We start from the raw sequence: 1,124,967 nt of genomic DNA on the forward strand, positions 1-1,124,967 counted from the left end.
TGCAAGAACACAAAGAAATCCAGTAAATAATAAAGCTGAGGGCAGAGGCTGGGAAGTACAGCAACATCATGTTTTGACTAACACCGCACCTCTGCCCCGCTCCCGCCACCCCTCCCCCACCGCGCACACTGTCCAACCATTTCTCCTACACCGAATCTACTTGGGCCAATTTGTGGATTGTATAATTCCGGAATAGACTCAGGTTGTGGGAAGAAAATTGACCCATTTCTCCATCGTGTTATTCATTCATTCAATAGTATTTATAGAGCGCTTACTATGTGCAGAGCACTGTACTAAGCACTTGGAATGTACAAATCGGCAACAGATAGAGACAGTCCCTGCCCACTGACGGGCTTAGAGTATAATAAAAACCCATGTTGTAGCAGAATTGAACGCATTGCCTCAAGCTCGGTGTTTCTTGAAGGACAAGGGTGACCTTATGCCTCTTTGTTCTATTCCCGTGGCTCCGGGTCCCTTAGTGCAGCAGGAAGGCAGCTGCAGGAATGCCTCAGGATTTATGGAAATACCTTGGGAGCTGAGGATAATCTCGGGAGCTATATGGGCCGGAAGAGTTTCAGTGCTCAACTTTTGCTGTGCAGCAAGATGAGAAGTAAACCTTTCTCTCCATTTCCAGTTGGCCGTACTTAGGCTGGAAACCCAGGAGTCCTGGTGCCCAGTCTTCCCCGCAGACCTTGAATTAGTCAGACACCCCACTGATGGCAGGGGAGGGGGAAGCTGTCCCCCGCATATGCCCAGAGAGAAAAGACTTTGATCTTTTTTAATCCACTGATTTCTGCCTTGGGCTTCCCCTCGGGAAGATCAGAGGTTCAGTGTGATGCCGCAGCCTGGCTTTTACCTGCAGTGTCACAGGCAAGGGATAAACTGATAGATCTTTTTCAGGTCAGTGCCTGTGTACATCATTCACTCAGTCAATCGTTTTTATTGAGCGCTTACTGTATGAAGAGCACTGTGTGTGGACTTCTTTCTCGTGAGCATCTCGGCGGGCTAAAAATGAGAGGCGCTTCACCTAAATAGGAATTCCTAATAGGCGGAGGGTTTTTTTAAAACTAAATTGTCATATTAACCACAAGATAATTAACAAGTGAATCCTGAATGCAGTGTAATCCAGACCAAAATCACTAAATAAATGTCTATAAATCATCGAGCCGTCCCTCAAACTGGCTTTTTAATTACACTCGGCCCTTCAGAGGAGGAGGCCCGGGCCTTTCTTCACCTTTGGTTGTCAGAGAAAATGAGGAAAGCCAAGTCTTAGGTCTCTATGTGGACCTGCCCTTCAAAGGCAATACTCCTGAAAGCATTTTTTCTTGCCGATTTGACCACTGTCAACAAGAGTCGGACACGTGTTATTTGCTGAACCGATGACTCGCACGGCACCATTCAGACTCCCTTCCTGCCCCGGAATCGTACCCATGACATGTGCCTCTGGGTAACTGTCGATCCTGCGCGTGATTTTCTCTGGATGGAAAGTAGCGGGCAAGATGGGTTCATTCTTCACAGCCCTATAGTCATTATGCAAATGGTCCTTCACCGGAGACCAGGGGCTGAAGCCGGCGAAGAGGAGTGGCCAAGGTGGAAAGAGTACGGCCTTGGCAGTCGGAGGATCTGGGTTCTAATCCTGGTTCTGCCATCTGTTTGCTGTGTGACCCTGGGCAAGTCACTCAACTTCTCTGTGTCTCAGTTATCTCCTCTGTTAAATGAGGATTAAGACTGCGAGCCCTATGCGGGACAGGTACTGTGTCCAACTTCATTATCCTGCACCTACTCCAGCAATTAGTACAATGCCTAGCACATAGTAAGCCATGAAAAATACGATAAAAAAGAATAACAATAATGGTAACTGTTAAGCACTTTCTGTGTGCCAAGCCCTGGGGTAGATAGAGGACCATCAGGTAGGGTACAGTCTCTGTCCCACTCAGGACTCACAGCCTAAATAGATAGGAAAACAGGTATATGCACTCCCATGTCTCGGAGGAGGAAACCGAGGCACAGGGAACTTAAGTGACTTGCTCAAGGTTACTCAGCAGGTGACGGAGCTGGGATATGAACCCAGGTCTCCTGACTTCCAGTCCTGTGCTCTAACCATGAGGCCACGCTACTTCTCTGAACAAGAAACCAAGCAAGAGAGGTGGGGTTCTGTGGTACAGCACTTAAGTAAATATCTATAAATTATACATTATAAATTATTTATAATAATGTCTGTCTCCCCCTCTAGACCGTAAGCTTGTTGTCATCGGGGAACGTGTCTGCCAGCTCTGTTATAGTGAATTCTCCCAAGTAGTTAGTACAGAGCTCTGCACCTAATAAGTGCTCAATCAATACCACTGATGATGATGACGGTACCAACCCTGACTTCTTCCCTCCAGGCAGCTGCCTAGACACCTCTCCGTCCCAGAGCTTAGACTCCAAAAGCAAAGCAGTATGACAACGTGGAGCCGCCCATCAGAAAGAGAACAAAAGTTGAAAATAAAAGCAGAAATTCCAAGAATGAATCAATGGCTACGTACACAAATAACTACTGTCGACATTAGGGTCATCAAGTATGGTTTTGTGGAATACGCAGTAGAACTTCTTGGGCTCAGCGATTCCCTTCTTAACCACGGAATCCTCGATCTTCTCCTCTCCTCTGTGCCTTCGCTGCTCCAATCAGGAGCGCCAACTCTGGCCTCTCTCAACTGCTCCACGATGTGGGAATAAATGACATCTGGCACCCTGCTGGACTGTGTCAACTCCTGGGAGCCAGATTCTGACCCCCCCCTCTCATGATGCCACGCCCAATGGGCTCCTCACAACACCTCGGCCAACGGGCCCCTCACGACGCCTCGGTCAACGGTCCCCTCACGACACCACACCCAATGGGCCCCTCACTACACTTCAACCAGTAGGCCTGTCGTGATGCCTCGGCCAGTGGGTAAGGGACGCCCTAGGCAGCCCCTCCCTCAGACCGAGCACCCACCTGTTAAATCCAGAGTCTGTCTGGGCTGTTGTTTTGTCAACAACAGGCACTCTACGCGGTCATAGAAAGGAGGAAAAGAAAGCACCCGGAAAGCTTTCTTCTCTTTGCCCAAGTACTATTAGATCTATGTTTTTGAACTGGATGCTTGAGGATCTGTGGAGAGAGGGAAGTAAGCTGTATGGAATCTAATCGCCCCATTACCTCCTCTTAGGTAGAGAAACCCTTTGTGCAAGGGTCCTCCTCTCTCTCGCCCCACACAAAGAGCGCGGGGGAAGTTCTGCCGGGCTTTATAATTACCACTCCATTGCCACGCATTTGGCCACAAAAGCCGCAGGCTTGAATTGCCCTGAAAATACCTCCCTCCGTCTCGCTCCTCCAGGCTGCTCTCCCTGCCTCATGGGGTTCGGCGGTGCTATTTGAAGTGTTTCAAAAGGCAACATCGCAGCCGAAGAGAAATCGGCACAAAGCTCTCTCACTCCCACCCATCCCTGCCCCAACCACCTCTCTCCCTTCCGCAGACAAAATCAAGGAGGTTTCGACTTAATCCTTTTGGGGGGCGCTGAATACAGAGCCTCATTGAACGTGGGTCACGGGGGCGTGTCATGGGGCGGGGTTCCCAGCCGTGGGGGTTCTGGGTACGGTTGGCAGACTCTGAGGTGAGGGATGGAGAAGCAAGAGTGGAGCAGAATCACATAAAACAGAGAACCCGGCACAGTTTCTCTTAGGAGCGGCCCGGACGGAACAGACATCAGAATTTCTGCACTGGGCCCAGAGTGTCCTTGTTTAAATCCAGAAATCCCTGGGCAATAGCTGCTTTTCTTGACATGGATGTGGCATTCCCAGGTTGTCCAGGCCATGGGTTATTAAAGACTCCTTGCTCTATTTTGCTCTCCCAGGTGCTCAGTACAGTGCTCTGCATAAAGTAGGTGTTCAGTAAGTACTGACTCCTTAACGAGGGGAGGCAGCGCTGAGGAACACTGCTAGCCCAGACCCCTGGAGAGCCAGAAGGGTCGGGTGAGGGGCTAAGGGGAGAGCATACGTAGGCCAGAGAGAGGGCCAACTTCCAACTGAGCTTCTTGCATTCAAAAAAATCTCGGGATTGACCACCATCAAAGATTGTAAACCTATTGCCTTAAGACTGGGCTTGCTTTCATCTCCAGAAAACAAGGGAACCTGGACAAGAGAGCAAGAGCCAGGACAAGATGCAGCATGGCCCAGTGGAAAGAGCATGGGTTTGGGAGTCAGAGAACCTGGGTTCCAATCCCGGCTCTGCCATGTACCTGCTGTGTGACCTTAGGCAAGTCACTTGACTTCTCTGGGTCTCGATTTCTTCATCTGTAACAGGGAGATGAAGTACCTGCCCACCCTCCACTTAGACTGTGATCCCCATGTGGGACAGGGACTGTATCTGTCTTGATTATCTTGTATCTGTCCCAGGGCTTGGCACAGGCTAAGTGTTTAACGAGTACCATAATAATAGTAAGCACTTAACCACCGATCAATCAGTGGCACTTACTGAACGCTCAGTGTGTGCCGAGCACTCACTTAGGGAAGCAGCGTGGCTCAGTGGAAAGAGCCCGGGCTTCGGAGTCAGAGGTCATGGGTTTGACTCCCGGCTCTGCCACTTGGCAGCTGTGTGACTGTGGGCAAGTCACTTACCTTCTCTGTGCCTCAGTTACCTCATCTGTAAAATGGGGATTAACTGTGAGCCTCACGTGGGACGACCTGATTACCCTGTATCTACCCCAGCGCTTAGAACAGTGCTCTGCACATAGTAAGCGCTTAACAAATACCAACATTATTAAGTGCTTGGGAGAGTACAATAATAACAGTTGGTAGGAGAGCTCCCTGGCCACAAGGGGCTTACAGTCTAGAGGGAGATACAGATATTAATATAAATAAATTACAGATATTTATATAAGTGGCTGAGGGTGGGATGAATAAAGGGTGCAGGTCCAAGTACGAGGGTGGTGCAGAAGGGAGTGGGAGAAGAGGAAATGAGGGTTTAGTCGAGGAAAGCCTTCTGGAGGAGATGTACATATATTATTATTTTTATTGTTCTAGAGTCTTCGGTGCCAAAATCTCTGATGCCAGCATATTTGAGCTTATTGGAGGTTTCCCTGGCAGCCACAGAGGGTCAGATCACCAGAGAACGTTCAGGGCGTTGCCCGAGCCTCTGATGGTGAGTCTGAGCCTCCGAGGGTAAGGGGAGGGGATAAAGGTGGTACCCAGTTTCCAAGAACCTACTAGTGGCAGAAGTCCCCCACCTCAGAAACCCCGCCCGGAGATCTGACTTCATGAAATATGCTGAAAGGTCATGCTGAACCAAGCCTGCACTCAAGTTTTAGAAAAGAAACATCATGGGACAGTGTACCTCAGTAACTGCTGGGGTTGCCAGGAAGTGTGAATTCCAATGCTACCCCTGGCAGAACACAGGCCTTCCAATGTCACCTTCTCTCCACTTTTCCACCATCTGCAGTGTTTGCCCAGAGGTCTCCGCTCCATTTCATGGATGCGGAAACTGAGGCCCAGAGAGTTTAAATGAGTTGCTCAGATCCACTAAATACAGATCTGCTAGTCTAATATTTACCTAAGCGATGGCCTAGCGCTTCGTGCATAGTAAGGGCTCAGTGACTATCATATCTAACTAGAGGAAGAACTGTCACTGGAGCTCAGAGCCTGACTTGTAGGGCCTTAGCTTCCCCAGGCGTTGTTTTTTGTTTGTTTTTTTTTTCCCCAAAAGCTTGCAACTGATGAGACTGCTCAACCAAGCCATTAGTCTGTGAAGATTCTTTTCGGTCGGATAATGGGGCCCTCCGAGCACCGCTGATTTAGCTTGAGTCGTAGGCTGAAATCCATCAATAGGAGAAAAATCTCCATGCTACTGGCCTAGGCCCTGCTGTCTCCTGGTTTTGCAGAGTGGCTCTCTACGCTCGCATTTTACTGGGAAACAGCTTTCAGAGTGGAGTGGGGCTTCTCCAAGAAAAGGAAGTAGAAGCACTTCTTCAACCGCTCAGTACAGGGCTTTGCCCAGCGTAAGCACAACGGAATAAAATAATAACCACTTAAAAACAATTATCGGTACGTTCCAAGCACCGTACTAAATGCCGGGGTAGACGAGACGCAATCGGATTGAACACGGTCCCTCTCCCATATGGGGCTCACCAGCTAAGACGGAGGGAAAGCTGGGGTTGAAACCCCTTTTCCAGATGAGGAAACTGAGGCACAGAGAAGTTAAGTGATCTGCCCAAGGTCATGCAGCAGGCAAGAGGCGGAGTTGGGATTTGAACCCAGGTCTCCTCTGATTCCCAGGCTCAGTCCCAAGACATGCTGCCTTCTCTTAATAAATGCTAGTGACTGATTCACAGCGGATGAAAGACTTTCCCTGACTGTTCTCCCAAGTTGGTTGGCAGGAAATGGCATGCATTAACTCTGGAGTCAAATGGAGACACACGTAACTTAATTCTGAGTATTCGGAGAGGATTGAGAATCAAACCCATTACATTTTCCAGGGACAGGGAGGACCCTGCAATACAGGGACAGCATTAGCCTCTCTGGGCAGTTCCTAGACGTCCCACTATGCTCTGCTCCGGTGACCTTTCACCTCCACTCTCAGGTTGCCAAACAAAGCATTCCCCAGCTGCCGTCTGCGCACTTACCTAGTCCCTGCCCGGGCCGGCCAGTCACCGGAAGGGGAGGAAACAGGGGTCTTTGCCTCCAAAAGCAGATCTGGAGGGACACGAGGCAGCAGGGGAGCAGGAAGGGAGCCGGAGCCTCGCCCGCCAGCAGACAGGAAAGGAACATTCGTGTATTAGGCCCCTTGGGTCCCCGCGGCTCCCGTTATCCAGATGGTGCGGCGAGAATCACTGCCCTCCGCTCGAATCACCAAGATTACTCTGGCACAGCCCGGGGTGGGAGTGGGGCTGCCCGAATTTCCCAGATGACCCACCGGCCCTCTCCAACCTGGTGCTGTGGACACCTGGCCATAGACTTGGGAAGGGTTATGGATAATTCCCTCTCCAGAAGCCCCCCTCCCCCCTCTTCCCCATCAGCCTCCGAGCACATACGATAAGGCAGGGAATGATCAGCGGGCATGTTCAGCCCGCAAAGGCCTAGCTAGAGGTGCTCCCAGGTACTGTTTTGCAACGCTACCATTCACTGTACCCCTTAGTATTCTGGGGGAGATTCCGTGGGTGTTAGCGGGGCCAAGGCACTGTTCTTTCGAGGAACTCACAGCCCTTGAGGGTCTTTCACTTCATTAAGGCTTGTAAGCCTGTCCTGGGAACTCGGGCGGAGAAGGATTCTTATTCCCATTTTAGAAATGGGAAATCTGAGGCAAAGAGAGGAGCGAGGTCTTGACCAAAAGCCACAAGGAGAGCCTTGTGAGGAGGATGCACCCGAAACTGCTCTCCTATCCAGACGAGGGTGAGGCCGGTGAATCGATCGATCGAGGGTTTTTACCGAGTGAAGGACTATACTGAACACTTCAAAGAGAATGACAGAAGCCCTGACTCCTCTTCCTCGTCCTTGAACGAAGCCTGCCTGGTGAAAATTATCACGGGTCTGAAAGGAAACCGTTCCCTTGGCCAACAGAACAAATCAAGTAGAAAAGAAGAATCTGCAAACTGCGACAGCCGGCCTTACCTGTGGTGGGGGCTGACTTGACGCTTTGAGGGCGGCAGTATAATCACATCGCTGAAAGCAATGAGTCTTGGGTGATTCTAAAAGCACGCACACACCTTCCCCCGAGGTCTTTCTTTCGCACCCTGGTGATACCCAGCTGGGTGACCGGAGAGCTCTGACAGCAATAGCCTCAGTGGGCATATCCTAGATGTCTCACTAGGCTCTGCTCTAGTGACCTTTCACCCACACTCTCAGGATGCCAGACGAGGGATTCCCCAGTACTTATCTAGTAAGTCTGTGCCCTTTCTTCTAGACTGTAAGCTCAGTGTGGGGAGGGGACGTGTCTATTGTATTGCTATGTTACACTCTCCCAAGCGCCTAGGACAGTGCTCTGTACACGATAAGCGTTCAACAAATATGATTGACTGACTTACCTGGTCCCTGCCGGGTCCAGCCAGTGGCTGGAAGGGGAGGAACCTTTGCCTCTGAAAGCAGAGCTCCAGAAAATTCCATCTACACGCTACAGTCGGCCCTTCCGTATGAGGCATCTCACTAGGTTCCGGACCAAGCTTTGCCTCTGACCTGCTGGGTGTGCTTAGGCAGGTCCCCTGGCCTCTCTGAGTCTCAGTCTCCCCCGCAGTCAAATGGAGATCAAATATCTGTTCTCCCTACCTCAACCTGTGAGCCTTGTGTGGGATGGGCGGATTATCTTCTAACTACTCCAGGCCTTAGCATAAAGTTTGGCACATAGTAAACACTTAATAGATACCATAAATAACTGAGGTACTGAGGCGTGAAGGCAGGGCTGGGAAAAAAAGGATTTGGGGGATTGTCTAAGGCATTCGCTTGGCCCAAGGCATGGGGCTGGCTCCGATGACTTCCTCTGGCCCCTTCTAGCACGCTGATTCTCTGAGCCTGTCTGCAAATCTGATCTTCCATTCCCCACATGGCTCATCCTCTAATTCTGACCACATATGCCCTCGGCAGAGCCATGATTACCTTCTAGGTTTTGTTTGTCTTGGGTACCACTTGCAGTGTCCAATAAATATTAAATGAATATTTATGAAACTAATATTGAATACAAATCTTAACTCTCTTCCAGGAAAATAGGCACCGCACAGACACACTCGCCCACAAGCGCACCAGCCCCCACCCATCTCAACCTCCGTTCCCAGAGGGACTGCTCCTTTTCTCTGCCCATTGTGAGTGGTGATGGGCAATAGAGATGATGTAATAATCATTTTATTGGATCAATAGATCATTTAGAAAATAAAAGCTCTCCCCATCACCGGGTGATGGCCAGAAGGGGACACGCAGGAGTCTGGAAGCTTGTAATTTATGGCAACCCGGGAGAAGGATGGTGTCTCGGGCTGACTGAGGGTTCGGCGGTGTTTTTTACTGAGTTCTCTCTATTGGGAGCAGCCCCCATAAAGCTTCTGGGCTATGGGATCTGCCACAAGCAAACTCTTTCACTCACATCGACACAGAGCTCTCAGTCAACCAGAAATGTTTCCAGCTGGTTTTTACCATCTTAAAGGAAGTCTGAGAAGCAACATGGCCTTGTGGAAGAAGTATGGGCCTGGGAGTCAGAGGATCTGGGTTCTAATCCCAGGCTCTGCCAAATGCTTGCTGTGGGACCTTGGCCAAGTGACTTAACTTCCTTGTGCCTTACTTCTCCTGTTCTCCCTCCTTCTTAGACTCTGAGTCCTATGTGGGACAGGGACTGCACCCAACCTAATAAACTTGTATCAGTGCTTAGAACAGTTTTTGATACATAAAAAAAAGAAATGGGCAAAGAGACACTTCTCACTGGCAAGACTGTTGCTCTTCGTTTTCCAGATGGAAAAGTCAAGAACCAGAAAGAACCAGTATATTTCCCAAAGCCAACTAGCATGACACTTATTTTTCATCTTGGATCAAAGCCTTCCTGTCTTCTCTCAACTGTTTCTTGCTTGATTAGGGACCCAGGTTCAGAGGGTCCAGGACCAGAAAGATTTTGAGCTGGGGCCAACTGAAATCAGGTGAGGTGGAATATAAATTCTAGCTGGGAGGGAGCTTGGCTTAATGGATAGAGCACAGGCCTGGGAGTCAGAAGGACCTGTATGACCTTGGGCAAGTCACTTAATTTCTCTGTTCCTCAATTACCTCATCTATAAAATGGGGATTAAGACTGTGAGCCCCATGCAGTACAGGGGCTGTGTACAACCTGACAACCTTGTATCTAACCCAGTGCTTAATACAGTGTCTGGCACATAATAAGTGCTTAAGAAATACCTTCAAAAGGAACGAACCCTGGCCTGGATGCTGCATTTCTTCAAGTTCCTGCTTTGGTCCCGCCAGCAGAGACAGATTTCTGGGGTTCTGGCCAGCCAGGGAGGAGAGGGCATGGGGCTGGTTATGAGGAAGAGCAGAGGATATCAGCTGGTCCCATTTGGGGAATACTGGGGCTGCGTCTGGCCCTGTGTCCTGATATGGATGGATTAATAATAATAATAATAATGATGACATTTGTTAAGTGCTTACTATGTGCCAGGCACTATACTAAGCACCGATAATGATGGTATTTATTAAGCGATTACTATGTACCAAGCAATGTTCTAAGCACTGGGGTAGATACAAGATAAGCAGGTTGTCCCACATGGGGCTCAGAGTCTTAATCCCCACTTTACAGGTGAGGTAACTGAGTCACAGAGAAGCTAAGTGTTTTGCCCAAAGTCACACAGCTGACAAGTGGCGGAGCTGGGTTTAGAACCCACGACCTCTGACTCCCAAGCCCGCGCTCCTTCCACTAAGCCACAAGCAGAAGGCTGGAAGTCTGATTTGGTTCCCTGCCTGAAGCAAGTAAGCTCCTTGTAGGAAGGGAATGTGTTTATTGTTGTATTGTATTCTCTCAAGCACTTAGTACAGTGCTCTCGGCTTAGTACAGTGCTCTGCACACAATAACCGCTCAGTAAATACGACTGACTGAATGAATGAAGCAAATCTCAAGACATGATTCAGTGGGGCTTCAAGAGCAATCATCCTGAAGGCCAAGAGGTGGGAAACTCTTGAGTTTCTAGTGATTTCGTGGCAGGGTCTTAAAATTCTGGCATTTCACTGGCCTCGGCTTCAAGCTGGCTCTTGGGTTCTGCTCCAGGACAAATGTGTGAGAGCCAAGGATCACCAAGTCTCAAATTGGGCTCCAGTTCCCAATGGGGTGGGCACTGGTGGCACTTTAGAATACCAGACTGGAATCGCTGACTCTTCCCACCGTGTACAAATGCACGCACGCACGCACACACACACAGTGCCAGACCAGGGACACACTCGCGGAAAATCAAACTACCTAATACATTGCTGGAAAAAGGACCTCCCCAGGCCCAAGAAGCTTCCAACGATAAAACCCCCATCACTGCCAGTTCTGCTACCCTCCCAAGCACCCACCCTGCTTTGACCATTTATAAACTGGGAAAGCATCAGGGGAGAGGCAGAATGCAGAAAGTGTTGCTCTCTGGGAGAGGAGTTAGAGGACCTGGGCTTTGATTTCTGATTCTACTATCTGGGAGCTAAGTCATTCCTTCTCTTTACCCAATGTCTCCCCACTGTACAATGAGAAGTTGTGTTTCTACCTCTTCCCTCCACCCCTCAGAAAGCTCTCCTCTCCCTCCTTTGGGGCCGGGAGGAGAGGGGAGTTGTCGGATGGCCGGGTTAGAAGAAATCTATACAGGTCCTGATATCTTGGCAAAAAGTTTTCTATAATACAAGATGCTGTTCACTCCCTAGGGCCCCAGGCCTCGGAAGTCTGGACCCCTGGACACGATCATTGCTCTTAAGTGGAAGTTAAGAAAACGTGAACTTTTAAACCCCAGAGGCCCTCGAGTAGAGTAAAAGTTATGCCTAAGTGCAGTTGGCTGTGAGATTCCACAGACAGACCTCGGACGGCCACAGCCGCAGCGCGACTGGAACCCAGCCAGCTTCCCCTTCCCCTGGGCACCCTCCACACACAGGCCTCCTGCAAAGCCAAGCAGGGATGCCGGTCAGCCGGCTGGCCGGGGAATCGGACCGGCCGACGCAGGCGGGAAATCTTCCGTGAGAGGGCTCAAAAAATTTCAAATCCTTGAACCAGGGACCAACTGGGAAATGGTTTTCCTGGGGTGAACTTTGGCTTCTCCAGCTACGAAAGCATCAGGCCTCTTTGTGGGCCTTCTCTGGTAACTGAATCCCTCTGGTGGGGAAGAGGGAGAGAAAGGAGAGTAAGGAGAGGAAAGGAGGAGGAGGGAAGGGGAGGGAGAAGAATGGAAGAAAAGAGAAGGGGAGGGAGAAGGAGGGAAGGGGAGAGAGGAGGAAGGGAGGGAAGGAAGGAAAAAGGAGGGAGGAGGGGGAGGGGAAAAGGAGCGGGGAGGAGGGGGAAGAGGTGAGAGGAGGAAGAAGGGCGAGGAGGAACTTACACCAATTGATCAGACTTCTCTGATGGGAGGAAGGCTACGGATAATCTGCAGCTCCCTGCCAAGGGGAAGCCCTGTCTCTCAGGGAGCACTGTGGGAGCCGGAGAGCCGGTCGGCTAGCAGCTTGAACGGCGTCGAACTGTTCCCTCAAGACCCCCAGACTGGACTGAGAATGGAGACAGCGGCTTGTAAAGCATTTCTGCCCTCGACGGGAAGCCCTGATTCTCCTAGCCCAGGCCTGTCCCATCTAGATCTGCTGCGGGGGAAGCACATCTCTACCCCTCCCTGCCAGCCTAACCGCCCTGTCTGGCTGTCAGAGCTCCTAGGGAGAGGCATTTAAACGTGCACCTGCGACCAACAGCTCCCCCACCCCGCAGCCCCCATTCTTTCTCACTCCAGCCGCACTGAAGCCAACCCATCAATTCCGATTCCACGGCCAGCAGTGAGGGTAACGCTCGGGGACCGCAGCTCCCTACTTCACTCCCTCCGAGAGCAGGGAACAGCTTCCCGCTCAGGCTGTTGAAACCAAAGTCCGTGTCAGCGGTGGACTGGAAAAATGGACTCCCGTCCTTGAGGCCAACCTGCTTTTGAGGCTCAGGTATCAAATGTCATCGAACGTCAGCCTGGAGAGACAGCTCCACCTAGGCCAGACACGCTGGAGTTTAATAACAACAAAAAATTGCTGTATCTTCGACCACCCTAGCAAGAAAACCCGTCCGTTGATCATTTTTAAAAATATAAATTTCTGTGGGAGCTACTTGAAGGCAGGAAACATGTCTTCCTTCTGCTGTACTCTCCTAACCTCTTAGTTCAGTGTTCTGCCCTAAGAGGAAGCTCAGTAAATACCTCAGATGCACTGATTGTACAGGGCTGGATGTGGGGAGATGCCCGGTGCTCTGCCAGATCAGACCATGAGGAAAACTGGTTGGTGAGGGTACAGGAGGGCTCACAACAGAGTTAGAGTCTTTACCTTGTCCACGTAATGACGCCACAGTCTAGGTATTTGACACCGACCACAAACCGGGAGATCTCTGAAACCCCAGGGAAACGGTTACCGTTGGGGCCGCAAGCTTAATGTACCTCGAGCCGCCCAACTAAATGAGACCTTTAGCATGACCCTCCCTACAGATATAATCAACCAATCAATCACTGGTATTTGAGCACTTACTGAGTGCATAGCACCGTTCTAGGAGTTTGGAAAAGTAGAATATAGCAGAGTTAGTAGGTGTAATCCCTGACCACAAGGAGTTTACAGTCTACAGGGGAAGACAGACATTAACATAAATTACTAGTAGGAGAAACATGGATAGATAGAACTGCAAACCACAGTGGTTAATAATAATTATGGCATTTGTTAAGTGCTTATTATATTCCAAGCACTAAATGCTGGGGTAGATACAAGGTAAGAAGGTTGTCCCACGTGGGGCTCACAGTCTTAATCCCCATTTTATAGATGAGGTAACTAAGGCAAAGAGAAGTTGTGACTTGCCCAAAGTCAAACAGCAGACAAGTGGTGGATCCAGGATTAGAACCAGCGTGACCTAGTGGAAAGAGCACAGGCTTTGGAGTCAGAGGACCTGGGTTCCAATCCCGACTCTGCCACTTGTCTGCTGTGTGACCTTGGACAAGTCACTTAACTTCTCTGTGCCTCAGCTACCTCATCTGTAAAACGGGGATTAAGACTGTGTCCCATGTGGGACATGGACTGTGTCCAGCCTTATTAGCTGGCATCTACCTCAGTGTTTAGTACATTGGTTGGTACATAGTAATCGGTTAACAGATACCATTAAAAAATATATTACCACCCCAGGAATAAGAGTCCCGCCCCGTGACCCAACGAACGAGAGGGTTCCCGTCATCTCGCTTGGAAAGTCCAGCTCCTCCTTCTGGCCCTCCCTCCCCAATCCCCGCTAGAGTGTAAGCTCCTTGAAGTCAGGTAACTCATCTACCAATTTATCGTACTTTCCCAAATGCTTAGAAAAGTGCTCTGTCCACAATTTGAGTTCAATAAATACCCTTGGTTGATTGTCAGAACGGGAGCACATCTCCAGACTGACTCTCTTGGGTTACACAAGCGCCCGTGACCTGATGCTGACTCTCTGTGCCCCTCAGCCAGGGTCAGGGTCAGGGTCAGGGCCAGGGCCAGAACTTGCCTCCCAGCAGGAATCTGGAGCTCCCACTGCCATCTCCAAATACATGCGGAGGGGTTCAACTACTTGGCACCCACTTCCCTCTTAAGTGTGATAGATGGACTGGCTTTTCCTGGCGGTTTAAACACTTTGCATTGATTTGTGTATTAGTTTGTATATTGTTTGAGAGGCCAATTTAAAGGGAAGCTTTGCCCATCGTCCATCAAAGCTCACCGGTGCTTTATCTTCATTCTGACTTGGCTCCTCATCAGATTCCCAGTCAGGCGGCTGCCAAGAGAGGGCCAGGAATCTCCATCCATCACGGCGCCAGGAAAACTTGGCCGCAGGCGAGTTAAAACTTAAAGCGGTAAGCCTTGGCCGGAGCCCTGGGCACTCCCCTAACATCTCTCTTCTGAGAAGAGGGAAGCCATCACGTGCACATTTATGCCTGTGCCATTTCCCGGAGGTATGGTGACCGAAAGGGGTTTATCCCCATTTCGTTGAGGCCGAGAAGAAGCAATCGCCTCAAGCATCAGGTGGAGGAGCCATTACCGACTGCGAAGGACGGTACACTTCAGCAAGTGAAATGACACTGCCTATCCATCAATCGCTGACAACCAGACTATCTCTTCCTACCTGTGGTTTCTAGGTTTTCCTCACAAAGAACTCGCAGTACCCTCTAATGCCAAAAGCAGAGAGCATGATGTCACCCCAAGTTGATCCAAAGGGGTAGTGTCAGACCCCGTTCGATGAATCAGTCATATTTATTGAGCGCTTACTGTGTGCAGAGCGCTGTACTAAGCACTTGGGAAAGTACCACGTAACAGAGGCGGTAGACACGTTCCCTGCCCACAGCAATAAATACCGTTCGGTAAATACCAAGGATTGATAGGAAACCTCAGGGGACGATCTCCGGGGAGTCCGCCACAGTGCCATCAGCAGACGGGGGTGACGCAGGGTTCAGTGCGTATATCTCTGCTCACATATAGGCCTTCCGTGATATCAAAAAAAGGATTAAGGCCTCTGACGTTCCCCTGGCCAAGGAGGGTCAAAAAGCCAAAATCTCTGATCGTCAGCTTTGACTTCTGCACACCGTCGTATGTATTCTCCCCGCTTTCTGGATTTTCTTCCCCTGGTAAGTCAGTTTCCAACAGGAAAATCAGAGGAGGGAAAAGGGAAAGACCTTTCTGAACACATCTGGGCTCTCTGATGGCAATGGGTGTTAAAAAAAAAAATCACTTTCAGTCCAAATCGCTGCAGGGCAAACCAACCATTATTAACAGTGACAGAGAAGGCCGTTAATCTCAGTTCAGATGATGGAACTGGCCACGGGGCCACCATCTCCGTCTCAGGCATCCCCGCGGGATACAATCAGGATACTTAATTCGGAGGCTCTCACCGGTCCCTCCGGAGGAGGGGGAGGGCACGTGGCCACAGGCGAGGGCCAGGAGGGTTCGGTCCCAGAGGTTTGCGTGCCAACGCCGCAGCCTCCACTGTCGGTCACTTATGCGTGGGGCGGAAGAGTCGGCTGCCAAGGCCATCGGCCGCTTCGCCTCTCCTGACGTCTGTCGGCGGCACATTCCGGTCCAGAGGGCCCGGAACATAAATCAATCTGGAGCTGCCGTGACTGACAGTGAACAGCACAGCCCGGACTCGATCATCTGCATTTTCCCGTCCCGCGCCCATTTTGCCACTGTGGTGTGAAAAGCAGAGCTTCACCCATTAATCACCACCTGACCCCAAGGCTCCCAAAGGCGTTGAGCCCACGGCAGGCTGCTGGTGGGCCCTTAGTTCTCATCCTTGTTCTAGGCTGCCTTTTCTGACCAGGGAGGGTGCCCTGATCGGGAGCTGCCTCGGGCTCCCTGACCCTGTTTTTCTCATGTTGGGATTGAAGCTTTGCAATTTTTCCTTTCAGAGTTTCCACCCAGGAGGAGCCCTGAATGGAAAGTCCCCCATTTCCTTGCCTCCTTCTGTTGGCCAAGAGGCCGAGGGGGCGAGTGGCTCTCCTACTAAAATCGTATCTCCTCCAAGAAGCCTTTCCTGACTACCACTCATCCCTTCATCCTATTCATCCTCCCTTCTGCATGATCTATGCAGGGGCCTGTACCCCTTTAGCACTTTCATACTCACCTCATCCTCAGCCCCACAGCACGTATGTACCTATCTTAGAATTATCCGTTTAATCTAACTGTAATTTATTTTAATGTCTGTCTCACCCATTAAACTGTTAGCTCCTCACGAGCAGGGATCATGCCTACCAGCTGTGTTGCACTGTACCCTCCCAGGCATTTAGGACAAGTGCTGTGCACCCAGTTAGTGCTCAATAAATACCATTATTTATTGAGGAAGATCCCCTTTGTTCTTCCTTTCACATGACTGACACCCTACGGTGGGGGAATTGTCCTTCCAGGTCCCAGTGTCAGGCCAAGAAAATCCTCACTTTTGCCTCTGACTAGGACAGATCTTTGTGGTGGGGGTGGTAAGGAGAGGATTGGTCCCATAACAGCTGTTTCCCCTCTAAGGAGTAATTCCTAGGTAGAACCAGTAGGCACAAATCCATGGCTACAGCCATCTTGCCTTGGCCATCCAAAGCAGGATTGAGCGAAGGCGTGAAGGCCAGGTTGTGTTGGTCTAGTGGATAGAGCATGGGCCTGGGAATCAGAAGGTCTTGGGTTCTAATTCCAGCTCCACCACTTGTCTGCTGTGTGACTTTGAGCAAGTCACTTAAGTTCTCTGTACCTCAGTTCCCTCATCCGCAAAATGGGGATTAAGGCTGTGAGCCCTATGTAGGACAGGGACTGTGTCCACCCAGAATATCTTGTATCTACCCCAGTGCTTAAAACAGTGCCTGACACCTATTAAGTGCTTAACAGATACCATAATAATTATTATTATTATTATTACTACTGGGGCCAATAAGACTAACTTGGTCAGCCGCCAGTAGAAAAGCATGAGAGAAAAATCACCAGGCTGAAGAAAGCAGGGTCTTTAGACTGCTCAAAGGGCAGGGAAACCGTCCGACACCTCTGATGTCCCATTGGTCATTCTGTGAAGCAGCCCCGGTGGTAATTGAGGGGAGGCCCTGGGAGACCCCCAAGATCGAGTCAGAAAATATAGTGATTGACACGATGAGCTCCTAACCCCTCCCTGGCCAGGGCCCAGGGCCAGAAAGCTAAGAACCACCCCAAAAAAACCAACCGGCCATTCCAGTTGTAATAGGTGAGAGGAAGGTCTCCATGGGCTGGGAAGGAAAAGAATCAGAGATTCACAAAGCAAGAACATGCACCTCCCGGGAAGGAGCTGTTGGCAAACTGAGAAGATTGAGGTGAACGAGGATAGGCGCACCTGGTGCCACTTCAGCGAGGGTAGCCATTTGTCTGGTGTTAATAATAATTATCAATATTATAATAATCACTGTGGTATTTGTTCAGCACTGCGCTCGGCTCCGGAGTAGGTATGAGACAGTCAGGACGGACACAGTCCCCGCCCTATACGCGGCTCTCAGTCTAACTGAGGGGGGAACAGGTATTAAACTCTCACTTCAGCTGAGGTAACTGAGGCACAAAGAAATGAAGTGACTTGCCCAAGATTAAACAGCAGGCAAGGGGCGCAGTTGGGATCAGAACCCAGGTCCTCTACTTCCAGACCTGTGCTCTTTCCACTAGGCCCTGCTGCTTTCTCATTTCATACCAGACCGTCTGGTTTTCAGTTGGTCTGTCCCCTGCTTGACGCCGCAGGGCAGGGTCAAGGGGTCAGCAGAGAGGCCCCCGAATTCCCGAGTGTCAACGTCGTCGGGCTACCCAATCTTGATCCCCGATGGGAGAGAGAGCATCTGGGTTAGTAGACACGCTGCTGCCGAGAGGAGCCGTCCGACTGTCGACGTTGTCAGAGCTGCCGCGCTCGGGGATCGGGGCCATCACTGAGGAGGTCAATTAAGATTCGGTCCAAACACTAACGACTCCCACAGGCCTTTTAAGTGGTTGTAGCGGCCTTGAGATGTCAGCAGGGACCAGGCCCGATCCAGCCTGAGAGTCCCGAGGCGAAACATTGCCGCTCGGCGCACTAAATCAACCTGAAGATACACAACGAGTCAGAAGATCAAGTTGGGTAAGGTACATGTCTCCACCCTACACTTTCCCGCGACCTTTGTCTCCGTCCAAACTTAAGCCCCCACCAAGGCCTGCAGCTTATCAGCATCGGTGTCCGGCACATTGGGACCGGTTCATTAGCTGGAAGCTAATGAGAGTTTGATGATGATGATGATGATGGTATTCGTTAAGTGCTTACTATGTGCCAAGAACTGTACCAAGCGCTGGGGTGGATACAAGATAATCCTGTCAGACACAGTCCCCGTCCCACATGGGCTCTAAGGGAGTGGGAGAACAGGTATTTCATCCCTATTTTACTGATGAGGAAATAAAGGCACTAAAGAAACTAAATGAGTTCTCCAAGGGAAGGGGTGTTGATGGACACTAGAGAGGGGCCCTGAAGTGAGCCCTCAGATGTTCCCACTGTTAGAAGATAGTAGGAGAACCAGGAGAGGAAAGTGTCTGTGAAGCCAAGGTTGGATAATGTTTCAAGAAGAAGCAGGTGGTACACAGTACTGAGGGCAACTGAGGGCTCGAGAAGGATTAGGATGGAGTAGAGACAGTTGGATTTGGCAAGAAGAAGGTCACTGGTGAAATTTAGAGAAGGGAGCCTCCCTGGAGTGAAGAGGGCGGAAGCCAGATTGGAGGGGATTAAGGAAAGAATTAAAAGAGAGGAATAGAGGCAACTCGCTCAAGGAGTTCAGAGAGGAATGGTTGGAGGGAGCCATGGGGTCAAGGAAGGGTTTTGGGTTTTTTTTTAGAATAAAGGATATATTAACTTTTTGAAAGCAGTGGGGAAGAAGTCATTCAGAAGAGAACTGCTGAAGGTGGTGGTTACAGAGGGACAAGTTTTTTGATACGGTGCTAAGGGTCGCGATCAGAGGCACAGGTGGATGGGGTAGAATTGAGAGATGGAAGAAGATCTCCTCCTGAGATACTGCTGGGAAAGATGGAAAAGTCAAAAAGGTCCAGGAGGTGGGAGGTACTGGAGAGGAGCAGGGGAGACTTTAGGGAAATCGCACCTGATGGCTTCAATTTTATCAATAATGTATGTGGCCAGGTCATTAAAGGAAAGAGATGTGTGGGGGCATGGGAAGACAGGGGGTATGAGGGAGCTAAAAGTTGGAAACAGGTGGCATGTGCAAAGGGCACGAGAATCAATAAGGATGGAGAAGTATCGTTGCCACTCAGAGGAAAGGGCAGAATTAAAACAGACGAGGGTGAATTTTTGATAGACGAGGTGAGCCCGGTGCCCAGATTTCTGTCAGCAGCACTCCACAGCTCAAGCAAAGGAGCCAGGGAACTGTACGTGGGGGGGGGGGGGGGGCGGGGAGAGTGATCCCGCATTGTGGCTTAGTGATAAGAAATCATCAGAAGGCCAAGGGACTGAGAAGTTGAGTTGAGAGAGTGGAAGGAGTTGAGGGAGGAAGAATATTTCATTTCCATTTGGAAACTGAGACCTAAAGAAGTTAAGTGACTTGCCCAAGGTCACATAGCAGGAAAGCGTTGATGGAATCAGAAGGTCATGGGAGTCAGAAGGTCGTGGTTTCTAATCCCGGCTCCTCCATTTGTCCGCTGTGTGACCCCGGGCAAGTCCCTTCACTTCGTTGAGTCTCAGTTACCTCATCTGTAAAATGGGGATGGAGACTGTGAGCTCCACGTGGGTCAGGAACTGTGTCCAACCTGATTTGCTTGTATCCACTCCAGCGCTTAGTATTGATAATAATAATAATGTTGGTATTTGTTAAGCGCTTACTATGTGCAGAGCGCTGTTCTAAGCGCTGGGGGGTAAATACAGGGTAATCAGGTTGTTCCACGTGAGGCTCACAGTCTTAATCCCCATTTTACAGATGATGGAATTGAGGCACAGAGAAGTTAAGTGATTTGCCCACAGTCACACAGCTGACAAGTGGCAGAGCCGGGATTCGAACCCATGACCTCTGACTCCCAGGCCCGGGCTCTTTCCACTGAGCCACGCTGCTTCCCGTGTACAGTGTCTGGCACACAGTAAACGCTTAACAAATACTATAAATACAAATCAAAAGTGGCAGAGCTGGGATTAGAACCCAAGTCCTGATTCCCAGGCCTGGGCTCTTTCCACAAAGTCACGCTGCTTCTCATTCCCAGTCAGAGCACAAACTCACTGGTGGAGTAGCACCATGGCCCATGCTAGAAGGGAAGGGTCTCTGGGATGCCCAGTGAGGCCCTATCGGCACCCAATCCCCATTCAGTTTAGGAGTGACCCCACCATTGAGTTTAACCATTTGGGTGCTTTTGTGGCTAGACTTAAAGAGCACTTACTAGACGCTAAACACTGTGCTAAATGGTACGGTAAGTACGTGATAAGCAGATCAAACAGGATGCCTGTTCTAAAGGGGTTCACAACCTAGCTCGGGGAGGACACACCCACGGCAAAGAAGAGTGAATTACAAATCATAGGAGCATTGAAAAAAATACCAGAATTCAGAAAGGGAAGCATAGACAGTATTTCTGCCTGGCTCTAGGCTGGTCTTTTGTTCTCCGTTGGCACAGCCTCCTCACCAGCTGGATTCAATTCTGGGGCTTCGAGGCCACTGACGATGGGAAATGAGGGTCTCCAGTTGTCCCCACTGCCCTTCTCCCACCATCAGTGTTGGTGAAGGACCACATGTGGGCACATAATAATAAAATAATAATAATAATGATGATAGCACTTGTTAAGCACTTACTATGTACCAAGTACCATTCTAAGCGCTGGGGTACATTCAAGTTAATCAGGTTGGACACGATCTCTGTCCCAAATGGGGCTCACACTCAAACTCCATTTTACAGATGAGGTAACTGAAGCACACAGAAGTTAAGTGACTTGCCCAAGGTCATGCAGCAGACATGTAGGAAAGCTGAAATTAAAACCCAGGTCATTCCAGGCCTGTGCTCTCTATCCATTAAGGCATGCTGCTTCTCCTGATGTGCCAGGATCCCTAAATTCCACCATTTGTTTCCATTTGGTGTCTCCGACTTAATTGGGCCATGCCTCCCACTTTCTTGGAATCCTCCGGTGACTCTCCCCTCCCTGCCCAACTCTGGGTCAAGAGTAAGATCCTCATACTCTGCTTCCAGATCCTTTCCCAGCTCTCACTGGTCTCCCGCTTGCTCCTTATTTCCTCCCCTCTGTTTGCCTCAGGCAAAAGTTAGCCAGGGACTCTTGCCAAATTCCTCCTCCTCAACCACGGCCAATGTAATGTCTGGAATACCCTTCCGCTCTCCCCTTTCTTCCATGCAAGAAGCTGCTGCAATCTCACCTCCTCCAAGCAGCCTTCCCTGAATGGACCCCCTACGAACAAAAAGAACGACCCACGCTACGAAGAGAAGCCGAAATCCTTTCCCATGTCATCAGGGGCAACCCAGGAGGGAAGATGATACTGAACTTTGAGTGGAGTGTGTCGACAGAGATCTGCTTCTGCTAATAAAAGGCAGAAATTGACTTTTTTCTCCCTCTCTTTGTGGCTGTTATTGATAAGACTTAAGGAGCCAGGAATTGACTCAACAAAAGGGGACTGGGAATATAGCCTGGGGGATGAACTCTAAATGCAGAAAAATGTCTTCAAACAAACCGAGCCTGGCTATTTTGCAGGGAGAAGGCTGAAGGAAATCTGCAGAGGATCAGACGGAAACCCACAGAGGCGCTGAAAGGCAATAAGAGGCCCCAATAGCGGGGTGACCCTAGGCTTTTAAAAAGTTTCTGCTCTGGGGAACGAACGAGTGCATTCACAGGCATAGAAGCCTGGATAGCTAATTATTAGAAACAGAAAAATGGACCGAATGCATTTCGGCTAGATGTATTTCCAAGAATTTTAGCCTTAAAAAAACAACAACGAACCCCTCCGAAAAAACCTTCTTCCCTTTCTTTCCCTGTCAGCCAAGGGAGGGTGCCCCCAAATTCTGCTTCTTCAGCCAGTAAAAAATTAAAAACAAAGTACTTATGTATGAGGCCCTGTGAAATCCTCCCCGGTCTAAAGTCCGACGGCTGCTGCTCCGGTTTGTTCTGGGGGTAGGTCTGGGGACAGGCCTCTCGGTCTCTGCCCTGTTGTGGACAGCCTCTTGCATACTCCAAAAATCCGACGGCACGTTTCGTCGCACACAACAGTGGTCGATTCTTAAAGGAAAGCACACTGCGAAATCTTTCCGAATGGCCACGGACTCTATTATCGCTCCCAGCAGACGCCTCTCTCCACATTCACTGGTGACACTGGCGGGGTGGGTGATAAGGGGGTGGGATAGGGGCAGTGTGTTTTGCCCTCCCCTCTGTCTCTTTTTTGAAACCTGGAATACTATAAGGAATTCCGAGGCAGAGTCACTTGTTTCAAGAGCAACCTTGCTTTTGGAACAGAGCTGATGGCTCCTGCCACATTTTTGACACCAAGACATCTAGGTCTGCATGGTAAGAGAAAGCTCGGTTCTCTGCCATAGCTGACATGCAAATTTACACTCTGATTAGCTTACATGTGTACAAATATATTTCTCCAACAGGCTAACGGATGTTCGGTTGCTTTCCCTGACAGTTCGGTGACAGAAGAACGGCTGGGAAAACAGACATCTTTCAGGAACGAACACGAAGGTAAATGAGAGGTAAATCGGCAGCCAGGGAAGGCCGACCGGGAGACCGCTGTCTGGCACGGCGAACTTATTAAAATTCAAATTGAGAAACAATGGAAGTACAAGCCGAGACACCAAAATGATATTACAGATCTTGAAGAAGGTTTCCTATCAAGCCCTCCAGATATTACCTAGGATACGTAGGGGAATTAATTTGCACTGGTTCAGTGGCTCCAAACTTTATTCAAAATGAGGACTACTGCCCTGAAGAAAGATCATTTTTGTTCCCGAGGGGAATGGACTTCAGTCTAACACAATGTCTCTTCAAAACATTTACCAATCTAGACTGCCTCTCGTTATTCTCTCCCTCAACCTGACCTTTCTCCTCCACCCCGAAGTCCCGAAAAGTTGCTCATCTAGGCCAAGGGTATGTCCCGGTCCTGGTCGCGCTCGCCATAAAAACCTACGGCGCTCAACGCTGTGTAAGGTGCTACGCGGAGTTACGAATAGGAGAAGGAAGCCGAGTCCCTGCCCTCGGAGACTTTCCGTCTAACAGGGGATTCAGGACAGACAGGTGAAGGCACGAATATGCAATTAAAGTAATGCCAGGAACCTAAAATTCCAGACAACAAATAGCTTATCCCAGAAATGAAATACGTAGGAATTTTTATCGGGGTTTGAAAAGCCTAACCCCGTGGGGGCATTTTAGCCGGGAAGACATCACGCATGTGGAATCACACGACCATTACTGGGCCCCTCCAGCTCAGGGCTCCGTCTTCTCCTGAGGCAATGATGCTTAAAGGAATGAATGGAGGGGGGCTGGTACCCTCCTGGGTCCGAACACACCTGATTAAGGTTGTCCACAATTGCATCCCCAAGTTTTCGGTCTAGTGACCTAAACTTAACCAATAGCTGGCATCTCTGGCCGGCACAGCTTCCAGCTGCTTACCTTGCACCCTGGGAAGAGCTGTTTCTTTCCTCTTTCTTGATCCGGCCATCTTGGAGTGTCACCGGATGCTTCCTATCCTGGAACTCTAGGGATGGAAGAAGAACAAGTTCATGTTTACCCAATCCACTCCAGTAGAGCTGCTGTAAATTTCAATCCTGTTTGTCTCCTCCTCTAGACTGCAAGATCGTTGAGGGCAGGGAACATGTCTAACAAATCTGTTGTATTTTTCTCTGCTAAGTGCTCAGGGCAGTGCCGCGCACACAGTTAAGTGCTGAACAAATATGATCGCCTCAGCTTACCCTTCATCTTTCCAGACTGGATAGGTTACACGTGCATATGCACACACTCACACGCACATATATGCCCACCCCTCTGAAACTGAAGCTTCTGCCCTGGTTTAAACTAGGCAGAGTGGGCCCAATCCACCTACACCCTGATCTGGAAGAAAGCATGTTTTTCTCACGTTTTAGCTAGGATGTAACAACAGAATTAGGGAACGTTCCACTGATTCCAAGTGTCTGCCTGGATGACGTGTCAGAAAAAACTGTATACATGTGTTTGGTGGCGGCCCGACATGGGGAGAGCGCTACAAATCTGAGTTTTTCCTCAGTGCAGTGTTCTGCAAAAATGTACCTCTAATGTTCTAGAACTAGATGAACGGCGATTCATTCAATTGTATTCATTGAGCGCTTACTACGTGCAGAGCACTGTACTGAGCGCTTGGAAAGTACAACTCAGTGATAAAGAGAGCCAATCCCTGCCCACACTGGGCTTACAGTCTAGAAGGGGGGAGGCAGACATCAAAACGAGCAAACAGGCATCAATATAAATAAATAGAATTATAGCTATATACACATCAAAACAAGTAAACAGGCATCAATATAAATAAATAGAATTAGAGATATATACATAGATACACAAGTGCTGTGGGGCGGGGAGAGGGAGGTTGAGCAGAGGGAGTGAGTCGAGGTGACGCGGAAGGGAAGGGGAGCTGAGGAAAAGGGGGGCTAAATCTGGCAATGAAGTGTGATGGACTTTGGAAGAAGAATCTTGGGACCCCACACTGGGGGTGGGGGTTGGAGGATGGAGGGGAAAGAGGAGGTTCTAATAATAATGTTGGTATTTGTTAAGCGCTTACCGTGTGCAGAGCACTGTTCTAAGCGCTGGGGTAGATACAGGATAATCAGGTTGTCCCGCGTGAAGCTCACAGTTAATCCCCATTTTACAGATGAGGTGACTGAGGCCCAGAGAAGTGAAGTGACTTGCCCACAGTCACACAGCTGACAGGGGGCAGAGCCGGGATTCGAACCCATGACCTCTGACTCCCAAGCCCGGGCTCTTTCCACTGAGCCACATCCTTCCTTTCCTCAAGGAGGCACCATAATCCACTGCTCCAACTCCTGGCCCCTTCTCGCTTCTCAGAACGTGGCCGATGGAACCGGAGGTCACTCGGAGCTAGAAGTTTACTGCTGTGACATCAGCACTTTCCACCACCCACCGGCACCTCGAGGAAGCCAGAAAAATCCAGAAACCGTAATGGTTACGATGGGAGAAATAGCCAACACCACTTTCAAAGACTTGAAAGAGATCTCTGAGCCAGGGGATGGGGAACATACAGGCAGAGGATGTCCGCCTCCCCAGTCAATTGCCGTGTCTTCGGGAAAAATCCCTCAATTCCTCAGTAGCTTCTGACCCTCTAGGCTGCTCTGGGGTAACCCTTCATGTAATTTTTTTTAAGACAGTTCAGTTTTCAGCAGAAATGCCGCCTGTCCGGTACTGATACAGGACTGAGCACCTTTACATCTGAGCTCCTCTCTACACTGTAAACTCGGTGCGGTCAGGGAATGTATCTATTGTTGTATCGTTGTATCGTAATCTTCCAAGTGCTTAGTATAGTGGTCTGCACATAGTAAGAGCTCAATAAGTGAGGGAATGAATGACTATTTCTATTTTAATTACCTATATTCCCTCCACTGTGGATCCTGCCTGCCACCGAGTTCTGTGCCTTGAAAGCATCCTTATTTTGTAAGTATGGAGAAACAGCATGACCTAACGGATAGAGGATGGGCCTGGGAGTCAGAATATCCCGGCTTGCTCTGCCACTTGTCTGCTGTGTGACCTTGAGCGAGTCACTTAGCCTCCCTGGCCCTCAGTTACTTCATCTGTAAAACGGGTTTTATACTGTGAGCCCCAGGTGGGACCGGGACTGTATCCAACCTGATTAGCTTTTATCTACTTAGTACAGTGCCTGGAACCCAGTAAGCGCTTAGCAAATATCATTAAAAAAAATTAAGTACCTGGAAGAGGAACAAAAGTCTGGACCAATTGGGAGGGCCAAGGGTCCCTTCCCAGAGAAACGCTCTAGGATCGGTGGTCAGAACAGATTACGGTGGTGAGATGGAACTGCGTGCGTGGCGGAAATCATGTCGAGCTATATGTTTCTGGCTGTTCATGATCCATTAGGACTCTATACCCCTCTGCAATGAGAATCAATTAAATTTTTAAAAATCCTGCAAGGCGATTTGCAATTCTGGGAGATAGAAGGTAGTATTGCTTAGCAGGCAAGCAGAGGGCGAAACAATTTGCAATTCTGGGAGATAGAAGGTTACGTACTGCTTAGCAGGCAACCAAAGGGCAGACTTCCAGAGGCCTTAGGAAGGCAAGGAGAGCTTGGCCTAAGAGAAGCAGTGTGGTCTCAGTGGATAGATGGAGCTTGGGCCTGAGAATCAGGAGAACCTGAGTTCTAAACCCAGCTCTTCTACTTGTCTCCCGTGACCTTGGGCAAGTCACTTATCTTCTCTGTGCCTCAGTTATCTCATCTGAAAAATGGGGATGAAGACTGTGAGCCCCACGTGGGACAGTGACTGGGTTAAACCCGATTAGCTTGTATCCACCTTAGTGCTTAGTGCAATACTTTGCACACAGTAAGCGCTCAATAAGTACGATACAGTACGAGAGTGCTTAGCAAACACTATTAAAAGACAAAACTGACACGATCTCTGCTCTCGAGAAGCGTTCAGTCTAGCTGGGGAGACAGACACTAAAATAAACTGCAGGCAGGGGAAAGAAATGAGTACATAAGTATGCATTTAAGTGCACTCAGGGTGGGGGGTGAGGACTCGAGTGTATAGGTGATGCAAAAGGGAGGGAAATAAAGGGAGGAGTTGAGGGTTTAGTCAGGGAAGGCTTCCTGGAGGAGATGTGAGTTTGGTGGGGTTTTGAAGATGGGGAGATAATAATCATAATAACGGTGGCATTTGTTAAGCGCTCACTACGTGCAAAGGACCGTTCTAAGCGCTGGGGGATACAAGGTGATCGGGTCGCCCCACGTGGGGCTCACAGTTTTAATCCCCATTTTACGGATGAGGGAACTGAGGCACAGAGAAGTGAAGTGACTTGCCCAAAGTCACTCAGCCGGCGAGCGGCGGAGCCGGGATTAGAACCCGTGCCCTCTGACTCCCAAACCCGGGCTCTTTCCACTGAGCCACGCTGCTGGATGTGAAGGAGGAGGTAGGGAGTTTCAGGAAGGGACTATCCAGTTTTTCCACTTCTGGAAGTCTGTTGGAACCCCAGAAACATGGATCGTCTCTCTGAGGAGGAGCCCCCCACCCTCTTCCTTCCCACTTTTCCTTCCTCTTCACACCGGCGGGACTTGGAACTGGGATACGGAGCTTTAAAGACTCTAGCACCCTGAGAACCCCCTCTGCGCACCCCAAGGGCCCCCTCTGCCCACATGCTGAGGTCCCCCTCTGCCAGCACCTCGAGGACCCCCTCTGCCCACACCCTGAGGACGCCCTCTGCCAGGTCCCAGAATCCCCCTATGCCAGCATCTTGAGGACCCCTTCTGCCCGCACCCCGAGGACCCCCTCTGCCCACACCCCGAGACGGGACCTAATCAAACTTGGCCCAGGCCTCTAGTCTCCCTCCCCGCCTCGGCGGGGCACCGCGTCTGGGACAGAGGTCGATGGTCCCGTACCTACCCGGCGCTCAGCACACAGTACGCACGGAACGAGTACCCCCGTGGCTCAGTGGAAAGAGCCTGGGCTTCGGAGTCAGGGGTCGTGGGTTCGACTCCCGGCTCTGCCGCTCGTCAGCTGTGTGACTGTGGGCAAGTCACTTCACTTCTCTGGGCCTCGGTCACCTCATCTGCAAAATGGGGATTAACTGTGAGCCTCCCGCGGGGCAACCTGATGACCCCGTGTCTACCCCAGCGCTTAGAACAGTGCTCGGCACAGAATAAGCGCTTAACAGATACCAACAAATACCCAATCATTCCCATTTAGGGTCCGAAACGGGGCCCGGAGGCAGCGGCTGGGAGAAGCGTGGTGGTCCCGCCTCAGGCGGCGGCGGAGGCCCCAAGTCCACGTGGAGGCCGAGCCGGGTGGGGAGGAGGCGGCCGTTGCCACGGCAACTGAGGGAGGCTCGGGCAGGATGGAAACGAGGGAGGAGGCGGGGCCTCGACAGGCGGACATTACAGTCCTCGTCGCCCGGGTTGGCCGGGCCTCCCGCTCCATCCATCGCCAGAGAAGCCGCGTGGCTTTGGGGCGAGAGGCCCGGGAGTCGGAGGACGCGGGTTCTAATCCCGCCCCCGCCACTCGTCTGCTCCGTGACCCGGGCCAAGCCGCTTCACGTCTCTGTGCTTCGGTCACCTCATCTGTGAAATGGGGAGCGGGACCGGGAGCCCCACGTGGGACGACCCGATTGCCTGGGATCTCCCCCAGCGCTTCGAACAGTGCTCGGCACCGAGTGAGCGCTGAACAGATACCATTACTGTTATTGATCGAGTCGCTGGGGCACCGGTCTGGGAGGCGGAAGGACCTGGGTTCTAGTGATGCGACTCCGCCCCCCTCGTCTTGCCGGGCGGGCTCGGGCAAATCGTTTCGCTTCTCCCTGCCTCCGTTCCCTCATCTGTAAAATGAGGATGGAGGCTGGGACTTGGGCCGTGTCCATCCCGATTAGCTTGTCGAAGAATTGGTGGTATTCGTTAAGCGCTTACTACGTGCCAGGCACTGGGCTAAGCACTGGGGTGGATACGAGCGAGTCGGGTGGGACACAGTCCCCGTCCCGCCGAGAGCTCACGGTCTTAATCTTTGGGCAAGTCACTTCACTTCTCTGTGCCCCAGTTCTCTCATCTGTAAAATGGGGATCGAGACTGTGAGCCCCACGTGGGACAACCCGATTGCCTCGTATCTACCCCAGCGCTTAAAAGGATGCTTGGCACATTGTGAGCGCAGCGTGGCTCAGTGGCAAGAGCCCGGGCTTGGGAGTCGGAGGTCATGGGTTCGAATCCCGGCTCTGCCGCTCGGCAGCTGGGGGACTGTGGGCAAGTCGCTTCACTGGGCCTCAGTTACCTCATCTGGAAAATGGGGATTAACTGGGAGCCTCACGTGGGACGACCTGATGACCCTGTATCTACCCAGCACTTAGACCAGTGCTCTGCACGTAGTAAGCGCTTAACAGATACCAACATTATTAACAGATACCATCATCATCGTTATTATTGATCCCTATTTTACAGATGAGGTAATTTACAGACGCGGTAACTGAGGCATAGAGGAGTCAAGTGACTTACCCAAGACCACATAGACAAGTGACAGAGTTGGGATTAGAACCCATGACCTTCTGACTCCCAGGCCCACCCCAGCGTTTAGTAGAGGGCCTGGCACATAGTAAACGCTTAACAAATACTATTTTTAAAAATTCTATTTATTGAGGGCTTACTGAGTGCAGGGTACGATACTAGGCGCCTGGGAGAGTACAGTGTAACAGAAGGGGTAGAGCCATTTGCTGTCCACAACGAGCTTACAGTCTCAGGGGGCTTGGGCGGATAGGAAGCAAGAGAGGAGTTGGGGGGCTCCGAAAACATGGAGCGGACCCCCCCCCCGCCCCCGCCCGGCCACGGCCGGCATCTCGGCCCAGGGCAAGCTAACGGGAGCCCAAATCTCGGCCCTGAAACTCGCCCTCCAGCTGGGAGGCCCTGGCCTGGATCTGAGAGGAGAAGCTGGGAATTTCGAAGACAGGGGAGCCTAGAAACAAGTGGGGTTTTTAATTGATTTTTTTTAATGGTACATTTTAAGCACTTACTATGTTCCAGGCACTGCACTAAGAGCCTGGGTAGATCCCCTTTCCTCTGCTCCTTCTCCCTCCCCATCGCCCCTACTCCCTTCCTCTGCTCTACCCCTTTCCCCGCCCCACAGCACTTGTGTATATTTGTACATATTTATTGTTTTATTTATTAATGATGTGTATATATCTATAATTCTATTTATCTATTTCGATGCTATCGATGCCTGCCTACTTGTTTTGTTTTGTTGTCTGTCTCCCCCTTCTAGACTGAGCCCATTGTTGGCTAGGGATCGTCTCTATCTGTTGTTAAATTGTACCTTCCAAGCGCTTAGGACAGTGCTCTGCACACAGTAAGCGCTCAATAAATGCGATTGAATGAACAAATGAATGAATGAATGAATACAGGATGATCAGTTTGGGCACAGTCCCTGTCCCTCCTGATGGGAGGCCCGCATGTCTCGGGGAGGTTCATTTCCCAACCAAGCCGCAGAAATTTGCTGACCCACCAGGCCGCAGCGGCATAAGGGCCAAGCCTGTCTCTCTTTTTTAATATTTGCTAAGTGCTTACTGTGTGCCGAACACTGTTCCAAGCACTGGAGTAGGTACAAGTCAATTAGGTCAGACACAGGCCCTGTCCCTTTGTAAATAAGAAGGAGAACAGGTATTTAATCCCCATTTAACAGTCGAGGAGACTGAGGCCCAGAGAAATTAAGCGACTCGCCCGAGGGTGCTCAGCAAGCAATTGGCAAAGCCAGGATTAGAACCCAGGTCCTCTGCCTCCCAGGCCCCTGCTCTTGACACTAGGCCGAGCTGCTTCTCCTCCGCGTTCGAGTCTCCCACCTATCTCTCGCGCAGCCGGCAGGAGAGCGCCGGGTGGGTGCGTGGAGGAAGTCGGACGGTTGAGCCGTGGGGCCGGTTTCCAGGAAACCGCTTCGCGTCTTCATCGACGCTAACTGGGGTCAGTGAGATCAGAGACACCTGTTCCCAAGGATACACCGGAGGCCGGCCTCTCAGCCCCGCAGTACGGGGCCAAGAGTCAGGAACTCTTAATAACCCATTTTAGGAAGAAGTGACACGCGATTGGAATGCCCTTTGCAGGGAGAGGTACTTGCCAATTGCTTATTAATCATCGTAATGAGGACAACCTCGGGCCAGAAGTTCTAGTTCTGGCTGGATCACTGGCTCTTGTGTGTCCCCCACCAAGCCCCTTCCCGCTCCTCGGTTTCAGAATCTGAAAGACGGGAAGGAACCGACTGACCAAACCGGACGATGGAAGGTGGAGGGCCATCGGACTTTTTCAGCCAAGAAACCACAATCGGAGCCCCATGGGGAATCGACTCACGTCCTCCGTAGCAGCAGAATGAGAAAGTCTTCGAGAATCATCCAGGAGTCGCTGCACGCTGAAGACCGAGCTGTCGTGGCACAGCACAGAACAGCTTAGAAAAGGTGACGAATAACTTGGCAGTCAGCATAATTCTGTGGACCGGCAATAAGCCCAAGAAACAGCCAAGAAGCCCTACGTATAATCAGAATTTCACTGGCCATTCAGAAATGAATCCTGACTCTAAATTCAGCTACCAAGGCAGGCAGCACGGGCTAGCGGAACACTCACGAGCCTGGGAGTCAGAAGGATCTGGGTTCTAATTTGAGCTCAGCCGTTTGTCTGCTGTGGGACCTTGGGCAAGTCACTTCATTTCTCCGTGCCTCAGTTTCCTCAACTGTAAAATGAGGATTCAATAACTATTCTCCCTCCTACTTAGATTGTAGCCCCATGCGGGACAGGGACTGTATCCAACCTGAATAAGCAGCATCTACCTTAGTGCTTAGACCAGTGGTTGACACATAGCAAATGGTTAACAAATACCATAATAATAATAATACTAATAGTAATACTAATAAAAATCTCATTTCCCCACCATTGCTGAGAAAGACCCTGGCACTTCAGCCTATAACTAATTGGGACTAAGTTGTGGGTTCTATCACTGACTTGCTTTGTGACCCTAGGTGAGCCGTTTAACATGTTTGCGCCTTTTCATTTCTACACAGTGGTAAAATGGGTGGGGGGAGGAAAATGACCTCCTAGTGATGTGGTTGGCTGAATGTAGTGAGACGATGGTTGTGAAGGAGACTGAGCACTTTGAGACCTTGTCAGCGGAAGATTTTCATTCCCTAGTATTTGCCGGAACACAGTCATCTCAGCACAGATTCCTGGTGTATGGGTTTCTCCGCCCCTAATGTTTGGGATCAGAGTATTTCTCTATTTAGACTGAATCAAATGCAGTATTTAAGCCATCAGAAACAAAAAAAAAAACCCAAAACAGAGAAGAAAATTCTGGTTTTTTCAGTCTATTTATCCAGATGGTGATAATTAGTGAGATCGCCTGTCTGCACCTGTCATTGTTTATTTACGTTATACCTATAGGAATTTGCAGGAAACTTTCGGGATGATGACACTGCAGCAAATAAATCCTTTTAATTGGTCTTCTGCTCCCTCAAAAAGCTACAGTCCAGCAGTCTCTCTGCTCCACTTCTAGCTGCAAATTTGAATGCAGTGGAGAAGCTGGGATTGGCCACGTTGAGGATTTTGGCTTTAAATACATGAGGGAAAATGTGGGCTAATCCAGGTGGATGGTTATGTGCAGGGTACTTTCACTTTAGTATGCCTGCGACCTGATCACTAGCCGGGTACGTAGAGGCTCGCTCATTCATTCATTCATTCATTCATTCATTCAATCATGTCTATTGAGCATTTACTGTGTGCAGAGCACCGTACTAAGCGCTTGGAAAGTACAATTTGGCAACAGATTCCTCCCGGCCCCGTTGAGATGGATCCTTTGTCATCAGAGAGCTTCCCATTCAGGCAATCGGTGGTATTTACTAAATGCTTAGAATGTGCAGAGCACTGTAATAATAATGACTGTGACATTTTTTAGGCGCTTACTATGTGCCAGGCACTGTTCTAAGCGATGGGGTAGATACAAGACAATCGAGTGGAAGACAGTCCCTGCCCCACATGGGGCTCAAAGTCTTGATACCCACTTTACAGATGACAGAAATGAGGCACAGAGAGGTGAAGTCCCTTGCGTCACCCAGCAGACATGGCAGAGCCGGGATTAGAACCCAGGTCCTTCTGATTCCCAGGTCCAAGCGCTTAACTAATGCCATTATTATTATTGTTCAAGAAAGCCTGAGGGTTTGGGCAAGCCCAAGGATAGGAGAGGGGATTTTCCCGATGTCACATTTCTCCCCATCCCCTGCCTAAAGCTCCAGCCTGGCCTCTGAGCACTTAGATCTGAGCCTTGGGGCCTCAGATAACTCCCACCTCCCCCTCGTCCCCCTGCTTCCTCCGCCAGAGCGGGCAGCAGGAAGCAGACATCATTCACATTATGAATCCATCTGGCCCCAGTGAGGCTTTCCAGCCAGGCTAACATTACCCCTTAAAAATCGCAGCTCTCGTCTGCTCCGGTGTGGATGACCGTGATCTCCTCTTTGGGCTCCAGTATCGGGAAACATTTCTTCCAACCTTCTGCTCTGCAGATGTATGAACAGCTCTGTGCACCCGTGCTTGCAAACACTCCCCCCTCACCCCCGTTGGGAGCCTGTTGCCCTTAGCCTGGGCATCACTGTCAGCAAAGGTCGAATCCCACAGGTTCCGGCCGGAGACTGAGTAACATTTACAAGGCTTTGGCTGCCTTGCTCTCGGGGAACAGATTAGGGAGTTGTTGGTCAGCAGACGCGTAAGAGGGAGAGGAAGAGAGAAAGGGAGGCAGAGGGTGGAAACTGCCTTTATCTCCTAATAGAGGATCCTCTCCAGGCAGAGGGAGACCCACGGAGGGACACCCTAGTCTTGAAAATGCTTTCAACCTCGGCAGGCTCCCAGAACAGCAGTCAGTGTTATTCATTAAGCACTTACTGTTTGCAGAGCACTGTACTGAGTCCTTGGGAGAACACGATAATAATAATGGTACTTGTTAAGAGCGTATTGTGTGTCAAGCATTGCTCTAAGTGCTGGGGTTGATAGAATTAAATCAGGATGGACACGGTCTCTGTCCCCCATGGGGCTCACATCTAAGTAGAAGGGAATAAGATTTAATGCCCAATTTACAGATCGGGGGAACTGAGCCAGAGGAGGGGAATTTCTTGCCCCAAGTCACATGGCAGAGCTAGGATTAGAACCCAGGCCCTTTGACTCCCGGGCCCAAACTCGTTCCGCTAGGCCACTCCGCTCTTCAATGGAGGAGGTAGACACGATCCCTGACCTCATCTGCTTGGTACGAAGAGACCGAAGAGAGCATAAGGAGAGTGCCCTCCCTCAGGCACAGACCTATCCCTCCGGAAAGTCTTCCTCTCCTCGGGGATTCCAGATCTCAGGGACCTGCGGGGAGCTCTGCAGAGGCCCCGGAATGCTCTTAAGAGGAGTTTCTGGGGGTGTGGGTTGCAAATGGGCTCATGGAACACGGCGTACGCAGAGGAGTCAAGGATGACACCAAGGTTGCGGGCTTGAGAGAGGGGAAGGATGGTCGTACCGTCCATTTCTCTTCCGTTACCCTCAACACCTTCATCCCCCAGCTTCTCCCCTCCCCGTAGCTCCACAGGTTTTCTCACGGAGATCAGTGAACTGAAGGGCCCTTAGAAGCCCAGCTGAAGCTATGTTAATGCAAACAGCCTGGGGGCTTGTTGTATGCTATTGACAAGGGTCCACACTTGAGTGACACTGCCAGGAACAAAGACCGAGACACAATTTCTCAGAAATCAATTATTCATGGGTGAACTAAAGAGCCCGGCGGACATAGAAGGGGAACGCCTGCCATGAGACCCAAGAACTGTCGGAGGAGGAATCTATATATGCTGTCGCCGTTCGCATCGTCGGTTTGTCTCCGAAAGCAAAATGCCGTTGGCTCTTGTAGAGGGAGGCCCCGAGGCCACCCACCCCCAAGATGGCCAACAGCCGGGCCGCTACCGCTTAGCCGGGCCAGTCAGTGACTTTCAAAGCCCTCTTCAAGACCCTATTTCATTTGCTCTCAAGGCAGCCCCGCTTAGAAGGAAGAGCGAAAGATTCAGCCAGGAAACCCAGGTTCTAGTCCCGGGCTTCCCACCGGCCTGCTGTATGACCTTTGGCAGTCAACAGCTCTGTGCCAGGGTTGTTGTTTTTTTCTTTTTTTCTTTTTGAATGGTATCTGTTATCCCGGCTCTGCCACTTGTCAGCTGTGTGACGTGGGCGAGTCACTTGACTTCTCTGTGCCTCAGTTACCTCATCTGTAAAATGGGCATCAAGATTGTGAGCCTCACGTGGGACAACCTGATGACCCTGTATCTACCCCAGCGCTTAGAACAGTGCTCTGCACAGAGTAAGCGCTTAACAAATACCAACATTGTTATTGTTGTTGTTGTTAAGCACTTACTGTGTGCTAGGCAGTGAACTGGGGTAGGTACAAGTTAATCAGGTTGGACCCAGTTCCTGTTTCACATGGGGGGGGGGTGTCACAGTTTTAATTCCCATTTTACAGATGACGTAACTGAGGCCCAGAGGAAGTGAAATGACTCGCCCAAGGTAAGCAGATGAGTGGCGGAGTCGGCATTAGAACTCAGGTCCTCTGACTCTTAGGCCCATGCTCTGTCCTCTAAGCCACACGGCCACATCTGTAAAATGGGGCTAGGATACTTGCTTTCCTTAACTCTTAGATTGTAGGACAGAGGCAGTACACTTAAGAGTTAAACAAGATAAGCACTTAATACCGTATACATAACAAACCCCATGTTTAGATGCCCCCATGAAGAAAAAAAAATCAAGGTTTGGATGAATTTAACCAGAGAGATATAGGGAGGCCCAGAGGGCAGAGGTTGGTTAGCTCTATCCAACCAGCAAGCAAATGACAAGGGCAGACAGAATTTAGGATTAGAAATCTTCACAGCCAAAACTCAAGTTGAGTCCCGGGCATGTGGGGCCAGTGCAGGAGATGCCATGGCCACTGCACCCACAGGGAGCCCTCAGGCCTGGGACCACACCCAAGCTGGCCTAGTGCCAAGAGCAGGGGTTCGGGAGTCAGAGGACATGGGTTCTAATCCCAACTCTGCCCTCGTCCGCTGTGTGATCTGGGGCAAGTCGCTTAACTCCTCTGTGCCTCAGATCTCTCATCTGTAAAATGGGGATTAATAATGTGAGCCCCATGTGGGACAACCTGCTTACCCTGTATCTACCCCAGCGCCTAGCACGGTGCTTGGTAAGCTCTTAACAAATACCATCATCATTACTATTATCGTGATCATAAATCCCACCACCTGCTCTTTACTGACTCCTTCTCCACGAAAGTATCCCCCCTCAGAAACAAGAGAGAGCTGTCCTACATGAGACTCCAAAATGCCATTTCAGTGCACTGACCTGCCCCCCAAAATGTTCCAGATTCAATTTTCCTTAAAATCAAGTCCCCATAATTCCTACTGGGGCAAAAGCCTGATTACTCCCCCGGGGTGAGAGTGAGAGTTGAGTATGGGGTAAGTTTCCATTAAACTCAAGGCCAACACAAGCTCGAGCTCAACACCATAGTGGAGTCTTTTCCACCTCCATCGATGAGGTGGGAAAATGGGTGGGGTGGAGACAACAAACAGCACAGTAAGGAAAAGTCCCGGGTTATGCTAATTTGGGGGATGCTGAAAGGAAACCCTCAGACAAGCAACTGGGGTAAAACTCACCTGTGAGCAATAACCAAGGAGGCTGGTTTGAAACCAGATGCCAGCCAGAAGGGGGAATGGGATGGGGAGATGGGACAAGAAAACAAGGCAGTTTAGGAGCAGCAGTGGACCCACGCTGTAAGGGGAGGGGGTCCGTGAAGCGTTGTGGCTTGGTGGAAAACCATGAGTCAGAGGACCTGGGTTCTAATCCTAGCTTTGCCACTTACCTGCCGTGTGACCTTGGGCAAGTCGCATAACTTCTCTGGGCCTCCGTTCCCTCATCTGCAAAACGGAGATTCAATTCCTGTTCTCCCTGCTACTTATACTGAGTCTTATGGGGGACCTGATTATCTTGAACCTACCCCAGTGCTTAGTACGGTGCTTGGTACCTAGTAAATGCTCAACACCACAATTATTAACAACCGCAAACCAGGAGGCTTACAGGATCCCAGCTTTGTGAGTTCACTTAATTTAATCCCCTGCCTCCTAGCAGGACCATTCTAAAAAAAGAAGGAGAGAGAGAGAGAGAGAGAGAGAGAGTGAAAGAGGAGAAGAGAAAGAAAGAAGGAGATGAAGGTGAATATCAGTCGTGTTTTGAAAGACAGTTCAATCCCTGCTAGATTGTAAATTCCTTCAGAGCAAGGGTCTTGACTATCTTAATAATAATAATTATGGTATTTGTTAAGCGCTTACTATGTGCAGAGCACTGTTCTAAGCCCTGGGGTAGATACAGGATAATCAGATTGTCCCACGTGGGGCTCACATTTTTTTTATCCCCATTTTTGCAGATGAGATAACAGGCACAGAGAAGTTAAGTGACTTGCCCAAGGTCACACAGCAGACAAGTGGCGGAGCCGGGATTAGAACCCACGACCTCTGACTCCCAAGCCCAGCCTCTTTCCACTAAGCCACGCCGCTGCTCTAAATCTTGTCTACTGAGCTCTCTAAATCAGTCAATGGTATTTATTGAGCACTTACTGTGTGCGAAGCACTGTACTAAGCGCTTGGTATATATATAACAGACAGACAGACCCATCTCCTGCCCACAATGAGCTCACAGTCTAGAGGGGGTGTACCTACAATCCCTTCCCATCAAGAAATCCTTCTTTATGTCTATCCCGAATCCCCATCCTTTAACCCAAGTTCATCCACTTCTGCCTCAGGGGAGATGGAGGCGAGCCAGCTGTCACCTCTAAGGCCCAGTGAGACCACCTCTTTAGTAGGCAGGACTCGAGGAAGGTGGTCTGCCAGTCAAGTCTCATCCCAGGAGTAAACTCTGGAGAACACACATTCCCGCTTGAATTAAGAGTGGGGGGAGGGGAGGCTGGGGAGGATTTCCGATGAAGTTTTCCATGAAAATGAGAGCCTTCACCTCAAGACAGGGACAATCTGCTGAGCCCATAGAGGTGGCCCCCCGGCTGGTGGCTTCGATGGTTTCTCTTGATGTTTTTGAGTGGCGGGGAAAGGCCACATAACACAGGCGGGGGACAGGGGCTGGGGCGGGTGATATTTCCCCGGGACCCACTCGGCGGTTCTGTCTGGAATATTGAGCAACGGGAACTTCAAAGCCTGCGGCCAAGTGATGAATTCCAGCTGAACGAGGCCCGGAGTTCTAAGCCGACGATTACTTCTCTTTTGAAGACTTCTGTCTCCCCGGGAACTTGGGAGCCTACTGCAATCTGGAAGTGAGTGTCGGGGGGAGGGGGGCAGCTTTGGCATTTTATTTAGAAGGCCCGGCCCTCTCTACCTCCCAGCTACCCAGGCCCCCGAGCCCGGTCTGAATCACTCCCGTGAGGGCAGAGATTGTCCACAGGGCCTGGACGGGATCTCCGTTGCTCCCTTCAGTGAGGGACGGGAAGGGAGGAGAAGAATGATGCTCAATTAAAGGAGAACAGATCAAGCTGGGGAATGTCAGCGTGAAGCAGCGTGGCTCAGTGGAAAGAGCACGGGCTCTGGAATCAGAGGTCATGGGTTTGAATCCCGGCCCTGCCACTTGTCAGCTGTGTGACTGTGGGCAAGTCGCTTCACTTCTCTGTGCCTCAGTTACCTCATCTGTAAAACGGGGATTAAGACTGTGAGCCCCACGTGGGACAACCTGATTCCCCTGTGTCTATCCCAGCGCTTAGAACAGTGCTCTGCATATAGTAAGCGCTTAACAAATACCAACATTATTATTATTATGTCCAGAGCTTGCGGGGAAAGAGATAGGATACCAACAATAGGCCGTGTGGCTGACGGGATCGAAGTGGGCCCAAGACCGTCAGTAAGCAGCTGCCTTACTGAATCTCCTCCTCCCGCCTGCCAGCAGAGCAGAAGGCCAAAGAGGCTTATAAAAACCAACTAGGGCAACCTCAACAGTTGTAAGAATTTATATTCCCCAAACATCACCTGCACAAGGGGGATTTATGTCATTAGTCGCCGCCACAGCTCCCGAGACAGCAAAAGCCCCATCAGCTGTCTATGCCGCTGGAAGGAGAATCTTCTGCAGTTACTCACTGATATTTCTAGGCCCTGGGGAAGGAGACTGAACCCAGCTCGTTGGGTCCAGAGCAGTAGCAAGGATTTATATCTGAGCTCACGCTGAGCTTGCAGCTGTTTTTACGGCATTTTCAGAAAAATGGAGGAGATAAAGAATCAACGCGGGGTACGGGCCGTCGTGCAGTCCTATTTATTGAGCGCCTACCGTGTGCAGAGAACTGTTCTACGGTCCTGGGAGAGGACAACAGAGGTAGGGGAGACAGTCCCTACCTCCGAGGAATGACACCTGGCTGCCGGGCTCTTGGGTTGTACTTTACTTCTCGAGGAGGAATGTTTTTTAATGACTTTCTGGGTACGCTTCCCCTTCTTCCCCGGAGAAATCGCCAACAAAGCCGGATTCCGCAGGCTAACTACATAGCTTTTTTCAGCCGGGCGATCACGTGCCGGTCCCGAGCGTAGCCTGTCACCGGAGGATGGAGAAAACAGCCATCCCTGAGCGACTGCACTGCAGCAAAAATGATGCTTTTTTTCTCCTCGCCCCAGCTGCAACCCCTATTTTATATAAATGAAAGCGGAGGTGGACGAGACGGCGCAGGGTTTCAACTTGAGGCACGGATCCCGACGAGCCGTGTAGAGACTCAGCAGAGGACTGGCGGGTGAGAAGCCCTGAATGCGAATGCGCCGGCTCCTCAGAGCTGGGACTGTCAGTTCACTGTACCAGATGGAATTCAGCTGGGATCCCCGAACGGACGGGAATCTCACGGAGCAGAGCCGTGCCCCGCAAACCTCTTGGCTGACCTCATCACTGCCGGATTTACATATTAAAGTCATTATGCAAATGCATTCTTAATCATTCGAATCCAGGGTTATCGTCAAAGCATAACCACCATCTCCGCAAGGTTGGTGTGGACCCCACTCCCACCAAGAAAAAACAGAGTGAAGAGTGTCTAGGGGAGTGGTGTGGGGGAAGAAAGGCTGTTCTGCATGGGAAAATTCCAGAAGTCAAAGAGGACTCACCTGAGCTGATTCTCGTTTCATAAAACACGTATTTATACCTATCCACAGCACTTAGGTGTATCGAAATGTACCTTCAGTTAGCTCTCGTGACGTACCCTGTTTCACCCTAGCATTTTGGCACCGTTACCCTATCTCACCCCCAGTCCCCTGCTCGCTCCACCTCAGTGGGAACAGTTCCTGTGTATCTCCTCCAATCGGACTGTAATAATAATAATGATGACGACGACGGTATTTGTTAAGCACTTACTACATGCCAAGCACTGTTCTAAGCCCTGGGGTAGATACAAGATAATCAGGTTGTCCCACGTGGGCTCACAGTCTGAATCCCCACTTTACAGATGCGGTAACTGAGGCACAGAGAAGTTAAGTGAGTCACACGGCTGACATGTGACACGGGCCGGGATTAGAATCCACAACCTATGACTCCCGAGCCCCTGCTCTTTCCACTAAATTGCGATGCTTCTCACCGGAGTCAGGATTGTGTATTTTGCTTCTGGGTACTTTCTGAGTACTTAGCGCACTGCTTTATATTCACTGACTCTCAGTGAATAACGTGGATCGATTATTGAATTGAGAGGCTTGACTCATGTCTGTCGGAGAGCAGTCTCATGGGTTGGACTTCATTCTTAGCGGCGTGCGGGAGTTGAATGCAGTTTCCTCCTCCTTTGACTGAGAGGTTTTGAGTAGGCTAAGGAAATGGATGGAGGAGACTCAGAAGAGAAGAGACTTTCTCTAGGGACACTGGCGGTAACTTAACCTTTTATTTTGACCGTAACTCAACTTATTCCCCTGATCCATTCGGACGTTAGATGGAAGATGCCAGTAAACGGAGCAGTGAGTAATAGGGGTGGAAGAGAGGAAATTGAAGGAACCGTCATTTTCATCTGAACGGTTACCTTGAGGGAGCGGGTAAACCAGACGGCCCTCTGAGAGCAACGGGATCAACAGATCCGATTCTTGAAAGAGAAATCATTGACTTACCGAGAGATGCTCAAATAAATTCCTGAATCCTATACCGAAGCCTTTCCTACAACCTAACTCTTATCCCAATCCTGGACCCAAAGTCCGAATCCCAGCACAAACCAGTGCTAAGCCCCAGTCGTTGTGCGTCTCTATTTTTGATGTACGTTTTCTGTACTGGAATGACTCTTCCCTCCGCCACATGTTTTGCAAGGCGATTTCGTGCTTACTAACCGACCTATTAGTGGAAAAAGGCCCGTGCCACAGCCGAAGGAGATTTGAACTAGGTTTCCTTAACTATTTTGTGAGAAAGAGAAGGCCTCACATCTGCCTGTATTGGTTAGGAGGCTTCTGTGAGCTATTACAAGGTTACTTCAAGGAGGACCCAGGTGTCTACTAAATTCTATTTTCAGTCACCCAGAAGGGGTTGGCAGAGTAAACAGGAGTACAGCTCTACAAGGAACGGTGCCGGGCTCAGCCCTTCAATCAGTTCCACTTGGGACCAAGCGTGTCTTCTTCTCGAAGGGTCTCTAGTATCTGTTCTGAACTAGAAATCTTTATCTCTGGAAGTTCCCTCTCCCTCAGAGTGGCTCAGCTCAGAAAGATAGCTGGAGGTCTATGTGTCCATTCTCTTACTCATGAGAAAGCTAGTCGCTAAAAAAAAGGTTGAAAGTTTCAGAGTGGCTGACAGACCGGTAGAAATTGAATCTAGCTAGCAGCTCAGTCAATCCATTTCTCCACAGTCAAACTGCGTCTATCAAGGGACCGAATATGTAGATTGTGGAAAATCCATGCCTCATTCTCCACCTGTCTCCTTTTAAGGTCATTTTAGTGTTTATTAGCACCTCCCCCCAGAGGCACGAAACGAAAGGAAGATGCAAAGAAACTTAGTAAAATTTTCATTCTTGTAGCTACTCACTGTTGAAGTGTCATGGGGGAGGAGGATGAATATCATTTTAGGATTTTCTGTGAAAAGCATGTACCTCATTCCCCTGTCAGTACATATGATTCACTGTTGGCTGTGAGCCTTTTCACCTAGTGAGCTACATGTCAGGAAGACACAACATCAGGTTCCACTGGGGCTTTGAAAGAAAAAGCCATGATACCTAGAGTAGGGGAGTCATCCCACAGCACTCAAGTACACATCCTTATACTCTACTATTTCTCTTTTCTGTAATTTAGTTCAGTGTCTGGATCCCCCCGAGACTATAAGCTCCTCTTGGGCAGGGATCCTATCTACCAACCCCACTGTATTTTAATACAGTGTACACAGTAAACGCTCAATAAACTCCCCCGATTGATTGATCCACTTGTAGAAAAGTCTCATTACCCCACGAATCCCCCAAACAGCCCAGAACCACTCTTGTCCTCTCAGTAGCCATCAAGTTCAGCTGTGAATGAATGAATAAACCACGGGCGATAAGGGAGAGCGTCTCTCCGACACATTACTCTCCCACTTTCAGGGAATTTAACCGGCTTTCAATGTCTGCCTCTTCGGGGCCGCGTTTCCCTGCCAGCTACCAAACTGGCAGACTGGGACGTGCCAAGTTCTTGGCTCTCGATTACAAAACAAAACATTATAGAAGAGAATTTGTGAGTTAGCTGATTTGTAAACACTACAGCAAGTCACCGTGTAAACATTTTGCTTTTGTGTATCTATTATTTCTCCCCGGCAGTTACCTGGATCCCATTCTGAGAGTGCCAGAATTCGCCTCTCCTCAAGTTTCCTAGAATTCCTTCACACTTAGAAGAACCCAGCTTGTCTGTAAACCGTTTTTTTAAAACCTTCAATTAAACCGTAATCACAAAGCGTCTCGATAATTATGGTACGAAAGTCACCAGCAGCCCTCGGAATACAAATCAAATCTGCAGGTGCACTTACAAATGGAAAAGGAGAGAGTTCAGATGGATTAAGTCAGGGGAATCATACGGGGGAAAGAGCCCCAAATACTACTCACTTGCCCCAGTTGTGATTTCCCCAAAACCAAGCGGGGAGAAGCCATCCCTGATTTCAAAGGAAATGGCAGTTGGGTCTGCAAGGCCTAACAGAGCACAGCCCAGGAGTCATAGGACATGTCTGTTGCGTGACCTTGGACAAGTCACTTCACATCTCTGTGACTCAGTCACCTTTCATCTGAAAAATGGGGATCGAAACTGTGAGCGCCACGTGGGACGGGGACTGTGTCCAACCTGATTTACTTGTATCACTCCAGTGCTTAGTACAGTGCCTGGCACACAGGAAGAGCTTAACAAACACCACAATTACTCTTATTATTTTAAGTCCGGTTCTGCTACTGACCGGTTGCGTGACCTTCAGCAAGTCACTTACCTTTTCTGTGCTCCAGGCTCCTCATTTGGGGTTCAATACTGTTCTCCCTCTACTTAGACTGTGAGCCTGATGTGGGTCATCTTTTATCTACTCCAAATCTTAGCACAGTGCTTGGCACCTAGCACATGCTTAATAAATACCATTACTATAGGTAGTCCTGGAGTGATTGCCCCTTTCCTTTCTGAAAGATGAGAGAGGAATCCTAAACTTCCATGGGATCAGCTAGCCGTCTGAAACTGGCAAAAGAAATCTTGGTGATTTTTAGCCTCTCGAAAGCCTTAGTATTATTTTCACTACACCCTAGGGTTGAAAGGCCCATCCATGGATCACCTAGTCCACCCCGCTGACTCCATAAATGCTGGTATATACCCATATCTAAGGGTTGTGCTAGTCTATTTTCCCATAGCGCCTTCTTCATTCAGTCCCATCTCTTTCGGAAATACACCACAGGATCCCTACATGCTTAATAAGACTGGGGAGCTGAGAAAAGACGTCATTTATATAAATAACCACCATAAAGTAAGAATCTAAACTCTCACAGGCATGTCGACGACGCAGCAGAAAGGAGCAGTTCACGCCGCAGGCAACGGTATCGGTCTCGTTCCTAAAATAGATTTATTATTGATAACCAGTAAGGCCTGGTAGTCAGTATACGTGGCAGAGGATGGAATACGACCCAAGGTTGTGTCTACATTGATTAAGGACCCTATTCTACTTGCAATCACAAACAATTATTCCAGCAAGAGGGGGACATCTTTCTTTTCTTTCCAGTTACATGATCTCCATAATAAATTAAAAATCAACAGCTCCGTTCAGACACTGGAGAGGAAAATCAAAGAATAAAGGACGAAAATAGTCTTCCGCCCCGCTAGCTGAGGTGGCCAGCTGGATTACTGCCCACTCCCGTGGCCCTCTTTCCTCCTCCCCTAAGGGCTGGCAGGGAGGGAGGTTTCTTCCGTGATCACTGGAAGGGGCTTGGGGTGGGGATGGGGGAGGGGGAGAGAAAAGGGGAAGCTGGCCCTTCCCCTCCCCGCTTCCAATTACAAATTCGTGGGTTTTACTAAAACTGAACAGTGTCATTTGATGCCTGATTTCGGATGCAATCAGATACAGGTCTTGGCTTTTCGGATGCCTGCTGATTGAGTTGTGACAGTTGCTGCTGTTGAATCGGCTCTCCCAGATTGTCTCTTTACCGGTCTGCCCTTTAAATAGCCCGTAGGATTGTTCTCGGAGGAAAAAAAAAGAAAAAAGTTCCGCCGCTGGAATGAAAGTTGATGGGCTTTTGCTTGATTTGGAGTCAGCTCTATCCTCCTCTCCCGAGCATGCTCTGCTGAGAAATGAAAAGCACAGGATTAAACATCTTAAGAAAACAGAGAGGAACGCACAACTGTTCTCACCCAGCCAGAAAAATTTAGTCCCGTTTCAACTGCTCTGTAAACACTCACCTTCCCGACATATAGGCAATGGGGCATGATGGCAGAGGATTGCCTTTTCTGCTCCAAAATACTGCCATCACAGATGATGATTAACTCTATTCCGGTGCTATCCGGAGTGAAAACAACCAAACCAAAATGCATATCCTAAGCTCTTAGAAGCTAGATGTTTGGCTACACGGCCACCAGGAGAGCAGTAGCTTGTGATCGAGATATCCTGGGATTTTCAGGCTCGGAAGGAGAATCCTGGACCTAAAGCAGGAAGACCCATGGAAGGGTTCCTAAGGTTGTATAACTGCTACCCAGTTGATCCTGGATTAAAGAAGTCCCACCCCTAAATGTGTTGACAGAATGCTCCTGCTGAGATCCTCAATTTTGACTTTGTTTCATTTCTCCCGAATCCCAGCTGGCCTGCCTTCCTCACACACCTGACAGGCAGTTAAAGCCCACAGAAAGCCCCAAGTCTTGAGTTTGAGGAGCACGAGGTAAAGGGGAGAACTGGGCAAGTGACAAACTGGAAAGGATTATCAGTTTCTGAGTGGGAAGGCTAAGGGGTTGGAAATGTCAGTCCTGGTTGTTGGGTCTTTTTAATTTTTTAAAATGGTATTTGTTAAGCACTTACTGTGAGTCAAACACCGTTCCAAGTGCTGGGGTAGAACAAGTTAATCGGATCGGACACTGTCCCCGTCCCACATGGGGCTCACAGTCAAGTAGGAGGGAGAACGGGTACTGAATCCCCATTCTGCAACTGAAGAAATGGAGGTACAGAAAATAATAATAATAATTGGGGTATTTGTTAGATGCTTACTATGTGCCGGGCAGTGTGCTCAGCGCTGGGGTGGAAACAAGCAAGTTGGGCTGGACACAGTCCCTGTCTCACGAGGGTTTCACAGTCTCAGTCCTCATTTTACAGATGAGGTAACTGAGGCCAAGAGAAGTTAAGTGACTTGTCCAAGGTCACACAGTAGACAAGTGGCAGAGCCGGAATTAGAGCCCATGACCTTCCGAGTCCCAGGCCTCTGCTCTATCCACTGAACCATGCTGCTTCCCCTAGTTAAGTGACTTGCCCAAAGTCACACAGCAGGCAAAGGGTGGAGCAGGAATAAGAACCCAGGCCCTCTGGCTCCCGGGCCCGTACTCTTTCCACTAGGCCACATTGCCTCCGTTGGGTGTTGGGTGTTTTAGGAACGTCTGTGGATGGTAGTTGAAGCTCCTCCAAATAGTGGGCCTCTGAAGTTGTTTTTTTTTTTAGGGAAAGTCTCTCCTACATGCTGCCCTCCTAGCACAAATAGCAGCAAGTATCTTGGCCATGGGCTGTTCAGGGACCAGTGGCAACTGAGCGTACCTTACAGGATACCCAGAAACAGTTGCTCCATGTTCTACAGTGCCTTGCGGACATTATCTCTGAGAAGGGTATCGGAAGCTTTGATCCAGCCTGGCTTCAATCAAGCAGTCATTCAATGGTACGTGCAGAGCACCGTACTAAGCGCTTGGGAGAGTGCGAGACAGAGCTGGTGACCCGCTCCCTGCCCACAGCAAGTTTACAGTTTAGAGACTACAAAGTTCCAGTTGTAAACTTGGGGAAAAGGCAAAGGAAGCTTCCCCTTTCCACGGTTGGTGGGGTGCACTGCTGGGTCCCCAAGGGAGGAATCAAGTTCTCTCCTTGTTCAAGTACATTGAATTCCTTGGAAGAGAACCGGAGGGAAATGAACGGCACTATTGTTGTTAGATTTGCTAGCTCACTTTGGCCAGAAAAGATGTTCTATTTGCCCACTAAAGTGCTACGTTGTGGGGGGGGGGGTGTAAAACACAATTGCGCTTGTTTTCAAATTGTGATAAAGAGTCTGCCAAAACTGCTAAGCGTGTTAAAAGATTTCCCAAAAAATCCTCAAAAGATGCAAGCAAAATCTATAGCCTTTTCCAGTTAGAGGTCGTCACGTTATTTCCACAGCGGTGGCCTCTCCAGAGCAGGGCTAGGAGGGTGGGAAAGTGGGGCGAAGAGGGGGGTCAGGAGAAGAATTCCTTCTAAGTCGGGTACTCTTGCTTACAAGTGCAAACAAGCCATATATGAAAAACATGAAACCAGGCCAGAGAACCAGACTGTTTAATAATCTCTTTGACTACACTCACATAATACCCTAATGCACGTATTAAAATTCTAATCTCCAAAGACACAGCAGCAGTTAAGCCGAATCAGACACCGCTCCTTAAAGACATGGACAGAAGGGAAGCTTGGAACGCTTACGGGGCAGTTCATGAACGTTTTGTCAAATTGAGTTTGGACGTGCGGCCCATCGAGTGGCGGGATGGTTACAAAGTGGTCTCGCCCCTGTCGGAAGCATTAATGGATAAAGCATCAACTTGTAAACACGAAGATAAATTCATTTGGAAAGAGTCTGTATTACTAGTTTCGAAACAGGCCATCAGAATCCCCTTTCATACACTGGCACGGACATCTTAGATTTTGGGTATTCTGAGGCCTCGCTGACATTACTTTAGCAATAAGCTTACCTTCAACCGCTGTATAGTTTCTGTAAGTAACTGCTGTTGGGCTGAATTTTAACACCGCATAAATTAACATAGGAAATTCCCCAAAGAACAAGGGAAAAGCTCTGTAAGTTATAAAAAATTGCTTCCTTCATTTAGGAAACTGCTAACACTTAATCTTAATGTGGGGAAAAGAAATTCCTAGCATTTGCTCGTAATTCGCGTATTTTGGGCTGCAGAAACTCTGATTCCAAACAGCCGAACGAATTACCCACCACCACACAGATAGGATAAATTGGGCTTTTCCCCCCTTCTTTTTCTCTTTTTCTGGTTCTCTCCACTGTGGAACAACTGGCAGCTTGAACTGTCAAACAAGAACAACGTCCCCAGAGACTGCAAATTGTGTGTCATTTCCCTTTATTAAAACGATCTTAACAGTTTCTCTCAAATATTTTTCTTACATAATAATCTCTCCAACTGATTTTTGAATTACAGCTTTCTCTGTTGGGTTGAATCACTGCAGTTTCAGCTGCCTCACTGTCTCAGTCTATTCAATAGGAATTATGGCAACTCAACACAGAGAGAGAGGAGTTTTATTTTTTGGATTTGGTTGACCATGCCCGCCCCTTAATGACCATATTAAAGGTCTTAATATTCCCCAGTGAGAACCAATAGCCCTGAATGTAAGAAGCAGGCAGGGTTACTATCACTGCAGGGAAAGATTGAAACATTAGATTCCCTAGGGTGTTAGATTTCCTAGCCAAAATAGTGCGCTGGGCTTTACTAAGAAGGATGAGGGGGAAAAAAAGAGAGGAGGGAGGGAGGGAAGGGAGAAAGAGGCAGAGAGGGAAGGGGAGATCATTGGTGGAGTGAGAAATGGGGAGCGAATGGAAGGCAGAATGAGAAGATTATAAGTGTGCAGGGAAGAAAAAGGTATCAATGCGTTCAATTTATGAAGAACGCAAAGCCTACTCTGCTCGGGCACAAGAACATCTCCTCATTACCTGAAAATCTGATTAGTTAAGTTACTTTGTTTGCATCTGTCTCCTCCCCGCTCACCCCAGCAAGTTCTTTGTTTTTCCTGCTTTGGAGGAACACACCAGTTGATTCTTTCAAGACTAGATGCCATTTTCCTTGCCAATGCCTCTAAGTGTTGCCTGTGCAATATTGAGAGAGGAAGTATATAAGAACAGCTAAGCTGTTTAGAACCCTCAAAAGGCTGTAACACTTCACAACTGTAACTCTTGAAAGGTGAGCTCTAGGGAAGAAATACTGATTATGAAAAGCAAAAACTTATTTCTATGGCAATATTCATTTTTATTCAGCCCATACTCCCCCATAAAAAATGGGGGGAAAAAATCACTTTCAGTGTTTGTTCTCAGAGAATACTAATTCCTGAAAGGAAGTGGGGCAAAGAGGCTGAATTGGGCAGTGGGGGAATGGGTTGACTCCCTCATAGTCGGAGTTCGGTGGTGGTGGCTCCAAAATGTGCCATGCAGCGAAACCCTCCCGCCTGCCGTTTTGCTAAAAGAACGACAGGCAGACATGCAATACAAGAAATGTCAGAGGCTGATGTAGGTGATGCCCTCCACCATAATAAAAACCTGTTTCTTCAGGTCCACTAAGGAAGTTAATTTCTTCATTACTCTAAATTCTCTAAAGATAACAATCTCTAAAGATATCAATCTAGGCCAATGGTAAGCAGCAATTTTTCCCTTTAGATCAGGGTAAATCACCTGCTTATCGTTCAAATTTACCTGAAAAACAATGAAATAACATGGATTTGTTTTTTTATGCATCATTACAGTCTAAATCCTGGGGCTAGAATGACCACATCTGTTGAACACGTGAATTTATAAAGGAAATGGGAGGGACGTTATTGACCTATCAAGAATTCAATTTCGATCTGCAAGAAATACACTGTTCTGAGGAGGCTTGGCAAAAACCTGGCCCCTGGAGGATTCCTATGTGCACTCAGATCTTGGCTCCTTTACCTTTGGAGGCTGGACACATCCTGGGAGTTCTGCTCAGATTTTAGAGCTGAGTGATGCCCCTTGCCAGGAGGGGAAGCTTCATGAAAGAAACATCAATAAGGCATATTCCTTCTTGATGAAAACTTTTGGGGGTAAGAATTTCTGAGCCTGCATTATCCCGACTACAGAAACATCTGGCATTCTCTCCAGGGGCACTGCCCATCATGCCCAGCTAGTTGTGGTATTTGTTAAGCATTTACTATGTACCAAGCACAGTATACTAAGCACGGGGGAAGGTTCAATGTCATCAAGTTGGACTCAGTCCTTGTCCAACATGGGACTCACAGTCTAAATGCGGGGAGAATAGGTATTAAATTTACAGATAAGGAAACTGAAGCACACATGTTTAGTACCTCGTCCAAGGTCACACAGGCAGGTGGCAGAGCCAGGATGAGAACCCAGGTCCTCTGACTCCTAGGCTCATAAGCTGTGTGGTTTTTCACCTCTCTTCAGGGTTGGGCTATCTAGAGGAATGCATTCCCTCTCCTCCATTTTGAGGGCTGGTAGTGGGGGAAATTAGGAAGCTTGAGGTGTGAGGAAGAGTCCAGTGTGGAGTCAGTTCTACCAAGAATGGAGCAGTTGGAGTAGAATATCCCCTTCAGAGCTACTTGGATTTCTCCTTGATTCTGGCTGGGGTGATGACTTGGAAGCCGGAAAGCAGATTGGATTAGTACGCCCGGATCTGGATGGAGGATTTCTGGGCATGCAGGAGCTCGCGTGCTGCTTCTGAGCACCAGGACTCAGACCAGCCTTGGCCTGACTGGGAGGTTGGCCCTCTCTGGGTATGGACAGCCAATTTGCATCAAGTTGAGAAGCGGCGTGGCCTAGCGTGCAGAGCACGGGCCCGGGAGTTAGAAGGGCTTAGGTTCTAATCATGGCTCTGCCACCTGTCTGCTGGGTGACCTTGGGAAAGTCACTTAACTTCTACATGTCTCAGTTCCCTCATCTGCAAAATGAGGATTATGACCTTGAGCCCAGTTTGGGACAGGGATTGTGTCCAACCCAATTATCTTGTATCTACCCCAGAGCTCAGCATAGTGCCTGGTACACAGTAAGCACTTAATAAGTACCATTATTACTATTGAGAGCGGACACCTTCTTCCCTTCTGACTCAGAGCCAGGGGACTCCAATGGTAAAACAGAAGAGGAGAATGGGAACAGGCCTCAATATGTCAAAGTCAAGAAATATAGAAATCCATCCCGAGGTGGTCCTCAAGAAGCTATGAGGCTGAGGCCTCTGGGTAGGAGAGATCATAAATCGGGGCCAAATACATAAGGGAGTTCCCAGTCACTTTTTAATGACTATTATCATGGCTAGTTAGCTGGTAGTTTCAGCAATAGAGATAACAATTATCTTTGAAAATGCCCTTAACCGTTATTATGATCACACAGGATTAATACATTGGAAAGAACAATCTACATTTCCTGTGACATCCCCGGGTATGTGAAGCACCGCTAGAGGAAGGTTCAAGAAGTATAAAATCCGACAGTGCGGAAAAAGGGAACAAAGGAAAAGCAGGGCTGGGGAAGAGCTGGAAATTTTCCCATTGGTAGGATATAATACCATGGAAGTGCCTCCCACGGGGAGTAGTGAAAGCCCTGTCACGTCAGTCATTTCAAAACAGGAGTGGACTAAGCCATTGAGTTCATTCTGCAGGGAATAATCTTGCAACAGTATGAAAATGGACCAGATGACCTAATGTGCCCTTTACATATCTAGTTGCTACTTCCCTGTACAGTATACTAGGCACAACATGTTCTTTTTGACATAAAGAGAAACTCAAGAGGGCTGGCTGGCCCATCAGAGGTTGCCCTGGTGAACAATGATGGCTACTTTACTTCTGGTTCCCCTGGCACCCTAGAAGAGACAAGGGGATGAGGTCGGGATGGTAAAATTTAGCCTCGTCCCTCATCAAAGAGGATACTGAAAACCTGAGGGAGGAATGCGGGCCCCTGGAAATAGCCCCCATTTATGATTCCATTTATCGGATCTTCCTGGCCACTTCAGCATCACTAACACCCGGGGCTTTGTCTGGCCTGCATCTGATTAGTGCCTTGTGAGTCCCCCCTCTCCTATATTCCCTCTATTTGGGAGTATATATATATATATATATATATATATATATATTTATATATATGTACACACATATTATATATAAAACACACACACGCACACACATATATTCTCGGTGAGTGCTGAGGCAAAGGTTTTTCAATAGGTTTTATTTTCTTTCTTTATAAAGAAAGAAGGAAAGTAAGAAAGAAAATAATGACGCCTACTGGAAAACTGTTTTGCCTCAGCACTCACCAAGGATACACTCTGCTGCAAGTACCTGCCCCAGTCTTTCTAGAATTACCTCCTGTCTTTCTCCTCTGATTCCCTCATAAAGCTGTAGGGAATGACCAAACAGAACACAAAACCAGGAGGAAAAAGCAAACAAACAAACAAAATAACCTCCCAACCCTTCAAAGAGCTCCTGGATTTGGAAATCCAATTTCCTTCTTCTGTCACTTCTGGAAATAACAATCACAGACATAAAAGACAATGCCATGAAAATTGCAAACAGCACTGCCATGGAATAAATACAAAGAGTCAAAGTGAAATAACACATCACCGGATTGGCAACAATTAATTGCCAAAAAGAGGAAAGAGGAGATCCTCTAAATACCGGAAGTGTTTACACAAGTCTGCAAGCAGGTTAAAGCCAGCCCTTCAATTTTCCTTTCAGCCGCCACTTCGCCGATATTAATAATCACACTCATTGGGCTTAAGCACATACTTTATATGGCGGGCTCGAAACATACACTTCGCCACAGCTAATATTTCCAGTGACTCCCCGTACTGCACAATGGCACTAATATCAAGTTCGGAGATTCCTGAGTTGACTAACAGGTCCCAAGTGCTTCAGTTAATGTGAATGTGGCAGTTCGGCCTTGTTAAGTGCATATCGGAAGCGGATTCTGACAAATGAAATAGCCAAACTTCACATTATTACTATTACCTCCACCAAAGACCTTTTTAGAAAGGAATCTATGGGGAAACCTCTAATTTACCATTAAGAATGTTCGAGTGCTGATACCCACAGAAAGGAGTGTTAAGGAGTTAAGGAACTGGCCTTTTAAAGGTCAGCCTAGGCTCTTGATAGATTTTGATTTTTTTTTTTTTAAATTGGTGTTGCTCTTGTCTAATCAGTCATTCCCAACACCAGCCATCAAATATTTACAGAGGGCTAGAAATACACACTGAGGGGTATTATTAAAGTAGCAGCACATTAAGTGGCAGAGACATGCCATGGGACTCAACCACAAGCTCTTGCTGGTAAGGAGGTCAGCTACGGGGAGTTTGGCACCTGAAAGAAATCTTTTTTTCCTACCGTTTTAGCAGTTGGACACGATCCTGGACTCAATGATTGAACCACTTACATGACAGGCAATCAATCACGGCACTCACTTAACGCTTACCGTGTGCAGAGCACTGTACTAAGCACTTGGAAGAGTCCGAGACAGAATGGGTGGTTTATTTCAGGTTTCGTTATTAGTTTTGCTACCCAGCTGGCTTTAGCAAAAGGGGGGCCTGGGAATAGTGGAATATCAGTTTTGCTATGAACACAGACAACAGAATATAGGTGGGAAGGAGGACAAAATTTCAGTGAGTTTTTTTTTTCCCGGGGACGAAATCTTACGGTCTTCTTTCCTCAAACAAATGAAGGTCATATTCTTGGGAACTTCCATAAACTGGAGAGCAATTCCAAATGGGTGCAGGCCTCTGAGACTCTCCTCCTCCAATTACCAAGGGCTTGTAGCCCCCCTTACCCTTCCCAAACCAGGGGTCCTGGATTCAAATAAGCACATGCCAGGGACATGTCAACTCCAAGCTGTGCAATAATACTTTAAAATGGCATTGAGGGGGGTCTTGGTGTTCCTAAAAAATGGATAAAAGTAGAGCTGCCACTTGAAAACTTACTGCAAAAGTGATTGGTTGTAGATAAAGAAGTCATCTGATGGCAGGATGCTGTTCACTTAGAGAAGCAGCGTGGCTCAGTGGAAAGAGTACGGGCTTTGGAGTCAGGGTTCATGAGTTCGAATCCCAGCTCTGCCACTTGTTGGCTGTGCGACTGTGGGCAAGTCACTTAACTTCTCTGTGCCTCAGTTCCCTCATCTGTAAAATGGGGATTAAGACTGTGAGCCCCACGTGGGACAACCTGATTCCCCTATGTCTATCCCAGCGCTTAGAACAGTGCTCGGCACATAGTAAGCGCTTAACAAATACCAACATTATTATTATTATTATTATTCACTTGATATTTGGTTAATCAATAATTACTCTAACTCAGAAAACCAAGAGAAGGGGTTTTTGAAGATGGCGGTGAAGTACCAGTGCGGGTGACGGCCTCGGGATCACTAAGGAAATATGATGTTGTTAGAGACACAGGCTACTGGCGAGGTGTGAGCCGCCACTAAGTCAGGCACAGGTACTGGTCTGGTTACGCAAAGTCTAAAGACTTCCCTGATGGAGTTACCCTTACATTGTTCCGTTAAAGGACCCCAGTAGAGTTTCCATAAATCGGGTACATTCTCTCTCCCTCTGTGACTTCCCAGAGCACGGCAGAGCAGCAAGCAGGACGGAGGAACAGACAAGCGGTGGAAAAGCTTCAGAGGTTCTCTGTTAATTAGGTTGAAGGGCTGATGTTAGGATTCCAAAGAGTTGAGATGGGCGATGAGATAAAGGAAGCACGGCTTGAAAAAATGCCTGTGCCTTTCCGGTGCAGCCACACCAAGTTTGGTTTGACGATAAGAGCTTGATTCATTCCAAAGGAACATTCGGCCAAAAGTGACAGATTTCACTGAAAAACACCCACCCCCAAACTGCTTGTCTTGAAGTCCTGATTTAATGATATTCAGAGGTTCAGTTAAACTTGAAGTAGCCATTTCAGTTTCGCTGCCTCACCTCTTAACTCACGTGAAAACAAGATGGAAGAGATCATTAGATGTGATGAGGAAGGCCACTGCTCTACCCTGGCTAGGCTGGCAGAGCAAAAAGTTGTCCTAATAGGTCTTTCCCAGTTTTAATTTTTAGGACACTAAAAATTAGTGTACCCACCTCTTTGGCATGATTGACACAGTGAAGGTATTCGCTGGCCAGGGCAGAACAGTTGAGGGTCTGCTGGGAGTTCTGACGGTAACACTGGAGGATCTTAGCCTGCAGATCAGCACAGACCGGATGAGTCTCGTATCGTCTGAAAATAGAAAATACAGAGATTAGTGAGCTGGCTTCTGAACTATCTGAAGTAAAAAAAAAAAAAAAAGGGTATAAGATAATCACCTGATGGTAAAGTTTTTTTTAGGTGGGAATATGGTCCATGAGAGAATCAATTCTAACGCTCCATAACTCCCGAGGGAGTTAGAGAGCAGTGAAAGTAGATTTCATTTTTGCCACCCTGAGTATACCCTCTGCCGTGTGATTCAGAGATAAATGACTCTTTCACTACACAATTTAGAATATGCATCAGATGAAAGATGGCAAGGTAGGATAAAATGCATTGCCTACTGGGACCAAAAACTACGAATAAGCAGGGAAAAATTAGCACCGTGATAGAGGGAGAATCAGCCATTTATTACAGTATCCTTCTATTTAATCTAGCGATTCATATTTTCAAATTAACTTTTGCTTTATTTTGAAAGCTTCCTATGTTTTATGCTAATTCTCTTCCTGGAGTCCAAAGTTCTCTTCTCCAAAATAACTTCCAAATGACATTATTGGGAGTTTTAATGAGTTCAAAAGGACCCAAGAGGGCAGAGGAAAAAACCCAACAAAGTAATCCCCAGCCAACTATTTGCTTCTTTTTACCCACTGCCCTAGGTGGCTATACATTTTACTGAAGCAGAAGAACAAAATGCAAAACACGATACTACTCCTTAAGAGAATTCAGTCCAGGGGACTCTCTAAGGAAGTAGAGCATACAGGGAAAAAAAAGGTTAATTTCCTGATTATCTATGACATCACCTATACTCTCTTTATTCATTATTTTACAGCTCTGTGAAATACCTAAGAGAGACTTTTAATTCAGTCCCCCGAGTTTACACTCTTCAAGATAGGCAAAGTTTAGATGCCTGGATTCTTGTGGACGTGGATTTTTCTAATCTTCCACCATGAACATCAGCATTTAAAAGGAGCCAGCTGTGCTTAGAAAACACCCGTTTTGAAAACACCAGTAATTGACTGATTACGGCAGGGCCCACATCTGTATCAATATCAAATAAAATATGATGAGCATCAGGGCACATACAGATTGCAGATTTCTTACTGCTTCAAAGCTTCCCAGTTTCTAGCAAAGCTGAGCCTCATCTGACCTGCAGATACTAACTGAGCTCCAGTGCCAGGGGCTTATAATCATGTACAAATGCTCAATCAGATTAAAAAACTAAAAATGAAAGAGCCAATGGAGCCACCGCTACTCCCGTTACTAACAGTTGACAGGGATGATATGTCCCCTCGCACCATTACTGAGGGAAAGGTGGTTAAAAAGCACTTAGTACAGTGCTCTGCACACAGTAAGCGCTCAATAAATACGATTGAATAAAAACGACCATTCACATATTCTCTATGATTCATCTAATAACACGTACATCTTTGAAAGTATATTTTAGCCCTGATGTAAGCATTTACCCTGAGTTGTGCTATTAGTGGCACAATTTAAAGTCTATGCATTATTTCTAATTTGAAATGTGTCAAAATATACTTTTATCACCGTAAGTCAATACTGCTTCATTTCCAGGGCCCTAAGCTTCCTGTCTGACGATCACTTATATTCAGAAGGCCTTTTTAATACGCTTCTTCGCTCTATCCATCTTCTCATGCGTTTCAACATGATATGGATGATGGGGAAGAGAGAGATGGGAACTGGGGGGAAACACAAATGTCCCCCAGTTCCTGGAGCGGACTTGGTCCATTTTCTCGGATTAGTCTGTGAGAGGAAAGCTCTGCCTTGCTATTGATCCGCTCTGCTTGTTATGCTGTCCTAATGCACTGTTTTCACTTTGGGAAAACGTTAAATGAGATTACTGTCTAACATTAGAAGGCCATAAAACACAAGTCATGGCACCTTCCATTCAGGAAAGAATTTCAGAGATGCTCCCAATATGCATTATGGTAAACCCTCCATACAGTCAGCAATTGATTTCTGTCAAATGCTTTCATTCCCGCTGATGTATAAAGCTACTATTAGTGAACAATCATAATAGGCAAGATGTCAGGGCATCTTTTGTGGAGGGAAAGGAAGACTGAGTTGCCAGGAGGATTTTGAGAATACAGTTTCTCTGAAGGAAAAAATTCGTCAGCTCTGATGAAGGGGCTGGAAAGACGATGGAAGAAAGCAGAGTTGAAAATCTAAATGCAGAAAGTGAGATTATGATAAAAGTCAACAAAAATAGCTGATTGAAAGTTTCCTCCGCGAAATGCGAGGAATTGGGGATAGTGGTAAAAAGATAAGTTTAGACAGGAAGCTGGGGAAAATATTGTTAAAGGTAAAAATCTTTAATGTTGACAGAAGTTTCTGGGGGAAGGTGTGAGAGCATTATGATGTGATGAAAGAACAGGTTCCAAGGAAAAGGGTATTTTGAGTAAATTTTTGATATTGTCTTGGTAAAAATCCAGTCATCAGATATGGCCAGCACTCTGAACTCTCTGATCTTGGAAACTGGCCTTTAATGAATTTACTTTCTGCTGATCGTTTTAATGCTCTCTTCAGGTTTCCTTACCATCTCTGTCATGGAATCTGGATCTCTGGGGAGTCTCTGCTATGCACCTGAGCATTAACATTCAGCAGGAACTACCCACCTCTCTTTTCAGGACAGCTAACGTAAATGGGCAAATGGGAAAGATAACAAGGTAAGTTCAGAAGAGAAATAATAAAGATTGCTTCCTTCCAGTCACTCTGCTTAGAGAGCTAAAGAACCAATTTCATGTCAACGAGTTAGCAGCCATCACGCCTGAAAGATTACCCAGTCTCCCTCTCTCCACACAAAGATCATTCATTGCAGGCATGGGTTCACAAGAAAGGAGTCTTTTCCAGGTGGTCAGACCACAGTTCGGGCCCTAAGAGAATTCTGCAGGCACTATAATGCAATACAAAAGGAGAGAAAATGACCAAGCTGACTGCAAAAACTTGATTTGCGGATCAGGTTCCAACAGGGCACGTTATGTGGAAGGCAGACTGTCTTACCAAATTCAAGCTTAAATACATTTCAAGTGGATGCCCAAAGCAACCTACAGTTTCACTGGATAGCCAGGTTCCAAGTCATAAGTTGTGCTTAAAGTAAGTCATGCAGTAAGGCCAAAATAAGGTGATGATATGATGTATCTCCAGGTGTTTTTGCGGCTTCCTTGTAGCAATCAATTGAAAAGGATGAAAACAGGACAACAGTCATCAATTTTGCTGTTGATCTAAAGCTGATGACTACTGCTGCTGGTGTCCAATTTTTGTTTGGGGGTTCCAAATTTCCTCACGGTTCCCAGCCTTCCCCCATTTCCCTTGGCAGCTCTAGGCTGTGGCTGCAAGGAGACTATTTTAACATCACATGATTCAGATAGTTTTACTAAACTGTGGCCTGAGCATCACAAGAGAAAATGAAGTTGGTTGGGAAGGCGAGCTGCACCTGCACAGGATTTGAGATTAGAAGGCACACTTGCCCCACCTTGGCCCTAAGAAACCAAGTATAATGAATGCACTTTATCCTAAAATACACAGAGATTTTACTGACTAATTAAATGCCACCATTTTTAGATTTCTGCATGACTTACTGGCTGTAATAGCAGATTCAGTGCCACCAGCTAGCTGTACAGAGAGGAATGCAAACACCTCTCGTGACCCCTTCAATATACTGAAACCCCACTGGGCAAGAAATTTCCTCTTGCTCTTTATAACCCAAAGTATACTCTCAGAACACTGCAATATATTGTATAGTACTTAGACTCTCGCATTCATTGTCTTGCATATTTCTTAGGTCAAAGTCATCATAAAAGGCAGTGATGATTGGAGGCATGAAAGTACATATGAAATATCTCAAATTTCCAATCCTATTCAAAATATATTTCCCCCCTGGTTTTGGCAAGTCCCTTGAATGGCAGTTCCCTAATATTCACTCCAAATTGAAAAGTGAACCAGTACATTCTAACCAACATAAAATGTGAAAATGACATCCTCAAACTACCTAATGCTATCATCCTGACGATTTCTAGAAAGGACTTTTTAGACAGGCCATAATCAAGCTTCCATGATTACAGTTTAGAGCTTCATACAAGCCCAAGAATGTCTGGGAGTAGAAGGTTACTTTTTTGTTTTCATTTATGTTTACTTACGTATATTTCGATGAGCTGGGTATCATTACCCAGCCGTTACCACAAAGACGACAACATGAGGAAACACTGTCTTGCCTTGGACATGCCGTGAACCCAATTCATTCAGTCATTCTGTCAAGTGAATTGAGCACTTAGGCGCTCAGCAATCTCTAACTAGTGGTACCTTCTACCGCATTACACCAAAAGAATCTGAAATCCATCTATGTACGTTTTTACTATTTAACAAGTTTTGACTGGCTGCATACCAAGGGATGAATAATCTCATTCCCTAAACCCAAATCCTTGGAAGGATAATGATACCGCATCTGAAAATGCTTTATCTCTTGCCTTTGAAGAAAAAAGCCTGGATCAACCGGGAAAAGGAGAATTGAATGGCAAAATGTAAAAAGGAAATAGATTGCCCATCTGGAAGGATTTCTGGGGATCGCAAACAGAAGTCCTAAAAACAGTTTAATCCTGTAGAACTGGGACATCTGGTCATCTGAGCTTCAGGCAGCTCATGGAAAGGCCTCCATTTTTACCACTGGATGAATACAGGCTTACCACGATCCGGGCCCTGTATAAAAAATACAGAGAGACATCGCCTCTGTCCCAGGGTGCATGGCCAACTACCATGGATATAAACGGGTACACACAGAGGTGTTCTGTCATGGGTTTTCCATTTCCTCCCCACAATCAATATTCTTAGTTGTTGGAATGAAGGTGAAGAACAGAATGTGGAGTAAAACTGGGCAGGTTTTATTTCTGGGGAAACACAGTAAAAGAAATGCATTCTGGCTCCTGGAAGTCCAGTTTAGGTCTTGTTGTGCCCTGTTCTCTGCCATACTGTCCTGGTTCTTCAGAGTTAATTCTTCCAGCTCATCTTAATTCCACTTTGAGAACTCTATCAGCAAATGGGACAATTCTCCCAGTCTGGGCTCTTCCAGACCAACTTCAGGAAAGAGGAAGTGTTACCAAAAGTCAACTAACTTAAGAACAGACTAGAAAGAAGTTAAGTATTCAGTGGAACATGGTACGTTTCATGAGGTCCTCGTAACAGGTAAAATTCCACAACTATTTTATTGTAGGCTGGCTTTCAAGTTTTTCCTTAAAAAGGAAAATAAATGCAACTCTAACCATCATCTTTGTCATTTTTCTATAAATCAACTTAAATGACTCTTATTTAGATCAACAACCCTTTAGGCAAGGACTGTGCTTCTTTCTCTGATTTATACAATGATGAGATCATTGTTACCATTCAATAGATGTTAAATAATGATGCTGTTAAAAATCAGCATATTCAGAAGGAAAACAATGCATTTTAAAAGTCTCTATAGTCTCAAGGGCATCCTGTTCATCTGAAAGTAGTGTCAAATGGGAAGAGACTGAAAACCTTTACAAAATTGTACGGAGTCAATCTTCAGTTGTAAAATGGTTGCAATGCCTGAAGAGGGAATAGTTCCCTTAATCCTTCACTAAATATATTTGTAGTAGAATGAACAAACATCTGGAGCCAAAAAACCCTTAGATTTGAAATCCCAGTGGATAAATACCTCAATGAGTGAACAAAGCTAAGTGGTGTGATGAGAGTCACACGGTTACCATTTGGGATGCCTCTATCAGGTTTATGATCCAGGGAGGAGTTATTTATGAGTGAAAACACTGTACTCCACTATAGCTGACTTTAGAAATAACTATTTGACCAGAGTACCTCGAGAACCTTAATGGTAAGCATAGAGTCCATTAAATTTTGAAAACCTAAGATGCAGTATGTCCTCAGTGGTTATAGAATGGCTTACTTATTTCTATACACACACATACACACCACCGCCCCTGGCAACTATCTTGTTATTCTTCAATGATGCCTAAAATATGTCTCATTTTAGGGAGGGAGAAGAGTATCCACACATGCTCATCTTTGAAAAATTCCAGCCAGCAGGTCACCATGACCAACTAGCAGTTTTTTATTGGCTAACATGAGTGAACTCTGGCCAGATGCTCTCTTCATTAGCCACAGTTCATCGCTCTGACATGCCCCTAAGAGTGCCAGCCTAGATTTGGCTCTCTAAAAGTCTCTGGGCCAGCAGGGAAAATGCGCCTTGCAAACTCTTTCCCAACCTTGCTGCTTCCTCTCACTCGCCCACCCCCTTGAGCCTCTTCCCACAGGAACCGACGATCTGGGCCACTAGAAGACCGCTTTGCTTAAATCTCCTATAGACCAGAAAGGACTGAAGGTCACAGATCTGTGGACTACTTGGCTACCTTTTGCTGGAGGGCATTTCTTAAATTGGAGCCAGCAGGACTGGGGGAGAAGAAGACAGAGAAGAGAGAGAGGAATGCCGTGAGAAGTAATGCAGCTCTAAAAGTGACTTTAGAGTAAATGGTAATTGGGGTTCTGGGGGAAAGCTACCCATTGAATCTGTCTGGCATGCACTGATGCTTTCCCCCAAGGGAATCAAGTATGCATATCTGATTCATTTTTTAAAAAATGAAACATTTACTATTCTTGTTCCCAGAGAAAGGACAATAAAAGTTCTACCACAACCATCAAGTCAATTTCTGCTATAAATTTCCGGAATTTAGAGTTTTCTTCAGCAGCATATTCAGCATGGCCTAGTGGAGAGAGCACAGGCCTGGGAATCAGAAGGACTTGGCTACTAATCCTGGCTCGGTGACTTGTCTGCTGTGTGACCTTGGGCAAGTCACTTAAGCTTCCCCGTGCCTCGGTTACCTCATCTGTTAAGCGGGGAATAAGACTGTGAGCCCCACGTGGGACCGGCACTATGTCCAACCTGATTTGCTTGTATCCACCCCACTGCTTAGTACATAAAGGGCCTGGTACATAGTAAGCACTTAACAAATACCACAATTATTATCATTATTGGTATTATTATCTGAAATTGCTTTCAAAGACCCAATTGCCTAGTAGAAATACACTGGATTAGCAATCAGGACACTGAATCTGTGCCTGAGTTTACTGATCTGAACAATGGGGTATTTATCACCTGTCCCCTCACTGTTTTAGAGGGGACTGTGAAGATTAATGGGACAATTTAACTGAAACACTTTAGGCCTTTACGAGAAAATGTTCTGCAAATATTTGCTGTAAAGATCACCTGTAATATTATTGGGTATCTTGGTAGCAATTATCCCTAAAATCCAGGCAGTTAACGCACCCCTAATTGAATGGTTGTCTCTATTTCGGTTGAAGCGCCTATTCTCAGTTTTAAAAAAACCAACCCATTGGGATGAAATTCATAGCCCTTCTCAGTGAAGTGGTGATTCTGTGGGTCAAAAATAGAGTGAAATTCCATTTACCTTACCCAAGCATGAAAATAGTTCCCCCGCACCACCACCGCTTCCCCGCTGCGATCAAATTTATGCAAGTGCTTTCAGTCCTCAGATAACTCGGGAACAACTTAATTTTAAAACTTCAAAACTGTCAGGGACCTCAATGAGGACTGTGACACCCACTAAGAAAGTAGGTTAGAATCCAAGTTTAAGTATTTTGAAGGCCTGTAGTGAGTTTGGTTTGCTATTTTCTCAAGGGCGTTTCACGATCCTTTTTATAGGAAGATTCAACTCCAGATAGACGCAAGGGCATGTTTTTCCACAGCCTGGCATACTGAAATAAATTCAAATTTGCTTATTTCAGGAGTCAGAGAAAAGAAATACTGGATCCAAGTTTCCCTTGTAGGCCCAGAAGGAAATGGGTTCTGGGTCCTCCAAAATGCCACCCTTTGCCTCTCTCTTCTCCCTTGTAACCTTCTCATGAAGTAAGCACATGTTTGGCTTGCGTGGTGAATTCCCAAGCCCCTCTCCCCTGCCCTGCCCCCCGCCAACAAGACCAGGGTAGGAAGAGATAGCAGGAGTAAGTAACAATAATAATGATGATGGTATTTGTTGAGCGCTTACTATGTGCCAAGCACCGTTCTAAGAGCTGGAATAGACACAAACGTTATTTGCTTAGTACAGTGCTCCCGCAGTAAGCACTCAATAAATACGACTGAATAAATGAATTCAAGATAATGGGTTGTCCCAGGTGGGATTTACAGTCTTAATCCCCATTTTACAGATGAGGTAACTGAGGTACAGAGAAGTTAAGTGACCTGAGGCACAGAGAAGTTAAGTGACTGGCCCAAGGTCACCCAACAGACAAGTGACGGATCCGGATTAGAACCCACGTCCTCTGACTCCCAAGTCCGGCCTCTTTCCACTAAGCCACGTGGCTTCTCCATTTATCTGCTGCACAGCAGTGTAACTGCAAGCAACTGGACCCCTGCTTCCTCTCAGAAATATTTAGTGATGTGGCTCCCAGCACTATTGTTATATCTGGAAGGGGAGATGCGATCCCCCGAACCCCCCAACTTTGCTTGCTCTTGTGAAGTAGGTCCAGTCTAAGTCTGGGACCCGGGGAAATGGAAAGAGCCATCTTGATTGCAATTCTGAATAGATGTGTCATTGGGGGGAACCCCAGAAAAAAGTTTAGTTAAATGGGTTAAATACTGCAAAGACCTTGAACCAAAAGACACGTATATTGTGCCGTACAAAGCCAACCTGGGTTTCCTTTCCTTTTTATTTCTTATATATGGATCTTCAGGACTAATCTTGTGCTAATGGATCTCAGGGAGATTTGAATGCCTCTCTACACCCCATCCACCTACTTCCAAAATTCAAACACCAAGAAGTTATCAAATTTCCTGCAACCATAACTCAACCATTCTCTGCACAAACATGGAGTGCACTCAGACCTCAACATGAAGCTCACATGGTGCTAAAACTGTATGGGAATTGAACGGAAGTGAGTTATAGCTTCTGGGAGACACCAAGCTGTGAATTTTCTTGATGCTATGAATCCAGATTCTCCACCGTAATGTCACCTTGAAATATTTTGTGGTAACAAAATGTCACACTGACATGAAACAGCCATCAGCCATCGAGAGACGCACATATGCTCCTTGCAGTGCAAAAACAAATGGCACGGTAAATTGGGAAGTAATTCAAAATGCCCTCCGCCCGTACGCTTGCCTTCTAATGATAATAATAATAATTACAGTATTTGCTAAGCGCTTACTATGTATCAAGCTCCGTACTAAGCGCTGGGGCAGAAACAAGTTAATCAGGTCAAACAAACTTCCTGTGCCTCATGGCGATCCCAGCCTAAGTAGGAGAGAGAGAAGATATTCCATCCCCAGTTTACAGATGAGGAAACTGAGGCCCACAGATTTTAAGTGACTTGACCCAGGTCACCCAGCAAGCAAGTGGCAGAACCAGGATTACAACCCAGGCTCTCTGACACCCAGGCCCGTGCTTTCCAACCAGTGAATCAGTGCAGTGCAAGTGCCTGGTTTTGTATGCAGCATGATTGACTTTCCCCAAGAAAATATTAAATTTAATGCTAATGAAAAGGTGGCATTTAGAACCTCTGGGCTAGAGCCGTATTATTTTGGTCAAAGACAGGAATCCCAACTCAACAAACAAAAAACCCCAAAGTCTGGTCTCAAATCCCACTGGAACAGCCATCTGGCTCCAGACAGTCCAGGCTAACTCACTACGATCTGCCTGCTTCTTGTCACCATGCAGATTCAAACCAGAGGGCTCTCGGACAGTAGTTAATGTCACCCAGTGACACCCCCAATTTGAAATAGAAAGCTTTATAGACTGTATTATATTGTATATTCTGAGTTGGTTCTTACCTAACGCCTTCCAGGGTGAGGGCAAAAGGAAGGGGGGAGAGGTTTCTTCCAGTTTACAAAACACAAATGCGCCACACCACTGGAAAAGCGGTAGACTGGGCCTTGGGGAATCTTGAATGAGAACATATGCACTTCCCATAGGCTCCTTTCCCTTATTACACAGAGGAGGGGGCTGATTCATAAAAACAGAAGGGGCCTTGGGCCAGTGACCTCTTTAGCCCTGGTAGCACATATGTGGGTAAGAAAAGGCTGCAGGGGTCAATGTCAAGCCCAAAGGAACAGGCACGGACGGAGAGGGAAAGAAAAAGACCATCGGTAAAGAGGCCACAGAGTGCCACCAGACCGCCTTCATGTGTGGGACTAAAAGTCAGCTGACTACTCAGAAGAAGCAAGAATATTTACAAAAAGAGCCAACCCCCTTCCTCTGTGCTCCACGAGAGCCCTTCAAATGAGCTCCTACTGTATGAGTCACAAGCCATGGTGTTCATTAGAAAATCATTGTCCAGATTGATTTTATTTTGCACTTGTGGATAAGGAAACTTCATCTAGACCAATGACACAGTTTCCATAGTAACTAAATTTACTTCAGAAGGTGAGAAGTACAGGGAGGCCAAAGGGAAAATGAAACCCAGTCAAACCTGCCTCCATATAAAATAATACGCTGTCCTTAAGAATGCTTTTCCTGAAGGAACCTAAGGAGCAACACAGTTACTAAGAGTAATTATTGTGGTATTTGTTAAGCACTCACATTGTGTCAAATACTATACTAAGTATTGGGATTCAAGATAATCAGGCTGGATATAATCCCTGTCCATCTTGGCACTCACAGTCTAAATAGGAAGGAGGAGGATTTAATCCCCATTTTACAGATAAGGACACTGAGCAAAGACAAGTTAAGTGACTTACCCAAGGCCTACGCTCTTTCCACTAAGCCTCGGTGTTTTAAATTTACTAACGCTTGAACTCCCTGGGAGATTAGATCGAGAGGAGCCTGCCTGAATTTGGGGAGACCGATTTAAGTGAAGTGTTCACGATAAATGTTGGGGAAAAGGTATCAAACTAGAACTTGGATTCCGGGCCATCCTCTCTCACTTGTTTCCAAGTTCAGCATCAAACAGGATTGGTGAAAGAGGAAAAAAAAAATTGCTCCTTCTGGGGCAGAGACTGGAGGGGGAGGAAGGGGAACAGAAAGAATCACATAACTGATGATCACTCAAAGGCTAATATTTCCCCTCCTGAGAATTCCACAGATAAGCCACTGTCGATTCAAAGAGTTCACTCCGTTGTACTTAAAAGAGCTTCCACATCACCAACTCTCCAAGAGAGATAGCACACCATATCCTATCTTCACAGACTGCATTTCTACTGCTTAATAATGTCGTACATGGCGAGTGCCTGAGTTTGTGGGGGTTTCTGTATGATGCACACACTCTCCTTGTAGGTTTTCATAAAATAGAACTATTCTGATATACAAACAGTTTCCCCTTTGTAAAGATTAACTAAAGCACTCAATACTAATGTCATAAGTGTAAGGTATTGAATTTCAACACATCACCTAAATCTCATCCCCTTGTGTGGCATAAATTGGATTTAAGCGTTTTTCATGAGGACAGCCAAGCCTTAGCAAATTGGCTTAAAATCTGGGCTGCTGCTGTTCATTGAAATGAATGAGACCCACCATGGAAGAGGGGCAGTAAAAACACCACGGCAAATGCTCCAAATAAATGTGATTAGCTTCTAATGGGAGTATTTTAAAATCTGAATCTGAGCGGTTACTATCAGGTGATGACAATGTATTACCGCAAGACGGAATGATGCATTTCTCACCCAATCCGGAGGCTACGTGGGCTTCCCCGCTGGTGAGCTGCTTTTGCTTCCTGTCACCCTGGAGATCTCAAGTCAGGTGGTGTGAACACAAGCCATTATTACCACGAAAGGGGGACAGCAGCAAAGTTAACAGGTAGTGAAGCGTACGCATTCCCTTGTGTTATCTACTGCAGATATATGCACTCTGGATAAAGAGACTGAAAAGCCTCACTCGTGTTAAAATCAAATCTCTGCTACGTGGTAGGAAATTAATGCAAACCTTCATCCCCTTTCTTTCCTCAACCTAATAGTCAGGGTTCTCCTGGTGAGCAGCACTCCCCACTGTGAATAAATGGAATTGAATTTGAAAGAATTACACTTAGCGTGGATTCACTCGGTGTTAGTAGCAGGGACGTTATTTGTGAATTGGACTGTAAGGGGCTGCTCAACAGGACGGGTGGCAAACCATTTTCTAATTTGCTTTAATAGAGGTTCAACCCTATATAAAACAGGTTTAACACATGAAGAATATTAGACACCACGCAGTTAAAGTTCTTTAATCGCTTAAAAACCAGTCTTCACACAAACTGGAAACTGGCTTTCAGTTCATCTCAGCGGGTTTCTATACTGTCAGTGTGACAAATGTCACTTTGGAAAAAAAAAATCAAATGGTTACCATCAGCAGAAGGCTCAGGAGGGCCAATGTTAATTAAAAACTTTAGCTGTCCATTTATTCAAGCTGGGAGGCTTGGGTCTCCCCTCCCCCGAACCACTGAAGGACACTTAGGAACAAAAAAGAAAAGTAATTTTGACTAGTCAATACAAATCCATTTCAAATCGTTCCTAAGGTGGGACCAATTTTATCTGTTGATTAGGTGAGAGACGGCAAGGAGCAATAGAAAAATCGCTAACGCACACAAATCTCTAGCTGCAAAACGCAGGTAACTTGCACTTACACAAGAGAACCCTGTGATGAGAATGTAAACGATTCAGATTGCTTAGGTGTGGTTCTCATTACATGCAGGAGGTGGCTTAGGTGAGGGTTTCACTGGACTTAGATGAGTATTTTCCACTCTCTTTTGACTGGCAAAGAGGGCGGATGGGGCAGAGTATCTACTGGTGAGGACAACTGCCATCTTAGATTTCACATTCCGTCATTCCCTGAATAGTATGCTGCCAAGCTCAGCCTAACTAATAATAATGTTGGCATTTGTTAAGCGCTTACTATGTGCAGAGCACTGTTCTAACCGCTGGGGTAGATACAAGGTAATCAGGTTATCCCGTGTGAGGCTCACAGTCTTAATCCCCATTTTACAGATGAGGTAACTGAGGCACAGAGAAGTTAAGTGACTTGCCCACAGTCACACAGCTGACAAGTGGCAGAGTCGGGATTCAAACCCATGACCTCTGACTCCCAAGCCTGTGCTCTTTCCACTGAGCTACGCAGCTTCTCTGGGCATGGTGAAACACAGAAACACAAACAGAAGAGTGGAGAGTTTCTAGTTATGGGGCAACCATCTTTAATTCAGGCCTTTGAGCTTGGGAGTATACCTGCACATGCTCAGTGAAATTAAAAATGGTAGTCCTGCAAATAAAGTTCCTAGACACAACTGGAAATATCCCAAGGAGGTGCATTGTTTAGGAAGCACTGGACAGAATATAAAATCCTCCCCCCGCCCCCCCTTTTTTTGGTAGGCAGATGGCTTATAGGGAATGTGTCTGTTTAGTGTTGTATTGAACTCTCCAAGCACTTAGTACAGTACTCTGCACACAGCAAGCGCTCAATAAATACGATGGAAAGAAATACAATTGAATGAATAACAGCAGAAAAAGAAACGATGCTCACAATTGGCAATAAATGGTGTCCTTGGCAACCGACTCACTAGAGGCCAAAGATAGGAGTCGCTGAAACAAAATTTTATCACTTTCATCAAGTCTAGGCAACAAAGACCTGATGATGGAGAGAGGGTTGGAAGAGAGGGAGGGCCTCGATGTTGTGCATCTTTAGGATACCAAGAAGGCCATTTTGCTCAAATTAAGTTACTGTCTGCAAATAATTCTGAAGGAACAACTCGTGTGCAAAGACGAGGCAGTGGGGGTTCTTCCGCATTCTATAACTTCCAGTTTACAAAAGTCATTTATGCGCTGACAAGAAAGTTAACCGTGCTGGATATATCCTTTATGTCTGACCAGGGTAGTCACTGGTCTGACTTGAGAGTGTGAGCCCGTCACTGGGCAGGGATTGTCTCTATCTGTTGCCAAATTGTACACTGCAAGCGCTTAGAACAGTGCTCTGCACATAGTAAGTGCTCAATAAATACTACTGAATGAATGAATACTAGAGCTGGTACATCCCCTGTCTGGTACGGCTATGATGCCAAGTATCTTTATGATTTGTGTTTTTATTTTAAGTGTTCAGCTTGCTTTTCTCTCAACTCCTTCCAGTGAGTTCTGTGTTTTGGAAGCAGCACTTATGTAAAGAGGGACTCGGGATGGGAATGATGACTCTGGAGCAAGCGGGAAGAGATCAGGGGACCCTTCGGAGAAATGCTTTGGCTTCAGGCAGATTTGGCGAAACCTTATCCATGGCTTCACTGTCTTACACTGCTGAGCTGGCATAACATAGGAAGCAGTGTTGCCTAGTGGACAGAGCAAGGCCCTGGGAGTCGGAAGGAGCTGGATTCTAATATTGGCTCCACCCCCCTATTTGCTATGTGACCTCGGGAAAGTCACTTCACTTCTCCGGGCCTCATCTGTAAAATGGGGATTAAGAGCCCTCTGTGGGATATAGACCGTAACCAACCTGATTACCTCGTATCCATCCCGGCGCTTAGTACAGTGCCTGTTACATAGCATGTGCTTAATAAGTACCATGGAAAAACAAAACCGAAAAAACAAAACACACTGCATCACGTGCATTTCAATATCTGGTACCCACAAGAGCCGTCAGTCGCCACCTTATATTTGAAGCTTACTTGATATTCTGTCCTAATTCTCTTTCTTTTAGCTCGGTGGACACCCTCACTTCTTGAAATCTTAACAGGCCTAAGGTTTGCTGACACTATACTAACCAAGTCCTCCTCTTACCCCTCTGATCTCTCCTCAGTTTCTGGTGGCCGGCTCCTCTTCTGTTCCTCATACTCTTTCTGTGGGAGTTCCACAAGGCTAAGTTCTGGGTCTCCCACTCTTCTCACTCACTCTCTTGGGGAGTGAGTCTTCTGGCTCCAGCTACCATCTCTCTGCAAATGACTCCAAAAGCTACATCCTTAGTTGTGACCTTCCATCTAACCTACACTCTCATCTTTACATACCATCCACCCCTGCATGTCCCAACGACACCCCAAACTCAATAGGTCTAAAACAGAAACACTCATCTTCTGCCCAAACCCGCTCCTCTTCCTTAGCTTCCCATCTATGGGTAACACCATCAGCCTGCAAACTCGGTATCCTCCTGGACTCCTTGCTGTCTTTCAATTCTCACATCCATTCTATTGACGAATCTCACTCGTTCTTCTTACAGAACATCCCGAATCCGTCCTTTTTTCTCTCCACATAAACAACTACAGCCGCCTTGGTCCAAGCTCTAGCCACACTGCAGGTAGGCCATTGCAGCCTCTCCACCTCCGGCTTCTCTCTTTTCCAGTCGACATTGTAGATCATCTTGGAGTGTCGCTGACATAGGTCTCTCTATCCCTGAACCCACCCTTCTCTGGCTTCCCATCCCCCTGCAACCCAAACAAAACTCATCACACTCACCTGGAAGGTTCCCAACCAACTCAGCCCATTTTACATACCAGTCTCCTTCACACACTTTTTCCCAGTTGGGTCTCTTCGCCCCTCTCAAACTAATCTAACTGTACCTTACTCTCACCTCTTCCACCTCCATCTCTCATCCCATCTCACTTTCACTGTTCCCCCAGCCTGGAACTCCCTCCTCCCCAAATCTGGCAGAATTTGCCTCTGCCCGCCAAGCACCGCTCTCCTAAAATCTCATCTCTTTTAAGAAGGCTTTCCAGATTAGGTCCCAGGACCTCAAGCCACACAAACCCAACGAAAGTCTCCAGCATTTAGTTATAGCCAACCTGACCATTTGTGTATATCTGTTATTCGATTATTTAATTCAATTACGCTATCTGAAAATACTTTTACGTCTGTATCCGCCATTACAGTAGAAGATCCTTAGGGGTAGGGAATCTGTCTTTTTTCTATTTTGTTCTTCCCAAACTCACAGTTCAGTGCATCACAACCAGTGGGCGTTTAAAACGAACTATTACTGTAAGAATTGTGTGGGTTTAATGTGACCTTTTCTTCCTGGGGATCACATTCAGGTGAGTGAAGGCAACCTGAGATCTTACTAAGAGATTGTTCTTAAAACAATAAACAAATATTATTCCCAAAACCATTTACTGAGAAGCTATTCTGTACGGCCTCCACTTGGGGACTAGACAGGACCACAGGATACTGCCTCGGCCCTGGAGCACTTTACAGTCTAATGAAGAAGAAAAGCCGAACATACAATAAGCACAGACAAAAAGAGCAAGGACGAGTTGATAATCAATATGTAAAATGATACATGGGTGGTCAAAAATGTTTCTGCCTCTCTTTTCTCCGGTTAGTCTTCTTTTCTGCTAAACCTCGGGTTTCATTTGTTTGATTTACTTGAGTAAAGAGTTCCTTGCGGGCAGGGAACATGACTTGTGCTTCACCCAGTCAGCGGTATTTATTGAGCGATTACTGCGTGTAAAACACGGAACTGAGCGCCTGGGAGAGTACAATACAAAAGAGTTGGTAGACACGTTCCCCGCCCACAAGCTTCCAGTCTAGAGGGACCGGCTGTATCTCCCAATTAGAGTGCACAGGATGCAACAGGCACCCAATGAATACGATTACTGCTATGACTACAGTCTTTTACTCCAGAAATATTCACTTAGAAATCTCACCAACACTTGTTCCCTTTTTCCTCTCCTTGCTGCCTGGGGCAGGGTCGCTGGCAACAGCAGCAGCCCTCACGCTACATCTCGGGCCTTTCCCCAGCCCCTGATTCTGGGGATCTCCGGGGATGGGAGGCAGCGTCCAGCTCGGGAGCTGAAGGCAGGATTGGAAATACGCTGCTTTCCCTGCCTCACTTCATTACCCTCTCAAAGAGAACGGAAACACGGGCTTCCTCCCACCCAGCGATTCACCTATGTGGATGGTGGCGGCTGCTGAAGGAGTCGTGGTCTACTTCTTCGGTTCATCCAAGGGACAAAAAGAGAAAGAGAGAGAGAGGGAGGGAGAGAGAGAGAGAGTGTGTGTGTGTGTGAGAGAGAGAAAACAGAAAAGAAATCTCTTCAGGCTCTGAGGTTGAGAAGCATTTACCTTTTTAAATATTAAGCCGTAAAAAATGCACTTAAAATAAACAGCTCTGTGCATTCAACAAAATTGGCTCCGTGAACATTTATTTAGTGACCCGCACCCTGCATATTATCACACACTTTGCATTGGCTAAGAATTTAATTGCAACCTTTCCCAAAAAAGCCTTTAATGACTGCATATTACATGCAGTCCCTCGTAATTTGGCTTTTCTCCCCCTTGTATAAAGGCCCTTCATAGGCACAAAATTACTGTCATTTTAGGCCAAATTTGGAATCTTCCAGCTGGTGCCTTTGCTTCCCGTTTTACAGTGGGGGCTGGAGCAGTCGCTCTGACCAAGCCAGGAAGCGGAGGATAAGGCAAAGTCTCAGTCTCCGGGCTGAAACCCTGTCGCTGTCTATGCCACGATCCGGTTCCTCCGATATTGCATACAGCGCTAGACTCTTCTCAGTTCCCAGTCCCCGTCCTTGGTGCTGACGGGAAAAGATGAACGGAAACGGTTTTTGGCCAACAGGAGGAAGGATGGGACTTTGGAAACTGCTTGCGTTGCGGTGTTGAGAAGCAGCGTGGCTTAGTGGAAAAAGCCCGGGCTTGGGAGTCAGAGGTCGTGGGTCCTAATCCCGGCTCCGCCACTTGTCAGCTGGGTGACTTTGGGCAAGTCACTTAACTTCTCTGGGCCTCAGTTACCTCATCTGGAAAATGGGGATTAAGACTGTGAGCCCCATGTGGGACAACCTGATAACCTTGTATCTACCCCGGCGCTTAGAACAGTGGTCGGCACATAGGAGGCGCTTAAATACCATCATTATTATTATTATTGTTATCATTAATGGCCCGCCTTCTCCAGAGTAGATCCATAAAAGCACAACGTCAGCTTCCAAATCCTTTCTACTTCCCTGCTTCCTCTTCAACCTGGTCATGCCACTATCTATCCCTTCCTCTGTAGTGATTCCTAGTTTCATTAGAAGAGATTCTTGCTAGGAACAGAGCCTATGGCCTGATTCTCACTTCTGCCATTCCAAATCATAATGATGACCTTTATTAAGCCCTTATTATGATGCGCTTAGCACTGTGCCGAGCGCTGGAGCAGATACAAGATGATCAAATCTGGCATAGTCCCTTTCTCTCCCAGGGGTCCCAAAAAGATAATTTACCAAGGACCCTGCCCTACCTCTGGTGCTTTGGCGGGGGGTGGGGGGGGGGGGGGGTGTCCCTGTCTTCTCCTCAAAGGCATTTATTCCAATTAATCAATAATAATTAATAATAGTGGAATTCATCAAGTGCTTACTATGTGCCAAGCACTGAACTAAACACTGGGACAGATGGCCGACTATATGCGGAGCAGTTTTAAGCGTTCGGGAGAGTATAACAGAACCAGTAGACACAATCTCTGCCCTCAAGACTGAGCGAGGGAGACAGACCCTACATTACAAGCATGAGCACAAGAGATCTGGTTAGGAAGCAGTAAAAAACTCGATTCTGGTACAAACTGTAAAAGACATGCAAGCTCAATTTATGGGTCGTGACAGGTATATTTAGGATCAACATAAAATGCAAACAGGGAGCAGGCCTTCAAAATGGACTGCTTTTGGCTGCCATGAGAAAAATCTAGTGGAGAGCAACACTCTTACTTTTCTGGGTATAAAATTATCATTATTATTATATTTTTAAAGCACTTACGATGTGCCGAGCACTGTTCTAAGCCCTGAGGTACATACGAGGTAATCAGGTTGTCCCTCATGGGGCTCACAGAGAAGCAGCGTGGCTCAGGGGAAAGAGCATGGGCTTTGGAGTCAGAGGTCATGAGTTCGAATCCCAGCTCTGCCACTTGTCAGCTGTGTGACTGTGGGCGAGTCACAATTTCTCTGTGCCTCAGTTCCCTCATCTGTAAAATGGGGATTAGCTGTGAGCCTCACATGGGACAACCTGATTACCCTGTATCTACCCCAGCGCTTAGAACAGTGCTCTGCACATAGTAAGCGCTTAACAAATACCAACATTATTATTAATCCCCATTTTATAGATGAGGTAACTGAGGTACTGGGAAGTTAAGTGATTTGCCCGAGGTGACTCAGCAGACAAGTGGTGGAGCCGGAATTAGAACCCATGTCCTCTGACTTCCAAGCTCATGATCTTGCCACTAGGCCATGCTGCTTCTCAAAATGTGCAAATTCTATGCTGCGTAAGCCCCCCATCCCATGAGGCCTAACACCTGATACTTCATAACGAAAATGAGGATAACATGGCAATAAAGGCAAACACCCATCTACTTAGGAAAGATTACGCTACCTTTCTATTAATCTCTTCGAGGCACAAATTTTGTTCTGCCTCTCCCCCGAATGTATTTGTTCTCAGGATAAACAGAGGCGCTTAGCACCACAATTACATTTGCTTAAGTGAAAACACAGCTGCCTTTCCTGCGTATTAAGGAACAACTGGAACTAGTTAGACAAAACAGAAATATGCAAAAGAGAGAGAAACTTTTCAGAGCATAATTGGAGGAGTAAAAGCAGTACAAAAAAAGTGAAAGCTAAAAACTGAGGCAAATGTGCTGACCATTTTCATCAGTTCTAAAGACCCATTTAGAAAAACGTTTGTTGCGTGAGGGGCTAAAACAACACTCTCCATCTTATGCATCGGCTCTCCTCACCGGCTCTCTTCATTCCTCCTATGCCATGCTAACCTTTTACCCGCAGCTCGCTCTCGACTCTCCCACCTCCGCCTCCTGGCCCAGTCATTTCCCCAGCCTGGGATTTATTTAGATCGCCTTGGCAGCCATCTCTGGCATTTTTGACCGTGTTTAATCAACTGTACAATTATTTAATCTAGTGACTGCCACCCCCCCGTTAAAAGACAGGCTCACCGTGGGCAGGGAACATCTCGTGCTCTTGTTATACCTTCCCAAGCACGTAAGTTCACCGCTCAAAGGGATCCTTCGATAAATACCACTATTATTACTCTGGTGTTGCCATGTCACGCTATATTTGCATGGGATGTTTACACCCGAAGTCACTGCTAAAGCCCTCCCAAGGACTGCCTGAGCCATCAGTAAGGAAACCACCCAAGATTACCTTCTTAAGGGGAAGATTTCTTCATGCAGACTCCCTAAGGGAAAACTGGGATCAGTCAGCACGATGAAATTGCGATGTGTTACCCTCACGGAGAGGAAGGCGTTCTTACCGCTAACCGGCTTCGGCTAGCAGGGCTCATCCCCAACGGAAGCGCGAAGCCCTCCGAGATATGATAATGAACATAATTAGTTAGTTATTATTTGGTATACTTACGACCCTCATTTACAATGCTACTGCCAGCAGTGCTGTTTTATGTGATGCCTGTTTCATGTGCAACCTTTTCATAAATCAAAGCAAAAGCCAATACCAGGCAGTTTCTCTTGCAGCCTATTTGACAATAAAAGTTAACACTCAACCCTGGCTGTTATCAATCTTCATAAATGTGTCTATGATATGGCAAGCCTGCTTCACATTTTAGTGATATTGCAGCTAATTTATGCAGGAGAGCAAGGTACTGCCTTAATAGGCTTGTATGTCGCTAGAAAATGGGTACAACTTTAATGGATTTGAAAAAGGAGAAAAGTATTTGTTCCCTTTAAGAACAGAGGATAACATTATCTTGCCACCACTCAGGTTTGAGGACGAATGATCAGTCATATATAAATACATTCTATATTATGTTGTACTCTTCCAAGCACTTAGTACAGTGCTCTGCACACAGTAGGCGCTCAATAAATACGATTGATAATAATAACAAAGGTGACCAGCTGTCCTAATTTAGGCGGAACACTCCTGAAATTATGGCGTCTTTCTGCAAAGGCCTATCCTTCTAGCTATGGCTGCACTGGCCGAGATACGCTTGCGTTTCAAGTTAATGGGAGGGAGGAGGAGGAGGAAAAGAGGGAAGTGAGGGAAAGAGGACAGAAGGTGAGCAGCGTGGTCTAGGGGAAAGAGTACGGGCCTGGGTTCTAATCCCTGCTCTGCCATTTGTCTGCTGTGTGACCATGGGCAAGTCACTTGACTTCTCCACGCCTTGGTTTTCTCACATGTAAAATGGGGATTCAGTACCTTATCCCTCCCACTTAGAATGTGGGACAGGCTTTAATCCCAGCTCTGCCACTTGTCATTCATCCATTTATTTGGCCATCTTATTGAGTCCTTACTACGTACAGAGCACGGTACTATGCGCCTGGGAAAGTACGATACAACAACAGATACATTCCCAACCCACAACGATCTTAGAGTCTGGAGTCTGGGGGTGTGGGTGGAGAAGGACATTAATATATAAAAATTACAGATACGTACATCAGTGCTGTGGGGCTGGGAGGGGGGGACGAACAAAGGGAGCAAGTCAGGGTGACGCAGAAGGGAGTGGGAGAAGAGGAAGGGGGGGGCTTCATCAGGAAAGGCCTCTTGGAGGAGATGTGCTTTGATTTAGGCTTTGAAGGGTGGGGAGAGTAACTGTCTGTCAGATTTAGGGAGGGGGGTGTTCCAGGCCAGAGGCAGACGTGGGCAACGGGTCAGCAGGGAGATAGGCGAGTTGAGGCAAAGTGCGAAGGGTAGCATTAGAGGAGCAAAGTGTGTGGGCTGGGTTGTAGACGGAGGTAGGTGAGATAGAAGGGGGCAAGTTGATTGAGTGCTTTAAAGCCAGTGGTGAGGAGTTTTTGTTTGATGCGGACATGGATGGGCAACCACTGTGTACCTTGGGCAAATCACCTGAGGCACACAGAAAGCACTTAAAAATGCTGCAAGTTATTCTCTCTTTCTCTACTCTTGTGGACACCAGCTACAGTGATGTTTCTCTCTCTCTTTGACTCCTCCTTTTCTCTATCTTTTTATTTCCCTTCCTCTCTGAATCTGGCTCTCTTTCCCCACTTCGACAGGCTCACTCTGCTTTTAGCTCCCGAAACTCATCACTTTACCCAAGAATAAGCCGCGATTATGCTTGTCTGCTTAACTTACTGATTTCATGATAACCAGGTCGTTTATAAAAAAGAGATAGACTGATTTTGAGCTACTTACAGTTGTGTAGTGCAAGGCCTGAAGATGTTATTATTTTGGAGTCGGGTGTGTCCATCCGCACACACCCACACAACCCTCCCCATCCACGCAAGGGGACAGAGAAAAGCTCACAATTCGCACGTTCTCGCTGGTGTTTAGTCCCAGAAAACACTCAGGGAGTGGAAAGCAGCAGTGACCAGGGAAATGATCAGTAGTTGTATTACTGATATTTTGCAGCCCTTGCCTTGAGGAGTTTTCACTCTAGTCTAGTAATAGTAATGGTATTTATTAAGTGCTCATAATGTGCCGAGCGCCCTGCCGTGTCCTGGGTTAAGACAAGATAACCAGAGCAGACCACTTCTGTTCTTCATGGGCTCACAAAATGAGCAGGGGGAGGCAGAGACCGAACAATAAAAATGATTTACTACAAGCAATGAATTTCAAACGAAACAGAACGAGAGTACAGTTCTCACCCGCCTCGCTACTCAACGAGTCAATCAGTGGTCATTACTGAGTGCTTACTGTGTGCCGAGCTCAGTTCTAAGCGCTTGAAAGAGGACGGTAATGATCATGACGGTATTTGTTAAGCGCTTACTACATGTCGAGCACTGTTGCAAGCACTGGGAAAGGTACAAGCTAATCAGGTTGGACACAGTCCCTTCCTGTCCCACATGGGGCTCACAGTCTTGATCCCCATTTTACAGACAAGGTAGCTGAGGCACAGAGAAGTGAATTGCACAAGGCCACTCAGCGGACAAATGGCGGAGCTCCCAGGCCCATCCTGCTTCCCAATTAGAGCTGATCTGGACTGATGGTTTCAAACTGCAGCAGCCCCTCCCCCTCTCCCACCCAAAGGTGTTCTGAATATTATTGATGGAGGTGGGTAGAAGCTTGGAGGTGACCCCCAGGCAACAGGCTCAGTCCCCGTCGGTCCCCCACATCCCAGTGACGGGTGGCCTTGGGTGTTGCCCAATCTAACAGCAAAGAAAGTAGGCACCCACTGAGGAAAACACGATTAAGAGCCAGAGATGGTATGACCGGGAAGGTGGGGAGATTAATCGAAGAGGGCCTCCTGGAGGAGGTGGGCCTTACAGGAAGGCTTCGACGTTGGAAGGGGTGGTAGGTGGTGATGATCTGGCAAAACCGAAGGAACGAGGAGCACCATGCAGTGGGGAAAAGCGTGAATAATAGGCGAGAGGCGGGAGGGGTTAGCGTGAGAAGCGCTTAGGAGGTTTCCTTGGGGGAAGCAAAGAGCACGCGCTGTGGTGTCGTGAGAGAAGAGAGCAGATTGGGGAGAGGGAACCTGCTGGTGGAGAGCCAGTTACTAAGCAGGGTGCCAGGCAGTTGACATTTTCTTCTACTAGGCTCAGTGACGTCATTCCTTGAGCAATCTTCCTGGGCTACTTGGACAGCACCTGCCCAGCCTGCCTCTCCTAGACCCCTTCTTGGACAGTGAGCCAGAGAGAGAGAGAGACGTTTTAACGATACGCTGGGCAGTCAGATGCAACATTAATAAAAATGGATAGGCCTTTCTGGAAACCTCAACCGGAAGCACGGCCCTCAAGGTCTCTTCAAAGATCCAGCCTTAATGCCGGTCGCCAACTACTTAATGCAGCAGCCACTGTAAGAGTGGGTGTGTCCCACACTCAAAGGACATATTTTTCTATTTGGCTTAAGTGAGAGAGAAAGGTGAATACCTGTAGACATTTCTGTTTTCAAGTTAGGTGCCGACATCCACTTCTCCATGCTTCCCTTCCCAGAAGCTCGTCTCCAAAGCGTTCCAAGACCTATGGGTCAACGCTTCTGCCGAAAGACAACGTTTTGCTCTCCGGTCTCTTCCAGAGAAAAGGCAGAAGTTCTGGGGCTAATGTTTCCAAGTCTCCTTGGGAAAATATACATTTTTACATCTGTCATTGCTAGATAACGCTGAACCAATATTTTACCACTCAACAAGAAGAATGACCTCAGAAGAAATCTCTCGAAGAATTGAGCGAAATGGTTTTTGCTAATTTTTAAGAAATACTACCCCATTTGAGTTCAATCCTGTTCAGGAGCAAAACCTACCTTTCAGGCCCTGCACAGCCTGGGCTCTGTTTATAGGAAGCTAAGAGAAGCTCTACTTCACTGATTGCATTACCAAATTCAGCTGGAAGGGGAGGTTATCAAAGTCCATTTAAACAACAGTAACTAGTTATTAGAGTATGGCTAATGAGGAATTGTCTAGGATTTCTGAGTTGTTCTGCAAACTGTAATTTGTTTGGTTGGAAACATCATTAATAAAACATAAACATCCAAATGTCAGATACCCAGAAAAACCACATTTATATATGATTCACTCATAATTAGAGTACAGAGTTTTGGGTGTTAAAAAAAATATAGCTTTCAGGGAATAAAGTCCCATATTTTATTTTTTTTTAACTTGGAAAAATTGGGATTTCATTTTCAAAATTTGGGGCTTTCTTTTATGACTCCATACAACAGTGTTGGCATGACAATTATTTCCTTTGTAATATTCCTCCCTAGAGGTGTTAGCAACTGGCTAAGTGAACATTCAACACCACATCTGCCTTCAACTTAGAAGCAAATCGAAAGGAAGGAAATGAATTACAGTAGGAGATCAAATCGTGACAGCATTTCAATCTTCACGCAAGAGATAAGCAAAAACTGGCTTGGGTGTCAGTGACCCAGAGGAACTCCAAACTGATGGCAGAACGAGGAGACAGAATCACGAGCAATGAGGTCCTGGACGGCGATGAGAACCCAGGTGGGAAAGCAATGTTTATCACATCACACAGGCTGGGCGGACATGTGAGAATGATCGAATCCTTCATGATGAACTGATACGGGTGGATTAAGGAAGCACTAGAAAGGCAGAAGGCAGTAAAACCATAGCGGAGGTGGCTTAGCGCAGGACAGTTGGACGATCGCAGCAAAAGACAGACTATCCCAATGTCTAGCAATGAGAAATAGGGTGACTATCTCGAACCGAGGTTTCGGAAAGCTCCTGACATCAAAAGGGAGAAATGAATATGTCGCCATGTTCAATGGGTAATAAAGGCTAATCCATACGTGTGAATATCATGCAAGGGACAGCTATTAATCAATCATATTTACTAAGCGCTTGCTGTGTGCAGAACACTGTAAGTGCTTAGAGGAGGGTACAATGTAACAGAGTTGGTAGCCACGTTCTCTGCCCACTAGGTGCTTACACACATTCGCTCAATCAATAACACTTACCACCGTGGGCATCGGTAATATCTATCACTTGGCTACCGATGCTATTTATCTCAAGTGGAGCGAACTCCCAAGCCAGAGAATCCACTCAACAAATGGATTTTGCACTAATTCTATTAATGCCCCTCTCCCCCTCTAAACTGTAAGCTTATTGTGGGCAGGGAATGTATCTGTTTAATAAAAATGATGGCATTTGTTAAACGCTCACTGTGTGCAAAGCACTGTTCTAAACACTGGGGGGGATACAAGGTGATCAGGTTGTCCCACGTGGGGCTCACAGTCTTGATCCCCATTTTACAGATGAGGTAACTGAGGCTCAGGGAAGTTAAGTGACTTGCCTAAAGATACACAGATGACAAGCGGTGGAGCCGGGATTAGAACCCATGACCTCTGACTCCCAAGGCGTGCTCTTTCCACTGAGCTATGCTGTTTATTGTTCTGTTCTATTCCCCCAGCCGCTCGGTACAGTGCTTTGCACCCAGTAAGTGCTCAATAAATACGACTGAATGAATGAACGAAGCTCTCAAAGGTTCTAACTTCAAATAACCCAAGACGTGACGGTTTAATACGGGTTTCTCGTCACCCCCAAACTGAGCTCGGGTAGATCCCACGTATGGTTATGTGATCTTCCCTTTTGGCTTTGGCAAAAGCAGCGTGGCTCGGTGGAAAGAGCCCGGGTTTGAGAATCAGAGGTCTAATCCCGGCTTTGCCACGTGTCAGCTGGGTGACTTTGGGCAAGTCACTTCACTTCTCTGGGCCTCAATTACCACATCTGGAAAATGGGGGTTAAGACTGTGAGCCCCACGTGGGACAACCTGATCACCCTGTATCTATCCCCATGCTTAGAACAGTGCTCGGCACACCGAGAGCGCTTGGCAGATGCCATCATCATTGTTATCATCTCCAGAGTTAGATCGACCCCGTTGCGAAGAGAAAAGAACTGGTTAATTACGAGTAGGACCAAATGAGCTGTAATAGAGGTGTTAGGAATGTAAATCAGTGACGCTTGATGCAGAAACAGCAGCATCTGTGCGTGCAGCTTGCAAAGTAATGAGATTGTGATGATGTACTGGCATCCTGCTTTGATCACTTCATCTTGTTCAAGAGCTCTGCTGGGAAAACAAAGGTTAGTGGCACTGACCTCCCTTCCTGCAGCTTGCACATGCACAAATAATAATAGCAGCTGATCAAGGATTGATTTCTTTTCCTCCCCCCCAACCCCACCCCAACACCCTTATTCTGGACTGATGGGTTCATTTTGGGGGGCCCAAGCCAAAATGCCCACACAAGCCCCTACGATACAAACTGTCATGTTTGAACATGTCTGAGGTAATTGGCAATTCATTCTTCACTCTAAAAGCAGAAACAGGTGTACGCTGCTTTAAAAACCCATATCATAAATTGCAGAAGACATCTCTCACACAAGGGTTTTAGTGGAAAGCGCTCCATTGGCGGCGACTAGGAGATTTGTTGTCTTTGACTCTTTGGGTGACTCCTTCTCCAAAAATAAATAGGTATTTGTGTAATCTCAGAGGCACAAGAGAACAAAATGCAAAACAAATGGCAGAGCATCAAAAAAAAATACCGAGCCCTTAGCCTTTCTTGCGTTAATGTAATAATTGGGAAATAGCTGACTTCTCTGTGTGTGGAAAATCTCTTCAAAGCATGTTTAACATATTAAAACTAGAGGTTTCAGTCTTGAAAGGGAGCGTGAAGCCAGATGTATCGCTGCAGAGTATCACTTGCCAGCTTCATCAAGAAAGAGTAGTTTCCATTGGTTGTGGTGGCTGGTGAAACTGCAGCCAAAAGCAAGAAATGTCCTAATGAGCGCATCCATCCATTTTCAAGGAACTTAGTTGATCACCAGTACACACTCAACCCCACCGGCCCCCCCACGAAAACACAAAAGGAACAAGCCAATTTAAACTCAAGCCCCTGAATGAGAAGAGTCGATCATTTGGTTCTGTTCGGAAGCCTACAGAATTACTTGAAGCAGTCTTGTGAGCAAGCTTGGGGTGCGATCAGTATTTTAACACATGAGCATGTGTGCTTTCACTTCAGACATGTAAAGGAACAGCCAAGATGCAAGCCACACAAATCTCAAACACTTTAAATACGAACGACTCCCTGCGTTGGTAATTTTGCTTTAAAATTCTATTACTCCCGGATTCCATTCTCCACTTACAAATACACTCTACAAAAGCACTTTTCAAAAGGAGTTTTCAGAAGCTGAATCAAGCTCTGCCATCTAAAACCACTCAGCTAGGCAGGGTTGTCATCGAATTTATGAAAGTGAGTCTTCTTTCAAGCTTATTTCTAAATAAAACAATTTCCTCCTTCCTCTCCCTACATTCCTATTTAGAAGCCACACGGACACTGAACAATGGCTGTGACTTTGAGGAAAGGAAAGCACGGTTTCCAATGAGAGGTCAAAGAATAGGAGACACCCTAAGAGGGAAAACTACAAGCAATGCTTTTTATGGTGGAAATGAATACAGGGACGATGGATGAATCGCCGCCAAAAGCCCTCCCCTAAATAGATGGAAACCATGACTGTGTATTGAGAAGCCCAAAATACAACACTCAGATCAACCTGAGGATGTCATATTTTTTTGTTGTTGTTGTTCGGGTCCTTAAGGCTGCAGGCTTTCCAAATCTGACAGAAGAAGTGAAAGGAAATTCTGCATTCTGCAAATCCTACTGGACATTTTAGTGCTATGACAGGTTAGTAAGACAATGATTAACTCTAATTGGTCCACCTAAAAGCTACAATAGTCTCTTCCTATAACTGAATGGCATTCAGAAAGGAAAGCAATTCTTTCCTACCTTTGAAAATATCAAAGGAAAATCAAAGAGATTCTTTCCAACCCAATCCTTCACAGCTGAACATCCCACTTAACAGAACCAGCAAAAGCCCAACTCACTGGTACTAGGAGAAAATCACTTTCAGAAAGTGATATCTGAATTTGAGAGGGAGAGAATGAGAGAGGGTGAGTGAGAGAAAGAGAGGGAGAGAGAACCGAATAGCCACTGAGTAGCGGTGAGGACTCAAATTCCAACACAGTCATTTCCCCCAGAAATATTACACGAAGCAAAGATCCAACACTTAATATGATGTGGAACAAGGAGAGAGAACACCCTGGGTTTCCAGGTTCTCTGTCATTCGGGCTGAATCTTCATTTATCTAACTAAAATGTGGGCAATTAATATTTTATATGACTGTGTTGAGTAGACTACATTCTTAATGGATTGTATTGATCAAATGATGAACGTTAAAATGCTTATGTAGCTGCAAGGAAAAGTAGAATGATCTCCTATCTCGCGTAAAACAAATCACAAGATCCAAGGCATAGGGTCACTAACATGACAGGCCAAAACAAGCAGAAACATGATGACACATTTTAGGTGATTATTTAGATGAAATGCAAGACTTATCTTGTGACTGGAAAGCATCTAGAAGAGCATTGTGCTGATCAATGTATACATAAATAGCCCAATTCCCATTTTCCAGGGGCCAATTAGATATGTCATGGAAAGAAAGAAGCAGAAAGAAAATCCTCTTACGCAGAAGTGTGGTTGGCCCCTCAAAACAAATCCAGACCAGAGACTCTTTTTCCTTCTTTCCGTCTCACTCTAGAGTAAACACTTTGCTGCACAACAACCAGAGAGGATGGAATGTGCGAAGCTGGGCCAAGCAAGTGCCAGGAATTGAATAAACTGGGGTATTATGGCAGAGGGGACTCATCCTTCCAGAAATTACTCCCCTTCATTATCTTGCCGACTATGGACAGCAGATCCAAGACATAAAGGATTCATTGGAATAACACGGGACAAGATTGATACTTTAAAGGCAAATTTAAGTTTCCTTTTCTTAGGCAATCTTTTCTAATTTAATTCTCTAGCTGTTACTGTTAAATATTATGAGCATTCTGAAGTGACTCCTAATTTCTTGAGATCCATCTGTAAATTGTATTTATTTAGTATTTACTGTGTGCAGAGCACTGTACTAAGTGCTTGGGAGAGTACAAAAATAACAGATTTGGTTGAGATGATTCCTTTGCGAGAACGTACAGTCAAATTGATTACGCATGAAAGTGTAACAGGCTAACAGTCCCAGAGCCTGGACTCCCCTGCTCATCCTTAGAAAGGAAAGGCAGCACCAAATCTACCTAGGAATGGATATAGAACTCGTCACCTTTCATCTGGCAGTGAAATATCTGCCAGTTAATGCAGAAATGATGTGAAGACGAGTTATGAAGGAAGAGTAGAAAAAGGAGCAAGATGGAAAAGGGGCGGGGACAAGGGGAAAGATGAGAAATGAGGATGGGAGGGAGGAAGCATCTGATGGAGAAGGGAAGGTGTGTGAAAGAGGGTGAAAAGAAGGTGTGATGATGATGATAATTATGGTGACTCCCAGTGGGCACAGCAGATGAGTCTTGGCTCAGAACCAACAACCTGTGTGGAGGAATCGATTACAGTGACTGTGGTTTGAACGACACCACTCACACACCCTAGCAGTCATGTTCTCATTGAGGAGCAAAGGATGGAGAGCAGGGGAGGGAATGGAGAGTACCTTATGAACTCCTGACTTCTGCCAGGTAGAACTCCGGTTATATGGGGTTAAAAAGGGCTGCAGCAGGAAATCTCACCGCCAACCCCTCACATAAATTCTGCCTCTGGCCTGGAACGCCCTCCCTCTTCATATCTGACAATCACTCTTCCCACTTTCAAAGCCTTATTAAAAGCTTATCTCCTCCAAGAAACCTTCCCCGACTAAGCCCTCATTTCCTCTACTCCCACTCCCTTCTGCACTGCCCTTTCCCCTTGTGCCCCCATTTCCATCTTGCTCCTTTTCCTACTCTTCCTTCGTAACTCCTCGTCACATAATTTCTGCATTAAGTGGCAGATACTTCACTGCCAGATGAAGGTACCTTTCCCTAGCCCCACAGCAATTATATACAGATCCATAATTCATTTATTTACATTAATGCCTGTCTCCCTCTCTGGACTGTAGGCTCACTGTGGGCAGGGTATATTTCTACCAACTCTGTCATACTGTACTTCCCCAAGTGCTTTCTACCGTGCTCTGCCACACGAAGTGTTCAATATATATGATCGACTGATGAAAGAGGTGACATATCACACTCCAGTACTAACAAGAAGGTTCTGGGAGGGGGAGGGGGTATCCACAGAGGAAGTAGAAAAGAGCTAATGACTTGGCTCCTCTTCCCTTTTCAAATTCCACAGGAACGGGTACCAAGCTGTCAGCCGAGTGGAAAGGTAGGCCCTGGCCCCCACGGTGAAGGTTGGGACAGAGGATATGTCTCAGTGAAACCAGTTGTTTGCTTACTCCCTTACTCCTTCAAGGGGACAAAACTCCACCGAATGGCCCAGGGCCCCACGACCATTACAATCTAAACGATGCCATACAGAATCAGACCGACGCTCCATCAAGCCCAGGTTTCTGTGTTCAACACTCGCCCCAAAGGACGAACGGAAGAACAATGTAATGGTCGCAGTTCCTGCCTGTAGCCGGCGTAATTACAGATAAACCATCTATCACCCTAAATTTTTTTCCACAAGTAATCCATTACTATATTGAAACAGAAAGTGCCTTGGTCTCTCTCCCATCCCATAGTCTCCTGAGGCCCAAGGGGTTTGTTAAATTATCTGAGGCTCCAACTTTAATTAGAGACAAAGCTCCCCATTTTAGATCAAACCCTACATTCCTAAGGGTGAGAGGGGAACGGGAGGAAGCAGGGCTGAAGATACATAAATAGCTTTGAAACCCTGCTTTATAAAAGACTTCCCCAAATCCTCAAGAAGGTGGGAAGGGGCAGAAAGAGGAGGAGGAGGAGGAGGTATCAACTCTGTTTTATACTTTGCAAGTTTCTACTGCATTTCAGAATGTACCTATATAAGAACTGATAAGGACATCTCAGGCACAGTATGAGAACTCAGATTTCCTGGGCCAGTTCTCTGTTTGATCTGAATCTCTTCCCCAGTTGCTTTATATGAAGGACGTATTTCTGTCATCTCAAAAGGTCTCTGTCCAAAACTCTCTCCTATTTCCAGGGTGAAGTTTTACCACATAAGAGAAAGCAGGGAGGCACTGGGGAGTTCAGAAGCCGGCAAAAATAAGAGAGCTAATCAAAGGACATTTCTAAGGGACCCCAAATGGGATACCATTAGGTTTCCCACAGATGAATGAAAACAAGAAACAAAAGCAGCAAAGGCAGAGGTTGAAATATTTACTTCAGTTCCAATATTACCCCTTCAATTATTGTGTCCGCAGTTGCATAATCGCGACGTAACTGGGCTCTAGCCACCGTAGGGAATAAAAAGTCACCACTGCAGCTGTCGTATTTCCTCCTCACAGCCCTTCAAATTAAAGCAGGGAAAAAGCCCCGAAATGCAGAATTTAATTAGTTAGTAAAAGCCCAAATCCTCGCCCGAAGCCCTGTTCTTCCTGTAATATCGCATTCTTTCCTTCTTGTGTAAACTTTTCATTAAGAAGGAGACATCTTTATAATACAATAATTCTGGTTATAATGTAACTGCTGGTAACATAACTCCTGCATTAGAAAAGGCAACATGTTCAAGTAATGTTGTTTTAATACAATTTGTGTACAGCAGGAACCGACTCAACTTGATCATTTAGGATTTGATCAATGTGAATTAGTGTCTTACAGAGATAAACCATTTGGTCATTTAGAATTTGATCAATAAGAATCTGGGACTTAGCAAGATAAAACATTTATCAGGTACGTTTGGTATATCAGATTCATTCTCGCCATTCTACAGTAGGTTATAAACGGGCTTCAATAAGTGTTACAGACAACATACAGAAAAGCATCAATTCTCAAGCAAAAATACAGGTAGGGCGGTATATAATTTTAATTCTTTTGCTACGGCAAGCCATTCAATACAGCAGCTGAGTTAATGAACCACTGCAAGGGCTGAACTTTGGAACAATTGGAGGAAAAGCAGAGAAGAACTGAATGGTTCTTTCAAACTTCTGAAGTAAATTTCAATTAAAAAGTTTAGGCAGCAAGGTAGGAGATATGAATGAAACCAAGGTAAATTCTAAAGACTCTTAAAACTATTACACAAAGACACTCAGTGCCCATAATGCGATTAGTTCAATTAATCTAATATTTTTAAACTGAAGCTACACCGACAATCAAGTTCCCAGGTGTATGCATTTAACAGAATTGTAAATTTATTAGTTTCACCCAATTTAATTCTTTTACAGGCAATTAAGCAAGATATTTAAACTCTGATGCTCAAAACTGTCTGGGGTTTACACCTTTAAATGCAGGGAAGGTAAAAAAAGGACTTGCTGACAAAAAGGACGTGCTGACATCAATTTAGCATCAGCTTTATGTTTCACTGATTTGTTAATAATAAAAGCATGAAAATGCTCCCTTGCAAAAGAGCATAAAGATATTCGTAGCCAAGCTGCAGCACTAAAAACCGGAGGCAGTTTTAAATGAGTGATTTTCACACTGAGGAAAGCCTTCAATTGTGATACTGTGAAAAATCCATTCTTTAACTTCCAAAGACTGTTTCCTAAATCACATCTATTATTCTGTTCTCTGTTCTCGCTTAAATTTTTCCAGAATAGTTAATTTATTCCAAGAACACCGAAATGAGCCACGCTTCTGCAACCTAGGCGTTTTTAGGTAGACTTCCTCACCTTGCTCTGGGAATCGAGTTAATATGGCCATTTTAAACGCACCATTGATTATCAGTGTTTCCCTGCTTTTTTAATGATAGCCAAAATAATACACAACTGAGAAATAGAGAGATTATGACAAGGGTAAGTCAATTTATTTTTGTATTTTAGATTCAATCAGGCAGTGACAGGGAGGTCCAGGAGACATTGGAGGAGCTTGCCATGGCATAGTATGAAATCTTCCCTAGAGGTCTTTAAAAATAAGCAAGATACCTACCTGTCAGGCTCAGATTATGATACAGCACTGTGTAACGGCAAGGGGTTAGTGACCTGTGAAGGTCCCTTCCATTTCAGAGATTGTTTTTGTAAATTCCTAGGAGTCAGGAACTTTGTATGGACACTCCCGGCCATTTAGGATCACTTCCACTGCCTTAACAGATGAAACTTTCTAAAGGTTGTCCAGAGGGCTTGAAGAGACCGTGTATCTCCGAAAGTGGCTAAACGATGTACAAACTGCAAAGTGCAAATAAGGCATAAGATTTTACGGGACCCCCCTGAGCTCATCTATCTCGCTGCCAACCTCTTGCCCATGTCCTGCCTCTGGCCTGGAATGTCTTCCCTCTTCACACTGGAGAAGCAGCGTGGCTCAGTGGAAAGAGCGCGGGCTTTGGAGTCAGGGTTCATGAGTTCGAATCCCAGCTCTGCCACTTGTCAGCTGTGTGACTGTGGGCAAGTCACTTAACTTCTCTGTGCCTCAGTTCCCTCATCTGTAAAATGGGGATTAAGACTGTGAGCCCCACGTGGGACAACCTGATTCCCCTGTGTCTACCCCAGCGCTTAGAACAGTGCTCGGCACATAGTAAGCGCTTAACAAATACCAACATTATTATTATTATTATTACTGGATAGACGATCATTCGCCCCACCTTCAACACCTTATTAAAAACATCTCCTCCTTCCCCGACTCCTCATTTCCTCTTCTTCTACTCCCTTCTGCCTCGCCCTGGCACTTGCATTTGCCCGCTTTATTCACCCCTCCTTCAGCAGCATTTATGTACATAACCCTAATTTATTTATATTAATATCTGTCTCCTCCTTTAGACTGTAAGCTCATTGTGGAGAGAGAATGTATATCAATTGTTATAGTGTCCTCTCCCAAGCACTTAGTACAGCGCTAGGCACATACTAAGTACTCAATAAATGAATGATTTTCAGATTAGAGACAACATGATATACCACTACTTAAATGATCTCCACAAAATTGGTTGGCTGTCAAGAACTCTGCCTCCCACTTACAAATTTCCTTTTGTAAGAAAGTGAGGTGTAAATAAGTCCAAAAGGGGCTTTAAAAAGTTAACGAACTTCTCAAAGTAATTTTATCCAGAGGAATGATTTATGCCCTGGGAAGAGCTGGTCCATTACTTTGTAGCCCTCACCCTCCCGCGCACACATGAATTATTTGTTGACAGATCAATGACCATTTCAGAGGTAGGATGGTTTGGCTCAATTTTAGCCACTTACAGCTCATTCTGAAATGGGGTCAGAAGGGCCGATTCTTGTGGACACAATAACCCACCCCTTTGAATGGTAGTATTCGGGGGTTTAGGCTGCTTTCTTTAGTTTTTTTTCTTTTCATGATTAACTTAAAAATGCCTCCCTTTGAAAAGTGTGAACTCTGCATGGCCTAAAGTTTAAGAACACATTTTTCATTGCAGCTGAGAGTGCTATATGGTATTTTGAGTTACTGGCGGGTACCGCTGAGGTGTGCTTGGCTATACCTGGCTCATAGATTTCTGGCACAATAACATGGTCTAATACCCAAGGGTTCTTGCTGACCACCTCTCATCTGGGGATTATTCCATCATATATGGCTCACTGGCATAACAGCCTATAATAACTCTGAGGAACTGGAGTTGGAGTTAATGTTTAAGGACCTTTCGGGGGCCAATTTAATCCACAAATCTTTAAAATAATAGCTATTGGCCATTACAGTGAGACACATCAATGTGGCTGTGATGTGTAATCACTTACACTCTACACATCACTCAGATTTCTTTTTCCCTACAGTGTATTCACGTCCATGTTGTCACAAAGAAAATACACAGCTCATTTGTCCTCTCCCCTTCCTAGGCAATTCTGTCTCCCGGGAGCAAAACCCTTAGGAGTTGGACCATTCCCATCGAGCAAAAGAAAGAATATTCTTCTCAAACCTTTAGGATTGCTGCTTTGGAAGACCTGTCTTATAATGATGCCAGGTATATTGTGAGCCAGACCTTCCATTTAGATACGGAGTTTTAGACAGTGATTGTTGGTCAACAGAAAGCTGTACTCCATTTAAGGCCATAAATGGGATATGGAATGAAAGTAGCCAAATGAAAGCCACAAATTCAGCCTGCCTATTTTCTGGGACTTTTTTATGCTTAAAAGGCAACGAGCAAGCAGGTTCCAAATCAAGACAATTTTCATCTACAATAAATGGGCTCTTTTTGTTCACATAATAGATGTGTGGGGGGAATTCAGATTCTCATGTTTCATTTAATTATCAAGGGGAACGGCAGTAGTTTTCCACCATATTCAACTTTATAACAACATTGTTAATCTAGTCAGTACTTGCATTTAAAAGCTAGATATGGATATGGAAGTGCTGGTGCCCGTTGGTATAATAAACAGTCAATTAAATGTATGGAAGTAAAGGTTTTTTATGGTATCTGTTAAGCACTTCCCATGTGCCAAGCACTGTACTAAGTGCTGGGTAAATACAAGATAATGGAGTTGGACCCAGTCCCTATCTTAAATAGAGTTTACAATTAAAGTCGCTAGAAGGAGGATTTAGTTCTCATTTTACTGAAGAGATAACTGATGTGCAGAAAGGTTAAATTACTTGCCGAAGGTCACATGGTAGGCAAGTGGTGGAGTCGGTATTAAAACACAGGTCCTCCCAGGCCTATGCTCTTTCCGGTAGGCCATACTGCTACTCATATTTGCTTTTACTGAATGGAGAGTTATGTGAAGTCTCTAGCACCGAACTGGATTATTTCTAGTATCACATTACTATACGAAAATTGGTATTGAAAATGCATCTCCTGCTTTGGCATTATTGCTTATAATAAGCGGTTCCCAATATTTTCTGCAAAGAGAAACTGAATTTTTCTTTAGCTTTTTTTAACGTCCATGTGGTTTATCCACATCAAGGGCAGAAAGCCTATAGTTTCCCTATAAACAGGGCTTCTTTCAGTGACTTGCAATAAACCTAACCAGGGCTGTCTTTTTACTATTTGCACTGGCTTACATTTTATTTACACCATACACCATTCTTATATCATCACTAAAGGTTTTAATGATTTGTACTAGCTTACATGCTTTGTTTAGAACCTAAAATGATCCACAAAGAGTAAGAGGCTGAGGATATGGAAATCATATCATTACAGTGTAAAAGACTGCAAGCAGAGTGAGGTGGGATCACATTCGACTCAGTGATGTTCACTGAAAGTTCGCATGTGCAATAAAACAAATTCCCTGGCAGCCAGGTAAGAAGGATACCGGAAGTGGCAGGTCAAATGACGGCCAGTCAGGAGATGTGTGGTTATAAAAAGTGAATTTCCTCTATGGGACCCATATATCTACACAATCTTTAACCAGCAACAAAATCCTTTCTGAGAAAAATTATTTTCTATAATCAACCAGCTGAAGAATCTACACATAAACACAATAAATTATTCCGGGTGCATAAAAATAGTCCTGCTTTACATTTAAAATTGTGGAAACAGTGATTTCCCTTTAATGCTTGTTATCAATTTTAATCATTTTATCAAACACTCAAAAACACACGTGGGAGGGAGGTTAAATCCAACAAAACTGTCCCAATGCCGTTTTGACTGTTTTGCTCACTAATCTGCTGTTTCTCAAGGGCCTGGAGAAAGAAACAGGTAACACAATAAATCCATTCATATTCTTACGGAAAATAGGAATGGTTTCTTTTTATGTAACAGGAGCGCTGGCAGAAAGGAAGAAGTTCAGGGTTACTGCTCAGAGTCATGTGGGTTTTGTCAATTACAAAATATTTGCTTCTGCATTCTGAGGACAGAGATGCCTTCAGAAAGTCTAAACATGACACACATGTGGAAGGTCAACTCCAGAATTTAGACCTCTCCCCATTGTTTTGGCTAACACCTTTCTCCGAGGGGAAGAATTTTTCTCACGTTATCTCACCTTCCTCACCCAGGATCCTAAATAAAACTTATATTGACATTGCTTTCAATTTCCCTGCAGCTCATGAAACAGATTAGACTGGCTTGGCAACAAGCTTTCATCAAACATTTTCTTCTTTCACTCGAATTCTATTTCTACCACCGACATATCTTATCCACTCCAGAGGGCCGGATCACAAGAGAATTCTCTCCCACAGTTTAATATGAACTGAGCAATAGTTCATTTCTTCAAAAACAGTAAATAAAATGAAAAAACAATCTTACTTGAACTTCGACTCGACTTCATCAGCAGCTTTCTTGTATTGCTCTGTGGTGACTTTGTAGAACTCGGCACTCTAGAAAGACAGATACTGACAGTGAAGTTTTGCAACACAAATATATGGAGAGAGTATTCATTTCAGTAACTACTTATGGATTCAATGTTTTCCTTACTGAAAGTAAAATTTTAAAAATTCTAAATGATGAAAATCCACCTGCACAGGTTTTAATTCTAGGCTATATTTTATTCCCACAAAAACAGTAGAACTATAAATATCGTATGAATTCAGAGTAAAGGAGGTGGCAAATTCCATATAGGTGGGAGCGTGTCTATTGTGATGTACTCTCCCAAGTGCTCTACTTCAGTGCCCAACATGTCCTTTACATGAAAGGGCAATGGAAGGAAACAGGTAGTGAAATTTCTGGATTAATGGGTCCAAATTAATGAGGTTGTACTATACTTCATCCTTGATACGATTTTTCAAGTCAGTCTCACTATTTCCTCTAGATTACACCTTTTTAGGAAGCAGACGTCCACTGTTTATTTGAGATCTCTGATTAGAATTCACACAAACTGCAAATTTCCTTGTTAACCCATCAATACTCCTGCTTGTCCACAAAAATAGCACTTTTCCTATATGTATGAGGGGAGAACAAAGAGATGTTTATTCTTCAAGTTAGTTCACAAGTCTCTCTGAAACAGGGGCGATATTGCCTGAACCACTAATAAAGCCAATAGGTGCACTTTTATCTGACAAATGACCCATACTGTCATTCAATGAAGTCTAAAGGGACAAGCACTTAACTAGCTGAGCTCCAATCCTGATTAAGAATGTCTTCATGGTCACTAGTATTAGCCTTTCAACAATACTAGGGATATACATGGGAAGGCCTCTACTTCAATCTAATCCTCCTAGACCTCTCAGCTGCCTTCGACATTGTCTACCACCCCCTTCTCCTGGAAGCGTTATCCAACCTTAGCTTCGCTGACACTGTCCTCTCCTGTTCTCTTATCTCCCTGGTTGCTCATTCTTAGTCTCCTTTGCGGGCTCCTCCTCTGTCTCTCACCCCTTAACTGTGGGGGTCTTTCAAGTTTCACTTCTGGGTTCCCTTCTATTCTCTATCTATACCCATTCCCTTGGAGAACCCATTCACTCCCACAGCTTCAAGTACTACCTTTATGTGGATGACACTCAAATCTATATCTCCGGCCAGAATCTCTCTCCCTTTCTGCTGTCTGGCATCTCCTCCTGCCTTCGGGTCATCTCTACTTGGATGTCCTCCCATCCCCTCAAGCTTAACATGTCCAAAACAGAACTCATCATCTTCCCACCCAAACCCTGTCCTTGCCCCTTGACTTTCTCATCGCTAAAGACAGCACCACCATCCTTCCTGTCTCACAAGCCTGTAACCTTGGCGTTACCCTTGACTTCTCTCTCATATTCAACCCATCACTAAACCCTGTCGGTCCCACCTTTACAACATCACTAAATTCCACCCTTCCCTCTTCATCCATACTGCTTCCATGTTAATACAATCACTCATCCTATCCCACCTGGATTACTGCATCAGCCTCCTGCTGACCTTCCAGCCTCCTGTCTCTCCCCACTTCAGTTCAGACTTCACTCTGCTGCCCAGATCATTTTTCTACAAAAATTTTCCCCACTCCTCAAGAAGCTCGGTAGTTACCCATCCACCTCCACATCAAACAAAAACTCCCCACCACCGGCTTTAAAGCATTCAGTCACTTGTCCCTTCCTACCGCACCTCGCTACTCTCCCACTACAACCCAGCTCGCACACTCCGCTTCCTCTAATGCTAACTTCTTTACTGTACAACTCGATCTCGTTTATCTCGCCGCCGACCCCTTACCCTCGTCCACCCTCTGGCCTGGAACTCCCTCCCTCCTCAAATCCAACAGACAAGTACAATCCCCTGCCCTGTCCCCAACCCAAAGCCTTACTGAAGGTACATCTCCTCCAAGGGGCCTTCCCTAAGCCCTCCTTTCCTCTTCTCCCACTCTCTTCTGAGTCACCCTGACTTGCTCTTTGTTCTTCCCTCCTCCGAGCCCTACGTACCCAATTATGTACATATCTGTCATTTTTTTTATATAAAGTCTGTCTCCCCTTCTAGACTGTAAGCTCCCTGTGGGCATGAAATATGTCTGTTTATTGTTATGCTGTACTCCCCCAGATGCTTAATACAGTACACAGTACGCAGTGCACACTGTGCACACAGTAAACGTGCAATAAATATGACTGAATGAAAGATGGATCAAATGGAGCATTAAGCCTAGGGTTTTTAAGAATAGGAAAGGCTCCCTTCTCTTGGAGACAGCTGACAACTTGTAAAGGGTGGTACCAGTCAATCACTAGCATTTAACCAAGCGCTTAGTTCAGTGCTCTGCACACAGTAAACGCTCAATACGATCGAGTACTCAGTCCAATAGGAAGTACTGATTGATACTGAGTACCTACTGTGCGCCTGGGAGAATACAACAGAGAAGACATAGTCCCCATCTTTTACAGGTTGAGGCATGTTTAGTCTAGCTTCACTCCCCTTCCCTCCCTACACAATTGGGCAGTGAGCTGGAATACTGATCTGACAGAGAAACAGGAGCCGTACGTGCAGAGGTAGAAACAGACTCGCAAAAGTCTGTGTGCATGTGGTACCAAACTTTATGTGGTTATACAGATCCAACTGGCAGCCCCTCTATAATTCCTAAGGAGTTAGCTGAGTCACAGTGGTTCATTCATTCAATCGTTCAGTGGTACTGAGGGCTTACACTGTGCAAAGCATTGTATTAAGTGCTTGGGAGAGTACAATATAACAATAAGACAGACACATTCCCTGGCCACAAGATTCCAGTCTAGAGGGGGAGTCAGACTTTGATACAAATAAATTACAGATATATATAGGATAGGAAGCTGTGCAACTAGCACATCTTGGAGGTCCCCAATGAGGGCTAATATTTGTTGAATTACCTTGCTCTACATGCAACAATACCAAGAACAAAGGTTCACCTCTGAGGATGGGCACCTGGAGAGTTTCCAGTAGTCTACCAGTCTCGACTATGGGAGGGAGAGTCAAGCAGAGGCCTACTCATTCCGTTCCTAGCTCAGGCAGTGGCTAGCGAGTGGAAGGCAATCTGCTACAAGTCAAAACTCCCCGTGCCGGGCAGCGAGGTCACGGGAGAGAGTCTAGCGCGGAGACTCAAGTTGACTGTGCGGAAGGAGGGAATGATATACCGCTTCTGCATTTTTACCAAGAAAAGTTTACGGTTACACTACAAGAACGATTGCAGACGGAGGTGGGGTGTTCTGAGAGAGAGGTGTCCATGGCGTCGCTACGGGTCAGACACGACTCGACAGTGTAAGACAACAACAACAAGAACAAAGGTGGATCACTCCATGCAAGGCTATCACCTTCCCCATCATGATACGGCCCCAATCATTCACTGGTGGTGTGTAGGAATTGAGGTTTCACATGTGCGACTAGGGGTGGTTTGTTTTTCAATAAATCATTGTTGGCCAGTAAGAAAATGAAAATGAAATCCTCTTCACACCAGTGACCCCTTTGCATTTAGCAATCTGGGTTGTCCAATGACAGTCACATCCAGGTTTCTTAGATGCAGATAAAATCAATAGGCATGTGATTAGACAGCCGACTGAGTACGGTGTGAGGCATGGACAGGTCACCATTTGAGATGATGAATGGCCCTCTATCAACCCACAGTCCCCAACAATGCTAACATTTACTATAATCTTATTTGGGCTGCGATTTATCTTTCTTGAACCTGATCAATAAAGATGAACAGAACAGTTGTAAGGATCGATTGTAATTTTTTATCATTTTCAAGCATGAAGGTGCATTTTTGACACAAAGACAATATTCCAAGTGTACTTCTTTTTACATTTTTTAAAAATTGTCATTTGAGTGATCAACTGAACTGTTCTATATGCTGAAAGGTTTTAATGCAACTGGAGAGTCCCACTATCAAAAATCCATTTGTCTTCTAAGATAGAGTCTATCTTGTCTTCATGTTCTCCATTCGATTTTATTTGCAAGACTTCCTCTTTGGCAAAATGTTAAAAAAAAAATTCACTCAGCAAAAGGGAAGGGGAGTGGGAGAATGACCATTTACTAATCAGAATAACACTAATTAGAGACTATTCAGATGTCTTTACTGCACTGTCAATTAGACATTACATTACTCTACCTCCATTAATGTCCTTCCTAGCAGAGCAATAGTTTCCTGAATAACATTTTCTCTCTCCTTTTAAGTGGTGATTTTCCAGAGGCGTCCAGCTCATCCTGTAGGCGCTATCGTAATAAAGTCATTTCGCATGATAATAACCGATTTGGGCAATCCCCATTCTAGTTACTAACTCGGAATCATCTAAATGAAACAGTCAGCTATCTAAAGTGGGCTGATGCGCAGAAGCAAGACCTATAAGAAATAGCAAGCTCCTCTGTGAATTTTAATGCCAATGCAGATAAAATTATTATTGCTTTTTTACAAGCTTTTCTTTAGGATGTTAACATAAAATAAAGACACACTACCCTTAGCTGCATGAAAAGTTACCAAACACTGGCCCCATTTCTTTTCCTCCTCACCCTCTGAACTTTTTTCTGAAATCGAAAAAATTGCTTCCTCAAAAGGAAAAGTTCCTGATTTGTAAAAGGAACAAACATAAGTAAAATTGGTTCCAAAATGCCACATGAAAACAAAAAGTCTTAGGTTTTACCTTTTAAAACAAAAAAAAACAAAAAAAACCTACCGGCAATAGAACATATTGAGGGAAGGTATGGTGTGATGCTTTTTAAGAATCAAAATGAAGGCTGAGTGGAAAAGGAGATGGCTGAAGGCACAGGAGGTGGATCGGGAGAAGAGGGAAATTAGCTATTGAAGTGGGCAGAGAGATTTGGAAGTACTTCGGGGATGGGAACGCTAGAGGTGGCATAGGGATAAACTGGAAGGGGGAATGTGAGAGGGTTATATCCCTTATACTCCCACCTCCCTCTTATATTTAGGCCAGTATGACTTAACAAATAAAGTTGCAAATATATATGTCCCAAGAGGCAAAATTATGGTACACACTCTCCCAGCAACATGAAGTTATCACCAACAATATTCCTTAACACATAGCAGCTTAGCTAGTAAACAGATAAAAGTTGGCAAGTTGCATTGTGATTTTTTCCCTTTGAATAATTTGGGTACGTAGTTATAAATACCACAGGCAATCCTCGGATCTGAGACATTTACTGTTGAAGATCTATAATGCCACCGAATTGCCTAATGGATAATTGCATTCTCTACTGGTGGGCTGAAACTTGAAACATAAAAGCTGTATCCCTGTAGGCTTTCACAACTTAAAAGGGCAACAAATAAGTATTTTTAAAAGGCAGAGCTTGGGGATTTTCAAAAATGGACTCTGTGCTGGCCAGAAGAGTTCACCATTTGAAAGGCATGTAAAAATTGTCTGTTGGGTGACCTTGGGCAAAGCACTCCTCTGTGCCTCAGTTACCTCATCTGTAAAATGGGGATCCCCATGTGGGATATGGATTGTGTCCAATCTGATTAGCTGTTATCTACCCCAGCGCTTAATACAATGCCTGGCAGATAGTAAGCACTTAACAAATACCATAAAAACATTAAGTTGAACAGAAAATGTAAACCGGTATCTTACTTAAGCAGTTTTTAAAATGAGCATTATCAGATGAATATCTATAATCCTAATAACACAAAACAAAGTTGGCACTCGAAAAACACTAAATAATAATCACGGAATTGTAAGAACTGAGAGGACACCTCTTTCTTGAAAGCAGGACTCCATTACAACATATAGTTATTTCTAGAGCTTGATGGAAAAAAACAGGGGAACAATCAGTCAATCAACAGCATTTATTGAGTGCTCACTCTGTGCAAAGTGATATGCTAAGCAGCAGGGAGAATACATGAATTAGTTGACAAGATGCCTGCCTTTAAGAACAACATTATGGCAAAAAGGCTGTGAAACTTGAAGGGGTCCTTTCATTTTTTGCAACATATAGCAAAACCTATCTGGCCACCAATGTCAAATGCTTGGTGCAAAATATATGATGCAAACATAGTAAACACGATGCAAACATAGTGTCGAACAAATATCATAATTATTATACTATACAAAAAGAACATATCTCCTCTCAATTTTTTAAAAATGGTATTTGTTAGTGCTTACTCTGTGTGTGTGTGTGTGTGTGTGTGTGTCCGCGCAAGTCAGGCATTGTACTAAATACTGGGGTGGATACAAGCTAATCAGGTTGGATACAGTCCCTGTGCCACAAGAGGCTCAGAGTCTTAAGCCCCATTTCACATATGGGGCAACTGAGGCACAAAGAAGTGACTTGCCTATGGTCACACAGCAGACAAGTGACGGAGACAGGATCAGAACCCAGGTCCTTCTGATTCTCAGGCCTGTGCTCTAGGCCATGTTCCTCCTCCTTGTCACTGAATTATTCTTTCAAAAATCTTGGCTTTAACACACCTGAACAAATTCAATCTTAACACACAGGTCACGCAACTATTAAACAGAATTTAGTCAATTGTCATGCAGCTAGTAGTTTATTTTACCACGCACATAGCCGAGAAAGAGAAAATGGCCTCTTACAGAAAAAACACAAAACCAACAACAAAAAAAACCAAAACCAAGAAACAAAACAGGAGGATTTGTTTTTATTGAAAAGCTCTTGGTGTGTGGAATAAATGAAATGTAGAAATAAAGGGAAAAGAACAATTTTTTCCTGAGGGATTTAGAGTGAGAAGTCCTTCATATTTTTCGGAAGGCAACCCATCAATGCTTCAAGGTTCTTCTTGTCTTTATGTTGAAATCACCTAGGACAAACCTGACACGACTACCTTAAACAAAGAGTAAAAAGTCAGGAGAGCTAGTGCAATTCCAGTGATCTTCTCCCCGTTAGTCTTTTAACAGATTATCACTTTGCAAATAGAAATACTGCACTTCATATTTGCCAACTATTTATATTCCGCTTATTAGTAATTCCCCGTCTAGGCTAGTGAGAGATCCTTACACTATTTTGATCATGACCTTCTTGACATACAATCCTTTCCCCTTCCGATTCAAAAATCTTCCCACTACTGCATTTAAAAAAAAAGTTGCTCCGGGGACAAGTGCAAAGTATAGAAATCACATTTGACAATTTCTCAGGTCAAAGCTTTTGTCTCGCTAAACAGAAAATGGTATTTTGTTTTGGGTCTGTAGTTTAGCTCTTTCAGCCAACCGGGGGGGGGGGGGGGGGGGAGGGGGAGAAAGCACCCAACACATTATTTCCCATAAAAGAATAAAAGAAACCATCATTCCAAAGGATAAAATAGTCCAATAAGTCAACTCGAAAGAAACATAAAAAGACTTCTTTCAAACTATTAGCATTTAGGTGGCTTCAGACTGGGACTGAATGGAATAAGTCAAGCATTTTTCCGGGTTCTTGTTACCTTAGGGGAAGTGTCTTTTTCAAAAGAACACCTTTAACTGAACAATAAAGCTTTAAATATGGGTCTTGGAACATAATAAACACCAGAAAACAAAAATGAAGGCTAGTATGGCACTGAGGACCAATGAGGCTTAGAAAATGAACTTGGTCTAAACTTTGTATTTAGATATCAGTTATCCATGTCAGGCACTTTAAGGGTGCAGTCCTGACTAAATTGCAGGCAATGCCATCAGATCAAAGCTCCCACGACTTCTGTGCCAATCTTGGATCATGCCTGTCAAAGCTTGGGATGGAGGCAAAACAGGAATCTCCAAAACATCGTGCCAAACCTACGAACGGCAGCAGTGCGAGCTGCATTGCTCCCTTTGGGACCGCAGAATGTCTCAGATTTCTGCTCCTGCTTCCACCGACTGTTCTCTGTTTCCTAAGACCTATGCTTGGTCCAGTAGCCCCTCAGTGCCCTCTTAGAATATAAGATCTTTGAGGGCAAGGAACAAAATCAACAGCATTTTTGAAACAGAGGCCAATAGAGGATAAGTGGCTCGCCCAAGGTCACATAGCAGACTGACTCTCGATCCCATATCTTTTCCACTAGGTTAGGCGTTACGTTTTGACCTGCAGCTGATCCTCCTTGGGGTTCCGATGCGGGGGTTACCAGGGTCCCTCTTTTAGGTAGGGGAGCCCGGACTATAATTCCAGAGACTCACACGCTGTCTCAGGGACCCTTCCAACAGCTTTCTGCGGCAGAGTTAGGACTGCACAGGGAAGATTTAGGGAGAGGCAGAGAAAGGATAAGAGGCAACCAGTGGCCTATTTCAGCAGCATGGGACCTATAAACCCTTCTCCAAACTGGGGGTGAAGACCTAGAAGCCAAAAATTGCTGTCTTTGGAAGTGAGTATACGTCCCCTCAACCAGCCAGTCACTGAGATGCCAGGAGAATGGCTCGGCACTTCATGCCGGAGCCTTGTTTAATTGTGAGCACCTGCCAGTGGAACCAAAACTGCCGAGGCAAAACCCATCTAAAATGTCGATGAGCCTCACTAATGATGGGTTAAAGGCCTGGATAAAAGATAATGAAAAAGCACACATTGAACAAACTATTAAATTAACCCTAGAATAGCCTGCAGACCAAATATCTTTAAGGGACCGAGGAGGTGTCCAAAGTTGTGATCGAGCCAAGGTATTGCTTGGGATGTCATTTCTTCCCACAATTTCTTGCCGATTTCAATTAAATTTTATCTTTATTTGCTCCACTCACAGTAACCGTGGGAGCAGTGGCACTGAGATGTGGCCATGTCCATCTGCTGCCTCAAGAGATTCGGTTCTGCCATAATGCACTTTTTCATGGTGAATTTTGGATAGAACGGTTTTAGGACATTGGAGAACACTCGTTTGACGAGGTAGGCCTGCTCGGAAATGGCATGCCATAGTATCGGACACGATCAGTATTACGGCATGGGTTTTCCTTAACGAGGGGTCTTGGAAGAACACATCTTCTATGTTAAAGGACAACTGGGTGTGTGCAGAAAGTTGGGGAATTGACCCAAGGTACTAACTCCGATGTCTCAACTTGTACCTTAGCCACTTCAGGGCTTTCCTAATTATGCAGGACGTCACTTATGGCCATAAACACCAGGATCTTCCTCATATTGGAAAAATCAACTATTTTATAAATAAGCATACTTAGTTTTTCACTCAGCTATAAGAAGCATTTATATCCCAAAGGCACAAGATGTTCTGGTGACTTTTATTTGTGGTATTTGTTATGTGCTTACTACGTACCAAGAATTGAACTAAGCCCTGAGGTAGATACAAGCTAATCAGGTTGGACACAGTCCATGTCCCACATATGGCTCACAGTCTTAATTCCCCTTTTAGAGACAAGGTAACAGGCACAGAGAAGTTAAGTGACTTGCAGAAGGTCACACAGAGGAACAAGTGGTGGAGCAGGATTAGAACCCAGTTTCTTCTTAGTCCTAGGTCCATGCTCTAACTACTAGACTATGCTGCTTCTTGCAAGACTTTAAAATCAACCACCACAGCGGCAGCCTTATATCTGAAATGAACTCCCTCTCACTGTGGTCCAGTTAGAAACACCCATCACACCACCCTCTGTAGATGTTTCCTTTTATATAAAATATGGAAAACATGAGTTAGGAAACAGCCAGAAAGCAACTTTGATTTAAAACGAGGAAAAGGAAAAAAATACTCAATATTTATTTAACGAGCATTAGTACTGGGCAAAAGGAGCAGAAAGCCACTCAGGTCAAATTTAAACCATCATTTTCCCCAGATCTTCTGTTCAACATGTGCTCTGCCAGGCAGTTTCATCAAGCTCCTCTGCTTTCCATATGGCCCCAAATACAAGATTTACTGCCTTCCTCCTAGCTAGCCTTTTCCCTAGTCTTGGTTCTAAACCCAATTTCCAGGCCTAGTATCTGTTCAGTTTCCTGCGATGCCCCCCAGATGCAGAAGCTCCCTATAGGTACCTATGCCTTTTTTTGCTAGCATTTTCTAAGAACGGATTGTAGTTTCGGAGTCTTGGAAACAGTATGTAGCTTTCCCTTGGCAGTTCCCTGACATTAACATATCTTAACCTGGGGACCAGCTCCAGCCCAGGGAAAAATCTTCCAATTAGCTTAAGGTCACTTATATATGAGAAGATATTTTTACAAAATATCCTGAAAGAAATTTGGCCTGCCTGCTACTTGTTCCTGATTAATGGCTAATTGGTCACTGAATCACCTGCTTATATCAATGCTGTTTGTCCTCAAAGCTAACACCACTGCCGGTAAAGTTTGCCTGCAAGGCTGAAATGGCCTTATGGGACCCACAACTGTAAGTGTATAGTGCACACATAAAGATAACCCTTTGCACCAAATTACACAGTTTATGGCTAACCACGTACCTCTTAGTAGGAAACCCAAGCTTCCCTAATGACTTTTACCATTCAACTTCATACTTTTATTTCATGACTCCAGTCCACAAGGATTCAGAGGTCCCCAAAGGAAGGAGGCCCTTCGGGGTTGCACCTGGAGAGTTTCCAGTCCTCCACCAGTCTCGGCTATGGGAGGGAGAGTCAGGCAGAGACCTACCCATTCCATTCCCAGCTTGGGCAGTGGCTAGCGAGTGGAAGGCAATCTGCCGCAAGTCAAAATTCACCCATGCTGGGCAGCAGCGGCATGGGAGCGAGTCGAGGGCAGAGACTCGAGCTGACCGTGCGGAAGGCGGCAATAGTAAACCACTTCTGGATTTTTACCAAGAAAACTCTCTGGATCCACTACCACAACGATTGCAGATGGAGAGCGGGGCATTCTGGAAGAGACGTGTCCGTGGTGTCGTTACGGGCCGGAAACGACTCGATGGCATAAGACGACAAAGGAATGAGGAATCCAGGATGTAGGTTTTTGTCAAGGGAGCATAAGAATCAATAATAACATGCGGCAGACCCAAATGTGGTGAATCCTGCCATTTTCCCCAAGCCTAAAAATCTTGTTTTTTTTCCCCAAGCCTAAAAATTTTCCCCAAGCCTGAAAATTTTTTAATCAGACTAAAAAATCTGAGCCTGAAAAATGTGCCCGTGTTGCACACCTGAATCAATCAATAGCATTTACTGTGCACTTACTGTGTGCAGAGTACTGTATTAAAAGCTCGGGAAAGTTCAGTACAATAGAGGTGGTAGATGTGATCCCTTTTGGGCAAGGATCACATCTTATAGCTTATAGTCGAGAGAAAGGTCTTATTACATACCCCGGGAGTCAGACAGAACCTCCCTTGTGGCATCCAAGCCTCCCGGGCCCCTCTCCCCCAGACATCCATTTCCTAAATCTAGAAAGCAACTATTTTCAAGTGTCACTTCTGATAAAAGAAAACAAAATCATGCTCCTGCCCACAACGGGCATCCTCCATCAATCAATTAATAGTATTTATTGAACACTGACTGTGGACAGAACACCGTACTAAGTGTTGGGAGTATAAGAGAGCTAATTAGCTGCCACCCCTGCACTCCAGCAACTTAAAAGTCTAGTAGGGGAACGATCTATCTTGTTCCTTCATTCTAGATCTTATGCTTCAATTCTCTCTTACAACTTAAACGCAAATCTGAAAGGTCATAAGACAGAATCCGCCAACAAGGTCCTGGTCACATCTTGCATAGAATCCATTATACAAGGGTCCATCCATTTACTACATACATGACGGAGACACTATTCAACATACGAGAGCCTGACTGTTCCTCTCTCAGCGGAGACCAAGAAAGAGAACCGATGGGCTCCCCTGCCAATAGCCACTCGACATTCATAACAGTTCTACTAAGATTGTCAGGGGAAAGCGAACACCAGGTGGAAGCCAGTTTTGATCCCAACTGTCAGCACAACAGGCAGGCTTCAGATGTGACTCCTATGAGCTCTCAAGCAAGGCTTTCTCACCCTTAGCATTAACATTATAATCGCTGTTGATATTTTGAAGATCCACCCTCTTTTTATGGCATTTTATGCCAGGCACTGTACTAAAGGCAGGGGTAGATATAAGGTAATCAGGATGGACACTGTCTATGTTCCTCATAAGGTTCAGAGTCGTATTCCCCATTTTACAGATGAGGTGACTGAGGCACAGAGAATGGAAGTGACTTGAGCAAAGTTTCACGGCAGCCAGGTCTTTCTGACTCCCAGGCCTGTGCTGTATGTACTAGGCTGCACTGCTTCTTGCTGTATGATAACCCTAATTATTATTATTTTTACTCTTAAAACAGTACTCAACAAATAGTAAGCATTCAACAAATACCCTAAGTGCTGGGGGACGATACAAGTTAATCAGGTCAGACACAGTCCTTGTCTTTCAAGGGGCTCATACTGTAAGTAACCCCTCCTAGTGCAAGGGTTACTTCACCTTATTATCTGATGATTGGCTTCCACTTTAAAAAGGAAAATTTATCTGAATGGCACAAGGCTATTTCAATCTACAAACATAAATATATATATCTGCAGCATTCCCCACCTGCTCCCTCTCCAGACACACACACACACACACACACACACTTTCGGTGTAAATGCAAGACACTTTTGTGCACACCTATGTTTAATAAATGTCAGCCTGTCTGATCAAAAATAAAATTTATAACCTTCCTTCCAAGAAGTGCATGTGTGTTTCTGTGTGAGGAGCTGTGGCTGGGTAGTGGGCAGAGGGGTGAAGAAGCAGGATTACTGTAGAAAATATGGCCAGATTAATGGGTAGATTTCTTGCTGGGTAAAGTTAAGCTCTTTAAGGTAATGCACTAACACTTTCTAGTCACTAAAATACCATAAGCAGCGTGGCTTAGTGGAAAGAGCACGGGCTTGGGAGTCAGAGGTCGTGGGTTCTAATCCTGGCTCTGCCACTTGTCTGCTGTATGACCTTGGGCAAGTCACTTAACTTCTCTGTGCCTCAGTTACCTTATCTGTAAAAATGGGGATAAAAAATGTGAACCCCACGAGGGACAATCTGATTACCCTGTATCTACTCCAGCGCTTAGAACAGTGCTCTGCACATAGTAAGCACTTAACAAATACCATTATTATTATTATTATTAATTATTACAATCTTGTAGAATTATGAAATGCTACTCGAAAAACCAAAAAAGATTGGATGTGCCTCCAAATGTAACTGACTTTTCATCCATAAAAGTACTCGATCAGCTGTTAGGCTAAGTCTGCAAGGGACAGGTCTGTTTGGAGGAAGGTCTATGGTATGAGTCAGCAAGGGACAACTTAACAACTGTCACAAAGCCAACATGAACTTGGGACCAATTGATGCAAACGAAGATAATATTTTTTGGAGCCTGGAATTGCCTCCGAAGCCCATAAAGGCTGGCTGTCAACACAGACACCTTATTGTCCAATTGCATTTCATGTTTACCATTCCCCATTCTGGTCCCTTTATCCCCCTGACGATTTGGGTAGTTGCGGAAGATAATAGAGCTGGACAGGCTGGTGGAAGGGTAGGCGTGGGGAAGCTGTGTTCCTGGCTGCCCAGATTGGGTGAAATCAGGCAAGCAACTAGGCCAGATTGCTGACGTCGTTACTTTCCCCTCTATTTCCCTACAGCAAAAATGAAATATAGCGGCTTAAGAAGGAGATGTTTAATTTAACCGACATAACTGGTCTTCCTTCCCTCTATCTGCACCCTATCTTCTACCCCATAAAGACTTTTCTCTTGGGAAAATGGATATACGTGATTGTCCTTCTGCAATTTTTTCTGGGTGGCAGGACGGAACCCCCAAATTCATGCTCACTCTGCCTAAAGAGGGACATCTCGAAGTCCTTATGGGCTCCTTTCCAAGTAAAGCTAGAGAGAATTTAGGAGGCAGAGAGGAATCTGCCCAAGGAGATGCCCAGATGGTTATAGCAAAATACCAATGCAACAATCACTAAACGTGAACCAACACTGACCAACCATAAGGGAGTCCCTGGACAAGTACACACCAAATATCTTCAAAAACTTTAGATACTCCTTAAAGTGCTTTCTATTCTCTGCATTTACCCAGTATTTACTGGATTAAGTCAGGCAGATTCTCCCTTTGCTCCTCCACCACCTTCCTCACCTGCTCTTCCCAGGGTGTACAATATCTTTCCAACTCCAGTGGGAAGAACAATGGGATACAATCAGGAGAACCAGACTTAATCCTGGCTCTGCCACCGGATGTCATCCACTGGGTGTCATCCGCAAAATGCTTAATTGTACAATATTTCGCTTACCCTACTGTCGGCAATGACACAGCAATAGAGATGCTTTCCTTTGTAGTTGTTCCTGGATAAGTATACACCAACCATCATATAGATATTCATTAAAGTGCTTTGGATTCTCGGCACTTAAAACAGTATTTACTAAAATTAAATGCGATGACACAGCAGTACGGTTCCTTTCCTTTGTAGCTGTGATCCACCTTCACTGGTCAGATTTCAATGCTCGGCCCTCCCCATTATTTCTTTTGCACGCTAAGACCAAGAATGATTTTTTTTTTTTTTAAAAAAAGCAGTGCCTTACTCCTGTCATCACCTCTTCTCTCTTAAATGCTGCATTTCTTCAAAGTCCTGGTGTCACTTGTACATCTAAACAATATTAATAATTTCTTTACAATTTTCCTTTCGCTCCATCTTCAACATATTTCATGCGAGGGGGGAAAAACCCACTTGGAATTTTCTTCTAGCATTTCTAGTTCTATTCAGTCACTTTAGAAACTTCTCTTATTAGGCGACTGACTGATAAACATCATTGAGGACCTGTTCATTTCCCCAAACTTCTTCTGCCTCCCTGAGAACCTCTTGTGAAACTCTAGAGAGTCCACAGAACCCTGTTAGATTGGAGAAGGGTTAAGTGTCAGGTATTAAGCAGCAGGATGCCCAAACCAATTAGGAGACAAGCACCATGATACAATCTCGAGGCAAAAATAACCTTTCTCCTCCCATTCCACAGAGTACTTCTGAGACCTATCAGGATGACTTGAGAAAAGACACAATAAAGAAAAATCTAAGTTACGGTTCTTGAATGAAACAAGTTTTGACCAATAGGTCGGAGTTTGCAGTCGACCATATAGAATTGTATTTTGGATGCCTACAGCAAATTCTAAATGTTAAATATTTTCCAAGTCACAAACAATGGAAGAATATTTACAATATTAATGAGACACCCCAGAAGAGAGTGAAGATGCAAAAAATACAAACTGCACATGTGCTCTGGACAGGATATTTAATTATTTTCTCTACCACCACAACCTCATAACCTTTATCAATCAATTGTGTTTTTTTGAGTGCTTCTGTGTGCAGAGCCCTGTATTAAGTGCTCAGGAGAGTACAATATAAGAGTTGGTATACACGTTTTCTGCCCACAGTGAGTTTATAGTCTGGACTGCTAACATTTGAGGTGATGCCATCCCCTCAGAGCCGTGTCAGCAGTCACATATCTTTTGGCATTTATCCATTTTTTTTCCCACAAGTGCTAGATTTAAAACATTTATTCTCGTGTTCTCTTAACTATTGTGCATGTATTTATTTATGTGTGCTCGTCCACCATTTGGTTGCAAGTTCCTCAAGGGCAGGGCTGGGCCTTATACTTTTTCTGTGTTTTCCATAATCACTAATAGAGTGTTCTGCACATAGTATTTGTTCTACAATAATTGAAGGGGGTGTTAACGGTGCTGCATAAACCAGTTAGATGGGATTTATGGTGGGTAAGCCTGGCCACTGATTCTTATTCCTGTTCCCACAGCCCCAGGCATTTAAAAACAAAACAGAAGTGTCCTATCTTTTCAATATGTGCTGTCTTTTTGCTTTGTGAGGTATAAGGTGGATCTTTTCTTAGGCATGCTATCATCTCCCTAAACACATTGGACTTCTCCAAGACACTAGATTACTGTGCAGTTGCTTGTGACAGGTTTCTCCACAATTCTTGCTGAGACAAAACAATTCGCAATATTACTTGCTATAGGTACAGGTGAACACTGGGGGGGAACAACCATAAACACCCCTCCACGCCATCCAACTCTTAAATCGTCTCTTCTCCGAGAACCTTAAGTGTAGTGCTTTAAGATTTGCCCGAGTCAAATGTGGTCCACCCCTGTGAGGATGGGACAGGGCCCATGTCAGGTGAGTTTAGATGGATCACACGCATCTTCCTGATAAACTGCGCCCTGCTGTAAGTGAAGGATAATCAATCAATCGATCGCATTTACTGAGTGCTTATTATGTGTAGAGAACAGGTCTTTCTGACTCCCAGGCCCGTGCTCTGCCCACTAAGCCATGCTGTTCTCTCTACACTGGAGGAGCTTTAGGTCTTTTATTTATTGGCCCTGCTAGCAAGTAAATTATTTGAAAAGCCCCAGTTTTTCACTTCTCATCGGGCTCGGGCTAGAGAGGGCAGAAGTCTGGACCAGATGACATCCCAGAACTGCCCCATTCAGAGCTCTATTAGCTCTCCTTCCTCACTCCAGACAAGAGGCTCATGTTTCTTACTGCCACTCCTGAAGCTTTGCGAACTTTGCCAATATGTTTTCGGTGTCGTAAACTGCAGAACATTTTAAACTCGACAAAAATCGATGACAACCTAGTTGCAGATCTTTCTGTTTTGTGTGTTTGTTTTTCCCCGTGATACTCCCCCAACCGCCCCTACTTTTTGATCTTCCTTCATATCCACTTTCTATTTTCGACATAGCCCTGGGTCTTGGGTGTTTCATCTACGGCGTTGAGACGAAGCAATTTCACAGCTACCCTAAGAGTTATCCCAAGGATGTACCATAATTACTTGAGTACCTGGATGGTAACTCTTAAATTACTGCATGCTACCAGAGCATGAAACCCTCTAATCTCTTGAGGACTTTGTGACGTGGTACGCTCCACTGTCAATGTCACAAGTCTTATTTCTAAGGTGTTCAATGAGCTGTCACCACGTTTGTTACACAGAACACCCGCCAGATGACTCTATTTAGGAAGCACCACTCGTACTGACTTCACATCCCAGGTTTTCGCTCCGTTTTATTCCGCAGCTCGTCTCATATAATCTTTGAAGAAAGGTGCTATGTAGACGTAACAGACATACAGTGAGACAAGCTCACAGACTCCTCTGCAGCTGGAAGACCAAAAGAAAGCCAAGTACAATAGTGATTCGTATAAAGGAAGCAACAGTCTTATTCTACCCTACTATCGAAACAATTTGTACTTTAAGCCACTCACAATTCACTACAAATAACCTTGAGGCTTCAAAACAGATACTGACATATATTTTCTTTAGCCACGAAAATATGGGATTTGACATACTTGAAAGACCCACCCATCCGAGGAGTTAATGGGATCCACCTTCCAGGCATTACTTCCCCCAGATCCCAAACCACACACCTGCGGCTCCATTTTAAGCCCCTTTGGGACTGAATCTCTTTAATGTAAAAATGTAAATGATCCAGAACTATAGCTGGAGATGTTTATATAACATATATGCCACATACTAACATTTATCTACCCCAGGAAACAATTCAACTACTAACTACTTCAATAAAATGGCTTAAAAGTGAACTTTCTCTTTTATTGATGCAAGCTTCCTTCATAATAATAATAATGGTATTATAGTGTTTACTATGTGCCAAGCACTGTTCTAAGTGCTGGGATAGATACAAGCTTATCAGGTTGTCCCACGTGGGGCTCACAGTCTTAATCCCCATTTTACAGGTGAGGTCACTGAGGGACAGAGAAGTTAAGTGATTTACCCAAAGTCACACAGCTGACAAGTGGTGGAGCCGGGATCAGAACCCCGGCCCCTGACTCCCAAGCCCATGATCTTTACACTAAGCCATGCTGCTTCATCAACCTCAAAAGGGCTAGTCACATCTCTGTATACCACACGTGATATTCTGTGCTCCATTCTGGCATCATTTCCAGCAATCATGATTTTCAGGGCCTCAAATCAGTGGTTACTGATTTCGCTACTGATTCAAGCTGTCCAGAATCTCCCCGGCACCTCTTCCACTGCATTTTCATGCTGCTAAGATCTGTCCAGTGCTCCACATTATTCTCATGACTCTAATTACTGCTCCTAAGTAGAAGGTTAATGAGCAATTTGTAAAAATGGGAAGGAAAGTAGGGTCAAGGGGTGTTTTTGGATTTTCTAGCAAGAGGAGAGAACACGGAGTGGAAGGTTGGGGTGCATATGTCCAATGTGAGGCTTATAATAAAGCAAAGATATCCAGTGTGTCTGAAGCCACGGATCCCTTGATCCTATCTGTTCCCCAAACCTGTCTTTATCAGCTGTAGTTTTTGACATTCAGGAACATTTTCTCTACATCGAATGTCTAACCTCAATTTCAGTTCTCTTTTACCTCAAGCAAACTCAGGCTTTCACCCAGTGGGTCGCACGCATAGGAAATTCGTTATCTCAGAAGGCTGTTTGGGTTGAAAGTTATTTGAAGGCTCAAGAAAGGTTTGGGCATAGTCATAGATGGGGTGTGGTGGGAGAGAACCATCCACAGTGGTTATTTAGAGGGAAAGTAAAGGATGGAAAGGAAAAAATAAGGTTCATAGATTAATCCAACGCTAGATCAACCTATTAGATGGATGTCAACAAGGGAGGCCATTACCCTTTCTCCAAGTATCCTGTTGCCAGTGGTGGATTCAGTCTCCTGGGTTGAATGAGCCATTGGTCTGACCCAGTAATAACATTCATGTGCTTTAATGGAGAATATGGACTTTTCACAGAAAACAGTTGAGGATTTTAAGACTAGTGGTATTTGTTCAATGCTTACTTTGTGCCAAGCACTATACTGAGCACTGGGGTAGAATAAAGATAAGGATCATAATCCAAGTAAGTGGGAGAACAGCTATTTTAATCTCCAATTTGGAGATGAGGAAACTGAGGCACAGAGAATCAATCAATTGTATTTGAGTGCTTACTGTATGCAAAGCCCTGTACAGTGTCCTTGAGGAAATACAAAAGTGTTTAGATACCACAATAATTATTATTAATAATATAATAATTATTATTATTAATTGAGTTGGGAGACACAATCCCTGCCCTCAAGGTGCTTATAATCTAGCAGTGCTTTGCCTGGGGTCACACAGCAGGTAAGCGGCAGAATTGGGATGAGAACCAAGGTCCTGATTCCTAGGCCTCTGCTCTCTATGACTAGGCCACACGGTCTCTCACCTCTGAAGTAAAGAACGAAACAATTCAAATGAACTTCAATGAATTTGAAAGTTAAAGCTTTCAAGAGAGGGTGCTTTGAGAGGTAGATGTGAGAAAACCCATTCTTAAATTTCCAAATAACTTCATTACGAATCTTGGAAAGTTGTTTTGTGAATTCAGATTTCAACTTGTTTATTAATAACTGTGACTCTCACCACCATCACTTGCATTCATGGCACCTGCAATCACTGAGAAACCTCACCGTTGGCTGAATTTACCATCACTGACAGGATCACATTTGCAGATCTATTTCCAGAACTGGCATTATGCAGAGTCAATAGCCCATCTAAAATAAACATTATCTATGTAGAACCCAGCAACGATTGAAATGACAGAAAGTGCGAGTCTGCCACCATCGAAATAGATGTCTTGCCAAAATGGAACTGTCCCAGATCCAGAAAATAATGCAGAAACTGGAATGTGGGATCAAAGTATAAGTGCTAACCCCATGGGGGCATTGGTGGTGGGAGTGTCCACACATTTTTGTGCAGGACTTTCAGTTGCACTCATCCTAGAATCTCCTGAGAAGACCTGAGAGCTTCCAATCGGGAAATTAACAACCCAAAATTGAGGCTTTCTGGTTTGTTGGTTGAGTGTATTGATCATAGAGTCCCTCATCCTCTCATCAGGATCCTCGCCCCCATCTAACTTTGCCATTACTGTTAACAAGTCCACTGTCCTCCCTATTTTGGAAGTCCCTTGGCATTATTCCTGGATTCCTTATTCCCTTTTAACTCTCATATTCAGCCTGTTGCTAAATTGTTTCCATTTTTCCTTCACAGGATTTCCCAGATTCCCTCCAGAGACATGTGCCCCACCCTGCTCCATGTGCTAGACATATCCTGGCTTGACTACTTTACCAGCCTCCTCATTGACATCCCTGCCTCCAAACCTTTCCTGTCTCCAGACTACACAACCTCTGCTGCTCAGAATTATCTTCCTAAAATGACACTCTGCCCACCGTTCTCCATTTCTCAAAAATCTATTCCTTTCTTTTCCACATCAATCTGAAATGCCTGATCATTGGCTTTAAGGCACTCGGCCAGCACTCTCCCCCATTTCTTTCCACTCTCTTCTACTATTAAATTATCCCATCTACGTAGATTATGATTTCCATGTGGAACAGGAACTGAGTTCAAACTGATTTTCTTGCATCTGCCCCAGTGCCCAGTACGTTGCTTGGCACATAGTAAGTACTAACGAAAACTGCGATCATCATCGGTACTTATTGAGAGGTTACTGTGTGCAGAGTACTGTACCAAGCGACTGTGAGAGTACAATGCAAAGATAGTAGTCACATTCCCCGCCCACTATGAAAATCACAATTATTATTATTATCACAACACCACAACCCACCTTCTCTTCTCACTGTTCCTTGTTTTCAACACTCCATCCTCTGACCCCTGACTCATTCCCTTCTTCCTGGCTGGAATGCCATCTCCAGGCAAATATACCTAACCATACTTCAATCTTTCTTCAAAGTCTTTCTGAAATATCAACTCCTCCAGAAGGCTTTCCCTAATTGATTTCCTTTCTCCCCAGGCCACATCCTCCAAACTATCTCAGCACTGTTACATTCAACCTCTCGTTACACTTACGTATGTGATCATTCACACTGCCTACTATTTGAACACTTCTTCCTCTCATTAGTTATTATTTAGTGCCTTCCTACCCATCAATTTTGGTCAACTCTGTGGGCAGAGAGTATGTCTTCTACCTCTATGGCACTCTCCCAAGGACTTAGTACAGTGCTCTGCAAATGCTAGACACTCAGTGAATCAATGATATTTATTAAGAGTGTAGTGTGCGCAGAGCACTGTAGTAAGCACTTGGGAGAGTAGAATACAACAGAGTTGGCAAACATGTTCCCTGCCCACAAGGCACCGTCTAGACAGGAAGACAAACATTAATGTATATAAATTCTGGATATAGACGTAAGTGCTGTGGGGCTGAAGGAAGGGTGAATAAAAGGTGCAAATTCAAATGCAAATCTGTCTTTACATCTGTCCCCTACCATGCCTCCCCAATCCCTGCAACTTTTGCATCTTCTAGGCTGTAAGCCCGGAGTGGGCGGGGATCGTCTCTATTGCTGAACTGAATTGCTGAATTGTACTTTCCAAATGCTTAGTAAGTGCTCAATAAATATAATTTAATGAATGAATCCCCAAACTAATAGAGGGAATTTATGTCTACAGTGAGTGTTCAAAATGAGCCTTCTGAGTTACAAATGGGGGTTGGGGAAGAATGTTCCACAGGGACCTAATGACAGATCGAGAATAATATTGTGGGGATAAGTTCAACCAACAGTGAACTTGAAAATTAATGGACCATAATATTAAACGGGCACCATACTGACTGGGGTCCTTTGGCTCAGAAATGGCATAATGTGGTTAGCTCTGGACTGTAGGGTCGTCCCTACAGTTGAAATATTTACAATGTTACACCTGCTATCTTGGAAGACCATCTCCAGAGGTTGAATTCCCCATCTATGACAGAATATGCCATTAAGATATGACTCAAGACCGAAAAATGGACACAGGCAACTCTATTCTCTACCCAAGATAAAACTGTGTTCACAGAACATCAGAAAAAGCCTCGGACCTCACAGTCAAATATGCTTTAGTCTCAGACTTCATCTGATCTCATCGCAGCCTAACAAAATAGAGAATTAATAATACTATATTTAACAAAAAATGCAGAGTACGTAAACAGGCCTTTTCAATTACTGGACCAATTCATGCCACCTCGACTTTTGTTGTACTGCAGGCTCAGAGATTTGTGACATGAATGTCATCTAATAAATACGCTGAGATCTCCAAGGGGTGACTTTCAGACGGAACACCTATCTCAAGTTTTAATTTCCTTTAGTCACTTTGAGTCCAGTTTTGGAAGCAATAATAACTGGAACCTGGCTTTCTTTTGTGTTCGCTTTGCATATAAAGGCACTCTGATGAATGTGAAAGCCACAGTTCTCGATCTAAGGGTTAAATTCTCAGATATGAAAGGAGTAAAATGAAGATTTCAAAAATGGCAAAAGATCACCTATTCAATTCAAAGACATGTTTATCTTTTTGTAATTCAAAGGAAAGGCCCTTTGAAAGATTTTGCACAGAAATATGCATGTGAATGGGAATACACTGAAAAGTCTAAGCTTCAGATATAATGGCTCTCAGTCAGAAGGCAGTACACTGGAATACTTGATTCTCCATGGCACATTTTCTATGTGGCACAGTACACTCAAAGGGCTCTGCATTATCACCTCTGTCCAGCCCCCTTATGTAATTGTTGATTAAGAGTCTGCTTAACTGAATGCTTTAAAACTGATGCCAGAATGAACAGTTTCACTCATCAAATGCAGAGCTGAATCTGATTCAGGCAGATCTGGAACATGATAAAATTGGAGGTTAAATTATCTTTAAAGTCAGTCGATGGCATTTCCTGAGCACTTCTTGTGTGCAGAGCACAGTACTAAGCGCTTGGGAGAGTATGACACGACAATAAACCAACACATTCTCTATGCACCGCGAGTCATTTAATAATACGTTACGGGAAGCTGAATGAAGTAGGCATGAAAATAGGGCCACTCAGTTCTAGAAATTGAGGATTCCTGAAAGGCTGACTTTGCAAGTTACTAATATGCACTGGGCAATGTTCTGAGGCCGATTCTTCCAAGAAGCAATGCTGCGATAAGCTCCTTGTGAAACCCAAGTCTTACTTTTTGGGAAAGGAGGTGATCCAGAGATGACAATTGTTTTAAAAGCCCCTTTGATTCAGAAATAAAGGTGTATCCCAGCAGAAGGAGGAGGGACTTTCGTTCATCCTTTCATTATAAGTTACAACCTTCCTCTTTTATTTTCCATTTTATAATAATAATGATAATGACTACGAATAATGACATAGAAAAATTACTATGTGCCGAGCACTGTTCTAAGCACTGGGATAGATACAAGGTAATCAGGTTGTCCCACGTGGGGTTCACAGCCTCAATCCCCATTTGGCAGATGAGGTAACTGAGGCACAGAGAAGTTAAGTGGTTTGCCCAAGGTCACAGAGCAGACCAGTGGTGGAGGCGGGATAAGAACCCACAGCCTCTGACTCCCAAGCCCGTGCTCTTGCCACTAAGCTTCGCTGCTACTTTGATCTTGTACAGGTCTCGGCTATTTTATATATTCATCCTATTCCCAGCTGAGATTGTCCTCGACATATCTGTCGAGGAAGCAGCGTGGCTCAGTGGAAAGAGCCTGGGCTTCGGAGTCAGAGGTCATGGGTTCGACTCAGGGCTCTGCCACTTGTCAGCTGTGTAACTGTGGGCAAGTCACTTAACTTCTCTGCACCTCAGTTACCTCATCTGTAAAATGGGGATTAACTGTGAGCCTCATGTGGGACAACCTGATTATCCTGTATCTACCCCAGCGCTTAGAACAGTGCTCTGCACATAGTAAGCACTTAACAAATACCAACATTATTATCTGTAAAGCAATTCTAAGGTAGGCAGTGGGGTGTAACGCCTCTCCCGCCCTGCTCTGAGCGAGCCAGTATTTCTCCTGATGGTCTCCTCAGACGTAAGGGAATTAGCGGGCCGGCCTCAACGATCCATCTGCTAAGCAATCAATCCACCAACCAATGGCATTTCCTGAGTGTTTACTACGCGCAGAGCATTGTACTAAGCACTTGGGAGAGTACACTACACCGAAGTTGGTAGACAAGATCCTACCTCGTTGACACGAAAGGGTCTGCAGAGAGTGCGGGGGGTTTCCTTTACCAGCCTCACACCCTACAGATAAGACCCCTGGAATAATATGAATGAGATCCCTACCCTTCATGATTTGAAGACATCTCAAGGGACGCATATAAGGCATTCATTAAAAGACAATGGAGAAACGAATGTAGGGCTTGTAATCTGGAATTAGTAATGCGAATTAAATCCCCAAAGCGTCACTTCTTCCAACCCACCTCGTCACGGAAATTACGATACAGCAAACCCTCCAGGAGACAGTCTGGGTCTGGAATCAGTGGGTTATTGCTCAGTGAACCCCAAATGCCACTGACTCAATCCGTCGGATGCTGGATGCAAACGGCTCTGGGTTACAGTGGGTAACGGCAGTTTGGCCGGTGAAAGCCCTCTGTGTTCATCTGGGGGCCAGGTTATTAAGAAATGGTCGGTCATCTTAGATTGGACCGATCACCTGTTTCCCGAATCCTTTTTCCCATCATTTACTCATCACACGCCTCCTCCTGATGGGACCAGACATTTATTAACTCCGCATTTATTGCATTGCCCAACAAAAACACGCTGCGGTGTTTCCTGGGGGTTCGTTCATTTATCTACTGGATGAGAGACTGAAGTTTTCTAAGAGGCCGAAAAATTAAAATATCACTCAGGCTGACAGCAGTGAAAATGAGGCTCTATATGCGAAGAGAAGGTTGTCTGAGCATTAGCTTTGCAAAGTCATTTAGTGCAAGGCTGCGTCGGTATTTCACAGAGCTACTGCTTCATATATAACTAAATTGCTGGCTATTAGCTGGATAAGCTAAGGCTCCAAATGAAAGATACACATGGACTGCCATAAAATATCTAAAATGAAAAGCTAATTGCTGCTTAAAATGGAAAACATAACTAACCCAAGCACTTAAGGGTGCACTCCCGTACACACTGAGGGAAGGAAGGCTGTCCAGTTGTTAAACCCGGCAGAGTCAAGGCTTCTGGGCTTTATTTCATTGCCAGTGACTTAATGTGCACCAGCGGACAACTCCGCTCACCCTTGGGAACTTCAGTTTACTGACCTGTAAAATGTCTTGAGTTGTAAATATCGGTACTACAAATGGCAAAGAGGTCTTTAATTATCGCCTGTGAAGTCCCGAAACCTCCTTAAAAGGTACAAATGAAATCAGGATGCATGTTAAGTCTTCGGAATAGGCCACATTTACCAGTGGCATTCTCTAGAAGCCGACACGATATGCCTTCCAAAGGCCAATTCACGCCAATACCAATATCCTACCAGCACACATAGTTCGCATCGATGTACTATTGCAGGGAACCAACTAGTAGGAAATACACCAAGGATATATTGACCTTGATATCATAGACTTAGTTCTTAATGTTCTGTGACATGCAGCACAGACACCTTACAGGAATAGGGGTCCTTGGGGCTGGCTCAGTTGAGTACTGCAGAAGTTTACAATCCCATTAAGTCCACTGGGTTTCGTTTTATAAGAAATTGAGAGATCTCAATTTAGTTTCATCATTTTAGAGTTCCCAAATAAAATGAAGCCTATCTCAAAATACTTAATTGTCACATAAACCATTTCAGAGTCTCTAATTACATCTTTCCTCTAGTCGGTAGCACGTTTTAAGAACTTACTGATTGCATATTTTACTTTGCTCCTTAAAAACATAAGTGAGGATATTGCAGTTATAATTATAAACAGAAACAGATGTTTTCACCTGCGATGACTTTGAGAGTGTCCAGTTACTTGTTTTAAGGTCTATATATCTTCAAATTTTGGGTGATTAATATAAGCCAAATGGAGAAGGAAATTTGCTAATGAAGGAACTACCTGGTGTTTTTACTGGGCAGCAATCCCCATAAGCATCTTGAAGCAAACTCCATAAAAAAAGTTCTACACTTGCATATCGTAAAACCTGAACTACTAGATTCCTGCTGGCTAGTAAATTTCAAACAAGTTACAGGGCTCGATGTTTGTGCTGGCTATATATTTACCAGGCAAGCGCTCCGCTTGCTAAGGAGAGAGGGAGGGGAAAATGGTGCATAGTAAGATGAACTCCCTATAGATGAGCAAAACAGGGTATGCTCGCTCAGCCTATGTGGGGATAGACCACCCCCAAAAAAGAGAAACTCAGTTAATATTTGTGAGAAACTCTGTAACTCTCTACCAGGCTGGGGCTCTCCTCGCCCATCCACCACTGGCAGCCAGTTCAGAGCATTCCTGGGACCATAAGTTCTCTTGTTGTTATTAGCTGGATGTCCAAGCCCAAACAGGGGTCTGCTGAGCCAGACTGCCTCCCACCATCCACCCTTCCAGAGGCGGATAGCTGGAAAATTTAAGATTTGCAAATTGTCCCTTTTACGGCCAGTGTGGACGACTCAACCTCCAATCCACTCTTCTCAGTAAAACAGTGGGAAGACTTGAGTTCTGCTGTTAGAACTCCATTTTGTGGGAATTATCCCTAGCCATGGTTGGAGAGAATAAACAACTGAAAGTGTTGAAGCAAGAAATCCTCTCCTTTAACAACGAGTTAAAATACATAAATTGCAAATCTGAGGAACATTCATGAAGTTTTTAATTTAGGAGTTCTGACAAAACCCTGTACACTGAGCAGCTGAATAATAAAGAATAACTTGCTAAACTGAACACTTTCAAATAAATCACTTTCAGCCTAGATTTCTCCATTTGGGGAATAAACAATAAACAAAGGCTGCGCTCCCCATTTGGTGTTGATATGATGACACTGAAAACCTCAAATGAAGATGTTCGCGCCTGTCTCACCAGGAAACTTAAATTAAAAACTTGAAGCTGGCCTAGAAATGAGACATAGCAAACGGATCAAAAATAGACTAAAGAACAACGGAGATAAACAGTGAGTCAAAACAGTGATTGGTGTTGAGTTGGGTTTTGGCTGATTTGAAAGAGAGAAAAGAGCAGTTCAAGTCAAAGGAGAGGCTACAGATATCAAATACAAAAATAGAATAAAAATGAAAAAGCTATAGCAAACCTAAGTTACCAGTGGAAGAAGTCTCTAGAGCAAAGGTGAAAACCAAAATGTTTAAAAGCTGTCATGTTGGATGGAAGACAGAAATTTAGGTGACTTTGACCTACTTGGGCCAAAGAGCCTAACGGTTGGCGGTATATTGGACAATCAATCAGATGCTGGAATATTAAATTTTTATGCCACACTCCCCTCTCCCTTCCATGGGCCTAATGAGACTAAAATTTACAAGACTACACTTATTTTAAAATTCAAGAGGACGAAAAAAAAGGGATCAGAGGGACATAGGGACTGGCGTGGGAGAATTTTTTTTTATAGGTCTTTTATTTCAATCTGACCACCGAAAGCATATCATTTCTTCCTTAGGAAGGAAGTCTCAGGACTGGGAACACGTTAACTAAGAACCTGTAAAAAGTGAACTGTTTTTCTGTAGTGTCGATGGTTAGTCAGGGAGCCCTCCCACTCACGTTCTTGCCGGGGCGGCAAGCGAGTAGGCTTTGCCGCTCACCACAAAGTGCACATGAAGGTATTATGCATGCAGAAATCATTCTGGGCCAAAATGACGGTGATAGTGCTGAGTTTAAGCATCGAATCCAGCAGGCAGTCGCCTCGGTAGCTGCCGTGGTCACCGTTGCTCACGTTAAACAGCTATTTTTCAGTGATCCTGAAATGCCCGAGGAGGTTCGCCGGGCTGAAAGCTTCACTGCCAATGACACAGTCCCAGCAGGCCTTCCTCTACTTGCAGAGCTGGAGCAAGGAACCCAGGACTACTGATTCCCAGAGCTCTCTTCCTTCCACTGGACCAAGAGCGAGACGATATGGTACTTCAATATGGGGGTACATATGTTGGGAGAGTCCAGAGGCTTTGTTCCTCAACGTCTGCCATTTCTGATTTTGACAAAATTGAGAATTACGACAGACCATATCAATAAGTCATTGTATTTTGCTCTACGGAAAAACCGCAGATAAACTGATTTCCACACACGCGCGCCCGCAAAAATCAATTGTCGTTGCTTATTATGGGACCTGGAAAATGGATCATACAAAAGTTTCCAAGAAAAATTAATCGTTGAATTTCAAAGGAATGCACTTTGGGGAAACGGGAGGTACGACGGCATATTTTAAAGTATTTCATGGTATTGAAAGGAAAAACAATTTAAATATTAGTCCTGCTTTTACCTTAGATTGTAGAATAAATGCATAAAAGAACACCACCCACCATTACAAGATCTTTTGAGCCTTCTGATGCCATTTCTAAGAGCACAACAACTGCTTATTTTTGTCATTAAGTTTACTTCACGAGTGATATTGATTCAAGTCAAATAGGAAGCGGTAGAGTTCAACAGAATCTCAGTCTGATAGCAAGTTTTACAAGGGAGGAAGGGGGGGGCGGGGAGGATGAAATAAGTATCAAAAAATTTAAAAATATACTTTAAAATGACCAGTTAGAAAAGCTAGGACCATGGCAAGGTTATTTAGGCTTCTTTGCATTCAGATTGAGGTTAATGATATTTTAATTCCAAGAAAATCCTCGTATCTGAGAGTGCCTTATAAGGGTCTCCGAAAAATAAAGGGCAGTCTTCAAAAAGGGAACAAGATCTAGAGTCAACTTGAGGAGCCAGCCAGTGGGGTGATGAGAAAACATCTTGTAATAGGTACGACACTGATGATTTCACACTCCCAGTGAGCCAGACAGACTGCTTCATAGACCGGATCTAACCGTCTAGAGAAGTGGCCCTGGCTTTTTCTATACAAGATTCATTTTCCACAGCTGGGTTGTTCCTCTTCCTCCTCCCCGAATTACAGTTCACCCACCCCATGTGTACGATTCCACCCTAATGCCTCTGGCTCCCATAAGGGGCTTCTTGGGACACTTTACATATGATTCTCCCTCTTGCGTAAAAACTCCCATCCTTCAGAACTTCTCCTCTTGGCCTGCAATTCTTCTAACCTCGATGACCACTCGGAATAAAGTACCTCCGTATCACGAACTAACTCTTCGAGCACTTCACACCAATCCCAGAGCAATCCCTGGAACACTGCAGCTCTGACCTATGGGCTTGTGGATCCCTGTCGACAGCATGGGCCTTCGTGGAATGAGCAACGTTCTGAGATTCGGAAAACCCACACTCTAGGTCCAGCTCCAGAACTGGTTTTTGATCTTGGGCAAGCCGCTCATCCTCACTTTCCTCATCTATGAAATGGGGACAAGACACCTTTTCTCCCTACCTCTTGGATTGTAGTTCCATTTGGAACAGGGACTGATCTGAATATTTTCCATCTACGCCAGCATACAATAGGGCTTGGCACATAAGTACTGATAATTATAAACACTTGAGTAGAGTGAATTGCACTCAGGAGCTGCTCAATCGATTCCCTCCACTTTTTGGTACAAAGTTGTCCCCAGACCTTCTCACTCTCGCCCTTAGTTTTCACCCATCTCAACAGCAGCCGGAGGACCTCCAACCCAACACTGATTTTCAAGTCGAAAGCATCCTTGTTTGTTATGATGATGCACGGGACCAATCCCCCAAACTTTTACATGTAATACATATATTCTTACTGAGCACCAATTAGGCTTTCTGAGCCAAAGAGAAACAGGAAATCATTCAAGATCCCTCTCCACCTCACCATTTATTTTCTACATAATTCTTTAAATTTAAACTGAAAAAAAAAAAAACTAGAGAAACTGAATTGAGGGGAAATCCAAGATGTTCCTGAATGAGGTCAGCATCGCAGCATTAAATCACGCTGCTTTGTGGGAAGCAGCATGGTGCAGTGGGTAGAGCACAGGCCTGGGAGTCAGAAAGTCATGAGTTCTAATCAAGGCTCCGCCACTTATCTGCTGTATGACCTTGGACAAGTCACTTCATTTCTTTGGGCCTCAGTCCCTTCATCTGTAAAGTGGGGATTGAGAATGTGAGCCCCATGTAGGGCAGGGACTGTGTCCAACCTGGTGGGCTTGTATCCACTCCAGGGCTTAGTAAAGTGCCTGGCACATAGTAAGCACTTAACAAATGCCATAATTACTATTATTATATATATATACATATATATAAGTAATAATGATAAGCACTTAAATAGAACACTATACTCAGTAATACCACTAAATTCTATTCCTCCTCCTACAACACGATCACTAAAATTTCCACTACAGGTAACATACACTCTCCAATCTGGAAAAAGCCCTTTTTCCTAAGACCTTAATCACTGACCACACATTTTAGGATGCTGACTTCTTTCAGGAACATCTTGGACTTCCTGTCAATTCAGGTTCTCTAGTTTTTTTTTCAGTTTAAAGAGTTATTTAGAAAATAAATGGTGGGGTGGAGAGGGATCTTGAATGATTTCCTATTTTTCTTTGCTCAGAAGACCCAGTTGGTGCTCAATAAATTTCAGCAGGTAGACTGGCAACAGGAAAAGTTACCTGGCAGTGAACTGTAATAACGCTTTGTTTTTTTTTTTATTTCAAGGATTTTATGAGATGAAGCCTTTTTCTTTTTGATTTCTATAAATGGAAATGATTTAATTTTCTGTCAGCCATACAAAAGCAATTTGAGGTGTCTCTACTTTCGGCTTCCATCAGAGCTGCCCAAATGGGATCGGGCCTGCCACTTTTCTCCTCATCTATAGTGTGCTGAGCCCACCTGTCAAGAGAATGCGATTGAACACCTAAGACCTCCCTGCTCTTTAGGAGACCACCAGTTTATCCTCTACAGCCCACAAATCCCAAAAGGCTCATTAATAAATCCAGGCCTAACTTATAAAGGTAATTAAGATATAAAGAGGCAGCGACTGAATCAGTTTCATTTCAGCTCCCTTGCCTACCTACTGTACAACAGCCCTACTTTGTGGCCCATGCCTTCTGTCCCAGAATGACCCCGCACATTCTCCCAATCATCTCTTGATTTCCTTTTAATTCCCCTGACCTGTCCAAGTGCTAATTTAAGGCACACAACTCTACAGAATGGTTTTTGTGTATGGGTGTGGGGGGGGGGGGAAGACGGTGAACACAGCAGATATAACTCCTAAGAGCTTAGTACAGTAAATTGCACTCAGGAGATGCTCAAAAGACACTTCCACTTTTTGGAACTACAAAGTTGTCCCCGGACCATCTCACTCTCTCCCTTAGTTTTCATCCATCTCGACAGCAGCCGCAGGACCAAGGCTGATTTTCAAGTCAAAAGCATCTTTGCTTGTTAGACTATGCATGGGGCCAATCCCCCAAACTTTTATCATCACTCTTTACTGGGTGCAATATTTTTCTCTTTGAAAGTTGATGCAATAAGTACCTTTCTCATAACTGCACTTTTAAACAAGAATGCAACTGAAATTTGTGTAATCAGCTACCGTCTGAAACTTATAGCCCTTTTTGGAATTAAAACTACTTGCCCTTTTTGCCATCTCATTTAATGCATATGGGGAACTGAATACCGGGCCAAATTCAAAAGATACACGATATCATGTTCTAAGGACCCAACAGAGAAATGACACGCCTTGCTCCTTAATTATAGACTTTTGAATTTTAACAAATAGTTCCAAGGACGACTGCCAAATTTCTGCACTTAAGCAAGAACCCACACCAAATGAGAGACTAGTTCAAGACTTATCAAGCATTCTATTTTTAAAAAGAAATTTAGCAATTCTAACTCCAGACCGAAAAATCCACCCCATAAAGAGCAGGTATTTATTAATCTCTAAGGCTTTCTTATAATCCTCCAGAGCTTCCCTCCCAAAAACTTACCCGCGCCTCTACCATGACTTAAAATCGTGCAAAGTGACAAATAGCCTCCCACATCTTCACCCTTAATTTTAGTCAACCTCATCTTTTCCATCAGTGGCAGATAGGATCTGGCAAAACGAAGACATTGGAAGCCTGGTGGGCCTCTGAGTTCCTTGGGCCCACACCATGCCTTCTTTGAACAATAATAATGATACCTATAGTATTTGTTAAGCGCTTACTATGTGCCAAGCACTGTTCTAAGCGCTGGAGTAGATACAAGGTCATCAGGTTGTCCCATGTAGGGCTCACAGTTTTAATCCCCATTTTACAGATGAGGTAACTGAGGCACAGAGAAGTTAAGCGACTTGCCCAAAGTCACACAGCTGGTAAGTGGCGGACCTGGGATTAGAACCCATGACCTCTGACTTGCAAGCCCATGCTCTTTTCACTGAACCACACTGCTTCACTTGGCAGATGAGGGATGGTGGCAGCAATAGGGGTGTAGGGACTTGTGGGGGGAGGCTGCTGGTCACAGTACCTCAACTTGCCAGGACCAGGAAAGAACTGGAAGGCTTTATGACCCAGCAGAAGCTAACCAGGGTATGCGCACTCCTAAAATGACTATGGGAAGCAGCGTGGCTCAGTGGAAAGAGCCCGGGCTTGGGAGTCGGAGGTCGTGGTTCCAATCCCGGCTCTGTCACTTGTCAGCTGTGTGACTCTGGGCAAGTCACTTCACATCTCTGTGCCTCAGTTACCTCATCTGGAAAATGGGGATTAAGGATGCGAGCCCCACAGGGCACAACCTGATTACCTTGTGTCTACCCCAGTGCTTACGACATTGCTTGGCACATAGTAAGCACTTAACAAATACCATTATTATTATTATGTGGCTGGGATTTACGGCTGAGAATCTCTGGTAACATCGCTAGGATGCAGACGGAAGGGCCAAGATGCTCCCTTTCCTCCATCACCCATCACTGTGAGCTCCTCGAGGGACAGGGACCGTGTCTAATTCCCACCCGTGCATTCTTTCCCAGTAGCCTGCACCCAGTAAGTGCTTAATAAATACAATTACTATCACTCCCACCAGGCTGCATTATCCCCACTCCATTCACCACACTCCATTCAATTTCTGTCTCTCAACCCTGTTCTTTTTAGAACAGGGTCTTCTGAAGCCAAATTAACATCGGACATCACGTTTGCTTCACTTACTCCAAATAGAACCTGTGGTTGAACTCTGCATCTGTGGACATTTAGTATTATTCCTTGATGAGGCCGATGAGACCTCTGAGCCTGGCCAATCTTTATGAAATTCCGGCTTAGAGCACAGGTCCGTGGTCCAAGTGCAAAATCAAGAATTACTACTAACCGCTCTGCATTCTGCACTCAAATTCCTAGCTATAAAATAATAATAGTAATGATTCTAATAATAAAATGGTGACAAAGGTACCGAGTGACCTACCTCAAAGGGCTGCTCCTGATACTATACTGAACCTTTGAAAGCCAAAGGGGTGGAAATGATAATAATTACTCGGTTTGGAAATCGAAGGCATAAATATTAACTTCTAAGAATACAGTGCCATGGCTTCACACTACCCTAAGGCTCAAATTCAGGAAACAAGCAAGGTTTTTCCTGAGGTAATACTGTTAACAGCGGGAGATGATCTCTGTGAAAAGAATCAGGGTGATCATTATTATGTTTTTAAATGAAGAGGCATGTCTAGCATACCCAGACATATTGTATAGAAATACAAAAAGTTTAGATGTGATTTCCTCAGCCTTGTAACAACCTATTACATCTTACCTTGCTCTGACCCTTGCAAGTGGTGTGTAGTTTTAAAAAACTTGTCACGGTAATAGAATCTGATTATATTACGGCACCGGCACCATCTTTCAGAAGGTAAAGAAAACGTTAAAGGTTGAGATACTATGAACAAACATAAAACCCGTATTGTAGGCATCTTAGCACTCACGATCATTACAAGCGCACACAAAAAGGCAATACACGGCTCTGCGGCTGAACTGTACATTATCTCTTTTTTCAGAGCCCCGGGGCGATCACTGCGAAGCACAGTGGTCCATTCTAAACCCTGAATAGAGAAAAGGAAGAGATCATTAAATTATAATTTCCATGCACAATTGATACAAGTATTTCCTACCAACGGGATTAATATGAAAGCAAAGATCCCAGAATAAAGCGGCTCAGCAGAGAGGATGGCAGTTTAGTGTCTTGTAAATTTGATTTCTCTGAAAGCCCTGACACATCATAATACGGAAATCCTATTTACTGTAGCAAGCAGGACGGATAATGCTATTTAATACCAGGTGTACGGTCTGCCATCAGTTCACAGCTTTGTACTCTGGGTTCTCATTTTACCCTAACGTTAATACTTTTTGACAGCCTGGATGGTAAATAGGACCCCAAATTAAGTGCTGATCCTATGACTTGAAATTTCTCCTCCCAACTTAGATATGGAAGAATAAACTGGCTCCAGTTACGGGGATCCTTTTAACACAGCATGCTTTTAAGGATGAAACCAGAAAGAGCCAAGACCTTTAATACCAAATGAAAATAACATTTCTTGGCTCTCTGGCAAGCACTTCCCATCAGAACACCCGAGAAGGCTTAGAAAAGGCCCAAATGGTTGTAGGGTTTGTTGGGCAGTGAATTGATAGAGTATGCTTCTTTTCCCCACTCCCAACTCCCGCAGTTTTTGGGTATTGTTTTTTTTCCAGATTGTAATAGAAACTTACAAACTGCCCTTTCAGATTCTTGTGATTGTACGTTTCCTTACGACTAGCCCGGCAGCCAGACGGAAAAAAAATCCAAGTGGTTCAGTTCTTCGAATCCAAATATGGCATGGGTAACCTCAACAATCATGATCACAATCGATATTGTTCTAATGGAGCTCTTTACCTTTCTATAAACCGGTTATTGATACAAAAGAGAATAATGCACAACTCAGTTGCTAAGCGCCACTCTGGGTTACCCATTCCTCCCTGCACTAAAGTGTCTCGCCCAGTGCACAGCCCCAGCAGAAATCCGGAGAACATCTGGCTGAGGAGGGCGGTGAAGACTGCAGTGGCTTTGGAGACGGCTACTCCGATCTCCTAGTTTATGGTGCCGTGATACGGTATTGGCTCTATGCAACGGTCACCCTGGTCGCAAATGGACTCTTTGTGTAAAATTCTGGGGACAATCTGCAGCGAACTGCACCTCTAGTCACCTGCCTCTTGCCTCCATGCACCCCTGGGAATGGGACTGCCAAGAATGAAAGAATGGAGCTGTCAAAGCCACCAATTTTTCCTATTGCTAGCGGTATCGTTAATTCCTTCACCAAGGGTCTCAGCCATGAAATCCTTATAACTGGACCAAGCCGGGTCCCTCCCTTACAAGAGAAGGCTCCACAGACACGACAATTAAAAGTGAGTGACTTGTACCCCAATGTCGTCAATATACAGTGACCTAAGGACCTTATCGCTGCTTTCTACGCTCTTGTAACTCTTAAAAACCCCATATAATCTGTCTTGTTACACTGGGGAAGAGGAAGGCATAAATTCTCCAGCTACTACCCAAAGAATACCTTCTTGAAGGCTGATGAGTGAAATCTCTTTGTAAGTTTAATACACCGATTTGAAAATAAGCTTATAATGTACCCGGCTAAATTGTACTTGAACATTACTCTCAACTCCTTGGCTAAATCATTCTAGTTTAACAATTCAAACACATGTAGTAATTTGGAATTTAAGTGGTACCTGTGACCTAGAACACTGACGGCTGTTGGAAAATACTTTTTTGGAAAAGTGTCTGAGGTTTTTTTCTCAGGGAAACCAAATTATGAACAGTATCCCCTCCTGAGAGTAAAATTGTTTACGTTTTTAGAGTCACAGCTGTAGCTGGTACACATTTACTTCGTCCTGTATTAATCCCCTGAAAAGGTTGACACAGCTTCACTCCTATCCCTGAAATATTTTATTAGTGACAGGCTTCATCTGGCTGTGAATATGCATAACCATTTCTTCCTATAAGGAGCATGCTGTGCTGACACTAATCTGTTCTGTTGTCATCTCCTTTATTACGAATTTTGGCATTTTTTTTTCCTGGTGCACAGAGCAAAGTAGGAATGGAGCTTCTAATTGACAAAAAAAAAAAGAAGTCAAGCAATCAAAAAGCCAATTAATCACAGAGATGAGTTCCGACCCTTTATGATGCAATAGACAGAAACGCCACCTAACCACAAGTGAGAGACTTCTTTTAAATTGCTCATTTGATATAAGAATGATCTTAGAATTTAATTAGCATTTCTCTCCACAGGTGATGGACTAGTACTGTATATTTCTTCATAGCGGCAATTTATTTCTCTCAGTTCCTCTTGTGTTGCTCCAACCCATCCCGCACCACTGTGATCTTCTCTCCATCTCGGTTCGCCACAAAACACTGCTATTAGTATGCAAATGTCTTCTGAGAACAACGGGAGTTTGTAAACCAGACATAATACATGCCATACCATTCTAAGTCCCTCTTTTTAGCTCTCTGATGCCTTGGGCTCCTTCAGTCACTCGGAGCCCTAGTAACTCCCTCCGTGCTGTGCCAAAACCCACCATTCTTACGAGTGCTGCGGGCGAGTTGGAAGCGGTACAGCCAATCGATTCAAGTTTGTAATCTGGAAGTTGCATATGTAAGAGCCTTATGGTAAGGCAGAGATTGTCACAGGGCCTGGACGGGATCTCTGTTGCTCCCTTCAGTGAGGGACGGGAAGGGAGGAGAAGAATGATGCTCAATTAAAGGAGAACAGATCAAGCTGGGGAATGTCAGCGTGAAGCAGCGTGGCGCAGTGGAAAGAGCACAGGCTTTGGAGTCAGGGCTCATGAGTTCGAATCCCAGCTCTGCCACTTGTCAGCTGTGTGACTGTGGGCAAGTCACTTAACTTCTCTGTGCCTCAGTTCCCTCATCTGTAAAATGAGGATTAAGACTGTGAGCCCCACGTGGGACAACCTGATTCCCCTGTGTCTATCCCAGCGCTTAGAACAGTGCTCTGCATATAGTAAGCGCTTAACAAATACCAACATTATTATTAGAGCGCGTTAATGACTGAGACACCTTAGTTCGCAAGACCTCTTGGTGTGACATGTAGTGTCTCTATCCTCTCCAGCACACTGACATAGGAGGCCTGGGAGACTCTTGTCCTCTCTCCATCTCTTCCAATTCCACTTTCATCATGTGTCAAATTCCAAATAGGGCTAATAGACAGTTAAACCCATATCTGCCTTAACAGTATACAGTGCACTCTAAATACCAATGAACGACCCGCAAAATTCCTCCTCAAAAATACAGAAGAGTAGGGGATTTTTTTCCTGAGAGAGAAAACGGTTTTGAAACCCCATCAGCTGGGCTCCAACTATATGAATGAAGTCCAGCAAAGAGATGGATTAAAGGCCAGTGCTATTTTCCATGCCCTTCATGTTGGAAAAAGAACCACCAGCTGCAGTTTATTAAATTAACCAATTGGAGATTATATTTCTGCTTCTAAATGCAAGGGGCAACTCTTTACTTAGATCCCATGGGCCAGATCCCTTCCTACTGGAAATTCATTACCTCTTTGGGCCAGGAGGGACCCATTCAGAAAGTTATAGCTTCTACCCCATCAAATTGTTTACTAGAAATCCAGAGTTACTGCACCTCCCCAAGCATCTCATCTCCCCCCCAGCAGGATCTTGCCTTTTATTTCCCGTCTCCTTTAAGTGTGGGCGCACCTTTCCATTCAAATGAGTTCTAATATTAGAGACTGAATGAAAAACTTTCAGATTAAGTGTTGAGACTGCTTCTGCTGGACCGTAAACTCCTTGAGGGTGGGGATCGGGTCAGTTAAATAATGATAATGGCATTTGTTAAGCACTTACTATGTGCAAAGCACTGATAAGTCTACTCTACTCTCTCAAGTGCTCAGTACAGTGTATATGGCATACAGTAAGCATTCAGTAAACACCAGTGATCGACTGATGGGCCAATCAATGAGTTGTTGATATTTACTGAGTCGCCCCTGTGCAATCTCATTTTATTAAATGCTTGGGAGTGTATGACCCAAGCAGTCTATTGGTCTGCACGCCAGCGCTGGGGAGGAATGCAAACAAAAAAACATCGAATGGGCTGTCGGGATCAGTAGGTTTAGGAAGATGGGAATTAATTGGAGGAGACTTCCCCAGGAGGTGGACTTTCAAGAGGGTTTGGCAGGTAGGGAGAGGAAGGGAGTTCCACACAGAAGGAAAGGCATAAGCAAGAGAGAGAGAAGAGAGGGAGGGATAGTTAGGTGAGCAGGCTTGTTCCTTGGGACCGATGAGAAAAAACATAAGGATTAGAACCCTTTGAAATTTAGGAGAGGCATATGAGAGACATTGATTCTGAAAACTTCTAAATGCTGAGACACAGATGTGATTTTTCATAATATAGCGACGCAAGAATCCAAAAAGTAAAAAGGTAATAATAATAATAATGTTGGTATTTGTTAAGCGCTTACTATGTGCAGAGCACTGTTCTAAGCACTGGGGTAGATACAGGGTCATCAGGTTGTCCCACGTGGGGCTCACAGTCTTAATCCCCATTTTATAGATGAGGGAAGTGAGGCAACGAGAAGTCAAGTGACTTGCCCTAAGTCACACAGCTGACAGGTGGAGAAGCCGGGATTAGAACCTATGACCTCTAACTCCTACGCCTGTGCTCTTTCCGCTGAGCCTCGCTGCTAACTCGGGTTAAGCACTCATATAGTAAGTGCTTAACAAATACCATCATCTTTAGTATTAGCGTCCTGATTTTTAAATTCCCCATCAAACTCCCAACTACTCTCAATCTCAATAGATGCTGAGCGGAGAATCCAATTAGTAGGTATCGTGGTTAATACCGCACCCCCGGCAGCATACTTGCCAACTGCCGCCTAGCTCCGAATCTCCTTTTTTTTCTTAGAAACACATCAGGGGCGGGAGCAAACCACACAATTCCAACATCTTCTTCGGCTGTGGACCCAAATAAGGAACTGACAAGCAACCTCCTTGGAGTGGTAAACAAGCCTGTGTCATACATCTATGCCATTTCCATCTGACCTATGTGCCCCCTCTTACTGAGGGGGGAGACTACTCAAATGCTGCAAGAATGATTAGCATACCTTTCCATGGCACGTCAAGCAAAGGGACGTACCGAAATACTGCTTTGGAAAGGAATTGCAGGGTTTAATCGGATTCGAGGTGAGAGTGGAAACAGTCGGGGAGTCTTTCGGTCATTATCCTCCACTAGAGGGATTGCGGAGCAAAAGGTTTTTTTCCACTGAACTTCTCTGATGGGGGGACAGGACACAGAACTCTTTGTTCGCTAAGATCTCTATCACTTTTGCTTCAACTAATGCACCTTTACCACTGTGTTCAACATCTATTCTTAACTTTGCGATAACCGTGCGGCACTGTCAGGAGGTATTTATCAGCTTTTTCAGTCTTTACTCTCGTGACACTGCGGGCATCATTCAACTCCCCAGTTCTTCTGCATTATACTCAGGAAACGTAGCATCAGAGTTACCCAGATGCCTATCAAGCATTTGATCCTGGATAAAAGCCAGGCGGAGAAAAACATGTACTGAGGAAGTGGCCAAGAATGAGCATCTGAGTAACGGAAAGCAATATCATTCCCTGCAACGCTAAAATAATCTTTTAATGGCACCGATTGGTGCCAGGTAGCCAGAGGGTGAACACTGGATATTAATAAGATTCTGGGGATTGCCTCGTTATTGCTCCCCTCTCTGTCAGGACCAAAATGTTATCTTCCTGCAATGAATCACATAATTCTCTTCTTTAGTTGGAACCTCTATGAATGCGCTTCATCTGGGATGGGTTCAAAAAGTCCCAACAAAGTCACACCTGGTGCTACTCCCGGGAATAAACTCCAGATTGTCAGGGAATTCTGACCTCTCCACTGCAGTTCTTCTGCAGTGTCAGTCAGAGGGAAGCACAGAATTTGGGTGAGGGCAGGGGGAGGGGAGGAAGGAGAAGGAGAAAGGAGAGGCAGGAGAAGGGGGAAGGAGAAGGGAGGGAGAAAAAAAACCAATGTATCCCTGGCACCCGTGGGTCCCCCGCCTTCTGTCCAGAGCTCCCAGTGGGCATTCTGGCACTTCAGAAGTGAGTTTCAAGGATTGCTCTAGGCTGAGATGGCTCCCAATCAGAGGAACTCCATAAAAGACCGGATTAAGGTCCTGACAGCGATCATGACCAACTCTGGGAGAAAATTGGGAGGAGGGAGAACCACTTCCATTTAAATCCTCTGGGAAAACACTACTAAATCAGATCCTCTTGGGGCTATAGAACTATCTGGCTCTGTTTCTCCACTCCTTCTGCCCGGAGAGTTCCCTGTCTGGGAGGGAGACACTCCAGTTCGGGTAAGGTCCTGAGGTCTTCTCCATCCTAAACTAAACCCAATGTCAAAGCTGGGGACTCTGGCAAAGCCACCCCTGGAGTTCAGATCAGGTTTTCCTGGTCTAATCAGGGGGATGCAGGAAACTGTTGTCAACCCCATGGAGGGGCAACTCACAGGCCCAACAAAGGACTGCAACCTAGCAATGACCCACTGGCCAAGTTTTCCTTCTTACTCTGAAGTGATCGGTTTTGAACCCAATTTAACTCTGCAGTAGGGAGGGAGGGATCTAAGCAGCTTCAGGAACAAGTTATTCTTATAGTCTGCAGCTTCCCTTCCTCAACACCATGGCAGCTGGTCATTTTCAAAGGTGCAAGTCCATTCAAAACCGATATATCCAAGGCACACACCATACGTGCCTGTCAGGCCGGACGGCTAATCATTCCAGTTGTGGTTATGCCCTCAACATTTCCATTAAGGAAAATCGCCAGAGAAAAATCTCTTTAATTCTAGCTTGTCTGAGAGTTTATATACCGTAATAGATGATAGTCTAGGATTATTTCAAATAGCTTATTAATACTATCTTTCACTAATCATTCAATTACCATACTGGGAGCGTGGCTGCCTTTAATCAGTTTTGTGTTTTCTCAAATTAGCACAGGCACTTAGGCACCATCTTGCCCACAGAAGCGGACTGGGTAGTCTGGGTGTTTCTGTTATACCATATTCTCCCAAGGATTTAATACAGTGCTCTGCACATAGTGAGCGCTCAATAAATACCACTGATTGATTGTGCTGTTTCTTACAAAGTCTTAGGAATGGTGCCTTCTCTTCAGTTAATACAACTCCATTGTGAAATATACTGTGATCTTCTAGGGACCGCCCAAAGGGAATGAGTGGTGAGAATCAGATCACTTTTAAGTCAAGCGCTTAGTACAGTGCTCTGCACATAGTAAGCGCTCAATAAATACTATTGAAAAGTTAAATTTGGTGGGGGGATGGGACCCTGGAGGTGAAAAAGGATCATTTTCCAGGAATGCAGGAAGGCTCTAAAATCCTTAGCATTTCATTATCACTTGTGCTGTCAAGTCTTTCTGACCCCTGCGACGCCACGGATACATCTCTCCCAGAACGCCCCGCCGCCATCTGCAATCATTCTGGTAGTGGATCCATAGAGTTTTCTTGGTAAAAATGTGGAAGTGGTTTACCACTGCCACCTTCACACGGTAAACTCGAGTCTCCACCCTCGACTCTCTCCCATGCTGCTGCTGCCCAGTACAGGTGAGTTTTCACTTGTAGCAGATTGCCTTCCACTTGCTAGCCACTACCCAAGCTAGGAATGGAATGGATCGACCTCTGCTTGACTCTCCCTCCCATAGTCGAGACTGGTAGAGTACTGGAAACTCACATCTAGCTTTGAAATACAACGTGTGTGTGTGTGTGTTGCGGGTGGGGGCGCGCAGTGCTTCATTTTGCTCCTACTTAACCTTGGTGACATGGTGGGATTAAGGCTTTTAAACACATTTCATCAAAAACGATCAAGCTGGTCACAGGAAATTCCAAGAAAAAAATATTTCTGTGCTTTCCCCTCCATCCCCTCAAAAGACAGAAACTGTTCTTACCCTCTCTTCCAGTCTAGCCAGCTGCTCTTTATAGAAGGCATCCTGTTTCTTCATCGCTCTGTCTTTCTCTTCCAGCTGCTTGGCCTAAAAAAAGAAATGAAGAAAAACCTATATCAAGAAAAAGCAGCACCAGCAAAGTAAAAGTCAAACATAAATTGTGTTGGAAGTAAGTACAGTACACAGAGATGAAAATTTTGCAGCCAGTTAGGATTTTGCTGCTCACAGGGAAAAGAAAAAACATTAATAAGAAGATGATTGCTGATTTAAATGTAAAGACTGAATCTGTATTGTATTTTTTTCCTCTATAACAGCTGTGACCTACTTTGTCCAAAAGAATCTGAAAGTGTCGGAATGCTGCACAAGGCTGACTATTACTGAACTTCAAGGATCACTGTTCTATATAGTAAAACTTCCATTTTACTTTGGACAAAGGCTGTTTCAGCAATACGATAGCCCACTTAGCAGAATACCAGCCTGCACACACAAATTTTTCTACACGTGACTTGTACAGAACATATTCACAATAGGGAACCTTGAAATTACTCAATGAAGAAATCTGCATTTACACACCACTCCTTATATTATTCAGTTTCTTTCTAATAAACAGTTGCCTCGTGGGGGGAAAAAAACATATAGCTGAAATGGTGGTGCTTGAATGGTTTGGATAAGCTATTAGTTTTGCCACTCTGATTTGTGAAGCATTTCATTTTTCCAGAAATGTAAAAAAGAACAGAGATAAAGGACTTGTTATCCTTTAAAAGGACAATAACAATAATCGTAAAAATAAGGGAATTTGTGAGTCATGAATGATGCCGGAGACTTTAGAGAATGAAGAAATGCCTTTCAAAGAGCAAAACTTTTGGTTACAAACCCCACACAATATTGAAAATGAGACATGTTTTAGGGTTCAAATGCACCTGAAACAGTTGCCAGAGGAAAATAGTTATCCTTTGGAGAACGGAAAGCTCTCAGATGAGTGGCAGATCATAGGGAAAGGAGGAAATCAGGTAGACCAAAAAATAGCATGAAAACTACTTGACCAAGCTAAAGATAAAGGTTCTTTGCACATGACAAAAGAAGGAATCTGGCTGTGGAATCAGTAGAGTCACTAGCTAACTGTGGCTTAAAAAATGCCCTCAGGAAGAAAAGGAGATGAATGAGATGGAGTCTTTCTTTTTCTGGTTTTAAGGGATGAAGTAAGTCAAATTCTCACCTTCAAATTGCATTTTGTACCAGGCAAGTCAAAAGAATTAAACCATAGCATTTATCTACCACACGAGATATTTTAGACCAAATTAATGCACAACATATATACAGATCCCTGGGGCTGGGTGAAATCCAATGGAGGGTTCTAAAGGAAGATTATGCGACTTATCATCGCCAATGCAGATAGTACCAGCCGGGCAAGTAACCCCCATCGCTAAGAAGGGTTCCATAGGTGATCTCGGCCTTCAAAAACAACGACTAAGAAAGGGGACCGAACTGAAATTTACAGAGACATGAAAGGTTTGGACAGATGATAAAGACTTACTGATCACCCAATTCTACCACACCACCACAAGAGGACTCCCATTAAAGCTTGGAGGTGATAAGTTAAAACCCAACCAAATACTTCACGCGGTGGTAAAATTATGGTTGAAATCTCGCCGGAAGTGGTAAGCCAAAATATCAGTCAGTTTGAGGACTTTGTATTTATAGTTAAGAAATCAATAATAGGTAACAGAAGGGACGTTAATGATATAGCGGAATAGCTTAGCTACTTCAAATGGCATATCTCTAACCGTTCCAATGACTGTCAAGTAATCCGACGATCACACAGTTTCTCCAAGTTTCCTGTTGTCACTGAGGGAAAAGGACTATTGCAGTGGACGAGCTCTGGATTTGCTGCAATCCATGCCACTGCTTATGCTCTTTTTCTCTAGAAAGGTTATTACAGAGATAATGGTTACCAGCTCATCTCCCCTTCTGAAAAGGATAAAAGAAAAAGAAATGGACTCATATTCCTGCCTAAGCAATTAAGTTGAATGGGATTTGCCACAGCCTTTCACCTGCCCTTTGGAGGTAATTAAGAAAATCACCCCCTTTACAGTTGCAATCTTACAATGGGACGTTTGAACAATCTACTATCCGCATGATGAAGTGGGTGCCCTATGCCTGTTTTGGGTTTCCCTCTATTTCATGACTCACCTTTGTTTCTAAGTCCTGCAGCATGTAAAATGAAAAAGAAATTTAATGTAAAAATTTACAACTTTAATGTACTGTATTATAGTACACAATAGTACTAGTATGGTATAGTATATGTAAAAAACAGTCATTTACACAAACCCAAAGCACGGGATTTGCGTAACTGTAGAATTAAATGGCACTTTGTAATGGTGAGTGTGGTCGTCTGGGAAGATGTCAAAGTGAGGTTCATGCCTTTAAAAAAATAGGTACACATATACATATACTAATTAATTAATTAATGAATTAATTACGGTATTTGTTAAGTGCTTATTATGTGCCAAGCACTGGGGTAAATACAAGATAATCAGGTTGTCCCACGTGGGACTCAGTCTTAATCCCCATTTTACAGATGAGGTAACTGAGGCACAGAGAAGTTTAGTGGCTTGCCCAAGGTCACATGGCAGACAAGTGAAGGAGCCGGGACTAGAAGTCGCATCCTCTGACTCCCAAGCCCCTGCTCTTTCCACTAAGCCACGCATATACACACAATCACAGGCCTATAGAGTTCCCTCATTCAACACAGCCTCAAAAACCAGAACTGTCAAGAAAATGATAAAGGTAGAAAATAGTCTATATCAATGTCATTGAAACTTCTTTCCATGTGAACAGTAAAATAGGAACGCAAGGCAGTATAAAACTTTATGGTGAGCAGGCAATTAAGCAATTACGATAACAGCACAATAACAGACAGTTATAAGAAGAAGAATAGTTCCTTATGGTAATGGAAATGATTTCACCTTCTGAACCCCTAATATACCATCATCTGGTTCCCTCTGTGCAGCATCATTCTCTGTCTTGATATTACCCTTCTTGACCCCTAAAACACTTACAAACCAAATAATGTTTCTTTTGTTCACACACAGTAATACAGCAGAATAAAACAAACCAAAAAATGTAATAAGATTCCATTTATGGCTCTTCAGTATTCTCACAGTAATTTAAAAAAGCTTTGGGTGATATAATTCAATGCAAAATACACTGCTTGATCCTGCAAAGGACACTAAGTCAGCCAATGAATTTGCCTTTGAATAGTCAATTAGAACACAAAGGACATACTGCAATGTCCCATTTCACCTACCTAAGATCTATTCCTTTAGAAATTCTAAAAGCAACATGGTAGAGATCGACTATGCATAATAAAGACCAATGAGAACACAATACCCAAGACCTGATAAGACCAGGACAACTGATGAGAACACAAATCCATTCTCATGTCTCCAATGCTAGGATCAATAGTTAAGCCCCACTGGGCAAGTGGGAGGGTGGAAGGAAGGGACAGGAGGCGGAATGGGAGGGCAGAAGAGAAGAGAAAGGGTAAAAGGTGAAGAACGAAAGATAGTGAAAAGAAAAAAACAAACACAGCGTAACACTAAGGCAATAGTGCGCTGCCTGGAAACAGTTAACATGTAAAGAGGAGAGGGGGGGAAAAAAGTCAAACACTAGATCTTTAAGCAAACATGTATCTACTAAAGCAACTGCAGTTAAGGATAGAATCAAACAAGAATGAACTTTAAACACTTTACATAGGACTTTTCTCATTCACAGGCATGGAAATTGCTTTAGGCCTTTAAACTTCTCTGGACACATCAACTGGTTGCAAAATGCATATTTCTATACTTGAACTACTGACTAAAAAAATCTCAAAGCATTGTGGGAATGGGAAAGGAACAAGAATTGAAAGCAATTTATGAAAATGCATCCCCAAACTTCCATAAAAACAAGATTTTTATTTAAGGGTCAAACGTGTTACTATATTATCATTTCTCCAATTCAGAGGTAGATGTCATTATAGGTCACAAAACACAGCTCTAAGGATATGGAGTTAAAAAATAATGATAACACTAATAATTGCGGTATTTGTCAAGTGCTTACTACGTGCCAGGTACTGTGCTAAGCGCTGGGGTGGATACAAGCTAATTCGGTTGGAAACAATCCCTGTCCCATGTAGGGCTCACAGTCTCAATCCCCATTTTATAGATGAGGTAACCGAGGCTCACACAGCAGATGGAGCCCAGATTAGAAGCCATGAACTGCTGATTCCCAGGCCCATGTTCTACCCACTATGCCAGGCTGCCTGTTTGACTGGGGTAGGGAGTGTAGGAGAACGTTCCCATGAGGAAAAATAGAAAGTGAAGTGTTTGACTGTGGATGATGATAAGGATGCTGGAGTGACAGGCAGTAATGAAGGATACAGTGGCTTCTAGTCTCATTTTTTTCCTATATTCTCCAGCCCCCATTCCAAATCTGTCCTTGCAAATAACAAAGCAATAATTAAAATATATTTAGCTAATTTTTATAACCCTCTATCAGAAGAGCCAAACGCAGAAACTTATGTCTGATGAGAACCAGAATCAGTTAACAAGAGTGGAACACAAGGTAAGATAACGAATAGTATAAAGAAAAAAAAAAGTAATCAACTCTCTACCTACTTGATGAAGAGCAAATGAGAAACAGTATGGCTTAGTGGAAAGCCAATGGAACAAGGAGTCAGAGGACCTGAGTTCTAATCCCAGCTCGGCCACTTGTCTGCTGTGGACCTTGGATTAGTCTACTACTTTGTCTATCTGGGCCATTGGGAAAGCCCTCAAGAGTTTACTAACATGAGGATGTTAAAAAAAGTGCTTTTCTGTGCTAAATTCTCATAAATGCTAATTTACTGTAGATTTCTATAGTCTTGTAATCTTTACCTTAGTACTATTCTGTACTTGGGTAAATCTACTACTTACCTACTTTGTGTCTCAGTGTCCTCATCTGTAAAATGGCGATTCATTCTGTGAGCCCCATGTGGGACTTGGACTATATCGGATCTGATTAGTTTGTTTCTACCCCAAGGAAGCAGAGGGCCTGTCACATGTGCTTAACAAATACCATTAAAAAAAGCCTACCAATTCTAAAGGTAGACTTTTCCTTTAAAAGACTGTTTGGCTTTGTAAGATGTTAAAACCCACAATTGTTTTATAAATAACTGAATGCTTTATGATGTTCATCATCTGCCACTTTGTTCAGAAATTTCTAGGCCACAGTGGAGAATGTGTGCTTTCTAAAAGACAGACTGCTTGCTAAGAAAAAATGGTCACCACCTGCTATTAATCTGAAACCAAAAACAAGCCGGGTAATGACATTTAGCAGGTTAACATTCAGACAGTAAAAGTCTCATTTCTCTCCATACTCTACTGGAAGAAGAGCAAGAATGAAATTTCATGATCCTTTTTAAAAATAATAAAGTTAAGTTCTAAGAAATAGGTTTATATCTTACAAGTAATACATAGTGTATGACATAGAAGATTATTAAAACCAGACACTGTGCTCCTGCAGTGCGACAAGTCTGGTTTATGGGCTGAAGGAATTTTCACAATCATCCCCCACATTTCCCTTTTTTCCCTTTGTCTGATGTCAGATGAATACAGGAGAAACGATGACATGATCAAGAACTGACTAATGGCTGGAAATGTCAGTAAAAAGACTGCCTGGCTGTCTTCACAATAAGATCTCTTTTGTCCTACTGGTGCTTTGTATAACCTGAGTTAGCTGGCACCCTCAAGAGATGAAATGCAAAATAAAAATATTAATTGATCTATTCTGCAAATTGTCCCTGTCATACTTTAAGATCTTTCACTCATCTGAAGGAAAGTCACCTTGCCACCAACTTATTTTAGACTTTAGCATAGAGTCTAAGAGAGAAGGGTAGTTATGGGATCCATATTTTCCATAAACACCTTGAGAAGATTCTGACACGCATCTGAATCTAATGACACAGACCTTGAGAATCACTACAATGTAAATGATGTCCGCATTGTGATATGCCCTTCTCTTATCCCATGTAACCTCTAAATCCACACACACCCCAGAAAGTCAATTACCTGAATCTTGGTTACTTCAGTAGTAAAGGTGATATTTGTTAAGCACTTATTATGAGCCACACACTGGGATAGATGCAAGATAAGATCACACACGGGTTTCAAAATCTAGGAGGGAGGACAAATATAGATTCTCCACTTTGCAGATGAGGGAACTGAAGCACAGAGAAGTGACTTGCCCAAAGTCACACAGCAGCCAAGGGGGAGAACTGGGATTAGAACCCAGGTCCCCTGACTCCCCGGTCCGCGCTCTTTCCACTAGGCCGTGCTGCTTCTCAACGGCCAGTTCAGATAATTGAGAGAAAGTCTGGATAACTGGCCAGCTTTGGCTGGCCCATCATCGAGAGCCAAAACCCATTTTGGCCTTCCCTCTAAGCTAATGCTTAATGAATTTTCCTCGATGAATGTCAATACAGCAGAGTTCAGTAATTTAGTTACACTGATGGATCTGTATTGGGACAAGGCGATTCCACAATACAGAGGGAAACTTTTACTTTCATTTTATAAAATGGATGAATCAATCCTCCCTGGTGACTTCCCACAAAACATCACCACTCCTTGACTGCTGCCTCTCCACTCCATCTCCCATTACCTTTTTTACACTTTCCTCCATTTCTTTACTGCCGCGTATCACAGCTCGGAAAAGCATTTCCCTACTGCACTGTGGTTCCCGTACACACTAAGCTAGTGCCATAACAGAGGATAATGTTGTAAAATCAAAACTGATGTGTTGTGTAACTGCAACACGGTATAAATTTGGAAATGGTGCAAGTCACACTCATGTCTCAAAACAAAGTCTAGGGTAACTGCTAAATCATCCCATCCTATTTTTTGGTTGCTTCCGAGACTCCTTATCTGATAGTTGGGTTTTTAAGGCAAGTGGAATTATTTTAGGGTGCCAAATACAATATTTTTCAAGTACAATCTCGGTTCTTTGCAAAAGATATAAAAGCCTCATCCCTCCGAGGCAAGAATGTCTATATGTAGGAAGCCCAAAATAACTTTATTTCTCTGAATCTCCACCACATGGTAAAAAATGTCTGGTGACTGTGGTCAGCAGATAGCTACGGCGCTCTCTGGATACCATTTTCCAACTCGCACTAATGCTCAGAATTATTTTTCCTGAATAGATTGGTTTTAATTTCCCCTTTCAATCTCATTTTGTCTTTCTATCACATATAATCACAACTTTTAAATCTTTCTATTACTTTCTGTCTGTTCAACCCCACTGATTTCATAACGTCTGGAAATTTCATTAAAGTATTCTTTCTTACTTAGGAATCCTAACAAAAAGATTCCTAACTTTAAACACGATTACCCCTCTCCTTCTATACAAATAGAGAGCTCCTTGTGGATAGGGATCACGTCTATCGACTCTATTATACTGTACTTTCCCAACTCCTTATTCATTCATTCATTCAATAGTATATATTGAGCGCTTACTGTGTGCAGATCACTGTATTAAGCGATTGGAATGTACAATTTGGCAAAAGATAGAGACAATCCCTGCCCATTGACAGGCTTACAGTCTAATCGGGGGAGACAGACAAAAACAATAGCAATAAACAGAATCAAGGGGATGTACATCTCATTAACAAAATAATACAGTGCCCAGCTGCACACAGTAAGTGCTCAATACCACTGATTGATAATGAAGGGAACAGAAAGTCTCAAGTAGCAGACCTGTAGAGTTCTTAGAATCAGGATGGAGGAAAGGAAGTAGATCAGACTATCCTCAGCCTCAGTGGTTTTGCCCTTGTGTTCCTGGGACATGCAGGCCCATTTGGTGGCATGAAAGGGGTGGAGAACAGAAAGGCAAATTTCATCTTGGTGCCTTAAGAGTGATAGACTTGGGCTTCTTACAGTGCTCTGCACACAGTACGCACTCAATAAATACGACTGAATGAATGAATTGGGAGCCACGACCGGTTATGAGGAAAAACAGGGAGTTACCATTCCTGTGGAGTTGTGTATATAGAGGTGACTGCTCAGCCAAGTTTTGCAGTGTTCAATTTTATTTCCAGGACTTTCCTCAACACAAACCTTGCCCCTAACTTAAAAACAGGCAAATCACTGCCCCTGAAACTACTGAAAAGAGTGCCACACCAAGGAAAAAAAAAAAGAAAAAAAGGCATGTTCAAGGAGAGATGCCTGTCAAGGGCCCTTTTAAAAAATATGACCCTTAAAGGTTATAATGAAAAGAGCCTTTCAAAAGACATGTCCTGAGGCAACGTGGCTTTTTGGTCAAAAATTTATAGGCAGGATAATGGTGACATAGTTTATGCCGCTGCCTGCTTATATACACTCACAGGTTTAGGAAGAGGCTGAGTATCGGCCGTTGCTTGGGGAAAAATTGCAATCCCATCTAATATCCTCCTTTGGGCTACCTGAGCTACAGGCTTCCCAGCTATCAGTCCCAGATTTAACTGGTGATATATCACTTGGACAGAGACAGCACAAAGAGCAAAACATCGTTAGAAGGTGAAACAAGAGGAAAAAAGGCATTCAGATGTAAACTGAACAGTACTTTAGACTGCCTGTCTATGATGACTACACTGCAATTGAGTAAATTAGAGCCCTGACTTTTTAGCGATTACTGAGTTTGGGTGTAAACAGGCAGAGAGCTTAAAATACACATTTGCAATGATATCTGGACTTATATAATACTTTTCTTCCACAGAGCTGAAAGCAAGTATATATTACACATATATTCACACCACCACCTCCTCCAGGCCCCAAAATTTCATTTAGAAAACACAATAAAAGCAAGTACATTCCAACTCTCAGCCCAGGTATTTGCTTCCTCATCTTTGAGAGAAACATCTGATCCAAAATAATAACATTAATAACCTGGTCACTTTTTGCATTATTAGGAAGTATCTCTCAGAGTTCCTGAAAAAGGAAAACTGAGCCCAGTGTCTTAGATGCAAGATTCACCATTCCCAATGCATGGATGAAGTGAGGTTCCCAACCTCCGGGCATGAAGAGCGAGGCCTGATGTTGAACTTGAGGCTTTGTGCAGGCCCTTGTGTAAGCCTCTAAGGATTAGTTCATCGCCATGCCCTACAAAATAATTATATTTATTAAGCGTTTACTATGTGCCAAGCACTGTACTAAATGCTGGGGTACATACAAGATAATCAAGTAGGAGGGAGGACGGGTATTGAATTCTCATTTTCCAGATGAGGGTACTGAGGCAAAAAGAAATTAAGGGACTTGCCCAAGGTCACAGAGCAGGTAAGTGGTGGAACTGGTACTGGAACCTAGGTCCTCTGACTCCCATCCCTCTGCTCCTTCTACTAGGCTACACTGCTTCCCTATATGAATACTGACTGATGACCAAATGGACATTCATTTGATTTTTATTTCATTCATTTCATATTTCTTTGCCTTGAAATTTGACTCATCATCATCATCATCATCACTAATAGTAAATACTGAATGCCTGCGGGGTACTAATCTCTTTATTAAGTGCTAGGAAGCGTATAATAAAAGTAAAAGATATTATTCCTACACTCACGGGGTTTTTCCATTCAGTGGAGAAGACAGGCCGGCACTCAGAAGGAGCACAAGTTGTCCCACATTGCTTTTTGGGGTTCCATTATTCCTCACCCTTTTCCAAAAAATAAACGTAACCCTTTTTTAATAATAACCAATACTGGAACATCTTCTTTTGAGGTGAGAGATGGACCTGGCTTCAAGAAGTACCATATGTATCGAACTCCACAGCTATCAATGGAGAGACCTATCACCGTGTTTTAATTACTGTCTTGCCCAGACCCTTTGACGGAAGGGCCACTTACTTCAACCCGTCATAACGTGTAGGGGATGGAGGGAGGTTAAGTGATTTACAAGGCAAGGTCAAGTGTCACGATCAGGATCACAGACCCAAGTGGAGAAAAGAGCTAGGATGTGGACCTTGATTCAAATCTTCCATCCGGTTGTTTAGTCACAGTGCCGTAAACATTACTCGGATCCTAAAAACCCCATCTGAGTTCCCTTTTAAGTCGTAATTCCTTAATTAAAATGGAAATTAAGCCATTTTCAACCAACTGGGTTCAACACCAACCCAAGGCTTCACTTCCACAGAGTTAAGTCTTAGAGAGTGCCCCATTACCTTCACAGCCAACATGACTCAGGGCATGGTTTCCACTGATTTCAGGCCAGGAAAGGGGCTGCTTTCATTCCAGGTGCTTTACGCTTAACACAATGTGGAAGGAGACCTGCACTTTATCTCAGTCCAGATTATTAACCCTGCCCACGTCATCTCAAAATCCTAATTCAACAGGCGGATTTGGGGCTGGCTAATTTCTTAAATACACTGGCAAAAGGTTATATGGGGCGAGATTACAACATGGCTTCCGAACGAATGTCTGGAAAGCAACTGAGCGATCTGTCTGGATGAGCCTAATGTTTGGGAATGGGAGGCGAAGGGGCTTGGATTCGATTAAGTTCTTGACCTGCTGCCTGACCCTCTCGCCAAATAAATTAGATACTTCTGCAGCAAAAGAAGACGGCATTCAAAGCCTCTGGAATGGAAAACTCCTAAGAAAGGCTGCCAATCAGCTTGCGCTGGCTACAGCAAAGGCGCTTCTGACTTCGCTATTAGCTTAGTGCAAAGCAGCTGTAATGGAAGTTGAATTCCTGTTCCTTTGGGCCACCCCCTGACCTCAAAAAAACAAACTTCTTGGAAAAGTCACTAAAAAGGAGAATGGGGTGCCACAAAAGTCGCAGAAGAGGAGTTAAAATTCTACATTATTCTACCCGGGGGTCAGGGGAGAAAAGAAAGGTTTAGAGATGCAGCTAACACAGTAGAAGAGCTCAAGAGCGATGTGGTGTAACCTCAGACTCGGCTCCCAAAACAATTCATTATCCCTTCTGAGATGCTGAAGAAAAAATAGAGTTGGTATCGCACCAATCTTTCTAGGCTCTTCATCAACATTTAACACTCACAGAAGGCAGGAGCACAGACCGAGGGGAAGATTGGGAGAAAACTGTTAGTTAATGTTACAGATTAGGCTGCTTTTTTTTTTAATGGTATTTGTTTAATAATAATAATGTTGGTATTTGTTAAGCGCTTACTATGTGCCGAGCACTGTTCTAAGCGCTGGGGTAGACACAGGGGAATCAGGTTGTCCCACGTGGGGCTCACAGTCTTAATCCCCATTTTACAGATGAGGGAACTGAGGCACAGAGAAGTTAAGTGACTTGCCCACAGTCACACAGCCGACAAGTGGCAGAGCTGGGATTTGAACTCATGAGCCCTGACTCCAAAGCCCGTACTCTTTCCACTGAGCCACGCTGCTTGTTTAGTATTTGCCAGGCACTGTTCTAAGCGCTAGGGTAGACACACGGTAATTGGGTTGGCCCCAGTCCATGTCCCAGGCAGTCTTATTCCCCATTTTACAGATGAGGTAACTGAGATACAGAAGTGAAGTGACTTACCCAAGGTCACACAGCAGACACATGGCAGCGCTGGTATTAGGTCCTTCTAACTCCCGGGCCTGCGCTTTAACCACTAGGCCATGCTGCTTCCCCTACGGACGACTAGACAAACAGGGAGATCCTGTCGGTGGGGAGATCCTTCCGTTGGGAAGTCAAGGAACTGGCTGGGCCCACCAAGAGCTCTGTAGTCTCCCCGCTTCATCTTGCACAGCAGTGTGTTCCTGGCCACCGGACGTTTGGAAAATGGAGAAAGAAGAATTCTTTTCCAGCACTTGCCACGGAGGATGCAGAATGTATAGGAGCAGAGTACCACTGTCCACGATTTCTTCTTCTGACCCTCCTTTAAAGCAGGGAGATAGATTGATGAAGCAGGACACACACCCACCCACACACACATAAGAGAATGTGAAAAAGTGTGTGTGGGGGGAGACAGAGAGAGAGAGTTGGGTTTGCAGGCACATGTACTCACAGGGGCTGAAGAGGAAAGGGATTGGGTAATTGCTTGTAAAGCCCTATAACAGAGGTCATAAGAAGAAGGGATGTAGTTAACACATTTAATGAATATTTCCCACTTCTACAAGTGGGCAACCAAACCCTGAAATTCACTACGGTTAAGGATGCACAGACCAGTGGTTTCTAAGCTTTTCTTTAAAGGATACCTTTGTACCTGAAGAATTTCACAGCTTCCCAGCCCCATCACACTTCTTAATGGTACTTCCCTTAATTCTTTGAGTCAAATTTCCTCTACGCTCACAAAATCCCCCAAATCTTATTCTTTCTTATGTCCTGCTCATGTAACAATACCATCAAAAACTGACTTTTCTTTTGGATTCCTTCCGTGACTGACATCTTCAATCACTTACTCTCTGATGGCTCCTTCCCCTATGCCTTCAAATACCTTTCCTTATCCCTTATCCAAAAATAGCCTTCCTCTGGATCCAATTACACCCTCTAGCTATCGGCTCATAACCAGGAGACACAGAATTGGTCTCTTCACTCAAATAATCAAGCGTATTTATCAAACACCTTCCGAGTGCTTAGTACTATACTAAATGCTTGACAAAGAACATTACCAAGATATATGTTTCCTGCCCTCGAGTTTACAATGTCATTGAAGAAACGAATAATTACATACAAATAGTGAAAAACAAGGGAAGAATAAGGATCTGTAAAGTAGAGAAGCAGTGTGGTCTAATGGATAGAGCATGGGTCTGGGAGCCAGAAGGAACTGGTTCTAATCCTGGCTCCACCACCTGTTTGTTGGGTGACCTTGGGCAAATCACTTAACTTCTCTGTGCCTTAGCTACCTCATCTGTAAAATGGGGATGAAGACTGTGAGCCCCATGTGGGGCACACACTGTGTCCAACCTGATTACTTTCTATCTACCCCAGGGCTTAGAACAGAGCCTCGCACTTAGAAAGCGGTTAACAAATACCAGAAAAATGATACACAAATTTATCAAGGTGACACAGCTAAATAACTGAAGAAAAATAAACATTTAATTAAATTAAATTAAGCATATACACATCAGCTAAGCTGGGAAGAGAGACTTGGAAGTCTGACGGGAGATAAGGGAAAATTGAGAAAAAAAGAGGAGGCGACATAAGTGGGTGGAAGTGAAAGTTACATGGGCAGAGTCTACCTATGGGATGAGGTGAAAGGTTTGAGGGGTGAAGATGTGATAGGCCGATGAATAAAGGAAAGGTCAGCATTAAAACAGACTTGACAGTGGAGGAGAGGTCAGTTGGTGGGGTATGAGATTAGAGGGTAGGGTAAGGGGGTGGTCAAGAGGCCATCAATGCGAAATCGAAATTAGATTATTTCAAACATACTCAGTATGCTGTTCCACAGAATAAACTGTAAATGGTATATGTGAGAGAGGTGCCCTTACTTCACGATAAGAGCCTCATTCTAGTATTGTACATTAGAAGAACTAAAAAGCACAAAGCATTGGAAAAGAAGGGTATTAAAAATAACTTCAATTTCTTAATTTATGGGTTGGTCAGACCTTTGGGTTATTAAAGCACCCTTCAGTTTTCTTGTTTAAAACACAAGAAAGGACCTCTTTCGCTAAGCCCAACCCTACCCCTACCACACTGCAGACAAAAGGGGGGGTAACAAACCTGCATTGAATTATTTAATGGACTGATGGTTCTAATATATTTTGGCTTACAACAGGGAATGGATCTTCAGCAGCACGTTCTGATTTTTTCAGAAATCTAGAAAGGGGAGGGAAAAATTACAGTGACCCATGAGTTCAAATTGCGGGGTGCCTTTCCAGTATTTTCTTTAAGGTCCCACAACTCGGTATGAAGAGATTCTGGAAATATGTCAATTCAAATATATTTCTGCAAGGGCCCTGTCAACAGAATACAGTAAAGGGGCAGGCATCACAAAGAAAACAAAACTTCTGCCTCTTATTCTCTCTCTTAAAAAAATAAATAATAAAAAACCATTACAAAGCACTCAGCATGCAGTAATATCAAGCCCTCTGAGTGCTACGTGCCTTGAGAGAGATCTAAGGCGGCAACAAATTAAACTAGATCCCATTTCTTTAAGGTCCGCAATGGAAAAGAGCTGCGGAATTCTGGTGGTGAACCTGTGTTCCTTTGATATCCACTGTAATAGAAAAGCAAGATGACAGGTTCAAATGAAAATTATTTATAATGGATGAAAGTGGATCTACAACTTTCGACTCAGACGTTCGGGAGGGGAAAAAGAGTAAGAAGATGGGAAGGAAATGAAGTCGATCCCCAACACTCGAAAAGGAACAATAGCAGCGATAATAATAGCAACAATTAGGAGACGATAATTTACGCTATGTACACCAAGCGATTGGAAGAGGTACACTTACCCTTTCATAAAGGGTTGGTTTTGTGACAACTTAGTATACTGGCAGCGTGGCACCTATCAGAGGGTGATGCAGGTGAATGTTGGCAAGTACCCCTTTAACAGTACCCCATTCCGGTGCTTGAATTCACTTCCATATTGCTCAAATTACCCAACTCCTTGCCAACTATAACTCAGGCTACATAAACGTGAACAGTGAGAGGAAGACGTTTTCCCAGTGCCTAACCACAGCAATAAACTGAGTTAACTGAATGATTTACACAGGCCTTGGTCTGCCAAGAACAAGGCGACTCCTTAAGCCTGGAGATCTTTCCAGTGCCTAGCAATTAGTGAAAATGTAACTGCAGATGTCTGAGTGAATCAAAGAAAACGGTCTCGGGTTATTCCCCGCCCCCAACCGAACATCCTACTGACATCAACATAAGAGTTTTGCTGACAACTTAGAGGCGTAAGCTCATTGTGGGCCGGGAATGTGTCTACCGACTCTGTGGTATCATATTCTTCCAAGCACTTAGTACAATGCTCAATAATACCACCGACTGATTGATTAGCCCAAGGATACCACCAAGCTCTACCTTCGGGGTCTGTTAAATAAGCTTTACTCCATATGCTAAGGGATTGTGTAAGCTCATAACATTTTATTACAGTAAATACGCCACTACAGTATTTCAAAGTCTTTCTCTTCTTTGCTATCCTATAAGTAGTACGTGATAATTTCACCAGAACGAGGTTTTCAATCCACCAGGTTCGAATATCATTTTTCACTCAACTATCAGAATTTCTATATCCATCTATCTGCTGCATTATTTTATGAACATCACTGGTACAAGTGCCAGAAAAATGGCCATTCTTGTTTCAATTTAGACACAAAGGCACTGAAACCTGGCATCCAGTCCCAAGTGCTATGGATGGCAATAAACCAGGTAGGTATGTATGACTTAACCCCACATCCTGATTCCAATTTCTCATTGCCCAAGCAGGGCAAGTAGGTGATTTTATAAGATATTCAGCGGTGCACCCATGCTTAGGATTGAGTCCTCCGAGTCAAATGGCCTTTTACAGCTGCCTTAAATCTCTAACGAAACATTTAGCAGAGCTTGCTGCCCATATAAGGATGAACCTGGCAAGTTAAGAATGGCCTGCATCCAAAAGAAAAGGTTATTTTTAACAAAAAAGACTCTGTTAAAATAGCTGCACCAGTTAAGTATCTATTAAGAGGTTCGTAAAAATAGACAAACTTGAATTTAACAGTATTCTGGGGATGGTGAATCTGTCTCTATTATGAGTTTAGACTACCAGATTTTAGAACCATTACGAGAAGCTAACACTACTTCAAGGCTTACACGCTTTACTTTCAAAAAGAAAAAAATAAGTAGAGCAAAATTGGTTACTTTCTCTATAGTTGATTCTGCTAACAGAAGTTTCCCAAGATTCCCAAGCCTCCAGGTTTGTCAGTTCATCCCAAGCAGAAAGGATGTCTTTTCACCTGAAGCATGCACTTTCTGACGATGGAAAATTTCACCTTTAAAGGCTAAGTCCCATCCTTCAAAACAATTGATGCTACAGAAAATGAATCAAAAGGCAGGTTGAGAAGTTTACGAAGTCTAATGTTTCCCAAAGGCCTTGGCGGTGTGGTTTAATTGAAAGAACTGGACCTAGTAATCAGAGAATTTGGGTTCTAATCCTGCCTGTGCCACTTCTTGTTGTGTGAGCTTGGGCAAGTCACTCAACTGCTCTGGGCATCGGTTTCCTCATCTGTAAAATGAGGATTAAATGCCTATTCTTCCTCCCACTTAGACGATAAGCTCCGTATGGGGTAGGGACTATGTCCAAACTGGTTATCTTGTATCTACCCTCAGCATTTGTTACAGTACCTGCCCAAAGAAAGCACTTAAAAAATATTATTATTATTATTTTAGCCTCCACTGCAGCCATCTAACTCTAAGATGTGATGCAAGAACTATTTTTTGCACTCCAGCCCCAGAAGGTACCAGAAAATACTATATTAGGGAAGCTGGATACAAAACCCCGGAGACGAGCTCTTGAGTTAGGTCCTAATGGTCCATGGCTTCAAAATCATTTGTTCTGTGTGATGTGATCCCCAATTACATTAATCCTATTTATTAAGCATTTCCTGCATGCAGAGCACTGTATTAAGCAGTTGGGAAATCCCAGCTCTGCCACGTGTGTGCTCTATGACCTCGGGCAAATCACTTCACTTCTTTGTGCCTCGGTTACCTCATCTGTAAAATGGGGATTAAGACTATTAAAACTGTGAGCCCCATGTGGGACATGGACTGGGCCCAACCTTATTACTTTGTATCTTCTCCTGTGCTTAAGACAATGACTGGCATATAGTAAGCAGTTAATACTGCAATTATTATTATTATTATTATATTATTATTATTACACTACAACAATCCAATCTGCTGGATACAGATTCAGGATAAAAACAGGAATGCTCATCTTCTGCAGACCCTACAACTAAGAACAACTAAGAGAACTAGTCATGGACCACTAGACCTAACTCAAGGGCTCATCTCAAGGGTTTTGTATCCAGCTTCTCTAACGTAGTATTTTCTGGTTTCCCAACCTCTTGAAGCCCCCCCGCAGCAGGCCCCAGGATCCAAACTGAATAAAGGTGTGTTGAGGCAGTACTCCTGGGCAGTTGCTGTCTATTGGATGGACGTTTTGATCGGGATCAGGAAGATGTGGTCTCATGGGAACGGAAAAACAAAGACACTTTCAAGTTCTCTTAGTTCTCAAGGTCTCCCACACTCCCATTTCCAGGCTTTGGTCTCTGGGACCACCTGGCCTCTTTACAAGGCTATTCTAAAGTAGCCAGTGATCAGAAAATTTTGAAAGTCGTTTTTAAAGTGCATCAATGTTCCACAGTACTATTTTTAGACATTTGTTCAATGCATCAGCATCCTGACTGGTAGTCATTCTTTACTAGAAGCATGCCACTGAAAGATGAGTTATAATCAGCCTTTAGCACAAGCACCAATCACATAGAAAGCTTTTTTAAAAAAAAAAACTCTCTACCTTTAAAAAGTGCACTATGATTCATCTGATAAAAAGCTATTTGCACTCTTACTGGTCAATACAAATGCACTGAAAATCTGAAGAGCTGTAAAAGGAGATACACTCCCATATTCAACCCCCCCACACAAACGGACACTTGAATTTAATACCATTTCTTTTATTATTTCTAAAAAGGAGATACCCACTGTGCAGCAGGTGGTGTGCAATATAATGCAGCTTTTACACTGCCTTATAAAATCAAGCGAACAGCCAATTGTGAGTTAGAAATAGCATGAAATTTTTAGTTTGGAAGCCCAAGGGACCTCCAGGTGACATTGAAATTGTTCTGTAATGCTGAAAGAATGGTTTTATTTAAGACCCACCACATTCAAGGAGGGCATCTTTAGCATTTTAATTTTTATTTCAGAACTAACTAACCCCGTTGGTCAGATGTAGGCTCGGCAGACACAGCGGCCCATCCATCAATCAATCAACTGTAGCTAGGTTTCCACCAGCGGTCCCTGACGCCAATTAGGAAACTGAAATAGCAAAGCTGCTGCTACCAGGTTACATTTTGCCAATTAGAGCTTGCCCAGAATGTGCTCTACCGATGAAGACTAGAGCTCTGGGTCAGGAGAGAGAGGTGAAAAGCACCTCACGTAATGTGACATGAGAAAAGAAAGATTGCGGGAGGGAAGTAAGAAACGCAGCAAAACACTCCAAAATCAAAAGGTGTTTTTTATTGTTAAATGGTCAAAGAAAAGGGGACATTAAAACAAAGAAAGAGTCAAAGCAAAGCTGCCTCTGCTGCCAGCCCTAAAGAATCTTCCCACTGGCCTCTGAAGCCCGGAGGCCAACAGTGCTGAAGCAGCACCAAGCCTGACCTGAGATTTTTTTTTTGTTGGTTTGAGAATTTACAAGGTAAGAAGAGTTTGGTGGATACACCTACACCTGTCAACTGCCTCCTCTTCCTCCCCTCCTCCCTCCCCGGCCACAAAAGACAAACACATCAAGGTGTGATGAGAAATGATTATTGCCGATTTCCCAAATCTTTTTTTTTCTCAAGGGTGGGGGAGGTTGGGCCAGCCCTAAGGGAGAGAAGGAAATAAGGGGGATGAGTCTACGCTCACTTCGACAAAAATTCTTCTGGCCTTCTAGCCAAGTAGACTTTTTACCCTCTATTGCTCCAAATCCTTCAAAGCCATCCGAGGGCGTCTCCCCCAATTAGACTGTGAGCCGGTCACTGGGCAGGGATTGTCTCTATCTGGTGCCGAATTGCACATTCCAAGCGCTTAGTACAGTGCTCTGCACACAGTAAGCATTCAATAAATACTACTGAATGAATGAATGAATGAGTGACTGTAACAATGCCTTGATCTTTTTAACTGCTGGAGCAAGTTAATCTAAAACAAGAGTGGATAGGTAAACTGCCTGGAAATCCCAGCTAATCCTATCACATTCCCACCCTCCACACTCCATCCGGATGATGACAAGTTTGTTCCTTTCCACACTAATAATAATGTTGGCATTTGTTAAGCCCTTACTATGTGCAAAGCACTGTTCTAAGCACTGGGGAGGATACAAGGTGATCAGGTTGCCCCACGTGGGGCTCACAGTCTTAATCCCCATTTTACGGATGAGGTAACTGAGGTCCAGAGAAGTTAAGTGACTTGCCCAAAGTCACACAGCTGACAAGTGGCAGAGCCGGGATTTGAACGCATGATCTCTGACTCCCCAGCCCGTGCTCTTTCCACTGAGTCACGCTGCTTCTCTAGTAGCTTAGGTGAGTGCTCAGGTTATTACTGTTTTTACTTTATAAAAAAGCATGGTTAACTTTTTAAGTTTGGGCCGGGTCAGCAGAAGGACCACTCTACCTGTACGACATGTTAACGTGTTCTACTTAAAAGCAGCTCTGAGGTGTGTTTCCTCTGACCATTTCTACTCTACAATCTTTACAGTTCAGCACCGTGTCCACCACGTCACCTGCCACAAAGTGGGCCCGGAATAGATTTTAAATTGAATGGTGACTCAAGGTAATTATCTGATTTTAAGAAATTCCCTATGAAGCCAATAGCAGGACATTCCAACAAGGAGAGAGAGTGTTCCTCGCGGTCGAGGAACAAAATGGGCCCAGGGAAATTCTGCAGTCAATTAAAGTAGCACCCACAGTCTTGCACTTTGATGACCTTCTCCCCTTTAAGAGCTGGTCAAAAGCCTGGCTCTGGTCCACCTAAACGTACAGTGCCTTTTCTAATCCGGTTTGTCAATTCATTCAATCGCATTTATTGAGCGCTTACCGTGTGCAGAGCACCGTACTAAACGCTTGGAATGCACAGTTCGGCAACCGATAGAGACACTCCCTGCCCAACGACGGGCTCACAGTCTAAAAGACTGCGCCAATCACAGGTAAACCGTGGACAGGGGAGCTGATTCACGTTCCTGAAACTTTGTTAATGCAATTTCAATCCAAGCAGTCATAGGGTGCAAAAGGAAATCGAAAACGTATATCATAACAGGTATGAGGACTATTTACTGAGCATCTGGGCTCTACGCTGATCACTGCTGCAGGCAGTTATGGAATGTAGCAAAATTTTACTGAAGGAGTCACACGGGTAGTTTGCCCCACTTAGAAATCGATTGCTATGCGCGTCGATTGGCCGACGCACCAACAATAAATGTATCACCACTAGGCATAAAAATATCTTCTATACATTTGGTTCTTTTATATCATAAGGGTTACATTTCTAGCAAATCCTGTATTAAGGAAAACTTGTAGTACAGTATGGACACGGTCACTGGTACCACAAACATATGAACAACTGTTTCTTCCAACATCACAATCACATTCTACTCCAAACAGATTGTCAGATTGAACATTCTCTCACTCCCCAGTGGCATGGCCTAGTGGAAAGAATACGGGCCAGCGAGTCAAAAGGCCTGGATTTTAATCCCAGCTCTGTCACCTGCTTACTATGTGATGCTGGGCAAATCGCCTAATTTATCTGTGCCTCAGTTTCCTAATTTGTAAGGTAGGGGTTTGACACCTGTTCTCCCTCCCTCTCAGTGCGTGCGATAGGAAACTGTTGTTCATTCGATTATCCGATTACCTATCCCAGCTCTTAGCAGAGTGCTTGACACCTAGTAAGAACTTTAAAATACCCCATTATCATTATTATTATTATTATTATTATTAACGGTGTTCAAACCAAAATATGCAGTAAAAGTAGGCATTTTGGAAGAACGGGGTGTATTGATGTGCTGTCCCAACTGGTCTTGTTGGAACACGCTCGCGTCCTTCTTGCTATAGGACTGTCCACCAATGAAAATCTCAACTTCTTGACCCTCCTACCAACCACAGGCTTGTCGTTACTATTGCTTTCCGTTAAACTAACAGTTTACATGAGGCTAAACACAGTTTGGTAGCCATTGTTAAGAAAATTGGAGTTGCTCAGGCATAGCTGCAGTTAGTGATGCTATTTGTTTGGAAGCCTTGTGATTCACTGAAATCACTAGCAATTGTTTAGCAAGTAATTAAACTATAAAGCTGAGACCTGTGATTTTCCATCTTTTGAAAGCAATAATCATCAAAATTCCAAGTACCATTTAACTGATTCCCTTCTACGCATGCTGGCAACATTTATGTTGTTGTCACTCATCCAGTTACAGCGTGTATAAACCTAGATTATGGGCTTTGTGGTAATGATACGCCGCTCAACTATTTTTTTGAGCATGAGAGGTTGAAGAAAAAAAACTCACGTACAACAGATTTAATTAAGAGGACAGGACATACGATGTTTAGGATTCCAGCTCACTGATATGGATGGCAATTTGAGGTTTTATAGAACCATTCTAAAAATCCTATTTCAAGGGGACCTGAAATACTAAAATAACTGGACTGTTGTTCCTATAACCTTTTCCAAACCTAAGAATGCATTATATAAATTTCACAATTCCCCTAAGTGCCTTTAAAATTACAGGCAATTTAGACCATGATTCATGCACCATGCTCTGACTGCATGCAATTTTTTTTTTACTTCTCATCTCAATTATATCTTAATATTATGGGGGCCGAAATGCATTAAATAAATCATATTTCACAGACTCCTAGCAAAGTAATAATACTTACATGCATTTTAGAAGAAATTGCCCTGCATTATAAATGTATTCATAATGTCATTACCTTACTTTCCGCATTGACTGAAATATTAGGCAGCAGTGACTGCTTCAAGCTATTGCTGGAAGCTTTTAGCAAACCTTATGTTTATTCTGCTGCTGGCAATTAGCTCTGTTAGTTAATATAATCCAACGTTTACAAACAGCAATTTACTCCATATATAAACCAGCTCCTGTAATTAGTGAGACATTGTTATTGATTAAGATTTAATATGGTGGTTGCTTTTTCTGCAATGTGCCGCATAAAGGGAATGATTAGTCATTTGTCAGAGGACAGGTCTTATTTAGAGCCCCTTACTGACGTTACAGAAAAGGAAACACTTCTCTAAAATAGGTATCCCTAAAAGATCCAGATATTATAGATCTTCACCACTGAAGTAGAAGCGATGGGTGTCTAACAACTATCTCCACAGACCCACAATACTTAGGTAACAAACCACAGTTCTCATTAAGAATCTATATTTGGCTAGTGGAATGTAATTTTGAGACATGCTGTTGATGCATATCCATCTCTAAACGTTCCGCATTTCAACAAACCCACTAAAAGATGACAGTCCCAAATACAGGGATTTGCTCAGGAAGAACTGTTCATAATCAAAACATTAAAGAGTCTTTTAGACTAAGTGTGGGTCTGTGGGACTTGTTCCCCTGAGATTAATAACTACTAGCAGTATCAGTAATAGCATTTATTGAGGACTCACTGGGTACAATGCACAATTCTAAGTACTTTTGCTGTGCAAAACAAGCAAGTGACACATTTCCTGTCCACAAGGAGCTTACTTACACTCTACTTGGGGGGATGGACACAAAAAAATCGATAGATTCAGTGAAAGAAATGTACAACTGAACCAACATACACGTATGAGTGCTGAAGACGAGTTCAAATGAGGATGGAGTGGAGTAGTCCTTCAAGCTACTGGCTCCTCTTAGAATACAGGCCAAATTCTTCAACACAGAGCACACAAACATGAGTTTCACGGAATGAGAAAATGCCCTTCCTCAAAGAATTAACGATTTACAGGAGTGATACTGTGAAGGCAGAAAATGCATGTGTCACTCTCATCAGCAATATTACTCTTAATGAGAAAGCCAAGTACAGAAACTACAGAACACACCTTTTTCATTCAGATGTGTTGCAGATAAAGACTAGATTAGTCACAGTTACCTAAAGGAATCTGAGCATTTAACACTTAAACATCACACAGTAATGTTAACTGTAGTTGCCGGGTAATTTCGGCCTATTTAATTACAGTCTTCAAATCATTTAACACCTCCTTTCAGCATACCAACGGAAGCTGAGTATGTGCAAGTGTGGAACAAAGGCTTATTAAAATTACTAAATATTAACAACTTCGTCAAATGTCTCATTGGAAGAGGTAATGAGGCAACTCTAAAACCTGACCTCAAAGGTAGTTTCCGCCATTATAAAACAAAGTTCCAACCTGCGTTCAACCTGATTACCTTGTATCTACCCCGGTACTTAGAACACCGCCTGGCACACAGTAAATGCTTAACAAAGACCATAAACTAAATTTCACATGTCTCGACAGAGTTAACACCCACCCCCAGTCACATGAAAACAAACAAAAAAAGGAAAATTATCTGTATGATAACCAAATTCCTAATATTTATAACTAGAATCTATATGACTTATTTGTGTACTTATCTGTTTACTTAGTTTGGGGGATATGTCTGTACAACATGAGTTTCACACCACATTTAATTTTATCCCAGATAGGAGGACTTTCCGGTCAATGTCCTCGTGCAGAAATACACCCCCACTGAGTCGAGTTAAAAACCTTTTGTGGAAGTTAGCCTGGCTGCACAGCTTGAATAGTTGTTAGAATAAGATGATCAGAAATCACATTAGGTGACAAAGGAGCAGGGGTGGGGCCAAACAGAGGGAATGGGAGAGAAAAAAAGGAAGAGTGGAAAAAGAGAAAGAGGAGGAGGAGATGGGGAGTAAGGAAAAGGGGAAAGGGAGAGAGGAAAGAGAAATGGGAACTGACAGGGAAAGGGGAAAGACTGGAAAGGAAAAATAAAGGGGGGCAGTTCAGAAAGACGGGGCTACCACCCATCGCCAGAGACAGGCTGCAGTGGCAGAAGGCGATCCGAAGCTGTGGTGGGGAACAGCTGGGGATCAAAGGCAATCATGGCTGCCGATTACACCACCACTAGCCCGGTCGGGACAAGAAAATCGTGGCACCGTGGGAGGAAGCATCTCCATCCGAAGAGACGCCACATCTTCGAAGGCCGTGGTCGCTGCTGTTCTAAAAGTAGGGCTCGTCTGCCTTCTTTCTAGGGGTTGCCTAAAGCAGCTGCAAACACCATCCCTAACATCACCACCCTTGCCACTGCAGTAGAGGGGATGGCTCCTGAAATCCCGGCCGAAGGAAGGTCCTTTTACGGATCCTGCCGTAGGCTATTTGGGTGACAGAAGGGTTCACTGAAAATGGGACCATTCTATCTGATGAGGGACTTTTGATCACCTTTCTCGGGGCCTGGAATGTTCTAATTTAAGCTCACTTGGGCCTTTATGAGGGCTAGGAATAGTCTACTGAAAACACAGTTGGGGACACTAAGAGACATTAAAATGGAATGGAATTTACCGCTGCCTTCCGCGAATGCTCTGTTCGGGCAGACGTACTCTTCATGTCAGCTAAGACTCTCGAGTGACTGGTCGTTGATGGTCTTTAAAGGAAAGGGCTTGCCCGGTCAGGGCTTGATCAGAGTGACTAGCTTTGCATAACAGCTCGCCTTACATCATGTCCAAATGGGCTCTAAATCCTTTTTGATGATAAGGTTGTTTGGAATGGAACCCCACACAGAAAGCTAACCTCTGTTTCCCATGTTTATAGTTCTTATATTAGAACACAATGGGAAACATTTTCTTACATGACCAACAAAACGGCAAACCACTTTTATCTTTCCAGAAAAGCCCTGACTGACTTCATATGGCCTTTATGTAGGTGTCTCTTTATACATTCATATACCGTGAGATCAACAGGTCTTAAGATATTACCATCATAATAATAATTATGGTATTTGTTAAGCGCTTAGTATGTGCCAGGCCCTGTGCTAAGCATTGGGGTAGATACAAGCAAACACGGTCCCTGTGCCACGTGGGGCTCACAGTCACTCCCCATTTTATAGATGAGGTAACCGAGGCACACACAAGTGGCGGAACAGAGATTAGAACCCATGACCTTCTGACCCCCAGGCCTATGCTCGATCCACTACACCACACCGCTGCTATGAAACGCCAGTAACAAGGCATAAAGCACTGTGGCTTAGTGGAAAGACACATACTTGGGAGTCAGAGGTCGTGGGTTCTAATCCAGCCTCTGCCACTTATCAGCTATGTGACCTTGGCCAAGTGACCTCCTCTGTAAAATGGGGATTAAGATTCTGAGCCCCACTTGGGACAACCTGATTACGTTATCTACCCCAGCACTTAAAACTGTGCTTGGCACATAGTAAGCGCTTAAATACCATCATTAATTAGTTAATTAATTAATAAAGGAAGTTAAGAGGCCTGTCCATGAATACATCTTCCCATTACAGTAACTAACAAGATAGGCATGTCAGACACAATAATGAAATCCAATTTTACAGTGCTCAGATGGTAGGAACAGCACAGTTTTAAGAGATGGCCCAGAATATGACCTGGCACATCTAAGGTGGGCATCATGTCTCCCCCTTTAGACTGTAAGCTCATAGGCAGGGAATGGGTCTGTTATAGTGTAGTCTCCCAAGCGCTTAGAACAGTGCTCTGCAAACAGTAAGCGCTCAATAAATATGATAGATTGATTAGTTCCTTAGGACACATCAATTGCTCCTGGAAAAACAGTACCACCAAAGAGTCAATGGAGACAAAAACTATGCTGGAGTCCTCTGGTTCCCTGGGATGCCAGGTGAGTTTTGTGTGGGTGAACGATTTGAGAAATGGACTAAAGAGGAAAGGGAATAGGAACCAGAGGGAGGAAAGTCAGACCGGTAGCCTGGATGAGGGTTTCATTTCCCCGCAAAGTCTCTCAAGGTACAACGTCCATCTTGTCAGGGTTCCTTCAGATAACCCCTGACCCCGGCACCAGAACCATCGCTGTCCTTGTCTCCATCTCGGGGCTTTAGGACTAGATCGGGATTATGAGTCCTAGAACGAGGGCCCATAGCTGGTGGGGAAGGAAGGGTGTAAAAGGAGGAGTTAGAAAATCCCAGTAATCTGGGAGGTGAGGAGGGGAACGGAAGAGTGGGGTGGCACCGAGTAGGTGCTCCAAGCCTCGAGAATTACCACTGCCAATGGAGCCAGAATCCATAGGTCCAGTCTGGGAAAATGAGCTGCAAATATGAGAAGAAACCCCTTCTGACAGAGGAAAACACTCGATCCTAACTTGAGTACCCTGTTGCTATGGCAATCATCACTTTCAGGCTGCACAGCTTCAGGCATGGGGCTTTAGAAAGCCACCTTGAGACAGAAGCAAGTTCAGAATGTGAAAACTCCCTCTCATCAATCAGATCGCAAACATTATCTCCCTATGAAACAGGGAGCTACTGATGTGGTTTTTCAAAGATCATGAAATAATCAAAATATTAGCCAACATAAATCTGTATTGGTTCAAAAAAAAAAAAACAACTCTTGTTCTAGATTGCTTGAAATCTAGCTGTTTCCTTTGTAACTGAAATGACTGACTAGATGTGGGACGGCCTAGGGTGCTATTTCTCACTACCAGGAATACTACAGATTCACTGATGACATCTGTGTTCGCAATTTGACTTTTAATCTACCCCAGATATTTGGCCTAAAGGGGGTTTGACCACACATTTAAGATTTGGAAAAGGGAAGATTACTAATACCCTATTCATTTAAATGCTCTTAAAACTAGTACTTTATCAACCTTGACAGAGACAAGAGCAAGGCTGGGTATAAATTATTTATGATGTGTAACAGTTTAATGGAGTATAAAATGGATTTCTTTTCTCACGATCACGAAAAATTGTTGGGTTTTTTTTGTGGGGGGGTGGTTGTCATATCCCGACTTGGCAGTGTACCTTACCAATACAGGCTTTTGACAGAGGCATCAATTTTCTAAATTGTTCTATAGCAACTACAAGTTAGAGAGAAAATTACTTGCAGCATCAGTAATTGTTATTCTCTGAAGGTATATCAAGGGCTGTGTGGCTTCAAATCACTGAATCTTGTGGCCTAACATATTAAGAGAATGTTCAAACCTTTTCTCTTAATGTATCTTAAAATTAAAGGATTGGCATGAGAAAAATACATGTAAACACTGAAAGTGATTCTGGTCAGACGTCCGGGACTTACTATTTTCAGGTAAAAATTTCCCTCAGATGATTAAGGTGGCCACCTGTAAATCACAGTTCTTCCCCACAGCACTAGACACCCAGGTGTGAGGTTGATCTATTAGAAAAATTGCTTTGCATTTACTAACTATACTAAAAATAGGATTTTCTCTCTTGCTCTTGGTGACACCTCTAAATAGCGCCCAGATAAGTCCTATTCAGGTTTGCCTCATAAAATCTACATGGTAAAGCCTTAAGGCAATTCATAGGTGTTATCTGTGAACTATCTTATTTGGTATGTTACTCTCCGCTCCCGTACTGTGAATTTGAATATTTTTTAGAAATTATTCTTTATACCTACAGAAATTAGGTATATAAACCAAGGGTGAAAACAGAAAGGTTTACTGGAGACAACCGACCTGGAAGTCCAAGGACCTGGGCTCTAATCCCAGTTCTGTTATGCAACCAGGGACAAGTCACAGGGCCTCAGTAACCTCATCTGTATAAATAGGGATTAAACCCTACTCCTTCCAATTTAGACAATGAACCTCATGTGGGACAAGGACTGTGTCCAACCTGATTATCTTGTATCTACCCCAGTGCCTAGTACACTGTCTGGCACACAATTAGCACTTAAATAGAACTGGGAAAAAAACCAAGGGTCCTTTTGGGGTGATGGCATTTTGGGAAGGGGGGAAAAAAAACTAATGAGAAAGAAAATAATAATAATAATAATGGCATTTGCTAAGTGCTTACTACATGCCAAGCACTGTTCTAAGACCTGAGGTAGATACAAGATAATTAGGTTGTCCCACATGAGCTCACAGTCTTCTCCCCCATTTAACAGATGAGGTAACTGAGGTACAGAAGTTAAGTGGTTTGCCCTAGGTTACATGGCAGAAAATGACCAAGAAATCTGAAAATATCAAATTTACCTATATAAATCTACTAAGAAGGGTTCAAGTTCATTATCTTTTGACAAAGCAAATTTGGAAATCAGCTGTATTACTGGTTTGAGTTATATGAACTCGGTTCCGTACACTTTAAGCATCTGACATTCACCCTACCCTCAGCCTCACAACACCGACATACATATCCTAAATTTATTTATCTTAATGACTGTCTCCCCCTCTGGACTGTTAGCTCCTTGTGGGCAGGGTATGTGTCTAACAACTGTTGTATGGTACTTTCCTGAGCGCTTAGGACAGTGCTCTACACAAAAGTGCTCAATACACACCAGCGCGATATCATGTCAGGAGATGGCCACAATAGAAGACTCTTTGAAAAAGAAATTTTCTTTGGCAAGTTATTAGCTGCACCAAGTATTCCAGGATACAAATCACTTGGGAGATGGAAGGTCAAGATGGCTTTGATAAAGATGACTTAAATTTGGACTGGCCCAAATCCCCCAGTAGTTCCTCGTTGGGACTTCTGAATGGGTTAGGAGTCTTGATGTGGCACCAGGAAGACAGGGAGGAATTGTGTTCTGGGGGCCAGAGGGATATCGAATTTCAAATACAGGTTGACAACCCAAGGATCGGAGGTCAGCATTGATGGCTCGTTCATTCATTCAATCGTAGTTATTAAGCACTGTGTGCAGAGCACTGTACTATCCGCTTGGGAAAGTACAACAATAAACAGTTAAGAAAGTACAACAATAAACAGTGACAATCCCTGCCCACAAGTAGCTCACAGTCTAGGGGAAGCGGGGAACGAGCTCACAGCGTAGAGGCTCAGTTTGGTCACAAGAGGTTTTTTTGACCTAATAGGTATCAATCCATCAACTGCATCCAAATCCATTCTCCCATATTGGGCAGCCAAATATCCATGCATCCCATAATTAACAGGAAAGCCATGGGAATTCCTCAAGGGCAGGAGGGGGCTCACAACCTTATACCCGGCTCTGCCCCGTCAGCTGTGTGACTGTGGGCAAGTCACTTCACTTCTCTGTGCCTCCTCTCTCGCCCCGCTCCGGTCTATTCTTCACTCCGCTGCCCGGCTCATCTTCCTGCAGAAACGATCTGGGCATGTCACTCCCCTTCTTAAACAACTCCAGTGGTTGCCTATAGACCTCCGCTCCAAACAAAAACTCCTCACTCTAGGCTTCAAGGCTCTCCATCACCTTGCCCCTTCCTACCTCTCCTCCCTTCTCTCTTTCTACCGCCCACCCCGCACGCTCCGCTCCTCTGCCGCCCACCTCCTCGCCGTCCCTCGGTCTCGCCCATCCCGCCGTCGACCCCTGGGTCACGTCCTCCCGCGGTCCCGGAACGCCCTCCCTCCTCACCTCCGCCAAACTGATTCTCTTTCCCTCTTCAAAACCCTACTTAAAAATAACCTCCTCCAAGAGGCGTTCCCAGACTGAGCTCCTCTTCCCCCTCTACTCCCTCTGCCCCCCCCCCCTTTACCTCTCCGCAGCTAAAGCCTCATTTTCCCCTTTTCCCTCTGCTCCTCCACCTCTCCCTTCCCATCCCCACAGCACTGTACCCGTCCGCTCAACTGTATATATTTTCGTTACCCTATTTATTTTGTTAATGAATTGTACATCGCCTCAATTCTATTTAGTTGCCATGGTTTTTACGAGATGTTCTTCCCCTTGATGCTGTTTATTGCCATTGTTCTCGTCTGTCCGTCTCCCCCGATTAGACCGTAAGCCCGTCAAATGGCAGGGACTGTCTCTATCTGTTGCCGACTTGTTCATCCCAAGCGCTTAGTACAGTGTTCTGCACATAGTAAGCGCTCAATAAATACTATTGAATTGAATGAATGTGCCTCAATTAGTTCATCTATAAAATGGAGATTAAGATTGTGAGCCTCACGTGGGACAACTTGATTACCCTGTATCTCCCCCAGCGCTTAGAACAGTGCTCTGCACATAGTAAGCGCTTAACAAATACCACATTATATACCAACTAAGTCTCCCAACCACTTATACAGTGCTCTGCACACAGTAAGTGCTCAATAAATATGACTGATCGATTCAATGATGATGTCCACACATTTTTGGCACCTGCGCTTCCCTTCCTAGAAGAACCTCCATACCCCCAATCCCTGGACACCACTCATTTCATTCCCAGATATTTCCCCTTCTGCCAAGTTATACTCTTTTAGAAATCTTCCAGTTTAAGGCCTCTGTTTTTTTCTCCTTGCCTTTCCCTGAAGTTCAGTGTTCTGACCATCACGGCCAGGGAATTAGGAAGGGGACCTAAGAAGAATGAAAATACTGAAGATCGATTTAAATAACACTGAAAATATACCTGCTTTCTAAAATCCACATCTAATTGCTACCACAGGTTTATATATCTTCATTAGTATTTTTAGTTTTGTACTTACACTCTCAAGTGAGTATGTCACTAGGACACAATTTTCTCAAGAAAAAAGTGACTAAAATGACAACCCACTGCAAGTTGAAAAATCAAGATCCCAAAATTATTAATCCAAGATTAAAAATAAGATAATGCTGAATTACATAATCTTTCCTTAAAGAAACCTGAAAATGATAACTATGTGAGATTGAGCCTGAAAAAGTATTTCCCCTAACATACTGTGAATTCTAAATTGTCATTACACAAACTTCAAATGGAATATGAGATGGACAAAGGCATCCTTTCAAGTTTAAATATTCTTGTTAAATAAAATATGTTCAGTTTTTAACTTTGGGAGCATTTGGGAAAAAAAATGATTTTTTTGGTAGACATTTGAAAAAATACTGCAATAATAATGTGATAGTTCTAATAAATACAGTTCTATCACATATTATATTGATGTGCATTAACATTACTATCATTATATTAAAATTATAATAGTTTTTATACCTAATATCAATCCATCAGATTTATTGAGCGCTTATTGTGTGCAGAGCACGGAACTAAGTGCTTGAGAGAGTAGAATACTCAAGAGTTGGAAGATATCATCTTCCCTCCCCACAGGGAGTTTACAGCCTGGAGGGGAAGACAAACATTAAAACAAATTTTAAATATGTATATATGTGATGTGGAGTGAATACAGGGCACAGATACAAATGCGAGAGCAAGAGAAAAGGGATGGGGAGAAGGGGAAACGGAGGCTGAGTCTGAAAATGCCCTTTGGAGGAGAAGTGATTTTAAAAAGACTCTGAATGGTGGGGGAGTGACTGTGGGTCGGCTATAAAAGGGGAGAAAAGTTTCAGGCAGGATGTGGGCGAGGGGTCGGTGGCGAGAGATGAGACTGAGGTCCTAGGTTGGGGCCAGAGGAACCAAATGGATGGGTTGGGTTGGAGTAGGAAATAATAATAACCTCATCTGGCAAGAGGGAGGACATTGCTGACCTAAAAAAGGCCAGAGTTGAGGCCATTCCTTACGATACGGCTGCTTGGTATTCTTTTAACAAAATGAGTTCCAATTAGTACCCATGCTTGTTTAAAAAGAAGAGAAATGACTGCTTTGCCACTGTCCACTGTGTGGACACTAGTGAGAAGACCAGGGAACAGGGTAAACATTTACAGCTAGCTTGGAGAGAGGAAGCAAAAATGAACATTTCTAGGGATGGTCCACAGTGTCCTGAGGTAGCTGAGAGGTCCCGGGGAATAAGGATGGAGTAGAGGCCGTTTCAGGATTATCTACTGAAACTATATACTGACTGCTACATTGTGTGAAATTCTAATTACCATAATTCCAATTCCATATCTAGATACCTCTAAAGCATGAATTCTACAGGATACTATCATGAAGCACAATCATACTATACTGTCATGAGAAGCAGCGTGGCTTAATGGAAAGAGCCCAGCCTTGGGAGTCAGAGGTCGTTCCCGGCTAGACTACTGTGTCAGCCTTCTCTCTGACCTCCCTTCCTCCTCTCTCGCCCCGCTCCGGTCTATTCTTCACTCCGCTGCCCGGCTCATCTTCCTGCAGAAACGATCTGGGCATGTCACTCCCCTTCTTAAACAACTCCAGTGGTTGCCTATCGACCTCCGCTCCAAACAAAAACTCCTCACTCTAGGCTTCGAGGCTCTCCATCACCTTGCCCCTTCCTACCTCTCCTCCTACTGCCTCTCTAAACTCTCTTCCTACCGCCCACCCCGCACGCTCCGCTCCTCTGCCGCCCACCTCCTCACCGTCCCTCGGTCTTGCCCATCCCGCCGTCGACCCCTGGGCCACGTCCTCCCGCGGTCCCGGAACGCCCTCCCTCCTCACCTCCGCCAAACTGATTCTCTTCCCCTCTTCAAAACCCTACTTAAAAATCACCTCCTCCAAGAGGCCTTTCCAGACTGAGCTCCTCTTCTCCCTCTACTCCCTCTACCACCGCCCCCCCACCTCTCCGCAGCTAAACCCTCTTTTCCCCCTTTCTCTCTGCTCCTCCCCCTCTCCCTTCCCATCCCCTCAGCACTGTACTCGTCCGCTCGACTATATATATTTCCATTACCCTATTTATTTTGTTAATGAATTGTACATCGCCTTGATTCTATTTAGTTGCCATTGTTTTTACGAGATGTTCTTCTCCTTGACTCTATTTATCGCCATTGTTCTCGTCTGTCCGTCTCCCCCAATTAGACTGTAAGCCCGTCAAACGGCAGGGACTGTCTCTATCTGTTGCCGACCTGTTCATTCCAAGTGCTTAGTACAGTGCTCTGCACATAGTAAGCGCTCAATAAATACTATTGAAAGATCGTGGGTTCTAAATCCGGCTCTGCCACTTGTCAGTTGTGTGGCCTCAGGCAAGTCACTTAACTTCTCTGTGCCTCTGTTCCCTCATCTGTAAACTGGGGATGAAGACTGTGAGCCCCACGTGGGACAACCTGATGACCTTGTATCTATCCCTGCGCTTAGAGGAGTGCTTGGCACATAGTAAGCACTTAACAAATACCAACATTATTATTAAATGAGAACAAAATCACCTAAAAAAATTCTGGTAAAAAAAGTCTTGGACAGAAAAGGGTACAACTCTTGTTCACTACAGAGTAGACATTTTACCTTCACTTACCATCGCCACCACCTAAATGTTTTGTCAGCCTGACTCCAAGTTAACAAATGTAAAAAGGCTTCAGATGAACTAAACATAAAAAAAAAGATTGTTAGCAAAAATAAATTTGTTTCTATTGCACACAAATCTGTGGACTGGATTCTTTGTTACACAACTTCTAAAACCAGAACATAAGCTTTCCCCACAATAGAGCTTTTAAAAGGACAAGCAGATTTTTAAAATATTTTCCTATAATTAAAACTGATGCTCAGTAGCTGAGATTTTTCAAAAACACTGTGTTGCCTGCTTTTCCCTCCTCCCCCATAAAAGTTATACTGTGAGTGAAATATGTTGAAATCAAGTCATTAGAATTCTAAACTGGCACTTCATCCTATTTTAGAAACTTTTTTAAAATGTCTGTCTTCTCTGACAATATTTTATCCCTGTGAAACTTTGAGAGAAAAAAAACCAAGCAACAATTTGAAGGTTTCAAACTAATATGTAGTCAACAAAGTGACCCAAAATCCCTGAGGAGTTTGTTGGTGGATTTTTTTTTTCTTTTCTAAATATCCTCTTATTAAATTGGCTTTACCTTCTGCGGTCAATTTAGAGCAATATGTAAATAATACATCAATGACAGCTTAATGAAATTGTTGAAAAAAAAGTTGGAAAAAACCACAGGAAACTATTCACAAGGGCATTTCTACCATAGTTTCAACGTAATACTGAATATTCCTTACCTTTTTTTAGCATCCGATTTTGTCTAAGGGATATACTCTGACGTTTTTCTGAGTGAAGAGCAAAACAGATGTGTTGCAAAAATGGGGTTACATTCCTTTATAATGAGGCTTCTTCCTTCTCCAATTAAAGGAGTCAAATAAATTGCTCCTATAAAAAAAAATTAGGTCTATCATTGAAGTAATATGTGGCATAATAGCCTCTCAGGACAATTTTCTTAGGCCATTCTCTTTGGATCACTCGCAAGAGAAAAGTGGGCTCTAATGGTGTGAACATTAGAATAGAATCCAGGAAAACCAATATTCCAAACCTTGCTGCAGCCATATCCTCTCTGAGGCTTTCAAAAGTCAAACTCCTGGCCTCCCTATCAACCATCCGTAAAAAGCAGAAAAATACCACCTATCCATAGAAGGCGTGGTAAGAATTCGCCAATATCTGTCAATCCTTACAAAGGCCCCAAGTGCTATTCCTCTAATCGCCTAGACCACTCACGGCAACATGTTCATTTACGACAGATTCCGTGTAGATCGTTAACGCAGTCCAAAAGCTATGGATATCAAGTGATGGATAGCTAATTCTCAAAGGATTTTGTTAGGAGGTTTGTGTCCGCTGTTGTCTTTCCATATATTTGCCCCCAAAAAAGAGAGTGGGAAAGGCGATCCAACGGCACAGAGTGAACTTTGAAAAGCTGTGGGATAGTTTCACTCACCAAGATGCACAATCAACTCGAACGGCCCCACTATCAGCCCTGCATGACTTTAACTTCAAAAAGTAGGGGGCAAATCAATACGAGAAGAAGCCAAGGCAGGAAAAGCGGAGGAAAAAAAGCCTCAATATAGGTGGAGAAGCAGTTGGAGGAATGGACGTCAATGAAAGAGATCATGCTATTCATTTAGTTCCAATAAGATCTGACACACTGCTGCATTGCGGATTCAACTTTCTTCCCATTTAACACCTCAGATGACTTGAGGTTGATCGGTTTTTTTCCCTCGCAGATCATTTTCTCCTATTATAATAAATGAATACTTTTTCACTGAATGACCTGTTTACTGATATTACTCATACTGAGAATTATTTAATATTAAGTCTTTTAACCATTCATCTGTCCCTTTTGGCCTATGGGCTACCAATATGGATTACATCAAGAACACTGATGATTGCTCAATGACCTAGATGCTGCTGCCATAACCCATTTGGAGAAAGCCATTTTGGAGGGATCAGGGGGATGGAGAAACTTTTCTGGAGGTCGGTGAATCTGCTTGAAAAGGCTGAAAATGAACAGATTGGGTGGCTCACAGTATGCTAAAAACTGTAAATAAGCGCGTTACATTGCCCGTTGCCGGGAGGTTTCTTAATTCTATCAAAATTACAGGTGATGGACTGAAAATCATTTGTCTACATTTAGAACTCCCTTCTCTCCAACTCATTTTTTTTCCTTGATGTATTCTAAATGCCCTAGTAGAAATTATTTTGAAAAGAAACCATTAAAGGTATGCTAATGACTATGAATTGTGACAGATGCTGAGGAAACAGGCCTGTTGGCTCAGGCACAGCACCATTAACTATCTATCATAAAGTACTCTGGACCTGCTCATTTATTACTGCTGTGTAGCCCAAGGGGGGAGAAAAACAGCAAGAGTTTCTCTCTCCTAGGCAAAAATCACAAGCCACTCACTTATCCTAATGTCATGATCCCCACTGTTTATCTGCATGATAATTAGGAAAATGAGAAGTGGTGAAATATTATTTTACCAACGTGATTGGAATTAAACTGTCTAAAAGGCCAGGGTGGAAACTCAATGTGCTAACGGGCTGGTGGGTCTCCAAACCATAAGCTAATTACAGGCAACTTCACTCCCATTTGGCCTGAAATGAAGGGACTGGATAAAATTTGCAGGTTTTCCCAACACAGTTGCGCAATGGGGGAACACATCATCACGCTACCAAATTCCTACATGATTATTAAAAGTGGCAAGCAAAAAAATAAATCTCCCACTTCATTTTTTTCTTCCTAAACTAAGAAGAGAGGAATCTGAACAGGCATGGGACACCAAGTCAGTCTACACGTCTCCATGATGGACAAAGCTTGGAGGCTTCTAAATAAGTATGACCAGGCCCGCGCTCTAACCACTAGGCCACGCCGCTTCTCAAGTGCACTAGCATTGATACGTTATCTCTCCTCTCTGCAGCTCCAACTACAGCTGGGAGAGAGAATGGATTAGCCAGCTCTAAATTTTTGAGGACACATCCAGCAGAGGGGCAGAATTCTAGCCTCGGGCCTAGAAGGGATAGCAATATCAACTTAATCACAGATATGAAAAGGCATTATAGAAATTCTCCATGGTATTAACCTTAGATGACTAACTGAGAGCTTTTTCTTCATCTTCTTAAACAAATACACACTTGACCGTAGAACTCAACCAATGCAACAACTAATGAAAAGTTAAAGTTGAGAGGCTAGCTGTCCTTATCCTGGGTGTAATTAGTAAGCCCTACAGTGGGAGGGGGAGAGTTACTGAAAGATATTGTGAAATAATCTACCACAAAGAAACAGAGAAGTAGAGGCAGAGGACATCTGATGGGTGGAATTTTTTTTTTTTTTTTTGCTGATGAATGACAGCAATATTTGTTGCGTCTCTACACATCCACATACTGCTGCCCTTTGTGTTTGAGAAAGAAGCTAATGATGGTGAGATTTTTTAGCCAGGGCAATTTAAGAGCTAGATAAGTACCTTATATAAACCCCAGCGCTTAGAACACTGCTTCGCACATAGTATGCATTTAACGAATACCATCATTATTATTATTATTATTGACAGCCCTATTCCTTGTTCCACAGTGTGAAAACCCAGATTTCACTCATTCATTCAATAGTATTTATTGAGAACTTACCGTGCACAGAGCACTGTACCAAGTAGTTGGAAAGTACAATTCAGCAACAATTAGATACAGACCCTACCCAACAATGGGCTCACAGACTAGAAGGGGGGAGATGGACAACAAAACAAAACACGTAGACAGGCATCAATAGTATCAATATAAATAGAATTACAGATATAGACACATCATTAATAAAATAAACAGAATAATAAATATGTACGTATATATGCGAGTGTCGTGGGGAGGGAAGGGGGTAGAGCAAAGGGTCGGAGTCGGGGCGATGGGGAGGGGAGGAGTAGCAGAGGAAAAGGGGGGCTCAGTCTGGGAAGGCCTCCTGGAGGAGGTGAGCTCACAGTAGAGATTTGAGATTTGTAAACTGTACCTGGACAATTATCCCCAACTGACTCAGAACAAAGTTGTGCGTCAATTTAAAATTAAATGCTGGTTAGGGGAACAGGTCTGTGGTACATAAGTTCTGCCGGAACCTCATATCCACGGCCGCCAGGATGCCCAGGATTGGGCCAGATCTTTGCCCTGGGGCCACTGGCCCCACGCCATCCCCCCTCCCCATCTCCACTACATGGAAACCTCGAGAGCAGTGACTGTCGTCTTAGCTTTATTTTACTCTCCCAGGCAATTAGTTCGGTGAAAGAGTCGGTGCTTGATAAATACTATTGATTGATTTCACTTCTCTCCTGGAGCCCCCTTCCTGCACTGGTAGAATGTTTCTACCAACTCTGTTACATTATACTCTTCTAACTGCTTAGTACACGCTCTGCACCCAGTAAGCGCTCAATCAGTACGACTGATAGATTGGCTGAGATCCACACCCCTCTGCCCTGGGGGAGAACAACAGGGCAGTCAACTAGGTAGTTGGAAGATCTATTTTAGGGACCTGCAGAATCACAGTTAATCTGAACCACCAGTACTCACTCCGAAAAGCCTGAAGTCGGGTCTGGTAAATAGACATTCGTGGCGGGTGTGGTTGGGGAAGGCTCCAAGGACTAGCCTGGTTTTGGTTCAAAATGGAGTCCCTGTGATGGTCATTAACGCAGACCAGTCTGTCTGCTGCTATTCTCCTTGACTAATCCACAATGATCCAACAATACACGAGGTTGGCATCATTATATCTTAGACCCCTGAAATCAACCTTAGCAAAATCGTCTTTAAACGCCAACGAAGAGAGGTTTTCCGTATGCCGATTGTTTCATTCCACGATCCTCTGTTCCCAATAAAGCAACCACTCCTATCTGCCAGTTAAACTGTTTAAAGATGTTCTTTTGCAGCTGCTGAAATTTTTAAAAATCCAGTTGTTCAATGGATATTTGCTTCAGGTTCAATTACAGCCCAAAAGGGTAGTGCTAATTGGAGAGGTCAGAGCAAAGTGATCCACCTTTGTACAGACCACAGATCGAGAGGCTCCACGGCAGCCTAATTCTCTCTCTGTTTTGGAGGGAGCCCAGGTGAAAGTCATCATTTCCAGCTCCATTTTTATTCATTCATTTACTTGCTTCCTTCTTTTAGAAGTGCTGGGAATGGACTCAGCAACAAATCCAACAGCCCACTCTACAATGATGACTTTTGCCAATGCTATAGTAAACGGGAAAAGAATTGTGTAATGAGGGGTTGCTTCATTTACAAGCACAAGTCCCTGAACCACAGCATCGAGACTTTATCTTGCAGCAGCCTGGCTTGTGGAAAGAGCCCGGGCTTGGGAGTCAGAGGTCGAGGGTTCTAATCCCATATCCGCCACTTGTCAGCTCTGTGACTTAGGGCAAGTCACTTCTCTGTGCCTCGGTTACCTCATCTGTAAAATGGCAATTAAGACTGCCAGCCCCATTTGGGACAACCTGACTACTTTGTATCTAAGCCAGTGCTTAGAACAGTGAATGGCACAGGGTAAGCGCTTAAATACCATCATTACTATTATTATTATTATAAGGGTAAAAAATAACTCCTACAAGCTATCTTACCTGACGTACTTCTTTAGCCCTATTAATTAGAGACTTTACAAAAATAAGAATACAGGGTAACGGGCAAAAACGGTTAGTGCCACCCCTAAGGTTCACCAAGCAAAGGTTTTAAGAGCAAAATAAATTACCAACTTGTGTGGGGCCCATTAAGTTCAGGCCTGATTAAAAGTACCTACAATGCCAATTCAGGATACTGACACACGGCTTTATCCACTTTTCTATCTGCTTCAAGCTTCGAGAAGGGCAAGTGAATAGTTTGAAGTGTGAGCAAGGGGACTTCAAGAAGTGAGGGATGGGGGAATTAGGAAGTATAATGTGAGGGGATGGGGGAATTAGAAAGTATCACGTGGGGCTGCAGCTAGCGGGGGGGAGGTCAGGTGAGCACCTAACCTTGACTCCCCGTTCCTTGCTACATTTGAAGATCTTCAACAGCAGCAAATAGGTCAGAGCACAGAGGGTAAAAGTCTACCAGACGTGGATTGAGTTACTTAAAAGGTAATAATCCTCAACCAGGAACTAGGCTTGCAGTCAGAGGAAGAGTGTTACCGTGGAACCTGAATTGTTAGTCCTTGACTTGGCATATTTCCCCGTGGCCAACTTTAGTTTACCACTCCCTCTGCTTGACGCCTTCAGTTTAATAATAACAACAGTGATGGTATTTGTTAAGCGCTTACTATGTGCCAAGCACTGTTCTAAGCGCTGGGGTAGATACAGGGTAATCAGGTTGTCCCACGTGGGGCTCACAGTTTTAATGCCCATTTTACAGAGGAGGTAACTGAGGCACTGAGAAGTGAAGTATCTTGCCCAAAATCACCCAGCTAAGTGGTGGAGTTGGGATTAGGACCCACGACTTCTGACTCCCAAGCCTGAGCTCTTTTCACTAAGCCACATGCAGTACCAAAGATTCTGGCTTGAGAAATAACAGGAAAATATAACCAATCCCACTCCATTATATGAGTCAACTGGGTGCTTCCCACCCAGGATGCTCTCAAGGGGCAAAAGAGCAAATGCTACTTTGCCTCTCCATTCATCCCGATCCCACAAAGTGGGCCAGATGGCTCTGGGCTTTGATGGGGTTGGGGGAGCCAAGCCACTGTGGAGCAGGCTTCAGAGGTCCAGAGCAGTGCTGGGGCATTTCCTATTTTGAGGGCACAGAGTCGGTGGCATAGTTACCAGATAGCTGGAGTGGATTCCCTTAGCCACTAGAAAAAGGTAGGCAGGACTCTGGTGCAGGTGAATCAAGGAATCGTTCACCATGAGGTCAGCTCGCACCTACACGTGATTTTTTTTTTCTTTTTCACTTCCTGTATTGGCTTGTTCAAGACTCCTGTTGAACAAACCGGCCACGACTTGGTCGCAAAACGTGACCTATACGTGGGAATGCGGTGTGTTGGGGAGGGAAATAAATATAAACAAACAACCTGTACACTTGTCTTCTACTAGAAAGAGTAACAATATAGGAACATAAATTGCCTTTTATAGAGCTACAAAAGATACCGGGGTGGCAGGCATAAGACAAATGCACGGATGGTTCTGCAGCTGACCTGGGTCAATTTTCAGGGAATTCTCAATTACCAAATAGCTATTTAAGTTAGTTTTGGTTTTTGACCCATTAAAAAACTCCCAGCTTCTCGTACTCACCTCCATCCTAAGTCTTACCATTAGACAATGAAAAAAAGGAAGCCCTGACGTATTCTAAAAATCTGAGATGACAAGATACAAAGACAAAAACATCGAACACTAAAATTGGAGTCGCTAACTTATGTATTACCAAAATAAGAGCCTGTGATATTTCTAGCACTGGCAAGTCGCTCTTAACCTCTGAAGTAGCAAGCTCTGACAAAACCAAAACTGCCTTTCCTATTTTTTCCCGGCATTTCTGTCAGGGGAACGTGTATTAATTCACTGGATGCATTTGTACCATGTCGTTTACACCAAAACTTGAGGACTTCCAAATTCGGCATTTGTTGTGTCACTCTAAGGACACGCTTTACATGCTCCAGAAGTATAGGGAGTGTTCAAGGAGAAGAAAAAAGAGAAAGGAGTTGGTGGAGGGGTGGGGAAGGATTAAAACATTATATAAGCCCAGCATACATATGGCTACAAATATAACTTGTAACTAGAGATCTACGAGATGTAGATATACGAATAAAATGTGCTGAATTTTCAAGAGGAATTTTAGTTAGAATTTTTTTTTTGACACCTTCAGTGTCGTAAAAGATACAGTCTCCTTACAGACTATTGAATCTCTCAAGGAGGGAAAAAAAATGAAGTGTATCAAGGACCGATATATTTTCCCGTCGCCCATGCATGACAGGAAATGATGGGGAATGTTCTACAGGCATTGTGGTACATGTGCTGAAAATACAATATGGGGGAGAAAGGGGGAGGGCCGCGCAACAAACTAGTTAATGAATAGATGCCTCAAAAGGAGATTATGATGCAGTGGTTTTATTAAAAATTAACACATAATTTGTATTCAGCAAAAGGAACAAATGTGAAGTGAAGTGAGCTTTGTAAATGATAGATCTTCATCTGGACACAGAGATATGACAAGTGCTTAATTCAGATTCTGTCATGAGCGATTCTGGGCTTAACGACTGCATGGAAATTAACACGTGTCAGTTAATAGAGAACAGTCTTCGAGAGGAACCTATTTAACATATTGCTTTGATTAAAAGAAACATCTGATTGTGTGGGTTTTTTTAATTTTTTAGTTAGCAGATTGAAGGTCAAACTAAACCCTGCAATCAGACCGTGTTTACTATACAGAATAAGTAGTTTTTGCTCTTAGAGACCCCATCCTATCCAACAAAAGAAATCTTTATCCTTTACATTTTATTCCAATGCAACTTGAGATGATGCCCACCAAAACAAAGCAGATGGAAGGCAAGAAAGCAGTTCACTCATCATAATTCAGAATTGCCTTATGAGATGTCAAATTATAAATGTTTATTGCTTCGTACTTCATATTTCCAGGAATGTTTGCATTTTGTTAATCTGTTCGTCCATATGACATCCCTGGAAGATAGACTGCCCATATCATCCTGCTCATTTAAAACAGGAGGAACCCGGGGCACGGGGAATTTCAAAGACTTGCTCAGAATATGCCAACGATGAAATTATGTCCAGAAAATGATGGTTTCTCTCCCTGATTATACATAAAACTACATTATTCACCCAACTCAGCCACCCCAGCTGAAAAGAGAATGGGAGGAAATTCAGACAAGGAACTGCCTCCAATTTCTAGGAAGAAGGGATATCGCTCTTAAACGATTCAACATGAACCTCTGATACATATCGACTAAGAGGGGAATGAGCAGGGGGAAAAAATAGGTCTGTGAGCCAATGAGAGACAGGAGCTATGCCCAACCTGATTGCCTTGTATCTACCGCAGCACTTAGTCCAGTGTTTGCCACGTAGTAAGGGCTTAGCCACTTTTTTATAGCACTTGTTAAGCACTATGTCCCAGGCACAGTACATAACGTGGAGGAAAACCCAAGTTAATCAGGCTGGACACAATCCATGTCCCTCATGGGGCTCACAGTCTTAATCCCCATTTTACAGATGAGGGAACTGAGGCACAGAGAAGTGAAGTGACTTGCCCAAAGTCACGCTGCGGACAAGCGGTGGAGCCGGCACTGGGTCCCGGCTCCTTCGGACTCCCAGGTCCGTACTCTATCCACTGACCCGCACTGCTTCTCTAACGAATACTGTCATTACTATCTGTCTCCGACATTTTTGCCACGAAGCTACCACTGCAAGGCACGATCGAAGTCATTCAAGCACCTTGAAGAAATGAAACTCATCCAAAATAACTTTCGGGCTCCTCGATGTATCTACCATTAAGCCTTAGCATCAATGTTTGAAAACTCTTTATTTCTCCAACTCCTTCCATATCCCACTAGCTGAGATCCTAGAACATCCCTGGGCACGTCTGCCAACTCGGTCATACTGTCCCCTCCCAAGCACTTAATACAATAAGTGCTCAATAAGTATCAATAATTCCTTTTTACACAGTTAAACTAGCAAAATCATTACCAGTGTTTCATCTTCACTGGTAACTCCTCTGCTTTCCCTTTGTTTCCAAATCTTATCTGAATCTTTCCTCCATTTCAAACTGTACTCTTTAAGTTCACATTATACAATGTAGATCACATAAGTCCTCTTTCCATGGAAATCTCATCTGTTTTCTGCCTTGTACAAACTGGTCCAGGGTTAAGTCTGTACCTTTCCTTTTTAATAGCATCTTTTAGTTAACAGCTTTCTTATATCACTCTCTCAGCTCTTGGAGTCAACAACTCACCTGTTGGAAGCACTAGTTCCTAGAAGAATTCATTATCTACATGGCATCTTATTCCCTAAGGAGAGCCATTTGCTTTGGAAAAAAAAAATATTTCCCCACTGTAAAATCAAGTCACTTAAGAGCAATTATGGTCAGTACATAATTTTTTTTTTACACCTAACTAGCTTTTCCAGATAGCATGTTGTTGATACGAACTGTCCTTTAGAATGAAAAACAGGAAGGCGAACAGGAAATAGTAATCGCCTTACCTCCATATTTCTCCTTTAATTGTATCAGCAGGCAAGGATCAAGGACACTGCGAGACAGTCCAAAATAACCCCAACCATCTGCCTAACTAAAATGACAGGAGACAGGCTGAATTTATTTTGTGTGAAATTCCCAATTCTAGTCGAGTCCTATGCTTATCGAGACAAACCTATGCATTAGTTTCAATCATCCTGGATACGAATGAGATTTGAATCAGAAAGTACAAAATGTATTCAATTCACCACCAGACTAAAGAAGATAGTGCTGCTATGCACTGAATTTGCTTTTACGTCTAGTTCACTATAGGGATGTTTTATGAACCCAAACTTGTGTCCAGTTCCTTGATCCAGCGACTTTGCCATTCACTGTGAATGAGGGATGAAGCCATAGAGTATCTCCAGGTAAGTGTTGGGTTTTCATTTCCCATTGACAGCAAGGGAGAGGCTCTTCGAAGGTAGGAGAAAGTATTCAGAGGAGGATCTTTAACCTTCGACACTAAAACACATCTTCCCAACGGTTCATCAAGCAGAGATCTGATCCTAGACCTTACCATTTTCCTTCCCATTAAACGAAACCAATAACTTCTGCACAAATGACTTGTTTGGAAATCACCAAAATAAAGTATACAGATTTCACTGAAATGCTAGAGAATGATAATAACCAAAAAAGAAAAATATTCAATGCTAGAAAATGTCTGTAATGGGAACGCTGAACAAAATAAACAATGTAAATGAGACACATATTCAGGAACAAGACCACGAGGAGATTATACTGAATATTCCTCCATAAAATAGATATCTGGTGAGATGGATACGATTTCCCCATGAAACTTTTTTTTCCCTTTACCATTTGAACAATAGCAAATGTGCAATTACCTCTGGCATTACTGTTTTGGAAGGAGAAAGAAATTTAAATCAATTTTTAGAACCTATGGATTGCTAGTTCAGAAATCTCAGCAGCCAGTCTGAATTTTGATTCAGCTTTAGCCTCTAAGCTATCAGTTTTATGATCAAATTTCTTTACAGGTGAGCCTTCTAACAATTTCACTTTGTCATAAATAATCATAAATTATTGTCTTTGATCATATAATTTTTTTTGAAAACAGCTCGGTGCTGCCTGTGTAAATTGTATTCTGCCTTGGGCGATGTAGCTTACCTTGAATTATACCAGAATCATCCAAAATGAGTCATTTTTTCTATTAAAATGATGAATGAGCTAAATGAGGGACGTAATAAATACTGTAAGTTTGTAAACAGACTCCTGTTCTCTGGAGGCTGGAGCCCTCACTACATTTGGCAATCCTGACCAATGGTATTTTTTCTAGACATCACCCACTGAACGTGGGTTGCACAGAAAAAGTACACGATATCAAGACTAGTCAAAACAGTGAAAATAGTCACAGTTCGAGGTGTGGCTTTGAGAGAGGTATACAAACAAACATTCAAAGACATCCGTCGGCTAGAGCGTAGGGAGAGGTGGCATGAACTCTCTATGATGAAAAAATCTTGTCTGGATACACAAGTGGAAATCCAATACTGCATTTTAGCAATTATGTCTCTGCTCAATTTACAATCGAATTTACTGAAGCTGCTAAAAACTTAAAATTTACTCCACCGTTGTGCTTGGGAACTGATCATCCAAGAGTACGTTACACAGTTAAATCCATGACTTTCCGCGAAGAAAAAGAACTTCCGTAAATCCTGCACCTGAACCACGCCTCTGGATTGTTCCTATTGGTCCCAACTTCAATTGTTTGAAATAAAGGCCAAACACTTATTTTTCTTTGGTGTGGATTGATATCCTGGATAAGGATAATGATAAACTTTTAATTTGCTACAAGTTAGAGCAAGCACTGAGTACAATAATTCTCTGCCTCTTCAGTAGCAAAAGAGACTCTAATGTCAGGTGTAGTTCAATACAACTCCAAGGTCTTAATGACAGCTCATTTCAGCCCAGGCAGTGAAGCAAATATGTTAACAGTAAATGCCAGGTCATTATAAAGAGATGGAAATATAACTGGCCCTTTGCACTTTGGGTATCTATGGATTTTTACTCAGTGCTTGCCATCCCTCACCCAGACACCCATAATGATGCAAGTGATGGAATGTCAATAAGCTATTTATGGCAGGGGCTCCACATTTAAAACCACTCAACAAGAGGAGGCTAAAGCAAACTGGTTTGTATATTATTTTATGTTCGGAAGGAAGGTCCTGTTGATTATTTTTTAAAAAAACAGCATAAGATCAAGTGTAGTCTACTACACTAAAATTGATATGGATTCTTGGGAAAACCCACCGCTGTTCTGGTGGGGGATGGAAACAATCTCCCCAGAAGAATAGAACACAGGTTGTATTTCACCAAGTCACCACTGGAAAAGAGCCTCAAAGTTAGATGTGGCTCATGATAAGTCCTCAAAGAAGATCACGCAACTAGAAGAACTGAAGAAAAGGGAAGCACAAGTACATTAAAGGATCGAGAGGATTCCTTGGAAAACTACTGTTTAAGACTTGGTACGGGGGGATATTCCAAGTTTATCAAAACAGGTTTACCTACCTCATCACCGACAAAGCTCTGAAGGCCCCATTAGTATGTACCACATGAAGTACTAGGGGAAGACCATGGGTGGAGACCAAGGCTTTGCCCCCAGGGAGCAAAGAGATGTAGAGTCTTCCCCCTTCAAGTTGTCTGCAAGCACCAGGGAACAGAAATATTCACGGACACTGTCCCCGAACCTGACTAATTATTCAGTGGGGTGCTTACCTTTCAGTTAAGTGCTCGCTAAAAACATCAACAATTGGAAACAAACTGTGCAAAGCTTCTTCCCCAATCAGTGGCCAACAGAGCCTCGCAGCCAGAGCTATTTCCCTGACAAAAGAACTACAAATCAACTACAGTCACATACAAAGCATTCTTATTAGCTACTCGTGCAAACTCCCAAGCAAATCTCCCCAACACTTAAAGGGCCTCATTTGCTCAGGGTAAAACTAAAGACAGTTTTGTTTTGTTTTTTTTTTAACTCATAGACCCTGTGTGCTTAAAAGGTATTAACAATAGCTCACAAAGTCAACTAACAAATGAACTCGCACAGTGGGTTTGATAAAGAACATTCAACAAGAGAGAGCAGCAGAGTGACCTAGTAGATAGAGCACAGGGCTGGGAGTTAGAAGGACCTGCGTTTAATCCCAGTTTTGCCACTTGTCCGCTGTGTGACCTTGGGCAAGTCACTTAACTTCTCTAGATCTCAGTTACCTCACCTGTGAAATGGAGATTAAGATTGTGAGCCCCATGTGGGATGTGGACCGGGTCCAACGTGCTTAGCTCGTATCTAGCCCGACTTGTACAGGGCCTGGCGCATCGCAAATGCATAACAGATACCACTAAAAAAAAACAAAAAACTAAACCAGGACAAGAGAAAACTCAGTATTTTCTCCATGAGACTGTGCTCTAAAATAAGTTTTGAATGGCACTCCTTCCAACCCCTCACCATATGATGAATCTGCAGAGTCGTTTAAGGCTGCTCTCATGACTCCCAAGAGAGAGCAGAAGGGGATACAATTTAGGGGTGGAGAAGTTCCCTATACTGTCACACAGGAAGATTTGCTGATATTGGGGAAAACCAAGCAGGATGGGGACCAAATTTCAATTTGGTGGGCAAGTCCTGTTAGGAAAGAAAGGAAATTAAATTCTTCCTGGGAAAATGCCTGCCCAAAATTGCACCTTCCTCTTTCAGACTCAGCCATCTTATGTGGCTTGGTTTCAAAGAAAAATATCCATAATGATTATCTGGAATTTACGTAATGCCTTTCTAGAAGTTCAAAGCAATTGTTATCAAAAAAAATTTCTATTTATCTTTCTTGTCCTCACCATTCCCAAGTTCTACTTCACTAACAGGGAGGAAGAGAGGCTGTGGTTGAAGGATCGAAGTTGGAAGTCCAACCAAGGATCTGAATTTCTAGGCTTCTTTTGAGAATGGTTGGGAATTAGTGCCAGTCCTGGGCTGGGTTCATGTGGCAACCAAATACTTAATGTTGGTATTTGTTAAGCGCTTACTATGTGCAGAGCACTGTTCTAAGCGCTGGGGTAGTTACAGGGTAATCAGGTTGTCCCACATGAGGCTCACAGTCTTAATCCCCATTTTACAGATGAGGTAACTGAGGCACAGAGAAGTGGAGCCCTGTAGAGATCGTTGGGAGAAGAGGTAAGGAGACGGCTGGACCAAAACTCTGTGATAAGAGAGTCGGAAGTCCCAAGTCACTGCCCAGTTCACTCTTCTGCTTGATAACAGTAATTGTGGTATTTGTTAAGCGATTACTATGTGTCAGGCACTGTACAAAATGCTGGGGTGGATACAAGCACATCAGGTTGGACACGGTCCCTGTCCCGCACAGTCTTCATGCCCTTTTTAGAGAGGAGGTAACTGAGGCACGGAGGAGTGAAACAGCTTGCCCCAGGCCAGACAGCAGACAAGTGGGGGAGTCGGGTTAGAACCCAGGACCTTTTGACTCCCAGGCCTGTGTTCTATCCACTTCACCATGCTGCTTCTCTCGCAGTCCACTAGAAAGGCTGCCGTATTTCATCCTATCTTCCACCCTTTTCTCCATTTCTCCCACCTGCCTTTCTTTAAAAATGGCGGTAGCACTCGAGACTGCATCTAACTGCCATTCAGGAGGACAACGCGAGCCCAAGCATAATTTGTCGAATCTTTAAAAGCCGCTCAGAATCCAAGAGGCACATTAAAGGGGAAAAGATAGGATCATTTTGAAATTGCCCCACCGACTCTAACCCTCCATATCTTCAGCTCCCCACCTTTCCCATCCATCCCTTGTTTTTTCTGATGTTAGAGGCAGCTTCCTGTCCCTCCCACCCTATGCCAACTCCAAAAATGACACCACCACCTAGGAAGGGGTCAGTTGGACAGCAGCAAGAAGCTGTTGGTCAGGGAAGCAGAGAAGCAGCAGCAACTGTTGACTGCAGAGGGTCCGGCACAGCACAACCACAAGCGTCATAGGGAAAAAAAAGAAATCACTCACTTTAGACAGCTGAAAGTATTTCCCTAGGCCTGATGGCATTTGGATTCCAACCCTTTATTCACCCCTCCCAACACCACAGCACTATGTACATTTCCCTAATTTATTTATATTAACGGCCATCTCCCCCTCTAGACCGTAAGCCCCTTGTGAGCAGGGAACGTGTCTATCAAGTCTTGTTACGCTTTGCTCTGCACACAGCAAGGGCTCAATAAATACCACTGATGGATTAAGACCATATATCCTGGAGAGGTCTGACGAAGGTGAAAACGAAGAGCATGTACAGAACGATGTACAGAAAGAAAATTGTACACTTAAAAGCTAGTTCACAGGACAGTACTTTCAAAACATTAGTGTGCGTTCCGGGTTTAAGTCTGATGGGAAATTTGAAAGGCTTACGAAGTCCTTCGTCCTCAAGCGCTCCTCCTCGGTCGAAGCCCGCTCCCGTAGAATAGCTCTGGTCAGTTGTTCGTTGGTGGCAGTCCGTTCCCGTTCCAGAAATCTGTTGATTTCATCGCGTGCCTGATTTTTTTCTTGTTTCAGCCTACTAAAGGAAGGGAAAGCATTGTTTTAAAAGTAAATTTTTCTTCAGAGAATGTTAATTTCCAAAGTGGCTAAACCACCATATTTATGCAGTTGAACTTCAAAATGAATGACGCTTTGATTCTTTGGTGGCAGACACTTGGAAAGCGCTTGGAGTGAAGCTTCAAGTATGGATAAGAAAATGCACAGTTTTAACAAGGTCAAAATAAATAGTAATTACATTTGATATAATCATTCTAATGTTCCAAACAGCTGGAACACCTTCCTTAACAAATCAGTCAACTCAATGTGAAATTTAAGAAAGCCATTGTAGAGGTGTGCTTTGGGGGGTTTTATGTTCAAAAAGAGATTCACCTAGTAAGAAAAATAACCTCCTAGAAGCATGAGCAGCAATGTTCACCCAATAGTTAATAAATCAGAAGAATGCCCAACACTTTCAAGAAATTTTCATTTATTTTTTATGGTATTTATTAAGTGCTTACTCTGCCAGGCACTGTACTAAGCTTTGAGTTTGATATATGACAATCGGGTCGGAAACCTTTCCTGTCCCACAAGGGGCTCACAGCCATCCGTCACTTACTGATGCCAGAGCAACACGAATCCCAAAAATCTTCTACTCAATTTATTAGCCTGTTAACAATTCACTAATCCAATCATTTGGAAACCTCTGATGGGCCCCAATCCTTCCGGGGGTGTCCACAAACCCGACTTACCACAAAACAACGTGAGGGGGTACAGTGCCTGACTCTCATGCCACCCTCAGAGGGGAAGCACTCAAGCCAAAATTAGTCTAGGAGTGAAGTCCAAACATCCCCAAAGGAAGGAAGCCCTACAGCAGGGCCTGGAAAAGGAAGGGCCAAGTTTCATCCTAGGAAGGCTGGAAATGGAGTCTTTGACTCTCTGACAACTCACATCCAATTGCCCTGAGATACAACTCTCCTACTTGGGGGGGCAAAGACAAACTCAATATGTCTATGTCTGTATTCCCCTGGTAAATTATTCATTACAGTAAGTTACTACCTGGGTTCTAATCCTGGCTCACCACTTGCCTGCTGTGTGACCTTGGGCAAATCACTTTGCTTCTCTGTGCCTCAGTTTCCTCATCTGAAAAAGGGGGAGACTGTGGGAAAGGGACCATGCCCAACCAATTTGCCTGTATCTACTCGGGTGCTTAGAACAGTGACTGGCACATGGTAAACAGTTAAACACCATAATTATTATTGCTATTATTGTTATGCCATTACTTATGTTACTACCAAACCATTTAAACACTGTTGGACAATCTAAAGCTTTTCATTTTTGTTGAATTTATCCCTCTCCTGTCCTAATGTTCATCATGTGTTTTTCCTCTTATTTTCTTCAAACGTGTCTGTTGCCAGCCCCTTGGCCTGCCTTATTCTTAGATTGTGAACACTTTGAGGGTTGGGAGCCCTAATTTTCACCCATGTATTGCCAGTGTTTACTGCAGCGCTTTGCACACAATAAACACTCAACACTTTCACTAGTAAACTGCATTAACCCTACAAGAGACTATTGAGAAAAACAGTTTCTGTCCAATACTGATCTTCTCCAAACCATGATTTTTTATTTCTTGAATATTCCCAGTTAGAGAATGGCTTCCTTTCATCACACCCCTTATTATACAATAAGTAAACCTAAATGAAAAAAAAAGCATGCCAAAGACAAATCTCCTAAAATAAATAAGTTTTGGATAGGTCATGCTGAAAAGCAACTGCTCTATATAGATTCTCCCATCAAGCGCAAAGTCAACATCTAAAGAGTTCAATGATCGTACTGGAACATCACAAGTTTATATTCAAAAGCCTTCTTTAAAAAAAAAAAAAGGATAAGAAAATAAAAATTCGGACAGTAGCTTGCAACTATGTTCTACCCAGGGAGCTTCAGAACACCAATTATAAAGTGCAGGGTCACTTTCTAAAATGTTTCAGAGTTACGATACTCCACTAGATTACGTTCCTCCCCGAGGACCGTAATAAATGTGTAAACTATAATGATAAAGACAATTAGATCCTTCAATTTTTCTGTAGTCAAATACAAACCTCTCCAATGCACTGCAATCAGTTGGGAGCATTTATAAAGTTTATTAAGCAGCCTCCTTAATTAGTCAAGCAACAAGTCCAATTATGCCAATACAGACCCAATTCCACTGAACTATTTCCCAAGGTCCCTCCAATTACTCCAATAATATCCGTGCATCAACTGTACCGTATGGCCATGAACATAAAAAGGAAATGTAGCGGCATTGAAAACATACACCGTGTCATTTTTCGAGATTATCAAAATCTATTTCTTTAAAAGTGGGCCCCATGGGAGAGAGGGTGGAAGAGTTCCTTTTTGTCCCGCCCTGGAATGTGAAAGGAGCACACTGAAATTCCAGGGATTAGGTTCCGGGAAGCTCAACGTGTGTTCGATGCAGTGTTTTCTTCTGATCATTATCTTTTCTCTAGCTGTTCCTGTTGATCATACATTAAAAAGGAACTGACCTGCAAAGAAACTGTGCGCCACAGTTACATCTCTTAAAATTCACACCGCCCGGCCCTGCTGCTGCCCCTCAGCCCCTCTCTCATTTGTGTGTTAGAGCTTTACCTCATTTTAATGCTGTAGAATTATCTGGCCCTCAACGACACCACCTCCCGACATCCTCTTACCTGCGAGGTTGGGCGGCGATTTTTCCTAACCTCTGTAAACGGCAGCCGCCCGGCTTCCTGACAAAACGGTTTGACTAACTGCTGTTATGTTCAACTGCCCTGCTAGGTGGATTGCAGAGATCAGCCAAGCTCCCTGTAGCCGGTGCCAACCCTCTGCGTGCCAATTAATGCGTGCCTGCTTTTGCACAATTTCCTTTCCAAACTAGGCAAGGAGGCTACCCCGAGAGAGGGTGGGCGGAAAATTGGATGCCAGGCTGATGTGGAGAGGTGAATCTTATGGAGCAGGGTGGAGCAGGGGAGGGGCCTGCTGAGATCCTGGCCGCTCACCTAAGTATCGCCCGAAGTGGTAATACTGCAAAGTGAGTGCAGAACATGGGTTTCAAATGATGAAAATAGTATCTGGGCAAACCCAGCACTTATTCATTTATTAGCATTTTCCACCAAAGTGACAGGATTTGGGTAGGGACTCCAGGAGGAGACTATTATTTCAGATTCCTGGGCGCAGCAACATTTTGGCTTTAAGCTCCTGATGAAAGTTTCATTTAAATTCCTTCTTTTTAGCACATAGCCTACCTCATTTAAATTCTCTAGAGACTTAAGTAAAGAAGTAGGAGTTTAGTGTAAACTTTGCTTATTTGCATTATATAATTGGGTGGCTTGCTGAAGCTTAATGAAACAAACAGAAGTCGACTCAGCCCATATAGGGCTCCAGTTCTTGCATCAACCTTCTCTCTCTCGGCACTACTTTCGCTCAGGTGAGAGACTTAAGATATGCCAGTAAAATGAATTTCCAAATGCCAACTAAACCTCCTATGATGAATTATGTTTCTCTCTGATCTTTTAAAAGAAAAAACAGACAAACTGTAAAGTCATATCCACAGCGGCCCGTCGGGATTCGAAGATGATGTTACCGACTGTGATTTTAGCTGAGTGCAAGCGAAATGACTGAACCGATAAGGGGTCAGCGATCCCTCTGACATCACGTTCATGGAAAGACTGCCTGTTGTTGCACTAGAGCCATTTGCTACTCGTTACAGCTTGGTGCCCTTTTAATTCTGCCTCGATTGTCACTGCCGTGTGACCTTCGGGAAGTCACTCAACTGCTTGGTACCTCAGTTGCCTCATCTGTAAAATGGGAATTAAATACATTTTCTTCCTCTGCATTTAGTCTGTGAGCCCCAAGTAAGACACGGTTTATGCCTGACTTGACTGCATTATATCTTTCCTAATGCTAAGCACCTAGTAAGTGCTTAAGAAATTCCACAATAATAATAATTGTATAAGCGCTTACTCTGTGCCAAGCACTTTCAATAATAATAATAATGTCATCATCTTCTTGAAGCCTGAGTCAACTGGGGACGAGAAGTGTGGCTTCATACCGGACACTTTAGTTTTAAGCTCATCTGTCCATTGTCCAGTAGATATTCAGCATCATCTTGTCTGGGATTTTTATTATTTTCAATGCACATGATCTCTCCCCTTGGGCTTCTATGGCAAAAAGTAACAATCTTGTTTTTTGTTTTTGGTTTTTTGTCTCCATTTTTTATGGCATTTGTTAAGCACTTACTATGTGCCAGGCGCTGTTCTAAGCGCTAGGGTAGATACAAGGTAATCAAGTTGGACACCGTCCATGTCCCACCTGGGGATCACAATCTCAAACCCCATTTATAACAGATGAGGTAATTGAGGTCCCAGAGAAGTTAAGCGACTTGTCCAAGGTCACACAGATGAGTGGCAGAGTGACCAGGGAGAATGCAATGACTCTCGACTAATTGGGGAGGCAGGATACCCCAAGAAAAACACTCAGTCTCAGTAGAATTGGGCAGATTTCCATAAAAAATAGGGTCTGTATGGTCGTATCAAGTTGCTGTCATAAGACAAAACATTGCCAAGGCAATGGCAACAGATTTTTTTTTTTCAGACCTCCCGCAGACCACCATATAGTCAATTCCCCCTCATTGTCAGAAACTAGGCTGATCTGCCTTTCGCTGAAGAGTCTCAGTTGCGCACCGCTATTCCACAACTCCACAACTCCATTGTGTCTTGAAAAACATTGCTTTCGCCCTCAGTGTTCACAGTTCCCCACACTTCAGCTATCTGTTTCAGGGGTTTCGGCAGCTTTTTGGGTACGCTGCTATCTTTCAGTCTCCTCAAGGGTCCCACTGAGAGATGGGATTTGCTACAATGCTGGTGGACTGACTGCATTTCATGACCTCATTGTTGGTGATCCTATCTGGCCATCTGACCCAAAGCCTGGAACAAAGGGAACAACGATAGGATTGCTCTAGAAGGTGGATGTGAGTGACGGCTCTGGAAACTGTGGGAAACTGCACAGTCCAGTGGATAGAGCACGGGCCTGAGAGTCAGCAACTTTGTTCTAATCCCGGCTCTGCCTCTTGTCTTCTGTGGGAAGTCAATTCACTTCTCAATTCAATTCACTGAGGTGTCTGTTGCCTCATCTGTAAAAATGGGGATTAAGACTGGGAGGCCCATGTGGCATATGGACCGTGTCTAACCTAATTATCTTGCATCTCTCCCAGCTTTTAGCGCAGCACTTGGGCACGTAGTAAGTGCTTAGCACATACCATTAAAAAAAATTCCAGGTCTCATAGCCGAATAGAAGGTTCTACTCTCGTCTGCTGGGTGACCTTGGATAAGTCACGTTACTTTTCCGGGCCTCAGCTCCCTCATCTGTAAAATGGGGATGGAGACTCTGAGTCTCACTTGGGACAACCTGATTACCTCCTATCTACCCCAGAGCTTAGAAGAGTGCTTGGCCCATCGTAAGTGCTTAACAAATACTATTATTATTATTATTAACATTGCAACTGCTCTCTAGATCATCTACTCCTCTCAGCACAGATGCTGAGACGGCCTAGCACGCCACCTTAGGTGCATGAAGCAGGCTAAGCGGGCTTAAGAATTTTGACTCTTTCTTGTATTTAATAATACTACAGGACTCCACTTGGCAAGAATTCTGCAGAGCCTTCTAATAATTATCTTCAAACAGCCCCAGCAGGGAGGTTATAGAAGGATTAGGGTTAAATAGGAAACTGGGGTTTTCAGAGGGGAAGTTTCTTCCTAAAATGACTTGCGAACTGCTAGATTAGGAAGCTGGAGTTTCTGATCCCCGGACTTCTGCTCAGTCGACTGTGCCATGCCATCTCTGTAAAGCCCTGTAAAAATTTTAATTGCTTTAAAATGGATAGCTCAGGCGAATGTGGTGTCATGTGATAAAACGAAAACAATCGTTCCAACGGCAGGAAGAGAAAAATGAGTTACTAGGCCCTCCCTGGTCATTTTTAATGCTAATGACAAATGTTAATTTAATGCATCTTATTTTGTCGGAACAAACGCTGAACCAGCAGTTCCGATCGTGTTTGCTATACATTTTAACAAGAATAGCTGACAGTGGGCGATTCAACAAACTAATTATTAGACTATTAAAAAATACTGACTGCACAAATGTACAACTTTCAACTTAAACTATTCATCTGACAAACAAAGAATGGACAGCAAGGGTATTTCTCTGTTGCAACTGTTTCAAACTCCATTAAAAGTACTGCTGACAATTCATGTAGACTGAGATTGAGAATCAAATACCAGGAAACAAATTTACAACCTCACTTTTTTTTTAAGGTAAAAAAGCTGGGTTCTGAGCTTCTGACTGTAGCAGAGGGTCAATAACATCATGAAAACATGACTATTTAAATTTCAAACCACAGTGCTGTTATTTAATAATAAAATTTATAGGTTTTAGCGCATTAAAAGGATATTCATTTTGGGCAACCGGGACCTCTGCTTAAAATACCTTTCAATATTTAAGTTAACACGGAACGTCGAGATGATTCCAAGATAGATATCTCGGGCCAAATCAGGCAGGTTCACACTGAAATTTTACCTTGGGCTCCGATCGACTTCATTACGGAAAATTCAGAGGTACACAGTGCTCTAAACGATGACATATTGATGACCCCCAACATGAATCGTATTTCCCAAGTGCTTAGCACAGTGCTCTGCACACACAGTAAGCGCTCAATAAATATGACAATGAATGACGTCCTTTCAGAGTGGGGAGGCCAATTTCCTCTCTGCCCCTAATAAGACTGGTATCTTTAAAGCACTTACTATGTGTCAAGCACTGTCCCGAGCCCTGGGGTAGAGACAAGAAAATCAAGTCAGACTCAGTCCCCATCCCACATGTGGCCCATGGTCTAAGGAGGAGGGCAAATAGGTGTTGGATTCCCACTTTAGGGTTGAGGAAACCAAGAAGTAACTTGCCCAAGGTCACACAGAAGTCGATTCTGACTCCTAGGCCCGGGCTCCTTCCATTAGAGCACGCTGCTTCCCTATCCCACCATTCTGCTTCTGTTCTCCGCTGCTCTGAGCAGTTTCCCACCAATGCCCCAAAGCCCCTCATTCTTTATCTCCTCCTGTATTTTCAAAGGAGAAACTGTGGTAGCGAGACTGCTGCAATCCACGTTAGCTTTCACAGACTGCCGCTCCCTGAGAAGCCCTCCAAGAACCCTCAACCTCACCCAGTTGTCCCCGCACTCTTCAGGAAGCCTGTCATCAATCATTATCAATGGTGTTGACTGAGCACTCACTATGTGCAGAGCACTGTACTAAGCGGTTGGCAGAGTACGACAGAGTTGGCAGACACGTTCCCTGACCACAACCAGCTTAAAGTCTGGAGTGGTACCTGACCCCAAGTGGCGTTCTGAGCAGCACTGCCCTCATTTCTGCTAGACTGTAAGCTCACTGTGGGCAGGGAATGTGTTTGTTGTATTGCACTCTCCCAAGTGCTTAGTACAGCATTCTGTACATAGTAAGCGCTCAATATATACGACTGAATGAGTGTATTTCCCCCCTTGTAGCCCCAACTTCTCTTCCCGGCCCCAGTAGAGGGAACAGACCGGTCAAGAGTGGACCGGGCAAGGCAGAGGCAACGGCCGATTGTACCATAAGAGAAGCAGTGTGGTTTAGGGAATTGAGTATGGGCCTGGTAGTCGTGAGGTCCTGGGTTCTAATTCCAGCTCCACCACTTCTGCTCTGTGACCTTGGGCAAATCACTTCACTTCTCTGTGCCTCAGTTACCTCATCTGTAAAAAGGGGGATTAAGACTGTGAGCCCCATGCAGGACAGGGACTGCATAACCTGAATAACTTGTATCTATCTACCTCAGTGCTTAGAACAGTGCTTGGAACATAGTAAGCACCTAACAATTACCATATTTTTCATTATTATTACCATTACACTTTCTAATTGGAACGCTGTCCAAAAGGCAGATACTGAATCAGTGAGCTCATTTTTCCCGCCACCTCTCACGTCACCCAGGATTTTATTTTGTAGTTTACAGTACTGAGCCAACTCTGTGTCTCTCAAGTATATTATATTGTCTTGTCAAAAGGCCAGTTCAATTTAGGCAAAGGAGACACTGCACAAACAAGTGAACCGTAAAAGTGCAGCGGGTTAAAAAATAAAATTGTGAAATGTAGCCATGACACTTCATAGATGTGTCCATCTTTCAATTCAGGTATTTAACTGCAAACTCGAACCCAGTAATCAATCTGTGAATTATTCCAGCTGCCGCAAAAGAAAATTCTCTCATCTATTCTTAATAAAGAGCCGAGGAAAGAGAATTAGGGAGGGAGGATCTTCATAAAGAATCTTCAGCAAACGTTAGGGGAGAGGAAGAAACATTATGGTTAGTTCAAATGCTTGTCTTCCCAACCGGCAGGGAGCATTATGATGTTTGTTTCTTGCATTTTCAGTCCCAACCAACTGAAACAAGGAAAAAAAAGAACTATGTTTGAGAGGGATGAGGAATGAAAACTTCAACAAGGGGGTGGGAGGGAGAGGAAAGAGAAGCCACCTCCAAGGGAATCGAGCCTTAACTCCCTGAAATGCGGGACTTTTATAACAGAGCGTACACAGTCCTGAACAATAAACGGTACAAAGATGAGGAACGAAAGGTTAACTGCATTTTAATATGTTTGGCACGCTGCTTACATCTTCCCCGCCTATTTAATAATGCGCAAACTTCAAAATGAGTAGGCAAACTGGATCCACCAAGATTGCTGAGTAGATGAAACTCTATTTCCAAAATGTTAACAACCATTTCCAAATCTCAACTTCATTACTGGGCTGAAGAGTGAAGGGTTTTTAATTATGCAATATTAGTATATGACATAGTGCTGAAATCCCACACAGCATGAACCATGTTAGCTAAACTAACAAAATGAATAATTTAGCTCTCAGTCAGCAGGGATTCACTCTACTACCTTCATTATTTACCTCACAATATCCATTTCTGCTGCTCTCCAAATTATAGTTGTAGGTGTGGAAGATTAGGCTGCTGGCAGCCTGAAACTTTTAATCCACCTACCGTAGCAAAAATTAATCAACTCCATGTTCAAAGGAGTAGACATGATCAAGAGTTGTTGTCTAAATCCACATTATCCTGCTGGACTGTGATAATTTATTGAAACCACCCACCAGAAATCAGCAACTACTGCAATCCCTTGTCAATTGCCAACTTTTATACCTTTGGCCTGTTTTCATTCTACTCATCCATCGAACAGTTCTGCCACAGCTAAAATTCTAGAGAGAAATTTTCAACTGAAAAATGTTACTTTTCATGGAGATCAGCATCTGGTTTCCTCACTACAAGGAGGTTGTGAAGGTGATCCGAAATCAGGTGGGCTCACAACAGTTCAGAATAAATCTTGCCATGGGTCCAATGCTTCATGTCTACTAATTTGATTGTTCCGTACCCTTCCAAGTGCTTAGTACAATGTTCTGCACACTATGAGCCCTCAAAAAATTCCCCCGATTAAACTGTCATTCACTCATCCTCTGTCAAATATCAAATGTTTCCCCGTAAATGTTGGAGCTAGGAGGAGGCCTGTCCTCCTCAAATGTGCAGAGTTAAGAATTGGACATAAATATTTGAAAATGTTCCCTTGGGATGAAACAGCATGTTCAGAGGGAACACCTAAGGCACCACCTGGATGCAGGTTTCAGGTTATTGTAAAGTGAGGAGGGAGAGAAGGGGAGAGTCAGAGGGAGAGACAGAGAGAGAGAGATTTTTTTCAGTGACAACTTTAAATTTCATTATGTGTAGCAGGTGTTTGGTTGAAGATGAATATTCATTCCATCTGGTTTCCAAAACCTCCACCCTATCTTGTCCATGGTTTCGATGTTTAAGTTTCCACGATTCAAAATGCTTACATTGTTCAAAACCGCAAAGACAACGTGTTTGTGGCACAAATAGTTCATCCTTTTTTTGCTTAGTTCAACATGAGTAAGTTTGTTAATGTATTTTGACAGTCTTGCATAACATCCTAAAATGTTTTGAACAATGCAGTTTAGGCCACAATGCAATATTAATGAGTGAATAATGTTCCCGAATGCAAGGGTTTAATATTTAATGATTCAGAGTGCTGCCTACCCTTGATTCGGGAGAAGAATGTGGTTTGGAATCACCGCAGCTGTCAGGAGTCCTGAGAAACAAGCTACAGACTCCAGGAGGACCTTTAACCTAAACTTTAAGCTTGGGTCTCAAGTGTGAAACTGATCCTTCTCCTGCTGAATTTTTAGGGCTGCTCATTATTCAGGGCCCCAGAGTTTATCCTGGTGTCCTTCATTAAGATGCTTTAAATTATCTGATCCTCTTGAAGAGAGAGGCAGGAACTGGGCAGACCTAGCAACTCAGCCAAGTTTAAGGACTTGCCCAAACATTCAGGGCGAACCAGGTTTGTGTGTGGTAAGAAACAAATCTAGGAATCACTTCAGTTGAACCAACAGAAATTGATTGCTCCTCTTAAGGATGTATGAAATTGTAATACAGAGTCTAGAATGAGTTCTTTCCATATCTATATCAGAAGCTGCTTTGTTTAAGGATACTCTGCGTAATGAGATAAATGAAGTCAAAGCACTTTGCAAAAACCAAGGGCAAAAATAAAATATCCTATTGCCCAGCATGGTAGTGTAGATTGGGGGAAGCAGCGTGGCGCAGTGGAAAGAGCACGGGCTTTGGAGTCAGGGCTCATGAGTTCGAATCCCAGCTCTGCCACTTGTCAGCTGTGTGACTGTGGGCAAGTCACTTAACTTCTCTGTGCCTCAGTTCCCTCATCTGTAAAATGGGGATTAAGACTGTGAGCCCCACGTGGGACAACCTGATTCCCCTGTGTTTACCCCAGCGCTTAGAACAGTGCTCTGCACATAGTAAGCACTTAACAAATACCAACATTATTATTATTATTATTAACTCTTGATCATCTCTATTCCTTTGAATATAATAATAATGTAATAATGTTGGTATTTGTTAAGCACTTACTATGTGCAGAGCACTGTTCTAAGCACTGGGGTAGATACAGGGTAGTCAGGTTGACCCACATGAGGCTCACAGTTAATCCCCATTTTACAGATGAGGTAACTGAGGCACAGAGAAGTGAAGTGACTTGCCCACCGTCACACAGCTGACAAGTGGCAGAGCCGGGAGTCGAACCCGTGACCTCTGACTCTGAAGCCGAGGTTCTTTCCACATGGAGTGGATTAATTTTTGCTAGGTATGAGGTTTAAAAGAGCTGACAAATGAAGTGCCACACCAATTCCAGGTAGTAGTGTACTATTATTTTAGTTTAACTTCCCAACTTGTGGTTATTTCAGGGGGTGATTACCCACCTGCCATATAACAATAAAAATAATTTTGGTATTTGTTAAGCACTTACTATGTGCTGAGCACAGTTCTAAGCGCTGGGGTAGATACAGGGTAACCAGCTTGTCCCACGTGGGGCTCACAGTCTTAATCCCCATTTGACAGATGAGGTAACTGAGACACCGAGGAGTTAAGTGACTTGCCCAAGGACACACAGCTGACAAGTGGCGGAGCCGGGATTAGAACCCACGACCTCTGACTCCTAAACCCGTGCTCTTTCCACTAAGCCACGCTGCTTCTCTGCATATGACATTCTGGGAGGAAATGACTGAGTTTGCAAGGCAAACAATGTCCTAAAATATACAACAAATAAATCCTAACCCAGGGATGGCCAAGCCCTGAAAATCAAAAATATAAAGTGTCCAAAAGCCTCAGATCCTAACGATGAGTAGGCATTCGTTGGGGTAGAAGGGTTGGCGGAGAGCAAGCACCTGGGTATAGAAAAGTTGGTAGACAGCAGGCATTGGTGGGGTAGAGGGAGGGACCGTGATTTGTGCCTGGAAAGTACCACACTCCTCCCCAGTCTGGGTCCACACGGGCAAAGGCGCGGTGTCAACAATAAGTAATACACCACGATGCTCACAGTTCATAAATAAGAGCTGCAGGAGGCTGAAGCGGAGCGGTTATGCCATTTCTGGCCTGAGCCCTTAGAAAAGATTATAAGAAGGAGACCTAAGAACAGATCACTCAAAAAAAATTATAAAATAAATTTCTGAGGGATGAGCAAAATACTTAGAAAATGAACCAAAGGGAAGGTTGGGGATTATTTGAAAATAAAGGGTCTAATAATGTGAAAATTCTCCCCTATATTTGAAATTTTTTCCCTTATTCCCACCACCAGGCAAATATTTGCCAGTTTATCTGCCATGTCATTTTTTTTTTCCAGCTGAAATTGTAAACGGCCAATGCCACATCCTCTGGCTGCTCTTTTAGAGCTCAAACTGAGCAGGCCCCTCCGGTGTTGCGTTTCTAAAACTGGGCCACGGGCTTCATTTTTAAAATCACTTTCAGAGATTACTCCAGTAGCCCTGAAGCCTAAGTACTGTACCTTCATTTGCATCATAAAGACATTTTAATTTATAGCCCGCTGCTTGTGCTGTACATTTGATTAGATTTCATCAGATGAGCCATCACTTCTAGGGCACAAAAGGATAATTTGTCTTTTTTTTCTTCCCCAGAAAGACTGTGGGTGTTGCAAAGAATCACCACGTCTTCAAGTCAGAAAGGGCAGAATGATATAAAAACTTGTTCATCATTTTCAACGCTTACCCACAATGGGTTTATTCTCCTCTCAGTGTGAGCGCATTAAGTCCCATTGGTGTCACAGAGTCAAGTATTCCCATTCCCAGGAACTTGGTCGATTTCACACAAATCTCTCCCAGCTTTTGAAAATGAATTCTGAGCAATTGTTTTAATTCTCCAAATCGTCAAAATGGTCCGGTCATTTCTCAGTTTTGTCAGCCTAGCAAAGACCTACCTTGAACCTCAAAAGTGAAGCTGATTTTTATTTCCCCCGTCTCCTTCGACACAAAAATCAAGTGACAAAGCATGAAATTTGGAGAACATGCTGTTAGTCTGACGGCATTGACACTGCTTCTTTTACACTTGGTATTGGGTTCTTCCAAGTCATCAGAAAACCATCTTGAAAGCTGTTGAGCACTGAGCCAGGATGGCATGAAGCTGGACCACTCATTCCTATCATCCCACTATCCGTTTCGACCATTTTCCAGCTACTGAGATTTACAGCTCTACAGCCTCCTACATTTGATGTCAATTTCTTTCAATGCCTAGGCACAAGTTCTGAAAATGAGGCTCTACTCCTAAAATCAAATATCTATTTTTCAAAGAATAACAAAGCACCCTGCTTCAAAGGAACATCAATACAAATAATAACCGGGAAAGAGCAGTACTACAAAGAACTAAAAATACACTTAATTTCTAATTTAGGCAGAGCATCTCTCGATGGTATTAAAACTGAAGGACAACTTTTTTCCACTGGGCCTAATGTTTACTTGAAGAATGCTTCCCATTTCTAAACTATCTGAAGAACACTTGGTGAAATAGCTCTCTTCAACTCAATCTCACAAAATGCCCTCTTTTATATGGTATTTGTAAAATGTTTACTATGTGCCAGGCACTGTATTAAGCACCGGGGTAGATACAAGCTAATCAGGTTGGACAGTCCCTTCCTAAATATGGCTTACAAGGCTTAGTACAGTGCTCTGTGCACAGTAAGCGCTCAATAAATACGATTGAATGAATGAAACAATCCCCATTTTGACAAATGAGGTTCATTCTTTCATTCAATAGTATTTACTGAGCGCTTACTATGTGCAGAGCACTGTACTAAGCGCTTGGAATGTACAAATCGGTAACAGATAGAGACGGTACCTGCCCTTTGACGGGCTTACAGTCTAATCGGGGGAGACGGACAGACAAGAACAATGGCAAGAAATAGAATCAAGGGGAAGAACATCTCATTAAACAATAGCAAATAAATAGAATCAAGGTGATGAGGTAACCGAGGCACAGAAAAGTTAAATGACTTACCCAAGGTCACACAGCAGACAACTGGCAGTGCCACGGTTAGAATGCGGGTCTGACTTCCGGGTCCATGCTCTATCCACTAGGCTACTCTGCTTTCTAAGAACTTTGCGCAAATTCACCCCATGACAGCCAGGATAGTTGGAACGACATTCACCTTGCCATTATGAATGGAGAGTTAGCAAGATCAGAAACAAGAAAAACTTGGTTTCTCCTGCAGCCTCACTGGCGAGTTTCCGAAATGAAAGACTTAGGTTATTGCAAAAAGGAAAGATTCCTTTGAAATTGCTGGAAAGTCTGAAGTAGGGTAAGGGGATGTAGTCATTTTGAACATTACCTGAAATAGGGGTGGAGATGGGAGGCAGGGAGGGGAGGTTATTTCAGATACTTTATTTCAAATTTAATGGTTTCAAATCCATCTGTCTTAAAGCAATACTAAATCATCCAAGAGGAAACTCGGCAAACAATTCCTTAGAACAGAAACAGAGTTTAAACTCCACTGATAATCCCCGGAAAATTGGGAGTTCATAAAGATAAACACTGATAGAGCACAACTTCTCGAAAGCTCCCACTTGGTAGAAATTACTCCGAGACCATCCTAATGGATCTGATGAAGCACAAAGTCAGAAAAGACACTTAAAAAGAAACTCAAGGTCTGTTTGATTTTAAAATGGACTGCCAGTGGTAAACTAACCTTTCTGGGTGTAGGTCAGTCCCATAGAAACCATGCTCCGCTATAACGTTTTCAAAGCTTTAGCGTAGCTTAGTGGAAAGAACAAGTGTTGGGAGTCAGAGGAGCTGGATTCTAATCCCGGCTCTGCCACCTGTCTGCTGTGTGACCTTGGTCGAGCCACTTCACATCTCTGTGCCTCAGTTACCTTATCTTTAAAATGAGGATTAAGACTGTGAGCTCCTGTGGTACAACCTGCTTATCTTGTATCTACCCCAGCTCTCAGAACAGTGCTTGGCACATAGTAAGTGCTTAACAAATACCATTATTATTATTATTTTAAAAATAAGAAAAATGGAATCTCTCCCTTAACATTCAAGAGTGTCTGGGCTTTCCAAAGCAGGAAACCAGAGTCAGTCTTTTGTTTTCTCTGGTCCATCTTCCAGCCATCTCAGTCTTCTTTGTAAAATATACTGGATTTTTCTTCACACCTGTAACAAAGGTGTACGAATAGGGCCTTCTTTTCAGAACATTCTACGTCCTCAGTCTCAGACTTCTGAAACGGGAATTTCTCTATTTCAACTGAAAATTATAGCTTCTGAGAACACCCCAAAAATTCTTTACTATTTCTGGAAGTTATTCCCTTAAAACATCAGCAGTTGTGAAACAGCGTGACTCAGTGGAAAGAGCCCGAGCTTGGGAGTCAGAGGTCAAAGGTTCGAATACCGGCTCCACTTGATAGCTGTGTTACTATGGCAAGTGACTTAACTTCTCTGGGCCTGAGTTCCCTCATCTGTAAAAATGGGGATTAACTGTGAGCCTCCCGTGGGACAACTTGATTACCCTGTATCTACCTCAGCACTTAAAACAGTGTTCTGCACATAGTAAGCGCTTAACAAATACCAGCATTATTATTGTGCATGCACAACTGTATTTCTCAATTACATTTACTTTGTATAATGAAGATGAGTCAGCTGAATCCTGAACAAAATTTAAATGAAAAAAACACGGATCCTCTCCGCAGAGTTTATTAGCATATCTGTGAGTGGGTTAAAGAAACAGAGAGAAATTTGTGTTCAAGTCCTTTTCTATTTCATGTTCTGACTAATATTTGCAGGAGTAGCGTCGGGATGGTCAGAATAGGGGGCCGAAAATTGAGCGAAAGCTGGGCAAATGAAAGTGATGACAGGTAAGGAGGCGAGGATTTAGTGATGGGGAGAAGGAAATTAAGAGCAAACAGAAAAGAGTTGAGGGAGGATACACTGGCGGATCGGGCCAACTACCAGGTAGAACATCCTCAAGAGCCTCTTCTAGTGCTGCCTCAAGAGGAGAGTAACAAATACTTAGATTAAGGGGAAGCAGGGGGTTGGCCAAGCCTTCGTCGATAGCGCTCTCAGGCAAAAATCGGGCCCGAGCCTTTAGATCTCCAGAAGAAAATGCTCAGCCAGCTCAAGTCTTTTCAGGTAGCGAGACTGTGATGATGAGGAGGAGGATGGCATTTGTTAAGCGCTTACTATGTGCCAAGCACTGTTTTAAGCGCTGGGGCAGATACAAGGTAAGCAGGTTGTTTCACGTGGGGCTCACAGGCTTAATCCCCATTTTACAGATGAGGGAACTGGGGCACAGAGAAGTGAAGTGGCCTGCCCAAGGTCACACAGCAGACAAGTGGCGGAGTAGGGATTAGAACCCACATCCTCTGGCTCCCAAGTCCGTGCTCTTGCCACAAAGCCATGCCGCTTCTCCTAAAATGCATGATGCTTCTGTGGTGGATGTAGTTGTCAGAAGTCTGAGAGTCAAAAGGACCTGGGTTCTAATCACGTCGTGTCTGCCGTGGGACCTTGGGCAAGTCACTTAAATTCTCTGTACCTCGGTTACATCATCTGTAAAATGGGAGTTAATACTGTGAGCCCCACGTGGGACATGGGCTGTGTCTAATCTGATTAGCTCATATCTATCCCAGCGCTTAGTACAGTTGTTCAGTGCTGCTCCTCTTTCCCTCTCCCCTTCAAAATTTGCTCCAGGCTTAAAATGCAGAGTGGGAAAGCCAGTCCCCTTAAAATTCTTACCTTCTGAACTTAACACATAAGAGTTACCTTTCGTTGAAAGACGCTGAGGGTTTTGAGCTTTCAAATAAAAAAAAGGATCATATTCCATGAGCTACATTGTCACGTTCAAAGAGTCTCCATTCTCCAGCACGGTGCTATTAATAACAATAATAATAATAATTATGGTATTTGTTGAGAGCTTACTATGTGCAAAGCACTGCTCTAAGTGCTGGACAATATAGTCCAAGACAGCTACCTTCATGCACAAGGCTATCTAACATTCCCAGATCCAGCAGATTAGAGCATCAATGGACTCCTAGTTTGAACATCAATTGTAAGGGACTTTCCGTCATCCACGCATGCCAAAAGAGCAAGGAATTCTAATTTTTTTTTGGTATGGGGGGGAGAAAAACAACATTTATTGTTACATGTCACAGTAAGCCATTTCAAATAAATCAAGAAATCGTCTCCTTCTCCATCTTCACTACATCTCCTATTCTCCTGGACTAAGAGAATTAAACAAATTCATATGACTCTACCGAAAAAATGTGGATCAAATTTCAATGACCACTCAGATAAAAAAAAAATGGAATCTTTTTCATACTCTCCCCAGACTTATGTCAGTAAACTAGAATAAACATGTTATTAAAACGGAATCAATATAGAAAGCTTTAAAATATACAGTACCACAAAAGGTCAAGCCCTGGTATCGATTTTAATATAACATTTTTTTGTGCAGTTTCCCAAAGGCTTCTTTTCTAATATCGTTCTTCATTTTTCTTTCACTTTGTTCTTTGACTGGTGAATTGGTTGTTCCTGCCTGCAAGAAGCTGTCTACAGCAAGGTATTTGCAGAGTATGTGTCATTTCTGTGAGATACTGCTGGGATCTGACAAAGAAGTAGAACACGAAGAGGGAGTGAGAGGGGAGAAATGGCGTACTTTTGTCTGGACAAAGGAAAATCCAACTTTGAAAATTTACCCCAATTGCCTCCAGCTTAAAAATGGAAGTAAGCTTATTCATTCATTCATTCAATAGTATTTATTGAGCGCTTACTATGTGCAGAGCACTGTACTAAGCGCTTGGGATGAACAAGTCGGCAACAGATAGAGACAGTCCCTGCCGTTTGACGGGCTTACAGTCTAATCGGGGGAGACGGACGGACAAGAACTTATGCTTCGTCTCCCAGGTCTACAGTCATATTGGAATGGCCAGATTTTCAAAAAAGATGGGTTTGAGTGTATTTTCAGCCAATCAATTATGACAGGCCTTTGGAATTATTTCAACCTAAGTATTGTATTTGAATTACATCTACAGTTGGAAGAAACGATCAGTCAGTGACATTTATTTATAGTGAAGAGGAGCCACATAAAGGTTATCAATATCACCATCGGTAATAAGGCATAGGGGAATTTATTTTAGCAGCTGGAGCTAGGCTCTCCAAAATCCAACGATGTGGGTTGCTTGGTGAAAGTATCACCCTTTTCATATTTTTAGAGCAACAAGCTTGAATTGGTTTCTTAACCAACCCTATTCCCATGTATCACACCAGCCTGACTCTGCTTCTTTAATCCATGGCTCAAAAGGATTAGATAATAACTAATGCAATAATTACCAACGAGGAATTGTGCCTTTAGTTTTTAACCTCCTCCCTTATGCACCTACATGGGTAGTGTTTTGAGCATACCTGGAAACAGCCGCGATAATTTAGGTCGGTTCACTATGGCGGCAAACTCTCTCAATGAAAGTGTGCTGCATAACGCACTTGTGTAGATGCTCCACAATCAACAGCGTTGTTAGTGATGAATGGGTGGAGGGAAGGAGAACAGGAGGGGTTTAGAGAGCACCAAAAGATAAGCATGGAGGGTGGGGTGGGGGGGATAAGGATTTTCTGTTTTGCTAATGGAGAAAGGGACCTACAGCAGTTTCATACCCGTCGTGTATTTTCGCATTTTTCATTTCTCGAAATTGAACAGGGGTTCTGACCTATCTACGTGTGACAAAGGACCATTTCTTCCAAGTGATAACAAAAATCTATGGCGCTCCTAATTTTTGGTCTCTATATTATCTGACAGAGTCTTGTCAAAATGACTTGTTTCAAAGGATATTCTAATGAATTAGAAAATAAATTTTTTTAACTCTTTACCAGTGAATTCCACATAGAGTTGATTGTCATGTTTAGTGAGTTCCATATGACAGATTAAATTAAATGTGCCAAAAAATGAAAAGATGAACTTTTAGCAAACTACATGACTCTAGCTGTATGTGGAACACTCCAACAGCTGTACATTTATATGCACAGGGATATTATTGAGAAGCTAGAAAAACGATTCAATTACTACATTTCCTAGGAAGAGCTGTTCTGTATATTTTTTATAATTCAAATCAGCACATCTGCATGGAATAAGAATGACAAGTATTTCATACATGAAATTAGGAGTTTACTTTGGCTTTTTTTTTTTTAACCTATCTATCTATCTAAGAAAGACCCCAGGATTTCTGAGCATTCCTGCTTTTAATCTAAAAAGAGTCCTTCTCGCGGAAGAAAAACTGTATAAACTCTACAACTGAGCCCGTCCCATCCCCTCAGCACTGTACTCGTCCGCTCAACTGTATATATCTTCATTACCCTATTTATTTTGTTAATGAGATGTACATCACCTTGATTCCACTTATTTGCTATTGTTTTAATGAGATGTTCTTCCCCTTGATTCTATTTATTCCCATTGTTCTTTTCTGTCTTTCCCCCGATTAGACTGTTGCCGATTTGTACATTCCAAGCGCTTAGTACAGTGCTCTGCACATAGTAAGCGCTCAATAAATACTACTGAATGAATGAGTCTATTGGGAAAGGTCTTATATTAATACTTTATCAATAGCTGTTGCCAAATTGACCTTTCGAAGTGCTCAGTACAGTGCTCTGCACACAGTAAGCGCTCCATAAATACCACTGGATGAAAAAATGAATGAATATTTCTGCTAACACCCACATTTTTTCCAGAAGGAGAATTTATCAGATCAAAACTCTTAACGGTTAATTTTTTAACTTAAAAATGTTTTAAGGAGCTCCTTTCCCTTGTCAACTGTGCTTATTTCTCAGAAAACAATACTTTTTGGTGTCACTGTTGATTATATTACTTTTCTTTGACATCAGGTGGTTTCATAATCGCTAGCTTCATCTTCACCGTGGCGCAGTGGAAAGAGCATGGGCTTTGGAGTCAGGGCTCATGAGTTCGAATCCCAGCTCTGCTACTTGTCAGCTGTGTGACTGTGGGCAAGTCACTTAACTTCTCTGTGCCTCAGTTCCCTCATCTGTAAAATGGGGATTAAGACTGTGAGCCCTGCGTGGGCCAACCTGATTCCCCTGTGTTTACCCCAGCGTTTAGAACAGTGCTCTGCACATAGTAAGCGCTTAACAAATACCAACCTTCACACATAATGTTGGTTAGGAAATGCTGAGATAAGTGCTCTATTTTGCTAAGGGAGAAAGGGACTGAGAGCAGTTTCATAACATGCTTAACAAAAGCAGGTTTTTAAATCCCATTCCTCTGGGCCTATGCAAAATATCACTGGGTGCTTTAAATGAAGATTTTCCTTGCTGGGTTACGAATGTTATACTAATGCGGTATTATTTGTAGTCAAATCAAACAGCACCCTGAAAAGGGAGTAGGATTTTTAATGAAAAATAAAGGTACATCGATACCTTTTTCAGAAATAAACCATTTGTGTAATAGGAAATAAGCCCAAATATAGCAGTATTAAACTCTAATTCTGCCTTTGAAACATCATAAAGGCATTAATCCTGTAGGCTTAATAGTTTTTATAGTCTACGGCATCTCCATGTGTTACAAATAAAATAGAAATCAATTGATGATTAAGAGAAAAGAAAGAATAAAAAAAGATCAGTGACTGGAGTGTACTCTATGGGATACGCCAGGATCTGCATTCATAAAATGCTCCGAGAAGCAGTGTGGCCGAACGGATAGAGCATGGCCCTGGAAGTCAAAAGGACCCGGGTTCTAATTCCCATTTTCCACTCATCTGCTGTGTGACCTTGGGTAAATCACTTAATTTCTCTGGGCCTTACTTACCTAATCTGTCAAACAGGGATTAAGATTGTGAGTTCCACGTGGAACACATACTGTGTCCAACCTGATTAGCTTGAATCTACCCCAAGGCTTAGCACACGCTAAGCACGTAAATTTCCGTACAATTAAAAAAAATTAAATTCATATGGTGACACATAGTTTTTACTAAAAAAAAAATAGTAAGGAGAAAAAATATTTACCCAATATGATGCTACAGACCCATAGTCAATAAAATGTCACCTTGCCACCTTGGTGGTGTCTTTATTGATTTAATCTGTTCAAAAAGAAGAAAGCCATCACGGCATTAACTGAGCTTTCTTGGGAATGGGTAGGTGAACTAAGCTCTCACACTTGGGACCAGGACTTGAAGAGAACATGGGTCTATGTGCATTTCAAGAGCCGTGGCAGTTTGAACTTGCTGTTAGTGTGACAATAAAGCATTTTGTGGTGTAATTAGGACCATTTGTCTTGATGGCACAGAGGGGGTCTGTGCCGAACCAGATGGTACCATGCCTCATGAACTTTAGAGATGAATATCTGCTTCTGGTCAGCGAGATGCACCTGCTTCATCGAGTTCTGCTGAGAAATCTGCACAACTCAGTGGAGCAGCGTAGGTGTCTTCTCCACTCAGGGAAATGCAGATATTAACCTAGCCCAGAGATCACAAAGAAAAGAAAATTTACATCAGCAATAACGTCCGAGAGCTGATTGACAGGAAGGAGTGACGGGACTCCTCTCCACCTTTACTTTACAGAGTAAACCTTGATGTTTTTTGAATCTCGGGAACCTTCCTCCCTATATTCTTATTCTTCTTACACCTCTGGGCCCGTCTGCTTCTGACTTACACTGGGGGTGCCTGAAACTGTTCGGTTTTCCTTTAATGGTAGCGAATGCATCTACGTAAGTAATTGCATTTACCGTGAACTCCATATGTTTAAAAATCAATTTCAAAAATTAGCTGTCCTGACATTTTGCCTTTGGAGCTACAATATTGAATTCCTTTATTGAAATATGTGCAAATGGCACGGGAGCAATTTAGCAGTGGTGCAATGGTATCAATTGTTTCTTTGCATTAAAAAAAAATCGCACTGAAAACACACCATGATATTTTGCATCGCAGAGGGGAATGGGGTTCAAAAACGTGTATGCGGTAAGCATGGAAAGAAACTGTTTTAGGTCCCTTTCTCCCTTGGCAAAATGGAATACTTAATTATCTCCAAACCAACATTAGGTATGAAGGTGCATTATGAAGATGAAACAAGTGTTTCTGAAACCACCTGATCCTGAAAAAATGCAGTATAATCAATTGTGACACCAAATAGCATCATTTTCTGAGAAATCAGCACACTTCAGCGGGCCTGGAATTTAGAAGCTATGAAATTCAAGGATAGACTCCACAGCTGACCATAGTAAGCACTCTGAACCACTTGGCCTCACTATCCTGTCAATCAGAGCACTGACAAAACTCACAGGTTTAATTAGGGAAATGTTACATGACAGGTAACGCTCACAGATGTAGCTGACGGTCGTTCTGGGAAAGCCGAATGGCAGAGGCCGGGAGGTCGGAGGACCTGGGTTATAATCCTGGCTCTGCCACTTGCCTGCTGTGTGACTCTGGGCAAGTTGTTTAACTTCCCTGTGCCTCAGTTTCCTCTTCTGGAAAAAGGGGATTTAATACCTGTTCTCCCGCCTACTTAGACTGTGAGCCCCATGTGAAACAGGGACCGTGTCCGACCTGATTTGTTTTATATCCAACCAGTGCTCAGAGGAGTGCTTGGTATATAGTAGGCGCTTAACAAATATTACTATCATCACTGTTATCATTACTAATTAATAGCGAAAAGCCCCGGCATGGATTACCCAAGCACAATCTAGATAACCGAAATATGAAATGAAATACCAATCCAAAACACTTATGAAAATATCAGTTTACCGCGGGTTAAGAGGATATCTTCGCAAATGGTACTTTGTGTAAATTGCTTCAAATACCAAATGCATTTCATAATAGAAAACAACACAATTACTCTCAGTTAGAAACCTAATTGAATGAACAGTACTTAAACATCATGGCCACTATTACAGCCAATAAAACAAGGAACTGTTCTTTATGGTTTTGTCTTGATTGATTTTTCCACTTCCAACATTTGGGTCTACATGTTCTGTAAAAATAACTTCTCCAACTGGACAGATTCCTTCCTGTTTTTCCACCAGGAACAGCCAGATTGGACACTACAGCAACTGATTTTGGACTCAGATATTTGCTCCTGAAATGGTTGTATCCATTCATTTGCCAGCTGATTTTTTTAAGGTGCTGAATGTTCTTAACTTTGTTTTTCGGCTTACATTTCAAATGTAAGACTACAACCATGCAGGCTACAACACAGGCCTCAAGAAACACCCATCCCACAGCGCTACGAGATCTCTACAACTCATCACGGTGATCAAGGTATAAATTTCTGTTGCTTTACAAGATGTGAGTCTGTCCACCAGTGCCGAATCGTTTCCTTCTTCCTTTTTCTGCTCCTTTTCTTATGCCTCAGAAGAAATTCCTAATCAAATCAGGAATTTGCCACACATAATGAATTTAGGCAGGAGCAACTGGAGAAATTTTTGTAACCTCTTAGGGGCTCCTTTATGTGTTGACTTTTCACTGGGGGAAAGGAAGTGAATGAATGCAAAACGTAGAAACTAGTAACAATTACATGAGCGGTAATCACCGATTTGTACTTTCCAAGCGCTTAGTACAGTGCTCTGCACATAGTAAGCGCTCAATAAATACTATTGAATGAATGAATGAAATCAGCTGAAGTCCTGATTTCAACAACTGAAGTCTGTAAGCTCTTTGTGGACAGGGATCACACCCTGTTGTACTGTAGTTTCCCAGGTGCTTAGTAGAGTGCTTTGCACACAGGATGTGCTCAATAAATACCATTGAAAAATAAACCCTAGCTTGATGCTGGAAAAACTGATCAAGCTTTCAAAAAGAAAGCCAAGCTCAAAAGGCTTCCCATTTTTAAACAGAGAACTGCCTCCTAACCTACTATTGAGAGTATTTATGTAAAAATGTAAATCATCTTTTTCGACGCTTGGCAACTACAATCTCACAAATACCCATCTCCCTAGGTTTCTCAAAGAAAGGTTATTAAAAGTGAAGCCTGCACTTGCTTTTATAGCTAAAAGGTGAAATACAAATGTCAAAGGCTAGGGGTCAAAAGCACTCGCATTTTTCTTTCTGTCCAAAAGCCTGATTTTTAGAGGGAGGGAGCAGGTGAGAAGTAAATCACATTTTCATATTCCTTACTCGCACCGAAGCTCAATATATTTTTACCAAATTGGACTACGACCATTATAATTTGAAATGGAAATCCATTTACAACCTAAAACATAGGCTCCAGCATCCCATCAGGAATAGAACGCACTCTAAAGGCATTTAATTTGGGTTTCCATTAGAACAGCGTAGCTATTCCATTCATTAGACATTACAGAGAGAACAACCGAGACTCCCAATTCGACCCTAGGACCTTAATGTTGTAACGGTGTTCTACATTGTACCAGAGCCTAAGGAATTTTATTTGTTATGTATTTGTTGTGTAAATCAGCATGAATCCACAGGCCTGGGGCCTGAAGGAAATTGGACTATGCCTTAAAGAAACTGGCCTGTGAAAAAGGAAGACTGTAACTAATATTATTATGGTATTTAATAATGGTATTTGTTAAGTGCTTACGATGTACCAGGCACTGTTCTAAGCACTGGGGTAGATACAAGGTAATCAAGTTGGACACAGTCCCAATCCCACAGAGGGCTCATGGTCTTAATCCCCACTTTACAGACGAGGGAACTGAGGCACAGAAGTGAAATGACTTGCTCAAGGTCACACAGCAGACAAGTGGCAGAGTCTGGATTAGAACCCATGGCCTTCTGACTCCCAGGCCCATGATCTATCCACTAGGCCATGCTACTTCACTGTTGAGTGCTTACTATGTGCCAGGCACTGTTCTACGCCCTGGGGTAAGTACAAAATAATCAGGTTGGACATGGTCCCTGTCCCACAAAGAGCTCACCGTCTTAATCCCATTTTTACAGATGAGGGAACTGAGGCCCAGGAGTTAAGTGACTTGCCCAAGGTCACACAGCAGACAAGTGGCAGAGCTGGGATTAGAACCCCTGGCCTTCTGCCTCCCAGGCCCATGTGCTATCCACTAGGTCATGCTGCTTCTCGCAAAACTAAACTAAAAATCAAAATCACAGCCTACAGTGCTGTTACCAAATTTATTGAGGTTACTGTCCTCATATGCATCACGGCTAAGAGCACTGGCAACTTTCAGAAGAACTAGTGAAAATTATGTAAGCTGATAAACACATGAGGGGAACCTATCAATCCATGAATGTTTTTATCTGCAAGTGATTGAAATCTTACATTCAATCATTTCCAACCATTCAACCAAAAACACTATCAGGCTATCAGAGCGATACACTCTGTGCAGATTGAGGATTTTCTTTTTAAATGAATTTTCAGAACACTGTACAAGGGAAAGTGCTCCGCTACATTTAGAAAATATTACTCTCCTACTTTTGGGGTGACTCCTTAAGCAAGAAATAAAGCTATATCTATTATAAACTGTAACCCCAAGATAACTCAGCAGCACATATTAGACAGACCTACGATATAAACATGGACTAGGAAAACACATCATGCCCAACACCTTGCAAGTCAAATAGGAAAAGTCGAAAAATGGGTTCTTCCCAGAAGAAATTCTGCCTCAAAATGCCTTTGGGCTTAAAACGTGGAACCTGAGAATGCTCTGAGTGAACTTCACTATTTGGGGGTATACCCAGGTAAACAGGAAAGTTGGGGGGCAAAGTTTAGTTAAAAACCAAAAAGCTTTATATAAAATCATCAGCATCTTTCACAATCAGCGGTGCTTACCGGGTACTTACTTTGTGCCGAACTCAGTACTAAGCATTTGGAAGATTTCAACCCAGTTGGTGATTGTGCTCAGCTACAACCACGCTCCACACCAATCTACCCTACCTGGGGCTTCTCCCTATCCCTCTTTCTCCAGGAGGATTCTTTGTTACATAATGATGTGCTCCTCGTAACGCCCATATTTAAAAAAAGGCCACACGAGGCCAAGCCAAGGCTCCATCCTATCCCCGGTACTGTTTCCGTTACCAGAGGCAAACAATACTTGGAAGAAACAATTTGGTTGCCTTATTGATATTCAAAGAGATGGCTAGGGAAATATACTAGCTAACATCCTCTAAACTGTAAGGTTGTTGTGGGTAGGGAACCTGTCTACCAATTCTGTTATACCGTACTCTCCCAAGCGCTTAGAACAATGCTCGGTACACAGTAAGCGCTCAATAACTAAAATTAATTTAATTGATTGATCTCAAGGTTTTCTTTTAATAACCACCATGGGCTTATTATCCTTGCATCTACCGACACCGTTTTTGACTCTTAATTCCCTACACTCTTCTGGCTGACAACCCCATTTCAGACCTCTTTTCCTTGAATTTATCCAAATGCTCTTTGAGTAGAGTGATAATCTGTGTTCGAAGACACGTGACTAAAGATTACCTACCTCTATGACAGAGAAAAATTTAATCGAAGCTGATCAGGAGACAGTAACGGTCACCAATTAAGTCAAAAATTGGGTGGAGTGCACAGGGATGAGAACAAGCATCTATGACCTTGATATGTGTGTGTGTGTGTATGGGAGGGTGGTTTATGTGTGGAGACACAAAGACACACAGACTTAGCCAATGTATTATGTCTACATTATTTAGCACATACTATGTGCAGAGCACTGTACTAAGCACTCGAGAGGGCAGTATACACAGAATTCTATATAATTATTATTTTTACGGTACTTAAGTGTTTACTTTGTGCCAAAAACTGTTCTAAGTACTGGGACAGATACCATTTAGCCAGGTTGGAATCAATCCCTTTCCCACATGAGGCTCACACTCTTATCCCCAGTTTGCAGATGAGGTAACTGAGGCACAGAGATGTTAAGTGACTTGCCTAAGGTCACAGAGCAAACAAGTGGTGGAGTCGAATTAGAGCCCAGGTCCTTCTGACTGCCAGGCCCGTGCTCCAGCCACCGAGCCATGCTGCTTTTCCATGACTGCATATGGAACTATGTTTATATGACTTCAGGGGGCTGGGATTTCTCAAGCTAATTTTCTAACTGTCCTCGCCCCCCTCCATCTCCTGACTCGCTCTGTCCCACTGGCTCGACGCTCTCTCCTCCAACCACATCCAGATCAAAACCCTTCCCATATCTGCAGCTCTCCTAAAGGCCCGCCTCCTCCGATATGACCTCCACATTTAATTTCGGCATTCCAATTCATAGAAACGCACACCCTTTTCCAGCACTTACATGCCTACTTATTGTCAACACCAGCACTTGTTTATTCAATTGTACATTCGAGTATTTATTCTGAACACTCTGTAAATGTTTCTAGGTCTGTCTCCCCAGTTAGTGTATAGGCTCCTTGTGGACAAGGAATGTGTCGCTTCTTGTATACTTCATACTGTACTTATAAAAGTACAATGGGTGCTCAAATATCATTATTACTATTACTGCTGCTAGGATTGAGATGGTGGGCAGTGCACATTTAGTCGGTAGACTGAAACACCGGCAGTAAGATACTGTTGACCGTCTCAAATTATTTCAACAAAATACAATCAGATGTAATGAGTAAAAACAGTGAACACCTGCGGAAAGGACTCTGAAGAACAATACAATCCTATTTCTTTTCTGAAGGACCAATTTTGAAAAGTCTGATTAACGTGTTTTCTTTTTTTTTTCCTTTACAGAGGACTTTTAAAGGCATATGATGAGATTACGGTGTTTTGTTGAGGCCCACATAGATTTGGTATTAAGGAGTTCTAAGGAGGTTTAATATGGAATAGGTGAACTAATCGAAATCAAATTGCTCAAACAAATGCATATGAATAATTTCTGTGCACTCATTGGATTAAGCAGGGACACACCTGGACCTTAGATGGGCTTTAACTAATGAACAACCCTCATCCCACATAATTTTGACAATCAGTTGGTTCAATATGGATACTGACAGACATTTCACAGTACGTGTAAAAGTTCAGTAAAAAGCAAAAGGTAAATCTCTCTTCTTGAATGAGCAATAAGGAAGGAACAGTGCATCGATCACTCTCACCCATGAACAAACTATATCGATGAATGAGCAATAACGCCAAGACCTCTTAGAGTTTTTCAGGAAATCGGCCTCACACTCCTCTCTCCGAATTTTTTTAATTTTCTAAAGAAGAGCAATAGAAAGACTGTGCCACTCCCCTTCTCTCCTGAAAGGTGCTGGACAATAAATTCTTTATCAATAGCCATTTGTCCAGGTTACGGCTAGGCTGCCAACCCTGGTCCAAGGGAGATATGAAATTGGTTCTATCAGGACCCTCTTATTCACCTAATCTGCCCTGTACCATTCAGAGAGCAAGGCAGAGCAAATGGAAATTGAATAATAAAAGGCAAAACAAACACCTCAAAGTGGGTGCTACAGCAACCAAGAGCTGATGTCACAGACAGAGTAAAATATGCGGCAAATTCCTGCATGCAATGCAGTAAGCCGATGCATGCTAGAAAGAAGATGCTCACAAAAATTTCCCTGGTAAAATTCAATTCAAAATAATAATAATGTTTCAAAGGCAAGAGATTCCACCATAACATATTGATTTGCTTTACTTCTTAATCAAAGGGCTCTGATTTTTTTTGAGCATTTAGGCTCTTATCTAATTATATACTCCATCAACCTAATCCAATTAAATAATAGCATTGTGCTGTGTAGAAAACAGTTGAAATATATGCAGATAATTTGAACAATGTTAATTACATTTGGATTTAGGAAATCCAATGCCATGAGCTTTCTCCATTCTAAAGAGAATTGGGGTGGGGGGGGGGGTGTTTCCCCTTATTTAAGACTCATAAACTGTGGGTTTCCATAAATTAGCATAAGCTCACTCCAATGCTGAGCTCTTACTTGAATTACATTCTAATTAATTCTAAATCTAAGAGAATCAAGTCACCGGCTGAGTCTCCCTTCTGCATGACGCAGATTTATATTTTGGGGAGAGGATATTTCCAGTAGAAATAGCCTTTTCTGAATGGAATCTGCAAGGTGGAAACAAAATCTCCAGCAGCCACAAATATCTCCATTTCCACTGCCATCCAATATGTTCTCAACCTTCCTACAGGCTCATTCCTTCCGTCGGCAGGAGTGGTGCCAGGGATTCAGATGGTGCTGTTAAAGGGACTTCACTTTTAGAGTTTCTGAGGCGAAATCTCAGGCTGAAGCAGAAAGGCTGGTGGGAGTGAAGGTAGGGTTGAGGGGTGATCACGGCAAATATGTAACTCTGCTTTCTTGTGGAAGGTGAGGCCGACCTGGGAAGTCAAGGTTTGGAATATTTCAGATATACAGGTGTTGGACTGTAAGCTCCTTATGGGCAGGGTCGTATCTATCAACTCTATTGCATCTCCCACGCGCTTAGTAGATGTTCTGCACACAGCCAGGGTTCAATAAATGCCACTGAGTGGGGTGGCAGATTTCTCATGTAGAAAAGGAGGCTGGGGGAGTGAGGTTCAGGAATGTTCAGCTCCTGGGCTACAGTTCTGGTGAGGGAAGAAGAGACTGGCATTCAAATAATCTCGGAAGCCCCTGACGCAGTTAGTCCCGACTGGCTCAGCCGAAGCAAGCAGATGGTAGAGTATGAGGCCAAGGGAGAAACAGGGGGAGAGGTTCCGGTTGGGTTCTCAACTAGAGTGGTGCTTCGAGGGTTGCTTCTCTGCTTTACATCTGCCCCCTGTTCCCACTCGGGATCACTGATGCAGGCCACAGAGCATCCTTTCCGAGAGAGCGAGCGATGGAGACAGAAAGAAATCCCCAGTTTAACCACCTGCCCATGCCCAGTTACTGGCAGGGCACTAATTCGTCCGAAGCTGGAGCTGAAAGAGCCAACCGAGGTGACTCGCAGGACTAGGGGAACCTCTAAACTGTGAGCTCGTTGTGGGCAGGGAATGTGTCTATTGTTGTATGGTACTCTCCAGTGTGCTTAGTACAGTGCTTTGCACACAGTAAGTGCTCAGTAAATATGACTGAACGAATGAATGGCGACCAGGAGGTGCAGGATTCAGAGACCCATCAGATGACAAGCCCCTGTCACCAGCCAAATGACTTGTCAGAGGGGAAGGAGTAGTTCTAAGACCTGCAAAGAGGCAATATTGGCTCAGCAGATATTATTTCAGATGCACACCAAATGGGCTATTTTTTTTTCCCAGTGGCCACTTTAATAGCGTATGTGAGAGAGCCATCACCAACCTCTTCTGGTTTTCGGATTCCCTTTTGGCTTGCTCCAACGCCAATTCTTCCGCTACTCGTCTTCTTAGCTCTTCTTCATTAACTGCAACAAATAAAAATTCAGTTGAGAAATCTGTAACAAGGACTGCGGCATAAACCAAGATGTTACCAGGACCCAACTGTCTCTGGGGAGTACAGGGGGCTGGTCTGGTACTCGCTTTACAAGGCCCCAGCCCATTTGTGAATCTGTAAAAATGCCTCAAATGCTCCTAAAGACTGAAATAATCAACTCCTCCATTAGGAATTGGTCCACTTTGTCCAGTTTTTATGAGTTGTGTCATGTCAGCGGTCCTTTAATTGAGTGACTGCTTTTTTCTGCATGAACAATAAACAGGAAAACGATTCAATTGAAATCCGTCCATTTGAACTTTAATTCTGCATTTTGTATAACATACACACTGGGTGGTAATTTAAACTTGCACCTGGCTTGCTGTCCTGAAATTAATTTGAAAAGAAATCTAATGAACTTGGAACTTGCTTTTCAAACTCACCACAACTTTTAAAATACAGTGCTGGGAAAAGAGTAAGGACTTAAATACCTAAAAGAACGGTAAATTCAGGGAGGGACCAGTTAGTTATTTAAAACAGCACATATTTGCCCTGTCACGTCAGCCATATAAAAGGAAGTTATAAGGGCTATGAAGAGCAACCTGTAAGTCTGAAACTGTGTGCTTCTGGTATGATTGGTGAAGATTCCCCACTACAGTCTCAGGCCAGCTGCCAAAGAAAAAAAGAAAAAAAGAAACAAGAAAAAGAAAAAAAGGCAGGTGTGACAGACCAAGAACCCAATAGGAGGACTTGATAGGGGAAATAGGACATTTAGAATAAGAGGTGGAAATGCCAAAATGGGAAGATATACTTCCTATTGGCAAGGTCAGCTTTCTTCAAGATTCAGAAATTCTAAGTAATGCAGTCAAGAGGTACCAGGAGCCAGATAGAAGAGAAGGCATGATATTATAAACTAATCGAAAGCAAAGCAAGTTCAGATAACTGAAAGCTCATATAACCAAACAAAACTGCATTAGGCTCTAACAGGAGAGCGTATAGTTTGGGAAGAGTGTGGCCTAGGGCGTAAAGCATGGGCCTGGGAGCCAGAGGACCTGAGTTCCAATCCCAGTTCTGCCACTTGTCTGCTTTGTGACCTTGGGCAAGGCACTTAACTTCTCTGGGCCTCAGTTTCACCCATGTGAAATGGGGATTCAATACCTGCTCTCCTTCCTAATTAGACTGTGAGCCCCATGCGGGACAGGGACTGTGTCTGACCTAATTAACATGTATCTATCCCAGCACTCAAGAGTAATTGACACACAGTAAGCACTTACAATACCATTACTATTATTATTATTAGTAACAATAGCAATAATAATAAAACATACACAAGGGCAAAAAGAACGTTTACTCAGGCCTTGTCCCTGCTTCCAGAATAGGTTCGTCCCAGTTGGAGTGGTCAGAAGATTTGAGCTTGAGAAAAAGACTAAGGAAATGTCATTGGGACCAAAAAGAGAGACTTTAAATCCAAACTTTGGGGTTTTAGAGTTTCCTCATCTGGGAGTTGAAGGGAAAGTATTAGAAATTCTGAAGCCATGTAATCAAGGAAAAGTCTACCTAAGGCTGAGCTAGAAGGGCCCCTTTTCTTTAGTTTATTTACCCTATTATTACAGTCAAACTAAGGTGGATTTATTTGATGTTTGCTTTAAGCCCAATATTGCTAAAAGTGAAGTTTGGTATTTTCTGATATTTTCGCTTGCACACTAGCATCATAGAGAATAAAGACCCTGTGCACTGATTCTCTAAGGCATATGAAACATTACACAGACTATTAAGAATGTTTCAGAAACCAAGTTGCCCAACACGAGCTCTGTCACTGAGGGGGGAAAAGGGACTAGGATTTCCTCGGCCCTAGTTACTGAATGTAGTAAAACTTCACCAATTCAGACTAAAAGGAGGGAAGAAGTGCCAGCTGAAATGGTGAAATCTGATGAAAACTAAATCCTAGTGTTTTTATATGCAATTTTATTACTCTACTGTGGACATATGCCTGTACATGGTTACCTACGTATGTTTTTCTAGTGAGTGTCCCAGGTGTCTTTTCTGGTCTGCCCTGGTCTCTCTTTCAAGTGCAGTGAGAGATTCAGGAAGCCTCTGTTTCTCTCTCCTGGCTGCTTCCCAGCTGCTCCTACATATGCTCTTGATAAACTCCAGAGGCTTGCAGCTTAACAGAGGCTTTGCAACCAAGGTGTAGACAAAAGCTTCCTTCTTTAGATCAAAACCTATTCTCCTCTGGCAGCAGAAGACAGGTTAAAGGATAAGAAGGGTAACTAGCATGTGTTCTGTATTAGCGAGTTATGAATAAGGATCTTTTAGTATATTAGTTTTGAGTAATATCTCGAGTTAGTCTTGTTATATCCCGGCTAGACTACTTGTCAGCCTTCTCTCTGACCTCCCTTCCTCCTCTCTCGCCCCGCTCCGGTCTATTCTTCACTCCGCTGCCCGGCTCATCTTCCTGCAGAAACGATCTGGGCATGTCACTCCCCTTCTTAAACAACTCCAGTGGTTGCCTATCGACCTCCGCTCCAAACAAAAACTCCTCACTCTAGGCTTCGAGGCTCTCCATCACCTTGCCCCTTCCTACCTCTCCTCCCTTCTCTCTTTCTACCGCCCACCCCGCACGCTCCGCTCCTCTGCCGCCCACCTCCTCGCCGTCAACCCCCGGGTCACGTCCTCCCGCGGTCCTGGAACGCCCTCCCTCCTCACCTCCGCCAAACTGATTCTCTTTCCCTCTTCAAAACCCTTCTTAAAAATCACCTCCTCCGAGAGGCGTTCCCAGACTGAGCTCCTCTTCTCTCTCTACTCCCTCTGCCCCCCCCCCCTTTACCTCTCCGCAGCTAAAGCCTCATTTTCCCCTTTTCCCTCTGCTCCTCCACCTCTCCCTTCCCATCCCCACAGCACTGTACTCGTCCGCTCAACTGTATATATTTTCGTTACCCTATTTATTTTGTTAATGAATTGTACATCGCCTCGATTCTATTTAGTTGCCATTGTTTTTACGAGATGTTCTTCCCCTTGACGCTGTTTGGTGCCATTGTTCTCGTCTGTCCGTCTCCCCCCGATTAGACTGTAAGCCCGTCAAACGGCAGGGACCGTCTCTATCTGTTGCCGACTTGTTCATCCCAAGCGCTTAGTACAGTGCTCTGCACATAGTAAGCGCTCAATAAATACTATTGAATGAATGAGTATTATTAAATTTGTTTTAAAATGTGGAAAACAAGGCAGAATGGGTGTCGAATGTGTCATCAACAAAGGGGGGAAAAAACCAACCACCAAACTGTGAGTTGCTAAGGGAATCAGGAACTAGGGAGAAATGGAGAGCTGAGCTGTGACATAGGGCATTCATTCATTCATTCAATAGTATTTATTGAGCGCTTACTATGTGCAGAGCACTGTACTAAGCGCTTGGGATGAACAAGTCGGCAACAGATAGAGACAGTCCCTGCCGTTTGACGGGCTTACAGTCTAATCGGGGGAGACGGACAGACAAGAACAATGGCAATAAACAGGTCCCAGTTCCAAAAAAACCCAACCCCAATACGCTTAAATCATGCTTCCTTCCTTTCCATGTCAATTACTGCCATCACAGGAACATTCAAACCCACTAAGTTAAACCTAAGCTCATAAAAAGAGAAAAATACACATCACCAAGACCTTCTTAGGTGAGTAAATCTCAAGATGGTTGCACAGATATATATCTAACGAGGCAAATTTGGACAGTCTACAGAACTTACACCTACTTATTACTAATGCCAAATACAAAAGCAAAAAATGATCTACTTCAACTGAGACAGAAATGGTTGGTTAAGTGTTTTAAAACCAAATCATCTATCTGTCAAGTGAGACTGTCAGCCCCACGTGGGACAGGGATAGTGTCCAACTTGATCTGCTTGAAACCGCTCCAGCACTTAGCACAATGCTTGACACATAGTAAGCGCTTAAGAAATACCATCATCATCCACGGCTCTTTGTGGGCAAGGATCTCTTTGCTTAGATGGTGTATAGACTTTAACATGACCCTGGAGCAAATTATAGATCTTTTCTGCCCACATCTACAGCTCAAGAAATCATCACCATACTGCAAGTATTAAAGCTAAAAGGATTAAATCAAGCCAAAAACATGGGCAGCTATTTAGTGGATAGAAATATAGAAGCTAAAATAACAATGATATTTCTAATAAGTTACTAAATATGGAGATGAATAAATAGAGGCTTCCCGCTCTTAAGGGAAAACTGAAATTTGGTAAAACTACCCAAAGAAAAATGATGGTGGTGGATTTTTAATGAGTTGTAAGCCCCATGATACACAGTTTCAAATAGGAAATCAAACTGCGATGGCACATTTCCGTCTTCTGATAGCTCGGATCCCAAGTGCATAGAGGAGAAGGAGCTGCCATTTGGGCATCTCTTGGTCTGACTAAAAATAGTTATTTCAGCTCTCGATATCTGGTCATTTTCTCAAATAAAACTGTTATTAAAACTAAAAGGTCAGTGATTCAGAATAGACTACTGGAAAAGAAGCAGACACCTCTGGCACAGAAAAGGCCAGGTTTATCTATTAGTTCACTGTGTTTCTGGGCAGCCGATAGGACCCAGACAAAGTTTGTGAATGAGAAAATGTAAGAAACAAAGCAATAAATATTAGATTTTTCCATGGAAATTTATAAAAAGATGCCATTTCAGGTCCGGCAGGCATGGACATCATGGTTTTTAATATAAAACTTTTCTTAAAAAATACTCTAAGACAAAAGGATGTCTTTGTAATTCATTTCATGCCATGTTTTTTCCCCTATTCTTTAGAAAATGATATTTTAATTCATTTTTTCCATGTCAAGCATCTCTTTTTGAGCACACTTACACTGGCATTTTGTCAATTTGTTATAGACCATACAGTGTGGAGTAAAAAGCCAACCGTAACAATTGTTTAGTTTCCCCCAAAATGTTGGCCAAGAACTCTTAATTTGACAATATGACACCCAATTACGTTAATTCTATAGTTAACAGTGGTGTGTGCTTTCGAACAAAATTATTTTAGCAGGATCAGCGATGTCATTTTGAATATGAGCCTTCTCAAGCTGAGATTTCCTTTTTCTACGAATCCTTCGGTCCCCATAGAGTGGCTTGAAACCACCGACCTAGTCTTGATCCCTGAGGATTTATCCTTCACCCCCACATCTTTTCCTCATAGTTACTACTCCATCCTTTCTGCTCTGCTGTCCAATTTTCTTTTCCTCTCTGCACCTGACACACACCTTCCCCAACTGCAAAGCTTTCTACCGTATCGACAGTAAGTTACACAGAAAGATTGTCTACTTATATCTTGGAAAAATGTCAGTTCTCTTTTTTTGTGCTCTAGTAGATCTCCTTTATGTCGTTTCCCTTCCTACCTAACAAGTCACGCCCATTTCTATAAAGCTTTTTCTTTCCCCAGAGCATCCGAAGACGCTACAAGAAAATCAAGTCTACTGTTATCACAAAAATACTTTTCCCAGTAAAGTTCAATAGGGAATCGAAACAACACGTTTAGATAAGACATTGACACTTGCCAGGTTGAGCAAGTATAGTTGCAGCTCCAGCATGAAGCTCACCATGGGCAAGGAATGTAGGTACTCACTCTGTTATACTGTCCTCTCCCATGTGCTTAGCTCTGCTTGCACTAAAGCACTCAATAAATACCACTGACTGATAAATGATAGGACCAAATTCATTAAATAATTTTCAATCTGTACTGCTAGAAATGTGTCTATTAATCTTGTTGTTACAATAAATTCATAAACAAGAAAGAGAGTTTATTGTAAAGAAGCCATCCATGAAATCAGTGAAGTCGGCATATTAAAATAAAATGACGCACGGCAGGACCTTCAGGGTGAGTGTTCTTTCCCACTAAATTCTACAAAATGGAGGACTCGATTTGGGTTACGCGAAGTAAAAAAGATCGCTACGACGCATCTCGGGAGTGGAACTGGTCCCGGCAGGCACATAAAATTGTAACTATTTACGGGACTACCTGGCCAATACTTTGGTAGCCTCGTTTTAAGAATATACATGAAGTATATGTGTATGTTCAATTGACACATAACTATCGAGTAAGGGTCACTGCACCTTACTGACGTCTCCAAAGATAACATCTGTCCAGATACCTACTGGGGCAACTGCATCCCTATAGACATTAAAGTTAATGAAGATGTCAGAATGAAAATTTTTAACGGCACACTAATAATCGTAAATATTGAATCAGAAAGTGCATTATATACAGCTTGGCGACCAAAACATTAACAGCACCGAGCTAACAGTTCATTATGTGGTTTTATTGCTCCTTCAGGATTTAGCTGCCTTTTTTAAATTCTTATTTGAATGACACAACATGCAAATAAGCTTCCCTTTATTGTTTGCTGCCTAATAAGTACTCCAACTGGAGTCTAGCAAGGTGCTCCGGCCTATGTGAAAACAAACGTCAGTTGTCTCTGCTGAGGCTGGATACCAAAGGGAAACAGAGCTTCATAACTTACACATTTTTCAAAGAGTACATAAATAAGAACAGGAGTGAAACAGCTACGACTGCATGTTATTATTTACCTCCTAGTAGACATTATTTTAAAACCATGAGGAATAATCCAAATGTATCCATCGAAAGTGTTTAGAAATCATCACAGATGATGAGAACAAAAATACCCATCTCTGCATCACCGTTGAAAAACCAGACAAAAGCTTTTTAGTCGACAATATAAAACACGAAACCTCAAACCCCAATTGAAATTCTACAACCTCACAGCTTCACTATGCTTTCAATGAAGCCTATTCTAAATGAACTGATGCATACCATGTTCAAGCCCAGAAATTGTGCTTAACCACAAGTCAGGACTTCAGAGCTGGAGGCAAACCCTCAACTCATCATCACCATCAATGGCATTCACTGAGCGCTTACTATGTGCAGAATACTGTACTAGGCACTTGGGATAGTTCGATGTAATACGGAGCTGGCAGGCACATTTCCTACCCACAACAAGCTTACACGAGGACCTCCAACTTACTCCACAGACGCAACCTCAATCTAGCACAGCTCAGCTCTCTCCCTTTTGTGGGCAGGGAACATGTCTACTAACTCTGTTATACTGCACTCTCCCAACAAGCACTCGGCACAGTGCTCGGCACACAGTAAGCGCTCAATAGATACAAGTGATGGATGGATGGATTCCAACCTCCCTACCTATTAGTGGCCAATACAAGGAGCCTAAAGGATTCAACTCGGAGGAAGAACGGGCCTGAAGATGGCAACAAGCTTACAGTCTGGAGGGGGAGGCAGAAATTAGAATAAATAAATTATGGATGTGCATATAAGGGCTGTGGAGTTGAGGGAGGGGAGAGTAAAGGGAACAAACCAGGGGGACGCAGAAGGGAGTACAAGGAAAAAGAAATGGGGGCTTAGTCAGGGAAGGCTTCTTGGAGGAGATGGGCCTTCAGTATGGCTTTGAAGGTGGGGAGGGTCTGTAGCTAGGTCAGGAAGGAGGAAGAAAGGTCACCCCGGCAGTGACGAGAATTAGAGCCAGAAAGAAGACTCCTTGAGATACCTTCCTTCTGACTGGGAATTCCTACTCCTCCAAGTACACATAGCCCTCCAATTTCATTAGCGCAGAAGTGGAAGCAGGATGTGGGAAAGGAAAGGCGGATCCTGATCGGGAAAGGAAGTCGACAAAAACCCAATGGGCAATGGACCACCTGGATTTGGACCACGACGGGGTCAACGGCCAGGATTGGGAAAGACGACTATTCCTCTAACCAACCTGAATTATGTTGTATGACATTAAGTCACTTTGCAATTGAATGGAATCAGAGGTTTACCGCAGAAGAGAACTGCACGCATCTCTTTCACGCAAAGTGCGATGAATGCTAAATCCTACGAAATTTAAGTCCAGTTTAACAATAAAACAGGCATATTAGTTGACTACACATTCACACAGATGTAGATATACCTTCTCTTTAGGGTTTCCAATATATTATTTTATAGGCTAAGAGGGGTGAGACACCAAAATTAATCTATTTAACACCACAAACAAACCATTAAGGAACAGTGGTCTCTCTTGGGAAGTTTTAAATAACCCAGTTCAGTTCCCAAAATGTCACGCCCCTGCTTAATTCATATTTTATTCATGCTAGTTCAAAGTTATTAAAGCCATGTGAGACAGCAGAATACAATAACATTCGTATTTTTCATTAAGCCACGGCGCAGTATCTGGGGTTTTGTTTTTTGTTCTTATTAAATCCATAGAGATAATTAAACCAGCCTCCTGTTTTGAAATCAAATTACAATTTTTATTTGTCATCATCACCATCATCGTCGTCATCCCTGCCCTCCCCACCCCGTCTTATAGTCAACAGCAAATTTCCTCCCACGGGTTCTGGGATGACAGAACTGCCTTCACCATATGTAGTCCTAATGTTTAGCAAACCAAAAAAGTAGAAATGGTTTCCAACAGAAATATTTTTGGAAATTTTATGATTTATTTAGATTATCACAACTGCTGAGGCATGATGTTACCATCCTCAGAACACCACCAGAATGCAGTCATTTCTTGAACACTTACAAGCAGTGTGGCCTAGGGGTAAAGCACAGGTCAGAGAGTCAGAAGGACCTGGGTTCGAATCCCGGCCCTTCTACTTGTCTGCTGTCTGACCGGGGGCAAGTCACTTCACTTCTCTGTGCTTCAGTTCCCTCATCTATAAAATGAAGATTAAAACTGTGAGCCCCAAGTGGGAGAAGGACTGTGCCTGACCTGACAACCTCGTATCTACCCCAGCGCTTCAGACAGTGCCTGGTATGTAGAAAGCCTGCCTGGCATGTAGGAAGTCCTTAAATACCATATAAAAAAAATCTGAAATCAAGACACAACGCACCTTTTGGCAACTTCGTATTTCAAAATAATAAGCGACTCGATCACAGTCTGCCTAAATCTCAGATATGCTCTCTCTTTCAAAACCAGGGGAGTTGAGAGAAGACAATTTACTAACTTGCTGTCATACGTATAATCCAAGCTTAAAGATGTTGTTTCTGAAAGTGAAATTCACCTAAGGGTACGTGTGTGACTGACTGAACAGGCCCAGGTGGGATGGCACAGTCTCAACCCTACTGTACACACACTAAGAATGTCCCCTGTTATTCAGTCGTATTTGCCGCTCACAGCATCTGGCATTGTTTTTCCCTTTATTTCCCTGTTCCCAATCCTTACGGAGCTTCTGTCTGAAGAGAGCCACTTTCTTCTCGATGGCCATTTGCCATGCGGTTCCCTCTGGGGCAACGAGACTCTTGGTTCTAGGCTGAGACGTAGTCTTTTCTGAAGTAACGTGGCCTAGTGGAGAGTGCACGGGCCTGGGAGTCACAAGGACCTGGGTTCCAATCCAGGCTCTGCCAACTGCTTGCTGTGCAACCTCGGGCAAGTGACTTAACTTCTCACTGCCTCGGTTTCCTCAACCGAAAAATGGAGATGCCTGTTCTCCCTCCTCCGTAGACAGTGAGCCGTGTGACCCTAATTAACTTGTATCCGCCCCGATGCTTACAACAGGGTTTGACACATAGTAAGTGCTTAACAGAGCCCATCTTTTTTTTTAAAAAGTATATCCCTAAAACAGTTCCTCTGTCCTCCCTGCTTTCGCTATCCAGATTTCAGCTCATTATCAAATAGCAGTTCTGGAAATCTGCTGTCTACCCACACAACCCATCCAGCCCAGCTATTTCGGGGTGAGCCTAGCGTCAATCCTCAGAGATTAACTTCATTTTGGTATTTCGTTGTGGGTGATCATGTCTTATCATCTGAACTGCTGTCAGCTTTGGGGTGGCCAACATTTTCTCTCCAATCCCAAAAGTTGTGTTTCATGAAGCCGCCATCGCGCGGTGAAGGAGAACCATTTATAAGGAAAACAGTTGTTATCAGTTTTCAAATAAATAGTGCTATCTAAACACACTGATTGCAATGGAAAGATTACCTTCTCAGATCCCGTTTTAGGTCTCACATACCCACGGAAGTACTCAGGCAATCCCCAGTTATCCATATTAATTCTAGAGCTACAGGTAAAAATAATTTTTATTTTGACCTGCAGGAGGGAAACCATTCAGAGCCCAGTAGATAATATGCAGTGTGGTTAATCTATCCCGGGACAATCAGCTCCCCAGAGTCCTAATCTTGTAAGAGGATAACACCCACCGCCTCAAGGTCTCTGAATATTCCAGGTGCTCCCAGAAAACAACTGTTACCGTGGTCCTCAATTCCACTCACAGATACCATCCCACAATATACAAGTAGTTCCACATTCAGGCAGACATAAGGAAACAGCACGTCTTAGTGGATAGAGCACAGGCCTGGGAGTCAGAAGATCATGGGTTCTAATCCCGGCTCCGCCACTTGTCTGCTGTGTATCTTGGGCAAGCCCCATCTTCTCTATGCCTCAGTTACCTCATCTGTAAACTGGGGATGAGTGTGAGGGACTGTTTCCAATGTGGTTAAACTGTATCTATCCCAGCGCTTAAAACTGTGATTGGCACAAAGTAAGCCCTTAGCAAGTACCATAATAATAACAATAACCTTTCACGGGGTCCTTCTTGCCAGTTCCCTGTTTTATCCACCTGAAGCACTTTTGGACATTACCCTACTGTTTCAGCATACGCCCAAATATCCAGTTTCCTCCATCTTACCCATAAATTATTTTAGTGTCGGTCTCCCAGGCGAGCCCGGAAGATCCTCGGGATCTTATCTGCCCAAGCCCTTTCTACTCTGCAAGGAGTATGTGTTCAATAAAGGCTATTGACTGATTGACTGGGTTTATGCAAAAGGAAACTGATGTCTTCCATTCATCCTGTTCTGCTGAGAGCCTGGCAGTAGTTGCTCCTTTTTCCCCATAGCAATTACTTTAAGATGCAAACAAGAGAAGCCCCTAGGCCCTGAGCATATTTTCTGTGCGAAAACTAGACCTAATATATGACTATCACAGGGAGGTGAGGGATAGACTTGTGGCTCTGGAGAACAATATCGTTTCTACTGAAGGCAAATATAATTTGGCAATGCCATATAATGATTATGGTATTTCTTAAGTGCTTACTATAAGCCATGCACTGTTCTAAGCACTGGTAGACACAAGGTAATCAGGTTATCCCACGTAGGGCTCACAGCTTCAATCTCCATTGTATAGATGAGGTAACTGAGGCACAGAGAAGTTAAGTGAGTTGCCCAAGGTCACACAGCAGGCAAGTGTCAGAGCTGGGATTAGCACCCGTGTCCTCTGACTCCCAATCTCGTCACCAGGCCACGCTGCTTCCCTTGGGAACTCCTGAAGGTGACATATAAGATATTTGCAAAGTGCTACACAAATATCCATAAATGGTAAGAAACACCAGCCACAAAACATATTCCCTTGTAAAGACTTCAGTGAAAAAAAATTTTGATGGATGCTGCGCAACATTACACTGAGCCAGAACTATATTCCGCAATGGATTCTGCTTTAAACTACATGTTCCTCACCTTGTCAAAATTCTGAAATTTAAGATTTTAAAAAGTTACAGGAAAAAAATCAGGGAACAAAAAGAATTTACAGTGCAGCTTTTGAAAGGATTAAGAATAAGACTTGGTGTCAAGGCACAGTCACAGGAGTGTTTCCAGTTCCTGATCTTCAAGGTTCATATATTTATTATAAAAATATTTTATATGACAGAAACAGGAATTTATTAGGATCTCTTTCACTGTCTCTGAGCCTTGCTCAAGTCACAGGGTATTGATGAATGGAGAAAAGATGTAAAAGTAAGATTGATACTGATTGCCTTTTGTTTAAAAATTCATTTTGTAGATGTATTGTTCCCATACATTGGAGTGCTTGAAGAATCCCACCCAAGAATAGTTATCTTGTTAATAGACAACAAACAAGACCATAAGTAGCATGAGGGGGAGACAATACTGGTTTAGAAACCATTCCTTACGCAAACTTTAAATGAACATTAATGGGCTGATAGATACTTGGAATATACTGAATATATCTGAATATATCTTAGAAAGCATGGCAGGTGAATTTAATTCTGAAGGTCAAATGGGAGTTCAGTATGCTTCAAAAAAAAAATCAAGAAACAGTCATTAAGATTTTTATAGAAATAAAATGACCAAGCATTCTTAATGTTTTGTAGTTAATCTAAAATTCTTATTATCTGGGAACTGCAAAAGAATTCTACGAATGAAATTTATCCTAAAGGACTGCCTAAGTACAACTTAACAAATGAGGAAACTGAGGCACTTTTCTCCACATAGGCAGAATGTCAACGGTACAGTCCCTTAGCCCCCTTAAACAACACAACCTCTCTCAATCCCATGTCTCTGATGCGACCCAAAAGCTCCCAGTCAGGGCTGAAAGGCAGTAAGATTTTTCTGGAAAAGACCACATATTCACAGGAAAGTACCACACTTATTGTTCTTCTAGTATTTTAAAACCTAAAAAAGTCAGGCTCGGTCATTGTTAGCACAGACTCAAATCGTGAAGCCCAGGGGAATTGTTAAGATTGCAGTGTTACCACTATATTTAACCCTAAATTTAGAAGCGGTATAGCCTAGTGGATAGAGTACAGGCCTGGGAGTCAGAAGGACCTGAGTTCTAATCCCGGGCTCCGTCACTGGTCTGCTATGTGACCCTAGACAAGTCACTTAACTTCTCTGTGCCTCGGGTATCTCATCTGTAAAGTGGGGATTGATCGTGAGGGTCATGTGGCACGGGGACTGTGTCCAACCTAATTAGCTTCTATCTACCCCACCGCTTAGTACAGTGCCTGGCACATAGTAGGCACTTAACAAATACTATCATTATTATTTGCTTCTCTGTGCCTCAGTTATCTTATCTGTAAAATATATTTTTTTAAAAAACCGTTAAAAAAAGAACACAAATGAACCAAAGTAGTGAAAAGTGTGGGTCAGGCTAAAATAATCAAAACCTCTTTTCATCTTCCTTCAGGGTAACTGCAAGCTTAAAAAAAGTGACTGGTAACAACTATCAAGAACTAGGTAGCCCCGGTGACATACAATTATTAAAGATGTTTAATCCCAAAGAAAAACAGAAATCTGATTTCCAGGAAGACGGTTTATGTGAAGGCATGGGGAGCCATTTTCAGGACATTCAAACACATTTTTAGAGAAGCAGCGTGGCTCAGTGGAAAGAGAACGGGCTTGGGAGTCAGAAGTAATGGGTTCTAATCCTGGCTCCGCCACTTGTCAGCTGGGTGACTTTGGGCAAGTCACAACTTCTCTGTGCCTCAGTTCCCTCATCTGTAAAATGGGGATGAAGACTGTGAGCCCCACGTGGGACAACCTGATCACCTTGTATTCCCCCCACAGCGCTTTGCCCATAGTAAGCGCTTAACAAATGCCATCATTATCATTATGATTATTTTTCCTACATGTTTTGGATAAACCGCTACCTGGGAAACAGGAAACACTCCTGCAACAACCAGCTGGATAGAATGCAAGGCAACAGAGGAGAAAATGGCTGTGTGCATGCTCACGGCAGACGAGGTGCGTTTACTAAAACGCTGGTTATCCTTAAATGCACAGTTCACCAAGAATGTAACCCCTGTATTACAGGAGAACTGAGCGTAAGTCAGTTATGCCTACTCCTCTCCCTCTTTCATAACCAACAGTTGCCTTCCTCCTCAGACCGGAAAATATCTTCAGTCTCCTATTTTAGAGAACTCATGCACTGGAAACTGGATTACCAATTGGAAAACAGAGCTAAGTGGAAAAAACAGTTGTCGACTCAAGGGCAGAATCCCCTGACTTAGCTTGGACAATTAAGAAAAAAAAATAAACCCGAACCAAAATCTCTTCTATTTTCTCTTAAGTTTTCCAAATGGCATTTATTGTTTTCTTCCATTTAGATTTCCAAATTGATAGCACCCACAGTCTTAGCAAGACGAATGAGGCGAGGTTACCGAGGGCAGCCGATGAAAAATTTCTGAGCCCCAACTTGAGCAATCAGCCGGGGTTAAGCAAAGTCTGATAAACAGAATAAAAGATACCTACGCAAAACATATTCTACATCGTGTAACAAATATCCAACGCGCTGATAGGGGGTCTCTTTTGTTGATATAGTTCCTCCCTGCAGTTAGTCACAACTCCAAAAGCTTACCAAGCAAGCTCTTTGATGTTCCAGGAAATCCCACTCGACAAATTGCCCATTCCGTAGTGAAGCGGTTCTATAGACCTCTATCTTTTATTCCACCCGGGCGAAGGCTAAAGCAGACTAGCTTCAACAGGAGATTTAAACTGCATTATTATCCATGGTTCTATCCACTGCTGCTGAAAGCAAAATAAAAAACACTCAATGTCCACTGCTTGTCAATTAGATTTACTTTCAGGAGGAAGCACTTACCAAAATTAAGGTTTGTTCCCCTGAAATGAGCCCGGCTCCCTCTCGCTGGGTTCCTCGAGGCCCGTAACTTCACTAGAGAAAACTAGTCACTCTCCTAGCAGCGTGGCTTAGTGGAAAGAGCACGGGCTTGGGAATCAGGACGTGGGTTCTAATCCCAGCTCCGCCACTTGCCTGCTGTGTGAGTTTGGGCAAGCCACGTAACTACTCTGTGCCTCAGTGACCTCATCCGTAAAATGCTGCGAGCCCCATGTGGGACAACCTGATTACCTTGTATCTACCCCGGCGTTTAGAACAGTGCTGGGCACATAGTAAGTGCCTAACAAATACCGTAATTATTATTACTATAATTTCATTTTGTTGAAAAATTTAAAAAAACCTACACAGCACATGCTTCATTGCAAACAAGGGCCTGTACAGTTTATTCTCCAAAGATGATAAATTTGAAATAATCTTTGGTAAACTTGGTAACATAGACTCGCCATCGCTTTCAAAAGAGATTCGCAACAATAAATGACAGATTGTTCCAAAAGGTCTCTAGAATCTAATTCACATTTTATTTCATCAGATTTAAAGGTAAAACTTTTACAAAATTATGTATTTCATTAGCAGGAGATGAATCTTCAAGTGCAAATTACCACACTGCATCTCTTTCAATTCTACTTTCATTCAGATAAGGAGAAAATAATTGAATCCAAGAGGAACGCGGAGATATGCGCTATTACAGAATGTGCAGTTATCATCATTCTATGACCAACCTTGTCTTATACTACAGAAAGATAATAACCAAGAGCTCAAAGAACAAGCATTCAAAAAAATAAAACACATCTAGAAGTATACAACCAAAGTCTACTTGCAACTTGACTGCATTTTCTTATGCCATTTATTACTTACAAGAAAATTTGAACGGCCAGTTTCAACTAAAGCACATAATTTACACTTTATTGTGTAGAAATGAGCTCACACCAACACCCACTATGACAGTAATAAGAGTTCCGTGGCCAGAGGTTAGCCGAACCCATCGAAACCCAGAATCAGCCCTTCATTTCCCCAATCTGCCCACTCCACTCTGTTGAATACGAACTTGGCTGCGCACCCTGATGCTAAACACTTCTCTACTCACCCCAGCTCTACAATAAAAATACAAATATTCTTATAATCTATTTCCTCTATCCCTAATCTATTTTAACGTTTGTCTCTACTTGGAGACTACAAGCTCCTTGTGGGTAGGGACTCTGTTCCATTGTAATTTCCCAAGCGCTTAGTAAAATGCTCTCTGAACAGTTAAGTGCTCCATAAATACCACTGATTGAATGAGCTAAAATATTCCAACTATTCTGCCAGTTACTTTTTGACAACCCAAAATCCCTATGACAGTAAAGATCAACACTTTCCAAGACCTATTTCAGTTCACCTGCATGGAAAGAAAAGTTAGCCATTATTTATTGTGAGAGTCATGAACCTCCAAACCCACAGTCAATCGTGCTTACATTACAACCTTCCCACTTTATCACTACAAGAGCAGCTTGCCTCGTGCAAATTCTTAAAGACCGATTTGGGCAACTGCTTTTCAAACCACAGGTCATCAGCTAAAAAGAGGCCTTTAGCCTAGAACTACTTAACACAAAACAATCATCCAATTAACGTATTCTGCCTAAGCAAGCTGAAACGCTCGGATCCCAACGGATTTGCTTCTGGAGTTTGAATTCTCTAGCTTAGCAAACATATCTGCATTTCATTGTGTGTGTGAAGATCGAGCTTTTGTGGGCTTCTGCTACAGGTAACCCCAGCCCCACATCTCCAGTACCTCTGGGCTCTGGAAACTACTAGGCCAATTTGGCTGCTCTGAAAAGTTCATCAATATTCCGAGACTACTTCATGGCTTTCCGGATCAGAGCTGAAGGAGCCCTAGCTGATCCATTCCCCACTGTCAGTGGAAAAAAGAGAGATACATAGTGAGTCCAGTCCTGTTCTACTTATTCTATGCAGTCATGCTGGGAAGATAATAATAATAATAATAATAATGTTGGTATTTGTTAAGTGCTTACTATGTGCCGAGCACTGTTCTAAGCACTGGGGTAGACACAGGGGAATCAGGTTGTCCCACGTGGGGCTCAGAGTCTTCATCCCCATTTTACAGATGAGGTAACTGAGGCACCGAGAAGTGAAGTGACTTGTCCACCGTCACACAGCTGGCAAGTGGCCGAGCCGGGATTTGAACCCATGACCTCTGACTCCAAAGCCCGTGCTCTTTCCACTGAGCCACGCTGCTTCTCTTGCCACATGATGCCACAAGATGCCACATGAGACCTCGATGCAGGTGTTAGAATACGCTTCCACCCCTCTGGGAAATTCATCCAACAACAGACCTCAAACATCATCCAAAATCCTAAAAACAAGAATTAGCGCATCAATCAATGGTAGTTATTGAGGACTTATTATATACAGAGCACTGCCTTAAGTGTTTGGGAAAGCAGGGTACAACTAGAGTTGGTAGACACAATCCCCGCCTACGAGAAGCTTACATTCTACAGGGGGAAACAGATATTAAAGTAGATTACGGAGAGGGGAAATAGAACAACAGAATACTTACATAACTATTGTGGGGCTGGAGTAATACAAGTCACTCCAGCCCCACAGTAAGCACTGTGCTTAAGGGATACAAGTGCTTAAAGGATCCCCAGTGCTTAAGGGATAAAAGTCACGTTCAAGGCGTAGGGGAAGGTGGCTAGAGGAAATAAAAAGCTTAGTCAGGGAAGTCCTCTTGGAGGAGGTATGATTTTAGGAGGGCTTTGAAAGTGCGGAGAGTAGTGATCTTCTCTCAGATACGAAAGGAGACGAAGTCCCAGGCCTGACGGAGAATGCGGGCAAGGGCTCGGTGGTGAGACAGAAGAGTCTGAGGTACAGAAATGCTAACTTTGATCATTTCCTTGGGAAGAGCTACTAAATTTGCAGCCTAAAAGCTGACCAACTACTACGAGAAACCATAAAAGCAGGCAGTGTTAGGGAAGAGTGCCTTGCACCTAAGCTAGAAGAATCACTTTTCAGTGGTTAACAAAAGAACCTGTAGAATGAGATTTCAAGAAAGAAGCACTACAGTACACTTAACCTCTCTTGTATGACAGCTGCTGCGGAGCTTCAGTAATATCTGGTTGTAGGCTGGAGCTGCAGGTAGGAGACGAGAAAGCAAACCTTTCTTCTCGACAAAACAGCAGATCCATTCTATGAAAATGTTATAATCGTATCAGTAATAGTATTTAAGTGCTTCGCAGAGCATCGTACTAAGCGCTTGGGAGAGCATGTAGATGTGTGAATTAAACACAGACCCTGGTCCTCAGGGTCACACCATCTAAGCCTATAAGGAAGAAGAGAGGACTGGACACAAACTCAAACAATAAAACACTAAAGCAGCATATAGCACAGTGACAAAAACCCAAAAGGAAAATATAAATAAGCAGAGCGCTGTGGCTAAGACGAGCAGAATTTCAGGCTTCTAGTGACTCAGAGCTTAAGGTACACCTGTAGCTGAAGTCACGGCTTCGGGCAACCACAGGTCTCCACGGGGTTTATCTGCGGAGGCCTCGTGGTACAGATGCTTTCCTCTTTTTGGCCGGGATGGTGGAACGTAGGATGGATGGCTGTGGCTTCAATCTCTACGACCCGGCGCGCCCAGAGCCCGTTGGGAGCAAGCCCCTGACAGGGAGCATGGGGGGGGGAGGGGGGGAGACGGCAATATTCCCGATGGATTTATTTGCACGCGGTGGGAAGGGACCGAGGGTGCACATCCGCACTTTAAATCCCCACTGTCCAGCGCAGACCGGGCATTTTGAGCGCGGGGGCTCTGGGGGACGTTCTTCAGTATTACATTTCAAGTGCTCTACCCTGAATATCAGTAATTAAGGATGGAAAACACAGTTGTACTGAAACAGCCAAAGAAACTTCCAGGGCTCAGTAATTTTTTTCAACCCTGAAGAAACACAGATTCTTATGAAATCCAAACAATTTAAACTTGAAGAACATTAATGCGCTCCCTCTTGATATCTGACAGGCGATCACTCTCCCTACCTTCAAAACCTTATTAAAAACACATCTCCTCCAAAGAAGCCTTCTCTAAGCCCTCATTTTTTCTTCTCCCACTCTCTTCGGCATTGCCCTGGCATTTGAATTGGCACCCTTTACTCATCCCTCCTTCTGACACAAGGCACTTATGTACATATCCGCAATTTATATATATTAATGTCTGCCTTGCCCTGTAGACTGAAAGCTCATTTTGGGCAGGGAATGTGTCTACCATCTCTGTTATATTGTATTCTCTCCCATCCCAAATGGGGCTCACAGACTTAATCTCCATTTTCAGATGAGGTAACTGAGGCACAGAGAAGTTAAGTGACTTGTCCAAGGTTACACAGCAGACAAGTGGAAGAGCTGGGATTATTATAGTACTAAGTAAATTAAAAACAGACAACATCCAGAAAATACCTCACATACATACCCTGAATCCATTTTCCCAATGACATTGGTTGCGATTTTACCATTATTTGAATAATAGTTTTCTTTCCATACGGTGTGAGCGTTTACTGGATAATCAGTAAGGAAGGGTGTGGGAAGAATGCAGCAATTAAGAAATCAAGACAACCTCTTTAAAAGGACAAGACAAAGGCAATCAAAGGCTTCGGCTAACCTGATATTCAAAACTGGGTAATGCCTGCTGCATAACATAACTACTTTTCATCTTGAACTTCTCTTGAGCCTTCTGGGAAGAACGGTTAACAGTGTCACCCCTTAAAAGCGCTGCAGGACTGTGCAGGATCAACAAATGGATGAAGAATACCAACAGTGAGTGAATTTCTGGAACAAATACATCATTCCCATGGGTGTGGTGGAGAGAACACTACGCAAATCTCAACAGCCACAAGAGAAGATTTGGAGTCAAATCTCTGAGCCCAAAGAGTTGACAGATTAAATCAGGAAAAGCAAACTGTAACATAATGGCTTAAATAAATGAAATTAAATTTTAGGCAACAGTCACGGACAAAAGTCATCTTCTCATAATATGATAGGAATATAAGAAAAATAATGTTTTTTTTTTAAAAAAAGCTATGACTGCACTTTAAAATCAAGATACACAAATACCACGTGATTACATATATACCCACTAATTTGAACAGGAGTTACAATATTTATCAAAGAAATAATATCTAATAGCCACGGTCCTTAGTGAGCGGTAGCGGAATACACCGTACTGCCCTTTACAAGGCCAAATATTGAAGAACAAGACGGGGCTTATTAAAACGACATGTTTAGTTGAACTTCAAAGTTCTCGTGAAAACAAAACAGTTACCAGTGAATATTTTTCCTCTTTGCTCTTCAGTGTTTTTTAGGTTTCTTCCCTTCCTCCTCTTCTCCCGTCAAGAAAAAAGAAAACACCTACCGTTTCTGAAGAGGAAAAATATGGGGACAACCGGATAGGTACCAAATAAGAATTAGAGATGTCGCTCATAAAAATGGCTTGTTATATCAGCATGTGAAATATTTCCACTTTCCTGCCATCAGAAATTAAGTACTGTCAAAACAAGTGAAACCCTCAAGATTAACTTCACCAATAACCACATAGGGGCTGCATGTAAAAATGATTAGTAGGTGATAATAAGCAAACAAAAGAATATACGCAACCATCAGTATTTATTCAGTGTTTACTCTATGTAGAGCACCGAACTAAGCATTTGGGAGAATACAACGGTGTGGGTGGACACACTCCGTGCCCACAAGGGCTGGCAGTCTAGCAAGGACTACTCAGCAGGTTAGACTAGACTGAAACAGTAAAATACTATTAATTTTTAAAGTCGTGATGCCCTGGTCAAAATTCTTTCTAGATCAGATGTACTGTTATTTCAAGCACAGGAATAAGCCATGAAGGGCACAGAGAGAGATACTTCTGAAGCAAGTAGGAAGTAATATTACACCTGCCAGATTTAAAAATGCCGACTGCACGTCCCCAAAACACTCGCAACATTCTTACAAGGTAGCATCCACCTCTCGAGGCAGTATTTCAGAAAGCAGTATACCTTTCTGTATTTTAATATGCTGCTGGCACTCAGGAGAGCAAGCAGGGGAGCGGTGTGACGATTCACATGTACTCCCACAAACCGAAACACAGCTGGTGAATGTAAATTTTGAACTACCAACCTCCACGGTACCCTTATAATTACTGTTTTTTTCCTAATGCTCTGCAGGTACCTTTGACATTTTTCTCTGTCAAGTTACCCTAAACCGGAATCCGCATGCTGCAAATGTACACGAAAATGGGCCGTAGAAATAGGCCCTTCAAAACATCACACACTCCTGAATAAGAATTTTATTTGGAATGTACTTTCCAAGATGTGTCCATCAATAATAAATGTTTTTATGCATAGGTAGGTTCAAGTATACATAAAATGGCTCTTGGACAAATGTTTAAATCAAGACAAATATATTCAATTCACTTATACACCCCACATTCATACACGACTATTTAGAATCCAGATACCCTAAATAAGGGCTGTCTGAACTTTAAACCAATTCTGCTGAATAGAAAGCATATAAATATATTCTACTCCTAAAAGGTATTAATTGAATATTAGATTCAGGTATCATTCAATATATATATGTGTGTATACACACGGGAACCATTAGGGAATCTTAGATATTGTCATCCTATCTGGAGGGGATGAGTCCTTGACAGCACTTCCCATCAACTAACTGCACTCAGAAGTTAGCACGGCCTAGTGGAAAGTGCACGGGCCCGGGAGTTGGGTTCTAATCCTGCCTCTGCCAATTACCAGCTGTTCCACTTGACTGACGTATCTACCCCAGTGCTTAGAACAGTGCCTGATACATACTAAGTCCTTAAAAAATACTTCTGGGGGGGAAAAAAGTCCTGGCCCCGTCCTCAAAAAGTTTCCAGTTATACAGTGTTATACTTGCCACTCTATGCACATTCACAGACGTATCTACCAGTGTCTTGGCCCTTTCTGACAACTCATCTAAGAAATAAGATAGTCACCAGAAAATTGGTCTATCGGCAACACTGCAATAAGTTCCATTTATGGGGGGCCAACTTTTTTCTACATAAATAAGAGTGGTCAATTTTGAAAATGCAACTAAATGAGGCCTCTCAAGAGAGTTTTGGGAAATAATGGAAATTCCGAGAACGAGAAAACAATATAATAAAACCTGCCATTAATTCAAAGAACAAAATCTTGGAAAATAATAAAAACCTCTCCTGCCTGATCCTCCAAAAACAAACATAGGAAAACAAGTTTATATCTATGTCCACATATCACGCTCTTCCAACACATCTGATTCATCCTTAAAAGCAAGTGGTATTTCCAAGAATGAGGCTCTCCAGCAGCAGAGTTCCTGTAAATTTTCATTATGCCATCATCCACTGGAAAGAACAGAGAAGTCAGACCAGAAGGAAAACAGAGCAAGTCACAGCTAGTTCTCTACTTTTGCCCTCTCTGATTTGACAGAATCCTTCCAAAGAGAACACAGTTGTGCGGCAAATCTATTCATTAAACCGGCTTTCACTCCAAGTACACTGCTAATAGTAATAGTACTTATCGCTTATTGCAGGAAAACCACTGTAATAAGCACTGGGAAAGAGTAGACGGATGGGATTTAGACACGGACCCGCTCCCTCGAGTGGCTCGCAACATACAAGAACTTCCGTTCCTACCGCTTCAAGACTGCAGTCTTATGTTAAACAACCTTGTTCTACAGTTTGGGGAAATACTAATCTTTTAAAATGCTTATAGGAAATACATTATCTTTCTGACAGCCTAAAGATGACTATGCCATTCTCACATCAAATGAATGCTCTGCCATCTGAAAAACATCTTCTCTAAAAGTAAAATAAAAATATAGCCTTACAACATACTAATCCCACCTGTGGTTCATATGGTATATTCTACTCTGCAGGACAAAAGAATATAGCGACCTTAAATGTCAGAGCAAGCTGACACGATTTCACAAATTGGTCTTATACAATACCAAGGTATTTTTGAGAGGATCTGCTTTTGGATTGAAGAATCTGTTTCTGAACCCGATCTGCACAATACACATAATACTCCACACCACACGTTGGCAAGGAGCATGCATATCACTCCATCAGTGATATTTATTGAGAGCTTCCTCTGCAGAGCACTGTACTAAGTACTTGGGAGAGCACAATACAACAGAGTTGGTAGGCAGGTTCCCTGTCCATAAGGAGCTAATAGTCTAGACAAATGGGAGTCACAAACCACTAGTCCTACCCCAGAACCTAACTAACAAAGGCAGGGTGGCGCTTAATGGAAGAGCCAGTCCTGGGAGTCAGAGGACTGGGTTCTAATCCCAGCTCTGCCACTTGCCTTCTGAGTGACCTTAGGCAGGTCACTTGCCTTCTTTATAACTCATCAATAAAATGGGGATTAAATATCTTACCTGTTCTCCTCCCTCTCGGACTACTCAGGGTCATACTATCCCATCTATCATGGATCTGCCCCAGTGATTAATACAGTACTTGACACATAGTAAAATCTTAACTAATAATAATAAAAACAATAACAGTAATGATAATTATTACTATGTATTTAATTGCTTACTATGTGCCGGCACTGCTCTAAGCACTGGGATGAATACAAGATATTTGGGTTGGACACAATCCCTGTTCCACATAATGCTCACAGTCTTAATCCCCATTTTACAGATGAGAGAACTGAGACTGAGAGAAGTCAAGTGACGCGCCCAAGGTCACACAGCAGACAAGTGGCGGAGCCGGGATTAGAACCCATGACCTTCTGACTAGTGGACTAGGTGCTGGGGTCAATCAGGTTGGATACAGGCTCTGTCCTACACTGGGTTCACAGTCTAAGTAGGAGAAAGAAGGGGAATTTAATGCCCTGCTTTACGAAAGAGGAAACTGGGGCCCAGTGAGCATCAGCGATTTGCCCACAATCACATGGCAGACAGGTGGCCGCGTCGGAATTAGAACCCAGGTTCTCCCACTCCCAGGCCAGTGCTCTTTCCAAAAGGCTATCATTATTATTATTGTGAGCACAACCACCTGATTAACTGATAGCAAGGTTTCCCAGACCCCTCAATCCCATCTCCTATCCAACCCTGAGGACCTGAAGGAAGTTCCAGGAGTTCAGAGAAGTTGGCCCCAGGCAGTACAGAGCCCTCAGCCCCCTTAGGTAGGCTTATTGGCTCAGTCAGAATTAAACCAGCACCGGGCCCAATACCCACGTCTGCTTACGCAATCCAGAAATATTATGATAGCAGGCAAACCTATCATTCATTAAATTGAAAACGAGACTTGAATTGTGGTGCCAATTCAGAAACATGTGGGATTATTTTTAAACAGGGATAGATTGTTTCCACTCGTTCAGTCGCATTTATTGAGCATTTACTGTGTGCAGAGCACTGTACTAAGCACTTGGAAAGTTAAATTCACCAATAAAGAGAGACAATCCCTGCCCACAACAGACTCACAGTCTAGAGGGGACGAGTCAAACATCAATACAAGTAAGCAGGCCTCCATATAGAGTTAGAGATATGTACATAAATACATAAGTGCTTCGGGGTGGGGAGAGGGAGGGAAGAGCAAAGAGAGAGAGTCGAGGAGGGGCCCTCTTTATAGTTAGTTTAAAATGCATAAATGATTATGGAATCATTTTTCCATAATTCTTCCTGCGACAACTCTGTACAATCAAATTCTATGGCATGAAACAAGACAAAATCAGAAACAGAGTGTAGTGAAAAGAGAAAATTAGAAAAGTATATGGGAAGCAGTGTTTTCCTTAGTCACTCAGCTACTCCAATGGACAACTTCTTTTCTCCTCCTTCAAACCGACCACAAGCTTGCACAAAAAAAAAAAAAAGAGTCTCACACACCAGAGTGTGAATTCACACTGGGGAATTTGCCAGACAAGTAAATGAGCAAGGGAGCATTTCTACTGACTGAACGTTTAAGACTCCATGCTTAACGGTTCACCACTGAAGACTTCAATATCTGTGAATCTAATAGACGACGCAGGCAAAGATGAGCCGGAGTCCTAGAAAATACTGCCCCTATGTCTCTCTCCCATCATCTGATTACTCCCTGCCCATCACAAACTCCCATACTTCACACTGCCTCTCTCATCTTTTCTCCCAAAGTCTTCTCAGTTCAAAACCCGATCTCTATTATGAAAAAAACCCTATTTCCAAACTAGATATTTATGTAACACCCATTATCCTTGGTCCTCTGCAGTTACTGCGTATTTTACAATGGCCAGAGAACTTTTAGTGAGAAAGATCCATTCTGATTGAGATGTACTGTTTTATTTACTCATTTTTTCTAAGGGTATATTGATTTTCCAAGTTTCGTATGGTGCTTTTCATTAAGAAAGTATACCTCTTCTGGTAAACCGGTAAATTGTCCACTGCCGTATCACATAGTGTTGTGTCACTGAAATTCAAATCTCTGACACCAAAAGGGGCATCAAGTGTCTAAACTTAATCTACTCAGTTCTTCCACAACACGTTCAGAGAATTATGGTTTATCTGGCTTAGAATGTGATGCAATGTCAGAAGAAACAGATGTACTGGTTTGGACACGCTTACTTGAAGGGGAGTTTCTGTAATATGGGGACCACTGGGAACATAATCCCCACATCAGAGGAGGATTTAATGTACAGCTTCATCCTTTAAATAGGGTCTTTAAACTCTTTTCGTAATTCAGAAAATTACCCAATGTCATATCACAAAAGAAGTCAGAACAAATTTTGAGGTCAATTGGGCCTAAAAGGATATTGGGAAAGTTGTTTACAAACAGATGGACAAGCTGTCTGAATAAAACAAAACAAACAAAACAAAAAACACAAAGTATATATAAATTTGTTTCCCTAAATTGGCACTATTCACTTGAAGCTATTATTTCCTGTGGATTGGTTTCCTGCAATTATTTATGGCTGTCAAACACTCAGTGATCTTAATAACATACGTAACACAAATTGTTTCCATTTTTTCCAGGCAGAATTTTAGAAAATAAAAATCACCTCTTCTCCATTTCATTATTTTCTGTTATCAGAGGTTTACAAAAACAAAGACTCCCTCGCAGTAACTCCTCTCATTCGGTGGTATGCTAACATCTTCATACTGGTATAAGGACAAAATTTCCTCAACAATATGTACAGGTGACTCATATGAAGTCTGACTTCACCATAGATCCGGAAATAAATGTAGAAAATAGAAAGTCAGTATTTTGACGTGAGGGAGGAAAAAAACCGCAAGACTGCTGAAAATAGCTCATAGCCTTCTGAAATGTTATCTTTCTATGTAAATTCATGAAAGAAAATTTAGATTCTAGAATAGTAACTGCATTAAACTTTCAAGATGGCAGCAATTAGGTGAGAAGCAAGTACCACGCAAAGGATCTGAGGAAGCAAACACTTAGTTAAGTTCTTTAAAACATACTCATTTATTAAAGTGGCAATACAATCTGTTTTGTCACACGGTACATTAATTTACAGATTCAACTTCACAAAGTACTTTTTGTAAGAAGCCCCTTGGCTGGTTAAATAGCAACCCTCCTCCCTCCCTATGCACTCAAAAAAAAATAGTAGACATTAGGCAAATTTTTAAAAAAAACACCTCACAATTTGGATTATTTTCTCAAAAGTACGTTTTTAAAAAATTCAATTTAAATAAGCCTCTAGAGCTCTCGACGCTTTATTAAAAGTATCCTTTTAGAAGCCATTCAAACATCACATTGGTCCTAATGATTTATGATTTAAAATAACATGTTATGGCAAGAAAAAGTTACACAAAAATTGAAATCGCAACGCTGGCATTTCTTTAAATGACTGCTATTCCCTAGGATGTCTCTTCCCATTGACGCGGGTGAGGATGAGCAAAGGGCTGGAGAAAATGTTACGAGACAGTATCTTTTTTTTCTCACCACAAATACAAAATCTGTCAGATGAACTTGATTTCAATGATAAAAAAAGATCAAGGTTATTAAACGTCTAGCTTAAGATCAAATTATTTTAGCTGTAAAACTCCATTGTCTCCCATGTCCAAGAGCTCTAAAAACTAGATGTCAAAATTAGAAGGTTCACGGTTACATTTTCAGCCGGGTATGTTGTAACTCACCCTCCAAAACAATTGACATTCACACTCACCTCTAAGCCCCCCTCAAGACTTATGTACAAATCTTTTATTTATTCACTTATATAAATGTCTGCCTCCTCATCTAGAATGCAAGATCCTTATAGGCAGAGAAAGTGTCTACTAACTCTGATGATTCTGATGGCGCATAGTAAGTACTTAAATAACATTTTTAAAAATAAAGAAACAAGGTTCAATTTTACCAGGCTTCTTACCTGAGGAGGCAGGTAATATTTTCCTCAGATAAAAATGGTGGGACAGTCCCAATCATTTACAGGCAGCCAAATCTGTATTTATTGCTTTTACCTATTTCAAGGCTTTTCCTTACTCTTGAGAAACACTTTTATTAAAAATTACTAGTGATTTGGTTAGCCAGTTGGCAGATTGGCTCATTAATTTCCCATCTGTTGGCCATTTCACTGTCCTATTAATCTCTTTACCAAGAACTCTTCTGGAGGAGAGAGGAGGTAAAACTCAAAATATTTAATTTTGCTCACTGGAAGCAGCTCTTACAAGATGTAAGGTGAATGATGCTACTGAAATTATTGACTAGAGTGAATTTTTCTTAATTGGCTGGATATTCCATTTATCTAAATCTCACATTCCAAAGGTGGGGAATTGAATGTAGAAGGAATCATTCTACAAACTGTCTAAGAATAATCACAGATTGAACTAATTTAAAAATAAATCTTGAACTGGGCTTATAAAATAAAAACTATTTTTGTTTCCCAAACGAATAGCTAGATGAATACTATTTTCAGCTAAAATAAGCACATCACAGCACTCTGTTTCCAAAGATCTTTATGAACACTACGAATATCTCTGTATAATAGGGAAAACTCAGAATTATTTCGGTTTTACAGAGAGGAGCAAAGACAGATGAGGAATCTGGCTTTCCTAAGCCCAGAGAGAGAGTAAGATAAAAGATCAGGATAAAAATTCATAATTTCCTAGCCCCCAAAACATAACGAATAAATAAATAAAATTATTTGATTGGGACCTCACCCTACTCCTATTTCAGGTTTATCCTAACAAATCAAGTCCTTACTTTTACCAAAGCTCCATGCAATCCTATCTTCCTTCCAAAGGAGGTGGAAGATCATAAAATACAGAGGAAATAATAAAATCTTCCTTAACACATGGAGGACACTAGGTCTGTTGTTTAAAGAAATGACAACAATATTATCTCCTTCAAAATAGTTTCCCACTGGAAAAATCACCACCACTCATCTTATCATTTTGTCATTAAGCACACTAGAAGTCAAAGTTTGAAAATACCTGTAGAGCCCCCAGAGGACCTGGTAGCAGATGGAGAAGATTCTCTCATTCGGCCAATCACGTTTTCAGAGAGCTTAAAAAAAAATAAAGAAAAATCCAAACAAAATGAAGCCGGTTCCAAATAAACTTGTAACACAAAGTAAATCAAGTATACTATTAAAATTCAATCTAGTGAATTACATTCCAGGAGACAGCCTTAACATATATAAATTATGGATATGCACATAATAATAACGTTGGTATTTGTTAAGCGCTTACCATGTGCAGAGCACTGTTCTAAGCGCTAGGGAAGATACAGGGTCATCAGGTTGTCCCACGTGAGGCTCACAGTTAATCCCCATTTTACAGATGAGGTAACTGAGGCACAGAGAAGTTAAGTGACTTGCCCACGGTCACGGAGCTGACAAGCGGCAGAGCCGGGATTCGAACCTATGACCAGACTATAAGCTCGCTGTGGGCAAGGAACGTGTCTAACTGTTCTATCAACTCTCCTAAGGGTTTGTATAACGTGTTCTGCAAACAGCAAGCACTCAATTACCACTGACTGTTTGATAAGTGCCGTAGGGCCGAGGGAAGGGTGAATAAAGGGGGGAAACTAAAGTGCAAGGGCGACACAGAAGAGAGTAGGAAAAGAGGAAGTGAGGGCCTCTTGGAGGAGATGTGCTTTTTAATCAGGTTTTGACGGTGGGGAGCGGGCATGCCTGGATTGGGTCCAACCTGATTACTCTGCATCTACCACAGTGCTTAGTACAGTACCTGCCCACATAGCACTTGAATATCATTTAAAAAGAAAAAGAAAAAGCTCTGCTAAGGACAAATAATAATAATAATGCTGGTATTTGTTAAGTGCTTACTATGGGCAGAGCACTGTTCTAAGCGCTGAGGTGGATACAGGGTAATCAGGTTGTTCCACGTGAGGCTCACAGTCTTCATCCCCATTTTACATATGAGGTCACTGAGGCACAGAGAAGTAAAGTGACGCCCTCGGTCACACAGCTGACAAGTGGCAGAGCCGGAATTTGAACCCATGACCTCTGACTCCCAAGCCCGGGCTCTTTCCACTGAGCCACGCTGCTTCCCAATAATAATGTTGGTATTTGTTAAGCGTTTACTATGTGCAGAGCACTGTTTTAAGCGCTGGGGAAGATACAGGGTAATCAGGTGGTCCCATGTGAGGCTCACAAGTCTTCATCTCCATCTTACAAATGAGGTAACTGAGGCACAGAGAAGTGAAGCGACTTGCCCACAGTCACAGAGCTGACAAGTGACAGAGCTGGGCTTCGAACCCATGACCTCTGACTCCCAAGCCCGGGTTCTTTCCACTGAGCCACGCTGCTTCCACTGGCTTATTTCCTATAATTGGCTAAGAGGAAATTTAGCTAGTGACTAGCTTTTTATGTAATTCTGAAGCCCTGTTGTAAGGATTAGTTCATACTTGGAAAGCCTGGTCCGTACTACTCTGAAAGCTACTGAAATTTGCCTAAGCCACTGGGACATTCACCCAGATGGCTTTGAATTTTTGAGATAAGCTCTTGAAATGTTATGCAACGGGTCTATTTTTCAAGTAGGCACATACTTGATCAAATTTGACATGTGATCAAATATCCTATTAAGCCAATGTAATGTGTGGGCATTTCTCTGGAAATCCTTTGAAAATCTGTCCCTAGGCGTAGGCTGCCCCGCCCAGGGGGCAATGCACGGAATGTTTCCCGCTAAGGTTGGGAATTCTAGGGCCCATCACGGGCCCAAGAATCAGTGTGGCCTCGCGGAAAGAGCAAGGGCTCGGGAGTCAGAGGACCTGGGTTCTAATACGACTCTGCCACTTGTCTGCTGGGTGCCCTCGGACAAGTCACTTCACTTCTCTGTGACTCAGTTTCCTCATCTGTAAAATGGGGATGGAGTGCTTGTTCCTCCCTCCTCCTCAAACTGCGAGCCCCATGTTGGACAGGGTCTGCGTACGGCCTGATTGCCTTCTACCTACCCCAGTGCTTAGACCAGTGCTTGACACACAGTAAGCGCTTAAGACCCCGCCTTTAGATTGTAAACTGGTTAATAATAATGTAATGTTGGTATTTGTTAAGCGCTTACTATGTGCGGAGCACTGTTCTAAGCGCTGGGGGAGACACAAGGGAATCAGGTTGTCCCACGTGGGGCTCACAGTCTTCATCCCCATTTTACAGATGAGGTAACTGAGGCACGGCGAAGTGAAGTGACTTGCCCACAGTCACACAGCTGACAAGTGGCGGAGCTGGGATTCGAACCCATGACCTCTGACTCCAAAGCCCGTGCTCTGTCCACTGAGCCACGCTGCTTCTCTGGTTATGGGTAGGGAATGTGTCCGCTAATTCCGTTGTACTCTCCTCAGCACCTGGAACGGCGCTCTGCACATAGTAAGCACTCAATAAATACCACTGATTCACAGATAGTAATGATAATATGAACCAGATCCTCCCATCTTATAATTCAGAGTTGGGAAGATCTGAAAGGTATAGGGAGAAAAATCAGAGACTGTGAGGAGGCAGGAAGAAGGGATATTGAGAGGAAAGGAAAGCATTGTGACCTAGTGCAAGAGCACAGGCTTGGGAGTTAGAGGACCTGGGTTCCGATCCGGGCTCTGCCACTTGTCTGCTGTGCGACCTTGGGTGAGTCCCTAAACTTCTCTGTGACTCAGTTTCCTCATCTTTTTAATGAGGGTTCAATATCTGTCCTTCCTCTTAAGGCCGTGACCTCTGTGTGGGATAGGGTGCATCTGTACCTATCCCAGGGTTTAGCACAATACTCGGCAAATAGTGAACAATTAACACCCAATTATTATCACTTATTGCTGAGGGCAAAGAGCAAAACTTATGAACACAAAAGTAAGTGATGGGGGGTGGGGGGAGAGGGGATGGAAAGTATCCCTGAAAATTTAGTCAGATTCCAAAAGAGGTCCTACGAAGAAAATGCTGGGAATCCACCGTTAGCACTCTATTTGCGAGATATAACCAAACCGAACTTTACAAGCCACACATAGCCATTTGGCTACTTGAGTGCTGTTCCTGGGTCCAGACCAGACCCCTTCTTAATACGCCTCTTTGACGTCCCCCTCCCCTCCCCGCTGCCCCAACTAGCTCCCTCTGCTCTAACTCTCCCCGCCCATAGCCCTTGTGCGTACATATGTGCATATTTATCATTCTATTTATTTTTATTAATGATGTGCATATATCTAGAATTGTCTCTATTTATATTGATGCTACTGATGCCTGTTTACTTGTTTTGATGTCTGTCTCCCCCTTCTAGAGAAGCAGCGTGGCTCAGTGGAAAGAGCACGGACTTTGGAGTCAGGGCTCATGAGTTCGAATCCCAGCTCTGCCACTTGTCGGCTGTGTGACTGTGGGCGAGTCACTTAACTTCTCTGTGCCTCAGTTCCCTCATCTGTAAAATGGGGATTAAGACTGTGAGCCCCACGTGGGACAACCTGATTCCCCTATGTCTACCCCAGCGCTTAGAACAGTGCTCGGCACATAGTAAGCGCTTAACAAATGCCAAACAAATACCAACATTAGACTGTGAGCCTGCTGTGGGCAGGGATCGTCTCTGCTGAACTGTACTTGCCAAGTGCTTAGTACAGTGCCCTGCACACAGTAAGTGCTCAATAAACACGACTGAAATAATGACCCTGACACTTCTTGAGGGAAAATCAGGGAGACCCCGAGGCTGGGAGAGCAGCCACCTGAGGCCACTCCTCTCGCATGCTCCTCAAATCCCTAAAGAGCTTGCATTTAAGCCCCGGCCAGGGCTGTTGCAATCGCTTGGTAGTTCCGAGGTGAGGGGTGCCCCTTCTTGGGGTCTCCGCAGACCAGGTGCAAGCAGGCGACACTGGAAACAACTATGACACCTTCTCTCTGTTCCTCTCTTCTCTCATCCCAATGCACTAAATGGCTTCATTCCCACTTTCTGTGGGGCAAATGACTTAACTTCTCTGCGTCTTCGTTTCCTCATCAATGAAGATTAAATACCACTAGAGCGGATGAGGGAACTGAATCGCAGATTTGTTAGAGTTCTCACCTTCCCTTCTTTTTTTTTTTTTTTGGTTGGGATTTGTTAAGCGCTTACTATGTGCCGAGCACTGTTCTCAGCGCTGGGGTAGATACAAGGGAATTAGGTTTCCCACGTGGGGCTCACAGTCTTCATCCTCATTTTACAGCTGAGGGAACTGAGGCACCGAGAAGTGAACGACTTGCCCAAAGTCACACAGCTGACAAATGGTCGAGCCGGGATTTGAACCCATGACCTCTGACTCCAAAGCCCGTGCTCTTTCCACTGAGCCACGCTGCTTCTCTAACCCGAAGTCTTGAACTTTGAAGTCCCTTCAAAGCCCTCTGTGGGACAGGGCTCTATCTAATCTGATTTTTGTGATCTACCCCAGCGCTTAGTACAGTGATCGGCATATAGTAAGCATTTAAATTATTGGTATTATTATTAGCCTGGGAAAACCTCCCGGATTTAGGTCAAAACAAATACAACCCTCTGAAGCCATTTCCTTCCCCGGCAAAGGATTCAGTCTAGCCAGAAAAAAATAAACTAAAAAAAAAATCCATCCCGGGAAAGCGGGTTAAAGGCTTCCCTCAAGGGAGCGGGTTGCTGTCCAATCCAGGATTCTTAGTAGTACAAAACAATAACAAACTCCTAGGGCTAGCTCAGAATCAAGTAATCCCGTTCATTCCCCAGAGTGAGGAGAGTTCCACGGGTGTATGCTTCAATTCGTCAAAGGCTATGCGATCTGGCAAAAGGTCTCAATACTCCTCAAGTTCCATGCGGTTTTGCCAACTCTCGAGTATTCACAGTAATAGACTACAGCAAGAATAGTTACTGATAACGAATTTTCAGATCCTCCCAAAGAGCAGGCTGAGTTTCCTCTTCTTTTATTTCCATTTATTAGGGTGGTAAAGAAGAGTTGATCATAAGCAGGGTGGCCTAGAAGTCACAGGACCTGCGTTCTAATCCTCCACTTGTCAGCTGGGTGACCTTGGGTAGGTCACTTACTTGCTCTGTGACTCAGTTCCCTCATCTGCAAAATGGGGGCTCAATACTTGTTCGCCCTCCTACTTAGACTGTGGGATTTGATTATCTTGCATCTACCACAGAACATAGACAAATGACATTATTACTGCTAATAATAATAATAATGGTATTTACTAAGTGTTTACTCTGGACCAGCCTCTACGCTACCAGGTGGGGTAGAAAGTATCCGATGAGAGACAGTCCCCGTTCCACAGAGGGCTCACAAGAGGTGAAAGAGACAAAAGGCAAGCAGCCAAAGGGTCTGCACAATCCTCAGACCCAATAATAGAGGGTTTTTTTTGGATGTGTGTGTTGCTGTTTGGCATTTTACAATAATGGTGCTTATGTGCTAATTATACATTCGATTAATTTATTTTAATGTTTATCTTCCTGTCTAGACTGTAAATTCCTTTTGGGCATGGAATGTGTCTACAGACTGTCCACTGTACTCTCCCAACAGTTTAGTTCGCTGCTCTGCACATAGTAAGCACTCAATACTATTGACTGAGTGATAGGAGGGGGAAAAGTTTTAAGCTTTATTTGCCAGAAAGCAACTTTAATCTTCCCGTAAAGAAGCTCCCCCAAAACAAAACCTATAAAACAAGTGGTGTGTGTTTTGTTTAAAAAAATGAAAAACTTATGTATTTTCTGTTACTCAGTTTGGTTTCCCAGAAGCAGAGGGGAAATGCCAACTATTCATGCTCTGAACACATGCAATGGTCCCAACTTTGGGAGGGTCGGTGCAGTTAATACCATTAAATTCATTTTTCTTGGATTCCCAATGTCACATGAACTACGGGCGGGGACAATCACGCATGGAAGGGCTTGACTCCAAGGGTGCGTGACACCCAAGTCGCTCTTTGCCTCGCTGCCAAGTCCCAAGCGAAAGGTCACGTGCGTTAGCATACATTTGTCCAGAAGGAACAGGCCATAAGGCACCTTGAGGGTCCTTATTCAGATTAAAAGCGAAAATACTAAATAAGCAGGTTCGTTCTGACTCTTTAGGTGTCAGAAACCCAGCAGAGAGTTACTGGTACCAGGATCAGTTTTAAATCAGCAAGCGACCTAAGTAGGGGAGGAAGGGGATCAGTTAACAGAGAGCCTGCCGCTTGAGTATATAACTGGGAAGCAGCGTGGCTCAGTGGTAAGAGCTCGGGCTTGGGAGTCAGAGGTCATGGGTTCGAATTCCAGCTCTGCCACCTGTCAGCTGGGTGACTGTGGGCAAGTCACTTCACTTCTCTGTGCCTCAGTTCCCTCATCTGGAAAATGGGGATTAAGACTGTGAGCCTCACGTGGGACAACCTGATTATCCTGTGTCTACGCCAGCGCTTAGAACAGTGCTCTGCACAGAGTAAGCGCTTAACAAATACCAACATTATAATTAGGAATAAAAATAACGGGCAAAGATAAACTGGGCGTGGAGATGAAGGCCGTGAGCAGGAAGTAAAAGAGATAGGAGAGAGAAAGGGCAGGGACATTGAACACATGAGGTTTTGGGGCAAGGAGAAGCAGCATGGCCTATGGGAGAGAGCATGTTTTTGTCTGTCTGTCTCCCCCGATTAGACTGTGAGCCCATCAATGGGCAGGGACTGTCTCTATCTGTTGCCCATTTTAAATAATAATAATGTTAGTATCTGTAAAGCGCTTACTATGTGCAGAGCACTGTTCTAAGCGCTGGGGGAGAGCCAGGGTCATCAGGTTGTCCCACGTGAGGCTCCCAGTTAATCCCCATTTGACAGATGAGGTCACTGAGGCCCAGAAAAGTGAAGTGACTGGCCCAAAGTCACCCAGCTGACAAGTGGCAGAGCCGGGATTCGAACCCATGACCTCTGACTCCCCAGCCCGGGCTCTTTCCACTGAGCCACGCTGCTTCTTGTCCATCCCAAGCGCTTAGTCCGGTGCTCTGCACATAGTAAGCGCTCAATAAATACTATTGAACGAATGAATGAGAAAGTCCTGGGTTCTAACTGCGGCTCTACCACTTGTCTGCCGAGTGACCTTGGCCAAGTCACTTCTCTGGGAAGCAGCCTGGCCTGGTGGCAAGAGCCCGGGCTGGGGAGTCGGGGGGTCGTGGGTTCGAATCCCCACCCTGACACCTGTCTGAGGTCACCGAGGCCCAGAGAAGTGACTGGCCCACGGTCACCCAGCTGACAAGTGGCAGAGGCGGGATTCGAACCCAGGACCTGTGACTCCCCAGCCCGGGCTCTTGCCACTGAGCCGCGCTGCTCAACAGTGAATGAATGGAGGAAGGAAGGAAGGGAGGAGTGAATGAATGAATGGGAAGCAGCGTGGCTCGGGGGAAAGAGCCCGGGCTGGGGAGTCAGAGGTCATGAGTTCGAATCCCCGCTCTGCCACTTGCCAGCTGTGTGTCTGTGGGCAAGTCACTTCACCTCTCTGGGCCTCAGTGACCTCCTCTGGAAAATGGGGATGAGGACTGGGAGCCCCACGTGGGACAACCTGATGCCCCTGGATCTCCCCCAGCGCTCAGGACGGTGCTCTGCACAGAGTAAGCGCTTAACAAATACCAACATTATTATGAGTGAGTGAATGAATGAATGAATGAATGAATGAATGAGGGAGGGAAGGAAGGAAGGAATGAGTGAATGGGGGGGGGCCCGGCCGCCCCTCCCCCACCCTGCCCACCCCCACTCACCCGGATGCCCTTCACCACCGTGATGTTCTCATTCTCGTCCGCCTCGAAGGTGACCCTCCGGGTGCTGCTGCCACTGCCGCCCATGGTGCCCGGGGCCGCCCGTGCCCTCCGTCCGGGGGGCAGCGCCGGGGGTCACAGCGCCTGAACCGCCTCCGCCGCCACCGGGCCCCGACCCCGCAACAACGCGCCGCCCCATTGGCTGCCGCCCGGCGGGCCCCGGCCCCGCGCCCAGGAAGACGGACGCTCATTGGCCCGCGGGATCGATGCCATGGCAACACCCCCGGAAGTCAGGGCTGGCCCCCCGCCCTTTGCATCATGGGACTTGTAGGATCCGGCGCGGGAACCGCCTCCCTGGCGCCCAGGCTGGAGAGCCGAGGCCCCGCGGGGGGTGCTGGGATTTGTAGTCCCCGGAGCATGCTGGGATCTGTAGTTTTTCAGCGGTCGCGGAAAATAACATTCATTCATTCAATAGTATTTAATAATAATAATAATAATGTTGGTATTTGTTAAGCGCTTACTATGTGCAGAGCACTGTTCTAAGCGCTGGGGTAGACACAGGGGAATCAGGTTGTCCCACGTGGGGCTCACAGTCTTAATCCCCATTTTACAGATGAGGGAACTGAGGCACAGAGAAGTTAAGTGACTTGCCCAAAGTCACACAGCTGACAAGTGGTAGAGCTGGGGTTCGAACCCATGACCTCTGACTCCAAAGCCCGTGCTCTTTCCAGTGAGCCACGCTGCTTGAGCGCTTACTGTGTGCAGAGCACTGTACTAAGCGCTTGGAATGGACAAATCGGCAACAGATAGAGACAGTCCCTGCCCTTTGACGGGTCTAATCGGGGGAGACAGGCAGACAAGAACAATGGCAATAAAAAGAGTCAAGGGGAAGAACATCCCATAAAAACAATAGCAAATAAATAGAATCAGGGTGATGTACATCTCATTAAACAAAATGAATAAATAATACTGATAATAGTCATAGTATTTCGTAAGCGCTGGGGTGGGTACAAGCAAATCCAGTTGGACACAGTCCCTGTCCCACATGGGGCTCACAATCTTAATCCCCATTTTATAGACGAGGTAACTCAGGCCCAGAGAACAATAATAATAATAATAATATAATAATAATAATGGTATTTGTTAAGCGCTTACTGTGTGCCTAGAACTGTGGATATAAGCAAATCCAGCTGGACACAGTCCCTGTCCCACATGGGGCTCACAAACTTAATTCCCATTTTGCAGATGAGGTAACTGAGCTCCAGAGAATAATAATAATAATACTGGTATTCGTTAAGCTCTTACTATGTGCCAAGCACTGCTCTAAACTCTGGGGTAGATACAAAGTAATCAGGTTGCCCCGCGTGGGGCTCACAGTGTTAATCCCCATTTTACAGATGAGGAAACTGAGGGACAGAAAGGTGAAGTGACTTACCCAAGGTCACACAGCAGACACGTGACAGAGGCAGGATTAAAACCCACATCCTCTGACTCCCAAGCCCTTGCTCTTTCCAATAAGCCGAGGTCCAGTGAAGTGACTTACCCAAGGTCACACAGCAGACACGTGGCAGAGGCCGCATTAGAACCCACAACCTTCTGACTCTCAGGCCTGTGCTCTCTCTCCGCTTCACCAACTCACTCCCCACTTAGCCTCGATCAAGCGTGAGGACTCATAATTACCACCGCACCGAGAATATACTACAGAATTATACACCGTATGGTACTCAGCAAATAACTACTACTCCTACGGTACAATTTGGGTTTCCCTATTTTTATCCCAAACTTATGATTTACCACACGGTATATTTTCTGCTAGACCCTGAAGTCATTTCCTTTGAAGCGAAAGTGGATTTTTCATTCGGCGTTGGTGAAAAATGCCTGAATAATCCCATCAGACTGTTGAATCGATTTTAATTTTCATAAAGATAGGCCTCTAATTTCTTCCTTCTGTCCTCTGAAGTTATTTGACTCTGTTGCCTACTGAGCCAAAGAGATTCTTAATAAATAATCCATAGTATTGAACACACACTCTGTGTAGAGCATTGTATTAAGCAGCGTGAAGCAGCGAGAAGCAGCGTGGCTTGGGAGTCAGAGGTCACAGGTTCAAATCCCAGCTCTGCCACTTGTCAGCTGTGTGACTGTGGGCAAGTCACTTAATTTCTCTGTGCCTCACTTCTATCTCATCTGTAAAATGAGGATGAAGACTGTGAGTCTCACATGGGACAACCTGATCACCCTGTATCTACCCCAGTGCTTAGAACGGTGCTCTGCACATAGTTAGTGCTTAACAAATACCAACATTATTATTATTATTATTATTATTATTAAGTGCTTGGGACAGTACAATAGTGATAGAGGAAGTCCTTGCCTGCAAGAAATTTACCATCCAATGGGAGAGACAGACCAAAAATTACAGTCAGGATTAGAAGAGAGTGGAGAAATAGGTGAATATGTGCTTAAATAATAGAGTCGTTCTGAACTGTGGGTCAGGAGATACCCAAATAATACCAGCGAAGTGTATTAAAATGGAAAGGGAAATTTTACTTGGATTAACCCCAGTTCTTTTTTCCCTAGCACCTTTGAAATCTAATTCAATACATTCAGAATTTACCAATTAATTGCAGACTTGGAAAGGTGGAGAGGCCTTGGAAGTCCAAGCAATAAGGCTTCCAGGACAGCAGGGTTTCTGAATTTTCAAGGTGTTCTCTCTTCATCTAATCAAATTCAAAATCGCTCTAATTTAAGTTCATTGCATATCACTTGTATTTATTGAGTTGCTGCTGTGGGAGCTTACAAAACAGTACATCTATCAATTAGTGGTATTTACTGAGTGCTTAAGTGAGCCGAACACTTTACTAATTGTTTGGGAAGGTAAAATATAACAGACTTGGTGGAAATGATCCCTGACTACAAGCTTCAAAGACATAATCTCTGCCCTGGAAGAGTTTAAATCTATGGGGGAAGCAATTGTCATAAATTGGTGAATACAATCAATTCAATCGATAATATTTATCGAGCACTTCCCGTGATCATAGCACGATATTAAGTGTTTGGGAGAGTACAGTAGAGTTAGTAGATTCAGCCACGGCTGTCAAGGAGCTTGCATTTCCTATAATGTAAGAGATACTTTCTTGACAAAATGAGCATTAGGGAAAACTCAAAAGCCCATATTAAGGAAAACTGGCTTTACACTACAGTATTCTCACTTTGACCAATGCCTTGTGCTTGTACATAACTGTCTGCTCCGACGTCATCACATCAATCACATCTATCCAAGAAGATGCGTGTTGTCTGAAGAATGTTCTCTAATTCTCTAATAGCAGTATCTGGAGAGATGAAAGAAACTGGGTCCAGTGAAAAGGAACCTGGGAGGCTGAAGGACCTGGGTTTCTATTCCCGGCTCTGCTATTTGTTTGCTGTGACCTTGGGCAAGTCATTTAAGTTCTCTGTGCCTCAGTTGCCTCATCTGTGAAATATGAACCCTTGTATCTACTCCAGCGCTTAGAACAGTACCTGGCACATAGGGAGCACTTAACAAATATCATAAAAAGACACATGGTGCAGTGTCAGACACTAAAGCAAAACCCTTGCATTTTGAGAACTGAGTGTGCCAACTTCGGAAATTCAATCGTATTTATTGAGCGCTTACTGTGTGCAGAGCATAGAAATGAGATCTGTACATGGCTAACCAAATACCACATGCCATCAAACCAAAAAAGTCTAGAATTCCACACCTATACTTTTTTCTCCAATTACCCACCTTTAGAAGTGGCCTTAGCTGTCTGAAAGGAATCCTAATTGTCAACAAGTGACACTGGGAAGGGGCTGCTTTGCACCTGCTTGCTCGGCTGTGTGGTTGAAGTCTACATTATAGGACTCGAAATTCCCAGCTGAATGTGCATATTCCTCCAGCTGCAGTCGCTAACTCACTTAAGCTCCGTTCGGTTTCTTCCCCGGGGTCTGGCGGTTTAGTGTCATTCTGCTGCCAATCGGTAATAGTAATAACTGCACTATTGGGGACAGTTTTCAGACCATGCCTATAATGCTTTTGAAGGCAGGAGTGGAAAAGAGAGGAGAAAACATGGCCAGCTGGGTGAATAGCATGGGAAAAATAGAATTATTTACATCATATTTCCTTGGCTAACACATGAAAGAAGTATAAACTTACTCCCAAGCAGGTTAAATGAACAAATTAGCTTAGATTCTGGCAAGAGTCCAAAATATGGACCTGCTCATTCTGGTCATGATGGACCCCAGCTCAGAGATCCTCAGGACTTCATGTTCCTCTTTCATCCTTTGTCAGTCGATTAGCCTGTGAGCCCATCATTGGGGGGGGGGACTGTCTCTATCTGTTGCCGAATTGTACATTCTAAGCGCTTAGTACTGTGCTCTTCACATAGTAAGTGCTCAATAAATACTATTGAATGAATGAATTAATTCATTTCATCATAAGCACCTAGATGGAAAAGTGCATGGGCCACTGAGCCTCTAGAGGAGAACGATGTCAGGTGGTGTCATTTCCTTCAGCCCAGATTTCATTCATCCAAAAAAAAAAAAGCTTTTCTCTTCCCTTCTCTTCCTTCCCTTGTCTCATTGTGAGCTGGGAATATGTCTTCCAACTCTGTTATATTGTACTCTCCCAAGCACTTAGTACAGTGTTCAGCACACAGTAAAAGATCGATAAATATGATTGACTGATTGATTGTACTGCTGAACCCTATTCTGACTTTCTGGAGCTGAGGTTTCCCGGGATCAAGGAAATAATTCTTCAGGTACATGAGTTACATGTTGCAAACTGAACCCCGAGTCCACAAAACACCCGCTATGCAAGCAAACAAATCAATCTTAATGACCCCTGACAGAAACCATCATTAAATCTCAAGCAGCGATCTATAGGTCTGAAGGTGCAGTTACAAAAACACAAGACGGGGGAAGGAAACATATAAAGCCTCATTACTCTCAAGGAGCATCTCCATTTTAGTCTTTTGTGGATCATTGTTCCTGCTTTTTCATCTGTTGGGTGGCTGGGAGGGACATTTACCTGAACACATCAGAGTCTTTGCTCATCATGGGCTTTTCAGTCAGAGTCTGATTGTGATGACTAGAAGCTCAGGGAGAGATAGAATTAATCATAAAATTCTTGCATCAAATGCCAGCCTCCTTCAGACAAATTATTAGGCGCTTAACGTACCAGGGAACCGCGAAGGCAAGGATTCCAATTCACTCTTTTCTCCCTCTCTTGTCTCTAGGCATCTTTCCGGTCTAGCATTATCTAACTTGCTCATCTAACCAACCTCCACCTTAAAGCTCACCTCGAGATACATTGTTTCTAAGAAGCCCATTGCAAGTCTTCAAGGACGATGAAACTCTTTACTCATTCAGTTCATTCATTCGACCGTATTTATTGAGCGCTTACCTTGTGCAGAACACTCTACCGCCCAACATCCCAGATGTCAATCAGTCAATTGTGTCTGTCAAGTGCTTGCTGTGTGCACACTGTAAGCTCCCTGGGGGCAGCGAATGTGTCTACTAAATTGTTCTCTACCAAAGGTATAATCATAATGTTGGTATTTGTTAAGCGCTTACTATGTGCAGAGCACTGTTCTAAGCACTGGGGTAGATACAGGGTCATCAGGTTGTCCCGCATGAGACTCACAGTTAATCCCCATTTTACAGACCGAGGCAACTGAGGCCCAGAGAAGTGAAGTGACTTGCCCACAGACACACAGCTGAAGCAAGAGTAGGGCGGTGCTCTCAAAGTGCTCTGCAAACAGTAAGCACTCTATAAATATGATTGCGGGGCACTGTACTGAGCGCTTTGGAGAATATACTATAGCACAGAGGATAGACACATTCCCTGCGCTCATTGAGCTTACAGTCTGGAGTGGGAGACCGACGTAAATATAGGTGAAGTATGTAAGTGCTATAGGGCTTAGAGAGAATGGCAGATGTCAGTAACTCTTCTATTTTTATGCCTTCCCTCTACATATATTTTAATTTTTCCAGAATCCATCTATTATCTGCCTACCCAGGTTTGCTGGCATTGTGCTCTGCCCCCACCAAACAGTCAGCTCCAACAATGAGAATCCCGCTTATACGGGAAGAACAAAAGAGATGCTACCTGAGGAAGGAAGCGAGAATCTCATTCAGCAAATAATCTCATAAGGCCTTTAGTGCTTTTATTACTTTCCCCTTAATGACATCATTCCTCAATCACTTCTGAATCTGCTTCACAGAAAGAAATCCCTGTGCCAGCCTTTTCCGTGGAAGTCACATGATTGGATAGACAATAGTTACAGCGGGGCGAGGGGCTTTGCCGGGGGGAGCTGAGGTAGGATCTATTCCCTGGTGAATGACCTACTTCATCAGGTTGGAGGGACTTGAAAATCCGTGGACATATTTGGCCTGAGCTGAGCGGGAGAAGTGAGCCCTGAACATTATCAGGATCCTGCGAGAATCTTTTTGCAGCAGAGCTTGATTGGCCATTTTGTGAATCATCCCGGTTCCTGGCATGTTCTCCCTTTTCCTTCTACAATCATCTGTTTGGCCTTTTCGCTGCTCGTTAGTACCTCCTGCAGAGAGGGAGTCAGGACAAGGGAAGGAGATGAAATGCAAATCAAACCATTTTGCTCTTTCTCAGCAGCTCTGGTAAAAGGAGAGAAGGTTGAAATGATTAGCTAAAATGAAGGGTTTCGATTATCTATGGATTTCAATTATCCATATTTTCCTTGTCCTCTGTTACCAGGGATAATTGCATTTGTCTGTACTGAATTTGGCCTCATGAATTTTCATAGCTTCATAACCCATGTTTGGAGAAAACATATTAGAAATTCTCAAAAGGACTCCCAAATTTTGCTAAAAGAGTTTATTGAAATCCTAATTAGGGGTATGTTGTGATAAACAATGAAGATAGTTCCTGACATGGTACCAGCCTCGCAGGGAAACTGTAAGATAAATAACTAAATGGAAATTCAAAGCTCATGGGTTATATTTAATCACTGATTGCAATCAAGTGAAAGTGTGTAGCCTAGTGGACTGAGATAGAGCTGAGAAATACAGACTCCCTGCCCTACTCTTAATTGGTGTAAGGCAGGTCACTTCACCTTTCTGTTCGAAAATTTCCAGCTCAGTAAAAAAGAGGCATTTCAAGAGCTAAATTTTGCAAGAACAGAGGATGTACCCATCAATAGATGGAATTTATAGTGTGCTGACTGTGTGCAGAGTTACTGTGGGTCAGGAACTGTACTAAGCACTGGGGTGGATACAACCTAATCAGGTTGGACACAATCTCTGTCCAACAGAGGGCTCACAGTCTTAATTCCCATTTTAAAGATGAGGGAACTGAGGCACAGAGATACTAAGTAACTTGCCCAAGGTCACACGGCACGCAAGTGGCAGAGCTGGGATTAGAATCCGGTGCATCTGACTCCCAGGCCCAACTCAGTAACTTCATCAGCCCTTTCTCGCAGTGCCTACATTTATTTCCGATAGAGAAGAATGGTTCATGCAACCTCCCTAAAACTTCAGTGGGTCTGAAACTTAATGCAACATGGGCATCACCCTCTAACTGTCGGTATTCCAAAATACATGCTGGTTTTCTCGATTCCATCTTCTTTTTGTCTATCCTTGCACCACTGGCCAATATGCGACATAAGAAGGAGACATTTAGTGATTTCAATTCACGTTTTAATTCCTGGGAAGACTTTTGGCTGTGTAGGGCCTTCGGGGTGCTACCTAATATCAGTTTAATGATTAGTCCATAACGCTTTGCTAATTCCGAAAAGCAGTTCACAGACATCTGCCAATCTTCTTGTGTATGTGTGAGCTCCTGGGGCAGAGTCATCGGTTTATAACAGTTCTTGTATGACTGATTCAAGGACAGAGTCTAGCGGAATGATCTTGGGGTGGGGAGTCAGGAGAATTGAATTGAAATTCATCATAAAGATTATTTATTGAGAGCTTACTGTGTGCAGAGCACTTTACTAAGTACATAGTAGAGTACAGTAAAACAGAGTTGGCATACCTGTTCCCTGCCCACAATGAGCTTAGAATCTAGAGGGCGAGATAGACGTTAATAAAAATACATAGTCTATAATATATAATTAAGCAAAGTCACTATTTAAAGTTGTAATTCCAGTTTAACCCCTTGAGTTTTATTTGACCTTGGAAGGTCACTTAACTTCTGTCTCAGTTTCCCCATCTGTAAACTGGGGACCTTCTCTCCCTACATCTTAGAATGTGCATCTATCTGTGTCTGATCTGATTAATTGAATCTACCTCTGAACTTAGCACAGTGCTTTGTCCAAAGTACACACTTAAAAATACTTTAAAAATAGGACTCCCAGTGAATCGTATGCCAACAGAGCTTCTAAAAATCTTTTTACATTATCAAATATGATTGAGTGGACGAAGATGAAGAAGAATAGAGCCAAGAATAGATTCCCTTGGTGTTGGAGAAAGGAAGAGACAAGGCCCCTGCAGCTGTGACCTGGCTGGCTGGGACATCATCGAGTAGCCTTAGGATCTTGATAAATTTCTCTGGATGGACAAAAGTTCTTGTAGTTGTCAGGATCTAGAACTACTGATGGTATCCAGTGCTTCTGTACAATAGATGAACACCGTGAGAAGACTTTATGGATTTTTTAATAGCATTTGTTAGGTACTTATTATATGTCAGGCACTGTCCTAAACATTGGGGTAGATACAAGATAATCATGTCAGACAGGGTCCCACATGGGGCTCATAGTCTTAATCTCCATCTTACAGATGAGATGACTGAGGCCCAGAGAAGTGAAGTGACTTCCCCAAGGTCTCACAGCAGACAAGTGACAGAGCTGGCATTAGAACCCAAGTCTTCTGATACCCAGGCCCAGGATCTTTCTCTAGGCCAAGCTTCTTCTCTGTTCTCTGCATTTCTCCTGAATCTAAGGGTGCGCTGAAGAATGTCTGCCTTGGTCTAAAACTGCCCTGAGATTCTGGAAGTGCATGGTTAACAGTGTTTCTGGGAGGTGGTACAGAAGAACACTGGTTAGAATATTCTCCATAAAAGAAACCAGCGATTGATACGGCAAGAAAAGCTGTATCGGGCCACGGAAGAGACCCGTGGTAGTATGGTAGTAGTCTGGTCAGCCAGTACTTTATCCAGCTCTGTTTTCCTTTTTCTAAAAGCTGTATGAGGATTCTGAACTTAAGAATATCCATGGGAGTTGGAAAAAAAAATAACTTGCTATGTTTGAGAGAGAGATTTATATGTTGCTTTTCCAAGTTGTCATCCATCATGTTGCTAAGGTGTTATATAAGGAGCATCTAAGAAATAAGACACAGATGACACCTAAAGAGCTGAACCAGAATTCCTGATACCCCTGTTTCTGAGAACTAGTTGTAGGGTGTTCCACCTCTCAACCCCTCAGGCTTTGGCCAGAGCATGTTGATAATAATGTTGACAGATCATACCATTTAATCACTAGAATGGGTTCTGCTCCTCGCAGTTACAGTTACAGAAAGGAATTTATTATTGCCTTATCACCACCATCAGCAAAAAAAAAACCCAAAATCACATATGTCTTGGCCTTCCACAAAGCCTTTGGACCCAGCTGTGCTATGTAAAGGGATTGAGGTGAATCAGAAATTATTATTATGGATAAATCCTTCTAGAATCAACCTAATCTAGGAAAGATAATACCACTAGGGCATCTGAATTAATAAAGAACTGAGACCTGTTTAAGTCTTTCCTTCTTTTCAAAGGTTAAGGCAGAGGAACCAGCAAAGATGGACTAAATGGATATACTCTTCTGTCTGTCTCCCACTCTAGTATGTAAGCTCTTTATGGGCAGGGATCATGTCTACGTCCTCTACTGAACTGTACTCTCATAAGCGCTTAGTCAATCAATAAGTTGTATTTATTGAGCACTTACTATGTGCAGAGCACTGTACTAAATACTTGGGAAAGTAAAACAGAGCAGTGGGTAGACGTTCCCTGCCCACAATGAGCTTACAGTCTAGAGGATGGTACATTGCCTTTGATTGACTAATTGATTCTGTCTTTGAAACTCATACCCTTCTCCTTTTTTTATTAGTGCTAGCTCTCTCCTCCTCCTCCCCGCCCTTGTCCAGTTCTCCTTATATTTTCTAGCTTTTTTGGAGTCTATCAATCAATCAATAGGTGTTATTTATTGATCACGTCCTCTACGCATAACACTGTACTAAGCACTTGGGAGAGTGCAACAGAGTTGGTAAATGCATCCATTCCCTGCCCACAAGGAGTTTACACTGAAGAGGGGGGAGATGGACATTAAAATAAATAAATTGAGGATGTGTTCATAAGTGCCTTGGGGCAGTGGGTGAGGTGACTATCAAGTCTTAAAGAGTACTTATCCTGGGGCACAGACAATGCTCAGGGAGAGGAGTAGGAGACATTAGAGTTTAGTCAAAGAAGGTTTCTTGGAGGTGGTGTGGTTTTAGTGAGGTTTTGAAGGTGGGGAGAGTGATGGTCTGCTATATAAGAAGGGGGAATGAGCTTCAGGCCAGGAAGAGAGTGGGGGCAATGGGCATGAGAAGCAGCATGGTGGAGTGGATAGAGCCCAGGCTTGGGAGATAGAAGGTCATGGGTTCTAATCTGTTTGTCTGCTGTGTGACCTTGGGCAACTCACTTCACTTCTCGGGGCCTCAGTTACCTCATCTGTAAAATGAGGATTGAGACTGTGAACCCCATATGGGATAGGGACTCTGTTCAACCTGATTTGTTTGTAGCCACCCTGGCATTTAGTACAGTGCCGGGCACATAGTAAGCACTTAACAAATACCACAATTACCTGTATAAATGGGCCGATGGTGAGATAGACAAGATTGAGGTACACTGAGTAGGTTGACATTAGAGGAGCAAAGTGGGCAGGCTGAGTTTTAGTAGGAAATCAGCTAGATGAGGTAGGAGAGGGTGAGCTGATTGAGTGCTTCAAAGTCCTTGGTAAGAAGCTTCCATTTGGCGTGGAGGTGGATGGGCAACCACTGGAGGTTCTTGAGGAGTGGAGAGATATGGACCGGACAGTTTTTTTAGAAAAATTATCAGGACAGCAGAGTAAAGTATGGACTGGAGTGGGGAGAGACAGAAAGTAGGGAAGACAGCAAGGAGACTGATGCAGTAGGCAAGGCGGGCTAGGATTAATGCTTGGATCAACATAGTAGCAGTTTGGAAGGAAAAGAAAGGGCAGATTTTAGCCATGTTGTGAAGGTAGAACAGCGTGACTCAGTGGAAAGAGCCCTGGCTTGGGAGTCAGAGATCTGAGTTCTAATCACGGCTCCGCCACCCGTCAGCTGTGTGAACTTGGGCAACTCACTAAACTTCTCTGGGCCTCAGGTACCTCATCTATGAAATGGGGATGAAGACTGTGAGCCTTATGTGGGACAACCTGATCACCTTGTATCTCTCCCAGAGCTTAGAACAGTGCTTGGCACATAGTAAGCGTTTAACAAATACCAACATTATTATCATTATTAGAACTGTCAGGATTTGGTGACAGATTGAAGGTGCGGGTTGAAGGAGAGAGCCTATCTCAGAACCGGGTGGGCCTAAGAGCCAGGGACGGAGTCAATACTTCTGTGCTATCTTCAGAGCCTGGCATATTGTGAGTGCTAAATTAACGTTAGACTATCATTATTGTGCTGTTGCTATTATTAAGGATGACAGTGATGGCAATAACCTCCCTGCAGACTGCTCTAAATAGGTGCGAAACACTGAATGGTTCTTATAAAACATTCTTGCCCAATGTGGTCTCCAGGGAAGGCACAGGGGATTTGTAATGAGATTCCTGCCACCGAAGAGAAACTTGCAGCAGTGGCCTGAAGGGTGTTTGTGCAGATGTTCCAGTTGCGTTTGGTGGCGTGGGCGAGGGAGACATATTTATGTTTTCCCAGTGGAGCTGGAAGCCGACCCTCATACATCTTTGGGCCGTCTATCTTTGAGGCGTTGCACAGACCATTCCGCTTTGCCTGGTTCTGCTCCGGCAGGGAAATGGAGAAGAGCCGATGGTTCGGACAGGAAAACAATGCACTCTGCTACCTGCCAATGGGAAATGGAAGAACAACCGATTCCCACTTGAAATAGCAAACTGATTAGTTGCAGCCTTCTACAGAAGAGTATTTGCTCAGTAAGGGACTGGTACAGAGGCTCTTATTTTATTTTGAGTTCCTGTTTTTACTCTGTTTGACTCAACAGATTTGAAATGACAAGTTAATACAGTTTGGTGTTATTAAGCTTTAGTGAAGTAAGCGGATGATCCAGTATTAGAAGCCAGAAGGTGGTCGCCCAAAATAATGGAGAAGGGAAACGATGTTTTAGGATTTGGAGGGGGGTTTTGTTGTTGTCGTTTTGGCTTTAACTTCTTATTAGAGGGAAACATGGAAAGAGTTAGATTAGACCAAAAGCCAACTCGGCTCTTTGGGGTCGGCTAGTTTTCGCTCACTGATTTCAGAGACAGCTTCGGGAAGAGAAGAGCTCCTCATCATCCAAAGAATTTTGGTACAGATCCAAACGTGGCCCATTTCCTCATCATTGTACCCCTCTGAAGTCCGACAAAATTGAACCCTGAAGGTACAGATTGAAATCCAAAATTACTGGGTTCTTTCTTTTCCTTAAAGCTCTGGGCAGCCATTTACCCCAGAGAGAAAGAAAAAAGGAGAGAAAAGAATAGGAGCAGAAAGAGGAAAGTGGCAGAGCCGCTCGTCTGCTTTGTGATCTTGGGCAAGTTACTTAACTCCTCCTCCAAGAGGCCTTTCCAGACTGAGCCCCTTTTCCCTCTGCTCCCTCTACCCCACCCTCCCTTCACCTCTCCGCAGCTAAACCCTCTTCTCCCTCCTTTCCCTCTCCTCTTCCCCCATCCCGTCCCACCCCCTCAGCACTGTACTCGTCTGCTCAACTGTATATATCTTCATCATCCTATTTATTTTGTTAATTTTGTTTAATGAGATGTACATCACCCTGATTCTATTTGCCATTGTTTTTATGAGATGTTCTTCTCCTTGACTCTATTTATTGCCATTGTTCTTGTCTGCCTGTCTCCCATGATTAGACTGTAAGCCCGTCAAAGGGCAGGAACTGTATCTGTTGCCGATTTGTACATTCCAAGTGCTTAGTACAGTGCTCTGCACATAGTAAGCACTCAATAAATACTATTGAATGAGTGAATGGACTTCTCTGTGCCTCAGTGACCACATCTGTAAAGTGGGGATTAAGACTGCGAGCCCCATGTGGATAATGGACTGTGTCCAACCCAATTAGCCTCTATCTACCCCAGCACTTTAGTACAGTGGCTGGCACATAGTAAGTACTTAACAAATACCATTACATTCATTCATTCATTCAATCGTATTTACTGAGCGCTTACTGGGTGCAGAGCACTCTACTAAGTGCTTGGAAAGTACAATTCAGCAATAAAGAGAGGCAATCCCTGCCCACACCGGGCTTACAGTCTAGAGGTTTCTGTACCTTCTAATAGAGATCTTGGTCCTAACTAGCCACAATTATGTCTCCATCCAGCTTATGAGCCAAGTGGCCACTCGGAAGCTCCGCTGTTGACCCGGTGACTAGAGTTTGGCTATGGAAACTAAGAGACCTGGCCTTCTGCTCTGAAACTGCAAGCAGGAGAGCCCAGCTGGGCCTAGGCCAACACAGGTTCCGATTTTTGATCAAAGAACTGCTTAGGGCATCCTGTGAGGTGGACAAGCCCAACAAGAACCCTGAAAAATAGCTGACTGATATGGGGCGCAAGGGCCACGATAGCTATTAACCATGGAGACTTCTGCTGGGTATTGTACTCTCCCAAGTGCTTAGTACAGTGTTCCGCATATAGTAAGTGCTCAATAAATACCACTGATTGACTGATTGGTTATGGCACTATAGCGGAGCAGAAGGTATTTCACTTCTGTGGTCCCTTCAGCCTCCAAAATGGGCACCGCCTATGAAAATGTTTCTGTACGCCTCGTGATGCGTTGACCGCGGCCCGCCTCCTCACCTGTAATACTCAGTGCCCAAGTAGGAATCAGTTGGCACAGATGAGAGGTCAAGTGAGAAGCAGCATGGCCTAGTGGATAAAACGCAGACCTGAGCATCAGGAGAAGCTGGGTCCTAAACCTGGTTCCGCAATGTGTCTGCTGTGTGAGCTTGGGCAAGTGACTTCACTTCTCAGGGCTTAGAACAGCACTTGGCACAGAGTAAGTGCTTTACAAATTCCATTGTTATTATTATTATTCTTTGTGCCTCAGTAACCTCATCTTTAAAATGGGGTTTAAGACAGTGAGCCCCATGTGGGACATGGATTGTGTCCAGTCTGATTAGCTGGTATCTATCCCAGCGCTTAGTAAAGTGCTTGGCACAGAGCACGCGCTTAACAAATACCATTAAAAAGAAAGTGGCACAGTACCAACAGCCACCACTCTAATCTGCTCCTCCATCATGAAATGTGTCTCTTTATTGTTATATTGTACTCTCCCAAGTGCTTAGTACATGATAAGAACTCTCTAAATTCAAATGAATGAATGAATGAATGGATGGACTGAACGACATCCCTCAGGCCCAACTTAAGACTCCATCAGACATGTGAACTCTCAGGTGCCCCACGCATCTTCAGGGCAAAAGCTTTCTCGGAATTCATCGGCTACATTTGGACATGCCTCCAGGTTCAAGAGACTGCCAACGCATTCCCAGTGACAGGAGCAGCGTGGCTTAGTTGAAAGAGCATGGGCTTGGCAGACAGAGTATCCTGGCTCCACCACTGGTATGCAGTGTGACCTTGGGTAAATCACTTCACTCCTCTGTGCCTCAGTTTCCTCATCTGTAAAATGGGGATTGAGACTTTGAGCCCCAAATGGGACAACCTGATTACCTTGTATCTACCCTACCACTTAGAACAGTGCTAAGCACATAGTAAGCGCTTAGCAAATATCAACATTACTATACCACGATCATTATTATTATTATTCTTTAAGATGGCGGCACCAGTGCGGAAATCAACGTCCAGAAACCACCATCTCTGATGTCATTGTATTCAGAACAGTACATCCCTAACTGATAATGGGTGGATGGAATTAGTCTAGAGCCCTGGTCAGAGAGCTAGAGGCTAGTTTTCTCTTCTTACCCTCACCCTTACCCCGTTGGCTGCTAGCCTTTCAGCAGACTAGCCAGCCTCCCCATCAGATAGCCTTACTGTCCCTCAGATATTGTTACCGTGAGTGTTTCATAGCATTCCCTAAGTTGGCTTGTCACAGCTCTCCTTGCCAGCTCTTTTCTGTGAGCTGTGATTAATTCTAATAAAAAATATTTTATTGGAAATAAATGTCATCCTAGGCCCAACCTAGTATTATTCCTCCTGACAGGTGGAAGGCATTTATTTCCTGGTGTTTTGCAGCGAAAGGAGGCAGTAAACAATAGTTACAATGGCAAACTGAATTATCTCCCAGATGGTATTTCCAGTGGAGTGTGGGAGATGTACAAGTGAAATAATAATCACAAAGGAGGCATCTTTTATTTTTTAGTATTTCACACAATGCATTTCCTAACGTGGATTTTGATGAGGGGTTTTAATTAGCTTGACACCTGATTTAGCGTGTTCCAAATAGAGAGGGCTTGAGAAGGCAAATCAGAGTTGAACCTGATGAATTTACATATACTTAAAAATCAATCCACTGAACTTTGTTGAGACTTTCCATGTGTGGCGTTGTAAGCACTTGAGAGTATACAATGCAATAGAGTTAGTAGACACATTCCCTGCTCACCGATAGGGTACGCTTGTGTCCTAAGCCTGTCTCTGACCTTTCCTTCTCAATCAGTCAGGTAATGGTATTTTTTGAGTGCTTTGCAGAGCACTGAGCAGAGCACTGTGCTAAGCATTTGGGGGAGTACAATATAACAGAGGTGTATTCCCTGCCCACAGTGAGCTCACGGCTCTTCTTTTCATCTTCTATCTTTGAAAACCACACGAGACTTAATTCTGGGTTCCTTACTTTTCTCACTCTACATTCACTCACTTGAACTACTCACTGGGTTTCAACTACCGCCTCTTAAGTGGATGAATCAAAAATCTACCTCACCAGTCCCAACATCTTGCTTATAAGATCTTGCATCTCCTCTTGCCTCCAGTTCGTGTCCGTAACGGATAGTCCACTGGACCGTTAAAACCAACATGTCCCAAACGGAACTCTTTATCTTTCCTTCTAAACACACTCATCCCAAATTCCCCATCTCTGGCGGCAACATCATCCTCCCTAACCCAGAAGCCTTCATGTTTGGTGCCGTCTTTAACTCTTCATTATCTTGTCGCTCCACGTTCATCCTGTGGTTAAACCCTGCCCGTTCTTCCTCGGCAGTATTTTCTGAGTCCGTCCTTACTTTTAGTACAAGTCATCACAGCCTCTGGTTCACGGTTATCTCTCAAATTACTGTACCAGCCTCCTCAAAGCTTCGCCAACTCAAGCCTCTTCCCTAAATTCCTACTTCATTCTGCTGCAATTCATTTATCTCTAATTTATTTATTTATGTCTCCACCTCTAGACTGTGAGCTCACTGTGGGCAGGGAATGTGTCTGTTTATTGTTACATTATATTCTCCCAAGTGCTCGTACAGTGCCCCACATACTAATACAATTGATTGAATGAATGAATGTTGCCTGGATCATTTTTCTAAAACATCTTTCTGCACTCATTTCCTTACTCTTCAATATTCTTCAGTGATTTTTCTTTCCAGCTCTGTACACTGATTTGCAGATTCTACTATTTAAGCACATATTTATTCACATATCCAACTTCACATTTTCATTTTCCTTTTACAGAGCATCATTTTATGTCTGTCTCCTCCGAGAGACTGTAAGCTCCTTGAGGGCAGAGTGTGTGTCTTTTGCATCTACTGTTCTCTTCCAGGTGCATAGTAGAATGCTCTATACACAGTATACCTCAATAGAGATGACAAATTAATCAACTGACTGGTACCTAATGGGGTAATATCTCTAGCATGTTGGATCTCGAGAAGCGCAAAAATTGAGTTTCCTATCAGATAAGTCGTCCTTTCCATTTCTAGAACTTTTAACCCACTTCACCCAACACCTGACAACATTAATATTTCTACGGTAGAGTCACTGAGCCCTTTCAGTTTGTCTGGGAATGCTATTAAGCCTTTGGTTTTCTGCAAACGTTTATTCCAACCGGCAGCCTTTCCAAGAGACTTCTGGTGAGCTTTCATCTGTCAGCACTCAGCATAATTCAGGGATAGGGTCAGGAAAATTCATGTTCTTAATAGGAGTATATTTTACAAACTATCGAGGAGATAAAAACGAGGAAGTCTTACTTCCTGACTGGCATTTTAACCATGCCATACAACCCATCGGCAACCATTACATAGTCACTGAAGATAATGACGAGGAATAGTATGGGAAGGTCGGGCTATGTGGGTGTTTTCCTGGGCAAGAGAGAGAGGATGAAACTTTGACCTAGAAGTTCCTTGTCTACCTTGTGGAAAGACACTGGTCAGGGATCCAGAAGACTTGGGTTCTAATCCCGGCTTTGCCCCATGAATGCTGTGTGACCTTGGGCAAGTTATTTCAAATTGTCGGTCCTCAGTTTTTTCATCTGTAAAATGGGGATTAAATAGTGGAGATATCAATCCCCAGTGATATCGAACCAAATGCCGCTTCTATTAATGATGTTTACCTGCCTCACCCTCGTCACTCCTATATTTATAGAAATAATATATAAATTATATGTAATATACACTCAATTGTACATTCAGTCTTTTATTTCAATTCCACTATTTGTAAATATATTTATGTCTCTCTTCCTAAAAGATTATAAACTCTTTGTCGGCAGGGTACCTGTTTTTGGCTTCTGTCGTACTTTCCCAAGTGCTTGGTAAACGCTATATTGTGCTCAGTAGGTGTCCAATAAATTCCATTACTATTGTCACTATAGTTAAAGCAGGATATTACTTTATTTGCTGGTGAACTGAATATATGATGAGCAAAAATCAATCAATCAGTTAATCATATTTATTGAGCATTTACTCTGTGCAGAACACTGTACTAAGCACTTGGAGGAACACAGTATAGCAGAATTGGTAGACACATTCCCTGCCCACAGCGAGCTTACATTTAAATAGTAAAATAAATTTTAAAAATAAATAAATACATAAATAAATTTTTTAAAATGTTATAGGGTTTTCTTTAATAAGCATAGTCTAGCTTTAACAAATATTCTGTGGCTTGTCATGAAACCACTTTTGAAATTGAAAAGGTAGCTTTTTGGAAGGATTTTTTATGTACTGGAACACATGGTAATAATCTGGGAGAAGAGGACTGACCTTGTATGTCAGTTCTTGGTTTCCCAGGTGAGTTCCCAGTGATAAGAGAACTTTGTCCAGGCCAGTAACAGCCTTCTTCAAAAACTGAATTCCACATCCAGCTCTGAAAGGTTCTTGACTATGGAAGAACTGTGTCATGAATTTTTAAAATGTAATTTGAAAATCTGGCTCCTTTGGATGTCTTCAAAAATGAGCAAGAAGCAAGCACCACGAGGTTCATTTAAAAAAAAAATCCTATTCCTGTGATGCCTATCTTGAAAAAGAACCGTTCAAATTAAGTGTGGAAATGGATTTAGACCTGAAAAAAAAATCAAGCAAAGCCCACGAGACAATGTTCAACTGGACTCCTAGGGGGATTGCATTGTCTTCCACCTCCAAAGACTGACAGCCACCTTCAGCGACCTCTCCAGAAAAGGCCAGGAAAAGACTTTACACCCTTGTAATATATGAATGCTTAAGTCAGCATTACCAAGTAGAGAAAATTCATGTGTTCATCTTCCCAGAAATTCGGAAGAAATGTCCTTAAAATGCAAGAGGAAAAGACCCATCCAACCCATCAAGACAACCTCACTGCAGCTTTAAGAGTTAGGAGGCAGAATAGCTCAGGTGACTTCCCTGACCTCATGCGGTGAACGTCCGGTCCTCTAGACCCTTACATGACCCCAGTAAGACCAATGAATCAATCAGTGAGTTGTATATATTGAGCACTTACAATATGCAGAGCACCGCACTCAGTACTTGGGAGAGTAGAGAATAACAGAGTTTGTAGACACTGTCTCTGCCCACAGTGCCCTTTTGCCCCAGGATCCATTTTGGATCATAAACTTGATACCATTCATTCATTCAATAGTATTTATTGAGCGCTTACTATGTGCAGAGCACTGTACTAAGCGCTTGGAATGTACACATCAGTAACAGATAGAGACAGTCCCTGCCCTTTGACAGGCTCACGGTCTTAGGTTCTCAAAGTCAGGGGCTATGACTTCTATTATAACTAATAGATAGTTTTTAAGCACTTGTTATGTGTCAAGCACTCTTCCAAGCCTGGGGTAGATGATGATGATGATGAAGGTATTTGTTAAGTTGATCATCGCATACAGTAGCATAAAGTATTCAGTACCTATGCAGTAAGTGTGTGCACAATACACATATGCAGTACCTACACGATAGGTGTGTATACAGTATACATATACAGTACTTACACTATAGGTGCTCAATCACTGCTATTGATGGTGATGAAGAGAAGACGGAAGAGAAGGAAGAGGAAGTTGAAGATGATGATGAACTTTGAGGTAGGGATGCAGTTCCCTTGCTTTCTTGGACCAGTTTCCCAGACCAAGCAGCATGGCTTAGTGGGAAGATCAAGGGCCTGGGAGTCACAGGTTCTAATCACAGCTCTGCCTCTGGTTGGATGGACTACATTCATGAATGAGAACATCTGAGAGAGAATCTTTGCACAACTGCATACTGGGACCATGAAAATACCGTAGTGCACTCTTTCTGACCTTTGGCGTTACTCAGACACTGATGGTTAAGAGTGGTAAGGTACGCCTGTACCGTAAGAACATATGTCTGTGTTGTATTTGTAGTACTCCGAATCAGGATACCCAAGGAGAAAGGAACCTGAGAGAACAGTTAAAAGTTAAGGAGCGGAACAGAGGTAAGTAATTATTGCCTCTCTCCCAGATTAAATTGTAAGTGCCTTATTCATTTCATTCAATCGTATTTATTGAGCACTTACTGTGTGCAGAGCATGGTATTAAGTGCTTGATGAACAGGCAACGAGGCTCTTACCACTGTTGTATTCTCCCAAGGTCTTAGGATAACATCTATAGTGGCAGCGGGTGGTCAAGAGATTTCACTGATTGATTGATTAATTAAGGAAGCTCATGATACCTAGGAAGAGAGGAACTTGGGAAGACAGGTAAGGAGCAGAAGGGTATCACGTACCTGTTAATAGTAAATGGATTTGGGGAGGGAGGAAATGATTCTTGAATATGGACTTGGGTGAAGTGAAGTCAATGGATCATTTATAACGACTCATTTGTGGCATTTATTTAGCTCTTACTATGTGCCAAGCAATATAAAAAGTGCTGGGATAGATACGAGCTAAGTCGGACACTGTGGGAGCCATATAAGGCTCACAGTGTGAATAGTGATAATTAGGTATTAATGCTGGATTTGATTTGGGGATTCATGTACATTATCAGATGCACCCCAAAATGAATCTAAACCAAGTCTCTCCCAATTTGGAACCCTGGTCGGGTCTGTGACAAGTTAGCTATACTTTCTAAAGAGGTTCTAAGACTTCTTGGGGATGATGGGGGAAAAAAACAAAGAGAAATGGCTACTTGGACTCAATGCTCAACAAGGCTCTATGATCCCAAGGCTGGAAGATAAAATTAAAAATCACTTATCCTTGTGCAGTGACAAACCGAAGTTGCCATAAAAGTCAAGGGAAAACAATACAGAGAAAACAAATGTGGTTACTAGAATGTGTTCATAAATTCATTTGGCAATTGTATTATACTTTCTCCACCCGGCAAACAGCCTGATATAAAACAATATTAAGGCATGGGCTAATCTAAGTTAATATAACATTTTTCTATAATACCATTTAGATTTATGTGCTTGATATTTTATGGGTTTTAAACAGCTTTTTCCTGCCATTAAATATTTAGCAGTTAACATTTAATTCGTCATCTTAATCTTGAATTGTTTCAGCCTGCCCAATGTGACAGACAATGAGCAAGAGAAAAGAAAGATAGGGATCTCTGCGGAGTTGGAGATGTCGGGGCTGTGGAGGGGGAAACTCTGGAAGCTTTTGTGTCTACTTGGCACTGGGATTCAAGAGGCTTTTCCAGCAGAAACCAGTTATATACCCTCCTCCCACCCGCCACCAACCCCTACCCTCCATTTCCCCCAGTTGGTTTGCAGAACCTTAAAGTCTTTACTTTTAGCAGCTACTTCTCACTCGATTCTTGCTGGGAAGATGGAGGGCAGGCATTGTCATCCCATTTTGTAAATGAGAAAATGGAGTCTACACCAGGAAATCAGTTTTGCATGCCACAATGAGTCGGGTGTGAATCAATAAATGAGCCGAGGCCAACACAGAACTAGCTCTTCAGTCACTAAGTTTGCCTCTTCCTCTCTCTGGTGTTAGATTGAGAAGATTCCAGAAGGAATAAAACAACTGGGGACTTCCAGATGTGCTAATTTTTTCCAAGGGATGAGGCCATTTCTCCCCCAGAGGCCTTGATGATGGGAACAGTGGGGGCGATGTCTCTCTGTCTCTTTTCAGGCCTCAGCTTGCCAGTGGTGGGGTAACGACTGAGATGTCCAGGAGTCACTTCATCCGGCAGAACCTTCAATCCAATAGGATAAACAAGCCAGGCCCACAAACAAGCAAAATTTATATTACTGAATTTTATCACTTTGTCCATGCAGTAATTGCAAGATTGGTTTTCTTAGGCCCTCAGAGCAGTATTTGATAATGATAGCAATAATAATAATAATGATTGTTCATTAGTTATGCCCTTACTATGTGCCAAGCACTGTACTAAGTGCTGGGGTAGGTACAGGTTAATCAGGTCAGACACAGTCCCTGTCCCATATGGCACTCACAGTCTAAGGGGAAGGGAGAGCAGGTATTTAACCCCCATTTTACGGATGAGGAGACTAAGGCACAGAGAAGTCAAGTGATTTGCCCAAGGTCACACAGCAGGTGAGTAGTAGAGCGGAGATGAGAATCCAAGTCCTCTGATTCCCAGGCTGGTGCCCTTTCATTCATTCAGTAGTATTTATTGAGCACTTTACTGTGTGAAGAGCACTTTCCAGTAGTCCAGGCTGCTTCTCTAGAGAATTATTTTCAAAAATTGTTGTACTGATCCACCTAAAGCCAGGGAGTTAATGCCTGTTTTGGCAGGACTTGGTTGATCATTTCATTAAACTTCACAGTATCAATGGGAAGGTGGCGGGGAAAGGCCTCACCCTCCTCAACTAACAGATGGAGAAACTGAAGCAAAAAACAGAAAAGTTGTGTTCCCTTCACACCACTCCCTGACACCTCTGTAAATATCCTTGTGCTCTGTACCTTCCCCTACCTGTAATTTATTTTCATGTCTGTCTTCCCCACTACACTGTAATCGCCTTGAAGTCAGGAAACGGGCCTACCCACTCTACTGTTCACTCTTTGCACAGTGCTCTGCAAATAGTAAACACTAAATGAATACTACTGACTGACGAATCAATCGATTGATGCCAGGTCACTTGGGGTAGAACCTGACAGAGAACGTCTAACCTAAACATCCTGGCTGAGATTTCTCCACTCTCTCACTGGTCATTTTCTACCACCAACGTCTTTCCATGCTGAGCTGCTGGAAGGAAGGAGCTGTACAAATGTAGAATGCTTCCAGAACTTAATTCTGGGGTAGGAGTTACCAGGTTGACCTCTGAGGTGGTGGGTTGGGAGAAGCCATTCTAACTTGCTATTCATTCGGTCATTTAATCATATTGAGCGCTAATTGTGCACCAAACACTGTACTAAGCCCTTGGGCGAGTACAATATAGCATTAAACAACACATTCCATGCCCACAACGAGTTTACAGTTTAGAAGTGCTACTTTATCACGGGGTTCCATAAGCTGACCCTTAAGGAAATGTCAGTCACTAATATCACCTCAGGGATATAATATCCATCCCATTTAAAAAAGTCTGGATTTTGCCTCAGTGGAATTTGCCAGGTTGGGAAGGTGATTCTCCATTGTGGGAATTTCGATAGCTCTCCCTGGCCCAACCCTCCTTTGAAAATCAGCATCTACCTTTCTCTGGTGGTGCTGCTTCTTTTCCAAATCCACCTGTAAAAACTTCTTGAATGATCTAATTTTGGACTTTGAAGCAAAGGCCTGGAGAACGGTGGGTTTTGCTGGTATCGCCAAGAGATGAAAATTCTAGGCATTTTGGAGGCTTTGTTATTGAAATTGCACACAGACTATAGACACCAAGCAGTGATTACAATCTGATCAAGCCATATTACTGGGCCAGCATTATATAAGCACAGAGTATATTACTCAGATGGCTTCCCCATTGATTTACTTGGTACTTTAGGATAACTATCTCTGGGCTCAGCCTAAAAGATTTATCGCTTCATGTCTCTACGGCTAAAACAAGAACCCACCGCAGATAAGATCAGGGGCCTGATTTAAGAAATTGAAGTCTAATATGATTTTCCTATGAGAATTTATCATCTTCGGCCCCCCTCCGGCTCATTCACACATTTATGGCGGTAGACGAGGGAGATAACAAAGTTTTATATCTAAACGGCCCAGCCTGTGGGCACAGGACTGGCCTCTATATTTAGGGCAAAGTCTCCAATTGTTCAGCGACTGTTGGAAACCGTATAGTTCTCGGACTTCTGAAGATGTTATTATTTAGCTCGCAGGGTCGGTAAATTTGGCTAAGCCTCTCGATTCTGATGGCAGATTACTGCACCTGGACTCCTTTAAAAGCTCACATTTCTGGTTGGCAGAAGAGGTGGTTGCTTCTGGTCAATTAGGAAAGGTCCTTAATATAATTCCCTCAATCAATCAAGCTTTTAATATATGCCAGGCACTCTACTAGATGTGTGGGAAAGTACAATACACCTTGAATCTACCCCAGTGCTTAGAACAGTGCTTGGCACATAGTAAGTGCTTAACAAATACCATCATGATTACTATTTTACAATAGAAGTGGTAGACAGAATTCCTTCCCACAAGAGTAGTTTATAGTTTAGAGGGTAATGAATTTATAATTCCATAAATTATTTATTTTTATTAATGTCTACCTCCCCCTCTAGACTATATACTCCTTTTGGGCAGGGAACGTGTCTTCCTGCTCTGTTATATTGTACTCTTCCGAGTACTTACTATGGTAAGTGCTCAATTCATACCACTGATTGATTAATTCAAATAAATTACAGATCAAGAAATGGATATGTACAAAAGTGCTATGGTACTGGGGTATTTAAGAACATTAAGTGCTTAATTCATTCATTCAATAGTATTTATTGAGCACTTACTATGTGCAGAGCACTGTACTAAGCGCTTGGAATGAACAAGTTGGCAACAGATACAGTCCCTGCCGTTTGACGGGCTTACGGTCTAATCGGGGGAGACGGACAGACGAGAACAATGGCAATAAATAGAGTCGAGGGGAAGAACATCTCGTAAAAACAATGGCAACTAAATAGAATCGAGGCGATGTACATTTCATTAACAAAATAAATAGGATAATGAAAATACATACAGTTGAGCGGACGAGTATGGTGCTGAGGGGATGGGAAGGGAGAGGGGGAGGAGCAGAGGGAAATGGGGGGAAAAGAGGGTTAAGCTGTGGAGAGGTGAAGGGGGGGTGGTAGAGGGAGTAGAGGGAGAAGAGGAGCTCAGTCTGGGAAGGCCTCTTGGAGGAGGTGAGTTTTAAGTAGGGTTTTGAAGAGGGGAAGAGAATCAGTTTGGCAGAGGTGAGGAGGCAGGGTGTTCTGGGACCGCGGAAGGACGTGGCCCCGGGGGTCAACGGCGGGATAGGCGAGACCGAGGGACGGTGAGGAGGTGGGCGGCGGAGGAGCGGAGCGTGGGGGATGGGCGGTAGGAAGAGAGAAGGGAGGAGAGGTAGAAAGGGGCAAGGTGATGTAGAGCCTTGAAGCCTAGAGTGAGCATAAAGAGCCAAAACTGTGAGCCTGTTGTGGGCAAGAATTGTCTCTGTCACTGAATTGTACTTCCCAAGCGCTTAGATCAGAGCTCTGCACACAGTAAGCGCTCAATAAATTTGATTAAATGAATTAAATAGGAGATATGAGGGCTTAGTCAGAGAAGGCCTTTTAGAGTAGGTGTGATTTTAGTAGGGTTCTGAAAGTGGGGAGAGTTCCAGGTCAGGAGCAACTGGAACTTGCTTCAGTATCTGAAACAAAATTTGCCTTATTAGGTCTAGGTTAAAAATCAACTCTTCTATTGCCCAAAGTTAACATATTTATAATGAGTTCCAGCAATCCTTCATCTACTTCATAGCACCAGTGAACAGAAAATCATCACCTTGTTTTCAATCTAATCCCTCCCACCAAGGTACTGACTGGTGAGAGGATGCAAGGACCCAAGTCTGCAATAGGATAAGCTCAAGATTTTGATTCCTGTGGAGCCATGCCTTATAAAGCATTAGTGCAAAACCTTGTATGATGTATTAGAGACATACTGTAGGGCCGCTGAGAAGCATTTGGATTCTGACAGATCTTTTTGCCTCGCACTTACTTTCTCCCAGGAAGATATGGCCACTTGGAGAATGTGAAGAAGAAAACCCCGTAAGTGGCAGGAGATGGGGACTGGGTGGTAGGAAAGTTTGTTGTTAGAGTTGTTGCACTCAAAGCTCTTTCTTTCAAATACTTCCCCATCACTTAAAGAAAAGATAAGAGATCTTTTAAGGACACAGTGGACTGCATGCAGTAGATGGGATGGCATGGCTGGCTGCTGCTGGTGATTTTGTAATTACAAAGCAGATTTTTTAGACAGAATGGTTCCCCCAACAGTGTAATTAAGAGGATCGTTAAGGAACATTGTTGGGCTTTGCATCACCCTGGGGCTTGAGCTACCACATGGTTACAGTAGAATAATACGGTCTGCCTGCATCATAGAGGCATTGCTAATTAATTGAAACAAATATTTGTCGTAACAATCCCAATGTAAGGTGGAGTGCAACCCTCAAATGCTTAGAATATCATAATAAGAGATGCCTAGTGAGGGCTGAAGCAATCATACAGAATGGCTGATGGGCCCCAAGGCTAGATCGACTCAAGGAAGACATAGAAATTGGCCAGTTCCGGTGCAGCTTTGTGATATCAACCGATATAACCCTGAATAGCCTCTTACTGCACTTAGTACTCTCTCTCTCTTCGTGTGTGTGTTTTTGAGTGTTTGTGTGTGATGAAGAAGTAGAGAAATTGGAAAGAGTCTGGAGAGAAGCAAAAAATAATTACTAAAGATATGAACCCTGGAATCTGGGAGGAAAGGGAAAATTTATATAATTATCTAGGTGGAGGGAAAGAATATCTTCTAGAAGATGAAGGGTCATCACATGGAAGGTGGGGACCAGGAGTTTTCTATTTCTTTTGAAGATTGAATCCAAAGTAGACTCGAATGGCAGCAGGAGGTTAGAGACGCGGAAGAACTTTCTATGGTAAAACATTTTACACATGTGTTACCAACACAGGAAGTGGAAAGTCTTTCTGCAATCATTTTGGAAACAAATTTAGTCCCAAGTTTTACCTGAGTCTTCAAGGAGATGGCCCTTCAGCCAGGTTTTAGGCCTGGAAGTCCTTACTGTGTGACCACATCTGACAGAAAGAGGGAATGGAGGCAGGTGGAGAGAAGGATTTTTCTTCTCTCTGTAGTCTTTGGTTCTTGTATGCCAGTGTTCCGCATTGAGGAGGGCGTAACACATACTGAGATTCTTAGAACTATAAACTTGGAGCCTAATTTTGTCCACTAGTATATATGTTGAAGTCTCTCAGCTCAGCAGAACTGAACAGCTGACCTCCCCTAATCCAAGTCTGCCCACCCCAGCTGGAAAAACTCCAGGGGAGAATTGAGCTGCTAAACATATCCCCAGAAACTGCCCAATTTATATAGGCCCAGGACGATTCGGACTTTTTGCCCCAGTTTTACGTTTATTGAGTCACCCACAAGGTGCTGTCTGGTGTGCTGGATGGCACTCTTAAATCAGGGTAATGATTATTCTAATACTAATGTTTTGTAGCCTTTTAATATAATAATTCACCCTTTTTATAAAAATAATAATACTTTTAAAAAATTGTGGTGTCTGCTACGCACTTGTTATGTACCAAACACTGTGTTAAACTCTGGAGTATATGAAACGCAATCAGATTAGATGAAGTCCCTGTCCCACATGGTGCCCATCATCTAAAGGGAGAGAGAATGGTCTATTTGCCTTTTATCTGCAACTGGGGCAGAGCTGACTTCCCAGATCATTCATTCATTCATTCAATCATATTTATTGAGCGCTTACTGTGTGTAGAGCTCTATACTAAGTGCTTGGAAAGTACAATTTGGCAACAGATAGAGACAATGCCTACCCAACAACGGGCTCGCAGTCCAGAATAGGTGGAGACAGACAGCAAAACGAAACAAGTAGTCAGGCATCAGTAGCATCAAAAGAGATAAATAGAATTATAGATATATACACATCATTAATAAAATAGTAAGAAACGTGTACAAATATACACAAGTGCTGTGGGGCAGGGAAGGGGGTAGAGCAGAGGGAGGAAGTCGGGGCGATGGTGAGGGGAGAAGGAGCAGAGGAAAAGGGGGGCTCAGTCTGGGAAGGCCTCCTGGAGGAGGTGAGCTCTCAGTAGGCTTTGAAGGTGGGAAGAGAGATCATTGACTGAAGCGGGGTCCGGTGGAGAGCGGGGCTTGCTGCTCTGATGCGTTGTTCCCCATGCTCCCGCTTTGCAGGCGGGACACGTAATGCTGCATTATACGTCTCCCAGAGTGCCACATCCTGTTATGTTGCATCCCATCATCCTGAGCCATGATGGAGGCAAACACAACCTGGGGTGACATAAAGCACTTTGTAATGCGTTGTAGCGTTTAAATCTACATCAGCCAAGGTGCCCACTTTGGCTTCTACGCCGGGTGCTCATTATCTGTGAGAAGGTGATCTAATGTGCTGGAGCTGTTGGCCGGTGGGGAATAAAACGGAGGTGAGTGGCAGAAGTTTCACTCAGCTCCATCCCAGGGCTGAAACCAGGCCCCATTGTTATTCCACGTCACACCTCAGGCCTCGGCTTCTGAGGAGGAGATGGCCACCAGGGCTTCCTAAGAAGTACTCGTGGGAAAATAGTGCTCTTTCCAGTAGGGAATGAGCATTCTAGGGCTCCTGAATCAGAACTGTTTGCTAGACTTGGTCACTCTGGCCTCATCGATCAATCGATCATATTTACTGAGCACTTTCTATGTGCAACGCACTTGTTGGGAGAGGACAATAAAACAGAGTTGGAAGACACATTCCCTGGCCACAAGAATCTTACAGTGTAGAGGGGGAGCCAGACATTAAAATAAATTAGAGAGTGCTGGGAGACTGAAGGTGGAGTAAATAAATGGTACAAAGAGTACTTCATTATCCAAATGTGACCGCCCTCCCCAACCAAAGCACTGAAGGGGAGAAGCCCCAACTAAAGGGGTGAGGAGAAGTCTACGGGGCCCTTGACGTCTAGTAATAATTATTACAGTATTTGTCAAATGCTTACTATGTGCCGTGCACTGTTCTAAGCGCTGGGGTATTACAAGATAATCAGGTTGTCCCACTGGGGGCTTGCAGTCTTAATCTCCATTTTACAGATGAGGTAACTAAGGCACAGAGGAGTGAAGTCACTTGCCCACGGTCATACAACAGACAAGCGGCAGAGTCGGGATTAGAACCCACATCCTCTGACTCCCAGGCCCGAGCTTTTTCCACTAGACCATGCTGCTTCTGAGTCCCGAAACCTTCTAAAGAGCCATTTCAGAGCCTCTGACGATAGTTTCGAGAGGGCCAGGTGAACCCTCAGCAGTTTTGACCTGATCTGGAAAACCCTGCTGGGCTCCTGGGAAGGTGAAGGAGCAGAGTAGGAAATCTCTTTCAGATGATCTAGACCAGCACCCCTTCAGGGAGCCTGGAAGAGCTCATTCTGGTGCCTTGGAAGTCAAGAATTTTCTGGCTCAGGGCTATTCAGAACTCCCTAAGGAAGTTCTGCTCCAGGGAGCTCTGAAATGACATTCTCTCCCCGTGGTTCTTTCCACTGAATCAGAGTTGCTGGAGTCCACAGCCCCTCTAATGCCAAGGCGACCGTATTTGTAAGGACACCAAATCGATGATGAGAAAGTACTTAATGTTGAGTCGTATGATTCCACCGTTGGACCCAGGTGATGCAGGTCACCCCCAGTGAACTGGGGAAGCTGGAACTTAAGTAAGTGATGATAGGTTGCCCTAGAAAGGAAGGGGTGGGGTCAAAGAGGCATTCCTCTTTTCCACAGGAGAGCTTCATCATTCTCAGAGGAGATCTAGATCTTGGGTGTCATTCTCACCCAATTCTACCTTTACTGTGCAGGGAGATTCTCTTTCCAACACACTCGGGGAAAATGGCATTTCTGCTCACCTTGCTTTTTTAGAGGCTCTCAAAGATGTTACATCATTGGTTGGCTGAAACCTACCCCTCCTCCCCCGTCCCCTGTTTCAGAAGGCCCCGTAGTTTTGGATGATTGGGCAAGCTAAGACTACCTCAGTTGGGAAACTGAGCTTGCTCCTATCATATTAAAGATGGATTCCACCAGCCCCAGAGTCTCCAGCTGGGAAAATTGCCTTCCGTTCAGTCACCATTTAGCTGCCTTTTCGGCTGACATGAATATGGGAAGGAAAGCTGGCCACTGATGATGGCATTATGGGCTGGCAATTAGGCTTTAACACAAACAATGGAAGTTTGAAGAGAAGGAACAGGGGAATGCTGCAGGTATCAAGCGAAGGAGCTCAATTGTTTTGATTTAGTTGAAATGGCTGGTAGATCTGACTAAAAAACACATGATTATAACTGCTCCTTTGTGTGTCTTTTTTGCATTCGTCGGAAAGAGGTATGACAGCTCATAAAGAACAGTAACTTCCTTGCAACCCAGAGGGTTTAATGAAGAATTAAGAATATCGCAACGATATAGCTGAAATAATAGGAAGGAAATTGAATTATTCTCCTCATATTAAATGCATCTATTCTTGAGCATTTCTGCTAAAATTACTTAGCTAACCCGCGGTGTGAAATACACTCTGTTTTCACATGGGTGCATTAAACAAAGATGCCGACTCCCAAACAACAGCTTTGAAGGGAATGAAAAGCATCAGAATGAAAAAGCACTCTCAACGTATGGTTATATCAGCCCTAAATTGTATCACAGCTGCTTCTGGCACCATTAGACGGAAGACTGGGTAATTTATAGAAGTCATTTTTAACAATTTGATTGTTGGTATATATCTGCCGAATTGATTGGTTGTGGAGACAGATCTTTATTTTATAATAGCAATAACATCCTATCCCGATTACGGCTCAATTTATTCCCGATGCTAACATCGCCAGCCAGCGTCTATCCATTTATATGGAAAAAATATGCTCTTATTTCTTAATTATCTGTTTAATTGTAGGAAGACTATGGCCCATAATGCCCTGGATTTAGCAGAATTGGGTAGATGACTGCATTCACCGGGGGTGTCTCGGTTCCGCTCCCGGTTGGCAGGCGTGTGAGATGTTAGATTTAGACATTTACGTGGGGCGAGTCTAGCGTACCTAAAAGTGTTGCACAGTATAGCTAGCCTTATGGCAACATGAGAGACAGCTCTACAATCAACAGTGGTAATTTTTGAGTCTTTACTGTGTAATGAGCCCTTGGGAGAGGAGAGCACAACAGAGTTGGTAGACATATTCCCTGCCCATGAGCTTACAGCCTAAAGGGGGAGATTCTACCAATGACCGAGATAGCCATCTGATCAGATCATGGAAGGATTTGAGGTACATCCCATCAGACCTCCAGAAGGTTTTCCCGAGGAAAGGCAGAAGAGGAAAAATTTGCTTCGGGTATCATTTCACTAAAATTAAACGGTATTTCAGTAGGAGGAAATCGGATATTCCCAATGCCCTGTTTCTGTCTCTGGGAGTCAGAAGGATCTGTCTTCTAATTCCGACTCTGCCACTTGTCTGCTGTGTGACCTCGGGCAAGTCACTTAACTTCTCTGTGCCTCTATTACCCCATCTGTAAAATGGGGATTGACTGTGACCCCCATGTGGGACATGGCCTGGGTCCAACCTGATTAGCTTGTATCCTCCTCAGGAATTTATACAGAGCCTGGCACATCGTAAGCACCTAACAAGTGCCTTAGAAAAAATCAACAACATGGAACATCCTCAGAATAAAAATCAGAATCTACCTAGTCAGAATCTTCGGACACATATCAAAATGGATGAGCCTTAGAAGCCCGTCAAACGGCAGGGACTGTCTCTATCTGTTGCCGACTTGTTCATTCCAAGCGCTTAGTACAGTGCTTTGCACAAAGTAAGCGCTCAATAATAATAATAATAATAATGTTGGTATTTGTTAAGCGCTTACTATGTGCCGAGCACTGTTCTAAGCGCTGGGGTAGACATAGGGGAATCAGATTGTCCCACGTGGGGCTCACAGTTTTAATCCCCATTTTACAGATGAGGGAACTGAGGCGCAGAGAAGTGAAGTGACTTGCCCACAGTCACACAGCCGACAAGTGGCAGAGCTGGGATTCTAACTCATGAGCCCTGACTCCAAAGCCCGTGCTCTTTCCACTGAGCCACGCTGCTTCTCAATAAATGCTATTGAATGAAACCCATTACCACCATTTTGACCCTTCACCTCACCTTAGGACCCTCTCTCCCTTTATGATTTATGATTTAATGATTTAGGCCATTAACCTCATTATGAACCCCTCCCTGTCATCTTTTCTTTCAGTCTACCCTTCCGGGGACTCCCCTTCGACCACCCATGCTGGGTCTCAAATCTACCAGGCTCAATCTTTGTCAACTGCCAATTTGATGTTGAGGAAACTGAGAGTTGGAGTCTGGAAAAAGATCCTACCCCAACTATTAGATGATAAACTCCTAGAGAAGAGGCGTCGTGTCTTTTGCTTTCATTATAGTCTCCCAAATGCCTAGTACTTCCCCTAACTTTCCCATCACTGTAGTCAACACCACTACCCTCCCAATCTCCCAAGCCCTTAACTGTGGCATTATCCTCGACTCATCTCTCTCATTCAACCCACATATTCAGTCAAACTCTGTTGGTTCTGCCTTCACAACACCTCTAAAATCTACCCTCTCCTCTCCATCCAAATAGCTACCGCTCCGATCCAAACACTTATCACTTCCCGCCCTGAATCACTGAATCAGCCTCCTCTCCTACTTCCTCGTCTCGTGTCCCTCCAGCTCCTGTCCTCATTGGATCATTTTCTAAAAAGATGTTCAATCTATCTTCCCCACTCTTCAAGAAGCTCCAGTGGTTACCCATCCACCCCGACAACAAACAGAAACTCCTTACCATAGGCTTTAAAGCACTCGATCAGTTCTCCCCCGCCTACCTTATCTTGCTGATTTCCTATTACAACCCGGCAGGCACATTTCTCTCCTCTAATACCAACCTTCTCACTGTACCTTAATCTTATCTACCTCCCACCAATCCCTCGCCCACATCCTCCCTCTGTTTTGGAATTCCCTCCCCCTTCGTATTCAACAGACGACCATTTTCCCTCACCTTTCAGGGTCGCTCCTGGAGAGTTTCCAGTCCTCTACCAGTCTCCGGTACAGGAGGGAGAGTCAAGCAGAGGTCTATCTGTTCCATTCCTAGCTTGGGCAGTGACTAGCGAGTGGAAGGCAATCTGCTACAAGTCGAACCTCACCTGTGCTGGGCAGCAGAGGCATGGGAGAGAGTCAAGGGCGGAGACTCAGGTTTTCTGCGTGGAAGGAGGCAGCGGTAAGCCGCTTCTATATTTTTACCAAGGAACTCTATGGATATACTACCGGAACGATTGTAGATGGAGGCGGGGCGTTCTGGGAGAGACAGGTCCACGACGTCGCTACGGGTCGGACACGGCTCGACAGCATAAGACAACGACAACCATTTTCCCTACCTTCAAGCCTTATTAAAAGCACATCTCCTCCAACAGGCCTTCCCTGACTGAGCCTTTATTTCCCCTAATCCTTCTCCCTTCTGTGTCGCCGAGGCACTCGGTTCTGCGCCCTTTAAGAACTTGACATTTAACCCACCCTCAGCCCCACGGCACTTTTGTATATATCCATAATTCATTTTAATGTCTGTCTCCTCCTCTAGACTGTAAGCTCTTGTGGGAAAGGACCATTCCTAAAACAGTGTTATACTGCACTCTCCCAATCTATCAGGGGTATTTACTGTGCGCTTCCTGAAGCAAGTAGGTGCTCAATAAAGACCACTGATTGATTGACTGATGAGGAGTACCCAATAGGTATTAATGAATGAACTGACGCGAAACTCAGCCTCACTTCCTTTCTAACCCTCTGCCTTCCCCCTCAGACCAGGTCCGACAACCTAAGAGGACATTTGGCAATTTGCCTAGTGGCACTGTTTCACTCTTTTCAGGAGAAGAGAATGGGGAATAATAATAATAATGTTGGTATTTGTTAAGCGCTTACTATGTGCAGAGCACTGTTCTAAGAGCTGGGGTTAGATACAGGGGAATTAGGTTGTCCCACGTGAGGCTCACAGTCTTCATCCCCATTTTACAGATGAGGTAACTGAGGCACAGAGAAGTTAAGTGACTTGCCCACAGTCACCCAGCTGGCAAGCGGCGGAGCCGGGATTCGAACCCATGACCTCTGATTCCCAAGCCCGGGCTCTTTCCACTGAGCCTCGGAACACACTGGCTTATCCATCCCACATCTTGCCACCTAGTGACGGTAGCCAAGTTGTCACTTAGGTTAACCTGTGGATGCCCTTGATGATAATAGCACTTGTTAAGTCCTTATGTGCCAAGCACTGTTCTAAGCGCTGGGGTAGATATAAACTAATCAGGTTAGACACAGCCCCTGTCCCTCATGGGGTTCACAGTCTTAATCCCATTTTACAGATAAGGTAACTGAAGTACAGAGAAGTTACGTGAGTTGCCCAAGGTCACACACCAGACTGGTGGTGGAGATGGGATTAGAACCCAGGTCCTTCAGACTCCCAGACCTGGGCTCTGTCCACCAGGCCATGCTGCTTCCCAGGGTAAGCTCCTTGTGGGCAGGGAATGTGTCTGTTTATTTTTGTACTGTACTCTCCCAAGCGCTTAATTCAGTGCTCTGCACACGGTAAGTGCTCAATAAATAATGTTGGTGTTTGTTAAGTGCTTACCGTGTGCAGAGCACTGTTCTAAGCGCTGGGGTAGATACAGGGTAATCAGGTTGTCCCACGAGAGGCTCACAGTCTTCATCCCCATTTTACAGATGAGGTAACTGAGGCACAGAGAAGTTCAGTGACTTGCCCACAGTCACCCAGCTGGCAAGCGGCGGAGCCGGGATTCGAACCCATGACCTCTGACTCCCAAGCCCGTGCTCTTTCCACTGAGCCAAGCTGCTACAATTGAATGAATGAATGAATGAATGGATGATGCCCTTCTTAGGAGCTCATTACCAGAGGAATTTTTGGAGGTATCCTGAACAATTCCTCCACCAAGCCAAACCAAGTTTGGCTACTGCTCCCATAGCATTCAGGTAACTGGGCTAACTGTGGGCCCTGATGGCCTCAGAAGCTCCCTCCTGGCCTGGCGGACCATGTGAGACAGAGGGACTGTGTGAGACGGTGTGAGAAGCAGCCTGACTTAGTGGACAGAACACGGGCCTGTGAGTCAAGTCATGGATTATAATCCCGGCTGCACCTCATGTCTGCTGTGTGACCTTGGGCAAGTCACTTTACTTCTCTGGATCTTAGTTTCCTTATTTGTAAAATGGGGACTAAGAGTGTGAGCCCCATGTGGGACAGGGACTGTGTCCAACCTGATTAACTTGTACCCCAGGGCTTAGAAAGGTGCTTGACATGTGGTAAGCCTTAACAAGTACTATAATTATTATTATTATGGATGGGGCCAAAAAAGAGCAAGGTTTAAATGGGTCTAGGTGCCTATGTTCAGACTTTGAGTTGGATGGAATCTGATGAAGGACAGGCTTCCTGAAATACTGGGAAATTTCCTGTGATCCAGAGGCAGTGTGGGCCGTGTCAGTTACATTTGGCTATAAGCGTCAACCTTATAACGAAAATCTCTTCCAACTAGCTCTTTACATATTCCAGCTCTGAGCAAACAAGAAGCTACTTAGAACCAGTTAGGTCAGCATGATGATGCAACTTCTGTTCCTGGAATTATGGTATTTATTAAGTGCTTACTTAAAAAATATTGGGCTAAGCGGTCAAGAAGCAGCATGGCCTGGTGGAAAAATGGCCTGGGCCTGGGAGTCGAAAGGACTTGGGTTCTAATCCCATCTCTAGCACTTGTCCGCTGTGTGACCCTGGGTAAGTCACTTCACTTCTCTCTGCCTCGCTTATCTCATCTGTAAATAGCAAACAAGACTGTGAGCTCCATGTGGGACAGGGACCGTGTCTAACCGGATTATCAAGCATCCACCCCGGCGCTTAGCATAATGCCTGGCTTGCAGTAAGCACTTAACAAATACTACATAAAAAAATTGGCTTTGGGACCATTCCCGGTCTCATTTTTGGATTTTGAATTTTGAAGTCAATCTGACACTGGCTAAAGTTTTCTGCCTTCAAGAAGCTTTTGACTCCACCAAATTTCTAGACTTGAACATTGTAATTTCAGATGATCCTATATTAAGACCAAGCTGTTAAGCACCTGGCCTTAGATCCGTTTTATCCAGTCTGCCTCACTCCCAGGCTGAACATCCTTTTTCACCGAACTCTATAAACCCACTCTACTCTTGATCACCATTAATGTTACCGGTCTACGTCCTGCTGGCAAACAGCTATCTACAGACTGATATATTGATAGTGGGGTCCAACATACCGCAAAGAGTGGAGATTTTTCATCTGCTCTGTTAACTTGCTATTCTCACCACTTGCAAAAAAACAGTGAATAGCAGATAGGAGGGAAATGGCTTTTTTTTTTTTAAAAAAAAGGTATTTGTTAAGCACTTATTATGTGTCAGGCACGATTTTAAGCACTGGGGTAGACACAAAGTAAGCAGGTTGGACACAATCCATGTCCCACATGGGGCTCACTGTCTTAATCTCCATTTTAAAGATAAGGTAACTGAGGCACAGAGGAGTGAAATGAACTTGCCCAAGGTCAAACAGCAGATAGGTGGCAGAGCTGGGATTAGAACCCAAGTCCTCTGACTCCTAGACCCAGGATCTTTGCATTGGCCAAGCTGCTTCCATATACTGAGTTAGAAATGAAAGAAAGAGACACCAGGAGATGGGGAAGAGCACTGAGAAAAGGAAAGGGGAAAGTGGTGAAGAAAACCGTCTGCAGAAAGGGACAGATTGTGCAAGTGAGACTGCTGCTCCTTCGGGAACAGGAGCGGAAACCGGGAACACTGAGTCTGTAGGGAGGCAGAAGGGCTAGAAGCCCAGTCCTGACCTTCCGGATGGTAGGAGAGGTAAGAAAGTAGGGAGGGAGAGAAGCAGAAGCTGAGAGCCGAGAAGGCCCGGGGATGAATCAGCGCTATCGTTGTCATCTATGTGGGTTGATCCTCTCTGTGAATCAGATACACGCCAAGTTCAGGCCCATTGTCTATAGGAAACTCAAAGATTTAATTCATTAAAACCTCCTTAATTTTCAACCATACCAGATTTCTGATGAATTTCCCAGCACCGTGGGTGATTTAATGCCGTGGGTTTCGTTGTCATTCTCAATTTCCCGTAGTACCTGATTGATAGACGCTATTGTGGGCTTTGTGTATTGTTCACTTGTCAGGCAACAATCAAAACCTTATTGATGAAATTGCTGGTGTCATTTAATTAAGGCAGAATGGCTGACAGAGCCAGAGGCCCCAGTGGTTGTTTAGCAGTCCAACTTGATTATCTTGCATCCACCCCAGCACTTAGTACAGTGCCTGGCACACAGTAAGCATTAACAAATACTACATAAAAAAAAAAAACTGCATTGAAAAACAACCCCAGAAGAAACAGAGACCTGGGACATCACGCAGAGAAACAGCCAAACCCCTGGACGTCAAGAGAAATGACTGCTTTCCTTCCCATCTTGCCTTTTCACCAAGGTTACAGGATGTGTTGAGGGATCACCTGAAATCAGTGGGAGGGATTTTAATTCCTTTTCTGAGTGAAAGTTAAAGATTTCCTGGTGTGGCTTGGGAAACATGGGATGCTTCACCCTGAATGACGACCAAAAGGATCTTCTGCACCTCGGTCATAATCGTGGTGTTTGTTAAGTATTTACTCTGTGCCAAGCAATGTAAGTGCTGGGGTAGATGCAAGATAATCAGGTTGGACACAGTCACCCTCCCACATGATAAGGGTATTTGTTAAGCTGTCTACTATACGCCCAGCACTGTGGTAGATGAAGAATAATCAGGTAGGATACAATTTGTGTCCCTCAGAATGCTCAGGGTCTAACTAGGAGGGAGAACAAAGTATTAAATCCCCATTTTACAGGTGAGTAACTGAGGCACAGAGAGTTAAGTAATGTCCCCAAAGTCACACAGCAGACAAGTGGCAGAGATGAAACTAGAAGCCAGGTCCTTCTGAGTCCTGGGCTTGTCCTCTTTCCACTAGGCCACAGTCTAAGTAGTGCTCAAGGCAATGCAAAAGGCAAACAGAGGAATTTTCAGTAAAAAAACAACACAAATTTTCCAGGATCAGAGGCCTGATGGATAGAACACAGCCCGAGAGTCAAAAGAACCTGGGTTCTAATTTCATCTCTGCCACCTGTCTGCTGGGTAACCTTGGGCACTTTACTCAACTCCTCAGTGCCTCAGTTACCTTATCTGTAAAATGGGGTTTAAGACCCTGAGCCGGGTGAGCCCTATGTGACACAGGGACTGTGTCTAACCTGGTTTCCTTGTATCTACCCCAGTGCTTAGTACAGTGCCTGGAACATAATAAGCACTTAACAAATACCATAAAATATTTTTTTAAAAGGCACCCACCACCGGTGGCTTCTGAGATCTCAAGTATTCTGGAGCAAACCGAAGCCCCAGTAGTTGACATGCATTCTGATTAAAACTAGTCCATGGACCACTGGACAGTGAAATAACAAGATAGAAAGAAGAACGATTCGTTGGAACTGTGGTGGTGGAGAAGACTTTTGCCAATACCATGGACTGCCTGAAAAACAAACGAATGGATTTGGGAGCAAATTAAACCAAAGTGGTCTTTGGAAGGCCAAATGACTCAAATTCGATGAACGTATTTTGGACACATCATCAGGAGGACTAATTCTCTGGATAAGACAGTTATCCTAGGAAAAGTCCAGGGAAAATGTGGAAGAGGCAGACCAGCAGCTAGATGGTTAGAGACCATAACAATGATAACAGAAGAACCATTAGAAAGATTGAGGATTATGGCAGAGGACAGGACCTTTGGGAAAAAGTATATCCATGGAGTCGCTGTGACTCGGAAAGGACTTGATGGCACTTAATAAATAAATAAATAGACTCCTTAGTTGATTGATTTACTTATCCCTTGGACCAGCTCAAGGGACACAATAGACCTTCCTGAGCCTCCCCCCAAGTCTGAAGTCAACATTTCACCCTCGGGGCTCTCTCCAGTCTATGCTGAATTACCCCAGGAACTAATGCTGAAGGCATTCTCCTTGGAATGGCTAGGAGAATCACCAGCCTGGTGAATGCCCATTAGAGACTAAGGATTTTTGGTCTCAGTGCCCCCAGACTAATGACTTTTGGCCCCAGATCCTGGAAGGAGTTCTTCACAGCTCATCGCCATTCCCTTAAGTCATTCCATCCTTAGTTGGAGATCTTGGTGGTTGTTTGTCAACAGGAATGTTTCCTAACCTCCCTTCTGAGCCTCTTGTACTTAGAGAGAACTGCATATCCCTACACCTTCAGTAGCTCCAAGTGGCCTAGTTAACCGCAAGGTCAGCCGGGGAGGCCAGGAGTAGCTCTTTCAGATGGCACTGGCACGGTAAAGCAGCGGAGCCTAGTGGAAAGCACGTGGGGCTTAGAATCGGAGGACCTGGACTCTAATCCCGGCCATACCATTCATTCAAACATTTAATCATTGAGTGTTACTCTGTGCAGAGCACTGTACTAAGCACCTGGGAGAGTACAATACAACGATTAGCTAACGACTGATGATGACCGATTTCCTGCCCACAACGAGCTTTCGGTCTAGAGGAGGAGACGGACTTTAATATAAATAAATGAATTGCAGATATGTACATAAGTGCTGTGTGGTTGGGGGTGGGGGGAACAAAGGGAGCAAGTCAGGCTGATGCAGAAGGGAGAGGGAGAAGAGGAAGCTGGAACTTAGTTGGGGAAGACCTCTTGGAGGAGATGTGCCTTCCATAAGGCTTTGAAGTGGGGGTGAGTCATCGTTGTCTGAGGAGGAGTAATTGATTCGAGGGTGACGGTGTTCCGGACCAGAGGCAGGAGCACCTGCTCTGCCTGCTGTATGATCCTGGGCAAATCACTTTCCCCTCTCACGGTCACAACTGGAGTTTCCGGTACTCTACCGGTCTAGACTACCGAAGGGAGAGCCAAGCCAAAGAATACCCATTCAATTCCTAGCTTGGACAGTGGCAAGCGAGCGGAAGGCAATCGGCTACACGTCAAAACTCATCTGTGCTGGGCAGCAGCGGCGGCACGGGAGTCATGGGCGGAAAATCAAGGTTAGCGCGCAGAAGTTCCAGGCCAGAGGCAGGACGAGAGGTCGGGGCATAGTGGATGAGATTGAGGTACAGTGAGAAGGTTGGTATTGGAGGAGAGAAGTGTGTGGGTTGGGTTGTAGTAGGAAATCAGGGAGGTAAGAAGTTTCTGTTTGATGTGGAGGTGGATGGGCAACAATTGGAAGTTCTCGAGTGAGCAGACACGTACAGAACGTTTCTGTAAGAAAATGATCCTGGCAGCAGAGTGAAGTATGGACTGGAGTGGGGAGAGACAGGAGACCGGAAGGTCAGGATGGAGGCCGATGCAGTAAACAAACCAGGATAGGATAAGTACTTAAATTAGCACGCTACCAGTTTGGATGGAGAGGAAAGGGCAGATTTTAGTGACGTTGTGAAGGTTGAACTGACAGGATTTGGTGACAGATCAAATATGTGGGTCGAATGAGAGCGATGAGTCAAGGATAACGCCAAGGTTGTGAGACTGGAGCCTGTAACACGTGCTGCACTAAGCACTTGGGAGAGTACAATGAAATCAACAGATGTGATCAGTCAGTTGCATTTACTCAGTGCTTATTGCGTGCAGAGCACTGAACTAAGCGCTTGGGAGAGTACAATACAACAGAGTCGATAAGCACATTCCCTGTCCTCCCGAGGCTTACAGAGCTTACAATGAAGAGAAAAGAAGGGGTTAATCTGTCCAAGCCACCCACATCAAAGAATTTGAAGGAAGGAAAACTCTGGGAGTGGAAAAAAAATCCATGTGTTATGGATTGGCTACAAGCTTGGAAAAAAAAAGTCCTTCATAGTGTGGATGGAGAAAGCCTGCCCAGGGCAAAGGGGACTGCTCTCAAGGTTAGTCTATTTCACAGCCTAATAACCTTGATCAGGTCCCTGTAACTCACTATTAAGACTTAACTCTTCGTGTCAATCACACCGAGCTTTCAAATTCATCAGAGAGCCTTCCCCACATGCTCTCTGCCCTTCACCATTTACTGCTGCCTTTCCAAAATGGCGTTGAGCTCCATCGACTTGCTCTGTGAATTGCCTGTCGCTGTGGCCTGGGCTTTTTCCCTCCTAGTGTGGGGAAACAGTCCTGCCTATGTTGCTGTGCCTTGATCCTGCTGGATGGCCCAGGCTAAGCCTCTGGACGGTGGAGTCGGAGATGCGGGGCGGTAGGACTTACTGTTCGAGGATGAAAGCATCGTCAAGACCGTCTCAGAGGCCGTGTCTGTCCCCGTGCATGAATATGGCTTAATCTTTAAAATCACCAGTCTCCCGTTCTAGGACCTGTCTTCCTCCCCATCCCCTGTTCCTCCTTCACCCTTCCTTTCCATCTCCTTCATTTTTACATTCCCCCCTTATCTCACTTTTCACCCCAGTCAAGAGGGTTGGGAAAATAAATGCAAATGTTCATCCTGTGGGAGCTGGTGAGGTCTTGACTTGTATCCATAGTTTGGCATCAGACTCAGCTTATTCCTCCCTGCGCTGCTCGTCGAGAGCTGACCTTAGCCTGGGAAATCCTGGCTCACTGGTGCGTAGCAACGGCCTTGAATAACACAGGTCACCAATTCATTCGTTCGTTCGATCGTATTTATTGAGCGCTTACTGTGTGCAGAGCACTGAACTAAGCGCTTGGAAAATACAATTCAGTAATAAAGAGAGACAATCCCTGCCCATATCGGGTTTACAGTCTAGAAGGGGGGAGACAGGCATCAAAACAAGTAAACAGGCATAAATATAAATGAATAGAATCATAGATATATACACATCAAAAGGAGTAAGCAGGCATCAATATAAATAAGTAGATTATAGGTGTATACATATATACATAAGTGCTGTGGGGTGGGGAGAAGGGGGTAAAGCAAAGTGACGCAGAGGGGAGCTGAGGAAAAGGGAGGCTTAGCCTGGGAAGACTTCTTGGGGGAAGTTAGGCTTCAGTAGGGCTTCGAAGGGGGAAGAGTGATTGTTTGGAGGATTTGAGGAAGGAGGGCATTGCAGGCCAGAGGTAGGACGTGGGCCAGGGGTCGACGGCAGGACAGGTGAGAATGAAGCACGGCGAGAAGGTTAGCGGCACCAGAGAAGCAGAGTGTCTGGGCTGGGATGTAGAAGGAGAGAAGGGAGATGAGGTAAGAAAGGACAAGGTGACGGAGAGCTTTGAAGCCAATAGTGAGGAGTCTTTGTTTGATATGGAGGTTGATAGGTAACCACTGGAGATTTTTGAGGAGAGAGGTGACATGCCCAGGACATTTCTGTAGAAAGATAATCTGGGCAGCAGAGTGAAGTAGGGACTGAAGTGGGGAGAGACAGGAGATTGGGAGGTAAGAAAGGAGGCTGATGCAGTAATCCGGTCGGAATAGGATGAGTGATTGTACTAACGTGATAGCTGTTTGGATGGAGAGGAAAGGGTGGATCTTGGCGCTGTTGTGAAGGTGAGACCCGCAGGCTCTGGTGACGGATTGGATATGTAGGGTGACTGAGAGAGCGGAGTCAAGGATGACCCCAACGTTGCGGGCCTGTGTGACGGGAGAGACGGTTGTGCCGTCCACAGTGACGGGAAAGTTAGGGAGAGGACAGGGTTCGGGAGGGAAGATAAGGAACTCAGTCTTGGACATGTTGAGTTTTAGGGGGCGGGAGGACATCCAAGTAAAGATGTACTGAAGACAGGAGGAGGTGTGATCCTGGAGGGAGGGAGAGAGAACAGGGGAGGAGATATAGATTTGGGTGTCATCCACATAGAGATGGAGAATCACTCTAAAGGAGTGCTCTGAGATGGGCAATAACAGGAAGCAGGGAATGGATGTGACTTGACTATTCCCTGAAGATGGAGATGAGTAATAATAATAATTATTGTTAATCACCATCTGCCAGGCACTGTACTCATTATTGGGATAGGTACAAGATAATTAGGTCCCACGTGGGGCTCACAGGCTAATAGGAGGGAGAACAGGCATTGAATCCCCATTTTGCAGATGAGGGAACAAAGGCTCAGAAATGCGACGTGACTTTCCCGCATGAAGCTCACAGTCTTAACCCCCATTTTACAGATGAGAGAACTGAATCACAGAGAAGTGAAGTGGCAGAGCAGAGAATAGAACCCGGGTTCTCCGACTCTCGGGCCTGGGCTTTATAAAGCAGGAAACTGATGGAAGGACTAAAAACGGGTTTCAATGATGTGAGAAAGAGGGCGGGATCTCAGCATCCTGGAGAAATCTAACACAAGGCAGGAATGAAAAGGATCACTGTCTGTGACTTCCTCCTTGAGGGCACCAGACTGGGGAAACTCAAACTCTGACATTGAAGGAGTTGGTTAACCGGGATGGAGAAGCACAGAAAATTCTGTCCCCGGGCCAGATCCCTGAGGCGAATCACTGAGGTGAGCCCTCATCTCCAGCTAGGGGAAGCTGTGGGGTCCAGTGGAAAGGGAAGGACCTGACTTCTAATCCCGGCTCCACCACTTGTCTGCTACGTGACCTTGGGCAAATCATCTCGCTTCTCTGTGATTCAGTTCTCTCATCTGTAAAATGGGGATTAAGATTGTGAGCCCCAGGTGGGACAGGGACTGTATCCAGCCTGATTAGCTTGTATCTACTCCAGCGCTTAGTAGAGTGCCTGGCACAGAGTAAGAGTTTTACAAATATGCAACTATTATTATCATTACAGGGTTGGGTGTGCCCCTCCTTGTCGTGTTAGGCAAGTCTCTTAACTTCTCTATGCCTCAGTGTCCTACTTTGTAAAATAGGGCCTAAATATTTGTTCTCCTACTTACTTAATGAACCCCATTTGGGACAGGGATTGTGTCCAACCTAATTATTTTGTATTGACCGCAGAGCTTAGAACAGTGCTTGGCAAATGGCAAGTGCTAAACAAACACCACAATCACTAACATTTTCTTAGTGATCTTGAGGGGAACCACTGTGGAACAAGAGGCATTGAGCGAATAAGGTAGACAGATTTGACTTTCCACCTTATAAGTCAACCTGAGAAGTCTCCTGGGACCCTGAGAGACAGAATTCCCCGTTGTTCTTTTTGTTCAGGTCGAGATCAGACAGGGGCCAATCTTAACTGCCAGCAGTTCATAAAAGGTGTCTTGCGCTCTCTGCCCTTCATTTTCCTTCCCAGAATAAGGAAGAGAACATTCAGATGAAAGCCAGGACGGCTGGGACTTCGGAGAGCGGACAGCCAATGATAATCCTTGATGCCGAGCAGTTCAGAGGCCAGGATTTCAGCTCCTATGCCTGACTGCACCCAGTGTTTGACATGAAGAGAAGGCAGCAAAAAAGCAGCCAACTGAGGGCTCCTCAGCTTTCAGTCCCTCCACAATCAGGGCCCTAGGAGAGCCCCTATATCCATTTTGGTTGCAATCTAATTTCTCACAGCAGTCTTTCAACAAACTGTCAAGTCGGTTTGCGCCCTTCTGTTAAAGTGGCCAACAGGGGCTGTTTCCTCAGGACTACTCTGATTGTATTGTACTCTCTCAAGCGTTTAGTACAGTGCTCTGCATTGTCATTTCTGGGCTTGAGGTTTTAGCTGTGGATTAGTTATCTTCTGCTGCAAAGAATACTGGGTAAGGATTGCTCGATTGTAAATTCCAACTCCCTAGAACTGTCCCCAGTCCTTCTCTGCACGTTCACTCTGCACACAGTAAACACTCCAATAAATACAATTGATTGATTGATTGACTGATTGACCCTAGGCCACCCAATCAACCCATTCTGACCGGTCCTGATCCGAGCGGTCTGACACCAGTGAGGTGCTACCTAGGAGAGCTAAAACGTGGCAAGATCCCGAAAGGTTTTAATAATAAGATTGGATACTGCATATTGATTTTTCATGAAACACCTTCTTATCAATGGCGACCAGGGTGGCTTTCAGAGAAGAGTAACACCTTGCCTGGGACCTTCTTTTTAGGTAGGCCAGAAAATTCAAACTTGTACTCTGAGTTTCATCAGGGGAAGGATGCTGCTAATCGTTACCCATCATTAATGATGTACACTCATGCCCGGGAAAAATCATTTATCCACTGTCCTGGGCCAAATGTGATAACATATGGAACAGTGATATATACATGGATTAGATTCATTTTACAAGCTGTGAATCGAGACCATGCCCCATCGTTTGGAGACATGAAGGGATCGTAAAGTATTTGCAGATTAGAAAGGCTGTGGCGTTTAGTTGCACGGAGGATTCCTGACTCCTGTTTTACTCAGATCTTTAACAGGGAGGGAGGGAATTGCAAATTAACAGTCAGTCAGTCAGTCGTATTTATTGAGTGCTTACCGTAGAGCAGTGTGATGAGTGTTTGGGAGAGTACCATAGAACTGTAAACAGACACATTCCCTGCCCACAGTGAGCTTACAGTTTAGAGGCCTCCCTCCCTACGAAGGGGAGGGGATGCTACTGGGGGAAAGAGACAGAAAGAAGGGAGGCTGTGGACAGGTCATCCCCAACCTGAGGGCAACACGGGGAACTGGGACATAAGGCTGGAACAGCTCTCCTGAGCATTGATCTGGCTGTGAATTCTGGGGTTTGAGAGCTGGGCCGGTGCAAGCAGAAACCCGCCAAGATAGTCTGGAAACCAAAAGTCTCACATGGGAAGGGAAACTGAGGAGAGGCAGGGGGTGCCGAGGGTCCAGCACCATTCCAGACCGCTCAGAGCATTACTGATCTGGAGATAGGCACCAAGACGGAGCATGAAACCTGCAAAGAAACATATTATGAAGTGGATACAGAGGCAGTCTTTCAGGGTGTCACACCTTCGGGAAGCCAGGAACTGTCTCACAGACTTTCAGTGCCACTTTAGCATATATTTACACCTTCTCATTCCATTAAGGGCAGCAAATCTCTTTTCCAAACCAAGGCCCACAGTTTGTACCACCTTCTCTTATCAGTGCAAAGTTGTTAAATACTCTTTCTCCATCAAGCAAAGGCAGGGAGCGACTTAGCTGTGGGGAGTTGTCAAATGCCATATGGATCCCCAGATGTTGGTCCTATGCTTCCACTGTGCAGTCCATGGCCAAGAAAGGGTTGTTCTGAGACATTCATATCATTCTAAAGGAAGTAACAGTTTACCTACGGGCTACTCAGTCAGTGGTCCACTGGGCCACTGGGTCACCATACATTTGTTTGACCCCAGGAAGCCTTGCACCTTTTGCTTAAAGAAAGGACTAGAGGTGGGAAGGAGAATGGGTGGTAACTTTTTAGGTGCTATTTATGTTATCCCCGAGAATTATGAGGAGCAGAGGTTTGTAAATGGGTATCCTCTCTGGAGTTTGCCTTTACTGAACCCTGGTAGCCTCCCAAGGAGTTCTCTCCTTTTGCCACGCAAGCCCAGAACTCAACTCTATCAGAGAGAGCATCTTCCAATTTAGAAAAGGGAATTTTGCCCAGTGAATAAAGCAGCGTGGCTTATCATTTAGGACAAGAGTCCACATACCAGCTTTTTGAGGCTTTGGAGAGTTGCGTACTGTAATGACAGGAAGGAAGGGGGCAGGTAGCTAAGTTTTCTTTTAATGGTATTTGTTAAGGGCTTATTATTATGTCAAGCACTGTTCCGTGCTCTGTGGTAGATATAAGTCATTCAGGCCAGATGCAGTCCCTGTTCCACAAGGAGCTCACAGTCTAAGTAGGAGGGAGAGCAGGTATTGAATCTCCATTTTGCAGTGGAGGAAACTGAGGCACAGAGAAGTTAAGTGACTCACCCAAGGTCACACAGCAGGCAAGAGGCGGAGCCGAAATTAGAAATCGTAGGATCGTAAAGTATTTGCAGATTAGAAAGGCTGCGGCGTTTAGTTGAACGGAGGATTCCTGACTCCTATTTTACTCAGATCTTTAACAGGGAGGGAGGGAAATGCGAGTTAACAGTCAGTCAGTCAATCGTATTTATTGAGCGCTTACCGTAGAACACTGTGAGGAGCACTTGGGAGAGTACCATAAAACTGTAAACAGACACATTCCCTGCTCACAGTGAGCGTACAGTTTAGAGGTCTCCCTCCCTACGAAGGGGAGGGGATGCTACTGGGGGAAAGAGACAGAACGAAGGGAGGCTGTGGCCAGGTCATCCCCAATCTGAGGGCAACAGTGGGAATTGGGACATAAGGCTGGGACGGCTCTCCTGAAAATTGATCTTGGTATGAGTTCTGGGGTTCAAGAGCTACAGCACTGGGCCGAAATTAGAAATCAGGTCCTCTGGCTCCCAGGCCCGTGCTTTATCCACAAGGCCTCACTCCTTCCCTTTTCCGAGCTTGGAAATGCTGCTATTTCTTTTGGTGGTGGCTCCTCCCTGGCCTAAGCTGTGGAGACGGTTCACCGTTCTCACGGTCGCTGGGCCGGCTAACTGCAGCCGTGGCTGGCTCAGAATGAGGTGGCGGGAACCAAGCGCAGAAGCTACTGGATCAGGCCCAAGTCTGATTCAGGTTTTAGATTTAATTATATCGCTCAGCAAACCAGACACCACCAGAATAGTGCCTTCCAAAGTCAGGCTATCGCCCTGATTTTTTATTTTCACTTCCCTCGCTCCCAACTCGAGATCTGTTTCTAGTTCAGTTAAGGACCCGCAGTGGAGACTGAAGGAAATGTCTGTCACCACCCAACACTTCTATTTGGGACTACTTTTTAAATGGGATTTGTGGCTCTGTGGAAAGGGCCCGGACTTGGGAGTCAGAGGTCATGGGTTCGAATCCAGCTCTGCCACTTGTCAGCTGTGTGACTGTGGGCAAGTCACTTCACTTCTCTCTGCCTCAGTTACCTCATCTGTAAAATGGGGATTAACTGTGAACCTCACATGGGCCAACTTGATTACCCTGTATCTACCCCAGCATTTAGAATAGTGCTCTGCACATAGTAAGCACTTAACAGATACCAACATTATTATTATTATTATTATTTAAGAGCTTACTCTGTGCCATGAACCATACTACGTGCTGGGTAAGATACAAGCTAATCAGGTTGGACACAGTCCATATCCCTCACGTGACTCACAGTCTTAATATGCATTTTACAGATGAGGGAACTGAGGCCCAGAGAAGCTGAGTGATTTGCCCAAGGTCACACAGCAGACAAGTGGCAGAGTGGGGGGTCAGAACCCACTTCCTTATCATAATGATAATAATATCATTATTATTATTATTATAAGCTAAAGTCAGGATTTCCAGGATGGGCACGCAGACAAGACAAGGTGTATGGTTTAGACTGTGAGCCCATCACTGGGCAGGGATTGTCTCTATCTATTGCCAAATTGTACAGTCCAAGCGCTTAGTACAGTGATCTGCACATAGTAAGTGCTCAATAACTACTATTGAATGAACGAATGGGACTCTAAAATTTCTTTTCTGTCTACTCCTTTACTAGTAATAGCCAGTATTAGCTTTACTGAGGACAAATTGGGTAAATCATTCCATTTCCAACTGGAAGATTCCTTACCAAAAAGGTTTCTCTTGTACAGACACAAGCACCGTCAAGATTACTCTGAGCAAGGCTGTAAAACACTTTGACCTCCTCAGAGAAAAGCGCCCGATAAATTACAGCCATTAATAATAATGAAGTTGAAGGGTTTATACATTTTTTTTTTCTGGGCATCTTAGGGCTTTGTTCCTATTTATTGAAGAAATTATTCTTAATCCAGACCTTTTCCAGTGGCCAGGCAGAGTGGGTTAAGGCTGGGCTCGGCTTCCTTCGAAACGAGTAAATGTTAGCTTATACGATATGTTTGGAAATGCAGTTTAAAGTTCAGAGGATGGGAGAGAGGGAGGCATCGGGGACATGGTGGCTAGGCTCTGTCTACATCCCAGGAATGAAATCTCCTCCAGGCCCCAAGCAAGCAAATCCCTGCCAAAGCCACAGCCTTTCCTTCCTGCGGCTGCTGTGTTTGCTCATGAACTCTTCCTCTCAGTGCCTGCGGGTGCAAGTTCAGTCAGTGTTTCAGTTGCATATGCCTCGAGCCCTTTCCCCTGAAGCCTCATGTGGATCTGGGAGCCAGCAAACTTTTCATTCATTCAATAGTATTTACTGAGCACTTACTATGTGCAGAGCACTGTACTAAGCGCTTGGAATGTGCAATTCGGCAATAGAGACAATCCCTGCCCAGTGACCGGCTCACAGTCTAAACGGGGGAGGCAGTCAGCAAAGCAAAACAGAACAAAACAAAGCAAGACAACATCATCGAGATAACTTGGACTTCTAATCTAGGTGGCCAGCCGGGTGGGTTCCAATTAATGAATCAATTGTGTCTTGTTGAGCGCTTACTGTGTGCGGAACACCTTCCTAAGAGCTTTGGAGAGTACAATATACCAGAGTTGGTAGACACTTTCCCTGCCCACAATGACCTCCAAGGTGGGACTCTACTGAATTGCCCAGATCTGGACCTTTGGAGCCAGAGGGGAAGACTTGGGCTGTGTCCGCGGTGACTGACGAACTCTGGCTTGTAGCGGTAGTAATAGAAACACTGAGTAGTCTTGTCTTACGCCGTCGAGTCATCGTCGACCCATAACGACGCCATGAACACGTAATAATAATGATGTTGGCATTTGTTAAGCGCTTACTATGTGCAGAGCACTGTTCTAAGTGCTGGGGTAGATACAGGGTAATCAGTTTGTCCCGTTATAAAAATCCCCATTTTCCAGATGAGGTAACTGAGGCCCAGAGACGTGAAGTGACTTGCCCACAGTCACAGAGCTGATGTGGCAGAGCGGGGATTCGAACCCATGACCTCTGACTCCCAAGCCCGGGCTCTTGCCACTGAGCCACGCTGCTTCTCTGAGCCACATCTCTCCCAGAACGCCCCACCTCCGTCTGCGATCATTCTGGTAGTGGATCCATAGAGTTTTCTTCCTAAAAATATGGAAGCGGCTTTCCATCGCCTCTGTCTGCCCAGTAAACTTGAATCTTCTCCCATGATTCTCTCCCATGCCGCTGCTGATCTGCCCAGCGCAGGTGAGCTTTGGCTTGGAGCAGATTGCCTTTCACTCGCTAGCCACTGCCCAAGCTAGGAATGGAATGGGTAGGCCTCTGTCTGACTCTCTCTCCTGTAATTGAGACTGGTAGAGTATTGGGAACTCTCCAGGTGTGACCCTGAGAGGAAATAATAGCAATAGTAATAATAACAATGTTGGTATTTGTTAAGCGCTTACTACGTGCAGAGCACTGTTCTAAGCGCTGGGGTAGACACAGGGTAATCAGGTTGTCCCACGGGAGGCTCACAGTTAATCCCCATTTTACAGATGAGGTAACCGAGGCACAGAGAAGTGAAGTGACTTGCCCACATTCACACAGCTGACAAGTGGCAGTGCGGGGATTCAAACCCATGACCTCTGACTCCCAAGCCCGGGCTCGTTCCAATGAGCCACGCTGCTTAGTAAGTAGTTAAATGTTTACTGTGTGCAGAGCCCTGTATTAAAGGCTTGAACATAGCTTCTTCAACCACAACGCTCTGGAGGTCTTTATTAATCCATCAAATCAACGGTATTTATCGAGCTCTTACTGTCTGCAGAGCACTGTACTAGAGCGCTTGGAAGTCTACCGTACAAGAGAGTTGGTAGACTATGCTTTTAATCAATCAGTCCATCAGTGGTACTTATCAAGTACTTACTGCATGGCTCAGTGGAAAGAGCATGGGCTTGGAAGTCAGAGGTCATGGGTTTGAAACCCAGCTCCGCCACTTGTCAGCTGTATGACTGTGGGCTTCTCTATGCCTCAGTCAGTTACCTCATCTATAAAATGGGGATTAAGACTGTGAGCCTCACGAGGGACAACCTGATTACCCTATATCTACCCCAGCGCTTAGAACAGTGCTCTGCACGTAGTAAATGTTTAACAAATACCAACATTATTATTATTATTTCTGGTGCAGAGCACTATACGAAGTTGTTGGTAGAGTACAATACAATAGAGTTGGTAGACATGCTCCCTGCCCGCAAGGTGCTTACAGACTATAGGGGGAAACAGACATTAAAATAAATATCAGAGAGGAGAAAAGGTTCTCTGGGTCGCACTTGAAGAGTTTACAGTATTCACCGGTCTCGACTATGGGAGGGAGAGGTCAGGCAGAAACATATCCATTCCATTCTTAGCTTGGCCAGTGGCTAGCGAGTGGAAGGCAATCTGCTACAAGTCAAAACTCCCCCGTGCTGGGCAACAGTGGCTAGGGAGACAGTCAAGGGTGGAGACTCGAGTTTCCTGCGCGGTAGGAGACGGTGGTAAACCACTTCCTTATTTTTACCAAAAAAACGCTATGGATACACCACCGGAACGATTGCAGATGGAGATGGGAGTGCTGGGAGAGGTGTCCACGGCGTCCCTATGGGTCGGAGACGACTCGACAGCATAAGACAAGACCAGGGAATTGGTAGAGTACAAGAATAGGAACATGATTGCTTATGGGGCTGGAGGTGGGGTGGGAATCAAAATGCTTATAGGGTACAGACCCAAGTGCTTAGGTGACGCAGAAAAGTCAGGGTGAATAGTGGGAAAAATGCTTGCAATCTTTATTCATGCGCATTCACCAAACCCCTAGACACCCCCACCCCCTTTTTAGATTATGAGCTCCTTAAGGGCTATTATTTAGAGATCGAATCTCATTTTTCCTTTATCGTGCTCATAATAATAATGATAGCCATAACAATAACAATGATATCTGTGGCATTTGTTAAGAGCTTACTAAAAAGCTAGCACTGTACTAAGTACAAGATAATCAGGTCAGATGTAGTCCTTGTCCCGTAAGGGGCTCACAAACTGAAGGAAGAGAGAAAGCATATTTAATCTGTATTTTATAGATGAAGAAACCGAGGCACAGAGAATTTAAATGGTCTGCCCGAGATCCCACGGCAGGCAGATGGCAGAGCTGGGATTAGATCCCAGGTCCTCTGACTACCAGTCCTTAGTACAATGCTTTGCACATAGTAGGTGCTCAACAGAGAAGCAGCATAGCTCAGTGGAAAGAGCCCAGGCTTGGGAGTCAGAAGTCATGGGTTCGAATGCCGACCCTGCCCCTTGTCAGCTGTGTGACTGTGGGCAAGTCACTTCACTTCTCTGTGCCTCAGTTCCCTCATCTGTAAAATGGGGATGAAGACTGTGAGCCTCACGTGGGACAACCTCATTCTCCTGTATCTACCCCAGGGCTTAGAACAGTGCTCTGCACGTAGTAAGCGATTAACAAATACCAACATTATTATTATTAAAGACCCCTGAATGGATTAGAAGGTGTGGATTCTGATCTGCTCTATCACTGATTCAACTGGATACTCCCGAGTCCAGCTGGAAGACCTGATTCTCTTCATGCTTTAATTTCCACCTCTGCTAAATAGCAGTGAATCCACCTGCCGGCTTCACAGAGATGAAAGGAGAAATGAGTTAATCCAGGGGACAGATGGTTTGAGCATTTTAGAAGAAAAATTCTGTAGAATCAAGGTCATTCACTTCACTTGGTTTTGGCCTATTAGTCTGCCAAAAGGAGGTAAGGATACTTGCGATACACCTCAGAGGAGCTGCAGGGAACTAATCAGCTATTGTTCGTAAATGTCTTTTGAATAGGTGCCCGGTAAAATTTACATGTTGAACATTTAGAGGTTTATCAAAATTTAATACGCTTAATTTGAGGGATGAGGTCGAGTTGGGTTAGGCGGGGCACAGAAAAGATGACGCTCTGGGTGGTTATTGCATCTCTCACCAAAGAACCTTTGGGGGCAGGTGCTGGCGCATCCCTAACTGAAAAATGAACACACTGAGATCAGAGAGATGGAGCTTGACACCCCACACTGTGAAAATCAGTGACAGAGGAAGCAAAAGGTCCCAGGTCCCCAGGCTCCCGGTTTAGCCTTTGCTAGATTTCACCGCCTCTCATATTCCGTAATGGCTGCTTTTAGCTATCCCCAATTCAGTAATTAAACCAATCACCCTGTTCTTTTATTGATCTTTACGTTCTTGGCTGAAATTTACAGCGGCAGTTACAAGATGTTGGTTAAAGCCCGATTTTATTTGGACTTTAAACATATCTCTGCACATTACACGTTGGGGATCATTAACACTAGCTGAATGTCTGGCCCCAGATTGGAATGAGAGCCTGAAAAATAAGACAGATGAAAAGGGAAATAAAACAATAAAGCGGAGGAGACGTTTGGGCTTCTCCTGACATCTCTTGAAAGGCTTTGCAGGTTTTCAAACAATTATATTTCAAGAATCAAAGCACAGTTCCATTTAAGCTCGCAAACAAGGATCAGAAAAACCCATTGTTGGCAGTGGAGTGTTGGGTACCTTGTGCTCCCTCAGGAAATATCCACTGAAGTTGGTGATGCCAAGTGGATGCCAAGCCTTAAATCTGAGTTAAATAGTAATGAATAGAGACAGCCCTGGATTGGGAGGTATTTTTCAGCTAGGGAAACCACCTGCAGGCCTTTAGGTTTCCTTAGCCTTCAAAGTGCTAAGGATGGTCATCCTTCTAGAAAGTCCTCAATAAATAGGATTGGTTGATTGAATGAATGTTTGAATACAGATCACAACCAGAGGCGGGGGTGACTGATTTTCAGCAAAAGTGTCAGGCAGCCAGGGAGGCAGAAAAGCAAAGTCACAAACAACAAGAAGAAGCCTTTCCTGACTATCCTCTCAATTCCTCACCTTACTCTCTCTCCGTTCTGCATCACCCCTGTACGTGGGTCAGTAGCCCCTAAGCACCCCACCCCGCAGCACTTATGCCCAAATTATTATATTCTGCTGCTTTCTCTACTACTAATAATAATGTTGGTATTTGTCAAGCCCTTACTATGTGCAGAGCACTGTTCTAATTGCTGGGGTAGATACAGGGCAATCAGGTTGTCCCACGTGAGGCTCACAGTCTTAATCCCCAGAATTACTAGATTCTGTCCTCCTCTGGGGCAGGGATTGTGTCTCCCGACTATTGGATTGTACTCTCCCTAGCACTAGGTATAGTCTTCTGAATACTATAAGCACTTAATAAATGACTCCGATCGACTGATTGGTTAACAGTATGCACCTGGATCTGTACCTTTATTCACCCCACTCCCAGCCCCTTATCCCTAATGTCCATATCCATAATTTATTTTAATATCCGTCTCCCCCTCTAGACCGTGAGGTCGTCGGGGGCAGGGGACGTGTCTGCCGACTATGTTACGGGACCCTCTCCCAAGCACTTAATACAGTACTCTGAATACGGTAAGCACTCAATAAATATGATCTATTGATTAATTGATTGATGCGAGCCCCAAATGGATTTTGATTTCCCATGTTTTCCTCTCTGAGAAGTTTCAGGGGAGAATAAATCAGGCATTCCTTTCTCAGGCAATCTATATAAATGTTATTCCTTCTCAAAATCTTGAAAGATGATAATTCAAATGCTTATTTTTCTGCATACTATGGCCTGTCATTTCTTTTGTGCTTTGATAGATGTTTCCTAGTGTTTGGCTCCAGAACAGGTCTTTTCATGCATCTGAAATGTTGTCATTTCTTAGGAAGCCTAGAGGCTTTAAAAAATACAGCAATTAACCCTCTCACTTTGGTGGAGGTGTCTATGTGTTTCCTGATTTTTATGTGAACTGTGGGAAGTGGATGTTTATGAAGAGTGTGTTGGTGAAGGTAGATTTTAGAGAAGGGGTATTGTCTGTAGATTCGGCCTGGAATATTCCACTCCTACTGCACGAGGAGACCAAAATGGGTCCCCTTATGGCTTGCGTGCGTATGTATATTTGTATTTCTATGTCTCGGGAAGCAGTCTGACTTAGTGGAAAGAGGACAGGCCTGGGAGTTAGAGGTCATGTGTTCTGATCCCGGCTTCTCCAGATGCCTCCTGTGTAACCTTGGACAAGTCATCTAATTTCTCTGTACCTCGGTTTCCTCATCTGTAAAATGGGGATGAAATGCCTCTTCTCCCTCTTACTTAGGTAGCGAGCCCCAAGAGGGACAGGGATCGGGTCCTACTTGATTTACCCCAGCCCTTAGGACATTGCTTGGCACATAGTAAATGTTTAATAAATACCACAACTATTATTATTATTATTATTATTGTACATCTTCCCCATTAGAGTATAGGCTCCTTGATGGCAGGGAATTTGCTGTGCGCTTCTGTGATACTTCCCAACTACTTACTATAGTGGATTTCACTCATTAGGCTTCAGGAATACTATTATCACTGCTATTGGTAATATTACCCCACTGCCCAGGCTGCATGACTTAGTTAGAAAGAGCTCGGACCCGGTAGTCAGACGACCTCGGTTTTAATCCTGGCTCTCTTACTTGCCAGCTATGTAACCTCGGGCAAGTTACTTAAATTCTTTGTGCTTCAATTTCCTCATCTGTAAAATGGCTATGAAATACCTATTCTCCCTCCCTCTTCGTCTATCAGTCCTGTGTGGGATAGGGACTGTGTTCAATCTGCTTATCTTGAATCTATCCCCAGGACTCAGCACAGATTGCCACATAGTAAGTGCTTAACAAATACTGTTATTATTATTTTTATTATCATGTAATTGACAACGTTGCTGTCTCTCCACACCCCACTGCCAGCCTTCCTGGACTTTAAATATTTCATGGCTCCAGAGTCATTCGTACTGTCTACACAGGACAATCTCTGTTAACATTATGTTAGCTCCATGCAGTCAGAGCTGAGCCCAACCCAACAATTTTCTGCAGAAGAATTTTCTTCAGAAGTTAGGCCTGCCCTCTCTGAAGTGGCCACTCCCCTCTGTTCCACCCATGTGGATTTGGGGGCTTCTAGTTGCCACCTGCCTCCTCAGGCCCTTGGGAGGACTTGCGGGGTAAAAAGTTCTTTAACAATCGATGAGAAAGGTGCCATGTAATTACCAAGTATTACTATCTGAAAACATAGCCCATATTGCCTTTTCAGAACTATTGGCTTTAGGCTTATTGCTCGAAACTCAGTCCCCTGGGGTACGAGCACTTAAAAAGAGAAATAGTTTATTATTAAAATGGATTATTCAATTACTTGCTTTGAGGGGAGGGGCAGCATCTAAAATAACTGCCTTAATATAGGGGATTTGGGGGGGGATAATTAATAATGTAGGTCACTTATGGGTGCTGAATATTACATATGATGTACTATGTCTATAATAGGAATGATACATTTTATTTATTCAGGGATTAAGCATGAAGAGTGTATTAGGTACCTTGAAGTAGAGTTTAGAAACCTAAAAATTCACAGGATTGAATTCTGCAATAAACCAGATTGTAAGAAAAAGACAGTGAAATCTAGCCACAAATTCAATACGAATCAATATGACTCTGGTGAAACCAGTGCTTGGTAATTCTAGGAATTGAAGCTATGGAGCAAGTGGCCCAGAGAAAGCCCTTTCTCCGTCCTCAAGCCAAAGGAACTATCTTTTGCCCATGTCTTTCCCTCTCCCTTGTCCTCACTCTGGCCTGGAAACTCCTTCCAATCCATGTATGCCAGAAGGTCACTCTCCCCACCTTCAGAGCTTTTATAAAGTCTCACCTCTCCGATTAAGCCCCCTTTCCCCTACTCCCTCTCCCTTCTGAATCACCTATGCACCCGGACCTGTGCCCTTTGAGCACTTAATAGTCCCTCCACCCTCCCCTGTAATTTATTTATTTATATGAATGTCTGTCTCCTCCTCTAGGCTCTAAACTCCTTATGGGCAGGGAATATGTTGTTCTGTACTCTGCCAAGTGCTTAATACAGTGATTTGCACACAGTAAGTGCTCAGTAAGTACCACTGGATTATCCTTCCTATTTGTGCGGCTTGTCCAATGTTTGTCATAATTACGATACTTGATGAGCAAGTGATGAGGTAGTTACAAAATAATCAGGTTGGACATAGTCTCTGTCTCATGTGGGGCTTACAGTCTAAGGAGAGGGAGCAGGATTTAATTTCCATCTTACAGACGAAGTAACTGGGGCACAGAAAAGTTAAGTGGGCTGCCCAAAGTCACACAGCAGGCAGATGGCAGAGCTGGAATTAGAACCCGGGTCCTCTGATTCCAAGGCCCATGGTCTTTCCATTAGATTGTTCTGCTTCTCTTAAAGGAAGAGATCCTTTGGTTAGAATAGCCCCTAGCCTCACTATATGACCAGGGTAACCTGTTAATTTCCTGTGTCTTTGCTCTCATTTAACATCCACGGCCACTCGTCCTTCCTCCTTAAGTTAGGATGCGAAACTGCAAATTCCGCAGTGGAACAAAGTGTCTTCTCCCTCTCCAGGTTGGTATGTATATTTAGAGACCTTCTTAGGAATCTCTGTCAGTTTTTGAAGCCATGTGGATAACTAGACGATGGTTTTTTTGGATCCCAGAGGAGCCACTGCATAGCTGGGATGACCCCTCTCCTGCACTTTGTTTATTTCTAATAATAGGAATATCAATACTGTGAGTTTATATAACACCTTTCCTTTAAAGAGGTCAAATCGTTTTAATTTAATTGGTTGTTCCTGTGGATTTAAGCGCCTCTAGGCTTTTTTTAACAAATGTAATAAGGTACAGATTCTGTCACGGCTTACAGTCAACGGACGACATTAAATGAGTCGTGCCTATACACATTACCCTGGCTCTAACCCCAGTAAACAAAAACATTATTCTTTCATTTGGTGAAGAGGATGGGGTGGGGATATGTGGAGACGGGGGTGGGTAGGGTGGGTGACACACACAAAGACTGTCAAGGACCATCTTTATATCACTGGAATCTCAATGTGATAAAATTCCGGGGACTGCTCTGTGGTGGTTAATATATGGGAAGTGGAGCTGATCCCAAGATGGCCAACATTTCCTGAACCAGAAAAAGGAGAACGATAGCCCAGAGAGGCCTAGTGGAAAGAGCACAGGCCTCGGAGTCAGAGGACCCGAATTCAGATCTCACCTCTGCCACTTGCCTGCCGTGTGACCTCGGACAAGTCGTTTAACTTCTCTATACCTCAGTTTCCTCAAGTGCAAAATGGGGTTCAAATACCTGTTCTCCCTCCTACTTATACGATGACCCCTATCAGGGACAGGGATTGTGTTTGGCCTGATCATCTTGTAATCACCCCACGATGTCCGTCTCCCCCGATAGACTGTAAGCCTGTCAGTGGGCAGGAACTGTCTCTATCTGTTGCCGATTTGTACATTCCAAGCGCTTAGTACAGTGCCCTGCACATAGTAAGCGCTCAATAAATACTACGGAATGAATGAACAGTGCACGGCACATAGGAAGTGCTTAACAAATAGGAAGCAGTGTAGCCTAGTGGGAAGACCACAGGCTGGGCAATCAGAGGACCTGGGTTCTAATTCCAACTCCATCACTTGCCCGCCGTGTGACCTTGGGCAGGTCACTTAACTCATCTGTGCCTCAGTTTCCTCAGCTGTACAATGGAGATTCAGTACCTGTTCTCCCTTCTACTTAGACTGTGAGCCCCACGTGGGACAGGGACTGTGTCTGACCCAGTCAACTCGTGTCTGTCCCAGCCCTTAGAACAGTGCTTAACACTTGGTAAGCACTTAACTCATACCATAAAAACCCAAAGGCCCCAATTATTACTATTAGACGGTACGGTACCCTAAGCGGGAAATATCAAGTGGGAAGCAAAGTAAAAACCAGGAGATTATCTCGTGGCATGTTCTAATTAGAGGCACAGGACAATAAACTTTAAAATCAAATGAAATTATGTGGCTGTTTGAAAATGACTACTGTTTCATCACCATTAATTCAGTAGTTTTTATTGAGCGCTTACTATATGCAGAGCACTGTACTATGGGTTTGGAAGCAGTGTGGCTCAGTGGAAAGAGTACAGGCTTGGGAGCCAGAGGTCATGGGTTCAAATCCCTGTTCAGATGCTTGTCAGCTGTGTGACTTTGGGCAAGTCACTTCACTTCTCTGGGCCTCAGTTCCCTCATCTGTAAAATGGGGATGAAGACTGTGAGCCCCACGTGGAACAACCTGATCACTTTGTATCGTCCCCAGTGCTTAGAACAGTGCTTCTTGATGATGTTGTCTTGTTTTTTGTTTTGTTCTGCTTTGCTTTGCTGTCTGTCTCCCCCATTTAGACTGTGAACCCGTCTTTGGGCAGGGATGGTCTCTATCTGTTGCCCAATTGTACCTTCCAAGTGCTTAGTACAGAGCTCTGTACATAGTAAGCGCTCAATAAATATTATTGAATGAATGAATGAATGCTTGGCACCTAGTATGTGTTTGATACCATTATCATTATTATTATTATTATTATTATTGGAATGTACAATTCGGTATTTGGCTTCAGAGCAGCAGCGTGGCTCGGTGGAAAGAGCCTGGGTTTGGGAGCCAGAGGTCGTGGGTTCTAATCCCGGCTCCGCCACTTGTCAGCTGTGTGACCTTGGGCCAGTCACTTGGCTTCTCTGGGCCTCGGTTCCCTCATCTGGAAAATGGCGATGAAGACGGTGAGCTCCTCATGGGACAACCTGATCACCTTGTATCTACCCTGCTAAGGTACAAGATATCTTGTATCTACACGCTGCGAAGCAGCGTGGCTCAGTGGAAAGAGCCCGAGCTTGGGAGTCAGAGGTCATGGGTTTGAATCCCGGCTCGGCCACTTGTCAGCTGTGTGACTGTGGGCAAGTCACTTCACTTCTCTGTGCCTCATTTACCTCATCTATAAAAAGAGGATGAAGACTGTGAGCCTCACGTGGGACAACCTGATTGCCCTGTATCTATTCCAGGGCTTAGAACAGTGCTCTGCACATAGTAAGCGCTTAACAAATACCAACATTATTATTATTACCCCAGCGCTTAGAACAGTGCTCAGCATATAGTAAGCGCTGAACAAATACCAACATTATTATTATTATTCTTATTACTCCAGTGACCCTCTTTTAGAAATAACACTGATGGGAGTAAAAGAAAACTTGTCACTGACAAAGTGCAGGAAAACAGTGTTTTAGAAAATAATAATAATAATAATGATAATGTTGGTATTTGTTAAGTGCTTACTATGTGCAGAGCACTGTTCTAAGCACTGGGGTAGATACAGGGTCAACAGGTTGTCCCACGTGAGGCTCACAGTTAATCCCCATTTTACAGATGAGGTAACTGAGGCACAGAGAGGTCAAGTGACTTGCCCACAGTCACACAGCTGCCAAGTGGCAGAGCTGGGATTCGAACCCATGACCTCTGACTCCCAAGCCCGGGCCCTTTCCACTGAGCCACGCTGCTTCTGCCTTTGGCCCCTTTGGCCTTCCCGCTGTGCCCTAAAACTTCATTAAATGCTGTTTGGGGTTTCTAAAGCCGTTTGGGCCAATGGAAAATAAGAAATACTACCATTATTATTATTATTATTACCATCTGTAAAATGGGGATGGAGACTGTGAGCCCCATCCTCGGCTAAGAAAAAGAAAGAATCTGAGTCCATCTCCAACAAAAACAAAGAATAGCCTTTAAGTCTGTCTCAGAAGAGGACAGCGAAGGCAAAGGGCTGAGGGGGGAAAGGAATGAGGTGTCCATCTCCTTGACTTTATTTATTGTGATTAAGTTGTCTTTTTTTTGTCCATCTGTCTCATTCATTCATTCATTCAATTGTATTTATTGAGCGCTTATTATGTGCAGAGCACTGTACTAAGCGCTTGGAATGGACAACTGGGCAACAGATAGAGACAATCCCTGCCCATTGATGGACTCACAGTCTAATCGGGGGAGACAGACAGACAAAACCAATAGCAATAAATAGAATCAAGGAGATGGACATCTCATCTCATTAGACTGGGGTCTAATTAGTCTGACTCATTAGACTCATCTCAAACTTGTCAGCTGTGTGACTGTGGGAAAGTCACTTCACTTCTCTGGGCCTCGGTGACCTCATCTGTAAAATGGGGATCAACTGCGAGCCTCACGTGGGACAACCTGATGACCCTGGATCTCCCCCAGCACTTAAAACAGTGCTCTGCATATAGTAAGCGCTTAACAAATACCAACATTATTATTAGTCTCCCCCCATTAGACTGTGAGCCACAGCTGGATAGGGATGGTCTCTATCTGTTGCCCAATTGTGAGCCACACTGAGCAGTGTGGCTCAGTGGAAAGAACCCGGGCTTGGGAGTCACAGGTCATGAGTGCTAATCCCGGCTCTGCCACTTGCCAGCTGTGTGACTTTGGGCAAGTCACTTAACTTCTCTGTGCCTCAGTTACCTCGTTTATAAAATGGGGATTAAGACTGTGAGTCCCACGTGGGCCCACCTGATGACCTTGTATCCCCCCCAGTGCTTAGAACAGTGCTTGGCACACAGTAAGCGCTTAACAAATATCATCTGCTGACAAATGTCCATTCCAAGCGCTTAGTCCAGTGCTCCGCACATAGTAAGCGCTTAACAAATACCAACATTACTATTAGTCTCTCTCTCATTGGACTGGGAGCCCGTCAATGGAAAGGGATGGTCTCTCTCTGTTGCCCAACTGTCCATTCCAAGCGCTTAGCCCAGTGCTCTGCACATAGGAAGGGCTCAATCAATCCTACTGAATGAATGAATTCATTATTCATTATTATTATTATTATTATGAATGAATGAATGACGGGGTCACTGGGGGTCAAGAGGCCCGGGGGGAGGCAGCGGAAATCAAGGGGCAAAACTACAAGTCCCGGCATGCTCAGCGAGGGCGCCCGGCGGCCCCGCGCCAAAGCCCCGCCTCCCCGCGGCTCCGATTGGCCTCTCGCACTGCCCGTCAGCAGATCGCGGCTTCCCATTGGTCGAAACCTCCTTTTAGGGGCAGGGCTGGGCCGCGCCTCCCCTTCGGCCCCTGCAGCCACCATGGCGGCGGAGGCGGCGGCGGCCGCCGCGGGCCGCTACAGGAGCTCGCTCGGCAAGAGCAAAGACCCCTCGGGGCTGCTCATCTCCGTCATCAGGTGAGGGGGCTGGGGAGGGCTCGGGGGGTGCAGGCAGTGCAGAACGAGAGCCCCCCCCCGGGCCCCGTGCGAAGAGCGCAGGCCTGGGAGCCCGAGGACCCGAGTTCTAATCTCACCACTGGCCCTGCCACCTTGGGCAAGTCGTTTCACTGCTGTTTAACAGCCGATTCCGGGGAGGGCGGTCCTGGGGGGGGGGGGCGAGGAGGGATGGCCTCTCTGGATTGCCCACCTGTGTTGCCCCAGCGCTTAATAATCATAATGTTGGCATTTGTTAAGCGCTTCCTATGTGCAGAGCACTGTTCTAAGCGCTGGGGTAGACGCAGGGGAATCAGGTGGTCCCACGTGGGGCTCACGGTCATAGTCTCCCTTTTACAGATGAGGGAACTGAGGCCCAGTGAAGTGACTCGCCCACAGTCACCCAGCCGACAAGTGGCAGAGCTGGGATTCGAACTCATGACCTCTGACTCCCAAGCCCAGGCTCTTTCCACTAAGCCACGCTGCTTCTCATATTATTATATTATTATTAATATAATCATGTTGGCATCTGTTAAGCGCTTACTATGTGCAGAGCACCGTTCTAAGCACTGGGGTAGATACAGGGTCATCAGGTTGTCCCACGTGAGGCTCATAGTCTTCATTCCCATTTTGCAGATGAGGTCACTGAGGCCCAGAGAAGTGAAGCGACTTGCCCAACGTCACTCAGCGGATAAGGGGTGGAACCAGGATTAGAATAATAATAGTAATGTGGGTATTTGTTAAGCGCTTAGTATGTGCAGAGCACTGTTCTAAGCGCCGGGGGAGATATGAGGTAATCAGTTTGCCCCACGTGAGGCTCACAGTCTTCATTCCCATTTTGCAGATGAGGTCACTGAGGACCAGAGAAGTGAAGCGACTTGCCCAACGTCACTCAGCGGATAAGGGGTGGAACCAGGATTAGAATAATAATAGTAATGTGGGTATTTGTTAAGCGCTTAGTATGTGCAGAGCACTGTTCTAAGCGCCGGGGGAGATATGAGGTAATCAGTTTGCCCCACGTGAGGCTCACAGTCTTCATCCCCATTTTGCAGATGAGGTCACTGAGGACCAGAGAAGTGAAGCGACGTGGCCAAAGTCACACAGCTGACAAGTGGCAGAGGCAGGATTCGAACCCCCAACCTCTGACTCCCAAGCCCAGGCTCTTTCCACTGAGTCATGCAGCATGTTGGTAGTTGTTAGGCGCTTACTACGTGCAGAGCACTGTGCTAAGCGCTGGGGTAGATACAGGGTCATCAGATTGTCCCGTGAGGCTCACAGTCTTCATCCCCATTTGACAGATGAGTCATTGAGGCCCAGGGAAGTGAAGCGACTTGCCCAAAGTCACTCAGCTGACAAGCGGCGGAACCAGGATTAGAATAATAATAATAATAATTTGGTATCTGTTAAGCGCTTACTATGTGCCAAGCACCGTTCTAAGCTCTGGGTAGATACAAGGCAATTCGGTTATCCCTCGTGGGGCTCACAGTCTTCATGCCCGTTTTACAGATGAGGTCACTGAGGCACTGAGAAGTGAAGTGACTTGCCCCAAGTTACACAGCTGACAAGCAGCGGAACCGGGTTTAGAAACCACGACCTCTGACTCCCAAACCCGGGCTCTTTCCTCTGAGCCACCTGAAGCCCGATGTCCAGGGATTGTCTCTCTTGATTGCCCAATTGTGCTTCCCCACCGCTTAGTACAGTGCTGTGCACGCAGGAAGTGCTCAGTAGACACGATTGAATGAAAGGACGAAGGCTAGCTGAGGCAGATCCCCGGGCAGGAGCTTGGGAGGCAGGTGGGAGATGAGGGCTCTCGCTGTTAATGATGATGGGATTTGTGCCAAGCACCGTTCTAAGCGCTGGGGGGACACAAGGTGATCGAGTCGTCCCATGTGGGGCTCACAGTCTTCATCCCCATTTTTTCAGATGAGGTAACCGAGGCCCAGAGAAGTGAAGTGACTTGCCCAGAGTCACACGGCCGACAAGTGGCGGAGCTGGGATTAGAACCCACGACCTCTGACTCCCAATCCCGTGCTCTTTCCACTGAGCCGCGCTGCTCCGAGGCTGGGCCTCACGGATGACAAGGCCCGTGTCCCGTTGGCGAGATTCACTCCGGGCCCCAAGAGGAGCCAAACTTTGGGTCCCCCAAGGTCCCGGGGTTGGCATTCAGTAGCAAGGCAGGCTACTGTAGACTCTAAGTTCCTCGTGGGCAAGGAACGTCCCTACCACCTCTGTCATACTCTACCCTCCCAAGGGCTTAGTATAGTGTTTTGCACCCAGGAAGTGCTCAATAAACATGATGGTTTGATTGAGAGACATTCCCATACTTTCCTCCAAATTTCCTTCCTCCCCTTATCTAACCACCCACTCCCAAAGCAGTTAATAATAGTGATGATGATGGGATCTGTTAAGCGCTTACTCGGTGCCGAGCACCGTTTTAAGCACTGGGGTAGATACAAGGTAATCACGCTGTCCTGTGTGGGGCTCACAGTCTTAATCCTCATTTTACAGACGAGGGAACTGAGGCACAGAGAAGTGACACTTGGTCAAAGTCACACAGCTGACAAGTGGTGGACCCGGAATTAGAACCCACGACCTCTGACGCCCCAGCCCGTACTCTTTCCACTAAGCCAAGCTGCCTCTCGTTATTCCTTCTTGGCATGTGACTTCCTGAGAAAATAGATTTCCAGCCCTAAATCGTGTAAGCGATGAACTTTAGCACGGTTGGAAAGCTGTAAATAACCCGAAGGGATCTTCAAACGTCCCACTTCTCCGCTCTTCAGATTGGAGAAGGGAAACGGCCATTTGGTGTCACTTTGGCTTCTGATCAGTTTCTGGCAAGTGAAGTTGTTTTGTGTGTGGAGTACTGCCTTGGAATGATAACACAAAAAGAAAGGAGTGCAAAAAAAAAAAAGTGAACACAGGCAGGTAGTTTTGAAAAGAAATAAAAAACATGTCCACTTTTCTCCAATTTATAAACCCCCTGCTTTGTCAATACCAGCTGTCCCTCGTTGAAAAAGTTGTTTGTGTTGACGGTAAAGTAAACCTGTTTCAAAAATCTACCATCAGATCCAGCATGTTGTGTGGTATTCTAAACAAAAATAGGTATATTAAATACGATTAATAACAATGCAGCCCAATACGAATAGTCATAACCCTGTGGAGGGCACCCATTATTTCAAGTTAATGGTGCATTAACTCAAGGTGAATTTCTTTTTCTGTATCAAAATGTAGGCGGACAATTTATGCACTGCAACAATTTGCTAGTCCAACAGGTCTTAGTAATTCTCAGTTTTCCCCCAAAGAAAAGAAATATTCTGCCTTTTTGACCATGAGTCTCAGAACACTACCAGAAAAGTCTATCCAAATCAGCCTTGTTAAATGTGTCCATGACAAATCACCAATCTCCGTTCTTTCTGGGTACTGTAATACTATTGAGGGAATAGATCGCTATAAGTGTCATTTCAGCGGATAGTCCCAAATGAGTATTTTTGTGGGTAGGCAGTGAAAACAGTGTCATTTAGCATCCCAGACACTTCTTCTTTTAAGTGCTCCAAGTATTTTCACACTGTTCCCTTATTCATGTTTGCACACTTTCTGCGAGTAATAGGGAGACATTAATTCCCCCTCCCTCTCCACCGCCAAGACCGTGAGCTCGATGAGGGCAGGAGACGTGTCTACCAGCTCTGTTGTTCTTTCCAAAGTTCAAAGTACAATGCCCAGCACACGGTGCACAGAAGCAGCATTGATTTTACAGGTGGGGAAATAGAGGCACGGAGAGGTTAATGGATTTATTCAGGGTCAGAAACGCTCTGGGCATGTCACTCCCCTTCTTAAACACCTCCAGTGGTTGCCTATCAACCTCCGCTCCAAACAAAAACTCCTCACTCTAGGCTTCGAGGCTCTACATCACCTCGCCCCTTCCTACCTCTCCTCCCTTCTCTCTTTCTACCACCCACCCCGCACGCTCCGCTCCACCGCCGCCCACCTCCTCGCTGTCCCCCGTTCTCGCCCGTCCCGCCGTCGACCCCCGGGCCGCGTCCTCCCGCGGTCCCGGAACGCCCTCCCTCCTCACCTCCGCCAAACTGATTCTCTTCCCCTCTTCAAAACCCTACTTAAAACTCACCTCCTCCGAGAGGCCTTCCCAGACTGAGCTCCCCTTCTCCTTCTACTCCCTCCACCGCTCCCCCTTCACCTTTCTGCAGCTTAACCCTCTTTTCCCCTCATCTCCCTCTGCTCCTCCCCCCTCCCTTCCCATCCCCTCAGCACTGTACTCATCTGTTCAACTGTATATATTTACATTACCCTATTAATTTTGTTAATGAAATGTACATCGCCTCGATTCTATTTAGTCGCCATTGTTTTTACGAGATGTTCTTCCCCTCGACTCTATTTATTGCCATCGTTCTCGTCTGTCCGTCTCCCCCGATTGGACCGTCAACCCGTGAAAGGGCAGGGACTGTCTCTATCTGTTGCCGACTTGTTCATTCCAACCGCTTAGTACAGTGCTCTGCACATAGCAAGCGCTCAATAAATACTATTGAACGAATGAATGAAAAGTGAAGCTGGGATCAGAACCCGGATCTCATCATTAGAGTGGCTCTGTCCCTCATTTGGGTAGCCATTCCTGTAGTGTAACTTGCCGTTCTTCCGCCCTGCCACTCAGGCCGTGGCGTCATCCCTGGAGAACTATGTTCCGGCAACTTCTGGGTATGTTCCCAGGTGTCTCACCTGAGAGAAGGGGGTAGAGAGAGGCTAAGAAATGGAAATGTTTTGGCTGAGGATGCCAGGAAGATGTTGGCGTGGCATCTCTGTATCTTGGATAGAAAAGCAGGATTTGCCCTGGCCATCGTTGGCAGAAATGCGAATAAGTCACTGGCCTTGTCCCTGATGAACAAGTGAGTTGGTTGTGGAAGGGGTCCAACTGGGATAGATTCCAGGGATGTGTCCGTTTAGTCATTGATCCTGGAAAGAGCTCCCCGATACCTGACTAACAAATTATAAATCAAAACTAGATTCCATTTTATATAGTCTTTTGCCTCTGTCCTTGGTTGTGGCTGACCATCCTGAGAGCTCTTTCTACTTGGTCTTTTTGGAGGAAGAAAAAACCCACGGATGTCATCCCAAAAGATGAGGTTGAATTGGAAATGGCTACTTACGAGTGGGCCGGAGACTTGTCTCTAGACCCAACAGTTATTTAGCCCCTGACCAAAGAGAGGGCACTAAGAAAAGAACTTTGTAAAAGGAGCACTGGTTGCTAGAACTAGTGAATCTGGGTCAGGATATTCATTCGGTTGTCTTTAGTGAGCGATTACTGTGTGCAAAGTACTGTACTAGGCGCTTGGTACAATTGGGCAACAGATAGAGACGATCCCTACCCAATGGGCCCACAGCTTAGAAGGGGGGAGACAGACAACAAAACAAAAGGACAGGCATTGATAGCATCAATAAAATTAAATAGAATTATAGATAAATATGCATCAATAATAAAAAAAAAAGTACAAATATACACAAGTGCTGTGGGGTGGGGAGGGGGGTAGAGCAGAGGGAGGGAGTCGGGGCGATGGGGGGGAGAGGAGGAGCAGAGGAAAAGGGGGGCTTAGTCTGGGAAGGCCTCCTGGAAGAGGTGAGCTGTCAGTAGGGCTTTGAAGAGGGGAATAGAGCTAGTTTGGCGGATTTGAGGAGGGAGGGTATTCCAGGCCAGAGGTAGGACGTGGGACAGGTGAGAACAAGGCACAGTAAGGAGGTTAGCGGCAGAGGATCGGAGTGTAGCTGGGACCAGACTGTGGGAGCTTAAGGCTCGTTATGTCCACAAGGTGCTTCATAATCAATCAATCAATTATATTTGATTGCTTATTAGGTGCAGAGCATGTACTCAGTGCTTGGGAGAGGAGACTATAACAGAGTTTAGGGGACATGTTCCTCACCCGTAATGAGCTTACAGTCTAGAAGGGGAGACAGACATTAATATGAATAAATGTCATAGTATATAATTAAAGATATGTACATAAGTGTTCCGAGATTGGGGAGGAGTCCAAAAAAACCTGTCCAAAGGTCACAGATTGAAGTACGTAGATGGTACAGGGTGAGCCACCTGGGGAAAAGAGGGCATTTGAAGGGTTTGTAAGTTTAGTTGATGGAAACACACTCAGCAAAGGTGGCGTAAATACGCTCAGGTCACGTCATCGTTGTAGGTTGACACATCCTCGAGTGGATCTGGAGTCACCCTTCCAAATGGAGAATTTTATTCAGGTCCAAGAAGATTTTTCCACAGGTGTTATCTGCACACTCTTTATTACCCCTTTAAGGTTACAGACACGACGGGTTGGGCAGGATGCAAGCCAGCTGTAAACAAACTGTCCCGGGGTTAGCGTGGGTACGGAAGGTTTAGTTTTCCTAGTTTTAATAGCAGCTGTGGTATTTAAGGGCTTGATTTGTGCCAAGACTGAGCACTGGGGTAGATACAGGAAAAGTTAGTTGGACACACTCCGTGTCCCTCACGAGGCTCACAGAGTAGGAGGGAGTACAGGTGTGTACTCCCTATTTTACAGGTGAGGAAACCGAGGCCCAGCGAAGTGACTTGCCCACACCAGGGAAGCGGCAGAGCCAGAATTAGAACCCGGGTCCTCCGCCTCCTGGGCCCGTGTTCTTTCCGTTAGGCCACGCCGCTTTCCTGTTACTGCATGTGTTGTAGTTGTCGTCTTTCCTACGCTAGGTGCTCGTTTAGACGTAATCTAGTAAAAGCATGTGGTGCAGGTGAGATCAGTCTTAGGGCAAAACAGACCGAAGGGACAGGGAGGAAGAGACCATCATTAAAATCTTAATAAGCCCAAACGTTCCTCGACGGAAACGGTGTGGTTGCTACTGAATCCCGAATCCCGGATTTAACTCCCTGGTCTTGTCACTGGCTCTTTGAAAGTGAATTAATTGGACAAAGTTTGGCCACCTGCTGGTGTACAATTTGGGGATATTTTCTTAGAGGAGACATTCGCCTGCATTGATATTGATTTTTTTCTAACCTTTTGTTTTGTCTGAAGTTAGTGGAGGCAGTCTTCGTACACTAGGAACAAGCTAGCTGGCATTTTGGAGATGCTGTTGTATTTTTGTGAGACCTTGTCAGATTTTTAATTGGGGAATGTGTTTCGCCTCATACAGTTAGGTGATTCTCTTTCCAATTAACTGTTGGGTTTTTTTTTTTTTTTAACAAGTTGGCCTTTAATAGCTGGTTTAATTGGGAAGACAAACTTTGATTGCGACTCGAGGAGACCTTATCGAAACCTTAGAATTGAGGTTTCATAAAGACAGGTTCTCCTGTTTTAGGTGTCAGAGAGGATTGAAGACAGTTTAAGGCTCAACTGTTGGCAACCTGTCTGTCCTTATGAAAGTCTGGATTTCAAAAAGGCACATATTTTTGACACCTGTGAAATTTCATGGTTTTGAGTGTTTGCAGAGTGAGCTTTGGAGGAGGAGTCCAAGTTTCGTCTGAAGGAATAGGTGTGCTGTTCTGTTGTCTGACTTGTAGCAGGAAGGGAGTGTGACCAGAGACATAATAAAAATAATAATGTTGGTATTTAAGGGCTTACTACGTGCAGAGCACTGTTCTAAGTGCTGGGGTAGATACAGGATAATCAGGTTGTCCCACGTGAGGCTCAGTTAATCCCCATTTTACAGATGAGGTAACTGAGGCCCAGAGAAGTTAAGTGACTTGCCCAAAGTCACACAGCTGACAAGTGGCAGAGCTGGCATTAGAACCCATGACCCTATGTGCTTGGCACATAGGAAGCGCTTAACAAATATCATCATTATTATTATTATTATTAAGTGAGGTGGGAGAGAACATAATGGTGAAACTTTAAGGATTAGTGTTTTCATTGCTATTTTAATCTACTTTCTCCTTGCCACATGTCCTGGCAGCACTGAGTCTAGATGGAAAAATATGAACAATGCAATTTTGTTACTTTTCTCTTCATTGTAAGTGGGTTTTGAGTAAAGCGGGATAAAGTCTAGCTCAGCGGTTAAAATGATTCTTGAAATGTCCAGCTTGTCAGTCTTTCCCGCTCACCACTCCGTTTCCAGCTCTACTCGACTTTCAAAGCAGTTTTCCCGTTATTTGCTTAGAAAATTGTTTTCCACGTGGGTTCTTTATCTTGCTGCCTCGTGTGATAACTAGTGGAATACACGTTTGATTTCTTAACGCCCTGCCTGAGAAATCTTACTTCTCTGTTGGAAATTCATCTTTTGATTCTGTACATGTAGTTTCCTACTTTTTTCAGTGGGTTAAAAACTGTCATCGGCTGATGGAGATGCCTTCTTGGGATAATCACAACAATTCTTGTTAGCATGCTAGGGCACATGTGGCACTGTGTTGCAACAACTAGTCAATTATTATTATTATTATTATTATAGTATTTAAGTGCTCACTGTGTGCCAAGCCCTGTTCTAAGTACCAGAGTAGGTACAGGGTCATTAGGTTGTCCCACGTGGGACTCACACTCTCAATCCCCATTTTACAGATGAGGTAACTGAGGCACAGAGAAGTTAAGTGGCTTGCCCAAGATCACACAGCCAAGTGGACCTTGAGATTCAGTTGGTGAAATGGACTAACCTGATCGTGTCTCTGAAATGCAAAATGAAAATACCAGAATAAGTGAATTTTTTTTTTTAGAATTAAAAAACAATGTAAAATATTCCACTTAAAGGAGCCAGAACTTCCTACAGTCTTATCTTTTGTAGCATGCCCATGAAAATGATTGGTAGCAATATTATTTCTGTTTTTGTCATGGAGAAACTAATATACAGAGAGGTGGCAACAGAGATGAGACTAGATCTCGGTCTGGAGGTCTCTGTTTAGGGTGGACCAAACTTTTTATTTTCTTTTTCTATTTTCCAGTGTCAGTAAGATTGGATCATTTAAAATCAGACTCCTTCATTTTCCTCCCTCCCCATTTCAAGAAAGATTTTCAAAATTCTTCTGATGTATTTTTTTTATGTAGGGAAATGTTTATCATGATTATATAAAGTTTTAATTCACCATTTAATATTCAGAAAGCCTTTGTTAGAAGTAAAGTACTTCACAGCTCTCGCTAGAGTTATTTGTCTAACTCTCATGTTTGGCTTAAAGAAAACAACTGTAAAACTTGGAAAATGGCCCTTTTTGTTGGTCATATGAATTATAGCTCATTGTCACCAGAAGTGTTTTGTATAGCCGAGTTAATTGAAATATTGAAAAACCACTTGTGCTGTGTGTAGTAATTGGCACTAAGTGCCGTCTAGAGCAAGACACCAGTGATTTTTCAATTGACATTAAATGGGAAATTGTTTACTGTTACTGGGTATTAAATGGATTGGTTTGTATTGAATTGATGGAAAGTGGTCTTGGTTCATGGGAAAAGTTTTTCACTGGAACTTGTCATTGTAAGTTGCAGTTTAGAGGGCTGCTCTGCCAATATTTTCAAATCTGGAAAGAGGCGAAGATTACAGAAATGAACAATAAAATGTATACATTTTTCAGATTGACGCAGGCGACAGTTGCTCTTTAATATTAAGCTACAAAGTCAGCATTTATCCAGATTATTCAAGCCCCCCAGTACAAACGGACCCCAAAAAAGTCTTGTGAGCATTTCATTATCAAGATATTTCAGGAGTGCATTTCTGTGTTTGATTATCCAGATAATTTGCTAGGGTAACCCTAACTAAAATGTGCTCTTTCTATCTCCCTTCTCTCATCCTCTCTCTTCTGTCTTTGTGCACATTCTCTCTGGTATATTCATCTATCCTTTGCATGTGGGTGACTCCCAAATCGTGACTCCTCAATCTGTCGGCCCCAGGTTCCCCTTAATTCCAGTTGCGAATCTCTCGTTAATTTGTGGATTCCTCTAATTACATGAACCAACTGAAAATGGCAAATAAAGAGCTCTCTTTATCTTCTTCACTCCCTCTGAAGAGGCTTCTGCTGTGTTTTCACTTCCCTGGAGATTGGAAAAATCCAGACAGTGAGAGTTTAAGGATAACTTGGCCTGTTTTTTTTTTTTTTTACATAAGACATTAAATGGACTTTTTTTGCCTCTAAAGACCCTGATTTGCAATTAGATTGTAAACTCTTGGAGGACAGTTACATCGAGTCTTGCTTCTGTTGGACTCTTCCAGGTGCTTAATACAGCGCTTCTCATCATGTAGGCACTTGGTTATTACTATGGCGATGATAACGCTAAGCGGTAAGCGTTCCCACCACTCATTACAACCATAATGTAGTCAAACGAAAGAATTAAGCAGCGGGAACAGCCATAGTTCAGCCTTCCAACTATTTTACAGTTGAAATCAGCCTGTCTGTGCTATTGTCGTCTTGGCCAGGCCTGCCTGAGTCGGTTTAAGTGCTGTCGTGACTTAATGCAGGGGGATAAATTTGGAGCAGCACCATTTCAACCTTTATATATGTATTTTTGAGAACTCCACTTAAGTGGTACTTTTCCTCCACTCTTTACCTCTGGAAGACCAGAGGGGGAGAGTGAGGATTGAACGGTAATCCCCAAATGGAGATTAAGAATATTTTGAGGATCACTGAAAATTGCGGTGGCCTACCGCCCTTTCATGTTAAAAAGACTCCTATAGTTATCGAAAGCGAAGAAGTAATTAATAGATGACCCTCCTTCCTAGATTTAATTTTGGTTCCTGTTAAGCGCTTATTAGGTACCGAGCCCTGGACTAAGTGCTAGGGTGGATACAAGATCAGGTCAAACGCAGTCCTCGTCCCACATAAGGCTCACAGTCTAAGAGGGAGAAGAGGTATTTCATTCCCATTTCACATTTGCGGTAACAGAGAAGTTTAAGTGACTTTCCACTCAGCAGGCAAGTGGTTGAGCTGAGATTCGAACCTCAGGTCCTCTTAGATTATGCGTACCCCGAGGAACAGGAACCACGTCTCATTCTCATCTGGGTATTTTTTCCCAGCGTCTAGGTCGGTGCTCCGCACACGGCAAGCCCTTAGTAAATACTTCTGCAGGCCGTGAAACGTCCATTCAAAAACCAGGAAAAATCAAACCCCTTCCTACGCGGGTTGGGATCATTTGCAGTGCTCTATGTATGGTATCGCACTCGTCCCGGCCCGTCGAGGGTCCTGGGGATTGTGGCCGAAAGATGTTAAAATGCTGCAGATGACTGAAGAAGTTAATTCTGCAGTTTAATACTCTAGGGAGCTGGAGCAATAGCTGATGCTCTTGTTCTGTGTAGGTTGAGTCCCCAAATTTGATATTTCCCTAAGTCGTTGAAGCAGCGGGCCCTAGTGGAAAGAGCACGGACCCGGAAGCCGCAGGATGTGAGTTCTAATCTCAGCACCGCCACTTGTCTACTGTGAGATCATGGACAAGTCACTTAACTCCCGGATCTCGGTTTCCTCATCCGTAAAATGGACTTTTTACAGATGGCTTAGTGGATCGAACACGTGGCTGGTTCTAATCCCGGCTCCACCACGTGTCCGCCGTGTGACCTTGGGCAAGTCACTTCTCTGGGCCTCAGCTCATCTGTAAAATGGGGATGGTGACTGTGAGCCCCACGTCGGGCAGGTTCTGTGTCCAACCCGATTTGCTCTTATCTACCCCAGCGGTTAGTACAGTGCCTTGCACATAGTAAGCGCTTGGCAAATACCACAATCGTTGTTTAAATCCCAGTCTCTTCTGCTAAGACTGTGGATTCCCCATGTGGGACAAGGTAATGTATCTGAGTTATCTTGTATCTACCCCAGCTCTTAATACAGTGAATGCTTGGTAAAGAAGCTATTAACGAGTACCAAAATTATTATTAGTAATAGCAACCCAAGGATGCTTTCACACCAGCGGTGAAATGTGCTTGGAAACCAATTTATCTGCCGAACGCCTGCCCTTGTCTGAAGTAAATGGTACCTCTTTTGAGGGGCAGGCCGTATCTTGAATCCAATTATGGGGCCCTGTGGATAATGTTATGGTTTCAATAAAATATAACATGGAGAAATCCATTATCTACTACCTATAAGCTAAGTCATTTTGCTACCCAAGTTCCACTGTGACCTCTGGTGTGTAGTGTTAGATAACTCAAGTTAACCCAACCGCTTCTGGGTGTTAGCTTTTAGGCTTAGATCTGCCATCCAGATGGAGAAAATTTCTGTGGGTTTCTGTGGTGATGTTTTTGTTTGGGTTAGTGTAAAGGTGTGTACACTAGTGGTAATGACTGCTATTTGTCAATGTCAATTCTGCATTTTGTTCTTTGCTTGGGTTAGTGTAAAGTTGCCTACGCCAGTCAAAATGACTGCTGATGTTTGTCAATATCAATACTGTGCTTTGGTTTTGTTTGGGTTAGTGTATAGTTGTGTACGCTAGTCATAATGACAGTTGATGTTTGTCCATGTCAGTACAGCATAAACTGCCAGACTATGTTGCACTTTGAGAGCGATATTTTGGGCCGGGTTTATACTTCTCTCAACCATATGTTGCGAGGTGTAGAGCCTTGCCCACTCCCCAGGGCCATCAGTTTAGCTACGTCAGATCACCAGCCTGGGTCACTCATTGAGTGACCGAGAACTGGCTCCAGACAGTGGTGTCCCCTCTTTCACTGGAACTTGGGAAGAAGAGGTTTTTTGGGGGTCCTCCAAATGAAGGAAGATGGGTCCAACCAAATAGAAAGGTGGCCCAGTGGCCGATGAGCTCTCATCTGCCGGCGATCTCTCCCCTCAAAACAGTGGTATGCCATTTCAGCGGGTCATCGTGCTCCAGCTGAAAGGTGGTTGAACTTGCCTAGCCATGTTGGAAGGCTGTTTCTGGCGATCAAATAAAGCTCCCACCATCAAAGGTTGTTTCTTGGTCCTTTAAAGCAAGAAGAAGCTTATTGCAGCGGATACCTGGAGTTTAGTTCAGGTGTAAGGTTTCATAATACTACCCGAATAAAACCCAAGAACTGAACATAGTGGGCTTCATAGATGGAAGGGCTAGGTTTCTTCGTGAGATTCCAGTTTTCACTGGGTGCTTGACATGGAGGTTGTTTTGACTATAAGGACTATCGAACGTGGGTTCATTCAGTGCTTTTCTTGAACTACACTGTAAGATGAAGGGAAAACTGGGACTTTGGTGCTAAGAAATGAACTCTTTGACAAGAGGAAATGAAAGATTAGGTTCATAAGCAAAGATCCAACCAGGCAGGAGCTTTTGGCCACACTGGTCTATATTGCGTTTAATTGTTAAATCAGCCCATGGTATTTTAGTGCTTTTCTGGTAAGCACAACCGTGTGTCAGAAACATAATCCCTGCTGTTGGCCAAGCGGGGCAGCAGATTTCAATCATGTAGGTATAGCAGGAGCAAGAACAAGGATGTAGTGGTCAGTAACATCAGGTCATCAAGGTGAAGTGACCGATTGAATCCTTGAATATGTGTATACATTAATGCTGAAGGTGGATGACAAAAGCATGGACTTGGGAGTCAGAGGGTGTGGATTCTAATCCCAGCTCTGCCGCTCGTCTGCTGTGACCCTGGGCAAGTCACTTAACTTCTGTGCCTCAGTGACCTCATTTGTAAAATGGGAATTAAGACTTTGAGCTCCATGTGGGACAGGGACTGTGTCCAACCTGATTATCTTGAATCTAACCCAGCGCTTAATACAGTTCATGGCACAGAGTAAGCATGTAAAGAATATCATTATTATTATTAGTATTCTCTGACTCCCAGGCTCATGCACTTTTCACTAAGCCATGCAGGTTCTCAGAAGAGCAACCCATGTGAGGGGGTTGCCCAGGGGACCTGGCGTGAGTACCACTTGGAATTCTGTGAATTAGGACCATTAATTGCTAAGTAGCGCTCTAACTGATCTCCGGAGCTCCTATGAGTCCTCCTATTCTTCAGTGTCTTACATTTTCTAAGCTCCCCTTATACCGGGCACTGTGCAGAATGTTCAAGGATGAAGATTCCGGAGCATCTGAAGAGATGATTTCTGCCCAGAGTCCCAATGAAATGTCTAAGATCACTGGACAGAGATGTGTATTTTATAAGTGGTACTTGGAATTTGACCATTGCTGATTTTTTTTTTGTGATGGAATTAGGATTTCCTGTTAGTAGGCAGCCCTGGTCTTTCTCAGTGGTGGGAAGGCAGACTTGGTTATTTTTGATTTACACTGCTCTGTACCATACCCTAGATTGTTGTTTTTCCTTCTGAACGACATCACACCTTTTGCGAAATCGGTCGTACTTCCGAAACCGTTTGGGTTTATTTTGTCTCTGGCCTGCCTTCCGTCTGTTCGGGGGTGTGCTGGCATTTATGCATTTGCTTCCTGAGTGGGTTCCAAAGTGAAAGAAAAATTGTACAGCAGTTGAAAACCAGTGGTGGAGATTGGTTATTTTCCTTTCAAGCCATTTGACCTGCTGCACTGAAACAGGAACTGGTGGAGGAAAAGGAACTGACAAACACTTTCACTTTTAGCCCTCCACAGTTATTTATATAGAGCTCTTATGGTAGACAGTCAGCTTTTGGTGGAACACAGTGCTGGATACCCACCGGGTGTATACCCATCGCACATTTTAAATTTCCCTGCCTGTAGTTGGGAAGTAAGGCCGGAAGACCCCAAAGCCGAGTGTGACTTAAAACTTTGGAAGGCTCAAACTTTGTAGTTTTTAAGTACCCGCCTCCTGCTGTCCTGGAACGCCCTCCCTCCTCACCTCCGCCAAACTAATTCTCTTCCCCTCTTCAAAGCCCTACTGAGAGCTCACCTCCTCCAAGAGACCTTCCCAGTCTGAGCTTCCCCTTTTCCCTCTGCTCCATCTGCTCCCTCTCTGCTCCCCCTTCACCTCCCCTCAGCTAAGCCCCCTTTACCCCCTCTTTCCCTCTGCTCCTCCCCCTCTCCCTTCCCCTCCCCTCAGCACTGTCCTCGTCCGCTCATTTGTATGTACTTCTGTTACCCTATTTATTTTGTTAATGAGATGTACATCCCCTTGATTCATTCATTCAATAGTATTTATTGAGTGCTTACTATGTGCAGAGCACTGTACTAAGTGCTTGGAATGTACAAATCGGCAACAGATAGAGACAGTCCCTGCCCTTTGACGGGCTTACAGTCTAATCGGGGGAGACAGAGAGAGGAAGTGGAGGCAGCGGGCATAGACGACTCCCTCCGGGAATTTGGAGAGGAAGGGTCAGAGGGAGATGGGGCCATCACTGGAGGGAGTCGAGGGGGTGGACAAAGGAGGGATTTTTTAGGATGGGGCAGACACGAGCGGGTCCGGGAGCCTGTTTTTGTCTGTCTTTATACTGCTCGGTAAACCCTGCTGCCTGTCCTTGATTCAGCGTTCTCACTACGAGAGTACAACTGGGGAATTCCCAATTACTGGTTGGTATTTGCTCTTGAGTGTGTCACATGCACCCAGTCGATCGTTCCTTCTCTCTCTAGGCAATAGACTGGACAGTAGGAGTCATCTAGGACAGAGAGAAATGGTAAATTAGGAGACAGATCCTTAAAGTCCTTTGGCGAGCCTAGAAAGTGACCATTTGATTAGTTATTTGATTTCTACATGACTTGCAGCCTGGGGCGGAATAAAAATCCTGAGATATGGGGTTTCCGTAATTCTCAGCCTCCTCGCTTGACCGTTACCCTCTAGTTAGCTCATCAACAGGGATGACAGTTTTTGATTTTTGCTTGCTTTGCTTGCTTGCTGCTGCTTCATCTGACTTTTCAGATTTCTGTTTGTTATTTTGCTTCACTGAATCTGGGGAGAAGAGGTCTTTATTTCCAGCCCCTTTTTAACCGAAAGGGAAACAGACCCAGAGAGACAGATGCCTTGCCCAAGAGAGAGGGGAAACTGGGACTCGATTTCTAAAGCTCCCGACACCCTAGTCACTAGATCGAGCTGAGTTTTTTTTTTTTTTTCATCGTCCCGTTTTGGATGCGCCGCAGCTATTAGTTTCTAAATGAGTATATTGCTGTAAAGCTCTCATGCTGCTGGATTGATTTCAGGTGTCTAGACAGTTATTACCACCCCTATATGTGACACCATTTTAAGCTTCTTGATGTTGCTTTGATTCATTCACACCTGTAAGATTTCAAACCCTATCCTCGGCTACTTGATTTTTCGAAACGTTCGTTCCTGCTGCTGTAATTTTGACTTCGGGGAAAATCTGAAAACTGGCCTGATTTCAGGGTTGGGATAAAAGCCGCACGTGGGGAGAAAAGTGCAGGAGGGCTTATGTTTCACTCGTTTCGTCTTTGCGCTAAGTTTTCTCAGAACTTGAAAATCGGAGAAGCCCCTACGGACACAATTTACTCTTAAGCCTGCATTCCAAAAGCCCCTCCGTTTTTAGAATACCCCATCACTTTCCTGTAATTTGTTATACTGACAGTAGATCCAGAAGAAACGGATCTTTGGTGGTATGACATTTTCTTTAATGCCTATTCTACTGGTAATATAAGTGGTTGGAATGGTTTATACCTTTTCTCCCCAAAATAGAGACAGAGAAACATGTAAAACAGGAGGAATGAGAAATTGATCCAGTTCAGCCTCAAGCATTCAGTTGACATTTTTTTTATTACTCCTCAGTGGCATCAAGGCAGAGTTAAATATTCAGAACTGTCCCCTATGGGACAATTGAACACATGAAGCCGTTTTATGATCTTGCTTTGCTGTAGACCAGCGGCTTGTAAACCTTCAGATTTACAGAACAGGGTTATGCATCCTGGAAGCAGCCACTTAAGACTGGCTTGGGTACTCTGGACCGTAGTATCGATGGTTGTCTTCGTCCCCATCCTCCGAACTTCTCATTTTCCCTCTTTTTAAAATCATTTTTAGCTAAAGATGATCACCCTCCATCCTGTCTGGGCTATATTCTATTCCTTCATCAGATTCCCAATCGCTCCCTTATCACCGGTGCAATCTGCCCAGACTGTCAAAACACACTATTGGGGAACCCAGTAGACAGCCCAGTTGGCTCTTGTTCAAGAACCATGAAAACAAATGTCATTTTTAAAACTGTTGAAAGGGGAGGGTGTGCATTCTTAACCTCTGATTCATGTTTTCGAATAAAACATTTCAGATTAACAAATGGAAATCCAGAGTCCTCAGAGGTTCATTTAAAGTAAGGCATTACTGAACTTTATACATGCCAGTGCCAGCAGATTTTTCCCTACCAGTGATGGGTGGGTGGTACTTTTAGTGTATAAAATGATGCCCGTAGTGAGTTTTCCTATTCTGAATGGCAACTCGGAGTAAACTTCAGTGATGTATTTGGAGGTCTATGAGAGTGGGTTTATAATTGATTTGCTGACAGTCCATCTCTTAAAGTGGCTTTAATGATGGACTTGTAATTGATTGCATCCATCTTCCCGAGTCTAAGATATTCAGCCCCCCTCCAAAATTAAAAAGAAAGATGAAATAAACTGTGGTGAATGTACACGCTGACAAATCTGAGGCAATTTAATGAACCTCTGTAAATCATGGCAACTAACAGATAAGCGGAGAAGGATCTCCCCTCCCCCTGCCTTTCATTCCTGATTATAATGCTGAATGTAAAAAAAAAAAAAAAAAAAGTTCCAGAGAAAATAAGATAATAGCAGAAACTAAGGTCTCTGACTTCTATTGTTGTAGGATATTGATAGATTTTTAATAAGCTTATCAGCTTTACTCCCTCCAGGTTATTGCTGAGTTGTATAAACCTTTCTTTATTTTATTGGGATAAGAGAAACAGAATGACTGACTTGCTTTACAGTTTAGATTCCCATGCCTGGAAAGGATCTTCTAGACCTTATGTAACCCACCCTTATAGTTTAGGGTAGACCATCTAGGGGCCATTTTCTAGAAGCAGCGTGGCTTAGTGGCAAGAGCCCGGGCTTAGAAATCAGAGGCCGTGGGTTCTAATCCCGACTCCCCCACTTGTCAGTTTGGGCAAGTCACTTCACTCCTCAGTTATCTGTAAAATGGGGATGAAGGCTGTGAGCCGCACATGGGACAACCTGATTACCCTGTGTCTACCCCAGTGCTTGGAACCGTGCTCGGCACATAGTAAGTGCTAATCGGATACCAAAATTATTATTATTATTATTAAAGAGCCCCAGGCCTGGGAATTAGAAGACTTGGATCTACCCAACGCTTAGTAGAGTTTTTGCCAGATAGTATACACGTAACAAATACCTGGCCTTTTGGGCAGGACCTTGTCAACCAACTGTGTTATATCGTACTCTCCCACGCGTTTAGAAGAGCGCTCTGAATACCGTAAGCACCCAGTAAATAATAATTATTATGATTATTGTTATGAGCCCAGTTGGATGGACTGTTCTGAAAGATCTCAGATCTCAGGGTGGAGAAGCAGCATGGCTGGGTAGAGAAGCAGCGTGGCCTAGTGGCAAGAGCCCGGGCTTGGGAGTCAGAGGTCGTGAGTTCTGATCCCGGCTCCGCCACTTGTCAGCTGGTGACTTCGGGCAAGTCACTTAACTTCTCTGCCTGTTACCTCGTCTGTAAAATGGGGATTAAGACTGTGAGCCCCACATGGGACAACCTGATAACCTTGTATCTATCTCAGCACATAGAACAGTGCTCGGCACATACTAAGCGCTTAACAAATACCATAATTATTACTGTTGTTATTATCTCCAGTGAAGATATTTCCACATCTTCCTTTGGTCACCGATTACAGGGGTTGCGCATTAGGGTTCCTCCGTTGGTAAATTGTGAATCTTAACCTCTGTCTTGTTCCATCATTAGGACTCTTTCCTCCAGCGACGATGTTGAAGACCGAGAGAATGAGAAAGGCCGGCTGGAAGAGGCTTATGAGAAGTGCGATAGGGACCTGGACGAGCTGATTGTTCAGCACTACACCGAGCTGACGACTGCCATCCGCACGTATCAGAGCATCACCGAGCGCATCACCAACTCGCGCAACAAAATCAAGCAGGTGAATGGCCACCCCCTCCCCGCGGTGTTTCTGAAACCTCTTTTCTTCTTGGCGGTCTTTTTTCTTTGGAATGGATCAGTGACCTTCAAGCTCTCATGGCATAGCGCCTGGTCTTTCTCGTTCACGTGCTGCCATCAGGTCAGATTTCCGGGGGGCCCTCTGACAGTATATTTTTTCCTGCTCCAACTCAGGAAAAACTCCACACCGCTATTTCCTTCTCATCACCTCCTTTCCTTGCTTCCCATTACTGATCAGGTTTCCGATCGGGTCTGAGACCCATTTTAACTTGGGCCTTACAGGACTTTGGGCTTCAGTGTAGCATCTCCCCTGCAAAATTGGGCACGCCCCATCTTCCATATAGGATCCATGACTCTAGGGTGACCAGAAATATGCCATGTGTCCAACTCTCCCAGAGAATTTGTGTTGTTTAACTCCTGTTGTTGCTTAAGATTGGACTGGGGAGGAAAGTGTTCTTTTCACTAGGCCAAGCTAGAGAAGCAGCATGGCCTGGTGGAAAGAGCAAAGGCCTGGGAGTCAGAGGACCTGAGTTCTAATCCCGGATTCACCTCTTGTCTGTGGGGTGATCTTGGGCAAATCACTTAACTTCTCTGGGCCTCAGTTCCCTCATCTGTAAAATGGGGATTAAATCCTACTCTCTCTGATCTAGACTGTGAGCCGTATGAGGGACGGGAGGCTGTGTCCAACCTGATCTTCTCCTAGCTCGTAGAAGAGTGCTTGACACACAGTAAGTGTAAAACAAATGCCATTAAACAAACAAACAAAAAAAGAAGAGCAAGTTTCTGAATCCTTCCAATTCAGTGCGTATTCATCTTTTGCTTTGAAGTCAGGGTGTCAGGATGCACCAAATGAAGCCAAGAACAGTGAGGATGGAAACTTAGAACTCCATTTAGTGTTGCAATCCTAACGGATTTGCGAAAAATCTTTACTGAGCCAGCTCTCTATCCAGGATGGGACACTAGTTACTCTCTTTGGAAACAGTACAGAGCCTAACAGTGCCCCAATCAAGAGACTTCCCGTAATTTTTTCTTTCCTCACAAGACAAGGAGATCTTCTTATGCTGAAGAGCTTGAATTACGAGTTTTAACGTGGCCGAGATTTCACCGAATATCAAGGGGTCTGAACTGGCCACTCTACCTTGGATACACTAGCAGTTCCTTCACACCATGTAGTGTTCTTATTTGTAAACCGCTTGGTTGAAACGCATTCACCTGAGGGCTTTTGTCTGGACCATCCTGGCTATCTTTGGAGGCAGCGACTTTTAATTATTTTGTATGTCTTACCCTGGTAAGATTTTCCTTTTGCCTGCCGTGGGGATCATAGTTTCCCACTTTCTGGTGTGACGCTCTGGCGTCAGTAAATCGGGACCCTATCCGAGGCAGTGCGCTGACCTCTCAGCATTTTCAAATTAGTTGAGTTTTTCTTTCAGGCTGAATGCTGTAGTTCTTATTCCTTGCAAACGGAGACTTCATCCTATGGGTCTATATCTGGAAACCAAGCGGGTGAAGCTCGAGACCAATTGTCTTAGATTTAAAATTAACCAGTTCATTTTGACCCAATACACCCAGTTCTGGCTGGGGTGTAAAATTGAATATATCATGCTGCCCATCTCTTGGCCTGGAAAAATCCTAGCAAAGGTGAGGGACATTTTTTGGTAGTTATGATTTTTTAATTAGTTTTGTTTGACATTGTACTGAAGGGTCTTGTCTTATGCTGTCGAGTCATCTCCGACCCATAGCGACACCATGGGCCCATCTCTCCCGGAACGCCCCACCTCCATCTGCGGTTGTTCTGGTAGTGGATCCGTAGAGTTTTCTTGGTAAAAATCCAGAAGCGGTCTACCACTGCCAACTTCCGTGCAGTAAACTTGAGTCTCCGCCCTCGACTCTTTCCCATGCCGCTGCTGCCCAGTGCAGGGGAGTTTTGACTTGTAGCAGATTTCGCCTTCCGCTTGCTAGCCACTGCCCAAGCTAGGAATGGAGTGGATAGGCTTCTGCTTGACTCTCCCTCCCGTAGTCGAGACGGGTAGGGTGCTGGAAACTCTCCAGGTGCGACCCTGAGAGGGGGTACCGCAGGGACTCGGTCCTAATTTCAAGGGAACCGTCACCGATAATGGTAGGTTTGCTTTTCCAACACTTGGAGTTCATGTCCTCTTTACTATTATAGAATGATGTAGAATTCAGAGTGGGCTTTAAATAAAAGGACAATTTTGGACAGTTTTAATTCTTATCCCTCTGTATTTCAGATGTTTCGTATGGTATTGAACTTTTTTCGTCGAGCTCACTTTTTATGCTGGGTCTTGTTTATTACATCAGGCAGTTGTCAAGAAAATGAATGTGATATAAGGAATTCAACATTATGACTTAGCTGCGGGATCATGTAGGGAAAGAAATAAAAGCCCGGAAGCCTTTTTGAAAAGCTACAGATGCCGTTAATAATTGGCAAATGTGAGGAGAAAAATGATGGGCAAAAGAATGAAATGACTGGATTTGTTTTAAGTTGGATTATTTGACAGTTTCCTTCTATGAAAGTCCATTTTCAGTGCGCTGAGGAAACACTGACTTTTTTTTCACTAACCTTTCTCAATCGTCTTTTGGAACTAAAAGAATTGTTGATAGGTTCGAGCCACAGAGAGATATATTTTAAAAGTATAAAAGCAGGTGATTTGGTTGTTTTAGTGTCAATCTGGGTACATACATAGTGGATTAATTTGATTCTCTCACAACCCAGGAAGGCAGCAAAAACGAAACGATCTGGACTTGAAATAAAACCCTGTGGGCTGAAAACACTTCCTTCTCTTTTCAGCCTCTAGACTGTGTCTGGTACGTAGGAATTCATTCTTTACTCAAGTGCTGAAATACGACCGTAGCTTCATCTGCGCTGCCAGGTGGGGCGGTGACACACACGTACGGAAGCACCAAGTTAAAGCAGACGTGAAAAGATCCAGATCCTTTTGGGGAATGTCTCCTCAGATCCGTCAGGTAGCCTAGATGATCCGGAGTATTGTTCAGATTTTTCTAAACTTCATTAGAAAGCTTTGGATTCTTTCTCAGATGAGAATTACAAGTGCAAGCACGTTACCTAGACGTGCCTCCCGGAGTGACCGATGATAGCCGAAGAATTTTGGTATTCGTTAAGCGCTTACTGTGTGGGAAGCACCGTTCTAAGCTCTGGCACTGTTCTAAGCGCTTTGTGAGGTGTCACTGCAGATTTCTATATGAATCTTAATATTCTACTGGGTGGTTTTTTTTTCAAGGTATCTGATTTCATTGGACCCAGCAGACTTCTCATAAAATTAGACTCTGTCAGCATAGTGGCAGGTCTCTGATGAGTAAATACTGGTTGATGCAAATGAGTTAGGCTGTGTTCCACAGGGAAAGCCTATTGGCATTCAGATGGTATGTGTATGTAGACAAAATGAATTAGGAAGGTGGTACGGGCTGTTGAAAATGCCAGTTCTCAGCCCTGTAGAATGTTATTTCAAAGGGATCCCCGGGTTACCTGGACCATATCAGGTAGGCGTCTGGATCCCCGAAGCCCTAGAGGTGATGCGGTGCTGTGAAGTTAAATTTCAGAGATTCAGACGGTCCAGAATTCACATCCCAGTTGGAGCCGATTCTCTCTTTGTCAGGAGTCACATCATTTATTCTTTTGTTTCCAGTGGCCCTTCTTTGGAATGGAGATGATCCTACCTTACTTTTCAGAGACAGTTATCACGTGATTATTTTATATTTGCGAAACTACTTAAGTGTGTTTACCAAAAAGAAAATAAACCTCCCCATATTTGAACAGACACTTCAGTGGTTAGGACTGGAATTAAATTGGTTATTTGGAGAACTGGTAAATGATCTGAATGAAGTTATATAAGGATAACCCGAACTTCATTCAAATAATCTGACCCGCTTCTGCAAATACTTTATGCATATATTATTATTATTATTTACTCAGTTCATTTTTCTTCTCCAAATACTATATGTGCACAAATATAGTGAAACTGTGCAAATCAGAACTGTTTATTGTCACATTCAAAAGAAAATATCTAGAAGTTGCAATTGATAACCGTGTAGCAGTGGGTCACTTGGGTATTTTTTTTTTCATGTAGGGTAAACTTAGCACCCGGAACTGTGGTTCATTCTCTGTGGCCCTCAAGTCCTCAGCTGGGAGGAGGATGTTGATGTGAATAGGTTTGAGTCCCTCATCTTTCTGCTCTTCATCCCTTCTCACCTCTCCTCCTTCTCCCCTAACCTGGAGGCTGTATCACAGCCAAATTTTGTCTCTGGCCTACAAGCCCTCTCACCATACCTACCATCGACCCCTTTCTCACACTCTCCCTCCCACCTGGAACCTTCTCACCCTTCCATTGCAGACAGAGTACCGTTCTCCCCACCTTCAGAGCCCTAATAAAATCATATCTCCTTCAAGAAGTCTTCCTTCTTATCCCCCAACTCTAATTTCCCTTCCTACCGCTTCACCCATACAGTTAGGTACTCACCCCATCTCCACCCTCGTAGGTACGTATCGTTATCATCTGGTCCTTCCCTTACTTATAATTGATTTTAATGTCATACTTCTCCCGCCATGCTGTAAACTTCTTGAGGGCAGTGATTGACTCTACCAACCCAATTGCACTCTCCCAGGTTCTCATTACAGTACCCTATGCAAAAAAATGCTCAATAATTACCACTGATTGATCGATTGAAAGATTCCTATGGCAGACGCATATTCAGGGCAGGCTTCTGACAACAAGCAGGGAAGGGAGCTGCCTCAGGGTGTGCTGTCAGTGGGAGTGACTGAGATGGAAGCAGCTGAAAATTACATAATGCCTAGCCTCCCGTATTGAACTGTACGCTCCGTGCGTGTAATAATAGTGAAAAACACTTACTGTGGTATTAAGTGTTTACTGTGTGCCAAGCACTTTACTAAGCTTTGGGATAAATACAAGATAATCAGGTTGTACACAGTCCCTGACCCAGATAGGCCTCCCAGTCTGAGGAAGAGGGAGAACAGCACGGCTCAGTGGAAAGAGCGCGGGCTTGGGAGTCAGAGGTCATGGGTTCTAATCCCGGCTCCGCCGCTAGTCAGCTGTGTGACCCTGGACGAGTCACTTAACTTCTCTGTGCCTCAGTTACCTCATCTGTCAGATGGGGATTAAAAAAACTGTGAGCCCCACGTGGGACAACCTGATCCCCTTGTATCCCCCAGCGCTTAGAACAGTGCTTTGCACATAGTAAGCGCTTAACAAATACCACAGTTATTATTAACAGGAATTTCATCTCCACATTATTGATGAGGCAACTGAGGTCCAGAGAACTTAAGTGAATTGCTCAAGGTCGCACAGCAGCCCAATGGCAGAGCTGGGCTTCATTCATTCAATCATATTTATGGAGCGCTCACTGTGTGCAGAGCGCTGTACTAAGCGCTTAGCACTGCTAATTAGAACCAAGGTGCTCTGGCTGCTGGGTCTGTGCCCCTTCCACAATGCTCTGCACCCAGTAAACACTCAGTACCATTGATTTATCCCTAACAGAGCAGTGCAATTTCCTGCTTTGGAAGTTTTAAAAAATGGAATAGTTTCTCATCGACCTGGAATGGTATAAATATGATCCTGATGGAAGGCAGATGAAATGATATTGGTTGCTTCTCACTCTCCAGTTCTTTATGTCTTTCTAGCATCTCTGGTTATGGTTATTGGAGAAATCTTGAAAGCCAGTATTGATGTAGAGACTGATAGAATTTAGCTTCAGCAGTAAGGCTTTAATCTGAGAATTACCAAGCACTGAAAGGTCAGGTAATTCCAGTCATAGCCCCTTCTTCCATTTTGTGTCTGTCTCCTGAAGCTGTTATTCATTTTTGTGGGGGCCGGATTTATTTTCTCGACCTCTTGGAGGAGACATCCATCTTTCTAAGGAGTTTGAGTTGATGCCCAGTTTTGACTAGAAATAGTGGATGGTCTTCTACGTCTGGGGCTTTTAACCTTTCTTAGGAACCTATGTGGGACCAAAGGATTTCCCTGAAGTTCTTCGCTCTTTAAGGCACTTTCTGGCACTCCCTCTCAAATCCTTCTCATACATCCCTTTTCCACATTGCCACCCCTTTCCCACATTGCCTTCCTTCATCTGCCCCATCACATCTCCACTCGTAGAAATGTTTATCAGGTCTGAGCTGCCTTGGAATGGCAGAGAACAGCAGCAGATAGCATGGCAATCTCATAAGGATTGTCGTGCAGCTGAATGCTGAGCTGCCATTGTCTGTCCTCCTTGCCTGCCATATTGGTAGTGCCCCCTGTAGTACTTTGAAGCATCCCCTCGGGTTCAGGAACCAACAACCTCCATTCCCCCCAACACCAGGCCCCCTCCAGCTTGCTCTACCATGGCAGGGTGAAGGCAAGTCGGTAGCCCCTCCGACTCCTTACGGTAAGTGCTCAGTAAATTCCACAGCTCGACTGATGGATCGACCGATCGAACCTCCAGTACCGGAGTGCAAGCCCCGTGCCTAAAGGCCACCCTCTGGCAACCATTTATCGCGATCTCGGGCCCCATTCCGATCGCTCGATTGTGACAGGGTTGGGGTTGAAGCGGCAGCCCGAGGCCAACTGAAATTTTAGATTGTTGGGGTTTGGCGTCCCTGTGGCAGTGACTGTTGTGAGGACTCTGAGGAGCTTGAAGCCAATTTCTCTGGTATTTTTTCTGTGTAGGTTGATTGCTGTTTTTGTTTCGCCTTCTCTGTGTTTCTTTTGCTACTCTCCCCTTTCCCTTCCGTATTCTCCGACGGTGTGTCCCTTAAGAGCAGACAACTTGTCGAATTTTAACCGCTGTACCTTTTTCCCCCCAGTGCTTAGTGCAGTATTCTGCCAATATCAGGTACTTCATAAATACCATTTCTCCTGCTGCTGCGATTGGACAGCCTCTCCCCAGGTGATTTCTGGAAGTTTCGTTCAGCCTCAGAAATATAAAAAACAGATTAGCGAGGAATGGTGACACCCAATTCATTTTCCAGTCATTTCTCTTCAAAACTCACTTAACATTTACATTGCACTTAATATTTTCAGCGGATTACATATCGCTCGTCGTTCTTGGGGAATTCACTTGGAGATAGGTCAAGAGTAATATTCCCATTTCACAGCAGAGAAACCACAGACCCAGAGAAGCAAGGAAGTTCACCCCGATGAGACAGTTTCAGAGCCAGCACTGGAACCCAGAAGGCGGGCCAACCCAGGGGATTAAAGAGAATTAAGGGCAGAGTTGTTGATTACAGTAAGTGCCGGAGAGAAGCGCTATCCAGGAGGTGAGTATCGGTTGGAAGAACTTTAGCCGGACCTGACGACGAAAATGCGTGTCTTACAGGTGAAGGAGAATCTGCTTTCCTGCAAGATGCTGTTGCACTGCAAGCGGGACGAGCTCCGGAAGCTGTGGATCGAAGGAATCGAACACAAACACGTCCTGAACCTGCTGGATGAAATTGAGAACATCAAGCAAGTGCCTCAAAAACTGGAGCAGTGCATGGCCAGCAAGCACTATCTGAGTGCCACGGACATGCTGGTAAGATGTCATCCCTTTCACTAATGGCTAACGCTGTCCGGGTACGAAGGCTGGCATCGGTCCTCCTGGCCCTTCCGAGCCCATTTCTGTGCTCTAAACTTGGGATCGTGCACAGCGTGTCATAAACTGCCTTTCTGGGATTCCACAGTTCCTGGCAACTGGGACGGAATAGGTCCTGCTCCGGCTCAAGGTTGTGAAGTATGAGGAGATTGTTCACGCGATTTTTGGCTTTGGAAAGAGGGAATTGGCAGCAGCGAGACATTCCAAACCTTCCCGGCAGGTTGTTGACTGAGCTCTGAGGCTGTTTCCCGCCTGCTGCTTACAGCAAATTCCTCGGATCGGCCCTGCTGGACCCGGAGGTCCCAAGTTGGCACTGAGATCCACCCCCTCCCCCACCCCCTCCACCTAGGGCTGGCAGTCATTTCCGCCCCTAGCCACAGTGCCCTGCAGAAACCCTGACTCCAGCCTCAGGCAAACGAGTCTTCTAGTAAGAGGCCCAAGCTCAATGGGGGCCTTACAGTTGACTCAGGCTGAGAAAAAATACACATCCGCTGAAAGGCAGTAGAACACATCCTTATTTAATGGCTCCTCCTAAGCTGATAAATACGGTCCTTCGATTACAAAGGGATGATGGGCAGAATGAAGGCTTGATCCCAAAGTCACGCCAATTTCCCCATCGTCGTAAGTAAGTTGGGGTAACCTCCGTATCAACAGTGCAGTAGGTTCCACAGGCTGGGAATTGCTCAGCCCTAAGTTACATTGAGGATTCGTTGGCAGAAGTGAAGCTGCGAAAACTTAATTGCTTTAGGGTGCCAAATGAGAATGGAGGTAACCCTAGAAAATACACCGAAGGGAGACGGATGGCGGAAAAGGTTGTCACCTAAGTGATCTATTTTCATTTCTCATTTCTCCCATCTAATGTATTCAGACTTTCAAAAAGCATTGTGGTTAAAGTCCCCCACAAGAGGCTCTTAAGGAAATCCGGGCACTGTGGGGTGAGAGGCGCAGTGTGACATCCGGCCATGTTTTAAACCTGGTCATGTGATGGGAATAAATTGTCCATTTTCACCGTGGAAGAGGTTAATAGCGCCTGCCCCCCAGGAGCGACACCAGGACGGGTGATCCCTAGTACCTTGCCGAAAAGTGACATCATTTGCAATAAAGGCTGCGGGAGAGCCCGATATAAGGGTCTCTTAGGTCTTCGGTCTGCTCTTAGCATTGGTTTATGGATTGTGAATTGTTCTGTAAAATGGGCAAGTGTAAAAATGAAGCTTCTGGTTCGTTAAACCGTCGGCGTTGAAGGGCAGCCTCTGGCTCACTATCCCTTAATTAAGCTCTTTATAGGTGACAGCCATTTATGGCTTTATTTTTAAGACTATGCCAATAGTAATTAAAAATGTTATTTTAAGCTCTTGAGCTGAAATAGTCTGGTGGCTCAGTGAAACAGGTTCACTTTCAAGCAACACTGGAAATTGCTGCAAATGAACTAACGTGAGAGTCAGAATTTATTCCCAAGTACTGCTATGTTAATTAGAGGATTTTAAATTTCTGGCGTAAGCAACGAGGTATGGGACCTTTGGTTAATTTAAAAGTAAAAAGTGGGGTTCCCAATAGATGAAATCCCACGATCGAGTTCCTTACCTTTCTTTGCTGCAACCTCTGGGGCCTAATTGTGAGTTATGGGGTGAAGGGGAAATATATAGATAGGGAATGTAAGACAGCTGATAAGGTGAGAAAAATTGACACCCCCGGGGCTGCAGGTGGTGGTCTAGGTGCATGGAGGAGGTGTTTTAAAGACTGCACACAGCCCTGACCCTCAGTTGAGTAGAGAGGTATAGGATAGAGAGATGATGAAAGTAAATCCGTACCAGTAGATATTATCACAAGGAGGAAAGTGATAGATCTGGATCATGCTGACTGGTTGCGTGACCTAGTGGAAAAAATGTGGGAATGGGGAATCCGGGCCACCCGGGTCCTAATCCAGCTCTGCCGTTGACAAGTCAAATCCCCGAGGTGGTTGTCTGCATTAGGTTTGTCAAGCTCCTTGAGGGCAGAGAGCCTATCGGCTCTGTTGTACTCTTCCAAGTGCTTGGAACAGTGCTCTGCACCCAGTAAATGCTCAATAAATATCTCCAATTGGTTAGGGCAACCAGGTATTTAGAAAGAGATTGAGGGGGAAATAGCTTCTGGGAGTCTTGGATGTTTCTATTTAATAATGTTGGTATTTGTTAAGCGTTTACTATGGGCAAAGCACTGTTCTAAGCGCCTGGGGCATACAAGGTGATCAGGTTGTCCCACGTGGGGCTCACAGTCTTCCTCCCCATTTTACAGATGAGGTAACTGAGGCCAAGAGAAGTTAAGTGACTTGCCCAAAGTCAGACAGCTGACAAGCGGCGGAGCCCGGATTAGAACCCATGACTTCTGACTCCCAAGCCCAGGCTCTTTCCACTGAGCCAAGCTGCTTGGTCTGGGGGATGTTAGGAAGCTACTGGAAAGAAGTAACAGAGAGACCTGATCGAAGTGGTAAACAAGGAAAAAGGATTTTAGTGCCGAATGTTCTGTTGTTGGGCCCAAGTAGAAGCCCGACACGTAAGTTGTTTAAGCTGTTCAAGGGCAAAGTAACCCAGATCAGGCAATGGATTCCTGGGTAGAAAGTAATCAAGGGGATTTGAAGTTTGTTGGCCGGAGGGACCCTGTCCTCGAAAGCTTTGGTGAAGATTAAATATGGAACCCTATTTTGGTTTATCTTTTTTGGCTTGATTCTTATGACTTAGTCTCTCCTCTTATATTGAATGATTAATGCTGGCTAGGGAATGAGCCAGTAGCAATTAAGATCATTTGAACTTCTTTTCTTTTTTAGGGGAGTGGGGGATGGGAGGAGCGAATCATTCATTTCCTCTCTCTTCCAAAGACTTAAACTGTCATCAATAAAAAAAAAAAAAAAGTCCTAAATTGCTTTTTGTCTGATTATTGACTTTATTGAAGGCCAACATTATTGAACAATGAAACAACCTAGGGTGTGTAAGTTCACTGGCAAAGAGCCATGGAGTGAAGGGCCTTCCTTTGGGTGAAATCAGAGCACGTGTGCTTTATGGGGACCCATATCGTCGTCTGGGCGAGAGCATGGAACCTGGGGTATTTGTGCTGATACACCCTGGTTCATTCTTTAAACTGAGCCTATGAACATAGAGTATTTAGTGGAAGAGCATTACGTACAGCATAGTTTCCCATATAAAATGATGAAATGCATTAATATGTTCCCAAAATACAAATAGTTGATCCAGTCACAATGGATACATTAAAATGGAGTGATAAAAACAATATAACTAAATCATCAAATGGCAACGTAATGAAAGATTTTGAATGAATTTCTGTGTGTGTGTGTAAATAAAGCACTTTAAGTGCTCCAGTTTATTTTCAAGGTGTTTTCTCTAACATCTTTATGTTTTCTTTAACATCTTTACCTCAAAAAGGCACTTTATGCTCTGGTGAGTAGAGTGGTCATTATCTCTATTAAATAGATGTGCCATTATGTATGCTAAATGGAAATGGGCTATAATCACTCTGTTGAAGCCAGTCAAAACACTTCAAATGAAGGGGAGGAAAGTGATCAAACTAAGGTAAACTTTGAAGCTGGCAGTGAGTCTTTAAGTACCACAGCCATTCAAATTAAATAAACCTTTATCCAAAAGTGTGCTAAAAGAAGGGAACTGTAGTGACTTAAAATTGTTCTGTAGGTCCGGGCTTTGGCAAAAACACCTACAAGCTCTCATCTGGCAATGTCTGTGGCCCAGGATCCACGCAACAAGCCAGTGACTGGAGGATAATTGGTAGATGGGGGGGATACTTCCTCAGGCCCTCGCCGTGGGAGCCGGCCTGGTCTAGTGGATAGAGCATGGGCCTGGGAGTCGGAAGGACCTGGGTTCTCGTGCTTGGCTCCGCCCCTTGTCTGCTGTGTGACCTTGGGCAAATCACTTCACTTCTCTGTGCCTGTTACCTCATCTCTAAAATGGGGATTGAGGCTGTGAGCCCACGAGGGGCAGGGACGGTGTCCAACCCGAACTGGTTGCATCCACCCCGGTGTTGAGAACACTGTCTGGCATGTAGTAAGTGCGTAACAAATACCATTATTGTTGTTGTTGTTATTTGTCAGGTGCTATAGGAAATTCGCATGTGGATGTCTGGATGGGTTGCTTTAGTCTATAAGCCATACATATATCATTTTCGGAGCAATTTAACCGATTAGAAAGTCGATTAGAAAGGGTGTTGGCAGCAAGAGAGACTCATTTTCATAATAATAATAATAATTTTGGTATTTAAGCGCTTACTATGTAGCATTGTTCTAAGCGCTGGACCATTTAAGGTGTGATACAGAGACCGTACCAACTATCCCAGCTGTCCACTGGAAAGAGCCCTGCTATGCTTATCAGGAGTTTCTTATCCTAGTCCTAGCTCTTCCATCTTGAAGATTTCTGACTGAAGAACTTTTTTTTTTTAATGGTATTTGTTAAGCACAATATGTCAGGCACTGTACGAAGTGCTGGGGTAGATAGAGGCTAATCAGGTTGGACACAGTCCCTTTCCACCGTGAGGCTCTCGGTCTTAATCTCCGTTTTAAACATGAGAGAACTGAGGCCCAGAGAACTGAGGTTACTTGCCCAAGGTCACACAAGAGACAGATGAGGGAGCCGGAATTAGAACTCGGGTCCCTTTGACTCCCAGGCTCATGCTCTGTAGACTAGGGCGTGTGGCTTCTCCACTGCTTAGGGCGTTCTGTGAGGTGGACAGACCCAGAGGGAGTGGTGGAAAATAGCTGGCTCGTTGCCGTATGGCGGGTCAGGGCACTTCAGGCAACGTCGATGCCCTGGAGGTAAAACTCCTTTCGTATGTACTTGATTCTGTGCCGCTGTCTACGGTCTTAATCCGTCCGTTGCACTCTGGCTCCAGTAGGAACGTGACGGGCAAGTCACCTTCATGCGGGTCTTCAGTTGTGACGTCTCAGGACTGAGGAACTCGGCCATCGTCCCGGACGGAAGGCACCATCAGACCAAGCAGCGTGGCTTAGTGGAAAGAGCCCGGCTTGGGAGTCAGAGGTCATGGGTTCTAATCCCGGCCCCGCCACTTGTCGGGGTGTGACTTTGGGCAAGTCCCTTAACTTCTCTGGGCCTCAGTTACCCCATTTTACGGATGAGGATAAAGACTGGGATCCTAATGTGGGACAATCTGATTACCTTGTATCTACCCCAGCTCTTAGAACAGTGCTTGGCACATAGCACCGAACAAATACTATCATTATTATTATCGTTACCAAACCAAAGACATGAGCCTAGGCCCTTTGAAACTTATAGGCCATTTTGAAATTTCTCCATGCCTTTCTCTCTTTAGAATGGTTTAACCATTTTCTTCTTCTGGTTTTCTCCTGCACTCTCGTTCCTTATCTGGCCCAGGTGACTTGCGGATGATGGGAAAGTCTGCGTGGAGTTTACATTTGAAAGAGGAGAGAGAATGTCAGTTGTGTCCTATGAGTCCATCCATCATTGGTGTCAATGGTGTTTACTGAGCACTTATGGGGTGAAAACACTGTGTTGAGCACTCAGGAGAGTACAGTACAATAGTGTTGGGAGATATGAACCTTGCCCTTGTGGGAGAGTACTAGAAAGTAATAATTATACTAATTTTGGAGTTTATTAAGTGCTTACTATGTGCCAAGCACTGTAGTAAGTGCTGGGATAGATAGAAGAGAATCAGATTGGATACAATCCCTGTCCCTCATGGGGCTCACAGTCTAAGGAGGAGGGACTAGGATTTAATCCCCATTTTACTGCCGAAGAAGCCGAAGCCCAGAGAAGTTAAGTGACTTGCCCAAAGTCACACAGCAGACCAGTGGCAGAGCCAGGATTAGAACCCAGGTACGCCGATTCCTGGGCCCCTGCTCTTTCCATTAGGCCATGTCTCTTCCCAGTTATGAATAACCAGGGCCATTATGATTCGGTCCGTGGTCTTCCATGGGGAAATAAGTCGTCCTTTTCCTTGTCACTGTAGTTCGTGTGCTTTTGGAAGTATAGAAAAATATATTAAAATCCCCTGTCATGATCTGTTTATCCTGTATCCATCCCAGTGCTTAGTAAAGAGCTTGCCACACAGTAAGCGCGTAACAAATACAATCATTAAGTCATCTCAAAGGGCCAGGAGAAAATCTACATTAAAATATGGACCGAACCAGGTCCCCTCGGGACCCTTTTATCAAAATTTTTCCTAACAGCTGAATATGTGCGAAGTTCAGTAGATTAAATATTCATTCGTTCATTCAATCTTATTTATTAAGCGCTTACTGCGTGCACAGCACCATACTAAGTGCTTGGGAGCGTACCATCTAACAATAAGCGGGCACGTTCCCTGCCCACCACTAGCTTCACGTGTAGACAGTAGGCACCCCAAAGCACGTTATTAAATTTCAAGTAACTAAATCAGTGGGGACCCACTAGTTCTTGCCAACTCCCTTCATCTCTGCTTCAACATCAGCGGGGTGGAGCAGCTCCAATCTGGCTCCGGGATGGAATTTTAGTTTTGATATGATGAGCCGAATATTATATGGAAAAATGCAAGGGTCAGGACCGGAGAATGTTTGCCGGGAGGCTCTCCTTTTGTTTCCTCCTCCCAGGTAAATGGCTGCTAAAAGTGATCCGACAAAAAGCTTGTATCCGTCACGTTGAAATCAGAGACTTGATTAATATCGTTGCCTGTAGCTTTGTGATACGTACAGTCTAAATTAGACCTTCGGATGCATTGTGCCGGGTAGGTGCAAGCACATTAATGACATAATTTCTGGTTGCTGCACCACATTTCTGCAGTCCATCCTTTGTATTCCACTCACATTAATTGAAGTAATTTTGCCACTGAAGCGTGTTTCAAACCTCTGCATTTAAATTGAAATTTTAATTCCCTTATTGTCTTGAAAAGACGGCCGAAGATGGCTTGTTACAGGTTTCATTATCACTCAAAACACTCCAGCTGCTGGTTCTAATGTACAATGACTGATTAATTCTGGGAAGAATTATTAATATAAGAATAGCGGCTTTTTCCCAGTGGCACGCGCTAGCCACAAAGGTATTTCTTTGACAGCTCATGTGTGTGTGAAGTTACATTTCTTTATAGAAGTTTTTTTTGCAGCCAGCAGTTTACAGCAAACTAAAACTGCACAGATGAGCTTGGAAAACCACTTATGCAAGGTCTGATTTATCACCCCGTAGAAGTCGATTCATAATTGCCCCGGAGTACAGTGAGCCAAGCCAACGAGAGTGGTTTTGGAGCACTTTAGCTGACAGTCACAGGGCTTGTGACTGAAATGATTTTTTTCCTCCTCTAAACCTTCTTCTGAATGTGAAGCACCTGAATAAGTCTCTTAATCATTTTGTCTTTTTTATTGCTCTGCCTGTTTAACAAAGGAATCTATAGCTGCGCACTCAGAGGAGGGTCATCATGATCGTAATAATAACTTATATTTATATAGCTGTCTTCCTCCCAGAGGATTCCAGCGGGCTTTGCTGGGAATTATACGTAGAATCACCGTGCTCATTCCACGAGAAGGCTGCCAAAACTGGGGTACAGTGAGATGGCTATTTCACACCCCAGTGCTCTATCACAGTGTTATAATAAGTGCTTATCGAGCATTTTCGGCCCCCGTTAGATGTTTATTTTTAGGTTCTCAACGCACTGATGGAGATCCGGGATCTCCAGCTGATGTGCTTCTAGGCCAGCAGAACATCTCTGGCCCTTACTCCACTTTGGAAAATGTGTGCGCCTGTCCCGAGTTCCCGTTGGTAAGAACTTTGGAGGAGTTCACCCCAACTTCCGTGTCCCATCACTTACAAGTCCTTGCCTTGCATTCGTTACTCTTGACTTACCACGAGCCTTCCGTCAGTCCACTTCCTTCTAGACTGTCATTTCACTGTGGGCAAGGATCAGGTCTACCAACTCCATTGTACTTTTTTTTTTAAAAAAAAATAGTATTAAGTGCCTACAATGTGCCAGACACTGTTCCAGGTGCTGGGGTAGATACAAGTCAATTAAACTTTCTCTGTCCTGCTTGGGGCTCACAGTTTAAGTAGGAGGGAGTAGGATTGAATCCCCATTTTGCAGTTGAGGAAACTGAGTCACAGAGGAGTTCAACGACTTGCCCAAGCTCACCCGGAAAGCAGTTGGCAGAGACGGGCCTAGAACCCAGGTCTGCAGACTCCCAGGCCTGTGCTCTTTCCACTAGGCCACACTAGGGGAAGCAGCGTGGCTCAGTGGAAAGAGCCTGGGCTTCGGAGTCAGGGGTCATGGGTTCGACTCCCGGCTCTGCCACTTGTCAGCTGTGTGACTGTGGGCAAGTCATTTAACTTCTCTGTGCCTCAGTTACCTCATCTGTAAAATGGGGATTAACTGTGAGCCTCACGTGGGACAATCTGATTACCCTGTATCTACCCCAGCGCTTAGAACAGTGCTCTGCACATAGTAAGCGCTTAACAAATACCAACATTATTACTTCTCTCCAGAGGACTTAGTTCAGTGTTTTGCACACAGTAAACGCTCAATAAATGCCGTTAATCGATTATCTTTGAAGAAACCGAAAACCTTCTTTTATGGCCCCTCCTCTAATTCCGGTTCACTGGGTCAGCCCATGTTTTAGGTTTTCTTTTGATTCCGAACCCTCGTTCCGGAAGATTCATTCAGTAGTATTTATTGAGTGCTTACTATGTGCAGAGCACTGTACTGAGCGCTTGGAATGTACAATTCGGCAACAGATAGAGACAATCCCTGCCCATTGATGGGCTTAGGGTCTAATCGGGGGAGACAGGCGGACAAAAAACAAGACAACTTAATTACGATAAGTAGAATCAAGGGGATGGAAACCTCATTAACAAAATAAATAGGGTAATAAAAATGTATACAAATGAGCACAGTGCTGAGGGGAGGAGGAGGAGCAGGGGGAAAGGAGGGAAAGGGGGTTTAGGTGAAGGGGGAGCAGAGAGGGAGCAGAGGGAAAAAGGGAAGCTCAGTCTGGGAAGGCCTCGTGGAGGAGGTGAGCTCTCAGTAGGGCGATCAACTTTGGTTTTTCATAGGTCCTTTAGGTGGAGAGGACAGATGCATTAGCTTTTTTTTTTTTTCTTTTCCATTTGTATTTTGACAGAACCTTGCAAATAGCCTGAGGGCAGGTAGAGATTTATTTCAAAGAAGACTTTTTTTTTTATTTGCTATGGTCTCCCCGGGCCTGTTTAAGGATGTCAGTTTTTTGTTTGTTTAAACAAAACTAGGTGGGAACTGGTTCATCTTTTTATGGTACCTGCTAGCTTAAGAATCCCAGAGGTATAGAGCTGGAAGGGCCTCAAGGAATCATTTCGTTCAAATCCCTTGCTTCCGGGTAGGTGAATGCCAGAATTATTCAGGACAGGTTACTATGGTTTCCTTCTGCCATGGAAAGAAGGGTCTGTCTGACAACCAAAAGGGGTTGCTTTAGTGCTAGAACATTTTTAGTAATCATTCCTGGTGTGGTAAACACCATCCAAAACATGTTTAAGGCACAAATCTTCCTCTCCTTAGGAGCATCTAGATTTTTCACCGACCTGCTGTTTGACTGATCTTTCTTTGTTGCCACCTTCTGTTTCGGTTCTGAATTAGAGCCGATGGAGATTTCGTTAAAAATGTTCAGCCCAACGTAATTTGTTGAGAACCTGTGCCTAGTTTGCAGTTAAATTAGGTCATTTTGGATATTTGTGCTGATTCGACACACTACATAGCTGCCGTGTTCACCTTTCGCATCCTGATGTTGTGATTTCTAAATCCTTGCCGGGGCCTGGAATTGTGATTTATTACTATGCAGCGATTTTTTCCTTTCATGCCTAGAGATCACCGATCTGGCCTTTACTTTCTGTTCACCCCACGCGGCTTGATCTAACGTAAAGGGTAGGCACCTGTCAGTCGGAGATGAATCCTACTTCTTTAGCCGAAAGTATCTTGAGAATCAGTGAGCTGACATCTGGGGGTGGCGAGGCCCCCTCAGAATCATCACCGAAAAACAAGCTAGTCGTACGCTTCTTTTTTGTGGTATTTGTTACGTGCTTACTATGTGCCAGGACTGTACTAACTACTGGGGTAGACAGAAGCCAATCAGGGTGAACACAGTCCATCCCCACGTGGGCCTCACAGCCTTAATCTGCATTGCCCCGAAGAGGAAACCGAGGCCCAGAGAAGTAAAGTGACTTGTCCAAGGTCACAAATCAGACGAGTGGCGGAGCCAGGATTAGAACCCAAACTCTGCTGACTCCCAGGCCCGTGCTTTATCCACTAGGTCCCGCCGCTTTTGTATTTCCGGTAGAAGTAATACAAAAAAAATCTCCCTGAAGATGGGTCAGTGGCTTATTTACGTGAAAACAACAAGCACACAGATTACCCCTCCGCGCAATGTGATTACTTGGATTCTCTGTGAGAAGCCACAGCCTGGAGGGGAACGTGTCCCGTGAACCAAACTCAAAATATTCTTATCAGAAATTGCTTTGTGACAGCAAGGGCAATCTCGGTACCTGTTGAATTGTGGAAAGTTAAACTAAGATAAAAGTACTTCGGTTTAGTAGCTCTTCCAAAGCACTTCTTGGGAGCTTCTTGCCCAAGTCCTCAGAGATTTCTGGCAGCTCTCTCCTTTCGATTCTCAAGAAACGGAGGCTCAAAACGTATAATTGACCTGTGACTAGAATCCAGTTTGACAGAGTCTTGGGATCTTGCTGTTTCTCGAAGACTAAATGGTCTCTAACTACGACCCTAAAATTGAGATGGTCCATGTAGGTACCTGTTTGGTCTGACAAGCCACTCTGGGGGGTGTCTGGGAAATCAGGCCCTCAAGAGAAATGAGGTTATGTGGCCATCTCCTCCCTTCTGGCTTCAGCCTTCCACCCTAAATCCAGTCTTTGCTGAACAGGGTTATTTTTGGCCAAGATCCCCGCACCGCCACCTGCTCGGATGGAAACAGTATGAGTATTAAATTGTCTCTGACAAAAGTTTGGGTTTTGGAAGGGGCGATTTTGTTCCGACTTAATGGTCATCTTCACGCATTGATGTGCGTGAAGAAGCTGCCGCCTGACTTGGCAAAAAACCAGTTCGTTAACGTATATCATTTTCACTGAGATCGTCTAGTTCTTATTAATACTCAGTTCTTTAACTCAATGGGTTATGTCTCAGATCTGCGTTAAGGAAAACTTGCGCTACAGCACACGTGCCTTGATCACGCGCACGCCCGCCACTTTTTCTTCCAAAAAGGTTTGCGTTGCTGGAAGGATGTTTTCTAATTCCCTACCTGCACGAGACCACGGGTTGAGGGAGAAGTGACTGTACCGGTGATTGCCGAGTTCTTAAAAATGAAGAGACTATATTACTGAGATTCCGTTCCAGGATTTTAATAGTTCAAGATGGGAAAGTGCTATTCTAGTGCTAAGCATTATTAATAGAGTTGGGGCTCTTTTGCCAAGTGTGGGTGAAATTGTCTAGTGTAAGTGTTAGACTCAATCCTTAAAGACCTTCTTTCCTGCCAAGACTTTTCCCAAGAGAAATGAATTGTTTGGCAACTTTTCCTGGTCCCAGAATGCCAAATGAGATGACTGAGCTAGGTGGGTTACAGAGCGGGATGATTGATCTAATTCAGATAACTATGTTCTTTTCTGTGTGTCTACCGTTCCCTCCTAGCACTCCAGGTGTTCAGAGGAGGTTTGTTCATGGCGATGAGGATGGTGTTCGTTAAGCGCTTCCTAGGTGCCACGCACTGTTCTAAGCACTCGGGGAGATACAAGGTGATCAGGTTGTCCCATGTGGGGCTCCCAGTCTTAATCCCCGTTTTCCAGATGAGGTAACTGAGGCACAGAGAAGTGACTTGCCCAGAGTCACACAGCGTGGCTCAGTGGAAAGAGCCCGGGCTTGGGAGTCAGAGGTCATGGGTTCGAATCCCGACTCTGCCACTGGTCAGCTGTGTGACGGTGGGCAAGTCACTTCACTTGTCTGTTCCTCAGTTCCCTCATCTGGAAAATGGGGATTAACTGTGAGCCTCCCGTGGGACAACCTGATTCCCCTGTATCTACCCCAGCGCTGAGAACAGTGCTCTGCACATAGTAACCGCTTAACAAATACCAACATAATTATTATCGGGAGTCAGATGTCTGGATTCGAATCCCGGCTCTGCCACTTGTCAGCTGTGTGACTGTGGGCGAGTCACTTCACTTCTCTGTGCCTGTCACCTCATCTGTAAAATGGGGATTAAGACTGTGAGCTTCACGAGAAACCACCTGATTACCCTGTGTCTACCCCAGCGCTTAGAACAGTGCTCTGCACATAGTAAGAGCTTAACAAATGCCAACATTATTATTATTATTATAAGTGGCGGAACGGTGATTGGAACCCACCACCTCTGACTTCCAGACCCTTGCTCTTTCCACTGAGTCACGAGTATTATACAGTGGAATACTATGAAACACCGTTGGTCTCTGTAAAATGGGTATAAGGGTTCATCTGGAAGAATTTATTGAATTATTAGCATTCATTAATGACTGTAAGCTCCTTGTGGGCAGAGACCATCTGCTAATTTCACAGTATTGTGCGTAGTACAGTGCTCTGTCCCCAGTAAGTATAGAACAAATATCATTCTTGGATTATCATCCCTTGCATTTATCATCAGTGGTTTTTCTTGAGCATTTCCTGTGTGCAGAGCACTGTCTTAAGTGCTTGGGAGTGTACAGTTCAACAGAAGGGGTAATGTTGGTATTTGTTAAGCGCTTCCTATGTGCAGAGCACTGTTCTAAGCGCTGGGGGAGATACAGGGTCATCACGCTGTCCCACGTGGGGCTCCCAGTCTTCATCCCCATTTTCCAGATGAGGGAACTGAGGCCCAGAGAAGTGAAGTGACTTGCCCACAATCACAGAGCTGACAAATGGCAGAGGTGGGATTCGAACCCATGACCGCTGACTCCCAAGCCCGGGCTCTTTCCACTGAGCCACGCTGCTTCTCTAGGCACGTTAACGATTTGGATGGTTTGATCGTAAAATGCTTGGGAAGACGGACCTCGTTCGTCTACTGCGAGGTACGTTCCACAGTCACCTACCAAGAAGAGGAGCACTCGTTGCTTGTGGACTGGCCACTCCCAAGTGGACATCCCTAAGCGCTGAGCGCTTAGTACAGCGCTCTCCAAATACGATTGAACGAATGAATCCCTGCATCGAGGGAATCCAGACTGTCTCTGAAGGTCAGCTCGGAGGCCGTTGCTGGATGTATCTTATGGAGAAGATTTGTCACACGGTATTGAGAAGCAGCGTGATCTAGTAGATAGAGCACGGGTCCGGGAGTCAGGGGACCTGGGTTCTAATCGTGGCTCCGTCACTCCTCTGCCGTGTGACCTAGAGCGAGTCTCTCAACTTTTCTGTGCCTCGATTACTTCAAGTACTTCATGGGGACTGTGAGCCCCATGTGGGACGGGGATCGTGTCCGATCTTATCAACTTGTATCTACCCAGGCACTTGGTACGGTGCTTGGCACGTAGTAAATACCATTGCTGTCATCGTTGGAAATGATGGACTAAACTGGGCTTCAGGAAGAAGAATCCGAGCCAAGGTTTGGCTTATAGTTAGAGTGGTTTAGGCAGCACCGTCGTACTCGTCCTTGCCAGTCGCGTCTCTGGGGCGCAGCGTGCGGTGAGGTAGCGGGCGAGCCCAGGTACAGCCCGCATTTTACATGCAGAAGTATCGACCGCCAAAGTCACCGCGGCAATGAGCCAACGATGTGGGCCGTAGCGTGGGGTGGCCTCGGTAGCCCTCCTTCGCTAGCGATTTTTCAGGGTTCCTACCGGGCCTGTCTACCTCGTATTCATTCATTCAGTGGTATTTACTGAGCGCTTAGCGGTTCGTTGGTAGAAACGTAACCTTTGCCGGCAAACCCCCGGCAGCCCATTCCGTTTATCTGCGGTGACCGCCACACGCATGCTTATGGAAACAATTTAAAAGTCAGCGGCACCATCTTCATTAATCAGGGTCAGCTAAATATAACCCATAGATTGCTGGGGGAGGTGATCGGCCTAAACCCGCCTCTGGTTCCTTTATCGACCGATGCTATTTACTGGGGGCTTCCTAGGTACAGGGCACGGTACTGTGCGCTTGGGAGAGTACAGTACAACAGAATTAAAGACCTTCCCGGCCCAGACGAAGCCTTTCATGCAACCTTGGGTGAAGCTCCTTTGGGATCCGGATTCCCCGTCCGTATTATGGGAAGCGAGTAAACTCTTCCCTTCCTCCCTGATGCTACGTGTAGCCAGATTACATTTTAAGACTTAATCATATCCACGAAACATTTTAAATAGCGACTGGTGTCCTATAAACATAAGCGGTTATTGCGGTTTGGTTGTCGACCTGCCATTTTAAGTCATTCCGCCTATCATTTTTGTCTTTAATGTGCCCACCGGCCCGCAAAAAGGCTGCACTAGCCAACCCATCTTGCCTTTTCGTCTTTCCTCTGCACACTTTCCAGAGTAATGGGCAATGATGCTCTAGACGTAAGTATGAAGAGCCCAAAGTAGTACAGTTTCCGTAGGATGGGAGGCAGCGTCCATTTAAATATGACTTCTCCCTGGCCACTAGATCCTATCTTTCTAGACTAATCTAATTTTGTTCAGGTCGGGTTTGTCAGTTCGCTCTCATTTTCATGGTTGGTCAAGCCGGACTTATTTAACTTGGTTTTTCCCCGAGGCAGCTGCCAGGATCGCAGCAACGCACGAGTATTCAGCGTTGCTCTGTCCCCACACAGAAATTGATTCTGAGATTGGGGTACTTTGGAGTAGCTTTTACCTGCTTGATTTACAGAACTGAACACTTTTGCCTCCCCCTACCAATACGGCGGGTCGACAGCTGTGGTGTTCGGACCGTGCGGTGTCAGAAACCTCTGAGCCTTGTTCTGGCTAGTGGAGTCGGCATAATGGGTGGCATCTGAGGAACCTGCGGGATTCCGGACCTGCACCGGGATGCAGACGTTCTTGGGAGAGTCTGGTTGGGGCTCGGATGATGTCTGGTTCCGGGACTCCTGTCGAGAGGCAGGTAGGATTCTCCAATTTCTGGGAGTCCTAAGAACCCCCTTCAGCATGCTGGTGTTTAAATGCTGTTCTAAGTGCTGGGATAGATATAAGGTAATCTGGTTGGGTACCAGATTACCTTATAGCGTGGCTCAGTGGAAAGAGCCTGGGCTTCAGGAGTCAGGGATCATGGGTTCGACTCCCAGCTCTGCCACTTGTCAGCTGTGTGACTGTGGGCAAGTCACTTCACTTCTCTGCGCCTCAGTTACCTCATCTGTAAAATGGGGATTAACTGGGAGCCTCACGTGGGACAACCTGATTACCCTGTATCTACCCCAGCGCTTAGAACAGTGCTCTGCACATAGTAAGCGCTTAACAAATACCAACATTATTACAGTCTGCTGTGCGACCTTGGGCAAGTCGGTTCACTTCCATGTGGTTGTTACCTCATCTGTAAAATGAGAATTAAAACTGTGAGCCCCATGTGGGACAGGCCCTCAGTCCAACATGACCACCTTGTATCTACCCCAGCGCTTAGAACAGTGCCCGGCACGTAAGTGCTTAACGAGTGTCGTCATTATTATTACTGATGTTATACGGTACTCCCAAGTGCTTATCAGTGCTCTTCATACCGTAACTTCTCAGTAAATATGATTGATTAATTGTGAGCAATTTTTACAGTGGCCCAGCTTGAGAGTGATAGCCTCCCCTCTTACCTTCCCCAGTCCATCCTTATTTCCATTCCCATGGCTTTCGTCTGAGCGGGGAGGCGGGGGTTACATGCTGGGAAGGTGAAAGGGTGGGATTGGGAGTAGTTATGCCTGCAACAGTCAATCAGTGGTATTTATTTAGCACTTGGTGTGTGCATAGCACTGTACTATGTACTGGGGAGAGTAGCGTGCAGTCGAGGTGGTAGACATGACCATTGCCCACAAGAAGCGTTAAATACAGTGTTCTTATGATTTGACTTCAAACTCAGAAAAAACTTTTGGGAGCCTTGCGGGGAGGTGTTTTGGGAGCAGAGAGGTGGGGACGGGAAAGCCGAAGGGGACAAGGTGAGGGGAGGGAGAGGCAAGGAGAGAATTGGAACCCAGTATTTGCTAATATTAGTAGTTCAAATAAATAATTGAATGTATAAGCGAATAAACGTATATAGGAAACTGCCGAGGATGGGTACAAATAAGTTTGTAAGTGGTAGAGTTAGCTAATGAGTTTATATGGTTTAGGGCCCAGGAAATTAGTTGGGAAAGGCTTGTTAGAGGAGGTGGGATTTTAGAAGACCTTTGAATGTGGATAGAGCCATGATCTGTCGGATTGGGGGAGGGAGGGAGGTCTAAACCGGGGGAACGGCATGATCGAGGGCAAGAAGCCGGGAGTCAGTGACGAGGGGGAAGTAGAAAGTTGGCTTGGGAAGAACGGAGAGAGAAAGAAGGAAATAGTGGGTGAAGAGAGGTGAGGGATGGGAGACTCAATGGGGGAGAGAACAGCTTTCTTTTGAAAACAGCACTCTGTCGGTTGTCCATAACGTAAGATCCTTAAGGTGAAAGGAGTCTTTAGGAAAGGGGAAGTGACCCTGCCGTACTTTATCTCCCTTCATCACTTGAGTTGAGATTTTTGGGGGCAGTTTTGCCTTAGAGATTCAGTATTTTAAAATAAATCCCCAAGGAATAGGCTCTTTCTCTTGCAGCATCCTTCAAACTCTCCGCCTCATAGAGTTATCAATAACTTCATCTCATTCATTTGATCCTATAAATTCCATTATCTCAGAGGCAGTCTATTGCATTAAGCTGTTAGTACCTAATATTACCTCATTTGCATTGACACATGCTTGACCTCAGCCCTTCCACTCTCTTAGTTAATGCACCAACAAGCACTGATATCTCTCTAGAGCATTATCATTTGGCTGTTAGCTCAACTAATAACAACCATTCATTTAAGTTGATGAAGGTTTATTAAATAAAAACACGCAATAACCCCGGCGGTAATGAAGGTGGACTGGAGGTAGCTAGCATCCCCGTTTTAATGGCGCGGGCCTGCTGAGTCTGCATTCCAGATATTGGGTCTCCTACGGAACGGGGAGAGGGGAGACCCGTAAGAGGTCCGATCGATATTTTGTCATCAAACTGATTTAGGAACGGGCATTTCTGAACGCCCGATTCGATCACGGTTGATTAGTGCGGCGACTGAGTAATAAAAAATGGTTCTTGCTCCAGGCAGTTGGCCTTGTCCAAGTGATGTATCTCTCATGGGGAGGCTGCCTTTTCCTCTCCAGACTGTCAATAGCGTGAAGATTTCAGTCAGGGGCAGGGCCGAAGTTCACCCGTCCAAGGTGGCCTGATAGGGAACTGGAGTTGAGTTGTAGGCCTTTTTCCAGCGAAGGGGCCTTAGGGGCGTCATCCTTCTGCTCTTCCTCTGGCTCCTTAAATCCACCTCCCTCTGATTAAGACTTGAGTGCCATTTGGGACGGGGATTGTGTCCAACTTGATTATCTTGTATCTACCCCTAGCACTTAGTATAGTAAGCGCTTAACAAGTCCTGTCAAAACTCCCTGATGCACTCTGTCCACCTCTTTTCCCCCAAACCAGTGAACTCTTCATCAGCTAACTCCCTTTGGTTCACCCCCATTACTTCTAAATCCTGACTTTCTCCCAGGCCATCTCCTATCCTGGGAACATTTAGACTGGGAACATTTAGACTGTTCCCCTCTCACCCCGCAAGTCCCCTGTCTTCCTCCATTCCCGGCTCCATTCCCCCCAAGCCCTCTGTCTTCCTCCATCCAGTCAAACTATAACTGGGATCGGGTAGGGGGAAGCAGCATGGCTTAATGAAAAGAGCAGTGGGCTCGGAAGTCAGAGGATCTGGGTTCTCATCCCTCTTGAGCGACTTGTCTGCCGTTTGAGCCTTAGGCAAGGCACTTCATTTCTCTGTTCCCCGGTTACTTCATCTGTAAAAATATGGATTAAATCCACCTCCCTCTGATTTAGACTTTGAGCTGGGACAGGAACTGTGTCCAACTCGTTTATCTTGTATCTACCCCAGCACTTAGCATAGGAAGCGCTCAATATGTACCGTCAAAACACAAACCAAAAGAAAAAACCTGGCTGGTGATTGGCCGGGTGTTGTAGCACGGTTGCTTTGTGCTCCTTTCTTGTTGGGTCTTCCTGTCATTGAGCAGAAGAAGTCACAGAACATCGGGTATTCACGTAATAATGGGGAACCTACATTTAGTTATACTTGTTTTCAAAATGAATTCTACCTTATACAGAAGCATGGCTTGATAGGAGGCTTATCAAAAGGTAGCAAGACAGTGGCGTATCTGATTCTCTTGCCATTTTAGATTGTGTACTTGGCAGGGCAGAAATATGTAATTTGAAAAGCATGGATGTGCAATTATTAACAGAACAGTAAATAACTTTTTAAGTAGCCTTTAACCGTAATGTTTTATTGTCCCACTGCCTTATCAAATCAAGTTTGCCGGTTTAAGGCCTAATGCCTGAAGGCACTGAGCTATCTATCAAGGGTAGGCCCGCACTTCTTCATGCTATTTGCTTTAGGTCCCATTTTAAATTAAAACCAAATAACAGATTTTGCCCTGTAAGTGTTGCATATTCCATTTACTTCCTGCAAGGACCTTTTCATCAGTCAGTCCCATAAATGGCCTTTGCTTTGCGTTCTGAAGGACATTCACCCTGGGCTGAGGTGTATTGATCTTAGATTTCATTTCAGGTTAGTGACAGTCAATTATCAATTATAGATAGACAGTTATCTACCACTAAGTCAATTTTATCTTCCCTCCATTTTCTAGGGTGGTGAGAGCTGCTTCCCTGTAGACATTCAGGCTCCTCGCTTATATTGCTGTCTTCACCCGGGGAATCTTAAGATTCCCATGCTGAGCTTCCGGCTCCATTTTCAAACCCCTGAAGACCCAGTGCTTTTGATGACGTTTATTCGTGCTGTGTTCTCGCTGGTCGTGGCTCCAGAGAGATGACTACTATTTGATTCCTTTTCCTAAAGCTTTTGTTCGTTTTGGAGAGGGATCATAAAGAGGATGATCAAATTTGTAAATTTGAGGAAAAGAGTTCTGTTTTGGGAGAAATTTGGGAGGGTGCACCAGTTCTCTTATAACACAAGGGTTACATTCTTACAGAGCCTCATGTCGAGGAGATGTCCTATTGCAGCACTTACCTGTTCCAGTGACACGAGCGTCCGCGTCGTAATCGTTGGCATCACTGAAAGCAGTGTGGCCTGGTGGACAGAGCCCAGGCCTGGGAGTCGGAAGGAACTGGGGCCTAATCCCGGCTCCGTTACTCGTCCGCTCTGTGACCTTGGGCAAGTCGCTTCACTCCTCTGGGCCTCAGTTACCTCATCTCTAAAATGGGGATCAAGACTGTGAGCCCCATGTGGGACAGGGACTGTGTCCAATCAGTTTTACGTGTTTCTTCCCCAGCTCTGAGAACGACGCTGTACACATAGTAAAAGGTTAACATATGCCATCATTATTATCATTACTACTACTCTTACTCTCCGTCAGTGGTGTTTATTGAGCGCTTACCGTGTGCAGAGCACTGGCCTAAGCACTTGGGGGAGTATTGCTTTGTTGCTATTGTTTTTGTCTGTCTGTCTCCCCCGATTAGAATGTAAGCCCATCAGTGGGCAGGGACTGTCTCTATCTGTTGCCGATTTGTACGTTCCAAGCGCTTAGTACAGTGCCCTGCACATAGTAAGCGCTCAATAAATACTGTTGAATGAATGAATGAGGACAGTGCCACACAGTCGGTCGACACATTCCCTGATGGGAACGAGCTCTCGGTGTAGAGGGGGAGATGGACATTAATGTAAGCCAATAATTTATAATATATAATTTAAAGATACATACGTAAGTGCTGTGGAGTGAAGATCAAATCCCCAGAGGTCACAGATCCAAGTGCATGCAAAGAGTTTCTATGATAATGCAGAACACCAAGCCCAGACCTGCCCGCTTATAAGAAGACCTTTCCGTAATTCCCGTACGATATTCTAGCCAAAGTGCGCGTTGAAAATCCGCATCATGGCAGACTGTGTTCTGGGCACGATACCAATAAACGGGGCCATCTCACAAAAATGGAAGGCCCCGTGGCCTTCAAGCAGCTGGGGAAATCATGTGATTTAAAAACTGCAAAAAAAAAAGACTTTGTGTGTGAGCTGGGCTCAGTATGCAATTTCCTGGGGGAGCCGTTGCTGGACCCAAGCTTATCAACAGCTTGACAAGATCAAGAGAACTTGGCAGAATTAGGGCCACCGACTCCCCCGAAATAGTAAGAGACTTGGCTGTTTCGGTATGGGTGCCATACCTAAGGAAGGAGAGGAAGCAACCTTGGCATAAATGATACAGCAGGGGCCTGGGAGTCAGAAGGTCATGGCTTCTAATCCCAGCTCCGCCATTTGTCTGCTATGTGTCGTTGGGCAAGTCACTTAATTTATCTGTGCCTCAGTTGCTTCATCTGTGAAATGGGGATTAAGACCGCGAGCCCCACGTGGGACAGGGACTGTGTCGAAACCGATTTGCTTGTATCCACCCCACCGCTTATTACGGTGGCTGGCACATAGTAAGTGGTTATCAAATCCCGCAATTATTATTATTATTAATAAATAGTAACACGGCCTAATGGATAGACCACAGGCCTAGGAGTCGGAGGACCTGGTTCTAATCCCGGCTCCGCCCTTTGTCTGTGTGACCTCGGGCAAGTCATTTTAACTTCCCCGTGCCTCAACTATATCATCTGTAAAATGGAGATGAGGACTGTGAACCCCTTGTGGGACATGGAATGTGTCCAACCTGGTTAGCTTGCAGCTACCCCACCGCTTAGTACAGTGCCTGGCACATAGTAAGCACTTAACAAATACCATTTTTAAAAAAGGGATACTGCTGTCAATCGGTATTCCTAATCATTGTCCCGGGCTTGCAGAAATAGTTGGGGAAGCTGATTCTGGCAGCTGTTGCTTCTGGTACTTCCTGTTTCCCTCTCTTTTCTGCCTACCCAGCTCTGGGCCACCCCCCACTAAGTAGATGCCTCCGTGTTTATGCTCGTGAATATGTGTGTGTGGATTTAAGTAGGAAGGTTACAGTCTGTAGACAGTAAGATCCTTGTGGGCAGGGATTTAATCTTACCAACTCTGTCGTGTTGTACTTTCTCAAGCTCATAGTACAGTGCTCTGCGGTCGATCATATTTATTGAGCGCTTACTGTGGGCTGAGCACTGTACCGAGTATATAGTAGTATGTAACGGAGGTGGTAGACACGTCCCCTGCTCGCAACAACGTTACAGTCTAGAAGAGGAGAGAGACATTAATATAAATAAATGAAGGCTCTGTATTTAAGTGCTGTGGGGCCGAGGGGAGGGGTAAATGAGAGGAGGAAATCAGGACACGCTGTGCTCGGGAAGTACCACTGATTGATTGTTTTCCTCCTGGCCGGGACTCTGCAAGTAGACGTCTGATTTAAGGTGATGGAGGGCTTGCTCAAAAGTTTTACTTGAGAGCCCAGGTCTTGAATGTATTCCCCTGGATCAGATGTAGATAGGAGTTATTAAATTGTTAAAGTGAAGTGAAAAGAAATTTTACAGGGAGAATGGTGAATATCTCCTGAGGTGACTCTGAACTTTAAACCTGTTTTACATTAGCAAAAGGCTTTGGGTAGCTGTCCCCAACTCATGGCACGGTAATTAGAAATTGAGAAACTATCAAAGGGAATGCTCAATGTGGCACAGTTGGGGGGGAAATGGTGGGACCCGGGAAGAAGGATTCTAAGTGTTCAGTGTAAGAAATGAGCGAGCTGTGGAAAGTGATGTTTATAAGTATCCTCGTCTAAAGTATCCCAAGAAACAGTCCAACGTTGCAAGAGGAGACGCTGCATTTTGCTTCTAGAGTGGAACGAATGTTGATTGGGAACAGCTTCAAGTCAATATTGAAATGTTTTAAAATGTAAGTTGTCTCAGATATAATGTCATTAAATACTCAAGAGTGTTCATTTTGGGTGTCAGTCAAATGGAAATGAAGATGATTCAACTAAAGTGGAGTATGAAAAAGTTTGTGTAACTTGGAGGAATGCTCTGCCTTGTACAATTTATAAACTTGTACAGTATGGAAGATCAAGGAGAAGGGACAAGGTTAAATTGAAACAGAACAAAATATTCCACATTTTGTTTAAAAAAAGGTTGAATTTTCTGAAGCTATTTCCTTGTTCTTAGTATTTTCACCAAAAAAAAGGTAAGAAGTAGTTTCAGTTCACAGTTCTTCTGGAGTTTTGTAAATTGTGTAAATTTAAGCCAGTACTGGGTAAATGGAAGCCAGGTCCTGAAACCTGTAGTTATTTTTATCGTTCTTATTTGGCCAGGACAAGCGGAATCATAGTCATTTTGAAATTTACACTTTCTTCTTTATTGGCATCACTCAACCTAGTCCCAATCTCTGGGAGTGTAAAAGAGGGATTTTGCTCAAGTTCCCAGATAACTTTCAGTTTCAACTTGGAAGTAGCATGTTTAGGACTGTGAGCCCGTCATTGGGCAGGGGTTGTCTCTATCTGTTGCCGAATTGTACGTTCCAAGTGCTCTGCACATAGTAAGCACTCAATAAATACTATTGAATGAATGAATCAAAATAATTAAATTTTAATCTTGTCCCCAAACCAATTTCCGATGTATCTCATATGCTTCAGGACAATTGCTCCGATAATTTTTACATTGGCATGGGGTGTATGGACAATAAAACAAAGGGCACTTTTGGGGTGCAAAAGCTGTTATTGAGATACTTGCACCCCTAAACCACTTTCATCTCTCCTTCATATTTGCATTGTATATCTCAGATCTTCTCAGTCTTTAGTAACTTAACTCATGCATGAGCTTTTAAGCTTCTCTTTTAGCATTATCCTTCCCAACGATTTTCTTCCGATTGCTTTTCCTTTTGCCTTCCTTTATCATCAGTGAAAGAAAGCAGGTAAAGGAAGATAGGAGTTCATGCAGTCTGGTGGTGTTAGTGACACCTCATTGTATGTGTGGCCATCATCTCAGCCACAGAAAGCTCTCTTTAGCAAACAAACTGTATTTGTTCTTTTGGCTGATTTTACTGCCCGCAAGTGGGTTCCCTCGCAGTCCGCCGGGATCCGTGTTTTGCAGGGATTTCCAAATGTGTGGCATAATAGTTTTCTTTTTTTAGCATCTTCAGGAAGTAATGGGAGGATTTTTTGTTGGTGGCTTTTCAATCTCCGGGCGTTGATCATTTCTACTTCGGTTGCTCGTTGAAAGCGCCTATATTGGCCTCACTGCCTGTTTTCTGTGTCTTAGCTGTTGTCGGTTCCTTTACACGGCAGTCTGTAGAGGATTTACGTAAGGTACGGTGTGGACATTTTAGAATTCCTATTTTCCATCTGTAATCTTTTTCCAGGATATGACAGATAATTGCGTGTGACCACCACATGTGCTTAGATTTCCCTGACCTCCACACTCCCTCCCACATCCATCTGTGCCTTCTTAAATATCATTCCCACGTGCAGTTGGGTCGGGTCCCATTGATAGGCAGCACATTTCAGACAGGAGATTTCATTCCACCTGAAATTACAGTGTCTGGTCTGTTTCCCGTCTGAGCAGTTTGCCCCTCTTTCCTACTTCCCCATTCTCTTCCAAGGTCTTATTTCAAAGAGAGGTGGCTGGTTGCTGTTTTGTATACTAATCCGTTAAATGAGATAATAATGTTGGTATTTGTTAAGCGCTTCCTATGTGCCGAGCACTGTTCTAAGCGCTGGGGTAGACATAGGGGAATCAGGTTGTTCCACGTGGGGCTCACAGTCTTAATCCCCATTTTACAGATGAGGGAACTGAGGCCCAGAGAAGTTAAGTGACTTGCCCACAGTCACACAGCCGACAAGTGGCAGAGCTGGGATTCGAACTCATGAGCCCTGACTCCAAAGCCCGTGCTCTTTCCACTGAGCCACGCTGCTTCTCAGATTATCATTTCTTACAGACCCGAGTTTTTCTTTCTAGTTCTGTCTTCCTTGCTGGAGGAGGAAATCTGCAGCCTATTAGCGTGTCTTTCGTAAAGTGCTTTGAAGATACAAATGGTCCGTAGAAATATTATTATTAATTTCTTATAGACGGAGTCACTGGTGAGTACCGAAACAAGTAAGCAACTTGCTTCGGGGATGCAATTCTGTAAATTTTTTAGGGAAGCAATGCTTTGCCTTTCTTTTCAGTCAGTAGACCCCTCAGGGGTGTTAGCAAATTACTTTTCTCTCAGCCTTGTTCAACTTCCTTAAAACCCGACCAAATCTAGGTCAGTTCCTGGCTCCAGTTGTAGTTCAGGCTGGGGCTTCATCTTGGCTTTAGGTGGTTTTTGTTCCATTGCCTGCTTGGGAAAAGCAAGGAAAAAGGAACATCCCATTCCGTCCAGTCGACGAGAACCGACCTATTAAATGTCACGCTGAATTCATTGAGCCTCCATTGGATGCTGGGCCTCGTGCTGTTGAGGGAGTTCAGGCAGTTAGATTGCAGTGGGACTCCGTTGTCGCGGAACCGATTCAGACTCGGAAAGTTAGATGAGAATCATCAGACGGGGTTTGAGGGTTAGGCTGTTGTCAACTGAAAAGTGAAGCATGTAGAATGAAGGTTCTTTGCAGATTGGGGAAGTCGTATAGCTCCTTGTGGTATCCGCACAGAGAAGCGGCATGGCTTAGTAGAAAGAGCCCGGGCTTGGGAGTCAGAGGTTGTGGGTTCTAGTCCCCTCTCCGCAAGTCATTTCACTTCTCTGGGCCTCAGTTTCCCTTATCTGTAAAATGGGATTTAAGACTGTGAGCCCCATGTGCATAGAACAGTGCCTGACACATAGTGCTTAACAAAATACCATCATCATCATGATTATTATCCCTCATCTTCTGATGAGTGGACCAAAAATGAAGGACATTGCTGTACTTCAAATTAAAATTGGTTGACCACATGTCTAATACATTTGGGCTCCATTTTTGAATGACTGCCCCATGAGTGAAACACTGGAAGGGCAGAAGGACTTTTTCAGGCTAACTTTATTTGGTATTACATAATAATGATAATGATGGTATTTAAGCGCTTACAATGTGCCAAGCACTGTTCCGAGCACGGGGGTAGATACAAGGTAATTGGGTTGTACACAGAGCCTCGCCTCTAATTTCAGAAGGATGGACGCCAACTTGTCTTTGCACAGTCTCAACCTGATGCTTCCATTCCCTACGTGCTGCTTTCGTCGGGGCTGTGAAGAGCTTGGAGGGTTCTGCGACGTTTGTTCACATAAGTTATATCTGTTCTGGGCCAGTTGCACCCAAACCATGACCTTGGCCAGTTGTTTTAGATCATCCTGTTTTCGTTGTCTCCTCACCTAAGATGGTCCTGAGGTACTCGTGGCTCAGTGGGAAGAGCCTGGACTTGGGAGTCAGAGGTCATAGGTTCGAACTCTGGCTCTGCCACTTGTCAGCTGACTGTGGGCAAGTCACTTAACTTCTCTGTGCCTCAGTGATCTCATCTGTAAAATGGGGATTAACTGTGGGCCTCACGTGGGACAGCCTGATTACCCTGTATCTACCCAGTGCTTAGAACAGTTCTCTGCACATAGTAAGCGCTTAACAAATAGCAATATTATTATCATTATTACTTGGGCTGTCACCTGGGTTGCTGACATGGCGGATGCTCTCTGAGCTACTAATAGCCTAGGCTCAACTATTTCTTTTCCTCATTCTCTTCAACTTCTAAAGCAATGATCTTTGAGGACTGTTGACTGGCTAATGTGTTGAAGAATAGAAAGAACAATCCCTTAATTACAAGCAAGGGGCAGTGAGGTTAATTAGTGGAGAAAAGGAAACGATTTATCCCGAATCTTTATATTATTGTTATATTTACAATGACTTGTGTATTGAGGTAGGAAGTTTTGCAGTTTCCCCCTGCTCCTCCCATTAGCAACACCAGGCATAATTACCTTATCTGAAACACCGAGAACCTCAAAAATAAAACATCGTTGGAGATGCCTATTGATTTTCCTGCTGGCATTATTCCAGTTCATGGGGAGGTGTCATTCATTCATTCAATTGTATTTATTGAGCGCTTACTGGGTGCAAAGCACTGTACTAAGCGCTTGGGAAGTACAGTTCGGCTGCAGATAGAGACAATCCCTTCCCAACAACGGGCTCACGGTCTAGAAGGGGGAGACAGACGACAAAATGAAACAAGTAGACAGGCATCACTAACATCAAAATAGATAAATAGAATTCTAGAAATATACACATCATTAGTAAATAATGTAATGAATATGTACAAATATACACAAGTGCTGTGGGACGGGGAAGGGGGTGGAGCAGAGGGAGGGAGTCGGGGTGATGGGGAGGGGAGGGAGGAGCAGAGGAAAAGGAGGGCTCAGTCTGAGAAGGCCTCCAGGAGGAGGTGAGCCCTCAGTAGGGCTTTGTAGGGGGGAAGAGAGCCAGTTTGGCAGATGTAAGGAGGGAGGGCATTCCAGGCCAGAGGTAGGACGTGGGCCAGGAGTCGACGGCGGGACAGATGAGAACGAGGCACAGTGAGGAGGTTAGTGGCAGAGGAGCGGAGTGTGCGGGCTGGGCTGTGGAAGGAGAGAAGGGAGGTGAGGTAAGAGGGAGCAAGGGGATGGAGAGATTTGAAGCCAAGAGTGAGGAGTTTTTGCTTCATGTGAAGGTTGATAGGCAATCACTGGAGATTTTTGAGGAGCGAGCTTGTTTACGAAGCCAGCTAAGTGTTTATTGGCAGCGAGAGATGGACCTGTTGGTTGTCATCGGGGAGTCTGCAGTGGAGGTTTAGGAAGGTGTCCAGGCGCGAAGGTTGAGGGTCAGGAAAGGGTGAAGCAAGCAGGTGACACCTAGGCCAGTTCTCTTTTTGGTGGCCGTCGATGGGCCTGGATGGCAGTTCTCCGGGGCACTGGTTCCAGTGGGCTTGGCGGATGGGGACACCCTTCACTCTTTGCTTAGGTTTTTCATCTTTTCACTTTACCCCACTGTCTGAAGTGTCACATGGAGAAAGCATTGTGGAAATTCTGGAAGCTTTGGCACAAGTTCTTCCCTAATGCATTTCTACCTTCTTTATTTTGTTCTTCCATTTTGTTTGTTTCAAATACCCTTTCCAAGCTTGGTATGGCTAATTAGAATGACCTCATTTCACTCAAAGGGTTGGTTTCCACAGGAACTCTGTTTTCAGGGATTCTAAACTCATTTTTCCCTGTCATTTGACCTGTGTTTTTATTGTTAATATTTCTGGTGCGTGTCCTCCATGTTGAAATATAAGAAATCACAAACACATTTTTGCTTTCCATGACACAAGGCTTCCAGTGAGGGGCCTATCCATTTGGATAGCACCTACTTGTAGAGAAGCAGCATGCCATAGTGGAGAGAGCATGGATCTGGGAGTCAGAGGAGCCGAGTTCTCATTCCTATTCTGCCTCTTATCTTCTGTGTGACCTTGGGCAAGTCGCTTCACTTCTATGTGCCTCAATTTCCTCCACAGTAAAGTGGGGATTCGATACCTGTTCTTCCTCCTATTTATACTGTGAGCCTCCTGTGGGATAGGGATGCCAACTGACCCGATTACACCGAAAGTGTAACGATGAGTTACTTCTAGGAAAGCAGGCTTCCTCCATGGGAAAGGAAAGATAAATTCCAAATGTTAAAATATTGTAAGAGCTCCCGAAAATGCCTGCCTTTGAGCCTTTTTTTGATCAATAGACATTCCTTCTTGACTGTACGCGTGGAATTATGTTGAAACATCATGGTGATTTTTCCATTTCTTCTGGTTGGCCAAGAAAAATGAGGATCGTGATACTTTATCATGCTTTTTTTTCTAATGCCGAATTCTTAACCATCCTTTACTTCGATGTTCTTAATAGAAGTGAGTCTTTTGTTTAAGAGAAACAACCTAGTAAAGCAATCCTATCCCGTTAAAAATTTTAGCCCAGCTTTTTATTGTCTAATTTATCAACTTGTTGTTTAATACCTATCTTGAATAGGGTGGTTCTATTGAGAACATTAATCAGCAGAGGAAAGACATCAGAATATAAAATTATCTGCCATCTTTTTTTCTTAAAACACAAATTGGTGTTTTATCTCATTTCTCTTTTGTTCTGCTCTTGAAACCTTCTATTATATTATTTGGGGCACTCGTATTAATAATACTGTATTTGTTTTGTGCTTTTATTTTTCCAAATGGCTTTTAAATTTCCGAACTTATTTTGTCTTCACGTGCTCCCTATGAGGTTGGAAGAGGCCTGTGTTGTTTTACCCATTTTACAGACAAGAAACTGAGGCAGAGAGGTTAAATGACTTGCTTTAAGTCACACAGAAGGAGAGGGGCAGAGTTGAGATTGGAACCCTTGTTTCCTGACTCTGTCTTGGGCTTTTTCCAAGAAGCCACACCGCCTTAGAAGTCACATGAAAGCTGTCAAGTGTAAATCCCTAATTTGCATCCCAACCATGATTTCATAGGCGTTCGTTCAGTTGGTAGAAGATGCAGACATTGATGAAAATCTTTGGCTATGTCTGCACTTCCTTTTCAGTTAAAGCAAAGAAAATATTTTTCAAAATATTCACAGACCAAGAGCTGATGTGCTTCTTTACAAATATTTGCAGTTATTTCCACAATGAAGTTATTCTTCCCTTTTGGAAAGAATCAGATTAAAGCATTTAGAAAGCACAATGTATCCAATGTTCTCTAAAGTTGGAGGGTTATAGTCATTCTTACATAACCTTATTTTAAGGACAAGTAGTAGGGTAGCGTTTACCCATTCTAATGCTACCCTATATGTACATAAATTGGGTGTGTTGTTTTTTTGACAGTAGTATGCTGTATTCAAACAGGTTTTTGTTTACAAAACACGTATTGAAAACACATGATGGGGCAGAGCTGAACTTAAGCAGCGTGGCTTAGTGGAAAGAGCATGGGCTTTGGAATCAGAGGTCGTGGGTTCTAATCCCTGCTCTGCCACTTATCAGCTGTGTGACCTCGGGCAAGTCACTTAACTTCCCTGGGCCTCATCGGTAAAATGGGGATGAAGACTGTGAGCCCCATGAGGGACAACCTGATGACCTTGTATCCACCCCAGCGTTTAGAACAGTGCTTGGGACATAGTAAGCACTTAACAAATGCCAACATTATTATTATTAGTTATCTTGATAGCTCTCCATAAATTATTTTACCCATGAGAAGGAAACCTTTGCTTTCTTTTGGTAATATTGAAACATTTTTTTTTGGGGTTGAAAATAGGAATATACAAAATGGGAAAAATCAGTGCATTAGCATGCTTCTCCCCTATGTTTTCTTCAAGGAAACAACTATTCAAGAGCTGCAAAACCTACCACTTGGCCCCCACAAAAAAAAAAATTTCCTTGGGTAGTTGCAAGGCCTTAGATTCTTAATATGGGAAAGACTAATTAAGGATACCTTTTTAAACTCTCTCTAGCCCTAATTGGAGGTGCTTTCTGACATCTGGATTTTTCTAACTTAAAAGATGAAAAATAGATAAACTGGAGAAAGATGTTTAAGGGCCCCTTAATTCCTGAATTTCAAAGCATTTAATCAGTAGTGAAATATTTCACGTGACCAGAAAGCAGACCCAGCCAGTCTTATTTTTTGAGTCCTTGCTGTGTACAGACCACTGCCCGTGATGAACTTACAGTAGAGGACAATGTAGACCTCAGGTGTTATTTGACACCTCCTCCATTGCAATTTAAAAATGTATAATAAGATGCTTTAAAACAAAGATCATTGTGCATATAAAGATAAATGAATTTACCAGTAAAATAAACCTCTTTCCCATTTAATATAACCGTTACATTTTAAAGACATTTGATAAAAGAATGAGTTTAATTTTACAACTCTGTTTTAGTGGTTCAATTTATTTATGAATATTATTGCTGTATTTGTTAAGCACTTAGTATGAGACAAGCACTTTTCTGATCACTGGGGTAGATGACAAGTATATCTGGTCAGACACAGTCCTTGTCCTACTTGAGCTCTCAGTCCAAATGATCTGCTATTCTTGATTCCTCTTTTTATTCATTGCTATTTAATGCTTACTCTATGCAGAGCACTGTACTAAGCATTGGGAAAATTCAGTACGATAGCATTCGTAGACAAGTCCCTGCCCACAAGGAGCTTACAGTCTTAGACTTAAACTACAAATAGGATTGTTTTAGATTCGTGGCTAATGGAAAGACATTGCATTTTATACCTTTTCCCCTGCTCATTATGCATACCTGATTATTTTAATTGTTGCTATTAGTTATGTAAACCAATATATGGCTTAAGTTTTCATTCTAACTTGTGCCAGCAGAAAACCAAATAGTTGGATCAAGCCTGGGTGACCCAAAACTGTTCCTTTTGCTGCAGTACAGCCCACAGACACTTAACATTAAAATTATGTAATTGCATTTCTATTTATCGGTCCTTGGATTTGGTTCTTGGTTCGTTAGGTTCCCATGTAATTTGTCAGGGATGTAAGTTAGATTTTTAAGTTCCCAGTGGACAGAGACCATTGATTTTTTCTAGCAGATCAGTACATGACCCATTACACCTCACTGGGCATGTTTTAAGAGGGAAGATGAGGAGTTCAGTTTCAGACATGTTCAATTTGGCAGGGCACCTATATAGAGCTACCCTGGAGGGAAGATTGCATAGCAGAAGAGAGGTTGGGACTAGTGAAGGAGATCTTGGAGGCATTCACATAGAGATGCCATCTGAAGCCAAGTGAACGAATGACTGGCCCAAGGTCACACAGCTGACAAGTGGCGGAACCGGGATTAGAACCCATGACCTCTGACTCCCAAGTCTGTGCTCTTTCCACTGAGCCACGCTGCTTCTCAAGTAGAATAAAATAAAAACACCAGAGCTGCATCGGTTGCCTCTTGAATGCAATCATTCTGGAAGTGACATTCTCTAAGGACATATCTCCCCAACATGTCTGATGGCAAATATGAAGTGTCGTAAAGGCAGTTTTTAAAAATCAATAGGTGTATTTTTCTCCACAGGAGAATTTTTATTATTAATATCATCTAAGTCAATGATGGACTAGTTTATTTGGTTGAGAAAGGGCATATTTGAAAGTTTTTATGGTCTATCATAGCTTGAAAAGACATATTGTGTAGATTTTCTTTTTCCCTTTGTCCTAAGTGTGTAAATAAAACGGTTAAATAAAAAGCAAAGCACAGAGTCCGGCACCCCAGAATCGAAATGCAGACCTTTTGCTCACAGGTGACCGGAAACCAGATGGATTGGCATTTCACACTCTGGGATGGAAGGGAAAGTCGTTAACCGGAAAATAGTCGTGTAGAGGGCAATATCAGTGGGTTCGAAATGAGTGATTTTTCCAGGTTCATTCATTGTCATATTTTTTGAGAGCTTACTGTGTACCAGGTGCTTGGAAAGTACAATTCGGCAACAGATAGAGACAATCCCCGCCCAACGACGGGCTCACAGTCTAGAAGGTTGCCATGTATTAACAAGGCATTGATGTTCTCCAATCCTTGGGTGCCAAGTGATACCTAGACCAGCTCACTGACTTTACCTGTAAAGGGGGACATTATTGTGGCACGCTGGAAATCAGAGAAGAGGACAAGCGTCCATACTGGATGTGCTGGGCTTAGGCAGTTACCTGGGCCGACACTAAGAAGTGAATGATGTTCCACTTGAAAGGGTGGCTTTGAGGAGGTTGCCAACCGGTGCTGATAACCTTGGGGGAGAGAAACCAAGGTCTCAGTGTGAAAATTCCAGCCAGGAAGGAGCCAGAAGAAGAGCAGAAGGCACCAGGTGCCTGAGGGACCCCCTCTTCTGCCTTAAAAAAAAAAAAAAAAAAAAAAAAGGATTTTGAAGCAATTACTATGTGCCAGACTCTGTACTAAGTGCCAGAGTAGAGACTAACCGGGTTGGACCCCGTCCCTGTCCTCCGTCGGGCTCACGGTCTATATCTCCGTTTTACAGGTGAGGTAACTGAGGCGCGGAGAAGTGAAGTGCCTTGCCCAAGGTTACACAGCAGAGAAGTGGCTGAGGCGGGATTAGAATCCAGGCCCTTCTGACTCCCAGGCCTGTGCTCTATCAACTAGAGAAGGAGCGTGGCTCAATGGAAGGAGCCCGGGCTTGGGAGTCAGAGGTCGTGGGTTCTAATTCCGACTCCGCCACTTGTCAGCTGCGTGACTTTGGGCAAGTCACTTCACTTCCCTGGGCCTCAGTTCCCTCATCTGTTAAATGGGAATTAAGGCTGTGAGCCCCACTTGGGACAACCTGATTACCTTGCATCCCTCCCAGCGCTTAGAACAGTGTTTGGCACATAGTAAGCGCTTAACACAAATACCGTCATCATCAACTAGGCCATGCTGCTGCTCAAGCACAAGCTGCCGGCTTGTATCCTGTCCCCATATGAAGAAGTGACCAGAGGTAGACAACTGCAAAACTATTGAGGTTTTAAAAAAAGTGTAAATAGGGAAGCCAAAATGCTTGTGAGGTTTTTAGCACGGCATAATGGATAGAGCCCGGTCCGAAGGTCATGGGTTCCAATCCCGGTTCCGTCACTTGTCTGCTGTGTAGCCTTGGGCAAGACCCTTCTCTTCTCTGTGTTACCTCATCTGTAAAATGGGGATTGAGACTGAGAGCCCCATGTGGGACGAATGCTGTGTCCAATTTGATTATCTTGTATCTACCCTAGTGCTTAGGACAGTGCCTGGCACACAGTAAGCGCTTAAATACCACAATTATTATTATTTAACCAAAATCAACGTTGAACAGCATATGCCACAGTGAAGGCCGACTGGAGTCTGCCCCGCAGTCGGAGGATAGGCAGCGTGGTATTCTTTGCTGGACACAGTGGGTTAACTATCTCATACGGCAGTTTTTAAACCAGGTTTTTCTCTGGGTGGTATAGACCTGTGTCGATTCTCAAATCCCGTTTATAATAGCGAAGCTGTTTTTTTGAATATCTAGTGATTTCTTGACGATCCAGTGTGAATAATAGGCTTTGAAGTCATGACCTGAGGTGCTGAAATCAGTGTCGTGACTATATTCAAGGCAGTGTTCAGTAATTGGGGATTTTCCTGGTTGTGACAAATCTGAGATCCTTCATAATTTGGACTTTTGTGAGGTGTGCTTTCCATCTTATGTAGCATATCTCAGGGTTGCAGAAAATCTTGTAGGCCGTGGTCGCATGAGAATGATAGATGATCGGGTGGTCAGTAATTTTGACTAGAGACAGGAGCATCGTTCTGAGGTTAAGTAGGTTAAGAATTTGGTGTTTTTCGGAACGTTTATACCATTGACCCTTGTAGAATGTCAGCAGCATTGTAAGATCTCTAGAAGGAATTATTTTCTTTTTTTAAGGGAACCAAATAAGGAGAGCTGTAGTGACTTTGGCCAAGGTCAGAGAGAGAACCTCTGGCGGCTGGGAATAGAAATGAAATCTTCGATGATTGGCCGCCTGCTCCCTCAGCGTTTTGTCCTGGGGAAAGAGTTATTCCTAGAGATTCTCGTCTTTGTTCCGGACGGTCTGTCTGAATGTTCCTTCTGGTTCATCCCGATCTGAGGAATAACTAGCTATAGTAATTAGGGAATTTTGTAAGTTGTACTTTATCATGTAATTATATATTTGCTCCATGCACCGTCTGGGCCGAAAATCTTCATGCAAATTCCTGCAAACAAATCAAGCGTACGTGAGCAGTGGGTGGTTTTTAAGCTTAAATATCTCAGCTGGGTTTAATTACCTAAAGGGATAAGACTGCATGACGGGCCAGTGGTTTACCAAATTATTTTTCATTTTCCGGATCTGGATGTCACCGAAGGTTAATGCGTCCACCTTCCGCTGCTGGAGACTTGGGTTAAAATCCATTCTAGGGCACGAGTGTAAATGAAGTCTGTTGTGATCCTCCTCCTCAGGGGCCCTCCGGTCATTTTCCAAAACCGCCACCTCGTTTAGTCGTTGGCAGCTTGGAGGGAGCCCAGTGGCTTCCGCAGCCAGGGAGATTCCGGTTTAGAGTGGTGGTGAACGGACAGCCTCGGAGGAAGAGCTGACCCCAGCCTTATCGGTTCTGGGTCTCCGGAGAGCCTGTCTCATTCACCCCATTTCAACTGAAAGACGCTTAGCTGCAGATGTTCGAATGACACATCCCAAAGCAAAGAATGCCCCCCAACCACATTCCCATTTAATATTTTGCTTCTCTTCTCTACTCTCATCTTCTTGGTCAGTAAACGGGGTGGGAAAAGTCATCTGCCGCTTCTCTAGGGCTACATTTTTGTGTTTTGGTATCCAGTTAATTTTAACGTATTCTGCAGGACCAGTACAGGAATGCTATCCACTGGGAGCTCATCTTGACAGATTTCAATCAGGAAACTGATGTTTCAGTTTTCCCCGCTGTTTCTCAGCTCCGTCTGTCCTTCCGTTTCTTTTCTGTACCCTTGTCCCTTTCAACTTGGTGCCACCCATCTTAAGAGATAACTAATGGGCCTCCTTTTGATGGAAGGCTAACTCTGTGGTCCTTCATTTGGTTTTCCTTTCCATTTTCCAGGTGTCGGCAGTAGATTCCTTGGAGGGGCCACTCCTGCAGGTGGAGGGCTTGAGCGACCTGCGACTAGAGCTCCATAGCAAGAAAATGAACCTCCATTTGGTACTCATCGATGAGCTGCATCGGCACCTCTACATCAAATCTACTAGCCGCGTTGGACAGCGCAACAAGGACAAAGGGAGAATGAGGTAGATTGGAAGGGACTCTTGCTAGAGACTCATGGAGTTTCCTTGCCTTCTTTGGACCATTCACCATTCTCTCCGGCGTTTTCCTCCTTTCCCCCCCCCCCCCCCTTAAGTATTTTCCTCCGTAGGTATATCAGTTTGTACCAGGTGCTGAGCCACTGACGACACTGAGAAGATGAGCCTTTGTCCGTGGTACCAGTCCAATGTCTGAGGAAATATGGTGGAGAAAGAAAGATCTCTGACTTTTTTATGATATCGAAGGGCTTACTACGTACCAGGATCTATACTAAGGGCTTGGTTAGATGCAATGTAATCAGGTTAGACAGAGTTACGGTCCCCTGTAGGGTTTAGAGTCTTAATCCCCATTTTACAGCCTGGGATTAGAACCCAGGTCCTCTGACTTCCAAGCCTCTGCTCTTTCTAGTAGGCTATGCCATTTCCCCAACTCAAATGGACAGTTCGGTAAAGCGTCTATACTTTTAGTTTGCTGTGCAGGCTCTGCTGGTGGATACTGAGTTGCCAAAAAAGTAACCTCACCAGTATAACTTCCTGGGAAGGCACAGAACTGGAACAGAACACAGGGGACTGAGGTTCTAATCCTGACTGGGCCTCTTGCCTGATGTGACTCCGGACAAGTCACTTCACTTCCCCGTGCCTCAGTTTCCTCATATGTAAAATGGGGAATTGTTCTCCCTCCTGCTTAGACTGTGAGCTCCAGGTGGGATAGGGCAGGGACCATGTCCAATTTGATTATCCTGTACTTGGCACAAATACCACAATTAATTATTATTAGTTCATTGAAGGAGAAGGATTCAAATCATAGAGTTGTGAATTGGGTTAGAAGCACAGGGAGTAATCTCTCTAGTAGTCTCTTTCTATTTTCCTGATTCAATTCTGCCCACTCTTCCCACACTCTCCTCATCTGTCTTGCCATATCTATAATTCTTATTTATATTGATGCCTGTTTTACTTGTACTGATATGTCTCCCCCCTCTAGACCGTGAGCCCGGTGTGGGCAGGGATTGTCTATCTTTATTGCTGAATTGTACTTTCCACGCACTTAGTACAGTGCTCTGTACACAGTAAGCGCTCAATAAATACAGTTGAATGAATGAACGAATGAAATCCCAGGTAACCTTTATCCTCTGTTTGGTAACTTCTCTATATTCATTTTTTTTTGTCGTTAGCCCCTTCCTCCCCGCTCCTGCAAAATGTGAGAGTAGGTGTCATAGCAGGATTTCCTGCTAAGTGACAGAACTAACCCATTGCACTCCTCCTCCTCCTGCTAGTAGCACTTAAACTGTGAGCCCCATGTGGAACAGGGACTGGGTCTGACCTGATTAACTTCTCTACCCCACCACTCAGAGCACTGCTTGACACAGAATGAATGCATAAGAAATACAATAATAATAAACGAACAGTTTTCTGATGTGAGAAGAGCATCTCTGGTAAGCATGTGGTGCTTAGAGCTCTTCTTCCCTCGGCAGATATTTATGAGTGGGAGCATCGAATAAAACCTCCTTGGAAGTAGACAGCTAGCAGCAGCAGCTGGTTGGCTGGTTAACCAGAAAGGCCTTGATTTGTTTTGTGTTGGCTCTCATTCCCCTTAATGCATTTCCCTTTCTCCGATGTGGCGTTGGTTGCCTTGGGGGTCGGTGAGCGCCAGACTGCGTTCGGTGACTGGACACCTGTTGTTCATTTATTTTATTTAATTTTTTTGGCCACACCGAGCTCTGGCCCGTTGTGCTGTATGCGTTACTCCTAGCCCTGCTGTTCCCGGTAAAGAGCCCTTCCACGGGCTGGGTCATGTGGCATTATTCTGCGTGGGGATTGAAACTGAACAAGTAATAAGATGTATGCTTAAAAGAGAACCCGCCAATGAGGGTTCCCTGTAAAATAGAATAGCTCAGGGCATTCCCTAGGACTTTAAAATTTAAAAAAGAGTAAGAGAGCCCTAATTATCATTTTTCAGTTTTGCATTATGCTTCCTGAGAAGTTCAAAAGACGGTTACGGATATTACTCAACAAATCCTCTCGGTTCTCTGGTGGTGAGGGGACAAGGGCACACATCCCCCTGCTCAGATCGGCTAAACTGGGTTGTCAGAGGTTAGCGGAAAATCAGTCGTCCACTTCATCCTGTGCTCTCAGTTGTAGCTCAGGAACGAGCTCTTGGCCCCGTTTTTAATTCTCAAGATCAAATCGACTCATTTATGAAGATCTTTCCAGAGACTTTTGCTTTTCCTGGTCTCGTGGAAAGAGGATGGGACTGAAACTCTAGAAACCTGTGTTCTGGATCCTGGCTCTGCCCCTGGCCTGTGGAGAGGCCTTGGGGAAGTCACTTAACCTCGCTGGGCCTCAGTTTCTTCCTCTGTAAAATGAGGATAGTAATACCTCCCTCTACTTATCTCAGAGGCATGTTGTGGGGATAAAATGACATAATTGATATGGTAGCATTTTGAAAAAATAAATGTACTATACAAATATATTATTGTCATTATCCCAGTGAATCCCAAGGGAAGTACTTTGCGAGGCACGTTCTGCTAAATTTAGGAGGCTGAGGATTTTCCCTATGTAATATCAAAAGTATTTTTTACCTAAAATGAGACCGTATATTAATTTAATATTTTATGAATGTAAGTTTGATGCACAAAACCATCATTATTCTTTCTATTGAACAATTATTACCATGAAAGGAAAGGGGAGAAACATTAGCACATATATTACTTCTTGAACTGCCCGAAGCACTATAATTTGAAGGTTTCTTTTGCCCTGTTAGAAGTGTAGAAATGATTGCATCGGACAATGTTATGGAATTAATGGGCTTGATGTCTCTGATTCTGCTTTTGAATCCCATATTGGGATCCGCGATTTGCCTGTCCCCTAGAACACTCATCAGAGTCTAAACCAGCCGTGGCTTGAAATTTACACTGCACCGTGACGAGACTTTTCTCGTGTACATGGGATAATCTTCCCGTCCAGGTTGAGGTGAGAGAGGCTCCATTGACTATTTCACTTCCAGAGCAGTTTCAACGAGTTGCGGGTGACTTATGCTCCGTCCCCTGTGGCGTCCCTCTCCGTAATGGGGAAGCAGTCTGCCAAGCATTCTGTGGCCTTACCGGGAAGGTGTTAATGGGCGACGCTGACGGATTCACCCCCCCCGCTGTGGTCGCTCTTCTTCAGTCGTCGAATCTTGAAACCTCTAGTGATCTCTGTAGGCTACTGGAGCATCAAATCAGTGGTTCGGCTGCTCCGGGCCCTTGGCTGTACCTCATGTTCAAATACCTCGTGTTCAAATCGGCTCCGCCTCTAGGAGTGGGGACAACAGGCTTAGAAGGTGAGCGTGGAGTTAAAACGGGGAAGCCGACAAACCACAGCCCTCCCCATACTCAAAGCCCTCCTCCAATCTCACCTCCTACAAGCCGTACTCATTCATTCAGTCGTAGAATGTGGGCAGAGCACTGTACTAAGTGCTTGGAAAGTACAATTCGGCAACAGATGGAGACAGTCCCTACCCGACAACGGGCTCACGGTCTAGAAGGGGGAGACAGACAACAAAACAAAACTAGACAGGCATCAATACCATCAAAATAGATAAATAGAATCATATACAGTATATACGGAGTCATTGCCAGCACTCAGTTCTCAACCCCCTGTAGCCTTTATGACCTTATTGATGCCCATCCTCATATTCGTATATGGCTTTATTCCATTGTAAATTGAGTTATTTATCTTGAGTACTTTATTTGCAAACCTCCTCATCTCTCCCATTAGAATATACTCATTGTGGACAGGGGATGTGTCACCTTTTAGTAATAACAACAACAGTAGGAATAATTATGGTATTTAACTGCTTCTAATGTAGCAAACACTGCTAAACGTTGGGGGAGATACAAGATAATCAGATTGGAAAAAGTCCCTGCCCCACATGGGGTTCACAATCTAAAATAACTGCTTTGTTTTGCACACCCCTTGCCCCTCCAAAGCTCTTAGGACAGTGTATTACATCAGGTGGGTTTTCAGTAAGCACACTGCTGCTTCTAATGATAATGGAAATCATTTCTCCACTGTGTAACATTTTAGAATGGGCTAATATTTTTTTACCACTGTCTCTTCTCTTCTTCTGCAGCTCTGCTTCCCCGGTACCCCTGATTGACATCACAAATTTGTCTACCCCTCGGAAATTTCTCGATTCGTCTCAGTTTGGTACTCCTGGAAGTGCCAGTGGTAAGTGTCGAATACTTCCCTGAAGTTGTGTACCATTTTTTCCTTAAAAACTATGAGTCTCAGTTTATCCACGGACTCTTCTATATTTACATCTGTACATCCTCTCTCCTCATCTCGTGGGCCACTGTTAGTGTATAATCAGAACAAAGGCAGGCACAGTTAGGGCTAAAAATGTTTGGCATCATGATTAAATAGTTAAAAGTCTTCCTTTACCCAGACCTGATGAGTGCTCCTTGGTAAACTTTGTAAGTTTTTTTTTTGTTGTTGTTGTTTACCTACTCCTTTTTTTTTTTTTGTGAGATTCTAATGTTTTGAATTTTAATTTAATGAATGAGTTACACATGCACTTCTGGCTCCACCACGTGTCTGCTGTATGACCTTGGGAAAGTCACTTCACTTCTCTGTGACTGTTACCTCATCTGGAAAATGGGAATTAACACAGTGAACCCTGTGTGGGACAGGAATTGTCTAACCTGTTTAGCTGTTATCTACCCCAACACTTAGTACAGTGCCTGGCACATAGTAAGTACTTAACAAATACCATAAAAAAAGTGGTGGAACCAGGTTTAGAATCCAAGTCCTTCTGACTTCCAGGCCCTGGCTTTTATCCGCTAGGCCTTGTGGAAGGTAGCGGAAGGGACTCAAGTGCATAGGTTTCTCTGCATTTATCTGGTAGCTATCTTTTATTACAGAGTATTACCCGTGTTTTCACCTGAGAGAACATTTCATCTTCTTAAGCACTAGTGGCAAATTCTTGATAAAGTAATGTCACCTTGTGCTGTAGAACTCTCAAGGTAGAGTAAAGGAGCTGCACAAATTACCAAAAAAATATATATATATAAGGAAACCTGTGGAGAGATTGAGAGAATAAAGCATGTTCCTCAGTGCAACTTTAGGGTAGAGTTTGAGTAGATTAGCAAATGCTTATCGGGCAGGGTCTCCAATAACTCTTAGGAGCAGGATACCAATATATTAATCAGTAGTATTTATCGAGTGGTTAGTAAGTGCTCGGGAGAGTACAGTACAACTGAATTAAACTAATACAGCTACAAGGAAACAGAAGATAGTGGTAGCTCAGGAGTGAGACAGTAGCACAATAAATACTTAGAGACTCCCTGGTGGAAATGCCAGACAATTGAAGGCATGTAGCCTAACTGAATTCTTCATTTAAAAAAATAATTCATATTTTTTCATATTTTTTGGTTAAGTTCTTATTATGTTCCAAGCCCCGTGTTGAGCCCTGGGGTAGATGCAAGCTAATCAGGTTGTGTCCAGTCTCTGTCCCACTTGGGGCTCCCAGTCTTCATCCCCATTTTCCAGACGAGGGAACTGAGGCAGAGAGAAGTGAAGTAACCTTCCAGAGGTCACAGAAGAGACATGGAGCGGAGCCAGAATTGGAGCCCAGGTCCTTCTGACTCCCCCTCCTGCTCTCTCTCCAGTGGGCCGTGCTGCTTCATGTCCAAAAGAGCCAGTAAAAGGAAGGTAAGGAGGGGTAGCAAGCTTCTAGTTGGAGTTGACTTAAGTCAATGTAAGTGATTTTCATGTACGTTTCCAGGTCTTTTATCGGATCTTATCTTTGGGAAAGTTGTGTTCCTTTCCAGTCTCTGTCTCTAAACTCTTGGGCTGACCTATGACAAATGTCCTTCCTGCCAACTGTTCACCCATTTTCCAATTTTTATCTTAAGCCTTTTTTCTCTTGTTCTGAAACTTGAAAAGGATTCAATAGTCCTTCTGGGGCTTGAAGAGGGAAGCTTTTTCTCTCTAGTGATGCTGCTTGTGTAGTTATGCGGGGAGAGCTGAATACTGGAGAGGATGTACTTATAAATTTAAATATATCATACCTCTGTTTTATGTTGATACATCCAGTTATTACATCTTTGCATTTTTATGATGTGCATCACCGTACCTCAGAGTATGCTGTGTCATCAATTATACATAAGTGTTACCAAGCCAAGGCAAATGATGCAGTTAAACACCCTCAAAAACAGCCAAGTGGAATAAAAATTCCAATTGTTGATGAATAAATTATTGGAAAGCCTCTTTGCAAAAGAAGAGTGCTGAACAAACACTTAGTAATAAATGATAAATTGCCAATAACCCCAGACTTCAGTAGATGCTAATTTTATCTTATCCCTTTTCTAATAAGGCATCTAGTCTTGTTTTGTTTTTGATGGGTAGTTTACTTTTAGCCCCCTTAGTTCGCATTTCATTTTTATTCATTTGGTGACGACGAGGCTGGCTCTGTGACTCTGGTGATCTGTTTGCTCATTAGTGAGAAAGTCTCTCTAAGTTCCAAGCAGCAGTTTAGTGCTGTGAAGACTGACTTGAAAGTGGCTTGAAACCTTATTTTCAGATGGTCTGATTTCTTAAGCTTCTCTGCAGCCTGTAGGCCTCTTGTTTGTCTTTGTGTGGGAGTGAAAAAGTAGATGGTTAAGAGAGCTGAATGAAAACTAGCAATTTTTCAACACTGCTCACTCTGCGGCTTCAGCCAATTTTAGGTGGTTGTATTCATGGGCCACACTAGAAACCCTTGAAATTATGCAGATGAAGTCGCTCGAAGCACGTAAAATGGGGATTCAATGCCTATTCTCCCTCCTACTAAGACTGTGAGTCCCATGTGGCTACCCTGTGTTAACTTGTATTGACCCCAGTGCTTAGAACAGTGCTTGAGACAAAGTAATTATTATCGTTATTACTATTAATGATAAAAATTTGCATCACCTTATCAAAAACGAGTGTAGAGGAAGGGGTAGAATTAATGTGAATTATGCAAAGAACTGCAAGAAATTTTGCTTATCAAAACATGCGGCTATTGGAAAATGCAATTTAAAATAACTAAATATTTGGATTAGTCGCCTGCAGAACCTCCCTGGCGTAGCTTTAGAAGATCATCTTGGAGTACAGAAAATTGGGTAATTTACTGATTTTTGTCAAAGGGTGGCTCGATGGTGACATCATTTTGAATGGATATTTTAAGGGGTTGTCCAGGATGGGATGTATGAGGGGAAAATGGTTCTCTCTCGGTCCAGTGGAGATAATTCTGGAGAGAAACATCCTGGCTTTTTAAGCTGAACATGAATTTTATGTTATGGACACCAGGACTCTTTTTTTCGGATGTCGTATTTAGATGCCAAATGCTGAATACCCTTTTCCTGTCCCTTTTAACTATCCTATATGCGGCAGGGACTGTGTTCAGCCTGATTAACTTCTGTCTACCCCAGCACTTAGAACAGTGCTTCATACATAGTAAGTGTTTAACAGATACCACAGTAATAATAATCATAATAATGGGATGCTGGAGCTAATTATTTTTGTTTATCCAGTGTATAGATGTTTTTTATAGAATTATTGAGCTCTACTATTGCATTATCTTGCCAGTCACAGTATTTTTAGTTCTGGGGAAAACATCGTCGGGTTTAGATGGGGTAATTCAAATAAAGCCTAGGTAGACTGAGAAGAGAGTTGTGGGGGAAGCCAATTATAGTAGCAATTTGTTGGCTTAAATCTTTGGACATACAATCTGCCCTTTTATTTGGCCAACTATCTCTAAAGCATTTGAGCTGAGCAATTACTCCCAAGGCATCCTGGCATTTCATTTGTGGTTTAATAGTCATTTTATTCAAACTCCTACTGGGATGGCAGGGAGAATGACCCGGTACCTGGACTTCTTGTTCCTCTTTATTTTAGGGCCTGCAAACGTTTCAGAGTAACAAGTATGGTCAAATCAAGTGACTTATTACAATGATGCCTTAACTTTCTCGTCTGTAGTCAGGGATGGCTGACTTGGCTATCTGTTTCTTCCAGCGTTCTTCAGGGCCTGCTTTAAACCTGGATTTGTAGTTTTAAAATCCTGGGAGGGGATAAGTGAAAATTCTCTTTGAATGGCAGGAGAGCAACCACGTCCAAAGTGCACATAAGTGATATTTCTTCTCCTGATCACCTGGCGTATGGTTGGGTTAATGAATTATCATTTCACATTACATTTGCGTGTTCGGTTTTCATGCTGAGGCTTTTCTGGCATTTTTAAATCTAGTCGCTGCTATAGACCTTTTATCTCTCATTGAGCATACATGAATTTTTCAAGGTGTCTGTCGAATGGTCTGGGACAGTGGGAGACATGGTGTGATAACGATCTCTTCCCAAGTTACAAAGATGCTGTAGTTTTTTTTTTTTGAAGTTTTTTGCTTAAAATATGCCTTTGTCCTCCTCCTTTTCCATTACTCCACACCTCCTCCTCCTAGAGCACCATCAACTCGTGACACTTTCTGCCTCACTCTGTTTAGTTATCTTTGCTTAGGCTTCCTTTGCTGTCATTTTGCTCCTGTCCTCCCTCCCTCCCCTGCTTTTCCCCCTTCCCCTCATGCCCCTTTTTAGTGCGTCTAATAACCATTTCCTCCTTCTCGTGCTTCTATTCTTCCATCAAATATATGCCTGCTTTTGTTGTACCCACTCTTGGTCCTAGGCTACTTCTAACAACTGTCTTCCAAACTCTCCCTTCTGTTTCTCCCCCATCCCTCTGTTTCACTCTCCTCTTGGGTCCTCTCATCATTTTGCTGCTTTTCTCCCTTCCTTTTCCAGTTAATCTTCTTTCCTCCCATCTCTTCTTTCATTCTTTCCTCTTTTTTTCCCAAACATCTCTCTCTTAGCATTCCCACCCTTTACTTTCCCCGTTTTCTACTTCTCTAACTCACTACTTCTCACCCCTGTCACTGCTTTTCTCAAAGCCATGTATTAAGAGTCTCTGTTCTGTTTATTGCATTAGTGGGAGGTGGCCTGGTGTGGGCAATGGCCTGATGGGCAGCCAGAAGAGAGAATCGCCGTGATGGAGCATCCTTCAATGACATGTAACCCAGTAGTGTTGTCCCTTGGGAGACAGGGCTGGAATTGCTATGGGCAGTAGAGGAAAAGTCCACTGCTCCACTCTGGGATATTTTGCTTTCAACCCCTGCCACCCTGGTGGAGGCTGAGTTGAGAGAATTGTGTTGAGGCATAGTGGTCATGCCCTTGTCGCTGATGAGAGCTTTCTGAAATGGTGACCTGGAGAATGTCAACTTCGGAGGGAGAGAAATAGAGGGAGAAAGACCGACTCACTCTGAAATAGAGTACCCAAAATCCACAGTTGGTTTGGCCCTCATTCCATGGTCTGTTTCTGATCCTATATTGGCTTTCTGACAGTGCTGATTTTTGTCTGGCTCTTCCCAGCTGGAGTTTTGCCACCCGTGGGCCAGGATTTTAAGATATCCACTTTCAGTGCATGTCATAGCTAAAGTCATCCATTCAGAAGTTTAAGAGATGAATGAGAATTGGGCCTGGAATTTAGGATATCTGTATTCCAATCCCTTTGTCACTTCTCACTGTGACTCCGGACAAATGATCCTACTTCTCTGTTATCCTGTTTATACATCTGCATAACGGAGACCTTTTCTGACCTACCAGGAAATAGGAAATATAAAATTAGGAAAAAAAAATCTAGATGGTGTTGATCACCCTTTGCAGGACTATGCAGTATCCGTGTATGGCGAATGGATGAGAGTTTCTGTCACACTTTGATTTTATCTGATTATGACAGTTGTTGATCTTGTCAGATACCGTTAGCTTAGTGGGTCTGGGCCTGGCCACTGTTTCACAGACCTCAAAAGAAAAACTAAGGGCTGTCAGCAGCGCTGGCAGTTTCATAGGTGATCGTCTGTCTCCTGAACTGCCAACGAATCATCACCCTCAAGAAGAGAAGGGCAATGTGCTGTTGGAAATGTCACTTCACATAGGAGGAGCAGCATCTGGTGACTCCCCATTTGTGACTTATCAGTGGTCCTTTCCGTGTGAGTTGGCAGCAGTTATTCCATCCAGATTCTCAGCCATTTTCCTCAGATCTCAAGCTTCCGTACCGTTTTCCTGGGCTCTCGCCTTCTCCAAAGTGCTGAGTTGTGATGGCTCTTTGTTGCTAAGCAGCTGTCACCTCCCACCCCAGGAGTGCTTGTGTTCGATGGTGGGTGGAGTGATTCTGGGGCCTGAGGATTCCAAGTCATTCTGGTTCCCTAATGGATAAAACAAAGTTGCTGATGACTGGGCTGTCTGTTTTCAAAGTGGCATATTTTAAAAGATGTGTAATTTCCTTGAAGTCTGTCTTCTGTATTCTCACATCATGAGAGTCAGAAGCTGAAAATGTCTTCATATTTTAGCCAAACTTGTTCGACAGTTCCATAGAAAATTCCTTCAGATGGAACATCAGACACAGCCTTTTAAAGATTTAATCTACCAGCATATCCAGGATAATAATTATAATAATAATGATAGTGATGGTATTTGTTAAGCGCTTACTATGTGCCAAGCACTGTTCTAAGCGCTGGGGTAGATACAAGGTTGTCCCACGTGGGGCTCATGGTCTTAATCCCCATTTTACAGATGAGGGAACTGAGGCACAGAGAAGCTAAGCGACTTGCCCAGAGTCACACAGCTGACATGTGGAGCCAGGATTAGAAACGACAACTTCTGACTCCCAAGCCTGGGCTCTTTCCAGTACGTCATGCTGCTTCTCTAATAGGCTAGCTAATGCTACTTGAGGATGAGTGGTTTCTGGTTGTCTTTTCCATTTGCCTCTTGGTTGACAGAGCCTTTCCAACCCTACCTTCGGATCCAGACAGACTAATGTCGACACTTCCCCCTTGTTTAAGGAGGATGTGGCTGATTTGAGGCGTGGAAAAAGCCACCCAGCCTCCAGCTCTGTTTACCACAAGTGAGCTGCTGTTTTTTTCCACGACGCTCCCTCCCTTCTTGTACCTCTCCCTTCTTCCTGGTTCTGCAAAGTTTCTCCTTATTTCTAAACAGCTTAATTCCAGCCTTGCCAGGCTTCCTGATCATGCCTCCTCAGCACGCATGCGAATATATTTTTTATTTTGATTTTTTCATTTTTTTCTATACTCTTACTCTTTCACCTATTTTCACCTATTTGGTCATTTTTCTCCTACCTCCCCCTTAGATGGTCACCTCCTCAAGGACCAAGACAGGATATCAGTTCTTTTGCCTGGTCCCAAGTGCTTACTACACTTTTCTGCATATAGTACCCAATCAGTAAATGCTGTGACGTGATGATTTTGAAGGTAGGGTGGGTGAAATTTGCAGTTTGAATACCTCTTGCCAGGTCTCTTAATAACAGATCATGGTGCTGCCAGCATGTGTTGTTTAGATTGGTTTTGAGAAAAAGATATCTTAATCGCCTATTAGAAATACTTAATTCTGTCTCATCCACCCCCTACAGGTGTTTCTTTCCTTCTGAAGTCTATTAATCCCAAAGTACATTAACCAATTCCTTCTCCCCCATCCCCCCACCATTTTTCTACCATCTAGGCTCCTAGCTCCAATGGCGTATTAGGAATGGAAGACCTCCCGTCAGACGTACTATTTAGCCGATTTGTTCATGTTCATATTAAATGCCTTTCCTTGCTTCAGCCCGGTTTGCTAATTGAAATTGTTTGAGAACTATTGTAAGCGTCCCTTTGAGGTCATTGGACAGATTCTCTACACTGTAAATGTGAAGTAATTTGTTGCATTTTAAAGACCCAGCATTTTCTGTGGTTCCTGTTGCTCTGGGAATTGGGCTTTGCTGAGAGAAACATGTGGAACCAATATATTTTTCATGGGTTATCAATTCAGTGTTTGTGTTTGCTTTACAGTGAGAGAATTAAGTCTGCAGGATATTAAGGAGGATTTGGAGCTGGATCCGGAGGAAAACAGTACCCTCTTCATGGGCATCCTCATCAAAGGACTAGCCAAACTGAGGAAGATTCCAGAGACTGTTAAAGCTATCAAGGAGCGTCTGGAACAAGAACTTAAGCAGATTGTCAAGCGGTCCACTACCCAAGTGGCAGACAATGGCTACCAGAGAGGAGAGAACCTCTCTTCGGAGAATCAGCCGAGGTATGTTGGTGGGGATGCTTTGGTTGTCTGTTCGGGAAGAGAAAGAACCTCTGTATGTGCATTTGGAATCTTGACTCATGGGGTTTGTGCCCTTTATTTCCCAAAGAGTGAATTGAATTTTGGTGTTTGTTTTTTTTAAATCATAGCGATATTTCTGTGATAAAACACCATCCTAACTTTAAATCTGAAAATGCAGACCGGCCATATCATAAGCATACAGATGTTATTTCTGCTTAGATGTGGAAAAAAACCAAAATAAAAAGTCGAAATGAGTAATTCCCATTGTCGTCGACTGTGTACTTACTTTTTGTTGCATCCAAGAAAGGACGAGACGAAATCCCCACCCGAGACTGGAATGCCAGTGATGCAGGTGATTCCTCCAGGGATTTCACCATGAGTAAATATGCAGGTCTTCCCAGAGCTATTTTCGGCCCCTAAATTAAAAAAATAAATAATAAAAAATTGCTAATCAGAAGTCTTGCTTAGGGGAATTGGAAATGAGGTGTCCCTCCTGATGTAAGGACATGGTGGGGTTGATGCAGAACCCGAAATGTGATTCTTATGCTGGGGCTGCAGCCCCACTTCTTTTGATAACCTAATCTGCTTCATAATTGGACCGTTGAAAGTTTTGGGGCCAACCCCCATTTGGTAGTGCCTCTTGGGAATATGATAGGGTCCAGAACTGATTAAAATCAAGCTTTTTATACATTTTTTAGTTATGTGAAAAGCAAGCTGCACCTGGTTTTATCCTAAAGTTGTCCTACTTGTGCAGTTCCTAAATTCCTTGATTTAAAAAAAAAATAATGTTATTAAGCACTTACTCTGTACCAGGCACTGTACTAAGTGCTGGGGTAGATAGGTTGGACACAGCCCCCATCCCACGAGGGGCTCACAGTCTTAATCATCAATGCCAATTCGTATATGCAATTAGTACTCCTGTGTTCCATCAATCCAGGCTTAAATTCTCCTATTCTCTTCTGGATTGTCCATCTAATTTTCAGGCTAGGCTGCTTTTTCTCTAGCACACAATGTGTTTTCCATTACTTTTTAATAACTCCTAGCTGCTGCCGGGAAGAAATGATAAAAACACTATGCATCACCAGAATTCCCCCCCTCCCCTTTCCTGTCCTTAGCAAGTTTTACAGTCCATCTATTTTTACCCAAATCCTTCTCCTACTTCTCCTTGGATGAGAATCACGACAATTTTTCCTTCTGACTTTTCTCATTCCGCTCGAGAGCTCCCATGATCTGCAAGAAAGAAAGAGAATTTCCAGGCTGGTTAGTGGCGAAAGAAGTGATGGCGATAAAAGGGGAAGGTTGCGTTAACAGTGGCATGGATCTCTGCGAACCTCTTAGAATCTGTTCATGAGCCCCTTGAAAAGAGCTGACAGTAGCTGTTTAAAATTGATGACTTAGCTAAAAACATAAGCATCAGCTTGCAGCTGAATTAATGCCCCCAGTTTTTAGAGAACTTAACTAAAGGTAATGGGAAAAGACGGTGTCAGAAGAGATAAAGGATAATGCCAAGGTATGTTTCTGAGAAGGGAGCTTCCAAATGGGTTGAAGAACGACGGGAGCGGGCCAGAGACAAGAAACCAGATGCAAGGCGTCGGTTGAGGCTGGAAGAGGACGGTGACCGAAATCCCTACTAATCTTCTGGGTTTCTCCGAGACTCGGCCCAATTAGTTTGCGACTCCTTGAGCGTATTGATTGAGCAGGGCAGGGACTGTCTCTATCTGTTACCGATTTGTACATTCCAAGCGCTTAGTACAGTGCTCTGCACATAGTAAGCACTCAATAAATACTGTTGAATGAATGTGGCTAACTAGTTCCGTGTTATACAACGCCTGCAACTCCCCTGACTGCTGGAGCAGTAGTGTGTGGTGTGAGAATGGGAAGGAGTCTCAGCCTCATGGGATTAGCATCACTCAAGAGGAGTCTGGGAGTAGGAAGGTGATGCTCTGGGGAGCGGTAGCACAGTGGGACCCCGACACCATGGGGAAAACTCTACTGTCCGAGAGATGTACAAATCTCGGGAAGTCGTGTCCCATCCTGATCTTCTCTGGGATGATGTCGTAATTGTTCTGTCGGCGACTCATCTGATCAGAGGCTCGTTCACTTTGGAAGTCGGTGATTGTTCGAGTGCCAAATTGTTCCTGTAATTTCTACAGGATTTAATGATTTGAAAGGTAATAGGAGCTACGCGGTAGAGACTTGGGATATTTAGAGATGGTAGCAATTGCTGATGCCATATGTCTTTTAAACTGTTTTGATCATGCGTATTGCAATGGGGGAGAACCTGAGGAAGATTTCACAATGGGTTACAACCCGTCTTCTCTCTCCCCCTTCTCCTTCTCTTGAAGCATCTGGAATCCAGGACACCCCTGGTGTATTCCCCTCCCATTAAAACTGGGCTTCTGAGCTAGGTTTTCGTAGGAATATACATGACAAACTATCTTGTAAATTGGAAATCGGAAAGGAATTCAATTATTTTTAATAGAACTCTTCATAGTAATAATAATAATTGTGCTATTAAGTGCTTATTATGTGCCAGGCACCATAATAAGCACTTGGGTGGATACGAGCAAATTGGTTTGGACACAGTCCCTTTTCTACATGGGCCTCAAAATCTTAATTCCCATTTTACAGGTGAGGTAACTGAGATGCAGAGAAGTTAAGTGACTTGCCCAAGATCACCTAGTAGACAAGTTGGGGATCTGGGATTAGAACCCAGGTCCTTCTGACTCCCAGGCCGGTGCTCTATCCACTAGGCCTTGCTGTTTCTCTTTTGATAGTCATTAAAAACCTTGTATCATTGACAATATCTAAGGGTGGATCTTCTACCTGCCTTAACCCTCGCCTGAATTCAGAAGTGTAAATTAGTGTCACATGGGAATTTTTATTGTATCGCCCCAGGAAATAATAAATATTTCTGTTCAAGGAATGAACAAACAGCTTTTATTTGTAGTATCACTTTGTCAGTGTTAAAAAACAAAAAAAAACCGAAAAAACTTTTGAAGGCAGGAAATACTGGATTCCTACTGGAGGACAAGTTGTTTACTGTTATTTCATGTCTGCTTCAACACTTATTATATAAAGTCTAGCATTCTCACCCCCTGAATTTTATTTAAAGTCTTTCTCTGATGAAATTCCACAGAGTATTCTATCCAAAACACCCCCTCTTTTAAAATAGCTCATTATAGTCAGTTCTTGATAATGCATGTTTTCTTTGAGTTTTGGTTATAACTTTGTCAAGGAGTGAGAGAGTTATTTTTCTGACATGATGAGGATGCTACTTGTTAAGCGCTTACTATGTGCCAAGCGCTGTTTTAACACTGGGGTAGATACAAGGTAATCAGGTCATCCCACTTAGGGCTCACAGCCTTAATCCCCATTTTACAGATGTAACTGAGGCACAGAGAAGTGACTTTCCCTCAACCACAGAGCTGATAAGCGGCGGAACTGGGATTAGAACCCACGACCTGTGACTCCCAAGCCTGTACTCTTTCCACTAAATCATGCTGCTCCCACTTGGATCTACTTGGATAGAACATTAAGTATTTACTGAGTGCTTTTTCCAGGCAGAACACTGTATTAAGGTGGGAAAGTGCAATGGAATTAGGGAACATTGTCTCTCCCCTGAATGGCCTTAAAATCTATCTGGGGAGACAGACACCAAAATACGTCACAGGTAGGGGGAAGCAACAGAGTTTAATGATATGTAAAAAGAGCTGCCTTGGCCAAGGTGTGAATCCTGCAACCCAATTTCTCCTTAATATGGGGATCTTCAAGAATCCAACTGCTGCGTTAAGTGACTGTAGCTTTGCTCAGTGTTTACTCTGCTTCCCCGCCTCAGGCATAACATGAAAGAAAACTGAAATTATACTAATAAAAAAAGATTATGGTATTTAAGACCTTACTATGTGCCAGGTACTGGGTTAGATACAAGCTAATCACATTGGATACAGTCCCTGTCCCACTTGGGCTCACAGTCTTAATTCTCACTTTTCCGATGAGGTAACTGAGGCACAGAGAAGTGAAGTGACTTGTCCAGGGTCACGCAGCAGGCGAGTGGCAGAGCTGGGATTAGAACCTGGGTCCTTCTGACTCCCAGGCCCAAGCTCTGTGCAGTAGCCCAGCCTGCTTCTCAGGCCATGCTGCTTCATCCCAAAGAAGATCAGGAAGAGTCCCAACTTCCTGAGATTTTTACTATTTTTCTGGATAAAGTTTCCTTGTGTTGCTTCCCAAGTGGCCCAAGAAACCTCTCTTAGTATCAGTCAATCAGTGGTATTTATTGAATGTTTACTAGCAGGGATGTAGTAGCTGCGAAGTGACCATCAGAATTCCAGACATTGCTCTAGGGCCAGTCTGTGTTTAACTGAAGCCACGATCTAAGCCCTGATGTCTTTATTGATGGTGGAATATTTTTAAACATTTAAATGGATCAAGCACTGTACTGTGCATGATCAAGTCAGACACAATCCCCGTCCCTCTGGGCTAAGTAGGAGGGAGAACAGGTATTGGATTCCCATTTTACAGGGGAGGAAACTGAGGTACAGAGAAGTCAAATGAATCATCCAAAGTCACAGCATGGGGATGTTGCAGAACTGACTTTAGAACCCTGGTTCTCAAACTTCTGGATAAAGTTTCCTTGTGTTGCTTCCCAAGAAACCTCTCTTAATATCAGTCAGTCAGTGGTACTTACTGAATGTTTACTAGCAGGAATATAGTGGTAGCTACTAAGTGACCATCAGAATTCCAGACATTGCACTAGGGCCAGTCTGTGTTTAACTGAAGCCACAATCTAAGCCCTGATGTCTTTATTAATGGTGGAATATTTTTAAACACTTAAATGGATCAGGCACTGTACTGTGCATGATCAAGTCAGACACAATCCCCGTCCCTCCTGGGCTAAGTAGGAGGGAGAACAGGTATTGGATTCCCATTTTACAGGTGAGGTAACTGAGGTACAGAGAAGTTAAATGAATCATCCAAAGTCACAGCGCAGGGATGTTGCAGAACCGGGATTAGAACCCTGGTTCTCAAACTCCCAAGCCCGTGCTCTTTCTACTAGGCCACACTGCTTTCCCTGAGCAGTGTCTGAAGGGCACAGTCTTTCCCCCTGCTTCTCCTGTTCTCCTGACTAGGCTCTCTTTCTCAAGCGAAAATTGTCAGATTTCTTATGACCCATCTCTCTGCCGCAGTTGGGTAAAGGATATGACATTGGCAATCAAGTGGGCATCATTGTTTACCTGGCCTGCTTCTCAAATAGTCTATTTATTGCTATTGTTCTTGTCTGTCCGTCTCCCCCCGATTAGACTGTAAGCCCGTCAGAGGGCAGGGACTGTCTCTGTTACCGATTTGTCCATTCCAAGCGCTTAGTACGGTGCTCTGCACATAGTAAGCTCTCGATAAATACTATTGAATGAATGAATTATTCAGATGAAGAAATATAAAATTAATATTTGTTCCCCCTCCCTTCCCTCTTAAATGATCTATCAATGGCCAACTCCCTGTTTTGAATTGGCGCCACTACTGTTGAGGCATGTCGCGAATGGAGTTTGGAATTGATGTTCGTGGCAGAAATAAAAGGAATTGTACAGGGGGTGTCATGGCAGCACTTATTCCTGGGTCAGGTGACTTTTTTGCTTCCGGAGAGGTAGGTTTAAAAATCCTGGGTTATGACTCAAAATGAGTTTGATTTTAATCCAGTCTCTTGTGGCAGTGTGTTACCTTACAGCAAGACCTGAATGGCAGTGTCCACTTGTGGGGAGAACTGGGATTTGAAGAACAGGGAACGTTGAAGGTCGAACTGACTGCATCATTGGCGTTGTATTGAGAAACGTGCAGTGTCTGGTTTGTGCTGAACTTGACTCTGGCAAGTGATAATAACCTCTTCTTTGAGAGATAAGTAAAATCATCACACTTGGCAGGTTATGATATCTCTAAGGGGACCTAGTACTGACCTCTGATTTTCAGAATGTGTTTTTCTTGAAGCTGTAACATTAAGAAAACCAACACCATGAAACCGTTTCAGAGTGGATCCAAATGCAGTAACCTTCCTTAAAGGCTTCAGGGTAGAACATCATCTCATTAAATACCAGCTAGTTGTGATGCATTACAGTCGTGTTTTTGTATTTGTTTTTGTGCGGAGGGAATTAATGTCGCATGCTGCTCCGTTGCAAATCCCTAAAGAAAAAAAGTAGCGATCCCCATTTTGCTTTAAATTCCAACAGAGGCAGGTAGTTCTGAAGCCAGTTCTCAGTAGATGAGGAGAGCCACATGACAACTAACTTAGATTTTCCATTATTCTGTATCCAGTGGCAGCATTCCCTCCCTCCCCCTTTTCCCCTGTTCCTTCTCCCTCCATTGTTCATCCAAGAGAGGTGGATCTGCCCTCCCTTTTAGCTGTCCGCATATCTCCTCCAAGAGACCTTCCCCAACTAAGCCCTCATTTCCTCTTCTCTCACTCCCTTCTGTGTCACCTTTGACCTCGGATTTACACCCTTTATTCACCCCTCCCTCACCCCCACAACACTTAAGTGCATGTCTGTAATTCATTATTATTAATATCCATCTCTCACCAAGACTGTAAGCTCACTGTGGTCAGGGAACGTGTCTACCAACCCGGTTATATTGTACTCTTCCAAGAGTGTAGTGCAGTGCTCTGCCCACTAAGTGCACAGTAAACACAATTATTTGATTGATTAAGCCCTCTAAGTACTTGGTGCGTCTTCCATTAGCCACCTCCACACCTCCAGTGATTTCTGCTTCCCTGGCCTGGAAGCCGTGCTCCCCGTTCTCATACCCTCCCAACTCCTCCCAACCTCACAACTGCCCAACTAACTATAATACTTTTATCCCACTGCTTTGACTTTCCTCACATATATCTCAACAGCTGCAATCTGTGCTTAGGTAGTTTGGGTGGTGGTCCTGAGGGAATTTCAGGGAAGATGCTTCTAGATTATGTTGTTAATAATATTATTGTGGTATGGAGAAGCAGCGTGGCTCAGTGGAAAGAGCACGGGCTTTGGAGTCAGAGGTCATGGGTTTGAGTTCCAGCTCTGCCACTTGTCAGCTGTGTGACTGTGAGCAAGTCATTTCACTTCTCTGGGCCTCAGTTACCTCATCTGTAAAATGGGGATTAAGACTGTGAGCCCCACGTGGGACAACCTGATTCCCCTGTGTCTACCCCAGCGCTTAGAACAGTGTTCTGCACATAGTAAGCGCTTAACAACAACATTATTATTATTATTATTTATCGGGCACTTTCTGTGGGCCAAGCTCTTTACTAAGCACTAGGGTTGATATGTTTAGAAAAGTGCTTTGCACATAGTAAGCGCTTAACAAATGCCATCATTATCATTATTATTACTATGACAAGATAAAAAGTTTGGGCTCAGTCCCTGCCTGATCACAGTCTAAGATTAAGATCTCAAGGAGGGTTGAGGCTTTGTAGGGATTTTGATCAAATGTGATTTCTTAAAATTCAGGCACCTGCTGTGGAGAGTAAGAAAGTGGCAAAAGAGAATGGGGATAGAGAGAATAGATGTGGTACCCTTGACCCTAATGAGGGGAACCATTTATTGATCACCGATATTGATTATGTCAGAGCACTCTACTAGGTGCTGGGAAGGTAGAAAAACCGAGTCACAATTCCGTGTCTTCAAGCTTTCGGTCCGGTGGGAATAGACAGGGCATACATGAATCATCACCGTAATCAGGATTTAAGAGTGCCTCCTTTGAGCAGAACACAGCCCCTTGAGATCGTGTAACAGAAGTACAAGAGAAGATCTGAGCCCTTGAATAATTCAGTAATTAAATGAAGTAAACCAGTGCACGCGTATTGCCAGCACACAATGGACACATTCGTTCATTCATTCAATCATATTTATTGAGTGCTTATTATGTGCAGAGCACTATATTAAGCACTTAGAAAGTACACTTCAGCAGTAGAGGCAATCCCTGCCCACAACGGGCTTAGAGTCTAGAAACCTAGAGATTGGAGGCAGGAGAATCAGTGGCATTGGAGTGCTTACTATGGGCAGAGCACTATTAAGCACTTGGAAAAGTACAACACAGCAATGTAGATGGAAATGTGCCCTGTCCTCAAGGATCTTACAGTCTAGCTAGAACTAAACAAGACATCCGTAGACACTAGAGTGGATTTCTCAGAGGGCAGCTATCACACTGGTTCCCTAAGTAATCTGTAGCTTCTATTGGAAACAATTTCCTGGGTTGGTGAACCGTTGGGGTGACCTAGTAGTGTCAATACTTGTATTCTTAACAGATGGTACTGTGGTAATAATAAATGCTTACTATGTGTCTAACACTGTGATAAGTGCTGGGGCAGACCCAAGACATGACAAGACAATCATGTTGGTCACGGTCCCACATGAGGCTTCCGGTGTAAGTAGGAGGGAGAAGGGGTATTTAACTCCCAGTTTACCAATAAGGAAACTGAGGCCCAAAGAAGTTGAGTGACTTGCCCAAGATCACATTGGAGGCAAGTAAGTGGGAGAGCTTGGATTAGAACCCAGGTCCTTTGACTCCCAGGCCTGTGTTCTGTCCTTTAAGGCCAAGATGCTTCACTGATTCTCTTCATCTCTTTTTGTACCTCATTTCGTTGATATTCTATCCATTTGTAAGGCACATTTGTTTACGGGTTGTAGTCTATCAGATAAAGCAATATGGAAAGCTGGGGACGGGAGGGATTCCCTACTGTTTTTATGAGAGTCTTGCTGGACCCGAACGGGACGTCTTTCACCCCTCTTTGATGCCGTAGGCAACCTCCAGAGTTAGCCTGGGGTACCAGCCTTGAGGAACCTGTCAGGAAAAGTTTAAATAAAGCAGTATGAAATAAGTTTAAGAAAATGTCCTGGTGGCCTCTAGAATCCATTATCAAGCAGCGCATGTAGCACGTTGACATGCTGGGAATCAGGAAGGTCTTCAATGTAATTTAGATGAGTAGTTAATTCGAATCAAAGCAAGCGAGGAAGCAAGCAAATTTAACCGCAGTGATTATGATTCCATTTGATTAAATCTCCACTTTTGATTACACGTGTCAGCGAGAACATGCTTTAAATAAAGCATTCCATCCTTTACTGTATTCGAAGCTTTCTCTTTCTACCCATTCGACTCTTATTTTGCCAAGTCAATAAAGGGAGTTGATATTAGAAAATTCCACTCCGTTGATGATTTCTGATGGCCTCAATTCAAGTGCCAAGCCATCACAGTGCATCAAGTCATGGCTCCTCGCCGTTCAGAGTGGAAAATCTGCCTCAGGTCCTATCACCCTGAGACTGTGTTCTTACTGGATATCATGACAGAGTAATGCTCCAACTCAAATTGACACATTGCCTGAGCATCCCTTTTGTCATTCCAAATGCTAGTTTGACTTGGGTCACCTGAGCCAAAAAAAGACAGCTACATGGCGCTCGTGAAGTTCCTCTCGTTTCGCTGCTTGGTGCCCTTGCTGTGAACGGGTCGGACAACTTCATCGTAGAACGATAAGAGAAGTCGGCAAGGTCTTTAGGGGACGGAGTTGATTCCAGACATTATGACTTTAGGTTAGCGTGTTGGGTTGAACGTCTTGGGGCTGAGTTCTGTTTCCAGAGCTTGTCGCTGTTTTGTCATATGACCTTGGGAAAAATGACTCCGTCTCTCTTTGGCGTCATTTCCTCATCTAGAAAATAAAGATGTTGTAAGGATTAATGAGATGTTTTATAAGTGCCTTGAGGCTCTGGGAAGAAAAGTGCTATGTAAATAAACTCAATTGCTGTAAAATCATTGATTTATGATGGGAGGGTTTTTTCATTCAAAGAGAAAGGAGAGAAAAAAGTTCAATTAAACCTTAATTTGACCTTCCCTGTATTTTTCCATTAAAAATATTCAAGGGGAAAAAACCAGGGAAAGGATGTGGTATCTTGGAAAGCATAACAGCAAGGTACATTTTAAGAAATCCTTGAACATTTTTTTGATTGACTCTAAAATTGAAATCAACAGACCCAGCCTCCTGCTTTCAGGCCCTTGAGTTGCACCTTCACCATCCCTGGGAGGTAGATGTTCAGTATATTCGTCACTTAACTAGGGAAATATAATACCATAATTTGTCTGGGTCATTCATCTCACTAATCACAACTTTCACAATCAGGAACATTTTCCCCTGTCTTACTTAAAATAGGCTTCTTAAATTCTAAGTTCAGTTCCTTTTGTTCCCTTCCCAGTGGAGATGAAGAACAGTCGGCTTACTTCCTCCACGCAGTAACTCTGATGCCTAAAATTATTAATATAGCCTTAAAGCTATTGTCCTCAAAGGTAAAGCGCTTTCTCCATTTTTAGTATTCCGAATCATCCTCCTCATATATATATGAGACTTGATAGTTGCAACCAGGTCTATTGCGAAATGGAAAAAAAAAAGATAAGCAACTCCGCCTATAGGAACCTTCCAAGACCTGCATTTGAAGTCTGGCCTTCAGCTGTAGGCAAAGGCACTATTAAAAGAGGGCTGGTTCCTGCCTTTGGCCATCAAAGGGGAAATGCAAAACTCTGAAATTAAGGCTTTGGGGCTCGTGTAGGTGAACTGAACCGCTACTCTACCTCATGAGCGTCTTCGCTTCGTGACCGAGTGAGGCAAATTCTTGGCTGCTGCAAAGCTGTTTCCTGCCAGCTGATGAATTCAAGGTCCCCTGGAGGTTAGGTTTCGGGTTGGTTGATCTGGTCTCACCTTCAAAGATGGCCCGTTTTTCACAGCTTGCTGAACTTGTTTCACATCCCGAGTGGTTTAACATTTTGCAAGTTCGAGAGGCACCTTCAAACCTCCTCCTTTCCGGTCGGTCAGCCTCTGGGCCTTGTCAGTGGAGAAGGTGCAGAGACCATTCTGGAAGGGAGTGGGATCCGAGGTAGCAAGTGGATCTTCACGTGCATTAATCAGAAAACTCTCCGGGCCATCAATCAATCAATGGTATTTTGAGTGCTTACTATGTGCAGAGCACTGTACTAAGTGCTGGGGAGAGGACAGTACAACAGAATTAGCAGACACGTTCCCTGCCCAGAATGAACTTACAGTCTAGTGGGGGAGACAGGCATTAATATAAATATCTAATTTATGATTCGTAATTTAAAGGTAGGTCCAGAAGCACTGTGGGCTTATCCCTGAGGCCGTCCTACGTGAGATAGTTTATCCATTTCTTCTCGGATTTTTTCTCCTGGTCCTTTTGGCCAAATAGATGTAGTCGTTATTTAAATACGTATGTGCTACTGTTACTGTGTCTCAAATTTCGGAGTCTTTTCATATATAGAGCAGCTTTAATAAGACAGTTCTATGCAGAGGATCATTAAAAGGAAGGTGGTGATCAGCTGTGGCCAATCAGCAGTAAGAATAAACTGCAGGAAACTTTTGTCAAGATATTAGGATGAATTTCTTGGTGATGACTGTTCGACACTGAAATGGCCATTGGAGCAATCTAATCTGTATCTGGTTCATTGGCCTTACTGTGTAAAACCCATTTTCCATCCCTTTAATCACCATGTTTGTTCTCCTCTAAACCCTTGTCATGTCCTCTGTGCTCCTCATGTTGTCACAGTGGACAGACCACTCTAATAAAGGTATGATCAAGGGGTATAAACTGTAGCTTCCTCCAAGCCATAATTCTATTTAAGCATTCTAGAATTGTTATTTTTAAATAGGACTGAGCTGCAGTCTTACGTTTGACTTTGGTCCTCTAGAACTCTTGGATCATTTTTTTTTCTTTCAGAAAATCAGTTACTCCATATCTCATTTATGGGTGCCTTTATTTTTTTTTTCCCCCCACATCATTCTGTTTTTAGAAATCAGGTATCTAACATATCCAGGTTAATTTAAATTGCAGTTCTACCCTCTAAGGTACAGATCACCCACCTCTCTCACCCCCATCTGCCAAGATGAGTTTGTTCTCTATTTCATCTTCCAGGTTGTTGATGAAAACATTAAATCAGGCATGCAAATCAGTGCCTGCCCAAGGTCTAAAAGTAATCAGGCAACAGGACTGATCACAACTCAATATATTCTACCTCTTGTTACGTTTGTGTTAAAATTTCAAGGGAATAAGTGAGTTTGGTAAACTGAGTGCCCTTGCTGAAGGAGGTGGGTGCTTTTTTTTGTTTTTCAGTAGTATTTGTCAAGTGCCTGCTATGTGTCAAACACTCTACTAAGCTCTGGGGTAGATACATGTAGCTTGAATTCTCTCTGTGATATGATTTGAGGAGCAATAGATGAAGACTTTAAGGGGACCACTAGTATTTTGGGTGGGACCATTGCAGATGCAGTAGATACGTGACCTGGTTCCTGGGTTCAAATCAATACATTTGTAACAGTCAGGGATGTTGTAAATAGCATTAAAGCCAGGTACGTCTTCTGAAGACCGACTGCTGGGTTGAAACTCCATGCCAGCGTCCCACCGTATCCAGCGAAGGGAGAGCAGTCCTGGCTGAACGTAGCTGTGTATGAATACTTAGCAGTCAGGGATAAGGACAGTCACATCATCGGATAGGGTAGCGTGATCCCTTTCCTTATACACTGTACAAACTTTCTATTTTTAACACTGAAGTGCATACATAGATTGAACTCATTATTAATTTTCAGTGAGTCTCTAAATAAAAAAAAAAATCAAATATGGTCAGTCAGTATCTTATCACAAGATAGCTATGGGCTATTTCAACGGTACATTAATTACAGTAATTGGGCAGTAAAGAAGTCATAGGAACAGATAATGCATTGTACATTTTGATGAGAGTGTAGTTGTAACCTTCTGTGTATGACAATAAAACCTTGTTAATTGACCCTACTTGGGGAGATCTTTTCTTATTTCTGACTCTTTCATGTTGTTTCTAAAAGTCTCAAGCTTATAATCAGAGTTCCCAATTTATTCAAAAATACTCTAATAATTCTAGTCAGACTGTGAGTATAAATGGAGTCTAGCACATAATTTGAACAGGATAAAAGCCAGGTAAGTCGAAGAGACTGGTGTCAAACTCATCCAGGGGCTGCCAGCTTTAATATGTGACAGAGTCGCAGCTCATACCTGGGTCTGTGTGTTTGTGGACAAAATGAGATGTGTCCTATGTGTTTCTTCACTCCCTTACTCTGATTGAGATAATATACCAGGTCCTGATAGGAGAAAAAGGGGTTTTTTGGTTTTGCTTGTGGTTTTTTTTTTTTTTTTTTGAAGAACCATAAATAATTCCAGGTGACTAGGACACTGGAGCAGTATTTGGCAGAATTCTCGGTAGCAGTTAATGTTCTCCAGAAGTTCCTAGCATACAGTCAGGATAATTAATGCTCTTTGACTTATTGAATTCTAAATTCCAGCCACCATAGCTATTCTTTAATATATGCTTAATATGTGTTGGGCACTAGTAGAAGTATTTAGTTGCTTACCAAGTGCAGAGCTCAGTAGTAAGAAAACACAAGTGGCAATTAAATACTGTCCCTTTCCCTCTTGGGGTCCAGGCACTCCTCGACTGCTCCAAAAATGTCTGTGGTTGAATTTTTGATGGCATTTAAGCATTTACTGTGTGTCAAAAACTGTTCTAAACACTGGGGTAGATACAGGTTAATTAGGTTGGACACAGTCCCCGTCCTGCACGGGTTTTGCAGTCTCAGTGAGAGAGAGAACAGGAGAACTGAGGCACAGAGAAGGTAAGTGACTGGCTCAAGGTCACACAGCAAGCAATTGGCAGAGCTGGGTTTAGAACCCAGGTCCTCTGTCTCTCAGAGCCATGCTGAGTGATCTGGCAGGGTCTGGACTATTGTGAAGAATCCTGAGTTTTTTGGGAAGAAAGGTTCTGTGTAAATACGGGCCTCTGTTAATGTCATGATTTTGGAGAACTTCTCCCTATTGGTCATCCAGGTTTGTCTTTCACTGAAATAGAATGGAATTCTTTTTTTGTTGTTGCCCTGCAGATTACTTCTAGAGCTGCTGGAGCTTCTCTTTGACAAGTTCAACGCTGTGGCTGCCGCTCACTCAGGAGTTCTGGGACATCTCCAGCAGACTGTGGTTTCCCTCCCAAATCAGCATGAAGAGATCAAGTTATATGACATGGCAGATGTCTGGGTGAAAATACAAGACGTTTTGCAGGTAAGGCCCTTTGTGAAAGATGGGTACTTGCTTCAGAAGGGTAACTTAGAGTAGACCTGTGTCAAGAATGGGCTTGGAAAGTGTCGCATTGGAATGAGATGGAGCTGCCTTCGAGGACCTGACAGGCAAAGACCATGTTGTTTCTATAAAGGTTTGAGAAGGTGTGCCAGTCATCTTTTAGGTTATTGAAATTAGGACAGTGTTCATCCACTCTTTTAGCCCACCCCAAAGGTCCCCGCCCCCAGACTGTAAGCTCATTGTTTACTGTTGTATTTTATTCTCCCAAGTGCTTAGTACAGTGCTCTGGACACAGTAAGCATTCAATAAATACGACGGAAAGAATGAAATGCCCATCGCTGCCCCTGGCAGACTTAAAGGACAGGCTAGATGGAGGAAAGAATAGAGAGAAAGATTAATTGGACCTGGGGAAAGGATGGAAGAGTTTCCCGGAAATCGCTGCCAGTGTCAAGTTATCCAGCCCTTGATATTTGCATTGACAGAGTCTTATCCTTGCATTCACTGGAATGGTGACAACTTTTTAAGCTAGGAATGTAATTTCTTTGCTCGTTTGTACCTTTATATTATGGGCAGTTTGTACTTTTGGGTTTTTACAGACTTATGACTCACATAATAATAATGATGGCATTTAAGTGCTTACTATGTGCCAAGAAAAGAAACTGGACAGATTAGTTTCAGCCTTTAATTTGTCTAAATAATGGGTCATAATCTTGAAGGATAACACGACATCTTTATTTGCTACTTGGAGACCGCATTTGGAATGTTGGGTTACATTTTGGGCATAACTGCCAATGAGATGTATCCAACCTGGCTAGTAAAAAGCAATAGACATGACTAAGGGTCAGAATAAAGAAGACTGATGTAGCTAAATAAGAATGACTTGGTCAGCCAACAACTAATGTGAGGGGAGATTGAGTATGAGATGGTTTAAAGACATAAATATCTGGAAATGGGATTCCTAGAATGACAAATCAGAGAATAAATAGGAGTTAATAAATTAAATCAACATAGAAAGTTTAGGCTTCCTGTCAGGAGGAAGCTGACTGGCAAATATAAAATTATAGAATAATCTCCCGGAAAGTGGTATAAATCCCATTGCTAAGATTTAAAATATGACAGAACCTTGAGGAATGCATTCGGAGGTAGAATTATCTTAAACTTTTAGGGTGATGAACTCTTGGTCTTGATCTGATTCAACCCTACGATTTAATACGTACGTTTAAAGCCAAGGGTGAAAGAGATGGAAGCCACTGTTCACAGATGACTCGTGGGGTGGATACTTATGGATTTAAGGGAATTTAGGCTAAGCATCTGCAATCCACCGACTTCACTGAGAAACCTAAAAATTGTAAGCTTTGCTTTTGTGGTTAGAGATGCTTGTTTGGTGAGCTTTTAATGCAAAGTATTTAGACATGAAGCCCTAAATGACAGAAAATAGATAAGCATGTTGTGTTTTGGGTTTATAGGTCCTGATTGATTCAGTAGAAGGTAGCAGTAGTGAAAGTCCATTATTATTGCTGATATTGGTTACATGCTTCCTTTAAGCAAAGGCCCTGAGAAGATCTTTAATGTGGTTCCTGGTCCACAGAGGATTCTAATTTAAAGGACTCGCTGAATAGGACAGATAGACTGAAAAGAAAAAAAAAAAACAAGCAAATTTTTTTTAAAAAAATCCAAACCCTACCATAAGAACAAGAGAAGCCGGGAGGTATTCTCCCAGCTCCAGGATGAAAGCAGATAGGTCCTTCCATGGAACAGATAGATCCTTCCATGGAGTGTATAGGGCCTTTTTCTTGGGATGTCGGCGGGGGGGGGGGGGGTGGGAGTTGAGGGAGGTGGGGGGCCTCTGTGCTCTCAAAAGCGGCCCGGTAGACCCTCGAGCCTCAGTAGCTGGGAGCTCAAGACCGATGGCTGCAGAGATTGCCATTTGTGTTTTTAACATTCCAATGTCACCTTGAATTACCACGCAGGTATTTCCAGATTGATTGATATAGGAAGAAAATTCAATAGACTAAACAGTCCTGGTTGAGGGGACTAGACGTGGAAATCAAATTCTTCGTCCAATCCTGTGTTTAATAGGTTGAATTCCAGACACCACCAATAAGGAGTCATTGCCTTTATTCAGGTCCTTTTGTTAGTCGACGCCATCTTTTGTCCAAGAGTACCGGCCTTGTGATCTAGTTGTAAAAAATACTTGTGATCTCTGAATATTGGAAATATAATTTTCCAAGTTGACCCCTTGCCAAGGACTCAGTGATGTAACTCCTTTACAGACTGTCTTGGAAATTCTGTTTGTAGCAAAGAATCAGGCTCTTGGGTGGGGTGGGGGTGGAGCGGTGTCCCTGTGAGCCGTGTGCTCCCCTGTGTGTGTCCCAACTATCTCAATGAACCTGTCTGCAGAATCAGTCCAAAGAACAATTCAGTGGAGTGCTTGGAATGAGGCAGTCTCTTTGAATGTTGATCAGAGTAGTTCATTATTGTGCTAGCTTGTTTATGGTAAACCCATGACCTTTTTGTCTTTTCTGAAGTTTATGAATAAAAGTCAATCTCAGCACTTCCTTTCAGGTTATACATTGTTCACCGATTCTAAATATCGATTGCCTCAGCTTCTGCCTTGAGCGTGCTACCCCATAGATATGTCAAATACTTCTTCCCTAACTAGGATACCTTAAATCACCGGTGTGGGATAATGAATGGTAATCTATCATGACATGAAAGGGTGAATGCGTCTCTAAAAGTGGCTAATTTGCACTTTGTACTTGGATCGTTGTCTTGGAAAGTGGTAATGCTGAATATTAGTTTGAGGAGCGATTTTTTTTTTTAACATTTATTAGGAAAAATAGAAAACGATATTGTGGATACATCAGCACAGCTCACATCCCAGTGTGACATTGATATCGAAAATGCTTGTTCAGTATTGTTTGAGTTAGTGCCCTTGACACTGCTTATTTTTTGATTTGATGCCAAGATGGGCTCTGATCTGGAGGATGGCATGCCAGATTTGATAGAACTGTGCAATCAAAGCCATTTCTGTGTCTCTCTGTGGCTCACACTTTGGCAAGAGTCTTTTTGTTGTGGATTTTCACTTGGAGTTTTACGCATATTGCCAATTTAGTTCTGTAATCTAGCAGTTGGAGGAATACTCTTCTGGGTAGCATAATTACTTCTGAACTAAATATTTGATTGAGATGAACAATAAGACACCTGCAGTTAAATATGTAACAACATAGATAAGTGTGACAGGATAACATGATTAATAGAGTTAGAGGCTTTTGGGGCAGAATTAAGATGTTTGCTTGAATCTTTCCTTCTGAAGAACTCGAGCAGGCTGAACTTGAGAGAGAAAAGTTCCCAAAATGGTGTGTATCGCTTCTTCACGATTTTAAGTGGGAATCTTTTCGCCCTGCCACTTCAGTTTTCTCTGTCCTCCCTGACAGAAGGAATTCATCCTTGGACTAGAAGGCTCATTCATCTCCTGTTCACGTCAGAAGGTAGGCAGCCAGATAACAAGGCTACAACCAGAGCCTCAACAGGGTCTCATATCTTACTCTCGGTGTCAGCCCCGAGACCGCACCCTGTCACACGCCTTTTTCAACTTAACGCTCCCTTGGAAAGGGTGATAATAGAAGTACATGGTGAAATCTTCAGAGCAGCAGGACTTCCTGAAATGTCACCTCCTTGGTGACAAGTCGGTTATCCTTCCAGAAGCATACCTGCAGTGTGTGCAAGCTGTGCTGTCGCTGTTGTATGTTTGCCATTTCTTTCACCCATCTCACCCATTAGACTGCAAGCTTATCCAGGGCGGGGGCTCTGTCTTTTCCATCTGAGCTTCTCAATGTACCGCAGAGCTCGGCACACAGGTGGTGAGATGGATGATATACGAGAGTTGCACTTGAAAACCTAAAGCATCCCACTTTTACCTGTTGAATTATGTCAGACAAGATGATGGAAGGATCATTGATTTGAACGCTTGATTCTCCCCTCCCTCAGAAGGTGCATCAGGTTTCAGGTTATTGAGGCCTAAAAGACAGATGTAGAGATGGGGCTGTATCATACGACATTATAGCTGCTTTGGAGGGCTCAAGTAGATGAAGAAATGGTTTTAGGGATTGAGCTTGTGAATTTCATTCCCTTCCCTCTTTTGTGGCTGCATTACTTTATACTTTACAGCCCCACAATGCAAAAATGATGAAGCAATCCTACCCAGTTCCCCTATAAGTTGGGGGTTATGCATTAAGGATAGCTTGTCTTCTAGTACTTCCTGGGTCCCCTGCCATGGGAGTGCATCCGACTGTTTCTTCTGACACTCTGCTGCCCTGAATCCACACAGGCTTGCTCTGTTGGAAGAATGCTCCCTCACCGTGGGGCTGTTGCAGTCTGTCAAAAGCATAGTGAAAACATGAGTTCCAGCAGAACCGAGTGGATAAAAAAGTATTTTTTGGTGCTGAAAATAGCCTGACAAATGAGACCCTGTTGGTAAAGTATACACTGTAAAACAGTGAATGCTGTCGGTCTGTACCGTGGAGAAGTTTCAGTGGAAACCAGTTAAGTTGCTTTTCCAAATGGCATCTAACCCTCTGGTTAGGAGTAAGAGGTTTTGAAGGAAAGCTAAATCTTCAGTGGATATCACACAAAATATAGTGGGCGAGATCTACGGTGGGTTTGACCCGTTCTGTTTTGGAGCTGGAACACGGAGAAAGTTCCTTTTCTTTTCTGCTGGTGTTACGGCGGAGAACCAGGAAAGGATAGTTTCAGTGAAACCGAGGCTAGATAATGTTTCCAGGAGAAAGGGGCGGTCCACAGTGTCAAAGGCAACTTAGAGGTGGAGGAGGAGTAGAATCGTCCGTAGTCTAGTCATCCTCACCTCATGGTTCATTCAGTCGTGCGAGGAGTTGAGAAAATAAAGGGAGTGCCAATCTCTCATTTTGGGCACCTTTGACTGTGACTTCGTCAGATTACTCCAGTTATATTTGATTTTCCAGTGGGTGAACCTTGCTTAAAGAGTCTTTGGGTAAAATAATAAAACGATGCCCCTTTCAACCGCTAGTATTTATTATTTCCAAGGCCTCAGAATACTTTAGCCTACCTCTTCAGTTCTTGGTGTAGTGTATACCCCATCTTATAGGTGGTTTTATTCCAATATTTGGTGATATAATAATAATTATGGTATTCGTTAAGTGCTTGCTATGTGCCGAGCACTGTTCTAAGCGCTGGTGTGGATACAAGGTGATCAGGTTGTCCCACATAGGACTCTTACAGTCTTAATCCCTATTTTACAGATGAGGTAACTGAGGCACAGAGAAGTGAAGTGACTTGCCAAAGGTCACATAGCAGACAAGTGGCAGAGCTAGGATTAGAGCCTCCAGTCGTGAATATTGGAGAATTTTAGGGAGAGGAAAGAAGGCATGGAGACAGGAATGGTTTAAAAAAAAAATGCCTTTACGGTCTGAATCTGGTAGCTTGATTTGAAAATGGAATGGAAAAAAAATGACAGGCTATTGACGTTTTGCAGATTTAAGAGATAGCTTCGACTTTCTGAGGTAAAGGTACCCAAGAACCTGTTGTAAAATTCCTTCCTCTCTCATTCTATATAATTTGCGTGAGTTCTATCTGTTCTCTTTAAGTCTAAAAAACAATGAACTGGATAACCGAATACCACAAAACAGTTCATAGATTGATTCTTCCACTATGTTGAGTTATGAGCTATATCAGATACTATTTGCATCTGCAAGGTGACACAGAACTGGAAGCGGCTAGTGCTGTCTTAAGTCTTGTACGGAATGACCTCTCAGCATGAGCCAGCTAAAAGGAGTCCACTGTTACGGAAATTGGGTGAGGTAGCCCTGAAATCCTGTTGAGAATTTCGGACAGATCAGCATCAGAAACAAAGCAGAGCGATTCCAAAGTGAGCAGGAAAATTGATTCAGGAATTGAACTGAGGAAAAATATTTTGTCTTTTAGTGTGAATGACTTGTCTGGTGGCACAGGGGAAAGATTTAGTGACTGTATTATGTTAGAATTACACCGTTGGAAAAATACCATGCCAAACCCACTCACAGTCTAGACTCTAAGTGTAGACCTTAGGAAGTTCTCTAGGTTGTAAGTTCATTGCGGGCAGCGAACATCTGTTACTCTGTAGTCTCCCAAGTTCATAGTACAGTGCTCTGCCCACAGTAAGCACTCCATAAATATGATTGGTTGACTAGAAATGAGTTTAAGCATTTTTTCATGGCATTTAAAGGTGAAGAGATGATCTTCAGGAAAAAGGCTTGGCCCTTCCTGGCAGGTTTCATAAACCCTAGAACCAGACAGGACTTCAACAGGCCATTTAATTCATTCAGCCTCTTGATTCCAGTTGGTTTTACATCGAACCATCCAAGACGAAGCCTTTCTCCACCAAACTAAAACAAGAATAACTGTTCTTACTAGCTCGTGATAATCAAGCACACAGTACAGTGCCCTGCACGCAGTAAGCACTCAATAAATATGATTGAATGAATGAATCAGTGGCATTAATTGAGCACTTACTGTGTTGAGAGCACTGTTCTAAGCACTTGAGAGAGCACTTTACAATAGAGGTGGTAGCCGAGATTCCTGTCTCCAAGGAGCTTAGAGTCTAAAGGGGGAGGAAAGCTATTAAGGTAAGCATTGTTTACAAATACGATTAATAATAATAATGTGCTTTGGAAAGCTCATTCTACAGGCAGGTGATATCATGAGACCCACTTAAGAAGTATCCCTAGCCTTCAAGGGCACTCACAATCCGAACAGGAGAGGATGGACCCGTAGAAGAATGAGAGACATCAGAACAAGAAGAAAGTTGGTTAAAATTCAACATGGCAAAATATCAACGGTAAACATGTGTGAGTCAAATCATTAGCACATGGGCAAGTTAGAAAATGAGAGCACTGGTACTGTCCCACTTGACGTTTCAGGTGCCTCTTCTTCCAGGGCCATCCTTTCCTAAATAGTGGAAAGAATGGGGAGGGCATCAAAAATTTTGACAGTGGGAACATAATGTCCCCAAAGGTAGCCATATGCTCAGCTACTCCGACATGCAGACCTGCAGGAAAGAAAAGAATATTTTCAAACTGATTCCCTTGCAGTCTTTATGGTTAGAAAGGTCTTCCTCCTGCCTTCCCCAGATCAGCCATTTGAGTTGGTTTCCTCGCGTGCTTCTCTTCAGCAAACAATCCCGTTCTTCCAAGTCTCACTTCTTTCCCCAGTGTCAGCGATGCCACCTTAGATTTCCCGTCTGTGACTTTTGAACAGGGTGACTGTTAAATTGGAGATGTCCTTTCACCTGAGGGGTGGCTAAGCTTGAGAGGTGCTTCCTCCCAGCCTAGTGTGTTTTGCGATGCTAGGGGATGAAAGGTGCTCTAGAAATGTACTGCCGTGATCGTAACTCCGGTGCCGCTGTGCTAACATCATTGATGATTCTTGTGCATAATCAGAGAATTAAACAAAAAAGTCATATTAATTTTCAGCTCCATTAGAGATGCAGGAAAAAAAGATGTTTGCCAAATGGAAAAGGCCTAAATTGGTAAGGGAAAGAAATTTTAATTTCAAGCTTCATGAGAATATTACAAATAATGGAGCATAAAAAACGCAACAAAGAAGTGCTTGACGGTGTCCTTTGAAAGTCCAACGAAGACAAAACAAAATGAAAGAACACAAGGAACCCAGAAGGGTACGAAATTAAAATTGCTGTAATTGTATTAGGTTATGGTAGTAAATGACTTCTGAAGACATCTTTTTGAGGTTGAGCAGCTGTGCTTCAATAATTAGTATCATTTTGTCATAGTTACTGAGGTTTTTATTTTGTAGTCGGTCAAACTGCACTATCTTCAGGATTTTCTCTGTAGGAGCTGTTGAAAATAGGAAGTTCTATTCTTCCTAGAGGTAGATGGGCTCAAACCCCTTCCAGTGAGCTGTAAAGGTAGTGAGTAGACTGGAAGCCAAGGACACCTTAGCTGTAACCTTCCTTCTAACCTTCCTGGTTCACACATGTAAACACCGTTCAGTGTGTGTGGATGAGAGCTGAAAATGAGACACCAGAGCTCATCGTCTGGAGTCATTAATCAGAAGGAATGGAAAAGGAGAGATGAGAAAGTGTATGCAATTAGGAGCAATACCCCTATGTAAGCAAGTTCCATCAGCTATCAGTAGTCACTATCAGTTATGCCTCTTGTGTTTATGATTTTTTTTAATCTCCATGGTCTATCCAGGCAGACTTGGATTAGGTAGACCAAGAAGAGTTCTTCCTTATTCATAGAGAGAGTTAATAGGACCATTATGGCTGCTTTGACGTGCCAAGTGTCTTCACATCGAGTTTTTGTGTGACTGGCTTTGCAAGCTGTGTGATGCATTACTGAAGAATGTATATATTGAAAACAGCGTCTTCGGAAGAGGAAAAGGCCATATGCTCACCGTGCTTATGCCTTAGAGGATAATCTGACAGTGAATCACATGGAATTTGTCATCATAAACCGTATTAATGCTGAAGATGTGCCGACAAGTCATGGAAAACTGGAAAAGTTTCTGTTTAGAGACATTATGTTCCCCTTCAGACAGATGCTGTTTTTCCTCCCTTTGTTATTGCTATAGATATTTGCTTTATTTTATCTATTTTCTTTTACCTGGATTTAGCCTTTTCCTTATCAGAGGTTCCCGTGGTAACTTGGTGTGAGGTCAAAAATGAAGAGTTGCTTATGTGGGGTTTGTAATAGGTAACGACGGGTGTGAATCGAAATATGGTCAATATCATCCCCCAAACATTATCTCCACACTCTGTTTTGGAATTACTTGGGGACTTTTGCAGTTCATAGTGAAGAACCTAGAAGTAGCATTTTGATGCTGTAGAGACCAGGGTCAAATTAATAACCAAACAGGTTTGCAAGCCAAGGGACTTGTGTAGATCTCATCTCTGGAGGAGTCCAGAACCTCCATTTGCCCCAGAGTTTTTGCATTCCTCCGTATTGGCCCGTATGACCCCTGGCAGCCTATAAACACTGCCCCTGAGGGCAACTCAGTGAAGGGTAGCTTGGGGCTGAAAATTGGAAAAATGTATACTTCATTCAATCAATCGTATTTATTGAGCACTTACTGTGTGCAGAGCACTTTACTAAGTGCTTGGAAAGTCCAATTCGGCATCAAATAGAGACAATCCCTACCCAACAACGGGTTCATTGTTCCAATACTGGACATGAGACGGACCTGCTGGAAACAATCCTCTCTCATGGAAAACTAGATGACCACCCAACGTAACCATGGTCTCTGTTCTCTTTAATTTGGGATTTGGAATGTCTCATGTTTTGAAGGTCAAGCGTGTTTGAAAAGTCCCCTTTATGAAGGCATCTTAGGGGCATAGAAACTATCCAGAAGCAACCAGACCAGTGGCATATTAGAGTTGTGCATATATAAAGTAATGATTAGATCTGGCAACCACACGACTAGACCAGCGAACCACAGAATGGCATCCCTGTCTGGGAAGGAGAGAGTCCAGAGAGGCTTGGGCATCTCAATTTGGGTGCAGTAGAGGAAAAATGACTTTTCTTGGAGGTACCATCAACCACTCATCCTTCCCTCCTCCCCCTACATCTCTACTGCTTCATGAACCCCATTGCTGTCCCCTTCCCCGTAGCGTTTCTAGGAAATGCAAATCGGGGTAGGAGAAAGAGGCAGGGGAGCCTTTCATTTCACAGTGTAGTGTGAGCCTGCTCTCTTTTATCATCTCGTAATCTAGTTATGGTCTTGACAGTTCCCTTATTTATCAGGTGGTTTTTTTTTCCCTCCCAGCACTGTAACCTTCTATTTTCTTCTTTTAGCTTTGGGAGGTGCTAATTTTTAGATTAAAGCATTCCTCTTCACAATGCAATCATTCAGGTTATGTTGAAAGTTGCATCACTTTTCATCAGTTTATAGCTCAACAGTAATAATTCATTGTGGCTGAAATCTGGCATGTGGAATCTCAGCATGGGAGAGATTAGAATTTTTTTCTACCAGATGAAAAGAATGCTTTGGGTTTCTGTGATGAGCAGGAACTGAAAAGAAACAACAAACCCAACTTTTCAAAGTCAGTACTCTGTAAACCTTCTAGAATTGAGGAATTGGGAATTGGCGTATAATTACATGTTGATTTGTAATTGTTTTGACATATGTAAGGAATAAGGGCAAAAAACTAGTCCAAAGGCTAGAATCTAATCAAATATTAGTGTGTTTTTTCTCCCATTATTTGCACTGTGATGCAAATATACTGCATTTGCAAACATGGCTGCCTGCAGCATTTCCTCAGCCTGTAAAAAATGCTCTCACTTACATGCATTTTTTTAAACCCCCTTTATTAGAGTGCTCTAGCCGCATTACATGATCATCATAATAATAATTTAGTTCTACTTCCTAGTACCTTTCTTTTAAGCAACTCAGATTCTTTCTTTTATGATCCCCAAATGTCAACAATCTCATGAGATGGGTATTGGGGAAACCATGACCCAGAGAAGTTTAAACAACCTAGCCTTGGCCGGATTGGGAAACAGAGCTCATCTCCCAGGGTGTTTACAAGCCAGTCGAGGGTTGGCCGAACCCCTGCTGTCGAGTGATTCACCTGGACAGTCTGACCCAGCAAGTGTCCAAAATTGAATAATTGATCTGCCAGCCAAAGTGATTGCTCAACCCCGGTATAGGGAGAAGACACAGTCTAAGTGTACTTTCAGTTTCCATTTTAACAAGAATATGGAAGTCTGAGTTATTTTAAAAGCTGCCTGTTTCTTGAGCAAGATGGAGTGCCCCCTTACAACCAGAGCGGGGAAACAGTAGCAATCAAAGAAGTGGCCTGCCTCCTCCCATAATACTGGTCACTGATAATCTTTCTAGCGAGGAGTGTCTCCTGTGGTATCTCAGCTGTTAGAATAGTGGGGAGACCATGGTTGTAGCTGTTGGCTGTGACATTGTGACGCCTGAAGCGATCCCTAGAAGGAGATGCCGGGCAACCTCTCGGAAGTGTCCAAAGAACCTTGAGTCCTGACTGTGCGCAGAGCACCATACTAAGCGGCTGGGAGAGCACGTTATTATAGAATTGGCAGACGTAATTCCTGCCCACAAGGAGCCTACAGTCTACAGGGGGAGGTAGACGTTAAAATGCATGATAAGGAGGGGGAAAAAGTAGAAATAAGGATACATATAGAAGGGCTGTGGAGCTGGGGTCGGGATCAAAGTGCTCAAGGGGTACACAGGCAAGTCCATAGTTGAGGCTACTAAGCGGTTGGGAGAGCACGTTATTATAGAATTGGCAGACGTAATTGCTGCCCACAAGGAGCCTACAGTCTACAGGGGAAGGTAGACATTAAAATGAATGATAGGGAGGGGGAAAAAGTAGAAATAAGGATATATATAGAAGGACTGTGGAGCTGGGGTCGGGATCAAAGTGCTCAAGGGGTACACAGGCAAGTCCATAGTTGAGGCAGAGGAGATGGTGGATAGGGGAAATAAGGTTTAGTCTGGAGAGGCCTCTCAAGGAGGTGTAGTTTTAGAACGTCATATTGTACTCTCCCGAGTGTTTAGTACAGTGCTCCTTCACATAGCGAGTGCCCAATATGTACCACTGAAGTTGATCTATGATGACAAAGAACTTGTGTGAAGGAATTGATTAGCAGTCCATTCTTTCTAATATGTTTATATATCTGGCGTCAGATTTCTGACAAATCATGCCCCAACCTGCGGTTCTGTGACTTGTTTTCTGTCATCCCCGAGTAGGGTGCAAGCTGGAGATAAGGCCAGCTGCTCCCTGGGTGACCAACTGGCAGGGTACCCCCAAAGACAGGGGTGAGGTTTTTGTCTCACCTGAAATTGATTCAACTGGCTTGTTAAGGGTGCACTATGTTACACCAAACTTTGAGCATTTAGATATGTTTACTCTCATTGCCGATATTTTTTGAGGACAGATGACCTCTGATATTAGCTAGAGAACTGTCCTTGCTACCATCATTTTCCCTTTCCCGATTTTGGTATAAGCTCAACTCCATTGACCTCTCGAGTGGATGGAATTTATTATTTTTAATAGGTGCAGTATTCATTTTAGAGCCAGCTTGGTAACCACCCCTTTTAAGGCAAACCACTACCCAGAACACATTAAATATGCCCGTACTGAGAAACGGGGCCCCCTGTTTCCAACTGACAAAAAGGGGTGGGGAGTAAATTAGCTAATGAAATAGTTGTTTCATTGGTATGCAATTGAAAACTTTGCAAGAGTACTCGGGAGGTTAGATGACTGGGAAAGGGCTTTAGAAATGTAAGTTTTTGTTGCTATACCAATAAACATCTGATAGAAGCTAAGAGCACTTGTTAAGAACTGTTAAAAACAAGAATGAGTCAGGATTACATTATTCTTTCCAAGAACCATAGAATAAATGCTGGGGAAGAATCCAAAATTGCCTTCCTGTGTGGGTCGATTTATTATTAAGTGTTTATGTAGCATTTAATACTTTGTAAAATTCTTAAGTCATTTTTATGAGTTACTCCTTGTAATACCCTTGTGGTCATTGTTATTGGCATTTCAATTTTTTCCTTGGAGAACCTGAAATTGCAGACCAGAGTATTGGGTAGCATTCCTTAGAAGAAGAGGTGATGTTCTTTAACGCTTGGGAACGTGGCCTAGTGGAAAGATTATGGGCCTGGGAGCGGGTCAGAGGACCTGGGGTCCAAGCCCTGCTCCACCAACTGTCGGCTGGGTGACCGTAGGCAAGTCGCTTAACTTCTCGTGCCTCATTAGCCTCACCTGGAAAATTGGCATTAAATCCCATTTCCTCCAACTTAGACTGTGAGCCCTGTGTAGTAGAAGGACTTTGGCCAATCTGCTTATCCTTCATCTACTCCAGCGCTTAGTACAGTGCCCGGCACATAATAAACACTTAAGTACGGTAACGGTAATACCGATTGTTTACCTTTTTTGTGTTTCAAGAACGACCGTTCTAATCGTCGTTCTGCCAGATCTTTCGGAACCATCTTAGGAAACTTGCACCAGGTTTCGTCTTTATAGGCAATTTTCCCTAGCTGTAGCTATCTGGAGTTACTGCATAAAAAGAAGTGTAATCAAAATCAGATAAAGCTCCCAGCAGGTTAGTAAATAGATAAATCATTGTTGTTCCTTCCTCATAAACTTGAGTCTCCCCATTGCTCATAAAGGACTGTGAAATAAAGTAGCAGATTTACACATGATTAGCTAAAATACAATAAAAAGATGATCTCACTTTATTACCATGTTCAGGGGCTGAGTTTTCCTTGGTGGGAAAGCCACTCTTTTGATGGTCTGCTGAAAAGATTAGATTCTTAGCCACTTTAATTCTGTGTTTCTCACAAAATCCCATTCTACCTTGCCAGCCTCGCTTGATAATCTGTTTAATTCATAGCAGCGTTGATTTGCCAAAGCCTGCTTATTGTACAAGTGAGGGAAGGCACACACACATTCATTCAGGGTTATTTATTGAGCGCTTACTGTGTGCAGAGCACTGTACTAAGTGCTTGGAAAATACAATTCAGCAATAAAGGAAGATATTCCCTGCCTACAGCAGGCTTATCGTGTAGAAGGGGGAGGCAGACATCAAAACAAGTAAACAGGTACCAATAGCCTCAATATAAATGAAAAGAACATTAATAGTAATAATGTTGGTATTTGGTAAGCGCTTACTATGTGCAGAGCACTGTTCTAAGCACTGGGGTAGATAAAGAGTAATCAGGTTGTCCCACATGAGGCTCACGGTCTTCATCCTCATTTTACAGATGAGGTAACCGAGGCCCAGAGAAGTTAAGTGACTTGCCCACAGTCATACAGCTGACAAGTGGCAGAGCTGGGATTTGAACCCATGATCTCTGACTCCCAAGCCCATGCTCTTTCCACTGAGCCAAATATACACATCAAAACAAGTAAACAGGAATTCATGTAAATAAATAGAATTATAGATATGTACATATACACAAATGTGGGGCAGGGAGGGTGGGTGGAGCAAAGCGAGTGAGTTGGGGTGATGGGAGGGGGAGCTGAGGAAAAGGGGTGGAAGGCCTCTTGGAGGAGGTGAGTCTTCAGTAGGGCTTTGAAGTGGAGAAGTGTGATTGGCGGATTTGAGGAGGGAGGGCGGTCCAGGCCAGAGGTAGGACGTGGGCCAGGGGTCGAAGGCGAGAAAGAGGCACAGTGAGAAGGTTTAGTGGCACCAGAGGAGCGGAGTGTGCGGGCTGGGCTGTAGAAGGAGAGAAGGGAGGTGAGGTAGGAGGGGGCAAGGGGGAAATAAAGCTTTGAAGTCAAGAGTGAGGACTATTTGCTTGATATGGAGGTTGATAGGCAACCACTGGAGATTTTTGAGGGGGTGAAATGCCCAGAACGTTTCTGTAGAAAGATAATCTGGGCAGCTGAGTGAAGTATAGGTTGAGGAGGAGAGAGACTGGAGGTTGGAAAATCAGAAAGGATGCTAACGCGGTAATCCCGTTGGGATAGGATGACTATCTGCATTCCAGACTGTAGCATCCCTTCTAAGTACAAAGGTTTTTTTCTGTCCTCTCTAAGCAACTCTGAAAAGTATTTATCATCTGAGAGGAGCAGCTAGTTTGAGGACAGATGCCTTCGTTTATTGACAAGGTGCTATCAGACCCGAGCCAAAATGTTGAAACCGTGATTTTCGTCAGTGCTGCGTATCCTTTAAATCACTGAGCAGTGTTTATGATAATACTGATAACAATATTTGTTTATGGCTTCCCCATACTCTTTTGCCCCCAGTCCTACCCATCTCTCTTACTGGAGGACTTCTTGGCGATTCTCCTTGCCCTTGATAAATCACACATTTAATAAATTGTCACGTAAGCGTGGTCATTCAAGTAATTCTTTCTTTCTGCCTTTTAATTACCCCAGAGAATGGGGTTCTGGGGAACCGTCTCTTTGGTAAGCACATTTAGTTTTTGAAATGCCCTAGCTGTGAGTTTAGTTGACTTTGCAGGGGGTTTCAACGGAAATACTTGAAATCACTGGACCATACTTGCTGGCAACTTGTTTAATTTTTTTCAGAGGCTTGCAATCTTTAATTAGCTTATCTGGACCATATCCCCATGTGAGAGGTCAGACTGACTAGCCTTCTATTGATGAAGAAACTAAGGCAAGGACAAAGAACAGCCTTGACTTGATTACCCAGGAGTCCAGGGAAGGTTCTGAGAGCAGAACCTTGAGCTGAGCGTCTCACTTTTTGACCAATCTGTTAAGGCAGTGTTCGATGATTAAGTTTTGTGACATGATTCGGCAATCTAGTTTTCCTGGACTGCAGCTCCTTATGGGCAGGGAGCATGTTGACCCACTCTCTTGTGCTGTACTCTCCCAAGCGGTTAGTACAGTGAGTGGCTCAGTGGAAAGAGCCCGGGCTTGGGAGTCAGAGGTCACCGGTTCTAATCCCGGCTCTGCCACTTGTCAGTTGCGTGACTGTGGGCAAGTCCTTTCGCTTCTCTGTGCCTCAGTTCCTTCATCTGTAAAATGGGGATGAAGACGGTGAGCCTTACATGGGGCAATCTGATTACACTGTATCTACCCCAGTGCTTAGAACAGTGCTCTGCACATAGTAAGCGCTTAAATACCAACATTATTATTACAGTGCTGCACACTCAAGCACTCAGTAGATACCACTGATTCATCGGTAGATGAATTATAGTCACATTTTGCTAAGTAGGTCAGTCTTATTATGTCCAGAATTTGAATTAGGAGGGAAGACATGGCCAGGGGTCAGGAACCCTTCTGGGAGCTCTACGGAAAAAGAACGATACTTGGAAATGTGCACTTGACTGGTGTCAGGTTTAGAAGCAAATGGTCCAGATATAGCAAGGGGGTACACTCTCCCTCTTCCTTTACTTCTCTAAATCGACAGATTTCCTTTTTCTTGCCATCAACGTCCTTTTTCTAGAAACTGCTTTCCAGGTCAACAAAAAGATAAAATTATGGGGTGAGAGCGGGAAGGAGAAAAATATTTAAAAGACACTTAATGTGAGATTCAAAGATCTCTAAGTCTGGGACATAGGTAAGGAAAGGATGCTGGAATCCTTTTGATCTGCCCTAGAACCTATTGGCACGTGTAGCGTGATGCCTATGGTGAGATCGGCCATCGAACCGAGATCAAGCGTTCAATCTATGATACTATTTGGACCCTTACTGTTTTTGGACCCTTACTGTGTGCAGAACACTGTGTACTAAATGCTCGGGAAAGTACAGTACAACAGAGTTGGTAGACGGGACTTCCCGACAGAAAGAACTTAGAGTTTACAGGGGGAGACATTAAAATATATTTCAAACAGGGGTACTAATAGAGTATAAGAATACGTACCTAAACGTTGTGGGGCCGAGGAGAGTATCAAATTATTTAAGGGGTACACAACCACCTGCTTAATCAGCAGAGAGGAGAGGGCAGACAGGGGAGCGTGGCTTAGTGGAAAGAGCATGGGCTTGGAAGTCAGAGGATGTGGGTTCTAATCCCACCCCCGCTACTTGTCTGCTGTGTGACCTTGGACAAGCCGCTTGACTTCTCTGGGCCTCAGTTACCTCATCTGGAAAATGGGGATTAAAAGTGAGAGCCCCACGTGGAACGCGTGATTACCCTGTACCTACCCCAGTGCTAAGAACTGTGCTTAGCACATAGTAAGTGCTTAAGAAATACCATTATTATTATTAATAGTAAAATAAGAGCTTCGTTAGGAAAGGCCACTTGAAGGAGGAGTTATTACAAGAGGGTTTTGACGGTGCGAGGATATGGACGGGGAGGGCTTTTCAGGCCTGAGGGGAGGATGTGGGCGAGTGGCCGATGGCGGGATCAACGAGCCCGAGGTTCAGAGAGGAGGTCGGTTTAGAGGAGTGGAGTGCGTGGGCTGGGTTGTAGTCGGAGATCAGCGAAATAAGGTAGGAGGGAGGGGCGATCGACACCTTACAAATGACGGTAAGGAGATGGTGTTTGATGCATAGGTCGTTAGGCAACCATTGGAGGTTTTTGAGGAGTGGGGGAGACGTGAAATGAATGGTTTTTAAGAAAAATGATTCAGGCAGCAGAGTGAAATATGGACTGGAGGGGGAGAGATAGGGTGCAGGGAGGTCAGGAAGGAGGCTGATTGAGTAGTTATCATTTTGAAGAAACGTTCCTCAGTGTTCAAACCATTTACGCGCTTCTGTTTCCAGAAATTTGATTCAAAACTTAAGCTTGTTCTGCTATGTTCTCATGCTTGTGTTACATAAGAACTGGATATTATCTCAGATTTTGCATTGGCTGATTCGATGCTTTCTATACTGGGGCATCGGCAAAAGGAGGACAGTTTCTTAGTCTTCCTACTCCTTCTGAACATGTAGTGTCATTCTTCACAAGTGAAAATCCCAACCTCAAATGCCCCAGCTCAGGCACCTGTAGGTGCAGATCGTGATCAGGTCATGAGACTAATCTCCAAGGTCACCAACGTATGCTGCCTTTAGTGAAAGCTGTATCGTAATGTCGGGTGGAACCAGCCGTCGTGTGCAGGACGTGGACCGGGCTGTTGGAACTGAAACGCTCAGCTATATGTGCTCAGCTGCTGCATTACTGTATTGTTTTTTGGGGGTTTCTTTTTTCAAAACCTGTGAGTAAATGGTCAAAACAAAGCAATTTCTTCCTCTAAATAGAGTTGTGGCGTTTTGTGGGTAATGCAATTTATTTTCTTAAGAGTGCCATTTGAAAGGAAGATGTAGGACCTTGAACTGTAAAGTGGATGTTTAAAGTGTAATTGTCTGCCCATCAGTATACTTGTTTATGGCAGTGAGTTCTTTTTGATATCCCATTAACTGGCTTGCCTGTGCTTCAGTCATCCCATCCCCTGCATTGGACACCTCAGTCCGGAGATGGGTGGATAAAATGTCTGAAGGTCATTGAGATGCTCTGCGAATCTGACACTATTCATTGGTGCATCCCAAAACAGCTACGCAGCGTTGACTAATTAAACTTGAACACCACTCCAGCGCAGCAGGGGTAGGGAATACAGTTATTCTCCCTCCCCACTTTTGCTGGTCTGAACTTCCCATTATGATCAGAAATGGAGGATAGTGGTAGTATATTTTAGAAAGGATGGATATTTTCATATTCTTCTGAATCTGACTTGACTTTTAAAAAAAACTAAACTCCCTGACTCTCCATTCCCTTAAGTTTTGAAATGGCCTCTTGATTTCTCGGTAGCTTCTAGTTATATCCAGATTGTGGGATGATTAGCTTCTCTAGGATTCCTCATCCGTAAATGGGAATAAAATCCCTGTCGTCCCTCCCTTTTAGATTGTGCCCCCATGTGGGACAGGGACTGTCTGATCCTATTATCTTATCTACTCCAGCTCTTAGCAGAGTGCCTGGCATTATTATTATTACTGTTATTATTTTTATTATTATTGTTATTGTTATGGTAAGACGACTAGCCAGCCCCAATTTTGCAATTCCACCATTAATCCAAACTCAAGCTGTTAAAATAAATCCCCTTTTAAGTTAATTTATGTACAGAACTTGAATAGGAGCCTAAATCGGTGAGACTGTTAATAGCCTGCAAGAGGAAAGCCAGTAGACCACTGAAATTCTATTTATTTTCTTATTGAAAAATGTAATGAAAGCTTTCTGTGATTGAAAACAATCCTCCAAACTTCACGCGGAAAGGTGGCCTTGATTCCATGTCTGATTATTTTCCCTCTCTTTCTAAAAATGAGATTCAAATGTAGGGTGATATTGTCTTGGATGCTTAATTCAATTTGGTGATCTCGATTGCATGCCTGTGTACTCTACATGGTGTCGAAGACATCTTTGGTCCTCGATCCATGTTTAATAATGACATTATTCAGGGTTGAAATATGACCAGTACAGTGGGGTTAATGCCACTGCGCTTCGAAGAAGGGTGATTGGCATTTTAATCATCACAAATGACCAGGGCTTCTGTGTTGCTGCTGCTTGAGAGAGACTGCCTTTCCAGCGCCGTGCACACTTCCCGGATCTGTCAGCACTGAATCCGGTGGGAGAGCTCCATCTACTGAAGCTCCGGATCAGAAGGAATACTTCTGTTCCGTCGATTCCTTGGTGTTTTCCTGTATGCACAGCTCATTGAATTTCCCCTGATTTACAAGCTCCAGTGGAAGCTGCACTTAAAATGAAGTCATTCGGTAGTTTCAAACGAAATCCCTCATCATTTTGCTCAGTGCTTAAAGCCGAGGGAATTTACCAGGGAATGATCTTCTGACCATTGAATCGAGCGTATGTGCTTTTGGGTTTTGGGGTTTTTTTTCTTATTGTGCGTTTGGCCCTGGAGTCTGGTGCCACTGTTTCTGGAACTGGTTGCAAATGTACTTTGATTTTAGATGATGCAAGACGTTGATAAGATGGGCTAGTTTAGTATTTTCCCAGATTGGATGAGTGCTATTAAAATGTAGGTAGGTATCCAGGCTTGCAAAATTGTGGGGATTTACGCAATCAATCGTATTTATTGAGCCCGAACTGTGTACCGAGAACTGCACTGAGCATGTGGGAGGGTACAATATAACAGAGTTAGACATGTTCCGTGCCCTCCGTGAGCTTACACCCTAGAGGGGTTTACTTTATATGTTTTATCATCTGTACATTCCGGCGTGCGTTGTTTTTTTTTTTAGTTTCATAAAAATGAGTTTAAATTATCTCCTGTTAATACTTGCTCTTCCTCTGGCTTTTATGATCTGTAAATGATGCAGTTGGAAGCTTGCTGACAGGAAACATTTGTTTTGTTGCTGTTGTACTCGCCCAGATTCTTAGTGTAGTGCCTCACCCTCAGATGCTTAATACATGTCATTGGCTGATTGGTTCGGTGGAAAAGAGTGGTGCTTTTAACATCTTGTGGCTCTCACCTGCCTGGTTTGAGTTTTGTACCTGGTTTAGATTTTCAGCAATATAATAATGGTCCCAGGTTTAATTTCCCTCTTCTGTCACAACAGAGGTTGAGACTCGTCACCGCTAGCTTAGTGGTCGTGTCAGCGTGGTTACAACCGAAACTCCTTTTTGGCTAGAGGACTTGAGCGATACTTTTTTAGTCCCTAACTCTACTCCCATCTCCACCTCCTCGCTCCAGAGTTCATGGGGTGTGACACTTGTATCCCCAAGTCACAGCAGGGAGCTGTAGATCTCCTGTTATGTAGAGATGAAATGGGATTATTAAGCCGAAAGGAACCTCAAGGCAAGATCATTAGTAAAGCACAGCAAATTGGGACAGTTACTCGGGGCTCTGATTTGGGGGTGAGCCCTGTGCCTCTTACACTCCCAGTCCCTTCCATCGGCTAACATCCCTAAATATGCAAAACATTCCCAGTTGGAGGACCAGAGCTGCTGCGTGATATCCTATCTTCTTGGAAAGATGGCTGGTTGCTCCCTTTTATTTGTAATAGAGTTCTGTGAATGGACTGTCCTTGTTTCTTCAGAAGACCAGGGTTGGATTCTGTGAACTTATGGAATGTCCTTGCTTCTTCAGAAGACCGGGGTTGGAATCTGTGAACTTGCCTGATGTGAAAGGGAATCTTCCCTCTGACCTTGAGCTAAGGATTCAGGTGGAGTTTCCGGTTATTGACCTGGGAGCCAGGGCACTTGGGGGCTTGAGCCTAAAGGGAGCCACTGTGGTGTTTTTTATGCTCCACCTCAGAGCTCCAGGAGGAGCCACCATGGGTTGAGAAGCAGCGTGGCCTAGATGAAAGAGCATGGGGCCTGGGTTTTTAATGCCTGCTTTGGCACTTTTTGGCTGAGTGACCTTGAGCAGGTCACTTAACTTTTCTGTGCCTCAGTTACCTCATCTGTAAAACTGGGGATTCACCGATTATCTTGTATCTACTCCAGCTCGTAGTACACAGCCTGGCACGTAATAAATACAGCACCTTGCACATAGGTGCTTAACAAATATAATTTTCTTTTAGAAAAGGCTTCCCAATCATGTTCACAGCAGCGGTTTTCAGGATCCCCGGGTCACGGGATTTTTCAAATTTTTGAATTTTTAGTTGTCAAACAGGAGGTAGATTTTTAAACTCTGCTGTTCAGTATTTTATTGTAAAGGACCTAATTCCAAATAATATCAGGAACTCATTTGGTTTTGCATGCAGTTCCAACCTTTGACATGTTAGAACTTCCACGCTAATTTTACCTGTGACGTTGCTGCAGCTCTGCCAGTTGTAAATCCTTCTCATCTCTTCTTCTGCAAGAAAGAAAACAACCCCAGTTGATTGGAAATGTGTCTTTCCAAGAATTCTCCAGTCCCTTTCCCTATTTCCATAGGTCCATTTGCAAAGTACATAAATTTATTCTCTGTGTCTTCCAAGACTTTTCTCAGCTCAGTTGCTCAATGTAGTACGTTCACCATGTTATCCAATTCTACTTTGTTCACACTGCTGATATTCTCCTCCTCTTAGCTGCAGTGGACCAGGGAAGACATTTTAAGGAACATTAGATATGTAGCAGTATCTTTGGATTGTGTTAGTTGGATGAACAGATGACTAACCGAAGAATCCTGAAGATTTGGGAGGAGAAATTGAGATTACACTGTCTCTTATAAAACATCCATTCACTCCTCTGAGTATACAGCTTTGAAAGACTGAAGGAATTGACTAGTTTAAGAAAAATCTTGTTTACCCCAGTGAATCACCTTGATTCCCGTACATAACAATTCTCAAGACTGCTTAACGGTTTACCATCAAGTACCGGCCTAAATCATGCACAGTTTCTTAAGGACGGTAGACGGTAGAGTAATTAAAAGGCAGTGTCGGTCCTTCTAGACCCTAAGTGTATTTTTTTCTATTTCAGGAATTTAATTCCTTATACAAATTGGATTTCTGTGGAATAATACTTGTTAATTAACTTTTCATGGAATAAAGGAAAACAATATCCTAATGCACATTTGTGGTCAGATGATTCAGTTGTCAAATATTTAATATCTTTTCACTAAAATCTTTTCGTATAATTTTCATAGCGAGTACTGGCCAAAACTTGCTTTGTAATTCAGCTCATTTAAGAGTACCTAGATTCATTTCACTAGCTATTTCTTTAGCTTCTTCTATCTCTCCCTTTTTTGTTTTCTACCTTGTATCCAGCCTTTCAGCTCTTTGGCAGCTTTAGTAGCCCCTTGGCAGAGTTTCTCCTGAATAAATCAGCCACTAGCAGCTTAGTTTTAGGCCAGTTACATGTGGCCACGCATTGATAGTGTCTCTGTAGTGACTGTTATTCTGTCTGAGTTCAAAGTATCCTTTCCTCATTCCCGTTCTCTTTCCCCCCGGACCCTAACTTCTACTTCTTTAAAAACATTTTGTGATCCAGTGTGCAAGTTTTCAGAAATGCACAGTTGATTACTGTCACCACTCTTTTCTCATCTGCGGAAAAACTGTTTGATTGGTGCAGTGGCCAAGTTAGATCCTTTTGCTCACTCAACTGTTTTTCAAAGTTTCCAGATAATGCGACACAGTCAGATTCAGAGCTGCCTCCATATTCTTCTGCTGCAGCATTATAAGTATTGAGGTCACAACATTCTCCCAAAAGAAAGGATCTGTCTTTATTTGAAAAGAAGAACAGGGGAGCCTGGGTCAGTTGAGTGGATAGTGCCTTACGATGGGATTTGGAGTTGACATCCTTTACCTCACCCCATTCGATACCAATAAGGTAGTGTGCATAATTGACATAGGGTAGACACTGCCCCTATATGATTTGTCAGTCTAAGCGGAAAAAACCCCCACCTTTGTTACATTCCATAACGTGTAGACAACACCTGTCATTCAGTGAAGTGTGTTTACTCACCAGAGGCCTTTGGTGATTGGGAGAAAATGCCACAATCGTCAGTGTTTAGGGTCATGAAGTTCATATTGGTGGTATCCAGTGCTTAGAAAAGTGCTTGGCACGTAGTAAGCGCTTAACAAATACCATTACTATTATTCTAAGGTGGTATATGGCTGACTTCCTGATGGAGAACCATATGAAATATTAAAGGAAGATGGTTGATCAGTCCGTGAGCCCGTTGTTGGGTAGGGATTGTCTCTATTTGTTGCTGAATTGTACTTTCCAAGCACTCAGTGCTCTGCACACAGTAAACGCTCAATAAATATGATTGAATGAAAATAAATATTATTGAATGAATGATCATGTGAGAAATAGTGCTTCTGGAACATCTGGAGCTGTGGGAAAGTTTGTGAAGATGAATTTACAATACCACAAGTTGTGTCAACCCAGCAGCTGCCTCTGGGACTTATTTTATATACATATCGTATATTCAACTGATGTGAATGTACATAGATGCCGCTATTTTATTCCGACATATGTCTGTTACTGCCTGTTAGAGCCTTTTCTTTCTCCTGCTCCCACTATATGTAAGTGATTTTGGTCTTTCTTCCCCATCGGATTGACTATCTTGTGGGTGGGGAATGTATGTCATGCTTCTGGCCCCTCTCCCAAGTGCTTAGTTTGGTGCTTTGCACTCTTTGTTGATAATGAATCCTTTTAAGGTAATTGAGAATTTGGAAAATGGGAATTTGTGCCAGGTGATTGCTGAAAAACATGGTAGTTAGTAAAGGATCTAGATAAAGGCCAGCAGATAAGCTTTAACTTTGATGTTTGCATTGATGTAGTGCTTGGTTAGGACAGTTAAGTGAGCAAGTTGAGGACCCAAGCTTTGGGATAAGTAGGCGAGGCTGAGATGAAAGAACATTGAACGTTTGGGAATTGTAACGGAGACAATGACAGATGTCCAGGAGATGTCAATTTGAGTTGCTGGTGGTTGATAGAGATGGTTTCAGCTATTAAGGAGAAGGTTTGAGAAGAAAAAGTACATGCCAACTAGTGTAGGTCTGCAGTGTCGCAGATTTAAAGAATTAATCTAAAATGTGGATTAAGAATCAAGCAAGTGATGTTCTGATCTTAGCAAACTTCCAAGTGCTTAAGGTGGCAGACGTGAAAAAAGGAACTGGCAGTGTAGAGGCATTCCTAGGAGAAGATGTGCTAAAATGCCATCACGGTGATTATTGCAGGAAAAAATATGATTGCGGCATTTAAAAGACGAATGGGCTCGCAGCGGTGGAATGGCTAAGGTGGTGCAAGAGTTTTCTTCCAACGATTCCTGATCTTTTCTTTTGGAAAGACAGCCTGATGCAGTGCCGAGGTTGAAGGTAATCGGGGGCTCGGAGGGTTCAGGTAATAGGTAATGGGATATAGAGTGTTTTGCCTTTTGGGTCATAAGTTCACATGTGGTCAAAATTGGAAGAGATGAAAAGCTGTTACCGTTGGATAGCTCTACAGTGACCTGTTTGAAATGAGTTATTGTCATTCCCGTTTGGAGTAGTTAAGTATCCATGACACCAAACGACCACTCCTTTTGGGTTCCTCTAGCAATCTCAGTGGAGGATCAACTGAAAACCTGAGTTCCGTCAGCAGGGACGTCCGGGTCTGTTGTGGCGGGGAATATTATACTGCACTTCTTGGAATTCAGAAAACAGAGTTGCCCTCGGAATTCTTCTGACAATCACAAGTTTCATCCCATCCTCGTTGTGATTGCTTTCATCGCTTAGTACAGTGCCTGACACGTAGTAAGCACTAAATAAATGCCATTAAGGAAAAAAAAAGTTTCAGATGTCAAATCCTTATCCTAGCCAAGAATATGTTTCTTATTCTCTTCTCAGCTTGGCTCTTCCACCCACTCTTCCTCACAACCCCTCTGTACAAATAAAAATAAGTAGCAGGTTTGAAGTCTCATCTGACTTAAGCCTTAGTTTCATAAGATTGAAAAAAAAAATATATTAAAATGTAGGCCGTGAGGAGGAGGGGAGAGAATGCTATGGAGAGGAGGCGGTGTTCTGTGTGGACTTTTGAAAACTTGAGTTGATCAAATATTGTGTGTATAATATTGAAGCATGGAATGAGTAGGTGGCCGTAACTACGATGCGAGTTGTTCTAAGGGACTTGCTGAGGGATCAGGGAAAGAGGAAGCAGATTGAGAAGCAGGTGGACACGTGGGCATTCCATCCAAACTGTGGAAGGAAACAAAAGTTCCCCTTCTTCCCTCCCTCTCACCTAAGAATGTGTGTCATGTTTTGACTCCTCAGAAAGAGCCAAACCTACATCGCTCTCCCAGAGCCCCAGAAGGCAAGGAGCTGATCGTGTAGGTGACGTCTTATCCAAATAGATCACTGAAGGGTGGAGGTGGGGGCAGTGTGACAGATAAGTCCATGATTAAGATGTTGACTCAACTTATATTTTTAATTCCCAAGACAATTCTTTCACTCAGTTTCCACCGGGCTACTTATTTTTAGCAGTTACATGATGATGAGTGAGATAGGTTTATTTGACTGCTCTGTCTTTGATTTTATAGAGAAGCAGCGTGGCTCAGTGGAAAGAGCCCGGGCTTGGGAGTCATGGGTTCGAATCCCAGCTCTGCCACTTGTCAGCCGTGTGACTGTGGGCAAGTCACTTGACCTCTCTGTGCCTCAGTTACCTCATCTGTAAAATGGGGATTAACTGTGAGCCTCACGTGGGACAACCTGATTACCCTGTATCTACCCCAGTGCTTAGAACAGTGCTCTGCACATAGTTCGCCCTTAACAAATGCCAACATTATTATTATTATCATAAGTATGTCATTTATTAACAGAGCTGGCCAAGAAAGAAGCCATTGATGTTATAGGCAAGGTAGGGTCCCTGAATTTCTGAACATGGAGAGATTCCAGACTGCATTGAGTATTTTCATTTTTTTTTTTTTTTTGCTTGAGTGATAAGGGTAAGCCTATTTTTTGAATTTTTTTTTTTTTACATTGACAGAGGAGGGGAAATAAGACAATTACTGAATGTGTAAACCCCATTAGGAAAGGTGATAGAAGTAGTGGACTACATTGAAGAGAAAATAAACGATTTCTTAGCAACTAGCTTTCAATTTTCATGAAGCTAATGGAGAGGAGAGGAGAACCTGACTCCACCTCAGCCATTTAGAAAATCATAATTGTAATTATGATATTAATGATATGATATGATACTGGGCACCCAAACACTGGGATAGGTACAAAACAATATCAGGCATGGTCCATGTCCCATACAGGGCTCGCATTTGAAAGGCAAGTAGAGCAGACATCCCATTGTACAGGTGAGGAAATCGAGGTCCATAGAGGTTACATGACTTGCCCCAGGCTACATAGTAGGCCACCTCTGGAACTGAGATAAAAACCCAAGTCTTTCGACTCCCACTCCTGTCCTTTTTTTAATAGACGACAGTGCCTCTCATTAAGAATTTTCCTACCAAATTTTTATTCATGGATACTAATAAACAGCAATATTTAGACAGTGTTCTCCGCAAGTTATTTAAATGTCTAGCCAGTTGTGAATCTGAGTAAGGAAGAGTTCACATTAAAATTGGTGAATTTCAACTCAACCTCTCCATTCTTTGCCGAACTCCCCCTCTCCCTTCCCCTCCCCTCAGCACTGTGCTCATTTGTATATATTTTTATTACCCTATTTATTTTGTTAATGAGGTGTATCTCCCCTTGATTCTCTTTATCTTGATTAGGGTTGTCTTGGTTTTGTCCGCCTATCTCCCCCCCATGAGACTGTAAACCCGTAATTGGGCAGGGATTATCTCTATCTGTTGCCAAATTGTATATTCCGAGTGCTCTGCACATAGTAAGGGCTATGCACATAGTAAGCGCTCAATAAATACTATTGAATGAATGAATGAACTCTAATATAAGGCCCAAGTAATAATTGCCTCGTTTTAAGGCTACATCTTCAGGGATATAGATAGTGTACAGCCCCCTTTGATAAGCAAATGTTGATTGTGAATCATTGAAGATAGTATTCTCCAATTAGAGATTATGCGTACAAGTAGCTATAGTAATCATTATGGAAGCCGTTCCATGTGGTCAGACTGCAGATGGCCGTCAAAGAAAGGGCAGAGTAAATATTTTCTTACCAATGTAAAAAGAGGAGTAAAACACTGTATTGTTTAGAGTCCAAACTGATAAGCATAATCCATTGAGGCACCAGAAATGAGCAAATTAATTCCATGCAAATAACTCTTGCTCAGGAAGATGAGATAATAATAGTATCTAAATGTTTATGGGTATGTTTTATGTCCAAGTTCTTTTTTTTCTACAGAAAATTATGAATCTTTGTTTGCATCCCCTTCCTGGTTATTCTAAGCCATCCATGGAATTACCAAAAAATCATGTTGAATGATTGAGTTTTGAAGTAATTTCTTCGCTAAGAAGGCTTGCAGGCAATGGAGGCAATAGATATAGTAGAACCTATATTCCTCTAAAATCACACCCCTTTTCCGGGATAAGAAGTGCAAGTTGACACAACACACGCTTCAGTTCCGCGGTCACACAAATGCCACATGGACCCCAAAGCAGATTTCTGCACTGGGACTAGCCCAGCATCAGGAAATCTGAAAGTGGGCTGGGCAATGAGGAGACTTAAAGCCCTGCAGATTTGGGGCTCCTAATGCCCAGACTAGAGCGTGTATATTGTAACCTCCCTAAATTCTCGACATGAGTGTCCCAAAGCCACAACCCAGAGCCATGGAAGATACAGTCGTCTTGGTACAGGAGCTGCTGTCCTCATCGGAAAGATGGGGACCCCCTAGAGGACTGCTGATGGATGCCTTACAGTGAAAAAGGGCCCCCTCCCAACCCAAGAGGAGCAAGGGCAGCTGCTCTTCCAGTCCCAGTCGTTCCATCTCTGAGTAGCTCCTGGTTGCCCTCTCCAGCTATTTTGTCAGATCTCAGGCAGATGATTTTCTGAGAGAACCTGAGATAGCACTATAATTTTTCCTGTTTAGAGTAAGATTTTCATCAAGGTGACCATTCTGAATTGATGGTAGACTACCAGGGTAGTGTGGGTTTTCACACACTCAACTCTGGTTGACCTAAAAATAATAATTATGGTGTTAAGTGCTTACTGTGTGTCAAGCAGTGTTCTAAGTGCTGAAGAAGATACAGGGTAATTAAGTCAGACCCAATCCCTGTCCCACCTAGTGTTCTCAGTCTGAATAGGATGGAGAACAGGTGTCGGATCCCCATTTTATAGATGAGGTAATTGAGGGACAGAGAAGTTAGGTGACTTTTCCACCTTCACGTAATAGGCACTTGATGGAGCTGGTTTTAGAAAGCAAGTCCTCTGATTCCCAGGCCCATGCTCTTTTCACTAGGCCACAGTGCTCCTCCTTGTGGGCAGGGAACTTGTCTACCAACTCTGTTACGGCATTTAATACAGTGCTCTGCATGGAGTAAATAAATTCCATTGATGGATTGATTGGCCAGGTGCATTTCTCCGCGAGTGATGTGGGGATCCTGCCTTTAGCCCAAGACACTGATAGGGAGCCTGGAAATGACATTCTGAATCTTTTGACACCCAAAGTATTTGTGTGTCCCTCAGAGATGAGGTGAAACCCTCGATCATCAGTCTCAAGCCTACCTAGGGCATGTTTTACATGAATCATCTCAATGATCAAACTTCCTCTGCAACATTCCATTTTGGAGAGAAGGAATTGTTTCAGGAACCAAGTCTCCAGATGAGGTCTTAGTCTCTGAACTACTTCCTGTTTACTGGACCAAGCAATCAGTAATCATTACTTACATCCCTGAATGACTGTCAATATTCCTTGTGTGTGTCCTCAAATTTGGACATTGAACTCAGCTACTGCTGTCCAGGAACTGGTCTTAATAATAATGATAATTTTGGTATTTGTTAAACGCTTACTACGTGGCATGCACTTTAGTAAATGCTGGGGTGGATACAAGCAAATCTGGTTGGACACAGTCCCTGTCCCACGTGGGATTCACAGTCTCAATCCTCATTTTACAGATAAGAGAACTGAGGCCCAGAGAAGTGACGTGACTTACCCAAGGTCACACAGCAGACAAATGGTGGATCCGGGATTAGAATCCATGACCTCCTGACTTGCGAGCACGTGCTCTAGCCATTCTGCCACGCTGCTTCTGGTCTTGTCTCAGGCTGTTTATTCTCTTAAGGTTCCTACTACGACTGCATGGGGAAAGCTGGGCGCATAGATGAATCTGGGCACGCGTGCCCGGCTGCAAGAGGCAGAGTAAAATATACCAAAAAGATATTTGAGCCTGAAAATTTGGAAACGGTTCCTTCAGTGGAAGATGCCGAGCTTGGAACACTCTAGTTAACTTACGGCGTGAGTCATAAAGCAACATTTTGAAGGGTTGAGAATTGGTTTATGCTTTAGTTGGAGGGAGGCCAAGAGCTGATGGGTCTTGGGCAAAGGAGGGAGTGTAGGCGTCCTCTCTGCTGGCCTTCAATGGTTGTGATTGAAATAAGAAGAAAAATTGATTGGGTGATTTGGGAAAGCTTTTAGTCTCCCTATTACAGAAGTGTGAGAGTCTTGACTGCCTTTTCTTTGCAAATTATTTGCTTTTGCTCGGTGCTGCATTCAGGACTTTGAAATCTGGTATTTAACTTCTCAACTTATGACTGATAGGATCAGAATGAAAACGCCGCAGCCTAATGGGAGCTTATAATGCCGCACTCAGAGCCGCCGGATCACTCTTGACACTGATTTGTATGTCTATGGATTATTAAACCTCAGAATAGAAAATAGGCAGATTTTAAAAATTTCCAATTTGTGTAATTTTCTGTTCCGTGGGAAACGGTAAGCATTACGTGTTATCGTTGGGAATAGAATGCTTACTCTGCAACATAGCGGCAAGCTTCCGGTAAGGGCAAAGCAGATTAAACTTTGAAGATTTCTCCCACCTCCTCCTATTCACACAGGCAGGGAATTACCTTCTTCTCCACTGGCTCTTTGAATTGTGTCTACCCTCCAGCCCGGGATTGAGCAGTACATCTTCCAGCAAATAGTATGCGTTCTCTCCCGTGACCACCCCCAGTCCCACTCTGGGAGCCAAGATGCATTGGTAGGAGAACTCACGAGAGCTGACGGTGCAGCGGAGTAGATTTAGGTTAGAGAAAAGGAACGTTTAGTGCAGGAAATAGAATAGTGAAAGCCATCAGGAAGGAGGTGGGCTAGTGATTAGAGCACGGGCCTGGGAGTCAGGGACCTGAGTCCTAATCCCGGCTCCTCCGCTTGTCTCCCGTGTGACTTCGGGCAGATCACTTCACTTCCCTGTGCCTCGGTTACCTCGTTTGTAAAATGGGGATTAAGACTGTGAACCCCTTGTGGGACAAGGAACTGTATCCTACCCGGTTACATTGTATCTGCCGTACATCAACTTAACAAATACCATTAAAAAAGAAAAAGCTCCGTATTTGGAAGTGCGTGAGCGTAGGGTAGACACCAGTTGGTGATGCTTCGAGATGAGGAGATGAAACCGGGACTCTGGGTTTGGGAGTGTCTTGGTCAGGATTTTGGAGTATCCAAAAAGCAACCCCCTTAATACCTGTTCCTCTTGGGCCACTTCCTGCCGGGTTTATTACCGTGCCATCAGGGGTCTCTGACATTTTAAAAGCGGTTGTCGTTTGAGAAAATAATTTACACATTTGCTGCTGAAGAGTCAACTCACGAAATGAGAGAAACCGTTTAAATGACTGCATTTTATCCAGGGAAGACAAATCGCTGTCGCCCATCAATAAATAGATAACTTTCCCGGCTGCCAACATCATTAGATTGTAGAAGACAATAAATTTGCACTCTCCCTAGCGAGTCACAAATGTCTGAAAAAAACTCACAAGTAATTATCTGGAAGTGAGACGAGTTAATGTAGGCTTACTATCTGCTGGTTTTTCCTTCCTTCCTAATCGCTTTTGCCTTTGGTAGAAATCCATTCTTTGGGCATTTTTTTCCCCTCTGCTCCATATTACGTGTATGCGGCATGCATATATGCATATGTATATATGTACATATATATCAATATATGTATATATGTATTAATACCTGTATTCATGCTCTGCTAATAAGTAAGCATAGATTGCTCGATATCTATAACAGTGTTCTTGGAAACCAAATTTGCATGTTAAGTGGAACTGTATGCTGTGAAGGATAGGTTTATAGACCGGACCTGTAATGGAGTTGAGATTCACAGTGCAGAAGCTTTAGATGGAAGGCGGAAATCTAGAGACTTTGAGTGCACAGAGCATAAATTTAGCTTCCCTATGACAAGGCCTTTATTTTACACTATTTTATTAGACACTGTAGGCTTAGTTACTCTAGTTAAACCTCAGCAAAGGAGGACAGGAGTGCATTGATTGAGAATAGTTGCCTCGTGGCATTACTTTACATGATCATGAGACAAAAAGAAATGTCAAATCAGAGTAGCTTTCTGTTGATATGGCTCTGGTGATTCTTGGAGAAACTGTGCCCATCTGGTGTTAAAATGAGTGATTTGTGGGACAGAGGAATACAAAGTCCAGTTTTTAAATTACTCTTAAAAATAAAATATTCATTGCTGTGGTTCTACTGGGGTGTTCAGAGCTTGAAAAAACTATCCTTTACAGACAGCGATATTTAACATTTGGCGTTTTTTCTCTTTAGGCACAAGTATTTTCCTCATTTTGCTCCAAATTCTGCTCAGAGAAGTCTCTTCCTTTTTTTTTTCTTTTTTTTTTCCGTGGTACTTGTTAAGCGTTTACATTGTGCCGAGCACTGTACTAAATGCTGGGTTAGTTAAAAGTTAATCGGGTTGGGCACAGTCCATATCCTACATAGGGCTCACAGTCATAATCCCCATTCTACAGATGAGGTAACTGAACCACAGAGAATTGAAGTGACTTGTCCCAGGTCACACAGGTGACAAGTGACAGAGCTGCGGTTAGAGCCCAGGCCCATGCTCTAACCACTAGGCCATGCTGCTTCTCTTCCTATGTGACTTAAGGCCTAGAGAGGTGCCTTAGCATTTTCAAACCCTTGGGGCCTGTTGCATCAGTACATTCAGTGCATGTATCAGTCCTTTACTTCTCGATTAATAATCTGCTTCCTGGCATCCTTAAAGGAGCTAGGGAACCTCCTCCAGTACCTTGGAGGAAAATACCCAGCGAGATCTGGTCCTCTCATTCCTTTTGTGACCTTAAAAATATTGTATCATTTTTCCCAAATCCTTTTGAGATGTGGCAAGTGAAGCCCATCATTTCCCTTCTTATCCATTGTCCAGTTGGCCTCATTTTAGAGGGTTTTGTAGCAAACGAGGATGCCAGGCAGAGCAGGACAAAGCAAAAGAAGCTAAGGAAACCCTTAGCTGTTACACCTCCTTCACTCTTAGAACTTGTTTTGGGCCCAAAAGGATATCGTGTTTTTATTATTGCATTTTAGTGATGTGTGTGCTCCCCGTAGAGCGAATCAGGGTCCCCACCAGGGAGCTATGGTTAGCTTAGTGTTCAGGTAGACCCAGCCTGATTAATTCCCATGTAGCCCAGCATTACCTCTGTGGTCTTGCTTCTGCTTTGTAAAAGCAGGTTTCAGCTCTCTTTTTCTTCCCGGTCTTTGCCAATCTTCTGCACCTGTTTTTAGTTCCACTGGGCTTAATTTAAATCTTCTTGCGGAGGCTGCCGAGGCTGTGAGCCAAGTTGAGGGTTTTAGATTCTGAAGGTGGAAGGTGTGTAATAAGCATTATCTGCCTCTACAATCATTTGAGCGCTTGGAGCTTGGTGCTGGCTGCACAGAGGTAATGATCGTAAGCTCCTTGAGGACAGAGCCCATGTGTCATGCTTCTGTTCAACTCTCCCAAGTGTTTAGTACAGTGCTTAGCGTTCAAGGGGCGCACAGTCAGTACCGCTGATTGATTTGCCCCGTAGATGTCCGGCTTATTGAGTAGGCTAAAAAGTAACAATAATAATACTCATAAATTAGTGTTTATGTACTTACTGTGTGCCAGGCATCGTACTAAGCGCCGGGATAGATATAAACTAATCGAATTGGACACAGTCCATGTCCCAATGGGGCTCACAGTCTTCATTTGCATTTTCAGATGAGGTAACTGAGGTACAGAGAAGTTAAGTGACTTGTCCAAGGTCACACAACAGACAAGTGACCTGAATTAGAACCCAGGTCCTGATGGATCGGGCAGGAGGCCACAGCCCTGCCAAGCCCCTTGGCTAGTACAAGATTAATATTTTAAAGGCCTGCAAAAGAAAGATAAGGTGGTCTAGAGGGACAGGGCATGAGTATGGGAGTCAGTGGAATTGAATTTTTGTCCCAGCTCTTCTACTGGCTGGCTCTGTGACCTCAGGCAACTTTCTGTAACTTCTCTAGACCTCAGTTTCCTCATCAGTTATAAGTGAATAATATTGCCTTCCTCTACCTGCCTCCCAGGGATGTTGTGAAAAAGCATTTTGGGAAAATAAAATACTTTATAAAGTCCAACCCCATTTGGGCAATTAATAAATCAGTGGTATTTATTGAGCACATACTGTGCAAAAAACATTGTTTGAAGCACTTGGGAGAATACTATACCATTGGTAGATAACTTGCCCAGAACGGATGGTTTAGCAAGGTAGACGGCCATTAAATTTTTACAGGCAAAAGAAGCATCTGAATATGAGTGCTGTGAGGGTGGAGGTTGGGTTGAGTTCCTAAGTGCTTTGGGGGTGGGAATAAGTGCTTGATCGATGCATTTGAGAGGGTGTACAGGAGGTCAGCGGGGGAATGAGACCTTGGTCAAGGAAGACTTCCCGGAAGAGATGTGATTTTAGTAGGCTTGGAAAGGAAAGAGTCATGGTCTGTTAGATTTGAAGGGAGAGGAAATTTCAGGCAGGGAGGAGAGTGCGAGTCACGGTTCTGCTTGTGAGGTCACACCCAGGGACAGAGAACAGGTTCGTGGTCCCCCTGGAGCACATATACACCACAGACCTCTTCAAAAAGTAAACTTGGTGCTGCATTAATTCATCCCCACATCTTGAAAAGCTATTGTGGAACCTCATTTGAAAAGAAAAATAAGAGGGGTCTGGGAGAGCAGGCGAAGGAGAGTTGGCTGAAGTAGGGACCTATTTGTACATTTACATATGTGTGAAAACACCCCTGGAACAGCAATTTAATTTTTTCTGGAGCCCCCTTTATTGAGGATAAATCAGAGGATATCAGAAAACTATTGATTAGCGCCTAAGATACCTGTGACAAACAGACCACGAGATCGCAGAAAATAAAAGAGTGACAAGGGGCAATGCCTGCAAGGGTGGGATTATTTTGATTTTTAATTCCCTTTCCCACCCATAGTACAGGGAGCTTTCCCTTGACTCTGAGCTCCCCCCTCTGGCACTCACGGCACATTTCTAGTGTCGCAATTACGAACTTCGAAGTTCCCTACTAACCTGCTCCCGCCAACCCGTGACGTTGTGTGGAAGAGTTGGCCTGCTCTTTGAACCGCTTGGGATGGAGAGGAGCGAGAAGACCGAGGACGTTGTTCGTGTCGATCCTGTTTTGGAGCCGCGGGAGAACTGGGAAACCCAACACTGAATTTTGATAGGGATTTACAACCTTCGGCTTGCCTGGCGTATCCATCAATCCGTCGTATTTATTGAGAGCTTACTATGGGCAGAGCTTGGGAGGGTAAAATATGACACGTCTCCGGCTCACAAGGCGATTACAGTCTGTGAGGGAGACAGGTATTAAACTACATTACAGATATGTAGTAAAGTGCTGTGGGGCTGAGGGTGGGTTGAATAAAAGGTACAAATCCCGTCGTAAGGGTGATGCAGAAGAGAAGGGGAATAGGGGAAATGAGAGCTTGGTCGGGGAAGACCTCTTGGAGGAGATGCGATTTTAATAAGGTTTTAAAGATGGAAAGATTGATCGTCTGTCGGATATCAAGGTGGGGAAGGAGTTCCGGGCCAGTGGCAGAATATAGGTGAGGGGTTGGTGAGTTATAGACGAGATTGAGGTACAGCGAATGGCTTGGCATTTGAGGAGCAAAGTGTGCGGGCTGGGTTGTACTAGGAAATCAGTGAGGTAAATTAAGAGGGGGCAAGGTGATTGAATGCTTTAAAGATGATGGTAAGGAGTTTCTATTTGATGTGGAGCTGGATGGGCAACTGCTGGAGGTCTTAAGGAGTGGGGCAACATGGACTGATCATCTTTCAAAAAATAAATCCGGGAAGCAGAATGAAATATGGACCGGAGTGGCACATTGAGGAGCATCCTGGGTGGGTTGAGCCTCTCTGAATGGGAGCAGTTGCCTTTGCGTGGAAATGGAGTTGCATAAGTGCTAATAGTATCTATTACTTCCTTACCGTGTGCAGAGGACTTTACTAAGCTCTGGGAGAGATTATACAGGTGGGAATTAGACATGGTTTCATTCCTTTGGAGACCTCACAATCCAAGAGGTGTGCCATTTCACAACTTGGGAAAGTCTTGGGCAAGACCTTTTGGCCTTGACTCAAAAATCATAGCTTTAGTTCTGACTCCGCTGCATAGGATCTCACCTTTTTCTGCAAACTGGTAACCGTTGCATAATTTTTCCTTAGCATCAGAAATCCTAGAAAGGGGGGGAAAAAAAAGAAATCTAACGAGCGTCCCATCTAACCCCAATGTACCATTTGTTCTTCTGAGATTCACTTTATTAGGTTTTGTTGAGACTGGATTTAAGTGACCTAAGAAAGTGTGCATGTCACCCTTTTGGGGAAATGATTCCATAATCTGCTGTTCTTTTGGGAAGTTGACAGCTGTATTTGGCCTGAATTTAACCTTTCTGAATCCTATTTCCATTAATTTCCTCAGGGTGGTACAGATGTCCTATTCACCATCTCTTCATTCTTATTAATACTTCACCTTTCACTTGAGTAATACATTGCTAACACGTGCCCTCTCCCTTGGAATTTAAGAGGAAAAGAATGTAACTTAGCTCAGTCCAACCCTTTAGCACTCCGGTTCCTGTTCTCTTAATTTCTCCAATTAACCTGTTTCTTGAGATTGATGTTGGAAGCATCCCCTGGCTATATGTATGGTGGCTGAAAGGCCAATGCGGAGCATTCAGCTGACCACACTACACACCCCAACTGTCCTTGGTCATTTTTATCAATAGTAGTGCTATTTATTGACCTCCTCCTGATAGAAGTGCACTATAGTAAGCAGTCAGGAACTGTGGCACAAGCGTAAGACATTTTCCCTGCTCACGAAGACTCTCACTGGGGAGATGGTGCCTGTTGACAGCGCCCGGAACTGATTTATTTTCCTTCGCCCTTTGGTTCCTGCAATCATTACAGAGCCTCTGCTCATAAGGAGCCACTCCTTTCCTGATTGCAGGGCGTCATACCTGTCCAGTTGAGATGCAGCTTTGTGTGTGGCTCTGTTGTATTCTGTCCTTAATAGGTTTCTTCTGTCCTTCTTTGCATTGGGTTTCCCAGTTTCAATCCACCATACAACAGCTGTTTGGGAATCCAGCCACTGCCCATCCTCCCCACACGTGCTCTCCAGTGCAGTTGAGTTGGGGTGACCTTAACTTCAAAGTTAGGAGACAGTCTAATTCCAGGAATTCCTAGTTTGTGATCCGGATCCCGCCTTGCTGTTTAATGTTGACTTACAGTCTGTAAGCGAAGAAGATTAAAATGCTCAAGGACTTAGTGTGGCATCGTGGTCATGCCGTCTCATTGGCTAACGTGGGACTGATGTGTTTCCTCTGGACTTGATGCATCTTTCCCTGTGTTTTCATCATATGAGTGTGTTCTCTCACTTTCGTGTATTTTATATTCTACAGTTTGTAACTACTTCCCCTCCCTATTAGACTCTAAGTATCTTTGTCTTCCTTGGTATGATTTCCAAATATTGAGTACACCTAACCAGGGCCTCAATAAGTGCCATTGATGATGCTGATGGTTGTTCAATACAGTCCTTTTTGCAAAGTCTGTTCCTATTCCTTGCTCATTCTTCTGGTCCTGATCTCTTTGAGTAGTTCACTTCCTCGATTTCTGTTTTTCAAGTTTTCCCTTTCCCTAAGCACTAGCTTCTCTGTGAAAGATGCACTACCTTCTATCACTGCCCGTCTTTATTTTGACCCATTCTACAAAGATTTGCATTATTTTTCTTCTAATCGCCCCCCCCAACTCAAGGCAGTAAATTCAGGTTCTTGTTCCACAAATAGCACCAGGAATAGCGCAAACCAGACGGAGATTGATAGAGTGGCACTAAAGTCTCTCTTAGCTTGTACATGCATAGAGGAATGTGGGCAGGCATAGGAAGATATTATCCGACCAACACCCACTTGCCACGGTACCCTTGGATTGTGACAGCTTGCTGAATGCTTGCTTGGCACTTTGTTGTTGGTCTAGAGACCACCGGCCACAGGGGCTCACTGCTCTTTTATATCCTGTGGGGATTTATGGGGTCAACTAGTTGGGTTAGTGTTATCAGTGGTTTATTTACAGTACCCGGACAGGGAGATTAAATTGAATTCCCTTTTTTCTAGATTACCAGTAGAAGTCCAAAATGAACTGTCAGAAGCCCCATCAGTCAATCAGTAGCATTTATTGAGTGGTACTGTGTGCAGAGTGCTGTACTAAGTACTTGGGAGAGTACATTAAAATTACTGGACGTGATTCATGCCCCCGAGGTGAAGGAGCCCCACACTAAAATAAACGATCTAATTTTAGAATCACTGACAGTGTCCTTGCCGGGTTTTCCTTCTATCTCTCTGGCAGCTCCTTCTCAGTTTCTTCTGCAGGCTCCTCCTCTCCCTCCATTCCTCTAACTGTGGAGGTACATCAAGGCTCAGTTCTGGATCCATTTCAGTTCCGAATCTACACCCAATCAGTTGGAGAACTCATCTGCTCCCATGACTTCAACTACCATCCCTTTGGGGATGATTCCCAAATCTACCTCTTAAAACCCTGACATCTCTTCTTCTTTACAGTCTCATGTCTCCTACCTACCTTCAGGACATCTTTACTGGGATGTCCTGCCAACACCACAAACTTAACATATCCAAATGAGAACTCATCTTCCCATCCAAACCCCATCCTGCCCATCTTTCCCCAAATCGTAGATGTCACCGCCAGCCTCCGCCTCACAAGCCCGTAAGCGTATCCTCAACTCATCTGTCTCCTTCAACCCACATATTCAGCCTGTCACCAGATCCTATCGATTCTATTTTTACAACATATCTAAAACACACCCTTTCCTCACCATCCAAACAGCTACCGCCTTGATCCAAGTGCTTAGGATATCCCACCTTGACTACTGCATCAGCTTCTTCGTTGATTTCCCTGCCTCCTGTCTCCACCAATCTAGTCCATACTCTGCTCTGCTGCCTAGATCATTTTTCTGAAAAAGCATTCGGGCAATATCTCACCATTTCGCAAAAACCTCCAATGGTTGCCCATCGACCTCCTCACATAGACACACTTAACAGCGGCTTTCAGCCACTCAGTCAGCTCTCCTCCTTTCACCTTACCTCACTGTTTTCCTAATACGATCCACCCTGTGAACTTTACCCCTTTAATACCAACAAACACACTGTACCTCGATCTCCTCTCTCTCACTGTAGAGTTCTTCCCTCTGGCCTGGAACTCTCTCCCCCTTCATGTTCAACAGACCACCAAGTTCCCTACTTCCCAAGCCATCCTAAAATCACATTTCCAAGAGGCCTTCCTAGACTAAGTCCTCATTTCCTCTACTTGTGTTCTCTTCTGCAACCCCACTGACTTGGATCTGTACCCTTTAAGCACTTAATATTCACCCCACCCTTAACCCCAGAGTACTTATCCTTGTCAGCTGTGTGTCTGTGCGTAAGTCACTTAACATCTCTGGGCCTCAGTTACCTCATCTGTAAAATGGGGATGAAGACTGTTAGCCTCCTGTGGGACAACCTGATTACCTTGTATCTACCCCAGCACTTAGAAGAGTGCTCTGCACATAGTAAGCGCTTAACAAATACCAACATCATCATTATTATTATTATTATACCCTGCCTTATACCTCTCCGTATTTATTTCAATCTCCCCATCTAGTCTGTGAGATCCTTGTGGGCAGTAATAGTCTCTGCCAACTCTATCATTTTGTACTCTGAGTGCTTAGCATAGTGTGCTGCACACAGTGGATGCTAAGTACCATTGAGTGATTGATTAATAGAGGGTAAAGGTATGTATGTCTTAGTGCTACAGAGGTGTTGTGGCTATTTAAGTGCTTTGGTGGAGCATAAGTGGTGGGGAGAATAAAAGTCACTTGGGTAGAGAACAGCGTGGCTTTGTGGAAGGAACCCGGGCTTGGGAGTCAGAGGTCATGGGTTCTAATCCCGACTGCCACTTGTCAGCTGTGTGACCTGGGACCAGTCACTGAACTTCTTTGTGCCTCAGTTACCTCATCTATCAAATGGGGATGAAGACTGTGAGCCCCATGTGGGACAACCTGATTACCTTTTATCTACCCCAGAGCTTAGAACAGTACTTGGCAGATAGTAAGCGCTAAACAAATAACAACATTGTTATTATTAAGGTTTGGAAGAGATATGACCTCCAGATAATAGGGAGGGTAATGATCTGTTGGATGCGTGACCTCGTTGTGGACAGGGGATATGTCTCTTTATTGTTGTATTGTACTCTCCCAAGTGCTTAGTACAGTGCTCTGCACACAGTAAGTGCTCATGTAATTTGACTGAATGAATGAATGTGAAGGGGAGTGAATTTCTGGCAAGGTGAAAGGCATGAGCATGAAGACAGCAGTGAATGAGCCGGTCAATAGGTTATCTTGAGAGGAATGAATGCCACTCTACTACACTATATAGTTATTCTAGAATTTTCTGTGGTTTTGCTATTCTATCTGTTTGGTTTTCCTGGCTTGCATTCAGCTTACGGTCTAATGTACTATTAAAAAAAATTATGTGCTTAAGTAATTAAGTGCTTACTTTGGTTTCAAGCACTGTTCTAAGCGCTGGGGTAGATAGAAGATAATCAGGCTGGGCACAGTCTCTGTCCCTTATGGGCTCATAGTCTAAGTAGGAGGGAGAACAGGTATTGACTCCTCATTTTGCCAGTGAGGAAACTGAGGTATAGAGAAGTTAAGTGAGTTGCCCAAGGTCTCGCAACAGGCAAGTGGTGGAGCTAGGATTAGAACCCAGGTCATCTGGCTCCCAGGAGTGTGCTCTATCCTATAGGCCATGCTGCTTCCAGGAGTCTGAGGGTTTGCCCATTCCTGTTTTATCATTTCCTAAAGTTCACAAAAAACATTTGCTTATTAATTCCTTCATTCTAAAATGAGTGAGAGGTCTCTGGCTACATTCCGCACTTTTCCACAAGGTTCCTCCCTGCATGGGATTGGACCCCCTTGTTCACCACAGTGGGATTCCTTCCGCTTGACCCCAAAACCCACAAATTCTTTTAGGAAGTACTTAATAATCAATACCTTATTTAGCTCTTTGATTTTCCTCCGACTGTGTTACTGTTTTTTTCATGCCCTATTCACAGTAACTTTAAATGGCGTCAAAAGTGTGTGAGATAATTTCCTTCAGTTGCTTGGACTTCCATCTTACGAGTCTCCAGATTTGTATATGTTCAGCTTTATCGAGTATTCCCTCCTCAACTTTTTGTCAATCTCTATTTTTGCAAAGTCTTCATTCTCTCCTAATTATCCAAATCCGTCTTACTTCATTTTTCTTGTCAAAGGCAAATTAAAAAGAATTAGTTCAGTTTCTGAGCTAGTTTAGCATCTTCATTAATTCTATGCCCCGCCACATTTATTAGCAGGTTTTTTTTTTTTTCCGTTCAGCCTTTAGTTCTTCCCCTGGTAATTAGCAAAAACTCGTATTCTTGTGTCACCCATTTGAGAGGCATTAATTCATGTGCTAACTCTATCTTTTTCCTGTGTGGGGTAATTGTCTGTATGAAGAATTTGCTGTGTCATACTCTCCTTTTCTCCATTTCCATTCAGATCCCTCTTTACCTTCAGATATTCCAACAGTCTTTTGTGAAACCACATTAGGTGTTTCTGATTCATTGGCTTCTTTATCTAAGAAAGGATGTTCCTTTTTTTCCAGAGGAATTCCAATCTTCAGTGCTTTAGTTAATTATCCTAATGATGCCTCTCAGGGTATGCCAACTCTTTGGCCCAAGGATGGATTTGATTCCTGTATACCAAAGCACTCTCGTGAAGTTCCTAATTATTTTGAAATTTGCTTTCTCAAGTGAATACTTATTATATCGGCTGGCAAATATTTTTACCGTGGTAAATTTAAGACATCCCTTTTTACCTAATATTGTCTGCTGATTCAGACTCTTACAGTTAAATATTTGGCCTACTAACATTTCCCCTAGATAGATCTTCTCCTCATTGTTGTCTACATAATATTGAATTCCTCAAGTGCTGTAAATTTTATGACTGTAGATGGTTACTTATGCACCTCCCTAGACTCTTAGCTCATTGTGGGCAAGACAGCTCTCCATAAATACAGTTGATTGAGAATTTGTTTTTTAGTATTTTTCCATAGGTTGAGTGTTTCCTCTGTGCCTAACACTGTGCTAAGCAATCAGCCATATTTATTGAGCGCTTACTGTAAGCAGAGCACTGTGTTAAGCACTTGGAAGAGTACAACAGGAGTTGCTGACAATGAGCTTACAGTCTATAGGGGCAGACGGACATTAATATGAATAAGTTACCGATGTGTAGACTAGTGCCGAGGGGTGAGGAATAAAGGGTACAGATCCAAGTGCAGGGGGGATGCAGAAGGGAGTGGGAGAAGGGAAAATGAGGGATTAGTCAGGGAAAGCCTCTCGGAGGGTGTGTGTTTTTCATAAGGCTTTGATGGTGGGGAGAGCGATTGTCTGTGGGATTGAAGAGGGAGGGTGTTCAGGCCAGAGGCAGGAGCTGGAAGAGAGGTCAGTGGCAAGATGGATGAGAATTGAGTAGATTGACATTCGAGGAGTAAAGTGTGAGGGCTGGGTTGGAGGAGTAAAGCAGTGAGGTTTAGGGTAGGAGGACCCAAAGTAATTGAGTGCTTTAAAGCCTGTGTTAAGGAGTTCTTATTTGAAGTGGAGGTTGATGGGCCACCACGGGATGTTCTTGAGGAGTGGGGAAACGTGGACAGAAGGGTTATTTAGGAAAATGATCCGGTCAGCGGAGTTGAATGTGGACTGGAAAAGGGGAGAGAGAGGTGCGTATATTAAACACTTGCATGTATAGTCATGGCTAATAGACTGTTCTCATGTTCCATCCTTTGGTTAGTTTTTGTGGCAGGAAAAAACGTCTTGGGTCAAACACATCAGTCGGTGCCTGAACTGTGAGCTCATTGTGGGCCGAGAATGTGGCTACCAACTCTGTCGTATTGTACTTTCACAAATGCTTAGTTCATTCAGTGCACTGCCCAGTGCTTAATAAATACCACTGATTGAAAATACAATTGATTGTCGGTAAGTACTTTCCTTGGGTACCTCCTACCAATGAGTGAAGCTGAACAAGGGACTGTGACAAGTTTTTCTCCTGCCTCTGGGTAGCTGTCAGGCTTGAAACAACCCTCCCTTGCTAGATTTGCATGTTTGCAGAAGTCTCTCTTCTGGGTCGACTCCAAGCTCAGAGACACTTTAGGGGCTTTCTCCTTTTCCATCCCTTTACTCTCTCCTTTCTGAGCACGTAGAGTCCTATAATCCGACTTTTTCACTGACCTGACAACATTTTTTGGCACCGCATACCTCACAAGACTGTGGAATTCACTATTCTAATCCAGTGCAACAGCTCTGTCTTTTGAGGGCATTAAAATACTAACCTCTAAATTCTGGGATTGTTTTTGGATTTTCTGCTTTTTGTATCGAAGATATTAGAAATATTTGAGGTCTGTGGTTGTATATATACACCCTAGGCCATATCCCATATCCCTTCCCCTTTATTTGTATCCATCCCTGAAATGATGGGATAGCCTCAGTAAAACTGCAACTGCTTAGCCCTCTAAGGTTACCTGACTGGAACTGTAATTTCTAACCTGGAGTTAATGACTTGAGGAGGATGAAGTTTTTAGTTGAGACAAAAGAGAAACAACAGGTGGTATTTGTACTTTAATAACTATTTCCCCCATATAAACTCATTCTGTAGTCTCCTAACTCGACTGTACTGTACTCTTAAGTGCTTAGTAGAGGGCTCCTTGTGCAGTAAGAGCTTAATAAATACCACTGATGGATGAATTGATTGAGTGAATACCGTCTCCTTTGTGACATCCTTTGCTTAGGGTTCAATTTCAACTCACAGTATTAATTTTCAAAATCTTTTTGGTCTTCCCTATTACACAGCAAGCCCCTTGAAGGTGGAGATGGTTTTTATTTATTTCTGCATATCTCAAATACAGTGTTCTGGAGACAAGTGCTCAATAAATGCTGTTGTTGATGATAGCTTATTAAGAATCACAGGTAACTTTATGCGTGTGTGTGAGAGAGATAATTTTTAGTAATTGGTGTTGATTCTTGGTAGTCTCAATGTGCGTTATATGGGGTTTACTCCTGAGTGAGCTGTCACTTTTTCCACATTTCTCCAGGCATTAAGTAGACCACCCATAACTTGGATGCACCCATAACTAAGAAGCAGCGTGGCTCAGTGGAAAGAGCACGGGCTTTGGAGTCAGAGCTCATGAGTTCGAATCCCAGCTCTGCCACTTGTCGGCTGTGTGACTGTGGGCAAGTCACTTAACTTCTCTGTGCCTCAGTTCCCTCATCTGTAAAATGGGGATTAAGACTGTGAGCCCCACGTGGGACAACCTGATTCCCCTATGTCTACCCCAGCGCTTAGAACAGTGCTCGGCACATAGTAAGCGCTTAACAAATACCAACATTATTATTGGATATGTTACTGTATTAACTGGTGCCTGCCACAGATGTGCCCCATTGGAAAGTAACTGCTTAAGTGTTCAGTTACAAGGCCTGAAAGAATTTTGAACATCTTAATGTGGCGATGTAATTGCCTAAGGGGAAGAGCTGGCCATGGGTGTGTATGAAGTTAGTAATACGGAGTATCATTGATTTTACTCTTCAAAATTTTGTCAGGGCCTCTAAAAACCTCTCTGGATCGTGACCTTACAGGGCTATTTCATGGGAAGCAGTTTTAATTTAAGGACTGCAATTTAATCTAACTGCAACTGCTTAGCCCTTTAAGGGTACCCGAATGGAACTCTAATTTCTAACCTGGAGTTAGTGACTTGAGGAGGAAATAGTGTGATGCTTATTACACAGAGTTGTTTGTGGCATCCTGTTTTATTAGCACCCTAGAGTGTCTCAAGTACTTCTGACCAACAGAAGTAGACTTTGTATTCAAACCTCTTCTTTCCTGGATGCTTTTAATGACCCTTTACCAATGTCCTCTCAGGTTTTTTTTTAGCAGAATTGTAAAAGTGATAAAGCCACAAGGCTTACTCTTATCTCTGGCACTCTTTCTTGTTTTCCTGTTGTCTGTTAAAGTTGCAGTCTGATTCCGCCATAAAACAGCATGACAGAATGAACACATAATGGTGAAGCTGAGATAGAATTAGTTTGTTGTGATTTGGAACAAGTACTTTACCACTTCAGTCTTGGGTTCTTTATTTGGGTAATACGTAAATGGTTTCATACAGGATGCAGTATGGGTATCGTAACTTTGCTGAGCAATATCTTTGTGTATTAATGCACAATAAGAATCTTTTAAATCTTGCTCACCCAACAATACGTACTGTCTTTGGATAAGCTCCTTAGGATCTACAGCTCTTCCGGTTCACTTATGGTTTTGTGTAGACCTTAAGGGAGAGGGAACTTGTACTCAAATGGTACTTCCTTGTTGAGGCGAACTTGCTGCAGCTGGCCACCTCCCCATTCAGTGTCAGGATTCAGTGCTGCCATAACCTCCTAAGCAAGAGCCCCCCGCCTTTCACGGGTAGCGTGTTGTAAATTTCTCAACATACTGCTGTTTGTGGTAAGCAACTTGTGAAATGGTCAGTAGAAAGGGAAAGGGAGGTTTATTCCCTCTGACCCTTTCCTTCCCTCCACCTGATCTTCTGGAATTCAACGTAAATTATCTTATAAGGAGCTTCTGCGTTGGGAGGTGCATAAGTAAGGCAAAGAGGTAATGCCTTCAGAAATGGAAAAACCCAGATGGTGTCGCTGCTAATTATTTAGACTCAGAAGCTCTTGCTTTATGAGCTAGCAGTCGGAGCCGCATAGCTGAATAACCCCAAACTAGGGTCAAAGTTAGTCCTGCATTTAGAACTCTCCAGGGATGATAGGGGTTTAGAAACTCCAGCCAGAACCCAATTGAGGTTTTCGTAACATCTCCAGCAATGGTAGCCAAGCCAGATAACCAAATTCGATACTGACCGAAGGTGGGATTTAGTTAGTTCCACCAACTGGAAAGAGTAACAGCAGAAAATGCCAGAGTCAAGGTTTAGCTGGTAGTATTCATTCATTCATTCAATCGTGTTTATTAAGCGCTTACCATGTGCAGAGCACTGTGCCGAGCACTTGGGGAGGTACAGTGCAGCAATAAATGGAGACAGTCCCTACCCACAGTGAGCTCAGAGTCTAGGGTCGGGGGGAGACAGACATCAGTACAAATAAACTGTCATCAATATAAATAAATACAATTACAGATATATACATAAGTGCTGTGGGTCAGGGAGAGCGGGGAAGACCACAGCAAGCAAGCAAGGTAGTAGCTGAAGCCAGCCAGATTACTGGAAGCTAGGCACTCTGCAGTTCTATGAAGGCTTTCCTTGGGGAAAACGGCTGAACTGGAAGCAGGATATAGTCCAATAACCCCCAAATTCACATGTCATAGCTTTGTTTACATCTCAGATGTAGCTTAAGCTTGTTGTACCCAATGGAATTCTGATGGTTTGGTCCCAGCCAGAGGCTGATAGCCAGTCACTCAGCACAAAAGCACAGGAAGCTCTAAATGCCGGAGTTCCTCTCCATGCTCTCCTCAGAACTCCTCTCTGCCCTGGCGATGGGGGCATTCCCACTCCAGACAGTGGACCTCCTTCCAAAATGTCTGCTTCTAGAATGTTCCCATGTAGGCGAAACCAACCCCTTTGCACCTTGGGGTTTGTAGTGTGTCCTCCCTGCCCTATAGTTCTCCTATCATCTATTTTGAGAGGATTTTTAAGACCCACCTCCAGCTGTGTTCAAACTATCCCAAAGACACCACCGACTCAGCCTGTGTTGATGTTCACCTGACTTGTCCTTTGTGCTGTCCCCTTCCCCCCACCTCAGGTCTCCCCATTTTCATCCCTGGGAATTTTTTTACTGTCAGTTTGGTTGTGGCCACAGGCCAGCATCCCACCCTCCTTTTAACATGAGAGGGGATAGTCCCTAAAAGCCTAGCGTAGACTTTGTATTGAACTTGTGCAATTTAAATTTATTCAGCCATTTGGAACCTGCGCCTTAAAGGAGGGGAATAGAACCATTTGATCGATTTCATAGTATTTCACTTTGAAAAAGTATTCCTTATTTGAAAGTCATATGAGGCTAATAATTATTTGGAAATCTCATGTCTTGTATGTATTAAAGATGTTATATGCCTTCAGAAACAGTGTATCTACGGTATATTGTTATCCTTTACGTGAAATGAATAAATCATAAATAGGCACTGGATTTATAGGGAACCAGTGCATAAATGACCAATAAAAAAGATTGTGTACCATTCTCTGATAATGTAAATTGCTCTATAAATGATAAATAATATTGTGTGACTTATACCGAGCATTTTGTTCAGAGGCAGGTATGCTTTTCCATTTCCCCCTTTCGGGCTCAGTAATTTCAATCTTATTGCTTGACCAGGTTGTGAGTGGAATGCGTTTGAAGTTTCCCCAGTGAATGTAGTGGGGTGAGAGTTGATTGCCTGAAACTCCAGCCCTCACTTGCCAGTCGGCATTACGTTTCCTATGTGCCGGTGTCAAAGGCTCTACGTGTCTCTGCTGAAAAAATGCTTGCATTTGTTAGTAGTTTCTGTTTGCCAGGCTGATGTAAATATCGGTATATAAATGAGTAATTTTTTTTTTTTTTTGAAATAAAATTTTGCCCTCCAGGTTCTAGCATCCAGTGTGACTTTTATGTTTCATTAAGAAATCATGATTGAAGCACAGCACCTACGTGGTGATGAATGATTGACTCGGAACTGCTGGCTGGGGAATGTGCTGTCCAGAGAACCTCTTTTATAAATAGTTTTTTCAGTTCCATTTTCAAAAACAAGATATTCAGAGGGAAATCTTAAAAACCTCGAAGAATAAAAGTAGTCAATCTATAGGTTGAAAAAGGCAACTTTTTAGAATCACCATAGACACCACCACCACCCTCCCCATCTCATAAGCCCATAACCTTGGCATTATCCCAGACTCTTCTTCCTCTTCCAACCCACGTATTCAAAATGTCACTAAATCTTGTCGGTTTTATCTTCGTAACATCGCTAAAATCAACCCTTTCCTTTCCATCAAAATGGCTACCACACAGATACAAACGCCTGCCCTAACTCCCCTTGACTTACCGCATCAGCCTCCTCTCACACCTCCCTCCCTCCTGTCTCTTCCCACTTCCTACTTCAATCCGCTACTTGGTCCATTTTTCTACTAACCAGTCAGTCCATGTCTCCCCCTCACTCAAAAACTTCCAATGGTTGCTCATCCACCTCCACGTCAAATAGAAACTCCTTATCCATTGGCTTCAAGGCACTCGGACAGCGTTGCCTCACCTTCCTTACCTCACTGATTTCCTGCTACAACCCAGCCCGCCCATTTCACTCCTCTAACACCGCCCTACTTACTTCACCTCGGGCTAGTTTATCTAGTAGCCTGCCCTTGCCCACGTCCTCCCTCTTCCCTGGCTCTTCCTTCCCCCTTCATATAGAGCATGCCGTCACTCTCCCCACCTTCAAAGCCCTACTAAAATTACAGCTTCTTCAGAAGATTTTCCCCCACTTATCCTTCATTGCCCCTATTTTCTCTCCTTTCAGCATTGTCTATCCACTTGGATCTATACCCTTTCAGCACCTGATATTCACAGCACCCTTTGCCCACAGCACCTAGGAACATATCTGTAATTTGTGTTGATGTTCGTACCCCCCTCTGGACTGTAAGCTCCTTGTGGTCGGGGGACGTGCCTATCAACTCTGTCATTTTGTACTCTCCTGAGTGCTTCGTACAGTGCTCTGCACATAGTAGGCACTCAATAAATACCATGGATTGGTGGATTGAATGCTTACTGAGTGCAGCACGCAGAACTACATACATGGCAGTTTACGGGAGGAGTAAAAGATGTGATCCCTGGCCTCGAGCTCAGAATCTAATGTATTAAACATCAAATAGAGAGGTAGATTGCTGGTATATCCCGTGGTTACCTCCAGAGAGCTCCCTGGGACCAACTAACCTCCTCTATTTTTTAGGTTAAGATTGGTTTGGACAACAATAGAGAAGTAGCAGGGCCTAGTTGAAAGAGCACAAGTCTGGGAGCCAGAGGATTGGTTTTCTAATACAACTCCACCACTTGTCTACTATATAACTGTGGACAAATCAGTTAACTTCTGTGTGCCTCAGTTCCTTCATCTGTTACCGGGAGATTGAGACCATGAGCCTCATGTGGGAAATGGATTGTGTCCAATCTGATTATCTGGTATCTACCCCAGCATGTAGTACAATGCCCGTCACAAGTAAGTGCTTAAACATACCATTAAAAACAAAAGAAAAGCAACAGCAACCAGTTTTCTGCTTCTAGAATTCAGAATTTGGCAGGGGAGGGGAGAAACAGCAGATGTGTAGGAGAGGAAGAGGAGGAGAGAAATAGAAAGGGTGGCAGTGAGGGTCCAATTTTACCTGCCACAGAAAACTGTAAGGGAAGAGTTTCCCCCTTCCCCTGATGGAGTAAGCCTATCCACCAGAGAGCCTCCCTAAGGCAACTTGTCTGAAGGGTTTTATCCTTATGGTTTTAGGGCTTCTCTGTCTTTGTCGGCTCTTAGTGCTACAATACCATCACTGGCGTCATTAGAAGTATTTACTTGATTCGTATTGCCTCTCTCCTCTTGAGAATTCAAAGTGGTGTTCATAGGATTTCAGACCACGAACATTTCTCAAATCTCAGTCAAACTGAGAATAGGAGCCATAGGAGGGGGAAATGGAGACACAAGAAAGGCCATGAGAGAAACCCATGGGAAAGAGTTCAAATATAAGTTTCAATAATGTATATTTCTGCTAAAAATGAGTAGTTAGGGCTTAGTTGGCTTCCTCACATTCCCAACTGTAATCTTCCATTGGCCGCTGTGGGATTTTGTGATTAAAAACTCAACTGCTTTTTCTTCATCATCACACCCCACGATTGCTGTTCCCGTCCATTTTGCAGCTGGAGAAACTGAGACGGAGAGGCAGAATCTGGATGAGAAGTCAACTTTGACACTGGTGTTTATCTCATTGCGGCGGGCTGCTGCTCGGGAATTTTCTGAAGTGCTCTCCGAAGATTTGGCTTTCCTTTCAACTGGGGTGGTGCGGTGCTTGAACAAACGTATACTTTCGCAGAATCATAAATTCGTATTGGCGTTTGAAGGCATGTCATGTTCATTTGTCAACATGTCACTCCAGGGACACAGGTGCAGCAAATTTATGAAGGAAGCAAGCACCTCAATTGCGTCTCCTAGGCCGTGCATAAATGCCCGACAGAGTCAGAGAGATTTTAGGATTCGTCTGCAGGTGCAGCGCAATTAAGGATCGGGTGCTTTTGGGCATGTGAAGGAATCCTTGGTCTGTGGCCGGGTCTGGCAGGGACCTGCCCAGAAAGGAGAGCAAAGTAATCGTACGAGACCTACAGATGTCTTCTCAGAAAAGACACCTAAAGCAAGTCTGCCCTGGTGGAGGAAATATTGCACATTTTTAGTCAAGTGCATGATTAAATTTGACATTTGAAATAGAACTTCACGCAGAAATAAGTACGGCACTTCTGCACGTTTAATTAAGATGTTTAGTTCCTGTCAAGGCTGATAGTATTTTTTTCCCCTCGGTGAAGGGCAATACGTTCTCAACTTCTGAAATTTCAGAAACCTGTACTTAACCTTTAATCGTCATTCCATTTACATAGAAATCTGATTAACAACTTTTAAAGTTCAGGAGCTCCTGGTAAACGCAATTAAGACCTTCCTGGAGTCTGTTATTAAGAACTGGCATTTAATGAAGACTGGGGCCAGGCTATTGTTACCGCCTTCACTATAGCGGAATGTCTTAAACAATTAGCAGAGCACATGAAATACATGAAGTGTACGGTATTACCTGTGAGTTAACACGGTCGGTATTTAAACAGCATGCTGTCTCTTTCTCTTTTGCGGTTCCCTTCGTTGTAGGTGCTTGTTATGGGATGGTAGAGCATGGCTCGTGATAATTAGATGGAGCTGGGCCTCTTCATCTTCTCTTTCCTATCCTAGCTGTGCATCCTTTATCCTGACATTCTTACTCAAAAAAACAAAAAAAAGCCACGTTCGCAAACCCGCATTTATACAGCACCCCAGGGGGAGGTTAAGAATCATAATACGTTTCAGTTTATTGCCCTTCTCTTCTGGGGTGAAGGAGGCCTTTGGAATAATTCAATTAAAGCCGGTGTTTATTTAGAAATCGAAGAGTCTGATGATTAAAAAATACAAATCTGCCTTAGCCTGTGGCAATTGAGCAGTTTCACCAGGAATCTGAAAGGAAGTGGGTTGTAATTGGTGAGAGATGCGGGTCTGTTATGGATAATCGGGAGAGTGAAAATTACTTGGAGGGTATCGCAGACCTCACCAAGCAAAGGATATGCAAAGTACCCTGTCCGGCTGGTTCCTACCAATGAGTCTCTTCCTCCCTGAGATGGTACACCTGTTGTTGACCCCGGGGAAAGAACCTGACTGTAGGAATCAGGAGACCTGAGCGTTTTTTACTGGCTTTGCAAGAAGTGGAATACCTGCAGGGGCCATACCACCAGGGATGAATGTTTTTAATGAGTGGACAGGCACAGTGAGAAGCCTGAAAAAAAATCTTTCTGGTTTTTCTTGGTTTTCGTTAAGTGTGGTACTAAGACCTGGCGTAGATGCCAGTTGCTCAGGTTGGATGTCATCTGTGTTTCCCTTAGAGCTCATAGTCTGAATTCCCATTTTACAGATGAGCTAACTGAGGCACAGAGAAGCGAAGTGACTTGCTCAAGGTTACACAGCAGTCATGTGGCAGAGCCTGGATTAGAACCCAAGTCTTTGTGACTTCCAGGGCCGGGCTCTATCCACCAGGCCATGCTGCCGCTGCTTCTCTAGGGTCACCTTTCTTGAAAATAGAACTTCTTAAGCACTTTGTGTGTGCCAGGCACCCTACTGAGGGCAGGGGTTGGGACAAGCTAATCAGGTTGGACACAGTCCATATCTCCCATGGGGCTCACTGTCTTGATCTCCTATTTTACAGATGAGGTAACTGAGACAGAGAGAAGTTTAGTAACTTGCCCAAAGTCACACAACAGAGAGTGGAAGAGCCAGCATTAGAACCCAAATTGTACATTCCAAGCACTTAGTACAGTGCTGTGCACATGGTAAGTGCTTAATAAATACTATTGAATGAATGAATGAAAAATATCTTCTTAATGTAGACATGGAGGACCACAGTGACTGTCAAAACAACCGTCTTCTGGGTTGTGCTCCTAAAGCATAACATAAGCACTACGCTGCCGATTCTTGGGCCATAAGAGTAAAAAAAAAACCTAAACAAAAAAACCCACCTAAAGGTGCATTTCCCAGTGAGATGGAACATTCCCCTTTGTCTCACGTGTTGCACTGCGTGGCCTAATCGGAGCATTCATTCATTCATTCAGTAGTATTCAGCGCTTACTATGTGCAGAGCACTGTACTAAGTGCTTGGAATGTACAATTTGGCAACAGATAGAGGCAATCCCTGCCCATTGACGGGCTTACAGTCTAATCGGGGGAGACAGATAGACAAAAATAATAGCAATTAATGGCAGGGAATGGGGAGCGTGAGGGGCCCGAACTGAGGCTCAGCTGGGGCTCTTGGTGGAGAACCTGGGCTCAAAGCCAGAGCTTTCTGGCTACATTCACTTTATTTTAAAGAGAATGTTTTTCACTCCCTATCCTCAGGATCAGAGTTGCATAATGTATTAGACTGTGATCACCATGAGGGGCAGGGGCCTTATCTGATTCCCATATGTGTATTCTCTCCCAGTGCTTAGTACAGTGCTCTGCACCCAGGCTGTGCTTAATTAATACCGTCGCTACTACGTTGAAGCTTTATTTGAATAGAGGAAGGCAGGAGTCGTGGAGGAATCCTGTATTGACCGATGGGACTGGATGACAGACCACGTGTTATTTCACCGACCCTAAACCATCATTAGGTAGGACCGGTCATGATAACTGATGGCTTGTATAAAAGAGAGCTTACAACAGCTGTATACTGATGGCGCCTAGTTTTTCATGTGCTTTATCATCATTAACTAATGAAACTAATGGATTAATTAATTCACACACTTTGCTGGCCTTCCTTCTCTCCAGACAGCTTACCAGCTGCAATTAGAATCAGAGCATTTTAAAATGAGGAAGATTATTTAGGTGGTTTAATAGAAAAGTGGGATAGATATTTCTGATTTGAGAAGACCCCCGAGAGAAAATCAAAATAAATTTCAAGGTATATATGACATACCTCTCCTGAGGAGATTTTTGCATTTGGGGTACATTAATTCATAATGCTTACCTGTGTATTGATACCGTGGCCTTTTTCCAATCCTCAGAAGAAGGATAAGACCCCTATTGCTCCCCATTCCATTCTTTCATTTGACTTTACATTACCGTTTCGCTCCTCTCACCTCATCCTTTTCTGATATACTGTTTTTCTTCCCTCCAATCTCCATTCAAGATTCTCACCCACTACTTCCCCTTGACGGTTTTCCTGCAGCTGTAGCTGCATATACTGTGTCTCTGTAGTTGGATATCTAAGAATTGAAATCTTGTGCCTCATCTCCTCCATCAAAGATATAAATTCCTAAAGACACTTTTGCAGAACAGTCATTAGTCGGAGGGGGTAGAAACATTTCTCTTAACCTTTAGGACCCAGGTCTAGTTTCTCACACCTAGATTGTTCCATCATTCTCCCTCAAGTGTCCGGCATAGAGTCCTGCATCAGATTGTGAACACTTCAAGGACAGGGGCTATGTCTGTATTTTCGTTTTAAACCCTCTTCCCCTCCCTCAAGGTAGCTAGAACAGTGCTCTGCTATTAATTAGCTAAATAAATATTGTCCAGTGACTTTTTAATAAGGGAAGGATGTCTCCAAAACCCCAAAGAAACAAACAGGCAAATAAACTGGGATTTGGAGAGAATTTTGTCTTTTGAGCTCTACCCTAATAGTGATATGCCTAAAGTCACATGGCAGCTCAGAAGCAGAGCTGGAATTAGAATCTGGGTTCCCTGACTCCGAGCCCTATGCCTTTTTCCATCAGACCATTCTGCCTCCCGAAATTCAATTTCTTGTCCAAAAATGGATGTTTGGATTAAAAATGACCATTCACATGTCCACAGCTCAGAAATGTGAGATCTGAATGGAAGAGAAAAATTCCATTTAAACTGCACTAGCCCTAGTTAATCAGATGGCTGTTACAGCATTTTTTTAAAACGCCTTTGTGAAATAAAAAATATTTTCTTGGGTTTTTTTTTTCCCTTTCCTCCCACTGAGGTAAAGAACCATTCACAAGTCTTCACTAATGGTTGTTCTAATTGAACAATTGGCATTGTTAATGAACGTAATTGAGTTGGCATCCATTCCATTACCTAAATGGCTGTGTGTTTTGTTTTTTCTGGCTCCTTACAAAAATGTTTAGTTCTCATACAATATGGATACTGGGCCACTGCCATGAAAATATTAGTTCTTAACATTTAAAAAAATGTTATTAAACAAAATTCACTAAGAACATGGGAGGAAAACCCGATAGCACTAATTAATCTTCAGTGGAGCTTTGTATCCTTCCTTGGAATTAACTTTACAGTACATATTGCTCTCACTTGCATTTGTTAATTTTCGGTCCTCTCACATGTCTTCTTGGCTTCACTTCTTTGTACATTAGAGTTGTCCTTTGGTTTAACGACAACACTGCTGACAGCGGGAATGTATCCATTAATGTTAGAAGAATTTACCTCAGTCTGATTTTTGGGCTGAGGAATCGGGGGGATTGACGCTATAGAATTACGAGATTTCTTTACATCCTGGTATGAGAGACGGTAGCCTGGGATAGTTTACTCACCAGTGAGTTTGTGGATTGAATGATCTCCTCTAGATGTAAGCTTGTTGTGAGCAGGGAATCTGTCTGCCAACTCTGTTGTCTGCTCCCAAGGTCTTAGTACAGTGCTCTGCACATAGTAAGTGCTCAATAATTACCATTGATGAAGACGATACCTTCCCAATACAAACATGTAACGATGGCGCTTATTTTGGGTGGCGGGAAGTTGGAGGAGGAGGCAAGGCAAGATAGATATAATTTTTCAAGTCTGTTTCAGTTAAACTGAGGTTATGTTAGTAATAATAATAATGGTATTGGTTAAGTGCTTACTATATGCCAGGTACTGTATTAAGTGGTGGGGTAAATACAAGATAATCAGATTGGGCACAGTTGCTGTCCCATAGTTTTAAGGGAGAAATTCCCCATAATCTAGTTGCTATAAAACAGATGCTAGGGAATGATTTTTAAGTTGCTGCTGCCTTACTCTCTGAGGTTGGAGATCATGGGTGGGTCCTCTTTCTGAGAGTGGGGAGCCCAGGAGAGATATCCTAGCCCTGTCTTTTGGCCAGAAAATGGAACCCAGATATTCTCCTTTTTGTATCCTAAAATAACGATTGTGGGATTTAAGTGCTTGCCTCTTGACAAGCACTGTGCTAAGTGCTGGGATAGATACAAGGTAAGGAAGTCAGACACAGTCCCTCTTCCACTTGGGGCTCACAGCCGTAGTAGGAAGAACAAGTATTTAATCTGCGTTTCACAGATCCAGTGTGGGATGGAGGCAGAAGTCAAGGCTGTTATTGATCCGGGAATGGGTCTTCGGGAAATAGCGGGGGTATTCTTTATTTCCTTAGAGATAGGATGTAGGAAATGACCAGCAAGATCACATCCCCTATTGGAGAAAAATAGGTCCCTGGCTCCCTGGGCAAAATATTTGGATCAACTGTTTTACCAATGGCACTTATTTTTAGAAGTAAAGCCAGGAACATAAAATGAATCTCTATTTTGGCATTGAAGAGGTAAGTCCAGAATGCTTATTTGTCGTTGGGAAATGGCAAACTTTATGGACAGTCATAAAGTTTGGAGTCTATGTGCACTTGAGTTACACACAATGAAGTTTTTTGACTAAGTGCTTTGTAACTGCTAGTCAAGCCTTAGAGCAATCCTGAAGAGAACAGTAGTATCCTATAAATTTGTAAGTGCTTTCACGCTGTGACCCTGAGATCCAATCTGTTCTCGAACTGGCTAATGTCCTTTTATGTTTAATACTCAATAGTAGTCATAGTTTATGGTTTTTTGGGTTTTTTTTGTGGTTTTTTTTTGGTCAGACTGCTGATTCGTGAGAGGAAGGCATTCTTGACACTTGAAAACCATGAGGGGAAGAGCTGAAATTGGATTAAGGCGATCAGAAATCTGTTGTGACGAGGACATTCAATTGAAGCACGGTCTAGTGTCTACAGCCTATGATTGGGATGCAGGAGACCTGGATTCTGTTCCTGGCTCTGCTCCCTAACCTCTGTGTGAACTTAAGTCGTTTGACTTTTTTGGTCCTGAGCTTTCTCATCTGTAAAATAGGAATTAAATTCCTGTTCCCTCTCCCCATAGACTGTGAGACAGTATCTTGATCAAATCTGATTATTCTGTACTTACCCCAGTGCTCAATACATAACAAGCACATAACAAATTCTACAATTATTAGAAGTGTCAGTTACAGTTGGTTAGGTGGCTTCCATGAAAACTCGATTTGGTTACTTTTGGTGGGAAGAGGGTAGAGCCAGAAAAGGAGGAAAAAGGGGACAAAAAAGGGGAACTAGAGAGGGATGAAGGAAAGGAGGAGAGGAACTCGAGGAGGAAGGGGGTGAAGCATAAAGGAAAATGGGGTAGGACATTTGAGAGAGGAGAAAGGATGTGGGAAAGAGATAAGGGAGCAAGTGTGTATGGCAAAATGAGGAAGGAAGAGGGGAGTAGGAAGAGGAGCACAGCTCACCTGTTGCGACCGCTGCCATCTCCACATCCAGGTCTAACAACTCCCATTCTTGGCCATAAAAGAGAGACCCAAATAGAGTCCCTAATGTGTCTTGAAAATGGTCTCCGAAACATTTTCTTTGCTGGAGATAGGTTGTTAGATTCAGAGGCACTGGACCATACATTGATCTTTCGCCTGCTGTGAATTTTGTATACACATTTTCCAAGCGCTCCAGATCTGTTTTGTGAATCGCATATTGCAAAAGTGAGTCATGGTATTTTCAATATAAAAAGGAAAAGCTAATGTGACTTATGATATTTTTCCTGTGTCTCATGGAAGGTCAGCACCCTCATTTTAAAAATATTGAACACTGCGTGTCTCATGTGAGTGCTACTCCACTTACACAAAATGAAAAGTCAAAAGACTGATTTCTTCAGATATTTTAGACATTATAGGAATCTACAATGAACTTCTTTCTTTTCAGTTCTTAGCTCCAGTTTTTTTTTAATTCATTAGTTTCTAATTCTTTTGCAGCCATTTATTAGCTGGGGAGAATGCTGGGTAAAAGTTTATCATAAGCTGGGCTTTTGTGTATTAAGAAGTCAGGGAAAATGTTCTTTATGGTACCGGGGAAGGTGAAAAATACCAGTGGGTGCTTAGTCATCGACAGGAGAGCAAGCACCTTGGCTAGCATAGATAAGTTGGAGGTGGGTGGGGGGAGAGTAGGTGAATTTTCTTTTTTTTTTTTTGGCTTCTGCTGCTACCAAAAGGATTGAGCATCCTCCGGCAAAGAACAGGGATCAAGATTATGGACAGATAAGTCCAGTCTCTGCTGCCCTCTAGGTCCAAGGATATCCAAAAAGGAGATGAACAGATATTCCCGCACCTCCCCAGTCCTTAAGAACCTCCAGTGGTTGCCCATCCTCCTCCACATTAAGTGCAAACTGCTTAACGTTGACTTAAAAGCATTCAATCAGCTCTCCCCCTCCTCCCTCACCTGACTGATTTCCTGCTACAACACTGTCCACACACATCACTCCTCTATTGCCAACCTCACTACACCTCAATGTCATCTACCTCACTGTTGACCCTCTCCCCATATCCTCTTTCTGGTCTATAACTCCCTTTCCTTACATTTACAACAGACCACCACTCTCCCCACCTTCTAGGCTGTAATAAAATCACACCTCCTCCAAGAAGGCTTCCCCGATGAAGCCCTCGTTTCCCCTACTCCCTCTCTCTTTTGGGATGTCTAAGCACTTGGATCCAAGTTTCCAAAGTAGTACTTTAATATGATTTCTACTGCTACAGTCTAACTCGAGCAGCTTCCTGGTCCTCCTTGTATTATGCCGTTTAGGATGCCTGTTCCCCGAGGATTGGCCCGAGACATTCTCCGGGAGTAGCTGGATGGGAAAGATTGTGTTATCTCTAATTCAGGTGGTTATGCTGACCTTGGGGTTCTTGATGTATGTATCTACAGATGCATCAGTTCTGTTGGCCTAGTATGATTTCCTGCTAGTGTTAACTTGGCATCTGACGTTAAACTTGTGCCACGCTAGAGAAATGAATAAAAATTGCTTGCCCAGTGGATGCAGCCACAGTGTCCTTTCCCTGGAAATTTACAAACAGCCTTCATTTTAACATCCCGCTGGTATCAATATTTTTGGTGTCAAGAAAACACTTTACATGTTTTAAAATAGAGATTGCTCAGCTAGAGGTGTAATGTGTTTGAAGGAACAGAATCTACTCAGGCAGTTTGCGTTGAAGGTTTTCCCAAGGATATCCCTTCATTTCCAATTTACAAAGTATGTCCTTTGCCCAGAAATTACTTACTTGTGATTTTCATCTGACAGCCATGTATTGGCATTGTGGTCCTGTTGAGTGGGTGTCTTTTGGAGTTGAGCCCTGGGATGGGAGTTATGAGTTTCCCTTTGGCTCAGTTATTGATTCTCCAGATGACCGATGGCAGGCTGCAGTGTTATTTTTGGCCTCATTTTGCATTTTTTGTAGTGGGAACGTAAGAATTTTGGCATCATTAAGTGGAGGCAGGATGGGATTAGAACAGGTCAGCTCCATCTAGGTGAATGTGGCTCTTTCGCAAAAGGTCAGAATCCTCACCTCTTCAGGTTCCCAAACCAGTGTCCAATCCACTAGTTGGCTGTGGTATGTTCTGAATGTGTCTTGGGTGTCAACAATTGTGATTATTCTGGGATAGATGACCGATAAACAGATCAGACAGGGTCTCTTCCCGACCCCCCAGTCTAAGTCAGGATGGACAGACTCACAGAAAAAAGGAATAAATTGAAGATAATTTGGGGACATTCAAAAAAGTAGGAATTTAAAATTAAGGGCATAGGTAGGAAAAAAAAAATACTTGAAGTGGGGATTCCTGATGTTATGAAGCAGCCTGGCCTAGTGGATAGAGCACGGACCTGGGAGTCAGAAGGTCATGGGTTCTAATCCCACTCTGCCACTCGTCTGCTTGGGCAAGGGACTTCACTATGCATCCATTCCCTCATCTGTAAAATGGAGATTAAGACTGTGAGCCCCATGTGAGGCAGGGACTATGTGTCTAACCCAAATACCTTGTATCTACCCCAGTACTTAGAACAGTGCCTGGCACATAGTAAGCTCTCAACAAATGCCATAATTTTTATTATTAATGTTTGTCTCCCCCTGTACACTATGAACTCATTGCTTCCCCCTCTAGACTATAGGCTCATCTTGGGCAGGGAACACGTCTACCAACCCCGTCGTATGGTACTCTCCCAAGAGCTTAGTGCACAGAATAAGCGCTCAATAAGTTCATCGCTTGACTGATGAACTGATTCCTCCGTGCTGCAGTTTTAGGGTCGCGGCATCCCCACATTCAGATCTAACGGTCGGGAAGGCTAAAGTCCTCCAACTTCTGGGCAGGGGAACTGGGAGGGTGCTTATGGGGGCCTAGTCTTTGAGCGGGAGAGCTTAGACCCGTCACGGACTCCTCGGGCCCCAGGAGCCATCTAATTGATTCCCCTGTCTTTTGGCAGGAAATCACAGTAATCCCACTGATTTGCAAGAGAGTTAAAACTCTCACCCCAATAAACTGCATTGGAGCAGGTCTACTCCCGGGGTGGCATTTGATTTCCTTGGTAGTTATTATAGGCTTTTTCCTAAGATCTCTATCATGTATTCTGTACACTGTAAAGATGCTGCTGACAGAGTACTTGGATATGAAGAACACTCGGACTGCTTCTGAGCCATCAGCCCAGCTCAGTTACGCCAGCACCGGACGTGAGTTCGCAGCCTTTTTTGCTAAGAAGAAACCTCAAAGGCCAAAAAATTCTCTGTTCAAGTAAGTACATTTATGTTACCAAGAGGGCGGGTGGGACAAGGTCTTTGCAGATGCTTCTCTGCGGTTCCCATTTCCTCTAGCCTTCAGGATGTCTCTAGTCGGATGTCCTGCTGACACCTAAAACTTGACATGTCCCAAACTGGTTTCCTCATCTTTCGACCCAAACCCGGTCCTTCCCTCTGACCTTTTCACCACTATAGACATCAACACTATCCTCCCCGCCTCACAGGTCCGTAACCTTGGCATCATCCCTGACTCATCACTCTCATTCAGCCTGCCCATTTAGACTGTCATTGAATCCTTCACAACATCTCTAGACCCTGCCCTTTTTTCTCCATCCAAACTGCTTACCACACTGATAGAGCACTTATTATTTCCCTTCTTGATTACTGCATCAGCCTCCTCGCTGACCTCTGTGCCTCCCATCTCTCTCCTCTCCAGTCCATACTTCAATCTGCTGCTCGGATCTTTTTTTTTTTTTTTTTTGGATCAGTTCAGTCCTTGTCTCCCCACTCTTCAAAAATCTCCAGTTGTTGCCTCTCCATCTTATAAAAAAGAAACTCTGTACCGTTGTCTTTAGTAATAATAATACTCATAATGTTGGTATTTGCTAAGCGCTTACTATGTGCCAAGCACTGTTCTAAGCACTGTTGTCGATACAAGGTCATCAGCTTGTCCCACGTAGGGCTCACGGTCTTCATCCCCATTTTACAGATGAGGTAACTGAGGCACAGAGAAGTGAAGTGACTTTCCGAAGGTCACACGACTCACTAGTGTTGGAGCAGGGTTTAGAACTCATGACCTCTGGCTTCCAAGCCCGGACTTTTGCCACTGAGCCATGCTGCTTCTCTTTAAGGCTTTCCCCCTCCTGCCTTACCTCGCTCATCTCCTACAACAACCCAGCCTGCACAATTTGCACCTCTCACAGCAGCCTGCTTACTCTACCTGGATCTCGTCTGTCTCGCCACCGTCCCGGTGTTCTCTCCTTGCCCTGGAACTCCCTCTCACTTGGTATACGACCACCACTATCCCGATCTTCAGTGTCCCACCAAAATCGTATCTCCCATAGAGTCTTTCCCTGATTAAACCCTCGCTTTTCCCGCCTGCCCTCCCTTCTGCATCACCTTTACATTTTGGTGTTACCTCTCAGACATTCTAATATTCTTTCCACGCCCCCAGCCCCACAGCAGTTGTACTCATATCTTTATACTCTCCCATTTCCCCTATCTGCAATTTATTTTAAAGTCCGTCTCCCCCTCTGAGTGTCTTGTGGGCAGGAATTGTATCTACCAGCTCTGTTGGATTGTACTCTTCCAATTAGTACTTTTCTCTGCACAGAGTATGCGCTCAATAAATGCTAGCAATTAATTGATTACCCTTACTGGGACCTTTGCCTTCCTAGCGGTCAAATTACTTTCTCAGAACAATTCTCAGGCTTGAAAGATTTCACAAGGAATTTCAAAAAGTCAAACTTCCTTTCTTGAATTTCTCATTTTACTCAATTTGTTGTTCTGACCAAAAGTCCATCACGTAACTTGGAAGTTAAAGTAATCCAATTTGTAAGAGATTACATTCTAATCACGTTTGCAAAGCATTCTCAGGCCCTTATAACGCTGGCTAGATGGGTTCAGGATATCTGTTGTTTTGCCAGGATGGTGTTTCCGGGCCACACTTGAAACCCAATTCTTCACCCTCCCACCTTGGATCCCTGAGAGTCAGGGGGCCCTTCAGAAGTCAGAGTTGTCTCTTCCCTTGACCTGACCATGGCAGTATGAAGCTTTGCCACACTTTGGCCTACTTGAAGACTTCCCAAGCCTATTTTATCATGACCAGTGAGATCTGAGGTCTTTCCCGAGAATGTCACAGACCTGCCTATTCATTTCCGTCATTAGAGAATGGAAGGCTAGGGCATAGTCCATTAAAATGATGGTGATGCTTCCCTGTTGCAGGAAATCCATCTCATCGCTGTTGCTTTTGTCTCTATCACTGTTTGCCCCTTAGAGACAGCATTGGCTAGTGGGATTTCTCTTTGTCTTCTGTCAGTAGTTTCCCAGTCTCTGGAAATCTTGGAGTTGAAATGGAATTTGTCAGCTCACTGAGGGTTGTACCCATTTGATAAACCCATACTCTTGTGTTTGACCTGCATCTTTCTTTCAAAACTGACTCTCTGCTTTGCCTTTTTCATCCTCTGATTTTCAGGAACGCCTGCACTGAGTGGCACTTCTACGATTGCTTGTGGAAGAAGCTGACACTCTTGTTTTATTGTTTAGTGTGCCTGCATTAATCTGGTAGATGGCCAGGCTAAAGTGCTCCTAAGCCTTAGAGGGGTTCCGCTGTTGGAAAGAAAGTAGACTCGATGGAGCAGCAGTCATTCTTTCCTGATACACATTGGACTCTCGTTGAAGACAGTGTAGGAAAGACGCTGAGAAGAAACCCGGTGTCTGTCTATAGCTTTGCCGTTGATTCATGCTGCGGCATTTGGCAACTCACCAAATCTCTCTGGAACTGTTTGCTCCATCTATTAAATGGGTTTAGTAATGTCAGCCCCAGCCTATCTCTGGTATTTTGTTTTGGTGAAATCAAATTTATTAAAGGTTGAATTTTTTTTTTTTTTTGGCAGAAACAGCACTGAACAGGTCTGTTGCATTTCAACTCCAATTGTTTAGTTAGAAGTTCAGTGAATTTTATTCTTCTATGTTTTCCCACCTTTTTATTCCATCTTTCATTAAAAACAAAATTCACAATCCCAATCATTTGCCCCTTGGCTGATTAACCAGAGTTGGAAATAAGCAAGCGTCCCACTGATTTGACATCTGGGTGGATGGTTGATTGGGCTGGACACTTTAAGTGATCCGCCCCAAATCTGAGGCTACTCTTTCTGGGACTGGAGATGGTACATTGCTCTGACATGAACCCTAGCGCGTTGGGAGCTCGAATGGCTTAATATGCAGGAACTGCTTCAGCCTTTATATTGCCACATGAGTCTGGCCCTAAAACAGCTCTGCCAGGACGAGGCACAATGAAGACAAAGTCCCTTCCCTGCCTTTCTTTCTCTCCTCCTCTCCCCTTCTCCCTCCCCGCTGCATCTTTTACCATCTCCATCTCCCATCCGCCCCTCGCCCGGCCCCTTCCAAAATGGCCTGGGAACTATTTGGGGGCGGTCAGGTACGTTTTCAGGCAGGTGGATAAGTGTTAAAATGCAAAACACATTTTCCATTCCTGGAGTCATGTAGGCTCAGAACTTTCCTATTTTGTGATCTTACGCAGGTTTGAGTCATCCTCCCATGCCATCAGCATGAGCGCTTATTTACGTGAGCAGAGACGGGAACTGTACAGTCGAAGCGGAGAACTGCAAGGTGGGTGGCTGAGTCCTTTCTGGTTATCATTTGGGGGTGAAAGTCCACAGTTCTGAGCCTGAAGCTTTGTCCTGGGAATTTTATTCATCTGATACTTTTAAAGGAAATTGAAATGAGGAAGGAGCTAGCATACTTTTCTTTACCATAATCCAGACTCCACTCCTGAGGGAGTAAAAGCTTCAGGCTGACCACTGGCTGCTTGTTCTTCAGGAAGAAGCCCAATTCAGAAGCTGGGATTTTGCCCTGCATCATCAAGGCTACTTGGTTTGGTTCCTGCCAACTCTCAGAAGGAAATTAATTCCAATCTTCCTTCTCTCCCTCTAGGTACAATATGAGTTTAGCAAGCTCTTAGTTTTAAGAACTCACGTAAGACCAGAAAAGGGCAAAAATATATCCCATTTTTATTAGAGGGGAAATGGATGACCCTGGAAATTATAGACCTGTCAGGTTAACTTGGATACCTGGAAAAATAGTTGAATAATTTGCCAAGCAATTGATTTTAAAGTCACCTAGAAGAACCCAAGGCGCTGAGTGGTAAACAGCTGTTTATGGAAAGCAAATCGAATCAGGCCAATTTAATTTCCTTCTCTGACAGAATGACAGGTCCGGTAGACAGAAGGGAAACAGTGGTTGTCATCATTGTAGCCTGACTTCATTAAGGCTTTTGATTCCATCCAGTGTGACATCCTCATCCCCAAACTGAATACTTAAAGATCAAGTCTGCAAAAAGCAAAACAAAGATATATTTGGAGAAGAAAAATACCCAAGTGCACTTGTTCCTTAAGAGTGAAAACTTTTTTAGCCCCAGTTTTAGGGCAGTGATTGGTTGTCTCTGTCACATTTTATATGGATTGGCTGAAAAACATTTGGAAGAGTAATTTACTCTGTTTACTCTGAATTTGTGCCTTTGGGCATGGCTCTTGATTAATCCAGGAATTACCTTGATTGATGACTGCTCTGGGTCTTGCTGGCAATATCCAAAAAGTACCTGGGGTAAGAGAATTAAAAATGGAGTTAAATGTCACCATAAACCGAGTTCTTTTGCATCAGAAAAGTGGGTTTTTGTGCTTTTATCCATTAAAGATTTGTAATAAGGGGAAGTCTTATTGGAGGAGGTAGAGTTTTAGGAGGGCTTTGACTATGGAGAAAGTCGTGGTCTGTCAAGTAGAGGGAGGGAGGGGGTTCCAAGCTGAAGAAGCAACCGAAGTGAGGAATTGGAGGTAGTTGAGAGCAAAGTACAGCTAGAAGGTTGGCTTGGAAGAAGGAGAATGGTGAGTTGGATCATGGCGGGTCAAGAGAGATGTGTAAGGCAGGCCAGATGGTGTAGAGCTCTGAAGCTCACTGTGAGAAGTGAATCTTCAGAGAAGCTTTTTTTGATTTTTTTTGGGTGATTATCGGTAGTAACATCCTGGATGGCTGTAGCCTAAATGGGATCGATTCTTCATTCACTCAGTCGTATTGATTGAGCACTTACTGTGTGCAGAGCACTGTATTGAGCACTGGGAGAGTACCGTAAACAATAAATGGTTGTGACTAGTGACCAGTAGGCAGATAACACCCAGGCCAATTGGTCTGCTCGGTCAGTGATGACTGTGAGTTCTCCCTGGCATCGGGAACTGCAAATGTTGGAATAGGGTTTGATTTTCTTAAAGCATAGGTTCCCTAGGTATTGGTTTGAAATGCCTTACCTGGACCTTGAAAAGCCCAACTACCAGTGAGAGGAAAACTGTCAATATTACCTCAAAGAATAGGGAGGGGGAAAAAGCCCCTCATGCCTGTTTTCCACTATCCGTGGCTTTTCTTTTTCAACTCTTCAATTTATCTAACTGATCCACAGACTGCAGTGAGATCTGCATTTGAGCTTTATTCTTCCAAAGATCCAGTTCAGTCAGGTTGGAGGAGGTGGGTGGAGGGCTCCGTCTCTTCTGTTAACCCTGCACAGTTGCACATCTCTCTTTCCAGCAGCCTTATCTCTGGAGGTTGGTTTCATTCACCCACTGCCATACTGCGGTGGAACAGAAACCCGTCAGAAAGGTTTGCAGAGTAGCGCTAACAATTCCAATTTTTAAAAACAGTCCAACCACTGCCAAGTTTTTCAGTTTGACATTCGATTAGGAACATTATGTAATTGAAAACTATCAGCAAAGAAATGAAAAAATAAGGCCTTACTCTATCATGAAACCTTTCCGGTTTGATCTAAATAGTGTAGAACTGGTCTTTCATTATAGCTTCCACTCTTAAGGGCAAAGTGCTTTTTCAAAGTGTGGTGGGAGAGCTGGTGGAAACCAAACGAATGCATTTATTTTTTCCAGAGGCATTTTCAGACTTGCTAAGAATTGCATTTTACTGCATAAGACAGTAGTAATATCAAATAACAGTTAGGACTAACATACCATCTTTCACATTTCAAAGGCCTTGTAAATGTGGGTTGGCTTCTCATCCTAAATTCCCCAAGCAGATCAGGAGGCTGAGGAAGATTTTCGGGTCCAGGCATCCTGGTTCCTCATTTACTGTTCTTGCTTTTAGTAGTAATTATTCAGGGAAGGCTATTTCCCACCAGTAGCATACTTTTTGAATGTGTCGGGCTGCTCTGTGTGTGTGTGTACAAATATATATGTATTATATACACTAGTATCTGTGTAGAAATATATATTTATAGGCTATAACCACTAATATGCTTTGTGTATAAATATATACATATATATGTTATGCACTAATAGGTGTGTCTGTGTAAATTCTTGTCTTTGTCTTAAGTACGTGCTCTGCTTCCTGGCCAGTGGTATACATCAGAATTGAATGCCCTTCATTTTGCCCAGTTAAATGCTTGCCATTTTTAAAGAATGACATGCAATTCAGTTTTAAGATTTGTTTCCTAATAACTAAGAACTGGAACAATTCCATAAACTCTGCTGGCTTTTGATAGCTGTATGAACAGTATTAAGTATACCATTCCTTTGATCGGTTATTTCCTGCATTTTGGGGGATCATCAGAAGGTCTCTAGATAAATTATTTAAATATAATTACCGAATTGATGTTGGAATAGCTCTGACAATCTTCTCAGAGCTGTAAAAGGGTAAATGATAAAAGTGGTTGTGTAAATTGAACTGAAGTAATGAGATTAGATTGAACATTCTAAAACACATATATAGTTGAAAGGATACAATCTTAAATGTATGTAGCTGAGGCTTTAAATGCATAAAAAATAAAGAGCAAAACACCTGAAATTCCATGCGGCATATATTAGGAGAGAAATAAAATTACTTGGCTTTCAGCCCTAACTTGTTTTTCCTCACTCGACACCTTGTGAAAATGGCACAGTCATAATCCTTGAATGAAATTTGAAGCTTGGTATTGTCAAAAGTACTTAATAATAATAATAATAATGTTGGTATTTGTTAAGCGCTTCCTATGTGCCGAGCACTGTTCTAAGTGCTGGGGTAGACAAAGGGGAATCAGGTTGTCCCACGTGGGGCTCACAGTCTTAATCCCCATTTTACAGATGAGGGAACTGAGGCACAGAGAAGTTAAGTGACTCGCCCACAGTCACACAGCCGACAAGTGGCAGAGCTGGGATTCGAACTCATGAGCCCTGACTCCAAAGCCCGTGCTCTTTCCACTGAGCCACGCTGCTTCTCGCTACTTCCAAATGATCCAAATAAATGAAACCAATCAATGACAGACCAGAGGAAAGATGTAGTTATTACTGTTCAGTTGGATTTCAAAAGCCAGTGTTTCTATAGTTTTTCAATTCTTTGTCAATTATGAAAAAAGTTGTATACATCTAAAACCATCAAACTAAATATCCTATTTAAGCGTTCTAGGTTCTGCTGAAATAGGTACTTTGTAGCTAGATTAGATTTGTCTAGCTACAGCATGATGTGGTTTCAGACTCAATTACTCAATCAGTTGTATTTATCGAGAGCCTACTGTGTGCAGAGCACTCTACTGAACGCTTGAGCCAAGGACTGGATTTCAGATCCTAAGATCAAATCCCAGTTCTGCCAATTAACCTGCAAGATAGAATCCCAGTTCTGCCAATTTTAACTTGCTTTGTGAACTGGGGCCAGTCAGTTAACCACTCTGTGCCTCAGTTTCCTTATCTATAAAATGTGAATAAAGTTAGATAATTAGCCCCATATGGAAAGGGATACTGTGTCCTATCTGATAACCTTGTATCTACCCTGGTGCTTAGTCTGGGGTAAACCCATAATAAATACCACAGTTATTACAAAAGAATTAGAAGACTTGATACCTGCTTTCAAAGAGGTTTCAATTCATTGGGTTGGACACAGTCTATGTCCCGTAGGAGACACACAGCCTCATCCCCCATTTTACAGATGAGGCAACTGAGGTGCAGAGAAGTTAGGTGACTTATCCAAGGTCATACAGCAGACAAGTGGAGGATCTGGGATTTGAACCCAAATCCTCAAACTCCTAGGCTGTGCTCTTTCCGCTAGGCCACGCTGGTTCCCTATTGGTTGTTTGCATATGTATAACAGAAATATGGGATCCTACAGTGTGAGTTTTTCTTGGTGTGGATTTCTGCAAGAATTCAGCCTCCATGTTCGAAGAGAATTGGGTGTACTTAGTCTTTTGTATTGATTACATCATATTTTCTTTCCTCTTTTAATGGCTTGAGTTTTTAGTGTCCATAGATTTTTTTGATCCATATATATGAGCTTCTATGATGGGTGCATTTATGTTCTCATTTCACAGTGACAAGTTTTTAAAAATGCATAGATATTTATGGATGGTCGGATAGAAAACTACTTGGAAAATATATATTTAAGTGTATATTCATTGAAATCATAGCTTGCCAATCTAACAAGTACACTCAAGAAAGTGAAGATGTGTTAGTTTCTTTGGGTATCTGGTATTTGAAGAAAGGCATATGGAATAATCAAGGTCAAAAATTCATTTGGAGCCTGAATTTTTCTTGTTGGTGTTCCTCTTGGATCACATTAGCTGAGTCATTAACAAATCTCTGTTTAACTTTGAGTTATGCAGACACCAGATCCCCACGCAGACCTAACTCAGCCCGCAGGTCATAAAACTGTCTAGCTCCATAGTGACACATTTTAAGGACACTGAAAGAGGGAAAACAAACTAGTAAAAAATGAGAAGATGGGGGAAACAAAATTGTAAACTCAAGAAAAATGTTGGAGGCTTTCAAATGATGCCCAAGCCTACAAGAAAAGAACAAGTAAAAAGTAGTCAAGGTGTCAGTTTTCAAAATTCAGTGAAGCATAGCTACACTCCTCAAGTTTTTTTTTTTGGATGGCAATATCCTTAGGTGAATTTAGAAATTCTGAAAACACTGTGACGGGGCCGTCTTCAACAACTGGGCTCTCTGCGCTGGGCACTCAAAATGCTGCCTTTCGAGTGAAACGTGATGCCCTCTGCCATCACACACACAACAGTGCATCGTGATGTCACGCAGCCTGCTGTACCAGTCCATCAAATTGGGCAGTTTTCCTGCGTGCTCTGCAGGGAGTCGATGGGATGGTGGTAACTCTGAGCGTGCTCAGTGGCCACTATGATAACAGGGTCTTCTTCAGGCACCATCTTGAATGCCGCTATGGGACATTCCAAGGAATTGTAATTATCATTATTAGTATTATGATCTCCTTGCTGCTGCTTTATTTGTTAAAGGCTTACTATATGTCAAGCACTTTTCTAAAACTGGGGTAGATAAAAGTTCATCTGGTCAGAAACCATCCCTGTCCCCCATGGGGCTCACGATATTCAGATGATTTTGCCTCATGCTTTCCTGAGGGTATCACTTACCTCACTGAACAACTGAAGCGAAACTCGCAAAGAATCTAAATTCAGAATACCTTCACCCACGTATCAAATGTTACCACTTATTTATATATAAAAGTCATGGGAGAGCAACACAAAAGGTTTAGGGCTGACTAGGGACCCCCGCCCCCAGCTCTATATTATATTAGGCATTAGAATATAGGGTGTTAAGGTGTAAATTATGGTAAGGTGTAAATTTGCCTGTTTTGGACTGATTAGCTCAAGTAAATCACAGTTTATTTGCACAGTTGTCTTATCCCTTCCAACTATACATTAGCATACTCCTTCCCAATTATGTAATGATATTCAGGTATAAATGGCTCACCTAAAAAGGTGAGCCATTAAAACAGATTATAAATACACCAATTGGATTGTGGCCAAATCTAGAACTGATAACTATGTCCTTTCAAAATATTCTTAAAGAGCCCGGAGGAATGTGAAATTATTGATGAGTATGGGAGAGATAAAATTACCCAAATTCAGATTACAAAGATTTTCATAGGGTATTAACAGTGATTATCCTGAGTCAAACTTCAATCTAACTGGGGAGCCATAGCTTCTCAAAGGTCTGTGTTTAGCTTTTTGAAGAGGAACATCTCATACAGATTACAGACCTATTCCAGTTTTTCACTGTCTTTGACATTTTCATTTCAATTATCATTCATTCGGTCATGTCTGTTGAGCACTCACTGTGCAGAGCCCTCTACTAAGCGCTTGAGAAGTACAATTCAGCAACAAATAGAGACAGTCCCCGCCCACAACGGGCTCACAATCTAGGTCGACTCGAAGGTCCACATTATGCAGAGCACTGAGCCTGGGGCTTGGAAAAGATCATTACAATATTTATCTGTCTCCTCAGAGATCTCTGGGGTGGGCCAACAGGGCAGAACAGGAGTCTTTTCAGTCAATCATTGGTATTTATCGAGTGTCGACTTTGGGCAGAGCACCGTATTAAGCTTTTGGAAGAGTACAATACAGTTGTAGACCAGATCCCCGTCCTCAAGGGTCTAGCGAGTCCTTTGGTGGCGTACAATTGGCAAGACCCTCAGGCTCTCCACAAGTAGGGCTGTGGGCTAGTTACTCACTCCCTATTTATTGAGAACCTATTATATGTAACTCACTGTGGTCAAGGAACGTGTCTACCAACTCTGTTATATTGCATCTTCCCAAGCGCTTAATACAAATTATGAATGAATGCTCTGCACACAGTAAGCACTCAATAAATGCAATAGATTGTTTATAGAGCACTGTGCTAAGTGCTTGGGAGAATACAATAAGAGTAACAGACCCCATCCCTGCTTTTGAGGAGTTTACAGTCCAGCAGATTGTACAATCTAATGGGCCACAGTGTTGTGGGGACCCACTGCTCTTACCTCGAGTGCTTCAAGATGGTTTTTTAAATTCGTTTAAGGCTATTTTAAAACTGGGGATTCAGAAGCTGGGCTGGTGGGGTACTAAGGATCTCCTCAATCCTGCCTTTCGCTCAGGTCTCACCCAGTCGGGGACACCTCGGAGACCAAATTATTCCTAAGAAGTAAGTCAGACACTAAACATTCTGGAAACATTCCAATGTGGATGCGTGTCTGGTGACAGGTTTTGTAAATATAGAGAGGGCAGAACTCCTTGTACTCTCTGGTCACGTAAAAGTTTTCAGTTTTAAAGATGCTGTCATCAGAGATGGATGGCTATTGTGATCAACTCCTTTTTCGGCCTGAGCATCCCATATTCAGGGAGACAAGCAGAAATTCCTGTTCTTCATCCAGATTAGAGAATAGGTGATTTGAGGATCAATGCACTTTGAGGAATATTATAATATAGGGTGTTAACGGTGTAAATTATGTTAAAGCCTACTGGAATTCATCATAGCTACTTCATTTGGGGAGCAGCGTGGCTCAATGGAAGGAGCATGGGCTTGGGAGTCAGAGGTCACGGGTTCTAATCCCACCTCTGCCACTTGTCAGCTGTGTGACCGTGGGCAAGTCACTTCACTGGGCCTCAGCTCCCTCATCTGTCAAATGGGGATGAAGACTGTGAGCCCCATGTGGGACAACCTGATCACCTTGTATCCCCCCCAAATGCTTAGAACAGTGCTTGGCACATAGTAAGCACTTAGCAAATACCAACATTATTATTACTTGCCTGTTCTTGACTAATTAGCTCAAGTAAATCACAGTTAATTTGCACAGTTGTTTTATCCCTTCTATCAATACACTAGCATACTCCTGCCGAATTGCCTAGTGATATTTAGGGCTAAAACTGTAGTGAGGCCTTGCTCTTGAGCTAGCAACGCTTTGGTTTTCATATCCATTTCATACTAAAGTATGGGTTTCTGAATATGGTGTGCATTATGTATGGTCTAATTTTTTTGTTGTTGGTGTAAGAATAGTCTGAGAGAGTGGAAGCCAGGATTTAATGCTACCATTTCTGGGTTGGTTGACTTCAAATTTATTTTGTCTTATTTTCGATATTAATCTAGAACCTAAGAATGTAAAATAATAGCGGGCGGCACCTGATTTATTAGTGTTTCTGGACACGTACTGAAGAAGTACAGTACACAGAATTAATCTTATTTATTGAGGGCTTACTGTGTGCCGAACACTGTACTAAACACTCGGGAGAGTACAATATAACAGAGTTGGTAAGCGCGTTCCCTGCCCACACTATTGTCACTGTTTTAGTAATTAAAAGAGTAAAAACAAAGTACTGCTAATTAAGACTCTGCTTACTTTGCGAATGCCCCTGTGGAAGTAGCTTCCGAAGCAAATGGCATCCCAAACTGACAAGCCGTAAATTAAAACGTGTAGAACGCAAGGCTGGGTTTAGGGAAAATGAAGTTATGTGTAGGTGACTGGTTCCATTTGAATTCATCAAAGGACTGCCAGTGTAGACCAGCTGGGTTCCCTGATGACAAAAATGAATCTTGACATTTTAGATAATGAAAATTCAGTTCAGCACCTTTTGGAGATGGGTATGATTATATATTGTCAGTCAGTAGCAAGAGGAGAAAAAGGTAAAATCCTTTTTTTATCGGAATAGACAAGGTGACAATATGATATCTTGGGATCCTGTGGTAACTGAAGAAGAGAAACAAAACAAAAACACCACCCCTCGGGGAGAGTCAGTGTCGGATTAGGGAAATGGAGATGTTCAAGAGAGAGGGGAGAAGAAACGTTTGGTCTGCTTCATCTGCCTCATTGCTGCCTTTGTTTCTCACCCACACAAGGCATCGTGGGTAATTTGAGTGGGATGCTAGAGTCTGGAAATCGGGGTTTCATGGAGCTGGAAAAGGGAATCAGTTTTTGGGTGTGACAGTATTCATGCAGTCATCTAGTTCAGATTTTGTAAACCCATTTATTATTTCCTCTGCGTGTGTTTTTTCTAGTTTAGCGGATTAGCTGCACCGTCTCTTCAAAGGCTATCCAATCAAGGAGGGGTTATTAAAACCAGGGCGCTTTATGACTGAGAATTAATTAGAGAAGCATTTTCATGCAAAACATCCAATTTTTTGATTAGCAATGGAGCAGGGCCGCAATTAACACTCTAGGAAGCTTAAATTTCCAGCTTTTTGATTCTCAGGAAATGAGATTATCAAACCAAGGTCAGACACTTGACAGCAAAGGGGGAGATTATGTGTAAAAGAAAAAAATAATTTGTTTCTTGATTTTGCTTCTGAGATTGCTATTAAGGCAGTAGTAAATTCCATGCTAGGGAAGGGGAAAAAATCCTGAAAATGAAGGAAACAGAAATACCACCTTCATTATGTTCCTGCTTGCCAAGCGAAGTATCTGCCTTGTCCATTGATTTAGAATATATTTGGAAAGCACAGTAACAATTTCATATTATTGCCTTATTAGTATTATTATCCAGTCTGTCCTAATAGACCCATGTTGGGGATTATTTGGTAGCTTAAAAAGAATGAAAATATTTATTTCTTTGAGGAAGAGACAACTGTTTTTTTGTTTTTTAGCAGAGACAAATATGTGTATGTCTACATGGAGGAAATCATAAATCTGGCAAGGCATTTCTCCATTTAATATCCCTGAGTCTCCAGTTTCATTTGCAGCCAATCCACTTGGCTAAGGCCAATAAATCCTAAACATTTGTGCTAATTTTTCTCATGGTCATCTGTTACTCTCCTTTGCTTTAACAGTACCGACACACAGTTTTGTTATCTGGAATCTGGTGAAATAGAGAGTTTTCTCATAGGAAAGCTTCAGTCAATCAGGTGTTTCTTGAGCATCTCCTGTGTGCAGTCCACTGAATTAAGGATTTAAGAGAGTAAAATAGAAATCAGTAGTCACATTTCCTGCCCTCCTGGGGGTTTAATCTAGCCAGAGTTTCAGGCACTAAAATCAGTTAGAGATAGAAAAAAGAAAGAAAAAGGGATACGAGTTTGTGTCTGTGATGGGGTATATAAGATTTGTCCATGAGGGCAGTTGTGGATTGTGAGTTCTTTAATCGATTAGGTGGTGTGGAAGTGCTCAAGTGGCAATTTGGGGATATGAACTGAGGAGTAGTACATTAGAAATTAAGTAGGGAAGGTCTCATGGAGAGGCTGTGATTTCTGATGGGAGAGCTGTGGACTGTCAGAAGGAGGGAGGGAATTCCAGGATGGGGGCGGGGGGTGTGAATAAGAGATTAGTGACAGGAGAAATGAGTCCAGAACATGGTGTTGAGAGACACCAAGAGTGTGACCTCATGGGAGTGGAGGGGAGGCCTGAGGGTGTCAGAAGGGGGTGGAGGGGGGAGAGGGGTGGTAGTTGGAGAAAAGAGTTGATGGGTAGGAGGGAGAGAGTAGATTCAGTGCCACAAAGCCAAGGGTCAGGAGTTTCTCCTGATGCAGAGAGGAATGGTCTACCCTTTGGAGGTTTTTAAGGAGTGGGGAGATGCTGCAGTGTGATATTTCAGTGAGGAGGCTGATGTGGTGATCAAGCCAGGATATAACAGGGACCTGGAGTGGTCTGGTCATTTGGATGGAGTGGAAAAGGCAGATCCTGGAAATGTTTTGGAGGAAAACTGACAGGATATGGCAACAAACTGATTACAGGGGATGAAAGAGAGGCAGGGGTCAAGGATAATCAATAGGGTAATTTTTTTCTTAAAAGAGCAATTTTAGCCTCTTAGTTTTTTTTTAAGACTGGGAATTTTCTAAGTCCATTTTGTGTAAAGGGGTTTTCTTCACCTCAAGAATGTGTGAGACTGGACTGTCGTGAATTTAGTGGGGTAGCTTGTGACTTTTCTTCTTATTTAGTTCAAGGTGATGAGATTTGCAGCTGTGGATGTAGGAGGACTTTCAGGACAAAGTCAAGAATACAGAAAAAGGCCATGAACGGAGCTGTCCACAGTATCCCAACCAGTCCCATCACTTTGTAGGCAGATACTATCCACCTGAAGTCCAGCACATGCCTGGCGATGCTTGGCCAATCAGCTCATCAATCCGTAATATTTCTCGAGTCCCTACTGTATGCAGCATTCATTTAAGAGAATATCATACAGTAATTAGGAGCTTCCAGTCAAGGAGTTTACCTTCTGATCGGGGAGACAGATGCTAAAATAAATTACAGTAATAAGGAAGTCGTAGAGTATAAGGATATACACATAAGTGCCGTGGGGAATTGTGAGTTCTTAAGATCTTAGATTGTCCCCAAACTACTGAAATAGTAGCTGGGGATGTAAGGTGGGGGCGATTAGAAATCATCCAGAAGAACACCTCTTGGAGGATATATGATATCAAAGGGACTTTGAAGATAGGGAAAGGAGTAACCTGTCAGATGGGAAGTGGGAGGGAGTTCCATTCAGGAGGGGAGTCAGTGAGCGTGGGATCAGCAGGTGGAGAGAGCAGTTTGAGGCACGGTGAGTAGGTTTTTTTGAAAGGATCAAAGAAGGCAAGCTGAGGTACAGTGGGAGAAAAAGAGCGCATAATCATTACGGTATTTGTTAAGAACTTACTGTGTGCCAGGCACTGTGCTAAACTCTAGGGTAGACACCAGATAATCAGGTTGAACCCAGTCCTCGTCCCTCAGGGGGCTCACATTCTAAATAGGAGGGAGTAGGGTTTAATCCCCAATTTACAGATGAGAAAACTGAGGCACAGAGAGTGAAGTAACTTGCCCAAAGTCACACGGCAGACAAGTGGCAGAGCTGGGATAAGAACCCAGGACCTCTGACTCTGAGGCCCATGGCTTTTCCACTAAGCCATGTTGCTCTCTTAAGTAGAATAGTAGTATGGTATTTGTTAAGTACTTACTATATGCTTCAAGCCCTAAGTAGAAGTTAATCAGATCAGATACAGTCCCTGGCCCACATGGGGATCACCACCTAAGTAAATAGATAAATAGGAGGGAGAGAGGAGATGGAATGCTTCATAGCCAGTGGATTGTCCCATATCACAACTACATTCTGGTACTAGATTAGTCCTTCGTGAGTGCATTCAGGGCTTTAGAGAACAAGTATTTAATGATAATGCTATTTGATGTGTTCAGTATTTTCTCTTAGAAGCAAAAGGAGAAAGTGATTCAATTTTCTAGATCTCCCAGTAGTACTCAAAAAGTGCTTCTAGCAAGATTTGCATTTGGATTTTTCTCATGAATACTTTTTTTTTTGCACTCAAGGATGCCTAGCAGCAGGACAGAATTTTTCAGGGACAAGTGCTAAACCCTAAAAGTCACCCTCCTTTCAGCTAAGGTTGGAGCCACTGACTAGAGCATAAATAACATTCCCCTAGTCATGTAAAGGTCACCTCTGAATTGAAAAACCGGTGCTTTCATCACGACCCTGATTTCAACGACTCTTGTCACACAAAGAAGCCTCCTATGTGAAGAGTATCCCCCAAAGGTAAATCTGTATAATAATATATTATTATATTTTCCCTAAGGGAGAGATTGCGCAGATTGTAATAATATCTAGGCTTGAACTGTTCAAACTTGTGTCAAGTGTAGTACTATCTAAGACTAGTCAGCCTTTACAGTTCAGCGTTATTAAAAAGAAAAGTAGTGAAAAGTCTTGTAATTGACATTCAGAAGTGGAAAATGGGAATTCAAACGGTAGCATTTGTCTGAACTTGACTCTGCAGAATATTAATACGATCATAGTAAATGTCCTTGTGGTGCCAGAGCCAGCACTTGGTATATCTGATTTGAAACTGAAGGCATGGCCATATGAAGGGATTTGCTCAAGATCTTTCAGCAACTTGATGGGGCTAAGGTATTTGCTCCTATTTTAAAGCCTAGAAGACTTGAGATCTCCAGGCACAAGATTTTTCAATGCCATTAGCCCAAGTGATAAATTGGTAGCTAAAAACCTCACAGTATAGGCTTGTTGTAGCTACAGAAATCTGAGACCCTCTTTGAATTGTTTTAGTTGTGTGGAGGATTTTTGCCTTGGCCTGCTTTTTGGAACAGACCTATAAACCAGAAGGATTCCTGGAAATTCTGCATTCTGAATTCCTTTGAATGGGAAGGTATTCCAGTCGTGATTTCCAGCTCATGTGTTTGAATTCCAGAATCATAACTGCTTTCAGGTCGGCAGTTCATGGATTCAGAGGCTCCTGACATTTGGAAAATTTGGTTCTGGGGTAGCAGCACATAGTAAATGCTCAATAAATACGATTGAATGAATGAAAACTGAGTTGGAGTAACCTGTGGGTCTTCTTTTGCGGGTCTTCTTTTGTCACAGGAGGAATTTGAATCTTTTCCTAGCCCAGCTTTATACGATTTCTCCCAAGTCACCAAGGGAAGACCACGCTAATTCTCTTTCCTCTAAGAAATGACTTCCGTTTAGTACTTTTGCATATCTCATTAGTGTTTTCAAATTTCTCTCTAATTACTTGATGGTGTAATAATAAAAGCTTGATGTTCTATAGCTGGAATCCCTTAAATAATATCAAAAATATTATAAGTGATTAGGCGCTTGGGCGACTTTCCTTGTTTCTCTTTGGGAGTTTTAATTACTGTGATTTTTGTAGTTGTGTTCAACTTAATTGTCACCAAGTACCGGCTAAAGTCAATGTTCTTCGATGGCATTTAGTGATGGGTGAACAATTGAAACCTTTGTGTGTTTAATGAATCTATAAGTGCTTTCAAATGGCTTCTCTGGACTTGACAGTTTGCCTTATAGTGGGAGGTGGGTGGGTGATACAAAAAAGTCACTAATTTAGGTAGCAGTTACACTGTTTTGGGCTTGCATTCTTTCAAGGAGTTGGAAGAAAGCCACTTTTTAAAAAGTTTATAATGGGTTAGAAGGATTTATGTCTTGTAGTTGACTAGAGACTCCTCCAAGAATGAAGGGTAGGGTACCACAGCACCATTTTTGGTGTGTTTAGGTGTAAAGTGCTAAGGGCATTTGCAGAGGTGGAAATGCATCCCTTCACTCTTGGTTTGACCTGCAGTGCTTTTTCTTATAACCCTACTTCTGGTAGGGGCTTCCAGCAGTTTTCTAGTTCATCCTTCTAAGGACTTTTTGGTCATTAGTTTTGCTGCCTAACACCCTGAATTTGAGGAAGATCTTCCATATGTCATTTGGCAAAGTTTATTTCAATTATGGTCACTTCAATGATTTCAATAAACAAAAAGTTGTGACCATATTCCCAAAGATCTTAAATAAGTATATAAGTAGAGAATATAATCCCATAAAATTCCACTTCAGAGGAGCAAATGGGGAATTTTCCTCCACCGCTGTGTGAACCGAATACCCACTCTTGCTCATACCAAGTCTCTGTCAAGCCCTGAGAGATTGCAGTCAGGGCTGAAAATAATAATAATGGTAATAGTAATAGCATTTGTTAAGTTCTTACTATGTCCCAGACTCTCTTCTAAGTGTTGGGGGGAATACAGTCCCTGTCCCACTCTGGGCTCACAGCCTCAATTCCCATTTTACAGATGAAGTAATTGTGGCACAAAGAAATGAAGTGATTTACCCAAGGTCATACAGCAGACAAGTGGCCGAGTTGGGATTAGAACCCATGATCTTCTGACTCCTAGTCCCATATTCCATCCACCATGCCATGCTGCTTCTCAGCACTTAGAGAAGAATCTAAGTGGTGGCTTTTGGGCTTATTGGTTCTTTAAAGTCTATGCTCTGCCCCTTTCAATATCTCCTCCAAAGTACCCTGCCCTCTTTTCATCCCTCCACTCAATGCAGAGTTGGGATCTGTGAGTGCTATCCAGTGATAGAAATCAGACACAAATGTGCTGTGCTTTACAGGAGAAAAGTAAGAATTATCCCAGTAATTTGTTTCCAAGAACCCACAAGATCATTATTTTGTTTATGGTATTTTTTAAGTGCTTACTGTGTACCAGGCATGGTACTAAGCCCTGGGTAGATACAAGTTAATTAAGTTGGACAGAGTCCGTTCTGTTCATTTTACTAAAGAGGTTTGGAAGTTAAGGTGGGTACAGTCATTTGCGGCATCTCTAAGGTAAACCGGGTCTGTGGCTGTATCAGATGAACCAGACTGAAACGCTCCAGAGTCGAAATTCTTCATTTCTTATGAGGACTTACATGTGGATCCGTTTTGGGCCATCTGATACACTTTATCCATAACTTGCGAAATGGGAATATTGAGAAAATAGCCTCAAGAATAACTTAAGGGCACAGTGATGGCGTCTGCTCCTGAACTGTTCTACCGTGTGGTCACAGACTACATCTGTTCTCTCTACCAGCCCTCTCACGTTGGGTGCCCTTAGGCACGGAGGCTGGACCAGAATCTGAGAAAGGGTCAATGTCAACCACCACTAGTATTCCCGTTAAAAACAATTCAAAGGCACACCCAATTGGCCTTAAGGTGTACTTTCTCATCTTAACCATTCGTGTCTGATTGTACTATTCACCTGATTGGTTGGGAGCCAAAAAGGTTTAGTACTATATTTTCCTGGACCAAGGGTTGTAAGAGATTCTCTTTGAGACACCCACTCTGGTGGATTTAATCTCACTGTTGGCAGCCTCATCTTGAAGAAACTTGAGGCCTGCCCATTCACACAAAAGTTATACCCACTTAGCAGTGAGAGGGGCCAAGGGGATTATTTTTCACAAGGACCCAAGAAAAGGTACCCTGATTCCTATTTGGATAGAGACGCTAAGGGAAACAAGTGTGAGGAAGGGTGAAGCGAGCCATAGTAACCGTCTGTAACTAGCAGGATTGCAATCCCTTTACTAAATGCTAGAGCTCAGTATTAAAGCGAAAGTTATTAATCGTACTTTTCATCAGCTGACAACATAGCTGCTATATCTGGTGTTCCTTGCCAGCTATTACAGGGTACCAGACATGAGAATCTGTGAGATTGCTCCAGGGGTGGCTCTTTCCTCTAGAGAAGCTCATAACTTTCCTCAGAACTAATAGAGTTTTGCAGGCACATTAAGTTAGCATCAGCACTCTCCCCTCCCTCAAGAGGCAAGATCAATTTTGAAAGATACATTTCCAACAAATACCACAAGACCAGGTGTGCCTTTGCAGAGATTATTAGAACTAAATGACAACTGCCAGTGCTATCAGGTGTTCTGTGCTTTAAAAAAAAAACAAAAAAAAACCCCAAACCAAAAAAACACCCCTTCATGTTTAGCCTGCAGTTTGACAAATCCAAGGCAGGAAATTGTCTCTACACACACACATGCTCACATTCACTCTCACCTACCCTCGAGAGGGAAATAGTTGTCTTTCCCTTTTTGGAAGTTGTCCTGCTGATTGTGAGACTTCATCCTTAAATGGAAGTGTGGCTGATGCCCGAACACACACAAATCTATCAGGGTACGTGTTCTAACCTTTTCTCATGGGGCAAGAGTATCTGTATCCCAATTCATGCCTGAAGAATGTAGGTGGCAGATGGTTACTATGGCCCTCTTCACCCTCCCTCACACTTGTTTTCCTTAGCATCTCTATCCAAATAGGAATCAAGGTGCCTTTTCTTGGATCCTTGCAAAGATAATCCCCTGAGCCTCCCCTTTCCCCTACACTGCTAAGTGGGTATAAATTTTGTGTGAATGGGCATGCATCAAGTTTCTTCAAATGTATATTCTGATCACCCAGTGAGTGCATCTTCATGTTTCTCTTATTTGATTAGAAAAAATAAGGTCCAAATTAAGATAGGCCTTGTTCCTTCTTTTGTACTTTATTCTAATTATAGCCTACATTTTTCCCCCAACATGCTCTAAGGAGAACCTTGTCTGTTCATCGCCTTGATTCTATTTATTGCTATTGTTCTTGTCTGTCCGTCTCCCCCGATTAGATTGTAAGCCCATCAAAGGGCAGGGACTGTTTCTATCTGTCACCGATTTGTACATTCCAAGCGCTTAGTACAGTGCTCCGCACATAGTAAGTGCTCAATAAATACTATTGAATGAATGAATGAATGAGTACTCTGTAAATGTGAGAGAGAGAGAGAGAGAATCTTAGGTGTAGACTTAGTGGCATGAGACTCATCCTAACCTCTGGCTGCTTCTATGCCAAGAACCACCAGAGGAAGGGAATATTCATCAGCTCATGCCTATGGAAATGAGGCACCCAGACGAGAAAAACATCATACCACAAGGGGAACAGATGTCCACTGGGCAAAGATAAGCCATTTAAAAACCAGCTTCCAAGGTCTCTAGGGAAAATGTCTTGTTTTAAGTCATGTTATTTTGAACGAGATGATGAGTAGTCAAGAAATGTCACTTTTTATGAAAGCAGCTGTCTGGAAACCTTTGGGGGAGGGAAGGCATTAGCCAGCATGCTACAACTCCCTGAGAAACCACCTCAATCAAAACCTGTCTTAGCATTTATCCTCACTCAATGATCCATAAAACAATACCTTCTCTTGGGGCAGGGTGGGAGGGGAATGCAGCAAGGGAAAAGGAAACCAAGCAAGGTAACAAAGAAGTAGAAACACAACATTGCAGTAGTATCTTTGCATTTCCGTTTTGTGTGTCCTAAGTTTGGTGAGCCTTTTGGTAACCCCAGATTGTCCGTGTGCTTATCTGTAAAATGACAACCTGACATCTTTCTCTTTTGGAGGAACAGAATTCGGCAGCCGGCATTCATTCAATCGTATTTATTATCTTGTTGACTATTCAATAGTATTTATTAAGCGCTTGTGTGCAGCACTCTACTAACAGTTCCGTGGATACCTTCTGACCTGGCAGGCCTTCTGGTTTAGCAGCCATATTAACGGTCAGCAAGACTCGTCTCCCCCTGTCATCTTTATCAAGCCTAAAAGCCCTTCTGCAATAAACCCCTTCAATTTGTTTTTGTCTTCATTTGGAAGACTTTGGGGATGGGGGTGTGTGTGGATCTTTTGCTTTGTTTTCAATTTCAGGCATCCACTCAGTGGTGTATAGAATGGAAATAGTGGAGATCCCTTTCTCTTTCATGCGCTTTTTATTCTTTCATTTTAAACTCTCCGCTTTTTCTCCTCTCAGTCAAAAATCTTATGCCTTCCTTCCTTTCCATCTCCTGCTCGTTTAATTTGTCCGTGCAAATAGTTTACAGCTATCTAGCAATATGTAAAATTTTCTATCAGCCCCATACGCTGGAATCAATATTGCACATGGGGCATCAAGGAACATTTTCCTGATAAATGTTTAGGATGAAAAAAATTCCAGTAAGAATCTTTCAGTATTACAGCACCGACCTAAGTCCCTAGTTTAATACAGTGATGATGGAATCTCCCATCAAGCCCTCTGGACCGTAGAGTTCAGGTCCAAGAATGTGTGCCGAGGAGCTGATTAGAGTCTGAGCTCAATTTACTCTCTTTTACCTCTGAAAGTCATGTTCCCACTGAGGGCCCACAGCCCTTGTCTTATGCTGTTGAGTCGTCTCCGACCCATAGTGACACCGTGGACACATCTCTCCCAGAACGCCCCACCTCCACCTCCCATCGTTCTGGTAGTGGATCCATAGCGTTCCCTTGGTAAAAATCCAGAAGCGGTTTACCATTGCCGCCTTCCGTGCAGTAAAATTGAGTCTCCGCCCTCGACTCTCTCCCACGCCACTGCTGCCCAGCACAGAGGAGTCTTGACTTCTAGCAGGATGCTTTCCACTCGCTAGCCATTGGCCAAGCCAGAAATGGAATGGGTAGGCCTCAGCTTGACTCTCCCTCCTGTACCCTAGACTGGTAGAGAACTGGAAACTCAATAATAATTGTGGTATTAAATATTTATTATGTGCTAAACGCTGGGGTGGATACAAGATAATCGAGACCCACATGGGGCTCACAGTCTATGTAGGAGGGAAGACAGGTATTTAATCCCCATTTTACAGATGAGGAAATTGAGGCACAGAGAAGTTGTGACTCGCCCAAGGTCACACAGTTACATATCCCTCTGTAATTTATTTTAATACCTGTCTCTGCCTCTCGTCTGTCAGCTCCTCGTGGGCAGGGATCGTCTATTTCTGTTCTTTTGTATTGTTCACAGTAAGTAGCAAATGCTCAATCAGTAAATGATATTGATTGAATAAATCAAAATCCATAATTCCCAACAGCAATGCTCACAGAATAACAGAGGAGTAAATTAGAAGTTAGCATAGTCCTAAATACTTGGCAGCCTGGCCAGTTGGAACATGTGGGGTCCCCCCTGATTTTCAAGATGGCCTAATGATCTTCCTGCGATTCAGTTAACCCCGTGTGAATTTCCAAGGATTTGCTTTCACATTCACGTCTCTCTGTCATCTTCAATCTGTCTCTTCAGCTCCTTTTCGCCCTCAGTGGATACTTCAAAATGTTGTTGACTATTTCCCTGTCCGTAGCCACGACGTCTTTCTCCGTTGTTTACTTCTATCATTCACGCCCCTGGGAATTTTTCTGCTACCCCGAACACATCTTGTTTACTATCCATCACGTCTCCGCTGGACTACTCTAACAGTTTCCTTAGACTACTCTAACAGTTTCCTTCCAGGGCTCCCTGCCTCTCACCTCCCACATTTTAAGTCTGGCTTTCATACGGCTTCAGGTATCATCTGTTAAAAGTGCTGATCGGAGCACATCATTTTCTTCTCCTTAAAAAAATCTACCTTTGAAAAAAAAAAATCTTGGCTCTCAGATTTTAAGGCACTGGTTCCCACTTACTGATCTACTCTCTTCCCCCTACTTAGACTGGGTGTCTGGCTTGTTTCTGCACCAACCCTTACTTGGAACAGTGCTTGACGCATAATAAGCAATACCATGACAACATCATTTCCATACCCCTGTACTCCCGAGCCTATTTCCTAACTATGTCATCTCTGTCTGATTACTCATGCCTAGAATGCCCTTTCTCATCCGCTTCACCAAAACACACTTTTCACCTCATTCACAGCTCTCCTAAAAAGCCACTTCCTCCAGGCACTTTCCGTTTATGCCTTACTGTCAGTCACCTCAGCACTTATTACTTATTTATGTAACTATTTCTCTCTCTTAGAAATATATCAAATTCTGAAAACATTTTTGAGTGAGACTTCAGACGGTACCCTGTAAGCTCCTCTAGAATATAAGTTCATTGTGGGTAGGTAACATGTCTACCAACTCGATTTCACTCATCCAAGTCCTTAGTACAGTGCTCTGTGCACGGTAAGCTCTCAGTAAGTACCGTTGATGGATATTAATTTGTAAATGCATCGTGTCACACACTGGATTGTAAATTACTCTAAAAGATCGAGGCTTTTACTTTTGTGTGCCTCGATAGTTTTTAAATTGCAGGGGACTGTACGTAGAAAGTACTCAGTAAATACTGTTGAGCCACCAAATTACTCTACTTTTTACTTGAAATCTCGTTTCAGAAACTCATTTTTTAAGAAAATGATATCTTGAGCTACATTAAAGCCATAGAAGATGGCTGGACTGAACTCAACCCTATTTGATTATTCTGTCTTCTGTACCGTGTTCATCCATTCTTTGTCTGTTGCTGGAAGCCAGCCAGAATCTGCTGCAGTTCACTAAGAGATCCAGGAATGGATAACTGTCCTGGGACAGGTCCCCCTGCTCCCCTAAAATCAATCTCCAGTTTCATTTATTAAGTGCTTCCTGTAGGCAGACCACTGTACTAAGGTTTGGGTTTTTTTAATGAGATTTCTTGTGGCAGGCACTGTATTAAGGACTGGGGTAGATACAAGCTAATCAGGTTGCACACAGTGTCCCACGTGGGGCTCGTGGCCTTAGTCCCCATTTTACAGGTGAGGTAACTGAGGCACAGAGAAGTTAAATGACTTTCCCAAGGCCACACAGCAGACAAGTGGCAGAGCTGGCAGTAGGACCCAGCTCCTTTTGTCTCCCGGGCCCAGGCTGTATCCAGTAAGTCACATTGCTTCTCTAAGTATTTTTCTAAATGCTTGGGTACGAATAATCAGTCAGTGGTATTTATTGAATACTTACTGTGTGCAGTGCACTGTGCTATAAGCACTTGCAAACCCAATTGCTGCTGTCATCACCGGAGTCCATTAAAAAAAAATATTTTGGAGCTTCCTTCCTCTTTTTTGTTTTGTTTTCCCCATTCTTGCCTTGCATTCCTGACTAGTTTAGGTGGCCAACTTCCAGGCACCTTGAATAAATCTATGTTCCTCTGGGCTCATCAAACTGGGGACCCCATTGAACATCAGTGGTTGAGATTGATGGACCTCACTGAGCAGATGGGGAATTTGCTATTTTTATTAGTTGACTTTTTGCAGTTGGGTTTTGGTGGACCGTAGGCCTTCCTTTGTTTGCACTATGTGATTGAAAGGTAAAGTGTTACCCCTGCCCTAACCTTTAATCTGAAGGATAGCCACACTTCTAGATAGAAGACCTTCTTGTTCTGCGGGTGCCTTGACCCTTTCTACTGATCTGGATCAACGGGCATCTGATCCTCAGAATCCAATTTGCCGGAAGAACAAAAAAAAAAAGCTCCCACTTTATTAGTATTCCCCTCTTTCTTTTGGATGACTCCCGAGTTCGTCTAAACACACTGAGTTTCTTCCGGAGGCATGGGCAAGAATCGTTATAAATAACGCTGCATGATCAAATTAAATGGGGAAAAAACAGATTGAAACCCTTTCCCTTCCTTTTAAAATAGTCAGATGCAAATGGAAGTTGATAAGCAAATTCTAATACATTTTGATGAAAGTGTGTGCAGTCGGAATTATAGGGTTTGATTGTATGTATTCGGAGTTAATGATGCGTTTGGCTGAAGGAGTGTGGGCTGGGGGAAGGGAGATGCATGGATGTAATGCTGGCAAAATTAAACTGGTTAGTTTAGACACTTGATGCAAGATTGTATTATTTGGAGCCATCGGTGCAGATTATTGGATGGTTTCAGTGCATGTGGTTAACCCTGTGTATGCTTCCCTCCTCATCGCTTTTCGAAAAGGCCTTGTGTAGCAAAGTGGAGGTTTGGTATTTTTCCATCTTTCAGTCTGATGATGTCCATTACGTTGACGTAATTTTGGTATTTGTGAAGCACTATGTGCCAGGGACTGAACTAAGCGCTGGGGTGGATACAAGATGATCAAATTGGACTCAGTCCCTGTCCCACATGGGTGTCTCAGTCTAAATCCCCATTTTGCAGGTGAGGTAACTGAGGCTCAGAGAAGTTAAGTGAGGTGCCCAAGGCCATATAAGTGGTGCTGCCAGAATTAGAACCCATGACTTTCTGATTCCCAGGCCCGTGCTCCATCCACTATGCCATGATGGCCCCCTCCCCAGAGCAAGCAGACTTTTGGAGGGATAGGAGAGGTTGGCGGTCCTGGTTCTGAGTAAGCAGGTTTTCAAGCAGGTGGAGAGGGATAACGGTCAGCTAGCTGGGGCCTCGGCTCAGAGCTCTGGAGCCGAGTAAGACGCGGGAGGTGGAGGTGGAGCTGCTGCCGGAGACCGAGGCGTGAGGCAAGCTTCTGTCAGCACAGGTAAGCGCCCCGTAAAAACCCTTTCAATTTCTTCCTCCCAGCTGGGCTTTCGGAGCCCATTTTGGTGAGTTAACTGAGAACACTGCGGCTTAATGTAGCAGAAAACTGGGAAAGGCGAAGAAGCGTCCCGGTTCGATAACTTCCCTAAAGTATAGCCTCTGCCCAGTACCGTGGTGCACAGTCTTTTGCAAAGCGTGGATGTCCAAGACATAAATGGGTTCCCAGTTTATCTGTGCTGGAAAAATGAAAGGGTCATTTAAACAATATTCTGGAATATGTGCAGCTACACTTTGTTTTTTCAATAACCGATGAGTTTAGAAGGTGAGCGATCGCTGCCACCTGCCATCACGGAGGACTCGACGATGACCTTCTGATTTCTGTCGTCTTTATTCTCTACACGGCTTTTCCCTATTCGGCTCCTAAAAATCAACTGAGGTAGGTGTTTCAACTGGCACTGGCAATAACTGAATAACAGAGTACAAGTTCCCAATGCAAGGTTATTACCGGCGGTGATGGTGTATGAAATAAAGAGAGAATTGTGAGGCGGGAGCTTGGCCCTCCAGGGCCAATACTTGCAAATTATGTGCGCCGGATAGCAAACTGAGTATATATGAGAGTGGTATAATGGAGACTGCAATGTGTTTGAAATACCAAAGGGCCATTTGTATAAATTATTTTTAAAGCTGACTCAGTCGTGTCCATCCAATAGGATTTTTTTTAATAAGAGACATTTTGTTGTTGAAGGGCATTGTGGGATTTTGTTATACTCCCTTTCTCGGAAGATTTTTTTTTTTAAGTGTTATTTTTGGGTCATAGGAACTAAAGAGATTCACCCTGCAGGTCACTCAGCAAGGGAGCAAGGAATGGGAGTAGTTGTTTTTAGCAGACTGAGTAGGTTTCTCACTGAAATCAGTTTAACATGTAATAAAATGGCAACCTAGAACATACTCTGTATCTGTTTCCGGGCGATTCTTTTTGAGGCCCTGAAGTGTTTTGAACTCGAATTCTTTGATTAATAAATATTACGTGGGGTGGTTTGGTTTAGAGAAGAGCGAGGAGGATGTAATGTTTTTATTTTGCCGAAATAGTGATGCCACTATAGTTTTAACCTTAAAAAAAATAACCAATAAAACCTAAGGTTTTATTTAAAAAGGTTTAACCTTTTTAACCAATAAAAAGGCAGTAACAATATAGCCTAACCACATTTCCTGAGTTTTCGTACTGTAGTGAGGTTGAATAGCTCAGAGATGTGAAATATCATTGGTGTTGGTTCCATCCATTCCACAGTTGTTATTTTTCCCCATTACTGGGTTTGTGCATCCAAATGTCAGAAAATGCTCAAATACAGCCTCTTTGGGTTGTAGAAAAGGACAGTAATGTGATGAAGTAGTGATTGAATACAAATACTGCTTTAATTTCTCTATTTTGGGAAGATGGGTTTATTTATGTTTTATTTATAAGCCTTTTAAAGTCCATTCATTCTGTTTAGGAGCCTCTCTTATGAGTAAAAAATAAAGTATCATGTAACTTGCATTTCATTTTTTTGGGAACATGACTATTTTCATATTAATAATGGCAAATTCTGACTTTCGAACTTTTCGATTATAGTGAAAATGCAGACTTTTTGTTTTTAACTAAATCCCTTATTGAAATAAAGTTTGTGCAAGTAAATGGGAAGTGGTTGGAAAATGCATTCATTATATAGTCCATTGTATTCTTATCCAATTTACCTATTAATTCATTCAATCATATTTATGGAGCACTCACTATGTGCAGAACACTGTACTAAGCGCTTGGGTGAGTATAATATAATAAATAGACACATTCCCTGCTCACAAAGAGTCTAGAGGGGGAAATGGGCATTTAATATAAAGAAATACAGATATGTACAGGGGCCGAGAGTGGGGTGAATACAGGGAGCGAGTCAGGGCAATGTAGAAGTGAGTGGGTGAAGAGGAAAGGGGGTCTAGTCAGGGAAGGCCTCTTGGAGGAGACGTCCCTTCAATACACGTACAAATCCTGAGCTCTAATACAATAGTAATTATGATTATGGTATTCAAGTCCTTATGTGTCAAGCACTGTTCTAATGTCCCTGAGTTTTCTTGTTCCTGATCCTCCTATACTTTTAGTCCTAGAAGGAGTAGTATTTATTAAGTGCTTTCTGTGTGCAACACAATCTTCTAAATGCTGGGAAAAAAATTCACTGGCAAAAACAGAGCTGTCCCAGGCTCCTAAGAAGTTCACTATTTAAGAATAAAGTCGGGGGACAGGTTGGTGACAAATGCATTGGGAAATGTGAAACAGTAAATCACAGAAGCAACATTCAAAACCAGAGCAAAGATAAATAGAATAAGAACAGGAGAGTACTGAGGTTAGAGGAGCATATTTTCAAACTCCTCACAACACTGAGTCCAGCAGTCACAACAGTTACAGCCCCGATCTTTTCCACGTTTTAAAAGTCGAGTAGGTCTCCCGCCGCTTCTGGAGTTTCCTCACCCCTCCCAAACCAAATCGGGGGTTGATGGGAAGTCCCAATGAGGTGTGGGCTGGATCATCTTCTCTTTTGGGCTACAGATCCGAGAAAAGACCTCAACTCAGCTCTCTGAACCTCCGAGTAATGTCTCCCTCCTTGATGGCTTTTATGAACCAATATTCAGTCAACATTCTGGCTTCATTGTAACTATGAGCAATCCCATTGATCTTCTGCAAAGTTGAACGTGCTCAAGTTGGAGAATTAGTAGTGATAAAATGTTTTTAGTTAAGGTCCCAGTTACGCTTTATCATTTGAATGGCTCCATTTTACTGGACACTATCTCCTGGATTCGTAATGAATTTCAATGATTATTCCTCATTGTTTGAAAAATTATAAAGCAGCTACCAATTTGTGAAATTCTGAAACCATCTTATTTGTGTAGACAGTAATTAATATCATTCCCACACATTAGCGTGTTGCTATTGACATCGGTAATGTGAGTGGAAATAAGACAACACACTCAATGATTTTTTTATGCTAAACTCCTCAAAGGTTTGCCTACTTATAGAGTGTATTACATAGTTCAGTGAAAAAATAGCTAAGCACGTAACCCACTGTTTACCGCAGGCGGTGAAAGGAGTGGCTAAGTGAAATTCCAGGTACCCAGCACCGTCTCTCCCATCTAACCTGTACCTCCACGGGCCACTGGATTGCAGATTCCAGTGGTTTTGAGGTTAATGATTCCTGTACTAGTGTTTGACCTGCATCCAGGCAGCTATATATGCCGATCTTAGTTCTTCCCGATTCTATTCCTGTCATTCGCCTGAGGACGCTCTATTGAAAAGTGACCTGATATGTGTAAGAAAATCTGCCCTCTTTATTGAATGATGGGGCGGACATTCCGTGTCTCATTCAAACAAGGTAAGAGGTGAGAGCAGGGTCAAGCCCAAGGCAAGAAATGGACCAGATTTCTGCCCCACGCTTCTCCGCACGTATTCCATTCAATCAAAGCAGTGGTAGCACTGTAAGGGAAAAATATATGTGTGGTTTTTTTAAGAAACGCAGAGACCAAATGTGGGAAATAAGGGGGAGATCTGTAAAGTAATAATAATAATAATGTTGGTATTTAAGCGCTTACTATGTGCCGAGCACTGTTCTAAGCACTGGGGTAGACACAGGGGAATCAGGTTGTCCCACGTGGGGCTCACAGTCTTAATCCCCATTTTACAGATGAGGTAACTGAGGCACCGAGAAGTTAAGTGACTTGCCCACAGTCACACAGCTGACAAGTGGCCAAGCCGGGATTCAAACCAATGACCTCTGACTCCAAAGCCCGTGCTCTTTCCACTGAGCCACGCTGCTTCAAAGTAGTTGGGAGGTGTCAAGTGAAAATGTCTAAACACAGATTGTGAACATGTCTACCAACTCTCCCAAGTTGTACTCTCCCAAGTGCTTAGTACAATGCTCTGCACACGGTAAATGCTCAATAAATACCACAGATTGATGTCAGGTGGAGAGCAGCGAGGCCCAGTCGAAAGAGTGGGGGCCCGGGACTGAGAGGACCTGGGTTTTAATCCTGGCTCTGCCACTTTTCTGCTGTGGGTCCTTGGGCAAGTCAATTGATCAATCACTTCTCTCTGCCTCAGTTACCTCAGAGAAGCAGTGTGGCTCAGTGGCAAGAGCCTGGACTTGGGAGTCAGAGTCATGGGTTCTAATCCTGCCTCCATCACTTAGCTGTGTGACCTTGGGCAAGTCACTTACTTTTCTGGGCCTCAGCTCATCTGTAAAATGGAGAATAAGACTGTGAGCCCCACGTGGGACAACCTGATTACCTTGTACCCCCACAGTGCATAGAACAGTGCTTGGCACATAGTAAGTGCTTAACAAATCGCATCATTATTATTATTATTGTTATTATCTACAAAATGGGGATTCAGTACCCTCCTACTTAGACTCTGAGCCCCATGTGGGGCAGGGACTGTGTCCAGTCTGATTATCTTGTATCTACCCCAGTGCTTAGTACAGTACCTGGCACAGAGTAAGCACTTGACACATATTTAAAGAAACACCCCACAAAACAACAAACTGCTTGCCTTTTACATTCTCTGTGGGAGGCCTTCATTTCCTTTACTTAATCTTGCTCTCCTGCTGTCTCACACCCCAGGGTGCTTTTTGGTTCAAGGTGTCCGTAGCTGTCTCCATTCCAGTTCTTTGCAGTTGGCTCCCAAGCCTCCATTGCTGCTACTTTACCTTCCTCCCAAAACTTTGGATTCAGCAGTATCGGGTTTGTGAGAGGTTTATTTGAGGGCGTTCTAAGTGAGGGTTATGGCTGTGAGGACTTTTAAGGCCATTTGTGAGTTGTCATCAGAATACTTTAAAAAAAAAAAATGAAGGTAATGAGGCACTGTGGATTAAAAGAGTACTGAAATCACCCTGGGTTCTGTTAGGTCCCTCGTGCAGTTTTTGCTGTACTGTAAACTGGATAAATAAATAAATGCCTCTCCCATTCTTAATCAGTGGAGCATGATGTTCCTTTTATCTGGGTGCTTTCACTTCTCATAGAGTGGTACCATCTGAGGAAATGTGTTCGCATTGGAAATCACTTTCTAAATGAAAACAAATTGAACCCTTTAACCCGTTGATCGCTATAACGGAGGCCCACTCAGCCTCCGAGGGTTGTCTGGGCCAGAACCCTGTTGGGCGATCACCACCTCGGAGCCAGGGCCTAGAAAACATCACTCCAGGTGAGCCTTAGGCAATGGCTTCTGAAAAATGGGGGGACGGTATCCTGAGGGATCCGTAGAACTGTCCTTTGTGATCTTAGGTCAGCCGCTGTTAGGTTAATACGTCCACAGATCAAATCAATTGCAGGAAATGATTTCCCTGTTGAGACCAAATAAGCCCTCTCTGCTGCCTTTTAGGCCTTTGAGGAGATTCAGAGTGAGAATAGTCAGTTACTTTACTAGGAAAGAAAATATTTGTAGATTCTGAAGGGGTTTGACAATAGCTCTGCTTGGATAGTGCTTTCTGTTTGCACCGGTTGCTAGGGACATTCTGGGTCCACATGTAGGATCTGATTTTTTTTTTTTCCCTTGGCAGCATCCATACACTTCTTAGATTAGCTTTCCAAAGGGAAAGAGACTTTTCTACGTATGCCTCTATCTGTCTCTTTCCCAAAGGGGCGAGTACGTTAAACAGTTAGCAGATGAGAGCCATAATACTGCTTCACTGTGGATTCTCTGCCAATGTCATTAGCTGCTTATGCCAGCAGAGACATATGGTTGGTATATTTTTTCCCTTTCCTAGGTAATTGGCTATTTCTTCACTGGAAAGGCCAGTGCCATATCGTCACGAAGCTATTGAGAAATTCTTGTCTCATTGGACTGGTGTAAATAAGAGCATAAATCAGTATGGAGTTGCCCGAATTTTTTCTTTTCTATTTGACCAAGTGAATTCACTTTCTTCCCTTATGTCCAACTTGGATCCATTTTGTAACTCGTTTTGCAAAGTGGTATTACTTATGTGGAGCTAACTGATTGGTTGTGGGAAAAGACTAACTTATTTGGATGGAATCAGTTTGGTAATTCCTTCCCTAGGATGAGCAAAACTTTTCACAGTTCTTTGGGTCGGGTCTATATCACTTTGTCAAGAGTTGACTACCAGCCTCCTTTCTTCGACCAAAACATTTATTAGCCTAGATCAGTGGCTCAAGCCGCTAAGACATTTAAATCTGTGCATTTACACTGTCTAGGTTTCAACTTCAGTGGAGAAAGAAGATGAGTGAGGAACAGAGAAATTACTGGGATCAACCCAAGGATGAACCTGAGCAGAGCTGTGGCAAGGGAAGAAAGGGGTCATAGTGTAAAATGAAGCAAAATAATGGTTTCCTATGTTTCCCTCCCACTTTCTACATCATTCACATGCTTCAAACCCATGGGGGGAAGAACTTGCTGGCAGAGAATCTGGTTTCTTGAGGGTGTAGTGGACAACATGGAAGGAAGGATCTTTTATATAAGAAAAGATATATCATGTTCTCCAGTTTAGCTGTTGTGTTGAATCAGCCTACTTCCCTGTTCCTTTTTCAATCAATGGTATTTATTGAGCACTTATTGTATGCAGAGCACTGTGCTTACTGGTAGCAGTTTTTATGGAGAGGAAAGAGTGGATTCTAGAAATGTTGTGAAGGTAGAACTCACAGGATTTCATGACATTGAATGTGCGGGTTGAATGAGAGCAATGGCTCAAAGATAATGCCAAGGTTACGGGCTTGTGAGGTGGAAGGTGGTGGTGTTGGGAGGATAGGGTTTGTGTGGGAAGATGAGTTCTGTTTTGGACAAGTTAAATTTGAGGTGGCAATGGAGCATCCTCGTAGAGATATCCTGAAGGCAGGAGGAAATACGAGACTGCAGAGAAGGAGAACGATTAGGCCTGGAGATGGAGATTTGGAAATCATCCACACTGGTAGTTGAAGCTGGAGGAGTGAATGAGTTCTCCAAGCGAGTGGGTGTGGATGGAGAATGGATGGCGGCCGAGAATTGAGCCTTGAGGGTCCCCCAATGTCTTAAGGTGGGAGGCAGAGCAGGAGCATGTGATAGAAACTGAGAAGGAGTGGCCAGAGAGTTGGGGGAGAATAGGGAGAGGACGGTGTCGGTGAAGCCAAATGTAGATTATTTCCAGGAAAAGGTGGTGGTCCACTTATCGAAGGCAGCAGGAAGGTCGAGGAAGATTAAGATTGAGTAGTGGCCACTGGATTTGTCAACGATGAGGACATTGGTGACCTTAAAGAGGGCCAAGGTTGAGGCCATTCCTTTCGATGTGGGTATTTGGTATTCTTTTACAAAATGAGTTCAAATTAGTACAGGTGCTTGTTTCAAAAGAATAGAAATGAGTGCTGTGCCATTGTTCACAATGTGGACACTAGTGGGATCACCAGGGAATGGGGGAAACATTTACAGTTGTCTTGGAGGGAGGAAGCAAAAATGAACATTTCCAGTGCCCCTAAGACTCTCCCCAGCATGTGGATAGCAGCCACTAATATACTGCATCTGCTTTCTCTTCTTGAAGCTCTTTAGTGCAGCCTCCCCGGGAAAGAACGAAAGCTTTAGAAACCTACAGGCCTAAGACCTAGAATGATTTCTGGAGGCTGCATAGGTATCTATGGCTGAGTCTTGAACAGGAGCTGGCAGCGGCGTGGCTTAGTGGAAAGAGAGCAGGCTTGGGAGTCAGAGGTCATGGGTTCTAATTCCGGCTCTGCCGCTTATCAGCTGTGTGACTTGGGGCAAGTCACTTAACTTCTCTGGGCCTCAGTTACCTCATCTGTAAAATGGGGATTGAGACTGTGAGCCCCACGTGGGACAACCTGATTACCTTGTATTCCCCCAGTGCTTAGAACAATACTTAGCACATAGTAAGCACTTAACAAATGCCATTATTATTATTATTATTATTGTTAGGTCTCAGGGGTCACAGTCTTATCCATATTTTACAGATGAGGTAACCGAGGCATAGAGAAATTAAGTGCCTTGTCCAGATATTACAGAGTAGACAAGTAGTGGATACAGAATTAGAACCCAGGTCCTTCTGACTCCCAGGCCTGTGCTCTATCCACTTCCACTGTGCAACCCTGCTTATCTTTCATTGCCCTCTTCAGCCATATTTACACCCATGGATAGGATCTCGCCATCAGGAGCGTCATCGTGAGAAACCTGACGTAATTGTGACAGTGCCCAATTCTATAAAAGTCAGGGTGCCCTTTAAAGTTTGTTGGATGCTGAAGGAACTGTCCACTCTTTGCGGTAGAACAGTAAACAGTCCTCTACTGACTTCATTCCAAAAGGAAAACATTTGGACTTAGGGAAAAAAAAAAAAAGCATATTTTGGCTACTTTGAGCTCCATGTGTTCAACATTTCAGGCATTATTGACTTAACTAGTCATAAGTTCTGAACCCACCACTCCCACCTCTGAACCTTGGGAGACGATTAGAAGGGTTACAACATTAGAGCGATTTTGTTCTAGGGAGACTGTAATTGAGTCGTTCAGAAGTAATGAGATCATTCAGATGTAAATTTATTTTTGAAAGGGGGTTTTAATACTAGATAATCTAGAAAATTGAGCGAAAGAAGACTGTTTACAAAAGGAATGAGTAACGTTATGCTGGGGGAAGCAGCAAGGATTACTGGGTGGAGCATCGGCCTTCGAGTCAGAAGGACCTGGGTTCTAATCACTTTTCCCTTCCCAACACCACTGCTGTCAGTGTCCCCATGCCCTCCCGTCTCAGGTCTGGCCTGACCCTAGTCAGGGAACTTTTGGGGACTGGGTAGAGAGGAAGTTGCTCTAGGCCTCCAAGAGGGAAAAAAATACAAAAAAAATAGCAGTAATGGACTATTTAGGGAGAAATTCCCAAGCGAAGACACTTCTACTTTACAAGACCTGGGCTCGAACATGTTTTTATTGTAGACAATTTGTATATCTAGCCTTCCTGATCATTCAGAAGTCAAATTAAACCATTTTCTCCTGACGTTTTGTTTAGCTTGGTACTGTGGATATATTCATGCTTTCCTGCTATTTTTAATTTGGTGTTGGGCTTGATTAATGAATCCATACAAGTTTTGCTCTGTCATATTGCAAGATTAGTGTTTTTTTTTTTTGAAACAGGATGCTTAATTGCCTGAATTTGTGTATGATTGGTGAACATTTTTTTTTTCTTGTTTCCTTTTTGCTTCAGAAAAAACAAATATTTGGCCACAGTCGTTTTCAAAGCCCATCCGTTTTGTCCCGGGTTGAATACTGTCAGCTAATTTTAATCAACCATGAACTGTCATTCGTGTTCATCAATGTCACATTAGCAACATTCCCGTTCATCAATGTCACATTAGCGGCAAATCTGAACTCACTGATTAGTAAAGTGGATGGAAATCACAGCTCTGTATGTGGCCAAATAGCTACTCATCAGCCAGGTTTGTGATGGGCCCTGATGGCTTAATGCAGACCTTAATCAAGGTCGCAGATCTGTTTTATTTGCCTAGCTTAGCAACTTTGAATTACATTAATGCACCTTATACTCACGCACACACAAGAGTCACGCTATGCCAGCACTGGAAGTCAAAACAAAGGAAAGGAATCCCGAAATTCAGAGGTGTTATCTCCTGACATCAGGCATAACAATATCAACAAGAGCATATAAGTAAATCTAGAACCACGCTGAAACACATTTGAAAAACTGGAGAGGCTGTTTTTATTTGCTCTATCTGGTATCTCCTATACATATGAAAATTAAGGAACCAGGCCCAAATTTAGGTCTGAACTTCAGAAATGATTCTGAGGTGTTAAAGGAAATAAACCTTTTTGTCCTTAGTTGAGTGCCCCAGACTCAATCATTTCTTAAAAAGAATTCTGTTTCCTTGATGACAAATCTCTGTACTCTTCAAGTTACCAGGGTCAACCCTGGCAGGTATTAACCAATCAATCAAAAAGTGATATTCATTGAGTGCTTACTTGTGCAGAGCACTGTACTAAGCACTTGGGAGAATACAATATAAAACAGTTGGTAGGCATGTTCCCTGATTTAAAGGAGCTTATAGTCTACACTTTAAAGTAAATTTAGCAGAAGCAGTATCAAATAATGGTTACCTCATCAAATATATCCATTTTCTTTTCCTCTTTCCTTCTTGCAATATATGATTTTATATCTCTTGGTTTCCCCTAGTAGTTTGCAAATTCCTTGAAGACAGAGGTGGTGTCTTTTACTTCTGTTGGGCTCTCCAGAACATGCAATATGGTGTTCCACACCAATCGTTGTTCAGTAAATGGTACTGTACATTTTCTGGCTCTTTTTTATAATTTTGGAGATCGTTAAAGTTTTAAAATTGCCTTCCATCAAGGTTTTCAGGAGAAATGTTGACAAATGAATTTCTTGTGGAATCTATTCCTTTGGCCATTTGGCATATGAGTAAAGAGGGCAATAATTAGTAGGTTGTGGGTTTTTAAATTAGTCCTTGAAACTGAAAGGCTGAGTTGGATGTTATGGTGTGAGTATAGAGACAGAATTTATGGCTGTTAGGACGATTTTCTTCCACTGTTACAAGATCTTATAAGGAATTGAGAAGGAAAAGATGGCTGATGACTTCAACAACTTGATCCAGAAGTAAACACATACCTAAAGTAGTCAGGACATGAGTGAACGAATGGACTTCAACAGGGAGTTTTGAAGGATCTGTTCAAATTAGCTAGTTGTTGAACCGAAGCATAAAAATCTGGCAACACTTTTAAAAGTCATTTTAGTCATCCTTTGATTTGAACTAATTTATTCCTTGGAAGCATTGATCCACTCTTATAGTCTATTATAATACTAGGGCTCTTCAAGGAAAGACATTCCATTCATTCCAGAGGCTTAACAATTTCGTCAGACAGAATTTTGGTCTAGTGACCCACCTGAAACACCCACTTTCTCCCCCCATTCTTCTAACAGTTTAAGTCTGTTTCCTTTTGGGGTGGCCTTTCTCGAGATGGAGAAAAACTGAGCATTATCCTCTATATAGTAATCCATCAAATATTTGACAGCTATTATTAAATTCCTCATCAGCCTTCTTTTCTCTGGGCTAAATAATAATCTCCATTACGTTGTTTTCTTCCCATCGCGTACTTTCCAGACTTTTGATTGCTTTGCTGCTCTTCTCTGAACTTTTTTTTTTAGACAGGCACAGTTTAAGGCTATAGAATGTACGTGCAGCTGGGAATGAATACCGCCTTTTTGTAATAATAATAATAATAATGTTGGTATTTGTTAAGCGCTTACTATGTGCCGAGCACTGTTCTAAGCGCTGGGGTAGACATAGGGGAATCACGTTGTCCCACGTGGGGCTCACAGTCTTAATCCCCATTTTACAGATGAGGGAACTGAGGCCCAGAGAAGTTAAGTGACTTGCCCACAGTCACACAGCCGACAAGTGGCAGAGCTGGGATTCGAACTCATGAGCCCTGACTCCAAAGCCCGTGCTCTTTCCACTGAGCCACGCTGCTTCTCTGTATCATCTCTTTGTATCATTGTATCTCTTTGTATCATCTTCTTTTGTATCATCTCTTCCAATCCGTTGCTTTGAGATCCTCTCACGGATGGCCCATAGGTACATTCATTATTACTTTAAACTCTAAAATTGACTTCCCTAATATATCGAGTGTCCTGACAGGAAAACTGTGAATTGCAGAAGCTAATCTTATTTCTGGGCAGCATTTTGAAAATGATAAATGGACCCTCAGTCTTTAGTAAATCTGTAAATGGAATTAGGCTTATCTCTATTTTCTCCTAGAAATATCATTCCTTACAATTTTTCAAATTATACCTTTTTAGGAAGAATTTAAATAGTGGAGGCCAGGAGCTATGCACTGAGATGATGATTTTATATGTTAAATATGAATATATTTTTGTGGGAGGGAGGGAGTCATGTTCTTGCAATCCTTACTAACTGTTGTCTTTTCTGATTACCCTTATCTAGGTTGTGAGCTCCATGTAGGCAGGGACAATGTCTGATATGATTGTATATGCTCAGGACTTAGCACAGTGCTTGACACATAGTAAGCACTTAGTAAATACTAGAATGAATGAATGAGGCTTAGATATTATTCTGAGAGTGATGAAATAACAGTCTTTATGAACTAAATATAGGTTGCCTGCATGGAGTGGAGCCACTTCGATGATCCAAGCAGGTAACTGAACTTCTCAAAATACCTAAAGAAATAGTAAACACTATTTCAAGCTGCTTTGTACCATATCCATGTTTAGTTGAGACTTTGGAAGCGATAGGAAGATTTGTGTTCCATTTTGAAGTCTAAAGCCATTTTAAAAATCTGGATAACCACAGTAGGGCCAAGCCTTATCACTTGGTATTTTGGTTATTGCTCTTTAATCCCCTTAATTATTTTAACACATGGCTAAATTGATTTCTGGTTAAATGAATGCCATCAAATGCCTTTCCTTAAACATATATTTCAGCCTCCTGGTTCTCCAGACTGAGGAAGTGATTTACCTACATTTTCTTTATGATTTTTATAACTTTAATTTGAGGAGAATTTTCCCCCCACCCACCTTTTTCAACAATGGACAAGGAATCCAGGGCATTTTTACTGACTCATATAATAAATTAAATTAGGTTCCATAGAGTATCACATGTTTTCCTATTTCTTTCATCATAATTGCAATTTCACAACTGTCCATTTTTTCCTTTCCTTAGTTCTTGATCCCCAGGAATGTGATAACAAATGCTTTTGATGGCTGTGTGGAGCATGTGAGGTTTAACCAAATGATGGGAATTAAAGCACCAACCTTTTTGTATTCTGGGTGTTGAGCAACAGGATATTGATACGCTGGGATGAAGAATATAGAAAAATGTTCTGATATCTTCGAACTGTGGATTTTCCTCCTTCCTATTGAGCCTGTTTCAGAGCTTTTGCATTTGGTCTACATGAAAGAACACAGAGATAAAGTTTAGATGATTAGAGAATAACTCTTCACCTTTTGTTCTGGTCCTTCTTGTCCCATTTCACTTTGCAATGCTTAAAAGTCAAGGTATTTAAAGAAGAGCTCTATTTGAAAATTTGCTAATGGCAAAATGGCTCCAAAATTTTTGTCTTGCCCCATAGAATATAAGATGTGTATGAAAGGTAGGATTCTGTTAAATCATCGTAAAGAAGGTTTTGCTTCTCAGTGTGTGATTTTTGCCTCCCGCTTTCTGGAGTAAGTGTGTGTCTCCACATATTCTGCCCTATTAGGGAGGATCTTATCTAGGAAAACGAGCCACTGAGTTTTTGCACTTTCACCACAAAGCTTCAAGGCCCTAATAGTAATCTGCAGAAATTTTTATGCAGTTTACAAAGGATTTGAGATAAAGACGCATTAGTAAGGTATTTGAGCCTATGTTACTGACATTCAGTTTTAAATGACAAATTGTATTGTGCTCTAAATCAGGAGTTCCTTATATTCTTTTACTCCTTGATTTTTCTTGTATGGAGAATATATACTTTCCCCATTTCTTCATTGAAGAGCCAGAATAGCCTAAATACAGCAGAAGCAACAGGGGCTAGTGGAAAGAGTATGGGCCTGGAAATCAGAGGACCTGGGTTCTAATTCTGGCTCCCCCATTTACCTGCTGTGTGATCTTGGGCAGGTCACTTAATCTCTCTTTGCCTCAGTTACCTCATCTACAAAATGGGGATTCAATTACTGTTCTCCCTCCCTACTACTTTGACTGTGAGCCCCATGTGGAAGTTTATTATCTTGTATCTACTCCATCACTGCATATAGCGTTTGGCTTACAGAAAGCGTATAACAAATACCATAATTTTTATTTGTGAGTTCATATACCTTAATGAATTTTAAGTATTAGGGAATAGTAAAGACCGTTACTACCATCAATGAAAGCCTTTTGCCTCCCTAAAAGATCCTTGAGCCAGAAGATATCAGCCAGCTACAGGTTCTTTTGGTGGGAAAGATATGGACTTTATTTTGACAGAAAGGAAACTGCCTTTACTTCTCTCAGCTTGGTAAAAGTTATTTGAAGTTGTTCACGCATTCAAAAATAAAGCATACTTAAAGGTTTTTATTCATAGGTGGGAGATGCATACCTATCTCTTCCTGTCCATTTTGGTCAATGTTTTGGTTTTATCTGATTGACATGAAATGCAGATGAAATCATCAGATGTTTCTTTGAGCTTCTCATCCCTGGTGTCATAAACTCATCATTTACAATGAGTTGAAATCCAAATTTAAAAAAACAAAACCTGTTTGAGGCCCAGTGGACTTGGCATTTATACTAAGGCAAATAGGTTTTTGGTTGAAGTGAAACTCACCTCACAGCATTTCCTAGATTTTTGAAGTAAGCTGAAAGAGATGTGATAGCCTCATCACAAAATTAATTGTTACAGTTACCACCCTTTGACACTGTTGTTTGAAAATTTTGTCCAAGTGTCAAAGGACTGAAGTGATTTTTCTTCCCTAGAAGCAAAAGTGTGATCTTGCGATTAGGAAGGTGGTGCATTGACAGAAATTAGGGCCGTGTTGTTCTCTTCCTGCCATTTTGAAAGTTTTCAAAGCTTTCAAAGGATTGCCATCCTTTCCTGTAGCCATGAATGATTGGAAAATTCTTTCTTTCTTAATAGCAATTTTCTTGTAAATCAGATCTTTCGGGAAGCATTAATGTGTTGGTGGGCATTTATGTGCGTTAAGTAATGTTTTTGTTGTAAAAATCTTGTGAACTTCATTAAGCATAAAGAAATCCTTTTTGTGTTCAAATGTTGCCATATTCACATTCAACAAACCGTTCAGTGTTCCACAGATAGGAGAAAGCACTCAAGCTTTGCTGTCATGGTTATCATGAGATTCTCCTCAGGTTTTGCCTGTAAAGTAGGCTGATTACTCACTGTGACTTGTTCCATTTTCTTACCCTTTTTGTTTAGTCACAGAGCAGAACAGTGTTAATTGGTACTCAGTCAGAAGACCTATCATGAATCACCATTTCCTGGTAAAGGAAATGCTTATGGAAGGACTAAACTATGGAAAATCAAAGTCAAAGACTGACTTTTTATGAAACAGAACCAGTAAACGAATCAGATGATGAGTGCCTAGTAAATACATGTAGGGCGGAGACGTAGACTGTCAATGCTTAGCAGACTAGATCTTGCCAAAAGCTGTTTCTTAGACAACTGCCGAATTGTACGTTCCAAGCGCTTAGTACAGTGCTCTGCACATAGTAAGCACTCAAATACGATTGAAAGAATGAAACTGCTAGCTAGTTTGCCCGGCGGAAATGACTTCCACCTTTCCCCTCTGTCCACAGTGCATACCGTTTTGGAGCTGACACCCCCGCCTCATTCAGAAGTGGAGGGGGCGTGAAGGAAGAGAGTGGCCTGCATCTCTGGTCACTGAGGCCTGTCTGCTTGGGGATTTTGAGGCCTTAAGCTTCCCCACATCATCTTGTCTGCTGTGTGGCACTCTCAGGAGTAGAGGATGGGGTGAAGGAAGAGAGAGGTTTTATAAATTTCAGAAGATTAAGGACCTTGTTTCCTGGCAGATTAGGAAAGAAGGGAAGCAGCTTGGCATCAGAGATTCTGGGTTCTAATCCTGCCTTTCCCTTGTCTGCTGTGTGACCCGGGCATGTCACTTCACTTTACCGTGCCTCAGGTTCGTCAAGTGTAAAATGAGGATTCAGTATCTGTTCTGCCTCCTACTTCTCCTAGAGAAGCGTTGTGGCTTAGCGGCAAGAGCAGGGGTTTGGGAGCAAAACGTCGTGGGTTCTAATCCTGGTTCCACAACTTGTCAGCTGTGTGACTTTCGGCAAGTCACTTCACTTCTCTGTGCCTCAGTTACCTCATCTGTAAAATGGGGATTAAGACTGTGAGTGCCGCCTGGGACAACCTGATTACCTTGTGTCTACCCCAGCGTTTAGAATGGTACTTGGCACATAGGAAGTGCTAAAGAAATAGCATCATTATTACTTAGACTTGGAACTTCTCATGTGAGACAGGGACTGTGTCTGACCTGATTAATTTATATTTGCCCCAGCACATAGAATAGTGCTGGACACTTAGTAGGTGCATAAACAAATGCTGTTATTTTTTAGGAAGGGGATCATTATGCTACTGCCGGTAATTCTGCCAAACTGAATTTGATTCTCAATGTTAAATAGTTATAGGTTTCTGTGTTTGTCTTTCCCACTGCTTAGATTAGATCATGGGGACAGAAACTCTTTTATTCTATTTTCCTGTGTGTTTCTGAGTACCTTATAGGGTGTTAAACTCATTACAGGCACTCTGTAAATATTTTCGATGATGATGACGTCGATGCATGTGTATGGTTTGTGTAAATAAAAGATTATCTTTTGCACTATAATATCCTTGCTTTTTGCAACCCATGTAGCTGTAATAGAATTTGCCTCCTAGTCTCCCTATTTTCTCAAAATCTGTACTCTCTAGATTACTCTATTTCTGGCTAGTGGGTTAGTTGTGGCTTTTTCCCAACCATCTCCCACACTGTAGAGCATGTTAGTTGAGCCTGTTTCAGTATGTTTTAAAATTGTCTGTTTTTGCTCTCCCGGCATCTATGCCCTGTTTTAATCCACCGTGTAACAGCTGTTCGGTATCCAGTTGACATTCATTCTCCTCACATTGCCTGCCTAGCAGAGCTGTGTCGCTGTGAACATCGCCTCATGGCTAGTGAGCTGACTGCATTCTAGCACTTCTTTGTTGGTGATTTGCCCGGTGAAGTGCAGGCTGGCTCACAGGTGACGATGATGCAGTGCTGGGGAATCCATCAGTGGTATTTACTGAGCCCTTACTGTGTGCAGAGCAGTGTACTGAGTGTACAGTACTGTAGAGTAGGTAAACATAATTTCTGCCCACAAGGAGCTCACAGACTGCCTTCTTGTGCTGGGACCAAGACTTTTCATTCAATCAGTGGCATTTATTGAGCACTTACCATGAGTAGAGCACTGTACTAAACAGTTGGGAGAGTCCAATACAACAGAATTAGGGAGCACGTTCCCTACCCATAACGAGCTTACGGTCTAGAGGGGGAGACAGATATTAATATAAATAAGTAATTTATAATATATAATTTAAAGATGCATGCATAAGTGCTGTGGGGTTAGGGCGAATAGCAGATGTCCCAAGATCACAGACCCGATGCACAGATGATGCAGAAGCGAGAGTGAGCCGGGAAAAGGAGGGCTTAATGGGGGAAGGCCTCTTGGTGGAGATGGGACCTTAATATGCTTTGAAGGAGAGAGTGGTGGTCTGGCATAAGGGGGCAGGGGTGCGGGAGGGGGTGAAGGGAGTTCCAGATTAGAGGGAGGACATGGGAAAGAAGTCATCTGTAGCACGATAGATGAAAAGATGAGATGGCATAGTGAACAAGCTGGACCAGAGTCTGCAGGCAGGGCTGTAGTAGGAGATCAATAAGGTGAGGTCGGATGGGGCGAGCTTTTTATAGCCAACGGGAAGGGGTTTCTGTTTGACACGGAGCTGGAGGGGCAGCCGTTGGAGGTTCCTGAGGAATGGGGCGACATGGACCGAACGCTTTTGTTGATAAATGATCCGTGCAGCGGAGTGAAGGTGAAGTGGGCTCTCCCCACTCCAGTCAAATATGGAGAACTAAAGCTCTCCTCCCCCCCAACACCGCATCGCCCCAACTCGATCCTTTTGCACTACCCCCCTCCCCGCCTCACAGCCCTTGTGTATATAGGTACATATCTATAATTCTACTTATATTAATGCCTGTTTTACTTGTTCTGATGTGTGTATATATATATCTCTAATTCTATTTCTTTATATTGATGCTATTGATGCCTGTCTCCCTGCTTCTAGACCGTGAGCCTATTATGGGCAGGGATTGTCGTTCTTTCTTGCTGAATTGTACTGTCCAAGTGCTTAGTACAGTGATCTGCACACAGTATGTGCTCAACAACTACGATTGAATGAATGAAAGGTGGTCATCAGAGCAGCTTTATAGCCCTCCAGTTTGGTATAAAACCCAATGGCCCGATGTCCTCAAAATGTCCATCGATTTCAGTCAGGCAACGGTATTTATTGAGTACTTATGTGCAGAGCACTGTACTAAGAACTTGGGAAAGTACCATAAAAAGGAATTAGCTCCCATCCAACTAGCAGGCCTTCTTGAATCAATTTCCTCTAACTCTGCGCTGTCAGTGTACTGCCTACATAGCAGTATTTAGTGATAACATTACGTTCTGTTTTGCCACTGCAAATCTCGGTCATTCAATCAATGGTATTTCTTAATCTGGCATTGGATTTTCCCGGGGTAAGTGGTATATAACCTTGTTTTCTTCAGGCTCATTTTCAATCCATATTGCTCCACTGATTTTGCAGAGTGGTTTATAATCATTTGTATGTCTTCTGGTGTATGTGCCTCTAGAGCACAACTATCAGCCTAGAGCAGTTTCTGGATGATTGCTTCAGAGACTTTCAGTGTTGCTGATAGTCTGTTGAGTTCAAGGAATTTCTCGGTGGATCAACGTTGCAGTGTTAAAACCAGTTTCCATGTCCTCTGTGACAGGCCAGAGCGTATATTTAACAGGAATGGACCTTTCGGACAGTCCCGTTTTACTCCAGTGGTAATGGGAAGAGGGTCAGTCAGAGAGCCTTCAACTCAGTGGCAACAGCTGGCATAATGAGAAGCAACACACTGAGTGGATAGAACAATCCTGGAGTTAGGAGGACCTGGGTTTTAATTCTGGCTCTGCCACTTTTCTGCTCTGTGACCTGGAGCAGATCATTTCACTTCTCTGTGCCTCAGGTACTTCATCTGTACAATGGGGATTAAAACCATGAGCCACATGTGGGCATGGAGTTTGTCCAACCTGATGAGCTTGTATCTACCCCGGTGCCTAGTACAGTGCCCGGCACATAGTAAGCTCTTAACAAATACCGTAAACCTAATTTAGCTTCATATACTTGGGTCCCTTTGTATCCCTTTGAACATACCTTAAGGTTTTGATTTAATTTCTTCTCTAGACTGTAAGCTTATTATGGGCAGGGAACATGTCTGCTAATTAAATTGGCAAAGCCCAAACACCAAAAATGTCTCTATACCTTAACCTTTAGCACAGATTCCCCTCTCAAGGTCGCCCCTGGAGCGTTTCCAGTCCTCTACCATTCTTGACTGTGGGAGGGAGAGTCAAACAGAGGCCTACCCATTCCATTCTTAGCTTGGCCAGTGGCTAGCGAGTGGAAGGCAATCTGCTATAAGCCAAACTCCCCTGTGCCGGGCAGCGGTGTCTGGGAGCTAGTCGAGGGCAGAGACTCAAGTTGACTATGTGGAAGGAGGGAATGATAAACGACTTCTGTATTTTTACCAAGAAGACTTGACGGATCCACTACCAGAAGGATTGCAGGTGGAGGTGGGGCGTTCTGGGAGAGATGTGTCCATGGCGTAGCTATGGTTCAGAGTTGACTCGAAGGCATAAGAAAAGATAGCATAGATACCGCTAACCAGTTCACACATGATTTCCTCTACTTCCCAGCAGCGTGGCCACCGGAAGAGCACAGAACTGGGAGTCAGATGACCCTTGTTGTAATCCCAAATCCACAATTTGCCGGATGTTTGACCATGGGCAAGCCACTTAACTTCTCTATGCCTCAGTTTTCTCCTTTGGAAAACAGGCATTAAATCCCCATTCTTCCTCCCGTGTAGACTGGGAGCCTCATGTTGTACAGGGACTTTGATTGTATCTGAACACAGTAAGCGCTCAGTAAATACAGTCGAATGAATGAATTGGATTTTATCTACCACAGTGCATAGCCTGGTGTTTCAATATAGTGGGCAGTTAACACTGTTACTAATATTGTCACTCCACATTTACTTCATTGAGAAATTTTGATTTTATGATTCACTGAGGTGGACTTAGCAAGAATCAGTTGTACTAGTTTAATTGATTTTCTAGTGTTTATTTTTAATGGTATTTATTAAGCACTTACTCTGTGCCAGGCACTGTACTAAGTGCTGGGATAGATAGAAGCTAATCAGGTGGGACACAGTCTATATCCCACATGGGGCTCTCAGGATTAATCCACATTTTTGCAGACGAAGTAACTGAGGCCCAGAGAAAATTAAGTGATTTGCCCAAGGTCACGCAGCAAAAAAAGTGGCAGAGCCGGGACTAGAACCCAGGTCCTCTGGACTCCCAGTCCAAGGTTGTATCCACGAGGTCGCACTGGTTCTAGTTGACCCACCGCATGTCCCAGGTTGCTGTACTGGTTTTTTTTTTTTTTTTGAAAGGGGAAGTTGTTCCCAATCATTTGGATGCTCAACGTTCAGCATTTGGTCTTAGACTATAAGAGCCTTCGATTTAAACTCAAATGGTTGAGGGCAGGGGGACAGGGAATTGACACAGAGGGTGTTCCGAAGTTGTGTTCCAGGATTCTGTCTCGTGCTGATACTGTGCCAGAGCATATGGATCTCCATATGGTGTTTCTTTCTGGTTTTATACCACCTGTAATCTAGCTGATTTTCAATCACTTGAATTTGCCTAAGAGGTAAAGCAAAATAAATATGGCAATGAAAATAAGAAGGCTGTGTTAAAATTATGAAATTTGGTGTGAGTTACTGTTATTACAGTAATTACCAGAGGAAAAAACAAATTTATTTAATGAGTGCATTAGTAATATACGAACTAGTGTTTCTAACACCTCATTAACAGCAGGGAGCGATGCATCCAATTCTGAGTTACCGAGTGGAGAAGAAAATTCATTTTAGTTTTTATTGGGTTTTCACGAGAAGATGGAGTTAGTTCATTTTGGATATCTTTAAGAGTAATAATGGGAATAATGAATTTAAATATGTCTTCACGGTTCAGGAAAAATGGCATTAGGAATGACATTTGGCATTTTTTATTGAATAAAAAAGTAATAAAACCGGTTGCATTCTGACTGCATGATATTTGCTATTGTTTTATGTCATTAGGGAACCGTGATTTCAAAATAGAAAAAAAATGAAGAAACCATGGGTTATTGAAACATTATTTTTCATATTCTTTTATGTTTTCTGAAGCCTGAGGCTGGGTTATTGGTTTGAGTGTCAGTTAGCATTATTTTACATCGCATCTGAAATGTTTTGATCTCCCTTCCGAGAACTGTTTGAAAGGAAGACAAAAGTCAGGAAGGATGATTTGGTGCTAGGATGGTGTGCTGCCCATTTATAATCATTCATGATCCTTTCAAGTGAGGATTTCCAAACGATACCTGTACCTTCTATTGGGGAACTGCAGGATAGGGTAATTAAGTGAATGTCCCGAGAGGAGATGTAGAATTCCCATCTCCGAACCTTCAGAACACTCACTCTCACCCCGATCCTTAAGTCGTCATTCATAAAATCAGGCACTGGTCTGAAACCCTCCAGTCGCTGCTAGTTTCAAGCCTCCGACCGATCCAAACTCATGACGGAGACGAACTCGCATCTAATATGGGTTTGCAGAGAAGAGGCCTTGGAGGTCATTGAAGACGTGCCACCTGAGCCTGCACACAAACTCTGGCTGCTCTCTGGCGGCATGGGGATTTGCCCGGTTTTGAGGCCCATCAGTGTCTAACCTGTAAGCAGGATTTGTGTAATTGTTGTTTGCCTGATTAAAGCCGGGCTAACTTCTAGGTACCGTCACTTGTGTGATATCGGTTCTCTGTGAGAACCTCTTATGTCTTCAGGGGTCAAGCCTGTTGAAATTCGTTACTTTCCTTGTTATTGCCTGAGTCCACTTGAAATTAGAGGGACGGATATTAGATATTGCCATTTTTTTTTTTTAAGCAACACTGAGTATGTCGTATTTATTGAGCTCTTACTATGTGTGGAGTCCCGACCAAGCGCATGAGAGAGTACAGTACAACAGAATTAGCAGATAATATTAATAATAATAATAATGTTGGTATTTAAGCGCTTACAATGTGCCGAGCACTGTTCTAAACGCTGGGGTAGACACAGGGGGAATCAGGTTGTCCCACATGGGGCTCACAGTCTTAATCCCCATTTTACAGATGAGGCAACTGAGGCACCGAGAAGTTAAGTGACTTGCCCAAAGTCACACAGCTGACAAGTGGCTGAGTGGGGATTCAAACCCATGACCTCTGACTCCAAGACCCATGCTCTTTCCACTGAGCCACACTGCTTCTCTAACCATACCAAGCTTACAGTTTAGAGGGGGAGATGGACATTTATGAATTATTATTTATGAATAAATAAGTAATTTATGTTATATAATTTAAAGATATGTACCTAAGTGCAGTGGGGTTGGGAGTGGGAAGAATATCAAGTGTCCAAAAGTCATAGATTGAGGTGCATAGATTATAGGGAAGGGAGAGTGAGCGGGAGAAAAAAAGGCCTTATGTACTTCAGTCATCATCATCGGCGTTGGTCGGCTACTTCGATCCTTTTTTATTTTCCCCTTCCACTTATTCTGAATCCAGGGCAGTTATTTTTCTGTGTCTGAATGTATGCTAAACAACCAAGTTTATAATCACGCATTTCCCCTCCTGAATATTTGGGTACTTGCGATGTCACCAGTCAGGAAATTATGAATATTTTTAAAGCAACAATTTTGGTTAGAGCACATTAAAAATCCTGTTATGCCCTGAAGAGAGGATATAACTTAATAAGTGTTAAAATGTTGAAAATCACCACATTTCATAATAGAGTACATATGGTAATTATGTTTATATGCACAGAATTGACCTGACATTTCAGGTTGTTCAAGAGGGAAATGAATCCTGCATCTGAGAGAAAATAAAAGTGACTGAAGTGTTCTTAATCCAACTCCATTGTTTCTGTCAGGTCTTGCCCATAGTTAAGATGTTAAAGTACAGCCTGGTACCTGTTCTCTTTTACTTGCCACCAGATATGTTCTTAATGGATTGTTGTAGCTTTAATGAAACCCAGTCTCACTGAATCACTAAACTTGCCTTCTTCCGGTAGACTCTTTATTGGGACCTGACAGATCACCTCTCCGGTATTTCCAGACGTTCTGGCTCTCTAATTCTTCTCCATAACGAGTTTTGTGCTGCATGATAAAATATTCATGTTAAAATAGGTTCTAAACTAATTATCTACAGCCAGCAGTTGCCACTGCAGTCATTTGCTGTTAGCTTGGCTCAAGTTAATGGCTTGTATTTCAGTACAAATAGTCCCTTCTGGCTGTTTTCTGTCTCTGATTTTTATCCTAACTGGAATTTCTATACATATCTAGAGTTAATTCTTCCTTCAGAAGCATCTATCTTGGCCCACTTTTCCCACCCCATTTCTTAAAGATTACCTTGGACATCCTTCTGGTCTCCCTCCCCACAAAGCCTGTAATCTGAAATAACAATTCAGTAAGCTTGATCTCGGGGTACACTTTCAGAGAAAGCTAATAGACAGATCACCTTCACCTAAACCTGGAATGGAATGTTTCTCAACTGGTTCACATCTTGCTGCCCCAAGAATGAATCTGTGTAAAGAAAGAATGGTATTGGAAAATAAATCTCTAGGGGCATGTAAGAACAGAGTTCAATGTTTTGATCTCTTAGGGGATATTTTAGGAGAACAGATGGTCACACAGATAACGACACCTTGAATTTGTCTAGCACTCTTTATATTCATGCAAATCACTTTGCTTTTTTTTTTTGATTGTACATGTCCCTTGAGTAAGGGAGGAGGAGTTATTCCCATTTTACAGGCAGACAAATCAAGGCCCTAAAGAACAGTGACTTATCTAGTATCTCAGAGCTTTCCAACAGTCACACCCATATTTCTCAATTCTCAGACCAGGATCTTTTCTGCTTACCTTCCTCAAACACACTGAATCTGTAGTTATCGATAGTAGTGGCCAACACACTCGTGTGGTTGATAGAACTACAAAATAAGAATTTGAATGGACAATCTTATTTCTTGATAATATACAGAGTAATCTTTTTTCCCCATCTGACATATGGAAGGAAGGCTCATAACTAGAACAGTGCTTGGCACATAGCAAGCGCTTAACGAATACCGTCATTATTATAATAGTCTTCCTGTATTTATCCCTTGATCCTACAGCCCAATTTCAACCAAGTTTAAAAATGGAAAGGGAGCCCTGAAGTCAATTGTATGTATTGAGCATGTAGTCTGTGCAGAACAGTGTACCGAGCACTTGGGAGAGTACAATAAACAGAGTTGGTAGTCATGTTCCCCCACAAGGAATTTACAATCTAGAGGGGGAGAAGTCACAGAATAAGTCATTTTTTACTGGGGACAAAATGAGCCAATTGGAACGTGCCCACTTTCCAGGGATTCCCAGTTGTTCGGTTGTTTCTTCCCCCACCCCACCCCTACAAATCGTAGATTTATTGGTCTGTGGCATCGTGATGAGCCACAGTACTTGTGACTGGCTTTATTCCAATTAAAATTCAGGGGTGAAAAAGCAACCACTGTAATTTCAAGATTAACAATGCATATATTCTGCGTATAACTCCCTCCCACATTGTCATATAAGAACATGTCATTCTTTGGTTATGATAACAGTTAAATCTAAGACAATAAAGACTGGGTCTGGACTCTTATGTGAATGAATTTCATTGATTACATGCAGGGTCTGTTTTAATCTGATTGGAGTATTTATTTTGACCCAGAGTTAGTTCATTTCAATTTTTAGCGAGGCTTTTTTTAAAAAAAGTACTATATTTAGAATAGAAATAGTCTTCGTGTTCATTCTATTATCCAGGAAGTGTCAATGTGGGATGATGCAGTATGTAGCGGAAACAATTTTGGGGTCTCTGAATCCTGAATATTAGAGAAAATCCTCCTGTTACCACCTGCCCAGAGCAACAATTCACTCATCATTATACTTTCTTTTTTTATTTTTTTGTTAAAAAAAAGCATGGGGAATTGGTATCATAAGCATTTCCCCATCACTCAGAGCTCCTGACCTCTACCATATGTTTGTTAATTCAACAGCTCTTGACTTCTTGATCAAAGCCAAAATATGCCAGTGAAAATGCCTACTCTGAAATGCTTCCCAGAGTGAAATGTTAGCCATAGTTTCCGTTGTTTTTCCTTTGTAAAATGTGGCTGAAGTATCGGTATCTGTAGTGAATTTATGTTTGTGCAGTGAATTTATGCCTTATCCTCCACCATTTCTACTATCCATAATTTATTTTAATTTCTTCCTCCTAGACTGTAAACTCGTGGGCAGGGATTGCGACTGCCAACTCTGTATTTTACATTCCCAAGGACTTAGTGTAAGTGCTCTGCTCACAAAAAGGTTCAATAAATACTGTTGATTGATTGAAAGGAGGAGACATTCTCTCAGTTCTGCCATCATGGGTATTTTCATTGTGTACTCTGTTAGGGGAAGAAAGAATGTTTACCCACCAAGAGGTCATTTGGGTATAGGATGCTGCGGTTTCAGATGAAAGGTTTTGTGCACATGAATTCAGTGTCGGACGCTGCGAGCTCCATGTTATGGGAGAAATGGGTGAACTTGGGATAGTAAACTGCTTACTGCGTGGTTCTGATGTTGGATCGAAAGAAACATCCAGAGATGGGCACAGTTTCTCGACCTACTTTCACTGACCAAGTGTACCATGCAATGGTTATTAATATGTCCTCACATAAAATTAAGACAGTTACAGTAATTCTGCTTTTTACAGCAGTGGCAATTAATGAAAAGAGGAAGGAATTATGTATTAGCCTTAATTCCACATTAGATTCCACAGTCTGTAACCAGTTGGCGGGAAAGTCATTACTTTATAGGATGGGGTTTCTGAAATAATCCTCAAAAAAAAATAATGTCTATCTTGGAGTGTATTTACTGAAAGTAGAGAAGACATGGGCCCTTTTCCAGGGCGTTTCATTTCAATTTCATTTTAAAGGGGAAGCCAGTCCCAAAATCTGCATCCCACTACCACCTCTGCCTATGATTCCTGGTGGTTGCATGGTGCTGCCGTCGTGTCCCAAAGCCCCCAGACCCTAATGTGACCCGAACTAGATGGCTGAAATTTTAGGCCGCAGTTTATTTTCCACCCACTATCTTCTCCAGGAGAGATTTTCGGGTGTAATAATTGGGGCACCGTTGCAGAGGACTGTTTGAGGTAATGGACATCGCCTAGACAGACTGCCCCTCTTTTTACAGTGGTTTCAAAAGGTGGGATGTCACTGAAACCCTCAGGCAGGTCCAGGAATAAACAAATCCGGGAAGGCTTGAGTTGTACATGGATGTATAGTATATGGCACCTAGACAGAAATCAGTCATTCAGTGGTATTTATTGAGAGCTTACATGTGCAGAGCACTGTACTAAGTGCTTAGCAGAGTACAGTGCAACAGAATTAGCAGATGTGTTCCCTGCCCTTAATGAGTTTGCAGTCCAGAAGATGATCTCACAGTCTAGAAGATAAGTTTACACTCAGCCTAGAAGGACTAGCAAAGAAAGCAACTATCTCCTCCTCAAGGATGAAAAAAAGTCTCTTCATTCTCTGTTGCTCTCTGAACCACAATGCTAAGCTACCTATGGTAGGTGGGGATTTACATTATTGGTCTTGCAGTGATAGGGAAGTTCCAGCAAATGCAGTATAAAACACAGGAATTTTGACCCAAGGCTAAGCAAAAGAAATTGCGACTAGTAGACCTTTATTTTGTCTTTATAAAATGAATCTCATTGTGGCTGAAGTTTGATGTGCCTAAGTATCGTACAAAAAACAGATTAGAAGATAGGGCCTCTGAAATGTAAAGGGAAGGTGATTTCTCAGAAACTGGATTAGATTTATCAGCGTTTCTCTGAGTGGATTCTTGAGGGGTTTTTTGGTTTTGTTGTTTTTTTCCTGCCAAGCTTTGATAATACTCAAGGGCAGTTGAAGGCCATAAAAGTTTAATGTCAGAAACTCATTCCTTGGTGATTACTCTCCTTCGGTTACCTGTCTCCGGTAGTTCTTGTATAGGGATCTCTAAAGTGAACATCCTTCTCATTACATTTCCTCACATGTGTTTTCTACCGTCTGGGTTAATAGTTATCTGAAAAAGAGTGATTCAAGTATAAGGCAGGTTATATAGAGAGTGCTGACCAGCTCTTGGCTCTCTCCCTTGTAAGAAACAAGCTTATCTTGAAGCAAGGTAGATTTAATTCAGCAATTTGTCAGACAGTGGACTCTCAGGGAGTTGGTAGCCCCTTCCCTAAGAATCTGTAAGATCATATGCCCCTCTGTCTGGAGTGGTTTAGAAATAAACATTCTTGCAAAAGGGAGGCTGGATAAGATGAACTTTCAAGGGTCACCTTCCAACCAGAGGATTCTGAGATGCTGTCGTAAAATCACTTCTGTAGTTCAGTGTTCAAGCGGGTAGTCTGTTATTTCAGTGGTTCTGCAAACTCTTTCTAAAGCCTCGCTACTATTGATTTTATTGGGCTGCTTTGGAATAGCCTTAATTACCACCTTTCTGTTAACGAAGATGGCTTTTGCTCCTGGACAAATGGACCAAACAGCTGCCGGTGTGATAAAACATTCAGGAAGTCTACAAGGATGTGGAAATACCACTATTCTGTTATTTGAGCCACTGTAGGGATGTAAGCAGATTTGGATTAAATTGGAACAGTGTATCTTTATTAAACAAGATTTGAAAAAAACCTCCACAAACCTGGACTTAGCCAAAATCTAATTTGCTTTCCCTTCAGTTTTTTTTCCTGAGTATTCCTTTGCAGGCTTAATAGTTTCAACTTGAGCTTGTCATTTTTCTGTCCATCTATTCTGTTGCAAATCAAGAAAAAGCTGCCAATGTGTGGAGATTTGGGGAAGACCAATTAGGTTTGCATGTTAGAGGCGACTAATGAAGAAAAATAAGGCTAAGTGCATAACAAATTATGGACCACTGTTCAGAAAGACTTCGATAGGTGGAAGAGAAAATGTGGACTGGTGATTTGCTATTTCTAGGTAAGAATTTACCATATTATCCATTAAGTAGCAGTAGCTTCCTTATGATCTGGTATCTCCCATTACCTTCTCTCCTCTAACATATCTACTTCTTTATTCTTAAGAGCAGGGACTTTAAGGTTGCAAGAGCGTATTAATCTTGAAGAGGTAGAGCTACCTAATGTTTTTTTCTATGTGTCCTATTGCCTCTTTCCATTAAAACCTGGTAGTTCACTACTATTCAATTTGGCAGGACTTAAAATTGAAGCTTGTGAGGCCGAGGGCTTGAATAAGTGTGGAGTGTAGCCTGCTGTGATTTTCTGTCAGGGTGTGGAACTAAAGGCTCTTTGAACTGGAGTATGGAATAAATGATGGAAAAAACACCATTCAAATTAAAAAAATTAAATGAAAATTTTAAATGGTCCAACAAAAAGAAACAAGGAGAACAGAATTTAAAGTCTGAAATCCACCAGAAGGAGCAATATGGGCCAAACACATCGTGGTTATGTTTTCACTTTTTTTTAAAGAGAAGTCCTCACGGCTTCTCCGGGCAATGTTTGATCATGTATGTGCCTGCTCTCAGTGGATTTTTACAGGGTATCATGAGTGAGTTTTTGTGACCTGTTAACCTCGACACTGACATGTTGTTAGAGGAACTAGGATCACTGAATGTTTTTTTTTTTCAAGGAAATGATACATCTTGGGACTATTTTGAGGTGAGAGATTTGGAGAAAGTTAATTAACAGGCCACTGGAATAATTTACTTAAAGAAAATCAGTCAGTGGTTTGGGGAAATAATTTGTCATGATTTTTTGGTTTGAAGGTTTGAGAAATAGCCAAACTGTTACATCTTTTTCCCCCTCTTTCAATCCATTCCTGGATAGGGCCAAAAGATTAAGCCAATTAGGATAGAGATGCATTACTAAAGACATTATGGAGATGATGGAACCTAACCTAGGACAGCTAAATTGGGCGGAGATCAGGAAGGAAAAACTCTGGCCATTTTGGCCGAGTGCCCTTGAATGCCTCAAACAATTTCTGTTTGTTAAAATGGGGATTTTAATGGTCTCCAGACTGACTCAACAAAAAGATAAACAAAATAGCTTGCTACTCTTTAACAGGTATCTTTTGGAATTTGCAGCCATTTCCAGTACCAGGGAGTAAAGAAAGTTAATGTGGAAGATAGGCACAAGGTGTGGTTGGGTGGGGTTCTTTAATACCCCTCTCATCCTGGGAAGGCTATTGTCTCTTATGCTTTTGGCAGTTAGGGGTCAAGGGGATTGCTCAACTTCTGTGGCTATAGGTGTTAGTTCAGCCCAAAGGAGCCTAGGTTGACCAGCCTTGTTCCTTTGGAAAATATGGAGGTGTAGAGCAGTTCCAGAAAGTAAAACAATTGAGTGATTTAGAAGGGTGGGGAACCGAGGTTTTGCTTAATCCTTCCAAGAGTTTAAAAGAGACAGGTGGAGCTCTGGTCCCAGCTGAGCCCCTTTTGAGAACTGGAGTTTAGGTGCCACTGAATCTCAAATTTGACAAGTGCTAATTTGTCCTTTTGGTGCTGGGATTATGTGCAGGAGGGCTGCCTTGGGCCGGGGGTGGGGGTAAGGGAGAAGGAAGGGTGTCTTAGTGCCACCACCCCTAAGAGTTGTCAGCTTGCTGCTGAGACGCCTTTCTTCTCCTCCCAGCTATATGAACTGCCACAGGAAAAAGTCTTCTGTGAAGTCATAGAATTTCAGAGATGCATTGTAGATTGGAACCTATTTACAGCCCCAGAGGATCATGTATGAGCCTACCACCCCCTGTGATTTTTTTCTCTGTAATATGTTATTGTTTTATAGTTGCAAAGCGGACTGAAATAAAACAGAGTAATTCCTCGGTGCAAACCTTCTTCACAACAAGCCGAAAAACGTCCCTGTGGCTTGCAGAATTGTCAGTTTCATTAGATTGTTTTGCTTCAGTGATTACTGTACTGATACTGGATTTCTCTGCTTAGTTAGAACCATTATTCTCACTCATAGGTGTTCTCTCAAAGGTAGTAAAAGATAGCAAATCGTAATTAGCCTCAGATGCAACGCTGTGATGGTCTTGTTTTGAGCCAGACAACAAATAGAGAAGAGTGCTGAAACCATCAAGTCACTGTAGTTTTTCACGATACAACTAATGTACAGTATTATGGGTCTCGTATGTCATATTGGGACTCTGTTCCTCAGGAATGATAAAACAAAGGACCTTAACATGCCATTAGTAATCTTCATGCCCCTTAATAGGAGCTTTTAATTTTTATTCCCCGAGTCATCACATTTTTGCTTTGCTTAGCCCCCCGTGGCTAAACCAAATACCCTCCTAATTAATTTTAATAAGAGAAAGCCTCATTAGGGATGCACTGGTCTACAGGGATAGACTTTGATTGAGAATGATCCCAGGAAAAGAGAATGAAATGGTTTCTGGCGTTTCAATGACACCGCTTGTGAAAATGGCTGCCTCGAGCTGGTAAATGGTGTTTGTGGCCAGCAGCCAAGAGGTTAAATGTTATATGTCATTTGCTCTATTTTGAAATGGTTGAATGTTGGGTCAGGGTATGTGGGTCCATGGCCATCTTACTTTTTAAAGAACCTTAGGGAAAAGTAGACTTCGTATTTGAAAGTCCCGAGAGATGCGTGGGCTTTAAAAAAAGTAGATCAATTTGGGCAAATTGTGAATTTCTCCTGTGAACATCTGTAAACCGTTGAGTCTAATTGGTCCTACAGCTGGTGTTGATTGTGAGTTTTCTGGGATTTATTTTTCCCTTTTCCCCCCTTCCTCCTCCATATTTACTTGTCACCCATTCTTTTTTCCTACTGTTTCCTGTGTTTGGTTGGCTTTGCTGGTGTATAAGAACTGAGGAGCTCTCTCTCTTTTTTTTAAGAGCCTTAAAGAGAAGTATGCTTATCTTTTAAAGCCCTTTCCTCCAAACACCTGTGAGCGGTTGAGTTTAATTGGGCTTCACACAGCTGGTGCTGATTATGTGTAGTACAGAGTGGGAGGTGTTTAGAGACCCTCTTGCTCTTTTGGATTGTCTGGCTTATCTTTCAGTATTTCCCCTTTTGTCTCTTTGAAACAGGTTAAGGGAATCTGCCTGTCCTCCTCAGAAAGATTCTGAGGAATCCTATGATGGAAGAAAATGATGCAAACTAAGCAGTGGTGTGAAATCTCCTTGCTTGAATTTTCTTTCTTTCCAGCCATGAAAAGGAGGTGAAAGAAGTTTAGATGGTTCAAGTGATATTTGTGCCTACAAACCTGTGGGAACTGCCCCTGAATCTTTTAGAAACAGGGGGAGGTGATGGCCAGGGACTCCTAGACAGCTTTCTCAGTGGAATTCATCTGGAGAGACCTAGAGTCGGAACTGGGCTGAGCAGTTCAGGACACCTGTTTCCTCCTGGAAGGACTGAAAGTGACTTTGGAGACGTGGCTGGGTACGTGGAAGGTGATGTGGTGGGATTCGGGGAAGCTAACCTCCATGGGGAGTAAAAGGGCTCACAGTCTGCTGAGGGGCAGGAAATAGGTCTGATTCCTCCCTATGTATTATCTCCCAGGGGTTAATAGAGTGTTCTGCACACAGTGATTGCTTAATAAATAGTTTTACTACTAGAAACAGATTCTATTGACTTTGTACCCTCCCTATCAGATGGACTCCTTCCCCTTTTCCCCTCCATACTCTTCTTCCTCTCCTCCTTCTCTCTTGTCTCTCCCTCTTTCTGTGTTCTCTTTCCCTGCCCCTTTTTTAAGGGTATTTGTTTGGCACTTACTATGTGCCAGTCACTGTACTAAATGCCCTTTTGCTCACTCCACCCCACCCTTATACTTCTTTCCCCAGTCTCTCACTACTTTCTTTCTCTCCTTTTCTTTCTACTCCACCTATTCTTTAGGGCTGACCTTTGCTGACCTTTCCTTTGCACACAGGGCAGAAGTTATAATAATTTCTTTGCTGCTCCCCTTTGGTAAGCAAGAAATAACTCAGTTGTGGCGGTATTGGTGGGTTGCGTGTCTCCTTCCCGCAGTTTATTTTTTCAGTAAGGTTTTCAAGCGTGGCATGGTTTGCTCCTTTTTTACATTTTGTCCTTCCAATAGTATAATATAAGATGGAGTAAAGCTGTTTCAGTAAACTGAAATAAGTAATATTTCTTCTCCAACTTTTAGGTTAAGGTCATTTTGCGTGAGCTGGAGGCAGGGTGTCCAGGGGACAGGAAAGTGAGAGACGGGAAAGAGGAGAGTGGGGCAGGAGAAGGCGGCCCAGAGGCAAAGGGGAAAGAGGAGATTGGTAAAGCAGATGAGGGATTGTGTCATTACACCAAAATGAAAAGCGGGTCCCGGTGCTGGACTTTTTGGCCCTCGGGCCTTTTGGGTGGCAGGGCAGAACTCCTGAAAATGTGGTCAAAATGCCCAAAGCAGGACATCTGGTTATCTTAGTTTAGATAGATGGTAAATAATCAGGAGGAGGGCAGAGGGTCAGAGAGAGCTTCTTTTAAAAAGCAGCATGGTCTCCGGGAAAAAGAGCAGTCCTGAGAGTCAGAGGACCTGGATTCTATTCCCCGTTCCACCACTTTGCTGCCAAATAATCTTGAGCAAGTCACTTAACTTTTCTGTGACTTTAATTTGTATTTGGGAATTAAATGCCTGTATCTACCTCAGTACTTAGTACAGTGCTTGGCACATAGCTCTTAATGAATGCTGTTATTTGTCATCATTATTATTATCAATAATGATAACTAACCAAAAAAAGATTCTCAACAAGACATTAAGAAACATTAAACCACCATCATTTATGAGAGGGAAAACAGACAAGGAAAAGCAGACAAAGACTAGGAAAAATCTCAAATTTAACTTGTGTAGTTGTATATAATTTGGGTTTACTTTGAAACCTCTGGGTGCAGCAGGTATTCAGAGAGTAGTTATTGATATCTCTGAATAAAACATGTAAAACATATAAATGCATATAAATGATTAATAAGGGAGCGATTTGTGTATTATGAAAGATTTTAGAATAAAAGATTTTGGGCTCAAAGCAATTGCAGGGAGATGTCCAGTGAATCCTGGGCAAAATGCCAATCAAAGCAGTACAGGAAAGAGCATTCTACACTTGTATTCACAAAAATATGAACTGTATATTGCCTGTAGGGTGAAGGAAATGTAGGATTACCAGGTTGCTGCTTATACAGTAACTCTGATCCAGAAATTTATGCAGCAACTTTTTTCTCCTTTTGCCCTTTTCAGTGTGAGACTTGAAAAGCAGGCTTCCTTGTATTTGATTATTCCATGAAACCTTCCCAAGATGCTGTACTTCTGGTGCATGTTGTCAGAAGTAGAATTGAGTACTAGTTTAAAGCACACTTGCAGACCTCTTGCAGAATCTTCACTGGGAGAACGGTGTTTACTTTGGGAACATTCTTACCATATATTCAATTCAGTGAAGCTGGTGTTTAACAATCAATCAATCAATTAATGGTTTTGATTGAGCATTACTATGTGCAGACCACTGTACCAGGCCCTTGGGAGAGTACAATACTACATAGTTGGTAGACATGTTGCCTTCCCACAGGAAACTTACCGTCTAGTGGGGGAGATATTGATATACAGAAAATAAATTGCAGATATGAGAGGGGGAAACAGCCTTGATCCTGGCCCACAAGGAGCTTACTGTCTAATTGAGCTCTCAGTTTCAGTTTGGGTATAATTGGTGGTTTGTTAAAGAAATACCTCTAGTGCAAGAAAATATCTATTGGGTGAGCAGAGCAGTTTACATTTTACTTGTTTACTTTTATTGATCTAGGTGTTCAATAAACCCCTGTTAAGCCCTTAAAGATTATGCAGTGTAAAATTGGATTTCATCGAAAGGTCTTTACTTTGAGGTATGAGATTGTACTAAAGATTGGAATGTCTGTTGAAGCATTTTTTTTTTAATTTTTGCATATTGTGGAGGGTTATTTAGAATGCAAGGGGCAACACAAAGGAATTTCCTGATTTGGAAAATCCTTCCTGTGGATTTGGTACCCATTTTAAAGGGGTGGGGGGTGCTGGCATGCATTAACAGGGGAATTTAGAGATTGTAAGAGGCCCAGAGTGAGAGAAACAGTGAGTGATCAGAAGGTGATAGTGAATAATGGAAAAGAAGTCCAGGCACAGCAAAATAGGAGAGGTAATAAAGCTGCATTCCAGGTGAAAAAATAATGGTTCTGTACAGAACACTGAGACAAAATGGAGGCAGTGAGAATGTTCAGATATAGGTCCAGAGTTATTAATTAATCAGAACCCAGTTTGATGTTTTAAAATAAGAAAGAATGGTTCAGTTGGCTTTACGTTCACCTAAATGTGTGGGAAACAGATGCCAGAAACAAGCATTTTCAACCAGAGAAGGAAGAGAGATGAAAGAGAGGTTATACGGCAACAGGAGGAGGTTTCAACGCAGATTGTATATATTTGAAGCCTGTTAAAACTCCACTGCCAAGTTGGAGCTCATCCAATGTTTTAAAGGAGATAGAAAAAGAGGGAGAAGCAAATCTGTCCCTCTAAATTCTAACTTTACTTGAGGAGGAGAAGTAGGGAACTAATGGAAAGAGTCATTTCTAGCAGTGAGAGCTTAAATCAAGTGCCGTATCAGTAACAAGGCTCTAGCAGTTTGTTTTGTCGGTATTGGGAGGAGTATCTGAAACACTTACCCCCACAAGCTATTGTTACTTCAGTGTGGGTCTGTGCATCTATTGTTCTTTCATTAATTGGCAGGATCTGCAATCACAGGCCAGGATTTAGGTGATAATGAATGTTCGTCCAAGACAAGTGGGCTTGCAGTGTTTTTGTTTTTGTTTACTTAGGGAAAAAAAAATCTCTGTAGCCCAAACCATCTGCCCAGAACAAACTAAAAGCTGGACATCGATGATGTTTGTGATGATCTGTGAAAGCAGACAAGGTTAACATTTTGGGAACCATGTTCGATTTATCTTGCAATGGAGCCATTCCCCAGCATCCCCTAGCCCTTCCGGGAACCCTAAGGCAGTACGACCATCAAATCGTCAGAGAGCTTTCCAAGCTTTTCTGTTTTTCCATCCACAGTTTAGCCCCTCTCCTCTCCCACACTGTTCCTCTAGGAGTGATGTCAGAATTGGAGTAGGTGGGTGGTGTGATGAGGGAATGAAAGCTGCCAACATGCCCAAGAAACAGCTGGCAATCTGCCATTTGGGTGGCAAAGCTACTCTGTTAACACAACCGGAACCTCGGGTATTGCAGTCGTAACATGCTGATAGATGACAAAGAAGACTAATAGCAGATCCCTCTCATTTGCTGGCTAATGAGTTAATTCATTCATTGTCGTATTTATTGAGAGCTTCCTGCGTGCAGAGCACTGTACTGGATGCTTGGAAAGTACAATAGAGCAATAGCCTACAGTCTAGAGGGAGTTCCTAGGTGGTGCTTTTATTACCAAAGTAAAGCACCTTATACTACTTAGTTATTTACTCCCCTCAACATCCCTGTGAGGTAGGGTTCAGGTATTATTACCCCAGTTTACAGCTGAGGAAACTGAGGCATGGGGCGCAGCATGGCCTAGTGACAAGAGTCAGGGCTTGGTTAGAGGTCATGGGTTCTAGTCCCGCCTCCGCGGCTTGTCTGCTGTGTGACCTTGGGCAAGTCACTTAGCTTCTCTGTGCCTCGGTTACCTCATCTGTAAAATGGGGCTTGAGCCTGTGAGCCCCATATGGGGCAACCTGATCACCTTGTATCTATCCCAGTGCTTAGAACTGTACTTGGCACAGAGTAAGCACTTAACAAATGCCATAATAATAGTTATTATTATTACGGGGCGGTTAAGTGACCTGCCCAAGGCCATATCGGGAGCCGGTGTCAGAGCTGGGACTCAAACCCGGAACCTCCAGCTTCGAGGCCTACGGCTCTTCCATCGCCTCACGCTGCCTAGCACCTTAAAGATACAGGCAGATTGCGTACAGGTTTTCAGTCAGCTGTTGGGTTTGCCCTGTGCAGACACGCTCACTCTGAGCTCCGTTTTAGTGAAGGTGAACACCCCAGAATGTGTAATATAAAAGACCAAAAGTTAATTTAATTAAAGAATTTGAGTTATTTTGGCAAAGGAAACCGCGAAGAGTCAGAAGGTGGGAAGCACTTAATCTGACTCACTCGGAAGTTGTTTATCTTTGACTTTGTTCGGAAGAAAGATCTTAAGCCTGGTAAAGAATGATGAATGTGGTGTACTCCTCTTGAGGATAAAGAACCGACTGAAAAAGTTACTGGGCCCTCGAGGTGACATATAGAATAGAATTTTTTATCTGACATGTAATTATATTATCATGTTCGTTCTATTGTGAAATGACGCCTTTCAACTCAGTAGTCTGTTTTGTAAACTTTTTGATACCTGAGGCTATATGTAATAATTATTGCAATTATTTAGTATTCATAAAATATTTTACATTTGCTAAGTGCTTTATAATCACTTTATTAGTTATTAAACAAGATTCTTAATAAGCTTTGGCTTCTACTAATAGAGTGTGATTGTATATGATTACTTGCAAGAAACATCTGGCATGAATAAGAAGAGGTATTGTGTGTAATTTTGAGGAAATGACTCTATCTCTTGGCTGGAAGCGAAGAAGAGGTCACATTTTACATTGAGTCGTTCCCCCCCTCACCACTTGTGCTTTCTTGGGGCCCCTAATGAGAGCTTTCACCTCCTGAGGCTTGCCCCTCCCGAACCCTAGAGGGATGTGGAGTTCTGTGATATGAGTAAGCCTTCCTTATTGAAGTTGAGGGTCTGGGATAGGGTGGGTGGAGCCAAGGAACCCACGCTGCCCTCCACGCGGCTGGAGGTTGGAAGAGCGTGGCTCCTTTCCCTCAAATGCCATGGGCAAGTCCCTCATGGCTTCCATGACCTATCTTGTCCTTTCCGTGCCTCGACTTGGCTCACGTCACAAAGGTGGTTTACCAGGGAAGAATGTACATTGCCTTGATTCTATTTAGTTGCCATTGTTTTTACGAGATGTTCTTCCCCTTGACTCTGTTTATCGCCATTGTTCTTGTCTGTCCGTCTCCCCCGATTAGACCGTAAGCCCGTCAAACGGCAGGGACTGTCTCTATCTGTTGCCGACTTGTTCATCCCAAGCGCTTAGTACAGTGCTCTGCACATAGTAAGCGCTCAATAAATACTATTGAATGAATATTATTATGAGGTGGCTTGGAATATCATATTGGGATGGAATCAGCTACCTCTCTGAACATTTGTCTGGAAAATTTCCAACCTTGCCGAACTCCATTTGTCTTTCTTGGCCTGACATGGTATTTTGGGTTGGTTTTTTTTTTTCTAGATTTCCAGTGATTTTAGCAAAGAAGCAAAAATATTTCCAGCGTAGAGTTCAGCCAGCCTGATTGTCGTGCTCATCAGTGACTTAGGAAAAGGATGAGGGGTCCAGTAGTTGCCTACAGCTGCTGAGGACTCACAGGGATATTCTATAACGTGACCACAGATTCCACTTGTCAACTTTGCTAGCCTTCTTTCGCTTCAAGCCGCTGAATACGTGAGGTCTGGGCCGGAAAATGTGAATGGCTCGTGCTACCAATCCCCATTACCAGAAGAGCAAATCAGGCAATTTTCCCACTGGCTATGGGCTATCTCATAATAATAAGGATTGTGATTTTTTAAAAGGACTCATTATGTTCCAAGCACTATGCTAAACATGGGGTTAGGTGCAAAATAATCATATCCATTGCTGTCCATGTTCCACACGTGGCTCCCTAAGATGTAGGGAAAGCAGGCAGCATGGTCTAGTAGATAGAGCACAGGCCTGGGAGTCTGAAGGACCTGGCTTCTAATCCCAGCTTCCGCCACGTGTCTGCTGTATGACCTTGGTCAAGCCAGTTAACTTCTCGGTGCCTCAGTTAGCCCCATCTGTAAAATGGGGGTTTAAGACTGTGAGCCTTAGGTGGGACAGGGACTGTGGCCAACTTGATTAGCTTGTATCTAAGAACAGTGCTTGACCCATAGTAAGCGCTTAACGACTATTATCATCCCCATTTTTGCACTTGAGGAAATGGAGTCACGGAAAAATTAGGCAACCTGCCTGAGGTCACGTGACATAACGGTGGCAGAACTGGCATTAGAAACTCGGTGTCCTAGATCTGTCCCCTTATCGCTTTGCCACGGTGCCTCGTCTTTTTCCTTCTTTCTCCCAGACACTCAACTCGCATTCCGTGGAGGTAGCCAGCCCAGGATCCGACCCGATCTTTTGTTGCTGCGGAGGCACCGTCTTTCAGCAGCGCCCTAGGGGTCTGAGCAGCAAAGGGTTACAAAAGAGGCTCTACTGTGTTTTCACCATTAAAAGTGAGTGTCTTGGGAAGACATTCTCCTGTGAAAGAGACTCATCTCAGCAGCACTATCCCCTGAAAGCAGATATTCAAATATGACTCGGGTAGTCCACAACAAATGCTAACTCTAGGGGAGTTAGATTTAGGTGTGCCCGATTGGCTAGAAAGATGAAACTCAGGGTCTTAACAACCCTTGCTTCGAGGAAATGTAAAACCGCCCGATCTCATTAATGCCGCTGGGCTCCATCATCCATCAAAGCTCTACTTACACCTCATGCTGGCTTCTATTCTTTCCTCCTCTTCATCTTTCTCTCATTATAACTGTGCCTCTTCCCTTTGCACCTAGCCGCTCCCGAGAAGGTGACACCTGCAGGGAGATTATTTTGTGAAGATTTTGTTAACCTCTTAATAGTTGAAGTATTATTCGGCCTCTTCAGTAGGGAAGAGAGATCTTTTGGCCGCAACCCTCTGGAATGAATTGTGTGATGAAGATCACAGAATCCAAAGCTAATGAGGCACCGGTACACTAATGAAAAGTGATCGTTGCCTGCTTATTCAGGTTGCTCTTAATTTATTAGTGTAGTGGCCGAAAGTACAGTTGTACTCAGAAGCGTGAACATGTACCGGAAGAGGGGCACAGCGTTCGGATCCGATCTCAGAAAATTTAGAGGTGATATGTTTTTTGTTTTTCCCATGAGATTGAGCCCTAGGGTTTAAGTCTTTGGACAGATTTGCTGTATGGCATGGGTGAGTTAAGCCATTTTGGAAGAACATCAATCTTAAGGGGGCACTTGGGAACCCTCATCATTCTGTGCCACAGTAATTTAATACAGAATACCTCAGCGGCTCAATAGTTAATGTACTTTTCAAAGGGCCCAATGTCCCCCTGTGAGTAGCCTTCTCACCTGCTAGGGATGACCCTTGATTTCTTTGCTGCATTTCCACTGTACTGTTTTTATGAAAGAGAACATCAGAGAACACATGATGGGTAGTCAGAAGTCCTGTGTTATTTTCAGCCCATCTCATTCCTTTTTGTGTGTGCGCGGTATTTGTTACGCGCTTATAGTGTGTCAGGCACTGTTCTAAGAGCTGGGGTAGATACACGGTAATCAGATTGGACACAGTCCCTGTCCCACATGGGTCTCCCCGTCTTAATCCCCATTTTACAGCTGCGGTAACTGAAGCACGGAGAAGGCGAGTGACTTGTCCAAGGTCATTCGGCAAGCAAGCGGCAGGGCCTTCTGGCCAAGTAAGGAGACGAATCAGATGGAATAGTGTGGCTAGTTTTTCCTTTCTACTTCACTCAGATATGTAACCTGAAGATGATTGAGAGGAACATCAAGGGTTTTACCTACACTCTATTTGTAAACATTAAGCACAGTAGTTTATTTTTACAAAGTAATAAATAATGAGTGATATTTGTTTAATGCTTACTATGTGCCAAGAATTGAACTAAGCACCGGTGTAGGTCCAATATAAATAGCCTGGGCTCTCCCTGCCCAATCAGTCCCATAGTCCCAGCCTAAGAGGGAAGGAGAGAACGGGTATCCTAGCTCCCATTTTACAGATGAGAAAACTGAGGCACAGAGAAGTTCAGTGACTTGCCCAAGTTCACATAGCAGGCAAGTCACGGAGGAAGGATTAGAGTCCAGGCCTCATGACTTCTAGGCCTGTGTCTTTCCTCTAGACCATGTTACTTCAACTGATATTTAATTTACTTATTTTGCTTAGTGCCCTGCGGGGACCAGTTTTCGACCTCTAGTAAAGACTTTCATGGTATCCAAACCACCAGCCTGATAAAGGACAAATCATTAAAGGTTATTTTCAACCGAAAGTAAATGTATCCTTTTCCACTGACCCGAATTCCCCAAATAGGAGCAAGTATTCTTGCAGCTTGACTCTGACAGAGGGGTTGCCTTTCCAGACCCATCCCACTCCTGCCATCAAGAATTTCCAACCTAGTTTTGTAGGTGGGAGAAGTAGGAAGCAGTCAGTGTTCCTTACAGTTACCACAGGCCCTTTGACTGTCATTTCCCTAGAAAAAAAATCACCACCTCAGAGATGGGGATTTTGAAGTTCAGGACCTTAATTGATCGTGTCTACTAATATTTACTGACTGCTTTCACGAGTATGTGGCTTTATAGGTACAAATATGAAGAACCCGAAAGAAAAGAGGCTCGGGCCAAAGGAAACTTACATTCTAGAGGAGTACAGGCAGAAATGGATCATTCCAATGTGGTGTTTCCTTATCACAAAAATGATTTATCTTTTCTCTCTGGGCTTTCTCTTTGACCAGGACAAGCAATTTGGTGTTGGAATGTAAAGCTCACTAGAATGCACACCTCACTCTCATTTAATCAGGAAAGGCTTCAGGCATAATAAACAAGATTCAAGGAGGGCGGGAAAGGAACATAATGGATTAGAAGTTTGTTCCAGACATAAAGGAGGGCATGGGGAGAAGTTTTCTTTCACGAAAAATCATATTGCAGTTGAAAAAAAGATAAACCCCTAAAAGCCAACACATCACCACTTATCTAGTGTACTTTCTCTTTCAATAAAAGAATTGATCTAAACTCTCAAAACTGGCAACATGACTTATCTCTTCATTCTTTTTGGCTAGATGGATCCCAGCCAGGTATTACATAGGCATACAAAAGAGTATATATAATTTCTGAACTCTCCCTCACCTACCCAGCCCACAGTGGCATTCTCCTCTGGGAACGGAAAAGATTCTGGTCGCTCTCCTTTAGTTTTCTAATTTTCTCCTGCTTCCACCCCTGTGCTCACCTGTTCAGATGGAACTCAAAGAGAAGCACCGTGACTTAGTGGAAAGAGCACGAGCTTAGGGGTCAGAGATCGTGGGTTCTAATCCCGCCTTCGCCACTTGTCAGCCGTGTGACTTTGGGCAAGTCACTTAACTTCTCGGCACCTCGGTTCCCTCATCTGTAAAATGGGAGCTGTGAGCCCCGTGTGGGCCAACCCGATAACCTTGTATCTACCCCAGCGCTTAGAATAGTGCTTGGCACAGTGTAAGCGCTCAACAAACGCCATAGTTATTATCATTAAAACTCTCCCCATTCCCGTAAGATTGGTCCATTTCCACATTCCTCAATTTTGATTCCTTTTGGCAGCAAGACTAGATATGGTTGACAGATTACGTCTGAAAAAGGGATTCGGTAATTGCTCGTTCTGTTCGGTGACTGTTGCTGACAGATGGGCACAGCGAACGTTTGAAATGTTCTGTACCTCTGCATCCTCCTTCAGCTTGGAAACTGCCAAAATATATTTTATTAGCTAATAGGAAAGAAAATCTTTATGCCAGGATTGCATCATCTTTTTAGACCTCTGCCGCTGTCCCAGTTATGGCTGATTTCCACTTTCCCAGTCTTCCGCCTCTTCTTACCTCATCTTTTCAATTCTCAAAAACATTTCTCCATTCTCTATTCCAGGAGAAAAAAAAAATCTCAAGATGTTGCTACGGGTTGGCAAGAAGGAGAGCCAAATGCTGCTTTAGACCTGCTAAAAGATGGTTTCTTTTCACCCCTGCATCACACATATGGTCCAGAATGGCAATATTGGGGTCCGTAGTGGTTGCGATAATTGGCAGATCGCACCTCGAGGCAGATCACCTTAAGCGGTCGGTTCATTTGTTTCTAAGTCTCATTTGGAGGAAAATACTTCAAGATACTATTATGTAGGATTATGCTGACAGTCTGCTTACTTTGTTTTGACTAAATTAATCAATTTATTTGGTATACATTTACAGGAATGTTGAAGTATTTAAAACATTCTCTTAAACCAGAAATGAGCAGGAAAGAAAATCGTCACCCTCAGTGGTATGAGTGCAAAACACCATACTAAAGACTTGGCAGAGTACTTAGAGAAGCAAGTCACGAGACTCTTGCCCTCCAGAAGATTACAGTCTAATAATCTGAAATATATAGGCGAATTTAACAACTTGCAAAAGCAATCAATTGCCTTGCCCTCCAGAAGATTACAGTCTAATAATCTGAAATATATAGGTGAATTTAACAACTTGCAAAAGCAATCAATTGCCTCTTGAGCAAAAACAGCAGCCATTCCAAGAACCTGAGAGACAGGGCTTTAGAAGTGGTCCACATTTCTTCAGTCCATGCACTAGAGACTCATAGCTGAGCCTGAGTCTGTAGTTGATAGAGTGAAGTAGATTTCTAGGCTGACACGAATGAGGCTGCTGCTCCTAAAGGCTCTTTCCCGACCTGACTTGCCTGGTATTTATCAAATCTCTAGGATTTAAGCCACTTTTGGGTGGGAATATAAATGAAAGTCGATTTTGCAAATATCGTACCTTACACAAACCGTTGCACTGTTAGGAGCTAAAATTGTAAGATTGGAAACTCATGGAGGGAGAGGAACGTGTACTCTCCTCAGTGTTCAGTACAGTGCTCTGCACACAGGATTCAGTAAATATGATTGACTTATTTTAGTACTCCTATCAAACCTGCTGTGAGCGGGGTTGATGTCATCTGTTTTCTACATGGAAATAAATGATGCTAAATGGCAAGAGTATATATTGAAATAGTTTCCTCTCATCACAGCGGTTAGCTTTCGTAGTTTGTTTCCAGCTCTACCTATGTTCCCTATTCTTTCGATGTACTTTCCGCGCCACAGGATGGAATCTGACGACAAATCAGCAAAATCAGAACGGCTCAAGTCGAAGCCAATCTTCAGACCCACGGAAGACACAGTGGAAACACTGTGTGACCATTTTAACTTTTTTTAAAATGAATTCAGAATGATTAGAACATTTGATTGTTAATTGCTTTATTTTAGTCAGTAGATAATTCAACTCCCCTTACTTATTTTAATGTTTCTATAATTGGGGAGATTGTTTGGTCTTTGTAGATGTGTGCTAGTGCTCCATCTTTGCAATTTCTGAAATCTAATAAAATAGAATAATCTGAAGCCTTGGGGAGAAGGTAACTAAAATATCAAAAACATTCATTTTCAAATAATGATTCAGAAGTGAATACATTAATGCAGGTGCTGAAACTCACACCAGCTTGGTTCATGCTGAGTGAGGCCTTTCTCCAAACCTAGTATTGTTCTGCAAATTAACAAACTCAACTGGCTCATCCGCTTGCTGATTTTAGTGGTAGACATTGAATGCCTTGAATCTCACTTGTGTGCTTTCGACATGGGAAAGCTAGCAAACATTTTAAGAAGCCCCTGCATATTCACTCTGAATCCTACTTTTCTTTCATTTATGATTTAATCGGAGATTATTTCTGAGATGTACAGTAGCAGCTTATAATGGGTGAATGCAATGAGTAGTTTTACCTCTCTTTTGTTCCCCCAAGACACTGAATTCTTGTCTTCCAGATCTGGAGAAATGAGGCTTAGGTAGTCCTTATATATCTGGAACGTTTTGTTTTATTGGATCCCTACTGCATGTTTTCCCCACAGTGTAATTGAGGAAGGAGGAGCCAGTTATTTGCCGTGGTGGTTTTGGATGGTCCAAGCTTATTCATTATAAAGTATTCTTTTTTAAGAGGGCAAATAGAAATAGGAGAAGCTAAATGAATCCATCTGGCTTTCATGGCCGGATATTATAAGCACAGTGAGACCCTGTGGTTAGACACATTACAAAAGGCACTGTGGTGCGAGCCTCGACGAAACAGAGAAACCTGCAGGTTTTCAGAACTCCCAGGCAACAGATTTTCAAGACCCTAATGGGAACAACAGATGCAAGTTGGTTGAAACCATAGGGATAGTTTACTTGGTTTGGATTTTGTGTATCATTAAACACACACACACACACACACACACAACCAACCCCCCCCCCCCCCAAAACCCCAACAACAAACAAAATTAAAGGCATAGCTCTATACCCTTTTTTTCTGTTTATCTCCTTTTTCACTCTCCAGGATGCTCCCCTCCCTCAACCTTGGTTTTCACCCATGTTTGCTTTCTGTCCTTGTTTGGAAATCCACATTTGATGGTGGCTAAAAATAATAATTGTGGTATTTGTTTAGCTGTTATTCTGTCAGCCCTGTACTGAGTGCTGGGGTAGATGCAGTTTAATCCGGGGGAGCACAGTCACTGTCCCTCATCAAAAGGGAAATGCTAAGTGATTTAGTGGAAAAAGCAAAGGTCCAGGTCCGAAATTCATGGGCTTCCTGTTGTGTGGGCCTTATGGCAGCGATTAGTGCATGTAATATCTCTGGTATCTAATATGGTTGCTCAGAATTAGGACTGCCCTATTATCATTATTATTATTATTAATATCATCCTCATTAACTGAGGGCCCATTGTGCTCTGTTTGCTTTCACTTTGCTTGGATGGCTAGGTCACTCAGCATCTTTTGTTCATCCTTAACCTTATGCATGATGCCCAGGTAACAATTTTCAAAATGAGGTGCAATTAGTCCATATATTCTTTACACTCCAGGCACGGTTTTAGCTGTAATAACAGCAGTGTTTAAATGCCCCTTCTGATGTGATGATATACTTTGGAAAGCAGTCTGGTTTTAAATAGGTTTCTCCACCACGGTGTCAAGGAAAGTTGCCAGAAGTGTTTCTTCCTCTTTTAGAACTCAGGGACAGTGGTAAGTGATAAATGTATTATGGCTGCATATCAATGGAATGTGCAGTTTGCTTCATAAAGCTGTCGGTGTTGCTGCCTATCAAAGTTTGCCCACTTGTTTGTTGTTACTAGATTTTTTTCTGGTAGACTGGGAGGAAAAATGTCAAACCTTTAATAATGTTGGGCACACCTTGTTCCCATGTGTTTATGAAAAAGACCAGGTGCAGGGGTAGTGTTGAAATTAGTTTGGAAACAAGAAAAAAAATTGAGTGCCAATCTCTAAGTGTCCAGGGAAAAATGAGTTTGAAAGGCCACAATTACCGGGCCTCCAACTTGGAAAATTCTGTCTGCATGCTCAAGTTCTTGTTAATGTGAATAGCCTCTAGAATTACATAAATAATGAAAGCCAAAAGCTCTCCTGGTTTTGTAATGCAGATTTAGGTGAAGTGGCATGTCAGAATTGGAATTTGCATATGAGAATTATTTAGTTATAGTACCTATTCCACTTAAGAAGTAAAATGGCATTGAATATTCATATTCGATTAAAGTATCGATAGCATACTAATCCTTTAGTTTTAAATCTCTAAACTCCCATGAATAGTGTAATGTAAATATCTGTGATTGAAGGGAATCTGGGTCAGGGCTTTAGCCCTCCACCTCTGAAAAGGGAGTACAAGTTTATCATCATCATCTAGAGTAGAGGGTGTTCATCTTTTCTTTTGTTGTTTTCTCATTAATAATACTAATAGTACTTGTTAAACGCTTACTATGTGCTAGGTACTGTTCTAAGCACTGGGGTAGATATAAGGTATTGAGGTTGTACCCTGTGGGGCTCGCAGTCTCAATCCCCATTTTACAGATGAGATCACTGAGGTCCAGAGAAGTGAAATGACTTGCCCAAGGTCACAGAGCATACCATCTGGAGTCAAAATCAGGTTGCTTGGTTAAGGAATTGTCTTTTTATTATGGAGCCCTCTGAAAGAATCTGTCGAAACTGGTCTTCCTTTATTCAGGACTTCACTTACATACTTTATGTTTGGGTTGTGGAGCTTCCTGGCTCTTGAGGGATTATTTTACTGGCTAGCTGGTTATTTTTCCTGGCTACTTGCTTGACTCTTGTTGCCTGGGCAGGGAACATGTCTACTAACTCCAATATCTTGTTACATTGTACTCGCCCAAGGGTTTAGCACAGTGCTCTGCACATAAATACAGTAAATACAGTTGAGTGACTGATTGATTGGGTTGCTTGTATTCCAAGTAGATATCATTGAGTAGTATTTATTCAGGGCCTACTGTGCTCAGACTATGTACTGACTGCCTTTCCTGACAACATTCATTGCCCTCTGCTGTTCCATGGGGTAAAATATGGGAAATAAATGTCAAACTGTTCCTTATTGCCCCAGTGATTTTTATATTACCGATGGTTATTGTAAGCACCTCGTAGGCCGGGTTCGGGTCTACCAACTCTCTTGTATTTTATTTTCCTAAGCTTGTAGTAATAATAATAATAATGTTGGTATTTAAGCGCTTACTATGTGCAGAGCACTGTTCTAAGCGCTGGGGGAGATACAGGGGAATCAGATTGTCCCACGTGAAGCTCACAGTTAATCCCCATTTTACAGATGAGGTAACTGAGGCACAGAGAAGTGAAGTGACTTGCCCACAGTCACACAGCTGACAAGTGGCAGAGCCGGGAGTCGAACTCATGACCTCTGACTCCGAAGCCCAGGCTCTTTCCACTGAGCCATGCCTGCACACAGTAAGCAGCTTGGCCTAGTGGATAGAGCCTGGGCCTGGGAGTCAGAAGGACCTGGGTTCTAATCCCGGCTCTGCCACTCGTCATTCATTCAATTACATTTATTGAGTGCAGAGCACTGTATTGAGCACTTCAAAAGTACAGATCAGCAACAGAGACAGTCCCTGCCCACAGTGGGCTCACAGTCTAGAAGGGGGGAGACAGACATCAAAACAAGTAAACAGGCATCAGTGGCATCAAGGCACTTCACTCCTCTCTGCCTCACATATGTCATCTGGAAATTGGGGATTAGTGGTGTGAGCCCCATGTGGAACTGGGACTGTGTCCAACCCAATTAGCTTGTATCTACCCCAGGGCTTAGAACGGTGCTTGACACATAGTAAGTGCTTAACAGATACTATCATCATCCTTATTAGTAAGCATTCAACAAATACCATTGATTAATTGATATCCGTAAATATTCTTTTTTCTGTCCACTAGACTGGGATTGCCTATTGGATGCTAAGACGTGTACCTAGGCATTTGGGAGAGTTCAGAAGAAGGGAGTTGCACATTCCCCACCCTCAAGGACTTTACAGTCTCTCTGAGGTCAAGAACTGTGACTTTTAGTTATATCGTGGTCTCCCAAGATTTTAATGTGACGCTCTTCATACAGTCAGTGCTCAATAAAACTATCGATGATTGATTTGGCTGAAGCAAAATGGCATCGTTTTTAGTAAGCCTTCCGGCAGATTTTCTGACCCTTGTGTCTCTCAGGCAAGGAAATTAATAAAATATGAAGCCTCCGAAAGGGAAAGAAAGAGTCTTGACTAGAATGCGATCTTGAAAGCGACGAAATGTAAATATCCTCATTCTTAGCCTCAAAAGAAAAGTTAGCCTCGAAAGAGTTAAGTACTTCTCCTGCCTACAGTGACACGGTATCTGTGTTGTTGCTATTCTATTTGTTTTGAACTTTAAAAACCCAAACCTACAAAACATTGCAGTTTGATTAGTTCTAGCAGTTTTACCCCTGAGGGGAGATTGTAGAAAGTAATTTTTTTCACAAAAAAGGAGCGCCTCAGCTCAGTCCAAAGTTTGACTTTATTTTCCCCTTAGGGAATTGACATTTTCGGTTTCCTGACATTTCTTCCATTGTTAGCCATGCATCTTTGTATTTCACCCCTTCACGAAGTGCCTCACACTCAAATGAAATGATCCGTTTGGTCTTCTTGAAGGTAGAGGTGCCGTCCTCTGCGGACAAGTCGCTTAATTGTCCAAATAAACCCGACCTGGTGTGTTATTGGCCTGTCCTTAGACCCATTCAGACACCCCAGTTCCTAAATAGATGGCTCACAGAAATGCAATTAATCACCCCCCCCAAGTAATTGAGTATCATCTGGGCAAAATTAGTGACTTTTCCCCCTTCGCCTTTCTCAGTCCAGCCTTTTAAAATCAGTTCCAAAACCTAATGTAAAAATCCCTTTTGCCTGAGTACCGTGTGACTGGTAATTACTTTTATTTAAATAAAGAGGTATGTTTTCCAGCAAATAGTTGTTTGATCTTTCTACCTTTGGCTACTGTCATGCCACCAGATGGTAGGGCGGAAGACAGGGGTCAGCTTTAAATTTATCCCCTTCATGGGTTTTCACACCATTCATCCAGTAGTTGAAATTTACCAAACTCCCACAGGATCAATAAGTGATCTGTTGATTTCTTTAAATTTCTCTGACTCTTCCTCAATCAGTGGTATTTGTCAAGCGCTTACTGTGCGCAGAGCACTGTAGTAAGCGCTTAACTTCTTCTTATTATATTAACATTATTATGTTCTTATTATTAACATTATTAACCAGTGGTCTCTGTGCCTCAGTTTCCTCAACTGTAATAAGGGGATTAAATCCACCTCCTTCCTGCTTAGACTGTGAACACCATGTGGTACTGGGACTGTGTCCAGTCTGATAACTTTGTATCTACCCCAACGCTTAGGACAGTGCTTGACGCATAGTGAGCCCTTAACAAATACTATTAATGCTAACAGCAAAAAGGAAACAGAAAAAAGGGACAAACAAGAGGGAGGAGAAGTTCTAAGATGTGAAAGTTTGCCAATGTCATAAGCCGTGAAATTGGACGGTGGCAGGATCGGGACTGGAAGTCCGGGCCATGCTTCTCTTGCCTGTTTCCGAATGGCATTGTGGGCGACAGTTCAGCTGGGCGGACACCACGGGGGAAATGGAAACTCTTTGCACGGCTCTTCCCGTGTGGCAGAGAATCCACTTTCTGAGAGACTTGATTTGGCACGCTTTATATCTGTCCAGTGGGCAGCCCTTCCTGTTCTCTCAGGACCTTTGCAGCTGATGCCCGTTTCGCCATTGTAAGAGCAGCTAGGAAAGGGAGGAATGCTGAAGTTCCATGGTAGAGAGAATTTTCTAAGCTCTATCTTTGGAATTTCCATCTGCAGCTTTTGTGAAGACTTTATTCGACCCACATTTATGCATTTTCAATTGCATCCTGCACTGCAAGGAAGACTTGCCCTCCCCCTCGTAGGTTCCAAGGCTAGGCTGGGAAAGCATGAAGGTAGGTGGGAGGGGGACACTGAAGTAAAGGAGTCCTTCAGAGGGCTCCCTTGAAGGGGAATGAGAAGGCCAGTTGACCACAAGCCTGAGGAAGTAGAGGACAGATGGGTGTCGAATGAAGTTATCTGGATACTCTGGGATAGAGGGCTTTCCGGAGTTTGGATTGGGGATTCTGGAGCAGTGCCATATAACCTGTATCCCATTGGCAAGGGACTTGATCCACATCTGCTCAGCCACCTGTTTCCAAGGATTCTCTTAGCAGCATCAGTGAAATAAATGTGGATGCCCAATTCCAAATGTACGCTGACACGTGGGCCTTTGATTTTGTTCAGTCAAGTGCCTTTCAAGTGGTCTGCTCAACACTATTTGGATAATGAGTGGAATGGAAAATGCACGGTCTGCTCGGCAGCTGTTTTTCTTTCCAGAGAAAGTTCCTGGTTCAACTTGGGAACAGTGCCGTAAATCTGTCTCTTTGGCTCCACATTGTAATTGGTTCTGGGAAGTGTTGCAGGAAACCAAAAAACTTACTGAGAGCTAGAAAGAGGAAAATGCCTCTCTCCTGGGCTAACCTCATTTGGGTTTCTGCCCCCTTATGTGTTAGTATTTGTTCAGTTGAGATTAGTAGATCATTTTGTAGACTTCAGGAGAAAGGTCTGGATCTCACAGGTGTACCGTTTCCTTCAAGTGTACAAGCACCTGGACTCAGTTTTGAGATTGTGAAACTCATGCTGGCGTCCTGAATTGGCAATGGCCACGGAGTTGTCTACCATTTAAATCTAAAGGAAACTGTGTGTGTGCATAATGTATTAAGTTATAAAATATTGAATAGAAAATATGTGAACTTTTTCACAAGAATTAAAGTCCAAAATATATCTCTGTGAAGTAGGCAAGGGGCCATTTGATAGGTCCACATTTCACAGGTTCAGAAATTAGACCCAAAGAGAAATGGTCATAAAGTGGGTTGCTGTCGGAGCCAATTCTAGAATCATGATCTCTTGACTTCTGAATCTATTGCTTTCCTCTAATATTCATGATTGGAATGACTTAATATTGCCTTCTTTGACCAGGAGGCCTTCTCTGTTTCATACCCTTAGGGCCATTCGGTCTATCCATCAATGGTAAATTTTGAGTTCTTACCCTGTGCAGAGTACTATGCTCTGCCATTGGGAGATTTTACAGTCAAGTTATTAAGACACGATTCCTGCCACCAAAGGAGCTTTTAGTTAAGCAGGGGAGAGAGAGGTAAAATAAAGTACACTTAGTGAGAAAAAGTAGAGTTTAAAGATATGTACATGAGTATTGTGAGGGACAGGAGGTAAGCAAGGAGGTGTGTGGATACTTGAATAATAATGATGATATTTAAGGGCTTACTATGTGCCAAGCACCGTTCTAAGCGCTGGGGTAGATACAGGGTGATCAGATTGTCCCACGGGGGGCTCACAGTTTCAATCCCCATTTTACAGATGAGGTCACTGAGGTCCAGAGAAGAGAAGTGACTTGCCCAAGGTCACCCAGCAGACAAGTGGCGGAGCCGGGTTTAGAACCCACGACCTCTGAATCCCAAGCCCAGGCCCTTGCCACTAGGCCATGCTGCTTCCCCTAGAAAGTGAGGGTTTAAGCACACAGTTGATGCAGTAGAGGGGGAAATAGGCTAGGGAGATGAGAGATTATTCCGGGAAGGGGAGGATTTAGTAGGAGTTTGAAGATGGGGAGAGTCGTGCAGTGTGACTTAGTGGAGAGAGCACGGGCCCGAGAGTCAGTAGGACCTGAGTTCTAATCTCAGCTCTGCTTCTTGTCTGCTGGGTGACCTTGGGCGAGTTTCTCTGTGCTTACCTCATCTGTTAAATAGGGGATATACATACTTGTGCTCTCTCCCCTTTAGACTGTGAACCCCATGGGGCGGAAAGAGACTGTCCAACATGGTTATCTCGTATCCACCCCAGAGCTTGATACAGTGCTTAGCACATACTAAGTGCTTAACAGATGCACATATTGTCATAATCATGTTTATTCAAATATTCACCTTGCCTGCCTCTCTGTGCAAAAAGGACATTTCAAACCAGTGACTCACCCAGCACAAACAACTGACAAAATGGATATATCAAGGTTTGTCAAATGGAAGGTAGATTCCAAGGAGCATCGTCTCAAAACCGATGTAGCGATCATTCTGTGGTTTCTCCGTTTGGACCTGGTTATGGTGTTTGATTATGATATTGTGCTCATTATACGTAAGACCCACCTTGATTTTGAAGATTGATTGAAGTCTTTCTGAGAGGGGCGAGATGCCCAACATCCTCATCGATCAAAGACGTAGCGTGGAGAAAGTAGAAACAGTTTCCGTATTTCAATCCTTAAAGGAAGCCAGCCTTTGCTTGTGGATCTCTTAATGTTTGCATTTATTTTTAGGGTATTGACACTGGATAATTATAGTGAAATCTTGAATTCAGAAAGCCTCTTCCTTCCGAAGTATTTAACACATTTAAAAGAATCATGAAACAAATTCTGGTTACTTTCCTGCATTTGTTAATCTGTTATAACACACAGACAGCGAAAGAAACAGGAGGCCGGAGATATTTTCTCCCATCTGTACAATAGGGAGAATGAGGGCTAGAGAGGTGGTGATTTAATCAGGGTCTAAGTATGAACCAATAGGTGAGTGTCCCTCAAATTCAGTTTTCTCAATTTCGAGCCCGGTGCTCATTTTGCAGCCCGGTAGACGTGTAGTTTGAAACGAAGCTTGATGCCTCATTGCTGCCGCCCTCTGACAAGCTGGCCTTGCTGATTCAGTTTTCTAACTTATTTCTCTACCTGTAAATTCATGATAGTGTATGCATCGGAAGCCAGATTTGTTGGCAACGTTAAGCATGTTGCCAGTGAAAAAATCTCCGGATCAGTCGGAGGATTTTATTCAACTCTTACCGTGTCAAGATCAGTCAGTCGATCGGTTGTGTTTATTGAGCGTTTACTATGGGAGAGCATTATATTAAACTCTTGGGAGAGTTTACTACAGTGGAGTTGGCAGACCCGTTACCTGCCATCAATAATAATAATGGTGTATTTGTTAAGCGCTTACTATGTGCAAAGCACTGTTCTAAGCACTGGGAGGATACAGGGTGATCAGATTGTCCCACGTGGGGCTCACAGTTTAAATCCCCATTTTACAGATGAGGTAACTGAGGCACAGAGAAGTGAAGTGACTTGCCCAAAGGCACACAGCTGGCAAACGGCAGAGCCGGGATTAGAACCCATGACCTCTGACTCCCAAGCCCGAGCTCTTTTCATTGAGCCACGCTGAGGATGCAATCTAGAGGGGGACACGGATGTTACATTACGGCTATGTACGTGCTGTGAGACTGAGGATGGCTGAAGATCAAAGGCTTAGTAATAATAATGATGAGGGTATTTGTTAAGCGCTTAGTATGTGACAGGAACTGTTCCAAGCGCTGGGGTAGATCCCCGGTAATCACGTTGTCCCACGTGGGGCTCACAGTCTTAATCCCCATTTTACAGATGAGGGAACGGAGGCACAGAGAAGTTAAGCGGCTTGCCCGGGATCAGGGGGCGAAGCCGAGATTAGAACCCGTGCCCTTTGACTCCTAAGCCTGTGCTCTTTCCACTAAGCTATGCTGCTTCTCAGTACAGCCTCAAGTGCATAGGTGACGCAGAAGGGAGAATGAGTAGGGGATTCGAGGGAGTAGTTGGGGAAGATCTCTTAGTGAGAAACAGCGTGGCTCAGCGCAAAGAGCCCGGGCTTGGGAGTCAGAGGTCATGGGTTCGAATCCCGACTCTGCCACTTGGCAGCTGTGTGACTTTGGGCAAGTCGCTTAACTTCTCTGGGCCTCAGTTCCCTCATCTGTAAAGTGGGGATTAAGACTGTGAGCCCCACCTGGGCCAACCTCATTACCTTGTATCTTCCCCAGCGCTTAGAACAGTGATTGGCATATAGCAAGCGCCTAACAAATACCGTTATCATTATCAACATTAATAATACTAATAAAAACCTACGAGACCTTAAAGCCTCCCCAGCTAGCCACTCAGGAGCCGTCAGTACCGTGATTACCTGGAACTGCTCTGCACTCACCCTGACCGTGTGGTTGTCGATCCGTCGAATTGGCTATAACAGGTATGTCAGCACCCGACGTGCATTGTGATAGTGTAAACGTAGCATTTGATGGGCTAAGTCACACTAGAAAACGTACATCAATCAATCTGACAGTGTTGCCTCGTGACAAAATATTCACCCCTAAGCAAAACTAGACAGCTCAAGACTAAATCATCCAACTCTGTGGAATTAACCTGAAGATCTCCAGTGAAACCTGGATGAAACATTGGAGGAAAGGATCAAGAAGCAGCGTGGCCTAGTGGATAGAGTATGATAGGGCTGGGATTCAGAGGACCTGGGTTCTAATCCCAGCTAGGCCCGCTTTTTCTAAGTGACACTTTTAAGTCACTTCACTTCTCTGTGCTTGTTACCCCGTCGGTAAAACGGGGATCGAGACTGCGAGCCCCAAGTTGGCCATGGACTGTATCCAACCTGATTCTCTTGTTATAATAATAATAATGTTGGTATTTGTTAAGCGCTTACTCTGTGCAGAGCACTGTTCTAAGCGCTGGGGGAGATACAGGGTCATCAGGTCGTCCCACGTGAGGCTCACAGTTAATCCCCATTTTACAGATGAGGGAACTGAGGCACAGAGAAGTGAAGTGACTCGCCCACAGGCTCACAGCTGACAAGTGGCAGAGTCGGGATTCGAACCCATGACCTCCGACTCCCAAGCCCGGGCTCTTCCCACTGAGCCGTATACCCGGCCCCTAGTACGGTGCCTTGCACGTGGCATTTAACAAATACCATTCAAAAAAAGAATTAAATTAGCTCACCAGTAAACTGCACACATGCATTACATCAGAAATTCTGATACTTTTATAATTTATTGTCTGTAGGGAAAGACTTTGCAACAGTCTGCGAGTGGACAGAAACACACCTTAAAGGAAATTACCATATATAATGTATGTGTGCGTGTGTTTTGTGGACATTGATAAATGAAGTTCAGCATTATGCTGATACCCTGGATTTTAAGAAATGGTTTTTTTTATTAAAGTTTGCAGGTTGTTCTTGTGTTGGCAATGGCTTTGATTAAGCACTGGGTTAGGGTCATATCCTAGAATAACGGCATTTCTAAATCCCTGGGGGTGTTGGGAAAGAACTGTGATTAACTTTTGGCTGTTTTCCTGCAATTGCTACTGTCTGCTGGGGGTTGAGTTACCACGTCGTTACTGCCACTTGAGTTCTGTGGCAGCCCCGTGCTCTCTGTTGCCCATATCAGTGGCATTCTCTAGAGGAGAGTGATTTCCCGTTGAAACGCGAGAGCCGAAAGCTGTAACAAAATTAACACCGGGGTCTAGGGTTTCGGATGAGAAGCGAGAGCCAGAGGGATGGGTGTTTTCTAATGTCTGATTCATCTTTCGTGGAATTTCAGACTAAACAAAGCAAGGACGATGAGAAGGTGGGGGAAACCCATCTGAAAGAGAGATGGTGGAACGGGGTGAGGAATACTACAGGGCAGGCGAGATTCTGGGCAGTTGGCAATGTTTCTGCTTCAGCTGGGTCTTTCCCCTTGCAGTGGCCCTCCTGCGTATTATCCGGGGAAACCTATGTGGTACTTGGGCAAACCCCCGTTTACTCGATGGCAACCGGAGTGTCCGCTCCTTGGGATACTCCCTAGGCCGGATATTCGGTATATGTAGCGTGGGTCGCATTTGGGGGATTTCCGTGGGAGAGAGTCGAGGGCAGAGACTGGTTTACAGCGCGTAAGGAGACAGTGGTAGACCGTTTCTGTATTTTTGCCAAGAAAACTCTATGGATATACTCTAGAACGAATGCCGATGGAAATGGGGCGTTCTGAGAGAGATGCGTCTTGTGACATCGCTATGTGTCGGACACGACTCGACAGCATAAGACAACGATGACATTTCCCCCAGAAGGCCGGTTGAAATTGTCATCATCAAGCCCTGCAAAAATCAAGAACTTTTTATAAATACCAGTCAGTTCCCCTGTCATCAATCACCTTTAATCAGTGATATTTATTGAGTGCTTACTGCGTGCAGAACATTTTACTGAGCGCTTGGGATAGTAGTAATAACTACGGTATTTGTTAAGTGCTTACTATGTGCCAAGCACTATTCTAAGCTCTGGATAGATACAAGGTAAATGAGCTTGGACGCAGTCCTTGTCCCACATGAGGCTCACACGCTCAATTCCCATTTTACCGATGAGGTAACTTGGGCAAAGACAAGTAAAGTGACTTGCCCAAGGTCACACAGCAGACAAGTCGCGGAGTCAGGATTAGAAATCATGACCTCTGTCTCCCAAGCCCGCGCTCTTGCCACTAGGCCACAGAGCTAGTAGTCCTACCCACAAGGAGCTTATAGCCTTCAGGAGGAGACCCACATTAAAATATTCATTCATTCAATAGTATTTATTGAGCGCTTACTATGTGCAGAGCACTGTACTAAGCGCTTGGGATGAACAAGTCGGCAACAGATAGAGACAGTCCCTGCCGTTTGACGGGCTTACAGTCTAATCGGGGGAGACGGACAGACGAGAACAATGGCACTAAACAGCGTCAAGGGGAAGAACATCTCGTAAAAACAATGGCAACTAAATAGAATCGAGGCGATGTACAATTCATTAACAAAATAAATAGGGTAACGAAAATATATACAGTTGAGCGGACGGGTACAGTGCTGTGGGGATGGGAAGGGAGAGGTGGAGGAGCAGAGGGAAAAGGGGAAAATGAGGCTTTAGCTGCGGAGAGGTAAAGGGGGGATGGCAGAGGGAGTAGAGGGGGAAGAGGAGCTCAGTCTGGGAACGCCTCTTGGAGGAGGTGATTTTTAAGTAAGGTTTTGAAGAGGGAAAGATTATGGATAGGGGAAATAATAGTAACGATGGAAGTTAAGCGCTTACCGCGTGCCAAGCACTGTTCTAAGCGCTGGGGTAGATACAAGGTAATCAGATTGTCCCAGGTGGAGCTCTCAGTCTTCATCCCCATTTTACAGATGAGGCCCAGAGAAGTGAAGTGACTTGCGCAAAGACACACAGCTGACAAATGGCGGAGTTGGGATTAGAACCCATGATCTCTGACTTCTCAGCCCGAGCTCTTTCCACTAAGCCACACTGCTTCTCTAGTCTTGTGAGCGCCATGGGGCCAAGGGGAGAATCAACGTGCTCAACAGTTGCACAGCAAGTCCTAGGGGAAAGAGCACGGGCTTGCGAGTCAGAGGACCTAGGTTCTCATCCCGGCTGCGTGACATTGGGCAAGTCACTTTTAGCCTCTGTACCTCTTTCCTCAACTATAAAAATGTGAATTCAGGATCCACGTTGACTGTTAGGCCACGTGGGATAGGGACCGTGTCCGACCTGATTAACCTGTGACTATCTAGCTCGGCTCTCAGAACAGTGCTTGACATATAGTAAGCGGTTCACAAATCCTCTAATTAGTAGTAATTATTATTTCACAACCAGGTGCATTGTCAACACTGAAGGGAGGGCGGAGAGGAGAGATGAAGACTTAGAGAACGCCTTTTGGAGGAGATGTGATTTTTAGGAGGGTTTCGGAGATGGGAAGAGGCGTTGCATTCTCACAGAACCCTGAATTAAGGAATAGTTGTATTGTCGTACTCACCCGTGCCTGACACCTTGGTGATATGGACAGCTCTTTCTTCCAACACCATATCATGCTCTTGGCAGGCAGATTTGAGTTGTTGGAAGAAAATGTCCAAATCTTGCCATCGTGTCCTGTCCAAAACATGTAGGCCCATCAAGTTTGAAAAGCCTACTGTGTACGCAGTGAGATATATTAATCTCAGCTAAGATAGCATCTGAAGAGTTTTGCAAATGACCCCGAAGAAAGAGACCCACGAGCACATAACATACACTCAGTTCTTGCAAAGTGTATCTTTTTTCCTACGCTTTTTGTATAGAGTGCTGTCAGGAAATGAGGTTCACACATCTACCTTATTCAGAGTATGCTGAGTGATGTTGGAAGAAATGGTTGTACAATAATAATAATAATAATGATATTTGTTAAGCGCTTACTATGAGCTAGGGACTGTTCTAAGTGCTGGGGTGGATAGAGGCAAATCGGATTGGACCCAGTCCATGTCCCATGTAGGTCTCTCAAGAGGTAGCTGAGCCACAGAGAAGTGAAGTGACTTTTCCGAGATCGCACAGCGGACGAGTGGTGGAGCTGGGATTAGGACCCGTGACCTTCCGACTTCCAGGCCCGTGCCCTATCCACTAGGCCATGCTGCTTTGTATACCCATATAAAGAATCAGTTGAGGGGCTCATAGTACAGTGAGAGTTTTTCCGAACATGGAGTTTGTCAAAAATGTCACCCCAGTCTTTTAGGGGTAATGAGGGCATTCCTAAATTATCACCCAATTGTAGAATGCATTTTTTTAGGTGTGGTGATAAATCGACTGAGTTATCTCAATCTCTCCCGTAGTCTCCCCCTTCAGATATATTTCTAATCATCAGTAATGGAGGGAAGTATCGGGTTGAAATTTAGATGCCGTGGAGAGTGAATGCCCCAAGAGATTTAAGATCACGTGTTAGAAATTATGTAAATGAAGACCATTAGTAATAAAGAAATGTTAGTTATGATTTTGGCATGGATTGGTGCTGCAGGCTGTCTTTCTATCAGATTAAATTTGTGAAAGGAAATTTTTTTGGAGACCAACGGCAATAGTAAATTTGGGAGATGACAAATGCATTTAATCAAAGCTTCCGCTACGTCGGCCTGGTATGAAAAAATGTGCGCGCACATTTTAAGCAGATCATGTAGTTGAAGGGGAGCCTTACACACGTGCCCGATACGCCGATCAAATGATAAAGTGAAGAAAATTGAACTTCGACCTTTTGTACAGTCTGAGAAAACAAAGGCACGTAGTGTTTTTTTGAGGCAGATGGAATGTGTACAACTAATAAATCAGGTTTTGAAATATTGAGGAACAACTTATTTGAATGCATATGGTGTTGGATCTCCGACAAGATAGCACTGGGGAGAATAAATAGTTTGGGTTGAGAGACATCATAGGAGCAGTGCGCCTAAGCGTCATCGGCCTGTTTCGATCCATTGCGCTTGCGATCCAGTTTAGGCATCCGGTAAATAAATTATCATTGCAGACCAAGAAGAGTTCCCCGTAGAGCTGAACGTGAAAAGGATCAGAATGATAGCATTTGATAACAAGCGGTCTGTGCTCACTCCAAAATTCCCGTCATGCTTAATGTGACAGAAAGAACATATAAATCCAGAGTGAGCTGATGATGTTCTTAGAAAAATATTAAAAGTGAAAGTAAAATTTTCCAGGTTGTTTGTGAATCGAAGCAGCGTGGCTCAGTGGAAAGAGCACGGGCTTGGGAGTCAGGGGTTCTAATCCCGGCACTGCCGCTTGCCAGCTGTGTGACTTTGGGCATGTCACTTAACTTCGCTGTGCCTCAGTTACCTCATCTGTAAAATGGGGATTAAAACTGAGAGCCCCACGTGGGACAACCTGATCACCTTGTATCCCCCCAGCGCTTAGAACAGTGCTTTGCACATGGTAAACGCTTAACAAATACCACCAGTATTTCTGTATTTCCTAGAAAGGCCGTTTCTTCTATTGCATAACTGTCAAAACCCACAGTGCAGATGTGAGGTGCTACTATTACTAATTGTATTTGTTAAGCACTTACTCTGTGCTAAACTCTGGGATAGATACAAAATAATCAGTCCCTGTCCCACATGGGACTCTCAGTCTAAATAAAAGGGAGAGCAGGGATTTAATCCCAGCATTTAATCCCTATAGTAATCCCGGCTCTGCCATTTGTCTGCTGCAGGACCTTAGGCAAGTCACTCATCTTGTCTGAACCTCACTTCCCTCATCTTTAAAATGGGGATTAAGTCTGTGAGCCCCATGAGGGACAGGGACTGTGTCCAGCCTCATCTGCTTACGTCTAGCCCAGTGTTTAGCACCGTGCCTGGCACATAATAAGCATTTAGCAAATACCACAATTTAAAGATGACGAAATTGATTCACAGTGAAGCAAAGTGACTTGCTATATGTCACACAGCAGGCAAGTGGTGGAGCCGAGATTAGAACCCAGGCCCTTCGACTCCCAGACCGGTGCTCTTTCCACTAGACCACACTACTCCTCAGCTACATAATTTAAGCAGCACTGCCTAGGGATAGAGCACAGACCTGGGAATCAGAAGGTCCTGGGTTCTAATTCCAGCTCCGTGAGTTGTCTGCTGTGTAACCTCGGGCAAGCACTTCCCTTTCTGGCGCCTCAGTCATCTCAACTATAAAATGGGGATGAATAATAATAATAATAATGATGTTGGTATTTGCTAAGTGTTTCCTATATGCACTGAGCACTGTTCTAAGCGCTGGGGTAGATACAGGGTAATCAGGTCCCACGTGGGGCTCGCAATCTTAATTCCCATTTTCCAGATGTGGTGCAGAGAAGTTACGTGACTTGCCCAAAGTCACACAGCTGGCAAGTGGCAGAGCTGGGATTAGAACCTAAGACCTCTGACTCCTAAGCCCGTGCTCTTTCCACTGAACCACACTGCTTACTGCGAGCCCCATGTGGGACATGGACGATGTCCAACCTGATTAGCTTGTACCTACCCCAGGGCTTGGCACATAATAAATACTTAAGAAATATCATTTCCTCCAGACTGGAAGCTCGTGGTGGGCAGGGAATGTGTCTGTTGTATTGTTGTACTCTCCCAAGTGCTTAGTACAGTGCTATGCACACAGTATTCAATAGATACAATTGATTGATTATCTAGCTCATTTATTACAAGCTTATAGATTCACAGTGTTGCTAAACCCTGAGTAATAGCTGTCAGGGAGCTTTACCAGGGGCTTGGGGATGTATGGACTAAAGAAGTGGAATAAAGTAGTTTAGGTCCTAATCGGGGAGGCAAATATAAAAAATAACTGCATTTAAGATGGTCAAAAAATAAATAGCTGTATACATGTTTGGACATGAGTCTTAAAGAGGATGTAAATAAATTCTCAAATTAATTGAAGGGATAAACTCAGAGTGCTGAGCAATCCGTTGGATTTGGGAGAGTGCAACAGAAGCAAGACCAGGTTTCTGCCCTCAAGGAGCATATGGTCTAATGGAAAAGCTTGTCATCGTACGACGATTCTGCCTGCCCACATTATTTCAGTTATTTCCAAGCGCTGATTACAGTGCTCTGCACGTAGTAAGCGCCCAATAAATACTCTTGAATGAATGAGTGAATTTCAGTTTAAACTGGAGGAGCACTAAGCACTCATTTTTCTTCAGTCAGCACGCTGTGTGGCTGGTGCACTTCTCAGTCCCAGGAGTATTCCAGGCAGGTTACAGTTGAAGAATGGAAAATGCTTTATCAATTTTCATGATGTGAAAGGTATCTATTAGGTAATTGCGAAATGAACATACGGCGGGCAGGCTCCGGGAACAAAACTATCATTTAAATTTAAATGTTTTAAATATGTGTGGAAATCAATCAGTATTTGATTTTTCTGGGACATTTAAGTGCTTAATATATATCAGGCGCTGTATTAAGCGAAGCAAGTCGGATACAGTCCATGTCCCTATAGGCATTCATTCAGTAGTATTTATTGAGCGCTTACTATGTGCAGAGCACTGCACTAAGCACTTGGACATGGGGCTCTGTCTTAATCCCCATTTTATAGATGAGTTAACTAAGGCACAGAGAAGTGAAGTGACTTGCCCAGGTTTACACAACAGACAAGTGGCAGAGTTGGGATTAGAAGCCGGGTCATTCTGATTCCCAAGCCCACGCTCTATCCGCTAGACCATGCAGATTTTTAGAAGTCTTAGAAAGGATAAACTCCGTGTGTCTCTCATTTTAGATTGTACTCTCCCAAGCATTTAGTACAGTGCTCTGCATCCAGTGAGCACTCAATAAATACGATCGATTAATGGAATAGAAGTCTTGATCAGATATTTCCATCCAACCATTTGCTGGCTTTTGTGAACAGACGCATTCTAATTACAAGCACATTGTACTTGAAACAAATTGAGAATTATTAGTAATTTTCTGTTTCTTCTCCAAGAACGGGCTTCTTTTCTGCCTTTCACTTTATCATTCTCAGTTTTACTCTCAGATCAGAATGAGCAATTAAATAGGCAAATTACATAAACTTGCACGGAGTTACCAAGTGACAGAATGTGTGAATCTCCAGCGGGGTTCTGAAACTGCTTTCATAGTCCTTATGTAAGATTTATAATCTTCAAGTCACTTTATTTTTGTTCCCTCCACCCCCAGCCTCTTAATCCTTAGTGGTTAAAGTTATTTTTGTGATCGGCAGCAGTCATCATCCAAGTAATCAACATCGTTGTGTACTTTTGCATTTTAAATTACCACCGAATATATAAAGCACCTACTGTCTCCAAGCGAAATTGTCAGACCACTTGATGTCACGCTTCCCCCACCTTGTCCTAAAACCCTAGAACTTTTCACAATTTTCAGAATACAGAGTTTCGGCTAATGGTTTGCTTTTTAAAATAATAATAATAATAGTAATGTTGGTATTTGTTAAGCGCTTACTATGTGCGGAGCACTGTTCTAAGCCCTGGGGGAGATACAGGGTCATGAGGTTGTCCCACGTGAGGCTCACAGTCTTAATCCCCATTTACAGATGAGGGAACTGAGGCACAGAGAAGTGAAGTGACTTGCCCACAATCACACAGCTGACAAGTGGCAGAGCTGGGATTCGAACTCATGACCTCTGACTCCCAAGCCCGGGCTCTTTCCACTGAGCCTCGCTGCTAAACATGACCTACTTGTAGTATTCTTACTGTCGAGTAAGGTTTTGCCCCACAACTAGTGTATTTCACATCGTCATAGGAGTTTTAAAATTCGGTTAGACTCCAGGCTTCTTGAAGGCAGGAATTATTTGTTTTAATTGTTTTACCTTCCCAATCGCTTAGTACAGTATCCTACCCAACAAGCACTCAAATATTGACCTACTACTCTTGTATAAGGAAGCTGTAATATTGTCTGTAATTGAGATATGGGCCCATAGTTTGCCTCGCTGATAACAGTAGACGGACTGAGCGCTCCCGGAAGTCTGTTTTTCCTAGATTCAGTTCCGGCTTCAACTCCCATCTCTATGAGGATGACTCCCAAATCTACACCTCCAGCCCTGTTCTCTCTCCTTCTGTGCAGTCTCGCATTTCCTCCTGCCTCTCTTGAATGTCCCAAGGACACCTCAAACGTATCATGTCCAAGGCCGGCTCTTGCTCAGATTTACTTACCTCACGTATTCTTCACTTCTCTCCTTTTTTAATCTCGTGAAGTGGGGATTACTACACAGTGTTTAGTAGTAAGTTTCAAGGCTTGCGATTCTTCAGGATGGAGTGACACAGTTGTTTTTAGGGAGGAGGCATTACTGTAGGTGTTTTTCCTCTTTCCCGTTCTGAGTTTTGGGCTCCGGTACAAGATTTCTTCAAATTGAGTGAGATTATTCTTCTTCTGGCTGAGTTTTGTTTTTCTTCATATATGCATTCCACAGGCATCTCAGAACTCTCACTTCGTCTTGTGCCGGCAATCCAGAAAGCCACCCACTCCCACTCCCCTTCCTCCCCGCCGATCTCTCCATTCATTGCAGTCTGAACTTGAAAATCCAATTGTTCATCTAGACAATTGGTAAAGTGAATTAAAGAGTAAACCTAACTCTGATGATGGGGAGCTTCTTCTGGAACTTTAATAGATTTTTATCTGTTTTTCCTTTTTTTTTTATTATTATTGCTTTTGAGTTGGATTGAATTACCACTTGTCTGTGCAATAACTCTGGTGGCCTCTGACTCTCTAGAGTATTCTTCTGATACCATTACAAGATGTCCCCAGTAGGGCAGAGCAGGTTAATCACCAATTTGTTCTCCCTTTACCTGTAAATAAGCTTTAACTCCACTGTATTGTTGGTAGGCTCATGTTCTGTTTCTCTCCTGAGTGATTGCTTTGAAACACCCCGTCCTATCATAAAACCCAGCCATACGGCAAAGGTGCCAATAAGGTATAGATTGAGATCCAGCAAAGAAATTTCCCAGCTGCTATTTATGACAGTGGGAGTGTCTCGGCAGTGTGGTTTTAAATATGATTTCCAGTGTTTTGAGAGCCTTCACCAAAGAATCGAGGAGCCTAAGTCTTCCATTGCTTAATATAACTCCCTGGCTAAGCTCCATACGGGCAGGGAACGTGTCTACCGATTGTGTTGTATTCTCCCCAGCGCTTAGTATTCATTCAGTCGTAATCGTATTTATTGAGCTCTTATTGTGTGTAGAGCACTGTACTGAGCACTTATAGTGCTCTGAATATGTGCTCAGTACATACTGATGATGATTTGGGAAGGAGCATTCCTCCTTTGTCTCATAATAATAATAATAATAATGTTGGTATTTGTTAAGTGCTTACTATGTGCCAAGCACTGTTTTAAGCACTGCGGTAGATGCAAGGTCATCAGGTTGTCCCATGTGGGGCTCACAGTCTTCATCCCCATTTTACAGATGTGGGAACTGAGGCCCAGAGAAGTGAAACGGCGGGCCCAAGATCACACAGCTGACAGGTGGTGGAGGTGGGATTAGAACCCATGACCTCTGACTCCCAAGCCCGGGCTCTTTCCACTAAGCCACGCTGCTTCTCATATCTAGTGAGGGATGGTGGGGTGCTCTGCAGTGGGGGATGCAAGATGTAGACGGGAGTGCGGGAAGCCGTCCTCTAGTCCTCTGAAAGAGGTTCCGCTCTTCCCAAAATATGACATCCAGCTGCACCCTCAGTTCTGAATGACCACAACCCATGAAGTCCAGAGATATGTCATGCACTAATTGGTAACGTAACCCGGGATCTGTACATATCCCCATTTGCTGCTGGAAAATCAATTCCCTTCCCATTCCCCATCCAGACTCCTTACTCAGCTTCTCCCTCACCCGCCTCCACCTGAGGCCCATCATTAAGAACAAAAAAAAAAACACCCAAAAAAGGCTTGGTGGATAAGGCCTGGTACCTTATTCAAAATTTGTTAGCATCAGACAGCATAATACCATGGGGTGGGATGTCGTTAAATCCCCTATAGCGTTCTTAAGGTCACATCTGCTCCAGGAGGCCTTCTCCCATTAAGCCCTCTCTTTCCCGGCTCACTCTTGCCGCTGCATCATCTATGCATTTGCCAATCGCCCTAACCCCTCAGCACTTATTATTTATTCATATTATTGTCTGTCTCCACCTCTAGAAGGTGAGCTCGTTATGGGCAGGGAATGTATCTGCTAATTCTGTTGTACTGTCCTCTCCCAAGCACTTGGTACAGTGTTCTGCTCATAGGAAGAGCTCAATAGATACCACTGATGGATTGATTGATATGGCCTTGAGGGGAGGGAGAGGAAAGAAGGAGGGGTGGATGTTGGCAGCTGGACAAGGGGGATTAGAATTCTTGGGGTGGAGACTCTTGGGCCACGTGGGAGTAACCACTTAACTCCCTTCTAGAATGTAGGCCCGACATGAGCTGGGATTGTTTCTCTCTATTGCTGAACTGTACTTTGCAATCGCTTAGTGCAGTGCTCTGCACACAGTAATGAATAACTATGATCGAATGAATGAATCAATTAACAAATACCACAATTATTATGTAGTGGCTGGTGTGTGAACAGGGAACTAAAAATTCCATATGTCTATGGGAAAAACTTAGCCTACAATACAGCCACACTTTCAAGGAACCTATTTGGGTGATTCCTAGGATGCGTCTGCATTTTACTGTGAGGGAGTTAATGCCCCTTCCAAACTACCTAAATTTCTAACGGACTTGTTGGAAGACTTGGCCTCACTGTGATTTTTATGCTGTTCAACTCTAGAGAATAACAATAACGTTTGAGAGGATAGCTGTAAATCAAATAGAAGCCATGGGGGAAAATAGTTTAATTTTTATTTGGAAATAGATTCCCTCTGTTTTGCTACCCATACTTTTTTTTTCCTTCCAGAGTTAATTATTCAGAACGCATGCTCTTTGTCCTTTAATTAAGAAACCATTAAGGAAATTGATTGTCTATATTTGCTTAGAGGAGGGATGGTATCCTTAGAAAATAGTTCCCTATGAGAATAATGAGCATCATGAGTAAAGGCAAGTGAGAGGTCAGGTAGCCAGACTTTATCAAAATTAAACTTTGTCTAGCCTTTCTATCTGTTATTTTTTGCTTCTCCCATCTCCAAGGTGGGTGGAGGGGCCAGGGTTTGGGGGCGGGGGATATGTACCATGCGTAGTCATTGGAGCGAAATCCGTCTTTCAAAAGGATTCACTGGGGAAGGGGTACATAGAGGATTCTGGATCCTAGTTGGGATTCCTTATCCATTACCAAGTGTAAAGTGCTCCAGTTAGCTAAAAAGAACCTGAAAGCTGTAGGGGTGAGTTTGCTTCTCAAAGGTAGGACTTGTAGCTCAACTATGATATCTTCCATTTCATAGATTTAATATAAAGGAAGATGTTGAAGATGCAGCACTGTAATCTTTGACTCCACCTGGGGAGTCGAACCCACTGACATTGTTGGGTCCTAGGATTGAACAAACTGATCTGGAATTTCAGAGTCCATTGTCGACTGGAGTGAAGGCCTGGAACTACTTCAGAAAGGGAAATAGCAAAAGCAGGTCCCGGATACTGGGCATTTTACTTCATTTTGGCTTTTATAGCGCCTTCGGTCTTGAGAGTAGCTAACTGACACTCTCTTCAGAATATTTTGAAATTGAGGGCCTACTCTATCAGTTACTTAGTCTTTTTCCTCTCTTTAAGCTTTCAGGACCCTGCAGGATTGTCGACCAGGAGAAAGTATGTAATAATAGTGCACAAACCTGGAGAGTAACTCTGCGATTGCTTCCTAGTGGTTCTAGACTGAAAGCTCCATGTGGGCAGAGAACAAGTCTACCAACTCTGTCGTATTGTACTTTCCCAGTACGGTGCCCCGAATGCACTAAGTACTCCATAAATACCACTAATTGGCTGATTCAACTTAGGATCGTGCAGTCTATTGAGTTTGGAGGGCCATGTCTCAGCTGGGAGAAGTTAACAATGGGAAAATGTCCAGTTCATTTCTGGCGCCGGAGTGGGAATGGAAGGAGGAATTAACCATCTCCCAAAAAACCACTGGGGTTTCTCTTCCCTGACCCTTTCTCCATTAACATCTCAGAATTGGGTTCGGGAAGTCCTTGACATTTGGTCACCAGCTCTGTGAGGTGGGGAAGGGAGTTCATCCTTAAGTGCTGCAGTAGCTCTAAAAATGATGTTAGAAATTCCAGGGGTCCAGCATGCATCCTTCTTTCCCCTGGGGGCTCCAGGTTACAGGTAAGGGCCAGTGGTGTAGGGAACTTTTACCCCCGTTTGTGACAACTGGTGCTGCCCCAGGGATCAGAGCAGTGAGGTGTTCGAATCCTCCAACGTTGAAGGGAAGATCTGTGGGCTTCCGTAAGGGATCCACTGAGCCCCAGGCAGCCCACAGGCCTCTCCTTAAGGAGACTCCATTTAAGGAGGTAACCCTGGGACCGCTAGCTTTCTTGAAAGGGAGACAAGAACACTGGGGTCACACTGGGACTAAGCAGAGATGGGGCGAATCAGTGTGAACAAAAATATACAATTACTACTGATGCACGAAGGCAGAACTCCAATATGAAAAGCAGCGGTGGAGAAGGAAGTCAGTCACTGGCCTTTGCAGCCATATGGTCTCTAAGGAGTAAATTATATATTTATATTAATAGCCATCTTTCTCGTTCAACTGCAAGCTCACTGTGGGCAGGGAACGTGCCTGCCAACTCATTTGTACTCTCCTCAGTGCTTAGTTCAGTTCTCACACATCGCAGGCGCTCAGTAAACACCATTGATTAGATTGTATGGCTGGACGTTCATTCATTCACTCGTATTTATTGAGCACTTACCGAGTGCAGAGCACTGTACTAAGCACTTGGAAAGTACAGTTCCGCAACAAAGACAATCCCTACCCAACAATGGGCTCACAGTCCAGAAGGGGGGAGTCAGACAAAACAAGCAGGCATCGATAACATCAAAATAGATAAGTAGAATTAGAGCGACATCCACATCATTATTAAATAGAAAAATATGTACAAATATACAGAAGCGCTGTGGGACGGGGAAGGGGGTAGAGCAGAAGGAGGGAGTCGGGGAGATGGGCAGGGGAGGAAGAGCAGAGGGAAAGAGAGGGCTCAGTCTGGGAAGACCTCCAGGAGGAGGTGAGCTCTCAGTAGGGCTTTGAAGAGGGGAAAAGAGCTAGTTTGGAGGATGTGAGGAGGGAAGGCATTCCAGTCCAGAGGTAGGACGTGGGCCGGGGGTCGACGGCGGGACAGGCGAGAACGAGGCCCAGTGAGGAGGTTAGTGGCAGAGGAGCAGAGTGTGCGGGCTGGGCTGTAGGAGGAGAGAAGGGAGGTGAGGTAGGAGGGGACAAGGGGATGGAGAGCTGTCAAGCCAAGAGTGAGGAGTTTTTGCTTCAAACGTGGATAGGCAACCACTGGAGATTTTTGAGGAGGCGGGTGACATGCCCAGAGCGTTTCTGTAGAAAGATAATCCGGGCAGCGGAGTGAAGTATAGACTGAAGCACGGAGAGACAGGAGGTTGGGAGATCAGAAAGGATGCTGACGCAGTAATCCAGTCGGGATGTGATAAGAGATTGTACCAACAAGGTGGACCGCTCACCAAGATGGAGGAACTTAGGGATGTTGTATCTCAGTTACTAGCAAATAATATTCATTAATCACCAGTAGGGGCCAAATGGTAAACCAGATACTGCTCACAGATAAGACCCTTAGCAAAGTAACTTGATGCCCCAAGCTGACATTTGGAATATTGCTGGTGTCGACATAGATTATAGCTGTCTGGGAAGACTAATTTCAGTTGTTCTCTGGATATTTTGGAAAACTTTGGATTTGCCTGGAGTACTTGGGCAGTTGATTATTGCCAGTTGAAACTAAATAGTGACTTTTTTTTTTTGGCAAAATCATTTAAAGCCACCTGGGCCTCAGTAATCCAGATGATACCAACCAACCATGAAATAACACCAGGAAGCTAATTACAGCATTGCCTTGTTTTGCGAGCTGTGCTTCATCTTCCAGTTTAAATTCTCCTGTACTGAGAATTGGTTTTAGTAGTTTAGGTGATTATTTTTACATTGCCTTTCTCTCCCCAAAGTGAGGCTTTCTGTTGCCTTAGTGGAATGTTCCATATTTCAGAGCTAGAATGCAAATCTTCACACATACGAACAAAAGTAACTTCCTCCTATGCTTTCTTGCTTATTTGAGCCTGAATGCTGATGCACTAATCTTTTCCTATAACTTGGGCTTCAGTGTTGATCATTTCACAAGCGAAATAAGATAGATGGGCTCAATCTATTTCCTGCTTGATGCTTATCCACATCATAAATCTACCACTCAACTGGCAAGCTATCATCAGGAGACAACCAGCATCAGCCAAACATAAATGTTAGGTCAGCACTGAGTGGTGGATGGATCTGATTGGGGAATTTTACCGCTCCTTGACTTGGTTTTTACAGAATTGCTTTATTTCATTTGGGTCCCGAAACAATAAAATATTTGAGAGAAATATTATTGGATATTTTAATGATGGGCGACAGGCTGGCGCTGGCATTTCGTAAACAGTGCAGAAAACTGCAGGAAAATTCCAAACTTGACTTGGTTTTAAAGCGATGTTACGTTTTCCGGTTAAACCTGATGGTTGAAGTGGTGTGGCCTCTTAACCTAGGGCAGTATTTCCATTCCAGAGTAGATGTTTATGGGTAAACAGAAGTAAAACCCGGGTCTATACCCAGTTGTGTTTGGCTATCTAGGAACTGTGATGCTTTGGAATGCTGTATGAATTACTTCCTGATCCAGCGTTATGATTGTGAGGGACCAGTCTAGCCCTACAGAATTAGCGGGTGGGGGGCAACTGATAAATGAATTAGAATATTTGTGTTGGATCCTCACTACCATCCCCAAAGAGGTATTTAATGTATTCAAGATACTTTGGATTCGTGAATCACTTCGAGTGAAGGGAAGGGAGAGAATCAATGCAATCTCCTTACCCCATCTTCAAATAAAATGAGCTGAGGATAAGGTTCCCAAGATAAAAATATTCTACAAAGATGAACAATTAAAGCCCCCTTGTGTCTTATTGATCAACCGTTTAAAAAAAATGCAAACAGTTATGTGGGCTCCCTAGGTAATTGGCTCCCCTCTTCTATTTTGCTCTTCACGGAGCATGACATTTCAGGCTCCATTACAGATACATTCAGCTCTGTTACTAATGGACCCATCTTTGACTCCCACTCACAAAGATATTCAGGTGGGCGCACTTCAGTGCCAGCACAGTGTGAGGGTATCATTAACTTTGCAGAAGTTCACTTCGTCTCAAGTTTTCTTTTCCCCTGCCCACCCTCCTTCGCAGTGTGTTATATGAGAGCTGAAAAGTAGCATCAGAATCAAGTACTTCACAGCTGCAGACGTTTCAAGCCTTTCCTTGTTGCTGTAGTAGAACGGCATCCTAATTTCTTGCTGTGAACTGTTTTCATTTTTCAAAAATCACAACACCAACAAACACAAATCTAGGAATATAAGTTGAGTTAAAAGAGAGCTCAGGTGGTATGAAGGCGGTTTCCGGGAATCCCACCAACGCCGCACTGTGGTAAATCCTTTATGTTTTTATGAATAGTGTAACCCGAGCATGTTCATGCAACGTGTCGTTAAGTGATTTAGGCAAGTCACTTCTCTGTGCCTCAGTTGCCTCATTTGTAAAGTGGAGATGAAGCTTGATGTGGGACAGGGACTGTGTCCAACCCTATTATCTTGTATCAACCCCAGTTCTTATTACAGTGCCTGGAACACAGTAAACGCTTAACAAATACACCACCCCCCAACACCTCTCCCGGGGAAAAAAACAACATAGACCACAAAAATCTCTCTGAACTCGATCCTAACAAGCCTTACTGTAGTCTATTTTGGGGTCAGTTTAAGATTTTCATAGATCGAGGGCACAGTATGAATTACTGACCCTCTCCCATGTACCTGTTCTGGTGGCTTGCAGCCCCAATCTCTGGTCAGCCTTGGAGCCTCGTCAGAGTTTCCTTTCTTGGTTTCTCTAATAAAGGAAAGAGCCGAGCCTGGAACATCATCCCTTTTTGTCTAGTTACTGAAGCACTTGTATAATCTATCAATCGATCGATCAGTGGTAGTTATTGAGCATTTACTGGGTGCAGAGCACTGTAGTTAGCGCCTGGGAGAGGACAACAGAGTTGGTAGACAGTCCCCGCCCACAAGGAGCTGTTAGTACAGTGCTCTGCACATAGTAAGCGCTCAATAAATACTATTGAATGAATGAATGGTATCGTCATTAAGGGACCGCTGGGTGGGCGTCACTGTGTCTGACTCTGTTATCCGCAGATTTTTCTGTCAGTGTATCACCCAGAAAACAGTTTCTTACTTGATTTTACAACCCCAGAAGGCAGTTTGGTCTAGTGGAATAAAGGTTGGAATGTAAATCAAGAGACCCCAAGTTCTAATCCTGGCCCTGCCGTTTGCTTGCTGTGTGACCTTGGGCAAGTCGCTTCACTTCTCTGTGCCTCAGTTTCCTCATCAGGAAAATGGGGATAAAATATCCTCTCTCCCTCAGTCTTAGGTTATAAGCCCTGTATAAGATATGGACCGTGTCTAGTCTGATCACCATATGTCTACCCCTTGATTGTACATAATGTTTAATAAATACAGTCATTATGATTATCGCTTTCCCTTGCTTCATGCTCAGTGATATACCACGAAACCTGTCCCACTCACAGGCTTCTACATATTGACTACCGTAAGTTCGCTGTGGGCAGGGAACAGGTCTTGCCACTCTATCTTCCACTGTCCCACATGCTTAGTATACGGTGCTGTGTACTCCGTAAGTGCTTAAAATATATGGTCGGTTGATTGATTGAAGACAAAAATCCAACCACCGTGACTGGTTCAGAAGGGTCTTGCAATTGTCACATAAAGAGAGCACGGTCTCAAAGTCGAAGAGATCTGAACTCTTTACCTACCTAATATTTCACTACTGTTAGCATTATCGTCAGTCGACATATGAGTGTCTTTGCTCCGGTAGGTGTCCTATAGAATATAAATACAGCAAACGTGACCCCTGCCTTTTAGGAGTTTACATATTCCATTGCTCTCCCGTTTCATTATCTCTTCAACCTTGTTCCAGACACTAAGAGACTGCTCTAAGCCTCTGTTTTATCTACTTTACCATGGGGGGAGGAGCGTATATTTATTTTGATTACTCTGTGAATTATTTTATGTCTCTTGCCTCCATTAGCTCCTTGTGGGCTGGGAATGTGTCTCTTGCTCATTTTTTGCGTCCCACATGCTTAGTAAAGTGCTTTGCACCAGGTGGATGTACATTAAATTTTATGACTACTAGGGAGTGTGCCAGCGTCTAAGTACTCGATAGTAAGTTGGTTGGGAATTCATGGAAAACTGCTGAAGGGTTCCAGAGGCCCTTCGTCAGGATGAATGACAACTGGGCATGTAGTGCGTGCGTTTCTCCAGCTTGCGGTTCAGGCATTTTTTCAGTTTGCCGCCTAAGCCGACGGTGGTTTCAGAGAGCCATTAGCCATTCCGCTTCTTATATTTTCAGTAATCCTTGGGCAAGGTTTGTGCTGCAAAAATAGAGATCTATTAAAAGAATTTCAACAGACTATATTCCTTGACAGTCTTGACACCTTGAAATGACTGGGTTATGAATTCAACTATCCTTTAAAATTCTATGTGAGTGTGCCCTCTCGTTGAGAATACTGAAAAGTGAGTACCAAACCATTTATGCTGTTTCTTTGGAGTAAGTTCTGGCATATAACGTTTTCATTCTTTAACACCTCTCCGTATATCATTCATTATTATTCATTTAAAGCTTAAGGAGCAGAAAGACAAATTTCCTTCCGTCATACTTCCTGGAAATTTTTTTTTTTACCTCATCCTTGCGTAATGTTACCAACCAGATAAGATAGATATGTTTTATTCATTATTACTAAATTAATCTCAGTCAATAATATTGATTAGTGCTGGATGAGTTAAGGAACGAGAATAACATGGCTTACTTAATTTGAATGTGTATTTCTTAGTCCGTGCTTCAGTAGTTCAAACTTAGATGACTTTCTCAATAAGTCAGTTACTGACATGCCCCACTGAAAATTGTAGTCTGACATTAGAAGGAAGAATTGAATAATTTTGTTTTGGAGGAAAAGACATTTTTGGAGAAGTATTTTACCTCCCTGCCCCCTCTTAAATAGAAAGGTAAAAGCTAATTTTTTTTCAAGTTAACTTTAAATTTGGAAATTTTGCTTTTGAGAAATCTCACTTTTGGAAGTGCACCCAGGAGAGATCTAAGGCCTTCACTCTTCTCATTTGCTCATTACATCCTTGTCTTAGCACCTTTCATCTTAATGCAATCACCGTAGTTATCCGCACTTTTTTTCTCTCTCCTTCATTTACCAATTTGCAGGCTGTGTTTTTCTCATCAAAATAAATGAACTTCAGTTATCAGGTTTCTGCGGTTAATCTGACCTCCTTTTGTGAATTCACTGCTAATGAGATGAAAAGTCATGTAATATTCTTGGTATGGGAATAGCTTTCTGTCCATGACCCTCTGGCCAAGACGAAAGCCCTCTCTCTGTGGATTGCATCTTTCCTCAGGCAAGAGATGAATAGACTATTCTCGTACAACTTTTTCATCTTTGAATTAGATTTGAAATGGAATCTGGATAGTCTATCAACATTTTGTTTGAGTTCAACTCTAAAAAATTATCACTTAAAAAAATTCTGTAACAGACGGTTCCAAGTTAAAAGCTCTCAAAAGCAAGATGTCTTCCCTTCAGTAAACAGGAACTGTTTTGGGTAACAGATATGTCAGGCAACCCTCATCTCAATCAGTTTGTATGATTCAGTTCTTATTGTCAATCATCGAGTCATGCTTTTAATTTGTTTGTATATTTTTAATATGAAAATGGAATTGTGTGCTATTTTGCCCATTTTCTGTTGTATCACTCAATGGTATTTATTGAGCGCTTACTCTCTGCAGAGCATTGTAATAATAATAATGTTGGTATTTGTTAAGCGCTTACTATGTGCAGAGCACCGTTCTAATCGCTGGGGTAGATACAGGGTAATCAGGTTGTCCCATGTGAGGCTCACAGTCTTTCATCCCCATTTTGCAGTTGAGGTAACTGAGGCACAGAGAAGTGAAGTGACTTGCCCACAGTCACCCAGCTGACAAGTGGCAGAGTCAGCATTCGAACCCATGACCCCTGACTCCCAAGCCCGGGCTCTTTCCACTGAGCCACGCTGCTTAAAGTACAGTACTACAGAGTTGGTAGACACGTTCCCTGCCCACAGGGTGTTGGCAGTCTCAATGGGGAGACAGACATTAAAATACATTGCAGGGAAGGGAAACAACATCATGTAATCAATCAATCAGTGATATTTATTGAGCACCTACTGTGTGCAGAGCACTCTACTAATCGCTCAGAAGAGTACGGTGTAACAGAGTTGGTAGATTTGTCCCCTGCCCACAATGAACTTAGAGTTTAGAGGATGAGCTTGCAGTCCAGGGTAGGCACCTAAGTGCTGTTTGGTTGCGGGGAGTACTTAAGTCCTTATGGGGTGGGGCTTAATGCATGGGTGAGGTAATAGGGGAGGGAAGCTAGAATATGGGTGATGAGCCTTTCAGGAAGACTTTATATGACTATAAAAGGAATTTGAAAGTGGGGACAGTGCTGGTCTTTTCGATACGTAGGCAGAGAGAGGGCATGAGCTAGTGGTCTTCGGTGGGCGAGGCGAGACGGACGGGGAGTCAGTAGGTTGGTACTAGAGGAGTAAATTGATTATAATTATAATTACGCTCCATCTACCTCAGTGTACTACAATGCTTGGAAAATAGTAACTGCTTAATAAATGCTATTATAATAATAATTACTTTTATTATAATTAAGCAGGATTTGATGTGGGAGGTAAAAGGCTCACAATTTTTGATGTGCTACCAATCACATCAGTTTGATCTGCCACATATGGCTCTGATCAGGCACAGTTTTTGGAATCATTTATGAAAGTGAATATGGTAGGTAACATTTGTTAAGCCTCTGTTACAGCAGTAGACTCCTGAAATCTTCAGTAGTATCTTTTAGGAAATATTGTTTCCTGTCTTAATTTAAAAATCGGTTTCCAGGACACTTTAGAGAAGGTAATGAAATGTATAGACAATATTGTACACTATAGAAAATTCAATAAACTTGTTTGTAAAAGCGGCATTTTTAAAAAAAAAAGTGCCTCCACTCTGATTGAATGAAAATCTCTGAGAGAAAGGAATGTGAACCCATGTATTCAATCTGTCACCAAATGCTGTCGCTTCAAACTTCACAATATCGCTCAAATCCTCACTTTCCCCTCCATCCCACCTGCCAACACATTAATTCAAGTGCTTGTCCTATCCTGCCTTAATTCCTGCATCGACCTCCTTGCTAACCTCCCTGCCTCTTGTCTCTCTCCACTCCAGTCCGAACTTCACTCTGCTGCCAGAACTTTTTTTTAATACAGATGTTCAGACCCTGTTTCCCCATGCCCCAAGAGCCTCCAGTGGTTGCCCATCAACCTCCGCATCAAACAGAAACTCCTTCCCATTGGCTGTAAATCACACAGTTGTCTTGTCTCCTCATACCTCACCTCTCTGATTTCCTACTATAAGCCAGTCTGCACACTTGGCTCCTCTAATGCCACTGTACCTCTATTTCATGTCTCTCGCTGCAGACCTCTCGCCCATGTCCCGCCTGTGGCCTGGAATGCCCTCCCTCTTCATATCCAACAGATGATCACTCTTCCCACCTTCAAAGCCTTATTGAAGACATATCTCCTCCGAGAGGCCTTCCCCGACTAGGCCCTCGTTTCCTCAGTCGATCTATCAGTGGTATTGATTGAGTGCTTGCTATTGTACTAAGCACTTGGAAGAGTACAGTACAAGGGAATCAGCAGACAGTTAGCAGCTCCTCCCACTCCCTCCTGCATCACTTTTGCATTTTGATTTACCCTCTTTATCCTCCCCTCCCTCCGCCCCCCAGCACCTATGTACATATCTTCATTTATATTAAAATCTGCCCTCCCTTCTAGACTGTAAGCTCACTGTGGGCAGAGAACGTGCCTTTCACCTCTGTTATTTTGTACAGGGCTCTCTTCCCCGGCCCCCTTCCTCTGGATTCCAGCCCCTGGATTCCATATTTAGATCCTTATCCTCCCAAACCTTTTTTTTCACCTCTTCCCTAGTCTTGCTCGTCTTGGGCAGGGAATATGTCTGTGTATAGTTTTATTGTACTCCCAAGCACTTAGTACAGTGCTCTGCACACAGTAAACGCTCAGTAAATAAGATTGATTGACCGGCTGACATGCTGATTAAGAAGTACAGTGAGAAACCGGAGTCACGCGTTCTGATTCCAACTCTGTTGCTGACTTGCCGCATAGTCTTATCAGGTCACTTCACCTCGCGGGCGCTCAGTGGTCTGATCGTAGCTGTGCCTGCCCTCATGGGATGTTGAGGATAGCGATCACTTAGAATGATTGGAACACGTTCGGCAAGCCATAGAGACATAGGAAAATGAAAATAGATGAAGAGTTGACCCCATTTGCTCTTTGCAAGGGTGGTCCTACTAATTGGCATTCTGCCGCTGGTCTGAACTTTTTTCTTGTTTTTTTTTTTTTTTTGTAATGAGTTCTTGGTGAAATATGTTTCTGTCTATTTTCCAGGAGGTCCTGATGATAATTTAATTGAAGGCGGAGGAACAAAGTTTGTCTGTAAGCCTGGTGCCAGGAACATTACTGTTATATTCCATCCATTACTCAGGTAAGTCTGGAATCTCTATTGTACTTACTGTGGGTCAATATTTTTATTATTTATGCTGATCTCTTGAGCTTGAGTACCAAGCTCAGCATTGTCTAAGACATAAGAGGTCCTGCTTCCCTCCCTTGGGCCTTAACTATCAAAGTCAGACAGACCAATAGAACCGTATTGCACAGCTAAGTAGCTAGTTAGTTCTCAGAGGGCCAACTTATTAGGTATTTATACTTGAGGTTGTTTGCTTTTTTCTTTGAGAGATAATCTATCTCACTAATTTGTATTAACGACGGGGAAGTCCTCCGTGAATTGGCAGGAACAAATATGGTTTAAAAAAAATATCAAGGACACAGCATCCATCAAATATGCAGCATGGTTTGATTTAAAAAAAAAAATGGGTAGTGACTGGAATAAAATTTAGCAAGAGAATAATGAGAGTATTGTGGATCCATTGGCATTTGGGCATAATGTGCATTGCTTTTAATAAGGGTTTGTCTGACTCTTTCCATTTTGATAAATTTCAAACCTTAAAATTGTTAATTTAGTGTAAATGAGAAAGCTGCTGCTTTGGATGCATTCAGTTGCCCTCTGTCCTCCCAATGCTCACTTGATTTTGTACACTGAATATATATCCTGCCTGACAAGGAAGCAGTGCCCTGGTTCAGATTAAATTCTTTGAGAGGGATAGTCATGCTTTTTAGGACATTCAAGTCCCATTTGACAATCTGAAACTGAAGATATACCCTAGAAGGTGAGGACTTTATTTCTTGGCACTGACTGCATTCTTTATCACTCTTTTATTAGTGAAATTCAATTTGGGGCTTCCTATTTTTAGACCTTTTCTTTTGGGGAGCTCTAGAACCTTGAAAAGGAAATTGCAATCTGCTGGAAACCAGCTGTAAAGAAGACTACTCTTCTCCCCCACCGGCCCCAAAGTGAAGGTTTTATGTTTGAATGAAGGCTAGCGGTCCACAAGCTTTTATTGTACGACCACTTCTGCTTTTCCAGTCATTACGGGGAAAGGCTGTGCGTTAGTAAGGACTACGCATCTTGGCCGAGGTGCTTAATTTAATATATTTATGTGGCTTTGCTAGAAAGGTGGTCTCCATATAGTAATAATTCCCCAGGTTGCTTGGCTGCAGATGCGTGATTCCCCTCCTAAGACTTGATCGCTCTCCCACTGGTTTTACTTGCTTGTTTGACCTCTACCATCCAGAGTTATAATTTATTATTGATTAGAGCTGGGAGAAGTTCCGTTGCAGCTTGTAGCAAATTGTTTATCATTCACCGTTTGTGTTATGCTTAATGAAAGTCAGAGGAATATTTTGTGCACTGCAAGGTAAGTTAATTCTGTTATACACAGGTGTGACGCCTGGACTGCAAATTAGCCCCGTTCCAAATTGCAGCATTGCTTCGCCAAACACATTACAGACTCTCAGTTGGAAAATCGTAAAGGGCTCTTGGAACTTCAAATGGCTGGGCTGTTTTTAAGTTCTAAGTACAAGGATATTGCTCCACTCCTCTATTGTTAGGGTTTAATTGAATTTTACTTTTTGCACTTGACAATTTGCTGAGTAATTTTGTTGCATTGTTCCTGCAGGATTGTGTGATGCTTTCTTCAGGGTGGGAAGAGTGACACTTTATGTGTTTCTCCTTTACAACAACTACTTGATATTTTCCACTCCCTACCTTCTTTTTTGTATACCTGTATTGTATAACATTTTCTCCTCTTTCCAAAGGAACCTTGCCTCGTGGATGAATTCCCTCCCCACACTTAGTCGTAGAGAATCCTGAGTTGGCTTGGAATTACCCGAGACCAGGAAGAGTAGATTCCATGTTCTTAGGGATGTCACAGAAAAGTGATCTTATGATTCCTTAGGTGCTAAGGCTAGTTCAGACTATTTAAAGTGCAGCTCGCCAAAACAAATTTGATTACCGTGGGCAGACTTTTGATTTTTTTTTTTTTCTGGGTATCCAAGTAGTTTTTAATTTGGGGATTTGCTTTTGTTGTTTTCTGTATATATCTGAAGTAAACTCCAAATTGAGTCCATCCCATTCTCACTTCTCCCACCTTTGGCCCTTGCTTAGGGCCACCCTGCTTCCTAGAACTCCATCTCTTAAATCTGCCACGTCTCAGCTTTTCCCATCTTTGAACATTTCTGAAATTCTGTCTCCTCCAGGAAGCATTCCCCAATTAATTTTCTTCTCTTTAGATCGTATCCCCCCAATTACCACCTCAACAGCTATGCTCTCACAGCCACCCATATGTATCAATTTCAATATTTCAGCAATTTTTTTTACTGGCATTTGTTAAGTGCTTAATTGGTTCCAGGCACTGAACTAAACGATGGGTTAGATACAAGATCATTCATTCATTCATTCATTCATTCATTCTTTCCTATTTAGTGAGCACTTACTATGTGCAAAGCACTGTACTAAGCACTTGGGAGAATACCTCAACAAACAGACACATTACTTGCCCACAATGAGCACACAGTCTAGAGGAGTTAATTAGAGGGGTTCAGACCTTAAATAATCTGAACTAGCCTTAGCCTCTAAAGAATCATAATTAGAGGGGTTAATGGGGGGCTATTAATATACATAAATAAATTACAGCTATATACAATTACAGACAAATACAGATATAGTCAGTTTGGACACAATCCGTGTACTACATGGGGCTTACAGTCTTAATCCCCATTTTATAGATGAGGCAACTGAGGCACAGAGAAGTGAAGTGACTTACCCAAGGTCACACAGCAGATAAGTAGCAGAGCTGAGATTAGAACCCAGGTCCTTCTTACTCCCAGGCCCCTGTTCAATCCATTGGGTCATGCTGCTTTCAGCATTTGTTTATTTATCTTCCTATTTCTTCCCCTCTTTGTGATTAATTTTGTGTGTCTCTTTCCTATCAGCACATAAGTGATTGAGGCAGGGATTGTGTATTTTACCATTACTGTATTTTCCCAAGCGCTTAGTCCAATGCTCTGTACGTCGTGGGCTCTCTAAGTTAATAATGTTTCTTGGAGCTCCTACTGTGTGCACAGAACTATGCCACAGACTTGGGAGAGTTACAGTAGTGACAGAAGACAGTGAATATTATGGGTGGAGTCAATTGTCTGCTCTCTCACTTGATAAGAAAGGGGAAAAGCTTAACTGTGGTTCAGTTGTCCTCTGCCTATTCTTGTGTAGTTACTCTTTCTCATCTATTTTGATGGCTGTTCTGCTGTTCAAACATAGATCTGTAGATCTATAAATGCTTTAGAGCTGGGAAGAATTTAGGAGGTCATTTGGAACCTCAAGGGCCACCCATTTTCAAGCAGGTGAATTGTTAGTCCATCCAAGACAAATGGAAATCTGTTCTTTTCTTAAATATCTCTAGGGGTGGAGACTTCTACAGTTTTCCTTGATAGTCTATTCCAGTGTTTCATCTCCCTGAATACCATTCAAGGATTTTTTTTTAATATAACCTACATCTCCCATTAATTGAAAGACATTTCCTTTAGTTCAATTCTTAATAAAAATGGAGAGTGATTGACCAAAGGGATTTCTTCACCCATTGGTGTGCAAATGTGTCATCTGTTTACATGGCTGCTTGGATGGGAATGTACGTCCAGAGTTCATCTAATCCATTCCCCTGCCTGTAGTCAAAAAATAATAATAATAACTTCGGTGTTGGTAAGCACTTATTTTGTGCCAACTACTGATGCAAGATGATTGAGGTAGACACAGTCCCTGTCCCACATGGGGCTTGTAGATTAAGTAGGAGGGAGAACAGAGATTTTATCCCCATTGAATAGAGGAGGAAAATGAGGCACAGAGAAGTGAAGTGTCTTAACTAAGGTCCTATGGCAGACAAGTGGCAGAGATCGAATTAGGACTCAGGTTCTCTGACTCCCCAGAACCGTGCTCTTACCACTAGGCAGCACTTCCTCAGCTCCATCAAGGTAATTCCAGGGAATCGGGTTCTATTCTGTCATCCTCATTGTCATCAGGAGTATTTATTGATTGCTTGTTGTATGTAGAGCACTTTTCGAAGATCCTGGGAGAGCATAACCGAGGTGAAAGATGTGATCCTTGCCCTAAGTAGCTTGTGGTCCATGGGAAGGGTTTCAAATTTTAAATCGGACTTCACCACATTTCCCCAGTAGGACAAGCTTAGAAGGAGCTAGTATTTTTTTTTCACTTTCAGCGAGGTTTCTGTCATGTTACCTTCCCCCAAACACTTTCGAAAGATAGGAATGAGTTAATTTTGATTAATTTAACCTCCCGGACCTGTTATTGTATCTTCCTCCTCCTCTTCTCCCAAATTAATGATAAATTTATGTGACTTATTTTTAGTTTTTGACGTGCAGCTTTGGTCTGTGGGGGATTTTCGTATTTAATAAACGAGTGGTATTTACTAGCTGCTATGTAAATAAACCCACTCTAGCAAAAACATATTTCACAGAGACTGTTGTATTGACAGAGACTCATTTTTCTGAGTGTACAGTGTGACCATTTGTCATGAAGAATCAGATATTACTCTGTAGTTGGTGCAGGTGGAAGATTTAAGCCTCACTTTCCTCGTCTTATTCCTCTTGCTCTTTTACCAATCAGCCCACGAAATGAATCGTACATCCAGTGCCCCAGCATGGCTTCAGTTAACAAAGGATAGAGCAGGCCACAGAAATCCTCTGCATTCCCCTTTTTCGAATGCCGTAAAACTGTGATTCAGTGACTTAAAGCGGTTTCTTTCCTGACTGACCTCTGGCACCGAAGTGTCCATCAGTGAGAATTAGGGGTGGGAAGGAGGGCTCTGAGCCTCCTGGTGTGGTAGCCAAAGTTTTCTGACTTTGCTTTTCAGAATGACCATGGAGATCAGGTCAGCTAGGTAGAGGAAGGTACTAGCTGTTCTCAGCCATGTGTGACAGAGGCTTATGCTATTTAGGAAGCTGAGCAGATCAAGCCCGACACTCAGGAAAGTGGTCGTAATAGATGCCTGAAACAATTTTCCCCTTTCATAAGCGTTAGTGTTACAGGGCTTCATCGGTGGTAGGGTTTTAGTTAGGATAAATTGGATTACAAGAGACCCCTCTATTTTTTCTAGAACCCACCCTCCCCAGAACCCTCTCGTGCTTTGCCCTCATTCACATTTGGTCTTCACAAAGCCACAAAATGAAGTTCCCTTTCATTGAGAATATGTTAGATCCCATTCATTCATTCAGTGGTATTTATTGAGCACTTACCATGTACTAAGTACAGTTCAGCAGCAAATAGAGACAATCCCTACCCAACAACAGGCTCACAGTCCAGAACGGAGGGAGACAGATATCAAAACAAGTAAACGGCATCAAGAACGGTGCTTGGCACATAGTAAGAGCTTAACAAGTACCATCATTATTATTATTATTATTATTATTATTAATAGCATCAATATAAATAAATTGATGAGGGCTAGTCAAAGGCAATTGGTTTGCGTTAAATCTTGTGGGTTTTTTTCTAGTAAATAAGTGCTTGATAGCCATGTGGCTTTAAATAATTTATTTTGATTTTGTCTATTTGACTGGCTTTGTTATGGTTGACCTTAAGAATGTAAAAGGCTTACAAAAATCGCAGGAGTTCTGAAGTTGAAACTTTGGTTTAGCAATCAACTGCTTCAGTCTCCCGTGAGTATGGGCTATACATCCTAATCCTGGGATGTATAGTGCATCTTGTAGGATATCTATTCTCTCTTGTGCTGCCAAGCCAATTAGGTATATTCCAATTTGTCACTGAGCAGAAAATAACAACACAGGGAAGAAAACATTTGGGAAAACTTTCCTTCTGTTGTCATCCAATTTTATAGAAATTGGCTTATTTGGAGTTCACAAAATGTCAGCCATGAGAGGAGCTTTCATTCCAGATTGCCTGAAGAAGCTGCATGGCCTAGTGGAAAGAAAACGGGTCTGGGAGTCAGAGGACCTGGGTTCTAATCGTGACTCTGGTACAGAATAATAATAATAACAAAAATAATTGTGGTATTTGTTAAGCACTTACTATGTGTTAGGCACTGCACTAAGTGCTGGGGTGGATGCAATCAAATCGGGTTTGACACAGCCCGTCCCACATGGGTCTCACAGTCTCTATCCCCTTTCCAGGTGAGGTAACAGAGGCACAGAGAAGTTGCCCAATGCCACACAGCAGAAAGGTGGTGGATCCCGGATTAGAACCCATGACCTTCTGACTCCCAGACCCGTACTCTATCCACTCCGCCATTCATTCAATAGTATTTATTTTATTTATTTATTGAGCGCTTACTATGTGCAGAGCACTGTACTAAGCGCTTGGGATGAACAAGTCGGCAACAGATAGAGACAGTCCCTGCCGTTTGACGGGCTTACAGTCTGATTCTCACTTGTCTGCTGGGTGAATTGTTTTCTCTGTGCCTCAGTTACCTCATCTCTAAAATGGGGATTAAGACTGTTAGCCCCACCTGGGACATGGATTATGTACAACCCGATTAGCTTGTATTTACCCCTGCACTTAGTTCATAGTAAACACATAGTGATTGTTTAACGAGTCTCCCCCCCTAAAAAAGAAGCTTTCTCACTTCCCTGGGATGGGTGCCTTAAAGGATAAATAAATAAGGCAGTAAAATGCATCCCTGTTTTACCAATCTGTTTCTCGATATTCTGTTCTTATTTAGCCTCCTGTTTGTCAGACGTCCTAAGTATATATCATACCTGCCCTATTAAGCACTAACTCATAGCAAATCCCCTTTTTCTCTTAGCTCCTATTTGTAAATTATTCTAGTACAAGTCTCTCGTGATAGAATATAAAGTATTTGAGGACAGGGACTATGTGGCTAGAGCACAGGCCTGGGAGTCAGAAGGTCATGGGTTCTAATCCTGCCTCTACCCCCTGTCTGCTATGTGACCCTGGGCAAGTCAGTACACTTCTCTGTGCCTCAGTTACCTCATCTGTAAAATGGGGATTAAGACTGTGAGCCCCACATGGGACAGGGACTACATCCAACCCGATTTACTTGTATCCACCCCCAACGTTTAGTACAGTGCCTGGCACACAGTAGCGCTTAACTAATACCACAGTTATCATTATTATTCTCATAACTTCAGAGCTTAGATCATTCCTTGTCACATAGTAAGCACTTAAAAAATGTCATTAAAAACAAAAAATATAGGCCTTTCCCAATGACTTTGTAGTGTTCTCTGCACTTTTTGGGTGTTCAACAAATAATATGTATTGAGTACTCCTAAGCTTTGAGCCATTGATGGGGGACAGAGCAGAAGGAGAAATAATTGCATTTGCAGCTGAAGAGGAAGAGCATCTTATTTCCTTGCAAATTCATAACTGTCTGGCAAGTCCAACTTGGAAAACTAGGGCAGTAAAATGTTCAGTGATCAATCTCCCGTTTCACCATTTACTTGGAAGAATACTGAAAATCCCATTGTTTTGGCTTTGGTCTAAAGTCTCTCATTTGTTCTGGGAAATGCAATTGGCCACTGGTAAATACAAAGCCTTGCACACTTGGGAATTTTAGCAGCCCAAGTGGCGGGTCTGTTTTAACATTTGTTGGGTGTTCTTTTTGCTTGTTTGCTTCAGCTGGCATTTGAAGAGCTCTTGGCTCTTCAGGGTAATAATCACTTTACATATGCTTTACGGAGAATGTTTATTACCAGACAATTGAAGAACAGATGCCTACCAACTTGGGGGTGGCACGGGAGAGGCAGGAAGGAGGGAAAGCGAGGGAGTGAAGACGTGGGCGATGGCATTTTAAGTTTTCAGAAAATGCCAGTGTTCCTCTTTTTTTGGGTGGGACTCCGAAGAGCTCTCGCTGCTGACATCAACCTCTGTTCATTAGGGCCTGGCAGCAATTAAGGAACTCCAGGGTGGAATCAAAAGTAAAACAGTTCTTGGTCAACAATGAGCGTTTGGGGAAAGTGACCTCGCTTTCTTTCCAGTGGGCAGTGTCTGCTAAGTCAGCTAGCTGCTTCCTCTAAGATCACACTGCAGAGGAATAGCAAAGTCATTCTCATCACATAAGGTAATTACTGAACAGAGTAACTCACTAATACAAAAGAGCCTAAATGGATCTCGAGACTGACAATGGTGTAAGAAGCCATTATTTTGAAGGCACCCGGGGTGCTGTTGTGTGTGCAAGGGAAGAGAAGCTTGATGTTAGAAAGGTGGCAAAGTAGCCAGAAGAAGAACCGAATCAAGAGTGGCGGGAATCTGTAACTAGGGGAGTGCTGTAATTGTGATTTATATTCCTGAAAAGTATTTACTGCTTGAGGTAACACTTAGGTGAGTGATTTTGCTCTTAAAAAGCATCACTTTCTTCATTCATATTTTCAAAGGTGTGAATAACAAGGTAAAAGTAAATGTATACAAACTGGAAATCAGATTTGTAGAGATTCTTTGGGCAGGGAAGGAAATGTGAGTACCTCTACCTGGAAGAAAAGGGATATCCTTTCTCAGGTAAAGAAAGACCTTTTGGTGCCATGAGAAACAGAATTTACCTTTTGTTCAGTTCTCTCCTATTTTTAAGGGGACCCATTAGTGCGCCTTTATGTCAAATGTTTTCCATTCTGAGATAAATGAACCTTATTGAAACATGTGGAACAAGTGTTTATACTTATATCCTTTAAAGTCTCCTACTCTGGCTTTATGAAATAATGATTGCAGAATTCTAGGAAGGAGAGAGGAAAACAAAGCGAATGAACAGATAAAGAAATTTAAAGCATAAAGCTTTGAGCGACTGGAAAACTTTTAGGAAAATTAAATGGGGCCAAAAGTATAGAACCAAGTGAATTCATATTTCAGAGAAAACCCCAGGACAAAAGAATTTCATTAGTCTAAATGGTCATTTTTGGATACTGTTCATTGTCTGTTCTTCATATGTCATATCTTGCTTCCCAGAACTGGAAAAAGGATCTTTTGAAGAGACAGACTCTGTTAATGGGTTTTGTAACGTATTTCAATATTTAAATTGAGACCTATAACTTCTCTTTGACAAGGGTTGAATGCCGTGAAAACTCAAAGTGTTGGACATAGCATTACATGTTTCTGATCACAGAGAATTACTTTTTTCGTAGTTTCTGAGCGAGCATAAATCACAGAAGGAGCACCCTGACATCTCCAGCATTTGTAGTCTCTCTAAACTTGGCAGAACTTAGGTTCTCTGGAGCCCAGAAGAGGCTGTTGGGAAATATATTCTGTAGCAGATGAAGTGAAGGCGAAGGAGTTGTTTTCTGAGCCTCGTGCCATATGTTTGCTTAGACTTCTTCAGCTCTGTTGATGGTGAATCCTCCATCGGGTTTAATTTTGGGGGAAAGGAAGGAGGTATGTTAAGAACCACTGTGGTCTAGTGAAAAGAACCTGCACCTAGGAGTCAGGGGACAGTGCTTGGCATAAAATAAGTGCTTAAATACAATTATTAGTATTATAAAGCAAGTAAGAACAATCTATAATGAGTGAGTTTGGGCATTAATACCACCTCTCAGGTTTATAGAGGTGAGATTAATGTCTTTCCTGAGAATTTTAGTATACATAATGGTATTTGGGATAGTGATGAGACAATGTAGTTCCACAAATCTTCCACATAGGGCAGAGTATTAGAATCTGAATAATTGTAGTCATAATAATAATAATGTTGGTATTTGTTAAGCGCTTACTATGTGCAGAGCACTGTTCTAAGTGCTGGGGTAGATACAGGGTAATCAGGTTGTCCCTCGTGAGGCTCATAGTCTTAATCCCCATTTTACAGATGAGGTAACTGAGGCACAGAGAAGTTAAATGACTTGCCCACAGTCACACAACTGACAAGTGCAGATCTGGGATTCGAACCCATGACCTCTGCCTCCCAAGCCTGGGCTCTTTCCACTGAGCCACGCTGGTGGAGCCATGAATTCTGTTGCATCCAAAATTGTTTTCCAAAGATTTTGTTCCAGAGTTATGACAGAAGACCTTGTGGTCCAGGATCTCATGGGTCCAGCTGGTGAAGACTATTTGGTATCCATATAGTATTGAGAAAATTTTCCCTCTTAAAACCTTGTAGTGCTTTTTTCTTCTTTATTTCTTTTTAGTTTGGCGAATTTGCTACTAGGACTGAAAATAAAGAAAGAATTGTTATTGGAACCTCCACCGTAGAGGTTACATCAAACTGTCCATAACTTTTCCTTGTCTGTGTGTGTGTGGCTAGAAAGGAGGCAGGGATTTTAGGTTTGGAGGGGACCTGGATGGAACAAGCCAGAAAGCTGCCATTTTGGGTCTTTTCAACCCCGAGTAGGTCTCGTCAAAGACCTGGGCTGCAACGAGACTGAGAGTTCAGCTCCAACACCTGTTGAGACCACCGCCGCCTTAGAATTGGGACGTATCCTTGATTCAGTGATTATTTAGATGTGGACGGCGGACTTCCTTGCTCTCAACACTTTGTATCTGGGACTTTATCTGTGGGAGAAGGAGTGCCGGTTATAACAGGACCATAACTCCTTTTCTTATGACAGGCATTCATAAAATCTGGATAGTTATATTACAAACCACAGGCGTAGAAGTGTATTGCTGTGACATTACTAAAAGGGGAGTTAATTTTAATTCAGGTCATTGCAAAAATGGGGTGAGTTGGGAAGACAAGAAATCACTACTTCATGCTATTTCTCAGGCTTTATGTGAGTTGACAGTCAGGTCTCTTGTGTTTGATTAAGAATGACAGTATATAAAAACCTAAAGCTAGGGCTGTTCATTCCCCTTGGCAGCAAATGGATCACCCCACCCCCTTCACGTTTCCACCAAAAGCCTCCTATATGAAACTTTTTTTTCCTATTTTTTTTCTTTGCCAGAGTAGTTGCTTCAACAAATCAGTGGTTTGGAGGTCAAAACATGCTTCATCGTCGCTGAAAATCAAACAGGCTGTCATAAATTATGTTTCCCTCTGATTTTTCTTCCTCTCCTGCACTCCTGTTGAGAGCAAAAGAGCCTGAGGAAACACAGAAATCCTAAATGTTGTTCAGATTCTGACAGGAAACTTAGAATGTCTACAGAAAGCTTAGGCTTCTCTATTCCCAGTCAGGGTTATAGATCAGCTATTCTCTTCCAGCGTTTGATAGTAATGCAAATGGTGTTCCAAAAAATTCCTTTACTTTAAGTTGCCTGCATCATTTTCCTTCCCAATTCTGTCTCTACCACAATCTCCTCTCCCTTCCTGTGCCTCAGAGTAAAAGTGAAAGCTTCTCAGATGCCCTATTTGTGGTACTCTAGGTGTCTGTGATCATTCATTTTTCATTTTGCTTTCTGTTAAAGGCCCAGACTTGTAGCGTTGATGTCTTAATATAAGACATTTATCCCAATGTGTACTAGTGAGTTCGAGAAGGAGATTTTCACAGTTCAAGTATTTAGAACTCATTCTTTTATGGTATTTGTTAAGCACGTACTATGTGCCGGGCACTGTACTAAGCACTTGGGTTGATACAAGCTAATCAAATTGGACACAATCCCTGTCCCACATGGGATCACAGTCGTAATCCCCATTTTACAGGTGAGGCAACAGGGGCACAGAGAAGTGAAGTGACTCTCCCCAGGTTGCACAACAGACAAGTGGCAGAACTGGGATTAGAACCCAGGTCCTTCTGACTCTCAGGCCCATGCTCTAGCCACTAGGCCACACTGCTTCTCTTTTTGAGCTCTTCGAGATGTTAGCTCGATTGATTATTAACAGTTGATAATATTTAAAGAATATATAGAATATATATTCTATAGAAGAATATATAGAGGGGTGTGTGTGTATATATATATGTATAAATATAGAGATGTGTATATAAATACACACACATCTCTAATGCGTTTGCCATTCCTTTTAGGAGTTTATATTAATTCCCAAGAATATAACATATTCATCGTATGGAATTAACCATACTTTCATTATTTAATGTGAACTACATAGGGAGGGTGTTTTGGGGGCAGGTGGAGTTTAACTGAAGATTTGATAAAATTTTCAAATCCTACAAAAAATCCAAGATGGTACCTTTGATACCACGAGATGGTACCACGAGAAGCAGCGTGGCTCAGTGGAAAGAGCCAAGGCTTGGGAGTCAGAGGTCATGGGTTTGAATCCCGGCTCCGCCACTTGTCAGCTGTGGGACTGTGGGCAAGTCACTTCACTTCTCAGTGCCTCAGTTACCTCATCTGTAAAATGGGGATTAAAACTGTGAGCCTTACGTGGGACAACCTGATTACCCTGTATCTAACCCAGCGCTTAGAAGAGTGCTCTGCACATAGTAAGCTCTTAGCAAATTCCAACATTATTATTATCATTATTACCTCTTCCGTTAAATTGTAAACTCCTTGAGGGCGAGGAGAGTATCTACTATTATAAGCTTTGGCATCCACCCAGAAGGAAGCAAACCTCCCTTTCCCCAAGGTTAAAGAAATTCAGTAGTAGATCTGAGAATAACATTCAGCTTTCCTTTTTCATTTCTCTGAAATGCTTTTGCCATCTCCTCTGCCCTACTTTTTTTCTTCTTTTTTTTTTTAAACCTATTATTAGTCCACATCCAGAACTGGTTGTAAGTGTTAATTCAGGGTAAAAGTAGTTACTGAAAGACAAAGTTTACCCACAGTCTAAAATGTGGTTAATCAGATCATCTCATTTTAATCTTAATGCATCTGCTTTCCATAATTTAAATAGATTAGCATGTCTTAATATGCAGGGGTAAGACTATGAGCTCTCCCCAACAGACTTGATTGGATTACTAATGGGAGTCCATTAACCCAGCAGGCTGGGTTCTTAATGAAGCTCCTCTGTCTCTACTCATGATCACAGCAAACACTGGATGAACCATCACCAATCTGAAAAGAATATGATTACTGTGACCTTTGCTAAGACTTCACACGCATGATCAAATCCAAGGACTGCCATGAGCTTGATCGCGTGCAAACCTAGAATCTCCGGATCATCAGTACAATAGCCTCCTATAAACAGGCGTGGCTTTTGACTTCCCGCTATTTGTATTAAGAGCCGTTGTAGAAAATGAAGTCAAAGTTTGTGTGCTTTCTTAACTCCAAGTAAAGTTTGGGTAATGAAGAGTGGAATTAGTTGCCTGAGCGTACATGCGCTGCATAGTTTAGCAATCTCATTATGTGTTGTGCATAAATATGAAGGTCTCCGATTCATTTAAGCCAAGGCAGATGCACTCTGAAAACCTCAAAACGCTAACTTTCACAGGCCTGTATACCAGAGAAACTCTCATATAATAATAATAATAATAATGTTGGTATTTGTTAAGTGCTTACTATGTGCCGAGCACTGTTCTAAGCGCTGGGGTAGACAAAGGGGAATCAGGTTGTCCCACGTGGGGCTCACAGTCTTAATCCCCATTTTACAGATGAGGGAACTGAGGCACAGAGAAGTTAAGTGACTTGCCCACAGTCACACAGCCGACAGTGGCAGAGCTGGGATTCGAACTCATGAGCCCTGACTCCAAAGCCCATGCTCTTTCCACTGAGCCACGCTGCTTCTCCATTGTGATGTAGGCCCCCATTCCCTCAAGTATAATTTCTTCCTGCTTACAGTTCCACTCATTTCAGTCAGTCAGTCCATGGTATTTGAGTGCATACTATGTGAAGAGCTCTGTGCTAAGTTCTTGATTGAATACAGTGGAATTGAGTCGGTAGACACGATCCCTGCCCTCGAGGAACTAACCTTGTTGATTTACTACTGTACTCACCTTCCACTCCGCCACTGCTAACCTACTTACCGCACCTTGCTCTCATCTATCTCACCACCGACCCCATGCCCGCATCCTCTCTCTGGCCTCAAACTCCCTCCTCATTCATATATGACAGACCCCCCCTCTCCCCGCCTTTAAAGCTTTATTAAACTCATATCTCCTCCAAGAGGCCTTCCCCGAAGAAGTCCTCATTTCCCCGGCTTCTTCTCCTTTCTCTGTCACGTGTGCATTTGAAGCCGTACTCTTTAACCCCTTGATATTCATCCACCTTCAGCCCCAGAGCACTTATATTGATATCCATAATTTCTTTTAACGTCTTTCTCCCTGCTAGACTGTAAGCTTCTGGTGGGGAGAGAATGTTGTTACCGATTCTGTTTTGTCGTACTCTCCCAGGTGCTTAGTACAGTCTTGTGCACACAGTGAGCACTCAGTAAATACCATGAGTTGACTGACTGGGAAAGACAGACACTGAAATATATTACAGATGGGGAGGAAGCAGAATATGAGAATACACTTGTAAGTGAAGTGGGGCTAGAGATCCTTATAAGTAGTATAGTAATACCAATTATTAAAATGCTTATTATGTGCAGAGCTTATGGAACTAAGCACTGGGAAGCCATGCACAGATGTACATAAGTTCTGAGAGGCAGGGGTGGGGTGAATATTTAATATTTAAAAAGCCTCATAAGTAGTAGTAGAAATAATATTTATTAAACAATGTATGAAGAGCACTGAGCTAGGTACCGGGGAAAAAAATGCCCAGGAGAGAGTTAGACACTGTCCCTAGCCTCCCAGGGACTTGTAAGTGGGCGTTATACAAAATCCCTGAATGTCAAGAAAGGAACTGTATTACACCTATTTTTCTTTTGAGAAAACTGAGATATAGAGATGAAATGGCTCCTTGGGGTCATATAAGCATCATGAGCGGTGCTTACTTCTCAGATTCTCCTCAAACCATTTGACCACAGATTGTCATTCCCCCAGTTATGAGGGAAGAAGGTGAAATGTTGTCCGGGATACATAGAGTACTGTGGTCCACAGGCGAGATTTTGCTTGCATTCTTGACATAAAATGAGTATTTTACCCATTTGTGAATCTGCTGTGAATGTTGCTCTGAATCTTGGAAAGCTTCTCCTGCCTCCATCACTCTCTGGAGAATGGGAGCTTGGATCTTACATCACTATAATGCAGTTTTGTTTGTTGTTCAGCTTTAAAAAGTTTTTGTAATGGCTAGTGACTCTATGATGCCCCATTTTTTCTGAAATCTGCCAAAGGTTAAATGACTTTTCAGTATTTTATTATCCTGTAGATCTTCTTTGCCTCCAGATACTAAAAAATCGACTTTACAGATTTACATTCTTGGGACACTGCATCCACCTTTCCATCTCATCTACCATCGCTGTTTCTCTCTTTACATTTGAATGGGAGGCCCTCAGAGAGGAGTCCAGAAAGGGTGAAAGCAGTTACCATTCCCATGGGATGAAAAGCCAAGTGATATTTTAGCTATGATTCGTTTTCCACTTCCTAATCTAATTCTTCCCCCATGTCCCCATGGGCCCATCAGGATGCTCGTATGAGGAAATGAGTATGAGTAGCTATCAATCAATCAGTCAGTGGTTTTTATTGAGCACTTACTGTGTCAGAGCACTGTACTCAGCACTTGGGAGAGTATAATAGCACTTGTAGACAGGTTCCCTCCCCATGGGGATCTTTCAGTTGTAGAGGAGGACAGACATTAAAATACGTTATGAACAGGGGAAATGGCAGAGGGTAAGGATAAGTGCATAAATGCGGTAGGGCTAAGATTGGGATAGACATCAAGAGTTTAGGGGAGTGTTTAGACATTACAGCTTTAGGTACTATATATCCCTGTGGGGCAGGGACTTTGTCCGCCGTGATTGATTTGGCCCTACCCCAGTTCTTGGAACAGTGCTTGATAAATAGTAAAGCACTTCATAGTCAAATTCTTTATTACCAAAATGAAACATGGTATGACAGTTGATGGCACGACCATCCTTCCCGTCTCTCAGGCCCGCAATCTTGGTGTCATCCTTGACTCGTCTCTCTCGTTCACCCCACACATCCTATCCGTTACCGAGACCTGCCGGTTTCACCTCTACAAGATCGCCAGGATCCGCCCTTTCCTCTCCACCCAAACGGCTACCTTACTGTTACGGGCTCTCGTTATATCCCGGCTAGACTACTGTGTCGGCCTTCTCTCTGACCTCCCTTCCTCCTCTCTCGCCCCGCTCCGGTCTATTCTTCACTCCGCTGCCCGGCTCATCTTCCTGCAGAAACGATCTGGGCATGTCACTCCCTTTCTTAAACAACTCCAGTGGTTGCCTATCAACCTCTGCTCCAAACAAAAACTCCTCACTCTAGGCTTCAAGGCTCTCCATCACCTTGCCCCTTCCTACCTCTCCTCCCTTCTCTCTTTCTACCGCCCACCCCGCACGCTCCGCTCCTCTGCCGCCCACCTCCTCACCGTCCCTCGGTCTCACCCATCCCGCCGTCGACCCCTGGGTCAGGTCCTCCCGTGGTCCTGGAACGCCCTCCCTCCTCACCTCCGCCAAACTGATTCTCTTTCCCTCTTCAAAACCCTACTTAAAACTCACCTCCTCCAAGAGGCGTTCCCAGACTGAGCTCCTCTTCTCCCTCTACTCCCTCTGCCATCCCCCCTTTACCTCTCCGCAGCTAAAGCCTCATTTTCCCCTTTTCCCTCTGCTCCTCCACCTCTCCCTTCCCATCCCCACAGCACTGTACTCGTCCGCTCAACTGTATATATTTTCATTACCCTATTTATTTTGTTAATGAATTGTACATCGCCTTGATTCTACTTAGTTGACATTGTTTTTATGAGATGTTCTTCCCCTTGACTCTACTTATTGCCATTGTTCATGTCTGTCCATCTCCCCCGATTAGACTGTAAGCCCGTCAAACGGCAGGGACTGTCTCTATCTGTTGCCGACTTGTTCATCCCAAGCGCTTAGTACAGTGCTCTGCACATAGTAAGCGCTCAATAAATACTATTGAATGAATCTCCAATTTTGAAAAGACAAAGCATTTTGGTGGTAAAATAAGAGCATCAAGTCAGTTCAATATTTATGATTAAATTAGTTTCCAATTCTCCCAACTTCCCTTTTGCTTATCAACTGCCAAGAGGCCCCTCCAATACTTAAGGCCTCTAGCTTACTTAAAGCATACCCTTCCATTTGGCAGTAAGTTCTGTTTTTCTGGTCGGTATTTGCCTGTTTGTTGATTCGTGAGGCCAAACCTATCACAGAAAGTGTGATTTCCCTTTTAGATATTATTTTCCCTACATGGCCTGATTAGTGATTTTAAGTGAAATTATTATGTAAAAACGTTACTGGTGAATTACAGCTTGTCTAAATACTGTATGTTTTCGCTTGAGAATACTGACACCGAAATGTAGTTCTGCCTTTGCAAAGAAAAAAAAAACACTGATGATGAAATGCAGCCAGAATTTAATTTGTGAAATGAGCCTTTAAACCCAATTGTTCCTCTCAATAGTGGAAACTCATGGCTTTTTATTGCCTTCCTAAAACCAAATAGTGTCACTGGATTTGGACCAATTTGTGTCTTCAGTTCCAGCCAGTTCCATGAAATGGTAGAACTGAAGACACTAGAACTCGTGTCTGTATTTTGCACTTGTGTGTGTCTATATGTTTGCGCACATGTGAATATGTGCTTTTATGTTCTAGCAGCTACAGGACTAGTCCCAAGATCCTTTAAACCTAATGGAGGGAGCATTCCAGGAACCTTAAATGAAGTGGTAATGTCTCTGAACAGGGAAATGAATCTTTTATCAAGGTTTTATACTATCTTAAATGGCTGTCACATCTGCAACAAATATCTGAGCAGTGAGTACTAGTCTTACCCTAAAACCTCATCCCCATCAAGTAAACTGTATTCCTGCCCCCTGGTGTCATTGGTGAATCTACTCCAAAGAGCACAAAAATATTTTAAAAAAAGGCACCTAGTGGCAAATTTTGCCTTCCCCGTTTGTAGTGTTGGGGAGAAAGAGGCGGCTTCTGCCTAAGGTTCCCAGAGCTTAATTTTCGTGCCACTCAAGTTGATCCATTTCAGTTCTAGGAAGGACAAGTGGGACTATTTCAATTGGCCCAAAAAGAAGGCGAAGAAGAGAAGATCCTCTTTATCGATTTAATTATTGTGATCATGAAAGTTACTTTGAATCTTCTAGAAATAACACCCATTGGAAGAGGGAAGAAAAATTCAAAGAACAGTCAAACATCTCTCTTTTTTCTAATAAGACCTTAGAGTTCTGGAATAAAACCCCCCCCTTTTGCCCATGTTTGATGAGGATGACTGACAGCTCGCACAGAGAGACCAGGTCTTGTTGGGGTCCAGGATGGGGAAGACATCACAGCACAGAAGATCAAAACTCTTGTTTCACTGAAGCAGAAAAGTTTCCGTTGAAACTTTTATAAATCCGAGGGAAAAGATCTATGTTCAAATAATAATAAAAGAGACCCCAAACCCCATAGCGTCTTTGTACTTCAAAACCTCTATTTGTCTTCATCAAATAGTGCCAGTCATCCCAGTTTATCAGAGAGTGTAAAAAAAAAATAAAATAAAATAAACCCTATTAATCCAAGGCAAGCAGAGTTGATATTATTGGAAATACCCCACGGATCAATTCACCATTAATCCACATATACGTGATGAATGCTTACATACATTTGAGGGTGAGTAGATCTATTAGATCTCTTTGAAAATTATAATTGAATTTCAAAACACATTATTACTCCATAGCATCATGAATTGATTAACAAGTATTTCTTGAGCTTAGATGTGGTGCTAAGAAGAGTAGATGTGTAGAAATTATTAGATATGATTCCCACCCTCTAGAGGTTTACAAAGTAACATAAATGAAATTAACACAGGCATGGGTAGAGAAACTCAGTATGACAATTCAAATACTGAGACTGAGGGCAGGGTTACGACTGGTTAACCAGGGCACCCCTCCAGGAAGCATGGATGGGAGGGGTGTGATAGAGGGAACAAGGGAAGGAAGGCCATTCCAGGTAGGTTAACATGCTAACTTCTCTGTGCCTCAGTCACCTCATCTGTAAAAATGGGGATTCAAAAATGTGAGCCCCACGTGGGACAATCTGATTACCCTGTTTACTCCAGCAGTTAGAACAGTGCTCAGCACTTAACAAATACCATAATTATTATTATTAATATTAAAACCTTCATAGTAAGAGAATGTGGATCCTTGTCATTTACCTGTGAGCTTCACTTCTCCTCCCTTTCTGTACCTCCTCTTCTTTAAAGCAACTAGAAATTTCCTCCTGTTTTGTAAGTGCCTCCTCTCTATTACTTTCTGTTCCTTAAACACTTCAGCACTCCGCATATGGGTTTATCCAGGATAGCCAGTCCCTTCCTCTTCGTAAAAAGCTTCCCACCTTGCAGTCAAGACAAAAGCTGACTACCTCTGAGTTTGTTTATTTGTGCGTGTAACTGCTTATGCGGTGCACAAATGTCGAATAAAGCAATGAAAGGAACTGGGAAGCGAGATTGTTGGGTAACTACTGGAGCGTGGCCGTGGTCAACAAACTAGGGAGACTTGGTGAATTGCCGAAGATGATGGGGTTAGGCCATCTACCTTACGTTGGGGAGGAGATATGGCAGGAATAAAGGAACAAAGGAGAGGAAAGAAGAGGATTAGGTGTCCTTGTTTAGAATGTTATTTTTCTTCCTAAGGGCCGGGAAAATAGGATGTCTTTCTTGAGTCATGACTGGGATTACTTATGCTATCCTACTAGATGACCTCAAGTCCTTTCCAAGCACAAGGTTTTAGGAGGTATAAATGAAACCTTCAAGGAGGGTTTAGAGCTGGGAAGAGTGTTGAGTGGCATACGGCAGTTGCCGCTTGGCAACTGCTGGGGAAGGTACCTCATATCTAATGCTTTGTCTAAGGAGCCAAGCACTTTTTTTTTTGATAGACAGTGAAAGTTCATTCATTCAGTCGTATTTATTGAGTGCTTACTGTGTGGGAACACCGTACTAAGTGCTTGGAAAGTACAATTCAGCAATGGGGAGACAATCCCTGCCCACACCGGGCTCACAGTCTAGAAGAGGGAGACGGACATCAAAACAAGTAAACAGACATCAATATAAATAAATAGAATTATAGATATGTACATATATACACAAGTGCTGTGGGGCGGGGAGATGGGAGAAGAGCAAAGGGAGCGAGTCGGGGTGATGCGGAGGGAAGGGGTAGCTGAGGAAAAGGGGGGGCTTAGTCTGGGAAGGCCTCTTGGAGGAGGTGAGCCTTCGGTGGGGCTTTGAAGGGGGAAAGTGTGATTGGCAGATTTGAGAAGGGAGGGCATTCCAGGCCAGAGGCAGGACTTGGGCCAGGGGTCGACGACGGGACAGATGAGAACGAGACACAGTGAGAAGGTTAGTATCAGAGGAGTGGAGTGTGTGGGCTGGGATGTGGAAGGAGAGAAGGGAGGTGAGGTAAGGGGCATGGTGATGAAGAGCTTTGAAGCCAATAGTGAGGAGTTTTTGTTTGATAAGTTGACAGGTTGATCAAGACTCACGGCCAATCTGAAGAACCATACCATACTGCCATGCCTTGAAATATATTTGATGATGGGGACAGGATAGTAGTAGTAATAGTAGGAATGATATTTATTGAGCAGTGACTGGGTACATTAGATTGTACCAAGTGCTTGAGAAAATAAAACAGAAGCAAAACACATTACTTGCTGTCAAGCCTGCACTTCAATGAGGGAGACAGACATAAAAATGTTTAGAAGTAGAGTAATCGGAGAGAATAATTGTCTAAACAGTGGATACAAATACACATCTGCAGAGGAAGGGCAAAAATAGAGGTGTAAGTAGCTAGGGGTAGCTACCAGGCTGATGACTCAGGAGGTAGTGATTAATTAGGGAAGTCCTGTTGGAGAAAGTGGGATTTTAGAGTGGCCTTGAGTATGGGAAGAGCTGAGATCTGTTGGATTTGGGTAGAGTGGGGAACATAATCTCTTTGAAGACCACCAGTCTTCTCGGTGACCATAGCATCGCAATACTGAGCTCTCTGCCCGGGATTTCTGGCTTTACCTCTTCCCTATCCCTGTGGCCGGGCCCCATTACTAGTCTGGGTTTTCCTCAGAAGATTCCTAGAAGCCAGTCCAGCTAGTAGCAGTGTTGGTAAGACAGATGGGTAGCAAGAGGAGGGAGGCAGGCCCAGTACCTAGCAACCCTGGATTACACTGCCCCATCTAGTTGCCAATAGTGTATATTCCCATCAGGAAGCCCCAAGTATTCATTCATTCAGTAGTATTTATTGAGCACTTACTATGTGCAGAGCACTGTACTAAGCACTTGGGATGTACAAATCGCTAACAGAGACAGTCCCTGCCCTTTGACGGGCTAACAGTCTAAATGGGGGAGACAGACAAAAACAATAGCAATAAATAGAATCAAAGGAAGCACTGTGGTCCACGGGAAAGAGCATAGGCCTGGGAGTCACAGATCTTAAGTTCTAACCTCAGTTCTATCACTTTTCTGCTGTGTGAGACCTTGTGCAAGTCACTTCTCTGTGCCCCAATTTACTCATCTTTAAAATGGGAATTAAGTAACTTTTCTCCCTCGCCATTAGGCCGAGGGCGCCATGAGGGCAAAGGACTATATCTGTTCTGATTATTTTGAGTCTACCCCAGTGATTAGCCCAGTGCTTAACAGATCGCTTAAATCCAACAATGTAGGAATATTAATGATAAACAAGGAAGCCCAGAATAAAACTCTTAATTCCGTGATCGCAGGTAAACAATTGATTTCAAACCACATCCCAAGTTATGGTGAATATCACCAGTGGCTTAGATCCATTGTTTGAGGCTGAAAGCAGAGGAGCAAATGATTGGACCTTTACAGAGGGGCAGGCAGTCAGGTGGTTTTTTGTCTTTGCTGTTGATGACCACACAAACCCCTGCTTGTAGATGTGATATAAAAAATTGAGTGGTTTTCCTGGGCTTGTTTTTTAAAACTTAAAATCACACACTGTGTACTAGAATATCTTCTTCACCACTGTAGCCTTGGTTAGATAGATGGATGGCCCCCATTCCCTTAAAATAATGCGGCAAATGAAATGGAGGCAGAATTCTGATGAAATTACATGTTACAGATCCATGAACACCAAATAAATGAATTGCAGTTGAAGGTGTAACAGTGAACCCTAGAGGAATTAATAAAGATAGACTACCACCTGTTTTAAATTGTTTCCAACTTAAGCACTGTAAATCTGGAAATAAAATAGAAGCTCAGTATTTGAACTAATTGGTCTCTGAGCCTGCCTGGAGATACGATTCATCCTGATCATCAAACTCCAAGTGGAGTAATGTCAGACAAGTCAGGAATTTTCGATAACTTTTTTTTCAATTTAGCTCATATTTTCAATTAACATTCTTAGATTCAGCCCACATCTCTTTTTTCTGATCAAAAGACCTGAATGGTAGGACCTGAAAAAAAATTAAAAGAAAGCACCATCTAACAAATACATGTTCACCTAATTTAACACATGCTGTGAAAGATATGAAGAGAGCCAGTGAGATAATCAAAAGTGGCAGAAACTTCTTACCTATATTTTTTTCCTGCAGGAATGTGGAATGATAAAATATGTTTTTCAGGTGTGTGTGTATATATATATATATTTTAGAAGAAATTAAATGGCACAAAATACGTGGTGATCCTTGCCAAGTTTGGATGACATTGTTATTTTTATGTTTCTAGGAAGGAAAATGAAACTGGAACTGACGGGAGATGGTTTTAGAATCCGATAGGGATTAATTTCAATCCTGGTGGAATTACCATCAGAAATCAAGAAATCAGCTGGGGGAGATGCGGATGTCACTGTTGCTCACGGGAAACCGCAAAGATATTTCTTGGTTTTGTGGCAGGTGTCGGTAGCTTAATGTGGAAAAAAGTCCATTTGTCAGAAATGTCGGTGCCTTTTACCCAGACTACTTTGGATCCTTACTGCAACTTGGATGGTGTTTTCACTTTTTCTTTCTTTCTCTCTCTTTGTATCTATGTCTTTCTGTGTCCGTTGAATGGGGGAATTTAATCTTTTCAATAAACCTGACTCTTCTAAACCTTATGAGAAGCAGCATGGCCTAGTGGAAAGAGCAAGGGCCTGGGAGTCAGAAGGTCCTGGGTTCTAATTCCAGCTCAGCTACTTGTCTGCGGTGTCCTTGGGCAAGTCACTTCTTCTCTGTGCATCGGTCACGCCATCTGGAAAATGGCATTTAAGACTGTGAGCCCCATGTGGGGCAGGGACTGTATCCAACCTGATTAGCTTGTATCTACAACAGAGATTAGAACAGTGCTTGACAAATAGTAAGCACTTAACAAATAGCGACATCAATATTATTAGTATTATTCTGATTTTGACACGGAAAGATTTTGGTCTTGGTGACCTTTGAGTTTGTTGTTCATTTGAGTTGGGTTTCCTAGGGTATGTGTGCGTTTTGGTGTAAATCATATCTAATTTAATAGGGGTGTTAGTGGTTCTCTAGACTGAAGGTGCATTTGCTTTTGTAGTAACTGAAATCCTGGTCCCGGTCAATTGTCAGTAATGTCTGGGATGCGAGTGACGCAGAGCTCATGGATTGCCTCGGTTCCAAGGGGCCTGGGTTTCCGTCATTACTCATTCCAGTGACTGAATGCAAGCATTAAACTTTCTGTATGTCAGTCTCCCCAACCCTCGTGATGTTTATTTTTGTGCCTTTCCAATGTTTCAGTTGTTTTCTAGTCCTCAGAGTTGATCAGAAATGATTGTAGAGCCCTCCAGTCCAATCAGTTGGAAGAAACTAAAACGAGACAAGATGATTACTTCCCCTGTCAAGGCACAAACCTGATGACGAGGTTTCTTGGAGGATAACAGGTTTAAAGACTTAACATTCCAAGGATGGGGTCCTATTAGATAGGTGCGTTGTTCTTCCCGTACCTCCCCATTCCCTATTATTTCTAATTTCCAATGCATTGTGTAATATTCATAGGTAGCTTTTCAGCAGTGTCTGTGTTTTGCCCCAGTGGTGGACATGCATGATAATTCTCAAGTGCCTATCCCCCTGGCACCTTGGGGGGTAAGAGCAGCGTGGCTCAGTGGAAAGAGCCCGGGCTTGGGAGTCAGAGGTCATGGGTTTGAATCCCGGCCCCGCCGCTTCTCAGCTGTGTGACTGTGGGCAAGTCACTTAACCTCTCTGTGCCTCAGTTACCTCATCTATAAAATGGGGATTAAGACTGTGAACCTCATGTGGGACAACCTGATTACCCTGTATCTGTCCCAGCGCTTAGAACAGTGCTGTGCACATAATAAGCGCTTAACAAATACCAACATTATTATTATTAAAAGGTCCAATTTGATTGTAATTCAACGTCCTTTTCTCCTTTTCAGCCACTTCATTTATACCTCTGCGTTCTGTAGGCAGGAAGGCCTAGGAAAGTTTTCCTTCTCTCCCAAGTAGGTCCGATCTTTCCTGATCATCTGTGTCATTACAATCAAGAAAGACCACAGGGCTGGGAGTGAGGAGACTTGGGTTCTAATACCATTCCACCAGTTGTCGGCTGTGTGAACTTAGGCAAATGACTAAACTTCTTTGGGTCTCAGTTTTCGTCTCTGTGAAATGGGAATGAAATACATTTTTCATCTCTCAGACTCCGAGCCCTGTATTCGTCAGGGACTGTGTCTGATCTAATTGTATAGTATACAGCCCCATGTTTAACACAGTGCTTGGCTTATAGCAAGTCCTTAACAAGTACTTCAACTATTATTAAGAGGCGAAGGTGTAAACTACAACATCTTGTCCCCACCATACATTTAATATAAGGTAACTAATAACATCTTTTACCCTATCCATAGTGTTTTGTTACATTCCTAGGATGGTATGTTCAGGGCACAGGGTCTGAATGTTATAGAAGGAATAAAAAGGAACTCAAACTGCTGCATATTTTTTTTTATTGCCTGTGTCTCTGTGGCTTTCAGTTGTTTCCTATCCCTTGTAGCCTACACCAGATGACCCTGATTGAGTGTGGCTTAATCGATAGCCTAGAGAATGAGTAAGCTGCTTCCTTGTTCATTTCTCTACTGGATATTTTCAGAGTAAGCCTGGAAAGGTATAGACCAAGGCTAGGGAGTTGGGGAATTGTTCTTCTCAAGTCTGAAGCCCTAACTGTTGAGCTACTGGTAACATTGGCTGGGGGTAATGTGCATTAGAGACTGCTTACTCTTATTTCAAAGGTACTCGTTGAAAATGTGCCTGTAAATATCAGTAATCCATCACTTCTCTGCCACCCTCACTTCTGAATAGTAATAGCGTTATTATTATTCACATAATACTCTTGATAACAGGCTTGTAGGAGTTTGGTTCAAGTTTTATTATTTGTGGAACGCCCACACGCTTACAAGGCATAAGGAGCAGTTCTGGTCCAAAAACTTACAAGCCAAATAAGATAAGGCTGTGCAAATTTGAAAGCATCCTCTGAACTTGTTAAAACCCAGGAGATATTTTTCAGGTCCTTTTTTTTTTCCATCCTCTTTTCTTCTGCTCTCTTTCTGTATTTTCTCCTTCATTAGGGAAACCTTGAATTTGACTGGCATTTAGGAACTTTATGTTTGGTTTGGGTGGAAGAAATAGTTCTGGCAACAGTATGATTTTGTGCATAGATGTCCTCTTGAAGCACTTAGGAAGCTTTCAATTTTCTAAGGAAGGTTTAGAGAGGAAAGGCCCCATTTTCTTTTTACATAGAGAAAGTCAGGGCACAGAGTTAAGGTTAGTTTTGGCCAAGTGACCCAGCCAGTCGCTTTGGGAACAGTAAGAGCCTTTTAGATCCGGGACTACCTCATTTGTTACATTTAAGCACCTTATGCAACACACTGTGCTAGACACAGAGGAACAATGTTAATTTAGAAGGGGCCTCTAGCCCCCATAAGGCTTATCTTCTGCTTAGTACAGTACCTGGCATATATTACGTGCTGAACAAATACCACCATTATTATTATTAAATGGGGAAACTGATGACAGACTCCCCCCACCCCCAGCCATGGCAAGAAATAACATAAGTAAAGCAAACACAACCCGTTATGAATGACCAGCAGTGCCCTATGGCTGAATTTTCCATGTTTCTAGATGCTCCCACAGGGCCGGTCTAATCCAAAAATGATGACCTTCTCAACATTAGAGTAGATGGAAAGTTTACTGTAGCTCCAGCCCTACTCCTAGGTGACAGGAATTCCACGGAAATGGTGAGTTTGGGTGGGGGGACCTCACAATCCCAGTGGACCAGGAGCTCTGCCATCTGCCTGGATTCTTGACTTCAGATACTCAGCCCAGCTGCTATTTTTCTGAAAGTGTTCCATGGAAACAATAGTCCAGTGTACGTTTTCAGCATCTACATCGTATTATTTAATGAGTCAAGATTAAGAAATATCACATCAGCAGATATTTCAGATCTTTCGCTAGAAGCCTAAAACTGGCTGACCGTATTTGTAAAGTGGGGAAAAATGAGATACGCCAGGGTCCTTCCCACCTCCTGTAAACGTTTTTAGGACAGCAGGAACAAATACTGTAGAAAGTAACTTATCACTCTGGGTTTGCAGTAGCTCATGCCAAATATGCAATTTTAAAAATTGTTAAGTAAACAAACAAACACAAACAACAGCAGTTTGCAGATTTTCTCAGAATTGCAAGTGGTTTCAGGCTCTGCAGATAGCTACAAACGCAAGCCAGAATGCAGTATTTTTCATGTACGCAGTGTGAAAATGACCACTGGTCATTTCATCCTCTTTCAAACCAATTGGGGTTTCTTCTATGACAACAAAAAGCATGGGCAATAATTGGAAAGGTTACTAATACAGGCTTTTAGAAGCATTTGAAAAATGGTTTTTTTACAATATTTTTGGAGTCTCTTACCATTTTATGTCTTCTTTAGTAGTTTTCTTATTCTGGTATTTTAGGAAAAAAAGAGTTTGTTCTCAACAAACTTTGGCTTCACTGTTGCTGCCATTCTTTGTTCTCCTCATATTTCTCTGGCCCATCCTTCTCAGTGACTTTTGCAGACTCCTCTAACCTTTTGCAGTCTCACCTTCTAACCGCGGGTCCCTCGAGACTCAGTTCTGCATCCCCCCCATTCGCCATCAATGCTAACTCCACTGGATAACTCTTTCACTCCCAAAGCTTCAACTACCACCTCTACACGGATGATTCCCAGGTCTATCTGTGGCGCCCAGATCTTCCTTCTCTGCTGTCTTGCGTTTCCTCCTGCCTTCGGGCCATCTCTGCTTGGCTGCCTCTCTGACACCTCAAACTTAACATATCTCAACAGAACTTATCTTACCGTCCAAATTCTGCCCTCCCCTTGACTTTCCCACCACTGAAGACAACACCACTGTACTTCCTATCTCTCAAGCCCATAATCCTGGCATTATCCTCCACTCATATTTCTCAGCCAGTCCGCACACTCAGTCTTTCATGAGATTCTGTTGATTCTGCCTTCTCAGTATCTCTAGAATCCACCCTTTCCTCTCCATTCCGAATGCTACTATGTGGACCTACGCGCTGATTATATCCCTCCCTGGCTATTGCATCAGTCTCCCTGAACGCCGTGCCTCCTGTCTCTCCCCACTCTTGTCCATACATCACTCTGCTGCCCACTTCATTTTTCTACACAGACGTTCAGTCCGTGTTTCCCCACCCCTGAAGAACCTCCAGTGATTGCCCATCCACTTCAGCATCAAACAGAAATACCATTGCCTTTAAGGCACTCAGTCAGCCCTCTCCCTCCTATCTCACCTGGCTGATCTACTGCCATGACCCAACCAGCGCATTTAGCTCCTCTGCCTACCGGATCTCTGTACCTTAAACTCACCTACCCTGTCACTGACACCTTGCGTATATTGTCACTGAAGCCTAAAACTCCCTCCCTCTTCGTATCTGACAGACCATCACTCTCCTAAAATCACATCTCCTCCAAGAGGCCTTCTGTAAATAAGCCCTCATTTCCTCTACCCACCATCTCCCTCACCCCACATAGCCTGTGCATTTGGATCTGTACCCCTTAAACATTTAATATTCGCCCCACCCTCCACACTTCTGTAACCTTACACTCTACCCTGCCTGTATCTGTAATTTATTTGAATGTCTGTCTCCCCCTTTAGATTTTAAGCTCCTTGTAGTCATGGTTCTTGCCCATCGTCTCTCTTGTATTGTGCTTTCCCGAATGCTTAGTGTAGTGTGGTACACGCAGTAAGCACTCAGTAAATACTGTTGATTTGTCGAGTATCGAGGCTTCTTCAGATGATGGGATCTCAAAAGAAGTCAAAACATTACACAATGATCATTTCAATCAATTAGTTATATTTATGGAGCACTTACTCTGTGCAGGGCATCGAAGTAAATGATTGGGTGAGGACAGTATACCAGAATGGGAAGACATGTTCCTTGCCCACAAGGAACTTTGGAGCTGCATCCTAAGTGTGGTGGACAGTCTACAAAGTATAGACAAGAGACCTGAAACTAGAACAAGGCAAACAATTTTCCATGAAGCATGCTTAATAAGAAAAGCACTCAGAAGTAGTGACTGGTCATTCAGTAAATATTATGACTGCTGCTACTAAGAAAAGGGAAAACAAGCAAGGACCTCCTCACTTAAAACGTATAACCCCAGAAGAGTTTATTTACCATAGGGGATTGTGGGATCATACAGCATAACTAAGGAGAGGTCTGGATTATTTTCTTGCTCTCTTCCCCCTGACAGTTTAGCAGCATTCAGTGGTTAAAAACTGTTACCTTCAACTGGAAATTTTGGTTAAAATCATTTTCTAAATTTAATTGCTTCAAATGAACAGATATTTCCTGGGAAAGAGAAGTATTGGATGGAGAAGAATGAATATGAATAAAAAATGTCAGAAAGAGAACGATAGAAAGGGAAAATCATTATTTCATGGGTGGCGTTCTCAAGGTAGTTTTCGAATATCAAGCGATGCCACACTTTCAAAAGGACCGGAGACACTATTGGTGCAAAGAAGTTGGCAACAGCAAATCTATACGTTGGCCCCATAAAGAACAAGCCAGGTGATTGCATTTTTAGTATAAGCATCAGGTTGTTACTCTAAGGCTCCAGAACCCATAAGAAGTTTTTTCTTAAACCCAGCACTATTTGGCTATAGTATTAAAGTGTGGCTCAAGCTATTCAGACCTATGGTTTATTTAAAACAGGGGCAAAAAAACCCAAAAAACAGAGAGCTTGGCCTGAAGGTCCATCCTTTATATCTTTTGATATCCCTGTCATTATCCAAAAAAGGGGAAACATTTCCCACCTCACATGGAAACTACCTCACAGACCAATTTTGTCACAGACCATTAGTGTTCATCATTACAGTGCTTAATGTGGTTCCCTTTGTTGAACTCTGCATAGATTCATCTTGTAAGAAGACAGAAAGAGAGTCAAGAGGGCAGAGAATCTCCCTCTCTCTCAGTGTGGCTTTCTGGTTGAGCACACCGAAACCATATTCAGCCAAGGGGGGCTCTGTATTAAATCAAGGATGGCAGCACAGAGCTTGCCACTCACTTTGACTCTCTCAGGCAGCTCATGTTTTGTAGACATTTCTCAGGCAGGAAAAGGAGTAGTTGTGGACAGAGTTCACTGAGCAGGGAGTGTGAAGGGCCCTCCTCAAAAACACTATTATCTCACTGGGGTCAGAAGCTTGTCACAAGAGCGAAGATGCTTTGACCCGTTTGTGCAAAGCGATACTAAGTGGGCCTGTTTGTTAGTATTTGGTTTGGGAGAGAGAGGGAGCACAGAAAAGAAGACCGGGATTGAATGAACTGAACCTCCATTAACAGCTTGGTGACCTTAAGCCAGTGTCTTCTCATGGTGGAGCAGTCTCTCCATCTTAAAAATGGGTCTTAGGAGAACTGGATATTTACATGGCATCTCTAAAGCATTTGAGCTCCTTGGAGTTGGGGTGCAATCTGGGAGGGGTTGTATTTCCTAGTCCTGTGTTTCCAGTGTACAGTGCTCTGCACTCAGTGAGTGCTCCATCAAAGCTGATGGTGTTGAGAATAACGTGTTAGAAATTTTGATGGAGTTCCTTTAATGGAGCATTTGCCATGAGGCCTAGTGGTGAATGTCTGGTGTGAGCGTGGCTCGGGAGATCAGCTGCTACCTGTAAGGCTAGTTCTTCGGCAAACTAAAGGTAACATCCTTCTTGACGTAGCCGTTCACCGACGTGGAATCCAGAGGCACTGCAGATCTACAAGGCCGTCTGTTCTTGAATTAATCTCGGATGAACCCTTGGGGCAGTGTCAGGTAAACTGTGCCCATGTCTTCCAAGATCTTGAGAGCTCACTGAAGCAAGGCTTCTGCCTCTTCTAAACTCTTTGTACAGAGTGTTGCCCCAAGAGGGCACTCGGTAAATACTACCCCTAGTAATATTGACTGTATACAACTCATCATGGGGGGTTGGCGGGAGAGCGGCAGGAAGGAAATGAGGTTGAAATGAGTACATTAGTGAGTGTACTTCTAGACAGAAGTGCTTGGCAGTATCTTCAAGAAAAATATTTGGAAATTGAAATCCCATAAGATCATCCCAAAGGTTGCTTAATATTATATTAGAGCCTAAGACGACAGGAATTCTGTGAAATAAAAGGTTGAGGAAAAAGGGGATAAATCCCATTCTAGTTCATTCTTTAATGGGTGGTTGGAGCCATTTATCAAACAAGATCAGGAATTGAAAAGTTAAAAAGAAGCCTAGCATAAATTGCTCCTTGGCGTTTCCCATAATTTCAGGATGGTTCTCATTTTTATCAGTGTGTGTCTACCTCTCTTTCTTCCTTTTTGACTTAAACCTGATTCTTTCTCAATTTTTGCCCTCCATCCTATCGATACAATTTCTGGTTTTATCACTAGGGATGTCATTACGGAAAGAACCTTCCTTATTGGCATGATATATGAATAAGGTAAGAATACATAATCAGTTTGACACCCCTCCATCTCCTCTCCACTCATACGTTCTCATTTTGTATTTGGGGAGGAGGAACACAATCAATTGCTGGCTAAGATGTTGTTTAATAAATCTTTATTTTGTTTGCTCTTTAGTTTAATGTCTGCCTCCCTCCGTAGACTATAAGCTCCTTGTGGGGGCGGATCATGTCTACCAACTCTGTTACAATATCGCTTCCCAAGCATTTAGTGCTGTGGTCTGCACACAGTAAGCACTCAATAAATGTGATTGAATGTCCGCTAATTCTGTCATATTTTGCCAAGTGCTTAGTTCAGTGAACTTCACATAGTAAGCACTCAGTAAATATGACGGTTGGTTAAAACTCCATAAAATAATGTTAATAATGGAGGTGTTTAAGCAATTTTTCTGTGCCAAGTGCTATTTTAAGTTTTGGGTTAGATTTACGAAAGTCAAATCAGACACAGTCCCACATGGAGCTCACAGTCTAAGTGAGAAGGGGAGCAGGTATTCCCAATTTGCAGATGAGAAAACTGAGCCCCAGAGAAGTTAACCGACTTGCCCACCAGTGTCACGCAGCAGACAAGTGGTGGACCGGGAATTATAATCTTGGTCGTCTGTTTCCAAGGCCTGTTCCCATTTTATTAGGCCATTCAACTACTTCTCAGTGTTACGTTAGTATTACCACTTCTTCATATCGGTTGCACTTCTGCATCATCTGCCATAGATGGTTTAATTATGCATTTGCCTGGAGGCAGAGGACTCAACCAGATGATTTCTTGAAGACCTTTCCAGCTCTATTATTCTTTGATTCGCTAATCAAACAGTTGCATATTAGACTTAGGAACGAGGCCATAGTATGCTCCTGACCCTTTGGTTCTTTTGATGTTGGCCTCTGGGAAGATATGTGTGGAAATAGAGAAAAGCAAAGCAACGGGCATTTGGTACAGAATCATACATCAAGGAAGTCAGAGTGGTACTAATTGTCATCATCTCTTCGCTTGGAAGCAGCTCATTCGATTAAAAGATGTAGTGCATTCCCTTTATGTTCACGTTGGTGGGATTATGTATTTTTCACTGATGAGGAACTCTCCCATTTTATGTTTATCAAATAAAGTGACACCCTGGAGACTATTTATGCTTCTGGGGAAATTGTACGTGCTTGTGGTTTTCCCCCATGAATATACATGCCGTTTGAATTGCATGTAATGATAGTGCTCCACCTCTCGCACTTGTTAAAAAGGAAGATATGACTTAATTATGTTTTGGTTTTCTTTCCTTCTCTCCATTCCCCTCGTGAAGTGATTTTTATTGTATTAAAAAGCAAAACATTGTAGCCTTGCTGTATTTCTAGGGTTCACCCAACTGTGAACAGTCACAGACAACGGAAATGTGTGTCTTTCTCCCCTAATTATACAATCCCCTGCGTATAATATCCATTTAGGGTATCATTTAAATATTGCCGCAGGTGAGAAACTCTAATATCATTTTGAAGGTATGTTTAACTGAAATGGTAGATCCTTTGACTAATGCTTCAGATACATTAATGGATATTTTTGCTCTTTCTTCCCTTATTAGCTCCCAGTTTTTCACTTCCTGTCTACCTCACTGCCCCCCCTCACCTACGTCCTGCCTCTGGCCTGGAATGCCCTCCCTCTTCAGATCCAGAAGTTCATTACTCTCCCCACATTCAAAACCTTATTGAAGGCCCAGCTCTTCTAAGAAGACTTCCCTGACTAAGCCGTCATTTCCTCTTCTTCCACACCCTTTTACATCACCTTGATTTGCTCCCTTTATTCACCCATCCCTCGGCCCCACAACACTTATGCAGATATCCATAATTTATTTATATTAATTTCTGTCTCCTCATCTAGACTGTAAGATCGTTATGGGCAGGTAATGTGTCGTCTCCCTCTATTATTTTGTACTCTCCCAAGTGCTTAGTACAATGCTCTGCACACAGTAAATGCTCAATAAATATGATCGGTTAGTTGCTTCGTTGTATATTTGGTATCTAATTCAAGGGTAAAAGGCAAGATATATTTGAAGAGCCTATCTTCACGTGTTAATGATTTGCATTTGAAATTTTCAAAGATAGTATTATTGTCATGATATTTGTTAAGTGTTTGTTATGGGTCAAGCACTGTTCAAAATTCTGGGATAGATTCAGGTTAATCGGGTTGAACACAGTCCCTGTACCACGTGGGGCTCCCAGTGTAAGAAAGCAGGGAGAGCGGGCATCGGATCTCCATTTTACAGATGAGGAAACTGAGGCGCAGAGAAATTAAGCGACTTGTCCAGGGTCACACAGCAAGCAACTGGTAGGGCGGGGATTAGGACTCGGGTCCTCTGACTCCCAGGCTCAATCGCTTTCCTCTCATGCTCTGGGTGTGGTGCTGCTCAAAAAGGGGTTCTGTTCACCACAGCAGACTTCAGAACCCTATTTTCTTTCCTCATCTACCAAATTCAGTTTTTCAAAGCACATTTACCTTTTTTCACCCCACTTGTACTTATTTTCGATGCCAATCTGTTCCATTCAACTTTTCCCACATGCCTGACTTTTATAGTAGCGTGTAAAGTGGAGTACTCTGCCATATTGATTTAATGGAATGTTTCAATAAATTTCCCCCCATGGCAGACCTTGTTTCTACTAGCAGCCAAGGGGAAAAAATAGACATATGTGCTGGTTAACTAATTTCAGAAGAGCACAATTCCATTTTCTTTGTTCTTTAATGTCATAGCTGTCCCACCAACGACCTGATACCGAGATGTATGAGGTTCTCGCTGACATACGTTACGGGAAGCAGTGACCTGACCTTTTAAAAATTTTATTAACATTTATAAATTTGTTTTAGAGAGTTATGTTGGAAACAAAAAAATCTTCTCCAGAGTGGATGTGTGGTGTTTGGATTCAGAGCCGCGTCCTCGACAAAGTTGAGGCTCTTACATTTTGCCAAGGCTGTTGCCGTTCCATTTTTAGAATTCTATTTTGCTTTGGTTTCTAATGCAGTTAAGGATGAAGGCTTTGGAGAAGTCTCTTTAATTATATTAGGTTTCACGAGGCCTTTTCTGGGGGCAGGGCATAGATGGTTCTTTTTGAGATTGCTGTTGGGTGGGAGAGGTGAAAAAGGAACCAAGACACCAATTGTAAGGTCAAGAACCAACCCAGGATTCCTTACTGTTTAGTTTTCTGCGGACCAGGCATGTTTTGCAATCCTATCCCTTCTTTTTCCCTTTCTGAGAAATCCTATGATTTGCACACCCCTTGGCGCCGATGTGTATCCCAGACTCATAATGACCGATGGAAGTCCAGTTCTCTTGCTTTTTGCTCTCTGCTCTTTTCTCCCTATGCCCGACAGATCCAAAAGGGCAAATTTTCTGAAGAGGAAACACGCCCATACTGGGCTCAACAAACCTAATAGCCGGTAAAGTGACTTGCTGCTTTTCTCTACTTAACTGCTTACAGACATAATCTGCTTACAGTAATGGTAATAATAACGATGATGATCTGCACTTCTATCCATTATCTGCCATTCTCAAAGTGCCTCAGAAACTTCACTTCAACCTCCCCACTCCCCTGGGAGTATTGTTTGCTGGCTTTATTTTTCAGGCAGGGAAATTGAGGCACGGAATTTCAGAGCTCCCGTAGATACATTAGGGAGAATGCTGGGAAGAGTCATTGGCTAATTGTTATAGATTACCCATAGGGACCATAACATCGTACTGGCTGCTAGGCATTGAACTAGCCTTTCAGGCCCTTTCTCTCGCTCTTAGAGCTCTTTGGCCTGCTTTATAATATATGCATCTCTATCCAAAGAAGGCTATTTATTCCCAGGCACAGAGAGGTTAGGAAAGTAGTTAGCGCTTCCCGACTTTGTTTAATGCTATGAAAATGGGATATGGTTTTTATGGCTAGTAATGTACTTAGGCACTAAAAGGATCTCCATTTAGAAATGCTCAACGTGAATCCTTAAAGGAACCACTACCCAAACCCAAAAGGTCACTGAAGTAGCCCTCACAATGTTGATGTAGTTGATGTCCAGTTTGCGGTGTTTCCCCATAAGTAGGTGGCGCGATGTTTCCTAGCCATTCCCCTTTCCTTCGGTACATCCATCAGAGGTATTTATGGAGGGCTCACTGTGTGCAGAGGGCTGTGATAAGCGCTTGGGAGAGTACAGTACAACAGAATTGGTAGACAGGTTCCCTGCCCACCTCGAGCTTAGGTGTTGGGGATTGTCATTACTGAATTAGACATAGTGCATTTTAGGTAAAATGGAAGGTTTTCCCCCTCCTGTAGCTCCAGCTTTGCTCTAACAGGGGAGTAGTTGTTAAACGAAAAGTAATTTTTATGTGTGCACTCAATGTAGCCAAAGTGTGTTTTTTCGTTGGGCGTCTTGGCTAGAGAGAGATACTGCGAGCCTATCCAGGCTTGGCCTGCCGGGTTCCCGAACGAACTCCTGGTCCATGTGTGCAAGGCGTCTCAATGTATCCTAATGTGAGGTTTTGCAAGAATGCAGTCTCATATAATAGGAGAACTAGGTCATCAGGTATAAATAGGAGGCAATATTACTTTGCTTTATCATAAAATGGGCCTCAAGAGGAGTAGCTGAACAGCACTGTAGTATAATGAAGCTTAGAGCCCAGTAGAGACTGTGCTACACAAGAAAAAAACTCTTATCTCCTTCTAATGGTCTCCCGGAGGGATTTCTGGAAAAAAAAAATGCAAAAAAAATTTCTAGCCTCTGTGTCCCCTGGGTTCAGTCCCTACTGTGTGCCACTGGGGTAAATACAAGCAGTGTGGCTCAGTGGAAAGAGCCAGGGCTTGGGAGTCAGAGGTCCTGGGTTCTAATCCCAGCTCCACCACTTGGCTTCGTAACCTTGGGCAAGTCACCTCACTTCTCTGGGCCTCAGTTACCTCAGCCATAAAATGGGAATTAAGACCTTGAAACCCAACTGGGATATGGACAGTGTCCAACCAGATTAGATCTATCCCAGTGCTTAGAACAGTGCTTGGCACATAGTAAGTGCTTAACAAATACCATTAGTATTATTTATTAGTAGTACGGTGCTGTGCACATAGTAAGCATTCAATAAATATGATTGAATGGTGAACGAATGAAAGTCTCATACTTCTTAAAGTTGCCGGAGCTCGGGGCAAAAGTGCCAGGACTCCTGCCTTATTCTGGAAGCTCTGCCGACGGGCTCCGGAACTGTCCCCCAGCTCGCCCCCGCACAATTTATGCCTTGACTATCAATGGTAAGAGAACTTCCTCGGGACCATTGCTCAGGGATTCCCATTTCGGGGGAAAGTGAGCATTTTCATTTCTGCGATAGCCTCGTGAACGGGCTCCGCAGCGTGGTGTTTCTATGATTATAGGAATTCCCCTCTGGGCTCAGGTCAGTGCTTGGCACATAGTAAACACGTGAAATGCCCTTCCTCAATGCCATTCCAGTTATTATTTGGTCATATTAGGTTTCCAAGGGCCTCACAAAGGGGAGTGGAAAGCAAGGTAGCCTAAGGGCAAGGTATTGAGGTATCCTTTGACCCTTTTCGGAGGAACCAAGGTCAGTGAGGTAGCGGGAGCAAAATCTAAAGACCTTAGTGGGTTAAAGTCTGCCAAAGCAAAAAAAAAAAAAAGTGGCCTGGAAGCACTGCAGCAACTAATTTAAAGTTCACATCACGGGTGAGAAAAGACAGTCCAGAGGGACTTGTGACTAGAAAAATCTTTAAAATAAATGCACTGCCAAAGCTGTTCCTACCAACTGAAGACAGTTCCGTAACTAAAAGGAATTGCCTGGAATCCTAGACAGCAGAGGAGAAAATGACAGAGCAATACACACATTACTGAACATGAATGCAGACATAGTCTCTCCCCACTAGGCTTATATTCTAAGGCAAGGAGATTAAGCTGTAAACTAGATGGTTAATTAGGACATTTTTGAGGGGAGAGAGTGGGCATGGTGGATTTTTCATAAAGGTGGTTTTGAATTCTCCTGTCAGAACAATTCTATTCTTAAATTGTGAAATTTTTCCATCCCCCCCCAACTCGATGGGGATAATTCATTCCAAAATAAGGAGCTGATGTATCACCTTACTACTTGGTATATGCCCGTTATTCTGGCCTGCCCGTACCACTTCCAACCCTGCCCCACCATTAACCCAGCTGTCTTCCTTTATTGCTGCCATATTACGATGAATGTCCTGTGCATTTTTATGGAGTGCTTATTAACAACATAGGCTTGATTTAAAGAACTCTTCCAGTGTATGAATACAACTCATCTCAGCAAGTGAATTTAGCACTTTATTTACTCCACACTGTAAAGTGTAACATAATAAATAATAGGTCCTGTGGGAGGGTGGAAAAATTCAATGATCATCTTCTCAGCAGGGAGATGAACACAACTTGAGTATAAAAATAATGATCAAAATTCACAGCACTCCCTGGGTTGCCATTTACATACCTGAATCTAATGAAGAAAGAATCACAGTGCTTAACAGTTTGCTTAGCACTAGGATCAGACTGTCAAGAGCCCGGCGAAGGAGGCGATCTAATCATGTTTAGTGGGTTCCTAAAAAGATCATAGCAACTTCACATCATGGTTCTAGGCAAATAAAATCTGTTGGAATATTTACACTTAACATCTTTGCATTATGTGAATTATTGGCCAGGTATCAGCTTGGTTTTTCACTATTTCCCATTTATTACTTTGCGGCAGAATGTCTGTAGCATCACTGATTGGACAACCTTGCAAGCTCCAATAATGGATCAGAACATAAAGAAACGCTTTACTGGATCAGACCAATGGTGTCTCTCAGTATTCTGTCTCCAACACTGGCAAGGAAGAGGAAAAGTGAGATTTTGTAAAATTCAGTCAGGCCTCCATTCAGCCTTCCCCTTTCCTGACTGAAGAGCCCTAATCTATTCAGATTACCATTCATTCGTTTATTCAGTCTTATTTATTGAGCGCTTACTGTGTGCAGAGCACCGTACTAAGCACTTGGGAAGTACAATTCAGCAATAGAGACAATCCCTGCCCACACCGATCATTATTATTATTATTGATTATGCTTATTAGTGATAATAATGATAGTATAATATATTACATGTTTACAGTGTGCCTAGCACTGAACTAATTTCTGGCATAATTACATGAAATAGTCAATTAAGAGACTCCTTCTGGCACCAGGGAAGCTCCCAGTGTAGGGGAATGAGGACGTGAATCCACCGATCAGTGGCATTTATTGAGCACTGTGTGCCGAGCACTAGATTAAGAACTTGGGAAACTACAATCCTTGCTCTAAAGGAGCTAATGATCCGGCAGGGGAGACAGCCATTAAAGTAAATTACAGTTGCGGAGACCAGTGGCTCTAAGGGTATGCGCTGAAGTGCTCTAATGGTAGGGGAGGGGCAAGTATCCATGAGTTTAGGGGGTAGGAGCTGAACTGCATAGCTGACTTGGGCAAGAAAATAGAGAAGGGAGGTTAGAGAATACTCCGGGAAGGCTTCCTGGAGGAGTTGTGATTTTAGTAGTGCTTTGAATAAGAATAATAATGTTGGTATTTGTTAAGCACTTACTATGTGCAGAGCACAGTTCTAAGTGCTGGGGTAGATACAGGCTAATCAGGTTGTCCCTCATAGGGCTCACAGTCATCATCCCCCATTTTACAGATGAGGTCACTGAGGCATCAAGAAGTGAAGTGACTTGCCCACAGTCACACAGCTGAAAATGAGGACAATCTTCTGGTCTTTTGGATAGGAAGGGGAAGGGAATTCCAGGGAGGAGGGAGAGCATGAGCAAGGTGTTGATGGAGATGGAGACTGGAGGGAGTTGTGATGTGAAGGTTGGTATTGGAGGAGCTAAATCTGTGGGCTGGGTTATAGTGGGAAAGGAAAGAGGATAGGCAGGAGGAGGAGAGCTGATTTGGTGCCGTAAAGCGATAGTGAGGAGTTTCTGCTTGATGCAGGGGTGGATGGGCAACAGTTGGAGGTTTTTGAGGAGCGGGGAGACAAGAATCCCGGCTCCGCCCCTTACCAGCTGTGTGACTCTGGACAAGTCACTTAACTTCTCTGTGCCTCAGTGACCTCATCTGTAAAATGGAGATGAAGACTGTGAGGCCCATGTGAGACAATCTGTTAGCCTTGTATCTTCCCCAGTCTTAGGACAGTGTTGGTATATAAAAAGCAGTTAACAAATGCCATCATTATTATTAGCAGTATGCAGAATTTTTTTTTAGAAAAATATGATATGAGTGAAGAAAAGACTGGAGTTGGGAGAGGCCAGATGCAGTAATCATAATGGGATATGACAAGAACTAGCATGGTAGCAGTTTGGATGGAGAGGAAGGGGGTGGATTCTGGAGATCAATCGTTCAGTGGTATTTATTGATCAGTTACTGTGGAGATGTTGTGAAGATAATAATGTTGGTATTTGTTAAGCATTTACTATGTGCAGAGCACTGTTCTAGCCGCTGGGGGAGATACAGGGTAATCAGGTTGTCCCACGTGAGGCTCACAGTCTTCATCCCCATTTTACAGATGTGGTAACTGAGGCACAGAGAATTTAAGTGACTTGCCCCAAGTCACACAGCTGATGTGGCAGAGCTGGGATTCGAACCCATGACCTCTGACTCCCAAGCCCGGGCTTTTTCCACTGAGCCACGCTGCTTCTCTACAGATACATCCAGCAGGGTTTGGTGATGGACTGAATGTGCGGGTTGAAGGCAAGAGATGAGTGAAGGATCATGCTATGCTGGTGAGATTTTGGGACAGAAAGGCTAGTGGTGTGATGGGGAAGTTGTGGGGAGGTGAGAGGAGAAGGAGGTCTGACAAACACATAAAAAAATGTAACCCAACAAAATTATCCAGGACTAAGAATAAAATTTAAAGAACAATAACATTCATCACTTCAGTTGGATCAAAAAGAAAATATGTTAAACCGTATTTGGAAGGGGCCATTTTGGCCATCCGTTTGCCCTCCGCCCTTGCAGTGGGTTGGTAAGAGGGGGACAGAATTCTACAGCAGAGGCAGGATGAGTGGCCCCTGCTCACTAAGACCATAGTCTTACTGTTGGTCAGGCTTTGTCTGTGCAGTAACAGGTGGCGGAGTGGGGTTGATTCAGTAGGTTAGGATGCTCCTGTCATCTGAATCCTTTCAGGTGAGGGTGCTCCGGGCCTCGTGTTTTCTGCTGACCATTTTGGATGACATCCTCTTTAGGTTCTCTACCTCTATAAACATGGGGAGACAATGGTACTCTCCCAAACACTCAGTACAGTTCTCTGCATACGGTAAGCGCTCAGCAGATACGACTGACTGACCGAATAAATGCATGCAGAATTCCAGATGCCGTTTGAATAGGGTCACAGCCAGGTTTTTTGGGTTTTATAGCTCCTTCCTGATGATGCCCAGCACTTTGCCTTTTCGGTTGCCTCTGTACCTCAAACCAGTTATTTGAGGTAAAAGTGAATGGTGACTTTTTTTTTGTATTTGTTACGCACTTACTATGTGTCAAGCACTGTTCCAAGTTCAATGACTTGCCCGATGTCACACAGCAGTCAGGCAGCGGAGCCGGGATTAAAATCCAGGTCCTCTGACTCCCAGACCCAAGCTCTTTCCACTAGATCGTGCTGTTTCTCCAGGGTGTTTTCTGAGTTATGGCTGATCTTTCAGGGTCTGGTATGAAGTTATCTGGATTATTTTCTGCGACTGTTTTACTTTACACTGGATGACAAGGAAACTCGTTTATCACCTTCTTGCTCACTCTTGCCTCTCTCAGATGTTTCTGCAGTATTTCCTACCTTCACCATCTAGAAGATGGGGAAGAAAGAGACAGTTCCAGGATCTCCTCCTCTTCTCTTCCATGACTGGGGAACTGGAAACATGGATGGAAGAGTGAGCACAGGAATAAATTCTTCTGCTGATGGTTGACTGGCACAGCACTGTTGCCAGAGGAAGCAAGCTTCCGTCTCTTATCACCTCCCTGAATGTCTTTTTTTCCCTTAGTGGTTCTGAATTTTCCAGCAAAAGTTTTCCCAATCTCAAAACTCTCACAACTGCCAGGTGAGCACTCACAGTATTAATAGCATGTGGATTGACTTCCCCTGTTAAGGAAAAAAATAGTAAACATATCCATTTGGTGAGAAATTGGGTAACGGTAACCTTCCCTGAGAATAGTTTTAAATGCTGCTTTTTTACTTCAGTTTACCCTTGTTACATGAATTTTCTATATGCTACTCAGGGATACTCCAAGAGCTTGTCATCCAAAAAAGAGTTTGCCTTGGCACTCCCCATTCTTTTAATAACTTAATAATGAGGAACGCCATGGCTTAGTGGGAAGAACACGGGTCTGGGAGTCAGAGGTTCTAGGTCCTAATTATGTCTCTGTCTCTTGCCTGTTGTGTGACCTTGGGTAAGTCACCTAACTTCTCTGGCCTTCAATTTCTTCATCTATAAAATGAGATTCGATACCTGTTCCCTCTCCTACTTAGACTGGGTGCCCCATGTAAGACAGGGATTCTGTCAGTCTTGATTAACTTCTATCTACCCCAGTCCTCAGAACAGTACTTGACACATAATAATCACTTAACAAATACCATAATTTAAAAATTATCATTAATAACCAGGGACCGCATAACAGGATAGCCTCCTGACACCAGTGAATCTATGAAGACCCAGTATTTTCATGCTCTTTATTTCCTGTGAGCTTTTTCATCCATGGCAAGGTATTATCTGTAACTGACTTAATTTGCCAAAGGAACTTTTGCTCAGTCGTACTGTGAAGAGACTGAAAAATTCAAATATGTTGTCATTTGAGGCACTTAACTTAAGCCATTCCTTGAAAGCCAAAGGGCTTAATGAACTTAATGATTACTAAGGGCTTGAAGTTTTCCCTCCTAGTCTACTAATGGGTAAGACCAGGATTTTGTTTCTGGCCATGCCAACTAGATGCTTGGAGGGAAGTTTTCGTTATCCTAACCCATTGTGGACTTCTCATCTCTGAATACATCCAGACAGTCTGAGATTTTTAGCCTGCACAGCTTCCTGAGGTAACAGATTCCATAGGCCTACCACCCCATTTTGAAGCAATCGATCAAGTGTATTTCTTGAGAACTTACTGTGTGCAGAGCGCTATGCTAAGGACTTGGGAGAGTACCCTATAACAGAAGAAGTGGTGTTGAAGAAGTGTTTCCTTATTTTTGAACGTACCTCCTTCAAGCTTCATTGGGGGCTCCTCCATTCTGCTGTGGAATTTGGGGAAAATCAATTCTGAATTTTCTCTGTCCATATACTTCATAATTCTGTTGCAGTCACTCGTTTCCTTTCTCCGACATCTGCCATCATTTGGAAGTAGCCTTGTTGATTTGTGCCATTTCTGAATTTTCTGAAATTCCTGAATTTCATTTATCTAAACAGTAGTTTTTATTGAGTTATGCCTATGAGCAGATCCATGAAGTTGCTTGGTAGAGAACAGTGATAAGAAGGCTTGGTCCCTGCGCTTGAAGACCCTAGAACGTAATGGAGGAGAACCCGTGGCCTAAATTGTATACATGCAGAAGAAACAGGAGGAGAAATAAATGTGGTAACAAGCGTATAGAAAGCTGAATAAATGAATAAGTAAATAGAATATGTGAGTTGCTGTATTCAAGTGCAGGGTGGTTGGGACCCAGTTAAAAAAATAACTCCCTCATTGTCGTTTTTTCCAATTATCAGGAATATAATTGTAGGTTCTAAGGACAAATTATACACCTGTATAACTTTCCCATTCCAGACTTTATTTCTTGCTAAGCCTTCAGGTCAGAGAGCTATCCCAATCAAGTGATTTACTGCCCAGGAGCTTCTCAATTTGTACCATAATTTTCTTTTTAGAGACTTAAGTTTCTGTCAGGGTCACATGCTGATATCCCACAGGGGTGATTCTTCAGAGTTTTTCGGCTACTTTCTATAATAATGATTTATTTTAAAAAATCACTCTCTTCTAAGTTATTACCTTAAAGAATGGAGTTTAGTGCACATGTATTTTTGGTATGAAATTATAAGCCAGTTTTTCATTTCTAAATGGGTCTGTTTTTCCTACCTAGCTTTTTTGCTCTTCAGTTCACCTGGCTTCTATCACCATTCACTTGTTCCCTTGTTCCACTTCTTTTTTCATTCGTTTTCTGCTCTGCCAAATCCCATCCGAGGAACATTCTGGCATTTATTCTTATTGTCCTCTTATGGAAGGGTTTTGTTGATTTTGTTCATTCTTTACATTGGTGGCAAAGAAATACTATAGGTTCGGCATCCCTTGCCCAGTGAATTTACAGATTATTTATTGAGTGACCTGTAGCATCTTTAATACTTCAGTCTGAGTAAAGGGTAGTATAATTACTGTTCTCTGAAAATTTCATTTGCTACTTTTAATGAGGCTTCATTTAATCCCTTATTTATTGAAGTGTATGAGAAAGGTATACGGAAAAGGTCTTGCCTAATAGTAGCATGTTGTAAACGCAAATACCCTTCCTTTCTGGTAGATTTAATTCCATGGTTAGCAAATCTGCTGTCTCATTTGGCAGCCTTCTAGATAGGTTGCATTAGCCCACAGTCTAAACCCAATTCTCAAAAATGGGGAAACCTTAGTTAACCAATTGAAACACTCATTTGGATAAGAACTTAAGCAAGGTTCAGTAATTCTCAATTTCCCACTTTGCTTGCAAAACACAATATAAGTACTGAATTGCCCTCTTCACAGCTTATTACACTGTGTGCTCACTCACAGGGAAATAATTTAATGCAATTTACTCCCAACTGTTTTCCCCATGCTGACCCTTTTATTAGAGGAACTGATTTCTGAAGGTAATATTTTATTTGGAAATGATTTCGGTTCTCTGAGGTCAGAGGTACATTTACCTAACTGTCACCTAACACCTGCTTCTAAAGCTATTTGATACTTTGCGTTGTGGAGCCTAGCCAGATTTTAGGAATGATCATGAAACTGTCCACAACCTTAAGCTGTTCAGTTGTGCGTAGTGGGTAAACTCAATATTCTGTCCTCTGTCCTTTATTCTACTCTTTCCCGAGCACAGTTCTGGCCAAGATGTCACACCTTCACTGCTGATTTAGACCTACAGAACTAACTGATGTTGGACTTCTGATGACCTTTGATATTGTCTGTCCCCTGCACCCGCATGAAAGGCCGGAGAAATTTCCTAGTGTTCATAAGAGCATAAAACTTCTTCGATGGAAATAGACCAGTATTCCAACCGGCCCAATGTTTTCCCTGAAAGTGGCCTAAAAGTCTGCTCCAAGGAGTATAGTGGTTGTCCTTGTATTCCAAGATCCTCCCTAGTACTGTCTTCAAACACAGTTCACTTTTCCCTCTCATAACCCGGTAAATGTTCTTCCAAGGAGCCCAGAGCAAAGTTAGTCTCGACTCCACTCTTCTCACCCATAAAATCATACTTTGATCAAAAGGTCGAGTGATTTTTTCAATTATTATTTGTGGCCATTTAAAAGACAGTCTTTTTTGCTTTCTCATCTCCAGAGAAGCAGCGTGGCTCAGTGGAAAGACCCCGGGCTTGGGAGTCAGAGGTTGTGGGTTCTAATCCCAGCTCCGCCACTTGTCTGCTGTGTGACCTTGGGCAAATCACTTCACTTCTTGGTGCCTCAATTACCTCTTCTGTAAAAATGAGGATTTAAAATTGTGAGCCCCATGGGGGATAATCTGATTACACTGTCTCTACCCCAGCGCTTAGAACAGTGCTCTGCACATAGTAAGCGCTTAACAAATACCATCATTATTATTATTATTATGTATTCTGATAAGATGTCCAACTTCGGTATTTAAGGTCAGCCATGGATACACAACCAGAACGATTGCAGATGGAGGTGGGGTGTTCTAGGAGAGATGTGTCTGTGGCGTCGTTATGGGTCGGAGACAACTAGACGGCATAAGACAAGTGACCCACTACCCAGACCCTAAATAAGTAGTCAAATCTTCAATTCCATTAAAATATCAACCCAGCATCATTGAGCAGCTGGTCGGCCTCAACCTCATTTGTGGAGGAACATACTTTCTCACCCTTCTTTTGGAGACCGATAGGGAGATAATGCTTCTTGGACCTTAGATGGACAAGCAATTTTACTTCTGAAGCTTGAGGTAAAACTGTTAAAAAAATACAAGGAAATTAGTAATGAAAATAATTATAATAATTGTATTTGTTAAGCATTTACTATATGCCAATCACTATTCTAAGTGCTGAGGTAGATGCAAATTAATCAGTCTGAATATAGTACCTGTCCCACATAGGGGCTCACAGTCTAAGTTGGAGGGAGACCAGGTATTGAACCCCATTGTATTAATGAGGAAACTGAGGCACCGAGAAGTTGTAACTTGCCAAGGCAGAACCAGGACTAGAATCTAGCTCCATTCTGACCCCCCCCCCCCCCCGACCTGTGCTCTTTCCGCTAGGCCATGCTGCTTCTCATCCGTGCCACTGTCTCCCCACATTTTCCCAAGTACCCAAATTTGACCCAAGTCAAAATAGAGGAAAATGGAGTTTAATACTTGACCCTGGATTTTGTGATGGTCAAAGCCCTTCACATTTGTCTGAAATATTTATCCCATTTGTCACTTTAGTCCTCTTCACTTTAAGGGACCCAAAGGGATGCTGCCGGAGAGACGTTTGGAGAAGGCTGGCAACTGGTCCAAAATCTCAACTGAAGTGAATTTTTTCTAAGTGGAGTTAAAATTAAAGAGCGTTTAGGACCTCCCTCTCACCTTCTTGAGCTCACGTGATCATCTGTGGAACATTTCTCTTCTCTGTGTCCTATTCCCACTGTCCCACGTTTTTGCAGAGTTCATTTGTAACTAAGGCATGCCCTTTTAAACCTCCAAGGTAAAGAGCATAAGCCATTCTACAGAAAGCAAAGGGCCAACAGTTCACACATGCTGGGTCTAACACTTCCTTCACCGAACATAAATCTCCAGGAAAGCTATAGGAAACACATTCCCTTGACACATGACAGGATATAAAATGGTTTTAAACCAATTACTTTTCCCAATTCTTAGAGCAGTCTAAGGAATACAACTGACCCTTCTGACTTCATATTCGAAGAAAAACTCTCTCCCACTTCCTTTGAGGAAAAATAATTGAGCTGGATTCCTAGCACGAAGCAAATCTGTGTTTTCAAAGAATAATTGTGTTAGGGCCTTTGGAACGCATCGCCTCTAAAACCTGCCGAGCGTGTTTACTTAAATACATTTCAAACGCTAATCTGCCAAGGCCTCTGATGAACTTTTTGCACATTAAGTGCATTAAAGCACACAAAGGGACTGGAAAAAACCCATTATAAAATCATTATAATAAGCATCAATATTGATCCACTTGTTTGTGCCACCCTTTTCTCTTTGAAAGAAGATCCTTTTTTGTTTCAAACTACTCTCCTGAGCTTTGGCAAGTGAAATAAGCCACCCTCTGTCAGTTCTTCCTCCTAAATCCTCCCCGTTTTGTCGGTGATCTCCTCCCACACCTCCTAACAGTTCAGGATGTAAAACGACCCAATGCGTGGCTCCTTTCCCCCCATTTTAGTCAGTATCTTTCAAATCATAGTGTTTGAGGGTGAATGTTCTCCTTTTGCCTGGGTGTTTTGATTTTAAAAATCAATCTCTCAGAAAATGGGCTTCCATCTTCCTTTCAGCTCTGTCTCCTTTGATGATTGATGTTAATTCAGTAAGTTGCCGACCCAAGAAAAAGAATTGTTTGTGCTGTTGTTTTGAATAAATAAGCTTACAGAAGAATCGATGGCTCTAGCTTGGAGAAATTAGAAGGGGAGTGCTGAGGGGAGGGAATGAAACCTCCATTTGTCCGTGTTTCATATATAAACAAAGCAGGTGAAGGACCCTGTGTTTCTACACCTTCGCCCGTGAAAGATGGGCGATTTGCTCTGTGAAGGACTTTGGGTGGAAAAAGAATTAAGAGGAAATGTTTTGACGGGAAGGTTCTGGGTCCTTAACAACCTAAGGCATGTTTTCTGTTTATTCACAGGATACATGGTGAATTGACAGTAGCAGAATGAGGACCTTCCCTGCCCCAATCCCTGTCATTTTTGTTGAGTGTTTCTGGTGTGTTGATATTCAAGTTCCTACTGAACTGCCTACAATCATTTGTCTTGCCACCAAAGACTTTTAAAGGCCGTATCCATGTTACAGAAAAAAAGGCAAACATGTCTATCTAATGGAAGAGCTTTCAACCTGGACCTCCAGATTGTTTCCTGTGCCACGGCTACCATTTTGTCAAAAAAACACCCCGTTCAAGCAATTCCTTAACATAAGAATTGCCATTATTGGATCAAGCCAACAGTCCTTTAAACCAAATATTCCATTTGTTTTACTGTGCCTCAATCTATATTTTTGTAAATTCATTCATTCAGTCGTATTCACTGAGCGCTTACTCTGTGCAGAGCACTGTACTAAGCGCTTGGAAAGTACAGTTGGGCAACAGAGAGAGACAATCACTACCCAACAGCGGGCTTGCAGTCTACAAGGAGACAGACAACAAAACAAGTAGACAGGCATCTATTAAAACCTCTATAAAGTCACTTCCTTTCATGGTATAGCTAGCATAAAGAACCAATTCCCTTAGCTCCTTAAAATAGTCATTTCATCCCTATCATTAACCAAGGCTAAAATTCCCGAGATCTCACCTGTCCTCCGCACAATGCCTCCCCACCTACAAAGCGTTATTGATGGCACATCTCCTCCAGAAGGCCTTCCCTGACTAGGCCTTCTTTCCTCTTCTCCCATTCTGAGTTGTCCTGACTTGCTTCCTTTATTCATCCCCCATCCCACCCCCACAGGACATAAGTACATATCTGTATTTTTATTTATTTATATTAACATCTGTCTTCCCCTCTAGACTAAGTTCATTTTGGGCAGGGAATATGTTTATATTTTTATAGTGTTCCCCCAGGTGCTCAGTATAGTGCTTTGCACACAGCAGATGTTCAATTAGTATGATTAACTGTCTGGCTGACCCCCTTAACTGCTTTGATTGTAGGTAACATTTATTATGTGTCAGGATTGGGAGTAATAGCTTTACTGATCATGAAGCTCCCTTGAGTCCTGGAGACAATCAGAAATGTAAAACTGAATGTTCTTCCATTCATTTCTGGGACTAGTAGCTTAATACCTGTACTTCCTCCTACTTAATTGGTCGTATTTATTGAGCACTTATCGGGTGCAGAACACTGTTTTAACCATTTGGGAGAGAACAACATAACCAAGTTGGTAGACATGTGCTCTGCCCACAAGGAATTTAGAGCCTGGCGGGGGTGATAAACATTAAAATAAATTATGGATATGTACATAAGTGCTGTTGGGGTGAGGTTGAGGGTGAATAAAAGTTACAAATCCAGGTGCAAAGGCAAAGCAGAAGGGAGAGGAAGTAGGGGAAGTAAGGGCTGAATCAGGGAAGGCATCTTGGAGGAGATGTGATTTTTAATAAGGTTCTGAAGGTGGGAAAAGCAATTTGTCTGGAAGATATAAAAGGGGAAGGGAATTCCAGACCAGAGGGAGGACATTGGTGAGGGGTTGGTGGCAAGATCACCTAGGCCTTCTTTCCTCTTCTCCCATTCTGAGTTGTCCTGACTTGCTTCCTTTATTCATCCCCTGTCCCACCCCCACAGGACATAAGTACCTATCTGTATTTTTATTTATTTATATTAACGTCTGTCTTAACCTTTACCCTCACCAACACAATTATTCTTTGAAAACACAGATTTGGTCTGTGCTAGGAATCCAGCTCAATTATTTTTCCTCAAAGGAAGTGGGGGAGAGTTTTTCTTTGAATATGAAGCCAAGAGAGTCAGTTGTATTCCTTAAACTTCTCTAAGAATTGGGAAAAATAATTGGTTTAAACCATTTTATATCCTGTCATGTGTCAAGGGTTGGTGGAGGTACAGTTAGTAGATTAGTGTTAGAGGAGCAAAGGAAACATGCTGGGTTGTAGTGAGAAATCACCGTCGTAAAATAGGAGGGGGCTAGGTGATTGAATGCTTTAAAGCCAATGGTAAGGAGTTTCTATTTGGTGTGGAGGTGAAGGGCAGGCAGCGGAAGTTCTTGAGAAGTGGAAAAACAAGGAGTGAATCAATTTTTAAAAAATGACCCAGGCAGCAGAATGAAGTATGGACTGGAGCTGGGGAGACAGGAGGCAGGAAGGCCACTAAGGAGGCTGCTTCGGTGGTCAAGGTGAACAGTCCTTAATCTATATGGAAGAGGGATTTTGTCCATTCTGATTATCTTGTTTCTATCCCAGTGCTTAGCAGACTTCTGTACACATAGTAAGTCCTTAAAAAATGCCACGCCACATTTAAAGTGTTGTTACACTGTGGTTGTAACTGTGGATGTATCCTCATCATCACTACTGTGTACTTATTTTTGCAAGGCACCACGTTAAATGCTTGGGGAACAAAATAGAAGTTAAAGTCACTGACTGCTGTCAAAGAACTTGCAGTCAAATGCCCTTTTCGGGGTGAACACCGCACTAACATGTAGAGTCAGAGCAAAGCAGGGCGCCTGAAATCCTGGCAACTGAGACCATTCTAGATAGGAAGGGCAGTCGGCAAACAGATGCTACCTAAAGCGACACTGAGATAAAGGTGGACTTGGGTCACATATGAATTTTCTTCTGCCTTTTTACTTCATATTAAATCCAGTTGGGCTCATAGATCCCATGGCTCCTGAGATGGACCAGTCACCCATCACGCAGAGATTGTGGACAAAAGTCCCAGGACTTGAAGTTGTTCCTTCTGGGTTTAAAAAGCAATAGCTCATTGTTATTCGTGTTAAGTAACAATGCGACCGGACTCTGTGCTTAGGGTGTTGATCTGTACATGACAAAATGATGGATTGTAAATTTCCCCCCTCAAGTGTAGCGGCTTGAGTTGCTTTTTCTCTCAAACAAGCCGATGTTCTGGCATTACAGGAGGAACATGCTTGTGAAGGAGAAAAGTCCAGGGAGGATCTGAACCCTTATTCTGTATTTCCTTGTTCATTTCCTGAGCAGTGACCCTTTTGAATGTCATCTCCTTGCTTTCCTTTCTCTTTCCCCCTGTGGATCTCCTCTGTTCTGTGCTGTCCTTTCTTCCTTTGTGCTGCTCTCCTCTTCCTTGCCTATGTGTTTATATTGCATGGCTCATTCCAACTGACACCTTTTGTTAGTGTTATCAGACAGATTAGAGGGAACAAAATCAGTCTGAGTGTTGCTTCTAATTCTTCCAGGTCACCGGGCTTATTTCCAGTGATAGGAGGCCCTGATTGCTCTGCTAGGGGCCTGGTTGATCAATACTAAGTTTTCAGCTTATTCGAAATCTGACTGGTTAATTTAACTCACAGTGTCCTGATTTTAAATGCGGTGTGGACTCATTTCTGGGGGCTCAATTTGGTATTTAGGTAAGTTCAGCTGTCTGATTGGGCTCTGCTCTGATTTCAAAATAGCTTGATCAGCTCAACGATTGCGATTTATTTTTTGTTTCCAAATCAAAGAAAAATATCATTATCTATCATTGGAAGATCCCATCAAATGTTGGGGTAAGCCAAGCCAGAGTGAAAATCATCCCAAAGTGGTTCATATGTGTGGCTTATTGGAAAAAACATGGGCCTGGGAGTCAGAGGTCGTGGGTTCTAATTCCGGCTCCGCCACATATCAGCTGTGTGACTTTGGACAAGACACTCTCTGGGCCTCAGTTCCCTTTTCTGTAAAATGGGGATTAAGACTGTGAGCCGCATGTGGAACAACCTGATTACCTTGAATCTACTCCAGTGCTTAGGACAGTGCTTGACACATGGTAAGTGCTTAACAAATACCATCATTATTATTATTATTACTATGTAAGCATTCACTGAGTCATATTTATTGAGTGCTTACTGTGTGCAGAGCATTGTACTGAGCACTTGGGAAAGTAAAGTACAGCAATAAAGAGAGACAATCCCTGACCACAATGAGCTCACAGTCTAGAGATGGGGAGACAGAAATCCGGTCATCTTTGATGGACCAGAATGGGGGTAGTTGGACAGAGAGAGGAGGCTGGAGAGAGGAAGAGGAAGAAGTAGAGCCAAGTCACCTATCACAAGTACCCGTTAAACAAAATTATTTAGCCAGACCCAGTATTATTTATTGCCTAAGGTGCAGCAAGCACTGTATTATGAAGTGTGGACCTGGACTCAGGTGCTGATTCTTGTGCACTTACAAAACACCCTTCCTTTCCCCTCTTATCCCCATCCCCACTCCCCTAGTCAGTGTGAAATGTCTCTGATTTATTGTGACCGGCCTTGAGTTTTGTCCTCGCATGATATGTTTTGTACCTCAAGATATCAGCAAGGCGAACCTGAAAAATATTTTTAAAATACTTAAATTCTTGTCCTGTATCTTTTCCCCCTTTTCCCTCACCATTTTAATTTCGAATTTGCTAAGAAGCAGTATTTCGAAGCAGCCTTGTGCATATGATCCCAGACTCATTGAATCTGTCACAATACCAAGGTTTTCCAGTAATTGTTTAAAGCACCGTATTGTTATTAAACAAGATTTGGTACATAGTATAACAAAGCAGTGTAACAAGCCCTCCTCACACCTTTGAAAATATATGGTTGAACTATAAAAATAGACCCTTTTGACAGTAGCAGTTCTACAACTGTTCTGTTCTGTTGTGTTTGAACAGAAGTTTAGAAGGGTCATCGTATGAATGAGAGGATCTATGGGGAAAAACTGTGTGTTCTTAGAGAAAAATTTATTTTTTAAATGGTATTTAACTATTTATTATGTGCCAGGCCATCTAATAATAATAATGGTGATACTTGTTAAGCGCAAAGCACTGTTCTAAGCGCTGGGGGGATACAAGGTGATCAGGTTGTCCCACATGGGGCTCACAGTCTTAATCCCCATTTTACAGATGAGGTAATTGAGGCCCAGAGAAGTTAAGTGACTTGCCCTAAGTCACACAGCTGACAAGCGGCCTGAGATTAGAACCCATGACCTCTGACTCCACTGAGCCACGCTGCTTCTGTAATAGTAATAATATTGGTATTTGTTAAGCGCTTACTATGTGCAGAGCACTGTTCTAAGCGCTGGGGTAGATACAGCGTTATCAGGTTGTCCCACATGAGACTCACAGTTAATCCCCATTTTACAGATGAGGCAACTGAGGCACAGAGAAGTGAGGCAGGAATTGTTATCAAACAGAGAAGGGGAGAGGGCAGACTTATTAGCAAGGGAGATTTGAGTCATCTTTAGTTGGGTTGGAGAAATCTTCTGGATAGTTCAACTGAACTACAACTACCTAGCAGCAATTGAGAAATTGTTTAGTGTAGAGTTAGAACGTGACTAAAATGTGAGAATAGAAACGTCCTAGGATGACTACATAATTTTTGCAGATGCTTCCAACAAATTCAAGAAGGGTCTGCTGAACCCTGGAAGAGGGAAACCCTCTGAGAGAATTTACAGATTTACAAGTTAAATCTAATTTGTTGTTTCTCTGCCCATACAACACTTTGTATGTTTACATAAAATTATGCATGTCTATACACATTTTTTATGTGTTTGTGGTATACATATTTAATAAAATGAAATCTAATGACAGTTTCTTCAAGAGGAAAACTGATCTTGAAGAGTAAAATAGAGTATGGCGGGGAAACAATAGCCCTCAGGGTCTTGCTCTGAGTCCCAATGGGTTACTAGTGATATTTTGCAATAGAATTGACAGTACAGTGATGATTATTGTTCCCTGGGGACGAATAGGAAAGAAAATGGTCCCCGATTATATTTCTCATTAGTATTCTCTATTATAAATGCACTTGGAGCTGTACCGTTTAATGAACAGGGATGAGTCACTATGTTTTTGTTTTTAACGGTAAACTTGTCTTTCAATATTTATGAAAATAGGACATCTAAGTCCTCTTTTCCGTCATGAGTGTTTTTTCCAGTCACTCAGTTCATCTATTATTTTTGCATGGATTACCTCTCCCTCAGTCTGACCACATTCCTCCTTAACCAGAGAAGGTTCTTTAGGCCCCGTGTGAAAATTCTTGACCTTTATACTGGTGTTGGAAAGCCTGAAAAGCAAAAACAAAAAAAAGCAACTGTTCCCTTTGAAATAAGTCAGTGAAATCTCATTTGCCAGTATGCGGCCTTGCTGTTTTTGGAAAACTCACTGCAAAAGAAGGTTAACACAACCGAGACAGTGGTGTACCGAAACTACTCATGGGTCTCTGCGGATTTTCTTTTTTTTTTAACCCTGAAAACACTTTCAGGTTTATACTGGAGGTGAGGCAGATTGGTGGTCCATGACAAGGCCACGCCAGGCACAGACGCCAAGCTGGGCTGTTAGCACCAACTCAGAATTGGAACAGGGCGGCCCAGTCCCTCTTACTCCGTGAGCCTAAGAAGTCTCTGCCACGTGAGAGGTCTGACTTTCTTTGTGTTCATGGCTTGGCATTTAATGTCCCTGCTCAAAAATGCCCATATTTCAGACCTCAATTTTCAAAGGAATTTAAAAACCATTAGCCCGTAAGTGGTCTTAAAGTTAAGATTGATCATCTTTTATTTTAACACTGAACAGCTTGTTTGTCATTGAACTGTTCAGTATACTCTCCATGTTGTGTCTGGGCTTTCAGGGATTTAGTCATGGTGCTATACATCGTGGCCTTGTTACAAGGCAGAACCAGGAAGAGTGAAATTGGGTTGGTTAAATAATGATTCTGTTTTTAGCATATTGCTAGGTTTTTAACTGGGTGATGAATAGGAAATTAAATGGCAATGCAAACTATTAAAACAGGCATTGGAGTTGTGCTTGTCCTATATCTGCTTTAAGGAGCAACCGGAGCCTCCAATTTGTTAGTTTATTTGTCAGCAGCGCAATGTTTTCTTTGAAATCAGCACTGACTACAGTATAGACCTTGTAAAGGTGAAATTATAGCACTTTTATTGGTGAGATAGGGAATTGTACCTCCTCAATAGGTAATTTATTCTCAGACCTTCTGCATCACATTTTGAATGTATAGGATCCTTTTCTACTTCATTTTCCTCAGAGACTGCTTTGACTTGCCATCACCCGGCATCTCACAAGTAAATGTTTAACTGTAACAGGGCAGGGAGAGTCAAGGTATACACAAGTCATTTCAACAATTGAAATAATTTATTTCAAACTCAGTTTAGCAGCATTTAAGGTATTGGGAGGGGCTGCACCCTTCTCCAGCATCTGTTGAAAAATTCAGTTCTACATAATAAAATTTCCAAGAAGCTGGGGTGATGGCATTTGGCTCAAGTAATTTCATTTTCCTTTTTATAGCTGCAGACAGATATTATCATTCTAATTTTATAGATGGGCAAACTGAGATGGAGTGGCTAAATGTCTTGACCAAGGTCACGTAGCGGGTTGGAAGCTGAACAGAGCTCAAAACCTGGGTCTCCACGCTCACAGTCCAGCACATTACCTAAATTGCACTGCCCCCTTTCAGAATGAATATCAGAAAAGTGACTCGAATTAAGCATCAGAATGAAAATTCAGCAGTCAAGAATCAGTGGCTCGTATTTATTGCTGGGTACTAAGCGCTTGGAAAAGTACAGTGCAACAGAGTTAGTTTGAAGATGCCATCTCTTCCACCAAAGAGTTGTACAGTCTGCAGGGTGACTCAGGACTGGTATTCTCGAATACCGATTCTGCCACTGATTGTTGTGGGGGGAAATGTCTAAACACCCATTACAATGGCTTCCTTTTCTGGGAAGTATAAAAGGGATCACCCAGGAATCCTAATTGAACACTCGACAGATATTCGACCTCCGACACAAGCCTAATGGATCTAATGAGTGTTTAAGAGGGAGGAATCTAATTGTGATATCTGTGGGATTGAATGAGCAAGAAGCGGGCATTTAACTTTCACCTATAGAAAGGTAAAGAGGAGAATTTTAGCATTAGGTAATTTCAGACGAGGCCCTAATAAAAATGGTAAAAGAGGAAGGAGGCATTGGTAACGAGGAGAAGCCAAAAAGGAGGAGAAAACAGTAGGCAAGGTGTGACAAAATGTGGAATGGATCTTAGAGGTGTTCTCAAGTTGATAGTTGGAAAAACTAGTGAATGTAGTTATTCTTATGTGAGATGGCGGTCACTGCACTTTCTGATTTTGTGAGGAAAAGGAGAGGATAGGAAAAATGAGCATCTCATTAAGTGTTCATTGTTGATGGGATGAAAGATGTTAGAGAAAAGATTGACCAAAATGGAGATCTTTCGGGAGGTTTGAGTAGGCCTCAACTCTAAAACTGGGTTTGGACAAGATGGATTGGCCCTTCCATAGGCTTACTATTTTGGGCCTCTTTGTATTTGGGAGAATTAAGATCCCTAGCATGCATGGAAGCTATAAAACTAATAATGATGATAATAATAATAATAATAATGTTGGCATTTGTTAAGCACTTACTATGTGCAAAGCACTGTTCTAAGTGCTGGAGAGGATACAGGTTGATCAGGTTGTCCCACGTGGGGCTCACAGTGTTAATGCCCATTTTACAGATGAGGCCCAGAGAAGTTAAATGACTTGCCCAAAGTCACACAGCTGACAAGCGGCAGAGCTGGGATTTGAACCCATGATCTCTGACTCCCCGGCCCGTGCTCTTTCCACTGAGCCACGCTGCTTCTCTGTAGTAAAAAGTTACTTATCAAACTAATTAGGGAAGTTTGAGACTCTTAAGTGTAAGTAGCCTCACCACACTAAGTAAGCTCTGCTAACATTGTTTACTGGGTCACGTGCTCCTTTCTTGCCTGTTCTTTTATACCTAGCCTAAGAGCTGAAATCTAAGGATTGTTCAAAATATAATTATCAGTCACTTTTGAGAGTTGGCAGATAAGGGGTTGGCTCAAAAAAGCAGAGGAATCAATTTAGAACAGTGATTAGCTAAGAAAATGACAGAAAACCCATCATGAGACAAAACCTGAGAGCGTGATATCCAAGCATCAACTAATTACATTTGTGCCTTTTCTTTTGAATGTTATTCATCTAGCCCTCTCCTCTCCCTTAACTTTTGTTGTGGAAAAAGATTAGTAAATTACAATTATGCAGCTTGCTTTTTGTAAATATTTTTATCTTTCACCATGTTTTAACCATTTATGAAAAAGCATTTTATTTGTAAGGGAAAATTCTGAATGGGAGTAAGACGTAGCACACAAAATATGGGTGCAGGAGTGATTATGCGTACTCTAATGGCAAGCTAGTTGGGCTAGTAAAAATGCAGTACCTAATATGAGAAGGCCAAAGGAGTCCCAGAAAGAAATAGTTTCAATGTGCATGTCTTTATGAAGCAGGAAATAAAAGCGGGTTAATAAATGCTATGAATAATTTGACCTCTTAGGTGATGGGAGCTCTAAAAGTGCAAAGTATTATCATTATTAACTTTTTTGTGTGTGTGTGAGGAAAGCAATTCCATCCTGCCTAAAAGTGAAAATGAGTATAGTAGGTAATTATGTGAAATTGCATGGCAACCTACAGAATGGCAACCTCCATTCCTACCGCAAGCATTTTGTCGGTTGTCCCCAAACCCCCCGAATTCCTCTACAGGTGTCCTAGTGAAGAAAGCGTGGGACTAGGAATCGAGACACCTGGATTTTAGTTCTGACTTCCATCCCTCGTTTGTGGGGAAGCAGCGTGGTGTAGTGGATAGAGCACAGACCTGGGAGTCAGAAGGTCAGGAGTTTTAATGCCGCCTCGTCCACTTGCCTGCTGTGTGACCTTGAGCAAGTCACTTCACTTCTCTGTGCCTCAGTTTCCTCATCTGTAAAATGATGAATGAGACTGTGAGCCCCACGTGGGAAAAGGACTGTGTCCAACTCGATTTGCTTGTTTCCACCCCAGCACATAATACAGTGCCTGGCACAATGTTTGGGCAAGTCACTTAACTCTGGGCTTCAGTTTCTTCACCTGTATCCCGAAGGTAAAATATCTGCTCTCCCTTCTTTTAGAGGGTAAGTCCCAAGTGGGACAAGACCATCTCCTGCCTGGTTATCTCGTATCTTCCTCTGCGTTAAGCTCAGTGCTTGCAACATCCTAAGAGCTAAATAAATACCGTCATCATCTACTGTGCTCTATATCCAGAATCGATTCCCTAATGTAGTGTATCTTTTGATCCCTGCCACACTCATCTCTCTTGCTTACCCAAGTAGAAGATAAAAAACCCCAAGCCAGATTCTCTTCTCTAATAAGCAAAACATGATGAGTGAATTCAACGTTCGTTTGATAGGTCCGAGCCCACAGCCATCCCGCTTGACCCCCAGTCAGACCCGAGTGAAGGAAGTACAAAAGTGCCATTCTGCAGCTGGAACAAAACAGTGGAGTTTAAAAAAAAAAAAAAAGCTTCCTTGAACAATGAGGGGAATCTTCCAGCTAGGTGAAAAGAAGAAAAATAGCTAGAAACTAGGGAAGGTCTCTGCAATAGCTGGTTAACAAGGATGGTGTCGTATTGTCATATATAATGATATTACTTTGCACTTTGCACGTGTGCCCTGAGGGGAAAAAAGAAATGGACCAATCATGCCGTTGGATAGAAATAAGCATCTAATTATAATTTACTGAAACACATTGGTGAGTCAGAAATACAATGGCAGAACTCTGTGTTCTCGGCTCTTGTCAAGAGAACCGGTCTCTTCAGACAGTAATGAACTGATATTTTTATTTTATTTTTTACCTATTTTCTTGTCACTCTATTTGAACTGTTCTCCATGTCCGTCTTTTCTCCTCCCAGTGCCACCTTTTTGGTCCGTGGACACACATATGCGGAGGATGGACGTAAATTAATTCACCACCCAAGTGCCCCCTCCCACTCCTAATTCAACAGACCATAATCTACCCATGTTCAAAACCCTATTAAAATCCCACCTCCCCCAGTAATTAATTCATTCAATTGTATTTATTGAGTGCTTACTGAGTGCAGAGTCCTAGGCCAATTAGTTACCAACACCCTAAATTACATCAACTCATCAGCTATCTCTAGCACATATTTGCTTATACTCTCCCTCGGGATTTATGTATAAATGTGCAATCAATTAAGCAATTGATTTATACTGATAACCATATTTATAAATGTTTTTACATCTCCTCTGTTAGTCTGTAAGAGTGTTGGAATCCAAGCTCTTTGTGGACAGGGAACATGATCAATTCTCAACATGTCCTCACAGTGCTCAGGACAGTGCCCCATTCAGTGTAAATGTTTAGTAAATTCTGGGTTGATTTTAAGTGTCTACGATTCCTCCCCAAATTTCCACAATTCAAGAAATAGCAACCCTGCTAGGACATTATAAAACCCTCTGGGGGTAAAATGTTGAGAAATAAGTTTTCAAGTGCTGTGATTTAAGTAATTTTAAATCAAGTTTTGCCAACCATTAATTTGCTGTTCTTCAGCATAGCCTCTGTGGCAACAGGTATGATTATTTCTTCAAATTAAACTGAATCTGTTCCTTCAGGTCTACTGCACAAGCATAATGACTTCCCCACGGAAACACCTTGAAGACTTTCGGTTTTCCTTATTTTACATGTGTGGATCTAGTTTACATGTGTACATGTAGTTTAACTCATCTCCCTTCTTTATTTTACATGTGTGGATCTGGGAGGTAATGACCTTTTTAGGGCACCTCAACATAGTAGATGGGCTAGGATTTCAGTTACGGTCAGATCGGACGGTTTGGTAATGCGGTGAGAGCTCAAAACACATTTCATTTAGATTGGTGATAGGTGTGGGAAAAATACTGGCAGTGTCTGACAGAACTGAGAGTTGGAAACTCTTCTCCTGGGTGACCTTGGCCCACACCCAGAATCTTGAGGCAGTCGTATTGTGTTCTGAGCAAGTTTGATTAGATCCGGAGAGACATACTTAGAACTCCAACCCATTCTGGCCAATCTCTGCAAGGTCTGGAACACCCGCATGGGTCCAGCCAGAGTTTATTTGAACCTGGGAGAAACCCAAGAAGACACCTGTTCTCTCTGGGGTTTTCCAGACGAGAAGAGAGTTGATCAGCCAAGAGTTGAATCTAACCTGTCCTTGGATGGTTATTTCCTTAGGTCTGCCCTACCTCAGATCCAAATCGCTGGGATAGCTGTAGGATCCTACAACTCTTGGTTCCCCCAAAATGCTTCCACCCTTTGTAAATAATGTTCATCTATCTCCCCTACTAGTTTGAAAAATCACTGAGGGCAGGGAATAGATTATTTCTGTTGTACTCTCCCTTAGTGCCGTACTTAGCACACAGGTACTCGACCAGTACTCCTCTCAGGTTCGCACCTGGAGAGTTTCCAGGTCTCTACCAGTCTTGACTATGAGAGGGAGAGTCAAGCGGAGGTATTTCTATTCCTAGTTAGGGCAGCGTCTAGCAAGTGGAAGGCAATCTGCTACAAGTCAAAACTCATCTGTGCTGGGCGGCAGTGGCATGGGAGAGAGTTGAGGGCGGAGACTCAAGTTTACTGTGCGGAAAGAGGTAATGGTAAACCGCTTCTGCATTTTCACTAAGAAAACTCTGAGGATCCACTGCCAGAACGATTGCAGGTGAAGGTGGGGTGTCCTGGGAGAGATGTGTCCATGGCATCGCAGTGGCTCAGCATAAGGCAAGGATAAGAGAAGATTTATAGGAGGTTGGATTTCAGGGAGGACTTTGAAGGTGGGGAAGTGAGGTCTGGCAGAGGTGGGCAGAAAGGGAATAATCTTTCCAAGCCCTGGGAATGACCCGTAGGACCAACAGGTCGGAAGCAGGAAGACGAAATAGAGGTCTAGCCAGGAAGTGAGTTTGGGAGGAGCAAAGAATGGAAGCAGTGGCGTAGCTGATGAGAGGAGCAGATAATTAAGGTGGAGGGGGGTGGAGGCAGTCAATAAAACCAACCGAAAGGAATTTGTCCTCGTTGCAGCTTTGTGGTTTCTCCGCTACCATCACTCTGTTTCAGCCTTATTTCTCCACTCCATTGCTTTTTTGGTCAGGGAGGTGATAATTTGGTAATGGAAACCTGCTGAGGTATTAATAACCAGCTAGTGTATTGTTGCAATCCTACTTTTATGGTATCGTTAGACAAAACACACATGAATCAAGGGGAGAGTAGAACAAGGTAATGATCCTATTGCCCGTAGTGTGCCTTTGGCAGTAGTATTATATTCTTTCCCCCACCTCCCTTATTCTTTGTAGAGTAATTCTCTGTTGGAATACCTTGTCATGGTCATGTTTTGGGGCATAATCACTTTTTTTTTTAAAAAAAAAAAAGCACATGTGATTTTGTTTTATAGGGAATAGTCATCAATATAACAACGTGGCCCCAAGAGAGGATTATGGGAGGTGTTAGGAGAATTAACCGTGTTGCTGATAAAACAATATTCAGGTAATGAGGATACAATATGCCGTAGTGTCCCCGTTGAACAAAAGCAGTAGAAAATGAACTCTCTCATTTCTCACTGACTTGTTCTGGCGGTGATTGAGGCATTTCGGAGCACAACCGGGAAAATAATAGGTTGCTCTCACAATGGTAGAAGTTTAACAAATGCTCGATCATTCACCCTACATCATCGCTGTCATTGGTGAGAGCTTTAGTGTATGATATTGATGCCTTGCTTCATTCTTATTGCCGTATTCTTTTCAGATTCAATCTGTCTGCAATGGACCACTAAACATTTCAATTTGCTACCTGTAGAGCTGGATTGCAGTGCTCGAGCTAAAATGAGAGAAATGGATTTAGTGAGTCAGAAAGTAGAGAGGGTTTCATGGGTTTTCTGTATAAGACATGCATAAACTGAAAATCACTGATAAGACACACGTTTCTTTTGACTGTGCCGTAAAAGTACGTGGTATTAAGCAATTCAAGGATGTTTATGGGGGAAAAAACCATACTCAGTTGGATACTCTTAAGACCCCCTACCTTCTTAGGAACTCTAAATCTCTGGCAACCTGACAGGTACTTTGTGGTTCTTGGTGCTAGTATCCTGGCCTTTGAATAGATCAAAAACTTCTTATCTTTAAGAGAACTCAGGAGAGTGTGAATGAAGAACTGGGATTGTGTTCCTTTTTGTTTACCTTTAACGTCTGATGAATTAACAACTATTACAGAGACGCGAATAGAGTAAGGTGACATTAACAGGAAATATAGTGTCCAGAAAATATACTCAGTCCTGTTCAAACACTTTCCTAATCTAGAGTTGGGTTCCAGAGCACGAAAGTGAATGGAATAACTTGGAAAAAGTTTAGGGAGAGCAGCAAAAATGCAGTATTGGAAAAGTAGCATCAGTCAATCAAGGGTATTTATGGAGCTGTTACAGTGTGCAGACCACAGAGTTGGTAGACATGTTCCCTGACCCCTGAGAACTTTCAATCTAAAGGGGAGAGAGACATTCAGGTAAATTATGGATAGATACATAAGTGATGTAGGGCTGAAGATGGGTAAATATCAAGTAGGTACAGGGAACAGATTCAGGCAAACGGATGACAGAGAAGGGAGAGGGAGTAGGGGAAATGAGGGCTTAGTTGAGAAAGTCCTCATGGTGGAAATAAGATTTTAATAAGTGCTGAAGGTGGGGAGAGGGGTGGTCTGTTGAATAAGGAGGCAGAGGGAATTCCAGGCCAGAGGGAGGACTGGGACAAGGGGTCATTGGCAAGATAGACAAGATCAAGGTACAGTTTGTAGGCTGGCATTAGGGGAAAAAATAATAAACCCAGTGTAGACTGGATTGAAGTAGGAAATCATCATGGTAAGGAAGAAGGAATAGAGCCGACCTCTGTCTTAAAAGCTGACGGTAAGGGGTTTCTGTCCAATCCGGGTGAGTGCGGCTCGATGGTTCTGTAGTGGAAAGAATTGGAATTGTTTAATCTAGTGAAAGGTGGGAGAATTTAGCAAGCCTTTAGGTGTAAGTAAGATGACTCTATGGATATTGTTATAGAAGTTCATTTCCATTGCAAGAAAACTAGAACTGCTCTAGTATGGTGCTTTCCATATAGTAAGCACTTAAAAGCATCCTGGAAAAATTTAGTGAGGAATTGGGGAATTTTACTTGGCGGGAGACCCTGGAAAATAAAATAGACATTTCATTCATTCATTCAATCGTACGTATTGAGCACTTACTGTGTGCAGAGCACTGTACTAAGCACTTGGAATGTACAATTTGGCAACTGATAGAGACAATCCCTGCCCAACGGGCTCACACTCTAAAAGACTTTGTGAGCATTAGATGGATTTAGATGCAGTTCTGCCTGGTGGGAGAGGGGTCGTTTAAATTACCTAGGGAATGTTTCCTTCCAGTCCTGTAGTTTAACTCATCTCCCTTCTTTAGACTTGAGAAAGAACAGTGTAGAGGAGAGGAAATGCTAACAAATGTGTATACTTTATGAGTAGAGCTTTTTTCTTATTACTAAGAATGAGCTGATTTTTCAAAAGCAGCAGAATGAAGCAAGAAGAATGGGGAAAGGGAGAAGTTACTTCCCAGTCAACATCTCAGTAAACACTTTTATCATACCAAGAAAAAAGTTTGTATTGGGAAGCACCGTGGCTTTGTAGATAGAGCACAGACCTGAGAATCAGAAGATCTTGAGTTCTAATCCCAGCTCTGCCACTTGTCTGCTGGGTGACCTTGGGCAACTCACTTCACTTCTCTGTGCCTCAGTGTCCCCATCAGTAAAATGGGGATTCAATACCTGCCATCTCTTCTACTTAAACTGCGAGTGCCATGTGGGACAAGGACTGTGTCTGACCTGCTTAACTTTTATCTACTCCAGCACTTATTACAGTGCTTAATACATAGTAAGCACTTAACAAATACTATTGTTTTTCATTATCATTATTACTATTGCAAAATAAGAGGAAAGAGTAGAGAGGTGATAACCCTAAATTATATGCAACACAAAGTGATATTACTTTTTCCATTCTAAAAAATGGAAGCTAGATCAATTAATTTTTGATTAGATTAGTTTTTGGAAGCCAGATTGATTAATCAGCAGAGGAGAGAAACCTGGTGAGAATAGGATGGGCTTTTTTTTTAATGTGTGTCTTTGAAACACCAGCATTTGGGTGAAATGCTGGCTGGCTGGCTTTTGCATTCTAACTTTACTTCAAGAGAAGCAGCTTGGCCTCGACGAGAGGGTACAGTCCTGGGAGTCAAAAGGACCTGGGTTCTAATCCCAGCTCTTCCACTTGTCTGCTGTGTGACCTCGGGCAAGTCACTCCACCCCTCTGTGCCTCATCTGTAAAATGGAGATTAAGACTGTGAGTCCCATGTTGGGCAGGGACTGTGTCCAAGCCGATTATCTTGTATCTACCCCAGTGCTTAGTACAGTTCTTTGCAAATAGTAAGTGCTTAACAAATACCACAGTTATTTTCGTATTTCTCAGCTCCTCCTTGGAAAGTCATATCAAAATTTTGCCATTTCCTGAATATTCAGGTGACTTTGGTTCTTCCTATTAGAAGAAGGAGCTTGTGTTGTATGGGATTTGTTTTGTTTTGTTTTTGTGGTGGCCCAAGGAAGGGGCTGGCCCTTCGAGTGAGTCTATTACCTCACTGCATACTTTGCCAAACTGAAAAAATTTGAAGTCCTCACTCTGTTGTGTTTAATTTACACTTCATAAACTGTAACTCTATCAGAGATCTAAAGCCCTGAGCTCAAATGGTCAGCTGAGGGAAGTGTTGTACACACCCAGCAGGTGTTCAGCAAATGTGAGGAAATGAAGGTGGCAGGAAAACACCAGTCGGTCAGCAGGACTACTGCAGAGGTACAATCTAGGGCAATGTAAAAACTGCCAAGTGTTAGCCACAAACAAATCATCCTGGTCTATCTTTTGGCTCAATGAGTTATGAGCAGTTATAAGTCCTAGAGACTTATTAAACCAATGACGATTCATTCATTCAATCATATTTATTGAGCGCTTACTCTGTGCAGAGTACTGTTCTAAGCACTTGGAATATACAATATGGCAGCAGATAGAGACAATCCCTGCCCAACAATGGGCTCACAGTCTAAAAGGGGGAAACAGCCAAACAAGTAGTCAGGCATCAGTACCATCAAAATAGATAAATAGAATCATAGATATATGCACATCATTAATAAAATAGAGTAATAAATATGTTCAAATATACACAAGTGCTGTGGGGAGGGGAAGGGGGTAGAGCAGAGGAAGGGAGTCAGGGCAATGGGGAGGGGAGGAGGGGCAGAGGGAAAGGGAGGGCTCAGTCTGGGAAGGCCTCCTGGAGGAAATGAGTTGTCACAATGATGAGCTCTCCCCTCAGATGATTCTGCTGCTCATGATGGCCTTTATTAAATGCTTTGTGTGCCAAGGACCGTCTGAAGTAGATACGCGATAATCAGGTCGGACACAGAACTTGTCCCACTTGAGGCTCACAGTCAACAAACGAAGGAAGAGAGGTATTTTAACCAGTTTAGCAGATGAAGAAACGAAGGCTCAAGAGAAGGTACGTGACTTGCCGAAGGCTACATAGCCAATAAGTAGCAGAGCCAGGACTCAAACCCAGCTCTCATGATTCCCAACCGTGAGATTTTTTTTTTCTGCCAGGCCACAATATGTACCAGATTGTGTAAGTTGTTATAAGGAAAGCAGTAGGGGTTCATATGCTATACTGTTCTTTTCAGCAACATTCATTCATTCAGTCATATTTATTGAGTGCTTACTGTGTGCAGAGCACTGTACTTAGCTCTTGGAATGTACAATTCATATGGCTAGGATGGTCCACTATCAGCAATTTTGTCTTATGGCACAAAGGATAACCTCTAAATGTGTGTTAGTTCACAAGCCAGGCAGCCTATAGCTGTTTATCCTCAATCACACAATTAAAATTATAGTCATTTGTTTTGGACATTCGCCAGTGTAGACTTTTTGGACAAGCTGCAGTCGTTACCTAAGTTATCCAGAACCTAAATTACAATCTCTTGAAAAGGTAGAAGCTCTGTCTCCACTTCCTTGCCTTCATCTCTGGAAACTCATTAATTTTTTTTGTTGTTTTTTTGTTTTGTTTTTAAACCTCAGCAGCTGTTGAACTTGATGCCTCAGAGTCCTGAGCTTAAAGAGGCACCATGTATTATTTTACCTTCATGAAACTGTTTCAAGTTTCACTTTGAAGTGATTTTTGTCTAGATTCTCCAGGCATGTTGTGATTAGAGTCTAGCCCTCTGAGCCTCTTGGTGCCCAGCTGTAATTGGAATGTCATTGTTTGTCATTTACTTTATTGTGAACACTGTTAGGATAAAATTTTGTTGTCCACCATAAACAATGTAATTCCAGCCATCTCATCAGTTTGGAAGCACCAGGAGCAGCTATGGTTAAATCCCCTTCCGCCTAAATACCAAGATCTAGAACAATGTAGAAATGTTATTTTCAAGGTGATTCTCCCAATTGTCCTCCTATAACTTCATTAAAATTCAGCAGCAGCACCCTGAGAGGGCCAACTCTCCTGTATTAGAGAGACAAAAGCTACAATTTCTCATCATGCAGCCAACCAGAGGGTCACTAAAGCTTTGACTGTTCAAAAAGAATCCATGACATAGGGCTCTTTTTGGAAGTCTCTTCTCTCTGCCTGCTCTCTTAGAGATTTTGTCCAGGCATTGTAAATTTCACCCTGGGACAATCAAGCAGCTTAATATTACCAGTAAAATAGTTTCCTCCCCAACCCCCCAAAATGTATCCATCACTTAATGTCAATTCTGCATGTCGAGAAATTGGCAGGAAATGCTAGATAATTGTGCAGTGATAGAAAAGCTGGGTTCTGTGTACAGCAAACCATAAGAAAATTGGATGATAAGGGCATTGGGAAATGGTATTTGTGTGTTTCCTGATTAGCTCAATAATTTGCCTGATGAATGATTATCACACCTTGCCATTTACCCAACTGCTATCCTGCTTGACCTTTGGGGATTGTCTTATGAAACCAAAAGTCAGCAGAAAGCCATGGGACGGGGCCAGGAACTGGATAGACTCCAAATATGGAAAGGACTTTTGGTCACCTTCTGATTTCAGCCATAACCCCTCAAATTATCATCACAAGGGTTGGTGGACCCTGAGAAGAAACTCATATAGCTAAGGTCACTGTGTATCAACAGCAAACCCACACTGTCAGAAGTGAAGAGGTTAGGAGGTCATAGGCCAAAATTTAAGGCTGGAGAATCAAACACTATAAAATTTAAAATCGAGCCCTGCCGATAGCACGTACAGCTCTCCTCTTACTTCTTGTCACCTAACCAGGCTTGGACTTGCAAGTTCCAGGACTTATTTGGTAGAATAAGAAGGAAACACTGAATCGTAAAAGGAAGTTGTGAGGATTCATAGTTTTGCACCAAGACCCCTCAGTTAGGGGAAAATTAATATCTGAATAAATGTTTATGTCCTGAAATATAATGCTTCCAGAAGGCAGGAATGGGATATATATTTGAAAGAAACAAAAATGAGAAGTATGTATTTTTCACTTAGAAGCAATTGAAGAGTGGCATTTTCTTGCCTTTGTTATAGACTAATCCCGATTGTTTATAAAATTAAGTTTTTTGGAATAGACCTCCAAGATTCAGAGCAAAAGAATTGTACTACCATTTTATGGATATCATCTGCCTGACTGTCAAGCCACTATAAACTTTGCCCAAAAAGAGAACTTTTAATCAGAAGAAAACCCCTTAGACTTAATGAGTTTTCAGTTTCCTAAAGTCAATAGCAGAAAGAAGAGATACATAATGTAAATGACATAATTTTGCTCACCTCCTGCTTCATACAAATTTGATCTTGCTTTCATTCATTCATCTGATCGTATTTATTGAGCGCTTCCTGTGTGCAGAGCACTGTACTAAGCGCTTGGAAAGTACAGTTCGGCAACAGAGACAATCCCTACCCAACAACGGGCTCACAGTCTAGTAGGGGGGAGACAGACGAGACAAAACGAAACAAGTAGATGAGCATCAATAGCATCAAAATAGATAAAGAGAATTATAGATATATACATATCATTAATAAAGTAGAGTAAGAAATATGTACAAATGTACACAGGTGCTGTGGGGCAGGGAAGGGGGTAGAGCAGAGGGAGGGAGTCGGGGTGATGAGGAGGGAAGGAGGAGTAGAGGAAAAGGGGGCTCAGTCTGGGAAAGCCTCCTGGAGGAGGTGAGCTCTCAGTGGGGCTTTGTAGGGGGGAAGAGAGCTAATTTGGTAGATGTGAGGAGGGAGGGCATTCCAGGCCAGAGGTAGGACGTGGGCCAGTGGTCGACGGCGGGACAGGCAAGAGAGAGGCACACTGAGGAGGTGAGCGGCACCGGAGGAGCGAAGTGTGCGGCCTGGGCTGTAGAAGGAGAGATGGGGTTTCCCTTATTTCGGTTCAATTAAGAAAAAATAGAGAATGCAAATAATTCTTTCTGTAAAATAATTAGTAGGATAGCAGTGGGATTGGGAAAAGTCAAGGATCCAGAACCTTTATTTCTTTCCTATGTGTAATTAAGAAATGCATTCTAGTTTTGCACATTTATCCACTATGCTATTCCTTGTCATTTACTTCCTTCCTCTTAGTCTTGTTATAAGAGAAAGGCATTTTCAAACACCACAATCACACTTGAGTAAGTCAGAATGTCTGCTGCATGTTCAGGATTCACAAAATTCATGTAAAGGGATAAAGGCAGGGGTGAAGGATGGGATTATCTCCCTAAATTAATGATTTTTTCTTCTATTACCTGAATGCCTACCTGCAAAAATTTTTGACGTTCTCTCATTTTGGCACTTCACTGTGATTTAAAATGGGAGGCTTCTCTTCTGGGCTAAGGGCCACGAAGAACCTCAGTGGACCTGATTTCTCTGTGATTGAAGGGCCGAGCACCTCATGCTATTACAGTTTCCTGCGGCACCCGGGAGAATTAAGCAATTCCCGGCCTTGGTTTGGAAACGTCCTGCCCTCTTCAGTGTCCCAGCCTCCCCGAAGTGGGCCTGATTTTTCTGTTGATAGCTCAAAAAACCCCCATAGGTCATTAATCAAAGTTAGAATTGACCTCCCTTGAAAATGTCTGCAAGGTGATTCTTGGTTCATCACTTTTTATTGAAGAGCCCATCCCTACCTGTTATTGGTTATAGCACACTGCAGTTTGCTTGGACCACCAGCCCAGCCTACAAGTGTCAAAGGCTTTCTTGAGTTGGGTTTACAGTATCTAAATTGAGGTCCGAAAAGTGAAATGTGTTGATGGATCTTCTGGTAACAGAACAGAAGCTGTAGAACTATAGTTCTTATTAGTGCCAGTGGCAGAAGTACGTGCTTAGGAGTCAGAGGTTGTGGATTTGGATCCCTACTCTAGAGTTGGACTCTAGTCTAGAAGCGGGGAGACAGACAACAAAACAAAGCAAGTAGACAGGCATCAATAGCATCAAAATAAATAGAATTATAGATACATACACATCATTAATAAAATAATTAGAATAATAAATATGTACATATATACACAAGTACTGTGGGGGGGGGGGGGTGGAGCAGAGGGAGGGAGTAAGGGCGATGGGGAGGGGAGGAGGAGCAGAGGAAAAGGGGAGCTCAGTCTGGGAAGGCCTCCTGGAGGAGGTGAGCTCTCAGTAGAGCTTTGAAGGGGGGAAGTGAGCTAGTTTGGCAGATGTGAGGAGGGAGGACATTCCAGGCCAGAGGTAGGACGTGGGCCAGGGGTCGACGGCGGGACAGGCGAGAACGAGGCCCAGTGAGGAGGTTAGTGGCACCAGAGGACCGGAGTGTGCGGACTGGGCTGGAGAAGAAGAGAAGGGAGGTGAGGTAGGAGGGGGCAAGGGGATGGAGAGCCTTGAAGCCAAAAGTGAGGAGTTTTTGCTTCATATGAAGGTTGATAGGCAACCACTGGAGACCTTTGAGGAGTGGGGTGACATGCCCAGAGCGTTTTGCTTGGGAGGGTGGAGGGTACAATCTAAACTGTGTTCCCTGTCCCCAAGGAACCCAGGCAGAGCTCTGCTATTCCTCTCTCTGTCTCTTCCTTATTCCATCTCTCTCCAGTTGTTTTGTTTCGGTTCCTTCCCCTTTGTGTTGTCACTCTTTCTTACTCTCTCGGCTCCTTTTTCTGTCTTTTCTCCTTACCGCTATCCTCCCGGAAAGCTTGGACATTGGCCCTGCCTGTTGTTTCACTTTGATCTCAAGAAAATAAGGCCAATTTACTCATCTTTAAATGGGAGAGTGGGATTGACGGCTATTCTATCAACCTCTTTGCCTTATCGGTTACTTTTATTGGACCTCTGCTCTATATTTTTTACTTAGAAAACTTCAGCCCTGACTAGTACCACAGTATCATGTAGAATTTATAGCCCCTAAAGCATCTCTTCTATTAACGTGACCTATTCTGAAATCACTGAGATTTCAAGAGTTAGAATAAGACAACCGACTCTTAGCACAAATTTTTAAGTTGGAGGACTCTATTCATTACTTTCTTGCTGTCATTGACTTCACCTAGGGCTCAGAAGCAAATCAAAATCTGCTAAATGAGGAGAGAGAGATCTTAATTCTTTTCACTTTTCTCTGGAAGGAATTGGGGCCTGGCAGGCTAAAGTATTTTTGGGGGGAAAAATGCACAGATTTCAAAAGGGGAGGAAGGAGGGTATTGTTAAACCTAGCTTTAGGCAATTACAGCCTGCTATCATCAACCAATCTTGGGAGACTATTGAGATGCTGGGTCTTTTGGATAATAAAAATGCAGCAGTAAGCAGAGGTGATAACAGTTCGACTATTTAACTAGGAGTTCTTCGGCTTTAGAGGTCAGGGAAAAGGGAAAAAATCCATTAACTCTTACCAGTGTGTTCTTTAAGTGTCTTCTATAAAGATCAATGTAAAACTTCACAGCCACAATGCAAAGTGGTATATAATATCACCCGCTCTAAACTGCCTGAAATTGTTGCATTTTTAAACTAGCTGCCTTTGTTTGAATAATGCCCTCACCGAATAAATTCTGCCTTACTGATTGGATTATCTCTGTGTGGGTGCAATAGCAGGAAAAATGAATTCACGTCAGCCTGAGTTCCACTCCAGCATTTATTATTAAAACTGCTCTTAACCTTTTCCTAGGTCAGTGATCATCTTGCAAATTTGCTTTTATTCTCATTCCTTGGAGAATAAAAATTCCTTTCTTTATGAGTATTATTTATAAGCCAAATGTTACTTCTCCATTTGCATTAATGCTAGTAAATTATTTACGTGATTTGGAATTCATGTGTTACGAATTGGCTAGCTGAAAGTCGTCAAATGAACAGAGATGTTTGGTGCTACCAGCCTGCTGGTCATTAGAGGAACGGAGTTCAAGGTCGAAGGTGAAAAAAATCAGATGGCAGATAACTGTCCAGGCCAGAAAATTACTGCCATAGCTGGCACCAGTTGGCTCTTGGGTCATTTCTGCTAGCTACTCAGAGACTGAGCTATTGCTTCCGTCCCTGATATGGGTCTCTCTAGTTTAAGACTCATGGATTCTTGGGAAATCAAGCAAAGAGGTACATTAATAATAATAATGTTGGTATTTGTTAAGCGCTTACTATGTGCCGAGCACTGTTCTAAGCGCTGGGGTAGACATAGGGGAATCAGGTTGTCCCTCGTGGGGCTCACAGTCTTAATCCCCATTTTACAGATGAGGGAACTGAGGCACAGAGAAGTTAAGTGACTTGCCCACAGTCACACAGCCGACAAGTGGCAGAGCTGGGATTCGAACTCATGAGCCCTGACTCCAAAGCCCGTGCTCTTTCCACTGAGCCACGCTGCTTCTCTATTAACATTAACATTAACATTAGGGGAAGCAGCATGGCCTAGAGGTTCTAGTCCCGGCTCAGCCACTTTTCTGCCACGTGACCTTGGGCAAGGCACCTCACTTCTCTCTGCCTCAGTTTCCGCATCTGTAAAATGGGGATTAAAGTCTCTGAACCCCATGTGGGACAGGCACTGTTCAGCCTGATGAGCTTGGCACATAGTCCTTGAGACTGTAAGCCCATCAAACGGCAGGGACTGTCTCTATCTGTTGTCGACTTGTTCATCCCAAGCGCTTAGTACAGTGCTCTGCACATAGTAAGCGCTCAATAAATACCATTGAATGAATGACAAGTGCCGTCGTTATTATTATTATTACTAATTTTCACTGTAACCTGTTCTGCACTCAATCTAGTATCATTCATGTCTGAAAGTTTGCTTCTGTTTTAAATGTTTTTTATAATGGCCCAAAACTTGAGATTTCCTGTTCACAGAAAGCAATACAAGAGGCCTTCCCAGGATTATCATGCAACGTAATGCCCTGTCCCAGGGCAGGTGTCTGTAGTCAACAGGCTTTGACTTTGGGGACAAATCCTGTTTCCAAATTTGGCGTTTCATGGAGGTTGACATGAGAGGGACAAGGAGATGGAGATGTCTGGGAAAGTTGAGGAGCAGCTCTCCCATAAACTCTTCCATCTCATAGTCATCCCACAAATCATCTGAAAAGAGGCAAAAAATATTTACAAATTAGGAATTCAGAATGATTTCAGAATTCCACTGGGTGAATTGCTATGAATCCATAGATTCACGTCATTGTATTGTAAATGGCGATCATTTTACATTTATTAAGTTCTGTCTCTCACACTAGGATATTGGTACTCCAATGCTTTCGTCTGGTGACATCCCAGGTCACACGTCGTCCCTCCCCCCAACTACCAAAAAAATTTAACCCTTTGAGAAAAAGAAGAAGAAGGTAGGCAAGCTTTCGCCTCGCTTCGTTTATTTCAAAATAGGTTTTTTGTGGGTCTGATCTTGCTGTGTAAAGTTAGGGCCAGGGAGAGGTGGTGGTGGGAAGAGTTAGGCAGAGAACGAGATGTTCAATGGGAGGGGATAGCTGGGAGTCGAGAACGGTGGGACGCGATGGCTCATAACAACGGAGGGCGGTGCTGGCTGGGTTGACGGGTTCGCAGTGAAAAGGTTGTGCTAAGAAACCGCACCCCCAGCTTTGAGAATCAGCCATATTACACAGCAGCAGAACCCACGTGTGATGTTTCAGCCCAACGTGGTTTTCATCTAAGCCTGGGCTGGGGTTGAAGATCCTTAATTTTTAATTCCGACTCCGCCACGAGCGTGTATGGCCTTGGATGCCAGGTTGCTAATTTCATTCGTTTTGTAAAATGGGACAAATATTATTTACCTCGAGGTGGTGGGCAGATTAACTAGATTGTGCTCGAGAAGGGCCTTGAACATGGGAATGGCGAAGTATTATTAACATTGCTGGATTGTCAGAAGGTAATTGCAGCTCTGTTTCTGTTATTTCCCCCTTCATTTTGTCCTCCAGGCTAAGATTCTTCAGAGCGCTCTCCCCTTGGCAGTTTATTAGCTCAGTACTAGCACATGAATATCTGATGCTGACTCTGCCCCAAAGTGCCACTTTTCTTGTTGATCAGCAGAGCAGCACTGAGTGAGAGAGAGCTGCCGTTCAAGTCAATACTTATAACTTTTTCATTAGACCTTAAAACATTACGTTAAAATTTTATTGCAGCGGCGGTGGGTTGGTTGAGGAGAGGATTGTTACTTGATAAGGTAAACCTCTGGTTAATGACTTCCTGAGCTTTTGGCCACTGAAATGGTATTTGGGTTATGAGTGGGACTGTGCGTGTAGGGGGCTTTGTGAACACATGTGCTTTCTTGAGATGTGGTCATAGGAGGACTGTGAAATGGAGAGATTTGTTGAGGTTTTCAGTTGATCACATTACATGCAATTTATTACGGGCATCTTTGCTTTCTAGGTGTTTCAGATTCAGAGATAGGAGAGGCCGACTAAGGCATTTAGTTTATCCCCTTTGGCTAATGCAGCATGGTTTTTCTTCTGTACTTTTTTCTCCGCTATGGTATAGACCATTCTGTCTGGTAGCCATTATATTGTATGCCATGGAAAAGTAGCTTTTTTTCCTGAAACTTCATCCAGGCTCTTAATCGTGATTCTTTGATAGTAATGAGTCCAATTTACGATGTGCTCTTCTTTAAAGCATTGTTTGATAGTAAAACTCTTCCCAGAGAAACTAATCCTTGGACTCAAATAGAGCTCTAGGAGTCCCACAACAAGCAGTTAATGGCTGGCTGAGTGTCAAGGGCTCATATGAGAAGCTGCATGCTTTAGTGAACAAGCACAGCTGGGTTCCTGTTCTGGTTCCACCACTTGTCTGCTGTGTGGCTTTGGGCAAGTCACTTCACTTCTCTGTGCCTCACTTACCTCATCTGTAAAATGGGGATTGACTGTAAGCCCCATGCGGGACAGGAACTATGTCCATCCTGAGTAACTTATATCTAGGACTATGTCCAGCCTGAGCAACTTGTATCTGCCCCAGCACTTAGTAGAATGCCTGGCACATAGTAAGCATTTAACAAATACCATAAAAGAAAGAGCACAGGTCTAGGAGTTAGGACCTGAGTTTTAATCCTGGTTCTGTCACTTGGCTCCTGTGTGACCTTGGGCAAGTCACTTCACTTCTCTGGGCCTCAGTTTCCTCATCTGTAAAATGGGGATTCAACATCTCTGACCCCTATGTGGGACATAGCACTTAACAAATACCGCATCGTTATTATTATTGTTGCTCTAACATATGTCCATCTTAAGATTTAACCCCCATGTTAGGCAGGAATGAATATAAGTTTAAATGAAGTGGGCCGTTCTTCCATCAAACATCTTAAATGTAGAGACTCTTTCCCGGCACTGCGCTTCCCCCCCCCGCCCCCCCATCTTTCCATCTCCCTTTCATTCAAGTTAAGCTGTCAGGCTGTTCAGCCATGGAGTCTAACATGCATGCTTTCCTCTAGATTGTAAATTTGTTGTGGGCAGGGAGCATGTCTACTCACTCTATTATGTTGTACACGCCCAAGTGCTTAGTGCAGTGTTCTACACACAGTGAGTGCTCGATAAATATGAGTGACCAATTTCCCTTTGCAGAGTTGCCAGAGACTCGGTGGCAACTTTCAATGCAAAGTACACACCAGTTGAGCAGGTGAAGCCCCCCCCCCCCCCAAAAAAAGCCAGGGGGCCTGCTAACAGAACCCAACAAATTCTGCCATGATCCACCAAATGCCCGTGAGGGATTTAATTCGCCATGTAACAAAATCACTACAGAAGCCCCTGGCAGTGAAACTGAAACTCTCATTCTGAATGACATATCTTTGGTTTATGACAGATATCTGTGTCCTTTAAGCATTTGTTATTCACCCTACTCTCAGGGCCACGATGTTTATGTACATATCCACAATTTATTTATTTAATGATAGTAATAATATTTAAGTGCTTACTATGTGTCAGGCACAGTACTAAGCGCTGGGTTGGATACAGCCAAATTGGGTTGGACATAGTCCAACAATCCCAAGTGGGGCTCACAGTCTCAATCCCCATGTTACAGATGAGGAAACTGAGGCACAGAGAATAAAGTGACTTGCCCAACATCACTCAGCAGACAAGTGGCCGTCAGGATTAGAACCCATCGCCAGGCCTGTGCTCTATCCACTACGCCATGCTGCCTGTCTCTCCATCTAGACTGTAAGCTCTCTATGGTCAGGGAATATGTCTACAAACTCCATTGTATTATACTCTCCCAAACCCGTGTACAATGCTCTGCACAAAGGAGGTGCTCAATGAATACCCCTGCTAGGTCGATTGATGACTCTCGAAAGACTTAATGCTACCCATTCTGGCCATTCAGTAAATGCGTCTCGCTGATTAACATTACCTCTGCTTTCTACGTGGATCTCGTTTCTAGAAAAGAAAAATGGAAAAAAACTCCTGGCAGTCGAGAGGAAGGTGTGGTGGGGAAATAGGAATGACTGACATCTATCTCGGATATGGTCTCCTGAGTAAATGTACACTTAGAGCCTCTTTCAAAGGTCTAGTGTTTGTAGGAAGACAGTAATTGCGTTGGTGTGTGGTGTAATTGTTAAAAGACTACTATTTACTCGTTTGACACTAATCATGCCTTTCTCTTCGTTTTGGGTTATTATGCAAATCTACGTTGAAACCATTGTTTGGAAAAAATATACGTTTCCTCGATGATAGATGCTGTCACACAAATGCTTATTTTAGGCAGAGAAAGCCCTACTCAGGCAAGGCAAGTCAAGGGGCCAGGCGGGGGGAGAGGGGGGCTGCTGTTACTCACTGATTGCAACTGTTTTCAGAGGGCTAGAGGGAAAGAACATTGAATTTTTCTCACTGTGTCATTGTGTCAAGAAAGAGGTTAGCTTTTCTCAGGCTCTCTTGAAATATATTTGATTTTCTCCACACTGCCCATTTGGGTTCAAAGTTTTATTAATTATAACTGCATTCTCTGCCTTGGGAGCCTTTTCGACGCAAGGACAACATTTAAAACTATAGAGAATTAGTATTTTAATTGGAAAAACTTGGAAATACCACAAAAGCAATAATTCTTAATTGCCCAACTTGCAAAAAAACAAAAACAAAAACCCAAAACCTTAGAGAATTGCAAATTATTTCTCGCCCTGGGTGCTGAAGTCCAATAGATTTGGGCCATACCGATCAGGTGTATATCGACTTAGATACCATAGTCTTTAAGTCCTCGCGCATCCACATATCCCTTTTTCCTCTTTTCCTCTATTTTGTGGAAATTATTTTGTGCTGGTCTCTTCCACCTGATTGGTAAGTATCTTAAGGGCAGGGATCATGTCTTCTAACTCTCTTATACTGTCCCATAGTGTCACTTAGTGCTGCACACACACATCAGATATTTAAGAAGTGGAGTCATTGGGATCCCTCCTCTTTGGCCTGACATCGGAGGCCTTCCTTGCTAGAGAGAAGCTGCCTAAATCCCAAGCCCCTGGGGTTGCTGTCAGCCCCTGCCCTAACCCAAGAGAGACTCAAACCCCAGAACAGCAAAGGCTTCTTTACTTTTAGACCATCGGGAAGACCACAACTGTAGTTGCAGCTGAGATTTCTGTGACTGGTTTTAGTCTTGAGGAGCCTGAAACCCTAACGTTCCTCTCCTGTTTATCGTAATTATTGTCTTTGACATTTTTGTCGCATCTTCCCTAGGGCTCTGAAACCAACCTCCTCGCTGCCTCTTTCTTAAAATCGTGAGGCCCTCAAGGGTCAGGGGCCATGATCTTGATCTCACCCATGAACTCCTTTTGCAGCACGTAGTAGAATGCTTTGTGGACAGTGGGCACTATTGCTTCTGCTCCTGATTATTTTGGATGGATGGGTTGAAGTAAGTCATTTAGCCCCGTATAAATCAATGAGGGAATGCTCTAGAGGCCGACTCCATTTTACTCTGGCCCACAGCAGCACTGAAAGGTCTGGCCATCCCCACACCTAAAGGTTCTGGGGAGCCGAGGTTATTTCTGGACTCACTAGAATGTTCCTGGTGCCTCTTGAACGCATGGGCAGGACAGTTCAGTCATATTTATTGAGCGCTTACTATGCGCAGAACACTGTACTAAATACTTGGGAAGTACAGCCCTCCTGGAACCAATCTAGATTGAAGTCGTTTTGCCCTCATTCGTTCTGCCCTCATCTGGTCTCACACCCTCAGAAAACTGGATTTCCAAAGAATGAAGGCAGAAGTGAGCAGCCGTCCACCTCCAGTATTTCCTTCCCAAATAATACCAACCCTCCAGTTCCCTGTAATCCCAAATTCAGAAGGATCAGTTCTGCTTATTCGCAGGGATCAAGAAATCCAAGTGAAGCGGGACTCTCTGTCTCTCTCTCAGTGATCCTTCACTGACCTGTTCTAAAAATGGGAGATAAGGGACAAGGTGGGTGCAGTGTCAAAGAATGGATTTTGTTGATCCATCCTTTTGTTTAAGTAAACCTGGTTGTCTTGTTTAATTTTGCCTGATCTCCTTTTTCACGGGACAGATTTGGGTTACCCAAATCTGAAATGTCTTTTTTAATTCCTCAAAAGGTGCTGAATGCTAATTCTAATAATAATAATAATTATGATATTTTTTAAGCGCTTACTACATGCCAGGCACTGTACTAAATGCTGGGGTAGGTACAAGCAAAGTGGGTTGGATACAGTCCCTGTCCCACGTGGGGCTCAGGTCTCAATCCCCATTTTACAGATGAGGTAACTGAGGCACAGAGAAGTAAAATGACTTGCCCAGGGTCACACAGCAGACAAGTGGCGTGGTCTGGATTAGAACCCATGACCTTCTGACTCCCAGGCCCGAACTCTATCCACTACGCCATCCTGTTGCACTGTATTCGCCCAAGTGCTTGATACAGTGTTCTGCACATAGTAAGCGCTCAATAAATGCCATTGAAAGATTGATTGATTGGAGTAGCATCCATAGCTGAACATAAAGGAAGTTCCATCTGTGACTGCAGGTCTCTGTCAAACAACAATTGTGTTTTCCCTTTTTTCTAGAGCCAAAGAGCGTTATTCACTAGCACTTGAAGAAAGGTTAAGCCAGTCTAGATTTGTTGGTATTTTTATTTTTTATTTTGAATCTACTTAAATGAATATCAGAATTATTTCCTTTTTAAAACCCAGTCTTTGTGGAGTTATAATGCTTGATGAGAAAGGAGTAGAATTGAAGGGGAAATGACCTCACCACATTCTCTTTCTGCTTTTAATTTGAGTTCACCACATAAAACTGGCCAAGAGTGGTGTAATGTGAATTACTATCCAACTGGAACTGGGTATTTTTCACAACTCACTTATGCCAGGGACTGATTTAGAGAGATATGCAGGGCAGCTAAGCCATTTATTTGTCTAGGTAGTCAGATCTCACCCCGTAATTATTGTTGTTCTGTGTAAAAAAACACGTCGCTAAAAGGTCATGGGTGGTTGGGCTTATTTCCTTGGCTTATTTTGCAGTCGTTTTAAGTAAGACAAATATAAAAGAATGCCTTATGTATTTGGGCTCCCCCTGGAGCAACTGGCTAACAAATCCTTCAACTTAGGTACTTTTGTCCAATGTGAAGAACCATTAACATGTAATTTCTGGCTCCATTTAAAATGAAGGCAAAAATCAGTGTCTGACAAAAAGGAAATTGATTATGTTCTCATTATTACCAGAAGATTTCACAAACAGTGGAGAGTCAAAATACACTCAAGAGCAACAGAAAATCATTTGTCTCCCACAGAATTATAAACATGAAAACTGCTGTGTAGATCACTGGATGTTTTAATAGCCCCTACCACAGACGATTGGACTAACTCATTCCGCTTCTTCAACCTATCTAAAATCATTGGAACTGACCATTTAACCCCTCTCTTCATTTTTTGACCAGGTTTTAAAAATCACCATATCTTCAGTTGTGAAAGTGAAAAGATATGTACGAGTATCCTAGAACTTAGTCCCATAATGCCAGTCTCCCTTAGAACCTTTAGAGTTGGGGGTTTCATTAGATTCACTCTATCAGTGGTATTTATCGAGTGTTTACTAATGTACAGAGCACTGTGCTAAACACTTGGGAGAGTACAGTTCAACAGAATTAGCCATTTCCCTGCCCCAATAAGCTTACAGTCTAGATTATTAGGAAGTACTTTGCCCTTTTTTGAGACTTGCATCCACTCCAATAAAACGTTGACAAAATTGTGATAATTACTCTTTGTTACTAACACTTTGGGGGAATCCATTTCCTAATTGGTGTGGCAATATATGGCTCCATGTAACTCTATTGTGCTTTTTTTTTTGAGTGCGTAGTTGTGAAGGTGGCAATACACCAATTCACTTAAACACTAAAATTCCCAGAAAACTTGGCACAACTCTGTTTTGTCACCATTTTCATCTATCCTATTGCCACATAATTCTCCATCTTTGTTCCTGCTCCAACCTCCTCATTTGCTGTATGCTAACCTGAAACTACTCTGTTGGAAGTTAGTTTCATAATTCTTACAAAAGACCTCGTATTCTCCCTCCCAGTACTAAACATATTTGAGAAAGAACTTACAGAGAAATAATATATGGAAAAGGAGTCATCCTTAGGGAGTTGGTCCCGAGTCTTTTCTGTTCCATTCTGCTGACTTGTCTTCTTTTATGCCAGCATTAAACACAACACAACATAAACACAACCAAGATGGATGTCTTTTTTCCAAACCTGCCTTCTTCCCTCCCCAATTTTTTTTCCTTATGGGTAACACTACTGTCTCCTCAGAATCTCTCTGAGAATTTTTGGACTCATCCCTGTCTGCTGGTTTTAGTTTGTCTCTGAAGATACTTCAGCACTATATAAATGATAGAAATGTAGGCTGATCTTGTTTGATAGACTTTTTCTGGAGGTATAGATATATTGAATCTGATCTTTCCAGATGCAGCATAAAAGAATCCCAATAATTTAAGCTTTCTTCCTCTAGTGGGCCCAAAAGGATGACTGATGATTGTTAAAAGAATCATTTTTCCTTTTTTTCCACCAAGCTAGTTTTTCTGTTTCTCTAAATGTGGTTCTGAGACAGAGGAATAAGATATTTAAATGTACTTCTTATAATGTAAAAGTGCCAAAGTTAACAAGTAAAAAAAAATGATAGGGCTATTTTACCAACTCCATAATTGACATTCTCTCACAGCTCAGGACTTTACTTCGTTTCCGCCAAACTCAATATATGGATTTTTATCCAAACCATTTACCAGGCACTAGATAATAACACCTTTGGCAGATCAAATCTGAACAGGTAAGTTGTTGGTTACCCATACAAGAGCCTTGTTGTATCAATCAGTGTTTTTTTTTTATTGAGCGCTTGCTATGAGCAGATCACTGTACTAAGCGCTTGGGAGAATACGATAGAGCAGAGTTGACAGACACGTTGCCTGCCCACAGTCAGCTGCTCAGGGTGACACTTGAAGTCCCCAGAATCACTGATGTGAGCATCCCAAAGAAATACAAAGGATTTGAAATGAAACCTTTTCAGCCCGTATGGTCATTATCACGTTAAGCAGTGAGATGGAGATGGCTCCTAAATTGGTTTTCCATTTTATTTAAACAAGAACTGGCAGAATTTAAATGGAGTCTTTGAAGTTCACTTATCTGATGATAATTCATCAGCCTTTTTTTCTTCTTTCAGAGTTTGTGAAGTTGAAACTTGGATGATCTTCACACACTTCCTCCAGCTCAGACATCATTTGGTTGTAAATTAGCATTTTTTTCTTCAGTGGCAAGTTACTCAGTGCCTGCCACAGTATGTAGAATTGTCTCATTTTTCACTTCTCATTTTTTTTTTTTTGTCTTCCAGCGATTATAATGAGGTGCCTTTTGGCCTCAGTTAGCTACGTGGAATGGAGCTTAAATCCAGTCATCAGTATTTCTTAGTGGTTCAGGCTGCATGACTGCTGTTTTGACTCTTCCACTGCCCTCTCACCCAAGACCTATATGTATGGGTCCAATGAGTTTCTAGTAAAAGAAAGTTGGAACCTTTTTTCAACCAGACTTGTTTTTTTCTGTGACAGGCAGTCATCCCCATGTCTCATTCTCCAACAGGTTGGTACTTGCAAACCCAAGAATGCTCACTTGGGCTGCTTTCCCAGAGCTTCACAGGTCATTAGCAAGTTGGTCTCCCCTTCTAGAAGGTCATTTTAGGAACTCAGATAATATATTTGTTTGCAGGGAGGGTCCCAAGTTTGACTCTTGGAGCATGGGACCAGATTCTTGGTTCCCACACTTTCCTCCCTTTTTTGCCTCCTGTTAAAACTCTGCTCCCTTTTCTAGCACTCTGTCCCTGCTGCTTCCTGTTTGTAAATGGTACCCTGAGCCATCTGACTGCAAATGTACAGTGCTCTGCACACACTAAGCCCTCAATAAATATCGTTAATTGATTTATTACATGGGTTAGAAATGGATGTAATGGGAGAGAGGGTTGGGAAGGTGAGCCTAGGGCCAAACTGGAACTGCTAGTAGTTTGTGGCGAAATAAGTACCCTCTCCCAGTCTCTTATGTTACTAAGTATTAGTGAGTCTTTCCTTTCCTAGTTCATTTGTACTATGCAGTTAAGAAGCCACTTGGCTTAGTGGAAAGAGCACAGGCCTGGGAGTCAGAGGACCTGGGTTCTACTTCTGGTTCTGCCAATTGCTGGCTGAGTGACCTTGGGCAAATCACTTAGCTTCTCTGCGCTTCAATTCTCCTGAACTCCCTCCTTCTTTAACTGTGAGCCCCAGGGACCATCTCCAAGCAAAGTAACTTGTATCTGCCCAGTGCTTAGAACAGTGTTTGACATATTCAGAATAAGCTCCAAACAGATGCCATGAAAAAATAATTTTAGCCACACCCTCCACAGTGTAATAAATACAAAAGACAGCAGCGTAGTTTACTGCTTTCACAAACTCCGGGGGTCTGCCTCTCTTAAATAAGTGAGGGCCTAGGCAATGCTTTGAGTTGGCAGATGTGAACCGAACTTTGAGCAAATAATTACCCCAGAAAGTTTGGCTGAAATAGTTTTTGAATCCTTTGTCTTCTTCCACCATAAAACCTGCCCGCTCCCCTCAATTCCTGATCCAAGCAGTCCCTATGCTGTTTTGAAGGAAATGAGATTTCACAGCCCTAGCTAACAACAATGTCAGTCCATTTGAGGATGGTTAATGACTTATTTATACTGCTGGCAGACACATGAGTGCTGGAAAAATTAAATGTACAGCATCATTACCTTTGTTGTTAACATTGGTAGAGTAACAGTCTACTGCTTAGTGTAACATTTCACAAGTTAGAGAAGAAACCAAGTGGAATTAATACTGCACTTCAGGACTCGGTGTATGGCATAACAATTTTGTGAACTTTTGTGACTGACTTTCTGTGTTCTTTTTGATTGTTTTAATGAAGAGAGTTCAGTGAATATCTGTCATGCCTTGCATGGGTCCAAATGTGGGGACTCGGTAAGATTGATGGCTCATTTTCAGGCAGCTCTATCAGTAATTATTAAGCACTTGATATTCACCCAGCCCCGCAGCACTTTCATGCATCTTTTTTTAATGGTATTTGTTAAGCATTCACTATGTATCAAGCCCTGTTCTAAGCCCCAGGGTAGATACAAGTTAATCAAGTTGGACACAGTTCATATCCCACATGGGGCCCTCTGCCATTTCTCCTAGTTGTAATTTATTTAAATGTCTATCTACCCCTCCAGACTGTAAGCTTCTTGAGAACAGGTATCATGTCTACCATCTTTGTGGTATTATACTCTCCCAAGTACTTAGTACACAATAAGTACTCAATAAATACTATTGGTTGATGAATATGAAATAACATTATCAATGTTGGATAAAACCCTTCAGAGATAGTATGGTACTGAGGTAGAGATGAAGCATTTCAGAGCACACCTGATTGAGGTGTGTTAATATATTAATATTTAAATTGTAATCTATTTTTCAGGTATCATTCCCCTCCATCTACACCCAGTAGTCAGTTCTGGATATTTATGCGAGGCAAAGACAGGTGGTTAGGAGGATGTTCTTAAGTGCAACTGTGGAAAATAGCAAATTGTGTAAGTGCCCTTTTGTAGAGAAAAAAGCAAATGATGGTCAGCCCTAAATATATGGAATTGATTCATTGCAGGAAAGTTATCCTTAAAGTGAAATGTGCTCTGAACATAGTAAGCACTCAATAAATGCCACTCATTGATGGCAATTCCCAATCATGATCTTCTCATTGATTTCCATTCTGGGATTAGAGATTTGTTTCGATGGAGGTAGCGTCAGAGATTCTTGTCTGCCTTTCTGGAATTTCCACCACCTGTTGTAGGTGGTGCTTCATTGCTAAGTATCAGCTTGCCAACCCAGGGAGTTTAAGGTTCTGATAGCCACTAGATTTTTCATCCTGTAAGTGTACTGAATCTGAGTCTGGGAGACTGTTGGCTACGTAACACATTTAAACACGCTCCTCTTAGTGTTTGCTTTGGGGCACTTTCCAAGACGGCCCCTCAGCGATGGAGGAATGAAGAATTCTGCTCCAACTGGATCTGGTAGGTGGGGAAACCCCCAAGAGGCAGGAGGAACATTTGTGGGAAAATCTCCCCAAATCTGGGACAGGAGAGGGAAAATCTTGAGGCATAGATGAGGTTCATTCATTCAATAGTATTTATTGAGTGCTTACTATGTGTAGAGCACTGTACTAAGCGCTTGGAATGAACAAGTTGGCAACAGATAGAGACAGTCCCTGCCGTTTGACGGGCTTACAGCCCAAGTGATGGCAGGTCACTGTTCCTTTAGTAAGCGAGTCAATTGATCATTAGTATTTACTGAGCTCTTACTGTGTACTTTGCACCTAGGAGATTACAATAGAGTAGACAAGATCCCTGCTCACAAGGAGTTTACAGTCTAATGGGGAAGACAGGTAATCAATCAATCATATTTATTGAGCACTTACTATGTGCAGAGACTGTACTAAGCACTTGGGATAGTAGACTTTAACAATATAACAGAATTAGTTGACACATTCCCCACCCTCATCGAGCTTATAGTATAGAGGGGGAGACAGACATTAATATGAATAAATAAATTATGGATATGTACCTAAGCATTGTGGAGGTGAGTGAAGGGGCATATAAAGGGAGAAAATCAGGGTGATGGAACAGGGAGTGGGAGAAGAGGAAAGGAGGGCTTAGTCAGGGAAGGCTTCTTGGAGGAGATGTACCATCATTAAGGCTTTGAAGGTGGACAGAGTAATTGTCTGTTGGATATGAAGAGGGAGGGTGTTCCAGGTCAGAGGTAGAATGTGAGCGAGAGGTCAGCAGTGAGATATACAAGGTCAGTGTACAGTGAGTAGGTTGGCATTAGAGAAGTGAAGTGTGTAGACTGGGTCATATTCGAAAATCGAGTAGGTAAGGTAGAGGGGGCAAGCTGATTGAGGACTTTAAAGCCAATGGTAACGAATATCTATTTTATAGAGGTGGATTCATTCATTCAGTCAGATTTATCGTGTGCAGAACACTGTACTAAGTGCTTGGGAGAGTATAGCACAACAATAAACGGGCACATTCCCCGCCCACAACAGAGCTTACATGGGCTGAAAATGTGCTGAAATTCCTTCCCATGTAAAAACCTTGCAGAAATCTTAGCTTTCTATTGATCTGGTGGTTCGTTCAGTGCTGGCAACTTGATTTTTCAATTTAGGCATTAAAGTTTACTGGATGGGCAACCACTGGAGGTTCTTGAGGAGTGGGGAAACATGGACTGAAGGTTTTTGTAGAAAAATGATCCGGGCAACAGAGTGAAATATGGACTGGAGTAAAATAAATTACACTTAGGGGAAAGCATCAGAGTTTAAAGATATGCGCATAACTGCTATGAGTGGGAAGGGAAATGAGTACCAAAGTCTAGGCTTGAGGAGTGGTGTAGGCTTGTGGAAAGACCTTGGTTCTGGGAGTCAGAGGAACTGGGTTCTGATCCCAGCTCTTCCACTTATCTGCTATGTGACTTTGGGTAATTTACTTACCTTCTCTGTGCCTCAGCTTCCTTATCTTTAAAATGGGGAGTCAGTGGCTGGTCTTCCTCCTATGTAGACTGTGAGCCCCATGTGGGACTGAGACCGTTTCCAACCTAATTATCTTGTATCTACCCCAATGCTTAGAACAGTGTTTGACATATAGTAAGCGCTTAGTAAATACCGTAATAGAAGTAATAATAATAACAACAATAGGATTTGCAGAAGTGCTCAAATGGCACTGGTGAGGGCAGATTAGAGACAAATCAAGGAAAGCCTCCATAGGAGGTGGGATTTCAGAAGGTCTTTGAAGATGGGGAGAGCAGAGGTCTTCTGAATATGAAATGGGAGGGAGTTCCAGGCAGGGCTGATTGAGTGCCTGGAAGTCAACAGTCAGAAGTCTCTGCTTGATGTGGAGACAAATGGGAAACTATTGGAGGTTAACGAGTCAAATAAATTCCCTCAATGGCAAATTACATTACAGTACCCTGAGTTGCTACATAACGAGAGATATCTGTATCGTTTTATTGCCGAAAGGCTTGATTTGGAAAGCGATAGTCAATATGGAAACAGACGCAGACGGCTCCCAACACACTGTGTTTTTCCGTGTCCTGAAAAGTCAGGTTTCCAAGCAGGTTTCACTTCTTAGAGCAAAGGGACTTCACGTTGTGTTCCCACAAAGGAGAATGTGGCACTGATTTCTTGTTAAAAGCACTTCTGATCATGCCATATCTCTTGCTTTTAAGACCGAAACCTTGAAGGTTAATGCTGTTTGAAAGCCAGCACGAGGTGAAAGGAGGCAACCTTAATTCTTTGGCAGCGTATCACCTTGGAGTTGTTGACCTGAAAGGTTGGCTGTAGAAAATGGAGTGAATTATAACCTGGAATCACAAGCGGGACCAAAGAAAACATGATCGGCCCCTTTTCCTGACTGTTCCCTGGCGGCAGAGGTATAAGAGCAATATGAGAGGCAAAGGGAATATTTTTGCAGCAAATCATTCGGCGATATTTTGAGGCCCCACTGTGCGATGAACAGTGAACTGGGCAGGATGGAGAGTTACAAAGGAGAAGCAGTGCTTTCTGGGTAGGTAATGCCGACGATCGTTAGCGAGAAGGCGGGCGTGCGTCCCCCTTGGATACAGCGCAGCCTCGCATGTGCACTTCTCAAAAGGAAGAGCAGGATATTGGGCCCCCTAATTGCATTTTGCTTCCCAACGGCTTCTCCTCTTATCACAGCAGCGCCAGGCCCCTCCAGTTCAGTCAATACTTGTATATTAACAGGAGGCAATCGATAGAAAAATTAAAAAGGAAAGTCAAGGTAATTAGACTAAAGCTGCTGCTTATGAGTTTTCGATAATTACTTTAGCTTCCTCTTGTTTTCCCATCTCCAGAAAAATGGGGCCTGATTGAAGGAGTGGATCATGTTTGACTGAGGACACGTCAAAATTACACAAAGCCGGGCAGGAAATAAAATTAGCGGTATTTGTTTTAGAGCAGAAATGGGGCTTTCCAGGATGGCGTGGGAAGAATAGGCTTTGATTTAGATGGCATGAGTTAACAGCTGGGCGACTGTTACTACCTGTTTCATGTCATTGGTTTCTGTGCCCTTTGCATAAGTCCTCCTGACAACATTACAGTTTCTCATGTATCCAAACAGAGCGTGAAGAGTAGATAGTCACTTTGATCTTTCCTGTGAAAGATTTTGGAGGCTTCTGGATGTACTGATTTTGTTTTTCTCTCCCACAGAATCTGTTTTATAAGAGGTCCCGCAAAAGTCAGTTTAGATGTGAAAAAAATCTGGGCCTGAAAAAACAAATAGATTCCTAATTTGATGAGAAGGAAATCTCAAGATGAGAGCCACCGAGAAAGATTTGGATGGTTTGAGATATCGTACCATTAACCAATTTTGTTTTCTGTCGCCTCCCATCTTGAAGAATCTCAAATTTTCAAACTTTTCAACCGGGTTATCTGTTACTGTCATGCCAGGATCCACCCTTGAATTCCCACAGTAGTTCCGATAATGTTGAGGCTCACACCTGCTACTTAGTAAATTGAAAAGTTTAGGTCCAAGAAAGCCTCCAAAAAGAATTTAGCGAGGTAGAAACATAATTCCCAGAGTTGAGATCTGACCAAGACATTGGTGCTCTACGTGGCTGGGATAATAATGGATTTAAGGTTTAGAAGGATGATAGCATTAATTTGGTCCCTGTTCTGTGTCCCTTTCTTTAAATTTTTTTGAATCATTTGTATTTTGCATAATCATTTTGTTAGGTAACCTCCCCCCCCCAACGCAACCATTGGAGGTCAGTATTATTATCTGCACTTTCTGGGAGGCCCAGATGAAACCAACTAGCCTAGGGACAAAGAATTAGATAGCGGAAAAGCCAAGATTTATATCACAAATCTTGGTTCCCAAGGCGGTGGATTAATTCCCTAAACAACGCTGCATCTCTCTCTAAGTTCCTGTTCCATATTTATGTGCTCGTATGAAAAAAATGTTGTTTGGCTATTTTTATAGAGTCCTTGCTTTTTCATAGAACTTGAGACTCTGCTCTGGGGTTCACATGAGGGCTTCAAATCACTATATACAAAGCTCGTGTTTTAAGAGCAAGATTGTACAGATACAGACAGTCCATCCCAGCACAGAGGTAATTCAAACACATTGCAGAATTCTCTCATCCTATTGCAGAAACTGCTCAAAGTAACCAGAGCGAAGAACAGCGAGAAGCAAGTGTGGCTTAGTGGATAGAACACAGGCCTGGGAGTGAGAAGGACCTGAGTTCTAATCCTGGCTCCACCACTTGTCTGCCATGTGACCCTGGACAAGTCACTTAACTTCTCTGTGCCTCATTTACCTCTTTTGAAAGATGGGGATTAAGACTGTCAGCCATATGCGGGACAAGGACTGCATCTGATCTGATTATCTTGTCTCTCCAGCTATTAGTTCAGTGCCTGGCACCCATTAAATGCTTAACAAATGCCATTAAAAGAGAAAAAAGCCCCCAGTTCTTTCTCACTCTCTCTTGCTGTTAGATGGACCGGAGCAGCCGATCTCATGTATTCCCATACTCTTTTGGGGGATCTGAATAGCATGCGTCCCCAATCTGTAGAGGATTTCTCCAAAGCACTTTGGAAAGGAACCAAAACACCCCCACCAAGTTGAAAACAAAACTAAAGGGCAGGCCATGCTTGTTTTCTTCTAATCTGCCCCATCTTCCCGAGTTCAACAGGTCAGAGACTTGAATTTGTCAAGTTAAGGTAGGAGATGCCACCTCAGGCAGCCTTTTGTAAGCCACTCAAATCTCCAGCTTGTTCCACAGAAATGGGTTCGTTTCCTCCAAAGCTGCCTGTGGTATATTCATTCCCCAATTTTGTTGTCTTGAAGTCTTGAGGCAGCTTTAAAACAATCTCCCAGTGCTTTGCTGGCCATAATAGTGTCTGTTTAGAGATGTGAGTTACAGAGATGGGCAAATAGCTGCAATTCAAGTGCCAACCAAGGAAACATCAGCACAACCAGGAAGCTGGAAGGCAAAAGAATCTCTTGCCGAATACCTGCCACCCCAATTTTTGAGAGACTGAGCGGATTAGGATTCTCATTCTAGAGGCTTTGGCCATCACTGAAATGTGCTAAAACAATCCCCTGACCTGCCTGCATAATAAAGCAAGGAAAACAAATATCCAAGGACAAAATCAAGTACTTCCTTGTGTAATTAATCATCCCATAATTGTAACGTATTTAGAATGGAATATTTGAATTTTCAAATTCTGGGTCCTGATGCAATTTTTTTTGCCCTCTTTTTTCACTCTGAAATATGGAATGATAGAAAATGAAGTTGACTAAATATGTGTTGTTTACCCTTCAAGGTATTTACCCTTGAAATTTAACGAAGAAATCGAGCTCTGAAAACCAGTGGACTTTCTATTTCTTTGTACTGGTCATATGAATTGAAATAGCCCCTTAATTTTCTCTGACTTAGTAAATATTCACTATGTCAAAGTCTCTCCCTTGTTTGGTCTGAAGGACTTCCCTTTGAGTTTTGAAGACACTTAGCTCAGGAAGAATCTTGCACATTCAGGATAGTCGCATTTGCCACGATCCACCCGCGACAGTCAGGGCATCATCTTCTCATACCGGGACTTAGGTTACTCCAAAGGGGTTATAGTTTCAAACCAGAATTAGTATCTATAGGAGTACCAAATAGGATGGAAGAAGACTGGAATTTTACTTCTAAGGGAAATAATTTCTCTCTTTTTCTAGCTAGATGTTTTATCATTTTCTCCTTTTTCCCTACTGTAGGGTTGGAAAATAATTTCCGACTTAACGCCCACCTCCTTATTTCATAATTGGCCTTGTTGAAGTTTTCTGTCACTGTTTTTGTTTTTTTTGTAGTGTCTCAGGAGATCCCAGGATAGTGAACAATGAATCAAAAGGCAGTAGAAGCCATTAGAGGGATCTAAAACTAGAAAGATCAAACTTATTTTTCCTGACGGAAAGTACTACTGATTTGCAAAAAAGCCACCTGCCTGACTCATTCACTCAATTTGTTGTGTTTATTAGGTGCAGAGTACTGTCCTTACACCCCAGGGAGGTCCCAAACTCCCTTTCTTGGGTGACAGCCTCCTAAATTGCCAATTTCCCCACCAAAATCTCCAGTCCAGTCACTCCACCCCAAAATCACCCCTAAATCCCCACCATCACTTTAATAGCCGTCCCTCACCCTAGAATCACTGGCCACTTACTGTTTCTTTGGAATCGCCTGCATCCAGTCTTTATAATGCACTTGATTTACCAATCCTCAACTCACCCCCTTGTCACTCCCTACCATCGTATGCAGCTATGCACTCCTGGAGAAAGCCCAAAACAGGGCTTTAATCTAGTACTAACTACAGTTCTTCCCTAACAGTGACATAACCAAGTAATCACTTCTCCCTGCCTAACAATCCACCCCACTCATCTCCATTGTTCAACCTTAATTGCCCAGTACCTTTAAAATCACATGGTTTGTTCCACAAAGGAAATGGAGAGATCAGGCATGATCTCCCCACAGCTGTTTCTTTCACAACATTAATATTCTCCTCCATCAGTAATCGCTACTTTCTGTCCAGCTGTGCCTCAGGAGGTTAGCCTTCTGTTCTAGAAGGAACACTATTCCACCTGGACCTTTACCCCTATCTTCAATGCAAACCGTATTTCTATCTGTCTCCCCTCTCAAAGGTATCACCACCCTCTCCCTCTCTTCTGGCTCCCTTCTCTCTGTCTCTAAATTTGTTCATGCTTCTTCCATTTCTCAGCCTCAGCATCCCTTCCATCACCCCTTAGTCATTCCTCTCTATAATCAAATGTGTTGTCTACACCTACTGTATCCATTTATTCTCTCTCAGCACTCTCCTTGACCCCCAGTGAATTGGACGTTGCTTACTTCATCCCAGTGAATTTGCTCTTGCTGAGGTCTCCACTGAAGAAACCACTGGATTGTCCCGAAAGACGCAATGTTCTAATTCTTCTTGACCACTTTTTTTCCTCTGACACTACTACCTTATTATCCTTGGTACAATTTCTGTCTTAGTTTTCAAGAACATAGCACTATCCAAGTATTTTCCTATTCCTCTCCTTTAGTTTCCTTCTTTTTTTTTCCTTTTAATGGAGGGTAAACATCAAAATTCAGTTTTGAAATATTTGTTCTTCTCACTTTGATCTCACTCTCTTAAGGAGCTCTTTTACCCACAGGGAGTCAACTCTCACTTCTGTGCAGATGATTCCCAAATCTTTATATTTAGTGCTGCTGTTCCACCTTCTCTAGATTTTCTAATGTTGCCAAGATATTATTAAAGTTTGCCCCATACCAGATGCCTATAAAACAGTGATGATACTCTTTTTTCTAAGGTTGTTTGTAGGAATAGCAAATCAAAGCGACAATTATAGGCACAAGGTAGTGGTGTTAAAACTGATTACTAGCAATCATATCTCTTCTTTGTTAAAACAGATCTGAGAAACTGTGGCACAAGGAGAATAGGTCATAGGAGAAGCCAGTGTGAAAGTGGGGAATTGGCCACCTGAGAGGTTTAGTTGTAATTTGTAAATATTTCAAACATCACTTTATATTGAAAAATATGTGATGCGAGGGAGGGATAGAACCTTAGTGGTGCAGGTTTATTGTGTAGAAAATTGATGGGTGACCAGTCAGTCGATGGTATTTACTGAGCATTTACTGTGTGAAGAGTACTGTACTGAGCTCTTGTGAGAATACAAAATAGCAGGGTTGGTAGACACATTCCTTGTCCTCAAGGAGCTTGCAGTCTAGAGTGGGAGGCAGACATTAAATAAATAAATGCAGAAGTGAACATAATCTCATTAGTTAGCACTCAATAAATACGATTGAATGAATGAATGTGGGCTGGGAACGTGTCTGCTAATTTACCTTGTACTCAAGTGCTTACAACAGTGTTCTGCACATAGTAAGCACTGAATAAATACCACTCATTGACTGAAAATAGGTTCTGTGGGGTGAATATCGAGGGTACAGATCCAAGTGTATAGGAGACATGGAAGGGAGAGAAAATAGGGGAAAAGAGGGCTTGATCGGCCAATCAAGGTGGGCAAGAGTAGTGGTCTGTCCATCATGAAGGGGGAAGAAATTCCAGGCCAGAGGGAGGATGTGGGCAAGGGTTCGGGTGCAAGGTAATTCAGATGGAGGTACAGTGAGTGAGTCGGCCTTAGAGTTACGAAGTAAAGATGTGGAGTTTGTGTGGATTTCGAAGGACCCGTTTTTGGCAAAATCAATTACTGTTGTCCTAACTGTGAAAGACAACCGTGGAGTCAGGATGGAGTTGGATTCTGATACCTAGTGATTTCCCACACACGTACACTCACCTCGGTGGAGGGCAGTCACCAGGAAGGTATTTTCTCCCCAGAGCTGTTTTTTCCGACCCCTTGGGGCCCTTTGTTTCACCAGCAGATGAAACCATCAAAATGTTTGGAAGATCAGCTCATTTCCCTGTGCACAAAGGCGCCTTTAATTGCTCGAATGAAGTCGGCGCTTGTCGTTCTCCTTTCCCAACAAAGTGACATTTATTAGCATTTCTATGGTGGTTATTTGTAATTGCACCACTGTTCGCCATGCCCGAATGTTATAATTAAATCATTTTAGATCCTAGTTACAGTGCTAAGCAGCTGCACCAAATTACAGCCGAAGAGTTGTACGAGAAATCTGCCATTCCAATTAGTCAAATATTTTCGGTGGGGGCGAGCGGGGGGAGGTTGGAAAGGTCCAAGAAAATACACGGCCCAGAATAGTTTGAAATGTCCTTAACAGCTCTGCCTTTGCCCAGATTTGGTTTGTCAGCATGTTGAGAGGAGCTGTTAAATCTTTTAAGAAGCCCCTCCTCTTCCTTTCCTCTCAAGAATAATTGGGCGCGATCTTGGACAGAAAGCAGGAAGACAAAGACTAGGCAGATGATGGAAGCGGGTAGCCTGGGAAGGTTGGTGAGTACTGTTAGGAAAAATGGGGAAACCTTAATAATAAGAAGAACTGTGGTATTTAAGCACTCACTGTGTGCTAAGCACTGGGGGAGGTACACGATCATCAGGTCGGACATGGTTCGAGTCCCACCTGGGACCTGGGGCTTTCAGTCTGCTCCTCTTCCAGCTCTCTCTAGCAGACACCTGATATCAACTTCTATTTTTAAACCCCATAGACAGGTCCAGAAGAAAAAGGAAAACTGGCTTAGCCCTAATGTCCGGGTTTCTTCCACTCTGTCGTCGTCAGCAGCAGAAGCAATGCCAAAAAGCATTTAATAAACATCCACGTGAACCTGGCACAGTTCTAAATCCTCTGGGCGAGGACCTTCTATTAGTGCTTCATTAATTCTAAAGCACCAGGCTTGCCGATGATGCCCCTCTAAATAATTAGAGCGAGATCACTGGGACTCCCTCTCGTGGGGCCCTGCTCTACAGGCAGTCTTCAGATATACGACACACTTGGTTCCCGAAAAATTGTGTCTTAAGTAGAAATGTAAATTAGAAACATTTTGTTTTGTGGGAATGTTATAAAAAGGAGATTAGCTCCCCGACCAAGGAGATGGCCTTCTCTTTTCCAAAATTGCCAGCAGTAGAAGCAGCAACAGCATTTACTGAGTGTCTGCTTAGTGGTAGGCACTTCGGAAATGCAGGATAATGAAGTGATGCATCCCGTGTCCACAAGGAGCTTATCTGTTAATAAGAGAGACAAACATAAAAGTATTGAAAATACTCTCAAAATAAACGAAGCAGAGATACGTGTGGGAGTGTTTATCGCTTGTAGGTGAATATATAGCTATGATAATGTATATCAAGTCACAGAGGTGCCTCAATAGGGTAGCCAAGTACATTGGCCTCTTTGGAAGTAAAATGAGTGTCAGCCCTTCTCTGGACTCTGCTTAGGCATCAGGTAATCTCTCTTTCCCGCCACTGGCCCCTCTCACTCTGCTCCTCTCTCAGCCTGTTTAAATTCTCAACCTCTTCCTGTCGACCCCTTCTTCCCCGTCCCCCCCCCCTCCATCCCTCCACCCCCCACCGCTCTTTTAAACTAGTTTCTCCATTCGCCTTTGACTCCCATGAAACCTGTCTTCCCTCTCATCTCTCACGGCCCCAGAGCTAGAGCCATAAAGGTGATTAGTGGTAAGTCAAAACTGAAGTGTTACAAAGCTGAAACAGGGTGTAAATTTAGATACGCTGCAAGTGCCATTTGTCATAACTGGAAATGTTTTAAGTTGAGGACTTACTCTATTTCTAACTAGTCTTTCATCACAAAAGGAAACCTAAATTTTCATCTCCTTTTCAGGTAGCGGTGATCAATGATGAAAAGCAATGTCATTCGTTCTTAGCTACTTTGGGGCTGCTTGAGTGGTGTCGGCCATTTATCACAATTAAGACTTCCTCCAAAAGACACCGCTAACATTCAGGGCAGCTTCATAAGTTGATATCTAGTAGGCACCCCGATGTGGTCAGCATTATATAGCATATGCGGAAGACAGAGGTCCTGACCTCAAGGAGCTTACACTCCAAGAACCTGTTTTTAAGAACTTATTCACGAGCGCCGACTCCAGTGCTCGTCAGTCTCAAGAGCAGAATTATTATTCCGTCAGAATTGGCCTTTTTCGTTTAGTAGATGACCATTCTCCCTCGCACTTTTCATTCCCTCTTTCATTTCTATCTGGAAACTCCTTTCTTCTTTCCTTGTGCCCTCTCATCTTCACGTCTGTAACTGTTTCTTGCTATTTTCTTTGGTCAGCAGAGGGAGCGTGAACTTGCTTGTTCTTCTTTGAGTACTGAACTTCCCCAAAACTGGCTCAGGTTGAGCGTGGTTGTCAAGAGGTAGGTGTCAGAAAACACTGCACATCATGAAAGCGAAATGGAAGCTGCGACCCCGAGGATTGGAAATGACTAGTGTAGTTTTTAGTCCAAGCTCTGACGCTGAACTTTGGCCACTCAGTGTGGCCTAGTGGATAGAGGCCAGGCCTGGAGTCAGAGGACCCGGGTTCTAATTCCAGCTTTGCCTACTTGTCTGCTGCGCGACCTTGGACAAGTCACTTAACTTCTCTGTGCCTCAGTTACCTCATCTAGAAAATGGGGATTGACTGTCAACCCTATATAGGTAATAATAATTATGGTATTTGTAAAGTGCTTACTATGTGCAGAGCACTGTTCTAAGCTCTGGGGTAGACACAGGGTAATCAGATTGTCCCACGGGGGGGGCTCACTTTTTTTTAATCCCCATTTTTACAGATGAGGTAACTGAGGCACAGAGAAGTTAAGTGACTTGCCCAAAGTCACACAGCCGACAAGTGGCAGAGCCGGGATTAGAACCCACAACTCTGACTCCCAAGCCCGGGCTCTTTCCACTAAGCCATGCTGCTTCTCTGACTGTATCCAACCTGATTATCTTGTATCTACCCCATTGCTTAATACGGTGCCTGGCACCTAGCAAGCACTTAAAATACCATTACAATTTATATGTACTTATATTCACATAATTTTTATATGCACATATATATATCTTCATACACACACAAGCATATATATATATATACACACACATATTCATATATATGTATACATTCACAGTGCTCTGCACATAGTAAACGCTCAATAAATCTGATTGAATGAATATAAGCTCCACACCATGCCTGGACAGTTTTAGTGATTTTTTAGTTTTTAGTGTAGTCTCGCCCTGTTGGCAACAGTTTAGCCAATGTAGTTGGATTCCATGAAAAAAGCCATGAAGGGAACTGGCCTTGTAGCCCTCCCTCCCAAGCCCACACCCCCCTAATGGTCTGTGAGTGAGTTCCCAGAACTTTGAAACCCTGCCCAGCTAACTGGCGGTGTATTCAGCAGGGGACAAGGATGTGGAGGAAGAGGAGGAAGCAGGGTCCTTACAGGTGGTAGAGCAGCCGGTGGGGGAAAGAGGGAGACACTCTTACATTTGTATGGCAGACCACAATCTTAGCTTTGTTTTTCTCCTTGTGTAAAACGGGGGTAACAGGAGGCGATGGTTACCTAAACAGCATTTGGCAAAGGGATACCCACCTAGTGAGTAACGATAGGTTCCGATAGATTTAAAATAGAAAATGTTTAGGGTCAACATGACAACTACTAAAGAGTTTGAAGAGAGTCACTGTAATTGCAATTAAAGTAGTGAAACTGGTAGGGTTTGTTTGTGGGGGAAATCTTAAGGTAGGCTTTCACAAAGGAAAAAAAAAATGACAAAAATGGACAAGATCACGACTGCCTCTCTGATTTTTTTAAAAAAATGTATTAAAGGACGAAATGCATTCCCTAGCTTTGCTGAATATTATTAGAAAATGTATCTGTGTGAAATAGACTGGAGATTTTGTCTTCTGTGACTGAGAGGATAAAATAGACATTAATGACCTAGCTTAATATAAATGAGGTTTCTCCTGCTTTCTTGGAAAGGTAGTTGGATTCCGGCTTTAGAATTTAGATTATGCCGGGGAAAGGGTGTGATGTTGAATGTAAGGCACTGAACATAAATAGCATTTTAGGACTGTGGCTAAACTGCTCAAGATTTTTCTGCTGAGGTGAGAGAAGGAAAGAAAAGACAGTGGTTTTAGAGAGAGGAAAATTCTCATTTCCATGTGGCCCAAGATGAGTTTGCTCTGTGATTCATATGTTTAAAGTAGTGTCATGAGGATTCTTCAGTTTCAGCAATCCCTCGCTTGATAGGGAAACAAAGAAACATCAGTTCTTTCTCGAAGGGATTTTGGAATAAAATTACTTGGCAGATCCTTGTATAAGCCACCATTGTTCGGGAACACCCTCACTTTGTTTAAATTGAGAGGAAACGATGCAGTCCAGAGGTATCTTTCTTGTCCACATCACCCCGAAAGTTCGATACCCTTTGATAAGGCTTTTTCTCTTGGGGAGTTCAAAACACTGTAACTGCCATCTGCATGACCTCAGAATAAGGAAGTAAAAAGTACCACAGGGGTTGGTATTCCAAATTTTACAGATGCAGGAATTGTGTAGAGACGGGTCAGACCATTTGTCCAAGGTCATAAAGGAAACAATCGGCCAAGTTAGAGTCGAACCCCAGATCACCTGACACCCTTTAGTATGGTGATCGTTAGGTGCTTACTACACAGTGTGCTGGGCACTGTTCCAAGCACTGAAGTTAGCACCCTTTCTGTCCGTAGCACCCACAATTTTAAAACGACCAGCAGACAGATGGCAATATGGTCTCCCAACCGTGGAAATTGATGAAGCTACGGGCCCCGGGAAATCCGTCGTAGTGGGGGCTGAGCGAGACGAAGATGCCAGGAGATGAGATATTTATTAAGCACTTAGTATGTGCCAAGCACTCTCTTAGCCCTGGGGTAGATACAAGGTAATCAGGTTGTCCCATGTGGGACTCACAGTCATCATCCCCATTTTAAAGATGAGGCAACTGAGGCCCAGAGAAGTTAAGTGACTTGCCCAGAGTCACACAACAGACAGGTGGCAGAGCCGGGATTAGAACCCATGACCTCTGCCTCCCAAGCCTGTGCTTTTTCCACTAAGTTACGCTGCTTCCCCCACTGCTTGGAAGATATGGAAGGGTGGGGAGGAGGGGCCTGACACAGTCTAGATGAACAGTATGCACAAGGGGTCGGAGGCAAGAGAGTCAAGAGTCTCCTCTGGGTGCATTTCTGGGTGTTCTGGACACATAGTAAGCACTTAACTACCATATTTATGATTATTATTGTCTTGCCATGAGCCCCCTGCCCACATCCTCCCTCTTGCCTGGAAATCCCTTCCCTTTCATAATAATCGAATAACGGTGGTATTTGTGAAGCGTTTACTATTTGTCCAGCACTGTATTAAACACCGGGTAGATACAAGTTAATCAAGGTCGGACGCAGTCCTTGTCCCAAATGGGGCTCACAGCCTAAAGCGGAAGGGGAAGAGATTTTGAATCCCCATCTTACAGCTGAGGGTCATCGTATATGACAGGCCACCGCCTTACTGAAAACACAACCTCCCAAAGAGGTTTGCCCCAGCTGAGCTTTTGTTTCACTATTCCCTCTGCCTTCTAATAATAATAATAATAATGTTGGTATTTGTTAAGCGCTTACTATGTGCAGAGCACTGTTCTAAGCGCTGGGGTAAACACAGGGGAATCAGGTTGTCCCACGTGGGGCTCACAGTCTTAATCCCCATTTTATAGATGAGGGAACTGAGGCACAGAGAAGTGAAGTGACTTGCCCACAGTCACACAGCTGACAAGTGGCAGAGCTGGGATTCGAACTCATGAGCCCTGACTCCAAAGCCCGTGCTCTTTCCACTGCGCCACGCTGCTACTCTCCTATGTACTTGGGTCTGTGCTCTTTAAATTTGATATCCACTCCACACTCAGCCTCGCAGTACTTACGTACCTAGCTGTCATGTATTTTAATGCCTGACTCCCCCTCTAGACTGTGTGTTACTTGTGGGCAGGGAATTTGCCTCCCAACTCCAAGCACCTGACTTGCTCCCTTTATTCATCCCCTCTCCCAGCTCATATCTGTAATTTATTTATATTAATATCTGCCTTCCCCTCTAGACTGTGAGCTTGTTGTGGGCAGGGAATGCGCCTGCTTATTGTTGTACTCTCCTGTGTGGTTACTGCAGTGCTCTGCACACAGTCAGCGCTCAACAGAGAAGCAGCATGGCATAATGGATAGAGCACAGGACTGGGAGTCAGAAGGTCATGGGTTCTAATCCTGGCTCCGCCACTTGTCCGCTATATGACTTAGGGCAAGTCACTCAACTTCTCTGTGCCTCAGTTACCTCCTCAGTAAAATGCGAATCGAAACTGCGAGTCCCATGACCCAATTTGCTTGTATCCACTGCAGTGCTTAGTATGGTGCCCGGCACATAGTAAGCACGTAAATACCATAATTAATAAATACAATTGAATGAATACAGAGCTCTGCACTCAGTAAATGCTCAATAAATTGATTGAGCGGGTCCTTTTGGTGAAACGTCAGAGATTGAAGGGCATTTGGAAGGGCAGAGAAGGAAGGTAGGGAGAGTGGAGTCAGAGGGGAATAAGAAGAAAATGAAGTACCGCCAGCTGGAGCTAGGGACAAAATTTAGGTTCGGAAAATCCCAGTCTTGTGTGAGGTGAGGTTTAGAACTTCATTTGACCACTTGACCATTTTTTTTTTTGGAGACAAAGCCATCCAGAGACCATTATACAGTGAACAGATTCACTCAGTTCTCGTATAAAATAGAGTTTGTATTCCTACAAAGTCTTATGCCTTAATAACTGAACACATATCACTTTTCTAACCCCATAGCGGACTGCATCCAAGCAGGTTCATGATGTCGGACACGCACTCCCTAGTTCTCTAATCACGTTCTGGGGGAAGCATCTGAGCTAAGAGAGCAGTGTTAAGCCTGCTAATGGTCAGCAAGGTTGATATAGCAAACAAAAATGGGTAAATGAAGAATTTAGTATTAACAATATACCTCCTGAGACCTCAGCATTCCTTGATTAAGAAATATTATGGCAAAAAATACATTTGCCGTGTTGATGTTTATCTCTGAAACTTTGAAAAAGAAAGCTTGTGAGGAAAAGATGCCCTAAGGAGCACTTTTGGAAAAGCTCCAACAATTGCAAAGAGTTACACAGCTGAATTGACTTAATTAGCCTGTCTCTATAACACCATTTTAGGCAAAAGCATCTGAGACAGACTCATAAAACTCATACCACTCATTTTCCGTTATCATATGTGAGTACTTAGGGGTGCTTAAGAGTCCACTTACCTGGCTCTGCCATAGGACCTCCTTGCCAAAATGAGACTTAAAACTCTTGCAGCGTATCACATATGCAGAGCCAAGTATTGAATTCCGACTGCCAGATCAATTCCTTGGTTTCTGATTGGCTTTTGATTTATTTTTCAAGTAGAGCTACAACTGTAATATCTATGCCAACAGAGGGAATAAGTGAAATCCACAGATAGTCCAAAACCTGACTTGAGTCACTGGCTTCAAACTCTTCTTCTTTCAACCTTTAAAAGAGCTGCTAATGAGTAACAAAATGGGCGAATTTGGCTTTATGCCTTTCCGCTCGCTACCAAGCAGGGAATGGAAAAACCAGGAGATGAAGTCAGTCGGAGGAAAACCTAAGAGTATAGATAATTTACAAAATGGATCCTTGAAATCTGACTGGCTTTACAGATGTAGCTAGGCTAAAAAGAGTGAAAGGAAAGGGGGTGCACCGTCAATTTCGCTTATGTCCCGCTGAGCCGTATTTTAGCCCTCCCTCGCAGCTGCTCCACTGCCTCCGTATTTTCCTCGTATGATGCTCACGGGAAATGTCATAGGCCCTTTAGGGTGGCCTATAGCCCAAGTCGAATGCCAGTCAGAACCATTGGGCTACTGAAACCACTGAAGCCAGAAGCTGCCTCAGAGTGCAGGTCCAGAGGGCCTCCCTTGTCCCGAGACACTCCTAAGGGGGCTTCACCACTAGCCTTAGCCTACTGAGACATGACGAACCCTTGAGCCTGAGAGTGAGTTCTCTGCATCTTCCATACTCTCCCCTAAGGATTCCAGTCAGTCAGACATATTTATTGAATGCTTACTGAATGCAGAGCATTTTACTAAGTGCGTGGGAGAGTTCGGTATAATAATACAACAGATTCACTCCCTGCCCACAATGAGCTAAAGTCTAGAGAGAGAGATAGACATTAATATAAAAATATAAATTACAGATATGTGCGTAAGTGCTGTTTTGTTGGTCGAATCTTGTTGGTAGGGTCCCGGAGGAGGGGTTTCCGGTATTGTGCAGAGCCATCTTCCTCCTCAAGTAGATTGGAACCTCGATGATGGTCCCGGAACCACCCTACCTGCAGAGGGGGGTGGGCTTTGAGTCTCTCAGGTTTGCCCCAGCCAAGGGTGGGATTCCTGAGCCAATTCTGGTGCAGAACCACAACCCTTAGGTGACCTCAGGCTTCGATGGTTCAGGGAAGAGTACTGGAGTTTCCTTTGGCCGCAGCATCAGTCGGCACATAAACAATGACTTTCGAATGCCACTGCAGCGAGACAGTTTTCCAAAGCCATGGTGAGAATATTCCACCTACTCTGGGAGTCAACAACAATGTCATAAGTTAGGAGGAAGGTACCTAGGCAGAGTTGGAGGATCAGAGAGGACGGCTCAGGCCAGTGGAGAGATGGAAACGGCAGGGGATGTGAGAAGATATTTTACGGCGGTGCCGGGTTTGAAGATCGATTCTGGATTGGGCTAAGGCTGGATTGATGTCTGGTGAAGGCTGGGAGCGAGTCATAGAAGTTGGAAGGATTTCACAGGTTGGAGGGGGATGGTGAGGTCCGGAGATCAGAGGGTTAGGTGGTTGGACTTTTGTTTTCTGATGCTCTACATATACTGGTCAACTGCAAATTCTGTTCAGCTGAGCACAGGCAAAATATGTAATCGATCCCAACTGAAAGAAGCCCAGCGGAAAGACTTTGCTAATGCAGTCCAGCTAGTTATTGATCAAGTATTCATAGTAACATTGATTCTGAAATGCCAGAAATTTTTAAATATAACCAAATGGATTTGTATTTGAAATTTCCATAAATGCAAGGAGGAAAAGTCTGTGACCCAAGCTTATTACCTGACATTTAGAAATTCAGTCTCTCTTACTTGAGAGCAGATGAACAGAAATAGGGTGGTGGATAGAGAACTTTGAGTTGGAAGTTTGGGAGTCAGGGTTTTATTTCCTCCTTTCATTCATTCAGTCATATTTATTGGGCACTTACTGTGTGTAGAGCACTGTACTAAGCGCTTGGAAAGTACAACTGGGCAACTATAGAGACAATCCTTATCCAACAATGGGCTTACAGTCTAGAAGGGAGGAGACAGACAACAAGACAAAAGAAGCAGACAGGCATGAAGAGCATCAGTATAAATAAATCTAAATAGAATTGTAGATATTCTTTCCCATCATAGGTTAGTTTGGGAGCCTTCCTTGGAGGTTACAATCCCCTCAGAAGGGAAACAGGGGGATTTGGATTTAACTGGGACTCTTCAGGGACCTCTGACCTCTCCCCCCGCCCCCTCAAGCATCCCAAATCAGATTAGGACACCCAGGAGGCTTTTGCATCTCAGTTTCTTTCTAGCCATGTCTATATTTTCAGATGTAAATTCACCTGCAAGTGTATAGGCCCACTACTTCAGCTTTTAGTCCTGCAAAGGGATTTGCATTCAAATGGATTTGCATCTAGATGTCTGTCTGCAGAATTGCCCCTAAGTAATATTTGTAAGGATCTTCTTTCATTCAGATATCCCAGAGTAATGTAAATATGAAGTATGTAATTATTTGATAAAGTCGTTACATATTTTTTGCATTATGCTTGCACTTTTTATGCGAACTTTTCAAATTGGAAACAGCAGGTGCGCCCAATATGCAAAGCTTTTCAGATGTGCAGATTCACTTTTTCAATCATTAGTCTAAAAGCAGAGATTATGTGATGGTGACTTTTATGCTAGAAAATATAATTCATTTGAGTTTTAAATATGCTGAAGGGTTTGTTTTTAATTCAAGAGTAACATGTAAGCAAAGGTAGTCATATGGGAGTTTTAGGTATTTCAGTGTCGATTTGTCTGTATTTGCTAATGGAAACAATCACAGAGACCCCTAGTATGTTTGAAAGAATACCTGAATTTTACAGGACATTACTGCTACAAGAGTGCAAAATTAATTATTGTGTTAGTGCTTTCAATGAACACATTTTCCTTCTAGCTAAGGTGAATCCAATCTTTGAACAGAAGTACAGCATATGCTTGTTCTCAAAGTAGGTTTCTTCTCCAAAGGATGGAGGAGAAAATAATTTTGCAATTAGTAGAGAGGCAGTTTTGGAAGAAAAGGAATAAACCTTTCGGTAAGTACACCCTCCCACTGACACAATATCCCTGCAGGTGTTGAAGTGGAGACTATTAAACTCAGTTTCTGTGGTATATAACATTCTTATGTGGATATTGTTCAATTCAGGGTCGCAAGCCTTTAGTCTGGAGAGGAACTCTTAGGATGCTTGAAGTCATTTCGCCATTTGCAGATACACGATTTTTGCTACTCATCGTCCTTGTAGCTTTCAGTTAATGCAGCAGTAACTGTCGGGACATGGAAAGGTGGATGAACACCTGGGTGAATATGGCCAATGTCTAGTCGGTGGAGTAATAAAAGGACCCCAGTGACACTCTACTTGTTCACTGTGTAGTAGGGGGGAGCTGACGTAACCTTTCTGTTGTTATCATTATTAACTAAGATCCCACAATATGGCAGGTGCTGTACAGAGCTTTGAAAGACACGATTATTATCCCTGTTGGAACTAGGCACAAGAATGGATCAGTTCCGTTTTTTCAAGAAGCTTTTCCTTACTTTTAGAAGAAAGAGAGCAATCTGGACACCTTATAGAACTTAAGGAAGGTTGTGGTCATTTGGGCCAGTGATAGTGTGGTAGATAGAGCATGGGCCTAGTAGTTAAAAAGTCATGGGTTCTAATCCTGGCTCTGCCGCTTGTCTGCTGTGTGACCTTAAGCAAGTCACTTCACTTCTCTGGGCTACAGTTACCTAATCTGTCAAACGGGGATTGAGACTGTGAGCCCTTTGTGGGACCAGGACTATGTCCACACTGATTTGCTTGTATTCACCCATCACTTAGTACGGTGCCCAGCAAATAGTAAGTGCTATTTGTAAATAGCAATTTGTGATAGTAATTTGTAAATATTTGCTGTTTGTAAATAGTAAGTGCTAGTAAGTAACAAAAACCATTATTATTATTATTATTGAGCAATGAGAAGCCTGAGAGCCTTTCCCTCCCAACAGTAGTGTACCGTGAATGTGGTGGTGTTCTTGTGAAATTGTTGCTGTTAATCTTATTATCGTGTGTGTGTGTGTGTGTGTGTGTGTATGTGTGTATCCACCTTGTGTGGTCCTTGAAGCCAGGGACCATGTTTACATAAGGTTCCTGCCCCCTCCCAAGGGTTTAGTACAGTGTTCTGCACTCAGAATGCACTCAGGAAATACCACTGATAGCTTGATTGAACCTCCTCTGAGCCAGAAATGGTCTGATTCGGTTGTCCTCCTAGTTCTTGTCAGCCCTTAATAAAGTATCCTGCATGTTGTAAATCCTTATCAAATGTTCAGAGCAAGCGAGGAGGCAGACCCGGTTAGAGATGACATTGTTTAAGTAGATTATTAGAAGTCCAAATCTACTGCCACTTAATTTTGATGTCTTGCTTACTGCAGCACACCGAAATCTCTGGATGAAACTTCTAAAATAGTAAAATATAATCCAATCTGATTGTAGTGGATCTACCCCAATACTTAGTACAGGGCCTGGACACAGCAAGTCCTTAATATCCCATTTTTATCTCTTAAGTGCTTACTATTCACTAAGCACTGTTCTAAGCACTGGGATAGATACAGAGTAACCTGGTCAGATACAGACCCTGCCCTACATTGATCTCATGGTTTAAGGAGGAGGGAGACCAAGCACCTTTCCTCCATTTTTACAGGTGAGGACACTGAGGCACAGAGAAGTTAAATCAATCAGTGGTATTTATTGAGCTCTTACTTTGTAGAGGGAACTGTACCAAGCATTTGGGAGAGTACTGTACAATAGAGTTGGTGGGCGTTTGGGACAAACCAGCGGTCACATAGCAGAGAAGTGGTGAGACTGGAATTTGAATGCTGGTCTTCTGACTCCCAGGAGTGTTTCCTTTCCACTAGGCCACACTGCTTCTTTTGGTTGTTAAGAAAGATAATGGATGTATAAAAGCCCTCCGGGCTGAAGTGAATGATGATCTGGCCCATTTTACCTAGAATGAAAGGAAGCTTAGAAGAAAGGACTATAATCAATCAATCTGTCAATAGTATTTATTGAATGCTTCAATTTAATTTAATTTGATGGTAGTTCAAAATATGTAAAAAATATGGCTCTTAAAAAATGATTCCCCTAGATCATCCGACTACTCTTCTCTGTGCTTTGGAAGACCTTCTTTACACGGTGCTTGTGTAGGTGATGGTTTCTGACTTTCCAGTTTTTTTTTTAAAACTTTTCTTGGTTTAGTTCCTACAGACAAGGAAAACCAATCGATGAACTGTATTTATTGAGCACTTACCGGGTACAGAGCACTGTACTAAATGCTTGAAAGAGTAAAATATAAGAGTTGGTAAAAAAACAAAAAAACAAATGGAATTACAAAGGAGCAGGTGAAACAGGTGACCAATGAGTTCTACAGTGTTGAACGGGGGCAGAAGCGGCATTGGCACTAAAATTAGTCGATAATCAGTTTTCTGAAAACCTGGTGTTTAGAGGACAGACGACAGACCTGCGCTGATGTTCAAGTCACGGAGGAAATATGCGGAAAGGAAACAGGCCACTCATTCGGAGAATGATGAATGTGGAGATGTCCTTACTGACTATTGCTGGTTATGGGAACCTACTCTCCTGGATCTCTCATTTTAAGCTTCTCTGAGTCGAAATTTTCGGAGCAAATTCAGTGGTTTTCAAGCTTGCAAAAGGAAAATCCATGTAACTGTGGAGAGAATACTCTTTGGAGAGGAGTAATTCATGGAGGAAAGGAAGAGAAGGGATTGGAAGTAGTTTTGGTTTGTTCTTTCTGTAGGTTTTGAACTACCAAATATTTCCAGCAGAGTTGCTTTCTGGAAGACGGGTTGGCAAGCGTTATTTTTCATCTCAGGTCTGTTGCATTTAAGTTCTCTTCCCAGGAAACTCTGCACGAAGAAGAATGTTGGCGTATTTTCAAGGCTCATAGTTTTTCTGGGTAGATTTTTATTGGCTATCTGCTAGTCCTTTTGAGCGATTTGCAATAGAGATTGAAAGTATCCCTCTCCAAAGAGAGAGTAGCCTGTGTATCTTTGAATTTTGTATCCGTAGATGCTGTTGGTAATGGCATGGCTGTCCGCGGGAGGACGAGGAAGTGGTCGGGAAGCAGCATGGATTGGGGAAGCAGCGTGGCTTAGTGGAAAGAGCATGGGCTTGAGAGTCAGAAGATGTGGGTTCTAATCCTGGCTCTGCTACTTGTCCTCTTTGTGACCTTGGGCAAGCCACTAAATTTTTTTGGGCCTCACTTACCTCATCTGTAAAATGGGGATTAAAACTGTGAACCCCATGTGGGACAACCTGATTACCTTGTATCTACCCCAGGGCTTAGCAGCGAGCTTGGCGCATAGTAAGCCCTTAACAAATATTATTATTATATTATTATAATATAAATATTGTATTATGATTATTATAACATTATTATTATGCTTATTAATTATTATTATCTGCAGTCATATCTGGTCCTCAACACACTCACTTTCTATTGTGCCAAACTGTACTTTCCTAACCTGCTCATGGTCCATGATAGGACCCCTTCATTAAAGTGGACCACATTTCAACTGCTCCATCCCAGTGTGATCCAGTAGACCCAGACCTTTGCACCAAGGGCTTAAACATTTTATATGCCCTTAATTCCCTCCCCTTAGTTGCCGTTTTATCAGAGAAGCCTGCACAATGAAGGCGTCCTTTGATGCTCATATGCTTGAGTCCACAGGGGAAGAAATCCCTCTTTTTGGCGATGCAGACAGTCGTGACTCCTCCTCCTTTTCCTGACTGTGTCCAGGAACCCTTTTTGAGAGTTAAATTCAACCTTTTTTGAGAGTAAATTCCTTGTGTTGGTGATGTTTGATATGACAGACCGCAGAGGCTCCTTCCAGAAATAACAGCAGTTCCACCAGAGAGGATGAAGTTGGTCTTCCACTACAGGTTCAGTGTTATATTGTACTCTCCCAAGCTCTTATTACAGTGCTCTGCACACAGAAAGTGCTCATTAAAGCTGATCTGTTGGTAAAAACATGCCAAACACTGCACCAAGTCCTGAGATAAATACCAGATAATCAGATCAGATACCGTTCTTTTCCCATATGGAGCTCACAGTGTAAGAAGGAAGGAGAACAGATGTTGAATCCCCATTTTACAGATGAAGAAACTTAGTCCCATAGAAGTTAAGTGATGTGCCCAAGGTCCCACAGAAGACAAGTGACCGAGCCAGGAGTAGAACACAGGTCCTCCAAGAAGAAGTGTGTCCTAGTGGACAGAGCAAGGGCCTGGGAGTCCGAAGGACCTGGGTTCTAATTCTGGCTCCGCCACTTGTCTGCTGTATGATCTTGGGCAAGTCACTTCACTTCTCTGTGCCTCCGTTCCCTCGTCTGTAAAATGGGGATTAAGACTGTGAGCCTCTTGTGGGACATGGACTGTGTTCACCTGATGAGCTTGTATATCTACCCCAGTGCTCAGTACAGTGTCTGGCACATAGTGAGTGTCTAACAGATAACGTTAATAACAACTCTGCCTCCCAGGTCCATGCTCTTTCCACTAGGCCTTGCTACTTCTCATGATTTTAAGTATCGGGGTAGTTTAGAACCAGGGCTAGTCTTGCCCTCGAGACTAACAATATTTAACTGTTATTTCTCCTTGTATGAAATAGTGTTAAGGCTATCTTTGTGAGTGTGTAATCCATTCAGTGCATCAAGAATGTTGGCTGGCTTCAGACACACATATTTTACTCATCAACCTCAGTAGTGTCCACTCCCTCAGGAGCAGTAGAAGGACCAAGGAGAGAATTAATAATAATAATAATGATGATGACGATGGTATTTAAGTGCTTACTATGTGCCGAGCACTCTTCTAAGCGCTGGGGTAGAAAAAAGGTAATAAGGTTGTCCCATGTGGGGCTCGCAGTCTTAATCCCCATTTTACAGATGAGGTTACTGAAACACAGAGAAGTGAAGTGACTTGCCCAAAATCACACAGCTGACAAGTGGCGAAGCCGGAATTAGACCCCTGACTTCCAAGCCTGTGCTCTTCCCACTAGGCCATGCTGCTTCTCTAGTCAGGGACAGGTTGGATCTCTCACCTGTCCCCTCTCTTCCCTCCAGTTTTCTTGGACCAGTTCTCTCCAGCTATCTTTCCGGCCACCCTTATATACCGTAACTGCCTGTGGTCCGCCCCAACCTCTAAAAATCATAAAAAAGAATCACAGAAGACATTTTGAGTTCCTGAGTGTTGACATTCATTTTGAGGTATCATTTTTCAGCTCTCTAGTGAACTTGGAGGCCTCCGGAATTGAAAGTGACTCTTAGAACACCCAGTTAAGAAGTTGGACCTCCTAATTTACCATTCTCTTCTTTGGAAAGGATGGATTACCATTTTGAAGAATAAGTGAAAATTTGAAGATTTTTTTTTTTTTGTGGGGCCGGGGAGAGGTGTGCAACCTAAAGGCTCATTTGGAAAGCAGCGTGGCTTAGTGGAGCGAACACAAACCTGGGAGTCAGAAGGACCTAGGTTCTAATTCCGACTCTGCCACTTGTCTGTTGTGTGACCTTGGACAAGTCACTTCACTTGTCTGTGCCTCACTTACCTCATCTGTAAAATGGGGATTAAGATTGTGAGCCCAAAGTGGGACAGGGATTGTGACCAACCCAGTTACCTTGTACCTATCCCAGTGCTTAGTACAGTGCCTGACACATAGTGAGCGCTTAACAAATACCACTATTACTATCATTATTTCCTAAATCTGGAATGCCACTAAAATCTGTCAGCAGGAGCTGACTTGCACAGGCGCTTCCCGACTAACTTCTAGGTGCTTTGACCAAAGCATCGATTACTATTCCTCAAAGCCTTCTGAGGAACGTTGAGCATTTATTTGATTTCTCTTGGTTTAATGTGAGTTTGTAAGTCTTCCCTTTAAGAACTTCCGTGCCGGTATTTTTACAATGACTTTGCAGTCACTACGTTAAAAAACTATGAAGTGATAAAGAATACATTGGCAAGACATATTACAATTACTTTGTCATGCATCTGGTTATGTTGGCATATTTGTTTAATTAAATTCCTTGCTAATTAGAACTGTATGTACTTGCGTTAATTATTATTTGCTTAACACAGTCAACAGTGTAATTCTTTTAAGGCAAGCAGCATGCTTTCTATTTAAATTAAATTACTGATTTCATGTGCTTTTGGAATAATAGTGGTGCCATTTGGTTCAAACGATAGTTTTAAAAATATTAATCTAACGATTTGAATTTGGACTAGCTGGATTTTAGTAATGTCATTTTCATTTTAAATTGGTTTTTAAGGTAGTAAGGATGTACTGACTGGTATCCCTCTTGGCACTGCATATACAAGGTTAATTTTCCCCCTGTATGGAAAAATAACCTTCTCTTGTAAACCTGATCCTCTGCTTCATTCAAATAAATACAGGGCTTGTTGTCTTTTCTCAGGCTTTTCTGCACTGATTTTCACTGAAAGGAGCTTTGTTGTTGTTATTGTTGTTAAGTACAAAATTTGCAGTCCTTACAGTGCTTCAAAAAGTCACACTTGGCTATTCTGAGATTGCAGCTGTCCTGGGGCAGTTTTAAGCATAATTAACAACCTGTTCTGTGTGCAGCAAATGTGTTCTTGGTGTTAAATAAAGAACACATAGCTGTCATAGAGGGCTCCCCTTATTTGTTGTTTACTGGTTATCTGTAGTGTGCAAAGGGAAAAAGTGTGTATTTGTGTCTCCATTCTTGCCCCCCAGTTCTTCCCTACCTTCTTTCTCTCCTTTTTCAAATGTCCTGGCTGCTCGATGCATTCAGCCCCTCCCTGCATTCTCTCTGTTTTCAGTATTTGCAGTTGTAGGAATTTTGGGGGGATATTTAAGTGCTTACTATGTGCCAGACACTGCTCTAAGTGCTGGGGTAGATACAAGTACAGGTTGGACACAGTCCTAGCCCCACAAAGGGCTCGTAGTCTTAATCTAGTTGTACAGATGAGGTAACTGAGGCAGAGAGGTGGTGAAGTCACTTGACCAGTTGCACAGCAGACGGGTGGTGGAGCTGGATTTAGAACCTAGGCCCTTCTGACTCCCAGGCCCGTGTTCTTTCCACTTCTGTTGTAGGTGAACTGTAGGAGTTTCTCCTCACTTGGTTACTGCTCTGGAGGGGTTCCTCTCTCCCATATCCCTGAATCCCCAAAGCAGCCCAGAGGGAGGTACTGAGATGTGTGTGTGTGAGAGAGAGAGAGGAAAGGGGAGAGAGAAAGCTTGCTCTGGGAGTGGGAGGGAAGATAAAATAAGCCCAGTTTTCTACACCAAAGTCTATGCAACTTTATGGCCTGATGGGATCTGGAATTTAACTCTCATTTTCCTCTGGAGAGTTTGATTCGCTTTCCACAAATTGATTTGCCTCACACTGCCTTTGCCGAGAATAGAGCCCCAAAAGAAAATGAAGGACACTTTATTGGAACACGACATACAGATAAGATGAGTTTAATATAGTAGCACTCTCCCCTGTTGTGATCTTTCTAGAACATCCTTTGAAGTATTTTCGGAGGGTCATATTGTCCAACTCCCTCCATTCCGAGTGCTTTCCCTAGACCTTTTGTCCTTTTATAGATCGTCTCAAGTTTGTAAAAGGCCTTTCATCTTGAACTAAGGCTAGTGATCCAGTGGAGAAGACAGTGTCTTCCATTCCCTTTTTCCTCTTCCTACCTTCCCTCTCTCTCCTTCCAATTCTACTACCTTTAGGAGAATAACTGATGTGGGTTGTTGTAGAGCAGGAATTCGCAACCTGTTCATGGTGACGGCCTAGTAAGCAGTTACTATGAAGCACTACAGTTTTGCAGTTCGTTTCCCCCCTGCTCATCGCAGGGATTCGTGAAATGAATGGGTCCAGTGTATTCCTCTTCGGTAGTCTTTGCTTCATTAGATTTTCTTTGAAACAATAGGTTGCTTGGCAGTCTTTTCACACCCTGCCGCTCGTTGCCTTGTCCTGTTTCTGGTGGACGATGGTCCTAGGCACCCCTAAACATTCCCCTATGTCGTCCTTCTTATGTAATGGAGATCTAGGAGGCTCCCAGGAACAGGTTGACGATCCCAACTCCTGAGTGACCACATGGTATTTTGAACTCCATCAAAATCTGTGTGCAATTCGCCAGAGCAGGAGGTCTCAGATGGAGCATCAAGATAATGTGATTTTGTTCCGGGACTTTAAGCGGAAGGATAATTTTGAAACTCTCTTTGTTCCTCCCAGCTCACTTTAGCTCGCCCTTTGTTAATAGCAATATGTGATTTCCTTTCTTCATCAGAACATAAGCTGAAATGGCTGATGAATTGGTTTAGTGAATGAAGAATCCCATTAGCATTCCGAAATTACCCTGTTTGTTGCTGAAGGGAGGCTGGAATTCCTTTGGGCCCTTCTCTGAAACTCCAGAAGTTATTTTCCTATATATAAATAGTTGTAATATAGCTCTATGTAATATGTCACTCCCAGCTCAGTATTTTCCCAGGAAGTAAGCGTTGTCCAGTTAATGGTTTCGTGTAAGGGTAGACTATCTGTTGACGCCTAATAAAAAGTAACAGTTGGTACTCGTCTCGCTAACCATTTGACTAAAGAGAAAGCCCATTCAGTAGATTCTTGAGTTGGACACCGACCCAGCTCACACTGAACCCTCAACAACTGGCCACAATTTAGGAGTCCAGGTCTCACGTAGGAACCAGAGATCCTTTAGAAAAGCTACATTTTGCCCAATCCCAGCTCCTACCATGTGAATTTTCATTTTAAAACATGAAGTCCGATGTTGGGGCTGATAATCCTGCCATTGCTCTCCAGACACCTCCAGGAAAATGGAAAGGTATAAAAAAGAAAAGAAAAAAGATAAAACAGGCAGAATAATACCGATCCGTTGATGTCATTTTTCTTTATATTCTTCATTGTTCTTTCAAGCCTTCTCTTAAATATTTGTGCCATATCTTACTAAAGAAGGTACTCACTGTGGGGCAGATTTCTTTTATAGACTCCCAGCTTCTCCAAAGGAATTTCCAGAAGCAATGAACTTCTTACTTTACACCAATTGTACTTACTGAGTGTGTATTTTGTGCTGAGCACTATACTAAGTGCTTGGTGACATAAAAGTAAAAAAAAAAAATAAAAAAAAAAAAAGGTCCCAGCCTTTGATTTGATGAGTTTATTTCTCCTTCTCACTGTTTGTCAGGTAACTCCAGGACCTTTGGGATATCGGATCGATTCCCGGGTTTTCCCAAGTGTTCATGTCTGAAACAGGTTTTTTTTTCACGTTTCCTTCTCCCTCCTATTTGGACTGTGAGCGCCTTCTGTCGAAACTGATTAACTTCATTCATTCATTCAATAGTATTTATTGAGCACTTGCTATGTGCAGAGCACTGTACTAAGCGCTTGGAATGTACAGTTCAGCAACAGATAGAGACAATCCCTGCCCAATGACGGGCTCACAGTCTAAATGGGAGAGAGTGCTTAGAACAGTGCTTGACACATAGTAAGTGCTAAACAAGTACCATAATAATAATGATTCCCCAATATGGATCAAATCCTCCACCTGACCACCTATGGCCTCTACCAGGGTCCAAACCGGACCTGAAGGTGACCACTGGATTATCTGCAGGCTTCTCCAAGACCTCTCCTGCTTTGTCCTGCAATCTGAGCTCCCCTGAATTCTTTTTGTTTTTAAATGGTATTTGTTGAGTGCTTACTATGTAATGTACTTACAGCTAATGTACTAAGTGCTGTGTAGATACAAGGTAAAAAAGTTGGATACAGCACGGGCTTTGGAGTCAGAGGTCATGAGTTTGAATCCCAGCTCTGCCACTTGTCTGCTGTGTGACCTTGGGCAAGTCACTTCACTTCTCTGTGCCTCAGTTACCTCATCTGTAAAATGGGGAGGAAGACTGTGAGCCCCACGTGGGACAACCTGATTCCCCTGTGACTACCCCAGCACTTAGAACAGTGCTCTGCACATAGTAAGTGCTTAACAAATACCACCACCCTCTGTTCCTGGTTTAAGTCTTAACCCCATTTTGCAGATGAGGTAACTGAGGCACAGAGAAACTAAGTGACTTGCCCAGGTTCACACAGCAGACATGTGACAGAGCCAGGACTAGAACTCAGGTCCTTCTGACTCTCAGGCCCGTGCTCTATCCATTAGGCCATGCTGCTGCTCCAGTTCTCTAAGGATTTGAGAAATCATTAGGTGGAAATACCCCGGCATCATCGTTGGCATTTGCATCTGACTCCTATGAGAACCTAATGGCCAGCTTGTATCCCTATAGGTCTCACTTCGATAAAAATCACCCCCTCACTATATTGCTTCCTGGCAATAGCAGTATGTCACTCCCCAGAAAAATCTATGTGCAACACTGCTAGATTGTCTCTTTGAAAATCTTCCATGCTGATCTTAGCTGATAAATTAATTATCCACACACCCTTTACTCTGGAGTCATCCCGTCGTGTTTTCAAATGTCTTATTGATAGATCCAAGATGGAATTTAATGTTTGGTTGTAATTCTGAATGTGGATTAATTATCTTTCAAAGAGTCTGGCATCTAAAAAAAATTGCCAATTTTCAGTACCCCCTGAAATAAAAGTTGAATTTCGGTAATTTTGGATACTCTTAACATAAGCCATAGGAGTAGTGTGGCATTCAATAGGATGTAGCGTTTGTGTAGTTGGAAAGTTCTTGGGTAAAGTTGCTAGAAGAGCACAAATCTATTATTATCTATTGCATTGGTTATATTTCACTTCCATATCAGGGTGTATTTCCCTGTGACATTTGGGAGACCCTTTCAGCCAGACAGTTGCTGTATGAGAAATTATTCCTTCAGTAATTGGAATCCAGGCTTGATCAAGAACAGAAGCAGTCTGCAGTTGAATTATCAGTCTTTCCCTTCAGTTCACATTTATGGCCCAAATTAAGGGGGTGAATGTAATGGACCAAATGTTCAATCTGTGCCATGTAAATACTCCCAAAGCATTTAAGAAACACTAGCCTTCTTTGTCATTTTTCAGTAATCATTTATGATTTAGATTTCGTCAGTGTGGAAGCACTTTCTCCCTGCCAGGTGTCTATTATACCTGGGTGAATATTGGATTCTATAAATTCAGGGATGAATTCAGCTCCATCATGACTGAGCTGATAGATTGACTGCCATTTCATGACTTCCCAGTGTGCTTTCAGAGTAGAGGTCTAGTGGAGAAACACCATTTCTGAAATTTAGGGATTAGAGAAAATCTTTTGACTGCCAAAAGTGACATTCCAGGCTTTAAGACAGGTTAAGTAGAGAGAACAGATTTGCCTATTACCAAGCAAATGGTTATGCCAAAAGTAGAGTCTTTGAAGAGACAGATTCTTGATCCATCAGATCCTCCTTTCTATCCTGGGTTTGTGGCTGGCTTTCATTTCAGTTTTGAGATTCATCTGCAGAGAACAAATAAGCCTTGAGCCATGTAGCAACATATAAGGACAAATGATATCATTTTGGGAAACTAAGGAGAATATTAAATATTTATTCAATGAGAACTTGAGAAAAACTTCTGCTGATTTGAGGAAAGAGCCCCCAGAGCAGCAATTTTTTGGTAACAAAGGAGACTTAAGGTAAAAACCATACCCATTTGCCTTGGGTCACAAATGTTTGCTATCTGATATGGCCCCATTTGGTTCAGAATTAGTCCCTGGGTTTGAAGGACTATTAGAAATCGCCACAGGGAGTCTTTAACTATGATTATAATAATGTCTTCCTTGCACCAGATACAAAATGCTATCTATGTAGTAAGGGAAATACCCAGTTGCCCTATCCCTGTTGTTTCACTGATTTGTTCACTTAGAATAAGAAAAGTGGAAAAAACATAAACCCGAAACTGAGAGTATGAGATAGGAGGCTTCAATTCCCGATTGTTTTCTCATTGCTGTGCTTAAATGAAAGACTTACTTGGAATGAGTATTGAGAGCTCAAATTGGTACTTGATACTAATTGGGAAAATGGTACTGATTTTGTAACTCTTCTAAATAATAATAATAATGATGGCATTTAAGTGCTTACTATGTGCCAAACACTGTTCTAAGCACTGGGGTAAAAGTAATCAAGTTGTCCCATGTGGGGCTCACAGTCTCAAAACCCATTTTACAGATGAGGTAACTTAGGCAGAGAGAAGGTAAGTGACTTGCCCAAGGTCACCCAGCAGACAGGTGGCAGGGCCGAGATTAGAACCCGTCTCCTCCGACAACCAAGCCTGGGCTCTTGCCACTAAGCCACACTCCCTTTCCCCTTTAATGTCATCCTCGAATATAAGGAACTGTCTACATGATATATAACGAATTCCCAAAAGCCCTTCTATGAGGTAAAAGTCAGCGCTTCAGACTAGGAGCTCAGGAGCATGGGGAAGAAGTGGAAAGAGCCAGGTCCCTCACTCCCTTCCTCCAAGACTAAGACCTGCCTAGAACATCCGCCGTCAGTTGTTTGGGAAGCTGGGTGAACTGAACATTTCAGAAGGGAAACGGAGCAAAACTAAATTCACAGCTTTGTGAAAGCTGCTCTGGCTAGATTTTTTTAACTAAAATGATCACGTAGAGAGAACCGATACCGTATGAACATTCAGAAGCCATAGAGGTAGTAGCCTTTATCTCTGAAATCAGGAGAGGCAATCCAAAATTTCATGTTCTTTTTGTGGGGAAAAGATGTCCGACACGAAATGTAAAGAGCTCCTGCCTGACTAATGGGGCAAGAGTAAGAAAGTGTAAGGATACATTTTTTATGTCAGTATAGTTTATGAATTCCACACTTGGCATTACTTCTGGTGATGTTGTGGCACATCTGGGAAGCATTGTTTAAAAATAAATATCATATCCTTTACTCCTAGAACTTTGCAGTTAAAAGTGGGTTTGTAAGTTGCTCTTCCTTGGGCTTTTAAAGGTTTCTAGCCTGGATGTGTCGTTTTGGTTTGTTTTAGCGAGAATGGAAGGGTTAACCAGCTTGCCCTCTGTTTCTCTTCCCATCCCCCATCCCCCAACTTTTAAATTGTCCTGTGGAATTGTCGAAGTGTAGGTGACATGTCAACTGGGAGATGGTAATGGGCAGATTGTCCTACTCGGAATTATCCATGCCACTCCACTCCGGTCAAATGCAAGAAGGAAGCAAGGAAAAACAACACCGCAACTAATCATACTTTACCTGTCACACAGAGTTGCCTCTGCCCTAGAATACGGTAGAGGATCAGGACTTGGTTTAAGGCCCAGGACTTGGTTTAAGGCCTCCCGGGGATTTGACACCCATGACATCCCCTTCGGTCTTCTTTCTCCACCTCAACTCCCAGAACTACTTTGCCTTGAAATATTTAGTTTCAACTGAGTCTTGGGCCAGACCTAGGGTGAGGCCTTGATTGAGCTGTTCCTTAGAATGGTGGGGATCTTACATGAACCAGTGTCCACTCCCACTTTGGGCTTCTTCTGTGGGGAATTAGCCCACTGTTACACGTGCATCCTGAACTGGGCATATGTAGCCCCATTCCCCCACTTTGAAGTCATTCAATCAATTGTATTTATCGAGTGCCTACTTAGTGCAGAGCACTGTACTAAGCTCTTCGGAGAAAACAGTATAACAGAGTTGGTAGACACATTCCTTGCCCACAATGAGCTTACAGTCTAGAGGGGGAGACTGACATTAATATAAATAAATTACAGATATGTACATAAACATAGATGGAATTAGATTTTCCCATGAACCGCCGAAGTGGACAGGACAAATCAGTGGTCACTGTTTCCATCTGCCTGGGCACAACATTATTGCCTGTTGCTAACCTGCCTCGCCTTTCCTTGCCGATCCAATTCAGTGGTGGGATCGCATGGTTTAAGTCTGAGCTGAGTGAAAGAGCCAGTCAGGGAAGCTGACAGGCAATATTAGGAAAGAGAAGTTTAGCCTGGTAGCAGTAATATCCTCTTCTCAGAGATCTGGCCTACATTTCATCTTAACCCCATTTACAAGACACAGGTAATGACTACTCCTTTCCTGCCCATGCCAATAGAAGCTAAATAAAAATAATTAAAAACTGGATGACTCCCTAATACACTATTTCCCACTCGTTTGTTGTTGGTTTTTTTTGCCTAACAGAGGGAGAGAAGGATTAATTTCTTTGTTCCAATTAATAAGAATGAAAATGGAATCTCAGTGCATGTTGTGGCAAACTGAGAGAAAATAAACTTTGTAAGTAATTGTCATGGTTGTTTAGGTGTAATTGTTTCATTATTGAGCTAATAGTTTAACCGACAGCTTCCTCTTCCGTATCACATTTCTGCTCCGACCCTTGTTTGAGGTTGTCTAGTCGGAAGATGACAGGAAGTTGCATTAAATCCATCATGTGTTTAAAATGCGAGCTCCAAAGTGGTTGGGGTGTGTATTAAAGTGTGTGGGGGTGTGGGGGGGTTTACGGGGGTGTTGAATGGAAATCAGTTGATTAATAAGACAACAAAATTCATTCACCAGCTTGTTTCAAAGGAGGCTCTTATTATTCTGGAGAGAAATTAGACATCAGATCCCTCATAGGCCCTAGGCTCTGACATGTGTTTTATAATGACAGTTAATTAGATGCTGTCTGCAGCAATCATAGGCTGTCATTCCTAATACATTTCTAGTAAGTTGAAGGACAGGAACAGTTACTCCCGCCCTTCCCTGAATCCCCCACCCCCATTGCCTCCCTCTCTGTAGAGTGAAATCAGTTGCCAAAATTAACTATGAATATATAAGGCACAAGTTGTACAATTATGCAGTCTTCTCCTCAATTTGAGCTCCTGCTTAGTATGTACTCTGCATTTCAGACTTTGCCGCATGCCTTGGAGCAGGCAAAAAAAAATAATAAATGGTGCCACAGTACTATTTAGGAACATCACAAACGGCTCTTTCTAAACACTCAGGCTCATGGGATATGTTACCTGTCACTGCAAATATTAAGGCCTTTTGGAAGACTCTTATCCCACAAATCTATAATTGTCATCTCCCCCATATTTACTAAAACAAGGCTGAAAATTTCAATTAAGAAGCAAATTTGCGGTCATCATTCTCGCTTGCATTTATCCCAGAAATGCTTAACCGAGCTAACTGTTCTCAATCACTCCATATATGATTTCAACATAGGCGAATGACTCTCTGTGTCTGAGTGGTGTGCGTAATACTGTCCTGTGTTTCTGAAAAGGAGTACAGGGAATAATCAAAGAAAACCTCATCGATACTGTTCTCTTAACAATAAAGATTCCCAGATGAACTTGTTGCAGATGCATAGCAATATCACCAAGAGAAGGCTTAGCAGGACACATGTGTTCAGTGACTAGAGTACTTTTCCCAAATGAAATGGGCAGACAAGTACAGTGAGTTGAAAATATTCTCAGTTACTGGACATTATGTGGAGGAAAGAGAAGGAGGGAAAGGATCTGGAGGGAGAGGAACAAGAATAAGTGGAAAGGATTCAGATTTAGTCGACAAAGGTAAGGAGGAAAATAGAAAACAGTGGAAATATCTCCGGTGTGGTCAAGTCTGGATTCTCTGCCTCTCTGTGTTTCTTATAACATGTTCTAAATGATAATGTTATAATAATAATAATAATAATAATAATAATAATAATATCCACACTCCTCCTTCCAGTCCCAAACTGTCGAAAATTATGACAGCCCAGGAAATGACTGCCAGATCCCACCGAATCAAATTTGGCCTCAGCAGGCTGCATGACCTTGCTCTAAATGGGGTTCTGCTAATTGTTCTCCCTCCTGCTTAGACTGTGAGGATATGTGGGACAGAGACTCTGTCCAGCCTGATTGACTTGTACTTACCCCAATGCTTAAAACAGTGCTTGACACACAACAAGCACATAACAAATATCATAACAAAAACAAGAATAATAATAAAAAAGTTCTCCAACATTGATTTTGGAAGTGTCAGATTTTAAGTAGAATAGCTTTTGTGTTCCTCACCAGCTGTCAACATTATGGCTTTCAGATCTGATTTCATGATCTGGCATCATGAAAATCTAAGACATAAAATAAGGAAGCCAGGCTTATCTAAAAGGGTAATAGAAGGGTCAGGATGCCAGAAGAATGGAGTTGGAGGACTGAAAACTGCAAATACCTGCGTAAACAGGATATGTATTTCCTGATTCTGTATTGGTTCCACTTGGTGGTCATGTAGATTCTTTCAGGTGCTGGATCGTAAGCTCCTGTCCAAAGTGAAATCCAATTTTTACCTGACCTCCTAATAGTTTGCTGGAGAAAAAACCACAACTTTAAAAAGAAAAATTAACCCTCCAATAAGTCTTCCTTCTCTCTTCCTTTTCCTTACCTCCTTCTTTCTTACTCCACCCGGAACTGGGAGTGAGTTTCTGGGGCGGGGGAGCACAGTCAGAGCCCAGGGGAGCATAGTCAGAGCCCAACCCAGAGTGGGTTTAGCTCTGTGCCATGCCTGAACTAAGGGTCCCAGTTTTGAGAGATGTGGCCCTTTGGATATTGAGGGCAGTAAAAGTGGGTCCCATTCTGAAGCAGACCAAACAAAATGACTGTGTTTGAAATTAGACGTCATTAGCTTTTCGAAGGAAGGAGGGAGGATTAACAGAGGTGAGCATGAGGCAGAGAGAAAGCTCAATTTCAGGCGCTAATCTAGATCAGTGGCTTCTTCCTGGTGGCCTGGCAATGTAGTCGGTCAAATTTATTGAGCGCTTACCGTGTGCAGAGCACCGTAGTAAGTGCTCGGGAGAGTAGAGTACACAATAAAGACATTCTCTGTCCACAAGGAGCTCCAATTTTGTGTAATTGCCTGGGAAGAGGGAAAGTAAGCAGGATGTATTTGTGTAGTTGTCACAACTGTGTTCTGGATTTTTTTCGGAAGGGAGGAGTTAGGGGAATTAGCACTGGTTTTGCCTCATGTAAATGCAGCTATTGTCCAAGTGGCCAATCATCAAACTTCCTCCCAGATGACGGTTGCCTCTGGCAATTTAGGGACCCAGTCCTAAACTCTGGTGTTGGATGAATGAACCCAATCACCTTTAGAATTGGTTGAAGATTCTGCATGTGTTGCCCTAAGTACTCTTCCCTTTTGTGGAAAAGGGGGCAGCTAAACAAGCCTAATTGAACACATGGTGAATGAGAGGTTTCAGAAAGGGAATGATGAATTGAGCTCTATTGTGAATCGTGGACATGAATCACTCACTCTTCCCCCTCAGTTTTAAAGATCATGGGTAATTTATGAGGAATTCAATCCTCCTTTGATTTGGAGCCACTTAAATCATCAGTATATTATTTTTTAAGAGTTATCAAACGCTCAAGAGCTAACATTTGGCCAGAGTAAGCCTACCCAGATGCCAAATGATTTGGGTTCGGTCCAGATGTCTTCTGCCTTGAGTTTTGAGATGCTTGTCCTTGGCAAAACAAGTACTCGCGTTCCTTTTTATTACTGCCTAGATCTGGATTACGTTTGGTTGCACCTGGACCTGTGACCTTTGGGCATTTGATATTCACCCTACCCTCAACCCCACAGCACTTAAAGCTTTAAATTATATATTATAAATTATTCATTTACTTTAATGTCCTCTATCCTGAAAGCTCGTTGTGGACAGGGGCCTTGTCCGCCAACTCATTGGTGGTGTATTTTCTCAAGCACTAAGTACAGTGTTCTGCCCATAGTAAGTGCTCAAGAAATACCACTGATTGATAATTGCTCAGTAGGGGCAGATTTCTAAAACTTTTTAAACTGAGAACTGTTGTTTCAACTTACCACTGCAAGTGATGGTTGCCACCAGCCCAGGCCATGCTGGAGTCTAGAAAACAGAATTGCGCAAAGGCAAGAAATGGCAGCTTTTCACCTGGTCATCTCAATTATTATTTGTTAGTGATTTCTCTAGATAGAGTGCTCAATTATTAGTCAAAATAGGGTGGTGGGTTTTTGTTTTGGTTTGGTTTTTTACTGCAAAAGCATTCCCAGTTTTCCTGTCAAAGTACTGTGATACCTTTCAGAGAGCCACTGAAACCAAATTTGTTCAAATTTATCTGGGCTGGTTTTCAGGGAGCAGTTTTTTTTTTTTTTATCAGTAAACTAAATGAATCCCCTACAGGGAAGCTGTCAGGACAAAGAACTCTAGGCACTTGTTTTCAAGACTGAATCTGACCTTGAGAAAAAGTCCCTCTCTAAATCTCAGAGGACAGAGAGGACTCTATCTCCCCGAAATGGAGCTGCAGGAGTTTGATATCATCTCTGAAATACACCGGTGCAAATAATTATGGTTATTATTTGTATTTCCAAAATTAGTTATATCCAAATTTTAGAGGTTTCTTTTTTGTTTTCAGTAGTTTGATGCTCCTGCCCCTGCCAGAATATGGATTACTGCATTGGTACCAAGCAAAATTACCTGATCCTAGGTCATGTCAGGTTTTCTTAGAGTGATGGCTTGAAAAAGAGGGGGCCACTTACAATCTCTCCCTTTCTCTTCCTGCCCTTTCTGGAAAGCTGCTTGTTTAACCAAAGCTTCTTTTTCTCACTGTTCCGCATGGCAAAAACAATGCCCAAGTTGTAATTGCTTCAGCTAATCCCTTATTAGTTTGTAACGTGGTTTCTGTCATGTCAGACTTTTTTTTATTTTAATAAAATGCTAACAATGTTTCACCCCTGATTTATCCCCCTGCAAGCTGCTTCAGAGACTTTTAAGTAGATTGTTATGGCATTAATTACAATTTCATGGGCAGGCCCCATTTCTCAGTAGGAATGATATGATTTTGGCCCCTCTGTGTCTTCAAACAAGGAATCCTCAAACATCCTTGTGATGTCTCCTGCCGCTTTAGAAGATTTGATATAATGGAGGGTTGATGAAGCAATCAAACAAATTCTATTGACTCATCTCTGTGCGCGTAATTCTTGCATCAGCGAGCACCTCCGATGGAAAATTACCTTTGGAGTTTCAATTTCCAGCCTAAAGTTGCATTGCAAAGATAATTTTGTTTTTGTAGGCTACAGGGTTTTGTTGTTAGATACCATGAAATTTATATCCAGTTGCTGCCTTCACTGTATAAGCAAAAGGCTTAAATATCACATTTTTAATGTCCAAGTCTATAAAAATAAGAGGGTTTTATGGCTCCCTCACTAATAGCAACTCTTACTTTTGCTGTTTTGCTGCTTTATGGTGTAAGTGATTCAGATTTATTGCATCCTTAAAAAAGGAAAAGAAAGGGAGGAAATCTCCCTCTTCCCCACTGTGTTCTTGGAAACGGGTCAGAATTCTCTCTGGATTATGGTCCATTGGGGAATTTATAGTTAGCAGGTTCTTGAGATTTAGGTTGGAATACTTCTCGGGATGATTTGCTGTATAGGAAAGGATTACGTACTGAAAGAACAGAAGTCGGACCTTAGAGGAATAGCTTTTACTGGGCAAATAATACAGTTATAAAGTTCAAGTTTACCGATAATACTTTAAAGAGAGGATGCTGTCAGCCCTGCCCAGATGAACTGTTCCTCTTGGTCTGACAAGGTGGATGGTTTCCCATCAGCTTGCATATAAAGGTCACACTTCTAAAATTATTTGGCTTTCCTAAATTTTTCATCCTCTGAGCTCCAGGTATTTTACAGATATTCACAGCATTAGCAGAGAGCGACATTTAATGAGTGACATTCAAGTGGTGCCCGAGCCAGATAAGACAGTGCCTCCGTTTTCTTGTCTCTGCAAAAACGAGGCATTAGAAGGGATCCTCAGCCCATTTAGAGGTGTGCAGTATTCTCTGCTGGAAACGTTACTTCAAAACCTGGTCAGCCTTCTTAGTAACTCTGTTGGTAGGTATCTGCAGAGAAGAGATTTCTCCCCACCCTACTGCCTCTCGTCTAGTAGGATATGTAGTAGGGAAGCGATATGGCCTAGTGGAAAAAATACAGGCTTGGGAGTCAGAGAACCCGGATTCTAATCCTCGCTCCACCATGTATCCGCTGCGTGACCTCAGGAAAGTTACTACCCTTCTCTTTGCCTCAGTTACCTCATCTGTAAAATGGGGATTAAGATTGGGTGCCCTCTGTGAGACAGGGACTGTGTCCAACCTGAACAATTTGTGAAGTGAGCTAAGGTAGGGCATTCGGGCTCTGACTCAAACATATCAGAAGAGCAAAGCTCGACTTGCATACCATTGAGGCTGCAGGTCGCGTTAGGTGCTTTGGGGTCAGGGCGACAGTACTCAGACACATTTTATAGGCATATAATTGGAGTTAAAATGAGCCACTTTAGATTATATAGTTTTTATTGAGTGTTTGCTATGTGCAAAGCACTGTACTAAGGCACTTAGGAGAATACAGTAGGGAGAAGCCATTCCTGCCCAGAAGGAGCATATTATCTGATTTTACTGGGTGTTCTAATTAAAAAAATGTTGACACTCAGGTCAGAATTTAACACGCGAACCAACCGAGTGAGAGTGGAAGAGCCACAGAACTGAATGGACAAAAAATTTCCAAATACGCTAATTAATAGCTAACAGGATCTGATTATAGGAGGTGGGACCCATTCACGTCAGTCAACAGGTTGAGTAGCTCTTCACATTCGCCTCCTGGCTGAGACAGATTTCCCAGTAGACCCTCTGTACTCCAACATAGAGAGTTGTACATCGCCTCGATTCTATTTAGTTGCCATTGTTTTTACGAGATGTTCTTCCCCTCGACTCTGTTTATTGCCATCGTTCTCGTCTGTCCGTCTCCCCCGATTAGACTGTAAGCCCGTCAAACGGCAGGGACTGTCTCTATCTGTTGCCAACTTGTTCATCCCAAGCGCTTAGTACAGTGCTCTGCACATAGTAAGCGCTCAATAAATACTATTGAATGAATGAATGAACATAGAGAGTCAAATTTTGGAGGGACGGGGTGACGTTTTTTCAGTAAATGAAAAATAAAAACGATACTAATAATGCAAAGTATTGTTGCATATTTTTTCTTCAATTTCAGTTTGCACTCTACAAATTATGAACATATTGCAAGGAAGTAAACAATGTGGAGGGATTTTTTTTGTATATATAAGGCAGATGGATGTAAGATCACCTCAGAAATGGTGCACTTCCCTTCACTCACCCCCCGCTCCTCCCCAGTAGAGGCTCTTTAGGTCCAAGTAGCTTCAAATGGATCAATCAGTCAGTCAACCTAACTATAATGAATTTACAGTCTAGAAGGATGGCCAGAAGTGGTGCTTTGGTGTCATCATTTCCGCTGGGTGTCTGACAGAATGAATGTAACTTTTGAAGAACTAGTTTGGATGTCTAATGAGAAGCAGCTTTGCCTCGTGGAAAGACTAAGGGCCTGGGAGTCAAAGGACCTGGGTTCTAATCCCAGCTCTGTCACTGGCCTGCTGTGTGACCGAGGGCAGGTCTTTTAAATATTGGATTAAATACTCGCCCCCAAAGACTGTGAACCCCATGTGGGACAGAGACCGGGTCCAACCTGATTCTTGGATCTACCTGGTTTAGTGGATGGAGAACGACCCTGGGAGTCATAAGGACCTGGATTCTAATCCCGACTCTGCCACTTGTCTGCTGCACGACCTTGGGCAATCCACTTAACATCTCTTGGCCTCATCTGTAAGATGGGGATTAGGAGTGTAAGCCTCATGTGGAACAGGGACTGCGTCCAACCTGATTAACTTGTATCTACCCCAGCGCTTAGAAGAGTGCTTGGCATATAGTAAGTGCTTAACAAGCACCATAATTATTATTATTAGTTCAGAGGTTGGCCCTTAGTAATTATTATTTTCTGCAAAGGCCTAGATGGACCACTCTACTGTTGACTTGTTTGGGGCTCCCCACTGACCTGACCTCAAAGAGGAGAGGCAGGAGATTGGCTTGCCCCCGATCTGAGCGTAACTTTAGGAAAACCCTGTCTCACCCCTTCCTCCCTCTGCCCTGGCTTGGGATGCCTCCTTTTTCGGTCAGATGGGTCCTCTCTGGTGAAAGAGAAAGACGGTGTTTCCTCTAGTGACCAGAAGTTTCCAAAGTAATTGTTCGTGCATGACCAGAGCGAAGCCCCGGAGAGCCATTCCAAGAAAGCTAAGCCAACCTGACCTCTATAGTGTTCAAGCCCTGATTGTGTCGATTGGTCAGAAATCATTTGTAAAATACAAAAGATCCTTTGAACACTAAAACTTTCCTTTAAAGGTTCTTTTAAATAGGAATCAAATAATAGCCTAATTTTAAATAGAATTTCCGGGTCTGGAGGCTCAGGCAGAAGGAATATATAGTTCTTTTCAAATGGCAGTTCCTCTCCACTGAGGACAATAAAGTAAAATAATGATTTTTCCCTCTCAAAGATTCAGAATAATGGAGAGGCCCTGAAAACAGTTTAGTGAGTGCATCGTTCCTGGAGGCGTTTAATCATTATTTTTCTTATTAACTGAGTCTTTGCTCAAGTGAAATCCAGGGGTCACACAAGGAGGATAAGGAGCCCTAGAAAGTCAAACTGGTGTCTTAATTTTTAAATTAACTCCAGAATTAAAGCACTGATTTACCCCTCCTCCAGTGATGATGATAATATCCGTAAGCACTTACTCTGTGACACACTCAGGGGTAGATCAAAGTAATTAAGTGGGACAGTCCTTGCTTCGCATGGGGCTCAATAGATGGGGAAACCGAGATACAGTGAAGGTAAATGACTCGCCTAAGGCCCCACAGCAGGCAAGTGAAAGTGTCGGAATTGGAACCCAGGTCTCCTGACTCCATGTTCTTTCCACTAGGCTGTATTCCAGGAAAATAGCAGCAGAAATAATGGAATCATTCTTTGTGGCAGCTAGAGAAGCAGGAGCACTGACATCTTCACTGTGTGAGAGAAGCATTAGGTCTACATTGCTTTTTTCACTGTGCTCTGGGCTTCAGTTTCCTCATCTTTAAAATTGGGATAGAATACGTGCTCTCCCTCCCTCTTAGTCCGTGAGCCTCTCGTGGGATGGGATCTGTGTCCGATCTGACGATCCTGTATTTTCCCCAGCACCTAGCACAGTGTCTGGCATCTAGTACTGCCTACCAAATAACCACAGTTATATTATTATCACTATTCTGCTGGGTACTAATGGACTTCAACCATCCCCCATGTCTGAGTCCAAAATTAACGAATGTCATTCCGCAAATCAGTAGTGGCTGGATAAGATAAACCCCAGGAAGATTTTTTTTTAATGTATGGTATTTAAGTGCGTACTATGTGCCAGGCGCTCTCCTGATCGCTGGGGTAGATGCAAGCTGTGCAGGTTGAGCACAGTCAGTGTCTCAAGTGGGGCTCCCAGTCTTAATCCCCAGTTTACAGATGTGGTAACTCAGGCTCAGAGAAGTGCAGTGACTTAACTAAGGTCACAAGGCAGACACGTGGTGGAGGTGGAATTAGAACCCAGCCCGGGCTTTATCCAGGAGGCCACGCTGCTCTGATGGAAGCATTCATCAGTCAGTGTCAGCTCTGAGGCACCGTCCCACCTTCCTGAGGAGCTCTTATTAGGCCTCACTCCGGGCGTACAGACCCAGAATGACAAACCTGTGCCAGAGCAACTCTGTGCCGCCTGTGATCACTACCAGTGAGAGTGGCACCTCCAGACTCACCCCCAACTGAACCTACTCAAGCCTGAGCCCTCTCGATTTGTCCAGCACAGGGCCAGTCTTGCCTTACTATGGCAAGCCGTCCTTTGTCTCCCTATTTTGTATTTCCATCTGAAGTCCCTTCGTCTTCAATCAGTCGATCAGCGTCACTTATTGAGTGCTTACTGTGTCTAGGAAACTAAGCTCTTGGGAAAGTTTGATCTCTGCCCGCAAGGAGCTTACAGTTTAGTCAGGGGAAAAAGCCAATATCATTGGTGTTATTTAATGAGTTTACAATTTACAGTTTTACAAGAGTTTATAATTTAATGATATTACAATCTAATGTGTTATCCTAGAAGAAGCGGGGAGAAGAGTGCAGGGTGGTACTAAAAAGAAGCCTCCTCCTACTCTTTTTTGGAGGTGAAAAGTGTCCTAGAGATTATAGAGAAATCACTATATCACTATATCACAGAAACTGCATTCTGTATGGGTAGGCAGTCGTCGGTGGCCCGGCAATTTAATAAACCTCTTTTCCCTGGAAATAACTTTGACGAAGTCATCAGAGAATCAGCCAGGCCCAGGAGAAAGAGCAGAGGCCTGGGAGTCGGAGGACCTGGTTTCTAATCCTGGCTCTGCCAGTTGTTTGCTGTGTGACCTTGGGCAAGTCACTTAACTGCTCTGTGCCTCAGTTTCCTCAACTGTGAAATGGAGACTAAATATCTGTTCTCCCTCCCTGTCCAAGCTAATTAGCTTGTACCTACCCCAGCTCTTAGAACAGTTTTTGACACGTGGTAAGTGCTTAACAAATATCGTAAAAAAGAAAACAATCTCTAAATGAGTTGTTCCACTGCCAAGGAAGAGGAGTGTCCTGGATTATAATGTGCTTGGAGTGATAGAGGAGAGAGAGCATTAAGCATCGTGAAGCAGGGTGGCTTAGTGGAAAGAGCATGGGTTTGGGAGTCAGAGTTTATGAGTTCTAATGCTGGCTCTGCCACTTGTCAGCTGTGTGACTTTGGGCTAGTCACTTAACTTCTCTGTGCCTCAGTTACCTCATCTGTAAAATGGGGATTATGACTGTGAGCCCCACGTGGGACGACCTGATTACCTTGTATCTACCCCAGTGCTTAGAACAGTGCTTGGCATATAATAAGCCCTTAAAATACCATCATTATTATTAAGGACAGGCTTTATGAAAGGACTGTAATTATGAGGACAGCTACTAAAGGAAATTACTCACATTTCTCATTTCAGGGCAGCAGTTAATGAAAACACCAATGGCCCTATTCTGAGAGTACCATCCAGCTGATAGGATCCCAAAGCACTTTCCCAGTTTCCTGCTTCTCTCAGGAAAGCAATTCATCTTTCACAGACGTTCATCATGACAGTCAGTCCCGGCTCGGCCACTTGTCAGCTGTGTGACTTTGGGCAAGTCACTTAACTTGTCGGTGCCTCAGTTACCTCATCTGTAAAATGGGGATTAAGACTGTGAGCCCCACGTGGGGCAACCCGATTCCCCTGTGTCTACCCTAGCGCTTAGAACAGTGCTCGGCACATAGTCAGCGTTTAACAAATACCAACATTATTATCTTGTGTTTAATTTACGTAGGCTAGGCTCTCAGATGTAGGGCGAGAGAACAAGTAGGATCTCCACTCACCTTCCCTGTCACTGCCAATCTTGATCCGACCAGTGTCTAAGATACGGGTGTTCAAACAGCAGGGACTCACTTCATGAAAGATTCACAAGTTGTTACATCCTAAAATCAGCAGGAGGAAGGGCGTTACCCTATGTTACTCCGGGGGCCTTTTGCTCGTAGCCAAAACTGTTATCCCTGGTTATGGCTTTTGTTTTACTGCTTTCAGTCATCGGAGCCCCAGTCCCTTGATGGCCCCCTGCAACCTCCATCAGTTCATCTCTCCGTGTTCCTTCGGCAGATGCGAAGGCAGAAAATCATTCAGCGAGGGAGGAACGGAGAGACAGAGCAGCTTAACGATTGGAACCCCCGGGCGAGAAAGACAGGAAACTTGACATTTGTCACCGACACTGCTCTGGTCTCTCTGTGAAACGTTTGGGAGGTGTCAAGTTTTCTGTCTCAGGTTCTTGGCTTGGGAAATAGAGACCGTCTTCATCTAATTATGTTCTAAGGAAGCCCAACAGCGACTGTTTGCAAGGAAAAGCTTGGAAAATCTCTTCCCACATTGGGAACAGAGTACCCTCGGAGCAAGGCTTGAAAAACCAATGAGCGGGTCACTCTTCCCCTTCCCCTGCCCAATCCCTCTTCTCCTCCAGTTTGACACTAACAGGTACTTTCCCTGCGTGCGACTTAGAATTATGTTCACCTACCCCGGTCGTGGGAGTTGTAATGAAGAGGAGAATCATTGCGCGTAGCAGAATATTGGAAAATAATAAATTATGGAGTTAATCCCTATCTCGTGGGGAAATGTGGTGCTCTTGTATATATAGCCTTTCCTGGAAAAGACCGAAACTCAAATGGTGATTTATTCTCTGAATATGTTGGTATTCCTTGGTATGTTTGGAGATGGGATTTCTGGGCTTGGTTTTCTGGGACCCTGGGCTGACTGGCTGACCACTTACAGATGACATTTGTGTTACATTCTTTAAGAAGAGTATGTCTCTGCAAGTAGCACTCCACAAGTGGGTACAAAGAGTGGAATTTTCGCCTTTTCCTCTTCCCTTCCTTCTTCCCCTCTCTCCTCTCCCTTCGCTTCTAGTTTTCATCTAGTCCTTATAGTCCTTTCCTGTTACGTATTTTTTTAAAACTGCTTTTGCTAGATATAACAAAGTTCCATCTCTGTTACAAGTAATTTCCAGCTGTCATCTTATTGAGACAGTTTTGATGAAGAATTTCTTAGGGACAAAGTATTTACTAGTCCTAAACTGAGAACATATGTACCTCCTTTTAGACTCTTAAGGAACCTTTCATTCAGACATCTCTAGTTAGGTCCCGAAATGCCTGGTATTAACATACTTCTGTAAAACCAGGTTTGCTCAAATGAGCTTAACCTCTAAGGGCACACAGTCACTCCAGGGCCTAAATCAGTTAAACCTCTGGGACCCGGAGCTAAAAATAAAAGAAATATCTGATCTTCCCTCTGAAACATTGTCAGTTGATGAATGGTATTTATGGTGTGTTCACTGTATGCAAAGCACTGTACTGAGGAGTTGAAAAAGTACAACAGAGTTAGTAGACACAATCCCTGTCCACCAGAAGGTTACAGTCTGCAAGGAGCAGCAAGAAAAGCCATGTCTGCCATTGTTATTTTAGGTCTTAGAATGAAGCCAACTTCCAGGCCTGGGGGCATTAAAAATAGCGAAAGGAATGCAGAATTCTATTAGAATGTGTCCAAAACTGCCCAACAAATGAGATGTGGGCTAGGCAGCCTGACGGCTGATAAGGAATAGACATTGTCGAAGCAGGAGAGGACGGGTGATCTAGAAAAATGAGCCCTAATGGGTCCTTTTGGCAAAATTCTGGGGAAGCCAAAGACCGGTCCGGTCCGCTAGACTTGTACGCCATATTCAGGGTTAGTACTGTTTATTTAGGGGGTAACTGGGAGCCAGCAGATGAGAAGCATGTTAGTACAGTGCTCTGCAGAGATTAAGTGCTCAATAAATTCCACTGACTGATTTGATTGATGGGTAGAGAAGCTGTTTTCAGCTCTGTTCAAGAGGCCTATGAAAGGTCTGTGTGTATGTGTGTGTGCTGGGGGTGCGGGGAGGTGTTTTTTTAATTAGCCTTTCCCATTTATTTAGCTTGTGTCAAACTGATGAGCCTATAAGATGATTCCTCCTCCCCTTCCTCCACCTCCAGCGTCGCAGCGTAGGGACAGGCGTCCATTAATCTATGAAAACTCTGCCAGGGATCCTCTCCTTGATTTCCATGCCGTGTTTGTGAATATCAATAGGAGTTTCGGTTTCATTCCCCAGATCTCTTTGTTTTTATTGTGCGTAAAGAGCAGATAACCATGACATCTATCTACGCCCACCTCCACCTGCTCTTTTTCAGGACTGAAGGTCAAATATGAATGGGCGTGTGGGTCCGAATGCTATTGCCACCCTCTAGTGGTTGAATCCTCAAAAGCTTAGGATGAATTGTAAAGCGAGAGGGCGACAGCAAAGAGAAGACTGCAGAATTTTGGACAGAACCTGTCAAAATAAAAATGCATCGACCGTATTGGCCCAATATTTTCATCTTTCTTTCATTTGGATCCTGGGCCATTTCTTCTCAGTGGGTGTTTATCTCTTTTGAACTGAATGAAAGAGCGAGAGCGTGGGATAGAAATGTTCAGGGGACAGAGAGTAGAACTTGACCCACTTTTTTTTTTTTCCTAACTCTCTCTTCCTCCCAAGAGTTTGTACCTCTTCAGCATGGCAGAGTTGATGTGCTCCATCTGGGGAACTGACAGCACAGGCTGGTTATAATGATGCTTTCAAATGTCTTCACTGAGTCTGTAATTAAATGACATCACTGAGTCTTAAACGCATCTGCTGTGAAAGTCAGAAGGCTAAATTATCCCATTAAAGGGAGAAAAGTGTTGCTCGGTGTTAAAGAAGCTCGAGTTTAGTATGCTGAAGGGAAAGCTGCTGAAAGGCAGTTGAGCGCGGTCCATTGTGGGAAGATTGGGAGGCCGGGAGGCCGCAAAGTTCAGAACATGCTGTTCAGAACCACAGCTGCACTCTGGTAAACTTTGAAAAATAACTTTTTTCCCCCCCAAATTCTCTTAACTGCTTGGCAACCGATTTTCACTTCATTTCGGGACAGCGGGCCCAAGGGATCACCCCACTCTGTCACCACAAGAGTGGTGTGGATGTGAGCGGGGGTGAAAGATTGCGTCCTCCTGAAGAGGCAGTCTTATTTGAAAAAAACCCCGTGTATCAGTGAAACTCGGGTCTCTCGGCGGTGGGTTTCCCTGATGTTTTTGTGCAGCCTTTCAACAATATTCCCTACCTTCACTAAGTTGTGCCATAGCCAGCGCTTGACCTAAAATCTGGTTAGGCTGACGTTTTAGAGTGAGGGGAAGAGGAAGAGGAAAAAGAATCATTGATTGCAATTCCAGATTTAACCCTCCTGGAGTTGCTCACGTGAAGTTTGTACTGTCGGGTGACTGGCGGTAAATTATTTATCCTTTCAGAGTCTGTTTCTTCACATAGCTCCTTACCTCACGGGACTGTTGAGATGAAGGAGACCAGGTGTTAACAATGCTCAACCCTTGGGAGAATGGCAATCATAAATGATCGTTATGGTTAATTTTCTTGGAGCTGGAGGTCAGGGAGCTTGTCTAATCTCCCATGGGCTTAACACACAGGAGGCATTCAGTAAGTACCATTGATTGAGAGATGTCAGAGTCATCGATAAGGTTTCTTTTTCAGATGATATACTCTGCAGTAACAGAAAAGCCCAAAACTTTGGGGCTGTCAGTTTCTTGGCGGGTGACAAAATCCACAACAGAGCATTTTCCTAGATAAGCATCAGACCCTTGGATAGACTACAGCCTCGAGAACATTCCCCTCCTTCGTTATACTAAGGTTGTTTAGCATTCCTATGGCCCTGGGGATTTTCGGGGTTCTTTATGATCATTTTGCAATTACTCTTAACTAGTGTGCGAATAACCATGTCGCACCTTTTCAGGTGATGTGCAATAAGGCATTATCGTATCTCTGCCCAAGTCCCCACCCGAGGAAAACAATGGAAACTTACCTCCCATGGTGGCTTGGCTGAATAGAAAATCAAAATGATAGTGAGACATGCTGCTAATATAAATCAATGTTCTCCCTCCTTCTTAGACTGTCAGTTCCATGTGGGACAGGCACGGTTTCCAACCTGATTAACCTGAATCTAACCCCAGCGCTTAGAAAGGTGCTTGACGTGTAATAAGTGCTTAACAAATACCGTGATTATTGTTAGTTATTGTAAATGTTCAGCATCAACAACAGAAGGCCGGGGGAGAGTTTGGGTGGATAAGGAGGGGTTGAGGAAGCAGGTACTGCCAGGTTGTGAAGTAGTTTGCCCACACAATTTCCAGGCTCGCATCTGTTCTCAAACATAGTCATAGCCTCCAGAGGCTCATGCAGTATTTAAAAACCTTTGGAAGAATGGCCCCAAGAGAATGAAGCCTCCAGACTTATAAGTTTCTCAGATAACAATAATAATAATAATAATAATGTTGGTATTTATTAAGGGCTTACTATGTGCAGAGCACTGTTCTAAGCGCTGGGGTAGATACAGGGTAATCAGGTTGTCCCACGTGAGGCTCACAGTTAATCCCCATTTTACAGATGAAGTAAAAGGCACAGAGAAATTAAGTGACTTGCCCACGGTCACACAGCTGACAAGTGGCAGAGCTGGGAGTCGAACCCGTGACCTCTGACTCTGAAGCCCAGGCTCTTTCTACTGAGCCACGCTGCTTCCATGTGAAACCACTCTTTGGTGTTGCAGTTTCCCAGGTGTGTGCCCTGTTGCTCTTCGGACACAAGTTCCGCTTCCGAAGACGTCACCTCATTACTCCAGTCGAGTGCTGATAGCATCCCACGTGTTTGGACACCCCTGGGGGTTCTTCCTTTCTGAGGTAGCCCTGCTAACTCCCACTGGCCAGCAGGACCTCTCAGCCTTTTGTCCATTTGGGCTTCCAACACACAAATTCTGCTGTTAGAGAGCCAGGGCTGTGTGAGCTCAGGAATTCTTCAGGGTTAAAAGACTGCCTGCTGCCTGATAAATAATGAATGTATAGATATCTCGGTCCTGAAATCTGATCTTTCCGGCTGCAGAAAGAGCAATCCTACTTCGGGGTCCTCGATATGGTAAATGAATCAGCGACTGCTGAGTGTAATTGTTACCACTGCTGGAGCGGAAACAAACTCTTGAAGGGAGGAGCAAGCCCACAGACACTTGTAAACTGCGGAAGCAGCTGATCGATAGCTTGATTTTTGCAGGAAGAGTTTGCTAGAGATCATTACCTGAGATGGCAGATGAGGTCGGCTCCTCCCCAGGCGGCCGCGTATGGATCCCTGAATGTGAAGGAGCCCTGAAGAGAGGGGCACAAAGATGATTTGATTTCCTGGAAACAGAGGGATTGATTTCCTTTACCCCTCCCTGCTCCATGGCAGTGAAAGAAAAGAAATGGAGAGGTATCAGGATTTGCAGTAGATTGCACAAGCCATCCGTACCTGGGTCACAAGTTCATTCTTATCCGGCATCAGTTCTGATTGCAAGCTCATGTCGGTTTGGTCACTAGCCGTCATCCCAAATGAAATAAGCACTGGATTCCCGGATAGTTTCCAGAGATCTTTGTCATCATTCCCCCTCTTCCTCTCCCTCTCCATCTCTCCCTCCTTCTCTCTCAACCACCTGGGGAGTTTCCTATTTGGGATGACAAAGGATGGGGACAAGAGGGAGTTGGGGGAACTTGGTAATAGAAATTCCCCTCTCCATCCTCGGAGAGACACCTTTTCGGTTTGGGTTTCGTTACCTCGCACCCATGGCAAAGAAGCACTTGTTTGCCAGATAAACAAAGAACATTAGCCCTCTAGAATGTCAGTCCCAACAGCTTTTCCAAACATTAAACTCACTTAGAAAATAATTAGTAATCCAGAAATGCATTTAAACTCAATCCTCCAAAGCAAGGAGGGAGAGAGGGAGATGTACATTTGATTATCCCAACAAATGTATGCTTAGTTGTTGAAATAGCAATTAGATTTTAGGGAAAGTAGATATTTATGTAGATCTGGGCTTGTGGAATGTTTTTAATAATTAAAATCTCATTCTTTTTGAGGCAGTTTTACAGGCGAGGTGTAGAGCCCTTCTCTTCTACTGTATTGGTTCCGAATCTGTGTCACATCAGCAATACCCCAAACTGATGCTGGCTCCCTGGAGGCAGAAAACATATCCAACTCTAAGCAGTTATTTTGACCTTGCTGGAAGGATCTGCCATCACGGTTGAGACTCATTAGATCTTTTATTCTCAAGGAGCAGAGATACCATATCTCTGATAGCTTTTCCTTCCTGCCATTTCAGCCTCCTGTTTCTGCATTTGTGCTCCCTCTGCAAGGACACTGTAGAGCAGATTGTAGTTGTCCACGGGAAGTATTTATTTGCTAAATAAGTTTTTGAAAACAGTGGAAAACAAACTGCAGAGGAAATTCATTCCCAAAGAGCTGAAGCTTGAATTACTGACGGGAGGCCTTTCGTATTATTACAGAGTAAATAATGTGGGGAAAACTGAGGAAAATTCAACTTTCTGAAATTGGAAAGACTATGGAGGGTGGGGGTTCTTTGGATTTTGGGGTATGTGACAAAATGTACATATATTTATATATATTGTGCTTTAACTGGAAACCCAATGGAAACATAGTCCCAGAATTTCCTTCCTGTATTCACTGTGCTTGGTTGGAAATCCTGTGAATCTTCCTACTTAAGCAGGATTGGACTGAGAGAGACCATTTGGGAGAAGTTATTTCTAGAGGGATAAGTGGTGCTGGGTTCAAGAGGAAACAGTGATCCTTGCTGAGGCACTGCAACATAAAACGCAGGTCTTGGTCCTGGGTGCACTTTAAAGAAGGCAGAACACGTTCCTCTGGAATTAGGTGATGTAGACCCAATGACCTGCGTAGGTTCTTCCTGATCTAGTAGCATTCTGCCAATCTAGTTTCTCTTCCTACCATTCAAATATTGTATCATTATCCTTTGCAGAATCCTCATCAAGTGGAGGAGACTGTGTTGACCCGTGAAGAAAATGAGGTGTAGAAAGGTCCAGGTTCCCACAATTTCAGTGAGAGGCGGTCTTGAAAAGAAGGAGTGGACTGGGAGTGGCTCCCCGGCTCCTGCTTGAGCGACTGTGTAGCCACCCAATTTATTCATTAGTGTAAGGGTCTAGTTCATCTTGATGTTGCACATCCAGTCCAGACAATGTCTTGCTTTTCCTCCCCTTAAAATTTTGCAGAATTTGTGTAAATCCCCAGTAAACTGAGATTGGCTTCTTTTACTTTGTTTTTTCAGCAGAGTGGCGGGGCTGGGGGGGGTGGGAGGTGGGGGGCGGGGGGTGGAGGGGAGGTGTTTTGTTTTGCCTGGGCCATCCAGGACCCTCCCTCCACATCTGCTCAAGTGTGGAAGCTATTTTTGAAATGAATACAATTCATTTTACCCACCCCGTTCACGGATTCTGGTCTTTACCTTTCACAGATGAAGTTTTCCCCCGTCGTCCCTCTATTTGTTTTACTGGAAGAGTTCCAGGCAGCTAATAGTGTGCGATTGCCACACAGCTGGTTGCTGCTGATCACTTTTTCTTCTTCAAATGCAATATTGTTGAGCCCCATTGAGCTGCGTCTCTGCCAACATAACCCTTTTTCTGTTTTACAGAGCATCTAGCATATTGTCAGTGCTCGCTAAATGTTAAATAGAAGAAAAATGGATGTAACGTTTTTCTTCATGTGTCCCTTGCGTATGGAATAGATACACGTACATTAGTTGAATATAGCTGTTCCTCAATAATCTCATTTAGAAAAGAGAGGATGGCGTTAATGATTCTGTTTGCTTCTCAAACCAAGACCATAAAATCATAATCTTCATTAAAGAGTTGTAAAGTTGTCTTGTTTTAGTGGCTCAGCCATCTAATGCCTCCTTGCTTTTAGCGCAATTTAGTATGTTGACCCTCTTCTTTGCTGCCCTGAGTTTATGAGACTTGTTGTCCTCTGGGAATTATTATCCATAATGAGATGACTGTGAGATTCCAGAGCCCCTTTAGAGCACCAAGAGAGGCATTCTCAATGATGTGGAAAGTGGAGGAGAAGGCTGACTCATTCCGGCATTTTGTCAGACACTGCTTATCCCACATCTGAAATTCAAACCGAAGCAAGGCCCAGTAAAGGCAGCAGCGTGGCTCCGTGGAAAGAGCATGGGCCTGACTGGCCCCGCCACTCGTCTGCTTTGTGACCTTGGGCAAATCACTTCACATCTCTGTGCCTCAGTTATTTCATATGTAAAATGGGGGTGAAGACTGGTAGCCCCATGTGGGACGTGAACTGTGTCCAGTCTGATTAGCATGTTTCTACCTCCAGCACTTAGTTACAGAGCCTGGCACATAGTAAGTGCTGAAGAAATACCATTTTTTAAGAAAAAAGCACAGAAAGGGACAATGCTGCCAACTTGGTAACTCTTTATTTACTATGAATTCAGTTGTGAGGGATTCAGATTTAAACGGATCTAGTTTTTTTCTTTCTAAATTACGTTAAAGTTTAGAAAGGCACGTAGTAAGTGCTGTATAAATACCATTAAAAAAAGGGATATTGAGGATATCGTCCATCCTTAAACCCATTGTGCCAAGTAGTCCACTTTGCATTGTGTATGTCCCTGCCCGCCTATCGTACTCCACACACTGGCAGGAACATGATTATCAGGGATGAAAGAGGTCGAATGCCATTGCTCAAACCACTCACTCCATCAGTCCATCAGTGGAATTTATTGAGCGCTTCTATATATAAGTTACTGTGCTGAGTGCTTGGGAGACTATGATAGGAAAAGTAGACAAGATCCTTAACTTCAGGGAGCTTGCAATCTAGAAGGGAGGACAAACATTAAAACAAGTTACAGGTAAGGGCAACAGTCAGATATAAAAATATGTACCTAAGTGCCATTGGAATGGAGAGTGTGGTGAGTTACTTAGGTGTTTAAGGCTGAGGACTGCCTGGAACTCTTCCAGTAAAATGAACAGAAGGACAGTGGGGGAAAAACTTCCTCTGCAAAAGGCAAAGACCAAAATCCACGAATGGGGTGAATGAAATGAATTGTGTTTATTTCAAATATAGCTTCTGTATTTTAGCAGATGATGAGGGAGGGTGTTAGATGGTCCAGGCAAAACAATTAAATAAACCAAAATAAAGAACAAAAAAAAATGAAATAAAAGAAGCCAATCTCAATTTACTGGGGGTTTACTCACGTTTTGCAAAAATCATGAATAGTTGATGTGGCTATACAGTCACCCAAACAGGAGCCAGGAAGCCACTCCAGTTCACTCCTCACTTTCAAGACTGCCTCTCATTGAAACTGGGGATTCTGGACTTTCCAGTACCTCATTTTCTTCTTGGGTCAACTGAGGACCACAGTCTCCTACGCTTCAAGAGCCTGGGTAAGGATTCAAGTGCATGGGATGCACGTGAGGAATGGACGTAACACTTATAATCATTTCTTCTGCACAGACTCCATCATCAGTGCCAGAAAATAAAGGTTAATAATAATAATAATGTTGGTATTTGTTAAGCGCTTACTATGTTCAGAGCACTGTTCTAAGCGCTGGGGTAGACACAGGGGAATCAGGTTGTCCCACGTGGGGCTCACAGTCTTAATCCCCATTTGACAGATGAGGTAACTGAGGCATAGAGAAGTGAAGTGACTTGCCCACAGTCACACAGCTGACAAGTGGCAGAGCCGGGATTTGAACTCATGATCTCTGACCCCAAAGCCCGTGCTCTTTCCACTGAGCCATGCTGCTTCTCAAAGGTTGAAAGACAAGATTTTTAATTGTCTTTGAGCATAAAGCTAAATGTCAGAGGTGACATTTCTGGGCTCAGTGGTGCTATGTCTTTGTGCTTTCTTCTAAACTAAGTTGAAAAAATTCCCTTCTTGACCTACTAAAGTTCGACCTGTCACCCCTTCACTCCACTAAGTCCTGACTCCTGAAGCTCACCAGCATCTTCCCCTGTGACCACTTGGCCACTCTCGACACTAAATTACTGCCTTCTCCTGAAAATGCTATCCAACCTCAGTTTCACTAACAGTTCTCTCCAGGTTCTCCTCCCATCTCTCTGGTCGATTATTCTCAGCATCTTTCCCCGGCTCTTCTTCTCCTCTCACCCACTACGTGTTCTGGATCCCCTACTCGTATCGCTTTATTTAAGGAGTTCATTTGCTCTTGTGATTCCAGCTACTACCTCTATGCATATGACTCCCAATCCAATCTATATTCTAGCCCCAAACTCTCCTCCACAGTCTCATGTTTCCATTTTCTTCTGGGACGTCTCCATACGTCTGTCCTCTCGGCACCTCAGGCTCAACTGAACTCTTCATCTTCCCTCCCCCGAAAACCTTCCCCACACATTTGAGGGCCCCACGGTCCTCTCCGTCTTAGAAACCTGCATTCTTGATTTTGTCCTTAACTCCTTGCTGATTTTCCACTCTTACTAGTCATTACTATTACAGTAGCCCTGCTTCTCCCTACCTTTAACCTCTCCCTTCTCCCATCTATATTTCACAATGCTGCCTGGATCATTTTTCTAAAATATCATTCTCTGCACTTATCAAAAACCCCCAATGGTCACCCACTCCTCTTCACATCAAGTAGAAATTCCTGATCCTTGACTCTCCTGCCCTCTCCATCTTATTGACTCCTATTCTCATTACAACCAAGTGGTCCAGAACAGTGTTCTAAGCACTTGGGAAAGTCCAATAACATTAGTAGACATGATTCTTGCCCTCAAGGAGTTTATAATCTAGAGGGGTAGACAGACACTAAAATAAATTACTGATAGGAAGGAGAAAATAATAATAATAATGGTATTTGTTAAGTGCTTACTATGTGCAGAGCACTGTTCTAAGCACTGGGGTAGATACAGGGTAGTCAGATTGTCCCATGTGGGGCTCACATTTTTTAATCCCCATTTTTACAGATGAGGCAACTGGGGCCCAGAGAAGTTAAGTGACTTGCCCAAGGTCACACAGCAGACAAGTGGCGGAGTTGGGATTAGAACCCTTGACCTCTGACTCCCAAACCCGTGCTCTTTCCACTAAGCCATGCTGCTTCTCTAAGAAAGGTGGACATGAGTTGGTTCTGAGTTATAGTGTTTGTAAAATATTTACTTAAGGACTGTCAGAAGTTGAGTATGCAAATGCTTAGGTGGTATAGAACTCCTGAGTCGGAGAGAGAGCCTGGGGAAATTAAAAATTAACTGGGAGGGGCCAGCTCCAGAAGGTGTGATTTCAGAACAGGTTTGAAGAGCTCACGCTTCTGTCTCACTTCTCAGTTCTCCCACTGCTGACTCCTGACTCACATCCTTCCTTCTGCCTGGAACACCCTCCCCTTGAAAATAGACTTGGTCACAGCTCTTCCCATCTTCAGAGCCCTCCTGTTGAAAGTCCACCTCCTCCAGAAGACAATCCCTGATTGCTACGCTTCTCCAGGTTACGTTGACTCAATGGCCGCCCTTAGCACTTGAGCACATTCTTGACTTTTAAATGTTTGCACATGTTTATCTAGTTATAGTTATTCACGTGTTACTATCCTGGCACACTTTTGCTACTAACAGTTCTGCCAATGGCTTGTTTCTGTCTTCCCTATTAGGTTGTAAGCTTCTTAAAGACAGGGAAGTTTGTTAACTCTGTGTGCTTATTACAGTGTCCTGCACATGGTAGGTGCTAAATTGAGAGACAAAAGAATGCATCTCAAAATATGGGGAAATTATCCCAGAAAAGAAGGCACTCCCTTCTAAAATGATATCCACCCAAACATACTTTAAAGATGGATGATGCCCCTTCATTTGCTGTGTTCTTTTCTGTGTTTTGGAGGTGTTTTTTCATTCATTTATCCAGTGGTATTTATTGAACACTTACCATTGTTTAGAACACTATACTAAGAGCTTGGGAAAGTACAGTACATAAAGTTGGTAGACGCAATTCATTGCCCACAATGAGCTTACAGTCCACATCCTATTTTAACATCCCATTTGTTATTAAGACTCTTTGATTGGATACTGTTTGACTATAAAAAGCCAATCTTCTGCACTCTGTGTTAAACTTTCTCCTTAATAACCTTAATGAGTCGAGTCAGTTTGAAAAGTTTTCTCTACCTTTCAGAATAACGTGTTTTTGGTAATGAGAGTCAGTCATATTTTCCCCAAGCCTTTATAGCTTAGGGGCACAGGGCACATCCATCAGATGACTCTCAACAAAATGCTTGGGAATCCGTGAGATTCCAAACGAGTGCTAAATTCCACTATCCGGGTGGGAGAAGAAAGGAAGGAGTCACAAGGACCCTGGCGGCTAAGACGCCTTTCCTATCCTCCAAACCTCCCCAATCCCATGCTGCAGATAAACTCCCCCAAGCACCTCCACACTGAAAAGAAAGCAACTAGATCGTCATTTGCATTCTTGGACACACACTAACTACCCGAGGAGTGGTTTGGGCAGATTCCCCTCCTCCTGCCAAAGCCCAGAGATTGGAGAGGATGCTTCCAGTCTGTCTCACCTGGGTGTGACCATTTCTTATTTGAGCATCTATTACCACCAAATTTGGAAGCACTTTAAACATTTCCACCAAACAGAAATGGCAGCACCCCTAAACTTCTTGGAAGACATAAGGGAGTTTCCTAGGCCGAAGACTGCGAACTCCAAGGAGTCTGGTAAGTTCCTGGTGGTCAGAGAGAGCATCTACCTTCTCCATCGTATCGTACTTTCCCAAGCACTTAATACGGAGTTCCGCACGCAGTAAGTGCTCAGTAAATACCATTGATTGATTCTTAATTTCCACCACTTTTCATGTAGCTGATGACCTTGGAGACGCCTTCCAACCCTACCATTCTGTATCTGCCTCTTGGAGTTCTTCTTACAGGTGGAACATTGGATGAGGCAGGGGTTCGGTTTGGGTTTTGTTTGGGGGAACACCTGATTTCAGAGAAGGGCTGCCTCTCCAGTTAAGTGCCTGCGAAGCTAATTATTCAGTGATTTGGTAATGAAAAGACCCTGCCATCTGTCTGCTGATTTAATGGAGTGTCAGCACATCCCAAATAGGAAGTAATTGGATTGACAGACACAAAGCCAGTTATTATACTGTTATTATCTGATTGGAAAAAGCAGGCAGAGGAGCACACAACTCTAGCAAAACTAATCTGATGATGTCTGTTGTTCCCGGAACGTGCAGTCTGCCACAGAGAATTCATGGGCTTTGAAACCCCCTGACCGTCTTGGGAACGTTCAGAGTTCCTTCTCTCTGAATTCATCTCTGCATTCTTATTGCAAATCATTATAATGCAATCTAATAAAACCCAGTTTGCATAAAGATGGGGCCCATTTATAAAACTGTCACCGCAGCCACTCTATTAATAGAGCCATTTTAAAGATTTATTGGAAGCATATGTTACTTTTTACAGGGGGCCAGACCGAGTGCTACAGGATTTGAACATGCAAGAATGTGCCGCTGGTTATGATGATTGGAAAAAAAAATAAAGGTTATTCGACTCTAGGAATGTCATAAAGTAGTTCCCTCTTCTGACATTTCCTGTGCTGTCATCAAGCAGGGATCTCACTCAGTTATTCAGGAAAGTGTTCAGTCTAGGGCACGTTTAAAATTTCTCTGATAGACCATTCCTTTTCAGCCTGTCTGCCCTGCATCTCTTAGAGTCCAGGGCAGCTGCTTAAATCGCCAGGGGTTATCGGGGATGGAGTTAGAACTGCGCTCTCGGGATTTCTCTGTTCGTCACGGGAGTCCGATGGGATGGATGATGCGCTGATGCCTGCAGTGGGTATTAAATTGTGAATCAGGACCTGGTGAACGTTGCAGGAATTGGTGGTTCAGTTGGTCTACTGTAGAGCTCTAGGTTGGGAACCGGGGGTCTTACATTGAAGGCCTGTTCCAAATAGTCATGTGCTTTGTTTTTTCTTTGATTTTTTTTGTTTTTTTCCATTGATGGTTCTTTCTCTTTCCATAATTCACCTGGTCAATCCACATACCTGTATAGACACTCACCTATTTAGGGTAAAAATTCCAAGAGTGGCTCACCACTTGCATTTTTGCTGTTAGGATTGTTTATGTGACAGTACCAAATAGTGCAAATTTCTTTGAAATTTACCATTCAAACTGTACATTGTAGGTCAGGTGGGAGCATGGTCTTCCCCTGAAGAAACAGCCCCAGGGAAAGGATTGGATTGGATTGGATAGGTGGGGATGAAAAGATATACTACCCAATTCCCTGTCATCTCCACACTCCACGTTTGTACCTTTTAACAAATTATGTGTGTAGGGGCAAGGGAGGTGGTAAATTTTAGGACATGAAGGAGACTCCTGTTTCAGTAGTTAGCGCTTTCTCAAGAGTGCTTTCTTGTGTTTTCCTACGCTAATTACCGGGGAGAAAAGAAATACTCCATTAGAAATTATTTTCCTCCTGATGGCTGTGAGCAACACATCAGTCATCCATGTTATGCCTTGCTTATGTTTTGCTGGAAGTTAAGTTTGCTAGATGTTGGCCCTTATGAATAATGAAAAGATTTAGAACCTTCTGCGTCCTACTGTCACTCTTAGAAGAAATGTAGCGACTCAGGGCCACAAGGAAGGAGGAGAGTGAGGAATGGCTCTCAGAAAATAGTTCCTCTTCTTCTTTCTACTAAGACTGGGAGCCTGGTGATGAACAGGAACTGTGTCCAACCTGATTAATCTGTATCGACTCCAGCGCTTAGAATAGTGCCCGTAGTAACCATTTAACAGATACCATAAATGATCATAATAATGATTGCTGTTACTTGAAGCAGAAATTTAAGGAAGAGGGAACCTCCAGAACAAAACCACATCCTAGGACCAACATCAGACTCAATCAGTGGTATTTATTAATAACAATAATAATAATAATAATGATATTTGTTAAGCACCTACTATGTGCAGAGCACTGTTCTAAGCGCTGGGGTAGATACAGGGTCATCAGGTTGGCTCACAGTCTTCATCCCCATTTTACAGAGGAGGTCACTGAGGCCCAGAGAAGTGAAGTGACTTGCCCACAGTCACACAGCTGACAAGTGGCAGAGCCGGGATTCGAACCCATGACCTCTGACTTCCCAGCCCGGGCTCCCTCCAATTACTGAGCAGTCTGTTTCAGAGCCTTGTACCAAGTGCTTGTACTAAGCAATATGCATAATACCAACACCCTTATTAAATACACATGGCTGGTCTGGAGACTTTGTTCAATTCATTTATTCAATCATTTTTATTGAGTGCTTACTGTGTGCAGAGCACTGTACTAAGCACTCGAAGAGTACAATTCGTCAACAGATAGAGACAATCCCTACCCAACAACGGGGTCCCAGTCCAGGATTTTTGGATCCACCTGTTGTCAGTTTCAGTTTACTCTTCCATTTCTCCCTCTCATTCTTATTGAATTTGTAACTGCATTTGGATTTTGGAGACCACAGCCGTCTTGAAACCAGGGACAGATCTGCTTCCCTGAAAAGTGAGAGCATCTCATTGGGTTTGGAACTCCCTGCATCTCAGATCTATAATGTCTTCTGAAACAAAAGGGTGTGTCTTTTTCCGTTCTTGAAGGCCACATCCAGATTGAAGTTAGGTTGGACTTCTTTTTGCATAGTTGTAAAGCATGTCTGCCCTCTTGTCCCTCCATACTGGGTAGAGTTAGAGGTTAAAAACCACAGGTCAAAAGCAGCTGCCACTAAGAATGAAGGAAACAGTTGTGATGAGATCAGGAAGAGAGATTCAGCAGCAATTAGTAGCCTTGAGCTCCCTTCCACCTCAACCCCTTCCCCACCCCCCCCAAAAAATTAAGCAGCTTTCTCCCCATTTTCTCATTAGTCTTTTCCATCATCCCGGTGTTGATCATTTTTTAATATGGGGAATCAGAGTGTTATAAGAGATGGCTGAGAGTCATGGGGAAGATCAGTAGAGGAGTGGGCATGAAAAGATCTCCTGCCACCTGAATAAAGAAGGCTTATAAAATGGTTCTTAAAAAATCATTTCACTCCTCCTTCTCACTAACTAGTATTATAGTGATTATGCCGTACCTGGAGAAAGAATACTATCAGGCATAATTTAATTAAAATTCTTATTTTCTCTGAACCTGTTAGGTGTAGTGCTCATTTTCATGGTTTCTGTATATTGTGTGCAGAAATACTGTGTTTGCCCAAAGTTTTACAGTATAGGTACACAGTCAATTCAGTTCAGACTTTAAATAAGTTAGAAAAACCCTTCATCATTCAGTCAAACCCTTCATCCAATAGGTAACTGTCCCCTTCAGAATAGCCTCTAATTCATTTTCTGTAATATCTGTAATAGAGCGTGTTTTTCCCGTTAAAGTTGCTCCTACAGTGTAAATGCTTTCCATTTTGTTAAACTTTTGTTTATACGCTCAAAAGAAGCTTCCTCAGGGTTTGAAATTTTGAGTGACATCGTAGGTTTCCTCGGGGCTGTAGAGAATTTTCCCCTTTTGGCCCTAAATCTTGCTTAAAATTTGACTTTTTTCTGTCTTCCTTTTTGGGGGGCACCCCCCCCCCCGACATATGGAGAAGGGATTAAAAAATCTGCTTTTAGCTAGCTCAGAAGAAAGTTCTTTTTCCATTTCCAGTAATTCCCGCTAGCTGGGGTTACCTCCTTTTGATTTTAGGTCTTCCCCAATTAAATGTAAGGAGAAGTTGAAAGGAAGGCAGTTTCGTGCCCCAGCTTCACATTTCAGAATAACTCTGGGAACAGTGCCAGTGGCTAGAAGATGTCATAGAGTTGAAAGCAGGCAGTGGGCAGTCTTCACTGCTGGGATGGTTCATTCTCAAACCCAGAGCACCTGGATTAAAAATTGGTGGAAACACCAGAATCAATCTATCAATCTGTGGTATTTATTGATCACTTACTGTATATAGAATACTGCCCTAAGGTGTTGGGAGAATATGATGCAATTGTTGGTGGTCCTGGACATTGGCCTCAAGGAGTTTACAATACAGTGGGGGCGACCCATTAAAATAAATTACAGATAGGGGAAGCAGCAGAGTGTAAGGTTATGTACGTAAATGTTGGCAAGTTGTGATGGAGTGGGGAGTGAGTATCAAAGTCCTTAAAGGGCTACACATTTAAGTGCATACGTGATGCAGAAGGGAGAGCAAATGGGGTGGAGAGTTGAGGGATTAACCAGGGAAGGCCTCCTAGAGGAAAAATTATTGTAGTAGGGAGACCAGAAGGATCACTACAATCCGCCCTTTCTTCTCCACCCGACTGCTACTGTGCTGAACTAAGCACTTATCCTGTCCTCCCTCGGCTACTGCATCAGCCTCCTTGCTTGACCTCCCCGCCTTCTCTCTCTCTCTCCCCACTCCAGTCTATACTTCCCTCTACTGCCTGGATCATTTCTTCACAGAACTGTTCAGTCCGTGTTCCCCCACAGCAAGAACTTCCTGTGGTTGCCCATCCACCTCCACGTCCAACAGAAACTTCTTTCTATCGACTTTAAAGGATTCAACCCCCTCGTCCCCGCCTACTTCACCTCCCTGATTTCCCAGTACAACCAAGCATGCTCATTTTGCTCTTCTAATTCCAACCTATTCACTGTGCCTCAATCTTGTTTTTCTTGCCACCGACCTCTTGCCCACATCCTGCCTCTGGTCTGGAACTCCCTCCCCCTTCATTACTCTCCCCACCTTCAAAGCTTTATTAAAATCACATCTCCTCCAAGAAGCCTTTCCTGACCAAGCCTTCCCCTGCTCCTTCTCTCTTTTGCTTCACCCTTGGCCTTGGATTTGTACCCTTTAAGCACTTGAAATTCACCCCACCCTCAACACCTAAATTCATATCCATAATTCATTTTAACACCTGTCTCCCCCCTCTAGGCTGTAAACTTGGCTGACCACCTCTGTCCTGTTGTACACGCCAAAGTAGTTAATACAGCGATCACAGATAAGCACTCAATACATACGATTGATTGATCACTGTCATTCCCTAAGAGAGAAAATGGAAGACGCCGAGCCTCTGGCCTTTTGAAAAGAATGAAAAGATATTTGGGGTTTCTGTAATATACCCTCAGTGGACTAGAGTAAGGATGAAGTTGTTTGTGAAGCTTACGGTGTGGGAGAAATGAGCCCTGTGACGAGGTGGGAGCAAAACAGCCTCCCACAATTTAATAGACTGGATCTTGCTAATGTTTGTTTTACAGTAATTAGTATGCGGAGGCTTCCTTGTGAAATCATTACTTTGGTAATGAGATCCACCTTCAACATGATTATGCAAAGAAAAGGAAAAAGAAGGTGGCCCCTTAACTAGTTACCACTCATTGGAATTGGTTTAAAAATGCTTTTCTTATAAGTTTTGCTGGTATCCGTTAGTAAAGATTTTATTGGGTTAAAATATTAGGAAGATGCAATTTGACTGGATAAAGTGCTTCTTTCAACAAAGCTATAGTCCTTCTGCTATGGAAACTTCCTCCTAGCTCCCCCTAGCATTCCTCCCTACCCTCTTCCTAAGTGCCTGGCTTTCATTAAAGGAATTGAAAGTTGCTTAGGTGCATCAGGAGAACAGTGGCCCCGAGGGGAATTAGAATTAGTGGGGGCTTTGATGTAAAATAAACCTCTGGTTAAACCAGATTTAATCTCATTAGTAAGGTAATTGGGCTATTAAGGGAAATGACCAGCCAGGTTAAAGGAAAAACAAGCCAGCTCAGCCCAATCACTTCATGTAACTTTGGGTCCTCTGGAGGACAGAACTGGAACCTGGAGTTTGGGTATGTGAATTGTTCCCCAAACTCTCTGCTGGCTATAATGATGTTCTTGGGAAAATGTTATTTCAGTGGCAGCTGTCATTGTTCTACCAGTAATAGCAGCTGCACTTTTTATGCTATTTGTTAAGCACTTACTATGCGCCAGGCACTGTACTGAGGACTGGGGTAGATGCAACCTAATCAGGTTGGCCGTAGTCCGTGTCCCATGTGGGACTCAGTCTCGATCCCCAATTTACAGAAGACGTAACTGAGGCACAGAGTAGTTAAAGTGACTTGCTCAAGGCCATACAGCAGACAAGTGATGGAGGCGGGATTAGCACCCAGGTCCTTCTGACTTCCAGGCCTGGGCACTATCCACTAGACCGTGCTGCTTCTCATGTATTTAACTCGTATATTCAGTGTGTCACCAAATCCTGTCCACCTTCACAGCTTCTCTAATAATCAACCTTTCGTCACCATCCAAACTGCTACCATGCTAATAGATCAATCATTGGCATTTATTGAGCAACTTAATCATAGTTATTAAGCACTTACTGTGTGCAGGGCACTGTACTAGAGGCTGGGGAGAGTACAGCACAACAGTATAACAGGTACAGCTTACTGTGTGCTGAGCACTGCACTAAACCTTTGGGAGAATACAGCACAACAGAGTTGGTGGACATGTTCCCGGCCACACCGAGCATACGGCCTAGAAGAGGAGGCAGACATTAATATAAACAAATAATTCATACTATTTTATCTATAAGTATGTATATAAATTCTGCAGGATTGAAGGTGGGGTGAATACCAAAAGCCCAAAACACTAGTTATATCTCGTCTTGGCTCAGTGGCAAGAGCACACGCTTGGGAGTCAGAGGTCATGGGTTTGAACCCTGGCTCTGCCACTTATCAGCTGTGTGACTGTAGGCAAGTCACTTAACTTCTCTGTGCCTCACTTCCCTCATCTGTAAAATGGGGATGAAGACTGTGAGCCTCACGTGGGACAAGCTGATTCCCCTGTGTCTACACCAGCGCTTAGAACAGTGCTGTGCACAAAGTTCGTGCTTTATAAATACCAAAAAAAACCAACCTGCCATCAGCCTTTTCACTGACTTCCCTGCCTCCTGTCTCTCGCCTTCACAGTGCGTATTTCACGCTAAAAAAGGTTCCGTCCATGTCTTCCCCATTCTTCAAGAACCTCCAGTGGTTGCCCATCCACCTCTGCATCAAACACTTGCCATTGGCTTTAAGACATTCAGTCAGTTCTCCCCTTTCTACTTTACTTCCACTGATTCCCTACTACACCCCGATCCATGCACTTCATTCCTCTAACGCCATTCTACTCACTGCACCTTCTCCTCCTCTATCTCACCACCTAACCCCTTGCCCTCCTCCTCTCTCTGACCTGGAATTCTCTTCCCCTTCATGTCCAACAGACTACCACTCTTCCCACTTTCAGAACCCCATTCAAATCATATCTCTAGACTGTGAGCCCGTCGTTGGGTAGGGATTGTCTCTATTTGTAGCCAAATTTTACTTTCCAAGCAGTTAGTACAGTGCTCTGCACACAGAAAACGCTCAATAGATACAATTGAATGAATGAATCTCCTCCAAGAGACCGTCTCTGACTAACTCGCTTTCTCCCTTCTGCATTTCTTCTGTGTGAGGAGCTGTCCCCTTAAAGTGCTTGATATTCATTCCACCCTCAGTTTCCCAGCTCTTACGTACGCATGCATAATTTATTTTAGTGTCTGTTTTTCCCACTAGACAGTAAGGCCCTTGGGGGCAAGAAATGTGTCTGCCGCTTGTGTTGTACACTCAAGCGTTTGGTACACTGCTCTGCGGAGAGTAAGCACTTAATGACATTGATTAGTAGTAATATTAGTGTTATTTGTCTGGCATGCTGTGGATGAAATGCCCTGTTCTAAGCACTTGGGAAATGAATCCATGAATGGTGCTTATTGAGGAATAGTTAGCACAGCTAGCTTCAGTTAGAAAACCAAGAGGAATTTCAAATCACCCATCACCTTAGAAGTCTCTGTTTTCTGGGGGTTTTGCTTCTGTTTTTTGCAGTATTTATTATTGCTTACTGTGTGCCAGGCACGGCAACCTGGCATAGTGGAAAGAGAATGGACTTGGGAGTCAGAGGTCGTGGGTTCTAATGCCGCCTGTGCCACTTGTCAGCTGTGTGACCTTGGGCAAGCCACTTAACTTCTCTGTGCCCCACTATGAACTGTTCACCTCTCTAGATTGTGAACCCCACGTGGGACAACCTGCTTACCTTGTATCTACCCCAGGGCTTAGAACAGTGCTTGGCACATAGTAAGCGCTTAACAAATACCATTATTGTTATTTTTACAAAGCACTGAGCTATTCAGATTGCAAACAGTCCATGTCTCACACAGGGCTCACAATCTTAATCTCCATTTTACAGATGGGGGAATCGAGGCCCAGAGAAGTTAAGCTATTTGTCCAACATCACACCGCAGACAGGTGGCAGAGCCGGGAACAGAACCCAGGTTCTCTGACTCCCAGACCCTGCCTCCCTCCTCTAGACTATGCAGAAATTCTTGTGAGGTTGAGTTTGGACCCAACTTTAAGAATCCTTTGAAAAGTTATTAGGATTTGGAGGAAATATCCCAACTAGAATTCAGCCAACCCTCTGCCATGGATTCGTATTGCTCTAGACTGTAAGCTTCCTGTGGGCAGAGAACCTATCTACCAACTCTTTTATATTGTACTGTCCCAAGTAATTAGTACAGTGCTCTGCATACAGTAAGTGCTCGGTAAATATCATCGGTTAGTAACTGTCTTGGCAACTGGTGTGTCCACCCTTCCATTTCCAAATATAGTTGTGAGAACTCAAATTATCAGACAGATTTGAAACCACTTACAGATTGAACCTCCTTAGTGTATTGTGAGGAAATCTCAAATGCCATCTTCAACCAGGTGGAATTGGGATGTGATTTGGGGAAAAGGATTCCCAAGTTTAGCTTAGTACAATTACAGCTTAGTAACTGAACCTGAAATGACATGCAGAAAGGCAGGACTGAGTGTTTGGATTTGGGGAGAGGGGGACTTGGGTGCATTGAAAAATGCTAGGAAAAAAATCACAGATTATTTTATCTTTGTCTCCTAAACTAGAATCAAACCAACAATTTCAGTTTCTTGGCTGTGAGGTTTGAGAAGCTGGCAGAGAAACGGATGGAAGAAATAAAACACAACTCCATATCTTAGAGAGTAATATATTTCATTTCTTAGATAAGTTTTTGTGTCAGTATGAGTCTTTTTTATTTTTAACATGATTTTTTAAAGTAAAACAGCTATGGTTGGCGATAAAGTTAGGACTTAAATTTACAAAATGATAAGCTTTTTTAAAAAATCCAAATCACTGTCATTTATTTTTTTTTACAAGGTACTCCATTGTGCCCAAAGTGCTTTTCTGTCTAGAGGGAACACCTAATTGTAGTCACAAATCACTTGCAGTGCATTCTTGGAAAGATAAAGTAAGTTAAATCTGTCTATCAGCCTGCAGGTTATGAATTTCATGTTTGGTGTCCTTCTTTTTTTCCCCCTCTGATTAACATTTCCTTCATTTTCACCTCCTCTGCTTATCCTAGGCCTGTATTCCCTCTGACTAAAATATGACTGGTTGAATTCTTTTTTGTTTCTGGGGGGCTTCATGTTCTTTTGTTGGGGCATCCCCGATGGATCTGATTATAGTCCAACACTAGAAAAGGATTTTACTCCACACCTTCATCAGTGGCTCTTCCTAGTTACCTCCAGGAGAAATAGGCATTACTACAGTGACATATATAATTTTGGAATGTTAGGAAAGATTCTCTTCTTGATGCGCCTATAACTTACTCTCATGAATTGAGAGGCGAATATGGCCCATAGTGCATTAACCTTTATGGATTTTTGTTCGGTTTTCATGTTCCTCTGATTTACGATCTTAAATATAGCTGCTGCTGCTGTTTCCAAATCCCCCTCTAAATCATGTCTAAATTGTCCTTTTCTAGTCAGGTAATCCAGGCAAATTGAATACATCTCCAACCAGGTCCTCTGAGGCTTCTTTCCATCTTGCGAGGCTTGTTTTCCTGTGCAGTCTGTGTCTTAAATTTCTTTTTTGGGGGCCACAAAATGAGTAAAAAAATATACCTTGAAAGTACTGTGCCTGGCAAGAAATTCTCTTCCATAAAGATTGTACTTTTATGACTTTGGGGGGGGGCAATGCTCGGGTCTGATTTTAGAAGCCCGTTCATGTGTGGATTCAAAATCTGCTACAGCGGTGAGTGTAAGAACTGTAGATCATTTGGATGTTAATTGCTCAAGGACTGGAGTTAGCCTACACCAGTTAGCTGCTAACTGCGCTCTGCAGAAGTTCAAATGGTGACACTGGGTGACATGACCTCAAATTCCAAACTCTGGAACATTTTCAAAGGCCAGACCTAGTGGGCTTGTAGCCGTCCCGTGGCGTTCATCCTTGGTTCATTCAGTTGTATTTATTGAGCGCTTAATGTGGGCAGAGCACTGTATGAAGCGCTCGGGAGTGTACAATAAACGATAGGCGCATTCTCTGCCCACAGCCACTCCCCGCCCAGCTCTGATCCCCTTACCTTTCCTGAGAGCCAGTTCCTCTTGTTACTGTTTCCAGGTGTTCGGAAAAATTCAGCTCTTAACCCTGTTCCATTTCTTCTGTAGACACAGAAACCGCTTCCATTTGTACTCTTGATTTATAGAGCGCTTGTCCAATCTTCAAATAATTACCAGGATCGAAAAATAGACACTTTCCAGATATTTGCTACATTGTTTATATAGACTTCCCCACACATTATGACTCATTAAGATGCTCTTCGTTCCATTGTTTTTCTCTTTTGTTTTTTACCCCTGTAAATTAAAATGTAAAAGTCATTGTGCTAATTTCAAGGAATGCGGGTCTGAAAATGCCAAACATGAGCTAATCCCCTTTGGACAATGGAATACATTGTGCTTTGGATTGGAAATTAGGAATTAATGTCTCCCTTTTTGAATCTCCTGCCTCCTATGACGAGAATGGGACCATTTGCTCCATAACCAGGGCATTTTCAGACTGTGCAGTGAATTTTCTTTCTCATATTTTGCTGGGACAGATGTGTATGCTATCTAAAATGCTTTCTGTTGGGAAGATTGGCAGTCTTCTTAAAGGGCTTTCTAAAGGATCCATTTTTTTTTTCTTTCCTAGGTAATGGGGCCAAGAAACAGTCTGGGTCACCCATTCTGACCCTGATGCATTTTGCAGCTTCCTCAATGCATCACTGCTGCTAATGTATATCCTAATCTAGTCTCCGCTCTCCGCAATGATGCTGCCTTTGCTCTTTCCCTCGGGATCCTCCTCCATTGTCTAATGGCTATCCACGCTAAGAAATGTTTTGTCCAAACTGGAGGCGGGGTCGAGACTACTCCAAAAATCTGAGTATTGCAGCCAGAGGAAAGCGTGTTACCGCTGCCAGCCCTCCGAATCCCGTTTCACTCTTTACACCCTGTAAGAGTGCTGTACTGTTAGGTGGGCATTCCAGAACTTAATGCTAAAGTGTTCAGAGGTAGAAAATCAGCAGTCAGTTTGAGCAGCTGCCCAGAGATGAACAAAAAAACTTCCACGGAGAGCTCCCTTAATACAGGTGAGCTTTAAAATAAAAATGGGATTGGCGATGTGAGATGAGTAAGGGAAAAGCCCATGCAGGATGAGTGAAATTTGAATTCGTTTAGCATATCCCTGGCAGAAACCCCTTGAAACTGAATGGAAATCCAATCAAGAGAGAGAAAATGTGAACATTATTGGGTCCAGTGTCTATATGTGTACAACTTGGCAATGAGCAAGCCTGAGAATAGTCGTCTTGAATACCACAGTTAAGTATTTTCAGAGACTTCATGGAGTGAATATAGCAGGGGGCGGGGGTGGATTTTTAGCCCAGCTCCTCATATAAATAATCCCTTTAGGATGTGGACTCCAAACTTTGTCCCCAAATCGTAATGGCATATATAATCACACTTATTACCCTCCTGGTACTGGTTGATGTCTATCTGAGTTGTTGTAGTGTCACTTAAAGCCAAAAGGATTTTGCAGTGTCTTGAGAGCTCTCAAAGCCCAATAATTCTATAGTCTAGAGATAGATTTTATTATGTATATCCTTTTCTTCTAAGTACATCTACTCTGTCACTACATATCTGTATGTGCATAAATAGTGTAGGGATAAGGATGTATCTGTGTGTGTGTGCATGCCTGTGTTTATCTTTCAAGTGGGAAAGCACCTCACATAAATATAGAAGACAGCTTTTAGTCTAGTCCAGATTTCATTTCTATTCCCTTTTAAGTTTAAAGTACTAGTATTCCCTTTTGTAATGAGATTTTGCCTTGCTGTTTTTTGAATCCCATCTTTTCTTGCTTCCACTGAACTGATGAAGATTACCTTTGGAAATGTAGTTTTCAATGATTCCCCCCCCGACACCCCCGAATCAATTCTCCCGAGTACCTATTTCCATAACTTGAAATAACCTGAAGTGCAGGAAAATCTTTACAGGAGAAGCAAAGGTTTCCTCTCCATTCTTTTTTCTACCCTTATTCCCTTCCCCCAAAATCCCTGTCGGTTTTACGTTTCTGAATCTGTTCAAATCAACTTCACACCCTGGGAGAGGCTAAAACCAAGAAAAGACCCAGGCTTTACCTGGATTTAGTAGCAACCAATGAATTTCTTGAATGCATCCATGGTACAGTGCAATGAATTAAGCATTTGAGAAAATATAACAGAATCACAAGACACTTTCCCTACCCTCAAGGAATTCACAATCTAATAATACAGTTATGGTAGTTAAGTACTTACTATGTGTGAAGCACTACACTCAGCAAAAGGGTAGCTACAAGTAATCAAAATAAGACTCAATCTCTGTCCTTAAATGGGGTTCTCAGTCTAAGGGAGAGGGAGAATAGGTATTGAATTCCCATTTTACAGAGGAAGAAACTGAGGCACAGAAAAGTTAAATGACTTGCCCAAGGTCACATACCAGGCAAGTGGCAAAAACCGGATTAGAACCCAGGGTCCCTGACTCCCAGGCCCATACTCTTTCCACGAAGTCAGACTGCTTCTCCGTGAAGAGTCTATCATATATTTGGATTAAACTAAAATCAGTGTATTAATGGTCCATTCTCCTATTATGGCAATGAAGGACATATGTGTGTGTTTGTGTGGATGATACTCTTCCAAGATAAGTGATTGTTGCAATTGCTGAGGGTCTGTCATATAAGTAAATAACATGCATTTTTGTGTTCCCCTAGAGCTCATTTTCTAAAGTAGATAGAGAAGATCCACAATTAGCAAGAAAAATAAAAATACCTTCATATTTCTAAAGCCCAACCAATTGAATTAAGGCTAAAATGAAAATCTTGCTGAGTCCAGGCATTGGGCTCATTTTGTGCAATCAATGATGATGCTGAGCATTTAACTTTTGGTGAAGAACATTGTACTAAGGGCATGGGAGAGTAAAGTGCAGTTCAGCTGAGTTCTCTTGTCCATTTGTTCTGCTTATTTTCTTTAGAGCAAAAAGCAGATGACTGCAGAATCACAACACTAATAATAATAATCACAAGAAACTTGTAAGTCCCAGCTAGGAGAGGTGGGGGGGGGGGGGAATAGGTCAGATTTCAGCCTTATACCCACCCACTCCCTCCAATCACTGGCACTGTGGTTAGAGCATGGTTCTGGAAGTCAAAAGGTCATGGGCTAATTCCTGCTGTGCCACTTGCCTGCTGTGTGATGTTGGGCAAGTTACTTGGCTGGCTTCTCTGTGCCTCAGTTCCCTCATCTGTAAAATGGGGATTAAGACAGTGAGCCCCATGTGGGACAGGGACTGTGTCTAACCCGATTTGCTTGTCTCTGGCGCAGTAAGCGCTTAATAAATACTAGCATTATTATTATTAGAGGACTTGTCAGGTGGATGTCAGTCCTTCCCTGCTTAGGGATAATGAGTTAATTACTTCAAAAATAAGCCAGTGGGGTTCTTGACCTGTGCTGGTTGAGCTTGTTTATTTTTTATTCCATTAACATGTTTCTTACCTTTATTGACTAAGTTGAAAAAAGGGTGGTGAAGCCACCTTTGATTTTGTGTGTGGATTGTGTGTTTTTTCCTGTCTCCCTTCTTCCCTCTCTCCAATACCTTCTGCCTAGCCAGGCCCCTTAGAGTTCTGAAGACAAAAGCAGATTGGAGAACCCACATTGCAAAGGCTACTGCAAGTTAGAGACAATGGCGTCAGCCTATGTCATTTTAGATAAAGAAGTCAACATACCGCAAGCTTTAGGGAATTACCGGTTAGTGTTGGAAAGAAATCACTCCGCCAAAATTGATTGAAAGCACTCCATCAGCAATATACAAAGAGAGTTCATAATCCGGAGACACCAAAAGCATGGGAGGGCCTGGGAAGAAAGAAACAATCCGGTTAATTAAGAGCATTGTATTCATCTGTCTGTGGTCACAGTGACCAGTAAAATTTCACTCTCATAAATGTTCACAGCTTTGGAAATGTCAGAAGTACCTCTATTCAAAAAATGCTTTCTCTAGGACTCCTTTTAAAAAGTCTAAATCAATTAATAGTGATTCTGGTGGTTGATCCTCACAAAAACGTTTTTCAAAGAAATTTCAGTGTGTAGTTCTCTTGGCTGCAAATTAATTTTTTTAAAAAGTGATTTTTAAGGAGGAGGCAATCCCATGTACCTAGAGGAGGATTTCTTCGTGGGTTTGACTTTCCAAAAGATATAGGTGTGTTGGGGTAGATTGAAAAGGATCTGACTTCTCACCTGTTTCCCCCAAATGACGTTTCATGCCCACCAAAGAAGATTGCCCGGGGACTTTCTATATGCGACAAAGAGCAATCTGTGTAATCTGGGCAGTTCCCTATGTATCGGCTCTGCCTCAGTCCTCTGTCTCCCTTGCAGCTTTTTTATAATTTATCCTTTTGACCCTTTAGAAACATCCTGTTCACCTACCCTGAACACTGTTTGTATTTTATATATACTTTAAGAGATATTGTTGTTTTTTAAATGGTATTTTAAGTGCTCACAGTGCCAGACACTGTACTAAACACTGGAGTATATCCAAAATAATCAGGTTGGGCACATTCCCTGACCCACAGAGAGCTCACAGTCATAATCCCCATTTTACAGACGAGGTAACTGAGGGCCTGAAAAATTAAGGCACTTGTGTATATATGTACATATTTATTATTCTATTTATATTATTAATGATGTGTATATATCTACAATTCTATTTATATTGATGCTATTTATGCCTACTTGTTTTGTTTTGTTGTCTGTCTTCCCACCTTCTAGACTGTGAGCCCGTTGTTGGGTAGGGATTGTCTCTGTTGCCGAATTATTCTTTCTAAGCGCTTAATACAGTGCTCTGCACACAGTAAGCACTCAATAAATACGATTGAATGAATGAAAGGAGTGACTTGCCCAGGGTCACAAGGCACCCAAGTGGCGGAGCTGGGATTAAAATCCAGGCCATCTGACATCCAGGCCTGTGCTCTTTCCACTAGGCCTAGATGTTTCTGACTAGGCCACACTGCTTCTCTGTTGCTCTTGACTGGTATTTCCACTCAGTGTTTTAAATCACTGCCCTTGTTTCCCTTTGCTCTATGTCATGGTCAGGTTTTAATTACATCTGGGCCGTGGGAAACACTAGTTTGGCGAGTGCTCTGTATCTCAGTTTAACGTGCGCGATTTCCCTTTTTGTCTCCTAGGTTTATTCAAGAGATCGAACACGCCCTAGGACTCGGCCCCGCCAAGCAGTGTCCGCTCCGAGAGTTCCTCACCATGTACATCAAGAACATCTTCCTCAATCAGGTTTTGGCTGAGATTAACAAGGAGATCGAAGGGGTCACCAAAGCATCTGACCCCTTGAAGATCCTGGCCAACGCAGACACCATGAAGGTGCTAGGAGTGCAGAGGCCCCTCCTTCAGGTAGTAGAACATTTCTGTCCGATTTTGTTTATTGGATTAACAAACTCCAAGTATATAATGTGTTCTCCAGCCTCAGTAAGGAAAAGAGGAAATAGACCTAAACAACAACAGCGGGTTAAAATAAAGCTTTCCTTAGAGATGGGTGGCTAAATGCAATCCTCCGGGAAGACAAAAGAGGATGGGGAGAGGAGAGGCTAAGGAGAGAGAGAAAAGTCCTTCTAATAATGTTTGAAGGAACCTCAGAAAGCCTTCCAGTCCTTCCTGCTTTTAGCTAGCTCCAAGCATAAACCACTGACGGTAATTTGGAATAAAATGTGTCCAATATGTTCTGCACTCAAAGCTGTGGTGATAACTGTGGTGCTTGTTAAGCTCTTACTATGTACCAAGCAGTGCATTAAGTGTTGGGAGATACGAGTTAAGTAGGTCAGACAACATCTCCGTCCCACATGGTTCTCACGGTCTACGTAGAAGAGGCATTGAATCCCATTTTACAGATGAGCAGACTGACGGACAGAAAAGTTAAGTGACTTGCCCGAGGTAATCCAGCAGGCAGGTGGCAGAGCGGGGATTCGGACCCAGGTCCTCCAACTCCCAGGCCCATGCTCCTTCCACTGGGCCACACTGCTTCTCATCCTGGTTCAGGTGAAGTAGTCTGAATTTGTCGCTTGTCAACTTCCTTTATTTACAGTTACTGCACTGTAGAGCGTGCAAAATTGGAACGGCAAGGGGTTGCCGTGGTCTCAGAGGAAGTTGATGGGGTGCATGTCTTGATAATGAGGCTCCAGGACAGGAATGTTGTCTGAGTGTAGGCCTGTGGACTGTAGATTGTAAACTACTTCTGTAGACTGTAAGGTCCCGTGGGCAAGAATTGGGTCTACCAACTCTATTATTGTATTATACATTCCCTAACGCCTAGAGGAATGCTGCGTACAGCAAGTGCTCATCAAATTCATTCATTCAGTAGTATTTATTGAGCGCTTACTTTGTGCAGAGCACTGTGCTAAGCGCTTGGAATGTACAAATCGGTAACAGATAGAGACAGTCCCTGCCCTTTGACGGGCTTACGGTCTAATCGGGAGAGACAGACAAGAACAGTGGCAATAAATAGAATCAAATACCATTGATTGACTTGAGGGAAAGGAAAACAGATGCTTTCTGGGGATGAAGAGAATCTTCCAGTAGGAGGTGTGTATTTGAAAACTGTTACTTTACTTCTACGCAGCACAGATCTTCTAAAATCCCCAATCAGAAGTCTATCCTGTAGTAGCTGTCTTCCTAGCCAGCCGGATGAAATGGCATTTCCAGGCAGGTCTAGTCAGAATGTATAACAGATCGCTCATAACAGTTTCCCAGGCCATTATCAAGCATCTCACTTTGTCTCATCCATTAAAATCAATTACTCTGTTTTGAGAATGGAAGGAAGGATAAGAACTGTCAAGTCAGTTCACCTGCCCAGCCAGATGACCTTGTCAGGGATGGATAATTATATTGGGATATGTCAGTGCGCATACCCCGAGTCTAAGGCTAGCCAAGCAGTTAGCCTCACAAATTTGTTTCTGAAGCCTAAGAAAATGATTGTGTTACTTGGCCCCTCAGCGTGGCTCAGTGGAAAGAGCACGGGCTTTGGAGTCAGGGCTCATGAGTTCGAATCCCAGCTCTGCCACTTGTCGGCTGTGTGACTCTGGGCAAGTCACTTAACTTCTCTGTGCCTCGGTTCCCTCATCTGTAAAATGGGGATTAAGACTGTGAGCCCCACGTGGGACAACCTGATTCCCCTATGTCTACCCCAGCGCTTAGAACAGTGCTCGGCACATAGTAAGTGCTTAACAAATACCAACATTATTATTATTATTACCCGCCAACGCTTAGTTCTCCTATGGACATACCAATTGGGGAAACCATAGGAATAAGGTGAAAAAAGGAATTAGCCAAGGCAGCTCTTTCTCTGATGGAGTATTTCCCTCAGGTAGTGGATTTAAGAATTTCGCCTAGTGGATAGAGCACAAGCCAGAGAGTCAGAAGTTCTAATCCTGCTTCCACCTCTTGTCTGCTGTGTGGTCTTGGGCAAGACAGGTAACTTCTCTGTGCCTCAGTTACTTCATCTGTAACATGAAGACCGTGAGCCCCATGAGGGACATGGACTGTGTCCAACCTGATTAGTTTGTATCCACCCCAGCACTTACTACATGCCTGGCACATAGTAAGTGCTTAAATACTCTGAAAAAGAATCACTTTGAGGCAGTTGTGCATGGCCAAGGTTTTTGAAAGTGTTTGTGACCCTTTCAAGTCATCACTTTCAATTTATTTAGTCATAAAAAAAGAATAAAAAGTGTTTTTTCTTCTTTTTTGTATTTACCCCCAGGTTCCAAAAAGAAATATAGGGCGGTTGTGGAATTTGGAGTTCCGAATGCCTTTAATGTCATGGTGCAGGCTGAGTTGTCCGCAACATTTAGGAAGGTTAAGGTTGTGAGATCAGGGGTGTCTGTTCCTTGAATGGAAACGCCAGCGAGTAGCTACCAATTTTACCGGAGGCCTTTCCTCATTGTGAAAGGGGAGCTGCCTGGAACTTGAATATGGAATCAATCGATCAGTGGTATTTATCGAGTGTTTATTGTATGCAGAGCACTGTACTAAGTGTTTGGGAGAGTACAGTATAACTGACGGTTCTAAAGTGCAGAGTAGTGGACACAGACATGAGTGGTCACTGTGCAGGAAACAGTGGCAGATTCACAGCCCTTTTCTAGAGAAACTCCCCAGCATCCCCCAGTGCCGTCTCGCCAGTGGATGGCCCTTACCCAGTGATGCAGAGAAAATAGCGACAGGCCTCCCTTCGCTGGGGGGGGAGTTTGGTCCCTCCTGGATTTTTTCAGAGGATGCTGGGCCACCTACTCCTGGGTCTGTCTTTGGAAAAAGGGCTCTTCCTAATTGGTGTAGTACCCGGCTTCTACAGATGGCAGAATCAGAGCCTTATGATTCTAGAAACTGAGTGAGGGAACCGTCAACTGAGCAGGAAGTCAAGGGTGAAGGCAACTCCGAAGATCAGAACGTATGCATTGTTATAACTACCCCTCAATCAATCGACCAATGGTATTTAGTGAGTGCTTATTGAGTACAGAGCATTTGAGTACTAAGCATCTGCGTACTAAGCATCTGGGAGAGTACAGAATAAGTCCACGATATAAGCTCCTCAAGGGGCTTACAGCCGAAAGGGCGAGATGGGTATTGGTATAAATAAATAAATTATGGTTATGAACATAAGTGCTGTGGCAGGGTGAATAAAGGGTGCAAATCCAAGAGGTGACACAGAGTGAGAGAAGAGGAAATGAGGGCTTAGTCGGGGAAGGCCTCTTGGAGGAGATCTGCTTTGAATAAGGCTTTGAAGGTGGGGAGAATGATGGTCTGTCAGACCTGATGAAGAGGAAGGAAGTTCCAGGCCAGAATGTGGGCGAGGGGTCGGCGGTGAGATTTTCTGAAGGCCCCAAAGGGTAATATTAAATAGACTACGGCGGATTTGATCCAGTGACCTTGATGTTAAGTATCTTCCTTTGTGATTAAATCCCATATATTAGTCATTCCCTTTGAGATTGCATGATTAGGCAGAAGGGTAAATGACAATCTTGGTGTTTAACTCTGAATTTTTGGTGTGTTTCTGACCTTCACTGGAAATTGTTGATTGATATTTATCACGCCTTTGAAACACTTGGTATTTGGCTTGTGGGATAACTGGAAATGCCATTTAACTTTGGGTTTTCAATTTCAGGGCTATCTATACCTTAGGATGTTATTATCCAAAAGTGAGGAAGCAAGTTTGGCAGGGTGGGTGTGTGGCCTTGGGAAGGGAATGGGGTTAAAAAGATTCCCAGGGATTCACTTGGCGTGCCACCTCCTCAATGCCCAACTGCCAATTCCAGTGACACTTGATGTGAAGAGATGGGTCCCGAGGCCGAGAAGACGCTCCCATTTCTGGTCTGGGTTTTTATCGATGAGTGGCATGACTCTGATAACTCTGATATCTATAAATCATCCAAAATCATTGTTCTTGCTTCTGTTTCCTCTTTCACCCTGCCTCTTTGCAACCTGTCATTGAGTGACTGACCGGTTTCACCTCATCTCTCTCCTTCCCGCGTTCTGGGAGACTTGCCGGTAGGCAGCAAAATAGCCAAAATGCAGACAGGAGTAGGAACCAGGGGTACTTGATCCACAGAGGGGATTATAAACGATCTGGATCTAGGTGAACGAAATCCACCGTCAACCTGTCCCAGCAGTCTAGCGCTCCAGACACAGAGAGCTCTGTAGATGAATTCCTATTGTTATAACATGTCCCGGCATCCCACGCGTGCTGGGTGCTGCTAGGCTCTGACACAGAACCGCAGTAGAGGGAGTGATTGCTGATGGCCTGGTTAAAGCCTCATTGAGACGGTGGAGTACACAGCTGCTTGCTGTATAATGACTTGCCGGAGATAATTATACCGTTGCCTGGCCCGATTATCTCTCCCACTAAGCTAAGATACTGCCAGAGCTCACTTGCCGCTTTCCCAAGGAAACATGACCAACAGCAGTGGCATACTGTTTTCATCATGTCAAATTATGTTAATAAGAAGAATGGCTGCAGTGAGTGGCATTTGAATGGTGACCAATTGTGACTGTTCTTCTCTCTGGTGCTGAGTAGATTTAGCTTTTATTAGCAAAAACAAATTAGTCCCTTACAAGTTCTGCTCTCGGTCAAAATCAGAATCTATTAAATCACGATGGGAGCTGATCAATTGAATTCCTTGACTCTAAAAGATTAACAAGTCTGACACACCAAGAGGTTAACCGATACACACAAGGTCTTCCATGGTGTAAATTAGACTTAGAACCCAGGACTCCTACGGTCTTGTCTAATTCCGTACTAATTTTCCTCACACGAAGGTTATATTAAATAAATCCATTTCGGCCCAACATTTTTCTGGGTCTTTAATTCATGTAATGTCATCTTATTAAATATTTTGATTGTATTATCATTCATATTATTAGAATTTCATTTCTTTTCACCTTTATTTCAAGCTGGGTCTCTCAGGGGGAACAGGAGGCTTGATTTAGTCAACCATCTGCCCTGAACTGTACAATGCCGCTTGATTTTCAAGGGTTTGTGGCTAGTTCTGGCTATGTTCAAAGAGCATCAATTTGAGCCTGATTGGTTAACCATATTCTTTGGAATTTATTGTGTCTCAGCTCTTTTCAACGAGAAGAGATGTAAATGCATTTGCACTTGAGGTAATTCACCTTTCAGACGTCGATGCAAATTTCTGATGCCTTCCAAGCTTACAAATGCTGGCATCTAGTTGTATTATTATCACTATTACCTCCATTGCCATTATTTACTTTTCCATGCCTCTTTATTTCTCGTCAGACGTTCCTTTATTTTTATACTATTTTTTTTGTAATTACTGTAGGCTCCTGGTTGGTGGAGGGGACCGTTAATTTACCTATTGACCAGAGTCAATGTGCCCATTGACCAGAGTCAACAGCACAGAAAACCAGCAAGAGTCAGGTGTCTAAAATTAGATTCCTATTGTAGTTGGCTGTGAAGACCAGTCTTTGACAAGTATCCAGTATCCTCTGGGATTCTCCTATCTATAATATTAGAGGAAGAAATGGACTAAATTTGCCAATAAGTCACACAGAAGCAACGAGGCCTAGAGGAAAGAGCACGGGCCTGGACGTCAGAGGACCTGGGTTCTAATCCCAGCCCTGCCAATTGCTCTGCCAATTGTTTGCTGTGTGGCCTTGGGCAAGTCACTTACTATCTCTGTACCTCAGTTTCTTCAACTGTAAAATGGGGATTCAATACCTGTTCTCTACTTAAGACTGTGAGCCCCTATGCGAGACGGATTGTGTCCGACCTAATTAACATGTACATATCCCAGCGCTTAGAACAGTGATGGATACAGAGGCGCTTAACAAGTACCATAAAACAAACAACCTTCTTTTGGGGTAAAAAGGTTGCATATTTTCAGGGCTCACTTGGAATTACCGATGAAACCCTGGAGGGGGACCGCAAGAATCCATTTTCCAAAGCCAGATACTTTTAAGATTTCTTCTGTTACGTCCTGGTCAGTTAATAATTTGTGTAGAGTCCCTAAAAAAAATCCTGGCCTTCTTTGTTGTCAACATTCCTAAGGCAGGAACCCAGTTAGCGTGTGAAAGAACTTCATGGAGTTGTTGAGGGGGTCATAGAACAGTGAGAAAAACATTCCTTCTATTGATGTGTTGCATAAAATGGACCCATCTACTGGGAACTTGACTAATGCAATCAATTTGCTTCACTGAAGAAAACCAATATCAGAAGGCAGTGATTCTTGGTCACTCTTCAACTGGGCCAGAATCAAGCCCCTGGTAATTCTTTAACCAGTCAATCATCTTCGTCTAGTCAATACCTTAATTAAAAAGAGAAAACAAAAAAACTTCATCACATCTATAGGAGAGTCGTGGTTGGCTCCTGAGTGGAAAAAGTAATTAAAGTTAGCAAAACTGGTTAAGATAATTTAGTTGCCATTAAGCATGTTTCTGTTTAGGATACTTTCAAAATGGCAGTAGTCTGAAGGTTGTGCTCTTTCACCGAACTCTAAATTTACTTATCACTGACTGCTGTTTGAACGGTGATTTTCTTTTCCCCCCCTTGGCTGCGTCCTAGAACTTTTTATTGGAATAGGACCTATTCTGGCATTTTAGGGGAGTGTTTCAAGATGATGATTGTCTGCCGTCTGTTTTGATTGGCAGCTGCATGACTCCTCGGTGGATAAGCCAGGAGCGAAGTAATGACTTATGACATATCCGCCGACAGAGACTGAACTACATTAGCACTCTGTCAGTCTGATCTTTGGAAAGCGGTCGGTACTTGAAACGTATTTGACTTCACTTGCTAACGAAGACATCTTCAGAATTTTGCTTAAAGTGTCACCGAAGAGGAGGAGCCGATCAAAAATTAGTGGGAAGAGGGAGAGAAAATGGATTGACACTATAGTCCAAGTAAGTGCTCTGGGAAAGATTGCTGAGCCAGCAAGGTGTACCCTCAGGAGTACTGTAGGTAAATTTTGTGACTTTTTCTTCTCGTTCTGGGTAATTGACTGACTGCTAACGTCCACAAAAAGAAACTACAGCAGGACCCACGTGAGAAGGAGCACAGGCCTGGGAGTCAGAGGACCTGTATCCTAAACCCAGCTCCACCATTTGCCTGCTCTGTAATATTAGACATGCCACTTTGCTTCCCTGTGCCTCAGTTGCCTCATCTGTTAAAGAGGATTTAAATACCCTCCACTTTAGACTGTGAGTCTCATGTGGGACGGGGACATGCATCTCACCTCATGATCTCTTACCTTCCCCAGTGCCTAGTGTAGTGCGTGACATAGTGATTAACAATGAAATTATTATTGTTGTTGTTAGTCGGAGAAAAGCCTTGGCCATTTTTAGCATGAAAACTGAATTTTCCTGTTAAGAAATTCAGAGCAGATAGAGCAGCTTTTGCTACTCAGCCTTTCACTGAGTCCCATTCCTATTCAAGAAGTTGTTTGCTCTTAGCTTTTGGGAATAGTGATAGGGACCAGAGAAGTTAACTACAGTCTGCTGTGTCAACAATTAGAATTTACGACCCCACCTGTCTGAGATTCAGGGCGAATCATTGACTGACCGCTAAACCGATTAAAAAAAAAAAGCCCACCAATTTACCTCATAAGTCTTTCTTTTCTCTGACGGAGACTTTGGCCGCTGCCATGATGGCTACCTGATGTCAGTGATCCCCAATTTTTTACCCAGCTCACCTGAGGGCACCAGTTTTGATTGATTATTTTAATTAGCCCAGCAGTCCAGCGGGGCTGCCTTCATAAATCTTCATTTCCTTTCCCATACTGAGCCCTCCTGGCCTGGTCCTGGATGGGCATCTCAGTCATCTCTGCATTTGTAGGAGCAGCCGTTTGCTGGAAACATGTTTCATATTTGTTTAAGGATCGTCCTACATTTCTCATTCGTTAAGTATCCCCAGGCCTGCCAGCACAAAAAGGCCTGAATTGGGCAAAAGGTGCTGTGGAACCACTCATTAACAGGTTATCTAAGTCAATCCCTCACCTTGGGAGATTGTATATCGTAATATATATATATGTATATATATATATGTACACACACACACACATAAATGTATATCAACTATCCTTCTAACTCTGGTTTTCTTTTTTTTCCCCTCATTATAAATCTGGCTTATTTTTTCATTAGATGCAACTGCTCCTCTGAAAGATGTTCCTATCTGCTTGGTCCAGAATGCCCTTAGCATTGACTTGCAAATACCACCAAAGCAAGTTCTGATAAACTGCTCCTAAATGAGGGACGTTCTGCACCTCTTCTGCTTGAGCCCAGGAATTCTCTTTACCCAGTTTAAGTCCCGGAAGTTTAATTGAGTCTCACTCTCGATTCTCTGCGGCATTTCCAAGTCTGCTCGGCCTTGCTGCTTCTCCCAATCCTTCCAAGGTCAAGGCTCCCTATCACGCCATTGCAGAAATGCTCCACTGACCTCTTTTCCAATTTGTGCTGTGTCGGCACAGTGCCTATTGTACGAGTAAACTCAGTCGAAGAGCAGCAGATAGAAAACTGAATCAGGAGTTTGAAAACTAGGGTTTGTTTTCCAGCCCAGTCAGTGGTTGTCCTCATTGGGTCTGTTTCCTTAGGAGTAAGAGAGGGGTATATTCAGTACCATTTACCAAGTACGAATATGGTGAAAATGAATGCGATTGTGTTTACATTAGCCCTCTGGTCTGCTTTCGGAAATGTTATTCACCTGACCTTGGCGATTCTTGTCTGCCTCAACTAGCCAGGAGGGTACGGAGAGTGCCAGGGCTGGGGAAGAAGGATGGCCGGGCAAAGAGGATCCAGAAGGAAAAAGATGCAGAGAGAAACCCACAATCAGAGTTGTCAGGCAGCTGCTTCAGCTCTTTCCCGGAGGGCAAAAATGTCCCGTCCAACCTAGGGTGAACATTAAGAAACTTGCCTGCATTCAATCTTGGCTCTCCAGGGGCCCCACTACCAATTCATAGATCTATTTAATGGTACATAGAGTGCTTTGCAAGTAAAAATGGCTCTGTGAAATAATAATGAACCAGGTCAGAACTGTTTAAGGTCCACAAAAGTGTTCAATGATTTCCATAACATTTTGGCTACTCCCTCCCTTCCTAAATTGTCCAGTTTCCTCTCGAGTGCTTCCTGTCACTCACTACATACAACAAGGTCTCTGCCAAATACCCTGAGTTCCCCCACTCCTGCAGATACCAAGTTAAGTTGAGGATAAGGTAATAGGAAGGAAGCACGGGGTTTGTTCATTATTTCTATCTGGCACAAAGCCTTGTTCCTTTCGGCAGCTGGACTTGCCAGCTCGCTTGGGGTATTAATATTATTGTATCCAGTGGATGCATATGAATTTCTGAGCAACTCAGTATTTTCCAAGGTTTACTGGTTTCTACACTTGTGATTCACCTATCAGTGCTAGGATTTGTAAGCCCCCCTATCTTAGGAGAGAGAGACAGCTTTCCTGAAAAGCCATCTAAGCTGGTGGAAAAGGCAGATCCCGAGCCAATTTCTCTCCACTCTTCCCACTCCCATCCCTCTCCACTTTCTCTGAAGGCAGGGCACGTTTCACTCGGGGCCCAAAAAGCAAGCATCTCTCCCTAATTTGTGGTTTTCAGATTTTTTAATGTGTGGGTTGGTTTATTGCTCGATGGTTTTACTCAGGGGTTTTTTTTGTTGTTTTTTTGGTGCTGTCCAGAGCACTGTATGAAAAGCCACAATGCTTTGAATAATTGATGGCTAATTGATGAAATTGTCAGCCTGAATCCATTCCTCAGCCTCCCACAACTGAGGGTCCTCGAGCGGCTAATCCTTTTATGTCGAATTACATTTTTTAAAAGTTTCATTTTGATGATTATATTATTCACCCTGGAATATAATTGCCGACACGCAGTGGGGGAAGATGTAGGAACAGGAGGAAGGGAGCCGCCTGCCGTTGGCACCTCCAGGTTGTAAAATGTCTGCCATGTACTAGCCCCTAATTTCTTTGCCATCCCCCTTTTTAAAGGTTTAATTATACCCGTGTAAAAGCGTAATTTGAAATGTGACATCTAATTCTCCTGGAGGACAAAAGAGATATTAATCCATTGTTAAAAGGAAAGGAAAAGAGGCTCTATCATATGGCAAGCCCTGCCCTACATGGTGAACCATATTGGTTGCAAGAGGCAGGAGAAAATGAGTTTGGGGCATCCTTGATGGGAGTGGGATTTCATCAGCTGCAAAATCCAACAATGTAAAATCACATCATCAGGGACTTTCTCTTTTCTCTTCTTTCTTCCGCCCTCTTTTTCTCTTCCCCCACTTGGTAACCAGCAGGTGGTTGCATAGGCTAGAAACCTGATGAGCAATTGAGTCACCATAAGAGGGAATCTGAAGAGGCGGGAAATTGTCATCTCTCTTTAGTCGTTTGTTAACATCCCAGTGACTTGTTGACTTGCTTACTGACACAGCCAGGGCAGCTGTTTTCCTGGGAAGGTGTCTGTTTCTGGGGAAGGGTTTTGAAAAGGGTCCTTTGGTGGGTAAAACTGGAAGGTGTCCTTCAATATTTCATGCAGATGAAGGGCGTGATGTCTTCTGGGTTGTCTTTTTTAAAAAATGGTATTTGTTAAGGACTTAACTTTGTGCCGGTCACTTTAGAAGAACTGGGGTAGATACAAGCTAATCAGGTTGGGCACAGTCCATGTCCCTCATGGGGCTCACAGACTTAATCCCCATTTTACAGATGAAGCAACTGAGGCACAGAGATGTTAAGGGACTTACCCAAGGTCATACAGCAGATACATGGTGGAACTGGGATTGGAACCCAGCTCCTTCTGATTCCCAGGCCCGTGCTCTGCTGGGGCCAAAATGGTTTTTTAGTTCTAACAGGCTAACAGGTTGTAGTTCTTAGAAATGATGTGAAGAAAGGCTTGCTGAAAAGTTTGGAAGACTTAATATTCAGTGAAAGTATAGGCTGAAGGTAGCCTTTTGTGCCTTTAAGGACATACCAGGAGATGGTCTACAGCTCTCTCTCAGGACCTTATGTTCCTGAGTAAAGTCAACTCCAAATTACAGTATATAGCCAGTTACAAATGGAAAGCAAATAACTCATGGAAATGAAAGAAAAATGGGTTTGAAATGGATTTTATTACATGTTTAGTTTCAGAGAGCAAATCATAACACATTTGCCTTATTGAAAAAACTATTTTCTTGTTACATGAGGGAAAATTGAGTATTTAAAAAGGAAATGAACATGACAGCCAAATGGACTTGGTTGAATTTAACGGTTTGGTTTCCTATTTGCTTGTTGGGCTTTCTAATAGAGTGGTAAGTGCTCCGGAACGGCTTCAAACAGCCATCATTCTCTGGTGGAAAATTCCAGCCATCTGGGTAAAACAGGATTACATACCCAACATTCATCTCACCCTCCTCTGACCCCTTGCTACTATTGTTCACTCAGCCTGGAACTCCTTTCCCTTACAGATCTGCCAAAACGCAACCCCCCAACTTCAAAGCCCTCCTCAAATCCCACTTCCTCCAGTAAGCCTTCCCTGATCAATTCCCAACACCCAGAGTCGTATCAGCCCAACAACATGTGCGTAATCATTTATACCCACCCTCAGCACTTGTGTATATTTGTCCATTCAGCTACACATAATAATATTAATAATCATGGTATTCATTAAGCACTTACTATGTGCCAAGCAGTGTCCTAAGCGCTGGGCTAGTTACAAGGTAATCAGTTTAGAAATAATCTCTGTCCCACATTGGACTCACAGTCTTAATCTCCATTTTACAGATGAAGTCAGTGAGGCCCAGAGAAGTTAAATGACTTGCTTAAGGGCACGCAGCAGACAAGTGGCGGAGCTGGGATTAGAAACCACGTCTTCTGGCTTCCAAGCCCATGCTCTTGCCGCTAGGAGATTAAATTGCTTGTTCTGATTCTACAATTTGCGATTATTTTTTGTCTTTCTCCCCCATTTGATTGTAAGCTATTTGAGGACAAGTAACAAGACCTGTATTTCGGGGGCACTATTCTTGCCTCCTCGTACAGTGCAGGGCGCACAGTGAGTTTTCAGTAAATGCCATTACTACCTCCAGGTTCACCCTGAGGCCTGGCAGGAATCTTTTCCCCCCGATACAATTTCAGGGTTAGCCTCACGAGAGCATTTCCCTCTCTACTGCTCCCTTCTTCAGCCCTTTCCTTCCAGCTTCTGCAAAGCGGCCCACATCTCTTCTGCAGGTATGGTGGGGATTTAATTCACTATCGTCCTTAGATTCAGGCGTCGCCAATCAGGAGAGCCTTCTCACCTCAAGCAGGGGCTTGGAGAAGATTCATTCATTCAATCATAGTATTTATTGAGCGCTTACTATGTGCAGAGCACTGTATTAAGCGCTTGGAATGTACAATTCTGCAACAGAGACAATCCCTGCCCAATGACGGGCTCACAGTCTTATGGACACTAAGAGTCAGATTAGAAACCTGCGACGGGCACTGCAAGTGGCAAACACATCAGCATCAGCAGAATGGTTCTTCTGTGCTCACCATGTGGAACGGAGAATAAATTCATGCATAAATCGTGTCAGCCACATCTGCCCGCGTGGATAGGATCTCCACATCAGAAATGTCGTCTTTGAATACTTTTCTGATGGAGAGAATCTAGCGTGACATCTTTGAATATGAGGATCAGCATGCGTGTTCATGCATATGTTCTCTAAATATTCATACACATGTATAACTTGATTAAGTTACATGCTCTATATGTACTAGTAAACACAAGGTTGTGAATTGTTATCTAGGACTCATTTTCCTCGCAAATTAAACTCTCCTAAATTTAATACCACCAAATGATGGTTTCTCTCTAGATCGTTTCCTTTCGTAAATAATCTGGCTTGTTTCGACACTTGCTGACAAATGCAACTTAGGATGCCCTGGACTGAGAATGATATGTAAGAAGTCATTCCAAAGCAAGTTTCTGAAACTCGTTGTTACTAACTGTTGGCCAGTCGTATCCTGAGATGGCAAGATATATCTTGCAAAAATAGATTTAATTTGAAATATTACATTCGTTATGTTAGGCAACAAAGAAATCTTCGGAATGGTTGCAAAGTATTCAATAACTAAAAAACAGATTTTTCCATCATACAGAAATATATCGATTAGCATTTTTGATTAAATTTTGGGTATTTTCCCATCCACCATCATTGGCTGCTAAATTATTTAACCATTGTAGTCATTTCATTTTTCTTACACCATGCTGAGACATGTAGATGTTTAAAGTTTGTAGTTACTCTTTTCAAGGTATAAATCTATTAAAATTTTTAAAAGCTTCTTCCTCTCTGCTTTGTTTAAAAATATGGTAATGTTCTGAGGATCCTAAATCGGTTTCACTTCACTTGCTGTCAGGAACAAATAACACTTCTGTATAAAACTTTTCCAGTGAGTAGCATTCACTGTCAGTGTAAAATCTTAGGTACTTGCTTAGTAATTCCATGTCTTACTGCGCCAGTATTTTCTTGTTTATTTCTGGCTGTATTGCACTATCCTAAACAGACTTTTCAGTAAGGTGGTATCTACCCCAGTGCTTAGAACAGTGTTTGACACATAGTAACTACTTAACAAAGACCATAAAAAAGCCACAGACCTTTGTAATGGAAAATAATTTACTCTTTTGGCAAAACATAATTCTCTCTCTTGTCATATACATACATATTCTGAATTCTCAAGTGAATGGGAGATGTTTTTTTCTTTCTTTTATAACATCTCGTACCATATCATCTGGCAGTGATCCACATTTGGGTAATGAGAGAGTTTGTTGTGGCTGTGATGAAGAAAATGATTTAAAATGTTTTTTAATAAGTTAACAGGAGCAAGTGTTGAAATTGCTGTAATGAGATAATGACAGTGCAGCATATTGCTCTGAAGATAGTGCTCTGCTGAAAAATGTAGGCTCTTAATAAAATCATTTTCATTTCATATTTTCATTCTCTAACCTCAACAATTGCCTGTTTGTCTGCTGGCCTTAGGTAAATGGGCAAAAAAACAGGCAGTAGAGCAGAATAAGAAATAAGAATGGGCGTATAATGCTGTATCGCTGGGCTTTAGATCAACAGTTCCTTGATTCAGTCATATTTATTGAGCACTACTGTGTGCAGAGCCCTGTCCTGAGTGCTTGGGAAGTACAATTCAGCAACAAATAGAGACAATCCCTGCCCTCAGCGGGCTCACAGTCTAAAAGCGGGGAGACAGATATCAAAACAAGTGAACGGGCATCAGTAGCATCATTATAAATAAATAGAATTATAGATATATATGCATCATTAATAAAGATAAATAGAATTATAATTATAAATATGTATTTATTTACACAAGTGCTGTGGGGGAAATAGAGGAAAAGGAGCAAGTTGGGGCAACGGGCAGGAGAGAGCAGAGGAAATTGTGTTCTAGGCTTGTGTCTGTGGGGTAGCTATTATCGACGTGAGTTAAACCCCCACCCTGTTTACTAGGTCAGGGATAGAAAATAGTGCATTGCTCTTTTATTTTCAGTTTTATTTAGCCCAGTTTGGGTTTCACTTTCATGAAGGGCAGTAGGCATGGTGATTGTGTTTTATATTTACATTTGTGTTTTCAGAACTGTTTCCTTTTTTCTCATTATCAGTCTATTTGATAATTGGGAAGGGGAGTAGAGGAATATCAAATGGACATTTAAAGAACAGATGTATAGTTAAAAAAAGATTAGAAGGTCTTTAAGATGCTGTAGGAGCTGAAAATAATGTTCAAGGATAGGAAGAATTGGAAAAAGTGGAATGAGGAACCCTCCATGCATCAGAAGCAGAGGGAAAGGAAAAAGAAATATGATTATAAATATTTTTATCCCTTAGACTTTAGCTTTATTAATATTCATGTAGTCCATTATAAAAATTAGCCAGATCAATTACTGTAGATAGAATTTAAATGGAAATTAGGTATTCTAAAATTTAGGGCAACTGGGTTCTAGTCTCAGAACTGTCATTAGTGCTGTGAAAATTTGGACAAGTCTCTTCATTCCTCCTCACATCATTTTCCCATTTCACCTCCCCACAGATCTTCCCTCCCACATTCCATCAAGAAGAGGAACCAGGGAATAAGACTGGAGCCGATTTGCTCCCCAAAATGACTTATTTTTCATATTTAATTTTAATTACTCATGCGTACTGTCCTTGCGGTTTTATTTCTCCTGCAGTGGTACATTTACCTAAGATTAATTTTCATAAAGGGTTTTAAGTATGCAAGTTAGCCAGGTTGGACACAGTCCCTGTACCACATTGGGCTCACACTCTTAATCCCTGTTTTTTACCAGTGAGGTGACTGAGGCTCGGAGAAGTTAAGTGACTTGCCTAAGGTCACAGAGCAGACAAGTGGTGGAGCTGGGGTTAGAACCCAAGACCTTCCGACTCCCAGACCTGTGCTCTATTCACCGCACCGTGGTGCCTCTCAATTTGTGTGTGTGTGTGTGTGTGTGCTTCTTGAGGGCAGGGAATATATAGCTTTTATTTTTTTGTTGCTCAAACTATAGGTCCTTATAGATGCGTGTAACAGATAATAATGGAATTGAATTCAATAAGCACCTCCTCCAAGAGGCCTTCCCAGACTGAGCTCTCCTTTTCCCTCTGCTCCCTCTACCCCCCTTCACCTCTCCTCAGCTAAGCCCTCTTTTCCCCCCTTTCCCTCTGCTCCTCCCCCTCTCCTTTCCCAACCCCTCAGCACTGTACTCATCTGCTCAACTGTATATATTTTCATTGTATATATTTTCATTACCCTATTTATTTTGTTAATGAGATGTACATCGCTTCGATTCCATTTATTTGCTATTGTTTTAATGAGATGTTCATCCCCTCGATCCTATTTATTGCTATTGTTCTTGTCTGTCCGTCTCCCCCGATTAGACTGTGAGCCCGTCAAAGGGCAGGGACTGTATCTGTTACCGATTTGTACATTCCAAGTGCTTAGTACAGTGCTCTGCACATAGTAAGCTCTCAATAAATACTATTGAATGAATGAATAAGCAAGAATGCTCCCTAAGGGCAGGGAACTCGTCACTTCTGTTGTATTCTTTCAAGCACCAGAACATTTCTGGCACTCACTTGGCCCTCCTTAAATACCAGAGTTTGTATTGGAAAGCTGAATTCAATCAAGGAAATCTTAGATATAAGGCACCCGGGATGCCAAGAGCACTCTGTTTGATTTCTGTACTATAAAGACCCCCAAAATATAAAAATGAAGGCCAGGGGTCTGGGAACTAATCCTCTTTTTCTGGCTTTCTGTTAAAAGGAGTAAGTTCCTTTGTGGTATTGAATTCTCCCAAGCAGTTAGGGCAGTGCTCTGCACACAGTAAGTACTCACTAAATACCACTGATTGATAAAGTCAGTGAGTGAGTGAAGTCAAAGTTCCTGATGAGATGTTAAGAGACTCTTCAGGGTGGCAGCAGCCACTCAAACAGAGCAACGCAGTTCGGTGGAAAATAAAAGGCAGGAGCTTGGGTTTCCTCAATGAAATTATTATTTCACATGCCATTGAAGTTTAGGTCAGGATAAAGACCTGAATTTGCTGCCACGGAATCAGGGGACTGACTGTTTGGCCTGAATGGCCAGGGGAGATGACAAATCTCTGGTTGACTGCTTTAAATATCCATTTTAGAGCAATATAAAAGAATGAGGTAGAGTGTAAACCCTCTTTTGGACTGTAGGACCCTTGAGGGCAGGAATTGGATCATTTATCTTGATTGAAGTCTCCCAAGTGCACAGCACAGTGTTCTGCAACCCAGAAGGTGCTCAGTAAATACTGTTGATTGATTAATAATAATGATGACGGTATTTGTTAAGCCCTTATTATGTGCCGAGCACTGTTCTAAGCTCTGGGGTAGATATAAGGTAATCAGGTTGTCCCACGTGAGGCTCACAGTCTTATTCCCCGTTTTACAGATGAGGTAACTGAGACACAGAGAAGTCAAGTGACTTGCCGAAAGTCACACAGCTGACAAGTGGCAGAGCAGGGATTAGAACCCACAATCTCTGACTCCCAAGCCTGTGCTCTTTCCACTAAGCGACACTGATTAGTTGTTTGATTGTTGATTGGTTCTAATCTCAGCTCTGACACTTGTCAGCCGTGTGACTTGGAGCAAGTCACTTAACTTCTCTGTGCCTCAGTTCCCTCATCTGTAAAATGGGGATTAAGAATGTGAGCCCCACATGGGACAACCTTGTATCTCCCCCAGCGCTTAGAACAGTGCTCGGCACAAAGTAAGAGCTTAACAGATGTCGTCATTATTATTATTCTTATTAGGCCATAAGGGGGTAATCTTGCAATAAACCAACACAATTTACAGAGAATCCAGAGGGACTTGCGTTCCTCCTTCCCTTGGCAGAAATGAATTGCCAATGCAGAAAAATAAAATAATTCCCTATATTTGCCAATTTAGCACCAGGGAAGTCTCATTTTAGGGTATGTGGGAGGTGGGCTCGGGGGGACTGGAGCAGGTGGTGACGGTAGAAGAAAAGGTATCTGTGTCAAGTTAGCTTAAACAAAAAATTCAGAAGCCGTGAATTCTAATTAATGTTAATCAGTTAACTCATCTGCTACTGAGGCCGAATCACAAAATCAACATTCCATAGCTATCCCAGAGTGGTTTGGGCACCAGACTGTATAGAGGATCCCCATTTTAGACTTTCTTCTCTTTTGAGCCTTTATACAGGGCTAACTTGAGGTCAGTCACCAATGTAATTTCCGATTGCTAAGCACTTCGCTGTACTTGTGAGGAGGGATTTAAAAAAAATAGGAGGACAAAAGAAGGATGAGACAGTCTCCATCCATCCCAATTCCAGCAACACTCAAATTTAGAGACTGGCCCCTTTGAACTACCATTAAATTCATCCAACCCCCACCTGCCCCCAATAGATAAATGAAGAATAAAAATTACAGAAATTAACCATTTTCCCCTTGGTCCACTTTGGAAGTATTATGTGAATATCAGAGCATTTAATTTATGAACTATTAATGAGGCCAATATATTGCCACCCAGCGTATGTAGCTTAGGCGAGCGATCGACTAAACAGCCGTTATCTTGAAAGCATTAGGGGATTTTTGGTCAATAGAATATGAATTTCTTTGACCTGCCTACACTATTCTCCTTTCACATTGAAACAACAGAGCAATGTCAATTTTATGGTGCTATGGATTATTTGTCAGCTGTAAAATGGCACGAAAAGTTGCACTGTTCCATTGCAAAAGTTGCTGTTCTGCTGCTTTTCCGTCTTTAGACCAGTTTTGCGTTGTCCAAAACAGGGCTCTTAAACCCTCCAAAAGAGTGGGAGGAAAATGTGAAAAAAAAACCCAAAACCTAACCACTCCAAGGATGGAACATCCCAGCCCTTTTCTGCTAAGGCTCCGTGAGATGACCTGATGCCAGAACAGATTGCTCATTATCCTCCTAAAGAATTCTCTGTTGAAGAAGTCATCTCTAAGGAAGAGGAACACTGTAGAAATGTCACTTTAAAATTTTGTGACTTTTATAAAATCTTAGGCAATGCTCTTTTCATCGTCAGTACTCAGCGTTTTCTGAGCGCTCACTATCTTCATCATCATCATTTTTTGAGCACTCTCTACGTTCAGATCACTCAAATGCATTTAGCCTCGGAGGCACAGAAAGGATGGAATGAGCTGCTTTATAGCTCCGGGCCCAGTTCTCTTGAAGGATCCAGAAGGTCAAGGTGGGGTTAGCGTATTTTGCAGATGACTGTGCTTTCTCTTCCCCTGGGCTAGTAGATGACCCCAGCTCTGGAAAAAGCTGCAGTAGGGGAAACAGAAAGTGAAGTTAGGTGAAAGTCCCCATCTTTTGGGGAATTTGATGCGGTCCCAGTTTCAACTGTGTCTAAGCTATTTTGTAACTGGGACAACCTGTATGTATTTGATATTAGGGGCAGCATCCCGGTGGCTTGTAATCTTTTCTGACCGCAGCATATGAACTTGGTCATTTAAGTGGATCATCTTATGCCAAGTGGTAGCATTTATTCTTTGCATTTCTGCAAATTGTTGGCTAGACAAAGTGTCCACTAGATTGTGAATTCCTCCAATAGAATGTAAGCTCCTTGAGGGCATGGAGTGTGTCTACCAAATCTATTGTACTCTCCTCCCAAGTGCTGAGATGGTGCTTGTCAAACAGTAAGTCCTCGGTAAATCTCATTGATTGGTTGTTCTGGCACCGTTCAGGAGTTGCCCTCTGTTATCTTACTGTGCCAAAAGGCCAAAGGGCTACCCAGAAAGATGGGTAATACATGAATTTCTCCATCACCCGAGGTTCTGCCTCACGGAAAATTTAGGAATAGAGGGTTCCCTCGGGTGGAATTCTGCCTCAGAAAATCTCCCTTACCCTGGTCAAGTTAAGTAGGACCCCAGTCTCTTGCTCCAAGCCAGTGTTTGTGTCCCCTCTTAATTCCAAGACTCCTCGCTTAACACTTGCCAAATTCTGACGTCACCTCCTCTTGATGAGCCATCCGTCCCCAGATGAATCTTGCCATCGGCCTATCTGTGCGCACAAAGATAATCCTGAAAAGATCTTGGCAATTCACACTCCCTAGTGGGTGATGTGTACTGTGTTTACATTTGCCTTCCGGAGGTAGAGCATTTACTGCTGATAGGATGATGTGGTGTACAGAGGATGCGGTCTTCCAGGAAGCTGGTGTACAGCTGCCTCATCAGAAAAACGCTGCTTTTGGGCAGGGTGAGGTGTGAATACCCGCCACACCGGCCCCTTCAGACAGCAGCCATCTAGCCTTAAATTTGAGCCAGGAATGGTAAGTGAGGGGAGCCCCAAAATGGGGTTGGGAGAGGAGGGGGAGATGACACTGGGCTTGGAGTCTGCTCTGCCCCACATTTTCTCCTCCCCATTTGTCTCCCTGTGCCCAGGTTTATTCTTCAGCATTTTTTAGCTTTGGCTCCCCCCGGGCTAAGCTGTTACAACTGCCCTTCCAGTGCTCTGAAGCTGAGAAGAGTGCATGAGAGGGCAAGTTTCGATTAGATCTGACAGTCTCTCTGATCGTGGCTGATAAAAACTGCAAAGGGAAAGGTAATCGGAGCCATGGGAATTCAATTCACTCCTTTAATCCACTTGGCAGATATTTTATTTTGAAAACACAAGCTCTACCATCAGCAAAATCGAGACTGGGCAAGACTTGGAGACATTTTGAACTTTGGAGCTCACTCAGTCCCACTTCATTCCCCCCCAGCCACCCAACACACCTTTCTGGTTCATTTCAGTTTGGATATTTACTGCTTTGTCTTCTCACAGTTAGCTTCTGCTGCCTTCCCACCCAGAAAACCAACCAAAAATGCATGTGCCTTTTAACCATCGGGATGGAATAGCTCCTTAGCAAGACTGGAGCCTAAAGCCTCATCTCCTCTGCTGATGTGACTCATTTACATATCTGGTTCTGGATTTGTGAGACTTCTTCCAATTCTTCTGCATCACAAACGCTTGACTTCTCAGAAGGAAGGACCGGACAGAATATCTCCTACAGTCCATATAGAGTGCCATCTGACTGGAGAGGAAAGAAATCTACAAAGAAACACTCCATTGTGGCCCCATTATTCTCGGAAGTATCGAAACCAACTTTGTTTTGACAAAACTCTCTCATTTTCCAGGGGAAGGTTGTGGGTAGAAATCAAGTGCCTCTCCTCCCAGTGTAGAGCACTTTCTGGGTTGGGAAGTATCTTGGGTTAATGAAGATGTGTGGGGAGCATAGACATGCTTGCCTTCAAACCTTCCAGTTGAGGTTTCGAAGCCTCTTTTTTTAAAATGGTACTTGTTAAGCGCTTCCTATGTGCCAGGCACTGTTCTAAGTGCTGAGCTAGACACAGAGTAATCAGGTTGGACACAGTCCATGTCCCACATGGGGCTCACAGCCTAAATTCCCATTTTACAGATGAGGTAACTGAGGCACAGAAAAGTTAAGTGACTTGCCTAAGGTCACACAGCAGATAAGTGATGGAGCTGGGTTTAGAACCTACATCTTTCTGACTCTCAGACCCGAGTTCTATCCCCTAAGCCTCGCTGCATCTCACCTATTTCTTTGGATCCATCCACTGAATCCTGGGGTCAGTTGCCTCCAGATAGAGTCCATACCTGACCTCAGCCAAGTGGTTTAGCAGTGAAGACATTCGTAGTGCTGGGCCACCAGCGTTCTTGGCGGCTAGTGCTTGTCCTTTTCTAGTCGAAGCAGAGCGTCCACTTTTGTCTTAGTCTGGATTTTTTTTCCTGTAGAAACTTGTTAATGGTGAACATGAAAAACCCATCATTAGGTGCGCAAAACATGTAAACAAACACAGCCAGAGAGGGAAGACCAACGTGCAGAAAAGTAACTGAAAGGAAGGTTTTTCAGAGCCACCACCAAATCGTTGTTAGGATCCTTTGATTCTGGTCTTCGGATCTTTCTTCCTTTCTTCCTTTCCTCTCCCTATGTACCCTCTACCACATGCATGGGTGGGACTGTAACCAACCTGATATCTGCTATAATAATTATGGTACTTGTTAAGCGCTTACTATGTGCCAAGCACTGTTTTAAGTGCCGGGGTAGGTATTCATTCATTCAATCATATTGAGCGCCTACTGTGTACAGAGCACTGTACTAAGTGCTTGGAAAGTACAATTCAGCAACAGAGATAATCCCTACCCAGCAACAGGCTCGCAGTCTAGAAGCGAGGAGGCAGACAAAACAAAACCGGTAGACAGGCATCAATAGCATCAATATAAACAAATAAAATTATAGATCTGTACACATCATTAATAAAATGAATAGAATAATAGATACAATCTAGTCAGGTTGGACACCATCCCTATCCCGCATGGGGCTCACATACTTAATCCCCATTTTAGAGATGAGGGAACCTAGGCCCAGAGAAGTTAAGTGACCTGCCCAAGGTGACACAGGAGACATGCAGAGAAGTCGGGATTAGAGTCCTTCCGACTCCCAGGCCCGTGCTCTACACCAGCACCTAGAGCAATGCTTGGCGTGTAGTAAGCTCTTAACATATATGACAGTTATTCTTCGCTTCTGGGTGGTAGGTCCCTCTGTCCCGAACTACAGCTTCTGATCCCTGACCTCTCACCCACCCCACAGTCCCATGGGTTGGTCCCCCTGCTGGCATCGGCCGTCTCAACCCTGACTCCTTTTTCCCTTGGCCCTAAAAGCCCCGATCTCATGGGACCAATTTATTTTATTTTATTTTTGGTGGATGGCATACCACTTGTTTCACCGAGCCCTTTCCGTTGAATTCAATCCCCCGCCATTGTCCATGCCACCTCAGCTCCCCAAGCAGCCGTTCGAGGTGAGCGGCTCCTGCTACATTTCACGCACACATCCCGGAGGCGGTGGGGCCCAGCATCAATCTTCAGTGCCACCTGGCTCCCCGATAAGCTTCTGTTTTATGTAGCTGCTGTTGTCGGCAGCATCGCTCCCCCTCTCACGGCCGCCGCCGCCTCCTCGCCTGGAGAGCTCTTCCAGATATGACAACCATCTAAAGACGAATTATCTCCTCTCGGAGTTAATTTCTGTTTCTCAGTGGGGTGCCTCTGAGCGCCCCGCTGGGTTGGGAAGTGCTGCTGTTTGGTTAATGGATGAGTGTCTCTCAGATCTGGGTACCCGGGCTGGGACTGCTGCCGAAGCCACTCTTTCTATTTGCTCTAATTTCTCAGTTGCAGCTGGTGTGTGGGGCCTAAATGGATTTATTCATGGGACAGTGAGTTGCCCGTCATTAGGGCATGGAGAAAGGCATGTCAGAGGAGCAGAGGCTTGTTTCTGTGCCATCTGTGATCATCAGCAACTACTTATCAGGCCCCTTCGTGGGCAAAGTTCTATCCGAGGGGATTAACTGAAGAGGACGAGAAGATGATCCCTCAAGAAGCTTGCAGTCTAATGGAGAAATTTCCATTCTAAAGAAGGACGGTTTAACAAGTTGGCCTCCTTTCTTCTGGGAATAGGATTCCTGGGTTCTGTCCCACAGGGAAGATCCTGGGAGTGAGGGTATTTTAGTTGAACTGTAGGAAGCCGTCAGGCCTGGCAAATAGAGAATAAGTAAAGGAGCCAGGAGATCTGGGTTTTCCTGGAGTTTCCATCTGCTTCATCCCAAATGGGGCTGGTATAAATCCCGTAGCCCTTCAGTGCCTCAATGCATCAGCCCGTCTATTTGCTATAAAAACAAAGGAATAAAGCAAGTGCAATTTGGATGGAAAGTTCTCATTAGGAACAAAAAGAGGCCAGTGGGGTGGGTGGGGAGGGATAGAGTTTTCAGTTAGAGTTTGACACAGCCCTGGAAGGAAGGTGATTAACAAAGAGCTCATCCTCAGCTTCGTCCTGGGTACATGGCTCTCTTGCAATAGTTTGGACATTGGGAAGGTCCGGAGAAGTGGATTTAAGATTTTCGAAGTCGGTTGCTGACACTCTGCTCTGGGCACATCTAATGCATTTCTAGTGACTGCTGCATTTTTAAGAGCAATTTCTAAATTTTGTTGGAACAAAAGAGTGCAATTCTTTTTTTTCTCTCATTTTTTTTTTTTGAGGAGAGAGACTGTGGGCAGGGTTAAGTGTTTCCTAAGAGATTATTCTAAATTACTGAACTCGTATTTAGAAGAGCTCTCTGAGCTCCCAGCTTTGTGTAAGTGAATGTTGATCTTCAAGCGAAATGAACAAATGAGTGCATTGGAAATGCTGAGGGAAATTCAGTAAACAGCATAAATGGTGGGAGATGTCAAATGAGGTTTTGCGTTGTTGGTTTTTTTTTGTACTCACTGAAAATGATGTTAGTAATATAAGGATGAATACCTTTTTATGTTGATGAACTCTTTTAAACTCCAGTGCTCAATTTTCTCCAATGCATGAGATTAGTGTTATTACCATCATTATTATTATCATCATTATTATTATTATTGTTATTATTTCTTCTCTTGTTGAGTGCTGACCATGTGCATGCTGTTGTTCTCTGTTACTTAATTATCGGGAGGGGAAGTAAAGAGCTACTGTTTATTTCCAGAATAGCTGAAAGCATTGTGCAGCTTTTGTTCTCTATTTGTACTTGCTCCCTGGTGCATAAGATTCTTGGAAGGCAGGCGATGGTAGGCGTGTCTTTCAAACGGAAGATCTTTCGGAGAGATATTGTCCATTGGTTTTCCTGCTAGGGGAAGACGGGCCTGTGGCTTCTCAGTTGGGTCCAGTGCTCTGCACATAGTAAGCACTCACTGAATACCATTGATCAATTTGGAGACATTGTGAATGACCAGATAGTTCCGATCTGGTTCTGAAAAGTATTTTTCTTTGACGAGTTGTGGAAATCTAACTGGCTCAGCAATGTGGCGCTCCCTTCCTAGATGACTTAGCTGAAATGAAAATTGTGGTATGTTTTGCCTCTCTTCTCTTGCTCCCCTCAAGCATAACCCTCCACCAGTCTCTTTCCACTGAACAGTTCTCTTGGCCGAATCCACGTTGCTCGGACGCGGCCACTTCGGGCCTCAAAATGGGACGATGTGGTGATCGGATTGGGCGCCGGAGATGTGTCGGCTGAATCGGGAAAACTAGAGGCCTCCCAAAAGGAATTCCCTTCAGCGGGTCCTCAGGACCCCCGGGGAGGCAGCATGGCCTAGTGGAAAGAGTAATGGGATTGGGAGTCAAGAGATGGAGTTCTAGTCTAGCTCTGACTCTTATGCACTGTAGGTCCTTGGCTCAGTGGAAAGAGCCTGGGCTTTGGAGTCAGAGGTCATGGGTTCGAATCCCGACTGTGCCCCCTTGTCAGCTGGGTGACTGTGGGCGAGTCACTTAACTTCTCTGTGCCTCAGTTACCTCATCTGTAAAATGGGGATTAACTGTGAGCCTCACGTGGGACAACCTGATTACCCTGTATCTACCCCAGTGCTTAGAACATTGCTCTGCACATAGTAAGCGCTTAACAAATACCAACATTATTATTAGCTGCTCTGTGCCTGAGGGCAGGAACATGTCTATCAAATCTGTTATATTGTAGTCTCCCAAGCACTTAGTACATCGCTCTCTGTGTGTGTGTGTGTGTGTGTGTGTGTGTGTGTTAGAGAGTGTGAGTTTTCCCACATTTTGGGATGTGCTGCTCATTACCAGAACTGAGGGGCTCTCATGTTGACTGCCTACTTGCAGCTGTTGTTTCCAGTAGAAAGGTAATGTCCGTTAAGTAATATTTAAGGAGCACCCATTGTGTGCAGAGCTCACTGTGCTAAATTTAGGGAGGAGTAAAATGGAGGAAAAATTAGACATGGTCCATGACCTTCATGGGGACTCCCAGATTGAGGATCAAAGCAAACCGGAGTGAGAGTAGACCCTCGAGAGAAGGTCGAAACACCAGAATCCCATAAGAAGCCGACAATAACAAAAGCTATAAAGGCTCTGACCTAGTGAGCCATTTTGAGACTTCTCCTGGCTGCCGGCACCCAAAGACCACTGGTCACGAAAGACACAACCTCCTGATTGTTCCAGATGCTGTAAAGACTGCAACAGCTTCTCCAGTGTGGTGATGGTGGGAGGGGACTTCAACATTCATTCATTCATTCAGTCCTATTTATTGAGCGCTTACTGTGTGCAGAGCACTGGACTAAGCCATTGGCAAGTACAATTCGGCAACAGATAGAGACAGTCCCTACCCAACAACGGGCTCACGGTCTAGAAGCGGGGAGAGTCTCTTCCTTCTCCTTCTCCAACGTTTATTTCTCTGCGACACCTCTGGGAATCTTGGTGGGCTTTCTATTAGGTCAAAGCAAACCCTGGATTCCTCCTTTCGAGTTCGACAGAATCCGAGATATACCAGGGCTCTGGCAGGCATCTGCGGTTTCAGAGCGTGATTCACCGAATGCTGATTCGGCAGTTCAAAATCTTTAGCTGAATTAAAAAGTGGGCAGTGGGAATAAACTGCCTTGAATTGAAATATGTTTACAATGACCCAGACCAGATTGTATTTTTCATTGATAAACCCCATGGGACCCAGACCTTCATTTGACTAATTTTCATTTGTCAATAAGAAACCCCAAAGGGTTTGGGTGAGTTCTTAATCTGTTTCCTTTTTGAAAAAGAAATTAAACTGTAATCTAGAGTAATGAAAATTAAGAAGATGAATGTGCCCATTTCCCCCTTCACAGGGAGATGGACTGAGGGGAAGTCAAACTGACAAAGAGGAAAACATCTTTTTTCCTCCTGCCTCTTTGTTCCTTTTCCTCTTCCATCTCTCCATTCTCCATCCACTTTGAGGGGCAAATCCAATGTCTCCCAAGGGCCTTGAGCTCCCGGCTTCCTGCTGTGTGACCTCAGGCAAGTCATTTACCTTTGCTGTGCATCAGTGGCCTCTTATGTAAAATGAAGATTCAATACCTTCCTTCCTTCTCCTTCCTTAGGCTGTGAGTCCCAAGCAGGGCAACGACTGTGTCCAACCTGATAATTGGGTGTCTGCTCCAGTACTTAGTACGGTGCTTGGCACACAGTGAACACTTACCCACCACAGTTATTATTACTCTTATTATTATTTTTAATTGTAAAACAGAAAATTGTCATCACTGTGCACGCAAGAACGTATTGGAGGATTGAATTATACAGCGATGCTTTCAAGAATGAAAATGACCTTTCTTTGCCCACTTTCTCAGTAAGAAGGATTGTTCATATCTGAGGCTCACTTTTGTCAAATTTGGGTTGATCATTTCAGTATAATGTCCAGAATATTTCAAGGGACTAACGTTCCTCGGGCCATAAAGAGATTTTAACTTGATTTCCGTCCCACTCCTGACTGAACTCAAATCCATAGTACTGTCACAGGGAATGAGCAGAAGTCAAGTTTATTTTATAATTCTGCCTTTCAGGAATGGCAAATAGTATTTAGCAGGAATTAAGTACCTCGTTAGTTTTTCTTCTTGGCCGTTATTATTCAGGTTGAATAGAACTATCCATCCCGAAGCCACGAGAGCGGTGCGGGGGAGGTGATGTTACTTCAAGAAATCATTTAATCCACTTACCGTCTTCAGGCAGATTATACCTATTAACGGGAAGTTTTTTGCTGGATCCTGGAAAAAGACTATCTAGTGAGGGTGGGGAGGGAGAGAGAGGTGGGAGAAGTAAGAGTTATTCAACTGATTTTTAAAACAGACTTCTATAGTATTTAGGGTCAAATTTTGCACCAGCTTTATCTTTGGTTTTGACAGGCTTCTTTCCTTTGACGTCTCAAAGCTTTTGCAATCGTCTTTCCTTTTTGGTCCTCTCTTCTTTTTCTCCTTCACCTCCATCCCTGCCCCAGCTCAAATATATGCCCACTATCTCATTCTGGGCAGCAAGGTCACTGCAAAGCCCTTGATTGACTGTGTCTGCCGAGAAAACAAGTCTTTCTTGTGAACGCCACGTGGGACGGGGACTGTGTCCATTGTGATCATCTTGTATTTATCCCAGCGCTTAACAATGCTTGGCACATAGTAAGTGGTCAACAGATACCACTGATCATTAAAATTCTTACCAACTGACACTGAAGCATACAGCATGGCGTAGTGGAAAGAGCACGAGCCTGGACGTCAGAGGATCTGGGTTCTAATCCCAGCTCTGCCAAATGCTTGCTGTGTGACCTTGGACAAGTCACTTAACTTCTCTGTGCCTCACTTTCCTCAACTGTAAAATGGGGATTCAATACCTGTCCTCCCTCTTACTTAAGACCGTGAGCCCCAAGCGGGACAGGGACTGGATCCGGCCTAATTAACGTGTGCCTACCCAGTGATTTAGAACAGTGTTTGTTACAGAGTAAGCACTAAACCAGTACCGTAAAATAAAACGTAAAAATACCCAGCTGCCTAAGGTGGGAAAGCATCACGTGTCAAGGAGCAACGGGCTCCCAGCATCCGGATGGCAGGGCTTTGGGGAAAGAAAGTCATATACCCCTTGAAAGCTAAAAGGTTGGAAGCAAAGCTCTCAACTTCTGGTAAATTTGGAGGATAGCTTCTGCCATATTGCAGCCCTTGTCAGTTTCAGGGCATGCATGACATGTTAACCAAAGGATTTAGGGAATCTCTTTCCTGCAATTCTAGCACAAAGCATGAAACTAGCAATTCACAGTGACTACAGTCCATATTTTTAAAGAAAACAGTTCAGACAATTCACTTCTTTACAAAGAAGAGAGCAAGAAAGGGAAAAACAGATCCTTCTGTAAATATTGGGTGTAGATAAGTAGATTTTCCATAAAGGGGAAACGTTCCCTATTTTAGGAAGAGGAGGGAAGAAGCCCGGAGTACAAAGAGAAAGTGTTCCCATTTTAAGTTGTGATTGCTCGATCAGTGAATTTGCAGTAATAGTCTTATCCCTGGAGGCCTGTTTGACCAGGAGCAAACCTTGGATATCTGTCCTCTCTGCATGAATTCGGCAAAATAAATAGAAATAAGAATAAGTGGTTCTCAGTAGATCAGAAGGCTTGGGATGTGAACTGGATGCAGTCATGAAGCTAGTTGGATGGCAGGTGCAGTAGAAAACAAGTGCCTGGCCCTAGGCTGAATTTCAGGAAGTGAGTTTCCAGCATCGTGTATTCCCTCCGTGCCACGTGGCCCACTGACAGATTGTGGGCCTCCTGAACCAAACCTCTCATCGTTTGGCCACTGCTAGCCAGGGTTGGCTGCTCATCAGCAGCACCGCCTACACCGCCTCTTCTTTGCCAAACAGACCAGCTAAAGTGAAGACCAGCTGCTCATGAGTTAACAGCTGTGGGCAGAGAACGTATCTACCAACTCTCTCGTATTGTCATGTTGTACTCTCCCAAGCGCTTGGTTACCGTGCCCCGCACACAGTAAACGTTCAGGAAATGCCGTCGATTGGTGCAGGCCATACCAGGTCAGTCAATCAATCGATCGATTTTATGGAGCTCTTACTGTGTGCAGAGCACTGTACGAAGTGCTTGGGAGAGTATAAAACAACGGAGTTGGTAGACACGTTCCCTGCCCACAGTGAGCTTACAGTTTAGAGCGGGACACAGACATTAATATAAATAAATGAATTATAGATATGTCATCTGGGATGTCGGTAATTGCCAGGACAATCTGATGCACTAATAATAATAACCACAATAATAACTGTGGTATTTGTTAAGCTTTTACTGGGTGCTAGGCACTGTACTAAACGCTGGGGTAGATACAAGGTAATAGGGTTGGGCGCAGTCCCTACCCAACATGGGACTCACAGTCATTCATTCATTCATTCATTCAATAGTATTTATTGAGCGCTTACTATGTGCAGAGCACTGTACTAAGCGCTTGGGATGAACAAGTCGGCAACAGATAGAGACGGTCCCTGCCGTCTGACGGGCTTACAGTCTAATCGGGGGAGATGGACAGACAAGAACAATGGCAATAAATAGAGTCGAGGGGAAGAACATCTCGTAAAAACAATGGCAACTAAATAGAATCGAGGCGATGTACAATTCATTAACAAAATAAATAGGGTAACGAAAATATATACAGTTGAGCGGACGAATACAGTGCTGTGGGGATGGGATGGGAAGGGAGAGGTGGAGGAGCAGAGGGAAAAGGGGAAAAAGGGGGTTTAGCTGCGGAGAGGTAAAGGGGGGGGGGGGCAGAGGGAGTAGAGAGAGAAGAGGAGCTCAGTCTGGGAACGCCTCTTGGAGGAGGTGAGTTTTAAGTAGGGTTTTGAAGAGGGAAAGAGAATCAGTTTGGCGGAGGTGAGGAGGGAGGGCGTTCCAGGACTGCGGGAGGACGTGGCCCGGGGGTCGACGACGGGATGGGCGAGACCGAGGGACGGCGAGGAGGTGGGCGGCAGAGGAGCGGAGCGTGCGGGGTGGGCGGTAGAAAGAGAGAAGGGAGGAGAGGTAGGAAGGGGCAAGGTGATGGAGAGCCTTGAAGCCTAGAGGAGGAGTTTTTGTTTGGAGCGGAGGTCGATAGGCAACCACTGGAGTTGTTTAAGAAAGGGAGTGACATGCCCAGATCGTTTCTGCAGGAAGATGAGCCGGGCAGCGGAGTGAAGAATAGACCGGAGCGGGGCGAGAGAGGAGGAAGGGAGGTCAGAGAGAAGGCCGACACAGTAGTCTAGCCGGGATATAACGAGAGCCCGTAACAGTAAGGTAGCCGTTTGGGTGGAGAGGAAAGGGTGGATCTTGGCGATATTGTAGAGGTGAAACCGGCATTTCTCGGTAACGGATAGGATGTGTGGGGTGAACGAGAGAGACGAGTCAAGGATGACACCGAGATCGCGGGCCCGAGAGACGGGAAGGATGGTCGTGCCATCCACGGTGATAGAGAAGTTTCGGGGAGGACCGGGTTCGGGAGGGAAGATGAGGAGCTCAGTCTCGCTCATGTTGAGTTTTAGGTGGCGGGCAGACATCCAGGTGGAGACGTCCCGGAGGCGGGAGGAGATGCGAGCCTGAAGGGAGGGGGAGAGGACAGGGGCGGAGATGTAGATCTGCGTGTCATCTGCGTAGAGATGGTAGTCAAAGCCGTGAGAGCGAATGAGCTCACCGAGGGAGTAAGTGTAAATGGAGAACAGAAGAGGGCCGAGAACTGACCCTTGAGGAACTCCAACAGTTAAAGGATGGGAGGGGGAGGAGGCTCCAGCGAAGGAGACCGAGAATGACCGGCCAGAGAGGTGAGAGGAGAACCGGGAGAGGACAGAGTCCGTGAAGCCAAGGTGAGATAAGGTATGGAGGAGGAGGGGATGGTCGACAGTGTCAAAGGCAGCAGAGAGGACAAAGAGGATTAGAATGGAGAAGGAGCCATTGGATTTGGCAAGAAGGAGGTCACGGGTGACCTTAGAGAGAGCAGTCTCGGTAGAGTGGAGGGGACGGAAGCCAGATCGGAGGGGGTCTAGGAGAGAATGGGAGTTAAGGAATTCTAGGCATCGATTGTAGACGACTCTTAATCCCTAGTTTACAAATGGGGTAACTGAGGTACAGGGAAGTATAGTGACCTGCCCTAGGTCACTAAGCAGACAAGTGGCAAAGCCGGGATTAGGCCTTCGACTCCCGAGCCCGTGCTTTTCCCACTAGGCCATACAGCCTCATGGGTCTGGATGCACCCCCTCTGAAATTCTCAAACCCTCCCCAACAGTGGTGGAACCTGGGGCGCAAACCGATCTGTGACCCCCAAACCTGGTCCATATGAAGAAAGGTGTTAATTTTACAGCTTTTCTGCTCGGCCACGAATGAGGGTTTAGTCGAGCCCCAGGTCAATCTTGAATCTACCCTTGAGAGAGACAAGACAGGCTAACGTGGAGCTCTTCTCTTTTTCTGTGGATAAGCCTCAGAATCCACTGTTCACTGCTCCCCTGGTATCCAATCAGGCTTTAGGGAATATTGGAAACTCCTGGCGTGCAAGGGAGAAGGTGGCACACCAAGCAGCTATTTACTTAGTTCTGCCACAACATGTGTTTGGGGGAACTGAGTGTGTTTGGCCTTCAAGCCTCCAATTCGAATGCCGGCTATCATCTCTCTGCCCCAGGTTCTGCGTAGGCTTCCGCACCGCCAGTCCTGAATCCCCATCCACCCGTCCGTTAGCGTGGTTGGGACCCAGAGCAGGACCTTCAGAGGTGGGAAAACGATGTGGTTGGTGACAGACTCCAGGGGCGAGGGAAGTTTCTGAACACTGGAATAAAGCTGTCGGTGATTGACGTCAATTTTCCTGTGTTGCTGTCCCTCCCCAGACAGTAAGGCCAGGGCCTGGTTTATGTAGAGCAGATTGAGTTGATTGCTGTGAACACTGCCAACAAGGTCAGAGCTAGCAAAGCTGACTCCTTTTCTTTCATTTCTGCAAGCAAAACCAGCTGCACCATACCGCACCACAGAATTCTGAATCAGAATAATAAGAATTGCGGTATTTGTTAAGAACTTGGTATATGCCGAGCTCTGTTCTAAGCGCTGGGTAGATACAAGGTGATGAGGTTGGACCCAGTCCCCGTCCCGTATGGAGCTCACGGTCTTAATCTTCGTTTAGCAGATGAAGGAACTGAGGCCCAGAGAGGTTAAGTGACTTACCCAAGGTCAGACAGCAGACATGTGGCAAGTGCAGGATTAGAACTCACGTCCTCTGACTCCCAGGCCCGTGCTCTTTCTACTGCCACGCTGAATCCTCAAATGTCACCTTGGGTCTGTGGAACGATGTACCCTGTTTGGGAACATTGTAGCATCAGCTTTTTCTTTAGGGCGACGTAAAGGAAGAATGGCACTTTTCCCATTTGGGAAACTGAGAGGGCGTGTGGACTTTCTTCAGGTACTCATATAGTCAGCGTTGCTGGGTTGCTGCCTATGATGTCAGATCGTAAACGTAGAACTTGTCCGATGGAAACTTTGCTCAAGTCCTCCGTAATGATGCCTTACATCGGCCAGTTAGGCGTGCGTTCCCCACTGTATTGCAAGCAGCCTAGGCTGATCCTGACTAAGAGGTGGAAGACATTATTAGGCCGTCTGGATGCCGATCGGTGCCTTAGAAGGGCAGGCGATGATCAAATATTAACAGTTCAACTAGCCACGGATTGTTACTAGACAAAAGGGAGAGTTTTCGACTTGATTGACTTCATAATCAGAAGAGGCTTGAGTCTTATCCACTAAGGCATCTTATAAAAGCATAATCAAAAGTTTGGTCTTTCAAGTGGTGCTTAAAGGAATAGGACTGAAAGGACCTGTAATGCAGAGTGACAGAAAAGAAGAAAGAACCAGATCTTTGGCATTCATAAAAATGAATTTAGTCTTCCTCCAGCTCTGTGCCGGAGGATAACCGCAGCGTGACCCAGTGGAAGGAGCCCGGGACTGGGAGTCAGAAGGCCTGGGTTCTAATCCCTGTTGCCTTGGCATTTAGGAGGTCTGGTTGAGTTAGTCCAGTGTAGCCCCATCCATGGGAGTCCAGATATTTTGGGAGCTGTTCATATGGAGCAACTCTGGAAACCCCAGCGCTCCCTGGGTTTGGGCTTGGAGCGTGAGTAGAGGATTAGATCTACCCCCTCGTGGACATAACCCCTGTACGCCAGACCTTGTTCTTGATGCGTGGGTGTGTCTTGGGAGGCTTTTTTCGAGGCGATGGGTCTTGATGAGTTTTCAAGAAGAGGAGGAACGTGGTTTGATAAAGAGAAAGGAAAAGAGTATTCCTAATGGGCGTAGTAACATACACGTCCACCTCGAGAGTTAGCGGAAGAGGTGCAGTGTACAAGGGAGAAGACTCACCTGATGAGAGTAGGAACCGGGTTAGGGCATTAGGACATTAGGAAACGGATGGGGCAGATAATACCCCGCCTTCAAGCTCATGATCCTCAGTTTTCGTACATTTTGAGGCACAAATGGGCAACTCACACTAATTAAACATCCTAGGCTTCTGCCGCCGGGCGGATGCTGTGGCCAAACCAACACAGGAGGAAGGTGGTTTATGATGCTGATATATTAGCTAGCTGTCGGGAGGCAGTCAAAGAGGCTGTTGGAGTAATCTGAGAAAGAAATGGTTAGGGGGTTGGAATTCTTGAAGACAGAGCTGCCTTGCTTTCTTATCACAGGTCCAAGTGGTACCCTTGGGCTCCTTATGGAGGGTTCAGATCAGCTCTTCCTTCCTGTGACTACTCACCGGAGAGGTCTTGGAGCTGGGGAGTGCGGTGAGGTGAGAAGGTGGAGAGGTGGAGAAGCGGCATGGCCTAGTGGATAGAGCACGGACCTGGAAATCAGAAGGACCTGGGTTCTAATCCCGGCTCCGCCACTTGTCTGCTTTGTGACCTTGCGCAAGTAACTTCTCTGTGCCTCAGTTACCTCATCTGTAAAATGGGGATTAAGATGGTGAGCCCCATGAGGAACAGGGACTGTATCCAATCTGATTAGTTTGTATTTACCCCAGCGCTTAAATCAGTGCTTGACACAAAGTGAGAGCTCAACACTATTACTATTAGGTGACAGGGGCTGAGCCAGGCCATCCCCCAGTCACAGCAAGGCCACCAAGTCGGCAGTCTGGGATTCACCCTGCTGCACTGAGGAGAGACATAGTTGCTGGGGGAGGTTGGTAACAATATAGCTTGAGCCCCAAGCTGGGTGTTTGTCTGTTTAACATTGTTGATCAATTTGTGCGAAGAGAGAGTGAGGAGCTTCTCCCTTGGAATGATGGGGTAAGAGGTGCTGCTGGTGACTGGTTCATTCATTCATTCATTCATTCGTCCATTCAGTCATACTGAGCACTTACTGTGTGCAGAGCACTGTACTAAGCACTTGGAAAATACAGTACAGCAATGAAGAGAGACGATCCCTGCCCACAACAGGCTCACAGTCTCGATGGGGGAGAGAGACATCAATACTAGTAAACAGATGTCGGTATAAACAAATAGAATTATAGATATATACATATATCCGTAAGCGTTGTGGGGTGGAGAGAGGTGGGGAAAAACAAAGGGAGCGAGTCGAGGCGACGCAGAAAGGAGGAGCAGAGGTAAAGGGGGCTCAGTCTGGGAAGGCCTCTCGGAGGAGGTGCGAGATAAGCATCATTCCACCCCCCCTTGGCTATCCCCCATCCACCTACAAGCTGGCCATCTCTTACTCCCACCCTGGGTTCAAGCAACTTAGTGAATCAGTCAATCACATTTATTGAGTACTTACTCTGGGCAGAACACTGTAATAAGTTTTTGGGAGAATGCAATGCTACAGAGTTAGACTTGTTTCCTACCCACAAGGATCTTACATTCTAGAGCGGGAGAGACATTAATATAAATGAGTGAATTACAGATATATGCATAAGTGCTGCGGGTCAGAGGGCGGGGTGACTGATTTCACCCCCCTAACGCCACCACGTTAACCCCTCTGCCGTTTTACCACATTTTGTTGCTTCGTGAATTACCGAAGTATATTTTGAGGGTTAGAATTTGATTTCATTTCAGTTAATAGAAAGGATGGCTAATGATAGAAATTTGTGATTTTTTTTCAAAGCTTTATGCACCAGGTAGTGAAAAGCATTATCCCCATCCAAAATATCTTCTTTTGGATTTAACAATGGACTCGATCTTGGTCCATATTTCCTGCAGTAATTCCATTGTCACACTTTTAAGTATTTTGGCAGAATGAAGATGTATCAGACACAGAGGAGGACTTTGTAGACTTATAGATATGCATGTGTCCCTATCCATATAAAATGGGAGTCCAAGAACTCATTTGTCTGGCCATCTGGAAACCCCTAGTGATCCAAGCCCTCAATTTCACCATCGTTTAAAAACAAAAAGGGGAACAATAGGAAAAAGGCAAAGTCGGGCAGCTCAGACATCCTACTTTTCATTCTTTTAAAAAAAAAAATCTTTAAAGCGTTACATGCATTGAAGAGTTTAAAAGAAAAAGATAAACTCACTCTATTAAAATGACTTGAATGCTCTTTCTACATCTTGTGGAGAGTGCTATTGTTTTCAGTTACATGGGAACCAAAGTAATTTTATGAATCATTAGAGTTTTCTTTCTAAATTACATTTGCACGCACTTAAAGTGCCTTCCAAGTCACCCACTGTAAGAGGCTGTTGAACAATTTTATTATTTTATTGAGTACTTTCGAGTTCTGTTTTAATTTGCTATTCCTTCCTCTCCCCCAAAAGCTTACGATTTAATAGCCCAGAAAAAGATAAAATCGTGACAGATGAATCTTAGTGTAGTTTTTTTTCTCCATTTTTGCTGTTAGATCATGGGTGGTAGCACACCCTCTCCCCTCACTGAAATCGATCTACAGTGTTAAGCAGACAAAAATCTGGCCTGGGGACCAGACTCTGCAAGGTGAGATTTCCCAAAGGTCAGAAACAAAAGAAAAAATACTACACTCATTTTTCTGGTCAAACCGATTTGCCTGAAACTATACGTAAGTCTACCTGTCTCTGATGCTCTCAGGCAAGATTCTAAGGAAGCTCCTGGTTGAGAAATATTTGGGACGAATGCTATTCGTCATTGTAATAATCCTGAAGATGGATTTTACATCACATGGTTCAAAGAACTATAGAATGTGTTAGAGACCCTGCCTCGAGTCTACGTGGAAAGTTAACTCCTCTGCTGGCAGTAGATGCTATTTTTGGAAAGATCTATCAACTCTTTCAGGAAACAGGATTCCACTGAATCTGTGTCCTGGTGATCTAAATGCAACTCAACCCCAAAGAAGTTCTTCACCTGGAAGAGTGTGGTTAATGCACTCATTCCTCTTCATGTGTTCCCTGTGAGGTGAGGCAGTAAAAGGAAACTAAAGCATCAGAAGCGACCTGTGTTGCTCAGTGTTCTGGAAGAATGTCTCCCACCCTTTGAGCTTAGTCCAGATCGCCTCACCATCCTTCACCGATCACGAGAGAACATCTGAAAGAATGAGAAGAGAAAGGTTTACCTAGAACAGAGCAGAGAACAGTAATGGGTAAAACACCAGCCAGTTTCATTAAAAATAAACAAACCTTTCTACTGATGTAGTGACTTGTGAAGCTTTCATGGTTACTCCAGTGGAAAGAAATGTCAGCTGTCCTCTTGCTTCTTCAGCTGTAAAACACGCACACGCACACCCAAAAAGTTCCATAAATTGAGCTTCACGAGAAGCCCGGTTCTCTCCTGATGCTTCCTCGTGGAGCACCCCAAACTTCACCTCATCAGTACATGAGTAACCGAAGCCACAGCGATCTGTAGGGAACTTGTCAGCGTAATTGATTATTACACGGTGTACGGCACCAAAGACAGGTGAGACTGCACAGAGTGGAACAAATCTGTATATATGGTGCATTTCCCACTGGGTCAGTCCAAACTTCCTCCACTGACATGTTGATTTATACATTTGCAGTTCTCTCCTAATGAATAATGCCCCATCATGGGTCACTGGAGCCCCCTGTTGAGTAGACCCTGTCACTTCTGAGAAGAAGAATGAATAATGTTTTAAAGATTTTGTGTTGCGAATCTAATGGCTCCTGGGCACCGAGGGAACATGGCAGAGGAAGTGTAATTAAAAAAAGGAAATAACTGTTTCCAGAAAAGTAATATCTCCCTACCAAGACAAGTATTTTCCTGTACATTTCAATCTTTAAAGAGCTGAAGCTTAGAAACCTGCCAGAAACCTAAGGCTGAGAAGTGAGCTTGAGGAGTCTTGAGAGGAAAAACCATTTCATTCCACCTGATCAAGCTCTTAATTGCAGTTGGGTTCTGGAAGTCCATGAGAAACTCTTCTTAAAGTACTAAAACTTCATGTAAAACTAGGGGGAGAACGCGCTTCTTCCAACTCACCTGTTGGAGAACTGGGATAGTTATTAAGACACTATATATGAAGCCTTGTGCCTGGCAAGCCAACTCCACCATTTGGCTGCTATGTGACCTGGGCAAATCACTTAACTTCACTGTACCTCAGTTACCTCATCTGAAGAGAGGGGCTTACCCTGAGCACTTTGTGAGACAGGCAGTGTCCAACCTAATTAGCATGTATCTATCTCAGTGCTTAATACAGTGCCTGACAAATAGTAAGGATGTAATAAAAACCTTAAAAAAAAAAGCATTTTAAACCTGAAGAGGAGGAGGAGGAATATATTTTGTTAGCGAGTTTTGGAAAACTGCGCTGAAATCTGCCGAGTAAGTTTGAGTCTCGATGGAGAGAATTGTAGGGACTTATAGGGGAAATGTGGGACCCTCTCCCAGCCTTCCAGATGGTTGCTGGAGATCAGTTGCATCCTGATCTCTCGTCTTGGACCCCATCTAATTGTTCCAAGGCAAGGAGGAGAGGTAGGAGCAGGATCAGAGGGCAGGACCTGATTATCTTGTTTCTACCTCACCCTTTTCTACCATGCGTGGTCCATAGTAAGTGTTTAAAAATGCCACAATTATTATTAATTGTTATTATTCAGGGGAGATGCCTGGATGACTGGTGACAAGTGGCAATCACACTTTTTGAGCTGTTCCTATCAATATGAACATTATTTTAATAGATTATTAATATTACCAATAATTTTGGCACTTAACTGCATATTATTTGCCAGGAACTATGTTAAGCAATGAGGTAGATTAAATACATCAGGCCATATAGTCTCTGTCCCGCTCTGGGCTCACAGTTTCAGATGAAGGGAGAACAGCTGTTTAAACCATATTTTCAGTGAGGAAACGGAGGCGAAGAGAAGTTAAATGACTTGCCCATGGCCACACAACAGGCAAGAGGAAGAGCCAGGAGTCGAACACTCATCTCCTGACTCCCTGTCCTGGGCTCATTCCACTAGCCCGTGCTTTGTATTCCTGTTCAGTATTTAGTGTGTCTCAGCTAAGTTCTTTCAATTGATCAACATATCCTATTCATGCTCTTCAAGCTTTTAGAATTTAAGGATTTTCACTTTTCAGAATGCTGAAAACTTCTTCTTAGCCACTGATCGGGGCTAATTTAAGGGAGCCTTGAATAAATCTGCTACATTTCTTTTCTTCTTTTCCTACCAATCTGTTGGCCTAGAAAACCACAAATTCCTAACTAAGAGCCGGCCTTAATCTTTGAAATGCTTCCTGTATTCATAAAGCATGCTAAAGGCAGATGTGATTTTTCCAAAAGGTTCCCCTCCCTAGAATTTCAATCAAATTCATTATTGTTGTTTAGCATTTACATTGCTGTTGATATTTCCCAAGCGCTTTAATTAAGTTTCCCAGTATAACTGGAAGTCAGGTCAATAATCATATAAATGCCTAACTGAAATCCAAAGGGAATGTATTGTTATGGTTGATAGACCAAAATTTGACATTTTTTTCCTTCTCATTGAAAGTTCTTTGTGATAATTTATCCTTTTCTATTGATAACCCAAGATTTAAAGGTATATTTCTCTTATCAGATAAAGTTGCCGGTTTCGAAATTTTAAGAACCATAGACCCCTTTCGAATTTTCTTCTGACTCATTACAAGAATATCATCTTTCCCCACCAGCATTCTCACATTTCAGGAAGCAGTTATGCCTACTCTGATTTTGTTGACCAAAAAATTCAAATAGAGAAGCCACATGTTCAGCATGCCCATAAGTGCAGAATTTATGCAAATATCTGTAATTTAATTATTTATGTGAATGTCTGTGTCTCCCCCTTCTAGACTGTAAGCTCGTTGTGGGCAGGGAATGTGTCTCTTATATTGTACTCTCCCAAACGCTTAGTACAGGGCTCTGCACACAGTTAGTGCTCAATAAATATGATGGATCGATTGACTGAGTGTGACTTAGTGGGAAGAGCACAGGCCTGGGAGTCAGAGGGCCTGTTTTCTAATTTCGGCTCCACCACTTACCTGCTATTTGACCCTGGGCAAGTCACTTAACCTCTTTGTGCCTCAGTTTTGTCAACTGTAAAATGGGGGATTCAATACCCATTCTCCCTCCTTCTTAGTCTGTGAGCCCCAAATACTCCTGGGACTGTGTCTGACCTGATTAACTTGTCTACCCTGACGCTTATAACAGTGCTTGACACATATTAGGCGTTTAACTAATACCCTAAAAAGTACCCCAAAGGAGAATTTGGTTAAGGAGAAAGATGAAATGCTGTCCCTCCCATTACTGCATTGTTTTGACCCCCACCCCCCCCCAGGATTATATAAGACAAAGTTTGAAAACTACTGGATTATTGCACTGAGCTGCAGTTTCTTCTCATCTTCCTGGCAGTGAGGTTAAAGTTTTCCCCATGATATTTTGACAGTCTGAGAAATGAAACTTGAAAAAAAAAAAAGGAAACAATTTCCCTTCTTGGCTTTTGTGGCTTTTGGAGGCTTGAGCAACTGAGGCTGGGGGACGCTGACCTGAAGGCTGGTGGGAAGCTTGGACAAAGGAGAGAGACTAGTACATTTCCTGAATAAATTGTTTCAAGGTTTATTAACTTTTGCCAATCATTCTCCACCCCAAAACCCAAATAGCAATATTTAGGTAAAGCAAAACTCATGTGGGGAGGGTACCTGTATACCAACCCAAATTCTAGCCTCAAAATTAATATTATGATAATGGTATTGGTTGACATAGGATTTAATCCCTGTTTTGCAGATGAGGAAACTGAGGCACAGAGAAGTTCAGGGACTTGCCTAAGGTCACACAGCAGACAAGTTGCAAAGCTGGGATTAGAGCCCAGAATCTCTGCAGGGAATGTGTCTCATATACTGGTACATTGTATACTCTCAAGCTGTGTTTTGCAACACAGTAAGTGCTCAATAAATGAGATTGATTCCCAAGCCTGTGCTCTTTCCACTAGGGCATGCTCATGTTTGATCTATATTTCACACACTGGAGTAAACAAATCCCAGCCAGCCAAATCCCACACTCTCATGCCCTCCTTATGCCTTCCAAATATTTTTGGTGAAGGAATCAAATGTCCTGGGTCTGATCTTCAAAAGGGATGTTATAATGTCAAACTAGAACAGAGACTTCACATCTCCTGAATAGTTCTACCAGAATAAACCAGTTTTGCAAATACAGTAGAAGAGAAGGTATGGCCTAGAGGAAAGAGTACAGAACTGGGAGTCAGTAGGTCTGTGTTCTAATCTCAGTTCTAATCTTAGATTTATGAGCCCTGTGTGAAACAGGGACTTAGTCCAACCTGACTGATTTGTATTTACCCTTGGAGGTAAGAACAGTGCTTGTCACATAGTAAGCGCTAAAGAAATGCCATTAGAAAAAGAAAATTTCCCACCCAATATCTTCTCATGAAACCACGCCTTACTTATCGGACTATGCAAACCCAACTAAATCTTTATCTCTTGTTTCTTGCTCCTGATATCTCATTTTATGCTTCCTTGCTGTTTCTTCTCCTTCCTTTCAGTTTGATTTGTGCTCTATCCTTTTTCTTTTCTCCAGTTTTCTCTAACAGTCTGACTCATTTTTATTGTTTTCCTCTTTGGCCATTCCCCATTTAATTTTTGCTTCTTTCCCTTTTCTGTCTTTCTCTCACTGTTTTCTTCTCCCCTGAATTCTTTGTCTTTTTCCTGTCCTGTGATTTTTTTCTCTCTTTCACCCTCTCCAATCCTGTTCTTTTCCATTTTCTCCTTCTTTAAAAAATGCTTTAAAATATGTTATTTTTAAATTTTCTTGACAGCCCCTGCCAAAGGGGTATAATAAGGAGAGGAGGGTAAACTGAGGTGGGCTAAACTTAACTTGTCTAGAATTAGTCCTCTAATGGCAGAATTGCCAGCTTGGCTTGCGTGCTTTGCCACCTGATCGCTTTCTCTGTGACAGACTCTGAGAACAATATCTCCAGAAATGTTTTATTGTTCAAAATGCCCTTTCGTCAGCCTGGAAGGATGTGACACCCGTTTTAGCACATTCACTAGCCAAATCCACCAAAATAAACTGCTGCTCACATTAAAGTATATACCTATGTTTCAAATAGGGGTAAGGTTTTTCAGACTCCCTTTAGCAGATCAGGACCATGCAGAAGAGCAGAATCGATTCCTGGCACTCACAGGTAGATATGGAGGAACAGGATTATAGATTTCAAAGATGTTGCAGTGCTTTAAACTTAAAATCGATCGGAAAAAAGAAGTTGAATGTGTGGGGATTCTGCAGAGACTGTGATTTGGGCTCCTGTGAAATTTTGCCCTATAGAAGATAGTTCTTTTCCCTCATCTTTTAATATATATGTATGTATATACATATGTACATACATATATATTACTTATATATGTATATGCATATATACATACATATATATTACTTTTAATATAAAGGTATGTATATACGTATATACATATATATTACTTTTAATATATATGTGTGTGTATACATACCTTTATATTACTTTTTATATATATGTATGTATATACGCATATATATATATATATATATATATATATATATATATATATATATATATATATATATATACATGCATATACACACATAGATATTACGTATATCAAACCTCTAGAATTGAACAAGCATGTAGATGCTTTCATGTATCTGAGTGCCTACACATGGTTACAGTCTAATCCTCAGCGGCTCTTGGGTAAATGTTATAATGATTCTTTTAAACTGTCATTTCTTTTTTCTTCTTTTTTTCTTTTGGTTTTTTCAGAAAACCAAAACAGCCACCCCAGCCTATATTTAAATATCATTAATGCCTCTCAAAAATATTCTTAAAGTGGAGTATTAGGAGTGGCTTTGGCCGTGCTGTTTTTCTTACACACATATCTCGTTGGTTCACATTCTTCATCGTGAAATCTCGTGAAGTTACAAAATGAAGCTGCTTTATGTCTTGCTTTGATTCCTTTTGCTCACTTCCAAATACGATGCTTTTTCTGAGTGCAAGGAAAAGGGGGTATAAAAGATAACCGGCCCCAAGGAGAGAAAGATCAAGGATGCACTGTGTGTTACTAATCCCGGGCTCCTCACCTTCTGAAAATCATCTCCATTCGGTAGAGAGCCCAGCAGAGGTGAGGCCTGACCTTTTCAGACTATGAGGAGAGGCTGAGTTTGGGCAGAGGTGGTGTAGCCCTTTCTTTCTTCCCCACCCTTTCCTATGCCTTCCCGGTAGGACCTAATTGGGCACTGCACCAGCTTTTTGGGGCCCAAGATGACCCAGAGGGACAGCAGAGCCGGTACCATGTCATAGCCACACAGGCACATCTTTATGAACTTTGGTTGAAAGTCAGATGTGCTCACTGAGAAAGCCCGGTGTTTCTAGACAGTAAGCCCGGTGTGGATAGGGATCGTTTCTCTTTATTGCTGAATTGTACTTTCCAAGCATTTAGCACACCGTAAGCGCACAGTGAATACGATTGAATGAATGAAGGAATGAGAAATCAAACGCCTAGAACACAGTTGGGACAACTGCATGATCCCCTTCACCAACCAGGTCAGACCCGATCAAGTCAATCAGTGGTATTTATTAAAGGTTTACTGTGTGCGGAGTAGGAACTAAGCACTTAGACCTAACCAGAAGCACATCAGTTTTGGAGCTGGGTCGTGTGCACATGAGACTCAGGCCCAGCCCCAGATTTTCTGTCTAGCTGGTGCTCTAACCTGGGAATCTGGGACTGTGAAACCCATTTTTCAAGCAGAATAACTGCCTTTCAGAAGCACATTTCTCTCAGTCAGATGTTTGTCGAATGAAAGCATTAGCTAACGCTTCCTCGCCACTAAGTGTAAAATCAATATTCCTTTAAGGAGGAAATCCTCAGCACCATTTGGAAGTTCAGTAAATCTGACTTATAGGTCCTTTGAGGAAGCAATATGAATTAGTGGGCAAGGCACAAGATAATGAATTTGGAGATTTCGGTTTTAGTAGGTGGTGCCCAAGATGTCCGATGACCTGTGCTTTAATCGGCATTTGACTTGATGTTTGGCAATCCCGCAAACCCCAGTTTAGTGTGGTTTACCCAACATGAAAATGCACAATCCACACAACCTCTCTCTCCTACCCACCCCCATGACTTCCTTCATATTGAAAATACCCTCAGATCAGATAGAACCTCGATCATCCATCCTCTGCAAATCCATCTCTCTGGTAACCAAGGTATTTTTTTAAGGTATTTGTTAAGCGCTTACTAGATTGCAGGCACTCTAATAAGCGCTGGGGTAGATACAAGCTAATCAGATTGAGCACAGTCCATGTCGCACGGGGGGCTCACAGTCTTAATCCCTGTTTTACAGATGAGGTAACTGAGGCACAAAAAAGTTAAGTGACTTGCCCAAGGTCACACAGCAGACAAGTGTGACCAGGATTAGAACCCAGGTCCTTCTGACTCCCAGGACTGGGCTCTATCCACTTGACCACCCTACTTCTCTAATATTGGAGAGATCCCTGGATCCTAGCTCTGTTTCTACTACCCTCAACTCCCACTTGCCAACCCTGACAGAGCCAGCCCCCAGATCCCCGACCTAGCTTCCTACCCAACTTCTGGATTCATATACAAATTATTGGGTGAAACTCCTTGAAAGAAGGGCAGCACATAAAATGTCATTATTTTCTTCCTCCCTTCGTCATGCCTCTGAGCTAATTCAGCCAGCAAGCTGTCTTTAAATTGTCCCTTCAGCTCTCATATTGTCTCATTATTGACTCTCATGGCCTTCTGTTTCTGTGTATTTCTTTTCCCAGAGCACGATAATTGTGGAGAAGACAGTGCAAGACCTCATGAACCTGATGCATGACCTGAGTGCGTATTCGGATCAGTTCCTCAACATGGTCTGTGTGAAGCTTCAGGAGTACAAGGATACCTGCACCGTGGCCTACAGGTATTGCTTCTTTCCAGAAACCCAATTCACTTCAAAGTCAAGCTAAAACTTTACCCAGGAATATAAGTTGGGCCTAGAATATAACCTAAATAACTCAATTTCTATCCGAGATTGTTAAAGAGAGATTTGGCATAGTTTGCACCAGGCAGCACAGTTATGGGGATCAAGAGACCTGGAGTCTCCTGTGTGGACTTGGGCAAATCATTTAACCTCTCTGGGCTTCAGTTTCTTTACCTTATTATTACCTGCCTGCCTCTCCTAGCACACAAGAAAGTTATGAGGTAACAGGTTTGCAAACACTCTGGAAAATTAAAGATAATATTAATATGAAGAAGTGTCCTTATCCAGAGCAAACCCAGCTGACAAATAAGAATGAATGGGATTAAGGAGGAATGTGCCGGGCCTTTTGCGAAATACAAAATACTGAGAGCCCAGAGGAGACATCAAGGAAAGCCTTAATTTTCAAAACCCTTCTGCAGTCATTTTACCTAGCCTGCTGCCTCTTGGCAGGTGGCTATCTCCTTCCCTCAATCAATCAATCAATCAATTGTATTGAGCATTTACTGTGTGCAGAGCACTGTACTAAGACTTGAGAAACTACAGTATATCTCAGAATACAATATATCAACTTGGGGGAGTTGATAGACATGTTCCCTGCCCACAATGAGCTTACAGTCTAGATGGGGGTTCCTGTTCTCTCTCCAGCCTTCCTTTCTTCTTCCCTCCCTCCTTCTAATAATAATAATAGTGGTGGGCTTTTAGTATTCTAACCCCATCCCCAACCCATAGCAATTATGTACATATCTATGAATTACATATTCTATATTATTTATATTAATGGCTGTCTCCCCCTCGAAACTGTAACCTCATGGTGGGCAGGGCACATATCTACCAACTCTGTGGTGTTGTACTCTCCCTAGTGCTTAGTACAGTTAAGAGCTCTAAAAACACCATTGATTGAGATTTCAGAAACTCAGTTGTAACTTGCCCTACTGAGTTTCATCTTTCCCTGTTCAGAAATCCTTCCTAGTGTCTGACCTACACTCCTCCTTTGCTGTTTCTCTTTTCAGTGCAGATAAGGAACAGTAGGTTCCCAGCCTCTCTAAAACTTCCTGCCCATACTGCAGAATCAGTGCAGAATCAGGAACAGTGCCCAAGTTTTCTCTTCTGTAATCCATAAAAGTTTCTGGGAAGAATTGGGAATCTCTTCCTCCCACTTACTGGTAAAAATAACATTCAAGGAAGAGTTCCATCAGGCAGGCAGCCCAGCCTACGTGAGTCGTTACATCAGCATTATAATATACTGGATGACCAGAGGAAGAAGTGATTAAACTTCCTTGGCAGGCATCTCTGTTCGTGATGAACGACGACGGAGAACAAACCAAGGATTGAGCGAGGTGCATGAAAAGCACATCAACTTCCCCCCATCTCCGCATTTTGCAAATTGACAGCTGTGTCTCTTCCATCACCCTTGATGAGCTGCAGTAGCCGGCAGCCAAATGATTTTCCTTCTTGTTGTGAGGTCTCAGTTCTATTTAGCACAAGTTACTGCAACTCTGGACTGCACTTTTTTGAGGAGATGGGATTTCTCATCAGTCACTCATGTATAAACATCAGTTACCTAAATGAAGATGGGATGCAGAGCAATTATTGGTCTGGATTCATAAGTCATATATAGGCAGTGTGAAACAACCTGCACTTGGCTTTAAAAGAGTCAGTTGTCCATATGTAAAGTTCATTTTGTGGGTAATTCTTTGAGAATTCTTCCTTCACTGTCAAATTCATCTTCATAATTTTCACGTTTTCCCCTACGCTTTGCCTGATTCTCACTAAACTTGTAACTCCTTTCATCGCTACTTAAGAGCCAAAGGTCGACCCACAAGATGTGATAATTATGGCACTTTAAAGTGCTTATTATGTTCTAAGTGCTGGGCAGATACAAGGTTGTGAGATCAGACACAGCCCCTGACCCACCTCGGTGCTCACAGTCTGTTTTATCCCCATTGTACAGACAGGTTAAGTGACTTACCCAAGGTCACCCCGGGTGAATCTGGGTCTCTGGACTCCCAATCCTGTGCTCTTTCCACTAGGGCATACCGCCTTCGGATACTGGAGTCTTGCTTTCTTTAAATTTAAACACATTCTGTCTGTGTTTAACAAAATGTCATTCCCTTTGCCGTTATATGTTAATTATGTGTTGAGACGATGTCGGAGGCAGAAATGGAGAGGATGGAAAAACCTGCCTCGAGTGGTGCAACAAATCAACAGCCGATCCAGGAAATGGATCTAGAGCTCTAGGTGCCGAGATAGATACCGTTTAGACTGCTAAGGTTTACTTTCAGAACTTCCCTGAAATCTCTAGCGATTTGTCAAAGAAAATCCCGCATTCTTCGGCAAGTGAAGTGATATTTACTAGGCTTATCGAGCTGTGCTGAACGGATGGGATGGCAGAAAGCTAAATGATCATCGTCCAGTTGAGGAGTTGTACTGGATACTGTGTGTGTGTGTTTGTGTGTATATATATATGTGTGTGTGTGTATAGAGAGAGACAGACAGACATAGAGTGAGTGTACTGTTAACTCTGTGTGATCTGCTTTGATCTTGGTACTCACTGTGCTAGCAAATGGACACCCAAGACTTGGAACTCCAGAAGGCGTCAGCCTACGGAAGTAGATGAAGTTGGGGTAGAATCCCACTTTTCTGGGATTTGCATGGCTTGTGGGTGGCTTCCCATCTCTACCTCTGTGAATTTATCCACTCCCAACCCTCTTCCCAACAGAGACCCCTAGAAAACTAACACTTGTGAATGTAGTCATGCCCTTCTTGGCACTCGTGTGTTTGTCTGTATGAGTGCGTATGTGCTCAATTATTTATTTCGCTCACTCCATTTGATCCCCTGTTAAAATGTAAGTTCTTTATGTACAGGGAATGTGCCACTCCTTTATTCTGTTCGTCCGAAGCACCGAGTACTAGGCACTGCATGAAACGGGTGCTTAGCACATGCGACTGCTATTTCTGCTACTAAAGGGGGTGGTATTGTTCTGATTTCCCTCACTGGGCTTCCTTTCAGTAGACCTCTGGTCCCACAGCATTGATTTGCCTTAAAACCCCCAAATTTTGACTCTCTTTTAGTGGGGACTTTTCCCAATTACTGGGCTTCATGTGAGATTGTCTAAGTCTTGGAAATGCGTAGAGTAATATTTGTTTATATAGCCTGGGGGATAAATAATCCAATAAATAATTTCCTATTTATACACACATACTCATATACCCATATTTATGTGCACAGCCTGTTTTCTAATCAGGAGTTTCTAGCATGCAAAGAAGATATTTTTTTTTCCCTTCAAGGGCCTGAAAATGCAAAGTGCCCTTTCTTTCTCCCTTGCTCCTTCCCTCCCTCCCTCCCTCCCTCTGTCTCTGCCCTCCACAGGATTTGGCACCTGCTGAGGAGTAATTAGGGCAGCCCTAATTTGGACGGCCAAATCCTGATTACAGCTAAAGGAAAAGCAGGAAATGTTCTAGTTTTGCTGCCAGTAAATGGCTGACTTAAATAGAAAGCCAGATTCGACTCAGATGATTCAAAAGCAGAGAACACAATCGTGGGGGGGGGAGTTGGAGGATGCCGGGAGGGGCCGTATCGGCTTGATTTTCTTATGGGTGCCTTTGCTGGGATTGTTGAAATGGTCAAATCCATGGACTTGCGGGGCCCCCTGCTGAGAGGGGACATGGGCTCATTCACTGAGCGAGCTGAGAAGGATCCCCTAATAGCTGGACTCCAAAAGGAATAGTAATGGGAGACATGCTTACCTTATGATCACTCTAGGCTTGGGCAGAGGTAGAAGGATTCTTGAAAAAAGGTCTACCCACTGCTAGAAGATTAAATCTTGATTGACTCTGTGCCCCGCATCTTGAAGGAGAATTCCTGGGAAGTCTTTTTCAGTAGTGCAGTCAGCTCATTTATATATTATAACTTAACACGCATTTTGCTAAGAGGTCCGTTCTTTCCCGGTAAACCCCCAGTGTCGTCGAGACCAGCCGGAGGGCTCCAACTAACAGTTCTCAAATACACTTTCAGCATTGGAGGGAATTCTTAGTGAGATCCAAGTCTCTGAAGTTCCTTACCATTCCTGACTTGCGATCCGGCCCAGTTTGAAAGCCTAACATTTTAAGGTGGTATTTTGTGATGGGGCAGCAGCTTTTCGGTGCTTCTCGTTTCAGTGTGTCCTGGAGGAAAAATCAAATAATAGTATTTATTGAGCACCTAGTCTGTGCAAACCTTGGGAGAGTACAGTAAAATACAATACCTGTCCACAAGGAGCCAGGGAAGGCAGGCATAAGATAATTTGCAAGTAGCAGGAAAAAGTGCTCAAATACTAGTGTGTTAATTGTTATGTACCGAAAGAAGAGGAAGTTATGAGAGCCAAAGTGTGGAGATGCTAGTAGGGAAATGAATTTGAGGACAACCTCCTGGAAGTGGCAGGATTTCAGAAAGGTTTGGCAGAAACAGAGAGCTGTGATCTGATGCATTCGAAGAAGGAACGAGGCCTAAACAGGAGGATGGGCTTGGGCCAAAGGTTGCCGTTAGGGTTGAGAAAGAGGCTCGGGGAGAAACTGAGCTTGGGAGGAACAGAGAGTGAAAGGTAGGGTGGAGAGGAGAAGAGAATGGAGAGGAAAAAGCACTCTCGTGCTCTGTGTGATGCACTGATGAATGGGTACCGTTGGAGGTCTTTGAGGGCCGTAAAACGTGTACAGGAATGCTATTTAGTCATAAAAATCCAAGCAGCAAAGTGGAATCGAGTGCTGCAGGCTTTATTCCTTTGTTAGAAGCCAGTGTGGCCTGCTATTTTAATACCCTTACTCTAAGTCATGGTCAACCTACCGATAAGAAATGTTTAATGTTAGAGTGGTGCCTGCCCAGTGGACTCTCAGTCTATATTAAACTCTCCCAACTATTTAGACGAGCCGAGTCTTCACACATCCATCCCACGCACCCCCTTACGTCTCGAATTCGCCAAGGGTAAAGTCTTCCAGGTCGGAGCATTTGGAGTGCCTTTGGGCCGCATGAGTAAATATCACACCCTGGCTGTCACTAAACAACTGAGTCCAATTAGCCCCACCTGCCCCCAGTTGTTTGCCTAATGAAAAGGCTCAGCACCTCAGCTGCGTCCAGGGACCAGGCTCGTGTTCACTGCCCAACTGTTCCAGAGAGGAAGCGGTGCACGTCGGAGCCGGACGACACCGGCAGATGCTTTCTGAATGAATCGCTCGAGCTGTGTCACTGAGGGGGAGGAGTGGGGACCCCCTTCCCCTTGAGCGTTACACCTATTTTCCTCCTCCTCCCTGGAGCAGGTACAGATAGTTACACAGATGGCTCCGTCTGTGTCCCGATGAGCTGTGAATTAATTAGTAGATTACGGTGCCGGCGATGCTGAGTAACCCTTCTCCTATGGCAGGGTAATTGCCCGAGACTTCTTCCCTTTTTTGTGTGTGGCCATTCTGATAGCCATTGCTGAAGTCCAGAATCCGCACACGTTAATGAAATTGGTCTGGGTAGGAACCTGACCACCTGGGTGGATGCCAGTCAACTGAAAGATAATTATGTGTTGCTGATAGATGTCAGCGTGTCAAGGTATGGGGCTTCTGGGTTGCCTAGGGGATTGGTGTTCGTTCCAGTCTTATTTAACATCTTCATTATAACGTCTCCATTATTGAGGGGGAGGGGTAAACGGCTGGCTAATTAAGGTTTTGGTGGATACTGATCCAGGAGGTCCTGAGAATAGTTAGGCAGTTAGGGCAGTGAAGTGGAGCTGAATTTATTCAGTCCAGTAAAGTAGGTTGGGGAGGAGAAGGGTGATCTACTGGAAAGAGCAGATGCCTAGGAGTCAGAAGAGCTGGGTTCTGAGCCCCAGTTCCAACATTTGCCCATTGTGTGACCTTGGGCAAGTCACTAACTTCTCTGTACCTATTTCCTCAACTGTAAAAATGGGGTCCCTGTTGTTTCTCCTATTTAGACTGTGAGCTCCATGTGGGATGGACTGTGTCTGAACTGATTGATTTGTATCTACCCCAGCTTGACAAGTAGTAAGCTCTTAAAAAATACCATTTAAAGAAGCCTAGCAGCATGGAAACTGCGCTATATGGTATTTGTTAAGCACTTTCTACGTGTCAGGCTCTGTACTAAGCGCTGGGGTGGATACAAGAAAATTGGGTTGTACCCAGTCCCTGGTCTATGTGGGGGTCACAATCTAATCCCCATTTTACAGGTGAAGTGACCGAGGCCCAGGGAAGTGACTTACCTAAGGTCACACAGCAGACAAGATGGAGTTAAGAACCTATCCAGATTCAGGAGCTAGTGGTGGTGAGGGTGGGGTTTGTACAATGACTAGAGGTGATATCAAGTGTGTGCCCAAGTTGGTGAGTGTCAAGTGGGGCGGAGCAGGAAGCCATTGGAGTTGAGGAGTGAGAGGAGTTGGAAAGTGGAAGCGTTGTTGGGGATATCCCTACTGAAAGCTCACCTCCTCCAGGAGGCCTTTCCAGACTAAGCCCCCCCTTTTCCTCTGCTCCTCCTCCCCTCCCCATTTCCCTGACTCCCTCCCTCTGCTCTACCCCCTCCCCGCCCCACAGCACTTGTATATATGTATGTATTTATTTTTCTATTTATTAATGATGTGTATTTTCTATAATTCTATTTATATTGATGCTATTGATGCCTGTTTACTCATTTTGTTTTGTTGTCTGTCTCCCCCACTTCTAGACTGTGAGCCCATTGTTGGGTAGGGATTGTCTCTGTTGCTGAGTTGTACTTTCCAAGTGCTTAGTAGAGTGCTCTGCACGCAGTAAGCGCTCAATAAATATGATTGAATGAATGAAGGATGTTGTAGTCCCCAAGGATCAATAGAGAAAGAAAGTAGAACTGTGAAATAAGGATCAAAAATGGTTCAGAAAGTTGGAGGAGGGGTCTTGGGGGAACATTCGATGACTGACGAGTAATTGGAGTGGGTGATAAAGTTGGACATTATGGATTTCAAAGGAAGGGAAAGAGAGGGATGGGGGAGGTGGGTTGGGGCGAAAGCGGCAACAGGGAGCAAGAAGGACGCCGGCTCCGCTCCCTTTCCTAGTTAGTCTTGGGGAGTGGGAGAAGATGAGCCTCTCTCTCCCCCTCCCCTTCCCCCCCGGCTCTGTCCTCGGGTAAGAGCGGCAGGGGAGATATCGTCATCTTCAGTACTGATTAGGAGAAGCAGTGATTGAGTCAGGAACAAGTCCAAAAGAAGGGAAGCTTTCCCGTGATGGAGTGGGGGTTCCACAGACCGTACTTGGCCGGGGCGGTGGAAGGAGGTTCAGGGAGGAGGGTTATAGATCAAGGGGGAAGGAAAGGGTTGGTTGGGAATGAGCTGATGAAGGGACTCCCTTAAATGTATTTGAAGACCGCTGTTCAAGCAGAGTTCAGATTTTTGATGGATAGGTATCATGGGAGTTTGGTGAGCTGCCAATTTGTTGTATTGCACTTGGAAAGCAAAAAGGCAGAAAAGACAGCAAGTGATATTTAGTATCCGTACACATACAACGGAGCCAAAAAATGGGATGAGTCTCAGTTTGTTTAGTTCTAGTAAATTTCAGTTCCAGAAAGGGGCGATTTGGATGGAATTCAGAGAGTAACAGTGAAGGAAATGGCAGTGGGAAAAGATCAGTAATTTACAAAATGCCAAGTTTGTGATTTGGCTACTTCCCACTTGAGACCTCAAGATTGATAAACATCACGGGAGGAGAAGAAGTATGTAGAGCTACTAGATGGTTATAGAATTGAAAGACTCTTAGCTGTCATTGAGATTTGTGGGGGTTTCTTGTACTTTTTATAATATTGGTTATGCACTTTCCATGTGGCATATATTGTTCTAAGCACTGAGGTAGGTACAAGATAGTGTAGAAACAGTTCATATCCTGCATAGGGTTTACGGTCTGAGTAGGAGGGAGAATGGCTATTTAATCCCCATTTTGCAGTTGAGGAACTGAGAAGAGAAGTTAAGTGACTTGCCCAAGGTCACAACAGCCGAAATTAGAACCCGGGTCCTTCTGACTCCCAGGTCTGTGATATTTCCACTAGGCCACACTGCTCCCCGATTCTTCCAGCCAATGCCCTCCCTCCTCACGTCCACCAAACTAACTCTCTTCCCCTCTTCAAAGGCCTACTGAGAGCTCACCTCCTCCAAGAGGCCTTCCCAGACTGAGCTACCCCCTTTTCCCTCTGCTCCTCCCCCTTCCCCCTTCACCTCCCCTCAGCTGAGCCCCCTTTCCCTCTTCTCCCCCTCCTCTTCCCTCCCCACCCTATCCTCTGCTCCTCCCCCTCCCCCCTTCAGCACTGTGCTCATTCGTATATATTATTTATTACCCTATTTATTTTGTTAATGAGGTGTACCTCCCCTTGATTCTATTTATCGTGATAATGTTGGCTTGTTTTTGTTTCATTCTGTTTTGCTCTGCTGTCTGTCGCCTCCGATTAGACTGTGAGCAGGGATTGTCTCTATCTGTTGCCGAATTGTACATTCCAAGCGCTTAGTACAGTGCTCTGCACATAATAAGTGCTCAATAAATACTATTGAATGAATGAATGAATGAAGAGGCCACCCACCCCATCTCTGGCAGATGTTCACTAGTCCTTGAATTTTTCAGTTTTCTTCAATCACCCATTTCATCGTCATGCTATCGGGTTTTTATTTTATGTAATAGAAAGGGATCAAAGCTAGTTCTGTTGGCCAGCTTTTCCCAGCCTTTTGTTAGTAGGTCAGTGCTAAAACTGCTCCCTAAGCTATACAGTTCTTTGTTTCATTCAGGAGAGAAATGACATCCGCCAGACCTAGGGAGAACTTCCTCTGTCTTCTCATAGTTTCAATTCTTCAGTTGGATTGAGGAAGGGAGCTTTTTGCTCATGGGGTCATTTGCTAGAAGAGGAAGAAGGGTGTCAAGTAAGGTTTGTCTGTTATATTCAGAAAGAAAACCCTAGAAAAGTAAGAAGGGTAACAAGTACGGTTTGTCAGTTATATTCAGAAAGAAAACTCAGCCTATCACCTCACAGCACTTATATACATAATTTGTGATTTTTATTAATGTCTGTTTCCCCCTCTAGACCATAAGCTCATTGTAGACAGGGAATGTGTTTGTTATAGTGTTTATCAATACACTGTTCTTCTGCACACTGTAAGCACTCCATAAATTCAGTAGATTGACTGAGAAATTGAATTTTTTAAAGAAATTGTAGCCTTGATCAATTTAGGAAGAAACCAGCAACCCATTATCTTTGTAAATAAATGTCATTTTGGTCATTTGGACTTCCTGGCAGAGGTTTTAAAGCCCTAGAAATTATGCTGACAGAAATGTTAAACAATGAAGCATTATAATTAGGAAGAAGTTTAGGATTTAATATGTTACTCTCTAGTAAGAACCAACTGAATAAGCCAGGGGACCAGTGACATGATTCAGAGCCTTAACATCATTAGATCATTGGGTTCAAATCCACCCAAGGCGGCTGTGATCAAGGTGCTATTGCTGCTTGAAATCCAGTGGCTTGAATGAAGTTAGTTAATGAGTATGGTCAAGATCTTAATGGATGAGTGTCCCTAGCTGAAAAACAGCTCCATAATTGGCCCTAATTGGCAGCCTAAACTGAAAGACTAGAGATGGAGAGTGCTTCTTGATCCTAAGAGAGTATGATTGAGGCGTACACCTACAATTTATCAAACATCTGACGGACCGGCTTTTTGATGAAACTTATATTGTGCCCCCACATGTGATGCTTGTGCTGTGGTTTAATAATCCAAATGAGACGACAGGATCTCATTTATTCTCAGATAAACAATGAGTGGATTCTCAGTCCGTGGGGAAGAGGCCAGGATTTCCTCAGATGATGTCCTCTGCCAATTGCAGAGAAAGAACTAGACCCCAATTTTTTTTTGTCATGCCTAAAGGACTAAAGTACCTCCTGTGATGATGAATTGCATGCCCCAGGGATCTTCTAACAGCATTCTAAGGACAGGCACAAAACCTGGGGCTCATATGAATTGCTCACCTCATGAAATCCGTGGAACCGGGATGTTGTCTGGTCTGATAGTCTTGTGTCTATTCCAGAGCTTAGCACATAATAAATAGTATCATTTTTGCTTTTCTTTCTTGGTTGTTTTCAGGGGCATTGCCCAGTCGGAGGAGAAACTAGTGATCAGTGCTTCCTGGGCAAAAGATGATGATATCAGTAGACTCTTGAAGTCGTTGCCAAACTGGATCAATATGGCACAGCCCAAACAACTGAGGCCAAAGAGAGAAGAGGAGGAAGATTTCATAAGGTAAAGTTCCAAGGGGTTTTAAGCATGGTGAAAGAATTTGTAGTGTGTATGTTTGGTTGGTACTTTGTTCCACATGAAATTCTGGTTCTTACCAAGTGTTAGGAAGCAGTTTAACTGGGTTTCGAAGAGATGCAGCAAGGTCCGTCCCCCTCCTCCTCCCACCCTCAACTGTGCTTATGCTCCCCAAAGTGCAACTAACTGAAGCTCACACTTCCAGGTATTGCTAGTCCAAAGAGCTAAACACCCAACTTACTTCTTTCAAAGAAACAAACAAAAAAAAGAACAGATTTCTCTTGGGAATTCATGGCAGGGACTATTGAGTGGGAGTGACCATCACAAAATTCCTGGAGTTGCCTCCCCCAAAATGGAGGCTGGGAAAGAATATGAGAGAGTAGAATTCCTTGTCATGCAGATCTGGAAGGAATGAGGAAAGGGAAAAGTGTTTTGGTGTTTTTGAATACCTGGGAAACAGTGAAGTGCAAAATGAGAGATTGGGCTCTGTTAGAGATTTCCCTGAAGTTCTAATAATAATAATAATAATAATAGTAATGATTATGGTATTTGTTAAGCGCTTACTATGAGCCAAGCACCATTCTAAGCCCTGGGGTAGATACACGGTAATCAGATTGTCCCATGTGGGGTTCATAGTCTTAATCCCCATTTTACAGATGGCATAACTGAGGCACAGAGAAGTTAAGTGAGTTGCCCAAAGTCACACAGCTGACAAGTGGCAGAGCCAAAATTAGAACCCACGACCTCTGACTCCCAAGCCCGAGCTCTTTCCACAAAGCCATGCTGCTTAGTCAGGAATCAGGAGAAACAAATCACAGACTTATTTTTAGGAGCTTCCCGGGGGATTTTGGGAGGGAGCTGACCAAAATTAACTACTATTTTTTAAAAAATCACACGGTATTCGTTTTTATCGTATAGGTAAAATTAATCAATGAGTCACTGACCTGTTTTGAAGAAGCTAGATGAATTTTTATAGTTGGTTACTCATAATTCTGCCCTCCCGCCTCCCTTTGTCATTCTTTGGATATTATGTAATGGTAGAGATGTAGGCCCTTTGCTTTGAAATTGAAGTCGTCAGATTTGTCTTTTGTGAGTGGAATTGAGCGTGAGATTGATACAACAAAGATGTTTGTATTCTAAAGAAGTAATTAGTAGCAGCATTGGATACATCCTGGATCTCTAAGCTATATTCCAATGTAAACCCTATTCTGACCACCTGATTGTATGTGACTAAGCCCATATTTTCCCTCTCTGCCCTCCCCTCCACTTTTACTGTGCAATTGGCTGTATACCCCCTTAAGCAATTTGTTACTCACCCCAGTTCCGTGACATTTATGTAAATATCCTTTACTTTACTCTTTCCCCAATCTAAAATATATTTTAATGCATATCTCTCCTTGGAGACCGGAAGCTCCTCATGGGCAGGGATCATACCTTCCCACTCTGTTGAACTGGGCTTTCCCAAGTGCTTAATACAGTGCTCTGAAGACACAGTAAGCGCTCAGTAGATACTGTTGAGTGATCGGGGAAAAATAACTAGGTATTTGCTCTTTGCAAAATGGACTATTTGCATAATGGACCAAAATTCATATGGGGTGATTTTAGCTAGCTCTCTACCTTGCAACCACAAGTTCCCCTATATTTCGCCTCCAAAATCCATTTTCTCTGTTCCTGCAATATGCAGACGTGTCACTTTGTGATCGAAAAGCAAATGCCCCAGTTCTGTTTGTTGGTTATCCCAAATTGTGAAGTATTGCTAATTTGGGAGATGAAGAACTTCTTATTACCATCCTCCTTATCTTGTAATAACCCATGACAGTTGTTTTTATTCATTCTTCATCTTTTGGTTCTCCGAGTTAATTAATCCCAATTTCTAATAGATCCCATTTTCCAACCCTTCATTCGTTAGCATTGTTTTCCTTTGGACTCATTCCAATTTGCAAATAGATTTACAGTCTTTTTATTAGTTATTTCTCACAACATCCTTGCGATAAGGGTTTGGAATTGTAAGTTCCATTTTAGAGACAAGGAAATTAAGACAGAGAGAGAGGTGTACAAGGGCAACACAGTGAGCTCGTATCGGTATGAGGATTGAAACTCCGATGTCCGGATCACTTGCCCAGCCCCTGTTCACTGAGCAAGATTTTCTCCAAATCTCTGTATAAAAGCGTTCACGTACAAAATGCGAAATTTTCATTTTAAGGCAAGGAAAAGATCCCTTACATCAGCCATTGGGTATGATTGATTCTGTCGTCTTAACCCGTCCCCACTTTCCATTATGATTAGAAGTCAGAAGCCAAGGTAGGTACCAGGCGACTCTCTTCATTGATATTCCAGTGCTGTGAGGTTGACAAAGAGCCTTGATTGAGCACATTATAGTGTCGTGGAACTTGGCAAGGACCGAGAGGACTGAAAAGTCAGGCCTCTCTTCCTATAATTAGTTTTTAAAGCTCTGAAGGCTATTTGGCGCTCGGATGAATGTGGAATCCAATGCCCTTTGCGTTGAATAAAGGTTAGAGTCACTTCATTACCAAATCCAGGGTTTTTTTCTATTTTTCTTTAAACTAAAAACAAAATGTATTATTTCCCATATCAACTTTGAAGTGAAAGCAGGGGACAGAATAAAGCAGACTGAGGCTTTATTGGGCTAAACAGAAAAATGGGCCACTCGCTCTCCAAGCAGCTGAAGTTGGGCTTCTTTCTTGTTGCTCTCCCACCCGAAAAAGGATGATCCAAGATAGGGGACCTTTTGAGTGTCCTCTGAGTAAAAGCAGTACAGTTCCCCTCGCCGGATGCTCAGTAGTGGGCTGGATGAGGAGAGACGTAGTAGTCGTGCTGCCCATTTTATTCCTGAATTTCTCAGGACGATGGACTCGGCAGAAGCAGGCTGAATCAGAGCTTGCAAATCCCTAGGTAGTTGTCTCTAACCCAGGGACTGGATCCCTTTGGTGATAAAGCCCAGATTAAAAAAAAAGGTCTACTGTCAACTAGAGCTTTGTACCTCCTGCTGGCAATCAGTTGGGTGATAAGGAATTTAGTAGTCTAAGGGATTGGAGGTGCTGTACTTTCTACCGGAATAATAGGAACCGACTACACGGTGATGAGTAAGGAATTGAATCTGTTTGAGGATTAAGGACATTGCAGAATCTATTAGTAACATCATAATCTCCTGCCACCCCCAATATTCTATTCAGCATGTCATATAGCATCGAAAGCATGTTCACTTAGTTGCTTTTGGTAATAGTTACAAAATGATGTAATTTGTTCCAAATTGGCATTGCTATTCCTTCCAATGCCCCTTCGGACTCTCCGATAAGTAGCTGAATAGTCTATTAGATACTGTTTAGAGAAACAATCTTTTGATCCCTAAATCAGAAATATAACTGTTTGAAAATTACTTTGTTCTCTGACCTCCACTGCATTTACAGAAATTGCAGTAGCTGTTGGGGAAATAGTCAAATACGTGGGCCGATTCAATCAGTGTATCAGGAAGTCAGTGGTATTTGAGTGCTTACTGGGTGCAGAGCACTGTACTAAGTGCTTGGGAGAGGACAGTACAATATAATTGGTAGCCGTGATCCTTCCCGTCAAGGAGCTTACAGTTTCAAAGGTAGACAGACACACGGGGAAAATGAAATGGTGGGGTAGAAGGATATGTACATAAGGGCTGTGAGGCCGAGGGTAGCTGTAAGCTCACTGTGGGCAGGGAACGTTTCTACCGACTCTGTTATATTGTATTTGGGCAAGTCTCTGCACTCAGTAAGCACTCAGTAAATACCATTGACTGTTGGAAGGCTTGTATTCAATCAATCAGTGGTATTTATTGAGCATTACTGTGTAGTAGTAATTATATAGTGATGGTCCTCTTTTAAATCATCTTTAATATTCAGGGATTTATCAACTCACATGCCCAATTTTCCCCCTCTATGTCCCACACTTCCCCACTAGTAATTCATTATGGACCACTTAACCATGAACACATCCATCATTGAGTTTGCTGATATATCTTTTGCTTGATCTTAAAGAAAGACCCAGAAAAATTAAAGGACACCAATCACTGTTGGGAAACTAGTCATTATGAGCGGGGAATGCGTATGTTAATTCTGTTCTTCTGTATTCATCCAAGCACTTAGAACGGGGTTCTGTACATAGGAAGTGCTCAATAAATATCATTGATTGGTTGGTTGAAAGGAATACGTTACATCCCTCAAAGAGTGAACCATTTTTATTCAAGCACGTTCCTGGGATTAATAAGGATCTGAGTTCTAATCCCAGATCCACGCTTGTCTGCTCTGTGACCTTGGGCAAATCGCTTTACTTCCTCTGTGCCTGAGTTACCTCATCTGTAAAATGGAGATTAAAACTGTGAGCCCCATGTGGGACAGGGACTGTGTCCCATCTGATTTGCTTGCATCCACCCCAGCGCATAGTACAGTGCCTGGCACATAGTAAGCACTTAAACAGTACAATTATTATTATTAATATTCAAAGTGAATACAGTTCACACAGTAACTCAGTGGTGGAAACGTAAGTACTTAGTCCAATCAGGAGAGTGCCTAGGTGCATCCTCATTGAATTATCAAATCTCACAAGTGGAAAAATTGAGTGTTTTATTAATGGAGGAGTGGTTGCAAATTTTGTGACAAGTACATAGAGGTGGTGGTGACTAATCAAGGGAAATATGAGGTTTCAGAGCATTGGGAGAAGGAAAGCCCAAACGCTCAAGTGAAAAAGTAGAGGCCTGGTCCTAGTAGTTGAAGAGCCAGGGCAACTGGGTGAATTTCCAGAGGTGAATTCCCCAAATTTCCCTGCCTCCCTTCCTGCCGGTGAGTTTGGTGACACGAGGATCTCTGACATCGCGTCTCATCCATTGGCTGAGGTGATGGTCGAAAGAAACGTGGGCAATTTGCCACCAGGATTGACTGCAGCCATGAGGTGCGGTGGCAAATGGACTGATTTTGGCTGTTTAGCTAGGGAGGTGATGGTGTTGCGGCCAATACCCAGTCGTTTCGGAACCCAGACCTTATCGGCAAAGCCACAGACTGGCAGATAAGGAAAAGTCCTTCAGGCTGGAGTATGAAAGGGGACCAAAGAGGAGGGAGAGTATATAATCACCAAATGTCTCAGGCATTAAAGATCATGGGACCGCTAGCAGTGAAAGTTTTATTATTAAGGAGAGAAGCAACCTGACCTAATGGAAAGACCGCGGTCCGAGAGTCAGGACCTGGGTTCTAAACTACCACTTGCCTGTCCGTATGTCCTTAGGCACTTAACTTCTCTGTGCCTCAGTTTCCTCATCTGCAAAATAGGGACTCAATATCTGTTCTCCCTCCTATGGAGGGACAGGGACTCCTCCCAATCGGATTAACTATTATCTACCCAGCGCTTAGAACAGGACTTGATGCGTAGTAAGTGCTCACCTCCCATAAAAAAATAAGGTTGAAAGTATAAACAGATTGGCTAGAAAGGACAAAATATGGAATTAAAGAAAAGATAACCTTTTCCAAGGGGAAGGGAGAAGAAAGAAAAAGTAAAGGGGAGGTAGCAGAGGAAAACCCTTTGTTCCCCGTTAGACTTTTATGTTGCAATTTGAAATTGGATGCTTTAAAGAAAGTCTAGCAGATAATCAAAATGGAAATGTGTTAAAGCAGATAATGTAGGAAGATATGCATATAGCTTGCACCTGTCTTATTTCAGTCAGCAAGTATGTACAGAGTGCTTGCAGGGTGTCTGTGACTAGGTACTCGACATGTTTTAAATATATACATTTATTTAGACTTTGTTTACCACACAAAAAAAGTATCAAAAAATAAAAATATGTGAGTGAACAAGGTCATGTTTGAGGCAGTTAGCACTTCTCAGAAGAAAGGCACTGCCTTAAGGCAGGGGACTGGACCAAATGATCTCTCGAGATCCCTTCCAGCTCTATTATTCCCTGATTCTATATAAACACAGGGACTTCTGTGTAGTAAAGATAGTGTCATCAACCTTAAGAGAAAATAGAAAATATTGAAGGTGAGGCACAAACAAAAAAAGCTTAGAACTAGCCCGCAGGCTGTCTCTGAGATTTCAAGAAAATCCAAGCAGGGAGAGATAAAGAAATGTGAGAGTTTATTAGGGCTAATAAAATGTTCTTTGGATAAAGCAACCCTACCTGAACCGCATGAATGGAGTGGAGCACAAATGCCACCGGTTAAGAGGCGAACTGGAAATTAAACAGGAGCTGAGGAAATATAAAGAACAAATAGTCAGAAGGATCCAAAAAGAACGGCAGCAGGAACAATATCTCAAGATATATTTGAAGAACTCAGCAAAGGATAGGTCTGTTGGAGAACAATTAAGACCCATTTTCAGAAGAGAGATTTTTCTTCTCCTTCTCCCTAGGTGCCGGGGGTGATTTTTTTGAAAGCCAAATTATTGAAAGGAAAGATCAACCCCAAAACATGAATATATTCAGTAAGGACAAGGGGAGGATGGATCTGCAAATATTTTTTTCCAACTGTTAAACGAGACGAAGGCCAGAGATGGCTATAGGAACACTGCCAAGCAGTACTAGATGAGAAAGCCGGGCATTTCAGAATGAAACATAATAATAATGTTGGTATTTGTTAAGTGCTTACTATGTGCAGAGCACTGTTCTAAGCGCTGGGGGAGATCCAGGGTAATCAGATCGTCCCACATGAGGCTCACAGTCTTAATCCCCATTTTACAGATGAGGTCACTGAGGCACAGAGAAGTTAAGTGACTTGCCCACAGTCACACAGCTGACAAGTGGCAGAGGGGGAACCACCTAAAAACTTATCCACTGATGCTGCATGATTTAGTCTGCACTTCATTATTCTCCCATGATGATATTTCTCCTTCAGGCATTAGCTTGACAATAACTGGGAAGAATCCTAAAGAACGTGATGACTTAGAGACTCTTTGAACATTATTTAAGCTCCTTGTGGGCAGGAAATGTGTCTAGCAACTGTGTTACACTCTTCCAAGCACTTAGTAAGTGTTCAGTAAACACCATTAATTTATACATTTATCAATTTAGCCCAGCTGTTGGTACATTTGAAAGAGCACTGCTCTGAAAAACAGGAAACCTGGATTCTAGTTCCAGTTATGCCTGTTGGGGGCCGGGGCATCGGGGGTAAAGATTTCCAACCAAAGGACCATCTGGATGGACAGGCCTTGGAAAAATTCCCAAGAAGAGTTGGCTGCTGGGGCCCCCAAATTCGCATGAGCTACAAGGCAAGCACCGGCCCACACTTTATCGGCATTAGGCTTCGGTCACGTCTGCCATCAAAGGGTGCCACGTCTGAGGAAAAACTCCTGCCCACAATTTGCAACGTACTGCTCCCCTGCCTGCCAACTCAAATAACAATAATAATAATGATGGCATTTGTTAAGCACTTACTATGTGCCAAGCACAGTTCTAAGCGCAGGGTAGATACAAGGAAATCAGGTTGTCCCACATGGGGCTCACAGTCTTAATGCCCATTTTACAGATGAGGTAACTGAGGCACAGAGAAGTGAAGTGACTTGCCCACAGTCACACAGCTGCCAAGTGGCAGAGCTGGGATTCGAACCCATGACCTCTGACTCCCAAGCCCGGGCTCTTTCCACTGAGCCATGCTGCTTCTCTAAGGGTATGGAAATGTGAATGAATGATGAGATGATATAAAGTCTTCCACCGACTTCCAAAAGACAAGCCTTTGGTCTTGAGACTTTAGTGATAGAAGAGGTAGTGAATGTATTTACTGAGCAACTGAGTGCGGGCGAATTGTACTAAGCGCTTGGGAAGTAAAAAGCAGGAAAATGAAGTGCTCCTTACCTAGTAGGAGGTTACAGAGTAGAAAGAAACAGGAGGAGGTGTCAGAAAATGAGGTGACTCCTGCTGAAGTAGTGAAAGGTGGGTTGATCTCCCCTCCCAACCTCTGCAAGGGCTTTTTAAATCTGCAGTAGTCCCTGACTATAGGAACTCCAAAGAGGCCTTTTATGGCTTCCAGGGCTTCTCTGAGTTGCCCTAGACTTTCTTTCTGAAACTGGACCCCCGAAGTACAAGAAGCAGCATGGCATAGTGGAAGAGCGTGGACCTGGGAGTCAGAGGACCTGGGTTCTAATCCTGGCTCTGCCAATTGCTTGCTCTGTGACCTCGGCTCACTTCTTTGTGCCTCCGTTTTCTCAACTGGAAAATGGAGATTAAATAAATAGATGTTCTCCCTCCTCCTCAGACTGTGAGCCCCATGTGGGACAGGGAGTATATCCAACCCAATTAACTTGTATCCCCAGCGCTTAGACAGTGCTTGACACTTAGTAAGCACTCACAGATACCGTGAGCATCAGCATCACCTGTCCCAGGATTATTTTTAAGCAAGCTTATGTTTTTAATGATGATTTTAGGCTTTTCGATCGTTATTTCGGAAGCAGTTGTTCACCTAGTTCTCTCAGGAGGCAGCAGAGCCAGACCGGTGGAGAAGTCCTGAATTGTGAGTTAGGATACTGATTCTAGTTCTCAGTTGGAAGTGACTGGAAATTAGGTGCTGTGGGCCTCGTTTTCCCCAAGAAGCATATTCTCAACGGATTGAGATCTTAAAGAAGGACTTGATCTAACAATATGAGAAATAATTGAAGTAGGAAATAACCATAAACTAATAGTTTCTGGAGAGAATTCTGATAAACACAAACATGAATGAGGTAGGCTAAACAGAACATTTTCAATTATTCAGGTTAATTCAACAGCGAGTGTAACGATGGCTGTTACTGTGTAGTCTTTAGAGCCTGGAATCTATGTAACTATTCCATAGATAATTATTTGTTATCTGTTCGTCTTTCATGGGAGTTAAAGAGAAGATTCCTCTTCTGGAAAAAAAAATTGCCCAATTTCCAGATGCAAAGCTGCCAATGTTTGATCTCCAGGGCAAGGCAGCACATCGTTTGTAATCCCGGAGTGGACACTGAGTGCACAGAATGTCCATTTGAGCTTTATTGTATCTGAAGTTTGCAACCTGTACTGTAAAGGAGCTTTTTCTTTGCAGAGAAGAATTGCAGAGAAAATTGAGAACTAAGGGAAATAGTGAATTTGTTTTGCATTTCTTTTCCACTTAATCCTCACCAGTTAGGCTGGCTTCTGGTGAATCTAAGGTCAGGAGCGATCAGCTTCAGGACTTTATAAACTGCCATGTAGATGACTCTTGATAATTCTAGGAGAATGAAAAACCTGAACGACTTTTCTGCTTACCAGTGTCCAAATTAACCATTCATGGGAATTCCATTTTGGAGGGTTGGGTGCATTTTCCAACATTTCGCAAAACAAGGTTCAGTAATGGAACCTATTGCCATGGGAATTGAGGTCCTCGAAGTTATCCCAGGACAGATAGATGGTGAATGTTAACAGGGAGAAAAAGAGTACACAGTTCACCGAAGTGTACAGATGAAAAAATGTGAGTTCTAAAGTCACCAAATTGTGATTTCTGCCAACCGGTTTGTTACGATGCTGTATTGAGATTGAGTGAAAGGTCAGAAAAAGAAGCAAACTGTTTAATGTGGAGGAGACATTAGAGTCACAAACAGTGCAGCGCTTTGGCAGAAGAGACACTTCCAGAGACACAAGAACCCCCATTTAATTATAAGGAATATTCCAAGACCTTCTCCCATATGACCATATACAAATCTAAATTAGTAGGAGGAGATTTCTCTGAGTGACTTAGGGTCCAGTAGCACTTTGTTCAGATTCCTTTCATGATGTCCACTCCAGACTCGAGTTCAGAGTCTGTCCCTCCAATTTGAGATCGGGTGTTTCAGTGTCGACATTTTCCACTCCAGTAATCTGACTAGAATGGTAGCAATCTCAGAACACTTAATGCCCCTTTCACTGATCATTCTGAGAAGAAAAAAAATCCACTGTTTAATGGGAAGAAATGAAATATTTAAGGTCTTTGTTGAACTATGTCTCTTAATGCCTAGTAGGAGCTCCTAGATGTTAATTAGGGATACCTTAATTCTAAAGTCCCCTAAAAAGTAGTCACAGCATGGTAGTAAATCATTCATAAAATACTACTTTGAAAACAAGGGAAAACCATTATCACAGTATTTATTGAATTCCTGTTGCGTGCGGAGCACTGTCCTTGGTGAGGGGAGAAAATTTGGAATTTGTGATCCTGGCCCTTGAGAGGCTTAAAATCTAATGGTAAAGACATGTTGATTTAGATGAAAATTATACAATATTTTTTAAGAGTATGAGAATAGATAATACATATAAGTGGATAAATAAATCACTCACCAACAGATCGGTACTAAACAATCCTCAGCATTAAAGACACTATTAAGGGTTGGCATTGAAAGGAGCCTATAAAGGTCAGCATTAATCTGCAGAATAGGCACGTGTACAAAACATGTCTGTCACCTTACTTAAACCCAATCCGGAAGTAAAGGGAGTAGGTTAATGTTGGAGTTGGTTGATGTTGAGGGTATAGAAGGAGGTAGAAGAGGCATAGGGCGTCAGGGCTATGTTTGTGTTGACAGCTCTGTGTTTCCGGATGTGACCCACAGAGATCAACCAGGAGATGGTATCCGCTATTTCATTTGCTTCACCTCAGGTGAGCTGGTACCTGGGCAAAGGGCTATCGATCGATCAATCGGTGGTCTTAATTGACCACTACCAGTTGCTTGGGGAATGCCCCACAACAGAAGTGGTACACACATTCCCCACCCCCCAAGAGCTTTCAGTCTATTAAACCCAGCAGATGTTTAGTGAGGATGATCCCTGTTGAAGCAGCTATTTCTACCAATCCTTGTTTACTTGTTTTGATGTCTGTCTCCCCCCTTCTAGACTGTAAGCCCGGTGTGGGCAGGGATTGTCTCTATTTTATTGCTGAATTGTACTTTCCAAAGGCTTAGTACAGTGCTTTGCACACAGTAAGTACTCAATAAATACAATTGAATGAATGAATCTAGAATTGCACCTAGATTTTTTCATTATCATTATTATTATTATTGCAGTATTTGTTAAGATCTTACTATGTGTCAAACTTCATTTGAAGTGCTGGGCTAGATACAGGTTAATCAGCTTGGACACAGTCCCTGTCCCATATGGGGCTCACAGTCAAAGTAGGAGGGAGAATAGGTTCTGAATCCCCATTTAACAGATGAGGAAATTGAGACCCAGAGAAGTTAAGCGACCTGCCCAAGGTCACACAGCAAGCCGCCAGCAGAGTGTCCTGACTCCCAGGCCCACGCTTTGAGGTGTGCACAAATTTTCACAGCTGTGGACCAGGTTGTTTCTGTGCATTGGGTTTGGCTTCACAATTAAGAGGGTTCACATTCCCTCCAAAGAGCTGCCGCGTCCAGAGCCCCAGAAACATGGAACGCTTTGTCAGGATGGTAAAGCTTCCCCTGGAAATCAGCCCCGTGAGTTCTCCATCCTCCAGTTACTTTTGTAGTGAGTGAAGAGTGTAGAGAAGGCCTACCAAATTGTCCCCACTCCTTTTATCCCGGTAAGTAGAGGCAGATTCATCATTTGTTTAAGGGATTATCAAAGTTAATGCTTTGATGGTGTGAAGGGAGAGTAGCCCTAAGTGAATTCAGAGCTCTTACCACACCCCCGTCGGCAGCCTCCTTCAATAGCTCTCTAATATTGATGCGTTCACTTGGCCTCGGTTCAGCGCCCCGGTCTGGCACGGCCAGAATGACTTCCCTGAGCGGAGGTGATCTTGATTGATAACAGACGCTTTCATTAGTCAGCTTGTTTTCCTTTCCTTTACGGGCGTAAATGTGGGATCAAAGGAGCAGGAGGGTAGGTCAGCGTTCATCTCCAGGATATCATCGGGACTGATGGATCCCAGCATTTCCAAGATGGGATTCTATTAAGTGCATTTGTTTTTCCGAGCGCCACACAATTCCGCCGACTCTCTGTTTGCATGTCACCCCAGGAAGAGGGCGGGGGTTCAGGCATCAAAGTGAATCCTCCTTTCATCGAAGGATACTGACCTCTTCTCCTCACTTCCCTTCATCTCACCGTGCCTTTTTCCTTCAGAGCCAAGCATAATCAATCATTTATTGAGTGCTTACTGTGTACAGAGCATTCTCCTGAGCTCCCGGGCCGGTTGATTGTAACAGAGTTGGTACCTGCCCACAAGGAGCTTACAGTCTAGAGGGGAGACGACACTGTGACTGGGCCAAGGAAGCATATGCTGGGTTCCAAGACAGCAGCAGATAAATAATGAAAATTCTGTATCGGGTGGTCCCTCAGAAAATAATAGAAATGGGAGAAAAAGCAGTTCAAAAACTAAGAGAGCTGCAACTGGGTTCGTTTGCAGAAAGGCAGACTATGATTCCCAAGCTGGTGATTGATTAGTCAGTAAGATTAACTCCACTGATCAGAAGAGGTTGTCAATGGAGGTCATTTTCTCCTCCACCCCACTTCACCTACTCATCAACTTGTGCGCGCACTCAATCTCATCATCTCTACTCACTGTACAATCTCCATCCCCAACAATTCTGAAATCCCTCTATCCGACCACAACCTCCCCCCTCTTCCCCACCTTCACACCCCATTATGGTCATAGTTATTATGCTCAGTAAGAGGAGTAAGTGCCATTTGAAGAAAGGGTAGTTTTGCTCTAGCCGAGGGTTAACCAATATATCAATCAAGGAAGCTGTTGCCGAAAGGATCCGTTTCCTGTGTTACGTTTCACCACTAGCACGGCTTGAGAGGTGATGGTAGACCACCAGCCAGTTCTAAGGCTGGAAGTGATTTTTAGTGGACCTGAGAGAGGGAAGGAGAAAAATGATCAGGACAGGGAGGATATAGTACGGTGCTCTGCACCCAGTAAGCACTCAATAAATACGATTGAATGAATATAGTAAAGCAACTGCAATTCTTTCCACAGCAGAATATGGTCTTCATCCATAGAGCTAGAGACCAGAGTGAGAACCTAGATTCTGTTTCTGTTACATATCTGTAATTTATTTATATTAATGTCTTTCTTCCCCCGAGACCATAAGCTCCTTGTGGGCAGGGAACGTGACTACCTACTCTGTTGCACTCTCCTAAGCATTTAGTACAGGGCTCTGCACGCAGTAAGCGCTCAAATGTCATTGATTGATTTATGCCAATTATTTATTGGATAATAAAAAATACTGTGGTATTTTTAAGCACTTAATATGTGCCAAGCACTGGAGCAGATATGTTGGTATTTGTTAAGCGCTTAGTATGTGCCGAGCACTGTTCTAAGCGCTGGGGTAGACACAGGGGAATCAGGTTGTCCCACTTGGGGCTCACAATCATAATCCCCATTTTACAGATGAGGTAACTGAGGCACCGAGAAGTGAAGTGACTTGCCCAAAGTCACACAACTGACAAGTGGCCGAGCCGGGATTCGAAACCATGACCTCTGACTCCAAAGCCCGTGCTCTTTCCACTGAGCCACGCTGCTTCTCTATGATAAGCAGGTCAAATTCAGGCCCTGTCCTACTTGGCACTCGTAGTCTGAGTGGGAGGAGAAAAGCTATCGAATCCCCGTTTTGAAGATGAGGAACTGAGGCACAGAGACATTAAGTAACTTGCCCAAGGCCACACAGCAAGCAAGTGCCAGAGCAGGGATAATATTAGGCCCTTTGCCCTTCAGTTTCTGCATTGACAAAATGGCATACTATTATTTGCCATCTCCCTCCTTCCCAGTAGAATATTGAGAAGATTTAATGGCATAATGTTTCCAAAGCAGCTTGGAGAAGCAGTGTGGCCTTGAGGAAAGAGCACGAGCCTCGGAATCAGAGAACCTGAGTTTTAATTCCGACTCTGCCAGTTGCCTGCTGTATGACCTTGGGCAAATCATTTCACCTCTCAGTGCCTCAGTTTCCTTATTTGTAAAATGGGGGTTCAAGGCCCGTTCTCCCCCCTGTTTAGACTGTGAGCCCTATGTGGGATAAGGACCGTGCACGTCCCACCTTACTAACTTGTATCTATCCCAGTGCTGAGAGAAGTGACTTGCTCAAGGTCACAGAGCAGACAAATGGTGGAGCTGGGATTAGAACCCATGTCCTCTGACTTCCAAGCCCGTGCTCTTTCCACCAAACCACGCCATACTTATGCATCTATCCGTATTTCTTTACATTGATGTCTGTTTATTCGTAGACGGCGAGCCCGTCGTGGGTAGGGATTCTCTCCTCTTGTTGCTGCATTGTACTTCCCAAGTGCTTAATACAGTGCTCTGCACATAAGTGCTCAATAAATACGATTGAATGAGTGAATGAGCAGAACATTAGTATTACTGTTTAACATTGAGCCTCTACAGGGTTTAAGACTGTACAGACTCAGGAAAGAGCCACCTTCTCAAAGTTACGGGGCCCTAGAGAGCTGAAATATTCCTCATATCCCATCTAACCCCAGGACCCGGCCCTCCCACCAAATAGATTTAACTTGTGAACCTATCTCTTTAAACACCCATGAGAGTTTCCCATTATGAGATTAATAATGCCATACATCCACCTCACCGGCATGAAGCAGTAAATAATTAAGGAATTGTTTTCCAGGCCTTTGAAAACCATGAAGCACAGTTCAAGTATTATGTATTGGTAGAAGGGTGCAATTTTGCCTAAGAGTTAAGCAGAAAAATATTGGGTGACATCCTGCCATGCTCGTAAGTTCGCCCTCAGAGTGATTTATAGACCTTAAAGGTGCACTAAGTCTTTCAAGCCACCAGAGAAAATTCTAAGTCCAGTGCAGTCCATTTTGGGCACTGTAAAGAGGACTCTGGCAAAAATAATATCCTGGGTCACCCACTGATGAACCATTTGGGCTATAGTTGCCTCCTCATATCAGATGATTGCTCTCCCCCCCTTCAAAGCCTTATTGAAGGCCCATCTCCTCCAAGAAGCCTTCCCTGACTAAGCCCGCCTCTCCTCTTCTCCCACTCTCTTCTGCTCCACCCTCACTTGCTCCTTCATTCATCCTTCCTCCCATCCCCGCAGCACATATATATTTATCCGTAATTTATTCATCTACTTATTTATAGCTATACTGTGACCTCGCTGTGGCCAGGGAATTGTCTTTTGTTCTACTGTATTCTCCCAAGCGCTTAGAACAGTGCTTTGCACACAGTAAGCATTCAATAAATACGATTGAATGAATGAGTGAATGAATAAATGGTTGGTAGCCCTGACTATATGGAGTCAGTGGTCACTAAGCCATTGGCCCAACAAGTCCTGAGAATTGAAGCCAATGAGAGAACCAGACACCGTGTTCCAGAACATCTGCCACGAGCAGTAGCGTGGCTAAGTGGAAAGAGCCCGGGCTTGGGAGTCAGAGGTCATGGGTTCTAATCCTGGCTCCGCCACTTGTCAACTATGTGACTTTGGGCAAGTCACTTCACTTCTCTGAGCCTCAGTTCCCTCATCTGTAAAATGGGGATGAAGACTGGGAGCCCCACGTGGGACAACCTGATTACCTTGTATCTTCTCAGCGCTTAGAACAGTGCTGGGCACATAGTAAGCGCTCAGCAAATACTATAATTACTGTAATTATCATTTGAGGGTCTTTTCTTCACTTCCCTGGGGGCGCCCTGGGAAGCAGGCAAGTAATGGAGTTGGATATGAGGAATCCAAAGAATAGTAGGTCTGTTCATTCACTAGTATTTCTGGCAATACCGACTGTATGCAAAGTACTGTACTAGGAGCTGGAAAAACAAAGTTACAGGGACGAAAACTAGATGTGGTCCTCTCCCCAAGAGGCTCACAATCTGAGAATGAGGATGAGGGAGGGAGTTGGGATAGATACATAAGAAAAGATGGAACAAAAAAAACCCCAAAACTCAATGATAGATACACTCATGGCAGTTGAACGTTAGGTAGCTAGCCATAGCCAGGGCAAGTTCTTTGTGGGGAGGGAATGTGTTTATTGTTAATATCGTATTCTCCCAAATGCTTAGTGCAGTGCTCTGCACACAGTAAGCGGTCAATAAATACGACTGACTGACTGACCACAGCCTCCCCCGCATCCTAAAAGTTTAGAAGGCCTCATGCTGCCTCTGCGTCTTCTCCCACTTCTCACGCTGAAGCAGGGGCTCATTGCAGTCCTGGATGGGGAGGGGGCTGGACAGTCTCTCTCTCTCTCCCGGACTGCAGGCCTTGATGTTGCAGTGGTAGAATGACCAACTGGAATCTCACACTGTCACTGTGTCTTCACTTAGCTCGACTAGTCTAGTAGAAGTAAGCGGTGAAAAAAGACCAGAAAAAAAAGCATAAGACCAACGTTGGACCTTAGCAGTCTAAACCGGCAGGCGGTTGCCTTGGTAGCCATTGCAGTCGATGCTCTCCAAGGCAGCCAGCCAGCTGGTTTTCAGGATTCCCAAGGGTCCTGTTCACCTTGCGGAATGCCCCAGGGGATCCTTCAGTTAGAAACCTCCCCGCTGACGACTATCCCACCTCTGCCACTTGTCAGCTGTGGGACTCTCTGCAAGTCACTTAAATTCTCTGTGCCTCAGTTACCTCATCTGTAAAATGGGGATTAAGACTGTGAGCCTCATGTGGGACAACCTGATTACCCTGTATACCCCAGCGCTTAGAACAGTGCTCTGCACATAGTGAGCGCTTAACAAATGCCAACATTATTATTATTATTATTACAACTTGGATCACCTGATGGCCAGAGCCAGGCTTTTTCCACCAGACTCACCTCAGGGCTACGTGCGAGCAGTTCTGTAGAAGCAAGTCTAGAAAATTGTTTCACCCAGATATGGCCCTTGCCCTCTAGGGTCTGAAAATTGAAAACCAACAAGACTGACATGCTCAATATATAAAGGGTCAGCTAGAAATACTACTTAGAGACACTGAACAAAAATTTAAACATCTATATGTTCGAATGCACCTTAGTGAGAGTGCTTTTTCAAAGGCACTGGAGGTGAGTTGCCTACTTAGGAATGGTAGTGTTAAGGGCAAATCGCCTCACTGGCGGTAACAGGGAAGACCTGGTTGGGTCTGGACTGTTGAGAATCCAATTAAGTTTAGCCCAAACATTCATTTCTTGGCACGTCGTCAAAATAGTTGAAATATGACAGTTTTCTCCATGTAAATGCATATGTAAAATGCCAGCCATTGATGAAAAGTCGAGTTGTGAACATTTCTACCAAATGATGGAAAAAGGAATGCAAAAATGAAGGTAACTTTTATATGATAATCTCTAAGCGCTTATTATGTGCCAGGCACTGTACAGAATGCTGGGGTAGATACAGGCGCATTTGATTGAACAGAATCCATGCCTCATATGGGGTTATTAATCCTCATTTTACAGATGAGGTAACCGAGTCACAGAGACATGAAGGCACTTGCCCAAGGTCACACAGTAGGCAAGCAGCGGAGCCGGGATCAGAACCAGCTCCTTCTGACTCCTGGTCCCATGCTCTACCTGTGAGGGCACATTGAGCACATTGCAAATTCAGGGTGAAGTAGCCTCTCCTGTTATCGAGGACTCTATACTTGTGCACCGGAAAACAGGAGAACTGATAAGTGAGGAACTGTCCAAGGACGGGCCAAGTTTCAAAAGAGTGACTAAAAAGGAGTATATGGAATAAAAGTCTTTTAATCGAATGATGGAGATGGACAAGTGCCCCGCGAGGGCAGGCGTTATTTGTTAATATGAAAAATGCAACTATTGACAGAGTGGTTTATCACAGAAAAATATACATCAAAGTTGAATGGTGGAGAAATTATGTAGCTGGAGTAGTGTCTGGGAGGAAAAAGCCAGTATGGCTTGATTGTTACATCCCTTCTTATTTATGAGGCTCAAACTAAGATCATATTTTTTTTTTACTCTTCAAAGCACGTTGATAGCATCGAGTGAGTTTGTGCCACTCCATTATTTTTGACAGTCTGGAGCCACGTGACCCAGATAGATGTGTTTTTGTGTTATCGCCACTATGGCGGCTTGCCGTCAGGCCTGCTTGGAGGCAGCAAATATTTCGTAGGGGTTGAGTATTGAGCAGTTGGGAAAAGCTGACGTGATTGATGGGGGTGTCATTATCACAACCCGCAAGAATCAATTGGGATCATTGAAGACGCAGGAGCAGAGAAGACTTTGCCTTTCTGCAGCCTTCATCGGGTTGCCCTCTATGCCATTTATCTGCTGGGGGAGCTTCAGCAGATCACTTTTCTGGATCTCAATTTCTCCGACTTTAGAATGGAGCTATTGATCCCCATAGTAGGAAAATATGATTCATGGCCAGGGACTCTGAGCTCAGCCCAGATGGGTAGCAATCCTTGGTGAAAGCGTGTCTGCAAATAAATATCGGTCAAGCAATTTAATCCACCCGAAGCAAGTTGAATTGGACTACTGGAAACAGAAATACCTGCGCTGCCGAAGTTTTGAACGAGTACCTAAAGAAACAGAACAGGTGTGTTAAGTGAAGACAGCTTTGTGCGGTCCCCTACAGAGCCCTTTTTTCCATTTGTGAAGGGATGAGGCAAGCTTTAGAAGATCCCAAGGTTCAGAAGTAAATGCAGCAATAATTTGCTTAAATGGAAAGTTTACAAGCATTGTACTTGTGCAGGGAATGGGTCTGTTATACTCCCTTCTTTGTCACCCTGACTTGTCCCCTTTGCTCTCCTCTCCTCCCCGCCCCACAGCACTTACATACATATCTGTCATTTTATTTCTTTGTACTCATGTCTGTCTCCCCCCACTTCTAGACTGCAAGCTCGTTGTGGGCAGGGAATGTGTCTGTTTTGTTTTATTGTACTCCCCCAAGCACTTAGTACAGTGATCTGCACACAGTAAGTGGTCAGTAAATACAATTGACCGACTCCAGATTTGTGTGTCTGCATTACTACTCAAAGCAGAGGTCCAGGTATCGAGTTTAAACTTCTGTTCATCATCACCATCAACATTTGCTTGGTCCATAGCAAGCGTTTAGTAAATACCATCATTACCAGTATTATCACTGTCATGAGCTACAGGCCTCAAAAACACCCCATCTTTGATTACTGCCTACCAGCTAAACACTTGGAATTGTTTAACAAAATGCTTTTTTCTTATTGTGCTTCAATTTGTGTCTCATGTCATTATAGCATTCCTTTTTATCACTATCGCCCAGTTTCTTGAAGCAATTCATGATCCAAGGTGGTTGTAAACGGGACAGTAACAAAGCTGCTTGTATGAGAAGCAGCATGGCTCAGTAGAAAGAGCACGGGCTTTGGAGTCAGCGGTCATGGGTTCAAATCCCAGCTCTGCCACTTGTCAGCTGTGTGACCTTGGGCAAGTCACTTCACTTCTCTGTGCCTCAGTTCCTTCATCTGTCAAATGGGGATTAAAACTGTGAGCCCCATGTGGGACAACCTGATCATCTTGTATCCCCCAGTGCTTAGAACAGTGCTTTGCACATAGTAAGCGCTTAACAAATACCACAGTTTATTTTTATTCATGACCTGAAATAAGTCAGTCATATTTACTGAGCGGTTACTGTGTGCAGTGCACTGTGCTAAGCACTTGGGAGAGTACAGTGTAATAATATAGATATAGATAGAAATATAATAATAATATAGACACATTCCCCGCCCACAATGAGCTTATGGTCTAGAGGAAGAGATGATACGTGTTCAGAATCTAATGTTGGTCATTTTCAGCCGTTTTCTAAAGCACTATAGTATTTTATTGACCAGAACTTCGTCAGGTAGCTAGCCGGGTGTTCCCGGTGGACTTGTGGTCAGCCCAACTGCCGCGCGCCCCCCCCAAAACTCCCCCAACTTCTCAGAGTGTGTTTTCATTATACGTTTCAAGTTGTGCTTTACTGAAGCTTGAATTGGCATGGTATTAAAAATGTATTTTTCTTTCAAGAAACAGCAATGAAGCAGCAAAGGAGTCATCCATTTTAGGATTCGGTAACACGTAGCCCCTTCTCCCATTAGCTCCACGAGCACTCACATCCTCGATGAGATGATTTTCGTAGAGCTGGATCCTGTAGCTGGAGTCGATCACTTATTTAGTGTTATAGTTCCTGTGTGCTTCCCAAGTTGTTAGGGATGATCGTGGATTCACATCAAGTAAGATGGCTATAATATGATCAGCACAGGGCATTTTATATTTTTCCTGTCTATTGCTCTTAGACCAAAAAAGGTTAAGCAAATCTTTAACTGTTAAAGAGAACACAAACTTGATGTGCAAGCCTGGTACCCCTGCAGAATCCTACCCAAGCAACTGTTCTTTTCCTTAAGCACACAGGTCTTGATTTACACTTCCTCCCTTGTGTTAGACCTAGAAATGTAAAAAAAAAAAAAAAGTGAATGAGCCTGTTTTCAAAGCTGTTACTTCCTTCATACTGCCTTTGTGGTGATTAGGGTGATTAGGGGGTTGAAGGATTGGCATGCGGCTCCGTGATTAAGAAAACGAAAAGTCCAACTTGACTGGGCAACAACAAACGGGGAGCTGTATTGACTGTCTTCTCGACAGGGAAGTTGCGAGCTCGAAGAAAATATTGTTTAGAGCAGTTGCAGGGAATCAATCTAGGATTACAGAAAGATTTTAAGAGACTCCCAAGCAAAAGTGACCTAATGACACCTAATCGCTGTTATTAGTTAGCTTTGCCAAGAAATCTATGGCCATCCATACTAATGGATCCTAAAAAATGGACCAGTGAAGCAGTGGCCTCTAGTAACCCCTCTCACACAAATAGAAATGAAATGGGTCCCCATCGAGGCTCTTGGTTGATGGGTGTGTCTGGCTTATTTTTCAGGGCAGCCTTTGGCAAGGAGTCTGAAGTTCTCATTGGGAACCTGGGAGATAAATTAATCCCCCAGCAAGAGATCTTGCGTGATGTCAGCGACCTGAAAGCCTTGGCGAACATGCACGAGAGCCTGGAGTGGTTGGCGGGCCGGACCAGAGCAGCTTTCTCCAACCTTTCAACGACTCAGAGTGAGTATCTGAAGGAAAGCTAGAAGAGACGCGTCGGGGGGTTCCATTACCTATTTTGAGTTGACGATATGGTGGCTTGGGACACTGGGCTGGATGAGATGCTGGAAGCAGGGGGGTTCTGGAATGTGAGGTGTGAAAAGGTTGGGAATTGGGGAGGGAGGGGTACAGAATTCCACCTTCACCTGTTACTGCTCCTACCTCATTCGGGGCTTGATATGGGTCCTGTTGTTAATCCCCACATACTGCTGTTGGTGTTCTGAGGCTGTCACCCTCCTCCAGAACCAGCTCACATCCACAGTGCGCTAAGCTCTTGATGTGTGTACGTCTCCTTTGGTTTATATTGTGCGAGGCCTGCCCCTAATATGCAATATTCAGCTGCCCTTAGCTTTCAGTGGGTCACAGCTAACCTGGTATCAGACGATTTCACATAGAGAAAGATGCCACCTGAATTTTGCTGTGTGTAATTGCACAGTTTTGCTGTTGTGCTCATGTCACTAAGAGCTATCCAGTAGAGTCGATGTCCAGTTCTGTTCTCGAATCATCTGATGGGGATTTCTTCTACCAAACCAGTTAACGTTTCTTCCTTTGAACTCAAATCCATTTCATAACGTAAGCGATATTTCTTGATGGTTCATCGAGCGATTTAAGTGACTCCAGTATCAACACTGTGATGGTACTTTTGTAAAACACCTCAAGGGACCTGTAATCATTTACTTCCTGTGTTGTCTTTGTTTAAGCGAAGCGGTAGGTGCAGTTTATTTTTCTGGCTAGGAGCCAGGTTTACCCAATCTGAGTCTTTCCTGCCCTGAGAATTTATAGGAGAAAATTCTACAGTTCAGGGAATTCCCCCAATGTGCGGAAGCCTCAGATAATGAAAAATGGCAATGGGCCGGTCTCGCCAAGGGAGAAAAGGAACAACTTTTATGGTACTTTCAGAAAACAGAGGGGATGGTCTTTGGGACAACTCCACAGCTTAGTGTAATTGTGAGACTTACTGACCTGGAGAACCCCATTAGAAGTTCAAAGGTCAGGGATCCCCTAAAGGGGCTTCCGGTGAAGTTCAAGTTCAAGACCTGTGAGAGGGAAAGTAAATTTCCACACCTGCATCTTGGAGTCCTTCATTATCTCCTCCCTCTGATCACTACCCCTCATCCAGTGATCAGTTAGATGGATGGGAATTAGATCTGAGGGTTAGAGGCTGGGGCTGGGGCTTCGAGGGAAAAGGGAGATAGATGAACATCTTGTGAGGAAGTGGATGGGGTGGGCAGGAGGAATCTTATCGTATTTAAATTGGAGGTTAGATCTGATGCTCAGCTTGTTGTGGACAAGGAATGTACCTGCCATCTCTGTGGCACTGTAATCTCCCAAGCGTTTACTATTCTGTGCACACAGTAAGCACTCAATAAATACCACTGACGATGACGATGGTACCAGTCTCTGATGACAGCCCCCTTTCTGGGCCTTGTCTATAGAAGCAGCATGGCCTAGTGGAATAAGCAAGGACCTGGGAGTCAGAGAACCTGGATTCTAATCCCGGCTCTAGACTGTAAACTTGTCGTGGGCAGGGAATGTGTCTGTTAAATTGTTATATTGCACTCTCCCAAGCACTTAGTAGAGTGCTCTGTATACAGTAAGTGCCCAATAAATATGACTCACTGGCTCTGCCACTTGTCTGCTGAAGGATTTTGGGCAAGTCATTTCATTTCTCTGTGCCTCAGTTTCCTCATATGGTAAAATGGGGATTAAGACTGTGTACCCCATGTGAGAAAGGGACTGTGACCACCCAATTATCTTGTATCTACCCCAACACTTAGAACAGTGCCTGGCACATAATACAATTATTGTAATAATTATTATTCTTAAGTTTTACAGGGCCAAGCCTGGTCCAATTTGAAGAGCAATTATGAGGCATTATCATGTACCTCTGCACAGACTAGTGTCCACCTGAGCTGGAGAGATCCATGAAGGAAGTCCAGGACTTTCATTTCAATCATTGGTATTCTTTCTGCACTCATTGTGAACACGGTATTATCCTAACACTTTGGGCAGTCAGTGGATGTTCAAAATAATGGGATGAAGTTCAAAAGAGACATTACACTTCCATTTAATTCCTTGCTTTTGCACCCGTCATAATATGTAGTGATGGTTAAATTTCCTCTATGTTAGCTTCATGACAACACTAATATAAAAGGGCTAGGTTGGTGGACAGTGAAATTATCCCTCTCAGGAATAAAAATATTAGCTGTTATCAGTTCCAGGTTTGGCCTCTATGGACTACCACTCAGTATATCCACCCAAGATAATAATAATAATAATGTTGGTATTTGTTAAGCGCTTACTATGTGCAGAGCACTGTTCTAAGCGCTGGGGTAGATATAGGGTAATCAGGTTGTCCCACGTGAGGCTCACAATCTTCATCCCCATTTTACAGATGAGGTAACTGAGGCACAGAGAAGTGAAGTGACTTGCCCACGGTCACACAGCTGACAAGTGGCAGAGCTGGGATTCGAACCCATGACCTCTGACTCCCAAGCCCAGGCTCTTTCCATGGAGCCGCGCTGCTTCCCTGTGACATTGACATTCATCAAGATGACATTGAGCGGTTGTTGTTGGTGATCATTCATTCATTCACTCAGTCGTCTTTATTGAACACTTGCTGTATGCAGAGAACCGTACTAAGCGCTTGGGAGAGTACAATAATAATAATAATAATAATGTTGGTATTTGTTAAGCGCTTATTATGTGCCGAGCACTGTTCTAAGCGCTGGGGTAGATACAAGGTCAACAATAAAGAGAAACATTCCCTTCCCATAATGAGCTTACAGTCTTGAAGTTGATATTAATGATGATAATAATCATGATGGTGAAGTCTCCCATCGAGAACAATTGACAAGTCTTGGTCAATCCATCAGTCATTTATTGAGAACTTAGTATGCACAGAGCGCTGTACTAAATGCTCAGGAGAGCACAGTACAGCGGAATCAGCAGGCACATTCCCTGCCCGCAGCGAGTACTGAAGACTTCAAGATTGAGATTCTGTGTTGTGGTGAATAGCGATATGGTTTGCACAGTGTCACCAGAAACCCTCCTCTGAATGCAGCATTTCAGTTAGCTATGTGGTCTAGACAGTTGGGCAGGGAATGTGTCATTTTATTGTTGTCTTGTACTCTCCCAAGCCCTTAGTACGGTGCTCTGCACACCGTAAGAGCTCAGTAAATACAGCTGAAAGAATGAATGGTTTTCCAGCTTGTTGATTGTCAGTTGAGACCTAATCAAAGTCATTACCAGAATCCAAATTGATTACATCTATTGCTTGGATTTTATCTACATGCCTGCCTGTGTCCTATAAGAAAATTAAATTGGTCGCTGTGATTTGCTCTATACGAAAGTGCTCCGGTTTGTACGTAGGGTTGTTCTAGGTGATTGCAATTTGATTGTTGATTTGTATATAGAGTCCTGGAGTTAAGCTGACCAGCTGATAATAACCACAATTATGCCTTTTTTTCATATTTTTCCATTTATTTCTGCTTTTCCATTATTTCTCAAATATGTTCCCACCTAATATCTCAAATAGCTACCTGCTATCAGGTCCTGCTGATTCTAATTCATAAGGCTTCTTTATGTATTGTTCAACCAGTCCCTTCCCTGTTCTGGTTTGACTTTTCATCCCTCAGTTTCAGGGAGCACCCGCTCAGGTCACCTGGTTCCAGGTGGTGGTTGTTTTTCTCAAGACATTATTTAAATACGATTTTATTTCCCCTGAAGAGCGGGGACAAAAAATGTGTTGCTCTGAAGATGTCTGGGCCAGTTACGGAACTGAATGCTGAAGGGGGAGTGTCATCGTAATTCACTATTCCTATGTTAATTTCTTCTTATAGCTGCAATAGAGATGAAAAAAGCTTATCTTCATTTTCCCAAGTAAAAATGCATTTTTAGACATTAACTTTGGGTCTGTGGCAGAAGGCATTAATGGAATTTGAAGCCAATGCAGTGAGACTGTGTTCCCGATTGCAGTGTCCAGGACACACTGATATGATCAGAAACGCTATCCTCTCTTCCCTCCACAGAAAGGTTTCCATATACTCCACATATGAGATGATATTACCAAGAGAGTTTGCGAGTGTCTAGAACCCAGCATCTGAGCAACTGAGACCATGGCACTTGAATCCAGTAGCCATTTAAAAGCAAATAGGTGAGCTTCCTTCCAAAGGAAAAAAAAAAGCAAAATACTCTACCTGGGGCTTAGTTAATCAATTAATCCATCAATGGCATTTATCGAAAACTTACTATACCCAGTGAATTGTACTTGGAAGGTCATTCTAAAGCCGAATGAAAAGTTCATGCTTTTATCCACTTCCTTCGACTGAAGGGAAGAAGACCTTAGCAATGCTGAAGCCTTTAAAAATTAACATTTACATCCAAACTGGCTGAATTCCAAGGAGCTGACCATCCAGGTACAATCCCCAGCGTTTTAGAGTTGGAAATTCCCAGGCTGTCCCAAAGTCGGATTGAAGATAGGGTGGCTGGAACGACGTTTAGGATCTATAGAGTGATGCGATCCCAGCTGGAGGAGTGTACTGACTGCCGGTGATTTAACTACAATCGCATGAAGTTGCACTTTTTACAACAAAATGCCATTTTTAAGCATACCGGCCCTCCAGTCGATTATTCACATTTCTAGAGCTCATTACACTTGGGGCATGGAATGCCTGTTTTACTCTGAGAATCTAAATGTTACATTACAGATCGGAAATGAGGAGAGCGATATTAAGAACCACAGAGGTGGTAGAGCAGTGGGGATGGAAGGGGGCAACCATTAGCCCTGGCTTTCCTGGTGTCCTGGTTAGCTTGCTCAGCCATCAGAAAGCAGACGTCATCAATGGAGCCTCTGATCCAGATTGATAGATGAGCTTCAGCCCAGAGGGTGGAGAACTTAAGCAGAGGAATGTATTCTAATGCTAGTGGCACTCACACTCTTTTGATCCCTGCCAGTCATGTCCCCCCTGGGGTGAGGAGTACAATGAGTGAGGAGGCGAGCAAAGGGAGAGCACATGCAAAGTGCTTTCTCTGGTTTTCACCTCCTCACCAATATGCTAGAAAACCTGGGGTCAAAGCCACAGATCAGGCCTTTGGTCTACATTAAAGCTGCCTGAGAGGGCTGAACCAATTGCGTGAATTGCAAACGATCACAACCCAGAGATTAAAATGTGAAAGAGCCCGGCCTGCCTAACTGCCAATTCAGAATTATCCACCCAGCTCTCTTCCATTATGCTTTGATGCAGTGTGGAGCTTGCTTAGTCTCCTAGAAGAGAGAGCCTTCCTTCCCTTCACCTGAGTCCACTCTCAAGGACTCAAAGGTAAAAGAAAGAAAAACGCAAAGAAACCGGAACACACTCCTTCCCCTACCTTGGTCCCCAACAGGCTTCATGTTAAAAATGGAGAAAGCAGTGATCCCGGATCCTAAAAGATGTCACCCAGTTACATCGCTCGTTTTTGTGCCGAGCACCAGCCCGAGTTGTCCCTTTTTCTAATTCCATCTGATTATTCTTAATTAAAACTCCTTGCAGGGTAATTCCTCTCCCTCTTTGGTAGTTATGCGTTTCAAATATTTGTAGACAGTTATCAGATTCCCCCTTAGTCAGTGCTTCCTCTGTCTATGCATATTTAGTTGCTTTAATCCTTCCTCCTAAGTCAGCCCTTCTATGCCTTTAATCATTTTTTTCCTATTAGTTTTCATTTTCTCAAGTTGAATCTCATTTGGCGGTTCGCCGTCCTTATCCCTAGCCTCTTTGAGCCTCCTTGTGCTATTTCTCTGTTTTCACCAGTGTTAGCCCTACCTTCCAATTTAGTGTCACTTGTTAATTTCATTATCCCGCTGCTTACTGAAGAAAATTACTCTTTGGCATTATACTTGGTTTATGATTTTTAAACCATTGTCAAGCCATACGACTTGTTCCCCCTGAAGCCCTTTGGAACCAATTTTATTTGGAAATTTTTGTGTCTGTCAGATGCTTTGCTAACGTCCAAATCTATAACCATTGTCTTCCTTTTGCAACTAATTATGTTATTTTATGAAAGGGGGGAAAGCACTAAGCGGTGTTTTTGGGATGATTCATCTTTATTCCTCTCCAGACTTAATTGAGCCTTGTTCAGTATAAAACCCCAGTGAAATGTATATTAAGGAAGAATGAATGTGGAGCAAGCCCTTGCCCTCCTTTGCTGGCCATTCTAATGACTCTTCTAAACAACATGTCGCTGCTGACAACAGAAACGATTTCTGTTCTTTTGTTACTTTGTTAGGGAAAACATCTGGGGCCTTCTATATCCTCCTCCACAGATGTCATTATTATTGATTATCAGCAGAGCCTCTGCCCCTGACCTGAATAGATTTTTCCTGCTTGGATTCTGGGTCATCTGTCCCTGAATGCTCTTCTTCTGGGTCAGTTCAACCACGCCAACAAAATGCCATTCCCCCGCCTCCTGTCCCTGCCCTCACTAACCTCTTCTGGCTTCTCATCACCCAGAGGGTCCTTCTTTGCTCCTAAATGCTATCCTCTCCCCAAGCAGTGTGGCTTAGTGGAAAGAGCACGGGCTTGAGAGTCAGAGGATGTGGGTTCTAATCCCGGCTCTGCCACTTATCTGCTGTGTGACCTTGGACGAGTCATTTCATTTCTCTGTGCCTCAGTTACCTCATCTGTAAAAGGGGGATTAAGACTATGAGCCCCACATGGGACAACCTGCTTACTCTGTATCTATCCCAGCGCTTAGAACAGTGCTTGGCACATAGTAAGGGCTTAACATGCACCGTTATTATTATTATTGTGTACATCCGTCGTCTACCTGTTTCCTCTGTCCCATGGCTCCCATTCAAACCGTGCAGTTTTCCCAACGTGGGTGTCTCCTTCATGCTGCCTCTCCTATCCTCTTCCAATTCCCTCCAGCCGGTGCCACTTTTCCTTCAGCTCCTCAGAGCATCTAGTGACTTACTCCTGCCTCCTGCCTGCTGCTCTTACAGGACTTTGATTATTCCCCAAGGAGAAGGTAAAGGGAGAGGAGGGAAGGAGGGAGGGAAGTGTGTGGGGGTGGGGAGCCAGGCTTGAAATGATGCAAGAGTAAAGACTTGGACGATGCGACTCAGCCCTGTAGTTTCTCTGAAAATCGCCAGTCGGCCCTTATTTGGAGTTGGTTGCTGTGGGGTGGAACTAGAGACTCTTCTAGAATTCAGGAGGGCATTTGTTTTCAGAAGCTTCTAATCGAAATGGCACAAAGGCCAATTCTTTGCTGCTAGCCCAAGGAGAGCGTAGTGAGGTGTGCGTGTCTGTATCTGTGTGTGTATGTGGCACGCACACATTACATTCCCAAAGGGTATTATGATAATAGTAATATTTAACATTTATATAGTGCATCCTGCTTTGGGGGACCTATACGATCATTAATTCATTAATCCTTTCTCCCATCCCTTCCTTCAGTCCTGGAGGCAGGTCAGCCTCATCATCCCGGTTTTCAAATGAGGATTGTAAAGCTCAGAGTTAAATTATTTGCCCAAGGTCACCCGGTGGCCAAGTCTAGATGAGAAAAAAACAAAAAAACAGCCGTTGTTTCCAAAAGAGAAATCTTACATCCACGTTGCCTGAAGAGCCTAGGTGGAAGCAGCCTCGCGTTGGAGTCCCGAGCTAGGGGAATTTCTGACTAGTTCTTCTTGTCATCATGTTTCCAGATTGACTGAAAGGTTGGAGTTTTGGGCTGGGTGATGGCCAGCTTCCCAGTTGACAGCTGCTGCCTGGGAATGCTGGCTCTGAACTGCCTCCATCAACCCACGTTCAGCCTGCCTGGACTCTGGGGCCTGCCATAAGACTGTTAGGACGGTGCTCGGGGAACCGATAAAGGCTGAAAGGGAACTTTCTGGTACCCGGGGCAAGTCTTCTGGTTGGGATTAGTGGCGTGGGTTCTCTAGCTGTCACAAAGGGATGCCAGAGAAATGCTTTAAACTTCTAGGAAAGAAATCCCTACCTAACTTCCAAGTATTGCATGTTAAAGAAACTGATGAGAATAATGATAACTGTGGTATCTGTTAATAATAATGTTGGTATTTGTTAAGTGCTTACTATGTGCAGAGCACTGTTCTAAGCGCTGGGGGAGGGTAATCAGGTCGTCCCACGTGAGGCTCACAGTCTTCATCCCCATTTTACAGATGAGGAAACCGAGGCACAGAGAAGTGAAGTGACTTGCCCACAGTCGCACAGCTGACAATTGGCACAGCGGGGATTCGAACCCATGACCTCTGACTCCCAAGCCCATGCTCTTTCCACTGAACCACGCTGCTTCTAAGCGCTTACTAGGTACCAGGCACTGTACTATGAGCTGGGGTGGATACAGGCAAATCGGTTTGGACATAGCGTCTGTCCTACGTGGAGCTCACACTCTCAATCCCCATTTTACAGATGAGGGAACTGAGTCACAGGGAAGTGCCCAAAATCTCACAGCAGACACGTGGCGGAGCCGGGGGTTAGAACCCAGGTCCTTCTGACTCCCGGGCCTGTGTTTTATCCACTAGGCCATGCTGCTTCTCTAAATCATTTCACTCAAATCCCACGGCCTGTTCCGTTGGGATGCCGGGATCTGTTTTGTTCTAGAGACATTGGAGTCTTGCTTTTCAGGCAGAGGAAAAATGATGCTTTTTGCACCCAGGGCTTGCTTTCATCTCAGCAACTCAGACAATTAAAATAAGGGCAGAGGCGTGGTGAGGTGCAGGTGTTAGTGTGTATTAGATGCAGGTCTCAAGGGCCCAGAGGTGCTTATTAATAACAGTTAATTCCGCACATTCACCGAAGCCAGGGTGGATTTGAGCTGGCGTTTTTTTAACCAGCAGCTTAATCCAATTTTTATGAAAGGAAGAAAATCCTAGAAAATAATATTAAAAAAAAAGGCGCGCCGATGAAAATCAGAAATGTCTTTGTGGAAACCGAATATCTGATTGGTTTCTCTAAGGAAGCAGAAAACCCTGTAAATGTCAGAAGGACGTTCCATGTCAGAAAACCCTTTGGTTAAATTCATCTGAAGAAGGGGCTGGTAAAATTTGTAGGTGACTTTTGGGTGAGTCTGTCAAAAGCTTCTTGCTACAGATAAAAATTCAATAACCTTTTGCTGTGGATGTGCCACAATTATCACTCTATTTAAAAACAGTTCCTCTAATGGAGTGTTTTATCATGCTGGACAGTCTCAGCATTGTTCATTATTTAGTGTTTGCTAAGCTGATGGCACTTCCGCAACGCTTTCCTTATCTCCACTTCTTCAGAATTGGATTTTATATTTCCAAACCAGTCAGATATGACAAGTCATTTTCTTCCCTCTTGTCTTTTTTAAGGGAACACAAACTTCTTAAAAAACAGACACACGCCATCGGTGTTTAAGGATAAAGTTGCTAGAAATGTCTGAATTAACCCGGGTGGAAAACCAAATGGATAGAGATTGTATTTTTAACACTTTAAGGTTTTCCTCCTCAGGCGACCCATCCCCGCCCCACACCTCACCTCCTTTTCCTAGCCTCTTTAGAACGTCATCCTTCTAAAATATGGAGTACATTAGAAGTGACGCTTGGTGTAGCATAATGTGATTGGAAGACAAGGAATTATCAGCATTATTAAACCAGAGAGCCTTAATATAGGTGGTTAAAGTCTATGTAAATGTGTCTGTAAATAGAGTGTATTCACATACAATTATAGAAAAGGAGAAGATAAAGCCATTAACCTGTCACCTTGGGGATGGATCCCAGTTCAAACACAATTCGGCTCCGTGTGTAGAGACGTCGCTCTGTACTGTAGAGTCGGTGATAACTCTTCCCTGTTGGAATTCCTGTGTGGGATTACTGTGGTAAATCTGAAAAGATTCTCAGACCCCAGATAACATTTCTGTAGGGAGAATGATTTCACTTTAACTGAATGTTCAGCCTTTATTAAAAAGTGTAGACCTAACTACTTTATTCAGGATGTGGACTTTGCCTGTGTCACAATTTTTTTTTTCATTTCGTAAGTTTTGGTTTCTTTCTTGGGCTAGTTGATTAGTGGGAGGGAGATCTACTTTAAATCAAAACCACAACACTTTCTTAGAAACAAACGCAGGGTTCTACAGAAACTTGGGTGGAAGGATGGAGCCAAAAAGTAGGGGTTTACTCACTACCATGTTTGAAACTGGCTCCAGGTTCTTTCCTTTATATTGGAGAGTTAACTCTGCCAAGGAGCTTCCAAAATAAAAATGAGCATATAATCGCATCAGCCCAAACGCTTTGCCAAAGTAGTTTCCTAGGAAAGCAGGAACAACAGAAGAGCTTCCCTGACTAAGCTCTCTTCTTTCTTCCCACTTCTCCCTGCCTTCTGCATCCCCTATGCACTTGGTCCATATTCCCGACACGCTGTGATACTAACCCGTCATCCAACCCCACAAGCCTTAGATCCAAATCCTTATGTTCTGCCACTTCCCGTATCTGTAATTTATTTGTCTTTCCCCCCGTACTAGACTGTAAGCTCGCTGAGGTCTGCCAAATCTATTGTACCCTTCCAACTCATCGGCGTGGCCTGTTGGGAAGAGTACAAGTCTGGGAGTCAGTGGACCTGGGTTCTAATTACTTACCTTTTCTGTGCCTCAGTTTCCTCACCTATAAAATGGGGATTCGATGCCGCTTCTCCCTCCTACTTAAACTCTGAGCTCCTTGTGGGACAGGGACAGTGTCTGACTTGATTAATTTGTATCTACCACAGCACTTAAAACAGTCCTTGACATGTAGTAAGCACTTAACAAATACCATATTTTAAAAATGTCAATCAGTGGGATGTCTTGAGCGCTCACTGTGTGCAGAACACTGCACTAAACACTTGTACTCTCTCAAGTGCACATAGCACTCAAATACCATCGGTTTATTTATTAATATCAAAGTCTGATTGTTTTGTTGAGGCATTTCCTCACCCACCCACCATTTAGATGCCTCTCTAGACACTGATTTAGGGAAGCAGGGACTCTGAAGAAATCTATTAAGGGAATTTTTCAAGATCACCCCGGAAAGCAAAGCAGATTCAGGACAAAAAGGCTGTCAACCAATAGCTTTATCCATACAGGAGCTCCTTACTAACCACTGGAGAAGACAGACCAATTATTTTGGAAATGTGAAAAGGATGAGGCCCAGGAGGCAATATGCTTCCCGTATTTGTCCCCCTGGACTAGCTTTCTAAATCAACCTGTGGGCTCTGAAACTACTCCCAACCCCCAAACTGGAGAGCCTTATGTCTTGGATATAGTTATTTCTCCCCCAAATATTAGTGACCAGGGCCACTCAGGGGTGGAATGGGGCCCCAAGCAAGTCCCTGAGTGTGAGGCAGTCATTAGGAGAGAGACCATGGGATAGCAGATAGAGCAAAGGCCTGGGAATCAGAAGGTCATGGATTCTAATCTGTCACTTATCTGCTGTGTGACCTTGGGCAAATCACTTCACTTCTCTGGGCTTCAGTTACCTCGCCTGTAAAATGAGGATTGAAACTGTGCGCCCCATGAGGGAAAGGGACAGTGTCCAACCTGATTTGCTTGTATCCGCCCCAGCACTTAGTACAGTGCCTGGTACATAGTAAGCGCCTATCAAATTCCATAATTCTTATTATTGATATCTTTGGGGGAGGAAAAGAGGGTTCAAAGAGTGGGAAATGCCCAGTGCCTTAGTCTTACTCTTCAGTCATGACCCACCCACTGATTGTGCCCTGGGGACATTCATTCGGGGTCCATTTGGTCCTTCTCTACAGGGCTCTGCCATTAGCCAGGAGGGCTGAGAGTCCCGAGAGCAATGAGGCCAAGACATCTGCCCCAGTTTCTCATTTCAGCCAGTGGTATTTATTGAGCAGTTGTAGAGTGCAAAGCACAGTACTAAAACACATGGGAAGAGTTTAGTATAGTAGAGTTGGTAGACGTGGTCCCTGCCCTCAAGAAGTTTACAGTCCTCTGCTCTCTGAGGGACCAGCTGGAGTGAATTCTTCAAAAGGAAGAATCGGTTTTAATGCCTCTACTAAGGCCTTACCATTGTTGTCTTATGCCGTCGAGTCGCATCCGACCAATAGCGACGTCATAGGCACATCTAATAATAATAATAATAATGTTGGTATTTGTTAAGCGCTTACTATGTGCCGAGCACTGTTCTAAGCGCTGGGGTAGACATAGAGGAATCAGGTTGTCCCACGTGGGGCTCACAGTCTTAATCCCCATTTTACAGATGAGGGAAGGGAGGCACAGAGAAGTTAAGTGACTTGCCCACAGTCACACAGCCGACAAGTGGCAGAGCTGGGATTCGAACTCATGAGCCCTGACTCCAAAGCCCGTGCTCTTTCCACTGAGCCATGCTGCTTCTCTACATCTCTCCCGCCACATCTCTCCCGGAGCGCCTCACTTCCATCTGCAATCGTACTGGTAGTGGATCCGAAGAGTTTTCGTGGTAAAAATACCGGAGTGGTTTACCGTTGGCTCCTTCCGCACGGTAAACGATTCTCCGCTCTCGACTCTCTCCTGTGCCGCTGCTGCCCAGCACCGGTGAGTTTGGCCTTGTAGCAGATTGCCTTCCACTCTCTAGCCACTGCCCAAGCTAGAAATGGAATGGGTATATAAGGCATTACTAGAAGGAGGGAAAGTATAGCAAAAATATAACTTGCCTGAGATAACAAAATATTTTCCTATATATAATAGACCATATTGCTAGCAATGGGCTTTAAATCCATTATACCTATGATGCTTAGTTAGGGATTTGCTAAGTTTAACATGAGGGCAGGTTGGTACTTTGGGGATAAGAGGTACTAGGTAAAGGCCTGTTTTTATCTTCCTCTGCTTTTCGACTTACCCTTTAGCAGCAGGAGCTAAGTAACTCTCATTGCAGTGTGCTCCGCACACAGTAAACACTCAATAAATACCATTGATTGATCGGGAAAAGCTTTTTCCCGACGCCAGGCAGAGAGAAGGAATCGTTTCTGAGTCCCTCAGTGGTGTTATTTGTATTAAACATAGAGAAAGCCTAATTAGCACATTTGCCTAAGCCAGCAGCCCATGAGGTTTTAATGGAAAGTGTGGCGATGTGTTATGGAAACACCCCCACAAAGGTACTTTGCATATGCTGCAGGATCTGCTTCATTCCAGGAAAGGGAACACAGTTCACTTGCAGACAGACGGCTCCCTGCAGCTACCCTGGCAACGTGGAACTTTTCCCTCTCCCTCACGTCCCTCCAACCCCATTCCCGACTCCAGAAACCGGGAGGGGGTCGTGCGCGGCAGGAAACTGACACGGCCGTCTCCCCTTCCCCACCATCCAAGGCACGTGGGTTTGACTACCGGCCAGTGCAGAGTGCCGCACTCCTCGTCTTGTTTCTGCTGCTCAGCACCGTTATCCTGTTGGGCCGGCCCTGGAAATATTTTTCCCTTGACTGCCTTCCTGCTGTCCCCAGTCTCTGCCCCCAGAGTTCCTCAACGTACAATGCTGAGAGTCAGCGCATGTCCAACCCTTCTGAATTCTTCCCCTCTGAGCCTGCTGCCGTTTGAAGGCCAAGGTTTCACTCAAGCCCAGTGTCCTCCATTCGGAGAGCTTTCTTCTAGGACAAGTGGGCTTTAGAATATTGCAGCTGAAAGTGGACATGGACCTGTTTTGTCCAGCATCCCAGAAACTTATACTTACCCGGGAACACAGAGGGAGAAGTTCTAGATTAGTGAGATTAGTGAGATTGCTGTCTTGAGTGTTTCATTCTCAGATTCACTTAAGCAAGCAAGCAAGCACAACAGTTTAGTATCCCCCCCACGGATACTAAATGGAAATCTTAATTTTCTGGGGCGTTGGCATTCTCCAGAATGCTCACCACTGGGGCCCAGGTCTGTTCCTGAGCCCCTGCCCCGATGGCAGAAAGAACAGTTTCCCAGGCTACAGTGGTCCTGCTATGGGCCGGGGCCACTTGGAGAGCCATTCGTTTGTTGACTCTCAACATCTCTTGAGCACCAACTGTGCAAGGACCTCTATTCCTAGCAATTCCCGATAGAGTCTCCTGTCAAAAGGCTAGATCAACCTCATTCCCATCCCTTCCTGGGTTTTGCAAGATGTGGCCGGAGGCCGAGGCAGAGGCATCCAGCCGACAGTAGACAGTGCTCAGATAGATAAGAACTAGTGGTTGTGCAGAACTTAAAACTGCCTTTTATCTAGCACGTTTCTCCTCTGCTGTGGAAATGTGTCAGTCCTCCGAAGACTAAATAACCCGAATGGCAGACCCGCCCCCAGGAGTACCTCTCTCTTCCCGCGATTCCCGAAATGCGAGCGACAGTGGAGCAGGTTTGGAGTTGGCCTTCAGGACTCCTTGGTACCTTTTCCTTTGGTCACCTCTGGAACATGGGCTGGTGCTGAATGTTCCATCCAAAAGCATCTTGGGTATACTCTTACCATTCATCCGTACCATGCCATCGCACCATCGCGGCTGAGCTCTAATCTCCATGGCCTCTGTGCCTGTCCTCTCATAACAGAGAAGCAGCATGGCCTAGGGGAAACTCTGGCTGTGCCACTTGTCCGCTGTGTGATCTTGGTTGTCACTTCACTTCACCTGTAAAATGGGGATTAACACTGTGGTGTGGGACAAGGATTTTGTCCAAGTGGAATAACTTATAACTGTTCCTGGGCTCGGTACAGTGCCCGAGCTGTAGTAAGCGCTGAACAAATACCATTAAAAGCAAAACGAAACAAAAAAAAATCACAGGACCTCAGTGTTCAGGATGAGATCTTGCCATTATGCCAGCCATCCACCTTGACCAAATCAATTTGTGCCATCTAAATGATTTAAATATGACCTCGGGTTGGCAACCATGTCTCTCAGCTGTATAGCAGTGTCATGACAACGACATTTCCTTCTCTGTCTTCGAGCTGACTCCTCTTTCCTTCCAGAACTGACGTGTCAGCTTTCCAAATGCTAAGCTGTTCCCGCCAGTTTGTCTTGCGACGGTGTGATCTGTAGCAACATTTCCTAAGAGCAGGCTGCTCAAGTAGTAGAATTTTTCTAAGACTCTGAGTTCTGCAGTATCAGTGGATATCAGCAGAGCACGTGCTGGGGGGTTGAGTCTTGATAAGGGTGCGACTTTAATCTATTTCAGAACCATCTTTCGGCCCAAGCTTGTAGCAGCTCAGGTAATCAATTAATCAGTCATATTTACTGAGCGCTTACTACTCCACTAAACACGTGGCTCCACTAAACACAAAACACTCTTTTGGCTAGAAGACCATTGTGCCTGTGTGGAGCGTATCGTATTATCTGGAGTTGGGTAAATAACGCACTTCACTTTACCAGAGTTTGCACTGCTAATGTGTTGGAAAAACCAACACCTTATTATGTTTCTAGGAGCACTCGAAATGACCTTTACATTTAACCCCGCTGTGTAGAATGTACTGAATTAAGCTTTTCAGAGTTCATGTTTTTCCCATAATCAAAGCCTTTTTCTTCCTTTTTTCCTCTTTCTTTCTTTTGGCTCGACTTGTATCACATCTCACTGAATTGATTGCTCACAGGGATTTTTTTTAAGACCTTTTATTAATAACTTTATTTAAAAGTCAGAATAATTAAAGACTGTTAAATGTCTGAGTGACCCTGAACAACCCTGGAAGGTGCTCAGAATACCAGAACTTCATTAAAACCATAAATTGTGTGTGAGAGAGGGGGAGGGGGGGTTTAATAAAAACGTAAATCTGCACCTAATGTCATATATCTACCATTAGCTTAAGAGTACTAAATTTTGAGTGTCTTTGTCCTCCAAAGAATTCCTATTGCCAAGAGGTAACTTCGTCTAAATGAGAGCTTTTCTTTTAAAAGTCTAGAGAGCACTATGCATTCTGGCTCAAGTCAAGAGATGTCCATGTTAAAGCTATATTTTCTGGGATTGCTTTTGTAGCAATGGAATAATCCCATGCTTCTCCCTCTTCCTATCAGTCCATTATAAATTGAGCGTTATTTGGAGACTTCTCCACCCATATATTACACCACTACAGAGAAGACTTCATTAAAGGGGCGCTTTGATTTTCTTGGTTCTGTCCCACATTGCCTTTTGAACCATTTAAAACAACGAAAAAGCGCCATCCCCTCCAGAACCCCATTGACTTTACTGGCTGGCTCCACTAAGCAACTTATTGATGTGGATCTGAAGCCTGGATTCATTCATTCAATTGTAATGAGCGCTTGCTGTGTGCAGAGCACTGTACTGAGCGCTTGAGAGAGTAGAGTGTAACAACAGACACATTCCCAGCCCACAACGAGCAGAATTTAGCTTGAATTTCTTATTCGGCTTATTCCTCATGTGGCACTTTTCTTGCCTTCCCATCCTCCCTCCATCTATAGAAATTAGGCCCCCAAAGTAGCCATCTAGTTACCAAAGCATTCAAACGGGCCATCAGGGTTCTCCATTGGTGATGAAAGTTCAGTCTTGTACATCCACTGGGTAGGAATCACCTCCGAGTGTCTGTTTTCCAGAATTCCTACTGCACTGTGGGGGCTTGGTAAATGCTTCTTACTAATTTTGTTTCTGTTCCGGTATTCACGACCACCTAGGCATTAGCTAAATGCATTACAATCATCCCTCGCCAAGGTGAAAAATCTCCTGGTTATGTGGCAGGTATTCAGAAGCACAGCTCTCTGAAGTGAGACCACCAGTCACTGAATGCTGTTGCCATGTATGCTGTTGGAATGTTTTGCTTAGATGAGTAGCAATATCAGTCAACTCCATGACTCACTAAGTTTATCAAGTTTACTTGCATCCCACAGACAATTAAAAAGATGCGGTAAGCGTACCAGCAGCCCAAATAATCGCCCTCCCCCTGCAGTATACCTTATGGCAACTGTTTCTCGACACATTCTTGGATTCGTCCTTCTTTTGATGGTATTAATCCACTTGCTAAATCACAATAGAGGGGTAATTATCGATATGGATTCTTACAACATTATCGTGCCCGTTGATAAAATCCTCACCGCCAAAGCGATGCATCGCTAATTAATTGCATGTTCTGTTGCCTCATCACTTCTGGTTATTATGATTGTAATTATGATTATTAATAATCTCATAAGAAGCTTCATATCACAGTGTACTCAAAAAGCATCGCATGAATGTTCTGTATTTTCCCCAGCATGGCAAACATTATCTCCATTGAGACTTTTTTTCTGCATCCTTGCAAGGCATCATCGTGTTTACCTAGGAGCTGGGAATTCTGTTCCCTTTTGAACCCTAACTGTCTGGCTGACACAAGGCAAGCCACTTAACCGGTCTAGGCCTGAGTTTCTTTCCCTTCACTTTTATATCTCACCTCCCACTTTAAAACACTTCCACATCATTTTCAATGTCCACCAAGTTTCAAGTACGCAGTCAGCATTTCATAGTCCTTCCTAGTACATCTCCTGCCTGTCCCATTTTTCTTATCTTCCTATTCAGTCTTACCTGCTACCCATTTTATCCTGGCTTTCTCTCTTCCTTTTTTCCATCCCTACCATCATGACACTTTATGTGGTTTCTCCTATTCAAGGAATAGCCTCAATTTCACAAATTCCAAAGTCACCTTCTTCCCCTTGTTCAAAACTTTCAGAAGAGAATGCTCATGAGTCACCCTAACTAGATTGAGGATGAGATGAGCGCTGTGGTGCAGGAATCTTCTTCCCTGAAAGAGTTTTGGAAAGTGTGTTTTCCTTTTTCTAAGATAAGCATTTAGCAGTGCTTGAGAACGTGCCTTTTCAGTGACTGTCGAGCATTCCAAATAATCGTAAACAAGAATCTTTAAGATACGGGTAATAAAAATTGTTATAAATTACACAGAATAATGTGATTGAGAGGCGATCAAATGGCGCTTCATTTTTACCAACGTTCCCAAGGCTTATTTTATATAGAGTAACAAGTAATGTGGAACAAAATGAACTTATACGATTACACTGTATAAAAAAGGAAGTGAGAAAAATTAATCTTGTACCTTTTATTCACCCCGCCGTCAGCCCAGCAACCCTTAGGTACATGCCTGTCGTTTAACGTGATGTCCGACTTCCCTTCTAGACTGTAAGCTCCTTGTGGACGGGGAACGTATCTATTGACTCTGTTATATCGTGCTCTCCCAAGTGCTTAGTAGAAAGCTCTGCACACAGTAGGTGCTCAGTAAATACAATTGATAGCAAATGATTTCATAATTTCTGGCTATTCTATACTATCCTATAGCATAGTATGATGCCCATGTTCTGTGCCTGCCTATTTCTCTTGGGATTTCTGGAAGCCTTTAAAATTTATAGACACAGTTTATAACATCATCTGAAATCCTCCGTAAAAATGTAGCCTCATATTCTACAGAAGGGTGTCATTTAATTAAAATATGTATTTAAAATGCAAAAGGCTACATTAATTCAGCACTGTGGCTGAGGTTTTAATTGCACTCAAGTTAGGAAATTCTGAGTTAATGTTCCCTTGGCAACTTTCATTCAGCCTCTTTGCACAGATGCACTGCCATCATAAGGGGCTTTCAATAAGTTTTCACATGGTGTAAATGTAGTAATGGCTCAGAGGCACTTGGAGGACGGTAAGCAGTATAAAATATATAAATGGAGGATTCTAAATGAAAGAGGTACTGGGCTGGAATGAATTCGCTTCCTGTTGAGGCCCTGACTGACTCTCTAACATCAGGCCAGTCACTTAATTTTGCGACGTCCCCTCTAGAACACATGTGCATCCTGAAGTTGCTTTGGTACCAGATTATCATGTGCAGTGCCTGGAGATCCTCAGTGAAAAGCAATATGAGAAACAGTTTTATTATTACCCAGTCACGTGGAAAAACTGAGATTACCATGTTGTCACCTCCTAATACAATTCTTTGATAAAAGCAGACTGAGAAAAATTCCATTTTTTTCTCAATACCATTTGGCATTATTTGCCGAATGCTGCATCCCACTCTCCATCCTTGCTTAGCTCTTATTCTCCGACAAGACCGGGTGTATTCAACCCCGCCCTGCCCCATACTTGTAAACCATTAGTATCTTCATTTGTGACCCGCTGTAACCCTCACAATTCAGAGATCGCTGTATTTCGGTCACGTTATGCCGCTGTTTTTGAATGTTATTATATGAGTACCTTTGTCCACTGGGGGAGTTTTACCTGTAAAAAGATCCGTTCCCTTAAAGTCTCTCAGAATGATCTCTTCCCTACCGGTGCCCACCCCCAACTTGGAGAAACTAAGTTAGAACCAGTTATAAGTTCCAGGCTCGTCAGCATCAAAGAAAGGAGCCAGGGATAGGTTGAGGCCTTTTGGTTATTAATAATAACAAGAGTAATGATAATATTAACTGTGGTGTTTCTAAAGTGTTTGCTATGTGCCAAACACTGTCCTAAGCGCTAGAGTAGATACAGGATAACCAGGTTGAACACAGTTCCCATCCCACATAGGGCTCACAGTCTAAAGAGGTGGGGGAAATAGGTGTTTAATCTCCATTTTACACATAAGGAAACTGAAGCACTGAGAAGTCAAGTGACTTACTGCAGGTCACACGGCAGGCAAGTGGCAGAGGCAGGATTAAGACTCAGGTCCTCTGACCCCCAGGCCCTGGCTTTTTCCCCAAGGCTGTGCTCCTCCTCAAGTCCAGGTGTAGCAGTTTCTTCAGACCATGCTGCCTATTTGATTTAACCTTTTGCAAAACATCAATCAGGTGAAGTGAGAACTAAGCTATTCATATTGTCGGGTGGTATGCTCGTTGATTTGGTTCAGGGTTTGAAAGGATCACCCTGGATAAGAACTCCCACCACCTTAGTGGAAACGATATCAGTTCACCTAAAGAACATGGACCTGGGAGCCTTGGGGAAACCCCTGAAAGTCTCCGTGCCTCAGTTACCTCATCTGCAGAATGGGTTTTCAATTCCTGTTTTCCCTCCTATTCAGATTGTGAACCTCATGTGGGATCTCATTATCTTGTACCTGTTCCAGCACTTAGTACAGTGCTTAACACATAATAAGGGCTTAACAGATACCATTATTATTATTATTAGCTACCGACAAACCCAAGATTATGATGTGATTTCTCAGCACAGCTCTGCCCTTTGGGCAGATACACTGATCCAAGAAGGAAGAAGCATTTAGAGCAGACAGCTGGAAAAGAGGTTAAAGCAGCAGACCACCTTAAGCGTAACTCCCCGACCATTAGCAGGCCACTGCAGTAATAAACACTAGGGGAGTAAAATATGATTATTTTCATCAAAGACCCAGGCTTGACTTCCAAATTCTGCAGGGGCAGATAAGGTATGGAAGGCCTCTGCAAATGAAGGAAACCTAATCATCTATTTAATGTAAAAGACCTGATGGGTTATAAAAGATTGATTTCTATTTACAGTCCTAGAAATTAATGGGGTTTGGGGATTAAAAAAAAAATCCTCCCAGCACCTATCATGAGCCATGCAAATCAGTCCAGTGTGAGACTGACGGTCGTCCTGGGAAGAACTAGAAACTTTTCTCCTTTCCTTTTTTTAAAAAAAAGGCACAAAATCACACCCAAGAGGCATGTTTCCTACTGATAATCTGTTTCTCTAGGAGGAATGTTTGCAGAAACTAATGGAAAACAAACCACTTTTAAAGGAGTTATTGCCTCTTTGAAAGTGCTAATTTTCCTGTGAAATTTATGCCTGCCAGCAGAGGCAGCTGAGGAGCACCACAGGCAGTTCTAAGGAGACAATTCATTAACTGGCTAGTGTACACACGCCATAAAGGACATTAATTCACGAAATGAAAAACTAATAGAGTGTTTAGTTGGCTCTTTATCACCAGTGACAGTCTGCCCTCTCTTCATCATTAGTGTTTACTGAACTGATGGGGACTGCAGTCGAACTTGCTTATCGCAGCTCATCTCACGTGAGTTTACATCTCTCAGCTTGGCTGGGCATCCTTCCTCCTCCCTTCATCGAAATTAGCAGCCCAGTTTGATCAGAGAGTGTTGGTGGGATTATCAAATCCTTATATTACTTTGCCCACTTTGGCGGGACACCCCCCCCCCACCTTTAATGTTTAATGTTTTAGGCTTTAATGTTTTAGACGCACAACTTCCCTTAAGGTCATCGATTGGTTAATCCTCAGAGCCCCTCAGTGAGATGATTAGATGTGAGACATTTTTATACCTCTTTTTTTGGGGGGGGGGGTTGCAACTTTAGAGAGGTAAAGTGTGATTTTTTTCGAACTGCCCAGGGTCATCCTCCTTGTCACTGACAGAACTCGAACCCAGAGTCTTGTCCTTAAACCTATACCCTGCCCCATGCTCCTCTAGCCCTTCGCTCTAACACCTGAGTCCCCCCCCACTTCACTCTGGGCCATCAATAACCTGCCCAAAACCCACCCTCCTTTGGAACTTCTCTCCCGGAGCATCGGATTTGACCTCCAATCAACGTCCCGAGTTTAATCACTTTTCACTTAGGACCTTTCCAGTTCCAGCCAATGTTTGACTTTTCGGAAATTGTTTCTCCTGTGCGTTTTCCGTTCCACCCCCTCTCTCCCTGCCGCTTTATTGGCCATTTCTTTTCCTAGTGGTGCTGACATCATCACAATATTGGAAAGGGAAGGAGGGGTCACTCAATTTAGGGGACTAGAGGGTCATCGCCAAGCCATTAAAGGGGCATTTTGATTTTCCTCAGGACAGCCATGGAGGGTGACTCAGGGATGTAATTTGTCTAATCGAGCCTGCTGGGATTTGTACTAAGCTGAAGCTTTTAGGTGTTCTTCAGAGCAACCCCCAGATAGAGAGTATTGCAGCAACCTGTTCTGGATGGATGTAGAAATCTGGGAGGAACTTATAAGTTACGTACAGAGCCATAATTCATTTACTTATAGTACTGTCTGTCTCCCCCTCTAGACTGTAAGCTCGTTGTGGACAGGGAACCCGTGTACCAACTCTGTTACTATTATTATGTTGGTATTATATTGTACTCTCCCAAGCACTTAGTACAGCACTCTGAACACAGTAAGCTCTTGATAAATATGATTGATTGATAAGATTTGTTAGAGAACCCATAGCAGCAGCAAGTTCATTCAGTAATCGTATTTATTGAACACTGTACCAAGCTCTTGGGAGAGTACAGTGTAACAAAAGCAAGAGAAAAATAAATAATGTGTAAGTATATGTATTTTTAAATGGTTTTTGTTAAGTACTCACTGTGTGCCACAGTACTAAGCGTTAGAGTAAATACAGGTTAATCAGGTTGGACAGAGTCCCTGTCCCACGTGGGGCTCACAGTCTTAATCCCCATTTTACAGATGAGGTGCCTGACGCACAGAGAAGTGAAGTGGTTTGCCCAAGGTCACACAGCTGACACATGGCAGAGCCAAGATTAGAACCCAGGCCCTCTGACTCCGAGGTCCCTGCCCTTTCCACTAGACCCTGCTGCTTCTCACAAGGAACGCCTCCTTGGGGGAGAACTAAGTCCACTTTGTGAGTCCTAGATTGTAATTTGAGAAACATTCGCAGATACCTCCGTATAGTCAGTAAAATGCAGAACAGCCACAGACCACATTCACACAACATAGTAGAGAGGAAAAAAGGCAATCAGGAGGCCCAAGTAAGCATTTCAGAGTCGGCCGATAGTGTCAAGCTATAGAAAGTCACTAGACCATGCTCGTTTAGATTTTCCTGCCTTGCATTTTCCAAGGTAATGTGCATTAGAGCCATCGAAATGGACGGCGGAATCTCAGCCCGGATACAATGCAAATTTTTGCCCCGATCATTAGGAAAGAGCATTATAATGCACATCATGGGCACCTGATCCCTGGGGATGAGCTTCCTAGTTGGAAGCATGAGCGGCCCAAACGTAACGTGCACCAAAAATATTAAACAGGGTACGCCCGCCCATGTAAATTGCTTAAAGTAGAAGCCACTCATGGGAAACTTTTTTTCTTGTGAGCAGGTGGGAGCTGAAGAGTTCTTATGTGACTGATTCTCACATAACCCGCTAAAAGATCGCTCTTTGTTGTGCCTCAGTGCGTTTGCTATTTCCAGCTCCTGGCACTGTTCTGCAAAGACTCTGCTCGAGGAGAGGCCCCGATTGCCGTAGCCCGGGCTGGTCCGCCTACTTCTGCCCTCTCCCAGCCTCCGGCTTCTCTAACTCCTTGCTAAAGACTCGGTGAAGCCTAGTCTCCAAAAGCCTTTATTCTCCTCGCCCTGCCTGGGGTCACCCCGTTTCAGTTCACAATAGAGCAGCTGCTGGGCATCTCCTCACGTGCTCCCCTCAGCAAAGCTGGGCTGCGGTGAGCTGCTCGCCCCTTCCACGCCGGCGGACGGTCTGCTTTCCCAAGCCTCCGGTCGCTGATCCCGTCGTGCCCTCTGACAAGAAGGGAATGTAGATAGCGATGGAACCGAGCCCGAAATCTTTTAATCGGCAGCAGGACAAATCGTCGAACCCTGGAAGAAGCTCACCGGCTCTTCCTTTCCACTATAGAGAAGAGGATTATAAATCTAATACTGTAGGTGGTGGGAAAAAAATGATTCAAGGAGAGGGTATTCGGCATATTAATTATTGCAGGAACTGTAGGGGAAGGCTAAAATGGATGTGAGAACAGTACTCGTGTGTTACTAATGTATAGAGGCAGAAATATGGCAGTATATTATTAACCTTCGTAAAGCATCAGTCAATATGTGTGGGACACGGACTCATCAATTTTGCCTGGATGGGGCATATGTGACACCAGATAAATTGGAGCAGAAATATTAACTGTTATCTATACAGCACGCTAGAGGTGGGGCAGTTCTTGTCCTTACAAGAGTGGAAATTCCGATGGCAAGATTATACATCTGGGAATCAGTGTCCTATGTTCTGGCCCTTTCTTTGTCTCCCCGTTCCTTATCGCTAAATCCCAGCCAAATTCGCAGTGTGATGCACAGGGACTCGGGAGGTATTTTGATACCTAAAACGGGACAGTATTCTTAGTACCCCTACTCCTGCTCTGCTTGGTATGTCTGAATTTAATACATCGAAGGATTGACCGGGAGGACTTCTCAGTCTGACTCAGATTCTAAAAGGGAGAAAACTGGTTGTGTGATCATCATCATCAATGGTATTTACTGAGCCCTTACTGTGTTCAGAGCACCGTACTAAGAGCTTGGGAGAGTACAATACAACAAAATTGGTTAAAAAAACAAATTGCTCCCTGCCCACAGTGAGCTCCCTTGTAGGACACCCAGAAAAGAAGACAGTGGAAAAGTTACTCAGAGAGGAGGGCCATTCTGGGAATTTTTCACCCCGGCACTCCCTGCCTCCCTTATTTCTATCCTTTTCTTACTCGTGGTTGAGGGAAAGGGAGGTTCATGAGCATATCGTTTTATGTTTCCTCTTCCTCCCTCCTTCCCACCCCTTCACTCCCACCTGTCACCATAGCATTCCTCTTCCACACATCAGTTGGAACCCTGAATTTTGTGTCAAGTGTGTCAGATGCCACACTGGCCGCCTCCCACCACATGCCCCGATTGTGAGGTGGGACTCAGTTTGAACACAGCACTTGAGCTGAAATTTTGGTTTTGTTTCTAGTTTTACCATTGACTTCCTGTGGAAACTTAACATTTCTGTGGCGTAAATTGCTGCGTGCCTGGGATTCTATATTATTTTTTTTAAGGCATTTGTTAAGCGCTTACTATGTTCCAGGCACTGTACTAAGCTCTAGGATAGACACAAGCCAATCCGTGCCCCATAAGGAGCTCAATGTCTTAATCACCGTTTTGCAGATGAGGTAACTGAGGCACAGAGAAGTTCTGACTATGCCCATTTGCCCTTAGGCAAGTGACAGGAGATCCCAGGTCCTCTGAGACATTGTTCTAAGCACTGGTGCAGGTACACGATGATCAGGTGCCACGTGGGATTCATAATCTAAGGAAGATGGAGATTAAATACCAAACTCCCATTTTGCAGACGAGGGAATTGAGGCACGGAATAGTTAGGTGACTTGTCCAAGGTCACGCAGGAGACAAGTGGCAGAGAGGAGATTAGAACCCAGGTCCTTTTGACTCCCAGGCCCGGGCTCTATCCGCTAGGCCAACCTTCTTCTCTGTACCCCGACTAGTTTCTCTGCAACCTTTTTAGAATGGCGTAACTAAAACTAAACGCCACAGTCTAATAAAGACCTGCCCATTGGACTGTGTAGTAGGACTCTTGAAAGTCGTAATTCACCGTGATACACCCCGATACTGTACTGCCTTTGTGAGAAACTGCCCTTCGTTACAGTACCTTCATTTTACTCTTCCTGTACCCATGCAGTCTTCCTTCAGGGCAGCTCGTTTTTAAGTTTGGTTTTGGTCCTTAAGTGTCCAGCCCTGCAGTTGATCTATTTTGGTAGCCACGCCGTTCCAATTCGTCAAGAAAAATTCCTGACTTATGACCATTTTTCATTTTTGCTTCTGACCCGGCAAGAGCTGAGTCACCACACAGTATGCCATCCCAGTAATTGATTAGACCTTTGCCAAGCACTGGAGTGAATGATTCAGGGAAAGCAATCTTGCTGTTGATTTTCTCCTAGATTGAACAAGCTTCTCCTCTCTCTTTCTGCTTAGGGTAGGAGAGACCTAGTATTGAGGTTCTCTGAAGAGCAAGTTCTGTGTCCGATTTGACCTCTGAGTTTGTAGGAGGAATCTAATTAGATCTCGAGAAGCAGCATGGGCAAGTGGAAGGAGCCCAGGCCTTGGAGTCAGAGGGTTTGGGTTCTAATCTCATCTCTGCCACTTGTCTGCTGGGTGACCTCGGACAAGTCGCTTACCTTCTCTGTGCTTCACTTCCCTCATCTGCCAATTGGGAGTTCGGTACTCGTTCTCCATCCTACTTAGACTGTGAATCCCATGTGGAATCTGATTATCTTGTACCTTTACCAATGCTTAGAGCAATGTCTCAGAGGACCTGGGGTCACCTTGGTCTATATCATCGCACTCGGATCATCGGGTGGCACTCAGAGAAGCAGCGTGGCTCAGTGGCAAATGGGAGTTGGGAGTCAGAGGACGTGGGTTCTAATCCCAGCTCCGCCACTTATCGCTGTGGGACCTTGGGCAAGCCGTGTAATTTCTCTGGGCCTCAGTTACCTCATCTCTAAAATGGGGATTAAGATTGGGAGCCCCACATGGGACAAACTGATTACCTCGTATCTATTCCAGCACTTAGAACAGTGTTTGGCACATAGTTAAGTGCTTAACAAATAGCATTGTTATTATTATTAAAGTTGCTTATCTCTTGCTTTTTCACTTTTTCAGTTCTTCAGAATGTGAACATCCTCGAATTCGCTCTTTTAATACCTATTTATACGGTAGCTTGAGATCCAAAATCCTATTTCTTCATCTGCCCCTGGGTGTTTTGACCTATTGCATAAGTTCTAATTTCTCTGGAGCCTCAGTTGCCTCCATCTTTGAACTGAAATGCAAATCCTCACCAACAACCAAATAGTCATCTTGGGTAAATGTATTTTAATAAAGATGATTATAAAATTTCACCATCTTCTTGTTGAAAATGCCCATCTCAAGACCCTCTATCTAGTCATCTCAAGCTCTTTCATAGAGGTTGGCTTTTCATTTGCATTATGAAAATACATTACGCATACTTCTCTGAAATGCAAAGGGAAGCAATTTATAAAACACACACATATATTTCACACGCTTCAGGACTACAGGGCACCAGTCACTCACCAAATTGATTTTTCTCCCTGACATTATTAAATCAGTCAAATACCTTAGCAGATATTCTGTTCAGGTAGAGGGTGGGCAGTTCTGGCATTGTAACTCTTGATCGGTTACATCGGTTTGTTTATAAGAAACATTGTAATATTCCTGGGATCCCGTAATTTGCATTCAACTCTTTGCAAGGTGCCGTCTATTTCAGAAGGCACTCTGGCTTGGATATGAATTGCGGAGTGACAGAAATCACTGGGGACGAGGAGACCGATTGAATCCGTGATGATAACTGTTGGAGTCGCCCAGAATGAAATACCCGCCCGGCGGCCGGAGAGTTGGCTAGAATCGGTGCTAAGGGAGCCTCCGCTTATAGGAATTAAAAAAGGACCTAAGCCGCCTCTGTGTCTGCTCACTGATGGTCATCATTAGGAGGTGGGTATTATTAGTGTGTTAGGCACCCTTTGGAATCTGCAAGAGATTGCCCATTTAGGGATTTCCGTCTAGGAGATGTGTTGATGGGATAGATTTGGGGACCGGGGGTCAGAAGGACATGTGTGTGCTGCCCACTGTGTATTACCCTTTGTTGCTTGAATAAGAGGCGTTGTTAGGGGAGTCAGTTGCTGATTAATGCTGAAACTTGAGATAGCGTCACTGGTTGTTCCATTCAGAGATTGTGCCGGTTTCCCATTTAGGGTTCATTCAGGGAAAGCCAGAGGCAGTTATAAAGGCAGGAGTTTAAAAACGGAAGCTAGAGACGGAATACGTCTACCGCTAGACTGCCTGAAATCTTCATCCGTATGCCCCGTCGAAAGATCTAATTATATACTCTACACTTATCTGGTCAAAGTATGAGGAAAGAAGGGGCTCAGAAACCAGGATCAGAGGGCTCGCAAAGAGACAAATAACTAATGGCCTTTAGAGCGCGATAAGGCATTTCAGAACGGTCCATGTTTTTATAAAGGGAAAGAAAAGTAGCTTTTTTCTTTCTTTTTTTTCTTTAATAGTATTTGTTAAGCACTCACTAAGTGTCAGGCACTGTCCCAGGCGCTGGGGTAGATACAGGGAGATCAGGTTGGGTACGGTCCGGGTCCCACGTGGGGAGTCAGAGGAACTAGGTTCTAATCTCAGCTTCGCCACTTGTATGCTGTGTGACCTTGGGCAAGTCATTTAAATTCTCTGTGCCTCATCTGTAAAACGAGGATTAAGACTCTGAGCTCCATGTGGGACAGGGATGGCATCCAACCTGATACCCTGTGTCTACCCCAGCGCCGAGAACAGTGCTTTCCACAGAGCAAGTGCTTACCAAAAACCATGACTGTTGTTATCGTTATCACTAGTAATGCCCATTATATAGATTAGTAAACTGAGGCACAAAGAAGTGAAGTGAGTTGCCCATGGTCACCCAGCAGACAAGTGGCAGAGCTGGGGTTAGAACCCGGGTTTTCGTTCTGACTATTCCCATATTCAGTTCCCTGCCAAATTCAGTTCTTTGTCAGATGGGCCAGGAGCATCGGCGGCATCCATGACCCAGAATTCACTAGTCCTGTGTCTCCTTGTAGCTCCTCCCCTCTTGTTAGGCCTGTCAGCTCTGGATTCTGGGTGACCAGAGCTCTATTTTGGGCTTTTATAATAATAATAATAATAATAATAATAATTATGGTATTTGTTCAGCGCTTACTATGTGCAGAGCACTGTTCTAAGCTCCGGGGTAGACACTGGGTAATCAGATTGTCCCACGTGGGGCTCACATTTTTGAATCCCCATTTTTACAGATGAGGTAACTGAGGCACAGAGAAGTTAAGTGACTTGCCCAAGGTCACACAGCAGACAAGTGGTGGAGCGGGGATTAGAACCCACAATAATAATGTTGGTATTTGTTAAGCGCTTACTATGTGCAGAGCACTGTTCTAAGCGCTGGGGGAGATACAGGGTCATCAGGTTGTCCCACGTGAGGCTCACAGTTAATCCCCATTTTACAGATGAGGTAACTGAGGCCCAGAGAAGTTAAGTGCCTTGCCCACAGTCACCCAGCTGACAAGTGGCGGAGCCGGGATTCGAACCCATGACCTCAGACTCCCAAGCCCGGGCTCTTTCCACTGAGCCAGGCTGCTCAGACATGATCATATGTGTGATGATCACGTATGCGATTCCACCCGTATGAGACAAACGAAACACCATCCTTTTCCAATTGAATTAAGACTGCTGAGAAAAACAAGGGTTTTAATCCCTTGCAGACCTTCATTTTTCGACCTCTTGATTCTCTGCGTCTTTCAGTGCCGGCTGCAAAGACTGGCTGCCTTCTACATCCCGGGTTCTTGGAACTACCGGCCCCCTGACGGAAATACCATAACTCTCTAGGAAGGAGAAGGCACGGATCACCAACAAGGACATATTGAGCCCCCACTGAGGGCATGGTGGGGTGCCCAAACCACAGGTGCCAAGCCCAGGAAAAGGGATTGACTACAACAGATCAGGGGACTTTCCGCCATCTTTGGGAAGGGACTAATGACCGGATAAGTAAGCGAAGAGTAACCGGTTATTGCTTAGCCTTATTTACGTAACAGAAGCAGAAGCAGCGCGGCTCAGTGGAAAGAGCCCGGGCTTGGGAGTCAGAGGTCATGGGTTCGAATCCCAGCTCTGCCACCTGTCAGCTAGGTGGCTTCACTTCTCTGTGCCTCAGTTCCCTCATCTGTAAAATGGGGATGAAGACTGTGAGCCTCACGTGGGACAACCTGATTACCCTGTATCTACCCCAGAGCTTAGAGCGGTGCTCTGCACAGAGTAAACGCTTAACAAATACCAACATTATCATTATTATTATTAATAGGATAATTCTGAACCCTGGAAAAAAAGAAGTCTCCACCTAGAAGTGAAAGGCTTGTCCTTATGGGAGCCATGCTCACTCATCCCAATTACTGGTGACTCTTGAGTGCGCTGTCTTCTTTCCGTGATTGTTGGTGAACTGTGACAGAGTTCCTGTTGTTGATCATTCCTTGATGCCCCAGCCTGAACCTGAAGCTCTATAAAGTGAGGAAAGGATCCACCAACCAGCAGCACCTTCTAAAAGTTCTCTCCAGATGACCATCTCATAAGAGAAGCGGCATGGCTCAGTGGGATAGAGCCCGGGCCTGCGAGTCAGAAGGTCGTGGGTTCTAATCCCCACTCCACCACCTGTCTGCTGTGTGACCTTGGGCAACTCATTTGGCTTCTCTGCACCTCAGTTCCCTCATCTGGAAAATGGGGATTGAAACTGTGAGCCCCACGTGGGACAGGGAACCCAATTTGCTTGTACCCACCTCAGCGTTTAGTACAGTGTCTGGCACGTAGTGAGCACTAAACAAATACCGTCCTTATCATTATTATTATTACTGCTTACAATAAGTCAATCAATCAGGTATTTATGGAGAGCTTATTACCTAAGGAGCACTGTACTAAGTGCCTGGGAGACGACAACATGGTAGACATGTTCCCTGCCCACAGCGAACTTACAGTCTAGAGGAAAGGAAAAAGGAAAACTGGAAAGCAGAAGAAACTGAAGCCCACTTTCTTGTGGCCCACTGACCAGCCATACTAAGTTTTTCTAGACCTCTAAATATACCTCACAAGGACTCGGGAATAATCAACTTGCCTATTTAATGTTCGTAATGGGGAAATCTTTAAGGGGCACCCTAGACCGATGTTTTATGCCTTCTAGAGGCCTTGAATTCACAGGGTTAATCCTGCAGTCATCCCTCTCCTTCCCTGACACCCACTTTTCCCTTTCCCATTTATCTATTTCACCACAGTTTATAACCAGCTTAAGCTAATAGTATAATAGATTCAGATAATGATATTTCAGACGCATGAAGGCATCCTCATATGAGTCAATTAAAGGAATCAGAGTAAGTTGCCATAGAAGGCGAAACAGCTGCATCCTTGAAAACAGATACTCCTCTGGGTCTGAATCAGTCCAATCTTGACTAATTTTAAGAGTTAAGCAGATTTAGGCCTGGTTAGGATTTGGATGTCGAACCTCCAGAGATTTTCTAATGTCCTGGGCTGATTGCTTTTACATGACAGCAGTATGGAACTCCATCCTGCTTTGAAAGGTATCGGGGTTATGTTGGCCCAGTGATGATAATGATAAGATTAATAATTGTGGTATTTAAGTACTTACTTGGTGCCAAGCACTATACTAAGCAACTGGAGTGTTAAATCAGGTCAACCACATTGGCTTTAGAAATGTAATGTCTGTGATGATCAGGGACAACAAATCTCCCCAAATTAACTACCTAAAGCTCAATTGCTGATAAATTCCAACTATTAAGCTTCCAAAAGTCAAAGTCAGCCTGTTCCACCTCAATTGCAAAGATATTTTCCTAATGCTATGGTTCATGTCAGGCCTTTGGTTAGAGATAGGGGTAGGCGTAAGTGTTAGTAATTATTTTTATCTGTTATGAAATCATCAGTGATTGACTATCAGATGATTGACTTGCATATCATAGATCTGTAGGCATTTGATCTTTGAGTCTGTTATTCAGCAGGTTCATTATGCCATGCTACTCACCCCCTCCACCTTCTACCCCAGTACATACAGGTAATCAGTGATGTTGAAACGACAAGGGAAAAGTGTTTCTAAAAATGTATAAAAGTAACATAATCAAAATAACACTCTATGACCATTATGACATTTTCTCTCATGCCTTGCTATTTACAATGTTACTTTGAAACGGTCTCTTTCCTCCAAAAGGGAAACCGGCTTGTTACGTGCAACTATTTTGATATCATGGCAGTCACAAGTGACCATACTGAGAGACCACTTTTCCACCAACTTGTCGATTTCCCATAGTTTTGGAAATGAGATTGAAAGTCCCTCTAGCTCCTTTCCTAGGGGTCCCGGGGGGAGTAAATAGTGAACATCGTGTTTACAGACGCAAATAGGGACTCCGTAACTCTTTTCTCCACTCACGTGACTGTAATTTGGGAAGTGTAACTATATTTTGGAGGGAGGGCAGAAGAGAAGGAAGACCTACTAACAAGTGGCTTTTAATGACATGGAAAAATTAAGTGAGATTTAAAAAGCTCTATGAGTCTTTCAGTATACTCTTACAACACTATTCAGCGAACAGCCCAGTATAATCTGCGCAGTGGCCGGCACTTATTTTTCTAACGGTTGCTGCAGATATATTTTGGAATAACTAATCTCCAAAGCTGCATTTTGGTGGGTCTCCAGGGAAACCATATATTACACTACAGCGGTTGCTCCACCTTGACAATTTTGCGCTCACGCCACCCCCGAGCACGGTAGGATGACGTGTGCGATTGTGTGTGGTCGGTAGCCAGGACCCCCGTCCTAATGCCGATCCACGTTGGGACCGAGGGTTGTCCGCACCGGGTGGGAATGCTGGCCTCAAACTCCCTAATATTGTTCTTTCATCTTTCATTTCATGTGCTTGTATCTATCGCGTACTGCAGTTTGCTCTCTGCTCAAGATCTAGAAAGGAGAAGGAGATGGCTCTTCCTCAAGTGCTTTCTGTCCCAGAATCAGTCAATCAGTGGTATTTATTGAGCACATGCTATGTGAAGAGCACTGAACTAAGCGCTTGGGAGAGTATAATAGAACAGAATTAGCACAACCAGAAGCACAAAACCGGTACAGCGCAGTCCTGTGCCAGGAGTCGATCTCCAGGCTCCGAGCCCTGCCAGGGGCTCCAGCTAAGACCCCCTAGTGTAAATGAGCCATCAAAATTGACTTTTCTGCGTCTTGATTTAACTAAGGAGCAGACCATTCCCTTCCCTTCCCCCAGATGTAATTATAGCTCTACTTAAATCACGATAACTGAATTGCCTAGCACTCGGCGCATTCCCGAAAATGAAAGCCACCTCCCTCCTTGCCACCGGGGAAATTAGCTGAATTTTGCATTGCGGTGACATCTCCATCCATCTCCTGAGCCCTTAACAAGGCGCTGCCGGAGCGTTTTGCACCGAGTCAGTCCAATCCCTTCTCAGCTGCTTGTGATGCCGTAGGACCAAACCCTGCACGGGAAGCGGCAGGAGTGGCCCTCGCCATCATAGTTTGCCCCCCTTTTCCCAGACTAAGCCCCCCTTTTTCCCATCTCCCCCTTCCCGTCGCCCCGACTCGCTCCCTTTGCTCTACCCCCCCTCCCCGTCCCACAGGACTTGTGTATATATGTACATGATTATAATTCTGTTTATTTTTTATTAATGATGTGTATATATCTATAATTCTATTTATTTATATTGGTGCTATTGATGCCAGTTTACTTTTTTGTTATCTGTCTCCCCCCTTCTAGACTGTGAGCCTGCTGTGGGCAGGGATTGTCTCTCTTTATTGCTGAACTGTACTTTCCAAGCGCTTATTACAATGCTCTGCACCCATTAAGTGCTCAAAAAATACGATTGAATGAATGAACACTAATAATTGTGGTATTCGTTAGGTGCTTATTATGTGCCGTGCACTGTACTAAGGATTGGAGCAGATTGTACTTTCCAAGTGCTTAATACAGTGCTCCGCACACAGTAAGCGCTCAGTAAATACGACTGAATGAGTGAATAGTTTGGATGACTCAAGGATTATCTTCTTGTAGCCTCCAGCCTTCTAATAATAATAATAATACCTTGAATTTTAATCAGTCAATCATTCATATTTATTGAGCCCTTACAGTGTGTAGAGCTCCGTACTGTGTGTTTGGGAAAGTTCAGTGAAACAGATTTAGAAGTGAGATTCCCTGCCCAAGTGAGCTTACAGTCTAGAGGAGTTTCTAGAGAACGGTTATTTTTCCAGAGGACTTTCATATCAGTTATCTCCTTTTATCTTCACAACTTCCCTGAGAGAGGCAAGTAGTATTACCTTCATTTCAGAGGTGAGGAAACTGAGGTTAAGCATTTCCCAGAGGACTCCTGTCTCTCAGTCCCCGGATTTTGTCACTTGACTATTCTGTATCCTTTGTTAAAGGACTATCCCACTCTACAGACCTTCAAAAGTGCTCCCTTGAACCTTAAATATCACAACAATCAAATATTTACTTATCTCTCAGAGGGCAGGCCCCTTGTCCTAGCAAAGGGATCTGTATTAAAAAGAATCTTTAAGATAAACCCGTGAGATGCATCCATGAGATCCAACTACAGAAGTATATTTTCCATCAAGGGGAAATGTGAAACTATGTCCTGTAATCTCTAATCTTGTCTGCAATCACCCCAAGCAGAAACGGACAGCACCGCCTCCTTCTATAGTTCTATTTGACATTTAGAAGGTAGTTAATTATTTTCAGTTGTCTTTGCTTGCCAGGCACTGAATTTCTTCACTCTGTCCTGTGTCTGTTAAAAAAACTTCATAAATTTCAGAGAGCCCCAAGGACTTCATAAACCGGCTCTCCAGAAGGGCTCTGGATTTAATGGTATTTTTTTTCCACAGTGTTCAGTTATTGCCATAGATTAGAGTCAGATTAAATGTGCGGTTAGTTTGTTTCGTTCCCGAAACACTCTCACCCTGGTGGTCAGGCTATTCTTGGCCTTCCCCTTTGGCAGTGGACATTTCTTTGACTTGCAGATTTATATTTGCCAATTTGTTCACTACACCAGGTGTTTCATTTTTAAGGGAAAAAGGAGGAAAAAGCCCTCCCGGTGTACTACTCCAAAGACACTTTACTGGAGGAGCATAGGGCGATGTTTGCCAAGAGGCAGGAGATAAGTTGGCTGCATCTTAGTCCCAACTTCTTCTCAGTCGCCTTATCGTTCAGAAACCTGTGCTTTCAACTTCCATGTCAACAAGTCAACTCCTTCACCTCCCTGTTCTTCCGTCAGTCTTACACCAATAATCCCCATCTCTGGATCACTTCCGGAGTTCATCTCTGTCCCTATCTGTGTTTGTTTCTCTCCCTATTTCTCTTTATTTTCTCTCTTTCTGTTTCTAAATCCGTGAACCCGTTGTTGGGCAGGGATTGTCTCTATTTGTTGCTCAATTGTACTTTCCAAGTGCTTAATACAGTGCTCTGCACACAGTAAGCGCTCAGTAAATACGACTGAATGAATCTCATCCACTCCTGCAACTCCCTGGAGCTCTGAAGGTGGAAATCCAGTCAACCGGGCTGATCCTGTGGGTTTTTAGTTGACCCTTCAGATGAGAACTCTTGGTTTTTCCTCTCTAACAAGGGGGGGCTGTTAATCATCAGTTCCCCACTAATCCAAGAGTCATTTGTAATGTCAACAGTGGCAAAATACATGATTGCCTTCTGCTCCTCCTTTTCTAGCTATTGCTACTTGGAACCAAAATTCATAATTTAATTTACCCACCCAGGGAGGGATGCCCTAGTTTCATTCCCCAGGTGAGGGTGCGATTTTTCCTCGTTTTATTTCCTCCCTCCCATTTTTCTCCAATAGCCTTCTCCTCCCCTGCCCACACCCAGGTTATATTTCTGGTCCCGTGAGAAGCACGGGGGGGGCTTCTGACAGCCTTACCGAAGGTCAGAATGGGGACCCAGGCACCCGCCGCATTCCCTCGCTTCAATCGTTTGCCCTCCAAACTCTAGAAGTCCCTTGGAAGCGTCTACTCAGCAGTCTCTGTGAGCCACAAGCCTCAAGCAGCAACACCACACGCCTCCATCAGTTGATTAAACCTCTCGGTTTCACTTCTGTGCTTAATCAATTGCAGAAACACTTCATTGCTGTGTATGCTCCCGCTAGCCTGGCCATCATCACTTAGGTAAACTGGTAGAGACAGTGGGGTGAAAAATGAGGCAGAATGGGCGGATTTGCCCAGCAGAGCCCTGAGGTCGATTGTTCATGGTATTTTGTGCTCTCTCTTCTTTCTAGCTTTATCCCCAGGTCAGGATAGTCACATGACCATGGACCTCCCACCCGTGTCTGAGCAGATCCTGCAGACCCTCAGTGAATTGGCCAAATCATTCCAGGACATGGCTGACCGATGCTTGTTGGTCTTGCATTTGGAAGTCAGGTATGGCTGTGAGCACTGCTGTGGAATGAATGAGTGAACTTGTGAGCTTTTTTGTTATTGTTTTGTTTTGTTTCAGTGATATTTGGTAGAAACTTAGTATATGTCAGACGCTTGGTAAGGTACAAGTTAATTAGGTCAGACACAGTCCCTGTCCCTCACGGCACTCACGGTCTAAGTGGGAGAGAGAACAGGTTTTTAATCCCCATTTTACAGTTAAGGAAACAGAGTCACAGAGAAGTTAAATAACCTGCCTAAGGTCACACAACAAGCACATGGCAGAGCCAGGTTAAGAACCCAGGTCCTCTGACTCCCAGGCCCATCCTCTTTCCACTAGGCCACGCTGCCTCTGGCGATAGGCACTCTTGTTATTTCCCAGGGACTTAGCTTCCCTTCATCAGTGCTTTGTCTTAGTAGTGTTTGCAGGTTCCAGGCAGTGAGTGGTCAGAAGAACACTGATGATCTAGGGAAGGCTGTCTGCTGTCAGATCATATTGATCAATCAGTGGTACTAATTGAGCGCTTACTGTGAGCAGAGCTCTGTACTAGGTACCTGGAAGAGTATCAGTCTCTTAATTGTATTTATTGAGCAGTTACTATATGCAGAGCACTACACTCAGCTCTTGGGAGAGTAGAGTTAGTAGACTTTTTCCCTACGTGCAAGGAGTTTACAGTCTAAAGAGCGATCAACAGTCCATCCATCCCGGTTTTGTAGCTTCGGCGTTGGCAGCCGACGACGCTCGGAAAACACAGGAATGTTTGTCCTCCTTGACATCCAGAATGTCAAGTTCCAGAGTTTCCCAGCTGTTATTTAGTCCACCGTGGTTTGCTTTTCCCCTTTGCTTTTCCTCTGCCCCATTTTAGAGACTGCCCCAGGGTTCCTCTGCCACATTTTTGAGAGGGGGGGGAGGAGAGAGAGAGAGAGACAGTCAGATTGGTGTTCCAGCTCTCCAAAACAACAGTGCCACATCCATAGAACAAAAAATAGCAGCTCTACTTAAAGCCTGATGTGCCAATCAGTGGTTTAACATCCTGCCCTCTAGAGTAAGAGCGAGTTTCGTGACCCCTAACTAGACATTGTTAAATTACTTATTTGATCTAAAGAGCTATACTGAAAAATTGAAAGCTGAGTTTTGAAGTCTGGAGCTGATCACTAAAAGTGGTCCTGTTTAGTACATCATGCTGGTTATGTTTGGGCATAAATAACCCAAAGTATTAATGGGGGGAAGGTGTTTCCCTTCCTGTGAAGCTTCAGGGAATGACTCTTCCTAGAGTAAACCTAGCCAGGAGACAGCTCTGCTTAAGGGCGAATTGGAGAAAACCACTGGACCACAAAAATCTAACCTCAATCAATAGTATGAAGGGCCCTCTGCAGGGACAAAGCATCATCTGGTCATCTAACAGTGGATGATCCCGTTTGTTTATTATCTGTATGCCTTCTTTTGCCTCCTACTAAGACCTGAGCTTTGGCTATCTCAGGGTTTTCGGCAGTTTTACCCGAGGGTGAGGATGTAAAGAGGAGAGTGATATGTGAGAGAAACTCCGGACCAGTCAATCAGGGTCTTACAAAGACCAAGAAGGAAAGGGCTTTTTTGTTTGTTTTTGTTTGCCCTTAATGGTATTTGTTAAGTGCTGACTATGTGTCAGGCACTGCACTGAAGTGCTGGGGTAGATACAACTTAATCAGATTGGACACAGTCCATGTCCCACATGGGGCTCACAGTCTTAATTCCCATTTTTCAGATGAAGGAACCGAGGTACAGTTAAGTGACTTGCCCAAGGTTACCCAGCAGACAAGTGATGGAGCTGGGATCAGAACACAGGTCCTTTTGATTCCCAGGCCCGTGCTTTTTCTGCCCGGCAGTACTGTTTCTCCATTCAACAATTAAAGGAGGACTTGTGATTACTGCTTCTCCCCCTGCCCCCCATCCCCATTAAAATGATCCTTGCTTTGGAAGGTGCATCTGCTAGGTTTGAAGGGAAATGGCATTTTCAGGCTCTAATCTTTGTCTTTTGGCATCTTATACCAGATTTTGAAATTTCACCATCTCCTATTTCAGTTGTGAAGGATCAGTGAAAAAAAAATCTAGGCCATCCACAAATAGACCATGTAGAACAGATTCTGGGCTGAGAGTGAGAGAAACCCACTGGTTTTCTGTTGTGTTTGATACCTGGTTTGCTAAGAGTAGCAGTAAGAAAGCCTAATTAATTGCTCTCGTAGCTCACAAAATTCAGGCTATTGGTTTTGTAGGTGTACATACAGCCAAAAATATCTACCCGGAAGAATAGCTATTTTCAACACTTTGCATGAGATGTTTTAACTGCTCAACCTCTGCTCCTTCTATTAGGAAGGGGTTAGTCATAATATTAGGCACAGTTTAGTCATTATTGTGATGTAACATCAGTTTTGTCAGGTATCTATTCCATCTCCTGTGGTAAATTTGGAATAGAGCAGTGCTGGTTAGGAGGAAGGAGACTTAAACAAAAAGAGGAAGTTTACTGAAATTTGGAGACCTGGAATGCAGAGTTTTCTTTCCTTGTTCTATCACTGAGGATTTTTGATTGTTGTTTGTTTTTAATGACATTTGTTGAGTGTTTACTATGTGCCAGGTGCTGTATTAACTGCTGAGATAGATAAAAGCCAATCAGGTTGGACTCAGTCCCTTTTCCATATGAGGCTTGCAGTCTTAATCCCCATTTTATAGATTTAGTAACTGAGGCACAGAGATGTTAAGTGACTTTGCCCAAGGTCACACAGCAGACAAGTGGCAGAGCCAGGTCCTTCTGACTCCCAGGCCCGTGCTCTTTCCATAGGCCACACTGTTTCTTTATAAGTACCATTGATGGATTGATTGAAGCAGAAATACCAGAATATCAGGAGAGGTGGGAGGTGACTCTCCCCCCTCTAGAATGTAAACTCCTTGCAGGCAGAGAACCTGTCTGTCAACTCTCATATTGCACTCTCCCAAGCATCTAACAAAGCACTCTGCACACGATAAACACTCAGTACACACAACAGATGTTAACCAACTATGGGCGAAACCTGGTGCATGGAATGCATCCAAGTCCAACGATCTTTTCTATCCGGCCCATCACCATCTCCAGAAAAAGTAAAAATGTCAGTAATATCCCTGACCTGTGTAGGGTTCATTAGCATTTTTGTGAGTAGTATGAATTGGAAATTGGAAATAGTGTGAAGCGTTCTTAATGGAACAGATGTCATAGTTGCCTCGATGGCTATTGGGAATACCAAACTTGTACGCCTCACGTTGCGGCTCTCAATAGTTTCTCAAAATTTAAGTGGTCCTCCATCCCAAATAATTGCCTCCTCCTGATATGGATGGTCATTTTCTCTGGGTTTCTGTCTCCCCTATTCTGTCACATCTTTCTTTCCCTCCTTCCCTCTCTCCCACTCTCTCTTTTTAATAATAATAATAATGTTGGCATTTGTTAAGCGCTTACTATGTGCCAAGCACTGTTCTAAGCGCTGGGGTAGATACAAGGTAATCAGGTTGTCCCACGTAGGGCTCACAGTCTTTATCCCCATTTTACAGATGAGGGAACTGAGGCACAGAGAAGTGAAGTGACTTGCCCAAGGTCACACAGCTAAGTGGCAGAGCTGGGATTAGAACCCATGACCTCTGACTCCCAAGCCCGGGCTCTTACCACTGAGCCTCCCTGCTTCTCTAACGCTATTGGTCAGAAGTCACCCTGCTCCCAGATATTCTGGGTTGCCAAAGAGAACATAAAGAAAACATCATTCTGCCTCCCAGGAACTGATATTCATTTGAGATTGCAGGCCACGAAGCAGCCACTGGGAGAGAGGGAATAGTGGAAAAGCAGAGGAAATAGGAAAGAGAAGCAAGAAAGTCAGAACAACTTCAAATGCCAAAAAGTATTCCGTCTTGATCTGCTAATTGTTGTTTTAGATCCATGGTCCTCATTACTCTTTAGCACTGCTAAAGTTCAAACCAAAAAGCCTTTGCAAAACCAGCAGGTTCCATGTTGGAGAATCCATCTGAAAGACATTTGACATTTTACCTGCGACACCGTAGGTCACATTTAATCGCCGAGAGGCCCCTCGCCTCGTCTAGAGGGCTTAGTCAAATGACGCCCTAAGTGGGGAGAGATACTGCCAAGTGATTAAAAATCATTGGTTTTAACCTATTTGAACTTTAAAGAAAGAATATTAAGTTGCCGTTTGAGGCCCAGATGCCAAGAATGTCACCTTTATCAGCCGGTCTCCAGCCCCATCAGGAGGCCTCGGAAGGCTGCCTGCCGCTGTCGTACCCGAAGCGAACGCTTTCTAAAAATCAGGCCTCCCGCTGTGCAATCAGCAACATTTTCTGAAAACCTTAATGCCAAAGTCATGTTGAGGTCAACAACAACATGCCTGTAGAAGAAACAGCCCAGTTTTCCCTTTGAATTCCATGCTCTTTTGTGGCAGCCTTAATCCCCTTCAACCCGGCTCTACAAGATAGCTAATCAAGTCTATTTGGGGATCAGCTGATCCTCCTTAACAGCCGGTGGTATTCATAAGGGAACCAGCAGGTCCTCTGCCTAGAGCCGCACAGCCTTTTGCTCCTACTGATCCATTTCCGAACCCCAGAGTTCATTGGCTATGGGTTGACCGTGCTCTTGGTACTATTTTTTTCTTAAAAAATTTATTTTTTCGATGGTATCTGTTGAGCGTCTAAGCTCTGGGATAGATACAAGCCCATCGGGTCAGATCCAGTCCCTGCCCCACGTGGGGCTCCCTGTCTTAATCCCCATTTCACAGGTGAGGCAACTGAGGGACAGAGAAGTGAAGTGATTTGCCCAAGGTCGCACAGCAGACAAGGGGCAGAGCCGGGATGAGAACCCAGGTGCTCCGCACTCTTAGGCCCGGGCTTTACCCACTGGGCTGCTTCTCGGTGGCAGAAAATGTAGTTTCTGACATTGAGGTTTGTCATTCAAGTTCACTCAGATCAACAACCCAGATCCTCCCCCTACTAGATACTGTTCTTGACATTTCTTAGAACCTTCCAGTGCCCAACACCCTCGATGATCTTACAGTTGGAAACTGTATTCCCAATATCCAGCCTAGTCTCATCACCTATCAAGACACGTAAGAACAGGCTGGCCCTTCATGTATTAAGCCCCCACTGGGGAGGGACATGACACTGGAATAAATATCATAGGTCTCTATAACTTAGATCAGACTCAGTCACTGTCTTTAGGGAGCTTGCAGTCAAGTGGAGAAATGAGTCGGGTACACATGCGAACGCCTGGTTTACCCAGAGTTTACGCATGTACTTTGAAGGGTGGAAGAGGAATTGGATTTCGAGTTGAATCCCTAAAGGCTTGGGAGTCAGAGGTCGTGGGTTCTAATTCCGGCTCCCCCACGTGTCAGCCGTGTGACCTGGGGCGAGTCACTTCACTTCTCCGTGTCTCAGTTATCTCATCTGTAAAATGAGGATTAAGACTAGGAGCCTCACATGGGACAATCTGATGACCTTGTATCTACCCCAGCAGTTAGAACAGTGTTTGGCACATAGCAGGTGCTTAACAAATACGATGATGATATTGATGATGATGATGATTAAATAAAGCCCTCCGCATGGGGTATAGAGAGACGGGACAAACAAGTCTGAGATCCTTCCCTTTCTAAGCCTCCCAAGCTGGGGAGACCAGAAGGAAAGCACAGTAGATTATCCAGTTGTCTTGCCTAGAAATCCTTGTGCACCCTGTGGGACTACAAGCACAACACCAATGTGCAAATCTAGTGCCTTATTCAGAGTATCACCTCGTGTCCCAAGTCACTGATCCAACACTAGCCAGGTGCTAGGCCTGTATCAGAATCCGAACTCCTAAAGCTCTGCTTAGGCTGAGAGAGGCCCCAGATGTTTAGAACAGGTAGCACTGTAGCTGCTCGGGTTGTTCCATGTATGGTAAATGAGGTAGGAGGAGGGTCCAAGCTGAAGTATTGCAAGAAAATTGGGTGGCGAGAGTGAGCCCCACAAGGGACAGGGATCGTATTGAATTCCCACCTTGGTATTTTCTCTCAGTGCTTAGTACAGTGCCTGGGACAAAATAAACGCCTAATAAATACTATGACTACTCTACTACTAACTAGAGAGGATGTTATAAATAGTATGTAAAGGTAGAAGAGGCAGAGTGGGACTCTCTATTGACACCAAAATCGTTGTCCAATGTTTATAACACTGCTAGGCCGCCATCCAGGAGGTTAGAGCTCCCAATAATGCACTGTGGAGCTCAGGCAAACCTTCAGTGAGTATATTTTGAGTTTTTTGTTAGCTATCGGGGGCATTTGGGGCCAGCCCAATCTAGGACAACAAGACAGGTCTACCCAAATGTCTAAATTGCTCCTTTCATACATTTTTTATAGATTGAATTCTGCCCTTTTTTAACTATCGGTGGATGATCATTCTTGTTCAAAATAATGGTGGTATTTGTTAAGCACTTCCTGTTTGCCGAGCACTAAGCACTGGGGTGGATACAAGCAATTCGGGTTGGACACGGCCCCAGTCCCACATGGGGCTCACAGTCTTCATCCCCATTTTACAGATGAAGTAACAGGCAGAGAGAAGTGAAGCGACTTGCCTGAGGTCACACAGCAGGCAAGTGATAGAGCCAGCAATAGAACACAGGTCCTTTGACTCCCAGGCCTGGGCTCTCCCCACTGGGCCACTCTCTTGTGGTTAATACAGCCCTCTATTTACTTAGTGTCTATTGAGCCACCATCACTTGGGAACTACCTGGAGGCAGTTTGGTCTCCAGCCTGTAATGAGACCGTGGCTGGCAGACCAGAACATAAAGGAAACAGACCAGCCGGCCCCCTTGGACCCGACCTCGGCGGGAGAGAAACGCTGTAGGAAACAACGTACAAAGGAAGTTCCTGTCGTTTCTGGACTCTCCTCCATCCAGCCCTTTTGCTAGTCGAAAACCAGACCTGTTGAATAAGATAAAATACGCCAGGCCTGCTTACAAATAGCTCTATTAAAAGCAAGGAAGCCTTTTTTTTCCCCCTCCAGGACCGTTGTAAGTAACATAATTTGCTTTCTCTTTATTAGAGTTCACTGTTTTCACTATCTCATCCCTCTGGCTAAGCAAGGAAACTATGCCATCGTCGCCAACGTGGAGAGCATGGATTACGACCCTCTGGTGGTGCGGCTGAATAAAGACATCAGTGCCATTGAAGAGGCAATGAGTGCCAGTCTCCAGCAGCACAAATTCCAATACATCTTTGAAGGTCAGACACCTGCCCCGATCCGGGTGGTGGAAAAAGCAGGGTCCGCCCAGATTTCTCCACTTTGGATTTAGGGCTGCTAGTAAAATGATTTTGATTTTTCTATTTGAAGGGGAAAACAGTGCTCTGTGTGTGTGTGTGTGTGTGTGTGTGGTGAGTGTGTGTGTTTGTGGTTAAAACAGACTGCAATATGGTTGCCATCTGCTTCTGATGGTTAAGGAGACTTGATCAAGCATAGGGCAGATGGCAGCCCTGCTGCCTCCATGCCACACTGCTTCTCTGGTCTGGGTAAATGTGAGAAATGGCCCTGACTTAATTCCGGAGTCGTGAGATTAAACCCCAGACAGGTGAGCGGATCCTGAAAGTTTCCTCATCAGCCGGGCCGTTGACTGTGAAATCATCTTTGTCCTTTGAGGCCAAGCCCCTCACGGAGACATTCAGTACTAACCATGGATTAGACCAGATGCCTCCGATTTGCAAAGATATTTTAGAAACTCTAATCATGCTTCACTTGGCTCATTTTAGTGTTTTCTAGGGTCGGGACGTGCCTTGTGATAGACTTACTGGAGCTCCCTGTCCTCTTCTGCCCCAGAGTGTGGGCTGGAAGGAACAGCAGGCTTTGTGTATGGACACTTTATTGATAAAAGCAATTAAGTGAGAGCTCTCCCCAAGGGCATGTGGTAACGGGAACCCAGAAGCATGAGAACAAGGGGCAATGGATAGGTGGATGCTATGAGGCTCTGGGAAGCCTGGATAGTTTTCTCCCAACGAGTCCATTTATGTGACCCAGAGGTATTTCCCTATGTTCCTTGAGCTATCGGTAGTCAGTTCTGCAGTCCGATCAGGGCTCACCCATTAAGGAAAGTCCTGTGTGTTATTAATCAGGGTATTTGTTAAGCGTTTACTACGTGCCAGGCACTGTTCTAAGCACCGATTGTCCTCTCTGCTCTGAAGGTCGTGCCCCATCACTTCCGACGTCATCGTCTAGTGGAAATAAATGAATAAACGGTCTTCGTAGCAGTCGTGTCTTTGGTGACTGGACTCAGAACAGAGGGAGGAGCCCTCCATTTGAAGCACCTGGTTCAGGAGAGGAGGAGATGAAAGACTTTAGCTCTGGCATGCGGATGACGAGAAACAGGCCTGGTAAAGAGATCAGGCTAGGTTTGGCTTCCCTGAAAGGATAGAGCATGGACCTGGGAGTCAGAGGACCTGGGTTCTAATCCCAGCTCAGTGTGACCTTCGGCAAGTCACTTGATTTCTCTGTGCCTCAGTTATCTCGTCTGTAACACAGGGATAAAGACTGCAAGCCCCCGTCCAAGCCGATATCCTGTATCTACTCCAGTGCTGACTAATAATAATAATAATGTTGGTATTTGTTAAGCGCTTACTATGTGCAGAGCACTGTTCTAAGCGCTGGGGTAGATACAGGGTAATCAGGTTGTCCCACATGAGGCTCGCAGTTAATCCCCATTTTACAGATGAGGTAACTGAGGCACAGAGAAGTGAAGTGACTTGCCCACAGTCACACAGCTGACAAGTGGCAGAGGCGGGATTCGAACTCATGATCTCTGACTCCCAAGCCCGTGCTCTTTCCACTGAGCCCTGCTGCTTCTCAACTACAGACTACAATGCCTGACACATAGTAAGCACTTAACAAATGCCATAAAAAAAGGTATGGACCACTCAGTTTTAAAGATCAAGTCCATACTGGTATGGCCCTTATTTCTTTCGGACAAACCTAAAACCATTTTCTTCTACTTCAGTCCGCACCTCGGACCACCCTTGGACCGGGCTGGCGGTGTCGCTATCTGAAACACAGTGTTCAGTGTCCTCGGTACGTTCATAGTTCTGTTCACTCTGCCGAGGTGAATCGAGTAGGCCGTTCCGGTCTGCCAATTGCACTGTGATCTTTTTGGTCTGCGCAGTGATGAGGCCCGTAGAGAGTCAGGTGCTTTGGGGGAGAAAGATTGCTGAAACAGTAGCTCTCCTAGTTACACCCCCCCCCCCCCGAACCCCCTCCAAAAAACAGTTTCCGATCACTGAGAGAAATAGTGTAAGAGAGCACAGTATGCCAGATTTTTGGAAGAATGAGAATTGCAAGAAGAGGACAATGAGAATCTTTCTCAGTTTCAAATATCGAGGAAATGTATGTTTGCAAAATGGAAGATTGACAATTCTGCAGGCTGGTTCCTATTCCTGGAGTATATAACAGTGTTCTGAGGGCTGGGGTTAGTATCCTGGTTCAGTGCTATCTATCCATGCCCCAGACTCCAACGGCAAAATGCCCAAAGTAAGAGGGTTGTTGGCATTCAATCCCTATGTGCCCTCCTTTCTTCCGTTCACCTTGTGACTCCCAATCAGCTTCACTGCCCCGATCGATAGCCTAATTAGTTAGACGGGCTTTTTGGAGATCGGGGAAGAAGTCTTTTCGAGCCTTGTACTGTCTCATTGGCAGAGAGATGGGTGATGCCCCCGATCACTGCTGGCAACCAAACTACATTTTTACTATTGACTTCTTGACATCTTCTCCCACTCCTTTCTGCATCGCCCTTACACTTGGATTTCCTCCCCTTATTCACCCCTCCCTCAGCCCCAGAGCGATTCCGTACATATCCGCAATTTATTCCCCCTTTAGACTATAAACTCGTTGTAGGCGGGAGATGTGTCTACAAACTCTAATATATAGCGTCCTAAGCCTTAGTACTGTGCTCTGTGCACAGTTAAGCGCTCAATAGATACTCCTGATTGATGGATCGATTGACATGAGCATTCAGGTCCTTGGAAATTTTGAATAAATCGTCAATGCCGTACCCTGGATCGGGAAATGTAACTCCTGAGCTTTAAAGGTGGATAGTTTCCAGTGTAATAATATCAGCCCCGACAACCGTCAGATTAATTTATCTTTCTCCAGTTCAGCTTGAGAATGCGTCCTCCACTCAGATCTATACAATACATAATCATGAAAATAAATCAATCTGTATTTTTCTCTCTTACCCACCAGGCTTGGGACACTTGATCTCCTGCATTCTCGTCAACGGCGCCCAGTACTTTAGGCGTATCAGTGAGTCCGGCATCAAGAAAATGTGTCGGAACATCTTTGTCCTCCAGCAGAACTTAACCAACATCACTATGACTCGGGAAGCTGACCTGGACTTTGCAAGGTAAAAGGAAAGCAGGGGGTCCTACCTTACTATAGCCTTTATTGCTGTAGCTAGCTCCACGGGGCTGCAGAAGCAGGCTTTAGAAGTCCTAGAAACTAAAAATGGAAGCACCTTTGAGGGTCCTGTAGCCAATCGCTCTGCCACTGCACCTCACCTATCTGAAATAGATCACTCCAGTGGGGTAAAAATAAGTCAGAGAAAAAGATGATTATTGGTCCTTGATGTCTGAAGCCTCTCCTGTTGCAGTAACAGCCTGTTTCCTTCTAATGGCCAAACTGAAGAATTCCAGTTTCCTTAATTAGCTGCCCCTTCCTGCCGTACCTCACCGATCTACTACAGCCCAGCCCGCCCAGGTTGATCCTCTAGTGCCAGCTTTCTCCCTGTGCCCCAGTCTCATCTATCTCACAGCCAACCCCTTTCCCACACCCTCCGTCTGGCCTGAAACTCCCTCCCCCTCCACATATGCCAGACTCCAACTCTCCCCACCTTCAAGGGCTTGTTAAGGCCACATCTCTTCCAAGAGGCCGTCCCTGTCTAAACCCTCTTTCCCTGACTCCGCCTCCCTTCTGCATCATCTGGAAAGAGCCCGGGTTTGGGAGACAGAGAGCGAGGGTTCTAATCCCGGCTCTGCCACTTGTCAGCTGTGTGACTTTGGGCACCTCACTTAACTTCGCTGTGCCTCAGTTATCGCACCTGTAAAATGGGGATTAAGACTATGAACCCCACGTGGGACAACCTGATAACCTTGTATCTATCCCAGAACTTAGAACAGTGCTTGACACGTTGTAAGCACTTAACAAATACCATTATTATTATTATTATCTGTGCAACTGGATCTGTACCCTTTGGGCACTTGGTGTTCACCCCACCTTCAACCCCTCAGCACTTATGTTCATGTCTGTAGATTATTTATTTATGTTAATGTCTGTGTTTTCCCCTTTAGACTGTAAGCTTGTTGTGGGCAGGAAACGTGTCTACCAACTCTGATGTATCGTACTCCCCCAAGCGCTTAGTACAGTGCTGAGCACACAGTAAGCACTCATAAATACCACTGCCTGATTCTCTTCAGGAAGCCAATTTTCAACCTTTTAATTATTTTCAGATCAGAAACTCCTCCTTAAGGTTGAGAGTTCTTCAAGGTTAGGGATCGTGTCACATACTTTTATTTGTCTCCCAAGGGTCTAGTACATTGCTCTGCACAGAGTAGAGGGTGATGATGACGATTTTCGTTGCTCTTCCCTGGGATCTTTCCAAGCTCTTCACATTTCATTTAGAATAAAAGGTTCATAGTTTTCTCGTGAAGGCCAGGTCAATGCTGAGTGTTGGGAATCTTGGATCTTCTAAGCTGTTACTTCTGTTTGCAAAAAGACAGGAGATTTGGCAAACTTCATTAGTATCCTCTTCCAGCGCTTTATGTCCTATGTATCCTTGCACTTCTCCTCTATGGCTAACCCACATCCCTTCTATTTGACTTTGTTCACTCTATTACACTTGATTTTCACAGCTCCTCAAGAGGTTCAAGGAAAGCTTGAGAAAATGCAGAAGTGCAAGGATACATGGGAAACCTGTAATACTATGTAATAATAGTGATTTTGTTTTTAAGTGCTTACTATTAGTCAGGCACCGTTCCCAGCCCTGGGATAGAGAAAGTGAATCAGATTGGACACAGACCCTCTCCCACTTGGGGTTCACAGCCCAAGTAAGAGATATATATATATATATATATATATATATATATATATACAGATACATATGCCCCATTTACAGATGAGAAAACTGAGGCACAGAGAAGTTACACGACTTGCCTAAGGTTTCACAGCAGGCCAGGATTAGAGGCAGGTTGTTGGACTCCCGGGCCTGGAGGCCATGCTACTTCTCCCTCCACATAGACTGGAAGCTTAATTTTTATTAGGTGTCCATCTTCCTCTTTGCATATCCCCTTCCCCCCATTTCTCTTCTGTGTGTGTGAGAGAGAAAGAGAGAGAGAGAGCGAAAGAGACTATCTCTCCTTGGGTTCTCTGTGTCCCTCTCCCCTTCCATGAGTCTGCCTCAGTCTCCTTCCTCTGTGCACTCTCCAGATCTGTCATGCTTTCTTTCTCTCCCATTGATCTTTGTCATTGAAACGTCTCCATTTCCCTCTTTTCTTGTGTTGCTTCCCTTCTTTTCTCTCTCTTTTTTTCTCTTTCTCTGTATTCCTGTCTTTCTCTCACTTGTAGATTGAATTAGTTGAAAAGCCTTCTTTGCTCAGATAAGAGAAATCAGGTATGACTGTATGCTGCATTTATTTGGACTCTCTTATGGGGAATGATCTCATTATTGAATTAGTCTATTCATAATAACATTGACAAGGGGAAGCTAAGAACACCGGGGCCTGAGGGATACAGAGAACCATTACTAATTCTCGGAGGAATATAATTCCTAAATTCAATCATCCCTCTTTAAATGATTTTTTTCTTTAGCTGAAATGTTAAGTAAATTAGCATGGTTTTTGGCAGGCAGCTCAGGGCCTGAACATGTGCTAACGGCAACTGGCATCCACAAAATGAAATGCTGACTGAGCAGAATCGAGGATGATAACAATGGGCTGTCTGACGCTGTAGCATCACTCCGAGTAGTAATTGAATACCAACCGAGTTGCGATTTTTGCAACCGACTGGGTGTTTCACGGGGAGAGGACTGAGGTGGAAGGGTGGGTATCGAGAGAACGGTCTTCCCAGCCCCCCCAACACCCATCTGTCTCTCTCCCATTTGTTCGGTGGGAAAGTGATGAGAGGAAGAAGGCCTGCCTTAAAACAAAACCTCTATCCTGGCCCAGATGACGGCGATCTTCTTGCCTTCTGGGTAGGTCACTCCACCATAAGTGGTGAGGAAAAAGATGTCAGAGTTTCCTTCGGTCTCATTATCGTAGCTCTCGGCAGTCCTTTTAGGTTGTTTAAGATTGAGTTTCAGCCTGGAAAGCTTCTCCCCTAGCAGCCTCTGATGTGGGGGGAATGTTCACTTAGAATGCGACAGAGCCAGGGATTCTCTTCTCGGAGGAGAAAAATCTGTCTTTGAAAACCTCGCCTGTGGCGCAATTTCTGTCACCTCCTTTCTCTGCCAGTGTGGGGAGGGACTCTCTGAAGTGATACCAGTCCCGTCTATTACATTTCCAACTCCAGAAAATAAATGTAACAGCCATCCCCAAATAGCCAGGAATAACAGAATGCCGCACTGAGGCTCAGCATTCCTTAAACAGTGTCTAATCAAGCATGGACAGCATCTGTATTTTCAACAAATCTCTGTAGGAATGTTTTCTTCAAGTACAGTAATTAATCACTAGTTGCCACGTGTCAAAAAACTTACTGAACGAGAAGTTGCAGGATGTCTGGGTGGTTTTTCTTTACTCCAACACTGCGGACCTATTTGTTTCACAAGTCCGCTTGACTGATGAGAGGTCTTCATCCTTTTGGGCTGTAATTATTATCGTGATTATGGTACGTCTTTAAGCGCTCACCATGCGTCGGGCACCGTTCGAAGTGCCGGGGTAGACGCAAGTTAGGTCGGTCCAGTCCCTGTCCCATATGGGGTTAACATTTTAAATAGTGAGAAGTGGGAGAAAGAGTAGTTTTTGGTGTGATTTCTGAGGTGGTTTTTCTGAGAACACATGCCACTGTAGATGCCTTGGGAATGTTAGCATTATCCAGGGCCAGTGAGAGTTGAGTATTAATTTGTAGTGGTCGATTTTATTCTTTTTGCATTTAGACCCCTCACCGGGTAGGTAAACTCCAAGTAAACAGAAAATCAGGGCACACTTCTCCCACAGCCGAATACCAGAAAGACCCTGCCGTGTGAGATCATTATCACTTAAGCCCTGACACCATTTTGACATCTTTGACCTCCCCGTTGATTGTCAGGCACTAAAGGATCATTTGTCCTGGGAAATCATTGCAGACTAACTGGAAAGAGAAGGGACATGATCAGACTCCTTTCTACTTCCTTTCACACTGAGACCACTGAATTTGCACTTGAGTGCTTTTCCTCTAAGGTAGGGACTTAGGTAATGCCAGAGGTCTGAGTTGCCATCTCCTAGTTGAAGGGAAGGTTAAAGACTTGTCCACTTCTCAGACGAGGGGATGAATTATTAGCATTATTATTGTGAAACTAAGTGCTTTCTATATGTCGGACACTCTTCTAAGCACTAGAGTAGATACAAGTTACTCAGGTCAGACACGGTCCCTGCCCCGTGTGGGACTCACAGTCTGAGGAAGAGGGAAAACAGTTATCGAATCCCCATTTCACAGGTGAGGAAACTGGGGGTCAGAGTAGTGAAGTGACTTGCCCAATACCACCCAGCAAGCAGTTGGCAGATCCAAGATTAGAACCCAGGTCCTCTGACTCCCTGGCCTGTGTGCTCTTTCCAGTAGGCCACGCTGCTTCTCGTGAATGAGAATGTCCTCCTCCCGGATTCTCCCCGTCATCCTGTTGAAACCCCCACCAAACGATCAAGTCTTATCTCCTTTCCTACCCCCTTCTATTCTTCTCCCCCGACCAAGGGCACTCCCCATTGCATTCTCGAAGGCAGCCATTTTGGATTTGGGGCCCATGCCTCTCGGTTGAGCACTGTGGCTCCCTGAGTGCCTTCACTTCTCAAGGTGGGTTGAGCTCTGAGTAATTCAGATCCACACGTCGGCCCTTTCCGTGGCCCAGGAGCCTGCTTGCTTACTTTACCTCCTGGAAAGGATTGCCCTTTGTATCCTCCCTCTCCCTGTTTTGCACTCACCTCAGTAGATCCGTAATGTTATTTCAACATGTCTGCCAGGTGGGTCTCTGTGGTCTGTAAACAGGGCCGTGTTCCTACCGTACCCCGCCGACCCAGGATCTTTGCCAACCTGGAGATGGTGTGACAGAGAAGCTGATGCCGCCTTGGCAGTTGTCTCCGTCGACGATGCCACACGGCTACCAGCCACCCGGTGACGTTGCTCCGTTTCAGAGGAGAGGGAGTTGGTATCTATTAGCATGCCCTGCCTCCCCCTCACGCTTGGGCTGTCTCGGGGAAAGGGAGCACCTTTATGTTTTGGTATAAACATGCCCCTGTCTGTAAGAACAGTGAGCTTCTCTTTTCAGGAAAAATCAATCTCAAGTATTTAATGCCCAGCTTGGTTGGGGAGTTTTCTGAGCCCTGAAATGCTAAGTGTTCTGAGTTGCGGGCTGACCGTTTTGAATCCTACCCAGTGGGGGGGTTTAGGAAATCATAATCCCTGCATCTTTTACGCCCTGGGACCGTTGCCTTGGTTTTCTGCAAGAAAGGCTTGCGTTTTCCTAGCTGGGGTAGCCAGCCGGGAGTTGTCCGACGGGGAGGGATTAGCAATATCATGCTGCCATCTACTGGAATCCCCCCACGGAGAGCCGGGCAGACAAATACTTCCTCGGTCTCCCCGCCGCTCAGAGTTGGTAGCATGTGCTCCCTGCCCCCAACCCCTGAGGGAAGCTTCAAAAGGTGGCTTGTGGAGAGGATTAAACAGTGCTTTAGGGAAATGACTCTTCTCTCACCCTTCTGTTACAAGTGAAATTTGGTAGGAGGAGGGGTTGGGGAAAGAGGGGACCAGATATAGTTAGAGTTATCAAAGCTGGTGGTCCAGACACCTCCATTTTCTAACCTAGATTTGGATCGCAGACCTCTCTTTCTCCTCCTTCCCTTCTCTACCCACCCGTCCTCCACCTTCCATAGCACCGAAGCTTTGTACTTCCTCCCGGACTTCCGTCAGTCAATGACGACCTGCCGAAACTTCCCCCGCTCTTCTAAACCCTCCATTCCCCCCCACCCTACCTTTGTCTGGTGCCCTCTCCTACCCTCCGTCAACAGCATCAAGTTCTGAAACTCCCTTGACCCTTTAGGATGGTGAACCCATGAAAGACATTCTGTGCATCAAATGGGTCAGAAGCCATCAGGTGAGCAGGCTTGCCTCCGGGGATTAACGAGGCCTGGCCAAAGGTAAATCATAATAATAAATAATGTTGGTATTTGTTAAGCGCTTACTATGTGCCGAGCACTGTTCTAAGTGCTGGGGTAGACACAGGGGAATCAGGTTGTCCCACGTGGGGCTCACAGTCTTAATCCCCATTTTACAGATGAGGTAACTGAGGCACCGAGAAGTTAAGTGACTTGCCCAAAGTCACACAGCTGACAAGTGGTAGAGCCGGGGTTCGAACCATCATCCCTTTCAGGCCCTTCCCAATGAGTGTACTGATTGCAGTGTGGCCTAGTGGATAGAGCATGGGCCTGGGAGTGAGAAGGACCCGTGTTCTAATCCCAGCTCCGCCGCTTGTCTGCTGTGTGATCCTGGGCAAGTCACTTCACTTCTCTGTGCGTCAGTTACCTCATCTGTAAAGTGGAGATTAACATGGTGAGCCTTCTGTGGGACAGGGACTGTGTCCAAACCAATTTGCTTATATCCATCCCGGAGTTCAGAACAGTGCCTGGCACATAATAAGTGCTGAACTGATGCCACAACTATTATCATTATTTATATAGCACTCATTATATGCAGAATGCTGTATTAAGTGCTTGGGAGAGTACAGAACAATAGAATTATTATAAGCTCCCCTAAACTGTAAACTCAGTGTGGGCAGAGAATGTGTCTATCAACTCTGTTAGGTTGTATTCTCTCAAGTGCTCAGTTCAGTGCTCTGCACATAATAATTACTCAGTAAATGCCACGGATGGATTGCTAGAACAAACACTCGTATACAGCAAACCCAGGCAGAAGAGGGCTTCGGACAAAGGACATGAAGCGTGTTGTTGGCCAAGTTGTCAAGAACTGCCTTTTTAATACCTCCATAGAGTGTCTGCAACTATTAAATAGTCCCAGGCTCAAAGTTATCCTTTTGACTCCAAATCAAGACGTTGCACTTCACAAACGTAACTCTGGAAGAGTGAGATGGCACCACTGCTGCAGCCGTGATGGATACGCCAATCAGTCGATGGTATTTATTGAGCACTTACTGTGTGCGGAGCACTGTATTAAACGGTTGGGAGAGTACAATACAGCAGAATTGGACGTTATAGGAAGGGAGCTTCTTGCCCTTCGGGCAGGAAGAAGGCAACAGATTCCTTCCCAAGCCCCAGGATCTTCTCTGGCCCTGAAAAGCAGCGAGGCTACCGCTTGGCAGCCGCTGCTCTCCCATGCAGATTCTTCCATCACCAGATCTTCCACTCTTTCCTAAGCATCTAGATCTCTTCTGTTCCTTTTTTTAATGGTATTTGTTAAGCGCTTAATATACACTAAGCACTGGAGGAGATGCAAGCTATTCAGGTTGGATACAGTCTATGTCCCATAGTGGGCTCACCATCTGAATCCCCATCTTACAGGTGAGGTAACTGAGGCACAGAAAAATTAAAGAGAAGTGAAGTGACTTGCCCAAGGTCGCACAGCAGGCACGAGGCGGAGCCAGGAGGGGAATTCAGGTCCCACTAACTCCCAAGCCTGTGCTCTAGCAGGCTACGCTGTTCCTCCCCCGCCTCTGTCGCCTAACCCTCTCTGCTTCTAGTAGGGAGGGAACCCAGGAGCCGTGCAAGGGAGGTGATCAATTCTTTAACTGCCTTCGTGGCTGATTTTCCATACCTGATTTGGAAAATATCTTGGGCTGGATATAAAGAAGTTGCCAGGAAAGAGATTAAGGACCCAGCCCGGAGCATTCCATTTGACTCCCATATCAGGGGAATGCAGAAATGGGCCCTGAAAGATCTATGTGGCAGAACAGGACCCTCGAAGGCTTTCCCTGGAGGCGAGCAGGATGTTAAAACACAGTCCTCCTCTGCATAAATTAGCTAGGATGCCTGGAAAAGGCCATGTTCTCTCCACGCATAGGAAGTCAGAGCTGCGGTGCATTGGTACATGGCGGGCTGTGGTTTTGCTTTGCTTCTTTTAATTAAAAAGTTGTTTTATTTTCCAATTAAGAACTTGGCTCCAAAATATTTCCTTTTTTCCTTTCCTTTTTCCTGATGTGTGTGTGTTGGGGGTGGAGGGGAGGGCGGGGGCTAAGGCGGGGGAAGGAGGGTGTTTCCCCTTGGTTTTCATTGAGCCCTGATCGCCACACAGCTTTAATTAGCTTTAATTAGCAGTTTCAGTGCATTAACCAAAAATCCCAACCGTAGAGGATTAGAAAACACCCCCTCCGCTAGATTGATTTTATTCTTTTTCCCCAGGCTGTCAGGTGATTGGAGCCTGGGGCTCTTCTCTGGTCCTTTACAGACCTTGTCTGTTGGCAAGGAGGGAGCTGCCCCAAGTTTGCCAGGAGGGGAGGAGGGTCTCTGCCCTAAGGCTGCCCGGTGGATTTGGGACTGCCCAGGGCCCGCCCCAGGCTGCTTTGTAGAATCTTTCTGGTCTTTATCAGGTCGATGAGGAAGGGATGGATGGACTCAAATAGATGAGGATATCAGACCTCAGATAAACACGCTTGCCCAAGAGCTGGGGCAGGGCAGCTGAAGCCACCCTTTCGTGCATCCCCAAGTCCCATGGCCTTCTCGGCCCCTTAAGAAAGAGTAAAACCATCTACCGCGGGCTGCTATTTCCCCAGCAGTTTCTCTCGCACCATTCCACCCGTCTTCATTTCCACACCACCTCTGCCTCCCCAATTCCACGTGTAGTAAGAACGAAGCCTTACCAGACTGATGAGCGGGAGTTAGAAATGGAGAAGGAATTAAATTCCAGAACCGTCTTGCCCCACCCGTATAGAGCTACTTTACCAGGAACCCAGTTATCCCCAGTCTCTTTCACTAACACCAAATAAGTGATCCCGGGTTTGTTTAGGATGTTTTTTTCTTGTAATTCACAACCTCACCTCAGATCCTTCCAGGCTCCTGTAGTCTTCAATTTGTTATTCCCTAATCTTCCTTACTTCTTCTGTGTCTCCCCCACTTTTCTGTGCTCACAGGATAATGGTAATTTACATGTAATTTGTTTTAAAGGGCTCCAAAGTTCTTTTCTAGTCACTACAGTAGCCCTTCTGCGCTTATCTGTGCCTCAATCAATTATTTGCGTAGGTTTCCTATGATGTTTCTCCAGATGTGCGTGTATGTGGATATATATATGTGGGTGCAGAGAAGCAGCATGGCTTAGTGGATAGAGCCCAGGCTTGGGAGTCAGAGGTCATAGGTTCTAATCCCGGCTCTGCCAATAATCAGCTCTGTGACTTTGGGCAAGTCACTTAACTTCTCTGTGCCTCAGTTACCTCATCTGTAAAACGGAGATTAAGACTGTGAACCCCACGTGGGACAACTTGATTACCTTGTTGTATCTACCCCAGGCTTAGAACGGGGCTTGGCACTTAGTAAGTGCTTAACACATACCATCGTCATCATCGTTTATGTCCGATTCTGGGATGTTTCGGGGGTTGTCATTTCTATTTTTGGAAAAGGTAGTGAGCAGACATTTTTAAAGCCGTGCGAACTAGTAGCGGTAGTTTGATCGTTATAGGTAGTACTCAGTTGGATAATGAGTGTAATGCAACTGACAATTGAGCAATGAAAAATAAAATGAGGTCCCTTTCTTGGACTCCTAACACTCTCAGGCAACAATCACAAGCCATCCAGACTCTCAGTCTAATTAGGAGCAAACTAGATGATATAACCACCTGGCCTAAAATTCATGTCACTGTGAGCAAAGTGCCTTTTTCTTTCAGCTAATCCTCAAGTATTTCTGGTTGTGAATACTTTTATGTCAGCCTCCCCCATCAAGGTTAGCTCCCCGAGGACAAAGAACACGTGTTGTGCTTCTGTGGTTCCTCCCCAGTTCGTACTGCAGCAAATGTACTTCCAGTTCTACTGTTTGCCAACTTTAGTGTATTGTAATAATAACAATGTGGGTATTTGTTAAGCGCTTACTATGTGCAGAGCACTGTTCTAAGCGCTGGAGTAGATGCAGGGTCATCAGGCCGTCCCATGTGAGGCTCACAGTCTTAATCCCCATTTTACAGATGAGGGAACTGAGGCACAGAGAAGCGAAGTGACTGGCCCACAGTCACACAGCTGACAAGTGGCAGAGGCGGCATTCAAACCCAAGACCTCTGACTCCCAAGCCCGGGCTCTTTCCACTGAGCCATTGCTGCTTCTCTATTATTATTGTACTCTCCCCAGTGTTCAGCGCCTTGCTCTGCACACAGTAAGCACTCTGTAAATACCCTTGATGGATTGAGGGGTGGGTGGCAGGAGTAGAGAGGGGATAGGTGAGAGGGGAAGATTATCTGGTAAAGAACATTCCCAGGAGGCCTTTAAATACTAGATAGAGACTTGTCACCTGGAAAGCAGTGGCCAATCTGGACCGGAGGTCTTGGAAATTCAGAAAAATGAACAGTGATGAGAGGGAGGCAGGATAGTCTAATAGAAAGAGCCTGCAACCGCGAGTCAGGCAGCCCAGGGTCTAGTTTTGCTTCGGCCTGCTGGACGATCTGGGGCAAGGTTTCTTAACCTTTCTGCGGCTCAGTTTCCTCTTCTGTAGAATGGGGATAATACAACCTGCTTCCCTCTTCCTTAGATTTGAGCCTCATCTGGGACAGGGACTCTGTGTGTGCTAATTATCTTGAAGTGACCGAGTGCTTGGCACAACGCATCATATAATCCGTACTAAATAAATAGCACGGTTATCCAAAAGCAGTGTGGATGTGGAAAATCCGTGGGCCTGGGAGTCAGAAGAAGCAGAGTGGCTCAGTGGAAAGAGCATGGGCTTTGGAGTCAGAGGTCATGAGTTCTAATCCCAGCTCTGCCACTTGTCAGCTGTGTGACTGTGAGCAAGTCACTTCACTTCTCGGTGTCTCAGTTACCTCATCTGTAAAATGGGGATGAAGACTGTGAGTCCCACGTGGGACAACCTGATTCCCCTGTGTCTACCCCAGCGCTTAGAAAAGTGCTCTGCACATAGTAAGCGCTTAACAAATACCAACATTATTATTATATTATTAAGATCCGAGTTCGGATTCCCGTCCCGCCATATGTGTAACTTTGGGCAAGTCACCTCACATCTCTATGCCTCAGTTTCCTCATCTGTCAAATGGAGATTCAGTACCCGTTCTCCTTCCTATTAGGACAGTGCCTGGCACATAGTAAACGCTTAACAAATGCCATAATAGTAAGAATTATTCTTTAGACTGTGATCCACACTGTGGGACAGGGACTGTGTCCAACTTAATTACCTTGTACCTACCCCAGTGTTTAGAACAATGCTTGCCACATGGTAAGAGTTTAACCAATACGATAATTTAAATCTTAAATCTACCCGAGGACTTAGTACAGTACTCGGTACGTAGTGAGTGCATAAGGAGTATCAGTGATTATCGTTATTATGTCTTTTTAGTCAGAGCAAAAATGGAACTTATCGACATTATGCATCCCCACACTTCTGCAACTATGCCCCAACCAAAAGCCAGAAGCCCTCTTTTCAGTAGCAACAAGCCAAGAAGATTTGGAGGGTGGGGATAGGCTGGGAAGAAAATGCCTTGAAATTGCAACCTGAAAGGAAATGTTAAGTCAGGGGGGATGTTAGAGAAAAGAGTTGATGTAGCAATCCTCCTCTCTGGGAGATGAAGACTGCAGTGTTCTATCACGGCAGCATTTGCCGAGAGAGAGAAGCTGCCACTGGCTTGCATTTAATCCGTGAAACCATTTGTCTATGTGGGTGCACACAAACAAACTCATGTCAGGCCAGATATATTAGAAAAATAAAGCGGCAGCCACCTCAAAATGTAAATGCCAGTTCTGCTGCAGTTTTTATTTCTTTTGTTGTGTCGAGGTTTTCCCGTTGATGGGGAGGTTTTATTCAGATCAGCCATTTCCGTCTTTTTCCTGGAGGCACTTTTAATCTTTGTGTTTTAACCTTTAAGATACAGCCTTTTGTTGCTTCGGTAACGATTTTCTTCGCCTGGCACCTTCCGACTTAAATTCCCGCACAACAGCAGTGGGGCCTCTGCGTCCCTAAACCGGAAATGGGGGTAAAACAATGGGAAGGGAGAAGAACAATCACGGAATGGGGCATGAGGGAAAGGGGAAAAAAGCTGGGAGGTGTGGGGGTGAGTCGATGGATTTTTCTTGCTTGGCACATTCGGTGAGGGGCCGGGCGGGGGAGGAAATCAATGGACTGAACTTTTCAGCGGGCACAAAAACTGCTTTTCATTCTCCTGGAGGCGATATACTTCATAAATATACTGATTAAACATTTTGGGGAATTGGAAGGCAGAGGGAGGAGGGAGAGGTTGAGGATGCTTAGATGACTGGAGCATTTTTATCGACAACATTAAAAGCTTCGTGATATATTCGACCAGAAATTAATTACCAAGCCAGTTCCCCATTTCTCCCTTAGGTGACAGTCTTCTGCTGATTTGCACTGCTGTGAAAGTAATAATAGGTTTCAAATGTTTGCAAAAAAATATAAAGTAATTACTTTCTGCGGTAAATCAGTCACCGAAGCCCCAGCCTCTGTCTCTATCTCGCTCTTTGTTAGCATTAATTAAATGGAAAGAATTTTCATTTGCTGTTTTCATAACTTTTGCTTCATCATTTCTTGGTTCCAAATCCCCTCAGATTCATAACCATGGAGACTCTAATGACGTACAGCAGGCGGTTTCACTGGGGGAAAGGCTGTGCCTCTCAGAGAGATAGTTGGTGTGGTGACGACTGGCGATGGAGTTATTGACTATCTGGAATGGGTCATTTTGTCACCGGTGCCTTTACTGTATTTCCTTTGGTGTTCCTGAAGGGAAAAATCCAATTCTAATCCAATCCAATTAGAGAAGCAGCGTGGCTCAGTGGAAAGAGCACGGGCTTTGGAGTCAGGGCTCATGAGTTCGAATCCCAGCTCTGCCACTTGTCGGCTGTGTGACTGTGGGCAAGTCACTTAACTTCTCCGTGCCTCAGTTCCCTCATCTGTAAAATGGGGATTAAGACTGTGAGCCCCACGTGGGACAACCTGATTCCCCTATGTCTACCCCAGTGCTTAGAACAGTGCTCGGCACATAGTAAGCGCTTAACAAATACCAACATTATTATTATTATTCTCTGTGCCTCAGTTACCTCATCTGTAAAATGGGGATGAAGACTGAGAGCCCCACGTGGGACAACCTGATTACCCTGTATCTACCCCAGCGCTTAGAACAGTGCTCTGCACATAGTAAGCGCTTAACAAATATCAACATTATTATTACCCACTCACCATTTGAGGGCCATGAGCTAGCTAATGACTGATAATAACTGTGGCATTTAAGCGCTTAGTATGTGCCAGGTACCGTTCTTCTAAGCACTGGGATGGAAACAAGCAAATTGAGTTGGATACAGTCCCTGTCCCACGGGGCTCACAGTCTTAATCCCCATTTTACAGATGAGGTAACTGAGGGATGGAGAAGTGAAGTGACTTGCCCAAGGTCACACAGCAGACAAGTGACAGAGCCGGGATTAGAACCCAGGTCCTCCTGACTCCCAGGCCCATGCTCTATCCATTAGGCCACACTGCTGCTGATGGCAGCCATTTTGTTCATGTAAGTGTTGCATCCAGTACATGCTTCTCCACTGACCCATGAGATAGCCTGGATTGAAGAACATCTCTCTGTCCTCTAGATCAAGATTAGAAGCAGCAGGGCCTAGTGGAAAGAACATGCACTTGGGAGTCACAGGACCTGGGTTCTAATCTCAGCTGTGCCCATTGCTTGCTCTGTGACTTTGGGCCAGTCACTTAACTCCTCTGTGTCTCAGTTTCCCCAACTGTAAACCGGGGATTCAATGCCTGGTCTCCCTTCTACTTAGACCGTGAGCCCCATGCGGAACAGGGATCTCGGTCCAACCTGATTAACTTGTACCAACCCCAGCACTTAGAACCCGTGTTTGACACATAGTAAGGGCTTAACAAACTCTATAAAAAAGAGTTTAGCACAAAGACCTAATTAAGATCCCTTGATTTGAGCTAGGAAGGTTTCACAGGTTTCCCACACAGATGTGCCCACTTTTCACTCTGAGCACAGGAGAGAACCCGAGGTGGAGCATCGAATGGGCAGGGTTCTGAGGGATTGGCGAAAGAGGGGAAGGAAGAGGAGGGAATTCCAATTCCTGTGAACCAGCCTGGTCTGTTTTCTGCTGCTGCCTTGCAGTTGCCCACAGCCGTCCCACAGAGTCAGAGGTTTTGTTTCCGGATGTCTTGAAAAGGCACCTCTGTGTCATTTCCAGCTTCCAGCTTACCGTTTACAGCTTACCGTACGCAGTGGAGTCCTCGGCTTCAGCACTTCAGCTCTCTCCCTACGCGGCCAGCCTCGGTAGGGTTTCCCTACCCCGTTCCATCCTCCTCACATCTTCTTACTCTCACATAGAGTGTCTGTATCGACATTATTACACTTCTTCCGGGCATATGGAGAATTCATTCAGTTCTATTTATTGAGCATTTACTGTATGCACTGTACTATGAGGACTGTACTAAACGCTTGGGAAAGGACATTACAGCAACAGTGCCTGGCACATAGCACTTAAATACCATTATCATTACATTACTATGATGGAGTGTCCCAAGAGCCTCAACCCTCAGACTTCAGGACCAAGAACATGTGCAGAGGAATTGATGCTAGTGTCTTGCATGGCAACACTCTCGCTCTCTCTTCCCTGCCAGCCCCTCTCCCGCTGGGTAGAGAGGGCAGCGAATGAGAAGGTTTCCAGGGTGGCTTGGACTTAGTTGATGAAGGCTACAGGTAGCCTTGAGCTCAGAGTTGTCAAGGAAGGGAAGTATGTGGCATAACTAGTCGTCATCCTGGGATGAGCAGGCCAGTGGATGGAATACAGGGTTGATCTTGACCTTGCTAGGAGTTCTGGGGTTTTAGGGGGTTCCTGACCGAGACCCCCAAATATGGCTTTTTTTAAAGGTGCTTACTATGTGCCAGGCACTGTTCTAAGTGCCTGGGTAGATATAAGGTAGTCAGGTTGCGTGTTCGACGTGGGCTAACAGTCTTCATCCCCATTTTACAACTGAGGTAACTGAGGAACAAAGAAGAGAAGTGACTAGCCCAAGGCCACACAGCAGACGTGTGGCAGAGTTGAGATCGGAGCCCAGGTCCTTCTGACTCCCAGGCCCGTGCTCTAACCGTTAGACCACGCTGCTCCTCCGCATTGGTTGTAGTGGCTTGGAGGGATTTTTGCCGTGTCATTTTCGCCTGGAGTTCCCCAAACTAGTCCCTGTTCCATCCCTCTACCCTTGAGGACCTTACCAGTTTTGCAGGGGAAGAAGACACCGTTCATTAAGGCAGCTCAGAGCTGTCAGAGCACCATAAAATTTAGGAGGCCCCAAGGTACGATTCTTGTGGTATTTGTTAAGCACGTACTATATGGCAGCCACTGTTCTAAGCAGTAGGGTAGATACAAGATTATCAGATTAGGACACAGTCCCTGTCCCACTTGGGGCTCACAGTTTAGGTAGGGGGGAGTAGGATCAGATCCCCATTTTAGAGTTGAGGAAACAGAGGCACGGCAAAGCTAGGTGACCCACCCAAGGTCACACAGCAGACAATTGGCCGAGCCGGGATTAGAACCCCAGTCCTCTGACTCCCAAGCCCGTGCTCTTTCCAGTAAACGATGCTGCTTCTGGTCTCTCTAAGGGAAAGGGCATTCTGGTCTTCAGGTATCATCTTCTACCCGTATCCAAATTCCGGCCTCGGGGATGGGGCTCGGTCACGCGAGAGAAAAATCACAAGTCATGCAGTCAACAGTGCCGACTCCTGCAAATGTTGTTGAGTGACATATTTGTCTTGGAGAGGTGAGCGGGAAAGTTTGTGTTTGTGCGGGTGACTGTGCCTGTCTCTTCTTCTTAGAAAGACAAGAGAAATGAGAAAAGTGATAGGTGTGAACAGCACCTCTTCTGGCCATCTTTCGAAAGAAGAGATAACTAAATATGGAACTGTCAGCATGAAGTCTTTTGTAGATCTGGGAGTTGGAAGCAATTAGAAAACCACCTGCCCCGTGCCCTAAACGCGGCAACTTGCCGACGCCAGTTTAATCTCAGGTGCCACAGATGAAAGTCAGTGTGCACCTTCCCGACGGGGGGATTGGTTCATCCTGTCGATCGGTTTTCATTAGCGATGGCCGTGCGTCATTCCCAGGAATCTGCTGCAACCCATCTCCAGAGTGTGTTCTCAATGACCTGATGTTTCTGAAAGGTTACCGCCCATCCTTCCGTTTATGCCAGTTCTTAGCCCGTGGTCTATAGTTCACAGTTAATAACGATGGCATTTGTTAAGCGCTTACTATGTTCCAGGCACTGTACTAAGCGCTGGAGTCGATATAATCAAATCGAGTTGGACACGGTCGCTGTCCCACTTGGGGCTCACGGTCTCGATCCCCATTTTACACACAAGGTCACTGAGGCCCAGAGAAGCGAAGTGACTCGCCCGAGGTCACGCAGCAGACGAGAGGCGGAGCTCGGATTGGAACCCATGACCTTCTGTCTCCCGGGCCCGTGCTCTATCCACGGCACCACGCATTGGTCAAGATGCAAAACTAATGCAATACGAAGGGGTCTTAGTCTCATTAAATACACCCATTGGGAGGATGAGATGAGAAAAGGAAAAGGCGAAGGTAGGCGTAGGAATTAAAATCAAAATGATGATATTTATTCAGTCCCTCTCACCAAAGGAGCTCAGAGGCCGGGGAGATAACACCGGAGCAGCTGTTAGATAGAGAAACGCCTTTGTCCTAAACTCCACAGTGAGCAAGGCAGAGAAATCAGTGCTCCTCACTTGGATACCAGTGTTCTCTCAACCGAGCCAAGCTGAGCTTTTCCAGTGGGGAGAGGGAAGGAGACTCAATTTAGGTCTCTATCATTTGTGTCTCGTGGATTAAAAAAGAATAATGGATGAAGCAGTCTCCTTGACCCAAATCACGTTGCACTGATACAAAACGGATCACAGATATAGCGGATGAGGCCAGTGTGACCCAGGGAGATGCGAAAATTAGAGGAAGGAAGAAGTGTAGACGGTATTCTCCTAAAGGTAAGGGCTTTGTGGGAATGGAGTGCTGAAGAGCCAACCGAGAATTGGACACTGCTTTAATTTACGTGAGGGAATCCACAGCCAAATGGACGGGATGGAGGAGTAATGGAATGGTATGCGGTTTCTTATTTATCCGGAGACTTACTTCCTTTTGTGTTTTTTCTTCCAAGTTGGCCACAGAACAGGGCACTCTGAGATTATGAAACCTGTCCTGGATGCAAAAGCACGCTGTTATATCTCTGGCGGTCATACAGTCTTTTCCCCAAGTTGCCAGGAGAATTTGATTTATGGGTGCTCTCTTATGAGTGGAAGATGTGTGTAGGGGAGAGAGAGCAGGGGTGGTGGGGGCAGATTGTGTAACCCTAAATTTGAGAGGTGGGGAATGGTTCCGTTACATGGGAGCAAGCCATTTTCATAAGACTTTTCAGAAACAATGATTTGGGATGTCTTCAGTAAAGGTAAAGTGTGCATGTGGTTGTCCTCTCGCTTTGTTTCCAAGTTCACACATTTCTGACAGTTCTTGATGTATAGCATTGTAGAGTGAATAGATAGATTTTTTTTTTTTGTAGACCGGAGAAATAGATTTGTCTTTCCCTTGAATAGAGCAACTTCAAGTGGTACATGCTGAGGAAGGATAAAGAATAAACAAGGATAACCGAGAAAAATAATCGATAATGCGATCGGCTTTTTTCAAATCAAATACTATACAAACTGCTGTTGCATTTTCTTTTTCTGAAACATCGAAAGAAATTTCTTTAGAATGACTCGCCCATTTGAAGAAAAGTCTGTACATCTTCGTCATTGGAATATTTGGAGTCAGGGGGCATCAGGTGCTTCAAAAATCAAGAAATGTAAGATCCTTGAATAATACTATGGATTCCTTTGTTGCCTTTCTTTAGAGTGACTCAAGATGGTTCACCTGTCTGAACTCATTTATTCCCCAAACATTCCCGGAGAGGGATGGCTGAGGACAAGAGAAGGTCTTCCCACTTTACATTTAAGGACACTGAGACCAGATCCGTCCAGCAGCAAGTGATAGCAAACTGTCCATCACTCAGTTTATTCACCCTTCCCAGTCATCCAAACTGGATAATCCAGACCCCAGAATCCACTCTGAGGCTTCCCACATTGAGCAAATAAATGATAGAGCTCTATTTCCCATGGTGTTAAGCTCCTCCTTGAAACTGTAAACTCCTTGTAGGCAGGGAATGTGTCTACCAACTCTGTTGTATTTTTTTCTCTCCAAAGTGCTTAGTACCGTGCTCTGCACACAGTAGTGAGATCTGCAGTCTTCTACCTTTCAGTCTTGTGCTCTTTCCTCTAGAAAGACTATGTGTCTCCCACCCTGACCCCATAATGGTTAGTTTTAGCATTCCTGGTTAGACTAGACTGTTTAACCTCAAAACCGATCTATCCCATAAAGGAGCTTGAGAGGTGAATTACCCCCTCGAGCGCAGGAGAGATTTTGGTGTCGCAGAGGAAGGGATATTATCTCTTTGCTCTCTTTAACTCTTTTGCCCTTGCCTAGAAAGCAGGGGCCCCAGAGCCAGAAGATTTATCGATCGGCTGATGAACAGCACTGATGGCAGAGTGAGTTGAAATTCATCCCGAACCTTTTTCCATGTCCCCTTTTCCAGACTGTTTCCAATGAAACAGCTCAGAATTTCCCCAATCATTGTTTCAAGAATGGAGATTCTAATCCTCAGGATATTATCATCACCTGTGGTTTGAGATTTCCTCTGATGCTGCATCATGAGATGTGATTTTTTCAAAATGATTAGAATCGCTGAATAAAAAGTGGCTGAAACAAGAGCCTGCAGGTTCACATCCCTTTCTGCAATATGCACTTCCTACGCAGGAACCAAAGAAACTGCAGCCCGGTGCAGGTTGTCTCCTGCTTAGATACCCCTCTGGAAAAGAGGACAGAGCAGATTCCGAATCCGCCGTGGGAGGGAGAGAGTTAAGGGAGTGAATTATTGATGGAATGGAAAAATTGCCATAGCTGGCAGATGGAGCCTGTCTGAGCCCATTTCACTGAGTGGCATCCACACCATACTATTGGCATTGCTGAACTTTCACACATCAGATGTACGATTTCAACACACGGGTTTGGATATGGCAATCAAATTCCTCCCAGAGAGAACCAACGCTTTCCAGCCAGGGAAAAGTTGTGAACACAGTGAATGATTTGAATCCATATTAATTCCAGGATGTGTTGGATTTTAAAAATATATATATATATATTTCCCAAAATGCTGTGTTTATATTATAGACATGAATGTTTGTGTATACGCTTTTCAGGAAACCACTGCATGGAGTCAATTATTCATAAGTTGCCACAGTCACTAGCTTGTTTTCAGATGTCTTTGGAAATTCTTTTTAGCACCAAGATAAAATATGTGGACACTTGAAAACCTTCTGAGAAATTGCCTCACAAATACCGGTTTCTTTTCCCCTCCCTCCCCTCTCCTCTCTCATTTTTTCCTCCAGTTCTTGCCTCTTGAGTCCCACCAGCTCTGCAGCCCTCTCTAGCCCAGTCACAGGTGGCAGACACCAGAATGCAGGGGGGGCCTCTATAGCCCAAAATTTAGAAAAAGACTCAATGTCCCCCCCCGCCTCCCTTTTGCCTCTTCTGAATTCCCAGTGACTCACACCCTCCCTGCCAGGAGCACATTTTTTCCCTTTAAAAATATTACTGTGCTTGAGGGAGAGCTATCAGTCAGGGGGAGCAGTGGGGGTGTCTTGCGTTTAATTAGCATTCTACCTGCCACGTTGGGGGTGTGACAATCGCCATCTGTTTGAAAAGCTCCTTGGACTCTTGGGGGTGGAGAGGTGGGCATGGAGAGAAGCTATATAAATAGAAGGAAATAATCTTGGCCCGTTGGAGGTGTCAGGAACCCCCAGCCCTCATTTAATCCATCCTGCTGCCTCCAGGCAGGGCTGCACCAAACCACCCCAGAAAATGTGTTCCTCCCATTTTTCTCAGAACCTAATGCCAAAAGGTGTCAAGAAAGATCACCTAATGTAGGCTTTTGCTGCCAAGCCGGAAAATGACTGAACCATCCAGGACAGATGGTCGTCTGGCTCTTTGCGAATCGGCTCCGGGTGTGAGGAGTCCCGCCGTCTTCGCCGCTGGTCCGATTCTGGGTCTGGTCAAGAGTCTGACGGGGTTCTCTCCTGCTTTCAGTTAAGCCCATTTCCTCTTGTGTGTTCCCCGGTCACTATCTGCCCCATAAAAAGACTATATATTCAAAGACAGTTATTAAGTCAGCCATCGGCCTGCTCTCCTCCAGGTTAAACAACATCAGTATTTTTAACCGTTCCTCACGGGACTGGTTTTCGATCATTGGTGTCGCTCTTGTATGGATCCACTCCAATTTCTCCATGTCATCATCAGAGTGCAGCTACCTTAATGGAAAAACAGTACCCGATCAACAGTCTGAGAAATGCAGGCAGTAACGGATTCCATCCTGACTCTTCTGGGTCATATGGATAGTGATGTATTGCAGCATCACTTGGGCTTTTTCCGCACTGCTGACGTCTGTACGGCTTCCGGCCATCTGTGAACGCCATCGCAGGACCTAGTTCAGCGGCGGGCACCCTTTGTAAGCTCAGTGAGTGTGGGTTGGTGGTGTTAGTGACGGTTGATGACAGAGCTTCGAAGAGCAAGAATACCTTAAACTCTCTAAAACCTGTAACAGTGAGAACTTTTAACACTGAGAAAGTTCTGTCCCATGTCCAACCTGCATCCTTCTCACTCCAGCTCACACTCACTTGCTCTGTGGTAATCAATCGAGCAATAGCTCGATCAGGAGAGAAAACGGCATGGCCTAATGGAAACATTAGGTGCTCACCTGCAAGAATTAAGGATCCCGTCTCCCCCAGCAGCCCTGTCTGCAGTTTCCTGTGAACGGTCGCCCTTCTCTTTGACAGGACGAGTTCTGGTCCCCGATGCCGATCTAGCCTCGCGGTTCCCTCGATCACGTCAAAGTGATCGTGTGATGAGATGCCGGGTCCATCACCCACCAGAAAAGTCACCTGCCCCAGCCCCTGAAAGTGTCTACAAATCGGGGCAGCTCTATGTCGCACCGATTAAGGCACTGGGCCATTGGATAATGGTTCCCTACCAGTTGATCCTAAACAAGGGCGAATTCTGCCAGGGTAATTGCTGTTCCCCAAAGGATAGGTCCAACTGCTTCAGTCAGCGAAAAACCAAAGTAGAGAATTGGCTTCACTATGGATTGAATTGCTGACTCGCCCCTCTCTGGGCCCTACACTTATTTCCTTGCCTACCTAATTTATGCAGGAGGCCAAAAGAAAATCACTTAATATTCTTTATAAACTGGCATACGGTTTAGATAATTTTTTTACTATATGCAGTAAAAATGCAAATGTGGGTGGCTTATTTGCAAAAGCAACCATTAATAACTGGTGTTTAAACAGGCCGGATTAGCGGTTTGACTGATGTTGTCGGGAGATTTTTTTTCCAAAAATTTGCACACTCAAAATCAATTTGAAGACAACGTGCAAATTGAATTTAATTTTTTGATATAAAATTGTACTTATCAGCCCAAACCGTTAAATTTACTATTTAATATATGCTTTCCAGCTCACTTGGTTAGAATTTCATTGCGCCTTATCTGGAGAAATTTAATTAGGCTTGATATCATCAGTATATTATAGAACTAATTAAAGATTTAGATAAGTGCTGAGGGGGCTTATTGAAAACTCCATAAAGTTCCATTTGGAAAATGAGATATTCAGTCCTTTGGTTCATTGTGAGAGACAGAAACCACAAGGAGGGGTTCAGATGATGGTTCTGAAAAAGTATTTAACGGGGTTTAATGGATTTATTCCATTCTTTGAAGAACTTTTTAATTACCCCTCATCTTTGTGTGGCCTAACAGCAGTTAGGATCTATAGAAAAAGGTTTTCAAGTGATCACTTTGCTCTTCCCAATTCAGTTGCCCACATGGTGCCTGAGGAAATGTGGGTAAGGCTCTCAGGGAGATTAGGGAGTCTCCATACCTCTAGGAATCACCAGTCAAAGAGAAGGAGAAATTAAGAAGCAATTGGGATGCGATTCTAACGTGGTTCGAACAGCGGGTGCTCATGCCCACATTGCTGTCTGCAGTAGTCATTTCAAACCAAGACCCTTTTTAAATCTAGTGTGGCCTTCATCTACACTAGAGATCCCATAGTGGAATATTTTTGGGGGAAAAAAAAGTGCTTTCTATAAAATGGCTTGCACCGACACAGGATCCACTTTATTTTCACTTGAGTGGGTATTGAAATGAGTTTCTGCCTCCTTCATTTTTCTAGGACTAGTCAATCCTCCTGAAAATGCACATTGATTGAATAAAGTAATACAGATTAAAAACAAGACTCTGCCTTCAGAGCATATGGTCAAAACAAAAAAAATGCTTTTTTATTTTTTTTTATTTTTACAAATGTTGCATTTTTTCCATTTAGTTTAGACACCCCTGGAAGGTGAGGATGAGAAATCAAGGTGCTAAACTGAGGCAGCAATTTCTAAAGTTTAAGCAAAAAGTACTGTCTGACAGTAAAGAGTTTGTCTTTTTTTCCCAACTGCACTTTTGAAATTGTTTGTGCAATTGCATTGCCTGGATGGTCGAGAACATTTCATCCATTTGATTCATGAGCAGCGCTCTGCCTTAGAAAACATTTGCAAAAATATTTGAGCCATAAATCAATGTTTGTTTCACTACAACACTTGAACTAATGCTTTCTATTTGGAAACATTGGGAGTATTTGCCAATAAAACCAACTTTTTCAGCTGAAATAACATTCGGGCTGATAAGATGCCCCAAACTGTTTGTTCCGAACTTTCAGATATATCGGAGGGAGCGTGATGTAGTGGGAACGTGTCAGTCTGGAAGCCAGAGGACCAGATTCAAATCCGGGCTCCCAGCCTGCTGGGTGACCTTGGGCAATCCATCAATCAGTGGCATTTATTGAGCACTTCCTGTGTTCAGAGTACTGCAGTAGGCATTTGGGAGAGCACAATACAAGAGTTGGTAGACAGGATGCCTGCCCTGAAGTTTCTTAACTCATCTGTACCTCAGTTTCCTCTTCTGCAAAATGGGGGATAATAATACCTGCCCATCTACCTACCTCACACGGTTGTTGTGACGACCAAGATGAGGCCAAAACGAAATTGTTATCGTGTGAACACTTAGGGTGCAAAAGCACGATACCAAAACCAAGATGTTAGATAATACCCTTCTTCAACGTGTGAGTGCAATATGTGAAAACGTTGCCCTTTACTGAAGACAGTGTCACCATGATTTAAGGTGAAGCGTGTAGGAACCCTTTAGCTGGGAATGCCTCTAATATTGTTCTATCAGTGCAGTTAAAGGACTTTGTGATATTCAGAGGGACAGTATGGGAAGAATCTGGACTTCTAATCTGAATCTTGCCCCTGACTCCTTCAAGCGAGCAACTTTATCTATCTTGCTCCTGCTTCTCTCTCCACAAGCTGAGGCTCCCAGTTCCTTTCAGGAGCAAGAACACAGTTAATAAACCATGGGCTCAGATCCTGTAAGGCTTTTAATAAGATACCCCCAGGCACATACGCCCTTCAGGCCCCTGGGGATACATATCAAGCACCCAAGTGGCACGTCAGAGATAACACTGAAGACGGCAGGACCGACAAATACCGAGAACAAGAAAGACGTGGGTCTCCCCGGCCGTGGCCTTTCACTTAGGTTTTCTGTGAAATGCACCTTAAGGGGAACTCTTCAGTTTGTCAAAGGGAGACACCGTGCTGGTGTTCAACATGGCCCCGTGACCTAGGGAGATCTAGGAAGAAGTGAGCAAATCAACAAGGATTTTTTGAACATAATTAGTGTTCCTGCTTTGTCATCAATTCTGTGACTTTTTTCCTTCTTTAATCAAAGTTATATTCCTATTGCAGAATTCAGAGCACTGAGCGTCAGTATCTTTCCTTTCAGAGATCAGAATCTTAGCAAAATTAGGGATGAATTTTGAATGTATTTGACTATTGTTTGAAAAACTTTGGGTTTTGTGTGGTCCAGACCTTTACGTTAATATTAGCATCGAAATAGGGGCATTAAGAGCACTTAAACTCCTCTTTCTCATCATATTGCCTTTTTCCTGGAGATCGTTTACAACTCAGAAGTCCCCACCACTCTAAAAGGCTCTCTTCTCTAATCTATTCTCAGTTCAGTTCAGAGGTATTGTTAAATGATTTCAGCATCAAGGCTTTTCTTTGTTTCAAATAGTCAATCAGTGGTATTTGAACACTTAGAGCACGCAGAATACTGTACTAAGCACTTGAAAAGTACAATGCAGCTGAGTTGGTTGATGACTTGCCGGTCTGCAACGAGCTTACAGTCTAGGGTTGGGGGAGACAAACATCATTATAAATACATAATTTACAGACCTGCATGTAAGTGCCGTGGAGCCGAGGATGGGCTCCAAATGCTTAGACAACAAAGAAGGCAGAAGGAGTCAGAGAAAAGATGACTTAATTGGGGAAAGCCTCTGGAAAGACATATGATTTTAATAAGTCTTTAAAGATGGGCAGAGTGGTGGTCTAGTATAAATGGAGAGGGAGGGAGTTCCAGGCTAGAGAGAGGATATGGGAAAAGGGTCTATGGCAAGATAGAAGAGATCGGGGCACAGTGAGCAGAATTGTGCTTAAGGAACTGAACTGTGAGGGCTGGGCTGTAATAGGAGATCAGTGAGGTAAGGTGTAGGAGGGGGCAAGCTGATTACTTCCTGCAGTGGGCCATTTTAAGTTGTGACCATCTTCCCTCAACACTTATATAGCTGTCCTTAAGTGAGTAGGTTGGCATCAGAGGAGCAAAATGTACAGGCTGAGTTGTAGTAAGAGAGTAGCAAGGTGAGGTAAGAGGGGGCAAGGTCACTGAGTGCTTTAAAGCCAATGGTGAGGAGTTTCTGTTTGCTAACAGAGGTGGATGAGCAACCACTGGAGGTTCTTGAGCAGTGGGGAAACTGATCGAATGTTTGTGAAGAACAATGATCCGGGCAGCAGAGTGAAGTATGAACTGAAGTGGGGAGAGACGGGAGGCAGAAAGATCAGCAAGGAGGCTGATACAGTAATCAAGGTGGGATAAGATAAGTGCTTGGATTAATGTAGTAACAGTTGGCATTTGTTAATAATAATAATAATGTTGGTATTTGTTAAGCGCTTACTATGTGCCGAGCACTGTTCTAAGCGCTGGGGTAGACACAGGGTAATCAGGTTGTCCCAAGTGAGGCTCACAGTCTTAATTCCCATTTTACAGATGAGGTAACTGAGGCACCGAGAAGTTAAGCACCTACTATGTGCCAAGCACTGTTCTAAGTACCAGGAGCGGGGGAGGATACAAGGTAATCAGGTTGTCCCACATGGGGCTCACAGTCTTAATCTCCATTTTACAGATGAGGGAACAGAGGCACAGAGAAGTTAAGTTACTTAACCAGAGTCACAGAGTTGACAAGTGGCAGAGCCGGGATTAGAACCCATGACCTCTGACTCGCAAGCCCGGGCTCTTTCCACGGAGCCACACTAAGGGCGGATTTTAGCTATTGTGGAGGTCGGACCAACAGGATTTGGTGATAGATTGAATAGGTGGGTTGAATGAGAGAAAGTAGTCAAAGATACTATCAAGGCTTCAGGCTTGTGAGACAGGAAGGATGGCAGTGCTATCTATAGGGATGGGAAAGTCAGGGGAAGGACAGGGTTTGGGTGTGAAGATAAGTTCTCTTTCTAACAAGTTAAGTTTGAGGTGACGGCAGGATATCCGAGTAGAGATGTCTTGAAGGCGTCTCTGCAGTCACCCTCCAGTTTTGCTAAATCTTTCTCACCAAAGCCTCTGCTGCGCTTCCTATCGCCCACATCCCATCCCTCTTCTTGCCCTTCCCTGCCCCTCGTAGATGCCCTCTATATGTATCCACTTTTCAAACCCCATAGGCTGCTATCATGCTCTCCTAGAATCATGCCTTAGCCAAAATATACATGGTTAGCTCCTTTAATCTTCCGCTCTGTGCCAATCTCTCTCCAGCCCCTGGGTTTCATGCTCTTTTCTGAATTCCCTCCAAATTCATTTGAATCTTCCTGCAATGGAGTGGCCCAGAACCAAACAGTTTTACAAAGGAAGATATTCTCCTCCCCGCGCTCTGGTTTTGATGCCTTTTCTCATGCTGGTCACAAGACTCCTTCTGCCGCTATGTCACATTACCGACCGAGGCATAATTTGGCTTCTGCTGTCATCTCCCCCTCCCTTGGCTCTTTCTCACTTGAACTGCTTCTTAGGTCTCTCCCACCTATTTAAACATATGTCTTTCAGATTTTCCTCCAGATGAATCTATTTGAATTCTTCCAAACTAAATCTCATTTGGTTATTGCCTACCGTCGTTCAAAATTCTCAAGAGTCTCTTTATTATTTCTCTGGCTTTGTTGCTTTCAACCAATGTTGGAAACATTTGTCATTTTCTCCTTCCAGGGCATTAAAGGCATTAAATAAACCTGGCTCTCGCCCCCAAATGCCTTCACTGCCTAGTACCCTCCAAGTTGATGGGTTTGCCTGTATCATTTCCCTTTGTCTTTAGTTAGCTATGGAGGCAAATGAACAGTTTGAGCTCATTTTGCTAGTTGATACTTCTTTTATGGCTTCACTGAAGATTCAGCTGTTTCCTGAAATCCAAATACAGAGCAGACTGCAGTCTTTTTTCTAGTGATTTCATCATCTCCCCTAAAATATCTGTCTTATTGGTCAGCACCTTGTGTTCTTTCTCAATTCCTGCTGGATATTGTGCTGGTCTCTGTTAACTTTTTCCTCTCATTTGTTCCGGGATTTTTCTGTTGAAATTAGATCTCAGACTTCTTCTCTTGAAGTTTAGGTGTCACATTTCAGCACCTTTCTCATCCCAAGCTTTCTACATTTCATTAAAAAACAAATCTTAACGGTTCAGTAAGCCCACAGTTTCCTATTCCAAATAAACTAGAAGATTTGTCATCACGACCCACTGATGTGTGCCTGCTCACATTTTCCAAATAATTCCCTGACTTGCTGTCAGCAATTATTTTTGCAGGTTCTCCTTGAATTTCTAATTAATAGGGATTGCTTCTCTTCATTTTTCTTGTTAAAGCGATTGTTTAAAAAGAGGAGTGTAGTATCTCAGTTATTTGACACTCGATTGCCATTACCCGCCTTTCTCCCCCAACCCAAATCAGTGGTCCATCATTCTTCAATAGCAGGGAAGTAGTAATCTCCAGCAGACCTGGGAGAGGGTGGTCAGAGTTACGAATTAGCCTCTCTGCTCTCCAGGAGAGGCACGGAAAGGTCAAACTCTCTCCCTCTGTGCTTCAAGATATTGGTGACGGAACTGGGAAGTGCCTGACTCCCCTCCACACCATTTCCTAGACATCACCTGAAGCCAGTATCTATCGCTTCCCCCAAATGGCCGGGCTCCCTCCGGTCTCCATGGTGGGAGGCATCGGAAGGTTGGTCTAAACATTTCCTGAGCAAGCCGGGGCTACTGAATGAAGCCCCTCCACAGCAGAGACTACCACCGGTCCTTCAAGCATTCTGGAGCTTGGAATATCCATTTTTGATCATCCACCGCCATCTCGTGGGCCAACTTCAAGATAAAGGCAAAAGCCGATGGGCATTTGTGGTTTGGAGATTTGTCTTAGGACTGCTGAGCTAGAGACAAGGTGAAAACTAGGCGGGGTTGCCCTAGCTTAGCCAGGACATTCATTAGAATAAATTTTGACCAACCAATTAAAAGACCGAACTGAATCCGAGAGTATCCCGACCTGGGATGTTCTGTGTTCCCCCAGAATTTCCTTGGGACATCGAGACAAAGCACCCTAAAAAGGGATCTGGCCAGGCCAAACTGGGACATCAGGACACTTCAACCACTCACGTATCTGGAAACCTGGACCAAATTCTGCTCTCAAACTCCTTACCACCACCACCACTGCAGAGACCCCAGGGAACAGAAGATGATTTTCTCTCTTTTTACTTCCATGCTATTCTCTTCCTGTCCCTGCAAAAAAGAGGAAAGACGTGAGCAGGTAGGAAGAGGGAAGGAAAAGATGGAAATTAGGATTTTTCTTTAACACGTATGATTCCTTTGTACTGTGTTGGTCGTACACTAGTCTTTGGGGCTTTTTACTTAATAATAATAATGTTGGTAATGTTGGTAATAAGCGCTTACTATGTGCCGAGCACTGTTCTAAGCGCTGGGGTAGACACAGGGGAATCAGGTTGTCCCACGTGGGGCTCACAGTCTTAATCCCCATTTTACAGATGAGGGAACTGAGGCACAGAGAAGTTAAGTGACTTGCCCACAGTCACACAGCCGACAAGTGGCAGAGCTGGGATTCGAACTCATGAGCCCTGACTCCAAAGCCCATGCTCTTTCCACTGAGCCACGCTGCTTCTCCAGCCACGCTGCTTCTCCATAACAGAAGTGACCCAGAACAACCGCCTCGTGGGTCCAAGCCTGTTTGTAACAGGAGCAGGGGTAGGACTCCGCAACAATATCGGTCCAGGACCACTGAACAGCTGCCTGGTTGTAGTCCTTGCAAGGTGGTTCTTAAGAAGTTCTTCTTTCCATTTGTCTCTTTTTTCAAAAAAAATAAATATGGTATTTGTTCAGTCCTTTACCGTGTACCAAGTGCTGGGGTAGAAATAAGGTAATTAAGTTGGACCCAGTTCATGTTCCAAATGGGACTCACGGTCTTAATCCCCATTTTACAGATTAGTAACTGAGGCACAGAAAAATTAACTCGCCGAAGGTCACACAGCAGATGAGTGGTGGAACTGGGATTAGAACCCAGATCCTTCTGACTCCCAGGCCCGTGTTTTATCCACAAGGCCGTGGTGCTTCTCTAACGTAGAAATCAGTCCTATAGTACCTTTGCCTTAATTGTTAACTGTTTATTGAGCCCCTCTGGGTTCTTATCACTTCCCCGTATGATGATGATGGAGTCTTCCATCATTATTAACGACAGATGACTAGAGTAGTAGCTGTGATAATAAGCAATGGGGGGAAAAAATACCCGGAAGAGATTTAGATGCAGTTCTTGGCCCCCAAAGGCCTCATAATCTAAGAATAAGGATGGGAATGGGGACTGGTGACAGACACATATGGAAAGATGAAACATTAAAACACTAAAACAACAAAAAAGATGACATGACAGATCCAAAAAAGAGCAATACTGTACCATTAGGCAGTATAGCTTGGTTGCTTTAGCGAGGAATGTACTCGGAAAACTTGGAAATATGATTCAGCTTCCGCAGTGCTTGGTTTTTCAGATTCGTAATCTGGGAACTGGGGTAATAACACTATCTCCATGCCAGGAATGTTAATGATTAGCAAATATGCCGCACTGATATCCACAGAAGCCCAAAAAGCTGAATCCTTAGAAATAGTCTCCAGATGTCAAATGCTTTAAGAAAATTAGAAAAGATTCTTTCTAAACGATATTCGGCACAGAATAGTCCTCCGTAACCCAGGCTTTGCTTTGATAATCAAGAGAGCATTGACAAGGGAAAGAGACAAACAAGATTATGAAAGAAAAATTAAAGACCTAAATAAAAAAAAAAAAACAGAACAAGAGGCTAATTCCATTCGCTCTTTCATATTTCATTATTTGATAACATCAGAAGATGAATCCATCAGAATTACTTTGGCAAGTGCAAACAAGAATGTGTGTGATCAATATTTATTAATACTTTCAAAGGCAGAAGGAATAGTTGAGCAGACTTGATAATGGAGCGAATAATTATTCATGCAAATGGAGTTTGGCCAAAGGCAGTGCCAGACCAAAGAGGCATGGTTTTAATTGTACTGAATTAAGAATGCAGATCTCCTCCCATCCCCTTTGCAGAAAACTTAATTAAAAAATAATAATCTGATAGACCAAAGAGCCAGCCAAATCCCTAAGCCAACAAGGTAAAATTCTCACCTCTAGAGATTCAAATTCAGTCCAGAAACAGAAGCAAAGTTAATGGCCGAAGGGCTAGAAAGGTGAGCGAGAAATGGTTTGGTGACAAGTTGTCCTGGCTTCAATGCGAGTACTTGTAGATACGGGTATAAACTCCTGAGGGCAAAGAACCGGGACTTTCGCTTCTCTTACGTTCCCTGGTGTCTATTACAGTGTTCTCCACACTGTAAGTGCTCCCAAAATGCTGTTGATGATGATAGTGCCTATCAGCGTGGCTCAGTGGAAAGAGCCCGGGCTTGGGAGTCAGAGGTCATGGGTTCGAATCCCGGCTCTTCCACTTGTCAGCTGTGTGACTGTGGGCCAGTCACTTCGCTTCTCTGTGCCTCAGTTCCCTCATCTGTAAAATGGGTATGAAGACTGTGAGCCTCACGTGGGACAAACTGATTACCCTGTATCTACCCCAGCGCTTAGAACAGTGCTCTGCACATAGTAAGCGCTTAACAAATACCAGTTTTTTTTTATCATTAGTTCATTCGTTAAACCCTTCCCATGTGTTCTGAGCACTGTTCTATGTATTGGGGTAGATACAGGTTAATCAAGGCAGACACAGTCTCTGCCCCTCCAGGCTACGTAGGAGGCAGAACCAGGGTTTGAATCCCCATTTTACAGTGGAAGAATATGAGGCCCAGAGAAGTTAACTGATTTGCCGAGGGTCACACAGCAGGCAAGTGACAGAGCCTGAATTAGAACCCAGCTCCCTTGACTCCCAAGTCCAGGCTCTTTCCTTTCCACTAGGCCCCGCTGCTGCTTCGAAGTGCTTGACTTGTTTCAAGGAATAGTCCCAAGCATGGGCCGTGAAAAAGGATTGTCTTTCTGTTCGAGGGGACAGGCAGTGGAGCGAAACTCATTCTTGTCATAGGTGGGAGAAATACTTAGCTTTTGTCCACAGGGAAATAGAGACCTCCACTACCAGTTGTTGTGGGAAGCTGTAGAGGAGCTCAAGGGGAGAGGGATAGGAAATTTAGCCACTATCCATGCTTTAAGTCAATCCTTTGTGAATTTGCGATGTCGCGTAGGTTTGTACCATTACAGTCAACTGCCAGTTACTCAGGGATTCCTCATCCGCTTGTGCAAATCAGAGAGAGAATCCAGGGCAGGAGGAAGAGTGAGACTGTGGATCTGTTCAGGAAACGCTGTCACCTCAATTTGTTGCCTGACCCCTCCTCCATTTTTCTGGTGTTACTTTCATTCATTTATTCAAAATCTGCTTGTCCCCCTAATAACATTGATACCTGTTTACTTGTTTTGTTGTCTGTCTCCCTCCTTATAGACTGTAAAACCGGTGTGGACAGGGATTGTCTCTCTTCATTACTGAATTGTACTTTCCAAGTGCTTATTACAGTGCTCTGCACACAGTAAGCGCTCAAAAAAATGATTGAATGAATGAATACTTATAATTGTGTTATTCATTGGGTGCTTACTATGTGCCATGCACTGTACTGAAGACTGGGGTAGATACACAGTAACCAGGCCAGAAACAGTCACTGTCCCACATGGAATTACAGTCTAAGGGGGAGGGAAAATAGGTATTTAATCCCCATTTTAGAGATGAGGAAACTGAGGCACCAAGCATTTGACATGTCCTTAGAAAGACTCAGGGAGAAATCACCGGAAAGTCTTCTATTAATTAAGGAGTAATATTATAAAAAACACGAAGCATCAAACCAACGGCCTCATACTGTACAGTGTGATGATTTGAATTGAACTAGAAGGTGTGTGTCTGTGAAAGAAGGAGAGAGAGAGAGGGAGAGAGAGATTTTTCTTTAGCCTTTCAGCCCCGTCTGACAAATGCTTCCAGAAAGGCCTCTTCATTTTGTCTCTAACTTGAGATGTCCTTGGCCCCCTCTTCCCCTCTCTCCGGCCCCCCAGTAACACTAACGGTGTCCTAGTACATTCTCTTGGAGCTCTTCTTCACTTGCAGTGCAACTCCTGGTTTATTATGATTTTGCTGTAGGTGGCAAGGCTTATTATTATTATTATCATTATTATTATTATTTAATTGTTATTGTGGCAGGATGCCCCTGACAGGAACCTGGGTCAGGGAGGGTTGTGGCACCCAGCTCCTCCCCCATCCCACGCCACCATTGCTCGCTCTTTCCCAATCCCCGGAAAACTTGGCCTTTGCCTTCTGGGAACACCTGCTCACTGCTATCTTTTGGATCTACGTCCCTCAGCTATCTTACGTTTCTTCTTCGTGGCTCTTTGGTTCATGAGGCCTGGTCACCTAGTCTCTGACCGCTTCCTGGGTCCTCTGGGTTAGTCTCTCACTATCCGCAGCCTCCTCCCTTCTTCCCGTCCTAGCGGGGACTTGGGGCACACCCATCTGGTTTTTCCAAACAGATCTCCAGACTCCTCAGCCTGACCCACCCGGAGTACTCTCCGCTGCTCCCAGCAACCATCTTTGCAGGGACAGACTCACCCTCTCTGAGCTCTTTCTCAGCAGGACCACTGAAACGACATCCCGTCTCCTTCATGTTCCAGTCTTGGCAGGCTGGACCTCTTCCCATCTGCTCTCTGGCCAGGCTGCCATTGCCCCCTCAACTGAATTCAGATTCCAACTCCCTCTTGTCTACTAAGCTCCCATTTCCTCTTCTCCCACTCCCTTCTGCATCATCCTCACACTTGGATTTGTACTCTTTATCCCCCCAACCCTCCGCCCCATAGCACTAATCCATAATTTATTTATATTAATGTCTGTCTTCCTCTCTAAACTCTAAGGTCCTTGTGGACAGGGAACATGATGTCTTCCAACTGGGTTATTTTGTGCTCTCCTACGCATTTAGTACAGTGTTCCGCACTCAGTAAGCACTCAAAAAATACAATTGATCGATTGATTCCCGAGGAGGCAGTGTTTCCCTAAGGGCAGGTTACTTCTGTCCTTCTAGATCCTCTGTCAGGGGCTTACGTGGGAGGAAACCCAAGACTGTAAGCCCCTCAAAGGGCAGGGACTGTCTCTATCTGTTATCGATTTGTACATTCCAAGCGCTTAGTACAGTGCTCTGCACATAGTAAGCGCTCAATAAATAGTCTCGAAAGAGTAAACCAAGGTCTTCCCCCAGAGTGGCAAGGCAAAACCAGGGGGAGAGCAGGGAGGCAGTAGAGAATTTAGTGTCTGTGCAGTAGGGCTCCGGTGTTTGCAGCTTTAATGGCCGACAGCAAAGACTAAGCAGTTGTTTTCTTGGGGCCTTGGCAGATACTCTTCAATTATTTATTCCCCCCAGTCTGCGAGATTGCATTTCAGCGTCGGTGTTTTCCTTCAGGAGCGGGCTTTAAGGGTACGGTGGGTGAAATTTTCCTGTTTACCCTTTCAGGCACCCAGAAGGGGGCCTCCCCACCCCTTCAACCCCTGCCCAGGGGAGGGCACAAGTTATTATGTTAATTTGAATAAGCTTTGGTGTAGCAGAGTATTATGGTTCTTGAAATAAATGCGCTTTTGTCAACCTTTAAATATTCATGTTTCTTTATGATTTAATACATCATAATGTTCGGAGCCGAAATTTTTTTCCCAACTATATCAAATAGATTACCGGTCACCCTGCCAGTTTGAAATAATAACAGATCTGTTTGGATCTTGAACACTACTCATTGACAGTCAACCAATAAATGGTATTGATTGAGCACTTATTGTGTGCAGAGCACTGTTCTAAGCACTTGGGAGAATACAGTACAGCAGAGTTGGTAGATAGGGTCCCTGCCCACAACACACTTACAGTCTAGAGGACTAATCTTATTTTTGGAGTGCCGCCAGGACCCCACCGGAGAAGCAGCGTGGCTAGAGAAGCAGGGTGGCTCAATGGGAAGAGCCCGGGCTTGGGAGTCGGAGGTCATGTGTTCGAATCCCAGCTCTGCCATTTGTCAGCTGTGTGACTGTGGCCGAGTCACTTCACTTCTCGGTGCCTCAGTTACCTCATCTGTAAAATGGGGATTAAAACTGCGAGCCCCAAGTGGGACAACCTGATCACCTTGTATCCCCCCAGCGCCTAGAACAGTGCTTTGCACATAGTAAGCGCTTAACAAATAGCACCATTATTATTATTATTATTATCATCTACTCCCAGTCCAATCAGTCAGTGGAGCAGTCAGGAGTATTTCTCGAGCACTTACTGGGGAGCTCTCTCTCTCTCTGTCCATCTTGCAGGCAGTACTACGAGATGCTCTACAACACGGCTGACGAGCTCCTCAACCTGGTGGTGGACCAAGGCGTGAAGTACGCGGAGCTGGAGTACATCCACGCCCTGAACCTTCTTCACCGCAGCCAGACCGGCGTCGGGGACCAGACCACTCAGAACATGCGGCTGCAGCGCCTGAAGGAGATCATCTGTGAGCAGGCCGCCATCAAACAGGCCACCAAGGACAAGAAGATAACCACCGTGTAACCCTCCCCTCCAGCCCCTTGGTAGTCCGGTAGGGGCTGGGATTCCCCACCTGACAGACCGGCCTGGGGCAAGCCTGTAATTATGCGGATGGGCAGGAATGTCACAGGCAGGGGGTTCCTGTTAGCCCAGGGGCAGGCACACCCGCTTTGGTTTGGCTTCTTCTACCCTCTTGCACCTTTCTTTAGTATATTACTTATATGCAGCACTGATTTTACCCCTTTGAGGGAAGAAGTTTGTTTCTGGTTTCTTTGATTTTTTTTCCTCCCTGAAGGAGACTGTAGAAGCAGTTTGGGTTATGGCGGGGAATGGCTTTGATTTAGCATCTGCTTGTTTCATTCGATTCTAGAGGAATCCGGGGTCTAAGGCCGGGGTGCACATTTGGGATCAGGGAAGGGAGGGAAGATGGGTAGGGGGAAGCACCTCGGTGCAATGTGTGGGACACTCCAGTCGGTGGGGAACTGGCTTCTACTTGGGAATGTGCCCCTTTCTGCAAGGCTGGGTGGTTTGGCGGGGCCGGGGAGGGGGTGGTCAAGGGGTTTTATTGCATGAAAAGTGGGGTTCTTACACTGTTTATGTTGAGAGTTTTCAGTGAGATGATATCCTCATCTCCTTGTGCATGGCTTTTTTGCCGATCCGTTGCCAAGGCCTTGGTAAACAGCTCGTGGCTAAGCGGAATGAGGCCGTGGCAATTCCGCAGTTTCCTGTGCCCACCCGGAGTTGGACCTCCGGCTCCCGGTGCTGGGTCGGGGTCTCCCGACTCACCGTCCCAGAGGCAGCTCGGTTGGTTTTTGCCATGCACTTTTGCTGTTTCCAAACCAAGGTCCATGTCCGAGTTTATTCTCTTCTATTAGTGAGGGAAGGGGAAAATAGCTAACTTCTATGGCAAAGACGGTTGTTTAGGTTTTCACTTTGCAGGAGGAAACGCTAGTTAGCAGATTTCCTTTCTCTTGGAAATGGAGTTCGGGGAGCAGATTTCTTTCCCGCAGGCTAGTAGATGTTATAGCAGCGCTCTAGCAGGCCATAAAGGGAGTGAGACAGGCTAAGGGGTTTCTTCTACCCGGGACCTCTAAAATCCTAGCCAGTCATGCTTCTGCCCACCTTGCCTCACCTCTGTCCTCTGGGCTGCAGGCTTCACCACTCCTTTCAATATGCCTTTCCTTGATGTTGTTTGACCATCATTTCCCTCTTGTGTGAGGAATCTGGTTTCTCAGCTAAGGAAAGAGCAGGACGCTATACACTCAGCCGTCCCCTTCCCCCCGCTCCCCAGCAGCCTCGGGTGGTCTGGAATTTCGCGCTTGGACAATGTAGGCCTTGAAGAAAAACGGGAAAATTAAAGGATGTTTTAAAGAATCATTAAACTTTGTGTGGCATTTTTTTATTAATCTCATTGCTTCCCACGTTAAACAAGCCATCGCGGCGGTAAGTGGATCCAAATATCAAAACCTTGACTTCCACGCTGAAACCCATTAGCAGCCTCTCCGGCCCAAGTGTGCTCGGTTCGTTCCACAAGGTCAGTGCCTTTCAGCAGGCAGGCATCTGCACTCCACGACGGGAAGCAGACTTGGTCACGGGAATCCAGTCCGAAGGATAACCGGGAAGAAGTGACCATTTCCGGACTGGAGAGAGGTAGGTGTGTGAATCGGTAAAGGTTTTGATTATTTCATTTATGGTTTTTATTGAGCACTCACTATGTGCCAGGCACTGTACTGGAGTGTAGATAAGCTACTCAGGTTGGTCACAGTCCACGTCTCAGTCTTAGTCCCCATTTTACAGATAAGGTAACCGAGGCACAGAGAAGTTAAGTGACTTGCCCGAGGTCCCTCAGCAGACAAGTGGCCAAGCCGATTATGAGGAAACTCTTGTTTTAGTAGATTTCACGGGACCCTAGAGAGTAACCTTTTCAAATGATCTGCAAAATCAAAACCGTGGGGTTTGCAAAAAATGAAAAGCAGCTGGACGTGGAAAGACGGCACCCCCAAGCTGTCATTCTAAAATCCAGAAAAGACTGTGAGACCTCAAATCCGCAAGGCCTCAATCTGAGAGATGCAATTAGTGCTTCACTTGGGAGAGCAAAGGCCACAATCCTGTGGGTACTTTGAACATGGAACAAATTGCTTCTGGCTGGTGGGTTTGGGATGCTCTGCTCCGTCGCCCATCTAGACTGTTTCTGGAATCCCAGCGAAACTTGTAGCCCTTACCTGTCCACATGTCACTCTCCACCATACAAGGCATGAGCTCATCCATCAGAAGACTTTGCAGGAGTTGAAAAGGCCAGTTCACCTGCCCATTCTCCATCCACCACCTCTGAGGGTTCCTCTCCAGTTCAGCAGCACTGGACGGTAAGCAAGAATGGCAGCCACTTCAGAATGCACCATCAAAGGGATGAGGACAGTTGAAAATGTGATCAATTTCTAACTCTGGAGATTCTGGGAGCGGGTGGTGGTCTTTTTTTTCCTCTTCTTGGGCTGGCCAAAAGTCTGAAGCTGGCCTGGCTGTTTGCTTCCTCATTCCTTCACGTGACGAAAAGGACATTTTAGCGGGTTAGACAGATAAAAAGCAATGTCTGAAATAAAGAATATTACCCACTGGGGATTGACCCATGGAGAATAATAATTACGGTAATTGTTAAGCACTTTCTGCGTGGCTCAGTGGAAAGAGCACAGGCTTGGGACTCAGAGGTCATGGGTTCAAAACCCAGCTCTGCCACTTGTCAGCTGTGTGACTGTGGGCAAGTCACTTAACTTCTCTGTGCCTCAGTTACCTCATCTGTAAAATGGGGATTAAGGCTGTGAGCCTCATGTGGGACAACCTGATGACCCTGCGTCCACCCCAGCGCTTAGAACAGTGCTCTGCACATAGTAAGCGCTTAACAAATACCAACATTATTATGTGCTGGGCACTGTTCTAAGTGCTAGGGTAGACACAAGTTAGGTTGGGCACAGTCCCTGTCTCACATGGGGCTCACACTCTTAATCCCCATTTTACAGATGAGGTAACTGAGGCACAGGGAAGCAAAGTGACTTCCCTAAGGTCACATAAGCAGTCAAGTGGCGGGAGCTGGCATTAGAAACCAGGACCTTCTGACTTCCAGGCCTGTGCTCTATCCACTGAGTCTTGCTGCCACCCATGAGAGAGATGTCCATCAATAACTGCTGGGGGTTAAACAGGATCTGCCAGGTGAGACTATCGTGGCCGTCGACCAGATAAATTCCCTCAGTGCCAGTTTCCTGGGAGAGTTTCCAGGGATGGGACTTCTAGGAATAGATCACATAACAATAACTGTAATAATAATGATTGTACTGGTTAAACATTTACTATGTGCCGAGAACTGACCTAAGCACTGGCGTAGATACAAGTTAATCAGGTCAGACACAGTCCCTGTCCCACATGGTGCTCACAATCTAAGAAAGAGGGAGGAGAATTGAATCCCTTGTACAGATGGGGATACTGAGGTCCAGAGAGGTTAAGTGACTTGCCTGAGATCACACAGCAGGCAACTGGCAGAGTCAGGATTAGAACCCAGGTCCCTCTTCTTTCACACCCCTACTTTTTCCACTAGGCCTAGCCGTTTCCCAGTGTAAGCATCCCTAATCTTAAGGGTTGAGATGGTAATTGTCCAGTTGCTACTCCTTGATTTCTTCCCTTTGAGTGCTGCAGGTCACCCCTTTGGGTCACCAGACAAATGTCCAGGTGCTTCAGGGTAGGCCTATCTTGGCTGCAGCTGTTCTTTAGGAACTTGCCCACTTTCTGCCTGGGTTAACCCATGATTTTTTTTCCTTCTGCCTTCTCTCCTTTCCCCTCTATTCCCAGATCTAGTGTAAGCTTCTGCCTTCTCTCCTTTCCCCTCTATTCCCAGATCTAGTGTAAGCTGTTTCTCTGTCCAGAACCACAAGGTCTTCAGAAGAAAGGTTCTAAATAATAATCATATGCATAATAAATTATGCTGGGAAAACTGCCTGCAGTTAATAGGTCCTTACACATACATTCCGTGGTCCTGATCCTCTAAGGAAGCTAGAAGCATTTTACCTGACCAATCTGATTTTTTTTTCCTCCTGAAATTTTCAGGGCCCAGTACTGTAGAATTCTCAGAATTAAGTTGTTTTTATCTGATTAATCTAGTCCTATTTATGGGAACATAAAGAGTGCCTAAAAAAATCTCTTTTGTATTTCTTCATTCCTTTTCAACCTATTCTATCTTACTGATTTCCCAATACAAATAAATGTTAATGGTTTTGAAGGAGACCCAACGTTCCTATTTTAAAAAGAGGCAACATTGGGAGGCTTTTAAACCATGCAGTTTGGGGAGACTATAAAACCGGGTGGTAGGCTAAAGAGCTAAAATGCAGTCCCCTATTTTCACGGGAATTATAGAAATTCATGGGGTCTGCAATTTTTACAGTGTGATCATTTTTATTGGTTTTTAATTGTTCTGTTATTTTTCTGGCCTTGCCAGGTAAACAGGACTGGTAATAGTAGAGGGAAAAGCTAGAGGAATTGGAATTTTTATGGACTAAAAGATGACTGGGTTCTCTTTGGGAATATGAAGAGTTACTACACAGTTGATTGGATCACTGTTCTCCATTTCCCTAAGGATGGAACAGTAGGAAGTGGGCTCAAACTGCAGCAGGATCACTTAGGGTAGATAAAAGAAAGCACTTTCTATAAAAGAATGTTGACATTCTGCAGTAGGCTCTCGAGCCTGGGGGTAGAATCTCTTTTCCAGAGATCTTTAAGAAAGCCGAGCCTCTCCACTCACCAACCTGCAGTAGTTTTGGAGGACTTCTTCCTGGCCAGGACATCCCCAGAGGCCCAGGGTCTCAATAGCAGCAGTTGTGGAGAACTCCATTCTCCATGATTTGTGCAACAGCAGAAATTTGGGTGACGGTTTCCTTGCTGGTTTCCTTGCAGCCACCAGCTGCAGCTTGGTAGGGTGAACTGGTTCACTTTTGGATCTTCTACCCACCCCTTTAAGTACTTTGAATCGATTTGTGCTAAAATATTGCAAAATAAAAATTTCCGTTCCAGTGTTCCCTTTACTCTTGGTCCACATTAGCAATGTGAGCCTCTCTATCTTTTTCTCTCTCTCTCTGTCTCATACATACACGTTAATGAACCTCCGTCAGCTTAACAGAAGTGCAGTTACTGGTGCCTCATTCTTTCAGCTATACCTCCTAGGAATCAAATCCTTCAGTTTAACAGCTGTCTGTTCTAGACGCGAGACAACTGCCTGCAGCTCCGGGAGCCTTTTAGGAGATGACTGGTAAAAATTTGAAAATAGATCCCCTGTGCCTTTGACATTTCTCTTCGAAGTCAGTGTCCCCACGGGCATCAACAAGAGCTAATTGTAACCTGCAGGCAGAACGGTGAGCTAATATTGATTGTGGAACTTTACAGTGAGGTTGCCTTTACTCTGCAGCAAGCGTGCGGCGCCATCTGTTTCTAAGGCACTACCCATCTCGCCTTTCTAGCCTGGGTTTACAATTTGTCTTAGGGAGATGTTATGGCTGCAAGGCAGCCATCAGCTCTTTGGCCAGGCTGACACATGGGCAGGCCTCCCTCTAGGATTTTTACATATCTAATGACAATCATACAGAGAGTGGTCTAATAAGGCTGCAGTGCCACCTAAAAAAGTTCAATAGAAAGCAAATTGCCCAAGATATCCAATCAGAGGCATTTACCGAGCATTTACTGTACGCAGAGCACTGAATTAAGCACTTGAAAGAGTTCCGGAGAAGAGAGTCGGTAGATGCGGTCCTAGCCCACAGGGAGCTTACATTCCAGTCCAGTTGAAAAGCCAAGGCTCAGTCCAAAAAACCCAAATGTGGAAACTCCCAACAAAATTGGATTTGGCTTTCTCAGAACTACCCCCTTCCCGACTTTGCTTAGTAATCCTAGCTTTAATTCGTATCATTATTAGCCTTGACTCAGCTAGCTGGCTGCTATGGATGACCAAGTTTGGATAGAGAGCTTTCCACAGCATTTTCTTCTGAAGGGTCTCTAATTCTTTGTGAAAGGTGGAACCGTTGACTTGTATGAAATACGGCACGGATCTTTATTTACTTCAACAGGTCCTCATTTCTGTCGAATTCACAGAGAGTTAAAAAATGGCGTGTATGTTTTATTTGTCTGTACTTCCATCTGTTTGGGACTACCCACCTCCCCTGCCCACCCCAGAATCATCAGCACTCTTAGCAGCGGCACTATTGAACAGACATTCCAGTCAATCAAGGGTCCTCTTCGCTCCTACCCTAATTCCTATGTCTGGCCCAGACCTGTAACTCCTCTCAGCTGGATCCCTACTTTCTTCCTGGCCAGGACATCCCCAAAATCCCCAGATCCCAAGAGCAGCAGTCGTCAAGAACTCTACTTTCCATGATTTTGGCAGCAGGAGAAGCTCTGGTGGTAACTTCCCCGCTGGCTTCTCCCTGACCATGGCTGAACCTGGAGCAAAACCTCAGAGCCTGACAGTGAGTATCTTCTCTGAGGTAAGGAGACAGTGGGTAGTTAAGACAAGTTAGGAGTGGGAGAAGGCGGGAAGTTCAGGATGGAGAGAGCTCATTTTGACACTTTGATGCCATCCTAGCTGACTGCGGGGCTCTGAGATCCCTGCCCGTCCTTATAGGCTGATGGAATCAAATTCATCCCCTAGCTCTTCACTCTCTTCCACAAAAGGAAATCCACTCACTTCTTAGGCCTTAAAAGACTTCAGACAGACAGGAGATTTTAGCCAAGACCTTTGTTTCTAAACTTCTCTCTCTTCCTGCCCCCTGACTTCTCCCCCTTCTCCACCCACTCCTAGTTGACCCAGATATTACAGTTAAACAAATTATCATAAAGGATCCTGAAGGGAAATGGTTCAAGTCGTGAATTTTGATTTGGAGGTCTTAAAATTACTGTAAATTAACATTAAGCTGCCACAGCACTGCCAAATGCCGGTTAATTTGACGTCCTGTCGGGTCAAAATGGCTTCTCTTTCAGCTGGTGCCTGTGTATCCAGGCTTTCCACAGTAAATTACCCATTTTCCTACCCCTCCCTGGGAACACCTGCTCTCCATTGCTTTTGAAAAGAATGTTTGAAAGTCAGTAATTTTTATTCATAATGTTTGTATAACCTTGGCAACCTTAGATGGAGCTGAGAGGGTAGGAGGGAGCTTGACTGGCAGCTTGGAAGCAGTAGCTGGCAAAAGCTGAAGATCTAGCAACTCATGTGCTATCCACCGCTAAGGCCTCCATGTTCCCTCCTTAAACAAGTGTCCCGTGTTGATCTGGGACCTTTAAAATGATGGCATCTCTCTGACTAGTCTCAACATCCATTCAGCTGACTCCACCATGCTCCCGTTTCTCTTGAAACCCACAGTAGCAACTTAGGTACTCTTTCATTCATTCATTCACTCAATCGTATTTATTGAGTGCTTATTGTGTGCAGAGCACTGTACTAAGCGCTTGGCACTGCAGTCTCCCCTGGCTTCGTAACCTCTGCGTTCTCACTGTTGTGGCAGGGAACCTGTTTATCAACTCTGTCATATTGTACTCTCCCAAGCGCTCAGTATAATGCCTTGGACACAGTAAGTGCTCAATAAATACCATTGATCGAGTGATAGATTCATTCAATCATATTTACTAAGTACTTACTGTGTGCAGAGCACAGTAGTAAACACTTGGGAAAGTACATTTCAACAATAAACAATGACATTCCTGGCCCACAACAAACTCACAGTCTAGAATCGGGGAGGCAGACATCAATACAAATAAATAAAATTACAGATATATACATTAGTGTTGTGGGACTGGGAGGGAGAGGGAGAGCAAAGGGAGCAAGACGGTGATGTAGAAGGGAGTGGGAGATGAGGAAAAGTAGGGCTTAGTCTGGGAAGGTCTCTTGGAGGAGATGGGTCTTCAAAAAGGCTTTGAAGGTGGGGAGAGCAATTGTCTTTTGGATATGAAGAGGGAGGGGGTTCCAGATCAGAGGCAGGACATCGGCAAGAGACCTACGGTGAGAAGTTAGCAGTAAAGAAGTGAAGTGTGCAGGCTAGGGTTTAGTTAGGAGAGTCCGTCTCCCCCGATTAGACCGTAAGCCCGTCAAACGGCAGGGACCGTCTCTATCTGTTGCCGACTTGTTCGTTCCAAGCACTTAGTACAGTGCTCTGCACATAGTAAGTGCTCCATAAATACGAATGAATGAATGAATGAATGAGAGCAGCGAGGTGAGGTAGGAGTAGGGAGCGAGGTGATTGAGTGCATTGGTAAGGAGCTTCTGTTTGATGCAGAAGTCGATGGGCAACCACTGGAGGTTCTTGAGGAGTGGGCAAATATGGAATGAAAGTGTCTTGTGTAGGAAAATGATCTGGGCAGCAGAGTGAAATATGGACTGCAGTGGGGAGAGACAGAATGCAGGGAGATCAGCAAGGAGGCTGATACTGTAATCAAGGCAGGGTAGGATAAGTGATGGGATTAATGTGGTAGTGTGGATGGAGAGGGACGGATGGATTTCACTGATGTGAAGGTTAAATTGACGGGATTGAGTGACAGATAGACTAAGTCGGTTAAATGAGAGAGATGAGTCAAGGATGATGCCCAGTTTAAGGGCTATGAGACAGGAAGGATAGTGGTGTTGTCTAGAGTGATGCAGAAGACAGGCTTGGGGTGGGAAGATGAGGAGTTCTGTTTGGACACGTTAAGTTTGAGGTGACAGCCGGGACATACAACTAGGGATGTCGTGAAGGCAGGAGGAAATGCAAAACTGCAGAGAGGGAGAGAGAGAGATCAGGGCTGGAGATGTAGATTTGGGAATCATCCCCAAAGAGGTGTTAGTGGAAGCCATGGGGGCGAATGAGTTCTCCAAGGGAGCGGGTGCAGATGGAGAACAGAAGGTGACTCAGAACTGAACCCTGAAGGACACCCATAGTTAGGAGGTGGGAAACTGAGGAGGAGCCTGCGATAGAGACTGAGGACGAGCGGCCAGAGAGATAAGAGGAGAACCAGGAGGGGACAGAGTTCGTGAAGCCGAGGTTGGATGACGTTTCCGGAAGAACGGGGTGGTTGACGGTGCCAAAGGCAGCTGAGGGATCGAGGAGGGTTAGGATGGAGTAGAGGCCGTTGGATTTGGCAAGAAGGAGATCATTTATGACATTTGAGAGGGCGGTTTCCGTGGAGTGAAGGGGACGGAAACCAGTCAGTGAGTTAGACCAGAATGGGAGGGTGTGAGATCTGTAGTTTCCGACACTGGGCTGCAGTGTGTAAACCAGTTGACACAGACTAATGAATCCCCTTCCTGAGTTAGCATTTGTGCGGCCAATTCAGACTTCTTATAGGCAAAGGAAAAGAAACCAGGCCCAGAGCTGAGAGGCAGTAAAGACCTGGAATGGGTGAAGTGGGCATCATTCACCAGGTGGTTAGGATGGCCAGTCATCCTGTTTCGTACTGGACAGTCCAGTTGTCAGCCTGTCCCCTGGTCAGGATGCCCCGGACACCTTTTTGTTTGGCATTTTTATTATCAGTACCCAGCCTCCCTTCACCATTCCTCCACCACCATATTCCACGATTCAGAAGAGGCATCCACATTCTGAAGGGACCGAGGAGGAAAATCCAAAGACGCAAGAGCAAGTTGGGGGGGGGGTCGCAATGCCCTGGAGAAACCGTGCAGTTTAGGTGGCTCTGAACATCCTTCCACAAAATGACCCAAGCGTTGTCATGATATTACACGGCATATCCATGTTTGGGGTTTGTGAGGGCTACCGGTGGCCACCCTTCCTGTAGGAGACCCTGCATACACTCTCTTTCCTCAGAAGCAGAGTCCCAGAAGAACAGATCAGGTACCCCAACCTTCAGTCCTACAGCATTTATGTACCATCTGTAATTTACTTATTTATATCAATGTCTGTCTCCCCGTCTGGGCTTTAAGCTCCTTGTGGGCAGGGAATGTGTCTATGAATTCTCCCAAGTGCTTAGTACAGTCCTCTGCACACGATAAACCCTCACTAGAAGCACTCGATAAATACCATTGATTTTTTGATTGATTGATCAGTCAGGTTGGCCCCGGGGTCTAGTTTTGTCCTCTCTGGAAAATCTCAATCCGGTCCCTGTCCTCTCCAGGGCGTTAGGCAATTCCATCTTAGCCCCATCCACTGTCAGCTACCCTGAAGTCGGGCTCGTGCCGCAGCCGGAACAAACTACTGCACGATGATCCCACACAAATTCCGCCTCAAATCTTCCATACGGCCGCCCTCGGGCCAACCCCTCTCTCCAGAGGCTTTGCCTTCAGCTGCACACATCCTAACTCTTAATCATCCGGGATGAATTGGCTATTATTGTCTCGCATGTAGCTTTTGTCCGCTTATCACACAAATAACAGACGCTTGCCCAAAATGTACTATTAATAACCTAGCCCACGTCATTGGCCCAGAGCGTATTAATCATTTATAGCAGCAGCCCAAGATTTAGTGCAGCTATAAAAGTCCCTCATCCACATGATTAGTTCTTACCCAGATGATTAGAGAAGAAGTCTCTCTCTGTTGCCAAGCCTGCCCTCTCCGAATGGTCCTTTTCAAAGGCAGAACGGTTCTGTGGAAAACATCGGAAAGCCACACCCAAGAGAGAAGACAAAACATGGCACTGCTTCTGCTGAATGGATGCGAACAAAACAAATCCCCACCATGGTTTTCTTGAAAGTCATAGGCCGCTCCGCCAGGGTAGCATCATTGCCTCCAATCAATCAATCATGGTATTTATTGAGCACTTACTGTCTGCCAAATGCTATACTAAGCCTCTACTTCTGAAGCGCCAGGTCTCTGCCAAGGCAGTAATGCCCTTCTGGGAAGTGCGAAGAGTGGGGACGCACATGCAATCTGATTTCCTACCAGGTAATCCCAGGCACCCCTCTCAGGGTCGCACCTGCAGAGTTTTCAGTACTCTTCCAGTCTCGACTACGGGAGGGAGAGTCAAGCAGAGGCCTGTCCATTCCATTCCTAGCCTGGGCGGTGGCTAGAAAGTGGAAGGCAATCTGCTACAAGTCAAAACTTCCCCGTGCTGGGCAGCAGCGGCACGGGAGAGAGTCGAGGGCGGCGACTCGAGTTAACTGCGCGGAAGGAGGCAGTGGTAAACCACTTCCGTATTTTAACCAAGAAAACTCCATGGATCCACTTCCAAAACGATTGCAGGTGGAGATGGGGTGTTCTGGGAGAGATGTGTCCACGGCATCTCTATGGGTCAGAGACGTCTCGACAGCGTAAGACAAGACAAGAATCCTAGGCGAGTCCATCCCCTGTCGGAGACCTCAGTTTTTCTTTCTTAGCATTCAAGCTCCAAGAGGGCAGGCCCGGGACTGGACCTTTTCGCTGGCATTCATTATAAGGCCATGGCTCTGAGGGAACCTAGACGATATTTGGATCTCCTGCGTGGGACTGTTGACCCAATACTATGAGGAGTTGGGAAATATAAGTAATAAATTATCCATCATAAGCTAAATGATTACACTTTTCTACATTCCCAGCGAAGTCACCACCAATATCTTTTCCTTACGTTGCTTCTCTTTCTGAAGTATTCAAAGGAATTTTCCACATATCTTTTATACCAGCATACTTTTGGTGGAGGTGAGTGCCTAAATGAGGAAAACTGAAAGCGTGAAAACAGGAAATGGGTTTCTTAAGGCCACGCTGTAGGTTTGTGATGTTAATAATGATATTAGTGGTATTTGTTAAGCACTTACTATATACTAAGCACACAGCATATGATGAGGAGGTGAGAGATGAGAGATCAGTCAAGGAACGCTTCCTGGAGGAAATGTAAATTTAGTACAATTTGAGGCTGGTTGTCATTTCCCAGCACAAGAGCCATAGAAGGTTAAATACTAATACTACTAATAATAACGACGATAATGGTATTTGGTAAGCTAATGCCTTGTACCGAGTACTGTACCGAGTGATAATCAGGTTGAACAGAGTCTGTATCCCACCCAGAGCTCCCAGCCTGAGGAGCATGGGGGAAACCAAGTCAGGCTTTGGTTCTGGGAGCAATGGACCGTGACTTCTGTCAGACTTCGGAAATGTTCCTTGCTGGTCCCTTTATTGCTCCCAGAGAACTCTGGAAGTTGAGACATAGGGCCTAGTAGATGAGGGTTTATTTTGACAAAAGTTCCGGGATCCTGTTCTGCTCAGGATGGGTCTGCAGAGTGTGTTTTGTGGCAGTGTCCTTCCTAACTACCGACCCTAGGCTTTCCCCCTCGGCAGTCGGTCGCTCTGAACCCCAGCACGGCGTAGTGGAAAGAGCACGGGCCTGGGAGTCAGAGGACCTGGATTCTAATTCTAGCTCTGCCGATTACTTGCTGTGCGACCTTGGGTAAGTCATTTTAGAGAAGCAGCATGGCTCAGTAGAAAGAGCCCTGGCTTGGGAGCCAGAGGTCATGGGTTCGAATCCCGGCTCTGCACTTGTCAGCTGTGCGACTGTGGGCAAGTCACTTAACTTCTCAGTGCCTCAGTTCCCTCATCTGTAAAATGGGGATTAACTGTGAGCCTCACGTGGGATAACCTGATTACCCTGTATCTCCCCCAGTGCTCTGCACATAGTAAGCGCTTAACAAATACCAACATTATTAACATTATAATTATTTCACTTCTCTGTGCCTCAGTTTCCTCAATGGGGATTCTCCCTCCTACTTAGACTGTGAACTCCACGTGGAAGAGGGACCGTGTCCAACCTGTTTAATTCGTATCTACCCCAGTTCTTAGAACAGTGCTTGATACATAGACAGCGCTTAACAAATACCCTAAAAAACTCCTTCCCCTTAGATCGCGAGCCCCCGAGAGGGACAGGGATCTGTCTAGTTATCACCTGTGTATTCTCCCCCAGTACTTAGCATAGTATTCTGCACAGTGTAAGCACTTAATAAATTCATTCATTCAATAGTATTTATTGAGCGCTTACTATGTGCAGAGCACTGTACTAAGCGCTTGGGATGAACAAGTCGGCAACAGATAGAGACGGTCCCTGCCGTTTGACGGGCTTACGGTCTAATCGGGGGAGACGGACAGACAAGAACAATGGCACTAAACAGTGTCAAGGGGAAGAACATCTCGTAAAAACCGATGGCAACTAAATAGAATCGAGGCGATGTACAATTCATTAACAAAATAAATAGGGTAACGAAAATATATACAGTTGAGCGGACGAGTACAGTGCTGTGGGGATGGGAAGGGAGAGGTGGAGGAGCAGAGGGAAAAGGGGAAAATGAGGCTTTAGCTGCGGAGAGGTGAAGGGGGGATGGCAGAGGGAGTAGAGGGGGAAGAGGAGCTCAGTCTGGGAACGCCTCTTGGAGGAGGTGATTTTTAAGTAAGGTTTTGAAGAGGGAAAGAGAATCAGTTTGGCGGAGGTGAGGAGGGAGGGCGTTCCAGGACCGCGGGAGGACGTGACCCAGGGGTCGACGGCGGGATAGGTGAGACCGAGGGACGGCGAGGAGGTGGGCGGCAGAGGAGCGGAGCGTGCGGGGTGGGCGGTAGAAAGAGAGAAGGGAGGAGAGGTAGGAAGGGGCAAGGTGATGGAGAGCCTTGAAGCCTAGAGTGAGGAGTTTTTGTTTGGAGCGGAGGTCGATAGGCAACCACTGGAGTTGTTTAAGAAGGGGAGTGACATGCCCAGATCGTTTCTGCAGGAAGATGAGCCGGGCAGCGGAGTGAAGAATAGACCGGAGCGGGGCGAGAGAGGAGGAAGGGAGGTCAGAGAGAAGGCTGACACAGTAGTCTAGCCGGGATATAACGAGAGCCCGTAATAGTAAGGTAGCCGTTTGGGTGGAGAGGAAAGGGCGGATCTTGGCGATATTGTAGAGGTGAAACCGGCAGGTCTCGGTAACGGATAGGATGTGTGGGGTGAACGAGAGGGACGAGTCAAGGATGACACCGAGATTGCGGGCCTGCGGGACGGGAAGGATGGTCGTGCCATCCACGGTGATGGAGAAGTCTGGGAGCGGACCGGGCTTGGGAGGGAAGATGAGGAGCTCAGTCTTGCTCATGTTGAGTTTTAGGTGGCGGGCCGACATCCAGGTGGAGACGTCCCGGAGGCAGGAGGAGATGCGAGCCTGAAGGGAGGGGGAGAGGACAGGGGCGGAGATGTAGATCTGCGTGTCATCTGCGTAGAGATGGTAGTCAAAGCCGTGAAAGCGGATGAGTTCACCGAGGGAGTGAGTGTAAATGGAGAACAGAAGAGGGCCAAGAACTGACCCTTGAGGAACTCCAACAGTTAAAGGATGGGAGGGGGAGGAGGCTCCAGCGTAGGAGACCGAGAATGATCGGCCAGAGAGGTAAGAGGAGAACCAGGAGAGGACAGAGTCCGTGAAGCCAAGGTGAGATAAGGTATGGAGGAGGAGGGGATGGTCGACAGTGTCAAAGGCAGCAGAGAGGTCAAGGAGGATCAGAATGGAGTAGGAGCCATTGGATTTGGCAAGAAGGAGGTCATGGGTGACCTTAGAGAGAGCAGTCTCGGTAGAGTGGAGGGGACGGAAGCCAGATTGGAGGGGGTCTAGGAGAGAATGGGAGTTAAGGAATTCTAGGCATCGATTGTAGACGACTCGTTCTAAGATTTTGGAAAGGAAGGGTAGTAGGGAGATAGGACGATAACTGGAGGGGGAAGTGGGGTCAAGAGCGGGTTTTTTTAGGATGGGGGAGACGTGGGCGTGTTTGAAGGCAGAGGGGAAGGAGCCCTTGGAGATCGAGTGGTTAAAAATAGAAGTTAAGGAAGGGAGGAGGGCAGGGGCGATGGTTTTAAGAAGGTGAGAGGGAATGGGGTCCGAGGCGCAGGTGGAGGGGGTGGCACTTGCGAGGAGGGAGGAGATCTCCTCTGAGGATACTGCAGGGAAGGATGGGAAAGTAGGGGAGGGGGTTGTTGGGGGGGAGGGGAGAGGCGGAGGGGTGACTTTGGGGAGCTCAGGCCTGATCGTGTTGATTTTCGTGAGGAAATAGGTGGCCAGATCATTAGGGGTGAGAGATGGGGGAGGGGGAGGAACAGGGGGCCTAAGGAGAGAGTTAAAGGTCCGGAACAATCGGCGGGGGTGACGGGCGTGGGTGTCGATGGGTGACGGGGAGGAGAGGAGAAGAAGCTTTGCCTGGTGGAGGAGAGGGCAGAGTTAAGGCAGGAAAGGATAAATTTGAAGTGTGTGAGGTCGGCTCGGTGCTTGGACTTTCGCCAGCAGCGCTCAGCAGCTCGAGCATAGGAGCGTAGGAGGCGGACGGAGGAGGTGATCCGGGGCTGTGGGTTAGTGGAGCGAGAGCGGCGGAGGGAAAGGGGGGCGAGAGAGTCGAGATGAGTAGAGAGGGTGGAGTTGAGAGCGGAGACCTGATCGTCGAGAGTGGGAAGAGAGGACAGGGCGGCAAGGTGAGGAGAGATGCTATTGGAAGACGGATGGGATCGAGAGAGCGGAGGTCTCTGTGGGGCAGTAGCGAAGATTTGCAGGGGGAGGGAGTGTGAGAGATGAGGCAGGTGAGAAGGTTATGGTCAGAGAGAGGGATTTCAGAGTCGGTGAGTGAGGAGATAGTGCAGCGGTAGGAGATGACGAGATCGAGGGTGTGACCGAGTCGGTGAGTGGGCGCGGTATGGTGGAGGAGGAGGTCGGCAGAGTCGAGGAGGGATAGCAGGCGGGCGGCAGAGGAGTCGTCGGGTACATCCGTATGGATGTTGAAGTCTCCAAGGATCAGAGTGGGCAGAGAGAAGGAGAGGAGGAAGGTGAGAAAGGGGTCAAGGTGGTTGAAGAAGTCGGAGGTGGGACCGGGAGGGCGGTAGATGACGGCGACAAGTAACTGGAGTGGGTGGTAGAGGCGAATGATATGGGCTTCGAAGGAGGGGAAGGAGAGGGAGGGGGGAGGAGGGTCTTACTACTACTTTCCCCCTCCTCCATCTTCATCCTCTCCTCTCCCCACCCGCTCCGTCACCGCCAGAAAGGAGGAGTTCAGCTCCTGGTGGGAGGGAACCTGTTTCTCCCCAGCCTCACAGAGAGGGACGGGAAAGTTAAGGGATAGGGCAGGACAAGGAGGAGAAAAAGTGCAGTCCACTACAATTGAAAAGGAGAGATGCCAAGGGGAAGGACACGGTGTGAAGAGCCTTAAAGGTGAACAGGGGCTGTGCAAAGTGAAGGGTTTATCTCATTATCACATTAAAGAGTTTTATGCTCCTAGAAAGAAGAATCTGCTGCTTTCATGATTATCCCCTTGTTGGCTGATCTCCTCGAGAAAGTGGGGGGAGAGCAGGTTCCTGCTGCTTCCTAGGAAAAGTTCATAGTTCCTGCTCTCCCAATTTCAAAGGGGGAAATTGCAAGCTAATCAAACTGAAATGATTCGGAACCCCAAGGCCAACAAAAAGGGCAGCAGAAAGTGATTCCTTTAGCAGGTTGGAAACAAAATGCAGATGTTAAAACACTGAATTCTGCAAGTGAAAATTGCAAGCAATAGGCCTTCTCATTTCTCCTCTCCCCAACTTTATCCCCACCAACTATCACGTCAGCAGTTTGCACCAACCACTGAACCACCGGGGCACTTCTGTGCATACCCGAATATGTAGACTCACCTAAATATCCACTTTCCCTCTTCCTCCTACCTCTAATGAATTTTAGAGCCGTTATCTTCCTCAAAGGTTACTAACTCTATTGCATTTTTTCTCTAGACTATAAGCTCGTTGTGGGCGGGGAACATGTCTACCAACTCTGTTACAGTGTGCTCTCCCAAACGCTTAGTACAGTGCTCTGCACACAGTAAGCATTTGATCACTACCATTAGATCGATTCTGAAAGCTTCATGAGGGGCTGTGCACACTGTAAGTGTTCAGTAAATACTACTGATTGATTGTAAGGTCCTTTCATTCAATAGTATTTATTGAGCGCTTACTATGTGCAGAGCACTGTACTAAGCGCTTGGGATGAACAAGTCGGCAACAGATAGAGACGGTCCCTGCCGTTTGACGGGCTTACAGTCTAATCGGGTTTAATAGCAGGGGTTGAGTCTACCAATTCTATCGCGTTGTACTCGTCCAAGCGTTCAGTACGGTGCTCTGCAGGGAGTGTGCCTAATAAATAATAATGTTGGTATTTATTAAGCGCTTACTATGTGCCGAGCACTGTTCTAAGCGCTGGGGTAGACACAGGGGAATCAGGTTGTCCCACGTGGGGCTCACAGTCTTCATCCCCATTTTACAGATGAGGGAACTGAGGCACCGAGAAGTTAAGTGACTTGCCCACAGTCACACAGCCGACAAGTGGCAGAGCTGGGATTCGAACTCATGAGCCCTGACTCCTAAATACCATTGATTGATTAGGTAGAAAGGGATCGGGATGAGTAAACACCTAATCTCTCCCACCTTCATCACTCCTAAATCCCAGCTTGCAACCCGGAGAACTCAGACCCCGTTCTTACTCCCCAGCGCAGTGAGAAGGGACATGAAACAAAAAATAAACCTCCTGTCAATACTGTGGGATTAGAGCATAAGTGCATCAATTTTCATATCTGCTACGTGGATTTAAACAACTAATACTTTCTCTGGTTTATAAATGATAATAATAATTATGGTATTTGTATGTGTCAGACACGGTACTGAGCACTGGGGTGGTTACAAGCAAATCGGATTGGTCTCAGTCCCGGTCCCACGTGGGGCTCACAGTCTTAATCCTCATTTGACAGATGAGGTAGCTGAAGCCCAGAGAAGTGAAAAGACTTGCCCAAGGTCACACAGCAGACAAGTGATGGAGTTGGGATTAGAACCTATTACCTTCTGACTCCCAGGTCCGTGCTCTATTCACTGGGCGCGGCCATGTAGCTTCAGGGGAAAACACTTGGGGACTCACCCCATGCCGACAGCATTTATGTACTTATACTCCTTATCTTTAGTTGATTTTGATGTTTTCCCTTCTAGGCTAAAAGTTCCTTGAGGGGCGAGATCGTGTGTACCAACTCGTTTATATTGTACTCTCTCAGGCTTTTAACACAGTGCTCTCGGCTAACGGTAAGTGCTCGGTAAATACTGCTGTGTCTTATCTGATTATCTCATATCTATAGCCCAGTGCTTAATAAATTGCTTGGCATATAGTAAGTCCTTAAATATTATTACTGAGAAACATGAGAGACAGGCTTTCCAGCATGGCCACGGTAGGTGGTAGGGACTCAGGGCCTGCCATATAAATCGCTAGGCTCAAGATTAAAATGTCCCTCCCCTAGCGAGAGTCACTGAAATGGTCAGTGCCTTTCGGACTCTAACCGATGTCCCCACCCCACTTTTGCAAAAGTTCCAGCCAAGGTCCTTTCTCCTTCCTATTTTCTAGGTGTAATTTTTTCCTTTCCCCTCAGCTTCTCTTCCTCCCTCTCTATCCTACCCTTCCTTTGTATTTTTCTCTCTCCTCTTCTCTCCCTTCCCCCCATGCACACCATGCGACAGTCTTATTAGCCTTCTGTGCTGTTGAACATCAATGTCTCACTCCTTTCTGATCACAAAAATGAATTTGTCTTTGATGAACAAGAGGAAATTAGTAGCAGCTGATAAAGGAATTTTAATGACATTAAGACCTAATTACTATTCAGCTTAAAATTCAAACCCCTCCTTCTTCTACAAGTTCCTATCAATTCATCGGCAAAATCGAGTCACTGCCTCCAAAGACCTGAACACCTGATTCGCTGCCCTGTGTGTTTAATCCCAGGTGAAGGCATACCGTCTCTTCACTTTCGGTTTTTTTAAACACAATGAAAACGTGAAAGATTGTTCAGAATTTAGGCGGGAAGACTTGACGGGGTCTTGGAGAAATGCTTGGCCAGGGAGATGTAAATCAAATTTGGGTTTCCTTTTTTTATCCATTAAATGAATACTTGAAAAGGGGTTAGTGGGCAAGCTTGGAGGAGGTGTTTCCATTAGAACTGTGTTAAAGTTTGGTTTACATCTTCCTCCTGGCTGCTCTTTGATCCCTTTCCTGTTTAATTTGCTGGGGCAGGGCCTTTTTATTTTTGTTTCATGCATTTCTTTTCCCCAGTGGGGGCAAGAATTCATGACTGATCATTTTACCTTGAAATACCATAATATGAAGGAATTTAGGAGAAAGACTCTAAAATATTTTCTTAATGTCTTCACTTTGAACTTGGTCCTTTGGAAATTTGATTGGTAAGCAACAGAGCAAAGCTCTGCAGAGGCTGTCAATATTCATATCCTCCTAAGCCTCTCCAAACCCGTGTCTTAGTTTAGAAACACATCGGAACAAGGTGCCTAGAATAAAAATTAACCTAAGCGTGTATATAACCCCTGCTATTTTACATCTACAAAGCTGTTTACCAAGACTGCTCAATTAATCCTTCCTCAACACTGTCTCCCACAGGAATTAGAAAGGGGCTAGAAGAAAGAGCCGTGGATTAGGGTTCTGGAGGTTTGGATTTTGTTGCTGGCCCTACCGCCAAGGTATGCCCACTCTGTGTCTCAGCCTTCCCATCTGTAAAATGGGGGCAATACAGGTACCTACATTTACTTTGGGTGGTTAGCATGGGCAGGACAAATTGGTTGATAGAGAAGGGGCATAGTATTCCAGGGGCAACTGACGGCCTGGTAGCTGAGAGCCCGTCAATGGGCAGGGACTGTCTCTATCTGTTGCCGACTTGTACATTCCAAGCGCTCAGTACAGTGCTCTGCACATAGTAAGCGCTCAGTAAATACTATTGAATGAATGAATGTTGGTTTCTGGAACTGAGACGACTGGAGGAATAAACAGAGGTCAGAGGTTCAGGCCCCAAAGCTTTCTTGCAGTCGTCTCCTTCTCCCATTTTGTCACTGCTTCTCCTTGCTTTATTCTCACTGGTGGCTTTTACTGTAGGGAAGCAGTGTGGCCTAGTGGATAGAGCAGGGGCCTGGGAGTCAGGAAGACCTGGGATCTAATCCTTGCTGCGCCTCTTTGCTGTGTGACCTTGGGCAAGCTGTGTAACTTCTCTGTGCCCCAGTTACCTCATCTGTCAAATAGGGATTAAGGCTGTGAGCCCCATTTGGGACGGGACTGTGTCCAACCCGATTTGCTTGTATCGATCCCAGCGCTTAGTACAGTGTCTGGCACATACAAATATCATAAGTATTATGGTATTTCACAATCCAGAAGAGAAGGTATTTAATCTCTTTTTGGCAGATGAGGAAACTGAGGCATAGGGAAGTTATGTGACTTGCCCAAGGTCACACAGCAGCCAAGTGGCTGAGCCAGGGTTAGACCCGGGTCCTCTGACTCCCCGGGCCACACTGCTTCTCTTGGGTTGTGAGTACCATAGTGCTTAGGTGACACAGAAGTGGGAAATAGCAGTTGGAGCAAGGATATCGAATTGGAAAATTAGAGATTAGTCAAGGAAGGCCTTCTGGGGGAGATGGGATTTCAGAAGGGCCTAGAAGAGCAGTGGTCCGCAGGGAGGAAGGAAGGGGACGAGTGAGCCAAGAGGTCGGTAGCGAAAGAGATGAAAATGAGACACAGCGTATAGCTGTTTTCTCTGTTTCTCTAGTTCGTAATGAATTTAGTGGTGCAGAGAAGACATATTCATCACTCCTGTAACTGCCACATAGCATGATGTGTCAAATTGGAGTCCTGGAATAAAATAAAACCAATTTTGAAATAAAATAATCCAGTTGAGCATGGTAATTCAAACATAAATCCCTTGACACACAGATCTATCGGTGATGAACGAAAAGGATGAGGAGCTAAGGAAGAGCTTATTTTCCCCCATTTTAACAGTTAATGATTGCTGTTTTCTAGAATCCCTGGGGCTGGAGGGCCTCTAATTCACTGTGCAGTGGAGGAATGTTCACAAATGGGTCTCTAGCATTTCGGGGGGTGGGCTTTGGGGTGGGGGGAAGGGTTAGGTAGTGGGGGGTGGGGGTATCCCACACTGCTTTTTTCTATCGAGTTTTCAGTGTCTGATCTTTAATATGAAATAAACGTGCCGGATCTTCCAGCTGCCAGCCCAGAGCCCTTTCTTATTTCCACAGGTGCAGTGGCCTTTCAGAAGCCCATAAAGTTAATTTAATTCCAGTAGCCCACCCCCACAGGAGCTAGGGGTCCTGAAGGAATCATTTGATTTAGAAAGAATGACTAGACAGCCTTTCCCTTTTCCCCTGCCAGACTGAACAGATGGGATTGTGTGTGTTGTGTGTGTGTATGCACACGTATTTGTGTGTTCCCAAAGTTTTTAATACTCCCTTCTCCTGTTTGCAGCCTCACAAATCCCAAGAAAGGATACAGTGTTTTCCAGATGGTGGGAAATAAACTCAAGAAGACCTCCATTCCGTGAACTCATTAGCCCCAGCTGGCTGGACTCCAAGCCCAGTAGCAGCCACTGTAAATATTTTTGGGCACTACCCTTTTTCTGACACAAATTCCCTGCAGGACTTCCTTCCTTTCTACCTTACACTCATTTGCCCATGTCACTATTAATTTGATTGCTGGCATGCCTCCGGCTCTCCGATTTTGGCTTTAGCCGGGACAAATATATGTAGGGATTAGATGCTGAGACAAGTGTAAGTTCAGTTCAGCGGGCTTTTCTGAGCAAGAGAAGCCAGAACAGCAGTTCATAAAATCACCACAGAGTAGGCTCTTAGATGGACTACGTCCTTTTTCCTTGGGTTTATAACAGGCAGGTGAAACTGATTTTTAAGGATGAGCCTCTTGGGCAGTGGTGCGGCTGTACACGGGCTGCATTTTGAAAGAGAGAGAGGAGCTCTCAGGTATTCCCTGACACTTCTGTCGACAGCACCCTCAAGCTCCCCCGATGATCTTCACTTCAGTCAGCTGGTGCCGCAGCTGGAGACAGAGTCCGGGAGCCTGGAGGCCTCTCTCCGACCCTCTCCCCTCTCCTGCCCCAGCTGAAGGGAGCAACTCCCCAGCGTCCTGGAGACCACCTTCGGAGTGGGTCCCGTAAGCCCCGACCCGCAGGTCGTGGTGGTCGCCCTTTCAGCCTGAAGCCTGAAACCTCCCAGCAGCCTCCTGTTTCCCCAGCCTGATTTAGAACTTGTGTAAGCTCTTAAAAGTTAAGGAACAGAGCAAAAAGATGGGCCTACATTTGAATGTCGACAAAACAAAGATCACGGCAACTGGGAGTTTTAGCGTATCTGCAGTGGGTGGAGAGAAGATAGAAAGAGTTGACGGTTTTTCTCTCCCGGGATCGATAATCGATAATAAAGGAACTAGTAGGAAAGAAATACGCCAAAGATTAATGTTAGGAAGACTTGCTATGAAGAGCCTGGAAAAAGTCATGAAATATGCTGATGTAACAATTGCCACAGAAATACAAATGGTCAATTCTGTGGTGCTTCCAGTGACAATGTATGGATCCAAAAGTGAAACGGTGAAAAAACAGGATAGAAAGAACATCGATACTTTTGAAATGTGGTGTTGGAGAAGGCTTTTGCAAATACCATGGACTGCTCGAAAAACAAACAAATGGATTTTGGAGCAAATTAAGCCCAAGTGTGTCTTTGGAAGGCCAAATGACTCGTCTTAGATTAGCATATTTTGGACACATCATCAGGAGGACTGATTATCTGGAGAAGACACTAAAGCTAGAAAAGTCCAGGGAAAATGTGAAAGGGGCAGACCAGCAGCTAGATGGATGGAGACCACAACAACGATAACGGAAGAACCGTTAGACTACAGATTATGGCAGAAGACAGGACGTTCTGGAGAAAATCTATCCATAGAGTCTCTATGAATCGGAACCGACTCGACGGCACTTGATAATAATAATAAGGTCTTAGAGCTGCCCGTCTGGGACCTTACTACTGTCCCCATTCTAAACTCCGTAAGAGGAGCTATGGCTGAATCCACCCTACGTAGAGTGAACCAGATTCAGGATTGGTCCAAAAGCAGGTTAGTCCCCTCTCTCTTGGTTGGGTTTTGTGCCCCTCAAGTCCCTAACCTGACTTAGACCAGGACGGGGGTGTGTGGCTTCTGGAATGAGTAAAGTGCAAAGTTCTGCAGTGCTGCCTTCATATAATATAATAGCATATATCAGTATAATGGTGTTATTAAATATTATAGGCTTAACTATAATAGCAATATATGAGTCGTCTTAATAAGTATAGCAGTATTGATAGCAAATAAACTACTACGGACTCCAAGTTTGTTCTTTTTTTTTTTTGCTTTCCCAGGTTTCTCACTATCTGCAACCAGCGGCTCTAGGACCAATCCCCATTTAATTGCCAATATTTTGTACGCCGGTAGAGAGGGTACCGTGCCCTTCACACAGTAAGTGCAGTAAATACGATTGACTGATTGATTGAGAGTATCACTCAGTAGTGTACAAACTGGATCTGGGCAATAGTGGGATAAGCCAAGTCTCCTTTTACGATCTCGAAGGAGCAGGGAGGGAGGCTCCCGGGGAAGCCTGGCTTCCTGGGTGTGGGGAGGAGAGCATAGATTTAACGTTTTCCATTCTATTCCTTCACTCTCTGCAAAGGTCACTTCCCTGCTGCACCCTCTCTGCATGAAAATAAAAATGAATTGCCCAGGAAGGGTGATGTCACTTGCAACTGATTGACCTGCGGGCCCAGAGTGATACCGTGGTGCCGTCCTGGCTGTGACGCGATAACTCGGAGAAGGGCGCTCCTCGGAGGAGGGATCCGGAGGTGGCGTTTATGGGGAGGGGGAGAAGGACAGGGAGGCTTCACGGTCAGAGGGGGGCCCGGATCTGCCTTCCGGATCCGACCTTCCGGATCTGTCCGGAAGTAGCTGTCTGGTGACGCTCCACTGCTCCCAAAACAACTGCCCTTGACCTGCATCTGCCCTGCGCTTCTGCTCCTTCCCCCCTCCACTCTGATTCTCCTGCTTGGATAGGATCCCGTTCACCTGATTGGCAGTAACTGCCCAGTGGAGAAACAAGGCAGGGGAAATGGGAGAATTCTAAATGTCATCTGTCACACGGGGGCTTGCTAACTTCCGAAAGGTTGGCCAAGTCATGAGAAAAAATGGATGTTTCATCCATTTAAAGTTCAATATGTCTGCGTTCTCCTCTCTGAAGTGTGAACTCCCTGCTGGCATGAGCCATCTCTCCCGAAGTTTACTGTACCTCACGCGCCATAACATGGAAAGCACTCAGAAAGCGGTTATTCTAATTTCCGAGAGTCCTGGCTCAGTTTCCCACTTGCCCAGCCTTGACTCCTTTTTGACTCTCAATTTCCCCGGTTGTCAAAGAAGGGAAAAATTATTGGCTCACCCAAGCCAGACAGTTCAAAAGAGAAACCATTTCATCAAGCGGTAGTTGGATATGAGCAATGGGCAAGCAGTTTCGGCGTGTTGTAGTTAGCGATCCTGGATGGTGAGACATCAGCAGTGTGCTCCTGTCATTCTTTTGCAGCTCTAATTTCTTGATAAATGTCCTAGAACCAAAAAGGGCGAGGAAGGCCTGATGGACCTTTTATTAGTCTTTTCCATCATTTTCTCCTGTCCAAGTAAACAGTAATGGGAAAGCAGGACATATGATATTAAACCTGTCCCCAGATATCCAGGTCTTTGATATATTGTCTTTGGCAATACTTACTTTGCTTGACATTCCAATAAAACTATTGAAGCTGAAATTGAAAAATTGGAACAGAAATTGAATTGCATTTCGGTGGTGCTTGCTCCTTTCTAGTCCCCGCTTGCTAGACACACACGATCTATGGGGAGGGAGCGGAAAAAAAAAAACCTACTTTGGTATCACCCTACTGGGAAACTCTGTAAGTAAGCAGAGGGAGCTTAGCAGGCAGGGAGACAGTCTCATTATGGCCTTCACATTTATGACTAGCAAGATAATGAAGGAAGGAAATTCTGAAAGCTTTATTGCAGCCCTAATGTTTCCCTCAAGCCCCAGGAAAGATAATAGTCCAATGGATGGTGTCCTTAAGGATTTCATTCCTCCCTTGTCAGCTAGTGCTTTCAGATATCATCCTGTTGGCGCAGTTGCTGTGAGGGAAAGATATGGCAAAGGCAATGGGAAGGAAGGGGCCTTCTTATTTGAGGTGAAAATGCTCTGTGGATAGGAAATACCCGGGGAGGTCTCATCACCCTCAGAACAGTCCTAATTATGTTGCATTTTGTTCCAGATAGAACTTTCCCTCCGAGAGTCATTGCCCTGGAATTTGGGGAACGGAAAATCACATTTGGCAAGTGACGAGTGCCTCTTCCAATCAGGCAGAGGATTTCAGAAGATTGGAAGGAGGGAACAGATGCGGTGAAGAGAATCCAAATGGCACCAAACTTAGGCAAGACCCTTGACCGTGGTGAGTCGAACTCGTGGGCTGCATCGGACCTGCTGAGAGGTTCTCTGCGATCCACGGGACCCCTGGTCAGAGGGGAGGAAGCAGGAGGACGGTGCAGTGGAGGTGCTCTTACTTAGCCTCTGGCAGAGCTTGGCTCCCGGCTTCTTTTTGGGGTCGCATCTACTGTTGCCCCTCGCCAGGGTTCAGGGAGTTCCACGGTCACTCTGCCTGCAGTCTCCCTGTAGTAATAGCAGCAGTCCCTTCAAGGCTCGGGGAAGAAGCCGGGCTGCTCTGCAGAAATGGGGCCATGGCATAAATCCCAGCTCCCCGGGGTGATGGCTACCAAAGCGGTCTGCACGGGACTCCTAGCCTCTCGACTTACGGCTCTAACGATGCCCGCAGTATCCCTTCAGGGTGAAAAAGGCCCTACATGGAGACTTTCTGGTCCATTTCCTTGAAACTGACCACGTCCCCAACCCCGATCCCCCCAAAATGCCTGACCCTCTTTCATCCCGTACTCAAAATGGAAATTTAATCACACGTGGGATAGGGTTATCTCTGCTGCGCCTCTTTTCGGTTGCTGTTGTCTGAGAGGAAACTCGTCTGCGTGGACGTGTGTGTTCGTGTGTGTTGTGCATGAGTGTGCCCATGTGTGGGGGTGGAGGAGGGAGCGGAGGAGACATTGAGACCGTGTGGGATTCTCTACTGTTTTTCTTTCTCTGTCCCTGCTTAGGTCTCTGGTTCCACATCGGTGCCTCTCATCTGTCTCTGTGTCTCTCTCTCCTTGTCTTTCTCTGTCTCTTATTTCTGGTTTTGAGTCCTTTTATGTCCCTGTCCCTTATTCCGATTTTCTCTCTCGCTCCTTCTCCTTCTGCCTTCTCCCCCATAATCTTGGAACATCTCTCTAGCCTTTCTCCCTGCCTGTTCACATTGTAGCTACAGGAAAATAGGATAGCTCTATTAACCTATTTCACTTTTCATCCATTTAACAATCCATCAAGTCGTTAAGAATTTTTACCAAAAGAAAGTATTTATTCGCAACATTTTCAAAGTAAGGCTTGAAATGTCACCTCCACAAGAATGTGTTGGACGTGCTTGATTTATAGGCCACAAATAGGTTACTGGAGATTTTTATGACCAGCGTGAACTGAGCAGGACGTTTTGTGTTTATTTCTCCAGATTATTAAGCAATGTCCACGTGTCCAAACTGAAAACCTATCTACCGCAGCGCTTAGAACAGTGCTTGGCACCTAGTAAGTGTTTAACAAATGCTATCATTATTCATTATCATTAAAATAATCGTTATTGTTATTATCATCAGTGTTATTATCCTTATTATGACCTTTGACATTTGATATTGGCCCCGCCCCCAATTCCACAGCACTTATGTCCATATCTTTAAATTATATATTATAAATTATTTATGTTAATATCCATCTCCCCATCTAGGCTGTAAACTCATCTTGGGCAGGAAACACGTCTTCTAGTTCTGTTGGATTGTGCTCTCCCAAGCACTTACCGGCTCGTGTACGGGAAGGAATGTGTCTGTTTATCGTTAGATCGTCCTCTCCTACGTGATTAGTATAGTGCTCAGCAGACAGGGAGCACCCAATAAATACGGTTGAAGGAATGCGCTGCATATAATAGGTGCTCCATAAATATGATTATTTTTCACTTGGGATGAAGCACTGCGAGGTTCTTCCCTCCTACAGGATGAAAGCAGCTAGTAAAGTAGATTTGTCCAAGCAGTGTGCCCTGGCGGATGGAGCCTGGGCTGGGAGTCAGAAGGTCGTGGGTTCAAGTCCTGGCTGTGCCGCTTGTCTGCTGTGTGACCTTGGGCAAGTCACTTCACTTCTCTGGGCCTGAGGTTCCCTCCTGGGGATCGAGGCTGTGAGCTCCACGTAGGACAGGGACAGTGGCCAACCCAATTTGCTTATATCTCTTCCCCTCTTCAAAACCCTACTGAGAGCTCACCTCCTCCAGGAGGCCTTCCCAGACTGAACCCTCCTTTTCCCTCTGCTCCTCCTCCCCTCCCCATCGCCCCGACTCCCTCCCTCTGCTCTACCCCCTTCCCCTCCCCACGGCCCTTGTGTATATTTGTACTTATTTATTTTATTAATGATGTGCATTTATCTATGGTTCTATTTATCTATTTTGATGGTATCGATGCCTACTCGTTTTGTTCTGCTGTCCGTCTCTCCCTTCTAGACTGTGAACCCGTAGTTGGGTAGGGATTGTCTATCTCTGTTGCCGAACTGTACTTCCCAAGCGCTCAGTACAGTGCTCTGCACAGTACGCGCTTAATAAATACGATTGAATGAATGAATATCCACGCCTGTGCTTAGCACAGTGCCTGGCACCTGTTAAGCGCTTAACAAATACCATTAGTATTTTGATGATGATGTTATACTGTACTCTCCCCGGCGCTTAGTACAGTGCTTCGCACAAACTAAGCGCTTAAATTCCATAATTATGATGATAATGACCTGCTGTAGTAATAATAATAATGCTATTTGTCCATTCATTCATTCAATCGTATTTATTGAATGCTTACCGTGTGCAGAGCACCGTACTAAGTGCTTGGAATTTGTTAAGCGCTTCCTAAGTCGCAAGCACCGTTCTAAGCGCCGGGGTAGATACAAGGTGTCCCACTTGAGGCTCGCAGTCTTAATCGATGAGGGAACCGAGGCCCAGAGAAGTTAAGCGGCTGCCCAGGGTCCCACAGCAGGCAGGTGGCGGGGTGGGATCAGAACCCACGTCCTCTGATTCCCAGGCTCGGGCTCTTGCCCACTGAACGAGGCCAGTTTTCCCAAGCGCTCGGTCCAGTTCGCCCAAGAAATACGATTGCCGTTGTTGGGCAGGGGTGGTCTCTCTCTGTGGCCGAATTGTCCATTCGAAGCGTCCGATGCTCTGCACACAGTAAGCGCTCGATGAATGGGATCTGAACGTCTATTTTGTTAATGAAGTGTCCATCCCCTTGATTCTGTTTATCGTGTTTATGTTGTCTTGTTTTTGTCCGTCCGCCTCCCCCGATTCGACCGTCAGCTCATCACTGGGCAGGGATCGTCTCTATCTGTTGCCCAATTGTCTATGAGAAGCAGCGTGGCTCAGTGGCAAGAGCCCGGGCTCGGGAGTCAGGGGTCATGGGTTCGAATCTCCCCCCTCCCACTTGGCCGCCGGGGGGCAGGTCACTTCCCTGGGCCTCAGTTCCCTCATCTGTAAAATGGGGATGAAGACTGGGAGCCTCCCGTGGGACAACCTGTTGACCCCGTATCTCCCCCAGCGCTTAGAACGGTGCTCGGCACAGAGTAAGCGCTTCACAAATACCAACGTTATTATTATCATTATTCCAAGCGCTTAGTCCAGTGCTCTGCACGTAGTCAACGCTTAACAAATACCACCCTTATTATTATTATTCCAAGCCCTCGGTCCAGTGCTCTGCACAGAGTAAGCAACAAATACATAATAATAATAACGTTGGTATCTGTTAAGCGCCTCCTCTGTGCCGAGCACCGTTCTGAGCGCCGGGGGAGATACAGGGTCATCAGGTGGTCCCACGGGAGGCTCCCAGTTAATCCCCATTTTCCAGATGAGGGAACTGAGGCCCAGTGAGGTGACTGGCCCACAGTCACCCAGCTGCCAAGTGGCGGAGGCGGCATTCGAACCCACGCCCCGTGACTCCCAAGCCCGGGCTCTTGCCACCGAGCCACGCATATTACACTACTTGCGGAAACGTAGTAAATCAACAGATGCTACCGACCGACCGACCGACCGATGCCCGGCCGAGGGGGGGGGGGGGGGGGCGGGGGGATGTCCTACTCCCATTCCCGAAATCCCTCGCGGCGGCCCCGTCTCCCGGGCGACGGCGGCGTCCCGTCTCCCGGGCGACGGCGGCTCCCCGTCTCCCGGGCGACGGCCGGTACCCCGGGCCCCCTTGGGGCGATGTGGTGGGCGTCGGGCCGGGCCGGCCGGCCCCCCGACGACGGGGACGCGATGTCGGTGTCGCTTTTGTGCCCGGCGGGGCCGCGGCTGCGGAGCGGCGGCTCCGCCTCCGTCCTCCGGCCGCGGGGCTCGGCGCAGTCGGCCCGGCTGTGGGAGGCCGAGCCCGAACTGGAAGAGGAGGAGGAGGAGGAGGAGGAGGAGGAGTCGTCGTCCGAGTCCGAGGAGGAGATGCCGGCCATCGAGGTGCCTCCCCGTCCCCCCCCGGGACCGGGCTTCGGGGTCCCCTCCTCCCCGCCCCCTCCAAGGGCCCCCTTCGCCCGCCTCACTTCACCCCCCTTCCTCCTGCATCCTCCTCCTTTTCATGAGTTCAGCTCACTGTGGCCACCGTTCGAATTTGCCGGCTTCCCTCCTCCCTGGCCCCCCGCTTGCTCTCAGGCCCTCTTCCTCCAGCCCCGGTTCTCCCCCGGATGATCCCTTCTAACAACTCCCCCGTTTCCGTGCTCCTTCTTGGCTCTTCACTCTCTGTTGTTTCTCAACCTCCCCGACCTCGCCTCAAGGCCCTAAATTCCCCCATCACCTCTCCTTCCCTCCAACCCCTGAACCGCCCCCTCACGAACCCCTTTTTCCACCCACCTCAGTAGGGTCCCCCTGTTCCAATTTACTCCCGTTCCCTCTCCCTCGTTTTCCTCTTCCGATCTATTTTCCCAACTTATTGGCTCAGTGGAAAGAGCACGGGCTTTGGAGGCAGGGCTCATGAGTTCGAATCCCAGCTCTGCCACTTGTCGGCTGTGTGACCGTGGGCAAGTCACTTCACTTCTCTGGGCCTCAGTTCCCTCATCTGTAAAATGGGGATGAAGACTGTGAGCCCCAGGTGGGACGACCTGATTCCCCTGTGTCTGCCCCAGCGCTTAGAACAGTGCTCGGCACATAGTAAGCGCTTAACAAATACCAACAATATATATAACTTATCTTCGTCTTCCTTCTCGTCGCAACCGCGATGACCGCTTCTCCCGCACTCTTAATAATTGGGGTCTTCAAGTGCGCGCTGTGGGGCCAACGCTGTGCGTGACGCTAAGGTAGAAGCAGTGGGTGTAGCGAATCTATTGAGTGTTTACTATATTCAGAGTGCTGCCCTAAGCATTTGCCACACGGTAGAGTTGGTGGACGTGTTCCCTGCCCACAAGGAGCGGACAGTCTAGAGGGAGAGACAGACATGAATATTACGTGTATATTATTATAGAGAAGCATTATGTAAGCATTGTAGAGAAGCAGCGTGGCTCAGTGGAAAGAGCGTGGGCTTTGGAGTCAGAGGTCATGAGTTCGAATCCCAGCTCTGCCACTTGTCAGCTGTGTGACTGTGGGCAAGTCGCTTCACTTCTCTGGGCCTCAGTTCCCTCATCTGTAAAATGGGGATGAAGACTGCGAGCCCCGCGTGGGACAACCTGATTCCCCTGTGTCTCACCCAGCGCTTAGAACAGTGCTCGGCACATAGTAGGCGCTTAACAAATACCAACATTATTATTATTACAGGTCTTGCTACTCTGTTGTATTCTCACGAGTGCTTAGTAAAGCCCGCCGCATATACCGAGCACTCACTAAAGCACCGAGAAGCCTAGTGGATCGAGCCCGGCCTTGGGAGTCAGAAGGACCTAGGTTCCAGTCCCTGCTCTGCCGTTTATCCGTTGTGTGACCTCGGGCAGTCACGTAATTTCTCTGTGCCTCAGTTACCTCATCTGTAAAATGGGGATTAAGACTGTGAGTCCCATGTGGAACGGGCGCCCTGCCATCCGATTAGCCCGTATCTACCCCAGTGCTTAGTACGGTACCTAGCGCACAGTAAGTCCTCAACAGGTACCATAAAAAAATACCGTCGACCGATTAAAAAAAAAATACGGCTAGGTACGTAAGTGCCGTGAGGCTGAGGATGGGGCGAATAAAGAATGCAAATCCAAGCATAGAGGTGAAACAGTGTGAGCAAGTCAAATGACTGAATTCTTGTCACCATCTCCTGAACTGCCATCTTCTCTCAGGTATCTTGCTCACCGCATATTCCCTTTTTCCTATACTTTTTGGTAACCGGAGCTGACCTCACAAGGATGTTGAGGGCAGAATAAAATGGTTCATATAAAATTCCCACGTGCAAGGTTATGTGTCGACGGTATGGCAAATAATGGGGATGGGGATATCGATGCTCTGTTTACCCATTCTCATTTCAATGTTTGAAAGTAGATCTGGTGACATTCTTCCTTTCCTTCTTAATCTATTGAGGCTGAAGGGGAAACACCTGTAATCAATAAATGTTTGCAGTGATCTGCTCAAAAACGTAGAGCTTCAAAGGCTAGTTTGCAATGAATCTGAGTGAGGTCAGCCCTATTCATGAATAGGCAGGGAATGACTTTTTCCTCTCACCCTTCCTCCTGCATTTTCTTCTGTTTTACATTCCTTAATATTTGAACAGGCAATGTTGTTTTTGAGGCTTTGAAAAGTTTGTGTGGTTTCCACCTCCCTCTTCTGTAATTCCCTCTCCCCACCACCCCAGAGGAATTTCACAAATGAATCACTAGGTTACATTATTATTGTAATTAGCAGGTGTTCTTGTTCCAAGGGGTTCATTAGCTGCAATGTTTACCTGGCTCTTGCACCCCAGTAGAAGCTGAGTGTTTGACTCGTCCTTCGTTTCGGGATTATTGGGCGCCTGTGGAATCGTTTCTAAATTTCTATAATTCACTCCATTTATTGATCAACTTCTGATCAAGGAGTATTAGCATAATGTTTGCTCTGTTTAAACTTTATCGAAGGACTCAAATATCAGTAAAGGAGATTAAAAGTAAATTAAAAACCTCTTAGCTCAGGGATAGGATAGGCAGATCCTTTCCCATGAATGCCATTGTTAGGCACTGAGATGTCAGAAGAAACACAAAACAGTTTCGAGTGCAGCACTTTTCTATCTGATATCTGTAGTTCTTATATAATGTAAATAATCAGTTCATTCTTTTTTTCATCATCTTCATGATCTCCCTCTCAAGAATTCAGTGCAAAATAAAAAGAAGGGGTCACTCATCTCTTATCCTTTACCCTAGAGATGCCCTGCCAGTGATTAAAACTCAGGGTGCAGAGTTTAGAATTCCAGATTTCCTAATCTAGGATTGGTGGGAAGCTCTGTGGAAAGACTTAGTCTTTTGAAAGCCCAGACCCAGAAATTTGAGTTCGGGACTATCGTAGCTAATCGGGTAGCATTGTGAGTGGCCAGATGAAGTTTAAAGGATCGGGAGAAATAACGTTGCCTGGCGTCTAGTTGGAAGAAAGCTATTTTTAGATAGAAAGGGGCACACTGGCCTCGGTTTGAAGCCGATGTCCCGATTATGCTAGTCATTTGGCAGTCGCCATGCAGAAGCCAGCGTCTGTGCCATAGGAGCCCATCTTCTTTCTTCTGTTGCCTTAGGCCGCTAACGAATTCCAGGTGTGGGCCGAATTTTCCAGTGTCCCTCAGCAGGACAGATCCCAGACAGAAGCGTCTGACAGGTTGATTTTTGTCCTTGGGTGACAATTTGCCCTCGTTTGTCTCAAATCATGGTTCTCTTTCCTTCCTGAAGTCATTAATGATAATAATAACAATGGTAATAATGTTGATGGTATTTATTAAGCACTTAATAAATGTCAAATACCACGGTAAGCACTGCGATGATCAGTGGTATTTATTGAACGCTTACCATGTGCAGAGTTCATTTCTAAGCGGAGAGTACGGTACAACAGAATTAGCAGTCGTGTTCCCTGCCCATAATGAGCTGATAAGTACAAGACAGATTCGATCCAGGTCCCGTCCCACACTGGGGTCACCCTCCAGGAAAGAAGAACGGGAATTTTATCCCCATTTTGTAGACGAGGAAACTGAAGCCCAGAGAACTTGAATGATTTACCCAAGGTCACCCAGCAGACAGGGCTAGAGCTAGAAACTAGGTTTTCCGACTCCCAGTTCTGTGCCTTTTCCACTTGGCCGTGCTTCAGAACTAGGTTGCGGAATGAACTAGGAGAGGAGGAATCCTAGGACTTAGTCCTATAAAACCCATTTGTCTCCAACATGAGGAGAGTTTAAGGGCATTTATCTTTTGAGGTGATTCACTCTGTTTCCGTGATTCCCCCTGCAGGAGGGCCAGTGGCAGTTTATGGCAGACCAGCTCAACCTGGTGAAAATCTCTTGTGGGCTGGCAGTATTTTGGTGCTTATCTGCTAGACCGCAGTGCCCGCCCCCCCATTCAGCGTCATCCTGAAATCTCATCTTCTATATCTAGCCTTCCCTGATTAGTCTGAGGACCCCCAAGTCATACAAACCTACTCCAGCATTTGGGCACTTTTTTATACCCATCCCGAGCATTTTTGTATCTATGCTAATTGCATATTCAGTCCCTTCCTTTGATTACTGTTTCTGTAAATATTTTTATGTCTACCTTCCCCAGTAGAGTATAAGCTCCCTGTAGGCGGGGAATGTCTCCCAAACACTTCTTATCGTGGACTGTGGTGATGATGATGATGATGATGATGATGATGATGGTATTTGGTAAGCGCTTACGCTGTGCTCAGTGGATGCTCAGAAAGTACTACTTATACCACTACTAATGATGGTATTTGTTAAGAGACTACTATGTGCCAAGCACTGTTAATAATAATAATGATGATATTTGTTAAGTGCTTACTCTGTGCACAGCACTGCTCTAAGCTCTGTGCTCAGTGGATGCTCAGAGAGTACTACTATTACCACTACTAATGATGGTATTTGTTAAGAGACTACTATGTGCCAAGCACTGTTAATAATAATAATAATGATATTTGTTAAGTGCTTACTATATGCCGAGCACTGCTGTAAGCGCTGGGTTAGATACAGGTTAATCCGTTTGGACAAAAATCCCTGTCCCCCATGAGTCTCACAGTCTGAATAGAAGAGAATAGGATTTAATCCCCATTTTAATAATAATAATAATGATGATGGTATTTGTTAAGCCCTTACTAATGTGCCAAGCACCATTCTAAGCCTGGGGTAGACACAGGGTTATCAGGTTGTCCCACGTAGGGCTCACAATCTTCATCCCCATTTTACAGATGAGGGAACTGAGGCCCAGAGAAGTGAAGTGACTTGCCCCGCGTCGCCCAGCAGGCACGTGGCAGAGCTAGGATTAGAATCCAGTTCCTCCGACTCGCAGGCTCTTGCTCTTTCCACTAGGCCACCAGTGCTTCTCCATCATTACTCCTCCTCCTACTGAAACCATGGGATCCAGTGCTAGATCCTACAAGAAGTATTCAGGCCCCTTAATCAGCAGTATTAATTGAGTGTCTACTATGTGCGGAGCACTGTACTAAGTGCCTGGGAGAGCACAATGCAACAGAGTTGGTAGAGGCTTCCCCCGCTCACCGCCCACTTCTGCAGCTTTACCTCTTTGCTGCTTTTGTTTTCCAGGAACACTTTGATGGCATCCTAAGGGAAGATGCAGTAGCCGAAGCCCTCCACAAATTAGGACGCTCGGCCCAGGGTACCGAGCAGGTCTACCTCAATCTTTCACTGTCGGTGAGTACAACAAGCCCCCATTTGCTCACTGGGCTAAATGACACCCTTAAATGACCCGTTGCACCCAAACCCAGGTACTGATGGGTTAGCGTCAGCGTCCCTTCGGTTTTCTCCGTTGCTCCGAAGTTCGGAGTAGCCGGGAGGCAATCTTGGTAGAAATTAGTGACATTTCAGATCCTTCCCAAAGCCTGACTTTTAGGGATTTCGTGCCTAAATCTAGTGCCCGCAGCCCCATCCCTTCCTTCCTCTTCCCCTTGCAGTTTAGCATCTTTATTGCCAATATCCTCTTTTGCAGCAACCTATTTTCAGTGGCCAAATGTAACATTCTCGGGCCTCTAAGTGAGCCTGAAGCAAGGCCTCCTCCTAGCCGGTAAAGACATTAGCAGGCTTCTCTCACCTGTTTGGAAAAAAGAAACTTCAGGGAGGAGGAGGGGTGATTAATCAACCAGTCAATCAGAGGTATCTATGAGCTCTTCTGAAAAATGTTTTCAGTTGAAATAGCCTGTAAATGAGGCCAAGGTGTATCTTTCAGCCGACAGCCAAATAATTTGTGAGTCTGGATCCGAAGGGAGGGATGAGGACGTTAAACGCCTCATTACATCGTAAACTCCTCAAAGACAGGGACCCGGTCTCTTTTACTTTTATTGTCTGCTCTCAAGTGTCTAGTACGGTGTTCTGCCCACAGGGACTCAATAAATGTTGGTGGTAATGATGATTTAGAGGTGGACCTCTGAATGGTCTGCCCTGCTGCCAATTAGCGGTGGAACTTTAAACAAGTCATGCAAGTCATGTAAACAGCAGTAAAGCACGGGCCTGGGAATCAAAAGGTCATGAGTTCTAATCCCCGCTCCACCACTTGTCTGCTGTGTAACCTTGGACAAGTCCCTTAACTTTTCTGTGCCTCAGTTACCTCGTCTGTAAATGGGAATTGAGTCTGTGAGCCCCGCGGGGACTGTGTCCAATTGCTCGTATCCCCCCCAGCGCTTAATACAGTGCCTGGCACATAGTAAGTGCTTAACAAATATCACAGTTAATTATTCTTTTTAATGTTGTTAATAAACTCAGTTAATCCAACAGTACTATTTATTGAGCACCTTCTATTCTGTGTAGAGCACTGAATTAATTTAATCACCTCAGAAGTTGGGAGAAGAATTTACTTATGTGCCAGTGCTCATGGACTTCTGAGATAAAGGAAAGGCAGACGTAGAAACGCAAACTATTACATTTTATACATCAGTCAACAGTATTTATCAGATGCTGTTAATGTGCAGATCCCTATGTAGGGTAAGGTAGGATATGTAATTCTTGCCACCAAAATATTGCCACTAGAGACCTTCTCAAATCAACATTCCAATTGGATTCACAATTTTGTGCCTTAAATTGATCAGTAAAAATGATCCTTTAAATCCAATTTCATCTAGGTGAGCCTAAAGCTTAACTTATTCAGCCACTGAATTTCTCTTATATGGTATACTGAAAATTGATTTATTTCAAGCCTTAATATCCTGCTTTGCTGAATAATCTCTCCTTTGGTTGGTTGGTTCGTTTAATGGTCTCAACTCTAGCCATGTTAGTGGCCCTCATAATGTAGCAGATCTTCCTATTTGGATATTCTGATTACATTTCCATACTGCACTGATTCCTGCCATCTCACGAGATGGGCACCAGATTTCTCTCAACCTTTCCGAGTACCAGAGGTCACTATTCACAGGAAGTAAATTAGTCAAAATCGGGCTATGCTAGCCTTTCTCCAGAATCGTCCCTCTGCTGTCATGGCTGGTTAAGAACTCCCTGTCTCCTTTTCCCAATCTGTTTGCCTCCCTTTTGCCCCTCATGCCAACTTCTTTTTTAACTCCTTTACTTAAGATTTGGCTGATTTTGCTGCCCAAGAGGCCAGGCTGAAGATCTCCCAGAGTCATCTCTGTCTTTCTCCTGCTTCCTTTCTCTCTTGCTGAAAACCCCAGTTTTGTTGCTATGGGATGGCATTTTGTTGCTGAAGCTTTTTGGCCTTGATTTATCCGATTAGCTGGTTTTAGCCCGTGGGTCCCTTTTATTTCTCATCAGATCCTGGCAGTCTCATTTCCGGCGTCAACTAGAGGAGACTCTTGGTCCCTGTCTGACAGATATTCTTCCCTGGGGTTCCAAGGAACCCGATTTGTGACCACCAAAGTAATATTTAAGTCTTTTAACTTTTATTTTCTCAGGCTTGTGATTTAAGTGACATTAGCATTCTCTGTGGATATGTTCATCTGGAGAAGCTGGAACTTTCGTTCAATAAAATTAATGGTATGTAATAGGCATTCTAGTAGATTTATGGAACACGTAGTTGTTAAAATCAAAAATGTATTATCCACTGTGCTGCATAATTTTAATACAACAAACTTTGGTTTAGATGTTAATGATACCACAATCCATTACTAAATTATGACACTGTCATTGATTTCTCAGCTAAGCAATCAAAAAGGTGGAAAAAAGTCATCTGTTTTACTCTTTCAAAGTGCTCAAGACAAAACCACAGCACAGTCCTGCAGTATGATTGTGTAACAACCTTCAATTAGCTGAAACCAGATGGAATATTTCAAATTATTTTCTCCTTTCAGCGAAATTGATTGTTTCATTTCCATTTCTTCCCTAAGGTTGGATGATTCTCTTTCGTGACTTTCCTACCCCTTTCATTCTTTGACTCATTCAATCGCATTTATTGAGCACTTGTTTTCTGCAAAGCACTGTACTACGCTCTTGAGAGAGTACAATATAACAGGCACTTCTCTGCTCACAAGCTCACAGTCTAGAAGGGGAAAGAGACAATATACATAAATTAATAAATAAATAAATTACGGAGATATACAGATATATATACGTCTGTGCTGCGGGGATGGGAGGAGGATCAATGAAGGGAGGAAGTCAAGGTGACGTAGAAGGGAGTGGGAGAAGAGGAGGGCTTAGTCGGGGAAGGCTTCTTGGAGGAGATGTGCTTTCAAAAAGGCTTTGAAATGGGGAGAGCAATTATCTGTCTGATATGAGGAGGGAGGGCGTTCCGGGCCAGAGGTAAGATGTGGGCCAGAGATCTGCGCCGACATAGACAAGATCAAGGTACAGTGAGAAAGTTAGCATTAAAGGAATGGAGTATGTGGTCCGGGTTGTAGTAGAGTAACGAGGTGTCGTAGGAGGGGACAAGGCAGTTAAGTGCTTTAAAGCCAATGGTGAGGAGTTTTTGTTTGATGCCGAGGCGGACGGACAACCACTGAAGTTTCTTGGGGAGTGGGGAAACGCGGTCTGAACGTTTCCGGAGGAAAACGATCCCGACAGCAGAATGGAGTGTGGACTGGAGTGGGGAGAGACAGGAGGCAGGGAGGTCAACAAGGAGGCTGATGGAATAATCAAGGTGGGATAGGATAAGTGCCACTTGTCAACTGTGTGACTGTGGGCAAGTCGCTCAACTTCTCTGTGCCTCAGTTATCTCAACTGTAAAATGGGGATGAAGACTGTGAGCCCTACGTGGGACAACCTGATGACCTTGTATATAACTATGTGCTTGGCACATAGTAAGTGCTTAACAAATAACATTATTATTATTATAAGTGCTTGCATTAATATGGTAACAGTTTGGAAGGGGAGGATGGGGAGGCTTTTAGTGATGTTACGAAGGTAGTAATAACTACCACTCATAACCCTTGCGGTGTAATCGCTCACTCCCTTTCTTTTTTAATGGGTGCTGTCCATCCATGGGTCCGTCTTCTTGTCGGTGTACATTTTATTCCTTGATTCCAAGGGGTGTTTTTCAAAACAGTGGCAAATGCCTAAAGTGGTATTTCTAATCATGGCAGTAGAGTTGTCCTTTGATTTGAAAATGATATGCTGCTGCGGTTGAGACTCCATCCTATAGCAACATGGCTTAGTGGAAAGAGCACCGGCTTGGGAGTCAGAGATCGTGGGTTCGAATTCCGGCCGCCACTTGTCAGCTGTGTGACTGGGGGGCAAATCATTTAACTTCTCTGTGCCTTAGTTACCTCATCTGTAAAATGGGGATGAAGACTGTGAGCCCCACGTGGGACAACCTGATAACTTTGTATCCAACCCAGCGCTTAGAACAGCGCTTGGCATATAGCAAGTGTTTAACATATACCATCATCATTATTAATATTATCCACAAGAGAGTGTGTTTTACAGAGATAATCTCTTACACACCTGCTTGCTTTGACCTTATAAATACACTAGTGCTCCTTTTCAGGCCCCGTGCCATTTGCTCAGAGACCAGTGGGTAGAAGGAAAAGATGCGTTCTGATTCTGTTGTGAAATACTCTCCCGTCTGCCCAGTATAGTCCTCTGCACCTAGCAAGTGCTCAAAAAATACCACTGATTGATGGTCGATGGGTGTTCTCCGCAGCAGGACTTGCACTTGAATTGTATATGCAGTATATTGCGAGATCGCTGGTCAGAAGAAAGGACGCGGTACGTGGTCACAGTACTAGGCTCTCAGCCACTCGTAAACCATATTAAGGGTGGCTTGGATGGGCTTGGCGGGGAAGGAAAATGTAGCATCCACAGCAGAAGGTTATCTTTATGTGTCCTTAGGGTGGAGTGGATTGTTAGTTCTGACTAGATCTTTTTAGGCACACCTGCAGGCAGAAAAAAGATGTCATTAGTAGCATCACCTTTGAAAATGGACGGCCGTGCTAGATATAGCTGTCTCGGAATAGTCCAGTCCACTCGCAAGGATGTAATTACCATTTCAACCCCAGCGTAATGCAAATCTGCTTCTTCATTGTTCGTTTTGCAGTCATCCCCCCACGTCCCCCTTCAGTCTTGCATTTCCAATTGATACCCTAACCATTTCTAGAGCGTTTTGCCTTCTCAAATTTTAAAAAGGAATTTTAATCTCATCTTTCTTGAAGGTCTCCCTTCATCCATGTTGCTAATGTGATTCTTCTTGCGGTCTTTTTTATCCCTTTTCTCCCATCATTCACATTTGTTTTTCTACACCACTACTATTTTTCCTGCCTTTATTTTCAAGTCAAAATCTCAGTTCACTAATGGATCATTTTTCAGTTTGAGGAAGAGAAACAGCATAGCCTAGTGGATAAAGCACAAGCCTAGGAGCCAGAGGACCTGAGTTCTACTTCTGGCTCTGCCATTTGCCTGCTCTGTGGTATTGGGCAAGACACTTAACGTTTATGTGCCTGTTTCCTCAACTGCAAAATGAGGATCCAATGCCTGTTCTCCCTTCTACGTAGACTGTGACTCCCATCTGGGACAGGGATTCTGTCTGACCTAATTAAATTGGTTCTATTCCAGCGCTTAGAGCAGTGGTTGACACGTAGTAAGCGCTTAGCAAATGCCATAAAAACTGAAGCAAAACAAAACATATGAAGCTTCTTCTCAAATTTCCTTGCTCCTCTCATCTCTCTCCCCTTGGTTTCTCTCTGACTCCATTTTCTGACTCTTTCCGTATTGTCCATTTTTCCTTTATGGAAAAATTTGTCTCTCTTTTCGTGGACCGAATGATAATCCACGTCTCACTCGTGCGATCATCCTAAAAATTGATTCCTTCTTTAAAGAACATTTGAATGGAAGATTTTAAACATCCACAAACATTCACCTACAAAATTTAACTTTCATTTGGCACCTTGAATACATTAATAGTCCTGTCTACATCATATTGAGAGCATTTTGGGGAGGAGCTGTACCTTTGACATACCCATGGACTGTTTTACTCCCAAGCTCTACCCTCACTCATGATGGGGACAAGTGCATGTACGCACACATTCACTCACTCACTCGCACCATCTTTATACTCACTTGCTCCCTTGAAAGAAGTGATACTAAACCCCATAGAATTTGGTCGTGCTGCTTGTAAAGCCACTCGGGAAACCTACAGAAAACAACACGGATTTCCCCAGAAGCCAAATTCGATCTGTTCTTCTGTTGAGGAAAATCTATGATGATTTTTTTAGGCACCCAAGAGATTCTCAAAGCAGCATGGGAAAACTCCAGAAATTTTCGAGCAGTATTTTGTTTTGTTTTGTTTTCCCTAGAGAGAGGTAAGTGGATTATTCATGATTTTCAATTATCCATGCCATGGCCGTCCTCTAATGTGGATGATTGAGAGGGTACTGTATTCAATTGAATAATTTGTTCGATTATGGTGCGCTTGACTGTTTATCATTTATATGATCACCTGTATCAATGCCACCTGACAGTTTGACTTTTAACGGGCAGATACTGAATTTATTAAATTCCTTATATAGTGTTTAAAGTAGCATCGTAATGTAATTAATAGGTGCTTTTCTAAGGTGGCTCAAATTACAAAAAATAATTAGAAGTTTAATGAATCCTCGCGTGTGAGTTCAACACTTATTTTTAGATGTTGTTTTATGGTGTAACTGTATATACCATTGTATATTCTTTTTTATGAAATCCCTTATTTTATTGGTTTACCTTATTCGGCATTTCTTTTCTCTCTAGATTTGACTTGCGTTAGTTATATGCCCTACCTCCTCGAACTTAATGCTTCTCACAATGAGCTGACTTCATTCTTCAATTTCAAGCCACCTAAAAATCTTAAGGTAGGATTCCTCATGAGACTAGATAAAGGTACCAGATGCCCTGATGGGCACATAATATACATTAAACAAACATTAGCAGTACAGAGGAAAATGAAAAACAAATAGTGGGAGATTAAAGTATCAGTCCGGGCCAGTGAAGGTCTTTGAAGGGGCTGTTTCTGTCTAGTCTGGAAATATTTCAAAGGGAATCAGAATTGCTAACCTTGCCGTGATTTATTTTTAAGTTTCATTACAAGGAAAAGTTTTGCAACAGCTTTGAATTTTGCAAAGTCATCTTAACATCATTTAGCATTACCTCTTGATTTATAAAGAAATTGCCTATGTCTCTCTCTCTTTGCCTGCCATCTTGTTTAGCTTTCCTATACTGCTTATTATTGGCCATTTCCCCGGGTTAGTAGAAGGGTCATTTCAAATCTTCAATCTGTCATCCTGGAATCTCTTTTGCATTTCTGAAGCATAAATGAACTATATTTGAATGACATTTAGTAAGGCAGTTGGCTGTACCTTAGAGTACATGATGAACATTCTGCCATATGACTCAAATGAAAAATACTCCTACCCTTTAAATTTCATAGTGCTACTCACACATGGGAAATGTACGCGTGGGGGATTGACATACAGTGCTGCTTTCAATTGTCCCGAGTTTCGTTTGCAAATTCAATTAATCTGTATTCAAAGGTCTCCACTCCGTTGTTGCAAAGATACTAAAGTAGTTTATAACTGAGATGTGTCCAGAATTCTAGGGAAATGCAATGTCCTTGGTTTTCTTTCATTTGCTGCAAATAGTCGTCCTTTGTATTCAAAGAAGATGCCATTTACAGTGAAATTCACCTCTATTTTGCTTCATAATCACCCATTTGCTATAAGTATGGTTTTTCTCTTTCGAAAATGTTTCTTGAGCAATCAGTCAGAGGTATTTATTGAATACTTTCTCTGGGTAGAGCCATGTACTAAGTGCCTGGGAGAGTATAATAAAATAGAATTGATAATAATGTTGGTATTTGGTATTTGTTAAGCGCTTACTATGTGCCGAGCACTGTTCTAAGCGCTGGGGTAGACATAGGGGAATCAGGTTGTCCCACGTGGGGCTCACAGTCTTAATCCCCATTTTACAGATGAGGGAACTGAGGCACAGAGAAGTTAAGTGACTTGCCCACAGTCACACAGCCGATAAGTGGCAGAGCTGGGATTCGAACTCATGAGCCCTGACTCCAAAGCCCGTGCTCTTTCCACTGAGCCACCTGCTTCTCTAATTGATAGACCATGATCCCTGCCCCCAAGATGGTGACAGTCTAGAGGTCCTAAATGACTGTAAAAGGGCTTGGGTAGAGAGGCCAGATACCTTATTTTTGTTTCTAGTGGACAGGCTGGGATTTTGGAAGTTCTTTTTAGGGTTCCAAGAAAAGCTCTTGAGATACACAAAAGCCCAAATTTTAATTACCAGAACTCTTCACCGATACCCATGCACCAAGGAGGTTAAAAACCACTTGGTTATTGGGATTAGACATTGACAGGGATGGGGAGAGGGATTTCTCTGTGAAAAATCTAGGAGCAGATTGTTCAGGATCTGGGAACTCCAGGGTTTCAGTTTTGGCTATCAGCCACTGGGTTTGTTCAAAGAAAATGTTGATCGATAGAATTAAAACCCTCCCAGTGATTGAGTGACATCAGGATGGACACCTAAGTAGTGGCCTGAGTGGAGCCTACTTCATTAATGCCACTAAAAATGAATGATGACCCAGAAGTGATAATCCAAAAATAAGAGAAATGGAGACGTTAAAGAAAAGTAGATGGAAAAGGGAAGAAAGGTCTAGGTTTTGGATGCAATATAGATGGTTCCAATAAGGCAATAATAATATGAGTAATATGGTGTTTGTTAAGTGCTTCCTATGTGGTAGACCCTGTTCTAAGTGCTAGGATAGATATAAGCTAATCAGGTTGGACACAGTCCTTGTCCCTTACAGTCTTAATCCCCATGGTACAGATGAGGTAACTGAGGTGCAGAGAATTGAAGTGACTTGCCCAAGATCACCCAGCAGTGGCAGAGCCGGGATCAGAACCCAGGTCGTTCTGGCTCCCAGGCCTGAGCTCTATCCCCAAGGCCACACTTCTTCTCAATAATTATTATTACTTCAAAAAACAAGACGAAACAAACAAAAAAACCCCCACAGAGTTCTTGTGAGTGTGAGTTCTCATTCTGTATTTAGGTTGGAACACCATTAGGGAACTTTTGTCCAATCCAAGGGAAGAAGAAATTCCCTCTGATATACTCGTATAAGGCCATTCACACACATTCATGGGCTTCAAGGTCATTCATGTTTTTGTTGGAAGATTAAAGAAAAAATTTTGTTTTTCTCTCCAGAAGGTGGATTTGTCCCACAACAGTATTCCTGAAATGAAAGATCTGTCGTCTTATCAAGCTCTTACCACACTGATACTAGACAGTATCCTTTGGAATGAAAGAAGGGTCAATGTTGGTAATTGACTGTTGTCACTCGTCTTAACTATTTAATAGTTCTCATGCGTTGTTTTCCACAATATTCTTTGAGTAGGAAGGTGAAAACTCCTTTGACTTTTGAAGACATTGGGGTTTAGAGAATGGGGAATGGAGAGAGTATCTGTATCAAGGAATAAAAGTGCTTGGCAAGCCAAACAAAAAAAACCAACAACACAGGCCTGAAATGCCAAGAAAGTTGTGAATCATTCTCCCTAGGCACAAACAAGGTAATAAACAAATATTCAGCTCTCACTGCAGGATATGAAAGCTAGATGTTTGGAAATGATCTTAACTCCTTAGTTCCCAGAGTCAAATTCAGTTAAACTAAAGCACTATTCTGAAATGTAAGCTTTGATCGCAGCTACCTAACGGGTTATGCAGGTGCTGTTGACAGTAAATATTACTTAACACCCATGCAGCAACATGTCTGAACTGTACTTCCAAAGATGTATTTCTGAGGAAGGAGTATACGTGAAGAAGAAACCCTTATTTCTCAGGGATGGGGTTACAAGGCCACTGTGCAGGGTTGTTAAGAGGCTTCACTATCATTAAACACACTTAAAAATATCGTCCCCCTCCCTCGACCTTTTGCTATGAAGGTTAGTCTTTAGTTTGTATCTTCACCTACCTTCCCGAGCTGGTGCGTTCAGGTTTTGTCTTGTGACTAAATATTGTCTTGTAACTGTTTATCAAAGTGCCGAAAGCATTCTTTTTCTGCCCTGCAAATTTGCACCGGAGTCATAGTCTCAGAGACATACTACAATGAAATGAAATTATTTTCATTATCCTTTTTTTGAGAAGGGCTCAAATTGGGCATATAGATCCACCTGCTAGGTGTTCGAATTAAACTAACGATGGGTTGCACGGGGTGTATTGGAAATGTGATTCCAGATTCTTGCTGGAGCAAGGTATAAGAGACTTGATCCCAGATAGCTGTAATCTTTGCCTGTAAAAACAAAGCTCTTAAAAAAGAAATCTAGATGAAATTGGGTTTTTTTCCACTGTAGTTTTAATACTGCCTCAGAGTCTCTTTAGTTCGCTTTTACGTTTTCCAGAAGTGTAGTTAAAACAACTGTGATAAATTATTGTAGTGAGACATTTTGAAATTCAAAACATTAGCTCAGAATTTAAAATGTCATGTGGCACTGTTCCTAAACCGTGTCTGGCAAAATGCAGAGAAAAGGCAGGCAAACAAGAAAGTCTTCATAAATTACCAATGAAATAATGTCCTTAAATATCTTTCCATGATGAAAATGTGCTAAATGAATTTCCGAGCAGGCAGTAACTAAACCTTTATTGTCTCATTTGTGATTTGTTATGGTTGTAACAAGTTTTTCTGACACTTGCATACAGAAATAAGCCTGACCGGATTAGGAATCAATCCATTTGGCAGAAATTGACAAAACTATAAAGAAAAAGGCAGTTGATTAAACAACTGACCACTAGCGTTTAATGCAGCAGTTTTTGTATATTGGCGGTATCGATAAAATGCAACAATCAACCCATACTATCAGTGTTCTTTTCATTTATCACACCTCTAGGTTTTCGTATCTTGGTATGCTGGTATCTTTGGGTCACTGATGACTTTGCTAAGTCACCATAAGATGGCGTATGCTGCGAAGGATAAATGGCCCCATGTTTTTTAGGAAGTTCAACTCAATTCTTTAAATAAAAAGTCCTACCTGTATGTGATCAGCCCCCACGATCCATTGGGAATAATCAATAATGTTGCCCTACGTGGCTTCCTTTGGATAAGCATATTTCATTTCCCAAACCTTAACCCGGGTTTTGTTGGCTGGTCAGTAAAGAGCATTTTTGCATTATCCCAGTGTAATGAGTTTAAAAAATGGCTAGTGACAAAAACCGTGACGATGGCTTTCTAAACAGTTCCCAGTCGTGGCTTTCCATGTTGCTGAACCATATTTTATGATTCTGGCTGTGGGGACGCCAGAGGGCAGGAAAGAAGCAAATAATTCATTTCAGGTTTTTTCAAAGCTCCATGTTTTCCAGAAGTGAATGGCAAATATTAATCAACTCTCTTGCCCCCTGGCAAATATCTATCTTGTGTTTCAGCAGTTTGGGGTGGCTACATCTAAGACATTTGTAACAATCTGGGAAAAATGTACTGTGCCAGTATGGAAGCCACTCTTTTCAGCTGCATTTTCCAAATGCACTGTAGCAGTATTATTTATTAGTATAGAAACTGCCCGTGATAGCTTCACAGTTCAAATGGATTTTTGATCACAAAATTTATAGGTATCTGAATAGGGACTCTTTCTCACTCATCTTTGCCAGAGATGTCATTCTGAGGTAAGATGGTGGATTTCTTGGTTTTATCCACCTTTTCTCCTTTCATACTGCCATGCCTCTTTTTCCCCCCCAGCAGCATGATCTTCAGTGGTTGGCTCCCCAAGCCACCTTTGACTCATGAAGGAATCTCGGGGAATGGAGAGAGATTGTAAACAGATACGTTTCTGAGCTATGTCTCTCATGTCTCTCCTGGCATGGTAGGTCATAATTTGCAGCTGAACTGGTAAATCCTTTGGTAAATTGACATTTCAGGGATTTCAAGTAACCAGCCATCTTCATCAATGAAGCAGGCCCTTCCCTGTGTTTCTCTTTTGCAGTTTCCATATATTAAAATGGCTTTATATGAGGCTAATTGATTTTTCAATGAACCAAGAAGGCAGGGGACAAAAAGATGGGTTTTGTTTACCATCGTGGCCCGATTAATTTATATTAGGTCCGTTGCAGAAATACCCTGGTAGTGAGCTTTAGAGCAGCATCTTTAAAACCGTCAATTGTCAACAAGCAGGAATGTTTGGTCAGGTGGGAACTGGAGTGAATTCACACGTGGGTGAGGTGATTCGGAAGGGCCTCTGCTACTTTTTAATGATGCTTTTCCCCTCATGCCCTGACCTCTATTTTGACCTGTTTCTCTACCATAGCTCTTTCTGATACAAACCTTGTTCTGAATCTCCGTCACCCTGCCACTTCCCTTCCTTCCTTAGGTCCTTTAGAGGATTAGCACTAGCGGCCAGAATTGGTTAGGTCTGGGAGGCAAAGCAACTTCTGTATGCCAGGTGAGCTTTTGGAAAGGAAAATTCCAGTCAATTTAACGTGTATATTACAAACTAAACAATATTACATACTATTATAATAATGTTGGTATTTGTTAAGCGCTTACTATGTGCAGAGCACTGTTCTAAGCACTGGGGGAGATACAGGGTCATCAGGTTGTCCCACGTGGGGCTCATAGTCTTCATCCCCATTTTACAGATGAGGGAACTGAGGCACAGAGAAGTGAAGTGACTTGCCCACGGTCACACAGCTGACAAGTGGCAGAGCCGGGATTATATAGTTAACAAGTTTATGTATTATAAACTTTAGCTATATTTTCCAAAACCCATTCCTAAAATGCATGTTGCCCTCCAAAACAGGTTTCATCGTTAAGTCCATATAACCAAACCATGCATTTGCCTATCTGTTCCTCATCAGAACAGAGTATTAATGTAAGATAGACAGGGCCTTTCCCTCATCTGTTGCTGTAAGCAACCTACAGGTCCACAACAATACTTTATAATGGATCTCCAGTGGATGTTAAAGCAAGATGCTCTGAAATTTTCTTCCCGACCTCAGCGTTAGAAAGCCCAAAAGAATAACCTTTGGCCCTATGTAGAAGTCGTAATTGTAACAATGAGTAATAGTAGTTAGCAGTAATAATGAATTTATTAAGTGTCAGCTGAATACAATGCACTTTACCAAGGACTTGGACTATTTCTGTACTTCCCATGAATGAGAATTGTAAACTGTCCTTATGCCCACAATTCCAGTGGGAAAACGCGTAACAGTCTCTAGTAGACTATTAGCTTAAGCAAAGGAAAACACATTTCCAGCAGGGCAGCCATGCCACATTAGGACAGCGTATATCTCTCTTCCTGATTAAGCAGATCATTGGTATGATGGAAATGTAGCCGAGTACTAAAGGCCTGCAAATCTTCTAGTAAATGATGCTAATGTTTTTGTTTTATTTAAAAGTCATTAACTCCTATTATCACTCCCTACTAACAGGTAAAAATGTTTTATTTGAGTCTGTATAAGGGTTTCCTGAATGTGACAGAAATAACGCTGATTTTTTTTCTTGCTAATGTTATTTGAAAAATATTTTCCTTAAATACACCCACTGGTACATAGATAATAATATACAAGAGATCAAAGGACTAGAGCAGTGCATGAATCTAATTCACCTCAGCTTGGCACACAACAAGATCATTACAATTGATGGCCTGAACAAGTTACCAATCAAAATACTCTGCCTGGTGAGTCTAATAAAAACCTTCATCTTGGTAGAAAAAGCACTGTTCAATTATATGGCAAAGATGATTTGCGAGGATGAGGTTCCGATTTTTCAATTTTATTAAAAAAGTTAGGTTGCTTCTAAATTGAGAAAATGAAGCTTATTATTTACAGTTCTGGAAAAAATGATGCTTTCCACATAGATATGACATATTTTTTGTGAAAACATAAATACTATGGGGGAAGGATATGTCAAAATAATAAACTCATTTATGTACCCACACTGGATTGAATTACTGGAATTTAAATTCATAATACGGAGAAGATTAGTCTGCTGTGCCCAAGAGCGTAGTTTTTGCCATGCCCAGGAGCTTCCGTCACTTAAAGCCCACAGTCTTTGTCACCCACATTTGCCAGCTATTTTTACGACTCCACGCAAGGAGCCATCAGTGATTCTCCGGTCAAATCCTCATCTCTGATGACATAAGCTCAGCGGGAATTGCTCTATTTCTGGTTGTTTTACCTCCCCACCATGAGGGAGGTGAGGGTTATTGTCTGATGTGGATGGTGAAAACCTCGGAGCTGCTGAGGGCAGCAACCCCGGCAACAACCTGCTGGGCTGTGGTGCTACGACGTAGCACTGACGCTCTGATTTGGTCACTTTGGCCATAAATGGGTTTTGTTTGCAAAATTCTTGCATACATTTTGCATGCGCTACGCCCCTGCCCACTGGCCCAGAGGGAACATGACTGGCAGAGGATGAGTGAAAGCAAGTGATGCATTCTCTTAGGTTGATACTGAAACCCTTCGATTTCTAATCAATTTGTACAGATAGTCTCTCAGTCCTGAAGCCTTTGTATCTGGCCCAAGAGTTTTTCTTCCTTCTCCTTCCTTTGGACTGTTTTTGGTATTTCACTGGTTGATGTTGCTGCATCTCAGCCCTGGTTAATATTTTGGTGAGGAAAGAGGTTGAAACTGTTCTCTGACGGATGTTTTCAGAGTACCTGACACAATTATCCATACTCTATCTTGTCCTTTTTTTATGGCTGTTGGAGAGTAGATTATTTCATCTGAAAGTGCCTTGACAAGATCAGTCAATCAGTAGTATTTATTGAGCACTTATTATGGACAGAGGACTCTACTGAGTACCAGGGAGAGTAAAGTACAGTGAGTAGACCTATCCCTGTTCTCAAGGAGCTCATGAATCTGTTCCACATATCTGTGAGAAAGGTGAGAGACAGACTGTGGTATCTCACGGTGGATAATGGCAAAACTGAGACACAGGGGGATTAATTTATATACCTACGACTATCCATTTGGTAAAATTGAGTCCTGACTGCCAGTTCTATCTTCTGTTTCTAAATTGGAGAAAATGACCTAGTGAGTGAAAATGTAAAAAGTGGAAAATAGAAACCCAATTGGAAAATGGAAATGCTGTAATTTGAAAAAAAAATTTAATGTGCTCAAGAGGTTTTTATTATTATTGTGACAGATTCTTGTCTCTCTCTGCACATGCATACACATTCTTTGAGTCTGAAGATCCCATTAACTTCATAAATGACATGTGGATGAGATCTGTGGGAGTACAGAAGGAGATGAGAATTGAGCCCATTATTAAGAATAATACCTATAGCACTTTTCATTCCCTGAGGATGTACCAATCACTAAATAACTAATCCATGTTGACAATTTCCTCCCAAGTGCCTTTTTGGAAAAGCAAGGGACTCCATTCTTTTTTCATTAACAGATAGCTCTGATGGGAATGAGAATTTTTTTGATTTTTATGAAGATGAGATTATAAATTGTGGGATTTGGTATCTTTCAATTTTAAATCCATCGAGAATGAAAAGATTTTTTCCTATATTTTTGTAGCATCACTAAAATTTTAGGAATTCAGCAAAAGATAATTATGCATATGCATTTAGTAATTCTTCCTGAATGCTTAATTTCTTCATCAAAGTACTTAAGCTAGTTAGTGTATTTCTGCTTTTTATGGTCAATCAAAAGGAATCCCCATCATCTTTTACTGTAAAAACCAGTAGAAGAGGTGTTTCACTGCCATATTACGAATTCCTCAGGAGTCCAACTTTGCAAGAAATAACTACGAATTCCAAATTTTAAAACCTCAGTTTGTATTTAGGGAGAACGGACATCGTTCCCAAAGCTATACATTGTGTGTTTTTCCAGTGTAAGTTTTTTTAAGGAAATGGATTAGCTCCTTTGAGATTACATTTATAAGACATGTTCTCGTTTCCTTTTCTATCGGGCTAGGTAATATTCCCCGCTCTGTCACTAATCTGCTTTCTGACCCTAGACAAGCTACTTCAACTATTGTGTCTCTTAATCTACACATCTAAAAATACCTCCTTGCTAAGGCTATGTAAAATGGCTTCTTTTCTATGGATAGGGTCTGTTGCGAGAAGGAATCAGGTGATATTTCTAAAACCCTTTGATTTTTAATTTTCTGAGGGGAAGTTTGAACACAATTGACATGCGTGGACAGATTTTATATTTCTTTTCTCAGGATATAGCTTTAATTAAAGATGCTTATTTACTTGAAATTTAGCATAGGATTCTTCCTTCCTCCATGGTTTTACTCTCTTAAACTTTCCCTCGGGTCCTCCACCACTTTTTGATTCCTCAGGAGAGGTGAACTTGAAGATTTTACCTTAGATAAAAAAAAGGGTTGCAGGTATTTTTACAATTATTGGACTTCAGAATTATGCTAAGGAAAGTATATTCTACTCATGTCTTTGAAAAAGAAAAATAATGAGTCTTGCTTTAATGAATGGGACTCTGAGGAATTTTACACCTTTAAAATGGCATTTGAGAGCCTCTTACACAATCCTCTTTGTTCCCTGGTTTTGAGAATTCTTGCACAGCATTTTGAAAAGGTTGCTTTTTGCTGTACACTATTGAAGTGAAGTCTAGGGAGAAATAGGAGAAATGAGCCTCTTTTCTATTAATAGCCTGATTAAAAATTTAAGTCAGGGAAAATGTCAAGGGCAGACAACCAGACCACCATCACAACCTGTTTATTTCTTGAGTTCCTAAATACTTATTAATAGTATATGAAGTTCCAAAATATCTTCCTGCCTAAAGTGATTTTCCTGGAAAGTGATGCCGTGATTGCATATTTATGGCTGTAGATAGATCACTCCCCAAACTGAAGGCTATTTTACACTGAAGGATTAAAGGACTTCAAGGCTACCATATTAAGTTCTAATAGTAGTGCAGAGTGCTGATGGCCCTGTGATTTCAGTCCACATCTTTTCTCTCCTCAAAATCCTGTGATGCTCTGCATCAAAACCTCTTCACCATTGGCTTCTAGACAACTCTCCACCATCTGCCCGCTGCTGCCCCTTCCCTGTCTGCTCTCTTTGCTGCAGTTCCCCAACTCTCTCTCTTCATTCCTCCCAAGTTGGTCTTAGAGCTGTACCTCCCTCTTACCTCTCCCTCCTCCATCCCCTCTCTCACGCTATACCCTGACATAGAACGCCCTTCCTCTCCACATCAGACAGACCACTGCGCTCCCTACATGTGTAGCCCGCCTAAAATCCCATTTCCTTCCACAAGATTCCCTTGATTACTTCCAGAGCATCCTGAGGCATATCATCCCTTCAGTCAACTCTTCAGCTTGAAAATTTAGTAACTTCTTTAGTACTCATGTCTTTATTTATTTTGGACCTCTCTAGTTGTAAAAGATTTTTTTTAAATTTGTCTCCCCCGTTAAAGTGCAAACTCCTTGCGGGGAGGGAATGTGCCGCCTCATTATTTTGTACTTTCCAAATGCCTAACACAGTGCCTCTCATCAAAGGGTGTGAGTAATAAATGTTATTACTACTGTAAGCCCCATAAGAGTTCAGAGATCTCCTTTGTGATCCCACTAACGGTTAGAGGAGGATTCCATTTCCAGTTCTACTACTAATTACCTCTTTGATCTTGAGGAAATCATTTGATTTCTCTGTGTCTTTGTTGCCCAATTCAGAAAATGGTAATAATAATAATAGGAATATTCCCTTGCCCACTTCCCTGCAGTATTATTAGTTTGATTTTTCATGTTAATTTGGTTACATTTTATAGCAAAGAAGCATTAGCCAAGAACTTTTAAATAATTTATTAAGAAGTTTAAAAAAGTATCCTAATTGTGTAACAGATTATTTTTTTTTTATTTCTCAGGTTAATCTTTTTTTTAAATGAAAACACTTCAGGCATTAGGCCAAGTATTATGCTGATCCTTTGTTGAAAATTTTTTTCCTAAATCTGAGAAATGCCACTTTTTGAATGAAGGTCAGCATATACTGGTTCCTTAGTCTAACTAGTATGTGTCATACTTCACTATTATTACCAGTTAAACGATGAAACAGTCTCCTACTTTCAGTTTTATTCCCTCTAGATCAATCTTTTTTTTTTTTGAATGCCATTTTCATTCTCTGAATTGCTCTCCTTCCCCTTTTCAATTTTTTCTCCTCTTTTCTGTCTCTCACCATCTACTTCCATGCCAACCAATCCCACCGGGTCCATTGGGAATCTGATAGAGTAGTTAGACGACTAGTATTTCCAATTTCAAAACCAAAGTCCCACAAACTATAGTAGTCTCCAACCTTTGGTTCCATGAGGCTTGGAACTATCATAGAAGCCTCGCCTATTTGATTTCCCAGGTGGTTTCATCAGCATCACCTACAAATCCTATTGACATCAAATGGCAAGACAGAACCACCAGCTAGGAGGCCCTGGCACCCTGTCAGTCCACCAGCTTTGAGGGAACATTCATTTCACAATAGTTTTGCCGAGTGGGGCACGGAAGGAAAATGGATGACAGCTGTTTACCCAATCAGGTGCCTTATGGTAAGCTGAAACGAGGCCTACATCAGCAAGGGGGGAAGAACAGACCTTGCAGTTTAGTGGCAGGCAGTTGGCCACAACAGCAGCGAACAGACCAGCTTGGCATGCTGCAAACAATACCAGTCGTGCCGTCCCTGAGCAGAGGCTTTTTGGGGACTGGCGATCCAATAGCAAGATTCAGAAACAACTAGAAGTGCTGCCAATTACAAGCAGCTCACACCATCGTAGGATCATTTTGGAACAGTAAAGATCATCTGGGACACAAAAATTGCCTTCCATGTTTGAAGACCATGTTAGAATATAGTATTTTCTACAGACAATGAGACTATCTGTGTGTGTGTGGCAGGGCGGAGATACCAATGCAGGCCTGTCATCCCCTTCCTCACAAAGGAATATACACCAATCCCCTGTTTATTTAAATTTCTCCTACCCAGTTTTACCATCCCCACCGCCTTTAAACCCATGCAGCCAGAACTGTTCAATATTAAAGATTAGGGCCACCCAGCTCGTATCTTTGCTATGTTTTAAAGAATGCTGATGGCGCAGCCAGTAAGTACTTAAATCCGTTTTGATTTAGCCAGAGTGAAGTTGATGTGTCTCAGCATAATGGGGTTGCAGGTTGGAAAAGGGAGAGGAGAAACTTGAAGAGATTCTTGTTGGAATGTAGAGGAAGGGGTGAGAAGAGGAACAGTTGTCTGTAGTAACCTGATTTGCGGTTGATTCAGAAGCCTGGTGTCATTTGGGAATTATGGTAATGTCTTTATTTGAAATTTTTTAAAAATGCTTTCATCCCTTGTAGAGCTTCAATCAAATTGAGACAATAACTGGTTTAGAGGACCTGAAAACTCTGCGCAATTTGGATCTGTCCCATAATAAAATCCTCAGTTTACGGGGCTTGGAGAACCATAAGTACTTGGAGATAATCAACTTAGAAGATAACCAGGTGAGATCATACACTCCTGAAGATCATTCTTGTTTTCCGGGACCCTTCAAACATCTTTCCTCCATCGAACCCACTGACGGTTGCCTGTGCTCGACACACCTAATAATAGGCTGAAAAAATTTCAGAGATCACCTTGAGTCTTAATGTTGCTAATGATGCCTGCTTGTTAGCCTAAAGAAACAGGGGGATTTATTACAGGTATTGTCACAGTTCAGCATAAAGGAAGTAAAAAGTCATGTATGTAGCATCTCCTACATGCCTTCTAATTAACCTAAGTACTACTTGATTGACAGCAGTTGCTGGGAATACGTTGGCCCAAACCCCACTGACATCCTTCTTGGGATTCTGGAGTCTGTAGGGAAATCCCCCAAGACAGCAGGAGTAAGGAGAGATAAGACTGCAAGGAGACAAATCCCGGTGTGCTCTCCGATGTCCGGATTCTCTCTAGACTTTAAGCTCCTCATGACTGTCTGCCAACTCTGTTGTATTATTTTCTCCCAAACACTTAGGGCAGTGCTCTGCACACAGTAAGCACTCAATTAATACCACTGATTGATTCCTGCGGTGGGCTCAGGAGCAAGACCCCTCTCCCAAATCATCCAAAAGCAATTATCTCAACTGCATGGCATCCCAGTGATGTTTAGGCACTATTTAGAGTTCATTCTGCCCTCTGCTGAATGGGCTCAAAATAATTTTTTTTTCTATTTAAGAATTTTCTCCAAAAAATACTAGTGTGCCAAAGTGGCTATCGGAGACAAAATCTCCCATTATTAGTTTCACAAAAACTGTCATATCGAAGGTCAGTTTGGCCGTAATTTTCCCTTAAACTTTTAGGCTATGTTTTTGCCTATTGTATCAAGATATCTTACTGCCTCTATCTTTTGAGTAGCAAGGAGGCATCAAGAGCCTCTGCAACATCAAACCTTGGAAATTGGAGACATCTTAACAGCCTGAAATTCCAGCATTGTCTCAGGCATTTTATTAAAAGGAAGAAATCAAAAACAGAATGGATGAAATTGTTCATGTTGTTAGCAAACAAAGTTTTGTCACTGCATGATAAATAATTCATTGAATTTACTCAAATTTACATTCCCAGCTTAATGCCCACTCTTTTACAAATTACACAAATTGATTTCCCTTCTTATTATATAACATTGTGTTTATGATCATGGCCTATCCATTTGGAAGTCATTGGGAAGACATGATTTCTGCCCACAAGGAGCTTACCGTCTGCAGGGGTGACCGACCTTAAAATAAGGTACAGTTAAGGGAAATAGTAGCAAATAAGGGTATGTACTAAAGTGGTTTGGGGTTGGAGTGAGTACCAAAGTGCTTTACACAGCCCAGTGCATAGGTGAGGCGGAGGGGAGGGTGGGAGGAGAAAATGAGGGCTCAGTCAGGGAAGGCCTCTTGGAGGAGATATGATTTTAGGAGCATCTTGTTGCTTATAAAAAATGGCACTGTCTGAATGCTTCACATGCCCCTGAGCCAGTCAACAGAGATATTTGTCTTATGGCGTCGAGTCGTCTCCCACCCATAGCGATGCCACAGATGCATCTCTCCAGAATACCCCACATCCATCTGCATTCATTCTAGTAGCGGATCCATAGTTTTCTTGGTAAAAATACAAAGGTGGTTTACCATTTCCTCCTTCCGTGCAGTCGAATTTAGTCTCTGCCCTCGACTGTCTCCCGGGCCGCCGCTGCCCAGCACAGGGGAGTTTTGACTTGTTGCAGATTACCTTCCACTGACCAGCCACTGGAATGGGTATCCCTCTGCTTGACTCTCTCTCCCATAGTCAAGACTGGTAGAGTACTGGAAACTCTCCAGGTGCAACCCTGAGAGGGGCAACAGAGATTTGCTTAGGCATAAAATTGATCTTCCGTCATTTGAATGATGTTACTATAAAGTTTTTATTTTAACCCTTTACCGATTATCCTCATTAATGGAGGGGAGAGAGTGTGTGAATACCAAAGGGGCAGCGTAGGCCCCAGTTGGACAGTGGAGAAAGGAACCTCTAAGACTGTGAGCTTGCTATGGGCAGGGAGTGTCACTCTTCATTGCTGTATTATACTTTACCCCAATGCTTAGTACAATGCTCTGCACACAGTAAGTGCTTAATAAATACAACTGATTGCGATTGAATGGTCCAGACATTGACTGGTGGTACCCTGGCCCATCTGAGAATGAAAAGAATACCTGCAGGCCGCAGGCATTGCAGCTCTACCCGAAGGCATTCAGGTTTGTCACCAGTGAAACCTTCAAACTCTTCTGCAGATAATCCTCATAATGGGCAGTTCCTTCTGGTGTAATTGGGAATTAACTGAAGTTATTATGCTTTGCTCAATTAGGCAATTATTTTAAAGGTTTTATTATTATTGATATTTGAGTTTGCCTCATTTTCATCAGTGGTTTTGAGTTAACAATAAAGCCATAATGAAAGCTAGGAAGTGTTCATATTGGTAAGTGTATAATTTATTTATTGGATCTAGTTTTGTCTTTCATACCAGTAAATCCCTGGCCCGTGCAGAGAATTCCTCGCTAGCTGCCAACTACTTACTTAGCCGTCAAGAGGAGCATTTTCCTGCTCCACCTTTTAAAGGACAGGATGGTCCCACTGGGCAGTGAGACAGCAGCCATGAGACACCTAAGAGAATGTAAGAGTGAACTGAAAGCCTATTTTAAGGCTTTCCATCAAGATCGGTCCCTGTGCAGAGCCATTCTGCTCCGTTGTTAGGAAATCATTTAACCCCTGGACGCACCTACTTTGTCTTTCAGTGTGGAGTGATGGGTAGAAACAGTAGCCTGTAGATCATGCTTCCATTTTGGATACTATCTTTGGCTCACTGTGACTCTGAGCAAGCTACTTTGTGCCTCTCTAAGCCTCCATTCGGTTGCCTAACAGACTACGCACCTACTCACTTCTCAGGGGTATTGTAAGGATTAATGGGAAAATGTCTGTAAAGCAAGTTGAGCTCCTCAGAAGAAAAATGCTCTTAAAACACTAAGTAATCATATCCTTTTCTTTTTGAGCTTCTAATCCCTTGTTTTGTGTAATGCTCTTAGCCTCCCTCGGAAGGCAACCTCCCTGTGTGCAAAAGCAGAGCTCTGCATCGATATATCCCATGACCCTAATCTTTCTTTTATTTTTTCGTGGGGTTTTTTTATATGGAGTAGATTATTTGTTGAATAATGAGCTTGATCATTCTGTATTTCAAAAGGCAATTAAGTACGGAGGCCAACTTTCAATTTCGAGCGTAGCGGTGAGCAGCAAGATAAGCAGGGATATTCCGGGACTTTCTGAGCCCCCTCCCTTCCTCTCCACCTACAGCCCACCTTCCACCCCCATGCTCAGAGTAACACTGGAGAAGCAGAATGGCCCTACTGCTGCCCCTTTGGCTAAGGGGTCCAGACTGCTTGCACTCGTCGTTTTCCCTGTGTCCATGTATGTTGGCTCTGAACACCCCCTTTCCTTCCCTGACACTGTTTTGAAATAAATGTTGGGGGCAAGAGTGTATACCCAGCAAAGGCATGTCCAGGTAGAAGAGAAGGCATGAGAATTTGGGGAATGAAATGATACCTTTCCCTGAGAACCATCTTGGGGCTCAGCCCGCTGGCCATTTCAAAAAGTCTCCTTCCCCTTGAACTGATTTGCTTGAATTTCAGAAGCGAGAGCTTTTGTTTTGAGGAGAATCCTGTTTCTTATTTTCCAGGTTGCTCAAGTGCCTGAGTAGTAATTAAGGTGCTTTCAAGAATCCCATGACATAACGAATGACACCTAATCCCATTTCTTGTAGGTTGGCCAAGTGTAAGCTTCAGCGTTATTTCTTTTTTTTTGTTTGGTAGTTGTTAATCACTTACGAGGTGTCCAACACTATTCTGAGCGCTGAGGTAGGTACAAGTTAATTAGGCCGGATACGGTCCCTGTCCCACACTAAACTCACAGGCTAAGTAGGAGGGAGAACAGGTGTTCCCCATTTTACAGCTGAGGAAATGGAGGCACAGAGAAGTCAAGTAATTTGCCCAAGGTCACACAGCAGCCATCGGCAGAGTCAGGATTAGAACCCTGGCCCTCCGACTCTTTCCACGAGGCACGCTGCTTCTTCCATCAAGTTGTTGGAATAAATGAGTAGAGGGACGACGTGGGCCACAGAATAATGCTAATTTGGCTGGATCCAGGTGCAACCGTTCTTAAAGCATGGGAGCGGAAAGATTGTGCATTTGGTTTTGTTTGGTAATAGAGTAACAAAGCTTCTGTTACTCTCTCAGTGATGATAGTTTTGTGTTATGACTTGCCCTAACCACTCTCTGCTGGGGTCCTTCCACCACACAGATAAGTGCTTTGGGGAAAAATAATATGAAAGAAAAAGCAATTATTAACTTTCTGCAAAGTCCCTGTAACTATCCATAAAAGAAAAATCATAGTCCTATTAATTACAGGAAATTGAAATGAAAAGGTATTCAGACGTAGTTATTTTGGCAACATGGATGGAAAAGTAAAGCCACCTGTAGCCCAAGCTGCTTTTCATTACTATAAAGAACAGTCCTTTGGAGAAGCGGTGTTTTAGCAAATCGGTATTTATTTCTCATGCTTGGAGAATTTAGAAAGGAAGGTAAGGATTTGGATTGGGGAATGTACTTGTTGCTGAAAGCAAGGAAGTATGTGGTGTCTTCAGTTTTGGTATTCACTTTGAAAAATGCTTCCTTAGCTAAACTCTGGCTATGGGGATTATGTATTCAGTAACAAGAAAACATAATTCCAACATATGAGGTACAACCAGCCTTATTTATGATTTTGAGGACTCTTTCTCAGCCAGTTCTCCTTGTCCACTTTTTGACCATACAATATGACTATGGATAAAGAGTCAAATGTATACATGCTCGTTGGTGTTCCTGACCTCAGAAAGAAAAGGAAAATGTGAGTGTGCATTGCGTGTTTTCAGCTTTATAGAAATGTAACAATTTCTTTCCAGCAGAGCACTGTGGAACTGTAAATATATAGCCACTCTAAACAATTAAATTGAATTTAAAAGATCTCAGCTGGCTCCTATAATCCCTTTTATTGTCTTTGTGTTTGTGCTAATGTTGTATTTTGTGATTAAACAGATTGCTGAGTTGGGAGAATTAGAATACATCGACGATCTGCCTCTCCTTCGAGTGCTCAATCTCTTAAAAAACCCAGTTCAGGTAAGAGAGTCCCAAAGGATATCAGCAAAGGGATTACGTTAAATCATTCATTTTCCTTTAGGTCATATATTTGGTTAAGAATATCAAAGGCCTTAAGTGAACCCTTTTTTATTCTCTTTGAGAAATATTTGAAGATGTTAAGCAAACCGTCACCTAAAACGACTTCTGGAAATTAGTCCCATATCTTCTTTCTCAACAGGGTCACTTCTTATTCTAAATAATTTTAGCCTTCCTTCAATCTTTCCTAACAAGCTTAATGCCGTGCCGTTGCCGATGAAAGCAAAACCTAAGATGGAGTATGGACCTGACTGCTATGTGTGGTCATTTGTAACTCACTCTGAATAATATTCAAGATTAACTAGGGCTGTTACCGATGTTGGGAGATTAATGATTCTTTGGGTTCTATCATGTCGCCATAGGTTGAGAGAGAAATATGAATGGCCATCTTGTAACAGGAGGGAGAAATTCCAAGTCCACGTCTCCCAAGTGGTTTAAAAAAATGCTTTGTGCCTAATGAAATGAATGGAAGCAAAAAGATGAAATCAGTACATGAATAATAATTCTGATATTTAAGTGCTTACTGTGTGCCAGGCACTATACTAAATGCCGGGGTGGATACAAGGAAATTCTTCCCCACCCCCCAACACACACACACACACACACACACATTTAGTAGTAGTTGAAGAATCTTAGGTACCCACTGGATGCAGAGCACTTTATTTTAAATGCATGGAAAATTACAAGAGCCCAATCAATCAATGACATTTATCGAGGTCTCACCATGTACAGAGCACTGTATTTTGCAGAATACGTTACAGTCGATAGGTACAATCCTTGCCTTTAAAGAGCTTACAATCTACTGGGGGAGGAAGAGTTAAAATGAATTACCGATTGGCTAAGCAAAAGGGTGGAAGGCAGCAGTGGGTAGGCACCAAATAATATTTGTGCACCAAATAGTAATGCCGTGTATCTCTAAGCACTTATATTTTCCCATCAATGATCACATTTTATCCTCCCAATGGCGCTGCTAGGGAGGGGCAGGCATTATAATATCCACTTTACAGATAAGGAAATTGAGGCACAGAGAGGTTAGGTGACTTGTTCCAAGTCAGAAAGCTCAACCACATTCACCCCCAACTTCTTCCTGATGCACCAAGTGGCAAAGAGATCAAATTCCCTCAAATACTGCTTCTCTATGAAAAATGTTAGTTATTTGCCTTGTGTTATATGCTTATTTAAGAGGCAAGACAAAGGGGACTTAATGTTTTTTCTAATGTTCTTAACAGGAGAATTCTGAATATTGGCTCTTGGTTCTCTTCATGCTACTGCGGCTAACGGAGCTAGATGGCAAGAAGATTGAAGTGAAAGAAAAGGTTTGTAAATTCTCAGAGATCCCCACACATTTTTATTATTTCTAATAAAGCAAGAAATATTGACTTCTGCACGTCAGAAATACTACATGTTACATATCAGTTCACATAATTGAATCATTGATTTAGAGATTATTAAATATATTTTCATTTCTTTAAATCTTCAAATTCAGCTAGATTTACATTATGTTTCTTGAACAGCAGAATCAAAATCAATCTTTGGTGTATCATTACACACCTTTGGCACATGGATGTTTTGTTGTAGGAATTTGGAATTGTGAATTCCTATTCCTCCATTTAGTTGCCAAATTTGGGAAAGGGGGGAATTCAAGTCTGGGTGAGGGGATCAAGGTGGGAGAAGCAAGAGTGAAGGTTAGAAGGTCAGCCTCAGAGCAGTGAAGACAGCAAGGTGAACTGTCGCGGTTGAAGACAGCAAATCTGTACGAGGGGAAAGTTGGCTGAAAGCCTCGAAGCTGAGCGGAATTCAAAGGGACGTGGATAGCCACTGGAAGATTTTGAGGAGTGGGTCCGTGGGTGCCAAGCATGGCTCCAAGAACATGATCGATGCGGCAAGTATAGAATGGAAGGGGGAGAGGGTGGAAGCAGGAAGACAAGCAAGGAAGCTGACGGAATAAACTAGACCTTGGACGAGGATGGTAGCTCTGTGGGTGGAGATGCTATATGGGAAAAACCGGTAGGATGTGGCAGTAAACTGAGGGTGAATTTGAAAGACAGCAAAAAGTACTGGATAACACTGAGGTTTTGAGCTTCTGGGACAGGAAAGAAGACCGTGCTATTAACAGAGATGAGAAAGTTATAAGGCGTGGGTTCAGTGGGTATTTTAGATGCATTGAATTTGAGATGGCGGTAGTACAACAGTAGAGATGTCCTGGAGACAAGTGGAAATGTAGAATTGTGGCCTAGTGGTCGGGGTTGTCTGACTAGAAGCAGGAGCTGAAGCATTTGAGCGGATGAGCTCCTCCAGAGAGTATAAGGGAGGAAGGGGATCCTTTCATAAGAGGATGAGAAGCAGCAAAGGAGTTCAGAGATTGGAAGAGAACCAGCTTAGTACCATGTCAGCAAAATCAACCACCTGAAAACATGTTGGCACGGGAAAGGTGGCAGATTAGTTTTCCACTTGCATATTTTCTAGCCAGTTACCGGGGGAATGGTGTGAACCTGCTTTGAGAAATCAGATATAAGATGTCCCTTGAAAGTACAAATGACTCGACCTTTTCTTCCCCTCGTTCTCTGGAGTCTGGTGGAGTGTGTGTATCCTGGCACTTTTTTTCTTTTTCCTTTTCAATTCTGCAAATAGGTTGCTGCAGTGAATAAGTATGACCCTCCTCCAGAAGTCATTGCTGCCCGAGACCATCTAACCCATGTGGTACATAGCATGATGCAACCTCAGAAGATATTCGACAGGTACATGTGTCTGTAGTCCACAGCTAGCACTCAAACCAAGCTAACTGTATGCCGCTGTTTCATGAAACTGTGTTTTGTGGTGGGTTCTCTCTTTCTCCTGCTAATCCCCCTCCTCTTTTTGTAGAAGATTAAGGCTCAGTCTCTGGTAACTAATTTATGTGTCCGGGGAGCCCATGGAGATTTTCCAAGAGCAATTGTGATATTTCCCAGGTTTTGTATGCCTGTTTTGCCCAAGTCAATTGTTCGTGAGCCAATCAACCAATTAATGGTATTTATTGAGCACTTACTGTGTGCAGACCACTATACTAAGTGTTTGGGAAAATACAGTATAAATGAGTTGAGAGACATGATCCCTGCACTCAAGGAACCCAAAATCTAGCGGGAAAACCTTACTTAAAGAAATTAAACCATTTTGGGTTATTGGGGTAGAAGTAGGGGAGATGAATTCCCTCCTAAGATACTTGGAATTAACGTGGATGAGATTGCACTAGTATAGAAATCATTTTGCACTAAACTGCATTTAGTCAAAAGTGAGGAGTCCCCCAGCTTAGTTGAATTGAGCATGAAATGAGCTTGATCCCTCACCTCTAAGATTGGAGACAGATTGGCCGTGGCTCCTCCATTTCATTTCCACAATCTGTTGGAGCAGATGGCCATTTGTACTGTAAGTGATGGAAGCAAAAACTCTTTCAATACCCAAAAGCATTTTAAAAATACTTGTAAAATCTCTGGGAAAAAAATAACTCTAAAATGTCTTTTTGTTATACGGTGTTTGCTCCTTTGCTTCACACTATTGGTATCCCACAGAGAGCAAACTGTTTTATTTTGCAATCCAGAACATGATTTTCACACACCACTTGATAATCCAGACATTGACAATTTTAGAAAGTGTTCATTATATTCTCCAGGTGAAATGATTTGCCATTTATTTGAGTATTTCCAGAAAACTACATTTGATTTACCAGGGGGGCATTTGTATCTTCATTTTATTTCTTCTCCAGTCACTAGCTGTTTCAGACTTCTGTCCATATTTATATTAAATTTTGGATCAAATAAATTTCAGACAACAATCAGATAAATCAGCCACTTGGCCTTTCTAGCCTTCTTTCTAATAAGATCTCGAGTAAGGTGAATGTAATTAGAGAGATTTTCTAATTTTTCTCAATGGAACTGAGCATCTGGACAGTCTTGACCCACTGGTGCTACCCTTCGCATTTCTACCTTGCTCTTGTAGGATCGGTCCAGGAAGCGAACAAGGCAGGGCCTCTAAGATTTGGGTGGGATGGGGTGCGTGGCTAATAAGGACATGACTTTTGAAGTAAATGGTAATTATAGGACTATGAAAAAGCAACCATAGATGACTCTCATTTGGGGGTACCTTGACATATTTATCTCCAATTCCACGGTTCCAAAGGACAATATCTATGGATTTGGTTAGGAGACCAAAAAACAGGGGAATTTCAGAGTTGCCGACATTCACCCCAAAGCAACTTGGCTTCAGGCTCAAGTTCAAATCAAAGTTCAGTTTCTAAGAACTGCAGAGAGCTAAATTTAAATGGTATTAATTTTAATGATTGATTTTGTGTTTGGGGGGTTTTGCTTGATATGTAGGAAAGCCAGTACCTGACTCTATAGGGTTTACATTGCAGAAGTCAAATAGTAAATGGAAAAGTCTAACTGGACAAATACACATGATCATCAGGTTTATTTTTCATATTTTAGGCTTTATTTTGTTGGAGGAAATATGACAAAAAGAATTAGGAGTGGCCCTAAAAAATAAAGAGCTTATAGACTCTATACCTTTAAATGCCTTTCTGATTACCTTAGAAAAAAAGCATCAAGCCTAGTGATTTACATGCCCAACTCTCCCCACTGTTTCATTTAAGAAGACTGAGAGTCAAAATCATGAAAATGAACTTCAGATAACCAAAGTCAGTGTCATGTCCGTCTCCAATGAAGGTTTATGCCATTAATAAGGTGTGAAAAATTAAGTGAAATAAAGAGTTCTTTGACCATTTAAAATAAAAGGGCTGGGGGAGGAGGCTGGCTTCTCTGCCAATAGTGGGAAAACCAGGGTTGGGGAACATTCTTTCTGCGAAAAGAGCTAGGAAAAGACAGGAAGTTTAGTTTTGGCCTTGCTGTGGTGGTGGTGCCTGCTTGCCCAGTCCTCTGAAGCACATCCAGAAGAAATCTTCCTGCAATAAATATGTCTCCCAATCTAAACCATACCTGGGTCAAAAAGAAGCTAGAGAAAGTGAATTTGCTCACTATTTTAGTTTGGGGATTATGTTAAGCTAAACTTGCAGCCGCATGGGCTGATTCCCAGTAATCAGATCATCTGCTAGTTCCTAGTAATCTTGAACATGTTGATTTTAAGTAATAGCTGGAATCCTTGACTTAAGTGTTTTATTGTGATCCTCTCCAATTTATGACACTAATAAAATGCCACTTTGATCTTGCCTTGTTTGGGAATTTGGTTCATCCTTAGTCACTGGGGCCTACCCAGACCCACGTTTGGAAGCCTAGATGGAGTTCCTAGTTCCCTAACTTCCTTTAATAGCCTTAAATACAGGAAGGATCATTTCAGTCCTAATTTAGGGATATACAGGTAAGCGGCCCCAACTGTGATTTCCTCATTTTTTTAAGAAAAGAAAGCATCTGAATAAAATAATTGATAAGCTTACAAATGTGGCTTTGGGTCAGGATCTAAAAGTAATTGAGAATTTTGCCCAGCTGTTTACTGAAAAAAAAATCATAGGACCATAGATAGTCACTTTTTATAGACCACTAAAAAGAATTACTTAGTTCAGAAAGTAAAGATCTTCTTGAGTTGATTGTTACTCACAGGGAAGAATTAATTGAGAATCTATCCTTGTTGAAGTGCTCTATTAGGACTGTTATCATGTTAAATCTAAATAGTTCACTTACTTTTGTAAAATAATCCATGGATCTTAAATTTCAGAGGAAGTGGTAACTTCTTGTGTATCACAAACATTAAAACAGTAATGGGTGCATATGTCTGTACGTGTTTGTGTTTCTGCAGCACCTTACCCAGCCTTGATGCTCCATATCCCATGCTGGTATTAGTTGGTCCCCAAGACTGTGGGAAACGGGAACTCGCCCAGCGACTCTGCAGGCAATTCAGTGCTTTTTTCAGATATGGGTAAGTTTGCTCTGTGAGCTCAGAGACTATAGGAATTCTTCAACTGACTAAAATGGCCTAATTTGTGCAAGGCAACATTTTATAGAAGGAAATGATGAGATTACTGTGAAAAATGTGGTCATGTGATAAATACTGATTTTTCTGATGTACAGAAGTCTAGTTTAATCATCAAGGTAAGCCAGAAAGGCTTTCGTTTCCATAGTAGCATTTTATAATAAGCCTGGTTCTTTCCTTTGTGTCTGGAAAATAACTTCTCTTCTCCCCGCTCCACTCCATATTCGGTGGGGAGACCGAGATTATTTATTACAGGCACTTCCTTCCTAACCCTTTCTCGACCCAAGCGCCTTTTACTAGGTTTATAGCCAACCATTCCAAAGAATCCTTTAACCAAATAGCAAAAGCAGGAGGAGGAGGAGGAAATGGGAGTCTAGGAGTCTTACACTCAGCACTTCAGTTTATTGGCAGAGATCAGTAACTGGGAGAGTAATAGTTTATTAATAAATCTCACCTAAACATGCTACCTAATCCCAAACCATCCTGAAGTAATTCTCAGGTCCTGAACTACATGAGTATGGGTGTGATTCTTGTTTGGAAGTCAAATCTCTATTGCATTACAATATGGAGAAATGAATGCTCACGTTGTGATATACCTGTTGGCTCTATTGAGGCAAACTTGGCCTAACGAGAACACTGTGTTTGTCTGTACTCTCAATTTATGCCTTCAGTTTCTATTTAGCTATGATTTTGCTTTCTCCTTTAACAGTTTGTTCAGGGAGAAAGCAAAAGGAAGAACAGACTAGCCATTAGATTGTGTTTAGAAGAATTGTTGATCTTCTCAGGTTAGCATTCTGCACTTGCACTATTGTGTTTTCCGGAGCTAGTATATTGATGGATAGTTCCCTAGTGACACAGGATAAAGCAAAGGAAAGGAAAATGGCAGAAACATCAGAATTGTCCTAAATAACCTCTGGCTGGTGCTTCAGGAACTGCAGGGAATGAAAGAACTGGACACGTGCTCTCTTTAGAAATTTTTCTCTTATTTTTACATTTGGAAAAGTGATTCTTTTAAGCTAGTGACCTCAGCAAGCTGGGGATAAAAGCTTATGGGAAGATACAAGCCCCAGAGGGAAATAAAATAGCTTTTGACTTGCCTTATGCTCCTCATGTCCAAATAATGCAACCCCTGTTTTGACCCAAACCATTTTTTTAGACTTTTAAAAATTGCATTCATCACTTGTCATCCCAAAGGATGAATACAGTAAAATATGCCATTAATTAAAGTATCTCTAATGCCCCAAAACAGCATTAATAAAAATATTAGAAAAAAGGTAATAGAATAAAAACTAACAGTCTCAATTTCCCACCTTTCTGGGCAGGGTACTTAAAAAAGCTTTTTCTATGGAACTATCCCCTCTGTTGTGGAAGAACAGAGCTCACACTCATCACTTCTCTCAAGCCAACCTACTTACTGTGCCTGGTTGTCATTCATTCAATCATATTTATTAAGCACTTACTATGTGCAGAGCACTGTACTAAGCGCTTGGAATCTACAATTCGGCAACAGATAGAGACAATCCCTGCCCAACAAGGGGCTCACGGTGCCATCTGCCTCCCCACTCTTCCTCCTGCCTAGAACTCCTTCCCCTTTCAAATCCACCAAGTCTCAGCTCTCCTGTTGTTCTGAAAAGCCTTCTGAAAGCCCACCTCCTCTAGGAAGCTTTTTGTGATTAATTTTTCTTCTCCTCAGGTCATGGCCTCTCAGCTACGGTTTCCACTCACAACCAGATGAAACACTTTTATCCATATCATTGTTTTATATATTATTGTTTAAGCACTTATAGCCATCTTTCCATTCACTTCTTCCTTCTATTTGAAATTAATTTGGTGTCTTGTCTTCCCTAGTATATTTCAAGCATCCTGAGGGCAGAGATCATGTCTCCTAACTCTATTGCATTCTCCCAAGCATTTTGTACAGAACTCTACCTACAGTAGTTGCTCAGTAATGCATTGATTGATTGACTGATCAGTAGACTGAGGTTTTATCACATCATCACAATAGGGAAATCTCCCAAATGAGAGATCTTTAGAGAAAATTGAGTATTTCTTTCTGAAGGTGCAAATCTGGGAACTCTAGCAATAATAGTAATATTAACTGTTTATTTTTAAAACACTATGTGCCAAGCACTGTACTAATCACGGGGGTAGATACAAGTTAATCAGGTTCCACATGGAGCTCAATTCCAAGTAAAAGAGAGCACAGGAATTGAATCCCCATTTGTAGATGAGGGAACTGAGGCACAGAGAAGTTAAATGATTTGCCCAAGGTCACACAGCAGACAAGTGGCTGAGCTGGGATTAGAACCCGGGTCCTCTAACTCCCAGGCCCATACTTTTTTCACGAGGCGACCCCACAAAGTCTGGTGCCCAAGATTTAGCTAGATCTAGTCAGGTTCTCCTCTCCCTTTCATCTCCTCCCACACCCATTACAGTGGTGTAGCAAAAAGCCTTTCAAGTTTCCTTTGGCCCATTCGCCAGGTTGTCAATTGATAGGGCAGATCTGCTGGTGCTTGGACCCTAGGGGATACTCCATCATCCATTCAAGTCATGGCACAAATTCTCTAGGTATATGCCAGAGCTAATACAAAACAATGAGAAACTAAGCTAGAAGGCATCACGCACCATCAGGCATGCTCAAATTCTCTTATTGGAACTTTTTCTCATGAAAACCAAGAAAAAGAATGCCCAATATCGGAAGCTCTGTACAGCCCATCTTCAGATTTTCACCTGCCTTTCATTTTTTGTCCAGACTTTTATTTTACTGATTTTGTCAACTTAAGGAAGAGAAGTGTGATCCATATAAGACATGATCACAAGTCTCATAACTAGACAGTCACAAAGACATGAATTTAAAGAGGTCAAGTCACATGTCATTAGCAGCTTATTCCAAGCTTTGATCAAGTTTTTAAACATTGTGCAAAGATCTCTACAATTCCCTTTTAGTTTATAATTTCTCTTTGTTCCATTTGCATGCTCCTTTTCCGTAGTTTATTGTCATGTCAATCTACAGGCTTCTTTTTTATTTGTGGGGTTCAGAACTCAGAAATTCAATGAAATGCTACATGGTCAGTTGTATTTCTTCATGGAAACAAGTGTTTAATAGCTTAGTCATTTCCCCTTAGCACAGTGCTCTGCATATAGAAAGTGGTCAAGAAATACAATGGATTGATTGATTACACGTTTCTTCTGTCACAGCTTTGCATTTAATATAGGCAGATGTGCACTGTTGAAAGGGCATTCCTTAATCCCACAGTGGGGTAATCCAGAACATGAAATGAAAACATGTTTAGGCAGAATTGGCTGTACAAGTTTTGCTTTGGGGTTGTTTTTGGTAAAAACGTAAACTGTGTTTCCTATTTTTAACATTTTTCTATTGTTTTTAGCCCCCTGGCTTGCGAACCCATCCCTTATAGACTGTAAACTCCTTGTGGGCAGGGACTGTGGTTATCATTTCTATTATATTGTACTTTCCCAAGAGTTTAGTACCTTGTTCTTCATAAAGACAGTGCTCCATAGATACCACTGATTGATTAATACTACTTAGCAGTAACCTGGATGTGTAGATCCATTCCTCTGAAGAGAACAGAACTGGTGGGAATTGGCTTTTGCTTGAAGAAGGAAAATCTCAATTTTAGGACCGAGGCATATTTTTCTAAAATTATCCGGCACAGTTTACCAAACTCCGAAACATCCACTGCTCAGTTGGTCAGTCTCTGCATAGGACAAAATGTTACCATTAGAGGGTGACAAGGCCTTCCTTAGGCTCAAATCATTCAGCAGGCATGGCTCACATATCCACTCACAGGATTTTGAAACCTGGTGAATATTTTGGTAGAAGGCCTGTGAAAGTGGCATGACTGTGAAGGTTAAGCATGATTAAACTGTTTTTAAGCTTTGAAAGATTAGGTTAGAAATGTCAATTACATTTTCTATGCAGCATATTTTTTTCCAATGGTAATATTTTTACACTTCATTCCCAGGAAAGTTACATACTTTGGGAAATGAAAAGAAAATTAACGGCTTAAAATTGCAACCATAAAGCAAAGCCCTGTTTTAACTATTCATTGGAGGTTTTTAGCAATTTTAAAGGTTATTTAAAATTTCAATTCTATCACTCATTAAATTTCAAGCCTATCATATGCAACATGGTTCCTGTAATTTCAAAGCAATCCTGTGATGTAAAATTTAAGGCACGAATGAACTGTAGCCAATAGATAATTAAACATGGCAGGGAAACAGTTCTTTATTTTCTCCTTTTGGTGTCCTCTTCCATGGTACCAATGAAGATGATTGAGTCATTTGTTTCTTCCCAACTGGGGATCAGGCTCTGCTTCTAGGTTCTTTGGGGGCTAAAGAAGAGCCAGCCATCTTCCAGGTGATGGGTTGATGGTAGGTTTATTTTTAGCCTCAGGAATTTTGTGGAAGGGAGCCAAATCCAGGGGCATTCATTAAAGGTTGATGGCAGTGAGTTCAAGACAAACCAAATGATGCGCTTCTTCCCACTGTAAGTGCTAAGCATATGGCATTCATTACCATAGGAAGTTATGCAGGCAGAAATATATCAATAGGCACTAGAAGAATGTGAATGCATTTATGGTGGAGAGGTGGATTAACAGAAGGAAATGAACATTAGAAGGTCTTTATTAACCATGAAGCTGGAATTCAGGAACACCTTCCAGTATACCTTTCTTCCAAGAATCTTTTGGGGTCTGTATTGCTTCTTTTCTTATATTCAAAATGGCACCTGATGGATGGGTGCTATTTCTGTCAGACCTCTGATTTTCTTAGAGCTATGAGTAGCCAGGTCTAAAGTTTTGGAATTTTAGTTAAGAGTTGCTCATTTTAGGCTAAACAACCACCTCCTTTTTGTCTTTATGATGTATCAGCTCCTCCTGAGCACCTCTTCACACTTTTGAACTTCTCTTTCTACCGTGGTCTTCTTCAGTCATTTTTTATGCCTATATCTTTTTTCTTTAAAACTGATGCAAGACTTCTTAAACCCCAAACCTTAGCTGGTGATGGAAAGACCATAATTACTTGGTCTGAGCTGGACTTTCAGCCTTCCTAAAGTATTAGCCTGTCTACCCACCTCCAAGCCCCTCACCCCATTTTCTCCTCCCACAACAACACGGTCCTCTTTTCTTTCCCTCACCAAAATGATAAGTTGGTCCCTATACCAAAATATTGTTACTGGGTTGCCCAGCTCCTAGTTAAGGAATTCCATTTGTAAAATCTGATGTTCAAAATAACCAAAATGAAAATTAACAGTGAACACATCGGGCCAAGACCTGGAATGAATCTCCAGAAACAGGGAACACAGAATATGAGAAGGTGAAGTTTTCGAAGACAAAGTTTAAAGATTAGATATCAGGAGCTCTTGAGGTCCTCTTAGTTATGTGAGTCCACGATTCATGGGCATTTACCCCATTGGACTCCATTTGGCAATTTTCTGAGATGAGAGAATCATCTTTAGTGGTATTTGAGTGACTCCTGAATGTGAAATTCTCTATTACCTGTTTGGGAGAGGACAACAGAAGCAAGAATCCCCCTTGCTGCCTTCCAGGAATTTACAGTCGGAAGCTAGCAAACTGTAGTCCATCAGTCAATCAGTCATATTTATTGAGGACTTACTGTGTTCAGAGCACTCTCCTAAGTAATAATAATAATAATAATGTTGGTATTTGTTAAGCGCTTACTATATGCCGAGCACTGTTCTAAGCGCTGGGGTTGACTTAGGGGAATCAGGTTGTCCCACGTGGGGCTCACAGTCTTAATCCCCATTTTACACATGAGGGAACTGAGGCACAGAGAAGTTAAGTGACTTGCCCACAGTCACACAGCCGACAAGTGGCAGAGCTGGGATTTGAACTCATGAGCCCTGACTCCAAAGCCCGTGCTCTTTCCACTGAGCCACGCTGCTTCTCCAAGCTGCAGCTGCTGCTGCTTCTCCAAGCTGCTTCTCTAAGTGTTTGGGAGATACAGTATAACAATCAACAGACACATTCACTGCTCCTGGAGGGTGATGGGCCAGGCCATGCTGCCTTGCATGCCAGTTTCAGGCTGCAAATTTTTTAGTTAGTGCCATTATTCTTGGACTGCCACCTGGACTGCCATTCCCAGTTACCCTGCCCCTTTCTTTTGGTCCAGAGAACAACCGCAATGACCTTGAGGAGGGACTGAACTGCAAGAATAGTAAAGGATCTAGAAAAGTTGTGGTGGAGAGCCATGGGTTCGTCGGTCAGGTTGACGCGCACCCCACTGACTTCCTGACTTCTCCAGGATTTCCCTATGGATTAGGCCCACCACATAAAACCATTGCTGAGGCCTGATATAGAGCCATCACTACTGCATCTCCTGAAAGAATCGTCCATTTTCAGTGATTTGAAACACTGCTGTAAACAGTGTGTGGGTGTTAGAGCATGAAAAAGCATTTTCTTTGAGGCTGAAAGTTGATGCAGAAGCTCTCTGTCAGAGAACAAAATATATTATTTTCTAGGCTTGGAAATAAATTGGTTTGACTTTTTTCAATGGAGGAAAAGTAAAGGTGAGTAGAGAATACAGTTTGCGAGCCTCTTTTTCACAGTTACCTAAAACATAAAATGAAATTTTCCAAGCAGTCATTTTTGCTGTGCCTGAACAATTTGAAGCAGGTTTTGAGGCTTCCAGCCAGGTAAGTAGGTGTACCTAAGGGATTTGAGTGTATGCAGTCATTTGGTCAGATAATATTTATTTGGCAAAACTTTACACAAAAAGCGATCTAGTGATTTGAGAATTGTCTGTTCAGTTTGATTTATTTAGCCTACCAGGTCAATTTGAAAGTTCACCCTGAGCCCTGGATGATCTGATTTGACCAAATGAAATTAACTGCTTAATTGTTGAATCATTCTTCTCTGGGTAGAATAGCCTCTAAGCCTAGTGGAAGTTTATCACTATAGTAGGTACTTTAGTGACATATAAAGAAGAACATGATCTCCAGGGGAAACAGATCAGACATAGATTCCGAAACTGGCCGTAGCATGTTGTATTTAAAATTTTCTTGTGTACCTGGATTTAGAGAGTAATTGTAGAATTATAGACCCAGAAGGAACCTCAAGCTCCTCTAGTCCAAACCCCTGCATCTAGGGAAAAGAATGACAGCCCTGATTTTGGGTGTTTTAGTCAGTTATTTTCTTAAAAGATTTCTAGGTACGGCTCAAAGCTCATTTCACTGACTTCTAAGTCCTGGTATTTATGAAGTGCTTTCATGTACTAAACACTGGGCTAAGGGTTGGGAGCAGATATAGACCCTGTCCTTTATGAGGCTCAATCTAATCACACAGTGTACAAGGTGGGGAGAGCAGGTAATTTATTCCTATTTCACAGATGAGGAAACAGAGTCTCAAAGAGATTAAATGATTTTGGCCTAAGTTGCAAGCAGCTAGCCCTTAATCATCTGAGGGAGGGCAAAGTTGGAAGAGGGTGGATAAGTGAAATACACAGATAATCCCACATCCTCATTTTAACAATAATTTGAACTGCCTCCCTCTCCCGGTCTTTGACAAGGGCCGATTCCAGGACACAGGCTGATTCCAGCATGAGTTTCCAACCTTCATTTCCCCCTTTCTACCGTCTGGGGAAGGTCTTGTTGAGCAGCAAAAAAGTAGCCACTTTGCCTTTGAACTTGTGTGGTTTAGCACATCCCAGCCATGCTTACTGTTGCAGGGAAGGCAAGCAACCCACTTATATTCCACTCTGTTCCACTGCGTATCATAATGCCTTGACAGGAATGGCCAGGGGCGAGGAAACAGACACTGGCTTTATTCACCTCCTCTTCTTGGACTCGGAAAGATTCAGAACTCCATGTCTGTAAACTGTCAGTTCCACTCCTGTTATTGTCTCCTGGGAAGAGGCCCAAGCTGCCTTTAAGCCCTGTGGGAAGTGCCTGCTTTGAATGTATTGTCCGGGTACTGTCACATAACCAGGCTTCAGTAGAAAAATTTTTACAGCAGTTTTTATCACCCTGGTAAGAAAGAAGTTCTTCCTACTATCCAACCAACATCTCTCCTGTTTTCAGGTTGTTATTATCTAGTCCCCAGTGAACACAGTGCCCTCCCCATTAAACCCTTTTTACACTGTTAAGAATTACCCTGACCATCATTTTTTCAGGCTAAACAATCCCCATTTCTCTAATCTTTCCTCAAAGGGTTAAAGAATAAAACTACTTAGGTATTCTGTATATAGACACTTTGAAAGCAACAACCCTCCAGGATGCCTGGCACCTTTAAAGTTCCTCTTAAAGGTTGTTCCAAAGTTCCTTTTTTCCTCGGTATTATTTAAGTTAATGGAAACAAAGGTCAGATCATTTATTTTGCATTTATGTGTATATATATCTTCCAGGGCCTGTCATACCACAAGACCTCCCTATTTTGGAGAAGGGGACAGAGTTGATTATCATTTCATCTCACAAGAAATATTTCATGAAATGTTAAGCATGGTAAGACTTCTCTATCTCTCCTGAGCGATATAATCTTCATTATCCCCTTATGTCAATAGTTGTGCACCTCAAGTGTCAGAGCATTCGTGTTCAAATAGCGTCTAGTTTGTTTTTGGAGTTGGTGAGGGTGGAGGAAGAGAAGGATAGGGGATTTTTTTTGTGAAGAAAAAGAATGCAAGTATTAATTTCCAGAAATAAAATTTTTGGAAAAGGACAGGGAAATAGCTTTTCCAAATATAAGTATCTGCTATGGAGACAGATGTTCTGAGAATCTATATTACAGGCAGGTAACCTGTGTTTTGTAGTTTTCTATGAAATCTCCCCTTCTAAATGTGTACATTTCAGAATTTCCTTGATTTGTTATCTATTTTAATAAGTACACCAGAACCTTCAGCATGCCTTTTTGTGAGGTCTGTTTCAAATCAACTAGTCTATTTTGGACCCACCACTGGCATTGATCTTTTAGTTCTATTAAAGGTCAGTGGTAGACATCTTATGATACACAAGGGTTTTTTCCTCCAACTCTCAATTCTTGTCTTCATGAGGTGAGTGAGTTCAACCATAATGACTTTTTCAGCCAGCTCGAGTAGTTTTTGGTATATGTTCCATACAACATGCACTCGGTCTCAGTGGACGCCCTATTTTACGTTTCCATTGGTTGATCGAGTCATACACTCGAGACTTTCTCTAGGCCTGCCTCGGGAGACGTTAAATATGTGGCTGGCAGCAACTCTTATAGCTTGATCCTCTCCATTCTTTCCACAGACCCAAGTATTCTGTCGCAGTTTCTTGGCACCTGCAGGTCACTGGGGCTTAGTTCCCCCTCAGTTGCTCCCCTAGGAGAGAACTGGGATGCCTGCCTAGGGGCCATCTTGACTGTCTTGGTATAAGTTAAGAAGCTCAGGGGTAAATCAGACCCTTGGTGTGAAAAGAAGAGGTCTGAATCAACTATGTTTTTGAGGACAAACTATTGGGCTTCCTTCCCTTCACCAAGGTGCTTTCCAACTCGGGGACCAGTCAGGTGGCATGTAGGAAAGAAAGCCTCAAGACCAAGTCACATCCGTGTTCTCGACTGGAGACTGGTTGTCATGTAGCAGAAGCCAAAAGGTCTAATTTGTTGCTTGTCTTCACTAGTCAAATTAGCCAGTTGGAGAGCGAAAAAGTAGGCTGTTGTGGCAAACAAGCTGAATGATAGCCAAATGTAGTGGGATCAGGGATAAAACTAGCTGTTGAACGGTGAGATCTATTAGGATGTACCTGTAATCTCCTGTTGGTTTTTTAAGTATTTTCCATTGGCAGCATTGCCTCATGAAAACACAGGGTTCATTGGAGAAAGCAACATGTAATTTCTTCCTTAGGCAGTTCTCTTCCAGGTTTGGGGGCCCTTGGTTTATTTCTCCATCTGAACTCCAGGATCTTGTACCTCTGAAAGCTGTAAATTTTTCTAGACTGTACCTTTGGTTTTGGTGGAAAGTATTTCCTACCAATTCCTCAGAATTGATGTTCGTTTCTCTTGTCAGATAGCAGAGCTTTCTTTTCGGTTCATCTGCTCCTGTGATGTTCCATCTGTTCCACTGATGATTTAGTTCTAGTAATGTATTCAATCTGCAGCAAAGAAAATATGATCCAATTTCTAATCTTGTTTACCAAAAAAAAATCCCTTGAAATTACAACAGGGTCTCATTTTAGATTGTCCCCTCTCATTCCAACTTCTGTTCTTTTACCTTACCCAGAATTCTAAGTTGTTGACATTGACCAGTTTCTCAACACTTTGGCTTTGTTTCCTCTCAGTTTCAAAGTGATTTCTTCCCGCTTTACCTATGTTCTCTTTCACCTAAAGATGAGCTATAGAAGGTCACCAATTATTTGCCTCCAGTTCATCAAAACAATCGGTTGTTTGGAACTGAAATAAACCATCCTGAATTTCCCTCTTGCTCATTGCCAGCCTCTGGACACCTAGAGCCACAACTGTTTAAAACTAGTAGTACCCCGGTCTCTACCTGGCTCTAGCAGCCTGGTGGACAGCTGCCCTTGCCAGCTGGATTGGCCAAACTGAAATTAGGAGAGGGAACAGGATCGTTTGGTTCCTGGACATTCAGAGAGGACTGTGATGATTGGAATTGTTCCTTCTCAGCCGTCTGCTTGGAACTCATCAGCTATTCCTCATCTAAGGCAGGTGACAGAAAAAGCGTACAAGGAACTGAGCTTAGGATGGCCCGTCCTAACCGATCTTCCTCTTCTCACTTAGTGTGTTCGTATGCTTTTGGGTCACAACTGACAGGTGGGGGAGATTAGTGGTACAAATTTTTGATGATCCTTTTGGACACTCATTCGTAACTGATTTGGGCAGTTGCTGTTCTGTTGGAAAGCAAAGGAAGGGTGGGCGAGTATTCTTTCTGAGGGATTCCTGATGAGTACAGACATGCTTTAAAGACTGCACATCAGTAACACACCTCCAGCCCCACTCATGACCTGCATGAAAAAACAGAGTACTGAAGCCCTCTGGGTTGTAATAATGGTGTTTACTGAGACTTATTCAAGACCACATCTCCTACAAGAGGCATTCCCTGATTAAGCCCTCTTTTCCCTGACTCCCTCTCCCTTCTGTGTCATCTGTGTACTTGGATCTGTGACTTTTGGGAACTTGGTATCCACCCCACCCTCAGCCCCACAGCACTTATGTATATATCGGTAAATCGTTTATTTATATTAATGTCTGCCTCCCCCTCTAGTTAAGGGCAGGTAATGTATATACCAGCTCTGTTATATTGTACTTTTCCAAGCACTTAGTACAGTGATCAGCACACAGTAAGCACTCGATAACTACCACTGAGTGATTGAGTAGGTGAAATGTTCTGCATTAAAGCCAAGGGAAAGTACAACAGGAGCCCAAGGTGTATTGGTTGCCTACAAGGAGCTTGCGCTCTGAGGAAGAGACAGATGTAAAAATACTTACAAATAATAGACTCAGAATAAATAATAAACTCAACAATTTATTATACATATGTATACTTATATATAAGTGCTGAGGAAGGATATAAATTAAATATAAATGAATACTTCTTTACCTTTTCTGATAGAAAGGGACAAGGGAAACTGATGAAGATCACCATCTCACTTGTTTATCCATCTCTTCCGTTCCTCTTTTCATCCCACTGATCTCCCCAAACGCTCTGTCTAGAAGTTTTTTCTGCCCTAATAATTCCTGATTCAGCTGCAGTCTCACAATTTATTGTGACATTTCTAAGATTCACTTTAAGTCCTCTAGTTATTTGAAAGAATACCCAATAATGAACCTCGTCAGTAAATTGTTTTTCAGTGAGCTGGACTTTTGACTTTTGGGAGTTCTGTATAATTCTGCTCATCGCTGTTTGATATGAAGTTTAATATCCCCTGTCTCATCCTTACCAATCAATTTAATTGAGTGTTTAAAGTGTGCACAGAGTCCACGAGGAACTTAAAGTCTAGAGACTGTATTGTTATCACATGATAATTAATCACTGAGGCTCTTTGGAGCCTCATAGTATCAGAAATTAAAGAAGTTGAGAAGTAATAAACCCAAATTTCCCAATTCCTCAGTTTACTCCCCGATAGTTTTAGAGAGGATTTTTCATCATCCCTTTGTGCCTTTGGCAGTCCAGTAAAGAATTCCCTGATGGTCTGAAAGAGTTAATGGTCCTCCCAAAATACTGCACCTTCAACTACTGAGGAGTACACTCAAGCACCAGAGAAGTCAGGTCCATTGTTTCTATTATGTCCTTTGGAGGATGCTATTTCCAATTCTCGAGCTCCTTTTAGAAATCTTTTCACTCTCAATTTCAGGGGAAATTCATCGTGACATTTAAATATAGCAACCATAATTATGGTCTAAACCGAGACACAGTAGAAGGAATTGCAAGAGATGGCCTCGCAAGCTGTATTCATATGGAAATAGAGGTAGGTAATTTTCACTTTTGATCCACTAAAAGGCGGTGGTCAGGAGATCATCAGGAAGTTCACCTCTTAAAAGCCAGAAATCCCAGCATATTTTATCCTTCAGGTTTTTTCCCCCCAATCAAATAACCCTTCTGGCCTTTTGATTTTTTTTTAATTTTATTTTTTGGCTGTAAGCTTGTGGCACTAAAATATAAGTGTTTTCAGCTATGCAGTTTCAAGTAAAAGCATATCAGTTGTCTGCTGTTTCTTGAGAGTCCCCAATAAAATCCATTATTAAGGAACTTAATAATGAACTTGGTTCTCCCCTCACAAATCCGGGTCACACAAGGGAGAAGTGAGGGAAACCTCAATCCATTTTGCTCCCGTATTCTCTTATTGCAGCTGAAAAGTCATTAGGCCTGAAGTTGCACTCCCTTCTGTGCAACTACAGTCAGTGGTAGAGAGCCATGACCTCCTTCAGAGTCAAAATGTGGGTGCATCGGTGCCGAGAAGCCAGTGAGGGTCTCCTGGAGGTTACCTGGAGGGTGGTGGGCTGATCGGTTCTGTCCATGCCCCTGAATGTGCTATACGTGCCCCTGGTGGAACTTCTGCCCAGCAACTTCATGTTGGAGCAGAAGGAGTGATGCAGCACGACCTAGTTGCAAGAGCACGGGCCTGGGAGTCAGAGGCCTGGGTTCTAAACCTGGTTCTTCCACTTGCCTGCTAGGTTACCTTGGGCAAGTCACTTATCTTCTCTGGCCTTCAGTTTCCTCATCTGTGAACTGGGGATGAATTGCCTGTTGTCCCCCTTCCATAGACTGTGAGCTCCACTTGGGATAGGGACTGTGTCTGGCTTGAGTATCTTGTATCTATCCCAGTGCTTAGCACATAGTAACTGCTTAAAAATAAATGGTGGTATTTGTTAAGCGCTTACTATGTGCAAAGCACTGTTCTAAGCGCTGGGGGATACAGGGTAATCAGGTTGTCCCACGTGGGGCTCACAGTTTTAATCCCCATTTTACAGATGAGGTAACTGAGGCACAGAGAAGTTAAGTGACTTGCCAAAGTCACACAGCTGGCAAGAGGCGGAGCCTGGATTCGAACCCATGAACTCTGACTCCCAAGCCCGCGCTCTTTCCACTGTACCATGCTGCTTCTCTAAAGCCACTGTTATTATTATGATTATTATTATCACTGGGAGAGGAGATATTATCCGCACACCGTAGGGTTGCAGAGGAATATTTCTTTGTTCCTCTGCACCTTTACTTTTTCTTAGACCCTTCAGAGTACAGGGAAATAAGACACAATATATATGAGTTGTGGTTTTTTTAACAGTGATTTTGGAACAAAATTATTTTTATGGGAAAAATAATAATGATAATTATGGTATTTGTTAACTACTCTGTGTCAAGCACTGTTCTAAGCATTGGGGTAGATTCAAGTTATTCAGGACCGACACAGTCCCTGTCCCACATGGAGCTCACAGTCATTATAGGAAGGAGAAGAGGTATTTAATCTCCATTTTGCAGATGAGGAAATTGAGCCCCAGAGAAGTGAAGTGACTTTCCCAAAGTCACATAGCAGGCAAGCTGTGGAACCGAAGTTTGAACCCAGGTCCTCTGACTCCTGGACCCGTGCTCTTTCCAGGAGGCCATGCTGCTTCTCTGTTTTGAAAAATGTTTAAGCAATTTTCAAAATGTTTAAAAACAATTGTCTTCCCTGAACTTTGGTGTTCTTTCGTGCTTGGCTTATTAGATGGGATAAATTCTGTTTTCTCTCTAATTCCAAAGGGTGTGAGAAGTTTGAAAAATACCTACTTTGAACCTCGATACGTCCTACTGGTTCCATTGAACAAAGAGAGATACGAGGGCTATTTGCGGAGAAAAGGGGTATTTAGCCGAGCAGAAGTCGAATTTGCCGTCTCCAGGGTGGATTATTATGTTAAGATAAATCAGGATTTTCCAGGCTACTTTGATGCAATAATAAATGCAGGTGAGTTCATCCCTGCATGTCTCAGGTTTGCTCTTTAAAGTATGAATCCAGGAAGTGAAAAATGTGTTTGGTTGAGATAAACTTCCTAGGCAATTCCAATTCATCCTCATAACTTTGGATGCTAGAGACCTGCACGGGGCGAAATCCTGGAATCGGCGTTGAGGCCCAGGCTTATGGCTGTAGCAGGCCTGAACCACCTGCTCTGTCTAGAAAAGAAATGAGCATACCGTCTGCAACTGACACAGTCACTTCAGGAAAGAATTAAATAATCAAACTCCAAATAAAGCAGCCAGAAACATCCCAAATTTCACTAAAGAAATCTGCCCCTCTCTTCTTCCCTCTCAAAATAAAAGTTAGGATCAAAGGGATAGAGAAGCCCTCAAGTAAAGTCTCACCAGGAGCCTATTATTTTTTTTAAAACAGAATATATACTTAATTTTTAAAAGTTCAGCAATTTATTGCTATGCAGTTCTTGGTTCTGCTAACCCAAATATCTGCAGTCGTAAGTGGGTTGATTGATGACTGACCAAATTTAACTAACCCTAATTTTAGCTTGTAAATTCTTCCAAAGTAGAGATGCCCTCTCATAAACAAAGGAAAACAATCTGCTTTTTATAACCTTTTCAATAGAAACGTGGAAAGGGTTATTTTATAGTACATAGCAACGATTTATTATTTTCCAAATGAAAGAAAGAATAACATTTACATTTCTTCATAATTCCTGGATCCAAGGTATAAAACTTAATATTTCATCTTAAGGTTTTCATCATTTTCGTATGGAAATTTATGATTGATCACCTCTCCAACTTCTCTATATGCATCTCATTTGGACTCCAAATGAAACAATCCAACTAAAATAAGGCCACATCATATTTTCCCAGATTATTTTCTCACAGTTTGACAGGGGCTGTAAAGGTGACATTTTTGAATAGCGATGCCATTTCAGCAGCTGGATTGCACTGTGCTATGGGAGTGGAATTTCAGTCACTCTAAGAATCAGGTTGTCGTAGTCAATTCTCTGACTCAGTGGAAAGAGCACGGGCTTGGGAGTCAGAGGTCATGGGTTCTAATCCCGGCTCCGCCACTCGTCAGCTGTGTGACTTTGGGCAAGTCACTAAACTTCTCTATGCCTCAGGTACCTCATCAGTAAAATGGGGATGAACACTGTGAGCCCCACGTGGGACAACCCGATTACCTGGTATCTACCCCAGGGCTTAGAACAGTGCTTGGCACATAGTAAGCTCTTCACAAATAGCATCATTATTATTATTAATTCTTAGTTTATTGAAGGGCTGTCTGTTTAGTGTGGGGTTTATCAGCGCTCCATGATTCTCTTCCATCCTTCCTGCCACCCATCCTTTAAAATCATCCTTGCAAATTAGCACCTTCACCAGAGGTTGGGCAAGGGAAAATAGAAAAACTGAAACTCAAATGTATTGAGTGCCGTTAGACGTTAGGAGCTCTGACGAGTTATTGTTGGGGTTAGAATAAGAGTTACAATTATCTACAAATGAAATGTATTTATCCAGGTTGTTCCTCTTCATAATGGATCATTGCTAAATATACAGTATTTTGATATGTTTCTTGTCCCTCTCCTTTACTTGAAGATGATCTGGATGATGCCTACCAGAAGTTGAGCCAGCTCATCAGAGAATATCTTAGTTTGGCTGAGAATGACAAGGATTTGACTCTAAGTGAAAACAAAGCAACTACAATTGCAGGTACCGTGAGAAGTTTCTCCAACTGTGATTATAGTTTTTTAGCTTTTTATGGCATTTGTTAAGCACTTACTATGTGATATTTAGAAACTAGCATTGATTGGTTTTTGAAAACACAGGAAAGAAATCAAAATAGTGACTGTTTTACTTCCCAGCACAGACTGTCAGTAGTATTTATTGAGTGCTTACTGTGTGCAGAGGACTGTACTAAGCAGGTGAGAGAATACAATATAACAGAGTTGGGGGACAGTGCCTGCTCACACAGTCCTGGGGTGAAGTTAATCTCTGTGGTGGTGGGTCCCAAAGATTTCCCTAGTATGCAGTCACCGGGTTTCCTCTTGTCTGCCCACATTCTTCACCAGGATATAAACTACTCATGACAATTCATGTTGAGGAGCTGACTCTGTGCTTATGCCCTCTTTAACTGCTAACTCTATTGTATTGTATTTTCCCAAGTCCTTAGTTCAGCGCTCAGCACAAAGTGTGTCATAAATACTTTTGATTGAGTCCCGGTTCTCATGACATGCAGAACCAGAGCTCTGTTGTGCTGGAGTGGGAGGGAGGCATCATGGGCCTCTTCCTTCCCAAACCCCTGCAGTTCCAGAAGCCTGGGACTCTGAGCTAAGTTAGGAAGTGACTGTGGAGGGCCAAAATGGAGGTAAAGGTGACGGGGAAGGTAAAGAAGCTACAGGCCTTCAGGATGAGAAGGATGAATGGTGAATTTTTTTAAAAAAGTTAAAGGAGAATGGGGATGAGGAAAAAAAAAAAGGGAGAAATGTACACAGAAAGAGGATGTTGGAGAATTCCCCTAAAGAAAAGGAAAAACTAAAGGTACAAGATATGGGCTGAAGGAAATACCCAGAACAGACACAAAGCAAAAGGATAAAATGCAAGAAAAACATGAAAGAGGAAAGAAAAAAGTAAGTAAGCCACATGAGATTTTATTAGGATTTGAAAAAGTAGATGGAAAGATGAGTAAGGAAGAGTAATAATAATAATAATAATAATGTTGGTATTTGTTAAGCGCTTACTATGTGCCGAGCACTGTTCTAAGCACTGGGGTAGACATAGGGGAATCAGGTTGTCCCACGTGGGGCTCACAGTCTTAATCCCCATTTTACAGATGAGGGAACTGAGGTACAGAGAAGTTAAGTGACTTGCCCACAGTCACACAGCCGATAAGTGGCAGAGCTGGGATTTGAACTCATGAGCCCTGACTCCAAAGCCCGTGCTCTTTCCACTGAGCCACGCTGCTTCTCTAAGAGTAGATGGGTGGGGGTAAAGTGGGTTGGAAAAAGGTAGGAAGAAATGGCAGAGGATGGTAAATAGGAATAAAGGTAGGTATGTTAGAGTAGGGAAGAGGGTTTTTACCTGAATTTTAGAATTTTTCTTTAATCCCCACAGTATATCAGTACCTCAAAACCTTTTGAGTTCCAGTGGCCCACTCTGGTGAAAATAGGCCTGCCCTGAGGAGGTAGTGTGGGGCAGGAAACTGTTGGAGCTGGAAGGTCATCTTACCACTTTTATTAACACCACTTCTTGCTTTTGAGGACCACACACCAACTCTGGACCAACACACTCAAGAACAAGGTGGGTGGGAGGAAAGAGGTTGGGTTTAAGAGGCAGGAAAGGGCTCAACTGATTCCACTGGCCAGGTTTTGTCCTCACCTGTCCTAATGGGACTTTTCCTCCAAATTGTTTCCTAGACTATCTGTATTTCAAACTTTTATGAAAAATAGTAACTTTAAAAGCATCAACCAAAGATGAGAAATATGACCACGGGGGAGAGAGAGATTGTGTGTGTATGTGTACGTACAGATATTCATTCGGTCATTCTCTCCTTTTCCCTCCCTCTCGTTCTCCTTTTCCTCTAATCCTCCCATTTCTCTCTGTAAGTCTCTCTAGACCAGTAGCAGGTTATCCCACAAATATAAGCCTTAATTTTCCATGATTTCAAAATTGAATTTACAAAGGCAAAAAGAGGCATAAAAAATCACTGCGGAAATTGAATTATTTAAAATGAAATAGTGAAATGTTGCTGGCTTGAAATTTCCCTCTGAGATCACCGAGGAAATCTCCCTCACCTGTTTCGTTGGCATTTGGACAAAACATGTAAAAAGTCATCTTGGCTTCATAGATAACTTGATATTTAATTGATTAACAGAGTAAACTGAAGAGATATGACACAAAGCATGAGGATAAGGAAGGCGGTGTGGCTTCTCTTGGACTCTAAGTTTTTTTTATTTGTATTCCGTTTGGCTGAGAAAATGAAAAAGCAGGCTCTAATCTCCCTTTAAAGTCTGACAGACTTGAGTGGACAACGAGCCTTCAGGTGCAGCATTCTCATACCTGCAAGGAAGTGACTGGCCCTACTTTAAAGTAAAAGTATATCTGTCCCTGAGGAAAAGCCAACTGGAGGTCCCAACAATGCCCAACCATGTCCTAAATCATCTCCTCTCCTGCCCTTCACATCAGCTGGGTCCCATTCAACTCTTTTAATATCATTTTGCAGCAGAAATACTTTTACTAAAGTGCTTTTCCAGCTATCGTTAGGACCAAAGGTCATGGAAACCACAGTGGTTTTTGTTTACCTAGACTATTGTAGGAAAAGAGGTCTAAAGAAGTCACAGGATTTTACAGATCTTCTCTGCGGGCAGTTTTCACTTTACGTATATGCTTTTGTGGAAGCTTCCCAGTCTCTGAGGGTAAAGACCTTCTGAATACCAGTCCAATTCTCTAGTCTGCCATCCAGTGCTGTCTGCAAGACTCTCAATTTGGTTTCTACCGCTTACAATCTGAAAGGAAGTTTTGTATTCTATTATTAATTCTCCAGGGGTAGGAGTTGAGCCTGAGTATCTCTTAAGTGTCCTTGCACAATAGGAGGCAATCCTTCTTCCCTCCCTCTTTCCCTCTGCAGTGGTAATGTCTCTAAGTGGCAGTGTCTATGCATTTCCTGGGCCAGGCAGCCCCTCGCTGCAGTAGGATAATTGCTTCTTTACACCACTGTTCATGCTCCCTACATTTCTAAAGGCCTCATAATCAAGTTATGATTATGAGAAAAAGCCTCATATCAAGCTAGAGAAGCAGCGTGGCTCAGTGGAGAGAGCACAGGCTTTGGAGTCAGAGGTCATGAGTTCGAATCCCAGCTCTGCCACTTGTCAGCTGTGTGACTGTGGGCAAGTCACTTAACTTCTCTGTGCCTCGATTACCTCATCTGCAAAATGGGGATTAAGACTGTGAGCCCCACGTGGGACAACCTGATTCCCCTGTGTCTACCCCAGCGCTTACAACAGTGATTTGCTCATAGTAAGCGCTTAACAAATACCAGCATTATTATTATTATTAAGTTTCCTTCTGATACGTCAGTGGTTCCAGAAAACCTGCCATTATTGATGTAACATCAGTAAAAAACCTTCCATTATTGATGTAACATCAGTAAAAAATAGGTCTGCACAGTCTTCTTAATCCTCAATTCTGGAATATTATTTCCCATGTAAATTCATGTGCAGGGCAATGTTGGGAGTCCTGAATCAGCGATAGTGGCAGATGACTCTGTCCACAGGCCACAAGGCAAGCTAAAAATATTAATTGTGCCTGCCACTCCTCACCTTGGGCATCGACCTTGGTGTGATTAGCCAAATCCCCCCATTTCCTAAACTGTTGAAAATAACACGATGTTAAGCCCGCTGTGTTTTCTGATGCTCAGACCAAAAATGGGGCTGAAGACAGAGAAACCTCTTGTAATGTATTGCTGATTTTATCACAGGTTAGCTTAGAAAACTACATTCCTCATTTTGAGATTTTAGCATTGAGTGATTGTTGGTCTCAACTGGGGATCTGCCTTGATCTGGGATCCTGTGGGGCTAGAGCCCAGCTTGAGCTGGATGCAGGCCAGAGATCCAAAGTCCAAATCTGACATCCCTCCACACACTCTTAAAACCTCTCAGAGATGGGGAATTTGGGGCCAGGAGCTGCTGCCAGACTAGAAACGAGCCTTGTTCTACATATCTAGAGTAGCTGAATGCCGAAGCTGATCGTGCCCTGCTAGTTTTGCAGACTCCTAGCCTATCGCAGTCCTCCTAGCCCACATAGGTGTCCTAAAGTTCCAACAGCCATAAGATGCAGTGACTCCATTTCCTCAAAAAATGAAAACTTGGAGATCCCCCTCCTTGAAATCCAAGAATCTGGATTCTAGGGGGAAGGTTCATGTCCTTGCAAGTAAAAGTTCTGCCACTTAGGATTTCTAGGAGAAAAATTCCATGCCACTCTTGGAATGGATTTTTTTTGTGTATGTGAGATGTAAGGATGCAGTGTGGCTCAGTGGAAAGAGCACGGGCTTTGGCGTCAGAGATCATGGGTTCGAATCCCGGCTCTACCACTTGTCAGCTGTGTGACTGTGGGAAAGTCACTTAACTTCTCTGTGCCTCGGTTACCTCATTTGTAAAATGGGGATTAAGACTGTGAGCCCCACGTGGGACAACCTGATTCCCTTGTGTCTAACCCAGCACTTAGAACAGTGCTTGGCACATAGTAAGCACTTAACAAATGCCAACATTAAGGATGTACATCCAATCACCCTCAAATCACTACACTAAAATGTCCTGTTCCTGTCCATTTTCCCAAATGAGATTTTTTTCCCCCAGCATTTTTCATTTTCCAAAGAGAGGAGATGGACAGGTTGTCTCACATCTACATATATTGGCAGCATGGAGAACTGTTTCTTGTAATTGTGGTTATGTTGGCCTTATTTATTGTGACTTTGTTTTTAGCTAACAACAGGAAGACTCTGGCTGGGGTACCACCACACCTAGTTCCATCCCCAAGGCGTTTGGCGAAACTGGAGGCGGGAGGCTCTACAACAGAGTTTCCTTTCGGGGTGCTGATCCATGCCAAGATGCCAGAAAACAACTGCCTTGTTCCCCCCCAGAACCACCAGCTGCCCCAGGAGGGAGAAACCCTCCAAGTAGAGTCCATTCCCAGCAGTCTTCCACACCCAAAGCCTTCACCCCATCCTAGCCCAGTGTCTCTCCACATCTCCCATCTGGCCCAAGATAAGGAAGCAGATGAAGAAGAACCCCCTCACAACAAGCCACCGCAATCCCAAGCTCGAGTCCCACACCCAAAGCAGACATTGGGACGGGGAGCTCAGAAAACAGATCCCCCATCGCCAACCAGGGGCCCTGTCCCAGTTCCTGCCAAGAAACCACTAACTCGTAAATCTGCTCCCCCTGCAAACCAAAAACTGAAACCCAAAGAGAAAACCCAGAAAAAAGGCCTTTCTCCCAAAATTGGGAATGTAACATCCTCCCAACAGCCCAAGCCAGTCCACAAAGAAGAAACAAGTGAGGCAAGGCTGCCTCTTATCGATCGTTCCAACCCAGGTTCACTTGAACACCCCAAACCAATTCCACTCCACAGGAGTCGGGCACCTCAGGAGGCGGAAGTAGGTGAAGTCAAGCTTTCTCCCACCAGTGCTGCTCGGTCTGATCCTCCACAAGAACTCACCTTACTGCCACAAAGGGAGTCTGCCTTGTCCCTAGCCCAGAATCCTGTCCTCTCCCCACCCCGAGAGCCGGTTCCCACCCCATCCCGGGAGCCCGCCCAGTCTACACCTCAAGAGCAAGTCACCACTCCATCCCGCGACCCTGTCCCCTCCCCGTCCCAGGAAGCGGTCCCCACTCCATCCCGGGAGCCTGCCCTCACCCCATCCCAAAAGCTCATCCCCATTCTACCTCAGGAGACCACGCCCTCTCTAACTTTGGGTCTTGCCCCATATCCGCCCCAAGAGCCTGACTCATCTCTACTCCAGCTTCCTCAGAAGGGCCAGAGTGAAGAGTCGGTGATTCTTTCCCACACTGAGTCCTCTCTGCAACTGGGCTCTTCTCCTGTCAGAAGCTGTGAATCGATCCCAGAGGAAGAAACCCAAAAAGCAGATCACGTCCGTGTCAGTACTCCCTTCCCTGAGCCGTTGCAACTCCTAACAAGACACCACAAACAGACCAAAGAGGGGCAAGTCCAAATACTTCAACTTCCATTCAGCAGGAGAGTTGCTACTAGACTTCCACAGCCCCGGACACTAGCTCCTCTCCAAACCAAGAGGCCTGCACCCAAGTTTGAAGTCCAAATAAAAGACTTTTCACCAACTAGAGCGACTACTTCGGGGCTAATGCAAGACCAAAGCACGGCTCCTTCCTTCAGACCCCAGCTGACCCAGGAAGGAAAATCCAACAATCTCCCTGCCATCAGCCCTCTCTATTCCCAGCCTTCACAGCGCTCCAGTCCAACTGTGCCTTGGAACTTCCAGCTAACCCAGGAAGAGAAAGCCAGAGAAGTAAAACTACCACTCATCAGTCCTCCCTTAAGGGAGCCACCACTGGGCCAGAGTGCAATACCCCATAGCCCCAAACCGACCCAGGAAGAGGCGAATCTGAAAGTTAGATTCCCTCTCATCACTCCTCCTTCCCCTGAAGTGCCGCAAACCTTCAGTTTGACACAGGAAGGAAGAGCTCAGAAAGCTGTGTTCTCCACCAGCAAGAAGACTCCAGTTGGGCTGCCACGAAACCAAAAGCAGATTCCGGCCCCAAACCAGATGCTCTCTGAGCAGATGGGAGCCACTCCCCAAATGCTCTCTCCACAGAAAGAATCCATAGTAGGATCACCATACTTGAGCGTGGCTCTGCCTCCCAGCCATTGGCCAACTGGGGAACAGGCGCCCCCTAAAATAGGACTTTCCCAAAGTAAGGGGAATCATGAAAAGCTGCCTGAACACCTCAGTCCTAGGCTACCCCGCAGTTCCCAGCTGACTCAAGGTAGCAAAGGCCACAAACTAGAACCACCTGAGCCTCTCCATGCTGCATCCTTGTCTAGTGGTAAGCAGATCAAGGAAGAGAAAGATTCAAAAGAAGTGCATCAGCCCAGCAAAAAGATTCATACCAACCAGCCATTAAACCCCAGTCTGGTTCCTCCCAATGGCAGGAAGCTGATTCAGAATGCGGGCACGGTTAAAAAAGGACGACTCCAAAAGGAAGAGGCTCCCATAGGATTAACCCAAGACCAGAGTCCTCAACCCAGCAAAGAAGGGCTAGCTCACAGAAAGGGAAAGACCCAGAATAAAGAAGTTTCCGCACGATCCCCCCCGGAGCAATCCCCCAAAAGGAAAAGTGCTCACCAAAGGGAGAGATCTCTGCATAAGCCTAAAGAGATATCTGCAGAACCTCCACAAAATGAGGCCTCGCCCCATTCTGAGCCAACAGCTAAGCGGAGCAAAGTCCTTAAAAAGGGAACCTTTCAGAACAAAAAGAGTTCCGCAGGGCCAACACAGGAGCAACAAATCAAAGAGAGGCAAGCCTCCCGAAATGGGTCACTCCAAAACAAAGAGACCTCTGCAGGTCCATCGCATTAGGAGAGTTTGGTTCCCCGCTGACAGCCAACCCAACAGGGGAGAACTCGTAAAGGGAGCTTCTGCACCAGGGGCAGCCACGGCACCAACACTTAATCCTCACGATCTGACCAGAAAGTTCCAACATTGGTCCCCCACCATGGAAAGACATTGGTATCGTCGCTGCAAGACCTGAAGTCAACTTCCTTCTGCAACCACGAAGCTCCCGACTAAAGTCTCCACAGCAGAACGATTCAGTAATCATCCATCATCCACCTACACCTACTGAGCGTGGACTTAGTGCTTGGGAGAGGATAAATGAAGCAGGACATAGGATCACTGGCCTCCAGGAGTTTACATTTCTACTCCTCTGAAGCCCAACTCAACCCAGAAGAGAGGAGCACTTCTTCTGGATGCCCTTCTTTTAGGCCCCTACTACCTAGCCACTGTAAAGCTGTACCTTATGGTACCAGACTCCACAGCAGAACTCCTGCAAGGCCACTGCAAAACTGCACAATGTCTATAAGCTTTATTGTATTCTTCACAGAAGGAGTGGGAATCAGTCGATCAATCAGTGGTATTGAGCGTTTACTATGTGCTGAGCACTGTACTAAGTGCTTGGGAGAGTACAGTACAACAGAATTAGCGGACATGTTCCCTGCCCATAACGACCTTACAGTCTAGAGAATGAGAATGTTCTTCTGTGTTGGAAGGAAACCTATTTGATGATCCCCTCAAAACCGTATTGCCTTGGAGCTCAGTATCCAAAAAAAGGTTTTATCTGTGATGGATTTTTCTGTTCACCTCCCTTGGCCTCACCCCCCAGTCTTTGGAGGAAATCACCGTAGAATTCCTGTGTGTGTTGATTTCCCATACACACCTTCTCTTTTTGGTGTGTTTTGAGAGTGCTTTTCATCTTAGATAAGAGAAACTAGCATTTAGACTGAGAAAGGCAAATGGATACAGGACAAAAGTAGATGTAGAAGAAGCTCTTCTCTCAGATTCCCTTCTTTTGAATGACATTGGTCTTGATGTTGAGCTTTATGCTGCCCTTTTCTCATCAGGAATCTGAGCTTGGTTTTGGTGGAAAAGATGTTTCGGGGCAGAAGTTTTGACATGTGAAAGTAAAGTGGCTCTTGGGAGAATTTTTGGCGTCTGAATAGTTCGCAGCCCATGTATTGTAGGAATAAGTACTATTCAAATAGTACTATTCAAATTTCCACTTCTGAAATCTCAAATCTGTTAGGACATTTGGCAGCATGGCTACCAAAGTCTGAAATCTTGATAAATTATGTCAAAGGGGATCACATGAAACTGGATTTATCTGAAGAAAAGAACCCAGATTGGAATGACTGCTAGTAATAATAGTAGTAACTTGTCATTGAGCAGCAGACAAGTGGCAGAGCTGTGATTAGAATTCAGGTCCTCTGATTCCCAAGCCCAGACTCTACACTAAGAGATACACTAAGACAACCTGGTTAAAATACATCTTCCCACATGGGAAGACCCATTCTTCCTACTCCTCTTTGAAACTCTCCCTGAAGCTGTGCCCTTTATTATCATTATTGTTATTATTATTATTATTATTATTATTGTTATTATTAAGTGCCGCCAAGTCATTTCCATTTCATAGCGACTCCGTGAATATACTTTCTCCAGAACATCCTGTCCTCTGCCATGATTCACAACCTTTCTAACGGTTCTTCTGTAATCGTTGTTATGGTCTCTGTCCATCTAGCTGCCAGTGTGCGTCTTTCACGTTTTCCCTAGACTTTTCCTAGCATTAGTGTCTCCTCCAGAGAATTAGTCCCCCTGATTATGCGTCCAAAATAGGCTAATCTAAGTCGAGATATTTGGCCTTCCAAAGACCGCTTTGGTTTAATTTATTATTATATTTGTTTAAATGCTCGATATGCATCAAACACCATTCTAAGTGCTAGGGTAGATACAAGTTAATCCAGTGTAGTGGTACACAGTCTAAGACAGGGAGAGATCAGGCACTGAATTTTCATTTTACAGATGAGGAAATTGAGGCACAGAGAAGTTAAGTGACTTGCCTAGGTCATACAGCAGGCAACTGGCAGAGCTGGGATTAGAGCCCAGGTCCTCTAACTCCCAGGCCCGTGCTCTTTCTAGTAGGTCATGCTGCTCCTCCCTTTCTCTTCCTTTGTTTGGAGATCCAGATCCTATTTCATCCCCCTGTTCCTTTTTAAGTCCCACAGTTCTCTTCCTTCGTGTGGAGCTCCAGTTCCTATTTCATCCCCCTGTTCCTTTTTAAGGCCCACGGTTGAGTGAGTCCCGCCATTCCCAAATTGAGTAATACCAATACTACTGATGTGCAGGATCGGTTTACACCACTCCTATCCTACCTTCGGGGATCAGTTGCCCACCAGGACCTACAGAAAAATGTCCAGATGTTCTCTGGGGTAGTCCAGCATTGTTGGGAACATTTATATTTTGAACCTCCAAGAATCCAGAGGAGAATAGGCTATCACTGCTGACCCAACTTTGTTCCTGAATGGCTTGGCTTGGGCATAAAGCAATGTGATACTGGCTCCCAAATGGAATTCAGTAAATACCATTACTCTGGGGTTGAACTAGTTTTCTCTGTGTTTCAATCACTGAGGCAAAAATGCACATCTGTGCCCCCTGTTTCAAAGGTCAGAAAAAAGACAGACGAGCATGAAGAGAGGTTAGTTGAGTGAATTTTTAAAAGAGTTTTTGCCAGAGGGATTAACATGACTGAAAAAACTATGATCAGCGAAACAGCATGAATCGCTAGGAGCTATCCACCGTACATATTAAATAGTATCTCCAAGGGTTCAGATGTTTAAATATGCCACTAAAAGAACCTACGTATGCGTAAATTCACACGTGAATTTTTGTGGTGTTGCCTTTCACGAAATTAGTTTCTATATCAGAGCTGATTCACCTTTTGGGTGTGACAACAGAATCATGGCATTTCATATACAGTTATGTGTCTTCTTGCCATATACAATAATAGAACTCCAGCTGCCTGGACCATATTGTGGCCCACTACTGTAGAAGTTAATTTCACTGAAGTAGATGACTGCAAAGGGAAAAGGTTACTGTGGGGAATGGCTATTTTTCAGGCTCCTCTCATTCCTTTCTTAGAATCACAGGTGAGAGGACTTGAAGGTCACATCTATCTTACCCTTCTGTCGAAGCCGAATGGTTTCCTACAACACGCTTTCCGTCCCTGGGGTCTTTTGGTGGTTGCCTGTGATAAATTGGAAACGCTCTTTGTTGCCCACAAACGGAAGATGTTACATAACCGGGGAGATTCTTAAATACAAATGTGATGTATATAATAAAGTCCTTTTCATTTGTTACCTAAACGAGTCTCGGTGCTGTCTACAAGACCCTCGTTTTATGGCACTTTATTTTATACGTAAAATACTGCTTCCATGTTAGGCACGAACAACATTTCCAATTCTATTTTCCAAGAAAAGTTTTTTAATAAAAAGTACATTTTGAGAGAAACGTTTGGGCACTGGCACCGATAAATTAATATATATTGAATTGTCTTGTACCATAATACAGTGGGAGGTATAAAAGATGAATAGGTTCCAAAGTTGATTTATTCTTCTTGTTGATTTATTCTTCTTGCCTATTTCTCCTCCTGTATTTCGTCTTGTGTTATTACTGTAAAAGTGTCCATGTCTGGAATAACAAAATTTGGCTCCCAAATTCTTCATTTTTTACTAACTTGAAAAGGATGAGATTCTTGTTTTATGATCGAGTTGAAATATGGGGTAATCAAACCTTGAATTCTTCCATACTTGTGTACAAATTGATTCTTTTATTATGTATTCTTTTACTGCGTAAATATAAATATTTAATGCAAGTACTGTGGGATACAGATAATACAGATAATACAGATAACAGGTATTTTTTGTTTTATCCTAATACATTTGGCAGTGAAGCTACCCAAGACTAAATACTCAAACATTTTTTTTTAATTTCAGCTGTCACACTTCCCCATGCCCCAGAATCTTCATTAATATAGTCAGGCAGTTGGTAATGATACTAATACATAAAATAACTTTTAAATCTACTATGCATCATTAAATTCATTTAGAGCTTCATTATAGGTGTTTAAATAAATTTAACTATCCTATTTTCTGAAGAGATTGGTTCTTATGAACTGTGGAGTAATTTATTTTTAAAATGTTGCCTCAAGGTTGACTTTAATTTGGATACTTTTAGTAAGAGAACATTAAGAAGATTAGTTTCAAGATACTGTGTTGCTGGTAATTCTGGATTTTTATTAAATGAGGTAAAAACATTGATCACTCGTTGCTATATTAAAACTTCAAAAATATTGGCCCTTTGCCCTTGAACTTATTTGATTACAGTAAACACATTCTAGGGATTACAGTCTATTTTGGGAATTTTTTTTTGAGAGCTCTTGGATCAGTCCTATGCCTGTAACTGAATGGTGTGGATAGTTGGATGGTGATCCTTAGCAAAAAAGACTGTTTACATTGTAAGATTTGACCTGGACTGAACAGGTGTTTACATCTGTTCCCCACTCACCTTTATCTTTTAAGGCACAACTAGTAATGGCAAATTTTATCCCAGTAAAATCCTTCCTTTACTTCAAAGAGAATGTGTTTTATTTAACTCTAAGTGGTTTTGTTGTTGGGAGAAGTTTAAAACAAAAGTGGCTGTTAAAATGCTGACCGCTGCAGCAGCAAATATTTTACTTTGGGCTGTTAGGACAGCCTAGGATTAAAATATTTATGCTTCTGACTTTGATGGTTGAATATACTTTCTAGAAATCCTGAAAAACTGTGAAACTTTGCTGAGTTGCTAAAATGGTTCAAAGAAATTTCTCTATTAAAGTAAGCTTGCAGGTAAAAAAATTCCGCTTGAAAACATTTTCAAATAACTAAAATGTTTCATTTGCCACCACAGATCGATCAATCAATTCATTCAGTCAATCGGATTTATTGGCAATAATTGCTTACTGTGGGCAGAGCACTGTGCTAAGTGCTTGGGAGAGTACAGTGTAACAGAAATGCCTTCCCTGCCCACAAGGAGTTTCCTGTCTAGAAAGGGAGGCAGACATTAATATAAGTAACTAAATTATGAATATGTTCATAAATTGAAATCTTTTATTTCTGTTTTCTGCTCTGTGTTGTGCTTCACATTTGGTCATGGGAAAGTCATTTTACTCTCCAGGAAAATAGTTTTTCCTTTAAAATGAAAGTGTTTTACCACTTTCCACACAGAGGGGGATCTTATGCATAATTTCTCTTCACTTAAGGTGATTTGTCATCATCAACTATCATCAGTGTTTTCATTAAATACTTGAGATAAAATGTTATTAATTATTCAAATTTAACTCTTCAAATGTCTTAGTATGCACTTAGAACTCATTAATTAAAAAATGGAGTTGATGAGGAATCAATGTGTCAGTAGACTTCTTCATCATTCTGCGATATAGCAGGATTAAACTTCAAGAAATTCTTCCGTTTAATTGGAAAACTCTCTGCCCCACTGTAAACCCATTTCCTCATATTCTGTTCTTGGTAGAAATGGAGAAAGAGTTGTTCACCGGCTTTCAATTGCTTTAAGGCATATGAAGTCATGGGTACTAACATGTTCTTCATTCCGTTAAATAATCCCAGGGCCTCTAAATTTTTTGAATAGGTTCCATTTTCAAACTTTGTAATCAGTTTCATCTCTCTCCACTACCCTCATTCCAAGTTTTCCATGTCCCAGAAGTGTGGCGTGTCCGATTAGCGGACGGTGTTCTTTGCTGGATCCATTTTAGGATGTAATGAGATGATTCAAAGACAGTGCTGTTGTTGATAATGTTTTCTGGGCTAGAGTTACCATTGTTAAAACTGGGCCTGACTCATTTATTGTGGTGATGTGTTAAATCGTAACAGGCTCTCTAGCAGAAGGGACTTTGCTACGGAATGTTTTATTAGGTCCCATGTAACAGAAGTGCGTGGAGATGATTTCCTTCATTATTTTTAGCAGCATCCTGGAAGTTTTCACATTTTGTGGTTCTGAATCTTAACTAAACCTTCCGTAATTTAGTAATTCCAGAATTATAATGAATTTAAATTATTGTGCCCTGAAGCTTCTCTACATTCTAATAGAGCCTGTGGTCATTAACAAGGAAGTTGATTATATCAGTAATATTATTATAATCAATAGCTTTGCTTAAAATTCATTTCATTTTAAACCATTTCCCTAGCATTGGGTTTATTACATTTGTTTTAAACTTTCTAAAATAAGAATTTAGCCAAGAAAGAAATTGTTATATTCATTGTTCTACCAGTGCATCCACAATGGCTATTGTCTTAGCCAGAATTTTAATTTGCTCTATGGAATGTTTATTTTTGTTTTTTATTTTATCTGTTTCCTGCCAGATTTTAGAACAGAGCCCTCTGATCTGAGTCCAGCAAGGATTGGAGAATTTTATATGAGCAATACCCAGCCTCCTATTATCAATGAAATATTGGACTCTACAGGCAGAAACTACTCTGCTAAATTGTCAGCAAAACTTTCAGCAGACCCAACACCAGTGGTAAGGGGTGAGGGGCAGGGCAAAAGGGAAGAAATTGAATGTTTTGAAACACTGCCTCTATTCTTCCATCCATGCTCTTTAAAAGTACATTCTCAGGCATTTCTTTCTTCCCTGAATCTAAAGTAACAATAACAACAAAAAAACAGCATTAAATCTGAGTGCCAGGGAGAGTGCCCATACAAATTAAGATCTTTTTAAGGGCAGACTAAAAACTCCGAATTTCCCCAGCCCGCCAATATTTGCTTTTTCGACGTGAATATGAAGAGCACTGCATTTAGGTAAGTACTCTTTAAATGAAAAAAAATTACTATACCAAACAAAATTATAGTGAAATAGGCTTTTAGTTATTATTTTTTGGAGCTTTGTATTGAGTTTCAAAAATAAATACAATTCACATTTCCTGGGAAACTTGTTATTCAGTAAGGCCCATGAAATGCAGGCTTCATTAAATCAGCCAGGCAAACTAGCATAAGCCCAAGAGACCCATAAGATAGTTATGGGCCATGAAGTCATGGTTACCGATTAGAATTTGGGACTAATCATTAAGGGCCTTGCAGTCCCAATCCCAAGAGCCCGGAAACCAGTGTTCAGGTGTGCAAGAGCATTCTTGTCTTCCCCAGGTGGAAGAATTGCTAGCTGGGTTGGGTGTGACCAAGGAGACCAAAAGCTTGAAAGGAAAGGGGTCAGATTCAATAGTATTTATTGAGCACTTACTATGTGTAGAGCACTGTACTAAGCACTTGGAATGTACAAATCGACAACAGATAGAGACAGTCCCTGCCATTGACGGGCTTACAGTTTAATCAATCAAACAGAATCACCTTACCATTAGCTTTAATACACTCGGTCCCCTCGCCCCCTCTCATCTCACCTTACTGATCTCATACAACAAACCACCCTACATCCTCGGCCCCTCTAGCGCCAGTTTACTCACTGTGTCCCAATCTGGTCTCTCTCGCCACCGACTCCTTTCTCACATCCTCCCCCTAACCTGGAACTCCCTCCTCCTTAATATATGCCAGACCACAACTCTCTCCACCTTCAGGGTATTATTCAGGTCACATCTCCTCCAAGAGGCCTTCCCCGATTAAGCCCTCTTTTCCCTGGCTCGTTCTCCTTTCTGCAGTCTGTGTACTTGGATCTGTGACCTCTGGACATTTGATATTTGCCCCACCCCCATCCCCACAGCACTTAGGTACATATCTTTAAATTGTATTATAAATGATTTATTCATATTAATGTCTGTCTCCCTCTTTAGACTGTAAGCTCATTAGGGGCAGGGAACGTGTCTGCTAATTCCGTTATGTTGTACTCTCCCAAGTGCTTAGTACAGTGCTCTGCACATAGTAAGCGCTCAATTAATACCACTGACTGCTCGATTGGAGTATGCCTGTGAGAATAGGTGGCTCCTCTATGCAGATCTGCTTTCATCTGAAGGGAAATGGAGTCAGCGGGCCTGAGTTCAGAGTTCCCCTTGTGGGACCCTGCTGTCTCTTGATCAGCAGGAGAGAGCAGGGTAGGAGATGAGAAAGGAGAATGGGGTGATACGTACAGAAGATAGATGGGCTTGTGATACGTACAGAAGATAGATGGCTGAGCGTACAGTAACCCACAATGACAGCTTCAGGCAGCCAGGCACTTTCAAACACTGTGCAGGAGCTAATCTGAGAATTTTCTTGGTACCAAGCCAGAGGAGTCTCCTTGGAACCTGGTGCCCTCATGTAGCTGCATTTCTTGCATTACCATAGTTTGCCAAACAATAAATATGCTACCAAAGTGCTTAGCATAGAGTTCCGCACACCCAAGGCACTCAGTAAATCTATGCAGTTCAGTTTTAACCGGGGGTTATGTCGCTAATGAACTCTTTGTCTTGTCTTATGCCGTTGAGTCGTCTCAGACCCATAGCGACACCATGGACACATCTCTCCCAGAACGCCCCACCTCAATCTACAGTCGTTCTGGTAGTGGATCCAGGGAGTTTTCTTGGTAAAAGAAAACTTGGTCTAGAGTTGATAGACTTCCCACACTCCACTACGTTCTTACCAAATAGATGTGTTTTGTCACAAGAACGTTCCCTAATTCCCAAACTACTCTAAACATGCACTGTACAAACACAGGTTACCAGACAACTGAATGTGCTATTGGGGATGATGATGATAACAATAATGATAATGATGATGGGGTGTAGATGTCAGGCGTGCTGGTGGAGGGAGGCTAGTTTTCCTTTCAGCCCCTCTTTAACCTGCCATTTTGTTTTCCCTGTGCTCTCAAATACCTCGGGCAGGAAAATTAAACAACTGGAGATATGTTATCACCACTGGAATGCTGCACTTTATTTTCCCAAAAAAGCATAAAAACTGGGAATTGAAATAGTGAAGCCATGGCCATAATGAAAACTATGGAGATATAGAGGAAAAGGCAAGAAATTTATCTTAGCTGTAGTTTTTTGGGTGTTTTTAATTTTGAGCAAGGTATTGGTATTAGAGGCAGGTTTCAAGGTTCAGTACAGGAGAAAATCAAAGTTTAGACAAAGATTATATATGTGATTTTTAAAATGAGCATGTATTTTGACATGTGAATTTAATTTGCCAGTGGTATGAAATGGTAAAGACTAGAGGAATATACAAATAGAATCACAGGAAACATAAGCTATAACTTACCAGAGCCAATGTTTTCATTCCACCGAAATTCAGAGAAAAGGGAGTAACAGATGGGTTACAGTGAAATAATGTAGAAGTAACTTTTTCTGCCCAGTAACCCGAAGGCTACGACCAGAACCAAGAGAATAATGTTCCCTGAGAGTGTGCTGCTTCATTTTTCTTTCCAAATATATGAATTCAAAGCTCTTATGAAATTCCAACTCTTTATGGGACTCCATCATCAGATTTTATAGGTTGTTCCCTAAAGGCATCTCTTTCACCTTTCTCAGAAGTGGTGTTGAAGTCGGTCCACCAAGAGTCTGATGTTGCATTCCTTCTTAGTAGCATGACAAGGAGGAGAGCAGAAGCTTTGAAAAGAAGTTATGATGCTGTGGTGGTCATAGCAATTAGAAATGGAATGAATTGGAACTTTCCCAGCCTACCTGCTCTATAATTTTTGGCTACATTTGCCATAAATTATTGATGCCTCGAGTCAAAAACGTTCTTCAGGTGACCCAAAGACAGAAATAAACTTACCTGAGTTTTGCGAGGCTGCTTGTATTAAAGTTTAGATTTGTTTTACTCTCCAATGGGGATGGGATTGAAGTTGCTTACACAGGGCTATGCAGTTAGATACCTCTAAGTCATACTTTTTTTGTGGTTTTGCTTGTGCTGTTAGAAATCCTTTCATTCTTCCCTGCTTCGTGTATTACACTTTTACATGCAGAAAATTATAGGCAATTCAGAGGCAGTGGAGACATTTAAAATAAAAGGATCAAAAGCAAGGAGGGAGTAGATCTAGGTTGGATTCCATCAATTGGGCATATTATTGATTTCAAATTTGCCTCATTAGGCTTGCGATCCTCCAAGGCATGATTGATATCTTGAATTTCCCTATGTAGTTGCTTACCTTCCCCCTCTCAGGGTCGCACCTGGAGAGTTTCCAATACTCTACCGGTCTTGGCTACGGGAGGGAGAGTCAAGCAGAGGCCAACCCATTCCATCCCTAGCTTGGCCAGTGGCTAGCGAGGGGAAGACAATCAAAACTCACCCTTGATGGGCGGCAGCGGCATTTTAGAGAGTCGAGGGTAGAGAGTAAAGTTTACTGCACGGAAGGAGGCAATGGAAAACCACTTCCAGATTTTTACCAAGAAAAGTGTGTGGATACACTACCAGAACGATTGCAGAGGGATGTTCTGGGCAAAATGTGTCCGAGATGTCGCAGTGGGTCAGAACTGACTCGACGGCATGGACAAAAAAACGTTGCTTACCTTAATAGCAGTAGTAATATTAGTATTTGAGTGCCCACTTGATCCTCTAGCTATAATGGTAACTCAGTAAAGAAATTACGATGGTGTAGTAGTCCCCAGAGGCCTGAAAGACAAATGTGCTTTCCCAAGGCCCTAACTTGCCTCCAGTGAGAAACATAGGTTATAGGGAAAACGGGATTCAACGCTCTAATTTAAAAGCAGGTACCCGAAAGGATTAAATTAAAACTTCTTCTCCGGCTACTACTTTGTCCAGTTATTATGCTGCCAATGCATGGGGTCATGCAGTCTCGGGATCACCCCTAACAACGGCAGTTCAGGCCCACTGGGAGTGAGACCCAAGATTGGGTTTCTCCCGTCTTCTGTGGTGACCTGGAAGAGAAAGAGACAGTGCCCTCCTTCACTCTGGGTTGCATCCAGAGGAAAATGGGCCTCAGCCTTGAAACCCAATTAGAAAGTTGGGGAACACTGAAAGCGAACCCGTTAAGTCTCTACTGATGTAACCTCTTCTGAAATGCCACATTAGTTGTTGGATATAAGACTGAACTCTATTGATAGTTTGACTTCTTTAGGTATGTTGTCCCCTTTTATTTAGAGTGCGATCTTCTTGAGAAAAGGGACTGTCCTTGCTCATTTTTTGTTGTGTTTTTCACCAGACCCTAGTTCTGTACTTGGCACAACGTTCAGAGCTTAAATAACTGCTAGTAATGATGAGTTTTGGTCCTGAATTATTAATATTGCCTGTCTACAAAGTCCAAGTTCATCAGATAATTGCCATCTCTCCATATATTTTGTGCTGCGTGAGCTTGGCTGTGAAGTGGTATGTGTTACGATTGGATGAGAGGATAAATGGCTTGGGAAGGCATGTCTTTGGCATGTTTTCTATGTTATTCTTAAGAAGCTGTGAAAACTAGTGAAGGAGAGGTGTCTCTACTTCCCAAGGCTGGATTATCCTGCCAACTGCCTGTATCATAAAGTTCTTGTTTAAATTCTGGCAGTTTAATTTTGTCAAGACAGAGAGAAATGTTTTATTGGAAAAGTAACTGTAATTTAACATGGGTTTCAATTATTCAGTGGGTGGAATGTTCACTTTATGATCCCTCTTGTTTCGTGCTGTAAAATCTTCCCTGTTTGCTATAAAGCTTCTCTGCCGAACATATAACTTTGGTGTGTTTTTGTAATGCCTGTGAAGGCTACCAATCTGAGTTTCCCACTGAAAAGCAAACATAATTTTAATCACTTTTTGTATTAAACAGTTACAAATGTTTCATTTTATGATATATTTAAGGAAATAATCAAGTACTAACTGTTCTCTTTTCCCCATGTTAATGGCAAAAGCCTATTACAGAGTGTTTGAAGGACTGATTAATATTTATGGAAGGCACAGCGGAATGCTAGATGCCTCAAAGAACATACCAAAGATGCAATTACGGCAGACTAGATGATTATATTTTAAGACATCTTGACAGACATACACCTACTTTTCTGTATTAATTAAGGGGAATATAAGCAAGATTAAGTAGGGTAGAGAGTTTTTTGTCAGAGATGCTGGAGATATCTACACCGTGTCTTCCCAAGGAGGCTTTCCTGGAGGCGGTGGGATTCGAGGAAGGATTTGAATGAGAAGATGGAGGTGGAGTCGTGGAGAGGAAGTAATTATTCCTCCTTGTACTGTACATCATAACTGGCAAAAGCAGCCAAAAGAGTTCAAAGTGACTAGCTCTGATGACAAACCAGCTGGAAAAAGAAGCTGAATTTCATAGTTAGGAAAATAAATTTAATGAAGTGCACCTCAAATTCTTCACTGGAATTAGATATTTTTTAGTACTTCTGTAGCACTTTATATTTGCAAAAAACTTTATGTTTTTGGAAAATGTGTCCAATTTGGGAAACGAAAACAATGAACTAAAGAATATCAGCCTCTGTTCAGTATCAACAAAACAACTGAACACACTGGGTTTGGTGCCTAAGTACTCTACGTAGAGGAACCACATGAGCATTCCAGAGCTTTAATCTGGCCTCTAGATACTCTGTCTGACCTCCAGGAGAGCAGATGCCCTAACTTGAAGAGCTAGAAGCCTCTCCCCGCCACCCCCCAACGTCCGACCCCCACCAGATTTCACAGAGTCGAGGGATGGGCTTGCGATGAGCAGATTTGGCATCTTGGAACCTGGTAGTCAGCCCTCAGAGCCCCTATTTGTTTACTTTGTAGCACTGTGACAGTGTTTGGTGAAGATAGATAAATACACCCACGATTCCCTGTTCGATACTGTAGCTCTCTAGAGCATTCATTCATTCATTCAATTGTATTTATTGAGCCCTTACTATGTGCAGAGCACTGTACTAAGCACTTGGAATGTGCAATTCAGCAACAGAGGCCATCCCCGCCCAGCAACGGGCTCACAGTCTAAACGGGGGAGACAACAAAATCACGATAAATAGAATCAAGGGGATGTACACCTCATTAACAAAATAAATAAGGTAATAAAAAATATATACATATGATCATAGTAATAATTCTGCTATCAGTCTGGGACAGAGAGGCTCACCCCAGTTGAGGATTTTCCAAGAGCCTTTCCCAAACTCAGAAAGAGTTGAAGATCGTCAAACTTCTCCATCCAATAGCCTCGTAACCTTGTTCTTTCTGCAGGTGCAAGGTGTAGAGTGGCGGAGGGCAAAGAAGGGACATCTAAAGATCTAGAACAAGCACTTCTGTTGTCCCTCTCCTCTCTGAAGTTTTCCCCACTTTTCTGAAGTTTAGCCATCACTCATATCAGTATGATAAAATAGCATTTAAGTGGATGAAAGAGCTTTTATCTATTACGGTTCATGCCTCGATAATCTTCCTGAGAAAATCAAGAGCATTATCGACACTAAAAATAAAATGAAGAGCCGATTCTTTTCACTGCCTTAGGTATTTATGCTGTTTCCAACTGTGGCAGAATAAACTCTAAGTAGAATTAAAAGTGCAGTTGTAAAAGTTCAAACAAACCTCTTGTCAATAATAAAGAGAATTCTATGAAATTCCGAGACTTTTTTTTTTAAAAGATCACACTGAGGACCTCCATCAGTGGTATTTATTGAGTGCTTATTAAAAAAAAATTACTGGGTGCAGAGCACCGTACTAACAGCTTGGAAGAGGGTTTTGGAGGTGGGGTATTTTGTGGTATTTATGGTAGTATGGTATTTTATGGGGGGGTTTTATGGTGTATTTTTATGGTATTTTTTAAGTTCTTACTATCTTCCAGGCACTGTACTAAGCACTGGGGCAGACACAAGCTACTCAGGTTGTACAAAGTCCATGTCCCATATGGGGCTCACGGTCTTAATCCCCATTTTACAAATGAGGTAAGTGAGGCACAGAGAAGTTAAGTGACTTGCCCAAAGTCACACAGCAGACAAGCATTGGAGTTGGGATTAGAACCCAGGTCCTTGTGACTCCCAGGCCCATGTTCTGTTTACTAGGCCATGTTCCCTGCTCGCAAGGAGATTACACTCTAGAGGACTAATTGGGCAGTGAAGTTCTTGGTTGCATACTTGCAAATCCCCATCTAGGGAAGGAATTAATAAATGCAGAAGGACAGTCCTTAATTACTCAAAAACCAACCAGGCCATACAAGTACTTCCTTTGTTCCGTGTGAGGGGGATTTTCCAGGCAAAATGCCTTGTGGTTAGCAGTCCAAGGGTTATATGTCAATGGTTAATAAAATGACAGAATGAAAACCAAAGCACTCCTCTAGGACTAGGCCTCTCTGCCCCTCCGGAGTGTTAGAGAGAAAGTTTTTGTGTAATAGACAGGGTGTGAACAAGTATGCAACTACTCCTCCACACTTAAGCCTCGTCTTATCTTTGACACCCACCCTAAACTCCATGGAGAGAAACAGTCCAGATGGGGGAAAGGCATTTTAGGTTTAATAATAAAAATCAGTGGGAAACACTTGCGTCTCGAAGTTTGAACCTGAACCAAGCTTTTATTTGCTTGCCTTCGTCGCTCCAAGATCCTCAAATTCACAGACGCAGTCTCAACATTGGCTGTATCATCTGAAATCCAGAGGACAACTCTCTAGGTTCTTAGGAGGAGAAGCTCTGATAGTAGACAACAATCAGGCTCGGATATGAAGGAGACCCCAGGTATTAGGAAAAAGGTCTTAATAAGAATCTATTCTATAGGGTGGTGGTGGTTCGAATGGCAGTCACTTGATCCACAAAACTGTTAACTTTCCTCCCATTTTGGCTCCCACTGCATAGTTGGTAATCTCCCATTTTTTTCTCATTGTGTCCATCTTTTGCCCGTTTCCCTCCCACAAATGCTGTCGTTTCCAATGGAAAGAGAGCTTCCAGAGCCATGTTTATCCCTCTATTTTCCCCTCACTTTCTAAACAAACCTGTAACCTGCTGTTTGTATTTCTTGCTTAGGAATTTTCCATGCAGAGAAGACATGAAGCAGCGCGCCAGGCTATAATGGGGAAGATGTCTTTTACTTTCACTCATCTCCTTCAAAGGTAACTTCGGAAATATTTTCATAAGATATATTTCCTTCCATGGGGCGTCTTAGGTTTTCATAATCTCACCGAGTCCTAAAGCAGCAACAAAAATGTGAATTCTGTCACCAAACAATAGTGTTTATTGAGCACCTACTCCTTGAAGAGAACCATACTAAATCCTTGGAAGAATACATTAGAATTAGTAGACATGATCCCTGTTGTTGTTGTTGTTGTTATTGTTGTTGAACAGTTTACCTTGCATTGGGAGAGATAGACACTGAAATAAAAAACAAGTCCAACCAATCAATCGTATTTATTGAATGCTTACTGTGTGCAGAGCACTGTACTAAGCACTTGGGAGAGTACAGTATAACAGATTTGGTGGGCACATTCCCTCTCCACAGCAAGCTTACAGTCTAGAGTGGGAGAGAGCCCATATCAGGTTCCACACTGAGTAAGACATAGATCCCCAAAGCATCATTTTGGATCCCAACTTCTTTTGAGTACTAACTTCCATTTAAATTAGAACCTGCTTGCAGATGAGTACCGAAGATTTCAGCCACTCTCATCAGCCTGCTACTTCCCAGCCAATACTCAGGTTCCACAGGCCTGGCTTGTTTTAACCAAGGCCAAATTGGCAGAACAGGTCAAACCCAGTTCCCCAAAGAGTTGTTAATCTCACTCATTTCATATATCTGTCTTCACTTTCCACACTCTTCAAGTGGGAGCATTTAATCTGGTTTGGGAATTAATGTTCTACTGTTTTTTTGGAGTGTGGCCTCAGAGGTGACGATAATTCCCAGCTCTCCCAATTAGGTTACGTAATGCTGGCCCCAAAGTGAGGCCCCAGTTCAAGGTGGGAGACTGAGGCCAACGAACATAATCCCTTTTCCACTCTAATGAAGCAAGAAGAGCTTAAACCTGGTGGTCCAAACTAACAAATGGTTAGGACATGGTTAGGACTTGCTGACCCAGAGAAGAGAGAATGGAATCTCAGCTCACTATTTGAACTGTGATGCTCTTTTCAAAGAGTCATCATCTCTAAGGTAGGTCAGAGGCCATCCGAGTTAGAAAAGTTAAGTTGTGACAGTTCTGACATTTTGCCCCAGGTTAAAAAGACTAGAAATTGGGAGAGGCATCCATGGGATCTTTAGCATTTTCTCTCTGGCTAAAGTTATCTGTGTGCATATATTTTGTCCCTTTAGTGCCAGGGGAGTTATAGAATGGGAAGTCTCACTTTTATGGTTATCTAATTATTAGAATCTGCCCATGTGTTTAGGATCAGGGAGCTTTTAGGAAAACAAAGCCCGTTGAGGCAAAGACAGGGAGAAATTCGGGAAGCACAAATGTGTCTCAGTGAACTGGTGAAATTCTTTGAGTAGTCAGAGGATTAGGGGTGGAGGGAACATCGCAGACATAATCAGTGATATTTATTAAGCGCTCACTGTGTGTACAACACTATACTATGTGCTTGGGGAAGTAAGTCGTAGACACATTTCCTGCCCTTAAGGATCATACAATCTTAGGGAAGAGTTTACAATCTTATATTTCGATTTTTCGAAAGGCTTTGGACAAGGTTCCACACCAGAGCTTTAAAAATCAAAGGAGTGGTCGTGAGGTTGAAGGACATGATCTGCTATGGATTAAAAAAATTGGCTAAATGGTAATTAACAAAGAGGAGAGAGAAAAAGATCGCTTCTCGGGCTGAGGAACTATTAATAGGCGGGGCTTCAGGGAGCAGTACCAGAACTGATTTTATTTAGCATAAATCATTCAGTTGATAAGTATTTGTCAAGGGCCTACAATTTGCAGACCCCCGTACAAGGAGCTTGGGAGATTATAATGGAGAGAGGCATGAGCCGTACATTCATAGAGCTCACAGTGTTACTGGAAAGATAGTCACGAAATAGTCTGTCCCCAAATCTCAAACAAAAAGCATCATGATGCCATAATGTAGAACCGTGCCCAGCCTGCTTGGGATTGTGCAGCGTAACAGAGTCGGTAGACTCGATCCCCGCTCAAGAGGAGTTACAGTCTACGTACATGAAAATAGATGATGGGTAGGGAAAGCAATCGAGTATGTGAGTATTTTTGTTAGTACTGTGGGTCTGGGGTAATAATCACTGTGGTATTTGTTAAGCTTTTATTGTGTGTTAACATCGCATGAGGTTCTGGTTGCCACATTTTAGTAATTAATGTACTAGAGCTCAACAGGGAAGAGAGAAAGACAATGAAGATGATGGGAGAGGGGGGTTGTAGGGCCAAACTGGAGAAATTTCCATCTGAGGGCAACCTGGAAAGGTATTCTTTAGTCTGAAAGGACGAATGCCTCTGAGACGGGACATGATTGAAGTCTCCAGAATCTTGAGAAACACCGAGCTGGTGGATTGAGCCAGACCTATGGTTAGATGTTTCTGGTTCTGCCCGGGGTTTGTGGAAGAACAAACTGCTGCTCCTCTTGCTTCTATTAAAGGGAAGGAGGAGCTGACAGGGGTCTCTGTGGCAACCTCCGTCCCCACCAGGGGCAGGCAGGTAGATCAAAGGGCTGCAGTTGAAAGGATGGCTGTAGGCAATGCAGGCCTATGTTCCTCTCCCTCAAAAACCATACATTTACCGCCTAAGGGCAACTTCCTTGGGTTAGTTACCAAAGGGAAGGAGTCACTCTTATTTATGAAACAGCAACGGTGCAGTAGATTCCTTCCTCTTAAAAATAATAAAAAAAGCAAACTCCCCCAACCATTTAAAGCCCCTAAGACATACCTATGCTGTAAGAAAGTAACACTAATGTTAGGAGAAAATACGTTAGAAGGAATGAATGTTTTGCCTCGCTGTGCATAGGGATTCAGCTTATAAAACGCAATCAGTTCATAATGATATGCTTAACGGTTTAAGTAGCCTAAATGTATTTGAACAGAAAGAGTTCTGTAATCCCTCGTCATCTCGAGGTTGTGGATAATAATGATGGTGTTTGTTAAGTGCTTCCTATGTGCCGAGCACTGTTCTAAGCGCTGGGGTAGACACAGGGTCATCAGGTTGTCCCACGTGAGACTCATAGTCTTAATCCCCATTTTACAGATGAGGGAACTGAGGGCCAGAGAAATGAAGCGGCGTGCCCTAGGTCACACAGCAGACGAGTGGCAGAGCCGGGATTAGAACCCACGTTCTCTGATTCCCAAGCCCGGGCTCTTGCCACTAAGCCACGTTGTTTCTCGTAGGAAGCTTCTGGTAGGAAGTTAGATGATGCTAATACCCAAAAGCAAATCTATTGGAATTGCTATTCCTGTTAGCATTGGAAAAAGATCCTTTGTTTCTTTCAGCACGATAAGGATTATGCGTACTTCAATATGTTCCCCAAGCGTTTTCTGCAGATTGGTAGCATGGGTATCTATGCCCTCACCAGATAACAATAGAAATTAATCGATGGTATTTATTGAGCACCTACTGTGTGCAGAGCACGATATTCAGTCCTTGGGAGTGTGCAGTGCGACAGAATAGGAGCATGCCGTGTACACACGATAAAATAGATTATGGATAGGGAAAATAATAGCGTATATGAGTCTATTCATTACTACTGTAGGACTGGGGTAATCATAACTGTGGTCTTTAAGGGTTTACTATTTGCTAAGCACTGTATTAAATGCTTGGGTGGATACAAGATAAGTAGGTCCCACATGAGGCTCACGGTCCAAGTTGGAGGTAGAATAGGTATTGAATCTCCATTTCGCAGATGAAGCCACCGAGGCACAAGGTAGTGAAATGACTTGCTCAAGGTCACCCAGTGGACAAGTGGCAGAGCTGGGATTAGAACCCAGGTCCTCTGACTTCCAGGCTGTGCTCTTTCCACTAGGCCAAGCTGCTTAAGGGGGTACAGGGTCAAGTGCATAATCAACACAGATTATGTGTTGCTAAAGGGAGGCTGCTTTGCCCTTTGTTTCTAAATCCCCCATCTCCAAATATTAGGTTTTCTGAAATGCCATTTAAACTCCAGGTCGGCCAATTGACCTCCAGCCAAAAGAGGTCCTGGGCAGCATTGCGCAGTTTCACCAGTGGCCCAGTTTTGCTCGTCACCTCCAGCCAAGTAGGCTAGAAGAACGGACGGATTCGGTACTATCTGACATACTGGAGACCCCTCTCAGCAATTTTGAGACCCAAAACAACTCTCCTCGCATCCCCTGAATCCTGATGTTGTTTGCGTTTGTGTGCCTGTTATCTTTGAAGACAAAGGCCGGCTCCTTCTCTATCCGTACATGTTCATTTCCGTTCACGCAACACCGTGCTCATTGCTGGAAATGTTTCTTATTTTGCTCTTTATAAGATAAAATATCGGTATTGCTGCCGTTTGTGATCTGTTTAAGAAATTGCTATAATGAGAGTTCTCAAAGTGGCGATAGAGAAAGAAAACTGGCTTTGTTAATCACAGGGAGGATAGAAGAGGAGTAATGGTTGGGAAATATTTGCTCATTAATGTAAGCTTGTTTAATTCACTAATTATAATGTATAAAGGTAATGGCCCAAGTTAGCACTGCAGTGAATGTGGTGAACGACACTGCCTCCCGAGTTTGATTAGCACGTATTCCTACCTATGCAGTAATATTCTGAATTTTTAAATTGCACGTGTTCATCCAATTATTTAGCTCCTCTTCCACCCCTTATAGTGTCACCCAGATCAAAGCAGAAGATTTTACCCCAGGAGAATCCATCCAGTAGCTTGAAATTCAAATAATTCTTCTGGCCAGCAAGAGGGAGGTTGTCCCTGAAAGCAACTGTTCGTACATGCTTCTTCATCAACATTATCATCATTATTATAATTATTACTATTATATTTTCCAAGCACTCTGTGTCAGACAGTGTGCTGGGGAAAGGTACAAGTGTAATAATTTAGAGACAGTGCCTGGCACTGAAACTACGATGAAAAACCCAAATATCACAATAGCAGTAATAACGAGAGAAGCAGCGATTCATCCCTGCTGGAGGGAAAGGTCCTTGGGTTCCTCGATGCTCAAGGCAAGGCTGTCTTTATTAATGATAATGATAATTATGGTATTACTTAAGTGCTTATTATGTACCAGGCACTGTACTAAACGCTGGGGTGGGTATAAGCATATCGGGTTGGACGCAGTCCTTGTCTCACATGGGGCTCGCAGTCTCCCCATTTTACAGATGAGGTAACTGATGACCAGAGAAGTGAAATGACTTGTTCAGGGTCACACAGCAGACAAGTGGAGGAGCCAGGATTAGAACTCAGCAAGCGCATAGTACAGGGCTCTGCACGCAGTGAGCCGCGCAATAAATCCGATTGAATGAATGAATGGCCTTCTGACTCCCAGGCCTGTGTTCTGGCAGCTCTGCCATGCTCTTCTCTTGAGTCTAAATAGCCCTAGCTTTTCCTGCATGTGAACGGTTGGGAAGCTGGGCTTCACTCCGGAGGAGCTTGATGGGAAGGGAGGCGGAGAGCGGACGCCCTGGCTTCAGGCAAGGCCCCGTGGACCCCCGAACTCCGACCTCGCGGTGAGGAGTCGGGGCTACCGTGACTGCAGTATGAGGCTCTCCCTCACCACCGGAGAGGCACCAGGGTTGCCAGATGCCACCTCGCAGCCCCCGCCCTGAGGTCCGTCTCCCTTTAATCTTGGCAATCCTTTCGGTGCTCTTTAGAGTGAATGCAAATTGTCATCTCCGCTCTCCCTGCCTTGCGTTTCAGCAAGCTGGTGCCCACCCCAGACCCTTCAAAACCTCATTTGGATACAATGAAGCAACTGAGTTTTCAACTACCCAGGATTGGGGGAAGTTTCATTCCAGGGAACAGCCTCAATCCTGCCGGCTCAGACACCAGGTCAGTTAACCTCTTTTGTGGGAAGGAAGGTTTCTTCTACAGGTCCGGACTGGAAGGGGCTTTCACCCGCCCCAGCGGAGCACCGGCAGCTGACACTTGGACAAGCAGTCCGTCGGAAGCTTGGCCTTTAGGGCCCTAATATAGTCTGAAACGAATGTCCGGGATCTCAGAAAAACTAAAGAGTCGTGAATTTCTCTAATGGCTATTTGTTTCCTGTTGAAGAAGAGCAAGAAGGCAGTTTTAGCCAGAAACAGTTTGGGCTGGGAAAGGGAGATGAAAGATACCTTCCAAAAAGGCCAGACAAAGCATGAGGAACCAGGATGGCAGTTAGCAATCCTGCACTGGCCCCTGGAGGTTGGACAAGTTGACCCACGAGGCCTCGTAGCGTCTTACTGTGGATTTTAAGGCGGAGATTAATTTAGTCCTTTAAAGAGATCAAAGGCCGGAAATTGAATCGCATGCCGGGCATGAATAAGAAATGCCAAATATCTAAAACAAGCGTGTAAGAAACAAGAGTCTTTACTAGTTGCTTTTGAAATTTCTCATTTTTACTGCATTTCTTTTTCTCCCGACCCACGACAAAAAGCCAAGGGGATGTGTGTGGTACATGAAATGCTCATCTTTGACCGTGGATTAGAGGAACACACTCTGCTTTACATCTGATTTTGAATGTTGCCGCACCTTTGTTTTCCTTTCAAAAATCTGATGATGAAAAATAACAGATTGCTCCCTTTAAATTCTAAAGAGCCTGCACATTTCAATAGGCACTTTAGAGCCTGCCACCCTAATTAGTTAATTAGCATGCTGTAACAATGTTGAAACTCTAGGCCTCTGCGGATTTGTTTGGACTCTCTATTTGTACTGCAGTGGAACAGGCTGGTGAGAATGGAAGGAGGGAGAGGGAGAGAATGAAAATACATAATAGGTTGCAGTGGGATTATATATCATCTATCCCCACCGGTGAAGAGGTAAGACCTATAACTCAAGAGAGAATGAAGCTATGATGGGTTGTAAAGGTCTTACCCTTCACTCGTGTGAATAAATGTGTCTTTCCGCTCTACCACATTTTCGTGTTTGACTTTCGCCGCGTTTTCATTTAATGCTGTCAATATTACAGGGGGAAAATAACCGTTAGGAGAGGAAAAAAGCCTGTTAACATGATCCATTTTCTGCACCTCAAACCTCAAGCGAACTCTACCCAGTCCACTTACCTCCTCTTATGAAAATGAGAAACAAAAGCTTTGAAGGCATGTGTTTTTATGGATTCTGAGGAAATGCTCTGGGTTTTATTGATTTGCACCCTGAATAGTATTTAGAAAAAAACATCATTCAGGGTTTTAATGTGAAACTGGCAATTTACTTTTTTTTTTTGAGGGGGGTGTAGCATGAGAGAGTAAATGAATGATCTTTTAACAGTGCCATGTTTCTTACAATTGGGATGAAAATCTCAGGAAGGCCGAAGCAAGGGTCGCTACCCACCACATTTCACGGCCCTTCTGCCTGCATAGGCTCAGAGTATAAATCCAGAAGAATTTGGAGGAAGGCCTAATGCCAGACCATCCAGCTTCAGGGTGGACAAGCTGTAGTGGAGCTGGGTCCACCTGTGAAGGGTGATTGAAGTAATAATAACATATCAAGTCAGGTGACCATGTAATAAAAATGGCCATATCAAGGAGATGCATGATTTGGTGATGTAACCAAGATTCTTAACATGGTGAGAATTCTGAGGCACAGCTACTTCTCCCCTAGTTTTGCAAGGTTTATGCTTCTGTGGACGTGCTGCAGCCGTGGTGGTAAACACTGGCTTTGAGGATTGGACCTGAAAGTGGCCTATTCTGCTGAACTTAGGTGAATTTCAACCCGTTAATTAGGATCACAGTCAGGGATGGTGGCTAGCTGAAAGTATGAATCTGAGGCTGTAGGCGAGGAAGTAAGATGTCTTGAAAATGAGAAGTTTCCCAGTTGGCTCCTCTGTCCACTTTGGAGAGGGCTCCAGTGGGTCTGAGCGCTGCTCTGAGGCCAGAGGAGATGAGAAGCAGTAGGAGGAATCTTGAGCGCAACTGGAGAGTTCTGTAAGCCTGTGGGGAGCAGGGAGCTGGTAAGCTGGGTTCCTCGGGAGCTGGGGAGGCCTCGCAGTGCTCCCCCTCAGACCATCCCAGGCCGGGTGTCTCTTCCACCATTGCCTGTCTCTCCTGGCTCCGGAGAATCCCTGCCCTTCAGCTCGCTGTCATCCATTGCTCCGACTCAAACCTCTGTTTCCACCACTGACCTCCCACTCCTGGTGTGAGGCTGGTCTGGAGCAGCTTCTGGAGACACGGATGGCTCAAGGGTGGTGGCTGCCATGTTTCAAATGCTGGAAGATTTCTGTCAGATCCCTCAGCCTACTCGGCTGATACAGGGCGTGTCAAGTTGCCCCACTCACGCCCCACTTTTATCCCCAGAGAAAGTCCTCCAAACCCCGTTCGGGAAGAACGCAAGAGTCCTGAAACTCGGGAGAAGGATTGTCAGTCTGAAGGATTTTGTCACTTTCCAAGATGACCATTTCGAATACCTGTCAGCCTGGAGATTGATCCACCTTTTTTTTCCTCCCCCTATGGTATTTAAGCCCCTACTATGTGCCAAGCGCTGTACTAAGCACTGGGATAGATATCAGCTAATCAGGTTGGACACAATCCATGTCCCATATGGGACTCAGAGTCTTAATCCCCATTTTACAGATGAGATAACTGAAGCACTGAGAAGTGAGGTGACTTTTCCAAGATCACCCAGAAGCAAGTGGCAGAGCCGGGATTAGAACCCAGGTCCTTCTGACTCCCAGGTCCATGCTCTATCCACTAGGCCTTGCTGCTTCTCCATCTGTAGCTAAAGCCCAATGGGCAAGTGGACTACTGAGCCGCCACCCTCAAGGCTGACCCTTCTGATCGGGGCTGACTCAGTATCCTGTGGGGAATCCGGGACTGAAAGAATGATCCCAGGTCAAAGCATGAGGGTCTAGTTTCTATTGCAATGAGTTTCTTCGTCTTCCCAGACAGAGAAGTTTATTGAAAAATGTCTCTCCTTCCCAGCACACAGTGCAGGCTGTTCTGAATTAGGTGTTTTCTGATGAATGTGTGATTGCAGTGCCTGGAGTCCAGCAGCTGTGAAGTCCAGTTGAGACATGTACGGGCATGAATTCCAAACAGGAATTTTCATAGATTTGGGAAATCAGGAGCCAAGGCCGATACTGACATGACTTCTCTTCAGGGATTCACACTTAGGTCTTATTTCATTAGCCCAAATGGATTTACTTGCTCTAGCCTGGGCTTGTTTGAGCTTTTCTTTCTTTCTTTCTTTAACTACTATTATTTGACATTGGTTACCATGTAACAGGCAAGGGAAAAAAATTACAGAATGAGCATGATCTTGTCTAATCAGCTCATTCACTCATGTTTTTTGCCTTTTTTAAAATGGAATTTAAGTGTTATGTGCCAGGCACTGTAATAGTTGCTGGGGTAGATACAAGATTCTAAGTCAGACTCAGTTCCTCTCCCATGAAGGACTCACGGTCTTAATCCCCATCTTATGGATGAAGTAACTGAGGGACGGAGAAAGGAAATGACTTGCCCAAGGTCACACAGCAGACAAGTGGCAGAGCTGGGATTAGAACCCAGGCCCTTCTGACTCCCAGACCCCTGCTCTATCCACTAGGTCACCCTGCTTCTCTAGCCTCTGCTTTGTGGTATCTTAAGCATTTCTGGGTGAAGGATTAGATTGAAGCCCCACAGTACTGTGCCAAAGAAGACCAAGAATCGATACAAAACAGTCATAACCGTTTTCATCTTCTCAGCTGCTCTGCTGTCTTCCCTCACTTGGCCAGAGGTCCCCTGGTCTATTTCCATCCCCTTGGCAAGGAGGAGAGAAGAGTACCCAGTTCCTGATGCCCTGACCTAATCCCTGAAGCTTCAAGACCTTGATCCTTTCAAAATGGATCAGCCACAGTCCACTGTTCAAAGGCCAGTTAAAGGGAATCAGTGCTGCCAGAGATCTTGGTAAAATCCAAGCTGTGCTAGGAGTTCACCCCACTCTTTACTTCCTCTTATTTTGCACTGAAGGATTTTACAGGAATATCGATAATCGACTTCTACCCATAATCAGTTTCCCCAGCCATGTCAACTGACACAAGTCTGTGGCCACAAAAAGATTAGACTGGGTGGGTCTGTGAGCTGCTCCCGTAGGAAAACATCGCTTACCTGAATGGGGAAGTGCCCGAAAATGATAGTCTAAAATGGGTTTTGCTTCACAGTCCCAAAGCAGACTCATAAGAGGATCGGTTTGATGGGTTTTAACGTTGTGGCGGGCTGACCGATAATAAAACAAATACTGAGGAAATGACCATCGCATCTTGGGACATCAAGGTATTATTATCCGGTGCCGTTAACAGCATTTACGAACTCGCCGACGCCGTAGCCGACACTGTGGCCCCATGCAAGAGCCCAGTACCCCACCAGACCCCCGACAGCCCAAGGAGACAGATGTTGGATACACCTTTTTTTTTTCGACAGAGGTCTCCTCCTTTCAGAGTGACATTCTTCAAGTGTCACGTATTCGCTGAGACAGTCTCAGGGCTCCTCACTCTGTCCAGAAACATGTAAGTGACCAATTAATGACCCTGCACCTGCCTAGAACAGTGTTTTGCTACCATCGTCAGTGGGCATGCCCCATCCTGCTGAATTCTGACGAAGAGAAAAAAATTCTCTAAACATCTGGACAGACTAAAAATCTGACAAGCTGATGATCGCGGGGGATTTTAACACGCGAATAAGTAGCGCTGTGATGAGGAACATAGAATCTGGTGTCAGAATACACTTCTGATATACTGGAAAACTCTTTCAACTCAGTATAGGCTACAAGCATCCTTGAAAACCGTTGAGCGAGTCATCCAGGAACTGCTGTATGTCGATGGGGCTCACACTCACAAGACGTGAGATGATTTTGAGTCTCTTCACTTTCATCACAGCACTGTGGACTGACATTAAACCTGAAGGAAATTGAAATTATGCATCAGCCTTTACTCAGGAAGTCTTTCACATAACCAAATAGTTTCAGCAGCAATTCAGAGCTTGATGTTCTTATGCAATTCTACTATCTAGGCAGTACTTGACCCAGTGATCTATGAATCGAAAAAGAAATAGAGAAAACAATCAAAAAAGCAAGCATACTTTTCAGTCAACCAACAGTATTTTTTTTGTTTTGAGGATCTACTGCGTGCAGAGCACTGTACAGAGCAGAAGAAGTGTGGCTCAGTGGCAAGATTTCGGGCTTGGGAGTCAGAGGTCATGGGTTCTAATGCCGGCTCCGCCGCTTGTCAGCTGTGTGACTTTGGGCAGATCACTTAACTTCTCTGTGCCTCAGTTACCTCATCTGTAAAATGGGGATTAAGACTGAGAGCCCCTCGTGGGACAACCCGATCACCTTGTATCTCCCCCCCAGCGCTAGAACAGGGCTTTGCACATAGTAAGCACTTAAATACCATCATCATTATTATTATTGTAGCACTTGGGAGTGCAGTGCGATTGCGAGACCTGATCCCTACCTTCAAGGAGTTTACAATCTAGCAGGACAGACTGATGATGAACTAATTTACAGATAAGAGGAAGCCACAGAGTATATCAATTGGGTCCATAAGTGTTATAGGGGGTTGTGAGAACTAAGTGCTGAAATGTCAGTTTGGGGATGTAATTGATATAGCTATTAATTGGGGGAGGCCTCCTAGAGGAGATGTGATTTCAAAAGGGCTTGAAAATGGGAGAGTGATGGTCTGTTGAATAATAATAATAATGATAATTACGGTGTCTGTTAAGGGTTTACTATGCGCCAAGCACTCTTCTAAATGCTGGGATAGATAGAAGGTAATCAAGTTGGACACCGTCCCAGTCCCACCTGGGGCTCACAGTCTCAATCCCCATTTTACAGATGAGGTAACTGAGGCACAGAGAAGTTAAGTGACTTGCCCGAGGCCGCACAGCAGACAAGCGGCGGAACCGGGATTTGAACCCATGACCTCCGACTCTCAAGTCTGTGCTCTTGCCACTAGGCCATGCTGCTTCATGAATACAAAGTGGGAGGGGATCCCAGGCAAATGGGAGGGTGTGAGCGAGAAGTCAACAGTGGGAGGGATGAGAACAAGAGAAGCAGTGTGACCTGATGAAAAGAACAGCGGCCTGGGAATCAGGGGACCTGGCTTCTAATCCCTGATCTGCCAATTGCTTGCCTTGTGACCTTGGCCAAGTCACTTCACTGTGCCTGTTCTCCTGTTCTCCCTCCTACATAGACTGTGAGCCGTAGGCGGGAAAGGGACTGTGTCCAACCTATCTACCCCAGCACTTCGAACTGCGTTCATTATATATCAAGTGCTCAACAAATAGCATTAAAACAAAACAAGGGGCAGTGAGTATCTTGAAAAGATTGAAGAGGGTAAGCTGGGGGTGTAGCGGGAAAAAAGAGTGGATAGAAAGGAAGTAGACAAATGAATGTCTTGAAGTGATTGGTGAGCTTCTGCTTGATGCAGAGAGGCACGGGCAACCACGGGAGGCTTTTGAAGAGTGGGGAGATGTGCTGAATGATGTTTTAAAAAATGGGGTGGGTACCAGAGTGAGGTATGACTGGAGTAGGGGAGAGACTGGAGCCCGGGACTTCAAAGCTGACATAATAGTGGAGCGGGATGCGATAAAAACCTGGACAGCTCACTCAAGGACTTGGACAGGAATGAAAAGAGGGAACTAGGCTGCTACCCGGAGGGTGCAGGGGAGTAGAGAAATTTTTCTTTTCCAGCCTGGGGAGATGAGGGCTTGCTGCAGAAAGCAACAGAGCAGCCTGGAGCGGGGCAATCAGGAGATGGGTTACCACCCACGATCGGGGATTGGGGAAGATGAGGGCACCATTGACAACAGCAGCAAATGCTTTAAGTAGCCAATGCATCAGCCTGCCAAAGGAAAATCTTTTTTGACCTAGTAATAATATCTGTGATATTGGTTAATCCTTTACTATGTGCCAACCACTGTACTTAATGCTGGGGATTGAAAGCAATGTACATCATTTAAAGATACTGGCAAGGCTTTGTTTCAACCGAGGATTCCTTTGTTTTCCTTCCTCCCACCGATAGAGTAGCAAGGGCTAACTCTGGGTTTTCTGCCTTCTCTTCATTTAGCGGGTCTTCGCTGGACAGGTCGTTTTCACCCCTCTGGATGGCGGGCCCCAGCGCTCCCTCCTTTGACGGCTCCTGCGTGGGACAAGCAGGTGCCCTCGGGGTTGGGAGTGGAGTGCATCGTCCACAGAGTTTGACCCCCTTTTCAAGCCATACTGTTTCAACCATTCAAGGTGAGCTTTAATTTCACCGTTAGTGTAAATAAGGGTTGTTTTTTTAGGGGGCGAGGGGCGTTTGAGGAGGGCTTGCCAGTTGACCTAAAAGAGTTAAAAAAAAAAAAAAACAACTATCTCTGGAGGCGGATAAAGGGTTAGCGAACTGTGGGCCCAATCCTGCCGAAGGCAAGGGAAGAAATGCCCAAACGTTTGGCGGTGCAATCTGTGTGGATGCCGTTGAGGATATTCTCCTGTCCTCTCCTTCCATCCATCCCGGCTCCTTAGAGAAGAGGGTTTTTTCCAAGCCTGCTCTACAGGTTACAAAGACACCACCCCTAAACCCCTCTGGAGAGTCAAAACGATTGCCATTTAGTCACTGCAAAGCTAAATTTGACAGCAATTGAGCTTGACTCTGCTCATCCCACCTCCTACCGCTCCTCCCTCTTGTCATCCACTTTGCTCCCCCTCAGCCGCCTGCCCAGTCCTGCCCTCCTGCAATCATGGGATACTACAACCAATTCCCACCTTTCTAATCATCTCATCCTCTCGAGTACTCTCTCTGGAACCCCCCACAAAAGTGTGATGTATGTTAAATGCTTAATGTATGCCAAGCACTGTGCTGAGTGCCTGGAGGTTGGATTCAGTCCCTGTCCCACACGGGGCACACAAAGAATTTAAGTGACTTACTCAAGGTCACCCTGCAGGCAAGTGGTAGAGCTGAGATTAGAGCCCAGGTCGCCTGACCTGGGCCTGGATCTCTTTCCATTAAGCCTGCTGCTTCTCATCCCCTTTCACCTCTCCCGTAGTGCCCCAGGTCCTTAAAAGATTCTCACGCTCCCCCTCTACTGCCCTTTTATCCCATGGACCCGCAGTTTCTTAAGTGACGATTCCCCAAGACCCTCGAATCACTAACTGCCTTCCAACCCTTACCATCGGAAGGCCTTACCATCCCTTGGAGTCTCTTCTATTAATTCTTTCTACAGATTTCCTGACTTCTGCATCTCACTGCTTCCCCTTACCACCCCGCTGACCCCCAAATATTGTGTCCGCTTCGCTCCTTACCTTGACTTGCATTCCCCAATTTCCTCCTCCCCTGGCGTGTCCGATTGAGAAGCAGTGTGGCCTAGTGGAAAGAGCACAGGCCTGGGAGTCAAAGGACCTTTTTTTTTAATATGGTATTTATTAAGCACTTCCTATGTGCCAGGCCCTCCTCTCAGGTTTGCACCTGGAGAGTTTCCAGGACTCTACCAGTGTCAGCTATGGGAGGAAGAGTCAAGTAGAGGCCTGCCCATTCCATTCTTAGCTTGGACAGTGGCTAGCAATCTACTATAAGTCAAAACTCACCTGTGCTGGGCAGCCACAGCATGAGAGAGAGTCGAGTGCAGAGACTCGAGTTTACTGCTTGGAAAGAGGCGATGGTAAACCACTTCTGGATTTTTACCAAGAAAACTCTATGGATCCGCTACAGAACGATTGCAGATGGAGGCGGGGTGTTCTGGGAGAGATGTGTCCATGGAGTCGCTATGGATCTGAGGCGACTCTACAGCATAAGACAAGACAACCTGCCAGGCATTGTACTATGCACTGGAGCAGATACAAGCTAATCAGGTTGGGCACAGTCCATGGGATTTTCAGTATTAATCCCCATTTTGCAGGTGAGGTAACTGAGCCACAGAGGAAATGAAATGACTTGCCCAAAGTCACACAGCAGACAAGTGGCAGAGTCAGGATTAGAACCCAGGGCCTTCCGACTCCCAGGCCCGTGTTCTATCCACTAGGCTATAATCCCGGTTCCCCAACTTGTCTGCTTTGTGACCTCAGGCAGATCACTTAACTTCTCTGTGCCTCAGTTTCCTCATGGGGATTAAAACTGTAAGCCCTATGTTGGACAGGAACTGTGTCCAACCCTACTATCTTTTATCTATCCCAGTGCTTCGTACAGTGCCCGGCACATAGCACTTAACAAATACGATTACTATTATTATTATTGTTTCTATCCATCTCTGTTCGACCCCTTCCCGTATCCCCATCCAATTAAAAGTCACAGGAAAGCCTACTCACCTGCTATAAAGACATCAGAATCCATCGTTTCATGAACAAACCCATCCTGTGATCCCCAGGAAGGCATTCAACGTGTATTTCTTGACCCAGTTTATTTGTCTCTTGGTTGGCAGTTGGTTTTGGATGAATATAGCAATATATAAACCTTCCCTGTATCCTCACCCTTCTATTTGTTTCCATCCTTACAGGCCAAGCTTCCAATGACAACAGCAGAAAAATGAAACAAGCTCTATCACCTGCATTACCTGATAAGAGGCTTAATATGATGAGAAGCAACATATCCAGACCCTCCCAGAACATCGTCCGACCAGGGTCCAACACCAAACCAGTCCTTCCTCCCATACCCCAGGGGCACAAGGCAGGCGGTAGTTGATGCTGGCTTCGTACGGAGCAACTCCCTCGTTGGGGGCTAGAGCGACTCCCTAAAGCCGGCCACTACTTGTGGTTTTATCTTGTCCAGCCCAGAGCCCACCCACATGCCTTTAATCCCCCCAATCCGTTTCTTCGTAACTCTGCATTGCGCCGGTCTGTTCGGATAGAACGTGATGTATTTTTAGCTTTTTTAAAATGTCATTTCAGTTTTTCCCACAGCTATAAATGACTTTCCCCCATGCCTCGTCCTTTGAAATGTCAGAGAGCAGGAATCTCTCAAGATCCTTGCAGTGATATATTTGTGAATGTTTTGTGTGCGTGTGTCTGGGTACAAACTGGGTTGGGGTATTACAGGTTTTGTCGTATCCTTTTAAAACCGCGGAGGATGGAACAGTGTGGTCTTTAGAGTCTGAAGGGAAGGGAGAATTATATGTAATTTGTGGCCATCGCTGTCCATCAACTTTGGAAGAGAGAGGGAAGCGTGTTTGCACATAGCCGATAATACTGTGAATTTCTTCAAGTTTATAACTCTCTTAAGTTGCGCAAAAGTTGTTCTAGCACAACAGAGGAGGGATAAGATGTGACTTTGTTCCACCTGGTGTTAGTTATCAGCCAGAAACACAGCTGCTGATGAGTTCTTTCTAAGGCTAACCCCCTATCTGGTCCTTTCCAGATAGGGATGGGATTCCCCGAAGGCCACACTTCCATCTCCAGTGGCCCTGTGGGGATCTGGGCTGGATTTGGCAACTCCCCAGTTCTGGGTCTGTCCTGGGTTCTTCCAGAGCGCTCAGGAGGCTGCTTCTGCCAGGCTCCAGGACTCCCCGGGCCTATGATGTGCTGATCCAAAGCCTGAGTGTTCGGTAAACTGAGGGACGACCACCATCTCTCTAGGGGTGAACTGGGATCAGTTCTTATCTGCCCTATCTGCTACTTTCATTCATTCATTCAATTCATTCAATAGTATTTATTGAGCGCTTACTATGTGCAGAGCACTGTACTAAGCGCTTGGGATGAACAAGTCGGCAACAGATAGAGACGGTCCCTGCCGTTTGACGGGCTTACGGTCTAATCGGGAGAGACGGACAGATGAGAACAATGGCACTAAACAGCGTCAAGGGGAAGAACATCTCGTAAAAACCGATGGCAACTAAATAGAATCGAGGCGATGTACAATTCATTAACAAAATAAATAGGGTAACGAAAATATATACAGTTGAGCGGACGAGTACAGTGCTGTGGGGATGGGAAGGGAGAGGTGGAGGAGCAGAGGGAAAAGGGGAAAATGAGGCTTTAGCTGCGGAGAGGTAAAGGGGGGATGGCAGAGGGAGTAGAGGGGGAAGAGGAGCTCAGTCTGGGAAGGCCTCTTGGAGGAGGTGATTTTTAAGTAAGGTTTTGAAGAGGGAAAGAGAATCGGTTTGGCGGAGGTGAGGAGGGAGGGCGTTCCGGGACCGCGGGAGGACGTGACCCAGGGGTCGACGGCGGGATAGGCGAGACCGAGGGACGGCGAGGAGGTGGGCGGCGGAGGAGCGGAGCGTGCGGGGTGGGCGGTAGAAAGAGAGAAGGGAGGAGAGGTAGGAAGGGGCGAGGTGACGGAGAGCCTCGAAGCCTAGAGTGAGGAGTTTTTGTTTGGAGCGGAGGTCGATAGGCAACCACTGGAGTTGTTTAAGAAGGGGAGTGACATGCCCAGATCGTTTCTGCAGGAAGATGAGCCGGGCAGCGGAGTGAAGAATAGACCGGAGCGGGGCGAGAGAGGAGGAAGGGAGGTCAGAGAGAAGGGAAAGAGAGAAGTCTACTTTGCATAGACTCCCCCACCCCTCCACCCCGCAACTCAGTAAGCTCGTTAAGGGCAGGGAACGTGTCCACTAATTCTGCTGTAATGTGCTCCTCCAAGTGCTTAGTACAGTATTCTGCAAATAGTAAGCGCTCGATACCATTGACGGATTGACAGAGTGGTCCAGACCTGAACAAACAGGTTCAGGCAGAATTACCGTGGTTTCTGTAAAGCGCTCACTATGTCCCAGGCACTGTACTAACCACAAGGGTAGGTACAAACTAATCAAGCTGGACCCAGTCTCCCGTCCCACATAGGGCTCACCTTCGTAATCCTCATTTTACAGACAGGGTAACCGAGGCGTAGAGAAGGTAAGTGACTTACCCAAGGTCACACAGCAAAGGGGCAGAGCAGGGATTAGAATTCAGGTCCTTCTGACTCCCAGTCCTGCACTTTAGCAGCCAAGCTGCTTCTCATCCAGGCAGATTTGGGGCTGTGGGGAGTCCGACAGCTGCTTAATGACTTCGTGAGACACAGCCATCAGTTTAGTGCTGGAGAGTAGAGAGAAGTTTAGTTCCATCTGCCCAACCTCTCTCTTCTCCCTGAAATGACATTTGCAAGTGCTTGGAGGTGCCTGTTGTGTTTTCCTCTTGCGGGGAGGTGGGAGATCAAAACGTTTTTCTCTCGAGCTACTTGTTCCCATGATGTATTCCTTACTGTTGTTTGTTCCTGTGTTTGTGCATCTTATCTCTTGCTTGAGCTGTGCAAAAGGATTCCAGGCCAGAGTTACTCAGGTAAATATTTCCCTTCTTAATTACAACACGGAGAATTAAATTGAGACCTAAGGATAGTTGGCCCATCACTCTGGAGTTAAACAGGTCTAAGGTAACTGCTCAGTATTAGAATCCTAGTCCAGAAAATAGAACGTTCCAAGCCTTCCTACCTCTTTCTTTAAAGTGCATACAACTTTTAGGAGATTTTTATCCCCTAATTAGAATGACTCCCTACCCTTCAGTGGAACTCTTGGCCAGTTGACTAGATTTAAGAACGAGGAGGGTTTGCCGTTTTGCAATATTATTATTCTCTTGGCTCTTCACCTATCATGATTTCTAGATTTTTTTTTCTAAATTGCTATTAAGGCAGATGTTGGAGTCTGTTTCTTTGCTCAGATATTAGTTTAGCAATTTGATGAGGTGAATTCCACAGTATGTTAAATTGGAAACCCAGACACTAAAACCACAAATCTAATTTTCACTCCAGTTTATAAGGTTTCCTGGGAAAATTGTATTATTCTAACTTATGCCTAGAACTCTCTGGTTGCTTTGAAATTCAGAACCAACCACTGATTGTGGAGGCAGAAATATTCTGAACAGCCACTATGGAATATTTCATCTTTTTTTTTTATTTATTTAATGGATCATTGAGCCTCAGTGCACGCATCCAATTTATTTTCCCTGAAATTACAGGACTTGTAAATCGAACCAGAGTTCCTGATGGAGCTGCTAATTCTCTGAAATCAATATTCGCTGCTTGGGCCACTAGGTTTACAGAAATAATAGCTGCCTCCTGTCCATCCAGGGCCCAGGGGCAATCAATAGGTGGTCAGAGAAACTGAAGAAAGACCTAGAAGTGGAAAGATTTGGTCAAGAGGAGACTTGAGGGTGAAAATCTGACCTTCCTCCACTTCCCAGTGGCTCTTGAGAATGTGGTTATCTGCTTCCTTCCCCAACCCATTCTGTTGTCTAGCTAGGGAACCAGCGCAGGGGAGGGTCTGTGGGTAAACCCTTGGCTTTTCATTCCCATCCTCTGTTGGGATGTGTGGGCACCACTAATCTTCTCTTTTCTTAAAAATGAGCCCATTTCCTACATCTTTATTTTCAGCATTTACAAAAATGTTACTTTGGAGTCTTTTGGAAAAGAGTCAGTTGCAATTATTTTTTTTTTTCAACCGCAAAATGAAAACAATGAGGAACTCTCCTTGCGAAAAAGGGCTTTTCCAAAGATTTTTTTTTTAATCCCCTTTAGCCTTGTAGGAAACCAACTCCTAATATTCCCTTCAGACTTTGGCTAATTGAACACGGGGCATATTCTGTGGTTAATTTGGCAGCTGTCATAATGCTTTGCAGTTTTTTCTTCACTCTACGTGTTGCAGGAATTAAGAGTGCTAATGTTATGTGAGGAATCAAGCTGGATGTTTTCCCCCTCCCACTTAACACTCTTCTGCAGAACCGTGAAGCAAAATAACATTGGAAGCGCCGCTTGCCATGTTGTTTTCAAGACTGACCCCCTCACACTGAAGAGAAAAATCTATATCAGTTGCTAGTTAATGAAAAGGAGAGTTGATGGGAAGAAAGTGTTTGACGTGAAGGAGAGAACACTCTTCGATACGTAACCTGCACCTAGCAGACTAAAATGCTTCTATTTCAGCCATCTGGGCTGGCTGCCCCAAGTAACCAGAGCACCGGGGCGGTGTAACATATTGGATGTACTCATTTTACTGTCACATATTCAATGTGATTCAGACTTAACACCTTTCATCTGAGCAGACAAGACAGATGGCTGAACTTGAGGAATTTTACTCCGATACAAGAAGGTCCTTGAGAGAAATGTCCTTCATAAGGTCTCCTTCACAGACAGCCATCCGACAGTATACAACTGAGCCAGGGTACGTTCCCTTTGTCTCCCATAATGTCGTTATACCAAAACAAAGGCAGGCTGACGGTCACTTTTTCCATTCGGTCCCTCTTGAGTCTACAGGGCTACCGCAAGCAGTTGTCAGCCTCTGCAGCTTCCAACTCTGCTCATCCCCCTGTGGCAGAGCCTTTATGGGAAGCAGCGTGGCTCAGTGGAAACAGCCGGGGCTTGGAAGTCAGAGGTCATGAGTTCAAATTTTCCGCGCTCTGCCTCTTGGCAGCTGTGTGACTGTGGGCAAGTCACTTAACTTCTCTCTGCCTCAGTTACCTCATCTGTAAAATGGGGATTAAGATTGTGAGCCTGACGTGGGACAACCTGATTACCCTGAATCTACCCCAGCGCTTAGAACGGTGCTCGGCACATAGTAAGCGCTTAACAAATACCAACGGTATTATTATTATTATTAAAGGCATGAGGTCAGAGTCAAGACCGACAGCCTGGGCCTCTAAACTGCTGATCTGCCTGGAGGTACCAGATGATTTAAGCGAGTCCCTTCTAGTTTCACCCTCCATCTAGATCAGATCTCTAGGCGTATCATCTTGTCCAAGACACCATAAATTATGCTCCCAGGAACACAGATTTGCTCTTTTAATAATGGAACTATCTTCCTCCAGCCCTAGTGCTCTGCTCTCGGGGAACGACGCCTGCTATAATCCAACACCTTAGCATCAAATCTCCCTCACTGCTGTTTATAGTTTTGCATACTATGATCCGAACAGTCTGTCTTTGAAACATTAACGCAGCTTAGCTTTACGTCGTTAATGGAAATGAGGAAAAGGACCCATTAGGGAGTTGACCCATACCAGGGCCTGATCTACAATGCCCATTTTAGACCAGGGGGTAACAGGAAATTTCCACAGTGCAGCTCAAAAAGACATTTCCGAGCAAATTGGATTGTATATTGGCGTTAACCGTTGGATATCATGTGATTACAAGATTAAGAGAGAGACTTGCTAATCTTGTCAGTCCAACTGTTTCCGTCCCCGATAACATTTGCGTTATTATATGTTGGGTGATGACAGGTTGTAATTGGCTGTTGATGTTGATTGAAGGAAAGAGACATGACTTTTTAGAAAGAGAATTAATCAGCTTGGGGCCGAAGGTAACAAAATGCAAATCTTAGGCTCTCACAGCTGCCAAATAGAAGCGAACTGTCAAAGTATTTTTCCATCTCGTTCCTGTCCACCTGTTTCCCCCACCCCACTTTGGTGACTTTTTTGCCAGTCTTAAAATACTCAAGATGGGCCTAGCAGTAAAAAAGGCCTTTAAAATGTAGTTGAAAAGAATTATCATTCTCATCTGATCTACGCGAAGGCATGCAGTAGCATAAGGAGGAGAGAGATCCTATAAGGTGCTAGCCAGACTCATCACAGGAGTGACAGAACCCGGCCTACTCCTTTCCATGGGAGATTTCAATGCACACGCTTGGCCGACATTTGGCCAACATGGAACTGGTAAAACATACTAAATCGACTTATGCTTAAGGAGTGTGCTAAAAATCAGCTTGTCATCACAGTTTTCAGCTTGCAAAATGAGAAAGTTGCCTTGAACCCATGCAAAATCTGAGCAGGGGTGGGTTCTTGACTAGATCATTGTCTAACTCAGTGAGAATCTCTGTGAGACTCTACCGTCCTGGGTGATGCCGAAGGCTGAACTGGCCACTGCCTGATATGTTCCAAACTGGCACTCAAACCGCTGCCGAGTATCAAATTCCTGGAAGTTGAAGGCTCTTGTGAGAAGCTCTGCGCTAATCCCTGAGGCCTTATTGTTTCATCTCCAAGCCGAAGGACAACTCAACCTCTTCATTTACGTAAGGTAAAAATCTTGGTTACCTTGGAGGTAAAGACTGAGCGCCACAGTGAATTTAACTAAAAACCCGTGTCTTTCCACACAAATATTTCACTTGTTCAACCTGAAAAGGCTGTGATTTCTTCACCTGTCCTGCAGGATCCATCTCTCTCCTATCCTGCTCACTCCATCGGAACCTAACTTCCCTCAGAAAGATTGTCAGAAATCTCATCCTTAACTAAGAATCTCCAGTTACCCAAAACTCCAGTGTAAAAAATTGAAGGTGAATCAGGGAAAATTTTGAAAATCTACCTGAGCCAAAACTCTGGCGAGATCAGATTGAGGCTGTGCCCAACCTGACTAACTTGTATCTACCCCAGTGCTTAGAACAGTGCTTAACAAGTACCATAATCATTATAACTAAGATGAAGAAGTTCACGCCCTCAAGCCGGTTTATAAATCTTATTGCTTGATTCAGGCAACAAGCACTGTTACAGTGAGAATGGTCTCACTGTAAAGCAAGAAGACAACCTTGCTTTAAGCAAAACATGTAAAGGGTTTGTTCTGTTGTGTTGTCTTTTTTAAAATCACATCCCACCAGTCAGAATTTTATCTGGGCCAACTAGGGATCATGGAGTTCAAGGAACCCTGTCAGAGCTGTGCTATGTTATAGAACTGAATTTATGCATGCACACCCAGTGTTTTATGCAATATCCAAAAAAATGTGGTGGACTATCCAGGGATACCCACTTTTTTAAAAAAAGAATATCTCTTAGCAGCTCCATTTTAAGAAAGACTCTGCTGTGAATTCTTGCTTTTTGGATTAGTCATACATAGGATCTTCACTTCCTAACTTCATGCCTAAATGTATTCGGCTTCATTTGCTGCTGGATTGGTGGGAGGAATCTGACCACACCTCTCCCAGTGACTCAAGATCGGGGGTGTTACCCCAGGAAAGGGAGCCACTGCCCACTGTTAACAATCCACCTGGCCTTCGGCAATGCTTTTTCACACTGAGTACAATCCCAAAGTTGTTCAACTGAGGGTTGATTTTATACAAGCCACTAAATCTTCTAGGCCAAACAGTGGTTCGATAACCTGATGATATAGTGTTCGTTACGCACTTACCTGTACAGAGCACTGTACTAAGCACTGGGGTGGATGCAGTCTAAGTAGGAGAGAGAACAGATATTGAATTCCCATTTTGCAGACGAGGGAACTGAGGCACAAAGTCACAAAGCAGACCAGAGGTAGAGCCAGATTTAGAACCCAAGTCCTCCGACACTCAGACCTGTTCTCCTTGTACTCCTTTCCACTAGGCCGCACTGCTTCCCGAGTCATCTTTGTTCTAAGACATGTAGTTTTAAGCAACACGTCCTACCAAGGTATTTACCTGACAGAGATGGCTCTCCAGCAGCAACAGACAACACCTGTTCGCAATTACAATCTTAGGACTGTTTCCCCGGGTCACTCCCTCTCTTGACAACTTAGCGCTGCGATTTTAAACAGATGAATTTTAATTACTACACATCAAGCATGGGATCATTCATCTGTGTTTCCTTTTGTTACATTTGCCCACGATTAAGAATACTACCTCCTGTTAAGTGTTTCAAGATCTGCCCTTGCTTTATTCAAAGCTTCTTTCAGAATCCTAAGGACCAGCTACAGACAGTGGAGACGGCTGGATCCTGCAGCACCAAAGCTAAAACGGGCCAGAGACCGTGGCATAAACCTGTGGCCTCGTTCTATTAAGCGAAAAAAGAAAAAAGCGGGAGCCTATTCAGCCTTCAAATGTTAGATCGAGTCTCTTCAAATTTCTATGGCAGCAGGAGGAAATCTCCAGCCTCTGTGAAGAGGTTTATGATTGATCCAGCTGTTAGGCACTAGGATGGCAGGTTGCTTAAAACTGTTTGTAGTAAAAAACAGTGAGAAGTGGAGAGCTTTGAAGAGGAACACAAGCACTTGAAAGGTAATGGTGATTAAGCACCTGCAAGAAGTTTATCACTTTTTTTATTAAGTAATGATCGGCCAAATCGGAGGTAGATGCCAGATGGCTGCTGAATCTGGGGAGTAGCTTGTTCTGTACAGTAAATGGTATAGGAATGCTTTCGGTTTGAAGATCTTAGGACAGAGTCGTCTGGTCAAACAATCGAATCGTCTACCGCTGCACAAAACAGGAATATGTAAAAACGGAGAATTTCGGTAAAGTTTGATATTTACCCACTGAATGTCTTTCAGCCTCTCTTAATCTTTTACCGTCCTCCCTGCCTTTGCTTAAAGCCAAGAGTTTTGAGTCTCTCAGCACTTGAACTTTAGCCAGACCTCATTTCCCCATAGCTATACACGTACTCACATTGACAGTAAATCTTACCTTAAAGCAGCCTAGTTGACTCTTTGAAATGAAGGTGATTGCACAAAAATGCACTGATAACCAGTGATTTACTAAGACATCTTTATTGCACTTAAGACAACCAGGACTGCTTCTGTTTTGTCACAGGAGTTGGTTTTTACATTTCAGGAGAAATGGAATTCAGTACCCCAAAGGAATCTTCAAAGCTTTTTATTTTTCTTTCAAGCCATGAAGTTCCTTGCTTTTTACAAACCTGCCTGGAGGCATCTCAGCCCCACTACCCCTTTTCCTGCCTGTTTGCAAAAATATGCAAAATTTGGCAGAAAATTGAAAAACTCACTACCCTCACCATGATTCTTTCAAACTCAGACTCTTTAAACACTTGCCCCGTCAAACATCATTCTCACATTAGTTGGGGGTGGGGATTAGTCTGGATGGGCTTTTAGGAGGCTCCGGTGACCTACTGACCCCAAACTCTTGATAATTAATCAGTGTTCCATACTTCCACCAGATAAGGGACATCTGACAATGCTGGGCAAGCAAAAGGCTGGAAGTAGGAGTTCGTACAGCACCTGGAGGGAATGGCAAACAGGTAAATAGAATACAAAATGCAGAAAAAGCAAATTTCAATTTCAAAGTAATCAGAGCTTTAGTATTGCAATCAGACCTTGCCCAAAGACAGGCAAAATGAAAAAGATTATTCCAGGTTCTGTCTTTTGGTGAATCATACAGGAAATAGCCAGGTGGACGATTGGGCCAGGGGCAGTGTGTTCTTTGTCTAACTCTGTTATATTGTTGTTACATTGTACTCTCCCAAGCACTTAGTACAGTATTTGCATCCAATAAGCACTCAGTAAATACAATTGATTAAGCATTTAAGAAAGCACATCCGTCAAGGTGAGCCTGAGGGAGGTCAAAAGGAAGACATGGTGAGCGAGTCGCAGCAGTCATCATGAGTTTAGAAAATTGGGTGCGTCCCGATCTCGCCTAGGCGATCCTCTGTCACAAACACTTCGAGGGCTCCCCAGTGACTGGAGGAAATGAGTGCGACCTCCTCATAGGTTTCCTCCTCCCCTTCCCTGCTGCTTCACGTGCCAGTCAGAAAACCCAGAAATCTTGGGGGACAGGTCACCGGGGAGGACCCAAAGTCACCTGATCAGCCTGTGGGGCAAAAACCTGAGCATCTGACAAACAACCCACAGACGTACTTGGAGATCCAGGGCTGTGTTATTACCTGGACTTCCCAGGTGAGGGACCAACCTGTACCAAAAGCAAGAAACGTGTCCCAGAGCCAACCAGCCAACCAGCACCAGGGAGAAACAAACCTCCCGCACCTCGGCATTAGCTCGGTACTCACTCCAGGAGGCCCCGTTACAGTCGGCTTGCCGTCAGAGAGAAAATGTACTGCTTAGTAAGGTTACAGAATCCTAGCTAAACATACATATGCATATTTATATATATAAAATCACACAAGCTTCCCACCAGCCAATCTATTTCAGTAGGTTTTGCCCCCCTTCAATATCTGCAAACCCACCTATATAGTCTGTGGCCGGGGAATCTTTCTAACATTCAGTCTGCTGGTGGGCAAACTGAGGCTCAGAAGCTCTAAACGGCAAGTATATTGCTGTAAGGGAAGTCGGGGCAGCCCTGAGAACAAAACAGATACCCTCTAAGTTGTTTACCCATTAGGAATTTATGCCCAAATAAAAATCAGTGGCCCAGCTTTAATGCACTAAAAATTGAGAAGAAAATCATGTGTCAACATCAAGAAGCAAAATACTTCCAACCTCGTAAATCCCTTTTACTAGATCCTCTGTAAGCAGGCAGGAAGGGACTACAGATTATGGCCCCTTTCAAGCACCTGAAAACTCATACCTGGTCCTGCAAGAGATGGAATATCAAGCAAGGTCCAATCAGTCTTTGAGATGAACATTCTTTAATTGTGTGCATTTACTAGTAATGAGATTTTAAAAAAAACAACCCAAGAAATAATTCTCATATCAGCTCTTCATATTTTGTTTTTTCAAAAATGTAAATTTTTACATTTGCTCAAGTTTTTTGGTGCTCTTAAAAAAAGAAATGACACTGTGCAGTCTTCTAACCGTATCAGAACTACGGAATGATTTACTCTAGCTAGCCCAGATCAGTTTCCATGCTCCTCTTGCTTGTGGCATTGGCCAAAAAACCATCTGATAATAACAGCAGCGACTGTGGCATTTGTTAAGCACTTACTGTGTGCTAAGCATGGTACCGAGCACTGGGGTAGATACAAGAGAATCAGATCAGACACAGGCCCTGTCCCACATGAGGCTCACAGTCTAGTAGGGAGGGAGAGCAGGGCCCGTGAACAAATTATTGGAGAGTTGTGACAAAAATTGGGAAGGGAAACATCGGCCCCTTGAAGGCAGTGATCATGTTGGCTAACTATTGTGCTTTCTGCATGGAGTGCTCAATAAATACTCTTGATTGATGGGTAACAGCTTCTAGGCAGTGACTGAAGACTTCAGAACCCAGGAGTCTCTCGTAAATATTCACAAGCACATACATAAACAGTAATGGTAATTTCAGTCAAAGACAAAGCAATACAGGACCCTAAAGGAAGAAAACACATCCCATGCATCAATATGAAGTCATAATATAAAAAGGGGAAAGACCTTAAAGACCTTAGGTAATGAAATATAGCCTGACATGAAGCTACAATCCATCATCACATTCTTTACTTCCAGTTCATTATGTCTGTCAAATTACTGTTGGATTAGGTGAGGGCATGAGCACACACAGGGAGCTACTTCTTAATATCTTTCAGGCCCAAGTCACTTGCAATTTTGCTCTTTGCTCTGTATTTGGTACATAGCATTTTACTGCCTTCGTAGTTCGAGACTAAGTCTTCAAGATGTAGACGCGCAAGGGCTCAACATGCCGAGATATCCCTGGTGGAGGAGGGAAAGCAAATAGAGGAATCAATGCTCTCTTCTGAGCTTTCTTGCCCCTCTAACAGGAATTAGAATGAGGCAATAGACTAATTAAGACACCAGAGAGGGCTGGGGGCCTCGGACCTTTCGCTGTGGCCTGATAACCAGGGAAGAAAATTGGGTGAAAAGAAAAGTACCAATTTTACTTGCATAATCTTCCCACATATCGGTATGTCTCGGAACACCAATTCAGGGGAGGGGCTTTTCTACAGGGGCACATAAGAATTAAATCTAGTAATAAATGGAGCATGAGGAAAAAGAAAGGGAGGAAAGAAGGAAGAGATAGGTAAGAGGACACTTGAGAGAGTGCAATAGAAAGACTCTATTATATGTACTGTGGCTAATAGGCATTCAATTAATGAACCTCCACTTCTCTTCCTACCCAGGAGTTCCTATGTCTCAGTGAAGAAACTCCAGGAACCTGTATTTGAACCTTTAGCTTGCTCTCGACCTCCTCTTCCTACCCCAGCACCCGCCACTCTCAATGATTACAAAACAGTCTTGTCGTCTCCTCAAAAATTGGGGGTGGGAGGAAGGGGAAATCATGCGGAGGAGGCAGAAGTAAATAAATTCAGCAGAACTAGATCTACTCGAGAGGCCAGTTTCCCTACTAATTGCTAAGAAGGAAAATCTGATGAGCTGCACCATTCCCTGACTTTTCCAGTCATGACTGCTTGGGGTGGATGGTCACCCCAACCTGCAGGAGGCAGGCCGAAGGTCAGGCACCAAGCTAAGGGGAGGAAGTGAGGCTTTGCAGAGGGAACAAATGCCTTGAGTGGCACTGGAGTGTTCCCCAGTAGCCCAGTCACTCGACTGCCGAGTCTTTTGTCTTCTCTGGGCCGCCACTCGTGTCCTCAGAGTCCAGGCAGGCTGGCAGTCGGCCAAGCTCGGAGGCACAGAGACGCCAGCACCTTCACGTAGCAGCTGTCGAGAAAACCCTCTCCCCAGAGACTGGAGTCTCACAGCAAAATTCCCTGTTGGCACCAGCTCGGCCTAATTTGAAATGGGACAGAAGGCACTGATGTTGTTTCTACCATTACTAGAAATCGGGTGGGACACCAGTGCAATTCAAAGAGCTGTGGTAAATTGGAAAAAGGGTCTGACAAAAGAAGAAAGAAGAGGGGTAGATAGAAAGTAATGCACCTAAGGATGAGGAAAAAAACCCCAATACAAGAAGGGAGATAACTGGCTGGAAGCTCATAAGTGAACTGGTATTAAAAAAAGACAACATGGTAACACAGTATTAATAAGTATGTCACGTGAGAACAAGGAAGTAATCTTTTTACTAAACTCTGTATTTATAGTCAGTTCCTTTTAATGTGCTATGCTGACCAATTTCTGTGAGTGCCCGCTAAAGGCAGGGAATGCGACCGCTAAGTCTGTTGTATTGTACTCCCCCAAGCACTTAGCACACACTGCTCTGCACGAGGTAAGTGCTCAATAAATACCACTGATTGAATGATTGCCCTTGGAGGAGAAAATGTGGAGGGTCCAGAGACCATCATGTTTAGAGACATGAAATCAAAGAAATTAAAGGGACGGAAAAGAAATACTTAGTCAATCTTTAGTCCAACCACAATCCTTCTGACCTTTCCTGTAGGACCTGTCTTCAAATGTATGAAGAGGATACAGACCAGCCATCCACAGAGGACAAGAGCTTAAACAAAGACAGCCCAAAGACAACGGTTCCCTTAGCCGCGAAGGAAGGTCTGGCAGAATGACAACCCCTGAAACAAACTACTGAGGTAGGTTAAGTCTTCACCTCTAGAGGTCTTTTAAAAAGATAATAGATCACACTGACAGCTTAGTTATTCACCTGCCTGGAGAGAGGGGATGGGGCCATCTGAACTGTCGTCATCTCTTCCAACTCTATATGATCAAAGCCATTAAGCAAATGTAGATGCTGGGGAAAAAAAAATTCAAACTGCCATTAGTTTGGCCCTGGGCAGGCCGAGCTTGGCTTTGAGGTCTTTTTTATGATTCATCGGTACGCAGTGTTTCTGTTCAACTGGAAGTTGTGAACTGATTCAGGGAAGTAGATTCAGCTCCAAAAATGGAATCGCAAACTTAATGGACCCAGTTTTATGATATTCATGCAGAACACCCAGATTTGAATTACTCCTGTAAACATGTATTACTTACAACTGTCTAAATGGAAGCTAAGTGCTGCTGCTGTTGGAGGAGGAGGCAAGTCATATTTCTTCAGCTGTTTACCCCATTAAACATAATCTGGCCCCTACACAGAGAGAATAGCTCAATCGCATTTCACATTAAGAATACCCTGTAGGTTCTTTGAAATGAAAGTATAAAAACATTTTGTAGCCAAGGATCTCCACACACTTTTGAGTCCCCCTAGGGCCATACTGAAATTTTTTGGCCCCAGAAATTGCTGGCACCGGGGTGTTCACATCAACATCAATATAAGGCCATCTCATTGCCCTGTCATTTAGGCAGATAAAGAAACCGCTCCACCGTTCAGATAAGCCTGAAGCCGACAGGCAAAGGCAGCCACGCATTCAGGGTCACAGCTGGGCAAGGTTTCTGAATTCTTACCTTCTAGACAGGTTTCTGTAAAGCCTCTAGGTCAGATGAGAGGAAGGGGCCCTGATACTCCACAACAATTGGGGGGAGAGGGGGAAAATGACATGGACAAGTAGCCTGTTCTGCTCATACACTGTGAACCTGCCATAAAAACTGGTAACAGCTGATCAGAGACGATCTTCTTCATCCCTAAGGAAGAAAAACTCAGACGCCTCAGCCCGAGCAGAAGCTGTGTTAAATGGCTCGTACGGTCAGGAAATCAAATGACTGCGGTGAGCAAGATCGAGGGAGAGAGATTTAATGAGAGAATATGGCCTCTTGAGATAGTGCATTCCCTCCTCTAGACCGACAAGACTCAGGTATCAAACCAAGGGATTCAAGAAAATACCACGTTGATTTATGAAGCACTTTAATGTCTCTTCCTAAAAAATCCGAGTATGAAAACGGGAAGAACGATCCCAAGTCCAAAATCATAAGGAAATGGCCTGCCGAATTCTCAGATTCTCTAAAACAACATTTCCCTAAATGGTCTTGGTGGGCACACCCTTCTCTGAGTTGTAACAAGTGGCAAGACCTCCACCCCTTTAAATCGACACCTCAGGTTAAGGGGCGAGAAGGGATTTCTGGGCTTGGGGCCGAGCACCCCACAGAGACATCGACAGCAGAGGAGGATCATGGTACTCTACCTTGGAACCCATGGGCTATGAGGCCTCCAAAGACAGGCAGTAAAAAAGGAAAAAACAAGTAACAGTACTCAGCGAGTCCTAGTGTTGCTTCATGAAACACCTTAATCTTAACTGGTGTGTGACTTCACTCAACGAGGTTTTCCATAAAATGGCTATAACCTATTTAGTAGCTTAACTGACTCTCGCTTTACCGCTTCTACGTATAGAAAGCTGATGGTCAGTTACTAAGCTGTTCGACCCTCCTTAGTCTACAAGCATTTCTCTAGCATCTTACGGAGACCGGAATGCTGGATAACAGTCTTTAAATTCTGAAACAGCTTCTGTGCAGCTGTTGACTGGACAGTCTGGGAAAGCTTCCTCAATGCTGCCTTGGTACAAGTCTTATATTTTTTCTCGTTGGGCGAGTAAAGAGTCCAGTCCCTGACCTCCCCATGAGTGGCCACGGATCCAACCATGCCTCTTCATTCTTTCCCGCCGCTGAGCGGCATTATCAGGGAATCGTATCATCTTCGTCGTATATAGGGAAGTAGGGGGAAGAAGCAAAGAATCAAACAGAGCAAAGGGATTGTCACCAAGTCTATGATCAGGCTACCGCACTAAACAACTGTTCTCTTCCCCAGTCTCTTGGCAGAAACCCAAATGGGTGACGATTCTTTCTCAACCTCTTGCTGATTTCTTCTGATTGTGCAGGGTGACCCACATTTCAGGGCGGCTGCTGAGGGCGGGGCAAGGGGAGGGCAAGACTAGGGCAGCTGTGGCAGAGGAGTAGCAGCAAAATGAGTAATACAACCTGAGAGAGGGGCAAAAAACTAGGGATTCCCACACCCCCGGAAACTAACTGAGAGGTAATCACCTTGATAGTTTTGGAAAAGCAAAGAAAGGAAGGAAATGCTGTTCAAGAGGCTGGAGCTAAAAGCCCGTCACTATTTGAGGGCTGACGTGTTGGTGGTCCATGAGGCGTGACTGCTCCCATGGCCAGAGCTCCGGAATTCCTCAGGTTCAGAGGATTCCCGGCTGAAAGTTCTGTTCCACGCTGGGAAACGTAAGCGATCGAACAAGTAAAACGGGGGCCAGCCGGTCACCCTATCCCCAACCTCGGTCTTCCCACCGTCAGAGAGCTGACCACCCACCCCCCCGACCCCGGTGGCCTTCACTCCTTCTTGTCCTCCTTGTGGGACCGACCCCAGGCGGCCCCGAGGTTCTTCCACACTTCCGTGTACATCAGGGTCCCGATGAAGACGCACAGGGTGCCCAGCCAGTGCCAGGGCGTGAAAGGGTTCTGGAAGTAGAGGATGGAAAAAATGAGACTGACGAACTTGCGCAGCGTCACAACCAGCGTGACCGTCAGGGAGGCACATTCTGTCGTGAGGATGAACACTCCTCGGATGCACACGTACCTGAAGGTGAGGAGTTAAGGGGTTTCCTGGAGCCCAACTCCAAGGGTCCAGAGGGGTGGAGTTGTGGAGCAGACCTCGGCCCTGGCCTGACTAGGAGCCCGGCCCCAGTGGGCCTCAGCCTGCCCTGCTATGGTAGCTCTGAGCCTTGGTTCGATCCTCCCTGAGGAAGCCCGGCTAGTCCTACTCTGCAGGCCTTCCAACGTGCAACCAGTGTGCTTCTGTTCAAAAGGGACCTGCAGTGCTCTGCACGCAGTAAGTGTTCAGTAAATAGCACTGATCGATTTAAATTACTCTCTCATATCTGAACACCAATTGCTGACTTGTTTTTCCTCTTTTTTGCATTTAAGAAGACCCAAAACTTCTGGTCTCTTCAGAAAGTTTTTGCTTTGTCCTACAGCGGAAAATACAACAAAGACCAAACCAAATTGAATACTGAAACCTTTCCACAGGTGTACAAAGCTATTTATCCATATGCAACTTTACAGTGACTTTTTTCCCCCACACTATTTCCCAAAGGGGGAAAAAAAAAAATCTCCCGGGCTCTAGAGAGCATTCCCTTCACCCAGCACTTTCCCTTCATGCTTTGGGATCCTTTTTTTCTTACCCCTTCAGGCAAAAAAATCCAATGTTTTCTCTCACCAGAGAGAAAACCTCCAATTACGTGGACACCTGGAGAAGGCCAAATCTTTCCTGTTCTACACCCTGGGCATAGCAGATCTGAAGTGAAGGGGCATCTATGTTCAAGAATTCTTCTTTAATAAAGGTATGAACCACTTGGACCTTCCCATTCAGGTTTTTCCAAGCTTCCCTTAATCACTTTATTTGAGAAGATAAGTCTGGACGCCATCTTAGAAGAGAACACCTAGCCACTGAAGAGAAAAGTAAATAAAGTGACCCCCGTTGGTACCAACTTTGGCAAGGGCACACCAGCTGGCTCTAAAAGGATACTGGGTGATGATGTTCATGAGGAGGTAGAACCACATGATGGGCATAGTCACTCCAAGGACTGGGACTTGGTACGGTTCTGTGAAGTGAAAAAGGGATTAGAGACCTGATAGTTCCGAATGCCATTCATTTATCCACATAAAACGACAAGGGTTTATCGGAGCAGGGAGACGTATGATCATGGGTCAGATCTGCACAGGGCAGGTGTGCTTTATAAAAGGTATTTCTCTCTCAAAAATTCCATTTGTGACCCAATAGTTTGGGAGCAAACAATGGTAGGCATCGCCATGCCCCACTAATCCCGACTCTGCCCCTTGTCAGCTGTGTGACTGTGGGCAAGTCACTTCACTTCTCTGTGCCTCAGTTCCCTCACCTGTAAAATGGGGATGAAGACTATGAGCCTCATGTGGGACAACCTCATTCCCCTGAATCTCCCCCAGCGCTTAGAACAGTGCTCTGCACGTAGTAAGCGCTTAACAAATACCAACATTATTAATCCCGCCCCTTGAGCTGCCTTGTGAACCCCTATGTAGCACTGATATACAGGGAGCAAATTGTGCTTTCCCCCTGCCCTCCCCTCCTCCAGATCAATTGGGAATCCATGCACAAGAACATTTTACTCAACAGAAAAGCCTCTGCCTGCCTGATCTGAACCTAATCGTTTTCAGAACTTCTGGGCTGAACTGCAACGAAAAGTACCAGTAATAAATCTGTCATTAGTGGCCAGCTGCAAAAGAGGATTTGGCTTGGCTGGTTAGAAGCATGGATTTTACCATTTTACCTTTTAAATTAAACCGTCAGTGGTATTTATTGGGTGCTTAATGGGTGCAGAGCACTGTACTAAACACTTGAGAGAGTACAATATAACAGAGTTGGAAGACGTGATCCCAAATTGAAGCTAGGTCTGCCCTTGGCAGAATATCGAAATCAGAACAACTTTGATAGGAAAAAGCTTTTCAGATCCTCATCTCTTGTCTCAGCCTCTGAGCTATCTAATTTAAGTTAACAAAAGCATTTTAAGATGTTTTGTTAGAAAGTTACACCAAGAGGGCTTTCCAGGCGCAGGTTAAAAAAATTTAAGTCCCAATTCTATTAGCAGCCAAAATATATTATGCCATACACTTTGCCTTGTTTGCAATGCAGAATACATGAAAGAATCAGAAACTAGTAAAGACGGTGCAGACAGTCTTCGAGTTAAATTGAGCATATCAATTGGCAAAAAGGCCCCATTTATTCCAATTGAACTATAAATTAAATCATTTTCCTGAAAAATTCATGAGGTAATAGATTCAATTTGAGACAGATTGGGAGAACGAAACCTCGAGGCAAAAAACGAGAGACGGGAGAAAAAAACAGCTAGCAAAATTTCTGAGCAGGTGGATATGTCAGGAGAGGATAAAATTATCTCAGATAGACTGCAAAAACTTTTTTTTAAGTATACAGATGATTTTTAAAGTACACAAATGAGCAGATGAGCTAGCTCCTATGGAGAATGTTAATTTGGATAATGGCACTTAATTTGATAGCCCATTTCATTGGAGGATTTTAAAGTGCTTCAGAAATGTGATCTCATTATCTTAGTAAGAATGCCCAATAAAACACAGAAGCGATTTTTGAGCAGCTCCCAGCACTTTATAGACTTCCTCAAATCCCATCTCCTTCTTGCAGCCTCCCTTGATTAACTAGAAGATCAATGGAGAAATCTTTCTATGGCCAAAAACTGGATCTCTTGCTCTGACAGCACTATCTACTGCCAATATGCCATAAGATCTCAATAAATTATCTGTTTGATGATGCACAAAAAGGCAATTATTTTGCATTAGGGAAGCTGAAAAACAAGTGAATTTACTTGCTTATGGTTCTAAAGAGGTGGTAATTGAATTGAAAACAAAACAGACTTCTTAATCCCCCAGCCATACTCTCACCTATGTCTGTCATAAAGGGCACTTATCTACTTACTCTATTCGAAAGAGGATTAGGAGACACCAAACTCTGATTAATCTGTAACTACTCCAGAGTTTAGAAACAGTGTTTGACACATAGTAAGGCTTAACAAGTACCATTTTTTATTTTTTTTAAAAGATCACACTCACCAGACTGGCTGAAAAGAATTGCATGTTCATAAATATCCGAAGCAAGGAAGAGGAAGCCAGGTAATGGTAATGCATGCTATGGGAAAAGACAGATCTATAAATTCTCAGCTCTTAATAATTAGAAAATGTATAACCCATTTATTATGCAAGCCTAGCATGGATTTACAATGGAATTCTAAAGTAGGAAATGCTACTTTGATAGTGGTAGATTCAGAATTTATCATGACATTCTTTTAAGTGTGATACACAGAGTAAAAAGCATGGTCTCCGTCCTCCTGGAGTTTACAGTCAACTAGATAAGCTACACAGAATATGAATATTTTCCAGGATACAATACAGTAGGGGAGAAAGTTTCAATCAATCAAAGTATTACTGTGTGCTACCCGAGTGTACTCTTTTACTGTTCCAAGGGCTAGGGGGAATACAACACAATAGCGTTAGTAGACAAGGTCCCTGCCCACGAAGAATTTACGGTCTAGAGGAGGAGACACACATTAAAACGAATTAGAGACATGTACCTAAATGCTGAAGGATTGAGAGTGGATGAATAAAGTGGTTAAAGGTGACAGATACAAGTGCATACGCAATGCGGGAAGGAGGGGGAGTAAAGGTAACGAAAGTTTAAAGTCAGGGAAAGCCCCTTGGAGGACCTGTGATTTTCGTAAGGCTATGAAGGTGGGGAGAGTGGTGGTTATTGTCTATGAAGTGGGAGGGTGTTCCAGGCCAGAGAGAGGACGTGGGCAAGCGGCTGGTGGCGGGATAGATGAGATAGAGATAGAATAAATAAGTCGGTGTTAGGGGAGTGAGGTGGGCGAGTTGGGCTGTGGTAGGAAATAGGTGAGGTAAGGTGAGGTAAGGGAGAGCTGATTGAGTACCTTAAAGCCAATAGCAAGGAGTTTCTACTCGGGGTAGCGGTGGATGGGCAGTTTGAAGAGTGGGGAAACAGCCTGAATAGTTTTTCGGAAAAGGGATCCGGCAACGGAATGAATTTTGGATTGGAGTGAGGAGAGACAGGAGGCAGGAGGTCAGCGAGGGGACTGAGCCAGTAGTCAAGGTGGGATACAACTGCTTGGATCAACATGGTAAAAATTTGAATAGAGAGGAAAGGGTGGATTTTTACAGATACTGTGAAGGTAGGACTTGGTGATGGACTGCATAAGAGGGATGAAGGAGAGAGTTGAGTTGAGTTGAGGAGTTAAGACTGTGAGCTCCATTTGGGTCAGGGACTATGACCAACCCGATTTGCTTGTATTCACCCCAGTGCTTAGTAATAATAATAATGTTGGTATTTGTTAAGCGCTTACTATGTGCCGAGCACTGTTCTAAGCGCTGGGGTAGACACAGGGGAATCAGGTTGTCCCACGTGGGGCTCACAGTCTTAATCCCCATTTTACAGATGAGGGAACTGAGGCACCGAGAAGTTAAGTGACTTGCCCAAAGTCACACAGTTAGTACAGTGCCTGGCGCACATTAAGCACTTAAAAACCACGATTCTTCTTCTTTTTATTATTAGGCTAATTCAGTAGTCAAGCTGGGATAAGACAAGTGCCTGGACCAGCCCGGTAGCAGTATGAAAAGAGAGAAAGCGGAGTGTCCTAGACATTTCGTGGAGGAAAAACTGAAAGGCTTTGGTCACAAACTGAATATGAGGGGCGAATCAAAGGTAATGCCAAGGTTGTGGGTTTCAGAAACTGGGGAGGGGGAGGGTTTGGTGATGGGGTCAATTCTGTTGGGAAAGTTAGGTGGAGAAGAGGATTTGGGAAGGAAGATGAAATCAGCTTTGGCCATACTGAGCTTGAGGTGATGGTGGGACGTCCTCAGAGAGGTGTCCTGGTAGAAGGAAGAAATGTGAGATTGAAGAGGAGAGATGTCAGGGCTAGAGAGATAGATTTGAGAATCATCCACACAAAGGCGGTAACTGAAGCCAAGAAAAAGGATGAGGACCTCCAAGGAAAACCAAAACAGAGCTTTGAGGGAACCACCCGCCCAACCCAAGTTAGTGGCCGGTAGGCAAAAGAAGAGCTGGAGATAGAGACTGAGAACAATCGGTCAGAGACAAGAGGAACAGTGTAGCCCACTGGCCTAGTGGATCGAGCACGAGCCTGGGAATCAGAAGGACCTTGATTCCAATTCCAGCTCTGCACTTATCTGCTGTGTGACCTTGGGCAAATCAATTCACTTCTCTCAGCCTCGGTTACCTCGTCTGTAAAATGGGGATTAAGACTCGGAACCCCATCTGGGACAAGGACTGTGTCCAACCTAATTCCCCCGACCCCCCAAAACCATAGCACTTATGTACAAATCTGTAAATGATAAATTACTTATTTATTCACATTAATGCCTGTCTCCCCCTGTAGACTGTAAATTCATTATGGGCAGGGAACATGTCTGCCAATTCTGTTTGCCTCGCACTCTCCCAAGCCCTTAGTACAGTGCTCTGCACATAGTAAGCACTCAATAAATACAATTAATTGAGTGATCTACCCCAGTGCTTATTAGAGTGCCTGGCACATAATAAGTGCTTAAATACCATTAAAAAAAAATAAAAAATATGCCATAAGCAAATCTACCGCATTACCCAGCAAGTAAACAGAGCATACTTACAATATTGTATCTTTCCATTCTTAAATATATTATATTTTAATGGAATTTAATAGAATAATAAAGCCCAAGTATGATTAAACTGATACTCAAGCCCCGCACCTTGGATAGTTTACTTGACCCAGCATGCGTGCCCGCCATCACACTAAGGAGTTACTCACATTGTAAAACAAAGCCTCTTTGGAGTGTTTTCCAAACTGCTTATATAGTGTCTCCTGGAAGATCCCCATCCGGGCAGACATCAAAAGGGCAAAGGTCAGTGCCCCTATACCTGGGACAAAAAGAGAGTGCTGTCACCTTCATAATCCTTCCCGAAGCATCTTACAAGAGTGCCTTGCTCTCTTTCAACCCCACCCCTTAAATTTAGGCTCTTCATGAAAGAAAATAACTTCTAACCATGTGAGAGTTTAAAATCAAAGAAAATACTCAGAAGATTAAGAACCAGAAAGTCCTCGTCTTTAACAGCGCCTCCCTCCGTGGCCTAGAACGTTATCTCACATCTTTGTGTCACCTTGCTTTTGTCTGCAAACCTCCACCTATAACAGGGGGTATATTTACCTGGCAAGGACATTATGTGGATGGACTAGTTAAGATCAGCACATCCTCTGGAAAAAGAAAGGATCCACACCATTGGTCCGGACTCAATTTTCCCATAGAAAATGCAGATTCCGGATTAAGAGTGTTCCACCGGGGGGGTTACTGTCAAAGATGGGTCTCTAAAAGCATTTTAATTCGTAGGGAGTGGGAAGAGGCGAAAGCGGCTGTTTTCAGGGCCTGAATTTGGATGCCAATATACGCCGCTACCCTTTCTGACAGGAGATGGTGAGGAAATACCGCTCCTCAGTCCCATTCCCGTCCCCAAGCTCATCTCTACTCATGCTACTCCAGATTGCAGCCGCCTACTCCAAGTGTTTGTGCAGAGTACGGCTGAACTCATTTTCTGTCCTCATATGATAAGGGCATAAAGACTGCAAAGCCACCTCTTCCCACATTACATTTTCAGGATTTATAGCTCCACTCAGAGCGCTACCCTATTACTTAGGCACTAATTCATGAACACATTCCCTTTTCCTTCTTCCTCCTGTCTATATTATTTTATTATTAGCTCCTATTTCTCCCTCTAGACTCAGTTCCTTTAAGTGTTCATTACTCTAGTGTAACCACCCAAGTGCTTGGCACAGAGTAAAGCACTAAACAAAGACCGCTGATTGACACCAACGTGCCTGGCCTGAATTCTCTTTTGGTCCCCGGTTTGGAATTTCCCTTTGCCGGCAGTAAGCAGCCGCTACCAACGTCCAAGGAAACTGTGCCCCATGTGTTCAGATGGCTACTGTACATATTTTGCATCAGCTTATTCTCCCCGGACCTCAATTTCCTGATCTTTTTTGATGGTTTCACTCAGGATAGCCTCAACTTGAAAAAATCACAAACTATCTTTAACGCCAATGCTTCCTTCAATACCCTGATAGTTGCCAGATCCACTGCTCTTAGATAATTATGACAGTGCTGTTCCTTGCTGGAAGCTGGTCTTGTTCCTGAGGAAAAAGGTACTTATCATTAGAGCATCACCCCCTCAGCCTCTAAGTACTCAGTCTACTCCCTACCCCAACAGCACTTAGGTGCATACTTTGATCTCGGTCTCCCCGGCTAAACTATACGTTCTTCTAGACTGTAAACTCCTGGTGGCCAGGGAATGTGTCTACCAACTTTTCTGTATTGTACTTTCCCAAGTTCTAAGAACAGTGTTCTGCAATCAATCAATCAATGGTATTTACTGGGCAGAGCACTGTACTAAGCGCTTGGGAGAGTTCAATATAATAGAATTGGTAGCTACGTTCCCAGATCACAAAACTGCAGTCTAGAGGGGGTGCATTGTAAGCACTCAATAAGTATCTTTGACTGCTAGACTGATAGATCTACAGCATTCATTTTCCATTCTTGCTCTGTTTTCTTGTAGTCATCTTTCCTGTTCCCTTCAATCCTCCATTACCTGCCTCTCAGGCTTTCCCCCAAAACTTCCATTTCATTTAGAACCTCCTGGGTGAGATAACACAACTCCGCTCTCCTTTAACTAGCAGTGGATTAAACTGTCTGATTTTTCAATATCCCCCAAGTGTTCTGGATCTCGCAGGCCCACAGATGCGAATTAAATAATCATCCCAGCTTCAGTAAATTCTGGCTGTCTCTGCCTCAAAGCGGTCAGCCGAACGGGGAAAAAGGATTAGGGTTCATGACGCGTGGCCCATTTATCCAACCCCCTTCTTCCTTGTCCCCAACCTGAGCTCCAATCCATGGTCTGTATTCTTGGGGGATGAAAGGAGACTTAGAGCCTCATTCCTTGGGAGATGCTATTGCACATGTGTGGGGCAATCACACACGGCCAGTTGGCCCTAAAGCTTCTGGGATTTGTAATTCCACAGGTTCCAAGGAACAGCTGCAAATATTCTATATAAGGCAGTGCCTCAAACCCTACATTACAGTCATCCTGGCCCTAGAATCGATCGTACTTATTTAGTGCTTATTGTGCAGAGAATACTGTACTAAGCACTTGGGAGAGTTCACTATAACAAGGCCCTGTAAGGGGGAAGTCCCAGGAGGCAGGCTAAGCCTGGACTGAAGGTAGCCAGATTTTTCTCTGACCTAGCCAGAACTAGCCCCTGTGCTCAGAACACATGCCAGGTTGCTCACTGTCTTCTTTAGATGCGCTAAGAATTCCAAATCCCCAAGAATCAGGTTCTCCTACCACCTATCACAACCCAGCACAGGGATCCCCTAGTGCAAGGATTATCAGGAAAGACTCTGGCCACTGAGCCTATAAAGGATAAAATGAGTTAAGAATAAACTTAATTTTCAGGATGGGCAAATACTTTAAGCCCTCTGAAGGGTTTATATAGAAATGTCGAGAGGGGAAAAAAATGATTCCCTAATATCTAAGCCAAGAGGTTTTATGTATCCCAGCTTTTGCTGAAGTACTATAAACCAGGAGAGAATAAATCTAAGAGTCAGTGCTGGAAAGGTTACCCTGCAAATTTATAGAGCAAAGTTCTCCGTCGAAGAGGGGCCAGATCAAAAAATAAACGAGTCTCACCCAATGCCAGGATGGACATCTCAGTTCAAAAGAGCACTGAGTGTATAGATCACATTCCAGATACTGCTACTGAAAAGTGCAACTGGAAAGAAGGATATTTCTTTCCTTGCTGCAGCAGCAAAAGAAGATCATAGGACAAAGTTGTCTAGAGCCCATTTTGGGGAGTTGATAGGTACCGGTTTTCTCAAGTAACAGACTAGTTGACTGAGGAAAGCCTTTTTTTTTGGTTTGTCTTTCAGACCATTCGACAGATAGACTAGGAGTTCACTAATCCCAGGTTTTTTCCTCTTCTAATACATACCATGGTTAGGGAAAACTCTGTCTTGAGGATTTCCACTTGAGACAATGCTAAAAATTATAGATCCAATTCCCTTTATTTTGACTAACAGGACTAACCTAATAACCACCATGCAAATGCCTGGAACCCATCATCTTCACTCAGACTGGACTCGGAAGCCTAAGAGGTAACAGAAAAGAGAAAAAACCCTGAAAAAAATGAATTATTCACAAGAAGACTATTGACAGAAATAGAACACTTGGAAACCATTCATCAGTTTACCCTCACACTTTTCTCTACCATACCACACCACCACCAAATTTATCCTCCCTTCACACTAGTTCATCTTTTTTCTTCTATGTCTTAAGGGTGTTAAAAGATTCAAAGTTAACTTTCAACTTTATAGAATTCCAAGAGCAAGTTGGGGAAGAGGCTTTCTAAAAGAGGACTGCTAACTTTATATGTCTGTGGGTGTGGGTGTGAGACACCCACCCCTATACATACACACACAGACACGGGAAGAAATCCTGGATGATTTAGTTATTCAAATGCTTAGAGGCAGGAAGCTACACCAGGTGAGATGCCGGGGTCGCTTTGAACTACATTATACTATGATGACATATACTTTATACTGGATATATACTGTAAACAGTATTAACCCAGTCAACTTTAGCCCTTTTTGGAGTTCCTTATCCCTTTGGTAGTTTCTATACTTTCTTTAAGTCTCTCAGTTCTCCTAGTCCACCTGGATCCTTCTTAGATATTTCACTTTTCCTCACACTCAGGGAGAATAGGTAGGGCATAATCTGACACTGCAATCAGCCAGTTTTGCTATAAAATGGTAATGGCTTAAACAGGGTTTGGGGGGGAGGTGGTTAAAATTACCATCTAAAATGAAATGTTTATCTTATCCGAGGATTTCAGTTGCCACTACTCATCTTGCTTCGCATATTATGGATCACTGAGAGTTGTAGTCTAAAGACAACAGTTGAATGTAGCAAGAAATCTGATAGAATCCTAAGAATCCAGTTTACTGTATCTGAGGGAAAGGTTATATCCTCGGCGACAGGTACCTTCAGCTAGAAGCTGTAGGAAGGCAGAAGAAGAAATTCCTTTTTTCATGCAAAATAGGGAAGGTGATCTCCGGCGGCCAATAGCTACACATCATCTTTGAGTAACCCTCTCCAATGCTCTTTCAAATCACAGTGGGGCTGCATGACGGGTGTCCCCAAGGTTTCACCCACCCTTCCAAAAATTCCCACAGATATCATCTAGTCGCATATTTAGTTGTCCTTTCTAGCCTGCTGTCCTTTCACACATCCCAAATGTTTACCCAGGCTCCATCCAGAAGGGCTTGTTTTTCTCTGCACCTTCTTACTAGGGCTTAACACTGCCTATGCTTTGGGTAGTCAAGGCCTGGACTCCACTCCCTATAAATTCCACTCAAAAAGCCACGCAAACACCGTCTAGGAGTGTTCGATGATATAGTGGAGTAGCCCTTCAGTTGGATGACAATACTCCTAACTGTGAGATTGCATTTGCGGGATGTGTACAAATTGAGAACGCCTCACACGTTTGCCAGGGTGCTCATGAAAATGAACACAGTGAGGTCAGAAATCAAGAAGAGGGGCCAGCAGTAGTCCTGATCAGGCAGCCAAGAAGCATAGCAAGTCCTGGGCACACTGGCATTCAAAGTACCCTTGATCCTGTCAAATGTAAATGGATACATTTCCCCACCCAAAACGTTTCATATCTACATATGTATCTAGACCCACACACACCAAAACAACAAATACATATATAATATATATATATATATATACACACAAACATATATGTCAAGTCACGCAGCCTCATTGGCTTTGCTAGGTTTATGGCCTCGTGAAACTAGACAAAGCCTCGTGAAACTAGACTTACCACTTGTTTTGCAGACATCAGAGTGCAGATAAAAATCCCCACCGACACCAGAGCAATGGAGGTGTATTTGGATACGCTGTACCTAGACAATCAGAATGACAGCACTTCAGGGTTCCATAGATAGAAACCTACTTATAACCTGGAATTTTTCAGCCTGAACTTGCCCAAGTTTCAACACCAGTAACGGTTCCAGAAGTGTTATGTATTTAACACTCTGCAGTGAAGGCATTTCTGAAGAAACAAAGTTGACCGAGGTATATGTACATTTTTTTCTATGGTATTTAGCACTTATTATGAGCCAGGAACTGCTCTAAACACTGGGGTAGATGAAAGTTAATCTGGTTGGACACAGTCCATGTCCCACAGGGGACTGACAGTCTTAATCCCCATTTTACTGAAGAGAAAACTGAGGCACAGAGAAGTGAAATACTTGCCCAAGATCACACAGCAGCCAAGTTAAAGAGTCAGGATTAGAACTCAGGTCCTCTGAGTCCCAGGATTATGCTTTATCCAATAGGCCATGCTACTTCTCCCATATATTAAATGTTTATTTGTATGACTGAATCAGTGTGGTTCTGGATAGAACATAAGCTCCTGGGGCGGGGAGGGCAAAGTACTGACAAAGTATTTTTAGTTTGTTTTGTTCAGTACTCAGCTTACTTACAACTAGAAGCCCAATATTGATGATTTATCAAATTGTGTTTAAGAGACTGAAGATGAGCATGAGAAGCAGTGTGGCCTAAGGGAAAGAACACGGGTTTGGGAGTCAGAGGTCGTGGATTCTAATCCCAGCTCCGCCACTTGGCAGCTGGGTGACTTTGGGCAAGTCACTTCACTTCTCTGTGCCTCAGTTACCTCAACTGTAAAATGGGGATTAAGACTGTAAGCGCCACGTACGGCAACCTCATTACCTTGTATCTACCTCAGCGCTTAGAACGGTGCTTGGCACATAGTAAGCGCTTAACAAATCCCATCATCATTATTATTATTATTATTATTAGAGCCTGACTGATATTATATCTACCATATTTACTTGCATAATTGTTCTGCCTTTTCCATAATTTTTGTGACTTTTTATTAGCTTTGTGAAACACTTGGCTGTATGACCTTGGGCAAGTCATTGACCTTCACTATGCCTCAGTTACCTCATGTGAGCCTCATGTGGGATATGGACTCTGTCGAAGCTGATTAGTTTGTACCTACCCTAGCAACTCAGTGCAGGGTCTGGCACATAGTAAGCACTTAAAAGATTCCATTTAAAAAAAACTGTTGCATATAACATATGCCCTCGGTGAATTAATACCCCCATCTGCTTTGTTATGTATTCTCAACCTCTTCCCCATTAGTCTTAATTAAAACTCCTTCAAACACGCCGCCCCACATCAAGCGGCTTAGGACCGCTTACAATTGTACAGTACCCCCAAAAAAATAAAATCAGCTTTTTATTTCCTTAAATCCCAGGCTGGGACAATTATGTGGTGATGGCATTTTTATGAGCAAATGTGGTATCTTTATTGTGACATTTTGTATGCACCTTCTGTTCCAAAACCAAGTCACTGAGTTACCTCCTGAATGTTTCATCCCGCTCCCCAAATCCAGATATCAGAGCTCTCAGGAGACCCTATTTATCCCCACATGATCCAAGTCACGCTATCCCGATAGCTGCCTCCACGTTCCTGTATTTGCTCATTTATTCATATCTATTCTCTCACTCCTAATTATTGTATACTCATCAGTTTATATGCACTGATTCCTCCATTAGACCGCAGGCTCCCTTTTTACGGTATTTGTTAAACGCTCACTCTGTGTCAAGATTGTTCTAAATCCTCGGGTAGATTCAGGCTAACCAAGTTGGACGTAGTCGCTGTCCCACGTGGGGCTCAGTTTTCATCCCCATTTTACAGATGAGGCAACTGGGGCACCGAGAAGTTAAGTGATTTGCCCAAGGTCACACAGCAGACAAGTGATGGACCCAGGATTTAGACCCTCTGACTCCCAGGCCTGTGCTCTTTCCACTATGCCACCTGTTTCTCATGATCCTTGAAGGCAGGGCCATCTCTTTTATGTCTTTTTAGGTTCTTCTTGTTCCCAGGAGTGCTCTGTATACCGTAAGAGCTCAGTGAATTCTACTGCAGACTATTGCTATCATTAAAGTAATGGGTTGGTAAAACACCTGAGCTAGGAATGTCTGTTTTACTCAACAAAACTACAGCAAAACCAAATAGGTAAACATGGCACACTGCTTTTGTAAAGAATATCATAGGCATGAGATAAGGCCGAATCATCTAAGGAAATGCAAAGAAACTGTCCTTTCAAGGCTCATGACCCAACCTCTATCACCACAGCTCAGGGTTCCCATAATCTGAATTCACAAGTTAAATTACTAGCTAATGAGGGAAGAAATTCCATAAACTGTAGACACTGGCATATGTTTTTAAAACTAACCTCATCTTGAAAGTTCTCATCACATCACTTTTGAGGAATAGTACTGAGGCAAAAAGCTCTGCAGATATGCTTTTCAATTACATCGCCTCCAAGCAATTAACTGACCTCACCCGAAGAACCCTGAATACCACGTCCCTTAGTAAGAATTTCCTTTTTTCATCTGTGCAACTTCCCTGGCATTCTACCTAGTCCATTCTGTGTCTGGGACTGTCTCAGAGTGTTAGCATGAAACAAGGCAGTCAATAAAAATAGCATTTGTGTTCAAACTATTTACCTTTTTTTCAAAATGATGATGCCTAGAATCATGTTGGCAATTAGAGAACCCTGCAAAGACAAAGAATAGCAACGAAAGATCAGTGCAGTAGGGAAAAATCAGCACAATCGTCAACGGTATTTATCGAGTGTTTGCTGTGTGCACAGCACTGTCCTGAGTGCTTGGGAGAGTACAACGGTCGGTAGATATGTTCCCTGCCCTCAAATGAGCTTACAGTCCAACACAATTCGGAACACAAGGGAGGAAAGAGAAGTCAGCGGAAAAAGGATTGAAATGAGTGGCCAGTGATAAACTGAACTTCACCTCAAGCCTTGAAAACAGATTGATGGAACTACCGTCAACCTTCATAACGAACCCCAAAGCCTCCTCAGAGAAAATCCATTTTTTTTAGTTTGAAAAGGAAAGGAGGCTCAGGGAACCCAGGAGGTGGGACAGGGACAATAGTCAGCTCGGTCGATTGCTTGCACCGGCAGGCACAAGACTTGGAATTTCCTTCAGTCTGGAGATCTCGGCAGCAGGTGTGAAGGGAGACTTTGGGAATCCCAGAGCTAGGGAGCTCTTGGACACACTGGGAGAAGTCAGTGAGGAGCTTTAGAACCTTAATGGATGGCAAATGGGGTCCACTGTAGACTTGTAGGTAGGGGAGAGAGCTGTTTTAACTAGTCTTTTAAAAAATGATTTGAACCATTTGGTGTCACCACTCTTAATCTTTTTCTTTCCCATCGCAGGTTCACGGGAGCAGGAACGAGAACCCACCATCGTCCAAGCCTTCCATCAGCCTTGGAAGGAAAAAAGGCCCTGAGCTCAAATTACACGTGCGATAAATTAAACATGGCACACTGGCCGGATATCACTGCTCTAGGGTGACTGACTACGACAAACGGATAACATCACGCTAATGCCGGAATTAAGAACTCGAAACGCATGTGGGATTTTGGCTGCGCACCTGCTTCCTCACCTCTACATCAACCAGACCCACTTCAACATCTCAGGTATCGACGGTGCCGAGGGAGGAGCCAAAACTGGGTCAGAGGGTCGGAAGGGTAAGTAAGAAACACATCCTCTTAGTCCCCACTGCCTGAGAGCTACATTTCCAGACTGCTCAGGGACTACGACCTAATTAGCAAATGGAGAAGAGCCTCAGGGCTTCTTGCCTGTTAAGCCACCTAGGACAGTCACCCTGGATGGTCTGTTCATTCATTCAATTGTATTTATTGAGCGCCTACTGTGTGCAGAGCACTGTACTAAGTCTGTTCCACGTGGAGATCTGGGTTCAGGGACCTGAGAGCTGATATCTAAATAATTTTCAATATCTACATTAGTTTACTTGTCGGCTATTTCGTCAGTGAAATATAAGCATCGGATATCGTTTAGCTTTCCTCTTACCCTATGTATTGCACTAGGAGTCATGGAATTTACTGAGTACCAAGTGTCACACACTGTAGTAAGCATCTGAAGAAGAACAACCACAGCAAAGCATCCATTCCCTGACCAAAAGTAGCTTACAATTGAATGGACGCTTAAATGAACTTCTTTCCTTGAGCTTTGCTCGTTTTAAAACGTGTGGAGACATACGGACTTTTCTTTCACGTTCCTCCTGCTAGGTCAGCTTTCACAATATCCCACATGGATAGAAACTGCACTCTTGTGGTTTGGAAACTGGGTCCAACATATTTTTGAGAATTTTATTTGAGGTTTAATTATTTAACAGTACCAAGATTCGTCCGACAAAGCGCAGGTGCCTTCTCTTCCCCATACCATGATATTTTACACCCTATTTTGGGGAGGGGCAGAGAAAGACAAGTAGCATACTTACTGATCTAAATATCATATGCAGTGGCATGGCGATGTTGAGGTTCAGGGCATAATTATTCACCACACTGACAGTGAAGAACATGGTCACCATGATGGCATAGTACCTGAAATGCAAATAAAAGAACAGGCCAAAGAGTCGGTCCATTTGAGAACACTCGCTCAAGACAATATTTCTCACACAAAAAAAAGTGCGCTTGCCACATATGCCAACATCCTTCTGCGCAGTAGGCAATCCTTTTTTTTTGTTATCCTGTGCCAGCCCTGACTTAGAACTCTTTTGGGGAAAAGACTGTCGATAATTACGGTGAGGTATTTAAGTGCTTACTATCTGTGGTGAGGTATTTAAGTGCTTCCTAGGTGCCGGGCGGTGCACTAAGCACTGCGATAAATACAAGATAATCTGGTCAGACTCAATCCCTGTCCCACATGGAGCCCACAGTCTAATGGGGGAGTGGAAATATTAATGAACTTTCCACTAGAATCCTCTGGACAGTGCTTGAAAAGATCAATTACTTATGGACTGACGCATTGGGTCAATATCTGTGCTATCCATGGACCAATCATATCACTAAATTGCAGTCATTTTTAGAATTTTTAGCAAGAAGTTAATTTTTCTGGAAGAGAAATCTAATGAAAAATGAAAAGGAGTTGGTTTATTTGAAACCATAGGGAAATATGTGAAATTAGTAGAACGCATCAAAACCCCATCTCGACATCTGAAGCTTGTCTTCACTACTTGTAAACATTATTAATATAAGAATCGTGTTGTTCCTGAAGGGAACTGGAGGCGGTTTTCAACCGAGGGCTCAGAGTGAAGCACAAGATCAAAAGGGTATTTTGTTTGTCAGCAAGCTCTCAAAGACTGTTCTGGAATTAATCAAGTTTCATCTTAGCTCTGGTTTCCCTTCTCTCCTCCGAGATATACGGTGCTGTCTGGTTTACAAATGCTAAAGATTTACATCGCCCTGCTAGAAAACATAAGGTTGCTGACTGTCACTGTCACTGGAAGTTATTCAGGTAATACTGAAGTCCAAGGCCTTCTCCCACGGAATCTCGTGTCACGGGAAAATCTTATTAGAGTAACCAGTGAGGTTTGAAGGTATCAACGGCACTGACATTTTTCAACAGAAACTCCGATATTACTGTTATGATCATCACTATCGGAACATTCCATACCTTGCCACGCATTATGATTTTTCTGTAAGCATAACATCACAGCTTGAGTGAAGGAACATGCCTATGCACAACAAAGCATGGAATGTGTCCGTTTATTGTTATATTGCTCTCTTCCAAACGCTCCACACAAGGGAAGCACTCAATAAATACAACTGAGTGAATGAATGAAAGTGCTGACTACGTAGAAGTAGCGTGGAGAAGCAGCGTGGCTCAGTGGAAAGAGCACGGGCTTCGGGGTCAGAGGTCATGGGTTCGAATCCCGGCTCTGCCGCTTGTCAGCTGGGTGACTGTGGGCAAGTCACTTAACTTCTCTGTGCCTCAGTTACCTCATCTGTAAAATGGGGATGAAGACTGTGAGCCCCACCTGGGACAACCGGATTCCCCTGTGTCTACCCCAGCGCTTAGAACAGTGCTCTGCACATAGTAAGCGCTTAACAAATACCAAATACAAATACCGACATTACGTACCCAAGTACCGTACAGGACAATAATTTCTTCTTCCCTCTTTGTGGGCAGGGAATGTGTCTCTATTGTGCTCGGTAGAGTGCTCTGCACACAATAAGTGCTCAATAAATATAATTGAGTGATAGATTGATTCCTACCACCAACCAACTTGTGGGTTGTGTTGTACCCCAAACAGATCTGTTTTGTGGGAAGAACAATCCCACTGTGTTACATCCAAATCGTGGAATAAAAATAAGTGTCAGAGGGGAATCTGGCTCCGATCCGCTGCCAAACTGACCCCATATCTCATCAAACCGGGCCAGGAAAATGCTGTGCCATCAATATATTTGCCATAAATGTTCAGAATTAAGGGCTTCAATTACCCATAAATGTAAGGGCTTCCTTGGCCCTTTAACAAAAGAAGTACAGATGCCAAAGAGAGGGATGGGAACCAGATCTGAGTTCAACTCTCAATTCTATCACTGGGCTGCTGGGTGACCTCAGGCAAGTCACTCAACCTCTCCGGACCTCCGTTTTCTCATATGTAAAATGGGGATAAAAGACCTGCCTCCCTATCTCTGAGATGGTGGGCACGTGTGCCATTCTGATCTAGGGAATCAGGGGACCTCGATTCTAGTCCCAGTTCTGCCCGGAGCAGAGCGACGTGGGTGAAGCCGGCACCTGTGCCTCAGAACGGGCTGCCTCACTGCCTCTCTAGTTACTTGTTTTCTCGAGAAGCGGCACGGTGTAGTGGAGAGAGCACAGGCCTGGGACTCAGAAGGCCATAGCTTCTAATCCCGGCTCTGCCACTTGTCTGCCGTGTGACCTTGGGAGAGTCATTTCACTTCCCTGTGCCTCGGCGCCCTCATCTGTAAAATGGGAATTGAGACTCTGAGCCCCACATGTCCAACTCGATTTGCTTGTATCCACCCCAGTGTTTAGTACAGTAAGCGCTTAATAGCAACATTAGTATTATTCTGCGGCCCGCCGGGAACATAAGCAGCAGGACGAGAGAGAGCAAGCGGTGCTGTGCAAGTCGCTAGCAATCAATCAACGGTAGCTATCGAGCGCTTACTCTGTGCAGAGCACTGTACTCAGCGCTTGGGAGAGTACAACGCGAGGGAGCCGGCAGACGCATTCCGCGCCCCCCACTACAATCAATCACTCTGTGCAGGGTCCCTGTCCTGAAGTCGCAGAATTAGGGTTCACCCCCCCCATTCCTGAAAGGAGACTCCATCAGATTGTAGCCCCCGTGTGGGACGGAGACTCTTGTTTGTATTTATTATCACAGTGAGCGCTTAATGAGTACCTTAATGAAAACAAAATACAAGGAAGAGGAGAAATTCTGTTTTCTCTACCTTATCGGAATGGCTGGCTGCTTCCTTCCCAGGTCAGCTTCGAAGATAAAGCCTTCCACCGCTATAAATAAAAACTGTGCAAAAGTCACGATGTTCCCGCATCCTGGAAACCGCCTGAATCGAGGACACGGGAGATGAAAGAGAAAGAAAATTATTTAAGTAGCAGCAACAGTTAGACTCAGGGTTCTAATGAGATCCGAATGAATCGGGAATAAGGAGAGTGAATTTCCACGTTACGTGGGCAAGACACGTGATCTTCTTCATCTGGGTTTTCTCGGCCCAGGAGCGTTATGGAGCTCCGTGCTTGCAGAGAACCAAGTCGATACTGCAGGTATTACGTGGCTCAGTGGAAAGAGCACGGGCTTGGGAGTCAGAGGTCATGGGTTCGAATCCCGGCTCTGCCGCTTGTCAGCTGTGTGACTTCGGGCAAGTCACTTCACTTCTCTGTGCCTCAGTTACCTCATCTGTAAAATGGGGATTAAGACTGTGAGCCTCATGTGGGACAACCTGATTACCCTGTATACCCCCGCGCTTAGAACGGTGCTCTGAACATAGTAAGCGCTTAACAAATACCAACATTATTATTACCCCGACCCGGTGTCTTAGAACCCCCAAATTGATTAATATCAGCTGGGAAAGGCTCAGAAAACTGACAGTTGGCCCTCATTAGGGTCCCTGGGTGGGCAGGTGGATTTTGGCCAAGAGATTTTCGCTACCCTCACACCCCGATCAAAAATCCCCAGAGCTGCTGCCATTTACCGAAATCTCCCAAAAGGGCTTTAAGGGCGAGGTATTATCTGAGAAAATTCACGGGATGGCCCGGGTGGGAGTGTGTCTAATCCTCCTTCAGTGCCCCTGGACCCCAGAAATTCCCAGAGATAAACAAGAACCCAATTCTCGGTCACCTTTCTAAAAAGCAGGAATTTCTTTGCCCGCTTCCTGGACCTCACTGTATTACCGGTCTATGAACAGCTGTTGAATAGTAGGAACCCGGAGTGAGTTACTTTGGAATGTCACCGCATAGAGTAGCTCTACCAGGAAATTGGATACGCTACCTCATACATCCGTGGTTTCACTATGAATAGCAGAATTGTCCCGACATCATTCGGGGACTAGCCACACTCCCTAGCCGCTCTGCTGCCAAATAGCTAGGCAAAACCAGTTTCTGCAGAATCCCACCTTGTTCAAGGACATTTGTCTGGGAATTGGCATTTGATAAGAATCTTAGGCCCCCAGAGCAAAACAGACCAAGAGGACCCATCTGATCCAGTTCCTTGCCTCCAGGCAAATGAAAACTCGGCCCTCCCGGGATAGATTTTTCCAGCATCCCTAATAATAATAATAATGTTGGTATTTGTTAGCGCTTACTATGTGCAGAGCGCTGTTCTAAGAGCTGCGGTAGATGCAGGGGAATCAGATTGTCCCACGTGGGGCTCATAGTCTTCATCCCCGTTTTACAGATGAGGGAACTGAGGCACAGAGAAGTTAAGTGACTTGCCCACAGTCACCCAGCTGACAAGCGGCAGAGCCGGGATTCGAACCCATGACCTCTGAGTCCCAAGCCCAGGCTCTTTCCACTGAGCCACGCTGCTTCCCTAGGTAGCCTGTTTCAATGTTTAACCATTGTGAACCCAGATGTGCTGATGTATCTGGTCAAACTTTATCTGAGTCCATTTTCTCCTCTTCGGCCTTCGGTGGACATGGAGAAGCATGGAAAGAGCAGGGCCGTGGGAGTCAGAGGATCTGGGTTCCAAACCCAGCTCTGCCACTCGTGTGCTGTGGGACCTGGGGCAAATCACTTAACTTCTCTGCGCCTCAATTACTTCATATGTAAAACGGGGATTAAGGCTGTGAGCCTCACTTGGGACATGGACTGGGTGCAACCTGATGGGTTGGTATCCACTCCAGCGCTTAGTAGAGTGCCTGGCACATAGTAAGGGTTCAACACATACCTCTAAAAAGAAATGGAGGACTGAGCTTCTTGTGGGACACTGACTGTGTCCAACCTGATTATTTTGCATCCACCCCAGAGTTTAGATCAGTGTCTGGCACGTAGTAGGCACTTAAATACCATTTAAAAAAAAATCTTTTTGAAATCTCCTCTTCTCCAGGGCCACATCCATTACCAGAATTCTGTCTATGAATCCAGGACTCCTTGGCATACCACCCGTCAATCATATAATAATGATGGTATTTGTTAAGCGCTTACTACATGCAAAGCACTGTTCTAAGCGCTGAATTCATACACCATATGTGTATGTGTCCAATCAGCCTTTCAAATACTTGTGTGGCACCCCCCTTTTCAGAAAGGGAGAGGGCAAAGCCCAGGAGGACTGGCCACCCAGCAAGACGGCCATCCAGAAATGAAACAACGTGAAAGTACAGGGAGGGCCAATATGAGGTGGGCCGGCCACGGCGATGGTTAGAAAAGACCATTATCCAAGGGGGAAACATTCCTCTCAACTGTAACCACATTCCAAGGTCACTTAGGGCATCCGGATGACGGCCGTGACCGCCTGAAACCTGGCTGTCCCCGCCATCGAACAATCAATGGGATTTTTGAGCACTTCCCGTCTGCGGAGCACTGAAGTAAGCACTTGGAAACGTATAATACAACATATTGATTCACTGAGCTCAAGTCTTCCAATTATCCTCAAGTTATCCTCCTCCCTAGCAGTAGTAAATTAGAAATAGTCTTTCACTAAAGACTTGTGGTTTATAGTCTACAGGGTGTCCACATACTCCTACTCATCTGAAAGAAGCCGTGAGGTCTCGTGGAAAGAGCCTAGGGCTGGGACTCAAAGGACCTGGGTTCTAATCACAGCTCTGCCAACTGCTTGCTATGTGACCTTTGGACAAATCACCTAACTTCTCTGGGTCTCACTTTCCTCATCTGTAAAAGAGGGATCCAGTGCCCGTTCTCCCTCCCCCTTAGACGGTAAATGCCCTTAGACTGTAACCACTCAGATTATAGTTTGTGGAATCTAACCAGATATCATATATTTGCCAATCAAATCATCATTTGAATGGGTGAGGCTCTGGCAAGAATCCAGCTTTTAATATAAGAAAAGTTTTGGGAAGGCAGAAACGTCAATTTAGGACGATGTCTTTTGTTCTTGTATCGACAGGTTAGACTGCGTCCAACCTGATTAACTTGTATCTTCCCCAGCGCTCAGAACGTTGTTCGACACATAGTAGGTGCCTAACAGATACTAAATGAAATGGAAAGAGTTTATCCTCTTCCAAAAGTCCCTAACTCATTATAGAGGAGCAATTCTAGGCCCTAACAGAATAATGCTCAAAGTATAGTTGCTGCAGTTTTTCTAAATGCCTTTTAGGGATTTCCTTTCCTTGGTTTTCATACACAAGGTTCCTATCAGATGGGTTCAGGGTGTTCCTTGATGTTCATTTCCCCAGGTGTGTGCATTTTAAAGAAACTAGCCTAGCAACAAAATGACTAGCACTGCCCCAATAGCCAATTTATTTTCTTAATCATTACCCTATTTATTTTGTTAATGAGATGTACATGGCCTTGATTCTATTTATTTGCTATTGTTTTAATGAGATGTTCATCCCCTTGCTTCTATTTATTGCTATTGTTCTTGTCCCTCCGTCTCCCCGGGTTAGACTGTAAGCCCGTCAAAGGGCAGGGACTGTCTCTGTCGCCGATTTGTACATTCCAAGCGCTTAGTACAGTGCTCTGCACATAGTAAGCGCTCAATAAATACTATTGAATGAATGAACTACTAACACAGAAATAAAAGGGAGCACACCCACAGATGAAAATGAAAGGATCCAAGGGAACTATTTGCTTTCAAACTTTGAGTAAAAACCCTAACTCTTCCCCACAAAAAACACAACTTTCCAGGTCCTTCCCACCTTCTCTCTCAGGATCAGGTAATCTTTAACTGTGAATAGCTTCTTAAGAGATACCAGGGTCATAATGGGTCATAAAGATAACCAAAGATTAGATTGTTAAGAAGATAGCAAACAGAGTAGAGTTTGTGGAATCTAACCAAATGCCTATATTTGACAACCAAATCATCCTTTGAATGGGTGAGGCTTTGGCAAAAATCCAACTTCTAATATAAGAAAAGTTTTGGGAAGGCAGATAAAAATGGAGGAGGGTGTCTTTTGTTCTTGTATGGACAGTTTGGATTCAGAAACTGACTTTAATAATAATAATAATGTTGGTATTTGTTAAGCGCTTACTATGCGCCGAGCACTGTTCTAAGCGCTGGGGGCGATACAGGGTAATCAGGTTGTCCCATGTGAGGCTCACGGTCTTCATCCCCATTTTACAGATGAGGTAACTGAGGCCCAGAGAAGTGAAGTGACTTGCCCACGGTCACACAGCTGACAAATGGCAGAGCCGGCATTCGAACTCATGAACTCTGACTCCCAAGCCCGTGCTCTTTCCCTGAGCCACGCTGCTTCTCGGAAGCGCAAAGTTAACACCCACCAAACTCTATTCGGTTCTCATTTATTGTATTGGAAGAATATAGAATAATAATGATAATAATAATGTTGGTATCTGTTAAGCGCTTACTAGGTGCTCGGCACATAGTAAGCGCTTAACAAATACCAACATTATTATTATTATAGGTGCAGAGCACCGTTCTAAGCGCCGGGGTAGACACAGGGGAATCAGGTTGTCCCACGTGGGGCTCACAGTCTTCATCCCCGTTTTACAGATGAGGTCACTGAGGCACAGAGAAGTGAAGTGACTTGCCCACAGTCAAACAGCTGGCAAGTGGCAGGGCCGGGATTCGAACCCATGACGCCTGACTCCCAAGCCCGGGCTCTTTCCACTGAGCCACGAATACACGAGCTGGTAAACGCAGTCCCTAACCACAAGGAGTTTACAGTCTAGAAAGGGAAGCAGACATTAAAATGAGAAACAGAAAGGGGAATTGGGAGAGAATAAGGAGCGAAGAAAAATGATCAGAAAACAGTCTTCAAACTCTTGGTTTCAATTCCACCAAATGCACCGTGACATCCCTGAAACTTCAGGTTTTCTCTTGAGAAAGTTATGTCACATTGTAGCTCCCCCACTACCTTGTAAGCTCCACAGGGTAACGTTTATGTCAGATGACTCAATTGGAAAGAGCCCGGGCTTTGGAGTCAGCGGTCATGAGTTTGAATCCCAGCTCCGCCACTTGTCAGCTGTGTGACCGTGGGCAAGTCACTTCACTTCTCTGTGCCTCAGTGACCTCATCTATAAAACGGGAATGAGGACCGTGAGCCCCACGTGGGACAACCTGATTCCCCTGTGTCTACCCCGGCGCTCAGAACAGTGCTCTGCACACAGTAAGCGCTTAACAAATACCAACATTATTATTACTCTGCCAAGCACTTACTACGGTGTCCTTTGATAAACGCCATTGATTGATAGTAATTACACATCTATAGCGCTCTATAGACTGTCCGCGCACTGTGGGCAGGGAATGTGTCTACCAACCCCGTAGTATCGTACTCTCCCAAGCAATCAGTACAGTGACCTGCACACAGTTGGCGCTCGATAAATACGGCCGACTGAGCGGTTGGTTCTAGGTAGGTGGGAGAGAGAAAATATAGAAGGCGCAGTTCCTACTCCGGGAAGATTTTTTGGTAAATATCTGTACCATACTGAGTGACGTCGAAGGAACGGTGCATTCTGACATGGACGAAATGCTCCAGTTAAACCAAATGCAGCTCTTTTGATCGACTGACTGACTGATTGAAAAAGTTCACCGACACTCACTTCCTCCAGGCCCCCGCCTGGTGCCTGAGACGCCGGAAGAGTTTTCTTCTACGCTGCAAAGCCCCCTCGTCCCCGTGAGCCCCCTCTAAGCCACCAAAGATGTCCCCTCCCTCCACCCCCGACGGCCAGCACGTGGAGTAGTCACTGTCATTACCGTGGGCAGCCCTCCCACGCCACCTCAATTTCTGAAGACGATCGCTCAGCTGGGCAAGAGCCGGGGCAATAAATTTAATCCGAATTTCAACTGACTGCACACCCCGGGCTGGCCCTCGACCTTGTCTACGGCAGACTCGGCCACACTGGCCGTTTTCCGTTTCGCACTTCCGGGTGCGTCGGAGCAAAACTTGTCCCACTCGACCCTTCCCCGGGTCCCTGAAAACGAGGAAAATAAAAACCTAATTTCCCCAGTCGTTTTCCCAGACGCTGTCAGTAATTCGAGGGCACAGGGGATGCACCCGGCTACTTCGGATTCCTCCCTTGCCTCTGTCATCACGACGGTGGACTGAATTTCTGGGGTGATCTGGGCGAGGGTAGGGGGTAAAAGGGGAAGGGAGCAGCGTGGCCTGGTGGGTTCTAATTCTGCTCCGCCACACGCCCGCGATATGACCTTAGGCAAGTCATTTAACCAACCAACCGATGGTATTTATTGAACGCTTACAGTGTGTAGAGTGACTCCTCCGGGCCTCTTTCCTCATCCGTAAAATGTTTTCCTCCCTCCCCAGACTGGGCACCGCGGGTGGGATGTTGCACAATATGTTATATCTACACCAGCTCCAGCAGCGTGGCTCAGTGGAAAGAGCCCGGGCTTTGGAGTCAGAGGTCATGGGTTCGAATCCCGGCTCCGCCACTCGTCAGCTGTGTGACCGTGGGCGAGTCACTTCACTTCTCTGGGCCTCAGTTCCCTCATCTGTAAAATGGGGGTGAAGACTGTGAGCCCCACGTGGGACGACCTGATTCCCTTGTGTCTACCCCGGTGCCTAGAACAGTGCTCTGCACATAGTAAGCGCTTAACAAATGCCAATATTGAGAAGCAGCATGGCTCAGGGGAAAGAGCCCGGGCTTTGGAGTCAGAGGTCATGGGTTCGAATCCCCGCTCCGCCACTTGTCAGCTGCGTGACTGTGGGCAAGTGACTTCACTTCTCTGTGCCTCGGTTTCCTCATCTGTAAAATGGGGATGAAGACCGTGAGCCCCACGTGGGCCAATCTCATTACCTTCTATCTACCCCAGCGCTTAGAACGGTGCTCGGCACATAGTAAGCGCTTAATAAATACCAATATTATTATTAAGTGGGGACTGTGAGCCCTCCGGGGGACACGGGGACAGCGTCCAACCTGATTACCTTGCATCTGCCCCAGTGCTTAGAACAGTGCCTGGCACAGCGTAAGCATTTAACAAATGCCAAAAAAAAGAGGAAGTGCTTAACAAATACCACAATCAATAGCATCATTATTATTAGTAATAATACGCCTCATCCGGGGTTGGCTTGTGCCACAATCATCAGAGCGGCATCGAGAGAAGCAGAGTTGCTTAGTGGAAAGAGCTCGGGCTGGGGAGTCAGAGGTCGTGGGTTCCAATCCCGGCCCTGCCACGTGTCTGCTGTGTGACCTTGGGCAAGTCACTTCCTTTCTGCGGGCCTCATTACCTTACCTGTGAAACGGGGATTGAGTCTGTGAGTCCCACGTGGGACAGGGACTGCGTCAACCTGATTCGCTTGCAGTAAGAAGAATTATTATTATGGTATTAAGCGCTGACTCTGTAATAACGATGGTATTTGTTAAGCGCCCACTATGTGCCAAGCACTGTTCTAAGCGCTGGGGGAGATATTAGGTAAGCGGGCGGTATCCATCCCGGAGCCTGGCACATAGTAAGGTCACGTCCTACCTCTGGCCTGGAGTGCCCTCCCTCCTCAAATTCGCCAAACTAGCACGCTTCCCCCGCTTCAAAGCCCCCGGCTCAGTGGAAAGAGCCCGGGCTTGGGAGTCAGAGGTCATGGGTTCAAATCCTGGCTCCGCCACCTGTCAGCTGTGTGACTTTGGGCAAGTCACTTCTCTGGGCCTCAGTTCCCCCATCTGTACAATGGGGATGAAGACTGCGAGCCCCACGGGGGACAACCTGATCAACAGTGCTCTGCGCATAGGAAGCGCTTAACGAATGCCATTATTATTATGATTACTGAGAGCTCACCTCCTCCAGGAGGCCTTCCCAGACGGAGCCCCCGTTTTCCTCTGCTCCCCCTCCCCGTCACCCCAACTCGCTCCCTCTTCTCTACCCATCCTCTTCCACCCCACAGCACTTGTGTGTCTATGTACGTACTGCGAGCCCGTTGCGGGGCAGGGACGGTCTCTATCTGTTGCTCCAATCGCTCAGTCCAGTGCTCTGCACACAGTAAGCGCTCAGTCAATACGACTGAATGAATGAATGAATTATTCTCTTTATTTTTATGAATGATGTGGGTGTATCTATAATCCTATTTATTTATAACGATGCTGCTGATGCCTGTTTACTTGTTTTGATGCCTGCCTCCCCCCTTCTAGACTGTGAGCCCGTGGTGGGCAGGGATGGTCTCTCTTTACTGCCGAATTGTAATAATAATAACGATAATGATGGTATATGTTAAGCGCTTACTATGTGCGAAGCCCTGTTCTAAGGGCTGAGGGGGATCCCAGGTGATCAGGTTGTCCCACGTGGGGCTCCCGGTCTTCATCCCCATTTTCCAGATGAGGTCACCGAGGCCCAGAGAAGTGACTTGCCCCAAGTCCCCACTCTGCCACTTGTGTGTAGTGTGGCCTTGGGCACGTCGCTTGACTTCTCTGGGCCTCGGCGACCTCATCTGGAAAATGGGGATGACGACTGGGAGCCCCACGTGGGACAACCTGATCACCTTCTATCCCCCCAGCGCTTAATAATAATAATGTTGGTATTTGTTAAGCGCTTACTATGTGCCGAGCACTGTTCTAGGCGCTGGGGTAGACACGGGGGAATCAGGTTGTCCCTCGTGGGGCTCACAGTCTTAACCCTCATTTTACAGATGAGGTCACTGAGGCACCGAGAAGTGAAGTGACTTGCCCAAAGTCACACAGCTGGCAAGTGGCCGAGCCGGGGTTTGAACCCATGACCTCTGACTCCAAAGCCCTTAGAACAGGGCTTGGCGCCTAGCAGCGTGGCTCAGTGGAAGGAGCCCGGGCTGGGGAGCCAGAGGTCATGGGTTCGAATCCCGACTCTGCCACCTGTCAGCTGTGTGACCGTGGGCAAGTCACTTGACTTCTCTGGGCCTCAGTTCCCTCATCTGTCAAATGGGGATGAAGACCGTGAACCTCACGTGGGACCACCTGATGACCCTGTCTCTCCCCCAGCGCTTAGAACGGTGCTCTGCACATAGTAAGTGCTTAACAGATACCAACATTATTATTAGTAGTAGTAAGGGCTGAACCCATCCACCGCTATTACGCAGTGTGGCTCAGTGGAAAGAGCCCGGGCTTGGGAGTCAGAGGTCGTGGGTTCGAATCCCTGCTCTGCCACCTGTCACCTGGGTGACCGTGGGCAAGTCACTTGACTTCTCTGGGCCTCAGTTCCCTCATCTGTCAAATGGGGATGAAGACCGGGAGCCTCCCGCGGGACCACCTGATGACCCTGTCTCTCCCCCAGCGCTTAGAAGGGTGCTCTGCACATAGGAAGCGCTTATTACGTGCAGAGCCCCGTCGTGAGCGCGGGGAACGGTCCGCTCCATTCGAACCCACGACCCGGGCCTCTTCCCCCTAGGCCTCAGGGCTTCTCTTGAATGACTGAATGACGAAGCGACTGACTGAATGAATGCTGCCCGGCTACCGTAATTATTGTAAGAGCGGCGGAGGCCGGGGGGGGAGGAGGGCGCCCCCTGGCGGGGGAAGGAGGTAAGGGGGCGGGGTGCGCGCTCGGCCGTCACTCACCGGGCCAGGAGCTCCAGGAAGATGACGTTGCTGCAGCAGCCGGCGAAAACCAGGCCCACGGCGCAGGGCGGCCGCATGGCCGACGGACGGCCGGGCCCCGAGCCCGTCTCCAGCGCCGTCCCCCGGGCCTCGCCGCGGCAGGACATCCCCTGCCCTCCCCGCGCCTCCTCCGCCCCGCCAAACCCCGCCCTCCCCGCCCGGACTACAAGTCCCAGCCTGCACCGCGGCCGCCGGGCGCCAACGGCTCCGCGGATCCGCGCGGGGAGGGGGCGGACGCCCGGCCTGCTTTGCGCGCCCCGCCGCCGCTGAGCCTGCTGGGATTTGGAGTTCTGGCCTTGCCCAGCGCCTTCATTCATTCAACGACCACAAGGTTGGGGTCTGGTAAGCGCCTACTTTGTGCAGAGCACTGTTCTGAGCGCTGGGGGAGAGGCAGGGGCATCAGGCGGTCCCACGTGGGGCTCGAAGTCTTTATCCCCATTGTAATAATAATAATAATGATGTTGGTATCCGTTAAGCGCTTACTGTGTGCAGAGCACTGTTCTAAGCGCTGGGGGAGATACAGGGGCATCAGGTTGTCCCACGTGGGGCTCACAGTCTTTATCCCCATTTTAATAATAATAATAATAATAATGTTAGTATCTGTTAAGCGCTTACTATGGGCAGAGCACCGTTCTAAGCGCTGGGGGAGATACAGGGGCATCAGGTTGTCCCACGTGGGGCTCACAGTCTTTATCCCCATTTTAATAATAATGATGTTGGTATTTGTTAAGCGCTTACTATGTGCAAAGCACTGTTCTAAGCGCTAGGGGAGAGGCAGGGGCATCAGGTTGTCCCACGTGAGGCTCACAGTCTAAACGCCCATTTTACAGAGGAGGTCACTGAGGCCCAGAGAAGTCTAGTGACTTGCCCACAGTCACACAGCTGACAAGTGGCAGAGCCGGGATTCATTCATTCATTCAATCGTATTGATTGAGCGCTTCCTTTGGGCAGAGCACGGGACTAAGCGCTTGGAATGGACAATTCGGCCACAGGTAGAGACCGTCCCTGCCCATTGACGGGCTCACGGTCTTTGCACTTACAGGCTCTGCCACTTGTCAGCTGTCAGAAGTCACCTCACTTCTCTGGGCCTCAGTGACCTCATCTGTAAAATGGGGATTAACTGTGAGCCTCACGTGGGACAACCTGGTTACCCTGTATCTCCCCCAATGCTTAGAGCAGTGCTCTGCACCTAGTAAGCGCTTAACAAATACCAGCAAATATTCCCATCATCACGCCTTAGTGGAAAGAGCCCGGGCTTCGGAGTCAGAGTTCATGAGTTCGAATCCCGGCTTTGCCATTTGTCAGCTGTGTGAGTGTGGGCAAGTCGCTTCACTTCTCTGTGCCTCAGTTACCTCATCTGTAAAATGGGGATTAACTGTGAGCCTCACGTGGGACAACCTGATGACCCTCTATCTCCCCCAGCCCTTAGAACAGTGCTCGGCACATAGTGAGCGCTTAACAAATACCAACATTATCATCACTTCCCACTCTAACCTTATTATCCATTTCGTTTTCATCCATCTCCCTCCCAAGACCTCTGTAAAAATGATTCGACGATTGGGAGGTGGGTATACAAGAGAATGCGGCAGAATATCAAGTGAGGTTTCAAAACGGCCAGTTGAAATGGTCTGTGAAACAAACAAGTCTGTGGGCAGTGAGAAGGAAGGCTGGAAGAGTGCATTAGTTGGGAAAATCTCATTTTCCTACTTACATCTTGATTGAAAATGAACCGGAAAAATATCTACCGGCCCGTCAGGATTGTTCCCGGGCAGAATGGTTCTCCGGATTTTCCTGGGGACGTGATCTGGTTCTCAATAGTGTGCAGCTGTTGCAAATTCCTTTTCCTTTCATTTGTTTTAGCTGCTGAAAGTCGCATCCAGCCTCCCGAAAGTAGGTTGGGATGGTGTTTGTGCCCTCTCTCTACTCTTGCCTCTTCACTGATCCCTGGTCCACACATATGGCTGACTGGCAGTAATAGCTGCGCCCGCAAGAAGAAGAGGGAGCGAGCAGATGGTAAGAGCTTCTGTCTGTGCATCCGAAAGACTTTAATGGATGATTGGTACATGGGTGTTAACCGCTGCCCTTGTAGACAGATACTAATTCGTGGAATAGGTCAGATCTTCTACTCCCGGCTCCTCCGCCTGTCAGCTGTGTGACTTTGGGCAAGTCGCTTCACTTGTTGGTGCCTCAGTTCCCTCATCTGTAAAATGGGGATGAAGACTGTGAGCCCCACGTGGGACAACCTGATGACCTTGGATCTCCCCCAGCGCTTAGAACGGTGCTCTGCACATAGTAAGCGCTTAACAAATACCGACATTATTATTATTATTAGAACGTCTTTCAGACCCAGATTGGTAAAACAGCATCTCCAAGCGCTCAGTACAGTGCTCTGCACGCCGTAAGCGCTCAGTAAATACGACTGAATGAATCGCAAAGTTGAGGAAGATTCGTCCTATTTCCCGTCACCACGTTGGGACACTTTTAAGTGATTCCTTCCAGACCGATCTCGGTTTCGTATTAGGCTTAAAGTTTCTAGGTCGCTGAATTCACAGAGAAGCAGCGTGGCTCAGTGGAAAGAGCATGGGATTTGGAGTCAGAGGTCATGAGTTTGAATCCCAGCTCTGCCACTTGTCAGCTGTGTGACTGTGGGCAAGTCAATTAACTTCTCTGGGCCTCAGTTAATAATAATGTTGGTATTTGTTAAGCGCTTACTAGGTGCAGAGCACTGTTCTAAGCGCTGGGGTAGACACAGGGGAATCAGGTTGTCCCACGTGGGGCTCACAGTCTTCATCCCCATTTTACAGATGAGGGAACTGAGGCACAGAGAAGTTCAGGAAGGCTCAGTTCCCTCATCTGTAAAATGGGGATGAAGACTGTGAGCCCCACGTGGGACAACCTGATTCCCCTGTGTCTACCCCAGCGCTTAGAACAGTGCTCTGCACCTAGGAAGCGCCTAACAAATACAACATTATTAAATCCCATGGGTGATGATAAAACTTGTTCAGAATGCCTTCCCTAAGCCCTCCTCTCCTCTTCTCCCACTCCCTTCTGTGTTGTTCTTACTTGCTCCTTCATTCATCCTCCCTCCCATCCCCTCAGCATCTATCTATCTATCTATCTATCTATCTATCTATCTATCTATCTATCTATCTATCTATCTATCTATCTATCCATCTCTTTAGATCTGTAATTTCTTTATTTTTCTATTCATTTATGTTAACATCTGTCTCCCCAGACTGTGAGTTCGCTGTGGGCGGGGAAAGTGTCTGTTGTTGTAATGTACTCTCTCAAGTGCTTAGTACAGTGCTTTGCACCCAGTAAGTGCTCAATAAATAGGATTGAAGGAATGAAGAATGTCGCAACAGTTCCATTATCTAGCATCTGCCCCGCTGACCCACGGATTCAGCAGCTCAGCATTTTAAGTATCTTATCCTAAGAAGGAATCATGCTGGTCAGAGTGCGTTTAGTTAGTTCCATGGGAGCCTCTGAGACAATACCAAGTGGATGGAAAGAGCTTATGCTCCACAAATGAATATCATTATTCAGATTTCCTCGCTACATATCTAAGATAAAAGGAAGTGTCTTATTTTCGGTTCATTAAGCACTAGGGGGTCTATTTCCCTTTTACTGCAGGCTCATTACTCCCATTAATGTTAATGGCAGTTGAGCGCTAATATTACATCGAGAGGGAGAAATGATTCCTGGAGTATTTGTAACTTCCTCCCTCTGAGAGGCAAATCAAAGCACGGTTCTGAATCCTTCTCTCACTTTGCTAAAGGCTCAGTTTAGACTGACTGCACTCTTCCAAATTCTTCTCCCCGTCCCCGTCCTATATGATCAGTCGATCAGTGGTATTTATCGAGGGCTTACTGCGTACGGAGCTCCGTACAAAGTACTTGGGAAAATTCAACGCAACAGAATTGGTAGAAACATCCCCTGCCCACAATGAGCTTCCAGTCTAGAGGGGGAGACGGATGTCGATAAAAAAAAATAAAATAATTTATATTTTAATGATTTATAGCTCTGTACAAAAGCGCTGTGAGGCCGAGGGTGGGGCAAACACCAAAGGTCCAAGGTCCAAGTGCCTAGATGATAGCAGAGGTCCAAATTGTGAGATTGTGTCCGGAGATGGGATTCTCTCCCTGGTTTAGCCTCCCTGTCTTTTTTGTTATTCCTGTTGTGAAGAAAGAGCAGCAGTGAGATTGTTATAAGGAATATTGAGGCCACTTCCATAAAGACCCCCAGCCCCTCCCTTTTCATCCAGGCAGGATTTCTCTCTCCATCTCTGACATTGTGAAGAGTAACTCCAGGAATGACCGTGTCATAATGCCCTTCTAATTAATAATAATTAACGTTGGTATTTGTTAAGCACTTACTAGGTGCAGAGCACTGTTCTAAGCGCTGGGGTAGATTCAGGGGAATGAGGTTGTCCCAAGTGAGGCTCACAGTCTTCCCCATTTTACAGATGAGGGAATTGAGGCACAGAGAAGTGAAATGACTTGCCCAAAGTCACACAGCTGACAAGGGGCAGAGTCGGGATTTCAGCAAAAGGAATTTCAGGTCTTCTATCGTATGAGATCCATGTTGTACAGGAACTCTAGCCGACCTCATTATCTTGTGTATTCCCCGGTCCTTAATACATAGTAAGTGTTTAACAAATACCCTAATAACAATAATTGTTGTTATAGCTAATAGTAAAGCTCAGATATGGGTCTTTGACCAGCTAGTAAAAAGGGAGATCCAGTGTTTGTAAAATTCCACCAAAGATCTGCTTTGAATCCGATCCTCCCAAAAGGCGAAATTTGCCTAATGGCTTGTCGTTCGGCCAGCACTTTTGTGGAGAGGGAAGAGAAAGCCGTGGCAACCAACTGCTCGACTCACTGAGCTTTACGTTTGTCCCATCCCTTCAGGAGCCTCGTAGTGGGCCAAACTTCCTGCTTTTTATTTTTTAAATGGTATTTATTAAGTGCTTACTGTTTGTCAGCACCGCTCTAAGCTGTGGGGGAGATACAGGTTAATCAGGTGGGACTCAATCAAATAGGGTGAAGGAAAGATATTGACTCTTCATTTTGCAGATGAGGAATCTGAGGCGCAGAGAAGTTAAGTGGCTTGCTCGAGGTCACTTAGCTGACAAGTGGTGGAGCCAGGATTAGAACCCAGGTCCTCTGACTCCCAGGCCCGTGCTTTATCCACTAGGCCAAGCTGCTTCCTCTTCTTCTGGAAGCTCTCCATCCCGTCCCTGGTGGTATCAAGGGTCATCAGACCACAGACCGGCCCCTCAGACCTCATGACCTGTCCTTCTTAGTTCACCAGTGCTCAACTTCCTCAAAGAACCTAGATGGACCGACTTGCAAAACGTGAATGTCGGTTTCCATTCTTCTGTTTCTCCGGGGTTGCAGTTAGACCGTGAGCCCGTCAGTGGGCAGGGATCGTCTCTATCTGTTGCCGAATTGTACATTCCAAGAGCTTAGTACAGTGCTCTGAACATAGTAAGCGCTCAATAAATACTATTGAATGAATGAATTTGTACAGACAGGAGTCGTTTCTGCTCCACCGAAGGGGAACTTGGCTGTCCAACATGCATCGCAAACGTGGGCCAGCCTCTCCTGCCCCGTATCGATTTCCTTGCAGCGGGAGAAAATTTAACTTTCAGAAAGGATCAAGCCCAGGGGCAAGTTTTTAATGGGACGTAAGGTTAATTTTTCCCGCTTAAGTGTAAACCCCTTGCTCCCCCTGCCCCCTCTGACAGTGTCCGGGAGAATTGGCCCCAGCCCTCTTTAGAGTAGCTCTTCACGCTGACAACCCTAAGGTCTCCCCCCGGGAACACGTAATCTTTCCTCGTAGCTCTTATTTTTCAGGCCTTGGTAATATTTTGGTTGTCCTCCTCTGCACTCTCTCTGCCTTGCTTGAAAAGTTGCACCCAGGAGGAAATGGAAATGACTCTGCTAAGCAACACTTGGAGTAATGTATGAGTCTGCCGAGAGCACACCTGGAACGCCGGGCCGAGTTCTGAACTCCTCGTTACCAGCCAGATAGAGACAAATGGGAGCAGAGCGGAGGGAAGAGCTAGAGAGAGATGGAGGAGGAGGAAGCGCTGATTTATGAGGAAAGATTAAAAGAGCTGAATAAATGCCACTTGGCTAAATGATGACTAAGAGGGAATCTAGGGACTCCTATGGAGATCACAAAAGGTGTAAGCAGGCAGCAGGAAAAAACATTGTTTAGGTTGTCTCCGAGAAATAGAACTGGGAGTTGTGAAGCGAAATGAATAATCTAAATGCGTTCATATCACACCTAGAGCATACCCTTCTCAAAAGAAATTTAAGAAACATGCCCATGTATAATCCGTACACTCCGTAGAGCATCCCCCTTCGAGTTAGCTGACAATTTAGCATCAGCCGTTATGGAAAAGAAAATGAGGAAAATGCATAGTGAGAGTGCCAGATCTTCAGGTTTTTGTTTGTTTTAAAGTTTGATGTTTGCAGTAGAAGTGGAGGCTTATTCTACTTCATACACAGAAGACCACTTCTACAGTCTTTGGCCAGCATCATCTGAGAGCTCCTCCGATTCTCTCTCTTTTAAAGATCAAGACAGAAAGGCTGGGTTTTCCAGATGAGACGTCCCAGTTTTCCTGTCTCCAAGATCTCAATTTACCAGATTTTTGAATGGGTTCATTCTGGGGGCCTTAGCACTGAAGTTTTTTTTAGCACCACTATCACCTTTATAAAGTGGGATACCCAGGCTTAATTGTAGACCTCAGTTAAGTACACAGACCTGAATTAACCAGTGCAAACATCGCTCTGGAAGTAAGAATAATGTTGGTATTTGTTAAGCACTTACTATGTGTAGAGCACTGTTCTAAGATCCGGGGTAGATAGAGGGTAATCAGGTTGTCCCACAGGAGGCTCACAGTCTTAGTCCCCATTTTACAGATGAGGTAACTGAGGCACAGACAAGTTAAGTGACGACACTGGTCCCAGTTAATTGCAAGTGCCATGATTATCCAGCTGGCTTTTCAACATAATATCCTGGATATGGGTAGGTGACGTCTCAGCAGGGCAATTACTCCCGCTTTCTCTCCATAGTCATTCCCCAAAAGCTGGGGTTGGCTGTGAAAACAAGACCAGAAGGAGGTGAAAGAACCAAAGTCAAATGCAGAATCAGTGATGTATCTAGAAATAAAACTCAGCTCGCTGAGCTTCCAGTCTTAGCCTCTCTAACACAGTCCAGATGGGAAGAAAATTTAGAGGATTTGAAAAAAATAAAAAACTTTCTAGTGGGAGTAGCTATTCTCCCCAAGGAAAAGGAGAGAAGGAATTTTGGTATACCTTAAGCAGGTTGGATCGATAACTGTGCATCCAGCTACTGCGGACACAAGAACCTAGCACAGTTAGTGCTTGTAAAACTTTATTATACTGATAATAGTGACTGCGGTTATATCCCCTCGAAAGTGTTCTAATATGCTAGGCGGGCAGGGAGATTTGTAATGTCTCTCGTATTTCCCTGGAGTAAGGTTGTATTTGCTCTTTGGTAAGACACCTTGTTCTCGTCTCTCCCGCTGCCAACCTCTTGCTCACGCCTCCCTCCTGCTTGGAGGGCCCTTCCCCTTCAAATCTGTTGGGCCTTTGCTCTCTCTATCTTCAAAGTCTTTCTGATATCACGTCACCACCAGGAAGCCTTCTCTGATTAATTTCTCATCTCCCTACTTTATATCCCCCTAACTATCACATCTGGACTTTCACACCGACTAAACCATTAGGCCCGCCCAGCCTCCCGTAACGTTTATGTGCTTATCTCTACTTATATGCTCTAGCACTTCCTCTTATCTGTAATTTTAGCCTCTGTTTTCCCTCTTCCTTGGAATGTGAGGCCCAGTTGAGACAAGGTCTATGCCTGACCTGATTAAACTTGTATTTACCCCAGCACTTAGGGCAGGACTTGTGACATAGGAAGTGTTTAACAAATACCTTAATCATACTATTTCCCCTGTTTGTCAGCTCCTTGAGAGAGGGAGACACATCTACTAATTCTCTTGTACTCTCCCAAGCTCTGAATGCAGTTCTCTGCACGTAGTAGGTGCTAACAACCAGTAAACCCTATTTTTGTTGGCCAGTTTTTCCTCTTCTCCCTTTTCTCCTCTCAACTCTCCTGCTCACCCTAATAGCCTAATACGTGCACATATAGATATATAATATATGTATTTAGATATGTTAAATAAAATCATGGCTACCAACCCCGTTGTTGTGTACTCTCCCAAGCCCTTAGTACAGTGTTCTGCATTCTTTAATTGCTCAGAAAATACCACTGATTGATTATCTACAAAAACAGGCCAGGGAAAAGGATTTTGAAGGACCCATTTCTAAATGAATAGAAGAGAAAGAAAATAAGGAGCCTACAGATGAGGAAGAATGGAAAGATGGGGAAGAGAGCTCGATTTAGTATTTTAAAGAGAGGGTAATCATAGGTATTTAGAAGTGTGTGGGTGGATAGAGAGATTAGGAGGTGGGTGGGAGAGAGAGGGAGGGCAGGGGTAGACCAAGATGGTAGGTGGTTACGGTGCTAGCCACAGGGTGTTAATATCAGAAGAATTACAGCTGAACCAATCTCGTTCTAGGATTAATGTCCCTTGTTCTGCTGGAGATAATGAGTTCTATAGAATCCACAAGAAGCCATACCTAACTCTTGGCAGTCATTACCCGGCCTCACTTTGTTATTACTCTTGGGTCCTGTGTTTTTCTAGCTCCTTCAGTCTCCTATGGATCCTCAAAATATATTTGTTTTTTTGAAGTGATTCCTCTATGGAAAATCCCGCCCCTTAGAACTTCCCACCCATTACCTATAGCGTGACCTTAGCCCCCTTCCAAAAAGGGGAAAAGCCAGGACTCACGTAGAGAGAGAGGCATGTGATTCCCATATCTTATGCTTTTTTTTCAGCGTGGCTCAGTGGAAAGAGCCCGGGCTTGGGAGTCAAAGGTCATGGGTTCGAATCCTGGCTCCGCCACTTGTCAGCTGGTTGACTGTGGGCAAGTCACTTCACTTCTCTGTGCCTCAGTTCCCTCATCTGTAAAATGGGGATTAAGACTGTGAGCCTCACGTGGGACAACCTGATGACCCTGTATCTACCCCAGCGCTTAGAACAGTGCTCTGCACATAGTAAGTGCTTAACAAATAGCAACATTATTATTATTATTTTCCCCCCAAAAAACGAATCAATCAATCCATGGTATTTATTGAGCATTTGCTGCGAGCAGAGCACTGTACTAAGCACTTGGGAGAGTACAGTATAACAGAGTTGGTAGACATGTTTCTGCCCAAGAGGAGCTTGCAGTCTAGAAAGGGAGACAGACATTAAAATAAATTACAGATACGTACATAAGTGCTGAGAGTGGAGTGAATATCAAGTGCTTAATAGGTACAGATCCAAATGCAGAGGGAGAGGGAAGAGGGGGAAATGAGTCCTGAGTTGTAGGAAACACCAACTATTTCAAGAGGCAGCTGTTTCAAGCCAAGAGCACTGGCCAACTTTAGTTTTCCCCTTGAAACCAAAATAGTTAACAGTTGCTCCCCTTATGGCTCAGAGCAGGTGAAGTGGAGCCAGGCAGGAGGTAGAGATAAGGCAGGAATATATTTTTAACCCATCCTTCCCTTTGTCTCACCATCAGATACTTGGCTGCCCTGTATGCCGGAGCCGGTTTCTAACGCTTCGCTGGATTCGGGACAGTGATTTCCAGTAACTGAGTTTCCTGAAAGGTAAGGAACAGCTCCAGGATAGTGTTTTCTCAATTACCTAAGTGCTTTAACTGGTAGCCTCAGGATTTATTTTTCTGGAATATTTGTCCGCTTGAAATGTTTCCGTGTTTTGAGGGTAGTGGTGGAAATAAGTATTAGAACAGTTACCAAACCAGTAACGTAGCAACTACAGGATATATAACTGAGATAAGCAGGAGATATGACCCAGGGAATCTTTTTCGTATGGTATTTAAGTGCTCTGTGCCAGCCACTGTACTAAGTGCTGGGGAAGATTCAAGCTAATCAGGTTGGACACAGTCCAAGTCCCACTTGGGGCTCACGGTCTTAATCCCCATTTTACAGATGAGATAACCGAGGCATGGAGAAGTTAAGCGACTTGTCCAAGGTCCCATAACAGGCAAGTAGCAGAGCCCGAATTAGAACCCAAGTCCTCCTGACTCCCAGGCCTGTGCTCTATCCCCTAGGTCACGCTGCATCGCTAAAGGAGCTTTCTGGTCTAGCTGAAGTGTGTCCTTTCCCAAAATCAGTGAAATAATTTCCGGTTTTATGTGCCCGTGAACCGTCAAATTCTCAGTATTCATTCAGCATCGCAGTGCAAAAGAATCAGCAGGACACCGTGAAACCATAAATAAGCACTAAGTACAGTGTTCTGCACACAGGTACTGCTCAGTACATATGACTGAATAAATAAATGATGCTACATATTTTCTGTATATCCCTGAAAGGTGGCCTTCTTCAGGCATCACTTCTTATTTCTTTTAGTTTTTTTTTTTGGTTTGAAAGCACCCCAAGGACCCTAAATCTGTCACCTGGTTTCAGAAGCAACAAGGCCTGCTAGAGTGATGAATGTTTAGCAGTTAGAGTTGCCTCCAAAAGTCCGTGAAGTGCGGTGAGAGAGCGGCTGAATAAATAATACGGATAGGCTCTGCCAAAAAACTTTCAGAACTGAAATCTGAAGTCGGCTTATCCTCACGAGTGGCATTGTCTAGTCCCTGGCCTCAGAGAAAAGGTCACGGGGGTTGTTTTCGAAGTGAAATGTCTTAAATGAGCCCAACCTACGGCTCCCTTCTCTGTCGCTGCTTGTCAGCCTGAGTGGTTATATAAGGAGAGCTCCCGAAATGAAATGAATTTCATTTTTTAGTGGTTCTTAGGTAAAGTGCTTTCCCCATCTGACGAGAATTCTGAGACTTGACATCGTCCTGCTTGAATTAAGAGAGCTGACTACTGGAGCTCCCTTTCCTTTTGAGAATCTCGCAGAAGCGGAGCTCTCCCTCAGTCTTGCGGACGTCGTACCTCCAAACCAGTAGAAGAGTACCCGACTGCAGCAGAAAGTGAGCTCTGCTGGAAGGCGGTCGTGATTTATGAAACCATCTCTCGCACCGCAGAATGCAGAAATCGTGGTAGAGAAGCAGCGTGGCCTAGTGGAAAGAGCCCGGGCTTGGGAGTCAGAGGTCGTGGGTTCTAATGCCGGCCCCGCCACTTGTCTGCTGTGTGACCTTGGGCAAGTCAATTCACTTCTCTGTGTCTCAGTGACCTCATCTGTAAAAATGGGGATTAAAAAAAGTGAGCCCAGCGTGGGACAATCTGATTACCCTGTATCTTCCCCTGAACAGTGCTCAGCACATAGTAAGCGCTTAACAAATATCAGAATTATTATTAAGTCAAGAGATAGAATAGGTATTGAATCCCTATTCTGTAGATGAGGGAACTGAGACCCATGGTCACACGGCAGGTCAGTAGTGAAGCCGGGATTAGAACTCGCGTCCTCTGACTCCCAGGCCTGTACTCTTTCCACTAGGTCAAGCTGCTTCTAAGTAGCCAGATAACCTAGTACCTGAAGTACAGGCCGCAATCAATCAGTCCTATTTATTGAGCATTTACCGTGTGCAGAGCACTGACTAAGTGCTGATGACCTCCTGACCAAACAGATTTCCTATTAGTCCAAATTCTTCACTACTGGAGGCCGGTCTTCTTACCAGGACGCGGTCCTGAGCTCCAAGGGAAGGAAAACGAGGGTGGCCACGTGTCCAGCTTTCTGCTGAACTGCCCCTGTTTGTACAGTTATGGCATTGGATGCATTTCCTTTTTGGCATTTTTATTTTAAGCACCGTGGGGACGTTGGGGAAGGAATGCATCAACTCTGGAATAAGCGTGTTGGGTGGGGAGGGTATCAGAGACACCCCAGGAAACCGCCCTAGGGTTGAGTGCCCTTGAACGGAGTTCCACAGAATGTCACGTGAACTGCTTTTGCATTATGCTACATGCCGGGTTTCTTTGCGGTGGGTATTCGTTAAGCGCTTCCTATGTGCCAAAGTTCATACTAGGTGCTGGGGTAGACACAAGCTAATCAGTCCCACATGGGACTCGCAGTCTTAATTCCCTTTTTACAGATGAGGAAACTGGGGCCCAGAGAAGTTAAATGACTTGTCCAAGGTCACACGCCATTCAGGCGGCAAAGTCAGGATTACAACCCCGGTGCTCTGGCTCCCAGGCCCGAGCTCTTTCCGCTAGGCCACCCTGCGTCTCACGCTGCCGGTGTCATACGTGTCCCCGTTTCTGCTGTCCAGCATACGTAAGGGCTATCAGTGGTCACCCTAGGGGAAGCTGTAGGTCTCGACCGCCCTAGAGACCCCAAGACCCCTGGAATTGCAGTAATTTAAAGATGGGAATACAGGCATAGAGATGTAAAGCAACTAGCATGCTATATGTCAGGAGCAGAAATGAGATTTGATCTTTGGGCCCCTATATCAACAGGCCCTGGCTTTGCCTAGTGATCCATAATAATAATCTCTTGAGGAATCGTCTCCTGGGGTCCAGGATATTAAAGAGATTTCATTCTCCACATGGTAGAGACTTGCAGGAACGGCTAAGAGATTGCGAGGAGACCCTCCAGGCGGAAATGGAGAGCTGTATAAAGTAACGATCTATGATACAATAAAAAATGCCTGGCAGGAGGAACCAATTCCTCTCATGCCATTAATTTTGGGTGCCTGGGATCTTCTATCATTGGTTAATAGAATGATATGAATTGGTTACAAAGTCCATTATTCCAAGAAACTAAGCGATCGAATGAGTTATTGTAACTTCCAGATAGTTAAAAGTCAAGGATCCAGAGGATCTCAGACCAATGGGGGCACACGGATATTCTGAATAATTGGGCAGTTGTATTTTTAATGAATTCTCTAGAAAGGATCAGGATGAGGACTACAGGGAGGATTTAGTTCCACTCAGGTTATTTGGAGTTGAAAAGCTGTAGATATTATGTCCATTTCGTTGCTTCTCAGAGGTCTGAGGTAATGTACGTTATTACTACAATACTCTAGTATCCTACCTTGTCTTCTTTTTTACTTTACCCTCGATCTTCCTCTGGCTTTCTCTATCTGCAAATAATCTGTGTCAGTCTCCTCCATTAAATAGTAAACTCATTGACGCAAGGAATGTGTTTTGCTACTAATATACCTTCTCAAACACACAGTCCAGTGCTTAGCTCTCAGGCATTCATTAAATACCACAAAAATAGGATCACTTATCCCGTACATTAGCTAGTGTGTCTTTCTCTTTTATATCAGGATACCTAAATATGCCTACTACACATATTCAAATCTGGCAGGCCTTGGAAATGCCTGAATAACTGAGTTTTCTGGATAATTGAAGTTGGGTCAAGAGATTTTATTGCGCTGCGATTTTTATTGGCGGGGGGAGGTACTGATTTTCATCGGATCTCAGTGGAGATAAGTGTAGCCGGTGCGACAATATTCTCTCCAGTATAAATTTGTATAAAATGGTAATAAAATTGCTACCTGCAGGTGAAGTAATAAGCTAGCAGCTCCTTTGGTTAGCTGGAATGTGCGGTGGGAAGGAACTTAAAGCTGTCATTATTTTCATTCTTGGGCTAATTACTAAGCCAAGCGGCGGTCGATCACGTTCATGGAGCACTTGTTATGAGCAGAGCGTTATACTCTGCGCTTGGGAGAGTACTATGAGGGAGTTGGTAGACTCGTTCCCTCCCCACAGTGAGCTTACAGTCTAGAAATGAATAGAAATAAATTACAGATATGTACAGAAGTGCTGTGGGGCTGAGGGAGGGGTGAATAAAGGGAGGAAGGGCATGGGCGATGAAAAAATGAGAGCTTAGGGAAGGTCTCTTGGAGGAGATGTGATTTTTAATAAGGCTTTGAAGAGCAGTTGTCGGATAAGTAGAGAGAGGGATTCCAGACCAGAGTCAAGGTGTGGGGGAGAGGTCGGTGGTGGGGTAGACGAGATCGAGTTGCAGCGCGTCTGTTGGCATCAAGAGCGAAGCGTCCGGGCTGGGTGGTTGTACGAGAGCAGAGAGGTAAGGTGAGAGGGGACGTTGAATGCTTTAAAGCTGATGGTGAGGAGTTTCCGTTTGATTCTCTAAGCTCGTTACGGGCAGGGGACGTGTCTGCTATTTCTGTGTACTCTCCCAAGTGCTTAGTACAATGCTCTGCACGTAGTAAGTACTCAATAAATGTCATTGATTGGGCACTGCAGTACACTCCGACATCAATTAATCAAACACCAAATCATGACACAGCATATGGCCAGAGGGCTTACAATTAAAGATACAAGCACATAATAATAATAACTGTGATATTTAAGCGTTTACTATGTGGCGAGCACTGTTCTAAGCACTGGGTAGATACAAGATAATCGGGTTGGACACAGTCTTTCTCTCGCATGGGGCTTCTAATCTTAATCCCCATTTTATAGATGAGGACACTGAGGCACAAAGTAGCTGTGACTCGTTCAAGGTCACACAGCAGACGGATGGCGGGACTGGTATTAGAACCCACGTCCTCTGACTCCCAGACCTGTGCTCTTTCCACTAAGCCCCGCCGCTTCCCGTGTGACAGCTATTTCATGACTTCTGCAGTGAGGCTGCCATCCATTTCCCATCAGGTGAAGCTTCCTCATCCAGTTCAGATTCCTCAAGCTTTCTCCACTGACACTGAGCCATTTGAGAGGGAGCGACATGATCAATGAGAAAGTTACAACGACCAAGAACATCCCTCCAGTTTGGTCAGTGGCCAAAGACTATATGCCTCTAAGATCAGCGATGTTGAACATCTGCTTTATTTTTTGCAGTTTACCATTGCTTACATCTCATATTTCAGAGAGGGAAACTGAGGCCCCAGAGGCTTGGTCCCCTCATCCCCCGGTATCATACTATTATTTCACCTGGAAATATTCCATCCCAAATATAGGGAAAGAAAACATGGAGCAAGTGAAAATACCGTTCTGAGAAGAAAGCGTCGAACAGAACCTGTTTCTGAGCCAAGCCGGGAACATTCAGGATTGATTTGTTGATTTGGGTGATGATAAAAATGGTCCCATTTTCTTTTCTTTTTTTTTCATCGAGTTCTCTGCTTTCAAGCCCTCTGGCTAGTGCTTGGATTTGAACAGATTGCATTTGAAATAAGGGAATTCGGGCTATTTTCTAGGATTCTGTGCATGAAGAAACATAAAGGCATACACTTATTCCTACTGCTGTTTGTCCCAAGAATTGAATCTTAAAATTAAAATTAAAGGTTTATGTTGCAGCTTGAATGAATAATTCTCTTATCTGATTTGGGGATTGTGCTGGCCTTAATGGCTGGGCTCAAACTCCTCTGAGACCACTCAGAGTTAAAAACTGTCCCCCAAAAGGGAATTTCCCTCTCACTTCAGTAAAATCTGACCTGGGGTCCCCTTGTCATGATAATTTGCCCACGCTGTCCTCCAGGTCGTTTCACTAATAAATACATTCACAGGGGAAAAAATGGCAGATATGTGTTGATTTTTAAATGATCGGTGGGTGAACATTTTAAAACCGGAAGCCCTGTATTAGCGTGGCTCAGTGGAAAGAGCCCGGGCTTGGGAGTCAGAGGTCATGGGTTCGAATCCTGGCTCTGCCACTTGTCAGCTGTGTGACTGTGGGCAAGTGACTTCACTTCTCTGTGCCTCAGTTACCTCATCTGTAAAGTGGGGATTAAGACTGTGAGCCTCACGTGGGACAACCTGATTACCCTGTATGTACCCAAGCGCTTAGAACAGTGCTCTGCACATAGTAAGTGCTTAACACATACCAACATTATTATTATTATTATATGAGAAGTGATTTCTTTGTAAAGACCTGGTTTCGGGAGTGTATCAAGCTGGCCTGCCTCGGTTGGTGGGTCTTTGATGGCATAGAAATCGATTTTTGCATTTCTCCCTAATGTCCCTGAAGGTGGGGCTATTACTGGAAGGGTCCTCATCCTTCCAATTGGAACATTGGAATGGGGAGAGGGATGTTGCCACAGACAGCGGGCCCCACAGCCCAGGAGAAAGTTGGAGGAATGGGAGACTCACAACTAGTGAACCTGCCCAGAAATCCCATCCATCAGTAGAGGTGTTTCCTGAGAGTGAAAGTGGGTTTTGGTTAGCTAGCTAAGCGCTCATAGTAAGCGCTCAGTAAATACCACTGATTAAATCACTCCTTTTTCTGAGTAGATTAAGCCCAAGAATCTGCCGTTCAACCTCACTTGGCCCATTCGAGTTGTGTCCTCGCCCCAGTTGAAATCCCTCCTCATATTTCCGTTAGGGATGATATTCAAGTTGAGTTCTCACCGTAAAGTGTAGTGTTGAATCAGGGAGGTGAGCAGTGGATAAGGTCCTTTCTGTCCCGCTAATCTCCCTTCAGGCTTCTCCAGCCTCTAGATTGTAAATTGGGTGTGAGCAGGGAATGCGTGCGTCTGTTTATTGGTGTATTTTACTCTCCCAAGCGCTCAGAACGATGCTCAGCACACAGAAAGTGCTCAATAAATGCGATTGACTGCACGAATGAATGAAAGGCTCACCCTGGCTTTTGTCAGCCAAGGCGTGCGGTGAGGTGGGGGAGAGGGTTGAAAGAGCCACGATAGTGGCGATGAAATTTGGGGAATGCTAAATCCAAAATGTACCTGCCTAGCTCTGACTTCAGTTTTACTCCCTCAAGATGTCTCCCGGCCTGATTTATCACCTGGCCTAGAAGATGGAATGGGCTCATTTGCTGCAGTCAAAGTTTAAGGGAGGAGGATATCAAAATGGTAAACGTAGTGTCAGGAGCCTCCCTGGTCAGTGAGTAGGGGTGCTCTCGAAAAGCACTCCTAATTCTGGGAGGGAGATAAAATAATAATAATAATGGTATTTGTTAAGCGCTTTCTGTGTGCCAAGCACTGTCCTAAGCACTGGGGTAGATACAAGGTAATCAGTTTGCCCCACCTGGGGCTCCGTCTTAATCCCCATTTTACAGATGAGGTGACTGAGGCACAGAGAAGTGAAGGGCCCTGCCCAAGGTCACACAGCAGACAAGCCGCGGAGCCGGGATTAGAACCCACGTCCTCTGACTCCCGAGCCCGTGCTCTTTCCACTGAGATACGCTGCTTAAAAATCAGGAGGAGGTCTGTCATTCGGCCCCATTATGCTTCTCCTCTGTCCTCTTCCCCTTCAGGGGTAGGTAATAAAAATGGTCCAAAACCTCACCCAAGGTGCCAGCCGGTAGCTCAACTTTAGCTTCTTTCAGTAGAGAAGCAGCGTGGCCTAGTGGAAAGAGCAGGGGCCTGGGAGGATTTGGGGGTTAATCCTGGCTCCGCCACATGTCTGCCGTGTGACCTTGGGTAAGTCATTTCACTTCCTCTGTGTCTGTTACCTCATCTGTAAAATGAGGATTAAGACTCTGAGCCCCATGCGGGTCAAGGGACTCTGGCCGACCCGATTTGCTTGCATATACCCCAGCACTTAATATCGCAGTTATTATTAATTATTGCTATTATCATCATCATTATTACTTGGGGCCAAGCACTGCACTGTACTGGGAAGCAGCGTGGCTCAGTGGTAAGAGCCTGGGCTTCGGAGTCAGAGGTCATGGGTTCGATTCCCGGATCTGCCGCTTGTCAGCTGTATGACTGTGGACAAGTCACTTAACTTCTCTGGGCCTCAGTGACCTCATCTGTAAAATGGGGATTAAGACTGTGAGCCCCACGTGGGACAACCTGATTCCCCTGTGTCTACCCCAGCGCTTAGAACAGTGCTCGGCACATAGTAAGCGCTTAACAAATACCAACATTATTATTATTATTATTATTATTAAAATGGGGATTAACTGTGAGCCTCACGTGAGGCAACCTGATTACCCTGTATCTACCCCAGCCCTTAGAACAGTGCTCTGCACATAGTAAGCGCTTAACAATACCAACATTATTATTATTATTACTAAGTGCTGGGCTCAATCCAAGATAATCAGGTTGGACAAAGTTCCTGACCCACATGGGGTTCACAGCCTAAATAGGAGGGACAATAGTTATTTAATCCTTATTTTACGGAGGAGAAAACTGAGGTAAGGGGGAGGTTGTGACTTGCGGGGAGTCACCCAGCAGGTGACCAGGATTAGAATTAAAGGAGGTGTGACGTTCTGCAGTTCCGAAGAAACGAACCACGTCTTATTCTTCTAACGCAGGTCGTCGTCGAATGTTCCAGGGAAATTCAGGAATAGGTGGGGATGCTTGTTTCTTTTAGGAAGGGGAAAAAGACAGCTATTAAGAATTGGTGTCTGGAAAATCTTGGGGAGTCAATTGTGGATAAGACTCCTAAAAAACTATTCCAGGTGGCTGGAGAGAGGGAAATGACAGAGGGAAAATGGGAAAGTGTTTAGGGGGGAGGAAGGGGGAGAGAGAGGGAGGAGCAAAAGAAGTTAACTCTCACATTTAACACACAAGATTAATCTGTTTAGAAAATAGTCTCATCAGTCTTTGTGAAGTACCACGCTGACCTTTAAGGCATCACTTCGTTGCTGCTTTTCATGCTGACAAGCTGAAAGAAAATGCAAATGAAAATGCTAAAAGAAGCCTAGTTAAGTGGAGGAAAGCAAGAGTAATGGGCAAATGCTATCTAGATTGGACTAATCTGGTCACAGACCCAGCATAGGTAATTTGGAATTAAGGACTAATAATTTACTCTCCCTTGATTGTGAAAAGTTTGATTATTCTTCAATTTTTGTGGTTGATATCATAACAATGTATCTTTTTTCAAAGAGTTTCTAGAGCTTAGCCGACCCGGTGAAGACAAACAAACCCAAATGCAAAATCAAGGACCTGACGTAGTGGGTCTCGTCAACCTGGGCAAGTTGGAGGAGATACAAGTGGCCTAGTGGAAAGAGCGGGGGCTGATAGGAAACCCAGATTCTAGTCCCAGCTCTGCCATTGGTCTGCTGTGTGATCCTGGGCAAGGCACTTAACTTCTCTGTGCCCCAGTTGCCTCATCTTTTAAATTTGGAGAACTTTGCCCATTCCTGTTTTCTGGTGTCAACTCCCCCAGCACGTACCGCTGTGTCTGGGACCTCTTGAGCACTTATGGAATATAAATGAAGAATTCCATCAGTTACTTTCAGATGACCTGTCTGGGGGTGGGGTTAAAGAGGCTCTTCTTTCCTCCCACATTTGCTAAATTTCAATGAGACGCCCCCAGGAACGCATCGGTTAGTAGGCCCCAGACCAGAAGGACATGTCCTACATCTGAGGTTGATGCCAGAGTTAACTTCTCTGCCTTAGCTACCAACTCCGGGGAGCGGGGCTGATCTGGATGAGGCAGGAAGCCCTGCATGATTCCAAGAGAACTAGTATGGCCTAGTCGAAAGAGCATGAGCCTGGAAGTCAGAGGTCTTGGGTTCCGATCCCAGCTCGGCCAAATGCTTGCTGTGTGACTTGGATAAGTCACTTAACTTAGTAATAATAATGATGTTGGTATTTCTTAAGCGCTTACTATGGGCAGAGCATGCTGGAGGTAGATACAGGGTCATCAGGTCGTCCCACGTGAGGCTCCCAGTTAATCCCCATTTTCCAGATGAGGTAACTGAGGCACAGAGAAGTTAAGTGACTTGCCCACAGTCACACAGATGACAAGGGGCAGAGCCGGGATTCGAACCCATGACCTCTGACTCCCAAGCTCGGGCTCTTTCCAAGAGCCACGCTGCTTCTCAGTACGTCTGTTGCCTCATCTATAAGATAAGGATTGAATGCCTCTTCTCCCTCCTGATTGGATTGGGAGCCCCATGTGGGACAGGGACTGTGTCCCATCTGATTGATTGTATCTACCCCAGTGCTTAAAACAGTGCTTGGTACATAGTAAATGCTTAATACTATAAAAAAAAAAGATAAAGTCTCCAAGATCTGACTTCCTACCTAATTCTGAAGGACATCTCCCATCCGATTAGAATGTGAGCCACATGTGGGACAGGGTCTCCGTCTGATCTTATCGTATAGTACCTACCCCAGTGCTTGGCGCATATTGAGCGCTTAACAAATGCCATTATTATTATTGAACTGGAGACCTAATGGGATAGAAGTGAGTTTGGATCTAGGACCACGAACTAGTCCCCTGCCCAAAGAGTTCAGGCATGTAGACAAGGAGGGCGGAGAACCCACGTTTTCTTCCAGCTGGGCTGTGGCCAGCTAGAGATGAAAGGGAAGAGGGTGAGCGAGATTTTGATTTTGATCCTCCCCTGTTTTGTGGTTGGTCAAATGGAGGCACAAAGTGACGAAGCCACACCGAGAGTGAGTGGAAGAGCCAGAAATAGAACCTAGTCCTAACCCCCAGGCTCCCTCACTCAGCAGGAGCTGTCCTTGGCAATGATGGATTTTATATTTCCTTCATCTGAAGGGCTGTGCTGCTCTGTTGCCTGCTGAAAATGATGTATGTCTGAATTTTCTCGCTTAAGGATATGTGGTTCCTGGAGTGTAAATACACCTTAAAAGGGGAGGAAGTGGGAGGTGGGAGGGAAGGCTCTGCTTGACTAGTCAAAGAATTCCCAGCAGTTCTGTAACTTAGTATTGCCAGACAGGGTACATTTGCATTCAGTGGCTTGTAGCTTTTTAGAATATCAAATCCTCCTCTTTCCTCCCTGTGTTTCATGAAATTAATAGGAAATGCTGTGCAACACTAACATATAAACAAATACTCCTGAGATTAGAGGCGCAGTGCTTTATCGGGCTTGTTTAGTTTTTCTTTTCTCTTCATTCTTTTTTCTTCCCTGCTCCTCACAGCCACTCCCAACATCTGACAGGGCCCTTTGACAAATTTATGAGTGCAGGTTTCAGTGATGAGCAGTAAAGCATTTTGTCCAGACCTACTCTAAACTGTAGCGGATCAGAACTCAAAATGGCCGTGTTCAGTTGGAGAAGTGATGGAAAACGAACAGGATCAAGTTCAGAGCTCAGGAGAAACAAGTACGAGAGGGTCCCTGAAAGAGGAAAAACGAAGTTTACGGAAAGGAGATGGAGAATGATTAATTAGATAAGAACAGGGGAGAAGAAGATTTAGAGGTCTCAGTGGATCCAAGATGAACAGGAATCAACGTTGTAGTGTTAAGAAGGTGGAGGTATAAATAAAAGTAAAGCACGAAGGGATGGCTCACGTTCTTATTACAGGTGCATAGGGATCCGCAATTAAGACAATCATGGAGAACTTGGAGGGAATTCAGACCATCAGCACATGAGAAAAGAATTGAAGCATAGGTTCTCTGAGGAAAAGGTAAAGGCTCTGGGATAATTAATCCCGGAGCCCACCAGGGCCCACCGGAGAGAACATCAACCACCTCCACCTTTTATTTTTATCATCCTGTGGATCAGGACTTGTGCCTGAATTATCATCCTTCTAGACTGAAGCTCCCTTCTAGACAGCAAACCCCTTGTGGGAAGGGAACATGTTATAGTGTACTCTCCCAGGTGTTTAGTACAGTGGTCTGCACACAGTAAGCGCTCAATAAATACTATTGATTGATTCTTGTACCCTTACCCAAGTACCTGATAGATTTGAGGCTTGTTAATCTACGGCTCCCGTGAAAAATGATGGGAAAAATTAAGATACTCCTTACGATCTGCCCCTCCCATGCAGGATCAGATTGGTGGGCGGTTCTGCCCTTCGAGTCCCGGAGACACAATCCCTGGGAATCTGAGCCCAGGTGCCCCGTACCTGTTAGATGCTCAGCAAACTGGAATGGACGGATGGATGGATGAATGAGAAAAGAAATCTGAATGATCACATGTAAATATTCTTAATATCTACTGGGAGCAGAACGGAAGGAAATGGTCTTAAACTGCAGGAGGAGAGATTTTCTTGGCTGCAGGGAATGATTTCCCAACAATTATTAAATATTAGACTATCAGGGTTACCAAAGTACCTTGTGGGAAAGACTTTGAAAATGCAGTAGATTGTCATCTCCTTGTAATAATAGTTAAGGAATGTCCTCACTTGAAGGCAGGGGAGTGGACTAGATGGTGAATTTCCTTCCAGTCCTAGAATTATATAATATGATTATTTCGGTATTTGTTAAGCGCTTCCTGAGTGTCAAACCGTGTCGTAAGCGTTGGAGGAGATACAAGTTAATCAAGTTGGATAAAGTCTCTGTCCCTTAGGGGGCTCACAGTCTAAGTAGGAGGGAATAATATCCTTTGTTCTTCATGCTGATGGTGTATTCAGCGAGCTAGCAGCTGCATACACCTGTATTTTTCAAAAAGTATTTGCTACTAGCTGATGAATGTATATTATGTTTTTGATGAAATTACGTGCAGCGATAAAAACCAGCCAAAACCTATGAAACATTGACAGCATAAAAGAGTCTTTTGGGTGCCATTCCTGCCAGGTGTTTTTCCACCTATTAAAGTTTTTTTTATCTTTTTTTTTCCCCCTCAATCCTCTCCTTTGTCATTCACTCAACATCTAACATCTTTATTATAGCTCAAACCTTAGTTTTCTGTGTCTCCCGGGACTCACTTCTTGTTTTGCTCTTGGATTTTTTTTCCCCTTCCTTTGTTAAAGTACCTTTTGGTATATTCAGCACATTCAAAAATATATGTACTTTATCATCATCTGAGTTTCTTTAAAATGTGTCTCAATTTTTCTCTCTCGTCTTTATCGATCTACAGCACTCTGTCCCTATCTGTATTTGTTTCTCTCCCTATTTCTCTTTATTGTCTCTCCGCTTTCTGTTTCTGAATCTGTGAGCCCGTTGTTGGGCAGGGATTGTCTCTATTTGTTGCTCAATTGTACTTTCCAAGTGCTTAGTACAGTACTCTGCACACAGTAAGCGCTCAATAAATACGATTGAATGAAGGAGCTAATCACTCTGCCCATGTTCCCCTCTGGGTTTTTACCTGTATCTGCCTCACCAAGCCATCCCCAGAATAATTTAATTAATTCATACGTTTAGACCTAGTCCCTTTCCTTAAACTTCCACTGGCTATCACACCTTGACTGTGCATTGCTAAATTTGAGGCCACCCAGGATCCTGCTTTAACTCATTTTTTTTTGTTTGTTTGCCTCCGTTTTTCTCTTTCTATCTTTCTGGCTGATTCAGTCGGCCTCAATGCCTCTGTCTTTCTCCACGTCTGACATTTTCCCATGTCTCTTTATGTCTCTTTCAGGGTTTTAGATATTTTACTCCCCCAAGTCCTTGATACTGTGCTCTGCACCCAGAAAGCGCTCCGTGAATACGGTTGATTTTAGGTCTCTCTCTTTTTTGATAGCTCTCAGTCTCTGGATCGCTGAACTCTCGGGGGTCTCTATTTGTCTGTGGGGATGTTTCTGGAATCCTTTGTGAAAGCGTGTCTGTGAGCAGCTCTATTCCTTTCCCCTCTGGTGCTGCTGGACAGGCCCAGATCTTCAGATGAAATTCCAGTAACACGAATATGAGATGAATTGCTCTGGTAGACATGGACCGCCCCCCACTAACAAAACCCAGTATTTTTAAAGAACCTGTGTTGATGGCTAATATAGGTGTGCTTTAAGATGTTCTTTTGGTTTACTCTAGGAGATTAGAGCTGCCCCTGACCCCCACCCATCTGAGACCCAGAGTACAATTTAACACTGAGATGCCTCGCTTTTATGACAACTCATAATGTCACCAGAAGGTCCTAAACTGATCATGAGCTCACTCAGAGGGCCTATCTGTTTCCAACACCTTAGTTCAACGGGAGAAGCTGGGGGTGTGAAGGGAAGATATCGGGCTGCCTGTTGAAGCCTACCTACTTCGTTCTCTATGAGTTATGGACAGCTAGGGAAGGACTGTTTGCTGAGGAAATCCAAGTCTCACAGCATTCATTCATTCAGTAGTGTTTATTGAGCACTTACTATGTGCAGAGCACTGTACTAAGCGCTTGGAATATACAATTCGGCCACAGATAGAGACAATCCCTGCCCAATGACAAGGTTACAGTCTAATCGGGGGAGACAGACGGACAGGAACAAGACAACATATCACGATAAATAGAATCAAGAATCAAAATAAACTTATCTTGATAAATCGAATCAAGAGTCAAAGTCCCCACACTCCTGTCCGGCTCAAGCAGTCAATATGTGGCATCCGATTTGTACATTCCAAGCGCTCAGTACAGTGCTCTGCACATAGTAAGCGCTCAATAAATACTGTTGAAAGAGTGAATGAATTTATTGAGTCCTTACTATGTGCAGGGCTCTGGGCTAAGTGCTTGGGAGAGTACGGTTCAACAGAATTGGTAGACATGCTCCCTGCCCATAAGGAGCTCAGCCTAGAGGGGAAGACAGGCAACAAGAGAGACAGGCAAGTGCTCAGATAACAGTGGATCACTGGGCAAAGGTATCAATCAATCAGTGGTATTTTTTGAGCTCTTACTATGTGCAGAGCACCAGACTAAGTGCTCGGGAGAGTGCAATATAGCAAAGTTAGTGGACGCGTTCCCTCCCCGTAAATGAGCTTACCGTCTAGAGCGATGTTTTAACCGTGCCCGAAGTGTTTTTGCATTACATTTCTCAAGAGGCAAACCTGAGCTAAATTGCCTTACTCCTTGTCTCGCTCTTTCTTTCCATGTTCTGGGCCTTCTGACTAACTCCCCAAAATGCTAGAGTCCTATTAGGCCCCAGGAATTCATGAGGTCATGTGCTCCTTCCCTCTCATTCCAAAGCCAGAGCCAAGTAGCATTCCAGTAGGTCAGACGTTTATGCCCTTAAAAAAATTGTACCAATTCCCCCTCTCAGCAGTTGCCAAGGACAAGAGCTCACCGATTTTACTCAGGGCCAAAGCAAATCACTTACCGGTACTCTCTTTCCCCTCCATTTCCCGGTGTATTTTTGGTACCAGATATATTACCCGAGCTTTTTTTAAAATTTGGAATCAAGCATTTGGATAAACCTTTAAATAGGAAATGTATTTCTCTTGAATGTCCTTTCCTCTTCTTAGAGGTCAACCCCAAAGCGGGAGTAGGTTGATGTGTTTTGTGTGTTCTAGATCCCTTGGAAAAATGCCAGTTGTCCGAGCAAATTGTCTCTCTGTAGGAACTCTGCCCAACATGATTGGGCTCACATCGTGTGAGTCCGAGTGCCAGATTCTGAAAAATTTGAGCCTTAACTTCTACTCCTAGGGTCCTCTATTTGGAGGGGTCCTCAGTGTCATCTTACGTATGTACGTAGCTGTAATCTAATTTGAATGTCTGTCTCCCTATCTAGACTGTGAGCTCCTTGTGGGCAGGGAACACGTCTGCCAACTCTGTTACACTGTATCCTCCCAAGTGCTTAGTACAGTGCTCTGCACATAGAAAGCACTTAATAAATACGCATGATGGATGGATTGATCTAATTCTTCCCGCTGATTTAGGCACAGATGTACCTGAACCATTCCGAACAAATCTATATCCACCAATTAGAGATCACCAGGGAGGAAGGTTTCACGACCTCTCTTGGCAACCGATTATAATGGCTCCCTCCTGTGCAAGTCCAAAAGTTCTTCCCTCCATCTATCCTAAACCTCTCTTACTGTAGTTTTAAGCACATTTTCCTCTAATTCTAATCTCTGTAGAAATGGGAAACAGATGGTCAGCATCCTCCCTAGGACAATTCTTAATTTGAGAGACATCACTCAACTTTCTCTTTCACTGGCTAAATTACCCAATTATTCTAACATTTCTCAGAGGCCCTACTATCCAACACTTTCATTTTTTTTGTTATTCTCCTCTGGATTTCACCAAATTCTCCATGTCCCTTTTAAATTATGGATTCCCTCGATAAAGATTTTTCAAAGTTGAAAGGAGGAATCGGTGGGCGGATGGAGGGGCAGGTGTTATCTTTTGTCTCACGGTCTGTGCATTAAGAGGGTCGGGTAGCCTTCGAGAAATCCGACGGTGTTCTTGCACCGACTCCTTGTGGGAGGTACTTGGTTCACGCTTGCGGAAAGAGTCGTCAATCCAGAAATTGATTTTCACACCTATCCCGGGTTCGAGTGAAGGGACGCGAAGACTGAAGCCCAGGAAAATGTCCTTCGGGACATTAAAAGCCTTGGGCAGTGGGAGGGATTAATTAAAAGGAAGAACTTTCTGATCTTCAATGTGGGATACGGAGCACTGTCCTAGAGCTTGGGTGACATGATCTGCGTCTATGGTGCTGGGACTTTGCCTTGGTATTGCGTCTTCATTGCAGGGGGACAAAAATTCATCAATTTATTTGGAGTCCCAGGAAAAGACTTCTTAGGCAATGCTTCTCTTCTGGGGGACTTAGATTTCCAAGCTTCCAACCCAACATGAATTGCACGTGAACTCCTACGGCCTATTTTGCAGTAAATTGTATGGTCTTGAACAAACTCCTCTTGCCTTGGGAGTTTGATCGATCAGTCAGTGATACTTATTAAGCACTTAGTGTGTGTAGAGCACTGTACTAGGTGCTTGGGTGAGTGCAGTAGAATAAATAAATAGGATCCCTGTCCTCAAGGAGCTTTCAATCTAATGGGGGAGTTAAATGGCGCTGGTAAGTAGCCATTACTATGTTGACTTAATGGATCTGAAAGCCATTTTAATTTCGGACTGTGAGCTCGTTGTGGGCAGAGAATGTGTCTGTTGGTGCTTAGTACAGTGCCACTGAGCGCTCAATAAATACAACCGATTGAATGAATTTCCTGTACCTCAAGAAAAACAACATCTAGCAGGTGCTGATGCATTTCTACTTAGCTCGATGGTGTGGTGTTGCAAGGTAAGAGAGGGAAGCAGTGAGGTCTAGTGGATAGAGCATAGGTCTGAGTGTTTGAGGACCTGGGTTCTAATCCCTACTATGCCACTTGTTAGCTGTGTGACTTTGGGCAAGTCGCTTCACTTCTCTGGGCCTCAGTTACCTCCTCTATAAAATGGGGATTAAGACTGTGAGCCCCATGTGGGACAAGGACTGTACCCAACCTGATTAGCTTGGATCTACCCCAGCGCATAGTTCAGTGCCTGGCACATAGTAAGAGCTTAACAAATATCAGAAAAAGATACTATTGTCACTTAGTAGGTTGAAACATTTGGTAGATCCAATAGGCCAACCTGGACCGCGTGCTTTGCTGAAATTACATGAACCGTGGTTGCCAAAAATGTAGAATCACATTAATTTTCCCAACTTTTTCTGTTACGACACAATATTGACTCTTTGAAATGCTGGTATGATGAAGTCTTATGTCTTGGAAATGGGAAGGTGTGATGAATTCACAGTAAGCTTACTTGAGCATAAAAAAAAGGAACACGCCAACCTCCTTGGAGCTGAACAAGTTCTGAGTTGGGCAAAACGTGCGCTTTTGTCCTGGGTGCTAGAAATTTTGCAATCCATTTGGTTTAGATGTGTTTAGACTGGACGCCATCAATGGATCCCAATTATACAACTACTATTCATAGATATGAATAGGCATAATTGTGTAAATGTGGATACAATGATAATTGCATTTAACCATCTATTCAGCTTCATAATGATGCTTTCAGGGATTCATTATGCTTATATAGTTCATTAGGATCTGATTGTTAAATCTCCAGATTGTGGGTGAGATTTTTCTTCTAAGTCGCTCAAAACTATTGAACCCCAGAAAATCTTGAGACGATTATATCTTGAGCAGAATTTCCAAAAAAAAAATGTATTTTTTGTGTGCATGAAGGAATGTTAATGTAGCATACATATTCACCCCGCCCCCAGAGAGTTCTAGAGATAGACTTCTGGAGATGAAAATCTGTCTCCAAAGACTTCCCCTAAGGATGGTCAGAGATGATAGATGTTTCATGTTCAACTTGCAGCTGCTGGCCAGAGAGTTCTCGGTGGGAAAAAGGGAAAGAGATAATAATACTTGACGGTATTTGTTAAGCGCTTACTATGTGCCAAGCACTGTTCTAAGAATGGACGGTGGGAAGGTCCCTCTGTTAGCCTCCTCCTTATTTCTGGAGTCATAGAGATGGTGACACCGTAGTAATTTGCATCAATAAGTGCTTGTTAATGTGGGAAATTAACAAAATGCAGAGAAGCAGTGTGGCCTAATGGATAGAGCACGGGCCAGGGAGTCCGAAGGACCTGGGTTCTAAATCCAGCTCTGCCACCTGTCTGCTGACACACCTTGGGCAAGTCACTCGATTTCTCTGTGCTTCAGTTACCTCATCTTTAAAATAGGAATTAAGACTATGAGCCCCATGTGGGACATGGACCGATTAGCTTGTATGTACCCCAGCGCTTAGTACAGTGCCTGGCACACAGTGCTTCCAAATACCATTAAAAAAACCAACAACCTCACAACAATGGGATTTGTTCAATTTTCATCACCCTGATGATACCTAGGCAGTCTGAGCGTCGTCACAGTGGCCTTTCAGTCAGTAGCAAACCAACTCACGCCCTTCACCCACTCGACACATCACCCACTCAACACCATCACCGTCGGGTCTCCCTCCGTTCGGCCCCCAAGCCTTGCCGTGGGTTTTCCAGAAGTGCCACAGGTAGTTTGGAAAATCAGAGATTAAGAGTTGTAATGCCAACTCGGCCTCTGAAGCCACCAAACTCCCGGGATCAATCAAGCCCACAGAAAGTTTCTCCACTGGTGATTTTGAATCTCGGACCCAGTAGGTTTTTTTTAATATCGTATTACTAGTAGGAGTATTTATTAAGCACTGACTGTGTGCACTGGGCAGGAATACCCAGGTGGGAGTTAGACACACTCCCTGTCCCTCGGTAGTGGTGGTGGGTGGAGAGATTTACAATCTAAGCAGTAACTGATTTATAAAAAGTGGATTGAAGCCACCTATTTTTTTTCCTAAATAATGGTCTTCCTGTTATCCCCTTGGGATTACTTGTTTTCAAGACCTATTTTCAATAGAAAATGCATTTGTTTCATTTGACGTGAGAGAAACCTACTGTATTTTCTTAGAACTTTATGTCTGGACAGGTACGGTATGATTCTTCTCCAGAGCCCAAGGGTGGAAACATCTGCTGGAATAATCAGTGTCATGCAGGGAGAGATATCAACTTGAGCCCTGAGGGGAGCTCATTCTCTAGTCTCTGCACTCTGCCTTCAGCTCCTATCCCAAGAGAGAGGGGAATGTCTAATCACGTATGTGGATTTGTAAAATTCAGGTGCGGGGATTTGAGTGGTGGCTTTACAAATGCTGTTTTAAATCTGGAGCAAGGTAATTATAATAATAATAGTAATTGTGGGATTTGTTAAACACGTACTAGGTGTCAAACATTCCTCTGAGTGCTGGGATAGATGATACAAGTTAGTCGGTTCCCAGATGGGGCTCACAGTCTAAGCGGGAGGGAGAACAGGTATTGAATCCCCATTTTGTAGATGAGGGAACTGAGGCGCAGAGAAGCTAAATGACTTGCCCAAGGTAAGGTACGCGGTGGAGCTGGGATTAGAACCCAGGTCCTCTGACTACCAGGCTTGTGCTCTTTCCCTTAGGCACCCTGCTTCTCAGGATGGGCAGGGGATGAGTAATTCTTGAATCCAATTCTGCCTTAGCTGCTTTATCCATGTAGTTTGTAGCCGTCGCTTGGTCAGATCCTGACAGGCGACGCGCATTCTCTTCAGGCATCCTCTAGACTGTAAACTCGTGTGGGCAGGGAACATATCTACCTACTCTGCCGTACTGTGCTCTCCCAAACGCTCAGTACAGTGCTCTGCACTCAGTAAGTACTCAATAAATGTGAATGATTGATCACCTGGCCCACTGTGCCTCCCACTGCTCTCCTTAGGTCTTTCCCTTCCTGAAGAGAAAGAGGAGTGAGGCCAGCTAAGGATTGTTTCTTATTTTTGGTTTGGGGGGTATTTATTAAGCGCTTACTAGGTGTCAGACACTGAACTAAGGCCTGGGGTAGATGCAAGCTTATCAGGTTGGACACAGTCCCCGTCCCACATGGGGCTCACAGTATTAATCCCCATTTTACAGAGGGGGTAACCTAAGTACGAAGAAGTGAAGCGACTTGCCCAAGGTCACACAGCAGACGAGTGGCGGAGCTGGGATCAGTACCCAGGTCCTCTGACCCCCAGGCCCGGGTTCTAGGCCATGTTGCTTTTCCACCACGTTCCCCTGCCGGCCTCCCTGGCCTCTGACGTAGCAGGGACAGATGTAAACTTCGGGGAATCGTTATGCCGTGTCCCTGAGTGCTTGCTGGCCAGTGGTCTTTCTTGCCAGCAGACTAAGGTGGCTAGAAGGACAGGTGTTGAGCAGACTAAGGCATGATGGCTCTGAAGCTGTCTTACAACAACTTTTCATTGGCAACATTCCTCTCCAATTTCAGGAGAGGAGGCTTAAGGACTCTGACTAATGAATTTGGAAGCAGCAGGGAACGGCGATTTCTACCAGGCTGCCTCATAGCAATGGAATTTAAACAAGTGTCCCATGCTGATATTTTTCATTTTCTTCCGTTTCTCCTTTTCCTTCTCCCCTAGTATTTGAAGGGGCTGGAACTTGACAGTCAGATTTTTCCCATATTGCAGATGAAGAGATGTCAGGTCCGACAGGTTATATGACTTTTTTTATGGTTGTTGAGTACTTACTATGTGTCAAACACTGTTCTAAGTGCTGGGGAAGGTACAGATCCTTTAGGCTGTCATGGGGCTCACAATCTAAGTAGGAGGGAGAATAGGTATCCTCATTTTACAGTTAAGGAAACTGAGGCACAGAGAAGTTAGGTGACTTACCCAAAGTCACACAGCAAACCACTGGAAGACCCAGGATGAGAAGTCGGGTCCTTCTGATTCCCAGGCCCATGTTCTATCCACTAGGCCAGACTGCTGTGTGTGGCTTTGGGATAAGAAATCAGAAAATGATAGGTGACCTAACTCAACCTAGGCCTTTATTTAGGGAATCTTTGCATCCAGTGGAAGAGCAACTGGTAACTAGTCTCATCTTTGCCACCTGAATTACTCAGATCTAGACTGTAAACTCATTTTGGGCTGGAAATATCTGTTATATTGTACTCTCCCAACCACTTAGTACAACGCACTGCACATAGTAAATGCTCAAGAAATACCATCGATTGACTGAAGCCTTCAGGGCTTATAAAGGTATGGAAAAAGGCCAAACCAGAAATAAAATCTGGTTCTATGGCCAGTCCCCTGACCCCTGAAGTGTCCCACCTGAGGTCAGTGGGCCTATACCAACCGCCTCCTGCATCCAGTCATTAGGGAGCCCTTCAAAGAAGGATGGATTGTGGAAGGAGTCCTTCCCCCCTCTTGGAAGTGAAGGCCGGAGAAGCAAAAGTGAGAGCGCATCCCGTAAAATGTTTCTTGTGGACCGTAGGCGGCCCCAGCTGAGCAAACGAAGAACACACTTTAGAGAGGTTTCACTGAACAGCCTTGGTGGCGGCTGAGTTTTTAGACCCGGACCAAAAGGCAGATGTGAGAGACGCAGCCTCCCACGGAGAAGAGAGAAACAGGAGGTGTGGGCCAGGAAAAAAGAAAGATTTGTTGTGTCTTCAGGCTCTTGTGCGTCCTAAGCCAAAAACCCTGATGGCACGTTCAGGGGCTTGGGTGAGCAGGGGACTGCCAGACATATTCGGCTTATCTTGCCATTTTCCACGGAGTCCTTCCCCCCCCCTTTTTTTTTAAAAGTAAAAACAAAATTCACACAGAGCACATATGTGAGGACATTATGCTCTAGCATCCTGCCGGCTTTGCAACTGGAGCCAAGAGGTCTTTGGTGGAGCCCCCGGGGAAGAGCAGCCTAGTAAATTCCAGGCTTTTTAAGTGGTCCCTTCTCGGCCCTGGTGAAGTAGCAAGCCATGTGTGCCTCCAGCTGTCCTCGAGCCCGTTAAATCCAAACTGTGTCTGGGGTAATCAAGCCCATGTGCTGCAAATCCACCGTTAATATGTCATGACCTGAGATAAGCCAGAGCAAACACACTCCTGGGTGCCTGGGGGCGGAGTGTCACCGGGCGACGTTGGCTGCGGTTTGGATTGCCGGCACCACCGCCCCTGTGTCCACATCCTTAGCTAGGGATGGTATTTTTTTTTTTTTTTTTACCTACTCCTTTGCTTTCAGCTTGTTCCTGGAATTGTCAGGAGAAGAATCTGAAAGTTGTGAGGAAAAAAAAAAGTTGTCTTTAGGCATCAAGACTCTGTCCTCGAATGAAAGCCGAAAGCGATCGGTGAGAGTTCCACCACTACCTGCGGAAAGGCCTCCAGATGTGGCCCAGAGGAGCCTTGGAACCGGGGAGGCTTTGGGTTCCTAACAATAGCGGGAAATTTATCACCAACTTGCTGGGTGACTTTGGCCAAGTATCTTGACTTCTCTGGGCGGCCCTCTCATCTGAGACAGTGGAGCGGGGGCTCGACAATTGTAATTTCACAAGGTGGTGTAAAGAGGAGTTACGCAGAAAGTGACTCGTACATCTTGGGCAAGGTAGTAATAGTAAGCTCCTCTCTAGATTGGAAGCTTGTTACTGGCAGGGAAAGTGTGGTGCTAAATTCTCTTATACTCTTCTAAGTGCTTAGTACAGTGGTTTGCACGTAGTAAGCACTCAATAAATATCATTGATTAAGCACCTACTGTGTGCAGAACACAGTACTGAGTGCTGGGAAAGATACCAGGTGGAAAATTAGGCACCGTCCCTGTCTCTCAGAGGCGGAGGTTGGGAGGGAAAGAGGACGCTCACAATTAATAGTATGTGTATCATCCAAAGCATGTTCATAATCCTCCTGAGCTGCCGGATCCTTAAGAAATGCCCAGATGTCTCAAATTCCATCGGGGATGGGATGTCCTAATACACCCTCGAACTCTTTTTGCCTGCGAATTAAGATTCAATCCATTTGTGTCTTTCTTTGCTCCACTGATTCAGTGGGCCATGGCAGCACCTTTTTTTGAAGAACTCCCCTTACCTGCTCTGCTATTCACAGTCGCAATGAAAGTGTTTATCGATGGAGTTGCAGTACGATCTCTCGTTTGGCCAATACCATAAGAGTGTTCGTAGGGCGCTTTGCCAGCTATTAAGCCCAATAAAATGGCTCATTGGGTAGCTAATTCATCAGACAAGGGTCTCTCATTTGGCCAGAGACAAATGGGATGGGGATGTGATGGTCGGGGCAAATTGGATTTTGGCTCTGCCAATGGCTTCCCGGGGAACTTTGGATTAGTCACTTCCTCTAACTTGTTCTGTTTCCTCCTAATAATAATAATAATAATGGTACTTTTTAAGGGCTTATTATGCGCCAAGCACTGTTCTAAGCATCGGGGTAGATACAGGTTTATCAGGTTGGACACAGTCCCTGTCCCACACGGAGCTCACACTTTTAATCCCCATTTTACGGATGAGGTAACTGAGATCCAGAGAAGTTATGTGCCTTACCCAAGGTCACACAGCAAACGTGGCACAGTCGGGTTTGGAACCCAGGTCCTTCTGACTTCCAGGCCCGTGCTCCATCCAACTAAGCCACGCTGCTTCAGGAAGATGGAGATGGCTCCTTCGAGAGAACAAATGACAGAGACTAATTTCAGCCTTCGTCAGTGCAGAAGTGCTGAAAAAAATCAGAATTTTGTTGGTCAAAGCTGTTGGCCTACAGCGTTATCTTTGCAATCTTCTTGTGTTCACTGTGGAAGGGATCGTCTAATTGCATTTTAATCTTTTCAGCCCTACCCGCGCACACTGATAAACTCAAAAAACAGTTATATATTGGCGAGGGAGTATTAGTGGTAGAGGATTAGCATAATGGTAGAGGGCGGTATTCATAAATTCCCGAAAAGGAAATGGCCTAGCATGGAGGTTGTTGCCGTGTCTCCTGTTGTAAAAACCCTTAATTGATCTCTGTGGGTTTATTATTTTTTGTAATGGTATTTATTAGCCCTTCCTCTGTGCCTAAGCCCCAGGGTAGATACGGGATAATCCGATCGGACACAGTGCCCGTCCCACCCAGGACTCACCGTCCGAGGCAGAGGTAACATTCAGAAGTGGTCTGCCGGTCGACCTATTTTCGAGTGACGTCCTGGAAATACTCCTCTGGGATGTTACCGCGGCTCACGTCCATCTGCCCAAAGAGGGAAGGATGGCTCAGGAGTGCAAGAGATTCGAGCTCTGCAATTCCAGATCAACAGCCGGGGCCAGAACGAGTTTCCCTCTGTGGAAGCAGGAGCAGCCCGGTTGGGTGTGGGGATGGAGCGGTTCTTTGGAAGCTTGAAGGAAGCTCCAAATCCCCTCCCCCTTGGGATGAGGCAGGGAAAAATGAATCTACTAAAGAGCTGGAAGCCCACCATCCGAGAAATGGGGAAGGTGACGGAGCTTAGGTTTGAGGAGTAAGATCTGTCTCCAAATCATGGGTTCTGCTGGTAGATTCCAATTTTTATCAAACAATAGCAAGAGCAGTGCTTGGCGCAGAGTAAGCGCTTAGCAAATACCATCATTATTATTTGTTTTATTTGTGTGCAGAACACCATACGAAGCATTTGGGGAGTATACAATAGTCATTGTATGTGATCCTTGACCTCAAGGAGCTTAAATTCTAACGGGGAAGACAATGAAATCATTTGATTGGAGTCCATTCCCCTAAGGTTACTGGACTGGGCCACTCGCCTTACAAAGGTATCGTACTCTCCCAAGCGCTTAGTATAGTGTTCTGCACCAAGTACGTGCTCAATCAATACCACTGTCTGATTGAGAGGCCTCTGAGGCATCTGGGTAGTCTTGAAATTCAACTGGGGGTCCTGATGCACACTGAGGCATTTAGACATCCCCCCTACTCATCCTAAATCCTCATTGGCTTTTATCAGAACCTCCACTTTGGAATGGGGAAGGAAGACCACAACCTCCCTTCCCCGCAGGACAAGGAGCGACACCCCTAGAGCATGACCCAGGCCTGATCAACTCCTCCTAGCCAAAGGCATTATCAATTACCCGTGGAATGATGGAGGCCTGAATTTATCTGGGGGCGAAATAAACAAGAATCACAGAAAAGAAAAATCCCCGTCTAGAATAATGCTCTTATTATGGCAACTTTTCCCAGTGAGACTTCTGCGCTGGGGGTGGGGTGGCATTGTTCTTTTTTTTGTTTTATTTCTAGCTTTCCATTTGCTCTCGTTACTCATCCCGCTCCTGAAATTATGAAATCTTCTGTTCTGGATGCTCACAGTCATCTCCACAGCAACTAATTGCCATGTCACATAAAAGATCAGGATGAGAGGTGAAGCATAAACAGCAGGAACAGATGAACTGTGAAACCAATATCTAGTTTCCCTGCAGATAGTTCAAGTCACAAAAACAAAATGAGGAAAATATATTAAGCGAAATACAATCGAAATAGATTCTTTTGGTTTAATTTCCTTAAGGAGTCACCCATCCTTTCCTAGTTGTCAGGAGAGCAGTATTTTTGAAATACGGCCACCAGGGGATTTCAGCGTGACCAAGACTTTACTGTAAAACGCAAAGATTGTTTCTCTCTCAGGATCTTCCAGTTGTTCATAATTAGTCTAATTTTTAAAATGTGGTGGTGAACACAAAGACTAATCAGGGAGGTTCTCTCCTGAGCCAAATTCTAGAGCCCGGTCCGATTGAGTCCCAGGAGTATGAAGTACGAGCCCACCCTCCCACCTCGCTTCCCAGAGGGGGAAAGAGGATCACACACAGGCACAGGGTCTCTGAAGGCTTTTGGGACGTGGAATGCAGAAAGGGGCAGAAGGACGTCTGTGTATGCCCACTTCATCTCCTATGTAGGGCCACTGTAGAGTGGTTCGGTGGTCACGCCCCCCAATCCCCTCAAATCCAACCCTCACTAGCCTGAATCCCGCAGGCTGATCTTGATATTTATTGAGTGCTTACTTCGTGCAGAGCACTGTACTAAGCTCTTTTGGAGAGTACAATATAACAGAGTTGGTAGATAGGTTCCCTGCCCACAGAGAGCTTACAATCTACACAAGTGTCCTCTTTGCCACTGTGGGGGATGCGGTTTTGGGCCTGACCCCATGAGGCACATCTTCCCTTCCTAAAAACAAAATATCTTCCTCTCACTATAGCGCCACGATGCAATTTACCGAGTGAGATCCAGTCTTCCCCAAAGCATCTCTTCCTTGGAAATGGGGATTCCCCAATAAGGGGCTATTTACTGCACCGCTAATTTCCATCCAGAGCTAAATTTCAACTGAACGGGAAGGCAGTTCTGTCGTACAGGGTTTCCAAATTGATCGGAACCCGGACTGTTGAGAGGGAGAGCTCTTATGACAGAAGAGCAAAATGGTCACTGAAACAGTTGATGGCCCAGTAGATAAAGTTTGGAAGATTTAGGTTTCTAAGACTTTGTGAGATGGAGAAGAAATCACTCTCCCCATCATTCCAGTTGCCAGGTTGGTGCCTGCAGTGGTCCTGATTTGGTGCCTGATTTCCAGCCTCAAAATGAAGAGGACAGTAAACATGAGAAATTTTGTATCTGTCCGCACTAAAGATAGAGTAATTAGCTGCCGGGCTATTAAAAGACCGCAAACTGCCCCTGCAGCAGGAAACAGATGAGATGACTGCAGTTTTCAAGTGTACTGGGCTAATGAGAGTTTGTTCTGAATTTTATCTTGAGCTCAGAGCGTTTTCTCAAAATCTCACTCTTCCCAGGACAGGGATTATGATTACATTTCCATCTGACAGATGCAGAAATTGAGCCACAAATACTTGCCTAGAATCTTGCACCCCAGCTGGAGTGGGGCACGCATTCACTTGAGTCCTCACCCTTTTTAGCACCTACATACTCACCCAACCCACTCTTCCCACAGCACTTTTTCATGGCATTTAAGTGCTTACTATATGTCAGGCACTGAACTGAACTCTGTGGACGATACAAGGTTGGACACTGTCCATGTCCCACATGGGGCTCACAGACTTAATCCCCATTTTACAGATGAGGTGACTGAGGCACAGAGAGGTGAAGTGACTCGTCCAAGGTCACAGAGCAGACAAACGACAGAGCTGGGATTAGAACCCAAGTCCTTCTAACTCCCAGGCCCAGACTCTCTCCACTAGGACACACTGCTTCTCTTGTCAAACGGTCAATCGATTGTTGTTGTTTATTTGACACTTACCGAGTGCAGAGAGTACAGTACAGTAGAGTTGGTAGACACGTTTCCTACCCCCAAGGAGCTTCCGATCTAAAGGGGTTGAACTAGGTTCCGTTCCTCTACCTATATCCGTAGAGGGGCCGGAAGTGGGGAATGAATAAAGGGAGAAAGCCGGGGCAACGCAGAAGGGAGCTGGGGAAGAGGAAAGGAGGGCTTAGGGAAGGCCTCTTGGAGGAGATGTACCTTCGGCGAGTGAGATTCTGGTACCAAAAATTTTGAAAAATCATCATTCTAGCAGCAGCTGATGGAACAGCCCCATTAATGATGTTCAGCAGTGTTTGGGAACCCACTCCTCAAACACTCCCAAATTCGCCCCATCCTGCCATCTGCATCAGCTTTGGCTTCCTCTTATTAATAATAATAATAACTGTGGTATTTCATTCAGTCATATTTATTGAGCACTTCCTGTGGGCAGAGCACTGTACTAAACACTTGGAAGCGTACAATACAACAACAGACAGGCGCATTCCCTTCTCACAAGCGCTTTCTGAGTGTCAAGCACTGGATTAAGCACTGGGGTAGATACAAGAAAATCAGGTACCAGAGGGGCCTCGCAGTCGGGCTGAAGGGAGAACAGGTACTGAATCTCCATTTCACAAACCCGAGGCACAGAGAAGTTACATGATTGTCCAAAGTCACAAAGCGGGTAAGTGGCAGAGCCGGGATTATAACCGAAGTCCTCTGACTACCAGGCCCACGTTCTTTCAGTGAGCCATGCGGCTTCTCTTCATCCCTAACCGACTCCCTGACTCTTCTTTAAAACCTTATTCCAAAACTCTTCTCCCTAGTTGAAGTTGTTTAAACCTCAGCCTTTGAGCCGCCCAATCTCTGTGGGCCTAATCATTCTTCCGTTTCTGCCTTGATGGTGCCTCTGTGATGAGGAACAAGACCTAGCATACCCAGTGCTTTTTTTACTGGTATCTAACAGGGCTAGGAATAAGTGTCCCCTCAAGGAATTTGCAAAAGACTCCGCTATCTGCGTCAGTTTTCTAGAGAATGAGGATTTCTGAAGGTCTGAGACTTAGTAAGTCACCCTGAGCTCTGGCAGGTTTAACATTAAAACCGATGTTTCCCCTGGCCCGGGAGTCCGTCCCTTCCATCCCCCATTAGGGTTGTCCCAGATAAAAACCCACACATTTTGTTGTTCACCGGCTGAAAACCCGTTGAGTAGGGATCTCTCGCCTCTTCAACTTTCCCTTATCCTTCCTTCCTATTTCTCCTTGGGGTTTAAGTAATGTTCTTCTCTGTATCCACAATCTTGCAGCTACTCTTTTGCCTCATTTAAGCCTCAGAGGAAAATGAGAACATCTGTGTCTTGGTTATGACACTCCCGGCACTACTGCAGTTCTAACTGGAAGGAGAGTGGCCTAGTGGGAAGAGCCTGGGCCTGGGAGTCAGAGGCCCTGGTTTCTAATCCCAACTCTGCCACTTGTCTGCCGTGTGACCTTGGGTAAGTCATTGCACTTCCACTGTGTCTCCATTCTTTCGTGTGCACAACGGGGATTTAATAACTGTTCGCGCCCCCACTTAGCTTGTGAGTCCCATATAGGACTTGATGACATTGTACCTACCCCAGCACTTAATTCAGAGGTTGGCACATAGTAAGTGCTTAACAAATATCATTACTATTAATGAGATGATAATAATAATAATAATGATAGAGCCTTTGGTCTAAAAGGGGCATCTAGACAACATTCTGTTTCTCCCCCGTCTCCAGCAGGATTTGTGCTTAAACCATCTTGGACAACTAGTTGCCAGTCCTCTTCCTAAACAAATTTCCTTAACTTCCTTTGCTAACTTGTCCTATACACAACTCTCACAGGCAGGAAGGTTTTCTCAGTTTGTTACTATAATTTCTTCAGCTGCGACTTAAAGCCTGTTTCTGCTTCCTCTGTTAATGGGTTACCTTTTTATTTTTCGTTCTTTGCTCTCACCCAAGTGATCTGGCAAATCTGATACAGTAAGATCTCTCTCTTCAGGTGGAAATCCCAATATCTGTAGTACTCAAGATGGGATATGATAAATGCTTGGATTAGGATAGTAGCAATTTGGATGGAGAGGAGAAGGTGGAATTTAGTGATGTCGTGAAGGTAGAACTGACAGGATTTGGTGAGGGGTTGAATATGTGGGTTGAATGAATTAAAAAAATAGATCGATCCATCATCTGTTGAGAGCTTACTATGTGCCGGAGCACTGTACTAGCGCTTGGGAGAGTACAGTACAGCAGAATTAGCGGACACGTTCTCTGCCATTAATGAGCTTTCAGTCTAGTGGGGGAGACAGACAATACTATGAATAAAAAAGTAATTTATAATGGAATTATGCCAAGATCATAGGCTTATGAGAAAGGGAAGGGAGTGGTGTTTTCTACAAATGATGGAAAAGACGGGGAGGAAAGGGTTTAAGTGGGAAGATGAGTTCTTTTCTGAACATGTTTAGCTTTAGGATCTAATTTAGGTTTCCTGTGTCAAGTTGAAATCCACTCATTCATTCAATTGTATTTATTGAGCGCTTACTGTGTGCAGAGCACTGTACTACACGCTTGGAATGTTCAATTCGGCAACAGGTAGAGACAGTCATAAAATTCTCCTGTATGGGGAACAGCCAAGGGAAGCCAATCTTTGGTCCAACAGGACGCCGTTATCCCTGGTATTTCCAGTGGCCCTGACTATTGAACTTGGGTAGTTATTCCCTTTATTTCATTTCATATAGCATAATTGAGTTAGGGTTTTTTGAACAAACTAGGTAACTTTAAGTCAAGTAATGTATGTGGGGTAATGAGGAAAATATAGAAATAGAAAAAGAATCTGGTAGAACAGTCTAGAACAATAAGACTAAAGTTGTTTTTTATGGTATTGGTTACGCATTTACGACGTGTCACACCGTCTAAAGGCTGGGGTAGATGCAAATTAATTAAATCCATCACTCCCTGTCCCAAACGGGGTTCACAGTCTAAGTAGGAGAGAAAAACTGATACTGAATCTCCATTTTGCAGTTGAGGAAACCGAGGCTCTGAGAAGTTAAGTGATTGACCGAAGCTTGCACAGCGGACAAGTGGTGGTGCTGGGATTAAAACCTAGGTCCTCTCGCTCCAGATGTGAGCTTTATCCAGTAAGCCGCATTGCTTCCCTACACAAATCCTACAGCTAACTTTGGGGACTGGATCATTTGTAGCCCATTTGAGTTTTCTTGGTAATCAGTCGTATTTCTTGAGCACTTATTGGGTGCAGGGCACTGTACTAAGTGCTGGGGAGAGTAGATCATAACAGAGTTAGTAGACACGTTCCCTGCCGACAGTGTGACTTGGTAAATAGAGCACGGGCCTGGGAGTCAGAAGGACCAGGGTTCTGCCTCTTGTCTGCTGTGTGACCTTGGGCAAGTCACTTCACTTCGTGGTGCCTCAGTTCCCAAGTCTGTAAGCTGGAGTTTAAGACTGTCAGCCCCACGTGGGGCATGGACCGTGTCCAACCTGCGTACCTTGCACGTACCCCAGCGTTAGTACAATCCCTGGCACTTAATAAGCGCTCAACAAATACCGTTAAATAAAAAAGTACTAGAAGTCAACACTTCCAAGCGTGTATCTGCCTGCAGAGTGTTGTGAGATGGTGTGGTACAGGAAGACGCTCTGGAGGAAGATCTGTTTAAACCAGATTGGGTAAAGCTGTGGCGGCGGGGGAGGGTACGTGTGGAAGAGATTAACAGTCTTCCGCCGTCGGCGGAGGATGGACTAGGATGACCTCATGGGTCTTTCTGGGGCAGATTTCAGTGATGAATAGGGAAGAATCCATAAAACAAAACCTGCTCTCTGTCACTTTGAGTCTCACCGAGGACCAGGAGAGCAGCTAACCATCTTGAAGGTTATTTGAAAAAGCTCTGACGTGTAGGGAAAGAGGTGGTCTGGAGCTTGTCCTTCTCCTCCCCCTCAATCGCCCTTGCATAGAACCTGTCGGGGTGACTCTGTCGGCTAGCGGGATGAAGGAAGGACATCGTGGTCTCTGGTCAGAAAGCCAGTCTCCTGCCCAGCCTCTTCCAACTTCCCATTCTGATCCCCGGAGCCCAGAGACCGGGCCTACAGTTCGACATCGCTGTACCTGCCGGTAAATAATGCCTGGAGGCCTCTCGGTGGTTTGAACTCTCATTTCTATACCAAGTTTAAAGTGGGCAGATGACTTTACAGGGCAAGGGCGGTTTTAACCTCAAGCTAGTGGAGGTTGGAAGACCCCAGGAAAATGATGCTGTCCTGAGAAGCGCTTAGTTGTAGCAATAATAATAATAATGTTGGCATTTAGGTGCTTCCTATTTGCCAAGCACTGTTCTAAGCGCTGGGGTAGATACAAGATAAACAGGTTGTCCCACGTGGGGCTCACGGTCTTCATCGCCATTTCACAGATGAGGTCACTGTGGCACAGAGAGGTTAAGTGACTTGCCCAAGGTCACACAGCTGGCAAGTGGCAGAGGCGGGATTAGAACCCATGACCTCTGACTCCCGAGCCCGGGCTCTTTCCACTAAGCCACGCTGCTTCTCACGGGGAATGCCTCCTGGGGAAACACCAAGGACAATGCCCGCCTCAGGGAAGGGCAGCAGGAGAAGAGGTGGGAGAGAGGAGAGGAGGATGGGAAGCCACCTCAGAGCTGGACTTAGGTGGCAAGGGATCTTTTTTTGGTTTGTTTGATTTTTTGGTATTTATTAAACACTTACTTTGTGCCAGACACTCTTCTAAGCGCTGGGGTAGATACAGTGAAGTGAAGTGGCTTGCCCAAAGTCACACAGCAGACAAGAGGCAGTGCAGGGATTAGAACCCAGGTCCTTCTGAATCCCAGGCCCGTGCTCTATCCACTAGGCCACGCTGCTTCTCTTTACAAAGTCATTCAAATTTCCACAGACTGAAAGTCTGTCTGAATGAAACTGATGTTTTAAAATAAGGGGTATGTCTGGGTCAAGGTAGCCAGCTGGCAACTCTAGCTCTGGGCAAAAGCAAACAACCAATTTGTCTTCTCTGGCCACATGCCACGTTCTTGCTCAGGGAGGCCCTCGTGCCGCTGGCTGGTGTGGATGGCAGCTGCCGTCTCTGTGACCATTCCTCCATCCTCGGGCACAGCTCCCCGGAACAAATGTCTGGCTTTTTTGATGCGAGGAAACACTTAGCAGAAGCATTTCGGGGAGGAGCGTGGGGGTGACCGTCATTTTCTTTGTCCAAGCTGTTCTCCTCAACTTTTTCATGAAGGATCCACCCCCCGAGGGGCCTTTCGAGAAGCTGGGACCAGTTAGATTGCAGGTTCACTGAGGGGAGGGGCCATGTTCTTATCTTCTGGTGTTATTTCCCTAGTGCCTAGCCATCAGTCAATCAGTCGAATTTTTTGAGCGCTTCCCGTGTGCAGAACACTCTGCTAAGTGCTTGGGGGAGCACACTGTGACAGAGTCAGTAGACACGTTCCCTGCCCACACTGAGCTTACGGTCTAAAGAGAACAGTCTTCTGCAGTCAGGACTCGTTAAATTCCGCCGATGGATTAAAATAACTCCATTTCTTGCATTTTTATTTTTTGGTGTTAGGTTCTTCTTGCTCCGAAGCCTGGGTTGGGTGAGAAGTTAAAAACGGTCCAGTCACGATAGAAGTGAAGGCACTGGGTTGATAGGGGGAGTCAGGGGCGCTCCATATAGTTTTAAGGGATCAGGCTTTATTTGCAGGAGAGGAACCAGGACCTGAGGAGTGGAGGGGGTAGATCTGGCCAAGTTTGAAAAGGGGGACAACAGGAAAAACGCTACTGATGGTCTGGATCGACACAAGATTGTGAAACAATCGATTAGACTGTTTCAGGCTTACAGTCTTAGGCTTACAGTCGTTTCGACTGTGAGCCCGTCAGTGGGCAGGGGTTGTCTCTATCCGTTGCCCAGTTGTACATTCCAAGCGCTTAGTACAGTGCTCTGCACAGAGTAAGCGCTCAGTAAATACTATTGAATTGAACGAATGAAACGTCTTGCCCTTGCACCTCTATCGATCATCATCAAGGTATCTTTTGAGCACTTCCCCTTTGCAGAGCACTGTCCTAAGCACTTGGGAGAGGACAATTCAAGAGATTTTGCAGGCAAATTCCCTACCCAGAATGAGCTGACAGTCTAGATGCCACTAATGGGACGAATTACCCCGGGACTAAGGACAGGATAATGCAAAGAGTGAGAATCGGCCTTCCCGTCCCCCTGGCAGTGAGGAGTAAGTGATCAGAGTTGGATCTTGCTAGATTACCATCACTGCATCTGTGTTTTGGCATCTAACCTTACTCCCTGGGTCTTCGCTGCAGAATCATCACTGTGATGTTCCAGGCCCGGAATATCTAGGCACTGGAGTACCTCAGGAACATATTGAAAATGCTTTCCTGGAGGAGATCTTGTCTCGACTCTCAAACTAGTAGGGTTGGGTGCTGGGATGTGCTTAGTCAAAAACCCGGCTCCTTCAACCTGAGATCCTCACGTAGAGGGTCTCTGAGAAGTCGGGAGCCGCTTTTTAGACTTCAGGGGTGGGTGGAGAAGCTCCCCGATTGTGACAACCTGCACACGTACACAGCAACGCACCTACAGCTTCCGGTCTGTATCAGCTGCTATCGGCTTGCCGAGAACCCCTAGAACTCTAAGTCGTGGCGTTTGACCTCTCTTCCGTGCTTGTCAGCGCCAGGAGAGAGGGCAGGGTGTGTGACCTGGGCCCGCGGTGGACGTCAGCTGGGAGTGACCATCATGAGAAGCGGCGTGGCTCAGTGGAAAGAGCACGGGCTTTGGAGTCAGAGGTCATGGGTTCGAATCCCGGCTCGGCCACTTGTCAGCTGTGTGACTTTGGGCAAGTCACTTAACTTCTCAGTGCCTCAGTTACCTCATCTGTAAAATGGGGATGAAGACTGTGAGCCCCACGTGGGACAACCTGATTCCCCTGTGTCTACCCCAGCGCTTAGAACAGTGCTCGGCACATAGTAAGCGCTTAACAAATACCAACATTATTATTATTATTATCCCTCTTTATAAGGAAAAGCGTCGCCTCACACCACCTAATGCCGGTTCTGCTCCGGTCTGTTTTGTCTGAATCCGACGCAGCTCTTGGGACCCGTGGTTGTCATGACAACATAGACACATCTCTGGAAGCAGCCTTGCTCAGAGCAGACCGAACACACCTTTGCAGGCCCCGGAGACCCACGGAAAATAGCACTTGAAAACGCTGGCGTGGTCGTCAGGATTACTTGATCCAAAAACTTGGGGTCGTGTCCATTTTCCTTCCGTTCGGGTCGCGGGCACCCGAAGGGGAGCGGCCTGAGAGGGCAGCTGCTTTGTCTCCTGCAGATTCAGCAAGGGGTTAATGAAGCTTTTGAGCTGGCGGTGGAATTAACTGGATTAAATCTCTGCCTGTCCATTAAGCCAATATATTTGAGTATAATGCTATTTAATTCTACCGCCGGAACAGTGCAATAAATCAAAGTTTACGAACGTCTTCAGCAAACCCTTGATGGATGAAACAGTGTGATTTCAGAGGTGCGTGGAAAAATCTCAAATAAGATCATCTCCCCTGTGATTAATATAGCTGTCTGTATTGGCATTTACTCCAGAAGGTACCGATCCAAATATGTTGAACATCACATACCTTTCGTGACATCTTTCGACACCTGAACTAGGCAGAAGGCATCCCGGTCTTCACGCCGAGCTCTACGATGAGTCCGCGTCCTCACCTACGGAATTGCACGTTAATGCTCCAATCGGCCGTAACCTCGTGCCGTACGATACGTATAAAGACGTATAGAGCTCTCCTTCGGCCTCAAAGACGACGGTAAGGGCAGGCAGATTTTTATCACTGGGAGTGGCTGATCAGATCAACATGTGATTACCTCTAGTGCCAACCTACCCTGGTACCTTGATCTCGTCTGTCTCATTACCGACCCCTCAACCGCATCCTGCCTCGGACCTGGAACCCCTTTCCTCTTCATATCAGACAGTCACTCACCCCACTTTCCAAGCTTAATTAAAATCACACCTCCTCCAAGAGGCCTTCTCTAGCTAAGCCCTCATTTCCTCTTCTCCCACTCGCTTCTGTGCTTCTGTGGATACAAAATAATCAGATCCACTTTCATTCAATCACTACATTTATTAAGTACTCACCAGTTGCAGAGCACTCTACTAAGCCCTTATTCCCGGCCTGCTCTACTCGTTTACGGAACTTGGATGGCAGGATTCCTGCGACTTTCTTAATCTTACTGGTGCCTCGGTTTCTTCACTTAACACATACAGTCGCATTTACTCTCCCTCACCCGAGTTGAGGAAGATCGCCAATAACTGAGACTAAATATTTTAGTGTTTACTGTGTGCAGGGCACTGTACTAAGCACTTGGGAGAGTACAGTAAATTAGAAGTGGTAGACATGATCCCTGCCCACAGGGAGTTGGCAGACTAAGGGGAATAGAGAGAATAAAATAAATTACAGATAGGAGAAATAGGAGAGAATAAGGATTTGTACATCAGTGCTGCGGGGGACGGCGAATATCAAGAGCATGTGGGATACAGATCCAAGTACGTGAATAGCGGGTAAATAGCAAGTGATGATTTTAGAACAGAAGGGGCATGACTGACTCTTGGAAATATATACGCAGGAGTTGTACTAGACAGAGAATGGGCCACGGCATGACAGCTCTGGTGTTTTTACATAAATCACCATTTGGCCATGAACACACCGTAGGAATCCGGATGAGTCACTTCAGTTGAATGAGCCTCAGTTTCCCCATCTGCATAATGGAGCTGGGACTACAAACCTGAGCTGGAGAGAAGAGGAAAAAATGCTAGCAAATCTTAAGAGACAAAAAGATGCGCCCTGTAAACCCTCATTAGTGTCATCAAGGAAAAGGTATGGAGTCAAAGATTTTGGTGTCAGGTCCATCTTAAAAAAAAAAAAAAGGCTTTGTACTGAGCCTGAAGATTCACGAGGTGAGATTGGTAAATAGCGCTTTAAAATGATGGCATGACCATCGCGGTCGCTCGCTTCAAAAAACGGTAGCAGTCTCTGTCTCCCCGTTCCGGTTCAAGAAGATGAAAGTGGGGCTGCTAGCACGAGTGGGTGTCAGCCTTCCCTTTTTTATCTACCTGAATGCCTTGAAATTATGGCAATCAGCACTTTAAAAATAGCAAAGCAGATTATCTGCTCAAGTAAGTGAGTGAAAGATTTAACCCTCCTTGTTATTTGTGCCCTTTATACTTTGAGATAGATTTATGCGGGTGTGTTTAAATTTCCCATTTTGGGTGTGTCTCATTTGGATTGTTTCATTCTCCCCACTTTCAAAGTCTTATTGAAGGCCCATCTCCTCCAAGAGGCCTTCCCTGGCTAAGCCCTCATTTCCTCTTCTCCCACTCCCTTCTGCAACATCCTCACACTTGGATTTGTTCTCTTTTTTTTTTACCCCCTCCCTCAGCCCCACAACACTTATGTAGGTATCCGTAATTCATTTATTTATATGAATACCTGTCTCCCCCTCTAAGCTGAAGGCTGATGGTGGGCAGGGAATGTGCCTACCGATTTTGTTATATCATACTCTCCCGAGTGCTTAGTACGGAGCTCTGCGCACAATAAACACTCAATAAATGCTGATTGATTGAACTGCCTCGGGATCTCATCCAAGTTCCCCAGGCAGTTTCAAGATGGCATTCCGTTTAGTGTCGCTATCTGCTCGGATGAGAAGCAGCGTGGCTGAGTGGAAAGAGCACGGGCTTGGGAGTCAGAGGTCATGGGTTCGAATCCCTCCTCGGCCACTCGTCAGCCGTGCGACTGTGGGCAAGTCACTTCACTTCTCTGGGCCTCAGTTTCCTCATCCGTAAAATGGGGATGAAGACTGTGAGCCCCACATGGGACAACCTGATGACCCTGTATCTCCCCCAGCACTTAGAACAGTGCTCTGCACATATAGTAAGTGCTTAACAAATGCCAACGTTATTATCATTATTCTATTTTTGCCCGAATAGTCCGGCAAAACTTCCTTGGGACTGGTGTCCACCAGAAGCAAGATAAGAAAAACAGCAGTTTCTAGGAAAATAGGGAGAGAAGGGGACATCTTGGGAGGAAAATGGAACTAATCCGAAAGGAAGGGGCTAAGAGAAGTTAGAAGAGGATTACAATAATTGGTGATGCATAAAGTGTGAATATATATTCCACGCACACACACGTGTTCATAAAGTCCTCGTTCAAGTTTAAATTTTAATGATATTTGACTTACATAGGATAAAAAGAAATTTTAAATGGCACCTAAAAGCATAATTCAATTTAGATTTATTTTCTCTCTGCTGTTATTGACTTCCGTTCAGCTAACCATATCACACAATTAACCTTCTCGACTACCATCACTTTATTCTTAAATCAGGGATCTGCAGAGGATTATGGCATTTAAAAATATATGTCTTCTAAGCGATTCAAATAAGGCTGCAAAAGCTTTATTAAGTCTCTGCTCCCAAGTAGCATTTAAAGTTACCAAAAATTATTAAAGTTTCCAGCTGACATTGCCGATGCTTTAGCGCGATTCTTTCCCCTGCGTGGGCGGGAGAGAAATTGCCTCATGTGAAATAGTTCCCTTTCCCCTTCGCTTTACCGCACCTACTCAATATCCCACAAACATAAGTTCAGCTGCCTTCTGCCCACTCTCACTCGGTCTCTGTTCAGGTATATTCCCTGCCTGGACCTTAACAACGCGAAATGGGAGAGAGTTGAAAACCATCACTTGTCTGCAGAAAACGGTCCGATCAGGCTAATCAATGAATAGTATTTACTGGACCCCCACTGTGGACAGCTCGCTATACGAAGTGCTTGAAAGAGAAGTCGAACTAGTAATGGCAGTTAAGCGCTTACCGTGTGGAGAGTACAATAGAATTAAAAGAGGTGACCCCTGGTCTCAAGTTATGATCGAAATAAATAATAATACTAATAATAATGTTGGTATTTGTTAAGCGCTTACTATGTGCAGAGCACTGCTCTAAGCACTGGAGTAGATGCAGGCTATCTACCCTGCCCCGAAAGGGCAGGGTTGAGGTCCATGAACCATAAACAGAGGTGTTAGTGAGAATAGAGCTTGTCGTGCAGCCCATGAAACAATCGATCTAATCATTGGTATTTATTGAGCACTTATAGTGGGTAGAGAATTGTACTAAGCCCTGGGGAGAATAATAATAATAATGATATTTGTTAAGTGCTTACTATGCTGGGGGAGATGTCAGGTAATGCGGTTGTCCCACGTGGGGCTCACAGTCTCGATCCCCTTTTACAGAAGAGGTAACTGAGGCCCAGAGAAGTTAAGTGACTCGCCCAGAGTCACACAGCAGACAAGGGCAGAGCCGGGATTAGAACCCACGACCTCTGACTCCCAAGCCCGGGCTCTTTCCGCTGAGCCGCACTGCTTTTCAGGCCAACAGAGCACAGCACAACAGAGTTGGTAGATGTTTCCCGCCCACAGTGAGTTTACAGTCCAGGGGACTTTCCGCGGGGCTTTCCTAGCAGTCACCGGTCCTCCGCTGAACTGTACGTCAGTGAAGTAACAGGTTCCCCAGGGTAACGCGCACAGCAGCTCTGGGTGCCGCGGTCGGCTCGCACGGCTTTCTCTATTCCCTCCCCGCCACAGGACAATTTACACGTGAAGACAGTCCGCAGCCTTTGGGAGGTGCGGCTGAGGTCGGATCCCTCCCGTCCCTCTTTAGGCAGGAGGCACCGGTTTATTTTCCCTCATCTGACAGCGTGCAACAGCCTTGCAGATTTCTTTCCCCAGTCAGTAGGACTGCAGAAATCCTCCTTAGGTCGTGGCTTCTGCCTCACTCTGCCCGTGTCGATCCGTGGGCGGTCTCCATCTTAGCCGTCTGCATCTCCAGCTATTATCCCTAGGCTACAGAAGCACAAGCATCTGGCTGTCAGTCTGGTGGATTACAGCACCCCGGCGTTTGAGTTCACTCCTTACGACTCTCAGAGCCAAGGCCGGCTAAGCCCTTTCTTTACGTCGCGTCGTGTTGCGTGTGAGTGACGGATTACACGAGACCGGGACTAGAGAACCGTCCCGATGGCAGATCTAAAGGCTTCGTTGTCTTGGCCGTCTCCTTAGACGTCCCCCCCCCCCCCCCGAGACTCGACGGCGATCCTGGGGAAAACCGATTTGTTCATCCTTTTGAAACCGACCGCATCTCTTTGAAGGGACGCAGAATCCGCCTGGCAACAGGAATGACTACGGCCACCCTTCCTGGAGTTCTAAGCTCCACCGATGCTGTAGTACTTACCGGCGAATTCGCAGCGGTTTGGCGGAGGAAGAAACGAGGGGTTTATTTAAAAGGAAGAGTCCGGTGATTAGTTCTAATGCCACAGAGAGCTAAATCCGTTAGCTATAGATCTGGCTTTCAGAAATACTCAGGAGCTCCAGTTAATGAATAACAATTAGCACACGTATACTGCTTTACCTTTGTTTACTAGTTAATCCTGGCAGAAAGGCCTGAGAGAGGAGACCCTTTCACCACGTTATAAATGAAGGAGTGGAGGCAGAACCAGTCAGTCAATTAGTGGTACTTATTGGGCTCTTTGCAGAGCACTGGACTGAGGCCTCGGGTGAGCACAGCACAACAGAGTTGGTAGAGGTGATACCCGCCCAGGAGAGTTTACAGTCTACGGGAAATTATATAGCACGAGAAACTCTATGGCCCCCAGGTCATGGTTGGACTGGAAAGAGAAGCAGAGTGACCTAGTGGAATGAGCGTGTACTTGAGATTTCCGATCCTGGCTCTGCCACTTGTCTGCTGTGGGACTCTAGGAATATCACTTAACTTCTCCGTGCCTCAGTTTCCTCATCCATTAAATGGGATTAAGACTGTAAGCCCCGTGATGGGAGGGGAACTGTGTCCAGCCTGATTATCCTTGTATCTAACCCAGTACTTAGTAGAGTGCCTGGCACAAAGTAAGTGCTTCACAGATACCATTTCTTCAAAAAAGAGGTGGGGGGATGGGGAATGTACGTTGTTTTTCACCAGAATATCCAACCTAGCATGCGGCGGTATGTACTGTGTGCCTTCGGAGTACTAAACAGAGTACAGCAGGAGCAAGACATCAGTTGCCTGCCCTTAAGTAGCTTACATTCTAATGGGGAAGAAACGCAGACAAGAAAAGTGTTTATAGAAATGGGAGCACGAGGAAGAACAATAAAACAGGGAGTAGCATAATTGTCAATCAGTAGAGTGCCTGGCACAAAGTAAGTGCTTAACAGATACCATTTCTTAAAAAAGAGGTGGGGGGATGGGGAGCGTACCTTGTTTTTCACTTTCATTCATTCATTCAATAGTATTCATTCATTCAATAGTATTTATTGAGCGCTCACTATGTGCAGAGCACTGTACTAAGCGCTTGGAATGAACAAGTCGGCAACAGATAGAGGCGGTCCCTGCCGTCTGACGGGCTCACGGTCTGATCGGGGGAGACGGACAGACGAGAACGATGGCGATAAATAGAGTCGAGGGGAAGAACGTCCCGTAAAAACAATGGCGACTAAATGGAATCGAGGCGATGTACATTTCATTAACAAAATAAATAGGGTAATGAAAATATATACAGTCGAGCGGACGAGTACAGCGCTGAAGGGAGGGGAAGGGAGAGGGGGAGGAGCAGAGGGAATATCCAATCTAGCATGCGGTGGTATGTACTGTGTGCCTTCGGAGTACTAAATATTTAGAGTACAGCAGAAGCAAGACATCAGTTGCCTGTCCTTAAGTAGCTTACATTCTGAGGGGGAAGAAACGCAGACAAGAAAAATGTTTATAGAAATGGGAGCACAAGGAAGAGCAATAAAACAGGGAGTAGCATAATTGTCAAGATGGAGTAGCTGCATAAAGAACGTACTAAAAATCAACACAGGAAACTGTCCACTGGGCTTGCCCCATCGTGGACCTTCTGAGGGTGGGGCACATGGTTCAGAGCATCTCAATCATCCTCCTCTAGACTGTAAACTGAATGTGGGCAGGGAAGGGTGTCGAACACAACCGTTGTAATGTGCTCTGTGCCCAGTAAGCGCTCAGGGAATCCCCTTCATTGATCAGTCACCACTGAGCATCTGTTATGCAGCACGCTAGGATTTCAGATGAACACAATAAGGGTAGCTCCGATCCCTGCCCTGATGGTACTTACAGTCTAGGAAACCCTCTTCAGAAAGTTCCAAGAGTAAGGTGATTTTGTTGACTTTTTCTTCCTTTCCTATGTCTATTAAAACTCAGTCTTCTACCTCCAAGAAGCCTACTTCTATTAAGTTAGTTCGAGTAAAGTATCCTTCTGTGCAGACGACACCCCCGCCGATCTTTTCTCTTTAAGCCCATGTAGTTGGAGTAGTTCAAAAAATCAGGGGAAGCAGCATGACATAGTGGATAGAGCACAGGCCTGGGGGGGTCATGAGTTCTAATCCTGGCTCCACCATTTGTCCGCTGTGTGACCTCGGGCGAGTCACTTCACTTCTCTGGGCCTCATTGTCCTCATCTGTAAAATGGGGATTGAGACTGTGAGCCCCACAAGGGGCGGGGACTGTGTCCAACCCGATCTACTGGTACCCACCCCAGCGCTTAGTACAGTGCCTGGCACGTAGTAAGCCCTCAATAAATACCATAATTATCATTATCCAGTGGTTTGCTGACGGCTTCCTCCGGCCAGATAATCGGTCTGAGCTCTTGGGAGAGCACAATAGGGTACGTAGACACTTCCTTCGAGGAGCTTACGATCTAGTGGGGGAGACGGACGTCAATCAGTCGATCACAGTTATTGAGCACTTACTGTGCGTGGAGCAGTTGGAAGAATTGGTAGACACGTTAATGTTGGTAGACGTCAGATCTTAGCACAGGCTCTGCCGAAAGCAAGTGCTCGGTAATTACGACTGCTTCAATCACGGGTAAGAGGAAGCAATCAAGGATGTAGATTTGCTCAGAAGTACAGTAGGGGATGGGGTGAGTATCTCGTGCTCAGGGGGTGTAACTCAAGTAATGCAGTCGGGAGGGGATACAGGGTAGGGAGAGGAGAGGTGAGTCAGGGAAGGCTTCCTGGAAGAGATGCGATTTTAGTAGAGCTTTGAACCTGGGGAGAGCACTGGTCTGCCAGATGTGAAGGGTGAGAGAGTTCCGAGCCGGGGAGCCGGAGAAGAGGAAGGCGTTAAGGGAGGGGCCGGGGGTCGATGGCGAGGAAGATGAGCGAAGTGAAAACCAAAGCAAAAGCAGGTACTTGCACCGAACTAAATCCCAACAGTTGCTAAGGCCGGAATTGGAGACGGAGGCCCGTCTCCTCGCCGAGGACCGTCAAAGGCCTAAAGGGCAGGCCGGAGCCCCTCGCGTACTCGACGGGTCCTTTAACTCACTGGGGCTATTTGGTAGACGTCCATCAATCCGTCATCAAATGCCTAGGTGACCCCACTGGGCCGGCTTCTTCGACGATCTGAATTTTAATCACGCCTTTTTATTCAACTTCGGGGGCCCGTGAGAAATATCTCTGCACAATTTACGACTCTTCAGAGTTTGATGAGCCTGGTACCAGATCTTTTATGTTCTTCGCTCTCCTTCCTTTAGGAGCTAGATTCTCACCGCAGGAGCTCGGTGAGCCCTGGAATGTATTTATCAGACCCCTCTGTGCGGCAGATGTTCCAATATCTGCACCAAAATCAGATGTTCTATTTGCACAAACTAAATATAAACTGCAGTGTCCGGGGGAAGAAGGAGGGCTGGGAAAGAGTTGTTCTTTTTCTAGCATGGCTTATTTATCTTTTTTTTTTTTTTTACCCCCCTTCCTCCTCTTCTTCCGGAGGGAAGATTTCTAATAGGACTAATAAATAAAGACCGTAAATACTACAGCTACTGAAATTTGGATATGCCAAGACTGCAACATGACATCTGGTTGGTAGATGAACCAAGTATCTGAGTGCCATCTTTTCATATCCCCCCGGGGTTGCTGCCAGAGGGGACAGACTTCATGAGTCAGAGTTGTATGTCTTGGATGGCGGCTTAGCCTGGGCAGGGGAAGCAGAAAAGGATCTTGATCATCTCCAGAGGCCAAGGTGCAGGGCCCTGCAGTCTGTCTGAGGACTTTCCCTTTTTTCCCTTCCAAATTTTTAACGTGTTGAACGTTTTAAAGCTGCCAGAGAATGAATGGGTCAATCTAGTTTTCTCTCTTTGAACCGCTAAGTCGGCAGAAGGCAAGAGCTCAAGAGAAACAGATGACTTTCTCTGTTTCATTAAAATGCAATCGGCCGCAGAGGGTGGTACCCCCAAAACCATGTGATTTGATGGATCCTCTAAGGTACCAGGCTTGGGTTTGGTCAGAAAATGTAAATCCAGCAGGAAGGAGAGTGACTGGGGAGTGAGTTTCTAGCTCTGTTGTTTACTAGGAGGAGTCTCAGAGTGTTGGCGGAATCAGTCGTTCATTCAGTCGATTAATTGAGTGCGTACCATGTGCAGAGCATTGTACTAAGCGCTTGGGAGAATATAACAATTAACACATTCGCTGCCCGTAAGGAGCTTACAAGCGATGGTATTTATTGAATGTTTACTCTGAGGAGAGCAGTGTCCTAAGTAAGCCCTTGGGAGAGGGTCTGCCAACTCTGTTATATTTTTCTCTCCCCAGCACTTAGTACAGTGTTCTGCACGTGGTAAGTGCTCAATGAACACCACTGATTGATTGATTGATTGAGAGAAACGGGAAGCTGGTTTGGGGGAAAGGAAGAGAGGAGAGGAGAGGAAGCATCGAGATCTCCTGGAAAGAGCCCAGGCCTGGGGCTCAAAGGTGCCGAGTTCTAATCCCAGTTGTGCTGCTCGCCTGCTGGGTGAACTTGGGCAAATCACTTCACTTCTCTGTGCCCGTTTCCTCATCTGTAAAATGGGGATTCGGTACCTGTTCTCCCTCCTGCTTAGACTGTGAGCTCCATGTGGGACGGGAACTGCGTCTGATCTCGTTATCTTGTATCTGTCCTAGTGCTCAGTACAGGGCTTGACAATAATAAGCACTGTATTATCGTTATTATTGTCATTATTACCATCTTATTGCTCTGCATATTACCAGTAAGCGGTCAATAAATGCCACCGACTGACTAATTATTATTATTATGCCGGTCGGCTCAGGCTGGCGCCGGGCTTTACTCTGCTCCCAGCTGCCTGCGTTGAGAGGAGCTTCAGAGAGGAAGGGAAACAAGAGATGATTGGAGCAGTTCCCTCTCCAGGGACAACTCTCCGGGGCGTGGAGACGCAACAGCTGACCGATGGCAGCGGTACATTGATCGGGCTGTTGCTTTTTAAAGATGATTTGTTCTCTTTAGCGCCCATTGTGTTTTATTGAGAGAATATTGATCGACGTGAGTGGTTTCTCTCCCACCCACCCCCCTGCCCTCCCCCGCAGCTTTCATTTAATGCCCGCCTCCCTCCTGTGACTAATAACCGAAATCGTTACAGAAGGACTCTTCATTCAGCCTCAAGTAGTCTGGAGCCCCCAGCTGGGGAAATTAGCTTATAAAAATCTCTGACTCTAGACGGAGGCGCGAAGGTGGCCCTGGTTTGTCTCCCGGATTCGACGTCTCCCCCTCCTTTCCTCTGCGTTCGGGAAACGACGTCATCTAGACGTTCTCTCGGAGAGTCTCAGAGGGAAAGAGGAAGGGCGTCGGTGTTCTTCCTCCCCACCGGGGAAGTAGAAAATTGAGAGAAGAGGCGATTCCACGATCCGGCTCAAACTTTGAGTCAGCGGTGGACCCGAGGGCCCAAGGTTCCCGCCAGCTCCGACTCCTATCTGGCTCCTCGGAAGGCAGTGAAATTAGCTCTCATTGTAGCTGGAAGGTACCCACAAGATGTCAGAAGGAACTTTCCTCCTGGGAGTTGATCCACTGGAGTGGGACTTTCAAGGCAGGTGGTATTGTCTTCACCTTTTGAGAAACTGGAAGGGCCAGATGGATAATAATAATAATAATCATAATCACGGTGTTTGTTGAGCGCTTACTATGTGCCAAGCTCTGGGCTAAGCGCTGGGGTAGATACAAGGTAAAGAGGTTGTCCCACATGGGGCTCACAGTCTTACTCCCCGTTTTCCAGATGAGGTAACCGAGGCCCAGAGTAGTTAAGTGACTTGCCCAAGGTCACGCAGCAGAGAGGTGGCGGAGTGGGGATTAGAACCCATGACCTCCTGGCTCCCAGGCCCGTGCTCTATCTACTAGGCCACTCTGCGTCATTCGGGCCATGAGGAAGCTCACCTGAGCCGGCTGTCAATACCCCAATACGTCCTGCTGCCCGCCGCTTGCCCCGGGGCTGAGGCGCGCGTCGAAACGACTCGAGCGAGGATCGAGCTGGGCGGGCTCTGGCGGCTGCTGGTGATGTGTCCGTCCCCGGCACTAATAAGGCCATCCACTAGCCCGGCTAAACCTCCTCGGGCTGGCTGAGCGACGGGGCCGTCACGAGGCCGGGGGAGGAAAATAACAGCCCCAGCTAACGTCTCTCAGGAGCCAGGCGCCGAACACCGCCTGAGGTGGTGCGAGAGAACCGATCAGCCGACGTGGCTAGGGCACGTTACCGACACCGAGCCGGTGAAGGAACAGACACGACTCGGAACTGAACGCGATAGGAGAAAGCAGACGGTTTCCCGAAATCCGGTGAGGCCGGAGATAGGCCGGATTCAACCGTCCCTCCTACCCGCTCCCTCCTGCCACGACATGTAAGCAGGAAGCATTTAAATACTAGTATTACTATTGCTCATTTGAGGTAGCTGATGGAACCTGGGCGCCTCTGAAGAGGGCCGAAAAGCTTCCCCGATTGGGTCTTTACTCTTGTCGACCCTTCGAAGCCCGCCTCTCTCCCACTTGCTTTTCCTAAATGCTCCACTCTCCGTTCACTCCCATCCTCAGGATGCACCATTCGGCAGCAGCGCACGGAGGAGCCAGTTCTGAGTTCGTGGCTGATGAAACGGTTTTAACCTAACCATTGGCCTTCAGGCCTCCCACTTTTTTTTTTTTGAATGGCATTTGTTAAGCACTTATTATGTGCCAGGCACTGTACTAAGCAGTGGGGTTACTTGGTTACAGGTTACTTGGGTTGGACATAGTCGTGGGGCTCCCGGTCTTATCCCCCATTTTACAGATGAGGGAACTGAGGCACAGAGAAGCAAAGTGACTTGCCCAAGGTCACGCAGCGGACGAGTGGCGGACCTGGGATTAGACACCAGGTCCTTCCCGTGTCCGGGCTCGTGCTCCGTTAACTGGGCCACCTTGTCCATTCTGTCTTCCCGCTATGCTCCAGTCCCCCCTTTTTATCATTCTTACGCCAACCTACTCACTGTACCTCGCCGTTCTCCCTCACACCACTGACCTCTTGTTCACATCCTCACCGCTGCCCGGAATTCCCTTCACATCCAATAGACCACCGTCCTCCCCATCTTCAAACCCCTTCTGAAATCCCATCTACTCCAGAAGAAGCTGCAGGGCCTAGTGGAAAGAACACACGCCTGGGAGTCGAGGACCCGGGTTCCAAGCCTGACTCCGCAACTCTGTGCCTGAGTTTCCTCAACTGTAAAATGGGGTTTAGATACTTGTTCTCCCTTGTATTTAGACTGCGAATCCCATGCAGGACGGGGACTTGTACCTACCCCAGCACTTAGGACAGTGTTTGACACACGAAACCCTTAAGGAATGCCAGAAAGAGGAGGCCTTACCCATTAATTTCAGATCTTCCCATTTATATCCCTCAACTCCTGTGGTAGCCCTTCGGTGTCACATAATCACCCGAGTGCTCGAAACCCCCATCTTGTCGTGTCTTATGCCGTCGAGTCGTTTCTGACCCGTAGCGACACCGTGGACACCGTGCCCCTCTCTCCATCTGCAGTTCTGGTAGTGTGTCTATAGAGTTTCCTTAGTAAAACGGCGGAAGTGGTTTTCCATGGCCGCCGTGCGTGCGGTAGACCCGACTCTCCGCCCTCGACTCTCTCCCGCGCCGCCGCTGCCCGGCACGGGTGAGTTTTGACTTGTAGCAGATGCCTTCCGCTCGCTGGCCGCTGGCCAAGCTAGGAATGGAATAGTTAGGCCTGTGCCTGACTCTCCCTCCCGTAGTCGAGACTGATAGAGCACTGGAAACTCTCCAGGTGCAACCCTGAGAGGGGTAAAACCCCTGTAGCGTGTATTTATATCTCTTATTCTCTCTACCTCCTCCTTCGATTTGTGACGGACCGTAGCGTCCATCTCTCCCACTTGATCGTCACTTCCTTGGGGGCGGGGATCATCTCAGCCGATTCTTCGGTACTCTGCAATAGAAGGAGATTAATAAATACCATTGACTGATGGATTGATGGCAGGTGGAGGTCATGTGGGGAAGTCAGAGAATCAAGAGCAGTCCCCAGGCAGGGGCCGGACAGCCAGAAGGCCCCGGGTTCCAATTCCGGCTCCGCCACCTGTCCGATCGTCGATTAGACCGTAAGCCCGTCGAAGGACTGTATCTGTTGCCGATTTGTCCATCCCAAGCGCTTAGTACAGTGCTCTGCACATAGTGAGCGCTCAATAAATACTGTTGAATGAACGAATGAATGATGTGTGACCTCGGGCAAGCCACTTCATGTCTCTGGGCCTCGGTTACCCTCAACCTGTGTTGAACGGGGCTGGCCGGTCCGCCGCCTCTCCGAGTCAGATCCTTCAGCCAGCACGGTGGTCTCTCGAGGGAAGAAACCGGATTTTCAAATGCGAAGGCAGCTCCCAAATATACTACGCCGGGAGGAGGCGGGAATCCAAAAAACCCATAAAAATCTTAGGTTTGCTGGTATAGTGGGAGCCTGGTGTCCCCTCGTGGTCAACCAGTAAATGGCATCGCTCTCGCTGACTTCATCCACCCCCAGAATTAGAATTTATCAAAGACTCCCAGTTAGCAAACTGGTTCAGGCTTCAGGTTTAAAGGAATTTTCCCCAGATGCTCCTTGAGCATCTCTCCGCTCATAAACCCGGAGTTCCCGAACCCCCTAGGGTCATCAGATGGATCGTCGCCGGGAAACTCCCGCTTGAGAAGCAGCGTGGCTTAGCGGAAAGAGCGCGGGCCTGGGAGTCGGAGGGGCTGGGTTCTAAGCCCGGCTCCTCCACTCGCGTCTGCTGGGGGGCCTTGGGTAAGTCGCTTAGCATCTCGGGCCCTCGGTTACCTCATCTGTAAAATGGGGGTTAAAGCGTGAGCCACATGCGGACACGCACAGCGTGTCTAACCCTGATTAAATTGTCTCGTCCCCAGCACTTAACGGTCTCTGGCATATAGTAAGTGCTTAGTACGATTTAAAAGAAGGGTTTATTAGTTGATAATGCTCCACCTCATTGCCTAGTTGATCATTTCAGGGCCCCTCCGATCCACGAGTTGGAATCAGGCCTACTCTCACATGCAGAAGGGCACGACCCACGGGTCGGATCCGTCGGCCCGCAACGGGGGCTGTTCGGAAAATCGGTTTTCTTCTTTCTCTGGCCTTTCTGAGAATGTCCCATCTCTCAGGTTACAGGTATGAACCTACCCGGAACAGTCTGGAATCTCTACTCTTGGTGCTTTTCCACCGATAGATCAGGTCTCTTTTTTTTTGGTGCCCTCGGTTGGTCAAGGGGGACGGATACCGTGATGGGCTGGACGTTAGCGGCCCTTGCAGATGGCGTCCAAGGAGATACGTTTGACGTTAACGCTCATTCTATTGGTGTGCGGTGTAAAGCGATGATATCTAGACCGTAAGACGTTGTGGGCAACTCTATTATATCGTACTCTCCCAAACAGCGCAGTGCTCTGCACGCAGTAAGCGCTAAATTAATATAATTGATTGGCATCACGTGTCCTTTGGTGAGACTGTACTGGTTCATAAGACTTTTTGTCTCAGTAAAGCGTATTAGGACAGGAAAGCATTAGGATGAGAGGGTGCAAGCAGCCGATTATTATAGAATTGCGTCCTGGTGTGTACAACCTTTTCGGTCCAGGGGTCCTCTTGATTGAGAGTTGCTGGTTGAGAAGTAGATTGGGAGGAGGGGAGCGGCTGCTGGAAGCTCTGGGTCTCCCCCCCTGCTCCCCCCACCCCCCGCCACACATACACACACCTTCTGGACTGTAAACCCGGTGTGGGCAGGGATTGTCTCTCTTCACTAGCGAATTGTACTTTCCAAGCGCTTAGTACCGTGCTCTGCACACAGTAAGCGCTCAATAAATACGACTGAATGACCAGATGAACCCCCATCCCCGGTTCTGACAGGTTTCCTGGATGGACTCAGAGGTGGGCAAGTGGTACGTGGCATCAGAAATCCAATCTTGCACAATTCTTGCAAATATTAGATAAGGCTTTAGCCTCGTCCCAGTTGAATTCAGTCGCCAAATTGACTTTTTCTCTGAAAAATTGTCTTGCAGGCATGCCCTTAAGTTTCCGGCTTCCCGTATATTCTGTCTCCTTTTCTCATCTTTCGAGTTTCTGAAATACTTTTTCAACCATACAACACCACCAAAGCCTTCAGAATCTGGACCCTGATACTGAACCCATCACTTCCCTTTAAATTTATCTTGGCTCCACGGAGAGCCCGGGGATTTCTTTAAGTATTTACTATTTACCATTTACCCTTTAAGTATTCCCTCTAGACAGTAAACTCACTGTGGGCAGGGAACATGTCCATCAACTCTGTTATACTCTCCCAAGCATTTAGAACAGTGCTCTGCACACAGTAAGAGCTCAAGAAACACGATCGATTTCCTTACATCCCGAGCGACTTGTAGCTTGATGGATTTACAACTACCGGCCACCTTTGGGAGGGATGACGGCGACGGAGTCTTCCACACAGGCTCGGGACGGAGGAGCTGCGGAGGAGTTGATGTTTGTACTGGTGGCTTGCCCGGCACCTCCCACACTTCTTATCCGGCTGAGACGCGAGATGCCTCGAGAGAGTAGGCTAAGCAGGGGTGCAGGATAATGAAAAGTGCACGTGCAGTCTTGTCCCACTTTTTGGGTGTTGTTTTTTAATGGTATTTGTTAAACACTTAGTACGGTGCCTGGCACAAAGCAAGTGCTGGGGTAGAGACAAGGTAATTGGGGTGGACACTGTCCCTGTATCACGTAGGGCTCACAGTCTAAATCCCCATTTTACAGATGAAGTAACCGAGGCACAGAGGATTTAAATGACTTGCCCAAGGTCACATAGCACACAGGGGCCAGAGGTGGGATCAGTACCCATGTCCTCCGATTCCCAGGCCCGAGCTGTTAGCCTGCAGCAGGGAGAACAAGCTGAGGAAGAGAAGTTGTCTTTTTTTTTTTATATATTGGTATACGTTAGGCACTCCCATTTTGGCCAGGCACTGTACTGAGCAATGCTGTAGATAATCACATTGGACACAGTCCACGTCCCACGTGGAGCTCACACAGAGTCTGAATCCTCATGTTACGGAGGAGGAAACTGAGGTTCAGAGAAGTGAAGTGACTTGCCCGAGGTGACCGAGCAGACAGGCGGCAGAGCCGGGACTAGAACCGTGGTCCTCTGATTCCCAGGCCTGGGTTCTTCCCACCGGGTCACGCAGCTTCTTCTGATCCCCGGAGCAGTTCTTTCCCCTGGACCAACAACGGGGCTCCTTGGGGAGGGGTGGATTTAAGACTGCTCCGCCCGCCCCCGTTCCCCACCGGCGAGAATATGGCACGGAAGGGCCGCTTCGGGGTTCCCGAAGGCTCACCCCCAAAATCCGCCACTCCGGGCCACGTCCTCGTCATCGTCAACATAAGCCTGCCGTTGCTTTTTCGGTTTTGAGGCCAGAAGCTTGGCCCCGGCTCGGAGCTCCGGCCTCTTTTCCACCGAGAGGAGCCCCTTGGGGCTGATAGTTATCGACTGGAGTGTTAATTAGCCAACGTTACCTTGGTCCCGGCAGCCCCCTCTCAGCTACGCGTCTGTTTCAAGGTAACTTCTTACACCGGCACGTCCACCGCTCTCGCCTGGAGCGCGGGGCCGCGGCGGAATACAGAATCAGCCGGAAAGTCGGGAGGGGCCCGGAGAGGTGAGGCGGGAAGCGTATCCCTGCCGAATGCTAATTCCACACCGGGGGCTTTCGCCTCCGGAGCCGAGAGCGGAGGCCGTGGTGAGAAGAGACGCAAGTAGGCGGTCCGGGGAGTGGTTGGGTTCCAGCCTAACTCTAACGAGGCGGCCCGGGCTCCGGGCCGCTCTGCTGCCCTCCCGCACGAGGCAGGGTCCACAGGTGACAGAGCCGGAAGATCGGATGGTCCCTGGGGGCACCTCTCCCGGGTCCGGCTGTTCTCCCTACCCTACGGAGGCTCCCTTCCGCTCCCTTCCAGGCCTCAGTTACCCCACCTATCCTTTCCCTGTCTCGGGTGCCCTCTGCTTGTCTCGAGAAGCCACAGGAATTGCAATCACTACTAATTACTAGGTGGACAAGATCTGACCGGACAAAAGCCTTTCCACTCGCTGCCCCGTCCCATTTCCGAAGCGCCATCATCTAATGACGTCGGTAATTACCCCAGCACAACGCAGTGAAATGTGCCCCCGAGGAGGAGTTTCTCTGCCCTAACGGGGTCTGACTTAAGTCTGTCCGTACAGAGCCGTGAGCCTCAGAGAAAGGCTCGTTACGAGCCCTGGCCAGCTGATGTCTCTGTGTGTTCTGTTTCTTCTGTAGCCTCGGGCACGCAAGGGGACCCGTAGGGAAGCCCCGGAGCCAGTCCCGAAGCCAAAGCTCTGCCCGCGGCCAGCCCAGAGCACAGAAGGAGGCGGCTAGCTCGTAGCCGGTGTGCCCCGGCCCCCGGCTTAGGATAGGTCCCCGCCGGGCCTGGAAGTACGGGCAGGTCTTGTAGGACACGGCTGTTCCGCGATGCGGACCGTCTCATCCCCAGCCCTCCCTCGGCTTCATACGGAGAACTCTATCCTCATAATAATTACGGCATTTTCCTAAGTGCTTCAGCGTGACCTAGTGGAAAGAACAAGACGCTGGGAGTTAGAGGATCTGGGCTCTGCCACTTGGGTGACGTAAGACCTCGGGCCGAGTCGCTTAACGTCCCTGGGCCTCGGCTTCCTCGTCTGTATAATGGGGATGCGATGCTTGTTTTCCCTCCTCACCTTAGGCTGGGCGCCCACGTGGTACAGAGACTGTGTCTGATGTGATTATTCTGTATCTACCCCAGCCCTTAGAAGAGAACTTGGTACATAGTAAGCAGTTAACTTCAGAAGCTGTATGGCCTACAGCCCGGCTTAGTGGCGCACGGCCTTGGGAGTCCGAGGTTGGGGATTCTAATCCCGGCTCTGCCGCTTGTCAGCTCTGTGACTTTGGGCAAGTCACTTCACTTCTCTGTGCCTCAGTTCCCTCATGTGTAAAAGGGGGATTAAGACTGTGAGCCCTGCGTGGGACAACCTGATTAGCTTGTATCTACCTCAGCACTTAGAACAGTGCTTGGCACATAGTAAGCGCTTAACAAGTACCGTTATTATTATTAGAAGGATCTGCGTTCTAATCCTGGATCCTCCACCTGCCTGCTTGTGTGGTATTCGTTCCAGGCACTGGGGTAGATACAAGCTAATCAGGTTGGACCCAGTCCCTGTCCCCCATGGGGGCTCAGTCTTGATCCTCGTTTTCCAGATGAGGTAACCGAGGCCCAGAGAAGTAAAGTGACTTGCCCACGGTCACACAGCGGACAGGTGGCAGAGCCGGCGTTAGAACCCGAGCCTTTCCGACTCCCAGGCCCGTACTCTATCCGCTAGCTCCCGCTGCTTCTCTTGGCTTCATGAATGAGAGGTTGACGATCAGTGGTACATTTGAGCACTTATCGTGTGCAGAGCCCTGTACTCAGCACTTGATGATGAGTTACCTGAGGGGGACCCCTCACACTGCTCCTCAGTGGGTGTCACTGTTCGTAATCACGGTATTCGTTGAGTGCTCACAGTGTGTCCAACACAAACCGAAGCACAGAGAAGTTGCTGTGACTTGCCCACGGTCACACAGCCGGCAAGGGGCAGAGCAGGCATCAGAATCCAGCACCCCTCGCTCTTTCATTACGCCACGCTGCTGCCCGCTCCCGTTCCGCCCACTGTTCTCGTTCAGAAGCACGAGTGGTGCCCTCGGCAACGTGAAACAACCAGTTGTGAAGGTGGCCCGGTGCAGCCAGAGGGTTGATGACACCCATGTTCTAGCCACAAACTAACACAACGTTGGGAAGCTCACAACCCCGTGCCCTCTCCCTCGCTTCCGTTCACTTTCCGCCTCCGGTTCTCCTTTAATTCTGTTCCGCTCATTACCCATCCCGGACGTTTTCTCTTCCTACGGCCGCGTACGGTGAGGGAGAAAACCCTAATCACCCGGTCAGGTGAGAGTCCTCCTTTCTCTCTTGGAAGGGATCAACACTGAAGTGCTTCACCCTCTCAGTTGTAAATGCAATAATTTCCGATTTTCCAGAGTCCTTCTGGCCTGCCAAACGGCAACTCTGGTGGGAAGGATGTGCAGGAAGTACTTTTCCACTTCGACTGACCATCGTGGTCATCTGTCTGAAGTATCCACGGCAACCCACCTCGGAAGCAGATAGACGCAAAGAGGCTTGAAAGCTCAGTAACCAGAGGACTCCTGTTGGGTCTGATTCTGAGAAAAAATCTGAGTCTGATTCAAGCAATATTCAATTTGAAACACAAACTTCTGAAGTGGATCCCAGTAGACAAGCGGGCTGATTTGACCCTGTCGTCGGGGTTTTTTTCTTTGTTTTAATGACATTCTTTACGTGCTTACTATATGCAGGCACTGTTCTAAGTGCTGGGATAGAGTCAAGCTAATTAGGTGGGACCCAGTTCATGTCCCGCAGTCAACGTCCGTTTCGGAGACGATGTACCCGAGGCACAGAGAGGTAGAGTGATTTGTCCAAGATGACACAGCAGGCAAGTAGTGGAACTGGGATTAGAACCCGGACCTTCTGACTCCCGGGCCTCTAGGCTGTGTTGACTTTCCGTGGTTCTCAGCACTATCTGCTGCTCCTGCCCTTCAGCAAGGATTTGCGCGCATCACGTCTTCCTGAAGCACTTCTTGCCTTCGGGTTCAAATGAAAGGGCATCACTCGAGGCTGAAAACTACCCTCCCATCAACTTCCCTCCGAGGGTAAACACTTCATCGCAGAAAAGTACCGTTCCACGTTCCTTTAGAAACAAACAGCCGTTCACAACGGTGGCTTTAGAACTGCCTTTTTCCTGGGAATTGAAGGGGGAGGCTGTCGTCGGTTTTTCCAACTCACAGACCCATTTTAAGTTAGTAGAATAGGCTGTTTCATTTGCATAAATTACAAACAGGTCAGTTTGTAAAATGTCTAGATGAGTAAGAGTTAGGATTCCTGCCTTGCTGTTCACAGCTCCATCACGCTACAACTTCCTAACTGGGAAATGAAGGAGCCCAAGAATTAACCTTCTAAGCATGTATTCCTCAGCACTACCCCCGATCCTATTTAAAAAAGAATCCAGGCTCTGTTAGAATAATAATAATGATGTTGGTATTTGTTAAGCGCTTACTTTGTGCAGAGCACTGTTCTAAGCGCTGGGGTAGGTACAGGGTAATCAGGTTGTCCCACGTGAGGCTCACAGTCTTCATCCCCATTTTACAGATGAGGTCATTGAGGCACAGAGAAGTTAAGTGACTTGCCCACATCACACAGCTGCCTGGTGGCAGAGCCGGGAATCGAACCCATGACCTCTGACTCCCAAGCCCGGGCTCTTTCCACTGAGCTACGCTGCTTCTCAGATAATGGCATCTGTTAGGCGATCAGGTTGTCCCACGTGGGACTCACAGTCTTCATCCCCATTTTACAGATGAGGTAACAGGCCCAGAGAAGTTAAGTGACTCGCTCAAAGTCACACAGCTGACAAGCGGCAGAGCCGGGATTCGAATCCATGACCTCTGAATCCCAAGCCCGGGCTCTTTCCGCTGAGCCACGCTGCTTCTCCTCAACCTATCTGCATTCTAATAATAATAATAATCATCGTGGTATTTGTTAAGCGCTTACTATGCGCCAAGCGGTGTTCTAAGCTCTGGGGTAGATAAGAGGTGATCAGCTTGTCCCACGTGGGGCTCACGGTCTTAATCCCCATTTTACAGAGGCGGTAACTGAGGCCCAGAGAAGTTAAGTGGCCCACCCAAAGTCACACAGCAGACAAGTGGCGGAGCCAGGATGAGAACCCACATCCTCTGACTCCCAAGCCCGAGCTCCTGCTACTAGGCCCTGCTGCTTCTCCCAAAATCCAAAATGCAACCGAACAGTGGGTGATCGACCAATTTCTAAGAGCCGTAATAATAATGAAAATAATTCAGTAATGCCTCATTACTACAGCCAGAGCCAGCCACAACTAGCCGAGGCTCAAAACCGCCAAGTATTATTGACCCCAGTTTGGAGGGGGCGGGCGAGAGAGCTGCTGATCGATTGGCTGGTACCACATTGCCAAAGCTACTTTAACTTGCAAATCTCAATTTCAGTCGATCGTATTCAGTGAGTGCTTGCGAGAGTACGACTACAGCCAAGTCGGTAAACACATTTCCTACCCACCGTGATGTGACTACCGTTCCTGGAGATAACCAAAGCGCTGGTTGAAACGTTGGGGGTGGGAGGGAGGGTTTGTAGGAGAAGAGAGGCCAGAAGGAAGAAGAGGAAGACTTCTTGCAGCGGTTTGGTTCGTGGTCACGCAGTGACTAGCCCCCAGCGGCATGACCTAATGGAAAGAGCAGGGGCCCGGGAGTCAGAAGACCCGGGTTCTAATTCGGACTCCACCCTTTGTCTGCTGCGTGACCTGGGGCGAATCATTTAATGTCTCTGGGCCTCGGTTCCCTCATCTGTAAACGGGGGATTAAGATCGTGGGCCCTAAGTAGGACAGGCACTGTGTCCAACCTGATCATCTTCTATCTACTCCAGTGCTTCGAACAGTGCCTGGCACATGGTGTTTAAGAAATGCCGTAATCATTATTAATATCGCGATTATCAGCCCGATTGTTGAGGTCCCAGTTGAAACCACCAGTAACGCCAGCAAAGCCACACGAATAGCTTTTATTGGAAGCAGCAAAGTTCAACTCTACAGACCGAGGCGGCACTGAAAAGCGTTAACCACGAAGCGGCAATCGAAGTTGTAAAAAGGACCAAAAAAAAAAAAAAAACCAAACAAAAACCCCAACCGAAAACCAAACCGACAACACGGTGGCTTAATTCTGGCTCATCGGCCGGCACTCCGTCTTCCTCCTGTAGCAGATCCTTCTTGGGTGGAAGGCAGGGCAAGGACTTGGCAATGAATCTACGGCTGGCCCTGCAACTTGACGGGCTCCAAGGTTCTTGGGCCGGCGGCCTTCCTCATATTTGGCAGTGAAGAGTACATCTGTCATCATCATCAACTACCCACGTAGACAGGAACACCAAGAACCGCCCCTGGAGCCTGGCCCCCAGCCTCAGTATTCGGCGTGGAAGGGATAATCTTTGTGAGAAACAGTTCTGTAGAAAGAGAGAGAGGGATAGTTTCATCTTGGGAAAAAACACAAAACACTTCACGCACGCGGCACGGCTTGGTCGAAAGAGCGCGGGCCTGGGAGTCCGAGGACCTGGGTTCTAATTCCAGCTCTGCCACACACCCTTGACCTCGGACAGGTCACGCGACTTCTCGGCGCCTCAGTTCCCTCATCTGTAAAATGGGGATCCAATACACGTTCGCCCGCCTTCTTAGATTACGGAGCCCCACGTGGGACCCGATGATCTTGTATCTACCCCAGCACTTAGTACAGTGCTTGGTACATAGTAAGTGCTTAAGAAATACCATAATTATTATTAATTGTAGTAGTAATATTCACAGAGCAACTGGTGAGATCCCTGAACAGCCTTATGGTAACTGCTCCGGGTTATCCTGGCAGTCCACAGGTATTTACCAAAGACTCACGGTGAAACAAGCGATGGTAGACACATTCCCTGTCCCCAAGGAGCCTCTCCCTAGAAGGGGGGCGAATACCATAACACCAGAGCTACAAGTAAAATAGTTGCACAGGCTCCAAGGACCTTAAAAAATACGGGCGACAGAGACAAATCACATCATCACAGAGGTCTAGAAGGGTGTGATTTGAATGTCCTTCAAAAATATTGTAGGTGCTCTGACTGCACTAAGGAGTTGACACAAGAAGCTAGAACAAGCATTTCTAGTCACGGGAAGCTTGCGGGTGGCAGGCTGGTTATTCCCGACCTCGGCCCTCGCTCCTCCTGTGCCCTGATTCTGGTTCCGCCACTGAGCATCGTCTCCGTGTTCTGAAGCCAAAAGAATCCGGCCCTAACTCTTCCCTCTCCCTAGTTTCCATCCCTTCCCCACTTGCCTTCTCTTTTTCCTTTCCATCCTTCTTGCCCCTGCTCTTATGGCCCAGCGAGGCCTAGTGGAAAGAGCACAGGCCAGGGATTCAGTGGACTTGGGTTCTCACCCCAGCTCCCTGACCTTGGGCAAATCACTTCACTTAATAATGTTGGTATTTGTTAAGCGCTTACTGTGTGCAGAGCACTGTTCTAAGCGCTGGGTTAGATACAGGGGAATCAGGTTGTCCCACGTGAGGCTCACAGTCTTAATCCCCATTTTCCAGATGAGGTAACTGAGGCACAGAGAAGTGACTTGCCCACAGTCACACAGCTGACAAGTGGCAGAGCCGGGAGTCGAACTCATGACCTCTGACTCCGAAGCCCAGGCTCTTTCCACTGAGCCACGCTGCCTCGGTTCCCTCACCCGCAAAATGCGGATTCAAAACCTGTTCTCCCTCCTACTTGGACTGTGAGCTCCACGTAGGACCTGATTAACTTGTCCAGTACTAGGCCTATAGTAAGCATTTAACAAATACCACAATTATTCATTTTTATCTCCTGAGGCCACTAGAGCATTCGGTGTTAATAATGTTGGTATTTGTTAAGCGCTTACTATGTGCCGAGCTCTGTTCTGAGCGCTGGGGTAGACATAGGGGAATCAGGTTGTCCCACGTGGGGCTCACAGTCTTAATCCCCATTTTACAGGTGAGGGAACTGAGGCACAGAGAAGTGAAGTGACTTGCCCACGGTCACACAGCTGCCAAGTGGCAGAGCTGCTTCCACGCCCCCGCCCCCCACCTTCCCCCACCATGTGTTTCCACTCAGTTTGAATAGAATGCAATTAAGGGGAACATTCTAACAATACACATCGGAAAGGAACTGTATGCTAGAAGAAATGGTTATTCTAGCGGTACATATTATAGTACAGGTTTTGAGCATCGCACTTGACCTCTAGACTGTAAGCCATTTTTGAATCCCATCTACCAACTCTTTTTATTGTACTTTCTCAAGCACACAGTCCAGTCCTCTGCCCATAGTGAGTGCTCAGTAAATACTACAAGATGTTGCCCTCCCCTCTCCCAGCCTGTGATAGACAACCTGACTGGATATAAAGCTTCCCCCCCCCACCTCCCTTCGCTCTGGGAAGACACACAATGCAGTATTAAGCTTTGGCCAAAAGGACACGACCAAGGTGGAAGGTTCATTCATTCATTCAATGGTATTTATTGAGCGCTTACTATGTGCAGAGCACTGTACTAAGCGCTTGGAATGAACAAGTCGGCAACAGATAGAGACGGTCCCTGCCGTTTGACGGGCTTACGGTCTAAGCGGGGGAAGGTCAGAGGTAAACTCCAGGGGACAGTCAACGGTCTTCCAATGGGAGAAAGGGATAAAATGGGTGAGGGAAGAGAGGAGGATGTGAAAGGGACACCCGGAAAGGACCTTTCTCAGAGAGGAAGTTAGTTGGAGCCAATTTTAGAAGCGCCAAACCATATCCTGTTTAAATAAGGGGGAGGGGAAGGATGGGAAGGGTAGTTGAGACTCGTTTTCGGAGCCAGCTGCCACTGGGTGCCGAAGGGATCGCAACGAAGTTTAAGACTGGGTTAAAACCGACGTGTGGCTTCAGCCTCGTGGCCTGCTCCCTGCGCAACAGCAGTTCCACAGCCAGACCGAGCCCCGACGACACACCGTGACCCTGCTTTGCCCTGGAACCCAGGGGTTCACATCAGATTTGCGCTCGGACCTGGCAGAGCCTTAACTTCCAAGCGGCAACGGCCAAGGAACGCGGTAGGCTTAGTGGGAGGGACACCTACCTTTCCAAGCGACAGGCCCTCCAGTTTCTATTGAAGCTCAGGATCGTTCCCATCTCCTCCTTACTCAATTCAAAGTCAAAGACCTGGAAAGAAGAAAACAAGGCGCTCAGTAACCAGAATGGGAGACATTTCTGCGGCAAGGCCCGGCCCTCTCAGAAACAATTTCACACACTGAAAGGTAGTAATAATAATAATCAATAGTATTTAAGTGCCACGGCCCAGGCCCCGTACTGAGCGCTGGGGTGGATACAAGCAAATCGGGTTGGACGCGGTCCCTATTCCACATGGGCTCAGTCTCAATCCCCATTTTACAGATGAGGTAACTGAGGCCCAGAGATATGAAGTGACTTGCCCAAAGCCACACAGCAGGCAAGTGGCGGAGCCGGAATTAGAATCTGACTCTCAGGTCCGTGCTCTATCCACTAGGCCACGGTACTGCTCTAGGTGCACTAGGCTCTTTCGATGTTGACCTTGGTAAGATCGTGGCACAATCCTCAGAAGGGTTCACGCGACCTGGGGTCTGTGGGATTAAGGATAAACACGATCCCTGCCGTCGGAAACATTTGATCTAAATGACTCTCGGAAAAGGCCAGTGTTTCAGAAGTTGTTTCCCCCATGACGGGGCTTACTGAATGCTAAACCAGTTTGCCATACAACGTCAGATGACAATCTACAAGGTAGGTGTAGGTAATCTGTCTGTTGTATCTATAGGTAATCAGTCGGTCAGTTGTATTTGTTGAGCGCTTACTGAACGCAGAGGACTGTTCTAAGCACTTGGGAGAGTACAATATGACAACAGATGCATTCCCTGCCCATCACGAGCTTACAGCCTAGAGGGGGAGACAGACATGAATACAAATAAAATTACGAATATGTACCTAAGTGCTGTGAGGCTGGGAGTGGGGGATGAATAAAGGGAGCAAGTCACGGCAATAATAATAATGTTGGTATTTGTTAAGCGCTTACTATGTGCAGAGCACCGTTCTAAGCGCTGGGGGAGATATAGGGGAATCAGGTTGTCCCACGTGAGGCTCACAGTTAATCGCCATTTTACAGATGAGGTAACTCTCTCCACCTCTCCCCATCCCCACAGCACTGTACTCGTCCGCTCAACTGTATATATTTTCGTTACCCTATTTATTTTGTTAATGAATTGTACATCGCCTCGATTCTATTTAGTTGCCATCGGTTTTTACGAGATGTTCTTCCCCTTGACTCTATTTATTGCCATCGTTCTCGTCTGTCCGTCTCCCCCGATTAGACCGTAAGCCCGTCAAACGGCAGGGACCGTCTCTATCTGTTGCCGACTTGTTCATCCCAAGCGCTTAGTACAGTGCTCTGCACATAGTAAGCGCTCAATAAATACTACTGAATGAATAACTGAGGCACAGAGAAGCGAAGTGACTCGCCCACAGTCACACAGCTGACAAGTGGCAGAGCCGAGAGGCGAACTCATGTCCTCTGACTGCGAAGCCCGGGCTCTTTCCACTGAGCCACAGAAGGGAGGGGAAGAAAAGGGAAAGAGGGCTTAGTCGGGAAAGGCCTCTTGGAGGAGATGTGCCTTCAGGAAGGCTTCGAAGGCGGGGAGGGCGATCGTCTGTTGGATGTGAAGAGGGAGGGTGTTCCAGGCCGGAGGCAGGATGGGGGCGAGTGGGCAGCCGCAAGACAGACGAGATCAAAGTACCGTGAGAGGTGGGCATCAGAGGAGTGAAATGCGTGGGCTGGGGTGAGGTATGAGAGTAGCGAGGTGAGGTAGAAGGGAGCAAGGCTAAGGAGTTTTCTGTCTTTGGCAATGCGGAACGCAGATCTAACAGACCACGTGGACAGATTTAAGATCTTATTAAGCGGCACCCGTGGAGAAGTTCAAAGGCACGGTTATACTGTGAAGGGTGAGGCTTCTACACTGCTGTCAAGTAAACCAATATCCCCTTCGCAACTACATTTCGCTCCCTTCTACTCTGGGTAAGAAGAGCTAGAGTATCAGAAACAGCATGGGCTGAGGGTCAGAGGCCCTGGGTTCTAATCCTGGATCGGCCATTTGCCTGCTATATGACCGTTGGCAAGTCACTTCACTTCTCCGGGCCTCAGTTTCCTCATCTGTCAATCACTCGGTGGTATTTATTGAGCACAGCGCTGTTCTAGGTACTTGGAAGGGTTACAACAGAATTAAGCAGACATGTCCCCTGCCCACAACGGGCTTGCAGTCATCTGTAAAATGGGGATAAAATACCTGTTTTCCATCCTACTTAGACTCTGAGTCCCATTCGGGACAGGGACCGTGCCCAACCTGATTATCTTGAACCTGCCGCAGGGCTCAGTACAGAGCATGGCCCACGGGGAGCACTTCACAAAAGCCGCAGAAATTATTATTAGACACGAAGATGATAGCAAAATAAAAACCCAGAAGGCTCAACTCACATTGTACAGCGGTCTTAGGGCCCCTTCCTCTCAGCTGACCAGAGCCCAGAGCGCCAGTGTGTTAGAGAGGAGAACGTCCCACCCCGCAGAAAGTGAGACCCCTCCCGACCCCAGCTCCTACCTGAAAGTTCTCCACGATACGCTGAGGGTTGACCGACTTGGGGATCACAATCACGTTCCTCTGGATCTGAAACCGGATCAAGACCTGTGGGAGGAGATTAGGAGGAGACATGGGGTCTCTGGCAAGGGCTCCAGACCCGACGCAGGGCAGGGTCTTCACCCCACCGTGGGCAGAAGCACAGCGTGCAGCTCCTAGACAGAACGGTTTCATTTCTTCCCTAGAGCCCAAGGCGGTCGTAGCCTGCTGAGAGAAGCCCCTCCCGCTACCTCTTCCTCACCTTTGGGGATTGAATGAGGACTCCAGAGACCGTAAGGAAAAGCTTCCCGTGAGAGGCCGACCCTCCTCTCACGCACATTACAGCAAGGGGTGGGAAGTTCTCTGCGAGGGAAAGAGGAAGAGAGGGAGGCAGGGAGGCAGTGAAACACAAACCTGGGCTGGGCTTTTCTTGTACTTCTCTGCAATCGCCTTAATCCTGGGATCCTCCAAGACGGAAGGGTCCTCAGGCTTGGCCCTGGAAAGGAAACAGTTATTGTAATAAGGTGGCCAGAGAGCAAAGCTCTTCTCTTTCCTCAGCCCTGCTAGCTTATGGAATAATAATGTTGATATTTGTTAAGCGCTTACTATGTGCAGAGCACTGTTCTAAGCGCTGAGGCAGATACAGGGTAATCAGTTTGTCCTACGTGAGGCTCACAGATAATCCCCATTTTACAGATGAGGTAACTGAGGCACGGGGAGGTTAAGTGACTTGCCCACAGTCACGCGGCTGACAAGTGGCAGAGCCGGGGGTCGAACCCATGACCTCTGATTCCGAAGCCCACGCTCTTTTCACTGAGCCACGCCGCTTCCCCAATAACGTTGGTATTTGTTAAGCGCTTACTATGTGCCGAGCACCGTTCCGAGCGCCGGGGTAGACAAGGGGGAATCAGGATGTCCCACGTGGGGCTCACAGTCTTAATCCCCATTTTACAGATGGGGAAACTGAGGTCCAGAGAAGTGAAGTGACTTGCCCACAGTCACCCAGCTGACAAGTGGCAGAGCGGGGATTCGAACTCATGACCTCTGGCTCCAAAGCCCGTGCTCTTTCCACTGAGCCACGCTGCTTCATATGGTCTGGAGGTGGGGGAGGAGAGGAGTGACAGCTATTGCTATAATACTAGGGTCAAAGCTTCCTGGGAAGACCTCAACCCCTCCACTGACCCCCTCAAATCCCTCACCCCGGTGGGTGAGGGGACAGCTGTCGCCACCCCCTCCGCTCTGCAGGTGAGGAAGCGGCCACAGCGAGTCGGGGACCGAGCTGGGACCGGGATCCTCCGTTCCCTCTGATGGAGACTGGTCTTCGGCTAGACCAGAGACTTGCTGTTCATTTCTTGGAGGAGATGCTTTCGAAAGGGCCTCGGACTCAGAGGACTCGAGGTGGGGGGGGGGGGGTACAGTTTCCTGGTTTTTCTCCGCAGAAGCCGAATTCCCACTCCCCTCCAAAATGAACAATCGAGTTTTATACATCCCTTAAGAACAGACCAGTGAAAGCCTTACCATGGTCTATCTGGAGAGCCAAGGGGGCTATAAGCGGTCACTGAAATCCCCTTGGACTGGCAATAGTTTATGAGTTTTTCCTGGGTGAGGTACGGGTGGCACTCCACCTGCGGGCACAAACGGTCATCGGTGACGCAGCAGGAAGCAAGGCCGCCCAAGTCCCTTCAGTGACTGGCGCTATTCATCACAAATCTGCCTACAGGGACACAGTTCCACTCTGGAACACGTCCCTGATCTTCCCCGGCTCCCCTGGGAAGTGGGTGGGATTTACAGAGGACCTGGTGGGCGATTCTCAGGAGCCAGAACCGAGAACACCTAGGATTCGATCAGGCCCTCCCCACTTGTTAAATCTCCCGGCGTCAGCCCAAGGCCCACGGCCAAACCAGCCAGCCCCATTAACCCATTCCTCCTGTAGTTTTTGCACTCCCAGACAGCATTCCTGGACTCTCCGAATCCTAAAAGGGGGGAGGGAAGGGGGGACCCCACAAGGCTATATGCCCCTAACCCCCCTACACGGCGTTTACCTGGTTAGTGGCTGGCTTGTATTTCAACCCTGGTTTGTTCAAAATCCTCTCTATCTGGTCGTGGTTGAAGTTGGAAATACCAATGGCTTTCGCCAGTCCCACGTCCACCAGCTCTTCCCATGGCCTGAGAGAAACGGGAGTCTCGTCAGGGGACTCAAACAAGGGAGCAGAAGGCCCTCGGTAACCTCAGCAGCTGTCCTTGATAGCCCTTCCATTTTCGCTGTACCAGCTCACTGTGGGCAGGGAATGCCACTGTTATTGTACTGTACTATCCCAAGCATTTAGTACGGCTCTCTGCCCGCCGTAAGTGCTCAACAAGCAATTAATAATTATGGTATCTGTTAAGTGCTTACTATTTGCCAAGCGCTATTCTAAAGCGCTGGGGTGGATCCAAGGTAATCGGGTTGTCCCCTGTGGGGCTCCCAGTCTTCACCCCTGTTTTACAGACGAGGGAACTGAGGCACAGAGAAGTGACTTGCCCGAAGTCACACAGCTGATAAGCGGCGGAGACGGGATTAGAACCCACGCCCTCTGACTCCCAAGCCCGGGCTCTCTCCACTAAGCCAGTGACTGAATTGTAAGTTTCTTCCGTTCCAATCCATTACGTTGTGAGTTCCTCGGGGGCAGGAAATGCCAGTGTTGCTTTTTGTATATTTGGTTAAGCGTTTAGTACAGTGTTTTGCCCCCGGATGCTTAATGACATCAATTGGTTGATTTATAGGGGTAGTCTAGTCCCGCATTTCATTTTTCGGGGGGCGTGCCAAGGAGAATGAGACAGATCTGTTCCATCTCTCACGGACTAACGGGTCAAAAGACATGGTGAGAACCAGCAGTCACCCAACTGTCTGTAAGTCTCTAGAGGAAACCGCTCGTGGATAAGACACTTTAACCAGGCTTTTCTTCGGGTGGATTGGGGAAGACCACCGAAGCAGTTGGACTTACCTCCCATGTGTCAGGAAGTCCGTGCTGCTGGACACAGTTCTGCCCTGCTCATCTAGAGGGAAATCATCTTTGCCAGCCTGTAGTGCCAAGGAAAAAAAATAACCAAAATCAAAAAACTAAAAGTACCGCTAATGCTAAAAACAGCTTTCTTCCCCAAAATCCAAAGGTCCAGGAAAGTTGTAGACGACCGGCTGCGCTTCTCTCGGCGTGAAAGTGGGAGCAAAGGGTTTACAGAGGGGTGGGAAGAAGCAAAGGTTTACATTCCACCAGGCACTTTTTTTTTCTTTTTACCACTCAAGGGCTGAGTCTCCCAGCATAAAAGGCCCTTAATAGCCCAAATGAAAAGCAGCGTGGCTCAGTGGAAAGAGCCCGGGCTTTGGAGTCAGAGGTCATGGGTTCGAATCCCGGCTCTGCCACTTAGCTGTGTGACTGGGGGCAAGTCCCTTCACTTCTCTGTGCCTCAGTGACCTCATCTGTAAAATGGCGATTAAGACTGTGAGCCCCACGTGGGACAACCCGATTCCCCCGTGTCTACCCCAGCGCTTAGAACAGTGCTCTGCACATAGGAAGCGCTTAACAAATAGCAACATTAATAAAGGTCCTTCCAAGAGGTTCAACTCCTCTCACGTTTTGTGGCTGGAGACAAACATCCTGGATGAACCGACTGACTGGGGTTTGAACTTGCCTCCAACTTGTCAGAAGTGACGTCACGTGACATCCCTTGCTCTAGAGCTAGTCACTGTATTTTTCTTTCTTGAATTTCCACTCAAGTGGTAGTCTGCCCTTGAGGCCAGGCAGTCTGAGCCGAACCCAAGCAAGTCAGGCAGACCTCCCCCTTGCACAACTAAGAGAAAGGCGGTGTCGATATCAGTCCTCTAGACTATAAATTTGTTGTGGGCGGGGAATGTATTGACCAACTCTGTTGTACTGTGCTCACCCAAGCACTTAGTACATTACTCTGCACACAAAGCGCTCAATTAATACCACCGATTGATGTCGATTTAAATACATATCCTTTAAATAAAAAATAAATAAATGTTGGTATTTGTGAAGCGCTTACTATGTGCAGAGCACTTTTCTAACAGGGTAATCAGGTTGTCCCACGTGAGGCTCACAGTTAATCCCCATTTTACAGATGAGGTAACTGAGGCCCAGAGAAGTGAAGGGACTGGCCCACAGTCACACAGCTGACAAGTGGCAGAGCCGCGATTCGAACCCATGACCTCGGGCTCCCAAGCCCGGGCTCTTTCCACTGAGCCACGCTGCTTCTCTGGTTCTTCTCTCTCCACCTGAGAGAAGAACTAAGAGCAGTTAAATCTTGTGGGAAACAAGATGGTGCCCTACGCATACCTAGCAAAAGGAGGGGAGAAAACAAACAAAAGAAAAAACCCACCCCTATCACCATAAGAAAAGACAAAGATTGGGATGGTGTGGGACCTTAATATTTTCCAGCATATCTCTCAGGCTCGAGTCAGGAAGACCTGGCTTGGAAGTCTGGCTGGAAAATTTTTAAAAAGTCTGGATTCAGAATGGAGAGCGTATTCAAAAACACTTGAAGGCCCTGGGTTCAGCGCACCGTCCTCTTCCGCCCAGAGAAAAGAAAATGCTCTTATTTTATAATGTAAGAAATCTTCGTCCGAGGACCACCGTGCTATGAGGTTCCTCACTGTCGCTAGTACCGTTTAGCCACACAAACCTGATTTTTTTTTATGGTGTCTGTTAAGTGCTATGTGCCAGGCACGGTACCCAGCACTGAATTGGATAGAAACTAATCAGATTGAACGCAGTCCCTGTCCCCCAAGGGGCCCACAGACTTAACCCTCCATTTACAGATGAGGTGAATGAGGCACAGAGAAGCAAAGTGACTTGCCCAAGGTCAAACAGCAGACAAGTGGCTGAGCTGGGTTTAGAACCCAGGTCCTTCCGACTCCCAGGTCCGCGCTCGGTGCCGTTTAATGTGTGCCCGGCACTGTACTAAGTGCTTGGGAGAATACAACAGGGTGGGCAGACACGTTCCCTGCCCCACATGAGCTTACAGTCTAGAGGGGGAGACAGACATTAATATAACAGTATAAAATTTATAACATACTGTGGTCTCAGAAGTAGTCGGCACAATGACTGAACCCACAGCCAGCACTCAAATACCCTAGACTGATGAAAACAATAGGCCCAGCAGGTCACAGAGAGGAAAGCCCAGCAGCAATTCCAATACACTTTCAATAGCTGCAAAACCCTTCAGCCCCAGTTCAACGGACACCAAATGTTTTACTGAACCTTATATCCGAAAGGCCAGTGGATGAGGTACATGTCCAGATAATCCATCTTGAGCTTGCTGAGCGTCTCCTGCAGGGCCCCCTTCACCAAACTCTTCTCATGGAACGTGCACCACAGCTGCGAAGGAGGGCAGGAAGCACTGTTAGTTTTGGGGGGGCGCGGAGGGGTGTGCTGGGGTATCACCCCGCACACTCTGAACTGACTTCCTGGAGCCCCAAACTGGGTTTGGTCCAAGAAGGGCTGATAGGGGCTCACGGAGACAAGGTGCAGAAGAACTCAGAGGAAAGGGAGGGGAATCCTGACAGGATTTGGGGCTGGGACAAGAAATCAAAACGTGGGACAGTTGGGTGTTAAGGGTTGGTGGGAAATTGGCCCAATTACCTTGCATTAAACTCGGCACTTCCTGGCATGCGGTTCGCGCTTAAACAAATACCACGATTATCATTATTAAGGAGATCAAAGGGCAGGTCGCATTCTTATTTATTTTCACTACTTTTTCATATCCGTTAAGCACTTACTATGCCCACTGTACTCTGCGCCGGGGTAGATACAAACTAATCCGGTGGGACACCGTCCGTGTCCCACAAGGGGCCCGCGGTCTTATCCTACATTTTATAGCTGAGGTAACCGAGCCAGAGACGTGAGGTGCCTTGCCCAAGATTACACAGCAGACAAGTGGCAGAGCGGGAGTTGGAACCCAGGTCCTTCTGGCTCCCGGGGCCGTGTTCTATCCACTAGGTCACGCCGCTTCTCGCTTTCCGAGCGGGGTTCAGTGTTTTCAGTCTCGATTTTTCCCTTAACTGAACAGCTAGGAAACGATGGGGCTGAGAGAGCAATGTGTTTTATTTTTTTTTAATATATATATATATATTTATTTATTAAGAGTTCCAAAACAAGTCTCCTCACAGGATTTAACGGTGCAGTTCAGTCCTGTCACCTCGAGTGACCTGGTGCCTCTTATCTTTCCAAACAAAAGCACAGTGAATCATCATGCTAGGCAAATTTTGATAAACTTCAAAAGGAAGGCACTGAGATGGAATGGACGCAGATGATGAAGTCCTCAAGGATGGGTGGACACAGTGTTCCCAAAACCCTCGCTGCCAGAAGGCTGGGGTGGGGGGGTGGGGGGAGATTAAATGGGACGGAGACCCGAAGATGATTCCCACCCTCAGGCGGGATCTGTACCTTACTGACGACGAAGAGGTCCTCTCGCTTCACCGCTCCCTCCTTGATCTTCTGCTGGATGGCGTTCCCCACTTCGTCCTCGTTGTGGTAGATGTAAGCGCAGTCAAAATGGCGGTAGCCGGCGTCAATTGCCATCTTCACTGCCTCCCCGACTTGGCCAGGGGATGACTGAAAGGAAAACCCCCCCAACGAGGCACGTCAACCACTTGTAATTTCCAGACGGCGCGCCGTCAGGAAGGGAGCGGCTCTCTGAGCAAAGGCTTCATGAGGGGAAGTCAGTCAGTCGAATTTATCGAGCGCACAGCGCTGTATCGAGTGCTTGGGAGAGTACAATATAACAATAAACAGACATTACCTGCCCACAAGGAGCTTACAGTCTAGTCTGAAAAGGGGAGACAGGCCCAAATATAAATAAGTTACAGATATAACTGGGGAATTTGTTAAGCGCTTACTAAGTGCAAAGCACTGTTCTAAGCGCTGGGGGAATCAAGGTGAACAGGTTGTCCCACGTGGGGCTCACAGTTTTTAATCCCCATTTTACAGATGAGGTAACTGAGGCACAGAGAAGTGAAGTGACTCGCCCAAAGTCACACAGCTGGCAAGCGGCGGCGCCGGGATTCGAACCCATGACCTCAGACTCCCAAGCCCGGGCTCTTTCCGTTGAGCCACGCTGCTTCTCTGCGTATGTAAGTACGAAGGGAGGTAGATAGGTATGTAAGTGCTGTGGGGTGGATAAACGGAGCAAGTCGGGGAGACGCAGAAGAGAGAGGGAGAGGACAAGGAGGTCAAAGAGAAGTCGGCGCTAGCGGATACAAACATTAAGTCCAACAAAACAACGGATGAGCTTTTGGTGAGCCAAATGTAGATTAAAAAAAAAAAATAGGATTTGTTAAGCACTTACTCTGTGCCAGGCACTGTTCTGAGCACTGGGGCGGATACAGGCCGATCAGGTCGGACACAGTCCGTGTCCCACACGGGGCTCATAGTTTTAATCCCCATTTTACAGATGAAGTCGCACACGCAGAGAAGTTAAGTTACTTGCCCCAGGTCACACAGCAGACAAGTGGTAGACCAGGATTAGAACCCAAATCCTTCTGACTCCCAGGCTCTACTGGGCCACTCTTCTTCTCTCTTTTCAAGAGAGACCTCTTATTCCATGAGTTCGTTCCACCGAGGCTCAAACCAGGGCGATTTATTCATCTATCTAGCGGGCCCGTGTGAAACCGTCCTCGGGAGTACTGATATGTGGGATTAAATGCCCACGTGGCTAGATTTGCAATCATCAGGGCTCGTTCACAACTTCACATGCTAAAACAGGAAGCTAAGAGGTTTTCAAGGAGATAGCTGAGAGAGCATCCCAACCAGTACAAATGTGTTTAAAATCTGTCAACTCGATCCTTTTGCTCAGAAGGGGCCGGAGCAGCTGGGAGCCCAAGCTCAGAAGAGAGCCAGAGACCAGAATTTTCCATGCAGGAGGGACTGAAAAGGAAAACAAAGGGGCAGTGAAGAAAATTTTGCTCGTCTCCCCTGCAACATCCCTCCCCCACCCAGGCCCGGATGTGGCTTCTGAGATGCCAGTCAGCTGAATGAATCTTTTTCAGAGAAGTGTGACCAAACCCACGTGACTGCTTGTTTTTTTTTAATGGTAGTTGTTAAGTGCTTACTGTGTCCCAAGCAGGGAACTCAGTGCTGGGACAGATATAAGATTATCGAGTTGGACACAGTCCCTGTCATTCATTCCTTCATTCAGTCAGTTGTATTTATTGAGCGCTTACTGGGTGCAGAGCATGTACTAAGCGCTTGGAAAGTACAATGCAGCAATAGAGACAATCCCTGCCACAACCGGCTCACAGTCTAGATGGGGGGAACTTGACTGCTGTGTGACCTTGGTGAAGTCACTTGACTTCTCCGTGCCTCACTTCCCTCATCTGTGAAATGGGGATTAAGACTCGGAGTCTTAGGTGGGACAGAGACTGCATCCAACCTGATCAGCTTGTATTAGTACAATGCCTGGCACATAGTAAGCGCTTAACAGATACCATAAATAGATAAAATTTAGCATTAGGCGGCGGAGGGCCGGGGGGGCGGGAGGTCGCGGCTCCCTACCCATCGCAGGCCACGAATCCCTCCCGGATCCGATGAGCCGAGGCGGCAAATAATAACAGTTATTATAATTATTATGGTATTTGTTAAGCGCTTACTATGAGCTGGAAGTTTGAACACATTTGTTGTGGATGGAGAGAAGATTGAAACAGCTGACAATTTTTCCCTCCTGGGATCGAGAATCAATAATAAAGGAACTAGCAGCCAAGACGGATGCCGAAGATTAACGTTAGGAAGACTTGCTATGAAGGGCCTGGAAAAAAAATCAGGAAGTGACCCGACGTAACAACTGCCACAAAAGCACAAACTGTCAACTCTACGGCGTTTCCAGTGATAACGTAGGGATCCGAAAGGCGGACGGTGAAAAAACAGGAGAGAAAGAACATCGACTCCTCTGAGACGTGATGCTTTTGTGAACACCGTGGAAGGCCCGAACAACAAACAGATGGGTTTTAGAGCAAATTAAACCAGAGTGGTCTCTGGAAGGCCAAAGGACTCGAATTCGACGAGCGTATTTTGGACACATCGTCGGGAGGACCGATTCTCTGGAGAAGACACTAACGCTACGAAAATTCCAGGGAAAACGGGGAAGAGGCAGCGAGGTGGATTAGAGACCAACGGTAACGATAACGGTCATCCACAACGCTAACGGAAGAACCGTTAGAAAGGTTGTGGATCATGGCAGAGGACAGAACGTTCTGGAGAAAGTATATCCATGGAGTCGCTATCAATCAGAAATGACTCTATGGCACTTAATATTAATGACATGTATATAACAGTGCTCGGCACTTAGTAAGCGTTTAACAAGTACCAACATTATTATTATTATATCTATAATTCTATTTATTCATATTGTTGCTAGTGATGCCAGTTTACTCGTTTTGATGTCTGTCTCCCCCCTTCTAGACCGTGAGCCCCTTGGGGGCAAAGACTGTCTCTCTTGGTTGCTGAATTGTACTTTCTAATAATAATAGTAATAGTAATGACATCTGTTAAGCACTTACTATGTGCCGTGGCTCAGTGGAAAGAGCCCGGGCTGGGGAGTCAGAGGTCGTGGGTTCAAATCCCGCCTCCGCCGCTTGTCAGCCGAGTGACTTTGGACAAGTCACTTCACTGGGCCTCGGTGACCTCATCTGGAAAATGAGGATTTAGACTGGGAGCCCCAGGTGGAACAACCTGATCACCTTGTATCCTCCCCAGAGCTTTAAACAGTGCTTGGCACATAGTAAGCGCTGAACAGATACCATAATTATTACTATTAAAAAAATGCAATCATGTTATTATTATTTTTACTTCAACCCCAATGCTTAGAACACAGTAAGCGCTTAACAAATACCATAATTATTATTAACAAAACGCCATCATTATTTTTATTCCAACCCAGCACCTAGAACAGTGCTTTGCACCTAGTAAACACTGAACACATACCATCATCATTATTTTTATTTCAACCCCGGCGCTTAGAACAGTGCTTTGCATGGAGTAAGCGCTTAACACAGGCCATCGTCGTCATTAGTATTTTTATGTCAACCCCCAGCGCTTAGAACAGTGCTTTGCCCAAAGTACCATCATTATTATCGACAAATGCCATCATCATCACTCTTATTTTTATTTCACCCCCAGTGCTTAGAATAGCGCTTTGCACATAGTAAGAGCTTAACAAATACCATCATCATCATCATCATTAACAAATGCCATCACCATGGTTATTTTTATTTCAGCTCCAGCGCTTAGAACGGTGCTTTGCACACAGTAAGCCCTTAAATACCATCATTATCATCATTAACAAACGCCATCATCGTCGTCGTCATTATTTTTCCTTCAACCCCGGCGCTTAGAACAGCACTCTGCACATAGGAAGCGCTTAACAAATACCATCGTCGTCATAATTGTGAACAAATGCCATCATTATTATATATTATTATTTCTTTCAACCCCAGCGCTTAAAACAATGCTCTGCACATAGTAAGCGCCCGTGGCTCAGTGGCAAGAGCCGGGGCTTGGGGGTCAGAGGTCATGGGTTCAGATCCAGGCTCTGCCACTCATCAGCTGTGTGACTGTGGGCAAGTCACTTCACTTCTCGGCGCCTCAGTGACCTCATCTGGAAAATGGGGATGAAGACTGTGAGCCCCACGTGGGACAACCCGATTCCCCTGTGTCAACCCCAGCGCTCAGAACAGTGCTCTGCACATAGTAAGCGCTTAACAAATACCAACATTATTATTAAAATGGGGATGAAGACTGTGAGCCTCACGTGGTACAACCTGATTCCCTTGCATCTCCCCCAGCGCTCAGAAGAGCGCTCTGCACATAGTAAGCGCTTAACGAATACCAACATTATTATTATTAAAATGGAGATGAAGCCGGTGAGCCCCACGGGGGACAACCTGATCACCTTGCACCTCCCCCGGCGCTTAGAACAGCGCTCTGCACATAGGAAGCGCTTAACGAATACCAACATTATTATTATTATTATTATTATTAATAAAATGAGGATGAAGCCGGTGAGCCCCACGGGGGGCAACCCGATGACCCCGTATCTCCCCCAGCGCTTAGACCGGTGCTCGGCACATAGTAAGCGCGTAACAGACACCAACATTATTAACGAATACCATCATCATCATTATTCTTTCGATTCCAAGCGGTGGGAGGCGGCCGGCGGAAGGGCCACGGGGCCGCCCCATCTTCAGGCCCGGGGGCCAAACGGGCCGCAGGGGGAGGAAAGGGGCAACTTGGAGGACGGGCCTGGGGCCGCAGGACCACAGAGGGAAGGAAGGAAAGAAAGGAAGGAAGGAAAGAAGAAAGAAAAGAAAGGAAGATAGGAAGAAAGGAAGAAAAGGAAGGAAGGAAAGAAGAAAGAAAAGAGGAAGATAGAAAGGAGGAAGGAAGGAAAGAAGAAAGAAAAGAAATGAAAAAAGAAAGGAAGATAGGAAGGAAAGAAGAAAGAAAAGAAATGAAGAAAGAAAAGAAAGGAAGATAGGAAGGAGGAAAGGGAGGAAGAAAGGAAGCAAAGGGAAAGAAAAGGCCCCACGCCGAGGGCCGAAAGGGCCGAGGCGGTCGCATTTACCTTCCAGGTGCCCAGGCCCACGATGGGCATCTTGGCCAGGGTGTTGAGCAGCACGTAGGTCGCCATGAGCGGGCCGGGGGTCGGCGGGTCGGGGGGCCGGGGAAGCGGGGGGCCGGGGGAGCGGGGACCGCGTAGTAGGCAGGCGGAGCGCGCACCGAGAGGAGGCCCCTCTGCCCGCCCTTAAAAGGGGCCGGCGGAGCAGCGGCCGCCGCCCGCCCATTGGCCGCCGGCCCCGTCCCCCTCTCTCCCCTCTCTCCCCTCTCTCCCCTCTCTCCCCTCTTCTCCCCTCTTCTCCCCTCTTCTCCCCTCTTCTCCCCTCTTCTCCCCTCGGCCCTCCTCCTCTTCTCTCTCCTCCGCCCTGCCTCCAAATTCCCAATTTTTCGGCCTCTCCTCCCCCCTCCCAGGAGCCTGTGCACTGCACCGCCGGGGCCCTATTCTCCCTTTTTCGCCCCCCACCCCCACCCCAAAGTGGCTGTGCCACCCACTGCCGATGATAATGTTGGTATCTGTTAAGGGCTTACTATGTGCAGAGCACTGTTCCAAGCGCTGGGGTAGACCTAGGGGAATCAGCTCGTCCCACGTGGGGCTCACCGTCTTCATCCCCATTTTACAGACGAGGTCACTGGGGCACAGAGAAGTGAAGTGACTTGCCCACAGTCACCCACCCCTTCTCGGGGCTTCTGAGGCCTCTGCTTCTTCCCGCGCGGAGCACCGATAATAATGGTATTAATATTTGTTAATAATAATAACGTTGGGATCTGTTAAGCGCTTCCTATGTGCGGAGCACCGTACTAAGCGCCGGAGGAGATAGGGGGGCATCAGGTGGTCCCACGGGAGGCTCACGGTCTTCATCTCCCCTTCCCCTCCGCGCCGTACTCGTCCGCCCAACTGTATATATCTTCTTTACCCTATTTATTTTGCCGATGAGATGTACATCACCTTGATTCTATTTATCTGCTATGGTTTCAGTGAGATGGCCATCCCCTTGATTAATAAATGGTGGTCTCTGTTAAGCGCTTACTGTGCGCAGAGCACCGCCCTGAGCGCCGGGGGTTACAAGGTGATCAGGTTGTCCCAGGTGGGGCTCACAGTTTTAATCCCCATTTGACAGATGAGGTGACCGAGGCACAGAGCAGTGAAGTGACCTGCCCAAGGTCACACAGCTGGCCAGCGGCGGAGCTGGATTCTAATTACTGCTATTGTTCTCGTCTGTCCGTCTCCCCCGATTAGACCGTGAGCCCGTCAGAGGGCAGGGACCGTCTCTGTTACCGATTTGTCCAGTCCAAGCGCTCGGTCCAGTGCTCTGCAAGTAGTAAGCGCTCAATAAATACTATGGAATGAATGAATGAATCTCCATTTGACAGATGAGGGAACTGAGGCACAGAGAAGCAAAGTGTGAAGAGCTTGACTACGTGCCGGGCACCGTACCAAGCGCCGGGGTGGATGCGAGCAGATCGGGTTGGACGCGGTCCCCGTCCCACATGGGGCTCACAGTCTCGATCCCCGTTTTACAGGTGAGGTCGCTGAGGCCCAGAGAGGCGAAGTGACTTTCCCAGGGTCACGCAGCAGAAATGAATACCCCCGACGCCGATCTTTGCCGTGGGTTTTCAGTTTTCCCCTTCCCGCCCGATGTGCGTCTGCGCCGGCTTAGTGATGCTCCGGTTTGGGTTTGAGCCCTCTCTGCTTCCCATCCAAAGTACAAGTCCTCTCCGTCCCCTCCAAAGCGCGTGTGCTCTGGAGCGGGGCTGCGTGCTCTGGGCTTTTAGTTGTTATTAATAATGATAATGGCATTTGGGAAGTGCTAAAAAATGTGCCGGGCACTGTAGTCTGCCTCCCATCCAAAGCGCGTGTGCTCTGGAGTTTTATTTGTTGATAATAATAATGATCATAGTGTTTATTAAGCGCTTTCAATGTGCCAGGCACTGTAGTCTACCTCCCAACCAAATTGCATGTGCTCTGGAGCGGGGATATATGCTCTGGAGTTTTAGTTGTTAATAATAATGATTGTGTTAAGCACTTTCAGTTTGCTGATCACCGTACTCAGCTTCCCGTCCAAAGTGCGTGTACTCTGGAGCAGGGATGTGTGGTCTGGAGTTTTACTTGTTGATAATAAAAATTGTGTCTATTAAGCGTTTTCAATGTGCCGGGCACTGTAGTCTGTTTCCCATCCAAAGTGTCTGTGTTCTGGAGCAGGGATTATATGCTTTGGAGTTTTAATTAATAATAATAATTCATTCAGTAGTATTTATTGAGCGCTTACTATGTGCAGAGCACTGTACTAAGCGCTTGGAATGTACACATCGGTAACAGATAGAGACAGTCCCTGCCCTTTGACGGGCTTACGGTCTAATCGGGGGCCCATCCAAAGTGCGTGTGCTCTGGAGCGGGGATTATATGCTCTGGAGTCTTAGTTGTTAATAACAATAATAATAATAATAATAACTGTGTTTGTTAAGTGCTTTCAATGTGCCGGCCACTGTAGTCTGCTTCCCATCCAAAGTGTGTGTGTTCTGGAGCAGGGATTATATGCTCTGGAGTTTTAGTTGTTGATAATAATAATAATAAAAATAAAAATAATTGTGTTAAGCGCTTTCAGTGTGCTGGGCACTGTACTCTGCTTCCCATCCAAAGTGCGTGTGCTCTGGACCAGGGATATGTGCTCTGGGGTTTTAGTTGTTAATAATACTAATAATAATTGCGCTTGTTAAGCGCTTTCAATGTGCTGGGCACTGCAGTCTGCTTCCCATCCAGAGTGTGTGTGCTCTGGAGCAGGGATGTATGCTCCGGGGGTTTAGTGGTTAAAAATAATGGTGTTCGTTAAGTGTTTACTATGTGCTGAGCCCTGTACTCTGCTTTCCGTCCAAAGTGCGTGTGTTCCAGAGCAGTGATGTATGCTCTGGAGTTTTAGTTATTATTAATAATAATAATGGTATTAAGCGCTTTCTGTGTGCTGGGCACCGTACTCTCCTTCCCATCCATTTATATCGATGCTGTTGATGCCCGTTTACTTGTCTTGATGTCCATCTCCCCCCTTCTAGACTGTGAGCCCGTTGCGGGTGGGGATTGTCTGTTGCTGAATTGTACTTTCCAAGCGCTCAGTACGGGGCTCGGCGCACAGTAAGCGCTTAATAAATACGACAGAATGAACGAATGAACGAATGGATCGGTGATTTCCGTGTTTGGAGTGCTTAGCTCCCTCTCCTCCCCAGGTGGATGTACTCAGAAGAAGCGATGTTTGCTTTGGGATTTTATCTCCCCCCTTTCCACCCAGAGTGAACGGGCGCCCGGGCGGTGATTTTTAGTTTGAGTTTTTAGTCCTCTCCTTCCCACCCAAAGTACATACGGTCCAGAGCGGAGATGTTTATGGCTTGTTTTACACTCACTCTTTTGGGGAGCTCATCCTCTGACAAAGCTTCGGCTAGCATTCGGTTGTATTTATTGGCTTCTTGCTGAGCCCCGTACTGAGTGCTCGGGTGAGTACGATATACCGGAGTTGATCCACACATTCCCTGCCCACGGGCGTTTGGAAAGTGCTCACTATGTACCAAATGCTGGGACGGGTAAAACACAATCAGATCGGATACAGTTCCTGTCTCGCTTTGGGTTCGCAATCTAAGGGGGGAGGAAAACGGGAATTTATTTCATTCCTTAGACTGGGAGCCTTGTATGGCACAGGGACTGTGTCTAACCTGGTTGTCTCATGTCTCTCCCAGTGCTCAGTTCTCTGTTAGGCCCGGAGCGAGTGCTTGACGACTTCTACAATAATTATTATTTTACAGATGAGAAAATGGAGGCACAGAACTGTTAAAAAGCGCCTTGGAGTCAGAGGACCTGGGTTCTAATCCCAGCTCTGCCCGTTGCTTGCTGCGTGACCTTGGGTTAGTCGCTTAACTTCTCTGTGCCTCAGTTCTCCTGTTCTCCCTCCTCATGAGGGACACGTGTCTATAATTCTGTTCATTTTGATGCCATTGATGCGTATCTACTTGTTTTGTCTCGTCCGTCTCCCCCTTCTAACAGTAATAATAATAATAAAGTTGGTATCTGTTAAGGGCTTACTATGTGCAGAGCACTGTTCTAAGCACTGGGGTAGATACCGGGTAATCAGGTTGTCCCACGTGAGGCTCACAGTCTTTATCCCCACTTTACAGATGAGGGAACTGAGGCACAGAGCAGTTAAGTGACTGGCCCCCAGTCACACAGCCGACAGGTGGCAGAGCCGGCATTCGAACTCATGACCTCCGACTCCCAAGCCCGTGCTCTTTCCACTGAGCCTTGTATCTACCCCAGTGCTTAGTCCAGTGCCCGGCACCTAATGTGGGCATAAACAGATATCGTAAAAAAACACTAGTTGGCTTGATGGACACCCACGGTTTCCCTCCGTCACTCATCACAACTCTGATAGAGATTTCTCCCTTGAGTCTAATCTAAATCTCTCCTGCTGCAGCTAACAGTGAGACCCACTGGGCTTGTCATCATTTCATTCGATTCGATCGTATTTATTGAGCGCTTCCTGGGTGCGGAGCAAGTGCAATTCGGCGACAGATAGAGACGATCCCTTCGGCGACGGATAGAGACGATCCCTTTCCAACAGTGGGCTCGTAAATCCGGTCTCCTCTAGCTCTACGTGTTACTTTGCTTCGAACTGGGCTGTAGGATTAATGAACTGATTGCTCCCCACGGGACGATGACACTTTTGTCATTCAAGGTAACGTAAATGATTAAGTCTCCATGACCTTTGACTTTGGCCCTGACGTCTGCGGGCTCCTAGAAGGGCAGCAACGCTCTGCGATCCTCCTGAGAGTCAGGGTCCCCCCCCGCCCCTAAAAGCGGGAACGGAGACCCCGGACAAACCGATTCGGCCACGTCGTGAAGGGAACTCCAATCCCCCCGGCCCCGGGAAGACACGACGGTCACCACCTCCGGTATTTCGAATAAAAACGGTAATACCGATGATAATGATTATGGTTCTCGTGAAGCGCTTACTCGGTGCCAAGCACTCTTCTAAGCGGCGGGGTGAATACGAGGGAGCCGGGTTGGGCGCAGTCCCTGTCCCACACGGGGGCTCGCGCTCTTAATTCCCATTTTACAGATGAGGCCCAGAGACGTGAAGTGATTTGCCCGAGGTCACGCAGCAGATATGAGGCAGGGCCGGGATTAGAACCCATGACTTCTCAGTCCCAGGCCCGTGCTCTATCCACTAAGCCGCGCTGCTTCTCCAGCTTAGCGAGAGGGCTGGGGTGGGTAGAGAGGGGGAATGGTGTTGCTCTTCTTCATCACCACCATCCTAAGCTCCTTGGGGGCAGGGGATGTGTCTGTTTATCGTTACATCGTACTCTCCCGAGCGCTTAGTGCTGTGCTTTGCGCAGGGTAAGAGCTCAATAAATAGGATCGAATGGATGAATGGGTAAATCCTCCTGCCCCAGGCCATTGCTCATCCCCATTCTCAGAAAAAAAAATGCCACGGGGGCAGAATGACCATATGGACACCCTTCCCTCTTCGCCCTAGTCCCGTGATCCCCAGCTGACCGGGAAGTGGCAAGCTTAGCGTGAGGGCTGCGGGAAGAATAAGTGTTTTCCCCCGTTGGGGTCGTCCCCCTTTTCCTGACTCCCTCTCGTGTGCACGGCCACGTGATATTTCGGGACACAGAGCCTGCATGAAGTGCGAGGTCATTCATTCGGTCGTATCTATTTGAGCAAATGGCACTCGCCGTCTCTCGCCCGAGCCAGCCACGTCCCCGGGACGGGAGAGGAGGGCAGGAGGGCAGGGAGCGAATGAGTAACTGCCCAGAAATGCACGTTGAAGAGTTTTCGCCCGCGGAACCGGTTTAAGGCCAAAGTCACCTCGGCGTCGGGTTGGCGATGTATCGTAGCGCTATAAACCATCCACGTTAGCTAGCTGTTTTTTCACGTTTCCTTCCGACCTGTCCAACTCGCAGATCGCTAAAGCCGGTGTCCTTCGGTGAGAGGCTGGAAATCTCGCCTCCTTCGAAACCTGATTAAAATCACATTCCCTCTAAGGGGCCTTCCCCAACCTAGTCGCCATTTCCCCTCCCCCCTCTCCCTTCTGCATCAGCTACACGTTGGGATCTGTGCCTTGATTTTTTTTGGTGGGGGGCGGTATTCGTTAAGTGCTTATCGGGCATCAGACACTGTACTAAATGCTGGGGTAGATTCAAGGTCGGACACGATCCATGTCTCATACGGGGCTTGTGGTCTTAACCCCCGTTTTACAGATGAGGTAACAGGCCCAGAGAAGTGAAGTGACTTGCCCAAGGTCATAGAGCAGACAAGGGGCAGAGATGGGATTAGAGCCCGAGTCCTTCCGACTCCCAGGCCTGGGCTCTATCCACTAGGCCGTGATTCTCTCAAGCATTTTGTGCTCAATAAATACCACTGATGGACCGATTGACTGAAGAATTTAGGCTGATCTTCGGACGTTAGGAACCGGTCGCGCAGGTTATGGAAAAGGGAGTAAAAGCTGTAACACCCAGGGTCCCATTTTGAGGTTGAATCTTCGGGAAAAGAACAACCAGATAAGAGAGATCTTTTTCAAGGTCAGTAGCAGCGTGGCGTGCCTCTCTCCGAGGCTCAGAGCGGGTCACGGTGTCGGTTAGAATTACGCTGGTAGTGATCGGGAGTCAACATAAAAATTGCATTTCATTCATTCATTCATTCAATAGTACAGAGCTCTGTACTAAGCGCTTGGAATGGACAGATCGGTAACAGATAGAGAGGGCCCCAGCCCTCAGACGGGCTCACGGTCTAATCGGGGGAGACGGACGGACGAGAACGGTAGCGATAAATAGAATCGAGGGGATGAACGGCTCATTAAAACAATAGCGAATAAATAGAATCGAGGTGATGTACATCTCAGTAACAAAATAAATAGGGTAAAGAAGATATATACAGTTGAGTGGACGAGTACAGTGCTGAGGGGAGGGGAGGAGGAGGCGCAGAGGGAAAGGGGGGAAAGGAGGGTTTAGCTGCGGAGAGGTCAAGGGGGGCGTAGAGGGAGCAGAGGGAGAAGGGGAAGCTCAATCTGGGAAGGCCTCTTGGAGGAGGTGGGCCTAAGTAGGGTTTTGAAGCGGGGAAGAGAATCGGTGTGGCGGAGGCGAGGAGGGAGGGCGTTCCGGGACCGCGGGAGGACGCGGGCCGGGGGGTCGACGGCGGGACGGGCGAGAACGGGGGACGGCGAGGAGGTGGGCGGCGGAGGAGCGGAGCGTGCGGGGTGGGGGGTGGAAAGAGAGAAGGGAGGAGAGGTGGGAGGGGGCGAGGGGATGGAGAGCCTTGAAGCCTAGAGTGAGAAGTTTTTGTCTTGTGCGGAGGTCGATAGGCAGCCACCGGAGGTTTTTAAGAAGGGAGGTGACATGCCCAGAGCGTCTCTGCAGGAAACGCAGCCTGTATTTCCAGCCCCTCTCATGCCCCTCCCTCAGTTACTGATCCGACCAAGGGCTAAAAGCAAAGTCCAAGGCAGTTAAACCGGGGAGCGCAGTTAAGCGTTTGACACTTAACTGTGTCTATTTATTGTTATATTGTACTCTCCCAAGAGCTTAATACGGTGGTTTGCAAACACTCAATAAAAACGATCGAATGAATGAACAGTTGAGTGACCTTCCTCCTCCACCTCTGAAACCTGAGACCTTCTTCAGCAACGATACCTTGAATTATTACCCAAAGGGCTTTCTCATCCATTATCTCCCTTTATCCACACAGACATCTCTGTGAGGGAGGAAGAAGCGATTGTGATTTTTTTTTTTTTTTATGGCATTTGTTAAGCACTCACTCTGTGCCAGGGACTGTTCTGTGCTCTGGAGTAGATACAAAGTAATCAGGTTGGACACAGTCCATGCCCCGCCTGGGGCGCCCAGTCTTAATTCCCATTTTACAGATGAGGTAACTGAGGCCCAGAGAAGTGAAGCGACTTCCTCGAGGTCGCAGAGCAGACGGGTGGCGGAGCTGGGATTCCCAAGCCAGTGCTCTTTCCACTAAGCCATGCTATTAGTCCCCATTTTACAGATAATAATAATTATAATAATGCCGGTATTTGTTAAGCGCTTACTATGTGCCAAGCCCTGTTCTAAGCACATAGAGTAGATTCAAGGCAATCGGGTTGTCCCACGTGGGGCTCACAATCTCCATCCCCATATTACAGATGAGGGAGCTGAGGCACAGAGAAGTTAAGTGACTTGCCCGAAGTCACCCAACCGACAAGTGGCGGAGCCGGGATCAGAACCCCCGACCTCTGACTCCCAAGCCCGTGCTTTTTTGAGGCACAGAGAAGTTAAGAGATTTTCCCAAGATCGCACAGCAGACAAGTGGTGGAGCTGGGCTTAGGACCCAGGTCCTTTTGACTCCCGGGCCCGGGCTCTATCCTTAGGTCTCTCGGCTTCTCAACCGATCATCCCCATTTTACGGATGAGGAAACTGAGGAGATGTTGAGTTGACCCGCCCAAGGTCGCACTGCGGTCTGGGGACAGAGCTGGAACCGGCAACCGGGCGTCCTAACTTCCGGCCCCATTCTTACAATTTAAACCACACCTCCTCCAAGAAGACCGTAAGCCCGTCAAACGGCAGGGACCGTCTCTACCTGTTGCCGACTCGTTCATTCCAAGCGCTTAGTACAGGGCTCTGCACATAGTAAGCGCTCAATAAATACTATTGAACGAAGCCCTCCCAGATCGGCCCCACCCAATGTAAAAAGTTTCTGTGCCTCTCGCT

General features: G+C 44.2%; 5 protein-coding genes, 2 long non-coding RNA genes and 4 other non-coding genes across 20 annotated transcripts; 8 read left to right on the plus strand and 3 right to left on the minus strand.

The window, feature by feature from the left end:
• Positions 1–43,871: 43,871 nt before the first annotated feature.
• On the minus strand, positions 43,872–247,857 carry CHCHD3 (coiled-coil-helix-coiled-coil-helix domain containing 3). Of its 3 annotated transcripts, none has more exons than XM_029073345.2 (9): positions 247,707–247,857; positions 240,011–240,083; positions 212,090–212,171; positions 181,851–181,998; positions 135,658–135,672; positions 133,471–133,554; positions 91,822–91,892; positions 54,336–54,471; positions 43,872–44,611 (listed from the first exon to the last, which is right to left on the minus strand). In XM_029073345.2, exons 1-9 carry the CDS (start codon positions 247,788–247,790, stop codon positions 44,585–44,587), a joined length of 720 nt encoding a protein of 239 aa, XP_028929178.1. In that variant the 5' UTR covers positions 247,791–247,857; the 3' UTR covers positions 43,872–44,584. The 3 variants fall into 3 exon arrangements, with proteins under 3 accessions (XP_028929178.1, XP_028929180.1, XP_007669227.1); XM_029073347.2 differs by having other exon boundaries at positions 43,872–44,608; positions 247,707–247,856; XM_007671037.4 differs by lacking the exon at positions 135,658–135,672 and having other exon boundaries at positions 247,707–247,856.
• Positions 94,836–94,974, plus strand: LOC114814862. Its single transcript, XR_003762658.1, has one exon. It is a non-coding gene; the product is annotated as a small nucleolar RNA SNORA7 (small nucleolar RNA).
• LOC114814899 lies at positions 102,323–102,459 on the plus strand. The gene has a single exon (XR_003762695.1). It is a non-coding gene; the product is annotated as a small nucleolar RNA SNORA7 (small nucleolar RNA).
• A 32,516-nt stretch (positions 247,858–280,373) lies between the features above and the next one.
• LOC114814844 lies at positions 280,374–280,511 on the plus strand. Its single transcript, XR_003762641.1, has one exon. It is a non-coding gene; the product is annotated as a small nucleolar RNA SNORA7 (small nucleolar RNA).
• A 28,654-nt stretch (positions 280,512–309,165) lies between these two features.
• Positions 309,166–870,824, plus strand: EXOC4 (exocyst complex component 4). 2 transcript variants are annotated; one of them, XM_029073281.1, is made up of 18 exons: positions 309,166–309,266; positions 327,978–328,167; positions 335,529–335,723; positions 370,350–370,534; positions 374,658–374,755; positions 382,426–382,669; positions 396,612–396,786; positions 456,042–456,187; positions 459,455–459,543; positions 558,102–558,198; positions 713,371–713,590; positions 757,704–757,840; positions 768,016–768,171; positions 788,892–789,070; positions 824,551–824,692; positions 831,762–831,940; positions 834,939–835,098; positions 869,229–870,824. In XM_029073281.1, the coding sequence occupies exons 1-18, from the start codon at positions 309,172–309,174 to the stop codon at positions 869,464–869,466; spliced, it is 2,925 nt and encodes a 974-aa protein (XP_028929114.1). In that variant the 5' UTR covers positions 309,166–309,171; the 3' UTR covers positions 869,467–870,824. The 2 variants fall into 2 exon arrangements, with proteins under 2 accessions (XP_028929114.1, XP_039769139.1); XM_039913205.1 differs by lacking the exon at positions 869,229–870,824 and adding an exon at positions 852,829–852,980.
• A 9,514-nt stretch (positions 870,825–880,338) lies between these two features.
• LOC114814941 lies at positions 880,339–880,476 on the plus strand. Its single transcript, XR_003762736.1, has one exon. It is a non-coding gene; the product is annotated as a small nucleolar RNA SNORA7 (small nucleolar RNA).
• An 18,111-nt stretch (positions 880,477–898,587) lies between these two features.
• On the plus strand, positions 898,588–988,792 carry LRGUK (leucine rich repeats and guanylate kinase domain containing). Of its 5 annotated transcripts, XM_029073837.2 has the most exons (21): positions 898,588–898,854; positions 904,061–904,168; positions 906,373–906,454; positions 910,123–910,209; positions 910,634–910,734; positions 913,097–913,178; positions 917,426–917,550; positions 923,172–923,315; positions 928,422–928,502; positions 929,789–929,875; positions 931,191–931,297; positions 934,341–934,460; positions 942,894–942,990; positions 946,813–946,926; positions 948,696–948,897; positions 950,505–950,618; positions 964,404–964,561; positions 972,885–972,970; positions 978,651–978,782; positions 985,969–986,138; positions 988,370–988,792. In XM_029073837.2, the coding sequence occupies exons 1-21, from the start codon at positions 898,612–898,614 to the stop codon at positions 988,552–988,554; spliced, it is 2,625 nt and encodes an 874-aa protein (XP_028929670.1). In that variant the 5' UTR covers positions 898,588–898,611; the 3' UTR covers positions 988,555–988,792. The 5 variants fall into 5 exon arrangements, with proteins under 5 accessions (XP_028929670.1, XP_039769191.1, XP_039769192.1 ...); XM_039913257.1 differs by lacking the exon at positions 978,651–978,782; XM_039913258.1 differs by lacking the exons at positions 978,651–978,782; positions 985,969–986,138; positions 988,370–988,792 and adding an exon at positions 976,941–977,190.
• Positions 988,793–997,244: 8,452 nt separating this feature from the next.
• Positions 997,245–1,033,024, minus strand: SLC35B4 (solute carrier family 35 member B4). The gene is made up of 10 exons (XM_029073349.1): positions 1,032,856–1,033,024; positions 1,023,186–1,023,299; positions 1,020,209–1,020,311; positions 1,018,393–1,018,442; positions 1,015,674–1,015,755; positions 1,013,876–1,013,936; positions 1,010,553–1,010,662; positions 1,007,791–1,007,866; positions 1,005,701–1,005,776; positions 997,245–1,004,752 (listed from the first exon to the last, which is right to left on the minus strand). The coding sequence occupies exons 1-10, from the start codon at positions 1,032,999–1,033,001 to the stop codon at positions 1,004,506–1,004,508; spliced, it is 1,065 nt and encodes a 354-aa protein (XP_028929182.1). The 5' UTR covers positions 1,033,002–1,033,024; the 3' UTR covers positions 997,245–1,004,505.
• A 60-nt stretch (positions 1,033,025–1,033,084) lies between these two features.
• On the plus strand, positions 1,033,085–1,048,212 carry LOC103171000. Of its 2 annotated transcripts, none has more exons than XR_486526.3 (4): positions 1,033,085–1,033,236; positions 1,034,755–1,034,907; positions 1,042,557–1,042,644; positions 1,047,870–1,048,212. It is a non-coding gene; the product is annotated as an uncharacterized LOC103171000 (long non-coding RNA). The 2 variants fall into 2 exon arrangements; XR_005660481.1 differs by lacking the exon at positions 1,033,085–1,033,236 and adding an exon at positions 1,034,424–1,034,458.
• Positions 1,048,213–1,098,978: 50,766 nt separating this feature from the next.
• On the minus strand, positions 1,098,979–1,116,358 carry LOC100080918 (aldo-keto reductase family 1 member B1-like). Of its 2 annotated transcripts, none has more exons than XM_007671065.2 (10): positions 1,116,250–1,116,358; positions 1,111,080–1,111,247; positions 1,109,895–1,110,011; positions 1,107,621–1,107,697; positions 1,106,679–1,106,802; positions 1,106,155–1,106,261; positions 1,105,051–1,105,132; positions 1,104,622–1,104,705; positions 1,102,083–1,102,165; positions 1,098,979–1,099,431 (listed from the first exon to the last, which is right to left on the minus strand). In XM_007671065.2, exons 1-10 carry the CDS (start codon positions 1,116,313–1,116,315, stop codon positions 1,099,389–1,099,391), a joined length of 951 nt encoding a protein of 316 aa, XP_007669255.3. In that variant the 5' UTR covers positions 1,116,316–1,116,358; the 3' UTR covers positions 1,098,979–1,099,388. The 2 variants fall into 2 exon arrangements, with proteins under 2 accessions (XP_007669255.3, XP_028929715.1); XM_029073882.2 differs by lacking the exon at positions 1,116,250–1,116,358 and adding an exon at positions 1,113,281–1,113,640.
• On the plus strand, positions 1,111,730–1,112,695 carry LOC120638645. The gene is made up of 2 exons (XR_005660412.1): positions 1,111,730–1,111,765; positions 1,112,488–1,112,695. It is a non-coding gene; the product is annotated as an uncharacterized LOC120638645 (long non-coding RNA).
• Positions 1,116,359–1,124,967: the final 8,609 nt, after the last annotated feature.

The sequence above is a fragment of the Ornithorhynchus anatinus genome, chromosome 10 (genome assembly GCF_004115215.2).
Source record: "Ornithorhynchus anatinus isolate Pmale09 chromosome 10, mOrnAna1.pri.v4, whole genome shotgun sequence".
NCBI classification, from domain to species: domain Eukaryota; kingdom Metazoa; phylum Chordata; class Mammalia; order Monotremata; family Ornithorhynchidae; genus Ornithorhynchus; species Ornithorhynchus anatinus.

What these genes read in the sequence shown, in the direction of transcription:
- CHCHD3 (XM_029073345.2), bottom strand. Translation starts at nt 247,790, where the DNA reads ATGGGCGGCAGTGGCAGCAGCACCCGGAGGGTCACCTTCGAGGCGGAC. An exon ending in TGGCTAGACTGGAAGAGAGG is followed by an intron (nt 91,893 to 133,470) that starts GTAAGAACAGTT and finishes CTGTCTTTCTAG; the next exon opens with AGTGCCGAGTTCTACAAAGT. An exon ending in GTGTCAATCATGCCAAAGAG is followed by an intron (nt 44,612 to 54,335) that starts GTGGGTACACTA and finishes TTCATTTCTCAG; the next exon opens with CAGAGCATGCTCGGGAGAGG.
- EXOC4 (XM_029073281.1), top strand. Translation starts at nt 309,172, where the DNA reads ATGGCGGCGGAGGCGGCGGCGGCCGCCGCGGGCCGCTACAGGAGCTCG. An exon ending in CAACCTTTCAACGACTCAGA is followed by an intron (nt 789,071 to 824,550) that starts GTGAGTATCTGA and finishes TCTTCTTTCTAG; the next exon opens with CTTTATCCCCAGGTCAGGAT. An exon ending in GTCTTGCATTTGGAAGTCAG is followed by an intron (nt 824,693 to 831,761) that starts GTATGGCTGTGA and finishes TCTCTTTATTAG; the next exon opens with AGTTCACTGTTTTCACTATC.
- LRGUK (XM_039913255.1), top strand. Translation starts at nt 898,612, where the DNA reads ATGTGGTGGGCGTCGGGCCGGGCCGGCCGGCCCCCCGACGACGGGGAC. An exon ending in CCTCAGAAGATATTCGACAG is followed by an intron (nt 931,298 to 934,340) that starts GTACATGTGTCT and finishes GTGTTTCTGCAG; the next exon opens with CACCTTACCCAGCCTTGATG. An exon ending in TGATGCAATAATAAATGCAG is followed by an intron (nt 948,898 to 950,504) that starts GTGAGTTCATCC and finishes CTTTACTTGAAG; the next exon opens with ATGATCTGGATGATGCCTAC.
- SLC35B4 (XM_029073349.1), bottom strand. Translation starts at nt 1,033,001, where the DNA reads ATGTCCTGCCGCGGCGAGGCCCGGGGGACGGCGCTGGAGACGGGCTCG. An exon ending in TGCATATGATATTTAGATCA is followed by an intron (nt 1,018,443 to 1,020,208) that starts GTAAGTATGCTA and finishes TTGTCTTTGCAG; the next exon opens with GGTTCTCTAATTGCCAACAT. An exon ending in CTCATGAACATCATCACCCA is followed by an intron (nt 1,004,753 to 1,005,700) that starts GTATCCTTTTAG and finishes CCTCACCTTCAG; the next exon opens with GTACGTGTGCATCCGAGGAG.
- LOC100080918 (XM_007671065.2), bottom strand. Translation starts at nt 1,116,315, where the DNA reads ATGGCGACCTACGTGCTGCTCAACACCCTGGCCAAGATGCCCATCGTG. An exon ending in ACTGGCCTTTCGGATATAAG is followed by an intron (nt 1,107,698 to 1,109,894) that starts GTTCAGTAAAAC and finishes TTGGCACTACAG; the next exon opens with GCTGGCAAAGATGATTTCCC. An exon ending in ACAAGAAAAGCCCAGCCCAG is followed by an intron (nt 1,104,706 to 1,105,050) that starts GTTTGTGTTTCA and finishes CTCCTCCCACAG; the next exon opens with GTCTTGATCCGGTTTCAGAT.